General features: G+C 41.3%; 71 protein-coding genes, 1 long non-coding RNA gene and 2 other non-coding genes across 123 annotated transcripts; 41 read left to right on the top strand and 33 right to left on the bottom strand.

Annotated features, from left to right (window-relative positions):
* The first annotated feature begins 6,402 nt into the window (after positions 1 to 6,402).
* Ets65a (DNA-binding protein D-ETS-3) lies at positions 6,403 to 87,874 on the top strand. Of its 3 annotated transcripts, XM_076793935.1 has the most exons (7): positions 11,262 to 11,402; positions 12,134 to 12,710; positions 16,745 to 17,040; positions 60,819 to 60,878; positions 79,522 to 79,581; positions 83,520 to 83,757; positions 87,538 to 87,874. In XM_076793935.1, exons 2-7 carry the CDS (start codon positions 12,646 to 12,648, stop codon positions 87,872 to 87,874), a joined length of 1,056 nt encoding a protein of 351 aa, XP_076650050.1. In that variant the 5' UTR covers positions 11,262 to 11,402; positions 12,134 to 12,645. The 3 variants fall into 3 exon arrangements, with proteins under 3 accessions (XP_076650052.1, XP_076650050.1, XP_076650051.1); XM_076793937.1 differs by lacking the exons at positions 11,262 to 11,402; positions 12,134 to 12,710 and adding an exon at positions 6,403 to 6,511; XM_076793936.1 differs by lacking the exon at positions 12,134 to 12,710 and having other exon boundaries at positions 11,265 to 11,402.
* Positions 57,205 to 163,944, bottom strand: Mvd (mevalonate diphosphate decarboxylase). Its single transcript, XM_076793931.1, has 10 exons — positions 163,781 to 163,944; positions 163,278 to 163,348; positions 163,148 to 163,215; positions 163,035 to 163,081; positions 162,818 to 162,969; positions 162,587 to 162,754; positions 162,212 to 162,505; positions 161,981 to 162,142; positions 161,423 to 161,636; positions 57,205 to 57,217 (listed from the first exon to the last, which is right to left on the bottom strand). Exons 1-9 carry the CDS (start codon positions 163,830 to 163,832, stop codon positions 161,493 to 161,495), a joined length of 1,158 nt encoding a protein of 385 aa, XP_076650046.1. The 5' UTR covers positions 163,833 to 163,944; the 3' UTR covers positions 57,205 to 57,217; positions 161,423 to 161,492.
* On the top strand, positions 96,577 to 98,260 carry LOC143356899 (pyrimidodiazepine synthase). The gene is made up of 5 exons (XM_076792944.1): positions 96,577 to 96,857; positions 96,944 to 97,049; positions 97,190 to 97,433; positions 97,506 to 97,727; positions 97,817 to 98,260. Exons 1-5 carry the CDS (start codon positions 96,833 to 96,835, stop codon positions 97,943 to 97,945), a joined length of 726 nt encoding a protein of 241 aa, XP_076649059.1. The 5' UTR covers positions 96,577 to 96,832; the 3' UTR covers positions 97,946 to 98,260.
* Positions 98,418 to 99,067, bottom strand: LOC143356900 (uncharacterized). Its single transcript, XM_076792945.1, has 2 exons — positions 98,932 to 99,067; positions 98,418 to 98,823 (listed from the first exon to the last, which is right to left on the bottom strand). Exons 1-2 carry the CDS (start codon positions 98,980 to 98,982, stop codon positions 98,551 to 98,553), a joined length of 324 nt encoding a protein of 107 aa, XP_076649060.1. The 5' UTR covers positions 98,983 to 99,067; the 3' UTR covers positions 98,418 to 98,550.
* Cpsf5 (cleavage and polyadenylation specificity factor subunit 5) lies at positions 99,753 to 103,924 on the bottom strand. Its single transcript, XM_076793047.1, has 6 exons — positions 103,705 to 103,924; positions 101,415 to 101,615; positions 101,271 to 101,334; positions 100,216 to 100,381; positions 100,019 to 100,133; positions 99,753 to 99,935 (listed from the first exon to the last, which is right to left on the bottom strand). The coding sequence occupies exons 1-6, from the start codon at positions 103,821 to 103,823 to the stop codon at positions 99,914 to 99,916; spliced, it is 687 nt and encodes a 228-aa protein (XP_076649162.1). The 5' UTR covers positions 103,824 to 103,924; the 3' UTR covers positions 99,753 to 99,913.
* On the top strand, positions 104,582 to 120,871 carry LOC143357416 (uncharacterized). 3 transcript variants are annotated; one of them, XM_076793896.1, is made up of 4 exons: positions 104,582 to 104,818; positions 105,643 to 105,880; positions 114,877 to 115,044; positions 117,000 to 120,871. In XM_076793896.1, exons 3-4 carry the CDS (start codon positions 114,902 to 114,904, stop codon positions 119,506 to 119,508), a joined length of 2,652 nt encoding a protein of 883 aa, XP_076650011.1. In that variant the 5' UTR covers positions 104,582 to 104,818; positions 105,643 to 105,880; positions 114,877 to 114,901; the 3' UTR covers positions 119,509 to 120,871. The 3 variants fall into 3 exon arrangements, with proteins under 3 accessions (XP_076650011.1, XP_076650009.1, XP_076650010.1); XM_076793894.1 differs by having other exon boundaries at positions 104,738 to 104,916; XM_076793895.1 differs by having other exon boundaries at positions 104,738 to 104,907.
* LOC143357436 (uncharacterized) lies at positions 139,102 to 140,749 on the top strand. Its single transcript, XM_076793940.1, has 2 exons — positions 139,102 to 139,809; positions 139,885 to 140,749. The coding sequence occupies exon 2, from the start codon at positions 140,206 to 140,208 to the stop codon at positions 140,704 to 140,706; it is 501 nt and encodes a 166-aa protein (XP_076650055.1). The 5' UTR covers positions 139,102 to 139,809; positions 139,885 to 140,205; the 3' UTR covers positions 140,707 to 140,749.
* Pxn (Peroxidasin) lies at positions 140,960 to 160,445 on the top strand. The gene is made up of 6 exons (XM_076793917.1): positions 140,960 to 141,287; positions 153,625 to 154,142; positions 154,623 to 155,112; positions 156,068 to 156,346; positions 156,825 to 157,176; positions 157,255 to 160,445. The coding sequence occupies exons 1-6, from the start codon at positions 141,100 to 141,102 to the stop codon at positions 159,304 to 159,306; spliced, it is 3,879 nt and encodes a 1,292-aa protein (XP_076650032.1). The 5' UTR covers positions 140,960 to 141,099; the 3' UTR covers positions 159,307 to 160,445.
* Positions 160,114 to 161,329, bottom strand: LOC143357437 (acyl-coenzyme A thioesterase 13). Its single transcript, XM_076793941.1, has 3 exons — positions 160,893 to 161,329; positions 160,572 to 160,756; positions 160,114 to 160,490 (listed from the first exon to the last, which is right to left on the bottom strand). Exons 1-3 carry the CDS (start codon positions 160,971 to 160,973, stop codon positions 160,334 to 160,336), a joined length of 423 nt encoding a protein of 140 aa, XP_076650056.1. The 5' UTR covers positions 160,974 to 161,329; the 3' UTR covers positions 160,114 to 160,333.
* Positions 163,945 to 164,167: 223 nt separating the features above from the next.
* LOC143357431 (DNA primase large subunit) lies at positions 164,168 to 167,415 on the top strand. Its single transcript, XM_076793930.1, has 6 exons — positions 164,168 to 164,576; positions 164,832 to 164,965; positions 165,037 to 166,018; positions 166,126 to 166,394; positions 166,463 to 167,028; positions 167,099 to 167,415. Exons 3-6 carry the CDS (start codon positions 165,840 to 165,842, stop codon positions 167,345 to 167,347), a joined length of 1,263 nt encoding a protein of 420 aa, XP_076650045.1. The 5' UTR covers positions 164,168 to 164,576; positions 164,832 to 164,965; positions 165,037 to 165,839; the 3' UTR covers positions 167,348 to 167,415.
* A 62-nt stretch (positions 167,416 to 167,477) lies between these two features.
* On the bottom strand, positions 167,478 to 168,422 carry LOC143357489 (magnesium-dependent phosphatase 1). The gene is made up of 4 exons (XM_076794017.1): positions 168,216 to 168,422; positions 168,054 to 168,108; positions 167,761 to 167,982; positions 167,478 to 167,660 (listed from the first exon to the last, which is right to left on the bottom strand). The coding sequence occupies exons 1-4, from the start codon at positions 168,259 to 168,261 to the stop codon at positions 167,504 to 167,506; spliced, it is 480 nt and encodes a 159-aa protein (XP_076650132.1). The 5' UTR covers positions 168,262 to 168,422; the 3' UTR covers positions 167,478 to 167,503.
* A 671-nt stretch (positions 168,423 to 169,093) lies between these two features.
* Pabp2 (poly(A) binding protein nuclear 1) lies at positions 169,094 to 171,316 on the top strand. 2 transcript variants are annotated; one of them, XM_076793938.1, is made up of 7 exons: positions 169,094 to 169,241; positions 169,858 to 169,994; positions 170,099 to 170,213; positions 170,293 to 170,360; positions 170,437 to 170,678; positions 170,844 to 170,936; positions 171,245 to 171,316. In XM_076793938.1, the coding sequence occupies exons 2-7, from the start codon at positions 169,860 to 169,862 to the stop codon at positions 171,276 to 171,278; spliced, it is 687 nt and encodes a 228-aa protein (XP_076650053.1). In that variant the 5' UTR covers positions 169,094 to 169,241; positions 169,858 to 169,859; the 3' UTR covers positions 171,279 to 171,316. The 2 variants fall into 2 exon arrangements, with proteins under 2 accessions (XP_076650053.1, XP_076650054.1); XM_076793939.1 differs by having other exon boundaries at positions 169,098 to 169,249.
* Positions 171,317 to 177,370: 6,054 nt separating this feature from the next.
* LOC143357425 (protein zyg-11 homolog B) lies at positions 177,371 to 183,509 on the bottom strand. 2 transcript variants are annotated; one of them, XM_076793920.1, is made up of 10 exons: positions 183,373 to 183,509; positions 182,316 to 182,537; positions 182,056 to 182,215; positions 181,769 to 181,963; positions 180,952 to 181,349; positions 180,719 to 180,864; positions 180,195 to 180,580; positions 179,625 to 179,994; positions 179,205 to 179,541; positions 177,371 to 179,081 (listed from the first exon to the last, which is right to left on the bottom strand). In XM_076793920.1, exons 2-10 carry the CDS (start codon positions 182,422 to 182,424, stop codon positions 178,954 to 178,956), a joined length of 2,229 nt encoding a protein of 742 aa, XP_076650035.1. In that variant the 5' UTR covers positions 182,425 to 182,537; positions 183,373 to 183,509; the 3' UTR covers positions 177,371 to 178,953. The 2 variants fall into 2 exon arrangements, with proteins under 2 accessions (XP_076650035.1, XP_076650034.1); XM_076793919.1 differs by lacking the exon at positions 183,373 to 183,509 and adding an exon at positions 183,143 to 183,249.
* On the top strand, positions 183,505 to 186,379 carry LOC143357429 (PP2C-like domain-containing protein CG9801). 2 transcript variants are annotated; one of them, XM_076793926.1, is made up of 8 exons: positions 183,505 to 183,635; positions 183,715 to 183,799; positions 184,021 to 184,328; positions 184,402 to 184,628; positions 184,693 to 184,893; positions 184,985 to 185,282; positions 185,349 to 185,838; positions 185,988 to 186,379. In XM_076793926.1, the coding sequence occupies exons 3-8, from the start codon at positions 184,162 to 184,164 to the stop codon at positions 186,201 to 186,203; spliced, it is 1,599 nt and encodes a 532-aa protein (XP_076650041.1). In that variant the 5' UTR covers positions 183,505 to 183,635; positions 183,715 to 183,799; positions 184,021 to 184,161; the 3' UTR covers positions 186,204 to 186,379. The 2 variants fall into 2 exon arrangements, with proteins under 2 accessions (XP_076650041.1, XP_076650042.1); XM_076793927.1 differs by lacking the exon at positions 183,715 to 183,799.
* A 446-nt stretch (positions 186,380 to 186,825) lies between these two features.
* Positions 186,826 to 197,856, top strand: LOC143357422 (uncharacterized). Of its 10 annotated transcripts, XM_076793911.1 has the most exons (18): positions 186,827 to 187,078; positions 187,200 to 187,442; positions 187,667 to 187,768; positions 187,848 to 188,294; positions 188,475 to 188,691; positions 188,799 to 188,879; positions 189,212 to 190,777; positions 190,875 to 191,126; positions 191,208 to 191,309; positions 191,527 to 191,631; positions 191,949 to 192,093; positions 192,187 to 194,726; positions 194,825 to 195,232; positions 195,326 to 195,529; positions 195,621 to 196,153; positions 196,249 to 196,492; positions 196,615 to 196,717; positions 196,807 to 197,856. In XM_076793911.1, the coding sequence occupies exons 5-18, from the start codon at positions 188,587 to 188,589 to the stop codon at positions 197,544 to 197,546; spliced, it is 7,128 nt and encodes a 2,375-aa protein (XP_076650026.1). In that variant the 5' UTR covers positions 186,827 to 187,078; positions 187,200 to 187,442; positions 187,667 to 187,768; positions 187,848 to 188,294; positions 188,475 to 188,586; the 3' UTR covers positions 197,547 to 197,856. The 10 variants fall into 10 exon arrangements, with proteins under 10 accessions (XP_076650027.1, XP_076650026.1, XP_076650021.1 ...); XM_076793906.1 differs by having other exon boundaries at positions 187,667 to 188,294; XM_076793915.1 differs by lacking the exon at positions 187,200 to 187,442 and having other exon boundaries at positions 187,667 to 188,294; positions 190,875 to 190,905; positions 191,014 to 191,126.
* A 19-nt stretch (positions 197,857 to 197,875) lies between these two features.
* Dph2 (Diphthamide biosynthesis 2) lies at positions 197,876 to 202,546 on the top strand. Of its 2 annotated transcripts, none has more exons than XM_076793929.1 (5): positions 197,876 to 200,754; positions 201,012 to 201,345; positions 201,424 to 201,905; positions 201,978 to 202,269; positions 202,337 to 202,546. In XM_076793929.1, the coding sequence occupies exons 1-5, from the start codon at positions 200,713 to 200,715 to the stop codon at positions 202,501 to 202,503; spliced, it is 1,317 nt and encodes a 438-aa protein (XP_076650044.1). In that variant the 5' UTR covers positions 197,876 to 200,712; the 3' UTR covers positions 202,504 to 202,546. The 2 variants fall into 2 exon arrangements, with proteins under 2 accessions (XP_076650044.1, XP_076650043.1); XM_076793928.1 differs by having other exon boundaries at positions 197,877 to 200,786.
* A 115-nt stretch (positions 202,547 to 202,661) lies between these two features.
* Positions 202,662 to 207,017, top strand: Nhe1 (Na[+]/H[+] hydrogen exchanger 1). Of its 2 annotated transcripts, none has more exons than XM_076793921.1 (6): positions 202,662 to 204,182; positions 204,274 to 204,443; positions 204,523 to 204,894; positions 204,962 to 205,304; positions 205,678 to 206,570; positions 206,815 to 207,017. In XM_076793921.1, exons 1-5 carry the CDS (start codon positions 202,892 to 202,894, stop codon positions 205,707 to 205,709), a joined length of 2,208 nt encoding a protein of 735 aa, XP_076650036.1. In that variant the 5' UTR covers positions 202,662 to 202,891; the 3' UTR covers positions 205,710 to 206,570; positions 206,815 to 207,017. The 2 variants fall into 2 exon arrangements, with proteins under 2 accessions (XP_076650036.1, XP_076650037.1); XM_076793922.1 differs by having other exon boundaries at positions 204,962 to 205,293.
* Positions 207,018 to 211,486: 4,469 nt separating this feature from the next.
* Srpk (SR splicing factor protein kinase) lies at positions 211,487 to 216,270 on the bottom strand. 2 transcript variants are annotated; one of them, XM_076793923.1, is made up of 7 exons: positions 215,260 to 216,255; positions 214,969 to 215,088; positions 214,056 to 214,269; positions 213,656 to 213,971; positions 212,824 to 213,402; positions 212,461 to 212,755; positions 211,487 to 212,371 (listed from the first exon to the last, which is right to left on the bottom strand). In XM_076793923.1, the coding sequence occupies exons 1-7, from the start codon at positions 215,445 to 215,447 to the stop codon at positions 212,080 to 212,082; spliced, it is 2,004 nt and encodes a 667-aa protein (XP_076650038.1). In that variant the 5' UTR covers positions 215,448 to 216,255; the 3' UTR covers positions 211,487 to 212,079. The 2 variants fall into 2 exon arrangements, with proteins under 2 accessions (XP_076650038.1, XP_076650040.1); XM_076793925.1 differs by lacking the exon at positions 214,969 to 215,088 and having other exon boundaries at positions 215,260 to 216,270.
* A 186-nt stretch (positions 216,271 to 216,456) lies between these two features.
* Positions 216,457 to 218,648, top strand: LOC143357433 (ataxin-3). 2 transcript variants are annotated; one of them, XM_076793933.1, is made up of 5 exons: positions 216,457 to 216,632; positions 216,712 to 216,876; positions 217,224 to 217,360; positions 217,544 to 217,698; positions 217,801 to 218,648. In XM_076793933.1, the coding sequence occupies exons 1-5, from the start codon at positions 216,609 to 216,611 to the stop codon at positions 218,442 to 218,444; spliced, it is 1,125 nt and encodes a 374-aa protein (XP_076650048.1). In that variant the 5' UTR covers positions 216,457 to 216,608; the 3' UTR covers positions 218,445 to 218,648. The 2 variants fall into 2 exon arrangements, with proteins under 2 accessions (XP_076650048.1, XP_076650049.1); XM_076793934.1 differs by having other exon boundaries at positions 217,849 to 218,648.
* Positions 218,649 to 218,944: 296 nt separating this feature from the next.
* Positions 218,945 to 224,703, top strand: Unr (cold shock domain-containing Unr). The gene is made up of 11 exons (XM_076793918.1): positions 218,945 to 219,071; positions 220,161 to 221,451; positions 221,539 to 221,718; positions 221,805 to 221,995; positions 222,076 to 222,286; positions 222,364 to 222,593; positions 222,681 to 222,945; positions 223,043 to 223,291; positions 223,361 to 223,566; positions 223,640 to 224,224; positions 224,316 to 224,703. The coding sequence occupies exons 2-11, from the start codon at positions 221,056 to 221,058 to the stop codon at positions 224,482 to 224,484; spliced, it is 2,682 nt and encodes an 893-aa protein (XP_076650033.1). The 5' UTR covers positions 218,945 to 219,071; positions 220,161 to 221,055; the 3' UTR covers positions 224,485 to 224,703.
* A 1,169-nt stretch (positions 224,704 to 225,872) lies between these two features.
* Positions 225,873 to 228,553, bottom strand: LOC143357439 (uncharacterized). Its single transcript, XM_076793942.1, has 4 exons — positions 228,197 to 228,553; positions 226,566 to 226,709; positions 226,315 to 226,446; positions 225,873 to 226,082 (listed from the first exon to the last, which is right to left on the bottom strand). Exons 1-4 carry the CDS (start codon positions 228,243 to 228,245, stop codon positions 226,018 to 226,020), a joined length of 390 nt encoding a protein of 129 aa, XP_076650057.1. The 5' UTR covers positions 228,246 to 228,553; the 3' UTR covers positions 225,873 to 226,017.
* A 956-nt stretch (positions 228,554 to 229,509) lies between these two features.
* Positions 229,510 to 232,290, bottom strand: LOC143357383 (suppressor APC domain-containing protein 2). 2 transcript variants are annotated; one of them, XM_076793831.1, is made up of 5 exons: positions 230,752 to 232,290; positions 230,376 to 230,522; positions 230,089 to 230,301; positions 229,854 to 230,001; positions 229,510 to 229,780 (listed from the first exon to the last, which is right to left on the bottom strand). In XM_076793831.1, exons 1-4 carry the CDS (start codon positions 231,595 to 231,597, stop codon positions 229,855 to 229,857), a joined length of 1,353 nt encoding a protein of 450 aa, XP_076649946.1. In that variant the 5' UTR covers positions 231,598 to 232,290; the 3' UTR covers positions 229,510 to 229,780; position 229,854. The 2 variants fall into 2 exon arrangements, with proteins under 2 accessions (XP_076649946.1, XP_076649945.1); XM_076793830.1 differs by having other exon boundaries at positions 229,859 to 230,001; positions 230,752 to 232,288.
* A 264-nt stretch (positions 232,291 to 232,554) lies between these two features.
* On the top strand, positions 232,555 to 234,004 carry Hus1-like (Hus1-like checkpoint clamp component). 2 transcript variants are annotated; one of them, XM_076793836.1, is made up of 3 exons: positions 232,555 to 232,992; positions 233,170 to 233,576; positions 233,639 to 234,004. In XM_076793836.1, the coding sequence occupies exons 1-3, from the start codon at positions 232,941 to 232,943 to the stop codon at positions 234,002 to 234,004; spliced, it is 825 nt and encodes a 274-aa protein (XP_076649951.1). In that variant the 5' UTR covers positions 232,555 to 232,940. The 2 variants fall into 2 exon arrangements, with proteins under 2 accessions (XP_076649951.1, XP_076649952.1); XM_076793837.1 differs by having other exon boundaries at positions 232,581 to 232,992; positions 233,243 to 233,576.
* A 17-nt stretch (positions 234,005 to 234,021) lies between these two features.
* On the bottom strand, positions 234,022 to 236,256 carry Nup62 (nucleoporin 62). 4 transcript variants are annotated; one of them, XM_076793835.1, is made up of 7 exons: positions 236,120 to 236,256; positions 235,770 to 235,958; positions 235,464 to 235,694; positions 235,173 to 235,358; positions 234,940 to 235,099; positions 234,633 to 234,870; positions 234,022 to 234,552 (listed from the first exon to the last, which is right to left on the bottom strand). In XM_076793835.1, exons 2-7 carry the CDS (start codon positions 235,837 to 235,839, stop codon positions 234,190 to 234,192), a joined length of 1,248 nt encoding a protein of 415 aa, XP_076649950.1. In that variant the 5' UTR covers positions 235,840 to 235,958; positions 236,120 to 236,256; the 3' UTR covers positions 234,022 to 234,189. The 4 variants fall into 4 exon arrangements, with proteins under 4 accessions (XP_076649950.1, XP_076649947.1, XP_076649949.1 ...); XM_076793832.1 differs by having other exon boundaries at positions 234,023 to 234,552; positions 235,173 to 235,694; XM_076793834.1 differs by having other exon boundaries at positions 234,023 to 234,552; positions 235,173 to 235,694; positions 236,161 to 236,237.
* A 3-nt stretch (positions 236,257 to 236,259) lies between these two features.
* LOC143357382 (UDP-glucuronosyltransferase 2B20) lies at positions 236,260 to 240,674 on the top strand. 2 transcript variants are annotated; one of them, XM_076793827.1, is made up of 5 exons: positions 236,260 to 236,361; positions 237,538 to 237,917; positions 238,543 to 238,888; positions 239,331 to 239,583; positions 240,163 to 240,674. In XM_076793827.1, the coding sequence occupies exons 1-5, from the start codon at positions 236,263 to 236,265 to the stop codon at positions 240,672 to 240,674; spliced, it is 1,590 nt and encodes a 529-aa protein (XP_076649942.1). In that variant the 5' UTR covers positions 236,260 to 236,262. The 2 variants fall into 2 exon arrangements, with proteins under 2 accessions (XP_076649942.1, XP_076649944.1); XM_076793829.1 differs by lacking the exon at positions 236,260 to 236,361 and adding an exon at positions 236,878 to 237,079.
* Positions 240,675 to 246,755: 6,081 nt separating this feature from the next.
* Positions 246,756 to 348,262, bottom strand: LOC143357480 (protein Wnt-4). The gene is made up of 7 exons (XM_076794008.1): positions 347,810 to 348,262; positions 266,961 to 267,141; positions 258,833 to 258,956; positions 257,293 to 257,450; positions 250,518 to 250,695; positions 249,379 to 249,610; positions 246,756 to 248,347 (listed from the first exon to the last, which is right to left on the bottom strand). Exons 1-7 carry the CDS (start codon positions 347,887 to 347,889, stop codon positions 248,146 to 248,148), a joined length of 1,155 nt encoding a protein of 384 aa, XP_076650123.1. The 5' UTR covers positions 347,890 to 348,262; the 3' UTR covers positions 246,756 to 248,145.
* A 2,120-nt stretch (positions 348,263 to 350,382) lies between these two features.
* Mat1 (CDK-activating kinase assembly factor) lies at positions 350,383 to 352,378 on the bottom strand. The gene is made up of 2 exons (XM_076793130.1): positions 351,810 to 352,378; positions 350,383 to 351,713 (listed from the first exon to the last, which is right to left on the bottom strand). The coding sequence occupies exons 1-2, from the start codon at positions 351,931 to 351,933 to the stop codon at positions 350,875 to 350,877; spliced, it is 963 nt and encodes a 320-aa protein (XP_076649245.1). The 5' UTR covers positions 351,934 to 352,378; the 3' UTR covers positions 350,383 to 350,874.
* A 3,007-nt stretch (positions 352,379 to 355,385) lies between these two features.
* Positions 355,386 to 489,693, top strand: LOC143357542 (neurotrimin). Its single transcript, XM_076794110.1, has 6 exons — positions 355,386 to 356,618; positions 360,422 to 360,591; positions 383,977 to 384,187; positions 389,049 to 389,176; positions 469,241 to 469,409; positions 487,967 to 489,693. Exons 1-6 carry the CDS (start codon positions 356,579 to 356,581, stop codon positions 488,071 to 488,073), a joined length of 825 nt encoding a protein of 274 aa, XP_076650225.1. The 5' UTR covers positions 355,386 to 356,578; the 3' UTR covers positions 488,074 to 489,693.
* On the bottom strand, positions 475,059 to 475,178 carry LOC143357563 (5S ribosomal RNA). The gene has a single exon (XR_013082839.1). It is a non-coding gene; the product is annotated as a 5S ribosomal RNA (ribosomal RNA).
* A 3,774-nt stretch (positions 489,694 to 493,467) lies between the features above and the next one.
* Positions 493,468 to 497,085, bottom strand: Ciao1 (cytosolic iron-sulfur assembly component 1). 3 transcript variants are annotated; one of them, XM_076794105.1, is made up of 5 exons: positions 496,822 to 497,065; positions 494,431 to 494,788; positions 494,238 to 494,352; positions 494,004 to 494,168; positions 493,468 to 493,920 (listed from the first exon to the last, which is right to left on the bottom strand). In XM_076794105.1, exons 2-5 carry the CDS (start codon positions 494,776 to 494,778, stop codon positions 493,652 to 493,654), a joined length of 897 nt encoding a protein of 298 aa, XP_076650220.1. In that variant the 5' UTR covers positions 494,779 to 494,788; positions 496,822 to 497,065; the 3' UTR covers positions 493,468 to 493,651. The 3 variants fall into 3 exon arrangements, with proteins under 3 accessions (XP_076650220.1, XP_076650219.1, XP_076650221.1); XM_076794104.1 differs by lacking the exons at positions 493,468 to 493,920; positions 494,004 to 494,168; positions 494,238 to 494,352 and adding exons at positions 494,910 to 495,475; positions 496,001 to 496,462 and having other exon boundaries at positions 494,430 to 494,788; positions 496,822 to 497,085; XM_076794106.1 differs by lacking the exons at positions 493,468 to 493,920; positions 494,004 to 494,168; positions 494,238 to 494,352; positions 494,431 to 494,788 and adding exons at positions 494,996 to 495,176; positions 495,256 to 495,475; positions 496,001 to 496,462 and having other exon boundaries at positions 496,822 to 497,085.
* Positions 497,086 to 497,228: 143 nt separating this feature from the next.
* Positions 497,229 to 498,318, bottom strand: Sec8 (exocyst complex component secretory 8). The gene is made up of 4 exons (XM_076793042.1): positions 497,954 to 498,318; positions 497,722 to 497,883; positions 497,471 to 497,640; positions 497,229 to 497,401 (listed from the first exon to the last, which is right to left on the bottom strand). Exons 1-4 carry the CDS (start codon positions 498,008 to 498,010, stop codon positions 497,314 to 497,316), a joined length of 477 nt encoding a protein of 158 aa, XP_076649157.1. The 5' UTR covers positions 498,011 to 498,318; the 3' UTR covers positions 497,229 to 497,313.
* A 72-nt stretch (positions 498,319 to 498,390) lies between these two features.
* Tfiib (transcription factor IIB) lies at positions 498,391 to 501,205 on the bottom strand. Its single transcript, XM_076793041.1, has 5 exons — positions 501,078 to 501,205; positions 500,464 to 500,574; positions 500,206 to 500,392; positions 499,659 to 500,129; positions 498,391 to 499,565 (listed from the first exon to the last, which is right to left on the bottom strand). The coding sequence occupies exons 1-5, from the start codon at positions 501,092 to 501,094 to the stop codon at positions 499,404 to 499,406; spliced, it is 948 nt and encodes a 315-aa protein (XP_076649156.1). The 5' UTR covers positions 501,095 to 501,205; the 3' UTR covers positions 498,391 to 499,403.
* Positions 501,206 to 505,474: 4,269 nt separating this feature from the next.
* On the top strand, positions 505,475 to 515,467 carry LOC143356980 (fatty acid synthase-like). The gene is made up of 8 exons (XM_076793093.1): positions 505,475 to 505,726; positions 507,500 to 507,853; positions 507,989 to 511,146; positions 511,282 to 511,741; positions 511,837 to 513,750; positions 513,828 to 514,227; positions 515,141 to 515,348; positions 515,405 to 515,467. The coding sequence occupies exons 1-8, from the start codon at positions 505,621 to 505,623 to the stop codon at positions 515,465 to 515,467; spliced, it is 6,663 nt and encodes a 2,220-aa protein (XP_076649208.1). The 5' UTR covers positions 505,475 to 505,620.
* On the top strand, positions 515,282 to 517,776 carry Snx16 (sorting nexin 16). Of its 3 annotated transcripts, none has more exons than XM_076792966.1 (5): positions 515,282 to 515,512; positions 515,823 to 516,126; positions 516,210 to 516,518; positions 516,602 to 516,729; positions 516,809 to 517,776. In XM_076792966.1, the coding sequence occupies exons 2-5, from the start codon at positions 515,857 to 515,859 to the stop codon at positions 516,846 to 516,848; spliced, it is 747 nt and encodes a 248-aa protein (XP_076649081.1). In that variant the 5' UTR covers positions 515,282 to 515,512; positions 515,823 to 515,856; the 3' UTR covers positions 516,849 to 517,776. The 3 variants fall into 3 exon arrangements, with proteins under 3 accessions (XP_076649081.1, XP_076649083.1, XP_076649082.1); XM_076792968.1 differs by having other exon boundaries at positions 515,842 to 516,126; XM_076792967.1 differs by lacking the exon at positions 515,282 to 515,512 and having other exon boundaries at positions 515,541 to 516,126.
* LOC143356915 (b(0,+)-type amino acid transporter 1) lies at positions 517,220 to 524,339 on the bottom strand. Its single transcript, XM_076792963.1, has 3 exons — positions 523,882 to 524,339; positions 518,061 to 519,359; positions 517,220 to 517,984 (listed from the first exon to the last, which is right to left on the bottom strand). The coding sequence occupies exons 1-3, from the start codon at positions 523,976 to 523,978 to the stop codon at positions 517,923 to 517,925; spliced, it is 1,458 nt and encodes a 485-aa protein (XP_076649078.1). The 5' UTR covers positions 523,979 to 524,339; the 3' UTR covers positions 517,220 to 517,922.
* A 625-nt stretch (positions 524,340 to 524,964) lies between these two features.
* LOC143356946 (ZZ-type zinc finger-containing protein 3-like) lies at positions 524,965 to 527,830 on the top strand. Its single transcript, XM_076793022.1, has 5 exons — positions 524,965 to 526,672; positions 526,754 to 526,910; positions 526,973 to 527,214; positions 527,292 to 527,417; positions 527,505 to 527,830. The coding sequence occupies exons 1-5, from the start codon at positions 526,280 to 526,282 to the stop codon at positions 527,754 to 527,756; spliced, it is 1,170 nt and encodes a 389-aa protein (XP_076649137.1). The 5' UTR covers positions 524,965 to 526,279; the 3' UTR covers positions 527,757 to 527,830.
* Positions 527,734 to 529,582, bottom strand: LOC143356947 (queuine tRNA-ribosyltransferase accessory subunit 2). The gene is made up of 6 exons (XM_076793023.1): positions 529,329 to 529,582; positions 529,110 to 529,259; positions 528,528 to 528,992; positions 528,272 to 528,474; positions 528,065 to 528,190; positions 527,734 to 527,996 (listed from the first exon to the last, which is right to left on the bottom strand). Exons 1-6 carry the CDS (start codon positions 529,443 to 529,445, stop codon positions 527,894 to 527,896), a joined length of 1,164 nt encoding a protein of 387 aa, XP_076649138.1. The 5' UTR covers positions 529,446 to 529,582; the 3' UTR covers positions 527,734 to 527,893.
* A 4,640-nt stretch (positions 529,583 to 534,222) lies between these two features.
* On the bottom strand, positions 534,223 to 781,590 carry LOC143357530 (uncharacterized). Of its 2 annotated transcripts, XM_076794090.1 has the most exons (7): positions 781,021 to 781,590; positions 678,987 to 679,040; positions 628,224 to 628,390; positions 584,173 to 584,254; positions 537,799 to 541,162; positions 535,633 to 536,123; positions 534,223 to 534,492 (listed from the first exon to the last, which is right to left on the bottom strand). In XM_076794090.1, the coding sequence occupies exons 5-6, from the start codon at positions 539,924 to 539,926 to the stop codon at positions 535,684 to 535,686; spliced, it is 2,568 nt and encodes an 855-aa protein (XP_076650205.1). In that variant the 5' UTR covers positions 539,927 to 541,162; positions 584,173 to 584,254; positions 628,224 to 628,390; positions 678,987 to 679,040; positions 781,021 to 781,590; the 3' UTR covers positions 534,223 to 534,492; positions 535,633 to 535,683. The 2 variants fall into 2 exon arrangements, with proteins under 2 accessions (XP_076650205.1, XP_076650204.1); XM_076794089.1 differs by lacking the exon at positions 628,224 to 628,390.
* Positions 768,773 to 772,418, top strand: LOC143356981 (52 kDa repressor of the inhibitor of the protein kinase-like). The gene is made up of 3 exons (XM_076793094.1): positions 768,773 to 768,815; positions 769,211 to 771,028; positions 771,220 to 772,418. The coding sequence occupies exons 1-3, from the start codon at positions 768,773 to 768,775 to the stop codon at positions 772,014 to 772,016; spliced, it is 2,658 nt and encodes an 885-aa protein (XP_076649209.1). The 3' UTR covers positions 772,017 to 772,418.
* A 634-nt stretch (positions 781,591 to 782,224) lies between the features above and the next one.
* Dpit47 (DNA polymerase interacting tpr containing protein of 47kD) lies at positions 782,225 to 784,028 on the top strand. 2 transcript variants are annotated; one of them, XM_076794006.1, is made up of 7 exons: positions 782,225 to 782,285; positions 782,389 to 782,678; positions 782,767 to 782,938; positions 783,019 to 783,211; positions 783,291 to 783,571; positions 783,652 to 783,816; positions 783,893 to 784,028. In XM_076794006.1, exons 2-7 carry the CDS (start codon positions 782,408 to 782,410, stop codon positions 783,975 to 783,977), a joined length of 1,167 nt encoding a protein of 388 aa, XP_076650121.1. In that variant the 5' UTR covers positions 782,225 to 782,285; positions 782,389 to 782,407; the 3' UTR covers positions 783,978 to 784,028. The 2 variants fall into 2 exon arrangements, with proteins under 2 accessions (XP_076650121.1, XP_076650120.1); XM_076794005.1 differs by having other exon boundaries at positions 782,239 to 782,678.
* A 688-nt stretch (positions 784,029 to 784,716) lies between these two features.
* Positions 784,717 to 814,369, top strand: LOC143357543 (uncharacterized). The gene is made up of 6 exons (XM_076794111.1): positions 784,717 to 784,986; positions 795,618 to 797,829; positions 800,320 to 800,589; positions 811,439 to 811,627; positions 812,434 to 812,569; positions 813,575 to 814,369. Exons 3-6 carry the CDS (start codon positions 800,367 to 800,369, stop codon positions 813,711 to 813,713), a joined length of 687 nt encoding a protein of 228 aa, XP_076650226.1. The 5' UTR covers positions 784,717 to 784,986; positions 795,618 to 797,829; positions 800,320 to 800,366; the 3' UTR covers positions 813,714 to 814,369.
* LOC143357564 (5S ribosomal RNA) lies at positions 803,143 to 803,262 on the top strand. Its single transcript, XR_013082840.1, has one exon. It is a non-coding gene; the product is annotated as a 5S ribosomal RNA (ribosomal RNA).
* A 493-nt stretch (positions 814,370 to 814,862) lies between the features above and the next one.
* On the bottom strand, positions 814,863 to 820,265 carry Eif3a (eukaryotic translation initiation factor 3 subunit A). The gene is made up of 5 exons (XM_076794088.1): positions 819,809 to 820,265; positions 816,438 to 819,098; positions 816,090 to 816,340; positions 815,822 to 816,021; positions 814,863 to 815,523 (listed from the first exon to the last, which is right to left on the bottom strand). Exons 1-5 carry the CDS (start codon positions 819,855 to 819,857, stop codon positions 815,424 to 815,426), a joined length of 3,261 nt encoding a protein of 1,086 aa, XP_076650203.1. The 5' UTR covers positions 819,858 to 820,265; the 3' UTR covers positions 814,863 to 815,423.
* A 148-nt stretch (positions 820,266 to 820,413) lies between these two features.
* Positions 820,414 to 822,260, bottom strand: LOC143357536 (DENN domain-containing protein 10). The gene is made up of 5 exons (XM_076794099.1): positions 821,837 to 822,260; positions 821,566 to 821,762; positions 821,057 to 821,488; positions 820,869 to 820,986; positions 820,414 to 820,795 (listed from the first exon to the last, which is right to left on the bottom strand). Exons 1-5 carry the CDS (start codon positions 821,889 to 821,891, stop codon positions 820,524 to 820,526), a joined length of 1,074 nt encoding a protein of 357 aa, XP_076650214.1. The 5' UTR covers positions 821,892 to 822,260; the 3' UTR covers positions 820,414 to 820,523.
* Positions 822,261 to 822,460: 200 nt separating this feature from the next.
* Positions 822,461 to 824,357, top strand: LOC143357535 (uncharacterized). The gene is made up of 3 exons (XM_076794098.1): positions 822,461 to 823,035; positions 823,089 to 823,693; positions 823,768 to 824,357. The coding sequence occupies exons 1-3, from the start codon at positions 822,748 to 822,750 to the stop codon at positions 824,129 to 824,131; spliced, it is 1,257 nt and encodes a 418-aa protein (XP_076650213.1). The 5' UTR covers positions 822,461 to 822,747; the 3' UTR covers positions 824,132 to 824,357.
* Positions 824,358 to 824,713: 356 nt separating this feature from the next.
* On the bottom strand, positions 824,714 to 829,124 carry Coq9 (ubiquinone biosynthesis protein COQ9, mitochondrial). Its single transcript, XM_076794109.1, has 5 exons — positions 828,770 to 829,124; positions 826,109 to 826,306; positions 825,566 to 825,909; positions 825,265 to 825,492; positions 824,714 to 825,005 (listed from the first exon to the last, which is right to left on the bottom strand). Exons 1-5 carry the CDS (start codon positions 828,816 to 828,818, stop codon positions 824,970 to 824,972), a joined length of 855 nt encoding a protein of 284 aa, XP_076650224.1. The 5' UTR covers positions 828,819 to 829,124; the 3' UTR covers positions 824,714 to 824,969.
* On the bottom strand, positions 826,418 to 828,763 carry LOC143357532 (glomulin). The gene has a single exon (XM_076794094.1). It carries the CDS (start codon positions 828,254 to 828,256, stop codon positions 826,466 to 826,468), a length of 1,791 nt encoding a protein of 596 aa, XP_076650209.1. The 5' UTR covers positions 828,257 to 828,763; the 3' UTR covers positions 826,418 to 826,465.
* Positions 829,125 to 829,468: 344 nt separating the features above from the next.
* Positions 829,469 to 830,246, top strand: Rpb10 (DNA-directed RNA polymerases I, II, and III subunit Rpb10). The gene is made up of 2 exons (XM_076794112.1): positions 829,469 to 829,621; positions 829,886 to 830,246. Exons 1-2 carry the CDS (start codon positions 829,527 to 829,529, stop codon positions 829,992 to 829,994), a joined length of 204 nt encoding a protein of 67 aa, XP_076650227.1. The 5' UTR covers positions 829,469 to 829,526; the 3' UTR covers positions 829,995 to 830,246.
* Positions 830,229 to 849,897, bottom strand: Path (solute carrier family 36 member pathetic). The gene is made up of 10 exons (XM_076794096.1): positions 849,647 to 849,897; positions 834,994 to 835,036; positions 834,816 to 834,898; positions 834,342 to 834,440; positions 833,346 to 833,496; positions 833,134 to 833,255; positions 832,602 to 832,966; positions 832,027 to 832,210; positions 831,769 to 831,935; positions 830,229 to 831,625 (listed from the first exon to the last, which is right to left on the bottom strand). Exons 2-10 carry the CDS (start codon positions 834,994 to 834,996, stop codon positions 831,384 to 831,386), a joined length of 1,416 nt encoding a protein of 471 aa, XP_076650211.1. The 5' UTR covers positions 834,997 to 835,036; positions 849,647 to 849,897; the 3' UTR covers positions 830,229 to 831,383.
* LOC143357537 (uncharacterized) lies at positions 844,985 to 862,631 on the top strand. 4 transcript variants are annotated; one of them, XM_076794101.1, is made up of 4 exons: positions 844,985 to 847,248; positions 860,306 to 860,973; positions 861,507 to 861,796; positions 862,403 to 862,631. In XM_076794101.1, exons 1-3 carry the CDS (start codon positions 847,123 to 847,125, stop codon positions 861,763 to 861,765), a joined length of 1,053 nt encoding a protein of 350 aa, XP_076650216.1. In that variant the 5' UTR covers positions 844,985 to 847,122; the 3' UTR covers positions 861,766 to 861,796; positions 862,403 to 862,631. The 4 variants fall into 4 exon arrangements, with proteins under 4 accessions (XP_076650216.1, XP_076650215.1, XP_076650217.1 ...); XM_076794100.1 differs by having other exon boundaries at positions 844,987 to 847,248; positions 861,504 to 861,796; XM_076794102.1 differs by lacking the exon at positions 844,985 to 847,248 and adding an exon at positions 853,100 to 853,581 and having other exon boundaries at positions 861,504 to 861,796.
* On the top strand, positions 850,141 to 859,583 carry LOC143357534 (uncharacterized). Its single transcript, XM_076794097.1, has 3 exons — positions 850,141 to 850,251; positions 857,334 to 858,311; positions 858,524 to 859,583. Exons 2-3 carry the CDS (start codon positions 857,637 to 857,639, stop codon positions 859,151 to 859,153), a joined length of 1,305 nt encoding a protein of 434 aa, XP_076650212.1. The 5' UTR covers positions 850,141 to 850,251; positions 857,334 to 857,636; the 3' UTR covers positions 859,154 to 859,583.
* Positions 851,381 to 856,396, bottom strand: LOC143357540 (uncharacterized). 2 transcript variants are annotated; one of them, XR_013082827.1, is made up of 5 exons: positions 855,733 to 856,396; positions 854,968 to 855,094; positions 854,670 to 854,883; positions 852,386 to 853,101; positions 851,381 to 852,269 (listed from the first exon to the last, which is right to left on the bottom strand). XR_013082827.1 is itself a non-coding variant. In XM_076794108.1 (4 exons), exons 1-4 carry the CDS (start codon positions 855,767 to 855,769, stop codon positions 852,622 to 852,624), a joined length of 858 nt encoding a protein of 285 aa, XP_076650223.1. In that variant the 5' UTR covers positions 855,770 to 856,396; the 3' UTR covers positions 852,378 to 852,621. The 2 variants fall into 2 exon arrangements, 1 of the variants encoding a protein (XP_076650223.1); XM_076794108.1 differs by lacking the exon at positions 851,381 to 852,269 and having other exon boundaries at positions 852,378 to 853,101.
* A 143-nt stretch (positions 862,632 to 862,774) lies between the features above and the next one.
* Positions 862,775 to 869,738, top strand: LOC143357531 (uncharacterized). 3 transcript variants are annotated; one of them, XM_076794093.1, is made up of 6 exons: positions 862,775 to 862,915; positions 863,523 to 863,686; positions 866,163 to 866,273; positions 866,855 to 867,085; positions 867,323 to 867,583; positions 867,806 to 869,738. In XM_076794093.1, the coding sequence occupies exons 2-6, from the start codon at positions 863,591 to 863,593 to the stop codon at positions 868,961 to 868,963; spliced, it is 1,857 nt and encodes a 618-aa protein (XP_076650208.1). In that variant the 5' UTR covers positions 862,775 to 862,915; positions 863,523 to 863,590; the 3' UTR covers positions 868,964 to 869,738. The 3 variants fall into 3 exon arrangements, with proteins under 3 accessions (XP_076650208.1, XP_076650206.1, XP_076650207.1); XM_076794091.1 differs by lacking the exons at positions 862,775 to 862,915; positions 863,523 to 863,686 and adding an exon at positions 863,714 to 865,307; XM_076794092.1 differs by lacking the exons at positions 862,775 to 862,915; positions 863,523 to 863,686 and adding an exon at positions 863,715 to 865,175.
* Positions 869,739 to 869,883: 145 nt separating this feature from the next.
* LOC143357490 (uncharacterized protein KIAA1143 homolog) lies at positions 869,884 to 870,999 on the top strand. The gene is made up of 3 exons (XM_076794018.1): positions 869,884 to 870,101; positions 870,345 to 870,477; positions 870,534 to 870,999. The coding sequence occupies exons 1-3, from the start codon at positions 869,991 to 869,993 to the stop codon at positions 870,698 to 870,700; spliced, it is 411 nt and encodes a 136-aa protein (XP_076650133.1). The 5' UTR covers positions 869,884 to 869,990; the 3' UTR covers positions 870,701 to 870,999.
* A 503-nt stretch (positions 871,000 to 871,502) lies between these two features.
* On the top strand, positions 871,503 to 884,216 carry Mep-1 (zinc finger protein MEP-1). Of its 9 annotated transcripts, none has more exons than XM_076793505.1 (10): positions 871,532 to 871,660; positions 873,227 to 873,362; positions 876,161 to 876,253; positions 876,659 to 879,064; positions 879,576 to 879,664; positions 880,589 to 880,726; positions 881,686 to 881,862; positions 881,979 to 882,101; positions 882,566 to 882,670; positions 882,781 to 884,216. In XM_076793505.1, the coding sequence occupies exons 3-10, from the start codon at positions 876,184 to 876,186 to the stop codon at positions 883,093 to 883,095; spliced, it is 3,423 nt and encodes a 1,140-aa protein (XP_076649620.1). In that variant the 5' UTR covers positions 871,532 to 871,660; positions 873,227 to 873,362; positions 876,161 to 876,183; the 3' UTR covers positions 883,096 to 884,216. The 9 variants fall into 9 exon arrangements, with proteins under 9 accessions (XP_076649625.1, XP_076649618.1, XP_076649626.1 ...); XM_076793507.1 differs by lacking the exon at positions 873,227 to 873,362 and adding an exon at positions 875,585 to 875,767 and having other exon boundaries at positions 871,539 to 871,660; XM_076793506.1 differs by lacking the exon at positions 873,227 to 873,362 and adding an exon at positions 875,571 to 875,767 and having other exon boundaries at positions 871,546 to 871,660.
* A 1,895-nt stretch (positions 884,217 to 886,111) lies between these two features.
* Positions 886,112 to 890,441, top strand: Parp1 (Poly-(ADP-ribose) polymerase). The gene is made up of 5 exons (XM_076793575.1): positions 886,112 to 886,309; positions 886,863 to 887,004; positions 887,159 to 887,697; positions 887,760 to 887,965; positions 888,309 to 890,441. The coding sequence occupies exons 1-5, from the start codon at positions 886,196 to 886,198 to the stop codon at positions 890,272 to 890,274; spliced, it is 2,967 nt and encodes a 988-aa protein (XP_076649690.1). The 5' UTR covers positions 886,112 to 886,195; the 3' UTR covers positions 890,275 to 890,441.
* An 81-nt stretch (positions 890,442 to 890,522) lies between these two features.
* On the bottom strand, positions 890,523 to 892,640 carry Eif3i (eukaryotic translation initiation factor 3 subunit I). The gene is made up of 5 exons (XM_076793578.1): positions 892,528 to 892,640; positions 891,951 to 892,197; positions 891,371 to 891,651; positions 890,900 to 891,100; positions 890,523 to 890,825 (listed from the first exon to the last, which is right to left on the bottom strand). Exons 1-5 carry the CDS (start codon positions 892,528 to 892,530, stop codon positions 890,577 to 890,579), a joined length of 981 nt encoding a protein of 326 aa, XP_076649693.1. The 5' UTR covers positions 892,531 to 892,640; the 3' UTR covers positions 890,523 to 890,576.
* A 159-nt stretch (positions 892,641 to 892,799) lies between these two features.
* Positions 892,800 to 895,847, top strand: LOC143357242 (uncharacterized). Its single transcript, XM_076793577.1, has 7 exons — positions 892,800 to 893,326; positions 893,663 to 893,839; positions 893,915 to 894,326; positions 894,402 to 894,595; positions 894,729 to 895,058; positions 895,135 to 895,263; positions 895,332 to 895,847. Exons 1-7 carry the CDS (start codon positions 893,132 to 893,134, stop codon positions 895,404 to 895,406), a joined length of 1,512 nt encoding a protein of 503 aa, XP_076649692.1. The 5' UTR covers positions 892,800 to 893,131; the 3' UTR covers positions 895,407 to 895,847.
* A 294-nt stretch (positions 895,848 to 896,141) lies between these two features.
* Afg3l2 (AFG3 like matrix AAA peptidase subunit 2) lies at positions 896,142 to 901,596 on the top strand. Its single transcript, XM_076793576.1, has 13 exons — positions 896,142 to 896,368; positions 897,021 to 897,141; positions 897,214 to 897,541; positions 897,620 to 897,713; positions 897,794 to 897,959; positions 898,044 to 898,179; positions 898,514 to 898,632; positions 898,730 to 899,005; positions 899,081 to 899,308; positions 899,525 to 899,751; positions 899,842 to 900,018; positions 900,264 to 900,482; positions 900,807 to 901,596. Exons 1-13 carry the CDS (start codon positions 896,285 to 896,287, stop codon positions 901,059 to 901,061), a joined length of 2,430 nt encoding a protein of 809 aa, XP_076649691.1. The 5' UTR covers positions 896,142 to 896,284; the 3' UTR covers positions 901,062 to 901,596.
* A 735-nt stretch (positions 901,597 to 902,331) lies between these two features.
* On the bottom strand, positions 902,332 to 947,626 carry LOC143357244 (uncharacterized). Its single transcript, XR_013082791.1, has 2 exons — positions 947,580 to 947,626; positions 902,332 to 907,297 (listed from the first exon to the last, which is right to left on the bottom strand). It is a non-coding gene; the product is annotated as an uncharacterized LOC143357244 (long non-coding RNA).
* Positions 916,000 to 928,920, bottom strand: LOC143357112 (uncharacterized). The gene is made up of 4 exons (XM_076793356.1): positions 927,461 to 928,920; positions 918,611 to 919,768; positions 917,623 to 918,116; positions 916,000 to 916,730 (listed from the first exon to the last, which is right to left on the bottom strand). Exons 1-3 carry the CDS (start codon positions 927,624 to 927,626, stop codon positions 917,677 to 917,679), a joined length of 1,764 nt encoding a protein of 587 aa, XP_076649471.1. The 5' UTR covers positions 927,627 to 928,920; the 3' UTR covers positions 916,000 to 916,730; positions 917,623 to 917,676.
* A 31,518-nt stretch (positions 947,627 to 979,144) lies between the features above and the next one.
* Positions 979,145 to 1,001,156, top strand: Scrt (scratch). Of its 2 annotated transcripts, none has more exons than XM_076793530.1 (3): positions 979,145 to 979,612; positions 993,399 to 994,059; positions 995,383 to 1,001,156. In XM_076793530.1, exons 1-3 carry the CDS (start codon positions 979,282 to 979,284, stop codon positions 996,029 to 996,031), a joined length of 1,641 nt encoding a protein of 546 aa, XP_076649645.1. In that variant the 5' UTR covers positions 979,145 to 979,281; the 3' UTR covers positions 996,032 to 1,001,156. The 2 variants fall into 2 exon arrangements, with proteins under 2 accessions (XP_076649645.1, XP_076649646.1); XM_076793531.1 differs by having other exon boundaries at positions 995,386 to 1,001,156.
* A 33,181-nt stretch (positions 1,001,157 to 1,034,337) lies between these two features.
* Positions 1,034,338 to 1,038,012, top strand: LOC143357207 (acetylcholinesterase-like). Its single transcript, XM_076793526.1, has 10 exons — positions 1,034,338 to 1,034,576; positions 1,034,864 to 1,035,001; positions 1,035,082 to 1,035,135; positions 1,035,209 to 1,035,362; positions 1,035,731 to 1,035,916; positions 1,036,042 to 1,036,241; positions 1,036,536 to 1,036,698; positions 1,036,976 to 1,037,278; positions 1,037,421 to 1,037,553; positions 1,037,634 to 1,038,012. Exons 1-10 carry the CDS (start codon positions 1,034,367 to 1,034,369, stop codon positions 1,037,863 to 1,037,865), a joined length of 1,773 nt encoding a protein of 590 aa, XP_076649641.1. The 5' UTR covers positions 1,034,338 to 1,034,366; the 3' UTR covers positions 1,037,866 to 1,038,012.
* Positions 1,038,013 to 1,038,652: 640 nt separating this feature from the next.
* Positions 1,038,653 to 1,041,903, top strand: LOC143357202 (uncharacterized). The gene is made up of 3 exons (XM_076793513.1): positions 1,038,653 to 1,038,803; positions 1,039,115 to 1,041,539; positions 1,041,736 to 1,041,903. Exons 1-2 carry the CDS (start codon positions 1,038,725 to 1,038,727, stop codon positions 1,041,520 to 1,041,522), a joined length of 2,487 nt encoding a protein of 828 aa, XP_076649628.1. The 5' UTR covers positions 1,038,653 to 1,038,724; the 3' UTR covers positions 1,041,523 to 1,041,539; positions 1,041,736 to 1,041,903.
* Positions 1,041,904 to 1,043,714: 1,811 nt separating this feature from the next.
* Positions 1,043,715 to 1,047,444, top strand: LOC143357210 (cholinesterase-like). Its single transcript, XM_076793528.1, has 9 exons — positions 1,043,715 to 1,043,951; positions 1,044,126 to 1,044,263; positions 1,044,569 to 1,044,719; positions 1,044,807 to 1,044,992; positions 1,045,306 to 1,045,505; positions 1,045,639 to 1,045,801; positions 1,045,976 to 1,046,278; positions 1,046,617 to 1,046,749; positions 1,047,064 to 1,047,444. Exons 1-9 carry the CDS (start codon positions 1,043,754 to 1,043,756, stop codon positions 1,047,305 to 1,047,307), a joined length of 1,716 nt encoding a protein of 571 aa, XP_076649643.1. The 5' UTR covers positions 1,043,715 to 1,043,753; the 3' UTR covers positions 1,047,308 to 1,047,444.
* Positions 1,047,445 to 1,048,333: 889 nt separating this feature from the next.
* On the bottom strand, positions 1,048,334 to 1,052,698 carry LOC143357211 (cholinesterase-like). The gene is made up of 10 exons (XM_076793529.1): positions 1,052,439 to 1,052,698; positions 1,051,885 to 1,052,028; positions 1,051,571 to 1,051,727; positions 1,051,314 to 1,051,499; positions 1,050,978 to 1,051,186; positions 1,050,730 to 1,050,892; positions 1,050,463 to 1,050,548; positions 1,050,189 to 1,050,333; positions 1,049,878 to 1,050,016; positions 1,048,334 to 1,049,649 (listed from the first exon to the last, which is right to left on the bottom strand). The coding sequence occupies exons 1-10, from the start codon at positions 1,052,637 to 1,052,639 to the stop codon at positions 1,049,433 to 1,049,435; spliced, it is 1,647 nt and encodes a 548-aa protein (XP_076649644.1). The 5' UTR covers positions 1,052,640 to 1,052,698; the 3' UTR covers positions 1,048,334 to 1,049,432.
* Positions 1,052,699 to 1,055,428: 2,730 nt separating this feature from the next.
* On the bottom strand, positions 1,055,429 to 1,060,174 carry LOC143357208 (para-nitrobenzyl esterase-like). The gene is made up of 10 exons (XM_076793527.1): positions 1,059,900 to 1,060,174; positions 1,059,443 to 1,059,586; positions 1,059,129 to 1,059,285; positions 1,058,872 to 1,059,057; positions 1,058,021 to 1,058,229; positions 1,057,335 to 1,057,497; positions 1,057,069 to 1,057,145; positions 1,056,613 to 1,056,757; positions 1,056,394 to 1,056,532; positions 1,055,429 to 1,056,100 (listed from the first exon to the last, which is right to left on the bottom strand). The coding sequence occupies exons 1-10, from the start codon at positions 1,060,116 to 1,060,118 to the stop codon at positions 1,055,770 to 1,055,772; spliced, it is 1,770 nt and encodes a 589-aa protein (XP_076649642.1). The 5' UTR covers positions 1,060,119 to 1,060,174; the 3' UTR covers positions 1,055,429 to 1,055,769.
* Positions 1,060,175 to 1,063,901: 3,727 nt separating this feature from the next.
* LOC143357205 (prestin) lies at positions 1,063,902 to 1,079,568 on the top strand. Of its 3 annotated transcripts, none has more exons than XM_076793521.1 (14): positions 1,063,902 to 1,064,173; positions 1,068,312 to 1,068,425; positions 1,069,192 to 1,069,353; positions 1,069,719 to 1,069,829; positions 1,070,918 to 1,071,090; positions 1,071,177 to 1,071,344; positions 1,074,048 to 1,074,149; positions 1,074,347 to 1,074,480; positions 1,074,563 to 1,074,725; positions 1,075,302 to 1,075,478; positions 1,076,227 to 1,076,499; positions 1,077,311 to 1,077,472; positions 1,077,823 to 1,077,949; positions 1,078,673 to 1,079,568. In XM_076793521.1, the coding sequence occupies exons 2-14, from the start codon at positions 1,068,329 to 1,068,331 to the stop codon at positions 1,078,846 to 1,078,848; spliced, it is 2,025 nt and encodes a 674-aa protein (XP_076649636.1). In that variant the 5' UTR covers positions 1,063,902 to 1,064,173; positions 1,068,312 to 1,068,328; the 3' UTR covers positions 1,078,849 to 1,079,568. The 3 variants fall into 3 exon arrangements, with proteins under 3 accessions (XP_076649636.1, XP_076649635.1, XP_076649633.1); XM_076793520.1 differs by lacking the exon at positions 1,063,902 to 1,064,173 and adding an exon at positions 1,065,435 to 1,065,574; XM_076793518.1 differs by lacking the exon at positions 1,063,902 to 1,064,173 and adding an exon at positions 1,067,027 to 1,067,121.
* A 137-nt stretch (positions 1,079,569 to 1,079,705) lies between these two features.
* On the top strand, positions 1,079,706 to 1,081,172 carry Spase12 (Signal peptidase complex subunit Spase12). The gene is made up of 3 exons (XM_076793540.1): positions 1,079,706 to 1,079,991; positions 1,080,154 to 1,080,213; positions 1,080,284 to 1,081,172. The coding sequence occupies exons 1-3, from the start codon at positions 1,079,947 to 1,079,949 to the stop codon at positions 1,080,578 to 1,080,580; spliced, it is 402 nt and encodes a 133-aa protein (XP_076649655.1). The 5' UTR covers positions 1,079,706 to 1,079,946; the 3' UTR covers positions 1,080,581 to 1,081,172.
* Positions 1,081,173 to 1,081,765: 593 nt separating this feature from the next.
* LOC143357222 (signal peptidase complex subunit 1-like) lies at positions 1,081,766 to 1,082,505 on the top strand. The gene is made up of 3 exons (XM_076793544.1): positions 1,081,766 to 1,081,882; positions 1,082,066 to 1,082,125; positions 1,082,205 to 1,082,505. The coding sequence occupies exons 1-3, from the start codon at positions 1,081,838 to 1,081,840 to the stop codon at positions 1,082,385 to 1,082,387; spliced, it is 288 nt and encodes a 95-aa protein (XP_076649659.1). The 5' UTR covers positions 1,081,766 to 1,081,837; the 3' UTR covers positions 1,082,388 to 1,082,505.
* Positions 1,082,506 to 1,090,187: 7,682 nt separating this feature from the next.
* LOC143357220 (uncharacterized) lies at positions 1,090,188 to 1,092,820 on the top strand. The gene is made up of 4 exons (XM_076793541.1): positions 1,090,188 to 1,090,386; positions 1,091,230 to 1,091,288; positions 1,091,812 to 1,092,090; positions 1,092,584 to 1,092,820. Exons 1-3 carry the CDS (start codon positions 1,090,366 to 1,090,368, stop codon positions 1,092,053 to 1,092,055), a joined length of 324 nt encoding a protein of 107 aa, XP_076649656.1. The 5' UTR covers positions 1,090,188 to 1,090,365; the 3' UTR covers positions 1,092,056 to 1,092,090; positions 1,092,584 to 1,092,820.
* Positions 1,092,821 to 1,093,263: 443 nt separating this feature from the next.
* LOC143356982 (uncharacterized) lies at positions 1,093,264 to 1,094,896 on the bottom strand. Its single transcript, XM_076793095.1, has 4 exons — positions 1,094,846 to 1,094,896; positions 1,094,664 to 1,094,735; positions 1,093,474 to 1,093,550; positions 1,093,264 to 1,093,387 (listed from the first exon to the last, which is right to left on the bottom strand). Exons 1-4 carry the CDS (start codon positions 1,094,894 to 1,094,896, stop codon positions 1,093,264 to 1,093,266), a joined length of 324 nt encoding a protein of 107 aa, XP_076649210.1.
* Positions 1,094,897 to 1,099,135: 4,239 nt separating this feature from the next.
* Positions 1,099,136 to 1,103,215, bottom strand: LOC143356983 (uncharacterized). Its single transcript, XM_076793097.1, has 8 exons — positions 1,103,186 to 1,103,215; positions 1,102,384 to 1,102,445; positions 1,102,124 to 1,102,260; positions 1,101,953 to 1,102,081; positions 1,100,405 to 1,100,983; positions 1,100,297 to 1,100,365; positions 1,100,014 to 1,100,179; positions 1,099,136 to 1,099,244 (listed from the first exon to the last, which is right to left on the bottom strand). The coding sequence occupies exons 1-8, from the start codon at positions 1,103,213 to 1,103,215 to the stop codon at positions 1,099,136 to 1,099,138; spliced, it is 1,281 nt and encodes a 426-aa protein (XP_076649212.1).
* Positions 1,103,216 to 1,117,121: 13,906 nt separating this feature from the next.
* On the bottom strand, positions 1,117,122 to 1,131,137 carry LOC143356984 (uncharacterized). The gene is made up of 5 exons (XM_076793098.1): positions 1,131,103 to 1,131,137; positions 1,122,343 to 1,122,454; positions 1,120,654 to 1,120,703; positions 1,119,757 to 1,120,080; positions 1,117,122 to 1,117,863 (listed from the first exon to the last, which is right to left on the bottom strand). The coding sequence occupies exons 1-5, from the start codon at positions 1,131,135 to 1,131,137 to the stop codon at positions 1,117,122 to 1,117,124; spliced, it is 1,263 nt and encodes a 420-aa protein (XP_076649213.1).
* Positions 1,131,138 to 1,131,579: the final 442 nt, after the last annotated feature.

Consider the following 1,131,579-nt stretch of genomic DNA (forward strand, 5'->3'; position numbering starts at 1 on the left):
GCATTGGATAAAATAATTTTAATATAGTTTTAGCATGATTTGCATAAGATTATATTATCCATTTATTAGCCATTTTTATTTGTTGGGTGTCTGTAGTTTGTTAACAAGTGAAGGGAAATATTGACTACGATCGAAATTACGTTACAATATTTAGTTCTGTGCAGAAATTAGAGTCACCATTACCGAAATGTTGCCTAAAAAAAGAAATGGCCGAGAACACCCACGAATAAATTCAATAATCTGCTAACATTTTCAGTGAAATACGATTAAGTAAATTTCTCGGAAACAAAAGATGCGAGCGGTTCTAGGAGACACTCTACGGAAAATATTGCGTCATTTTTATATCCGAAAAATAAAAATCAGCCGTTTTTCCGCACACTCTAAATAAAGCCATTATTTCCTTAACAAAGGCTCCTTTTTCACGTTCGTTCAGCCCGTTTCCTCTCGAACTCATTTTTCGTCCGCCACAAATTTTATTTCGTCCGATTATTTATCGTTTCGAGGCACAAAAAAAAAATAAAAATAAAAAAAATAGATACTTTGGTCGTTGCCGTGGATTTTTTATTTCTGGCCAGCGCGGCGCGGGTGAAAGGAACTTCTCGATAGAGCGCTCGACGGGATTTACAAGCATGCGAATAAACTCTTTTTAATATGCAGCGCTAACCTGTTGAATGCATTGTGTTCGTGACAAGCAGTGATTACATTTGTTCTCCGGAGTTAGATACATACATTTTTTATCATTCCAACGATCGTGTTGCCGATGATAACCGCGTTAACCGCTGCTCGGGATCGTTGTAGATCAAGGTCACTCTAATATATTACTTTCTGGCCTCTCGCAGGTAGAACGCTGCCGTTCGAAAAGAAACAAAAGGGATGCACGGAAATTCCGTGAACCGCAATCGGACGATTTGTCACTTTTGCCGTTCTCCTTTTTTCCACCCCCCTTGTTGCAAACCGTAGAATAAATCAATGGAACAGAAACAAAACAGGAAACGCACGGTTTTCGAACGACGAGTATATTCAAATTCAAACAGTTTTTTCGATCACTTTTACTTCACTATATCTTCGCGCAATGTTGTCCTCTGGTAAGAGAAATATTGGAAGATAAATCACTCGTAACAGAAATAACTGCAAATTTGTTGCAATCCAATAGACGTTCTTTATGCAGCACAGAGGATTGTGTAAATTCCTTTCAATTTTTAAAATAGGTCTAGATAGTACTTTGAAGAATTCAATTTTTATTTAAGAAGCGTCTAGTATGCACGTTTTCAAAGTAAATAAATTTCGTTATTTTTCAGAACGATTTTACACGGTTACGACTGAGTTAATCATTTTTGACAATATCTAAATTAAAGAGAATAATTATAAAATATCTAAAACATGTAACATTCTTTTCAGAATATTTATATTAATTTTTTGAGACTAGGGTTCGGTGGTGTTGACGTGTCAATTTTCTATTTCACCCTCGAAATGAACATTTCGAATGTCTTCTCTATACACTCGACCTGTTTAACACTAAACCTGCCAGTAATTAAAACTGGTCACCCTGTGTCTCCTTATCAAACTGACACAATTCAAATTCATTTAGACACTGTACGACTTTTATTATACGTGCTTGAATAAAGAAGTGTGTACGATCATTTCCAACGGAAGTGTTCTTATAATTTTGATAATTTCAAACCAAAAAATCTGGTACCAGTGATTTGATCAATGGTGGTAGATCAGTGTTAAAGAATAGAGTCCTTCTTGGTGGGATGAAGACGGTAATCAGGCAAGACAAGAAAATAGTTTCAGGTCTTCGGGGCTATTGCAAACAGGAGGGCGTCCGCCCGGATACCAAGCCGAAAACGAGTCTATCGGCATTTAGCCGGGTTTCGTGAATGTAAACTAGGCGTTTCCTGCACGTATCGTACAAAGTGCTCGATTCGCTGGTCTTTTTTCAGCGGGCCGATCGATAATGCCATTGCAAACACCCTGTATGTGCTCGGTTAATGTTAATGGCAGGGGCTGGCTCGGTTGAACGGGGTGGGTTGCCCCCTTTTGCCCGTGAGTTAGAGCTTCCTGAGGCTTTCCTCGCATCCAACGAACCACCCTCACCGGCTTCAAGTCCCGTGCTTGGCTAATGGTAAGGCCAGGAAATATCAAAAGTCGTCTCCGCTACCATACTTTTTAGTTTTCCCATTCCCAATCTTTTTTCTCTTCTTCTTCTTCTTCTTCTCTCCACGTTCCCTCCAGGCTTTTCGAACTCTTCCCCCTGTAGATTTTCCCTTCCCCCTCACCCCTCTCTCTTTCTCTATTTCTGCTGCCAGAAAAACTCTTGTCTGATGTTAGGGGATGCTCCGGGAGGAAGATCCTGAGGAGCATTGCAAGTGTACGCAGCCGAGGAAAAAATCGAACTTTCTGTTTTCGTGTAGATTCTGCCGTGCGAGATTTTTCTCTACTTTTTAAACTGCTCGATAATTTAATTGCGTCGTGTTACACATTGTCCCCCGATTAAAAAATTAATGTTTGCATACAGGCACTGAATCTTTTATTAGCTCCGACTTGCGAACTCAAACTATTGACTCTATGTGATAAATTCAACTTTTCTTGTAATAAGCATGACTCTTAATTATTCATAGCTTTTCATGTTGAACCAAAGAAATTGCAAGTGTTCATGCTAGTGCGTATGATCTTACAAAAATGAAACCTTACCACTTGACAATTTATCGCAATTTGCATAATGTGATCACACAATGTCATTGAAGATATAGAGGAAGCTTAACCGTCTCTCTGTAGATTACAAAATGTCACACGAACTGTGAGATCTGTCCAAAAAATCTGTAAAGATTTCCGCAGGTACGTTTCCAAACAGGGTAACCAAATTCTGCCGACAGAAACCCTAGAATTAATTTTCTAAAATAATAAACTCGTTTTTTGCCTGAGGACCGTATGAGGGTCAAAGGAAACATAGTAAACGGGTATCCACGATCCCGGTCGCCTACACAAGAGTGAAAAATTTGAACAGGCTCGGATGCCGTCCTAAAAAATCTGAAAACGCGTTTATTGGTCGGAGCGCAGAAATTCGCGAGCGCTAATAATATTCCCAGGGACAGCGGTCGGGTACATTCGATTAATATATCAATAGTATCGGTCGATCTTTATGCAAGGTCACGGTGCGTGTGCGGGCCGCACAGTGCACGGTCCGGCTATATCTGCCTGTACGAAATTTATCTGATCCAGGACGCGCGGTAACAACGGGGGCGCGACACGTCGGACACGTGGCCGGGGCTACGATTTCCAAAGGGTAGCGGCCAGCCGCGCCGGTGTATATTCATACGCGTCCCGATAACAATATATCGTTATCGTCGTATTCGTTAACCGAACTGATCGACGTGAATTCGCGATGCCATCGATACCGGTCCGGCGAAACGGGGCCGCCATCATCGTCGCGGTCCCGCGAGTTACCCTCGCGAATATTATCTCTCGACAGTCCGCACACGCGTGTCCGCGCGCAATACGCTGTTCGCCGCATAAATTTCGGACGATTTTTAACTTAGCTTTAACTTCAATTCAACTGACCTTCGTGGCTATTCTCCTCTGTCTTTAGTAGTTTTCATTTATTATAGATCCATGTGCACTTTAACCTTTTTCCTTAATCCTCCATTACACGGGTCAAAAGTAGAGATCGCGGTTTTAAACGCCTAAATGAGGTACACGTATTATTTCACGTATATTTAAATACACGTGTGCTATTTCGTATGTATTTAGTCGCTCGTGCTTCAGTACATACTCATCGATACAAATGTTTTGAAAATTACACGAATTAAAATAAGTATCGCTCGACACTGTCGACCTCGATTCTTCGTTTTTCATTTCCACCGGTTAGCGGTGCGGTCGTTGCAATTATTATTGAACGAACAAGAGAGAAGAGCGGGGGAGAGGAAGGGAGAAGATTCCAGTGAACGATTCACGATGGCCGTGACCGGAAGGAGCACGGATCCACCGAATCCAGACACGAAAACGCACTCACCGTCGGGATACAAAAGGTTTGATGTTTCTCGCACGATTGACACCGCTCCTTGCTTGCTACGCGATCGGAAGCTTCACGCATGAACGGGGAACCACGGGTAGACATGGCTCATGATTTCCACAGGAAACGGATTGACCCCTGCGCGGAACAAACGTCCGAGATACGAAAACTATTCGCTCGCTGCCGGTTCTTAATTCTGGACCCCTTAATCGATTATTTACGGTCGATCTCTTGTCGAGCGAAATGTTTTCTTTTCAGACGATTCGCAAGTGAAGCAGACTGTATTATCATCAAACAGCGGATCTTTATGCAAAATAAAGATTTTCTATTTGAATTGCAACAAACTGGTGCGACATAGAAATTTAGTTTCTTTTTTAATATGTTCAATAGGTTGAAAATAGTATAACAGTATTTTAAAATTCTTCTGTTTTTACTGTTTTAAATTACACCTACTCATTTTTGTTATAAATATATAAAATCCGCTGTCTAATTATGATCGAACTTGTTCCTCGCCAGGTTATACCTTGTTAATTCTTATTTATAATTAAATAATTAATTATTACTACTTGTAATTAATACTTGTGTTAATTCTTAACACTTGTGAATTTTCGTTTATAACTGCAAACGACAGTTTGCCTAGTCTTTTAGGATTGAAAGATTGATTATATCCGAACATGCTTCAAACCTCCGAGTGACAGTGTGCTCACAGGCCCTCCTAACCAATAAATAAATTCATCTATAGACTCGGTGAATTTTGTCAATTTTTGAAATTCCGTGTACATAAACATACGAACCAAAATATGTAAAAGCCGCATTCTAAATACTGTTATTCAGCCCGTACAGTATTTTCACCTCGAATCAACTCGGGGTCAATCCCACCATCTTGAATCCTCGCCAAGATTACACCAGTTATCCCGATACTCAAGGTTTCCTTCACGTACGAGAACTCTGATCGCGTGATTCCTCGAAAAAACCTGATTTCCGCTCGATAAGAACCAAACAAAAATGAAAACAAGAAGCAAAAATGAAACCTGTAGGAAGAATGAACAAAATGATTCTCCGGGAAACCCATTTATATCAGTATCCACTGATTTCGTATTGCTTCCTAAAATACATATAATAAACGTTGATCAACCGTTCCCTACCACAGACCGCTCAAAACCTCCAAAAAATCCTCAGATCCATTCTACAACTCTCGATCGGTCTCTGAAGTGCTCACTAATTTCTGTATCCCCGTCATCAATAACGCGAAGAACACAACGGAACGCCGGGTGACGTACCAACGGAAAGCTTTCTGCCGGTTCCCACCTCCACGAAGGGGCCAGCGCGAGTAAGACAGAGAAGCTGGCCACCCCAGCCCTCTGCACGTATCAGCCCAGTAGGCCCTACCTTTCAGCTAGACAAGGCACACGAACCTCCACCGTAAGCAGAAAGGACTAGTCTCGGCCCGAACATTGTGAATCAGAACGAGAGGCGCGTGAACGTAACAGGAAGAGACAGGCTTGGATAAATCCCTACGGAGTGCAGCGGACGGAGAGGTCCAACCACAGACGCAGAGGATGATGAAGAGAAACAGGTAGAGGTTGAAATAGCGTAGGGTCTGGTGCTATGTACGCTAAAATGAAAGAGAGGAGAAAGAAAGTTGGAAAAAGCGAAACGCTCTTGAGGAACGGAGAACGCGGGGGTGCTCGGGGGTGGAACGAGAGGGAGAGGAAAGATCCACGCTGGTGGATGATCCCAAGAAAGTTGGAAAAAGCGAAACGGTTTGGAAGAACGGAGGATATGGGGGTGCCCGAGGGTTGGAAGAGAGGGAGATAGAGACTGAGGGAGAGGGAGAGGGATGGATGGAGAGAGGGAGAGGAAAGATCCACCCTGGTGGATGATCCCGCCTCTAAGGAGCCGCTTGATGCCGGGGCTCCGAGTGGACGGGGGGCGGGGGTTGCAACCCCCGCCGCCATCTCCACCCCCGCCACCCCGTTCCTCCGGCGTCCCGGCGCAGGCTCCGATACAGCCAATCGTCGGACCGCGACTGATAACGACGCTGCCAAATGTGCGTCCGTCGCATCGCGGCCGAGTTCGCCCCCACGGTGGTCCACGCGCCGACAGACTACGTAACACCCTAGCTGGGCTGTAATCCCCGCGGATAACCGGCGATCCGCGTTCGTCGACGTCGACGTCGTCGTCCGACGGTGCCTTCACCGCTCTGTGTCTTTCCTACGGGAACCCCTTTCGATTTTACCGAACGTTCTTAGCTCTTCAGTATATTGTGCTCCGTTCGCCGGTTTTCTTCAGCGTTTCTCCGACAAGTCTCGTTCACCGGGCTATCTGGTTTTATTAGGGGGGGTGGGGGTGGGAATATTTTCGCGAAGGTGCCGGGGAATAGGTCGCGAGGGACCCAGTGGTAACGCACTCCAGGGGAGGAGGGAGATCGAGGTGACTGGTGATCGACGAACCTGGATCGGATAGTGCTGGATAAGGCTACAAAAACCCGCATTGACGGTGAGTGAATTTGGTTTTGGTTTTGACTAGTTTTTTCGAGGTGTTCGTTTGATGTGGTTTGGTGGTTTGATGTGGTTGAGGATGATTGTTTCTTAGCTTGGAAATGTTTTATTAAATGTTGAAATGATTTAGTAGGTGATATTGTTGGACTGGTTGAATATTATGATTTATAGTATGAGTTGCGAAGTAATTATGTGTGTACAGTTAGTTTGATTGTCTTTCATTAAACTGAGAGATTGTGTACGTCACATTTGTGTGACGGTGGTAGCGAATGTGTTAAGGGTTGGGAGCTGTTGGTGTTGGTTTTGGACTGTTGCGAGGTGACTGAGAATTATTGTGCGCAAAATATGAGATGATTAAATTTAATGTTGATTTTATTTTAATGTTGATCCTTGACGTTTCGATGTCTATATTGTTGAAAGTATCTGTTGTATGGTTGTTATACTGTAGACAGCGGGAAGCTCCTCTGCGGAGACAAGTCAAGAATTTTGTTTGTATTTCAATGCACATGGTGTAGGCTTGTTGTAACCTGTTTGTTGTAACGTCGTACACTAGTGAGAAATGTAGAAGAGTATTATACAGTTTCTGAGAGTAAATCGATTGCTGCACAAGAAAACTGTTCTCTAAGTATCGGTGGATTGTAATCGTTCATGGAGGAAATGAAAATCTGTTGAACTTTAGTTGTTGTAAATCACGGAGAACGAAAATCGTAAACACGATTCAAATGTAGAGATTAATGTTGTGATTGTTTAACACGACGTCGTGCAGTGTCCTCGTTAAAAACAACACCCCATAAAATAAAACAACTGCGATCTTGTATGGTAGAAGTGTCTAGTCGTTGCACTCCACTTCCTCCATAAATAATTACTACACTCTTGATAATAACAATGTACCAAAATTCTCGAATGTAAATGAAACCTGTTTAAACAAGTCCACGGAGTTTCATAAAAATATATCGCTTAGTTCTTTAAAAAAAAATTCCGTAAAACTGGAAACATTCCCAAAGAACCACTATTACTTCAAACTATTATACTGAATTCATTTTAAATCATATTTCGTGTAGAATATGAACCTAACGCTCCATGGACACATTTATTTTTTTGCACCTTCCGTGGGCACACTGGGTCGCTTATGTCCAGGGCTATTTTTTACTGTTTTCGGCTTTCAAAAAATCTGAGAAAATTCTAAGATGCTTATTCAATACTGTTATAAAAAAAAATAATAAAAACTTTATGGATTCGATTCGGGAAAATGGGGGCTCTCCTTTCCCTTTGAAATGACTCAAAAGTGAAATTTTGGTCTAAAGATAAATATAAAATAGATATAAATGTGCGCCCACGGAGAATTCAAACCATCCAGTGCTTTTATCTGTTAGAAAACAATAGAAGACATTATTTATATATTTTTGTAAGCTGTGAAAGCGATGTTCCTCCAAAGACAGCTTACAGTTTTACAAATACCAGATAGCAGCGATTCAGGGATCCCCGGTGACCGAGCTGGTCGAACGTTAATCGTTCTCTGGTGAACCTTTCGATAACCGCGAAGCACCGTAAAAAAGTGGCTCGCTTATCATCGTCCTTTCTTCTCCGCACACACTTTAGCGGCTTTCATCCGCGATACAGGGCCCACCCCCGCTCGGCCACACGCATGTCTCGCGAATTAACCACGCCACGCATACATTCAACGCTAAATTACCCGGGCGACCTCGCGTTCGCGATTTTTCCCGCCGCTTTTTCTTCTCTCTTTTTTTTTTTTTTATTACTTCGCGTCTCTCCGTTGTCGTTATCCGTTTTTTTAACGCCTCGTAAATTCCGCCTGCCTCCGTCCGTCGTACTTCGTGATCCACCGACTGCCGGATGTTTATGCAATTTTTCGAATCGTCGCGGATTAAGCTGCGAAGAACGAGCATTAAGAGAAATCGATTCTCGTTGTCAATGGCACTGTTGGCGGGAAAATAATACCACTTCATTAAACATTATTAATGGTCTGGATGCGTGCCTGCGAATTTCTGCTTGCTTTTCACGAAATAGGGATACTACTATAGCTGCTGAAGATCTTCTGACAAAGAATGGAAAACAATATTCAATTAGAATTCCAGTGTTTTTGCAAGGTTTTTAGTTTTTTAGAGATCGTCGGTGCAAGAAGAAGGACTCTGTTGCATAAAATTATATAAATATTTCTTATAAATGACTTGAACACTATGCAAAATTTCATTACTGAATCCTTACAAAAGGTTTTTACACTGTCAAAAAGGAAAACTTTTAGTCAGTCTAAATTAATGTTTGGCAACAGATGAGAAAATAATTTCTATTAGAGATAAACTGTTTGAAAATTGTGGGGACAGGATTTTTTTATTATTTTGCTATCATGCTGAAGAAGTTTAACATTGTTTTCTTAAAATGTCTTTAAGATAGTTTAATGTTTCCATTTATGTTATTCCATCTGAATTTGTCTTATCATTTACATGTATTTATTACGCGAGTATTCTATAATAATTAGGAAACGTGAGATACGAAGAGGGAAGAAAAGTAGCGACATCGCCGGTGCTAATCATCGGGCGCAGTTACGAGTTGTCTTCAACCTGACTTAGGCGTTTTTAACCAACCCTCTCGTTCGTTTTGCGCGATAGAATGGAGTTTGATGGGAAGTCTCAAGATTTCTATCTATCTTATTAAACTCGTTTTGCTTTCGCGTTAGCCCGTTTTAGAATCATCTACATACCGTGTACGCTCATTTTTGTCATTAAGGTATTCCTGTTTTCAGAGGAAGAACGCCTCGTTCAAGCAATATCGGTGTTCCATCGCTTTATTTTCTTCCATCCAGCGTCGCTCATCCCGGCCGCGTTTATGAAAATTGTTCTTCGTTCCCTCGTCGAACTTCATATTTCCGGTTTTTTTCGCTCGTGAAAGGTCTTTCTCGATAGCGAAGCGTCGGTGATTCGCATCCGTGCTGGCGGAGATTCGAGGAATCAGTTATTCGTTCGTTAAACTGCTCGCGATCTCACAAATATGGAGGAATTTTTAATTCTTCTTAATTAATAAACGATGTTATGGACTCTGAGCACTATAAACTTTATACAATTTTATATTTTATTTCCGTGCAAGTACTCTAAACTTTAGGCATTCCTAAATAGCTTTAGCTTTTTTGGAATTCCATTAGAAACCTTTCTGAATAGTTTAAACTTCCAAAGCTTTTCAAAGAATTCTGCATATTATAGATTTTCAAACCTTTTCCAAAGGTTATGAATATTGTGGACTTACAAATTTCTGACACAGTTTAAAAAAAGTTATAAAACTTATTAGATTTATAAGACCTAAGGCGTTTCGAAATGTTTTATATTTTTAAGCCAAGATAGTCAGAGATGCATATTTCTGTCCAACTTTTAAGGATTTCAAGTTGTCGTAAGAATTTCAAGGTTTATAAATCCTCCTTCGATTTATAACTCCTTAGCGAGACAGCTGCGAATTTACAGTACAATTACTGCGGAAATTTCAACAAGAAGAGTGCGCTATAAACGTTATATTTTCGTTCAATACGAATTATGTTGACTCACTGGACAGGCCACCTTACTCATTTTTGTCAACGATGCATAAAATCCATGGTCTAGTAATTAGCGACGTTCCAGGGGACTCAGGACTGTGGTAAACGCAGACAATCCTGTACTCGAGAAAAGCGAGTAGGTCGATTTCCGATCGGATCGCAAATTCGGACTGGGATCCACGGTTTCGCGTTTTCTCCCTCTTTCGCATGAGTCCGCGCGCGGCCGCGTCGTCCGCGACACAGCGCATTTAAACGGTGTGTGTAGGTACATGCGAGAAAGAGGGATAGAGAAAGAGAGAGGCAGGGAGAGTGAGAGAGTAAGAGAGAGAGAGAGAGAGAGAGAGAGAGAGAGAGAGGGAGGGACAGATAAAGAGATAGAGAGTTTAGATGAGGCAGGCAGAGAGGGGTTTCCGGCGAGCGTTAACAGAGTAACAGAGTGATGTAATGAGGCCCGGAAGCAGGCAATTTGCCGGCCGCGGCGGCCGCAGTTGCGCGAGACAACCTGCCCGTAGTACCTTCTTCTTTGATATCGGGTCCAGCCTCTTCTGGATCGGATATATCTGGACGGTCCCCGTGTCGCTCGGCGATCACGGGTCAACGAGAACGCGATCCCGCTCGCGGATCCCGCGATTTCTGCGACCCCCCGCCGCCCGGCGTTGATTGCTTTCGCGACGAACGACGCCTCGAGGATCGATCCCGCCGCGATCGTTCTCCAAAAACACCGATTCGAGATATCGATCGTTCCTTGGTCCTTCGCAACCCTGCCGAGAAGTTGTTTCATCGACCGAACGGCAGACATCCCGTGGAGAACGCCAGATCTCCAAGAAGAGGATCGCGGGTCGCCAAGTTGCAGCGTCGAACCGGAAGAACAGGACTACGGATGATCGAAGATGATCCTTGAAGCGTGGACATTGTGTTGGAAATCTGAAGACGTTTATTTTGACGCGTTAAGGATCTCGAGCTGGTGAACACGCTGTGTAGATTCGCGGATGTGTGCGCAACAAAGTGTGATCTCGGGACGGAGACGATGATTCTGTGATTGTGAATGTATTGTGGAAATGTACTTCAGACGCAGTTGTTCGAAACAGATTCAATAAGGTAGATCGGGATGGAACGGTCGGCGACGAAGAATAGTGAATAAACGATGAGGATGAAATACTGGGATGAGATCGGATGAAATATACACGCGAAGAGACAGTGGTCCAGGGGAAAAGGGTGACTAGATCTTGATTATAGGACATGGCCGCGAGATGCGTGAACAATGCAGTTAATACTGTGGCTACAATGATAGTGATCGGTGGCTGTGTGTTATCGTAATTCGACTATTGATGAGATTGTCTAACACCTACAGGTGATTATGAACGTTTGATGGCTTGATCAAATTTTAGGTTGATTAATTGTATTCGAAAATTGATTCGCCGAATGGTCGTCGCTTTTGATTATCAATTCGATGGATGTCTGAATTCTTATTTGGAGTTGAGATTATCAGAGAATGATTTGTAATGTCATCTTTACGAGTGTAATGAAAACATTTCATTCTTTCAATTATCTTTTTCAAATCATTGAACCAATATGAATCGAGCACCAACAAGGCGAACAAAAATTACCGATGTGGATACAAAATATCAATTCGCCAAGCATCGATTCTCGTATTATTAAAACCTAATGATTAAAATATTGAAAAACGCTTCATCTGATGAGCTACAGTGCAAGAGTATTAATTAACCGCTAAAATTGCTCTAAAATAATTCATAGTGTCTCGCTTGTCTTCTTTAAGTTTCAATTCTCCTGAAACTGAATTCTAGAAGAATGTTGAAATCAGACTTCAATTACCAATTTGACATAAAAAATCCTTAATATTTTACAAAACATACTATTCATCGCTAAAACCAGGGTCACGTTGTACCTTCTTCAAGTTTCAAAGATCATTTACAAATTTAACACTGACAAAGATCATTTGCAAGTTTAAAGCAATAAATCACAAAAAAATATTTTAAACGCTAAATTCCGCAAACATCTTTAAATCAAAATTGTGATGGCAAAAGCAGTCCGGAGTCTCGTAAACCACACAATAAATTGCAGGCTCTGAAGCCGTCGTTATTTCTGCTGAAACTCCCATACTAACGCGGCATCTTAGCAAATTCGAGGATCGCGGGCAGACAAAGAATCGGCGTCGCAGTTTCGCGGAGTGTAGTGATTGGATCGGTGATAGAAAGACGATCGTGGAAAATCGCGCGTCGGCCATTAAACGGCCGGCTCTCGTTGACGGGACGCGGAAACCGTATACTTGCGGCCCGCCGGAGGTGCACCGTGATTATGTGACAGTTTTGTGAACGTGATTAAATTGACCTCGATACATTGTGGACATCCGCGCGTATCTGGCTAGCAGGCGCATTATTCGCGGCTGTTTGGCCGTTTCGAGTGAGAATAATATATACCTGCATAAGCAGGATCCGACGGGGTTGCCGGCCACGGAAGAGATAATGCCTTGATCCCCGTGATCCCCCTCTATCCCCCTCTTCTGATCGTGATCGAGAAAATCCTCTCTGTGTATTGGCAACCGTTCGAAGGGTGGACCGTTCGTCGAACGATCGATGATCGGTGTGTTCGGCGTGCAGCTCGCGTTTTATCGTGGAAATCGTCGCGGCGACCGCACCAGGTAAAACCTCTCCGCCATTCTTATTCTGGTCATTGTTCGCGTCCGGTCGGGGAAAATAATTTATGCAACTTGCCGGAGGAAGCGGTAGATTTCGCGGCTCGAAAGGAGAGACGAGGAGAGGATCTTTTGTGGGTCGGCGTTTTATTATGCGGACCGATTCGGCGCGAGGGTGGGTCACTTATTATTATCAGCTTGATTTACGTCAATATTATTGTCTGCAGAAGAATAGATTCACGAGTCGGGCTCTGCGCGGCTTCAATGCCGACGGAAAATGGGCGACGATTTTTAGAGAGGCTTCCGAAATTCTTGGGGTATCTTCGAGTTTTTGAGCTTCTCTTCATTTTAGTATTGTTCTTCTTATCATTGTCTCAAGTCCCAATACGTTCGCTGACACAGCTCGGTTTTGGGATTATTCTTTTTCACTGGGTAACAATCTTCGTTATTGTCTCTTATTTTATTAAGGGAAGTTTTTCAAGGTTTTTACGGTCTAATTTTATTTCTGATTCTATGGAAAATAATATTAGAGAATTTATGATTTTCTCGATTTTATAATTCTCTTCATATACACTAATATAAACTGTTGAAATGTATTTATAATATTCATAGTTTATCAGTTTAAATATGTGGTGTCGGTAACGAACATGTCACATAGATAGCTGTTTCTGAAAATCTCAAAGTTTCTTGACAACTGTTTCGTTTGCTATAGTATCGAAGCGAATTATTTTGCATGGATCTATTAGTGATTTAGCTTCCAACTGAGTCCACTCAAAGGTTTAATTCTACAAAAATTATTGAAAAGGTTCCTCAAACACGCCAGTCATATATAGGCTGCTGATTTTATGCATTAATAACAAAAATATGTAGGTCAAATACAAAACTGAAAAGTCATTAAAAGAATTTAAGGATGTTGTTATATTATTTTCGACTTTTGAAGATGATTAAAAGAGAAAATGCTTTTTTGTTAATCCTCGGTTTCTTACAATTAAATTGGACAATTTTATCTTCTATAAAAATCCACAGTCTGGTCATAAAATATTAAAATCATCTTACTTCTCGTGTTTAAAATATTCTCAAAACATCGGCGGTTATATATATATATAAAATTACAATTGGAGAATCGTTTTTAGTATAACTCGATATATCCAGCCTGTAGAAAATACTTTAAGGTACCATTTTCAATAAATTGTCGCTATGAACCAAGTACAGTTCAGATTCGTTAAAAATTCAATTGAAATTGACGTAAATTACCTGTGTCCTATACATTATGGAAAATAAGAATTACAGTGAAAAATAAAAATGATTGTTAATTTGTTTGGTCCCCAAAGTACATAGTAATAACATCAATGTTCCAGGAGTGGAAAAGAATGTACGAGCTATTGTGAAACGATATTTGTCCACGAATATATGGTTACGGTTTGTAAGTTTTTCGGATTGATCCCACGAAAAGATCGCATCGGTTTCGAATCCATGCAAATCCCATTCCGGTATCACTTTCGGAACTCCGATGGACGAGATAAGCTGGAGGCCGCGTCGATAAAATGTAGATCAGCAGGCAGATGCACGACGGACGGCTAAATTACGGATAGATCGATTACAAGTTCCCGGTTGTTACGTGCACGTAATCCGCCTCCAGTTAGTCGTTAATTCGCCGATATCTCCTCGGGGCTCTTCCTTCCACGCGACGATCGGGATTCTGGTTGCGAAGCGACGTTCCAGGCTGCTAGAGCCTCTGGAAATAGCAATTACTGGCTGGAGAATCTCGGTAGCTTGAAATTTTCAACTTCGTTTGAACTTCGAAGTCTGTGTGTGTAGCACTCGGTCTTCTCCGCCGACGAGATTCGTTAGAAATTAGGGTACATGTTTCTTCTATCGCTTTTTCAATCTTCAAATTATTCTGAATCTAGCCATTCTGTTTGCATCTGTTGTCGTTGGACGTTACAATGCAAGTTACACTCTCAGAAATATATTTTTACATTTTAAGTAATAGCCTCAAGTTGAAGTGAAAATTCCACAAAAATGAGAAGGAAATTTTACTAACACTCATTCTAAACTCCCTTAAAGAAAGTGCCCACAATGAGGGAACGTTCACAAAATGAAACATAACAACAAACAGGGGCCAAATATAAATTTCTTTAATAATTTTGTCGAGTTAAAAATAACATATAGTTAGTCTTACATTCTTTTTGCTGTTTTAAATTTCATTTTTATCCATAAAATTTGCAGTCTAAAGCTATGAAGCAACTTCTAGTTGATGCTGCATATATCATGAAAATGGCGACGCCTTTGCGAATGAAAGAAGAAGGCAACAAAAAGTAGTTCGATGTTGCTCCAGTGTGGACACAGAAAGAATTTGCGGAGACCAATGGAAATTGCCTGTTCGAATCCACGGGTGCGAGAAAATATAGTTTCCAGTCCGTGCGATAAGTGTTTCGAAAGATCCTATACTGGTAGCGAACAGTGATATTTTTCCAAAAGAAAATCGTTCCTAGTAGCCGATTATGGAAATTGATACGTTCGAGAAATTACTGTTTCACGTATGTACATATACGCAGAAGTGATCCCGTCCACTCTGTAATGTATTCACCGCTTGAATCGCAAGCAAGAAAGTTTCTTGCGCACACGCTCACTCGATTTAATTCGATCGTGACTTTACCGGATGCTTCGAGGGTCCTTTAATGATCCTTAACGACGCTGCCTACTGTACGCAAGTGCTGTCACGGGTTCAAGTAACTCACACTTGCTCCGTTAGCACCGTTCATTGTCTGCGGATTATATTTTTCGCTTTGTGATCCGCCGACTCGACGAAGATTTACGAGTGGCCTGTTGATAGTTGGATAGTGCTACTCGGATATTAAGAAACGATGCTTGGCCTTCTTGAGAACACGTGAGAGCTGTGTGTCCAAGATCGATGATAAAATGATGATGAAAGTCTTGAAAAATCGTTATTTTAGAAAATTCGAAATATTCTAAACGCACAAATATATCCAAAAATGTAATTCACTTACTCATTGACTGAAGCTTACTCCTGATAGTGGATCATCATGCAATTTCATATGCAAGCTAGTAAAATAAAAGGAGCAATTAAGAAATGTGTACGTTGCTAGAATATTCGAGCATATTCTAGTCTATTTTTGTATATTTTAGTTTATTCTAATAAATTAGTCTAGTCAATTATATCATATTGTAGTATATGCCAGTATACTCTAGTATATTTTAGTATATTCTAGTACATTCTAGTGTATTCTATTATAGTATATTCTAGTATATTCTAGTATATTTTAGCATATTCTAGTATATTCTAGTATATTCTGATATATTCTAGTATATTCTAGTGTATTCTAGTATATTCGAGTGTATTCTAGTATATTCTAGTATATTCTAGTATATTCTACTATATTCTGATATATTCTAGTATATTCTAGTATATTCTAGCATATTCTAGTATATTCTAGTATATTCTATTATATTATTTTAGTATATTCTAGTATATGCTATTATATTATTCTAGAATGTCTAGTATATTCTAATATATTCCATTACATTATTTTAGTATATTCTAGTATATGCACTTATATTATCCTAGAATGTCTAGTATATTCTAATATATTCCATTACATTATTTTAGTATATTCTAGTATATGCACTTATATTATTCTAGAATGTCTAGTATATTCTAGTATATTCCATTACATTATTTTAGTATATTCTAGTACATGCACTTATATTATTCTAGAATGTCTAGTATATTCTAATATATTCTAGCATATTCTATTATATTATTCTAGAATGTCTGGTATACTCTAGTATATGCTAGTATATTTCAGTATACATATACATTGTGGAATATTACCAAGAAAATGCGTATGTTTGTGTATCGTTTCTGTTAAAAAGAGCCTTCTGTGGTCGGTGAAAGAAATTGTTTCCGCGAACTGAATTTTATAAAATGATCTTTGTAAAATGGTGGACATTAGGAATTTCTTATCCGCAAGTTACGGTTCCGATGGGATGATTAATTTGTTGTCGTTGTTTTTCAGGGGCTCTTTGGTGATGTACGACAGCGCTAGCTGTTCGTACGCAGGTGCGCTCGAGTTAAAGGGAGCCTCCGGAGCCGGAGCCGCGGCCGCGGCCGCAGGTGTAACCGCGGCCGGCGTCAAACAGGAGAATTGGCCGTACCGCGGTCTAACCTGCGGTAGCACCTTCCAAAGGCTCAAAGAAAGCGTCGATAAAGCTAAACAGGCTCTGGCCGATCGCGGTGGCTACCTGTCCGGAGCTTTTTCGCCGCCACCACGTGCCAATCCATCCGCCATTTCGCCAACCGCCTCCATCACAGGTAAATGAAAACCGCACAGCTTTGTCAATCGCCTACAATTTTCCGGTTTACATTGCTTTCGCTGGAACAATATTTCTACTCTTCTGAAACACAGCTTGGTACATCTTAAAACTGACAACATTGGACATAATCTAAGATTATAAAATAATTTACTATTATCGTCTGTGATCTCGCTGAATATAATCTCTTTATACGCTTCGATTCTGAATCTACATTTATGGTATGTTTAATGTAAGAGTACGGTAAACGAATTTTTCAAAGGAACTATTTCTTTTGTAGACTGTAACTTAACTTTAATTGATGAATCTTTCTTCGTATTAAATTTCGCGTTTTTAAATATACACAGTATCATGATTACAAAAATTTGCAATTACTGGACTGCGTTCATTTATGCAATTTCAGAAGAAATGGAAATGTTGGGGCTAACTCCACTCTCACGTGAAAGGGGAATAATATTTTCACTTTTATGGCAGAAAGAACGAAATAAAAACCCATTTAATAAAGTAAAAGATAGAAAGTTTGCATGAAACTTCAACAGAGTTTTTATCGTTTCATGCATTTTTGTCGGGTTATATGGGTTAGGTTTAGTAATAGCGTTTACTCGCTGTACCTCGCCCTTCCACGGTATACATATTCGTTTCACTGTATGCGCAACTCTCTCGATTCACACGATATTTTTTATTCGCGGTTTTTATTTCTCGCAACATCAATTCACATGGTGGAAAAACACTTTTTATTCCATTGCGAATACACAGATCCTAATAAATCAATAACCACGAAATTTTGCAGCCAGTCATATTCCCGATAAACACTTACTGCTATCGTATACACATTTAGACAGTTCATTTTTTATTTCTTCATATCTCAAATTTCTTCTTAAACTTTCTTCTTTCTTGATCGTTTTCTGATTTCTCAAAATCAAAACAATTTAGTTAATGAGATCAAAACTGGAAAGATTGCCAAAAATCTTAATAAAATACACCTTATTCAAATTCATAGACTGTCTAGAAAATAAAATGTGCAGTAAATGTACAAAATAATTTTTTGAAATTAATTTTTAAACACTAATCTATTCCACAAAATATACGGTTCATACCAAAACCACTTCGTTAAGGACCCAGAAGTCGATGCGACGTTAAACCAAAACTACTACTAAAAAAAAATTTTCTACGACGGGTGCATATGGCAGCCAACCTAGGTTGTCTTCACTAATTATTGGCCTACGTTTTTGCTGTTATTCTTACTGTTATCGAAGTTTCAGGAGAAGTACGAATCACCCGATATTCTATTTGCTTTATTGTCTCGCGAACAAGTTACAGAATTCCTCGGCTCACTGTCGTACAATATTTATCTCATCCTCACCTCGCATTTATCCCTGTTGCACGCAACAAAAGCAACGTTGTTGTAATCATCGTGAACGCAGAATATCCGCAGTCCGATAATTACAGACCAATTCGGAACCCGTTCCTCGCCTAATGGAGGACGTTCCGTGAACGGGCCCCGACGCTGCTGTCGATACGTCGATGAAATTGCGATAATCGGAGGCTGCCTGGTAATAATAATCCGCGAACGGCGCGCGATCACGCGACCTTATTTTTCCACGGGCGAGTTTCGGACGGTCGTCGTCTTAAAAAGCATCGTGCGGTCAGAATCGCGCGCGCGCGGAAAAGAATGATTCCTTTTTTCCTGGCGGCGGCGATCGCGGGCCAAGCTGCCGTTGGACACGCATCGAAGTCGGACAAGTTAACCTGGCCAGAACGACGTTTCCGATGGTAACCGGGGGTCACGCGAGCACGCGTGGAAAAGCACACACGCGACTCGATTACAAGCAAGCTCGTGTCGGCCTGGAATCGTTAGTCGAGGGGGCAAGATAGGAACGCCGAGAAAAAATCCCTTCGAGACGTCGTAACTCCTCTCTTCCAAACGTATTTCACTCGCCAGTAACTAACAAGTAGACTGCGGATTTTTATGCAAATTAAAAATTGTCTGTATCAATTGTAGAGAACACTAGCTAAGTAGAAACAATACATCTAGATTTTTAAATTCTTCCGATCTTCCTATTCTTCCAGATTGCATCTACTCGTTATAAAATCCGCAGTCTACTAATAAAGAATTTCCAGGTATCCACAGTCTAATAATAATAATATTCCTGTACCCAAGTTAAAAGAATTTTCTTTTTAAAAAGAATATCTTCAGTGTGCTTATAAATTTTCTCATTTAATTTGGCGAACGCTATGCATGCAATCATTCCAGTTATAAATACATTGCTTGTATACTTCTACACGTAGGTCTGTAAAATACAGTACAATAAAAATGCTAATGTAGGTAGACTAAAGCTCGTGTGAGTTGCAATCTTCTAAGGACATTAAGAGGTGAAATAAATCTTTGTTGCCCGAATGATGGATGAACGTAACGTTCGGTAATAATTCTGTCGCGCGTGACGTTCTAATTTTCGTTGTTCGTGCGGTATAATGTGTTTGGAAAATTCGTTCTGCATTCGATACGACAAACTATACCCGCGTAATTATCATCGCGCGGCCATGGAAGAAATCAGATGGTAGAAATCGACCGCAATCGAAAGGTTAACGTGATTGGCCGGCACAATTGCCCTGAGTCACTGCTTTTCTCACGGCTTTAACGGATTCAGGGATCTAATCAAACGTTTCCATCTTGACGTTTCTCGTGATCGCACGTAGCAATTTCAGCACTTTTCTCACGTTGTTAGTTGCCGCCTGGCCGTGTTCGCTCGTGTCACGGCAAATAGGCTTGACACCATAAAAACTATCTCAATGGGGCCCGCGAATGCTCCAATTTCAGTGTACGATTCAACAGAATATAGCACAGTTCAACATAATCAAACTCAACTACTGGAAATATTGCGCCGCGATAAGAAAACCTTAGAGGGACAGATACATTTGCGTAAATGCAAATAAGTAATTACTTTCTGATAAAAATCGACAGCTGGGGGGGTTGAAATTTTTCAAACGGAAACTCTTCATTACAATATTCATAGAACACTACTGTACAATTTGACCAACTGCTTTCATTTTTCAAAAAGCTTCTCAAAATTACTTTTCTAAATGTAAGAAATCGCTTAAGCTGATTCATATACAAACGTACAAACTTTCAAACTGCAATAATACAGAAACAATAAAATCCAATTACAATTTTCCTATATTTTTCAACCTGAAGAAATCACAGACCCGTCATTTCAATAAACAAATTAATGATCCTGTTGAATGACACGAACTTCCAAATTTAATTTCAATAAACCACCCGGTGGATGAAGTTAGATGAAGTTAACGTATTTCTTCTTTCCATATTATTCTTCTTGATTTTAACATTTTATTTTTCGCCATAAATTACAGTATACAATTCACAAGAACCGCTATTCCTAAAAAAACAGAGCAAATGCAGCTTTCGAAGCACTGTGTTTAAGCTCGCAGCTTCTTCAGGAGCTGCAATCGGAGCAGCAGAGTTCCAAGATGCATGCCATCGACCTGGCCCGATAAAATAGAGAAAAGAAAGGGGGAAAAAGCGGGAGGAAAACGGGGATGAAAATCTCGGGCGCGATAATTTGTCAGCCGGTGCCGGCCGCGATACCGGCAGCCTGACTGTTGCTCTTCGTTGTCGCCGATTTCCGATTGTTTTTTTAAAGCGCCGGTCGCCGAGGACATTAATTACCCGGCCAGTGTAAATCACGTTATCTACCGCCCACGCCCCCGGCGCGATGGCTTGTGGGGGTTGAGAGCGGCGAGAAAGGGGAGGGGGGTGGCGAGTCACGGTGCAGCGCCGGGGGTGCGTTGCACGAGGGTTGCACCGCTGCCAACTGAGCAAAACGGTCGTCGACTGCTTTCCACGACCACACCAATATCCTGCTCGTTCCTCGGAAATTTATCGGCTACGGGCTCGGCAAACTTTCCACGGTTTTCCATCTTTCCGATGGCTGCGGGGTTGGTTGCGTAGTTTTCGCATTTCGGAGAATGTTCGCCCGTGGAGCATCTTCTTTCAAAATGACTTTTGATAATTGCAACGCTTCGTTGGTATTTACTTACAAAGTTTCAACGTGGCGATAGTTTAGATTCGATTTAGGGGTTGAATTCTCCTTGACTCCTTGCCTCATGATCGAGACGTTTCACGTAAAAGTGGTGCAAGTCAAAACAGCTTAGATATTGAAAGATTCAATGAAAATTAAAACACAATAAATTATTATTAGTTTATTCAATCGAGGTTAAATTCTTGAGATGCAGTATTAAACCAACTATTGAAGCAAGAAGTATATTTTTACACAAGTCTTATTTCCTACAAGGAATGCAGAAAATCTTTATTTTGCATATAAGTCCGCAGTTTATTTATCACCTAAGGTGGTAGATTTTGGAAAATAGTCCTTTGGAAATGAATCCCTTGTCCTATGATTTATTTCACTGCTACGATGGACGAAACTATTTTATCTTTGATGATTTCTTGTAGGAAATAGAAAATTTCTTTTATCGTATACCTTCGTTTATTCAAGTGGCTAAATATCGACAATAAGAACGTAGAATTTTATTTCAACGCGAAGGAAAAAAGTAACATAGATATTTAGTAGATTCTGTTTGAAATTATCGCCTCGAGTTCATCTCAATATTATAGTGCAAGGGGTTAACATGTTCACTACCACCGTCACAATTATGTGACGACCACAGTCTTACTTGAAGATAGTGAAATTAATTTTCTGCGCATGCAGTTTAATACTTAAGCCTCTAGAAGTTGAAGATTAAGAAGGAGGCGAATCTTAGCAAAAAAGAATCCCTCTCAAAGAATATTTATTTAATCAGCCAGAAGAAACTCACCCCCTTTGTTCCAACTTTTCATTCATCTCCGAACAATTGGGTTCCCAACAACATGCTGAATATTTGATACAGTGAAAGGTTCTCGATGAAGAGACCAAAAAATGCACCCCATGTTTCTGCATCTGTCAGAAAGGAAGAGAAAAAAATATTCATCGATCGCGAGTTATCACCGGGTCTCGGGGTAACGCGAAAGCGTCTCGAGCAGCCGAAAAGTTTTTTCACCGGGGAGATTGTCTGTCCCCGTGCAAGATGGTGGGTCGATGATGGCGGCGTAGTCGCGAAAATGTTGGATGACAAGGGAGGAGGAGCGGTTAGGGGTTAGCCGGGAACGTATCCATGACGACCGACCGCCCCGCGAATCGCCACCCTCGGAGAATCCCGGATGCACCCCTCGGCATCCCAGCATCCCTCCTGACGGTGGTTCTCTACCCTCTGCAACCCTCTGCAACCCTCTCCGGCTTGAGGTTCGCTCTATCTGACCCTATACGCGGCCCTCCGCGTGCTTCACGCTCGACCACTTTCATTTTAAGTCGAATCGTTCCGTGTCGGCTGTCTACAGGCTGTTCCAATCAAAAACTTGAAAGAAAGTTAATAAAAATGGACATTAGGCTTTTCACAATCATACACTGAACTAGTAGCAAAGCTTAACCCCCACCTATATAAGCTTAACCCCCTACCTTATCTACCACCTCCACTATAATACTTACAGCTTAACCCTAACTTTGGTACTTTTTTTTTGTTGTCCATTTTTCTTTTCTAGTTCACTTAATCATTAACTGATTCATTCACTGAATTTGTTAGTGAATTGCAAGAATTCTTTTATTTTTAGTAACACATGTCTTTAGTGGATACGACCATGTGTTACAGATGGAGCACCCTGTATATTTTCATTTTAGTTGAAGTTGAATCAAGTTTAATTTACATTAGCATTCTAGCAGACTCTACATGCACATTTATGCTGTGCTTGTATTTTATATTGACATGCTGTCACATTTGGGCACATATTATGAAACACACTGTATTCACATACTGTAGATAAAAGATTGCCCATGTTCCTTATAATTAATATGTTCATCATCGTCGCAACGACTACAAAAATTAGACAAAATCAGGGTAATTTGATCAATAAAACTGAGTGTTTAAGGTGTTTGGTATTAAAAAAATAGAAGAATTGTAACTTTCAAGTCTGGGCAAACGTAAATGCAAATGACACGAGAATCAATGTATTACTTTCACCATACACTATTTTTTAATTAATGCGTACAGTAGGGTTGAAATGGAAGGAATTTGAAATAACAAAAATAATTAAACAAAATGAAAATACATGAAAAGTCACTGACTGAATTAAAAGTTTCTGGAACGAAGTCATGATCCATATGATTTTTTATTTGCCAGTAATTAAAGGTGTAGGTGGAGCGGTTCGATTAAAGCGATAGATATGGAATTAATCGACGTATCGCCAACGATGTTCCATAAATATCCGTAGGAAAGTAGTTTGACGTTGAGCGGATTCGTTTCGTGCTCGATCGGTCCATTATAACATGTCGGATATTGTGTCAGTGTGTCCGAGGGCGGTGCATGTATTTAATGTTCGCCGGTCGAGCACCATCCCGCCTTGTTTGCGCTGGTAATTGATGTTTGACAAAATGAGGTGACGCGCATGCCGACAACGTGCTGTTTGCTTGGCCGGCCGCACGGTGGTTAGCCCTTTTAAGGCTCGCAGGACTTACGCTGCGCGTTCGATCGTGCACGCTCGACTGAACTAGGACTGAAGACACGGGACACTCCTACAGGATGTTACAGAACCTGTGGTCCGTTCTATTCCGATCTACATACGCAGTTCTAACGTTACCTTTGACCATGCTACACCACTGTACACAATATTTCCCAATCTGCAAACATTCACGTGGGAGATGTACAGGTCGATTCAAAATTGAAGAGACAATATTTCAAACATAATTGTACTTAGTTACATTGCTCATGAATATTTATGTTATATGTACATGTTGATTCAAAATGTGAAACTTTAAATTCTTATATCGGATGTACATGTTGATTCAAAATGTGAAACTTTAAATGCTTATATCGGATGTACAGGTTGATTCAAAGTTGCAAACCTGGAGTCACTTCATCAGTCAGTACGTTGAAACAAAGATTCATATTGGGTTCTTAAGACTGTGATTCATTGTTTATAGAGTATGAATGTGTGTCAGCGATATACAGGTTGTTTCAAAATTGTAAACCTGAAGTTGCTATATCAGTGTTCTTAAGGATTCTAGAATTTTCTAGCATGTCGTGCTTTCTTCTATGGAAGATCAACGAATGCAGAAGTAATTGCAGACACTTTTCGGTGTCGCGTCCATCGATGATTGTGCGACGCTTGACACGGGAGAAAGACCAGTCTTCCGGTGACAGTGATCCGGGCAATTAAAGCTCAGAAAAGTATCGCCGCTGACACTTTGGTACCCTCGGCCGGAAAACGTCAGAACGCCTACACTTTATGTGACCGAGGGTAATGTTACCTCTCATCTGTCTAATTGCGCGGAATGGGGTACCTCCCGAGACAAACGATGCTGCATAAAAGAGCCCGCCTCGCACCCTTTACACCAATTTCACGTGCACCGCGTGGGTGGAAAGACAGGATGCAGCGCGTCGCATTGTACGCGATGAAAAGTGGAGCAGCATTCAGCGCGCTGTTAATACCTACAATATTCGAAACCGCTATAATTTATCGCCAGCGAAATAAACCTTCCGTGTTGACTTTTACAACACTAATAATTAATGCTTTATGCGACATAAAAATTTTCTGCATTTGTTGTAAGAATACGAAGCCACTTGGGGAAATCTTTTTTTCTTTAATTATTTTAGTGGGTTGAAAACAATATATCGTCACTGTTCGATTTCTTAAATTTGTCCACTGTCGTGTTGACTTTTACAACACTAATAATTAATGCTTTATGCGACATAAAAACTTTCTGCATTTGTTGTGAGAATACGAAGCCACTTGGGGAAATCTTTTTTTCTTTAATTATTTTAGTGGGTTGAAAACAATATATCGTCACTGTTCGATTTTTAAAATTTTTACACCGTTCCAGATTATTAGCTGTTAAGAATTAGATAGCAAATAGAAAATGATTTCCATCTCAAAAAATTCAAAGTAGTACAGATATTTAATTCTACATATTGTGCTACGGTTTCTAAAGTAAATATGCTGTAAGTGCACGAGCTTCCGCAATCCGGAAATGGTATGCATATCTGGTGATTACTCTATTATGTACACACAGCGACCCAAAAACAAATAAGATACAAGAAGAAGAATTGAAGTAGGCATAAATACGAAATAGTACGCTATTATCGAATTATGCAATTACGGAACAATAGTTCAAAGACGAGGAAATAAACCATTAAACGAAATCACTGAAAATTGTACGGATTTCCAGAGGAACGTGGTTCGGGCCAGATTTAGCAATGTTCTTATTTTGACGGTGAAAATATTCAACATTAAAGCATTTAACTCTACTCAAATGGCTAGTCTCTCGACGCCACTAAAAAATGGTATCATTCAAAGCAATGTTCACGTTGCTTTTATTTATATTTAGTCGATTGCTAAACACTTTTGTGCAGCGTGAGTACGCACAGTTCCATATACATAACACTGAGAAAACCATACAGAATTAAAATGTTCTAGATCGGACAAAATGTCTGTATATTGAAGCTAAAACAGTGATTAATCAGTGGTAGAATGAATCGAAAATTTTCAAATTAATGCAGATCTGATGTTGTTAAAAAATCTCCAAAAATTAGGAGAACAAAAAACCATTAACACACAATTTTAGATTACTCTTAAAATATTGAAGCTGCTGACACAGAAAATTTTATTAGTCCATCAATGACAACATAAATTTGTATAAACGTCTAGTAATAAGCAGGAAGAAGTATGAAATTAATCACAATCTAGCAGAGACTATCCAAAGTATCAATAACAAAAACAATGAATCATGGATGAGAACTGGAAATTAGGGTTGGTATCCCGTCCCAAAAGAAAGGTCAGAGCGTTAATAGTTCCCGATCATGTTTCCAAGAGCGACGAAGTCGGATCGATTAATCGTTTGCGAAGATCCAGCCTGTGTGCGCAGTTTCTTCCGATAGTGACCAAGACGCGTTGATAATTGCCGGTATCGGTTAACCCGATGGGGTGGGCATAGGGGGGTGGTTATGGGGTCTCGAGCAGCCCTGTTCGATCCCCGGGGTTCAACCATCCCCCACGGTGTGATCCCTTTTGCCCTCCATCCGGGAACCTTTGCGCGCCCCTTCGTTTCCGGCACCGGCAACTACGACTGGTTCGACCCTCATTCCCAGCCTCAAGGGGTGACTAAGGTTCAGAGGAGATCGTAACTGTCTTGGCCTCTAAAAAATGGAAAGAATACATTAAAGAAATTCGGGGACGCCGGCCCGTATGACCCCGGATATCCGTCGGCAAAGAAGAAGGGAACCACCGGGATCTCCAAGTGAGAATCCTTGCTGGTATGATCGAATTTGTTGATGGATCTGCTGATGGAGCATCACGGATGAACGTCGCGGATGTCCGTGATGCTCGTTATATCGACACTGTGCTATGCAACGTACATCAAAATACTCCGTAGTGATTGTAATAAGAGGATAAAAATAAAATAAATAAAAACAGATAATATAAAAATTCTCTGTATTAATTGCAAGAAGCTACGTAGACGTTCATTTCTTTTTATAATAATTTTACTGAGTTGAATACAACAACATTTCTAATTTCTTGATATTATATTCGCACTATTTTACCTTATCATGTATTAAGTAATTTTCAAGCTATAATATGTCGTGATTATTAGTTTTTACATCGTCTTTTGAACGTGTCTATAATTAAGACACTGTAAGACTCGGAGCCTGCAAGACACCATTTTTTGAAGTCTGTAATTACTTCGCAACTTAAGAATATATATTTTAGTATGATTTCATAAGCACACCTATTGCGACCATTAAAAATTGTAACGTTTCAAAACAATGTTCTCTTCGCATCGCCATGTGCTAGTTTCTACAAAAATTATTTTTTCAAGTCGATCCGGTTTAGGACCTATGAGACACCATTTTTGAATGTGGCTATAATTCACAACTATAACAAAATATAAAATTGCTGGTGTAAGAAGTTTATTTTAACTACTATCGCCATCATTTTTCGTTTTCCTTAACACTACATTTACGGGACCCGTCAACATGACGGATTCTAACATCTTTAATTTACGAATATTGAGATTGTAAAGATGCGTCCATGAGGAATTATTTAACAAATTGATTTCTTTAGACATATATCATTTAAAAAAGTGGCTACAAATTTTGATAGATGCATTCGTGTTATTTTTATAAAGTAATGTAAAATAGTCACTTTTAGTGCTCCGTAAACCTAGTGTTAAATTCCCCGCTTAAATAGCGGGGCCGACCAAATCTCTTGAAAATTGTTAGCATACACCGAAAGGGACTCTCCCACGTCACATCAGCAATTTCAATAGTCACTCTCCCACCATTCCGGTAACAAACTGTCCCACCAGAAAAACTCGAGCAATTAAGAGCGGTCGCAGCGTGAGCTCGAGTAGCGATGATCGATTGCGTTTCTCGTCGTGCCGCAGCGTTCAGGTCGATCGCGCTCGAGCGAATTCCGGGTACCAAAGGGAGGGTTCTGTCTTTCTGTCTTTCTGTTCTCCTACGGCTCCGTTGCAAGGCCCCGTGACTAATCATGATAGTTCCGCCCGGGAACGCCGGGGACACACGACTCTCGGTTCCGTTTCCGGCGCGTGCTGCTGCTCCTGCTGGCCCCCTCCAACCCCCTCGCAACCCCCTGCGGCTCGTAGGCCACCCTCCCGCGCAATTATTGCGCTTTGCAACAAAGACCGTGGCGCGGGATCGAAGGGGCTGCGTCGCTGGTACCGTTGCCGCCTTATCTTCCTGATACATCTTCCTCGTCGTCGGTCCGTTCACTCCTGGATCCTTTTTCCACGGCTCCTTTCTTCTCCTGTCACCGTTCGTGCCCCATGCTACCTCGCCATTATCGCCATTTTCCTCGTGGCTTCCTCTTCTTGCCTCCTTCGTCTCCGTTCTACGTTCCTCTCAGTCTCTTTTACAGTTTTTCTTGCACAAACCGTTCGAGTTTCCTTCAAATTGGAACGAGGATCTTGTTTATTATAAAGGAATGTTGGACGCAGTTACCAGCACCCTAGCGAATTTTGTATCAGGACCTTGAATAAGTTCTCGCTGTTTCTTTTACAAAATAAAAGCTTTATTTAAATTATAAGGAACAAAAACATTTCATTCAAAGTATTGCCCATCACTAGCGACCACTTTCTCCCATCTTTCTGACAGTATATGAATTCCGCGTCGGAAAAACGACATGTCTTTTGAGGCTATCCAAGAATCGAACCATTTTTTAGCTTCTTCATGAGAATGAAAGCGCTGGTCAGCTAGGCCATGTGCCATCGAACGAAATAGGTGAAAATCAGAAGGGGCTATGTCAGGTGAATACGGCGGGTGGGGTAGAACTTCCCATTGAAGCGTTTCCAGGTAGGTTTTCACTGGTTTTGCAACACGAGGCCGAGCGTTGTCAAGTAGCAAAATCACTTTGTCGTGTCTCTGCTCGTATAGCGGCCGTTTTTCTTTTAAGGCTCGACTTAAACGCATCGATTGAAGTCGATAGCGCTCCCCCGTGATAGTCTCATTCGGTTTGAGCAGCTCATAATAAATTACACCCTGCTGATCCCACCAAATACAGAGAAGAAGCTTCGAACCATGGATATTTGGTTTTGCAGACTATGTTGATGCATGGCCGGGCTTACCCCACGATTATCTACGCTTTGGATTATCGTAGTGTATCCACTTTTCATCGCCAGTCACGATGCGGTGCAAAAAACATTTTCTTTTCTGCCGTTGAAGCACTAGTTCACACGTGAGAAAACGCCGTTCGACGTCTCTCGGCTTCAATTCATACGGTATCCAATGTTCTTGCTTCTGGATCATTCCTAAAACTTTTAAACGTTCTGAAACAGTTGACTCATCTACTTGTAATGTTTTTCCAAGTTCTGCTAGCGTCTGACATCGGTCTTGATCGAGTAATTCCTCCAACTTTTCGTCTTCAAATTTTTTCGGTGCGCCAGAACGTTCTTTATCCTCAAGTTCAAAATCGTTATTTTTGAAGCGTCCAAACCAGTCTCTGCATGTCGTATCCGACAAAGCATTGTCACCATAAGTCTCAACAAGAATTCTATGTGCTTCAGCTGCAGATTTCTTTTGAATAAAGTAGTGCAATAAAATTCCCCGCAAATACACTTTATTTGGCACAAAAGTAGACATTTTCAGAACTAAGAAAAAATTGCTTTGTTTACACTAAAGTGAACTACCATACACTGAAATTTAAGGTTAGATACACTACTACCTTGCATGTGTGTTACCATTCGAAATTCCATGAACGGGGTACTGCTACTGCCATTTTTGAAGAAACAGCGAGAACTTATTCAAGGTCCTGATAATTTGTGAAACCTAAGACTGTTTTTCTGGTGCTATTAGTGAAAATTGAAAAACGTTATTTCGGGGATTTGAAGCATTGCGCGTTCATCGTGCCTTCGTCGAGAGTTAGGAGACATATTGATACTTGTGAATACAGGCATATCATGGTGTCATCCTTATCAAAGGAAGATTTTCTAATTGATCGGTGGAACAATTTCTTTTGTAGAGTTTTGAAATCTTCTGTGCATGAACTGTCAGAACTACGCTACTGTACCCTCGACGTACAGAAAGATTCTAAGCGTAAAATTCAAACTGAAAGGTCGAAAATCGCTGCCGGAAGAACTATTTCAGAGGTCGACTTGATCTAGAGCTCGAATTTGATTTACATATGAATTAGGATTGACGCAGCTCTCGAACGGATTTCTATTTTGCTTTGAAACGGAGCTGAGCGAAATTTTATGTTTCCTCGGCATCGACCGTGTCTAGCCTTACTTCATTTTCTACGGTTTATAGTTCTTGAAGCGAGTTTCTGTTTATGACCAAGGAGAACGAGGCAACTCCCAGGTTATAGTTCAATGTATCTTCTCGTGGCGTTCGGTTTTCTTGTTGGATGTTTGCCTGGCGCTTGCATTTATTCGTGTGTTGTTATGTTGACCGCGCAAAACTGGGTGAATGTTCTCCATAGTACTTTAGTCGACGGCACGTTAGGGTTCAGCTAGAAACAGCAAGCAAAACTCTCTGATATAAGAGTTACATAAATATTTATACTGCAAAACCACTGTGATCATAGAAATCAAGCAAATTCTATTAAAAATTTAGATTAACGGTTGTGTGCACATAAAATCTCTTCTGGGAATAGGAAGTTAAGACTACTATCAAGGTACTATTGTAATTTCAAAAATTATAGCATGAAATTGTATTAAAAATTTAAATTAACGATTAACGGTACCGTATGCATAAAATTAGTTCAAGGTCTAGGAAGTTGGGACTACTATTGTGGTACTACTACAATTTAAAATATCAGTACGAAATTGTACTAAAAATTGAAATTAGTAACAAATTAACGGTACTATGTACATCAAATTATTTCAAGGTCTAACAAGTTGTGACTACGATTGAGGCACTTCTGTAATGTTAAACATCATAGTATGAAATTTTGTTCGGTTGAAAAATTTGTTCGTACAACAAATAACTTACGAGTAATTTGAAGTCGATATGTTACGAGACTCGGCCTGAATAATTGATTTTTAATGACGTTCAAAAAATGAACGATCCATATTGCTACTACCGAGGCGTTAGTGTAATCTCGAATATGATCAGACACGATTCCACCGATCCTCTAGATTTACTATACATTCTATACGCAACAATTCACCGGCAGACACACAGCCGGCTGTCATCGGCCGGCGGGACCGTCCACCAATCTTCCGAATTTCCTCGAATCATATATCTCCGTGGCTTATCCAAAGGGATCCCCGAGTTTTACACATGTCCGCGTAACTCCTCGCTTATGCAAGCGATCGTACATGCCGTGGCGAGTCGAGTCGAGCCGAGCCGAGTCGAGTCGGGTCCGACCGGCTCGCCTAACCAACCCTTGCGAATCATTATTCATCCTCGCGCGACCTGTGGCCCACCCAGCCGACGTCGTGAAATAACCTCGTTAAGCCGCTAACTCGCCACGGTTGTGTGCGAACGCCGGATCGAGCGGTGGCCGACGCTAAAAATGGATAGCAAGTAAAAAAGAGCAAATCGACGGGCGCCGGGACGACCGAAGGCAAAGGGGTGAGAGGGCTCGGTAGGAAGAAAAGGGCGAGGAAAAGGAGAACGGGCACACACGTGACTCGACGGAAGCTCGAGTGAGAACGTTAGCCTGTTTCGTTTCTATCCCGTCTGCCATTATAGTAAATCTTGTATTTTATCGGGACCAACGGGGGGTTGGTTCTGAAACGCTTTCGTTCACCGGACGTTCTTCAGGGTCGAATTACGCTGACTGCGGAGAACTGCTGTTTTGAATCAACAACGGAGAATATCCGACGTGGGTTAAGGGATGATAGTGTTTCTTCGGCATGGACTCGGCAATTTTTGTTCAGTGAGTTCATCGGTTACTGATCTACCCTTTCTGAAATACTGTTTCACTCATTTTGTGATTTACAATGTACTCTGTTTCTGTGAAATTGTCTAGAATAAATTCAATTTGATTTATCTTCTAAAGTTATTAAAATAAGGACTTTGGTGAATTTGTAAGAAAAAATTGGTAAAATTATATTTTATTGGAAAATGTTTCACGAGCCAAATCATGATGAGGAGAAATAAATGAAAATTGATTTATTATAACTAGACTCGGGATCATTATGCCAAATAAGAAGTTTGTGGAACAATTACAAAACACAGGAGTTAAATGTAAATTTATATTGCTCACTAATAATTTTAATGTAGTGAAAATAATATATTAATATTCTTGAAATCTTTTAATGTTCTCACTGTTTTAAATTTCACCTACTCATTTTTATTATATATGTATAAAATCCGAAGTCTGCTTATGAAAGGAAATTGAACCAAGAGCGAACGATTATTTCTTCCAGCTTCTTTATATACAGAAAGATTAGAATTTCAGACGATGTTTAAATTATCTTGTGTGAAGCGCGTTAGCTGCGATTATAACGATTGGTATTGATGGTTTTACCTCGGCAGAGTAGCAAAAGAGGACGGTTAACGATGATCGGTTAAGAAGATCACTCAGGGGTGGCTACCCTTGGTGCCCAGCCCTTTATGTGCCGGCATTTCCCTGCAAGTGGTTCAGATCGATACCGAAACCGACGACCAGCTACTAACTACCCCTAAATTTGAAGAATCTTCGGATAGATGGCAGTGTCTTCCGAAATCATCCCCTATTTTAGTCACCCCGAATCACGACAGATGTCTCAGCATTCGTAACTACCCCTGTGCTTCTGCGGAACTGAACCGGAGATAATTCATACGTCAACCTCGACCAATCCCTCTTGATGACCATACTGTGATTTCGAAGTCATTACCAAGGTAGCATTGCTGACGTATATGTTTCATTACAGAACATGTTTCACGTTGTCTGACTAAAAACTATCCATTGTTGCTTCAAGGATACCTCCAATCATTTTTTTATTCCCGATGTGAATCACTCATCTGATTTTGCAAAAAAAGATGTTATTACAAATATTGTTCACTACATGCAAAGATTAGACGACAAGTGCATTCAGCAACTGAATTCTAGTTACTGTCATACTAATTATTATTATTTGTCATTGACGTATTCTACTTGAAGTTCCTTACTGGACAACATTAAAATCCGCCTCATCGACACGATTACTCTCGAGTCTATAAAAATAGTAATCGAAATCAATCCACGCGCTAATAATAATTGTTTTTGAAATATTCAGACAATACCGTCATTATTGAACCTCAGCCTGTGCGGCACTCTATCATTTTATAATGACTACGTACTCAGGGATGTTTCCAACCGATTCTACACTCTGCGCAGAATGGAATCTTTTGAATAGGGCCATTAGCAATCGCCGAGGGCCCCAAAACGGAATATTTGTCAACGACAAATTACTCGACCGATTAACGGCGAAAAACGTCTGTCACTTATCGAGGAAAAAGGATCCAGGGACGAGGGGGTGAATATCCCACCCCTACCGGCGATGATTCTGCAGAAGTCGTCGTCGATCCTCCCCGAGGAGAGCCAGCGGGAGAGCGACACAGAGAAAGTCATTAGCCAGTTAATCATGCGTTATCGTGTGTGCTTAATGTTCCGTCAATGAAGGAGTGACTAGGGGGGGTGAGCGCCAGGAAAAAGGGAGGCCCGACAGCCCCTTTTTCGGGCTTTTCTTGGCTCCCAGTCAATATTGTCGGCGTGCATCGCACCGTGAGCAACAGATCACACTGTGCGACCTCAACCCTCACCTCTCACTGTCATCCATCGACTTCTTGACGGTATCTATGTCGAATTTTTTCTCTCTTCATCTTTTCGTTCCCTCTTATAATTTTTAGAGATCTAACTCAAACCCAAAATCATGAAAAACTTCAGTGGCCCGTAGGTAAATTATGTTTATTTTTAAATCATATCTAATAGAGTCAGAAACTGAGTATTCATCACTGTCAGTCAAAAATCAAAATACAATAAAAATATGTCCTAAAATTTGTTCACATTTAATCAGTGTCCAAATATAATCGAGCGTAAACTCAATATAAGCCATGTCTATAACATTCTCAATTATTTTAAACACATCTATGTATATCTATTTAATGCTGATTATTCTGACTTGCGAAAAAATCAACGAAGAATACGTTTAATTTAAATTAAGAAAATGCAGACAACAAATAAACCTGCCCAACTCAAAGCCGATTTAAACTCAATGCAAACCATGTGTATAATATTCTCAATTTTGTTAAATCTGTTCCATGTATATCTATTTAATGCTGATTATTCTGACTTGCAAAACAAAATCAACGAGGAATACGTTTAATTTAAATTCAGGAAATGCAGACAACAAATAAACCTGCCCAACTCAAAGCCGATTTAAACTCAATGCAAACCATGTGAATAATATTCTCAATTTTGTTAAATCTATTCCACGTATATCTAATTAATGCTGATTATTCTGGCTTGCGAAAAAGTCAACGAAGAATACGTTTAATTTAAATGGAGAAAAGTAAAGGCAACCTGCCTAAATGAAAGACCCCATGAAAATTGAATTTAGCTGCAAGGTATGGCATATTTTTAATGTTAATTCTTTAGTTGCTCTGGCTTCCAGAAGACTCAATCGCGTAAGTCACTGGTTAACGCGAGAGAAACGAAGCCAACGCGAACTTGCCGAAAGAAAAGGGTATCGAGACCCAGCTAATGGTATTACGTTCCCCCTGGCCGATTCACGGAATACGTAACCGAGCACGTAAATACAGAGAGAAGTAGCCGTTTCAAAGTATACGAAATCTTGCCACTTAAGTACCTCTGTCACGAACGGAAGCGAACGATCTTCCGCGCCAAATGATAGCGGCGAGGAACTTTGGCCCGTACCGGTGTTTCGGACCGTAACAACATTTACGAGCCGGGAACCGATTTTCAACAGAATTCGATTCTCCTATCTCGGATTTAATTCGGTGTGTGCGTCGGGACAGCGACTCGTTGCCAACCGCAGAGAAAAACTATTCGATCTGAATATAGGTTATCGTTTTATTTCTTTCAAGCAAATCCAGCAGTTCTGCGGCGGCTCCAATATCATATTAAAAACTGAATTCCTCCCTCTGTACAAATGAAAATAATTCTGCCTTCTGTGTCAAATCAATTTTTCCTATTTCGAAGACAGCATTCTAATTCGATAACTTCTTTTTCATTTCGCGCTTCGTTCCCTAACTAACAACATTAAAATTCCATCTTCTCCCCTATAGTTTTCAGATTATTATAGTTACTAATTTGTAACCCTCATGCGTTCCTCAGAATGAAAAATCACTCGTTTTCTTTCTGTGTTCGTCAAAAATGATTTGTTAATTTTAAGTGTTAAGCAAAAATGAATAAAAATAGTCCTAGAATCTTTTATCCAATTGTTTCCAAGGAGCACATAAGAGTTGAACTATGTTGCACCTGGTAGGCTATTCGTTAAACTGAACGTAGAAATAAATTTACAGCCGCTCTTCTTTCCGTGGAACGACAATGCGCATCAAAATGTCTTTTCTGTGAAAAACGGTTGATGGTAAGAGCGTTTCGCCATTTGTAAAGGTCGAGGTTTCATTGGGTGACTTTCGCCCTGTCTGAAGAAAAAACGCGAAAACGAGGGTTTTTTGCCTGTTCTTTTTTTCCGAAGCTAGTGTCACCCTGCTGGAACATCGTTTCATTGTTTTCACACGGCGCTCGCGAAAATGGCCCGGAATTAACGCGTAACAAGCTACGAAACTCCCTATTCATGGCGTGGTAAAGAACTGCGACTCCGTGGAGTCGCACCCGCCCGGTGATTAATTTCTCGCCGGGGGTTGGGGGGGGGGGTGCAACTAATTATCGTGCCTTTTATTGCTGCCAGCGAGTAAGTCTTCCCCGGGGCACTCGATAAGGAAACGACGAAATTGCTGGTCGTTGCTTATACATAAGTCATGAGCCTACTCGACTTCCAAAAATTTTGAACGGCACGCATGCTACTTCGTTTATCGTGCCTTATGCCGGACATTGAGCACAAAGTAGAAAACGTTTGACAACGTTTAACGTGCAACGCAGTTTGTGGCGAAAATGTATAAATATTTCTTCTAGTTTTCGTTTTCCATTGTTATTCTTTTATCTTTTAACGTATGTACTTATTCTAGGTTTTTAAAGCTTGGCTAGTTCGATTTTTCCCTGTTAATAAACTTTGTAAACTTTGTACAGTTCGTTTATATACAAATTATGTACGGAACTTTATTTTGTATAATTCCAGGGGACACTATTGCTATTATTATTGTTGTGGAAGTTTCATTTCGCTTCGTAAGAACTAAACTGTTGAAAGTTATTCACAGTTCAGTAAGAACTTACGATCTTCCAGAAAATTCCACAGAACAGAGAAATACGAACGCCGTAGTATATGATAAAAGACTATGCCAGCAAAGAGAAAAATATCGTTAAAATCTCGCTCCAAGGAATCCAACTTCCACTGTCTCTTCAAAAATTCTTTATAACCGCGTAAGACTGGACCGCGTACAATTACTGGGAACTTTTTCCTTTTTCCCCGAGCAAGATCTTTATCGTCAAAATGAATAGGTGAAACGTATTACTTTAAATATTGATAGTAACATCGAGTGTACCAGTTTGGGTCCATTTTAACCCAGAGTTACAGATGTCCCGTGTAAATTCTAATCTTTCACTAACCGATTCAAATTATTAGCTTTCTGCATTGGGTCCAATAGGAAAGTCAACGTTAATCCGAATCAAGTAGATTGAAGAATATATTTAAAAAATTCGAATAGACCATGGTTGTCACGAAATCACCAAAAGCATTCGCCTTGTGAGGGTTAACCCTTCTGTTACTATTAGAAACGGAATAAAGTAAACTGAAACGATTGTAACTAACTCTAAATAAATCTTAATTTTACTGTTAAATTTTACAAAACATTCCGGTACAGAATACGAATACATAAATAATATCAGTTGAATATAATACGATTCGGTGAACGGCAAAATTTTTCGGAAAAATTTGCGGAAGGATTAAGAGTCGTAATCGTGGGCGTCTAGCGACACCAGGCCCCGAAACCGTTGCATAATGATCGGGACCGTTGGTGCATCGGCTCCGACCGATTGAAAAGCCGCAGATGCGTCGGGATCGCGCGATAGGAATAGCGGGAGCAGAAAGCAGAACGACCACGACGTCGACGTCGACGTCGACGTCGACGACGACGGCTATAACTGCTGTGCGGAGGAGGACGAGGAGGAACGAGGAGGACGACCGGTGTTTGTGGCGTCCGCCTCCGTCCTGGCTGCCGACAAAAAGGCGAGAGAATTTCCTGAAATCCTTTCTGAGGGTCTGATTGCCATCATTATCGTGGAGTGGGTAGGAGTAGCACGGCACCGTGGAGGATAGGGTGCCACCGGGGTGGGTTTCGGGTTGTGGAGTGGAGTGGAGGATGAGGGTGGTTACGAGTGGAGGAGACCGAGGTTCGAGCTTTTGCGAGCGCGTGCGACGGAGACGGTGAATAGCACGAAGGAAAGGGAAAAGAGGGCGATAGAGCGAGAAAGCGAAGGACAATCAGTGGTATTCAGTCCAAGCTCGGAACTGGAAGGCCAGGGAACGCGGGTTCGAGCGACAACGACGACGCCGACGACAACGACGACGACGACGACGACGTCGGTTGCTCGCTCCTCCAGCAAGTCTAGAGGATCGATCGACCACCGGCAGCCGCTTCGACGTAACACCCGTTCCGGCTGCCCACCGGAAGCTGCTGAACTGTGGCAGTCGAACGGCACCCAGTACACCTTTTCTTTAAGAGACCCAGATAGTGCACCCTCCGTGTCAGGTGTTCTTTAGGTCCCCTACGAACTTGCTCTCTCCGCGGTTTCGACCGGCTCGCCGGACAGCTTTGTCGGTTTCTTTTCCCGTCGACTCGCTTCTGGGCCCTTACGTTTCCTGCGGTCCTACAGAAATTTAACCCCTGTATCGATACCTCGATATCCACCCCCATTTGTCTTCTTCAAGATTTTGAGTTTGTCCTTGTCGATACATAGCCGATTTTCCATGCACAATGTTCCATCCCAAAATGTCCACCGTTCCTCAAAATACAAGATTGACAGCTGCCGAAAACAGAATTTGATTTTATATTGTTGAAGTCCTTTACTATTTCGGTTTATTTTAATAAATTAGAATTCTACTCCGCACTCGTCGTTTTAGGTGTTGACCTCAGAATACTTCTCTACGTGACGATGGGAGTCTAAAATGGTTCTGTAATTTTCTAACTGGGCTGAAAATATTGTTTAAATATTAGGCGGAAGTGAGTGTTCGAATATTGTAACGAGGGTTAAGGAAATGTGCACCTGAAGGCACGAATAGGGTGCATTTTTGTTCATTTCATTTATATATTTGCTTGCAGGTTTATAAATGTACTTTAACAGAAATAAGAAATATGAAAAATAGTATTTTGTGTATTTTTACGACTATTTTCAAATGTTCTTGTCTATGCTGAAAATTGCATAACATTTTGAGCGAATTAGTTTCCGGTCTGAATGAGTTAACGCTTATTGTCGGAGAAGGTGTACGGTAATTTGGACGGTTCGTTGTGGCGTTGCGAATCTACGTTGACGGACTATTCCGCTGCCTCTGCGAATAATCGCCGTTGGTCTGTGGGATCCTTTATTCTTTCGACAGCGAATCGCGGGGTTCCGTGCTACACGGGGCCGAAAGCGAGGAAGTAATCGCGGCGGCTGTTACCGGTGACACGGTGTAATGTCGCGAGGAAATGAACGTCCCCGGCGCACGCAGTGCTCATTCACCAACTCCTTGAAAGGGAACCCTGACCTCGACCAGTCGACCAAGATTTCTTCGAGTCTCTTTCGCACTCGATCGACCGGACACGGATGCCGATTTCGTGAATTAACCCTTTCTCGCGGTCGACAGTCGACGCTGTGGCACACAAACGTATCGAACCACGACGGTTTCCTGATACGAACGTCTTAAATTTATATACGATTGTGACAGTTAGGTCACCTCAGGCGAAAATATTTTAACATTCAATGGTTCACTATGTCTTGTCTTCAGTGGATGCATCAAATAGATGAAAAGATTAAAAAATGAAAAATGAGAAATTTTCATCTCCTTGATTATTTTTTTTTAGGAAATTTTACCAACACATCTGTGACATTTTTCTGATTAAAATGAGTCCAAACACGACATGATTCGGAGCATAATTGCTTGCTCAATTGACGATTTAATAGAATCTCCGTTATCCGAACCGACGACTCTACTTTGAATTCTTCATTATCCGTGAATTAAACGAGAAAATACGATCCAAACCGTGTCATGTTTGGACTCACTTTAATCAGAAAAACGTCACACGTATGTTAGTAAAAGTTCCATGAAAAAAATTATTGACAATAAACAAATTCTGTCACTGGATTAGTATACTATCATCGATGTTTTGTTTATCTTCTGTTTTCAATAAAGGAGCAACGTCTGCACACAAGCGACATTCGGTCCCGAAGTTTTCCCGTACGTCGAGACACTGCTGACTGCCCTCGATACTTGTCCCCAGGTGGAAACGCAGCCTTAGCGTTCGCGGTTCGCAATCAGTCTTTCTAAGGTTAAGGCGGCCCGGTGGAGCGTAGAATGTGGTGGGATGCGTCCACGGTGTCGCAGATTATGGGTGTGTGGGTGCCACCGTGTTCGTCTCGGTGGGTGTAGACGCGTCGATTCGTGTGTGCGAATATGTGTCGGCTATGTGGCGGGCAGCAGTGTATGATGTGGCCTCGGCTCGACTCGATTCGCGTGGCGGTGGCTGATCGATGCGTCGCCATGACGACGCTTCCGCCGCCAGTCATCCAGCTACCTCCACCCCCAACCTCTTGCCTCTGCCACCCCTGCCATCCCACCCCCGACCACCCACTCATCGTCGTTTGTTACCATCACCAAGCCGCTGGATGGTAGTCACCTATGGTTCTCCGTCGACGAGAACCGCGAGATCGCTGACGACGTATCCGTGATCCTCCTGGAGGATCAACATTATCCAAGGCCATCTCCTCCCGGGGTAGGGAAGGAGAAGAAGGCGAGTCCTTAGGTGAGATAGTTAGGGGATCGAACAACCGAGGACGCTAAACAAGGGGCTGTTTAGATTTCGTTCTCCTTGGAGAAGATCAACTCGCTTAGAAGGGGCTCGATGCTAAACTAAGGAGTGACTTTTTATTGTTTTTATTCTCGACTGTAGAATATGAATTTTTATATAAATTTGGATTTTTGTTGGGGAAATTGAGCCAACTAAACTGGGGGGTGATTTTTTTTTTATATCGGTAACTGAAGAATAAGAATTCTTATGTATGATAAATTTAGATTTTTGTGAGAAAATTTGAAGAGGATTGGATTGAATTTTTGTTTTCTTGGTTAGTGGTGTCGAAGAATTCATAAAAAAGACAATGAGACTATATAGAATTGGAACAACCCTTATCTTAATGTGTTTGATGAGATAGAAGTCGTCACATTTGAATTTAGCTGCACATATTTTTATAAATATATTCTTCGCCGTTAATTGTTAATATAGGAGACACCGTGACTTAATTTTTTATTGCAGAATTTAATATGTTGTGCATTGATCACGGATCAAGGTAACCAAGAATTTTGAAGCATTGTTCTTACGGTGCTGCAAGTTCGTGCTGTTTCTATATTGAATTTCATCGCGTAAGTTATACCTCTTGGGAATTCCTGAACGTATTTTGCACGTACACTAGCATGTCTGCACAGGAACAGGACTCGTATAATTTCGAGGATGTACGAGGGTGTCTACAAGGGAATATGAATTCAGCATATGCATATCTCTGTTCTGAACATCCAACTACAGAGTTATACAAGGTGTACTTCATAACACTCCAAGGATTTGAAACATATAAAAAAACTGCTCTACAAAATAATCATAGTAATAAAACAATTGTAATATTTTAACAGCTCATTTTTCAATTTTACGGTCATGTAATCAATGTAATAACATTCACAATGACTGAAGTTATTTACACACCCCCGCCCACAAATATTTCTCCTTTATTGACCCTTTGCACTATGATTTATTCGTTTGCAATGTCTTAGAAGAATGGCTATAAATCGACAGCAACAAAACAGAATTTTCTTTCGCTTTAAAGGAAATTAATAACATACATATTTAGTAGATTCTGTACGAAATCTTCGTCACGAGTCTGACTCCGTATTATAGTGCAAGGGATTAAAGCAAGTACTCGATAAAATGCGGTACAACGCGGTCGTCGGTGTGACAAAAACAACACGAAGTTGCATCTGGTGTGCAGTAGCTATGCAATTCACACACACTGTCTGATCGATGGATTCCTCGTCAAGTTCGACTCGTTGTCGATCGTTTTACGGGTCAGAGATAACTAGTGCACGTAGCGGGCCGCACGAGTCACCTCCAAATGGAGATTGAATGTAAAATCTGCGAATATGTCATTTAGATTATGGAGCAGATACGAAACGGTGATCGGCATATGCAACGTGTGCACCGGGATCGATAGTAGTAATTTCTACATAGTCACCCGACCACCCTCACAGGCCCCACTCCCTTATGACTGGCAAAGGGTTCCACTGTTATTATCATCGCGCGATGAATAACGGGGTTAAATCGGGTTTATTGGAGGATTGGTCTCCATTAGAAAAATCACCGCTCCTAAGTCGAATCGCCCACGGCTTGTAATTACCATCAGGACTTTGTTAAAAAATCACCGATCAATTTTGCTGGGACTAAGTTCCTCATCCCTGATTTATTCGTTGATCGTCATTATGCTGTAGATTTTAAATACCATATAACATTTTAACACTAGGTTTACGCAGCATTAAAAGTGAGTATTTTACATTACTTTATAAAAATAAGAATAATGTGTCTATCCAAGTTTTCAGCCATTTTTTAAATAATATTACCAAAGGAAATAAGTTTGTTGAGTAATTCCACGTAGATGGATCTTCACAATCTCAATAATCGTAAATTAAAAATATTAGGACCCGTCATTTTGACGGGTACCGTAAACCTAGTGTTAACTTTAAAATTAAAAGGTTTAGATAAAAAGCTTGGGACACAAATGGTCAACATTTTGTTATACGTTCTCACTAATCAAATATGAATTGCGTGTTCCAGTATTATACAGGGAGATCCAATCGATCAACTAGCAATGCTTCTCAGAATCCATTGAAAATATGAAAGAAAATTAATAGAAGAATGAGAGAGAGTTACTCATCATCAAATGCGAACGTAACGACCTCGCACAGGCACAGCAATCTAATTAGCGCAAAGAGGCGCCGACCACAAATCAGGCAAGCAATTAATCACAAAATTCCCGAAAATTCCGCGGGTAATTCGGGTCCCTCAACCGGGGGTATCAATCGTGAATCGCGACCAGCAGCTGGCTAATCGAATCGATCATTCTTACAACTCACCCCCCTCCCGTTGGCCACCCGCCACCCCCTCGCGAGCATTCATCAAGAGCGTGGCGCTTAGTCGCGGCGTTATCGGGCACGCATTCGTTATTCCTCGCGAGAAACAAAATCCGCCGGCATGGTCGTGCTCGGTGTAGTGGCGTGCGGGCCGTGGGCACACGATGTAAATAATCGTTTATTGATTAACTGTTTGACTGCGCAAGTCGAGTTAACTATGGCTAATCTCTGATTTGTAACGCCTCCCGTCGGGGCTCTTCCACCGTGGCGAGGGCCTTTACGGGGGGGTTTTGCGCGGGTAGAGGAGAGGAGGGGGGCGAGAGAGTTGCGCCGGAATCGTGCACAGGGGTGGCAGACTCGAGGCTGATGCGACGTTGTAGGGGGTTGAACGTTGGACGCGGGGATCTCCAGGGGGGAGGGGTAGCGGCGAATGGTGGTGGCAACGAGGGTGGCGTAGGAGGATGAGAGATGCTGGAGGGCTGGCCACCCCCGTCGGCACGTAGTTTTCGCCCGTGCAACCCTCCTAGCGCTAACACGGAATTAATATCTCGCGAGTTAGCGCCCCCTTCTCGTCCCCCTCGACGGCTCTGAAACGGAAATGAGCGCGCGGATGCCTCTGCTCTCTCGGTTCTCCGCTCTCCTATCGTCTTTTCACCCCCCTCCCTCCCCTTCCTACCTCCCTGCCACCCTAGTCCTCATCCTCATCCTCCAGCTCGCCACCCCCCTTTCCCCCTCGTTCTCCGCCTAGCACCACTGTCATTTCTCTGCTCGTTTCTGTCTCCAGCGTTCTCGCTCGCTGTTCCTCTCCGAGAACGTTCCTCCGGCCCTTCGTCTTGCGCTCCTCCGCGTCTCCTCCGCGTCTCCGCCGCGTTTCCTCCGCGTCTCCTCCGCGTCGCTTCCGGTCCCTGGCCCAGGCTGATGCCACCGACGCGTCGGTGCGCGAAACCTCCTCTCCGGGGGAGGAGGGGAAGGATAGAAACCGAGGAAGGGGGCCCACCGTCGTCCCAGTCGACGTCCTGGTCCCTCCGTGCTCCCTTCGACACGCGACGCCACCGCCACCATTATTTTTCCGACGAGTAAACAAAATGATCCCGCGATTCCTCCAGCCAGAAGGAAGCAGGTGGGAGCTGCGCTGGGTAACCGAGTAATTGCGGGATTGAAACGGATTCGCGGCATCGGGACGAGAGACGCCGCGGGGGAGACTAGATAGAAGATGCCACTGTGATCTCCGCGCCTTTGGGATTCGGTATCCGAGCGTTTATTGCGCTGAGATCATCGCGGATGGTTCGAATGGTCGTCTACTTAGGAAAGAACGAAAATTGAGACCTGTAGGTGGATCGTGGATTCTGATAGGGCAACGAGTAGACGGCGGATTTTTATGCGAAATCAAAAATTGTCCAAGTCAGTTGTAAGAATTTAATATGAAAAAGTACTTCGCCTCTTGATCATCTGAAGAAGTCGCAAACAAGCGATGTCCTTAAATTCTTTTAATGTATTTTCAGTTTTATGTTTGAAGTTTTTGTCATAAACAGATAAAATCGTTAATAAATGGACTGATGTATTAATGAATGGATTTTATGTATTTATGACAAAATGTGTGGGTCCAATTTGAAATAGTAAAAAGATAAGAGAATTTGAGAATATCAACACATCTTTTACGTAATGGCGTCCCTCGTTAATTCGGATAACGGAGATTGCACCGCGCGTGTTTCAAGATGGTAGCATCGCGTGTTTCAGGTTGGCGTCGAAAGGTTAACAGGGCTCGCCGTTTCGAATTTCCCGAGGCCGTTCCCGCGTCCCAGATACGGGCACGGAACGCGCAAAAATCTCGGATTGTCTCAGTTTCTCGCCGGTCTGAGCAACCTTCTTCGCTGGGAAACAATGCGCGCGCGAGAGCACTCGCGTTTCCGTCCCCATTATTCATTTATCCCCGCCTCATTGAACGTTCCTCGCGCTCGTCGTCGTCGTCGTCGTCCTCCGTATTTTCGTTTCTTGCCGTCCATTTACCGGGGCCACGGAGCGGAGGTCCGTCGAGAATATCTTGCCTCTTTGTATCCCCCGGCCCCTTCTCTGTTTTCGTCCTTGTTCCGCGCGTTTTTATTTCGCGTCGGCTCCTAGTTTCGCGGGGAAAAAGTCGAGTTTTGGCGACGCGACGTGCGCGCCGCGCCGCGCCGCGCCGATTCTATCGGAATAATCTGTTAGCGGCCGCTTCCGAGGGCAACAACCGACCGGATGGAACCGGATGTCCTGTTGGCAGGAACAAAAGCTCGAAGTTGTTCGGTCCAGCGCGACTGGAGATATGCAAATCCCCGGCGTAATTAGGCTGGATATATGAAGCGTGCACGAACGAGACGAGAGCTCGCATTGGTGACTTCGGGGGCTGCGAGCAACCGTGTCCGGGGGTTCGGCCGGGCTGCCCTTTGTTTGAGCCAACGTCTGCGTTCTTCCGTGACGTAATTAATGGGGTTTCGGTACCGTCGCCGTGTCCCGGCTCTTACGGAACTTCCGGCGAAACCGATCCAGAGACGAGCGAGATCTCGTCCGAATAAGAGATCATGATTAAACCCTTCGCGCGATGTTTCTTCCTTTTCTTTCGATGGTGCACACAACTGGCAAATCTGAGTCACGGTTCTCGGTTCGTTCAATTTGTTTGTGCGGTGAAAATACGTCCGTAGTAACTTGACAGAAGTGTTTCATGCAAAATCAATAGACACATAGACGTTTATTCCGCTTTCTAATCATTTTAATGAGATAGAAATGATCCAACGATACTTGTAAATTCTCTGAATGTTTTTACTGTTTTGCATTTGATTTGCACATTTATATCGTGAATGCGTAGAATCCGCAGTCTCGAAATTATTGCCTTAATGTATTGAGAATTGTGTGGAACCAAAGGATGCAGTCAATGAATGAAAGGAATCTTATGTCTTATTTAATTATAGTACATTGGGTTTATTGGTATTAATTTATATATATATATATATATATCTACAATGAAATATAGTATTGCTGTCTGGTCGATTTAACTTGAATAAACGAGCGAGTGGTACAACATTTTAATGAATATTTTGGAAGCACAAAAGTTCAAGTCTCACTAATTTAACTTAAACTGTTATTAACCATTTGTTTGTGGAGTTTATCTTGAATAAAAAATGTAAAACAAAAATTATAGTTGTTACAGATTCATGATGCTAATTGCCGCTCTCTATCAATCAGACATATACACATACAACGTGTGTAAATTATTTTGTACTCTTCTGCACACTTTCACATTTTTATGGGTATCGATGGCATTGACCATTTAAAGTAGAACATAATAAATCACAATAATTAAAATCCTCTCAATTATTCAATTAAAGCGTCAAATTTTAACGGGATAAAGACCAGTTTTTGTTTTTAATGTGAATGACAGATAAAATAAAATTTGAAATAAAAAGCAAATTTTAGTTGAATTGCTGTTGCTCGTGGTCCAGAATGAAGGAATTTCGATCGTTCAAGGCTGGCGAACGAGAAAGAACTGTCTGGCAGTACGTCCTTGAATTTCAGATGAGAGGGGTGTATTGGTTACCGTCATTATCTCGTTGGAGCTGCACAGGGTTCGATCGGAACAGGGGTTTCTGTAAACGTAAACGTTCGGCTTTGTGCCAGTGCCGGGTGCAGGTCAGTAAACATGCCACCGGGACGTGCTTACAGATGCTCGGGACTTTAAAATGCTATGCAAAGATACTCGAGAAAAGGTTTCATAAATTCGAACGCGTGCCCCGACAGTAACCAATTTCCCCGGTGACGTAACGTCTGGGGACATTTCAATGTCCATGCAAAATAAATTACCCAGAAAATTCAATAATCCCGCTGTCCATTCGGATCGGTATCAAGCAACGCTTCTCCTCTATTTCTTGAAACATTTTTCGACAACAAAATCGGGATTTTTGAATTGAAGGTCATCCCACGGTAACCTAGATTACCGAACTCGTTTCAACTTTCACTTCGTTAAGAAGTGGCAAACAGAGTAGACGAGATCAAATCATAACGAGATCAAATTTGTATTTTATGTGGCAGTGAAGGTATAGTGACTGTACAAAAATTTGTTTTGTACATTTTGGTATCTTCATATCATCGTGATCAGATCGTCAAGCATCTACCTCGCACATTTTTCTTTGTCTTCAATGCCAGTAGAAGTAGGCGCGGATCTATCAAGTCTGTGATTCCAAATGACTGCAAGGTGCTGCAACAACCATAATGTACAAGCCAGCACCTTCTCAGAACCAAAGCCCCGGTGTCACCAACCACGGGAGGTTAATCGTCTCGTCATCTCACGCAATCATCTCCGGATTCGTTGCATCCCCCGGTTCACGAAAGTTGGCGAAAGAAAGAGAGAGAGATAGAGAGAGGCTGTAGAAAAGAACGAACAGGTACCCCCCGAGGCGTCGAAACGAAACCTATTTCCGCGACCCTTATCTAGGTTCTGGGCCGCGCGATCCGATTCGGTTTTCACTCGGGGCGTGCGGCGTATCTGGCATCGGATTCAGCATATTGTACAAATTGAATGCGAAGAATTATCTGGCGGTGGGTATCTATCATCGAGCGCTTAGGCGCCTTCAACTCCCCGCCCTCCCTACCCCTCCTAGTAGCATCGAGCAAACCACCCCCCGCGGAACGTAACGAACGTGACACGCTTCTTATCGTGTTACGGGGCCCAGAAGAACTTCGAATGGAGGGTGCCGCGCGTTTCGAGGCAGTCACCGGCGGACGGAAGCGTAGCCGGGGGGGTAGTAACTGGCACTCTCACCCCCCTCAACCACCCCCCTCGAGCAACGTTCCGTTCGCCGCCTCGTAGCTATGCGTCTCCCGTACAATAGCCAGCCCTGTCATGTTTCATGCTGTACAATGATACTCTCGTCGCCCCAGCGCCGATACCGAGGGCTCCAGCCGCCGACCAAGCAGCCGCGGTAATGCCCGAGCCGCGCTATCTCAAGATAATGCACGGGAAATCCCACCGCGGGCACCAACGAACCCGGACAGGGGCTACGAGTGACCCCCGAAGAGCTTCGATGACTGGGACCTGGGTACATCGATGATTAGGATCCACCTTTAGGGCTTGGACTCATTGGCCGTAGCCAATAACGAACACGTGATCAGTTTGGGGTGCAGCCAAGCGACTCTGAAGAAGTTTCGATGACTGTTAACAGCCTGGCACTTGGATATCCTGGACATCCTGGCATTTCGATATCGTAGGAATTGAACATCCTGGCACTCGGACATCCTAGCACTTGATTAATTTAGATTCTTAAAACTTCTGTCTTAAAATGAATAAATAAAACGTTATAAATGTTTCAATACGGCGAATATGGTAAATATGATGTCAGTATCGCTTTTCCAAACTATAGCAACATTTTGTTAATTAAATTGACCCAAAGACTGCAAGTGAGTTAATAATCTAAATGACCCACTTTGCGTACGCCGACTGTGACCTAGCAAGAGATTAATTTTCTACAATGAAAAAATATATTACTATGAAGATTATGTGCCGAGGATTCCCGTATGCGTACCACTGTTCGCTACCATCAACCCTGTCACCGGCTCCTCGAAGTGACCCCGAAGAGTCTCGATGATTGCGCTCACGATGGCACTCGTGACGCTCGCTATTGGGGTAATCGGGCTCCTGGGTGGAGAGAAGAGGGAGAGAAAGACTTGGCTTGGTCTTTTCCCGGATTGTTGAACGTGTAACAGGGTTTATTGTCGAAGTATGGGAGCTATTTTGCGGCCGACGGTATGGTAAAATTTTGGTCGTTGAAGTGGCGGGGTGTTCGGGATTTCTCGGGAAGTGGGTTATTTGGGGTTGATTAGGAGGATAATCGGTTTTATTGTGCTTCTTTGTGCCCGTGCTGCAATCGTGATGTCGTTGTACTTCGTATTGTTGGCGGTAAAATGTTCGCTGGAAGAGCAATAAAACCTAACATTGTGGAAAGCGTGAAACACGAAATATTGCATAATTTATATTTTTCAGATTCTATTTCCTCGATGAATTTAATTTGGAGTACAAATAATTTTCATTCAGTTGAATTTTTTATACTTTCCTTCAACTAACCAAAATTTTGTTATTAGGCTTACGTGTATTCGCAGATAAATCATTTCAGCTAGTAATTTTGTCTAGTCACTTTTATCTTTCTCTTTCCTTTTATCTTTTATCTTCCGAATGACATTTCATTGAATCTGTTTGTAAGAAAATCGTTTTTCTAGATTGATTTTAAGAAAAATTTTGTGATTGACAGGCTAATGTTTCCAGATCAACTATTTAGACGTTGACTGGCAGGGATGAGTGTTCCAGCGAAACAATTTTCGTCGTTGTTGACACTGCGACGATAAATCCCCGCACAAAAAATCGTGTAACAGCCAGAAACGTGCTAATATATTCATTATTCAAATTCTGTATGACGATGTATGATACATACTGGGCTGGTCAATACAGGTCGGGCACGCCACCCTTCCTCTCTAACTCAAGCACGCCACGATCTCAATAACAAAGGACCTCTACAATCAGGCGGCATATTCCAAAATGAAACATATAGCGGATAAAAAACGTAATCATACTCCGGTTTGCCGTACAGAAATTGCACACCATTAAAAACGAAATTTACTGCAAAAAAATGTGCATACCCTATCTAGCCACCAGCAGCATATACATAATAACGTACCTATTTATTCCTTTCAATTGTCAAGTATAATAATTAATCTTATTACGAGTTGCTTTCTACAATCATTAAATGCTTCTCAATTTGAACCAATGGGGTTGTGTTTGATTTACAATTTTATATTTTTTAAAAATAGATGTTACAACAAATACAGAGAGGAATTAATCACTCTATAGCACGAAGAGGCAGAAAATGGGTGAATTTTCATTCTGAGGAAACTCTCCCGACAAAAATAAAATACAAATTCTGTGAAACTATATAACAGACAATGTCTCCCTACATTTTACAAACTTGGAAGCCTCCACGTCACCGCAAATACGCAATCAAACGGCATTTTCGCGACTCCGGCTGAGATTATCGTCCGGCGAACGACAATACCTACGAACCCAGCTACCCTCCGCTTCACCATAAACTCCCCCCTGTCCCCCCGTCGTCGCAGTAATAAATCCCGAACCCCACGAGCCCTGAAATCGACTCGCAGCCGAAGGATCCGCGCATCCGCGTCCACGTCCGGCTTCGTGGACCGCGACGAAGGTACGAAAGCGACGTGTGCGAAAGCAAAACGTAACCGTGAATAGCGTCAACGCGACGGAGGGGGTTGTAGGGGGTCCTATGGGGTGTGCTACCCCCCTCGGAGCGCACTTTAACCCCCTCAGCGTGCACGCGGACACTCGAGAGCGATCGCGCGTTAAATGCGCCGGCGGCCGTACGCGGACGCGTGGCGAGCGCGTGTCTTCCTATGGGGGTTCCACGTAGGAAAGGATGCCCATGGTGACCTGCCAAATCATGGCGGCGCGTGTGTACCCGAGCCCAGCCGTAAGACCACGTCCGGACCAACACCGTGCCAACTTGACGCGACACGGCAGTCTTACCTAGCCGGGTTCCGGGTGTCATAGGGTCCCGTGAATAGGGGTCTAAATGGTTCATGGGGGGCTAAGCGAGTGGGTTAGCTGGCCACTTTGCAGCCTTCGCTTGTGTCTATGTGTTAACAGGATCGATCCGCTTTTTATTCGACGGTGGACTAGGTCTGAGGCGATGGGGTGGTGCTTTTTGAAAGCACTAGTTCGCACGGTGAATGAAGCGTGTTTCAATGGGACACCGTAAACACCTTATACAGTCTTTGACTGAAACACCTTAAACTGCTCGTACAATGTTCGATTGAAACACTTTATGCAATGTTTGACTAAAATACCTCAAAAACCGTCATATAGTGCCCAGAAAATAAGCCTCGAATTGACTGCACTGACAGTGCAGAAAATGATAATAATATACTGATTAAAACAGTTATACAGGTATTGCAAGAAAATTTTCTTCTGCACGTATAAAATTCGTAGAATTCTTGAAAACAATTCCATATACCACTATTCAATTCTATTATGATTCGAACTCGGGTTAAACGGGATTTACGCCACGAACTTTGACCGTTATTAACAATTCTGTTTTCCCACCCACGAAGACATATTTAATCCAGACTTGTTTTAACCCAATTCTCTGTTATCCAAAAGTTGGTCAGCATCTTCTCGCAGATCAGCCAAGAAAAGAAGTTCCGTAGATCAAAAGATTCGAGATTTCGAAAGTTTCCAACGCGGTAGTTTGCTCGCGGCGATAACAGTTATCGCAGGATTGAGCGTAAATCGTGGAAGTTTAGATTGAAAATTCTGACGTGATGAATGTCGTTGATACGAGCGCGGCACCACCGTTTTCCAAGGACGGTATCCAGGTTCAGACTTTTCGCCTAGAAAATATTTTATCATGATTCCACTGTCGGTGTTCCGATAGCATGAGTCACGGTTATGAACCTTTTAATGGCTGACGATGGTCGACGTGTGCGTATGCGGTTGTCATTTTCTCCGTTCGACGTTCGTCGGTCGCGTCAGTTTTAATAATTCGATTCCTTTTTTGTAATTCAAGCAAATTTTGAGGAAGAAAATGAGAAATACGGGCACGCACTTATCGAAGTAACGAGAAATTGCACCGATGACAATGCACCTGATTTTTCACGTGGTCTCTCGTGTTATCGGAAGGCGGGTCGAACGAGAACAATGTAGTAGAAGAGGAGAAACGCATCGAACGAGTTAGATTGACGTAACCAGCACGGTCACGACTGATATTCTTTGCCCGGCTCCTCCGGCTGTACGGGATATCCTGGTGGCGTGAATCACGAACATAAGCGGCAAACGAGAGCTATCGATGCGGCCACTATACGCCGCACTTGCTTCCAACTTTATCGTCCTATTCTCCTAATCGCTATTTTAATCCAGCTGTAACCTGTTAACCAGCGAGGCACGAGTTTGCGGGATTTTCTCCTCGCTTCACCGATAATCTCGTAACAACTATTCCTTCCACTAGTATCGTTATTGTTTTCTCTTCATTTTTTTTTTTGGCCGTCTAACGATTGAAGTGAAGAAATTGACGTTCTCTGAATCTGCGAAAAAATGATAAGAAACTGACAAATAGGTTGCAGATGTTTAAGCATCTGCAAAGTAAAGCAAATACGATTTTTATGCAATGATAAGTATGTTAAATGAGTCAATTAATGACATTACATGAACTTAAGAATATTGCCGTATGACTTTCGAGTTATTAATGAATTTTTGCATTTATTGAAAGAAGGTCTGATTTAACTTCTATTTCTTGCAATCGATGCAAACAATTTTTATTTCAAAGAAAGATCCTAGAGATCTTTTTATTTCACAGAAATCCTCAGTCTAGCAATGATATTTTCGCTATACTTGTACCTAACCCCCGAATGACCTCTGGGGTCTTCCGTGAACCCAGCAAAATTTTCTGTATACTGTTTTTCGCGGATGCATCGCAAGATGATTGCAAACATGAAGTTTCTTCGTCTTCTTTCGAGCATTTGCATTTTGTAACTCTATACTGAATACTTTGAAGTACCTAATTATTACAGAATTTTTAGAAAGATCCTGGTGTAACAGAGTACCGTTTGTGGGTCGAGGAAGAACTATCTATAAAAATAGACATTTAAATACAGCAATCTATATGACAGAAATGCCAAAAATGCGATTTCTGTTTAATCTCTGTTTTTAATGCGCTGATATCATAAATAACGCTAACGTGGCTAACGATCCACGCGCGGCTCGCGAATCGGCGCGCAAAAACGTCCATTATCAATCTCCCATTTCCTTCTGGCCCGCAAAGAACAAATTTAAACAATTCATCGGACCGAACGGTATCGTTAACGAATGTATCGTTGGAGGCAAAGTCGCGGAAACGCGCTCGCGCGGCTCGCGATAAAAAACATAGAGAACCGAAACGATCGTAATTACCGATCGCAATATTGGAGAGGGCGGGGTACCGGTGATATTTAACCGACGCGCGGAATTACGTTTTAATTTGCCGCATTGGCCACCGATCAACGGCTCCAGATTCTCCCTGTCAATGAATATCATTTAATGGCCCCCGGTATTTTCGCCCGCGCAAATTATAATAATTATACGGCCGCGCAACGACCGCGTGTTCGCGTTACGGAGAATTACGCGATGACCCGGTTATTAACGCTATTTGCATTTCGTTGCAATTACTCGGGGCCGTGTCTGCCTCTTCCCTCCCCTCTCGTCCCACCCCCTCCTATCTCCTCCTCACCTCCCCTCCCCGCTCTTTCAACGGTGTGCAACGGCCGGCCGGTTTATTTCCAATAAAATCTGCTTCGTCCCGCGAAAACATCAGGCTGTCTTAATTAATTGATTATCCGCCGCGATCGCAATCCCGGCGAAGAAAGTTTACGACACTGTTGTAACACCGGCTTTAACCAGGTTGCAGCGGATGTTTTATGATACCGTGTTCACGAATGCGTCGTGTTTTTGCATTTTTGCGAACCGGAGATCTCCACCAGGGACGTAGAACGTTGCGGAGTTTCTGCTGGTATAGTTATCGTTTTGTGTTAAAAAAGGACGCTTCATGCGATGCGACTTTTTATGTTGTAGAATTTTATACGTGAAGATGACGTCGAGTTATGTGAGAATTAACTCTTAGACTGCGGATGTTTACGCAAATTAGAAATTTCTTAAGTTAATTGTCAGAAGCAAACATTCAATAAAAACGCATTTTTCCTTTTCGTTGTTTGAATACTTTTCTATTGGCATCACAGTTTCGTATATCACCAATTCATTTTCGTCATAAATGCATAAAACCTGCAGTCTAATTATTTGGATATTTGGCAACAGCTTTGGGCAGGAAATATTGCTAATTTCAATCAAAAAATACAAACCTCTTTCAATCACAAAACACAAAACTCTCTTCCAATGATTAAACGACTCTACTTCTGAGAAACAAACAATTAAAATTGAGAAGTGATGGGGAAAAATAGAGACCCTTTTATTCACTGTATCCAAAATTCTCTAACCATTTATTTTCGAGAGATGTTACCTAATGAAAACTTTACAGAACCTACTACATTCTTTGTCGATTAACCTCAAAACTAGTTCATTGAAAACAGAAGTAAGGGAACTAGGAGATTAAAAAAATACGAAAGATACATAACTAGGCTGCAGATTTTTATACAAATTCCAAGAATTATTAAATAATTGTATTAAAACCAGGGTCAAGAACAAGTTCAATTTATCAACTATGGGATGCCTTATGATAAGAATAGAGTACAGATAACTACTCATGATCGTTACTATACATGTTTTCTTGTACTCAAAAAATGTGTAAATACAATTAAAAAAAAAGTAGGAACAATATTCCCCTGAAAAACAATAGGATCACCTTGATCCATTACACCAAAAATTCTCCGACCTAAATGAACATTATAAAATGAAAGTCCTCCAGAAATGACTACAGTACTTTGATCATTCCTAAAACATCTTTATTGCAGAAAAAAAAAGAAAAAAACTAAAGAGAGAGGTGATCAATGTACTGAGAAATTAGAAAAATCTGTAGCTATCGACCCTAAATCTCATCACCATAGGAAACAAATGATAAACAACGTTCTGAATTCAAACTAGAAGTTAATGGCAAAAAGCCATAAAAAGGGAGAAAGGGTGCCTCGAAACAGAAGATTTCCACAAACAACCAATCTTTCGACGAATTAACCCAAAAAATTCCAAAAGAAGAAAGGCAAGCAATGTTGAACAAAAAAACGTGCAACTACCCCTTCGTAGAATAATGGCAACACTTCGGCCCACGACGAATTTTCTGCCTGCCGGTAAGACTAAGAGTACTACGAAACGAAAACGTTCCCGAAATAATCAAACTCTCGAGCCGTCAGCTGCGGAAGCCCGTTGATTCCCGGGGGGGAAAAAAAAGAAAGATAAGCAGGGTTGCGCTTGGGAGTCGGCCAGTCCCGAAGAATAATGGAAACACCTTGGCCCGTTACAGCCGAAATTCCCTGACCATTCTCTCTAAATGGGCGCCGTTACCACAGAGGGTTTGTTCCGGAAGGGAACCGGTGGCACGTCGTTACCGGGGCAAACTACGTCGTCGACAACGCCGGTCGGTAAGTGCAGTAGGTCCGGTAGGTCGGTGGCCAGCCACCTAGCAACCTGCCGTTGTCGCGTGTAGGGTATCCATCCCTGGAGGGCCTCTCTCGGTCTCATCGACTCCGGTAGCGCGTCTGGTTCCTCTCCTTGACCCGGTGAGAGCGCAGGCGTTTATCCGCCCCTTCCATTCGGGGGTGGTGAAGCCAGTTGACGATAGGCTCCGCCTATGGTCTGGCTGGGATCGTGAACCAACCCCCTGGCCAGCTTGCTCGAGCGAGCATGGGCGCCGGGGATTGGGTGCAGAGAGGGCGGTCGCAGGGGTGTCGGTGGTTCCGGTGACAACCCCCGGGGGAGAGAATCCACGGTGGCGGACTGGCAGTGTCACTCAGAGCGGGTCGGCAAGATGATCGGCTGCCTTATCGAGGCACCGGCCACGTATTATCGTCGATCAAAAAACCTATCGAACGCGATCCACCGTGCCGAAATCATCGTCCAGGACAACCACGTTCCGTTCTGTTCGCGATCGTAAGAGGGCTTAGAAACCCCGCAGGCTGATATGACCTGGTCGTTCCCGTCGTCCGCCGGACTAACTACGATACGGAGCTCGTTCACAGTGAGACACACAGCGACCAGGCTGGTCAGCGGACACTACCCCGTGTAGGCTGCCGGCTAACCAGCGGCCGCTGGCACGCGGGAACATTTCGCGCGATGCTCGACCTCAAGAGCAGCGGGACCACCGCCGCGGAACTGCCACGGACCACGGCGTTCACCAATCTATCCATGCTGTTCGCCGGTACGTTCGCAATATCTGTGAGCAAGTGTGTTCCTCTCGTTGCCTTCGTCGTTGCCGTCGCACGCTCGTGGACTCCGTTCAGCTAGCCCCGGTCGATCATGGTTCGCAGTGGCTGGAACAAGTGTGCTAGTCTGTTCAAAAAGTTTCTAGATCGATCCTTTTGCTTTCGTCTTGTTAACGATGAAATGTTGTTCGATAAATTCATTCCTCTTGTCCATGACCGAGTCTCGCGAGCCTGAGATCAGCCGTTCGCTTGTGGCGACGCTGGCCCATGTTGCTCCTCGTGTGTATCGAAGATGTCTGGTGATCTCTTTTTTTCGGAGAACTGAAGAGAGTGCTATGAAGCCAGGAACCATTGATAAATGGATGGAAAGGTTTTCACCAGGAAGAAAGTGAATTTCTCCCATTTTTTAACGAGGCCGATCATGTTCATCTTAATTAGCCCCGTACGACTCTTTTTGTCATTTTAAAAGTAGGAAATGTCGTGCGGGGAGGACTTATGGATGACGTTGCTGCGATAAAATGGGAACCGTCCCGAACAGCGTTTTGCAAAGATTTTTAGCAACGGAAACTGAAGCAAGTGTATGTATACATTGAAAAAGAGATTGCTTTGAAGGAGATACCACTGAGCTGGGAGAATGTTGAAGCATCGAATTTTGTTGATGACTCGAATGTTGAGTTTTTGGTGTTTCTATGAACTTTTTGAACAGAGTAGTACTGTACTCGGTGAACAGGAGTTGCTCGACCTGGGCATCTGACTATGGTTCATGGGATTAACAATATAGGGTAGTCTGTGGAGGTACTCTAAGCGAGCTGTAAGGAGGGTATCGGAATATTATATTCTTGTCGGGAAGGATGCATGAGGTCTGATAATGAAGAACGAGACTGGTTTTGGAGTTTGTTTCGTTTTTCGGATGTGTTGGACATGATCTTTTTTCGGTTTGTTACGTGCTTGTATATCGTGCACTGACACTGTTCGAAGTGTCAGTTGGATTTGCTAGGGTGTTGAAAACTCTGTTTTACTATTGTTTTGTTACCCTTGAAGAGAGACGTGAGAGTTTCCTCGCTAGGGGCGAGGGGAATTTGTGCGCATTTCACGTGGTTATTGAAAATAATTTTAGAATATTCAAAACAATATTCGACTTGAGCTTCCCGATCAAAGTTTTCTTATTAATGCGGAGAATTTGTTTATTTACTTGTATAAATCCGCTTCACTAGCTAGTTCAATGACGTTTGAGGAATCTTCAATAATGTATTTATACTTGTAACTTATCTGATCAACAAATGAATTTTTTATTGATATGCGTGGATTCCTTGTGCAATAATTTTGTAACTTTTTTATTAATATTGATGTATTCACCACTTGGGTTAGGATGTCGTCAATTCCAGTACGTGAATTCTTTCCGTTCCTGAGATGTGAGATTGAGCTAGATTTTTTAAATATCATTGACACTCAAACGTCTGGGTTGGAGAGATGTAGTGAAGTGTTGAACCCACTGGGACCATAATCAGAGGTATGCGTCCGACGAAAAGAAAACAGATTCTCAGCATGAGAGACTCAGATTCAAACTCTCAATCTGTGGGTGGACATTTTTGTTAAAATTAGGAATGTAGTATATTGTTTAACGTAATCCCCAGAAATAGTAAAATTAAATGACGACTTTGACACTTTGGGTCCAGATAGACCCGGATCCCAATGTCGCAGAGTCAAAATCTCGACCCTTGAACTGTAAAGGGAGGTCATTCGAACAGTTTGTAAAATTCACGTATTTTGCTTCACACTATTTACAATATAAAAATCATTGTGATAATCTCAATTTGGGATGTTCGAAGGTATGTATTTTTTCCGATTTTTTAAACAACTCGCTAAACGCATCGGACATGAAAGACCTTTCCAGTTCGAGGGTACCCTAAAAACGTTTACAGTCGAAGGGCTAAGCGTCGGATGAACGGATTCGATTTTTCCTTGCCAGTGACCTTTGACACAGATTTTCGATCCGACACCGGAAATCGTGGAAAACAGGCGAAAGCAGATAATGCGTGTTCCGCGAGTGAAGCTAGGTCGAAGCCAGCGAAGGGAACGTGAAATTCGAGGCTCCCATTAATGGACTCCGGTATCCAGATCAAATGAAGGGTGCCAGCAAAGACGAAAGGTTGGCTCGTTCCGCGCGCACCTAAGTCGTTGTTTGCACAGAAAGACGGAGAGTTTCTGCGGCAGCATGACGTACTGCTGCACGTATGTACACAGCAGGGCCAACCCTCGTGCCAATAACTGCCAAATGAAAATATATCTGTCTGCAAACAGACCGGCGGCTGCGGAGACAGCGCCCACGGAGACGCGTGAAACCGTCGCGGATATCGAAACTCGCCGATTTTATTATCCGACCGGCAGGACCATAAACGATACTTGTTGCTGGTTGTTTAACTCTGTCGTGCATCGTGCCATTGCATAATTAACCTGAACGCGTCGGGGAACAGGCGTTCCGCCGCTAAACGTGCCGGTTTGCTTGTTATTGTTTTAGGTCGAACACTTTTCAGTAACTTATGGTTTGCTGGTAGTTGGACATTATTGTTGACACTGTGATTGTAGTTTCGGCTCTCTTGTGACCCCAGCAGAATTTTGTGTTTATTGCTAATATGACATTTCTTTAATTTTCTATTTCACAGGAATGATTGAGTTAAAGTATTGCGATAAATTGTTGTGGAATTTTGGAAAATTTATCAGTGTTATTTGAAGAGATACAGCATAACTAGAAAATGTGGGAACCTCAGCTGTAGCATGAGACTTTATAGGGTAGATGCATTATTTAAAGTTAATGTATAATGCGGTTGATTCATCCAACGTAATTTTAACGTGATAACTCCACGAAACATGACTACTGTGCTACACAAAGGACAGTAATATTTTCAAAATGCATATTAATGTATGTGGTCCACATGAGTTTTAAATATGGTTAAAAACGAATGAAATGAATAGAATCGGGATTTTTCTGGAATCAGAGTAAACAAAATACAGAGTGCAAAAAGTATTTGCCAAATGGAAAAAGAAATGAAAAGTTGTTGAAACACGCCATCACACATGAATGAGGAATTTATGACAGTAAACAGATGTGCCGATGGCGTATTTAATTGTAAATACAGAACCTATTTGGACAAACATTGTTTTAACTGAATGAGAACGAAATCGTAGGGGTTAATTTGTATAAACAAGTTGTAAAAGGTTAGGGATGAACACAGCTGGATTGAGCCTTGCCTTTCGCATTACCTCATTCACTTTTATTTTTGTGTACAGTAGGACCTTAATTATCTGGCTTAATCGGAAAACAAACAGATCAAGAACAAAGTCAAGGAACTCGTTAATTTTATTGTTTGGAATCTGTTCTATATAACAGCCTATGTATAAATAATCTTTTATGTTTGTTCATAGATTATCGTCTATGCATAGGTTTATCATACAAAAAAAATGGACAAAATTTAACTAGAATATTTTTTATAAAATTCAATCGAAATATGTATTTTTTCAATACTTGAATATATATATTCAATACTGAATATTTAGTCTGAAGAATAAATAGTTCACTAACTACAGAAAGTGATATTTTTCATTTTAAATGAAAGCAATCATACTTTTTGATCATACTGTTTTGCAACGAATAGAGACAATAATGGTTTCTATAAAATAATAATAATATAGCAACAAAGTTCCTCGCAATATCAACGTTATCTTCAACACAATAAAAATCTTTCCGAAAGATAAATTTCTATCGAACGTCTAAAAATGATAAAACATTTTTAATTTTGCTCTAATCGAATATATTTTGGTATCCATACTGGTCAAGTGTTTCTTGAACCTTTCACGAGTAGAATGACCCGTTAAGAAGTAAGATCATGCTACAATTATTTACTACTTGTTGCATGCACCTTTCGGTATATTTAAATAAATCACGATTCTTCGACTTGCCTTGCAACTTCTTTTCTCATATATTATCGTTTACAACTTTTTAACCTGACCCAGAAAAACAGACTATACTGACAAAGTTTGACACTTCACACCTGGGATACCGACAATTGTTAAAAATGGTTGATCAAAGACTCCTGTTGGTATTTATCCGAAAATGGTCGGTCACTCGCATGGTGCACTCACCCTATGCAAAAGTGCGAAACCCTTCTTTTTCAGCGGCCTGTAGATTCGCGTGCATTATAAAGTCATCAAATTCGCCGCTGATTCCGTATCACACTTGAAACTTTGATAGCAACCGGTGTTTAAAGATGTCGTTTCGGAACTTGTTTAATGGCTTCGAGTCATGAGGTATCGAAAGTCGCGAAGATCGAGCAGAAGGGCGCCAAAGGGAGGATTTGTTCCACGGGGCGGAGGGGGGGGGAGAGGGTTGAAAAAGTTTCCCCCGACACCGTGTGCACTCCGGTCTAAATCATAATTCGAAGCCACATCACGCAGACCGGGTGTCATTAAGGTGTCGTAAAGATTTTCCCGGAGGATTGTTTTTCAACCGGCGCGGCGACCGCGACCGGCCGATCTGATATATTTTACGACCACTCGCGATTCCCAGAACTGATTAACTTGCAATTGCAGACGATATACGTCTTCTAATAACGTGACCTAAAAAAGGTAAGGCAAAAAACGGAGGGAGAGATGTGTAATCTCTTTCGAAGGATCGCGAAGTACAACACGTGCTCCGCACTTCGTACTTCGCGCACACTGTCAGACCGATCAATGGCGGTTTTCGACTTCCACTTCGTGGTCAATTGAACCAGAAGTCCACGTAGATTCCGCCGATAACCGGTGAACTTCTCCGGAACCCGATTGTGCTTTTTAAACGAATGACAGGCTCGTATTTATTACGAACGGAATTTCGGCGGCGTCGCTTGCTTTGATGTATGCCGAAAGTTTAGGGCCATTTGCCGATTCCCGGGAAATTTATATCGCGTGACTAACTCTCTCCTGACTCTAATGTTTTCAGAAAGATGTAACGAAACTCTTGGTTTCCTTTCACGACGTCTGACAATTGTTTGCAGTTAAAACTAATTGCATGTTCTCTTGGTTTATTAACCTCTTCGCCAGCACTGACGTGTATGTGTACGTTTAGTGTTTTTAACCGAAAATTATTTTAACCCTTCGTGGGCAACCTGGGAAATTCGACTCTTGAATTTGTGTCTTTAAAATATTTACCTTTTTCCCATTAATGCTTTAAGCATTTGGCGTTCCAACGATTATAGAAAAAATATTGAAAGTCTGGTGAAGTTAATTGTTAACATAAACGATCCAGGTTGCGTACGGAAGGAGCAAACAACATGCTTGTCCACGGCTGGTTAAGTATGAAAAAATTAAAATGAAGTATTGACAATATTTTAATGAAACAAAATATTTGAAAAAAAATTTTTAATTCGTTCTTGAGGAGATTGTACGTATATTTTTATTTCTATCAATTCATGGAGCGATTCCGAGTGTGTGTTCGATACTACAGTTAATCAGTTAGCTTGGATTTTTGGTTTTGAGGAGAATAATGAAAATGGTTGATTAAAGATAAATGTTTATAAAAGAAAGGAAACTTTTTAAGGGTAGAATATGAGAAATTTAATTAATCGAAAATACTATTGAAGTGTTTGTGTAGAAAATGGTGTAGAAGATTGTTTGAATAATTGTTTAAGAAGCGTATACTTTCTATGCAACACTTTAGAATTTCTATAAGCACAAAAAGAGGTAAAAAATGTGCAACTCAATTCGTATTAAGAGAAAACATGAATGATACGACCTGATGTGGTCGTAAAGCGTACAAAATAGATTCATTTTTTAAGGCATCGTGAAAGCAGACGAATCATCATTATTTATTGGATTTTTATGATTTTTATTACAGATGCCAGCAGTTCGTACAAAGGAGGCTGGAGCCACGCCACGTCGCCGGCTCCTGGGCAGGGTAAGTGTCGTCAGCTTTTGCTATACTATTAAAATTAAGCTATAACTAAAAAATCTTTGAGTATAAATTATAAAACAATAACCATTGTTTTACAGTTATCTGATTATTATTTTTGTATAATTGGTATTGCTTCGTCGCTACAATGTCGTATATTTACCTACTGATTTTTTATATTTATATTGTTTAAACATCAAGACAACTTCTACCGTCTTCTACAATTACCGTTTTCTCAATCAATACCAAAAACGATGATCGTAAACTCGTTCTCTCGTCATTTAACCCCCAATGCCCTACCAACCTCTCACTGCCGATATCACACATTATACTAATCACTCATCACCAGACTGCGGATCATTTAGCATTTGTGGCTTCTGAGAATTTTGACAAAATGCTAGAATATAAAATTCGATACAATTCAGTACGATTTTCATTTATTTCTGATCTACAAAGGCCGCTGCAAATAGGATTTTATTTGATCCCACTTTCTTCAAATTTCCCTACAAAAATTGAAAATTGCATAAACATCATCACCGACATCAAGCATCACATTAATACCAACCTCTGCACATCTTACGCAACGAAGTTGATTTTCAAACTCTCATCCCAACCACCCCTCGCTTCCACCCTCTGAAAAACAAGCCCCAATCGATCCGGGTACACCTTATCGCGCATCAGCTCTCTAACTGGAAAAAAACAAACCGGTCGTCGAGTTTTCTTTCGGCGTCGTTCCCGATTCGCCACATGTAACCCGAAGGGCTAAAGGGTGGCGGCGTGGGCGTCGTTGGGTGCAAGTTCACGCGTCGCGACTCCGGGGCTCGCTCGAATGGGACCCGGCCTCTTTGTGTGTATCCTCGACTGTGTCGATTCTGTGTGTGTGCATGCCCCCCGCACAGATACATCCGTCTGAGGGTGGACTGTCTATATACGTATGTATCTGTGTGTGGGTGGGCGTCCCGGCGCTTTGTGGCGCGTTGAACCGCGGCCCCTTTGTCGTCGGCAGAGCAAGCCCCGGGGGCTGTGTAGAGACGCTTGGCCGCGCGCGGCAACGCGGAACAGCCGCGGCCCCACCCTGCGGAATGGATGCGGAGAGGACGCGCGGAAATCCCGCACAATCATCTCGCGGAGATCAGAGAGGCCCGGCCGCCCGCGGGCAGGTTGTTATAAACGGCTTCTAGCCTCGAACCGTCGCCCTGGACAGGTTACACCCCCGCGTCGCCATGGATCACCTAGCAAAGGGCAAATTAACGCTCCGATTTGTCGCCCTGGGACCGATCACGATCGTTTCAAGCTACCATGCGTCGCGACATATCCCCCTCTCGATTCCCCCCTTCCCCCATCTCGCTATCGACCGATTAATTGGCTCGGAATGAGAAGCGATTGCGTGGCGATTACCTCGGCCGAGGCGAAATACCATAAGTCGGCTGTTTTTGCTCGAACTGCTGTTTCACCTCGCTCACCGTCGATAACAGTCCCATTTCGTTGGTTATGCTTCGTTTCATGGGAAAGATTGTCAACGATGGTTGCTGGCTTTGTTTAACTTTGATGGCTTTTTAGTTTCGGATGGAGCGCGGGTTTTGGATTTTTGTGTTTGGACACCTCTATATGTTTTCTGGAGTGTAACGATATTATAGATTATTTCACAGATAATTTCTATATAAATTGTCTTTGTATTGAAATAGATCAGGAATTTATGCTAAGCACGTCGAAGGATTTTGTCCCAGAGTTGTAAATGACGTGCCGCACACGTCGAGAATTCATTTTCTCGGAATTCTCTATTTTTTATTCTTTCGTTTGCTTTAATCCTTCTGCCTTTTCTCGAAAAAAAAAAAATTGTTGTACTAATATTAAATGCATAAAATCCACAGTTTATTCGTCAGGTTCTCATGCAGTAGTATTTACAAGAAGTAGAAACGGCAAGTCATGATCAGACGAGTCAGCCGAATCTGCATAAACGAAACAGAAATACACATTTGTTTAGATGGTTTCCCAACTGCAACTATGTGCACAATAATTTCACTTTTTGCAAATATGGTGTGAATTCAAGGACCCAATTGATTCTTCGAAGGAAAATGTTTGTAATATGGAAAAGTGAGTACCATTAATTTTGAAAGCGAATATTGGGTTAGGCCTGTTTTCTTTTCGATACGAATACTTATTAGGCACCACTATTACATCGGGTGCCATCCCCATAGAGAAGGTTAACACGTACTGACACAATCATTTCGCAGAGATCACAGCCCCGCCCCGGGGGTTGCTTGATGTAAACGGCTTGCGGTTTCGATGGCTCGTTAGATTACAATCGCCACGGATCGACTGTCAAAGAGGGAACTGCTGGTACAGTTCACGCATACGTATTCGAGTGTTTTCGGATCAAAAATTCCGGCACAGAGTATTGCACAATTTTTTTTTACAGCAATTTACGTAAAATCATGTTCACCATTACGGTTCATTCAATTCGTCTCTACAATCTTTCGATGTCCAAAATATGTTGCAAAATATTTTTCCGTTTGTTAGTTTGATGTGAGAAAATCTTGTCAACGAATCTTCTTGTAGTCTTTCTGTTAAATCTATGGTTCAAATTTGCATTCAAGTTGATCCATAAGCTCGCCATTTTTTCAAAAAATAGTTTTCCTCGAAACACAAAATTTCAGAGATCAAAATCTATTCTAATGTGAAGTAGAATTCTCCTAAACATCTTCAAGAAGAAGAAAATCTTAATAGAACGTCACCCTTTCTGTATAACCCATAAGATATATACAATTAAGAATTATACAATTTATTGGATTGAATTAAATGAAATTGAATTAAATCTATGGTTCTGAAGGTACTCAAATGTTCAATCGTCTAGAAAAACATGGTTTTTTAACTTTTCTGTTAGTAGTTCATGTTGAACATGTTTAATAAATCAATAAATTTCGAACAAATCGACAATGGGAAAAATATGAAAGGACAGAAAAAAGCGTAAGAAAATGAATCGGGTTATAATTTTCATTGGCACAAGAGAAAAATGTTCCCCAAAGAATTTCATCGAGAAATTGTTCGATCGAATAGGGGGTGAAAAAGACGTCTCAAGTGTTATCCAAGGAAGATCATTACCCCGTTGTCTCGCAACCCCACTGTCAACGCAAATTCGAACACAGTATTTGATCTCGACTAAGCCGCGTCGCCTCTGACTTATTGTTAGTTTACAGTTTGTGGGATGACATAAAAGGGAGCCGGTCGCCGTCGCGAAGTTCATGAAATTACAGGGAAGGGGGCGACGCGTGTTGTCCCCCGGGGCACTTTGCGGCTCTCCCGCGCCGTGAAATTGAAATTACAAACTGCTCCAACCCTGTCCGGACCGCCGAATTAATTCTCCCGTACCTGTGACCAGTGACGGACTAGTAATTGCCTTGAACATCATCAACGAAATCCGAGTCGTTCGATCTCTGAACACGATTAAATCACACCGTGCCCCAAAACCCACCGTACAACAAAACAGGGTGTGACTCCTCGCGAGAACAGTTAATCGAAAATGCGTGGCAAAACGATTTTTTCATTAATACACCTGTGTTTTTATAAAATATAGATTGATCGGGAGCACTGTAAAATGCTCTCTTAGTTTTTAAGTAGAATAAAATTCTTCACTGTCGAGGATATAATAATTTTTCTAAAATTTTGCTTCCTTTTTCGAAAGAAGCAAGCTTTGTCGGAACGGCGAATGGAATTCGCCGAGTATGGTGAACGCAGTTTCACGGTCGGCCATTTTGCGTTGTTCCGTTCGGACGGTCGGATTCTTCGGAACAAGACCGAATTCACGGTATCGAGCAAATGAACGAGGCGAGACCAATCCCTCTCTCGATATGCCAGCGTTACTGTCACCCGTGGACAATGACAAACCGATGTTCGGCTTGGCTATGAATTAACGCGTTCGGGATGTATCTGGCGCTCGGTAATTCGAGCACGGCCATTAATGTTGTTCGCGTGTTCGCCGACCGAAACCCGCCCGCGAGTTTCGGGGCGGATCGTGCCGGCGCGGCGTACTCCAACCATCCCTGAACTACGATCTCGAGTGCTTTGTTCTCGTCTCTGTTCACGCGATCCCCTAAAAACTTCCGCGAAACGAGTAATGCGAAAAACATTTTTCCACCTCCGACCCGTCGCACTTTTCTTTTCAGTGCACACCCGGCGACACAACGGGACCGATACTACATCGTTGTGTCCGACATTTTTCTCTTATCATGCACAACCTTGCACTCGAAGCTTGCTGCGCCGAGGTCATCGATTTCGACGAAAGGTTTTCTGGAGCACCGTGTTGGGCGAAGCGATTACACGTTCGTAATGACGAGTGTAATTGTTGATTCGAGCACCTTCTGTAATTGCCAACTATTGTTCGCTGCGAGAATATTAGTGCAATTGTAATTTTAGTTCGGCGACAGTTCGTGATTACGATTGTTAGGTTATTGTCGTTGGGAGACTGCCGATCTTTATGTGAATTTCTATTTTCGCCGGCGATTTTCTGAAACCTCCATTGCAATTATGGAGGTGCTCTCATGGTAAATGACTAGATTTTCTCCATTCTTTTTTACCACTATGCGGATATCATAAATGCGTCATCGTGTGCAGTCTAACATCAATCATTCTGACTTTATGTGAGATGAACAGACAAGCAATTTCTTTAAGGAATCAAATCAAAAGACCGTAGTCTATTAATAACCTTTAGAGATGTCGATCCAGTAGTTTAAAAATGGCTTCCAGATTGAGTTTAAGATGGCAGGGGTTGATTAGAGGATGGGTTTGAAGATAATAAATCAAGAAGTTAGGGCTGGAGTGGTTTCAGCAACCGTCTCAGGACTTCCAAATAAGAATTGTGATTATGTTATCCTCTAATGGGTCAATTCGATCAATCATCGAGGCAATCGCATTCTTCGTTGTTCGTTCACAGAGATGTTTCATCCCCGAGAGATTCCAGACGTCGCGTCGGCGGACCCATAAATTCTCGCGAGCCCATTTTCCAGCGCTCTCCACTTTCCCGAATAAATTTTCAGCCGAATAACGGCTTGGCTAGAAAGGGGGTAGTTCCACGACTCCGTGGTCTATCGACCCCCAGTTTTCAACGACTCTGCCCAGTGGCCAGGAAAAGCGACTCTAAGACAACTGGTAGAACAATAAAAGTACTCCTCCTCCCTCTTTTCACGTCCGGTCGCGGGTCCGCCTCGCGTGACTTCCTGACCCGAGTCGACCGACCCTCTCGACCTCTCTCTCTTTCTCTCTCTCTCTCTCTCTGTCTCTCTATCTCGCTCTCTCTCTCCCTCCCTCGTGTGTCTGAGGGCGACCCTAACTTCCCTATGATAATTACGTGCTCCGGCACGGCGCGTGCCTTGGCAGTTTGCTCACGCGTCCCGATCACGTATATGCCGTGACTATCATACACCTCGACACCGTAGGTAACGACCAGGCGCCCACCCCCTGCCCACCTTGCACCCTTGCTTGCCACCCCCGTCCACGATTTCCAAGGTAAAATGTCCGTTTGAACGAAAAATGCATGGAATCGCCGGGCCCCGGTTACCGTGATTCACCGGTGAATAGGAATCAAGAACGATTCCTGGAGTTGGCGTCGCGCAAACTGCCCCTCTTAACCCATTGCATCGCGATTAGGATCTTTGTTTTCCTATCGGCGATGCGTTTCGAATTTTTAGTCCCGCGTTCTTTAACGTGGAATTTCCAATGTTCACTCAATACGAATATAACTATTCGTAACCTTGTTCTATAGGAAAAATAGGCACGTTCGACTTCCTGATTCTTGAAGTTGCAAACAAATTAATTATGCACATAATAGAAGATCAAGTACGTATCAACAATTTCTTCCGCACGCTCGAGTTCTCTGAGGAAAATATTCGTAGCATTTCAAAAAAGTTGTCCTCTGCAACGGGTTAAGTCGTGCTCGTCATTAAGATGTCAAACCGAATTTACCATAGTCAATATTATTAATAGACTCCGGATCTTTATGCAAAATAAAAAGTTTGTACATGGAAATGGGTATCTCTCACGAATAACTGTAATATAGTGAAAATGGTATATTAATACCCTTAAAGTCTTTTAATATGTTCAATGTTTTAAATGCATAAAATCCGGAGTCCAATTATTAATTTCTTAAAAATACCGAAATAACATTCTATGCCTCTGTTATCAAAATTTAAGCGTCAATAAATACGACTTTTCTATTTCCTCCAAGAAATTATTAAAAACAAGGAAGTTCTACTCAGGAGAGACATAAAAGTATATACACAAATTATCAAAATAGCATGAATGTATAGTGTTAGCAATTGTTGAGCACTCACCGCTTCGAATTGCCCGTGACAGCCAATGAGACGGCGCGACGTGGCAGGAAAGTAGCCGATGGGCGTTCCTGATCGGTCACGTGATTCCTCGCGCACGCGCTTCACGTTTGCGGGCAGAACCGGTCTACAGAAAACAGAATAACGTAGTGATAGCGGGATAATAAGGAGGGCGAAGCACGATAGTTGTTGTATGGTATTTCGTATTTTATTAAATAACTTCCGACGAGCGGAGGGCTGAGACAGACAAATGAAAACGGCCCGTGCGGCAAGGTGAGCGGTGATTTACGCGAAACTCGGGGATCTTGAAGCTTAAAGGAAGGAGTTTCGTGTTGGTACTTAATTGAACCGAGCCCGATAAGCATTGCCACGGCCGCCGGCCGTATCGAAGCGTTTTCGCGATTCCGTGCCGGAGGAAATCCTCCGCGCGTTAAGATTCCAGCCGCGACAAGAATCCTTTTTTCCTCCTTGTACCTCTGGTCCCGTGTGTGTGTCGCATTCACGCTATACGATAATTAGGAAACGATTAATTTTCCTCCGCGTAACACGTCGTTACAAACGGGATTTGCTACAGCTGTTTCTTATCTGACGAACAAAGGCATATTGCCTCGAGCACGAACCACGTGAGCCCGCGAAACCCGCCTCCGCCGCCGTTGTTGCAAACAGAAACGGTTCGCGAACGCCGTTACTGCGCCCCGTGGAAATTAATTGCAATTCGCTACGTGCATTTTTTATGCATTCCCGGATCGAGTCGGAAATTATTTTTTATTCGGCGCGCCGCGCCGTTATCCTCATGCGAGACGAACAGGCGAAAGTGTAATTTGAATTCATGGGTTTCGGTGGATAAGGAACTCGTGCTTTCGACGTGGCCGCGGCACGGTTCGCGTTCCGATTACGTTTCTGAAATTATTGCACTGATCCGTGACATCGTACGCCTTTATTTCATGCCTAATTCTAATCAATTCTTCTTGACAGGCTTTTTCTCATTTCATGAATTATAAAATTCATATAATTATTGTACTATTTAAAGATCGCTAGACTGCGGATCTGCATGCACGCTATACAATAGTGTAGAAATCAATATTTTTATCTTGAAGGATTTACAACCCTTTATTTCATCTTTGGGACAAACAGAATAAATCTTCAACGGCGAACCTGTTTTCGAGGAGACCACCGCAAAAACGGGCATCGTAGTTGTCAATATTTTTATCTTGGAAAGTTTATGTCCCATTTTTTCATCTTCCCGACAAGTTTACCGTGTCCCTGAAGTTCCTACTACTTCAAAGATATCCGCACAGATACAAGCACCACGGGAGACAATACTTTCATCTCAGAAACTTCCTGTAACTACTTTTCATCTTCTCGGAAAGTAAAAGGGGAACCTCTTGTGGCGTGACTTCGCAAACGATCTATAGAATGATTTTCATTTTGCGGATAAGACTAGACAACGCGTTAAGTGAAGCTGATGATACAATTCCAACGCAGACCTAGTTATTAAGACTACAAACGAAGAGAAGGGGGACAACGATTACAATTATAGACTATCGTGTGAAGCAACTGGAATAACGGTGAACACTCGTCGTGTCTCGAACATTGTTGTTAAATCTAGCCCTGAGCTCGCGCATAGTCGCTAATTATAGTAGCATACTATTCAGTGTTTGCTCGTTCTTGTCTGCGTCGAGATTTGATGCACTGAATTCAATCCTGAACCTTATAATCTTTCGCAGAGGCCTATGAAAATGAATTGTTTCGTCATTGTTTCGAGACGAAAGCCTCATGTTCACCTAAAATGAAGAGACCAGTATTCCTGAGATATTGTAACATTGTTCATAAAAGAATAAAATAACTTGTGACAGAAAATGGAAATTTTTGGGGAAACGCGTTTCGACGTACGCCCAGTTGCAAAGCAAATAAGTAAACTGTTAATATAGAATGGTGATTTTCCGAGAAGCGAATTTCGACGCTCGTCCAGTTGCAAAGCAAATAAGTAAACTGTTAATAGAGAATGGTGATTTTCCGAGAAGCGAATTTCGACTTCAGTTGCGAAGGGAATAAGCGAACTGGTAACAGAAAATGGAAATTTTTGGGGAAACGCATTTCGATGAACGTCCAGTTGCAAAGCAAATAAGTAAACTCTTAATAGAGAATGGTAATTTTCTGAGAAGCGAATTTCGACGCTCGTCCAGTTGCAAAGCAAATAAGTAAACTGTTAATAGAGAATGGTGATTTTCCGAGAAGCGAATGTCGACTTCAGTTGCGAAGAGAATAAGCGAACTGGTAACAGAAAATGGAAATTTTTGGGGACACGCGTTTCGACGAACGTCCAGTTGCAAAGCAAATAAGTAAACTCTTAATAGAGAATGGTGATTTTCCGAGAAGCGAATTTCGACTTCAGTTGCGAAGAGAGTAAGCGAACTGGTGACAGAAAATGGAAATTTTTGGGGAAACGCGTTTCGACGAACGTCCAGTTGCAAAGCAAATAAGTAAACTCTTAATAGAAAATGGTAATTTTCCGAGAAGCGAATTTCGAAGCTCGTCCAGTTGCGAAGAGAATAAGCGACCTCGTAACAGAAAATGGAAATTTTTGGGGACACGCGTTTCGACGAACGTCCAGTTGCAAAGCAAATAAGTAAACTCTCAATAGAGAATGGTGATTTTCCGAGAAGCGAATTTCGACTTCAGTTGCGAAGAGAATAAGCGAACTGGTAACAGAAAATGACAATTTCTGGAGAAACGAATTTCGTCGAGTCGCGGGGAGGAAAAGAGAAGGCGGCTCGGTTAATATCCGCGAGCAAAGAAAATAAGCCCCGGTCGACAAGTTTATCAAACGTCGGACCCCGGTCAGATTAAGTAGCATGCCGCTCGTGTACCATTGATAGACGTTCAACGACGCACGGTTAAAGTGGAAACGCAATCCGTGCACACCCCAACAAGGAATCAGAGATGAATACGGGCCGATATGCCGCGGGAGGGTGGAAACCCAGCCGGCGATGCGTGAACGTGTCACGCATAGCCACGTGGCCCTGTATGTACTACCGAAAGACATAATACGAGCTGCGACAAGCGACTTCGGAACGTGTCCCCGGCCGACCCCTTCTTTTTCCAATATGCTACGGACGTTTCCTTTCTCCGTGGGTACCATTCTACCCCGAGCCTTGTATCGGTCAGAGGAATAATATTGCGGGAAAGATACACGGCCACCCGACAGCCACGTATCCAGCTACTTTTACCGAGTCAACCCTTCGACGAAAAGAATCCGCCATTGATCCGGCGGACGTCGTCGCAAAACAATGTTTCCGGCTTTTAAAACTACTCTCGTCCCTCTGTTCGACTGATGTGCTCCGTTGTTTTCTTTTCGCAACAATCGTGATCAGGAGAGATCTTCAACGTAACTCGTTTAGCTTTAGCGTATCCTATATGGTACAGCTCGTTAAGTACAAGGTAAAATAGTTCACTTCAGACACGTCGAATTTCATTTAATTCGTACGTCAACCGATTAATTCTAATCTTCTGGTGGCCAATTTAAACCGTTAAGCAATTATAATGTGTCCAACAAAGGGACCAACCATGGTCTGATTGGATTTAGCTATGGTTACTATGATGGTATTTAGTGCTTCGATATTTATTTTCGAAACAAACAGTACCGTACACAGTGTATGGTTAGTGTAATGGATAGACTGCAGATTTTATGCGTTTATGATAAAAATGAGTAGGTGTAATTTAGAACAGTAACAAGATTAGAAGAACTTAGAGATACTGTCACATTATGTTCACTCTATTAAACATAACCAGAGAGAAATTAAATTTGTATTTCACCCCAGCTTGTTCCAATTCAGATAAAAAGTTTTTATTTTGCATAAAGATCTATTAATGAAACTATCACCACAGGAAATCGAATTTCACTTTTCCTTGAACCCAGGAAAATTCGAAAATGCGAGTTCAGACAAAATCTGTGAAAACGCGGAATCGCTATGAGGAAGATTCGGCGCGTCCCCGTTTCTAAGCTAGCTCGATAATTCAGGAGAATTAATCGTTACCCGTTCGGAGACACAATGCTCGCGTCGGCGTCCGGACAATGGCGTAGCTCAAGGAAATCGTTGCATCGGGAGAATCGAAGGAGGCCATAATTCAATCGACGGCATTGTTTACCGGGCGAGGAGAGAGGAATCGGCGCGCACCCCATTTTTATTGTCGTGAATCCGCGCGGCGAACGCGCCGGTCACGCGTCGTTTCCCGCTGACTTGTTGCCCACGATCCGTGTCCCCCCGGGATTTTCGTGGCCGTCGGCCACGATCCCGAAGGAACGGGGACCGTTGCCAGGATCCCCGTCGCCGGATCCGCTCGGTTCTCCGTGGTTTCCTGCCCGCGGCTCCGAAAAACTCGCGGGAGAGCGGCTCCGTGACATTGTTGCTGCCGCGGAGAATGCCGCTTCTCTTTACGATCCTATTATGCGGAGGGAAAAAGGAACCGGTCGATCAGACGGGGAAACCGGATGCCGGGTCCGGATCGTTCAATCGGTCCAGTTAACCGATGAATAACAAACGGCTTTTGTCGGGGCACTATGATAAACGCGCGCGGCTCTCTGCGAGTCGCGAGGAACGGAAGCGAAATGGGGTTAGCGTTTATTTATCGCGCCCTCGCTGCTTAGAAAACGCGATTTTTTTAGTTACCGACCGGTGATCAAATTATTAGAAAAGATGGAGAAATTGCGCAAAGATAGCACCTGTCTTTGTGAATATTATTGTGTTATGATAGTGTAAAATGTTATAGTGTATTTCCAAATACACTTCTCTCTTTACAGTAATGAGTGAAATAAAGTTCACTGTCTTTCAAATCTTTTTAATGACTGATCACTATTTGTGCAGAATAAACAGCTTCTAACTTGGGGGATGAAAAATGCACTTCCACAAATATCTTGAAAATTACTGTAGAAATGGATGAACGTTGTAAATAGTAAATTGAGGACAATTTAACGGGGGTTCAATCAAGGTAACTGATCTCTGAAAACTCCATTTGATTGAATAGTTAAAGTTATAAACAATGAACGCCTACTAGGCAAACGGGAGTGTACCTTCATTTAATTAGTTTTGATGCTAACAAACGATCATCTTCAACAGATTTAATCATTACTTTAATACAAAGTTAATTTAAAAGATGTTCAAGAAGAAGATAAAGAAAGGGACTAAATCAATATCTACTAACTTTGAGTTTTGAAATTGCGAGGGTTGAATCTAGGGTTTTCTTATCCAATAAGAATTATGTTTGGGGCTCGCGAAAAAATTGCAAAGGTTGAATCTAGGGCTGTCTCCTCCAATAAAAACGTTGTTTAGGACCCTCGAAAAAATTGTACGTCGTGACGCGACTCTGATTAGACCTCCCTAATAAAATTTGCAGGAATCCAGTCTCGGCCATGTTCAAGAAAGTTACTCCCATGTGGAGACATGGTATAAAGAATCTCGCATGATACAGTGCGCGCAGGGCGGGAATTAACAGCGGCACGCAACTCGCTCTTTAAACCCGCGAGCCGCGTAATCGCCTCGCGCGTTACGCCGCGATCTTTTCCCGGTAAAACCGCAATTAATCATAATTAAGTGATCGTGGTTCCGTGTCGCGTGGCAGGATATCTCAGCGAAGTCTGCCGACTGACGTAAACACAATTCAAATATACACGTTCGGCGCAATCAACGGACGAACGAGGAAAATGACTAATTGGCGACGTCTTCGATGGGAATCTCTTAATAGCCAAATCATAATTGCCTGCACCACGAATATTAACGCGGCTACATAGAATTTCGAAACGAAGATTCGCTTACTCTAGCATAATGACTCTATTACACTGAAAATGAAAAGCTTGTCATACTTTATTTAAAATGTTAAACAAACCCAGCTGTTGCTGTCTATATCCAAGTTTGTTTAATCTCCTGACAGAGTTCGCCAGGTTACTCATCGCTAGAGAATAAATAAATTCACACAATTCTCTATTATTAACATTAAACCGCGAATCTTTGTTTAACCTTCCGACGGCGGAGTTCGGGTCTATATTGACCCAGAGTATTGAAATCGTCATATAACTGCTCAATTTCTGGCGAATTAATTAAACGAACAGCTACTGTATTAGGAACAGAAATATTAACGTGCCTTCAGGAAGTACCTTCAAAAATGTGTTTCAAAAAATTGCTAAATAGAGCAGTGAATGGTCCTAAACGTCTTATACGATTATAAGAATGGTTCGAGGGTTAAAATAAAGATTGTCTGCATAAATTGTAAGAAACGGGAACCAATAAAAAATTTTTTCTTTGATAATGTCAACATGACGAAAACAAGAGATGAAAGTTTAAAAATTTCGTGAGAACCGTTAAGAAAATTGCGTCGGGAGTCTCGCAACGTTGTGCCCGTTTCACGAGACGTTGTTCGAGCCGTCGTTGCACTTAATTCAATCTGGAGGGCACGCGGGCCAAAGCGATCGGGCCTAATCGTTTCTGAACGAGGTTAAAACAGCGGCACCCGCCGATCTTATTTACACCCGGCAATAAGTCAATTCATCACTCCGCGATTCGGCCTTAAGTGGTATCACTGACTCATACACACGGCCGTCTAGACAGGCCTAGCCTGTTTCGGGCATAAATCACGGCGAGGCGTGCGGCTCGGTGCGTAATAATGAGCCGGAGCGAGGCGAGGCGGTAGCACGCGACCCTTTAACCGTGTACGAGGTGAAACGAGTGCCTCGCAAGGTGGAAGGGATTAGCGTGCTTGCTACTACGTGTGTATACCCGGTACTTGATACCCGAGCACCCGAAGTACTCGCCGGAATTCTTTGCCGTCGCGCGACAAAGCCCAGCCCCGATCCTTAACAGCCCGCGAGAGAAGCTTCTTTGATTTCCATCTTTGTACACGCGCGCGAAACAGAGTTTCTTTTCCCCCGCCTTTGACACCGGCGGAACCAGCGAGCGAAACTTTCCCGCCGAGAGACGTAAGGCGAACTTTTAGAATTTACGTGTCGACGGATTGTATAGTTTGGCTGCGCTTGGTGGCTCGATGCGTTTTAGCGATGCAGTTCTGCTAGGGTGTGAAGTCCGAAGTGGATATTGCATGGTGGAACGGGATCGTTACCTCTTTGAAGCAAGACGGAACTCGCTGGTGTTATCGATTCCTTTGGTTCCAAGATTGATGGACTGAGTTGTTCTCAACCTTTGAGGAACGCCGACGCATTGGCGAAGTCAAGGCTGTGCATCTAATTCCTGAAATTGCAAATATACTAATTGAATCGGTTACATACTGTTCATTACTCCCATTATTTACAACTGTGATACATAATATAATTCTCCGATGAAAATATTCTTAGTATTTTAAAAAATCTTCCTCCGCCAAGGGTTAAAATTCGTTCCTATTTCCTCTCTTGCACAACTTATGATCCGCGCATGTACGGTTCAATTACAGTCCAACGTTAAATTCCTGAAACTATCAGGGTGCACCGAAAATCGTGGTACAACCGGCCCGGTGGTGACTCTACGTGCAAGGATAAGTCGAAAAAGAGGAATAACATTTTTTCATTTAACGGTTCGTTTTCGAGAAAATCGAGTTTGAAAATGCAGCGAATACGCGTGCTGTTAGATAGGAACGGCGTGTCTGATCATGGCCAACCAATTCTACTTCCTGCATACAGTCAGTCTTACAATTGTGGCACGCACTTTAAATTAGAATAACTTCTTCCTAAATCGACCATACGACTTTAGACGAATATTAATTTACTAGATGACATGTAATGAAACTCATGGAAAAAATGCGTTTAGTCTAAACTGCGAAGAAAGTAGTAAAAGTAAAATTCTGCATGTAGAATCGCCACGCGACCGATTGTGCCACGATTTTCCGTCCACCCTGTATTTCCAGTTATCAGTAAGATTAATTTACATTTAGCCAGCGGTTCGATAGACCGCTTATAATGCTAACGTCTAAGTTTCAACGTCTATGGTGGATAAGGGTTAACCTTGACCTAATTCCAGTCTCCGAACGAGTTCCATTCCACGACCCAAGCCCCGATTCGATTCGATTCGGGTTTCCCAAGTTCCCGCTTCCCATTTTTCGTGCCACAAATCGTGGCGGTCTGAATTTTCGCGCGGCAGACAAGCGGCCGCCGCGAAATCCAGCATTACCGATCCTTAGAGCCCGTATTTCCGTGGCGCACAATAAAACCGGAAATTCCGCTAGAGCATCGGTGTGCTCCGGCTCAAAATGCCGGCACGGAAGCAAAGTCGAAACGGAGCGGTAACGATAATTGCTCCGAGTACCGCGTATCGTGTCTGGCCGAAACGAAATACACCGCGAGCCGGCCAGCCGTGCATTTGGAAGTTGCCCAAAGTTTCTCGGAATCGCGGAACGACGAGGCGCGTCTCTCCAGCATTCTCTTCTTCGACCCCCGTCGGCGAAACCCCTCTCTCGTCGTAGGTTCTCTCGGAGAAACGGTATTGTGCTCGGGCTGGAACGGCCAAAGAGTGCAGCAGCTTGGAATGGCGGGTCCTTTGATCCTCCCCCGAGGAAACTGCGCGCTGCCTAACGGGATTACCCCGCCCCGAGTAATTGCTCGTGAATGCGCAGATATACGCGCGACAATGGGAGCACGTCGATTCGAGGTGACGTGACGTCTGACGTATGCACGCGTGTCACCACTGCCATGATCGCCGATGCACCGTTGACCTTCGGATCCTCGACGTTCCAAAGGCTGGTCCTGTCATCGGGAATCTGATCAGCTTCCATTGGGGATCTTCGTGCGAAAAGAAAATTGTTTGCATCATTCCTTTCCTTAACCCCTTGCCGTATGAAAGAACATTTCCTCTATAGAGGAGATAGAAAAACAGAAGATTATTTTATATGGAACGAAGTACGATGACTCCCATTGATATGGGTAACTTTTTAATATTGGACCGTACGACTTGAATTTTTTTGAGAAGTTGGAACAATTAGTTTACTACATGCAAGATTTTTGGAACGATTGGATACGGAACAAAGAAAATACTAAGTTTTTTTTAGAAATCTTTTAGGAGAGCCTATATTGAGAATTTCAAAAATTCATTTTTTAGAGCTGTATCAATTATACATATTCTGAAAATTTCGTCAAAATCGGTTATCCTCGTCATGAAGTTATCATCTTTTTAAGAGGGTCCGGATATTAATGGGAGTGACTGTATATTAATTTTCCTGTTCTTTTCCAAGACGAGCATTGTTCTTTGTCTCTTAAGTTAGACTATTAGAACATTGTGATTCTAGAGTTACAAATTTGCTTATATCACTTCGTATAAACAAGTTTGTAACTCTAGAATTACAATGTTCTAGTAGTCTAACTTAAGAGACAAAGAACAATGCTCGTCTTGGAAAACATCAGGACTCGTGGTCGTGTCAGAGTTTGTCTTCTAAACACGAAACGAACGAAAGACGTGGAGTCGCAGCCCCGCGGCTACGCTGATTGCGGACAAAGACCCCACGACCCGGACCCGAGGCGTTCTCTCGCCCTCGTCCGAGGCTGCCCTGCTTCCCAATCAGAGACGAAATCAAATTGTTTAACACAGCGGACACCAACTGCTATTTAGAGGTGGCATCTGCCTCGTACAATACGGCACAGAGATTCCTGGCGTGCCTGCGCAGCAACCGCGGCAAAAGGAGCACAGAATTTATTTATGCAATTGAACCGGCACGATTCACCCAAAAACTACATTCTTTTACACACGTCCCTTTCTATCTTATGTACAGTAGGACCTCGATTATCCGAACCTTCGATGTCTGAAGTCTTTAGTGTCCTAAAATGCTCAAGAATGTGAATAGCTCTATCTTAGGCAATTCATATGCAACAGTATTTATTCTACAGATTAATAATAATTGAATCGTTATAACAGAATAACTGTTCTAATATTCGAACAGTCACGTTTCCTCGTTTAGTACGGATAATCGAGGTTCTACTGCACCTACACGTTCCCTTCTGTGCTAATTCTCTCTTACATTGAAATATTTACATTGACACAACACTTCAAAATTGTACAGGGTGTGTAAAAGTTATATGTCACGACCATCATAGCGTGATTCTACACCTCCGGATCGGTGAAGATCTGTGAAAAAAATGCACCGCAAAATTCATTTTAACCTCGAATCTTAAGGTCAAAGTATCGAAAAATTTGAGTGATGAGTACTATACGATGCAATAAAAGAAAATTTTCCGACACTTTGACCTTGATTTCCAAGGTCAAGGTGAATTTTGCGGTGCATTTTTTTAACAGATTTCCACCGATCCAGAGGTGTAGAATCACGCTATGGTGGTCGTGACATATAATTTTTATACACCCTGTACATTTTCAAGCAAAAGTCATGCTTTTAGTACAAAATGATCGTAGTAGATGGAAGAATCGAAATATCATTCATGTAGAACGTTCATAACAGAAAGAAATAATCTGCGCAGGGTTGAGAGAACGTAGGGAAACAATTGCAGTACCTTTTGAAGGATTGTTTGAAGAGGAAAAACTATGATATGTAGTGCAAAGGGTTCAGAGGATCTCTGCCAAGAGCCTGAGTGAGGAATTTTGATCTTGGCAGATCTAGAAGCAATTACAGTAGCGTCGGTTTCCGGGCGAGGACGGGTCGCAGCGATAGATCAAACCGATAGCGCGATATACCTTTGGTATCGCGACAGACGGGATTTCCCGTAACGAGAGCATATAACGAGGCGAAATTAAGGGGCATTGTGCCTTAAACAGATTGCACACTCGCGCGAACGTGACCGGTGGCCGCGTTCCCCGCACGTACACGCGAAGAGGAGTTAGGCTAGCCGGTCTAGCCCCTGATAAGGCGGAGGAGAGCGAAACGAGACGACATAGACGGAACGAAGGGAGCTAGAGTTGAAGAGAGAGAGAGAGAGAGAGAGAGAGAGAGAGAGAGAGAGAGAGAGAGAGAGAGAACGTATACGGAGCACTCAGCCCCGTGTGTTTGCCTACACGGAAATCCTCTCTAACGGATTCTAACGCTCGACCGAGCTTGCGCTTTTTCATCTTCGATCGACCGACGATTTTCCCTTGTTACGATTCGACCCGGAACGTTTACGTCGGTGCTCCCCGCGTCACGTTTTTAGCAATCTACGAGGGCATGATTGAACTCGGATATCTCTGCGAACACTTGTAACTGTTACCTTTATGGTAGGCCATTTATAAATCCAGAGAACATTTTCTCGTATCTCGAAGATGTAATATATAGGAACATTATCACGTCTAGACTGCAAATCTTCACGCAAAATAAACATTCTCTGCTTGGAGTGCAAGAAACTGGTATTAAATACAAATATATTTCCTGTCTTAATTGGTTAAGAAATCAAATATTTTACTGCTTTGTTTTTTGTCATAGAGTTTTTCTATCATAAAAAATAATGGTCATTTTATTTTCATAGGAAATAAAAATAAAACAGAATGGGAAATATGTTATCGAATAAATCTATGAACAAATATCTTAATTTTATCTTCGAATTTTAATTTAAAAACAGTACGAACTTTCGTTCCAACCCAGTATTTTAGAAATTATTTCACGTACATAGAACACACTTTACACTCATCTACGTTCGGACATAATGCGTGCTCCTGATTGATCTTTTAAGCTAATAGAACATCTGGAATAATTGTCAACGTGGCCGATGTAAAACCGATTTTCCACGAGTCACTGCCGCGCCTAGTCGTGTTTGTTCGGTCGTGCAAATTAACGGTTCGTGTGCAAACAAGGGGACAATTAAAACGAAGACGCTTTGTGATATGCGATTAAATTGCAATGGATAGTTTATATTGCCGCATTAGAATTGTGGAAACAAAGTTTCGAGTAGAGGCTGATCGAATTCGGCGACGTGTTTGCTAGCGAGCTGATTTGGATTGGCTTTTTGGAGTTAGTTAGGGGACTGTGAACTGATGGTGTTTGATCATCGGAGCTTTGTGTTAGACACCAGTGGCAATTTTATTTAATAACACTTCCACGATAAATGAGAATTTCCATTTTAGAGCATTTTTGTGCTTCTCCAAATGTAAATTGTATCTTGTGATTTTCTAGTTTTGCCACGTTTATTTTTAGTAAATTTAGTACTTTTGTCTACTAATTCATTTGTTGCGGACGGGACTGACTTGAAAGAAAGGCTTCACTGCCGTTTTACGTTTTAAGAAATGATTAGAGTTGTGTAAAATCAAATGTGTACGCCGTATTTCGTCCTTCGAGTACGACTAGGGAATTCGTTGGACTTTTACTTGACTTATTAAGAATTTTATTGTATGAGAAAAAAGTACGTCATGTATTAAGCCATAACTATTCTGTTCCAGGATACGGAAGCAGCTTATCCAAATCAGCACTGGACACGCACACCCACCTCAGGCAGCCTGGTATGTAGTAGGTAGATATTCCTGAGAAGTTAAAGCTCTTCAATTTTTTTTTTGTCTATCGTCAGAAGAGAGTAAAACTAATCTACTAAAAAATTACCAGAAAACTTCCGTCTAAACTAGTATCTATAAATCAATATTTCACACGGACTTCCCTAGCAATGACTATAATAATTCACTGCCGAAGCATAGAACAGTTACTTAGTTATAATATGATACTAGATTTAGTCTTTATTCATTTCAAGACATGAGAAATGCGCCACATGTATGTGCATAAAATCATTTGCAAGGAACAGTAAAATTTGTATTTTATTTAGAGTGGAACGAAGTAGACGAATGCCAATTTAATCCTCGAACGATTGACAATAGTCGTCCCTGTATGTATGTTAAAGAATAATGGTTTCCTAATACTCGACAATCGGTTCTAGCAAATAAGAGTCGAATATTCAGCGCACGCGCCGCTAACGCGTTAATTGTCGCGCTATTAGGAAGATAATGTGGGGTATACAGCGGCATAAGAAAAAATGATCACGCTCGCTATACAGAAACGAGCAGTGACGCGTGAGCCAATCGACGGCGATTTTGCCAAAGCAATTGCACGGAATGACCTTCACGATTATTACGCCCGTCACTAATCACGCGAGAGCGGCCCCCTCGTTCCTCGACTTTTCAACAACGTCACGCCCAAAAATTATTTCTGCCGATCGATAGCTTTAAATAACTGGCTCCGTGTATTGGTCCCACTCATTACTAACATTAAGAAATTAAAGCGTCCAGGTCTAATCCGACCCAATAAAAGCTGCTTGCCGTAATGGGGAACATAAAAATGGACATTTGCGACACTATCGGCTCATTTTGCAGTCGGGCTGTAAACTCAAGGCCAGAAATAATAATCTCTCAATCGTGTTGTGTTTTATAATGTCTCGTTTGTCGAATCACCGAGTGTAAAAAGGATATAAAGAAAAATGTGTTTCTTTCGAGGCTTGATAAATTACTCTTCTCAGTGCTTATGTTCTCAATAAAAAAATCTTCTAGGCTTCACACAGTTTTTAGAAAATTTTCTCTTTTCCTTAGAGTAATCTAGTATCCAGCTATATCTACTATATCTACAGCTCGACCTTCGCGCATTTGCATCATTCGAAGTTGTCTAAAACTCCGTTCACTCGAAAGATAAAATCCTAATCAACTTTCGTATTTAGTTCGCAACATATGCGACTGTGCCCGGCATTAAATTCTTCGAACGACAACCAGAGAGCTGTTTAAACGACCAGCATAAAAATGTCGATTTGCATAATGATCCGCATTCTAATCGTCATCCAGCATCGAACCGGTTCGTTCGGTCAGCTCAGATTTCCAGAAAATAAAACTCCAGTCCGCGGTCGGGGGGAGAGGGGGTGTGGCGGCGGCTGCCTCATGCAAATCGGAGTAAATTATTCGCGTGATCGGGCCAGAAAGGAAAGAGGAACGCGAATGAATTTTCAAAGTCGGGAAAAGGGGGTCAGCGAGGTTCCTCCATTCGTCGCTTTCTTCGTGGATAGCGGCCGGAAAGAATCCGACGGGGTTGGAACAACGGGCACAGTCCCGGCATTTTCTCTCGGCCGTTCCGGTTCCCTCGTTTTTCGCAGATAAATGGGTGTACCGCGCCCCTTCCCATTATTAACTTGTAAGTGAATTACCGTTCAATCGAAAGGCGATCGGCCCGCCACGCGTTTCGGGGGATTCATCCGGCGAAACGACCTTTGAGGTCCACGATCATGCGACTCACCAGTCGTCCCCCGTCGTACGCGTACCCACCCCCTCATAATCGGGCAAATGTAGTTTTATGGAGACGTCTTGAGTTATCGGGGCAACCCCCCAACGATCATTCGCCACCCCGTTTCCGTCATTGTTCCTGCTCTGTCTCGGATGCTACCGGCTGCTTCCGGTCGGGGTTTAAACTTCGAAACGCCACGAATCGCGGTCTCGCTCCACGGGATCGGTTTTATACCCTGGTGATCGTGATTCGAAAGATTTGGAAAGTTTGAAAAGTTTGAGCAAGATAATACGTCTGGAAGTGAACCATCTTATATGTTAATATTTTTCGAGCCTTGTTTGCCGAAGGCTGCTTAGCAGATATTTAAGAATCAATGGTCAACAGTTGAGAATTTGTTGAATCGATTTTTCTGTAGGAACTGTAATTTTAATTATGAATCAACACAGATCGCGTTAATATAACTTAATAATTTCTTTTAAGGTTCCTATTTGGTATAGCACGATCATTGAGAAGTCCATTATTGAAACACCAAACTGTAGACAACACCAAAGACAATAGAAGAATTTAAGAATATTGTAACATTATTTCCAGTTTATCAAAATTATTAAAAGAAGAAACACGTTTCACGTAATCCCTGCTTGTTGCAGTTAATTCAGAAAATGTATATTCTGCACCAATATCCGCAATGCAGTTAGAATAATTATCCGCCCCATTGCAATGACTCTAAACCCTAATACTAAACACATAATACAGTCGTATGCTATAATTCGCCAGGCTGAATTGGCACGCGATTGGCTCCGAAACGAGATATCAAGCGCAGAAATTCGATTTCACGTTTCCGACACATTTTTTCAAGCATAATTTCCGGGTTTCCGGTTGTACCACGATTTCGGAAGCACACAGTAGATTCGTAATCCGGAGCAGGCTCGACAGAAACGGGAGAGACTCGTGTGTTTCGGTTCGCGAGCAACGGCCGCGCTCTCAGAAGACATTCGTGCACGCCCTTTGAACCACTCCGTCGTTTCGTTCCTTCCAATTGGAATTATTATGATCCAAACGAACTCTATTCTATTGTAGGGTTGCGATTATATCCTTTTGTACGGCTGTAGGGCACTCCACGGCTGAGCAGTAGCGAAACGACGGTGATGACGCATTGTAAGGCTTTTAAAGGGCGATACAGGGAGGACTGGGAAACAACCGTGTAATGGATAGGTATATGCTCGTCAGGGAGGGGAAACGCGTAAAATAAAAGAAAAGGAAGAGAAACAAAGGAGAGAAAAAGAGAGAGAGAGAGAAGAGTTAGGTACGTTCGGCTCGAGCGAAGGAATAAAAATTTATGCGGGCTCGTTCCGTCGTTCTACTGTTTTTCCTTGCTTTTCTCTTTCAACGAAAAATCCATTGCTCCTGTTTCTCTCTTTCTCTCTCTCTCTCGCTCGTCGCACGCGAGAACCAGTCTGCTTTGTGCCTCTAAAACCATTATTAATCTTAAACAATCTGGAAGGGGAAATGAGAACGAGTCCAAACATCAATTGCTGCCCGATGATCCAGAATAAAAAATTTCCTAATGATTCGAGAGTTTTTTTAATTTTTACCATTCTTTGAAAACACACTTTTAAGGGAACCAATTTTGTTCTCTGTTTCTTATTTTGTTAGGTGTAAGGAATTACCCCTCCCGTATTTGTGCATAATACGTTTACCTTTAGGTTCAACATGCTTTCTTTCACACAAAGCGGGCCGAAAGTGAGGTTGAAATTTCACGAAATAAAAGTTACAGACAATTTATCGGAAATAAATGATATTAACGAGAAGTATCGTTGTATATTGTTTTAATAGAACCGTGGCAAAATTAAAATAAAAATTTTTGCAGTCTACCCTGTTTCTGTCCAATCCAAAGTACCGAGCAATAAATTCAATGGATTCTCTGGGGTGGAGAAATAACCAAGAACTTCACCCTTTACGTCCTGTGCCATGTAACATGTTTAAAACTAATTCAAATAGCACGCGTACCAAGTAAAAGTATTGTCTGGAATTATTGGAAGAAAACTCCACGTAGTGATGCTGTAAATTAAATTGAGTTAAGTTAAACGAGGAATGTTGCAGGACAGAAAGGGTTGATGCAAATCGAATAGCCGTAAGGAAATACGGAGACGTTGAACTGATCGAAGCCGATTTCCCGATGATTTTCTAGATCCATACCAAATGTTCGGAGCGACGAGCAGTCGCCTCGCGAGCTCTGGTTCCGGTCAGATTCAGCTTTGGCAATTTTTGCTCGAGCTGCTCTCGGACTCGAGTAACGCCGCGTGCATTACGTGGGAAGGAACCAACGGCGAGTTCAAGTTGACTGACCCCGACGAGGTGGCGAGACGCTGGGGCGAAAGGAAGTCCAAGCCTAACATGAATTATGACAAATTGTCCAGGGCTTTGAGGTGAGTGACGCTCCGTGAACCTTGAATCCTCCCTCTGCGTTCCGTCCAATTGCTTGTGCCACGGCAATAACATATGTAACCATCACATAACACTTGCTGATGCAAACTCGCTTTCTGAATATTATATTCATTAAAGGAAGTTTCTTTTTGGTATAAGGAAATATTATAGTTTAATTGTAGATTATTGTTCTTATTTTATTTGTCTGACCACTGTCGATACCTATTATCCTTCTATTCTGCTTCTCTGATTTTACGTTTTTCCTATTCTACTTGCCTGACCATAATTTCTTTTGGTTGATCACAGGTTGCCTTTATTTCCACACGTTGCCTATTATAGTAATATTCCTTGTCTGACCACAGGTTGTTCCTATTCTACTTATCTGAACATAATATATCCCTCTTCCTTCGCTAAACCATAAAACGGCCTTATTCCACTTGTCGGACCATAATCCATGCCTACTATTCAGGATGCGGCCGAATAACATGTACAGGGACGAATAACAAGCGGACAGGGGGTAGTTCGATATGTAAATATAAATCGAAAAAAGGGAATACAATTTTTTTGTATGACACCTCGTTTTCGAAAAAATCGAGTTTAAACAGCCATCAGGTTCGCGTGCTTCAGTCTACGCAGGAAGTAGAATTGGTTGGTCATGATCAGCCGCGTCGAACGATTCCTATCGAATAGTAGTCGCTACATTTTCAAACTCGATTTTCTCGCGAACACAGCTTCGGATGCAAAAAATTTGATTGTATATTTTTTTTCATTTCCCCATAAAGAATCACCCCGTGCCCACCTGTACATGCTATTCGACTGCACCCTGTATTTGTGTAACCGTAGTAGACCGTAGTTTACCTGAAACATAACATATGTAATAGTCTCTTAGTCATTTTATGTTTCCAATGGAAGAAAGTAGAAAATTTACGCCCTCTCCAAAAAATTATAACGGGTACTGGTTAACGGGACAGATTCTCTGCGTACCCGAAAATCCGAAAAACCGCCCCCGACCATAATCGGCTGGCCGCCTACCACTCGAACGCGGCTGAAAAACGAAGAAGCGAAAAAAGAGCGGGCGTCGACGCGACACAGGAAAAACCGAAAAGGAAGAGGAGAAATCCATCAAACGCCAACATTTAATGGATAAACGTCCGTATCGAAGATCCGGAGAGAAAGTAAATTCGTTCGGGTGCGCGCAGCCAGCCATGGGGGGTGGAGGGGGTGAGACAGGGCTGTTGGCGTCTGGGCGAGGGGTGTGCGAGGGGAAGAGAAATTTCAATCACCGACAGTCAGACCGACGGCAGACGCCGCTATTATTTTTCGATCAGATCGACTGATTATATTACGCGACTGCTCGCTCCTCGGCCCTCCTTTCTTCGTCCGTTTTGCCTCCCTCTAACCACCCTGGAACCAATCCCCGTCGAAACGCGCAGCAATCGTCGCCGTTGCGACAAGTTTTTCGAGCGAGCGGGCGTACGACGACCGTAACTTCGACGAAAAAACCGCCGTTTCCGTCGCCGCGGAAGCAGCATCGTTATCGGCGCTGGCAAATAGAATTTATTAAATAAGACTGCTGCTGCGAACCGCCGACGTTGCTCTTGCGCTGAAACGCGAGCGAGGACGCGCGCGCGCGCGCACTCTTTTACGGCCGCGCGGCCATTTCGCGCGGCCGCCTCCGTAAATCGCGACTTTTATGGCGGAACACGTCCGCGGTCTGGCTCGATCGTATCTCACGCGAAACCGGGGGTTGAGGAGGCACTGCGAAAAAAAAAGGAAACGAAACAAAAATAAGGAAACCGACCGGGGGTTTGTTCCACTCGTTCGGACGAATAAAGCGAAACCTTTATCGCCGGGATCTTCGCGGCGCGGCGCGCCCTTCGACTACTACTGCTCCTGCTGCTACTGCTGCTGCTCCCAATCGAGGGAGAAATATGACCGGCGAACGCCCGATGAAGCTTTTTATTCCTGGTGTTTCCGAGTAGGAAGCGGAGGAAATCGATGGTAACTTCGATTTTCTGACCCTTTTTTCGCGGCGGAATTTTCCGAGAAAGTTTACGTACCGTCGCGCGGAGGGGAATAATAGAGCGAATCGCGTTCTCCATTGTGCCGATTGCGGTTCGAGCTGCGCTCTTCGAAGGCTGTTGTACCGTTACTAGTGTGTAGGTACACAGGTTCTCGAAATTCTTTTGATAATCCATGCCTATTGTGCTTGTTTGACTATGGACTATCCCCATTCCTCTCCTATTCTACTCGTCTGACCTCACATTGTTCCTATTCTACTTGTCTGACCATAATATAACTTTACACGATTGCCTGATCGTAAACTGTCCCTATTTCGCTTACTCTGACTATGCTTGTTGTACTTGTCTGACCACATATTGTGCCTATTCTACTTACTCGAACATCTACAGGGTGGCCCAGTACATATTAGCACATCATTACCTTCGCTGTTTTTAAAAATACGAAAAAACTTTGTCAACCAAAGTTCTTCAGTCTAGAGAGGACTACAATACGGAGGTAACAGTTTTTTGTAGGTGAAAGAGTTTAGGAGATTTCAAGATCACTTTCACTTTTTCAAACAGAAACGTATATTTTTCTAAGCACTATTCGGTTGCAGCTCGTCAGTCTCTATAAAAAATTACTCACCTACGCATGTCGAAAAGTTATTAATTTAAGAGGTATCTCAACTTTAATGTTGTTATTTACCATATTTTCGTGTTTATTAACCCTTTGCACTCGGCGCTATTTTCATTATAAAACTAAATATTTCTTCCGTCTTACAATATTTTCATTTTATTCATACGAAACTGATCCGATTTCTACAAGTAATATTTAAATGTTTAGCAATCTGTTAAATACAAATTTTGTAATGTAACAAATATAGTGTAATATTTTTTGTTATTTCTTTGAAGTAATGCCACAACAATTTCTAGTGGTGCTTCAGAGTCACCACTCGAGTGCTAAGGATTAACACGTTAAACGCCACGCCGCACAGTGGGCAATTTGGACAAAATCGGATTCAATATCAAGGAACTTTCGATAGGAATCAGGTAGAGCGATGAAATTTTTTTTAAATGAAAGCTGCAACTTTGTAGAATATGGGAAAAATAGAGAGATTGTGGTACGAACGTTTTTTAACCTCGAGAAAATTCGTTAAACGCGCATAAATTCCAGAAAATTTTAGTTTTTCCAATACCACGCGCGGAAAAAATTTTGTTTTAACATGCTATACATCATTTCCCATAGATTTTTTCACGCTGATTTCAAATCTGGTCTCAAAATTTGTCTACGACCTCAGGATTTTGCAAAAAATAGATTTTTGTGACAAGAACTAATGAAGTCATTTTTTCGTTGAAATGATTGGATGGTAATAATCTCTCTATTTTTCCCATATTCAATAAAGTTGCAGCTTTCATTTAAAAAAAATTTCATCGCTCTACCTCATTCCTATCGAAAGTTCCTTGATTTTGAATCCGATTTTGTCCAAATTGCCCACTGTGCGCCGGTCCCTAGGGACCGCCTCTAGACTTTCCGTTCAAGCCTCGCCGGTCCGTGCGGACCGGTAGGGCCTGCTTGACGTCTAACTGTGGCGTGAACGGAACGGCACGTAAAATCGGCGTGGCGTTTAACGTGTTAATCAACACGAAATAAGATCTTCAGAATTCAGGAAACGTTTCCGCTGTCTATGACCGTACAGATATACTCACAAGCTTGCTGTATAAATTGCTGTGTGTGTGTGTAAGTACCAGGTGGCAAACAAGGATTGTCGGTTGTGATTGCAGGTACTACTACGACAAGAACATCATGACGAAGGTACACGGGAAGAGGTACGCGTACAAGTTCGACTTCCAGGGGCTGGCCGCGGCGACGCAGCCAGCGGCGGCGGACCCGGCCGCGTACAAATACCAGAGCGAGCTGTTCATGTCCGGGTACGGGCACGCGAAGCTGAATCTGATGCCGCCGCCAGCCGCCTCGGTGTCGGTCTCCGTTCCCGGCGGCCTGTTCCAATCAGCGTCCAGCTACTGGTCGACGAGCCCCGGCGCGAACCTGTACGCGGGTCACCACACGGCCTCCGGCCATGTGCCGCCCCATCTGGGCACCTACCCCCACTACGCATGACCCACCGCCGAGCATTGGGGCGCACTGGGTACGCCACGTTAACGAGTTTCTACCGAGAGAATTAAGCGACCAGGTCGGACCCGACTGGTCACCGTGGACCGTCGGCCTCTCTGTACAGTTTTCGCGTCGTCCGTCTTCGCTACCTTCTGCAAACACCGCGCCACGCTCCTCCACTTACGTACCCTTCAGCTAGAAATCGAATTCAGAATGAAACTCGCCGAGTTGCCCTCGATAGTAGTTTTTATCCCGGGTGGACACTGTGTTGAGAGTCACTCGAGTGTCCACGCGCGAGAAATACTATCGCGAGCAAGTCGCCAGAGTTTTACTCTCGAACGGACACCTAGCTTTTCTTACCCTCTTGTTAAATGAACGTGTCCATTTGATAGTGAAACTCAGTTGCCCTCAATAGGATTTTTTATCGCGAGTGGACACTGTGTTGAGAGTCACTCTGTCAGCATCGAGCCGCTCGAGAGCGACTCTTAACACAGCGTCCACTCGCGAGAAATATTATACTATCGAGAGTGACTGGCGAGAGTTCTACTCTGAAGTGGACACCCAACTTTTCTCACCCTCTTGCATTAGCAAGCTTTCGCTTGCCCTCTACGGCTCCTTGTAACTTTCAAGTCGCATACAGGCTGGTATAAACGGGCACGAAGTAACTCTATCTGCGAAAATTAGTAGAAAAGAATGGATAACATTTCTTCGGTGGACGCTTCGTTTTCGAGAAAATCGAGTTTGTACGTCCGGCGGCTGGCGCGTCTGATCACAGGCCAACCAATTCTACTTCTTCTGAGTACAGGGCCACGCGAATGGCGTCGGACTTTGAAACGGAACATGCTAATGAAAACAATTGTGCGAGAATAGTCTAAAACAACATCGAATTATCAGTAGAATTATATTATAAAGACACACCTAGGTTGTCTAGCTTTTCACGTTTCAAGGTACTCTCCGTATGCTTTGAAACAATACAAACACTTCCGTTTTCCCAATCCAGTACATTATATGTTTATGTTTGAAAAATATTGTTCCATTTCATCGAAGTACTAAATCACTTATCGTTACAACCTTCGTTCAGAAGCTGAAGAAATGTTTGATCGCAGAATCTATTTAACAAATTCTATTCAAGAGCTACTTCTAGGATGAAAATTCGGGATTTTAAATTGTTGAACAAGCAAATTCCAAAACGCAGGTCGATTAGAGTATCTTTCGAGGATACGTATTTTTGTATCGTGCGCCAGAGCAACCATGTTTGATTCGCTTCGTTGAAAATAACACGTTCAAGCGGAATATCGATCACGCGTGAAAACTGTACGAAAAAGATCATCGTTCATGGCCGACGGTGCACCCGAATTATTGTAAGAACGTTGTACATACAATATAATGGATTGCGTAAGTACAGGGTCGCACGTTCGCAGGACGATTCTCGATAGTCGATTTATTCGTGGTATGAGGCTAACCTGCCCAATTTATCTCCAAGAATTGAACAATTCGTGGCACTGTTTGTTAAGATTTATTCGACAACTTGTCGAATTTTCATTCGTAATGAAAAGCTCGTTTTCGGGATTCCAAACTTCACAAGAATACAAATTAGCGATCGTTCTTCGTGGAAAACGTTGCTTTAAGTCGGCAAGATCTCTGAGTCTCAGTGCTCAGAGGATCAAGGAAAAGATCGTTTCTTTAATTCTTGAGACAACTTGCAATTTTTCAAACGAAATAAGCCGTGTGTCGAGGATGATTCTGTTTTTAAAGGAACGTCGTCCTGCGCGGGAATAACAAACCGGCGGGCTTCCGTAAAGCCACGCCGGCATTTCCGACTGGATGGAATCGAGCACGCACATTTTAAAGATAGTACGTGCTAACGACGACGCGACGAAGCTGTTTTATACTAATCGGTGAACGAAACGAAATTGAAAGTGTCGATTCGAGATCAATTTCTGGAGTTCACGGAAATAACGCTTTCACAGTCGGTGCTCGCACAAAACACGCTTAAAACTAAACAGCCAGTACTTGCAATCCAAATTTCAAATATCAATCAGCACAAAAATCTAAAGTATCGTATTGTATATCAGAGACGGGGACAGTTATAGCTATTATTTTAGTATCTGTACATATATGTTTATAATATGCATGAAACTTTTCATTCTTCCTATAGTAACTTTATTTCAATCACCTTACAAGTCCCTTCGAAGATTTATCAAGTGCTGAAACGAATTTGAAGTTCTCGAAAATCCACCATCATCTAAGACTTCTTGAAATGTTAAAATCGTGTTTAACACGTTGACTACCGCGTTAATAATTGCTTGAAGAGTTCAACAAATAATACTTATGATAAACTTTAATTCTGAAGTTCTGGTTACAATGATTAAACTACTTTTTGGGGGTTGATTGTTCGGCAGTCAACGCGTTAAATAATTTGAAAATTCGTGAAATTATGGAAACATATGATTGACTCCCAGCTTTAAGTTAGGATTGGTATAGCAATGCGTTTTCGATCGTGGAAGCGTTAGCAATCAGACGTCGCGACGCCACGACACCTTGATCATCGACGAAATGTGCGCCATGTTCGATTCGGGCCAAGAGTAATGCGTGTATTATAAACTCTTTTAACTTATTTGTTACATAACGATGTATAGATAGAGGAACCGCATATCACCGTTCGTAAAAAAGACAAAAAAGAAAGGGAGAGAGAGAGAGAGAAAAGAAAAATCATCGTGAGGCATGCTTCTCGAGGTTGGCGCACGTTCAAGGGACGCGCGCTCGCATTGGTACTCTATCTTTTTTGGGGGGAAGGGATGTTCTTTCTACGACCCTTGTGACACACTGACCAACCAGACGGTATGATTTTACAACGAATTTTCAAGATTAGCGGTTCGGTCATAGCAACCTGACTCAATTACTAGCGACCAACGAAAAATTTTTACTATTATTGGGTGATCCACGGACTAGCGAACGATTTTCGCCCCGGATTAGCGATGGCCGAGTTATTCTCCATTCTTCCACTGGATGTTCGCGAACAATTCGAAACTAGCCATTTACCAATGACAATTTCAAGTTTTAGTCTTTTCGTTGTGTCTTCGTCATTCGTTTAGAGCTCCGAGATGATGTTTGCATGGTTTATAAAGTTTTATTGAAGCGTAGAACATTCTTCGTAACAGTGAAAAGACTGCGGTCAAAAATGTAATACGAAAATTTTTAAAACACTAGGTTATCCTGGAAAGTTTTGTCACCGTGGATTTATACGTACTTCTTATGGTTCGATCTTTAAGACACGCCATGGAACAAGCACAACTGGCCACAGTCTTGGTAAAATATTTCCCGGGGAGTTGCGGTAGCAATGTTTGTCTTTTACAAGATAAATTTAAACGTTAGTTTAAAAATGAATAGATGAAAATTTCTGGGATAACCTAACAAGGTAATAAATTAGTACTATATTACAAGAGAATAAAACTTGACGCATACAATAGAGCCTCTTGTGTCTCATCTAGTAGAAAGACATCAATTGTTGCGAATAATAGATAGATATAACCATTTTTTGAATGCCACATTTCATTCAAGCACTCATGAACCTTGCATCTTTTTGACCATCAAAGTTAAACCAGATTTTGAATACGTTTACCTGTGGACAGTTTTAAGATTATTTCCTAAATACCTTGAAAAAATATCTTAAATATCTTGCAGATCCAGACAGCTTTGTTGAGCCAGACTCAGCATTAACTTTTACACCAACAGTTCCCTGTTTTATTGAGTCCCATTAAATAATGTCATAATGATGTGGTTTCAAGTAGATGAATTGTATCATTTTGTGGCAAGTTCTGAAGTAAAAGAGAGGAAACACGTTGGACCGCAAAGGGTTAACGCAAAAATTCATTTACAAATCTAGACTAATAATTCTCTTCAGATCCCAACGATACAGTACTCTCGTCCAATAGTTCGCTTTTCAATAATTAGCCTTCTCCTTCATCGCGTTCATATTTCAAAAGTGACTCTCCTAATAGTTCGTTCAATACATACCCATGACTCACGTCTTTTGTTATGGTACATACATGTTTGAATCAAATTATTAATTATGGTAAGATGTTGATATATAATCATTTATTGTTCCCCTCGGGGTTACAATTCATATTACATCTTCTTCCTTCAACCGCTCTTACCCTAATCTTAGCCTAATAAAATTGATATAATTTTCTTTATTACATACAATTTTCTTTCGATATAAGACCCACAGCCCCGTATGACAAACTATTGGGAGAGATTACTGTACTCGGTGCTAGGTACTTAGGAGGATGTTTAGCAACCGGAGGCTCTACTGTATCGATATCTGACCAGGAGATCGATCAACCACCGACCAATCGCCCATCCCAACGAAAGCTCGAGTCGCAACAATCGGAATTCCAAAGTACAACGTCGAGTCATATCAAAGCCGAGCGTAAGATCCCCGTAGCCGCGTTCTCACCGTCGTTCATCGCCGATCAGCCGCGAGTGATGCGGTCGCTCTATCTATGTGGGAAGAACGGTGGGACAGGGTCACCAGAAGAGGCCGGAAAACCCGGGTTTTTAGGGCCCGGAGAACCCGTCCAGCGGGCCAGCCGAACGAAGGCGACCCAGCCCGCCGCGATAAAGGTGTACCTCTGTCGAAGAAGCGTAACTCCTTAAGTCGTATAACTGTATCATACCATTCGTAAGACCCCAAGCATCCCTAGAATTACTCTAACGATTAGCGTACCGGGCCCGACGAGCGCTCCGTGGAATCAACCACCGACGGTCGTTCACCGGGACTGGCCCGAGCAACGATTGGCCACTCGAATCGTTGGCGGATGTTCTCCGGAAAATCGTCTGAAACGGACATTTCGAATGGCACTTCGATTCCAAAGACTTTGGCCAATTTTCTTTGGCCAGAGAAGATTTGAACTTAGTCATTTTTGTTTGATAAATTGGTTAATGTGAAAAAGGGTTAAGAACGTATAGATTTGAAAAGAAATTTTCTAATTGACAAAAGTGTGGAGTCTTTCAGAAAAGATTAAGTTCCTTAGTATACAACAGGTGTTCTAACACTTGTCAGCCAAGTGTTTGTGTCGCTCTAGAAGGTAGGAGTGGCAAGAATCTACTCTAATGTGAATACTAGAGCCACAGCTCGACAGTAGTATGTATTCCTACATGTAATCATACAAGACGTCGTGATAAAGAGAAAGCGTATACAATCGTTCAACGATGACATTAATTCTACTTATCTATTTAACTCAGTTTGTGTTTTGTTAATGCAACACAAAATGAATGCTAAAAATAATGTACCTTTTCTCAAAAGTCATCTTAGTGTGAAGACACTGTGGAACAGAATCAGGAGTACTAAAAATATTGGAAAAAAACAATCATCAAAGTACAGCTCTTGATGATTGTAATAAATACAGCTCATTCCCTTCATTTTGTTAATTCAAACTCAACTTATGATTCGAGTTGCTAAATCCAAGAAAGATTTCGCTGAGGAAGTGAATTACGTTTGATTGCAGAGTCGAAATTTCATTTTCTGCATCTTTGATGTTACAGTGTCAGACAATGTTCAGTAATCAACACACCAAGATCGTTTGCGTTTGAGCAGACTACCGCTCAAAAGTATACTGTCTTGCACAAAAAATTGCAACAACAAGGAGTAAAGAACTTTGAAACATGAAGTGTTTGTGCCCAAGAAATATGAATTCCACATTAAATGTCTACTAAACAATGAATTCAGATGAATGAATGCTGCTCGTGTACACTGCATACTGGGGCTGCAATGTTTGTCCAAAAGGATGCTGAATCTATCGTCTGTAATTAAAGAGAATACTCGTGACCGAAGAGAAATGGAAAAACAAAATAAATAGTAAACAGTCAGGACTTTCATTGTACTTTGGTAGCTAAAGTGTGCTAACTCGCAAACAGAGCTAGGCCAGCAAGTCCAGAAATCGATGAATCATTTTTGAGCGATGGTGTACAATCTAGCCATTCGAAATCCGTTGAAGTTAGTGTCCAGGCCATCGCGAAGCCAGCCCGCTCGAGCCTCATTTTCCAAGCTGGTTCCACGGATCGTCGAGGGGCTCTAATGTAGATAGGGTGTTTTCATGTGTAGCGTAGGCGTGTAGACGACATAGTCATAGCGCGAGAATGTATTAACGTGTGCGCGATCGAGCGAGACCGATAATCTGTGTGCGTGAATGCATGTACGCTCGAGGTGTGTATGTACGTGCGTGCGAGTGGGCGTGATTCTCGAAACCTGTACGAGGATGATAATAATAAAGATGAAGATGATGACAATGACGGATGAGTGTGTGCGCGAGAGAATGAGAGAAAAAGAGAGCGAGCGAGCGAGAGAGAGAGAGAGAGAGAGAAAGAGAGCGGACGACGGGTTGTTTGGCACTAGCATAGACCGCGTTAGGCTAGGTAGATAAGCGACCCCTTCGAGTCAGAGTAGCCGAGTTTCGTCGGAGGTCGGAAGACTCTCTCGACACCGCCATCATCATAGTCACGGGGAAAAAGGGAAGGATCGAGGGACGTGTGGACGTTGAAGGGACACAGCAGTCGGTTGGGGGAGAGGTGCAGGGGGAAGGGGCGCTGTTGTTGTTCTTGTTGTCGTGCGCTTGTATTAAAGTCGCCATGTTCTAATTAAACGTGCCGACGGGGTTGTATCAGTCGTCGGCAAAATCAATGTGGCTCTCCCTGTATCTCTGGTGTCTGTGCACACCGCATCTACACCGACAGAGATTGCGTAACGAAATACACAGGCACATATGCACGCGCGCGCATCTATGCTCGCACGCGCGCAACCGAGCTAGCTCGAGCTTTGTGCTGCGAAGTTACTACGGAGGAAGAGGTGGAAGCCTGGTAATACCTGCTCGCCGTCTCGCTCCGGCAGCGTAAACGAAACTCAGAAAAATAGGAGACAAAGGGGAAAGGTGCGGACACAAAGGATAGCCGCGGAACGAGGATGAGAGACTCCTGGAGGGGTTGAAATGAAGAAAAAAAGCAGAGAGATAGACAGAGAGTGAGAGAGAGAGAGGGGGGGTGGGGGGAAGAGGGAAAGGGAGCTACACGGGGTGAAAGAGCGAAAGAGGGACAGAGGAAAAATAAGCAACACACGGTAGGTCAGCCTTGGTTGTCGGCGGTTGGCGAATTGGTCGGGTTGCCATGGAGAACGCCGAGGTATTCCCTGGATTCGGGCCCGCCCCAACGGGAAACCCCCATTCGGGAAATTCGTGGCGTCGCCGAAGCCGACGCGATGCCGAAGGTTTAGCCCGGCTCGGCTAATCGATTCTGCTACCAATCAGCGCCCGCGCCGTTCCTCCTCGTCCTCAACCAAAGCTGTTCGCCCACCTCAACCCCTCGGCAACCCTCCCTCGAAACCCGTCTTTCTACCCCCTTCAACACACCTTCCAACCCTGTCCACCCGTCTCCTGCCACCATCACCTTGTCTCCACCTACACGTGTCCTTCGCGCTACCACTCAGCTACCAGGCCAGCCGTCTGATCCTCTGTGTACGGTTATTACCACCGGATAGCGGCCGGGCTTTCTTGATAGAGGCAACGGGCTGAGTGGCCGCCAATCGACGCTTTAACCCCTTTCTCGGTATTTCCCTTGTTTAAGGGGAATGTAACGTGCAGCCTCGCGGAACACCCAGAGAGGTTTTTTTGGGTAATAGTTGCCAGTAATTAGAAGAGACCGTTGCTTTGTCCGGCGCTGTGTTTCGTTTTCGCTCGTGACGAGAATGCTCTTTGAAAGAACGCCGTTTTGGGGAACGGTGCTTTTCGAACCCTCCGGGAAATGCTTTTTTATTTATCTCCTTTTCTGGTAAGTTTGGAGTGAGATGCGGTAGACTGTGGAAGGCCTTGGAACTGAAATAATCATGGCTGCGGTTTGGAAAGCGGAATATTATTTGTTCCCTCTTGACGGAGATTTGTAAGATCTTTTATTCTTTTGTTTTAATCGTAAACATTTGGCCGAACCAGTTGTAATGTCTGTTTTCATTTGACAGAATGTCGGTGCAGAATATTTAACAATCAGCTTTGTCGAATTCATGTTCTCAATTATTAGTGGGTTTAATCATTGCTATTTTATTTTGGAATTTTCGTTGTTATTATCATCAGTTTATACCCATTCAATTTTCGGGAATTAAACTAAATAAATAGCTGCTGCATTGAGACTAACAGAAAGACTAACGTATCTACAAGAAGCACCTTTAACAATATATTTTAAAGAATTAATAATTAAAGCTGAAGGAGGTCCCAAGCCTGAATTTTAGTCACGTAAACAAAAGAACTTTGAAGAATTGATTACAATAAACTATTTAAAAAGTTGCTTTCCACCCTGCTTTGGGCAAAATTAGTATGTATTTATGTAATTTGAACTCGTTAATAGTTCAAATTATAAAAATACAAACAATTAATTGTATTTAATACTTCTCAAGTACTTCTCAAGGAAAACTACACACCAAATTGCAATTTGAGACTATGGAAACAAGATGGAATGAAATAAACAGTATTAAATTTAACTAAAAGCACTTCAACAATATCAGTACGTACATATGTTTCGAATCTTTGATGGCGCCTAAGATGGCGCTACCGTCTGGTTTTCTATACAAAACCTTTAAGTACCAAATATCCCTAGGAACAAAACACTAAACAGAAGAGTTGGTACATATGGAAAATGTTTTTCTCAAATTTTCCGTTTCTCCAAAACTCTTGGAAAATGAATGACATTTGTCAATAACTAATAGGAACGTCTTACTAAAGAGTTAAAAATACTTGAATACGTAATTTTTAAAGAAAATTTATTCACGTTAGCGACACGTGATGTGCGCTTCGAAACCTTGAGAATCTTTCCGTCATTAAAGCAACCGGCGTATAAAAGAATTTCAAACATTGTTTGAAGTGAAAGGGTCGTTGCAGATTTCTACAGGCTCTTGATTAATTTTCGATCATCAAGACAGCCGATATGAGTTCAAAACATTTAGCAGCTGGTAAGATAGTGTTACTAATATTTACAAAATTCGTAACTAACGTAAACGCACAAAGAATCATTCTTTTAATGAAACTGGTATTGCAGGATCTGTTGCTCCACCCATTAAACCTGGAAAACTACGTTTATACAGCATGCGATTTTGTCCCTATGCGCAAAGAATTCATTTAGTACTTGACGCGAAAAAAATACCGTACGTATAATTCAATCTAAAAATCGATTTAATCAACTTGATTATTCTATTTATTCTACCTTATACATATGTTTTATATTTTTTGTATTTTAAAGACAAACTTACCGTTTTCCTCTTAATCTGATATTACTTGTTTGCAGATATGATGTTGTTTATGTTAATCTGACAAATAAGCCTGAATGGCTACTGGAGAAAAGTCCCCGTGGTAAAGTTCCTTGTATAGAGTTGAATGAAGGAGAAATATTATACGAAAGCCTTGTCATTGCTGAATATTTGGATGAAGCATATTCCCAAAATAAACTTTATCCAATCAATCCTCTGGCAAAAGCCAAGGATAAATTGCTGATTGATAGATTCAATTCTGTTATAAATACTATTTATAAAGTATATATCATTTAATATATATCGCTTTCATAACATACTTTGTAACATGCAATAACAATTTATTTATTTCAGCTATATGTGAATGCATCTTTGGGATATGAAGTGTTTGAGGAGGCACTAACCGAACTGGAATTGTTTGAGCAAGAACTTGCAAAGAGAGGAACTGCTTTTTTCGGTGGTAATTCTCCTGGAATGTTGGACCTTATGATTTGGCCATGGTGGGAAAGGTCAGACATACTTAAAATTTTACGAGGAGAACAATATGGTATACCGCGTGATCGTTTTAAAAGACTGGTACGTTGTGCTTCCAATTCAGCAGTTTAATATAAAATTACTGTGTATAAATGGTAAACAATTATAAACATATTTATTTACAATTTCAGTCGGAATGGAGGTCTGCCATGAAAGAAAACTCAGCAGTTAAAATCAGTTACTTAAATACTGAAGTACATGCTAAATACATGCAAAGTCGTCTTGCTGGAACACCTCAATATGATTTAGTTACTGAGTAACTTAACAAATTTTATTTTCATATAAATACAATGGATTGTATTTGAAAGAAACAGTAACTGCAATTTTAGAGTGGTCCAGCAGATAACATTCGTTAAACATACAGGAATTGCCATTACAAGACTAATATGAAAAATGCATTTCTTTTTTTAACTTTTGTGCAATAACTACTATATGCTTTACACCAGAATAAAATATTCATAGAATATATTTATATAAGAGATAAGAGAAATATATTATTTTTGTTGTAAAAGATCTAATATTATATTATATTATAAAGAAACTGTTCCATTAAAATTAAGTTTTCAAAAAAATAATTAATAGCAGTGTTGCATTATTAACCTTAGCCCTTTCCAAGCCAGACTTCAAAAGCTATTATCACAATAGCAATGTAAGTAGACATGATCCAAAGATCATGCACTGATTGGTAGCATATCAGAAATGCTTGATCTATAGTAAAAAGTAAACTGTCTTGTAAAGATTTGTTTGTTCTCATGGCAGTCAATGAACATAGAATTATTATTATTATTGTGTGTTAATATTACTTTCTGGATATGATTCAAATATGACAATCATATAAAATTTCTAGAAATCTAGGATAAAAATATTAAATTATACTGTTTCCAAAAATGATTAAATATAATCCATAAAGTAGAAAGCATGCAAAAATCATGCTCCCCGCTACCATGAAAGATTTTGTGTTGTGCTTTCTTAAGCTTTGCAACTTTTCTTCATTCTTCCTAAGTACTTCCTTAACTTCTTCCAGCTCAGTCTCTATCCGCTCACGATTTTCCATCGTCAGCAATTTCGTTTTCAATCTGTTCTCGAGTACAGAGACTCTATGTAAAGAGTCTTGCAAAGCATCTTCCACTTTTTGCATCTAAAGCGTGAAAAGTAGTTGTGATGAAACACTTCATTAGGAGGTTAAGATGAAAGATTTCTCACATATCCAATAAAAAATTTATAGAATATGATTTTATATATGTACCTTCTTCATAATCGTTTCCTCTTGCACAATTTCTTCAGTCTGTTCCTGCATTTTTCTGTTATATTATATGAAAAAATCCACGAACATCTAAATAAATTCTCTGACGTTTGAATGTCAGACACACGTGCATTTACGCCACTGGAAAGTGGGTAAGAGGGGGCGTATATATACGCCTTTCGTAGTCAAAGGCCTAATCAACGCGAACTGATTTTTGTTAATATCAAATTTAATTTCCATAAGATACAATTTTATGAATATATAAAATCGCATGTCAGTCGCTGCAACTTGTTACAGTTTCGTTTTTTCATAGAAACTGTAGCCGATATTCAACTATTTGCAGTTGCTATGTTACATGAAATGATACATTCTAGGTTCGATCAGTTTAGTAAAACGTAAATTTGGTATAGTAAGAAAAATTTAGAGTGTGTATATACATATACGCGTTTCATATATACTGATAAATCTGTGGGGGTGTTTATATACGCCTTTCATAGTCAAAGGGCTAATCAACGCGAACTGGTTTTTGTTAATATCAAATTTAATTTCCATAAGATAAAAATTTTGTGAATTATATCATGGTTTTACAAAATTACATTTGTCATAAAATTATATGTATATTGAATTCAATACTTTTTTTGACAGAATTCATAACATAAAACTAAAACATTTCACAATTATATATATAAACGATAATATTTAACAATATATGTACATCTTATAGTAAATGTCGACATAATAGTAGCTATCAATAAGCATAAAGTGGAAAAATGACGTAAATACAAGGATTGAAGATTAAAAGTGCGAATGAATTGTATAAGTACTACTTAAAAAATGATTTAATTTGTAGTGCACGTCATATTATACATAGAACAAAAGTCTTTTTTGCCGTTTCACTCGTCCTCTCATACATACATATATTTATAGTAGTTTCTGTTAACTTAAATAAAATTACTTCACTTTCTCGCTTATGTTATTTTCTCTTTCACATATAGATAAAATTAAATCTGAAACACAAAATATAATAGAAATTAGAAAGGAGGAATGGTTACGTGTATGTATTGTAAATTCTACTGTATGTTTTAATTACCTGCAAAGTGACTGTGGTAAAGAGGAGATGATGGGTCCGTATCCTTGTGAATTATCATACAACTCGAATAACGGTGCTGCGACTAGTTTATAATTTTTTGGTACTGCGAATAAAGCTAAAAAGTAAGAAAAGTTTAAGCCATCAGTTAATAGACTTAGTACAGAGGCAGTGCTTTTAAGAGAAAGTATGAACATTACCTTTCTCTTGTAACTGGACGAGGAACAACCTTTTGTGTTCCTTTGGTTTGGTGATATGCGGCGGTACATATGGATACTGAGGTGGTTCAAAATTGGGTCTCCACCAGTTTCCTATGGTATCTTCTATCACCCATTCTTGCTTGACTCCATCTTGGCGTCCGAATGTCTAAAAATGAATTCAACATTAAACTATATTTTATTTTAGTTACACTACACTTTCATATATGTTTGATGTACGCGTTTAAAACACATCCTTCTTCGTTCAGTCCACTAAGAACATGGTTACACAATTTTATTATATATTTAAGACAACTATATAATCTTATTCAGTTTGTTAACATTTAACCTCGTCAACGATTCCCTAATATGTTCCTGTTATTCTTGTACAATCGATAATGTAAGCCAAAAGTATTTGATACAATACTTTCGACTTTTCTTGCTTACAGATACCTAATTGAATGAAACAGCTGTTGTACATAAATACATCATTTTAATAAGAATCTTGTGAAATGCATAAAGATTTGAAAACTACCTATATATTGATCACACCAGGGAAAACTATAATCCTGTACGTTTCAATTAATAAGGTTTTATCGAGAATTTTTAGTACTATCTATAATTTCATACAATTTTCCCTTTCGATATTTGCTTCACAGATCACAACAAAAAGTTAATAACAATCTGTACAATACAATCTTCTTGTTATAATATTACAATCTTCGTGGTTTGCTTCTTTCATATTTGAATTAACACATTACAACGAGCGTAATAAGAACAATGTTCTTAGCTAACCATGGCCCTTATACAAGGTAATAAGTTACAATTTTTATGGCTACGAACATTGAAGTGTCCGGGCATGCAGCACACTAAAGTGTAAATCCTAATGTAACAAATTAAAAAGTCCCTATTTTGAGCTACAGGCCCGGTTACATAAGTTCTACAAACATTTTTAGGATTGGTATAATAGGTTCATAAACAGTGTTACAATCTAACATATCAAAATGTCACTCCTAGCTACCTCGTAAGGTAGCATTAGGCATCGTGCTAACTGTTACCTCTGTAAGGAGCCGTTTTAGGCCCTCTACCTCGTCTTCTCCTGCATTTAGTTCTCCGCCAGGCCTACAAGAGGAATAATAAATATCAGTAAAACCAATAAATATAAATAAAAAGAAATTATTGAAAGAATGAATTGCACTTACAATTTGAAGAATGTTGTTCCCAATTGTAGAAGGAGGACATGTGGTAATCCGTGTTCATGTACCAATAAAACTCCTTCTACGCTGCGACGCATTCCAATTTTGTCAAATTCATCTCTCATGCGCTGAAACCTTGCTGGCACTGATGGATCTTTCTCGAAGAGTGGCTCTTTTGTTCCAAATGTATAGTTTGTCAAAGGATATCTATGATAAATGAGTTGCATTTTTGTGTTAGGTTCTTATATGTTTAACATAATCCTTCAGTAACTAAATCCAGTTTCTTCAACACTATTTCCACAAAAAGTATTACAGTATATAATCGTAAAGATTATGCAGATACTCACTATGCATCGGATATTTTGAGCATGTAACATTTCCCCTGGTAAGTTTATATCAACTTCCATATTCGATATAAAACGAAAAATATTATTTTTCATGCAAGCAAGAAGAATAATGTACAAATTCATGGTATAAAAATCATTACTTTTATCTGACAATTCTCACATTTAAAAATGTATGTACATTAAATAAAAAACACATGTAATAAAATTGTGAACAGGTATTGATAAAACATTTACCTGTAGAGATTTACAAAGCTTGTATATAAATACAATGTTCAACAGGGTTCAACAAAGTATCATATAACAAGTTAAGCGGAACGTTGTATCAAGTAATTGCAAAACTTCATGTAGAAACCACATACATATGGTTACTTAACAATAAAGTACAAAATATCAACTGCAATTGATATATACACAGTAGTGTAGTACTTATAGTATTACGTGTTACATTAGCCATAAACTTCTTTTACTAAACATATTTGTGTGTCGTTTCCTTTTTTAAAGTACTTAATACTTATGTTTATATTGCTATTATATTATAGTCTTATAATTTTCTTTTTCACACGTGTAATGTGATTATAGGGCACAGTACATTTTGCATACTCTATGTCAATAGTAAATTCTGATATTTTTAATGCTACGCAATCATAAATACTTGCATGCCAAAATGTAAATACTCTGTTAATATTCTTATATCTATGTTGTTGGCTCTTTACATCATGTAAATTAAAAAAGTGCATTGTAATGTTTTCATAGGTACATAGTACATATCGATTACATTCTTCACTGGTTAGTTGAGTATATAAAACATTACATATGGCGCATAAATACAGGATATAAATCCCAAACTGCAATGTATATTTTTTTTTGTTTATATTAAATTCGTCTCTTATAGGTTCTAAAACAATCAATTTTCATTTCATAAGAAGTTGTTTAAAACATTCTCAAACATTGATGTGCATTGTATAATTTCTTAGATTAAGAAACAGCCATTATTATGGCATAAAACCAATACATTCATAATAGCGTAAGTACAAAGTATTTTATAATGGAAGTTTCACTTTACATAAACTGCATGTAGCCAATTTATGAATAAAAAAAATACAGATAGGTTTCATTGGAAGAATTACAGATTGCATAATTCTTGGAACGCAACAATATGATTTGGATCATTGTTCTGTACATTTTTTTCTTTTACACGTGGCATCAAAGTAATGTATATTATACAAGTAAAAATAATGAACAGTGACGATTCAGGTACGCATTACAAAATAACAGTCACTGTTTAACAGCTATCACGATGATCATGAGAAATAACAAAAAGTATTTTGTACGCAAATATACATTTAATGTATAAAAGAGGCCAATGTACCCAGGTACATAATGGCTACTACTTTTATAAATTCATTAGTAATGGGTACGTACAAATGTAATGTTATAATAGAAATTAAATTTCTCTCAGTCTCTTAATAATCAGAACTTAGTATAGTTCAAATATAATACACCCTATGTAAATGGAGCACAGAGGGTATCATTTTAATCTATATTTGGAAATTTTAAGCAAACGTTAATAATTTTCGTTCAATAAATAGTATTACAATGCTTGATAAATAAGAATACGAGAATATAAGCAAACATGTAATAATCGAAATTTTTAATACAATAAAACAGTTGGTTATGTCGTGTTATGGCGCGTGAAGGTAAATCGTTAAATTGAATTAGCATCGGATATATTCGAATCGAGCGCTGCTTAAAATTTCCATAGTTACTTAACAAAAAGGTGAACAGCCGTCTCATGGTTGTACCATGTAAGATGCATTGAAAGGTGTTAGGAACATAATTTTAATTGCTAGCGTCTCTTAACCGGCCATAGTTGTGTTCTACAGGAGAGGCAGTCAAAACATTAACTCTAAAAAATAATGTTCTTAAGTCACATATTGATTATCACTTACAAATTAACTGTCCTGTTGATAGTTACAGACTGGTTCTGTACCACTTTCCCTTCAAACGAACTGTTACTTGCTCTTCTTGGCCAGCCACTTCCCTTTACTTGAGTTGTTGCCATCGCCATTTTTCTCTTCGTTACGCTCAGCAAACCCAACGATCCAGCGTCTAACCGCGCTACCAAACCACTTCGTGCCTTCTCCCAATATCCCGACACTGTTTTGCGAGCTAAACAGTGTTGCCAGATGGTAAATGCAATGTGTTGACCAGTGATGATAACTCATGCCGTCAGCAGATGTCGCTTCATTTTTCAATTGAAAATTCTTCAATTGGTAAATATTGATGCAGAACACAGAAAATAAATAAATAAAATACTACTACCTTCCGGAATCAAATACGCACCCGTATAAGCTTGCAATCCTTCAATTTTAATACAAATTTTCTAACATAAGAATGATATTGTAAACTGTCCTTAAATGCTCGTTATTCATACATTTCTATCGAAGTGAATTTTCATTAAATGAACATTGATAATTAAAATCCTGTTTTATGTCGTTAAGAACTTTGTTTCATCTTTACTTTCTAAATTTTCGTTAATTAGGAATTATTAACGAAAAACGTGGACCAATCAGGGCGCGGCTACTGCGCACAGATTTCGGCTTGGCCAATGCCAACGCCACGCTTAGCTATAGCTGCGTTCTGTTTGGTTCGTGTATTTCGTTAATAATTACTTAACGAAGCTGCGGAGAATATTTTGGCAAAGGTAAAAGTTACTTCAAATGTTTTAAATATTATTGGGATACCTTGTATAGCTTACCACATTCTATGGTATATTTATAAACTTAAGTATTAATCGTAACAGTAAAAACATTTTGGAAATAAGTTATGTTTCATTATTAAATATTACTTTTACATTGCAGTTACACGAACAATTCATAAATAAACAATGTAAAAGTGCGATTGATTTAATTTGAAAACTGCTTCTTCATAAATCGTCTTCATGAGTATTGGCAACAATGAATAACGTTCGCGGGGTTTCCATAACCGATCGCACGGACAGCGGCAGCCATTCCGGGATACGCTTAGAAGAGACAACGTTTGGCGTGGTTTGGCGTTCTTTAGGTAAAGAAAATTTCGTTTTTGTCGCGTTCTAATTTGTTTACGACGTCCACAATCAACATTCTCCTTATGAGATCCGCCGTTTTTGCATAGTAAGTTCGGTGAGTAAAATATTTTGGTGTGCTCTTCAAATATTTCTATCCAACAATTTATAAATGTCTTTCAAAAATGGCGTGTTGAGTAACACAACGTGAAACTGTGTTCTTCCTCTAGCCTTAGAAGTTCGCCGACCTCGATGCAATAGTGTTCATCGTGCATGAGATTTTCTAGTCCATGCACATTTTTGCAGTTTTCTTTTATAGTAATATTATTTCTAAAATTTTCTTTGTTTTCAATATATCTTTCGTACTTCAAAAGAGTTCGTAGATAGACACAATTTTATTGTATATACCAGAGCGTTCCATGAGTCATTAGCGTTCGGTGTATCGATTATCAACATTATGAATAACACTGTAAATACTGGTGCGATTGATTACATTTCTCTGATAAAATCAAACATGGTCGCATTTTTATTGATTAAATATTCGAAATTTAAATGTGAGAAATATTTATCGAATAATACGATTATCACAAGATTGACTAATTTGTAATTCTATTTCATTCCTATATTCATTAAAATATCGCATGTACGAAATATATCTAAAAAATAGCATTACTGTAGTTGTTGAAGAAAAATATAAAACACAGTGTATAAAGGAAGCAACACACTTCTATGATTCAATTAAACGTTAATCAAATTGATGCTCAATGTTTTTTTTATAGTTACAGTCTGCAATTGTTAATAAGAGGTTTTAGGTATAGTATGGAAAAAATGGTGTGTGTTGCAGGATCTTAGGCATCTCAGTGTGTGTTAGGTGAGAAGATCAGGTATCAACAATCATCAGTGGACTTTTATACAATGACATGGTGCAGTTGACTCCTTTTCTGCTTCTCCATTTTATTGTCCTTCGCTGATGGACTGTTTGCTGCTCAGTCGTCTTTATTGTCGTCGACTTCTTATCTTTCATCATACGTTTTAACTGAGGGTGAAGAAGGAAGAAATTTCTCAAGTGTCTAAAGCCGAAGGTAATACCTCATAAGTAACGTAATAAAACTTAGCTCATAATTCTGGAGGGAAGTGTTGTGATTTCACTACAGGCTGATTTTAATTCTTCGTTATCTTGAGATGTTGTTCCAACATGATCGTGAGAAATTTTAGAACCGTCTCATATTTATATTCCATGCAAAAAGTTACATTTTCTTTTCATTATATGTTCACATTATCAGGCAATGGTAAGTAATCAATGAAATTACGTCGACAAGAACAATAAAGAAACTGAAAACAATGCATAACATAAAAATGGAGAACATTCTTTATATTTTGCATGATTCTCTTATGTTCTTCGTTCTTCACAAAATATTAATTCTCAAGCATACCCTGACAACGTAAACTTACCTTAATACATCTGACAAATAAATAATTTTCATGAGGTATGCATATGTCATGAAATTCTATAGTAGTGAATATTTAAATTCATATTTGAAGATTAACAATTATTTTTGAAACATAAAATTGCACGCGTAAATCTTTAGACCTATACATACAGATACATACAAATTAAAACTTTAATGGTATTGTAGAAAATCATAATCATGGATTCTGCTTATGATTACATAAGGTTGTGTTCAAAATATACATTCAATACCTTCAAAACATATCATAATATGATTGTTTGTGTTGAACCTTTATTTTATGGTAAACAGTGTAACATGATCTTACACTCAGTCTCTTTAGAATGCAGCAACTATGATTATTTGATTCATTTATTATTCTCAAAAACAAGGTAAGTTTATTTACAGTCACAGGAACTTTGTACAATTAAAGTATAAACATTTTGCAGAGTTCAAAACAAGCCTTTACAAAATTATATTCATTTAAAGAAATTGCTTGATTCTATTTAATAAAACATTTATTAGAATACTAAAATTATTCAGTAACAATACAGAAACAGACAAGATCAATTAATTTATTTTTATTAAATAAATTGTATTACATAATCAATTTTATTCTATTATGAAGTATAAGTTGGCAAACAGGGATAGTTATAAAATTGGAAGGAATGTGGACAGCTATTGTAGTTACAATTTGTAGTTTCTTTAAAATGTTTTGATATACAAACCGAAAGAATATAAAAAGATAAATCAAGAACACTGAAGTGAGATAACTGCTGCTCGGTCTCACAACTCTTCTTTGAGGTCCTTGAGAGCTGGGAGTCACCGCCTTCTCATTCGAGTGCGTTTCTGTTGCATGTTCTACGTGGACACAGTGGTCATCGAATAACTCAACAAATTCTCTGAAAGCTCTATTCTTCCTGTTGCATACGATGCACTAACTTGCAGAGTGTAATTACTCTCTTTTCGGTTATCATGCAATATTAAAAAGTACAAGCATCGAGCGGTTAGTGCGTTACAAATGCATAAATCTCTATAAACGTATCGCTCCATTTCGCCTATGTATTTTAAAACACCTAAATAATTAATCTTAAAACTAGAACAACAAAATCTAAATACAATTTCGCATCTCTAAACGTCACATATAAATGCATGCGTAATATTTCGGAGAGGATACGCTCAGCCTTCCCGTCTTTAGTTACATGCCATGATTCGTAACCGTTTCGTTTCTCGCAAGAAATATTGAGATTGGTGCTGAACGACGGGGAAAACGAATGGATGTGAACATACATGTGGACAACTGCAATCTATCAATTACCTTCTGCCTACACGGTCTACACCTTGTCATGCACTTCCACTATTGCACTATGTCTATGCGGTCTTTGTCGATGTATATATCGGATCGATCGTGCAACGCCAAGCGTTATCGCTATTGTTATATCTGGGAGTGGATATGAATAACACGTTTCCATTTAATCATTTAATACTTCCTAGCCATTTATTTTTATCGACCAAGAAAAAGGTTCAAACGGATTCTTTGCCATGATCGTTCACGTGTTCCGCGTTACGGTGAGCGGAGATAATTAAGCTATAGCTAGACCGAGATCAATCGGTTGCTCAAGGACACTCAGAAAAGCTTTACCCCCCACCAAAACCGTCGTTTATCAGCTACTTATGAGACACCCTATAAAATTCGAAAGTAAACGTAGTACCGTCGCCGATAACCATGATAGAAGAGTGAAACAGGCGTTTTCCAGTTGAAACGGAAGTGGCAGCCCCATCAATCATTCAGTGCTGGAGGTTTTTGAACCGCTTCCCAGTCGTTCAAAACTTCTTTTGCTTTGTTATCTTCGAAATGATAAAATTTCATTAGAAAGTCATTGTACCTTACAGGAATCACTCGTTTCGTAAGAGTTACTAGTACTTTTATGTTTATCACGAAGGATCTTCTAATAGAAAAATATTTATTTTGATTTATATAAAATATCTACTAATGGCTACTTCGTGATTCCTGCGTACTTTTAGTAAAAACGATGCTTGTATTGCCACCATCGAGAGCTATAACGATCGATACCGGTCAGTAGCGTTTAAGAAAAGAATGTATTACATTAACACGTTCACGGTCCGCGTCTGCAAACAATGAGCACAGTAGTGCCCCGCTAACTGTCGCGACTGCTAGCTCGCATAGCTAGTTGCATGGTAATTTTCACCATGCGACCAATTCAATTTGAAATTTTGTGTACGGAGAACCAGCTGTGGCTCGGCAAATGCAGAGATCTGGAGGTCCTTTTGGTTTCAACGGTGGTTCGGGGAACGACTTCCGCGCTTAGCGTTCAGATAATCGCCTGCTCCGGTTAATTGTCGCTAAAAGGCCCGAACTGTCGGCGACAGTTAGCGAGGCAATGTTGTATGTATAGTGATCCCTGCCGCTCGGGGCGTATGCTGTCTTCGCGATGGCGGTACGCATTGTCCGGGCGAAACCTCGAGCAGCAAGGAGCGTGTTTCGGCTTGGTTTGAAAACAGCGACGCGTTCTTTAGCTTCGGAAGCGCTTTCAGATCAACCATACGGCCGCCCATTGACTCGCATTCGTGGGTCAGCGGAATGTGAACGTGTTAAGAAAGGTGAGTGCAAAAGAAGTTCGGAACCTCGGAGGACTCTTGAGCTTGCGCGTTTGGAAGGAAGGCGAAAATGCGAGAGAAAGAGAGCGTGTGTGCGTGCGAATGCAACGTGTCCTGGCCACCTCGAGCATGCTAGCCGATGCAACGACAGGTTCGGATTGGCCGCATAAAAGCCTGCCGATCGGAACCGGGGGTGTCCTCTTCCCGTTCGAGTCTCTTTTGCGCTCGAGCTGAACGTGTAGCCGGCCTCGAACCGCCATCGATTTTGGAACTGATACGTCGACCACCACCTCCAAAATATCCCCTCCCTGCTCCGTTCTATTTTGAATGATGCGGAAAAGATCGTTTACCGGGTCGGATGCTAGACCTCGCGCCGAGATCGACGCTTGGAAAAACCGACGCTCCGATGGGATTCGAAGCGAACGCGCGGACACCATAAGAGCTCTCTCTCCGCCGTTGGTGGCCGAACCCTTTGGAGGAAGCTAAACTTTCCCGAAGGAGGCTGGACAGCCAGCTGTTCAGAAGACATTCTCTCGATCGCGTCACGACTGGTTGCTGAGGAAGAACTTGTTTTCATCCCCCTCGACCTCGAACGATCGCCGCAACTTCTCGAAACGGACGAATCCGCCATCCGATTCACCCGCGGCCGATTCAGGTCGTGACAGGCTTGAAATTCGGTTCTGATCACCCCGTGAAGGACACTGGTTTTTTCTTGATCGCCCTTTTGCTCCCCCCCCCCCCCCTGCTACCCATAACTCGATCAAAGATATTTACCGAGACCCCTTAGTCTCGTCACCTTTATAAACGTTGTGAACGATTAGCGTTTCTATTGTGATTTGCAACTCGTTAAGAACGCGAAGCCCGCCCTACCCTTTCCCTTTGTTTCTCAACACTACCGGAAGCTGATTAAGACTTTGTCGCAACCGGTACATTCTTCCCTTTCTGGAGATTGAAATGAAACAGTCTAAATGGTGGCTGTTGTTTTTTAAATTTGGACCTACGTGTTATGTTTTTGAATTTTTTTTTTAATATTTAAGAGTTGGGAAAAATTAATCCTGATCGAAGTAGAGAAGGCAGACATCGACGATACTCTTCAGGCTTAATTTATTCATCAGATTGTCTTTCGTCTACTGATGTAAATTGAAGATGGATAGACATGACTTTGACGCATCTTGATCAGCGATAAATGCTGACACGATGTAATTAATGCCATTGCAGATGCTGTGACGCAATTACAATATTAAAATACTCTGCAGAATGAATAAAGAAATGAGGTATCGAGAAAAGATTCGGTTGAACTTTGGACGAGTAAATTCGTCTTTCTGACTTAAAACAGGTTGATAATGATGGCACCAATGCAAATATTTTAATACTGTTTCAATTTGTTCGCACACCAACGTTAATCTGCGTAACGTACGAGTACCAATGAATTAACACCGAGATTATGGAGAAATACAAAGTGAACCTGTAACTAAAACTTTACCGGAGCGTGCGCACGAGTTTCCAGTGATTGCGAAATAAAAATGAGTCGATTTGGCTTGTCCAGTAGTTCTACCTCTAGCGAATCGAATCCTAGACATTCGTGAGAACGTGTTAAACTCGATTCCATCGTTAATCGATACAGTCGCGTCGTAAGGAATTTTTTCCCGTGAGAAAATTCTAATACATGCGCGCGTTATGATCCTCTCGAAATGTCGATTCTCCCAACTACACCCTGGACGCATCGCTTGGAACCTGAGGAAACGGAGTTATGGCAATCTCGTCGTCGTGGTTTTGTCAGAGACATCGGAATTTGCGTTTCGACCCAACGGTGTTCGCCATAATCTGTCTTTAGTCTCGAAATACTCTGATACGACCATCAATGGACTGCTGATTATGTTTATTAGAATTGCATCTCTGTAGACTAATCTGCAGAATTTGAATTAGGGACTTAATCCTTATAGTGGACTAAGGAAACTGTCTTTCTCATGCTGAAAAGTTGACACTATACACAGGCTATCCTCGAAATCTTTTTGCTTCCATAAAATGTTTCTACCATTTACCATTTAACTATATCTACTATTAACCGTTTATGTTTCATTGCAATGGCCATCCATTAATTATCAAAACATTTTTTAAGCTTACTAAAATCAGTTTTACATGTATGTCCAGTAGCATTCAAAACCAACGAAAAAGTTTTTTGTAAAAACCAAAATACACCCCTTAAACTGAATATTCGCGTGGCGCGGAAAAATTAATAATATAAAACTGTAAACTTGATTTTTTTTTAAATTACACTTTCCGATAAAGTGTCAATAATAGCTTAATACTCGGCAACTGTTATATGATATTTTAATAGAAATTTAGGATATATATGTTTGAAATGATCGTACCGATCATATGACCTGCAAATTCTTTTTTTAATTGCTTCGACTCTTTCAAAAAAGAACCTTTTCACAGCTGTATCAGTCGGGCTGTTTCAAAGTAGTATAATTTTGTAACACATTCGCAGCCGATGACGCAATATTACGCGCCTGAATCAACTGTAGATAGAGACTGCTGACTCGTTGCCATATCTTTTTCTGCTAATCAATATTTCGCACACTTGCGAGTACAACGTTGATCCTGTTTAAACTGTTATCAGAAAATTTTGTTTTCGATCGAAGTTATAAACAGTCACCTAACGCAGCGACCTGCACTCAGATTGTTATTAATAAATTATAGATGTTACGAGAAAAGATAATTTATTGGTTACAAAACACCTTCTTACATTTTTTATGAGATTCGCGAATAAATTTTACTTTATTACGCGATATATGGATCAATTGTTCAAAAATTCTTCTGCCATTATCGAATTAGCCTATTCGTTATTTGTATAAAACAATGCAAACGTGATATTGAAAAAATGTTAGAACTTCGGACAATTGCATATTGAAAGCTGAAGAGTGTTGGTCGGAAATTAATTGAAATGTTGAGTGGTCGCGGAATAGGCGTGTCTTCTATAACAACGGAGGCCATTGTTATCGCAGATCGGGATCCTGATCCCGGTTGGATTGATTTACATTTTAAAAAGGCGGGTTAACAATGGCAGTTTATTGATGACAATCGTTGCAACGTGGGAGGACGACGATCCGTCCGCTTAGCGAGAGCTGCAAGGATCGAGGCGACAAATTGCCACTCTCGCCTCGCGAAGATCGCCGGCTCGATGATAGTGATCTGAAACAAGGGACTTCCGGATAATGAGTGGTTTCGCCTCTGTAGAATAATTCATTTCGACGTCCATACGCGATTCATTTTGCTACTCTCTACTTTACAATTAATGAATTGCAGATCTTTAGACGTACCAAATTTATTTCATTGCGAAAAATTTATTTTCTAAAACGTTGAATGTTTTTACAACAACGATAAACGTTCGTTTGTCGTCGACCTTAGAATCTGTTCCATGTAAAACTGGAGGCTGCATAAATATCTGCATACTCGATTAATTCTTCTCCGGAGTATTGACGTAATCACGTTTAGTAGAGGATTTGAATTTTCCCGCATAATCGCGTTCTATTTCTGGCGTATCACATGAATAATTTGCCTTGAAATATGGTTGTCCGACCGCCTAGAAATTTTCTCCTCCATTTATTTAGATAATTTCGGTTCAACAGTGTTTAAACGATGTCTCTCGGATTTTGGTTAGTCGAACGATTAATAAGCACTTTTAAATTTTCCCGTTGTTTACCCCTTCCTCGTGCGAAGTCTGCGGATCGATGATCCTTTTCGAATCAGGACAAAGCAACGTCAATAGAGGGCGCGCAATTCCATCCGCTGGAATAGTTTGCAAAATCCACAAAGTTTATGGCAATTTTCATAGACGGATGGGAGCTATTGCATCAGCGTCGACGCATTTATTTTATTACGCGATAAAGTTCACGGATTTATTGCCGCTAGATGGTTGAAAGCCCGGTGGAATGTGATAAAACAATAAATGGTTCCATACTTCCCTTCACCCTCCGACGATCTGAATTTTTAATCGTTCGCGCACAACGATCTATTAATTTTTCAATGGTTCCTGACGGACCGGAATGTTCTTCGATCCTTTGTACAGCGGATGTTCCTCTCAATAAACTGTGGCGATTACTGGATCTAATTAGATCCTGGATCCACGCCCATCGATTTTTTAAAATATTATTTCTCCGATAATTTCAATCTAAGTCGTACAGCCTCTGAAGATCTGAATTAAATGGAACAAGTAACATAATAATTAGACTGCGAATTTGATGACTGATGAAAATATTTAAAGAATCTAAAAGTATTATTTTTAACTCGCTAAAATGATATAAAACAAAATGGTCTATTTAGCTCTCCTGTATCTTACAATTAAGTCTAATAATAATTAACCCCCTGCACTGTAAGATCGAGTCAGACTCGTGTCGAGGATAATAATTAATGAAACCGCTATCATTTAAAATAAAACCAACCACTTTAAATCCGTGCTGATGCTATCTCAACACGTACGACTAAAATAAATTATTTGACTACACGGAAAATCTTTAAACGACAAAATACATAAAATACAAAAAAATTGACCTGATACTGATAGCAAGGGAAATGAAATTTCTCAAAATTAATTTTGAATCGTGGCTCATCAGGAATCATTGTGCTGTGGTCTAGTAATTACACAGGTGCAATGATGAATAAAATTCTGTAGATTTATGTGACTCGACGGAAAATCGAATTTCTTTTTATCCGTCGGACGTACCGGTTAATTAACGTCGCCGTCGCCATTTCTTTATCTTTATTCACGGTTTAACCGATTCCAAGGATAGCCTAATGGGACTTCGTTGCGTCAGGCCGAGTGACAACCAGATACGAGACAAAGTGACTGGAACAATCGCACGATCGAGGTCGCGGTTACCACGATTTACGCCGACAAGCATCGTTGTCGGAACGATTCTCGGTTTCCGGAACGTATCACTTGGAACTGGGACGGCGAGCACTGCTCCGAGGCGTAAGACTTAAAAATATGCGGAGTAGTAAAAACGTATGCACGTATGCTGCGAATTCCAAAGTACCCGCGGAACAATGGCGCGATGCTAAATACGGCGTGAGAACAAGTGTGGCCTCGTTCCGGCTTTTTCTCGACGATAATTACGTGACGCCGAAACGGCTTAAAAATAGAAACGGTATAAATATCTCATACGAAGCCTAAAACGTTGGTGAAAAAACGAATTTAATAAGGACTTTGTCCAACCATCACGTTCCAAGTCTGTCAATTATTTCAATAAAAATAGCCTAACGAGAGAGAGAGTAGGAATAATTACTATACATGCCTCATTAAAATACAGCTTGAGCAAGAATGTTCGATTTTCTTCGAACAGACGTCTTCAAACAGCACCGACAAATCGCGCGTTTCTTTCAACAATAGTTTAACCCTTTGCACTCGACTGGCGACTCTGAAGCACCACTAGAAATTGTTGTGGCATTATTTCAAAGAAATTGCAAAAAATATTACGATGTATTTGTTACATTACAAAATTTGTATCTAACGGATTACTAAACATTTAGATATTATACGTGGAAATCGGATCAGTTTCGTATCAATAAAATGAAAATATTCCAAGACGGAAGAAAAATTTAGTTTTAGAATGAAAATAGCGCCGAGTGCAAAGGGTTAAAACGTTTTATTTTTCTCTGATTAGAGAACATGGATTCTTTTTTTTTTTTTCTTATTCCAGTTTCTCACGATCGGAAGCGTAAAAATCTATAATTTCCCTAGAGATCCATAATCTCAAAAGTCCGAAGGGACAGAGAAAAAGCCTAAGGGCGTGTATGTACAGCTGAAATCGGAAATAAAGGAATGAAAACTGCATATGTGACGTTTCTTCCTTTTCGTGAACCCTCTCCGAGAAATTCTCTCACTAGTAGAGCGCTTCGAGGAGGTCTCTCGAGAGTCTGGAGACCTCGAAACACTTTTCGCAGCGAACCCGATCTTCGGAGACTGTTCGATCCCCGGTGTTAATACGAATCGTTCGGCTCGGTTGCAGATCCGTCCGGGTAACACAGTCGAGAATGAGTGTCATAATCAGACTACAGAACTTGGCATGGTCCGCCAACGCGCTGGACATTCGCCAATTTTTCAGAGGGCTGAGCATACCGGAAGGAGGTGTCCACATCGTCGGCGGCGAGCTGGGTGACGCGTTCATAGCGTTCAGGTAATCAAACGTATACTACTAATAGACGGGGAAGAACCGTGCACTATCACGCCCCCCTTTCCCGTTCGCATTGCTTCCCCGAAACACGCAGCAGCGATTCTTTGCCCAGCATTCGATCGTTAAACGCGCTTCGGAGATGTTCCGGCGCGGTTCGTTGCCCTGCGCTGCGATGCAACAAGTGGTTGCCCCTGCGATTTCATATTTGCACCGCAGAGCTGGCGATTCGTCAACATATCGCGGAAGCTCGCGCGAATTCACGTCGGTGTAGACAAATTAGCAAACAAATCGGTGCACGAGCAAATCAAACAAATTGATAAACACGCAAACTTGCAATGTATTATAATTCAATTGCATCGATAGGATACATCAGGAATAGGAGCCCCACACATCAACCACTCTTCCAACATCATACATACAAACAGGATTTAAATCTCCAGTGCACGGATGTATAGAACTCACAATATCTAGATAGACAAAATGGAAGGAATTTATTTCATCACTCAGAAACTTCAAAGATAATATTTTTCATATATTTTTCTGTTCACTTGAACCTTGCAGATTCCAACTAACTTTAGTACGTTCGGTACATCGCAACACGCACACAATAGATTTTTTTTTTTAGTAATTATACTTTATAATTTGTACGTGCTGCAAATCCATGAAATTCTACAATCTATTCATAAATATTAACGCTTCACACTTTGTTTGTAATCCGATCGTTTTCATGCATTTCGAATTCCTCATTCAATTTGTAATATCGTTTTAAAATAATTTTCTTGTAAGACGCGTGATTGCTCGAGCACCTATGAGAAATGCAACTGAAAATTCATCGTTGAACGATTTTTCCGATGCTACTCTACGACCAAAAAATACGCCACTTCGGGCCGAAGAACCTAACAGCAAGCCTTAAAGGAGAACGAAGAAGTTGTGCTACTGTCGCGCATTTTACATCGTGTCTCGAGTTCAACGTTGTTCCGCATACGAAGCGTTCAGCGGTAGTTAGCTTCCTGGAAGCCATGATTTTCCCATAATCTTAGGCGCGCCGAGTAATTTGTAGTCGTAAGAGTAGTCACGGAAGTATCGTTGATGCTTTAACACCCTGTACAAGAATAACTCGGGTGAGAATCGGCTCTTTTACGTTCCTCCACGGAATAACCAAACCGTTCTACATAAAAGATACCCCAAAAAATTGTAAAATCGATCAAATACTAACGTGTGATTCTCTCTTTTTTACAACTCTTTGTACTCCTGCACATTTTTCGACACGTTGCCAAATGGGTCGAGAGCGAATTTGACCCCCAAACCCGGCTATAGCCTTTGTATATTCACGCTTCTTTCATTCAGTTTTATCTTATCCGCTTTAGTGCCACGCGATGCGATCGCTCCTTTCTGATTCAGTGTTTAAGAATGTCAGGCTAGCAGTTTGTACAGTTGAATTGACTCAATTTTCGCATTTTGTTAACGCGTGTCTTGCCGTTAATAGAAGTCGTGAAATTTGTATAAGCTTAGTAGCTTACTTAGACCCTTAAATAGTTAATTAGAAAGGCGCTATCGTATCATTTGACATTTTCACGATGTGAAGCAAAAGAATTGTGATTACGCCGTTTGGAAATTTTGGACAGAATTTTCGCAAAGACCCGTGGCAGTCAAACGGTTATTTTACTATATATAAAACTCGAATTACGTACAGTACGGTACCCGCCAGGCAGCGAACATAAGATTCGCATAGGCAAATTACGCGCGACGCGGTTGCGGCGCCACCGAAGTTACGAAGCGTGTCATTAATGTCGCCGCAACGGCGCCAGCGGAGTACAAAGGGTTAATATTCGCTCCCCCTTGCGGGAATTTTTGCAAAAAGAAAGAAAAGGCTAGATTGAAACATTGGTGGCCTAACGCGAGACCCCGCCCGTAACTTGGAAACCATTTCCTCGGTCTAATCCCGACGGCATTTGCAGCACCGACGAGGATGCCCGGCAGGCGATGATGCACGACGGCGGCAAGATCAAGGAGATGAAGATCAAGCTGCTGTTGAGCTCGCGCACTGAGATGCAAAAAGTCATCGAGGCAGCTAGGCAGCAGACCCTGAGTCTGCAGTCGTTCATGCAGACAGCGCCGGTGCCTGTGGTCCCAGTGGTTGCCAAGCCTGGATCCCCGGGGGACAGAAGAGAGAAGGAGAAGGACAACGACAGCGAGTCGAGCAAGGACCGCAAGGACAGGCGGGACAGATCGCGATCCAGAGACAGATCACGGTCTCGCGACAGGGACAGGGATCGGGACCGTCGGGACAGAGACAGAGGTCGGGATCGCAGGCGTCGCGACAGAAGCAGATCAAGGGACAGGGAGCGGGACAGGAGAGACAGGCGTCGTCGCCGGGATAGATCCAGGTCCCGCGATCGCACGCGATCCAGGGACAGGGACACGAAGCGCAGCTCCACGGGAGAACGTCGGAAGGAGTCCAACGACGAAGACAACAACGACGTCGTTTGCGTGGGCCAGTTTCACAAGGACAAGCCGGCGGCTGGCGCGAAGAAGTCACTGGAGAACGGCATCTGGGAGGTCCCGCCGCAGACGCAGATGCAGGCTGCAGCCCTGTTAGCTCCCGGGATCTTGGGTGCTGGGGTTGCAGCCCTTACACCGGACGGCGAATCGAGAGCCATGAGTTTCAGCAGTTCGGTGATCGGGCAGCAATCGATGCTCCAACAGAATCAGTTCCCCATAAATGGCATCAACGGCGTCAGCGGTCTGATGCAATCGCATGTGCAGACTCTCAGTCACACTGTGAGCATGAACTCGCTCGCACAGAACATCGGCAGTCCCAGTCTGCCTAGCTTGACCACCGGAGTGGCTACATTGAGTCGATCCAAGGAATCGTGGAGCCAGGGCGAGCAGAGTAGACTGGACCAGGCCAGGTTCCCCGCTAGGACCCCGCAGTTTGGCACAGAACTGTACGGCGCGAACGGGTCCATGAACTATAGGCCCGGGATCAGACCGAACAATCCTTTCCTGACCAAAGTACAGGAACTGGAAGGACGTCGTAACCCTCACGCCTTTCAGGCGAACAATGCTCAATACGGTTTTGATAACGAGAGACAAAGTGGTCGAGGCACGACCAACAGTTCATCGAGATTCTCCGGCGATAACAAGAGCAGTACCAGCGGGGGTCATTGCGTGGAGGTTCGCAACATGCCCTTAAGCGCTACCTACAACGACGTCCGTCATGCTTTTCAGGGTATCTACATCAGGAAAGACGGTCTGAAGCTGATCAACGACAACCACGGAAACCGCGTCGGTATCGCTTACGTCAAGTTCAGCAAAGCGGAGGGCAAAGAACTAGCCCTGAGCACGTCCAGATATGTCCGTGGCTCTGAAGTCGAGGTCCTCCACCTCGACGAAAGCCTCTTTGATAAGGCAGTCGATTCTTACTCTCCGGAGAAGGACAGAGAGGACGGCGTCGACGACGTCAGATCCTCTGCGTGCATAGTGTTGACCGACTTACCCTCCTTCACAAAGGAGATGGACATAGCGAAGCTATTCCACGACTGGAAGATCAATGACCTTTTCATCACCAGCACCAAAGACACCGGCAACGTACAGGCGTACGTGCAGTTCGCCAGACTAGAGGATGCGAAGGCGTCGGTGAACGCGTCCCTGAAGATCGGTAGCAAACCGGTGACCGCGACCGCCATCACGGAGGAGAAGTTCGCACAAGCGAAGCGCGACCATGAGCAGAACAGCATGAGCCAGACCACGGGCTCCGACTGTGTGATCATGCGCGGACTTCCCTTCCAGACCATCGACCGCGACATCCTCGACTTCTTCTCCGACATCGGGATCGTGCCTCATCGAATACACATGTTGCTCAACCAAAGCGGAAAACCGGCCGGCGAGTGTTTCTGCGAGTTCGACACCACTGACGAAGCGCTCAGGGCCACCGCGAAGAATGGACTGCCATTCGGCAAGAACGTGCCGACCATAGAGCTGGTGTCCCGAGCAAAGATGCTGGAGACCCTCGGCATGGTTGACCCGCAGATTATGGAGACCCAGCAGCAGCACTTCCCGCCTCTTCAAGAACAACGGCCGCGTTTCGCCGGGCCTATAAACCACCTGCCCCGTTTCGGCAACACCGGCTTCGGCCCTAGGTGTCCTCCGGGCCTGATGGGCATACCGAGACACCTGCTGGGCAGACACCCCGGCTCCATGGACTATGTCGAGGGCTTCGGCAAGCCCGGTTGCGTTCTCTCTTTGGAAAACGTTCCCTTTAAGGCAGACATCAACGAAATCATCGAGTTTTTCGGCGACTTCGACGTGAAGAGGGAGAACGTGATCAGACGTTACAACGAAAGGGGCATGCCCACGGGTGACGCAAGGGTAGCCTTCGTGTCTCCTAGTGAAGCTCAAAGAGCCCTGAGGGATCTGAAACACTGCAAGATGAGGGACCGCACCATATACATGAAGCTCGCGTGAACGGACGAGACGATCGAGCCGATTGTGTGATCTTCAGAGGAATGTTGAGCCAGTCGTGATCCGCAAATCGTTGCGGATGACACGCGACTGGAAGAGTTTTGGACTGAACATATACACCGATTATTTTGTACGGGAACAATTTAGAGACGTTGGTAGTTCGTCAAGCCGGAAGCCGAGAGACGTTTCGAGAACGAACACGATTTTTTGTTGATGATGCAGTGTGTTTGCTTGACGAGACATTTGACTCTGCCATGTTAGTTCCTCTTTCATTTTGTCTTCTTTTCTTTTTGTACATACATAGCGATGCTTCTTTGGAAATCAATTCTGATTTCCAGCTTCTGTTGTCATGGTTGGATCAACTGGATCCAAATCTGCTGTAGATCAATTTTATGGTAAGTTTATATGGCACATCAGAGGCAGATTGTCTATTTCAAAGATTGACCGGAGGTACAGTTTTGTGCTCCGCTTTGGGTTTGAACTCGAGGATTCCTTGGCCTCCCTTTTTGTGTTTTCACAGTTTACCGCATAGTTCTACGAACGTTCGATGAAGTTTGTATCGTGTCGAAACTCGGGGTAAGGATTTATCCTGTCGATCATGAAACGCGTTACAATGCTTCTTCGCGTGTTGAGGATGATTGCACAGAAAAAATGCTAGCCGTGCCGCGTTCTTTTCCACCGCGGAATTCGGTTTCGGCGCGCGACGTTCGTTCACCTAACTCCTTCGTATACTCTAACAAGATCGCAATAAAAAGTACAATAAAACGCTTGATCAGTATCATCTCGAGCGGTTTCATTTTCCATCGACTCGATCGCAGATGGAACCTTCGGATGTCCGTGCTCGTTTCGGAATTTTCGCGAGAACATTCGCGCCGACAAGATGGCCGCGCGATTCGTAACCATACCATGAAAGTGTTCAGCGGTCGCTACGAGAACGATAAGCGAACGCATGCGAAACCATCACGGTTGTACATAAAACAATGCAAGGAGCACCGATAAACAATTTCATCTGCACTTGAATCGAGGTCGTTTTTCTCGGATGGAGGATCGATGATTGTAAATGAAGTATGGCAGTAACGATGGGGGCAATACTATCGCCATGTTTTCTACCAGCAATTATGTATGTACATTACATATACTGCACCACATCGATTTGTATATAAATGATATATATATATATATATATATAAAGACAAGTAAATATAGGCGATTATCGAATACTATACACTCCACGTTAAGTGTAAAATAATATTTATACGGTGAGAGTGTATGAATGGATTGTAGGTGTACTTATTTGTTCATTTTACCGTAAGTTTCTGTTTAGCATAAGCACTTGAAGACTACAATAAATTTATATTTACATCGACACTTGCATCCCAGTATTTTATTTACGCGCATAACATAGTCCTTTTGGAGAACCGTGCAATCCTGTACAGACCACTCTTATTAAATACCTGTGATTCATGAAAATCCAGATCAGCAGAAATCTGATTTATCAGACGGAATAACTATAGTTTCAAATTCAAGGAAACTGATACATGCAATAGTAGATTCGTTAGATCTCTATACATGAATACTAAAATTCTAGGACACGACAGAGATAAATTGAGATCCTTGGGATCCTATAGATCACCCGAGATCCTTGAGATCTCAATGGAGACCATTTAAAAGCTGAGATTTACGGTTAATACTGAAAGAAATGAATGAATACGAGAATTAACTAGAAACTTGCAACAATGATCGTTTTAGTTAACCGATGAAAAATATTTATACTTTACTGGCCTTCGTATAGTAGCATTGCCATAAATATGACTCCGGCCTTTTGTATCTCTAAAATTACCGATCAATCTACGTCTAGTGTCTTGCATACCACATCGTGGACTCGTTTGCTATTATTATGGCCTTCGATGTTGACCAATTTTGGTCCTCACCTTATAGGATCCGACTTTTGAGGTCTCTCAAGTGTTTAGAAGAATACTCGAGGTTTCAACATCTTTGACTTCTGGTTTAGGTTGGATTTAGGCTGGATTAGGTAAGACCTCTGGGTGTCGTTAGTAAAAAGCTACTTGTATCCGGTCCCACGGGTTTGACCTTGTCTGTATTTGGTCTCGCATAGTCTACGTACGGTCTCGTGGGTCCGACTTCGTGTACATTGGGTCTTGCGTCGTCTATATTCGGTCCCCTAGGTCTGACCTCACCTATATTGAATCCCACGAGTGCGAGTGGTCGTCTCTATTATATCTCGCAAGTCTGCAATCACTTGTATCATGTTTTACGGCCCCAAAGTCATTTGTATCATGTTCCGAAGCTCTGGAGTCGCCTGTAACGCGTCCCACGGGCACGGAGTCGTCGACATTGTCTCCCACGACTGCTACGTCACCTTTATCGTGTCCTGTATGCTCATGATTTACTGTACAACACATTGTATACTAATTATTTCGCCATCTCTCCATGCCTCTTCAGTCGCTGAATTGAAAATGACGACAATGATATGACAACATCTTTCAAAGTTTGCTCTCACTTTGCTGTATTGGTCTGTTGAAAGTTATATCTTTCTCTTGAAACGTGTTTTCTTTGAGTGCCACGTCTTTCTGGGCATGTTATTTACTAATAACAATAATAATATGTTATTTACTCTGCCGAGTAAATACAAACAGAAAATTATTGCTTAATTCGTCGAATGAAGGGCCATTTTGAAAGGATTACCAGACGAGCGAAAATCGCGGTCATGGCTTAAATTGGTCGAATCCAAATGCAACATAATACCGTGGCCGTCAGAAGGCGGTCAAATTGAAGTCAAAATTATGCAAATGATTCGCGGCATTCCTTGAACTGGTTATTAGTGTCCCGCAACCTGTCAGGCGAGTTCTGTCGATTGCTGCGCCGGGTAGATTGATCGTGGTTTTATTACCTGTCCGCATTTACATACAATAAATCTTCCACGGAATTTAATCGAACCGCGACAAGCGCGGCGGGAACATAGGCGGGTATAAATTTGGTTACCCGTAATCCAAATTACTATTTTCCTGTGCTGGCTTTCTGGCCCGTAGAGCAGAACCGTTCGGCTTGAATTACAAATCATCGGTCGGCTTCCTCGTGAACGCTTCTGAATTTCGTTCCGCGAACGTTTTATTTCCAATAGATCTTTATATCCTCTGTCACCGTGCGTGTTGAACGTTTCACTTACAATTTAAATAAATCTCCCGAGTTAATCGTTGACAATCAAATTTACAATGGAATTCGTGGACGAAAACTTATCCTCAAAGCAGCGAACCACTTTCGAAATAACTATGATCCGCCGTTTGATCTCGTTTCACCGACAACAAGGAGAACGCACGAAATTCTAAACCGGGCGGACAGCGGTCGCGCCGCTATCTGTATTTTAACATCTGTCATTAAAGAACGAGCATGCGATCTGCAGCCCGAAAGACAAAGTTGGATCAGGACCAGTCCATCGATCAGTCGTTTCCTGGAAGTGATGAATGCGGCAAAATAGCAGCATTTAGGCACTCGCTGCCAAGAATCTGTCTTGGCGCAGGCGGCGCCATTAGACACCCTTCAGATATCCGATAAATACTTAAAAATCATCTATTCTTAATTCCCTTGTATGGAACGTAGGATGACAAACCCCGAAAAGGGGCAATTGATTTTTCAAATTTTTTAATTAACTTTCGGGCTGCGGACCATTCTTACAACTATACCAGATTCCGCCGTCCAAGGGTCAATATTGACTCTGGAAAATGTTAGAAAAATCAGTGACTCGTTTTTCTTTCTCAAGATTAAAAATTACCTTAACCAAGAATTAATAAGCATTGCCTCCGAGTTAAAAATAAACGGATAAACATAAAAATTCAGTTAAAAAAATTGATGGTTAATTTCTCATCTTTTGCTCGGTCCCGTCAATTTTGCGGTTAGTAGTTCACTAAAAATCGAACAAAACGACAGAACTTTCTTCGGGATCTGATAGAGGTTCTCGCGTAAGATGACGGGGGAGATCGAAGATATCAATCAAGCAAAGGAGCTTAAAGCCGACCGACCTCTGTCTTCGTTACGTGGCCATTCTTTTCGTTGCGCATTCTTGTTGTCCAACTCGTTAACTGCCGCGTTCTTCGTGGCGACAAATCGGCCGTGTCCATCGGCTACAGGCCGCGAAATCTCTCGCGCGAACGAGTTTCAGCGAGCCTAGGCGCGGACAACGGCTACAGAAATAGCCAGTGACTCAATATTTAGGCAGCACTGATTTGCCACAGCACATTTAGCACGGGGGCATCCTCGCGTGGGATCGGACCGACTCGTCGCGATCGAAAATCGGCAATCCGACGATGGATCGCTACGACTCGGAGGACAACACTCGACCACCCAAGAGGCTCAGAAACTGAAACGAACGCATTCATTCTGTTAACCCCTTGCTGTGCGATTTTCTTTATGGCTACGCTGATTAGAGCTTTAATCATTTCACAGGAAACGAACGAAAATATTCATTTGTACGTCTACATTTACTTTAATGTTAGTCACAAAAGAATTAAACTTTATTTCGTCCTAAAATAAAGACATAGCATTCATATTTGGTAGATTTTGTTTAAAGTCTTCGTCACGAGTCTGACTCGTTATTATACGGCAAACGGTTCATGCTGTATCTTGAGTGAACATTGTGTCACCGATATTGACCATGTTCTTATGGTCTTGTGGAATTTCGCATCTCTCAACGTATTAGTACAGAATACTGAATTCTTGTGCTTCGTTTAGATTTTATCAAATTTTACAAAATTCCCTACTCCGTGCATTTTCAGGCAATTTTTATGGTCTCATTTTAAGAAACTTCGTCAGAATTTAATTTTTATGCACATTTTCAATTCATACGTTCTATTGATTATGAAAATTGGGATTATTTTCAAGTACGGTGAACGCGTTTATATTTTTCTTTAATTCCAATTGTTGCAGATTGGTACACAAGAGTGCTAGGTTGTTAATTGAAATAATAGTTAAATGACAGTGAGGATGAGTGGTGTACATTAGATAATTATTACCAATACTGTCTAAGCACGGAATTCCTGTGAAAGTGAATGTCTTTTCTGATAAGTTGGTTCAGAGAACGACTTTAACTTTACAGTTTAGTCATTCTTGTGCGTATATCATAAACAAATCGTTTAGCAGTGGTCGTAAAGTCGCGCGGAACGCGATTAAAATTGCTTTCTTACCGAGGAAACGTGGACCATAAACTATCATTAACGGATCAATAAATGCCTCGATAAACGACAAAGCCTCGTGGTAGAGGCTGCCGCATTCTTCCTTGCTGAAACTCGTAAATCTGAACGATTCGGCGTATATTAACATTTAGTTAGCGTCGTTTCACGCTGGCGACTTTTGTGCTGCGAGGAAATTACGTTCGTTTTTACCGTGTTGGTTTAGCCAAAAAGTCTGTTATTTTTTAAACTACAAATCTCACTTTTGTAAATTAACATCGTCCAAACTATGTTCTCCCAGTTTCATTTTCTTTTTCTCGGTTTTTTTAAACACGGGAAAAGGTTTTCTCTGTAGAGTGATTTATTTTAGAGCAAACTTTGCTTGTTCAATTTATAGATATATGCTGTATCATGCGATACATGCATTTGCTTTTCTTTTTCTGCCAACTTTCTAGATATGAAAAAGGTTTTCGTTAAAAAATGATTAGAATTATTCATAATTTAATGAGACAATCTGTAGAGTTATAATTAGAATTTGTGGAATTGTAATAATTGGTTTCTCGAACGTACTTTGCACAACAGAGTGATCAGTGGCGTGAAACCCATCATCGTGTCTTCTGCGTAGTTCCATCAACTTCCGCGGCAAACCCATGCAATACGAACGCCGCGCCGCCGACGGAATAATGATAGACGTCGAATGATCGTTACGTAAATGACACTTAGCGTGTCCTTTGTAGGACGAGCCTCTGAAACGGTCACGGTAAATTGTCCTGATCCACACCCGAAACGAGGATAGATGTTGTCGCGATTAATAATTGGCTTGTTTCTATTATAATGCGCGCCTCGTAACCGGCAGACGCTCAACGCTGATAATGTAAAGCAAACAACATCAAAAATTGATTAGGCTTCATTAATCATAGCAAGTTGCAGTGTTTTATCGAATGATTTCTTTAGTACAAGAATTAAGTGCTCCATGATTGACACATTAGAAGAAATGAAGAATATTGTTACAATTCTTTGCAATTTATTAAAATCATTGAAAGAAGCTGTAGATTGTAATATAAACAGCTGACAATTAATGTAGATAATTTTTATTTTGAAATATCAAAGTGCAACAGGTGCACGAACGGCAGCGATCGGAACGTCAATCGACGATTAATTAGCCACCAAGCTAACAGGATCGGAGAAGAAGTCCTTGGCCCAATGGCAGGGTTCAGACGCCTAAATAGAACAAAGAGGCCGACCAAATGATTTGCCGCGACTCGAGTGGCAGAGGATATCGGGATCAATTAAATCGCATGCGATCCTTCGCTCGCGTCCGATCACACTTGATCGACGATCGACGCGAGTAGCTGTTCTATTCCCGCCACGGTTTCCATCATGATTGCATCGTCCGCAGAGGAAGCCATTAACCTTGTTCGATTTACCTTCGCCGCAGGAAGCCTAAATTTAGCATTTCCGAAACGCGTTCCCATTGTGCGGCCCTCGTGTTTACATTTCGACCAACCAACGGTCGTTGTTGTCGGCGGATTGACGCGCACCCGCCCGTCATTTAAAATCGCAGACGCTCGCATCATCGGCCGCGGTTCGGTGAGGCGCCGTCATCTTTCGTTTACAAAAATCTGACCGAGACTCTTTGTTACAAGGACACGTACAGATTAAGCGCGAACGTTGCAACGACTCATCGCCATCTCTCCTCGGGCATAGTTCTTCCCGTCTTACTTGCGCAGTTGACACGTGCGTTGACACCCCGTTGCCGAGCTTTATGCATTCGTTACGGCCATCTTGCGAAATCCTGACTGCCGTTTATCGCCCATAGCCTCCGTATGATTCTCTTAACGATCCTTTGTTGTCATCGAAACGTAATTGCATTGCGCAGTTTTGTTTGTCGTGAAACAACGTTTTCAGAGGTTTACACAATGCAACATTTTATAATCTTCGTTTCAAACTTGGCTAGAATAAATTGCGATTTGTTATATTCATGCAATCCATTTAGACCTGAATGTTATACGGTTAGAATTTTATGGAATTTTCGTAACAGATATAATTAACACTTTGAACGCCGAACTAGAAACCCCAAAAATTCCACAAAATCAATGTAAGTTATTTAATGAAATAAAAATTCAAAAAAATTAAATGTATGATACTGAGTAGTCCTCCAACTTTCTTGTATGTTACAGATCCTAATAAAATTTGGTACAATGAATATATCAACGTAAAAATTCATTTTAAAACCTGCACAAATAATTCCGTCACTCACATATGGGTGACGTGGCAGTCAACGTGTTAAGGACTTCGTTTGTATTCGCTCTTTGACCAATTACAGCACTATTTCTATAGTACTGTGTCTGTACCTTCTAATTAGCGTCATGTACGTCAGCATATTTTTTCTGAATGAACTGGATCTGGTTGATGGGTAAGGGTCAGATTATACTAGGCAGGTCAGACGCCGAGAAAAAACAGGGTAATCAAATTCTGTCAGCAGAATTTGGTGAAAAATATGATTGCCATAAATTCTAGTCATACAGCGGTCCCTCTCGAACCCTTTTTTTTTGGTCCGACCATGCCGTAGTTTTTGTAGGCGTGTTACGGCGTGCTTTTTCCACATGCGTGATGCCCTTCCTAAACTTTTCAGAAAAATCTTCTGTAAGGTCAGTGTTGTTCGAATCGCGGTAGAGAGAACATCTCTAAAGACTTATATCAGTTCAAAGCTCACGGTTGTTAATATGTGTGTTTCTAATAATCATATTTAAACTAATCAATAGACTCCGGATTATTGTGCAAAATAATTGGATTGACAAGCTGAAAATAACAAGATGTTGGTGTATAATATGGTGTTGGTGTTTTTAAATTATTTTACTCTCTACTGTTTTAAAGTACAACTACTCATTTTTCCTACAAATGCATGAAATTCGCAGTCTAGTGATTACATTAATTAATTGTTGTGATTTGTGCTCTAATGCAAGTGATATTGAAATTGTTATTAGTACATACACATAGCTATGTGTTGGTAAATGGGAACAGTGATCGTGAGTGTTGAAAAATTTCCCGTCCTCTGTATGAAATAAACATACGATTAAATCATTGATAAGAAAGTCAAAGTGAAAGTCAGGTTCGTTGATCTGACCGTACGCCCCTTAGTTTTCGGCATCGCCGTATACCTGTAGTCAGCTGTGCAGTTCGTCTCCGAGTGGTCCAGTAACACACATTTCGTGAAAAGGTGAGTTCTAATTATTATAAATCAATTTCTGCTCCCCCTCTTGTTCACTGTATCACCGCGACGCAACACCAACGCTGTTTAATCCGTGTATTTCGTTAATAACTCCTTAACAAGTACGGTTGGCTAAAATGAGTTAAAGTCTTTGAGCCTGATTTACTTGCATTAGGCCTTACTTGCTTATTTAATTCTTTTTCCCATTTTATAGCATTATTTGAAATAAATTGGAATCCTATTTTAAAATAGATTGAAGGAACCGTAACGGCAAATATGGGCGAGTATTTTGTGTAAATTTCAGTTTAGCCTCGATCCAACTGCAGGGACATCGACGCGCACGTACATTTAATTTTAGCGTGACTGTCCTACGGAAGTAAAAGCAGCTTTGTCCGTTTCGAAAAAAAAAAGTTGTTCTCGAGAGTCGTCGAGACAGCTTCGGGATTCTGAGCAAATCAAAACTTGGGCTCCGAAATGTAAACAGAATACCTCTATTATTCCATTGTTCCGATTCAGACGTCGAATCCAACCTCGGGTTTCAATGGGAATGACTAAACGTTGCGGGAGGAAAACCGGCTTGTCTAGCGTTGCCAGTAATCCCATTCCTACCTTGCGAGCGTAAAACAAGGCTTATGGTATTCTTCGAGAATTAATGGGATGCTCCGTGCTCGCGACGTCTGGATCTCTTGGGGTTCTATTAATAGCGACGGGTTTCATGGATTAAATCGTGATCAGAGATACATGAGCGGCAGAAGTGAATCGCGTGTACACACGGACGTTCTCGTACGCGAAAACCATACATTCGTTGACCCCGGTTCGAATCAGATCCGCGATTAGATTCTCGTTTCCTGGAAATTCTATATCGATGCACAATGAACATTAAAACCTTGGTTGTACACGTAATTCTATTCCAATAATTTCACACAATCGGACGGCGTCGTTAGACAGCGAGTATTTATGCGTTTGTATGAAATAAGAATCGAGGAAATGTAATACGTAAAATAGAAATAATATTTTCGGTTATTTTTTCGTTACAGTCCAATATTAATTAGTATAGTTGTTTCTGTGCTGTCTGATATGTACTGTGCATTGAAATTTTATTTGTGTACTTAATTCTACTCCGATAATTTCATATAAACAGACGGCATCACTATGCAGCGGATTTTTTGCTTATTTCTTCTTTAGAGGACATTGTAGTCGGTTTCACTAGCATAGCGTATTAAAGTCGTTCGTAAAGGAAATAATCTTCAATTCCAGTCTTTGAAAAGTACACCAAGGAAATGTTATTCTGCATCTTAATATACTTACGGTGCCAGGTCACCGCGATGGGGTCAACGGTTTCAACGAATCTTTTTCGCGGTGAACCTGGAAATAAAGTCTGTGGTTGCAGGGAAATATACAACTGTGTATGTATAGTAACATACATGATCGTTGTATGTGTGTAAAAAGTTTCTTTGGCCTTGAAAAAAAAAAAAATTTCTTGGCCTTGAAGCTGGAATTAACAATAAATATATAATATAATACACTTTATCTCCGATTATAAACTTTGAAAACCGGATACTAAATAATTGTCCGTGGAAACTTTTGACGGGAAGAAAGCTTTGATCGTAATTACTTATACAGCACAAACATGTCCCAAATATTTTTGATCCTCCGTGGGTAAACATATTTTCTGCACCTTCCATTGGTCACCTGGATCGTTCTAGACTTTCAAGAAATCTAAACAAATTCTGGAATACATCTTGAAGTCCCCATTTTAAAATATCAAATATGTTTAAAGCATTAATGGGAAAATATAAATGTTAGAAGGAAAGAAATTGAAGAGTGAAGTTTCGCTGCGGACATAAACGACCCAGTTTGCCCACGGATGGTGTGTGTATGTAGTGTCCAAAGTGTTGAATGAACCGAATGAAGTCTGAAACTGTGAACATCCACGGTACAGTCGCAAGAAGCGTAGAAAACGCGCAGGTCACGAACGATCTTTATGATTCACCCTCGGATAAGTCATCGCGCGCGACAAAAATGTTAGTTTACATTTGAAAACATCGTGTGACTCCGTCAACGTGCTACTCTCTCCCTCAAGATGATTAATTTTGTACATCCGACGACGACCTTCATCCGACATACGAGGCCTCTTTTTTCCGTTCGCGACGTATATGGCGCGCACATGGGGCTTGCACTCGTCCGGCCAGTCTCATCCTCTTTGATCAGACTCAATGTCAGAGTGAACAAGAGGAAAAATTCAGTTTGCCGACTAATTACGCGATTCGACCGCGTCAACCAACTAAACGGTTCGAATTGCTCCAGACAAACTGCAGGAGAAACGAAAAATTGCGCAGACGAAGGAACGTTTTTATTTTCATTTTGCAACGAGGATCTGCGATCGCGATTAGCCTTTTTCACACCCGCGACACGCGAATGTAATTTATATCTTTTGCACTCTGGTCTTATCTTTTCTTTTCTATTAGCAATATACTTTGTTCCGTTGTACGCTCCGTGGACAATTATTTTTCTTATCGTTAATACGTTTTCCCTGGCATCCCCCTTTCATCCGCTCTCCCCCTCTGCAGATTCTTCCTTCCTCCGCTTCCTAGCAACTTCCTCTTGCTCATTTCATTTCCGGATTTAAATCCCGCTATCTCTCTCCTTTTTCCACCTTCGCCTTTAGTGGCCGTGGAATTCCTGTTGGCATCAATACCTCGTACTACCTACAGTAATACTTCCGTTGCATTCCGTTTTAATCAATTTCTATTTTATGTTTAACCCTCAAATGGTATGCCGTTTCCTTTCATCTCTTGTTTTTTTTTTCTAAATCATCTCTTTATAACGCTATATAACATCTCCTGATGTATATAATACATTTTGAAAAATGAGTAACACTACACAAAATAAAACCATATCGACAGACTGCGGACTTTATGACAAAAATTAATGCGTGTAATAGAAAACTGAGTAGACATTTAGAAAATTCAAGAATACTGTTACATTATCCTGACCTTACTAAAATTAATGAAGGCAGTTTTTATGCATTTACGGCAAAAATGAATTGGTCAAATACAAAGTTGTAAAACCATTAGAAGAATTGAACGATGTTACCATATCATTCTTGACTGATTGAAATGATTGAAAAAGGAAATGAATTATTTAACTTCTATTTCGTGCAACAGACTTGGACAATTTTTATTTTACGTAGAGATCTTTATTTTTCTGTGCATACAAGAGTAATTTAAAATTTTTTACGCATGTATAAATCACGTAATAGTAACAATAAATATCGTTGTCGACATACTGGACTCGGAAAACGTTGCACAGAAACCTGCAATCTAATCCTTGGAGACTCACGACAACGGTCCCGAGGTGACAAACACGGCGAAATACAAGAAACGGTAAATCAATCGAGTAAGGTAACAAAGAGTGTCGCCGTTCTCTCTCCCTCTCTCGAGTAAAACTCTCGAGTCGAAGTGCGGGTGTCAATTGCAAAGTAATACCAATCGAATTCTTTCGTTCGTTTATGCACCCGGTTCGAAACGGGTCGATGAGTCCGCGTGAAAGGCAAATCACAAATCTGTTTCTCGTTTGCGCACAGCGGACACGGTGTGTTATGCTTGTGCAACGCGCGAGACAATAGCCGAGCTGGTAAACAGCGATCGCGTTGAATTGATAAATTATGTTGACTCCCGATAAAAACCGTTTCGTTTCCCTCATTTGACGCGCCGACGCTTCTTCGTTCGGCCGCAGCTGCGAGAGATGGTCGGATTAACACCGTGAAATTGCAGTTATCCTATCAATGACAGCGCTAATTACTTCTTCTGGCTGGTAGCTTGAAAAATTGCTAAATTCGTTAATCGATCACGCTCGGTCGCCGGGGAAAAAGGAGACGATTACGCGAACTGATAAATACATTAGTCGAATGAACGTGGCAAACCTTCCGTTTGTGCATCATTATTATTTTCAAATCGGACTGTATTTACTAGAATTTACTAAAAGTTAGTTGCAATTAATTTTGAAATGGAAATCTGGCTATACTAAATTTTTATCTGGCATGAAGTATTGATGTTTGAAAATTACAAACGCTTAAAACAAAATGTATGATAAAATTGTGTTAGTGAGAAATGAAACTATAAACCTGAGTAGAATTTAAGAATATAGTGATATTATCCAATTTATTAAAATTATTGGAAGAAGATCTCTACACTCTACTTGGAATATTTGTATTTTGCATGTAAATTCGCAGTGTACTCATCACACGGTTAAAAAATAAATTTCACCTGCTATTGCTTTAATAATTTCATCACCCACTTTGTGCTAGAGATTCTATTCTTCTGTTATAAATATATAGTAGCTAGATATACACAAAATGTACATTATTTTTTAAGAAATTATCAATGGTCAACAAATCGTACAGCAATGGATTAATCACACTATATTATAAACCTAAACGTAATTAAAAAATAAAATAAAAATTGAACAAGTTAATTGTAAGACGCAGGAGTTAAATGAATATGTATTCCCTCTTTTAATAGTTTTAATAAGTCGGAAATAATATAGCGACACTGTTCAATTCTTCTAATGTGTATTTGAACAATCCATTTTTGTCATAAATGCGTATTCTAGCAATAGAATATAGACGCAACGGCGTCGCGTCGAAAGAATGCGCCTCGCCGCGCAGGTAAATAACAATAAATCGCTATAAAAATTCAATTCTCATAGAAACTATTAACCACTGGATGCCCAGCCCCGTGGCCGTTAGTTTCCCATTAAAAAAACGCGCGTAAATTAATAAATTTACTCCGCTCGAGGCTCCCCGTCGTGAAAGTACACGCCTTCGGGGCTTGACGAACGTTCTCGGAAATAAAGATCGACCTATCGATAGATTTCGAAAAAAAACTGGACTGACGTCGTCCTAAGGAGCAGTTCGAAAAAAAGAGAGAAAAATAGGAAAAACGTTTCTAGTGATCGATCACGGTGCCATGACGATATCATGGTGGCATGATGTAGGTCAGCGTCGATTATCGTTGCATCGTCAGCGAGAGGAATCTCTCGCGATGGATCCATATGGATCGCGGAAAGAGGACGAGGTAGGAGGATAGATTTGCCGGTTGAAAGGGGGAAGGGAGAAACATAGAAAGTGGGAGAATGGGAGAAAGAGAGAGAGAGAGAGAGAGAGAGAGAGAAAATCAGCGTTAACAGAAGGGATACAGAATCATGAGAGAAAAGCCCGAGTTTCGCTAGCGATGGGATCAAAGTAGGATGTGCTAATTAACTTTCCTGACAAATTCCTTTGGCAAGGAAGTTATTAATAGGCTGAGAAGCTTGCATCTATAGCAGAAAGAAGCTTCTGAATACTACAAAAGAGAAAATGTAATAAAACTGGATATTGTTAATTTACCGAGACTCGGTAAAAGCAGTTGAAGCAGTTCTTGGAACAGCAGTTTTTAAAAATTTATCTATGAAAAATTTGCATAAACTATTGCAGGCTAACTCAGTATCATTATCTGACACGTTTATTATTTACATCAGAATAATATTAACCCCTTGCCCTACAATGAGTCAGACTCGTGATGAAGGGTCTGAACACCGTCTAATAAATATGTTATTAATTTCCTTTAAAATTCTATTTCGTTGTAGTCGATATTATAGCCTTTGGAGAAAATATACAATAAATAAATATAATAAATTTCTTGTTTTTCTAATAGTAGTGCAAGGGGTTATTTGGCGATACTCAGTAGTTCGAAACACAGTACTTTGTTCAAAAAATCGATTTTTCATTAATATCGCTTCTAGCAATCGCAGTTTTATAAAATTAGGTTCAAACATAACTTAAGACAGTAGTAATGATATTTCTGAGTTTTCTTTTTGATAAAATGACTATTACCTGTGACGTTATTTATGGAACAACTTCGGCACCGGCACCAAAGCAGGATGAATGATTAATTGAAGTCCTAGTAATATGTAAGTGCACAGCATTCAGAAAGTGATTGCGAGCTTCGATAATTTATAATGTCTATAAAATAGGATGAAAAATGCTTTCGCGTACTTGCAGATCTTTTTCAAATGAACAATGGAGGGTGTAGATACTCCGACCCATCGCTAGCGTTCACTAGGCTACGCGAGGAGAGAAGGTGAAATGGCCCCCCGCATAATTGATTATGCGTCGATGCACACGCGATCTCCCCTTCTACGACAATGGAAAGATCGGTCGGATACTGTTCTGCGAATGGTGTCCACATGTAGCAGATCTCTTGCAGCTTTCTATGGTGGTCAAAAAAAAAAACAAAACAAACCCGAACGATCTAGTATAATACAAACATTAGTTAAAAATTAATAAAATAACTTTAATAAAAGTATAAAATCCAACTCAGGACTGACAAACTGAAATAAACCAGTAAAAGATCAAAATGGATGTCGAAATTGAATGTCGAGGCTTCTCTCGATCCCGTTCAGCCGATCATCGATTCATCGACTTCCTTATGATCGAAGAACTACGCGACGGATTATGACATCGATGAAAATCTCCCTCTGACTGCGTTATCTCCTCGGTGTGGTGACACAACGATTATGCGAGCTTAGGTTCTTTGCCTAGTGGAAACCAGTAAATCCTGTCACATCGATTCCATTCCGTTTCTGCACGTGTTGTGCGATTAACTCTATCGCCGCTATTAATTTCGCTGACACGGAAATTTGTATCTTAAATCGATAAGACAAGTCTTTTCCTCTCTCTCTATTTCTCTTTCTCTTTCTCTATCTTTTCCCTCCGGCTGTGTAATTGCACAACTGGCGCCCGCGTAATTGTATTCTAAACGCTAGAAACAACAGATAAGTGGACACAATGAGCGGCTTGATGACAGATGACTATGCGAAAACAATAATTCTTTGGTATCGCAAGAATGATAGATTCAGGGTACCGTCGTGTACATCTTGACAAACTTGACGTAAAGAAATATCGAAATAATATGCTATTTAAAATTGCTAATATTTCAAATAAATCAATATTATTTTTATTTCCAAATAACGGTATTAAGAATTACGGTGCCAAATAAATGATTTCGAATAGGTATTTCTTATTTTCATTTCAAATGAAATTTTCCCGAGTCTGGTGTAAGATAACAATTGTTCTCGGGGTGTATGAGTGAGTGACCGCGATCGTAACGTTTGAGAGAGCAGTTTGGAATCGGGAAAAGGCAGAAGATATTTTCACAGCAAAGAAGTACGACGTACTTGTACAGGTTAACAGTTACGAACTATCTAATAAATTCATTCTTAAATATACATTCTATCCAATTTATTTAAATGATTTCACTGCACACAAAAATGCAAAGAAATTAGTACAAGGGGAAACAATATAAACGCAACAAAATACAAATTCTGTCCGAAGAACTGCGTAAATTGCTATGACAATAAACAGTACTGTCCGTGTCTTCTGAAGGTACGTGGTTCGAGTCTCACCGGAGAATACAGTATAGCGAGGGCAAGTTGAATTTTTTAAAACTATTCCACGTATTTCGATGTTATTTTCTCCTAACCCGTCTGCAAGCTAGAGACAAATGTTATCCTAAAGATATCCTGCGCGCAGGCATCCGTTCTAATCGCGATCGCACCCAGTAACAAGCGACCTAGTATGTTAATACTTTCTCTTTCGTTAAGCATTCTTTTGTTCCCGGTCTATAGTGCACCTGTATTGTCCGGCGAAGGCACAGCTGTGCCCCGACAATGCGATAACAGGTCATGGAGGTAACGGCCCCGTGTTTTTTCCCTCCTTCCTGCGCTGCCCTCGAATTCGTTCAATGAATAGACGCCCAGGTATCTAGGAAATTTTTTTATGACCGGTTCGAACAGCGATCCTCCTCGTAAATGAACGCGGGCGATTGGTCGATCGATCGAAGGTCATCAAGATCGGCTTCAGACAATAAAAATGGTATGCGTATGCACGAGCTTGGATCAAAATCAATTTCCGCAGATCGCTGTCAAAAATCGCTGTCTAGTAAATATACAAAATAGGAAGGAAAACACTCTTTTCTGTAAAATTTCTTTTTCGATTTTTCACTCTCCCACGTGACAGAGAAAGATCTTGGTAAAACTGCCAAATCTGAAAGTAGCGATTTCACGCTGTAAAAAGAGCCCAGAATGATAATTCTACGATCATTTGTTACAAAGTTATAACAATTTAAAGATCAAGTTTTCGGCGGAAGTTTTGTGCTCCTTTAATTTTGCACGCCAATGTATACGCTTATTTGCCACGTTTTACACAGATCGATGTGGAAGTAATCGTGTCTTTAATTGCGAGAAACAGGAAGAACGTAAAGGGAGATTCGAGTAAGACAGTGATAAAGAGGGAAAACGTGAAGACAGAGGTGTATGCAGTAGAAATAAAAAGCACACCGCGGGGATGTAAGAAAGTGAGTCTCATTGTGACCATAATGGCTGCTTTCAAGTGGGACCTAGTGTGAGCCCACGTCTATTGTTAAAGTTCAAATGTGTAAAATCAGTGGTCTAGTTGAAACATCGGTGGCCATTTTGATTGCCCGACTTCCACGAACAATTTCTGTTGAACGTAACATCACATGATGATAGATTAGATGGTTGCATGTTCTGTTAAATGTTTCTCAGTGTTAGGCAACTTAGCAATATTTAATATAATGAATCAACACGATTGTTTAACACTTGGATGGCGAGGCCTGGGTCCGTTATAATTTCACTTAAAAGCTGTGCAATTGGGCGAAAAGATCAATGGATCTAGATAAAATTCCGTTGAAAATATATTTAAAAAATTGACGAACAACTGTCTAAATGGAATGAAAGATTGCCATCTGTACAATCACCAAAATTAACACCAATCGAGCCTTTTGAACTACATTTTAAAATGCTAGGAAGTGATCGGGAACATTTAAAAAAATTCGGAATGCAATGAGACAATGCTCGTTGGAGGCTGCAGAATTTTTCAGAACTGATCGGGTACTGTCCCCATTCTACGCCATAGAATATCATAATTCCCATGTGAACACGCGCAATCCGGCGTGCGAACGTCAACATCGATCATAACATCGGCTCGATTACCGGCGAACAAGATCTCCGATTATATCCGCGTGTATCCGCGCGATGTAACAGTGTCATCGCTGATTGCCAAGTACCCGGCGGGAGAGCCCTTGATTACAGATCGGTTAGGTATACGTGTACACGGTTAGGCAGATACGTGTACCCTGTGTAGATCAGCGTTTGGCGCCGGTGTCTGGCGCTCGTTGAACTCGCACGCGTACGCGTGTGCATTCTACTCCACGCAGATGCAACCAGCATCTAGATAATGCATATGCAAACCGAGCTTGTGCGCGTAGCATTCCATTCGGATTTCATAGGGAATGTTGACGAAGAACGTACACCGAATACACGGCAAATATCCTCGCGCAACGGGGACGAGTATTGATTTTACTCAATTGCCTGTTGCCTTATTAGACGGATGCATCCTGCACGGTTCGTCCCGCTGCGCTGGTGACAAATGATCTCTGAAAAACAACACGAAAAATCTTGTCCTTGTACGTTGTGCATCTTTAAACATTTGTGATTGCACTAAACTTTATGCTTCCTTATACAAAAGACGTTTCTCTTGCTTCGGAAGTACTATATGGCCTTACACTAGAATCCTGTATAGTTCTGTATAAACAATTTTATTTTATTCCCTTGTAGCATTGATTCGGGTACAGAAAAAATTTAATAGACTGCGGATTTTTGATGAAAGTAAATATTAATTTCAAGATACAGGTATAGACATTTATTTCTTTCATCAATCATTTTAATGAGTAGGAAATAACCCGACAGCATTCTTCAATTCTTTAAATGTTTAAATATTTGATTAACTTTTCTGGAGCATATCTCCTGTTACCTTTAAATGTACATTTTAAAGAGAACGTATTAATTCGACGTACCACCGTAATATTAACTCATTTAAAAAGTTGAAAAATCGGCGGTATAAATCTTGACGATCTCCGCAAGAAATTATCAAGCAGACAAGATGGCCGGTGACCTTTTGTGAAGGATGGTCTCCTGTTACCTTTTCCTGTAAATTTTAAGAACGACGTCGTGTGAATTGATATAGAACTTTAAAGAATCGTCTTTAAACATCTAAACAGTCTTCGCGGGACATGATGGAGCATCCAAAATGGCCACTAGCGGGCTGCATGGTAAAAACGAATTGAAAGTGCTCGATGTGGTTCTACGTACAGGCGCGTCGCGCGATGTCCTTCTACTTGACACTATCATGGCTGCTGTCTCATGGGTCTCGGGGGGTCACTGTCTTTTTGTAGCTGGCAATTCCAAGGAAACCGTACGCGTACAATTGGCTGCTTTGTATCTGTCCGTTGCGTGGTTTTTGCACGTGTCGGTCGGATGCGACGCGTTCCACAGGACACTGTGTTCTGGCGTGGAGCACGCCTGCTGCTGTCGTGTCCTTCTTCTTGGTTTGCTCCGTGCGACCGTACCGCGGGAATCCGGCCGGTCCAAGGGACGAGAGCCTGTGGACCACGTTAATGGCACCCGAGGACGTGAAGCCCTTCAAATTTTGACACCGCAGGATTTGCGTTTGTTACCGGAGATCCGTTCGCGTTCAACCGGCGAGGCGTTGGCTTCCACCGAGATGAAGGGATTTGAGCTGTCTTGGGTAAGGATCCTGCGTCGAAGAGGAAATAAAAGTGTTCCCTGAAGACGCTTCATCGACAGGTACGGTGAAATTGTGTGTGCTTATATTAATCACAGTTATTTTTAAAGCGTAGTGAATATTACAAAAGAGATATATAACATTAACTGATTTTAATGAAAAAAATTTAATATCTCCTTTTTAATATTCATTACGCTTTGAAAATAAGTATGGCTAATATAGGCACAGCAATCAGGTCCTTTACCCTACTGAAAAGATTTTCCCTCGATAGTCATGGCTTTAATTGATTTAACATTCTGTGAATATTATTGTCACTTGAGATATTGATTAACTACATCTGGCAACACTGTGTGAATATGTTAACACGTAAATCTCTTTTCTTTTAAAGAAAAGTCGAATTGTGAAATTGTGAAATTGTAAGTTGTATTTCGATGAAAATATCCCGAAATGAAAGTGTAATATTTTGGTTGCATATCGAGATGGTTAAAATGAGACCCATATTTAATTAGAATTAATATGCCTTCCACTACACGTGGAATACATTTTTCGATCTTGTTTTCAGGAAATCGTAGCAGTTCTGCGTAAGTTCCCACGAAAGGATGAAAAAAACAACAGTCCGACGGAGCTTGAAATAACACTTGCCGCATTGTAAGTACGGGAAACGATATTCATAAATATTTATCGTATTTGAACTACTATTAAAGAGTCAGTGTTTACTGAATACCGTTTAGTCTCGAGGCTGCGGCAAACGCGTGTCGGACTTCAATTCGCCGTTTGTTCGGCGTAAAAAATCGAAATTATTTGCGAGACCGTTCCAAGGAGCCGTTCGTTAAAACACAAAATCGCACGACGTATACGCTGGCTCGAAATGAAGTGGCACAGTGGTAGGAAAAACGATTCAATTCTCTCAAAACAAGATAGCACGTGATCATAATAAATCCTTTGGCTCGAGATGAAATAGCGAAGTAATTGAGCAAAAAACGATCTAATTGTCTCGGAATAGAATAACGCGTTTGTAACTTCCGGTCTCTGAAACTAAATAAAATACGTATCTTGACGAACTTTAACAGCAGATGTAACAGTTAACAAACATAATATGTTAATATTAAGATAAAAAATTAAGATAGAATTTTTCTAAGTCTGATTGTACGAATCAACTAATTCAACACTAATTGATACTAGTTAAAGTTCGAAAAGTGAAAGGCACCAATTGACGTTACCAGTCAACAATGTGTTATTTCTAACACTAATAATATTTTGATTCGGTGGGTATTCGAGCAATCATACGAGTCACTATAATCACTCCAAAAAAACTCTTATTCAAGTAATGTTCATTCTAGGTCAAGAGCAGTCCACGTGCTGCAATATATGCAAATAAAAAAATCTCTATCAGATGGAGGAAGGGGACGAGACCATCCAAGAAAGACTGAACGCGTTTGGCCCACTTTTAAACCAATAATTCTGATTCGGAGGGGGTTCGAACACCTAAATGAATCATTGTAATTACGTCAAAACATTCTTATTCAAATAATGTGCACTGTTGGTCAGTCTCAGTTCACGTGTTCCAGTATAAACAAATAAAAAAATGGCGATGGTCGATTGGAGGGGGCGTAGAACCCGGTGAACAAGCCGGAGCCGCCAGGGGACCATAGCCGAGGAAGATGGCGGGAGGAGGTGCAGTGAGGGAGAGAGAGGAGGTAGAACACGGTAAAGAGAGAGCAAGAAGGAGAGAGAGAAAGAGAGAGAGAGAGAGAGAGAGAGAGAGAGAGAGAGAGGGAGAGAGAGGGAGAGACTCGCGAGGAAAAGCTTTCGTATATACTCCCGGACGACGTGCGTACGCTCGGTCTCCAGGGTCCACAGCGTGTGGAGCGGCGCGGAGGAGCTCCAGTAGTAGCCGAGCAGCCGCGTCGAGACGAGACGAGACGAGACGGCACCGGAACGCAGCGGCGGCGTCCTTCATCGCCTCTTCTTTCAGTCGCCGCCGTTGCTTCATCCACGAACTCGCAGACTCGGCTGCAAAACCGAAAGCCTCGATCCACCACTGGTTCGTGGCCGGTTGGTCGCCCGAGACCCGAAGATCGAAAAAGGAAAAAGTCCCTGCGCCGAATCTGAGGTCAGCGGTTTGGAATCTTGGGGACCCTGAAGACCCGGGGACACCCTGAAGACCCTCTCCTCCTTGGACTCCCGAGAGAATCGTCAGAGCCTCAAAGGGCAATCCGTAGAACCAAAAAACAAGGCTGTTGGACAAGAAAGGCGAGGAAGATTGTTGCGAAAGTTGGACCCTCGAAGAACAGGCTTAAAGAACTTTGAAGAATCTTGAAGAACGAGACAATTGGACAAGAAGGACAGGAGAGATCGTCGGTGAAGTTGGAAAGGCTTCTCTGCAAAGCTCGCAAAAGTACTGGCAGCAGGACCTCCCTGGGAGCCAGTAGGTGAAAGTACACCGTGGTTCCGCACGGGCTGTTGCACAGTGGTTCCTCGCCTCGATGACGAACACGTGCTACCAATCGGTGTGAACGGCTTCGGTGCGAGAAGGATCGGATCCCGGCGCTACGATGAGGCTGCTCGGTGTTATTTGCTATGTCCTGGTCCTGCTGATCCTGCAGGCCTCCGCCACGGAGCACCAGCGGCTCAACGCCAGGACGGAATGCCCTCACAAGTGCATGTGCTTCGTGAACACGGTGCGGTGCATGTTCCAGAAGCTCAGCCGGGTACCGCAGGTACCCGCCAACACCACTGTACTGTAAGTGTCCGATTCTGCCACTTGTTATATTACTCTTGTTCTGCGAGTTGCTTCTTCATGCTTGGTCTTCTCCGATCGTTGCGTTTAGGAGGCTGCGCTACACTTTCTGGCCAGAGTGTGGGCGATCACTATGAGAGCAAATCATTTTAAAGCTTTAGTATTTAACGTCTTTTGCATACACTTTTGTCGTGTATCTACATACAGTGAAAAATATTCGAACGCCCTTTAAATTAGCATCACTTTTCTAAAATTGGACTAAACGACATGACAATTTTTTCTAGTAATTAGAAGCGTTGATTCACTGCATGACGGGCAAAAAGGGTTTCAAAAAAATTGCAATTGGGAGGAATTACGTGAAAAAGTAAAAAAGACAGTTTTTGAAACTTGTTTTATTTTTTCGTGTAATTCTTACCAGTTGCAGTTTTCCCAAAATCAATAAAAATGTAATAGGTATTCAGTATACATATTTAGGTAGACTCTGTTATCTAAAAATTGATAATTACCCACTAGTAATGTCGAAAAATGAACTCTCAGAGCAGTTTTATTATATTTTTAATAGAGCATAAAAGATTGTTGCAGGAAAAATATAATGGTTGCCTACACAAAGATTGATATTAGAAGTATAAAGAAACATAATTTTCTGCGGAAGCGCCATCGTAATTTTAGATACTGTGAAACAAAAATTCAAAGTAGATTATTTTGTCCTTGTCGTCAGATGATTCCGGTGTTAGTAGACAGTTTTTCGTGTTCGCAAACAGTGTCGCGTATTTGTCAAGACCATGGTCACGTATTTTGCGCGATCTCGACACATTCGTAGCCAGTGACGTGAAACTACGTTTCCTTAACAAGCTATAGCTGATTGCTGATCACGTAAAATTAAGTCAGTTTGTGAGTCGGCAGAATATTTCTTCCTTTTACATTAGAATTAGTAGGTAAAACACAAAATTATTTGTTATTTATAAAATTGTAACTGTAAACTTCGTACCTTTATGCAAATTCAAGTTTTTAGGGACCATTTCGTGAAAGCACATTTTTTGTTGGACTAATATTCTAGAATCGATTTTTATCAATTTCCGAGGTTACTATTTCTGCTTGACAAAGGACATTTACTAAGACACTAAAAACAGTAGAGACTGTTACCGAAACTAATTTTATGGTAACGGAGATGTTAATATTCGCAGAGTTCTCCCCGCTGTTTCTTGGAACTGCTTGTACCTTTCCCTCTGTTTTATTCCTGTTCGATGTTTCTCACTCTAGTCTCCGATACTCGAGAAGCGAGTGACCCGAAGAGAGATAACAGCCGGCAAGTCAATGTACCTATCACCCTTCGCAATATTCGTGGCGTAGTCCTAAATCTAGGGCTATTATCCTTGCGAAAAAATATTTATAAAGAAAACGATATTTAATCCGTTCTCCTGTAACACTCATTTCACTCAACAAATCATATTTTAAACGAACACATCAAATTGCAACGCAAGGAGAGAGAAATCAAATGCATTGTGGCATCTAGGAACACGAAACAGTTGAATTTGCACTCGACGTGCACAACAGAATTAACCCTTTGATGTACAAAGACATCTAAGTTACGTTGTGCGTCTCTCGTGACTAAATTGCGGATTTTATGCATTTATGACAAAAGTGAGTAGCTGCAATTTGAAACCGCGGAAAGATGAAAACAATTCAAGGCTATCACTGGAATAGTTTTGATCTACCAATCTTTAAAGTGGCTCCTGTTTCCTGGAACAGATACAGACAATTTTAATTTTACACATTTGAAGCAAAATGTCGTTTAATATTAAGCTTACTTAATACTTAACGGATGTTAAGCTTACAAAAATGTTAAATTAAAAATAATGAGTCAATTTCACTTAATTCGTACGACGAGGGGTTAATATTTTCCTGGTATAAAGATGGCTGGATTATTTTTTCAGTAACCAAGAAAGATTTTTATCGCGTATAAAAAGAAAGTAATTTCTGTACGAAACGTCCAATTTGATGAAATACTGTTTGCTAGGGGTAGCATTATGCGAGGGACCATTGTATACTTGCGTGCCTGCGTCTACCCTGCGGCTGCCTATCATCGGAGAAAAATTGGGACCGGTGTAATCAGAAAATTTACGGTTTGGATCGTGGGTCGCGGGTATTTCCAGTGCGGAATGCATGTGGGAAGCGTGGAATTGAATCGACAGCTCACCGTGTCCGATAAATGCGGGACGTACACCGTCTTTTCGTTGCTTTCTTTCGTGGTCGATACGATTTTCTTTTCGGTTTCGGAGTGCTCGGCTGCAGAGAAATATTAGGGCCGATCAGATTGAACAGTTTTTCACTTCCCGGATAAAATCACGGGAAGATAGAAGCAAGTTAAACGTGAAAGTCTATCTGTTTCTCTTTGGTGCACGTTATTATGAAAATAGTAATACTGCGGATGAAAATTTCATATCTACAATAAATGCTCCAGATACTACTCTTCCTGATTGCACCTATCGATTTTTGTCGTGAACGCATAAAATCCGAAGTCTCGTAATAGACGAAGAAGCAATGATCACCAAGCAAACAGTTTTCGAACGCTTCTTTAAAATTCACTATTGCATTCGCGCGTCATGCAATCGAATAAATAATTTCCTTAAGCGACATCTGAACTTCGGTATTTTTCAAATGCAAAGCTCTGCATTTACGACGTTTACTAGAGGAACTTACAATTGAATTTAATGCCAATTTGCATGGCAGAAATGCTCGCTTCGATGGCCACTCACCTTTTATTTCACGACTGAAAACATAAGCAGAATGTACTTCCTCTGTAATTCGGTTTGTCTTTATGAAATTATCAATTTAATATGAATTTACTGTGCAGAGGTCCGTAGAAAGAATCGCAATCCATTATTCTGTTCAACGTTTCCCTTAGTAGCCTTCACATACTTACCCAAAGTAGAAATTTCTGTTATTCCGTTGTAACAGTATGAATACGATTGACGGTGTACGCTTGGACCTAAAATATATACTTGATTTTTTATTCATAATATTTTTTTAAACGATATAAAGTTAACCAATCGGCCAAAAAAAGTAAACTTTTCTTCAAATCCTCAGAACTTTTCCAACTTTTTATATTCTTCTTTGAGAATAGGTTCAATGATGCATCCCAGTATATAAGTATCTAACTATAAGAAAATTTCTCACTTTTTGTGTTTTGATCACCGTAACATGGACGAGCAATGCTTTCACTGCCGAAGTTGTTAAGAAGTTTTGCTCATTACAACAATGAATAATCAGAATTTAACTGTAAAAAAAAACATTTGTACTTCCAGACTGTCTGTTTTCATCTCAACAGGGCCTAGTTGCATATGCCCAATAGTTATTCTAAAAAAAATTCTTAAGAATCAGTTGTTTCCTCGAGAAGCACCCCTTGAACAGTGAGAGATTATTATTGTATTATTTGACAGGCTTTCAGAGTCAGAAAGGAGAAGAACGCGAACCATCCTCAACTCTGTAAATCCACGATATCTCCTTTTATTGCGGTATCCTTGATCCGACGAAATTTCCAACAGCAGCCGGTCGAATTAACGGAATGAAAGAAAAGAGAAGCAGAAAAAGAAGAACAAGAGAATCGAGGCGGGAATCAGGTTACGCTCTCTTAAAGTGCACCACCTAATGGCCTTGTGCTCTTTGTGTACACGGTTAAATGGTCTACAACTCCACATTATGATCTCTTGAACCGTGTCCTCGCGAGTCCACGCTCGGTCGAGCAACGTTGCGCGCGTTGTATCCACCGCGATCATCAAAATCCATCGTCGTCATCACGATCCTCCGGACGATTTTATCTTCCCCTCGCGGCTACGTAGAATCATCCTGGTCCCGGTTTGCAACCGCTATTCGTGTCCGTGTCAACGCGCACAACGGAATAAATTTTACTGTACCGAGCAAGGTGTTTTCGGATACCGGTTAAAATAGGAACGAGCCCCGACTATATATAAAACGCGTTGCCGCGGCTGCGAATGAATCTTCCGGTCGAAACAACAATGGCGGATCGCGGTTACGCTAATCCTCGGACAAACATGCTACTCGATTAGACCGCGGCGGCGTCATTGTTTTCTTTCGAAATCGTTCCATCCTGAATCATCTGTAGCCTCCCGTGCCTCGAATATTCTGCTTTGTTATCTCGAAATGATTTATTGGTAATTTTGCAGAGTCGGATCATGAATTTTAGCAATGATAACCGCCAACTGAACTTGATGTAATACTCGGGCTTTACATACTTGTCTTTCATGTCGTTACGTTTGCTAATTATGTCTCCTCTGCTGCTTCTGTCTATTGTTGTTTTAGATTTGCACTTTACCGACTTCCAAGATGGCGAAATGAAGAGTTTCATGTGTGGAATAAAGATAACGTGATTCCGTAAACGAAATCAACACTTTTTGATATATTGCGATCTATATTTTCATCATTTCTATTCCCATTTTCATGAAATATCTGTGGGAATGAATATTCTTGGTGGATACTCGATTTCTCCTCTTTCTCTTCGCTTCGTGCCGAAGATTTCAATAGAAGCCGGAGCTTGAACATCCATCATTCGAATGAAATAGTGTTCTTTCTCCATTTTACCGGAATAATCTTCGGTGATAATTCTAATTTCGATCCGAACAGTTCTGTACAAACGTGAACTGAATATTTGTAATTAGTAAATTGTGGATTTTATAAATTCATAAAATGAAAGGATTATTTTCAAAAAGCAAAATTATTAAAGACAGCATTAAATTATTACAGAAGCAAAGACAGTTCTATGTAGCTCCTGTTTCTTAAAATTCAGGAAATTTGTATGATTTCATGATTTCTTTCGCAACTATCGCAATAATAATTACTATATTGTTAAAGATGTTCTATGTGAAAAGAATATTGATATTCATTGTGTGGTCTGATATCTAAATATTGATAAGAAAAAAGTATGATTGCATACTGATTTAAAAGAAATCGATAACATAAATGTCAAATAAACTCAGTTAACAGAGGTACAGAAAATATAAAAATCGGTCGCAAAGCGAGATAATGTTCTCGAACAAGTATATGTTCATAATTCGGGTTAAGGATGGTTCGAGTTCAGACGACAAGTGGACAAGAGTCCGTTGCACGGTCGAAGAAACGATAAGACGGTATCAGGGAACACGTATGTACACGTCGGGATATTTTATCGTTTCTGGCACCCTCGATCGATTTAAGGACGTCGTTTAAATATTTGTCTTCGATCGGTTTCACGACATCGCGTCGTCTCTAGAAACGTACAAAACACCGCCAGTTCTCCGAACCCGTTCGCGGCGTTTTTAAAAGATTCATTCCTACATGTTTATACCGTCGATCCAAAGAAATGACTAATCGAATGGCCGAGCGCTAATTGCAGGAACACCGGCTGTTCAATGACAATTAAAATCTCATTGAAAGAGGCAACGATAAACCGTTTGCATTAAGAGATGACTCAGAGATGAATGCACGCGCCCCTACACTATCACCCTCGCATGCGCCCGCGGCTGACTAATGAAAAGAGATCGTTATTAAATAAGCCATTACTTTTCCATCATCCGAACGACCGTTTAAAAGGCACACTTCCTTTCTCTGATTTAATATCCTCTAAATCTGTCACATTTATTTGAAAATCATTTTTATCCCTCGTCCAGCCTCGCATCCTTACTTCCCCGAGTCGGATTCGATTTTAATCAGGATTTCTACGTCTTGTCGCCGAAGTTGTAAACGTGTCAATTATGCACGTAACAAAAAAAAACCTATAATCTCGTTCTCAGAGGAAAATATTCTTAGTATTTTAAATAATCCTCGTCCGTAAAAATTATCATAGGGTAAGGGACCCAATAACTTAAAAAAGAGATATTAAATTTTGTTCATTAAAATCAGTTGATATGTTATATATCTCTTTTTTAATATTCATTATGCTTTACAAATAAGTATAATTAATATAGGCACAGCAGCTGGGTCCCTTACCCCAGGTGTGTGTACACGTTTGAAATACAGCAGACCAGTTTTCCTTTTCTTGTACATTATAAATATCTGACGATGATTTTGTAATTTAGTCATACATCTTGGGAACGAGCAAAATGTCTATCGATTTTCTGCTATTTGAGTAAATGTATTTGTTTGCAGTGTACACACGGCAGATGTTGCCAATATAGCGACGTTAGTCCAAAGGGAATTAATAAATCGATAACTCGCGTAAGATCTTGAAACAATTTCAACAGTGATCGATCCTCCATCGTGGCCGCTATTTTTCGCAGCCAGTTCGCTGTTTGAGTTAGAAGGAACGAAAAGCAATATGGAGTCGTTCGCCCACGTTCTCCCAGAGTTGAGGGATCGATAACGTAAGCCCCGGATCAAATTAAAAATTGAATCTCGTACACCTGTCTAACAGATAGAGATAAACCTAATCCAATGTCGGGCGTCATGTAAACATCAGAGGAGTGACTAACGACCGCTATCGGCGTTGTTTCATCCCGATCGATTCGCTCTTCCGGTTTCCACGGCAGTTAAATTTTGCTCGGAGGCGATAAATCGCTCGTATTTAAGGAACGACTGAAGGAAGCCGACCGCCGTTATTAAACTTTTCCGGTTCTTTCGACACGGTGAACCAACCTGTTAGTTTACATTCTGTATACCAGTTTCTATTTTAACGCGGATTCGCCGGTCTTCTGGAGCCTTAGGTCCGCCATGTTATTCTTGCCGTTGGAGTGACAAAATCGACGAAATTCTTTTAAACATTCCATCCCAGTGAAATCTGTTCAATGTATATTATACAGTTTAACGTATAAGAAGAAAAATGATATTTTGTCAAATATTAAGATTATTAATAAATAAGAACTGTTCGAGATTCGGTATGAAGGTGGAACTTTATGGTATCTATAGCAGAAGTATGAACGTAGGCGAGCAGAAAACCGTAAATCGCACCAACCCATGTATGGATACTTCTGAATCACGGACCAGTAGATGACGAGCCGTGACATCATTGAAGTCACAACTTTTAGCGAATAAGAACGAACGATGATCCAATCGTCAGTTTCCGAAAATCTTCTATTTATAGTTCCGTCACTTCGTTCAGTTAGAAAAACATGCAAATAATTGCTAGCACACTTTAAGGTTACTGCTATCAAGCTGCGCGAAGTGCCTCAATTTAGAAATCGCAGAAATAGAAAAATTATCGTGTTTACACAAACTTTAAACTTCTAAAAAGTTATTTCAGAATAGTACGTCTATAAGATTCAATCTCAACATGTTTTGATTCCCTTTAAAATCATTATAGAAAATAAAAATTGTCTTCATCATCTCCCATAAAAATAGGAGTCATTTAGGAACATCTTCCTCTCTTTAATCATTTCATCATTTCACTCCTGCAAATTGCAGTTAATCATTTTCGTCATAAAAGCATAAGATACGCAGTTTACAGATAAGAATGACGAGGACCGAAGGGGAATGTCGAATCTCATTAGGAAAAATCATCGCCCTTAATTAACATTTAAAGTGACGATAAATATTCAAAATAATAATGAATGTTTAAATTGACGTCGTTTCATGCGACAAAGCTGAAAGACATGCTCGTCCACGGTGCATTAAACTCTCCTGAAACACGAATTATTTCCTCGGGCATAGCAAACGACTTTCACTCTATCATCTCCGGTCAAGACTCTTCGCATAAATGAATTCATGCCATTCTCCTGTCTCCGTGATCTTCTTTGCCGTGGTTCGGGGGAGAAAAGAAAAAAAAAGAACTCTGAGAGCACTCGCGGCCACAATATGCGTCCAATCGAAGCACAATTCAATCTCTTCAAGTTAATGAAAACATTCAGCCCTGTTACGAACAGTAATTTTATTCATACACCGGTTTAGGCTCCTCCGGCGTTTTGCGCCCGCCATTGAATTTGCTCGAGCCAGCGGGAGGCGGTTTTTTCGTTGCGATTTTTATGAGAAAACCTCAAGCGGCCTTTGTTGCCGCTTGTTGTAAACAAAGAAGCTGGGCACTGCGATATCCGAGCTGCTAGAGCACAGACTAGGCACCGGAAATATGCATTATTTAAGATGCTGCACGATTCGTTTACAGTGACAGTATTATTAGATCATCCTCAACGAGTCCCCTCGTTTTTTACTCTAACTTCAAGTGTGTAAAATAAAGTCACTTTGAATAGATAGAAGTATTCACCGTTGTTTTCAATAGCATCCCCTCGTCTATTAATCAACTTTTTTCATTCACACATCCACTTGAATTAAAGATCTACTGCTTCAATTAGTGCTTTTAATTTTTCGAAAATCACTAACGTGAAAGGACAGCGAAACTCGAGTGGCCTCCATGTTTACACTCCTCGGCGATAGTTCTGGGATTTTTATCTGCTAGATATTTGGGACATATATCGAGTAAATACTGTACTTAATTAGTTGGCGATTTAGTCACATAGTAAATGCTAAAAAATTCGTCGATTTCGAATATTTTTTATTTATAATTATGTAATCTTCTAGTACAAAATACGGAAGTTGATTCAAAATTTTGAACCGTCAACTGTGTTTTATGTAAAATAATCTGACTGATCATCTGCTTCTGATTTTCTAAAGCACCCTGTATATTGCACACGGCTATAGTTAGAATTAATGAGTCGGAAATGCTAAGAAAGGAATAATGTAATGATACGTGAAAATGTTTCGTAAATACAGTTTGCCAGAAGATTAGCGCAACTTTCACTAGCAGATTATACGGATTATTTACGTTCGATTATTGACATAGTTTTCATCATTCACTTAACGCTGACAGGGCTTGATCGGTGCGATTAACGGTTGTCACTATGAATATCGATGGCTCCGGTTATTATTAAGGCCGGTAATGATAGATGAATACTCCGATTTCTCTCTGAATTAAATTGCACTTCGTTTAATGCGCGTAGAAATCGAGATGGCGGCCGACAGGATAGGAACGAAACATGAAGGAACGTGTGCAATTACGTTAATAATACTCTAATTATTTTCTTGACGTAGAAAGAATATAAATACCAAGGAAGAAATAAAATTGAGACTACATTGTTAAAAATTGTGTCTCGGAATTTCCTCATGATTAAACAGCGTAAAGTTTTTTATCGATTCCGCCAACTGGTTATCGCGGATATATAGTTTTATATAATGAAAAATTAAATTTTTATAGTTGAAAATTGGTGTTCAGTATTACAAGTGACTTGGTGAAATTTTGCAAAATGGCGGTACTGACCCCAGTAACAAGTATTCTCGATCAGCGTCTCGTTTTTATTGAATAAATACATCTTTGCTAAATCAATGACAATCGTACGAAATAACATCCCTCGATCGATCTGAACAATCAATCGAAGAATACACATTATAAAAATCGTGCTGAATGTTACGCGAAGATCGGTGTCCGTCTGATAACAACGTTTACAGCAAGATAAGCTGGTAAAACATTGCAAAATATTGGATTAACCGAGCAACAAGTTCACAGTTATTTAAACAAGACACAGTTTTACATTGATGCTATTCATCAAAGAAATATTTATCGTTTAAAAATTCTAAATCCGCAGTGCCAAAATACTTTTCTACATAAGTAACTTTATTCGCAGATTTTATAAAAATTGTACTTTAACATTTGGACTGTAGAATGACATTTCAAAAAAAATCCATACCTCATATTTGACATTTTACCAGAAGTATCTTTAGTCCTTGTTAGAAGCGGTAAAACGTCTTCCTTGTTAGTAACAAGAGGCACTTACCGATGCCAGATACATTGTGTATCATCTCCTTCACGAGATGTTATGATATCAAACATCGAAGATATTTATGGTTCTCCAGCAGCCTCTGGACAAGTTATCGGGCCAATGCACATAGTATTAATAGGTCAAGCTATAAGCGATCACGCATCTGTTCGAAAGTTAAGTCACTGAACTTTGGAATAGTCTAACAATACTGTTTTCGATCTGAAACGACGCTATTATCACCGGTTAGATGTGGTTTTTATCGAAGAAAATGGCCATCGTTCTCGCAAAGAACGTCAAAAACACTAAACTGTTTTTCGATCTGCTAAGACGTTATTATTACCGATTCGACATGGTTTTGATCGAAGGAAACGACCATCGTTCTCGCGAAGAACGTTAACAATGTGAAAACTGGACTCTTTTCTCTGAAACGCCGTCGCTCGGAGACCAAAGAATATCGCGTTACGCCATTTCGTTGTTAAGCGTGTCGCTGCATCTATGTATTGTAATTACGGACGGTCGGCGTGTGCAACGTAGAGCGAATTACTGACGCGATGCAAATATCACGTGTCATTAATACAACCGTGTCAAAACGCATGACCGCCGGTGATTCGGTGAAAGGGGATATCATCTCTGACTCGTATTTTCTGCCGATTTCTTGGGAAATGTTACCCGTACTTTATGTTACACAATATATTCGACGCATTGGCATTTTAATGACACAGTGATTCAAACGTTTCTATGTTCAGAGTATAGTCGGGAATAGCGAAGTTTCCTCTGCAAGATAATATCTATAGTCTGATTATGTACTTTTATCTTATGATCCACTCTCTTCCATTTCAATTTCTTGAACGCCACTTTTTATTGCTAACTTTCAGCGCGAAATACTAACACTTGGTCATTCATCCGTCAACCATTATGAGTTGAATCCTAGAAATTTCAAACCTGAGTCGCACTAAAATCTTTGGGCATTCTAGGACCTGAGTCCTTCGTCCTTACGAGGAGTTCCTGAGACTGTGCCCTCTAATCTCTAATTTGGAGTCCTTCGGTCTTGCAGATTTCTGAATGAAAGACTTTAGATTTGAAAGATTTCGAAGTTGGCAATCAGTTATTTAAGCCAAAAGTTATTGAATCCTTCACTTTGCATGTCTCTGGATCTTCTCACGCTAATTTGAATTGACCCGAGTTTATTGAAATTATATTTGAGCCAATTCCGAGTTCATCTTTGAACTCCTGAATCCTTGACTTTTGCGGTCTCTGGACTAACTTGGATCTACGCTTATGTACGGCTCGTTCGAGCGAGATCGCCTGGTCCCCGGAGATCTATGCATCTTAATCGCCAACGCGATTATCAGCGGGGCGCGAATGATAAACGAACGGCATCGAATGCGTGACGACTGGCTTCAGAATCGGCGGACAAACAAGTTCTCCTTTCCTTCCGATCTACTATCTGGCGCAATTGATTCGATAGGAACGCCACGCCGCAGAACGAGCACAATGCAACGAGACCGTTGACGATGCCGGGGAGCCGGTTTCGACTTTATTCAAAAGGTCGGTGATGCGGACATTTGTTCGACGTTAGTCACGTCGCGAAATAGATTTTCCGACGGTTGTACCCGTTGAGAAACAATGATACAGACGGTGCAGAGCCCGTGGGCCCATTACACGCTCCGCCGCTGCAAAGATCGGAGTCATAAAGCGCAAAGCTCTTAATTAACGATTTTACTCGACTCGTTGCGCATTACCTCCTCCCTCTAAATTGCCGGGTGAGTTCTCGGTTCGACGCGCCGGTATTTTAACCTCTTTATCGCCACGGCTGATCTTCTTCCAGTGGCTCGTTTTGTCGAGCTCGAGCAGAACAGAACAGAACGGAACGGAATGGAACGGGGGGAAAAAGGGGGGACGGGGCCGCGTGTGCGAGACTGAAATTTCGCGCTTCTCTCGCGACTCGACGCGAAACTGAAATAACGGCCCTTCCTGAAAAGGGGACTTCGTCGCCCGAGCTAAATCCGCGCGAATAGAGACTGATCCTGGAACAATGAGAACCAGTCCCGGAAGCGCGGTTCGCTCGATATAACCGCTCAAAAATTCAACAAAATTGAACGCGGCTTTTCAGAGACCCTGCACGCGGGATCTATCAGCCCGTTATTCAAGAATGTCCGACACACATCTTACGCATAAGAGACCAGCTGTATTCTCTGCGAGTCAGAAATACCGACAGACAATGACGGAATACAGCCATCTTTCTTCCGAACAGGCGGTTTACATATTTCGTCGAAAACCTCCAAGGCTTTGAATCTAACTTGAATATAAAGGACTTCTGCTCGGTAGATCGTGCAAGACATAAACAGTGGAAAATTTATGAATGTATCGTTCATTTCAATAGTTTTTTTTTTTCGCAATTATGATGTAGATGCACAAGCATCCGCACTGCCTAGTTGTAACTTTATACGAGGATTGCAATACACCTTGGCCAATTAACGTGTCTAGTTCTGTTCATAACATTCCACGTTGAAGGGTATCGGTTGCTTTTCTCCAATCGAAGAGATAATTAATTAATGATTTATATTTCCTTCGGCGGTACTGAGAATGTTTCTCGCAACTTTCAGTGACCTGCGGTTCAACAACATCGCCGAGCTTCGTCCAGGCACCTTCCACGGCCTGCCAGAGCTGCACACGCTCCTGCTGAACGACAATCGCATCAGACACCTCTCGCCGAAAACATTCGAAGGCGCGCCCAAGCTGAGGTTCCTCTATCTCTACAAGAACCACCTGGAGCGCATATCGCCGGACGCGTTCGCCGGTCTACCGAAACTGGAGCAACTGTATCTGCACTACAACCACCTGAGAGAGATCAAGAAGGGCACGTTCAATGATCTACCGGCCCTGGAACGGCTGTTCCTTCACAACAACATGCTCCATCATCTGCCCGCCGACGCGTTTCATAACGTCGGCCCGATGACGAGACTACGTCTCGACAGAAACGCGTTGGTCTGCGACTGCGATCTCGTCTGGCTGGTGCAACGACTGCAGCACAAGCCTTCGGAGATGGCAGCCGTGTGCCAGTCGCCGGTCGAGATGAAGGGTCGTTCACTGACGGCGATGTCGCCAGACGATTTTCATTGCAGTTGAGTAATGCGCGTTTCCCTATGTAAAAGCCCATTTTAACGGAAGAGTCGCTGGACTGATTGATGCGAACCGAGACGACAATAACGATAGGGTAGGGTGGAGCTTGAAGTCCTGACTTCTCGAAATCTTGGTTCATTCTTCAGCCTTCACCCTTTGAAGGATTTCTGGTCCCACGCTACTCGACCACAAGTTCTGGGTCTTATAGCTATCTAGGTTTTTGGACTTTGTGGTCAGACACTACGTTACTATCAGAAAGATCCGTACTCGGTTTGATTAGCACTCGATGAAGTCTTATAATCTGCCCAACGTGACGCGTCAGTGGAGCACCACGGTGCGTCCTTTGCTAACTATCTGTGACTTCAACTATGTCGCATTCGAGTTTACCTTTACGGACAGATTACAATTGAACCGCCACGAGGTGAAAGAGTTAACCCCGAAGAGCAAGGTCCCCAAAATAACCGACGTCCTCTTTTTCCAGCCAAGCCGCGCATCATGAGCGGCCCGGAGGACGTCGAGGTGCGGCTGGGTGGCACGATAACGTTCAGCTGCGACGTGATAGGCGATCCTACGCCGGAGATCAAGTGGATGCGTGACTCGTACGAGGTGCCGATCGACGGAGATCGTTGCGTGATGAAGGACGACGGGACCCTGGTGATATCGGACGTGACCGATCAGGACACCGGGGAGTACGAGTGCGTGGCTAAGAGCGAGATGGGTCTGACGAAGTCGCGAAAGGCCAGAGCCGTGATCACCGTGTCGCCGTCGTTGAGGTTCACGCAGCTGCCGGAGTCGCAGACGGTCTCGATCGGCACGGATGTCTCTTTCACCTGCAAGGTGGAGGGTCTTCCCACGCCCAGGGTTCAATGGTGGCGGAACGGTCAGCAGCTGAGCGTGGGCGGCCGTGTCGCGATCGAGGACAACGGAGACGTGTTGCGCATACTCGCCGCGAAAGAATCGGACGCGGCCAGGTACGTTAGCGCCAACGTGTGTTTTAAGTAAAATCGTGGTCTGCGAAAGATCTATAATAAATCTTGAATGGGGATGCTCCAGACTAAACGGAACTGTCGTCGAGCGGTGGCGGATGAACATGGGTCATCCAGCTATCGTTCGGCACAGGGACGTTTACGAGAGAGTGATGAGCAGACGGCGGATCGTGTACATTTATGACAAAAATTAGTAGGTATCATTTAAAACAGTAGAAACATTAGAATTTAAAAATGCTGTTGTATTACATTCAAAACCGCTAGTCAAATGCATGTTTTTTAATTGAATACGAAGAGATTACACATGGAACTATGGTAATTTCGCGGCCCGTGGTAAGCAACCCGATATTATTTATTTATTTATTTATTTATTGCTTTAAACCAAGTGGTTTATATAGCAAGTACAATATTATTACATCTAGCTTACATTAAATAGGTTTACACTGTTTCTAAAGTCTAACGGAACATTGTTTAAGGAAATTATAAATTATTTTTAGTCCTTTTATGTCAGGTTTACATAAGAAGGAACTAATACAAAGAGGGAAACAGTACTTGCCTTTGAGGAGCTTTGTTTCCAATGTATTGCGTTCGTTTTCATAGTCTGGACATTGCCATATAACATGATTTAGGTCTTGGAGTTCTGCTCCGCATTGGCAAGCACTGTTAGCTATAAAGTTAACCCTCGCCAAAGAACCATTTAAATTATAGTGATTAGCTCGACATCTATTAACAAAAACTAGAAAATCTCTAGAGAGCGTGTTTATTTAGGTCAATCATTACAAGATTCTTCCGACCCTAATATTCCCTTATTCACCCTTATTCGTTACGAGATTTTATTGAATTCAACCCGATATTATGTTGGCAAAAGTATTGAGGGTGCACATACCCCAAAACCATAGAAGGATAATGTTCTCATTCGGCCACGAAAAATGTCTAACAGGTACGTTTGTCGCGCGAAAAACGCCAACGGGTATGCGGAGACCAGCGCCGATTTGAGGGTCCTCGACTCGACCTACGGCCCTCCTAGGCTGACCTACGAGCCGCAGGACATGGAGGCGGAACCCGGCGCTATTATAGAAGTCCCGTGCAGGGTCGAAGGTATACCGAAACCGGTGATACTCTGGAAGAAAGATGGAACCGCGGTCGAGGGGAGCAGGATACGGATCTCTCGCGCTGGGAGCCTGTACCTTTACAATGTCACCCCGGCGGACACTGGCAGGTGAATTATCTGGTTACCTTCATTTCTGGCCGTTAACCCCTTGGATCCTGAATGTATGACATTTCACAAACAAAAATTGAAAGAGGGAGAGAGAGAAAGAATTTGGATGCTTGCCAGCTTGGAGAGCTGCTTGCTACTGCAACCCAGTATTGTCTTCTAACTGATGTATTTATTCGTGTCTATATAATATTATACCTGAGGTTAGAGCCATCTTCTCGAGACCACTTGTTATAGGAAAGAATTTCGAGCACAACCTTGTATAGTCTTCTCTAAATTAAGAACACGAATACTTAATTTGCGAATACACGGTTCACGGATTCCGTGTTCGCGTGTCCCTTCGGTACACGTCCAAAATCGTAGACTCTGCTTTAAACCCTTTATAACAGTGCAATGTATGGCTCTATTTGTCTCATCCTAGATGTCAAAAGCTCCTTCTGAAAGACGTTCACGAGTAATCTTTAGAAACTTCTGCACTTAGATACGAGTGTTCAGCAGTGAACGAATATGGTCGCGCCACGGCCCAAGCCCTGGTCCGCGTTCGCCAGCCGGAGACGTCGGATGTTCTGGTGATAAGAGCGTTCAAAGACGCGAAGGAGGAGATCGATCGTGCGATTAATAACACGCTGACAAGCCTCTTCAGCGGCAATCAATCCGGCCGTGTAAACCCATTCCGGTTAGCGCGGTTTCCAGATGCAGCTGGTCGCGCCGCAGCCAGACCAGCTGAAATCTTTGAGCGTACGCTGGTCAATATCCGACGCATGATCAACTCTGGTGTCAGCGCGAATACGACCAAGGAATACCAGTACGAGGAATTTTTAACACCCGAACAGGTACTATATCTTCTCCATAGCTCTCAATTGTTTCCTCTTGTTCTTTAAACTTCATTTCCGTTATTTTCCCAATCTCAGGTGAGAGAAATCGAGAGACTGTCCGACTGCACAGGCCACAGGCGTCGGCGGAATTGCACGAACATGTGCTTCCACAATAGGTACCGCAGCATAGACGGCAGCTGCAACAACATGCGGTATCCTACTTGGGGCTCGTCGTACACAGGTTTCCGCAGAGTTCTGCAACCGATTTACGAGAACGGCTTCTCGACGCCGGTTGGTTGGGAAAGAGGTCGCCGTTACTACGGGTATCCAAAGCCCGCGGCGAGACTCGTCTCGACCACGCTGGTGACGACGCACAATGTTACCTCTGACGAGAGGATCACGCACATGGTAATGCAGTGGGGCCAGTTCTTGGACCACGACTTGGACCACTCGTTGCCGTCGGTCTCCAGCGAGTCCTGGGACGGCATCGACTGCAAAAAGTCCTGCGACAATGCCGCGCCTTGCTTCCCCATGGAGGTTCCGCCGGGCGATCCTCGTATAAACAATAGAAGGTGCATCGACTTCATCAGGACCAGCGCGGTTTGCGGTTCGGGGATGACGAGTATACTGTGGGGCAGCTTCTCTCCCAGAGAACAGTTGAACCAACTGACAAGTTACCTGGACGCGTCCCAGGTGTACGGTTACGACGACGACTTGGCTAGAGATCTGCGAGACTCCACCACGGATCACGGTCTGCTGCGCGAAGGACCTACCTTTCCTGGTCACAAACCCCTCCTGCCATACGCCTCTGGTCAATTTGTCGATTGCAGAAGAAATCCTCTTGAAAGTTCGATCAATTGCTTCGTAGCAGGGGATATCCGAGCGAACGAACAGGTGGGTCTGCTTGCTATGCACACGATCTGGCTGAGGGAGCATAACCGCATCGCTCGCAATCTTCGGGAAATGAACCCACACTGGAACGGGGAGAAGCTGTACCAAGAAGCCAGGAAGATCGTCGGTGCTGAGATGCAGCACATCACCTATCAGCAATGGATGCCTCACGTCTTCGGCGGTACGGCTGATGAGCTTATCGGCTCTTATCGCGGCTACGATCCAAACTTGGACGCCAGTATATCGAACGTGTTCGCCACTGCGGCTCTAAGGTTCGGCCATACCCTCATTCAACCACGACTGGAACGTTTGGACGAAGACTTCAAGTCGATTCCTCAAGGACCTCTTCTTCTACGGGACGCGTTCTTCGCGCCGTGGAGACTGGTGGATGAGGGAGGGGTCGATCCTTTGATGAGGGGAATGTTCGCCACCGCTTCCAAGTTGAAGCTACCCGAGGAGAACTTGAATTCGGAATTGACGGAGCAACTGTTCCGCACAGCGCATGCTGTCGCGCTGGATCTCGCCGCGATGAACATCCAACGTGGCAGGGACCATGCCCTCCCGGGGTACTTAGAATGGAGGCGATTCTGCAATCTGTCGTACGTGGAGACTTTCGAGGACCTGGCTGGTGAAATACGCAGCGGTAAAGTAAGACAGAAATTGAGGGAGCTGTACGGTCATCCTGGAAACATAGACGTTTGGGTTGGCGGTGTCCTGGAGGATCAACTGCCCAACGCCAAAGTGGGACCACTGTTCCAGTGTCTGCTGCTGGAACAGTTCAAACGTACCAGAAACGGCGATAGATTCTGGTACGAAAGCCCGACTATATTCAAGCCGGAGCAACTAGCGCAGATTAAGCAGACGAGTCTGGCTAGGATCCTCTGCGACAATGGCGATAATATCAACCGAATACAACCCAACGTGTTCCTCCTGCCCGAGGCTGACAATAAATTTGTAACCTGCGACGAGTTACCATACGTAGACCTAAGAATCTGGTCAGATTGCTGTGACGGGTGCGAGGATCATAGTAACACGATCTCGCGCTTCCGGCGCAGTGCGGCCAAATACTTACCTACGCAAAATAATTTAGCGAACGATGTCATCAAGCGTACTGCTGATGAGAGAATCGAGTATTTAGAACGGACGATCGAGGAGACTGAACGGGAATCTATAAAACTTAAAATACTAGCCGAGTCTCTGTCTCATAAGATAGAAGACTTGAGATCGCTCTTAGAGGACGTTAAGAAACTGAAATAAAATGATAGACAAATTGCCATTGTCTTTGTAGAACATGACTCTTATCAATTAGTATTCACTTTGCTAGATGCGCTTGTATTTTTTAACTCTACACATTTGTTAATGTACATACACTGCGAATTATAGAATCTGCACCGTGATGCAAAGATTGATTCTTTGTCGTCCTTTACACTCTTTTCGTTTACCATTTATGTGATTTTTAGAAGATCACGAAGAAATAGAATGTCCTATAATTCTGTTTTTACAGATATAGTATCGGATAACAAGGACCAGTTTTGGACCACAAAGAATTATACGTCGCTTTAATAATATTATTCGGGCACGTTTCAGCATCAATTTAGGTAAAATTATTTATATGAACAGTGTTGTTGCAACACAAACCTTCGATATACAATTTAAATTCTAGATTGTAGACAAAGCATGTAAGAATGGAGCTTTTTACTTGTACTAGTTTTTAATCGTTTTTTTTTTTTATATTAATTATAAATGCAGTACATTTCAGTAAAGTATTTAGGCATTAAAATTGACTCTTTTATACAAACATATCACTGAAACTTTATGCATTATGCAAGTTGATCGTTTATATATTAAAAAGAAATATTTAATACATTCTGTGCTCAGCTGCGAATATTGAAATATCTTTTCCAGGGATTGCTAACACGTGTGTTGCTTAAATATGTACAAATTTGACATATTCATTTCTATGTCATCAGCAATTGCATTTCTCATAATCTTGTGCCATTAAACATTGTATGTAGAATATATTATAATGATTTATAATGTATATTTTATATAGTAAAAGAAATGTTTTAGTCATAATGTGTTCATTTAATATCAAGTACAAGAGAATACTATATGATATTGCATATACACATTGTATTACAGTCTTCATACAAAATATATATATACAATATAAAATATTCCATGATATTTAGATGTTACACATACTATCACACAGCCAACAATATTCAGTACACTGATCAGTAGCAATATGTATCGTAATATACTTCTACCTTTCTTGTATATTTCAACTTCCAATAAATTTTGTTTGTCGCCCCTGAGCGACAATATCCTTCCCATCATTCTTAGTAATATCTACTGAAAGAAAAGCTAATCTTTTTCCAGCACGTATAGTTTTAGCATCTACAACAATTGTTTCACCAGGTAGTGCAGGTTTCATGAACCTATGCCAAAAATTATTGACAGTTGTAAACCGCATTTCGCACAAAATAAAATAAGAAGTACATATGTAAAAATGTACGCACGTAACATGAAGATCTACCGATAATCCTGGTGGACTGTCTTTATAAGTCATCAAAGCATAAGTGGATACGCAATCAATAATTGTGGATGTGAATCCTCCGTGCAAAAAGCCACCCATATTCAAGTGTTCTTCAGAAACAACAAGTTTTGCTTTACAATTACCATCTCCTGCTGAGACTATTTCGAGCTGATTAAAAAAAACAATAAGATCATATAAAATATAATTTGGAAATAAAAACTACAAATCTTCTCAATAGATTCAGATATACCTACGTTCACTATGAAATTATATTAAAAAGAAATAAAATATATCATGAACTTACCTTTTTCATACACTGTCCAAAGCCAGGTGATGTACATACTCTACTTAAAATTGTTTTAACAAATTCAGTGGCCCGATTCATAATTGCAATTATATGTTATCTTACACTTCTTTGTTCAATAAGTACGTAATCGCAAATGTTTAGATTTTTTCACAATTCTCTTACATGCTAATATTGCTCAACTAGCTTCTATATAATTTACATTCATTCTAAGTATACATGAATATGTATGTACATATATTATTGATACCGAACGTAACCTACAGAATACATTACACACTAAGAAATTTTTACCAGTAATTCATAAATTAAACGACACAGTTACATAACGATTCTGATAATGTCAATTCTAAAATAATGTCAACCAAATCTAAAGTGTACATTCATGGCATTTTTGAAAAAATGTCGTCACGTTCATTTATAAAAATAAAACGTTCATGTTCCATCAAATAAGGCAAGTATGTATAACCAAATAAAAGGAATAACAAAACTATATTTTCTCGTGCCAATTAATATTTTTTATTAAAAACATTTTATTAATAATTATAATTTATTATATTCTATAGTTAAAATATCTAATATGTTAAAATTTATATATAATTAACGAATGGGTAATCCTTTATTATTTAACAAATGATCTTTAGGATTTTTCAGGTACTTAGGTCCATCACCAACTTGTGTATAAATAATATATTTAAAACATCCCGGTTCATGTTCTTGAATGTTTATCTTGTTTAACAAATCCTAAAACACATTGGAAAATAGTTTCATTCAGATATAAGTATTTTAGTATATAAAAAGTATTGGCGTAACTAGGTAGGGGCCAGGGAGGACATAGCCCCCCTCAAAATACGGATTAGCACTCCCATACACAATGGTATAAAGCAGTCCCCTTTAGCAAGCTTTGCAACGAGTAAGGGCACCCGCCGATGCCTGCACGGTGATCGCTGAACGGGACTGGTATAAAGTATACACAGTTGCCTGACGGGGAATATTAGGGGCAAAAATCAGGGGACCTGTTCTCCTCCTCCTAGACAAAGATTCTAATTACGCCAACAATAAAAGGTATAAAGAACTGAATAGTTTACTTGTGGAGGTTTAACTGTTTCAATAGGCAATCCCTTCCTATATTCAACTAAATTATCCTGTAATGCAGGAAAGAAATAATCTATTACACCCATAACTTCTGGAACATCTTTTTCTAGAAGATATAAAGTAGCATTTGGACCTGCATCATATGTATACGCAACCTAAAGCAAAATAAATTGTATCATGGACTCTAAAAATTTTTAGTTGAAACGCTCTAGTACAATTATTACCTTTGTATCATTGACAGCATTATTATAAGAATGAATTAAATCAATAACTGCATGCGAAATATTATTCAAATAGACACATGGTGGATATGTATCTAAGGTTGTTGCATGCATACTATTAGAATCCTTCATAGTAAGTTCAGCAAAAGATTTAAAATCCTTTTCAATTATCGCTTTGTGCATTTTATTTGCTGCTTCTGGAATAATGTGCTTTACTCTGTATCTCAATAGCTCTGATGTTTCCATGCCTCTTTTCATCCCAATTGCACTAGAGACTTTCTTCTGTACATCATGCACCTATAGTAACATATGTAATCTTGAATATCTGAATTTGAAATAATTAAATATAAATAACATTTAATTTGTTGGTTCACATACAACTAAGATTAATACTCTCATTTCTGGCCAGTAAGAAGCAGGCACAATTTGCTTTGCTATACTATCAGTGCCTTTTGGATCTGAACCCATGTGCCATCTTACAAAGCCTCCTAAAACACTACGACACGCTGATCCAGAGCCAACACGAGCTATTGAGCTAATGTCACCCTAAAATATACCACTTTATATATTTAGTTTACTTTATAAAATGTTATATTTTTTTTATAGTACCTCTACTTCGTACAGCTTCGCTAGGGCTGCTACCAAACAAGCATAACCCGCTGCACTGGACGCTAAGCCCGCTGCAGTTGGAAAGTTATTCTTTGAGCAAATATGAATTTTCCATTTTCCTAAAGTAGTAGAAGATCCTGCACGTTTTCTAACTAAAATAATATATTATGTTACCTATAAAATTTTCAAAAATTTCAATATATAAATAGTTAATTACATTCTGCTAAACAGTTTTGTAATCTGGGATTCCTGATGTCTTCTTCCCTAAAAAGAAATGTAAAATTAAAATATTGTAATTCATATTCATAATTAATAGGTATTGAAACTCACTTTTCATTTAGCCATATACAGTCTTCTTTGAAATGTGGACTGGCCATTACAGTGGTCTTTGCACATAGCTGAAGAAAAATAAATTTCGTTGATATCTGACATGCTTTTAATAACAAAATCGCATATGTACCTGATCTGTATCTAGGGTGGCACTTATAGAATCATTTGCTGGTAATATCAATGTTTCATCTCTTTTTCCCCCTGGAAGCAATGAATTGCAAATTTCAAGCCACACATTTTCTTATCTGTGGTCTGAGTTGTATAATGTTTAAAACCATCTATTTAAATGCAAAACATCACAGGAGGCCGCGCACATAAAAGCGCGTATAGTACTTATAGATGTATTTTATTCCAAACGCAAAGTAGTCAATAAGAAAACATGATTTTTTTTAAACCTCGAAGTTCACGATTGCGTTTGTTCAATAGAAAAATATTTCTAAATAAATTCGATATGAAATTTTTAGCTTGAACACGTTATTTGTTCAATAGAGAAATATTTTTAAAAATACCGTTTGAAATTTTACATTCCAACGTGGCGCGCATTCGAAAATCCGAATCATAATTAATAATTATTGTGCCTTTAATGTAATTATTTTGCAGTAATTTATAAAGGGTCGAAAGGAGAATACTTACAATATTTTATTACAGCAATATTAACAGGTGCAATGCAGGTAACGGTACTCATGGTCTAAAGTTCCACTTAGCTCTGACCACTGACAAACGTATCTACTACAGAATAACGCGTTCCTACGTGGCGCGCTACGTTTATATTCATATGAGCATTAAGTGTTTGTTAACTAGACTGTCACTTTGGTAAACAAATTTTACTTCATATATATATTTCATACGAATTTTAATATAACATACAAATATAAGTAAAATTTTAAATTCCCGCCATCAATTTATTTATGAGAACTGTTAGATACACACAGCTCTCTTCTATAGTCTCTATAGTCTCGTCTCTATAGTATAGACTCTATGGAGAACACTAACCAGGGAGGATACGAGAGTGTTCACCATATGAGATCATATGAGATTGAGATGTAGAGTGATGTAGAGTAGTGTAGAAACACACGCAGCATAACCGGTTAAATTAGTGTAGGCGAAAGTCCATCGTGCGATTGCGTGTCCTCCTGTCACGGTCGATTTATTAATGAGTATATGTGTATATGATGACATTAAGCTGCAGGGCTCTTTTTTCTCAATTTTCTCGGTGGTATTGTTTTCGTGACGGCCCTGTGCATTATGTCCAGTGTAAGTCGATTCCCTCGCAAGTGAACTAAGCGGTCCAAGGTCATACATAAGAGTTTTCTCCCCCTGATTATGTCGCAGTTTTTAAACGTCTCCCAATTCGATTAAGATTATCGTGCAGCTCGTCGAGATAAAAGGCGGATTAACACGGATATTTGTGCTGACTGCGGAGCTCTCGGTAAATGCTACAACCCTAATTATTTACCTACATGACCTTTTCTATTGTGTCCAATTAATTACAATGTCGCGCGATTAGTCATCCAGGAAATATTCCCAGTTTCTCAGTTCGTTCAAACGAATAGCTGATCGAAAAAGGTTAATGTTAATTACATATTTACATTCCTCTCGGGTATTATTTATTTATTTATACCGTGCTCCCGCGTCGTAATCTTCTGTTTTTCTGTTAAATACATTTTACAATTGTTTTGTTTAGAGCCAGGGTGGGCTTCTCTGAACAGAGCTATTTTATTATTCGACGATTGTTGTGGTATACACAGTAGCCTTGGCCGTCATATATCCCATATAAAATCTCTTCACAAGAGTGTATGTCATACGAATCTACTGAATGTTAGTAAAGAATTATGAAACCTTGCAAATCAATGTGTATCCTGAATAGTAATGTATAGCATATTTTACAGATGTTGCACACGTTGAACGATAACGGAGCAAACAGTATTTAAATAACAGTATTAAAAAATTTTAATGACAGCTGTTATACGAGGTCCCATATTCGTTACAAGTTGCAGCGTGTCTGTTATTATATGTTAACATTACATGTACAATTATTAGTTCTTCCTTCCAAATATTTTCATAAGTTGTGCAAGAATTTATTAATTATTGTTCGGGATTCGAATTCTGGAGTTGCCGGCCGTTACGACAACCGTCGAGCGTTCGCTCCAGTTTCCTTTTTTTTTTCTAATGTGTACCGAGTCGCGTAGCGATCGCTCGTTACCGTTGGGCGAGGTCGCATAATATTTGTCATTGTTCATTGCCGGTAAACCTCCTCTATTCGAATCTCAACCGTGTGTTTACCGGTATCATACGATCGATCATAACCAATAGCGTACAACCATGTCTGCCGGTCGAAGAACATGAGTAGGAGGCAGACAACATGTGATGCTAAAAAGGCAGCTTCACAATGATTGTATGTATTTATTCATTCATTTGTATTGATTCCGTTTCGTGTAGAGAATAACTAACTGTACATTGATATGAAAAGTGAACCGAATATGAAAAATACAATAGTTTCAAAATATTCTTTGATTATTTTTTATATGGATGTATAAAATATGTATATACAGTTTTCGGATTATAATAAAGAATGTGTGTACACATATTATTTACATATATAGAGAAGGAACCTTGTACAATAAAAACGAAAACCTTTTTCATAAGTTGATAGTAATGTAAAATACAATAAATTCAATTTGAACATTTGAAAATGTTCTATATTCAAGCTCCTACGGGACAAGTGTCACTTCATGTTTTGGAGAAATGTGTTTTTGCTAGGTTAGAATATCTACAATTATTATATGAAGCTAGAACTAATGAATTTAATGGTAACTTTGAATATTTACTAGAAAATTCAGTATATGACAAAATAGGTCATTTTTCACTACGGTAAGTGTTAATTTATAAAATTGTAATTATTATTTATTCAATTTTTATATTTTAGGAAAGACAAAATATTAATTTGTATTAACTACTTATCTATAAATGCAATTTAGATTATTAGCTTCGGTATCGCAAGATTTATGGAATTATTGGATTATCAGAGAAGCTCTGTTATTTCGAAATAGATTGAATTATATATTGCCTAAGCAATTACATAGATTATTAAGAAGTATTATACGTCAAGTAAGGTTGCTTACAAATAAAGAAAGAGTAATTAATAATACATTGATTGATATATGTATTTTTTTCTCTGGGCAACTGGTGTTTAAGCATCTCGTAGCAAAAGATCATAAACAAGACTGCAGTTTATTTCAGACTAAAGGTATGTATTGGAAAAAATTAATGAAGTTATTAATTTAAACATTAATGTGTTTCTTTCATTTTTCCAAGTGAGGTATGAATTAGTGCCAGACTTAATAAAAAAAAGAAAAATAAAGCTATGTGGTGGTTATGCCATTGTGCATTGCTCCGAATTTAAAGAAGTCCTGTTGTCATTATTTAGTACCTACATGCATAAAGATATGGCATGTATTAAGGCTAAAGCACAACACACTATAAATCAAGATGATAGACTTGACTATTTATATAAAAAAATCCATTTCCAATTATTTAAAAAAAGTCGTGGATATGGATGTATAACTATAGACAATATAGATACTGAAATGACAAATTTTCCTCTATGCATGCAACATTTGCATAGAAAATTACGAAGTACACATAGACTAGGCCATTATGCTCGTTTTCATTATAGCCTTTTTCTGAAAGATGGAGGAATGCATATAGAAGATGCTATAAACTATTGGAAAGATGAATATTCGAAACCCCATTCATGCTCCTCCACTTGTTCACATCAATGGCAATCAAATGAACGCAAATTTATATATAGTATTCGACATCTTTATGGTTTGGAAGGGTCCAGAAAGGATTATAAATCAGCTAATTGTGAACTCTTGTGTGTAAGTAACATATTTTTCATTTAAGGATAATTTATAAGCATGGATAGCTTTTAGTTTAATCTCATTATAGGCAAGTGTTTCTGGTCCAATGTATGAAGGGGGATGTCCGTTTAAAAATTTTGAGACAAATGTGTTAAAGAGTCTCCTCTGTTTGTCATTATCAGATAATCAAATAGCTGAATTATTAAGTATTGTATCTCCTCAAGACCCACAACATGCTTGTAGATCTTTTTTTAATATGGTTAGCCAAAGAAATAACAATAACATTGTTATCAACAGTCCACTACAATATTATTTAACAATGATCAATCAAATTTAGACACAAAATATTTAATGATATTCACTTTATTTGAATATAAGTGTACTATTAATAGAAAAATATTTCTATAAGATAAATCTATATCAGATCTATACTACATGTATAAATAGTAAATAGTAAATAGTTGTTAATTAAAGTTCCTAAAGATAATAAACATTAAAATTTTTTCAAAGCATCTTCGACAACTGAATGTGTTACACCACTTTTAACAAGTATACATGTAACACCAAGTTTGCTGACATCAACAATATTTCTGTGTTCGTCGTCAAAGAATATCATATCCGTATAGTCCGTATTAGAAGCTTTCTGAATTCTGAAAAGAAAAAGCTCGTTCCAATTAGAAGATGATAGAAACATAATCATTTAAATAAAAGTTAATAGCTATCATTTATGAATATGTTAATAACACTTACTTAGAAAAATGAGTCAGTTTACATCCAGGATATATTTCTTTGTACGTGAAATATTTTTCCCAGTTAAATAACTTTAATAGTTGGTTAGCACCTGAAATTTCTGACGTGCGAGAAGCAACGCCAAGTTCATAACCTTCGTCCGTTAACCTTTTCAAAACGTCAGGCACCTCTTTGTAAAACCTTATGTTTTGACCATGAGCATCTACTACATTATTTCCTTTTCTGAAAATTGTTTTAAAAAGTAAAATTAATTTCATATCATTGAATAATCATAAAATACTAAAATTTATTACTTTTTGAAGGGAGGAGTAACATGAGTGTCAACCCAAAACGGCCATAGAGTATAATCTGAAAATTACATTTAGCTGTAGGATCATTTATTTATCATATTTAATGTACATAATTAAGGACCTTATTTTTAAAAATTAAAGATATCGTTATGTAGATATTCTAACCTAAATCAAAAACTAATATTTTAGGTTTCCGTTTCATATCACTCATTGCTTTTGGATTTACAATGAGAGAAAAGTTAATAATAATTTATATATTTTTATGTGTACACTGATCTATGAGTCTAATTTGTGTCAAAAATATTATACTTATATTTGCACAAAATTCTTTCCAATACGCGGTGAAATATTACGTACATATATATACGTACATGCATGTGTTTGTATAAATATAGGCAGAGAGGAACTTTCCTCTCTGATGTAAATATGTATATGTTTTTAGTACTTTTCACGCTGAGAAGAAATCATGAAATTGCAGATCAAATTTGGTTGGCACATATCATATTGCTATTGGTCAAAGTGACAATGTCAATAAATCAAGTTCTATATAAACAGAGAAGGTATATACTTATTCATATTATCTAGCTGTCGTCTAGCTCCTCGTGTGTTGTATTAATAGAGTTTTATGAAACGTAATTTATTATTAAATGAAAAATACAAATGATGTTATTCGTTTCACAATCTACTGTTTCTATATAGTCCAAGGTCTAAGCACTATATCCCGCGGATTATACAACGTTATAGAGGGAATACTGTACGTGACATTTGAGTTATCATATGAATCATAAAGAGCTACTCACACTGTATGAATTTGTTTGCATAAAAAGTAACGTTCACATATAAGAATATATGGAAAACTAAATAAATTAATGCAAAATAATGTTTTTGTAATTCTTTTGTATAAAATAAAGCTATATATTAGACTGAATTAAATTTTCTCATACATTCGATAACTGCGATTTTGCGCATTTTTGGAATGTTGTACAACTACCAGTAACTATGTAGTAATATTCCTCTCTGGTAATGCTAGCGACTAGTAATGAAACAGTTCATGACGAGACATTGTTCATCTTGTTCGGTGGTAGCGTCAATCTCGCTTATCGAGTTTGTAGAACATCTTGGAGTGTCGATTGAAAATAGTTATTCAATTTATTATAAAATTATTATTTTAAATAATAGAAGCATTTGAAGGTATACACGTATGTTATGCTTTTTTGAATATTTATATACGATAATTACTAATATTCTGTGTAGACCGTACTATGTAGCTACAGACGTATAAACCCGTATATTGCACGTTATTAGCGTTATATTTACCGAAGCATTATTTTGTTAGAAGTACACTTTCGCTGGAAGTACATGTACGGAATTTTTTGTCTATTTATATTTATTAACATATCTCTCATTTTTGTTAACTTTTTTAACTATTGTATTTTGATATTTTATTTATAGTGTTAATTATAATTTTTTATGTTGTAAAAATGTACATAAAAATATTTAGATTACAAGTTTTTATATAAAACCATACGTTTAAGTAATTTACAAAAACGAATGTTAATAAAAATTGTTTACTTTAAATATTCTATTTAATCAATAATAAATTAAAGTTTTGTACAATAATATACAGTTATATGTAATAATAAATGTTGAATATTACAGTTATATGTAATAATAAATGTTGGATATTTATATATTTTATGTACGCATAAAATCTACAGTCTATCGGTGATATGTATTTAGCAAGAAATTTATGATTTTTTTGTAGACAAAATATCCATGTATACAAACATTTTATGTTATATTACAGAAATGTCTGAATCAGATCTCTTAGCTACAGATCACATCGATGGTCTAGACGGACTTGAAAATGGTCAAGATGGAGATGCCATTATGCAGTGTGATGGTGTGAAGCGCGAACTAAATGAAGCAAACATTGATGATCCGGTACCTGTCTTTTCTCAACTAGAAACAAATGTTGTACACTGTAAACAATACTATATATGTGTACATATATATCCCATGTTACTAATTTATCTTTATTATTTTAGGAATTGGAGGCCATTAAAGCACGTGTTAGGGAAATGGAAGAGGAAGCAGAGAAATTAAAGCAATTACAATCTGAAGTGGACAAACAAATGAATATGGGTAGTCCACCTGGTATAAGTGAGTAATAAACTTCTTCAATTTGAATGTATAATATACTATAAGGTATTAGTATCAAATAATATTTCTTAATTTTTAGCAAGTCCATTAAATATGTCTTTAGAAGATAAAAAGGAAGTTGACAATAGATCCATTTATGTTGGTAATGTAAGTTGATATACTATAAAATTTCATCATGCTTCAAATTCAATATCACTAAAATATTATTTATATATTGATGAAGGTTGACTATGGTGCTACGGCAGAAGAATTAGAACAACATTTTCATGGTTGTGGTAGTGTCAATAGAGTGACTATACTGTGCAATAAGTTTGATGGGCACCCCAAGGGATTTGCTTACATTGAATTTGCAGAACGTGATGCTGTACAAACAGCTATGGCAATGGATGAATCTATGTTTAGAGGACGACAAATTAAAGTAATGCCTAAAAGAACGAATAGACCAGGATTCTCTGTGACTAATAGGTACTTAAACAAAAGACAGAACAAAGCTCATTTGTATGCCCATTATCTTTAAAAGCCACTATATCTTTTATAGTTTCCGAGTTAATTGACTCGTTTATGCATAGCACGGACATACTATAGATATATGTATATATACATATTAATATTTACAATTGACATTTTCAGGGGACCACGAGGAACGCGAGGTTATCGAGGTATGGCCAGGGGAATTGTACGTGGCAGTGCATACTTTGGATATAGACCCACAAGACGACCCAGGTATGTTTTAACCCTTAGCACTCGAATGGCACCACTAAAAATTGCTGTATCGTTATTCAGACTATTTTTTACATTATTAAATTTGTTTGTATTTAATAAATTACTAAACACTTCAGTATCGTACGGGTAAATTGCACCATTTTCGTATGAATAAAATGAAACAAAAATATATAGAAGAGAAATATTCTAGGTCGGAAGAAATGATTCGTTTTGGAGTTAAAATAGCTTTGAGTGCAAAGGGTTAAATTTGATGTATCTTCAATTCCAACGATTTAAATACACCTCATATATGCTCTTTTTTTATATAGGAGTTACAGAAGGGGTTACTACATGCCGTATTGACCGTTTTAAAAGACCTCACTACTATTTTACAAATTAAGGTAAGTTCTTACAATATGATTTACATTATAATTTAATTTATCAACTTTTTACGATTGTTCAAACATAAAACGTCCAATATTAGTATAACTAAAGACATTTTCTACTTAAAAATATTTATATGCGTTAAAGATAAATATTTTTAATAAATTATACGCAATACATTTGCAATATGGAGTGGAGTTACAAAAATTACTTTGTTTGAACAATAAAATTACAAACAATGAAGCAATACATTTGTAGGAAAGGCTGGTGAAGCAACTACTTATTTTAGGTATCATTATTGTAAAGTTAGTACAAATATTAATAATTAATGACAAATGGTAAAGCAAAAGATATCTCTACAAATTTTACTAGCCATTCCTGAATAAATGTACATTTATTATTTGCTTAATAGTAATTGATCTATATTTTGGATTACTGTTGTAATATTCTGATGTATCTATACAATTTAAATGATATAAATTTACTATAACTATTTAAAATTAAAATAGTGAATTATAAATAGTGAATAATAGTGAATATTATGAAAATCATTAGATACATTGGTTTTGTTAGGGATACTGTACACTGCTCTACATTTATACTCAGGCTTATCACCTGGCCATATTTTACATATTGATAACAGAATGCCTATCTTGATACATTATCTTGACAAGAAAATGATTCAATAGTCCAATTGTACTTAAGTTTATTGAAAATATGAACAACGTAGAATAATTCTTTCCAGAAAACTATATAAATTCTTCTTTTTTAATGATATTTTATGTTCATAAATAACAGGTATTCCAATCTACACTCTGAAATATGGCCTTGTGAACTGTAATACAAGATATTGTAAGTTTTTGTGCATATCTTATAGGTTACACAAAACTTACATATTTATACCAACATGCATTACAGTATAATGCTGCTAAAGTGTTTAAGTAAATTCTTATGATATGTCCACAGAAAAAAAAACTGATACGATGGGAAAAAAAAAGAGAAAGAAAAAACCTCATGTCAAAAGAAAAAAAAAGATTGGACAAAGATGGGCACAATTAATCATATTTGATTTAATGAATCATCATAATGAACATTACAAATGTAGATCAGCGAGATTCGCTATTGCAGTTCAATTGCACTTTTTTATACACTAAACAGTTGTAATTCAACTGGCACTGTAGCATCAGCCTTTATCTGTTTACGAGTACCTCAATCCCTTTAGATTACAAAAACACAAAATATTAAAATGTTAATTAAATACTATTAATATATAACAAATTTTCCTAGATATGTGTATATATACATTTCTATGTACATATACATAAATGTGAATAACGCTATAAACACTAAACATTATTTTAACTAAAAGAAGGCGTAATCATTCAATTGTTATAGAGTTATATACTATGAAAAAATTACGTTTGTACTTTCAGTTATAATCAATAAAAAGCACGTCATTCCTTTTATATAATATACATATATATAAATATTTATATAATTGTAAGGTGTGATGGCCTGTAATTAATTTTAAAATAGTTTTGTTTGTCGTAGGGCACTTAAGTATATTTGTTTTTTAACAACTATAGTTTTCCCTTAAATAAAAACCTCTTCACACTTTTCCAACTGACATTTTTATAACTCGCGACTACAACCCTAAATATTTTTGTTATATAAAAACATGGTTTATTTTAACTGTATTGGTAAAACATTATGCATTTATAATTAGGCATCTCCTATACGTGATAAAGTTCACATGATGTAAAAGAAACTTTTGAACCATGTAAAAATGATTATGGCTCACAATGAAGATGGTACTAGGATTAAAGTATATTAAGGCAATACTAAATTATACACAATACTATATTACCATCTGAAAAACTGGTTTTAGGAATCTGTAGCATAGCTATATTAATTTTAGAAATGTTTTGACATATTATAAAGGCTGATATAACAATGAGAAAAAGAAATGGCAATGTTGGTGTGGTAATCTAGATAATACTGTTGATATATTTCCAATTTATTTTACAATAAATTTGTTTCATGGTTTTGAATTTTAATTTTAAATATAAACAGCAATTGAACCGCAATGTGAATATCTAGAGTAATATCATATTACTATAATATATATAGTAAATTTTGTATGCATAGTAAGTGAAAGTTGCTAAAATTATAAGTTGTTATAGTTTTTCTATAGTGTACGCCATATGTGTTGATATTAATGTGTGCGACTTTCATTTATTTATTACTAACTATATATCCTCAATTTTATCTGAAACACATTGCTACTAATTTGTAAGATGCGTGTAAAATGTTTTTGAACCATTAATCCACTGTGCTATGATGTTAGGGGGAGAACCAAGTTTCCACGTATTAATGATCGAGCTACATTTCGTGACGTTACTTCCATGTCGCTAAGTATTTTGCAGGTGCAGTGCAGCATCAGCATCAATTGAGTGATAATCATACAAATTTCATGAACAATTTTTACGTTCCATTTAGAAAAAGAAAAAAAAAAGAAAGAGGAAAGAATAATTAAGATATAAATGTAACATATAAATGTAATATGATTGGATGGTAAATAAAGATTTTTTTGGCTTAAATTCTGTATTTACAATCGCAACTTTCTTCGTACTTTCACTCAAACTCATATCATTACAAGAGTAGGTAAGATAAAACTAATTCAAAGAGAATAGTGGTTTACGTTTATTAACAATCTGTGGCAGTTAAATCGACATTTTTTTTTACATTTCAGATCAACAGTTCATGCGTTTAGAAGGATAAATTTTGTTCATACAAATCAATAATATATTTTTATAACAGATATAATCAGAATATCGTTATATTTATTTTATTAAAACTTTGCATTTTGTTATATCTCTGAAGGCATATAAATGCACAGTTAATCTCTAAAAGTTTGTCAGTTATTAGTGGAATATTAGTAATAACAGAAAAAACTGAAGACCTGAATTCAACATACTATACCAAAAATAATTACCTAACATTATTTTATAATAATTTATATAATAATACAAACATAATATTATATTTGCAAAGTATATTGGTAAGATTCTAGACTAATCGTACTATTTTTGTTTGCAGTGTTAACGTAAATAACATGCATGCCATGTATACAGCAATTGCAACTTTACAAATTGAAGAGGGGGAGCTCCACATAGAGTCCATATTGGTAATTTGTCTTTTTCTCTGCTGACTTTTATTCAGGTGTCTCAATAGTCCCAACATTTCCTTATACTTCCTGCGAATCTCTGCACACTAATGATAATGAACAGTGTGCATTATAATCATTATGGCATTTGACTTTTGACGAAGCTGTATAACTTAAATGGTATTGAAATATTGGGATAATTTTTCCAAAAGCACACATCCATAAGCATCAACATTAACAATTATGTTGTTAACTCAAATCTCTGACCACAAGAATATGGAAGTGTTGTAGTAACATAATTACCGAATTTATTAGACTAGAATCTTAAACATTAGTTATACTATAGTTTATAACTATATAACGCAAAATGACGTAATCGATAACAAATGATTAAATTCTCAAAACATTGCCACTTGCTACTTAAATTGATCGATTTTCTCATTAATTTATTTAAAATATATAGATATATATTTAACAATCAAGTTAACATTTTAGCGTATTGTTTCTCGTCGATTGTCTGCACAATTCAGGCCGAATAGCTGTAAAGGAGTATACCGGTTTTTAAGATAGAAAATCGATTTTTTCTATGTGGTATGGGCAATAACCACATTACAAGGATTATGAAAACGATCCAACTTTGCAATTTCTTCTAATCGCAAAACAAGCCATCATCCTAGGGCAAATATCAAGGATGTTCAGATGAAATCTATAACTCTGAATCAGTAACAACCCTCAATTGTTACTGACAGTTAGTATTGATAAGTTCGAATGATTTGATTCCGCTTTTCTTAGTAACAATAGAGACATTTTAAATTCAATGCACAGAGGTGAGGCTAACCCATGGCGTTATGGCTTGCCAAATCCTTAATTGCACAATACCTGGTGAATGCCTGGAGATCTGACCATAACTTACTTTTCTAGAACTATGACTAGTTTGGCTGACTGGTTCAATTCTCTGAATAAAAATATCATAATACTGTAGCAGTAATGCTGACACTCAATCTTGCGTTAAGGAAGGGATCGGTAAATGTATTCAAGCACAAAAAAATATTTTATACAAAGAAGAGTAAATCGTTATGTTTACAGTGGTTTTGCAAATTAAGCAATCTGGTAAATTTGATGTAGTCTCTGTGTTTTTCGATGCACTAATGTTACCTTAGTTGGTATGAACTGCACCCTCATCAAGGATATCTTTAATTAATGACCACATTTGTTATAAAACTACCTCGAGACGTTACAAAGCTAAGGTACTGTAAAATTAATAAAATTACTGCAATCTCCCTTGAGAATTTTTGTGTGCTCAGCAGTACTTGATAAAAGGAGGAACACATTGGTATAATCAAGATCTAATGTTATTTTTTTTAAATGATTGAAGAAATTTATTGTTATGGTAAAAGTCTATTATCTAGCATCATTTCAGTAGTAGCAATGGACAGTAAACATCTTTAAGGCAGCAGCCAACAAGCTCTAAAGCCTCAAAATCCAACACGATACAACAAGGTAGACAATTTGGCTATTATAGTATCACAACTGATAACGAAAATAGACTCAATGATCGTAGAGTTCAAACAACTGAGCCAAAAAATAGATAACATAAACAACAATAAAGGTCACCCATGGCATTAACACCAGCTTATATTGCATTTAATATGGGAGGTCACTTACCCTTAGCGTCCAACTATCCTGTTATTTCGTCACGTTATACTAGATTGATTTGAAGTATAAACATGTAACACAGATGCCAAACTACCTTAACAATCTAATCTGCCCAATTCGAATACAGACATAAAAATGATAGACGGTGTGCGAGATCCCGAAAATAGCGGATCAGGACGGGTTTTCGAAAATTTCGGAATCAACCAGGCACGCCACATGCAAGTACCGTCAGTATTGTACTCGTTCCGCGAGACAGTATCGACATCTAAGGATGAGATGCTCCCCATTCTTCTTGTCGCATTCGAAGACCTGCTGGCACCTGAACTGCATCACTAAGGTATGCCAAACCCTTTGTCGTTGCTGCATTAGCTAATCGGTAGGGAGTTGCTGAAAATGTAACAGATCAGGAGCGTATTACAGAACATGCTTACGGTGAACTTGTTGGAACGTATGCAGTAGCGGAAAAAACAACTGTGGCTAATAGGGATCAAGCAAGAAATACTCGGAGATATCTGATGATGGTCCATCCATCTTCAGTAGATGAAGTTAGATCCTTACTCCTCGAGGTCATCAACAAATGTAGAGGGTGCACTGGAGGATTAGTCACCGAAGAACAATCAGCTGATTTTTGTTTCACTTGCTCACAATATTGGTGTCTTTGACCGGATGTTAACTTTTTACCAATATCATGGCTATGTGATTCCGGTGGAAATATTTGCCAATCGAGACAATCGTCTGACATAGCAGGCTCTATCAGACCCTGCCCATCATTTCATTATGGCTCAACTTTTAGATGGATTCGTTACATCTGGCTATGTCGAAGATTATCATATTTAGTATATGGAATAGCGAGGTCTATTATTCGAGCCTATCGAGTCAGCCACACCCCAGAATATCATACAACTCGAACTGAATACAATAGTAGACACAACAAATAATGTTAACCTACCGTGTAGAAGTTCTCAACTGAAATCACGTATGAATGTAACATTGGGACGTGGAGATCCTGAATAAATTTTCTGAGGACTTAGTAGGCTTTTCTGAACCATACAACCATGAAGTGGAGCACCCCTGTATAAACTTACATTAAACGGCAGCCCGCCCAATATTAACGAGGAATTCACACCAACCTGAACCTGCTGCACCTCCAATAAAGCCTGCAGAAGGCTCAAAATGCGGGAGTCTAAAAGGCTTCAATTTGTTTATCGAAGCTTGTTCTTATAGTATTTAGCAAGTAAAAAATATAGCATATGATAATAAAATGTTAAACATTTATCTCTTCTAAGCTCAACGTACATCTTTGAAACGATTATTTATCTTCGTTTCTAAGTAAACAAATCCTTAAATGTAACTTATACCATACAATCAAGCATACTTCTGACAAGAGAAGGATCCCAATTATCCGATTCTAATTTGAACAAATTAGCTGTGTCATATGTATATTGCATTGCTAATGAAGATGAAGCGGCAGTCAGATTACAAAGGAAATGTACATTTTTAAATATACATGGTGTCCTGTTTGAAGTTTCACACGCAATTATTTCCCAAATTATAGCTTGTTGTAACTAACATTTCAAATGAAACTTACTCTGTTGGGCCAGCGGGAGGGGGGCGCATCTTAGGATCACAAATCTTCTCTAGGTGGACGTACTTCCGTCTAGCTAAGCTAAATTTTGAACGACACTGAATGACCTTGGAAGACGAAAGTATTATAAATCAGTGAATTCGTCTCGGGATATGCTATACGCTTAACTAATGACAACTTACAGTTCCGTATAACAAAAACTGAGATCGCCTTGAAATTTTAGAAGCACATCCACCTAGAGAAGGTTCGTGACCACCATAAAATGTCTTCCACGAAACAAAGTAAGTTTTATTTGAAATATTCTCTTTGAGAGAATTTGCTATGAATTTTCCACCAAAACTTGTCGACAAATTCCGACCCATCGTCGCAATTACATGCCAAATCCATGCCAAACCTTGCCCTCGTGAAAAGGGCAAGTAAATCGCACTAGGAGCAAATCTATAGTTTCGAAAATAATTGAGTGCGAAACTTCAAATGGGAAGTTGTCAGATCAACTTGAAATTTTGCATGTAGGTTACTGTAGAAATTATAACACTCCGAAGTTTAACCGTGATCTCAAGAAAATTTTAAAAGATTGTACCGTTATAAGCGGCATGCAAACGTATACATCCCATCTTTGTATATTAATAGGAACGTAAGGATATTAAGTATAGATGCTAAATAGACTTAAAAATATAGACAATTAATCCTGTGAGATACATTGTAAATGTAAATCAAATTGACTTTCAGGATTAAATAAAATATATGCCGTATCAGTGCAATAACAAATGAGCATTTATTGAGTGTTCATAGTATCTGATTTGAAAAGTGAACGCGATAACCGCAATGAAATTGTAAAATACACAAAATATTTAGTTTAACCCCGTTTTTTCAACACAACTTCAACTTACATTTACAATATATTTCATGGATACATAATATTAATGATTTATATTTTTAAGATTATCAAGTAGTTTGATCCTTCTCTTGTGAATATAAGATCTATATATGCTATACTTCATTAAGTTTCATGATACATACAACTATTATAATAATTCAGGTCCTCAATTTAAATCTACAAAATTTAATAATAATATTCTGGACTTCTTATTTCACTTTAGTCCACTTTTGATAATTTTCCGTGATCATATAATGGTTTCAATTATTTGGTCTAAAAAAACAGGACATAAGAGTGCATAGATATAAACATTGACTAGTATACCAACTCCATGGTACGCAAATTTTGTTTTGGAAGGCAATAGTTATCATTAAGAATTTAATTTAATCATTTCAAGGATTGATCGTCGTAAATTTTCTATATGTGTATTTGACGTTTCCAGGGTTTTTAATATTTCTACACCTTCTTCTCTGATTAACATGCTGCAGTAATGTTTTGCTAGAAATAATAAGAATTTGAAAGTAAAGCAACCATTGTAGTTTATCTTAGGTTAGTAAAAGAATTACATTATGGGTCACATTTGCAGCAATTAACAATTATCAAAGTATCAGAGATACTTACGATTTTTCGTAATTACATGTTGTATTGCCCAAACTGCCCAAAGTCGAACTGGAGCATCTGGACAATGTAAAAGTGGAAAGAATGGTTGAAAACTTCTATAAGCAACCATTTCTCCTTGAGGTGTTTGCCAGTGTTTCACAGTGTGAGCCAATTGTTTTAACAATAGTGCCCTGCTTTGATGCAAATTTTTCGACCACCATACATATTTACCATCGCTAAGCAGATGTGCAGTGATGCCTGCCGCGAAATAAGATATGTCGATATGTGTAGAGACCAGCAATGTAGAAAGCATAGAGAGGAATTTACGTTCCATTAGCCTGGGTCTCAAAGAACTAACCTACAATAGAATTATATCAGATGTTGCTTTCTTTCATTTCAACATTGCGACAAATAAATTGTAGTAAATTAGCGAGTACGAACCTCTGCTATATTATTTATCAAGCCTAATACTTTAGTCTCGACGCTAGACGCTCCTTGAAAAGTTTCAAGCATTTCAAGAAACAAATCCATTCCACCTTCTGCCATAAAAAGTGAACATGTTCTGGCACTTTCATCAGTTAAATTCCATAGTACACTTAATGTAAACTTCATCGTTGTATCTACTAATTTAATTTCAACCTTAGACCTAACTATTGCAAGTAATTTAGACATGTATTGAGGATGTGCTGCAAGCATAGACGTTTCTACTGGTGATATCTTTGCTACCGTAATTGAGGCAATAGCAACAGACATGCGAGTCATTGATGGCTCATTAAAAGTTAACATAGAATTCATCACTAATTTTGCACACCTATAAAAACAAGAAACAATTAGATTAAAAAAAAATTATTTCATGTACAATATACATTAAAGTTCCAATATATAAATTTATATATTATCAAATAAGTGACTCATGGTAAAGTCACTCACAATTAATCTTCTTGTATGTTTATAATATTTTTCATTGGAATTGCAGGATTTAATTAGAAAAAAGTTTTATAAAGGTTTTACCTGAATTTATCAAAATTAATTTGTAGAATTTTATCACTACATAAAGTTAGTAGTGCATTCATATGAAGTCGATAATTGGCTGGATAAGACTCCATCGCTACCATTGTTAATTCAACAACTTGTTTAAGTATAGATGGGTGAACCATAGTGGCTAGTTCACCTTTGGTAAGATTATAAAGACATGCAGTTGAAGGTAGTTGCACACCACATTCATGTTGATGCTCTCTCATAATAGCTAATACCAATTTTATGACATCAACCCGGGTGTCAAAAAAGTTATGCGTTAAACGGAATAAATTGAGTAAACCTTTCTCAAGATAAACTGGCCTAGATGTATACCTCCTAAGAGCTTCCAAAGTTTGAGCTTCCGATGCTATACCACTAACCTACAATAAGAGATAAATAATCAATTTTATTAATAGTAACAGAAATGTTTCTGCAATGTGCAAACACAATATAAATACACAAGTATTATTTGAGAATATCAGTATATTACTAATAATAATAATATGAATGTATCTTACAACAAGGTTGGGTCTATAGTCTTTGTTTGTTGAGTCTGTTAAACTATCCTCATAACAAGCAAGTGTATAAACAAGTCCCAAAAACGTTAAATCTGGATGGGCTTTGATGAATTTTTTCAAGTATTTCAGGTTTATATCAACTTTACCTGTAGTGAATATAAAACAAAAATTTATATTTATTCAGAACAAATAGAGCAAGTAGAACACTAGAACAAAGTCCACTTAATACCTACCAGATAAATCTAAACTAATTAAATATGGCATACAATCTACAGCTTTTAAGAAGTCTGTTAGAGTTGGTTTTCCATAACAGACATTAAACACAGAGGTAACTCTATGCGTATCCCTTAATTCAGAAATGTCTAAATGCCTTAATTCATTTAATTCCAATAATACTGAGAATAATTTTGCATTTTCATTTATCTTCAAGTCGTACATATAAAGAGTTTTCAACCGATTTTTACAATTTTTTAACGGTGTTATATCATCAACTTTTGTACAAGAGATATCTAGATTTTCTAAAAGAGGAAGGTCGTTAACCACTATTTCCAAATCATATTTATTAAACTCTGTTCCAGATACATTCAATGAATTCAATGCTTTTAATTTTCTTGTTACTACCACACAATACCTGCAATATTATACACACACACAACTGTCAATATTATTGTACATAAAAAAGAATATTTCATCTACAAGAAAATATATTGAAGTGACATCTATCAATTTTTATGAACTTTTGATCAAATATCTTGTACAATGTTAGAACTGAATTAGATATATTAAACTTTTTAGTCAAATAAATACATTTAAAAAACAGCACTTGTTTGTTAATATTGTCTGATCGGATATTAATATACCTTTTTGGACTGACCTAATATATTTGTCTATGTGAAATACATATTTAAGTACCGAATATATATGAAATGAAATGTTTGTTTTCACAAATATTATAAAAAAAGTTATTAATAAGTTGCATCAAAATATACGAATATTACTTCACTATGTTCTCTTGTTAGTAATAATTTGAAAATAATAAATATTAAATACCGTGAAAATTCCTGAAAACTTCCTTTTGCTATACTCAATGACCTAAGATTCTGTAAACTCCAATCACCTAAACAACTTATCAGATCATTAACTGTTATATTTAATCCATTTACTACTAACTCTTGAACTTTGTGTTGCTTTAAAACTTTCAAGCCTTTTGCTGATAACACAGATGCATCTTTTAACTGCACGCATCTACAAGAATTAATCAGAATAATTAATATTTTATCGCTTAAATATCACGTAAAATTACTGTTTTCAATGTAATAACATTCTACATAATTTACCTTAATCTGGTGGACTTTGAATCAAAGAGCGTTATGGTCAAGTCGGATAAAGCTTTCTTTTCGCAAAGGTTAGATAATAGTAGTTCTGAGATTTCAGCGGGTATAAAAATATTTGGATGCTTAAAACTAATTCTTGTTGTCGAGGATTTGGCTTGCTGATCTAAGGATTATACAGTCGTAATTATATTATGTTAAAACATTTTGAATAATTACACTTAATTACACCAATATATAATGAATCAGTAGTTGATGGTACTTACAGTAAGAAGGTGGCTCCACCGAACCAGGGCATAGTACACACAAGTTCAAAATATTGTCACAAATAAAATCAATGCACACCTCACGCAGACTTCTAGGAGATTCAAACATCTTCTACTTCTGTTCACATGCAAGTCTTTCTCGTCTTCCTTTTATTGCCTATTAAATACTTAATTGCTTCTACTGATCTAGCATTTCATTGTGTTACACTTGTTTCAATGAATCTGTCACAACATATACATTATCATTAAAGAATGACACAATGTGCTTTCTACATATATATGTATATTAGACATATGTTATGAGACCAACTAATCTAATTTGTATAGTAACTCTTACACTTATTACTTGAAACAAAATATTACACTTTGAGAATAACTTATAATACGTTTCATGAAAATATATGAATCTTCCGAACACAATAAAGCAAGAACTTCAGTAATATGCAACAAAATCTTATTTCTTTTATTTTTAACCTAATAACAGAAAAAATGAAATTCTATCGAATTCTATTTCCCCTAAATTAGATTAGAAAAGTACGAGTTTACATAAACATTCATTGTCTAACGATTACATAATAACAAGTTCATAAAATGGAATAAATATTTGTGTCACTATTTATGTATCTCATTGTAAGCACATTGCTTATACTTTATACACACATATTGAAACACATTTATAAAATTGCCAACTTTATTATAACACATTAATATTTATGATCCGATTACGGCAATTTAAAAGAAAACAGTTCAATTCTTGTATAAATTCTTGTGTGAACAACACTGATTCACAACTGTAAATACAACCGCGGAAAATCGTAGTCTCTCACCTGTGGAGAGAACGCCATATTGACTTGCCAAATGTCTAAACAGACCAAAGAGTCTACTTGGATGCATATTGTAGGATACGTATACATACTGTAGAATCACGTCTCTTACTGTACATGAGTAACGTATTAGAAAATAATGACAATGTTAATCATAACTTAATTGTGAAGATAACAGTGCTAATTGTATTGCGTTGTACGTATATGTAATAGTTTTCATCAGTGACACGTACCTCAATATCAAGAACATTAAAAATTTGTATTGTTCCGAACAAAAGGATTTATCATTCAAATTATATTTACGTAAGAAATCAGTGACACTTTTTAATAATGAATGGAATTTCTTCGTTTGTAGTAACAAATTGAAATTGAAATTCTGTTTGTACGGGAATTCGTCAGTTATTAACATATTATCAATATGGCGGTAAAGTGGAAAACGATGTGCTTTTCAATGTGTATTACGATGTCATCTCTGTATTGTAAGAATTTTTTGTAGGTAAGTCTATAAAATTTATATGTCAAGATTATTTGAATACGTTCATTTTTATAAACTTAACCATTATTTCGTATTACAGAATTGTAATTACGTTTGATCCTAAAATTAAGGAATTGTCGGATATCAAAGAAGCTGATTTAAAATGCAAATCTCAAATTCAAAAAGTTAGACACTTTTTTATAAGCTTATTCTTTTTATTATAAATTCTTTCCTATTATTTTGTTCACAAATATACATGAGAAAGGATGCAGATGGAAATTCTGATATTTAATTTTTTTTTAATTTATTCATTGATAATATATGAATTATAATAAAATTATAATAAAATACAAACTAGTAAAGCTACAAAATATATTTGCTTATACATTTTTTTCTTTTTATTAAGGTTCAAAGAAGAATGAACTTTCCAAATTAAGGTCATGGTTTGAATCATTAACAAGTATCAACCATTCTATAATGTCATATTTTATGATAACTGACATTGATCAACATTCTACCTGTATTCGTATTTAATTTCCTACAAAGAATGCCAAGCTTACGAAAAAAAGTTGCTGGCTTTATGCGGCAATTGTCAATTAGTAATTTGGCAGGAGCTGTAGAAAATATAGGTCAAGGAGAACAAACCTTGCGTAGCCCCAGATCAATGACACAAGATTTTGCAAGTGGTTGCTTTATTACAAGATACTTAGATGGGTAAACACTTTTTACAAAAATTCTAGAATAAATATTATAACTAAAGTGTATAGCATCTGTATTATATTTTTAGTCTAGAGACAAAACAAGAAGGACCAGTAATCGTCCATGGTAGAAATCCAGAAGAACTGCCAATTAGACAGCTTGGAAACTTTCAAGAAGATAAAGAAACATTTGCTGCCCACACTGGTCCTGATAATGGACTCATAGCAGTTAATGTACAACAAAAACACTTAAGTATTAATGATATCGATATAGATTATATCGATATGTTAGATCAAGGCGAACAATATAGAAGCAGTAAGTATTGAAATTATTGAATTCTATAAAAACAGTACAAAAGTAATAAAATTGTTTCTTACAGCATCTACAACCACAACTCCTACAATTGCTGGTATTTCTGACTGGTTTAATCCTCACGAGACAGCATATGGAATTGCTACTACATTATATGAGAAAAATCCAACAAATAATACAAATAATGGAGAACCTATTGCAGACAGTTTTGGAATTGTAGCCAGATCGAACTCAGCTATTTTAGCGCTTGCAGATGGTGTTAATTGGGGTATATTTAGTTTTCAAAAATTTAATAATATCTTTTTATATATAGTAATCGCAAACAACAGCACCAATCTATAAACATACAAATTTATTAGGTACCAAAGCAAGTATCGCAGCTAGGTCTGCTGTACATGGAAGTATGGAATATTTAAATAAAGCGCTCTTCTGTCCTTCAGTTAACAATGAAATAACAACAACGAAAGATGTTTTTATAGCCTTACTTCGTTCATTCCATGCTGCGCATTCATTAATTTTACAAGAGCAAGGAATGCTTACAACATTAACTGTATGCGCAGTTCTTCCACTGCCAAGTTCTGAATCTAATACAAATCAGAAAAAATATGTGGCTTGTACCTGTAATGTAGGGGACAGTTTAGCTTATGTATATTCAAGGTAACAAATGATTTGTTAAAAATTATTACGTTCTTTCTATAAAAATAATTTTAATAATATTAATAGGAAAACTGGAGTGAGAGAAATAACAAGAGGATCTCACGATATTCATTGTATGCGTGACATGCGCGACGCTCTTGGAGCTTTAGGTCCTGTAGATGGTTGCAACCCTGAATTAAATAATTTGACGCTTGCAATGACAGAAGTTGAAAATGGAGATATCGTATTCTTAACCAGTGACGGGATTTCAGACAATTTTGATCCAGTAGTTGGAAAATTTGCTATCTTACCATGCCATAATAGTGTACCTGATTCGACTGTGAAAAATCATGCCGAAGGAAGATCAAAAACCCGTCGAAAATCCGTAGAGACTTTAAGACATGCAGAATCCGGCAATAGTAATAGAAATAAATCTAATTTACCCATAGTCGAGGCTTATCAAAGACATGAGCTAACACTTCTTAGGATGGAGGATTTGTTACGAAGAGGTGTGTCTGGTGAAGGTCCACCATGTAACAGTGCCAAACATCTTTGCGAACTTCTTTTGGATTTTGCTGTAAGTTTCCAAAAGTATAACGAGTATTCACAAATAGTGTGCATGCAATCTTTTAAGTATAAAATTTAAATACTAAAAATTAGAAGATACCAGATAAAATGCAGTACTGATTTTAAATATTAACATGAATTTAATTTTTCTATAATAAGGTGCGTATAACTGCTGCCAAAAGACGAATATTGGAAGATACTGATTTATATTATGCACAAAGTAAAGATGGTCAATTAGTTCAACTATCCAAACAAGAACAGAGAGCTCGGCGAATAAAGACATTGGACAAAGTTTCCATGATTCCTGGAAAATTAGATCATGCAACAGTTGTAGCATATGTAGTTGGATCATTCGATTCAGAGTATGGTTTATAAATAACTATGGTAATAAAGTTGCAGTTTTTATTTGTACGAAAAGTAATATGTTAAAATGTTTTTATATAAGATATTTCTGGATATGTTGAGTAAAAGTATTGTTTTAAGTATTATAAAATTAAGTTGTTTATATAATTTTGTTATTTAAAATAAAAAATACATGTGCTTATTCTGTATACGACGAAACTTATTTAATTATAATTGTATATTTAATTTATTAGTTATATGTGTATAATTTGTACATAATTTGACGTCAATAAGGTACAGTCAAATATGCGCGACAGCAATAAACAATCGCTGGAATGTATATTTTAACAATGTTCTGAAAATAACGATTTATAAAATTATGGCTCGACAAAAAGAACATTTAAAAATATGTATCACCAAATTGCGTTCAATATGAATGATACAATTTAATAAAAATTTCATGCAAACACGCGTTTTGCTTAAAATCTTAAAAAGCTAGCATATTAAGATTACTAACAGTTTCTGTATACTGATTGGTTATAAGTAAAGCATTGACCAATCAGGATGAAGAGTTTGCTAAATGGGTGCTGCAAAAAGTTACAGTGCCATAACCGAGGTGTCGCCAATGGTAAAAGCACTGGGATTTTATAGACTTGTGCTAATGGCAGCCTTGACAAATACATGATGGCCGTTGCCACCGAATAGTGTAACGCGTACATGGAACTGTCGTGTGCCAGAAAAGTTTATTATTTTAAGTAGAATTTTTCCTCTCGTGTTGTTCATATATGTTGTTTTTGTTCGCGAAGGAATGAAAGGTTGTGTACAGAACTAAAATCATGCCGAAAGAAATGTGAAAAAACGAAAAATTGTAAGAAGAAAACACGGGTGGCAAAACCGCGTTCGCGGAGGTAATATTGACAATTTTTCATCACGACGCTACTCTCATTTTTCCGCGTCAATATGAAATACACGCATCCAGGATACCTCCTTCGAGTTTCTGAGCTATACGAACCGAAAATTTTTTTACAGATGGTTGCTTTTTCTTTTGTTTACGCCTTGTCAGTTGGGCTTTTGTTGTGTGCATCCGCGCGCCGCTGGTACCCATAAGTGAGAGTGAGATGTATGCGATTCTTGTATGCGTGTAAGTGGCTTGTGTGGCACGTATGCTTGCACACAAGCGTGCAAGTTATAACCTCAAAAAGTGTTTCCAGCTGTCGAATTTTTATTCAGAACTTTTTTCCCGCTATAAAATGATTATTTCTACCTATAAGTGTGAGTGTCCCATAACAGTGTGTTGATTTCCATTCTATTACACGCAACACAGTTTCTCAATAATAACATCCACTCTTTCGATAGTAACAGTTTCATTAAATTCACATATTAATGGTTTCCTGTAAATTAAACAAATTTTTTAAATCCTGTCAATTTTGAGAGATACTTTTGCCATGCGTTCTTTTACTATCAATAAGTAATCGATTATTGTTTACATGTTGCAGAACACAAATTGATTGCTGATCCTCAGAAGCCATAAGTGTGTAGTGTATGTGACACTTTTAAACAAAACCGAAATGTGAAACAGCCTTAAATCATACTTAGTGGTTTGAACACAAATTGTCTTGATATTAATGTCCTAAATGTTTACAAACTGCTAAATAATGTCTACCGAATATTATTTAGAATTGGGATAACAGAAAGGACGTACATTTAGAAAGTGACATCCAGAATTGTTTTATATACACACAATTTCTAATGTAATGTCATGGAAAAATGTAGTTCAATTGTGTTTATACATGGATGTGATCCTGCAACAAATGTTCTTTAAAGATAAGTCAGAGTACTTTCAATATGCAATTGTGCAGTTATTCTTTAATGGATAATGTAGTTCGGAAAAGAACTACCTATTATGCTAAACAAATTAATATTCAACTATGGTTAGCACCACAGCATGATATTGAACACAAACATCAACAACATATATAAACACAAAGAAAGTGCTGCCTAAATAACGGGTGAAATACGAAGTTACATGGATGACAGGAATAGGAGACGTAGGTCGCAGACGCGTTGAGTGGCGCCGTAGCGCAAATCTAATCTTTCCCTGTCGCTGAGCTCTAGTAATCATTGGTAAGTAATTCCAATATAGCCAAATATTAGTAATACAATAATTCGAAGTTGAAAATCATCTAGTATTTGAAATTAAGAAATATGATTTCATTTTTGGAAAGACAATTTTTGTTTGCGAGTTTACAATCTGCATTTTCATGTATTAAAATTTCTTTATATTTATGACATCTTCTATTTCAGTTGGTAATTTTCAATGTGAATTACAAATGTATATAGGAGTACCTAGAAGCAAGCCTAGGTAAACAGAAAAGGTGGCTAGACGCTGCCCAGAGTAAAGAGGGGCTGCGTGGGCATGCAGCAGCCTCAGTCACGCCCTCTTCTCGGGGACTCAGTATCCTCTACAACTTCCCCGACTGCTCGGCGTAACAATCCTGTTGCTGTTTTAACGCATCAACAAGTATGTTCACTTTATATGTATTTTCTTTAAATATAAAAACAATATAGAAGAATCAATCCTATATTATTACTGCTTTGTTATATTATAAATTGTAATTTGATTTTTAGTTGCAACAATTGCAACAATTACAGGCCCAAAACTCGAGTGGTCAGTCTCTGACATTTGCTTTGCAACAAACATCAAATAATGTAAGTATTTTATATTAAAAATCGTAAGAAAAGGATCTCGTAGAGTTATTTATCATTAGACTTCGGATTTTATGCATTTATGACAAAAATGCATTGGGTAAAATATAAAACACTAACACAATTAAAGGAATTTAAGACTATCGATCAACGTATTAAAATTATTGCAGGTAAAAACGAATGTTTATCTGGTTCGAATACCTTGCAATTGATACAAAACATTCTCATTTTGCATAAAGATCCGCAGTCTATGTATCAGTCCTTCATTATCATGAAAGAATTTCATTATCAAGAAAGTAATTACGTAATTCTATTATAAATGTTTTGTATTGCAGCCACAAGACCAAGGAAATGGATCTACGACTGGAAATCACATAGTATATGTAAACCAACTAAATCATTTAAATCAGGGTACCATAAATCCCTCGGGGACTGGTATGGGCCTACCCCCGGCCACCCCCTCTTTTGGGGTGGGCCTTAATATGGGATTGCCACTATCACTTCTAAATACCAGTCTTACATCCCTCACATCTAATGTTATCACTACGTCAAATCCTCTGCTCAATTTGGGCCTGCCAAGCATAAATACAGGACTACCTACGATAAATCCTAGCCTGAATCACTTGAATGCTATAAACTCCAATTTAACTTCGAATATTGGTTCAAACAGTATTAGTAATGGTTTATCTGGTTTGGGACAGGATTTAAATAATATAAATACTGGAATTAATAGACTTAATACGTTAAATTCAACGAGTTTAAACCCTGGATTATCGAATGTTAATACTGGAATTACTAATGTAAATCCAAATTTGACAAGTTTAAACTCAAACGTAAACCAGAATCTTACCAGTTTAAGCACAAACTTCACTTCTCCAAGTTCTGGTGTGTCTGGTTTAACAGCTATTAATCCAAACATAAATGCAAATTTGACGACTACCAGTATAAATTCTGGTGTAAATCAGGGTCTGAATCGACCTGTTAATGCTTTAACAACTGGATTGACTCAAACTAGTCTGAATTCTAACAATACGCAATTTCCATTCCAAACCATACAAAGTATACAAAGTATTGCACCACACATTGTTGGATCGAATATTGCACATGTACCAAGTTCTGCCATATCGCAACACCCAAATTCAAACGTTTCTACTATTTCACAAATATCGAATACTGGTACTCTAACAAGTTCCAGTATATTTACAAGCACTTCGAACGAACCAAATCATTCAACCGCAGCGAATGTGAATCACGCTTCAAATGTGAATCTCACTACTAATATTCCACATCTTGGTACAATGCACTCAAATATATCTAATGTATCAACGTCTAATGTACAGCATATATCCGCATCAAACGAGCCGAATATGTCACTGAGTCATACATCTTCTTTAAGTTCCTCTCAATCAACTGGATTTCAACCTCAGCGACAGTATTCACAGGGAATTAACCCTGGCTTAAGTTCGTCAGTAACATTAACGGGCTCGTCTCAGCCATCAAATGTGGTCAGTACAATAAATACTGTAAAATCTATGCAAAACATTCAAAGTCAAAATATTAGTTCTCCAAGCAGTCCGTTCTCGATACCATTGAAAAGTCCGGCATCCAATATCGCACCACCCACACCAAGCCCTAGTCCTAACAGGCTATTACTTAGAAGTCCAGCTTCGAATTCGATACAATCGAACCGGAATAGTCCGAGTCCTGTTGGGACATCAACTTCAAATAATAATTTTAATATACAAATGCAAAGTCCAATGCAGAGTCCAATGAGTGTTAGCCAAATTCAAAGTCCTGTACTTAGTCCATATCCTCCTGCAAAAAGTCCTCATCTATTAAGTGGAAATAACTCTCTAAACAACAGAAGTCCAGCACCTGGCGGTAGTCCTGGTCCACCTGTGGTAAGAAATCATTTTCTTTCTTTATAGTATATAAATATCCTATGTTTTTAGAATAATAATGTCTACAAATTTTGCAATATTTTTGTTTAACTTCCAGGTTAGATCTAATACACCTATTCTACAACAAGGTATGCAAGTATTGCAAATAATTCATGGTACGCCACAGGGATATCAATCAACGCCAACACAGTTAGTAACTAGAACGCATCTCTTTGGAAATCAACAAATTCAAATAGCAACAACTAAACCTGCCAAGCAACCTCCACAAATTTTACCGAAACCTCCTATTCAACAAACAGCTGCATCTCAACAAAAACAACAACGTGTTACTACCACGATTACAAATCAAGTAACGTATCTAATCAAATTATAACTATTTGAACTGTTTTAAGAATTCCGTTTTAATTGAATTATTAAATGATTATGGAAGGTCACTCAACAAACTCAACCACAGTTAGTTCTTGCTGGACCTCAACCAAATCCTACAACGGCTACGATGATACCTACAGCACAAGGCCTCCTTTTAAATCAGGTATGTAATTGTATATATATGTTTAAGGGTCTTATCTCATTTGCATGCTTTTTCATTATGAGATCATTTGAAAGTATACATGTTGTGCCTGTTTCTAGCACTTACCAATATAAAATACTTTTAATATGCTTGATTTCTATTATAACGGCTTATTTGCATTTTTAGTGTCACAAATATCTGCTTTGTGCTTCATATGTTTATCACATTTCATACATAGGTTTTGCCGTCAACCGGGCCCGTTATTGTACAGCAGCAACCGGGTGGTGTTCAACTTATACTAAGAACGCCAGCAAGTGCCCAGCAACAAACACATACTGCACAGGTGATGGTTTCATCCATGCAGTCAAACAATTTCATCATGTTCTATCATTGCTTACTTAATACTTACATAAAATTTTCTTTATATATCACTTTAAATGTTACTTAAGATCATCAATCGTTTTTTTTTTCACATGATATCCAATCATCATATCGATTTTGTATGCATTTCATAGTTCACGTTCATTTATATAATCCTTCGATCAGTTACGTTCAAAGTAAATAATATGCAACTGCAACAAATTTAATAAGGAAAATTAGGAAAATAATCTGATCTTGTAAGATATATTTATTCATTACATAAAATTTATTCTTTTACAGTTAACGCAACAGCAGTTAGTAAGAGTTGTCACGGCACAAGGAATGCAATTACAGGGCATTACTCCTACGTTTTTCGCTGTGCCTAATGGATTTCCTCCAGCTGCTTCTCCAGTAATTAGACATACTCCATCAAGTCCCGCACCCGGTAAGTCTTATAGTTAGTAATTTATTGAAATAGATTTTCCTGCGAGAACGACCTCAAATCCTGAAATCTTTTTTGTTTTTTTTTCTCATTCAGCTGCGAATTCTGGAACAGGCAACTCTATAGTGATTCAAAACGCAATGGTACAAAGTCCTCAACCACAGATCCCGCAAGTCGGATCGGGTACTAACACCGGTAGTACTCCATGTACGCAAACTGTTGTTGAACAAAGTTTGCTACCACCGCCCAAAAAGAAAGCGAAAAAAAAGAAAAAAGCGAAACGAAAGGACGACGAACCACCGAAATTAGATCTTGCTAGTATAATGAAAATATCCGGGATAGGAGACGACGATGATATTTTTGATACTGATCTTACAACTGAATCTGAGGTTCCTTGTCAAGGTCAAGTTGAATCAAGTTCAGGACAAAATCTAGGACAACTCCCACCTCAAGTGACTACACCTACTAGTTCTGCTCAGAATCTGATACAAGTACCTGTACCAAATACAACGAATACACAAACTTCTGTGTCCCAGACACTTAATAGTCAACTTGTTGCCCAACTTCAGATGCCTGTACAGAGCACGATGCAGGGTCAATTACGATTCGCTCTCGGGGAGGATGGAAGAGTTGTTTTACATCGAACACAGGATCCAAATCAACCTGAAATGGATCAAGCGACCGCTCAAGCATTAATACGATCGTTAACGCAAGGAGGTGGACAAAATTCGCCCATTATTTCGCAGCTTCTTGGACAGGCACAAACTACAACGCAGACTACGCAAAGTACTGTATTACAGAGACAGAAATTTGTTAGGTCACCTCTTTCATCCAGTGTTACAACAGTTACTACTACTGTAAGTCCTGCAGGCCCTCAAAGTGTTACTTGTGCTACTAGTCCACAACATGTGCAAGTATGCTCGAAACCAAGTAATCAGCAAAAAAGTGTAAATGTTCCTCAAGAATCTAATCCTGTGTTAAACGTTTGTGTCCAAAGTAACCTTGGGTCTTTGCAAGCATTGGATATACAACCATCGAAAAACATTACCGTACAAAATCTTATACCACCATCAAAACCTACTCCGTCGCCTAACTCTAGCCTCGTGCAACCGAACAGTAATGTTTTGACGACTTCTGATGTTCTGGTGCCGAAACCGTCGTGTACTACATTCAGTGTGCAAAGTTCTCGATTGACTAATCCGAACCAAGCAACTACTAATCAACAAAATTCTAATGTTTCTACACAAAAATCTAGTCAAGTGCGGCTCACGAATGCTTGCGTAACTACTAATGTGCGACAAAATCTAAATAAAATATCGCAAAGTGGTGCGCATGTTCAAAAGTCATTGCCAAATAGTTTAATTGTACAAAATGAACACAACATTGCGAAAAATAATCAGAATATTCAGCAAGGGAACCAACAGGATAGTATCGCATTGCAACAAGAAACACCAATGTTTCAGCATAATCAGCATCAGCAGATAACGGCGCAGGCTGTGCAAACGCAAAACGTTCAACATGTTTTTGAACAAAATCTTCAAACTTCTGGATCAAATGTTCAACATAATTCGGTAAATATGTTGCAACAACAAAGCTCCTGTAATACCATGCAACACGATACTATGAATGTATTACAACATTCTAGTATCCAACAAAATACAATTAATATGCTACAGCAAAACCCAGCTGGTAATGTACAAAATATCGAGCAAAATTTACAATCTGGAATTAGTGATATAGCTCAAGCGCAACAAAATGTTATCGCCAGTATGCAACAACAAAATACATCCGCTATTTTGCACAACACGAGTGTACAACAGAATATGAACGTGCAACAACAGAAAGTTGTTGCGCAAGCGAATACGTTTTCTTCTGTGAATGCACAACATTTTGAAAGTCAAAATACAACTAACACTATGCAGCAGCAGCAACAGCAGCAGCAACAACAGCAGCAGCAGCAACAGCAGCAACAGCAGCAGCAAGGACTAAATACACAACAAAGTTGTCACCATCAAAATATTGTTATAACGAATGCTCCGGCTTCTTCTAATACTATTCCACAAAATGAATCTCAAAAAGTAGAAACTCAAAGTGCAACAATGCTTAATTCAGCGGCGAACAATATACTAAACAACGCGCCAAAAATTACACCCGAAATTTTGAATGCATTAAGCAATTTGAATCCCAACGATCAATTATTAATTGCTAACGCGAATGGACAAATGCAAGTAATAAGTCAACAACTGTTGCAACAATTCTTGGCTGGGCAATTGAATGCAAGCAGCCAAACACAAAATCAAAACCAAACTCAAAAAATAGTAATTGGTGAACCAGATGCAAACAGTCAGAATTTACAAGGTGTACAAATCAATACACCAACGAGTCAAATAATTGTAAATAGTTCTGGTGGAGCTCCTACTATTCAAAATAATATACAAAATATTGTAGTACAAGCTGCGCCTTCGCAAATGCCGCAACATATACAGATCCAAAATTCCGGCTTTCCAAGTCAATTTATTGACAATCTAAATCAACAACAGATAAGAAATATGGGACAAACGAGTCAACCAAAGAAGGCGAAAATTGTTAAAAGGACAAAAACTGTTGTTACTACTCAAAACACTGGAAATGCCCAGGTATGTTAAAAGAATTTTATTTTCATATTTATCTAATACATTTGTACTCGTTAATTACATAATGATTTGTTTTTAAATTTAATATTTGTAACAATTAGGTAACAAAAACTGTTACGGTTTCTCGTCCAACAATATCAACGAATACAACAAACCTTCATAAGGTTGATCATTCTAGTAAAACAAATGCTGTGGTATCTCAAAGTACAAATCTGATTAAGAGTGAGTCTACTCAAATTGTCACAAATGGTCCTGTACTTCCACCGTCTCCTGGAAGTCACTTATCGATTCCCTCGAATGGCCAAATGGTTCAAAAAGTGCAGACTATACAACTTCCTGCTCAAAAACAGCAATTATTGAAAAATATACAATCTCAAATACAAGCTATTTTAGCTCGTAAATCGGGTGCGCAATCGGATCAAACCGTTTTAACAAAATTATATCAAGAACAAGCAAAAATTTTAGCAAGTGGAAAAGTTGTTAGTACTACGACACATTCCGTTAGCAGTGTAAGCTTTTTTATGCTTTATAAATTTTTATTATAAATTGTGCCATGACTTAATGATAATGTAATAATGATCTTAATATTGTTCTCGATAAAGGGGCCAGATGCAAGTTTTAATGTAAATGTAGTTTCAACACTAGCATCTACCATAACTCCGCAAAATTCTTATAAAACTCAGACATCAGCAGTACAAACTCAAACACACACATCTACTGCTGTAGCAACATCGCAAAATTTAAATCCAAGCATACCAACGACTGTGCAAAGTAACACAAGTAATAGTTATATGAATAATCTTACTGTGAGTAACGAAATATTCTAATTTGATATTTTCAACATGTATATATTTATTGATAGTTTATGTTTTTGTATAACAATTTAAATACTTGCAGGTACCACAAACTGTGCAAGGACAACACTGTATACAGAACAGTCAGAATGTGCATCAAGCGCACACAAAGCAGCACAAAAATTATCAAAATCATGGAAACCAGATATTGAGTCCGTCCTCTGCCAATATGCAAATTTTCTCACCACCGATTACTCCTGTAGCTACCGTGCAGGGCAACGCACAACAGTTAGCTTCAGTCCAAACACAACCGACAGCAATGCAACAATCAACGCAATGTCAAACTGATCCATTAGATATTAAACCAAACATACAAATATCAAGTCCTATTAAACAAGAACTGTCTTCACCTATTCAAGTACAAGTTCAAAGTGGCTCTCCTGCAGGACAGGTAGCCTCGCCTAGAATGATTGGCAAAGGACCACAAAGGATTCAAAGTCCAGTAAACACGAATAGCAGTTCGAATAAACAGATTGTCAGTCCTAATAGTAACACAAGCCCTTTAGTAAGTCCTAGGCAAGGTGTAAAACGACCTGCGTCTACCCCAATTTGCAGACAGATTAATCGTAGTGACATGTAAGTTGGATTTTTTGTCATACTCATTTTCATAAATAATAATTTAATGTATTTGTGTTTTACTTAAAGACATGATTTTATAATTATTTTTACAGGTTAGAACAACAATTAAAATGTGATCAACATGATGCGATTAATCCGGATGTAAACACACCATTTTCAGGCAAGCGGGATGCTTGTAAACGTCTTGTAAGGTATCATTGTTTAAACGAACAAGTACTTAGTCCGAAAGATTTAGCAAAAGCTGATGAGATATTCGAAGAAACGGCGAAACATCTCTTGACAAAATTCAACTCTATGATGAACAAGTACACGTACCTTCTTTTAATGGAAAGCATGGTATGTTAAAGATTTCTTATTTCAAAGAGATTTAGTACGAATCATTGCGTTATTATACAACATAATAATATTTATAAATTCGATTATGCAAACTATGTACTGAAATTGAAATAATATTACAGCGAGAAGTGAGGACATCAGAACTAATGATGATCGATAGAACTTTTGTTGCCGAAGAGCAGAATATATTAAATAGGTTACGAGAACAAGAGGCTAAAGTTAATGGTAAGTTTCTCTATAATATTGAATGTTGAGAGAAAGACACCTGCTCAGTAGTACTTTTGTAGTAACAATTGTTTCATCATGGTTTTCAGAAGAATTTAGAAAGGAAGAAAAGCCATTGGTGCCAAAGGTTGAACCTGGTCTTAGAGACGAAGACAAATTATCACCACCGTTAACTAACGTTTCTGTAAAACGTGAATTAGAAGATGACTTTCCAAGTGACGAAATCGAATGTAAACCAGTGATTAAATCATCAAGTTGTACTAGTGGTGATTACGACGAGTGGGTAGAAATTCAAAAGGAACTCGGTGTATATCCATCTACCACAGACTCGTCCAAATGTAAAAATAGTAATAATAGTAGTAGTAATAGTGCATGTGCTGTGGCTGTAACAAAATCGTCGAAAGCTGAAAGAACACGAGCGAACGGTGAATGTCGTGCGAATGTACCAAGTGCGAGTGTTTCAGGAGTTCAAAACACAGTTGTAAAAGACAGTTGTGAACAAGATAATGCACCTGTTTTTGAGAGACGTTGGAGTAGCGCTACAGACCTTGAACGAGATCTACTAGAAGACACTGACAGCTTAGATGGACTGGCTTTACATTCTCAAACACAATGTCCAGGCTCTCTTCACATAACTAATGAAAGTGGGAATGGTAATGAACACGATGATATTACCGCACAGGTACAATCTGCTATCGATAGCATTCTTAATCTTAAAAAACGTCCTACAAACACATTACCTGGCAGTAGTGGTAACAGTGCATCACAGTCTAGTGAATCAAAGGACACAGTGCTTGACCAAGCAGTCCGCAGCATTTTAGGCTCGTGACCCTCCTTTAATAAAGTATGTTAAACAAGTGAAGTTAATGGTGAACATCAAGCTAATTGTTCATTTTGAAAAATTTTCAAAGGACTATACATTCATTTTGGTGATTTTTGTGGTTAATGTGAATAATTTATGAATTATGTTTGACATTAAGAACATGCAACATTGTTTTTTTGGTAATGCATATCTAAAATCACGCAAATTGTTGCTAAATTATTTGTACAAAAGAAATCGTGCAGCTTTCATTTCATTTATATATATATATATATATATATATATATATATATATATATATATATATATATATATATATACATATACATATATATATATACATATATATATATATATAAAAAAAATTAAAACAGACTAACTGGATTATGCAATTTTACATTTTTCTCCAAAGTTTTGTTCTGCAATGGCAATAACTATTCATAATATAAAACCATGTATACTTTCCAGTAGTCTAGCTGTAATAAAGCCATCGCGTTTACCTAATTCTGGCAGCTGTACATGTGGATAGATAGAGAGATAGATCGATAGATAGATAGATAGTTAGTTAAATAAATAGATAACTCGCTCAGATTTTTCAATCTGCCACTTTATAATGTAATTTTGTAAAAAGTAATTATTTAAAACCAACTTATTCCACTTTGTCTGTAGTACTTGTAGAGAAATCTTGCGAATACTTAAAACTGGGTCGGTAAATTGTACATACGTTTTTAACGTGTATTATTAATATTATTATTGCTATTATTTGTATTATTGTTATTGAGATTCGCTCTCAGAATTATTATTGTATTATTATTATTAATATTATTATTATATTATTATAATTATTATTATTACTATTATTGTCAACGATACCATTGTCTCGAACAATGAGGAATGCATGGTATAAAGAGAAAGTAGTGGTTTAAGAGACTGAAATGGACAATGACAATGAAAAAAGCATAGAAGGCAAATGATATATAAGGTGAAAAGGGAACACAAAACCTCTATATTAATTTGAGCTCATTTCTATTTAATGTATATGCAGTCTTAAATGTTGAAATGCAAAATCAAACTGGCAAACATTTTTTAAGTAGATATAGCGTTTTACTACTTTTTTGTCATTACATGAAATCACAATAGATCTGGGTAAATGACGAGTACATGTGTAGAGAGCACATGTGTAGAGAGCACATGTGTGGAAAAAGGGTAAACCCACATTGGTAACATTTTAAGCAAATGATAGATAACCGGTGAGTAAGATTTAGAAAGCAAATCTTTCTATATGTGCCTTTTTTATTTTTTACATAGTTGACGACTAATAATATCATATATGTACACCTGACTCATAACTTTGATTCGCGCGATGCTAATATGTCAAGTGAATGCAGATTTTTAAATCATAAATTAAACGTACAGAATAATGGTCTGGGTTAATCGTTTTCTAGGTATCTCACTAATTACAAAAATAATTGTTCATCACCGACAGTGCTTTTGCAAGAAGAATTTAGTTATGTAACTGTATTTTTGCATCCTTTTCCCACATAAATTCATGATAGCTCTCTATACACAGAGGCAAAACCAATCCAAGAGCAAAAGCAAGACTGACGTATATACACAGAATCAAGCAAAACTATGTAATGTATTACAATAAGAAATAATCATTTGTACATAATATTCAATTACACTCTCGACGGCAATCGTGACTTAATGAATTCTTCAAAGATTTTAAAATTTGGATATGCTAAAGTTCTTTTGATCCTAATAAATTGCCGATATTTCACGAGTTCGTGTACGAAAATATTTTTATCCTTGCCTGTCTTAAGATTTTAATTTGCAGCATGAAATTTGATTTTCAGTACTGACAATTCTCCGTAACAGTGTAGCAATGCCTAACGAGAGTGAAGTGATTAATACGATAAAATGTAATTATTATTACCAATTACATGATTATAGATATCATGATTCATGAATATCTTATAATGAACATATTCCTCTCCTATCACGATATTATGGAATTATTAATATTCCATTGTACATGCAAGATATTAGGTGCCTTATGATACAATGTTCAGTGAACTTTTTTACCCTGTCAGCTATGCATTATTTTAATACTATACATATAAACACACAAAATAATTGAGTATTACATATAGTCCAAAATAATTTATCATAATTCTGACATAACTCTGTGCATTTTTAATATAGCAAAGTATTATTAGTTGCATTATCCTTTCAAACTGTATAATTTTCATGAACTATTGTACTCTGAATATTAGTATAGTGAGACTTTTTTTAACAAATGCTTGAACGTGCTTTATATGTCTGCCTTATATGAAATTGCATGTTTTTTATGTGTACCTACATATCAATTTATACCAAAGAATACAAAATTAACTGAAATCGAACCACAATACTAATGATGGTATTTGTAACAAGAAATTAGTAATGTTTTAAATTAATAATATTTCCCTTGTGTAGGTACACTGTGACATTTGCTTTTGAATTAACTTGATTATTGCTTTAAAAATATGTATAATTACATAAGAAATTTACATAATAGGAATGAAATACCATTATTCAATAATATGAAAAATTGGTGCATGTAGATTAAAAACAATTAAGTGTATATATACATATATATATATACACAATTCGAAAAATATCGAAAGCCAATTTTAAATGTGTTATGTTTACTAAAACGTATATCATCCATTTTTATAATTTTTCAATATTATAATAAGAAAAAGAATATTTTAAAGGTAAGTTGAAATAAAAGTGTTGCATATTGTAAATGAATGCGGTGAAAAAATTGTAAATAAAAAGTGCATATTTCGAGGACAATTATTGAGTAATTAAAAAAAAATATATTCATGCAAAAAATTACCAAAGTCGATAATGTTTCAGAATTTCAATTATTTTTTGGGATACTGTAATGACGAGAGCAGCATGTGTGTGTCATATAGTTTATGTGAATATGTAGATATCTCGGCATCTCGGCGACATGCTGCGTGATTTCTAGTGACCTCTTGTAATTGCATGTGTGTATAGTACACTGGCGTATTCGTCACACGTATAAATGTACCTGTTTGTAAATAATTTTTGTTATATGTAAAATTTAGTGCATGAAGCAAAATGATTCCAGAAATGACTGTAAAAATTACCCAACATGAAATAAATGATGAAACTGAAGATGACCCTTACGAAGTGGAAAAATGCGGTAAATGGATTGATGCGTGTAATTTAAATAAGGTTCGAATGATTTATCTATGAGATGAATATTTTATCATTTAGAATTGTAAGATCGAATTGTAATGGAACATTTTATTTCCACATTTATTCTACTTCCTAAATAATATAAAAAAAAAACTTATTATGAAGGTTAAATGTGTCTACCACATAATATTTTCATTTACTGATGCATATCTATTATGTGTACAGAACAAATTTAATTTAATGGACATACAATATTTTTAGGTTTGTTTACAATTTCCTGATAGCCTTTTACCTGATTCTGTAAAAATTGCACTACATTTGGAGAAACGTACCAATAAGAAAGTATACATTTTGGGCGATACAACTTGCGGTAGTTGTTGTGTTGATGAAATAACAGCTCAGCATATCAATGCAGATGGTATTATACATTTTGGTCATGCTTGTTTAAATCCTACGGCTAGATTACCAGTATTTCATGTTTTACCAAAAAGAGAAATTGATGCGACAGAAGTCATTGACAAATTCAAATCTAATTTTGAAGATATATCTAAAAAAGTGTTATTCTTTTACGATGTTTCTTATGCACATAAAATTGGTAAGTTTCACAGTATTGTAAAAGCATTAGCATGATTAAATTTATTTCAATGTTATTATGAATGTATTTTAATTACAGAAAGCATACAAGGAATATTGAGTCCTCTTTACAAAAATTTAGTCTTCTCTTTGTTAAACTGTACTTCCAATGTAGAATTTACAGATATTAAAGATAATTCGTCTATAGTAGTGTTAGGTAGAAGTTTTAACTTAGAAAAAGATTGCGATATAAAGGAGTATGAGGCATTTTACCTTGGAATTGGTGAAAAAACATTTACCACATTAGCAGTGACAATTCCTGCAAAGAAATGGTTTTATTTTGAAGATAACAATGTCATTGAATCCCAAGCTTTAAATACTCCATGGTTAAAAAGAAGAAGGTTTTTAGTTGAAAAATTAAAAGATGCTAAAGTTGTTGGGATAATTGTAGCTACATTAGGGATTAAAGATTATTTGGAGATATTAACATTAGTTAAAAATATTCTTAAGCAGAAAAATAAAAAATGTTATATTCTAAGTGTAGGTAAAATTAATCCAATGAAACTTGCAAACTTTCCAGAGGTATGAAAATTATATTATGTGAATTTTAATTCAAAATGACACTAATATTTGTTGAAATGTGCATATTTACAGATTGATGCTTTTGTCATGATAACATGTCCTGAAAATGAAGTATTCGATTCTAGAGAGTTTTTAAAACCAATCCTTACACCTTACGAGGTGGAATTAGCTTTTAATGACTCGAGAGAAATGGGCACTGAGTATTGTATGGATTTTCGACAAATACTACCCGGTGGAATTAATTATGTTGATCTTAAAATATCAATGAGTGCAGACACTTCTTTAATTACTGGTGAACTTAGAAATTATAATGAAAATGTTCCATGTTCAGATAAGATGAATGCATTGGCAATTAAAGATTCAGGTATTTAAATGTTGTAGAAACAATACCAGTAAATATTTCTCCAATAATATTATTTTGATTGAACTAGGTGTTGTTGCAATTGGAAAAGCGGGAGCAGAATTTTTGCACAATAGATCCTGGAAAGGACTCGAACAAAAATTGGGAAAAGATGCAGTGCATTCAGCGGAAATTGGTCGATCTGGCTTGCCAACCAGTTATGATAGTGAACCTCCTATAAAATCAAATAATAGTTGAACATAATAAATAAAATAATCTTAATGTAATGTAATTTTCTTTTTCATGAAAAAAAAATTTTGGAGTACAATATAGTATGTATAAATAACAAAACTACATAGTTTTACACTTCTATAAATATATATTGTCTGTTCTATAATAATTTCATTTTTATTTCTTGCAGTATATTACTGTAACTTTAAAAAACCTAACTGAATTTTATAGATTTCTACAATATAGATGATTTAGCGTATTTTTTAACCGAACACGTGTCGCATTGCTGACGTAAGTGAGAAGCGAGATATCGAAATACATACATTCTATACGATCAGCTGTGCTCTGTCAAATTGTAGTACGTTTGGGAGCAATGTGTGTCTAGGTATCGCGGAAATGTAAAGTATTTTTAAAAATGAATTTATATTCAGAAAATAAACTCCTACGTAAAAGTTTTACCGTTTGTACAATACTTTTTGTATTTGGTGCGTGTATTACAACGTTAAATGCTGAAGAATCTTCTAACCTTAAACCTGAAAATGTCACGTTGGACAGTACGAATATTACGTTGCCAGTTATTACGCAGGCAAACACGAATACCAGTACGTCAGTAGAACCACATACATCTGAAAAATCCGCTAATAACAACTTAAATAAAAGCATCTCTGAACCAAACGTCACAGATACTAAATTTCAAAATATATCCACAAGCACAGTTAAATTGGATCACGACGTTAATAGTGAAACCACTGAGAAAGTTAATATTGTTACAACAAATAATGTCGCCGACAAAAATGGAAGTACCTTACCAGATTTTACTGTTTCATCGCAAAGTCCAGATATTAGTAATGCAACAAATGCGAGTACAACAACTATTACTCCAGCAGAACCAGTATTGCCCGACAAGGGGTCTGCGGAAGAAGAACACAACAGTTCTATGTCCATATTTTTCGTTCTTTGTGTATTAGCCTTGGGCATTTTACTTATACACCTGATGCTGCAAACAAATTTTCAATATCTACCCGAATCTGTAGTAATCGTTTTCTTAGGAGGAGCCATTGGTATGATCATAAATCTTATGTCAAATCAGAATATAGCTAATTGGAGAAAGGAAGAAGCATTTTCTCCAACTGCTTTCTTCCTTGTACTTCTACCGCCTATTATATTTGAATCGGGATATAATTTGCACAAAGGAAATTTTTTTCAAAATATTGGCAGTATCTTAGTTTTTGCTATTTTCGGTACAGCAATATCAGCATTTGTTATCGGCGCTGGAATATATTTATTAGGATTAGCTCAAGTAGCTTATAAACTTAGTTTTGTTGAAAGTTTTGCATTCGGATCTTTAATATCTGCAGTAGATCCTGTCGCTACCGTAGCTATATTTCATGCCTTAGATGTAGATCCAGTATTAAATATGTTAGTTTTTGGAGAATCTATCTTAAACGATGCAATTTCTATTGTATTAACCACTTCAGTATTAGAATCTAATAATGCATCGACTACTAGCGAAGCCATCATACTTGGCTTAAATAGATTTTGTCTCATGTTCTTTGCTTCTGCGGGTATTGGAGTTGTGTTTGCTCTTATAAGTGCATTGTTACTTAAACATGTGGATCTTAGAAAAAATCCTTCTCTCGAGTTTGGGCTTATGTTGGTGTTTACTTATGCACCATATGTATTGGCAGAAGGCATCCAATTATCTGGTAAGATTTTCAGTATTCTAATTTAATATTATCCCACTGTGAAGAAATACTTAGAAATACATATACTTTTCATTGTTCATTTTTGTTTCAGGTATTATGGCAATTTTATTTAATGGGATTGTAATGTCGCATTATACTCACTTTAACTTATCAACTGTTACTCAAATTACAATGCAACAGACTATGAGAACTTTGGCATTTATTGCTGAAACTTGCGTGTTCGCCTACTTGGGTCTAGCTTTGTTCAGCTTTAGACATCGAGTAAAATATTCTCTATTTAATATTATTTCTATTATTTTTTATATATCGAATTAATGCAATAATTTTATTCCAATCTTAGGTTGAACCTGCATTAGTTGTATGGTCCATAATCCTCTGTCTTATTGGTAGAGCTGCAAACATCTTTCCTTTAGCCCTTCTTGTTAATCGTTTTCGAGAGCATCAAATCACTAGGAAAATGATGTTTATAATGTGGTTTAGCGGCTTACGAGGTGCAATTTCTTATGCTTTGTCACTTCACTTGGATTTTAGTGATGAAACCCGACATGTGATTATCACAACTACATTAATTATCGTGTTATTCACGACATTAATATTTGGTGGTTCAACTATGCCATTGTTAAAGTTCTTGAGAGCTGAGAAAAAGCAAAAGAATAGTAGTAGAAGAAAGAGGAAGGATAAAGAAGTGTCTTTAAGTAAAACTAGAGAATGGGTGAGTTTGTGGATTCTTAAATGTATCCACACTTAGATGAACAGTATATAATACGTTTTTGTTACAGGGCCAAACTATAGATTCTGAACATCTATCGGAGCTCACAGAAGAAGAGATTGAAGTATCATTTCTGCAATCACGAATTCGTGGTTTTGCAAGATGGGATTTAAAGTTCTTTATTCCTTTCTTTACGAGAAGGTTTACCCAACAAGAACTGAAAGATTGTAAATCACAGATGACAGATCTAACAAATCAGTGGTATCAAGCTATCCGAATAAGTCCTATGGAATCAGACGAGGATGTAACTACTGCATCAACGGCACAATTAAATATAAATTTATCTGGGGAAAGTAGAACTCAAATTCATGGAAAACAAAGCAAAGGACGTCCAAGCCATGGGTCTATATTAAGTATATAATATATAACTGTGCGGTATGCTAAATGTGCTACCACTGCTGTGCTTACATGTGAATGTACATAATCGTTTATTTATAATGTAATTTATGTCCACAATAATTTAAAAAGAATATTTTCTATAATCGCAAGTAGGGTTTGTTCAACTTTCCTAATTTGTATTCAACTAAATGAGTATTCGATACAATATAGAATCTGTTGATTTTGGCAAATTGCTTAAAGTTGTTGTATGATCGTAAAACTTTTTCTGTCAAACTTCTTTGGCATTTAAACTATTTGCTTCGCTCTCAGGGCTTATAATTGGTGAGGGGCTGTATGTGAAGTACATTAAAATTTGTAAGAAATAATGAATTTATAATTAATTTACAGAGGGGATGGAGATTGGTCTGATTAGTAATTGAATCCGTAGACAATGTATAATTGTGTTGATACGTAAGTGTTGCATAAAACGGCTATATTACATATAGAAGTTAGCATAACATTATTAATGCGACATTTATGAATGATAAACAAGTCCCTACATGCTATTATAAATTTAAGTTCCTTCTTAATTTATTAGAACTAGTTATGTAATTTACTGAAGTGGAGAAACATGTGATATTCTCAAAAAAAATTCTAACTTCTGCACAAAAATAATGTATAATATATATAACTTACACATATTTATTAATTTTTATATGCTAGTTACACTGCATATCATGCAAAATAAATATGTGTATAAAATATAGGACTTGTATGGCACTAAAAACATTGCAATGAGTATTAAGTTCAATAGTTTCATGGAAATAATGTTTGATGTTTAAATTGGTAAAAATTATTCTAGATTTGTGTGTATTATGTTATACACAAAACTGTATTATAATAGGATATTTGCTGAGATCACTTTCAATAATCTTGGTATATTGAATATATTTATACATAATCGATGGATAGGTTCATATTCGAATAACTCTCATACAAAACTTTTGTTTTTAAACAAATTTTTATTGCATAACTAGAATTAAATTTTGTTCTTCTAAATACTATCGTACTTTTTTACTACTACCTATAGGACTTGCAAATATCTTATTATTATATAATGTATATATTGTACGTACTATACAATTGATGCACGGCAGTAGTACTTTATAACGCGAAGTGTTTTTCTTAATACAACGAAAACAGTTTTGCTCCTTTTCGTTAAAAATAATTTAAAAGAAACAGCTGTTTTCTTTTGAAGACACAGACAAATGAAGATAAGTCGAGTCCTTGTCATTTTTGTTGTTTAACCCTTTGCGCTCGAAGCTATTTTAATTCGAAAACGAAACATTTCTTTCGACTTAGAATATTTCCATTCTACGTATTTTTTTTCATGTTATACATACGAAAATGGTGCAATTTACTCGTACAATACTGGAGCGTTTAGTAATTTATTAAATACAGACAAATTTAATAATGTAAAAAATATTTTGAATAATGATACAGCAATTTTTAGTGGCGCCTTACAGTCGCCATTCGAGTGCTAAGGGTTAACATTTAATGATCCCAATTAATTGTAATTATGTAACATCAAAATGATAAGTACTCAAAATGGAATACTTCTGTTCGCGCCCCTTAAAAAATATTCGAAATACTTTTATTTGATGTACAGTAATATCAATGATATACATATACATAGACAATAAGAATAATATAGTTTGTATAATAAATGATTCACTCCAGAACAGAAAGATGCTCTTTTTTTTTGTCGAATCTAAAATCAATGATAATGCGAGAAGGGAAAAAGATAGTACACGTTGTATTATTTTAGTGTGAATTTATTTTTGATATATACCGATCTCAGGAGGTGGGTAAATGGGTCTGTTATCTTATTTTTCTGCGGCAGAGCACATAACGGAGGCAGCGTCTAAAACATCAAATCCGTTTATTTGTTCGACTCGTTATCGCTACTTTTATTATGTCCTACGATCTCCTCTTATGCCTCGTTTGATCGTACATCGAGTGACTGGAGCACGAGACACGATTTCTTTATAAATTACAATGTCTTGTAAGTTTTCTAATTTGAAACTTACAAAACCGAAATTCGAGTTCACCGAAGAAGAAAAGACTTTTTCTTTACAAGAGTCGGGGGAAGGGGGGCACTTATCCTTTGTATCTGTAACTTTTAAGTAAAAGCATGTTTTCTTTTTACTGACAGTTGCAATTTAAATTCTACTTTTTAGTCAAACGCTAATATATCGAAGAACGTTATTTACCCTTTTTACTACTATGGAAGTATTGTCTATAAGCACATTAGAACACACTTGCCTCCCGTTCATCGATGCTCCAGTCAATTTAAGTTACATATTATCCTCTGCGCGAATGGTCGTTTGCGCATTGGATTACCGTCCAATAAAGTTCTAAAAATGATCATCACGTATTAGGAGCGCCTACACGCGCTCTCGTCGATAGTTATATTGTTATTAATGCTCAATACAGTACATGGTGCGTATATGTACAACATCGAGCAATCGGCTAAGCATGCAAAGTTAAATGATCGCTATAACGCTACGACCAATACGACTATGTACCAATCAATAAGATTAGAATACTATACTCTGATCTCATTGATTTATTACAGGATAGCTCCAAAGGATTATATAGACTCTCCATCGTTACGCGGTGTATATAATCTATTGGAGCCAAATTTCTCTCTCGACATTCGTCCGAATTGCCGATTTTTAATGCAGACACTCCGGTCTAAAAATGTGTAAAACCCCCCAATATACTTTTCAATATGTACATTACCTCATGGACGCGTGTTACACACGCCACAACTTACGTTATATAATTTGGTGTTCGTTTGAAATTGTTTCCTGCCCCCTTTTGCTTCTATTAACTTTTAGCAAATGCTCGGAAGATTCCTTCTATGAACTGGCCTATACATCGTCCTACTGTTTTCTTGCAATTTCGTTAATATTACAAAAGAAGTTGTCATGGATCCCGCAATCACTAAATTCGACTGCCACTTTTACACTTGCTCTCTCGAGTATTGACACTGTCACGTGTTAATAGTCATTACATCTAATTCAGGGGACAATATCTTTTGTTAATTACCGTTACTTCCATGACAGTGAGATTCAGTAGAGAGAGAGAGAGAGAAAAAAAGCGACAGACTTTTCGATGACTCGGGTTCAACCTAATTCGAGAACGATGCACACCGTATACGCCTTCGAGCGTCAGCGTTAGCTTCGTACAGTTCACAGGTTACTCCGAAATTATAACGCCCGTGTAGCGTATAAGCAGTCCCATCAACTAAAACCTTATATAATCTCTCAACTGGTTTCGAATTTAGGTCCCTATAATAAACCATCCTCTCTCTTGAAATCGAATTATTCTGCATCCAACGTCCTTATTCTACACGCCATCAGAAACATCGTCGCTCAACGAAACGAGAAAACGCGCGTCGGACCTTTGAATTTTACTACATATGAATACAACTATTTGCTCGTACACCAGAGATGATAGAGGGTAGGTGGAGATAAGCAGAAGTAAGGAGTCTCTCATACATCAAGCTATACACATTTTTACTGTTAATTTCATCCTAACTATCCTAGCGCCAAGCAGCGAATCACACCTACATAAATTGTCGTTCGATTTAATTTGTATATATATATATGTATATATGTATGTACATACACAGGATGTCTAACAATATGTGACAGATATTTTAAAGGATAGTTCTCCACGATAATAAATGAAACCGCCTTAAATTTTCTTCCACCTGCTAGCATACACCCCGTACGTATATATAAAAGTATTTAGTTCGTATTTATTTTTTATGACTGTCTTTCTATTAAAAAGAAATTCAATTCAAATGGTGATCTGTTGGTCTACTGACTGTTTACAGTTACTACATACTGTACTTGCAATAGACCAATTTTCAACATCAATTTATTCGAACGTGGAAGTTTCAATGAAAAAATATTATTGTTTTTTTTTCGACTTCTTTTTATACAGCTTCGCAATCTTTAGAGTTGTATCACCAAGTCGAAGACGCCCTGTATATACATATATACATAATATACATTTATATGTCGTCGGTATGTATAATCGTTAATGTTCGGCTACGCGATGAAATCACGCCTCCTTTAAATCCGTTAATATACCGGTGAAAGAGATCGATCGAACGTTTGTGTCGTACAACCAGAATCGTTGTTGCAATAATCGGCAATCACAATTCGCCGCTATTAACACGATGTCCCTTCGTTCGTCGATAACAATTAACATTCTATTATACATTCACGTCAAAAATGTAAAATTATTGTTGACGTACAATCGTGCAATGATCGTCAATGGATTTAGCGATAAGGACGGTCAGGCGAAAAGCTCGAGACATGTTCGAAGGCGTTCTTGTTTCCTTTCCTTTCTTTTTCAGTTTCTGCGATCATTCTGTGCTCTAGTACTGTCATCCGCTCCTCTACAGATTTCACTGGCCGCGTTTCATAAAATGATACCGATATATATAATATATATATATATATATATACTATATAATTTCCATTATGTACTGTACAAATTCAACACGATTGCCATCATCAGTCCCAAAATTGTAATTACGGTGGGGTCGCATCAACATAAGGGAAAAGTTAGAAGAGTACATAATTCGAAACAAAGAGAGAGAGACAGAGAGACAGAGAGAGGGAGAGAACCATTTAAGTTCCTAGAATACCGATTCTTGCGTATTTCTCAGATTACAATTTCATGCATCATAGCACAAGGGTAGAAGAGGCACTTTCCGTTTAGGATAGTGCTGTCCATTGCAAGCTCTGAAAAATTTTTCCCTCTGTTAGCACAACGTGTAAAAGAAAACACAACTAAGTTAAGGGAACCTGTTCGTAGACAGCACTATTTATGAGGATATATACAAGAACAGAGTGAAATTTTACTGTTACCTTACTTGTTACTCTGTTTCAACAATTGTGTTAAATATACATTGATTTTGTAACCTTTCAACAGAAATTACGCTGAATCTACATTTCTGAAACAATTATCCTCTTTTACCCGGAAGAAATTTATTATTTATTCTTCGTATATGCGTTTCCACCTTGGTTTCATATGAAATGTTTTATCGGTTAGTAATACCTTTTTCCTTCATCGAAAACAATCTTAAACTGGCAGGCGAAGCGAAACAGAACATTCGTTTGGAAGCATAAAATCAGAATTCAACGATACAAAACACGTTTGCAACGTTGAATATCCAGTGAGCGTACTGTTTCGCTTTCGTTATAAAATAGAAGACAAGTTATCGGCAGAGAGCTCAATAATCAGTCAACAGCTCGAAGAAAAAGACGCACGGAACTTAACATCACATATCCTTGTATTCTTGTATGACGATATTACTTTTATGTTCACCAAAGTATCATTCACGATCTAGAAACTCGCCTCCTTTCTCCTAATTTTACATTATTTATATGTTATGCCTTATCCGTAGAATGAAACTTATAATAACTTGAACGAAAATGTGTGCCACAATCAGTAACCTCGATCATTCTTCGAAATTAGACAGTGTATATGTATATATATAATATATATTATATATATATATTATATATATATTATATATACCGCAGACATACGATTACATAATAATTTTATTACAAATATTCTGTTTCCTTTGAAACACAAGTTTCTTGTTTACAATGCTTGAAATTTCATGATGTATAATTGTATTTCATTAGACTAAATTACGATGACTCGGATTGGGAGAAATGAAGTATGCACTGTCTCATTCCGAATCGTAATTAATATTTTGTATCAGCCGTTCTACCAAGAATCTGGCGACCAACTCTTAAAACGATATACATATGTCTGCATACATTAAATTTGTACAAAGGTTCAGTTCCTTAGACACGCGTTGCGACGCATGTGCAATGAGTATTTTTTCTCTTTTAATTATTATTAACATAGTATAGTACTATTAAATCTTCTTGAACGATAATTAAGCACAAGGAGAGATCACAATGAAAAAAACTGCAATCAACGGATCCCAATCGATCAATGTAATACACAGATTAATGTGTTACTAAAATTTAATGTCGACATAGCAGTAACATTGCGTCTGCTCTTGCTTAAAGTACATTATGAGTAGGTCCCATGACTCTTGGGATACATGATAAATTAAGTGACAAGTACGAAGGATAATCAAACGATGATCGTGTAAAATAATAAAATATTACGAAATTTTAATTTAAGATATCATTACTAAATGAAAAACGTGATTAACAAATTTATAAATATACAAACAGGCAGCCACTGTCGAGAGTGTTACAACCAGAAGCGTACCGTAACTACATACGTAATTTGGCGAAATGTAACAAGCTCTTTCTTTATCTACGATAATTTTTTCTTGTCCCTCAGTACTTGAAATTACCCGTACTATTGTCTTAGACACAAACAATAACTGTATCAAATTATCAGTAATTATAAAAAAAAAAGGTAAACAAAAATATTTCTGAATGTTAACAATTTTATAAGATACGTTCCTAATAATTTTGCATACTATAACAATATATATGTATGTATGTATATGTATATATATTACAATTCGTTCGTGTATATTAAATATTAAATAATTTTATCGTGTGCGTTTTTAATAACAATGCACTCGTTATATAGAAATAAAACACTGTATATAATTATGAAAGAATTTGACACCTGCAGGTCATTGCTTCTTGTCACACTCTCGACTTATGATTATATCAGGATGGTAGAAGTTGAAGAATTTTAAAGGTAAAACGATAAAAAACTTGATCACTTTTTGATTTGCAGCCATGGATGCTTCAGGCACTCTGCTGCTGTAGCTCGCACACTCGGGTCAAACTCAAGCATCGGAGTTAGGAACTCTTCAAACTCGCGCGCTTCTCTCGGTAACCAATCATATTTTTCTGTAAGCACCTCGTACAATCCCCAAGGTTTCAATCCAGTAATATGCTTCAACTCGCCCTTCTTATTGAAGTACATTTTTGAGTTTTTGCCAGATAGAGCAATACGTTTTGGTATTTCTCCAAGTAATTCGATAATATGAGCTAAGTGATCTTCGTCTCTATGATAATACATTGTTTTAAGTGGAAAGAAATTACAACAGATTTATAATGATTGAAATAGTAAATAAATAACAATGTTGTTTTTTACCTGCAATAATCTTTACCACTATGCGGTTCGAAGAGATAGTCACCAGTCGCTAATTCAAATGCCATACAGGCGGTAGACCATATGTCCGCGGAAGTATCATACCCAGATCCTAATAACACTTCTAATGATCTGTATTGACGAGTTTGGATGTCGTCCGTGAATTTTTTGTAGACCCAACATGCATTTCCGAGATCTGCTATTTTCACTTCAACATCACATTCCACTATGGCAGGATCTAAGGGAGCTACGGATGCTCGTTTTAATTGTTTACTGTCTGGTGGTTGTAAATTACGTCCTTTAAGAGAATACAATTAAAATGCAATTAATTAGAAGCAGTTAACAACTATTTCCTAAACATTTTACCTTCGCTACATTCGTCTGTATCTTCATGATCAGGTGGTAACATTCCTTCTCCACAACTTTTTTCTACATCACATAAGTTCGCATTATCCATCTTTTCAGGTTGTTGAGGTAACTGATTGTCTACTTTCTCTCCACCACCTAGACTATCAACACCGTTGAGGTGTAATGAAGGCGCTGACGGTTCTGATATGTCAGGCGAACCTTTGCTTTCAGTATTATCTTCTATACTTTCTGTATTTATATCTTGATCTGGACTATTTGTTTCTAATTCTCCGTTTTCTCTTGTGTTATTTGCCATTTTATTTTGTTCCTCGAGTTCTTCGATTTGTTCCATTTGTTTTTTCAATAATTCATTTTGACGTTTAGCTTTCTTTTTAAGTTTTTTCTTTTTATTTTTCGACATTTTAGAGTTAGGAGTAGGTTCTTGAAATTCCTTTGGTGCGGTTGAAATTAATGATACTGGCAATCTCATTCCTAAAGAATGTAGTTCGGTAGCTTCACAAGCTAATTTCCGTATGTAAGCTTCATCAACGCAAATAAGAACATTTTCGGGCTTAATATCTGTATGAATAATTTTACCTGAAAAAGAAACAGATCTTTTGAAATATCAGTTCATTTTAATAATATTAATTTAATTAATTTTTATTATAATTTAATTAATATTCATTAATTTAATGTTATTTTAATGTTGGAAAGAAATTTTCTAAAAATAATTTCAAATGCCTCAAATTTGCATTATGCGAAAGTGTTTTAATTTTCAAAGTTTTTCATACATTTGCACGAAAGTTAAACATAATAAATATTGAACAAATTTTTCTCAAGTCTGTCTTACATTTATTATGGAGATAATCAAGTCCTTCAAGGACCTGTCTGATGATACGTTTAACATTATTCCTTGGAATTCCTCTATAGTTGGATTTAATAATCAGTTTTAGGAGATTATGTCCAAGCACTTCAAATACCATGCAAACATGCAGACCATTAATGCCACTGATCTTGAAATCATTGAGCAACTGGACGGTTTTATTGCGTTTAGGATCACTGGAATCTGTATCACGCACGTCTTTCAATAATTTTATTTCATCCAATGCAGTTTCAGTAAAATGCGATGCAGATTTCACCACTTTAAGTGCCACAAATCGTTTATCCTGCAGAACATATTTCAAGACATTCCCCTTATATACACTTAATAATCATAAAAAAATATGTTATTTCAATATGAATATACGTACTTGTAAATCCCAGCAAAGCCAAACCGTTGAAAAATGGCCCCAACCCAGCTTACGAGTTACATGATAACGATTTAAGAATAAATCCCCTATTTTAACTGGATGATATCCTCCTTTACAGTAATCACTGCTATCCTCTTGTTCTTCGTCTTCGCTACTGTAAAGCTCATCGTCGTCCTCTATTGTTTCATTACTGGAGCTATGGCGTGGGTCCAGTCTATAAATTTTATTAGAAAAACAGAAAAGAAAGTAATACGAATCAGAAAATGCAAAACAAAATTATGCTCCTTAGTCAATAATATAAATAAGTAATGACACGAACAAATATAAGGTTTAAATTATACTTATAATTAACGTTTAGGCATAAACAAACTGTAAAACACATTATAGATAAATGACATAAAAACTGGAGAACCTATATAAAATTTGAATATAATGTCTTTTTCTCCAATAACTTTGAAACCACAGATTAGGACTATTAATGAAACTCATATTTTTTTAATTATAAGAAAAACAAACAACTTGCTTTAACATTTTCCAAATGCTGCTTAATGCATTACTTTCTATCAACAAGACTACTAGAATACCCTTAACGTAATGACCTTTGTTTATACTTATTGACTTCCACAATTTCAGCTCCTGTTTTTCGTTATAAAGAAGAATTAATTTCAAACATGTCGTTTTTTTTAAAGAAAAAAAGTTAATGACAAATTGATATTGAGGACATATTTGCATGTCTCTTGTCATACCCTAAATAGTTCACTGACAATATTTGATCAATATGAAATGGTAAATGAAAATTAATAAACAACATTGCAGTTACATTTGTTAAATAAAAGTTGACTTAAATCACAAGTTGTTAGCAAGGAAATCAACAAAAAGTAAAATAACTCATTAATAAAAGATAACCAAGTACCTCTTTCCGAGGTAGAAATCTGAAATCCGTTTTTCTTGTAGGGTTTCTGGCGCTTTTGAGCATTGTGCTCCTGGTGTCTCTGATTCACCCTGAGAATTTCCCTTTCCCTCAGCTGTCCAACTATGTTTATTAAACCGAAATTTACTTAAATTATAAACTGTCAGCAAGAAAAGCGAACAAATAATGAAATAATAGATTGACAAACAAGTAAAATTCATCGAAATTATAAACTGTCAGTAAGAGAAGTCAACGAAAAATGAAATAATACATTAATAAAAGATAATCTGGTACCTCTTTCCGAGGTAGAAATCTGAAATCCGTTTTTCTTGTGGGTTTTCTGGCGCCTTTGAGCATTGTGCTCCTGGTGTGTCTGATTCACCCTGAGAATTTCCCTTCCCTTTCCGTTTGCTCGGCTTGTGCCTCTTTTTCTTGGCTTGAATCGCTAGGACCCGCCTGTTCACGTCCGTCTTCGCACTCATACCGTCCTTTGCGCCTCGATTCGTCGGGCCGCTATACTTTTTTTTTTCGCACTTCTCACACTTCCGTTTTCACTTCCCTCTATAAATTTGTTCTTTCACGTTCGAATGGAGGCACTTACATCCGTTACACCTCGTCCCCGAGTCGTCTACGAACGATGTAATATGGTTTTATTATCGTCTCATTTCTGCGCTGTGCCGCGCACTTCGCTCGGCGGTTGTTTGAGTATGGCCGCCCCCGCCGTCACCGTGTCTCTCCGGCCTCCGTTTTCGAGCAAAGCAGGTGTCGTCTTCTACAGGTCGTCGACGCTGTCCTAATCTCTAACACACCACAACCTTCTCTCGAGATCGCCCTTATACCGGCGATACACTCGCAGATACAAGCGCCTTCCTTTCCGGCACACTCGCGATTTCCAATTTTTCTACAGATTCCCTTCGCTCGCACTCGGTAATACTCAATACTCGGTATCCTTTTCTATGCCGTGGTAGTAGACGAAGCTCAAATTCGGCCAAAGCCTTTAAATAATAATTTTATAGTTTCCGATGCTTCTCACCGATTAGAGACTACATTGTGCTTTCCGATGCTCACAATTTTGTCGAATATTTTGTACTTAGCTTAATGTTTTCGTTCGATGAAATTATATTTTATATAGGTATTCCTCCGCGAAGGAAAAATGTAATCAATTTTATAGAGATCATTTAAAGATGCGACAGAACGTAAAGATGATATAATTATGTAATGCAACGCATCTATGTCTAATGAAAACTATTTTAATGAAAACATGTGATTAATCTTTTATTTTCTATTTACATTTTTAATGTATTTTTTTCTTTGCAATATTACAAAGATTTATGCTTTACGCGGACAAATGCTAAAATGTTTTTATGGCTTAAAGTTTTTACAAAATATATATACTATATATTTATAACTTATTTTATAATTATGGAATCTGTTGCGAGATGGTAGTACTGTAGGTGTTCTCGGTAAAACCTACCGACACGCTTTACTATACTTTATGTATTTCTGGTTATAACCAAAAAATATTTTTGTGGGTGACGTTTAGTCATAGAAATGTTTTAAGCTTGTTCGACGTATAACAACTTAATTATTCCTTATTTAATGTCTGTATATTTCACGTACTACATTCGACAAATACCGGTACAATGGAAACAATATTCCATGAAAAGGTAAATAATGATATGCGCAGTAAAAAGATTGACGGTCTTTTTGTATCTATACCGTATTAATATGAAAAATGTTTTACAGCAAGAAGGTTATTTGTGCGCACAACATTGTTTAAATGCACTTTTGCAAGGACCATATTTTAATGCAGTGGATCTTGCCAGTTTTGGTCACGAATTGGATAAAGAGGAACGAATGAGAATGGCAGAGTCAGGTGTTGACAGTGAAGATTATAGACTCTTCTTAGAGGTATATATTTCTATTGCATCATAGTTTTTGCAGTAGTATATGTATACCTGACTCATATAATTCATACTGATTCGCATAAATCTATAGAAACAGAAACACTCAATTTGGTTTCAACAGTGTACAATATAACAATAATAACAGCGTACATTTGTTTAAAAGTAGAAAATCTGTGCTTAGTTAAACAAACAGTGTTCGTACAAGAAACGGATAAAGTGTATTATAACTAAACTGTATTATTCTCAACTAAATATCAATCGTTTGTTAAAATTTCTATAAAATATCAGCAAAACAAATTGTATATAATAATATTATACATAAAAAAAAATGATATTAATTGTTTTGTTTAGCAACCATCAGGAAATATGGATGATAGTGGATACTTTTCAGTTCAAGTTATTAGCAGAGCATTGAAAGTTTTGGAGTTAGAGCTAGTCCCATATAATAGTACTGAATCGGCAGCTTTAATGGCACGGAAAGATCCTTCGTAGGTTATTATTCATTTCTTCATATCTTCATTTTTCATGTATTTTTTAACAAAAACAAATAATATAAGAAATTCATATATATATATATATAGACTTTTAATTTTGTATTCATTATCATTTTTCATATATTAATTTATATTTTTTTGCGCTAGTATATAGTAATAAGAGATATGCTTTTTCAGACTGATGAAAGCATACATTTGTAACTATAAAGGCCATTGGTTTACCATAAGAAAAATTGGGAAACAATGGTTTAATTTGAATTCTATGTTGAGTGGACCACAACTCATATCAGATACTTATCTTGCAATGTATTTAACTCAATTAATACAAGATGGTAAGCACAATTATATTCAAAAAATAAAAAAAGAATAAAATCTTATCTTATCTTATCTTGTAAAAATAAAATTACATTCAATTATAATGTACTTTTTAATAGGTTATTCTATCTTTATCGTTATTGGTATACTTCCTCAATGTGCTGCAGATGATGTTCTTATGAAAAATCCAGTAATAATTGCACCAAAAATAAAAGCACCTTCGAAAACAGAGTCGAAAGGTTATCGGTTGGGTGTTAGAGAAGAAGATGAACTGTTAAAAGCTGCACTTGCTCTAGGAGAAGTAAAAGTACCAAGTACTTCTAATTTGTTAAGAACGACTAGTACTACAGATTCAAATGTATATAACAAACCATCGACATCCAAGGAAGAAACGACAGAGAATAAACCGCGAGAAAGGATAATTCCTATAAAAGTTGAAGGCAGAGACGAAAATGATGATGAAACTGCAGAGTTGCAAAGGGCGCTGCAGTTAAGTCTAGAAAATAATAAGGAAGATGATATCGACGAATCTGTTAAATTGAGATTAGACCTACATAATGATAATAAAGCAACTCATACAACAAACATAACTGGTGAAACGGATGAAGACGATGATTTACGAAGAGCTCTTCAATTGAGCTTAGAATGTGTCACTGCTCCACCAACACCGGATCCTGAGGATTTGCGTTGGCGTCGATTAAATTATTTTGGTGTTCATTCGAGGTCGTCAAGTGCAGAAACATCCCAAAAACTAAACACTTAATAATATGTGCAAATTTTGTTTAATATTATCATTATTATTATTATTATTATTATTATTATTATTCTATTACTATCACTATCATTATTATTAAAGCAAATTTTATTTGTAAATTATAAATGACTAATTACTTTGTATACTACGAATAATAAAGATCTGGAAAATGAATGTACAAATAAAGAACATGTATATGTTGAAACTACTAAACTTCTTGTTTACCATCACATTACTAATGTGCATCACTATACTATTACTAATTACCTTTATTTTTAAAAACACTTGCTCGATTTAATTACTTTACGGGTACATTGTAAATATTAATTTTTCAAATGTACTCGATGTTGTCGGTTAAAAATTTTACGTATTCGAAAACACTGTTGAAAACACACTTCCCCTTTATTTTCGTGCGTACTTTAATTTGAATTGCCAAAATAAGTTGCATTTTTATTGGTCTTTTCAACGTGTAACATGATTAACGAACAATATAAATCTTTTCGTTGTAGTATTACCAGAAAGTTATGTATCAAGATTTTAACTGCAGTTGCTCTGTGGTTGCTCCTGTTTTGTATGTGAATGCTGAATGTTGACATTCAACATGGCGGCATGTCGTCAGTGCTGTGCTGTGTCGTGGTGAGTTTTATAAAACTTTCTAAAGTCGTTCGATTACGAGCTTTATAACGAAACAATTAGATTTTGCAGGATTATTCGTTCTCCATCAAGAATATTCATATTTTATAAGTCCGTTGAGGTCTGATAAATTTTTACGATACCCATAGAAATGAGCGACTTCATAAAAAAATCAGAATCTCATAACTGGCAAGCACGTATAATATTTCGGAGTTTTGTTTTCTTCTCTTTTGGAAATGTGTTTTATCGACTCGAATTTCAGATGGACGATTATAAAATTAGTAGAATGACATGTATTTAGTTATATTCCGAATATACTTACGATACCTATACCGTTACATATATTTCAAACATTTTCATGTGGGTGTTCAAGTAATCTATCTGACTTGTACTAAAGTTCGAGTATTATGATTTAAACCATGAACCGACGACAATAATGTCTTGATTGGTTATTCAACGTCGGTAAACAAGATTTAAAACGCGAATAAAATATAGAGAATTAGATAAAAAACGTTGAGAAAACACCACCAGTTGGATCATAAAAAGTCAATGTCAAACTGGCTCTCAATTATTGCGAATATCTTGTTTATCTCATGTGAAACCACAAATAGAATATAGTAAAAATATGCTGTGAATTATCTTATATACTTAAACATTCATATCAATGTAAAGTGTAAAATATATAATAACCTATAAGTACACCTGAGACAATACTTATTAGTGGAAATTTATTTTTTACTCGGCCCAACTACATTATGTATGGTAAAAATTCTCATTACATGTATATGTATGTATAAGACATAAAAAATTACGAGGGTACATCTTTTTTTATAGATAATACATATACTTTTTAAATAGTATAATTGTTCAAGAAATGACTAAATAGTTACACTTGTCAATTAGACAAATTAATCACAACATGATTAAAAAAACAAAAAAAAAATAAACACTACTCTTTCAAACGAATATTTGAATCTGTCAGAATCTTCTGTTGGAAAGCTCGTGATCATTAGATTTACATTTAAATATTATTATTTATTTATAAATAATGTTTGATCTATACTAAGATAAATGTATTTTTTAAATTTTCAGCTTGTGTAATTGTTAGTTTAGGACATTTTTGAAACCAAGGCTCACTGTAAATTTCACAATTAAATGCTGAAGAAAGAAACGCTAATATAGAAATATCGGAACAACACAATCACACTCAGCACGCATTGAAGACATCTGAGGATTTTCAAGTCAACATTTATCCTTTAAATCTCCTATGTTTTTTGATTTACTCCTTTTATTAAGGATGACTGCTGTTTAAGAGGAAACACGGTTATTCTAACATACACTAAATTGAGTAAATATCAAACAGTTGTTAATAACACTCGTGCATACATATGTGGAAAGTATCAATGGTCTATGATGTGCTAAGAATTTTGTACTCGTATTAATTCGTAAATCAACATTAACTATATCGTTCATTTATATATTGTGTACACAAGCTTTGTGAGAAAGAGTTAGGTGAGCCATAAAGTGACCGTAATTGTGATTGCGGCTGAGATTGTGCTGCTTTTGGTTAATAAAACACTTGTATTTATATTTAAAAGGAGTGCCAATATCGCACAGAGTTGTCGAGGTACTCGCAGATAAATAATTTATAATATACGTGAAAATACGTTCAAATCCTTCCTTCCACTTCTTGGTCACAAAGGAGCCTGCATTTCTGCAGCATTTTAAAGAGCCTCTCTTCCTCTGTATTAAGTTCTTGTAACATTATAATAGTGAACAAAGATATAAGGTACCAAGAACCGTTCTGTGATATCTATGTTAACACTTAAATAATTGAAAAGACTAAAAATTTCTAAATATAAGTATATATATATATATATTGTGGTGAAACGGAAGTGAACATAAAAAAGAAATTAAGTAATTGTTTCAAGAAAAGAGGAATACTTATACGTCAAGATTACATTTAAAGTTGTGCGAATTCGAAACAATGTCCAACAATCCTCAGTGGAAAACGTTCCAGCCGCCAATCATGAACTCTGACCCTGCAATACTTGATTATAAGTCCGTGGCTATACCTAGTCCCAAAGTTATAATGGGATCGCATCAATCAGCAACTAATATCTACAGAAATGGTACCAACTACGGTAGCGACCATTATATGACAGATTCTCCTCCTGGGAATGGAAAAAATAATATACAATATGCAGGTTATGCCAATACACAAAAGTCACGTAAAGAACTTAACAGATTTCCTTTTGGGACATTTACTGGAATGGAAGGAAATGCTGCTTACACAGAAGACACATCAACAAATAATTCCACCGATCAAGATCAATCTGCTAACCAAGGAACACGAGAAACAGGAATAATCGAAAAATTATTAGTAAGAATTTTTGTATTATTATAATCAGTTTCACATCGGTATGCTTTTTTTATATTCAACATAACTTTTCTATTTTTTTGTTTACAGCATTCATATGGATTTATACAGTGCTGTGAAAGACAAGCAAGATTGTTCTTTCATTTTAGCCAATTTAGCGGTAACATAGATCATGTAAGAATTGGAGATCCAGTTGAATTTGAAATGACTTATGACCGACGAACAGGAAAACCTATTGCTAGTACAGTCAGTAAAATTTCTCCAGAGGGGGTTAGTATGGAATATATATAATTTAAATACTTTTGACGAAGAACTACAAACAAATGCATAAATTTGTAAAATCTTGTATGAACTAGGTGCTAGGCGAAGAACGAGTTATTGGACTTGTAACCATAGTATCACACGCGAGTGGTGACTTACAAGGCCGTATTAGTTATGAAAACAGAGGAGAATGTTTTTTTCTGCCATATACAAAAGATGATGTAGAAGGAAATGTTACTTTGGTTATCGGTGATAGAGTGTCATTTCAAATTGCTACTAATCAACGGTATATCATCTATATGTTTTATCACGTTTGTTAATTTATAAATTTGTAAAAGTATTATAAACCTTTAAAATCAATTACAGTGGAAATTTAGGTGCGTGTCATGTAAGATTGGAAAATCCAGTACATCCAGTTCGCTATCGTGGAGTAGTATGCTCGATGAAAGAAAACTTTGGCTTTATTGAACGTGCTGACGTAGTTAAAGAGATTTTCTTCCACTTTAGCGAAGCTAAATCTATGAAAGAAGAACTTAGATTAGGAGATGATGTTGAATTTATAATACAAACTCGAAATGTAGGAGCACATATTTCATTTATATAAGGAGCTATCGATTATTATTTTATACCAATTATATTATTACTATTTTTCAGGGGAAAGAAGTAGCTTGTAACATTACTAAGTTACCACCTGGTTCTATAGTATTTGAAGAAGTCTGCAACGAAGTAGTGAAAGGGCAGGTATTGAAACCTTTGGAAAGGGGCACTGCAGCTCGTCATCAAAATGATCCATTGCCTGGAAGAATTCGTTATAGAGATACTGATCATTCTGAAGTTGAAATTCCGTTTGGAGACAAAGATCAAAAAGGAGATTTTACTCTTAGGTATAGATATTTCGAAGTTGTGGATATGTATTATCGGTTTGTATTACTGTTCATCAATACAACTATACGCTAACTTTTTTTTCTTAGACATGGGGACTGGGTCCAATTTCGTATTGCAACGGATACTAGAGATCAACTCAAAAGAGCTACTGAAATATTGTTGTTACCTGAATCTTTTACTGTGTCTGGTGAAAGACGAGAACAAGGCATTATTGCTGCTCTCAAAGATGGATTTGGTTTCATTCGTTGTGCTGATCGAGATTTAGCTCGTTTATTCTTTCATTTCAATGAAGTTCTTGATGTTGATAGAGAAATTAGTGTAGGAGATGAAGTTGAGTTTACAGTTATTCAAGTGAGTATATCTAAAAAACAACAAATAGTACGTGTTAATCGTATTTGTATGTTATTTTTTTAATGTTAATATTTATCATTGTTAATTGTCATGATAGGATACTTCTTCATCATTTTCGAGTAATCGACAAAGTGCAATTAGGTTGAAACATTTACCAGCTGGTACAGTTCAATTTGAAACAATCATAGAAAAAGATTTGATGGGTACTATAATTCAAGGTGTAAGCGGTACCTGGTCTCATTTGGTACCTGGTCTCATCGGATACGTAAAAGAAAATCAACAAAAGAGTGTTATTTTCTTTATTAAAGATTGTAATCCAAAAAATATTCCAAAACTAGATGACAAGGTATATTTTTTTTTTCTAGGGTAAGAAAATATCGATTAATTCGTTACTTAAAATACGATTATTTTTTAGGTTCAATTTAGTATCTGTCAAGTAAAACGAAATAAAGAACTTGTTGCTGTTGACATATCTCTAGTGAATTCTTCTGGTGAAAAAACTTCAAGTGGTAATAAAAAGTTGAACGGTCAAGTTTGTCAGGGCTTCATTGCTGCTCTCAAAGATGGATTTGGTTTTATTGAGACTGTGAATCACGATAAAGAAATATTTTTTCACTTCAGGTAAAGATTTTTTGTATAAATCAATCTTCTGTTACTAGATCGTTGATACTTACGCCCTCACAATTCTTCTTAGCAATTTTGAAGGAGACGCTAGTACATTGGAAGTAGGAGCTGATATTGAGTGTATAATCAGTTCTGGAAATGGTAGAGGAAACAGTGGTTGTGTTGCCGCGGATTACGTTAAATTAGTACCTCGTGGAAGCATTCCTAGGCCAATACCAGTTAGCGAAGTGCTCGATGGAACGGTCGTGAGACCATTACGAAGTGCAAATCCTGACCAGGCAGAGTATGCTGGTTTGATAAAGATAAACGCTACTAACGAAGACGAAGACGTCCCAGAATACGAGTTTAGAATTATGGGACTGGTTAATAAACGCGAGCTATTACAGGCTGGCGACCCTGTACAATTACAGGTCGATTCAGCAGGCCATGCTTGTAATGTTGTAGCGGTTAGAAAAAAGAGAAGAGCAACAGTGGATGCAGTGAAAGGTCCTTTCGGTTTTCTTGCCTATGAGATTGACGAGGGTAAGAAATTATTCTTTCACATGAGTGAAGTTCGAGATCATGCGATACTTCAGCCAGGAGACCCGGTTGAATTCGTTTTGATTACGAATCAACGTACTGGTAAATCGTCTGCATGCAATGTAACACGATTAAGGTAAAATATCAATTTTTACAGAGATTCTTTCTTCATTTGAAACAGTATCATAAATTGATCTACGAATATATTTTGTATATTTATTGTACAGCGATTTAGTCCAACAACGACCCGAACGTTTGATCAGCAGACTGCGTACTACATCTATGGAAGACACAGGTCCTAAATTAACGGTAGTTAGACAACCAAGGGGGCCAGACGGCACGCGTGGATTTAGTCAAGAAAGATCCCAGCATACCCCTGGTGCCATTCAAGAGTAATGTTGTATCGAAACGGTTACTGCTTATTCAAATTGTAATCTACATTACTTGTTTTTAGTCCATACACTTCGGTACCGAGATTATTATTATCATAAGCATGATCGTAAACATTTGCCAAATTGAGACTAATGTGACAACAATAATAATATTGATAATAATCAATTGGATTATGAACTTGTTGAGAAAAGAAACAGAATATAAAATAAAAAAAAACAACGAGTCACTTTATCATCTTATAAAATATGAAAATTATTAGGGGGGCGATTTGTCTAAACTACTTAATTTGACTAAAAATCTGTCGGTAATCTTGTTTTATTTGCAACACAGCATAATAGTTCTAAGAATTCTAAACAAGTGTTGTGAAATATTCTTGAACTTTTTAAATTGCTACTCCCTGTAAAAATTTTATAGACATTTCCTTCCATTAGTTTATTATACGTAAAAGCATAAAGTGGAAAATAATTTAATATTGAACCATTGACAACCTGCCCGTTTATAATATTCGATGATAATGTCCCGTCTGCTTTTATAAGAATATACGTACATGTTGATACAACATTTATTTATATAATTTTCTTTAGAGTATTTGTTTTACCTATACTGTACACTACAATCAGTTTAAAATGTACAATAGACGAAACTAAAGTCACATGCAAATTCATCATATATATAAAATACTGATTGGCCATACAATCAAAAAGAAAAAAGAAAATGTATCCGTATCACTTGCTGAAACTTGCGAATTCAAATGATTTTATAGTGCAAGGAGCAGACTTATGTTTCATTATATGAATCACCGTAACGTGTAACTCTGTTGAAAAAAGAGAATATCAATGAATTTGTAAAAGAAGTTAATAACTGGCCAATTGTTTGTCCTAGATAATATATAATATATAAATATATGTACATGCAGTTAAGTTCCTGGTGCAGTCTCGTGTTGTAAAATCAAACTAGTATTACGAATTCAGTCGATTCATACTACAAAAAAGAAAAAAAAAACAAAACTACAAAACAGTACTTATACGAAGAGTAAAAGAATCGATTTTTACAAGTTTTGCCATCAGAAACAGCAAGTGAGGTACACGTGGCATTATGTAGAAATAGATGAAAGGAATAAAAATAAGAACAAAGTGCATAACACAAGCACGATACAAACTAAGCGTTTGTCTGACAACTCATGGATCCAACACATCATGTGCATACATATTGTAAAATTATTGATGAATAAACAGTGAAAATGTCAAACCTCTCTTTTTTGTCTTAAAATACAAAATAGCTTAGCAACTGTGTTTTTTTAAAACAATATTCACTGTAGCAAATAAGTGTTTTTGACTTTTGTCATCTTTCTATATTGACAATTTGTAATAAAAGTTTATAAATAATAATGTGCAAAACTATTATGATATATACAATATGTATTTATTATGTATGTACAAAGATGTGGAAATTGTTACAAAACGTGTTCATTTTTTTTTTGTATTTAATAGCACATGTATTTGATTTTTAATAGATAAGTATAAGAAACATTGTAGATTAGATTACAACACATTCGTAGGGAAACGGTCCTCGGAGACGTAAATAATTCAGTCCTGGACAAGCTGAAAAAAAACATAATCACCTCATTAAATAGAACTTTTTTAAACAACATTTCTAATTATTATACACAGTAAATTTTTATTTTGATATTTAATATTAGGTAATACATCATTCACACTATTAGTGGAAACTGTTGTATTTACGATTACGTCGGGAATTGAATGTAATCGAATATAAGGCTGCAATTTATAAATATAATCATCTTTAATCAGTAACGATAGTAAATATACTAACGTTTGTCACAGAGTGGCCCATAATAACCGGTTCCTTCGCAGCGACATTTAAATCCAGGGTCCGACGATATTTGTATGCAAGATCCCTCGTTCAAGCAAGGTTTTAATCTGTAGCACGTATCACTACGCTTGCCTGAAAAAATAATTATACAACAATAACTGTAACTATACGTTCTTGACATTGATGTGAGAGTACAACAAAATAGACAAATTTCCTGTTAATGTTGATGAAACTAGCAAATATTTCATTACCTCTTAATGCTTCTTTACAGTCCTCATTATTATTATATCTGTATTCGGAAGAGCAGCCATAACCGCATCTGCATTGTGCGTTATGAATTCGACATCCATACTGCATTTGATCCAAATCGCAAGCGCGCGATCGCGTGCTTATGGCTACAATAAAAAAATTATTATAAAGTTAATATCTTCTTGGGACGCTAAAACTAATTTTCAAGTATTAAATTTTGTTTGCCTGAAAATTTATAAAGTATTCAATTGAAATTTAATCGTTATGATTATAATAATCAGTTTTCTGTAGAGTTAAATTATAGAAGAAATATTTTTTTTAACCGTAATTATTTAATTAATTATTAAATTATTTTTATTTTTAGTAAATAATGATTTATTTTAATTGATAATTAAAATATACTGAACAATTTTTTACATATTCATCGCAGAAACAATTACCTTCACTTCAGTGGTATTAAAGATGCATCGTCTCTACGACTACATACGTGATTAAGTATACAAACAGGCTAAAGTAAAATATTACACGTGCCAAGGATATCTCGGCGACAAATTACGGACGCAAGTTCCCTGTAAAACTTTTCTAACGAACGCTTCATTCGCAGTGAACGTATCTGCAGTTTATTTACCCTATAGAGATAATGCTACGAAGAAATATGCTGCCTCGGCCACTATTTGTACCGGATGTATCCATTGCACTTCTCACTTGTCTAAATTGATAACCGTTAAAGGAGATAAAGCACGGCTGTGTGGGTTAATTGATTTTTCGAATATTAAATTTTATCATAGTCATCATCTATATTCCTACATAATAAAAGCAGTAGAATGGAACGTGGAATGTGCATCATTGAAACTACAGTTTATTATCGCATTGCATTATCTGTGTCCTCGGTGAATGAACCGAGATCTTTCTTTCAAAAGAACACGTTCAAGCCTAATTTTACATTAAACGAATTATCTACCGAAGAAAAAAAAAATATTAGTCAGCGATTGTTACGTATAAAAAGAAATATAACAATTTATTGTTACTTTCAATTTAGTCTAGTGCTTTAAAATTCTTGTATCGAATATTATGCTGATGGAAAGTTGTAAAGTCGTCACTTTTGACTGAACGGTTTAAAATGTTTGTTGAGATTTTCGAAAAGCCGTTTTTAATCCATTTAATTCGCCGCCACCCCTAATACTAAAGAACTTTAGAAATTTTCATTTTCAGTCACTAAGTGATTTGATAAGAAGTTATAGTGACATAGTACACTTTCGTCGTAGCAGCAAAGAATGAAAAAAGATCGAAGCAAGTATCTTAAACTGATAAGTAAAAAAATGTCCGCACGATAGTCCTTGATAAGAATAAATATTCGAATAGTCAAGAAGATTTGGAACAATACGAATTTATTCAATACAAATTATTTGAACAATAAGTTCGTCTTTCGACTGGTTCAACGTTTATTTACAAATATATGTATATATTTTTTTCGGAAAACATTTGAGAAACATGAAACTATTTATCTTTCAAAAATATTCGAAAATTATTTATGTTTCTGAATAATTCGGAGAAAGTATCGAGTTCAAGATAGGAGTTTGAGAAGCGGTCGAACTTCGATCGATATTCTCAAACGTATAAAATGTTTTCGTACCTACAATCACGAGTAGCAAAATTATTGGCAGTACCGATCTTGGTGGCATGATGGGCCTACAGAAAGCTCACACGAGATCCGGACGAGGAGTCCCGATAACGATAATCCAGCCAGTGGATCGTGCAGTCCGAAAACGAAGATCGACGACCGGCGATCCGCGCCTGCGGATAGGCTTTTCCTGACCTCGGTTGGGTCAAAGGTCACCCGTTTGAAGGGGTTCGTCTCACGCATGCACTATCGCAAACAGAAAATTCTTGATGCCCACGCTACGTAAGCGAGCAACGATACTCGCTGAGCGCGCTGAACTAACTGAACTGTTGTCTCTGCACGGCTGGAGGCAACTGCCCCTCAACAACTGCTAACTAAATACAGACTAACGCGTTTAGTTTAGCTAAGATGTCACCAGACACCAAGAAACCATGCGTGGGGTTGTCAATCGCTCGACGTCTACTCCATAGCTACACCCATCCTTTTTAATAACTTCCTTAAAATCGTAATTCTCTTCTGTCACGTACAAGACGATTCGAACATAATAACATAAATAATTACAACAATATATATTTATATTATATTCTATTAAATAATATAAAAGGAATTATCCTTCTGAAAAAAATTTTAGAAAACATACGGAATATATATAATTATAAAGAGATATATTTAATATATCGGTAGCTAAAAGTAGTTACTCGTATTTGTGAATGAAAAATTAATCTTAAAACCAGCATAACTTATGGAATTGCGAGCATTTGAAGTACAATAAATTTTATTTACATTCGTCTTCAAAACAATTTTGGAGTCTTATATAGTTTCGGGTCAGTCCTTATTTGTCATACGATCCGTCACATACTTTTTCAAACAGACCACACGGTCGGCATTATACTTTTACAACTTTGAAGTGGCTTGAGTTTATATTCAAAATTTCCATTTTGTATGTATATGTCGAGAACATATTTTTTTTATCGTTAATTATATTTTATAGCCTTTTTTAACGATATTAAGTATACTTCCAGAAATGTTAAATCAAATTTACGCTTTTTAAATACTTTGTAGTAGATGATATAAATAGCAGTGCCAGATAATTAGAGAAGCATATTATCGTGTTTTTAAGTTGGATAACATTTAATATCGCGGACTTGCTTCCGGGACTAAATGTAACGCGCATTGCAAAAGTTGCAGAATTTGCTTCCGCGATCTTTTGTAAAAAATATTTTTTTATAAGATAAGAGAAATCAGCGTTAATCATGTTATGTTGACCGTTGCATTTTATATGTGAATTTAGATCATGGTGCCGCAACAGAATGAATAATTGGATCAAGACTGTTAATTAGAATAATTTATTGACGAAACTGTAATAATCTTTGAGATTCTTGGACGGATTATGAAAGTTTTAAGGCACTTTGTTTACATTGTATATCTTAATTTGAATATGAGTACCTTGATATTTAACAAATTTTTACAAACTTAATCTAAAATTTGAATATTACTATTATTTATTTAGTTTTACATAAATGTATAATTATACATCAACACTTTTCATTTGCGTCTTCGGTGGTAAATCTTCATAATAATCGTCTTAGTTATATTCTAAAAAACAATATTTGTTTAGAATATAATTTTCTGTCAAATACTAGGACATTTATGTTATTATTGTTAGTACCTTACATGAATGTTTGGTCATGTTGCTCGTGGATCATTGTCGCTCGTCGAGATTGAACCATGCTACCTTGCCTATTATATAATTCTCGCACCAAGTTATCTTTTTCTTGTTCAAGAATTGCTATTCGTTGACTTTTCTTGTTAACCTCCTGTTTTATATTTTTTCGCAAATTAGTATTTATCTCTTTATTAGTGTTATGGGGATTTAGTAGTTCGAAATCCATTTTTTAGCTCACCTCTGTTAGTCTGTGATTTTGTTGTTTGAGCCCAGAAAGCATATCTTGTTGAAGTTGCGTAGACGTTGGAGTACTTAGAAAAGCAAGATTCATATGAAGAGGAAGACCCCCACGTTCCCAGCTAGTAATCAATGCAGCCAAGTGTTTATTAACTTCCAGCACTCGGGCACGTTGCAATTCTAAGCGTTCTTGTTGCGCTTCAGTCCACTGCTCCTGGAAGAGAAGATAAATTATATGTCCGTTACATTTAAAATAATCTTATAAATTATTAGCGAAATTCTTGATACCACGTGAGATCCCATGCGTCCAAGATGTTTGATCTTTTCTTGCGTGGCAGAGATTTGCTTTAAATACCATTCTCTAGCTTTGTCAACTGCTGCTAGACCTTGAAGCAATACATCTTTCTCTTGCTCGATTTGTTTCATTCTCTTCATCTAAAAATAAAAACAGAATTAAACAATCTTTTTTGATAAAGACTGAAATACAGGTTTCCCAACTATCCAATCTAGAAAAATGTTGTATAGCATTGTGTGCATTAGAAGCTAATTAAAGTTTCTTGCAAGCTGTACAGTTGTACAGCATGTTAATACTCAGTAAATATCGTGCATACCCAAAACCAATCACCAATCGTTAGTTGGGAATCCTAGAGAAGAACATCTTTACCATATTATAATCAATACCATTCTGCAACGTATGACGTCTAGGTTCTCTACGCCGATTTAAAGATTTTTTAAGTTGGAGACCAACTTGATTATTTTGTAATTCAACTGCTTTACCATCTCCCAATACACGAGTTGGTCTCAATAACGTTCTTGTATCTGGTTTATAGTTTACGGCTGGTAATTGCCGTTTTTCTATAGCTTTATCATCATTCATTAATAAACCCATTTGCCAATTTTGTAATACTGTTCGAATTTCAGACTTGTCAAAATTTCTATCGGTGTTAATAGTTCTAACTTCTAATGCAGCACCTGTTCTAGGAGGCTTTGGGGGTCCATATGCTTTATTTAACTTTGATTCGGCTCCACTTCTAGCATCCATTAATTCTAATTGCGTATTAACATCCTTACGACCTGCTAATAACTGTGGCATACTTAAAGTTCGTTGCTGAGATATGGCATTATTTGGTCTTATAGTTGCTGTATTCGGAGATGTACATGTTGTTTTAGTTTGACTGTCAGGAATAAGAATTGGAGCGGATGGTGGCCTATTTGGTTGACCACTGTGTTTTTTGGGATCAGATTCCACTTGAATTTGTAATAGGCAAATTTTCAGTCCAGTGCAGAACCTTTCAAAAGATAACAAACCATTTGGTGGTGTAACTTTCTTCAGACTATCTAAAACACCTTTTGGAAGACCCTGTGTTCCGTCATCTTGCCATCTATCTTCAATATCAGAAAATTTAACGTACCCTGTATTTTGATCATCCATTATATCAAAAAGTGTACGCATGGCAGTGACAAAATGTTTCGGCAAACCATCAGTGGCCGACGTTAGTATTTGCGCCATGTTTATATACAAGTATACTTAAAGTATGGTTGTTAAGATCACATGTAATCGTTTAAATATTTTACATTTACACATTATCTTTCTGGTGCTGGAACATATTCCATTATGTTTTTTATAAAACGTATGACCCATGAATCATTCAGTCATAATTGGTCATCGTTAATCGATCATTGTTCTGTTAACCTGACAGGTCTCCTTTCAAGTGAACATTTATTGATGTGTACTATCAGGTTAAAAATTAAATTAGTGTCATCAAATTTGACTATATTTAACACTTTTTAGATGCATTTTTTTGTTAGTTTTGTATTTATAAAGCCAGTCTCCTTTTCCAAATAACCTCTTTAAACTTTCAGTTGTATGCAGCAAGTTAAATGTAAGCACAACAAATGTAACAAGTAATCAATATGAAGGCACACCGATCGTCGAAATAGTCGACCATCCCAATTTGACATCCGACGTGAGACCTCTCTCTCTTATGCTATGGATACTCAATGGCATATGAAACATTTTAAAAAATATAAGGAAATCAGAAACTTGTGTTTATAAATGTTTTATACTGTTACCAGAATCACCTTTGGTCAATATACTGTCATAAAAAATGTTAGTTGTAATGTTAGTCATGATGTTTTTAATGGATATTTAATTTAATAGCAATACCACAGACGAGGTATAGGAGTAGACCAATCACCCAATGTATTTTTTGTCCCACGTCTGCGGGGCTCTAGAGCCATCTAGAGCCACCTTACCATTTCTGTGTCATATCCTACTGTATCGGCCGGAACTAATATTGTGGAATTAATTGGAATTCAACGGCGTTGCTGCTGATAAAAGTAGAAATCTCATCAATAGCCCATCTGTGTCAGTCCCACAGACAATGTATAGGAGTACATAGACCAATCACCATATGATATTTCGTATCACATGGACTGAAATACCGACGTCGCTAAAAATTGGTGGTTTTGTTGCGCACTCTACGTTTAAAAACGAGGAATTTTAGAACTACAGCGAGTAAAGCAAAATTGTTCAGACAGCAAATATGAAAAGTAAATAGCTAACAATAACCAGCTAACAACATCGTCTGCAATACTATTACGGTGTTGACAATATGTCTTTCAATATTATTGGTTATGCTTCGTTTCACGAAACTACGTAAAATATGCTGTCTTATTTTATACTCCGTTTGAGATACAAATATAATCTAAAAACGAAGTATTTATGAAAAGTGTCATCATCTGTCAAATGCCGGTAAAAATTGTATCACAAGTTCCCGCGCAAAATTTGTTTTTGTCTCGCACTCTTCCAGCTTATTGTTAATGTAAAACATTTTTATCATATACTTCAATATGAAATTCCGATGTAGAATGGTAGATGTGATCGCTATGAGAGACTTTACGAGTGAGTTAAATATTTATACTTCATTTATAACCTTTCCTGATGCTTTCACGAATATTGCGTATACGCAAGTAGTCTTTGACGTAACAAATATATGATTTATGAAAAATGATCGCGAATAATTACTTCAATAATGTTATTAATTATTTAATAAAAAATTAATTTTATTTTCTGTTTTAGATATTGTTAATGTTCTTTCCCGATTAACAAAACAATGCACTTTAAAATTAACCCCGAGCGAATTGTGCTTTAGCGTCGGTGACGATCGCGTATCGATGGTTTGGGCAGAATTAAGTCAAGATCATTTCTTTTCCGAATATCTTATGAACGGTGTCACCGAGGAGCAAAACGAAATTTATTTAGAATTTGATGCAACTATGCTCGCTAGATCACTGGGTTCTTTACGAATGACTGCAAAGAGCGTAAAAATAAAACTGACAAATAAACGTCAACCTTGTCTCTCATTGGAAATTGAACTGCCGTCATTGAGCATAGAATCGAGACAATGTTTGCACGATGTACCAGTGAGAGTTGTACCGCGTCGAGAATGGCAGGAACACCAAGCACCGAATATTCCGGAATTTGATGTAAATATTTATATATCATGGGTGTCTTATTGCTGAATTAATTACATTTTTATAATTTTTAGATATCGGTAGATATGCCGCAACTTAAACACGTAAGGAACATTGTGGAGAGAATGAAAAACATGAGTCCACGGTTAACATTAAGCGCTGACAAGTCCGGTATATTTGTGCTAAAAGTTGATACGGACAGCGCCACAGTTTCTACACATTTCCAGGATCTGCAGGTGTGGAGTTGCAGTCAGAAAGATCATGATGACAAAATATCCGCAACCATTGATATTAAAAAATTCTTTATGTTCTTGGCCTGGGATGTCGTACATCCCGATGGCGTGAAATGTAACATACTTCAAGACAGAATGGTAAACTTATATCTACACTTATCGGATTATTTGAAAATACATTACTTCATTCCTTCGATGACTACCTGAGTCATCTTTTTACAGCTTATGAATGTTTATATGACGTTGTCTGGATACAATGTAAATATTTTATTTTTTTAAATAACCTCATTCTGTTTTATTTTCCTTTTCTTAATGCGTAGAAATAACTGGTATAAAGTATCCTTTTCGCAAAAATGTGTATAAACTTCATATTATAGAATTGGCAATTAAGATTAATTGTATGCTAGATTAAAACTTCGTTCATTCTCTTGTCTGAAGTTTTGATGCATCTGATCGATCTGTTGTATTTTGTGATTAAGCAGGGATGTCTGTTGATCTAACCACTGTAAACTGTTCATGTGCGCGTTCAGTATTTTACCAATCTGAACGATTGGATCGCTAGAATCTTGAGTACGATTGGCTTGATTCAAGTGTTCTATAATTTCTTTCAGATCTTCTGACATTCGTTTCAGTTGAGTATCGAGATCTTCCGCTAAACGATAAGCATATTCTCTTTCTGGATCCGAAACTGAAAGTGATGCTAATTCTTTCTCTAGTGGTTCTAAACAGTCTTGCAGTTCCTTTTGTTGACCGACCTGTACATAATCAACGCATGCTGTGCCAAAAGAAATTCATAAACTGCATACATTTCAATATATGACCAACAAAAACTTACAACATAATCTAATTCCTGTTCTAATTGTTGTTGCTCAATTTTCACCCGTTCAACTTCTTCATTGAGTGCTACTATTTTCTCTCCATTAGTTATTAGCAATTTATCCCAAGCATTAACTTGTGCAGCTTGATTAACAAATACTTTCTCCTGTTCTTCCAATTCTAAAGTCCATTTGTTGATAGATTCTTCAAATGAGCTTATGGAAGCTGGTTGGTTTGCATTTGCAGATGAAGTGACACTGTAATATTTCATGGATTAGTATGCAAGTCAGAGTGTGCATATTTAATCTAAAGGAAAATTTATTTACGTAGTAGTTGTGCCTAATGATAGTTGAGTGCTAGGAGTTGTAAGACTTGGCGCAACAGAAGTTTTATTTAACGAAAACCCAGTTGTGCTTGCTGCAGTTGTTCCTGTGCCAAAAGTGAATCCTGTAGCAGTAGAGCCAGGTTTTGCACTTGTGGGGAAACCTGTTGAAAATATAAAATTAATTATAATTTTAGATTTTCAATTTGTAAACATTCTGTAGTCTAATATTGTTACCTGCTGCAGTAGTACCAACAGCAAAACTAGTGCCTGCTGCCTTTGTATTTGGTGTACCAAATGTCAAACCAGTTGTTGGAGCAGACGAAGTAGCTTGACCACCTGCCAAGGTTAATCCGCCAGTAAGAGGTTTAGCTCCGAAACCAGACACAGGTGTTGCTGTTGTAGTAGCTGTAGTGGTGCCTCCTAAAGTAAAACTTGGAGTACTTCCAATTGTAGTTGGTCCACAGAAAAGTTTAGGTGATGCAGTACTAGTTGCAGTAGGAGTAATGCCAGTACTTGCAACTACACCTGTACCAAACGTTAATCCAGGTGTTTGCGGTGCTGATGTATTAGCAGGAGCCGCTACGGGTGCTGCCGCAGGCGTCCCAAAACTAAATCCAGTAGTAGTACCCTGAGCAGGAACAGCGCTTAGTCCAGTACCAAACACAGGTGGGGCTGCAGGTTTACTTTGTGTTTGTGCCAGTGAAAATCCTAACGATTTCCCTGCATCTCCAGCACCCATGGAGCCAAATGTAAAACCTATAAAATATTTAGATACAATAAACTATTCTTTTATTCTTTATATCTTGGTATTTAAAGTTTCTTGGGTTTTACTTGTTGTTGGAGCATTAGTTGTTGTTGTAGTGGCTGCTTGTGATTTTGAAGGATCAAATGTGAAACTCATGTTTATTTTTTATTTATATCTTAGCTATAGACGAGTGTACTTGATATTTGAATGAACAGTTGATAAATATGTTCGATGGTTGTCCACTGGTGTTAGCTTAACACTTTATTCTTCAGGTTCTGTAAATAAGTATATAAAACAATTCATTTGTTAACCTCAAAAGTCACAGAACAAGGAGTAAAGATTTCACAAACGTCAGCATTTATGATCAACATAAGAAAGTAATTAAAGATATACTGGACAGTCTTCATGTAATCTTTCCTTTTATTTTGAAATTCACCTGAGGAACATAACTGAAATGTACACTCTGCTGTTTCTCACCAATGAAGGACTGATGGGAAAAAACGAATTCAATCATTTGAACAGATGGCGTTGCAATAACTCGTTTGTTGAAAACAACCCCCTACTTTTCGAAACGAAACCATGTCCATACAACTTCTTACACATGTATCTGCTTGTAATGTACCGGTTTCTTGCAATTTCGTTTGGGATCTGAAAAGTAACATTGGAAAGACAAATTCGGTAACATTATTCCTTGATACAGAAGTCACGTAATCCTTACAATGAAGTATAGTTAACTGACAGATATGTAGTATATGGTACAGTAGCTATACAATGTGATCGAGAGGTTATAAAGTCTACAATTTTATCTCGCGAATAAATAATATTGACCTTTTGTAGCATATCACGATTTGAGCAGAACAGAGTGTGTATGTAAAGCATGCAGAGTTGTTCGAAACAAAGTGGAATTTTAGAAAATCCAACCTCCATTTAAGTCATGAATCTATGCAATTAAACGTTGTTAACCAAGCTATGCACTAATTCTAATAATCTACTTAGACGTTGTAATAGCTTCCTAAAGTTCCACGCGTGAAAACGTTAACTAGTTCATGCGATCCGTTGATATCGCGCGATGAGAACTGGTCACTGTAGAACAGAGTAGCAGTGTGTACGTGCATGCATCTATATAGAATGCAACCACACGTTTTTCAGAACATTTAGCCGGCTCGGCAATCGGAGTGTCGCTCTCTGGACCAAGGCAGACTTTGCTTACGAAAGTCAAATGTTACGACCCACGCGATCGTTTACGCTTCGTGGCGGTGCTGCGTCACAGGCGAGTCGCTCGTTCGCTTAAAACTCGTATTGTAGTTCTTCGACCGGCACGACTATAATATTCCCTGAGTGAATCTCGCATCTTTTAAGTGGAAAACAGTGTGTTGTTTACTTATCCTGTTCCCGGGTACGCCAAGGCAAGAAAACTGTACCATTTGTAGATATATTTGAAATCTCTACTGTAAAAACTGAAGGAATTAACGAATTATTAGAATGGAAAGATAAATTGCGCTTCATATCAACTCTTACATCAGACTTACGTGTATTAGTTGACGGTATAAAGGAAGTAGGTCAATTTTTGTGTTTAAATCGAGAATTTGTACTTGTCTTCATTAAGCTGGAAAATATACGAGAACTAAGTGCTGGTTTATCGCTACATCGTTACGAGACGTTTTTCTTTTTATCCTCGGCGAGTGACCCGTTTCGAAATTCCGATTAACGCGCTATCTGAAAGAAAGCACTATAAGAATTAACATGAGTATCACATTACTCGATTTTTGATCGTACTATTTAAGAACGTCGTTGAACACGGGTGATTCGTACGAATGGTGAACGAGAGTTTTATTTTTACCGATTTATTACCAGAGTTCCTTCATAATGTTTGCGCTGGTCAAATTCTGCGCGTGCCTTTGCTTCGTTCACGTCGTTCGCGGTTCGTCCTTGACTGAACCGCCGCAATCGGCTGTGGTCGTTGCATTCGAAGATGTCTACGATTTGTCATTGCTAGCCAATACATTATCGGATGAAGGGATCGATGCGACATTGATCATACCGGAACAGTATCAATCCGATCTCTACGAGAATTTGATCGCAGTGGAATTGGTATTGTTGACTGTCGAAATAGACCAGTCCGCGTATCCCGAAAGCAAAGCCATCAAGATTTGCGAGGCTTTTTTGAAGGATGAGCAGATCGCGAAGAAAATATCGGAAATTCAACCCACGTTCGTCGTGTTTCCTGGTCTTAGGTGGGTTCTCTCGACGGAAACCTCTTTAAACATATTTAATGCAAATTGCTTCGTGCGGCACAGACGCGGAACGATTCGGTTCAGCACCGATCAGATTCTTCGTCTCGTGCATTTCGTTGTTGACTCATACATTCGAATATAAGCGTTTATACGTATCGTATCAAGACAGACACCGGAAACTAAACAAGGAAAAAGTATTAAACTGAAGCACCGAACGAAACCGTTGCGTGTCTGCGCGGGTAATGTAAATAAACCTTTACTACTCTCAGATATGCACTTCCGGTGTAGTGATCTGGAACATTGTTCTCATAATTCAAACATTGTGCGTTGATTACGAAGAATGAATTAACATCGTATGTCTGGTAAAAAAATTGCCATACAATTTTTTAAAATAGAATGTGATCAATTGATATTTTTTAGCTGCCGATTGACAAAATTTTCTCGCGTCTCCGAACAATCGAAACTAATTTTGAAAGCTTTGAAAGCTATTGAAACAAAAGTGCCAAACGAATTGTTAATGTTATGCCTTTTAACGTACTTTTACTCGACGTAATAAATAAATGTTACGGTATTTTTTATTATTGTGGTATTTGTTGTAAAGAAAATATTGGTGAATTGTTTATAGGCACGACGGTTGCTTGTTACCATGGTCGAGGGCTATTCAGTCGATACCAGTGATATGGACGCGGAACCGGGACGAAGAGGTCTACGTGTTCGAATACACCGGCGCTGCTTTGCCGGTTCAAAGTGCAGGACTTTGGACGAGGCTGCGGACAAGTCTTTCACGGAGGTCAATATTCTCGATGGCTAGGGACGAATACGCTGCGTATGCTCTCCGGATAGGGGGAAAATACTTGCAAGAGACCGGTCTCAACTTAGACAATCTTTACACGGATGTTCGCCTCATACTCTGGGGCGGCGATGTCCTCCTGCGCTCGGATTTCGCTCCGCTCACGCCGCTGATAGTTGAAGTAAGCGAGACGAAAAAACGATCATGCTGTCCCCGTATTATGTTTTCCTGGTATAACGTTCCACGACGTTCGATTTGTTCGATCGCAGAACACTTTTTACCTTCCCTGTATCCTATTTTTATCTACAGTACGTATTACGTCTATACGGAGTGTTTCACTTTCGATTTTGCGAGCCATTTTATATTAATCTTTTTTTTTTATGATATGCGATACGATGAAACCCCTTACCTGAAAAAAATTAGAACTTTCAGCTGTTCCAAGTGTGCTCTGTATTTTTAAATTCACGTTCGCAAGTTTTCAGTTTTCTAATGACTTACATTTTAGAAAGTGAAGCATTCTGCGTGTGTTATGCTTTTACAATTAATAAGGTTTTACCACCGACATTAATCTATGTAGATTTTAAAAGTATGACCACAACATTAATAAGCTCTGAATGTTTCAGGTTGGCTGTCATCACTGCAGGGCAGCATTCCTGCTTCCAGAAAAACTGCACGAATTGGTGGTGAACTTCAAATTGGGTACAATTGCGATTTTCTTGGATGACGGTCATGAGACGATGATTAAGGAGATGGCGCGGACGTTACCGCAAGGCAGGGACGGGTTAGCGGTGGTTTACAAGACCAAAGGGTGGCAAAGCTCAAATAAACCAGAGAACCTTTTTATTCCTATAACGGTTGATCGGCAAGACCTGATAGGTAGAGCAGATCGAAACCTTATAATTTCTGGATAGAATCCTGTTAGGTTCTTGACGGAGCTACTGATAATATAATACTTTCGTTAGAAACTCGATATCCTTATTCGGATGATGACGGTGTTCACATGCACACTCGCCGTTTCTTATAATTCACTTTTATCTTATTTCGAGCCTGTTGGATGCAGGAAGATGGTATTGAAAATGATTCCTCAGGTTCACGTTACAAGTAATTTCATTCAATGACACATGCAGACGGTAAAGCTAAACGTAGTACAAGTAGATATCTGTGGATATGATGGATACAGTTTACGTTTCTAGTTGAATTATTTGAACCGTTCTCAATGATCATAAGTTACCCAAGACCTTGGTAATGCACCGATTCAGGAGCTTCAATCGAGCCTTACAGGATACAATCAAATTTCATATTATTAAGCTTACAAAACTATTTGGATACGTAAGGACATTCCCAATGGGTAATCCATGGAAAGCAAAATTGATTGAATCTCGCTTCTCAATTGAATTTTACATTATCTGTATAAATGGGCGTCGGTGGTCGGTTAACATTACCATTATATTACAGGTAACGCACGCGCGAAGGTGGTGTTGAGTCATTGCGCCGACACCGAACTTTTAGAATGCGGCTTTCATGGGACACCGGTGATATGTTTCCCCAGGAATGCCCACGAATCGAAGAATGCTGCTCGCGCGGTACAATTAGGCTTCGCGCGTTCCGTAGAGGATATTCGCGCCATCTCTGGTTCGGAGCTGGCAAGCATGGTGATGCAGATGCACCAGGTCATGGATTATCGGGAGAACGCGCGGAAAGTTTCCGTGGCCATCCGCGATAGGCTAAATCCTGCTGTAGACAGACTGACTTACTGGCTCCGTTACACGGCACGGGCCAAGGATAGAAACATGGAGTTCTTGACGGCGATCAGCCCGGCAAGAACGCCTAACGAGGACCTGGAATTTTTACTCGGCTCATTCGTGGGCTGTATAGTGGGGATTTGCGTGACCGTCGGTTGCGTGTTGGCGTGGTACCACTTTATATCAAAGAGGGCGCAACTGTCTAAGGGAAGGTACAACCAGTAAAAAAGATTCCGTTGAGACCTTTTTAAGATTGGTCCGACAGGAGTTTGTAATATTATACACATGAGGTGTAGGATACAATGAACTCCTAATGGGAATCCGTATCACGCAACTCGATATGCTGATCTTTTAACATATCCGACGTATGACATTGTTGGACCATCTGCATTTAAGTTGTTCGACGCTGCGAATTACAGAATTTCCCCTTTATAACCGCATGGAGCGAAGATAATGATCCCAAAGAGTTCTGAACGCGCACAGTCATAACAGCTGTCCACTATACTTCTATCTTGTAACTCTAAAGCGATAGGTGTGAGGTGGACAGCTAACAGGACTATGAGCGTATTTCAGGTATCACTTTTCAAAAAGCAAATTACTCTCTACGATCACATTGTCAAACCCATACTGGCTATAAGAAGGGAACCCTATACGTTTAAGAGGATATTCTGATTCAATCCTTTTTCTAGGCAACGAAAAAAGTTACAATGCTTTTCGTACACACTGTTCTTTATCACGATTTTAAAATTATTTTAATGTTTACAACGTTCGAACCGAGGTTTGAATAAAATATTGAATCAAGTGTCTTTTAATCTTGATAAACGTTGCTATTGCCCCGACCATTTTCCTTTCAGATTTTTTGATGGGGACGATAACGCTAGGCGCGAATATATTTTATAAAAAAAGGATCCGATTTCGGACAAACCGTTTGGCAGGCGTGTTCTTTAGGCTATGAAGATTGACAATGTTACAAAGAAAAGGTAAATTTTGCGATCTCGAAAACCAGAATACCCTCTTCAACCACCGACTGCAGATGCCCGAAAGTGTTCTTAAATGTTTAGTATTAGCTACATCTAATTTCTGTTTTCGTTACTGGGATAGCGTTGTAATATTTTTGTTCTCCAAGCTATGTGGCACAACCTACAGCTCGCCCGTGGTTCCGGCTAGAACGGAAGTGGTTAAATACGGACACTTTTCGCATATGTATTTATATAAATGCACGTAGAGTACAGGTACATACAAATACAAATGTTACGAGCTAGGGTGTTATCGCATTGCTAATGAAGAGACGTAACTATTACGAGAATACTTGATCGTTAAAGTTGATTGATCGGAAGAAAAGCTAGAAAGTACAATGTAGCGACGTGAGGAAAAATAAATTACAAAATTTTCACAATACTGCGCTCTGTATGTTGTCGTCGTCGCACGAGTGCTCGCTCGTGTGCGTTTATATCGCTAGATCCTTACAACGTACGGACGAATCTGTATCTACGGTTAATAATCCTCCTTCTCTCCCCGCTTTTTTCGGTTTTTTTTTGTTTTCTTTTCTAAGGCCATGTTCTTCGATCAGATCAGCCGTTTATGGTCATTCGAGCGATGACAATTGGCGCTTGGTATACAATTCGTTTGTGTGTATCGTGGTTCAGTCGATCGTCGCGCGATCCGCGCGATCCATACGGTTACTCCGTCGTAGAAAAATCGTGTTCGATCGAGGCGATCTACGACAATAGACGTGGTCATAAAATAAATCGATCTCCGCGTAAGAAATTGATTTTTCGCTTATAGAGAGACACACCAAAAAACGTGTGTCCTGTATCAAAAAGACGGTCGATTGTATACATTATTTGAAAAATAAACGGAAAAAAAAAGAAAACAGAAAACAAAGGTAGATGAAAGAAGAAATTTGCGTTCTAAATTGAAACGAAAAGCATGATCGTATGAAATGCCCGAGCTATGATGAATTCGGACTTCGTAATTGACTAGACAGTGGCTTCAATCGGCTTGGCTTCTGCGACGAAACGTAATTAAGTGCTGGGACTTAACACCGAAATTATATCGATGTCGTTAATACTTCCTCGAGGTCGTTTGAAGACGACAGTATTACCAAATTCCGCACTAACCATTACATAATTATTAATGGTGTCGAATACATACGTCTAGGGATATTCGAACGCGACACTTCACACGACCTCAGGAATTACATTAAATAAAATTCTACTTATGCTATCGTATTTACACCCTCGAACAGTCCGGCTCTTTCCCTTCACAAGGTTCGCGTGCCTTCGGGGTCTGATAGAGATGTTCGAAAATTCCATTCATCGTGACACACCCTGCGCATCGCAAGTATAGTACCCATTCGCTACTAAATACACCTGTTGTCTCCACCCTCAATTGACTTGTGGCATACCACGAATCCTTTTGTGTTACACTTGTTACATAGAAAATTTAAGTAGCTTCGCTCGTTACGCCAGACATATTAAATTAGCCGGAATTTTAAATTGGCTTCAATTGGAGCGTAGTATTGTAAACAGTGGCGGATTTAGGGGGAGGAGGGGCTATAGCCGAGGGCGGCAAATTTTTGGAAAAATACCAAAGGCACAACAAGAGAACCAAATGAATAGAAACGTTAACCAATTTAAAAATAAAATTGATATGTTTGAATGACATTGTATGAAATTACAAAAAATCATTTAAAGCTTACGGGAGGGCAATGCAGATTGCAAGTACCTAACTCCCCCCACATCTAGCACTAATGATCTTGTGCTTCGTGTTATTGATACACCTATGGGGAAAAGCGTAAAAGGGAGCGAGCGAGGAGGGAGTTGGCCCTTTAAGGAGAGCTGAGGTGTAGTGGTAGCCCCTAGGCCGCAGAAGTATAAATCCGCCATTGTGAACCATCTGCTTCCCTATCCCTTCTATCCCGACTTTTATAAAATATTTTATGGAGATATGGCAGTTTGCGTAATATCCCGAAGTCCATTTACGCGCTGTAAGTCTTGAGTTGTTGGACAGCTATTACCTTTGAAAAAGGCTACAATCGCACTGTTTCGCGGTGTACGGAGGTGAACAAAGAAATCGGTGTATCGTGTCTCAGCGAAAGTCCCTGCAGAGTCCGTCAGAGTCGCGAATGGAAACTCGGCGAAAAAAGATCGAGATGTGGCGATGGGAAAGATCGAGACCTGGAAAACGCAGGAGTGATCACTCCGGGTTCTGTCTTCTCTCATTCTCTCTCTCTCTCTCGCTCTCGCTCTCTTACTCTCTTACTCACTCTCTCTCTTTCTCTCGACGCAGTCTTCGAGAAACGTAAAGAAACATCGATGGATCCGTGTGCATGCTTATCTATGGGTTCCATTGAAATCACCGACACGGACTTCAGCGACGCTCTTTTAACCAACAGGTATTCACCGAAACGAATTCGCGGCACGGTAATCCTATCGAGGTCGATGGGGAGAAGATCATGCCGTGCCATTTGTATCTGCAAGTAGTAACGGCGTGTCGTGGCCAGACAAACAAGTCAGTGATAATCTATGCTGACGTTACTTGATGCTCCGTACGAGAAATTAACGCACGTCGATTCAGATGTTTGCAGAATTGTGTATTGGACCGAGTTAAGAATGTTTTCTAAAGGGAGAAAGAAAGCTTTTCCAGCCGAATCGACCCGTTTACTTATCGCAATTCATAAGTTACAGAAGAATATACGACGAGCGACAATTTTACGTATAGAAATTATTTAAATGCTTGCAGAAATACCGAAATTTACTGAAACCAACGGAGAATAAAATGAGGTTTATCACCATACATTAAAAATTTCTGATAAAAACAAAATCTAATTGTCTATATATGGAGCGACAATTTTATGTGTAGAAATTATTGAAATACTTGCAGAAATAGTTTACTGAAATTGACTGAAACCAGTGGAGAATAAAAAATGAGGTTTATACAGTAAAAATTTCTTATGAAAACAGGATCTAATTATCTCAAAAACAAATTGTTCCGTAGTTTACGAGTGAAGGGTGCAGAATTGAAAGGGTCGATTCGGGTATTCAAAGGGTGGCTTCTGCTCGAAGTAAAGAAATCTGTACAGGTCCTTTTGGCGAGCCCCAGAAGGTTAAAACAGCGTCGGCGAAACCTGTGTCGGCGATGTTCGCGTAACCGGCTTATCTATATACAGCGCGACAGTCGTGTGCACGTAAAATCTACAAAAACATCAAATGAAAAAAGAAAAGAAGAAAAGAAAACAGTAAGAAGACAGTCTGTACAGTCATTGGCAGAATTGTTCCCGATCCGAGCGACTCGAGAATACACGCGCCGTATCGCTCGCGCGGCCTCCTTTTCCTCCCGTCTCTCCCTCTTTCTCCCTTTTCTTTGCTTTCTTCTCCGGTTATTTTTTCATCTCCTTTTCACCTCGCCTCGACGTGGACTGACTCTCGCTCTCGTAGTCCGTCTCGCTCCTCGTAACTCGCATTGTTCGCCGGAACACGGCCGATATAAGCGAGTCGTGTACAGTGGATCGCGAAAGTATTCTAACGCTTCGGGGCGAAATTTGTTGATCAACCGATTCGCGGGCCTCCCACGACATTTCGCGCGACTAAATCCCGTCCGTTTCCGGTCTCGAGACGAACTCGTCCGAACCGGGCGTCGAGGCTCGGATACTGTTCGTCTTCGTGTACCCTACTCGACGAAGGCCTAGAGAATTTCGAAGAAATCGAACGTACACGGTACCTTCTCTTTTCTTATGGACGATTGTTCACGGGGTTCCACCAATCTCTCCCCTCTTTTCTGCCGATTTACAGAAAAATGGGATAATATACTTTCGGTCTTAAAGGTGAACATACTTGCACGCCAATTTACACATGTTAACATAATTTACGTGAACGCATATATTTACAAATTAGAAACTAAATGCTGTTCGAGGCGACTCAACAGCGTCTACCATCAGCGGTCGGTGAGGCAGTACGAATTTAATTCCGAGTAAAAACGATCTAAGAAGAGGTGATCCAACTATAAACGGGTCAGATTCGAGAAAGAAGTCAACGATGCTCCGCAAGGAAATGGTCTGTTTTCAATTAGGCTGGAATTCAGCGTTCGAAGAAATCTCGTCGTTATAAATCACTGTATAAATATCGAAATTCGTACAAAAATCCACAGTCTATAGAAGATTCTCCACCGGTACTCCGTTCAAGCTGAATACATATATATATATTCAAAGAAAGAACAGAAGCGATAGAATCCTCGTTTTGAATCACCGGTGGAGCTGACGTCGATGCTCGTCGGAGCTTTTCCGAGCGTAGTCGCGCGAGCACTTTTGCGAGCCACTGTAGGTGCTCCATATTCAGGTGAAGACAAGGTGGTTTCTACGCGCTAGAGAGCGTCGGCATTACAATGAGATACCTACACATCGTTCAGGTCTTTTAACTCCGATATAAATAAGACTCTCGCAGTCGTACGCAAATGTCGCGAGCGCGTAACAGAAACGAACGAAGAATGGTCGTCGAGTGGCCTAATATTCACGCCTATATGTATTACTCTATCCCATGCTCTCCGCTTTTCAGTCGCTCGCTTATCCGGACACTCGATCTCGTCCACACAGAATACACACACGCGTACACACACAGCCACACACACACACACACACAATATATATAACACGCGCACGCACACGCCCGCCTCCTCTATCTTTCTCCCGCGTCAGCAGAAAACCGCAAATTATTAACATATTGAGTTTCACCGAGGGTACGACCGGGGACAAAGAGAAAAAAGAAAAAAGTGACGCGCGAGATACCGAGCGCCGTACAAATTCGTCGTGAACGGGGGCACGATCGTGCGGGAATTAGTATCCCTTATGAGAATGTTTAGTCGCCATCGGTAACAGGACACCGACCGCCATTTTGGATAACGCGGCGGCTTCGGTCGGCGCCGACGGGAACACCGATCCGTGACCGGTCTTTTAACCGCTCCTCAATATGCCAACATTCGCGCGTAAATAATGGTGCACCTGAGAGCCAGACTAGCATAATAAGCCACGTAACTGCAACTTCACAGACACAATCGTACTTTGCTATTACGATATTAATACTGAAACGAGTCGACACAGTTTTGCTTGGGGGTGGGGATGGGGACGAATTTCATTTTGGACGCGTCTGCCAGGATTTCGTCTTCGTTGTTCCTACCGGCGGGAACGCGGCGTGGCAGGAAGTCGAGGTTTCCCGAAGTTTGATAGATCTTGATCACGCGCGAAGACGCATTTTTGAAGATGTCAGCGTGGCTCGTTTAGATCAGACATGGACAGAGATTGCCCTAGGCAGTTTGAAGTTTTGAGCAACGAGAGCAAGTTTGCTCAGGGCAATCTACGAAGGAGCAACACAGTCTTCTATTGTAGTTTCAAGACTATGTCGCATTCGCCATACGTTGCTCGATAGACTTTGTACATGCCTGATCTAGACATAAACGACTTCTTTCAATTTCGAACGTCCTCGAAAGATACGGATAATTTCATTTTCACCTGATGCGTTTCAATCTTTTTCTACAAACCAAGATCTAGGAAATAATTCGGTGCCTTTTTCACTCGTGTTCGATAACGTCTGTGACGCATGAATAAAATAGTATTACAACAATGGCGATGTTTTACAAACTAGAGGACAACGAAAATGAGCAGTAACTCCTTCGTTCGCTCATCATATTCAACACTGGTGACTACAATAATATATTATTGTGTACACTGATAAGTTGACTGCGGATTTTCTGCATTTATGAGAAAATTGAGTAGGTGATTAAAATGATACCATATTTCAAAGAATTCCACGGTGTCGGTATGTGACGGTCCGATTAAAATTGTTAAAAGGACAACGAACTTTCTATTTGATTTCTGTTTCGCACTATTCATGCAGAACATTTTTAATCTGCACGAAGGACCGCAGTCTACTGATAAGAGAATGAATGTTATATATTTTTCAGGTTGATGTAAATTTTCGAACACTGAAAGAGTTGCGGAAAGTGTGCCCGAAAGACGAGATAAACTCGACGCGAGTTACGACCGAATATCTCTTGGAAAGGCGGCGAATTAATTTTCCGCGTCTATAAAGTCGCGAATAAAATTCCAAAGAAGCAGAGAATCGATAAAATCTTCGCTTCCGCGTTTGAAAAGTTAGGCGAGCCGATGGAGCACACCGTTCTGCCGTCGCGTCCCGGGAGGGTGTACGACCCAGAACGACCTCGAAGATCGTTCCGTGGTAAACGGAAACAAGGAAGACGATCGTCGTGGTGCGGGGACCGCCCTGCAGAACACGGCCGTATGCCAGATATGTTCCTCTAACCGTCTGAAAACTACGCGTAAAGTCACCGTTGCCGAAGAGTGGACTTACGACACTCTGACTGTCAGGTACAGAATGTTCTAACGTAACGTGTCACACTTTGTAGCCTCTCGCGGCGGTTTTACGGCCCCCGTGGCCGACCCCCCGTGAGATAGAGGGGGCCGGCCGGTCAGGCCGGGCTTATGGTTTTAACTTGAACTTAAAACAGCGTTGGTAGAAGCGTTAGTCTACCCGGTGATTCTTGCGGCGACCGTCGCGCGTCTTGTCGTCGGTTTCGCGTCGGGGCCGAACGACCCGAGGAATCATCGTCGCGGAAAGATATCTGCCTGGACGCAGAGGGTCGTGAAGCACCTTTCGGTAGGCCGACCGGAATGCAATTGCACCAACTAATTGCAGACGTGCTCCTCGCGCGTGTGCCGGCAGAGCTCGCACTCGACGTTGCAACACCAGACGAACCGGCAGCCGCACTTCTCGGTCACGTCGCGAACTCGCGTCTGGTACCCTCGGCCGCAGCACAAAAGACGACATCCGTCCAACCCGGGGGACGTCCGGTTGCATATCCTTCCTCTCGTACCGGGAATACCGAGCCTGCAAACCCACCGGCAAAAAGGACCGTCTTTAGCAATTTTCTTCAACGGGTTATGCGAAAAACGTCTTCGTGCAAAATAGAATACTGTGACCGGCGCTATTGCCTTACACTAGGTTCACGGGACCCGTCAAAATGACGGGATCTAATAGTTGTAATTTACGATTATTGAGATTGGAAAGATCCAACCATGATTCGAAAAATTTATTTCTTTGGGTATACAGTGTTGCACGTAACACTTTTTACAATTTTTCAAATACTTGCGATAATCTGACAAACAAATATTTTCAACAAAAGTTCATCAGTTTTCGATTGCCTATACATTGCAATAAAAAAAGTTCGAAAAAATATTTTTTTTTAGTATTGTCAAGGTCACCTTCATTTTTTTAAATGGCACTTTGTATTTTTGACTTAACAGTATTATATCCCGTAGCAAGACGAATTCAACGACCTAGTATACCATCACCTTCGGATGACCTTGAAGGCAAAGAAATGAAAATTTCCACAAGAAATGACAGTCTGCTTACAGCATAAACTGTCGACTGTAAATGACCCCATAAAAAAGAAGATCAAGTGGTGACAAATCAGGGGTGGTGACCAAGCTAGAGTTATCATCACCCATTCAAGCAGACTGTCATTTTTTGTTGAAGTTGTCGTTTCCTTGCCTTCAAGGTAATCCGAAGGTAGGTGCCACTTAAAAAAATGAAGGTGACCTTGACACGTACAGCCAATCGAAAACTGATCAACTTTTGTTGAAAATATTTGTTTATCAGATTATCGCAGGTACTTGAGAAATCGTGAAAAGTGTTATCTGGGACACCCTGTATATTAGAAAAATAATAGCTAAAAATTTGGATCGGTACAGTACTATAAATAATCAGTGCTCCGTAAGTGTTATATTGTCATAATATTAGTAGTTCTGAACACGTCAGTTTACTCGTTCTGAGATGAACTAATTTACTAATAAGACGTCTACTGGATAGCACGTGATTGGCGGGTGGGATAGATTATAAAAAATCGGCGGATATCTCACGTGATATTTTTCTCGCAGTAGTCCGGACTGTCCTCGAGGTACACAAGGTCGGTCTTGTTCGGTCGCTTCAGATCCGGACGAGCTGGCCTCAGCCTTGCCGGTCTTCTTCCGCCGCGTTGCGCCAGTCGTACCAGGGCTGCACCTTCGTGCAACGCTGCGAGAGCTGCACCGGCCACCCTGAACGCTGGCAGTCTTCTCCAGCAGACGCGTACGCTGCACGAACCCGACATACCTGTGGCAGTAGAAAATTCCGGTCCGGTCAACGTGTGCGACCAGCTAGAACAGAGACTTCGAGGCCCGTGAAGATCAACCTTGCCGGGATACGGTTACGGACGACACACGTCCATGAAGATCGGCACAGTTGCTCGCAGAAAGCGACTGGAGGCTTGCGAGAGACGAACAACGTTTGATTTTTACTCGTGCGAATTTGTTCTAGGAACCTTGGACGTTGCTGGTACACTAAACGACTCGAGAAGACGCCAGGACGAGGACACAGAGGTTTTCAGGAATTTCTGAGGAATCAGATTCTTCGGGATAGAAGTCCCAGGGGACATCTTCTGACTCCCAAGTAAATCCTTCAGAAACGTCTCAACAGTCTCGCGGCATATCTGTTAATCCTACGTTCAGAAATCCGTCGACTTACAATGGATGTTTAGGTGTTTACGTTCTAGATATTATGAGACGCAGCTGATACTGCACGATTTGTTTCCACCGTATCTTATGACACCGCCTCGTGTTCTGTATTCGAAGCTCGAGTGTCAGCTCGTACGTGTCTGTAATCGTGCTCTACGCTCCGAAGATGCACTTTGTTTGGTTGAAGAGACATCAGAGTGTCGTGTCCAACGGGGGTCTAGGAGCAATCGTCGTTAAGGGCTGTGTGTTCCTGTCCCCTTAAGTCATCGACCGGGAGGAATAAAAGTGCGTTATCTGTGTACCCATTGGTCACGAACTCTTTTGTTTTCGAGACGCGCGGGGTGAGATCCTTGGAGGACATCTATCTGTCCTCGGATCCAGCTTGCGCGCTTCGAGAAAGGGTGACAGGGGATAGGCGAGGTCCTAAGTCGTTAAGCGGGCAGAGTGAAAAATAAGAGAGCAGATAGCGGGTAGGTTCTTATCTGCGGGACGCATTAATGGCTCACCGTGACACTTGCACACGCGTTGCATTCTCGAGCGGACGGCGCGCCTGCCAGCTTCGCTATCGTGCTTCCTCATCAGCTGGCCAGCCAGCCCTTTCGGCCCGTGCAGGACACCGTCTTTCACGGTCTCCTCGCCGCCGTCGGACCACTCTCGCGAAAACTTCTCGCCGAAGTGTATGTCCTGCGCAGAAAACGAGGACTATCGTGATACCGAACTAACCGCAGGAAAAAAATGCATCCCCCGGCACACGGCCGAACGGTTCCCACGATCCCGACGGGAAACAAATTATGGCGGCCTCTTCTTCTGCCGCAGGCGGGCCCGCGAAGCCGCCGTCGCCGCCCTAATCTCTGAACCAATCGTAATAAAAATTAGAAAAATATTTCGCGCTATTGCTAGTACGCTTGAAACAGCCTCTACGTCTTAGCGGTTTTTTACACCACCGGCAACCCCGACTTTTAACCCTTAGCACTCGAACGGCGACTGTAAGGCGCCACTAAAAATTGGCTGTATCATTATCTAGAATATATTTGACTGTATTAAATTTGTTCGTATTTAACCCTTTGCACTCGACGCTATTTTCATTCTAAAACTAAATTTTTCTTCCGTTTTCGAATATTTTCATTTTACTCATACGAAACTGATCCGATATCCACATGTAATATCTGAATGTTTAGTAATCTGTTAAATACAAATTTTGTAATGTAGCAAATACATTGTAATATTTTTTGTAATTTCTTTGAAATAATGCCACAACAATTTCTAGTGGTGCTTCAGAGTCACCACTCGAGTGCAAAGGGTTAATAAATTACTAAATACTTCAGTACTGTACAAGTAAATTCCACCATTTTTGTATGTATAACCTGAAAACATCTATAGAAGGGAAATATTCTAGGTCGGAAGAAATGTTTCGTTTTGGAGTTAAAATGGCTCCGAGTGCAAAGGGTTAACCTCTTAGCTGCTCAATGCGAGAACTTTAAGTAACTCACTATGGCAGCGCGTCGTCCAAGAAGATGACACAGACGAAAGCCACTGGCATAGTGGCGTACAGTAGCTAAAAGGTTAAAGCGAAGATCTTGAGGACCGAATGTTTTGTTTCGAAAAATGTTCGTGAATTTATTAACTATGACTTCTCCTATCGGTTTCTCTCGTTCTAATGTAAATGAGAATACTATTGTTATTATTGTAGTTGAGCAATGAACAGATTATGAATGTCTTCACTAGTTCTCTTGTGAAGCTCTCTTGAATGGTTCTCTTAGACTGCCACATTATTTCGTATGAAATTCTTTGAATTCTACATTTTTCGTTTATGTTTCATGATTCTCCACGCATTTTTTAGCGGATTCGCACCTGGCGAGTGTGAATGTCAGTGCTGATGTCACGATCACCCTTCTAATGGTAGTAAAAGTGACTCAGTCCAGGTGAAGGATCTTTTTATCAATGTGAAATCGTCGTGGCATAAGTGTATTGGTACGTGCGTGACTTTTTATGAGCTCTTACGACGATTAGTGTAGACATTATACTGATCGTAAGATTGCGGATTTTTATGCAAAATAAAAATTGTCCGGATGAACTGCACGATACAGTATGTACATAGACGTTTGTTTTTTTTTTCTTGATAATCTAAATGCTTTTACTGTTTTGCATTATCATAAATGCATTATTCTAAATTCGAAGCAAACATTCAATCACAGAAGAACCTGCAAATAAATTTTGATCTATTCAACATCAAATACCCGAAGAATCAATTTTGCGATTGGAATCCACAAGTTGCTCGTAGAAAACGAACAAAGTTGTATTCCAAAGGAGTCCTGTAATTATAAATCACCCTACAGAAAAGAAATCGGGCGATTGCAAAGGTTCGTGCGCTGCTTGAAAATAAAAAGCAACATGTTACAAAAATAGAGATTGGTTAAGGTACGAACTTTTGCAACGATCCGATACATCGAACACCGTCATTCAAGAGGACGATGAGAAAATCAAGCTGCAAGGAAAAAATAGGGAAAAAAGAGGTCTGGAGGAGCAAGAAGCCAGCGTGAGAAAAGACAACAGAGCTGCGCGTATAGCTCGCCTCTTCGGCGAAGGACGGCCGAGGGCAGGGGCGGGGAGGGGGAAGAAAAAGAGGGAAAAGCAGGAAAAAGAGAGGAAAAGATAGCCGGGACACGTGCTCGTGGAAGTCACGTGGAAAAGCGTCGGGGAAAGTGGCGGGTATCGCGTTCGGGATTACTGCGCGAGTCGCGGACCCGCCATTTTTGCGGTTGTTGGCCGTGTATCCAGTTTCCGTGCGGCGTCGACAGCCACCGTGTGACTTCTTAACGAGGGTGATCCCCTGGGACAAATGTCTCGGACGGGGCCCGTTGACAGATTCTAGAGATAATGATGTTTACCGACTCTCCCGTCCCGGCCGACCCGGACCAGGTCTAACGAATGGAAGTCCCGTAACGCTCGTCGATAAGTCCGCATACACCGCGCCCACCTTGGAAATCGTTTACACGCCCGTGACCGATCGGAGCTGACAATGAGACTGATTGGGTGACGGGATGAACGAACCCTCGGCTCCCGACAATCTTAGGAAGAATTTCGGAAACACGCTCGCTTGGTCGCCCGGCACTCTCAGGTGTTGTAGGGTCAATTTTGAGGAATTTCAAGTCTGACTTTATCGGTTGATGGACGGTTTATGGGTGCGTTGAATTCGCTTCTGTTTCGCTTTGTCTCATAAACGATCCTTTAGGAAGATCTTTGGAAACATGCTCGCTCACCTGACACTCTTAAGTGTTCAGGATCTATCGCGTATGAAGCTGGATTTGATCGAGGATAGTTTAGGGGTGGTTTCAATTTTATTTTGTTTGACTTCGTTTCATAAACGATTCGAATATTTTGTAGGTTTTGGAATTGGTTAACGTGGATCGGGGAATATGGAGATGGTGCGCGGGGGTTGGAAGGTTGCCGTGATGACTGCGGATCTTTTATGCAAAATAAAAATTATCTGTAAAGAGGAGTCACTTCGAAACTGTTTTCTTTCTTGAATTATTTTAATATGTCGATGTTGATATATCCTTACTCTTCGATTCCTTTAATCTGTCCACCGTTTAAGATTATAAATACTCGATTTCGTTAGAAATGCACACAAAGGAGGACTTATCGAACTAGGACTTGTTTCCCTAAAATTTTTCAGGCGTTCCTCCGGCCAAAAGTCGATTTTCAAAATTTATTCTAAGCTATAATATTCTAGCGTTGTCCGTGCATTTTGCTCTTATGAAACAGAAAAAGTCTTCTAACATTATATTAGCGAATATAAAATCAGGATTTTCTGTCTAGTCAGATCAGAATGTTTTTGTCTTTAAACAGAAAAAAATAGAAATACTTTTGCCTGGCCAGATCATGCAAATAACCCACTGCGCGGCGTTCACCCTCCATTATAGATCTTCTGGTTCGTCCAGAGAATTCTGGCCACGTATTTACGTTCGTGTGCATCGCTAACGTGCGAGTTACGTGGCCGATATGTGCGGGGGCGGGTGGGAGGGGTCGGGGGCAGGTGGTGGGGCGGGAGGTTGTTGCAACTTAACAAGCTTAGCCCCCGTAATCCCCTTGTAAGCTAGCAATGTCTACAAGGGGTCAGCCGTACGCATGAAATGCATCCGTTTACAGGACGAGCTTTGTCTTCGTCCAGGGTTAAGGTTTACGTCGACCGACCGTAGAGAGATCGAGACGACAAATTGGGGATGCCCGTGCAGGGCAGTGCTTCCCCCGCCAGTGCTTAAGAGGGTCGCGCAGACACGGGAAAACGTACAGCATCTTCGGAACCGCTCACCCCCTCCCCACCTTTTCTTTCCAGGTTTGCTCGAACCGAAAATCCCAAACGCGATTTCATATCGAGACGCGCGAAAAAATGGCTCGACGCCCCTACGGTGCACGAACAAGTAGAACGAAAACTGAAAATTATATAGCTTCGGAGATTGTCTGCAGCTGACTGCGCTTTTTACCGAATAATCTCAATTTCATTGACAGCAATTTTTGTACAAAAATGAACAAGGCAGTGTTCAGTGTTTTTTAATGAGAAGGAAAAGTAATGTCATTTGAATTTTGAAGCACTTCGTCGTAAAGAATAAACTACCCTCTACTATATTAGTCACATCCAGACTGCGAATTTTATGCATTCATGACAAAAACGAGTAGCTACAATTTGCAATAGTGGACAGATTAAAAGAATCTAATAGTATCCATACACTTACTTTCGATCCACCAAAATTATTAAAAAAGGAACAAGATATCCATACGTGGTTTTGGTTTCTTGTAACAGGTGCAGAAAACTTTTATTTTGCATAGTAGTTCCTTTAAATCCACGAACATTAACGGAAAACGATATCCAAATTGATTAGAAAATAATATTTTTAATTTACGATTATTCAGATTGTAAAGACCTACGCGGAATTATTCAACAAATTTATTTCTTCTTGTATATATTATTTAAAAAATGGCTAAAAATGAGGGCAAACGCATTCTTGTTATTTCTATAAAGTAATGCAAAACATTTACTTTCAGTGCTCCGTGAACCCGAGTGTTAAAGATCGCTGGACAGATCGATCAAAAATTTTGGAAAACCGGGAAAAGAAGGTTGCATTTTCTTCTGATCGTTTGGCAAGCGATTCGAACACGTGGGTACAATTTGAAGGAAGGAAGGAAATTGTTCAGACTTAGTGTTGCGGGGTTAATACGGGGAAGGATAGCTAGTCGAGAGTCGAAGGAACGAGCTCGTTGAAATGCAGAGGCGTATATGGAGATCAAATGACAAGCAAAGGCTTGCGGAGGCTAGTATGAACAGCTTCTGAGAAAGAGGTACCAGTTTGTTCTGTGTATCGGCCGTAGGGGTTGGTCCCCCTTTAAATCGCGTGGCGTGCGCGCCCACGCACAAACGAAAGGATACTGTTACGTTTCTCCTACCACGCTCGGGCCGGAAAAGGGTGCAAAATAATCGTCGTTTGTCGGCGAAACGGAATTTCATTAACTCTTGCGACTCTCTCGCCGATACGATTAGACGGTACGCGGCGAGACGATCGCGGGGGAGGTCGGATTGATTTACGATTGATGCGACGAAGAATTCGCGGGCCCCTGTTACGCGAGGCTCGCCGCGAAATTGAAATCCCCTCGACGACGTTGGAAGTTCTGTCGGTAATTGACCCGTCTACGACTTCGCGTTTAATTAACGAACGTTGCGCAACTACCCGAAGAATTCTCCGTCGTGCTCGCGCGCCGGCTTTCGGATACAATTTACATTGAACTATGCAGTCTACATTGAAAAATGCGGGGAAATGTTCGCGTCAAGAAACGTTAGTGACAATTTATGTTATTCTTACTGTGAGAAATTTGCTGGCCGACGAAAGAACTTTGTTTCTTGATTTTTAATATCGAAACAGGAATTTGCGTGGCGATTTGGAGTTTACTTAGTATATTATGGATTTTAATACTTTTAAAAGATTACTGGAAATGGAAATTGAATACACTGATTCGATCAACATTTGGCTATACTAAACGTCATGTTTTAATAATAAGTAGCGCTTGTAATAGATGCAGACTACTTTGGAGCTGCTCGGTATTAGAATCGGTATAATAATAATTAAATCTCTAAAGGAGATCTCTGTCAGTACATATGCGTTATCAACGAATGCTGCTTTTATTAATCACTAGACAGCGGATATTTATGCGAAATAAAAATTTTCTACCCGATTTGCAACCAACTGGAGTGAAATAGAAATTGATATTCTTTCTTAATATGTTTAATAGGTCGAAAATAATGTAACAGTATTTTTAAATTCCTCTAATGTTTTCCTTGTTTCGACAGCTACACACTTTTGTCATAAGTGCATAAAATCCGCTGTCTATTAATCACTAACCATTATTACGTTTATATCTAAAATTAAGTGTCCAAACAAAGAAGCAAAAATCGCAAAAATTAGTAAAATGGTATACAATAAATCTGCACCAAATAGGACATTTCATGCGTAGCTGATTATTATTTTTAAGAAACGTACTTGCCAAGCGTCCAAACAAAGAAGCAAAAATCGCAAAAATTAGTAAAACGGTATACAATAAATCTGCACCAAATAGGACATTTCATGCGTAGCTGATTATTATTTTTAAGAAACGTACTTGCCAAGCGTCCAAACAAAGAAGCAAGAATCGCAAAAATTAGTAAAACGGTATACAATAAGTCTGCACCAAATAGGACATTTCATGCGTAACTGATTATTATTTTTAAGAAACGCACGTAATAAAACAAACTGTGAAAAAATGTCAGGGAGCGTATCGCGCTAACTTTTAAACGTTCTCTCATCTTTTGTTAGTCTCAGAAGACCATGTCCCATTTGTCACACGGCTGAGTGTTGGCAATTAGCTACCCCCGCTTTTAGAACACAAGGGATGAAAACGCGCTTCCTGTAAACACGTACGGAAAAATTCGTAGGAATCGTTTGCCGAGCGAATATCCGCCCGTTTGAGAAGATTAAGCTCGTTATGGCGGGAAATAAGATTCGGTCGCGGATTTATTTCGATCAAGCGGGAAGGAGAGGAGAGGAGAGCGGAGGAAAGAAGGAGGTGCGCGATCAATTGAATAGAACAGGGGATGTGGCAGAAGGGAGAGAAGACGGAGACGTAGACGGAGGCGGAGTAAGCCCGGCCAAAGAGCGAAGTAATCCTAATTTACGGGGGGCAGTTAGTCCGCGGCCTTATTCTTCAAAGAACAACGGAAATACAAATAGGCGGTGCCCGGGCTAGTGAAATTACCTCGCTGCAACCGCCCCATTGCCAATTATTCGGCCGGCGTGTCCTGACCCGGTTGTCGCAGGAGCAATCGGTGAGCTCGCCCCTGGAACAGGCCCTGGTGACGCTGTAAGCCACCCCCGCCGCTGATATTGCATACACGAACGCTGCCTCGCGACTGTCTGCGAACATGCACCAGAATTTTGTCGCTGCCGAGAAGTTTTTCCATTTTCTTCGACCCGCCGACCTTAACGGCGCGGACCGTGATTACGAAACAGAACGCAGACTCCGCGTTCTCTCTCGTTCTTCCTCCTCTCTCTCTTACTCTTCCGGGGAATTAGTTTTAATTAAAATTATTTCAGGCTCGCCGCGAAAAGGATCCCCCACCTCTCCTTCTTTTTTCACCAATCCTTGACAACGCGCTTCGATAGAGCCACTTTAATCCTTCCGCCATGTTCACCCGATTGCTGCGCTTTGTATCGCTTACGCGAGGCTGCGTTCGCAGCAGAAAATAAGTGGAATGTTTATTAATACGTAACTGCAAAGGATGGTTTGGGTATCTATGATTCCGATAAACTGTGTCCGGACAAATTGTTTACAACGTTCTCACTCAAAATTTAACAGCGTCGGTCTCCGACATTTTACTCTAAAATTGTTATAGAGACTTTTCCACAGGGAATGATTGAACGGATTTCGTGATGCAAGCATATATCGTGTTCAAAGTTACGAAGAATCTGGAGTGATCTTGTTATAATTTCTTTCCGTCTTATATTTTTACTTTATTAACCTGTTAACTTCCTTATTTTCTATTATTATATTATATAGAATATATATTATATTACTACCTGTATTTTCCTTTGTGCTTTATATATAAATAAACGAAAGAATATATATTTCATAGTCTTTTCATTTATTTTAAGCATAAATAAAAAAAAAAATAATAATATTAAATTACATCCTCCGGGCGTGACGTATTTACACGTCCTAGTGAAAGAGTTCGCGCCCGTTATACGCTGCTTAATTAAAAAGGGAATTCCCCGGTTAACAGGTTAATTATGAATTATCAATTAAAATAACAAATTTATAGGCGTGAGTACTCAAAATAAAATTCCAATTTCTTCGAATCGTCAATTACGTATCGAATAAAACGTCGAGTTTCCTAAAACCAAAAATTGTACGGGATCCAAGAATCATTTCATCCGATTATTTACGAAAACGTCTGCCTTTCGTGTATTCTATCTTTAATAGTTTACTGTATCGAGTTCGAATAGTAAACAACTAATTGAAACTAGTTGAAGCAACTAATTTCTTGCGTATTTTTCAATAAATTAGATTAATAAAAATTAAATTACTAAAAAATTGACGGGATCGTGTATTTCTTTCGGAACACGAAAATATGCGAAGGATTCCGAGGCAACCTTGTATCGTGGACTACTGTACTGTTTGATCGAGGACACTCGTGATCGATCGGGCGCATCGTCGCCGGTCGTGGAGAGCTCCGACGTTATCAAGGATTTGGTTGGCGGCTCTGTCGAAGATTGGTGGAAGCCGCGTGTCTACTTACTGACTAGCATCACGCCGCCGAAAACGTTCTCCGGATTTTCCGGGCTGATGGAACAATTCCATCTGGCTGATCTAAACTGGTGCTGACACTCCTCTATGGCCAATCTCGCGCCCGCGCTGACTGCCTGAAAGTAAAGACCGTGAAAGCCGCGAATGGAAAGGAAAATTGAGTGGCGGGTTTACTCGAGAACGGTTTACCGGTTTTCTGTTAGCTCGTCGACCGCCCTGAGCCCGTTGTTTTTAAAACAGGCCCACAAATTACTCCGCTTTCGTTAGACAAATTACTCTGCTCGAGGTACCCGCGTCTTCCGGACCGTAGCGAGAATTCTCTCCGAGATTCGTGGATCCGGATGAAAAGCAGCAAAATTTAGTTGTATACAGTAATCAAATTATTAGAGCCACAGCAGTGTTGCTGTATTTACAATTCACGAGCACCAGTACACTATTAACACTAGGTTTACGGAGCATTTTACATTACTTCGTGAAAATAAGAAGAATGTGTCTATCCAGGTTTTCAGCCATTTTGTAAATAATATATACCTAAGGAAATAAGTTTGTTGAGTAATTCCACGTAGATGGATCTTCACAATCTCGATAATCGTAAATTAAAAATATTAGAACCCGTCATTTCGACGGGTCCCGTAAACCTAGTGTTAAAGGATAATAAGAATTCAGTGCAGCATGATTATCGTTGAAAAATTTATTGTTTCAATATGTAATGCAACACTCTAACAATTTAATCGCCTACTGTATTATGTGGGCAACGTGGCAATCGAAGAGTTAACATCAACCGTGCGTTATGCCGGAATCATGCGTAGCGGTGGGGATAAGCTCGAGCGACCGTCAATATGCAGAATTTTAATTTAATTTTAATTTAATTTTTATCCCGATATAAGACGACGCTTTTCATTTCGAGATAAGAATATCGCTATCCCCTCTTGTTCTTCTTCTTCGTCCGAAATACGACGAAAGCCGGTCCAGAGCTATCGCCTTATATCGAAAGAAAACTATAGTGAAATATGGGGTGTGGGTCAGAAATGACTCCGGCATAGGCCTAGAACTCGCAGAGGTCCGAGGGTTAAACAATTTCGTAACGAAATGTCTGCTGAATAATATAATACTTATCACTACGCTATAAGTGTCGATGTCATTTTCTATTTTATTCCCCACTCCAGCAGTCTTTGTTTTTAAAAACTAAGTTTTATGAGGTTGTATTAAATTTTGTATTTTATTGTCCCTGAAAGTTCTTTTGTTTTTCAGTTTGAGGATTGATTTAACGCGATTTTATCAATGATAGGGATTGGACGTACGAGCACGCGTTAGGTGCGTCCACAATTATCAAGTTCGTGCGCCTAATATCGAGCTTCCGGTTAATTAGATCGGTGTCAGGGGGTAATTATAATGTGTAATCAGTTTCCACTAACGGAACAATTATGCTAATAGGTATTTGGAATCAATGTTATCTCGGCCATTAATATTAATCACGGGCCCGTGTACTTGTGGCCCATTCAGTAAACAGCCGTGGCATTTATAATGACATCTCTTATAAATCGTGACTCGTGAGAAGCGAGACACCTGCGTGTCGTTCTTTAATTCGATGAAATACAATTCCGTGTGAGATTAACTTATTTCTCTTGGAGGAAAAATGAAAAAGGGGCAGAACAATCTTTCTAAATCTGACAGTGAAAATAATCATTTTGTTTAATGGTGGATGTATTTAACAATCTTTCAGGACCGAGATTATGGACTGTTTTCGGTTTCGAAGATCGTGAAGAATGATCTCCAATAGGTGTCATTTTCCATGACTCCCGCTGTGTAAGAGTTTTATGGGATTAGTTCCGATCCCAGAAGAAAGGAGAATGTTTCCGGGTGACAAACTCGGGCCGGCCACCTTGTATGTATGTATAACGTGTAATTTTCTATCTCGAAGATCTGAAAGCTGTATTTTTCAAACAACAGACAACCGAGATTCCACGAAAATTCCACTTCAAACATTCCACCCGGCCGGTGTCTGTAGAAATCGTCAGGTACTCTTAATTGCTTTTGTGCTTAATTCGTGTTCGTCGAAAAGAAGGTTGCGAGAAGCATAACTACACAATGTACAGTAATGTACATATAATTATTATTTGATTTTTATTCTACTGAAAAAGATTATACGCTTGTACTGCATTTATCTATTTCTACAAAAATAAAACTTTATATTTTTACCTCCTACAAACATTCTAATTCACTATTACACTATCACATAAAATAATATTCGAGGTTCTTTATATTGGACTAGGAATGTTGTAACTTTGTTGGTACGATTAGGTGTAACAAAAAATTTCATCATTATTACAAATTAAGTTTTAGGAAGTAACTTTGTTTTAATAAATAGAAGAGAGTTGAGAGAAGAGAGTGTGACGCAAGTAATAATAACTTAACAACGATTTCAAAGTTAAGATTTGTTTAATCTTGTCAAACTCACAATCAGTAAAAATCGTAACTTTCGTCAACATTAACTCTTTAACTATTTACTCGCGGGGGTTTGTTCATTAATTGCTTAAAATCACATACCAAATCGACTAGCAAAATTTCAATTTCTCAGATTGAAGCACCCCCTGTGTAAGGGTAGTTTTAAAAGTTTCTGATTCTAGCAAAACCCCCTAAAACCGTTCCGTGTGTAATAGACTGCGGATTTTATGCATTTATGACAAAAATTAGTGGGTGTAATTTTAAGTAGCAAAAATATTAGAAAAATTCAAACAAACTATTATATTATTTTCAATCTGCTGAACGTAATAATAATAAATTTCTGTTTCACTTCAGTTTGTTGCAACAAATCAGGTAAACAAATTATAGATTCGCAGTAATTAACAATGTACAATTAACACAATTCGTCGAGCTTTTTGCGATCCTGGCCCACTGTGGCGCGACGGTAAGAAACTTCTATCGTTTCGCAGAAGCGTAATTTATGTTTCGAGAAAAGCTTATTCCCTAATTGCAGAAGCATCTTGCACAGAGAAATCGAACGCTTGAATGAACGAAGGAACGGGGCCAATAAGATGGCGGCCCGGAGTGTGTGGCACGTCGATCGGGTCATCTTGAAATTTTAATGCAAACGCGACAATAAATCGGCCCTCATCCCGTTCGAGGATGTTCGACGTATCCGGTTTGATCGTTCGGAATTAAAGCCCGCGGTGGGCCGGGATCTCTCGGGCTTATTATGAATATTCATAGCCGGTCTTTTGTCGGTAACCGGGACTCGGAAAAGCGATGCCGGTCGGCTTCGTTCAAAGAGATATCGAGGCCCGAGGCCTCGAGTTTACCTAGGCACCGGTTTCTCTAGACGGTGCCCCCCATCCCCCCATCCCCAAGACAAGATTTGTGCATTAGGGAAAGGTAAACGCGATTTTCGGGAACGTGAAACCCGTGGCGTTTCCTTCGCCGAGACGAAACAGCCCACGACGAATCGCGGGCCAAGGAACGAATCGCTCTCAAAGAGAACACTCGGATTTTTATCTTTCGGAGAGCTCGCTTCGGCAGCAACCATACTGTTCGTATAATTAAATTAACCCTTAACTGCTACGATTTATTTGACGAATTCGATTTTCTCTGACGTTATTTCTTAGAAGAAAAAGAAAATCTACCGTGTGCCTATGTATTTTATAATGGCAACAAAATAGAATTCTATTCCGGTTTAAATAAATTAGTAACGTTATTCGGTAGACTTTCTACGAAACTTGCAGCGCGAGTCTGACTCGATGTTATAGGGAAAGGGGTTAAGTGGTACAGTGTTTACTCAGATTGCGAAGTATCGTACTAGAACCTCTCTAAAATTCTGTCTTAATTTTCTCAGATACCTTCAAGTATGTAATTTAAGAAAATTGATATTTGCAATTATCGTGCAAAGCAGTAGGGAAAGTTAGTGTAGAGAAAATTAAAATTGTTGGAAAATTTACTGTATTGGAGAAGATTGTCTTCGGAAATAAAAAATTAAACTCATCAACGTTTCCTACCGTTAAAGTAATTTAACTCTGTTGCTCGGATTAATGTTTCCTGTCGTATTCCCAGTAAATTTGAAGTTTAATAAAACTGTGGTGTTATAGTAAAATTAATACGGTAGTTTACATTTAAGATTACAATCTCCTAAATATCTGTTCATAATTGAATGTCAGCATCGATCCCCCTTAATTCAGGGAATATTGATGCAGCAATTATCCGGGTACGCTAGGGTCCTTTACGTAAATTGTAAGGGCTATACGTGACACATGCTAGCGCCAAAATGCCAAGTTCAATAAAATTCTTGTATTGTAGTAAAACTAATTCAGTAATTTATATATAAGATAGCAATCTTCTTCGCCTCTGTTCATAATTGTCAGCTTTGATCCAATTTAATTCAGAGAATATCGATACAGCAATTACAATTTTTTGGTTGCGCTAGGGTTCTTTACATAAAATACCAGCGAACAAATTTAACGATTAATAAAGTAATGATATTATAGGGAAGTTAATTTAGCAATTTATATGTGAGGTTACAATCTTCTAAGGCTTCGTTCATAATTGAATGTCAGCTTTGATCCACCTTAATTCAGGGAATATTGATGCACCAATTATCTGACCAGTGTACCGAGGTTAATTATCTTTGGGTAAAATATATGAGGGTCTATGCGGAACATGCTAACGAACACGTTAATTTCTGAGAAAATCGAAAAGAAAGGTATTAAAATAGCTGCGGTGGTTTTTCCGAGGAAAATTACGCGGACAAAAAGAAAAGCAAACATTAGGGCGCTCCGCGAAGTACGTTTTGCAATCCGGTTTTTCGTCTCGGTTTTCGTCGTTAAAGCGATCCGGAATCGCGACGGAAAATTGAACGTCCCTTTAAGGCAGGTTGGCGCGAGGGCACTGGTTGGATTCGCACGATTCTAAAGAACTCCCGGAATGCCAGGCTCGAGTTGTAGCTTTCGTTTGCCGCGCGTGCAATATTTAATAGTCCAGCTCTGCAACAGTCAGGGTCTTCAGTGAACCCTACGAGACGACCTCCTTCCGAGACCGCTCGCTGTCGGGAAATGCAGTCGTGAATTCAGCGATCTCGTGGATCGACAATGTGGATCCCCGTAGAACCTCGGCGAAGATCCATGCGAAATCTTCGGACCCGACAACGGCTCCACGGAATATTTATCTACGCTGTCACTATTTTCCATGTACCAATCAAATCTACACAAATCTATGCGCAAATTTTGAACAGATTTTTGACACTCGTCCATTTCGTAAGGGCGAAATAAGCCCCTTAAGTCGACGGTTGCAAGCACCTTGTAATTTTAATATTACTTAGAATCCTGTAATTTTAACTCAAAAGTCCAGTCACGTAAAAGATTGAGAACAGTTTAACTAACTTCTTTCACGAAAATCAACACGAATGGAGTAGATTTATACTTTCCTGCAAATGCTATTATCTTGTCTCCATCTTTGCTGCCTTCTTTTACTTCAAGTTTTAATTTTTGCAATATCTTGTTGAACCTTCTGTATTTGAGAATTTCTGAAACAGTTCTGTAAGGTGACGTACTATTTTAAAAAGATCTTGTTCGTTTTATCCGCTGAGATTCTCTTTGTTATCCTACAGTCTGTCCAGACCGTCTTTTTTCGTGCTCGACTAAACGAGACTCATGCTACGTATCCACGCTTGTAGAATCCAGCCGGTTGCGCACTCGTCGGTAGAAGAGTCACGCTGTTGAAGAGTAAACTGTCGGCGATTGAATCTCAGGTGTGCGTTCACTACAGAGTTCTACACTCGAGAGCAACGATACATCTTCACACGAGAACAACTCTCAAGAGTAGAACTACGCTAATGAACGCAGCCCTGGCACACAGCTATTACGCTGAAAGCGATGTAGTTTCTACTCTCTCGAAAGTATAATGCGCAGGTGTTTGGTTTTAAATAGGTGGAAGTGTAATGCCTGCTTTCGAGGGTAACTCCCATGTATTAGATACGTGTCATTAGTTTAGCGAGTAGAACCTTGTGATGCTCCTTCTACCGCCTATGTAATTCGCGGGCGTCGACGCTTAAGCGAACACGGCGTAAAACGCTATAATGTTTTTTTACTGGCTTCCGCTATCTGCCGCTTTCTACCATCGAGTATTATCTACTGCAGTTCGTTCTCGAATAAGATAAACATTTACGCTGTTTTCTAGCGTTACTATCGAGCCTACATTCAAGATTAAATCCTTTTAAGCGGCGTACACGTTGAGCAAATTTCATGGTAACTATTGCTTCAAGAATAGGTCTTCATTTATTTATTATTCTACTCTGAATTAGAAAGTTTCGTGTGTCCCTGATATCCCTGAAGTGTATCTCATGCAAACTTTCGCGGAAACGTTATTTTTAGGGAAGCACGTCGTATTGTTAGTTTTAAAAAGTTGAGGAAATTTTGTTTGCATTTTCTCTAGAACACTGTCGTAAGAGGATTTTTGAAATTTAAATAATATTTTTGTTTCAGATCTCCGAAACTATTCCCACATTTAATTTCTAATTTTTACACGCAATTTTTGCCACAATTAATTGTTTCAACCCTTACGTCAATACTCAAAATGTCTTACGATATTCCGTAACACTATATATATTTGTATGCTTTAAATTACAATTACCCAAGAAGGCAGAAATCTACATAAACAAATAGGTTATATACACCTGGGTGGCCGGGTAATCGGGTACAAACATAAGGGTTGAAGCGTTAAGCGAAAATGGATGAAGCCATTTTTAAATAATTACGAGGATTAGACAATATTTTTAAACTACTGTACGTTTTGTTAAAAGGTATTCTACACTCACTATTTTAATATTTAACCACAAAACAGAAAACTTTATTCTCAATCTTGATCCCGAGAATCTACCCCTGAACTTTCTCCCTCGTGGCGACGTGGCCTAAGGCCTTTTATCTAGGGATGAGGGATGTTTTGTAAAATAATATTTTTAACTAGCGTACGTTGTTCTAAGAGACACTTCTCGACACTCACCACTTGAATTTCGAACCATAAAACAAGAAAGTCTAATCTTAAGCGCACCGATCGCAAAGATCCTTTAACCCTTAGCACTCGAATGGCGACTGTAAGGCGCCATTAAAAATTCCTGTATCACTATTCAAAATATTTTTTACATTATTAAATTTGTTTGTATTTAATAAATTACTATACATTTCAGTACTGTACGAGTGCATTGCACCATTTTCGTATGTACAACATGAAAAAATATATATAGAAGCGAAATATTCTAGGTCGGAAGAAAGGTTTCGTTTTAGAGTTCAAATGGCTTCGAGTGCAAAGGGTTAAACTTGCTTTCCAGTGGAGACGCGGCCTAAGGTCTCTCACCCAGGATCTTTCATGCTTTTCAGAGCGTGCGAGAATTGAATAATCTGTTCAGTTAATTGTACATTGTGCCAGGAAATATGGACGCTCGCCATCTCAATCTTGAATTATAAAATAGTAAGCCCTAAAATTGCTCTCCGGTGGAGACGCGACCTAAGATGTATCATCTCGGATCTTTCCTGCACATCAGAGCGTGTGAGAACTAACTAATTATATATTATCCCAAGAAATATCGCCATTTACCATCTCAATATTCAACTATAAAACATTAAATCCTATTCCGAAGCGAACCGATCCCGAAGAGCTACCTCTAAACTTGCTATCCAGTGGAAACGCGGCCTAAGGTCTCTCCGGTGCTCCTCGCAACCTATCTCTATCCCGCGATTCACCGAGTATCACAAAGGTATGCGCGTGAAAAGCTCGTCGCGCGCATAAAGGGGAAGAAAAATGGAAACGATTCGTCGTCGTCGTCTTTGTCGATGGAGCGGGTTCGAGCGTTCAAGCGGTCTCTCCGCCACGAAAAATTACACCGACAAAGTTTATACGCCGGCCTCCTCGTTTCTCTCTTTCTCTCGCTCCCTTTTGCCCCGCATTATATTCCTCCTATCCTTCTCTCTCTCTCTCTCTCCCTCTCCCTCTCCCTCTTTCTCTTTCTCACTGATTTTTTCCGCTCTCCTCCGCCGTTCTCCCTATCTCGCTCGCGCGCGGGTCTCGTGAATCGAATTAGCCGCGTGCTTCCCCGGGCATTAATCCGAGAGGTTCTTCGGCCCCTGCCGCGAGGTAAATACCTGCAGGACGGGTGGCGAGCGGGAGCATATCGCCTGCTGCTTGGCGGTCAGGTGCACGCTCTTGCAGTTCTTTTCGGCGCTCGCCGGGCCGATCACACCCGCGCCGACGATCTGGGCCTGTCCGTCGGCGCTGCTTCCCTGGCCCGATCCGCTATTCAGCCGGGGCTCCACTCCCAGGTACCTGAAACAATCCCGGAAGCGTTCGACGCGTTATTATCTACGGTCCCGAGCGACGCACGCCGGTCGATTTTTCGGAAAAAGTCCGACAGAAATCGGTATGACTTGAACATTTTCATTTTCTCGCCCTCAACAGATTCGAATGCATCTTCGTGGATGGATGCAGCATTCTTGTCGAGTAATCACTTAACAACACCATCGATCATGATGGGGTTTTCCAATGAAAATCCCATCAGGTCGGTTATAACGGGACACGAGGTTCATGCAAAGCGTGGGAAGCAGATCTTCCATGTCAATTTTCTCCCATTGTCTTCCCAGGCAGTCAAGCTGGTTACAACGCGAGTATTAGAGTAGAATAAGTAGTAGAAGGTGGTACGATTCGGAATTAGTGTAGACAATTATCTTAGCGTTAGCAGACTGCGGAATTTATGCATAAAATTGGTGGGTGCAATTTGAAACGATAGAAAGATTAACACGTTGACTGTCATGTCACCCATATGTGGGTGACGGAATTATTGATCCAGGTTTTCAAATGAATTTTTACGTTAATGTATTCATTGTACCAAATTTAATTAGGATCTGTAAAATGCAAGGAAGTTGGAGGACTACTCCATATCATACATTTAATTTTTTTCAATTTTTATTTTATGAAATAACTTACTTTGATTTTATGGAATTTTTGGGGTTTCTAGTTCGGCGTTCAAAGTGTTAAAGGAATTTGAGAATATCAATATAGTTCTCACTGCTTAACAAAACTGCAAGACTATTATTTCTTTTTTTTATTTCGTCTAATAATTAGCCTACGGATTCTATGCATTTATGACAAAAGTGGGTACGTACAATTTAAAGCAGTGGACATGTTCAGCATTCAGCTTAGTAAGATAATTAAATAAAAGAGCAACAAATTTCTATTTGGCTCCAGCGTGTTGCAATCGATGCAAACAATTTTTATTGTGCACAAAGAACCGCAGTCTAAATATTAATATTAAGAGACGGAATAGGTAATGGCGCGAGATTGATGTAAGATTAAGCGACATAAGACGAATAATGTAAACCGAGTGGCATTTTCTTCCTTAAATCGGGCACGAACTTTTCATGCTAGGAGAAGAGATACTGAATGAGTTAGGTCAGGGGATAGGTAAGGAGCGGTAAGCCCGCACAAGGCCTGCAAATAACCGAGAAGAAGCGTTCCCCGACCTCCAGACGATAATTTTCAGGCCATTTATCTGTGTACACGGATGCTTATTAAGGGATAAGTTGTCTAAAGCAAAAATAGCCCCGTCGAAATGATATCCTCACTTTCCTCTCGCAGTATTTACAGCTCCATTGTTCCGTCACGAGCCCGAGCGTAACAATACAACGGGGGGAAAAGAATACTGTTTAATTTCAGTGGTTCTTTTAGCCGTGATACGGTTGTTACGAAACAACTCGCGCTGACCGCAACCGGCCAGTACCCTTAACGAGTACACCTCCGCTTTGCCAGCCGAAGGTCAATACGGGATTTCAATGGAACCCGTGCGAAGCCTCGAAGGGACAAGGGACAATGTTTTAGTACCAATAGTTCATACGATCGGGTGAAAGTTCTCCCCCCGTTCCACACAGAGAAAGCGTGTCAAATTCAATTCACCGGGATGTTCGATCCGTTCACGGGTGGCCGATAGCTCCGATAGAAAGGCAACTGCCGGCACAATTATCGAATTTATTTAATGCCAGCCGGGTAATAAGCACCTGCTGGCAAAACCTATACTCTTCCCCCCTTCCCCTCCACCCTCTCATCCTCGACGTATCGACAATTGTTGCGTGGAAATATTTGCGCTCGATCGCCAAGCTTAAGCTGCTTTTCCACTTGACGGTATTCCGATCAGAGAAATTCAAAGGTGGACGATTCATAATTCATATGTATATAGACTGTGGATCTTCAAAATAAAAAATCATCTCCATCAATTATAAGAAACAGAGATTATATTACTATATATTTCTTTGTTCAATCATTCCAATAAATTGCAGAGGACTTGCAGAGAATTGCAGAGAAATTTGAAGTCCTATCTTTAGTCTCTATTTACGTGTCCAACTTTACTTTCAAATAAAGTTTATTTGAGTATCAGTCGATGTGATATCGTCGTGCATTCTTTTTCCACGAGTGAGAAAATAAACATATTGACGACAACATTTAGCGGTAGTAAATGAACAACGATAGAAGAAGCTCAGAACGACCAAAAAATTAAATTTTTATCGTAGTATAATGGAAAAACTCGTCATTTGTTGACAGAATGTGGTGCTAAACAACGGTGCTCGCTTTGATCGATAAGTTTTATTTAGGGAAAAGTTATAACAACTTTTACTGGGGAAGGAAGATTGTTCGACTCGACTTGCATTGTTTCTTTGTTTTGCAGTGGTTAGGAGTAATAATAGGAGAACGCGTTCTCGAGAAATCTGAAAAATTTCAACGTCGAACAACCCTTTGAGGAAAGAAGACCCTTTAAACTCGCTTCCTCGGCTTTTCCCTTGTCGCTGCTAGTCCACGATACCAGTTCGCGGCTACGGCTTCCCCTCCAGAATCCTCACCCGGTTTCTTCCCCACCGCCATCGCTTACCCTAGCTTGCCCTTCGTCCTTTTCCCCTCTATAATTTTCACTCGAATACCTGCTCTAATTATAGGTGGTTCGTCACGCCGAAAGTTCCTCCTGCCGTGATCCTCGGTAGCCTTACGTGCTCCTCCGTAGGGCTGGCCTCTCTGTGTATCGTTCTCGGAATATTTCATTGTAAAACGTGAATCACGGCGACTCCTCCGGATTCGGTCTCCCTTTGCGATTGTCTAACATTTTGCGCGCCTAACACGGAGACATAGTCACGTTCTCCGAATTCCTTTAACGCCGAAACTCCTCCTTTCGATCATCCGAAGTGACTTCTCAGTGGAAATGCGGTAGAAATGCGGACGTTTGTTGTAAATGAAATTATCAAACGAAATTACTCGAGAATATGCACTCTTCTGAATTTATATTTATCGATAGACTTTGGAAGGCTTATCTTTGAAATATAAATAGAAATTAGCTATTAAATTAATTTATTCGTATTACGCTGTTAATGTCACGCTGTTCTTTTACGGTAAAAGTACACCCAATAACAACATAACTCTGCGAGCCCGACCATCAAATGAACCGAAAAGTAATAAATCGACTAAGGAATGTGAAAGAACGATGAATAATGTATTTAGAAACGAAACGGTGTATAAAGAAATGGGAAATGAAACATTTGAAAATGAAGTTGTGTTTCAAGAATGAAGACTTGCAATAAGTTTTAACTTAAAGGATAACGTTGTAAAAATAAGCCTGTTACGTTTTCTTTCCTTGGGAAGAGGAGAGCCAACAGGATTTCAGAAGAATCAGCTGTAAGAGGAGATTCTAAAGGAGTCGAGTGGCGCGCACCGTTGCTTGGCCGGTCGTGCCTAATCGGCGTCGTCGTTCTAAAAAGTGGCCGCATCATTTTATATTATTTTCGATGAGGGGTCCGAATGGTAGCCCCGTCCCGCCCGGACATAGGTAGCGCTCGTTTAGGCGGTAAATCTTAATGAGAATCAAGGGTGTGGCCTTGGCTGTCTCGAAAACGATGATTGCAACCCCGTGGGCACCGTTCGGAACGATCGTCGGCCATTAGTTTACATGGACGACACGTTGCTGCATAAAGGAAACGCGTTCTCCTCGCAATCGTGTCTCGGAAACTCAACAAATTTCGGATACATCCAGTAAATATTTGACTCCGTTGCAAAGCATTCGTATTTTCTTCAATGATTATTCAAAAGTCTTTTTCAATGATTATTTTCTATTTAAAAAGTCCAGCATGCTGTACGAATCGAAAAAGGGACAATGCAAGGTAAAAATGTCGTTGAAAATACGTTTTAATTGCCAGAGACTGTCCAAGGTGGTCTCCTAAATATAGAAACTGAATTTTTCACCTGTCCGACAAAACAAGGTCAGGTCAACCAATGGCATTTGATATCGATGAATCGAAAGCTTCAACTGGGGCAGCAGCTTTTTAATTCAATGCTCCAAAGGGACCTTGAAGCTAAATAGAAAGCGTCAAAAACGTCAAGATTTTGAGTATTGTTGCATGCAGAAGTTTAGAAAACTAGAAGCTCCCGTCCTTTGGAATTCAAGTGGAACATTTTTATTTTGCCCAACGACCCACAGTTTAGTCACAAAGGGTGCGGATCTTTATGCAAAATAAAAACTTCCTGCGTCAATTACATGGTACTGCAGTCGAACAAAAACATGTTTCCTCCTTTAATAATTCTAATAAGTTGATGATAATTCGACTGCGGATTTTATGCATTTATGGCAGAATTGTGCAGGTGAAATTTGAAACAAGAAAGACTGAAAGAATGCCATAATATCGACGCATTAGTATCAACTTATTAAAATGATGAAAAGAGAAACTACATTTTTATTCCTCTCCTGTTTCTCACAAATGATGCAGCAAGTTATCATCCGATAACTGCAAGGATAACGGTAATGATAAGACACTAATACTCTCAAGTCCCTTTTATCCTTCTACTGTTTCACGTTTCACTTACTCATTTTTGTCCTGAATGCGTAGGTTTAACCCTTAGCGGACCAATGCGGCATGGCACTTTTACTCACTGGGTCCAAAATGCCGCGTGTATGGCGGCAAAAATAAAAAGAAATAAAATATAAATATTATCCTTTCTATGCTTGATATAAAAATGTTGCCTCCACAGTTTCTGTTCGTATGAAAAGTAGCTTGGACCTGGTCGGAGGTAAAATTGAAATAGTTCCGGACCGTTAAGGGTTAAACAGCAGAAATAATTTCATCGAACGAGATCGTCTCGCCGTGGATCGATCGAACCGTCAGAGATCTCCGAAGAGAGGTTATCGAGTTCCCGGTCGGTAGGTGTATACGGCCTCTAAACCGTCCCCGCAAGGAGCGGCTTGGCTCGGCTCGGCTCGCGAATGGTTTCCGAGTATCGGGTCCTGTCCCGCGAGGAAATCACATGAGTCATCTAACGAGGCCGACCGGCTATCAGGGCAACGGCGTAGGAGCGTTTATTATTTGTTTGCGGTGTAGAATACTCCGCGCTCAGAGCTGCGAGCGGCCGGGCCCGACTTCGACCGGCTATTTCGAGTTTGTTTGGCCACGGTTTACTGCGCTCTCTTCTTCCGAGAGAGAGAGAGAGAGAGAGAGAGAGAGAGAGAGCCGTTTTATTGGCGTACCCCCGGCAACGATCCTCCGGTACCGGGTACCCGGCCGTTATCTTGTGTACTCGAATCCACGGTTCGAATCCGTCGTGGACCCGAAAACGGGCCGACCTCCTGGAGGATTAGCGGCGAATCGAACAGCGTCCTTCGGTTCGGAACGTCTACGTTCCAGCCGCCAACAATCATTCTCAACACCGGTGTTTACAGTCCGGATCAGCCGTTGGTCAAACACGGCGCGGGGTCCCGCTGCCCCTAAACGTGTGCTGATAGTCGCGCAATATTGCAATCAATACGCGGTTACCAGCGACGCGCGAACACCGCCGCACACAACTTTTACCCCTCGGGGGAAAAAAGCTTGCCAACAAGGTCCACCGGTTAACGCGGTCAAGGACAGTTCGGGTCTGGGACGATGAAAGAAGAGAAGAGACCGTGAACGTTCCCCGACGAAACGTACAGGTGTTAATGAATTCGGAAGATTCATTCAGATCCACCGGGTTTGATACGGGCCTGACTGGTCTCTGATGAATGAGCGAGCGACCACGGTCTCGATAGGTTCTTCCGAGTCTTCGTTCAGGTCTGGATGAAACGTTGCCGAGGACGAGGTTCGCCGACGAGCGGTAATTCGGGAGAGCCACTTGGTGTTTTCGACGCTTTTAGGCTGATTCGGGTGGCCAGTATCTTCGGATGAATGAGGGAGGAATGCTGATTTTAGGGGTAGCCTTTTCACAGGCTTCGGTTAAGGACTTGGCAGATGAAGTGTGAAAGACGAGCGAGCGGCCTGGTAAGTGTTCATGAATTCGGAAGACTCATTCAGATCCTCGACGGTTTCTGTTAGATTTGGTCGCACGACTTTAGGTGAATGGGAACGCTGGTTTCAGTGGCAGTCTTTCTACAGGCTTTACTCGAGGACACTCTAGACGTGAAAGAGAACAAGGTTACATGATAAGCGTTAACTATTTTGAAAGAGTCACTCAAATTCTCAACACTTTGGTTTGACTTGAATAGCAGGACTTTAGATGAATGGAAGACGAATGATGATTATTTTAGGGGTGGTCTCTTTCCAGGCTTCAGTTGAGGACATTTTAGATGAAATTTGAAAGATGAGCAGGTGACATGATAGATGTTAACGAATTCGAAAGAGGCGCTCGAATTCTCAACACGTTAGTTTGACTTGAATAGCAGGACTATAGATGAATGGAAGAAGAATGATGATTATTTTAGGGGTGGTCTTTTGCCAAGCTTCAATTAACAACATTTCAGACGACATGTGAAAGACGAGCAGGTGACATGATAGATGTTAACGAATTCGAAAGAATCGCTCAGATTCTCAACACTTTAGTTTGACTTGAATAGCAGGACTTCAGATGAATGGGAGAGGAATGGCGATTGTAGGAGTGGTCTTTTTACAAGCTACAGTTAAGGACATTTCAGATGAAATGTGAATGAAGAGGTGGCGATGCGATAGGTGCTAATGAATTCGTTCAGATCCTCGACGCTTTCAGTTTGATCTGGGTAGCCTGGTTTTAGATAAATGGAAGATGAAGGTTGATTTCGGTGATAGGTTGTTTGAAGAGTTCGTTGAGAACACTCCAGACGAAATGTGAAAGAAGAGGTGGTGACATGATAGGTGTTAATGAAGCTGGATTTGATCTGGGTAAGCTCTTCAAGGTAGGAAGAGACGTGCGCGACTGATGTTGAATTTTAAGAGAACCTTAACAAAATGTTTTTCATTTTATTTGTATACCTATTACGTCGCCCAAATTAATAATTCTCTCTATAAGAAGAAACTGGAAGGAACGTGCAAACACTAGCAGCGAAGAAGTTACAAGCCTCGCAGCTATGAGGGAAATCGTACAGGTTAATAAAGCATGCTCGCATTAGTGACAAACAATTTCGAAGAATAACGAACACAGTCGAGAGAGCGGTCAGGAGATAAAGTCGGAAGAGCGGGCAAGAAAAACCCTGTTTCCCGAAGCCGTGAAAGTAACGAGGGGCCCGTTAAGCAGGCATTACGGTATTACCATAATTAATTCGGCTGATCGTCGAGCGGTCGGATCTGCGTCCGTGGCGCAACAAGAGCGGAGAGTCGCCCCCGACACGACCGGAATCGAACGTTCGACAAATGAGGGGATGGTAGCGCGCGTCCGGGGCAGGAAGTCGACGTCGCGATAGATAAGGGGATGCAAGAAGAAAAGGATGCGACACTCGAGTGCACTTGTGCGCGGGGTGGCGTGGTCGCGGTGGCGAGGGTAAGTCGAGACGGTTAGGGAATAAGGCGGACCCGGTGTCGGTGGCTTGGCGAGATGAAACGAGACGGAAACGGCAGAGAGAGAGAGAGAGAGAGAGAGAGAGAGAGAGAGAGAAAGAGAGAGAGCACGAGACGGAGCATACAGGCTGAGAGAAAGAAAACCAGAAAATAGCGAAACCGAGACGGGAAGGAGAAGAGAGAAATAGAGGAGGAACGAAACGGAGACAGAGAAGGAGGGAAAGAGAGGGAGGACGAAGGAACAGGGTAAGGTTGGGAGGCAACGAGGGGAATAATAATTTGACAAAGCGCCGGTCGGAAAGAAAGAAATCCATATTCAGATCCGATGATGTATCCGGGGCCGCGGGAGGGCTCGGCTGCCTCTCCATTCAAAAAGGGGGAGGAAAAGAGAAGTGGAAAAAGCCGGGTAGAGAGAGAGAGAGAGAGAGAGAAAGAGAAGGAGAGACGAAGCGTGTGCACGGTCCGCCTGGCAGCCTGCTGCCAGCCTCCTGCCTTCCCTGCGCCTTTATCATCGCCGGTCTCAGCCTGTACCGGCGTGGTACCGGCCGCGGCGACGATTATGATTATTATGATTTTTATTATTATTATTCGACGAGGTATCGCGTTGCCGTCATAACCACGTCGGCCCGCCGCTTTGTCCACGTGACAGCGATAGGGCCCATTTACGTCGAGAACACTCACCGCCGACATTATAATAGGGGATAAATCCCCGAAAGCCCACAATACGTCGTGCATCGTAGTATTAACCCGGTAAGTAGGCAGATATACCGGTTCAACGTTCCAACACGCTACCAAGGGCACAATACCGGGATCCGTGCGTGTGCACACTGTTGGTTGTTAGTCGGGGGTTAGGCTTGTTCTGTGTGGGTGCGTTACGAGAGAGTCGAGGCGTGGGCTGCCACCGACCGAAACTTCGCCTCGTCCTAATTAGTATCGATTACCGAACCAACAACCACCCCTTGTACTTTGCTCGGCCATTCCTCGATACCTCGGCCGTTGTTCACTTCCACCCTCTCCCTCTCTCCTCCCTCTCCCCCTCTCTCTCTCTCTCTCTCTCTCTCTGTTTCGTCGGTGACTTCGACAAGAGGGTGCCTTCGGGGGATAGCATAGATTGCGCGGAACGCGACGTTGTTCCGTGGGCTCTGTTCGCCGATTTCGGACGAGAAGGAAGGAACACGTCTCTGCCACGTTTATCCACCGTTCCTTCCGGCTAATTAATTCACCGACGGTGACGATGCCACCGCTCGCGATTACCGCGCAACAGGGACCGCACCGGATTGCCGTTTCAAGTGTCCCGGAATTACAGTTACAGATCAATTTCACCGATCGAGACGAGGCGCTCTGTTTAGTCTGGAGGGCTCTGTTCTGCGGTTAATTCCCACTTTTCAACCCTTCGAATGCAAAAAAATTTACCCTCCGCCCGGAAATTTTTCTTTCACCGAGGACTATGTAACGCGTCTTTTATTTAACTGGTTTCCTGTTGGCCCGGGATTTTCCACAATCTGGAAAAATTCTGAGTTGCTTATCGTAGTCTGTAATTTCACGCGAAAGTGATAATTTAGCTAAATGTTTAACCCTTCTTGCAATAAACATAAAAGTTTGCCTGGAACTCAGCGACCCGTATTGCTGGCGGTGACGAGTAGATTGTCGCTAAAATAGTTAATGCTTTAACTTAATTAACACTAAACCTACCAAGCATCAACAGTATTTAGTAAATATTGCCTTACAAAAATGACAACCCTCTTGAGATTGTCCGTAATTTTCAATATAATAAATGATTGGACAAGGTAATTTATTCTACTATTTTCCATAAATGAATTTTCAGACTTTCAATAATTGTAAACTATAAAACCGGTCATTTTGACCGTGGTAGGTTTAGTGTTAATAAAGAGGTAAACAATTCTGAATTATATGGATTTTAAGAAGCTGTCGCACGAAGTGCTCTATTCTAGTCGAGTTCTGTTTATTGATAGATTAGTATTGAAAACAATCTTTTAAACAAGCCATTATAAATAGTCAAACTCTATCGTATACGACAAATTCTACATGAGGTAAATCAAATTATATTTTAGTTTCATCATTAGAAATCTACTTGACGAAAGAATTTGGAGATTATAAAAGAATGTTGAATTTGTATAAATTTCGTAATCCATGTATCCTATAAGTTGCACCAGTGGCAGTAGTGCACTGGAGGGTGCATCATAGAATATCGGAAATATGGCGGCCATATTGGAATTATAGGCATCACCGGTTTCAATAGCAGTCCGATTGCAGTTTGCTTTTGCCACCATCCACAGAAGATTGTGCCACGATTACCCAACAATCTCAATACTGTGCATGTAGATTTCTTTGTCGGAAGAAGATACGAAACTGAAAAGTAATGCGCACAATTAAGCCGACGCAGCTCACAGAGTAGAACAATTTTCTTCGGAGCACTCAGACCACTTCATCCGACGACCACCATTCAACCTTCGGGAACAACAACCTCGTTCTTCGATCAGGGTCTCGGAAAAACTGTAATAGGATATCACTCGAGCTGCTGCGTCAAAGAACACCGGTGTCTATCCGAGGCGGAGTCCAGACCGAGCAACAATCGTCGCTAGCATTGCCGATCGGTTTTTGTGTCCGGGTAACTGGAGGTAGGTTGACAAGAAGACGCTTTCAGAAACAGATTCCTGGATTCTTCAGACTTTGGATAATCTGGATTAGATTTTACAGATTCTGCGCATCTTTGTACGATCTGGGCTGAGCAGCAACTGTTTTATATATTAAAGAAGCGACTCTTTTCAGAAGCGATATTTAAATATTTCTTAACACTTTGAAGCTTTATAGAATTAGGATTGGAACCTATATCAGTTTGAGATTGGCTTCCACAGTAATTTTCTTACACGTATCACAGACCAGATTGCTAATCTTTCAACATTCCTGGGCTAGGTCAGGATTAAAAATTTTAGTTAACATCTTTAACTTTTGCAGGATCTTCAACCTTTACTGGTCTAGATCAGGATTACAAATTTTATTTCAACATCTTTAACTTTTGCGGGACCAACACTAGGTTTACGGGACCCGTCAAAATGGCGGCTTCTAATATTGATGCATCAATGATGAATTATTCAACAAACTTATTTCTTTTGGATATGTACTTAAAAAAAGTGGCTAATTTGGATAGACACATTCTTGTTATTATTATAAAGTAAAATAGTCGCTTTTAGTGCTTCGTAAACCTAGTGTTAAAACTGCAGATTAAATCTGAATTCCTTGAAGATTGGATTCCTTCCCGGGATTAGATTTGTCTTCCAGTTTTCTAACATCTACATATAATCTGCGTAGGATTACCTGTGTTTCAAATGTTTGTTAACCAGACTGTGAGTTAGCTGCCGCAATTCAGAAGTTTCACTCATCGCTCGGTTCTAGTGACGAAGAGCAATGGCAACGACGACAGCCGACGTCGGGGATCAGACAACGTCCGCCATCGAGTGCCGCCGTAAACGTAGACGTAGACGATACGCGACGAAAGAGCGATCGGTCGTCGTGTTGTCTGGCGAAGGCTCGCCCGGAAGCGTCTGCAAGTTCGTTTACGAATACCGACCTTCGAAAGGAACGTGGATAAATAGCGGGCGGTTTTACGAGCAGCGTTAACCCGCTGCCTCGCGGGCTTGGTCTTCTTCGACGAACGACAATTTCGATCTGCGTTCTTTCAAAAACCCTCTTATCGTTTCCCAAATAGCGTCGGGTTGTTAAATCGCGCGGGAAAATGTTTACCGTCGCGCCGTCTCGATTTTTCCAGACTCGTTTTTACAACGAGCACTAAACAGGAACACGTTTTTACTGCTCGAAGCTTTCCGGGAAGGTAAAAATAATACGAAATTTTCATCACGTTGTCGTCGGAGGCGTCTGTTGTACAACGTAAGCGATTCGAACTTCTGAAACTTGGAAAAAGTGTTGGAAACGTGTGGCAGTACAATTGAAATATTTTCTGCGATGTTCAAGGTGTTTGCATTTGTTGGAGTTAATTCGTGTAAGTAAAATAATCATGAAATCTGCGATATTTTATATGTTTGTGTTTGTTGGAGTGGATTATTGTAAGTGAAATAATAAATGATCGCGAAGTGGACATTTACCAATAATTTTCGTTCTTCTCTATTGTATTGTACCAGCGAAGGAAAAACATTTTGGTCGAATATCGCCTATCTGAGCCGATGGACCAACAAGCCACCCTGAGGAACGTAATCGAATCGTTTCTTCCGAGATTATTTAAACAAAAACGATCTTCTGATAGAACGTAGTCATCGAAAATCATACTAATATACAAGCAATGTGGTAAGAAACTTGGTTGCATGCGAAACTCCACGGAAACGTAGCTGATACCGCAGACTTTGAAAGAACATTTGCCATGTCCTTCTACTGTGGGACATTTGGCTGAAATTTTCAGCAGATATTACTGAAACAACATAGAATAAGATGTATATATTGATCTTTTAGTAAAACATAATTTTCTATGTATAAAAATTAATATATGTCCTCACGCAACTCCTTAGGGAGGAATTTTTAGAGAAATGGTGAAAGACTGTATATTTCGTAACGAGAAAATTCTCAAATCTTCTTGAACGTCTCAGAGATCGTCCGTTGGAGGCTCTATGCGAAACAACTGTAAATCGTATGAAAATCCGCAGTTGTGATCGCGCACCCCAAACGCGAGTGCCTCCCGGAGCGAAGCGGCGAGCCATCGAGCCTAACGAGTCGTAAGTTGCACGATAATCGATATCAGCCCGTTGTTTCCTCGCCCGGAGACATTATCCGGTTTCCCTGCCCCGTGCAGGCTCCGTTTTCCTCGCGATGACACGCGCGGGCCCGCTCCGAATCTCGACTCTCGTCGGGAACGATAGGGACAACAACGTACTCGCAACTCGTCGATTGCGTAACCGATCGGCGCGGCGCGGCGCGGCGCGGCGTATCCGTTCAGTCTGCCATTCAAACGAAAGGCGCTCCTACCTCCTCTTTTTTCCAAGAATTTAACGTCCCAGAAAAATTGCGCAACAAAGCCGCAGAGGGTAGCGGCGAACGCGATTGTCGAAGGGGGTACGGGGTGGAGGGGTAGGGGAGAAGGGGTTCGAGGGGGTGGAACAGGGGTTCGGTACAAAAGGGAACCGGAAGATTGCATCACGGAGCACGTCGATCGTAACGCGACCGATCTATCGGGCCTCCTCGAGGGATCGAGCCGGGGCGAATCATTCATCGGGCTGCTTAAAACAAGGCCAATCTTAATTAGGGGATGCACCGGCTCGTCCCGCGAGACCATCATTGTTTCCCTTTCGCTCTTGATGCGCGTCTATGCTTGCCAGCAACGAGTCTAAAAGTGCGGGCACCGGCGTCCCCCTGCCCCCGTGCAACCCCCCTCGATGCACCCCCTCACGCCGTAACGCACCCCACCACGAACCCCCGTGCCCCTGGGATATCAAATAGAGTACCACTGGTCTCCGCGTTTACGAGAATACCCGCGTACCTCTCGGCTTCGTTGCCATCCACTTGCCCCGCACTACCTAACCCTTTACCTTTTCACCCCCTCCTCCCCTCCACCCCATTCTTCTACCTCTCGACCCTGTCTTCGGATGCGCTATCCTTGATCCGACTCGCGAATTCGACGAATTTCACCGCGCTCCGCTTTGTTTCTTTTTTGTCTTTGTTAGGAGGGGCAATCCCATTTGCCAACAACGGAAAATCTATTTTTGTCGCTCAACCCTTGCCTCGATGCTCGAGCCCCGAATTTGTTTTACAAAAGTTTTGAAATTACGATGATACAACGCGTGCAATGCCACAGAACGTTGAAGAATATTTTTGCGATGAGCATAAAATCCGCAGTCTAATTATCACGATTACCGTTACAGCCATTTTGCACCTGGAAGGTTCTAACAAAAGGTTCAAGCTTTGTAAAAAAAAATGTCTCACTTAACAGGAATCCGGGTCAGCAGAGCTTCGTCGGGAGCTAACCGAGACCAGTTTCGACTCTTCAAGGGCCGAAGGAAGATACGGAGAAGCGAGACGTTCACCCCGAAGTGGAAGGAATTCAATCATCGGCGAGGCGGGTCTAATGGCCGCACATAAATCATTCGAGGACAATAAAAATTATCAATAGGCGTCCCCGAGGGGCCTGCGGTCTCGGTGTCTCGCGTCCTCAGATTGCACGAAAGGGTTCCGGGGGTAATGGGGATGTCATAAAACTTATCTTTCCCTCGTGGACGGATATGACCGGCTTATCGGTCGCGTTTGTTTTCCGTCTTCGCTGGTTCTCGGAAAATGGTCGCTTTATCCGCGTTGGGAGGGGAGGAAAAGCGCGGGGGATGAGGGGAACGCGGAATTCGGCCAGTGATTTCAACGTGGCTCGACCGGCAGAAACGCGTAGATCACGCGGTCGCCACCCTTTCATATCCACCCCCGCAGCCGACTGCCCCGTCGGCCGAACCGGGTTCGCTAATTTCCTTACGCGAAAAAAGGCCAGCTTGATGGCTTGCGCCCAGAGAATCTAACAAGATAGTCCGAGGAATTAGCGCTAACGAGATTAAAGATTTCAGACTGAACACGCGCAACAGCAGCTCGTACAAGATTACGGGGAGAAACCAGGGTGACGGTTTGAAAAAATCGAAATTTTTATCTTTCCGTGCCCTAGCGCCCCTGCACTTCGAGAAATACAAACCTGACGTGGAAATTCGGTGAATTAGCGACATAAATGCAGCATTACCCTTTACAACTCGACTCTCTTCAGGGTCTCTATGGAAAGTATTCTCTAATCGGTTAACTATCTTTCGAGGTTTTTTGCATTTTCAAAACACTCGATTGACGCATCAAATTTTCCATCTACAATTTCCTTAACACTAAGTTCAACACTAGGTTCTAATATTTTTAATTTAAAAGTATTAAGATTCTAAGGATGCATACGTGAGAAATTATCTAGCAAATTTATTTCTTTGGGTACATATTGTTTTTAAAATATTGCTAAAAATGTGGGTAGCACGTTCTTGTTATTTTGATAAAGTAACACAAAATAGTCACTTTTAGTGCACCGTAAACCTAGCGTTAATAATTAGCTGGAAAAGCATCGAATAACGAAAATTGAAAGAACTGTTAAAAATGTATACGATTTCATTGATTTTTCTCTACTTTCCATTTTGTACAGTTAAAATGGATTTGGCATATTCGAAATGAAATCATGAGAACGCATTAACCAACGAGCCGGTAGCCATACAAAGGTGGAGTCAAAATAATTTATTTATCGAAACAAAACATCCCCTTCCAAGCCACTCGAATTCCATAGAATCTGTAGAATGTTTCGGTGCAGTTTTGCCAGTGCAAAATAGTAAATATTGATATGCTTTCATAAAATTCTCATGGAAATCCTTCAAGGCATTCGTTGCCGTATGTTAGCGAAGTCGTTTAGTACTTTAGAATTTGCACGGAAGGGGCCTTGAAAATAGTGTGTGTTTTAGACGTCATACTTATTTCCCCTGTGAAGTGTATAGCTCGACCAGCGAAGGCTCGATCGGGCGTCACGACAGAATGCATGCGGGTTACACCAATTTCGGACGTGCTCACGCAATACTTCAACGTGCAATGCGGTTTGCGAGTAAACTGTGGCCAATTATGCAAATCGTCTTACGGAAGCCACAGTCAAGGAAACGTTTACTACACTACTCAAGGGGCGCGTTCAATTAAAAGTTAAGTAAAACCGCTATTACTCTCCTCGCCGAAGTTCTGTCTAGTTGCGCACTGTACACATTTATACCGACCGGAGAAGCGTAAAATCTACGGCGTATGAATTTTCGCACAAGTGACAGGCTTTTGGATTTAAACGTTTCCTGTTACGCTCAGTTTGTCTGTAAAACTGAGAACAAAGTGATCGTAAAAGAATCTGCAAAAAATTCGTGCGCAGCAAGAACGCGCACAGTAGTTCGATTTCGTTTTCATTATCGAGATCTCGAGATTGTTGGTTTCTTTTCGCGCGAAGATGTTACCATAATCTCTCGGTGATTCAGAGTTCTTGAGATTTTTCACAGGCGCGTTGAAATTCTAGAAAGCAAACGATAATCATTTCTAGTAGTCTGAGCTTGTGAAATGAATTTGGAAATATTCGCCGGAGTCGGTAGAGTGCGCAGACGTGGTCCCTAAAGGGGTAATCCTGATTTTCGTCATGAATCATTTGACAAGGACGTTGTAGGGACCGCGAGGGCTGAAAATAGGGGAGAAAGCAATCGACTTTTTCCGCCGGTAAATCGGGAAATCCCCCTAAGACGAAAGAGCGACACCGTCAGTGAACATGTGTCCGGTAATGGGGGTCATTTACCTCGTATATCGATGATCGATTCGGCTCAATATCGCAGCAGGCGGCCAGAAGACCGCGTTATTGACCGCGGAGGCCGCTAAGCGTATCGCGGCCGGCTCAGCAAAAATCACCGAGCGTGATCCCTTGTTGATTCGGTGACTCCTTGTTTCACGCGTGAACGGCGCTTAACCCACCGCGCGATCCACGGCCTGAACCAACAACCACCGCGCCGTGTTTTCGCGTGATTGCTATAGCGGCCGCCTCTCGACGAACTATAATGAATACGCGTCGACCGGCTTACGACAACACGGATAAAATCGACTCGACGCTCGCGGCGATCGCGAAATGTTTTAAACAACTGATACGGCAACGCGCGCTCAATGCGCACAAGCTCGTAATTAGATTACAGATAATTTTGCGAAATAAACATTTCCGCAACCGAACACATTTGTGCTGCGATTTAATGTAATTCCAGTCCCTCTTGACAGTGTTGCACGTAAAATTGTTCGTAAATAAAAACGATTTTTCTTGCACAAAATGCGAATCTGCACGCCCACGCGCGGCAGCCGAGCTGCCTCGTTCGCGATCCGCCATTAAAAAGCGCGCGCGGATTTATTTACACCGGCAACGACGGAACAATAAACAACGGGATAATGTAATAAGCGGGGATTCGTCTCCGGACGAATCGTCGGTGGCCCGACCCGGCTAAATTAAATATATCCGCGCGTGCACGATGCCGCGCCGCGTGTAACGCGATACTCCGCTGGGAACGATGTGCAAACCGGCTAAAACAATTAGAAATACTTACCAGTCTCGATATTGCATTATTTGTTTGAACGGTGCCGTGCCGCCTGTGGCGCCGGAGTCGCGAATAATGGCTCCGGTTTCAGCGGCGCTCGTGCACAGGCTGATCCGTCACGGAGGAATAATAATGACAACAACAGAGCGAATAATAATATCGCTCCGACTAACCGAGAAGAACGCCGTTGTAAAGCGAGACCGAAGAACAATGTCCGAACAGGAAAAAGGGAAAATGAAAATTATTCTGTGGATCGCCGATGCTGCGAGAGCCAAATGAGAAATTCCATAATTTTTCACTCTTTTTCTCTGTAATTAACACACGACCTTCCATATTTTTGATTTCTCAATTATTGAAATTACAAGTATGCTTCCATTAGAGATTATTAAATAAATCTAGTCTTTGCTCAAGCACATGTTTTTGTAAAAATTGTGGGAAATCGAAATAAGTTTTGTACCAGTCACATTTCGCATTCGGTAGGATTAGTGTTAAAAACGTTGAAGATCAGATTTTTACGAGCGCAGATAATTTATGTTGCGTGAAATGGAAAATTGTAACGACGCGAGGGCAATTCCTATTAATAAATTGTTACTCGATCGAGCTGGAGGAGGTAGAATAGATTGATACAGTAAATCATTTGTTCCTGTGTCATGGCTGACGCACGGGTCATCCCGTACACGACGCGGAACAATGGAAACGGAGTCGAAATCTGGAGCAGAGGCTCGCCGCGGTTTTCACGATTTATTATGTTCGAAAGGACCGCCGTGGAAAATAATTCACGGTCCAGCGATACTATTACGGGGCCGAAGTTCCTTGTGGAAGGCAGACGGTTCATTTTCCTCATTGTGCCCGGCCGTCCCAGGTGCTTCAAAGACTTAATCTCCCTATCGTCTGCGCTTTTTCATTTCTTAAAAGCCTTCTAATTCTTTCTACTCTAAAAAAGTGCAAAGAATTCCCCCGTCGGTAGAATTTGTCCCGAACCCTTCCGAGTGTATTGAAAGTATCTGGAGCGTAGCGCGAAGCGATTGAAGTTAATTTCTTTCCAGTTATTAAAAGCATTCGCCCCGTATTAGCAGTTAATGAAGCCTCTCTCGCGAACCGTTCTTCGTTTCACGATTATTGTCATTCTCATCGTTTCTTGTACAGAACGCGAAACAACGAATTATTTATTATTCTTATTATATTCTCATTTTCAGTAGTTTCATGAAATCGTGAAAAATGTATCGATGCTCGTAAATTCTTGGAATTTTTTTCTACAGTTTGAATTTACCATTTTTCAAAATCCATTTATATGTTAATGTACTGAATAATACGCATAAACGAGCACGCGATTTGTTCTATCTGTGACTATACGTAAAAGACATAGAACGAGAGCTTTCAGATAACGATTTAATCGACGGCGGACGTCAGTGTTTCTTGAAAGTAGAATGAGTCAGTCGTAGACGGACGTATTAACCTGCTTGATTCGATAGCACGCACGTATGACTCACTTTCATATTTGATTCTCGCGGGAACTTTATTCCGCCATTCCTTTTTACTTGTACATTATTAATTCACGATAAAATATTTATCCGTCAGTGACTCAGAATGCGAAGCGTTTGTTGCACACTAGAAGAATTTAAGCATATATTGCTACATTGTATTTCGCTTATAAAGTCATTGCAACAGAAACTATATTTTTCATTTTCCTGTTTGTTACAGTCGACGTAGATGATTTTTATTTTGCACAAAAATCCGCAACGCTTATTATAAGAAGATCTGCGAAATTAGCTAATATTGTATTCCGATCGCCAAGAATAAAATAAAAGGAACCGACTGGAAAACGTGCGAAGATTGTCTACAAAGTTGAATGGTAATCGGCGACAGTAACAAGCAGAACTTTTGCTAACAACTTCACCAGTCGAGGAGGAAACAAGCCTCGCTTGGCCGGCTGTATAGTAATCCAGAGAATCTCCCGTAACCACCTACTCACGCGAAAAGTCCCATTTGCTAGTGTAATATTACTGCTGGGAAGTGCAATTTGGCGCTAGGCCTGCGTGGTTGTCAGTAACCAGATTCGGCATTGTATGATGATCAGTCAGGGGGTGTTCGCATCCCAATAGCTTCCGGGTTCTCTCGTCGCGAGTTCGCTGCGCCATCATTTTTCCGCTGGATTTCTTCCGACCTCGCTTCGGTACACATGTACACAGGAAAACATTTATTTACCGGGAAAACGGTGCTTTAACCTTTTGATAGCCTCTCGATCGCGATCGTGCAATCGAGAACCACACTCTGCGATGTTGCGGCAAATAATATAATTTTTCGCGCACACCGCTTGCACAAACAGCCCTGCTGTTGATACTAGAAAACGGTGAGCAAGATAATGAAACTTCTACAAACAGTTTATATCAAGAACATGTGAGCAATACTATACTGAGGATCTTTGTGTAAAATAAAAATTTCCAAGATAAGAATTTGCAAGAAATAGAAACCAAATAGAAAATTCCCGCACTCTTTAATAATTTTAATAGATTCAAAATAGTCACGTTTCAAATTTTGTAATCTTCCCACTGTTTCAAATTATTCCACTCAACTTCTACATAAATGCATAGAATCCGTGGTCTCGTTGTAACTACAGGATTTTAAATGATCTAACGATTAGTTTTAGAAAATATTAACTGTTTCCAAATTTTTAGAATGTATACAATTAAAGTTGCGATATAGGCCCACAGAAAAGTTGTAATGAACAACTTTTAATATTTTCTTTGCACTTCCGACCAATCGGAATTTTTTAAATAGTAAGAAGTTATCGTCCTTTTAAAAGTGTCCGAATATTATTGCGAGTGACTCTATGTCTTAAAGGAATCTCATGGTGCTGGGATAGCTCCCCCATGGGTTTCCAACACAGGGAGCCGAGAGGATCGTCCGAAAGGGTAAGAGAGGGGAAGATTTCGATCGAGGATCGAGGTTCGGCAAGTATCCGTACGAATTAACCGCGAGTTACGACAATAAACACGGGAAACAAGGGGTGTCCCCTATCCGCAGCCACCCCTTCCTTATCGAGCAGCCCCCGAGTATAAATTAACCATAAACCGGCAGCTCGGAATTTAATCACGTTATGGATACGTAAATCTGATATTCGAATCGATCGATCGACGCGTATCGTTGCTCGTCGCGTGCCCCAATCGCATCGGGTTGTACGCTTTAGGGCAATACGGGCACACGCTCCGAAAACACGCCGGCGGGTTGAGGGGGTATAGTTGAGTGGGGGGAGGCGGGAGTGTGGCACAACTGTATAGTTGGCGGAGGAGGGAGGGGTGACCCTCCGATAATATACCAAAATGCAAATCGCAATATGCTAATGAAACCGCCGACAACGTTTGTCTAACCGAGCGTTAAGATCCCGCCACGGTCGCCGACGACTCCTTGTTTCACGCGTGAACGACGCTTAAACCACCGCAAAACCAACGCCTGAACCAACACCGACTGTTTTCGCCCACGACCCCGTACACGAAGTCTCTCCTCTCTCCTCTCCTCGACGACCATCGCCGTCGCATCGAGCCCGACATCCCCGCGTCGGTTTTCATGGGGGGGTCGACGCGGACTGCCGGGGGTAAGGCTGAATCTCGAATTTATGGTCCACCAAGGGGGCAGCCCGGAGATCTTATGGAGTGTTTCGAGCTAATTTCTATGGGGCTGCCGACGCCGGTGGCGTAATTCTTATTTAGTGGGGTCTGGATGGTTTAAGGGGTTACATACGGATAAATGTACCGACCCTAAAGTGGCTTCTTTCGTTTCAACGAGAATTTCCGAGAAACGACTGGGTACATGCTGTATCTAGATGAAACCATTATATTAACCGGGGGTGGCTTGTAAATAGGGGATGAACTTTTCTAGTTTACATGGACACCGTAATTTTTATGCTAGTTTCAAATGGTACCTCGTAACTAGGGAATTGCAAGAGCTTTGCTGCTGTTTTTTTTTTTAGAGAAGTTTAGGGACACAATCGTGTATTTTGTAAAAATCACACCGCCTCGATACTCAATAATTTGAAGACAATACTCAAAATTTGCCACGACGTTCAGTTACACCGGGGGTAATGAAATATTCTCTATTTTTAACCGTAGGGTGGTCGCGCGAATTTTCGTATCGCCAGTGGTCTTGATATCACAAACCTTATTTCTCACTAAAAATGCCACTGGGTTCAAATAACAAGACACATATAGTGCATTGTTTTTAACCCTTTGCACTCGGCGCCATTTTCATTCTAAAACTAAATTTTTCTTCCGTCTTAGAATATTTTCATTTTATTCATACGAAACTGATCCGATTTCCACATATAATATTTAAATGTTTAGTGATCTGTTAAATACAGATTTTGTAATGTAACAAATATTTTGTAAAATTTCTCGTAATTTCTTTGGAATAATACCACAATAATTTCTAGTGGTGCTTCAGAGTCACCACTCGAGTGCGAAGGGTTAATTCAGAAGGAATGGAAGTACAATAATGGAAATTATCACGTATTCATGAACAAACAATCTCTCCTTCGGTTATGAGTAAATAAAGTCGGTCTGTGAGACCGGGCGCGACCACTCTAGGGTTAAATGTATATGTTATCATTGTAATTTTTAGATCACTCAACAAACCAAACCTAACTCTACAAACCAAAAATTGTGTGCTCGATCACTTCCACGTAAATAGCACTTAGCGCCACGGAGTTTTTACAATAAAATAATAAAATTTCAGAGTCACGTGCATAATATACAGGGTGTTCCATTAACTATATTAAAAGGCAATATCGCCGCTGTTTTCTACGCTACGCGAAATGTCACAAGAGGGACAAATCATTTGGTTCGAGGGGACACATGTGATGGTGGGAATAATTTCTTGCTGGAGCTCATTGCTGTTGAGATTTCAAAGTCATCGATGTTCTTTTTATATGTAATTACGGCGAGGTTTTACCGCATTATAAAAATAATCCAAAGACGGCAGGCATTAATGCGTCCCCCTAATGGTAGATATTAAAGTGGAGAACGCAAGTACATTATGGCGAATATGCCAGCGGGACGGAGGAAGGGAAAGAAGAGATCGGTGCTCATCTAGAACCGAGTAGATAGCCATACTGTGGACGCGTGGGCGGTCTGCTAGCGGGTGACGACGAGGGATCGGAAGCGCGATTTATCGCGCGCGCGCGCGCGCTCGAGCGCTCGCTCGCTGTGCGCTGCGAGGAAAGAGTCGTCCCGCTGGTGGTCGTTAATTCTTGTCGCACGTGTCCCGCCGCTTTGATCACGCGAGTATGCTAATTGCCGTCCGCCGCCCACTCGCCGCGGAAGATCGTGCTCGCGGAGCGACGGGACGAAGCGGGCCGGAGCGGGCCGAAGAGCGCGCGCGGAAAGAAGAGCGTGAACCGGGACGAGGCAAACCGAGCCGCCGAAGGAGAGAGGACCGCGAAGACACGACAAACAGGAGGAACAGAGGCTTTGACTTGCTCGAGTGGATGGGCTTTTGCCGCTCTCGACCGTCGTGTACCTCTCTGTTGGCACATGCGCGAATGCCAAGCGCCGAGACGCCGAGTACACCATACGAAAACGCGCCTCTTCCACGACTTTCGGCTCCGAAACTTTCAACGAGGCAACCCGAGAAACCAAATCGATTTTTTATCCGAGTAACCATGCGATTTTAGCATATGAAACTGTGTATCCTCTTTCGAAGAAAATCTTGGTCAAGAGCCCTCTCACACTCCGAGTGTCTCTCGGAAATGGGAGAGAGAATTATTTGTCCAGATTTATAAATCAATGTTATTGCGTCAAGAGCGTTCCCAGGGCACTGTCATTTAAAGAGGCTCGATAATTTTCTTGTGAAAATTTATTTTCTCTTTTCAATCGTCTTGGAAAATTGAAAATGATGTCACAATATCCCTCAATTCTGTACTTGATCTATTCTACTCATACGAAGATCCTCAGAGTAGACTCACAGAAATATGCGGTTTTTCGTGATTGGATTTTTAGGACACACCGATTTTTGAAATCGCTGCGTCTCGAGCCGACAGAGTTCGCAAACCTCGAGCACAGCGAGATACCGAAGGCTTGATCCTGGAGGTATGCTTCGGTTTACGACCTTGCCGGTTTAGTGTCTTACCGAATCGTTACCTACGCGCCGCAGTGCTTGCACATATCGCTGTCTAGGTGGTAGCTGCGAGCTAGTACGCAAACATTTGACTATCTACACGGCGGCGAGGACTCTCGAAGTCGGTGGTCGAATGTATCGAGATCCGCGAGTTTCGCGAGCGTGGTCGGGCACGATCGCGAACGGTGTCCCGTCGGCCGTCGAACAAGTGTCCGAGGAGACGAAAAGTTGGCAAGCCTGGCCGCGGGTGTTTGTTCTGTCCCATGGGACGATCGTACGCGGCTTCGGCGTGTTTGCACGCGGAATACGTGCCCTCTCGCGCGGCTAAGAAGACAATTACCTCCGCGGGGCAAACGGACCTGGCTCGGCGGCTCCCTTTGTAAACCAGCGCGCCGCTTCTTCCAACCGTTTCTTGAATTCACGAAACGCTCCTTCGGAGATGATACCTTATAGCCAACCGACAAAAATATTGCCCTCGCGAACAGGTTCTCCGCTCTCGATTTTGCATGATTGCTCATGCCTCGTGGAAAACGGTACTCCCTGGTACCCGAACGAACACTTCAAAAACGGACTTGAGATTTCTATGATTTTTAATAAGGGAAGAGCCCCTAGGAATCAATTTAATTTACAGCGCTCGTGACAGTCACACAAAATCAAAACAATCTATTTTTATTATCTATTATTGAATACTCAGATTTTTCTTGAATACTCAGGATATTATTAAATAAGTTGCTCTGGCTTCGTGTTACTCCTATGGGCACTAACGTAGGAGTCAACGCGTCAAATTTTTTATTTTAATAAGAAGGCGACTTCTCCGAATTATACTTTTAAAAAATTTTAAAAGATTTTATGAAAAATAAAAATTTTCCGTCTCAATCGCAGAAGATAGGAGTCACATACACATTTCATTCCTTCTTAAATAATTTTAACAAGTTGAAAATAGTGTCTCGATGTCCTTCAATTATTGTAATTTTTCGTTTTAAATTGTGTCTACTCATGTCTGCCATAAATGCATAAGGGTCCGCAGTCTAGCAATTACTTTCATAAGCTTCTTGTACCTTGTACACTCTAACAAATTTGCTCAGTCAATTGCCAGATGTTAGTTTCAAAAATTCGAGTGCACTTTGTACATAAAAGCACAGTTACTCAAGAGGTTTGATTTTATAACGTATTTTAGAGTCGTTAAAATGAACGAGGTGGGTCATAATCTGTGCAATTAACCGAACTCGTTTCTCTAATACGTGTATTTGTATTTTTTCCTGTTCGGAATTTGTGAGAAATTTATTGGGGATTAAGAACGTTGTCGCAGAAATTAGCGGCATTGATTAAGGGAAACGATAGCTGTAATTATCTAAACGATCGCTCGGAGAACTCGTTTTGCCCAACATAGTTCCGATTCGACCACTTTTGTTGAAGCGTGTACATATATTTTAAATGTCAAACGCTTGAAACATGTTTTAAACAAAGTCCCGTCTATATTTATCAGTTGGTGCATAATTAAATTCTCATAATCATCAATTCAGTATTTTCTTTAGAGTGAAAATTCTTTTAATTCTCCCTACGAAAAAGGCAAAGTAGTTACTAGATTATGGATTCTATGCATTTCTGACAAAAATCAGTAAATGAAATATAAAACATTAGAAAGATTTAGAAATGCTCAAATTATTAGAATTAGCGAAAGAAGAAACAAGCTTCTATCCGGTTTCTGTTTCTCGAAATTGATACAGACAATTTTTATTTTCCAGAAAGATCCGCAATCTAGTGTTTGCATTTGATTCGTATAAAATCAAAGGGGCCATCTTCTGGTTCGCTTTTCCCGTTTCTCATTTACGGATGAAACAGTTTATCGACTGATGCCGCGAAAATTGCGCTCGGAACTGTTTCAAAGCAAACAGATCAATTAATTCCGTAGGGCTAATGGACAATTTTCTGATCGGCTGGGTTTAAGTGACTTTCATGAAAGTCAAACGGATCAGCCTAAATTTTCCATTACCGTTTAATGAGCAGTCGCAGAAATGATTCCCGTGCACCGCGGGCCGGATAATTCGCGCGGGGCCGAGGGGTTAATTCGCGGGAAATATCGTCCGCGCAAAATGATCCGGCGTATGAAGCTCCGCGTCGGGATACATCTGTTTGTGTATTACGGCCGAACGTAAACACCGTTGTTGATGCAGCGCGCTATTATGCGCCACGGTGCATCGTGGCTCGCGCACAAACACGAATTATCTCCGCGGGATTGTTAGGGGGATCCGATCCGTTCCGTTTCTCCCCACGGCGATGCGCAGCCCGCCACTCGATCGTGAAAAATGATATTCGATCTGGAACCGTTTTGCAGCGTCGTTCCTTTTAATCGCCGATCTACAGGCTCAATATCGTCGTACTTGCAAACACGCGATCTGCCTGCGCGTGCAATGTGCTCTTCGCGAAAATCGGAATTAAGGGGCCTTTCGCGTCATATTACTCTCATGGGGATCCGAATCAAAACATATGCTCCACAGTTCAATATATTAGGGTATCAATCCTTTAACATTTTTTGAAAAATGTATGAGCTGTATGATTCAAGGGTTTCCGATCAAAAAATCCGATTTGAGCAGACCGTGCTTGCAATCTGTTAAAATTGTTTCAAAATATACATATAGGTGCCTTATACTTCACGCGAAAAATAAAATGGCGAATTGAGGGGCTTTATGATATTTGGGCACAGTAGTTCAAGGGTTTCTCGATCCGAAAATCTGAGCCACATATAAGTAGACCGTGGTCCCTATCCGTTAACATTTTTTAAAAAATATATGCGCCTTATAATTCAAGGGTTTTGCGATCAAAAAATCTGATTTGAGCAGACCGCGCTTGCAATCTGTTAAAATTGTTTCAAAATATACATATAGATGCTTTATACTTCAAGCGAAATATAAAAATGCGAATTGGGGGATTTTATGATATTTGAACATAGTAGTTCAAGGCTGTTTAAATCCGAAAATCTGAGCCACATATAAGTAGACCGTGGTCCCTATCCGTAAATATTTTTTAAAAAATATATGCGCCTTATAATTCAAGGGTTTTCCGATAAAAAAAATCTGATTTGCGCAGACCGTGCTTGCAATCTGTTAAAATTGTTTCAAAATATAAATATAGGTGCCTTATACTTCACGCGGAAAATAAAAATGCGAATTGAGGGGCTTTATGATATTTGGACACAGTGTTTTAAGTGTTTATCGATCCGAAAATCTGAATACAAGTAGGCCGTGGTCCCTATCCGATAACATTTTTAAGAAAAACATAGGTGGATGACACTTCACGCGAAAAATGTTAATTGAGAGGCTATCTGGTCTTAACACGAATAATGCGCCTTCAAGCTTATCGGCGCCGGTTGAAAAACGATAAAAGTCGCGACGCGTTTCGACAAATTTTTCTTCGCGGATCCTGTCAGGAAGCAGAGCAACGAACAGATGAATATTTACCATCGATATAATGGATCGTTCTTGCAGGAAGACGCGCGTCTATTTTTCTCTTCGATCCCCGGAGGGACGGCCGAGAGAGAAAGAGAGAGCGAAGCAACTCGGCCGAAATTTATCGGCCGCGGCTGTAAAACATCTTTTCGCCGGCTGATGATTATTCTCAGCGTACGTGCCACGCCGCTTTGATCCTTCCTCACGTATAAATCGAAAGAAGTGCGCGGTCCCGGGGAGTATTTATGAATTCGAGCGGAGGGCCGCTTCCGCGCGACATTTTAAATCTTACAGGCCGCGGACGGTCTCAAAGAAACTCTCTTGATCCCGATCGTAAACTTCGCGCACAATATTTGGTGGTCCTTCATATAAACTGGACAAGAAACGCGCGATAAAGCTCCCCTTCTCGAGGGAAATCGGATTTGAAAACCGTTCTCAAATTTCTTCTGCAACTCGTGGTAATTATTTCGATTCGATGCAGACAATATCATTTCATACGGTCCAGAACACTATATTTAATTCGAATTTCTTCCAATTGTTTGATTATCCAAAATTCCAATGCGCAATCGTTAGTTTGAAGTATAACACCCGAACGCTATTTTTATACTTTAATTTTGTGTCCACATTTAAACCGCCACGTTTTCCTCTGGTTCAACTGCGTATGTTACGTTTACGCAAAGGCGAAGTAAGATTAATAAATCTTGACGACCAAGACACGGGAGTTAATGCTTAGTTACGTTATGTTGGCTTAATATTTAAGTCCCTCGGTTGTAATAATAAAAGATCTTGAGGCACGGCGATTCTTTGTCGTTTTATGAAAAAGCAGACTCTGCACCACCCGTTGAGGCATCGTTTACGATCGAGTTAAACGCGTACCGGTCTCGATCTTCCATCATCTCGTTGAAAGTGCAATTACTTTCCAGTTTCCGCGACGCGACTCGACAAGAAAAATAGTAAATAACAGTATCGAAGAGCAAGGTTAAACACAGACGTACAATACTGACAAAATTAACGACATAACCACGGTAATATCGAGCAACGAATGCAGCCCCCAGGACATGGATCTTCACGCGCTTCCTGCAACGGTCGCATTAGAACGCACCGTGCCGTTCGTTTTCTGTGTAGTTTTTCAAAGTTGGTACTGCCTAATGTTTCCGGTCTCACACCGGTCATTGCGACACCTCGCGTTGCCACGGTCAGCTCTGAAATTTTCCGTCGGTCCGGACACCGCGGGATTTCCGGTTCTAAAAAAACGGGCCCGAGGGACCAGACGTGTACGTATACAAGCATAAGCGTGAAAGAAGGGAAGAAGAATGTGTTATCTGCCCCTAATTTATCAGGCCGACTCGCTAGCCTTGAGATTCTAGTCCGACAGGCTGGTAATTTTTGAGCGGCGCGAACGGAAATTGAAAGTACGGTCTCTTCTCGGCTCGGTTGTGTGCGAGACCCCGCAGACATTAACCTCTCACCGTTTCCGTTCTGTGTCAGGTGTGGCTCGAAATGACGCCGGTTTACACACGGTCACGTGGGGACCGTTTGCTATAATCATTCCCCGTTTTTTGGGTCGCATCCTGGATTCGGAGGCGGCTTGATCATCGTCCCCGAATTAGGTCCACCGCGTGTCCCCTTTAGGCTTGTCCACGGCAAGTCTATCAAACGTTTTCAAGAGTTCCAGAATAAATTCTTTCCCACTTGCTTTTAACGAGCCCCACAATTTGCTACTTATCTTCACGGATATATTTTATTGCAAGTCTCCTACTCATCTATTTTTAATTTTTTCTGTTGCATTATCTAACAATACTATAGACAAAGCATTTAGCAATTTTGTGTCATTAAAAAGTGGAGAAGGAAGCGGTATTCATATACAATAACAACCTTCCTTGAACACTAGGTTTACGGAGCACTAAAAGTGACTATTTTGCATTACTTTATAAAAATAACATGAACGTATCTATCGAAATTTGTAGCCACTTTTTAAATGATATATACCCAAAGATAACAATTTGTTAAATAATTCCTCATGGACGCATCTTTACAATCTCAATATTCGTAAATTAAAAATATTAGAATCCGTCATTTTGACGGGTCCCGTAAATCTAGTGTTAGCTATCTCGTACTTCTGCGTGTAGGAATTTTAACAATTGTGTAAATGAAACCAGTGTTAACGCAATGTTAAAACACACTATAAACGATCGGTATCGGTAGATGCTTCAGTTTGTTGTGCGATAAGCTGCAACACCATTCCGAATTTAAAAAAACCTGGAAATACCGTGGATAGGTGTCTCGCAAATGAGCGGACCCAGAGAATTGAACCTTTTTTTCGTGGAGTTTCGGCCAGGACTTCGGGATACAAGTTTAGAGGGTAAACAGCGGGGTAATTGGGCGAAAGTATAAAGAAATTTTCTGGTAGATTGACCCGTCCTTCCCCCACGGCGGCGAGATGGAATTTCTGGCCGTTCCGGCGCGCGGCCACGTAGCCGCAATGAAAGTTTTCCAATAAGAAAACGAGGGAGCTAATCAGAGTTTCCCGGATGCTTTCCCGGGGCCAAGGGCTCAATGGTCCGTGCACACCTACGTCTACGCCGCCCTCGGGGTCACCGTCGTAGCCCGAGTCCTCCGCGGAGGAGGATATCGTTTCGCCCGCGACGACACACTATGATTTCGTCCTGGGGGCAGGGGGCAGAGAGAAACGCCACGCACGGCCACGCTCCGCTGAACCGAACTGGATTTTCGTAAAGAAGGATAAACGACGCCGGGATACCGTCGCCTGGGGATTTCGGGAGCCTCGTCCTTGCCCTCAGGATTCTTCTGCGCCAAAGAACCTTGCGGGACCGTCCACTCTACTTCGTTACTGCGAATGGAGTAGTCATCCGAGCTACGTCCTTCGATCTTACTTCCTTTTGTATCGGGTTGTTGCACAATGCCGAATTAAGACTGTTCGAGGCCCTAAGCGCTTAACAGATTTTGAGGCCCCCTTGTACAGGATCTTTTCAATGTAATCTATGGAGCATCTGCATCAATTCTTATGGAATTTCGTTGATTTCACTAAAAAGTGATTTTAATAACAATTAGAGACTTGCTCGGCACTGATTTTCATCTTTCCACTATTCTTTCAATCTTTTCACTCGCACACACATACGCACAGACGCTTAACAATATTATTACTACGTAAAGGATGTAAAATTCAGCAAATTTCTGCGGTACCCCCCCCCCCTTCTACTGCTGCCCTAAACACGTGCTTAGTTTGCTTATTGATTAATCCAGCACTGTTGTTACGTATGAAGTGTTCGACGTTAGAATGCAAATGTTACAAAGCGTTTTGATCATGAAACGTTGTCACGTACTATTAATGTACTATTTTAAAAAACGGGTAAAAAACGTTTACAAATGAAAAACTTGAATGACCAAGAAATTCAATTTCTACTATAACACAATCAAGAAACTTGAAGTTCATCGACAGAACACGTTGCTTACAATGGTGCTGGTTACTTTGACCAGTAAATTTATTCAGAAAAAAGTTGTGTTTGTGTAACGTCACCGTTAAAAATTGATTTTGTGTATGTAACAACCGAATACAATACGTTGCATTGTACGTTCGTCGTTACTGAATAGTAACGCGATTTTAAATAACTTTAAATAACCAACATTGTCTACGATATTCAATGATGTCGCATTTTACAGTTTCAACGCATACTTTTATGCGTGCAATGTAAACTAATGTGTGATCACCCGAGAACATGAAGAGATTGGACTAAAAAGAGATTGGACTTGAACATGTTATCACAATATCATAATTACCGCCTAAGTGACCGTCGCTCATTCTCCGCCAACTTATGTCGACTCCGAACAGAATCTTGATTCGGCGTTGCGTCGTCGCGCGCGGATTCGATTTTCGCGTGGCATCGGAGCGCAGCCAGATCGGTAGAAACGGGTGCAGCCGGATGTGCATCGGTGCCCGGTGTGCATCGTGTGCAGAGCGTGCGACGTGGTTGTGCTTACGCAGACGATGCGTGTCAGGTCGTACGCGTACGCATACGCACGTAGAGAACACGCGGCTGGGCATGGTCGAGGCCGTGGCAGCCTAGAAGAGACGAGAGGCCGTTTTATGGTGAACGCGTTTTATTGCCCTCGGCAGGCGTATGCGGCCACGTAGTCGGCGAAGCTCAAAGGCCCAGCCGGAACAGTAAAGGCTAGTTTAACGGTGCTAACAGCGACCGCAACACGCCGAATGTATTACTATACACACGGTGGATGGTATATCCCTCCACTTTCCTCTACCCCGGGTGTGTTTCGCCCGTTTGCCCGCCTTCCTTCGCCTCTTTTTCTCGCCCTCTCCTCCGGATTCTGTTCGGTTCCCTCTGCTCGCTTCTTCGCCACCCGGTATATACATACGTATACACACACACACGTATATACGATATACAATATATATATATTTATACGTGTATGCGCATGTACACATCGATTCTGTCGATAGCACCGATAATTTACGGCCACGCGTGGCTTTAATTAAATTTTCTACCGGCACCGGCCACCGGGCACAACCACCACCACGCCAGGTGAATGACGGAAACCACGAAACTCGACTCGCCACGGTAAGGGGACAATCGGTCGGCGAACGAAGACGTATGCGACCCAGAAGGGGACACCGTGATACAGGGGATACACGGTGGTCTGCACGAGTCTCTGCGGATTCCGGGGAGCATCGTGAGAGCTACGTCGCCATTAATCAGCCTATAGGGAGAATTTGTTCCGGGAAACCGGGGAAGCTGACGATACGAGTGTTTCCGAAGGTTTCTCAGCCTCTGAACGCTCGGATAAGTTATTGGGCCAATTGTGAGAACGGGAACCGTCGCCGACTTGCACGCTGATCGGTGCAATTTCATACGATTATAGCATGCGGACACAATACGTCGACTGGAGACTGTAGAGGCTGGCTATTCCAGAGCAAAATCCGTTGCTTCTCCAATTCAATATTCAATTTATGCATCCATTGCTTATTTAGAATGAGAGGTAGGTCTGCGCAACTCGCGGAGTTTGATATGATTATTTTAGAGATTAATCAGGGTACTTCATGGAACTCACGGAGCTTGATGCGCTAAATCACTTGCTTCTCGTATTCAATGCTCAATCAATTGATATATTAACCGGTTAAACGCGTTCGACGTGTATACACGTCAATCCGAAACTCTGTTGCGGTGCGGTTAACGTCAATGAATTGTTAATTTCTTATCGAATAAAAACGTAATTCTTTCTCAGTTAGCTTTACAAGGGCTTTGGTTTTTATAATAGCCGCGTTTGGCCTGCGCTCGGCGTGTATATTCGTCATTGCTTGATTTTCATTCCGCGCCGTGAGGGATTTTTCAAAATAAATTCCACGCTTAACTGGTTAATTAGAACGATGTACTGAATGGAATTCGCAAAGCTTGGCAGAACTGTAGAACAAATTAGTGTCAGCATGTCAACGAGCCTGCAGGATTTGACAGGGAAGCTGTTGGGTTCGTTGCTCCTGTAATATGGAATATCAAGACCGTGGAACATGTTGCAGAGACTATTGGATCTATAGATTCCGTCGGAAAGACAACAGAGACCGTAAAACATGGCACAGGTGTTACCGAGTGCATAGGGGCCGATGCAATCTGTCAGGTTCACAGAATGACCCCGCATAAAAAGAAAATGTTCATACAGAACCTTGAGAAGCAACTTCGTAAGAGCAAACAATGCCACAGGCATTTACGCCACGTTTTGAGAATTAAAGTTTTCAATGTTTTTAGGAACAGTCACTCGAAAGTCATTAGGAGCAGAATCGAGAGCCGCGAGTCTAAAGCTGTTCGGAATGCAAAGGGTACAAATCCTTTCGGAATGCAAAGGGCCACCATTTCAAGGTCTTTCAGCTATACATCCTCGAGGTCTTAGGAACGAAGAAGACCAGATTTCTGAGAGTCTCAGGAATGCAAAGGGTCCGTATTGGAAGTGTCGTGGGAGTTCAAAGGCCCACGATTCTCGAGAGTCGCTGATTACGAGTTCGTCAGGTGCATCGAGTGCGTAACATTCGATGCAGGTATCAATTAGGTTCTGTAGCAAATCCGCGCAGCATAGACGATCTGTTGTTCCGTTAGGAGTACAACGGTAGCGTGAATAAATTTTGTTTGGAAAATAGAGACACCGCGTTTATTCATTTACCATGATTGCCCGAATATACACGAACTGACAAAACTGAACATTGAACATATAAATCAAAAATATGAAATTAGTCTTTTGTATTTATAGTGTACTTTTGTATCTATAATGAAGCTCGTGTTTCTTCGCTGTTAGGCGAGGCTTGAGTGGGGACGGTGCAAGCGTGCGGCGATGGGCATGGTAAACGAGAAAAATTTAGTGCGTGCCATTTTGTAATAATAATAGTGACCATGATTGCCTGCTGACCGCGATTACCCTATTCTCCCCCACGTGACAGTTACCCAGTTACCCCGATAATTTCCAAGCATGCATCGCGATAAGGAAATCGCGAGCAGAGTCGGCGGAGAGACGCATCGCGTCTATTAGCGGCGGTCTCGGCGAGCCTCAAAGAGACAAGAAGGACCCGCGCCGCGTTCCCCGTGCAGGAAGTGGCTGGTGCTTATAAATAAGCTCCATTCGGCCGCGAGGGGACCCACAGACAGGCCGAGGATCAAAATTGATTTCTTGTTTATGAAATGTCGCGGATACCTTGGCACGATCTCTCCGCCGTTGGGACGCGCTCGCGAGAAAGAGGACTTCCACCTTCCGAGAATAGACGCGATTTAGCCCCGGTGCTTTAATGCGCGGTCCTGGAACGCGAGTTACTATACGCGCATAGGTGGCTCTACTCGGCTATACCGAACAGACGATCCCGCGAGCAAATGGAGCTTTCGCGTAGACGAAATGATCCCGACGGCACCCAGATGCGACCAAGGTGTTGCGCGCGGTGTGAATTACGCAGAAACGGAGATCGCAGACGGTCTAATTTGTCACGTGGCAGTTATTCGGCTGACAAATGCGTGCGGTCGCGTGCTGCGATTCTCCGATGCGCCCAAGGCTAGTGACCTCGACAGCCATTGGTATTTCATTCGGATACAAAGCGCTACAAAACGGCCGATTTGCTCCGTTCAGCTCGCCCAGTTGATACTAAGCTCTGCGGTGCGCGAGGGAAGGGATTAGAGCGCTAGTAGACGGCGGATCTTTATGCGAAATAAAAATCGTTTGCATCAATTGCGGAGTCACATCGAGACTGCTTTCTTTTTGTAATCATTTTAACACTTTGACCGCCGAACTAGAAACCTCGAAAATTCCATAGAACCAAAGTAAGTTTCTTAATGAAATAAAAATTGAAAGAAATTAAATTCTTGAATTTTACAGATCCTAATCAAATTTGGTGCAGTGAATGTATCAACGTGAAAATTCATTCCAAAGCCTGGACAAACAATTCCGTCACCCATATATGGGTGACATGGCAGTCAACGTGTTAATAGGTCAAAAGTGATACATTCCCACTCTTCAAAATTTCAATCTTTTCACTGTCTAACCTGCTAACTGGTTTGCTTCATTCTAAGAACGTGTAACTGTGTGCTCAATTATTTCTAAGCTAGCGCCGCGCACTCTCTTCAATTTTATTTAACAACACGTATACTCGACATAAATAATTGACGGGCTAAAGCGAGTCAATTTTGTTACAGATCCATTAAATTCGCAGTCATGAGTAGATCGTCGAAAAACGTCTAAAAATAAGACCTTAAAAAAGTAGAGGCAAATAATTGCGTGGTTCGTCTCTCGCCAAAGGTAACGAGCCAAGATTCAGGTGATCCTTTCGTTTCGATCATCAGTACACGTTCCCATTCAGCAAGTTTCTGATGGTTCCTAGAGATCAGCGACCGCGAGCACAACAATGCTCGAGATTGTTCGTTAGCCTGGCTTTAGGAAATTCGGAAAAATTGTATAGCTTTTCGGGGGATCCGAGTGGGAGGACGCTGTAAGCCAGGGAAGGGTTTAAAACTTTCCCGACAGCGCGCTAGGCTTTTAGAAGACGGCGGAGGTGAAACGAGAATTGCTTATGGGGGCGGCTGGATGAAGGCTCGCCGGAGGAATCGGGGCTTTCTGTCTCGTAGGCATTCAGAAATAAGGGATACTTGCGAACGAGAGCGGTCGGAGCGTGCGTCAGTCAAGCACGTCGTTTTGGCGGGTGAACTTTATAAGCCGGGGCCGTCCGATATCGGAAATAGGTTCAGAACTGGTCGGCAGGCAGGCAGGCAGGCAGGCAGGCATTAGCTTAGTGAATTTCGCGACCGCCTCATCCCTTCCATTAGCGATTACTCGATCGCGCGCGAGCGAAGCTATTCTGCCGTGGTAGGGGCGCTCGTATGACGAGAATTATCGGAATGGCGGCCAGAGGGGACCTAGAGAGGGGCCAAAGGGGGGAGGGCAGAGGGAACCAGGAGGATCAAGTGGAAGAGGGATATTTAAATCCACCCTAACGAATATTCCTCTGCCATTCCGCGGCGGAGAGTGATATACGGCGCGGCCGGATATACCGAGAATTTTATCGGTTTTTAATTCCGGCCGCGGGAGCTATCGGAACAAATTGTTATCGGGTCCACGTCGAATAACTTTCATAACACGAAACTCCCGGACCCGGTAAAAGGCCGTATCGTGTAATGCGTTACCGTGAGGGCCGTTTCTTTCCTTTTTTCTCGCGGCGCGGAGAGGTGTAATGGGAGTCGACGAGGTTTTTAGCGTCGCTGGAATTCGCCGGACTCGCCGCGGCTCTTCCGCTGATTAATGGCCCGTTCTCTCCACCGAATTCAACGGCGGTCCCCGATTTTTATATGTTTCTGGTGCACTTGAATATTCAGCAGGGAATAGGTATCCGAGAGAAGATCGTGCGAGATTTAATCGTGAATACGCGCTCGGGGGACATCTTGTGTGTTAGTAATTAACGCTAGAACCACCGAGCACCGAACACGACCGATAAACAATTTTTACTATAATTTGTGCTTCAAGGTACAAGTTCAGCCATTTTGATCCGTCCGGTAGTTCCAGTGCCAATCTTGTAACACACAGGACCTAATCGCAGTGTGCTTCTCAAACATCTGATTGCAAATATTCATTCTTAATCTCTGTCAATACTCGATACTCCGTTGATTAAACCTTTGATTACGTTTGCTGAGATTGCTTCAGATTTCCGAATATTTACATTGTATTTAGAGCATTCGTTCTATTAGCAGCAAAACTTGTTTGATTATAATTAGACTGCGAATCTTTATGCAATATAAAAAATATTTGCATTGATTGCAAGAGACGAGCGAAATGAAAGTTTCTTTGTAAAAAATTCAGCTAAAACCAAAACGCTGGTGCCCTTAAATCTTTCTAATATGTCCACTGCTTGAAATTGTACTTACCCATTTTTGTCATAAATGCATAAAATCCGCAGTCTAATTATAATCCAACATTTGAATACTTCCACTGCTTCATCAAACCTCCAAAATGTTCACACTGTTGGTACCATTTTTTTAATATAATAGTAATTGTGGCAAACCATTTCACAAAGAAACGTATAAAAATCTGCGGTCCAGTTTACGCGAAACACTTCGCGGAACCATTCCGAGTTCGTCCACGTCAACTTTCGTGCGCGAATTCCAGCAATTAATAAATAATCGCGCTAGCTTCGGGGGTTCCTATAAAGGGGAAATATATCATAATTAAGAACACGATCTCGAAGAGGAGAAGCATCGATACAAAAGCTATAGGGGGGCCGCAAGAAGAAGCGCATCGCGCCGGATTCCCTCGGGGTACAAGTCGAGGGGGAAAAAGGAACGAAGAAGCCGACGAAATGGACGATGTTAAGAAGCGACGCGCGTAAAAGGGAGCGGAAAGGCCGTGTCACCTTTGCCGATCGAAATTCCACGAACGCTCGTAAAATCGTTTATCTGCGCTTCGAGGATGACGGGAGCTCGCCTCGAGGTCGATGCTTTCCGCCGATCCGGCACGACGCGTTTTGGAACAATTTCAGCCGGAGAGATATCCGCGGACGCTTCGGAAACATTTTTCTGCATTCCATCCCGCGAGACTACACTCTCTCTCTCTCTCCCTCTCTCTGAACGCGCCGCCTTGTTCGAAAGGCAATCCCGGGCTGAATCGAGATTCCCGTTCTTCCTCCTCCTCGAACAGGATCGAATCTCGATCCTCTTCCTCGTCCGTGCGACTCTTGCAAATATTCGGCTCGCATACACGCCGACGACGCGACGTTCCGAACCGTATCGCTCGACCGCCATTTTGGTCTCGCTCGTGCGGGGCTAATGAAAATGATTCTGTCCGGGGAAATTTTTGAATTGATAATGCAATCTCTAGAGTACGCTGCCGAGGTCCTTATACATTCATGGCATACACGAGTTTATAAAAGTTCTTCTGTTTCTATTGGAAATATACGTTTTTTGCTTCCAGCAGATAAAGCAACGCGTGCAACATTGCGCTTTGGAAAAGATGTTCATAGAGTCTCGTCGTCTGGTTTGTTGCATATTTCGTACATGCATATGCCATTATGCGATTTTTAGTAATGGTGTGTTTTCATGCCTTTCTAGTTACAGCGTTTAGTGTCTCGTATTTTATTGTCTTTATCACTATACTTTTACTGAGCCCTATTTCAGCTCCCAACAATTGGTCAACCATCATATAAACTAAAGAAATATCTACCGACAAATTGTTATACGCTCAAATGAGCACAACGATACTCCCCAGTTCTAATTTGTAGTCTCACGTCCCCATATTGTAAAACATTTAGAAAATGGTATTAATAATAACAACGCTTAAGATGGCTGACTACAGGAACAATTACCCTACTATTCACGCAAAACTTGAATAAGGATTTTGCCACAATTTGCCACCATCGTGACGATCGATTCTCCGGAACTTGGACAATCAGATGATATTGCATCGACACGGTTTCTAGAGAAACTTCACTACGTCCCGCAAGATTGTCCCGGCGATCAGGACCCATAGTGATTCATAGAACAGTTGAAGAAGTGGGATGCCGAGGAAGACACGTCTTATTGGGAGCATAGGACCAATAGTTTCACAAGATTGATACAAATACAAACGATTACTGTTCACGCAAAAGCTGCACGCGGACCGTCAATGAATTGAAAATTTAAATTGTCGCGCTTTGTCCACCATCGCGGCGATCGATTCCCCGGAACTTGGACAATCAGATGATATTGCATCGACACGGTTTCTACGGAAACTTCTCTACGTCCCGCAAGATTGTTCCGGCGATCAGGACCCATAGTGATTCATAGAACAGCTGAAGAAGTGGGATGCCGAGGAAGACACGTCCAATTTGGTGAACCTGGTCTTATTGCGAGCATATCCTGATAGCGCGGTTTCCACGAACGCGGATCGGATCGGATCGGGACGGAAAGCGATCGCGCGACGTGGAATCGACGACGCTGATGCCCCGATGTAATAAGATAAAAGAAAGGCGGTCTCGTTCCGTCCCAGGAGAGGAGTTTCCGAGGTAGATTGCGCCGAGTGGTCTTCCTTGGAATTGTACTCCGGCTCCGAGAGTCTCTCCTTGACTTTTCTCCGTCGCGGCGGCGGAGTCGCAGCACAGCCGAGGGCAGATGCCGGATCATAAGATTCGCAAGATTCCACGGTCTTCTTGCGCGCATACACGCTCAGCCAATAACTATTGCCGTTTAATTGCTACGGGGAACTCCGTGACAGACCCTGGGGACCCGATGATTGATCGACGAACCGATCGGCACCGACATCGACGGCCGCTGTCACGTACGCGTGACTTCTTCCTGCGAGACACTTCTTCAAAATGGAAAATTTCTTTGGAACGATCTTTTCTTGGAAAGATATGATTTAGACGTAGATTTCATTTTTTGATGGCAACCTATTTACAAAAGATCATTTTTACATTTTTACATTATTACATTCCAACGAATTTTCATTGATCCCTTGACATACGAACTAAACTAAATCCTACGTGATCGAAGGTACCGTTTATTATCTAATTTATGTCTTGTGCAAGGTTAATCATGAATTTTCGTATGAGCTCGAAATTACACAAAAATATCGCTGATGTCGTTTAGGTTTCAGGGACCACCTGTCCTTCGATTATAGCAGGATCGCGCTCGCATTCCTCGTGGCCGCGAGTAGTTCAGCATAGTGCTCGCGGCTAGGTATCCGCCCCGGGGCGTTCGGAGAGCCGTCGAATGAACAATCGAGTTTCGCTGGTGGTCGATCTCGATCCGTTTCGGCGAAAATCTGCGAGGCTCCATCGGGATCCGTGGATCGCCGGGAGCGGACGCAGTGTGTATAGGTGATGCACGCGCTGGCCGGAGCGGCGATGTGCGTGCATAGAAATGAGAGCGGGAATAGGCGCGCAAACAAACAGACAAACAAGCCGCATTCAGCGGCCCGCGGATTGTTCTGTGAATTTTGCAGGAGTCATATTCATTTCTGAGATTGGCTTCTTCCAACTTCTCGTTTTCTCTCTCTCTCTCTCTCTCCTCCCCCCTACCCCTGTTTCGTGTTTCTTCTCCCACCCTCTCTTCGTGTCTCTCGCTCTCTCTCTTTGCTCGTTGCCGGGCATCAGGGCCGAAGAACGAAACGATTCCATCCTATCGGAGACGCGAAAGGTAGCGGAAAGTTGGAATAAAGCGTGCAAGATAAAAGAGAGCAGGAGGACCGCGTTTCTGGAAAGAGAAAGGGGGACCTCGAAGAAGACCGGGGGCGAGGGGGAGGAGGAGGAGGAAGAAAGCGAGCGACCGGACGGAGCCGATCGATCGATCCTTCTCGCCGGAAAAGTTCCGAGAGAGCAGCTCTCGCCTCACGGCTTTGCCTACTCTACAATTTTTTTGTCAAGGGGATCGCCGCCGTGTCCACGAAATTTTATCTATCGGATGTACCCCGTGAAATTACTTCCGGTACTTTATCGGGACGCGAGCGGGAACTTGACAACCATGAAAGTGGCGAACCCCGGGAACTGGACCCTTCCGGAGGATACTCGGCAGTGTCCTTGCTCTCTAATCTATGGGACCGGGTACTCGTACGTTCAACCCGTGTCTTCGATTAATTCGATTTTTATTTTTACTCCCGCCCTGGGACCGCAGCTTCTCGAAACGTTTTAATGAAACGTTGCTGTATCTACGATATGCGTATTACGCTTCGAAGACGAATGTCGACGTACTGACGATGCTAGAATTATATATCTAATTCCTGAAGCTGTAAACCTATAATTTCAGAATACACATGACAGAAGATCAAGCGATATTGTTCACTTTTCCCAAGGTCTGAGACTTCAATACAGATAATAAATAAATCTTAGCAAAGGGCGAATATTGAGAGTTCTTGAAGTGCTCGTGATACACTTTCTTTCTATTCTTTCCAATTTAGTGAAATTCTGTTCAGGAATATTGTGCTTGTTCTATCGTGTACCAGATTACTCAATCAGGCTCTTGCTCAAACTACTAATCTGAAACCCATAAAAAGGACAAGTTGGAGAAATCACAATTAATCCTTTGTTCTCCAGTGCCACTACTATTAATGCTTAATAATAACAGTGGCAATATTATATTTCTTTACCTTGCAATAAATAAAGTCGGTAAAAGAAGTCGGAGTGAATAAATGCTCAAATATTTTTAGTCATCTCTTCTGAAAGCGAAGTTCTTGACTTCGAAGAGGTTTGTGTGAGCAGTTATGGTTGCTGATGGCATAAAAGAACACTTGGCAAACGATTCTAAAATATTGCCTAACATATGTACGTTCGAGTTCTGAAGTTTGTTTCTCAGAAACAAACCGCAAAAGGTACGACCTTTTTCTAGCGTCGCCGCTTCCTTTGGTCTCTAGGGAAATAGGAAAAAGAAGATCGGCAAGGTATCCTCACGGCGAGGAGTTTCGTGTGTCCGATTCTCCGGTCGATTTGTTCGTCGGTTGCCGCAAGCGATACCACGAAACGGAACAAAGGACGTTTCTGATCTCGGTGCTCGCGAGTCATAAGTCGAGCGAGAGAGCCAGAGACTTGTGTCCCGGTCCCGTGGAACAAGACGTACACGTGTATTACATGGTGAACCGCGCGATTCAGCCATTCGAACACGCGAGATGAACCGATAAGAATAAACGAGATCGCGTGGTCAAAGGAAAGGACACGTTTGCCTCCTTTGTAAGCCCCGACTCGGGGATCGCTGTCATTATAAAACCTATCTGTGGCTTAATAATTTAACTGGAACCCCTCTATAATTTTATGAAACCTCCAAATATTTTTAATGAATATTTTTACCCTAAAAAGGGTCATTTTTTTTATTACTTACGGTTTTTATCGTACTAGGTTATTATTATTAATTCATTAAATACTAATATTTCTTACTATTATTCACTCAAATTTAAATTTTATTCCTTAGAAATTCATCCTTTATGTCTTATGATAATTCATTCGGCTCGACTTCTCTCTCTCGGCTCAGCTCGGTTCCGTTCGGCTCGGCTCGGATCTCTCTCTCTCTCTCTCTCTCTCTCTCTCTCTCTGTCTCTGTCTCTTTGACTTGATCTTGCTACGAAAGTCGGTAATGCACGGGGGAGGAGAAGAAAAACAGTGATGGGGATGGAGAGGAGGGAAACGCCGAAGGAAGAATGGAGCAAGTGTCGCTTGCATCCGTGATTCGACGGCGCACAAAGCGGTAACGCGCTAGATGCCGAGATAAACGAAATCCTTTGTCCCTGCATTTTCACTTTGCCTTACACACTCGTCTCGAGTAAACAGCGAAGGACGCGTCAAAGAGCCCGTGATGCGGCGAGCAACAATCTTCGACGATTTAACTTTGAAAAAGTGCTATCTTGGCCGAGATGGCGCGGCCCTGATTCGATTGCGTCGGCGAGTTTCCTCTTGGATCGCGGAAACACGTTCCTCTTCTAGGTCAAGTAAGTTCATTCTTTCATGTCTATCCTTATTCCATAAAGATTCCTATAAAATCACGGTAATTCGCACAGCCATGACTCTGGCAATTCTTTTAGTATTCCAATGACAGTTTTTCACAAAGACAGCCTGGGTAAAATTTTTAAATCTGGACACAAAATTGCATCACTCGACTAGCACAAAGGAGCACAAAATTATTTTTAATCTTTTTCTCGGCGATTGACGGGGTGAAACATCCCTCCAAATTGGAGTTGAAACTCTAATTCATTTTCCAAGTTTATTAAACCTCCGAGTATTCTTCTCGGGGTTCTTGGGTTCTTCTTCTTCAGTCGCATCGGAAGAAGAAAATTCTTATGACTCTTTTTCAAATAAATGCCTATTTGTGTTCATTTGCTTGCCATCCCTGTTCAGTCGGTGATCATTTTTCGAAATTCGATGAAGCAATCCCACGCTGCCTTATACGCTGATCCTAGAACCGAGAACCCGACCGGACAATACAAGGAAGAGCAGCGACAGCCGCCCGGAGTCATTGTTGCAACATTTTTTACCCGCGAAGATAATGATCCCGGAGAAAGGAGATCAACGATGTTGTTCGCCGAGGTATCTCGAGCGTGCCACTCGGTTTTTCCCGCGCGGAACACAAAAACCGACTCCGGTCGATCGCGTTTCCGTGACTGAACGCAATGCTGTCCAACCATGACTCGTTAGTACACGGACTCGGCTTCACCTAGTCTAACTCTGCGGTCAAGGCGACCGAAACAAGCGGAACGTGATCAACTGCTATTGTCTACTTCAGCGAGATGGTTTTAGGGAGCAGTCCATAGAAACGGGGCTGCGCGAGTGGACAGAGGACTATACGAATCAAGAAATGAATAACATGAATGGAGGAAGAAAAATACATGAGCAGAGATTGGAAGTTACACGCTTTTCTCGATATATGTCCCAAATATCTAGCCGATAAAAGTCCTAGATCTATCCCCACTGCTGTGGGTTATTTTCTATGTTCGGCAGTGTATCAAAGAATAACATCTTCTATTCGATATATGTCCCTGGTCAGACCCGTGTTGTGGACATATATCGAGAAAACACTGTATATACAAGGAGAGTCCAGCCTAATTTGGTCTAGGTTGCTAGCTTCAGATAGCAAGAACAAGAACAAGTCTTCTATTGTTGATACTATTTCGTTATTCTGATACTATTCACGAATTTGGATATAGTATTTCGCTAATGAGTATACGACCGGACAGAGAACAGTGCACGACTGGAAAGAATAGCGTGCAAGTTCGTAGAAGAATAACAAAAAGAGGAGCACAGCTATCCAGTCCTACAGACTCCTCCTCTTCAAGGCAAGCATCCTTCTCGAAGAAATCTCTGATAATCTTCCAGTACACGATCTTCCCGACCTTGGTTCGCACCATCGCACGAAGTTGAAACCGTCTGCGAATTCTCTCAGCGGCGCGCATCCCTCGCACGTGTCCGGGGCAACGCGAAACAATAAACAAACGGAGGGGGGAGGGGGGGAGAGGGAGCAAAGAATCGTAGCAGTAACGAGGAAAGAACAACGAAGGACTCGCAGGGATCGACGATCGTTCGACTGACGCGAGACGAATCGACGAAAGACGAGAAGCCGAGAGAAGAGGACCTGTTCGCCGGTTACCTGATTTTCCACGAGCAAACGAATCGGAAGAGAACCAGTAATACCCGGGACAAAAAAGGGAGGCGCTGAAGAGGCCGGGGCCATCGCTCCGACATTTCCAGCATTCTCCTCCCGGTGGATCTCAATGACAACGAGAACGGCGGGGAGGGGGAGGAGGGACCGAAAAGGGAGAAGACCGCGACACGAAGGCAAAGAAACGAATCGTAGGAAAGAATTCGTGACGTAGGAAGGGGGAACTTCGAGTTCTTAGGGGGGGAACTTGTCCTCTGGACTGTGCGGAGCGCGCGTATCACCGCCATTTTACTTCATTTTTCTTTTTATAATTCAACACGACCAGAAACGCGGCGACACTGTTACCGGTAGTTGTTATTGTTACTGCGCTTCGTTAACGCGGCGCGGTCCAAGGTAATTGAGATTTCATTCATGCAGCTCGCCGATTAAACTTTTATCCCGCTGAATAATGCGCACCCGTATCAGCCCTTCCCGCCGCCGACAGCCTTGACACCGTGCGAACACGTATTAACGCGAATTAAGGGACGTTATTAGGGGATGCGAATTTAATATCCTCGCTGGGAAGAGTTTTCCCGAAATGGTGGGCGATACACGCGCGCGTCGCGCGAAGGTGCTTTTAATAGCACCGACGAACTAGGAGATTCGAGCTAAATTATGCACGGTGCCGCTCCATAAATTGGCAGGACGAGGTCGTTAATGAAATGCCTGTTATTGGATGTTGGTACACCTTGATTTCAGGAGTGGACGAATGCGATTACACCGACGCCAATGAATAACATGTTTCACGTGTCCATAATGCGATAACGAAGAAGAAGCGTTTATCTGCACCTGTATCGGACCGCAAACTGGTCGCTGTCTTTCGATCAAAATTACTTGATAACTCGAAAACCTGCCAAGTTTACTGATATTCAATGCAACTCCGCGAGTAAAATGTTTCGCGAAGAAGTATCCGTATCTACACCCTTGTCAGACTACATGTTCTAAAATTACTCGTGAAGTGTCAAGTTTACTGGAATTTAATACATGTTCAATTAATTTTCAGCTCGTTCGAACCAACGTCGGATAACGTACAGTTCCACTCAATCCTCGTATCGTTTAATCACTCCGTGAAAATGTGCATTCGCATGAAGATCTTGTTCAGCGATTAACACGTATCGAGAATCGTCAATGTAAATCCGCTCCGAAAGAACTGTAAGATACGACGAGGGTACGCGTCGTGCGACACTATAAAAATCGTTATTTATCTCTCAGATGTACGAGATCCGAGCGAGAGGAAAGAAAAAAAAATGAGAAGAATGACGAGAGGGTTAAATTCGCGTCTCGGATCGAGCGTCGATGCAGCGCAGCGGTCGCCTATCGATTTTATAGTCTCCGAACAGTTTAGATAACGCGGTCGGTCGTAGTCGGTCGCGGTTTATCGAGCGCGATCGGTTTACGGGACGGGATCGTGTTTTTCCAGGCGATCGCGATTTCCGGGGCCGTTAAGGCGGCCCGTAACGCGGATAAATATCCAGCGAGTCTCGAATTGGATCAAATCGGGGTACATTACCTTATCTCTAGCGGACCGTAAAATGACGAAGCAACACTTTCGCTGTCCGTTGCGTTCGGGGCACCGGTAACCCGGCGACAGTACGTGTAGTCTTGTCCAATCGGCCGAGACGGCTTTCGTCGAGATCCGCCTGGTATCGCTTCCACGCGGTCGCGATCTTTTTCGCTCCGGCGTATTGCGAAATTATTCCCCGTTTGTCGATCGCGAGGTTTCCGTCCAGGCAACGAAACCGACGCCGATCCGCTCCGCGATACTTCGCGAACGAAAGGCGTACTCGAGACGTTTTTTTTTCGTGTAGCTTTCTTCCCGTTCGAGAGCAAGGCTTGTACTCTTGTACAATGCTTGCCCTCTGATTCCTGAAAGTTACCGTGCACGGACACGGCGTTGTTACACCGACGATTTGTACAGTGCCATTTAACATCCCTTCAGGGGAGCTCCTCGTGTAACTCTAGTGAAAACAAGTGATATTTAAGAATTTTTTTTTTAATAACTATTAGGTATATGGGACTAAGCCTTTCGGGGATGCGAAAAGATAGTTTGAAGTACATATATATATTTTTTTTAGTTCAATTCAAGCAGAATTCAACGATTTTTAAGATGTTTTTGAAAGGCACCTCTTTATATGAGAGGCATTTAAAATTTTCAACCTGACTATGTTTTGTCGTCATTTTTCCATCTTTCCACTGGTGACATCACTTTTCATATACAAAACTTCATGAAATAGTTCGGCGTCATTTTGGTATATTTAAGTTCCAGCGACTGGAGATGAACAGAATGCTTTCTTCGCAAACAGATTCGCACGCTATCAGCCGTGTACCGATGTTAAATTTGATTTGAACACGTAACAAAGGAAAAAGTGGCCATTTTGGGGAAAAATAAATCGAAAGGCCAGAACAGTGAAATCGAGAACTGTCGCGGTAGGTAAAGTCGACGACACAGGACAGGCCGAACCATTCCCGAACAAGCTCCGAAACGAGACGCGTGATCCGGAAGAAGGAGCGAACGAGTAGGCAAAGCTTGCGGCGAGAGGACCAGCGCGAGGTCCTCGCGCAACGCTAAAGAACGATTCACCCTCTCGAGATACACCCGGAAGAGGAGTGAAGAGAGCACAGAGGGGCACAGAGGGGCGGGCTTCTCGAGCAACAATGAAACGATTTAAAGGAAAATGGAGGCAAAAACCGGGCACCACTTCCGCCCGGGGAACGGGTCCGAGTGGAGTAGGGTGGTCGCAGGTAGACGGAAGTGCATCGAGTCGAGATGCAATCGTGCAACGAGTGCTCGTCGGTGGCCGAGTGGCAAACGAAGAAGGCTCTCGCGGGACGCAGACGCCCGAGGGGGCAGGGAAAATAGAATTTCGCGTGGCCGTGCTCTCTCGTTCCTGGTGCACACGCACTTTCGGCGAGGGAAGAGAGAGAGAGAGAGAGAGAGAGCCAGCAGCAGCGTGGCGACATACGGTGCAACGAAAACGCGAAAAAAGACGAATGGAGGCGAAGAGAAAAAAAAGAAGTCGGAGGAAAAGACCCGGAGTAGACCGAGCGATACTAGCTAGCTAGCTGCCGGCGATTGGTCGGCGGACCAAAAAAGGGTTGGATTTTCGAGAGAGCGAAAGGGTGGAGCGCTCGAGGATACTCGAGAGCGCTCGAGCGTGCCGCGTTATACGACGTATGTGCTACCCGATCTGGAGTGGCGGAGAATCCCGGGGAGGGGAGAGCAACGAGAGAGAAAAGAGAGAGAGAGAGAGAGAGAGAGAGAGAGAGAGAGAGAGAGAGAAGAGAGAACAGAAGAGAGTGAGAGAGAGAGAGAGACGAGAGAGCACACGCCGGTTCGGCCGCCACGCTCGGCTTTTCTCCGCTCGAGTGTACTTCTCGAGGACGAGACCTGGAGCTGCCGGTAGCAGCGGTGGCAGCAACAGCAGCATCAGAACGGCCTGGCAGCAGCAAGCAGCAGCTACGGTGGCAGCAGCCTCGAGCTTGTTTCCCACAAGCTCGCTCGAAAGCTTGTTAGTGCGATTCGCCATTTTTTCCGACCAACCCCCTCCCCGCCGCCCCCCATCAGGCCGCTCTACTTACGCTCTCACCCTGCTGTGCTTCTGGTTCTCCTTCTCCCCTAACTTGTCCGCACGTACACCTCTTGTACACCGCCTCCTCGTGCACCGTGGCCCCCTTTCTTTTTTCTTGCTCGCCGAGAGGATCGGGGCTGCTCGACAAAAGGTCGACCACGAAAAAAATCGAGCCACCGCGGGGCAAATCAAGAGTGCTCTCCATTTTTGTTTTCTCTCTCCTCTCCCCCTCCGATCCTCCTGTATATGTATATAGACGTGTGTACATCAATCTTCACCGATTCTTCAACCGTACGCGAATTTCTTCCGGCTTCGACTCTCTCCGCGTTGTTCCTCTCCTCGGTTACGCCCCAGTTACCGCGATTTCCAGCGCTTCTCGTTAATTTCGTACCGCGATCGGCACTCGACCGACCACAATGCGTGGAAAATGAAGAGAGACCGGGGCTACAGGCTGGAGAACCATCAACGAGAGAGAGAGAGAGAGAGAGAGAGAGAGAGAGAGAGAGAGAGAGAGAGAGAGAGAGAGAGAGAGAGAGAGACAAAGAGGAGAGAGGTTAGAGGATCAGGGGAGAGAAGACGATAACCGAGGGTGGAGTGATTATTTCTTTCTTCTCTTTCTCTTTCGTTCTCCGCTTTCTTTCCAGCGACCTCTCTCTCTCTCTCTCTCTCTCTCTCTCTCTCTCTCTCTCTCCCTTTCTACTCCGCTTTCGTTTTCTTTACGTTTCTTCGGTCATGCTCGACGAGTGCGTGCGCTGCTCCCTGCGCTGATCTCGCCTCCCCCGCGTCCTCGTCCAACTCCGACGAACGGCAGAGGAACGAACGCCAACAAAGAGGACAGCTATCGCCGCGCACACCGTGCATTCGATCGAAGCCTCCTTTTTCCTCGAGTTCCCTCCGTTCGACCGTGAGTCACGGGAACGAAACGAACGGAAATCACCTTGCCATGAAAAAAAAGGAGGAGAGAGAGTGAGAGAGAAAGGAGAAGGGAGAACCAAGCCCCGCCACCCCATATACACGCGTATACGCACCGCGTAATGGGCTTCTCCGGCAGCCGCAGGCTGCCTACCTATATACCTACATGCATGCTCGACTAGCCGCCTATAGGGTCAGCCCGACATGGAAATGGTCAATTTGTCTGACGAATGTGGGCCCCCGATTTGTTCCTCGCTATTTCTCATCCGCCTTTGTGCGCAACCTTTCGCGATAAATCGGCCGATCGCAGGCCGCCGAATCGCACGGTCCGCTTAATAACTGCGTAACCCGCCATTGCGAAACTAATCATCATGGAAACAGCCACTCGTGTACTGTTACACCTGCATCATCTCGTTTCTGCAACAATACAGGTTCAAGTCGCTCTCGTTGTTTAGACTCGAGTCACTTTTTTGAGGCACACTTTTGATTGACAATGTTCTCCGCCATAATTGTCTCCGTCAACTCGACCCGCTCAGTTAGTCGTACTTTCTCGATATATGTCAACAACACGGGTCTTGCCAGCGTCACGTATCGCGTAGGAGACACTCCTCGGCGTCCGAGGCCTCTCGAGATTGGTGGCCCCTCAAAGGGTATACCTCGCGGTAGTGCAGTAGAAATCACTGTAATCCTTTAGTTGGAGATGACAAATTAATTTGAGTTCCTTCAACGTCTCTGCATCTTGTTGAGTTTTACCAACATCTTTTTTAAGCCCGATAAAATAATGTAATTTACGAGTTAAACACGTTCTTTGTATGATGCAGCTAATGCAAGTTTTTAATCATACACTGTCTTTTCGTTATACACTACGATGAAGTTAGGGATATATACATTTTCCAATTACTTTTTTGTTGTTTCGAGTCCAGTTTCATAGAAGCGATATAAATGTAGCAATTAGGCGGACGATGCGAGGTTTAAAGGGTTACACTTTCCGAGGGTTCAAACGGTTATGCCCCTCAGAACGATGATTGGGAATCGTGCATAAAGGCTTCGCGCAGATGCGTATTTAATTAATTTATTTTATTGCTAGTCTATGTTCGTTTGCATTTAGTATTCTCCCCTTTGTCCAACGTACGTGCGACAATATTGTTCTCAATTTTCGTACTATGTCCATATTCAAACATTAAATTTAATCATTCGACTCCTAATATAAACCGAACAATAAAACAACGCTGCAATTAATTCGTACATTATACAGGGTTCAACTCTAACATGGAACAATTCAATTCAATACGATATTTTACCGAATGGATGAAAATTGGATCATTTGCATTTCCAAATCGAGACCTTCAGAAATCAGCACTAAACGAAGCGTCGAGAACAATGTGCACCGGCTGATTATTAAAACGCGTTAAATTAATCGAAAATATTATCGAAAACCGGATCACTGAAAAGCATTGGCTGATTAAAAATATGCTAATGTGGCAAGCAATCTGTTCCCGAAGAAACATATTCTTCTCACCAGTCGTTCTTTAACCTTCGAGTGGCGGAACTTGGGTCCACTTTGACCCAGAGTTACAAACGTTCCATCTAAATCTCGTTTTTCTGGTAGCCAATTCGTATCATTATTTTTATTAAGTTCAATAAGGAGATCAACATTGATTTAAAAAATAGTATAGTCTACAGATCTTGTAGATTTCGATTTTTAGACTTCGTTAAGTTTTTCGAGAATTTTGTTTCTGGTCTAATTTTGCGCATTTCAAAATTATGTGTTGAGAGTGACAAGTTGCATAATTAATTTACTGTGTGTCAGATTAGTAGTTTGAATAATTTGACTTGGTCTCTTCAATTTTGTATGGTAACTCAGGCAAAAGACTGGAACGATGCACTATTATTTTGCGTGTGGTTTCGCAGAAATTGATAGCCATTTCTTTCGGCATTTCTCAAGTATTATGCGCCTGATGAACTTGCTATCATCGGATGGCATGCCGATCTCGACATTAGGTGGCAATAGACTTCCCTAGTGGCCTTGTCTGCTTCTTCGTTCCCTGGTACGTTGCGATGGAAGGAAAATATTGTACCAGCTCCTATCATTGGAAAAGAATTTGTATTTACTTATCGCGTGAGCAAGCAGTCCTCAAAGGGTGGCAGTAGGTCCCGGTAAGAAAAAGGCCCTAACTTTTTACCTGGTTGTCCCACCGTGGGCCCTTCTCGTTCGAGAAAGAGGAGGGAACATCCTGTTGGTTCGTTTTCGACTATCGCAATCGAGTCAGGTCAGACCGCCGGGCCCGGGGGAAAAAACTCGAGTAGGATAGACGGTTCAAACCGAATACCTTCGACTCATTCACCTATGAAAATCTGATTCATTGCGCTCTCTCGGTCGGTATCGGTTCGGCTCGGTTCGGCTCCGCTCGGCTCTCCTGAGAATCATCCTCGGTCAGCCGAATGTGCCTGGAAAATCGAGAAGAGGCGATCGCGATAGGATCTGAGCAAGACGATTCTTCGCGGCAAAACACGTCAGAATGATGATACGGGCTGCCCGTTTTCGAACGAAGATCCTTTCCCAGATGATACAGGATCCACGCCGGTAATAGACACTGCGATCGAAAGATTTCGATCTGCGGCACGATAAGACGAGAATCCGAACGCTTCAACCTTCGCAAGACGGATATGTCTGACGATTTCATGGTGGCCGTGGATACATTTCATTGTTTTGTACACGTCAACTCGCCTCTTCGAGATCAATGTTGATTTTCTTGCCGGACCTAACGCGACCAGTCAATCATTTAATCTGACTGCTAGAAAATTAGGATTGGATAGAATTCAGTGAAATATTTATAAGCTGCAGATTTTGTGTTTATGAAAAAATTGAGCAGGTAAAATTTGAGATGATAAGGAGATTGAACGAAAGACAAAATGCATCCAAATATCATGGTTGAAGCTCGATCTCCTAACGTCTTCAAAAACATGGACATTCGTTTGCATTTCTTTGCAATCCGCATTCCCAAATTTGGAACATGGAAACGGCAATTTTTGTGCGAGAATGTATCTTCGTAATCAATTTTATCTCCCGCGGCAACTTTATCAAACGAAACGTGACGTCGCAAACAGGATGCTTTCAAAGATCGCGGGGATTACGAAATATATCTCGCGAATTATTTCATTCGTCCTCGACAGTTTCAACGGGAGATCAATAATTTAGGTGGTGTTAAATAACGAAGTCGGTGGCTTAATAAAGCTTCCGCTAAAGTAAATCCTCCTCGCAGCATAATTGCAAGTATCGAGCCGTGAAATCCGTGGATTCATTCTCGTTTCGAAGGATCTTTGAAACTTTCCTGCGTTAATTTATGTACTCGCGATAATAAATCTTGCGCGCGGGTTGACACGATTTCGGGTCCACCTTGCCTTGGTCATTTACGGTACTCATGCGATATTAGCAACAGTGTTGGCGAGAATAAAAAAGAAATGACGGAGGAACACAAAAAATGTTGCGAGGAGCGTTGCTACGTCGAAAAGTGGCGGACGTTGCAGCGTGCACGTGTCCATAAATATTCACCGGCAGATTTATTTTGCCCGTGCTTTAGGGATAAACGATAATCTTTCACGTATGACACACAATTATTCTGCTCGACCCTATTTACTTATTTGCTTCCCTTTCTCTTTCATGCACGCTGTATCGCGACGGCGATAATTAATACGGGTCATTTCGCTCGCGACGTGGGGCCATTTAAGACGAGCGCCGTCTACCTTGATGTATCGTGCAATTAGGCAAACGAATATTAACGATCTATCGGCTGGCAAGGGAAGTATCGATGCGTAATTGTTCGATGCATCGTGTTATAATTATTTCTCTCTCGAAGCGCAGCAGTGACAGACGCTGGAACACGCGTCGACCAAACTTAGAATTGAAAGACCGATAAACAGTGCTGAATAAAATCCTGTAGACGTTAATACCTCCAGCCGACTCTATAAACAAACTGCAATAAACAACGCTGACTCTTTTACTGCAATGATCTCTAGACCATCGCATCGGTCCTGTAAGAAATGCATAAAATCCTCAAAAAGAAACTAGCAACTGCAGCGAGCATGCTCAACAGTTTACGGCATCCTCAGCAGTCGTAAAGCAGATTACGATGAGGATGCTGCAAAAAGCAATATGCACCAAAATTTGCTCCGGACTAAGCTAATTTCGAAAGTACCTTGATAGCGCGTTGTCTCGAGCTGAAAAATATGCAAATTGTGCTGAGGATGTTATAAAGAAAATTATGCCGAGGGTTCTGGGAAAGCAATTGCACCAAAATTTGCTCCGGAGTCAGCTAATCTCGAAAGGATCTCAATTGCGACAAGTGACGCGCCGCAGATTTTCTGAAAATACGCAAATTGTGCTGAGGATGCTGCGAAAGCAATATGCACCAAAATTTGCTCCGGAGTAAAGCTAATTTCGAAAGTACCTTGATAGCGCGTTGTCTCGAGCTGAAAAATATGCAAATTGTGCTGAGGATGTTATAAAGAAAATTATGCCGAGGGTTCTGGGAAAGCAATTGCACCAAAATTTGTTCCGGAGTAAGCTAATCTCGAAAGGATCTCAATTGCGACAAATGACGCGCCGCAGATTTTCTGAAAATACGCAAATTGTGCTGAGGATGCTGCGAAAGTAATTGCACCAAAATTTGCTCCGGACTAAGCTAATATCGAAAGTACCTTGATGGCGCGATGTCTCGAGCTATAAAATACGTGAATTGCGCTGAGGATGCTATAAAGAAAATTATGCCGAGGATTCTGGGAAAGCAATATGCACCAAAATTTGCTCCGGAGTAAGCTAATCTCGAAAGCATCTCGATGGCGCGTTGCCTCAAGGTGGAACAAAAGCGCAATTGCGCGAGGTGACGCGCCGTAAATTTTCTGAAAAAGGCGTTCCAACGTAGCAGAGTTCCAACGCGTCGACTTCCGTTAATAATTCAATTCGCGGGCTTCTGGTGGTCGAGATATCCCTCGAGTGTTTCGCGAAGGAGCTAATAAAAGAAAAGGTAGAAGAGGCGCAGCGACGCCGAGCGTCGAGGGCCTTCCTCGAGCTCTCTCTTCGGATCCGGCGAAATAAATGCGTACGCGGAATCGCGCGTCACATTCGCAACGACACGTATAGAGAATGAGAGGGAGGGGGAGAGAGAAAGAGAGAGAGAGAGAGAGAGAGAGAGAGAGAACGGTTTGTCGGTGGTATCATTACACCCAGGGAAGGAGGGTGTCTACTAACTTGTCCATTAATATTAAAGAACCGAGGTGCAGCCGCGCGACCGGGGTGAGTTACAGGACGCGAGCAGAATGCGGAGGATAGATTTAGCATCGCGAAACGCGCGTAAACGCGCCTGCGTGCGAGCATATACAGGGTGGATCCCTCGACCGAGCGGGACACGATTTATCGGCCAGAAAGAACGATTCGGAATTTCACACGGACACTCGATACAGTATTTCATCGCGTCTTCGTGTCTCGAGTGTCGCTCTCCGTTTCGATTATGCATGATGCGCCTCGTCTACACTGGGTGCCCTCGAAACTTCTCGGTGAAATGTCCTCGGATCTTAGGATAAGATCCTGAGAGGCGAATCGCCCTTCTTCGTGCACTCTGTTCGTAGAAGTACACCCGGTATGTAAGAAGCGATTCGAAGTACAGGCTGATTAACACTGTCGGTCGAATGACCGGTCTCTATTTATTTCACAAGTACTGAAATTGTTGCATTCAGTTGTTGTACGAACTGCCTTATTCTTTATTAGCACATACTACAATAAAAAATGTCAAAAATTTAAATGAATTCAATTTTATCACATTTTTCTGGTGTGTTAATAAATGAGTACTTCTGTAGATTATTCGAGAAAATTTTATCAACGGATGGTAACAAATTATTCAAAAGCATTCATTTTTTAAAACGGTATTCAATTTAGTACATCCAGCAGTGTTGCATGCAAAAAATTCTCGAGCTAAACAACGCAACTATAATCCTACAAAATGCAACTCGAAAGAGGTTTGTAAAAATTGTTCAACAGAGTGGTCTATACATTGAACACTAAACTTTCAGTTTCATGTAGAATACACAACTTGTGTCTCTTCAAAATAAAATGGAAAAATATTCTTGACAGTTGTGAGATGGTTTAAGCTACATATTTAGTTACAGGAAAAATATTCGTACGTGAATTTTGTCCGCACTGCCCGTGAACGATTCGATTTTTTTTCTGACTTCTTTTGGGATGAATCGGTGTTCGAGTCGGGCCATATACCGCGGTACACCCGGTAGATGGTAGGCGGGTCAAATATACTCGCGTCCCCGTTTAAATCGTAAATAAAGGAGCGGCGTTTTCGGAAAGTTACTATCGGGGTTGATTTTACGCGCGGCGCACGCACTCGTTTTATGAATCGTATTCCTTCGGGATGTCGGGGTCGCGGGATGTGCCTACGCCGTGAACATTCTCCGTCGTTAATAACGAGGATGACGATGTGGTTTATCGCGGTGGTACCGCGCGCGCGACGATATCGATGAAGTTTACGTCGCGTCTAACCGAGAGGATAGAACGCCGCTATGCGACCCGGCAATATCTGTCGAATAACCGTGCACTAAAAACCGGCCGTAGTTCCGGACCAAGAATTGAAATTGAACGGTGACCCACGTTCACGTGGCCGATCAACCAACCGAGAAACCTAACTGTTATACGGCACGGTCAAAAAGTTCCTCCCGTTCGTCGGTCTGATGCATCGACACTCGAAACGCGCTACAGTAATTATATAATTACGAAAGAGTCTACAGTAATTATATAAATCGAGAATATAACTGTTAAACAGGCCGTCCAAAACGTTCTATCCTAAACGTACCCCTAAATGTTTCAAAAAGTTTCAGAAAAATTATATGGACCAGGGACCTAACTGTTATACAGGTCGTACAATAAATTCTCGCTGTTTAATAGCCTGATTTATTATAATATTCGAAACATACCCCAAAATGTTGCGAAAAGATCTAGAGCAGGGAGATACAGCATATAGATCAGGGACCACTCCACCTTAATGACCTCAATGACCTTGACGACCTTGAAGTATGTGATAAAGTGCAACGTCTTATGTAACGATGCTTACATTTTAGTATATGTATTTCACCCGTCAGTTTAGTCATTAGAAACGATAAGATAAATCTGAATCTGTATAATCATCTAATGTAGTTCCACCCTATAACATAAATGTCAAAATATTTTTTATCCATCTGTATCCATCTGTTTACAGTTATTTTTTTTTTGCCTTCTTTCCTATCGTCCTCCTTGCACAATACGGACAACAATAAAATCACGACGATCTGTCCCAATCGTTGAAAACTGTATGGAACATGTGTGAGCGACGAAAGGGTTAAAATGAAGGGCCCCGCAGGTTTCAAGCGAGGCTCAACGATTTACGAGCACCGGACGGGAATTTTTCAAGGTGTCTGCGCGTTTTAAGCAGCAAGAGACAGACAAATTGTCAATGGGGATTAAAGAATCCTCGTACGTTTGGCAGGTGGTTAAGCGCTCGGCCATACACACAGTGAACCGAGAGAGCGAGAGAAAGGGAGAGGGAGATAGAGAGAGAGAGTGAGAGATACACGTGAACGGGGTGATGCAGCACGTGGGTCGCGATCTTTTCGAAATAATTTAGGGGACGGGATGCCCCCGTGCGCGCGCGCACATACACGCGCGCATCTGCGCGGAGTTATTTATGATGGATTAGGCCGGGATTTAACCCACGACTAATTTATGTCAGGCCACGGGATTGTCGACTCTCAACGATTTTCTCCGCCCTCCCCGTGATACACCGAGAGCAAACTCACCACCGTGGAATATCTAACCTAGGATTCTCTCCGATTTTCTAATCTCCGCGACGCGTCGCCAGAAATCTTCCACAGTCTTTCAGAATCTCCGGGAAACACGTTCCGGTGAAACCAAAAGTCGCCTGAACATTCGAATTTGCTTTCTGTCTGACACCGGGAACTGGTATTTTAAAAATATTGCAAAACATGTTCGAAGTGGACGAAAACATTCTGAAAAATTGACTACAACTTCAATGCTGTTAAAAAATCCAAGTAAACTTGAATGTATACTATTCAAAATCTAGTTTTCTTTTTACTGGAATATTCCAGTTGTACTCCTGTCACAGTAACTGTTCAATAGATTTTTCTTTTAAGTCATACGCGAATGCAAGGTTTAGCCAAGATAGTTGAACCAGGATTAAACAGAAGCTAATTTCTATCCGCTAAAAATTTCGTTATTTTAACATCAGTGCAACAAAATGATCAGTCCGTTCTGCAATATAATTTCCTGTTGTTTCCGTTCCATGCCCGAAAAGAAAAATTCTCTTCGAGTTTGCTCGAACCGTCGATTTAATTGAAATCTGCCAGAGAATTTGCTGGAACTATCGTGCTAAAAAAACGACGTAAAGAGAAGAAACGGCCGCGGAATGCGCCCATTTCGTTATCAACCGCGGCTAATCAAAGAAAACGAATCGAGCCGAAGCGTTCAGTGAATGATCCGCTAATATAGTTGGTACGATCGGCGTTCAACGATGCATTGATACCGAAACGTGTTTCGAGGCTGTTATTCCGGTCAGCTGACCGGTTAAAAGTTTGATTGGCGATCGGCGAACCGTGACAGGTGAACAAGGTACTACCTGGGTACACGAGCGCGTCAGTATCAGTGCGTCTTTGGATCCCGACGCTGGCCGGAGAATCGTTCGAATGATATTCGTGTGGACAAGCACACGCACCCAGAAGCCATGATTAATGATCGTAGGAGCAGCGATCGTAAAGCTTTCCGAACGGTAGATCAATTAATGCCTTGTGGCCAGCGAACCGACACAGATGATTCGATAGAATGGCAGGAAATTTGCACGCGGGTACTCGGATCAGCATACCCTACCAACATTTTTCGCAACTTTGCGAAAGGGACCAAGATTAATCTGCGAATGCCAAACACGGAGCTTGAGCGGTTCGTTAAATTTAACTGTTGCTCGAATACTTATCAATTTATTCGAAACGTCTACCGTACCGTTCTTTATTCGGAGTAAGGGGCGCTCACACCCCCACAGGTGTGTCTTCAGGTGAAAGCCTGAAGAATCGGATTCGCGATGGTCCGTTGATCCGCGTCGGTTCCGTCGATCCCGTTTCCATTGCGGATTGCGAGGGTTTCCGGGGAACGGTCCGGATCGAGCATGAAATTTAGCATGAATAGAGAAGGAAGATGGCGGCGACAACGACTTGACTCGTTCCCCACCCGTTGGCCCTACCCCTGTATTATTCAGTCCGCCATTATTGGACCCCTTGGTCCGGCTGTGCGACACGCTCGCCCCCGCGGGACAACGCAATTGCATCTGCTCGGAATGAGAGTGTGGCCCGATGGGGTGGGCGGCTTGCCTCAGCTTGCCTCAGCTTGCCTCAGCTTGCCTCGGCTCGCCTCGGCTCTAGGGATGTTCGATTCCGATTCGATTCCATGGAACAGGGCTGTCCCACTTCTTCCCCGCTTCTTCTTTTCGATCCTACTCCTAGTTGATCGGCGTCCCCACTAATTAACGTGCCCGTGCCCCCACTTAGGACTTCAGGCCTCCTTCAACATCCTCTCCCGGACGAGAGAGGAACAGGCTAGTTTCTCGCTCGTTGCTCTCCCGATCAAATGCCCGTTCTTTACGCGAACCTTGTTCGTTGCATTTCGTTCAGCTCGGTGGAAATAGCAACTTCGTGGAAGTGATGCGTGCTGCGCAGCAACTGTTTCTTTGTATTGTTACGCGTGTATTTCTCGACCGTCAAATGATGGCTGGGCAACGAACACGGTCTCACTATACCCTGGCTCTCCAACCACAGCGGATCATACCGAGACCGGTATCAATAGGATATTCGATAACTGTGCTGTACCAAAAGGAAAATTAGAAATCCTCTTTCGCACGATAATCCCAAACGAAATTGCTAGATTCACGATTGGAATTGCTGTTGAAGGATCCGTTACGGTCACACGATCCAACAGGTAACGTGTCAAGCGAATCGACTCGTCGAGGTAAATCGAACGTCCCCAACCTCTCGCCTAACTCCGCGCATAGTACCGCAGCCTTCCGTATAAGGAAAACGCGCGCGGCCGTTTAACCCCTCGACAGACCCGAGTTCGGATCTAGTTACTTAAGTTCGGCGCTCCGGCAAATAAAAGGAGAGCCGGTAATTTATGGCCGCCGGAGATACCGGGACACACGGAGACGGGGAGGGCGGACTGGATGAAGGGGTGGGAGGATGGAATAAAAATGAAACAGCTCTCGGGAAGAGTACACGCGAAACCAGGGGCGAACCGAGAGCCTGAGGAAGAAGAATCGGAGGAGTCAGGAGAATACGAGAAAAACTCGCATCGATAGGATCCTACTGAATGGTGGAACCGATTGCGCGTTGCGACCCTTGGGTGTCGTTTTCCGCGACCGGAAACGCACAGCCTCGGCTGCAGGTATCGGGACGCTCAGGAAGGACGAAGAGGACCTCGATGACATTTTTGAAAAATTAGTGGAACGTTTTCATTTGGAACCATGCTTTGGATTAGAAAAAGTTTGCTCAATTCTGGACTAGACGAATATACAAAGTATTAGCGAAAGGGCCATTATTTAATACGCGTACATACACAAAATGCAAGAATGGAGCGTAACTTTTTAAGTACCGCGAGCCATAGAACAATGTACAGTGAGCCACTATTGTGGAATATTGTTCAAAAAAGGTGACAGATGGAAGCCGCCATAGTGGTTTATAGGAAAGGATTGAGCTGTTGAAGCTTCATTAAATAAAGAACCGAACTGCCATCTGTTTAGTCTAGTTTTGCTTCCTATTTTTTGTTAAACTCCTGTGCCAGGAAACAGAAGAATGAAGAATGAAGAATGAAGAAGAATTTCTCGAAAATTCTACGTTTCCGAACGTATCACCGTGAACCGTCAAATTACCATGTATTTGTAGATTGAACTCTTCCCTGTAGCAACGACCACATAAAATTTCTTCGTTTTATTGCGCTATGAACGAAACGCGCGCCGCTGCCACTAGAATAACTCGAAGTCAGGCTCAGACACCATGCGATGGATTCGCATTTGTATCATTGGATTTTTGGCGAAATCCGCCACATTTCTACATACGGCGTCGTCTCATGTAAATATACCATGCATTAAACATGCACACACGAGGCACAAGTACCGTGGAATCTCTTCGTGGTATATCTTGGATTATTCTAATGGAAGCGGTATACTTTCTATTCAAAGTATAATAAAACGGCGGCTAAAAATCGTGCATCAAATTTTATGGGTGCGTTGCGAAAGGGAGACTATAATCTTTAAACCCCTTAAGAATTTCAATAACAAAAGGAAACGTTCAGACACGCTAAGCTCGTTTGCATTTTTAATACTTTCCACAGGTACAATTTAGAGAACTGAAACAAACATTTTGATATGCCTAAACGGAAGATTAAAACGCTTCTTTTACATAATAATATCAGACGAAGTGATTAGTTTCGAAACTCTTGGAGTTAAAATAGCTTCGAGCGCAAAGAGTTAAAAAACAATTTAAAAATCTCTTGAAAAATTGGATAACGCTTCTGACGGCGTGTTGTAAGCTATAAAAATGACCGTCGCTTTTAAATAATTTCTTAAGAAGTTCTCAGCCGTGAAGGATGAAGTTTGAAATTTATTGAATATTCGCAGGTAAGTAATGTGTCAATGATCGTACCATTTCGATCGTATTTCAAGGAACTCCGTAAAGCTTTTGTTTAGGCGGTTTTGAAAAAGGATCCGGCGGGACAACAGACGGTTCGTGGTGCCGCAAAGAATCGATGGCTGAATTGTACAAGCCTGTTTCGCTACGGTGTGCATCGTGGAACGGAGAGATTCACCGTAAACTGGTCGAGTTATTGGCGTCGGGATTTTCCGGAAGCGTGTCCGCGCGAACTGCACGCCAGGTTAACGGAACAGGAGGGGTGCTGGTGCAACAAGGTGCAACAAGGTGGGCAACGAAAGGAGAGGAGGAAGACACGTCGGACCCTGAGTGATCTATGGCCGAAGATAAACCACGCGTTCAACAAGTGTGCGTCGCCGATAGTCTGCGACTCGACGCTGTGAACCGTGAGCGCGAATTTTTAGGGAGCATTTTCCAGCATTGCAGCGACCCGATCGAATGGGACGGCGATTTTTAGGGTGCCGGGCTTACATCGGAACGATACGGCCGTCCCTTTTTATGGGGCCGACGAAATCCATGGTCATATCGATGCTCTTCATACACAGATGCATCTAATACTTCGTAGAACGATTCGCCGTGTCTGAAAAAGACTGTACGAATAAAAACGGTGTACTTGTGTCACCCGTATGTGGGTGACAGAATTATTTGTTCAGGTTTTAAAATGAATTTTCATGTTAGTATATTCATCGTACCGATTAGGATCAGTAAAATGTAAGAAAGTTGAAGGACTACTCAGTATCATTCGTTTAATTTTTTCCAATTTTTATCTCATTAAATAACTTACTTTGATTTTATGGAATTTTCAAGGTTTCTAGCTCGGCAGTCGAAGTGTTAAAGTCAATACCAGATTCTACGTCGAGAGATGACAGAGAATATTGTTCTCGTTCAGCAATTGTTGAATGATAGTATTTTTAAGAGGATGTGCAAAAGTAGGGATTACAGGAACCTAGTTTATGCGCTAAAAAATGCAAACCTGTAACCATTGAAGAATCTATAAACAATTTCACCAGCCACGAGACGTGCGTGTTTGAAAATATTTATGAAACAAATTCGCCAATGATCTTCGCGCAGTTACGTCGTTCTCTCTTCATCGCTGTGACACAATTCATTTACATTTAGGCACCCCGCCGTACATAGTTAGATTCGTGTATGTCTAATTTAATACGACCAGTATGGAGATGTTACGGAAAATTAAAATATTACGAGAGGTTATTATAGACGTTCCGAATGAAGTTACTCCGATCTATTAATACGACTACATTATTCACCGGTAGCTCGACATCGTTATACCAATTTAAGCGGAATATCTTATACGAAAATAAGACCGGTAATACGCGGACATAATAATCGAAGCATAATTGCAAATATCAACATCGGAGTAAGTTCTTTTTTAAATAATAAGCGGATGCGATCACTTCATTAAAAACTTGATCAAGATGCAATCCTGTGCCGCAAAAAGACCACTGGAACTGTGTCATCGTCGATCGGCGATTTCAACCCTTTAGAAAACTAGAGTAACTGAGATTTATGCGAAAACTACATATTTTTGAACATGAACTTCCAGCTAATCAAGTCGTTGCATATCACTAGACTTGTGCAAAATAAAAATTATTTGTACCGTTTACAACACAGAAAGTCTAATCTTTCTGTCTGAAATTAGACCCACTCGTTTTTGCGATAGACGCATGAAATCCGCTGTCTAAGCATTACATACTAAATCGGTGCAGCGATTTTTGGGGGTTGAGATGAAAAATTATGGTCAAATGCAAAAAATCCGGAAAATTTTTCGCATAAGCACCAAGGACAGAATCGCGATCGTGGGGGGTGGGGGGCAAGTTTCGGAGGCCGCACGCATCAGCCAACCCGGAACAAGCCCGAACAAGCCCGAAACAGCTCCGAAATTCGGGAAACTCGCAGACCGCAGTGCGGGGTTTCGCTGAATCAGCTCGCGGGCCGCTCGAGTCCAAACAACATAATTAAAAGTTTGGTGTGCCACTACCCTCGATAAACTCATTGTTCCTAAGTCAATATACGCGCGGCGATGCCGGGGGAACGGTGGGAACCTGTATTACTCCGGCAATACGGCCCGCGAGCCGGTTAATTACGCGGTGAAAAGTGCGTTCTTACCGAAATAATTAGCGGCAGCGTATATATGTACACACGCGCAAACAGAACGGCGGAGCAGCGAGCAACCACCGGAGAAGGGAAACCGAGGGGATGAAGAGGAGAAAGAGGGGATGAAAACGAACACGGGGTAGAACGTGATATTGCGGTGAGACCGTGCGTGGGTGGAGGGGAAGAATGTTGGCATCGGATTGAATCCATTTGCCACAGAAATTTCTAATAAAGGCGGATCAGACCGCTTCCTTCCTATCGATCATAAATAGACTCACGATCCTACGCATTCTTCGTCTTCTAAAACTGACTATCGTGAGGTCTTTCAACCAGCTGTAATCTTTATCTTCCTGCGAGCATAATAGAACCCCTGGGATGGACCAGCAGAGTCTTCCTCTTCTCAAATTTTTATAAATTAATACACGCAAATCTGTATTTCCATAAAAATTCACGATCTAGCAATAGCTGTGACAGTGTTCACAGGACCAAGCTTTAGACTTAATTGGTTCATTCATTACGCAGTGATACAGTTTATTAAACCGTGAAATATTTTAGCTCGGTTATTAGACAGACCCTGTATCACTAGACTGCGGATTTTTAGGCAAAATAAAAATATTCTTCCTTTAACAATTTTGACAGGACTAATACATCGAAACTCTTAAATTCTCTTAATTTATTCCCTGTGTTAAATTTCACCGAATTGTTTTCCCTATAAATGCACAAAATCCGCAATCTAGACACCACCATTTCTACAATTGTCTAGGAACGTTTCACAAGCTGATACACTCCTCTTTCTTAAGAGCTGCACGGTTTTCGTTTAACCCTTTGCACTCGAAGCTACTTTAACTCCAAAACGAAACATTTCTTCCGACCTAGGATATTTCCCTTCTATATTTCTTTTTTCGTGTTGTACATACGAAAATAGCGCAATTTACTCGTACAATACTGAAGTATTTAGTAATTTATTAAACACAAACAAATTTAACAAATTTAATTTTTAGTGGCGCCTCACAGTCGCCATTCGAGTGCTAAGGGTTAACACTAGGTTTACGGGACCCGTCAGAATGACGGCTTCTAGTATTTTTAATTTACGATTATCGAGATTGTGAAGATCCATCTACGTGGAGTTAGTCAACAAATTTATTTCTTTAAGTATGTGTTATTTAAAAAATGGCTGAAAACTTGGATAGACACATTCTTCTTATTTTCATAAAGTAATGTAAAATACTGGATTTTAGTACTCCGTAAATCTAGTGTCAAAGGAGGTCTCGAGGTCTCCGAAAATCGAGTTTTTGCAATCGTCCAACAGATTGCTGATTGTTCGAACCAAGAGTTAAACCGAGAGGCGTTCGATTATTCGTGTTCGTTAATTATTAATTCCAGCGCTGTGGGTCAAGGATGGTCGTGAAACAACTTCGCAAATTATCTCGGAACGTCGGCCGTTGTCGCAACAACGGCGAAAAACTCCGGTGAAAGACGCCGGTGGCCGTTGATGATCACGTTCACGCGATTTCCGTTCGCGGCTCTCTGAAAGCCGCAGAAAAGTCCGAGGTAGCCGGGCCGCGTCGTCGACCGGTGCAATTTTCGCGGAGTTTTTTCTTTGCGCGCGTGGAACGAGTCCCGCGGCGTTCTTAGGAGAATGGATCCTGTCGGTAAAGGCTCCGGCCAAAGAGAATTACAAATCGGCGAGACGACGTGTGGCGTCGCGTGACGTGACGTGCCGCCGCGTACGCCTTAATGGATTCTCGGGCCGAGGGTGTGCGAAACGGGTTCGACGGAGAACAAGTTTTATGGTCTTCATCGAAATCCGACAGTTAACGTCGTCGTCGTAGTTCCCCCGGTTCCGTCGCGGCAGCGTGGAACGTCCCGGTTCACCGCGGGGGTATATTGTTCTTGTTGCATTCGCCCGGTGACGACCGGTATCCACCGCCATCATCTCCGCTCGTAGCCCGCGGGCCCGCTGGGCTGAGATACCACCGTCGTTTATGATAATGTTATCGCTACGCGTCTTATTATCACATATTTACTGCGTTAATTATAATGTACCCACTTAGCCTAATCGACGCCCCACAGATTAACCAGTACCGGAAAACCGTTGCCGCTGCAGCCGTGGAAAGCGCACTCGCGGACCCGATACCGCAGGCCTGCGATTCCGAAGCGAGTTCCGATGTGTCTCTTCGATTACGAGAAATATCGACGATTTTAGTGGAACATTCTCTGTCGTGGTGTGTTCGTTACATGGATCTGGAGTCACGACATTACCCTAAACAGTCGCTATTAAACACCGAACAGCTAAACTGATCGCGCGTCTAATACTCTTACTCCCTAAGTAAAACCGCAGATTGCCGGACTAGTCGCTGCAATGGCTACAAAATCTGGTGTAACGAACAATATGATAAGATTTCGCAGTGATCAGCATAATAGTCCAACAAGCTACTTAGAAAGGAACAACATTATTGGGTCATTATTGTCTTCAATATCTTCACTTATTGTTAAAAGTGTTACACGCTTCGTTCAATCACAGTCGTCTGCATTTTCGATCAGTCACAAGCAAGCCTTTAAACTTGGAACATATTTGCATCTGTTTGATTCTTAGCAGTTAAAATAATTAATAACCCGGACCTGAGATGATAATTCAATCTGCACTTAACTCTCCCCCCATTCCCACGAAAAGTGAATTCGCCTAAGATTTTGTTGTCCGATCATGGCACACGAACCAACCGCAAAAGATCGGTCCAGTGCAAGAAAACGTTGCGGCCAACCCGATTGTGTAACAACGCTCCGCACGGCAGAGTACGCGCGTCGAACCTGTTCCTTTTCTTAATGACAAGCAATTAACGGCAATAAAGGGTCGCCTGACGTGTTCGCAAAGAAATGCCACCGCAACAGAGGTTAAGCGTCGTTTAATTTCAGACACGCGTGGCTGATAATGACCAGCATCTGAACATTGTACGATGATCGACCTGGGAAGCGTTCTTGCTCTGCTGGCTTCCGGGTTCGACGATCCGCCATGTTTGTCGCCGCGTGCTAGAGGCGCCAACCAACGGTAGCGCCATCGATTCGTGTTAGCAACGAAGGGTACGGTGAACGTGGAACATGATTAACCCTCGACTAGGAAAACAATCGAAATTACACAATTAACCGTGCGGGATCAGCGGCGACCCCGTACTTATTTACGGAACCCATCGTTCAACCACCGGCTAATTTAACAAGTCCGGTGCATGGAGAAGAGAGGGTAACTGTATCACAAAGTGTGACGAAGTTGAACTTTAACAATATCTGCCATAAACTTTCTAACGAGAATTTCTTCAGGAATACAGTAGTTGAACTTACGACTTTACCAATCTTCTAAGAGTTCTTTTGAAATCGATGGTCTATAGTCGAGAATTCTTAATCAATTGTTCAGAAAGCAAATTGTTAACAATCCAGAGAAGTATGTAACGAGTATAGCGTAAGAATTTTTCTGGAATTATTGTTTAACAGAAAATGATCGACTTGTTTTCGACACAGCTCAATAAACTTTCAGTGGATGAAGCTATAGAAAAATAGAGAGTTACTAATCCTTGTTTCAGAAACTTTGTTTGAAATGGTTGCACAATTGGTAGGTCTATAAGCTAGAAAAATTGTCTAATCTAGTAGCCGGACTAATTAAGCTACTTTCATCTATCCTGAAACAGCGTCTGCATCAAGTTGTGTAATAACTCGAAAAGCGTCGCATTGAAGTCGCGTTTTAAATTTCATACAAACAAAATTAACAATCAAAACTGTCCACATTGCGAGAATGACCAAAACCGAAAAGGTTGCACACCAACCTGGTGCACGAACTACTTTATTTACCCAACCAAGTGTCTTGTTCTTCGCGGAACGGTCGCAGCCTCCGACGGCTAATGAAGCGATATCCCCGCGTTTCAGGCTAACCTACCCGGTCAATTAGGGGCTACCACGGTCCAGTCTGTCGATCGAAGAGCACGCAAGCGAGGGATCGAAGGCCGGGTTGATCGATCCGAGACGCGGCGAACAAAAGCAGGAGGAACGGCTCGCGGAGACGGAGATAACCAGGAAGACTAGGAGAGCGAGAGATCGCCATTGTAAACATAACCGAAGTACAAAACTATGCACCCGAGGTCTGTCGCATCCGGAGGAGGATGAACAGGAGGGAAAAAAAATGCGAGGAGAGGAAGGAATAATGGTTCGCACATAATGAGAGGAGCGAGTTTGTGTGACGGGACAGAGTGGGCGATGCCGAGGAGGAGAACGTGGAAGATAGCTAGAGGAAGAGAGAGCGAGAGAGGGGGGGGGGGGAGGGGAAGATGGAGGCCGTGGCGAACGAGAGTCAGAAGAGATTCCGGGACGGAGAGTCGGGGGAGATGGAGCGAGAAAGCGGAGAAAGAGGGAAGAAAGAGGGAAGGAAGGGAGGGAGGGAGGAAAAAAGAAAATGAGAGAGTATGTCGTAGCCCGACCCAACCTCTTCGTTATGACAATATATCTGGGCCCCGAAGGAAACATTGCCCCGAGAAGTCCTGAAGGCATGCTCCGAAAGCTTGCGGCGGCCTCCTTTGTCGGGGATTCTTCGAGCGAGAGGAAGAAGCCGCGCGTAGAAGAGGCCGGGGAGCCTCTTCCCTCGGCCACGTAAAACGAGAACTATACGTACTAAACAAAACAGGATGCTATTAGGTTTTTGTCGCGTTCCACGTACCACCAGGAGCCCGATGGTGCTTCGACGGGCGGAGCGAGCCGGCTCGATAATCCAGCTTTCCTCGCTCGATATCGGGCACCGCGTGTCACAATGTTACGATAGCCGGCAGCTTTTCAGACGGCCTTATCAACTGTCTAGGCGCCGAGCGTGAACGCTCGCGGAATCGACTATCGCGATCTCGATTCTGCTTTCTCCGGGGATCGGCCTCTTCCCGGTCGTGCGATCGGTATCGATCCGAAAGAGAAGGATCCATGATCCGAAGAAAATGAAGACGCTGCGGAAAGCCCGCCGTCGCGTCGCGCCGCTTGCGTCGCTTTTTCTCTGCTTTTCTTCTCGCTCCACTCTGCCGGAATACGTTGGCCTCGCGTGGGCCGTCGAGTTCTCTATTTTGCTAGGATACCGGCGATCGGTCGAATTTAGAATTGTTCGACAGTTCTGGACACCAGGCCATTGTCTCTGCACGACGCCAAATGTTTCAATTCAGAAATTCGATATCAAATATAATTTCCACATTTCACTTATTCTGTTTCTTTACGAGGTAAAGTATCTTTTCTATGAAATAAAAAGAACTCAATGATAGCTAAAAATATTTTTATCCTATTTTTCATTTTATTATATTACATATTTAGTACATATGAAAACAATATTTGTGTTCTTTACGTTATGAAGCGCTTGCCTGTAAGTGCACTGCCAAGCAATCTTTCAAAGGATCTATAGACCCATATAAGAATTGAAGCATGATCTTAAAATGATCTAGCAGAGCTGGGAAATGGATTAGGAACTGTAAAATGCTAGAAGGGTGACAGAGACATTCAATAAATTACTCTGATGTTAGAGAATGTTGGAGGCTGTCGGGTAAGCATTCGAAGCGTTAACGAGTCGGATATCACTGTTTTCACTTCTGCACCGTCTCAAGAGATCCGAAGATAAATGAAATGTTTGAAAACAAAGGCGACCGATTGCATATTCTTCCATGGAACCGTTGCAGAATATAACAGCCATGCATTATTCGAGTTCGTCGTAAGCGCTCCGGTCAGTTATTCAGCGTTATTTTCCTAACAGGTCGAGAGCCCTCGGTCGCAACTAGACTTCGGACGTTCGTGCACTTAAGATATTACCATTATTACTATTATTTCGTAGGCTGGTGGCCGTGTAAGGGTCAAAGAGGTCCTACCATATATTACTTCCTCGGAGCGTAGCCTTAAACGGTCCGCGAATTTTTGTTTTAGCAGGCGCGGCGTATGGGTACGGTCACGAGGAGAAAGCGGCGAGCAGCGGACGCTCGCTCGCTCGCTCGCTTGCGCGCGTGCAACTTTTTCTTTTTCTGTCAGGTGTTCGCGAATCCGCGGTTCGCGTTTGCTTTCTACGTGTTCCCGGGGCTCGTCGGCAACGGCCGCGATCTAATCCTGAGATCGGCCCCCGTCGACCAAGAGGGGAAATTGACTTCGTTAATGCGTTCGCTGGCCGCCGGTATTTACGAGGCCGTGATTTATCGCTGTTTTTCGCCGGCTCGAGAGAGCCTGCTCAGCCTCCGCAGCCGCTCCGTACCACCGCTCCGCGGTTGCTATCGCGGTGTTCTTCGGGGAAGAAATTGTTTTGCCGCCGGGAAATTGTACTCGCTGATAATGAGACTTCTTCGAACGAACTCTCTCCCTGGTCGCACGCGTAAAAAAAAACGGGGTTATTGATTCCACCGGGTTTCGCAACGAATTCGTTTCTGGATCGCTCGAACGCGTCTCCACCGATCGACGCACAATTTCCAAAAGTCGATTTGGAAAATTTATTCCGAGGCATATCATGTTTGCTTCCCATGATATTTAAATGCAGTGTTTACTCGATGTATGAACTACCCCCACCGCCGCGGAGTATATCTTTAGCGAGCCATTTGCGAACGTGCAATATATGTATGTAGATGTCAACATGAAGATGTCAACATTTATATCGTAAGTGTTATTTTTTCTTTTAATTATGTTCATTCACCGGGGGTGTTCATTCACTCTACGTTTGTACCAATCGGCGCATTGCTGCAATAAATCCATTCGTCGGTCGCGAACATACGCAAGATTTACGGAACCTGTCGATTTCGCGGCTCGCAGAAATCATAAATGTTATTTTTCAGCCGTGTTATGCTGACTTTGATCGATGTAACGACGCGAATTCGTAACCTGATTCATTTCTTTACCGACACTCTCGTGTCAAACAGCCGCGCGTGTGTGTGTAATATCATTCTTTTTATGCCTATTTCAGTAAACGCAGATAAGGAATCAATGTTCGTAAATCTAGCGTTAATGGTTGGAACTAGTCGACAGTTGGGCCGTGCGTATTTCGATTCACGATTTTGTTAGGGGATTTTTCTTTATCGCGATACTTTTTTTCGCGGAGAATGCCGCAATCCAAGATGTCGGCTCACCGATCGCCAGCGCGGCGGCCATTTTATCGTGAGGACATCAATCAAGATGCTTTTCTAATTAACCCTGGGGAGGTACCATTGATCCGAGAAACACGTGAGAAACCTTTCTATAAATATGCCGGAAATCGAAGAGAGAGAGAGACGTCTGTTAAGCAACATTTAAATTACAAATTAGGTAATAATGTGGCGGATCCTCAAAGTATGCTTTTCAACCATTGACCGAAGCGTATATCAAAATTATTTACATATTAAAACTAGTACACAGTGCGCGGTAAATCAGTATTAGGATACTTAAACAATCTTGCGTATCAATTTCGCAATCTATGAGTAACTTTCTCGAGGATAAGTCTGCAACTTATTTAAAGTTTGTCATACTGAATCGTTACTGGACAACAAAATTCCTGGCAATAAAATTTTCGTGTTTTCGTCGGTACCAAGATATAAAAAATTAAAATTATCTCGCAAGACTTCGTCTTGGCAGCTCAGGGTTAAAAAACATATTTCGCTGCGGAACAGTCGCACGTGGATTTTAGGATCGCGAACTCCGCAAGGTTAACGAAAGTCTTCCAGCCGTCGAACGACCGTATCAACAATAACAGTTTCATCCTTCGACGTATTAATAAAAAAAAAAAAAAAAGGAAATTCCATCCTTTATCAGATCGCGCCACGCAGTTGCTATAACCTTTAGACGGCCATCGCGCGACTTCCAGTTCTATTGCTCTCGGTCCAAGGACATGGAGCGTTGCACAAGGGAACCTGTTATCGGCGATACTCTCTATTTTTATGAGTCGGGGCACACTCGTATATAGCTCGGTGCTTTTTTATACCGGGAGGCGAAAACGATTCGTAGACAAGCACAAATTGAACGTTCGGAGGCTGCATCTAATGCGGAGGGTGTACCATATGGGTCCGAAATCCAATTTTCTTTAGAGACATAACAAGTTTTATCGTTGCATTTATACCTGTCGTGATAGACACTTGATTTGTTCGATCGTATCATTTTTGCCTGGGACGGTAGACTCGTTGGCTGGAGCACACGTACGGAGATTATTCTCGAGACTAGAATGTAGTTTGGTCGTTTGCAAATGAACGACAAATTTCGGACAGGCCAGGAATCAATTCCTGCACTTGATAGAAAACTGTGCCGGTCACGACCTTGCCAGACAGGACGGAAGATACACGCGAAATAGACGGTTTTATAGCAAAGTGATCCCGCGTCTGGCGCGAAGGTCGTCCTGCGAGCTTATCCCGGCGTCGAATCTCGAAGAAACTCGCAGATCGGAGGCCCGACGGGCCACGCAAGGCAATTCGTCGACGCAAGTTCCGTGGGAGCCCTCGCCCTTCGTCCTTCGTCGCTCGTTCCAACGATCCCTCGATCGGATCTATAGGAAGGTAGCCCGTTTGCTCGAGTTACGACCGCGCGTTAAACCGGAGGAAGCTTCTCCGCTGTCCATGGGCGAACTTATGACGGTCAAGGCACGGGGGAACGGGATAAAAGCTCGCGAAATAAAGCATCGGCGACCCTCGCGGGGCGATCTCTCTCTCTCTCTCTCTCTCTCTCTCTCTGCTCGAGTCATTCGCGTGCCTTTTAACGGCGGAAAGGTCGCCGTAGCTTACCCGTTAATACGAATTTTAATCGCTCGGTCGTAAAGACACATCGGCCGCATGGTTGCAGACGCGCGCGCGTGCAAGGGACCCGAGAGAGACCGATTCGCATGGTTCGGCAATAAAGATGCTTTTATTAAATCTCGCCGGGGCTGCGATACGTCACCGGCCGCGCGTCTTATCGCGGATCATCCTCTCGGCTCCCCCGCCTTTGTTCCAGAGCCGCGCACTAAAAACCGACCACGATGGTTTACGATACGCATCGTTCCACTCGGCTCTCTTTATGGTGATCGTGACGACTCAAAGGACTGGCCCGATATATCCGTCCGGTCCGATAGCGAGGCGGATTTAGACGCGAGGCTGACGATAGCCCGCCGACGCCGAAACTCGGCTTGATGACGAACGGGGATGCGTCGCGCTGGTGCCGCCACCCTCTTCAATTTTTCCCACCATCGCGCAGAAAGTACGCGGTACAGACCACTTAAATTGTACGGTAGAACCTCGCTCGTTGCAACATTCATTCATTCTACGGAGTCTTGATTCGTTGCGCATTAGCGATTCCCACCACGAGTTCGTAGAAGTTCGTGGCGAGAATAGAAATACGGAGAGGGAAAGTGGACGCGTTGTCGGTCCCTTTTCGTGCAACAAGCGAGACTGTACTGTACTAAAATTTGTACGGTTAAATTTTCACGATCCAGCTCGAATAACTCTTCCACCACTCACTGTGTCTCGACGCTTAACGAACTGGGTCTATCTCGCTTTCTCACTGGAAGAAAAACTCTACCGTGTTAGGGTAATTGTTCCAGTCGGCCATTTAAGGAGCCGGTTGCCTTTTAGGAGCCCGGTTCAATGATTACCAGTTTCCCTGAAGCACGATAAGAGGATTAACATTGATCTCGAAGAAATGGTTTCAACAGTACGTAAAAGAAAATTTATATCTAACGATTCCAATGGGTCCAACTATGGCTGCCATAAAATTTTCAAATACGTCCGTCGTCCAATTTCATCGCTAGAAAAATCCCCATCAAATTTGCTCTCAAATTCTACGTAAGCTGCATAGAGCCAAGTGGCTTTTCAGGAATATCTTAGGAAAAACCGGATTCTGCTTCAGCACGAACAGTAAAAATCATATTTCGTACGAGATAGATAGATCTGAAACATATATTAGACCATGAACTAGATTCTTGCGTTTACGATCCTAATTTATCGATTCTAAAGGTGACCATTTTGTTCGCGCAGAAATTGTATGTATCTCCGCTAGATGCAATAGAGGATAAATACTTGCATATTAGAAATGGTTAACTGCGAATCATAAATTAGGTCCAATCCGGAATCCTAGCCCAGTTGTTCTACTTTCCCCTATAGTCGTGCTGGCAACAGAAAGTCTAGAGAAAAACTGCAAATATTAGTTTTATGATCTAATACCATGAAACTTCTGATATGCAATCAAAACCGATCCGGTATTGACTTGCCGCGTTATCGTTTTCGCACCTACTCCTTATACTTCGAACATAGCCATCGCCGATATCATAAACCTCTAAGAATAAATATTCATTGCTGAAGTATTCCAATGCGGAAACGCGGCTTCATTCGATAGGTTTTCAGAAAATCTTGTTACTCCACTTCTTAACGGTAAATGCAAACTTTGTTTCGACTCGTCAAACAGTAAAAGATGTAGGGTAGGGTTGGATAAGGGGCCTAATTACTGTGGGGGTACCAATTACTCTGCCTACATATATATTAATTATACTTATTTTTCAAGTGCAATGAACATTAAAGAAGGGATATATAACACATCTGTTTACTGATTTTAATGAAAAAAATTGAATATTTTTTTTGACTCTGGCATCATTGAGCAAACGAATGAAGTGATACGTCCAAATAGAAAGTATTCGAACGATGAAGATAGTGTGCCAGTTAAAAAGAGAAGGTTGACGGTTTTAAATTGTAATTTAGCCACCAACAATGAACAAATTTTCTCATAAATATCGGTGAGAATTTATTTATGAAAATACAGTAGAGCTCCATTAATATGAATCTGTCGGGGGACAAGTTGGTTCACATAATCGGGTGGTTCACGCAATAGGAGTCCTCCTGTCTCCCACCACTGACTATGATTTTTCGTTAGGAGTTAATAAGAGAAGTCAATAAGAGAGTCATTTAATAAAAGAATTTCTAAAATTTCTAAAATTGAATTCATACAAACGGAGTCCCATACATGGAATCTTCTTATATCATTTTATACGGTTTTCTTTTGGATTAAAAAAAAAAGGATCGAATGTATTGAATAATCCGCACAACTCGATGGACGAGTGTACAGGGGGATTTCGTCGAGTTCTGGATCGTTGAATCCGGATCCTCCGGCGCCATTTCTAGCGGACAGCTCTCGTCACAGCTGTTTATAGTGATCGCGACTGAAAGGACGGGCCCGATATCGGTCCGGACGCGAGCACCACTCGCGCGGCGTATTTAGACGCGAGGAGGACTCTTTAATATCAAACTGGTTTTGTTTAATGACCCTGGCCGGCTGCGCTCGCGCTTCTTTTCGCCGAAGACCGTTACACGCGGTGCGTTCTCTCCGGCACCGGTCAACTGTAACACCGTGTATTGTAAACCGCGTGTCCCGGGCACCGCGGCTGTCCGCTTATCGCTTCGTCGAAATATTGCTTCATCCCGACAGCCCCAGCTAGAAAGCTTTACACTCTGCCGACCGTCGACGTGACGCGCGCAGATATTTCACCGATAGAACCCGTTATCGGCCGATCGCGTGGAACCGCGCGCGGCTTCATTAGATTCCTTTCGCGCGTGTACCCTCGAAAAGTCGGAAATAATAAATAATAACCTACCGCGTTCTATTAAATTCATAACGCTTACCGCCTTCAACCGGTCGGGGCTCCGCGCGATTCTCAACGCGAGATTACCCTGACCGCACGTAAACCATGCTGGCCTTTTTTACGATAAACGCTTCGACTTATCTGAAAATGTAATCGGCTGTAACGAGAAGTTCTGTATTTCTTCTGCGTTATATTCTTTTCACAAATACCTGCATTTAACGCCTTGCGGGAGATTAAACGCGTAGTGCGCACAGACGACATTAATAAATTTGGTGTTTCATGCTTTTAGCTGTTTATTTCGTTATACTTGTAATTGTGTACACTCGAGATACACAAGTGGACCAATATAGCGGCGTACCGTTCGACAAGATGATTAACTCTTGGCACTCGAATGGTGACTGTAAGGCGCCACTAAAAATTGCTGTATCATTATTCAAAATATTGTTTCAATTATTAAATTTGTTTGTATTTAATAAATTACTAAACACTTCAGTATTGTACGAGTAAATTGCACCATTTTCGTGTGTATAACATGAAAAAAAAATATATATATATATATAGAAGGCAAATATTCTAGATCGGAAGAAATGTTTCGTTTTGGAGTTAAAATAGCTTCGAGTGCAAAAGGTTAATGATCGATGTAATTTTTGTTTCTGTTGCTTCCTTCGATACTGGACCGTGGAAAAATGCGAATTACTGTTGACGGACCATACGAGAAAATATTATAGTAACACGTCACGTTCGAAAACTGAAATTCCATGTCGTTGTCGTCATGTTCTACAATTTATATCAGCTGAATAATACGTCCAGTTTAATATGACGATTTTGTCATTCATACTAAATCAATCGTCTTGGGGATCATTCAGCGATAGGATGTTACAGGGATTAAGATCCAGATTTCTCGAATAAATTAACGACGATCATCGTCCGTGCATCGATTCACGTCGGACAATCGGGGACAGTTTCGCAGGTTGAGCCGAACGTGCAACGAGAAATCGCGAATGATCGCGTGCGATCGTTTCGCGGGGTGAGAGAAGTGGGTCGCGAATCGAACCCGGGGCACGGTGTATCGTTCGGAGGCCGAAAGCCGCGCGAAAACTGGCGTGACTAGGCGTGAATTATTAAGGGTTTCGAGTTCGCGCGTCGCGTGTTCATCTCCGCGAGCAAGATAAACCGACAGACGAGAAGGCGAGCGTACGTGTACACCGGAAGGCTGCGGCCCGTCAGCGGGGGCCGATTAATCGGTCGCGGAACCAGTTTGTCGGAAATAAAATCTGCCAGTGGAATCGTGCTTGACCGTAGGACGTCAACGTGCCCGGCCTTCTCGTTTTAAAAGTCGTGCCCTGCTGGGCGCGTCGACGCCGGCCGAGAGGGACCGCTCTCTCCGAGTACTGGCGCACGGTCACCGATTCCGCTCGAAAATCGGCCGAGAACGTGTCACTTCAAGTACACGCGTACACGTGTTCAAATACAGCTTCGCGTGTATTCACTAGTCATTAATATCAATGTTTTAAAAATTACACGAATTCAAATAAGGATATATTAACGCACAGGTGAATTGTATTGACAAAGGTGAAGCATTACACGTGATTTCTCTGTACATGTCGCCAAGGCCTGGGTGATAAACGTCGCGGAATTATCGAGTGGCCTCAGGCGTCGAGGAGTGTAAACATAACACGGCTAGGGTATGTCTCCTGGACGATACATGACGCTGGCAAGACCCGTGTTGTTGACATATATCGAGAATTCACTGTACACGTGTACCCGTGCTTAAAATGACACGCACCAACATACGTGCGCGTGAAATACACGTGCACAAGTATTATGCCGAGTGTGACTGCACAACAATTTTACTCTGAAGAACTTCTCGATACAGGGTGTTTCCTTTTATCTCGAAAAATCGAAACATCGACCACTATGCGCCGCGGCGTATCTCATAGCAATCATCGGGGCTTCCCTGATCGTCCACGCTGTTCACGAGTCCGATCGAAGGGGATTCTTCGTCTATCGGGGCAACTTTAAATCGGACAATTCTACGCAAGCCTTCTACAGGCCGCGCAATGTTACATGTAAATCGCCATGCTAATTGTACTAATGTCATTTACGGCACGTAATTGTAAAACCTTTATTTTTGACTGCAGGTTGCTGAAGGTGTGTGACAATTCGAAATCTACTATAAATTAATTTTATAAAGATTCATGACCCCTATGTGCCTGTCCCTAGCTAATCGTTTTGGAGATCTGATTCACTAGGTCAGATATATAGTGTTCTAGAATTTATTGGTGGACTGCAGATTTGTATGCAAAATAAAAATTGTCTGCATCCATTGCTAGATATAGTTGCTACTTTTGGCGTCTAGATTTATTTTGTTAGTAATCTTAATAAATTAAAAAAAAAATACGTGTTCTTGAACGGTTTAAAGGTTTTTACTATTTTGCACTTGATCTATTCATTTTTGTCATTGGTGCGTAGAATCTGTAAATTTGATGACAGAAATATATAATCACAGTAAAACTAAAACACTACAGTAAAAACTACGGAAGGATTTTCTGCGCAGCCATCTTTAAATACTTGCAAAGTATTTTCAACTGTACCTCGATCCTCGCTTATCTTTAACAAAATTAATCTTTGCCATGTTTGAATATTAATACGCAATCAAAATGATATTAAAGAAATACAGATTTAAATGAATCGAGAAAGCAGCTCAGGAACGTAGCAGGTTTGATTAAAAAAAAAAGGAAATTGTTCAAAAGCATAAATTTCTTCGGTAAAAAAGCGAGCGTTCCACGTAATGATGGTTCTCGGTAGTTTAACGATCAATTAGCAAGCTTTTAAAAAGAATTGAGCAAAAAGTGGAGGGTGTAATCGTTGACTGAACGCATTAATTAGCAGCATACAATCATGGAGCTCTTTAATTTTTATTTAATCCCCTCCAATTACACGTTACATTTTTACAGAGCGAGGAAGACGTTTCGATGGAAACGGCTCCTCGATGTCGTTTTGCCCGGTAAGTTAACGATAGGAAAACCGAATTACCGTTCCGGTTTATCGGCCTCGTTGAACACGAATGATCGAGCGATTCGAATGGCTGAGCAATATTTTTTCGATTGAAAATATACGCTTCGTATGTCTTGATAAAAATCTTGGAAAAGTTCAGTTTCAAATTCAATCTTTCGAAAGCTATCCACTCCACGAAAATTAATTTCCGGTATTAAATATTCAAACGTAATGCGTCGGATATCATGGTTCATCGTAACCGTAACAATATTATCAGGCATCAGAAGATAATCGCCATTATGTCGGCTCTTCTAGAAAGAACCGCTTCTGAGAAATATTTGGTTGACCCGCAGCTTCGTGCGGATGTTTGCTAAATTGGCATTTGATTGCTATTATTAGCGAAGATAGCTAACTTCCATAAGCCATCTACCTTCTCTATATTTAAAGTTAATTTTAGAGAATAATTTTTCGCGAAAGGTGCTCCCATAATTCGAGACGCTCCCGTAGAACTGTTGCAACTTCGTGTTAAACCTGCGCTTTTGAAGAATTCTCAAAAATCACTTGTTCTAGAAAAATAGAAAAGGCACAATCTTGATTAACACGATACTCCAAGCTTCGATCTACAACTTCGAAGAAACAAATAGCGACAACTGAAGTCAGCGAGTTTCAAGAAAAGACGCGAGCGGTACAAGTGCAATTATGCAAACATTCTGGAATACCTGCACTTCGCGAGTCCATTCTTGGTAACTCGAGCACAGAATCCCATCTGTACCATTGCTCTCCAAGCAAACCTACACCTACAGTTTCTTTAGCGACAACACCAGGTGAAATGGTACAGTTATAAATAGCTTTTAGGGCCTCCGTGCTTTATCGCTTTCGTTTCCATCATACTTTGTGGCCCATTCATTTGATTGAATTCCTGGCTGTTATTAACTTTCTTCCTACCGTTTCCACGGGCAAAAATGTCCCCGTTACGAATCGATGACTTAACGCTGAACGTTATTGCCTTCGACAGATTTATTCGCGTGCGAACTGCAACGGAAGTCAATTAACACGTTGACTACCGAGTACCAACCCTAAATAGTTCCGCACGAACCGAGTGATTTAGTTACTCGAACCGAAATCGCAAAGTTAGAGGCCATTAGACTGCGGATTTTCAAAAATGAGCAGACGGAATGTGCAAGCGTAAAAACATTTGAAGACTTAAATTATTCAGAAAAGAAATAAGTACCTATGTTGCTCTTGTATTTTGCTACTTTCACCATTTTGCAAGTCTCGAAGGTGAACGGGCTCGTGGGCGTTCTTCTGCAATTGACAATGATCAGATGATGGGGTAAACTTTAGGGGCAATCTAATAATTTGCGTGCGAGTATAAGAGTGTCGTTCTTGCTGCACGATGTTTCCAGCATCGACACCTTCGCAACCAGCGACGATCCGCTCGGATGCGTATCGAGAGGACGCGCGGGAGTAAGTGAATCGTGCGAGTAAAACGCGTCGCACGGTGTCGGTGAACAATAGGTGGAACGGTCTGTAGGAAATTGTCCTTCGGAGCGAACGTTTCGTCATCGTCCTCCGTACATACGTGCCTTTCTATGTACGGAGACGTGATCGAGGCTCCGCGCGTGTGCGCGCGCGCCCGCGCTGATATTCGCGAGCGCTTCGCAATGGTGCATTTCAAATGCTAAAATAAACGCTTACGCCGCGGGAACCCGTCGTCGGCCCCGTAAAAACGGACCGCGGTTAATCTTATAAGGCGTATCAGACACGCGTTACACGGGACTTTCGCGGTCTACGCGTTTTTGCATCTCTCCCGGGATCTTACAAAATCACGAGGCGCCGATATAAATTCGAGTCGGCGCGCGGCGCCGTTAATCATACGAAACTGGACCGCCCAGGTGAACAGAATCTTTCATTAGCGGGAAATACGGTTTTTCACGGGAGAACCCGCGCGCTCCCGTCATGCTACACTGGCGAGAATTAATTGGCGATATTGCGCGAATACGAAATCGCCAGAGCCGAGCTGTGCCCCGGAACGTTGCGCCCTTCTTACAATTAAAGCTAATCTATGTAACGCAATCGGTCCCCGGTAAAAGTTGACGAATGCGCTAAGTAGAACGGCATTTTTCAATTTATGGCTCGCGGCGGGAAAAACGATTCCCAGGAGATAATCATCGGTTCACGGAAACATTTAAATCATGTCAATTAACTCTGCGGCGCGCGCCGTTAAAAAGTATCCGTTTTCTCGTTTACGTTTCTTCGAACAATTCAGAGATTCTCATACGTCATGCGATCGTTGCATTCTGCGTTGCCAGTCAAGCAAACGTTCATTGAGGAAGGCCAAGATAATTTATGGAACATTGAAACGGTAAATTCGCGAACCTCGCAGACTCAACCCTGGAGGGTTCAAATGGAAAGGTTTCATGATGGTAGCGAACGTGTTGATCATTGCACGCTTTAATAAATATCTTCTGGATATTATCTTATTTCATTAAGCATTGTTTAAATTTAGGCAAAAGCTTCTCATTGCCACGTATAGTCAGACAACTATCTGCTCCAATATATTATCAAACCTAACTAGAACAAAGATTCTTTTCGCATCTCTATTAGCGAATCAATCAGACTGGCAAATTCTAATTTTTCCGCAAACTTATTAGCAGACTGCCGATTTTATGCATTCATGACCAAAATGGCTGCGTACAATTTAAAGCAGTGGACGTATTAAGAAGATCTAAGGACCTCAGTGTGTCAGCTTCAACTTAATAAGATCATTAAAAGAAAATCCGCAGCCTATCTATTAGCTATGCATATTGAGTCCAAGAAGAATGTAAAATGAAATTGCTATGCAAAGATTTGAATGTGTCTACTTATAGCTAGTTATTGCTGTCATAAAATTTTCACACAGAAGCGACCGTCCAAGGGTTAGCGCACAGTTATCAAAATCGTAAAAAATGGGCAGGTTTATGAACGTGATAAGTAATTGCGAATCAACCGTGATTGATCGGCGGTTCCACCCTTAAAAGGCTACTCTGGATTTTCCAGGCGCTCCAATAACCCGTTCGTGGCCCTTTTCGACCGGTTTACCGCGATCGCAATTTCGTCGGCCCGTCAGAAATGGCATGGCGCGCGGCCAGATCCAAGAGGCCGACAATTTCGCCACGCGTCTCCCGGAGGAAATTATCAGCAGACTGAAAGTCGAGTTCCCCGCGAGCGGACATTCTGATCGGACAAATGTAGATCGCGAGATTGCCAGCCGGCGCGAGCCTGTGTTCTCGATCGCCCGGCTACCGCGAATTAATGTCTCACTCCTTTTCGCACAGCTGGACGTGGGTTTATCGTGGCGGCCCACTTTGTGCGGCATGTCTCCGATATTATTAACTAGTTTCCCACCATCTTTGATATTCCCGTTCGCCGGCACCCGACGAAATCATTTATCCCGCGGATTAACATTCGCGCGCACGAGATTTGCATAATTCTCGGGAAATTTTAACTCCGGCGCCCCGAAAGCGTAATATATCTTGATCGGAGGCGAGATATGCAAAATTTGAACGGTGAAGGTGTTCCGCGGTGAATTGTGTCTTAACCCTTCAGCTCCCGAAGGTCTTGAAGGTACCGTTTCTATTCGAACGCAGGAACCGAATATGCTTAAACCTTTTGCAAAATTGATTCGATTTGAAGTACCACAATATGCATTCGTGTCTTGATGATCGGAAGCTATGGCAGAAAAACAGTGAAAATATCCTCCAATGTTGGAATGGTAATCTTCTTTTTTGCAACTGTTTAAACTATATTTTGTACCGGTTTAGTCGTATGAAAATAACATTATAATAAAAATGTAAATTCCATTTTTGACAAATATACAGAAAAGTGGATCAAAAAATAACTAAAGGAAATTGGCGAAGAAATGCCGGTTATCGTTTAAACCAATGGAGTTTTTTGTGATCCCCTTACAGTCAGATTCGTTGCCAAAGAATACATTATTTTCATCTGCACAATATTTTCGTAACTTTGGTTGTTTCTAAGATATTTAACGAAATATGGTTCTCAACCCCTGCGTTCACGGCTGCTTTTATCCTTGCAACATGAATGGTAACAGAAAGAAAACATAAAAATGACTTTTCATCAGTTTCAATAAATTCAGTCTCTCGCACTTTCCACAGGTACTAGAAAGCAAAATTTGCTAACGAAAACACAAGTTTTCATTATTCAACTCAGGTTAAAAGCTGACCCATATTTAACCCTTAGCACCCGAACGGCGACTGTAAGGCGCCACTAAAAATTGCTGTATCATTATTCAAAATATTTTTTACATTAGTAAATTTGCTTGTATTTAATAAATTACTAAACATTTCGGTATTGTACGAGTAAATCGCACCATTTTCGTATGCATAATATGAAAAAAATATACATACAAGGGAAATATTCTAGGTCGGAAGAAATGTTTCGTTTTGGAGTTAAAATAGCTTCGATTGCAAAGGGTTAACAAACTCGTGCATCACAAAATCGAAGATCGTTTAACGATCATCTCAAACCCGAAAGTAGATTGTCTTTCGAAAAAGACAACAAAACTTTCGATTAACCTAAAAGTTCGTGTACAATAGAACAGGGGGGAAAAAATGGCGTACTTCGTACATAAAGACGGTCACAATCGGTTCAAGTGGAGGATACTTGTTTGGTTGAATGGTGGCATATAAAAGGTATGTTATAGGTTAAAGTACGGTATGCATGACAAAAGATGTCGCGCATTCTGGAACGTCTCGGGACTAAAAAAGACGTTCAATGGCCTAAACGCCGGTATTCAGGGGTGGAGGGGTGGGGAGCGCGGAGCTGGAGGAACAGTGGAAACAGTGATACTCTGCGGCCAATTTAAATTATTCGCGATACAAGGGGGGCGGCCCTTCCGTGGAAAAATTGCGGAAGCCGTGGGGAAAGGATTCAGCCTCTGAAAGGCACGCACGGTCAGAGCGAGATCTTATCCGAACGCGGTGGGCATAAACAATCGTGTTGTACGGACTCACCACCAGTTGGCCTGCGCGCCGTTTTGCCACGCGACGAGCAGCAACGGTACGACGAAGAAGGTTGTCAGTACGGGCCGCATCTTCCTGTTGAATTCTTGACGGCTGTCTGTGGTCTTTCGTGGATCTTCTGTCGCTCGAATCACGAAAATAAAATAAAGGACGAAAGGATGGTCTCTATCTCCCCGGCTTCAGCCACGCATTCTTACGATAGTCGATATCGATCGAGGATTCGCATCGGCGGTTGATCCCGAGGCTGACAGATCGAGAATCGAACGTAGTCCGTGTGATATCAAACCGATCGTTGTTACCTCTCGCACCCAGTCACGGCGGACGTTCCTACCCTCGTTCGCTTTTCTTTCCGAACAATTAACCCGTGTACGATCGTTTACATGTTTTACCGCGACCGGTCTCGTAACACTGGGCCCCGTGAGGCGGCACACGAAACAAGGGAATCGGTTCGGTATTTTATCCCGGATGCGAAGCACTTGATTCGCCGCACCGAAAGCGTAGCTGGGACGTGAACCGCGCTTTTCGAACGAAAGCGAGGTAACGCGACGCGATCGAGCAAGAAATGATCGTGATCGCCGTGAACGCGGAAAGGATCGCGCCGTGGATACGTGTGCGTGTGTGTGTGTTCCCGGTGAGAGATCGTATAACCCGAGGAATGGAAGAAAACTTTCGTCTCGATAGAGGCGAAGCCGACACGAACGAGATGACACTCCGTGAACGCTCGCGTACGTACTGTGGCCGGTAGTCACGAGGAAAAGGGCAACGGGGCTCTCTCGGTGGGCGGAGCTTTCGGTCACTCGCGTGCACGCGATTGGTGGTGTCGTCCAACAGCCACCGGAGGCTCCACTCGCGTTAATTAAGCATTTCGGCACACCGTCCCGTTGCCGACGTTCGCGCGTCTGCTCGCTCGCTCGCTCGCTCGCGATTCGTTCGCCAACCGCATTTGTTTCCGCGAGTTTCGCGAGAAACTCCGGAAAGAGAACGGGAACCGACCTCCCAATAGGAAAGTTTAATCGCGGGACCATCGGCCAACCGATTTTTCACGTTTCGGGGGGTAGGGGGGACTAACCATCGAGCGAGAAACTTCGACGGGGATTCCATTCTCGAAAATCGATTTCTTTTATTGCGATTATTGAAGCACAACCCCCCACCACCATCACCCCACCCTCCCGCCATGCTAGAAGTGGACAATGTCAGACAACGGTCGGATGTACCGATTTGTTCCCTGTAACACGATCGTTCTCGAACGGGAAAGACATCCGCAAAACAATCGACTGAAATCGAGATCGCTGTTGCGGTATCTTGTATCGTCTGTCTATTGTTAGTGGCCACATCATAGCTTGTAATGGAGAGCGATGTCTAAACTAACGTTTTGTTTTGGTTACATGGTACGTCCTTATTGTTTTTTGCTCGCTGTATGTTCGTCCAGCGAAATAATATTTTCTTTAGCAGATTCATGTATTTCGGTTCGAACGGTACATTTTTTTTTCCCGGTCGTATACGGTTCTATAGTATCGTAAATTGTTTCAGGAAGCATCGTAAAAGTAAATACGTTAAAGTGTCCTCTTAAATCGGTATGTATTGTATATACGATATACTGCATCCGCAGAGTGCTCTTATAATACGTGCAGTCTTAAGTGGAGTGTGTAGTCACTCGAGGAGAAATGTGTAATTTGCGCAACGGTTTTATTGCGGTTTCCCCTGGAATGCAGCAAAATGGAAAAATCCTGTTCACCAGAGGAGGTAAGATATTTGCTCTAGAAAAAAACAATTTACAGATAATAAATGCCGTAATTGAACCTGTGAAATGTGATTCTAACTATGACAAAAACGAAACCAAGATTTTAGTTCAACAGCTTTTAATTGGGAACCGTGAGTTGTCCAAAATATATTTTATATCAACAATTTTCTTTTATTTCATTGAACGTCTGCTCGTTGGTCATAATTAAACAGTTCATTTCAACTCGCATAAATACATAGTTACGAATATGTAAATATAACGATGGCATGCTTCAAAATCTAATTGGAATTTTTCTGATGTCAAAATTGGTTTCAAGTTTCGGTATTAGTTCGTGTTCGTTTTGAAACGTTAGAGAACGATGGTCCCTCTAGCGGAGAATCATTATACTATCGTTCGTATCGAAACCTTTACCCTTCAGTCGGTTATTGATCATTTATTGTCAATGTAAATTTCGGCAGTTTAAATTTATGTTTATTTTCATAAACGTCCACTACAGACGAGATATAGGAGTAGACCAGTCACTTTATGGGATTTTATGTCGCACTATCTGAAATATAGACATTGCAAGAAACCAGTAGCATCGACCGTCGGTGCCAGTAGTTTCCTAGCGCGCTCTATTCAAATAGAACAGTCAACTGATGGTAATTCAGAACCGTAGACAGAAAAATGCATTGCAAGCAATGTCTATACTGATCCCAGACCTAACCATATCCAACCTTTATCCCCCCCCCCCATCCCGGTCTATACTATAGTAGGAGGTTGGTGTCATACAAATCATATCAATTTTACGAAGTAAAACCGTAAAATGACAATAAGAACTATGTCAAAGTTGTTATTGAAGGACAAATTTATTAATAGTAATATGATTTCATTGTAACAAAAATTGTATCTTATAACTTATAAATATTTAGTGTTACAATCATTCTAAAGATAACAGAACACATACAGGACAAGGATTATTAACATATATCGCTATGTTCAACAAAGTGTATTTTATTTTCTGTTGAAACAAGGAAAATTATTTCTCTTACACATACTCATTGAGTTGCCAGGTACTGCAGTCGCTCAATTTGCATGGTAATATAATTATAATATAAAATATTTGATACTAAAATTATATAAATATACAAGGCACGTGCACCTGTTAGTTGTGATTATATCACATGGGCTTAATTAACTTGGTATGTTTAGCATGTATGACAATTGGTCAGGGGTTCTGAATTGTACATAACAATTACATTTCCTGGCTTGTAGGCATTAGCACATGTACCAAATTAGAGACGCGGTTTCAGGGGCATTAAAACAATCTACACAGTCATACGCTTGTGTATTCTGTTTGGCGTTGCGAGGGATTGTGATATAAGCCAGCCATAGCTTCCTGTAAGGCCCTTAAACACGCGACATGTGCCTTGAAACCTCCTGCCCTTTCAGCTGAAGACTCTACTCGAACATGAGCGACATAGCCACGCGCCTGTAGTTCCCTCCAGCCAGGTGGAGTAGGACCCTCTGTAGGTTGTCGAATGGGAGTATAAGAGTATAACGGTCCTTCATCGAACTTTGGCACATGCATATAATTCTGACTTCCTTGGTTGCTAAATTTGATTCCTGTACTAAACTGAGTAACCTTAGGAGCTGTTGTTTTTGATTCTTTCTTGGATGCTTGAATAGCAGAAGCAAACGTTTCCACAATATTCTTCGCATTTCCTTCAGAATACGTGAGCTCATCTATCAACGCTTCCTTTTCACGAATCTTTTTCTTCTTAGCTTCCAATTCTTGTTTAACCAACTCCATCCGTTTTTCCTCTTCCTTCTGCCTCTCTAGCTCTATCATCTCTTCTAGTTCATATTCATGCCTACCAATTTTAGATTTGCTCTTTGTGATCTGATCTTTATTGTCCTTTTTATACTGTTCTATCTTCTTATGCGTTTCCAGGACATCAATATTATTTGCTAAATTATATATTATGGTTTCAACATCCTCCAAGTAATCATTGTACTCTCGTAATGTTGCAAAGTCGTCTTCCCTCTTGTTGAAATCTCGCAGTACCCTTTTCCTTATGTTCACCTCTTTCTCAACCATCGCATCCTCGAACAACTGCACACGGAAGTTTGCTCTTCTCAGAGGAATTTTGCAGTCTGGACACGATCCGGAACCTTGGGAGAATTAATGATAAACGTTAGGCTGTTGATTCGACAATATATTTTGAATCAACATACTAACTGTGAATATTTTAGAATCAATATACTAACCTTTAAGGAACAACAGGTCAACGCAACTTTCACACAACGTGTGCCCGCAAACGTTCACCATCATCTTCAAGGATGGGTTCCGGTATTTGGTGGTTTTGCATCTCGGACAAGCTTGGTCGTCCATTTTCGCAAGATAATTAAGAACAATTACTGAACCGAATAAATAGACGAATTCAGTGCTCTCTGTCGCAGGACCAGGACCGACTGACCGGTTGACAGATCGAGAATGCTCACATCACGACACGTGACACGATCTCAAAGCGAGTTCTAATCAACGAAACGATAACGCACCGTTGAAAAGCCACAGAGCAACTCGAGCATCGCGTTCGGTTCACGCACGAAAAGCTTCAATAACATCGCCGTGCGTCGACATAACCTCCAATTACGAACCCCACGCCATTACCGAGTTACCTGAGACCGAATCTCGAACGAAATCGATACCGTGTATCGATAACATCGCGATTATTTACGACCGCGGTATAAACAACGATATCTGCTGGACACACGATATACGATAATATTTGCGCAGATTAAACTTCCCGCCAATAATTGGCGACAATTGCCACCGATGCTGGCCGGCATTTTGTCACGGCCGGGGGTTGATCCTAACGTAAGATTATCGATAAACGAACGACCGGCGCGCGGCGGCGGTTGCGAAGGGAAAACAGATTCTCGTTCCAACAATAAAAATCGCATTAGTTATTCAAATTTCATACTCCCGTATCCGGAATTATTGCGGGATCCGCGCGGCCCCGTACTTTGCTTTTATTTCTCGCTTTTAACGTTCGCCACGCGGACACGTAAACGCATTAAAAGATAAACTCGTTCGGGGGACGTGAGCCGCATGTTTACCGCTGGGAATCCGCGCCTTTTTCCGCATTTCAGTTTCTCCCTTCTTCTCCATTTTTTCTTTTTTTTTAATGTTACGATCATCGCGCGTCGTTACGTGATTATCGAGGCGGGAAAGCGGGCTGAAAGGAAGATGAGAGTCCCGGTGAAAAGGAGCCCGCGTACGAACTCTCTGGAGAGAAAAAGGAGAGAGACGCGTGTTTGTGTGTGTGTGAGAGAGAGAGAGAGAGAGTCTCTCTCGTACACGTCTGTCACGCGTTTCACCTCCAACGATTTGGGGCATCGATCTTCCCTTTCAAATCCATCGCGTGGATTATACATAAAAAGAAAAAGAAGGGTTGGGAGGGGAGAAAGAAGCCGGCAAGAAAGAGACACACAATGCATGTTCATTACGGCCGAAAGAACAAAGGGCCACGGTATGCTTTGGCGGCTCGCAAGACCGCGTCCCTGTTTTCTTGCCGCGTCGCGATGCCCACGGACACCCGTTATTCAACCCGTCACCGTAAGACCGGCACACGAGAGCTCTGTGAAAAATGCGCGACGACCAATCTCGAGCAAAGGAAGGCACCCTAAGCTCGCCCGTACACCCCCCCGTCGCCCGCGCCGTACCGAATTTCCGAGATTAGTCGGAATCTTGTAGCGTAAGAGATTTCCTAAAGTGAACATCTTATTACGGTGTTTTCCTCGGGCCATGGGGAGCTCGACCCGGGAATACCGTCTCTCCGTTGATCCTCCGCGATTCTCCACAAATTTAAATACACCGTATCCGAGCCGGTCACGAATTTCATTTGAACGACCCGGCCTGTGACCGGAAAGCCTGAGCGCTTTCGCGGTTTAAACAATCTTTTCCGAAAGAAATGCCCTGCTACTTTCCCGACCGAAATTCAAGGATTTTCTGCTTTTACCGTTCCTCGTTGCTCACAATTATGTGGGTGGAAGAACGATCTACATTGGGAAACGTATTTGGTGAACCCCTGAAAATGAAGGGTGGCGTCAAATGAACCTTTTGCGAATGCTACAAAGTCAGTCGTGTTGGTAAATGGAACAGGCGAACTCGTAGAAATATATTTTGGAGGAATATGAAATGTATGAGACTCTGGGAAATGATCTGTGCTGGTAAATGAATTTTACGAAAAGCAAATAGTTCCAAGAAATCGGGGTGGGAGAAACGTACATCAGAAAAGGAATTTATAAAAGTAAATTGTGCTAGAAAGTGAAATATATGAGGCTTGGAAAATAGTACTGTGCTAGTAAACGAATTTTATGAATCATGAAAAGCAAATGATGCCAGCGAATCATGGTGGGAGGGACGAGAATCATGAAGGATGGTTTTCAGTAAACCTTTTACGAGTGCTGGGAATTCAGTTGCTTTAATAATTAGAACCTGCGAATTTGTAATAGTACATTTTGCTGGAAAATAAAATATATAAGCGTTGGAAAATTGACTGCGCCAGTAAATGTATTTTATGAATCCTGAAAACCAAATGATGCCAGACGATCAAGCCGAGGGAGATGAGAATCATGAAGGGTGTTGTTAAACGAGTCTTTCACGAATGCTAGCAAGCCAATTGCGTTGATGGCTGGAACCTACGGATTCATAAAAGTAAAGTTTGTTGGAACGTGAAATATACGAGTTCTGGAAAATGAGCTGCGTTAGTGAATGAATTTTATGAATTCCGAGGAGCGATTGATGCCAGAGAATGGATCCTCCGAATCCCAGAAAAGAATTGGGCTAGAAAATGAGCCTTGTGGCTCCGAATATCGGAAACTAGCTTAATTTCGACCTAGATTGACCTTAATATATAATTAATTGATATCGACCGTGAGGAAATACCATTGTGGTCCAATTTCGATGCCCGACCGAAATCATCATCCCCCCAAATATTACGTTGTCATTCGTGGACCATTAGTTTCCCCAAAAACAATTACTCGGCTCGCGATCCCTTATCCGCGTCTGATAAAAAGGCTCAAGCGGCGTAATTGAATGTCATATTAAGTCGGCGGTCGCGGGCAAAAAAAGGGAGCCGAGAATCGTACCGAAATGACGATTGTCTGAATCGCTTTCGGTGAAATTCCGTCGCTCTCCGGGTCGGCACAAGGGTTTTAGTCTTTCGGTGGTCGGGAAAAGTGGGCATCGTTGACCATTAAATCCGTTTTAAATCGGGCATTCGGGCTGGTAAACAGACTCCGAAGAAATTCAGCGGTCAAAACACTCGTGGGAAAAGTATCTATTTTTCTTTCGCGGGCTGCCACCCCCCTCTCTCTCTGGTTTGCAGAGGTACGGGTTCTCCGTCTCTGTTTCGCGCGCATAGACCGCGATCGTGGCGATAAGCCCGATTCAGCGGTTACAAGGCGAACGACGCGAAAGAGCGGCTCCGGCTGCATTGATATTTGTTACGGCGTTACGTGTTGGTGCGTGACGCGTGTGTGCAACAATGACGCCAGACAACAACTCCGACGACGACGAGTAGGATGACGGCGAGGAGGATGACGACGAGAAGGAAGGATCGGGCCAGCGTGGAATTCGATTCTGGACTAGGGGATGCTGCACGGCCGCGCGACACGAGTGTGCGTGCAAGTAATATAGAAGCAAAAGGGATACACGCTTGCGCCGGACGATGTCTACCCCATCTTCCCGTTGACTTCGGGAGAGGGAAAAGCGGGGCGTGTGCAAGGACAGATGGCAGGGCGTCTCTCCCGGGCCGTGTCGCATGCACTATCAGTTTCGCTCGGATGTTCGTAACACGAGTTTTATCGCGCTGCTCGACGACGGTCGCGCTCGTCAAAGGCAGACCCGAGGATAGGCCAGCGGGCTCCGTCGCCTCCGTCGTTTCTCGTTGTCGTGCACGTCCCTCGAATCGCGGAAATTAGATCACCCGTCGAACCAACGAACGAATGAACGTTTCGCCGTCTCGAATTGGTTAGGCGAGCAAAGGACCGCCGTCGGGGGCTTCGAACGATGAGATCGCTGATCGTTCGATTTGCATAATAGAACGGTTAAGAAGAAGAAGAAGAAGAAGAGGAGAGGAATAGACGAGTTCGGATTTTTCCACGATTTTCTCTCCCTCTCTCTCTCTCTCTCTCTCTCACTACCTTTTTCGTTCTCTCTGTTTCTCCGACGTCACTTTGTTCCACGGTTTTTCCTTTTTTTCTTCTCTCTCCGGCTCGACGTCGGTTTGCCATCTCGTGCTTTATCTTTTTCTCGCGCTTTGTTTCGTCAGAGGAGATCCGATCGAATGGGAACGCGTTCGTGTCGTCTGGTGAATTAACCAGTCAGAAAGACGAGCTTGATACGCACGTTTCCAGCGGGAAGATGAGAAGAGCGTGTTGTGGGACGGATCACCGAGGCGGAGAAGAATCGTGGACGATTTCTATGCATGCCAGCACGTAAATCGACCCCGAAACCAACGGAACATAATGGCGACATCGAGCGAAAAACCCAAGGAAAATCGGATGCTATCGATTCGCCCGATAGTTTCGCCCTGCGATTTTAATTCCGCGCCTCTGTGCCGGGACCCGATATAGAAAAACCATCTTTCTCTCTCTCTCTCTCTCTCCCCCTCCCTATTTTCCGTCTCTCTCGTTCTCTGTCCCTCTGCCCGGCTTCTGGATTATTGCGCCATGCCAGGAGAAGATTAACGAACCGCGGGGGAAGGGATAATTCGCAAACAACCGACGAGTGAAAGTCGTGCGAAGGACCGACGACGCGAAAATCCTCATTGTCGTGGGAAAACCACCGGTGCGGGAGGGTGAGACGGTGTGGTGCGTTCTTCGAAACCCGCGACGGTACACACGCACGAAAAATAAAAAGAAAAGTACACAGAGGATATACCTACACGGCACACGTACACACGCCTCTAAGTGTAAACATATTTATCGAAACGACATCGTGGAACGACTATGAGAAAGAGAAACAAAAAATGAAGGGTGTACTCTTTACACTGTGCCTATTGTTTTCGGGTAAGTGGAAATTCTGCCACGTGTCGCGATCCGATCCGTGGAGGCCCGTGATTGTTCTTTGTCGGAGAATCGCGCGAATCGTTTCGCTCTCGCGCGAACTGTTCATCGAAACCGAAGAAATTCATTATTATGCGTGTTTCCCCTTATTAAGCCGATGCTCGTGGAAAATCGACGGAACGTCGTTCGAGGTCCGCTCGAATCGTCGACCCTCTATTGAAATCCGATCGGTGACGTATTTAGATCGGTGCGGCTCGATTTTTTCCCGTTCGCACGAATCGCCGAAAGAAAACTTCGCTGGAGCAGAGGGTGAACGGCGTCGTGTCGTTCGTTTAAAGAATTTCACGGAGTCTCGGGCGAGAATACGGGCTTAATCGCGGGACGATCACAGGGAGCTCTTCTTTCGCGTTACACGGCGAGCGCAATAACGGAAGAAAATGCCTGCTCGCGAGGCGGAGAGATTCTTTCGCCGCGAAACAAACGGTGCACCGTCGCTCTTTGATGAGATCAAGAGGACGCGACCGTCCAGTCCGCCCTTATTCAATGATTCGCCTCGGAACGAATACAAAGGTCTCCCCCGGAGCCGGCACGGGCTAGCACGCGGCGGTGGTGCCGGAGGAACGATAAAAATTCCACGGACATTTATTATAACAACGCGCGCGAGTTTCGTTCCGCGGCGTTGCACAAAGGAACGGAAAGAGCGGAGAAAGCGTCGACGGGCCGGCGGCGCGATACACCGGGCACCCCCGCGCGTTTTCCGCGCGCCGCTCTGTCACGTATTACGAGATAAAGTAGTTTCTGAAACTGCGTCCGGAGAAACTTCACCACCTACTTTAATACTTCATGAGGAAGCACGCGGCGGTAAGAAGGTCCGTGTCCAAGCGAAAGGGAGATATATCGCGGCTTTTACCCCCGGCACGGCGCGTCGGGACACGTTAAAATGATTTCTCACCCTGGTTCCGGTCGTACATCGCGTACCCCACAAGACTTTCTCTCTTGCTCCACCGACCTATATCTCTCTTTCTCTCTCGTTCCCTGCCGGTAAACACGAGGAGTTAACGAAATTCCGATAACGAACGGCACAACGTGGTGAACATTTCTCTTCCCGTTCCCCCGAACAGCGCGCGACAGGAAATAGCTTCTCGGGTCAAAGAACAATCCGCGCCGCAATCCGACAGCCAAAAGGAAAGTCGAGGCTCGATGATTTTCGGACCGTAGCCCCCAAATCCCGCGAGTTGATGAGTATCAAGAAATAGTCGCGGCACAGGCTGGTTTCGTTTGTCCTGCCTCTGCTCGGATCATTTGTGGTTTAACGGCTTCGTCGCAGAACCACCATTTTACTTTGCTGCTCCCGAAGGTTCCTTTGCTTTGAAATTCTGTTTACTTGCACCAAGGATCTAAAAAGCTGCAGAATCTTTTAACAGGCTCTGTTTAAAACATAGACCCTAGAATCTTCTCAAAGAACGTTCTCGTGTCGTGTTCCAATGAGAACGGATAAAGAAAAGCTTTTGAAAATGAAAGTTTTCCTAGGGCAGATGCTTTGTTCGTCAATGTTGAACATGCTTTGCTGTCGTATTTTCGTATTGTGTAATGGTTATGTATAATCTATGGTTCTAACCGGGGCATTCGATTAAATTCGACGTTAAACAATGTCCGTACAGTAACGTTATTCAGTAACACGATGTAGGGCGTTTTAAAAAATGATTTATTGTTAAAGGACTAATGCAAGCAGCGTTATGCGACGTACAATTATGCGGACGTTGATTAACATCCATCGGATGCTTTGCTTACAATCATAGATTATACGTAACCATTCCAACTGCAACGACATTAATTAATTACTATAATTACATTGACATTCTGAATATGTTTAAAGCTTGCCTGCGTGTCTCTTATCTACAATACCTTGTTTTCATGGATCTTTTATTACACACAGATCATAAAATACTTGTTCCACGAGAACGTTTTTGAAGAAGTTCCTAAACGTTTCTTTCTATAAAAATTCCACATGACTATTTTCTCCAACGAAATAGATAAGATCGAACAGAATTTTCTGAAACATAAAAGATAACTGTTTATTTCAATACCTAATTTATGGAGCTCTTACACAGCTTTGGCTTATAGCTCTTTGACGGTGTCTGATACATATAACTTTGTACTACTGATCTCTTTTTGTTTCTGTTATTTTCCTTTATTTTATGTTACTTCTTCCCGTTCTGTTTCTGTTTTGTACAGAAATAACAAAAATATCGAGGTGGATAGGATAAACGAAACTCACTCTGTACTCAGCCACATTATTTTACAACAAAATCCTTTTCAACCTTTGTGCATCGTTCGTATCAATTAAAGCCGAAACGGAAGTTCAACGTGTAACAACGTTTTAATCAGCGATCCTATTTACTTGCAACTTAATCACTTTCTCTGCAAGTATTTAAAGAATGTAGGTTCAAAAAATACTTTCTTGGGCCGTCTTTCTCCCCCCCCCCTCTCTCTCTCTCTCTCTCTCTCTCTCTCTCTCTTCGGTTAATCTCCAAATGATTTCTGTTAAATAAATATCACGCATAACAGGTACAACAGTATTAACCTCATACTCGAAACATTTCAATTTAATTACTTCACCTTTTGAATGAAAAATATGTGTGTGGAAAGCATTGTATCGCTATACGCGTAAAACGCACAATACATAACACAGTATTACATAAAACAACGCAGAATTGGCTCGTAACATAAATAAGTTCGGTTGTGTTCAATATATTCCTTCATTAAAACGAGATCTTTACTAAATAAAGTGACTCTGTTAACCAAAAACCGAAAATTGATTCTGGTTAATTACAATTGTGCAATGAGTCCACAATCAAATTCTTGGAATTGGAATTCATTTTGCAACCTGACAAAGTATAGGATATTTTCGATTCGGTGGTGTACGGCCAGAGGGGACGATTTTACAGAAAGTTATAAATGGAAAATGTAGAATGAAATTTCGCTTTTGAGAAAATCGACTATAACTCTTCAGGGACGACGCCCAATTGTGGGTACGATGCTATAGACGTTTTCATTAGTTCCAAGAAAGTGTGCAGGTGATTTAGACTGACATTTTTCGTAGTCATCTTCAAATTCTAGGAATCAAACCAATATTCACACATTCATCGGAGTCAGTACGGCGCACAGATGTCGCCCCCGAAGTGTTAAAAATTCGTCATGTTCATTCATTAGAATTCTCAGGAAGTAGAATCGACTAATCATAGTCAGACGTGCCAGCTAATTCGTCTTGAAAACGAAGCTTCGAACAAAAAAACATTATTCCTTCTTTTCGACTTATTTTTTCACGTAGATTCACCTCCTTGCGGCTTGTACTGCCAGATCGATGGCACGCTGTATAATTACACGAACGGTCCACCGTCCGAGGGTTAACGAATACTGATCATAACGTTCAGTACCTATAAAATGGTCGTCATCGCGCAAGCAGTACAGTTATCAAATAATTTTGTCCTCGGATCTAAACTGTCCCGAACCGAGCAAGCATAACAAAAATTCGGTACGATGCACCAAGGGCTGAACGTCAAAATGTCAGAGTCAAAGTTCGCGAGGGATGACCGTATCGGAGTCGCGAATGTCCCTGGCAACGTGCAGGTCGATTTAACGCGAGGAGGATGAAAGGGACTGCAGCGTCTTTCTGTAGCGTCGTTCTTTCATCTTTTTCGGCGTCTTTCTCGTGCTCGGGAGCGTCGGCGCGCTGTTTCCATTTCTGTGGTCCAAATCGTCTGGTTCTTTTTGTTCCGGGGGTGGTTTCTGTTTGGCGGTCGAAGTGCAAGGACTGGCACGGGGCACCACCGATCACGGGATGTACGAGAACCACGCGCTGGAGCCGCTCGACCGTGGACCATACTTCGACGTGACGGCCTCTCATAATGTCACCGCGCTGGTGGGCAAAACGGCCACCCTGAACTGCCGGGTCCGGAATCTCGGGGATCGTACGGTAGGTAACGCGAACGCGAAGAAACGAATTACGGCCGGAGCGGCGAAACGGTAAACGGTTATCGGCCGTCAGCAACGATGCATGACCCGTGTTTCGTTTCGTTTCGTTTCGTTCCGTTCCGTTCCGCGAGCCCAGCCCTGATTTCATTGCCCCGCTGAACGATCGAACGCCTAGCCGTTTCTGCGCCGATTGTTTATTGCTGCGTGCACAGTTTTTATACAAACCCCTACCCTCGGGACGCTACGTCTTTCCGAGAAACTAGTTGTCAAGCGGATGTTTGCGAGGCGCGATGTCGAAACGAGTTTCAGCCAGGCGAAATCGATTAGTAGACTGTGGATTTCATGCAGTTACCGATTAACGCAGTTAACGATTTATTCAAATTATTGAAGGGAAAAACAAATTTTCATTCGGTTCCAGTACCTTGTAATCGATGCAGTAAAGTTTTACTTGCTTTCGTAATCGATGCAAAACATTTTTATTTGGCCCCAATACCTTGTAATCGATGCAGAACGTATTTATTCGTTCCCGATACCTTATAATCGATGCAGAACATTTTTGTTTGATCCCAGTACCTTGTCATCGATGCAGCACATTTTTATTTGCTTCCGGTACCGTCTAATCGATGCAAAACATATTTATTCCGACCCGGTACCTTATAATCGATGCAAAACATTTTCATTTGGTCCGAGTAAGTCCATTTTTAACAAACTGGCGCCTGGTTGAACAGAGTGGTCCCTGTTTGCGTCTTCGCAGATACCAAAAACATTTCTTTGAAATAGTTCACAGTCGTATAACCGCCATTATTTTGAAAGAAAAGCACGGATCTTTTCGTCGGAATGTCGTTCGAAAAATAAATTCAGGTAGATATCGATCGAAGCGATTGACACCCAGACTAACCCGGGATCAGTAATTCACGATAACACGAAGATTTAGGTCAGGTTTCAGATCTAACTCGATTTCACAACTGAAAATCGTGTAGTATGAAGTAAAATCGTGGGTGGAGGAGACACGGTAGGGATATCGCGTCGTACTATCGAATGTTAGCGTTCAAACTGAGGGTTTTAGTTTGCTGAACGTGGGTCGAATAGAAGTTTGTTTTGTTGACCTCCTGGCACCTTCGGGTCTATTCGACCCGAAAACAACCCTTGTTCTTAATTGAATATTTTCATCGGAAGACTTCGCAGACGATGTTGAGTCAAACTGCTGGGAACTAGTCCGATTTAGTTTCGATAACTTGCAAACGAGTACTAAATCTTCCAGTTCAAAGAAATACGGAGAACCAGTATGGAATATAACACAAAAGAACATCTAATTGTACTTAACTATTTGCGCTCCCCAGACTGCGGATTTTTCTGCAAAACAATTGTCCAAGTCGATTTTAAAAAGCAGAAAACGTAGGTCCCTTTTACCGACTTTAATAAGCAACATACGTTGCTGTAACGTTCAGCAAAATAGCGAATTGAACTAATTGTAACGCTCAGGCAGTGTCGCCAGATGAGGGGAGGGAGCACGAATCGAGGGGAAATAGTTGCCCTCTCTCTGCCTATACTGGAGTATGCACGACAGAGACGAAACCCGTCACGTGACCGCCGGCATGGCGGAAGCATGGGGGAATAGCGCGGTAGAAGGGGAAATTAGAGTGGGGGAACAAGTCTTGGTCCGGCGATTCTGCGCACCGGTGATGTTTTTTGAAACAATGCAATGTTGCATAATTTCTGTTTTTGCGAATTAATTCTTGACGTTTCATATCTGCATAGAGATATCCGCGGCGTAGTTATTACGCACGAAAAGAACACGTATTGTTCTTTTTCTTCGTTGCAACGGAAAGAATTTATTTGTACTCAGTTTCGCATCGCACGATGCGAGGAAGAAAAAGGTTCGATGTAGCGTCGGGTCGCCGGGAAATATACTGCTCGAATTATTTATTGCATCGCTCGAATATTAAACACGTTATCACTTATATTTCTCTTACTACCCGGTTACTTTAGAAGTTCCCTGTGCATTCGTGTACGAAATATATTGCTCAAGAAACGTCCGAGGGAATAAGTTTATACGTGATGCATAACTTTATACAGGACGAATCAGAATTTGCATACCGCAAGAACATTTCGTCATCTTGAAAAGTCTTCTTGTATCTGTGTAATTTTATAGTCGTGTCGCTCGATCACAGTTGTAACTGCAACAAAGAAAAACATCGTTGTTATGAATTTTTCAATGACTCCTTGCTGCTCCCTCCTTCGCCAAGTGACTAATTCGTGCGAAAATGAAACTTCACGTTAAAGAACACATCGCTCGGAATTTTCATTATCTCCGTTTTGTCGAACCTCCTCGCGGAAAGGAAATTGTCTGAACTTTCAAACAAGTAATAAGCAGAAGCACCATCTAGGGAATACAAAGGATGCGATAAAGCTTTCAATGATAATTCTTTTAGTTCTTCGGAAGTGATTTTTCGCGACAATTGTTCTAACGTCGTGCCCATAAAGCGTACAGTGTTTCACGGAAGATTTTAGCACCGAAGGTACCCGGCACCAAAAGTAGCTAATGTTTTATTAAAATCCGTGGAAGTGCTTTCATTGAGATCCTGCGCGATTTTTATCGTACCTTGGTAATTCACCCGCGGAAGTATCTTGATAATCTCAGTAATTGCAAAAGAATGGAGCGACATAGATTTGAATCTACCAGTTGTATAATTAATAATATCAGTTATCGAAATAACGTAGCTTCCAAAATACGATTTCAGAAGAAGCTAATTATTTGTAACAAGGCTTTTTTCCCGAGTAGTCTCGGCGACCATTGTTCCGGGTAGCAACAAAATTCGCGCACGGTCATATTTAACAATGACGTCGCCATGAGGAGTGTGTGCGCGCGTTTCGCGGAGTGCAAAGCGATAAATAATTCCAGTAGTGTAAATGGCCGATAATCAATCATATCGGTGCCCTGTCCATTACAAATTAATTTAATTTTATGGGGTGTAATTCACACGGCGATGCATTGTTTGTTCTGCAGACAAATTCGCTTCGCATTGATTCCCGGGGAATCGAAACGTCGACGGGGAGGTAGATAACGGCCGTGATGTAATCGACGATTTTCTCTGTTAATAGAAAAATCCGGCAACGGCCAGGCGCGCGATGGTCAGTCGTACTCGAAACTTGCTTTCGGGAAACCGGTATTTCAAATCGGATTTTCTCCGAAAACCTTGTTCCGCGCGATCAAAATTTTATTCGACATTCTCGACTCGTATTTTTTTTTCTGCCGCGCAGAAAAATTTCCGCCCCTTCGGCGTATCACCGTTCTTTTTTTGTAAAAGCTCCTAACCGAGGGCTTGTTCCGGATACGAGGTTTATTCTGTTGTTATTTCAAAATCTCGATGGGTTTTTGTTTCCTTTCGACGAATGCGAATAATCGGGGGGAGGGGGGTGGAGAGAGGAATCATGTTTCTGTGGGATTTAAACGAGCGAAGTGGCCGACTGACCCGACTGCGTCCGACTTTTTGCGAGAAATGAAAAGCAGATACGGAAAATTTTCGATTTATCGCGGAGGGCAGGGCACCCGCCCTTTTCTGGTTTGTATTAATCATCGCGGGGACATCCTGTAGATTACGGTTAATATGCTGGCTTTATAGGAACCTCATTTTTCACGACGCTCTCGGGTTAGAGTTTGATAGTCACTGTAGAAGTCGACGGAATACGAATTTCGCGGTCTGTGAGCTGCCTGAGCACCATTAACCCTGGAATGACACTACGAGGTCACCAGTGCCCCTGACAAATTTTAATGTTCCCTGTAGCCGTGCCAATAGTCGCCGAAATGTCGAACTTTTGCTAATCTCTATCGTCCCGATGGTGGGACCGCAGAAAATAGCCAATTCGACCACGCCTATACCTCGGGAAAATTACTTTTAATTATTATTTTATTCTATTGTGGAACGGCGAAGTCTCAAAAGCTTTCCAAACGTCTCTCTCTTGAAACTGTGCTTTTCAATTTGACTGCATTTTGCGCACACGTGTACCTTCAATTAAACAATTCTTCCAGTTTTATAACCCGCGAGAATTGCGACAATTACTAGTCACAGTGATATTAAATAAAGCTTAAATTCCTCTTTTCATACGATAAATTGCTGTACTCCAGATAATCCTAAGTACATAACCGCTTGCAACAAGCTCCATTATTGTGTTACATTTCTGCAAAAATGTGTGGATTATGGTTTTGCAGTTTCCACGAGGAAAACGCCAAGGTCGTTCCGCGAAGTTGCGTTCGTAGGTGTGCTTTCTGTGAAAGACCTGCAAAATAAATATGTTATTTGCGACCTTTTTGAAGTAAAAAAGCAGAATGTGCTCTTGAAATGTTATTTAAACGACGATTTATTTCCCCGCGAAGAGGACAGCGTATTTTACGGTCTGCGGTTCGTTTGTTAAACCGTAAAAGGAAGAGAAATTCGTATGACATCGTGTATCGTGTACCAGTGACAATTCAGCGCCACAACGTCGCGTGTCATACTACCAGGATAAAGTTATTTTACTCGTTCACTGACTCGAACAGCCATTTCTGCGTTTCTCGGTAAGATCTTCTCTCCCAGTCTCTTATCGATCGTTATATAACGTTGCTCGGCGATCCGTGTTGATACGGCGACCGTCGATTCCGGGAAAAATGATAACCGTCAAACGCGCACGAATTGGAATTTATATTTAAAAAATCATTCTTTATTCCTGTTACGTATTTATTCGAACAATCTCTGCTCGATGAATACCATTGTGTTTTAACACGTTACGTGCCAAATATCATTCCCATAGATTCTTACAAAATCAAAGTAATATAATTAATGAATGCGAACTTAGAAATTTTAAATGTATTATAGGGGATGCTGCTTTAACCCTTTTGAATTCTAAAGATCTTAATAAAATTCGGTTTATCTGGATATGTCACAATAAAAATGAATGTCTAAACCTAGTCAAAAATCACTGTCAGACATATGTGACTGACATGGCAGTTAACGTGTTAATAAGAGGATCAACGCTTGTAATAATTACATTCATAACACGAGAACATTAGGTTCGTATCAGCAGCACTTACGTCATCGTCACCGTTATTATCATCATTTCGAGAATTTTAATATACTTGAAAGTTTCGGTGTTGAACATATATGATTCACGAAGGAAATAATTTAATTTTCTGCCGCAGTGCACCGAAAAATTTTCATTTTAATGCCACTCGTGAATTATGAACTGCTACACATGTTACTAGAAGAATGTAACGGAGGAGCCTCAGCAAAATGAAAATGTTTATTTTGCACGAAGATCAAGAATCTAGTTACGATGTTGAATGACGGAACACGACGGAATGGAAACGCGTTTTCCCGTGGTACATCTGGAACTAAGAGACATTCGAAATCACATGTACTCAGTGGTTCGGTAATCGCGTCGTTGTGGTGGAAAGTATTTTGTTTCCGATAATATTTTATGGTGTCAACAGCTTGGGGACACTTTAACGAGTACTTGGGAGACGCTGCACGGTAATGTCTATCTTCTAGCCCGTTCGAAGGATTTAGCTCCTAGTCCCGAGATAATCCTTCGAGCAAACGACCCGCTAGTTACGATCAACAAGCCGAAGACGCCAATAAAACGCGCGGCACGCAGTCGTTCTTCGAACAACAAAATCTTCGTATCGGTTGTTTTTATAACTTGCCGAAAGCGTTTTCCGAAGTCCCTGTGAATTTTCACGTTGAAAATGAGCCCAAACACGGTCTCGGCTAAACTACTTTAAATTTCAAAGTAGCGTACTTTATCGTTGCCAGCACTAGTCTACAAGCCTTGCCGAAGGAGAAACAGGCCAAGGCGGTTCTATTTAATCATCGACTGACTGCGGGCCTTTAAGCAAATTTCCTTCTTTTTTTTTTTTTAGATTATTTTACGCAAACTGAAATAAGGATGAAGTTTGTTTCGCCGACTAAAAGATTCCTTGCCGTGAAAATGCAGCAGGAACGCCGGTAACGTTCTGTAATTTGCATATTTCCTTGCATTTTATGATTATAAACGTCACAGACGCGTAAAGTTAATGAGTGTTTATGTTTACGGTTGCATACACGAGTTTACGTGTTTCCTTAGCGGTCCACGTATTTGCAATGTTTGTATTTATGTAACACATAGCAGGATAGTCGACAGTGCCGGAAGAAAAAGCGTCGAAAATTTAATTTTGAACCGTAGCGAAAGAATGCAGATAAATTCCTCGAATTTTTCTTTTTGTCCCAGGTATCCTTTACTACCGACATTCCGTTTAACTGAGGATAATAATAATAATAATACACTAGTAGAACGAAACAAATTGCGTTGGAAAATAATAGTTTTCGGTAAATCACGAGGAATTATTGGATCTATCGCGGTGAATGATGTTAAAATGGTCGACGCGAACGCGCAAAGTCAGCTGAAATAAGCTACGGCGGCGATGTGTTAATTAACGAGTTATTGTTCCAATGATCGGTCCTTTGTTCCTATAAAACGATTTATTGTTGTCGATTTACTCATCAAAAACGTAATTGTAGACACCGGCGGATCGATGCTAGGAAATTAAATAATAATCCGATTTCTGAACATTTCCTCTCAATATTTTATCAATATAATTAACAGGAAAGTAATAACTCAATCTGATCCTTCGATTATTAATCATTCAAAATTGAAACCACGCACGTTATTGCGTTAGTTTGGAAACTTCGTTTCCGCGCGTTCTTGCTTCACATCTCATTTCATTTATCCACAAGCAATGCTGGTAAATACAACAATATGAATATTTCAAATATTTCTTTCGTTCTTGACCTTCACGATCATTGTATCGCGCAGGGACACGTACCTTTCCATTTAAAAAATGAAAGCTCGCTTTCATTTCTCAAAACATACTGCAGAAGTATACGCACACTGTTATATTGTTTATGAAAGCACCGCTGTTGCTACTTTCATTTTCTCCGCACATTCAATATTTACAAGAAAAACAGTGGATAGTAGTCGCGTGAGAACTCGGTGTAAACGTGTGTTCAGTGTTGCGTCAATTTGATATGTTATTGGCATTCAGTGTCGTCATTAACTTAGCACAAACATTCACGACTGCGATATAAAATTACGATTAAACGAAGATTAATCGAAACGCATCGAGAATCGCGCACCTGATGATGATCAGCTATCGCGAAAATAGAAACAGGTACGAATGAAAATTGCGGTCGGTCTCGTGAACGGTCTAGGCCGGGTTAGGGGTTAAGCCGCATCGCGTAAAAACCGTTCTGTGAATGAACTCTGAACCGCGTAGTCTCTGCGGGGAGGCTCATCGCGATTCCCGCGGCGCGATCTAATAGCGAGGCGTGATTCGACGAGGCGTGAGCGAGGCTGCGCGGGACAACAATGCCGCGGATGATGCGAAGCGGCGTAATATAAGTTGGCCCATTAGGATAGTAACCGTATAATAAGCCGGAACTAGTTTCTCGGTACGATGGAGACCGAACCGGTGAAGTTTCATTTTTATCCGGGGCATTGTTCGTACCTCGAACCCGTACATTTACCGGCGGGGAAATTTAAGTAAAACGGAGGGCTTCGTGCACTCTATTCTTTTTTACACAATACGCGCGAGCAGTTTTTATTTCGCGCGCGGCTGAACCATCCGCCTCTGCCGACTCGCCGCTTCTCGCAGCTTCGCTCTGCTCCTCTCCGGGGCCGGTATTTCGTCTTCTCTCGTCTCGGCGCGGCGCGGCGCGGCGCGACGTTGATAACGCTCGACGCGCGCTGTTTTCAGGAACACGGCCCGGCTAGAAGTTTCCCCGGTGAAAACGAATCACGTTATCGAGGGAAAGCGGCGCGGGCCGCGTATAACGGCGTGAATAGAATGAGGGATCGTGCGAGATAGTATACTTGAAGGTAACGATACGGCGAGGTAGTAAAACCCAACGGGACCATAAAATAGAAACTCCTTGAGCGGCCTCGGGCCAGCTGAATTCCTCGGACCCAAGAATGCAGAGCAACTCGTCCGCCGGCGTGTCCTCGCGATGCTTCACTTTTCCTCGTCCGACTATTTTTAGAGAGTCGTTGCGCCAGTCTGCTCACGCATCTTCTGCCGACATTACGCGGGTAGCTCTTCAGAACAGGGCATTCTAAGTGAACAAGGACACTCCGCCGAGAAATTAAACAGATAACGGATGTACGCGGACGTTAACTCGAATTACCATGACGCTTGTCGGCCGACCTTTCTGTTACGAGGCACTTTAATATGTAAAAGTGTGTGTCGGCCACGTAGTTGATAAACGGGGCAACTATGTTTTTAATTGAATCCGCCCGCCTTGAGAAGCCCGCGCGCGACATTTAGATAGCAGCGTACCTGGCCCTCGAAATCGTCCACAGAGATACGGAACAAATGATTGTTGTATCGTATCTAGAGGTTCCGATCAAGTGTAACCCTACTCCACTTCTCTGACCAAGGACCGTCCCATTACGCTTGTCTGGCTTGAATCAACTCCATTTTACTTGCTCGACCGAGACCACGCCTTATTCCACTTACTCGAGCAAGGTCGATCCTATTCTACTTGTCTGATCAAGAACTGCGCTATTGAACTTTTGCAGTGTTACAGTTCTATTTTACGCGTTGGACTAATAATGTCTCAGTTTCACTCGTTTCATTAGAACACGCCTTATTTCACTTTCTTCATCAAGCTCAATTCCGTTTTATTTGCATGATCAAGGACCGTGTCCTGTTCAACTTATCTCGTTCGAAACAGCTTCATTTTATTTGTCTGAGCAAGAACACGTCTTATTCCACTTTCTTGATCAAGCCCAATCCCATTCTGACCGTAAAGCTGAACAAGCTTATCTGGTCTGAAACATCTCCATTTTATTTGTCTGACTGAGAGCGCGACTTATTCCACTTGCTAGATCAAACTCAATCCCATTCTACTTGTCTGACCAAACACCGACCCATTTCGCTTGTCTGACTTCAAAACAGCTTCATTTTACTTAATTAAGAATACGTCCTGTACGGTTTACTTTTTTCAGGTGCAATCCTATTACACTAGTCTGGTCAAAGACGGTCCTATTCCACTTTGCCCACAAGAAACAATCCTATTTCACTTGTTTGCCAAGTGGCAGTATTCAACACGACTAATCAAGAACGGCTCCAATACATTTGCCTGGACAATGATATCTTATTCTACTTGGCTGACCGAAGCCTGTCCTATTCCATTTAGCCGGCAAGAAACAATCCTATTTCACTTGCTTGCCTAACGGCAGTATTCTATTTGAGCAATCAACGATGGTTCCATTAAATTCGTCTGGCTGGTGACGTCTTATTCTACTGGTCCGAGAGGAGCCCCATCCCACTTGTCCAACTAGGAACAATTTCATTTCACTTTGTTACTTAGTGGTAGTGTACGACCTGTGTAATTAATAATCGCGTCACCCTATTTGTCCGGATAGCAATGTCTTACTCATTCCACGCACTATTCTAGTTGGCTGGATAGCGATGCCTTATTCTACTGGCCGGAATAGCAACGACTTGTACTACTTGCCAGTAACGTACTCCACCTATTATTGCCTTGTTCTATTCATCCGGACGAACACTGTCTCATTCTACCTGTCCGATTGAACAGCTCCTATTCTACTTGCCCAGCCAGGAACGACTTGGAACAATTGTGAAATCGCAATAAAGACATTCTTCGGTTACAACGAGCCGGTGAAACATAATAATAAAATACCACGATAAATTCTAGCGATGAAACGAAACGAGTCTAGAGGAATACTGGGTAATAAACGTGCAACTCCGACGTTATACAGCGTTCTAGACGGTTAACTACGCTTACTTACCTTACTATGCGGAGTACTTTGACACCGACACTGACCCTGAAAGTGGCCTGCAAAGGTACTGAGCGGCTCAAGGAGGCCGTGCACTCAGCCCAGATCCATCGACTATCGTCTCGTATCTAGAGGTTTATGACACGTCAGTCACTATTGTGTCGCAAGCGAGGACGCCAGAAGCACGCGTGTTTACCGACAGCTTGAAACGACAAATTAACTTGTTGAATTCTTCTTCCGGAATTCTAATAGCACCTCCAAGACATTAGGTTACCACTCGTTCGTACGATAAGCCTACGTACTGAATAAAAGAACTCTACGGTGCATTTCAATACCGTAAATGTAGGAAAAAGTTGAGAAGGGGTCCGCAAGGAAAATCAATTTAGAAGGGGGTTGCTTTACGCAACCTATCCCCGACATCGTTTTCTTTCATGGTGTTGATCCCGACCTGTGTTTATGGATACGCGGGGGTTTCCTATCTCCCTGTATCGTTATGGCCTGGCAAAGCAGAGAGGATGGTCTTAGGGATGAGTTATTAGGACAGAATAGCTACCCTTGTCCCTTTTATTATATACCATCTTCTCTCTCCGTTCGTCTACTTATCTCCGACCAATCATGTACCCTTCTTTCGGTACTCTACCCTACAACTTTACCTCTGACCCATACTCTTCAACCCCCACTCGCAGTGACCGTCTTAGCTCCTCTACCCCACTTTCCACCAACCGCTCCCTACAACCGTGTACTCCGCGTTGCCTGACTAAATCTACTAGTATACTGTCGATGGAACAATATACCGACTCTCTGGGGCCACTCTCAAGTGGTCCTCGACCGCCCAAACTATAGCCGATACTGCGAGCATACTCCATAATGAAAGTAATCGGATGACCAAAGTCAAATGTCTCGGGAACGATGGGTGTTAACCATCGAGCAACTTCTTGGCGACGTTTCGTGTTTCTTGAAAAGTAAAAATCAAGGAAATACGGCACACATATTGAAACCATTGACAACAGAAACAAATGCTCTCATATGTACACTTCGTTGACGGGCTCGCAAACATAAATAATTCACAGTGATAAAATGGAATAATACATCGAGATTATCAGTCTGCAGGCAACCGAGACGTGCAATTAATTTTAAGGGTGTGGCACTGAAGATCTTTTGTACAGACTTATTGTTGTTATTTTTAGGAGAACATAAACATTTCTTTCTTTTTCAAGAAATAATATTCCGATTGGTTTCTTGAATTGTTTTCTACGATTTTGTGCATTAAATAGTTCCCCAGATTATGCTGCTCCGGCCTGGACAAATATTCCTATAATTTACTGTCTGTTGACAATTGTTGGGTACGTTCAGATCAATCCCCGATCGTGCCGATTTTGACGAAACTTCGTAGATTTGCGAGCCGGTCGAAATAAAAGACACATAATTTTTCGTAGTCGTGGAAACTCAAGTTTAGGGGGTGGAGTCGCCTTCCTGCCATCCCCGAGGTTATCTCGGAAACCGTTACAGATAAAAATACACTTTAACTTGCGAAGTTGTATGGTTTTTTTATGTACGGCAATGCAACGAAGATAACTGCTTGGTGGACGGAGAAATTAAAAAAAAAAAAAAAAGAAAAAAGAGAGCGCAGGCTCGCGAGCCTTGTATTAAAGTTTTCTCTTTTGACGATAACAAAACGGTGAAGGTAGTAGGTTGGCCGCGACGGATAGTTTGACGTAATGCGTGCGGCGGAAAAGTGCGCTTTGTCAGTGGCCAGTGACGCTCACCTAATTTGGCTTTAATATAAGGGTTGTCATCCTCATAGTTTTTCCATTTTTGCCCTCCTGTCTGACAAAAAGCTATCTCTGTCGCGGCGCTGTATATAATAAAACCGCGTAACTTTGCAATTTAAAAAGTATACTTTTATCTTTAATAGTGTTCCAGATAGCTGCGGGGTGGTAATTTTCAGAAGGGGCGGTTTCATCCCTTAATCTTGGGTCCCCGCAGCCAGGGAAAAATGCGCGTCCCTTATATTTTTTCTATCCGAGGAATCTGCAAAGTTTGTTGACCTTTTATCCTGTGAAACGTGTAAAATTGGTACACGAAAGAAATGAGTGTTCTCTGACGCATACATTTCCGAATAGGATACCGCTAGAATAGTATGTAGCGTTTCATTTATTTGAGAGGAAGGGTATTAATGGAACACCATGCACTTAACGCAATTACACGATATTGCTGGCACGTGGGTGGGGAAGTTCCTAATATCTAAATCTTCAATTATGCAAACGTTCTGCTGTGTGAACAGTGTTTCCTCAGAACACGAGTTCGTTTTGAATGCCTGCCGGTTGTTTACAATGTACAGTCTTCTATGTTTGACCGGATGAATTCTAATCGCGATGATGTAGTACGGTGGTATGCGGTATAATGCGCGTTGAAAAATTTATGTAATTTTGCGGACAGAAAGATATGGAGCCACAGGAGAGAATTGGACAGAACGGGACACTTGGGAAATGATGGCTTCCCTTAATGTTTTCCTCTAACCGCATAAAGAAAGATATATCGTGTCGAGCGAGAGACAGAAATAACTATCTTTAGTTCTTTATTTGATATATTTAACACCTTCGTGAAAGCAATTCCAAACTTGTTTGTGAAAAAACTTTCATTAACTACACGCTCGACAGCCGATAAATCAAATATATCGATTCCCTGTTGCAGTTGTAGGATAGTCGTAATTTAACGATTTGTTACGGTTTATTGCGAGATCAAGTTTCTAGAACTCGAATCTCGCTGTTTCGATAAATTGCTGAAAATGTCTATCTACGGATACTCATATTATCGATTACGATGTGTGAATACTAATATTTAGTTTGGGGCAATTAACAGTCTTAAATTAAACTCTTTAGGTCTTTAATTCACCTGCTATCCTTTGATCAATTCATATAAAAATGTGTCATTAGTCTAGACTGCGGAATTCTATGCAAAAAACTGTTTAAGTTGAAGTATATCAGTCTTTAATTCACTTGCTATCCTTTGATCAATTCATATAAAAATGTGTTATTAGTCTAGACTGCGGAATTCTATGCAAAATAAAAGTTTTTTAGCATTGATTATAATGAACAGGAGTCAAATGAAAATTTCATTCTTCATTAAACTGGTTAGGATGGAGATTGAACATTTTCGAAGGCATCTACTTTAAAACAAGAGATTCTAGAACCACACAATCACCATTATTCATTTAACTAGTTTAATTAACACAGGAAAAAGATAGTGCTCCCCTTTCATCGTCCCTATGTAACATTTATTACAAAATCGTTGTAAAAGTACCTTTCATGCTTGCAATCTGGCTGAACTAACAAATTCCCAGGAATTAATATCTGATAAAAAATGTGCGTATATTTCCGTGAACAATGTTTATCGATTTCCAATTTTCGCAGGTCAAATAACCTCCTCTAGATTGTAAAATTTCCTCGTAGGTTTCTCGTCTAGTCAGAGAGATGTATCGCAAATACTTTCGTCGGAAATTATTTGCGAAATTATTTCTGGAAACATTTATTCACGTAGGAGATAAACGAAATTAATATCTTATTTGTTAATTAAATAACGCAACAATTTAGAGAAAAATCATTTACTTCCCGAATAAAGCATTGTTATTTTCATATCGAGCAAAATGAAATGATATACGTGCTTCCTGTTGCTTATTTGACACTGTGGTAATGTGATTTTTTTCTGAATTGTGTTTCACGACTTCTGAATTGCGTTTCACGACTTCGTCCATAGTGTTGACGTTTGCAAAACAACGGAATTTCCACAATTGCGTTACGCATGAAAGTAATCAAAGTAAGCGTACAAACTGCATTCTTTTGTGTAGATTGAACCAAAGAGCACTTTTGTATAATACAATATGCAGGTATTATTCGTTCCGAAAGGTCTTTCATGCTATACATAACCAGGAAACCAGTTTTGTTCGTTTCGAAAGCATCGTTATTATGTGTGGACAACGTTGTAAATAAGAATGCGAAACACGAGTCGTACAATTAAAATTTTAGATTGTCAACATAGTAGAGTCACCGTCTTAAATAAAGCAGCTCTGTGTCGCTATTTAAAAAATACAAAATGACACCTGTTTTTGTTATGAAATATATTTCTCTCATCATGCTTCTTGCATGCATAAATCTTTCATTCGATTTTATAGTACTCCCTTGTTCGAGGGATTATTTTGCCATGCCATTAAAAACAGCTTAGACGCGGCGACGGCGGCGGTCGACTCGCGGAGCAGCCTGTGCAACTAAAGTAATCATTTTCGGAATATATTATGCCAGTTAAATTACTTGTAGGTCCCGAGCACTGTATCTAAGGACAAAACGAGCCTGCGCCTTTGCCACCCGGTCGCGTTCACGTTCACGGAAGCGATATATTCATTCCACAGTTGGTAAATGCACGCATTTAACTCGGGCAAAGCGTCTTACTCGGTGCAACGAGCGGCGCGCACGCATAATTCATCAGCGCGTGTCAGCTCGAACGCGCGGTTCCCAAGCGTTGAAACTTTCAAGGGACCGTTAAGTTTTCATTGAACTCGACGAGCCGGTCTCGATTCAGCTTCAATTACAAGAAACACTTTAAGCTCCACTTGAATTTTAAACGACCGACTGGCCAGTCGTTTCTCTCTCTCTCTCTCTCTCTCTCTCTCTCTCTCTCTCTTTGATTCTTTCTCCCTGGTCTCTTTGTCACTCTCTATCATCTCCCATCTCTCTCTCTCTCGTTTCTCGCTCGTCCTCCGAGAGCAGAGTTTCGAGCGGATAGCGCCGCGCGGCCGCGGTGGCGGCGGTTTCCGAGCGTGTGCACGGTTATCCGCGACTCATTAATATTCCTTTGTGCGGCGCTGCCGTCGATTATCGGCACATTCTAAATACTAATTTACACTCTGCACGGAGAAACACGCTGAGCAGCTCGAAGAGGGTGGCCGGGCATAAGCGTTCTGTGCGCTATTTAAGGGAGAGCCTGATGCAAACCGTCGAAACCGAACCTCTAGGGATATTTAGTATAACTAATGGAGCGAACCAATGTTCCCGAAATTTTAGGGATATTTCACTAGAGGAAGGGGTGGTAATACGGCCCCTTGTAACTTTTGATATTACAACAAAGACATTTAAGCAAGGAAGGTATAATTTATTGCTTCCACTGGAAACAAACTTACCGAAATTCGCCGAAAAAGGCGGTACGGAATAAAAAAGGAATTATTTATCGAATTTGTGTACAAAACATCAGACCGATGGATCGAGTAGGTTTTGAGATACGTTACCTCCCCATACCTGTGTCTGATACTCGGTAGCGAACATGGCAAAAAAGGACCCAACTTTTTGAGTTCCATTAAACGCTGTCAGGAGAATATTTTCGAAGGGTTATGCCATCGATTTATTCAAAAACCGATTATTTCCATCCACTACATTAGGCTCGCCCTCTAAGGCGCACTTACCGCGGTGAATGGTAAAAGAACGGTAAAAGACGCCTCACTTTTTCGAATTTCACTAAACGCTTCAAGGGGAATATTTTTGAAAGGTTACACTACTGAATTATTCAAAGAAAAGTCGATTTTTTCGACCGCTGCACCAGGCTCCTCCCTTAAAACGCTGTTACCTTCCCGAACCTACGTCAGGCGCACCGTAGCAAAAATGGTAAAAGAACTTTTTTGAATTTCATTAAATGCTTCTAAAAGAATATTTTTGGTGGATTATGCTACCGATTTTCTGTATCTACAATACCACTTTCCAAAGAGAAATCGATTTTTTAAGTCGCTGCGTCAGAATTCTCCCTTAAAGAGCTTTCAGCAAAAATGGCCCCATTTTTTCTATCATTAAACGCTTTTAGGAGAATATTTTTACTGGATTAGGCTACCGATTTTCTGTGTCTGTAATACCACATTCCAAAGAGAAATCGATTTTTTAAGCCGCTGCGTCAGAATTCTCCCTTAAAGAGCTCTCAGCAAAAATGGCCCCATTTTTTCTATCATTAAACGCTTTTAGGAGAATATTTTTACTGGATTAGGCTACCGATTTTCTGTGTCTGTAATACCACATTCCAAAGAAAAATCGATTTTTTAAGCCGCTGCGTCAGAATTCTCCCTTAAAGTGCGCTCAGCAAAAATGGCAAAAGTCTCCCCATTTTTTCTTTCGTGAAACGCTTTTAGAAGAATATTTTTAGTGCATCATGCTGCCGATTGTCTATATCTATAGTGCCACCTACCAAAGAAAAATCGATTTTTCCGGCCAGCCTATATTAGGCTGCCCTGTTTAAGGGGTCGGTCCAGCAAATGACATTAAACCATCAGCGCGCAATCAATGACACCCGTCGAAGGCGTGAAGTATGACCGTTTCGGCCGGACTCTATGACCACGGTACATCGTATAATGCATATTCAACGATCGCCAACCCCACTCGCAAACGGCCACGTATCGCTCGCACATGCTCGAACGTGAATTCTCGTTTCGCTGGAGCTGGCGCGCGGCGTAGCGTCCGGGCGCAAAAAGTTTGTCACGGATAACGTTAATAATTATTTAACGGACAACAATCGGTGTCCACCCGACGGGAATTGATGTTTGCGAAAATATCAGTACCCGTTACGGGACCATTAATTGCAGTTATCCAACCGGTCTATCGTTGTTGTCCTGGTAACAGCACATTTCTTGCGCGCCCCGCTATATACGCGCTACCGTGACCGGGCCGAGTTTACCTGTACGTAAATATGCATACGGGGTGTCCCATTTTCAGTGATACTCTCTGGAATATCGACGAACCCGTCCACGATACCGAACAATGTTGCTGCACGATCGTTATATACGAGCTGTCTGTCCAATTTTTAGCTGCGACTTCGAAAATTATTTCTTTCCAAACAGAGTTTATTATTTGGAATGAGCATCGTTGCAAGCTACGCTGTCAACGAGCTATGAAGTCCTCAATTTTATTATTAGACCGCGGACTTTATGCAGTTGTAACAAACACGAATAAATGAAATTCAAAACTGGTAAAACATTAGGAGAATTTATGGTTCTTAAGACGATTCAAAGAGAAAATACATTTATTTTTACTTCGGTTTCTTAGAAATCATTCGGACAATTTTTATTTTGCATAAACATCCACGGTCTATTTGTTATAGTAGAAATTAAATTTGCTGATTGTGTACGTTCTTTGTTGAAGAAATTTGTACGAATCTTTACGCGCAATCAGAATGTGTTCATTTATCATGTGTTACATGACGTATGTACACGAATAGACGTTGATTGATTGATCGATGGACACTGAAATTTTTGACGTCAAAAATTACACTCTACGCTTCCAAATGGTGTACGTATTATGTACACGCATAATAAACTTGACTGTTTAGTTGTGTCCACGAAAAGAAGTCTGAAGATCTGTAATTTTAATTAATTCGAACGCAATGACGGGTAAAATACTATTTTCGATAGTAATGTATTCTGTTTTCAGTACGTATAACTTTCAAAGTAAAATATATTATTTCACGTAAAAGCTGGTGTTCAAATTTCATTTGAGCAATATTGGAAATAGTTGAGCTGCGTTTTCGGAATACTTTGAAATATTTCCGGGACGATACAAATTTTTAACAATGTGTTTTGTCACATTTCGAATAGTCGAACCAAAATAAAACAAGAGTTTGTCCTGCACCCTCCATTCAAGACACCCCAAAAACTGTGTTTTCGTAGTTTTCAACTCCCGACATTTGTGGACCGTTATCAATGCGAACAAAGGCCGTTAAAAAGATACGTGTCCAATATTTTTCCACGCGTTATCTCACGCATAAGTTCCATCAAAATCAACACGTGCGCCCCCTCGGAATTGTTCGACTTTTATTCGCGACATTTGTCGGTGTCGTCGACCCACGACGTTACGAATGGTCGATCAGGGAAACACGTAGATCATCGTTGATGTTTTTTCTTGTGCCATTGTGTTGGATGATTCGAGATCAAGATATTTCAATTTTTATGAAGCGACGAATACTTTGTACCTATCACGGAACACGCAGGCTCATTATTTATTGTAATCTTTGCGAAAGAATGAAGATTGAAGCTTTCCCATTACAACGACCCCCTGTAACTTGATGTACGATATTTTCCAACTGTTTCAAAATGGCGGCGCTTAAGGTAAAATTTCTTTCGAATCTACACTAAAGTGAGAAGTACGCGTGGGGCTTTCTGAAAGTAATTAATTTTTGCCAGAAATGGCAGACATTGATGTCACGGTTGTAACTTCTGCTAAAAAATTTCTGGAAAATCTGTCATTTCGACGGGTCCCGTAAACCAGCCAGTGTTAATATCGACGATGCTCGAAAAATCGCGAATTGAGTGCGCCGATGTTTTTCGCGTACGGTGTACGCACGCGTCATCGACGGGGGTCTGCATCGGGCCGTTTTTCAAGCGTGGTATAATGCCGTCCCGGGAATAATACGCTACAGTTTTCCGCTTTGCACGGTAGCTGGGAACACGCCGCGCCGGAATTTACGCCCGTGCTTCGTCTTCGCTCGGCGGCGCGGCGGCGGCGGCCGAGGGGGTTATTGTTTGAATTAACGCCGGGAAATATTACGCGCGCCGAGAAGCTGGAAATTATCCGACGTCGAAAAATGGAAAAGCGGGGCTCTGTAGGTCGGGGGTTGGGTGGCGGAGGGGTTCGGGGGTGGCACCCGTGGGCGCAAGCAGCGTGTAATCGACCCGGGGGTGGGGGCGCGAAGCCTCCTGCCTGCGTGGCCTATTATTTAAAAGTTACGCCGCCGACCCCCCCCCCCCTCGCCCGGTATCAGAGATGAAATCAATCCCGATCGTTATTCATTCAAAGGGTAATCGAGCGCGCGTTCAATTTAAAGTTTAAGTAGATCCGCGCGCAAATTTCCGCGACGACGTAGACGGCTCGTTCCGGCTCTCTCCACGCTTGCCGCTACCACCGAAGCCTCTTTCCGCTTCGGGAACTTGAATTTTTATGTTTCTCCGCGTCTTCGCGCAGTTTCATATTTTACAAAGTTGCCCCACGGTTACGGAGGAATTCGCGGTTTTAGATACGTTGTTCAGCTCCGGCTTGGTTGTCGGAACTTGTTGTCATCTGAACTGGAGTCTTGATTGGCTCTCTCTCTCTCTCTCTCTCCCTGTGACGTCGAATTAATGAGTCCGAGTTGAAGGGTAGTTGAATGGACGATGGAATTGCGTTGTTTCTGCGTTCTTGCAGGAGAGAAGATGTTTTTGCATGATCTAGCTACCAGGGAACTGAAGGCAATGCTAGAAATGGAAATGATCCCGGAACTGCTGTACATTGAAACGTCTCTTAAAACATTGCAGAATTTTTTTTTTTCTTGACTTAATCAGTCATAGATTTGAAAATGTAAGTTTTCTCATTACAACGACTCGTTGAAACTTGACTTACGATCTTCCTTTTATCTTTTGCTAAGCTTCGAATGAAAAGTGCACGTCAATTGTGCAGTAATACAAAGGCACTCCACGAGACTCTTACCCCTCGTCATTTCTTTTTCAGAAAAGAGCTACGAGAAATATTTCATATTACTGAAGGATAAGTACGGTATAGATGGAAAGGTTACAATAAAAATGAGCCTGCATCGTACGAAGCATACCCCGCTTCATGCAAAATTGGAGTATCTTGTTGATCTTCAATCATCTCGCGAAACTTGATGTGCGATTTTCTCGGGTCACAGTCACAACTGAACTTGCTCCTCGTAAATATTTTTTTTTTGTATTTCTCTTGAAAATATTTTACAAACTCGCCGCGTGTTACAGGGAAATTCGCGAAATTGCTCGGCAGGCTTCAAAATAGAACGTTTCGACTGTCTCGCGTACTTCATAGACTGCTGAGGTGTGTTCATGTAAATTCGCACGCTCGCGCGGAAGTTTAGGGGTGCCCGAGCTGAATGAAATTATCTTTTCTTCGGCAACGTTTCGAGCAAATTAAGACTAATAGCAGAGCTGCTGAATTCAGGTTGGATTCTCGGTTCTACCGACATGCACATTTCAGGAAAGAGAAACATTTGCTGTGTTATTGGTGATATTAATTCAGTGGGAATTATACTTCGGGGCTTGTGTGCTTTGAGAAAGGGAAATATTTGCAATGTTATTGGCGCAATTCGTTGATTAACCAGCTTCGAGCCAAGAGTCGATTCGACAACTTCCCTACGAAAGTATTCAATGTTATCTGTCCCGAAATTCTGTACAAATTTTCTCCAATACCTTTAAATATATAATTAAAGATTAAGTAATCCACACGTTCTGAAAAAGCAAAAGTTAGCGTACAGACTAGTACACCAGTTGATATGCTATAAATATGCAAAATTATAGAATTTCTTTTTCTTTTATTTGGGCACTTCAATCGCTTCCGGGTTTATTCAGCTCATTCTGTGCCTTTCTAAAATATATATTGAATTGATATTTCCATTTTTGTAAAATTTTACGTCGTGAAGAGCAGATGAATATACTCGTAACGTATGGAATTGATAGGTATCCCTAAAAAAAAAGTTGAAACCCGAGACTTTTGGACAGACTATGATCAATCGGAGAGGTTGGGTTGTTAATTAATCCTGGCGGGTTAATCCCAAAGCCGCTGGCGCGTGTCCGCCGACTCGGCCTGGCGGAAAATTTCAAATGAAAAGTTACCTTTTTGTAGCGAAAATTCTCGAGAAAATATTGCCTCGCGCAGAAAGGCACGCGGCGCCGGTAAGTAATTGTTTCAGGGTCAGTCATGGTCATTTATTGATTTTATCGGGGTTTATTTACCAACAGACACTTTTTATAAGATCGTTATTTTTCTTCTTTGGCATCGTTTCTGGTTGATGATATCTCACCCTGCAATCCTTGTTTTATACCGGTCTTCCCATCGATTCGATTTATTATTAATTAGCGCGTCGAGCGGCTTCAGAAAAAGCGACGGCGCTCAAAGTCGACGTTCCGAGCGGTCGCCGCAGCGGTTTGCGCGATATAACGAAGCAATAAAATAGAAAATTAAACTACCGTTGTCTTCACCCCGTGATGGCCTAAATATCCCGTTTACCTTCGGCCTTTCTATCACAAAAAGAGATCGTCGACTTTCGAACGCCCCCCCCCCCCTCGACCTCTCGGTCTGCAATTGGAACGATACCATAGCAGATATTCTGTTTCAATGCAGTTTTTGTTCGACTGATTTCGTTCTATCGCCGAAGAACCGGGAGGAGTTATCCAAATGACCTGTTTCGAATATCCAGCACGAAAGATTAGGCTTCGCGATGGAACACACGGAATTATTACGTAAAATGTTTATATCACCGCAGCATTGTAAACCGCTGAATCACTGAACGGATAAATGAACGAATGATGAAGTAACTCGGGTAAGTAATTTCGATTTGATGTACGCGTTATACTAAAACCGCTCACCACGACGTTATTGTCCCGTATAATCGAATACGGAGCGACTATTCATAATGTCATTTCATTAAGATCCGTAAGATTTCGAATTACATATTAACCAGCAATCTACGAATTCTTATGCGCATTTTAAAGCCAAGTTCGCGAAATCCTTTTAAGAGCCGCTTAATCCCGGTTTTCGTTCATCGGTTCCTGAAAATTTAATTTCGCGCGACGACGGTCTGCGGTCCGTTAATAATTAACAGGGAACAATCCAATCTTAGCAGAGGCGAAAACCGATATCTTCCCGCGAGTCGAACGTGCTCGATTCGAGAATCGATCATGGACCGTTCCGAATTCCGAGCGGCTACAAAATTGTTCGAAAAATTGCCTATCTCGAGGAGAGAGATATGATCTGTAAAGCGTGTTTATGACTTCTGAGACTCGCGGAGTCTATACAGCTATACCAATCAGAGTTGACCTATTTGGAGGAGTCGCTGGTATCGGGCAGGTAAACAAAGACTTTAGTGGAGTCGTCTGCTGCTGCCGGTTATCGAAACCCAGCCCGGTTAATGAGGTGCTCATTCAATAATGCCTAGCACTTATTTTTCTCTTTTCCGAGCTTTCTATCGTCGAGAATCCGAACACACACCGCGCGGGGTTCCCGTTATATCTACGAGCACTGTTCTTCTATTTCTTTTTTTTTCCTTTTTGTAAACCTGCCTCGTTCGACTCCGTGGAAAACAACGAAATTTTTTTCGCCCTGTAACGATTTCATCTCTCCTCTTCGTCGATACTGATTTATGTTTTCAAACAGAGAGATAAATAAGAGATCGACTACCGTGTTGGAAACGAATCCTGCAATGAACACCGAATAGTCTACGCAAGAGCGTTTTTTACAGTGTATTCCAATTGAATCGATCCACTGGTTTTCGAAAAGCAATAGTCACCGTTTTCGGTAACGTTGTTTCGAGAAACTTGATATTTTACAAATCGTTTCTTTCAAAAACTGTGTTCGTTTGTTGTTGAATCTCTTTGATATTGTTCCGTACGCTATTAGATTGAAAATGTCATACTTTTTTTTTTGTACACATAAAAGTTGTAATGAAATCGTTACTATCGGTATTTAAACATCAACCGTGCAGCATTTCATGAAATTCTGTTTTTGCTTTTGTTACCTGCAATAACGGTTTTCAAACAGAGCACGATTCTTTTGGAAACTCCCCCCCCCCCGATCAGTTTGTAGACCAGAATTTCATTCGCCCGCAGGGTGCGAATTTTTTGAAGCGATATATTACATTTCAGTACAGTGTTTTTTTTTTGCAAATATGTCAAGAAATCATACGTTTTTGGACAGCGTAAAGGTACAATTTATGAAATACAAATTGTGTAGAATAAAATTTCAAACGTTACCCAATTTTTATTCAGCTCGTTTATGGGAGGGTCTCTGAAACAAGGATCTTCTGGAAAAAATGTTAACCACTTTTATTATTCTCATTTCTATTATTTATCACCGTTGCCAACTCAATGCCTGACACTTTTATCAATTTTAACCCAAAACATTTATCAATTATGATACGTGAAAATATATAAAATATATAAAAAATAAATGAAAAGAAAATATATAAAATTTAGAAAAGATTATTTTTGCTAAAAGACACCACACAGATGAGTGCTCCAACAACAATAAATGTAAAAGAAGAGAAGTCTAGGACCTTGTCCAAGAATTCTCATAAAAGTGTTCGCACAATGTCCATAAATGTGAAATCGGGTCAGCACCTAGTGATTTGACTCATCTGCTACTTCCGCTGTCAAACAAATGAATTTTCACCGTAAAAATTTACGAGAAGAATCGAAAAATCTATCGCCATACAAATAAAGAACATTTCAACGTATTCGAGCAAAGAAGTTTCTCGGAAAGTTCGGATGAAAGTATTCGTAGAACGTGCAGAAATGTAAAAGAAAAAGATCAGAAACTAGTGATTCGACCCATCGGGTATATCCGCCGTCGAATACACGAAATGGATGGATTTTCACAGTAGATTATGACGAGAGGGATTAAAAACTGCCGTCGGACAAAGAAGGGGAGGCTTTCAATGTTCTTTACAGGGCCTCGTATTGACTGTGGGGCGCGGTGGGGGCGTTAAGCCGGGGCGGGTAACAACCGTATCATTCTTGAGCCATAACTGTACTGGTGCTATCTGTTTGCGACAGGTATCCTGGGTGAGGCACAGGGACATCCACCTGCTGACGACGGGCGTCGAGACGTACACCTCCGACCAGAGATTCGTGGCGACGCATTTCCCCCAGACCGAGGATTGGACGCTTCAAGTGAAATACCCGCAGCGCCGCGACACCGGCACCTACGAGTGTCAAGTGTCAACGACACCGCCGATCGGTCATTCCATGCATCTCTCGGTTGTCGGTTAGTTCCCGATACTTTCTTTTCTAGTCGTCTATTTTCCTACTGCAGTCCCGGCAGCCTGCGCAATCTTCCCGTCGGAAACGTTCTGTCATTCTTTCTCTCTCTTTCTCTCGCTCGACCCCCGGGGTGCGCTCGTTAATTTTATTTTCTCCGAAACGTCTATCAGGATCGCCACCGCCCCCGACTCTTCGTTTGTCCCGTTCCGGATCGAGCTTACGTTACAACGAGTTTTCCAATTCGAAATCTGCTTTGAATTTCAATTAAAACGTCTTTTTCCTTTTTTGCCCCTCCTCCCCCTGCGCCATCTTCTTCCCTGAACGCCGTCGACCGCTGTCTCCAGGCAATTTGTGTTTGCCCCGACGGGGGAATGAATCCGGCAAAAATAATCAGAAATACAAAGCCCGACCGCGCCGCGCGCGACGCGTTTCTTTCCTTTTGTTTTACTCGGCCATCTTTCGTCCCAAGCCGCGCCGCTCGAAGAGTATTGAATTCGGACACGCCGGCTTCGAGGGGTGTTCCCCGGGAGATCGAGAGATCGGTTTTATTCCCTCGAACGAGAACCAACCCCCGCCCCGGTGAGTTTTGAGGCTTCGATTCCGTCCCCCGGTATCGATCAATTAAATTCCTTTTATCGAGTCTAATATCCCGCTTGTTCCCGAGAGCTCTTTGTTGCCCGCGGAATCTTTATCCGGCGAACGGAAACGCGCGGGGTGCGAGCGAGAGAACGCTGCAACCTGTTAAGAGTTCGATCTATCAGGACTGCCGACGGTTTTTTTTCCACGAGATGCTTTATTTCCGATGGAAATCTGTCTGTTACCTGTGCATTGTAGTTCAAACGTATCTAGGCACTTGATGGATTTTTTTTTATACGCTATCGCGGAACAGCGGAAGCGATGTTTATTAATAGACGGAGTCTACGAACCCTTTGCACTCGACGCTGTTTTGATCGTTGGGCTCAGACATTTCTACTGTTCTCGCTTCAATGACCGGCAATATTTATTGATCTTAAATCTACCAGACATTCATTTCTTGAGGCCTAAAGACCGTTTATGAGACCATTCACAATTTCCATTGGTAATAGTTGATTGTCATAGAATTTTTGTTTTTCGATATATTTTTTGTTTAGAATTCCTTGGGTGTGGCGGGTTGTTTGGCACGACCGGGCAGGGGATGATTCTATAAGTAAAATTAAGTCGGAAAAAAGGAATAAAATTTTTTCGTTTGACGCCTCACTTTCGAGAAAAATTGAGATTGAAGATCCGTCGCGTGCCCTAGTACATGCAGGAAGTAGATTTGGTTGGCCATGACCAGACGCGTCTGACGATTCCTGTCTAATAGCGCGCGTATTCGCTGAATTTTCAAATTCCATTTTCTCGAAAACGAGGCGTCAAACGAAAAAAAGTTACTCCTTCTTGTCGACTTATTTTTATATGTAAAATCATCCCCTGCCCGGCTGCACCAACCGTCCGGCCACATCACTTAGTATACAGCAGTTGAATTGAATTGGAATACTAGCGGTCCGGAAAGCCGTCTATAGTGATTGAATCAGTAGTAGCAATTTCTAATGCCCTAGATTTACGGGACCCGTCAAAATGACGGATTCTAATATTTTTAAATTGCGAATATTGAGATTGTAAAAATGCATCCACGAGCAATTATTTAACAAATTGATTTCTTTGGGTATATATTATTTAAAAAATGGCTACAAACTTTGATCGATACATTCATGTTATTTTTATAAAGTAATGTAAAATAGTCATTTTTAGTGCTCCGTAAACCTAGTGTTAATAAGAACTAACGTTACTTTTTATAAAAAATTGATTATTACAGTATTTATAGAAACGGTAAATAAGGGCCGACGTTGTCAAATGACTTAAAACCGTCATAAAATCAATGCTATAATGTTTCAGTATTCCAATTAACCAGATTATACTGTATAATAGAACCATTCTACTTAAATAACCAACGATCGTTATTAAAAACACGATGCTCGGCGGATTAAAGTGTTACGACAGAAATCGCTAAAACATTTTGAAAAAAAAAAAAAAGATAGATCGTTCGACTTGTGTAGACTTTGCTTGCGGCGGTGGGATCGAGCCAGAATCGAAATTGGTCGGCTGATTTTCGATTTTCCAGAGTTTGCAGAAAATTTGAAACTTCACGAACCGTGGGTGGCAACGGTGCTGCAACCGTGCGATGGTCGCGGATGAATCTCCCGCGAAAAATGGATCGAGATTGAACATTTGATGTAAGGTGGGATGAGATTTGTGCATCAACAATTTTTCTCGCGCAACAATTTATTCCGGAAACACGATTGCGAACAATGACGGCGATACGATACTGCCTGGCCTCGATAATAATTTGACGCGAACTGGCAATCAACAAAAGAGAAGGAATATAGAAATACACGGTATCACGGGTATTGTTTACTGCAAGTAGAACAAGCGAGTGATGGACAGACGCGATACCGTGACGTACAATAGGACCCGTAACCCAAAAATTTTCGAGTACGGTTTTACCGAAGAAGGAGCCTCGACTCGAAAAGCAAAAAACCTTTTTTTACCGGTGTTTTCGATTCGGTTTACCGATTGTTCGTGATCGAGTTGTCACGAGAACACTCTGCGTGCATGCGGTTGTCAAACCGTGACAAACGTAAACGCGTGCAACGTAAGTTTTTTTTTTGGAAAAACCGTAGTGTAATGAAATTTACAGATTCATAGTGAACGGTGTCGGTGGAACAATTACGGGTTTCGTTGTTCCAGCGTTTGAAAATTCGAAAGTCAATGGTTGCGTTTACACCCGATCGCGTACACGCATAACGCGTAAATGTTTGCGTTACATAAATACGTGAAGCGGTTAAAATTTATTTATTGTTTCGCATCATTTTGTTGAATCTCGACAATGCTTTCGGTACAAATTTTCCATCTGATAACTTCCAGTTTATCTGACGCGAATTTTCCTTTTTCATTTGGTAAGCATCGATGCCAACATGCTGGAATTGATTCAGAGATGCAATCAGCTGTTCGGTAAATACATAAGAAGCATAAATATCGGTACCGATTGTATCAATGTTTCCCTTTTTATCTTACGTGTCCCTTTGTTTTCCTTTTTTTTTAGCGAAAGACGTCGGGAGAGGCGCACGATGCAGCAGGAAAAAATAAATTGATAAAATGAAAAATGTACGGCATTAAAAAAAGAGTAAAAGACCGCAGAATTTATTTCGACTCGATATTAATTGTAAAAATAATCAAATTTATTTAAATCGTTTGGATGCACATTTATTCAACGAACTGGATAAAATTCCCTTTAGTTACAGGGGTATAAATTACGAATGAAGTGATAGTAGATAGCGTTGGTTAGCAAATGCAATTAGTTTCAACAAATTTATAAATTATTTAACCGGACGTAATTGGTTTTCAAATGAAACGGATGGGCCACGAAAAATCTGCTTGCAATTTCAGAAAAACGACTGATTGATTCAAAGCGGATTGAAATTGTTTTTCTATAGTGAAAAGGCGGTAGCTTTTTTTGGTAATAGTTCAACACTAGGTTTGCGGAGCACTGAAAGTGATGTCGAGTAAATAATTGATCAACTTGAATGTTTATCGTGTCGAAATTTAAACGCTAGTAATTCTTTAACAAAAATGTGCAGTTTTCGATTAAAATACTTTATATGTGTTCAAAATTATCACTAAAAGGCAAACAAAATTGTATTAAACCAGTTAAAACGATTAAAATAAATTAAACTGCACTAATGAACAATTAAACGAGGACAGTTATTGAAACATCACAATCATTTCATTAAATGGAAATCAAATGAAACCTTTTTTACATTATTAATACTCGCAATAATTTAAACGTTAACTAAAACATATTAACAATAGAATTGTCAGATCCGATGAAATTACGGATCCCAGATATTTTGTCTAATTTCATTTTAACTGACTGAAATTACTTATTCAAACGCACATTATAATACAGGCTGTGCAAGCGTTGTAAAATTATACAAAATTGAAATAAATCGGTATTTTCATAAGTAGACTGCGCATTTTTATGCAAATTGAAAATTGTCCAAGTACAGTTTTCGTATTTTGTACATTGTTTAAGTACTACAGTTTTCTGTTTCACCTATTCGTTTTTCTCATGAATGCATAAAAACCGCGGCCCCTTCATAAGGCAACATACACTAGCCATTTTTAATGCTTATACAACCGTAGAGGGGGTGATTCTACATGAGAAAATAAGTCGAAAATACAGAATAAATTTTGTTCGTTTGAGGCTTCGTTTTCGAGAAAATCTAGTTTAAAGATCCGTCGGGTTCGCGTGCTATAGAATATGCAGGAAGTAGTATTGGTCGGTCATGATCAGACGCGTCAGACGATTCCTATCGAATAACAGGCGTATTCGCTGCACCTTCAAACTCGATTTTCTCGAAAACGAAGCTTCGGATGAAAAAATTTTATTCTACATTTTCGACTTATTTTCTCATGCAGAATCACCCCCTCCAGGGCTGTATACCGGGTCACCCTGAGTATTAGAACTATTAAGTTACAGTGTTAAATTCTAATCGATCTCGCTTTTGAAAATTTAAAATGTATTGTAAAGGGTGCTGTCTTAACAGCAAGACACTAAGAACTGAATTTGACAACATGAATTTGAATTCTGAAGATCATAATAAAATTCGGTTTATCTGGATCTGTCACAATAAAAGTGAATTTCTAAGCCTAGTCAAAAATCACTGTCAGTCATATGTGACTGATGTGGCAGTTCACGTGTTAATTCCTCATTATCCAATGATTAACTGTTTTAACTTGCACTATGTTTGCATTAAACGGCTCACGCGTTCCTTTATCTTCCACAGAACCGGTGACGTCGATTGTCGGAGAACCAGAGATGTTCATAAACAGGGGCAGCACGATGAATCTCACCTGCGTGGTGCGTCACAGCCCGGAGCCGCCGACGGCGATCTTCTGGACCCACGATCGCGAGGTATTGCGTTCAGCATAGCTTAGAGTATTTCGATAGTTGCATGCTATCTGGGTAAAACCAAAGATTTAAGCGCCAATTATCTATTCCTCCATGATTAGCCCTTGCATGTTGGAACTTGACCTAATTAGTTACACATTTTAGTGCAGCTGCTTACAGCGAGTTCTAATTTCCTTGCCGCCATTTTAGCACTAAGATTACGACGGTCAGATGACCGGTTTCACATTTTACAATAATTGAAACTATACAAATTAATTTATGGAAAATAATGGAGTTTCCTTGTCCAAGCATCTATCACATTAAAAATTACAATAAGCAACATTTGCTAGATAATTTTAATGCTTGGTAGGTTCAGTGTTAAGTCATTATTTACGTATATTAGGGCGAATAAGTGGAACAGTATTGATCTCAAAGAAGTAGATTCAAAAATAGGTAAAAGAATTTTTAATGGCTGCTTTAATGGCTGTAAATTTTTGGACTCGGTTGCTTTCTGAAGCTAACTTGGTGAAATAAACTTACGTAATTAGATGCTGACTTACACAAGCATGTGTTGCGATTATATTGACTTACCTAGAGACATTGACGTGATTGCGTGCTACGTCCGATTGGATGCTGACTTATATAAACATATGCTGCGATTACATTGACTTTAATTGTTCCCTATAGAATTCAACGGTACATTGAACCCTTCTCTGAAAATATATGAAAATCAATTTTTCTTACATTAAGCGAACCAAACTGTGTTAGAACCTACCAGCTGGTAAGCTGTAAATATTTAACCATTCGAGACTGCACAGGCACGTAATAAATACATGGTGCCTCAGGACGGACGGTACCAGCTTCCACGATGTGATTCTACGTGAAAAATAACTAAAAAAAAAGCGAATAACATCCTTTCGGTTGACCCTTCGGTTCCGAGAAAATTGAGTTTGAAAATTCGGCGGTTACGTGTGCTGCGGAATAGGAATCGGCTGACGCGTCTGGTCATGACCAACCAATTCTACTTCTTGCGAATGCTAGGCGAATCCGTCGAACTTTGAAACCCAATTTTCTCGGATACGAAGCATCATCCGAACAAAATGTAACTAGTTTTTTGTTACGTATTTTTGCACGTAAAATCACCACAGATTTGTTCCAACTTTGTGTGACCTGTATGGGCACTGTGGCAGTCGACGCGTCACTTAGCTTCCGGTGGGTAATTAGTTGGGTTAGAAAAATGGGGAATGAGTGGGGGCTAAGAAATCCACGTTCTTGTATGGAGACTTTTGAAATAATGGATCAGGTCCGGGCAGCAGGGGTGACAGTTGACGTGTTACTTAGCTCGCGGCACGTGATGCGTGAAGTTAGGAAAATGGGGGATGAATGGGGGCTACTTAAACCACGTATTTTCCATAGAAACAGCGCAATAACCGGGATGGGGAGCAGGGTGCGGGGTTGGCTATTACTTAGCTCCCGGCAGTTGATTTGGCAAGTTAAGAAAACGTGCAAATGAACGAGGGTTGGTAAAACCACGTATTTTCCATAGAAACAGCGCAATAACCGGGATGGGGAGCAGGGTGGGGGGTAGGCAGCGACAACACGCGTGCCGCGTGCCGGTGACGATTGCACGCGCGGATCGCGGTTAAAGAAAGACCGGGCTAAAGTGGAACGGGGGCGTACATGGTCGCCGGCCCGGTCTATCGATCACCATTAGCGTGGACGAGCGGGTGACGTTAATGCGGGACTCGAAATCGGGGGGAATCGTCAGGATTTTTGCGTCGTCGCGCCATTCCGGTCCGCGCCCTGGCCGGGCCGCCGAATTTCGTCCGGCGGTAACGCGTGTCACCGGGAAAACGACCTATTAATGACACGACGGTAATGACGTTTCGCCGATAACTCGGACGAATTGAATTTGTAACGGGAAAAGTTTCGCGCGATCCGCCACGCCCACGTCGCCGCGCGTCTCTGACGGGAATGACGGCGGGGGAGGGACGTTAACGAGGGCAGGGAATGAAATTTCCCGCGTTGGCTTTGTGTACGTGAGTTATGAACATTGTTCGCCGGTGTCCCGTCAAGTAGCCGGTATCGGCCACTTGATTGTGGAATTTCAGCAAACTCCGTTAGCCGGCTGTTTCGGAAAAACTCGGCCGAGATTTACGCGTTCGCCACCGCCGCGAGTCTTATGCTATTTTCTGGAGTGCATAGTTCAGCGCATTCTTTGCACTATTGCAGACAATTGATGAGAAACTGTGATGGGTACCGTTAAATAGCCACCATCGGTCGCTTGCTCGTAGGATCTCGCCAAAATCAGCTTGCATAAACTAGGGCAAGATTATACGCGTTTGTTACCGCGCCTCATGCTGTTTACTGGATTTCGTGGTTTAATGCATTCAGCAAGCTCGTGTGGATAATTGATAGGAAACTGTGATTAGGTCAGTGGTATCGTCAAGTAGTCAGACCGGGGCATTTAATTACAGGATTTTAGCATGCCGAGTTAAATGGTTGTTCTGGAAAATGCTCCGGTTAAGATTAACACGGTCGCCACCACGCGAGTTCTCCATGGTTTCCTGGAATTCATGGTGCAGCGCATTCATCGAACTCGCGCAGATAACTGATAGGAAACCGTGATTGCAGTAATATTCCAATAATATCGTTAAGTATTGATTTGATTATAGAACTTCTGCAAACCGACCTAAACGACCGTTTTGCACTGGAAATTCTCTGGTAAAATGTCTTTGCTACTGCGCGTGACTTTTATGAGGTTTTTCAGAGTTCATGGCGTAGAGCTCGTGTGCATAATTGATAACTGTGATTATGCAATATGATCCTATAAAGGAGATTTAAGATCGTAAAGAGATTAGCTTCTATTCAGATGATAAAGACACATATATATTGTAATTAAAATTGTAGGAGATAGAGATTTAACACCTGTTAGCCGAATTACGTGGTTCTGGCTTAGCAGAGATTTCGTTGAAAATCCAGTATGATGTGATATTACTGGGAGTCTAAGTCAATACTTCGTTGGTTTTATTATTTATTTATTTACACTTGGTTTAATTCGAGAATTACATTTCGAATTGAATTTTACAATCTTTGCAGAAGAGGTTGGATCTTTGCCAAAACTTCTCAATTTGGAAGAGAAATTGAAAAGATTTGAAAAGATTCCAATTTGTCCACGTTTCGATTGGAGAAATGAACAACACAGCTTCCTAATGTATTACTTAAATAGACGAAGTTCCTAGTGGTTTACTTGGATTGCTTGATTTTTTCATAAAAAAGATATCCCCCATTTCGCCATACGTGATATTCTTCTGGTTCTTGCAGTTTCCAAGGTATTCGTTCAAATATTTTTCTCGCCTCGAACTTTGAGGGCTGTTTTCATCCCTTCGATACGACGATAGTCGATAAAAAGAATACGTGTCAAATATTTTTCCGAGATCAACTTTCTGCCATAGTTTTGTCACGCCTTTGATACAGTAAAAATCGCATCGCATGCCCGAGGAATCTTTGAGCGAAACATCCGTTCATCCTCTTTCGATGAAGGAACATCTCTGTGACGTCTCTTACTAAATTTGTTACAAATTACAATCGACATGAAAGTCTAGATTACAGTTCAAGTTGAACATTACAGTGCATCATTTTTACTAGAAATTCCCCAAATTACGACAATGTTAGTTCCAGTAAATAGTTCCTGTAAAACCAAGCTTCAGTTAATAAAACGTATCAATAATACACATAACTGTACACTGAAAGTAGAGCATCGATTTTTTTTTTTTTATTAAAAAAGTTACTGTGGACGTTGGTTTTCACAATATTGCATTACTGTAATCGTTAGACCTTTATCCAAAATAAAAATGTTCGGCAACGATTGCAAACAGTGGGAGTTAAATAAAAATTCATTTCATCCCTTGATGGATGTTTCGCATAAAAATCCGCAGTCTATTGATCATTGATAACTTTATTATATCTAATCTACAATATAAATTATGTTCTGCAGTTATTTATTTCAAGGATGCAGCAGAGGCGGGATGATGTAGGTGGCTCGGACAACGAACCACGTAAAATTGGTGCGGCACGTTAACGACGAATATCAACTTGGTATCGGCGAACGCGCCCGGGAACGAATAAATTCGCGGGCGGAAATTATTCGAGCCGCAGCTTAGGAAATGCATTATTCAATTATTTCCCGAAAGAAGTTGTTAGTATGCTTTCAGCGCGCCGCGCGAACCGTTTCCCGCTCTCCCCGGCGCGGCCCCCGTCGGCCGTGTCTTTACAAATTTATGTCCTCGCTGAATGTTGATTGCGTTCGAATTTCAGAAAACTTGCCGGGCCGTGCCGGCCGCTTTTCCAACTTTCTGCGGAGAGTGCTCGTCGACGTCCTATTCAATTTACCCCCGGTCCCTGTTTCCACCGTGTTTTGTAGCATCGATACGCCGATTAGCGCCGCTGCTTCGTTATTGAATTCATTACCGAACTTCCTCCGCTAACCAGCCATTGTACACAGCTCTTTGCGGCTGCAGGATGTCTTTACACGGGAACGTGGTCAACAGAGACTACCGGGTCGAGAGCCCGAGCTTTCCAGACAGTCATCTTACAGTTACTACTGTTCCAGCTTTCCCTCGTAAGCCTTGTCCTCTCGAAACAATCGGCTCGACATTTTGCTTACATTGTTGCGAGCTTCATCGGACGTCGCATAATAGGTTGACCACTTCGTGGCAGCGGTTCGCTGTTGAGCAGCCCTTTTGACCCCAGTCGTCGTACTAGCTTTGAAATAAGCTTTGCCAATTTTACGTCCTGTTCAGTCTGTATCTACCTTTTATTCTAATCAATTTTCCGTGGCCATCAATTTTCAGTTTTAGTCTGCTCAATTGTTCCTCTCTTTGATATAGTACTTGCCAATTAATCTTCAAACCGAGCCTGACTTATTGGATTAATATCTGAAGCACGGCGCATAAGTTCTACAAATAGTTGAGCTTCGTGAAAAAATGTTAGTCCGCGAAAAAACTGTTTGATCTGCGGAAACAGAATTAAATTCCTGAAAAGCTGAAAATGAAGGTAAAGAGGAGGGTCAGAAACAAAAGCAGAATTTCTGCTACTCTGAATTTATCATTTCATTACGTTCGCCTAGCTGGAAAAGAAAAGGTGAGAGTCATCGTTCGTCGAACAAGCGGTTAAATATTTTTGATTAGCAGCGTGCACGTACACCGAATGCGCGATGCTGTTTCTCTATTCATGGTCGGCCATTGACTTTGGCAACGCGATTGTGAAGAGCTGCGGTCGCCACGTTTACGCGATTGTTTGAAGGTTTTATTTCGATGCGGTTCTTTCTCGTAACCGACCGGCAAATTAATTTACCTCGCGAAATTGGCGAAATAGCGACTGTGAAAATTGAATTTAAATAAATAAAACCCGGGACAATTCATCCGCAGCTGCAGAGGCAGGTTAAAACCGCAGATATTGACGTTTTACCGTACATTAATCATGAAAGAGTGACAGAGCCCTTTGAATATAAATCGAAATTATTCACCGGCCGCGAGAACAAAGGGAAAAACAATGGTACCGGGCTCGATAACAATGCGGCGTGCATAGGCGGGTGACCGATGTTATGTAACCGATCGAAAACGTTGCAATATTTATTGTCGCGCTCGCGTATTCCGGTAATGCATTCGCGATTATTAATATTAATTTAGGCCGTGTTTACGCGCGCGAACGCTGTCCGTCCGGTTGCGAGCCGAACGAGGTCAGAAAATGTGGCAAAGGCTCGTTACAAGATTATCACGGCACGAGTCACGCGACCGTCCATTGTACAGTCTGCAGCAGAACAGCGTGGCACCGATATTCCAGCAAAAATTATTTCTTTACGTAAAAACTTTTATGCGCACGCTCAGTATTGGGTCCAGTCTCTTCCGGCATGCTTCCAGCAAATTTCTCGGCGTACAAGACAGAAAGCGACCTCCATATCTTTTTAATTCGACGCACTGCTGACTTCAAACTGCGTGTTCCTCGAAATTTCCGCTCCATAACAGCCCAAACATTTTCTATGAAATGGCGAAGGCGGCACCATGATTTCTCGCCTTCCATTCGGTACAGGATGTTCGACATGCTTCCTTGAAGTTCATCTCGGGAACGTCTGTATTTCTTAGCGACACGAAGGAAACTACAGTTAGCGCTCGTTTAGCAGCGAGCAGTTAAATTCTCCCGAGCGGGGCACTTGTTTTTGTCTCCTTTCTTTACATTGTATTCGTTCTCTACCCTTGTCTGCCGAAGCGACTTCGCCGAGCTCAAGACATTGCCAAGCGAATTGTGGGTCTGACTCGTGTAAATTTACCGAGCACTAGTGTAAAAGGTTTTTGGCGAATGCTTCTTGCGGAGGACTGTATATGTTTAGATTATCAGGGTCCCGAGGTTGATTACGTATCAATAGTGGGAGATATCGCGACCACGCTCTCGTGTTACAGACTGTACATTGCGCGCACGACGAGAGCGAGAGATAGAGAGACAGAGGGGAGAGAGATTAAAAAGCTACGGCTTAATCGGGGAGATTTGAAAATTGTTCAACCCCTCCGTTTCAAATATTCTATCCGGCCGCACCGGCGCGGCGGTGGCGCGCGGACGAAAGTGTACTTGACGAAATTCCGTCGAGAGGCCATTATTCGAGTATTCCCACATACATATTTTCACGGGGGGGAAGAGTCGGCTGGTCGTCGCGGGTACCACGAATTTCACCGCACCCTCGACAACTCGGCATTTCCGAGGACTCTGTACGCCCGGGGCAATGAATAAAACTATCTATTCCCACTATTCGGCCGGCCCCCTTTCCCGTTCGTCCCCATTGTGAGCGCGCCTCCTCCATCCCGATTCTCCCCGTTACTTTTTCCTTTCAATTTCTCGCGCGCGTGCCCCCTTTTGTTCCCCCGCCCCCCTCATCCCCGTCTTCTCCAGATTCTGTCCCGCGGCCCCCGTCCCTCTTTAACTTCCTACTCGTCGTCCCTTGCCTTCTCCGGCCGTTCCTCCGCTGATTTTCTCTCATTCTCTCCACTTTCCCCATCCAGGCTGCCATTGTCTTTCCCTCCGTCCTCCTTAAGAGTGTCAGTCCTCTCTGGCAGCTCCCGCTTTGTGTACCACCGCGTCTGTCTTTACAATTCGCCGGGCGTCCACTGTCTTTCACATTTTTACTCCCGTTCTACCTCGCGCCCATTATCTCCGTCACCTTCCTTACGACACCCTCACTTTTCCGCTATCCTTCAACATCGCACACACAATTTTCCAGCGTCGTCGTTCCGCCGCACCGCGCCTCACCGCACCGCACCGAGCGGCGTCGCGCGCCTACGCCTCCGCCCTACACACACACACACACATACACACACACACATCCTACACCCTCCGTCCTCTACAAGTCCTCACCCCTGTTCCCCTTTCCGCCCTCTCGTTTTCATCTTTTCTATCCACCCCACGGCCCCGACCAACCCTCCTCGCGTCTATCGACTCCCAGAGTCTCTTGCTCTCTCCTCTTTGTCACACCGTCGCCTCCGCTCCTCTTTCACCCCCGTTATTTATCTCGCCTATCCACCCTCTTCAACCCTGTCTCCTCCGCCCCCCGGAGCCCTAGTCGTCCCGCAGTGTATCAGCGTGTCTCTTTCCGTCGTGCCATCCCACACTCCCCCCCCCCCCGCCCCCCAAAGCAGACAGTCAACACCTGCGCTACAACCCTACCTCTTCTGCAACCCCTTCCCACGACGCTGCCACCTATCTACCACCTTCACCTTTATTTCCATCTGTGAGCGCGCGAGCGAGCGTGCGTATATTCCTCCTGTGCGCTGGTGTCGGTATGTATGTTTTTTTTCTCACCCCCTCAAGGGACTACTATTTTTCGACCCTTCTCCAGCCATTCTCCTCCCCTTTTCGTCGTCATTTTTTTGTCTTCCGATTATTCCCTTTTCCCCATCGCCCCCCGCCTCGCCACCTTGTCCTTCCTATATTTCTCCTGTTCCGTCGGATGAAACCGGCGCGGCTTTTTTTCGGTCTGTTCCCAGGAAACGCGCGGATTCGCCGCAACCCTCCGCTTCCCGAGCGTTCAACGATCCCCGGGCTCGTCCCTCACCGCGGCAATAATAGCGTTCGATTGGAAAATAAACGTTCGTTTACCGCGGTCGGTGCCTCGCCCCGTCCCAACCATGATTCCCTCTGTTTCGTGAGCCTGATATATGTGGCACCGTTCTCGTCGACGCTTCGTTTTCACTTCCTCGGACGCGCGCCCTCGTTATTTTCCCTTACCAGAGCGCGGCCCGATATATCGCCCGCCATTATTCAATAAGGCAATGAATCAATTAGCCGGGGGAAAAAACTCTTGCCCTTGTTTCACGGGCCTGTCTTCTTCTGATACTCGAACCTCTTCTTCCTTTTTCTTCGCTCGTTCCCGCGGACCGCGGCGGCTCGATCCCTCCTTTCTTATTACTCTGTTTCTTAGTCTTCTGACCGACCAACCCCTCCCCGCCCTCACCCCTTTTTCTCTTTCGATACCCGACTCGTTCCGGTCGCCGCTGATTTAATAGACACGTGCGAAATATTAGGTCTAGGAAGTTTTGCCCAACTTTACGTAACTGTGTTTTGTACCGGAATTACGCTCATTATTTCTGGATAACTTTGTTTTCTTTATTACCCGCGATCCGCTCTTACCGCCCCCGTTCTTTACAACTGGTGCAATTACTAGCGCACTCCGTCTCAATTTTTACTGCTTCAACTGAAATGATTGAGTATCCAGAACGGTAAGGATAATACATATCCTGATTTCAGATATTGCTCACTGAAAAATAACAGAATCTACACGTGTGTAGATCAGGCTGCTTTGACCCACCCTTATTTTACCACCCTCGCTCTCTTTCAACTGCAATGAAAACGTTGTTGATAAACTAAAGATCATTTTGACTCGCCTCTGTTATTTTCCGTATTCGTTCGTTCATATTTTTACGTATTGATCATATATTAATTCTACTTATTTTTGAAGCATAACGAATATTAAAAAAGAGATATCTAACATATATACTAACTGATTTTAATGAAAAAATTTAATATCTCTTTTTTAACATTGATTATGCTTTAAAAATAAGTGTAATTAACATACGCTCAGTAATTGGAACCCCCACAGTGATTGGCTCCCTTACTAATTGGTTCCCTTAAAAGTGGACAATGTTTTCCGACAGATCTAACATTTTTAAATACTTTTAAGGGACTGTTACGATCAAGAACATGATTAACATCTCGTGCTTTTGTATAGAACATTTTTGGCATTGTACAACCATGTGACGTTAAAAGGTACGTTTGAACGGAAAATTCCAAAAATGAAGAGAAACTCAATATGATTTTTCGCTGTTGTAATTTGAAAAATATTCGAGGTCTGTAAGCTGAAGAAAATCGCATTGAAACATTTGGATCGATATGCAAATATTTTCTTGTTCTTATACTTATGTACACTGAAATGCGAGAATACGGAGGGGATATTTATTAGCAAGTTCGCGGAGCAATTGCGTCAAGAGAAAGATAAAGACGTGTATCAGATGTTGCGACAGGTATGTATACAAGGCTTTGCACTTAAAACTTCACGATCTTCGGAAGTACAATGAAGGAATTGCTAACAGCGCCGCACGCGAAGATACATCGACGTGGCAAGCAAGAAAATAAAAAGAACGTACCGCTTGGTATGCAGCCGAAGCGGCTCGCCTTTTAAAATATTTCTGCAAATGTTGCAGATCGATTTTATGCCCTCAGCGAGGTAATATCGTTTCTGAGGGATGTTACATTCGTTTTACAAGCCCGTCCGCTGAATTTCCTGTCTAGCTTACATAAACCACGATTGTAAGTAACACATAAATCGGAATTCGTCATCTATCAACATGGGTAGTTGAAACATAATATTTACGACTCCTGAACTTTCTACATAAAATTCGAAAGTCCCCTTATCCGTGGATTTCGCAAATTTAATATCGACCCTCGGCATTCTGTCCCATAAATCCGTTCGTGCGTCTTTTTATACAATCGCGTTGAAAAGAATTAAAGTAACAAGATGTGCAATCTGCAAAGTTTGTAAATATTGTCGCTGCAACACTGCGATCACAATTAATTTTTGCGCTATGAGGCACCATTAAAAATTACCATACCATAATTCAGGACAATGTTTACTAAATTTGCTCTTATTGAATAAATCGCAGAACGTTTAAGCGAGGCATGGTCGAATGCGCTGAATTTCGTATACGCCGAAGTAGTGTACGGACGAATAAACAATTACAACAATAGTTTAACAAATAATTTAACGAATGTAGTACAGAATAGAGTTAATATATTAGTTTGAACCTACGCAAATAATTAAAGAAATAAAAACATTTTTATCTGCTCGTTATCGATTACTGAATATTTTCTTGATACATTCATTTCACTGACAGGTAACGCACACAACAACGCGTTCCACATTCTCGCAAATGGAATGAACACGTTCCGGTTGGACAAGACGTCTGTGTTCTCTTGTTAAAATAGCTTCGAGTGCAAAGAGCTAAGTGTTTATTCCGGGTGAAATAGAGCCGAGCAGAATGCAGAAGCGTTAAGGAATTTTAAGGGCGGCGACCTTCGCAGGGGTTAATCCAGTCTACGGGCACGACGGCGACGGCGCATCCGTGCGGAATGATCGAATCGTTGGCCCACCGATCCACCTCGTGAATCAATTTTTTAATCACACAATTACTCCGTCTCGTCTGGCCGTCAATCCCATAATGGGCTCACCGCCGAGCCCATTACTACCATCGTCACTTCGTTAAACTTCTGGTCGAACTCTGGCCAGTGTTATTCTTATTTCCCGCGTCTCGTTTGCGATCCCCGCCGATTATTCTCCAACGGATGACCGTAACTTTGCCGCCGGTGTCTGCTCCTTTCTTCTCGACCGATCACCCCCGCCCCGACATCCTCGCCTGTGCACCGAATGAAAAATTGTTATCACCCCGCGATAGCCCTCCCTGTACGGCGCAACCCTTATCCCGTGATTTTTCTTCCAACTTACACGGTTTGGAAAATATTCAATGTAGAGGACAGGTGACGCGAGAGGGACATTCCTCTATTCTGAATAAAATGAGAAAGAATTGGAGGACCGTTCTAAGGGATCGCTAGTAATGTTCAAGTTCGCAGGAAAAGAGCCAAACTGTTGGGCCGGAACGAAAGTTTATAGCGTTTTTAAATCAAGATTCAATGAAATTCTTTTCAAATTTTCATTTTTCTTTTTAACCCTTTGCACTCGGCGCTATTTTCATATTAAAACTAGATTTCTCTTCCGTATTAGAATATTTTCATTTTATTCATACGAAACTGATCCGATTACCATAATATTCATACGTTTAGTAATCTATTCAATACAAATTTTGTACTGTAACAAAAATATTTTGTAATTTCTTTGAAATAATGCCACAATAATTTCTAGTGGTGCTTGAGAATCACCAATCGAGTGCAAAGGGTTAATAACGTTTACCCAAAGAAATAAGTTTGTAGAATGGACGCTTCATGGATGCATCTTTACAATCTTAAGACTTGTGAATTATGTAATTAAAACCCGTCATTTCCACGAGTCCCGTAAACCTAATATTAAATATATTACGATAAGTTTTCCTGTATGGTTTAGGAAATGTTTGATTTAGTGGGCGGGTGACGTGGAGGACATTTTAAAAAACATTAATAAAAAGGTATCGTTCTAAAAAATAATTCTGGCTAATAATATTCTTATCTGCAACAAGAAAGCTAAATTATTGAAGTAGAATTTTATCATTTTTGCTTTACGATTGAAAAAATACTCAATGTAGAGAACAGTCGATATAAAAAATAAGGACACTTCTGGTTTGAACAAAATTGCTAAAAAATTCGAACATTTTAAAAAATCATTTTAATGTTCGTATTTGGAACAAAAAAGCAGAACCATCGAAGGACCATTCGGTAGGATCATTTTTGCTTTACGGTTGAACAAATTTTTAATGTAGAGAACAAGTGATATGAAAAACGAGGACCCTCTTCTATTTTCAACAAAATTGCTAAAAAATTAGGGGACCATTCTAAAGCATCATTCATGCTAATAATCCTCGTGTTGGGAACTAGAGAACCAAATTTTTAAAGGACCATTCTAAAGGGCTATTATTTCTAATAGTATTCACATTCGTGACAAGAGTGTTGAGCTATTAAAAAATCATTCTAAAGGATTATTTTTACTTTACAGTACACTGTTTCATTTAATATAGCATGTCTCCAATACAGAAGTGGAAATAATTTAATGAAGACAAGTCGTACATTCACTTTAATATGCAACATCGTGCGTTATTGATTTTGCCTCGTTAATTGTCTCGCTGTTGTATTGCACACACGTACCGGTTACTTCATTTATTGGATATTAACTGTACAATAATAAAGTCATTGTTTCACTGAATTATTTAATAATTCGCCTTATTAAAAACCTTGTATTTCATATAATTTATCTCATCCCTTTTCTTTTTTGAACAACTTGGCAGTCAACATGTTAAACGATTTGACCTTATAAATATCGAGTATTAACATAAATAAGTTTCAGTATATTCGGTATCTATTTTTATTTATCAATAAATTACAGACTTAAATTAAATCAATTGTACTTTCGGATGAAGTGACTGGTTCCTAATTTTCTCTTCCACAATTGTTGAAATTATAAAAATGTTTCCATCAGAACCTTTCCATCGAGCTTCCTTATTGAAGCATATATTACAATAAAAATTGTACGAAGTCTGAATAAATGTAGTCTTCTCATTATTACAAAGCAGTATAGTAGGCAATTACTCGGCAATAGCTATTTAGCTTATTACTCGGCAATTCTGGTATTAACAAAACTATCAACGAACACAGTGCAAAGCCAGCGTTATCGAGTGGAAACACATTCGGCCAGTGAACTTTCTTGCGGATCTGGTTTCGCCTAACCAACAATTTCTCTGGCGAAAGGTTGGGGTAGTCTGCAAACGAATTTTCGGATTGGAGGCACGCGCTTGACAACAGTTCTTCCGGTTTTGCTGTTGTTCGGCGAGGGGCGGGGGCAATCGTCGGTCGGCCCGGGGCCGAAACTCATCAACATCGCTGGCAAATGAATTGAGTGAAATTGTTGACGCGGTAGTATCGAATACTTTGCCGCCATCGGCGCTTATAAACGCTCCGGGAATCTGTTCAGCGCGCTGGTGGAAGCGCGGCCGGGCGCCCCAGGAATTTGATCAATGCGCCGCGATCGAAAGTGGCCCCTGTTTGCGACCGGCTACGCTGCTCTCGGCCGTTCAAAGTTTCGCCGCGGCAAAGAGATGAACGCGTTCCGATCCGACATGGGTCGCCGATCTGGGTCACGATATATACCGGGCTCTCCCGCGGGGTCATACACTCGGTGTCTCGCCGAGCTCCACCATCTTGACCCTCCATCATACCCTAAAAACTGTTACGCGAGCCACCATCGAGTATAAACCGATATTTTGTTGTGTTCCGCCAGGAAAGTTCTCCATTATTATTATTATCTATTATAACGCCTTGCCTCTCGGCTTTGACGAGGACTCCCCCTTACACAACTTCGTACGATATAACAAAATACTTAATTTTAGTCAGGGCAGTTCAGTACATAGTTCGTCAATATAAAGAGGACTATAATGCGGTGATAACAGTTTTCTTTGTAGGTGAAAGAATTTCGGAGATTTCAAGGTCGCCTTCAAATTCAAAAGGGAAAAAATGCGACACTTAAACGTCGCATAATTAATACCGTGTAACACTATGGCTACGGAGAGAATAGATATGTGTACGTAGAGAAGGATTTCTTTTGGGATGATTGCTTAAAACAAGCTCTTAAGCTCTCTCTTGTTACAGCATAATCACTGAGAATCTTATTAATAGGTTTCCGGTAGATAAAACGCTAAAGAATCTTTTACAATGGGTAAGTGGAGAAGATTGTGATCCTCCGTGAACTTTTTCGTTTAAGCTTCTTACAATAGATTTCTTGTGTGAGAAAGATTATCATTTGTTCGTGAAGAAATATTTACAATTGTCGAAGATTTAGCTGCTTTCGTAGAAGTAAATTTCGGGGAACGTTCTTCGTACGGTGACCACCGCAGGTTCGTAACAGAATTACATACATTCAAAAATGCAAAGAGGTTCGTTTCACAGAAAAGTCTCTACAAAAGGTACGAGGATTAGTTTAATCTTTGAAATTAGTTGAAAAAATCTGAGGTAAACCAGGTCAGTGGTTTTTACGTAATTCACATATGCGTTTTATGTTTCCGGTCGGTTTAATGTCAATGCAGTGGTTAGCCCTAGTCTAACTTTGCGGATCCAGATCGGATTAACTTAAAACTTTCGGAAGATATACTCACTATTAACCAATTAGCTGATGCGACCTCTTTGAAAAATGTGTACTTAAATTGCGTCGCACAAATTAATCAGCTAGCTGTTTTCGACGTGTATACTCGTCACGACACAAAATATTGCCATTTCTTCGTGACGTTTATTTGACTCGAATAGAATCCTTTAATATTCTAAACCTTTTTCAACGTACCTAAGTTACATAAACATCTCTCTTGTTGACCATGTAAAACAAATAAAAGGAAAACGTGATTGAATCAGTCCATGCTCGGCGAAACAATTTTTACAATGTCAGGGATTTCGTTGAAAATGAAATATGTGGTGCACGTACAGGAAGAGAGAGAGAGAGAGAGAAAGAGAGGGTGGGTTTAAGTCATCAATTAGCTGGTTTTGAAACTGTTCAGGAAATACTGACGTTCGTACAAAATTTTGCAATTTTCGCCCACCTTTCAGCACGCCTGAGCTCCTGAATTTTTATCTCGTAAAATGTTCGGTCGAAAATCGTGAAAAATTGAAAACACGAAAGAACGGAGATTTCTTATAAAATTCTGTATAATACAGTTTTTTTAAATTAAAAACTTCAGGTTGACGTTATTTATATTTTTACGGAAACGCGACGTACTGTCAAAACTACGGTACCACAAATTTTTTGAGACCTCTTGACATGGTGCACCTGTGTACTATAAATGGTTCAAAGTTACAGTCAGTACTGAATAATGTTTATTTAAAAAATTCGCGTAACACAACCGATGTAATAAACGCATTGGTCGACGAATAAAAATAGTATCAAAATCAGTTCGATAATGAAAAAACTAATAAATCACAGTGCAAGGGGTTAACGGAAGAAACGAATTTTTATTTGTGATTCAGGAGCTTGCGATTGATACAGAACATTTTTATAGTGCATAAAGATCCGCGATCGTGTACGGTCGACGTGGCAGTAGCTTGGTTAATAAACGAAAAGAAGATGGCAAAGGTAACGGGGGTTATTTATGTTACGACTGAATAATTCTGGTCCTGGGAGGGTCGATCCGGAATATTAAGCCTGTTGTGGCAGTTTCGTGTTCCATTGAGAATTTTATCGTCGCGGGACGGAAGCGCTATTGTTCGGTTCAAAGAGTCCGATTAGAATAGCCATATATTTGTTAGTTTATGGGTGGACTGTAAGTGTCCGAGCAGTTTCTGGACGTTAGGGGAAGGGGGGGTGCGGTGTACGTGGCAAAGGTGGAGCCAGGCATTGTAAAAGGGCCAGACGGGCGGGCGATACTTGACTGGTACGGGCTCGACGGTGAACGGCCATAGATCATGATACGGATCTGCGCAAGATGGAGCGGTTCCTCGGTTAGCCGAAGCTAATACGTCGACGGGGGAGCCACGCGGTAAATAATCGACGGCGACGCGACGATGTGGTGGTAGACAAATACGCCGGACACGCTGTTTTATTCTAGGGTTTATAGCCCGGTTTGTCCGCCGGCGCACCGCGCCCGAATAGATCGCGATAGTGAGTTATTGTTTCGTGGTTCTTGTCTTCGTGTAACAACGGGATAAGGCTGATCCAACGGGCGAAGGCTGATTTTGCCACGGCCACGATTAATTCGAGATGCGGAAGCTTTTTTTACGCGGGCTTTTGTGCCGCCGAGAATTATCGTTGTTGTTACTCTCGAATTGAGTTCTTCCACGCTCGCAATCAGCCGGCGTAATATACCGTTTCAACCCTTTTACCGCTGTCCGAAATACAGTGTATCCAAAAAATATTTCAACAACGAATCTCCCATTCTCGATATTTGAACTGTGTGATCATTACGTTGAAAAAACATAGTACAACAATACGCCTGGATTCATTTTCGTCCGTCGTTTATTTTCATTGATCATATTTTTGGAAGGCGCAGCGTCCGGGGAACTGAAAACACATTTTTTTGTTCGAAACTATTACGAGTTGAAACAACATCTGTATTATAGAAACGTGAAAAATGATTGAAACATTTTTCCCGCGACTGGAACCGCCGCGGGTTTGGAGATTGAATCTTTCCCTTTACAGCGCACGCTGAAATTGTTGCAAAAGGGAAAATTCGATCTTCATATCTGTAATAGATTCATTCAGAAAAAATTTTTTGATCCTTTTACCGACGATCCAATTTGTAGAATTTTCGACTAGAAACGTGTCCTCGGTTTTTTCTCTGTTACGTCGTGCGCAAATATCCTAGAAAAAATGTACTTTGGCGTGCGAATGTAGAAGCTTCGATCTTTAAAAACAGTCCAAATTTATTAGTGCACTATTTCTTTTTTAACGAAATTATCACAGTTAATATATTGACAATTAAGTCATTTTTGACTCACACCAGAGTCGTCAGATCAGGGGAATTGACTCGAAATGAGGGGAATACAGTTACCCTCTCTTTGCCATTGCCGGATTAGCCACGGCGCAGGCGCACTACGTCACGTGACGGGGAAAGGTTAAAGTTACTACAAATGGCGTCAGAAGTCACCCCTTCCAAGGAAACACAACATTTTTCGGACACCTTGTATAATATGTGCGAAGAGAAACGCATGTTTGAAGAATAATCACATCCGACGGAATATATAAATTTCAACCTGTTCCATCGTTTTAAATTCAATCGCCACATACTATTGACGTTTGTAGATAAAGTATAATGGTATATTTCGCTTTTGTTTGTAATACACGGTTGTTGTGAAACTGAAATGAAGTTTTTAATGCGTGAGATTAAACAAGAGGTAAATAATTCCATTCGTTGTGTATTACGCATCACAGAGGCGTAATTATTTCGTTCATTGTTTTAAAATATTCAATCTTTAATCAACAGAAAATTGAAACACGTCCTTACTTTTGTATGTTGTAACACTTTCACAGAAAATTTACGGATGTAGTAGAATATTTTACTGAAACTCGGAATAAAATTAATTAATGAAATACATATAATCCGCAGAACCATTAGAAGGGATCTTCCAAAGAAATTAATTATACGTAATTACTTTGCAAGTAGTATTTTGAATATATCAGATGTTACCGAACTTTTTTTCGACTTTTCAATTTTTTCTTTTTTCATGTTTGCATTAGGTTCGCATCGTGAATCACTGATATAGCTCACGGTATTAAATCTCGATAATTATTTAATGCAAACTGATGTCAATAAATTAGCACTATATTCTGCTACGCGGGATCGTATGATCCTTTACAAGTTGGGGTGAAATATTACTACGATTATAATCGGTATACGATTTGTAATTACACATCAGCATTACAATGGCATGGATCCCTATTGAATCACCATGAATCATAATGCTCGACAATGCGATCGGTAAAGTTTCAAATATTACCTTCTAAAATATTCATAGCGATTCCCGTCGTCGTTCAGCAACAGGTTGATTTTGCTTCGTTGTCTGATCTATTATAGGTTATACTACTTTAACAGAGACACCGCGGGACGTGACTAGCCTGACGCATCAAATTGCTCATAAATTATTTCGACAGGACTGTTTAACTATTGCGTTGCACTAACCGGAAACGAAACGATACATTCGAGGCATTTTTGGTTAATATGCTGCTGTTTAACGAAGACAGCTATAGTCGTAAAATGTTTCCTGAGATCGTGCTCGGTATTACGACCTGATTGGTCTGACAACAATAATCTTAACGCGGAGCCAGGAAAATGTATAATACGAAAAAGGTAAAAGATATTATCAAACTTCAATGTTCAAGTTTCCAGTTTAGATGAAAAATGCAGATTTGTAGAACAGCGAGAAAAAAAGTGACTTACATGTATACTTCTGTTGACACAACTTCGAGTTTAAAACCACTCTTTACAAATGAACACCATCGTAGCCACACCAGAAGCTATTATAAACGTAATTTGAGTGACAAAGTTCCATGGCTTTTTACGTCTAACAATGTACCGAACGGAACGTTCTAGAAAACCAACAAAAAGCAAAGAACAGAAAGGACAGCTACCCGTATTTTAAATTTCATAACGCGAGTCAAAGAGTCTGAAGCTTCTGTTAAAAAATAGATCTCAAGGTCGATATACGAAGCTATTATTTTTCAAAACATGATAGAGGACTGTGGTTGAAAATAACAACTGTTCTTTCTATTTCTCGCGTTCTTTCAACTTCGTAGAAAACTTCGCTAGACTTTTCGGAACTATCCGAAAATAGTGCTTAGCCGGGTATCCCCAACGAAAAATTCATTTTTTACGGTTTTGGCCAGGATTTCGCGATTTGGAAACACTGTGCGACACACGGTTGCGCAACTCGAACGCGCGAAACGGTTTCGTAAAAGCGAGCATCGCGAGGATCGTTCTCATTAAAATTACATAAAATTCCGCCGGTTGTTAACGATCGAGTTGCACGCTCGCGATTCCGCTTCTATTTCGTCTGGTTGCGTCCGCGGAACACCCTGGCTTAATTGCCGTCGTTTCGACGCGCGTACCTCGATTCCGCAAAAGGGAGAAAGACGTCGAATAATTCAACGTCACGACCGAACGCGCGAAAACACCGTCGCGCAAAAACACAAACGGCGACGGCACGGTGGAGGGGGGGGGGGGTAGCACCGTGTCCTGGGGAAAATCTGAAACGGAACGGCTCGGGTCGCGACGCATTAAACATTCACCGTTGCGTTTAACGTCTCGACAAACGGCCGTTCTATTAACCCCGCAAAAGGCGCATTGTCTTTTAGTCTGCCGAACGCCGGCTGCCTCGGATTCAGCGCGATTTTCGTGCGTTTCCCACGTGCGAATATTTCCGTGAAATAGATAGCTTCGGATAGAGAAAGGGGTGGTCCCATAGTTTTATAGTTTTTCCTGAAATCTTAGAATTATTGCTTAAAATGTAAAAGAAGGAAATAGACGAAAAATAATGTCATTGAATTTAACATGTATTATGAAAATATTATTTTTGGACCTCTTCCGAAAATGAGGGTAAAATGACTCCCTGACGGAAATCGCACGAATTCATTGTTTTTGGTAACGGGATTTTTCACGTCAACGGGATGTAAAGGAAACAAATACTTTCGTTTATATTCTCGCTCGATGTGCACTCATTATGCGCCCATCATTTACATGCGAGGCATTGAATTCATATTTCTCCATGTTGGTCTATGGAATAACGACTTCAACAAAATATGCATTTGCATCGTCGAAATATAAATTATTTCGTTCGTACACGTCATATTAATCATGTCACGTCATCTTTGGAAATATCAGACATCAAGTAATTTCATTTATGAATATCGATTCTATGTACCTCTTATCGAGTATATTCCAGCACAGAATAATTTATTTAATTCGCAAGAAATAGTTTTTTTACGAGACGACGAAAGTCTTTTGGTGAAGAATTTTTTGAAGAATTTCTGCTGACGTTTGTTAGCAGAAACAATACATTGTCTCGAGTGAACTTGTCTCCCTACATATGAATGCAGAAGACACAACAAATTATACAATTCTCCGTCGTTTGTTGTGATATCAACAATTACAATGGGGGCGTATTATCAGCAGGGGGTATAGTACCAACTCCTTCCTGTAAAGGCCGATTAATTAACTGGTGGTACAACCGAAAACAGGATGATTCTACATGAAACAAAAATGATTTTACTCAACAATCGATCTGTAGTAATTGGCAACAGCGTTATTCTATACAATAATTGGGACTAATGTAACCGGGATGTTTTGTTTGAAAGGATCCGTGCGCGTAGCAACAGAAACCTCAGCAAAATACGTATAAATTTGTATACGTAGACCATATGGTTATTAATCCATTGTATTACTACATTCAGACAGGCTCGTGACGAATATTTCATCAATACGTATTTATAATTTTAAGTAAACGATTTCATTTAAAAAGCCTTTGTATTTCTTCTATAGAATTTCCCCCTGTTTTCTCGCCTCTTTGCAGACAAAGTATTCAGGCAAAAAGTTCTTTAAATAGATATCCCAGTGTTCCATTCTCCAAATTAAGAATAATCCGATTTAGATATTAAATGCTGATGAGTTAATCTAGTATAGTCTGTTCTTAATTTGATTAACAGAATTCTGTTTGTTTCATTCGGTGAAATGGCTGGATTTGGAGAGAAGATGTTCGTTCTCATTTCGTGAAGTTGGTTTTTGGTATTTATCCATTCTTAATTAGCATCCGCATTAAATTGGTATTACAGAGGCTAGTTATTTCGGTAAAAGGGGCATTTCTAAAGATATTTTAGAACGAATGTCAGGTTTCGCATTCTCGAAGGCGATTTCATGTTTCATGAAAATGTGAGAAAACACTTTGTAATGCACCGTATTCCCCTTTCCTCAACATTATTAGAAATGCATAACCGTTCGATAGCTTATCAGGCTTATCAGGAAAACGTTCTGTGCAAAGTTTCAATCCTCCGCCTTAATCGAAAAGCTGGTTACGGGAAAAAATCGGATTATCAGCTTCGTTAGTCTATTTTCCGCACTTAATTGCATGTAAAAGTTCCGGAAAAAATCTGACACATTGCAACTACCGAGAGACGACAGGGAATCCGTAAACTCTGATCGTGAAAAATTAAAAACACGACAAAACGACGATTTCTTATGTCAGTTCGAAACGAACGCCATTTCTATTTTCCCACAAGCGACGTATTATCAAAACTCGGCTGCCTGAATGTTTCCAGAGCTTTCAGCAAGGTTCGTTAAACAAAAAAGAAAAAAAGAAAAAATAAACTGAAAATCGGCTCAGTAGAAAACGTTTCGAGCCATTCATTGAGGTAAGAATAAATAAAGTGAACAGTTGGTATATGCAAAACTGGATCTACATAAATCAATAAACTCGCAGGGAACCGTACCGGTAGAGAGTAATATTATTCCTGTATTATTCCCATGCATGACAAAGCGCAGAAAATCCAGATCCCGGCAACATGATCCTTTTTTTTTTTTTCATTTAAATTATCAGTCCAAAGCCGAGCGCCTATATTTTTCTATCTGTGTACCTATATTTTTTTTTATCTGCGCAGCAATATTCTTTTTATTCGGTGGGGGATACGGGTCGCTCGTGACCCGGCACCGGCGGAGGGAAGAGGAGGAGGGGCGCGAGGGTTAATATTTGCGGAGAGCTCGACGAATGAAAATGTAGCCGACATTCCCGTGGCCTCGCCGTTAATATCGCGCGTTATAGTTAACCGGCCGCGTTCGTTTGCCGGCGCGCTGAATCAGAAACGGGTCCCGTCGCGGCCGGGCAAATTTACACTGGCCGTAGCCCGTTTCTTTATTCCGAGTAATTAAAAATACTAACGCGGACGTCGCGAGTAAACGCGTCGTCGGCTCGTCGCGCGGCAGAGAGGTAACGAAACGAGCAACGATGTCAACGCGAACAACGTGTGCCCGCGATTCGAAACACCGTGTGCCCCTATGAAAAAGACCCCCCCCCCCCAGTGTAATTCAATATTGTTCGTCCTTTTGCCTGCCATTTCATATTCTAAACAGACCCGCGAATGCACGGCCGAGAGGAACGTCGGTACAAACTTTCTACGGTATTTTAAACAAACGTTACCGAATGTGAACGAAGGCTAAATAGTTCGATCAAATTCTACTTAATAGTAGCGGACTCTGGAACATAATCTAAACATAAACGAACACTGAACAGTTTCTACAGATTCTTTACATACCGAACGCATTCTACAGTACTTCAAACAAACTCTATTAAATGGGGATCAATACTCAACACTTTCTACACATTTTTCATATAATAAATACGAAGGCTAAATAGTTCGATCAAATTCTACTATGAGAAATAGTACCGGACTCTGGAACATAATCTAAACGTAAACGAACACTGAACAGTCTCTACAGATTCTTTACATACCGAACGCATTCTACAGTACTTCAAACAAACTCTATTAAATGGGGATCAATACTCAACACTTTCTACACATTTTTCATATAATAAATACGAAGGCTAAATAGTTCGATCAAATTCTACTATGAGAAATAGTACCGGACTCTGGAACATAATCTAAACGTAAACGAACACTGAACAGTTTCTACAGATTCTTTACATACCGAACGCATTCTACAGTACTTCAAACAAACTCTATTAAATGGGGATCAATACTCAACACTTTCTACACATTTTTCATATAATAAATACGAAGGCTAAATAGTTCGATCAAATTCTACTATGAGAAATAGTACCGGACTCTGGAACATAATCTAAACGTAAACGAACACTGAACAGTTTCCACAGATTCTTTACATACCGAACGCATTCTACAGTACTTCAACCAAACTCTATTAAATGGGGATCAATACTCAACATTTTCTACACACTTTTCATATAATAAATATATATTATACAGTACTTGAAACAAACCCAATTAAACGTGAACCAATACTCAACACTTTCTACACATTTTACAACACTTCACACAAGCACTACTAACAAGGGACATTACCCAAGTGTAACGCGCCGATTTCAATGATGCAGGATATAGTTTCTTGAAAAATATTTGACACGTATTTTTTTTATCTGCAATGATCCATAGGGGGTGGAAATAGCCCTTAAAGTTGGGGTGAAAACCTATTTTTGCTAATATCTCGGGAACTAGAGGACAATGAATTTTTTTTAAATTTGCGTGTTCTTTTTAATTTTGAGATTGAATTTCTCAAAGGCGAGCGTTGAAAATCCACAAGAAACAAAATACTGATTACCGGAGCCTGAAAACAGGTGTTTTACAGTGTATCAGTAACGAGTTTAAAAAAACAGCTAGGAACGATCGATAAAAATCCGCGGGCGGTTAATAGCGGGATAAAATCATGTCGGAACGCGACACGGTATTTTTGTGCGCGGAGCGTTCCGTTCGAAAGCTTTCGGATACTTTCACGTCTGGCGGTAGCTCTTTTTCAGTGTAAACAATTTATTACGCGAACTTCGAAAAGGGGCCTGTTTACCGTTGGAAAATCCGCGCAGCCATACGAGCAGCCGGCGATCGCGGCCCGATCGTTCGTATTCGTTAACGAACTACAATCATCCACGCCTGCAAATTTCCAATTACTCTTACTCGTTTCTCGCGCGCATGATATTTCACCGCGTTTCACAAATGAACTCTCCGCGGTCGTTTGTAACTCGCATGCGAAATAAACGTTGGCGGCTGGCCGGCGGACCGGCGCGAACGTAAGCGGAAATAATTTAATTCGGTTGGGAGGGAAACGCCTCTTCGTGTTCCCCCCTTTTATTTTTGACTCGCTTTTTTTGACCTCCATTTTCGTTCGTTTTGTTTTCTCTTCCTTTTTTCGGGAGTGTTCGCGCGAAAAAATAAGAGAAAGGACCCACAGCCGGGTGATTCGGAGATCGAATGAAAGTCGACGGGTCGTTGCACAGGTTTTACGCGAATCTAACGACACCCGGCCGTTGCAATCGAATATTCAATTTTTTCGCAGTTTTATTGTCCGACACTCGAGGTCCTTTGTTCAACGGAACGAAAACTGCGAGCTAGGAATTCCATCGGAGCGCAGATTTTTCGAGCCTTATCGGATTTTATCGAGCCCCGGCGAATTTGCTGTGTCGGACTCTCGCCCGATGATTTTGGGAATCTATTTTGTTCGATGCAACCGTAATAAACGGGCGAACCTGCGTAAAGGAACGGCAGTAACAACTGATAGGCCTGACTTATTAGGCCTGTTGGCGATCGATTTGCTTGACAAAATTGGTGACACTCCAATTAAAAAAAAAAAACCCACTGTCTCTAGAAACTGTGGAATACGTCGACCAACGGGGACGAATGTTATTGAAATAGTTCTCGGTTTTGATGGAAAATAATTTCAACCAGGTGAATAAAATAAAAGGTCAATTCCCCTGATCCGAACCAGAGCCGTCGGATCAGGGGAATACAGTTACCCTCTCTCGCTCTCTCCTAATACCGGATTAGTCACGTGATATTGTGATACATGCACGACAGAGACAACACGCGTCACGTGACCGGGCGGTGGCAGAAGCGTGGGGAATAGGGGATGGTACAGTGGGGAGACAAGTCTTAATCCGGCGACTCTGCCCCGAACCATGTAGGATTAATTTTACCCCGACGATTATCCATCCACAAATACAATATTTGAATAAAAACGCACTTTAACCTCGTGTTTCCCCGATCCAAATAAAAGAAAGATTTATTTTTTAAAAATGTAAACGACTTACCTCTATAAACACAAGCATCATCTGAAAATAGCAGTTTTAAAACTGCTGGGATTAACATAACCCGGCCTGGTTCGCGGTTAATTAGGGCTGTGCGTGATCTGCTTGCTTGGACAAATTGGCAACACCGTTCAAAAATAAACCACTGTCTGTAGAAACTGTGGAATACGTCGACCAACGAGGACGAATGTAAAATGAAACTCGGTTCGTAGCTCGTGTTTGTTGGTAAATAATTTTCAAACGAAAGTATCGGATCACTCACCGGTGCAGATGACACAGATACACATTTCACAGAGTGCAAGGGAACGTGGATTAATGAAAATGAATGGTATTCTGATCTTATTTTTACCACGAGCAATCTTCTAGTCAACTAGACTATCAAAATGCTAATTTTACACTGAAATTCAAATTTGGGTCTCCACGGAGCTAGAGTCCAATTTTCAGTCGTCAAGACGATCCACCGTCTAGGGGATAACCATGATATGCTGGGTTACATTGGATCTACGTCGTTTCGCTAACTCTGTTTCGGCCAACAAGAATTCATTAAAATCGCGATCGATCGAGAGAATAATATTCCAGAAGTGATCAATTGTTCTTTTTACATGAATAGCCTATGGTTTGCGACTAATAGAGAACTAAAATAGTAATTATACCATCGTGAAGACACGTGTTATTTCTTTATTATATATTATATTATATATTTATTTATTATTTGACCTATTATGAAGTAAATTTTTATTTCAATGCTCACTCGTACAATTGAAATCGAAAGATTTTATTTCGCATGAGACCCGTAGTCGAGTTATTAATATTATATATATTATATTATATATTTATTTATTATTTGACCAATTAAGAAATAAATTTTTATTCTAATGCTCACTGTTACAATTGAGATCGGAAGATTTTATTTCGCATGAGACCCGCAATCGAGTTATTAAGTTATTAACCCTTTGCACTCGAAGCTATTTTAACTTCAAAACGAAACATTTTTTCTGACCTAGAATATTGCCCTTCTATATATATTTTTTCATGTTATACATACCAAAATGTTTAGTAATTTATCAGATACAAACAAATTTAGTAATGTGAAAAATATTTTGAATAATGATACAGCAATTTTTAGTGGCGCCTCAGAGTCGCCACTCGAGTCCTAAGGGTTAAGTTCTATCTCCAAGATTTATAAAATCTAATCGTGACTTATAATAAAAGCAACGAGATACAAATCATCTACATTCTGTTCTTGTATATTTCCTTAAATTTGCCGTCGGTTGATAAATATTTTAGGCGTTCGCGTAAATCAATGCGGTACGCGCAAGCCTCTAATTTGCGAGAACTTTAAGAAAATCGGTCGCGGGCGATTTCAAAGGCGTCCCGCACATGGTCCTTTATTTCTGAAAGCGGGACTCCGGCATGCCCGGAGTGCCGCGACACTAATCGGCGCCCGCCTCTTAAAGTTTTATTTACGACCTCGGTTATCTCGTGACCGAGTTCGAGCTGCCAGTTCTGAACGTATTAAATTAATTTATTAAGCTAAATTTTATCAAGTTAAAAACGACGGCGGTCCAATTTGCACAACTTCGAATGGTCCGCTCTCGCAGAACGTCATTCCGCTGAAAAGGGTTCGCACCCCGCTCCCGTCCCTTGCTAAAATAGCTTCGCTCGGATAGCGGAACTGTGACGAATCGGTAATCGCGTCAACGTCCCTCATCGATTAGCGCCCGAAACATAGCTCGTGCACCGGTAAAAATAAACAATGTCAACGATCGGACACGCCGAAAACAACGCCGCCGGCGATAAAGCACCGGCTAAAAGCACCGGAACATTTTTCGATATCGTCGATAATTTCCGCGATATTTCCCGCGGCTCGATTAAAAACGAAACGTCGCGTGTACGCTTCGCGACAAACGAACATTCTAGATTTTTTTTAATTTTTTTACTGATTCCCCACGTAAATACAACGTTCGAAGCTCTCGCGACGTGAAATTTATTCCTCCTTTAATAATATAACGTCGAGCTTTTCCTCAATAATACGCGAGCACGGTATTATTCGTAACAGGATATCCTCGATGCTTCGGCGATTCTCGACATTAATGCCACGCGCAAACTCTCTCTCTCTCTCCGCGTAATAACGTTAAAATAATTATTCCTCCAACAATATAAAATAGACCCTTTTTGTTCGATAACGTGCCGGCGCGGTAATACGTCAAAGGATACCGTCGACCGTTTGGTGCTTCTCAAAATTCGTGGGAAACTTTCGGCAACGTAGCCTATCTATTCTTCAATAATAAACAAAAATGAATGAAATAATAATAACCGATACTTCAAAGGAACATTTTGATACAGTTAAATAATGTTGTACATTATTCCACACGGAATAACGTTCCCGCTTTCCTTTCTTTCGAAAGATCTTATCACTGTAACATAATTCTCCATTCTCTGTCGCCGCTTTCAGCTCTTTAATTCAAATTAAATTGTCTCCGTTCCACACGTCACGAGTTCCCAAGCACATTCCATCATATTTGAATACAGAGATCCCGATAGTCATCCTTCGCATGCTGCTGCAGCAAAAAAAGAAAATGTACCTACACAGCGCGTTCAAAAAGCCGCGGAACTTTTCCGGACCGCTGGCGTTATCTTCATTTCGCTGGTCTGACTCTAATTAGCGCGAACGTTCATAAACCCGTTTATTCGTGTTACGTTCTGCAAAATGTTACGAATTCTCCGCGATCGTCACTATTTCCGCAAATGGACGGAAGAATGCACACGATGGGGAACCGATAGAGGGAAATGCGACAGCGATACTGAACAGGATTCCCAAAGAAAAAAAGGTAGTTTGCTCACGTCTTCGAAAGATTGTATGAGCGGCGCTGGGCGCGCGTCGCGAAAGGATACGTGTTGAACACTGAATAACAAAATTCAATTTAGTCCTGGGAACTTTTTGAATGTACCTACGTCGCGAGAGACACGGGAAAAATCCCCGAATAACGCGTCGAACGCTTTTGTCGCGGGGTGTACGCACAGCCGGTGCCGGTTTTCCCGTGCATCCGGCACAGTTTCCAGGGGTCTGGCTACGAATCGACCGAGTATCGCGCCCGGTAACACGGATCTCAGGTGCGAAGGGTCGAGACTTTTTCAAACATAATTATACAGTGGCACCTTTCGCCGTATTTTCATACCCGCCTGGATATCTGTGTGTCTTTCAACGCCCTCGGCCCCATTCCGCGCGCATTTTCCCCGGCTTCGCCGCCACTTCCACACGCCCCACGCCTCCTCTCTACCGGCTCTTTTGATTTATCTAGTCACTGTCACGTCGCGTTCCGCCGTCCCGTTTTGCGCGAATGTTTAAGTTAACGACTGCCGCCCCGTCTGTTTTGTTGCACTTACCCCTTTGTGCTGTTCTTTTTCCCGTACCCGCGACGCGACACGCTGCAGGCATGGCGAAAACGCCGTGCCCAAAACGGTCTCGGATCGGGCATCTTCCGTAGAGTGCTCGCGAATAAATTCAACGGGCCTTTGAAATGTCAGCACAACTTAATTTGCCCCTTGGTGGGAAATTTACACGATGGCAGAAAATCAATACTGGAACACCTAGTCGGAAATGCTCTGAGCACACATCAGTGTCCGCCACGGTCCCCCCAATTCCAAAAATGAAGTTTCGGTCCAGTGTCGTCAGAGTAAAACTTATGTCCCACTCTACCTTGCCCCTTCTACGACGTCATACCTCCATTTCCAGGCGGCGAGTATCCCCACTCTTCCGCCACGGCCCAGTCACGTGACGCGTTTCGTCTCTGCCGTCCATGTGTCACAATGTCACGTGACTAATCCGGTAATGACAGAGAGGGGGTAACTGTATTCCCCTCGGTTTCCCCAATCTGGCGACATGACCTCGGACTGAGCTTACACTGCCACCAGGTCAAGACTTATCTCCCACTCTACCTCACCCCTTCCACGACGCCATTCCCCCGCAGCGAGCAACGAAGCTTGATGATGTAGCACTTGTGCTTAGGTTTGCTTTAACCTTAATAGAGCCTGGGACGAACTTGGGAATTTTGCGTAACATCTTGATTGCATTATACTACCCCTGGCGGAAAATATGGTCGTTGGATTCGCCTTGACCTCGCCTATCATATAGCGATAATAACAATATATCATTCCATTTGGAAAAACTTCGATGACCTTGAAATCTCAAAAATATAACCTTGAAAAATTTGTTTGCCTATCATAATATTTCCCCCTCTGAATCAACTAATGTTTTCCTCCGGCATTTTTTTCTATTATAAAAAACAAGCCAGATATTTTAGATGCTCGAGTTAGATGAAATACCCTGTATGAATCAGAGTATAGTGTATATGTCAGACAAATAAGCTGTAAGAGAATATCAATGAAATGATGAATCGTTTTAGTTTTTAGCAAATGATGAAATTTGAATAGCATAACAAAGTAATAGGACACTTGACAATAAGCAGTAACAATAAGCATTGCCATAAAAATGTTCCGAATATTTTAGGGTAATTGAACCGTCCCTTAAATGAGTGTCTAATTTGCTCTTTCTGTTCGGTGAAACAACAAACAATTCATTTGTATAGTAATGTTTTCTTTATACATGACATGTATTAAAACTGCATTTACTTCTATCGTTAATGGAAATATTTTCCGCATTGAAAATATGAATATTTACTATCACCATTACTTCATTAGTTTGATCGAATACTTTCTGCCAGTAATTTCCATTTTCAATGGAAACATGCCGGCCTTCTAAAGGTTAATAATTGATTGAATATAACAGGCAGAATTCACGCAGAATATGTACAAAATGGTCTTTCTCTGGAACGAGCGTTGTCTTAATTTAAAAATTTGTTGAAGTCGCAAATTCTATGCCAAAATGTTCTCTATCGCGATATACATATCGTACTGATTATAACTTTGTTATTTTCTCGAGTACAGTTATCAAATTTCAGGAGCATACTTGTATAATTCTGTGCGTTCGACATATTTAGAAAAATCAATTTTTCGGACCTATTGGACGAGGATATTCCTTTCAAAATGGCCGTAGTCCGGCCAAGCTGAAGCGAAAGGGGGACGTCGAGCGATGTCACGCACGGTATCAATATTCCGGACGTTCGCTTCCTTCGGGGACAGGTCGGCCGATCCAGCCCGGCGAGTTTTGAACTTCGGTTCGTGGGCTCGTTAACGGGCTGATTTGTGCCCGCTTCAATTAACGTCCGTGCATTTTTTCGCGAACCTTCTCGCCATTATCGTCGTCGGAAAAAGTTTTCGGCACTGTCGCGTGTACCGGTATTAATTAGCTCCCTTGGTTAATTTATGTGGAGGCGGTTGGCTCCGGGAAACAATCTACGTTCGATGGTGTTTTATTGTCGACGCGCGAAAACTGCAGTCTGGGCGATAATGTCGGCCCGGGATCAGATACCAACTAATAGATACCAATTAGTTGGTATCCAAAATACCAACTAATTCGAGTGAAATTGCAGTAGAACCTCATTTATACGTCGGGGTGCAAGGCCGTTCGAGTAACAGAAGCTCGCCACCAACTCTCCCACCTACCGGCTCTTATTTGTTCCGATAATAGAGGTCGACGTTAGGGTAATAGAAGTTTGTTGCTTTCGTACATAAAGGTTGTGCGATTGTCCGCGTTTTCTGCTTTGTCAGGATCGGTGCATGTAGGTCAGTCATACATGTTCTATGCGCTTGAGAATAGCGCGTCCACGTAACTGTAGGCAAGAGTTCGTGTACAGGGTGTCCCAAAACTGTAGTACTTCCTCGAAAGAGATGATCCCTGAGGTGATTCGAAGAAACTTTTTCCTTTGCGAAAATGTTCTCCGCGACTTTGTTCAGGAGTTATTAACGAAAAACACGGACCAATCAGAGCGACAGGTCCCGCTGAGCGTAGGGTTCGCATTGGCCGAGCCGGAACCCGTCCGCTGTATCCGCGCTCTGATTGGTCCGTGTTTTATGTTAATAACTCCTTAACGAAGCCGCGGGGAACATTTTCGCAAAGGAAAAAGTTACTGCAAATGACCTCAGGAATCACCCCTGTCAAGGAAGTGTTACATTTTTCGAACACCCCGTATACGAGGTTCAGCATTAATTAGTTTGTACAAACAAGACTCCAGGAACGAAGAACTCAAATAATTCAGCGAGAGATTCAGACTCGACGACCTCCAACCGCTGAGGCTACAACCTGGAAATTTGATCCAGAATCTCGAGCCTGAGGACTCTTAGCATCGAGCGTAGAAGTCTGAAGACTCTCAAATCCGGAGCTTGTAGACTCGGATATCCATACATATAAAAGCTTTCGCATCCAGCGACTCGGCCTGAGAACTCTGAGGTCGCGGATTCCTGGAACCGTAGATTTAAGTTTAAAGGCTCGAAAATCTATAGATTTAAGCTCAGGATTCACGAGTCCTGAATTTCGAGCCGGCAATTCATCTTCGAGACTCTTGCATCTAATCTCTCAGGTTCAGAACCAAGCTTAAAAGCTTCCAGCGAGCCAGGTGCAAGCATTCCTGGACCCAAACACGTCTGAAAGCCTACTCAGTAAAGTATCCTCACCCATGGGTTCAAATTCAATTTTTACAGATTTTACAAATTCAGAGCTCTCGTTTTCGAAAGTCTTCAGGCCGAGGGACTCGGGGACTCGGCCGAAGGTACAAGCCTTCACACTTCCAAAATGGACTCCAAGTGTCCTCGTAGACGCAAGAAGACATCACACCGGATTCTCTGTGGTCGAGAGTTCTTAGGTCATAGATGCGGCAAGTGTTTAGCTAGTCTCAGGCGTACCGTAACTATACTCCTCGAGTTCGGGGTACTTGAATCTAGGTCATTGCGTGTAGAAGTCCTTGAACGTGAATTTCTAGATTCGCAGGTCATCGAACTTGATCGATTCGCAGGTCAATTGTGACCGAAGTTCGTTGATCTTCGTACGAACTATACTTCAAGTTCGTCGACCCAGAGGCGGTTCAAGTAGATTCTTATGGACACGAGTTCATTCGATTCGAGTTTCACTTCCCACACAGGTTGGAATAATTCGATTCGTTTTTACCTGGCCGAGACTGGCTCAAGATTCATGTTCGTACGATGAGGTCGTTCTCTTCTAATTAACTTAGGTCGGATCGATTCAAGTTTCGCGGAACCATTCGACGCGTTCGGATCTGGATCGCGTTAACTCACATTTCACGAGCACGGGTTGAAATAATCCGGTTCTGCTAGGCTCGGATCGAACCAATTCGAACACTTTGATCGCAGCTGAAGCTACATCGAGCCCTGCCGGTTCCGGACCCGGTTTCCTAACTCGCAGCCTTCGATTATGGTCCCGTCGCGGTTTCATTTCATTAAAAAGTTCGCCCGGGGCTACGGCTCCCCACCATTCCCCCCTTTGTGCCCCCTTTGTTATTCCGCCGTGTTCGATTTAGCAATCCTCCAACCTTGGGAACCTTGAGAAGCAATTTCATGTTAATAGCAGTTGCCCGCGGAAACTTTCATCAAAGCCGGGCCGGTGTCATTCGAGTGTCATTCTCTGCCAGTTCCGTCTTGTAATATTAAAAATGAAAAGGCGACTTGAGATGAAACTCTTCAAGGTCCCTCCCCTTTATACCCCAGGCTCGCGACACCAAGGTTTTCTTTACGGCGTCGTTCTTATTTATGATAATGCCCGGCCCGGTAAACACTTCTTTTTCTTTTCCCTTATTTCCCTCTCCGTTTTGAGACGTCTCCCGTCCTCCCCCTCTCCCTCCATTCCCGGGCATATTCAACTCCTGCTAATAGTGAGTCCGCCGCGCCTCGCCGAGGCAGCATCGCGCAGGAATGCTTTAACGAGACTGAAACGAAGAAGGCTCGTTTCTCGAGGATCCCTTTCATTTCGTCTAATATTCGAAGCAATTGAAATTTGTCCAGCGCGAGCGGCGCGACTCGGCTCGGCTCGGCTCGGCGTCGCGTGTCGGCGCGCCGACGAGCAGGAAAATTGAATTTTCTACCGGGGCGTTTCCAACTACTCTTTCCGCGGGTATTTCTGTTGCCGGTGCTTTTGTCCCGCGACAACGGTGTCGTTCTTTGTGTGGTTCCGCGTCATTCCGTCCCAGCCCCTAGTCCGTTGATTGTCCTCGCGAGATAATTGCCGCAGTTTATCGTATAGAAAGTCGCGGAAACGCAGCCGGCATCGGAGACACGGTCTCTATCTTTGGTCTCCAACAGCTCTCCAGTGGCGGCCATTTGTGTTGCATCAGTGCACAAGCGGTTACGATTTCAAGTAAATCTTTCGTCAGTCGACTACAGTAGAACCTCGATAACTCGGATACCTCTGAAAGACGAGAATTCTCTTCATTCTCTTCCGCTCAAAAATCTCGAAATAAAATTTGTCAACAATTGTAGCCGTGTATACTTTTCTTACCTACATTTTATTTGTGCGACTGCGCGAAAAAATTCCGGAGTTACTTCGACGGTCCTTTAGGATGGCCACTGTGTTTCTGCGATTTCTCCAGCTGTCCGTCTCCGACGGTTTCTCGCGGCGACTCTCGAGCAGTCGGTCAATTAACTTACAAACGAGAAAAGGCTCGGGGGACTGTAGCATAATGCCAGCTCGCGGAAACCTGAATAGTCATGAATCGTCGTCGGTCGGCGCTCGCCGGCAACGCCGTTCACCTAACACCCTTACGCCCTACAAGCAGCCGGAAGTAAACCCTTTGCCCGCTGAAAATACCCAACCGAGTTCGCCTCGCCTTGTTAGGCATTCCGGCCCATGTCCCGATAGAATGGAAATGCCTTTTCCCGCCTATCAGAACACGCGTCCCCCGTTCCCCGACGAAATCATTTTAGGCGGGCCGTGTCACGACCGAGCGCTCGGGAATAATTTCAGCATTTACAGAAATGCCGATTCGACCGAACAGATCTGGAATTTAGCTGCACTTATTCCGAGATCCTGGGCAAATTGCTCCTGCAATCGAAAGACACGCGGAACTCTTCAATTGGTTCTATAACTCCTCGGTGCACCATATATTTGCGAAGTGTATTCATTGAACGTCCTAGTTCATCGGTATGACAATAAAAAGATTTTTTTCCTTTCTTCATTATTTTTTAATGAAATTTTTAGCAACGTCCTGGTGACATTTTCCTGATTAATATGAGCCCAAACACGATACAATTTGTATCTTTTTTGCTGGTTTGATTCACGATTCAGTAGAACCTCGATTATCCGAACCGCTGATGTCTGAACTCTCGATTATTGGAATACGTGCTGATTCATTGTACAATTCAGTAAAGATTTCATTTAACACTGTTACTAAGCAGCTGTTCTATCATCCGATTAGTTCAGATAATCGAGGTTCTGCTATATCGCGGATTAAACAAACAAATATGATACTAATTCCGTCGTGGTTTGTTACGTGTGTGTCGAGAAAAGAAATCATAAGAAAAACATTGAAGGTGCAAATAATTGTTAGCATGAAAATCGATACGGAGGTGTTCATCGTGTAGATAAAACAGTCTCTTTCCATATTTAAAATTATATGACAAATTTCAAGACTGGTTTAATCATTTTTGTTTTAATTTACTCTGAATTAACGCTTCGCCTGTTCGCATACTTTTTGCGAAATGAAATAAATTCCCCGCGAAATATTTTCACAATGTTCACGGTCTACCGGATATAATCTCTTCGCGCCACTGGTATAATTTTTAAAAAAGTGTAAAACAGAAATTGCTTGGTTTTATGGACTCCGCGTGAACATATTACAATTTACCAGATGATACATGAAAACATGTTGAGCCGACCTAAATTGTTGATACCAGTCGAAACGGATATTTTGCTATTTTCGCAGCAGATCCGTATTTCACAAATACAACGCCAACGCATTATGGAGGAATTCAAAAAACTGACAAATCCGCGGACTTTGAAATGAAGCGTCCCTCATTACTTCGTAACAGTACGTGAAACTTTAAACGCGTTTCCCTCGAGCCGATATTTCCGTGATTGGCTGACTCGATATCTCGAAAGCCAATCATGCGATTCGGCTGAAGCCATGCATATCACAGTCCCTCTAAACTTTTTATCCTTCAAACTAGAACTAAGTCGAAATTCGCAAAATTCAATCTCCATAACTTAACAAAAAAAAAAACAAGCTTTCTCTCCGCAAAAAAAATCGGAACCTGTTTTCCAGTCAACGTGATTTTTTTTTATCGCCTGATATTTCGTTCATTCTAATTTGGACTCCGACTACCCTCGTGCGAATTAAAACTCTTTTTGGTTTTTTGGTTTCATTCAATTGCAGTTTCCACCGTGGCCGCGCCAGCCATGCGAAACAATTTGTTCGCTGTACTCCCGTGAAATGACTATAACTTTGTATAGGATTCAAATTTTTAATTATCAAGAGAAGCCCTGCGTGTTTTTCAAATGTACCTCGACAAATCTGTGTGCCAATGATAACCGATTAACAAAATTCCTTTAAAAGTCACAATTATATTTGGATTTCTCCGAATTGTAATTCAATTTGTTCCAATTTGTTTTCTGCGCAAGAAGCCATTATTTCCCTAGAAACTCTCATACTCTCATACTCTAAATTTTTCCAATTTCGCTCGCCACAAATATTTTCTGTAAGATACCGGAACCAATGAAAAACAGTGTGAACCACTTAAATGTTAGACTAATGCCAGACTAAGTATTTCGGTTACTTCGCCGCTAATTTTAGAATAAAATGTTATTTGAACATGTTCGTGCGTTAAACCGTCGTAAAGCGTAGAGTTTGCTGTATCGATTTATGCAAATGGTTTTCGCTTTCCTTGTTCCGAAGAAAGAAAGTTCGAGCGATTTAATAGAAGGTGTTCAAAACGGGATAAGCATAAAAGCACTTTGATAAGTTCTCACGAATAAGAATTTTAAATAACGAAGAACTCTCGACGATTTTATTTGGCACATTCGAATAAATAGATCATTTTCTTGTTGGAAGCCAATGGTTTCCAAGCCCACCCTACTCTGCCCAGCCTACTCTTTCTTAGGTACATTTTCCGGTAGTCTCATCTTAGAGAAATTCCAACTGTCTAATCTCGGTTTTATTAATCAAATTATTTTGACTTTATAATTTACAGTAATAATTACTGCCTAAACACAAAGAGGGCATCATTTTTATTTCTTCGTTTAATAAGAATAATGTTCGTTCACTGGACAGGTTTTTGTCAAAAACGCATACATAGTGAAGAATGAGAGAATGAGAGAAGAGAATAATGAGAATTCTTCGTCGAGAATTTCTCGAGAAATTTTATAATTGATTATTTCTCATTTCTCGAGAAATTTTAGTATTTCTCGAGAAATTTAAATCTAGAAAAATTCTTATGAATCTCATTTATTTGATAACATATAAATTCTTAAATTCTCTTAAATTCTGATTTAAAACTGTAGAAAAACTGAATACTGATTTGAGTAATGAGTTTCTTGTTATTAAAGAAGAAATATCTAAAAGAAGAGACAAGATTGTTGTATCCCTTATAAAATATCTGCATAACCCAGAATCTCTGCAAAAAGATACAGAAGATACATTTTTTTTTATTTAACATCCAAGGCAGATATGTATAAAATGGCAAAACAAATTCTAAGCAGACTTTTTGGAAAATATAACAATGATTCTTATGAAAATAGTGAAAAACTTTCAGATTCTCAGAATGAGGAACTATCACTGGAAAAACAGTTAGAATTAGAAATTGCAGATAGCCTTCAAGAATTTAGTGTCAAGAGATTAGCGACAGAAGAAAATACATTCCGGACTCTAACAAATTTTTCTACGGCTACAGATTTTGTTATAAAAAAAAGAAGTAGATCGTCTGATTCTACATTAGACGCATTATGCTTCTTAAGAAGTAATTTCAAAACAAAACCGTAATGTTTCACTTTATGGAAGTTTGGTAAAAGTTTCCCAATATTATTTTATTAAAAACTCTCGAGAATTATCGAGAAATATAGGCTTGTTTCTCAGTTCTCGAGAAATGAAAAATGTTGAGAAATCAGGAACGCTACGCATACAGCCCGCCGTCCCGTCATAAATGTATAAAATCCACAATGTGGTTGCAAGAAATTCGGCTGGAGTTTATCGTTGGCACGGGAACCGGGTGATACGGTATCTAATCACGGCGGAAAAGTCGGTAGGGCATGTTCGAGCCGAGCGAAGAGATCCGAATCTCGCCGGTAGCGTTTCCCGCGAAATGCTCGCGGAACGGCGCGGCGTGCCCGTGTTTCGCGCAAGAACGATAATGTCTGACGATAATCTTCGGTTCCTCGGCAACTGCGAGACAAGCGTAATACCCGCGCGGCGCGGCGGCGGCCGCGTTCAGGATCCGGAAGTGCAGGTCGCAGTTACGCCAGGGCGTCCGGTTCGTTCGCGGGAGTCGCATAAAACCGAATGGGGCGCGAGGGATTAACTGTTGACTCTAAACGGCGAGGATAGCGATCAACAATTAGAACGGAAGCGAACCCTTTCGCGTCGGAAGAGCACGCGGGTACCGGCTGGTTTTAACGGGTCGGACATTCGCCGGGATACTTCGGGGCCAGTAGCAGCAGCTTTTCGCGCCGTAAAAGTCTTTCTCTGTTCGCTGATGGCCCACCAGAAGATAAAGTGGACAACATGAGCTATACGAGTGATACGTTGGCCGGTGCTCCGCTTCTCCTGCGTTCCTGCTGTACGCTTCCCTCCCCTCCTTCCCCTCCACGGAGGACCTTCTGGGCACAGTTTTCCGAATGTCCAATTTGCTGTAGGTGTCGCGTGCAGGTAGACAAATCGCGGAAAGGTAAATCTTGATTCCCACGGACCGGCTGTAAGGGAACAGGGAAACAATGTATATACGTCTGATAAATGAATGGTCGCCATTTCTTCGCGCCGGAAGTACCATCGCCGGGCGCCGGCTTGATCAATGACGCGTTCAGAGCTGTAATCGCGCGATGGTCGAGCTTCTTGATTCGACGGAAGAGGCGCGGATCCTCTCCGACCATTGTCGATAACAAAGGTCCGAGACCCCGTGGTTCTTCTCCCTTTGATCCCTCTGGGAGCATAATTGTTTTCCGGGGAATTACTATTCCTCTCTTTCGGAAGACCTTTCTTGCGAACAGACCAAGCAGAACGATCGTCCACCGGGTTAGACCGAGCTTATAATCCTGTATCTAATTCCGTAGCAGCCTAATTTTACTAATTTTACTGTATTGTCTCTATAAATCTCTAGATCCCGTGCAAACTGTTCCAGGGATCGCAACAGTTCGTTGATAATGTCCGGATACGCGTGAAAAATTGTATTTTGTTTGTGAAAAATTTATCCTCACTACTGCGGGGTATATTTTTCTTATGAAACTTTCGCCTACACGTTTCCGTGACATTGTTCCGATTGAAACGAGTCCAAACACGATACAATTTAGATCATGCTTGCCCGTGTAATTCGCGATTCAGTGGATTATCCTCGATTATCCGTACCGTGTCTGATTTTGTAGCCCCTAGGCAATATCAATTTCTAGTCCTTTTTTTTTAAATATGTTTTTCCTCTGACTTGGCGTTGGTCGCGACTAAATCAAAATAAATATTTCTTTTAAAACGACATGCGAACGCTGTGCTTTGAACAAATGTTTGTTCGTGTCCCGGAGACAGCGTTAACAGGCAAGCGAAACATACGGGTCGGATTCGAAACGTTTAATTTCTTTATGGCCACCGTGGTCTGACGACTTTGACCCAGACATGCGGACGCCACAGGCACACATCGAAAGGATGACCATCTAGCCGGATACAAATCGCGACGCCGATAACGCGGGACAATAAAACAAGATGTTCGCCGACGAATTGCCACTCCGTCAGTCAGAACTCTTGGTGGACACACCGACAAACAACGAGAAAATGCAACGGCACACCGCTTAAACTCGCACACGGACAATCGAAACGAAAGCTGACAGAAGCCGATAATAAACGGATCATAACCAGAGCGCAAATGAGGAATTCAGAAAATCATACAAAGCCCGACCAACTCGGAAAAACAGGAATGCAAACCGCATTACAATAACATGTCGCACCGACATTCGTTGAAATAAAGTGAACGTATCCCGAGGTAATCGATGCTATTAATTAACCGTTAAGAGAAATCGGATTAGTCGCCTTTGTACGGTATTTATTTGTTGAATTATTTTCCACGAGCACATTGAGGGTACAGTGATTCGCCTTTTGGCAAGGACCGTTGTATCGGATGAATGCATAGGAAGTTGCGCGTCGAAAATTGGCAATGAGCCGAGTCAAATAATAAGAGTGATAGCGTCGGACATGTTAAATGTTGGCGATCCCAATTTAGGATCCCGTGTCCTACGGAAGTAAAATGGACGCAGTAACAAATAAGGAGACACAGTAACACGGTTTTCCTTTCCAATCGAGATGACTATTTTTCTTGAAATTTCAAACGAGCCTTGTCGCAATGTCCCTAGAAAAAGATACTGGAAACGTTGAAATGCATAATTAATTTTATTTCGGTTTCGCAGCAGAAAATATTTCCAGCCACCGAATTATTATTTTAATCGTGACTGTAGGACCTGTATCGATTTCGAGCATTTTATACAGCGTCGCAGTGAAATGCTGATTTAATTACGGCAGATAATACATTGAATCGTATTTTATAAAAAAAAAAAAAATGGTGGCTTCGCGTCGCGTGAGCAATCCTCGCATGGATTTCGAAACGTTTCCAACGCACGGTACAGTTCTCGGTAAGGGAACAATCGAGTTTTACAATATAACAAGCCATCGATAATTGCTTCTCAACGACACTAACACAATTTTGATGGTCAATCTTGGAGCGTTACTGTTGGCGGCGACCTTAAAAGACTTTAATTAACGTCCTTCCGGAACGTGCCAATAAGCGCTACAACATCAAACTTCGGTTAGTGCTCATAACCTGCTTAGTACTTTATAGAACCACGAAATGGCCGGTCGGTCGACACTTCGATTAATTGTGAAGCCATAAGAATTTACTATCCTACAACGTTAAACCCGACGAGATCGAGAAATGAATTTCTCGCAAGCGCTTTTCTAAAAACTTCGTTCATTATCTTATAAAATTTCATCAGCCAAAATACATTTCAAAAAATGGCCCGAGTCGCGTACACTTTCGCGAAAATGATTAGGAAAACACAATAATATTTAGTAAGAGTCCATAAAATATTAGGGAGCTCCTAACGAAAGCAATTGCGGGGAAACGATAACTCCTCGACGACGACGGTCCGGAATTCAAATTCATTCGAAGTGTTATCGCAGCCGAGGAGCACTCAATTTTCTCGAACGCAGCAACGATGTCCCCGGACGTCTTTAAAAAAAAAAAAGAAAAAAGAACGAAAAAATAGATCTTCCGATGGTCGTCTTTCCGTTTAAGGCCACATAAAACTGTCGTCGCTCACTCCGCGGCCATCGAGTCCCGAGACCCCGCGCGGCGGAATTCGTGCGGCCGTTGCGACATTTTCATTTCCATTAAAAAATCCAACTTTACAGCCCGGCCCGGAGTAAGTGATCGCCAAAGTTTTTTTTCGGGTGGTATCGCGTACGAGGTATTACGACAGGAGGGTAAAATTCTCAAGGAATCAGCCATGAAGCGGCAGCGCATAACCGCGCGTTGCTCCGGCAAGGGTGCTCGAAAGTAACTCGAGGAGTGGTCGGAAAAGGCGGGGGTGGGGGGTTGAGGGGAGGGGTTGAAGGAGTCCCTTATTTACGGGAACGTCTCTTTCGCCTTGAGACGAACAAATTGAAGGAAAAATAATCACCGTGGAAGCCGGGGGAGATCTCTCGAGGTTGCGAAGAAAGGGCGCGCGCGGGCTCTTTATGCGAGCTCAAGAAAAGAGAGACGGGGCCCGCAGGAAATCGACGTAGTTACGGGCAACGACAGGATCTCTGATCTCTAAAAGGACGACGATCCGTCGACGTCGAGGGCTCTCTGATTTCGCAAGTGGCTGAGTGTTCCGTATATTGACAGTTACATTTCCTCGCGCCGAGGCTGTTCTTCAACGTGTTGCGCCCGCTACCCATGTTGCCAACCCCCTTCAACCCCTTCGTGCTCGGTCCTCCGACGCCATCGCCCATACCAATCCTCTTCCTCCCCTTTCATTTCTTTTTCATCGGTGGTGTGGAATCAACATCTAACCTCCGTCACTCAGACCACTCGTGTGGTTCAGCGCAGTTCAGGAAACTGGACGTTTAGAAAATTGGATCTCGAATCCCCGATACCCTCTGTACCAATTGTACCGGCGGCTTCAACATTGATGCTAAAACATTTACTCCGAACTATCCCGCGGATTTCGTGGCTCTGTCGACGCGATCCCGGATTTTCCTACAATCGGAAATCAGTCTATCGCAACGCCCAGACGTTTTGCTTTCGTTTCGGTCTATGAGAGTTAAACAATTTTCACGGGAAAGAACGTTGACATCGATTTGGCATGACACCCTTTGAAGTCCAGCCACTTTTATCTGACCTATCGGTCGGGATTTAAATGAATCTATCGTAAACTGCGATCCTTCAGCATTCACTTGAACCCTCGACAGATGAAAAATTTCAACAGGAAAGAATTTTAAAACCGAATTGAACGGGTCCCTTACGATCCAGTCGTTTTCCGGGCTACCGATCAAGGTTTATGAGTTTTTAAACATGATCTCGGATTTTTCTGAAATTGTGAACGAGTCTGTCATAAAGTGCAGTCTTCCGTCTTTAATTTAAGCTCTCTAGCATCGTAATCAACCGGAAGAACCCCTTTAATATCGATTCAATTTTGTCCGAGCAAACGATCGGGTTTTATCGATTCTTTAACGCGATCCCGTGTTTCTTTTTATACCTAACTACCCCTGTCGTAAATTGCGATCTCCCACCTTTAATTTCAGACCTCAAAAGTTCGGAAGTTCCCGCGAGAATACATTGTAAACTCGCCTCGAAGAATCATCTAAAAATCCAGTCGTTCTTCTTCGAGTTCCCGTCAGGGATTTATCTGTTTTTCGACATGATCTCGCACTTTCCTAAAAACCTAAATGGATTTGTGGAAAACTGCGATCGTCCATCTTTCGATCGAACTTTCGAAAGTTAAGAAACTTCCAGGGGGACGCGGTTTAAAATAAAAATTTCACGTTACCCGGGAAAATGTCAATAAACAAATATTTCTCTAAAGCTATTTTTAAGGCAAACTGAACGTTTCAATAAAATGGATGCTGATTCTAAACAGATTGATGTTTGCATCGATTGCATCCGAGCATTTACATAGACATTCTCTGGACAGTAGGAAGAGCTACTGTGCGTTTTACTATACGGTACGATATGGCGTGTTCTAAGTCAACAGCAACCGGTACGTTTCAAACGAAATAAATCTTGACGCACAACTGTCTACAAATCCAGTCTAAATACTAAAAGTAATGAAAGCGTTATACAGAAAATATCCGAATAACGATCAAAAACGTACGAAACATCAATAAACAGTTATATCCGAATGGATAAAATCTGTTATTAAAATGACGACATTTAACGGTAACAAATTTTTCGAATGTTGACGCGCCTGTTCTGTGCAGTAAATTTCACGATTTCCTCTTTCTGATTTATTTATGTTTCCGGATGAACGAATGCAATCAATATCGTTATTCATTCAAAGTTTGTTCAATTTTAACTAGCAACTAGCTTCGTTTTTATTCGAAATATATTCGGAGCATTTTAATTTTTCCAATTATCGGGACTCTTGACAATTTATTTATCGACAATTGTGCTACAGATATAAAAGGTTTTTTTTGAGATGGTAATTTGAAAACATCACGTTATATCATCCCAGATATTGGTTTAATAATGGGACAATTCAAAACTCAACAAGAACTCAACGGTTGTTAATCTCTGATCATTTTTAGATAATTACCAATCAGAGTACATATTCTACGAGCCAATTTGCTAACTTAAGTACTATCGAGGGTACCAATTTAGGCGTAATGAGAGCTCCTCCAACGAGAAGTCCTCTGTAACCATCTATTAGGTCTGCCGGCCAATGTCTCTTTAATCTTCTCCCTCTCTGTGTTGTTCCAGTAGTGGACATACTAAAACGTCCCTATGATTTTCTAGTTTAACGCGACGTTCCCGAGCTACTTTCTCATCTTGCTTTTTCAACAAATAGGGACACTTGACGCTTGACCTACCCCCACTTATCTAAAAGTACTTTAAAAGGCGTTTCTGCTATTCAGGAAAAAATACAAAAAGACAGATCAAAATACTCGAACCCTTGCATGTACACTGTTCAGAAAATTAAGACATAACAATAGACTGCGGAATTTATGGATTTCTGGTAAAAATGAATAGGAGAACTACAAAGATGATGTGAAAATAGTAAAGGAATTTAATCATGATATTATTACATATTATGTAATTAGTTATGACTTATTAGAACTATCGCAAGACTTTTTTATTTCACTTCTGTTCTGCACAATTGACTCGAAAAGTTTCTATTATTTTCTGCAGTCTTTCATTTTTCGCAGTCAAATTACCCGCGGTTTGTTTATCAATAGATCTTGTGACGTTGCAAAATTTGCGGGTTTTAAAAGAGAAACATCTTCTGCAACTAGCCGTGTTTTCAAGTTTGATTTTCTCGAAAACAAATGGAAAAATTTTCTCCCGTATATTCGGCTTATTCTTTCGTGCGGAGTCACCCCCGTCTGCGGTCGCGCCGTCAATACTGGGTCACCTTGTATAAATTGAAACGGCGCCGCGACGCAACGGCTCTTCACACCCGGTACACGGCTCGCCGTTTGTTAGCGATCCGCATTGTGTTTGTCGGTCCCTTTGTCCGCGGTCGACTTCGCCGGACCGCGTGGCATTGTTGTTCGCTTTAAACAAATGTTTTTTTTCGTTTTCTTCCAGCCGGTCGTAATTGTTTCCTCTTGCCCGGAAGCTGGGCCTCGGCCGTTTCCTCGGGTTTCGTTGATTCGTTCCGCGATCCGGGTTTTTCGGTCGCAGTCTGGTAATTGAACATTAACCGGCGGTCGGTGCCGGGCGTTCTTCGTCATTAACATCTGCCGCGCCGGCGGTAATTAATTTATGTGCCGCTGCACGATATTCCTCGGTTATTTTTCTACCCCCTTCCCTGCAACCCTTAAAGGCGGGCGGGTTTCGATCCCGATGACAAGCAAGCGGGCGTGTGCAGGGCCGCGTTATCGATGCACTCCTGCTGCCATAAAACGAACTTATCGTCGCTCGCGGCTTCGATCTCTCTCTCTCTCTCTCTCTCTCTCTCTCTCTCTCTCGCTTGTGTACTCGCGCGCGGCGTTCTGGCAAACACTTCCTCCCATGAAACCCACTCTGCAACCGGCTGGCGAACCCTCCTCGTTCCGCTCGGCGCGGCGCCGCGCGTTTAACAAGTTCCACCGGCGCGGCTCACGCTCGCGAAGCGATCCGCAACGATTGTTTCTGAATTCAATCATAGCGGGAATGCAAGCCGAACACTGGCACTGGCGCGGTGAGCCGTGCCGATCGATCGATCACCGGACACAAAGCTTTTATTGCACATTTTTTCTGCACGCGCTGTGCACGCGTAGCTCGCGCGGCCCGTTCCCGTCCCGCTGCCTCACCGCTCCGCGAGTCAATTATTGCTGGGTTGAAACGCCCGGAAAACAGACGCCACCGCGACGTTTAACCTCGAGAGGGAATCGACGATAGGCGGGAATATAAATTCGGAACGATAATAAACGCGACGCGACGCGACGCAACGTGCAGGTGAACGGTGAAAACGGTCTTTGTCCGGCGCGGGATTGTTTTGTAATTGCGGACAGCGGGCTGTCGTCGATCAAATAACGATGCCCAGCCGCCCTCCGGTTACCAGAAAGAATCGTCAATCTTGCTCGCGCTTACGCTCCCCAGGCCTCGTTGTTGTTTCTCTTGTACCGTTGATTCGCGCGCGATCCGACACGATATTCCCTGTGCCAGCGATTTCGTCTCCCTGTTAACACTCTGTTTGTCGATGCTCGAATAGCCGTTTAGCCATCGCACGTTTCCCTCGGACGATTTCAGCCGAAAACGGACCGCTGCTTTTAATTGTTATCTTTATTACTTGCGACACGGTCACTCACAGTAATATTCGAACACTTTTAACCCTTTGCGCTCGAAGCTATTTTAACTCCAAAACGAAACATTTCTACCGACCTAGAATATTTACATTCTATATATTCCTTTCTCGTTTTGTACATACGAAAATGATGCAATTTACTCGTACAATACTGAAGTGTTTAGTTATTTATTGAATACAGGCAAATTTAATAATTTAAAGAATCTTTTGAATAACGATACCGCAATTTTTAGTGGCGCCTTACAGTCGACATACGAGTGCTAAGGGTTAACACTAGGCTTACGGAGGACTAAGAGCGACTATTTTACATTACTTTATAAAAATAACAAGAACGTGCTGCCTAAATTTTTAGCCTTTTTTTTAAAATAATATACCGCTTAAAAGTACCCGGACACTCCGCAGTGGATACGTCGGTGAATCTCGTATTTAATTTTAGTGTAGTATTGGTGAGTTCCACATACGTAATTTTTAATTTAAAACGTTAGATATTTCATAAGAAACTAATAGAAATCGACAATAACTTTTATGCAATGCTCCTACATATTTCGCAAGTGTCCGGATACTTTTGAGCGGTAGTGTATACCCGAAGAAATGAATTTGTTGAATAATTCCTTATGGATGTATTTTTACAATCTTAATAATTGTGAACTAAAAATATTAGAACCCGCCAGTTTGACGGATCCCGTAAACCTAGTGTTAAACAGACGATAACGTTTTTTTTAACCCTCGAATGCGTCCCTACGCTTTTTTCCTGTGCATGCTTCTCGCTGATCCACTGCAAGATAATTGAAAATACAAAATTTTGTAGTCCTAGATTATACAATTGGGTTGGAACAACAGTTCGTAGCGTTTTTAACTTAAAATTCAAACATAAAGTTAACATATTTATTCATAAGTTTATTCGATAACAAGTTACCTTAAAAATTGACGAAAAATAATAGAACAGAGTGGGAAATATGTTACCGAATAAATCTATGAATAAATAGCTTATTTTTGTCTTTGGATTTTAATGGAAAAACTATACGAATTTTCTTCCAACCCAATACTTCGGAGTAACCTCGGTAAATTTTTATAGAATTTTTCGGGAGATTATAATTTCGCATTCTGAGGAACCACTACACCATTTGAGTATTAAAACTGGACCAATACGACTTGATTTTATTTTCGGGGAGTTGGAAGGATTTTTTTTTTTTTTAAATTGCTTATGGACCGAATCCCGAAGAGAATTTTAAGCGCTGCTTTTCACAATTTTTTCGAAGTGAAAGTTCAGTGAACATGCGTGATATTGGTGCGTCTGATCATGACCGACCGATTCTACTTGCTGCAAAAATATTGTACTAGAACGCTCGACTCCGACAGATTTTCGAATCCATTTTGAATAAAAGTACGTTACGCTTTTTCAAACTTGTTTCTGCGTGTAGAATCACTGCCCGGTCGCTTGTACCGTGATTTCGGAAACATCATGTATATTAAGTTAACATTGATAGTTTGTGTACTTTGCACGTACACGTATAACAGAACAGTGAAGTTTCGTACAATCTCGTGAAACGTTGCATCTGAAATGTCCGATTCATAACAGTGACTTTAAGCAAACATAATTTTCTCTAAATAGAACTTGCTGGTTAAAGTGAGCGTCACTATAATCGTCATATTCTGCCAAAAATCGAGTTTGTCAATTTCTGGTCGTTCACCTTACTCATTTTTCATTTATTATATTGTCATCTCTATTTCTGAGCTTTTTCTAGCATTAACAGTACGTTCATTTACTACCACATTTTGACTCAACATCATGTCGTCAACATATTAATTTTCTCACTCATGCAAAAATAATACACGACGATCACGTCGACTGATATTGAAATGAACTTTATTTAAAAGTAAAGATGAAGATAGGATTTCAAAGATTAGCTGTGTATTTTTTTACTAAAATACTTCATAAAGTTTGCATTCCGACATCGGACATATGCAACGACCTAATATTTCTGCGAACCTTGGTTCCGCTATGTAAATAAAGAATTTTTGCTGAGAAATAGCGAGTCTCGTTACGCGGTGCACCCGGTACGTATAACGTAGTAATTAAACGTTTCATTAAATATACAAAAAGATTTTTCTTTTAATTCCAAAAATGCTGCAGCCAGCACCAGAACCACAAAACTATACGAAAACTTAATAAAATGTTGGCGTATTGAAAATTAAGTATCGATTTTTCCCTTTTTTTTTTATTCCTCGTGGCCTGTAAAATTGAAACAAAAATTTTTTGACCTAATTGCGGTGCTGACTGTAGCAAAAGCTGTAACGAAGGTACACACGAAGTTTGAAGTCGGTCGACCGTCAAGTGGATCTTGAGATATCAACCAATCTAACCTAAAACACGGTTCAAGTTTTCAAGTTACTTAAACTTTAATTGCTATAACAACATCTAATTTTACGATTTTCTTTGCACAATTTCGCGGAGGTAGTTCCATATATCCATTATTTAAGAAAATTCGAAACACGCGCAAAATGTTGTCAACACACAAATTGAAAACAGTACATAGCGAAAATGCTTTGTTAACTTCCGTTCTATATTTATTCTGCTTTCAATTCTTGGAATAATGCTAATTAAGAGAATATTTCTTTCGTATTGTGATCTCGTAAACAATATCTGTTCAAAAGTACGAACTTTTATTAAACGAACATAAAAGAATTGTTAAAACCGAGTTCGTGCAACAAAGTTAAATTGTAATGTATAAAGTTCACTTAACAAGCAGGGGAAGAAATTACTTAAAAGTGGAAAGTTCGATAAATAGCTTTTATTTATCCAAGTTAACAGCCCCGGTGTTCGAGGCACGGTATAAATCCTACCAAATCCCTCCGATCTTCGCGAACAACACTAACAAGGGAACGTACTGAGCATACTGATTTGAATTGAATCGAAAATTTCTCGACACATCTAAAAAAGAATTTACATCGTAGCAATAATATTCGTACACTGTTAATTTACTTGACGATTATCTACTTGGAGGAGAGATCTTTTCAGCGTAATAATTTGGCCACTGGACCCGGAAGTGAAACCGGAGGATTCTGACGGTCGTGAAAATCCGATAGCTCTGAAAGGGAATTTCTGAGAAAGCTTTGTTTTTCATAAATGTTTCGGGATCTGGTAGCAAACGGCACGTCCACGTTCGAGCCTGGGGGGTTGGTGGTACGGGGGGTGGTTTCCGTATGGAACGAAATGGGAAATGGAGTCGTCCGGACCGGTGTGTAATTACTGCTGGCTAGCCGGAGTCTTTTTAAGCCCGGGGACAAATCTTGCCGGGTAAGTTCACGGCTCGTTGTAGACTCTCAATCCAGTTCATTAGACGCGTACCCCGAACGTAACAGCCGGTCGTTAAACTCTCTTGAAAAAGGTCCGCGGCTCCCATCGGATCCGCTGCGAGGAGACCGACCTCGGGATCCGTTTGTTCCGCGACGAAAAGAAGCTCAAGGCGAACGCGAAACTTTTCATTATGTCCTCCAGTGCTCCGAGGAAAGAGGAGGAGGATGTTCTCGAAGACGGCACGCCTCCCCTCTGATCCCCTCGCCATCCCGGTCGACCCGTCGGAAAAGCCCGCAAGTCCCCGCGAATCCCCGCGAGCCACCCGTTTCCCCGAGCACGCGGTGTTTCCTTTTGCCGATAACGCTGTCCGGGGCGAAATTTTTCGCCTAACTTTGTCGTCCCGAGACGAATCCAGCTCCTCGCGGCCAGAATGACGAACGATGGCTCTACCCGCTGGAAAATAAGGCGAGTTACTCCGCGAGAGTTGTGTCCGGGCAATGCCGAGATGGGCAGACTTATTATACGGATAAACGGAGCAAAGGGACGAGGACGTACGACCCTTGCTTTCTACCCTCGCGCCGAGCACGGCCATTCTGACCGGCGATATTTCAGTTTGAGCGGGTGAAAATGCCACCCGTGGACGACTCCGTGAAACTGTATCGCTGATGGACTCGCTCCCACGGAATCTTAACGCTCCGTCAGCCACGGATCGTCGCGGAACTTCGCGTTTCTCTCGGATTTCTATGGATACAAATTTTTACGTTGGTGTTGAACGGTTAAATAACAAATTGGACGATGTTAATACATTTTTGGCTAGGTATGTGGGATTCGAGTAGGCGTTACTGTCGTTCGTAATTTTTCAGGAGCAAGAGGAAATTAGCGGCATTTAGTAAGTTCTTTTCGTAGTAGCAATTGTAAGAACAAGGGAATAAATAAAAATTTATTTCATCTCTTAATCATTTTCATTGAGAATAATATTGTGATATGCTTGAAGTCTCTTGATATTTTTACTATTTCATATTTTATCTATTCGTTCTTGTCGTAAATTCATCAAATCGGCAGTCTAGCTATGAATCATATAGGTGTGTCTGACTAGTGCTGGCTTATTCTACTTGCACTCAGCACACGTGGTGATATAACTTTCACTTCGACGTTGATTTTCACTGTAATCCTTTTGAAAATCAGACGTTATCACTGCGAGTATGTATACTTGCGTTAATTTTGGTGCAAGATTAAATAATTATTAATGGAAGTGACGTACAATCAAGTAAAGTATGCTTTCTATTCAGATCATAGCGAAAGGGAAAAATTTAACGGTATTGCTGGACGTCTAGGAGGCAATTATTTCTTTAATCATGGCTAAATTGTTGGTCTTTCTGCAAATATAGAGTGGCATTAATATTTTCTACATGTTTATACAAAAAGAGGAGCAACTCTAAAAATCCTTCCGTGCATCAAGAATTCCAAAATGTGAAAAGTAAAGTACAAATTCTGTTAACCCTTATCACTCGAATGGCAAGAATTATTCAAAATATTTGTTACATTATTAAATTTGTTTGTATTTAATAAATTACTAAACATTTCAGTACGAGTAAATTGCACCATTTTCGTATATACACCATGAAAAAATATATATGGAAGAGAAATATTCTAGGTCGGAAGAAATGTTTCGTTTTAGAATTAAAATGGCTTCGAGTGCAAAAGGTTAACACCTTCGCAGAAGTGTACCGAGATATCTATCACAAAGGTAAGCAACGATGTTAAAAACAACAAGCAAGTATTAATTATGCCTCGATACTTCACCTGCAAGAGAAAAATTTCTATTAAAATTCATTTGCTAATTGCGCTAATGTGTTAGTTTTATAAAAGCGGGAACTTTTCATTATCTTTATAAAAGCGGAAACTTTTTCATTATCTCCACGTAGAGTGCGTTGTTGGAAGTATTTACTTGATATTTTGATGCTTGTTTGTTTGTTTTTTCCACTTTCCTGGGATCATATTAGTAACGTAGATTTAAACGCTTCTGATGAATTTAATGAAGGCTTTAAAATACACCCCTCAAAACTCCTTCGTGATTTTCGCCGGAAATTCGCGTAGATACATGCTGCAGAAAATTATGCACGATTTATCTGCCTCTACCTGCCCGCTTATTTTTAACCATTTTTTTCATGTCATCGACGAATTATTACGAATAAATCCATCTTTGATGTACGGTTTTCGAACATTTTTGACAATATTTTCAGAATATTTATAATGGATACAGATCTGCAAAATGTATTATTCAAATTTTCAATATAGGCCCACATTAAATGGTTGTAAACAACGTTTACGATTTTCTCTTCATTTCAACCAATCGCAGTTTCTTCAAAATTTGTTTTTCACGTCATGTGGTAAACTAATTGTTCTATCTTCTCAAAAAAAAAATCCGTCATAATCCAATACGTTTTGTCAGCTAAGGATCGTTGCGAAAGTTCGCGTTTTTCTAGGCGGATTTCGAGGAACGAGATAAATCAAATTGGGGCGCTTTACGACGGGAGGATGTCATTAGGAGTGACGTGTCCTGATGGTTCGAATGAATTGAATCTTTTTTCATTCATTTCACTTTCTTAGAGTACGTCAAATGTTGTGTGTCAAAGAGATTTCTCAAAGTTTTGAAATTTAGTGCCCCTTCAGGGGGTAAGTCGTTCCTGACGGTTTGAATACATTGAATCTTTTTTTTTTATTTAATTTTCTCAAAGTATATAGAGTGATATATCAACAGGATTTTTCAAAGTTCTGACGTTCTCCTAAATCGTAGCAATATGTAGAGAGATGGACTATATCGTAGTAAAGGGTAGTAAATAAACTTCTACAGTAAAGTCTTGATCTAAAAGCCCGATCATCGGGTCCGTGCTGTGACATAGATCGTGCAGGGCAACTGTTTTCTTGTGATCGCGCCGAACGTAGGAAAAGGACAGCGAGTTTAAACATCCTTTTGTTATCTACAATACCTTTTTTCATTTATTAATAAAGTACATGTAGGGTATAACAGCGTTGCCGATATGTAAAAGTTTATAAACAAAAAATTCTGTAACTAGGAAGCCAATCATAAAATGTAAAACACACGGCAGTTTATTGTTAATAAATATATTGTTAGTCCATATTAATATTGGGTGTTGTTTTGTGCAACAAATAACAGTAGTGAGTTACCATGTAAAAGTAGAGAATTGCATTCAATCAATTATAAAATCGTTGTTAATTAGTGGCTTTTGTTCAGTCACAATTACCCGTATCTGCAATGAGGCACAACTGAATAGTTAAAATTAAAATAAATATATTTGTACTTGCAATCGAACTAATTTATGTTACAACCTAATATTCAATAATGTAGCGCAACATTTTGTCTTTACTTCAGTTATTCAGTGTTTTATAAATATTTGAAGTTGATTATTTTTTCAGTAAAAACTGGTTTTAATAATAGATTTCTCTTGTTAAATCAACCGGAAATTTTCACTCCAGATGCTTCAGTCCTTTGCAGTAATGGCAGCCAGCAATCAATGTTCTAGGAAGTGAGGTGCTGAAACAAACCCCGCCATTTTATACCAACATTTTAATTTAAAGCCAATTGAAGCTTGTTACATTTTTATATCTGGAGGAAAAAGTGAGAATTTTTCGTTCGGTAATTATTTCTAAAAGAATTCGAAAGGTTTGTTTGCTTTTGAACACCTAAGGGTGTTCTCCCTTTAATTATTATAACAAGCGAAACCTTGTTGATGAAATAAAAACAGATCCAAGTGGATCGTACGAATAGTTGTCGAGATAAAAATGTATAATTACAGCATGCTTCCACAAAAAACAACAAAATCGAAATTCAGTGGAACGTATTTTATAATTATATTCGATGTCGACGAAATAATGACCAGACTGCGAATCTGTGTACGAAAATTCTTAATTATTCAAGTTACTCTCCAAAAATCACGTTTGCGAAAAACTTGATTCATCTACCAATAAAACAAAATTATCATTAATGTTTAATATTGTCAATGTTTTCTTGTATTTTGCAAATTGTGATTTCAATGTAATGATCATGCTATTTTAAACAATAATGACAATTTTTTTTTTATAGAATAATAATTTTCATAACGTACATATTTATATGTGAAACAACGAAGGGAAAATGTACGCATACGTTTCCTATAGTCAAATAATGTTATACTTAACGCGTCCCGTCCACAAAGGGTGAATAGCATCAGTAAATCCAGAGTAATCTCGAGCTCATGAAATTTTGTAGAATTCGTTGCTGTCCTCTTTTTCCAGGTTTTTTTTTATGAGTTATAAGTGCATAAACATCCGCAGTCTAGAAATTAGTGGACCGTGAAACTTTATGCAAATTTAGTTTCGCGTAGACAAATTTGTGAAAACGAACGTCATGGTAAAATTTAATTTCCCTCGCTAACGGATTCGAGGTAGGAAAAGTAAAACGAGGCTGTATTAAATTTCAATTAACTTTGTATTTTACGAATTTTTGAAGATTTTTGTACTCTGTTAACGCACGAGGGCTTTAATTGCAATCAGCTGCTAATTGGGAATACTTTGAAAGCAACAACTAATCATAAACAAAATATTGTCCACTACTTTCATAAAAATACTTACGAAATGAATTACTACCTACAAGCAGTTTTTAAACAATCTACAAATTTTTTAAATTGAAATTCAACTTCTATCCGATTCCAGTAGTAAAATATAAACCTGAATAATGTAGAAAAATTAAATTAACATCGCAGGCTTTCGTTAACATATATTAAAAAGCCGACCCTTTCGTTCTAGAATTCAGAGTAGCTTCGAACAATTATTTCTAACATTTTTTACAACAATGTGTTTTTTTCCTGTAGCACTGATTTAATTTCATACAATTTTCCAGCAGAGTTCAAATTGGGCGTAGCGAACCCTTTATGAAAAATATACCGTAGAACTAAACTTCAAATGTAAGAAACATTTCTTTTCTTATATCAATCATTTACAAAACAATGCTAGAAGATGAAATGCGTGACATAATTCGCACACCTTCGAGTTAAACAAGGATACACGGTGAGTCGCGGAGAAAACGAAGCAACGTGTAAAGGCTATTTGCATGATTGCAAATTCTCGCAATTGCATCTGTGTTACGGAAACGCGACGTCAGCAGTGTAGAATGGTAGACAACTCCTAAGATTTCGGGTTACAGCATTCGAGTTAATGACCTTAAGGGAACCGAATATTTAATAAAATAGTTAACAATTCTTACGAAATCTCCTTTTTTTCAAGAAAAATTACAATTACGTCACAAGGAAATAATTAAGAAGAAAATTGCAGCAAAGTGAAAGGTGGTTGAAAATTTCTTGGACGCTTGAAACTAAACTAGCCTTTCATATAAAAATTGATTCTTTTAACTCGTCGATGTATGCAAGCGCCTTCAACAATTTCAGTGCAATATATGAAGAATTTTTGTTATTTCGTACTTTTACGAAATACTAAATTGCAAATACCTATTCTATAAATTTCACAACACAATAGGCAGCATTATCCGTCACATGGGTGATAAATATATTTACTACTGGAACAATTACTCTACTTTATAAGGTTTTCAAAATTAACCTCGGCGAATGTACAAACCTGTAGTACGCGACAAGCAAACGAACTTCATTTCTTGAACATGTTAGACATTAACCCGTTAGCGCCCATTGCACTCGCTTGAGTACAGGATAACAAGATTATATTTGTTTGCTTCTAGCGCCATCTAAGATTGACTAGATGTTTTGTCTATCATTTGCAAGTACTCACTAAACATGTAGAATGCTGTATTACTAATGGTTATCTCTTTTTTACCGACCATAAATGAGATATTCGCACATATTTTGATTCTGCAGTCCGGTATACTGCGAGTCCCTGCACGCTCTGTTGATATCCGTTCAGTACAGTGTAGAAACGATAATCATACGAGGGTGAGATGGGCGTGCATTAAGTGTGAGGTTACATTGTGTACTGAAAGAGACTGTTTCGAATAAGCCCATTGTACTCGATTGAGCACATATTGTATATACATCGCTTCTTGTTATTTTTTTTTCCTATTACCGTCGTATATGGATTTACTTCTAATAAATATCTAAGTACAGTTATGTGTGTCTTATTAATTTTATTTTAAAAAAAGTTCTTGGGCGTTAATGGGTTAATCAGTTAGCCCGGGCGCATTAGACTTTCGCTGTTCGCCAGGTGTAAACGGTAAGAATTCCGTAGTCGGGACAAAATTGAATGTCGCGTCCGTGCGGATAAAGGATTAAACCGTAACAAGGAGCCATCAAGCGCCCCTTGAGCCACGGTGAATAGCCGTGGGTCAGGACATTAAGGTATTACAAATTCCCGCGGTGCACTTGTAGCGCGCGACATAAAGAACTACTTTGGGGGTGGCATGGGTCGCGTCGAGTTACGGAAGGGGTCGCAACTCCGGAGCAAAAGGAACCAAAAACCGTCGCAAACTTTTCGTAATGTCGCGTAATGTTCTTCTCGCCGTGCTTCTGGGAGTGTTTCTGGTTGTTCTCTTTCTCTCTCATCCCCCCCCTCTCTCTCTCTCTCTCTCGCCCTCTCTCGATCTCGCTCCGAATCCCGCCCGTGTTCGTTGCCGGGTCTATACACACGGTTCCCGGTTGTTTCTGGGAGGGAATTTACGGATCAATGGTATCGTTCACGGCCGTTGCCGAGGTCTATCTCGGCGCCCCTAAGCTTCTCGTTCCGCGAAAAAAATTACACGCGCGATCTCGTAAAAAGCCCGGGTGCGTGTGGCCGTCGAGCGTGCGATCGCGAGCGTAACGAAGATTTTCAAAGCGATCCGGCAATATGATGTAGCGTAACGAGCGACTGGAACGGCCGCGGAATTGTATCGATTCCGGATGGAATTTATAGTCGCTCCGATAACATTTACTTTACGGAATTCCACCCGGAACGCCGGATTTCGCCGTCGAATCGGTCCGAGGCCGTCTCTACACGGTCGCGGACTCGAACCGGTCTCCTTTGTAGTTTCTTCCAGTCGCAGCTGTGAAGGCAAAGAGCATCGAACTCGACTATTATTTATTTAAAAAGTAAGATCAAAGATCTGGTTCGAACCGATTTGGCATTTTTGAATTAATTCCACCCACCGCGTGGAAACGGACTGCAACAACATTCGGAAAATTGTCCAGGCTATAAACGATCGGAGACGACCGTCGCGATTTAGATTCGCAACGACGCGATCGCCTTGATATTTCGAACGTGATGTCGGAAAACGTGCGACCCGACGTTATAAACCTCTTTTATTCGGACGGTTTTTAGTATTCTTTTTTTTTTTCATTTTTTTTTTTTCCTCTTTAGGAGGGTCACGGCACTAAAGACGTCGTTTAAATTCAATATCCGGGGCTTGATACGAAAACTACGTGGTGCTATCAAAAGAGACCGGACCCCATCAGTTTCTCCGCGACCGTGTCAAATAAAGTTTAATGGCTTCGCCGGATAGTTTTCTATACCGTTTTGGATCTGTACGCCGAATTCCGTCGAGCTCCGAACGTCTTTGTGTGCGCTATTAGCAGTTTTGTGGAATCATGATCTCTGGGATTTGACGAGGAACCTAAAAACGGAAATTTTCAATTAATTATTATAACCTATTGATCCCTTCTGCTTTAACAATTTCTGCGGTTTTACCATGATTTAAATATTTTTTGGAAATCATTTTCTTCAACATTGCAGTATCAAAGCGTCGAATTTCATGTAAATTTCGACTTCACTTTTGCAATTGAAAGGAAATAACAAGATACACATACACTGAAGCAGTTGCATCGGAGATTTCAATTTGGCACAAAAGTCCACGGTCATCTTCCATTTTTCATGACGATCATGCTCCCATTTAATCACTCGCAGCACCCGTTAGGGTATTCGTAGCTAGACGAGAATTGACAGACTGCTACAAAATGGTGTACAGAGGTGAGCCATTAAACTTTATTTGAAACTTTGTCTGGTAGAATGACAGAAAGTGGACGTCATACACACCGCCATGTTGTCTGACTTCTAACAGTAGAGTTAATTAACGCTCGGACTCCTGCGAGTTCTAGGCCTATGCCGGAGTCATTTCTGACCCACATCGGTATTTCACTGCACTTTTCTTTCGATATAAAGCGACGGCTCGGGACCGTATTTCGGACGAAGTAGAAGCAGAAGAAGAAGAGAGGATAACGATTTTTTTATTTCGAAATAAAAAGCGTCGTCTTATATATTACAGCGACGGGTCACGAAGGACTCCGGCATAGCATACGGGGAGGGTTAAGAAAATATTTGTCGGGGGTACAATTAGTAATTTGATAATTTGTGCTGGTTTTAGCGATGAGCGGTATTGGTTTCCATGAAGGATGACCGAAAGTCGTTGGAACGTGTGTCTCGAAAGCAAAAACCCTTAAGCAACGGCGAGTATACGTCACGCTCGGACGTTGCGGAGCTTCTTATCCCGTGGAAAATATCATTTCTCTGATTCCGCGGTTTGACTCGGGTGATAGATGCGCCCTGCTTTATGTATAATTCATAGGTACCGCGAGACCACCCGCTACCCCGTTTTTTCCCTTACATCTGGACAATTTCTCTTCCAGGAACGTCGAGATTCCGCGTCCTGGTAACACGGTTTTATTCCAGCGAGCCGGGGACCGGTCTACTTTCAAAACGGTTTCGGAGATACGGATGATGCGGTTTATTTATTACCCGATGTGCATTTCGCGTCGCCACGAATCGCCGGTTTCTTTGTCTTCCCCCGAGCAATATTTACTGTATTGTCTACGTCCACGATGTACGCATTCGAACGGGTCAATTCAAATTTGTTTGAAAACAATTTGTTTAAATATTCCTTCAAATTTGTGCTATCATCTCCGAAGTGCTTCCCTAAATGTGTGATTGTTAAAAACTGTTCTGTAATTGTCGCGTGTGATTGGCAAAATGCATTTGTAAACCTGCACGGCCAAAAGAAATTGTATAAAACGAAAAGTAAAAATTGAAATCGCCTGGAAGACGTGTAATAATCAAATTTCAACTGGAAGCGAGGCTACGCGCTCGCAGCGTAACTTGTGTTTGAATTTCCCTTGCAAAAAAATAAGTCTGTAAAACTAACTGAAAGTTCGATCCGTTCACAAAGGGTATTATTCTTCGGGCGAAAGTAAATCAAAGGTAGAGAATGAAATTCGTTCGTGTGAGGCACCGGTTTCGAGAAAATTGACTTGGAAAACTTGTCTGGTACGCGCACGACTGTGCTTACAGCAAGTAGAAAGGGTGAGCGATGATCAGACACGTCAGCGAGCTCTATTCAATATCACGCGAGCACCACAAGCACATTCATACCCGATTTTCTTTGGGAGCGGTGCGTTACACACAAATATTCCGCCCTTCATTTTTTATTTATTTTTCCACGTAATAAATCATCGGCTTTTTTCGGCTGTTACGCAATTTCGGAAACACTTCGTATGAATTTCCATTGATGAAATATTGGGCTGGAGGGAAAATAATATCGATCTTGCGGACGCACGAGTAAATCAATTTACCGTCGAGTTGTTGTTTTATTTAACACTAGAACCGCCAGATGGGACGGACCAACATTTTTCGCATAAATCGCATAAATTTTCATAGAAAAATTCGAGTAATTGTCCGTTCAAACATTGCAATAAAATTCATACTGAATCCCAATGAGCTTAATCTTGAAATAAATCTTCAAGCTGAATTATTTCAGAACGAAAATATGATAGGTACGTTTTCGTTTCGCGTAAATTCCCATCAGCGTATTCCACCGTGTATAATATCGTTTGAAACAGTTATTTTGTTAATCATTTAGCGTACAAGTCGTGTAATAATGAACCACGTCGGCGACCAACGTGGCAATTTGCATTCAATCTGGAAAAACGACATTACTTGGCGGGCAGCCTTAATACCGCCTCTCAGAATTTAATTTGTCTCGTTATAATCTTTGATATCGTCCCTAATGATTTAATTACGTTCAGCTCGACGGAGGACCAATATTACTTTGCTAGGAATGGCATGAATTCAGTAATGTCGGCAGTCGGAGTAGCCGGCTCCATTAAATGTTATTCGCTTCAACGTTTAAACGATCCTCCCGCGATTCATAATTTAAGGCCGCGTTCCAAAACTTCAGCTCTAAACGATCCGACGTTATGCGATTTCCTTTGCGCGAAATGCTCGAACCTTCGCTTTGAATTATACATTAGTTTATACATATTTGAGGACAGCGAGCGACTTTTTTCCGCGGCGCAATACGAACGGGGTTTAATGATAACAGTTTCCATGGAAAGAAACGCGTGACTCCCCGGCTCCTTTATGTTTTATTTTGTTGACCGGAAACAAAAGGATGCCGGCGCATTGTGCAACGTACGAGTATTTTTATGCTTGCGTTTGCAATGTAAAAAAAAACTCGGGATACCGTGAAAAGGTAGGTGCTCGTAACGCGGCGTGTTTCAAAAAATTTCCACGCCGTACGAAAATACGATCTGGGAAATAACAGATTCTAACAATGAAACGCGAGCATCACTTTGTTTTCCCCGCGGCAACAGATTATCGGGGTTAAACTTTACCTCGGGAAACCAGAAATGTTTCACTTTTCTTTATGCAATCCTGTAGATTTTGCCGAAAAATTGCCGAAAATCCAAATTTCAATCCTAGGAGATCACTAGCTCAACAGTTATGTGCGTGTAAAGGTGTGCGATTATCTCACGGCAAAGCGGATCACGGAAACAAATGTACATAAACCTGTAGACTATAATAGTATTTCTACATCGAAAAGCAGTATTTGCATTCTAAAATCGGAAATATCGTATGCACCTAGTAGCTTTCTACTTTCGAATATAACATTGTTTTCTTTGATTCCGGGCTTTGTCGTTGCACTCGGTCGCACAAAAGCGGTGTTTCCTGAATTTCCCTGCGCAACGTCTTTATTCCTATGCTCCAGTTTTTCGAAGAAAGCTATTACTTCTCTTTGTTTACCTTTTCGCCACAGGACGACGGGTTCCTGGAGTTTCGTTTCGCTGTTTTGTCCTTTCCGTTGGAATGACGTGTTATACCGGGGGTTCCCTCAATTCCCAAACCGTGTTAGAGCCGCTGCCTATGGGAGGTCCCCGCTGCGTCGACTTCAAAAAATCTCGATCCCTTTTCCTCCCGTTTTCCTACAGCTTTGATATTCGAAAAATATGACCCGGAACTACGAAAAATTGGCAACGTCGCGGCCCCTGAAATCGAGCGGCCCTTACGTGCTTTAGCTCGCGAAACTTTAAACGCGTTTCCCCGCGAGCTGACGTCTTTCTAATTGGCAGACGTCACGTCACGAAAACCTATTATCCGGCTCACGTGAAATTCCGCGAACGTATTCAGTAGATGTCCGCTTATCGTCCGGATTTAAATCGCGTTGATCTCCCGAAAATTCGACTTTTGCAATTTACGTACTTCCCTTTTAATTTTACTTGAATCTTTTTGATTTCTTCGTTTAGGAATCGTTTTGCTCGTGATAGATGCTGTAATTTCATTTGGTAATTTGGTAGCTCTTCTCGAAGAAATTCTTGAAAACTACCCTTACGACGCGCAGGGTGGCCGATTAAGGAGTTAGGTGTTGGGAATATTTCTTCGCCAGAGCAAAAGAATGGGGCAGAAACTTTCCCATAGAGCTTCATTATATGGACCTCAAAGAGTTTCAAAATATTTCCTACCTTTTCTCGCTTTTTAAAATGGAGATGCTGCAGCTCCATCGCCGAGTGTCTCCTCAGCCTTTTTCTACAGTACTATACGTAACTTTCCCGCTTTTTATCCTGTTCATTTGAAATTTGAAATCTGAAGAGGCGCGTGAAACTTTCTAACCCTCGGATTCCTGCGAGTCTAGTCCTATGCCGGAGTCATTTCTGACCCACGCCGATATTCCACTACAATTTTCTTTCGATATAACGCGAAGACTCGGGACCCGATTTCGTCGTATTTCAGATGAAGAAGAAGAAGAGGGGATTTTCTTATTTCGAAATGAAAAGCGTCCTCTTATATCGGAATAAAATTGTACATATTGACTGTGCTGATACTGATTTCCAGATGTGTAGCATAACTCGATGTTGCTTGCAAAGAAAGCACTTTTCATCGGAAAATTCCTAAGGACAAGGGAGTATAAGAAAATGTAACAAAAGAAATTTTTTTTCGACTCGTTATAACAAGAAAACCTTGAAGCTTTATAGCTTCGACAATTTCATAAATTTCGTCGCCATACTTGGCAGAACAGCCCAGATAAAAATAAAATTTTTACGTTTCGGGCGAAATACTTTTTCCACTGGGGAAAATGTTTACATTATCGTATCTCATATCGCGGCGGGTGGGGGGGGGATGCGAAACGCAAAGTTTGCGTTCGAGTTTAAGTTTGAAATAGATAAGATACACAGAATGAAGGAGGGTAAAACCGAACGTTGCCGAGTGGAACGCGAACTCTGCTAAAGCAAAGTCGCGTCGTTCTCGTCTGTGCAACCTTTATTGTTAATCGCGAAAAGTATGGTTTCGACCCTTAACGATACTTGATAAATATGCGGACGAAGAAAATACAATTTATCCTAGCCGGCAAATGGCGAGCGAAGCGGGGAACAAGGGACTCGAAATATCTTGGCGAAATCCGGAAAAGCTATCGAAATGGATGGGGAAAAAAATCTATTTCCTGACGTAACCGGTTTTTAAAATACGAAACTCCCGGGCACAAGCGCCTGTCGCTCAAACTTCAAATTATTACTGTCGCGCTTCGAATATTCGGCTCGCATTAAACTCGTCGCTTCCCCGATTAATTGCTAGCGAGTTAAATGAAAGGTCGCCGTTTTTTTTCTTTTTTTTTTATAATAAATAAATAACAATGACAATTCGACCGGCGATCTTTCTGCGAAATTACATTTTCGTTGCGAAGCACCCGGAGGCAGAATATTAATATTTCTCGTTGACGCTTTTCATCGAGAATAATATAAAACGGAGCGCGATATCCGGCCGAATGAAGGTTTGATTCTTCATTAACGTTTTTTGAAATGTGTACGGACAAATGGTAATAGTTAATACGCACAGTAAATGATTATCGGTAGAATATAAATTCGAAATGAAACAGAGCTGGCGTTGTGTATCATCGACGATTCTGTCTTATCATTTTTGGAAAAGCCTTTGTGCGCAACGAGTGCACAGAGAGCGGTCTAGCGATAATAATTATCATGATTACTCTGTATAATTGAATTGCACATCGAATTAGCGACCTCCGCGAGAAATCAACGGGAATTGAGATAAACGGGCTATACAGCGTGTCCAATTATTTGCGATCGTCAAAAGAGCCATTGAAAATCTGTGAAAGAGACTTTTGCGGACATTTGGAAAATACGGTTCTCGGGATAAACAAAAACTGCGCGTAATGAACAGACACGCACGTCGAGCATCGTTCGAAAAACATTTCACTCGATATTTTTTTCCTGAACAAATTACTCGTATAGGGCCAATATCCATAATGGAATTCAGTGAAAACATATTTTGACAAATTGAAACGAGAAGATCGCAGGGAGCGCGCGATCCATGAAGATTTTTGTTGAAAAAAGTAACGCACAAAGAAAAAAAGAAAACGAGAATCGAAATTAAATGCTTTTAGCATCATTCAAGCGGAGATTCTGTGTTTATAATGCGAACGGAAGTACTGTGCGCTTGTGCGTGTATTTTTTCTCGTTGTCTTTCATTTTTCAATTTCTCTACCATTCCGCTCTCGTTATTCGTGTCCGTGCTTTTTTTTTTATTTTCCAGCTTGATCCTCGTATGCTCTACGAAAACAGTTGCACCAGAGGTCCTCGCGTAATTTTTGCCTATTTTCGTTTTCCTCATTCGGAATTTCATACGTTAAACAAGTACATTGTTTATTCCCCAATTCGATCCTCGTACGCTCTACAAAAACAGTCGCGCCAGAGGTCCTCACGTAATTTTCGCCTACTTTCGTTTCCTTTATTCATGATTTTCTACTTCGAACAAATACATCGTACCACAAAATAATCATAATAATATGTAAAACACAAAGCGGATGAATTTCGATTCGATGAACGTACGTGGATTAAACTTATTACAACGTTCTTGTGAAAAATGTTCGAATAAATTTATTTATCGGTGCGCATACCGTGATAACAACCGTTCAAAATAATTGTAGTCTTGTTGGTTTCGCGAGGGCGTGACAACGGGTTATTTCATCAAAAGCTGTTACCCGTTTAATAAATACGTAACATTATGTTGTGTTGGTGAAATTTATGGTGAATAAATAAGAGCATTACGAATAATCCATCGAAATTAACCGAGAACAGATTAAAATTAAGTCCTAAAAACACTTTAGTGAATCAGGGCGTATTTTAAACAGCGCCGGATAAAATACCATTCAAATCAGTCGCAAATAAATATTCTATTCGGTTCAGCAAACAACTGCAAGAACGAAATATTTTATTGGTTGAAGCAAATTCTACAAACTTCACGTTTTTAAAAGCAGTTTCCTTTGTGAAGCGTAGTATGTTTTTTTTTTTCGTTGTCATAAGTGAATTTGTTAAACCTTCGTACATTTTGTTTTGTGAAAGATACCGATCCAAACATTTGTTCGGTACAATTCATTGAAACTGTTCGATCAGGCAAAAAAGATGTCCACTGAATTAAATTAATTGTTGGTAAGAATTGTAACGCGCCAACGCAACTAAAAAAAAAACGCGATTTTCGAGTTATCATTATGAAAATGTTGCAAGAGTATTGACCAATTTTTCCAGAATTAAAAAATTCGAAATGAAGAGAAAGTACAGGGAGCAGTCAGATTCATGAGCACATCTTGATTATCAAAATACTGACTAATTACCTTAAAAACCATATTTTTCCGAGTTGCGTCACATTTACACAGCGAGGGTGTAATGTGTACAGGGTAATATCTCTGTTTACGGCAGTGAAACAGCATGATAAAAACATTCGCATTGTATCCGTGTAGTTGAAGGTCAGTAAATCATGCTATTTGGAAACCGCATTACAAGAATATCGCATTACAGAAGCGCTGTTGCCATTTTCGAATCGCGTTACACATGAACCATGCATCCAGCACAACGTGTAATGAGAGGGTCGGTTGTAAGCTGAATTGGCCAATTTTTCTGTTTTAAAAAACTATTCTGCACACGCCCTAGCCCTCGCCGGTACCAGAATTGTATTTTTACATTCGTTTTTTATTACTAAAAAATTACCGGAGAATTGATTTTCTTCATTTTAGTCCATTCTAAGATTTCTAATCATTAGACTGCGGTTTCTATGCATTTCTGACAAATATGAGTAAATTTTACTTCAGGAAACCAGAGATTTTTAACTTTTTTTTATGTAATCCAGTAGATTTTGGCGAGAAAATGCCGAAAATCCATGTTTTAATCCTAGGAGATCAAAAGTTATGGAGATATAAATGTCTATGTACCTCTTGTGTTTACGATTAATACAACTTTTATTTTCCATAAAAACCCGCAGTCTCTTAATCGTCTACGACAACGAGACACGATTTTCAAACGTGTATTTAATGCGGGCGAGGTGGAACCAAGAAACAAGTACGGTAGAGCCTCGCTCGTTGCACGAAACGGGACCGTGCATTTTTTAAAAATACAGTTTTATTTAACGATGTAGTCTCGACTTTGATGACCCTTTTACAACGTTCTACAAGCTTCCACATCCCCTTATTGCAACAACCTCAAATTCTACTCGGATGAATTAAGTTAATTGTCGTTTTGACGTCGGCATCATTCTTGACGTTGCTATTTGCAATGAACAACACGGCAACAACAAGGTAACCAGTATCAGGACTGCAAAGAGAGTGAGATGAAACTTTCTTCGCTGACGTATTTCCAATTTTAAGGTCATAAAGCGAGAAAGCACGAGTTTCCGCTGCCCATTTTTAACCGCGTATAAATAACGGAATGTTGAAGCAACTGAAAGTTGCTCGTCATGTATATCATCGACTAAATGTTACTTTCTGCCAGCTAACTTCATGCATTACGCGAATGCTAAAAATACGAATTATCGGCTCAAATTTGGCTCCAATTTATTTCCAGAAAGAAAACCGCACGAACTTTTTTCGACATCTAATATACAGGGTGTCCCGAAATGGTACATTTTGGTACAAATGGTAAATAATTTTTTCCATTATGAAAATGTTCTCCTCGGCTCTGTTAAGGAGTTATTAACACCGACCAATCAAAGCGTGGCTGCAGCAGAGAGATTCCGGCTCCGCCAATACCGACGAGCCAGAATCCGTCCGCTGAAGCCGCGCTCTGATTGGTCCGCGTTTTTCGTTAATAACTCCTTAACAAAACCGCGGAGAACATTTTCGCGAAGGAAAGAGTTACTTCGAACAAGCTCAGGAATCATCCCTTTCAAGGAACTACAACATTTTGTAGCACGCTTGTATACAGAATTGTTCTGTATGACTAGGGGTGTGCGAGAACCCGAAATATCGGGAACCCGATGGTCGGGAAGAGGTCGGTCGGGTCGGGTCGGGTTCCCGAAAATTTCGAGATTCCCCGAAGGAATCGGGTTTCCCGAAAGTTTCGAGAACATAACATATGACACTCTTGACTTTTTCGGGAATCTCGAAATTTTCGGGTACCCGTCCCGACCCGATATTTCGGGTTCTCACCCCTGTGTTTGACGAAAGAGTAGCTAAATCGATAACGAAAAGGAATTCTAACGTAAGCCGTATCATCGGCTTAAAAAAAATTGTTGAACATTTTCGTTTGCACGAGACTGTCCCGGTAATGGGTGGACCCGTAACCGGAAAACTTGATCCTCGAGTTGGGCTCGCGCGGATCGGAAAAACTGGTACGATTCTCTTGCGCGCGGAGTCGGTCTCCCATCGAGAAAGAAAAGCCGGGGGTAGAAAGATAGGGGAATTTCCTTGGATATCAGTGGGTCGAAAACCCATTAGAGATATTATCTAGCGTTCCTTCGCGCGGGAATATTTCACAAGACTGCGGGAAAGTCGGCGCGGCGGCTGGTTGGAAATGCGAGGGACGCTGGGGCGTTGTCGGTCGACGGCAAAGACTCCCCGGCGTTACAGGTTCATTTGCATAAAACGCACCTAATTACGGAATAACACTGCTCAGGGCCGTTTCTCTCCGCCGCAGAAGCTTGCCGGTCCCGGTCTACCGGTTTTAATATTTCCTGAAAGGAACTTCCGGATATTAGTGGCACGCACAAGCGCGCACGGAAGAGAGAGAGAGAGAGAGAGAGAGAGAGAGAGAGAGAGAGAGAGAGAGAGAGAGAGAGAGGAGAGGAAGAGCGTACTATCCGCGGATTCCCCAGCGAATTTTGGGGGGTTGGGCTATCTGCGAAGAGCCGCGAGAGCGTTAACAGCCGAACCAGGGATGTCGAATAATAACATTTGCGTAATGCCACCGGTGGATGTGCACTCGGGGGCGCTGCTACACCGGAAAATTGACAAACAAGTTTCGGGGAGGGGGTTGGCGCGGGGGTGGCGAGGATCTCGACAAGGGGCGGGGAAGTAGCCGAGAAACACGGGCGCGCAGTCATACGAAACCATGAAGCTTGAAACAACTTCCAAGTTGGTCTAATGGTAATGGATACTCTATCTCCGTTAGACGCGCTGAACGCGGAATCCGCGTCCGCAACCGGATCATCTTTCGAACACTTGGCGAAAACACCTTCTCTCCTCGCTCTTCTCCGGATGGCTCGCCGAGCCGTGACGGGATCTGCCGTGCACTTAAAAATAATGGAAAGCGAGCCGTTAAATATGTATGATCCACGTTAGCGGCGTCGAGTTCGGGACCGCGCGCGCGAGTCTTTTGGATATTATATGAGCTTCCGGGCCGACCGCGCGCGGCTGGTCGCCATCTCCTCGCGTCGTCTTTGTCTTGCTTCCTCTTCTTCTCTCAGACGCCGCAGAATTTAACCCTTTGTGCGCGCACGGACGCCGCTGTAGTCGCCGCTGAATATCTGAATGTTTTATTGGAATTGGTTTTGCCAAGTGTACCGGCTGGCTCGTGATAGATGGCGACGAGATGAACGGTGGTTACACGCGTACACCCCCGCTCAAAAGTACGCGGACGCCTGTTTAACCGGCTATCCTGGTTTTTCATTTTCAAAGAATCGATTTTCTTTCGCATTTCCATCGAGTACAGGTGCTGTGGAACACGCGTGCAAAAAGATTTATTTGAATCTGTAAAATTAAATAATTAATTATTAGTTATAGGCGTTTGGAGAATACTATCTTTTTGTAAATAATCAAGATTTTTCATTTATCTTGGTTCAGACCACATTCACACTGATTAGTATACTTCCTGGTTTGCTTGTCTTCAGAAGCACCGGAATCGTGGCAACACATGTTTGACAAAACACACTTTGTAAAAAAATATATAGCTTACGCGTAGACTGCGGGTCTTTATGCATTCATGGCTTCTGAAAATTTTCCAAAAATGCTGTAATATAAAATTCCACAGAATTTAGTACGCTTTTTATTTATTCTACAAAGGTTACTACCACTAAAAATTAGATTTTATTTGTTTCCGCTTTTCTAAAATTTGCTTAGAAAAATTGAAAATAATAAACATCAAAAACATCCGCAGTCTACTTATGTGTTACTCGTTGAAAAAGTTACTTGAAATGACCTCAGGGATCATCCCTTTTAAGGAAGTATATTTTTGGGACAATACTATAAATATCGTTTGACAATAATAAAGTGAATTACACTTCATAGATTACATAAAAATGATCCAAGTATCCACATAGTACTTTTGAACGGGGGTGTATATGGAAGAAGATAGCCGGGGAACCAAGATTTATACGGGAGATTAGATTACGGGACTTTCGGTGAACTCGAGTTTTCTTAAACGATTTCGGAAAAACGGAAATTCAAGTAGAGTTTTATCTTGTTCGCTAATGGCCGCGATCGACCAGAAAATCGTATTTACCGTGTGAAATTTCAATCAACTTTCGGCTTTCGACGTATCTGCGATTTTTATACGCTTTAAATAGGGCTCATAATGCTGCCTCTGACAGAAAATGCGCGATCAATACCAGCAGTCGTTCGCGGAATTATTTTGGCGCATATTGAAAATGACGAATAGTATTGTGCGGGATTTGTTGGTTTTTAAAAATTGAGTTCAAATGCCGGTTTTGTCCGCGTTCGTTTGTTTCGTTCGAATCCCGGTTTTAGATTCTAGAAGTATATATGGAAAAGCTAATCGATTATTTAATGAAAAGCGTCGACACTATAATCGTACACCGGACATTTCCATAAACATTTTAAGTCTTCTGTAAAAGTGCTAACAGTAACAAAGGAAATGAACGTTTACAATTTATACTTCAGACGGATTTCAATTTAATTTCGTTTCGTACAGAGCACGTTTGATTTTGTTATATTTTCCTAGTCTCATAAATATGTATTAGCGAAACTGGAACAAATTTGGATCATTTTATCTTTCCTCATTTATTCGACTACGCACACGGTATATTTTATTCATTTCATTTTTGTTCCGTTTCAAATAAATTCTCTAATTATTTTATAAAATCTCGAAATCTGGTTCAACCTTTTTTCAAAAATCGTTTTTCCATGAACCGTAGTATGTTATGAATTAATGATATTTCAAAAAACTTTTAAAAAATGTATAACAATCTCGTCCGCTCGCCAAATATAAAATAATGTAGTTCCACCGATACCTGAACGTTATAAACAAATTTATAAGCGTCGCCTTATATCGGAATAAAATTGTTCGTATTGACGGTCGCTCGAGCTTACCGCTGCGGGTCACGAATGACCCCGGCACGGCATACGCAGGGTTAAACTCGTAAATATTTTTCATTTTTTATTCCAACTACCGCGTCCAAGAGGACAGAAGAATCTTAAATAGTTCGCGGAATATAAAGTTAATTGGAACGTAACACGGTTTCGTTTTCGTTAGCGAGCGAAATGAAGTTTTAATGTGATTTCTATTTCCTTAGAACTCGACCCACAAAAATCTTGGAAAATCAGAGAAACATGGAATTTCTTTTAGATTATGCGGAATCTACGGGCGACTATGTTGAAAATTCTCTTTGTGTATCTCTTAATTCTGCTGAATTCGTCTACAAAAAAAAAAGAAAAGAAAATGCGAATTTGCATAGGCATATCCGCCGGCCCGGTAATGAACAATTAGTCGAGTATTATCCGGCAGCGCGCCGACCGGGATTCAAACAGAATTTTTTTTCGAAAACGAACCGAGCCACGTAAATATTTTATGCTGCTTTTCCGACCAATTTTTTCCTCTGAAAGAAGCACACTTCAGCCGCTGCCAGTGATTATGCGTCGACCTGTACCATAGACGAGTTCCGCGAAACGTGATTTACATGCGTAACATAAGAGAAATCACTGGGATTTAAGCGTATTTTAAAACAATAAAATCAATACGTTCACGGAATACCAATTGTTTATTCTGTTTGTGAAATAGTCAAAGCGTTAGTTCAGTACACACACACACACACAATCCTCAAGTTCTCTTAAAATTCCAGAAAATAAATTCGCACAAACATAATTATCACTGATAACACACGTTTCTATTTTAATAGAATTATAGCGATTTATACAAATTTATATATTGGGTTGATGCAAAAACAATCGCTCTCGAATTTTAGAGTTAGGGGTGTATGTTGCTTCATTTGTAAATTCGAGTCAGAAGAGGAGCTGCTTCAATAATGGCAGAGTAAAAATAAAATTATTCCCATTAGAATTAAAATAGTGTCGATAATTTCAAAGTAACAACAATTTAAATATTAATGAATTTCAGTACAATTCCCCCGCGCGTTTCATGCATTTCAAATTGAATGAATACCCTTCATACTCTCCATGGATGTGCTCTGTAAGAATGTAATGAGATAAAGCATTGCATCAGAAAAATCGCTTTAATTAGGCTGACGAGATCCGCAATTATTTTTGCACAAGCCTAATGTATTATTCAGAAATTTCTGTTGCTACGCTCAGAGCACACGCGAGTGCTTTCAAGCAAAATATCATCCCGCTTACGCTAGTCCCAGTTATTGCTATAACGGTTCCAATTATTATACCAATCTGACGTTGTTGCCAATTACTAAGTACGCGGTTGCCAAATGAAATTATTATTATTACTGTAATTATTTCTGCACCGAAAGTAATCTTAAACAGTTCGATATTGCGTTAATAACGCTGCAATTCATTAAAATTTTAATCAAGCCGCGTCAATAAATAGTCAGAAGTCGCTAATCGATCTTCGCGTAGTTTGCCTCGGCTAAACGACGAATTAAAAAAAGATAAAAAAACGAACCCCATTAAAATTGCAAACGTGCCGCGTCGCGTCGCGTCACGGTAATGTCAAATGTTTCCTTTTCGTTCGACATCAAACAGGTTGCGTTTAATTACCGACCGATCGAGCCGTTATGCACATTTGATCGGAGTTTAAGGCGACAAACGGGAGGGAGGGGGGGGGGGGGGTAATTAACGAATATCTCGGGCCCCGTTTCTCCCCTGCCAGTTCATGTCACCGCGATTCGATCTAATTATTCGTTTCATCGTTTCTTTCGACATTCACGGCCCCGTCGTAATTAACGCCCCGAAAGCCACCGAACGAGAACCAAAAAAAAAAAAAAAAAGAAAAGAGAAAAAGAAAAACCACCGCGCGAAAACCGATTTCCAAACCGGTGGCAATGAATAATAAATCAGCATCAAATTCGTGAAACGTTCGCGTTTCACCGATTTGGTTCGCCGTGCGCGCCTACCCATAAACGGGCGCCGCATTAAATCTTATCAGCGGGGCGCAATTAAGCGTTACTCGTAATCGCGATACGCGTTTCCTCCTTTTTTCCTGCAGTTTTTCTTCTTTTCTTGTTTCCTTCGGCGACCCCTCCCACGGGCCGCGCCGCTTTGCGAAATCAATACGGGGGAAAATAGCAGAGGGAATTGGGTCGCGGGTGACTTGTGCCCGTCCATATTAATTAATTTATTAATTGGCGGTATTATATTTTCCCGCGGGTAGCGGAGAGGGGAGCGGCGGGGTGGGGGGTTGCGGGGAGGAGAAAATTCACTAGGAACATCACGGAGACGCACGTCGGAGATCGTTTCGGGCGCGAATTGGTCCGCGACTGATTTCACGAGCACGTAATCGCGGATCCGAATGCAGTTTCGTGCCACTAGGAACGGGGGTACGATTCAAGCGGATCGCTTTATCGTCCGGTCTCATTGTTTTCGGAAAGCACGCCGCCATTTGCGACCGTTCATTATCGGGCTTCGCACGCAGCGGACCGAAAGTACCGGGGGTCGAGGCCCTCGTAATTAATAAAACAAGGAAACACTGTTCCTCGAAGGCCTGAAAAGTCCGCGCGGGTGTGCAGCAATACGAGAATGTACTCGAACAAAGGAACGGCGTGTCGGGCCTTGCGAGAAATTCCAACGAAAATAAAAAGATTGTTGAATTCGAACGAAAGTTGCGAAACGCACGGAGCTCTCGACTGACGGGATCGTGCCCTCGTCAGTTGATTCGTTGTTATTCCACTGCGGATCTTCGTTTGCAACGTCCAGGTATTCAATGGAAGCGTTCCCGTTCTCAATCATTTTAATTGGTCGAATACAATAGCGTAGACCGAAGTTCTTTCCATGCTTTTTTTCCTACTTTGTGTTTCACCTATTCAATTTTCCCATGAATGCGTTAAAATCCCCAGTCCTTTTTTTGTTATTCATTGTACGCAACGGGGGTTGGCGTGCGATCGCCAACGATCATTTTGCCAATAATGATTGTTCCATCGTGACGAATTCGTATGCAACATCCAGTCATAAATCCACTAGCGATCTACGGTCTCTTGTTTCTCTAAAATTAGGTTGTGTCAAAATAATTGGGATTTCGAAGTGTATTGAATTACTAACAATACTTAAAATACCGTTTAGCCGTTCCCATAAAAGCCATTCGCGTAATGAAACAAGTGTGTTATATTGGCACAGAAGTTTACAAACAAAACGATTTTTGATATATCGAATCAACCTGCCGAAACATTTTGACATGTTTTTTGGTGGAAATTTCCTTTCATAAGAACCTGCGCAAAATGTTTCGATTAATGTTGAAAGCAATTTTTGTGATTCTATATTCCGTTTGGAACTATTTGTTCCGTTAGGATCTATATTCCATTTGCACTAATTAACAGATTTAACTGCGTGCTTTACGATCGTATGACACGCAATCATGTTGCTATGACAGTTTATTTGAAAATTCACGCCGCTCGTTAAATCACTAATCGTCGAACGCAATCGACGCAGTTTGCATACGAATTGCAATGAAAAAAATCTGCATCTGTTAGCACTTTATCGTAAAGAATGTGTTGGTTTAAAAACAATGAAAATGTGCCGTTCAAAGAACAAACGAGTATATTTGTAAACCTCCAGATCCTTCTGTTCTTGCAAAGCATATTTTCATAATGTTGCGAAGTTCTTGCATAACGTGTGAAATGCAATCTCATATAATTAATTCTGTGATGACTAATATCAACGTAATTGTTATTTTCAATTTATGAGAGAACATTGCACTCGTCACTACAAACAATCACAGTAAATTAAGAGCAACGTGTGCAGTAACAATTAAACGCAGCGCTTAATGTGCGCAACATGATTGTACAGCCGAGCAGGTAATTAATTTCCAAAAATTTCTCAATGGATCGATTCTGTAAAGTTTTTAAATGCGTTAATTTACTGTGATTCTATTAATGAATCTCGAAACGAAGCCTTCCGCGAGAAATGGATATTCCGTGTTTTCGACATGCTCGTCACGTAAAATCTCTCGTTTGCGGCAGTTACATGATAAATTGTGCTGATAAGCAGAGAACAAAGGCACGCAAATGAGAACAAGGGAACCAGGATGAAGACACTAACGCGATTTCGTTAATTTGCGAGATGGATCTTCGTCTTTTATTACTTGAACGTCTCGCGGAACGACACTTTATTTACGATATTTGCATTCTTATTGCGAAGTTATTCTAGGAGTTCGTTTTAATTAAAAGCACGGCGATTTTTATGATTTTATATTACTGCAGGTTGAGCTCGTTTTAGATTTCATTGTTTGCAGTTTCAAAGCGCTGAGAGTTCTCAGTTATGAGCGAATATTGAATTTTCAATATTGTTCGCTGCGAAGCACAGTTGGGAGCATATTAAAGATCGCTTTCATTGCGTTTGGTATATTTGAATAAAACCGGATCGCAACGATGACAAATCTTCTGAATAGCTCTGCGGATGCTTATGGAAATTTCCCCGCCCCCCTCCCTTGCGATTGATTGTTTTGGATCATCCGGGATTAGGGAAAAAAAATTTGTTCCCTCGATCGAGAATCGCATCGAGCGAAAATGAATTGAAGCTGTTTGTTGTTGGCTTCTAAATGTTCTCTTAATACACCTGCGTTTCTGTACATTTCAATGTGAATAAATTTTATGCAAAATTTATGATATTATAACAAAGACAAATTATTGAATCACAGATACAATGTTGCAATAGAATATAATATAATAGTGTTTATTTTGATTATTTGTTTAATCTGAAACAACTATTCTTACCAGACATCAAATTGTTCACTGTTATTTGCAGCGGGAAGCAACAATGAACTTCCGAACTGAATCGCATAATCATTGCAGAAATACAAGCGGTTCATTTTCTTTTCATGAACATTCGTCGTTCGCGATCGAATGCTAATTATCTTGTCGTATATTTATGACTTAATATAATTATAATTCATAAATTTTGTTTCTATAATTAACGCCCCTTATATTATTAATGATATGCATCTCTGGGAATCGACATAAATTTCCACTTTAATGAGATAAATAGACTATTAACACGACTACGCAAAAACAGTCGAGCATTCGTTTAATTTGCCATCGATCTTCCTTTCTGTAAACACCGATATTTATGATTAAGTTACAAATCTATATTTTTTTTCTAAAACATTCTTTCATCCTTCTGTTCACTCGAACATCTTTTGCCCACTGCCGTTCATTAACGTCCAATTATTCGTTACTACTTCCCCTTAAATGGTAATTCCTACCCGCAGGAAACACTGCCGTGTCTGTCTATCACCGACTATTTCCACTTGCAGGAAACCACAATGTGTTTTCCCATTGCAGACTATTTGTACTCGCAGCAAACACTAGTGTAACTGTCACTCATCGCTTCCTTGCAATTAAACCTCGATCTGCCTGATTATCACTGACCATTTCTACTTGTCAACAAGTACATTTCGACACTACTATCTCTCAGTTGAATTGCTTCGTAACTTCTAATTCATATTAAATCATGCAAAGCTACTGTAACCACTTCCACTCAGTATGCAAAGTAGAAATGACTATAAATGAACCGACATATGAGATAACAGGCCCACAACGAAACACATCAAATTCGCGTGCGACAATTTTGATGAATTTTAGGCAGCAACTCTAAACACATTACCTACCCACCGGCGATTATTTCATAATTTTTTAAACGTCCATGCTACATGGCTAAAAACAGTTTAGTGGACTTTTCAACGGCAGTTTCAATTGTGAAGTGACAATATGATGTGATACTGTAAAAGAAAATTTCTACGCTAACTTTTGGTACAGTAAGACCTCGATCTAAGCCGAACGGAACTACACGATCTTAGTCAGTTCGCTTATAACCTCCACTGGAGAGCATACCCTACGCGAGGCCAAATCGAATTACAAAACTTCTTTATTTTCCATTATTTTTTTATGGGACTTTCGCGAACTTATTTGTGGCATTTTTCATGCAATTTACAATTTCATAGAATTTGAACTATAGTTAGTAGTTTAATTGACGGTATATAGTGCGCCTTCGGCCACCTGTTCCGTGTTTACACGCGCTGTTCTTTTCTGCGTTCGTCGCAATCGACGCGGTCACAGAAAAACAGTAGCCCTGCACGATCTATGTCACAGCACGGACCCGAGGATTGTGCTTAGATCAAGACTTAATAGGATTCCGGTGGGGGTAAGCTGTTAAAATTCGGAGTAAGAGTTCGGAGATTCGATGAAGTACTAAAGCCAGGAAACCATTGTAAATATTAAAGCTGTGTCCTTTAATTAAGGAGTCCAATCGCAACAGCTTAAAAAACTCCATTCAAACGACCCGTGTTCGACGAAACACGGGGGTGACGATTCTTCAGCAATTTTTTTCCATTGGAGATTTACAGTCGCAAGGATTCCGCGAGTCGGCAAAGTTTCGAAACCGTTCGTTGAAATAATACATTCAAACGGCAGGCCATTCGGTTAATGTTTCCAACGAAGCGGCGGCGATGCATTCTCCGGGAACAGATAAATTGGAATTTTTTCCGCGAGTATTATAAAAATAAAAAGGGACGACCACAGTTTCGCGCGTCCCGCATATTTTCTGGTAAACAGAGCGCTCGATCGCGCGTGTCCCGCTGCTCGATTTAAATGCGGATGAGCGGCTGCGGAAAAAGGAGAGCGACGTTGGACATCGCCGCGCGGCCGGAAGCGGATCGAGATCTTTCTAAATCACCCTGTTTAACATGAATTCAGAAACACATTGCCGACTATTTGATCTCTAATCGAACGATAACATCCCGCGAGGCCGAAACCAATAATTCAGTGCCGCACTTTTAACCGTCGCGCGTAAATTCACGGCGTGCCGACGCTGTTTACGTTCTCGAGTGGCCTCGCGAACAATCGGTCGTTGGCCGCGGTTTCTCCCTCTCTCTCCTCTCTCTCTCTCTCTCTCTCTCTCTCTCTCTCTTTGATTTTACCCTCGCAAACAGTAGTCCGTTTCGATAAATTGGTAATCTTCTCTTGAATATTTCCTAGCGCGGCGCAATTCGTTTCGGTCACACAGCTATTAGTCCGCGCAATAAGTCCGTCCCGCGTCGGGGACGACACGCGTTTCGACAAGTGTAATTTGAAATTACTTTTTACGGCGCCGCGTTTTTCAAACAAACGCCGGGTTTTCGAGTATAAGCGAAATTAAAAACGGAAAAGAGACTGTTATTGCCAAATAAAATCGGGCCCCCTCTGTATTGTTTTCCCGCGTTGTCGGTTCAATAACTTTCGACAGTTTGTCTGTCGACGATGATTCATCGCGGTTTTAAAAATCATTGATTTATACGCTCGCACGGACGTTTACGATCTCGCGGTTCACTCGGAGATAGTCGAATTCATTTCGTACGCTTTGAAAGTCACACTGCTCGGCATGACATTTAGACGTTCCATGACTTTGTTCTGCTGCTCCTGTTGTTTTCTTCTGCTAATTGCTTTGACGTTTCATAGACGAGGTGCGCTGCATTTTGTAAAGCGTTTTGAGAATGAATGGGATCATTGTGTTAATGGACGTGTTAATTTTAAGGGCTGCTCTTATGAATGTTTTAACGCTGGGAGTCACTTTTAGGATCGTTGGTTAGATGAAAATTCTTAGCCATTTGCCAACCAATATTTTCCAAACCTAAGCGAAACTGTAGAAAATGTAGAGATTAAAGAAGTATATAACGAATATTATTCCATCTCCACAATAAAATGGAGCAACAAATATTTGAATTCAAAATGGCACAGTGTTATAGAAGGTTAAACTTCTTTCCGATATGAAATTGTCCAATTGTTAATAGATCTTTATGCAAAATAAAAATTTTTTCCAACGATTTGCACAAGTAGACTGTGGATCTGTATGCATGTCTGACTTCAGAAAATTGTCAAAAAATGCCAGAGTATAGATTTTCATTGATTACAGATCTCCAAACGCTACTACTACTGAAAATGAGATTCCATTTGATTCCACTCTCTTAAAATTTGTCTATAAAAATTGCAAATCTCCTGAACATCCGCAGTCTACTTATAAGTTACAAACAATGTATTAGTACTTCTACATTCGTAAAGTCATAAATACATAAAATCCGCAATCTGGTTAGTAAATTGTTTATTAATAGGCTTCCAGTAAATAAAGCGATAAAGAGAATTCCCCTGTCAGCGATTTAAATGATCCGATAATGCTGTTTCCCACTTCTTCGTCAGCTTCAAAGCTTCGCGACGCGAGCCATTGTTTGGAATGCAAAAGAAAGCTGGTGATCACGGGATACGAGGTCAGGGCTGTAGGGTGGGTGGATGAAAATCCCGCAGCGAAATTGCCGCAACGCTTGAACCGTTGTCAGACGGCTTAAATCGGAGGCGGTACAATTTTTTGAAGATGAACTGGAGGAACTATAGCGAAGCGGCGTCGAAACCGATCTCTAAAAGATACGGTGTCTTGACTTTACGCGCGTGCCACAAAATTCTTTTGTCCTCTTTTGTTTCGGTTTTCCCATCAAATCCTAACCAATTTTACTGGACTTTATATACCAGCACAGAAATTAATTTTGTAACTTTGGACCTGCCTAATTTGCAACTTTCATCATGGACGATTTTTTCTCAAATCCAATAGGATACTTAGTGAAAAAAATTCTTGACATTCTCACATGGATTTCCGCCAAACCGAGCGTGTAGAATCGTGCTATAATATAATATTCAGACCAGGGTCTAAATATTATATTATAGCAAGGGTTATATTATAGCAAAGGCCTTGCTCAAGGCAAGGAATCAATAACACCTTTTTGTATGTTCCACGTTTGAGAAATTTACGTTCGCATTTGTCGGGGAATATCACGTTAACGCGATGTGTACAAGGGGATCATTAAAATATAATATTATTTTGGACAACGAGACAGGCACGCACGAGAATAGAACGCGGGGAACAATAGTGCGCGGCGGCTCGCGTATCTTATTTATTAAAATTATGTATTCACTAGTCGTAACGAGGTTTTTCATAATTTCCAGACGAAAGAGACGCTCTGGAGCGTTGCCGGTGTATCTGTCTTTCATTATTTAGCCGGCCCTCGGTCTGCCGGACCGGATTTATTAAATCATTCGAAAATCGAGGGCATTTATAACTGATCGACGGCTACGACATGCATCAACGGCCGGGTAAATTGTAATCGGTCCGCCGGGAATAATTCCGTTTGTAAAGTTTATGTTAATGAGGCTTGCCGGCTTGTTAACAATTCCATTCGAATGCCGCGGACACACGCCGCCCGGTAGCCGGAGTTTCATTAAAACGCTTCAATTTCACCGGCGACCGTTCGGAATCGCGGGAGGGGTGGGGGGTGGGAGGGGGTGAGGCGCGGATCTGCGACCGAAAGGGGGCGGTACGTGGCCTTTAATTTTATTTCGCGTGAGAACAACATTCCCGGGGCCGAGCCGAAGAAAAATAGGACGAAATATAATCGTTGCTCCTCTCGAACGAGATGCAATTTTCCGAGGGAGAGATTGCGCGCGCCAAACGCGAATTCTTCGTGTTTTCCTTCTCCAACGCTCGGAACCCGGGATCGTCCTGCAACCCCCGCAACTTTTTCTGGTTCGCTTTCTCGCCCGGTGGGATCCACGCTCTCTCGCGTTCGTTTCTCTTCTTCCATTTCTCCTTTTTCGGGGTTCGAATATTTACCGTGGTTCCCTTGACAAATTTCGCGTTCCGCTTCGCTCTGCACCGCTCTGCGTCGCTCCGCTCCGCGCCGAACCAAGCCGCGAGAATCGCGTCCGAGAGGGAAACGGAGATTCCATTTAACCGCGGATAAGCGAATTTCCGGGCAATTCGGTTTCTGGACCCCGACGAAATAAATTCGTTTTGGCCGAGGCTAAAATGAGATCCCCGCCTCTCTGCCTCTCTCTCTCCTGCTCTCTGTTCTCTCTGTTTTACGCCTAACGAGCGGCCGGCCGAAAATTTGCCCGGCCCCGCTATTCGCGCGACCGGCTTTACACCACCCAAACACGTCTCCCCCCTCTGCATAAGTGTCCGGACGGACAGCAAATGCGGAGTAACAGCGCATTAAGGGAGCATTCTCGTCTGGCCGGTCTAAAAGCAACTGATTTTCATGGATTCTTGAGGAAACTACAATAGAACGTTGATTACTCTGGCCAACAAACCAGGCAAACACGTTTTAACGCATTCCCTACCGAGCCCGGTTACAACGACTTTTCATCCAGGTCGTTTTAACTGAAACATATTAGACTGCGGAGACCACGTTCCTTTGCGCTACTGTCCATTCGTTTGAACACGCTTTTGCGCGATACTGTTCATTAACGTCCAGCGATTATCATTCATCGCTTCCTTGCTAGTTAACCTCAATGCGTCTGACTATTTACTGACCATTTCTACTTTTCGTTCAGGACGTCTGACGTTTCGATATTCATTCGTTTGTACATGATTAGTAGACTGCGGATCTTTATGCAGAATAAAAAATATTTGCATCGATTGCAAGACACAGGAGCGAAATGAAAATTTCTTTCCTCCTTTGATTATTTCATTAAGCTGAAACTAATACGCTGGTGCCCTTAAATCTTTTTAATATGTCCACTGCTTTAACGCTTTCACTGCCAAACTGGAAACCTCAAAAATTCCATAAAATCAAAGTAAGTTATTTAATGAAATAAAAATTGAAAAAAATTTAATGTATGATAATGAGTAGTCCTACAACATTCTTGCATTTTACGCATCCTAATCAAATTTGGTACAAGGAATATATTAACGTAAAAGTTCATTTTAAAACCTGGACAAATAATTCCGTCACCCACATATGGGTGACATTGCAGTCAATGTGTTAAAGTGTGCGTACCCACTGTTGTCATAAATGCAGAAAATCCGCAGTCTAATGATTATATAAAATATGGTTGTTCTTCTACCGTTCCCAAACCAATACTTAAAGCAACTATATATCACTGCTAAACCAAGAATCTATAAATTATTCATAGCAGGCGACCATATTATTTTTACATGCAGCCGGAAAACCGAGTACATAATATTCACTCTAATAAAGAGCCTATATTAATCACAACTCTATTAAACAGTGATTTGGTGCAGGTAAATGAAACTTTCACGAGCGTCGCCCGAAGTCGAGTAATTCACGCATAGCTGTATAACAGAGTGATACATCACACTTAATTATAAACAGCACAGATCAGTGAATACAAATGACCGCGCCGTCCTCGTAGAGCTGTCGCTCAAAAATTAAGTAAATATCCGGTCCAATAAAGTGTCTACATTAATTACAACTCTGTTAAAGAGTGATTCGGTGCAAATAAGTGAAACTGTCATGAGAGGTCGCTGGAAGTCGAGTAATTTTACAAATAGCTATTTAACAGAGTAATGCATCACACTTAATTACAAACACCGCAGATCGGTCAAAACAAATCACTGTGTCCCTTCCGCAGAGTTGTCGCTAAAAAATTAAGTAAATATTCGCTCCAGAAAGGAGTATAATATTAATCACAGCTATATTAAAGGGTGATTTAGTGTAAGTAAATTTAGTAAGCAAAGTAAGCAAATTTAGAATAGTATTTATGATTAAGAGGGTACACCAACATGCAAAGTTTAAAATTATTGGTAAGATCAAACATTTTTTCAGTATTTGTGAAATAAACTTCAAATATCTTTTTAGGAAATATGTAGCAACACCCTGTCACATTTCTATATAATAATATTAAATAAATATATTTAAAATTACAAAATGGCAACGTTATATAATATTGTCTGTTATCATGTTTAGAGGTTCCTTCTTAGTTGGCACGCAGTACCAGTTACTGGAACATGGAAGGCAACAAATTTTTATCCAGAATAAATAAAAAGTAAAAAAATGGTGGCTGTTGAAAGAAAAGTATTTCTTCTTGATTAAATTCATATAAAAATTTGTTACCTTCTACATTCGAGTAACTTTCGGTGTCGGGTGCCGCCTAAGAAGGACCCGGCCAAGCATGATAGACAATATTCCATAAGTTCGTCGAACAATAAAAATGTATGAAAGTGAATTCAAAGTGTTGCTAAATATCCCGTAAGAGGATCTCATTTTATTTAACAATGACCGAAGAGAAAAAGAAAGATGTTTAATAATTTGAAACTGACACGATGTTGGTACCCCCTTGAGCACTGTAAGTGAAACTTTTCCTATAATCGTTCGGTGAGAAAGGCGAGGAGAAGTTCGCTCTATCAAATTTCGAAAGGCGTGCGCCATTCGTCGTGATTCGTTCTTCGGCCCGATTTGCTGTTCGCATTACTTCACTTATTTTCCCGTAGCGCTCACCTGTTTCTTCTGTTCTGATACAGGTGATCAACTACGACAGTCCCCGGGGCGGTGTGTCGGTGATCACGGAGAAGGGTGAAGTTACAACCTCGTATCTCCTGGTGCAGCGTGCTCAGCCTGCAGATAGCGGCCACTATACCTGCCATCCTAGTAATGCTAATACAAAGACTGTCTTGGTGCACGTACTTAACGGTATGTATGTAACTTCGGTGAAAGTTTAAATCTGCCCGATACCGTAGTCCCTTTTCTGCCTTTCGGTTTCTTCTTACCCGGGTGGATCCTGTTTCCGTTGATTTTGACTCGGCTTTTCTTTTATTTCCACCTCCTTCGTTCCTCGGCCTTCCCATCCTGTACTATATATTTTTCCTCTCTACCGTTCTTATCTCTCTCGGGCTCTTTCATTTTTTGTTAATTCGGAAGCTGTTCAAATACGCACCCCTCCACCCGCACTCCACCGTCCGTCCCCGTTTAACACGTAACGAATCGGCGCAACGAGGAGACGTAGCCTCGAGTGATAGTGCAAATCAGCGCCGGGCATACACGTTGCCTGAAATGTAAAGCGAAAGAGTGGTGTAATGGATAATAAGTCATTTTTTATGCAGTCAGCGAGGAAAGTAGTTGGAGGAGCCGCGGGGATGAGCAGAGCCATTATTAGATCCGGTGATCTTGTTTCATTAAACACGCGGCCGCTGGGAAAATTACGCGAGCCGTGTTCCCGGTGAAATTTCAGCTCCGACCTTACGCGGATTTACTGACTGCTCGAAAAGATCTACGGCCGATCCCTACGGTCCCCTGTGGATTCCAAAATCTGCGAAACGAAATTCGCCAATCTGTTCACGGTGCAGGGCTTCGAACCTTGCGTTCGTTATAAATTACAAAGAAATCATTTTCTTCGTTCCTAACCATCTGGGATCTTTATGCAAAATAGAATTGTGCGTATAATAATTAGGAATTATGTCGAAGTTCTTTGAAACACAATAATATCGAAGGATATTACGTTGCGTTGTATGCATTATATTGCAATTGTTTTATTGAACGCGTGTTGTTAAACCAAACAGACAAATATTGACTTGCATCACTTTCGCATTAAACGGGTCAATTTTAGCTAGCCCGGAACGTTTGCCATACGAATATAGCGCGGCAAAACGCTTATGGCTTTAAGCCACAGAGCGCCGGAGTCGAAGGGTGAAAAGAAACGAATACTATTTGTATTTAGTAGACTCTGTTTGAAATTTTCGTCGTGCATCTGACGCATTTGTGTACACAGGTGTGCTTTGAAGTCAAAGAATAATCCAGAGAATATAATTCTTCCACCTTGGTACCAAAAACTAAACTCGTTTCTTCTACGTGACGAACAAAATAATTATAATCACAGCGTTCCTCTTGGACTAAAAATTGTATCCAGGCATACAGATAAACTAAACTCGTTTCTTCTACGTGACGAACAAAGTAATTGCAATCGTAGCTTTCTTCTTTGAGTAAAAATTTCATCCAGGCGTACAGATGAAATTGTGTTCACAAAAATGTTATAGTAGTCTCCTGTTTGAAAGGGTGGCGCGAGGATCACTGGGAATTATTTCGACGACACGTTGCGGAGCGTCTTTTAATGCGAAAGCTTAGCGATCGCCAAATTAGATGCGACGCAAAGCAAACTTCGTTGCGTTACGCGAACACTTTCGCGAGGGACTGTACCCCGTTACACGCACGTGAATAATGGATTCCAGAAGTACTCGTTTCGCGGCCCCATGAATGGAATTCTTCCGAGCCATGTTTTCATTCAATTAACGGTGTTAAACGCAACGATGAACAAAAATGAAATTACAAACACCAGCGGGATACATTACGCGGAAGAACAATAGCGGAGGATCGAATAAAAATATCGTTCGCTTAAATCGACCGTTCGCGATTACAATCGGTTAAACAATCCGAGAATTACTCGCCGGGCAGAAAGGAAGATGCTAATTAGACCCGGGGATCTTGATGGGAATTTCTGTTTTCAATGGATCATTTTGTGAAAGCCGGAACCGGGAGAAGTATTTCTTTCACGGATTTAAATAATCCCCGTGGTAAAAGTAAAGCGGAAAAGTTATTCGCGTTTCGTTACTGCCGAGCGTGTCCGTGTGCTTTGCAGATGCGTAACTGCAATGCTTACCGCTCATAACGCATTGTTGAGTAATACTTCACATTTTCGCGGACCCTCTCAAAGGGAAGAATGCCATGATACGAAGTTTCGGACTCGCAATTTGAACCTCGGTAAAATATAATACGCGGTGGAAATGAGAAGCTTTAACGAGGGTCGTGTTCATCCACTTTTGTCATCTTTCCGCGCTCGAACAGCTCGTTTGCAACTTAATCTGGGAGAGCAACACGCCAAACGGAAGTATTAAATTTTACTTGGTACGGTAACTTTTGAGGTCATCTGCCCGGGGAAACTGCGAAACAAACTCGAAAAGGAGCACCGTTATCGACTAATTAAAACGGGACACGTATCCCGTTCGAAAATATTAGGGGGACCCATAAGTAATCAATTCTTTTGAACTCTAAAACAAACTTTGTAGTAAAAAAAACTTAATTTATTATATAATCTCCATCATTATCCAGGACAGTTTGCCATATTTCCTGCAAATTTTCAATCCCCATCATATAGAAATCCAGGGTTCGTCAACCAAAATATGACTCAAGGTGCCTCCTTACATCTTCTACAGAATGTTTTATTTCCTAAATAATGCTCCAGAGATCTGAAAAGATCAGAGGGAGCAATATCCGGTGAGTACGGGGGTGCGGTAAAACTTCCCATTGCAATTCTTTGATTTTTTCCTGAGTGAGTTTCGCTGTATGGGGCCGGGCATTGTCAATTTGCAGTATTACACTTTTTCTGTGGACTAAAGATGCCCTCTTTCTCAATAGTTCTGAATACAGCTGTTTTAATTGCTGGCAATGCAACTCAGCAGTAACTGTTTCTTCAGGCTTCAACAACTCAAAATGAATTATACCACGACAGTCCCACCAAATGCACAGTAACACCTTTCTAAGTGATAAGCTAGGTTTAGGGGTTGACATTGCGGTTTGATTTGCAGAAAGCCATGGCTTGGAACGCTTTATGTTATCATAAAGAATCCATTTTTAATCTCTGGTAACGATTCTGTTAAGAGATGGACCTCTACGAAATTTGGATAGCAATGAAGTGCAAATTGATCGACGAATATTCTTATTGGTCTCAGATAACTGATGCGGTACCCATATTCCTTTCCTATATGCCTTTCCCATTTCGTGTAGGTGCCTTTGTGTAGTTGACCATGTGTACCCAAGGCTTCTCCATAATTCTTGTATACTTAATTTTGGATCAGCTTCCACTAGAGATTTTATAGTGTCATTATCAAATTCAACTGGTCGTCCACTTCGAGGCCTGTCAGAGAGATCATAATCACCAGCAGGAAACCTTCTGGACCAACGTTGACACTTGTCGACCTTCAATACAGCTCCATAAACATCGCAAGTTTTCTTTGTTGTTACCGTTGCATTAAATCCAGCATGAAAATGAAAAAGTGTGCAATGTCGAAGATGATCCTCGAAAGGTACGGACGCCGCCATTTTATTACGGGATTGTAAAAAAAGTTATACTTTTTAAAATATTTTGAACACAGACTGCCTTACCGAAAACTGTAAAAGAATACGCGTTTCCTCTTCAACGATCGGTACAGAACTAAAGGCAAAACAAATTCTTTGCAAATAATTGATTACTTATGGGTAGCCCTGATATAATAAAAATTCTCATGGATGAAAATACCAGGAAATCGGAGTAATTATTTTACAACAGTTATTTGGATCTCATTAAAGTATCGGAAACTGACCTGATTTTTACAAACACCGTTGAATCGCTGAAATCGATACAGCGAGGAAAACGATTAACAAAACTGAAACGTAATTTTCCATCGATTCTAACAATGCAAACATGCCTGTAATATCACGGTAACCGGTTGTGTAACCGTTAGGGCGGGGTCGAGAGCCGCCAATAAACAGTGTGTTCGATATTTTCGCACATCCGGCGGGCCTCCATCGACAGAGTCAAGATAAAGTGAGACGCAGTCGACTGAAAATCAATTGATCGTTCAAGGTCATCGCCCCACTTGCAAGAAACTTTACAGTTTGACAGTTGGTATCGCGTATACGTGACTTCTCCCAGCTGACGGTTATCGGCCGGTGTCACGTAAACGTGATTTAGTTGTTCTCGATCCTGCCGTGCCGAATTCAACCTGTGCACCCCGAAGAATCGATAAAGTTTGTCCGCACCCTTTGAAATCCGAAAGCGTTGTTTTCCCGAACGAGCAGTTCACGAGCACGCGAAATTTCCGTCAGTAGAAACGCCGAAAATGAAAATACTCGAGCTTAGACTGGGCGTTTGATTGAAAATATTTTTTCCCGTAGAATATCGAATTACGTTAGCGGTGACTAGACTGCAGATTTTTCTGTGAAATAAAACTTTGCTATGCCGATTGCAGGAAATAGAAATTTCTCATTTCAAGAATTTTAACGGAAAATAGTGTAACAATTTTGGGTTTAATATATTCCATAAAGTCCATAATGATGCTACTAATATTTTTAATATTTAACAGCCAATACAATTGTAGACACACGACAAAATTTTCTTCGTCTAAAAATTTCGTAGCATTCTATAATTGTCCGTAGAATAACTTCAATCATTTTAGTCATGTTTCGTTAGTCATAATTATCATTCAGCATTGGATGCTAAAAACGTGCATGCCCGTTGGTAATCTTGAATAAACTTTAATTAAGAGACAGCGGATTTTATGCATTTATGAGAAAAGTGAGCAGGTGAAATTTAAAACAGTAAAAGGATTAAAAGGCAAAATTACGAAAAGAGGAATGATGATTTTATTTGGCTCCTGTTTTGTTACAATCGACACAGACAGTTTTTACTCTGCACAAAGATCTGCAGTCCGTGCATAATTGAATAAAATCCCATTTTCTTCGCGAACGGTTTCGGTAAATTGAAAATGAGATAAACCAACGTGAAATATCGTTAATATTCGTGTTCTATTCTTTTCGAAAATCTTTAAATCTCCGATGGGCGAGCGGAAGAGTATAAAACGGAATTATTGGTCGCGCAGAAAAGCACATTACGAAAGTTGATAACACATATTCCGCTCCATTAAGCTTATAAAATATAGATCACGTTCGATTCGGAAACATTCTTCTTTTTCAGCACCAGGTTTACGGGGGCACTAAAAGTGACTTAACATTATTTTATAAAAATCCCAAGAAAGAGTATCTATCCAAATTTTCAGCCATTCTTTTTACAATATATACCCAAAGAAATAGTCGAATAATTCCTGAAGGATCTTTACAGTCTCAATAATCGCGAATTAAAAATATTAGAACCAGTCATTTTGCCGGATCCTGTAAATCCAGTGTTGAGCCCGGTCTTCGTAGACTCGCGATAAGGTAGAGCGACTACATTACCGTCAAAAAATGGTTTTACATGCCTCAAGTTTTCGTCCTTATATAAAAATATTTTGTCGCTGGTAAAGGGCTCGTTCGAAAGAGGAAGGTTCAATCTATTGCGCGCTGATCAGGAGCTGCCGAGGTTATGCAGATATTTGGTAATATAAGCGTTAGAAGTAGGCCAAAAATTGACGATGTGCATGCCGTGGAATCCAAGCATTTTTATGCCATTGGATGAGTTTTCGCACATTGTCGCTGTTATCAAAATCCGTCAGCGTACCTGTGCTATTTTTTAATTTTTGAAAACGAGATGAAAAGAACTATGCAATGGTATCTACCGTTTTAAAAGATAAGAATGAATGAAAAATAAAAAAAGTGTGCCAACAACACGCGGTATTCCCAGGCGGTCACCCATCCAAGTACTAACCACGCTCAACACTGTTTAACTTCGATGATCGGACGAGAATCGGTTTTTTGCAGTGTGATTTGGTCGTTGACATCAGTACATGTTAAAAACTGAATAATATTCCACTTAAGATTCCGTTTAGCTTCATTATGTTACGGGCCCGGTCTTCGTAGATTCGCGATAAGGTAGAGTGACCACGTTACCGACAAAAATAGGCGAAAAATGGTTTTACGTGCCTCAACTTTTCGTCCTTATATAAAAATATTTTGTCGCTGGTAAAGGGCTCGTTCGAAAGAGGAAGGTTCAATCTATTGCGCGCTGATCAGGAGCTGCCGAGGTTATGCAGATATTTGGTAATATAAGCGTTAGAAGTAGGCCAAAAATTGACGATGTGCATGCCGTGGAATCCAAGCATTTTTATGCCATTCGATGAGTTTTCTGGATGAAATCGAGAGCAACGAGCACTAGAAAATATCTCCAGCTACAAATTGTGCTATATTTTGTCTTGATTCTCTGCGAAAAAAAGCGAAAAACTTGAAGCACGTTTCTGGCGTCAGAATTCATAATATCGATAATACAGAGCAGAAGATGTGACAAGTTTAGTCGCAGACTTAAGATCCGTCTGATCAAGACCAAGACGGATCTTAAGTCTGTGTCTGAAGGCTGTGAATGGAAATTATTAATTAAAAAGTCACGTGACTATACCGGATCCTTAAATCGGTATTGTTTCGACGAAAATTCGTGTCGGACAGTGTCGCCACCAGAGATACATAGAAGTAGTCGCATTAGCAACAAGTGCATCTGTCCCCTTAAATTCCTCGTGCGAAGCTGTTCGCAGAATGGCGGCGGCAATCGAGAAAATTTTACAACGAGAAATACGACCGTCAAGGTGTTGGCGCGATAAGGAGAGATTCCGTCGTATTTCAAACGTTATTACAGTTTTATTCTAGCCTTCGGAACGAATCCTTTCACGAATCCGCGCCCCCGTAACGTTCTTTTGTGTCCGTGCAACATGCTCGTCTAATAGTCAATAACAGAATGCGCCCGATCCTCGAGTTACGCGGGTACAGCGGGTACGTTCCGGGTCGTTTTGTTTTACGCGATAGAAAACCTCGTAAATCGAATCCGTCGCGTATGAAAATAAAAAACCGTGCCGACGGACGGACAACAATAACCGGGGGTGTATCGCGACTAGCTACAGAACATCCGTACGACGAGCATATTTGATATAACATGCAGGTTCTGTGTATGTATGTTCAGGTCGGCGTACGCGCGTTACACGGAATACGTCTACACATACACATGCTCCCTATTAACTCGTAAACTCTTTGACCAATCTGGACGAAATTTCAGCTACTCGCTGAAACCCCTGCCGATATTACCCTCGGCCGCCGTGTGAAATCTGGATGGCTCATCCCGGCAGGTTCCATCTCTCCTCGATCCTTTGTGGTAATTAAGTTTAGCGCATTATTATTTCTATCCGTATAGCCGGCGACCCACTTTGCCCCCGGCCCTCTCTCTCTCTCTCTCTCTCTCTCTCTCTCTCTCTCTCTCTCTCTCTCTCTCTCCTTTCAACCCTTTGCGAGAATTGAAATTTAGTGCTTTATTATTACTGTCTACGTATCGGTCCCCATCCCTATCCTTCCCCCTTCTCCCCACACCGACCACACTCATCCCCGATTTCATCCCCTTGATACATTAAGGTAAACTCCGGCGAATCCCGGTACTTTAAATTATTATTCAAGGAGATTAGCCCTTGTCCTGCGTCGGATCGGGTTATCGAGCCGAACTCTTGACGGAGATTTCAAAACCGAATCCCGAGCGTCTATCGTTATGATTATTCATGGATCCGATGCGGAATATTTTCGTAGCAACGGCGGAGGATTATGTTAATGACGCTCGTTCAATGTAAAGGGGATAGCAAGAGGGAGATCGGGGCGTATAAAAATAGGTTGCCGATTTTGTTCCTTTCTTTTTCAGAGGTTAATTGAAAATTTCTAGCTTTTTTTGTTTGTCGTGTAATAATAATGAAACTTGCGGTTTTATGTAATTTTTTTTTTTCGTGTACGTCGAAACGTTACAAGATGATGGAGTTACTTGTTTTGTTGAAAAATCTCATTTCCTGGAACATTGTTTGCCGCGATCCATCTTTCTACAGCTATAATGTCGCTAAATTTCAGTATAAAAAACGTAGTGAAAAATGTGATGTGTCTTCGTTATGCTGTTTGAATTTTTGCATCATTTTCACGCAACGATAAACAGACACAGATAGGTGCGTTGTTTTATATTTCGAAGAAGAACAAACATTCGTCGTTCTATTGTTTTTAAATATATGCTGTATTTGTTTAATATGCATGGAATATTTTTTCGTTTTCATTAAACGCTCAAATAATTCTGTTAACAAATATATGTTCACGAATTTAATTAAAAAAAAAACGATGAAATATTTTGATTAAATATTTGCTTCCAGGGGTTGTACAATTTTTTTATCATCGATTTCATCGAGAATTATTAATAAAATAAGAAATTATGGAATTACGCTTGTAAATTTTTCTCTGCTATTATCGACCTTTTGAAAATTCAATTTTGAGGAAGGAGTGAAGTCAATTTTTCAAAAATTCCATCTCGGAGAAGATGTCTTCCTCCTTAAAAATTTCTTGTGCTTCAACCCTGGAAGCTGTACGAAAGATTCTTGTATCAAGTCTGTAGATCAGACTTTTCTGAACACACCAGTCCACTTTCCATCGCATTATTAACATTTGAGCTGGTTTGAACAAAACTTTAAAGCGAGCGGTGCATCGTCAGGCAATTTTCTCGGACGTTTTGCGACTTCTCGTGAAAAATAAGGGTCCGACGCGGAAATTTAACTACCCCTCGTCCCACGGTACACCTAAAGTAACATTACACCGAGGGTGTAATTAAGTGAAACATGTTTGGGCACCGATGATAATAATTTTGAAGCGGCTCGGGGTCGGGCGCGCAACGTTTCAAGCATTTCATGGCCCCTAATAATTACCTGTTTTCTTCCAATGAATGGCAAGTGTTCCTAAACTTCAACCCCAGCGTCTTTCATCATCCTCTATAGCTGGATCTCTCTAACGACTCCCGAGCAGCCACTTAATTTCCATCAGACGACACTCCCGCCTCCTAAGTAGAAGGACACTTATCGAGTGCGAAGTAGGCTTGACAAGAAATTATTAAGTTCTCGAAGATCTCGAATGAATATTGTATGACGGCTGAGAAAAGTGCGAGCGGACTTGTAATAAGGCGGGGCGAGGCTCGCCCAGCGGATTGATCAGCTGAGATAACTGCGAACCCTCTTGCTTTCGACACGGTTATACTCTGTGATCGATCGAGCGTGTACCAAGTGTCTCATTTTATTTTCCAACGGCGCGGAGTATGCGACCTCGCAGGGAAAGGACCTCGATTGCTCGACTTTGATTTTAACGTACTTTAGCGGCTTGCTGGCGCACGCTCGCTGCGCTGACATGTGCGAAATATTAGATGCAGCACCTCGATCATTTTAAAGGTACACGTCAAGGTTGCACCCATGTCGATGCGCTGACAAAAATTTCTGGTTAAACAGGCATTGTTATACTGATTTTTTGTTCACTTTTTTTTCACACTAGATCTGCACAGTGGATACAGTGACACTTGTAACATTTTTTTATTCGACAGACAAAAGACTAGTTTTATGATTCCAGCAATGATAAAATGAAACATTTGAGGAGTTACCAAATTTTTAATCTTTTATTAGGGGTACCCATAAGCAATCAATCATTTGCAAAGAATTTGTTTTGCCTTTTGTTCTGTACCGATCGTTGAAGAGGAAACACGTATTCTTTTACAGTTTTCGGTAAGGCAGTCTGTGTTCAAAATATTTTAACAAGCATAACTTTTTTACAACCCTGTAATAAAATGGCGGCGTCCGTACCTTCCGAGGATCATCTTCGACATTGCATACTTTTTCATTTTCATTCAGGATTTAATGCAACGGTAACAACAAAGAAAACTTGCGATGTTTATGGAGCTGTATTGAAGGTCGACAAGTGTCAACGTTGGTCCAGAAGGTTTCCTGCTGGTGATTATGATCTCTCTGACAGGCCTCGAAGTGGACGACCAGTTGAATTTGATAATGACACTATACAATCTCTAGTGGAAGCTGATCCATAATTAAGTATACAAGAATTATGGAGAAGCCTTGGGTACACATGGTCAACTATACAAAGGCACCTACACGAAATGGGAAAGGCATGTAGGAAAGGAATATGGGTACCGCATCAGTTATCTGAGACCAAAAAGAATATTCGTCGATCAATTTGCACTTCATTGCTATCCAAATTTCGTAGAGGTCCATCTCTTAACAGAATCGTTACCGGAGATTAAAAATGGATTCTTTATGATAACATAAAGCGTTCCAAGCAATGGCTTTCTGCAAATCAAACCGCAATATCAACCCCTAGACCTAGCTTATCACTTAGAAAGTACTGTGCATTTAGTGGGACTGTCGTGGCATAATTCACTTTGAGTTGTTAAAGCCTGAAGAAACAGTTACTGCTGAGTTGCATTGCCAGCAATTAAAACAGCTGTATTCAGAACTATTGAGAAAGAGGGCATCTTTAGTCCACAGAAAAAGTGTAATACTGGAAATTGACAATGCCCGGCCCCATACAGCGAAACTCACTCAGGAAAAAATCAAAGAATTGCAATGGGAAGTTTTACCGCACCCCCGTACTCACCGGATATTGCTCCCTCTGATCTTTTCAGATCTCTGGAGCATTATTTAGGAAATAAAACATTCTGTAGAAGATGTAAGGAGGCACCTCGAGTCATATTTTGGTTGACGAACCCTGGATTTCTATATGATGGGGATTGAAAATTTGCAGGAAATATGGCAAACTGTCCTTGATAATGATGGAGATTATATAATAAATTAAGAAATCAAAACAATGAATTTACTACAAAATTTGTTTTAGAGTTCAACATAATTGATTACTTATGGGTCCCCCTAATATATCCTGTAATTTTACAAGGAAGCTTCACACTTGGCATACTTGGCCAGAACCTTTCGGCAGCCATTTTGTCTAACCTTCGGTTAGATCGAATAAGTGATCCTTCGAACGTATTCAGACGCTAATTTCTCATTCCCCGATACAGTCCCGAAATCTGTTTCTCAATGTAATGGCAGTCTCCTCGCGTTTAATACCGATAAAATTTTAACGGTTTAAATTTGACTGAGCGATCGAAATCAGGTCGAACGTTCGTTCCAGAATAAACGCTGGAGACATTATCGTCCGGCGTTTTAAGAGCTGAATAAAACAGCTGAATTTTAGGGGGGGGGGGTAGTTACGGCGGTCGATAAACACGTTAATAATAATAATGAAAACAACGGGTAATATAAAGTGGACGAAGCGTGTCCCGTTCGCGTGACAGACCAGTTCTGGAGACCATCAAAGCCGACTGAACTTTATTTATAATAGCATAAAGAGCAACAGGTGTAGTCAAAGTGCGTGGCCGTTATAAAATAGCGGCGTTCCCCTGGCGCACGGCAGGTGTTTCAATGCTTACGGTCGACAGTTCGCTGTGCCGACACCTCTTCGTCGTTCGTTCAATGTCAACAAGCTACGAAAGAATATCGCGAAAGATGAGAATAAGAGAGCCGAAGGGAGGACAAGCGGGAGCATATCGTCGGCACGCAACATCTGTTTGTTAAGCAAATGTTACGGTAATACCGATCGCCGGGGCCGGAGCACGCCCCGTCTATCGATTTTATGATAAACCCCGTCGCGCCAGACGCCGATAGACGTTTATCCGTCTCTGTCAGGCTTGAGTCCAACCTTCTCAGTCCCCTCGCACCCTTAATCCCGAATTCTACTTTCCGGGAGGGCAGAGCATGGTTTTGCCACGGACAGAGGACGCAACAATAGCTGAGCTCGACGAACCGCGCTCCTGAGAGAAATCTCTTTAATTACTCTTCCCGGCTCGGCTGAATGGTTTTTGCTAAGACCTGTTATCTTCTGCCAAGAGACCGATCGGGTCCATTCGTTCCGCGAACGGCAAACGGCCGAGCCAAAGCCCGCGGAAACGTACGAGCCCGCCTCGTTATGAAATAGTGGCGGGCTTTTTTCTTGTTTCGCTCCGCTTGAGAATAAAAGGGGGGGTGGTCGGTGGGCGGGGCGGCGGGCCGCGGGGCCACCGGGAGGGGCGGGGCGAGGAGCGGAACGCGCCGCGGCGGCAGGGTCTCCGGGTAGTTTTGCAGTGGAACACGATTACGACAACGAAGCAGTTTTTAACGAGAATTCATTAACGGGCCTGTTAATTGAAACTCGTGAAATCTCTCTCTTCTCCCTCTTTCCATTTTTACCTCTTTCTCTTGTCCCCTCGCTCCCTCTCTCTCTCTCTCTTCTCGCTCCAGCTAACTTTCTTCATCCCCTACGCTGCTTCGCCGTCCCTTCGTTCCGGCTCCGTGGAGACGGCCGTTCGCTAATTCGTCTTGACCAAATAATCCCGGAACACCGGACGCTGTAACGGAGGGAATTTTGGGATACGCTGAACGAGCTTGACTTCGACAACGATGAATGGTGTCGTGAACGACAACAGCAGAAAGAAATTGAATGCCGACGCTGCCGGCTCACTGCTCGACACTTGGTTACTCGGTCTGATTGCGCCATTGTGCGGCTCTGACAAACGAAGGTACCGAAGTGGCAATTGTCGGTTTTGAGGAAACTTTGCTGATATGTATTTCCGTGTCTGAGTGATCTTTTTTCTATGCGACTCTGCTAGCACACTTGAATCGTTAATTGCTTAAAAATAAATTTAATCGATATTCATTTTTACCTTACAGTATCGGGCAGAATCATCCCTTAGCTCTCGTCCATCCACCGTTTTCCGAACTTAATTTGTTCCTCGAGGACAAATTGACTTAGCGGTAAGGGATTAATAGAATGTAAAGTTGGATTCGAACATTTCAAAATGAAAACCTGAGAGAGAACGAAATAGAATTAACCCGTTGCTCTATTCCCTCGAATGGGACATCGTAAATCCAGTCAGCAACTCGGACGTCCCTTTCGAGGGGACGTGAATAGATTGCTGGCAATTATGGTGCTTACAATTTTTGTTTCGTAAAATCTGTTTCGGTAATGTTTCCAGTCGAGTCTCGTTTAAGTAAAGTAATAATAAAGTAATAAAGTGTGCTCAAGCTGCTGGTAGACGACTCGAGAAAAATCTCCAGGGGCAGAGTTCAAAATTTTTCGCATCGTTCAAATAAAATGGAGCGCGGAACATATTACTTCACTAGGCCTAGTGGGAAATGTGTCAAATTGACATAAGAGACGGATCAGGGTCACGTTTCCCCTCGGACGCTGTTCAACGGCTTGCATGATCAAATGTTCAATCATGTAAAAACCAAAATTTCGAGTTGCCCAGGAAATGGATTACCGTTTTACATGATTTTTTGGTACATTACTTAACATTTTGGCTGAACTTTGCTTTAGGAAACCAGAAATTTTTAACTTTTTTTATATAACCTTGTAGATTTTGACGAGAAAATGCCGAAAATCCAAGTTTTAATGTTAGGAATTCACTGGTTCAAAAGTTATGCGTATTTAAAATTGAGCGATTTGAAACATTTTTGACAAGTAAGGGCGCCATCATGTTGGTAGGTAGATTTGTCACACCCTGTACGTATCGATCACAGCGGAGTGACGTCATTTTGCGATTGGTTGTTCAGTCTTTCCTGTTTTTAATGCCCGGTTTAATGCAACGAACGATACAAATGAGAAGAAGCAATCAATTATAAATTGAGATTCCAGTAGACAGAAAGCTTCATTCGTCTCTTGCTGATTGATGAATCGAGATTATCGGAGAATATATAAATCCGTGCGAGTTCTTACCCTATTTTGTCAATTTACAAACGGATGCGGAACCTCTTATTGGAAACGGGTAACCTAATTCGACTAACCATTGTTAATGGATTTTTCTCATAGACTTATTGACCTTGTAACGTGTACATTAAGGGACGTTGGCAGCGATTTTATTGTATTTCTTACCACGACGGATTTTTTAGTCAGCGAAAGAAAGTTTTCCCTCGTTCTGGACCTCGGAAAATAATTGATAAGAATGGAAATTTACATAAACGTCAGCAGTTTAATTATAAAAGGTCTCGGTACTCTGAAAGGCTTCAAAGTACTCTAACGGCTTGAATAGTTCAAGCGTCTTGGGTACTTTAGAAAAAAAAAAATTGAAGTCTTACGTGCCCGGAGACCTTTTGTGTCTTGAAAGTCTTGAAAGTTTTAATTATTGTCTTAAAAAAGTCTCAACATGTTTTCACGTTTTGTAGAAATAAGCTTTACTATGTAATTATTACACTGCGGATTGCGTATGCACTTTTCTGGATTAATTTACGGAAATTGGAGTCGCATAAAAATGTCGTTCATTTTTTACGAGTTTTATTACGGACCACTTTATTAGAATTTCATTAGAATAGTCTGAATTTTTATGATAGAGCTAGATTACTCATAATACACCGATCCCATAGCTAGCCAAGATTGCTTCGAATTAGGTCAGCAGCCTCAAGTAATATAATTTCAGATCGTTCGCATTTATTGTTGGTAAAAAGTCGGAGTATTTGAGCGTATCCTATATATCATTAATAAAAATAAACTAAATAACGAATTTAAATAAGTTCGAGGTTCTATTCGAGGAACTGACACTGTTTGCAAAAGAGATGTCAACGTAAGTTGATTCAGTGTCTCGAAAAAGGATTCTCCGTTCGACGAATTAGTGCACGTCGAGCTCTGCCAGCTCCGCGACACTAATCCGGGGAGGCTTTCAGAAAAATTTGCTCTGCAGTATCCTTTCCAATTTCGAACTTCAGTCTCCAAGATGCTGACTAGAGTTTACAATTGTTATTACTCTGAATTTTGCTAACCAAAACCTGATTCTTGTTATTAAACAAAAATATAAATATAAAAATATTAATTAAATATTAATTTACAATACGTGGGAAATGGTCGTGGTGCTAGTCTGGAGAGAAGATAATCCGATGAAGATGTTAGTAAAATGTTACGTCGTCCCTTTCGTTTTAGTTTCGAAACTGTGACAGTTTCGGAAGTATTGAACGGAGTTTTGAATTTATTATTATTTTTACCTCGGCCACATAAAAGCAGATCTTTACCCGACATTTGTAATTCATGAGAAATTGTCAAGGTGCCAGCTTCGGGACACTAATCCGAGGGAAGCTCCAAGAAAAGTTTGCTCTGCCTTTCCTTTTCAGTTTCTAAACTGAGGCAGCTTGCGCAATACCGTGGAGAATTTCAAACCGCGTATTACATTTTGAACCGATGCTCATTTCATGCCTGATTTTCGCTCGACGTTTGTGACTCATGAGATATCGTCATAATTTCGGCCTCGAGGAGCCTCGCGGCGCATTTGTACGGTTAACTGAGATCAATTTAATTACCGTCGAGGCGGGCTGAATATACTTTAAATAACGGATTATGCAATTCCACTTGAAGTAGTGCTTCTGAAATATCGGGCAGCAAATTACAGCGAAGAGGGGTTGTCAATAAACAATGCAGTTAACTTGCCGTTCAGCGGCAATTCAACTTCTTGAAAGTTCACTCGAACCTCGACGACGAACTTAAAGCAACGCACACAAACTTTTCCAGCGGTTGATTGCTATGACCAATCAGAAACGGGCGCTTTAAAAGAACGATCGTTCTGATCCCATCCAATCGGCCGCGGTTTACCGGAACCAAAATATATATATATATATATATATATATATATTTTGGAGCACCTCTATTACACGCAGCTCACGTTCGAGATATCCTACTTCAGCGCGGAACAAAATTGCCGGTCTTACTGTTTCTCGATACTTACAGTTTTATTAAATTGTTGGCGGACAAATTGCTGCACTCCGCCCACTGCCGAATTGCTCTGAAAATCACTAACAAGATTAGCACGCAACCAATATTCACGTAAATCCGTGATCTTTTACCTCGGCTACTTCGTGCCATTCGAAATTAAAGAATTCTCCGATTTCGCGTGTTTTTATCGTACAAATTAACCAACCTATTCGCTTCGAACTTTCCAGCCGTGTTCGGCAATCTTTAAAGTGCACCGACGTATCTTCTGTATGCAAGAGTAACGTTGTGTCCATGATTTTGTGGTAGTTCGAACAGAAAACTCGGAAGAAAATTCATTAATTTAGTTAATGAAACCGGAAAAGTTGAACTTTGTCTTAGCAATTACCAGACAGCGGGGAATTTTATATATTTATGGTTTATGAAGATTCCTCAAAAGGTGTAAGATAGAAACTTTCAAAGGATTTCATTTACTTAGTTCTATATTACTTTCAACGTAGTGATGCTGTTAGTATAAAAACGAAATTTTATTTCACCTCGGTTTTACGATGCTCGACCGTAAAATCTTCAAGCTAGTACTGCACTCGTCAATGAATTAATTCGTCGTTATTTCGCATTAATAACGTCACTTGGACACGAAGACATTAGAAGAATTGTTACACTACTTTCGACTTATCAAATTTCTGGTTCTAACGATCGACTCGAGGAATTATTAATTAGGATAAAGATCCGCAGTCTATTAATGACTGATCATCAAAGTTTGCTTCCAGTTACGTTGCATCGTGGAAACACGCGGCCGCTTATTACCCGATACTTCGGTTCGCGGCAGTCTGTCCGACTATTGATCGTCATTTCTACTTGCTTGAGAGTTTCGAAACGTGTCTGGCTGATGCTCGATATTTCTCCTCGCGAAGGTATTCCGAAGCATGTCTGCCGAATATTTGCTGTTTCCACTTGCGGGTAGAATCCCGGTGGCGTGTTTGATTATCATGCGTCGCTTCTACTTGCGCTCCAGTTTCCGGTTGGTACGGGTATAGCGCTTGCCGCTTGTTTGCTCGTCTGATTATTATTCGGCGTTTCTACTTCGACTCGTCGTTTCGATGGTTCGCGGCCGTTCGCGCCTGACCATCGCTTGATATTTCTACTCGAATCAGTGTTTCCTCCGAGCATCGACAAGCTATAGCACTCGTTCCCCGGGAAATTGATTTACTCGGCCGGGTCCGTTACGAAGTTATCGCAACGTACTCCGACGGATAACGATATCTTGCCCGGGGATTCCTAGTGTTTTCGAGACTCTCCGTTGCAAACAGTCGCGCGGAAAAACTTTCGACTTGTTATATCCCGTCGAGTGACGATATTTTGAAGGCTGGCCGACCATTACACGGTGTTCCCAAGTATCGACAGTCCACGGACAATTCGTGTTTCATAAACGCGAGATCGAGTTAGAGCGGAGTCTATGAAGTTCCAACGCGAACAACGGAACGAAGCGATATTCGAATGAGATTCTTTGTACGACTTCGGGGACCGGTTACCGCGCGCCGCGCCGGAAGAATGTCCAACTCGTTCCGCGGCGATGAATAAATTATGTAACGGGAATAACCGAGACCGGGAACGATTTTTGTAAGTAACTTTTTACGCGAGTGGAAGTGACAAGTAGAGAGAGAGAGAGAGAGAGAGAGAGAGGGAGGGAGGAGCCAGCTCCTCGTCGGTGTTCGTGATCCGCCGTTTACATTCCATGAATGTTTTAACCCCGTTATCCGGCGGAATTTTGGAACGAGCGAACACGTCGGGTCGGCAATTTTTGACTTGCCCCGACGATGACAAATCGGCCACTTGTCGGCTGTATCGCGATTCTACCCACAGTCCGCGCTCCATCTCCGACAGAGAATTTCTTGCATCTCTACTTTCGAGTTTCTTCGCGTTTCCATGCGAGCTCTCCTCCACTTGTTTCCATTAATGCAGACCGTCCGAGGCTACCCGTCTTCGCTATTACGCCGTTGTGTACCAAACGGAGTTCTTGGAACACCCTCGACAGCGTATTAAACTTTAGATGAATGTGCCGGTCGAACCAGCATTCTACATTAACGAATTGAAATTTATGAAATGAGTTAATAAAGTCGTAACGAAAGTTTAGATGCCCCTTCCAAGAGCGTGATTCAAACCACCAAGGAAATTGCAGAGAGATTTTAAATCGACTTTTTCTCGTCGTATAATGTCCGGGCTTTATCCTTCTTATTTCACCTAATCGAATAATCGTCGATTTCGATGAATCGCTGGGAGCTGAGCAATTAGACGAGGCATTTGAAACTCTTACTGGTTTGATTATTATTTCGTCGACAAAAGAAACCGATTTTCCTGATAAAAATATTCGAGGAAAATAGGAAGATTTTAGAACTGCGATAAATCCGAATAATCTCGATGCTGTTAAACAAATTACACGAATTTCGTACAACTTTGTCGGCCACTGATTCAGCAGCGAACGCGTTGAACAATGCGGCGCGCTGCGAATGTTGGAAATCCGCAATCTTTAAACAACGAAACCGTGTTTCCCCGACATCGTTGTTACCGTTATTTTGACAAACCCTGTATTATACTCGAACTTTCCAGCTTCCGCGCGAGCAGCAGCCCACCCATTCCAAGTTACGCCACAAATTATGCCAGCCTCTCTCTATCTCGCTCTCCGTATCCGCCTCTTCCTATGTCTGTACGTATCCGCGGAGCTGCTCTGAAGAAGTTCGCGCAAAAAAGAAGACGCCAGTCTCCCAGAAAGCATTAAACCGAACCCCCGTATCCGGGACCGGGCGTTGTTCACCTGCAACAGAAACACGTCCCTCCATAATTCCTGCTGAATCAGTTTTTCCCCGTCGGCCATAATTCCCGGGACCGTTAACGTTCCTCGTGTTTGCCCCGCAACTATCCCGTACACCGGTTCCGATGCCACGGAAACAATTCCAATAAGACGGGCGAATGCTGGCTACCGGAATTCAATTTGAATTTTAATCATTGATCCGCAGGGGAGCATCCGGCGGCCATGCAGCACGGCGGTCAACTCAGGCTGGCGAATCTGCCGTTCGTGATGATCTCGACGACCCTGCTGGCTTTCCTGAATCATCGCTATTGAACGAACGGACCCGCGGGATCACGGGAGGAGCACGTTCGTTATTCTTTTTTTAGCGACACTCGCCCCGGTAATTTCCATCGAAACGGGAGGAGGAACGAGCCGGAGTCCGCTGAAATCCATTCGACGGAGCTATGCTTTAGCACCACCCCCTCGAACACCCGGGATCCAGGGATCAAGGAGAGTGGAGGGGAACGGTCTCACGGTAATCGTGGAAACGAGATTTTTTTCGGGACGCTGCTGTGGCACCGTTGTTTCCACGGGCCGAGACAATTCCGTTGCCTCTCGTGGCCGGCGCGGCGCGGCCACCGTTTCCGAAAAAAAACCGATCCGAAAAAGCTCGTCCACGGCTAACCGCGCGACTGCCATCGTGAATTTCCAACGGGGACGACGACGTTCGCCGCGGCGCAGGATGGTACCCGGTGAAAAATGAAACGTTAAAGTGATCCTCGCTGCGTTACGGCTGAAGAAGCAAAAGGGTAAAAATGATGTAGGGGAACGGGATCCGTTGCGGGACCGCAGAACGGAATGAGAAAGGTACGGCGGAATTGGACCAGACTGCGGCACGACCGAGTGCTGAATGTATTATAAGAAATTGTAGTCCGTTGTAACGAATAAAATAAGAGATAACGGTGCGTCAAGTGTCGCAGAATTGAGAATCGTCGATTTCGAACGACAGTCGTGTTTTTCTTTTTCTATCCGAACGACCTAGTCGCCGGCAGCTAGAGTTCTTCAAACATGGCCGCCGAAACTCGATCTTCGTTTTCTTCGGTTCGATCTTAATTCTGGGACACTCTATATACAGGCAGCAATCGATGTTAAGAAACGTTAAAGATAAATTAATGGTTCTCTGGGACGAATCGTTCGAGGTCGAAAGAAGAGAGAGAGAGAACGAGAGAAAGAGAGAGAGAGAGAGAGAGAGAGAGAGAGAAAAAAAAAGAGGCGGCGCCATTTTGTTTGCTGTGTTACGGTCAACAGACAATACATCGCACTTGCCAAAGGAAACGCGCGAATAAGACTTTTAATTGTTTCTTTGCGCCGACGCGCGACGTGTCTCAGGACACAAAGCGAAACGCCATGAGTCGTGCGTTTCCAAGTTTCGAGCGCCGTGTTCTCGTCCTCGTGTTTTAGAAACGAATTTTTTCCAACCCTCGTACGCTCCTCGGAAATGGAAAAGGATCCTCGGTTTCAGCCATTTTTGTTGGGCGTTTTATTCAATTTCGGTGTTTCCTACTCTCGTCGGGGAAATAAAAATTGTTGAAGGAGAATAGAACTCGATGAATTTCTTCTGGCAACAACCGGAAGAAACTGGTTGTTGGAAGCTACTAAGAAAAGGCATTTATATTTTATATAAATTTGTACACGAGGAGCGTATGAGAGTCGAGGGATTAGACCACCTAAACCAGTTTCATAAATTGACATTGTTCTTGCAAGAAAATTCTGTACTCCTTTGAAACGGCAATTTCATCCCCTGAACAAAAATATGTTCGTCTTGTAGATCTCAATTCGTGCACAAAGTTTCTCTGGATCACACTATCGTCACAAATAAATCCTCAAAGCGCGACGCTTTCTGAACCAATCACGGTGATTCGAAATTCAAGCAGGAAATTATTTGATATTGTTATTCCTCGAGTTTCGCTATTGTTAGAAATAAACAGATCACGGTGGTCCAAAACTGCAAATGTTATTTTAAATCGTTCTTGCAAGAAGGTACTACATTCTTTTCCAACGGCGACACTCGATCCCCTAAACAAAAGTATATTTCTGTATTTCGGTGGTCTAAGACCCAATATATTTTCCTCGCGCGAAAGCATAAGTTCTGTGTATGTAGGGCGATGATTAAAGAGCGAAGGGGGATTTTTGAAGAATGTGACTTACATATATCGTTTCGCCGAGCAGCCACGGATACGAGCTACGTTGGACCTCCGGAGCGGAAGGGGTCGCTGGTATTTGGTCGGCCACGAAGAGGCATGCGCCGCGAGCGTGAAAATCGTCTTCCACCGCGTAAATTGAGAGTCCGGATTAGGCGTTCCGAAATAAATCTGGATTATCTCGGAATTCGAGCTGGATGCGCAGCGAGCCGCAATTTTTGAACGGAAGCGAACGGTATTATACCCCCCTGCGGAGCGGCGAAACGGCGAAGATGGGACAAAAGCGTCGCGATCCGACGGATCGAGCGCGTCGGTTTTGGGGGGAGGGGGACGCACAGCGATCGTTCTGTTTCTTTCGATTTTTCGATCGTTTCTGTTCGCTCGGCGAGGCGTCGCGGAAACACGCGAAACCGAACAGGCTGTTCCACGACCGAGGATTAAAACCGTACACGTTCGTGCCCGGCAACCGGCGCATAACTTTAGCACCGAGACCGCAGTCCCCAAAGCCCTTGGACTTTAGAGCGAAAACACAAAAAGGAGAGTGCGATTAACAACGCTCTCTAGTGAAAATCTCCGTGACGCGTTCGCAAACGTCGATGCGAAAATCTCCGTAACTGGAGCGTCGATCGACGAGCGAATTGCGATAGGATTTCTGACTTGCGATTGGTACCCGTGAACTAGGACGCGCTTAAAATAGAACCGAGAACATTTTATGTTACCGGGGTTATTACCTACTTTACTCAAATTTCTTTGTTGCAACTCGATGACACTTTTCACTCCTGGACTGCGGACCTTTATATGCGGATTATAATTTTTGTATAAATATAAGACCTGCGGTCTACTTATTACTGAACAGTAAATCTTTATGCAGATTACAAATTTTCTTCGTCAATCGCAACAAACGGGAGCCAGTTAAAAATCTCTTTCTGTCCTTAATCATTTTAGTCGGTTAATAATTTTATCCGCAGTCCACTATTTTATTTTATTTCCACTGTCGAGCAGCTATAATTGCGCAAAATTGTTGTCTTTTCTTTTAACGTTTCTACGTTTTTACTGAAAGATCTGATACGTTTGGAAATTTAAATGTTGCCACAGTTATGCACCGTGCCTGAGGGCATACGGGTCTCGTTGTAACTTAGGGAACCCGCCGACGTAGCGAACGCGCATTAAAAAAAGAAACGATTGATAAGCTAAACTCTGTAGACCGCTTGTTATACTCGTCCGAGTATGTCTCTGGATGATAAGAATGTCGGTCGCGAGGAGTTTCCGAGGACAGCTCGATTAACACGTTCACCGTCTCCGTAATGAACGGAGTGTCCAGCGGAGCGTCATCCGAATTTGTTAAATACTAAGTAAGTCTACCGGAAAGTGCTGTCCAGTTTGTAACGCTTACGGACTTCCATATCTGAAGCTAACAAAAAGTAGATAGTAAACGATTTTGTTACACCGTTCCATTCTTTTCTACCGTGTGTACCGTAGGACGATGTAAAAATTGCAGCGATTAGTCCACTAGTTAACGATAAAGGCGACGGAGGGTATGAACAGAACACAAACATTTCTACGACCACGTTTCCCGAACATATTTTAAAACGGTGATTCGAACTTCGAGGATAAATCTGCAAAAAAAGAAAGGACGAGGAACTCCGCAAAAGCTCAAGCTACCAAAAGAGATGATTGTAGATAACAGGGAAAACTATATTGTAAATAACGAGCGTGTGTTCTCCGGTAAAAAGAGCGTCTGAAGTTGGACAGGACTTCCCGGTGGACCCGATAGTTAGATCACATGAACCGCCATGTGTTCCTTTCGACGCGAGCCTGATCCCCGTGCAGAGGTCACGGTTCCGTGTATAGTAACCGGGTTGATTAACGTGCGGGTCGTTACAACCGGAATCAAAACCGACGTGACCCACATGCGAATTCATGAATTCTCCGACGAAACCCCGACTTGACCCACGGAATGGGTCGCGGGGTATGAAAATCGACCTGTTCCTGGGTTTGGCTCATAGTCTCCTAGGGTAAAACTGGTTGACCCATTTTCTATGGGATAGTGAACGTGTTAGAAACTCTGTTCTAACAAGAACATAGTCCCGACCTAGCTATAGGAGAACGTTAACTTCGAAACGTAAAATGAAATTTAACCGATTAGGGTATGGCAGATAACTATTCGACATCGGCTCGTCTACCGTTCCACGGATTTTCAGTTTCACGTTGTCCGCTCTGCGATACTTTTGAGGAGGCTGGCAGCACACGATTCACAGTATTGGGCATCTGAGCTCAGGGTATACTTCCATCAAGTTGCATTGAAATTACTGACACGGGTCCGATCGGCAATGTTTTAATCAACAACAATCCAATCGGTAACTGATCAACAATTGATTCTTCCATTTCTTAAAGTATGTAACACACTTTTTATTGTACAATGGTTTTAACTATATCTTAAATCTGGGTTGCAGAATTTTGCTTGCACCAAAATCTTAGGCGAAATAAATGTAACGCAAAACTATTTTAAAGTTAATTATACAATTAGCTGTGCAATGATTTGAACTGTGTATATCCTAAATTTCAGCTAAAGGATTTTTCTTGTGTTGCAACCTTGAGGGAGGAAGTCGTATGATTTATTCTTTTTAAAGCTGTTCATTAAAAAATCTTTGGAAAAGTGAAGATCTATTTTAAGACTAACCACGGTGTGGTAATTCCAGCTTCGACTTAACGATGACAAAGCGCACCCTCGAAATCGGTTAATGCTGCTATCGATGGATATTGGTGTCGACCAAATCTAGTTCCGGTGTGTTCTTGTCGGTCGGAACAGTGTCCGTGACGCTTGTGTCGGTGATATCAATGCATCCCATTTCCAGCACCGTGAATCCGGTGATGTAGAACCGCAATTTATAAAGTGTTCATCGTGTATTACGCATTTCGTCGTCGGTGTACATATACACGCACACAGACAGACAGACAGACACACACACACCGAGAACCACACACAGTATTGTACTAACGCGAGGAATCGGTTGTTAGGGATGTAACTCTATACCTACGTTGTATCGCGTAAGCCATGTTGTATTTACAGGACCGTTACGGGAGAATAATTTTTCATCTAGTGTTGAAAACGAAACAAGTGGGTCGGAGGAGGCCCGTCGGGGAACGGAAATTGGTATGCGTGGACCTAAATTATGAACGTTCCGATCGGACCAGAATTACGACTGTTGTATTTTCTTTAGATAAGTTTTCAACGAATAAAACGTCGACCGTTCGCGTGCGTTGTTGAAATCGAAGTTCTTTCGTTTGTAACCGCCGTGCGTGAATATTGAATGAATGCGAACACGTTGATGGGACGAACGAGGAACCAAGCGATGAATATTTCAGTAATCAAAATAAAGGAGACGAATTCTAACGGTTACACATGTTCAGAGATTAATTGCGTAGTGATTTAAGCTCGTTACATAAAATGAGAAAGGAACCTAAACGCTGTTTCCGTTTTAGCTGAAGGATTATTTCTGTTAAACGACACACGCAGTGTACAATGATTGTTTTGTGTAAACTACTTCCCTCTATTTCTCTGATCTACTTTACCAGATTGAAATAAACATTGTCAATCCATACACCGGAAGAAATGATTTATAATATTATTAATAAAATTTTATCACGTATGGCAGAAACAATTCCATCCCATTTTTATACCAGCTTCTTGTTTTCCTTTAGTACAGACGTTAGACAGTTGTTAGCGGATCCGCGTCAGCTTTAGACACGCTCACTGCGACCGATTTGTTTAACCGGTCTTGCAAAATGCTTGAAAATGATTTCAAAAAGCCGCGTTCGGAGTCGGAATGATTTGTTAATATCACGCTGGTTCCCTTATGGACAGCGTCGAGAAGATCATGATGCAACATTTCCCCTGTAAGATACAGATCCGCGGAAACGTCTTTTAATACGGTCGCCCCAGATCCAGCACAAAGCGCGACAGTGTTGATAAAACCGTCTGGAATGTGGGAGTAAAATTTTAGTATATTTTCATTTACCTAAATCAATCGAAAGGTAAATTATAAATTAGGTATTTCGTACTTGTTTGACGAGCCCGGGCCAATCTAACGTGACTTAAACCAGTGCGTTCTTTTACAAATTGCACAGCTTCGTCGATGGAAATTTGTCTCTTTAGGGTGCATATTCTTCCAAAGCCGTACTCCTTATTAGTCTGATTTACATCTATCGGTTTGCTGCTATCAAGCACTGAAAACACAACGGCGTTACTTATGAGGTTAACTAAAGAATCTTGAATAATTATGGACTCAGACGTACCACTCTGAAATGCTGAAGCCAACCAATCGTTTACACCACCTTTTACTGAATCGAAAGTGGTGTGTGGTGAGTACACAGCTATTTTGTTCTCCAAACATTTGGCCACGATTCTTTCCTTAAAAAAAAAGAAGAACTTAATAAAAAGTTGTTGATTAAAAACAACTTCATTATAGAAACCATATTAAATTGATACCTTCCACGAACGAGTTGTTACAGACTTCATAGGCGCAAATATTAGTGGATGATAAGTAATTATCATATCACTGTGTAGATCTATGGCTTCTTGCATAACATCTTCGGTTAGATCGTTTGTTAAGAGAATATGAGATACCAATTTCGGTTCTGTAGGTTCAATGAGCAATCCTACATTATCCCAGGATGCTGCAAGTGGTAAGTCAGCATATCCTTTTAGTGCATCTACCACTTGTGTCAATGGAACACCAGTTGTGCTAGGTTTTATGTCACCCATTGTATGCAGCAATTTATAATGAGAAATTAAAGTTTTGCACCCTTGCCTCAGACCAATGAAATTCCTGTACATCTAGATACACCTAGAAATAAATAACAAAGTCAGGCATAGTTCTAAATACTCGAGCTTAAAGTAACGGGTAACGAATTATTGTAGTCGTGTTTCATTTGTTAAATATATTTATTATTAAAAAATATATGTACATAAAATAGTAATTATGCTATTCATTGTAAAACCAAATTTTTACTAAGCCGTCGTCACTAGCCGATACAAGTTGTCCAGGAACTGTAGGATCCCACTGCACACAATTCACATCTTGTGTATGAGCGGTATCCATTGAGCAAACCATTGTAAAAGTTGGTTGATTAGGATCAGAATCACCATCCTCCTTGAATATTCTAATAATGTCATCACCACATGCAGTCACTAATAAGCCAGTTGTTCTGCACCAGTCGATATCGTAAATTGTCCTTGTATGATAACCGGATAATGTACACACACACTTCCAAACCGGTTCATTGTTTACTGTAACAATACCTGGGTCATTACCAGGTTTATATTCTTGCCATATTTTCACTGTCTGATCGTCGCTGCAAGTTGCTATCCTATTGCCAGTTTTGTCCCATGCAAGACTCCAAACCGTTGAGGTATGAGAAGACAGCGTTGCCATGCATGACCAATCATTATCTGCTATATATTCTTTGAATAACTTCACTGTGTTGTCATAGCTAGCTGATGCCACGATCTCTTCAGTAGGATGCCACCGTACCTAATAATGGAAATTTTGCATTACAATATATTCTTTATTTATATGTTCTAATGCTTCACCTAAATCAGGCCTGGACACGTTTGTCTCAATTAAAATAAAACCTGTCCCCTTCCAGCAAACGCAGTTACCATGGAGAGAGGGTACACTTTGCCTGGCGCAAGTAGCTATGAAAGTATATACGGTGGGGCAACAAAGACACGAGGCACCAGCGAATGTGATGAAGGTGCATGCTGCATAAAAGAGAGATTGGTGGGAGAAGCAAACGTTTGAGGGACCCCAACCGTGCCTAGGCCTGACCTAAATCCTACCTAACACCTAATATTTAGAGTTTGTCTCAGGAATAGTCTATGTACTAGCAGTAGAAGTGTGCGAAAACCCAAATATGTTAGGTCAAGAATTTTATTTGGGATCGGCAGAGGTTTCCAAAAATATTTGGGATTCTCAAGCATATTTGGGTTCTCACACAATAAACTTGAATACATAATACATAACAATACATAATTATAATACATAACATCCACTTACCTTTTTTACATCTTGTGTATGAGCATTAATGACAGCAGCACATTCATATTCACCATCATTCACTTCCCATATCCAAACAGATTTATCCCTGCTACAACTAGCCAACAGTTGCCCATTAGAAGACCAACTAACACTTTTCACTTCGTTCTCGTGACCTTCTAAAGTTGTAGTGCATTCAGATTGAACTAAATTTTTATCCCATATAGCAATAGTGGCATCGAAACTAGCGGATGCTATGTGATTCCCACAAGGGGACCATGCTATTTCTCTAATAGTTCTTGTATGTCCTTCAGTGAGGATAGTTTTCATAACCCACTGTGATTCTTGTTGACCCCAAATTATTATAGTTTTGTCTTCGCCGCAAGACGCAAAACATGCACCCTTTGGATGCCAACAAACATTCCACACCCTTCCTCTATGACCACTCAAAGTATGTTTTAATTCCAATGTACCCATCTCTACCTGCAACAATATAACGATACTTTAGATTTAATAAAAGAAGCTTATACATGTGCAGTGATTACTTTAATATATTAAACACAAATGAGGAAACATTGGTGTGAAATGTTTGAGCACTACCCTTAAATGATTAAATCGCTTATAATCAAGTGTCATAATACATATTATATGAATTGTCAGTGTAATGAAATACTTATACCTATGGAATATTTGGTACTATGAAATATTTTCACGAAATGATCTTTAAACAGGGGTTTAGAAATCAAAACAATGTTCAATTATTATTTAAAGATATGATAACGATACTGCAAACGATATTGCAAAGTAACTCATATATACATAATATTCAATGAAACACTTACGATAATCGTTTTGGAGGCTTTTATTCTTCAAGCTACGTCTGCGTGTGTTTTACAATCAATTATCATACAAAATATATACACGAACGATAAGAAAATGTACTGCTCCTGAAATATCACGTGCGCCATATAACCATGAACCATCCTAATATTGAAAGCGAGGAGGAAATTGAAAGTATTATAATTAAATTATCGTAACACATAATTCTTACATAACCATCCGGATTCGTAAAATTTTTTCCTTTATTAATGAAGTAAACAGGTCGATATTACAACTTTTCATGACAAACAAAATACATACATATATAATGACTTATTGGCGGGAAATTACGAACTTGTATCGTAATGTGAACTTGTATTTCCTTATTAAAAATAAAAATAGCGTGTTATATTGAGACAAAGTAGATTACTACAGTTTACAGTCAGTTTATTGTAACACGTAAATACAAAATAAAATTACAATTTATTTATATCTATCTATAAATATAGTAATTATTAGTCTGATGTTGCATTATATGTTGTAGAAACTGATAATGCATCTGTATCAGTTAGAGGTAACATTCTAGTACAAGAATCAGGTGTTCTACAATAAAAAGATAAAAACATTAATATCAATATCCACAATGAACTCAAGAAAGAGGATAATACTTACACATCTTTTAAAAGGTGTAACACATGCTTGTGTTCAATTCCTTCTAACCATAAGTTTAATAACTCTTCACGTTTGCATCTCAATAATTGTTTACAGGCATTCAAGTTCTCTTTGACTGCATGAATTTTTTCTCTCGAAGCTGTCACTTTCTCTGACAGAGCACTGAAAATCTAAAATGCAAGATATTATGCATAAAATTATTAATGTACAGCAAAATTTTTCTAATTATATTCTTTTGCGGGTGGACTTACTTGCATAACTTGTGTCAGATCTTGATCATGTAGCGAAACCAGCTCATCAAGTCGTTGATCACTTTTCTTATACTCCTTCTCAAGTTTAGCTTTCTCTATTTCACGTTGTTCATTAGTTTCACTTGCTGATAAAGCACGAATTACAGAAATCAGTAAACCACTCTAAAAAATATTTTAGATAAAAGCATAAAATGTAATAATCAATTAATTGACATAAATTGCTAAACCTTACTGTTTCTTTTGTCGGTTTGATACCTCTTGGAGGTTTGGTGGGAGGTACTGAATTCATTTTGTATTATACACACAAAAAAAGGCAAGACGAGGCTTAAACTTTTGTTTAAATCACTTATATTTTACACAGCGAAAAGAACATTTCAAATTTTGCTGTCAAACACTCACTAACAGGTTATATTCTGCTATTTACAGTTTCAATTAAAGACTCAAATTATTTCGAGAGTATTTACTAAAACAATGATTACAGAATTTCAGTGTATATGCTAAATAATTGTTGTGAATATTATAGAAATTTTTATTGTTTTTATCTTTGTTGATATATTGACTGAGCTACAGAATGACATTAGTCAATGTGACAGGTGACAAATACACATGTTTTTGAATCAGATTCTACAACTACACTGTAGTGGGGTTAACAAATAAAATTTCTTTAAATTATTGTAACAATTCATTTTATTGACATATATATAACTTCAGATACTTAAGATATGTAGGTTTGTAAGCTTAGGGTATAATTTCATATAAATTTTTACATAGCACTTTTCAAGTTGCTATAATTAAAAATATTTTGTAGGTACTTTTGTACTGATTTTTATTTTCATTTAAGAGAATTATTTGTCTTTATATGAAAATAAAGCGAGCAATGTGAGACAAAATAAGAAAATCATTGTTTTGTTCCTGTTTAAATGTTCACATAATTCTCTTCGTTATTATCAGAAAGATTATTTCATAATTTATAGTTGAACTTGTTTAATAAAAGTATCACAGAATTTATTATGTAATTGTTTCATGTGGTACTTTCACATTAAGGCCTATTGTGTTTTACTTTACGTGCAATCCTCAAAATACTTTCCTGAAGATCAAATACAAAGAAAAATATTGTGCTACAAAATGTTATTCATTTTAAGTAATGTTCGAAATTTAATATACTATTTAACATTACACGTACATAGTAAGGAACATTACATTGACAATTATGGTCTCATCTGAAACATATTAAACATGCTTATGAAAATATACATTTAACGTTTTGTATATTCCAGTCTACAAAAATTGTAGCGCAAATGTTTTAACTTTGCATTTGAATATTCTAATGTTCTTGATAATGCCTTCGTATTTATTTATTTTTTCTTTTTTTCAATGATATTGTACTACACAAAACATTTGTAAAAGTGAACTTAGTCGTTATTAATCAGAATTGTCCACACCAGATAAATTATTAAGCTGTTGCAAATACCTATATCATAGGAACAAAATACAGCAGAAAATAAAAGAATCAAAATGTACTTAATACATAATAAATTAAATAATACCAATGTTTCATTGATTACTTAGGAATGTATACTGTAGAGAAAGGTTGGATTACTTATAGATGATTACTGTAAACACATTAACTATTGCTTCAACGTGATAAAATATACATTATAATATAAGGCCATGTGTTAACTTTACATTTGCGGCAACTGATCGATAGGTGTCGCAAATCTGAAATCTTCTGGGAATAATTTCCCAGCATGGGGATACATCAGCTTATAAGACTGTCTAATTGTAACATCAGCTACACCAGCAATATCACCAATTTCTTTCTGAGATCTTTTATCTTCTGAAGCCTGAAAAACGACGATGCAAAGAGACAGTGCATATGTATAAATGCTGTAGAAATAAAACACAAAGAAAAGCATTTTTATTATTATATTAAATACCTGTGACGCCATGTATATTGCAGCAGCTGCAACAGAAATAGGTGACCTTCCTGGTACAATATCAATTTCCACTGCTTTCCTTGCAATATGTGTAGCAGCTCGTTGCACCATATTCGGAAGGCCCAGATTAGAACAAAACCTAGACATAAAGTCTCCTGTAGTGATGAGGTCCACGCTAGTTTCAAGTGCTTTCAGAATCAGTTTGAAACATCTTCCAATTTCTTTTTTACTGATTTTACTGACTGCACAAATTTCTTTGAAAGTACGTGGTACACCTTCTTGTCTACAGGCAATGTACAAACAAGCTGAAGCAATTGCGTCATTGGCACGACCTTTCAGATTTTTACCGTCGTGCACTTGTTTAAATAAGTTATTAGCTCTATCAACAATAGTTTTGGGCAAATTAATGCGATCAGCCATTCCGTTAATTTCACGAAAAGCATTAATCAGTGCTCTATCAGAACTGCTCATCTGAAAGGAATGTAATTAATTAACAGAGAGGAAGATCAGTTACATAACACACACAAAACACAAGCATTATACGCACTGTACGTCTGTTCTGATATTTTGAAGCACCAAAAGCATCAAAAGATGCTGCACCAGTTCCTGGACCGATCATGGTGGATAAATCTGAACCATTAAGAAGTGGATTTTCTGGGCCACCCACACGAGATGGATCAACTCCTGCTTTTTCATTGCTAAATGTTCTCCACTCTGAACCAACATCTATTACTCTATAGTAAACAAATTTCAAGATAGCGATTGACAATAGTAACAAACATATTATTCTGTATATTATATTTACCTATCTCCTACAACTAAACCGCACTCTGAACAAATTTGATCACCTGCACGATAGTCTTCTATCAGTGGTGCGTCTGGATGTGCATAACAACAAACCTTGTTTGTTTCATGTCTGCAAGAAAAATACTGTATACTAAAATGTATATCATAGAAATGTATACCAAGGAATTGTATACGAAATATTAATCTATACCATAACAATATAAACAAACATCTTTGCATTATGATAAGTGTAAAGTTAAGATCGTAAGATCGTTTACATTTATATTCGTTTTTAACTTATAAACGAGTGTAATCTTGATGTGACGTGTTTTTATATAAAATTGATAAAGTTACAAAAGATACCTTTCGTGTTAAAAAGAAACCAATAGAGAGAAAAGAATATAAATCTGAATGCAACAAAGTAACGTAATCTCCTTCGTCAACCAATCGGTCAAGAGCACATTAAAAACAAACAAACACTGTCAGATTTCATAACCAAAGTCCATGACATTATTCTATTTTCAACCGAATTCGACCTAATATCGAATAACAACGGTTGATAGAAGAAATGAGATCAAAGAATGATATCAAGGTTAGTTCAAATCTATGAGGTAAAACTTCTACAAAATTTACCTCGACGAACTTGCCATATTTTGGATTCGTGTTTTTCCACAGTGCCGCGTATGTCAATGCAGACATTTAACGCAACTGTGTACATGCACAAATGTGCACCAACCTATATAGTGATATGTACTGGCAGAGAAGATACAAGAGTGCTCACGCCCGGAGTTTTTGTGCCTCCGGTATAGTGCTGCCCCCACACTAAATTCTAGGCTGGATTAGATCACAGACGAGGTATAGGAGTAGACCAATCACCATATGGGGCTTCGTGTCTCACATGTAAACAACTGGTTTTCTTACGCCCTCTACGCTGACGAACGATAAATGCTGGAACTAGATCCACAAGAATGATCAAATCTGATCAAATACAAATGATTACCGAGTTATGTACAGAGAGGAATGAGAGTGCTCACGCCCGGGGTTTCGGCGTTCCCACTTTCGTGACATCGCCGCTTTAGCATGGCACAGCACCGGGCCGTCTTTTAGCATAAAACCGAACGCACACTATTTTTTTAACCAGGATTAGAACGTTCAGCTTAATATTTTATATGAAATATGTAACTAACATCTATGTAAATCTTGTGTACAAAATATCTAATTAATATAAATTAAGTATAATATTAATTGTAATGATACGTATTTTATTTCTTTCCAATTCTGTAGTTGGAAACTCTAGCTGTAAAAAATGGAAAACCCGGAAAAATTCGAACAAATACAGATTTCATATCGAAGTTTAAAATCGACCATCCTGAATATTAATTTAATAATGAGCTATTGTCATCAACACTATCTTAAATTGTTTCATATATTTAGCTACTGTTATTATTAATTAAAAAAATTTTTCTTTCATGAATAAATATTTTTTCCACCTCAGCACCATAAGATGACTTTACTAGATGACTTTAAAAACATATTAGAACTATTTTTAAATAATTTTACTCGAAAACATTCTAGTTTACTCTTCATTTCACCGTTCTACTAATTTTTTATGGGCTGCATTGCAGCTCTGTTAAACACTCTTTTACAATTCAATCAACGCGTGCGGCAGCGCGCGAACCAAGTTCGATCCAAGTTGATTGTTGCACTTACCTAATTCAAACTTTAAAACCTAGGGAACTTGGCGTCGGCGCTGGCACTAGTATTTTGACTTGCATGAGAAAAATTTAGCCTCACGGAATTCGCGACACGAAAATGCGTAACGGAAGTGGTGGGGATGGTTAGCCGAGCTAGTCTTAAATTAACGAAATTTTCGAAAGGCTCAACCCAAAGCATATAGGGTATGCCCAACCACATGACGTATGTAATCTTTTGATTAAAAAAAAATATATATATTTTTCGGGTTTTTCGATTTTTCCTGTTGGTTTCGATATAAAAGACAGTTGATTCCAAATTTTCAAGTTTCTAGCTTGTCTGGAAGTGGATTAGAATTAACATGATCCTCCTCCTCCTCCTCCTCCGATATATATTCCAAGAATTATGCGTTTTTGGCGTATTTATATCTCAAGTTCCAAGGTAGGTAGAAAGTTGCTTTTTACATGAGAGTTAGTTGATGCTATATCTGGCTCACATACAAATTTTGGTTGTCCTCGGTTACCGGGCAGAGCGGAAGTGACGGTGCTAATATGGCTAAAAACCGCTTAACTCTGGTTCGAGATATACTACTCGGCAGCTCAGAGGGAGCGGGAGGGGAACTTGGTTCGCGCGCTCCCGCGCGTGTTGATTGTCCATCAGTTTCCATTTAAATTCCGTGAAACTGGTAGCGTTGGAAATAAAAAATGTACGAAGGTGAGGACTTCACGACTAAATGAATGTATAGCAGCTCGAGGGAATATTTTTGAACATTTTGCGTAACAGGAACAAAGCAAATGAATCTTACACGTTGAATTTCATTTATTCCATTTTTCTGGGTTGAAGGTCACTTGTAGGTCATATTGTGTTACATGGATGAATTCGTTATTTTGTCAGCTACAACATTACGTTAACGGAGATATATCATTCCATTTAAAACAACATCGATGACCTTGATATCTCATAAAAAAATGACTTTGAAAATTTATTTCCGTACTCCGTTACATGTGGTCCTTCAAACAGTGTAACTTTATCCTAAAAAGTTTTTTTGTACAACGAAAAGTAACGGAGATATTTAGGTGTTCTGTTTCTTCGGACTCACCCTGTATATTCGTGAACAGGAGAACGAAATCTATAAGTGTGTAAGTTTCTACAGAATCGGTGACCCAAAGGTCGTGGCCTCTCCTTTTAGCCTTGGAATCAGGCCTCTGGAAGTTGGGAATGCGGTGGCTTGTACGGTCTGATTTGCAACTCAATGTCGATTGTTAGGACCCATGACCCGACTTCATCAAGCGCGTTCGAAATTAATCGGACAAGTTCATTTGTAACTTATAAAGCGTTTTTTAATATATTTGATTTTTTTAATAACTACATTAGGCACATTCGGCAAGTATGTGCGTAATCTTTGTATATATTAATATTTGAAATAATGCACGTTTCACGTGAAAAACTTAAAAAACAATATTTCCGGCATTCTGACGAATTTGTTTCGAATGAACTTACATATAAATCGATAATATCATTAACTCCTTAACGGAGTTACATACACATAGAAGGTATATAAATATGGTAAATTATCGTAATTTTTTGGAGGCTGATGTTATCATTAACTGCTATATGGGTTGCTTAGTATCGTGTTATTTAACTTACTGAACTATCATTAACCTTACGTAAATTGTGCAACGCCTACTGACTCCGTTAATTCATTTTCTCATGTAAGCCTCGCAGGATACTGCACAAAGGTTCCTTGTTCAAGGATCTTTCCCCGAAGCTTTTATCGCCTTTCTCCTGAGTTTCTGCCTGAAATGTGTCAATTGTCATTCAGTGGGGTACGGCTGGTCTATCTTCCCGCTTCTAGATCCATACCCAAGCCCGTAACGAATTCTTAGGGCCAACAATGCCAATAAATAACTAAAAAATGACAGTGTCCCATTCGATCGTAACACAGATCCAGACATGATGTCTAGACAATTCTATAATAGAAAAATATAATATTAAGTTCCCTACACTTCAATTTAAATAATATAAGCTAATTTTTAAAGTAAGTTAAATTACAATCAAAGTAAATACTTTTGTCTACACGTATAACTCCACACAATCAAATTGTACAAAAATTTTAACAGCTTACAGCTGGCAAAAATTATTCGACGAAAATTATTTGAAGCGTGTAGTAGGATCAATATCGACTGTAGCCAATACAAAAGTTTCGGCAGCTTCTACAGTAGCAGGCTTTGATCGTTTTCTTTTCAGTGATTTAATACTCCCTGTTTTACAAAACAATTGAACTATGCGGTCAAAACTTGTCGAGAAGGATGATTTCTCTCAGGGTATGCTTGTACTCAGTTACCTTTAGCCTCACCATAATCTAAAATCATCTCTATCTTTTCTGCATCAGTGTACACCATCGTTTCAGAGAAGTAACGTTATCTTTCACAATCGAATAAATCCCGATGAATTTCTTAAACGTAGTGATTAGAGTCACCGAAACGAGAAGAATATGTGTCAGTGTTTACAATTTATTGTAAGGGTGTTTACAGTCATTAGTCAAGGTTCAAGAACATTTCTTGAAACCCTAGGGGGATCATGTCATCGTTATTTCACTATTTAGTGTCCTACATTTATGAATTTCTCGTACTCAAGGTCACGTGAAGATCATAATATTACACGTCATTCGATTCGTCTTGACCTCGGCTATTATATAGCTATAATAAAAATGTATTATTCCATTTAAAAAAACTTCGATGACTTCGAAATCTAACAAAAATATAACCTTAAACAAATTTTTTGCCAGTCATAATGTTTGCACAATATTTGAACTAACTAACGTTTTCCTCTAAAATTTTGTATGTATGTGTGTTCCGTCCGATACGGAACACCGTACTTGGGGGTTCTCTGTGAGGGCGTATGGGGCACCGTACAGAGGTTTTACTGCTTCCCCATGTCCGAGGGGTACCGCAATAAACCGCCGCTACGTGCCGAATTGTGATAATTCTAATGCAAAATTCGTATTTCGAACCGTCCCTAAAACTCTTCCAAGGCCACCGTATGCAAACCGTCTTTTCCTTTACTGACTACTCCTACATACCCCCCTCCTCCTTTCCAATTGTATATATTTGTCACCACTTTCCTTAGATCAGAGAGAAGCATAGTAACCGTCACGCCTAAAACATCGAAACTGTATTTCGTTGCTACTAGTGAAATAAGACTCGTCATTAAGTTTTACAGTTAAGTTTACTTAATATACATCTCGATAGGATTTCTACCGCAGAAATTCCTCCGCGTCGTTTGATCGTCGCTAAATTAATTGTCGACACCGCGACGTACATACAATGTGTGTATGTGTAGAACCGTCGGGGATCTACATAAGGCGATAACTAAACGCGGAATCTATTGTTTTCAGCTTACTGTCCACTAAGCTTCCACGTTCGATATACTCCGCGAGAACGGGTAAATTGAAAGGAGATTGCAGCAACGATTCTCAGTGAAAATGCCGGCCCGATTTGAGAGCGCGAACTACCCCATCATGGGGGAGCCAGTGATCAACGGTAACACACAATACCTACAAGACGACATCGTCATCAGTGGTTTCTCAGGTAACGAAGAATTTCTTACGTAGGTCCGATACAGGTAGTACATATACCTATACCACATGTATTATAGTACCAAACCAAAACACTTCGTGTAAAGGTTGACCAAGTTCCCCGGCCCATACGATCGATCAAGTTCCTTTTGCCTATAAGGGCTGTGATATCGGGAAGGACCAATTCCCAGAGGCCAATGATTGATACACTTACCTAATTCAAACTTTACAACCTAGGGAACTTGGCGTCGGCGCTGGCACTAGAATTTTGACTTGCATGAGAAAAATGTAGCGTCACGGAATTCGCGACACGAAAATGCATAACGGAAGTGGTGGGGTCGGTTAGCCGAGCTAGTTTTAAATTAACGAAATTTTCGAAAGGCTCAACCCAAAGCATATAGGGTTTGCCCAACCACATGACGTATGTAGTCTTTTGATTAAAAAAAAATATATATATTTTTCGGGTTTTTCGATTTTTCCTGTTGGTTTCGATATAAAAGACAGTTGATTCCAAATTTTCAAGTTTCTAGCTTGTCTGGAAGTGGGTTAGAATTAACATGATCCTCCTCCTCCTATATATATAGGACCTTGATATCTCCAAAAAAATGGCATAAAAACAAAAATTTTTTTTGCATCGTGTCAGCCCCATTGTACCATTCAACTTTGTCCTTACCATATTTTACGTATCTTTAGAAACAACAAAGATATTTGAGGTGCTAACGTTTGGTGACTCACCCTGTATATTCCAAGGATTATGCGTTTTTGGCGTATTTATATCTCAAGTTCCAGGCTAGGTAGAAAGTTGCTTTTTACATGAGAGTTAGTTGATGCTATATCTGGCTCACATACAAATTTTGGTTGTCCTCGGTTACCGGGCAGAGCGGAAGTGACGGTGCTAATATGGCTAAAAACCGCTTAACTCTGGATCGAGATATACTACTCGGCAGCTTAGAGGGAGCGGGAGGGCAACTTGTTTCGCGCGCCGCGGCGTTGAAACCATTTGCAATAATCCATATGATTTGTAAACCCCTGAGTATTCAATTATAGACGGAGTAATTACATAACTATCGCACTGAAAACTGATGAATTCCCAGGAGCGAGGAAATGGTTATTTACCATGCGTGTATCTCCGTAAAAAATTTTTTTTTCAAAAATCTGACTTTGGCACATCATGCACGCACTATTAGGCTATACAAAAATAATTTTTTTTTATAAAAATGGATTTTTTGCCGCCTTGGCACCACTGTGCGCCGCACAGTGGGCAATTTGGACGAAATCGGATTCAAAATCAAAGAACTTTCGATAGAAATGAGGTAGAGCGATGAAATTTTTTTTAAATGAAAGCTGAAACTTTGTAGAATATGGGAAAAATAGGGAGATTATTACCATCCAATCATTTCAACGAAAAAATGACTTCATTAGTTTTTGTCACAGAAATCTATTTTTTGCAAAATTCTGAGGTCGTAGACAAATTTTGAGACCAGATTTGAAATCAGCGTGAAAAAATCTATGGGAAATGATGTATAGCATGTTAAAAAAACATTTTTTCCGCGCGTGGTATTGGAAAAACTAAAATTTTCTTGAGGTTAAAAAACTTTCGTACCACAATCTCTCTATTTTTCCCATATTGTACAAAGTTGCAGCTTTCATTTAAAAAAAATTTCATCGCTCTACCTCATTCGTATCGAAAGTTCCTTGATTTTGAATCCGATTTTGTCCAAATTGATCACTGTGCGCCGCCGCGCGCGTTGATCCGCGGATCTAACGCGTTTGTCGTTTTCTCCAGGTCGTTTCCCGGAGTCGGAAAATGTAGACGAGTTGAAGAAGAATTTATTCGAGGGTGTCGACATGATCACGAACGACGAACGTCGATGGCCAGCCGGTATCTACGGTTTACCGAAGGGAACCGGCAAATTGAAGGACATTCAACACTTCGACGCCACTTTTTTCGGTGTTCACGCGAAACAGGCACATTTGATGGACCCACAGATTCGGCTACTCCTGGAGGCAACGTACGAGGCCATAGTCGATGCTGGCATTAATCCACAAGAGATTAGAGGATCGAAGACTGGTGTGTTCGTCGGTGTTTCTTCCTCAGGGTCGAACGAGATGTGGATACAGAATCCGGAAGAGATCAATGGTACGGAATGTGACTATTTTCTTTCGGGCATAGGCTCCTCGTTGAAATTGGAAAGCGAATTTTCTTTCGGCGGTGTGCATGTACAATGTACATACGTGCGTACATACGTACTTATTTCGAAATCGATTTTCACAGGCTACGAATTGACCGGACGCTGCAGAGCCATGTTCGCCAACAGGGTATCGTTCGCTTTCGACTTCAATGGGCCAAGTTACGCGGTCGACACAGCTTGCTCGTCGTCGCTGTACAGTATGCACCAGGCGATCAGCGCGATGCGTTCGGGAGAGTGCGACGCGGCTATCGTTGCTGGGTGCAACCTTTTTCCGAAGCCCACCATGTCGCTCGAGCTCCATAGATTGAGCATGTTAGCGGCGGACGGTAAGTGCAAATCGTTCGACGCCGCAGGTAACGGCTTCGTCAGATCCGAGGCAATCTGTGCCCTGCTCCTACAAAAGTCGAAGGACGCGCGCAGAGTCTACGCCACCGTGATACACTCGAAAACGAACACGGACGGCAACAAAGTCGAGGGCATCACATATCCGAACGGGCAGATGCAGAACAAAATGATCCGCGAAGTCTACGCGGAGGCTGGAATCAGTCCAACGGACGTTGTCTACGTGGAAGCCCACGGACCCGGCACCAAGGTCGGCGACCCGCAAGAGGTCAACTCTATCGCAAACTTGTTCTGCAAAGGCAGGAAAACTCCTCTTCTTCTTGGCGCGGTCAAGTCGAACATGGGTCACGCGGAAGCGGCCAGTGGACTGTGTTCCATGGCGAAACTGTTGATCGCTATGGAAGCAGGAGTGATACCAGGCAATCTTCACTTTAAGAATCCGAACAAGGATATACCGTCTCTACACGACGGCAGCATACAGGTCGTCGATAAGAATATGCCATGGAAGGGTGGCCTAGCCGCCGTAAACTCGTTCGGTTTTGGAGGAGCCAACGCTCACGTACTTCTTCGTAGCAATCCGAAACCAAAACTGTCGCCAGTCTTGGATAGTAAAATACCCAAGTTGGTCGCTGTATCCGGCCGCACAGAGGAAGCTGTACAGGTTCTTCTAGACAAAGCCAAAGAACACGAGAAGGACGACGACTTCATCGCTCTTCTTCACGACACGTACGCGCTGAACGTACGCGGTCATCTTTACCGGGGCTATTCCGTGCTGGGAACGGCCGGAGCCGAGGAAACTAGTCAAATCACTACCTCGGAGAAACGTCCTATTTGGTTCGTGTTCTGTGGTATGGGCTCTCAGTGGGCAGGCATGGGCAAGGACTTGCTCTGCATCGAACCGTTCAAGCGAAGCTTGGAACGTTGCGCCGACGCTTTGAAACCCAAAGGTGTTGATCTGATGAACGTCATTCTGAACTCGACATCCGAATCCTTCGTTGAGAATGTCGTTCACTGCTTCATATCGATCGCAGCTATTCAAGTCGCCCTCGTAGACCTCCTAACGTACTTGGGTATTCATCCGGACGGTATCGTTGGACATTCTGTCGGTGAGCTGGGATGCGCTTACGCCGACGGTACTTTCACGCCGGAACAAACCGTTTTGGCCGCGTACTGGCGTGGAAGATCTACTCAGGAGTCGAAACTGTCGCCCGGAGCTATGGCGGCCGTAGGATTGAGTTGGGAGGAGGCTAAAAAACGATGCCCGCCGGACGTGTATCCAGCTTGCAACAACTCCGAAGATTCTACAACGGTTTCCGGTGCGGCCGATGCTGTTAAGAAATTCGTCGAGGAGCTGAAGAAGGAGGATATCTTCGCACGAGTGGTAGAGACCAGCGGCGTCGCGTACCACAGCAAATACATAGCCCCGGTTGGTCAGAAAATGCGCTCCGCTTTGGAAGAGATCATACCGAATCCAAAACCGCGTACCTCCAGGTGGATCTCCACGTCCATACCCATTGCAGCTTGGAACAGTCCATTGGCGCAGCTCAGCTCGGCAGCCTACCATGTGAACAACTTGCTGTCGCCTGTACTGTTCGAGCAAGGGCTTTCTTACGTGCCTGAAAACGCGATCACTATCGAGATTGCTCCGCACTGTTTGATGCAAGCGATTCTGCGTAGATCGTTGTCGAAGAATGTGACGAACATTGGTTTGCAAAAACGGGATCACAAGAACAACTTGCTTTTCCTGCTCGAAAACTTAGGAAAATTGCACATGGCTGGCGCACAGCTAAAGATCTCGAAACTGTACCCACCGATCAGCTATCCGGTCGGCCGTGGTACGCCGATGATCAGCTCTATGGTTAAATGGGACCACTCCACCGAATGGGCGGTAGGCGATTCGCGCAAGAGCGACAATCTCTACGGAGAGAGCGTGATCGAGTTCGACCTGTCCAAAGAAAAGGACGCGTACATAGCTGGTTATACGATCGACGGAACTATTCTTTTCCCGGTTACCGGTTACTTGGTACTCGTGTGGAGAATCTACGCGAAGCTGCGCAACGTCGACTTCGAGAAACTGCCGGTTGTGTTCGAACATGTAAAATTCCTGCGCACTACAATCATGCCTAAAGAAGGCCCGATTAAATTCTTTGTCAATATATTCAGGGGAACCAATGAATTTGAGATTTACGAGAACGGCTCGGTGGCGGTGACAGGAAAGATATCCGTACCGGAGAACACGGAGAAAATGATGCTGAATCTTCCAACACCGGTCGTACGAAACGATCCCGAGCTGTTGGAGCTGAACACCAAAGACGTTTACAAGGAGCTCCGTTTGAGAGGATACGAATATACCGGGGAGTTCCAGGGTATCGAAACCGCCAACAATCGCGGTGGCAATGGAAAACTTCTCTGGACCAATTGGACCTCCTTCATGGACACCATGCTCCAGATTATCATTCTAGAAAAGGATACCAGATCCTTGGATTTACCAACTCGTATACAGTATGTTGCTATCAATCCGGTTGCTCATATGGAACAAGTGAACGACTTGGGGGAAGGCCAGGCTCTTCCAGTACATTATTACAAGTTTATCGATGTCGTCAAATCTGGCGGCATCGAAATCAGAAAGATGAAAGCATCCTTGGCCCCGAGACGGCAACAATGTGAAACCCCTCCCAAGCACGAGAAATACACGTTCGTACCCTATGTTAACCCCAAGCCTACGGTAAAAGACCCTGAGAAGGCTCAAGTGAATGCCCTTACCATCTTGTTGCAAGTTGTCAGTGAAAACTGGGTACCATTGAAAATGAAAGCCGTAGAAGTAGGCGGCGATCGTCCCGTAGGTGCTCTCTTCGCAACCACTGTGTTGGACATCTTATACAGCGAACCCAATGTTCTTGTAATTATTATTATTATTATTACTATTATTATTATTATTATTATTACTATTATTATTATTGTTGTTGTTGTTATCATCATTATTAGGACCGTGTACATACAAAGAACCGGCTCTTACAAATGATTTCTATTTCAGGTTGATTACCAGGTCGCTACAACCAATAGCGTCGAGCAATACGCCAGCTTGAATGCGAAAAACGTAAAAGTTGTACAAAAGGATGTGAACAAGACACCTGTGGGCCAAGACTTACACTTCGTCGTAGCTACGAACGTACTGTCCAAGAATACCGCCGAGGCTGTACTGAAAAATCTGTCTGACAGTCTGAGGAGTGGTGGCTACGCTCTGCTTGAAGAATCCGGTTTGAATAATTTGGATAGCTCGAAGAACACCGCCAATCTGATAATCGTAGGGAAACAAGTAGTGTACGGAAAGTCTTACGTTTTACTGAAGAAGCTTGAACAGTTGGCGGAGCCGATAATCGTCGAAATAACAGAGAAGAACTTCCAGTGGGTAGAGAATCTTAAGGCGGCGCTGAAGAAAGCTGCGACGGAGAAACGAGAGATTCTTGTAGTCAATCAAGGCGACGAACTGCTCGGTAAGTATTCGAACCTACCTGTTAGAATGCGACCATAAGTTCGTATCATCGTTGGCAGAATTTCTGTATAACGAATATTATTCTTCACAATTCAGGCATCGTTGGGTTTATGAACTGCGTTCGCCGCGAGGAAGGCTGCGCCAACGTGCGTTACGTGTTCATCCAAGACAAGAACGCCCCCAAGTTCAGTCTCAAGGATAAATTCTACGCCGAGCAACTGAGCAAACAATTGATGGCCAATGTCTTGAAAGAAGGAAACTGGGGAACCTTCCGGCATTTGCTCTTGGACCAGCAAGGAGAAGCTTCGTCCCTCCAGGTTGAACACGCATACATCGATGCTCTGTACAGAGGAGACCTGAGCAGTTTGCGATGGATCAAGAGTCCTCCGAGTTTCTACGAACCGGGGAAATCCTTGGGAATGGAACTCTTCCACGTATACTACGCTCCGTTGAACTTCCGAGATGTGATGTTAGCCACTGGAAAGCTGTCACCGGATGCTCTGTCTGGAAACTTGGCTAGCCAGGATTGTATCTTGGGTATTGAATTCTCCGGACGTAACTCAAAGGGTGAACGAGTTATGGCGATGGTACCTGCACGCAGTTTGGCGACCACCGTAGTAGCCGATTCTGGATTTTCATGGATCGTACCTAAAAAATGGTCTCTGGAGGAAGCTTCGACGATCCCGGTAGCCTACGCGACTAGTTACTACGCCTTGTTCGTTCGAGGTGGCCTGAAACGCGGCGAAAGCGTCCTGATCCACGCTGAAAATGGTGGTGTTGGTCTAGCCAGTATCTCCATAGCTTTGCACGCAGGCTGTACAGTGTTCACAACGGTCGGTACACCGGAGAAGCGACAGTTCTTGAAGAAAATGTTTCCTCAGTTGACCGACAGGAACATCGGCAATTCTTCTGACACCAGCTTCGAGCAACTGATAATGAACGAGACGAAGGGTCGTGGTGTAGACGTGGTGCTAAATTCGTTGGCCGAAGAGAAGCTGCAAGCCAGCGTCAGGTGTCTCGCCGAGGATGGTCGGTTCCTCGAAATTGGAAAATGCGATCTATCGAACGACGCGACTTTGGGAATCTCGTTGTTATTGAAGAACACCGCCTTCCATAGAATATTGTTGGACGCCATTTGCGAGATCGACGGCCCTGAAACGAAGGAAGTGGTCAGACTCGTCAAAGAGGGTATCGAGAACGGAGCTGTTCGCCCGCTGCCAACTGCTGTCTTCTCGGAGAAGCAGATCGGACAGTCGTTCCGGTTCATGGCCACAGGCAAACACATTGGTAAAGTTGTGTTGAAGATTCGCGAAGAAGAGAAGGAGACAGTGGTACCGCACCCAAAGCCAAAGATCGTAGCAGCCATTCCGCGCACGTACATGAATCCAGACAAGTCTTACATCGTGGTCGGAGGTCTCGGAGGATTCGGTGCAGAGCTCGCCGATTGGATGATCAAGCGAGGCGCGAAACATTTGGTACTGACATCGCGGTCCGGTATCCGAAACGGCTTCCAGTCGCTGTGCGTTCGTCGTTGGCGCGAATCCGGCGTGAACGTTGCGATCTCAACGGTGGACGCGACAACGATGGCCGGAGCAAGGAAGCTGATCGAAGATAGCAACAAGATGGCTCCTGTCGGTGGTATATTCAACTCGGCGGTTGTCCTAATCGACAACGTGCTCGAATACCTTGAAGAGAACGATTTCGCCAAGGTAGCAGCGCCCAAAGTCTCTGTCACGAAATGCCTGGACGCGGTGTCGCGAGAGTTGTGTCCCTTGCTGGACTATTTTGTTGTCTTCTCCTCCATTACGTGCGGCAGAGGTAACACTGGCCAGACGAATTATGGTCTTGCAAACTCTGTCATGGAGAGAATCATCGAGCAGAGGCAAGCGAGCGGTCTGCCTGGCCTTGCTATTCAATGGGGAGCTGTTGGAGATGTTGGAGTGCTTATAGGTAAATTGATCCTCCTTTTCCAAACTTTGGCAGCGTATAAAATAGTACGTGCGAGAGGGGGTAGGGGGGTGGTATATCTTTCTCTTAATTCGGACCTGCTCGGAATATATTTTTTCATGTTTGGCTTTCTTTTCTAGAGTCTTATGGTCGCGGCAACGACTTAAAAGTCCGTGGCACTATCCCACAGCGTATTGGAAGCTGTCTGGAAACCGTGGACGTCTTTCTACAGCAACCCGATCCTGTCCTGGCCTCCATGTGCGTAGCGGACCAACGTAAGAGTCAAGAGAGAACCAAAAAAATCAGCATCGTTCAGGTGATAGCTAATATCTTGGGTATCAAGAAACTGGAAAACATTAACTATTCTGTCACTCTGGCCGATTTCGGAATGGACTCTCTGATGGCAACAGATATCAAAGAGACGTTACAAAGAAGTTACGATGTAGTACTGTCCACACAGGAGATCCGTAACCTGACGTTCGAGAAGTTGAAGTCATTCGACTCTGGAGCTGTTGAAGTAAAAGCTATCGAAACTCTCGGGTAGCCCGAAACGTTCGGGCCTAGTGATGGGCATTATCGACTAAATTCAACTATCGACTAATTACTATTTAGTTACTACATACTATCGAATATTTAGTCGATAGTTTTTAGTCGACTGAATTGTTTTACTGGTTATTCTCATATTTACTCTTATTCTCGATGTTGGCTAGTTAAATAAATAGTAGGACAGTACAGAGATAGTAAATTTCGTGATTGAATGATTTTGTCTGAATTTGTCTTTATTTAATAATAAATTCATACATTATGTTGTAAATATAAATATACACAATTTATTTATATCACATATATAGTTTATATCGCATAAATAGCAATAAGACTTTAACATCTAATATGAATTAAAGTATTGAAATATCTATTACATATTTCATTACTTGCATATTTGCACGTCCTGTCATAATCATGTATTTCTAACCTTTTCGTTTCATCGTGCGACACTGACATTTGAAATTTCAAGATGGCGATGTGTAAAACAGTCGACTGAAAATAGTAACCCAACCACTACTATATAAATTCAGTCGATAGTTTAAAAAATCAGTCGACTGAAAATAGTAGTTGGCTACTATTACTAGGTATTTTTTTGTCTCACGTCCGCGGGGCTCTAGAGCCCCCTTACCATTTCTGTCACATCCTACCGTATCGGTCGGAACTAATATTGTGGAACCAATATCACAGTCGAGATGTAGAAGTATGCCAGTCACCTTATTATACTGTTTCGTGTCGCACGATATGAAATACCGACTCTGTAAAAGGAATTCTTATAATCGTTAAACAAGCAGAGATAGATAAATTTATCAATGTATTGTGTTTAATAAATTAATGCGTGCGAATGTCCATGGTTCAAAAGTTATTCTGTATCTTAAGTTCTATTAATTAATTTTTGCTAAGAAATTAGATGGCAAGATGGTCGAGGGAGTGCTTGTCAACATAGTGCTTATCAATCGATATGTAACTGTTTTATCATAGAGGTCACTCATCTGTCACGAAAATCATTTTCCTATCTGATGTCACCACTGATCACGGTCTGCGAGTTAGTTTGTGATCTAAGTTGTTTCTATTTCACGGAAATGGTTTTATATTTGCAAACTGTTGCGAACTCTACAGTAAGTACGCCATGTCGACTTTACATTCTTTCTTTGAGAAAGCGATTTTAAATTAGAAGCATATTAATGAAATAAACTTTCACGAAGTATGGCTTAACATTTCAAATAGTCTGCAATAGAAAAAACAAATGTAAGGTGATTCTATAATAATATTTCATATCGAGGTTAGTGTTTTGTGTTATTTAATAAGTAGTATAGTGATTAATGTTAAGTGTTGAATTCCTCCGTTATATTTGACAATCTGTTGAATTGCTAAATCGCAATAAAATACAGATGAAGTCATTCTTCACATTTCTTCATTCTTCGTTCTTTGCTTGTTTTTGCAATCATTTGTATCTATACATATACTGTAGTTTTTAAGTAATCTATGTTTTGTTTGAGTATTTGGTCGTATTTCTTTACACTATTCTAATAGTTTAATAAATGTAGTGTTTTATGCTCCTGCAATAATTTAATTTTAATTTTTTTTTTAAGTATGCATGATTTCATTTAGTTTGTTGGTGGTAAAATGTCCACGTCAGAGTCTGGTGTGGGATGTATTAGTGAGGTAACGCTTGCAATTAGTAAAGCAAGGGGTTCTCAATCAGGAACGGTGAGAGTACTTGATAGTCCTGACTCTGATGGATCCAGCCATTCCAATTCATTCACAGTACAACGATTCAATTATCCTGAGAATGACAATGCAAATCCAGATATTTTGCATCCACCGTTGACCACTGATGACTTAAGAATACCAATCGTTGGATACGAAGTTATGGAAGAAAGAGCTAGATTTACGGTTGATAAAATTCCTAATTTATTGCTTATTTATTTGAAAGTACACATGAGTATTTGATGTATTATAATATATTTCTTTCTTAGGTTTACAAGTTACGTGTAGAATTAAAAAATGGAGACTGTTGGTTTGTGTTTAGACGTTACACAGACTTTGTTCGTTTATTGTCGCAATTAAGAAGGCAAAAAGTACCAATTTCACATTTAAGTTTACCAAGAAAGAAATGGCTCGGTGATAATTTTGCTCCAAGTTTTTTGGAAGAAAGAATACTGCGTCTACAAGCCTTTGTTAATGGAGTTCTAAGCAGTCCTATCCTGATAGGCACTGCATGTGTCAGAGAATTTTTTTGTTTGGACGAACCACCTGCTTTATCAGATACTGCAGAAGAATCTAGAGTTAGTATTCTGAATGAAATTTCTTTATACCATTAAGTATTTAATGTCTTTATCACATTTGATCACACAATATTTCTCTACAGGCAATTTTTGAAGCACTAGAGGATACTATTTACCATTTGCGTCAACAGTTACGAGAAAGAGATACTGCACTTGCAGCTGAAACAGCTTTATGTAATGAACTTAGGAAAAAATTGCATCAGTTATTAAGGTGAGTAATTAGTGTTATAAAATAAAATGAGAATACATTTTTAAGTATTTAAAGTCAACATTATTAAATAATGTTTTAGTGAAAGACAAACCTGCTTAAAATGTGGTGCGCCTCAATAACATATTTTAACAGTAAAACACTAATTGGTATAATTAGTTGACTTCAATTTTACTGCATAAGTTTTGTTTCGAATTGTTACACTAAAGATATTCAAAGAGATGTTATATATTAATGGTATATTCTATGCTCTTGATTGCATGGCATAAATATCATTCACTCAAAACAAATCGACATCTATATTAAGAAATGTTCCTTAAAGAAATAAGTACATTGAGCTTTCCTAGCATTGAACGTAACTTTCAATTCAGTTACATAAAAGCCTTGAACAGGTGCCTTAAAGTAATAATACATGAATCTCTATTTTTGTTGTATATTTCATAGATGCAATACTTTGTCTATAAAAAGAATGGATAGTCAGTAAAATACTACATTAACAAAATTTAGGATATATTTCAAAGTATGTTCATCTTTGGTACTTTTGTATAATTCTCTATACTTTGGAGTGTTTTTTATATCATGAGGTTGATTGCATTTTTACAATTACGACTAATATTTATAATATTTATTATTATCACAATACTGTAATAACATCTTTTATATAATATAAAAGAGTTAGTATTACAATATTTTGAATTACAGAGTATATTTATGTACAGATATAATAAATATTGAATATTTCTGTACATTATATTTTCCATTTTTACATGTTGAACTTTGTGATATAATTAATATTTATTATATCTTAGCGAACTATTTTATAGAACATTTACAATACTGCACAATATTTTAAAAAATTGTTATACTTCTGAATTAACTCTACAATTAAGTCTTAGGGAACTGCAGAATTTTTGTGTTACAAATATAAAATTGATTAAAAATGTTATTTGATATCATATGAAACAGTTTATCTATTGATTCTACTGTTTGTATCGTATAAAGACTGAATTTCTGATATGATTTGAATAATGAAAATGATAAGGAAAGCAATCTCGTTGTCTTACATCATTGATACCCAACCTTAATTCGCATACTGGAGCCTCCATATAACTGAGAATCTCTTCTAGAATATTACGTAGATGAATCATATCTCGCTATGTACATACATTAAATGTTATCTATAAAATTACATCATGTCAGTCTTCTTTATCCGGAGCAACAACTAAACATAAGGCTTGGATCAGGTATGTGAGCTTGGCTAAAAAAGAAAAAACCAATTCTAAGTAAGGCAACTGTTACTTGTGCTGTATTATGTTGTACTCGATTGAACTCACCTGCCAAAGTACTTCTGACCTTCTTGTACACGTACATGTGATAAATGACAAGACCAAATAAAATAAATATTAATGCAAAGAGGTATTTAGGCGTTGGCTCCGCCACAATCGGCGTTACAGCTAAGAAAATGGCAATACCCAGTACCAACCAAGGTATCACAATCGGCACCTTGTACGGCCTGGGTGCATCCGGCTTTGTCTTTCTCATGATTAGCAAAGACACCATAGCAAGTCCATAAAATACCCAGGTCAAGAAGCTGGCAAACTCGATCAGCGCGATTATGTTTCCTACAAGCATGCAAACTAATGCTAGGATCCCCTGGAATGCTACAGCCGCGGCTGGAGTCATCTTTTCCATGTGAACGAAGCTGAACACTCTCGGTACGTGGCCTTGTCCTCCAGCCACATAACAAAGTCTTGAGACTCCAAATTGGATGCTTAGACTACAGCCGAACGTAGACAAGGCAACGCCAAGAGGAATTGCAAAGCCCATCCAAGAAGGTAGAACTTTATCAGCCCAGACTACAGCAACAGCTGGTGCACTGACCATTTCTGGCATCGTTAATGCAGCCATGTACATCAAGTTCATGAAAACATAGAGCATAGTGATCAGAGGCACAGCGATTAAAATACTCCTGAGTATATTGACTTCTGGCTTCTGTATCTCTTCTGTAACAATGGCAGCCGATGTCCATCCATCATAAGCCCATAATCCACTGTAGAAGGCCAAGGCTATATCACCGACAGAAGTGGTGGTACCATGGAATGGCTTTTCCAGAAGCTCCGTGTGACCATTCCAGAGCCACCACGCTCCACCAGCAATTACTACGATGCAGGCAACCACCTTGCAGACTGTGAATATGTTCTGCACTCTCACGTACAGCTTCACACTGGTCAAATTAATGTACGTGATCAGTCCGAGAGCTAACATAGCTATCAGTTTCTTCAAATGACGCATCGATTCCTCTGGCAGATCACTTAGATAATAGGAAAAGGGTTGCACACCGTACTCTGCGAATGTCAACATGACCACTGCCACTTCAGCTGGCCTCAGCAGAACTACATAAACCCAGGAACATATGAACGCTGGTATCTGACCAGCATATTCGTGCAAGGGAGAGTACGCTTCCATGAAATAGGCATACTCGGCGCCTGATCGTGGTACCACTGTACTCAATTCGGCGAAGGCCAAAGCCCCGAGTAGAGATAGCAGACCGCAACTAATCCAAACGACTAGACAGAAACCCACTGATCCTGATCTTTCAAGGGCACTGGTGGGTGACACGAAGATTCCGGAACCTTGAAATAAAAAGATTAAATAATTGCATTAGAAAGTGATAAAATACAGCGTTAACCCTCATGTAGTCTTTTGATAATTTCTGACTAATTAAAATTTTTTTAAATTTTAGGATATTATATTATATTATATTATATTAGTAATGGACAAAAAAAGTTTCTTACACACTCACTTTAGCGTATCGAATTGTTGCATAAAAAATATAGAAGGTGTATCTACGTCTCGTCACAAAGACTGTGCATAGTAGATTATCAGTATTATTTTTATTTTATCTAAGTGGCCGAAAGTGAACATGAATACTATTAACGTAATTTTAAATGAAGACCGTATGAGTGTAAATGTACATGGTACTATACAAAAGCTTTTCTGATGTAAAAGAATCATCAATTCAGGTCTTTAAAGAGTATCCATTGTAATCATAACAAAGAGTGTCCAATCGTAACATCTAATACACCCTTCTCTGAAAGAAAAGCTATAGCATGAAATTAATTATACTTCACTGTGTGTGGATTATGATAAATATAATCTTTGTTCATGTATTATGTAAATCTTTGTTTAAAGAGGTGCGTGTATTTATACGATTATCGTAGTCGGAGGAGATAAAGTTGTGAGATAAAATAATACGATGCAGTGGCTTGAAATGAATTTGTTTTACGATCGTTTATCTCAAAGCCATAAAATTAAAATATCGAACAAGCGTCCTAATTGGCAAGTGGTACGAGTACAATAATCAGAAGAATCATTACAACGTAGTTATAATGTCATTAGTCATAATTAACAAGACAATTTTTTCCTGTTTCTTTTGGAAATTATCAACAGTCGCTGTCGTCAACAATCAAGCCATAAAAAATTGTTGCCGAATCAACAGAGACCAAGGAAATTGTATACTGTGGAGTTGAGAAACTGTCACACGTCTTATTCAGCAGCATAATCAGTATACGTCTTGCCCAACGCGTTTGTTTCACTGATATCAAAGGTATGCAGTAGATCGTTGATAATTTTACTTTCTTGAGAGAAAAATCATGTTTCGAAACTGTTTGCGTTAACTATACTTAAATTCCCGTAGCAAGCTATAAATACATGTTTCGTTGTACAGAAAAATTATGGAACAAAACTCACCAAGTAATTGTATCAACACTTTGAAACTTAAATTTTAAATTAACGTTCCAAGATTATAATTTATTTGCAATTAACTTTGGTCTATAATATAAAAAAAAAGAACACGTTGCGAAGATGTTCAACTGAATTTGAATGTTTTTTCTATTTTGTCGATCGAGAAATGATACGATGTTTAGAATTTTTTTAAAAACAAAATCGGTAACGCGTTAATTTCAAATTTTGTAAATATATGTTTTCCAAATTAGAAATTTTTATAGCAATTTGACAGAGAGTTTTCAACTTCGAATAGCGTCACAAAAATATTAGAGTCGCCACATTTTTAAGTCTGCAGCTCATACCAATGTCTCAATTATTAGCAATTCTTAATTCTTATGAATTCAATTGTGAACTTGGTCGAATAAATCACGACCTTGAATGCTTCGACGTCGATGCCCGATTTATCACCAACGAGATCGCGGCGTTTGCGGATAAAATGAAAGGATGACAGATTTGCCAGTCTGGAAAAATTGATTAAAATCAGCGAGATATACTTGAGAAGGATGCCTCGTAATACTCGTGCGTGTGGGTCAGCAATTAACCTTGATTAACCCTCTTGATTCCTAATCGTGTCAAACTAGTACGCATAATTACTGAAATGTTACGTCAGTTTTCATAATTACTCGCTTGTATGGGCGCAAACACGGTGTGGTCGAATTAATTCCCTCGAACCGAGAAAAAAAAAATTGTATCGACGAAATACCATAGTCTTCATGATATTTTTCTTTTTTCTTTTTGGCCCCAATAATCTCGATCGAACCAGATTGACCGGATTACACCGGGTAATCTAGGAGATGTTGTTTGAGAACTTCATCAGATCGTATCGTAATGCCGCAGCGATAAAGTATATCGGGGCTTTGTACTCGTGGACTCGGTAAATAGAGTTACCGAATCGATTGTGATCGTCACAGTGCTCCACTGGACAATTTAACGCGATAACTCTTTTCAATCACCTGTACATTCCAAAAATGTGATAGATAGTCAAGCCAATTTTTATACAACTCCAAAGACACTCGTAAATACAAACTCTGCTGTCCTGAAAGTTTCAACGACGCTAATTTCGTTACCGTAAATCATTTCCCGTTCTGAACAAATTCTTTACTGCAAATATCTTTTAACTGCCAAAAGCTCGAAGTATTATAGCCCACGCGCACCGAAGGTATAACACGCGACATTAGGAAACAACTTTAATGCTACTTAATATCTAAATCGAGCTTATGCCAGGCCTAATGGGTTTGAGAATGCAACGAGCGTATGAGATACAAGTGTACGATATAATGACGGCCGTTGATACGAATTATATCGGGCTGATTTCGATCGGTGACGAAAATAAACTAGAATATCTACTTATATCTTTCGCCGCGGGACAAATCGGCTAATAAAGCGGACTGTGGAAGACATTTTTAAAAAGTGACGGAGATGTGTAAGACGAAACAATGTTCCCAGAAGAAGATACTCGCTTATCTCATGACGAAAAGCCTATATTTTATATTTTACACCGGTGGTTCTTAACCTGGGGTGCGAGGAAGCGTCTCCAAAATTTATTTTTCACGAAATAAATCATTTTGCAATAGATGTAATTTTCTAAATAAATGGAAACACATTTTTCAAATGGTGTGCGACAACTTATTTTTAGATTGAAGGGGGTGCCGGTCACTGAAAAGGTCAAGAACCTACGTCATAGTACTCAGCAGGCTAAACGCAACCCTTCGCCGCCGTGAGAATCTGTCGACGTTCTTTGACTCCCCATTAACAAGACCGTAATCGTTATTAGTATAAAAGCCGAACCTTATTCAGATCCACACGATTATGCAATTACTGTTAACTGCTGTTGAACGCGTCGCCGTAGGAACCAATCGAGTTCTCCGTGACTCTTCAAATATCACAATATTCCCGCTAATTACTGCATTGAACCATTTAAACCGGCAAGATCAATGGCTCGGACCCTAACGAGCAGTTATCTATATCCAATACGCAGCTGATACATAAGAGAATATTTACAATATTCCGCCGCGGTCGATCAATCGCATAGAACATGGACAGAAAGACAGACGAACTATCTATAGCTGTAATCGGCCGGCGCAAAGATTCACGACTTCATTAGCGGATAACTCAATTTAAATTGTCTGTGTCTGGTAAAGCTGGGATTTCCTGAACGTGTCACGCCGCTGCGTTCTGCGATTTATAATCCATTCTTATGCGATCACTTTTGATCAAGTTTGTCGAATCCCAGCTTTAGCAAGAACTTCAGCCGATTCGGCGTCGATCCTCGATCGCTCATTTGAAACGATTCGGCAACACGTGCCGCAATCCAAATAATTGCTTTCGCACGCGCCATCGCGTAATTCGGTGTCGGATGCGCCGCGTGACTCCGACGCGCGTCAAACATCGGTCAACGTACGTAAAACACGCCGGTGTTTTTTACGTAAATAGATAAATAACTTAGAAAATTCTTCCTCGCTTCATATTCGTCCCTAGATACACGACTTTTCCGAAAGTAGAACTAAATAATTTAAATTCGATTAGCGGAGTTAAATATTTCGAAAAATTCGTCTTTCCTTCAGCAATGCCGAAGGCCTTGAACTCGTTTCGCGTGCCGTCCGTTTCTTGTTTCATTTTTCTGTGCCGGAAGGTTGTTTTATCCGTGTTTATGCAACGAATACATTTTTATCGACAGCCAGAGTTTTATCGAAAGCTCTCTCTCTCGCGAAACACCCGAGGAGCCTTCGTTATGTAAGTTTTCATCATCGATAACACGGCGCGGCGCTCGAAACCTTCGGTAGCCTTGTTAAGCGTGTTAGTAATCGTTCCGCTGTAACTTGTAATCGTTTGTACAGTTTGAAAAACGCGAACGAGACGATCGGAAGAAGTCGCTGGGAGTAGGAAGACCTTGCGACACGCGCCGCTGGATGGTCGAATTTCAATTTTCTGTATCAGCATTCCGACGCTTAATCTGTTCGGCAATTACCGTTTCAAAAAAAAAAAAAAAAAAAAACAAAAAAAGAAAAATATTCGGGACCGTGCGGCACCGGAAGTGACCACTCTGTCTACCGTGCTTAAAAACTCAGTATCGCCTAAAACGATCTTGTATTTTACATACCAACCGTTCACGTTTATTAACATTTCAATGATAACGTATTTTAAAATAACAAATTATGTTTCAGAGATATAACTTATGAAAGAAGTCAAGTATTGTACAGTATCTAGAAGCAGAAAATGATTTTTGAGGAACGTGCGAGGACCAACAGCTTCCGACAAAAGCACGCCCACGGCGATTGTAATTTAAGAAGTCGGAAGTGGTTCGTTGCTATTGCGCTTCTGACGTTATAATCAAAAAGATTGCTAGAACGCATAGTTTCCGTTTCTTACCGATCATGACAGCTAAAATGATGCTGACCGCGCTGAAGAGGCCCAGCTCCCGTTTCAGCGCGATCTTCCCGGCTCCGTTTTCCTGGTCCTGGGCCATTTTCCGGGCTGCGTTCGCGTAGATCACGAGGAACCGGATGAACGGGTTTCGATCGAACGGGCACGATTCCGCGATTCAAAGGTCCATCGTTTGGACCAGCAAGCCGATTTTCTAGGCCGAGTTCGACCGGCGCTAATTCCGCGCGACGGAGACACGACGAATCGGCTGGCTTCCTCGTGCCAGATCGAAGACCGCGTATGACGTTATCGGAAGATGTCCAGACCGAGACTGAAGTGTTAACGGGTCAGCTGGCCGCTTATTTTTACGGGCTCACAATGATTCCCCTGATAAGGGTACCCCGTACCCCGTGGAACGGCGGTCGTTGCCAATATTTGTCACGATCGGTAGCCGAGGCGTCGTCCACAAGAAAAAAGCCTAACATAATGCTTCTCGTATACCAATCGGATTGTACGGTCACGATGGTACACACGGCCGACCGATGAATGAGCGGCAAAAAAAAACTGTTTACACCGAAAATTGCGGATCAAGGCGAAATCTTAGAGCGAGCTGAGATCGGCAAGATTTTGAGCAAGAGTGTTTGGAATACTAATTAGAACAGCAGAGGATGCACGGTTCGGATGAAACTGTTTTTTAAATGCGAAGCGAAATCTCGGAAAATAAAATGTTGCCGTTTCAGTAATTGCAATGTGTTTACAATTCAAATGTTTTCATTTTAACGATCCGATATAAAATAAAATGTATTTTTTCGAGCTGAAACGTGCATTTAAAAGGTATCTTATGGAGCCCTAATGATTGGCGGACTCAATTCATTTTTAACTTATTTGTTATTCCGTAAAAAATATCATTTAAACGTGTTTTTATATTAAATCGAATTTTTTTATTAACCAAGATAGACGCACGATTTACAATAAAGTGGACTAGCTACTATCTGAAATAGTATTTTACTTATTTTTTGGTGAGTTTTAATGTAACAGCTTTAAAAGTTAACAATTTCTATGATTTTACGTTCAAGAAGCTATTGATAATAAAATAAATCATCTTATAACATAAGGAGGCATTTTTATGTTACAATAAAATAGCTTTTTTGTTTCAACTCCTTTTTATCATTTATTAAATAATGCACCATCATATTAATCTTTTCAACGATGTAACCTTTGTTATAATAGGTACTAAAAAAAGCTAATCGACTGATTAATTCTTTCTCGTTTGAAAAGAATTCGCATCATTCTTTTCTAAGTACTTTATATTGCAGTAATTTCATAAAGCATAATTATCAAGCGGTATTTTGGACACTCGATTATTCATCAACAGTGAGTCACACTCTCTCCATTCTCAAACTATTGGTTCAAATAATGATTTATGGGAACTGCGAAAGTGTTTAAGGACCGCAAACATGGCGGGGGGTCAGAGTGCGTCGTCATACGAGAATCGGTTGAACATTTCGGAATGCGGCTCTGAGATTTTGTCAAAAATAGGTAAATTCGATAAGATAATGCGGTTGAAGCGATGGACAATATCTCTCGGACAATGCTTCCCTCCTTTGTTGTTTCTATCTTCCACCGCCAATGGTTCAACCAGAAAATTATTATTCCTGGTAGTGGTGTGCGTCACTCTGGTTTATCAAAGTCAGATTTGCATGGATGAACGGTAGGGCAAGGTTTAAAGCCGAATGCAATGATGTTTTCTGCGTTTTCGCGGGAGTATACTATATTGTTTGTAATATATTATTTTTGAGTTTACGGAATTTCGAACATTTTCGAAATTTCCTATAAAAACTGGATAAACTGTTATAAATTTGTTTTTTGTTGAAGTATTCACTTCAAATATAAATCAATCAAACAAAAACTCTTTAGCGTACGCGTACGATAATATTCGCGAATACTTTTTTGTATTACTATATGTTTTATAATCTAAAAAGCTTAGACGCGTATCTATCGCGACAGTCAACTATCGATAAAGATTGTTAAATTAAATTAAGATTACAATGGCAAATAAAGATTGTAAAATTCGCGATGTAATATCTGTTATCTCGACTGAAGATAATAAGGAGCGCCCATACACGTGCCTCCCTAATAGAAGAACATGTGTTTTGACATATTTCAGTGAATATATTGTTTCTGTGATTATTTCGATCATTTTTCGTTGTTTTTCGTACGCTGATCGCTGATCGAATGGAACATTTATAGATAGTGAGAATAGACGGACGTATTTCTGTCATTTGTAGTTGATAGGCCGTTTTGCATGTCGGTGTTGCCTTATTTTGACAAATAATTTAGGTTAAGGTGTTACACACTGGACACGCGTGTAACCTATCGGCCAGCGCTAACAGTTTGATTAGCGATGGAAGATGAAGAGGAAAAGAAATGCGAGGACGAGGAGCCCGGTGAATTTTATTTCGAATCGGATCACTTAGCGCTGAAGGGGAACAAGGATTACACTACCCTTTTGAAAACGATTGTTATTCTCGAAGCTCAACGTGTCCAGGCTATAGAAGATCTGGACAAATTGCTGTCTATCCGTTCGAAAGCATTAAAGGATCCAATATCGTTCGTAGCACAGATTCAGAATGGCGAACTTCCAGAATTACCAGGACCGCAGAAAATCGCGGAAATTCCTTACATTGACTGGTCGCAATATAACATAGCTGTACCTGATATGCGTATGAGGCCACAGACCAGGCATGGACACGTCTTGCCCAGCGTGCAAACAAAGACCGAACAGGAAAATGGAAAGGTACATCGTCTTTTTATATATCAAATATAAGCTACACTTCTGGTGATCTATCTATTAAAATGTTCTGTTTGAAACATTTAGATTCTAGTAAGAGGACGCGCTTTCGATGAAAGCAAACCTGAAACGTTTAATCAATTATGGACGGTGGAGGAACAGAAAAGATTAGAAGAGTTACTGATAGAATATCCACCGGAAGAAGTAGAAATGAGACGGTGGACCAAAATAGCTAATGCTTTAGGTATATTCTCTATGAAGATTTCTTTTTTCATTGTATTGTTTCAATTCCTTTCTGTTCAATAGGCAATAGAACACCGAAACAAGTTTCTAGTAGGGTCCAAAAGTACTTTATAAAACTGTTGAGAGCCGGGTTACCTATTCCTGGTCGTGGGCCTAAAATGAAATTGGATGCTAAGAAAGGTGTAGGTCACAGGCATCAACGTACTAACTATTCCTTGTTTAGAAGATCTACATTTTTCCCACATCAAGATATGTCTTTCACAATGCCTGACGAGAGTAAAGAACAAACAGTTACAGAGGAATCTGTATGTATTAATTCAATTGTATGCTGTAATGGAAAAGTAAATGACAATAATTATGGGACTATAATCACTGTCTACAGGAGGATGATGCTGGGAACAGTATTATCGAAGATAATCCAGAGCTGAGGCACATAGAATTGTTGAGACAAGTGAAAATCGAGAAAGAGGAGAGCTCTTCTGCAGCATACAAACACGTTGGATACAAGGTGCATAAATTATTAATTTATTAATAATTATTTTAAATACTTATTAATTTTGAATACTTATTTTACGAACAATTATATTTTTTATAGTGCGCATTGTGTGGGGAAGAGCCTTTAACAGGCACAAGGTGGCATTGCATGGAATGCCAAGATGGAATGGATTTATGCAGTGATTGTGCAGTAGCACAGTTGGAAGCTGAAAAACCATTACACGACCCATTACATAGACTGATTTCTATAAAGCCGCCACAGTATAGTAGAAGTTATGATTTAGATTACTTTCCACAAAGTTTTAGTAATTCTTCATACAATTACTTAGATCCGAATTTTTTACCCGAATAGCAATTAATTTGTCAGTTTTTTTTTTGTAGTGCTATAAATAATATAATAATATACTGGTAATAATGTGTCCGTAATTACACATGCGCAATCCTCGATTGTTTCATTTGTACTATGTTCGATTCGACGACTTTGCTGTTTTAAAATTTTAAAGCAATTTTTTGTTTGTACTTGTCAAGCGTGCCATTTTTTATATTTTCTCGAATAACTTTAAAGAATTCAAGATACTGATGAATGTTGTGTCTGGAAATGGAATTTTTTTTAGTAGACATTATAAGCGAAGACATAAATCTATATGGTGAAATACTCACATCATTAATAATATTCCAAGAAGCAATTCTTTAGTATTTTGCAAATGGTGTATGTAGGCTCTAGTGTGATTTTTGCATGTAAGACATTCACAGTTAGAGCATATTGGAGAAAAGTCTTCCTTATACCTACCACATAATGATAATTAGTACAAAATCGTAATAGTTATAAATTCAATTCATATATTCCTAAGTAAATACTGACATTACCTTTTCTCTTTGAACGATATTACGCGTGATACGTTATTACAGGTATTGTGATCACACAAAAACGTTAGAGCTTCTCCATTCTGTGCAGCAACATAAGGATACGACGTATCAAATATATCTACACCTAATTCAATAAGATTTAATACTGTTAGTGGATTCCAGCATCCCATTGACACCCTCAGTTTTTCATTTGGCAAGAGGCTCTGAAATCATTACTCTGTTATCATTTGATCATTCGTGTAAGAAAATCACTTACAATGGTCTGTTTTACTATCTCCTCAATTGTCTCCATTGAAATATTTTGTACATCTGGTCCATTGTTATGCAATCCGTCTATTACATATCCTATCACAGGCTTGTCTTTTAAATAATCAATTGATTCTAATCTCGCATCTACATCATAGCCACCTTCAACAGCAGCTAATAATCCTGTTGACTTCAAACTTTCAGACTTGCTATGTCTAAATAAACATTGTTCGAACATTGTATTACTACGACTAACAGCTTTTTTAACTCTTTTTCTTGTACTATTCATATTAGTGTCCCCGTCGCATAAAGCAACATAGCAATCTGGTTTAAATATTTCAACCACATCCATATATGAATCTGCTGACATTATGTGTCTTCCACCTCTGGACCACACAGCAATGGTATCAAGTTTTTGGAAGCCTGAACGTGTTACGTCAGCTGGATCGGTAATCGAGAGAAAATTTATGTGTTTCTGAAAGAAAATCATCAATTAATTATAAAATGAAAATTTTATTTGAGTAAAGTTTGTTTCAACAATAAGCCACGATATAAGAGAGCGTTGTAGAAAATTTGGAGTTACATAACAAACCTGCATACTGACAAACTCTGCAAAACTAATACCAATCTCTTTCAATGCTTCAGACATTAACATAGTTGAAGGTAACGAAACGGACAGAAATTGTGGTTCTGTGGTGATCATCTCGAAAACTTCGTTTGTTAAATGCGGCACAACGCCTCCCTGAATGAAAATGAATTATTGGGAAAGTTTTATTTATACTATTTCCAATTAAATATGATTCGGTATTACCTTCGTATAAATAAGAGGAAGTGGAGTTTCAAAGCAAAGCGTAGGAGCCCTTTCGAAATCCGTCAACGTGCCAACACGAGCGGTACAAGAATTTACCGTGTTAGTGAAGAATTTCATGTTAATTGTTATTACTATACATAATTTGTACTATAAACTTGTCTAATTAAGTGTTCTTCTTAATGGCACTAGAAATATTTCACGGTTCTATTCATTATAACCTCAATGAAAGCCACATGCAGCCACATGACTACATACGTACTTAGAATTTAAATCTTACATCACAGGCGTATCGGTAATTCAGAATAAGATAAATGCACAGCTAGATATTTACCACGTATCGTTGTTAGATGGCGCATACTGTCCCATTTCTAGAATAAAAACTGCATTCTATTACATATTTATAACTTTATTAACTTTTAAACATTATACACAGTAATAAAAAATCTTGTTCGTCACTTTAAGCTATCTCAAATTTAGTAGATACTTCTATCCTATATTTGGTGCATTTTCAACATGTTTCGTCAATATAAATACATAAATGCGTATATATATATTCTCTGCAAAAAAATGTTAGCCCGTAGCTCTTCGTAAAATATATTAAAAAATGTCGTCTTCCCGAATACCTTTTTACATTTTTCACCATAATGCAGGCAGTATTGTTATAAACTTCATTAAATACAGCGGAACCTCGATTATCCGAACTAGTTACGACGAGCACTTTCGCATAATCGAACGATTTTCGCGTAGAAAGTCTATGTTGAAATGTTATGTAAATATTAGTGTAGAAAAAGAAAGAAATAGAATCACTTGAATAAAAATTAAGCAATTTTTTCAGTCTCTGTTCTTTTTATTATTTACTCTTTCATTTGCAATCGTTAGACAACGCGTCCTCGTTAAAGATCAACATTTCGATACAAGCAGCAGGAACTGCGGTAACAAAATTGAATCTGTAGACGCTATGTAATAATTTAAGAACACAATGCTGTGTAGCTTGTTAGGCGAAATTGTTCGAATACTCGAACGTCCTGTTTTACTCGAATATTCCGGTTCGACAATCCAGATTCTATTGTACTAGCTTTTATTTACATTACCTCCGACATAACTGTCCTCCCTATACAAGATTGCTTCGTTTACATCTCGACGTCGGCTAACAGACGACAACCATACCCGAGGTGCATGATTTTAACGAATTCCCTTCTTTCGATTCCCGCGATAGACGGGGTGCAAGTTAAACAAAGGGATCGAGTAAATAAAAAACGCGTGCTCTCCTCCGTAACCAGGGCAGTCCCAGTTTGTTTTACAATCGGGTCGCAAACGGCCAAGTTAATTTCTGCCGGAATTAAAGAAATTAGGAGTTTACGCTTCGCGAGTACCGGAACTCTCGGTACGCGATTGTAATACCTAATGCTCTGACGAGGGAAAATCGATTAAAATGATCACAGAGCGTTCCCACGCCGTCTTTTACCAATCGTTCTTCACCGTTAAATTAGCCCGGACATTCATTTCTTACGACCTTTTCGTTCGGTTCTATCCCGAGAACAAATCGAGCCCAACAAACGGATTAACAAAAATGTCTGAAAGTCGATTAAAAAATTCTTTCAACCCGCCGCGTTTCTCGATTACGACCATGTGATTGGGATAAACATATAAGGTGTTTCGCAAAAAAAGCTTTTATTTACATTTCTTGTTCCTCGTTCGTTAGCGCTATTAGTTAATCTAAAATTGCAATTAAAATCCCACGAAACAAAAAAAAATCGATCGCATTCACACTGATCACGTTTGCTGTGGAATGTTTTTCTCTTTTTTCACATAATAAATACAGTTTTTTTCCATTTCTTCACATAAATTAAAAAACGAGTCTTGCATTTACAATTGAGAACGATGTTACAAGTGTGTGTATGTATTGTCGAGAGAACGAACACGGTGACTCTGACGAGCGCAACTATTGAATTTCACGCGTCTTCGACGCAGCGGTAAGAAAATAGCGAACATTCAGATCCAACGGATTCAAATTTTCCTACGAAATTTTCCTAACAATAAAAATCGGTCATCTCACAACCTAATACCAGAGATTTCTCGGTTCAGTTTGATTCCGTTTTCGTGTACCTTCTCGTTTCTTGATATACCGCCGTGTGTACTTACAATACGTTTTTCTTTCTCTTCTGATACATGTAAAAAGCTATGTCGAAACTACTAATGCTCAGGAACGCAGCCGTTTATTAAGAATGAGCAATTCTTATCGACCCCACTCGCAATCTTACACGTCCTCGCAGAGTCACTGTGTTCGTTCCGCCAATTCTCTATGTACGATGCACGTGTACATGCACGTCTCGCACACTGGTAAACGTGTGTTTTTGTACGTGTGAATCCCATGGGGTGGGTGCGTATCGGATAGAACCTGCACGAATTCTATCGCAACGATATTTAATAATATCTACTCACGACGAGCCCGTATACCTTATTTACAATGTCCATATAAACATATACACTGCGCTTTACCGCCTTAAACCTATTATCGATATACGAAGTTGAAGAAGGTAGAAAGTACTATTTTGTACCTTAGGTTCTGAGGGATAAAAAATAAAATCGGACGTGTACAGAACGATTCTGACCGGACCGTCGACGTGAACGTTCACGCAGTAGCCTCTGCGTACCTCTGTAGACTTCCACAAAAATCAAACGTACATTTCGCAATAATCCTGATCGATCTCGGTCAACGAACTCATCGATTTCAAAACCATTCGCATGCAGATAACCATGATAATTTCGAAATGAGCTGAGCGTATGAACTGCATGTATAAGTAATCGGGTTTCGATTTGGAAGGGGGGCTACACGTCGACGTCAACGGTCCTGGCAACGAAAGATCGGATTTAAAAAGTAAACCGTAAAAGGAGAAAAGAAAATGTGGGATCTAGGAGACCGAGGGGGGAATGGGGGAGGAGTTTAAAACAAACTAATGCTGGCCTGTGTGCGAAGATCAATCCTTCGTGGTCTCCGACGCGGAGAGGAAACATCGTTACGTGGTTGGTCGCTCGACATATTGAACTCGTTTAACAGAAATCGTTGATATCCGTCCCTACGAGCGAACGCGAGTAGTAGCTCCTAACTGGCTACACCGACGTAACTTAATATATATATATATATGTATATATTTAACAGGGAATCCTTAATCGAGCCTTAACCGCTAAATAAATCTTACAATTGGACTGAGTGATAAATTATTATCGACTGTACAACGCCGTAGTCTTTTTCTTCTTCTCCTCCATTGTTTTATTTATTTTTTTGTTTGTCTGTTTGTTTTTTGCTAGTTCAATCTTCCCATTTCGTCGTTTCTTGCCGTTCCCGGGATATCGCAGCGTCCGAATCGCGTCTGCTTCGTTTTCGTTTTTGGACCACGTGAATATGTGTTTCCACCTCGTTTATTTTTTTCCTTTTCATTAGTATTTTCTCTTATTCTCTGTTCATTACAAAATATACTTCCTCCTGTCGATCGCGATCAGCGGTCTAGTGGGATCTCGAGGAAGATGACATGTGTATCGGTGTGCAAGCGCTTCTGCACGGCTTTCTTTTCTTTTTTTTTTTTCCTTTTTAGAATACGGGACAACTCAACGAACAGGATAGGAGTACACCGGGAACACTTTCCGCGAAGTGTCCGTGTCATCAAATCATTCCAAGTCCGACCGGGCCCGTGGGCCTTTGCCAGGAGAATAAGTAGGAAGTTACTGGCAAGAAATTAGACGAGATAGAACTCTATTCGTTCGCCGCGAGATCGTCTTACAAACATTTCAACAAGCACCTCGGATTTTTGCGTAGAGCGATGCAACCGGAAGTAGACGGATTTAACGTCGAAATAATCATTTAACATTAGACTGCAGATGTTTCTCCATAGACATATCTCAAGAAAGTAAGATCAAATAAATCATTCTTTCGGTGGTAATAGACAAAATCAATGAAAACGGTATTAAATTCTATTGAACTTTGTGTTTTAGTGATTTTTAAAATTTTTACAAGCCATAAATTCATAAAACTCCACTGTCTATTTATAATTTATGCTCGTAGATTACACTCACAATCTACTCTTTCTTTTAATTTGTACGTCCACAAGCATTATGTCGATTTTGATTAATTTCAATCACTAGAGTGCGGTTTCGATGCCTTCATAACAACAATCCACACAATCTAAGAATACCGTTCCATTACTCGTGACTTATGAAAATTATTTAGAGAAGAAGTACGTTCCTTAAATTCCTGTTTCGTGCAACTGATATTAGAACAATTTCAATTTTATACGTAAATCCGCTGATCACCAACCGAAAATTCCATGCAGAACGAATTCCGCGAAGCGTTTCAGTAGACATTATAGCGAATGATCCAACAAAATTGTGTTCTACAGTTTTCATTCACTTTGGGGCGTAGAATCACCTGCTCTTCGGCCACATCGCTCATCGCGTGACGTTCTGCCTCGCACGGAGTACACAATTTCGGAATTTCCGGGTATTCCTAGAACTTCTACGTGCTTACGTGCAAATTTGGTTTTAATTTACATACGATTTCGATCGATTGTAGAACGGGTCGTACGGACGAATAGAATCCGATCGGGTCTGAGATTAGCACCGTGCATTTTCACAAATCACATTGTCGCACCGATACGTTCCACAGCCGAGTTTCTTACTACTCGAAGGAAGGTAAAACGAAAGAAAGCTTGTCTCCTATAGGTCTCGCGAGAGATACAGCGTTCATTAATCACATGAACCTTAATAAGTACCAAGTGCCTAATATAAGGTCAAGAATTCGAGATACCCTGAACTACCCACGTAACAGGTAGAGGAACTCTGACGCGAGTTCGCCGTATACTTTTTCTTTTTTCTCGTTTTCTTCTTCATCATCGTCATATCGTCATCGTCTTCTCCTTCTTCTTCTTCTTCTTCTTCTTCGCTTAATTGAGAACGTCAAATAAATATCGATGCCATACGGCCAAGGATTCGTCGGCTCGGACGTGGATGCGAAGCAGGAGAATGCGAATGGCAAGTAGGTATCTATACACAGGACATATCTTACATAGAATAAGATAAAATTAGTTCAAGGTTTTTAGACCGTAGTCGCGACAGCCTGGAACATCCTATTTGTTTCGTTGACGAGAGTGGCACAAGCATCTGCAACAAACTGTAAAAACACGCGTTCAGTGATTTTGATCTCTCGCAAAATATTCCACAAATTGCGCCACCGTTTTAAAAACCGGCTTTTTTTTCTTCCAGTTACGAATAAAATATATCTCGAATTTCATATAAATACGATCTCGGGTAAAAATAAATATAAACAACAAATGAACGAAAATGGGGAAAAAATGAAAATATGTTTAAATTATTAATTGTTTAAACGGCAGCGTAATTTGTGGTTCGGGCAGCGCAGGGCTTCTATTGGAATACGACTATTTTATTTTATAAAGGTAAAATGAGGTAAAGGTATAGAGGTAAAATGAAAATAATCTTCTCTCGGTTACCGTAAAAATGGCGTAACTTTTCAAAGACCAATTAACACTCCAACTTTTTACTTCTCAGCTCATAATCACCGTTTCCCTACTCTTTCAGAACTGCTACTCTAAATCGGAAGAAACTGCATTATCTCCCATCATCATTAAGCTACAAAATCCTCGAAACTACAGTCCCCCGGTCTTCCCGTAGTAGCGGGAACCGCGCTCACTAATTCATTGTTTCTATTAAATTATATTCGCCGCTTCGGGGAACTTTAGCCCCCTCGGTTTTAAGTCAATTTTCTTTTTTATCAACTTCCGTGGTACGATAAAACGGTTGCGGCAACTTCTACAGGGATCGTAAAGAAATGGAACGCGTAACTTTTTTAACGTCGCCGTTCCATCGATTAAAAGATCGTCGGAATGGCAATATCCATCTTAGAGAAAAAGCCGCGAAAATTATAAAACTATGCGCCGTCTGGAAATTTTCTACAATTGTTACGCGAACGGTATTCTTAAAAAAACCGATACCGAAAAATTCATGAACAAATTTAGCTTCTAGAATTTTATATTACATATCTTACTTAATTTTTACGATAGCAAGAAATGTTGAATGTAATTCATATAATTTCAGCGTGGATTGCCCGACTACCATTTTTGCGTTAACCAGTCCAATGATAAAATTGTTATCTTTACAGCTTCAATTTCAACGAACTGAGGAATAGTCTCTCTTGGTCCATGAAAATCGCCTTTCCCGTTAATTTCGCGTATTTGAGTGCGGCTCGATATTGTCCATTGAGGGGTAGCGTGAGGAGTTAGGCGTGCGAACTCACCGAGTCAACGATGGAACAATATCGCTATCTGGCGACGGGATCGGCCAGACTTTACGTGTTGTTGTACAGCTGATGGTGAGCCGGATGCTGACTCGGATGTGGATGTTGCAGGGAGTGTTGATGCTGGTGTTGATGGGGGTGCGGATGGGAGTGCTGATGCTGCAGGGTCGGATGTCTCGCGTTGAATCTCACGCTGCCGGCCAGCGAGCTTCCTCTGCCATGGGTGCCAACCACGCTGGGCGTGTCGGACAGCTCGTCGTCTTCGGCTCCGAGGCTTCGGAACCTGACGAACCCGTCCTCGGCGACCAGCATCGTCGATCCCGTGGTCGGCGTCTGCTCGTGCATCCCCTGCACGGGCGTATGCCGGCCCCGGCTCTCGGAACTCCTCAACGTCTGTATCCCATTGCCGTGTCGGTTTAACGAGCCGCGACCTTCGTGCGGGAAATGGCCCATGGTGCCTGACTTGCGAATGGAATGTCTCTCGAAGGTACCTGCGACAATGACGATGCTTAGCATACCGTTCCACCTTTGTGCCTCGCGAAACAACTGGACGATCTTCCTTGTTTCGTTTTTCCCTCGTCCACCTAGACGGCTCACTCTCTCGTTTTCAGGCTAATTTCAATTACTCCGGAATAATTGCTACACTCTCCTAAAGAGTCTAGAGACCGCCTAGCCTACAGTCTATGCTAACAAGGGAATACCGACTACAACGGACTATTTCCCTGCACGGTTTTGAAGCAGCAAAATACTGGCCGTAAAGAAGGTAACTGAGATGACTAGGAAAATGATTAGGCGAAACAGGAAATAGAAGAAACGTCGCATGAATTTAACGTAACATTTTGCACATTCGAATAATTGAATCTTTCATAGTCGATGGACCGAATTATGGAAACGATAATATTTTTGGATTAATAACCGGTTAAGTATCGTTGTCGATTAACGATTTAATTACTGTAAAACGTCTCGGGGCAATACCAGGCCGATCTGCAGGTTCAAAGATGACGAGAAACGCTTATTTCGCGGTTCTCAATATTGTTACCCAGATAGCCAGCATTTCAAGCACCTCTCAAAACACGAGAAAGTAGAACGACACATTGTTCCATGCGACCTAATTTGACGCTCTACGTTCTGCGATCAAACGATTCAAGTATTTGAATATCTCTGTTCAAACATCTTGCCCGCGTAATTCCGCCCTGACCCATGCAAAAACACATAACGGCGTTTGCTTTCCCTTATGCTCATAGAAGTAATCGATTCGACGTGGAATTGATAAGGTGTCTATATTCGACCAGACTTTGCGACGTTAGAACTTTCTCGTGCGAGCTAGCTAGATTATATCGCTGGTTCGATTTTTCAACCGTCTTTCGAACTTCATTGTTTAATCATATTTTAATTTACCGCTCTGCAACTAGTGGTAGAAGAAGAATGATTCTGTGTGACGAAGTTAGTCGACGTGTGCTTTAACTGTAAATTTCACTTAGAGTGCTGGGAGAGACAATGTGTAATGTGTACACTGACATAATTGAGAATAGACAAAATTTTATTTCAACCCCTTACCGTATATCATATATATCAGCCGTGTGATGAAGATTTCAAATAAAATCTACATATGAATGCTTAAAATGATTAAAGTAATGTAAATAGATGTAAAAATGATTGAGAAGTTCTAATCGTTGAAGAAAATCCACCCTCGGTGGACTTAAGGGTAAGCAAACTGTGTACTATAATACACAGTACTGGTACTATAGTCGACATATTAGTGACATAGGCTCACACGTCTGGTCACTAAAGGTGCAAGCAAATAATATAGCTGTGTAAGTATCGAAGGCTCAGCGCACGTATTTTTATTTGAAATCTGGTTAAGATCCGATTCTCCAAGAAAAATATTGTTAATGTTTCAGAAACTCTTGGTCCTCAACGGGTCAGAAACTCTATCGGTTTCAGTGCTCGTCATTAATCAGAGCTGGAGTATGGGAAACGTAATGTGTGACGTGTCAGATCGAGAAGTTAAATTTTCTATTTCCGACTCTTTTTCGCAAGAGCCCCACCCTTCCGTCACCGGGGTGTATGCACACAGTCCGCCGAGGAATTCCATATCGCGATACCACAAGGACTATAGAGAGCCGTCTAGGAGGAGAGGTTGATTTAGGTCGGTTGGGTCGATACCTGATATGTTCAAATGCTCGGGTAGCGTGTTCAGCGGGAAGCTATCGTCGTAAACCTGTTTCCCGGTTCTCATCGTGTAATTCTGGATCGCCTGGTTGGTGCTGCAGATAGCCGGATAGAGCACGTCGTCCATGTTCTCCGTGGACGTGGAGCTGCCGCACGGGAACAGTGCGAACCCGGAGTGGACGGTGTGCTGTTGCAGCTGCTTCTCCCTGAGGGGATACTGCGACAGGCTGGCGACCCAGGCTAGGAGTCCGCAAACAGCCAGCTCGAGGAGTCTGACAGAGAACTGCCAGCCCCACCAGAGCCAGGGATAGGACTGGGGTCGTTCTTGAACGTTGCCGAAGATGCCGTACAGTTGCACGAATCCCATCAGTATGAAGAACAGTGCGGTGGCGATGCTGGTGGTGATGGCGGTGCTCAAGGCCACGGTGGTGGGATCGGCGCCAACAATGTGATTGGCCCCGGCAGCTTTGTTGCTGGCCACGTGGATCTGCGAGCGCACCACTCGGTAGACATACATGTAGCCTAGGCCCAGTGTGACGCAGACGATGATGTAGATGCACTGGCAGATCAACGGCAGGATCTTCGCCTCGTCCTGGTAGCCCAGCACGTGCGTGGACACGTGCAACGAGACGCAGAGGACGATGTGCACCGTGGAGGAAAACACTAGTGCAGCCGGCGAAAGGAACTTATTGTTCAATGGCGGCGCCTCCGAGCAACGGGCCAGGTAGAGCACCAGGGTGGCAAACGCGGTGGACAGCAAAGGCGCGGGCAGGTACATCAGCACCCGGGACAGGGGCTCTGGCAGCGAGTGGCCTAGGTTGTACGCGTCGTAGAAAAGATGGAAGCACCTCAGGGTGCAAACGGTGGTGAGCAGCAGGTGGACCGTGAGGAAGTAGGACTGGGTGAGCAGGTTCGTCGCCTCGTTGAAGCGAACGATCTTGTAGATCGAGTAGAGGGCCATCAGGGTGAACATGATCGCCGCAACGTAGACATGCAGGGACCAGGCTATCCGCCACGTGGACTCCAACGGATGCGGGTCGACCTGTGGCACGTTGCGGTCGTTGTCCTCGTTGGGCCTCTTCGGGGCCGGGGCTGGTGGCTGCGGCTGAGGGTACGGTAGCCTCTCGGTGTCGATGATCTCGATGTTCTCCGTCTTGTAACCGTTCTCGTTCCTGAGCCCGTGGTAGCCGTCGTCGTCGTGCCGCCTCGTGTTCGGCAGGTTGAAGATCGTAGGCTGGGTCACGGACCTTGACGAGTCCAGCGTGCTGGACGGCCTGGCGGTCGTACTGGCCGCGGTGGTCATCTTCTCGGTGGTGGGCATCACGGGCGCGTTCTGCGCCGGGCTCTTCGTGGGCAACGGCTTCAGCAGGATCTCCGGGATGTCCTGCTTCCGGCCGTTGCTGCCCGACAGTATCCTGGATATACTAGGATAGTGAAGCGTAGGCACGAACTCGTTGGTGTTGTTCCTCCTGTCCAGCTCGCTGGACTCCGCCAGGTTCTGCTCCTTGCTGGGCGTGTTCAGCGGTTTGTTTCTGGAGTGGGAGTGTCGTTCTGGGATCTGGGTAGGACCTTGAAGATCCGGAGGCCTGATGGGTATCCTCTCGTGAGCCGGCGTGCCGCTTGGCGGTGGCACCGGCCTCTTCGGGCCCGAATGGCCGTCGTGGTTCGTTCCTCTTAAAGTAGGCTTGTCTGCGAACGGGTGCAGATAATCTGGCGGTAGAGGAGGGGTGAAAAGGGCTCGGGACGGGGGTGCGTAGGAGGGTAGCTCGCGGAACACCGGGGACACCGTCGCCCTAGGAACAGGATACCTTATAGGCGGCATCGACGGGCTGGCCGTCGTCGTGGTGGTGGTCGTGGTGGTCAAGGACGAGGGCACCGTCGACAGGGTGGTGCTGGCCGACACCTGGGCATCGTAGGCGGGCACGCTGCGCTTCGTGGTCGCCGAGCTATGCGCCACTTTGCTGAATATCGCTGCTAGCTTCTTCTCGAGCGCGGTGTTGTCCAGATTGAAGATGGGACTGTTAGGCCCGCCGTCGCCGCTCGCGGTGCAAACGGTCGGGCGGCACGCCGTCATCAGCAGCACCGTGGCCAGGATGACGATCGGACGCATCGTCGGGGTCATGATGACGCTCGGCAGTAGAAGCTGGACCACGACGGAGAATCGTTCGACTCAGCCGGGCATCGGTTCATTCCATAACCGATGGCGGAGAAAGCGAGCACCTCGGTTGGTTCGCGAACTATCGCGGCGGAGAGTATTCTAATTGACGTAAGGACACTTGTGGGGACCTGTCGAATACCTTTCACGAACGAATCCCGGGAATTAAGCTTCTTCTTCTTCTTCTTCTTCTTCTCCTTCCCCGCTGGGTAACAGCCTCTCGAATCTCTTCGCCCCGGATATCGGAGGAGTCAGATATTACATTCCTAAAAGGTAACCGTTTAGTCTACGTTGTTCCTGTTGGATCCCTGTTGCTGGCCGGTTCCGCTTATCATCGGCATCTGTTGCATTTCCCTTCGGCAGCGGAACCGCGTTATCACTGGCCTGATATCTTTGGTCGATTCCCTTCGGGTCGGTCCTCGACCCGCTCGAATTCCCGTCGAACGATCCGGATTCCGGCGTGTGTCTATCCCGAGGTTGGCCGCGGCCGATGTCTATCTACATTTTCCGGGGAATCTCCGGGTAGCAGCGAACAAGTCCGCCGATGTAGACGTCTGATCTACAACCCGATTCTCTTCGCTGCTCTCGGCGGCCGTTCCAGGACACGACACGGCACAGAGCGGCGCGGCGCGGAGCGGCACGGCGATTGGTTTCGGTTCTGTTTCCCTCGGACGAAAGAACTATTTCCGGCTCGGCTGGCGTACGTCCATTATATCATCGGGATTCAATAAACCGAGGATTACTTCGCCGGCGTAACAGCGTTACCGGCTACCTTATCCCCCTGGCAGACTCGATTTAAAACCTATCTACTTTCACGGACGACGAAACATCGGCGTGGTGCTTGTTGCTGGCCGAGCTTAATCCGATATCATCATTGCTCGAAGCCATCCCAGATTCGCGGGAGCCTCGGGCGAAACCTGAATTCCTGAGGGTACATTTAATGTCTGGAATCAGTCTGAAGTAGTTCCTTCTGGATGGGATGCCTCCGCGGTTACACCGCGTCCATTCATTTCAACCGGAGAACGTGTGCTCGGCTCCCACTTCACAGCCTCTCTCTCCTCTTCTATTCTCTCTCTTTCTCCTTCCTCTTCTTCCTCTTCTTCTTCTTCTTCCTTCTATCCTTCTTCTTCTCCCACTTCGCTTTCGCCTCCGCTTCTCGCAGACCTCCTCGCCCAACGCCCCGTAACACGGTCACCGGAACACCTGTGAAAAATGTTTCTTGTTAATTCCTTGGTTGTCCCGCCAGGTGATCGGTCGAAGAACAACGACACGAACGATCGAGGAAATTGTGCGCACGAGAGGAGGGGCAAGCACGGGACACGTTGGATTGATGAATCGGGACTCGAAGACTGATCCCTCGGTTGACAGTCCGACTGCCACGCCGATTGAGCCGTCAGAGATTGCCGGGATTGTTGTCTCGACCGTCTCGAATAACGAATACGCGCGAAACGCTCTTTTCTTTCATGACAATGGAAATTTATCGCGCCGCCTCACTGCTTCAGCTTGACCACACACGAGCCTCTCCAACATGCAAACGTGATGTAAAAAGAGATAACGCTTCAAATTAGCGCGAAAGTCAATGTTTCTAAATGGTTTAACACGGTGTTTTCTATTTAAGGAATCATCGCGTTGAAGACCCATTCTTATTATCGAAGTGTAACCCCCTTTTGCTCTACAATATTTCAAAGCTATATCTCGAACGGAGAGCCGCAGCAGTTAGTACTGTTGATGCCGCGGAATTAATCTTGCCTTATTCGAATTACCATTTGCAACTTGAATAATAATCTTTTTAAGCAGATCGATAACACGGTTGAGCTCCGCGGGTTTTCTTCCGGATGAAGCTCAAAGAACGAGAGCCAGTTCGCGAAATAAATTCCATTTTCTCTGCGTTGGTGGAATATAAAAATGTTATTATATTATACGAAAGATACTTGTTTCTATCCGGCGAGTCGCTGTCGTCCCAAGTAAATATGTGTACGATAACTGGAGAGAAATAACCGGGGAATTCTAGATAGAGAGTGCGAGTCTAAGCTGGTCGAACTATTGATTTCCTTAAAAATGTGCATTGAATTTGTCAGGAAGTATATAGAGGAAAATATAGGACCGATGCGTATCGAAAGTATCGCATAATGGTCTAACAAATCCAGCTATAGCAAAGTACAAAGACTTTAATGGACGTTGAATGCAACAGCGGCGTTTTTAACGGTAATAAAATGCAACAACACCTGGCGAGATTAATTACGCCAGCAAAATGTTTAAACACCCGTCGTGAACATGTGTTTTATGCGCGTTATGTATGATGGCGGAATGACTCCATCCTTCAACCTCAAAGAGTTAACAAGCGGAAATATGGTGGCACCTATATCATAACTTTTATTTGGCTGTTTTTAGAGGTATGCTTTTGGCAATGTTACCATTTCGTTCTCCAATATCCGCCATTTTGGAAAACAAATGTCCAGAAGAATTAAACTAATTTTCGCAGATATATAGGTGTAACTAAGTGTTACTTGTTACCGATGTACGTTTGTTAGCTATTAGTTAATAAGATATGTCGGATTCAAAGTTCATTTTTATTAAAAATTGTAAGTTTATGTCTCTGACAATGTTCACTCCAGTTCTCTAGCATTCTCCATTTTGGAAAAGAAAACTGAAGAAGACTGGAACTAATTTATTTAAAATAAAATATAGTCAATGTTCGCTCCAGTTCTCCGGCATTCTCCATCTTGGAAAAGAAAACTGAAGAAGACTAATTTATTGAAAATAAAATGTAGTCAATTGTTTTCCGCGAATCGTATCTCCAATACCCGTTCAATATAGCGTTCTCCAATATCCGCCATCTTGGAAAAGAAGAACGAACAAGATTTCTTTAAAGAAATACGACGATTTGTTAATTATAAGGGTATGCCTCCTATCAATTAATAGAAAATATTGTTCGTGTTTTCTTCGCGTATGGTGCATGAATTTGTATAATTTGAAGAATTTCTAAAATGATCAAAAGCTCGGTCCGCAGTCGCGTTAATTGAATTTCCCGCTGTTCGTTGAATCTGAAATAAGGAGGACAGGAAAAATCGGTTTGAAATGTAGAAACGTGTTCATTTTCGAGTCATCGGGCGACAATAAAGGATTTCATCGGCGAATAGAGGATTATCGGCGGCAGTGAATAAACGGGTCATAGAGCGCAGAAATTAAAGATCGGAAACCAGCTTTTAGAATGGGGCCGCGGGAAATGTAGGTCCCATTCAAGCGACGCTTCCACCGAGTATAAGGGACATAATAAGATAAGACACGTAAAGCCAATACGAAATAAGAAGCCGGGGAAGTCCCACTTAAGGGGTTAGCGTCGCGCCAACCACCGGAGAAAGATACGACACCTCCAGGACCTTATTGAAAATAGTCCGCCTTAGATATTTCCCTGAATATTATAAAATCCATAAAATTTTAATACTCTAAATCGCGCGCTCGATTTTCCTCGAACTTTCTGCAGCGTCCCGTATTATCGCCGCGCAGTTGCGTCGCTGTTATACGACTTCGTTTAAAATCTAGATCAGACCCGACAAGAAATTTGCAAATTATTGAATGGCCCGAAAAACCATTGTCTAGGGACGGTCCTGGGGCTAAGCCGGGATAAGCCCGGCCCTTATAACATCGCTATATTTGCCTCTATTTTTGCGCGTTTAAATATTCCTTTATCTCGCCTTTGTTCTTCCGAGGCGTAGTAACAATCTTATTCTTACATTATTGCAACGTTCTCATATATTTTTCACAACGAAGGATTTTTCCCTTACGAAAATGAAGGGGTTTATATTTCCTTTAATTAAATCTGTCGTCAGCAGAAATATTCAAACGTTTGGAAATTGTAATATAATTATAATTAACCCCTTCCCTTAAAACGCCGTTCCACGTTACATTGATTTCGGAGCAATCTAAATTATTTTATTCAAAAATCTCAATCATAGAAATAATATGTTTTAATCTGAAATCTTGGAATTAAATTGAGAGCAAAGTGGTTAATATTAGATCTACAGACCACAGAAACGGACTATTTTACGTTACCTTATAATCAATGATCACGATTCTTGTTCAAGGAAACTTTGTTCAGTAATTGCCACCGAACGTTTCAAATCTCGAGAACAGTAAATTGAAAAGTTTGGAGCCGGCCATTTCGACGGGTCATGGTATAGTTCCAGTGCGAAACACTCGAACACTTTTCTTGATTGCAGATCAATTAATATATTTCGACAGCTCGGTGGTATTGTTATTATGGCAGAGCATTGTTCGACTGTCTGGCGGATGCAGTCCTCTCGGGGACGGGTTGCGTGGTGTCACGACATCCGGCGGGGGTGGTGGATATTGAAAAAAAAAAAAAATGTAATTTAACGTGAACAATCGATCGTAAATTGAGACACACGGCAGGTCGGCCGCGCGATGGTTGTATTAAATTTCGGGGATTCGAGTTACACGGAAGCCGTTCGAAGAGCAGGCAGAGCCACCGTACAACAGGAAATTGTCGGACCGTGTAAAAGGGAATAATGCGAGGACGAGTCCGGGGTACCCGGACGATGATTGCCAGTAATCATCGATCTTCAATTATACCAAGTCGCGTATCACCAGACGGATTTAATACAAATGTGATTTTCATTTCCCGGAATTATCATCGCGGGCGATATTACCTCCCGAGGTCACCGAGAAAATCGCGGGGAGAGGTGAACAACGCGAGTGTATAACGCGGGATTTAAGCTGGTAATCGATGATTAGCGTGGCGCGCGGATTATACACGATCACGTGTAAGCACGGGAAATCAGTATCGCAATAAACAATGCGACTAGGGGGGGCTCTGCCGCCGCGACAACAGATCCCAACGAGCTCTTGTTCCCCAGCGTTCCGCGCGCGCGTAAAAGTGCTCGTTTATTTTCGCCAACGAAGAATTATGCATTTTTAACACGATCTTCGCGAGCGATTGCGCAGAAAATTCGTCGTAACTGCACATAAATTGCGACGCAATTGCAGAGGAAATAGGTTTTACAGTGACCAAACGCAGATCGTTTATTTTTCACAACCGAGAGAGAATTATAAAATTCGTTTCGCTAAAAACCAATGGGATTATTTCTACACTACTCTCTGACATTTTTAACATTTTTAACCGTCATAGGTACGCGCCTAAAAAATTCAAACAGAAAAGATTGTCAGTTAATATTGTCAGCTGTTTTCGTTTCGCGCTTGAATATTTTAGTCAAATGCCATGAACTATGATGCAATCGTAGAGTAGGATAAAAGATTTTATCCAAAACATGAAATTTATGAACTCGGTACACCCGAGCGGAGCACGAGGGTCGGGAGAAATTTATCTTCGGCAGAAGAATAAACGTTGTGCGAAACGTAAGATGACAAGAATAAACAGGGTGTTTACGAGCTTTTCCCAATACACAATATTTAATGCAAACACGATGGCGTCGTAAAAACATTTACGCTGCAGTAATATTAGCCCTCGTATAAAGAATGTGGGTCATTTCGATCCAGCCCGGCTACCGTCGTATTTATTTATTTACTCGTTTATTTCTACGTTTATGGATGCAGTTCGTTAACAATACCGATAAATATTTTACGCATTATTGTTCCTCGAAAGTTGCCCCCAATAGGTACGCTATCATCTTACGATCGGCGGTCATAAAAATTCCACGAAATCGCAACAAACACTAAAAAAATCGGATTTATTACAGCGATCATTACTAGACAGCGGATGTTTATTCAAAATAAAAATTTTCCACCTGAATTGCAAAAAACTGGAGTGAAAATCGTATAGCAGTATTTTGAAATTCTTCTAATATTTTTTTAAATTCATAAAATCCGCTGTCTAATTACTACACTGCGGCGTTCGTTAATTATTCAACTGTGCGAAAACAGCGAAAGAATAAAGAGTGAATTTCTACTTGATCTTTTTTGGAATCTCGCTTTTAAAGACTGGAAATTGCATCCGCGTGATTGCCCTAAGTCATAAATAAGTCGTTCGACGCGCAAGTGGTGCAAGTCAATTTACAACGTTGATTATTTGTTTGTGCGCGGAGAGAAATACTGCTTGATTTATAGGCTGCTTTCTCAATTTTTTTTTAGCTCATTCCAGAGCCGTTATATTAACCTCTTCAGGGACGAATTTTGCTAAAATAAAAATGAAAGTCTTTCTCGTTGAGAGATTATGTTGTTCTCCAACAAATTTTTATCTTCCTTCACGCAGGATTCTAATCTAAAAAGAAAGTAAACGTATATGCCAGAATCGCTGAAGAGATCTTGAAGATCTTGATCTCTAGTCTATGCAATTGTTTATTAGAGCCTTTAGTACACTGTGTGCGACTGATTTGCGTCCGCGGATAATTCGAATTATTTTGTTTAGAAGCTCAGGATGAATTTAGTTGTCGAATAACAAGAGATTGCATCCTCTGTTGAAAATGACAGGAACGGAGTGGTATATTTAGTTCAGTTTCTCATGCATTTACAATCTAACCGGTGATTCGGCAGAACGGAGCCGGATGAAAATAGGCACGCGAGGAACGTTCTTGTGTTTCGTGGAAACGAATCTCAAACGATGTCAACAAATAAACTGTTCCCAGAACCGTTCGCACTCTTCGCCTCCATATTCTGCAAAGTTTATGGAGATCTTGTCAGCCATTTCTCGAGGACGAAGCTCGAGGGGAGGAAAAGTTCCCCAGATCAGTTTAAATACCAGATTCGTATCGTCACCTGTTGATTATGTTTTGACAGGGCAAAGGACCGACAAGAACCCGGCTCCTGAAATAGCTGTTCCTTCGAAACAAAGCATCTCAAAACCGTCGCTGACATAACCGCAAGAAAAACGAGTATTTTCGTTCGTCCATCGAGACATGATAATCCAGCACATAGCTATTTATCTTCCCCACGATTCAATTTGAAATCGAATAAGGGAACGAAAATAATCGAGGGGAATGCGCTGCGGCCATTATACCTGGCCGCAATTATAGAAAGGCGATCATATAACATTCTAATGAACGATTGCTGTGACCAATTAATATTTTTCCGGCCGTGTATCCCGACTTCTTAACCCTCCGAATGCTATGCCGGAGTCATTCGTGACCTGTAGCGGTGAAATAAGAAAATCGCCTCTTCTTCTTCTTCATCCGAAACACGACGAAAGCCGGTCCCGAGCCATCGCCTTATATCGAAAGAAAACCGTGGTGATAGGCGTGGGTCAGAAATGACTCCGGCATAGAGATCGCAGGAGTCCGAGGGTCGAGTGCGTATCTACGTTGTTGTCTCAGTCGAATGTCTTCTCGAGATTTATATGTTTTAGTTTCGCAAACATTTGAGAACGAGAACACGATTGTTTTTACACTGCGAACGGTCCCCGTGCGATTTATTTCGCGTAACAATTGCAGCTATGCAGCGAAACTATGCAGCGCGAAGACACCCGGCAAACATTTGCGAAAATATTTTTTCGTGCGACAGGCGCGATCATTGAATTTGGAGATCGGATCGGTGTCTTTCGGCCTGTCGTCGCTCGCGTCGTTCAGACACGCGCGAAATGACAGTCGATTTCGCGAACGGTATTTTTTTTTAAATATTGGAGGGCGCTCTGCGAGCAGAGAACGCTGCTGCGCACCGGTTCTATTAAAAAAAAAAAAGAAAAAACAAATTCACGATCCATCGGAGAGGACGCGGAAAAACGAGCAGGTGCAATTGTGTTTTCGATGCTTTGTTCAACTTTGTCGCCGTGCGACAGATTTTCGTTTTTTGTAACGGAAAACAGAATTAGCACGCCGCTGAACAGTGCCGTTTGATAGAGCGGAGATTGCCCGGTTCGCTGACGAAGCAGCTCAGATCCATTTCTTTCGTCTTTTTTGTTTTTTTTATTTTTTACGGCGAAAATCAAGAAGAAATGGGACTGATGAATTAATCGCTCGAAGGTTATATAAGTTCTTTATAGCGACGTAATTGGCGCGTAATTAGCTCATTGATTCTCGGCTGAAAATCGTTACGACTGGTACGTGGATCGGGAATGCTGTTATTAAAAACCATTAAGGTCCGCCGTTGGGTCATTGATAATAAAAACCGTCGCGCGACCGGTGGGCCAATTAGCCCAAAATTAAAATCTCACGGGCCCACGGGGATTCTTTTTAATCGAATTCGTACCGGTTACACCGGCCAACAAATTGTAACTTTTTTCGACGACGAGATCTGCGTTATCGCTTTTTCCGACGGCCTCCGAGGGAAAAAGACCCTCGCTGCCGCTGTGGCGCAGTTACATTTTTCCTGGGACCCTTCATTTGGAAAATAAATTGGAAACGTGCGATAAAACGAAGCGTGGAACGCGCCTTGCTCTCTTCAACGCACATCGGAAAGTGGCTCGCGAAGGCCCTTCAAAACAGTATAATTTTTTTTAAATCGGATCAAACGATCCGATTTTATTTTAGCAATCAGCTCACCAAATAAAGTACGAAACAGATTTTCAAAGGCACTTCTTAAAACATTTTTATTTGAGCCCGTAATGAAAATTTAAAATACGCGTTTTCTGGATCTACGTTAGTTATACACATGCAGAACATTTCATCGAAAGAATGCGCGTTCATACAAAAATTAATAATACGCTGGTTCGTATAATAGAGGCTCGACTAAGTGTCTTCGCAGATTCGCGATAAGGTAGAGCGACCACGTTACCGACAAAAATAGGCGAAAAATGGTTTTACGTGCCTCAACTTTTCGTCCTTATATGAGAATATTTTGTCGCTGGAAAAGGACTCATTCGAAAGAGGAAGGTTCAATCTAGCGCGCGCTGGTCATCAGCTGCCGAGATCATGCAGATATTTGGTAATATAAGCGATAGAAGTAGGCCAAAAATTAACGATGTGCATGCCGTGGAATCCAAGCATTTTTATGCCATTGGATGAGTTTACTGGATGAAATCGAGAGCACCGCGCGCTAGAAAATATCTCCAGTTACAAATTGAGCTATATTTTCTCTTGATTCTCTGCGAAATAAAGCCAAAAACTTGAAGCACGTCTCTGGCGTCAGAATTCATAATATCGACAATACAGAGCAAAAATTGTGACAAGTTGGATCAAGACCAAGACGGATCTTAAGTCTGCGTCTGAAGACTCTGAGAAAGTCACGTGACTATCCCGGAGCCATAATGGGTTCGCGTAAACGAGATTCCGGCGTGCGAATATCGGTTTACAAAATAACCGAAAGTATTCGGAATTGCAGCATTGAGTAAACGGGGCCGTAATTGAATCTTATCGGTTCAACAGTTATTCAAAAACTTCCGCGGCGGCTGGGGGGAGGGGGCGGGAAAGGGTTCAATTTGAAACAGGAAACTCGAGAATATTCAGATATTGGAATTCGATGTAATTTTGTCTTGCACAGCGTGGCAAAAGCCCGGGCGCGAACCGAACTATACCGAGTGATGGTGAAAACGGTATATATCTACGTACGTAACGTTTCAATCAGAGCTACACGTGACTCACGGCTACACACGGGAATCCGTGTGTTACCACCTCGCCTTACATTATGGAAGAACCGACTGACGTCGGGTGTTCCGTTGTAACGCGAAATTCGTTAAACTTTTACCCATTACTTTACCCCCGTGCCGCGCCGAGTACCCACCATGTTCGGGTGGCCGAGAGAGTAAATTTCGAATTCACCGGTGTACACCGGTGAATTCGCGGAAGCGCAAAAAATTTAATTAAAATTTACCGGAGGTGGAAATAAAGTTAAACGATTTCACTCAAGCCGGACCAACCCCTCGTCCGTCCCTTCCGCCGTCTCCCCCCTTAGTTTAACGCGAGAATAAAATTGAACTTTCCGCGCGATTCGAATGCCGTTTCGACGAAGCATTGTAGCGCCGACTGACTATTAGTTCTCGTGAATGCGAGAAATTAATAGCTTAACGACCTCTGTAGACCCCTGCGCCTCTCCCCCCCCTCCCTCCTCACCCCGTAAGCTCGAATACAACAAACGTCACGAACAAGCATAATAACGATCACCTCGATGATTCCCCCGGAAACTTTAATTAAAATTCAACGCGTTCGTTCTTTCTGTTATCCCGGGACGGAAATTTGTGTTGTGCCGAAGCCGCCTTTATAATGTGCGACCACGTTGAACTGCAACGATCTATTACGTTCCTAATATTTTTTAACTGTACAACAATATCTCTTTGCATATTCGAGATCAAAATTATATCCTACAAAGACTCCATTCCTTGGTGCGAATTTTGATAAAACTTTGCCGATATCCCACGATTCTTTTACGTAACCTTTGCCAGCATCTTCGATACGGACCTTACGCCTTTATGACAGAAATGGATAAATGTAGTTTAAAATAGTAAAACCATTACAAGAATTTAAAAACTATTATATTCTTTCAATTGATTTCGTAGCGAATTAGATGAAAAGATTTTATTTTGCATAAAGATTATTTGTTTAATCCCCAGTCTGGTGGAACCTCGATTTCCCGAAGCAAGCAGAAGAACGTCGGAAAGACGTGAACGTTTTCAATTTTAAATCCGCGGTGCGTAGAACAAACGTGTTCTCTTCTTCCGTCTGAATAAGAATCTAAAATAATCAAGCAGGTTCTATCGTCCCGGAGAAAAATCGGCGTTTCGCCGGCTGGTCGGTGCGCGGAGGTAAATAATTCGCAAACAAGGCCAGCCGGGTAGCCTACGTGCGCAGCGGCGTCGCAGCCCCGTCCGACAAATGCAGAGGTAATTGTTTGTCTTATCGCCGTGAACAGCAGGTTGATTCTTTAGGGGACGCGCGTGGATAAGCGTCTGGCTTCGTTAGCGGGTCCGCAAGCTTATCGGTCGCGATTTAGCAGTTAGTTGGTTTAGCTAGGCAAACACATGCGGCGTTCGTTAGTTTGCGCATCTGCGCCTGCTGCCTCTCCCTTCTTTGATCCGTCTTCGTCCCTCTTTGTCTCGACAGAGCGGTGTCGATCGTTCCGGTTCGCGTGACCAAAATTGTTGGTTCTGCTAACACGAGCTAACGCACACAGGCGCGCGCGCCGGCGTCTACGAAAACTGCGAGAGGGAAGAATCAAAATCGAATTAATTCACAGGCCAGGGATCCCATGCATAATGATACGCGAATGATAGGCGGCCCGATTTGGTCACGCTTCGGACTCGCAAGCGTGTTTCGAAAACGATTCTTGCCCCGGAGCGGAGTGTGGTTTGTGGAAGCGGAGATGAGCCGCGATTCAACGGTTCTTCGAAAGGAAACGAGAGCCTGTTAATTGTTTGCTGGGGAGGATCGGCTCCTCCGACAGAGGGTTCTCGGTATCCACACCCTAGTTTACCCCGGATAAATGCTTTCTTTTCCCCGAATGTCAATAATCAATTTTTTTTCCAACCCGTGTCCGAGCACATCCGAGTCGGACGTTTCCGACCAGTAATTTCTGACGCAGTTAATTAATCCTTGAACTACGTATCTCTTGCAAGTCTCTTTTGTTCTTTGGAATAGATAAAAAAAATGTTACGCAACTCCGACAGGGTTAGGTCATGCATCATTGTACGCCCCCTGTGATGGGTCACGGAACAACGTAACGAACAGGGTAATTTCGTCGAAGCGTAGCCGGAGACTATCGACAGCAATTTTTGATCCAGTTAATTAAAAATCGCATGACGGAGGAGCACCAACGAGCACATCTCTTGCGCAGGTGCTTTTGAAGTAGTGTTCCCCTTTTGTGCTGTTTAGAGTAGATGAGAAAATGTTACGCAACTTCGACAGTGTTAAAGGGTGCAATAATAAATGAACAATGTAACGGACGGGGTAATTTCGTCGCAGCGTAACGGGGACTATCGACAGCGATTTTTGACGCAGTTAATTAAAAATCGTACAAAGCAGTACTCGAGAGAATACATATATTGGACGGGTTCTTTTGAAGTTCTTCTGTTCTTTTTCAGTCTGTCGGAAAATGTTACATAATCCATCCAGTTCTCAAAGAACGAAAATTGGAACGGGGAAAGACTCCAAAACTTCGGAAGCGTTAATATAAAATCATTTCGAAACTGAAATTAATATTGGAGTAATATAAAATTCACTAGAACCGATGAAAAATTGTCTTCGAAACAAGTTCGCCCAGCAATGACTTAGAAGTCAAAGTTTCGTAACCCTCATACGTCCCTTATTTTGTCAGCTTAAATTGCCTTCTGGTATTAAGTCGACATTAACCCTTTGCACTCGAGTGGTGACTCTGAAGCACCACTAGAAATTGTTGTGGCATTATTTCAAAGAAATTACGAGAAATTTTACAAAATATTTGTTACATTACAAAATTTGTACTTACCAGATTACTAAACATTTAAATATTATATGTAGAAATCGGATCAGTTTCGTATGAATAAAACGAAAATATTCTAAGACGGAAGAAAAACTTAGTTTTAGAATGAATATAGCGACGAGTGCAAAGGGTTAAAAAAAAAGGCAACAGATGAAGATTGAAATAAAATAATTCGCTCGCGCAAGTGAACGGCAAAGGTACGTGTGAAACGTCGTTTCCAAGAGGCGAAGAAAAGCGTGCAGAATTGACACGGGAGAGGGCCCGAGGTTCGACGCGTCGCAAATTGCGATTAGGGTGGTTCGAGTGCGGTTAGCGGTGGAGCGCACTTTCGTTCCGTAGCGAGCGAGGCCGCCGTAAATACGGCATGATTTTGTAGCTCCGATAAGGTGTTACGGTTGTGTTTTGTGCGTTCCGGGAATTGGTCGTGGGGGCGTGCGAAGGTTCGCGGTATTCATGAAATTTTAAACGAGCCAAATCGGCGGAACTGCAAACGAAATAGGTATCCGTTTCAATTGATTCCGAAATCCAGATTGTTCCGGTGCCACGGCAAAACTGAATATATGATGCGCGAGTAAATATTCATTCCGAATGTTTTGTCCCGTTTCACGGAGATCGCGCGCCCCGCGATCAAACAAAGGAAAAACCCAGCACGGCGCGACCGCCGCGTAACGAACCGGCTAATTCGTGTAACCGAATACCAGAGCTTTTACACCCGGCGGCTGTTTAGCGCACCGAGCATGTTCCACCGGATAAAAACGACAATGCTGCCAAGGGAACCGCACCAGACAGCTAGATTTCTACGACGAACAAAAAAGATTTCTCTGTGTCCCCCGTGACACGTATTAGGTGACCCATTTTAAAGTATGAATGCTTATACGGTAGACCGACGCGACGCGACGCGACGCATCGCACGGATTATACACGAATTTTCTCTGCGTCTCGGGACAAAAGATTTATAAAAGATGACAGGCCCGATTAGAAAAGGTTAATACGTCAGGGGCTACAGTAATATCATTTCTGCACGGCAGAATAAAACAATGCGTTTTCCATGCATTTATCGCGAAAATTAATCGGATTCAACACAATGGAGATATTCAAAGAATTTAAATTACCTTCGGCTTCTTTGGCTATATATGTCGCAAATGCCTGGCCGATAAAAGTCTTTTCTACGTTTAGCATGGATCAAAGAATATCTCCTGGCCGATACATATCCCTGGCTACACCCGTGTTTTGGACTTATATCGAGTGAACACTGTAAACGTCTATGTAGCTCCTGTCTCTTGCAATTAATGTACACAATTTTTATTTAAGAATCCGCAGTCTGAAAATTAGAATTTATGACTTCTAACGTGCATGCAGCATTTTAGGTTGCTTTAACTTTCTAGCGATTACTTAGAAGAAGCTTTAGAATTTTCTTTTAATCTTTGAAAAATGTTAAGACTGCCTCGCGAGGATTAAGGCGCGAGAAACAGGAATGAAATATATTGTGAATTACTTCATAAAAATTCGACCCGTTTGCTACGCAAAAATAGTGTTCAATTAAAATTTATGTCATATACGTCAATATTGAAGCTCTCTGTACGCGATAAATTTTAGAAAGAATTATACAAATGCGAATTTTATGCTACAGGCTGCTGGCGCTGATAAAAATGTCATTAAAAAGGAATCGCCGAGACTCGCTTGTCAGTGTCGACGATGGCCAAAGGGTAGTCCGAGAGAGGATGACTTTCCTCCTTTAATCATTTTAATAAGCTGAAACTATTCTACGTAGTATGTAGATATTTTTTAATCTGTTGCAAATTGCAGCCACTCATTTCTCCTCTAAACGCATAAAATCCACGATCTACTTAGGATGGAGCCATCAGTAAATTGTCAAGGACAGGTACAACGATGAATCTGCACATTGTGAAAGATCTGAATTTTGCTGAATCCAACTATAATCTGAGGCCACATGCACCCTGGCCAGATATAAGGGCAGTCAATAACAGTGCATAGAAACGCAGTTTCGAAGACGGTCGATAGTTCTTCCCCGACGTAGAAACTGCAATTCCTCATAGAAGACTAATTTCGGTTCGCATGAAAAACTACCGGCCGTCTATCGGTTGGACAACCAAAAAAAAAAAAAAACGAGGGACGGTGTAGAGAAAAAAAAAAAAGAAAAAGGAAACAAGCACACACGCGAGGGCAGCAGATGCACGAGAAGACGGATTCCCGTTAAAAACGGCCGATATGGTCGAAAATAATGGCCTGGAAGGAACACGTTTTGGCACGACGTGTGGCCAGATACCGGGGAATGGATTTGAGCCAGAGAGAATGATATCTCTTAAACAAATTTTGCACCCCCGTTATCGGGCTTCGCACGACTAGAGAGAGAGAGAGAGAGAGAGAGAGAGAGAGAGCACGGGGGGCCCTTTCGCCCTCGCACTTTCCATAATTGGCGACGATTCAATGGCGTCGATGGTAATTACATTTTTTTTCTCGGCAATTGCTGTCTTTTACAAGCGAATTCAAAAGATGAGACGAACATGCAATGTACTTTTCATTCTTACGTTGGGGACCACTTACTATAATTCCTTACAATACACAAAATATGGGGATGTAGTAAAGTTCTATAACACTGAAGTTGAAATATTCCCTAATCATTTTCCGACATACATAGGTCAACACTTTTCTATGGAACATGTCGAGATGCATCAGCCAGTGAGTAAAAACAAATATAAGATCCCATTTAAAAAATAATTTAGGTGACCTTAAAGTCACCCCTAAAAAAGGCTTTACTGCCATGTTATAGTCCTCTTTATACAGAACGATTGTCATTAATAAAGTTCTTTTTTATCTCTAAAAACAACCGAGTTATCTAAGTGTTAGTATATTTTACCAATAATTATATATATTGCAATAATTATATAGATATTGCAATAATTATATATATATATTTTAGCAATATTTTATCAAGTAAGTATATTTTAACAATTTTCTATGTTATGGAACATTAGTTTTCAACGATGTTCGCAATCTTTTGCTTCGCTCGCATTAGTGTGAGTATCGCCGATACTCGACCCCCACTCGCTCGCTTGACTGGTCCCAAGGGGAATCCTCTCCAGTGGTGGGGATAAAACGTGGACAATTACGGTAGAGGTGTTCGCGACAGTTACGGAGAAAATACCGTAGCTACTGTAGTTCGGGCTCGCAGGAGAAATAGTCGCGTTCGTGGGGACTCGGCCTAAAAAGCACGTGCCGTGGAACATTTGCTGATCCAGCTGGCTGGATCGGGCCGAGCAAGCGAGCCGGACGAGCAATCGAGTCACGCGAGGAATTCAGCTTCGCAACGGCGAGGCAAGGTGAGACGAGGCGAGGCGAGGCGAGGCGAGGCGAGGCGAGGCGAGGCGTGCGTCCGCTCGATGCGCCGCTGGGATTAGCGGCGTTCACTTTCACGTGCAATTATCTGCTTTTACGAGCTTGTCTCCCGGGAAGCATTATCGCGTGGGGAGGCACAGAGAGTCCTCCTTCGGCCTCTGTTCCCCGAGCGCAGGGCCGGGAGACGAACCGCAGCACACAGGGCGCGCCGACCGAGAGAAATTTTCCAATTCTACTTTGTTAGTCGTAACAGGTTGTTCTCTCGTGATATCGAAGCGTTTACACGCGATCGCTGCTTTACGCGCGCACGACACGAACGTCTTGGGAATTTCGTTTCAACGGGCGACGACCACGACGCCGAGCGTCGCGGTGAAACGCGTATGTATGTCGATGCGCGCGCGATCTTTCTTTTAGAATAATACATTCCCCACCGGTTCGGGAACAAGAACATTCTCTTTTCTAAGAGAAAAGTGTTTGTCTTTATGCTTGCGAGCCCGCTAGACAATTCTGCACGCGACGGATGGTATCGGCCGTTCGCATTTCTGCATGCTGTTTGTCCTTTACATACGAACACTATTCAACGACTTGATCAGAATTGCGTCAAACGACCTGAGTTCGCCGGAGAAGTTCGAAGGATTAGTTCGCCGAATAATGAGTCGAAAGATCTTTATGGAAAATGGATATTGTCTGCAATTAACAGGAGTCATTTACGAATATATTCTAATAAATATGTATGTTATTAATTTGATTTAAATCGAAATAGAATTCTATTTTGCTGTAGTCGATATACAGCCTTTGGAGAAAACATAGGCATTCAATAAATATACACTTTCTTTTTCTTCTCTATGGAAATATGGACGATGAAGAATTTCTAATCAGTATAACCACAAAATAAATAGTACGACAAAGGGTTCCCTCTGGAAGTTCTTTCTTTCTTATATTTATTTTTTCCCATTAATGCTTTAAACATTTGACGTTCCAGCGAACATATACTGAAATAGGGACTTCAACACGTGTTCCAGAATTTTTGGAAGCCTAGAAAAAAAATTAGTCGTGAACATAAACGACCCAGTATGCAGACGGTTAAGTAAATAAACAGTAATGTATTGATACTCTTCCAGCTTTTTACTGTTCGAAATGCCAGTTCGTAATTTTTGTCATAAACGCATAAAATCCGCAGTCTGATGACCAGTAAGAGAAAATTTCTCTCCTACTGTTTCCAGTTTAGATTACATTCTGTTTCGATTGATCATTCAGTAAATCAATCCTCTTAACTTCGCAAGAAAATTCGAGTCTTTAGGTCCACTTGCAAAAAGGATATTCTGTTCGCCAACGGCGCCCGAACAAGCGCGAACATTAGAATCGCAAAAAAAAAAAATTACCGAAGAAGTCAACTTCGTTCTGCTAACAATAAAAAAAAGAAAAACAGTGAGCGTACTTCGCGGTGGAACCTCTGAAAAAGGGACACCAATTATCCCACGAAGTTCCGCTCCCCTCGCCGCCATATTTGCCAGACCGCCCTCGAGCGGATTACCATCTGTTTAAAATTCTGAACAACTTTTCAAAACAGAATAGCGGCTAATTAACAAAGAACCTGTGTTCCCCGACTGGCGCTCGAGTTCCCAAACAAAATTCGAAACAGGCGACCGTCGCGCGATAGTTCCAAGAGTGGAACTTGCATCACGACCTTGAAGAGCAGCATGATTCGCCAACGCCGACGGTCCCGAGGAGCGGTATTATTGACTTTAAATTATTCCTGTCGCGTTATATCCTCGCGAGGAGGATCGTCGTTCTTCGGCTTTGTTTCATTTTCTCTATTTATTTATTACTAAACTCCGGATTTTATGCACTCGTGACAAACACGAGTATGTGCAGAACGGTGGAGAGATTAGGAGACTTTACCAGTATTAATATATTACTTTCGCTACGTCAAAATTATTAGCGAAAAATATAAATTTTCTCTTCTTCTTTTCTTTTTCTTATTGTTAGTTAGATAAATCGAATTTTTGCAGCAACTTGCAGCTTAACTCACGACAAATGAGTCTCTCGTTTGCTAAATCGATTAACACCATAGTTTGAAGAACACTGAAAAAGGAATAAAATTTTGCACATACACTTTTCAAATACATTTAAATCGAAATTTATTTTAAATCGATAAATTTAAGTGGCTTGGAATTTTGACTCGTACTTTGAAACTTTGGCCGTTATGTCAGTAAACGAAATTTTCTACAATGTTCAACGATGTTGCACTTTACAGTTCCAACGTGTATTAATTGCGTGTAAATTAATCTGTGATGATCCAAGAACATAAACATCTACAATAATATTTTATTGAATTCTCGGAATGCGCGCGTCTTCCTGAACAGCGCAGATTGGTTAAAGGAAAAGAAGATTCGTTCTTCAGCGAACTTCGAAGCAGCAATGGCGGAGCAGAACGCGAAATTCTGTCTTCGGGCACGGGTATCGCGTTTCAAATTGAAATTCCCGGCGTTAGAACGGATTGCCGTGCCATGAAACAAACACCGGGGCTCGTTAATTGGCAATTCCGGTTCTTTCCCCATCCCGGGAACCTCTCTGCGGACCTCCGCGAGATGTTTATAGAGATATAACCGTTTTCATTTTCATTATCATTTCATCCGTACCTCCGTCTACATCGTCGTCGTCGTGGTCGTGGTCGTGGTCGTCGTTGTACTCGTCGTCTTGTCGTGTATTTTACAGTCAATATTCCCCGCCCCGTTGTCACCGGTTTACTGTTTCCTTATTTTTTCACCGATCCGCCATCTTTGTCGTCTGGATGGCCTCGCTACCCGCGGAGGATTATCCCCGGGGCATATTAAAAATTTCCTCTTCCAGATGCTACCGGACAAAAATTTCCTTCGTAATGGAACTCACTCTATTATCTTACCTCGGATAATTAGGTCGAACGCTGTAAGTATACTCTAACCCGGGTCCCCTGTTCACCCTCTGCCCGCGCTATCTCGCGCCTCGCATATTTTTTGCTCGCGAGAGGAGAGAGAGTTGCCAGGTCGGTAAATTCAGTTGCGAATTAATGCGGAGAGGGAGAGCGAGAACGAGCGAGAGAAAAAGGAGAGAACTCAATCGATGGGGCACAGGTGGATCGGAGAATTACTTTCGCGGGAAATATGAAATTACGCGCGGGATTCGTTCGGCGTCTTGTTTGATCAGGCTCGCGCGCCCGGTTCAGGCTAATTCGCATTGACCCCGCGAGAGAATTTCTTTGAACGTTCCGGGAGGAAAAGAGGAGTAGGGGCTGCGAAAAATTGCGCGATTTTGGACCCTGCTGCTGGATTCCTGCTATTTTATACGATCCGCGCGATAGCGGTTGTAAATCCTTTATTAGCCGTATCTCCGCGCAGTTCTCGCATGTTTCAGATCAAAAGTCAGCCTTATTCGGAGGTATCGTAATTCCGATGGGTTTTCCGGGCTCCAATTACTGCGCGAGAATACATTTGACACACGCTATTAAATTAATTGCTCGACATTTCTACGGATCAAGAGTTGTTCCGGACGGGTGCGACACAGTGTCCCCTCGATGTTGGTATTGACATCCGGTCAATTGTTCGTGACGTTTTTCTATACGCGTTTCATAAATATTGCGTCGGGGGTGGGTGTCCCCGTCATGATCACGAGCCGGCCGCGAACACAGTTTTTACATCCCCCCCACGGCCACGGTGCTCCAGTTGTCCTCGGACGAATAATTTTTATCCGCGTTCGGCGTCGACTGTTATCGAAGAGATTAAAAATGTTTTCCAATTTCGCGTTATTTATGGTTCCCGTTTCCGATACACGACAGCCGGGGCGGGCGGACGCGCGCGAGTTGTAAAACGACCAATAATATCAACCGGTTTTGATGATGTGGTGAAGTAGAACGAAAATGCCCGCGCGTCACGCCGACGTAAATCGATCGCGAAATGTATATTTATCAAATTCGATGTCCGCAACACGATCACCGAATTGCAAAAGTTTCGTTCTCCCTGTTTTCGGGAAACGAATCGACCAAAGTCGACGACGCGCGAAACGATCGTCTTCGCGAAAGATTTCCTGCTAATTGCTATGGCTTCCCGCCCTAATTCACCGTGTTTTTGTGCGATATGCTATAATCATTATTTAATGGGAGCTTCTTGCCCGATCATATATCGTGTACGTGTAACATATTATATGATTTCAAATGCAAGCGAAACATAGAAGAAACTTAACAGCACTGGATTAAGATAAATTGCCCTTATTGATTACTCTCTTTCTCTCTCTCTCTCTCTCCCTCGCTTTCTCTCTGCCCCCTTGCCTCAAGAATCATTCTCATCCATCTTTCCGCGTCTTCTGTGTCATGCATTATGTCCTCCGTCGATACTTTATCCTTTAACCTTGGTATTTTATACGTATACCTTAGTTTTCTGTATTCTCGTGCCAAATGTTTGAATACCCATCCATCTTCCGCACAAATTTTTTAGTCCCCTCCACGCTTTTAATACTCTTCTTTAAACCGTAGGACGCTGAAGGCTTCGAAAGGTTAAGGATGGCGTTTCGCGTCCGTATAAAAGAAAATTTTTTTAATTTCATCTTACTCCGTTCGACGTATATTTATATTATGTTGTTAACACTGGGTCCATGGAGCACTAAAAGTGGCCAGTTTGGATTATTTTATAAAAATCTCAAGGATATATTCAGCCAGGTTTTTAGCAGCTCTAACCATAATATGTATTCCAAGGAATAAATACATATTTACAATCACAATAATTGTAAATTGAAGATGTAGATCCTGAAAATCTAGTGTTAACAGACTGCTAGCTTTCTCTTTAAACAATTAACGCTTCAAACTGTGACGACTTCTTTTGTCCTAATCCCTTGACACGTGTTTCTTACGACAAATATTGAAGTGAAATGTTGCTTAACATTAATAGCAAGTATCACCATCTATATGTCTATTGTCATCACAGCTTACCAAAATATTTAATAAATTCGAAAATAGCACCTTTGGTGTCACACCGAATTTCATTTATCTCGTGTGCCGAGGGTTTAAGATTAATACTCGAGTTAATTTAGTCGTGTGTTCTCTATATTTTCGTAGGACAACTAAATTTGTAATTAGAACTTTAGAGGAGTGCCAGGAATCCACGAAAAAGTTCAAAGTCAGCTTGAACATTTAATTTTCGCAGAAATACCCAAATGTTACAACCCGGGAAAAGAAATTTGTGTACATCGCAAACTGCTGGCCAGTTAATGTGCGAGTGTGTGTGTGTGTGTGTGTGTGTGTGTGTGTGTGTGTGTGTGTGTGTGTGTGTGTGTGTGTGTGTGTGTGTGTGTGCGCGCGTGTGTGCTTTCAGCGATGCCGTTTCAAAGTGCTAGCACTAATCGCGCCGTTTAGCTTGCAGGAACGAAACGGACATGAAGGGCTTTCGCCGAGACTTATTGCGAGCAGAGATAATCCTGCCTAACGGAAAACGGACCAATGAGAATTCGGTCACCCGACCAGCCCCGCACCCGTTGTTGTGTGTTTTGCTCTGATAGAAATTTCGATTGAAATAATGTCGAGAAATAGCAACAAACTTTACGCGTGGTGGAGACGAAAAAGAAACCGGAGGTTTAAGATAACGTTCGACGTCCCACATTGTTAGTCGGTTATTAACCGGAGGGGTTGGAGAGGAACGATTATGTTCTGGTGACGAGACACTGGGAAATTTTTCGGCTCTGAACAACAGGAGCAGCTCTCGGGGCGGCTTCGAAGACGACAATAAAAATTCCAATTATGCCAGGGGTCAGGGACAAACAGAGAACGCGCCGCGCCGGTGCAATTACGCGATGCAGTCTCGCCGGTGCGCTGTAGGCAAACGCGTTTTGCACCGGCGAGGGGCGGGGGGGGGGGGGGGGGAGGGGGCGTCGGGTTAAAGCGTAACTAGAAAAGAACGGAGAGATAACGTCGACGTTGGTCCGCGCTTGAACTTTTATGCTATCCTGAGTGTGCCACGCCCAGTTTTACGGGGGCGAACCGGGGCCGGAAAAAAGATCACGGAGAAGGAAAAGCCCGGCTACGCTTCGCGGAAAATGGCGGGGAGGGGGTGACGACCTGAGGGGGTGTCGGAGATAAAAAAAAAGAAAAAAGAAAACCCGAGAACGAGAGGGGAAGGAACGTGTGACACGCTCGCGACGTGTTACCCTCTTTCCGTGACAGTAACCGAATTAGGGTAGAAAACGCACGGAGGGCGGGCGCCGATCGGTAACGATGTATCGAACGGGGTTCGACAGGTCGCCGGAGCCATCTACCGTCGGCCATTAATTAGGTAAGACGGATTAGGGAAGCTTCCGGGGAGAGGTCTATCGGACTGTGAAAAGTGCATCTCGGCCGGATCGCATCGATGAAATTGTATCTGGCAACGATCGGGCCTCCTCGTCGACCGAGAAACCGGACACGAAAGGAACACGACAACGAAAAAAATACGCGGATAACTGCAAACCGGAAAATTGCTTGCCGACAGGCCGCCCACTCGACCGGGTTGGGTTATTAAATCAACTATCGAAAAAACGACGCGAGCCATCCTCCGCCCTCGCGCGCCCTTATGGGGTTGGTCGCTGTAAACTGATGGATAATTTACGAATTTTTCCGAATCTATTCGGAACGATTCAACGAACCAATTCTCTCGAATTTATACGGATGTTTTACGCATCTGAACAAATTTTTTGTACCTCAAATAGAGGTACAAATAATTCTACCTCAGTCCGCTTTTGTGTGAACCTCGTTTTTAATCGAATTATCCGCAAGCCGTGCCGTGCGGCGCTTGCTACGTTCATTAGAAACTCGAAATTCAATTTCACTGGTTTAGTTTAAAAATATTGCCTCAGCGCGAACCTAATTTTAACCCTTTTAGCGTCGAACAACATACCGTCGAACGGTATCGTCGATGTATGAACCGATACGGGTTTGGTCGGCAGTAAAAGTTAAATTAAAAAACGGATAATTGAAGGGAGGTTGGACTCTGGAGGGAAAGCTCGTATTTTTTAACAGAATTTTAAACAGTGAATATTGTTTGAATTTTGTCGACTGTTCCTTTGGCCGTTTCCTACATTTGTTTCAGCTTTACAAGAAATTCTTTCGTTCAACAACGGTAATTCAAAAAACGGTAATAAAGTAATCTCGAAACGTGTTGCAGCTGCTTGTTATTAATTGTTTATACGTGCAGTCTTCAGTTCTTTTTAACTTAAATATCTGGCCAAGGAAATTGAAAATTTAATCGCCGAATTTGTTCATATGCAGAGCTTAAATCTGAACGTTTTCGACTGAAAAAAGATTACCGAGCAAATATTCCAGCCTGGTACGAAAGAACCAGCAAATTTTTCCGCTCTTTCCGGTTCACTCTAAATAAAGCGAAGACTTTGCTGCAGTTTGCTAGAGCCTTTATTGTATTATTCAACCGCGGACTTTGCGCGCTTTGTGGCACCTGCGGGCGATGCTGTAAAAGAATAAAAATGTTTCGCTTCGCGTCTACCCACAGGGAACTTATTAATAGGTTTCTGAATGGTTGAGCTGCGTGAGAAAAATTGACTGTAGAACTCCTGCGAATCGCAGATTTTTAAGAAGAATTAAAACCCGTTTCGTGTCCACGAAACAGCGTGAAAAACCGAGAGGATGCATAGTGTTTGTTCGTGATTGGACCGCAGATTTCATTTGCCAGATTTTTATACAAAATCTCGGAGGGTGAAGAAATTTTGTTTAAATTCAATTTCCTTGAAATTAGCTCGCAAAAATATATATATATGAATATACATATATATATTCGCACAAAGATTCGTAGCTACTCACGACAGAAATGAAATCTACACGTATCCAAGCCAACGAACTAGAATATTTCAGGCACAAAGTACACGTGCTGGAAAATGTAAACATTATTACTACACCAACTCCCGACAACACAGACGCGTCCCTCATTCCACACACGTTCCGATAACAGGTCCCTTCGGCTAATCAAAATTCCGATAAAGCTCTATGCTCGACAATATCTACACACAACGGTGAATGAAAACACACGAATGAAATTATTTTTAATACACATATTTCGTCGACTTTTTAATCTTCATGCAATATTGTCGACCCAATTAAAATAACTCTCTGAATCGACGGAACTCGATTCAGGTGCAGTCATTAAGATAATGCAATTCGTAATTTCGAGGTGAGAATAAATTTCAATTTTTAGTTTTCTAGCATTGCTTGCAATGTTTGTCACTTAAATTACGACATTTTGAGGACACGATTCAAATTTGGTTAGATGGCGTTAGGTATAAGATGCAATTTCATTTTGTTTAAAAAAATCTACGATTACTCTTTTATTCTATGTCGATATTATAATTTCACGTGTACTTATTTTCACAAATATATATTTTTTTTAGGATATCGACTAAAGTTACCGTGTACCGAAATTTTTTAAAAGAGTAGGCCATCACTCTCTGACTGAAAATAAGCGTCATAAGATTTTTGTACAAATTTATACGACAAAAATTAATAGCTGTCTCAATGAATATTATTCTTATATTTAAACAAATTTGTAAAAATTCTGCGGTACTTGCTACGGTCTCCAATTTAACATGCATTTGTTGCTTCAAGCTAGATATTTAAACCTGTTAGCAACAAAAACAAAAATTATGAAGAAGTCAGAATTTATTTGGAACTCATCCACCCAGTATGTCGGCTAAGGGTTGAATAAATGCAAATAAATCTTTCTACCGTAAATATCAATCAAATAAACAATGTACCGATATTTCGTAGACAAGTGACAGCTGTCAAAACCGGCCAGCGATACGAGCAAAGACGTGAATAAGTTTGTTTGTGCGTGGGAGGACGCGACTGACGGAGATAATTGATTGCACCTGGAATTAATTAACTGCCCCATTGCAAATGTACTGTAATGAATTCACGGTACATTTGCCGTCGCAACGAATTATTTCTCCGTCCAGCGTCGTCGGCGGGACAAGGTGTTGCGAAAGAATAGGAAGGAGAAGGGCGGCGAGAAGGGGTTGAAACGGCGGCGTCGCTTCTTTCGAAAAACAAAGGCGTCGCGACGCACAATCGCGCGAAGCTTCGTCCGAGCAATAAAATTAAGCTCGCTTCAATTTAAACACTCCTCCGCTGTAAAGTTTCGCGGAATGATTTTAAATCGCCGCGAGAATTATTGTAATCGTGCCACGGTAAACAAAGCTTACCCCTCGCTCTCTTTTTCTCCTCCCCTCTCGCCGCCCCTCCACGCCCCTCCGGGCCGGGCCGGGCTTCGTAATTTTCTACCCGCTTCCGTAAATCGTTCCCGACGAAAACAATGGATAAAAACATTTTCCACCGTGCAACCGGTTCGAACAAGAGCAAAAGCTGAAAAATGACGCGCCGCTGGAAACTCTGACACCCGGGAATAACGAGCGTTTCGTTGCGCGGGATGATTCTAAATTAGCCTCGTAAAATTCCGGCCGGACACGGAGCGACATTTACTCGATAAACACGTCAAAGAGGCGATCCGCTCCTTTCGCCACTTATAGATTTCTTAATTAAACGCGCGATTTTTATCGGCCGTACTGTACTCCGTTCGAAAAAGTTCGTGCAATGATTTTTTCTACCGTCATCTCGAACACTGATGCGGTGATCTGTTCGAGCGAGAAATATCGTTTATAGTCTTATCTATAAACGCACACAGTTTCACGAGCCTAAGACGAGCCGTTCGCTAATGGCGGGGTCTTTAAGAGTGTTAACCAGATCCGAGTAAACTTTATGTGAAATGAAAATAAGAAACACCTCTATTTTCAGTAGTGTTACTTGAAAATAGAAATAATATTGAGTCGTTTGAGATATTAGCAATTTCTTCAACATCCTCTAATTACGTAGTTACGAGAATAGTTGGCGAGGTCACAGGTGACACCGTCTACTCGGAAGAACATTAAAACACCGAATTACGTTGACGCGATTCCACGGGACTTTTCGAACAGAATTATGGACGTGAGAATTTAATTTCTGAAATTTATTTAATCTCGCATCTCTCGTTTTCGACCGTCTCTTGGGAATAGGTTTATAGGTTCAGCGAGAGCTTAGTCGCGTTACATATGGCTGCTCCGCGGATCATTATGCAAATGCTCATTTCCATAAAAATGGGGAAAAAAAAAGAATAAAAACAAAAAGCGAAGGGATCCCTTTCGACTGGAAGATTCGCCGCGCCGAAAATAAAATAGCTACTAATTTTTGTTAATATGTTTTACGAATTCGCATAGGACGGACGCGGGACCGTGCAATTATGCGCCGTCCACTTTATTATTCGCGCGCTTTATTCTACTACTTTATTTTCCGATGTAATTATTCTAATGTAATTAGGAGAAGGGTTGTACGGCGTGATTCCGTTTTTGCCGGGAGGACTATAAAGCTGGAAGTGTCATTAGTAGACTGGGAATGTTTATGCGCGTGGTAACGTATTCAGATATGCAGAAAATGTCCAAGGATATATGCACTTGGATGCATTTATATGCAAAATATGATTGGATTTCTGATGTTATATTCGCGGTCCCTCCATCCTCTGTTATCAGTGTTCAATTATAAAGATGGAAACAGTGCGTGCACGCATCGAAAGCACTTGGATGACAACTGAATTACGACTTCCATGCATGAAACTTCAAAATTAAATACATATACATAAATATAGATATATATTTATGTGCGTACAAGCATAGGTGCACATGCGCGTACAATTAGTAAAAAAAAAAAAAAAATAGGAAGCGTATAAGCGAATATAATGTACTTTTCATGTTCTAATTTATCCCGCATATTTGTTCTGATTTATTTGACACACCGTAATGCGTCCTGCTTACGACAAGAAAATTTGCAACCCCTGGTTGTGCCCCGACCATCGATTTCATAAAATTTTGCACAAAAAACGTAAAAAACGATCGGCCATTTATGAATTGGATTCAATCAGCGAGGTGCGCCGGCTATCGTTCGCGCATAAGTTTCACCATAATCGAGTATGTAAATCATATTTAATTGCGCGCGGTGCGCACTTCGTTCGCATTTTTACAACGCACGACGAAAAAACATCATTACGATTCTCAGGAGACGAAAGTAGCTGCTGTCGGTGACCCGTTTTTGCGAGATTTATGCAACAAAAATGCGCGTTCGCATAAACGTCTGCGAGCCGATCGCCGAGTATGCAACTCTCGCTTTTATGCGATCACATCGTCGATACAGATGATCTCTGTCCACACCATTACGGGGTTCATCTCTAAACAGCTTAAACGACTTTTATGATATTTGCAAATGATGTCCGGAGGATGTTGGAAAAGCTGCATCATCATTTGCTCCTTAACTAACCGAGGTTCCCTAGCGTTTCGCATAGTTTATACTTATATAGTAGGCGCGTTAATTTCCATGCCGACCATTACAATTTTTCCGTTTATTGACGTTCGTTATCGAGGTGTAAAAACACTATAATACAGGGCGAGAGATAATCAGAGAGATGATCAATTCTCGAGCACAGCCGATTGTTTGCAATAAATGGACTGCGGATCTTTATGCATTTATGGCTTCCGAAAATTTTTAAAAAATGCTATATAAAATTCGATAGAATTTAGTACGATCTTTATTTGTTTAGGATCTGCAGAGGCAGTTCCTATGATAAACACGATTTTATTATGTCGCCTCATAAGTTCGTGGATATGTTTCTATTATTCACCACTGAAAAGTATGTTAATGAAAAACCGCACAAACGTTATAGTGATGTCTTTGCCAAAAAGGTCAGAAGAGGTTGTGGAATGAAAGGGTGATCACATATTTTAGTTTTAAAATTTAAATGGAACAAGAGTAAACGGCGCGAACTTATCGGACGACCTAATGTTTCATTCCATTTTCTGAAAATTTGCAAAAATTGGAAATTGCATAAACATCCGGAGTCTAGTGATAAGGTTCCTCTAATATTTTTCGTGTTGGTCGTCTTAGTCTCCGGAGAAAAAGCTACACGAGGCTGCCATTATCAGTCGTTTGATAATATACACAACACTGGAAATTTGGGGCAAGTGAGATTTGACATTATATCGAATATTTAACGTCATGAGGTGGACTTTACGAGAAATAAAAATTCGAAGAGAAGGGGTTGCGCACCCCGCGGAGCTGGGCAGACCCGCGAAGGGAAGCGTGTAGGCGTCCCCGTGGGTTTTCCGGGATTCCTCCTCGAGGATGAACGCCACCTGGCGTTCCGGGACATCCAGTCGTAAGAAAGCCGGGGCAGAGAAATGCACATGCGCCCGCCGATCGTGTGCGTGCACGTATCTTTAACGTGGCGAGTTATCGAGCCGTGTTGTTGCGTTACTCGCGGCGCGGGCTGGGGGTCACGGGTGTCGTAATCGGCCTTCCCCTCGACGAGAAAACTCGCCACTGATTGGAAGGCCGGCCGTTCGAGCGGCTCGTTACGCACCCGGGGATAGTCTTTAAGGGGGTCATCGTACCACGGATTATTGCGTTTATTTATAGCGCCGACGAAAAACCGGAAAATTGATCGCCAGCCCGATCGATCCGCCTCCGGTTTCGTTCCGTTCGGTCACCGGATACCTCGCGGATCAACTACGCCACCCCCCGAAACCAAACGGTCGCTAGCCTAATGCCGAATTGCCTCTCTAAGGGGCTTATTAGTACAAATATTTTCGTCTTTTTCCCTGCCGTAAACGTGTCCGCATCGTCTTCGGGGAGGTGTCTGGAACTACAGTGGGTGAAATATTAGAGGCACTCGATGAGCTGGCGATTTTAACCAATTAACGCTTCGAACGCCAAACTAGAAACCCGAAAAATGCCATCAAATCAAAGTAAGTTATTGAATGAAATAAAAATTGCAAAAAATTAAATGTGTGATACTGAGTAATCGTCCAACATTCTTACAGATCCTAATCAAGTTCAGTACAATGAATATATCAACGTAAAAATTAATTTTAAAACCTGCACAAATAATTCCGTCAGCCACATATGGGTGACGTGGCATCCAACGTGTTAACTGTGTTTGACGAGTATACTCGCCACGAAGAAATGGCAATATTTCGTGCCATGACGAGTATACTCGTCAAAACAGCTACAATTCAAACAGCGGTTAATTTTTGCGACGCAACTTAAGTACACATTTTTCAAAGAGGTCGCGACAGCTAACTGGTTAAAAGAATCGATTTTTAACCCTTGGCACTCGAATGGCGACCGTAAGGCGCCACTAAAAATTGCTGTATCATTATTCAAAATATTTTTTACATAAATTTGTATGTATTTAATAAATTACTAAACACTTCAGTACTGTACGAGTAAATTGCACCATTTTCGTATGTATAGCATGAAAAAATATATATAGAGGGGAAATATTCTAGGTCGGAAGAAATGTTTCGTTTTCGAGTTAAAATGGCTTCGAGTGCAAAGGGTTAAATGAACGTCGCCTAGCCTCCAAAGCTCAGGTCTCATTTTCGACTTTTTCCTCCCGTAAACGTGTCCGCATTCTTGACGAGTAGACTGTGGATTTTTCAAAAGCCGCTTAGAAACGTCTTTTTTCCCTCCAAGAATTGAAATAATTTTTGATACTTCTACGGTTTCGAGTTGCATGTTCCTCGTATTGCAAACAATACAGACGATTTTTATTTAGTGCAGAAATCCCGCAAGCTCAGTTATCGCGGTCGTTCTAAGCTTGTTTTTATCCGGGGGTGGAAGTGTACATTACAGCCGGGCTTCGTCAGCTAATGAGATGGTGACGGGCCGATAGCAACGATCCGCCATTTGGCCGCCATTCCGACTGGAACACGATGTTTCGCGAGGATTTCGTCCCCGGCCGATGCCAGGGGATAAGTCGATATCGCTATTTTTCACGATCCCGGCACCCGTAGCGAGGGGTGGAAACGATTAGGGGATAAAGTCGGCACACTTGCGAACACTGCGCGCGCGAACAGTTCCGCCGAGTTTTATCGCGGGAACTTGCCAGGGTTTCGGGCGGGCTTGCGCGGGCCCGAGTTCTGGGATTCGATTCCGGTAACTTTCGGCTGCTTATTATCGCGAAACGAATAATTGACACCCTCAACCGTGCCGCCTATGGAACTCAGCCCGAAGTTACGTATACGCAAACATTAGTCGGGGCTAGACTGCCTCCGAAACGAATTAGGGAACTGCGCAAGATGTTATACGAAATTCCGCTATAATTGAATAACTTCTCGAGCCGAATCGAATAATCGAGTTACGTTTCTTTTAAAGCACCGCGTAATACTCGGCTACGACGTCCTTAATGGCCGAGTAATCCCCCCCCCCCTCACGCAAGTCCATAAATAATTAAAATGGACCGTGTACAGAGAGATTTCTTCGAGTCTTTGCTTCTTTTATGTTGTCCTTCGTTTATTTTGCTCGTACGTTCTCGACAATGTTGCATTACTCCGTTGCTGTACGATTATTTTGTAATTTTATGTATTTGTTTGAAATACTGGATCACGAAGAAGGCAAAATAGGCTGAACGAAAGTGGAACAAATGAAAAACTGTGGGAGGAACTTTCGGGTGAAAATTAAGTTTCTCTTTCGATTCTTCTGTCTTTTGTACATATAAACATATAAAAGTGAAACGTTTTATAGTAGGGAGAAGATTGAGTTTATTTAAATATGTGCTTAAATAAAGAAGTCAATTCAGTCATTTCCTATGAAAACGTTTCTATAATTTCAAATAATTGTGAAACAGAGAACCGGTCGTTTTGACCGTGGTAGGTTTAGTGTTAAAGCCTACGAAGAAGACAATCGAACAGACAGAATTAAAGTGTAGAGTGAAAACGGATGAAAATTGCGGCAGAATTTTTCGTGTAATTATTTTTGAAGAGCGTGCGACAAGTTAAAGAGGAGCGTACAACAGGCGATTTTTCATAAAATTTTCATCTATCCTGTATCGTTGTTAATCCGTATCCGTAGTCTGCTTATACGGAAGAGCAATATCGAATTTCTTTCATTTTTAATTCCTCGACGGGGCAGTAAATAAAATTTCATTTTAGCTCTCGCCAGCTCTCGGCTGAAAACCTCGAATCCCTGAAAGCGTCATAATTATCGTTTTCATCTGTATCAAGCAGCTCCGCGGCATTTCCGAGACGATCGGGAATAAATGCGCGATTAAGAGTCAGCGTTTAAGCGGAGGGATTTAATTGGAAAGGGAAATTACGAGTGACAAGAAGTTCCTGGGAAACGGCTGTCATTCGGTGACCTACATCGGCCAGCAGGAAGTCGGCGTGTTTCATTGATGGTCGGAAAGCTGATACGGTTTAACCGGTTTCCAGCCGTAGCACGCGCCAATAAAGTGTATACACGGTTCTTCTTGTCTGCAATACCGTCGTCTAAATAACGTTGCAAAGGGAACAGCGTAAATTTCATTTTAGCGGCCGAACAGGTTCCCGATCTACGCGGCCGCGTGATAATTCCGCTATCTGGATAGAGTTGTACGTAATCGGAGTACCGAATCATTATACTTTGCACCGTGATATAATTGACGTGCTCGTGTCTTTTTTTTCATTAGAATTTTGCAACAATGCCGAGGCGAACGTGTCAGGCGTAAACGAGAGGCGATCGACAAAATGCTAATATTCCGACATGCAACAATTCGATAAATCCTGATAAATGTCGCGTGAACGTTTCTACATGAGTATTGATTATTAGATCGCGGATTTTTATGCTAATAACAATTTTCTGCGTCGATTGCAAAACGCGAGAGTTCCATAAACAAACTATTTGAGAGAAATAACGTGAAGCAATATCCACGCTGAACGTGCAACTTTTAATTGATGTTGCAGGTACCTTGAAAAAGTCGCTGCTTTCAAGAAAAATAGGGCGACAAGAGGCGGCGAAAAGTCGCTCGATGTTACTTCAGTGTGGACATAGCTTAACACTCTAAATTCTTCTTACTGCTTTGTGTTTCGAACATTTTATTTTATAATAAAATTTAGTATATAATGTAGTGTATTTCTGCCATGAATGTACATAGCTCGAAGGGTGTTATGTACGTGTGTTCCCTTTTGGCATTGTAACATGTTTATAGGGCATTCGTACCCCTCGGAAGAATCCGAAGATAAGTTTTTACGACGGGTCAAAACGACCCGGCATCCGTGCGCAACGTAGCTGCTCCGTTCAAGGGTTAGAGGAAGCCTAAATCCTAAATCATTTCCAACAAGTACAGTGTACGTGCTCGAGACGTTATGACGCATTCCCATCGAACGTGAGCGAACCACCGAACGAGCAAAAGGGCCGGCGAGAATTTTATAACCGCGTTGTGGCGAACGATTTTTTTTTCTCGTCCCTCTCTTCTCCCGCAGTTTTTCAGGTAAATGAAACGTGCTAGAATTATTACTGTAGCTACACACTGTATAGACGGAGACAGACGCAATTGGCTGAACCGGCGTTCGAACACGGAGCGTTGCTCTTGTTACATGCGAGCCCCCTCTAATTGGGCAATTGTGTATTGCATCTTGAAAAATCGGAAAAACACAAAAAATACCCGTCCCCCTTTTGCGACGAATTGATTTTATACTTTTTCGGCGAGTCCACGAATTGCTCAGCCTTGCTTGTGCAAATGAACTTCCTTTTTTTTAGAATTGGAGGAATTGAACTTCCCTTTCCTGGAAATTGTGAAAATTGAATTTCCTTGTATTTTAGAAATGGGGAAATTGAACTTCCTCCTTTCTTAAATTGTGCAAATTGAACTTCCCTTTCCTGGAAATTGTGAAAATTGAATTTCCTTGTATTTTAGAAATGGGGAAATTGAACTTCCTTCTTTCTTAAATTGTACAAATTGAACTTCCCTTTCCTGGAAATTGTGAAAATTGAATTTCCTTGTATTTTAGAAATGGGGAAATTGAACTTCCTTTTTTCTTAAATTGTGCAAATTGAACTTCCCTTTCATGGAAATTGTGAAAATTGAATTTCCTTGTATTTTAGAAATGGGGAAATTGAACTTCCTTCTTTCTTAAATTGTGCAAATTGAACTTCCCTTTCCTGGAAATTGTGAAAATTGAATTTCTTTGTATTTTAGAAATGGGGAAATTGAACTTCCTTTTTTCTTAAATTGTGCAAATTGAACTTTCCTTTCCCTGGAAATTGTGAAAATTGAATTTCCTTTTTTTTGGAAATGGTGCAAATTGAACTTCCTTTTTTTGGAAATTGTGAAGACGAAGTTAAATTCGAAAATGGCTCTCCGTGGTTATTGTCCTATACCTCCCTTAAGAAACTTTCTGAAAGAAGGATGGGCACTGTTTTCGAACAATTAGGGTCAGATTATACTAGGCAGGTCAGACGCCGAGGGTGTATAAATGCTCGATACAAAAACAGGGTAAACAAATTCTGTCGGCAGAATTTGGTGAAAACATGTGATTGCCATAAATTCCAGATTTACAGCGGTCCCTCTCGCGTCCTTTCCATCTCATTGTTTTTGTATGCGTGTTACGGCGTGCATTTTCGACATAATGCCCTTCCTAAACCGTTTAGAAAAATTTTGTGGAAGATCAGTGTTGTTCGAATCGCGGTAGAGAGAACATCTCAAGACTTATAAATTCACATTGTGAACCATGGTGGTTGTGTGTTGTTGTGCATTGTTGTGATTTGTACTCCAATGCACGTGATAGTGGAATTGTTATTAGTGCATAGCTATGTGTTGACAAATGTGAACAGTGACCGTGAGTGTGGAAAAATTTCACGAAATTTCCTACGAAAAGTTCCGTAAGTTCCTACGAAAACGTTTTTATAATTTCAATAATTATGAAATAGAAAACAGATCATTTTGATCGTGTTAGGTTTAGTGTTAATAACTCCTTAACAAAGCCGAGGCGGGCGGATTTTTGTAAAATGTCGCTTCACAAATGACCTCCGGAACCACGCAATTCACGTAGTTGTTTGAATTTTGGGACACCCTGTACATTAAAAAGCAATGCAGACTACGTCGAATTGAAATAAGGTTAAAAGAGCAATATAACGTAATGGCGGATAGTTAAGTTTGCAAGTTCTTCGTAAATAAGGAACAAGATAAAATTCAAACGAAATACATAAAAAATTAATGAAAATTAAATGAAGGTTTCAGCAAAAGCGTTCGCTATCTTCTGGCACGTATAATCCTGCGTCTCGGGCCGATCGATTAACTTAAATGCAAGAATTACCGGCGATATCGGGTTAGTGTTTTAGATAAAGAATTTAAATGGCTCTCAAGCGCGAGCATAATTTTCTTATGGGTCCGGGTATCACGATCTTTTAAGGGCGCCGTTATTTTTTTTTACGACAAATGGATCCGCGTGTAAAGGCTCGTTTTACGCGACTCTGCAGCTCGAGGGTCGTGACCCGCATCGGTCAAGGTCGTTCGGCCAATTAAGTAGGCTATCTTTGCTTTTAGGGGGACGGGACGACGCGCGCGTTCCCCTTTCTTTTTTTTTTCTCGTTTCGACGCTACTCGAAAAATATTGTTCTCAATTAAGAAAATGGCCGTGCGTGCACGCGCTCGATACGGCCGCTACACGTCGGAGCATATTTTTTTGCTCGGACGGTCCCGGGACCGTTTTGTCTTTTCTCGCGGAATAACAGCGTGTGTGGGAGGTCGTGTCCCTGTCCAAACAACAGGAACACGGGCCAACATAAACGACTGCAGGCAAATGTTTGCCCGCGCTCGCTTGATCCAGCGGCGAGGCACCGCCGGGAAACACCGGGCCGAATCGATGCGAAACGACCCGCAAATGGTTTGTCGCGCCTTTCCGCGGAGGATTCCGTGTCTCCCGGTGAAATGTTGTCGCGGCCGGAAATGCTCCTCGCGTTTCGCGCGCCGAACGTGATTTCTCGCGATGCCACCCTCTCTGTATTGTCGGGAGCCGAGGAAGAGGTCGTGAGAAGGGATGCAGAGGCCAATAAAATTTGAGGAACGGTCTCTCGCCGAGGGTCCGGCAATGGCCGTGTCAAAAATGGTCCGGGGAAAGCGACGCTCTCGCCACGAGTTCGAAGGTGATACAGTGGTTAGGCGATTGTCCGTGATTAATACGGACCTCCGTTTACAAGGACGTTTAAAGTTGGCGGTTTCTAAAGCCGCGAAAACGCGAGCAGCGCGGCTGGTACCGTCGATATTGCCAACCTTCCGCGGCGCATAAAAGCCGCCGTCGCGTTTTACTTCGCGTTTCCCGAATGGACTCGGTCTGGTTTTATTAAACCGTCGTTCGCCGTTTATACGGAGAATACCGCACGGCAACGAATAACCCTTTTCGCGTGGCATTATGCGTTTCTGCCTCGATTTACCAGATGCCCTTCCTCTCGGAACCTTGCCTGCCGACCTCCGAGCCCTCTTCACCTCCTTACCGTCACCCCTCTCAGCCGTTTCATAGGGTGTCTCCGAAATATCGGCCTTCCGAACGCTACAAATGAGGCGATTGTGCCGTCCAAAAGTAAGTCGAACAGAAAGAATAACATTTTTCAGTATGACGCTCCATTTTTTAGGAAATCGTGTTTCAAAACTCTTCGGAATCGTGTGCCCGTTTATAGGTAAAATCAGTCGGCCATGAACGGACATGATTTTTATTCGATCCTCATCTTTCCCTTATTTCTCTAATTTAATTTATCCGTTGACGTTGAAGGGTAGAAAAATGGTAACGAACTTATATGTCAACTAATAAATTCAGTAAGAAGTTTACCAAATTAACACAGAAGACCGGATGAGGATTAACCCTTAGCACTCGAATGGTGACTCTGAAGGACCACTAGAAATTGTTGTGGCATTATTTCAACGAAATTACAAAAAATATTACAAAAAATATTTGTTACATTACAAAATTTGTATTTAATAGATCACTAAACATTTAAATATTATATGTGGAAATCGGATCAGTTTCGTATGAATAAAATGAAAATATTCTAAGACGGAAGAAAAATTTAGTTTTAGAAGAGTGCAAAGGGTTAATGGGGGTAGCCGGACGCGAAACGCCGAAAATGACTCAAAAATTTTTGGGAATTTATTGCGAGTAATCGATTGAAGCAAGCTTTCTGAAATTTCCGGGCTATTTTACCACACTATCGAACTAACCAAGAGAATTGTTTAAGCCAAAAAGAGCTATGCAGAAAGGAGTTATAACCGCACATCTGCCCGTCTAGCTGTAGCTAATTCGTGAACTGCAACGTAGCACCTGTTGTGCCTTCCTCGAAAACCAACCGTATTCCTTCGCTTTGCTAGTATGTTTCCAGCATGGGCCCACTTTTAGGTTAAAAATTGACAAATCGAAAGAAAGGAAAATCGACTTTTTCATCCCGTCACATCCAGCCCCTGCTTCGATCGCACGGTCGCGGAACGTTCGCTCTCGATTTTCTCGAGAACGAGGCGTCGGACAAGTGAACATTGTTAATTTTTTCCGACGTATTTTGCGACGTAGCATCGTCAGTTTGTGCCACGATTTCGAAGACACCCTGTAGCGAGGTCCAGGCGGAAACTTGAACGAGAATCAACGTTCGTCGGCTATACGCGGCGCGGACGGCGCGCATATTATGTTGGCGCTGCAGTCGCCGACCAAACTCAAAGCTCCTTACTTGGGAATTACCTTCTTCTTATTGGCTTAGGTGGCATTCATACGACCACGTCGGCCCGGCCCGGCCCGGCCCGGTGCTCCACGATTTCTAAGGCCTGCCGGGAATAAAACACCCGCGAAATGTTTAAACGAAATGAAAAACTTTCGGCGACCCGCGGAGCTTGTCAGCTCCTCGACCGCCCGGCTCGGAAAATTCGAAAGTTCCTTTCAATCCTTTCGATGCTGCGGAACGAACGTGTTTCGCGGGCATAACGTCACTGACAACCCCTCCCCGAGGAAATTTTATTTTTTCCTACGCCAATTAATCCTCCGCTCCGGAAAACGTACTCTTTCTTGGTCCGGTGGTTCCTTCGGGTCCGATGGATGAGCACGATGCTTGTCTAATTGGTTCCAGACGGTATCATTTACAAGATGGGCACCGGAAAATTCGTGGGAAATTGAAGGTCGGCTTGGAAACTTTGTGAAATGGCGACTCCGCAAAAATTTCTCCACATTTCTCCGCTTAATGATTCGTTCTTGCGAAAATCCAGCTCGAAAATCCTTCAGGTTCGCGTGCCCTAGTATTCATAAGTAGAATCAGTCGACCATGAACAGACACACCGGCTGATTTCCATTTGATTCTCATTTTTCCCTTATTTCTCTAATTTGTTCCTTGGTATCGAAGGGTAGTAAAATGGTAACAACCTAATATCGACAGCAAAATTATGAATTTTTTAACCCAACCTAAACTCAACAACAGATTTCTATTTAATCCTCATTTTTCCCTGACTTTTCTCATTTACTTTGGTAGTTAAGGGGGTAGCCGGACGTAAATGGTCGAAAATTACTCAATTTTTGGCAATTTATTGTAAATAATAGGTTAATGCGAGCCTCCTGAAATTTCGGGGCTATTTTACCACAGCATTGAACTAACTGAGAGAATTTTTTCAGCCAAAAAGCGCGGCGCATAAAAGAGTTATCACGGCGTATGCACATAGCGTACGTCTACAGTGACACAAGTATTTGTTCGCGTTACATTTCAACTTTTCCATTAAAATTACACGAAATCAGTTATGGAACAAACATGAATAACCAAATTTGAAGCATGTGTACATTGAAAATTTTCTATTCAAATGAGAAAAACCGTGACACAAAAGACTATAGAAATAAATAAACAAAATTCGCATAACTGTTTCACGTAAATCGTCGTTTGATATTATATGGATAAAGGATAAACCACCGCGCATATGGCCAGCAAATTTCGCTGAATAAAACAACCGTTTCAATCTCTTTCTGTTTCTAACAATGCAATTATGTTTTGTCAATGAACGGTTATAATAATCCGCCAGGGTCAGCTCCGGCGATTGTTATGCAAATGCCGCGGTGCACAATGTGGTTAATTGTTCAATGCAAAAATATATTGGACTCTTTCGATCCGATAGCTTTGACCAATTGATATTTAAATTCGGTAAAAATGGTTGGAAGCTGTTGTGGCGAGGTTCGTTTGGGTGGACCATGGACCATAATTTCTGAGACGCGAAACAAAAATTGTCTGTTTAATTAGTTGAAGTTCAGCAGAAGAAAATTGAGTGGTTTCTGTATTTGGACAAATATTTTATGAGAGATACAACTCTGACTCTGTCGTTTCTCGAGACCTCAGTAATTAACTGAATTTAAGTTGATTATTAAAATTATAAAACGTCGACATTCTAATTGATATCTGTTGCAATGTACGTACAAATGAACCAGTCCTAAACCACACTAAAAGCGAATACATGTTGCATTACAAAAATGAAAAAATTCATTTCATTTAGATGTCCATTAAAATTAGACTTCGGACTTTTATTGAAGCTAAAGATTGTTTAATTCGACTGTGAGAATTGGAAGCTGGAATGTATTTCCTCTTCCAATAATTTTAATACGAGGTAATGTAAAACATTTTAAAATCGTATCCACAGTTTTGTTTTGCACTGATTTTGAACGAGTTCACTCAATCATGCTGCATGAAAAGATCTTCCTAATTCCAATAATTGTGAGAAATATATAAAAACCGATCGGAAACATTTGATTCTGCCAGTTGCCGTTCGAAACCACGGTGTCTCGCTCGGCCCTCGAGAGCCAATGTATCGCGAGAAGTATTAAAACGTTCCGGAACAGCCGGGATTATCGAAAGTATCGATCACGGGGGAGATCCCGCGGTGAAAAACGGGAATTGCCGTGTCTTTGTTTGAGAATCGGTCGGCCGTGAAAATGGCGGCGATCGTTCCGACGTCTGCGGACGGTCTTCCCCCGGCGAGCGTAGCGGGCTAATGACTATTGTTTAAAAACGTTCGGAACAATGAGTCGGCCGTAACCCGATCGCGGAATGCTTCGACGGGGGGAAAAGGATATAATTTTCAGGAAATATTTCGTTACGGTGCATCGGGTAATTGAGTTAACTGGCCGGGAAGGCGTGCAGGCGGCGGCGGCGAGAAGGTAAGCCGAAGCCTGGACGAAGCCGGCTTCTAGAGGATAAGAGAGAGAGAGAGAGTGAGAGAGAGAGAGAGAGAGAGAGAGAGAGAGAGAGAGAGAGAGAGACGAGCCGAGTTCGGGCCAACTTCGGATCAGGTTCGGGTCAGAAACCTGCCAGAGACGAGGCGCAGACGAGCTAGAAACGGGACTCTTCTCTGCTCTTCTGTCCCCGCCATTATAAAATTACGCTCCGAGACATTCTCGAGGACGCCGCCGCCGTGGCGACACGAAATTTTCACCGCGACCAACCCCCTCTTTGCCATAATTTCGCGCAAACTTTCCGGTCTGCACAGTACCGACCGCCCATGTAACTCGGTCAAACTGTCGTCGCGAAGCCATTCAGACAAAAAATACATAGTTTCACATGGAATCGCATGGTTTCCCAATGATCGACGGATTCGGGGACTCCCAAGAATCATTCTAATCTTTTTCTACGTTGCTGCAGAAGAATTAAGCAGGTCTGTTATTAATTCAATTAATATACCACCTCGGGACCATCGAGGTTGAAAGAAGAGTTTGACATGGAATCGCATGGTTTTCCAATGTTTACGGAGCACTAAAAGTGAATATTTTGCATCACTTCATAAAGATAACAAGAACGTGCTACCCAAAATTTTAGCAATATTTTTAAAGTAATATATACCCAAAGAAATAAATTTACTAAATAATTTTTCATCTATGTATCCTTACAATCTTAGTATTTTTAAATTAAAAATATAAAAACCCGTCATTTTGACGGGTACCGTAAACCTAGTGTTGATTCAATTAAAATACCACCTCGGGACCGTCGAGGTTGAAAGAAGAGTTTGACGTGGAATCGTATGGTTTTCCAATGTTCAAAAAATGCAGGGTCTCGCAAAAATCGGTCCAATCTTTTTTCAGTGACACTGTAGAACAAGTAGAAGACAGTATGGAGGCTCGTTATTAATTGGATCAATTTATCGTCTTAGAACAATCGAATTTAACAAGCAATTTGAAGAGCAGAGAATTTAATGGTTTCCCAATGTTCCAACTCGCAAAGTCGATTCTAATTTCTTCTGTTATTTCAGAAAAATTGGATGAAATGTGGTAGTTATTAATATGCAATCTCTTTCTTTTACGTGATTAATTTTCAACGTATTTACTTGCTATTAAGTGGACCAAACTGTCGTATCGAAACTGTCGAGGTTGAAAGACAAGTTTGACAACGTATAATTGAAATTAATCGTAATATCGTTTAATGTCGCTCTAAAGCGGTGGTTCTTAAACTGGGCTGCTTGCACCCCCGGAGGAGCGAGAGAAGACTCTAAATTAATTTTTTTCCAATAATTATTTTATCTTGCAATAGATGCAATTACCTAGGTAAAGAAATAGAAACACATTTTTCAAAGAGATGCGAGAACTTATTTTTAAATTGAAGGGGGTGCCGATCACTGAAAAGGTTAAAAATCTCTGCTCCAAAGTAATTAAAAGCTAATTAGACAGTCACGGTGTTCACCGAGTCAACCTTTCACCTTCAAACCATCTAGATGGAAAGGAAACATTTTTAGCAATATAAAATTGACTGGATTTCATTTCCCGCGAAAGCAATGACCGTTTCGGAAATTTCAACCTAATGTTATCTTAACTCGAAGTGACCAGAAATACATTAAACAGTTTAATTCGTAATCAGATTCAACGATCAACTCAAAACCATCGGTATCACGAAAATAGGTTTGACGAAGTAGAATTAAATGACCTTTCGATGTTCTCTCGGTCAATTGAAAGTTTTACAAAATTTTTCCTAATGAAGTAATTTTTTAAGTAAAATCGGAAAATATAAAATTATTAACAGGACCTAGCTGTCGGCTCGGAATCGTCTAAATTGAAAGCGCGTTTTGCAATACAACGTTACGACAATTAAAAAATATTCTATAGCTTGATCATTAACTGGGTCAATCGTATCATCGACATTTTAAAAAAATAGTACGATGAAATAACATCGAACGGTTTCGCTTGTTCTCTCGAAAACGCTGTACGAAGGATTTTAACCTAATTTGATTTTTTAATGTAACTAAGGGAATTAAGAGACAACAAATGACTGCGTTATTAATTGAATCAATCATCGTGAAAACCATCGAAATTAAAAAAAAAAAGATTTCGATGAAATAAAATCGAATGGATTTCACTGTACTCTCGGGGACGGTGTTTCGGAGATTTTAACCTAATTTACAATTGCGATAAATGGCCTTGTTATTAACAAAACCAGTCACTCAAACTTTATTCAATCAAACTGTTCTTTACTCTTGACGCTTTTCGTCGAAAAACGGTTTGTAACCATACAATTAAACTGTCAGCTTAAAAATCGTCAAGATTAAAAGAAAATTTGATTAACTACAATCAAGTAGTTTTCCAGATGGTGCGGATTTGGAGGATTTTTCTGAAATATGAGAAGCCTTTGACAAAGCCATAGATCCCCGAGTATCATGTTATGTGTTACGACTTTAAATAACGACGCTCATAAAATTCATTCGACTGCCTTCACCTCATAAAACAGCAGAATTCCGTATTTCATTTAGCCCCGCTGACTTGGTTTTTACATTCGTGATATTTCATCGGTGTCGAACTTCAAAATTGCTTCGGCTTCATATATAAAAATCCGCCGACCATAATTTTCGTAAAAAGTTCCCAGCGTTAGATTTAAAAGCGCTGATGATTAAACGAGCCGAATCGAGCTCGTAAATCACACCGTCATTGCTCCCGTTGTCTTATATATATATCTGTTATTTTTATATTTGTTTTAACGACGAGTGTGAAATAAAGATGATTTATCGGCTTTATCTGACTAATAAACGATACAGGGGTCGTCGGCCGACAGCGAGCATAAAAGACGTCAAACGGCTTTCTCGTTATTGAGTCGCGTTCATTTGTGAAACCGATAAAAGAATTGATTCGATCAACGAAAGAATGAAACAAGTGGGATCAAATTATCAAAATTGAGCCGGACTCGAGCTTTTTGTAGAACTTCGAGCAAGTAAAATAGGAATGATCGTAAAATAATAGTGAGGAAAAATTTGAAAGTACAGTGTTTACTCCCAGATAAAAGTCCCAGCACTATATCCACTGCCGTGGGGTGTACCCGATCTCATGGCCGATATATGTCCGTGGCTAGACCCGTGTTGTGGACATATATCGAGTAAACTCTGTATTCTACTTGTGTCAGTTATTTACGAGCTGAAAATTGTATACAAACTGTCAGTTTTCTTTCTCTTATTGTTAGATTTAAAAATTGAGCAAAGTTCCGCAACTTTGACTAAATGCAATTTAGAAAACAAAAGTTGACTAATCCTTCCAACATCTAAAAAAATCTGAAACTGATCGACTTTAAACAAGTTATATCTATTTCAAGCTATTTGTTTTCCTTCGAGTCAATTTTATCTAATTTCGCAAGCTCTTCGGATTGTCGCGTTACTAGACACAAAAATTGAGCGAAGTTCCGCAACTTCGACTAAATGCAATTTAGAAAACAAAAGTTGACTAATCCTTCCAACATCTAAAAAAATCTGAAACTGATCGTCTTTAAACAAGTTGCAGCTATTTCAAGCTACTTGTTTTGCTTCGTGTCAATTTTATTTAATTTAGCGTGCTCTTGTCGCGTTTTCCACGAAAAAAAAAAATGGAACAATAAAAAGAGAGCGTGGAGATTAAAAGGTTGAAAACCGTCTCGATATCTTCGATTGTCGAAGAATTACGACGAGAGCAATCCACGGCGCGGCGTGGTGTACAGCGCGCACGCACGCCGCGAGCATAATGGCGGTTTTACGTTGACTTTAATCATGAAAATTTAAATCAAGTTGAGCCTAATTTATGACGCTTTAAATTAAAGATAGCTGACGGCGTCGGGGCCATTGTAAATTGGACTTAGCCCCGTTCGGAATCCGCGATGCGCAGCACAGACACTCCGGCGCTTCGGTTATTGTTGCGCCGCGTCCGTTGATAAACGTTAACCGGCCACGTTCCCGTCGCTAATGAGATCAAGCCATGCCCCCCCGTCGATACGTATCGACGCGACCGATTTTATCAGCTGCTCGGAAATTGACGGGTACGCGTGTACCAAGAAATTCGACGGTTAATCGTCTACGAGCGTGCCTTTTCGCCGTGCGCTGATTAATTAACTGTAATTAATTATCGGCCGTGGATCGTATGACGGAAACCATACCGTCGAATATCGAACGAAAGAAATCGCCACGCGCGGGTCTTTCCCATCGGCCATATCGGATATTCGACGTGAAACGTATCGGGTAAACTGAAATCGATAGTCCAACAAAATCGAAGTAATTTAATTAACGAAACCGAAACTAGAAAAACAACATTTATCCTAGCGATTGTTTCCGTAACACTAGATTTACGGGACCTGTTAAAATGACGAATTTTGATATTTTTAATTTACGAACATTGGGATTGGAAAGATGCATCCGTGGGGAATTATTTATCAAATTGATTTCTTTGGGTATATACTATTTAAAAAATGGATACAAATTTTGGTAGATACACTCATGATATTTTTATAAAGTAATGTAAAATAGTCATTTTTAGTGCTCCGTGAACCTGGTGTTAACCCTTTTGCACCCTTTTAGCACTTCAGTCCTAACAGAAATTAATTTTCACTCACATGTGACTGGCAACGGGGTAGCAAATGTGTTAATGAGGAGTTCGAGAAAATTATTTGGTCGCTTTTTTATTTAACCCTCGAGTGAACAGTCGAAATTGACTACTGCAATGACTCAATATGTTTCACCCTCCGATGGAGGGATTTGGGTCCATTTTGACCCAGAGCGATAAATGTCTCATCTAATTTCTAATTTTCTAGCAACCAATTTAAATTATTAACTATCTTAGCTTCTCGAAAGAAAAACGAATTGCAATGAATGTTAAAGAATGTGTCTACAATTTTGCAGGATCTTATGTAAATCTACGAACAGTTCCAGCAATAAGTATTAAGCGCAGTAACAGTTTATCTTAATTAAACGGTTACAGCAGCAGTTATTAAATGATTATAAAAAAAATTGGATGAAGCAATGTGAATTCACTTAAGGGTTGCACAAATTTGCGATAGAAGATGGGGCATAATTAAGCTGCGGATATGTTTCTGCGATTACAGCAATGCTTGAACGTGCAAAATAGAATAATATAGCGGCTAAAGTGAATCATAACATTTCTATATTACTACAAATACGTTCTATCTGTCCAGATGAAAGTGCGGAAGCTGAAAATTATACGAATATCCGCAGTCTAAAGATAATAGCTTGGTATACTACGGTTATCTGTGTTGGTCCGCGATGTTGTTTTCATAATATTGCAACTAAGTTGTACATTTTGATGCTTTTATGGTATGTGTAAAATTTCAACATCAACGAACATCGCCACGACTGCGAGTTTACGTTTACATGATAAAATCTTGTTAGTCGGCACACCAAATGTTTTAATTATTCTGATTTCGAAAATGAGACTTCGCAGAAACATCAGTGAGTAGTCTTATAAATAAAGAGTTTTTCAATTACCTTCTCAGTGTGTTGGTCACCGGAAGTATTGCCCGAAAGTGTCCCACAAAATCAGCGTAATTCTTCCAATGAAAAGTCGGACCTGCAAAACAAAAATTAGTTCATTAGTTTCTGCAATATATGAATTCATCATAGCAGCCTACAAATCCTCTTAACCCTAAGAGCACTTTTACGTTTCGACGGAATTTTTGAAAACCCAAAAATTTCCAAGTCAAAAATTCGAGGAAAAATGTATCAATTTATTAGGTTTGTGTAAAAATAATTCGCTCGATGTTTGAAAAATAATCGTCTTAATTAATCGTCTCACTAGTTCTTTGACGAGCGCTAGAAAAATACCCTGTAAATCACAAAGCGGAAGAATTCAGCCAGCAGTCTGCTCGAACCGAATATTTTCTATTTCCTTTGTCAATTAGCTTTGTTTTAATACAAAATGAAATAACACGCCATCGCAGGAACGTCAGTGTAGAACAAAGTGTTTAAACAATTTCATACAATCCTCTCCGAATCGGGTGTTCCGAAAATTTCTATCAATTTACCCTTTCGTTGGAGAATTTGATGCAAACATAATACGCCCGATTTTTCGCAAATGAGCGAGCTCCGCGCGGTCGACTCTTCTCGGTTCTAGTGTTCCGAACGACGATGCAACACGCGTTTCCCGCGACTGGTCCGTTGATATTCAATCCGAAGCCCACGTGCCGGCGTTCATAAAAATGTTAATTAAAGTCCGGCCGCCGCGAGCGAGAGCCCTAGAACGTCGTTTTCCCGTCGAACGAGACGAAGACTGCCCGGGCTTGCCGGGGCGTCCGTAAGAAATTATTAATTACACCTATCGGCTCGGCTGGAGCATCAGCGTCGACCTGTAATCGACGATAACCCGTGCCCGGAGCCTGATCGACGGTAATTTATGGCCGCCTAATGTAACCCGATATATTTCTTATCGAGCCCTAAACGCGAGCAACCCTTCCCCGGGTCGAGGGGCCAGGAAGCTACGCCTCCTCCCTCCCTGATCCTCTTTCTCCGCCTGGCTGGCCTTAATATTCCAGCGCGGGAGAGAGCCTATCTTTCCAGAAAGCTCCGGATATCGTGCGAGTAGGCTAGCACAAGGAGACTATAGAATGGAGGCCGACGGGGGGAGAGAGACAGAACCTGCGAGAGAGATGGAAGAAGGGAGAAAAGAACGAGGGAGAGAGAGAGAGAGAGAGAGAGAGCGAGAGCGGAGATCGGCCTTTGGAGAAGCGAGAGGGAAAGAAGAGGGACGAGCATTCAGGTACGAAAAGAAAAAGAAAGAAAACGGGACACGGTAGACCAGGTAAGCCGAGGTGGAGAGGAAGAGGCCGAGGAAACAGGAACCGAGTCTCGGGTGGTACGAGAGAGCAACGGAGAGAGAGTCGGTCGAGAGAGGAGGACGGGAGAGGGCAGAAGGTGAGACGACCAGAAACAAGAAAGAAAAGGACGAGAGCGAAGGCGGATGCGCAGGTGAGCCGGGGATACGAATAAGGGTCAAATGAAAGCGAGTTATTGGGCAGCAGGGCCGGGGAAAAAGGGCGAGATCATGAACGGGACAAACAAGCGACGGGAGGGGGACCTGCCTGTGAAAATTTTAACGCGATTCTATTAGTCGGTGGTGCAGTCTTTTCATCTGGATCTACAGAAGATAAAAATTTTGAGAATTTCCGTGAATCCTATCTAAAAATTTCGTCTAAAATCTGTGGATCGAATAAGGCGTCCTTCCTAAGCAAAACTCTCTCTACGATTGATTTATATTCACCTTTACATAATAAATTAAAACTCGATGGGAAGAACAAGAAAAATTCAGAAGCGTCCAGAAGTATGCAATACGGAGACAAGTAAAACAGCTATTAGTTCCCAATAGGTAAAATTGAGCAATACGGGAAATAATCTAACACTCCGTATAAGAATACAATAGAGGAAACACCAGAAGGAAGAAGAAGGTCAGGGGGGCGATTCGGAGTGTGTTGAAACAAAGCGGAAAGGGGGGAGAGAGAAAAGAGGAAAAGTAAACCTAACAGCAAAGACTAACAGCAGGATAAATCTAGGGTGGAAGTATTAACAACAAGGTTGAGATAGGACGGCATACCGATGCCGAAGGAAAGTAGTTCCAGCTTGAATGTCGGCCCTAGCTTCAGCTTCGGTTTTAATGGAGACTGTGGAAACGTCGTTCTTCTCGTGTATTAATGATTTTCTAAAGCGAAGATATCCTCGATACGTGGCGGAATTCTCGCTCGAGAACAGCGGAGAACGTGGACAGATTTGAGGACGAAGATTTCCTTCGGAAGCGATCCAGCGAGTAAATGTATGTAAAGCGCGATTGACTCGTAAATGCGAGAAAAGCTCCAGCTGTAGACCATCGGATTTTCCCGCGTTTTATAGCAACTGCACGAACCCGCGGAGAAATAAAAGTTTTAATGAAGTCGAACGCGCGCATTCTTCTTGAACGGAGACGCGCGTACGTCGATGCAGCGAGTTCAATTTCTGCTTTCGCTAATTAGCCTCGCTGAAGACGCTGTCATTACCGACTCGAGCAGAGTTTATCACGATCTTTTCATCCGCTTAATTTTGTTATTACGCCCTCGGTCGCGTTACTCGTTTCAGCGTACCTGTCGCGAGTGATTTACTTGTTTATGCATTTTCCGGGTGCGATTTTTGGACGGCCAGGAGCGCAGGGCTGGTGATTTTTTACTGCTTGACAAGCTTCCAAATTGGGATCATTAACATTTTAAATTCACGACGTTGTAATCTCGATTGCTTGACTGGAACGTCGGCCTAGTGCCAATTTTAAACTTGCAATTTTTGACAAGCTTCACGCTTCAAGCCGCACACTTTTGAAGCAGTTAGGGTTAGGGTTAGGGTGAAACGCGCTGTTCCTATTTCAATATACGCTTTTACTTATTAGAAATTAATTTATTCATTGTAAGATTTAATAGGTCGAGCTACTTGGTTTCTGGCGTTCAGCACTAGAAGTGACTATTTTAAATTATAAATACGAAAATTAATTTATTCAAACTTTTGGCGATTTTTATGCGTCCGCAGAAATATATTTAGTAAATATTTTTCCCGTGAGTATCGCCCTCACGACCGCAATGCTCCTGAAGTAACAATTGCAACCGGCCATTTTGTCGGGTTACGTAGTCCTGATATTGTGGGCTCAATGTAGCAGAAAAATCAACAAGGTGAGGAACTAAAATGAGAAATATGTTCAGAAAATTGCGAAATAGCTTCCTAAATGAACCTAAGCATCGCCGTCTAAATAATTATTAAAATCTATCCGAAGGTTGAAGTCACACACGCCACTTGACGTCTCTCGGATCTTTCGGCCGAGGTCGCCATCTTGGACCTTCTATTTCTCCGGAGTTGGTGACCCGGATGGCACCACTCCTCCACCCGAAATTGTACGACTTCGACAATCTCGGTGAACATTAATATTCCAGCATTCTCGCGTCCAGCCGAAGGGAGCCGGTGCCCTGACGGGTTTCCAGGAGGCGTGCAACGAAAACTCGCATAAAAATCGGCGTGTTTACGCGGAGGAAAGTTGTCGGGCAGCAAACAGTAGGGTTCGGAGCGACGAGGATCCGGTGGTTCGGCTATCGCAAGGACAAAATAAGGACAGGGGAGAACGGACAGAAGAGATACGGCGCGGCTGCCGATACGGCCCGCGACTCGTCTTCTCGTACTACAGACGTACACCGGGTTTACTTTAGATCCGCAGTGCATACAGAGCGCAGACAGGTTTTATTAACCCCCTCGACCACTCCGCGGACGTGTACCCCGGATATATGCGCTTTCCCTACGAGTTGCTTCCTCGATGTTGAAGCGAAAGCTGGGTATACTCGCGGCGATCGATCCTTGGCACGATGCCACCGATGTTTCTTCTCCTTCTTCTCCACTCTTCTCTCTATCTCTCTCGAGCGTCTTCCCATCCTTTCGCTTCCACTGTCTTCCCTCGTCCCCTCTTCGCGCCATTTTGACCCATCCTTCTTCTCCTCTCTTCTTTCCGTTCGTCGCGGGATCTCCACGCATTCCTTTCCCACGAGCTATGAATTTGCTTTCGATGATATTGTTCTAGCGTCGCCTGCACGCTCCCGATAAAAATCTAGGATCGTTCGCGGGGAACAGTCGGGCATTATGGTAACCGTTCACGATACCGGCCTCGAAAACTGAATTTTAACGAGGAATTTAGGAGGACGACTCGGCGAGACGGCCTACGAGGCGGTCGTAAACGCGCGCGAGCGAAACGCTGCGCGGTTACGGATTTTGGGGAGAGTTGATAGAATTTCGTTACGCCCTAGATTAGATGCTATTTAGATAGCCCCTTGCCAGTTTTGACGCTGCATATGCTTCTATTCTTTGAGATACGTCGCTGGATCAGATACCAAGCTGAACTCGTTGGTAGACTGCGCAGTTTTATGCGATGTTGAAATTGCTTTAATTGCGGGACACAGGGAGCTACATAGATATTTAGGTGTTTTCTTAGTCGGTTCAAATAATACTTTAATAATATATGTTTTACAATAATTTTAGCTCGTTCGGTCGTGTTCGTTTGCCTATGTAAATCGTTGATTCACTTTTCGATATTATACAGTGACTCCCATTGATATTCGGACGCTTTGAAAAATCGTGTGACTTTGTTGATATTGGACCGTACGACTTGGATTTTCTTAAGACGTTAGCACAATTGGTTTACTGCATAAAGCGGACTTGTTCACCGATCTGTATGAATTATACATATTCTAATTTCATCAAAATCGGTCAACGTTGCAATGAGCTACAGATGTTCCAAAATGATCACCTAAGGGCGAAATTCCCTGACGAGGCCAAAATTCTACGACTTTCGCCCTTAACTTTTCCTCGTGAAAAGTTTGTAGCTGGTTAACCGATTTAGATGAAATGTTCAGAATATGTATAATTGAGACAAATATACAAAACGTACTTTTTAAATTTTTAATATAAGCCCGCATAGAAAAGTTGCACCATACAACTTTCAGTATTTTCTCTATAATTTCGACCAATTGCAATTTTAATCAAACATTTTCCCACATTATTTAGCGATCGAATTGTTCTAACTTCTCAAACAAATTCAAGTAGCATAGTCCAATATTGACAAAGTTATGCGATATTTAAGAGCGTCCGAATATTAGTGGGAGTCACTGTACGAAGTTTAAGGGATGCAATATTTATGAAGTACATATTGAGAACCGTTCGGGGAAATGAACGGACCGTGTACTCCCTTTGTGAGAGGATTTAGGGAATAGCGGAAGCGCTGACTGAATTTCGTCGACTGTCAATCAGCTAATTACGCTCGATATTCTGGATTATCCAGCCGCCATAGCTAATCGACGACTTTCAGGATGTTTCGTCGAGAGCTAACGTCGATCCGAAATTCCCATTTGCACAGATTAGAATTCTGTCGCTGCAAATGACATTAGATCGCCAAAACAGCTAGTTCGATCCTAATCTTGACAAAGATGCAAATCCCATGCAGATTTGCAGATAACAGTGAATAATTGATACATGACTAGTGGCAAAGAAGCGCTAATCATTGCAACCGCGAAGAAAATACACGGCAGGACGTTTCATAAACTTTTTATAAATAATGACGACTATTTCAACCGGAAGTAAACATACTAACACAGTGTCGTATCCCCGTTCAACATTCCAAACGGAAGTTTACAAATCTCAGGTACCCTGTCCGAGTAATTAAGGATCAGTGTCCCGCAAAGACACGCGGTTTTCAATTAAGCAGAACAGAATCCGCGCCCGGACAGGTCATTAGCCGTATAGAGAAACGTTCGTAGAAGTACTCTCACGCAGAGAATGAAGTATACTTTTGTACAGGTATAAAACCCCTTAAGCGCGACATTAGCCCCGTTTCACCCGGGAATCGCGTCGATTCCGATCGGCATTCACGAAACAGCGACCGTTGTCGCGAAACAGATCGTCGAACAAATGCTTTTGCGTTAACAAAAACCCGTTGCCGCTGGGCACAGAGGACGACAGGGGGGAGGTTAGGGTAGGGGAGGGCAGACCGGGGGGTCGCAAATGGATGAAGAGAATAAATATTTAACCGGCGCGAAAGAGCGCACGCGAGCGCGCGCGTCGCTTTGAACCGCGTTTAAAAATTATTCAAACGCGCGGCCGAAGGAGCCATTGTACCGGAGTGCTCTTAAATGCGTATCCGGCTTAATTGGCCCCGGCAGTAGTGTAAATCAGCGACGGGGCCGGCGGCGCCGCAGCCGCCGCCTGTGCACGCATAAACATTTCTCGAAACGATCGGTCCGCTTTAAAATACGCGGGGACGCGGCGCGTCCGTTACTATGACGACTTTTGATTAAAACGCCGTCCCAAATTGGCTTTGTGCGTTTGCACTTGACAAAACCCTTGCGATACTCCCTTCGCTACGAGAGTTTAATATAATGGGCATTAGCGATGTTACGAGAGCTACTCGAAGGGGTTGCGAATACCCGGTAGCAACCCCCTCTCTCTTTCTCTCTTCAGCCCCCTTCCCTGGGGGGTGGCCAACTGGTCGGACTCGCGGGGGGTTGCGCTGAAGAGATCATGCAGAAGTAGATAGCCTGAAAAGAGGACCGAGAGAAAAAAAAATGAGCTGAAGGGCCAGACGGTGGGATTCTATCGAACCAACGGGCCAGGATGAAAGATCTCTTCTGAAAGCCCTTCGTCCTACCCGCAGCACTTCCCCGGAAATGGATAAACATAACTTCACGACGGGGCGAAGGACCCGGAGGTCCTACGACCGGTCGATCGTGAGAATCGATACTCGATTTGTTCTGAATCGCGCGATTCACGGATTTTAAGCAGAGTGTATTTGTTGCAATGCTATTGGAAGATTCTGTGGTCCACTGTGTTTAGATGCTATTTTAGGGGTGGTACTGAATCTCCATCCTTGTCCTACGAATATAAATTTTATCCTAAATCTGAACCCAACGGGTGGACTCTCAAAGCGAATTTTAAAAGCGCTGCAACTCAATTTAATATTTATATCTCGTTACCCGGATGTACATTTCTCTGTTTACAATTTTTGTTACTGTTCAAATTGGCAACGTGTTGAACAATCAGAATTGCACACTACAAGAGCTACATGGAGGTTTTTTGAAATTGACATTTTGAAAGTCTTTGAATGTTCCTCCCGTTTTGCAAAATACACAAACTGCAGACAGTAGAATTTTCTGGCCTTTATTATTGATATATTCCGTCAGCAAGACGACAATGTTTAATTTATTAGTAGCCTGCGGATGTTATGCATTTGTGACAAAAATGGGTAGGCGTATTTTAAAACAGTAAAAACATGAGAAAAATTTTAAATTTTTACTATACATATTAAGAAAATAAATTTCTATTTCAATCCAGTCTGTTGCAATTCAGGTAAAAAATTTTTATTTTGCATAAAGATCCGCAGTCTGTTTATTAGTTATTCGTTGATGTCTCCTCGACAAAGCCGCGGAGAACATTTTCGCAAAGGAAAAAGTCACTGCAAATGACCTCAGGAATCAGCCCTGTCAAGGAAACACAACACTTTGGGACACTCTGTATAGTAATCGAAAAATACACAGGCATAACCTTTCCTCTTCTAGTAGAAAATTCAGAACGACGAAGAACTTCTAATCGCCGTGACCATAAAATAAATTGTAGCGCGCGAGGTCAACACTAGGTTTACGGAGCATTAAAAGTGAGTATTTTACATAACTATAAAAATAAGAAGAATGTGTCTATCCGAGTTTTGAGCCATTTTTAAAATAATATATACCTAAGGAAATAAGTTTGTCGAGTAATTCCACGTAGATGGATCTTCACAATCTCAATAATCGTAAATTAAAAATATTAGAACCCGTCATTGTGACGGGTCCCGTAAACCTAGTGTTAAGGTAGACAAAGTTACAATCCTAGCACGCCTAAGCTCTCCATCGAACAAATTGGGGTGAATCGAAGGCATTCCGGAAACATGGCCGTATGTTCGATAAATACGAGACGAGCGTTCGCGACCGGCGCGCAATCATCCGTTTTGTGGCGTAGATGAATAAAATACAAGATGAATTTCACCACCGCGGCCGGGAACCGTTTCTCCGCCTCTCCTCCTTAATTCAGTTACAGTTCCCGCGGAATGGGGTGTAAACGTGGCTGCTATATGAGGAGCAACACGGTGTGAACGGGTGGAAGGAGAAAATGATGTAGGAAAGAAACGGTGCGAGCAGTGATGGATAAGAAAGCAGCGGCAACAACCGTACGAAGAAAATGAATAAGATAAAAGCTTCTCTTCGTCGGAAGGGAATTCTAGGTTGGAAGGGGTTGAAAAGAAAGCAAAACCGGAGGAGCGAATGAGAAACGGACGGAGAAGGAAGCGAGTAAACGAGAGAGAGAGAGAGAGAGAGAGAGAGCCGGAGAAAGAGTTGGAGATAGACAGCGGCACGGGGAGTGGGGAGAAGAAGGGAGGGAAGCCTGTGGCTGGGTCTCTCTCCCCCGTCGAGTGGCTTGAACTTTAGAACCAGTCGAATCTAAGGTCTTCTATTTCTCAACCTGTTGAATTTCCCACCGACATGACGCGCGATTTGTTTTCTCGCAACGTTACTGTTGGGAATGTTCGGAACCGGCGCCGAGCCGAGCCGAGCCGAGCCGCGCTGATCTCGTTGTTCGCGCGCGGACGAGCGCGAAAATGGAAACGGATGGATTAACCCGTGAAAACCGCCTATAACGCTGCCCCATCCACTCTTCCACCCTTCCCTCTCCCCCGGTACAAATGGCAATGAGGATTCGATGAATGTCGACCACCGTACTTTCCATATTTCCGGTCTGATCGTTTGTAATCCTTCATCCCCGGTTAATAGCGGTCATCGCGCGCGGGCCCGTCTAGCCTCGTCGTCGCTGCTCTCGCGTGAAACGACTCCGAAATGGAGGATCCAATTGGCGGGGGCTGTCGGCCGCCGGTACCAAATTACCGAAAAATGAGGGAAACACTTTTTTTTCACCCCCTGCCGCCGAACCGACGCTCGAAACTTTTCCGAAATATTTTTTCGGAGTATCGTGGGGTGGGACGCCACCGTCGACGGACTCCGGGGGAACGGGGATCGCGAATCGAGCGCGTTTTTAGGGTAAATCGGCCGTGCACGGAGAGAATGATCTGATTCGTGGCTGAATAAAAAGTATATCGCGAGCGAGTTTTTCGGTGGAAAATTGGCGGTACACATTGGTCGGTTTTTTGGTCAATGGTGGTGGGAGACGAAACGAAAGTTGAAAGGCTGAAATGAAACGTGTGCCAGTTGAAATTGTTAGTCATTTCTATTAACCTTTTAAAAGAGAAAATCTATAAATAGGAATTTGAAAAGATTTAGCTACCCTTGCCATGAAACGGTCGAAAACCATTCGTTGTTTGACGATTGAAACGTAGAAATGATTTCGGATATAATTTTCAATCCCACATAAACGTCCGATGCAGGTTCGTTCTGAAATTCCGAATTTGCTAAAAATGATTATACGAAATCGGCGAGTATCGCGCTGTGCGAGCATTTTAATTGGCATTTAATGCTAATGGCGAAATTGTCGACGAAGCGTACGCGACGACGACCCCTCGCGAAAAGTAATAATGATATAAAAATATAAATAACACCGGTCCAGAAGAAATTATAATCTAAAATCAGTAGAGTGAGTACGCGGATTTTAATTGGTCGGCAGCGAACTTGTTTTCTCGCGACAAATAACGGCATGGATATAATAATATAAAACTTTCCGAATATATTGTATCGACATTCTCAACGAAATAATGCAACAAAGTTAAACGAACGTCTGTTCGAAAAATTCAGAATTTCCTGAAAATTACGATTTGTCATCAGCTCGCTTTTCTAGACGGGCTTTAATCGGATTGTAATGTCGGCAGTAAAATCGTCATGCACCACGGATACAATGGCAGAAAAATATAAATATCTTTCGTCGGATAAAAATATTCAACGTCAAATAAACGTTTCCACAATTCATAATTTCCCGAATAAGTACAATCTAAAATCGGCGGAGAGTAGCTACACACGGATTTTAATTGGTTTTTAATGACGGCCGTAAAATTGTGTGGCGCAGCGCGGCGCTGCTGATGGCGAGCGTGCGAATTAATCTTCGGTGGAAATAAAATTTCTCCCAAATGCACGGTTCGGTATAGTCGGCGGTCATCGCTGAACTCGTTTGCACCGCAAACGCATGAATCTGAAATGTATAGTACATTTCGAACGCAAGAGGAGTCCAAGGACAGTACGGTAGAACCTCGCTCGTTGCACGAAACGGGACCGAAAATGATCCGATATCCCGGACACTAACTTTTATACTAATTACTTATTTTACTGATTTACACATCAATATGTCAAAATTTTACGGTCTGTAACAACAGTTGCAGTAATTCTCAGCTATTCTACGTAGGCTAGATATCGGAATATAATTGAATTTATCGAAGCAAGTTCTGAAACAAAAGAGCGAAACAGTTCGTCACGCAGGGGGTTAAAAAGGTTTTAAGAAGAAATTGGCAGTGGGTACCCATTATTGGCACAAGGGTTACGGGGAAGTTTTGACCGCTCGCGTGAAAGGAGTTCGAAGCGCATCATTCGGAATCACTTAATTACTCGGGGAACAAGATTGCCGTACAAGCAATAACAATATTTTGGCGTTAGAGGGACGATTCGGAGCCAGTTGGTGCAACGGGTAGTGCAAGCGTTTAAACGGGATGCACTCGACTGGTGTCCTCCAGTTTCGCGGCAGCAGGCATGGCACTTTCATCCAACCCTATCCATGTATTTCTCGCCTCCCTTCATCCGCCTCTCGTCCGTACATATTTATCGTGAAATTACCTTTATACAAACGCCCCGGGGCAAGACAGATCGTGTATACGTTCGCGCGAGCGGTCGAGTTCGAGTTCGAGTTCGAGTTCGAGTTCGAGCACGGGGTGTGTGCGGATGCGGATACGGGGGTGGTACGGCGGCTGGATCGGTGAACATTGCGAACGCGGCTCTTTGGTTGTGCCGTAATGCCTGCTGCTCGGAGCGTAACGACCTTCCGGCGTATCTGGCCCGGCGCAATGATAGCAACCCCTAAATGGAGTTGGCAGCTTTCCTTCGCCGTTTTCACGATAAAGACGCGAACTTGTTCCCGGAGTCTTCCCCCGACCAGACGGGGAATTTCATTAAGCGTCGGAGGCGATACGCGCCTCGGAGTTCAACGGAGTTAATGCGAGAACCCCTTTATTCTAACCAGCCGGCGCGGTGCGGCCCGCGAATTTTCTTTTTCGGTAGGACGCGCGAAAAAAAGAAAACGGACACACAATACTCTGCCGTTAACCGCGCGACAAAACGCCGAAAATTTACAAACTTTTCTTTATTAAACTGTTCCGTCGGCCACCGCGCGATCCGACCTCCATAATCCGCGCGTCTCTTCGCAGCGTCTTCGCGAGATTGTCCAACTTCCTGTTTCTCGCTAACAGATTCTTTTCTTCTTCTTTTTTTTTCTCTCACCGACGCGGCGGCGTATCGACACTCGTTCCGTGACTAAAGTTTCCTGTCTTCCGGGGGGAAAACGATTATATTCTGTTCCGCTCGAACTTCCGCCGCGAAAGTTAGGGGTAGTGATTGTGAGGGCCCCGAGTACGCCGAGCGCTCGGAACGTTTTCCGACTGAAGTGAGGCGAAATGTTCCCGAAGGACCGGTTTAACTCCGTAACTGCACGGGTTTAAGTAAGAGCCCACAACAGTGTGTGAAATTACAATCTGCTGTACCGCTCTCCGCGGCCCGGATGAGAGAGACAACAGTGAAAAATGGCCGCGACGTACGCGGGGTTGCATTATGGTCGTGAGACTCCGGACAGGTAGATGATTTAGATGAATAGCTGCTTAATATATGTCCCCCTCGATGAAATTAATGGTCCAATCCTCTTGTTAAATCACTCGACAATTATTTCCTATATTTATTTTCACGATTCTTTCCAGTCTTTTTAAAATGCTACGAAATTGCTCGAATTTTTGAATTTGTAATTTCGAGATAAATACTTGCGCCAAAAATCCTCGAAATTGTGATATTAAAAATTCCTAAATGGCTTTAAAATGAAGCGTTTATATTTTTTGGTTGCGCGCGTGAAAGCAGTTGACATTTTCTGAAGCTAATTACTGAAGGTATATCAATACTTTCAATGGTACCTCTATTTTCTTCGGAACGTGCCACAACGCTTACTAGAGCCAATACATTTTCCTTCAATTGCGATTTTCATACAGAAAGTTTGACATGACGTGTTTTGTTACGTCCTACTAAAATGAATACATTTTTCCCTAATTGCAATTTTCAGACAAAATGTTTCACACAAAAAGAAACAGCTAATTATTTTTCTTAACCGCAATGACACGAGAAATGTCCCTTGCGAAATTTAAATTTTCCAAGAGCGACTTGAAGAGGAAGAAAATTTTTCCATTAACACTTTGACTGCCAAACTAGAAACCTCAAAAATTCCATAAAATCAAGGTAAGTTATTTAATGAAATAAAAATTGAAGGAAATTAAATGTACGATATTGAGTAGTCCTCCAACATTCTTGCATTTTACAGATCGTAATTAAATTTGGTACAATGAATATATTAACGTAAAAATTTATTTTAACCCTTTGCACTCGGCGCTATTTTCATTCTAAAACTAAATTTTTCTTCCGTCTTAGAATATTTTCATTTTATTCATACGAAACTGATCCGATTTCCACATATAATATTTAAATGTTTAGTGATCTATTAAATACAAATTTTGTAATGTAACAAATATTTTGTAACATTTTTTGTAATTTCGTTGAAATAATGCCACAACAGTTTCTGGTGGTGCTTCAGAGTCACCATTCGAGTGCTAAGGGTTAAAACCTGGACAAGTAATTCCGTCACCCACATATGGGTGACATGGCACTCAACGTGTTAAATGGAAATTATTCTTTTCTGTGTTTTTGTGTGTACAACGTTCGATTTTAAATATTAGCTCGCGCACTTCGTGACGTTTTCACGTAGATTTCGCTAAGGCGTTCGCGATACTTTCTGAAGATTAATAGAAAGAGTTGTTGCTGGTCGATCCGTGATTCGAGATTGTTACGAATGCAAATCGAAGGAAACCGAAGTAAAAGGGCGCTGCGATTCTCGCAGATTTTTGTCTCGGCTAATTTGCGAAAGTACTGACACGATGGTACACACGTAAGGCTACTTTGTAGGATCCGTTGTGTACTGTATTCCGCCGGCGTCCAGTGTGCAGATAAACTGCCAGCCGATAACGATCAGCAAATGGATTGCGTGTTCTGCATTAGGGATAATTGACTTGTGTTGCGAGTTATTAATACGATTCTAGGATTTATGTACTATATGCGGGCTCCGATGGTATCGAGCACGGTAGTTTCGTCAGGTTCATCGAATCATTATATAATTGTTAATGGATTCCCGCTCACTCGATAACGATTCGACCGGAACACGGCTGTTTCGCCAGTTCTTTTTGCGAGTATCGATCACGCGTACGTTTCTTCAAGGCTGAAATGCTGCCATCGGAAAACACTAACGGTGGCGAGTGGACTGCGGATTTTTATGCTAAATACAAATTGATTGCACCCGTTGCAAGCTATCAGAGCTACGTAGATCTTTATTTCTCTTGTTAACCATTTTAATGGGTCGGAAATGTTACGACAGAATTTTTCTCGAATATTTTCATTTCGGAGAGATTTGCAAAAAGATTAAAGAAATTTGAGAATACGCTTGTTTCATAATTTAATAAAGCTACGAGAGAGAGAGAGAGAGAAATTAACTCCTATTTGCTTCCTGTGCCCTGCAACAAATGTAAACAATTCTCATTTTGCATAAAGATCCGCTGTGTAGTGACATCCGAGTTCGTTTGATTAAGAACAGAAATTAAAAAAAAAAACGGAGAAATAAATAAGGCTAGAAGTTACGATATATTCGCTGCGTACTCTACTTTTAATTAATAATGTCGCGAAACTTTGCTCGATCTCGCAAGATAACCCGGGCAATTACGGTCACGCATACGTCGCATATCATTGTTACTTTTAGTATAATTATGCTGTCTTTTTAGCGCGATAGTTAGATAAAAGAACGTCGAATATAGAGCATACGAGATCTTGCGCGAGGGCGGGGCGTAGCTCGGGGCTGTTTAAAACCTGACCCAGATATACTAGAACTAATGTCGGACTGTAGCGGAAGAAAATTACTTGAAACTATAATAAGTAGACTTATAGCTTACACAGATTTCGGGAAGCGGGCAGGATAGAAACTTCTCAAAGAATTTCGTTCTGCTCTGTATTAACTTCGACGTACCGGAACTTCCGATACGGCAAACAATACTCCTGCCTCGGCTTAGCAACCCTTGACCGTTAACATTTCCGAAGAAATCCACAATCTAACGAGAACACTTCTCTAAAATCCAGTAACCTTGAGAACTATTTTCAGAAACGTTGACGACCTCGACATTTCGAAAGACGTCGCCTGGGAAAGTATTACCTACGAATTTGATCAGGTTTTCCATATTTTCAAAAAGCAAGAGAAAAGGGTGGAAAATCGTAATAAGAACGGCGGTGTTGGAGCATATTTCCTATGATCATTGTCCATCGAAAAGACATTCGAGGTACCGGTAGCCCGAAAAAACATCGTCATTAACTCCGAGGGAGAAAGGGAACCAGCACGAAACAAGCAGTATTTCAGGTTCAGCGACAGTTACGAGGAAACCGATCGTCGACGATCGTAACGGACCAATAAAAGAAATCGTTGGGGCGGTTTTAAAGCAAACACGACGGCCGGCAAGAGGAGAGAAAGAGAAAGAGAAAGACGGAGGCCGGGGCTGTCTGTAAACGAACCAAATTCTTCTCCGGGGGATTAGGTGAAATACAGAGACTTAGGATACGCGGAGCCCCGGGTCTGTGTGAGATACACTCACGGAGACCCGGCCCCGGTCGAGTCATTGGAAATCCATGAAATTTCGCGGAGGGCCCGATAAAAAAGATTTCAATTCCCTTTAGGTCGGCAACCGGTGGGATCGTGACACGCGCGCAAATACTTCCGTTTTTCGTGGCGGCGCGCCGCCTCGGGACACGATCGTCCTCTTCGTGGCATAAAACATTTTCTTATGAAATTCCAACGGGCTAAAACGATACTGGCCCAACGGATCCTTCATTCGTTTCGCCGTATCTTCACTGGCGGCGCGTATAACAGCTTTTCACGGCGAACGAACTCGCCTGTTCCTCTCCTTTTTCTGCTGTTAGGCACTCTCTTGTTTCTACCTTGTTTCAATTTCTCTGGCAGCATGACTAGCAGGAACGCACGAAGAGAGGACCGCCGCGAAAATAAACGCCGGTAACGAGCGTGATAAAACAACGCGGCGCAGACGTGTCTCGAATAGTTAGTGTTTAATTACAATCTGAAGATGCGACGCTTAATTTGTATAATCCCGTATTAGCCAGGCGCGGCGGACAATAAGCGTCGTGTTTTTAATTATCCGCCGCGGGTGGTCGAAGAGGCGTTTTTGTGTCGCTCCCCCGGCGAAAATTCGAACGCATGTATCAACAGCATTTGGGTCAGGCTCGCGTAAACATCGCTACTGCTACTCGGTAACACGCAACCCCGGGGGTCGTAGCACTTTTGTTTTCGCGGCTTTCCGTGCATGCACCTACGCGAAGGGTGGAATCGCGCGAGCAGCAAACCGGCGAGAAAAACTTGGTAACGCCCTGGTAATGGGCTCTGGCGGCCGAGGGGTGGCGGAAGAATTGTCTTACCAGACTGCGGATTTTGTGCGTTTACAGCGCACAAGGGGTCCGCGGAATGCGACAAAACGCGCGTCTTGCCGGGACTTTTGTCCCGCAACCCTTTAAAACCACCTCCTCTCCCGGACCAGGCGCGGAAAAAAGAAGAAGCGGATTTTTCATTTTAGTTCCGGTTCTTGCGACGTAATCTAGGAAATCTAAATTTGCATGAGGATTTACGATCCGGTCGTGACAGTACAATGTACGATAAATATGCGCGAAAAAAAAAAAATAATAATAGAACAAAACCGTCATTTTTTTGCGAGAGGGAATCAAATTTCCATAACAATAAGGTGCCCTCTTCCACCGGCAGTCTTCTCAGCTGGCGCATAGAACAACGGATATTATCGTGTCATTACGAAAATGCCGCCAATCGACTGACGACCTTTTCCGTAGTAAAACGAGCCCAAACACGACCTAAATCGAACGGGGCCGCAAATTACGTTAAAATTGAGAATTTCTTGACGCTTAACCGGGGAGGTAATCGTTTCGTATTCCGCTTGAAAAAATTACTGGATACAGGGCGTGTTTGGACTCGTTGTAATCGACAGTACATTTCCAGTAGATTGATAACATGTATACAGTGATATTGTTAAAATAGGTAAGAATCGACTGGCGACGTTTTCCTCGATAAAACGAGCCCAAACACGGCGTAAATCGAATGGCGCCGCAAATTGTGTTGAAACTGAGAATTTCTTCACGCTTAACCGGGGAGGTAATCGTTTCGTATTCTGCTTGCAAAATTTACTGGATACAGGGCGTGTTTGGACTCGTTGTAATCGACAGTACATTTCCAGTAGATTGATAACATGTATACAGTGATATTGTTAAAATAGGTAAGAATCGACTGGCGACGTTTTCCCCGATAAAACGAGCCCAAACACGACCTAAATCGAATAGCGCCGCAAATTACGCTAAAACTGAGAATTCCTTCACGCTTAACCGGGGAGGTAATCGTTTCGTATTCTGCTTGTAAAAATGAAGCGATACAGGTCGTGTTTGGACTCGTTTCAATCGGCAGGGCATTTCCAGTGGATTGACAGCGCCTCCGCGGTAATATTGTTGAAAATAAACATTTTTTGAAAAAGGTAACATACAGAATTGAAACAAGCAGAGGTTCGATCAATTCTTTCCGGTGGCGCGACGCTGACAATAAGTCAGCGAACGCGCGGTGAACGGTTTTTCGGGGAAATCGGAACGGCAAATTAAGCACGATCATCGTGCAAACGCATTCGAGGGGCCGGGAGTGACCGTTGACCGGCGCACTGTTTACAATGTCGTGGACAAACTGCGTTGATTGAACGCATTCCGTAATAGACCGGACGTACACGAACATCCCTCTGCCGAGGGTAATGTCGCGCGATCATTTTCGCGAGGACACGATTCACAAGCGGACAGAGACTCACGGACGTCCGCTGGAAATAATTTCGCCCCGATAGCTGCCGATTCAAGTATTTCGCTTCTGATTGGCCAATTGTCCTCTTATTAGAGCCGTCGATCGCGCGAAAGTTCAACTGATTCCTGTAAATGGCCCCGTATTGTGTTTTTACCCGGGGCTGCCAGCCGTTCCCGTCCCTCTGGAATCGATTGTTATTACAATTTCAACGGGGTCGTTGTTGTCGACTTGAGATTCGAGCGACAGTAACCTGAATCATAGTTGTCCGAAACGCGATCTCGAAGGCAAGCTCTCGATGGCTGTTCTTTTCTCGCGAACGAAATGTTGCGTTCAGTGTGACGATTTCACTGAAAGCACTATACTCTTATCATTTCTCGATCGATAGATAAACGGTTTCATCGTTTCGCGTTAATTTCATTTTCTTTGATTTAACCGTACACATTCGAAATCAAGAGGAATATTGATCGAACCGGCATGTACGTCGGCAAATAATGTTTGCAACGTTGTTAATGGTATTGTTTGCCTATGAATAACATTTAGCTATGTACCTTGGGGGAGAACGATACTTGCAGTATCAGCAGCGGAATTAACTATGCATCGTAGTGAAATTAGATTTAAAGTAGATTATAATTATTCTTGAAGAGTTGTAACAGCGTTAAGAAGAAAAGAAAATGTGATTACAATCGAAATGTACCCTGAAAACGCGATAGTTGCAAGAAAATACGCGATAATTAATTAAAGAAGAAGATTAATATTGGAAATTTTTAGGGAAGGGTTGGAGACGCTGCCCAAATGTTTGTTTTAGAATTTTTAGGAGGAGGAATCCAATATTAAAGTTTGAGATTTTGTGGGATGGATCGTGGATACTGTCCCTCTTGTCGGCCATGTTTGTCTGTCGCATGGCGGCGCGCGGCACCTTTTCGTCTCGAGATCAGGAAAGCCAACACGCGACTCCTCAGCAAATGTTTACGTTTCAACGATAACGCGACACGCGTGTCCAATGCCGAAGACACGCACCGAAGTGCGTCTCCTCGAAACGAAAAAGGAACAGGACCTCGGCGGTTAAGAAAGCTCTTGCGTGCCTCCGGATTACGCTAATCGAAAATTGAAGAGCCCGGGAAGTAACCTCGAGTGGCGAGTGAAACCGAATCGACCAAATTACGAGCTCAAGATCATAATTAGTTGGATCCACCGTTTGGAACTACCGAGCAATTCCAACTAGCTAATGACTTTTAATTGATTTAATAATTCCCGGCGAAAGCGTCATTGTAATTTCTGAGGAGCAGAAAGTCTGAAATCTCCGGCATTTTGCCATGCTAATTAAAGTAAGACTGAACCGGAAATGGCACGCCATTTGCACACAAAAGGTTCTCCGAGCAAACCATGTTGCTAACAATTCTGCGAACGCTGACTAGTCGAACGCGGCTCGATGAACGAGAAACTTCGTTATCAACTAACCAACAATTGTCATTGATAACTCCGATCGGTATCTGTGAATAGAACAGGTGATAGTAAAATTCGCGTGGCAGCGAACGTGTTAAATCTAAAATGCGTATAAATGATTTTCAAAGAAAAATTATCGCCGACAAAGAAATTCTGATTATTCGAGCTGCGAAAAAATCGTGAAAGGGTCAAGGCTCGAGAAAGAGAGAGAGGTTAATTGATGCAGAGCTTCCTGAGTGTTCGTACAATTTCGTCGGAGTCATTATCCGTGTCGCGGTGCGTTTACTTAATGCCACTTAATAAGGAGTCGCGCGAAAGAGGAATGCGCAAGAGAGGTTAAGAAATAGGCATGCGGGTTGGCAACAGTCCGGAGCGGTTAGGAGCAGAAAACGTGGCCATGCAGGTACGACACGTCGTGATTCTGTCGAAACGTCTCGGTCCAAAACGGGCCGGTGGTTTTTTTTTTTCTCGGAACCGTTTCTCATCGTTTCCTCCCGGTCCCACGGGCCGTTCTTCTCCGAGTTTCGTTCTCGTAAAAAACGGCCCGAGGAACACCGAAATGAGTCCGAGGGGCTGGTCTAATTGTAGGAGAGCACGGCGAAAGGTATACCGAGAGGTATACTATACGTACGCACAAAGCGACGCGGCGCCGCGCCGCTTCATCTTGCGTACAGAGGTTCGCACCCTCCGAACGCACACGCCCATGGGAGCGGATACTTTTCCGTGTCCGAGGGCCGCACGCACACCCTCGCGCACTTCAAACACGCTTTTCAGCTTTCCAGCTCCTCTCCGAGGAGCCCCGCCCGTGTCTGTGTCGATGCGTGTCTGTTCTCATTTTTTCATTTCAATCCGCCGCGAACCGATAATCTTCCTTCCCAAAGACCCGCCATCTTTTTTAATCTGCCGCCGCATTTCCCATTCACGAATCGACGCCGCCGCCATCTCATCGGCGAATCGGAATCGCCTCGGTGGAAACGGTACAGTGACATTTTTTAAGAGCGTATCTTTACGAATTATCTCCTCCTCGCTGCACGTTACCCTTCCCCGCTGACATCACAGGCCGAGTTTTTATTTTTACCGTGAAATTGTTTAAACATTTCGCCTAACACTTGGCCATTGAATTAGAGATTTCGAGATTTCTTCACATTTTCTTTACAGCCTCGAACAATAGAAATTTTGGGGAGAAAACTTATTGTTGGCGAAGGGTTAATTTTGACTTTATACGTTTCAATTCAAAGTCGAGGAATGAAGTCGAGAATTTTTTAAAACAAAGAAGGAGGCACTAAAAATTACTGTTTTACATTACTTTGTAAAAATAAGAATATATCTATCCAAATTTTTAGCCAGTCCTTATACGATATATACCAGGAGAAATGAATTTGTTAAATAATTCCTCATGGATGCACTTATACAATCTTGATAATTGTAAATTAAAAGTATTATTAGGTCGTCCCATAAGTTCGTGCCGTTTACTCTTGTACCATATAAATTTGAAGAACAAAATATGTAATCACCCTTTCATTCCACAACCTCTTCTGACCTTTTTGGCAAAGACATCATACCGTCACTATAAAATTTCTGCGGTTTTTCATCAAAATACTTTTCAAATGGTGAATAATATAAACATATCCACGGCACGAACTTATGGGACGACCTAACAGTAAACCTAGTGTTAAGGTCCTAAGGTGATTTAAGAGAAGAAAATTATTTAATAGATTAATTTCTCTGGACGTGAGAATATCATGAGAAAATTAAAAAATTGCAATATAATAAATGTGATCTTGCTATTTCCACGGAACAATCTAAAATAGTCGTTTTTACTGTACCGTTGTGCTAGCGTAAAGGTGATTTTAGCAGTTTTTAGCCGAACCCTAGTTTCACGCCGGGGCAAAAACTGATTTTTGTTTGATGAACGATAAGCAAGAGACAGAGAGGAAGTGTGCAGTCTATCGACGCGGAGGTAGTAAAATTCCGTACATTAACCTTAAGGTCGTCACGCGCTATTGTCTCTGTACGGTGCTATTTTCGTTAGCCTCGTCACGATTCGCCGTACGAAAAAATCGTTCTGTTCCCTCTCGAATTACTCAGCACGTCAGACGGGAGTGTCGTGCACGTGATTAATACATGAGAAAATCGCGTTTAAAATAGTTGAGCGCCATTGTCCTCTTTTAATCAGCGTCGACGCCTTCGTGCCGAAAATTGAACCGATATTTATTACGTCTGCCGCTATCCATCATAAATGGACCGTGCAGTTCAAAGCACCGGTCGATCAAAATCTCCGAGAGAGAATAAAGTGAATTCATATTGCCTTTTAAAAATAACAAACTGCAAGTCTACAAAAGCACGTTTGCAGCCTCAACAATGGTAAAACAAAGAATTTCGCTTCACCTTTTCTCTTCACCAAGAACTTCACCTTGGCGACCCAGAAATGTTTAACTTTTTACTATACAATCCTACACATCTAAACCAGAAAATGCCAAACATCGAAGTTTCAAGGCAATGAATTCGTCGGTTGAAAAGTTATGCGTGTGCAAAGTGGAGCGATTCGAACACGTTAAACGCGGAGCTTGTATCCACGGACTTTCCGTTCACGCTCCATTTTTAACTAACATCCTTCAAGCACGATATTACCGTTGGAAATGAAATTCTACTTCGCCGTTGCAATGCTTCCCGGTGAAAAATGTAAATTTGCATATAGAAAACCGCGGGCTAATAATGACGAGTACCCACTTCCGGCTTGCGTTTGAAAATTTCTATACACTCCTCCGTTCCCTTTTACATGTTCCGTGTTATTTTTCTTCTTTTTTTGTTTTAGCTAATTTCGCGCTGGTCCATAATCGCGGTAGAACGTTATATCATGCGTCAAAAGTTCCAAGCACGGTTCGGAATAATTGGATATCGTAGAAAATGCCGGTTATTGACGCAGGGGTGAACAGTGTGCCGAAAATATTGCGCAACGTGCCAATCTCGCCGGAGTAGGCGTGCTTTCGAAACGCTCGCGCGGATAACGAATATTTTACTTTCGCGTTGCGCCAGTCACTGATTATTCGGCTTACATCGACCGAAACAACCTCCTAACGAATGTGAGTCGGTATGTGGAAATCGGCAAAAGTTAATTTGGAACCGCCGAGAAACGTTCTACTCAGCTGTCGATTTTTCCTTCGATCCAAAATGTTCCATAATTCGCTAATACGCGTGATAGTCCTGTTCATTTTGACTTTAACGCTGCCATGTTATGAAGTTACCACTAGGGACCCAATTACTGTGCCTAGATAAATTACACTTATTTTTAAAGCATAAGAAATATTAAAAAAGAAATATATATGTCATCCGATTTTAATAAAAAAAAATGAAATGTCTATTATGCTTTAAAAATAAGTATAATTTATATAGGCACAGTAATTCGGTCCCAGGCTTAATTATGTCCAGAGAATCGTCGCTTCTCGCGACTCTCCGCGGCGTCCATTTAAATTTCAGGTAAGCTTTCGCGCGCGACTCGCGAGAATCCGTTTTCCGTATAAATCATCGCGGAAACAATCGGTCAGCTCGGATTGCATAAATAATTCCGCGTAACGGGCCGGTGAGAGTATCGGTGAAAGGAAAACGATCTTTCCCGTTTGCAGCGAACAAACAGCGCTGAGCTGATTAAATAAACGAAGCGCTATTTGCGATGGAAATTCATATACGACGGTAATTACAGCGATCCATTGTACGTATAATATGCTTATGCTCGAGAGCATAAGCACATTGAAGGGGTGCTCAATGCCCCAGAGCCTAGCAATGGGCTGCAACTTCGAAATAACACTTACCCCAGCGAGTTGACGATTTCGCACACGCAACGCGCGCCCGGGAAATTTACTCGTTCGCGTTCACACTGTTTTTGAGGACAAAGGACAATCCTGGTATTCCGCCGACGCGACGTCGCCGCTAGAAAGTGGAAACGCGTGTATCGCGAACTCAATATTGCAATAACGCGAATCCCATTCGCAATAAAATTCCGCAAAATATATTCCCTCGGCAGTGCTCGAAAGTAATTACACGCAATAATAAATACGCTGAAAGAGGACAAATTATTTCGGAATAAGAGAGATAATAATTTTATTCGGCTGTCCCGAAAGTTCCTCTCGCGATATTCACGTTTAACATTGACAGATAATACCAGTATATAAACGTAACGCAATCATCGTCTCTTCATTAACTTTTAACCCTCGGACTCCTGCGAGTTCTAAGCCTATGCCGGAGTCATTTCTGACCCACGCCGAAATATCTTCGCTACAGTTTTCTTTCGATATAAGGCGACGGCTCGGAACCGGCTTTCGCCGTATTTCGGATGAAGAGGAAAAACAGGGGATTGTAGTTTTCTTATTTCGAAATAAAAAGCGTCGTCTTATGTCGGAAGAAAATTGTACTAATGATAAGTAATGCAGGTACGTATAGTTTATATTAATGTAGGTACCATGACATCATGAAGTGAGAGAATTACATCTGTTAAATTAAAAAGGACATTAAAGAATTCAACTTCAAAGTTAAAATTGCATTATTTTCAAGCTACTGGAGCTGCATAGATATTTATTTCGTTTCTTAATAATTGTAAAATAACACAACGGAATATTTAAATTCTTCAAATGTGTAAACTAGTTTCCATTTGATCCACTCAGTTTTACCATAAACGTGTAAAATCTACAATTCAGCGAATAAGAAATACGTCCGTTAAAAGATGGCAGCAATTTTACAAATACATAAAATGTGTGCTTTGCGAAGTTTTTACGCAGTGAAATGAAAATGTTTAAATTTTAAGTGCTCGGTTGGAATCCGTTAAAACAACGCAAATTCCACTCACAGTTAACACAAAACTGAACACTGTAAAAGGTATAAACGTATTAAAAGCTGGTAGAAATTTTTCGAATAAAATAATTAAAAAGTTCGCCCCCCTCCCTCTGTTGAAATACCATTCCAAGAAGTGGAATAAAAATATTAAAATTTCCAGAAGTTAATTGAGATTCGATTGAAACAACTACCACTCGCGGTCACGCGAGAATAAATATGGGAAATTAAACGTGTTAAAAGGGAGAGGGTGGTCGTTTCGAATAACATGGCCGAAAATTACATCTTCCGAAGTGAAATTTGAATTCATACTTCGAGGAAGAAGGGGCTTTCCGAATTAATCTTCGAAACATTAATGTGCGATACTTGACGCGAGTGATACATTGTCCGCGCGTATAATCTGTAACGAAGGTACGGCGTTAATATGGGCTCAGGTAACGGTAAAACATCGCGCAAAACGGTAACAATGGGAAAATGTAGGTTACCGCTCCATACGTCAAAGTTGCCGCGATGCGCTCGATATACACCCGCCCTTAAATCTCCGTGACCGATCCCAATTCCCTAACTGAAAATCACCGTGGATACTCGTAAATTCGAGTGGAACGAAAACAACAAAAAAAAAAAAAGAAAAGAGAAAAAATAGAATGCATGTACGCATGCGAAACTAAATACAAAAAATTCTGTCGCTGTATTTATAGGTCCCCTGTACTTCCTATCGCGACACACTGCGGCATCGATGATATTCGCCAAGTACACACAAACTCCATCAAACGCGGAGGATCAAAAAGGTACACCAGGTTTTTGTTTTCTGTAATAATTTTTTCCACGAGATCGGCACGTGCAATCTCGACTTTTTTTTAGGAATGTGATCGTTTAGAGGCGTTCGTTCAATTTACTGGTTCAATATATCTAGCGGAAAGAAAATGAAAATCGCGTGGTAACTGAACGTGCCAGAGTAATGGCAAAAATCGCATTTGTAAGAAATACAGATAATGTGACAATGCAATGGTTTTCATACGAAACTATGCAGAAACCACAATTATCAATTAAATTAAACACGAACTAGCACACAGTTCTGAGGAGCAAGAATTGTTCAATTTGACCCTTTTAATCTTGAATATTTACAGAGACGTGACATAAGACAATAAAATTGACGTAGAAAAATTGACTTTTCATAGTTTGAACAGGTCGAAAATAATATATCAAAATTGAATTTCAATGAGGTAGTTGTAACCTAATATTATCACTGTAAACTAATTGTAAGTTACACACTACGTCATATTGTAACCATACATTGTATAGTCTGTTTGTATATGCTATATAAACCTTATACGGTTTAAAGCAATGAATAAATAATAATAAAAATTCGACGCACAGTCATCCGCAGCTCTTTCATGACAGAACGGAACGAATGAAATATTAGTCGACTTAAAAAAGAAATAAGAGCAAGAGAATCGAGTTAATTCGTCTCCTCCGGTGTAATTAACATTCCGCCCGTTTAAAAACCGACCCATCCTCGAGAGTGGTGTACTTCGGGCCACGGGTTGCAAGTTGGTGAACAGAGTAAACGTTCCCGGACCCAATTGAGAGAACAAGTTCGGCAAGGTCGCAGCTTCCTCGCGTCCATTTTGGTCTTATTATTATCGACTTGCGGCCGCAGGTACGCGGGGCACGTGTGCACACGGTCACACAGGAAAATCCTCTCCGTGGCAGAAGGGCAGCTCGTGACACGGCACGCCAAAACATGGCCGCCCCTTACGAGATAGAAAGTTTATGCATGCAAGTCGCGGCGATCCTGCGCGCGGAATACCGCCACAGGTTGATCGTATCTACCTGGGGAAGATACCATCGAAACGCGGCCCGCGAACTTCGCTTGTCCGTAAATTACGCGCTGTCCGCCACACACTTTGTGTCCTAACAGCCGATAGATGAGTCTTATAGATTTTCCTGCACGGAATACCAAGCCGACCATCCCCCTCTCCTCATCACCTGATTTCTGACAAATTTTTCTCAAAAATTTGAGAGCCTCGTTCGTTCTCCCGCAAATTTGAAAAAGATTGAAATAAAAATTTCAGAATTCGAGAGGGTACACGGACCATTTTTACATTAATTTTAAAAGCCTTAAAAGCCTTCGTTTTCCTGCGAACTTAAAAAAGATTTAGTTTGCTGTAGAAAATTGCTAGCTGAATTTAAGAGGGTGCAGATTTTTTTTTCTATCGATTCCGAAAGCCTCGATTCTTCGCGAGCATTTTAAGAAATGATTCAGCCTGTCAGTTACGGGGAACTTGTTAGCTCAACTGGAGAGAATAAATAATTATAATTTAATAGCCGTCTATCTGGAAATTACATTTTTTTAGAACAGCCTTTACGTCGCTGGACTGCGGATTTATGTGCAAAACAAAAATTTTCTCAGGTCAATTGCAAGAAACGTTAAATGTCTCTTCTTGTAATAGTTGTAATAAGCAGGACGTAATATAATAATATTTTTATGTTCTTTTAATTTCTCCATAGTTTCGTGTTTCACCTATTAAATCCTCCAATTATAATTCTTGAACGGTTCGATAATTTTCCTTCTACCCGAAGCTGTACAAATGCCATTTTTTCAAAGCAGAGTTCAGCTCGACTATGAAAATTGAATCCTCACAGAACGATTTGTAAATTATGAAAGGCCGTTTTTGGTTTTTTTTTTCTGTCGAGGAAAATGCGACGAAGATTGTTCTGTGTGTAACTTTCACCATTTTTGTCCGAACTCGTTCAACGAGTTCCACTCTCTATTGGTTTTCCTGAAACTCAATTGGATCTCCTGAAACTATGTACACCGACTACAGCCGCACACTCCTTCGCGTACTGTTATCTTTAATGCCCAATAACTTGAAGAATTTTCAACATCCTGGCAATTATTTTGTTCCGAATTACTCGTAAATGTATCTATTGCCTGTAAAAGGTAATTAGTACGTTCACTAAACCGTATCGAGGTAATCCATGTATGACGAAATCATCGATTTTTACTGTGCAATGCTATTGCGCCTTCTTAGGACGGCATTCCTGCTCGGGAACACTGAAAAACGATTTTTCTAATTGCATTTATCTTGAAGTGTATGCTTTCGAAAGTATGTGGAAGGTTTCATTTCAGCTCGAAAAAATGAAGATGGTAGAGACGTTTGAAGTATTATTAGATATTGAACTAACAGTTCTTCTTGGGGCCTCTAATGCGGATTTTCATGCAAAATAAAAATTGTCCATATTAATTGCAACATATAGGAGCCACGTACAGATTTCTTTCTTTCGGGAATAATTTTATAGAGTTGAAAACAGTACAACAGTATTTTTAAATTCTTTAGTGTTCTGGATTTGACCTATTAATTTTTGTTATAAACGCACACAGTCCGCGCGGTCTGTGAAAAGAAATTATCTATATTAATTGCAACATATAGGAGCCACGTACAGATTTCTTTCTTTCGGGAATAATTTTATAAAGTTGAAAACAGTACAACAGTATTTTTAAATTGTTCAGTGTTCTGGATTTGACCTATTAATTTTTGCTATAAACGCACACAGTCCGCGCGGTCCGTGAAAAGAAATTATCCATATTAATTGCAACATATAGCAGCCACGTACAGATTTCTTTCTTTCGGGAATAATTTTATAGAGTTGAAAACAGTACAACAGTATTTTTAAATTCTTTAGTGTTCTGGATTTGACCTATTAATTTTTGTTATAAACGCACACAGTCCGCGCGGTCTGTGAAAAGAAATTATCTATATTAATTGCAACATATAGGAGCCACGTACAGATTTCTTTCTTTCGGGAATAATTTTATAAAGTTGAAAACAGTACAACAGTATTTTTAAATTGTTTAGTGTTCTGGATTTGACCTATTAATTTTTGTTATAAACGCACACAGTCCGCGCTGTCTGTGAAAAGAAATTATCTATATTAATTGCAACATATAGGAGCCACGTACAGATTTCTTTCTTTCGGGAATAATTTTATAAAGTTGAAAACAGTACAACAGTATTTTTAAATTGTTCAGTGTTCTGGATTTGACCTATTAATTTTTGCTATAAACGCACACAGTCCGCGCGGTCTACTAACAAGACATTTTCCGTTCGGGTCGCATGCAATCAGAAAATCGGGTACGGACACGCGTAATCGTCGCGGACGATAAGGTTCGCCAGTTCTAATCCGAGCCACGGACATGTTAATGAAGAGAAATCGTCTCTTACCCATTAGATTAAACCGCGAGCATTCTTAGCCATTACGCTGGAAAATTGCGGCGGAACAGGAAAAATTTTTCCCGCTCCGACCGACCTGTTCCGGCGGCCATTCCGCTCTCTTCGTCACGTAGTCTCTTCTTTCCTTCGGCCCGTGGTTAATCGGTATGTAATTGTAGTCGGCAGTCCAATTTCGCGTCGGTATCTCTCGCCTAAGAAGCCGAGCGGCCTCCGATTGTCAATTAGGATACTCGCACGCCGCGCGAAAATAATCTACTTCGTTTCCTAACCGAGATCCGCTTCGAACAACGAACGAATCGTGGAGAATTTTATTGCGAGCACACTGCAATAAAAACGGTATGTATCATTTTCTATTTTGCACTTCGGACGAATTGATTGGACGATTCACTTGACCATGCTTCAATTTTGCTGCATACATTCTCGCAATAATATTCGGACACTGTTAAAAGGACAATAAATTTTTTTATATTGGACCATACGATTTGGAAACTGTAGATATAGTTTTGATTAGTTATTCCGACCAATTGCAATTTTTTTAAACTTCCTTTTTCACGGGTAAATTGTTCTAGCTTCTCAAAAAGACCCAAATCGTGTGGTCGAATATTAAAAAATTTATTGTTCTCTTAATAGTGTCCGAATATTATTGCAACCGACTGTATATGTTAGCAAAGTTCTAAAATTATTCCGCTTCACAACAATCACCTGCCAGAGCTGCAGTTGTTAACACAGGATCTACCGGATATGTAAAAACGATTTGTTTCCGATTTTTTCTTCAACAAGTACCGAAATCATACAAATATTTCCAAGAGAAATTTTCACTTTACTCGAGAGCGTATTATAATAAAGACCGTATGAAACATGCTGCATTTACCGCTCAGTAGTACCACGGTTAATTCAGTCCCAACACACACACACATCCGCCGATGTTTTGAGAACTAGTGAGTTCAATTCAATCATTGAACAAATATAAATACTGCAGTTTTCATCGTTTACATTCACCGTGGATGAACAATGTACATCCAAAATGGAAAAGGATTAATTCACTGTCGATGATCAATGTCCGCTATGTGCCAAAGTGAAAAGGTATAAATTCGCTTCAACCGCGTGCCGGTGCCATGTTCATTACTGCCACAGCGATGAGAACGTCATTCTCCCCAAAAATGTCACAGAAGATAAAAAAATGTCTAGTTTTGTATGGCTACATGTGCTTTAATTCTGAAATATTCATGACAAAAGAATGAAATGTTTCGAAGAATTAAAATGTTATTATCGGGTTGGCAGAACGCACGCGTCCGGAAACGCATCGAGAGGCGAGTGAAAAGGCCGCGCGTCGCGTGCGATCGAAAATCGCAATCGGCGTGTCTACCTGTGCCATAACGGTGTCGCGTGGCGATGGATAAACGGATAAGTGGTTCGCGCAATGAGAGACGCCACGGTGACATAAGCGTGTCTCTCGACGTGGCCGCGTGGGAAACGGTAGAAAAACGCCGGAGGAAATTGCCGGCTTCTGTAATAATGCAACCTGTGTGTATTCCACTGTCAACCGATGTTTGCGCATCACGTTAACGATCTCCGTGGGCTGTACCGTCGTCGCCGTGGACCTGAATGGGTATGTTAACTTCCGCGAGCCACGGTCGTAAACAGTTGTAACTCGCGCGCTGTTATTACGTCGTGACGCGTACGACGTCCCTTTGTTCCGCGAGAAACTATGGTCGACGACACCCCTGCGCTAAGTATTGGCTCGGCGCAAAACTTCTGATGGTTTCCTAATAGATCGCCATTATTTTCCGGGGACAATGCGCGGTCTTGCTCGGGCATTGTGCGACTCTGGTAACGCAGATAATTAGCTGCTTAGCACGGTCGCCGGATTTACAGCTGTTCCAAACAGTATTTGCACTTTCAACGATTTTACAAATATTTTGGATGTTTAATGTATTCGTTGTAACTGTGACCGATCGCGTAACAGTGTGCCGATGTGACTAAACAAGGAAATTTCATGTTTTTTTTTTTTTTTATTACAGGGCGAGCCAATAAGAGCTCGTAACTTGTTGGTAGGAAATCAGTTGCAAACTGTTTAATAATTAAAATGGAAAATTGCGGAAACGAATTTGAAACCTGTATTTTATGAAAGAAAAGATCAGATATATTTATGAAAGGGTGGTGCAAAGGTACTGAAAACAATGAAAAATCGCGCAAACTGTTTTTAGTAAGATCATGGAATCTATTGATTTATAGCCTGCAGAAACGATAACGCTCATCCAATATTTGTGATGTAAATATTTCTGTGTATCAAATGGAAACGTTTAATGAAAGGAATCACCGTGTATCTTCGTGGGTTGCGAAATTCGGAATTGTTTAATGTTTGGTAGTTTTAGCATCTCGTGTAAATCATAAATGTGTAACGTTGTGGAATAATTTTTTTGCTATTATCGTCCGATTCACGCTTTTACATTTCACCGGTTTATATCAATGCGTCGATCAACTGAAGCGGTCCGAAGAAGAAAACTGATTTTTCCATGGCATAAAAATGCACCGGTAACGAGCCGTATTCACGCACGTAGTAAGCTCGGATTTTTAAATGTTAACCCGGTGACAGGTGACGTCACGTACGAGTGACATCACTCGTTTGGCAGTGGTCGGTCGGTGTCACGCAAATGTGATTTCGTTGTTTCGAGACCTATCAGGGGCGAAATTAGAATTCTGATTTTTCGAGAACCTATACTATCGCAGTACTGTATTTAATATTGTATTTTATTCACCGGAGCTATTTTAATGTAAACAATTTTGCTGGAAGAAAAAGAAGTTTTCATCCATATTTATTCTTAATTCGATATTTTCACCATGAATTCTGCTCGGCATTACAAAATAAGGGGTTAATTTCAATTAAACAAAAATCGAGGAAAAATGTCACCTTTCGAGTGTGGATTTGACCCAATTACAAGACCTCGATTACCATTTTCTGTTAATTATGTAATACGTGGTGGTTGATGGCTCAAAGATTGCGAATATGGTTCCGATGCATTTTCGCGCGCGAACGAAACGTTTCGCGACAGGCGATTGGCTTCGGTAACAATTGCAGCAGTCGTTTTTCAATTTCGCCGGTTTTTTGTGAAATTTTGAGTCACGTTATGCTGCGTTTTATTCGATTCGAGGCGAACCGTCGATTATTGTAATGCAGACGATTTGCATCGTGGTCAGCGGCGGATCACGTACCACCATGTTTTTCGCTCGCTCGAGGGAAACTGTAAATCACGTAGCAATCCGTTTTTGTCTGTTAAGGGAAAGTTACGCAAAATATGGCCGGCCCCGTTTGATCGGTTGCGTTATTCGATATTCGGACGTAGTCGGGTTTGGGCAACGGGCATCGTGATTCAATATTTAAGCTTTTTAATCTGATTACCGCGACACCGATCAGGCGCGAACACGGGCACGTCGAACCGACACAAGCGCAGTCTAATTGTAACACGAAACAACAATAAGGCTGCGGGTTTCTATGCATTTATTTTGTAAAATGCAAAAATACGGGTACATTAATAAAAATTAATTGTGCTCTTATTTTATGTTTACCACAAGAAACTGAGAATTTGCATAAAGATCATATTCCTAAATTTTCCGAAAAATTCCGCAGTCTAGTTACAACACCAAATAAATCGCGTTCTAGAAAACAAATTGTTTTTAAAAATACTAGCCCGTTACGTAAAACGGTATTTTTGAGGAAATAAAGAGTCCAAAGCTGTGAAACATAGCAGAACTGTTTTTGTATCGTATCTGTTGGTTCCGGGAGAAGATTTAATAGAGGCATCCAACATGGCCGCCGGCGATAGGCAACGTTGCCGCTAATAATACAATTCTTTTGCGAGGAACGGACCATCATTTCGTTAAAAACAATAAGCGAGGTATTTGCTCACGTCGTCTATTCAATCACAGAGCCGGCCATCGAAACAATAGCATCGACGGGGAATCTCTTTCGGACAAAAGTGGCGTGCACGATGAATCTTTGAGTCGGGTGGGGAGCGGAAAAAGGAAAATCAGCCGAGCGGAACAAATTCGCCAGCCGCCATTGTGAATACAAACATTCGCGGCCGCTTTTGCCATTCAGCAGCGGGCGACCGCTTTGCCGCGTTTCAATTTAAACGAATGATAAAAACATTTCCTCCTCGAAACTTCTCTATTTTTTTTTCCCTCCTACCTCCCCCCACGGCACCCACCTTCCACCATTTTTGTAGTTAAACGCCATGTTTCTCACTTCGCCGGGTTTTCCGGCTCGCCTGGTCGGCTCGCAAACGCCCGGAAACTATTCGGAAATGAGAAACACCGATGACCATTGGACGTACACTTGCTCCGCCATCTTGTGTTTCTCCCGGTTTGCGAGAAACACTCGCGGATGAAAATATTTAATCGTGGCAATAGTACCAGCGCTGTTACGGTGATCATAATTGTGTCGAAATTCTAAAAAGTAAATAATAAAATATGAAAGCGTGTCGGATAAATAAATTTTACCACGTGTAACAATTTTTAAATATTCGTCAGAGTCAATTTGGTGCACTGATGTACTGAGGGACTAACACGTTAAACGCAGAGCTGTTTTGTTCAATTTTGTTTCCGTTAACATTTAAACGACATGTGGTCTTGTGAAAATTACAAGATTGAATTTATTTAGACTTTGTGCGGTTCTTGGTATAATATATGTTATACCGAGGATATTTATTGAATCATTTCCTACGAAAGCATCTTTATAACTTCAATAATTGTAAAATAAAAAATCTAGAACCGGTTTTTACTAAATCCACTGAATGCATAAAAATCGCAGTCGAATTATTGCATAACCACCCTCATTTTACAAGAAGAGAGTCAAAAATCTGCTCAAGAGATGGAAGAAGATAACGATGGAGATTCTATTGCAGATTCATTTATTCTAAACGACTGCGGATTTTACGAATTTCTAACGAAAACGAATTGATGCGACTTAAAACAGTAGAAGTATTAAAAGAACGTAAAAATGTCAATGTCTTCAACTTATTAGCATTCTTAACACTTTGAACGCCAAACTAGAATCCCCAAAAATTCCATAAAATTAAAGTAAGTTACTTAATGAAATAAAAATTGCAAACAATTAAATGTACGATACTGAGTAATCCTCCAACTTTCTTGCATGTTACAGATCCCAATTAAGTTTAGTACAATGAATATATCAACGTAAAAATACATTTTAAAACCTGCACAAATAATTCCGTCAGCCACGTATGGCTGACATGGCGTTCAACGTGTTAAAGAAGAGTATTTGTGTACACTTTGTCGCAATGAATGCCGACAAGTTTCGCCTAGAGATCCGTATTCTATAAGTGACGAACAAAATCAAATGTTATTATAATATTACTTATCAGTGCCCTCGATATTTCTGCACCTCGAGCAGAATCGCTCCGCGGAATTTTCCTCGAGAAATCAATCGGGTGCAAAGACGTTCGCTAAAATGGCTGCGTAGGTGCAAACCGAGCTTCACGGAAAGGGGGTGGGGGGGGGGGGGGGGGAGGTCGGTGTTTTCATCGGCTATTTAACGATAACCCGGAGTGCAATTAATTTCCCCGGGCGTGTATATTTTTTCTCTCCTTTCTCCGTCCTTTCCTTTTTCTTTATGGTCGCTCGTAAAAAAGAACTGTATCAATCATTCCGCTCCGGCGCCGCCTCTCTTCCGTCTCCGCGCTCCGTCCGCCGAGTGCTCTTCCTTTTCATCTATCTGGCCGCTTTTTCACCCCCCTCCACGAGGGCGAGAGGAGAGAACGCCGCGGAGAGGAAACGATAAAGAGAGAGAGAGAGAGACAGAGAAGAGGAGCGGGGCGGTTCACCGGTCGGAATCAAACGAAAGAAGGCACTTCGAGGTCCGGCCGCAGTCATTATCTAAAACGTTCCGAGGTAAGCTATTAAATGCCATCGGTATCTTTCTCGGTGGCCCGGTCTTGTCGTTCCCGTCCTTTGTGCCGAATGGCTGCTCAGCGCCTTCCACGATCGCGGCCCTAGACATGGGTGGCCCTCTCCTCTTCTCCTCTCTTCTCCGCTCTTCTCGTCTGGTCTTGTCTCTTCTCTTTTCCTTCCGTCGTTCTCCACTCCCCTCCGTTATAAAGAATCAAGAGACGGACCGAAACCCAGCAGCGGGACCAGAGGAACCGAGAGGTAAGGGGCGGCCGGATAAAGAGGAGAGGACAGAAAGAGAGAAAGAAAGGTAGCGACAGAGAGGAGACACGCCGCTGTCTCTCGCTACCAAGAACTGACATTCCAGCCGCCTATTTCGAGAATGACTGGACCCGTTTTGTGTCGCGACATGTACCCCCACCCCTCCCGCCCCCCCCCCGCTGCCGTCACTACCTCCCTCTACCTACTCGTACCGACGGTGCCCCAACTATGCTCTTCTTTCTCCGTTCATTGGAATCACGCCAGTTTCGCCGACAGCACAGGGAGACTCGCCCAACGTGTATCGTCGCGTCCCGCTCGCTCTTTCTCACGGCCGCGTGTTCTCCTATACCATCAACCCCCTCGAACCCCCCTTTTTCCTTGGCCATCCCTCTTTCTCTCTCCTCGCGGGCGACATTTTCGTTCGATACTGGGGCGCGTGCGACTACACACCGAGAGGAGTCCACGGTATGTTCATCCCCCTAACCGTTTCTCTCCTCCTCGTCCTCTTCTTCTTCTACTTGTTCTTCCTCTTTCTATCCCCGCTATCTCGTTCGTCTCATTCGCTCTTCCTTTTTGGCACCGTCTACTTTTTTCCGTACGTGCCGTGTCGTTTTTCGCTCCACGGCCCGAGCAACGGAGCTCGGTAATAATTATTACTGCTGGAAATAACTCTCGGTGTTCCGCTGTAGGGAAATGGTGAATTCGCGGGTTTTCGTCCCGCGAGCTTAGAGCCGCGCGAACGGTTATTAGCGACTCAATTGTACTTGTGTACCTTGATCTTTGAATTCCTTTTGTAAATTCCGCATCACAAAGTACGAAGCGTAATTGATCCAAGGCCTGTAATCGGCAATCTCGAGCGTTGCTATTATCAATACACTGTTCTTGTAGACTGCGGATCTTTAGGGAAAATAAAAACTTTCTGCATTAATTATGTCACGTAGAAATTCAATAAGAAAACTAGGTAATATTCTCAAATTCTTCTGTCTTCATTCCCCTGTATTTCTCTTGTCCATTTTTGCTTTAAATGCGTAACAGCCGCAGTCTAGTATATCTTCTGTTAATGGTCAGCAATTTTAAACGTTGTTATTATTGATGCACTATTCTCTAAATTTTTTATAAGTGAACATGAAGCTACAGCTTGGACGTGACCTACATCATGTGCCACACCGTACATATTCTGCACTGTATGCATTTTGCATTCCAGTTTTTTTATAAACCGTGACTCCAGTGTGACTATATCCGATTACTGGACTACGGATTTTTATGGAAAATAAAAATTGTCTACCACAAGGTACCTGGAACTACAGAACTATTTTTATCAGCTGAAAATAATACATCAGCAGTTTGAAATTTTTCAAACGTTTTTACTGTTTCAAGCCATTAGGTCGCTACAATATCGTTCAATAAACTCAACAAATTTATTATTTCTAAGATGTTGAGCTTTTTGAATATTTTTTAATACTTTGGTTTCAAACTAAAATTGGAAGGAAGTTACTTCTGTACATAGTACACTAACACGTATTAAAAGTGCAATTTTATATTGATTTTTATTGAGGCGTGTCACAGTTTTTTATCGTCTATGCGATCAACCCTTAACGGACCAATGCCGCCATATAAGCGGCATGGCACTTTTACTTTCTGAAAAAAAAAAAAAATATAAATATATATAAAATAAAATGATAAATTGATTTAAAAATATTGAGTCCACAGTTACTCTTCGTATGAAAAGTAGCTTGGACCTGGTGGGAAGTAAACTTGAAATACTTCCGAACCGTTAAGGGTTAAAAAGGATTAGCAAGGTAACAAATACCACAAATCTTTTCAATTATCGTTTAATTAAGTGCTTTGACTTTATAAAATTTTGGGGTTTGTCAGAGCGTCAGAAAATGATCAGAAGTATCAGAGCTTTTAAACTTCTCGCGCAGTGGAATTTTGCATTCCAGAATGATGTATCATTTCCATTCAGAAAGATCCCACAGTGACATTCCGTAGTCTGTGGAACGGGATAGCTCTGCAGGGTTAATGTAGAAAACGGAGGCTCGTTCACGGTACGAATGATAAAGACAGGTGTTTAGACAGGGCCTTCATAAGCCGCTTGACGTCGCAGCGCCGAGAAAGACTTAATTTACGACGTCTTTAAACGTCCACTGCTTTCCCTTCCCATGGGATACATCCCGCGGCGACGAAAGCCAAATGACCCTCGAATATTCGAATTTTCGAGATTCTCGACATCGTCCTCGTGTCGCATTTCCGCGACGTCTCGTGTGTAACTGTGTAGTCGCGAAGGAGAAGATGGAGTGCACGTGTTGTGCGTTCGATTTCTCATAAATCAATCTTCGGGCGACATTTCGTAAATCTGGATCGGTGACACAGTTGTAACTTAAGAACTTTTCGTTGTAATTTAAGAATTTTATTTTTATCCAAGCACACACTGCAATAAAAATTGCACAAAACCTAAATAAATGTAGCCGTGTCATTTCCACGAGTTAAAACATTTTCAGCTTTCAGTGCTTGGCAGGTTTAGCATGAAAAGACCTCCATTTTAGAAGGAATATCTTTAAACGTAATATCTTTGCGTGTGTTATTATATTTTTATTTCTAAAATGAAAATTAAATGAAAAGAAGAATAAATTGGATGGTTATTTCTAGATAGGAATAAATGCTTTCGTCTATTCGTTATCAGGTTTTTGTCGTATTTATGCATTCATTTTTGCCCGTTTCTAAAGTATACGTGAGTAAATAAACGAGTTGGAGATTTTCGGTGAAAAATGGCGTTCCGGGGTGGTTTCGCGTAATCTTCTAAAGCGAGCAAGTAACGAGGAGGTACGATATTCGTGGTAAATGTAGGGATGGTGGAAGGCAACGTGTTTCGCATACGTTCCATTTTTTTCCATTACGTGGGCGAGGTAAGCCGAGCCTGTCTACCCCTTAAAAGGGGTGGTGTGTTTCCTTCTGACGAATTGACTGGGTTAGATGATATATTTCAATCTCGCCGCGCTGTCAGGGTGTTTCAAGCGGGAAATACGATTCCGAGACGTCAAGGTGTTCCGTGTGACAGAACGTTAACAAATTCCTGAGACACTGGGGATATTCGAGGTTTCCCGCGCAGGGGTGCTCATAATCTATGATCTGAAATTTCTGCTCGACGTTGCGCGTACAACTGCGAACAGTATATCAACCTGTTCCTATAAATTTTACGCATTTAAAATCAGGAAGAAAGATTAAAAGAATTGTTGGACATCGATACAACTTGTTGAAACTATTGTAGAGAGAAATAAATGTTTATTTCGGTACCGTGTCTGTCGGTTCACTGCAGTTTAGTAATAAATGAAAATGAACTGTGTGCTTCATCAATTTTTCTCCATTTTCGGGACTTTATATGGAGTTTATTAACTCGTTGAAAAACAGGAAACAAATATGTTGCACGGGAATATCATCGTTTAGAGCCCGTTAATCGAGTGAGCCGAGACACCGCATCATTTGCATTAGACTACACCCTCCGACCATTTTCCGCAGCCTCGTTCACGTACCCACAGATAATTGGATTTACACGCACGGAGATATTTGTGCCGGTGTAAAGTACATCATATTCGTGTTGATCACGAGGCAAATTATATCAAATCCTTTTCATTGTAATTTAATAGGTACTCGCGAGCGAGGTGCCATCTTGTAAACAGATTACACGTTCAATCACGTCCAAATTGGCTTTGTTCTACGGGGCTAAGCCAAAAATCAATTCGCGTGTTCATCAATTTCACTCCTGGCGATTTCCTCCGTACGAAAAAGAAGTAACATGCCAGTTCTTTTAGCCCACCCTATACATACCGGCACCGCAACCCCCTGATACGAAACTCGACGTTCCACATTGTTACCACGAGCACGAAAGAGAGAACTGAAAATTTTCGTCTATCACTCAGATCTGTTCTGTTAATTATATTACTAGGTATATAAGCTAATTCGTAGCTTTTATTCGTATACTTGTTAATTATTTCCGGAAAAACATTCTAATCCTCAAAATAGTTCCGCATCACTACTTTCTGTGCACTTTGGTGGTCGAAAGATTTGTTGATCAATAATTTGTACGTCTAATGTTTTGCATAAAGATCCGCAGTTTAGTAATTTAGTATGCTATTGAAAGTTATGACTTATTAAAAAGAAAAGATGAAATAGTTAAATCATGTTATTTGCAAATCAATTAAATTTAAACGCTTGTAAAAATAATTTCTTCCTTTTCGAAGATGGTTATTGATTCAAGGAACATAATTTTTCAAAATGTGTTAGTAAATTCAGAACCACTGCACGGCAGTGCGATCAAAGCGGCAAATTACGCCACGTCCGTCCACAGTGTTCGGTCCGATCAAAATCGCCGCTGGAATATTCGCCGCTGGACAATAACAAATTAATTAGGAATCGAATTATATTTCTGCGGACGGCGATTCTGTCCGCAACGAGGGACAACGGGTCTTTTCATCCCTTGGGCAACAAGGCGGCGGCGACGAGCACTTTCAGGAGGGAGCAGTTATCACTCGTGTACCCTGTACATGCGTTCAACCCCCTGTTCCCCACCCCCGCACGATACAATGTCTCACCACTCCCCTCCTCTCCCTCACGGTCCCCGTTTGTCCTATCTTCCCGTGTGTCCCGATGAAAAGCTCGACTCGGACCAGCACAAGCAACCGGCGGCTATTCAAAAGTGTATTGCAAAAATTCGGCCAATAGAGGGTGAACTTCCCTGGCTGCAGTCATCCTCCACCCCCTCCGTCCCCGTGTCTCACGGTGCATAGGCAAATCTCGTTGGGTGAAGTGACTCGAAAACGTAATTTCGATGGCGGAGCTGAAAGAGGAGTGGCGCTGAAACGAGCCGGAATAGTTAACCCTGATATTCACCGGGGGATCTCTTTTTCTCTCTTTCTATCTGTTCTCTCTTCTACTTCTCCTAACCTCGTGTCGTTATTGGCTGCCTACTCGTTCCATCCCCGTCGTCTCCCGGTGAATTTAAAATCGAACACAATCGCTGCGCAATCGATCGTGTCGGCGAAAATCGCAGTCGCTATGGCAAACGACAATGTTCGAAATTAACGGTGCCCGAGAGGTTGCCAGCCAACTTTTTACAACGCGATTCTACCGGTTATCAGGAGCGAAAAGTGCTTGCGTCATTCGTCCGCGAAATGACGGGAACAATGCGAAAAATGTGCAGTTGCGGACGAATTAAGAAAAAAGCTTCGTATTTTTATTAATTTCTCGTGGTTGACAGTTGAGCAGAGGAGCGAGTAAATAATAATGAAAATAAAAGTAGGCTGTATCCAATATCACTGAACTCTTTACAATTTTTTTAAACTTTCGCGTACGGTACAACGTTTTCTGATTTTGTTTTTCTACGGTAAAAAATTGCTCGCAAATTACAGTACGCCAGTGCTTGCCAAAAATAAAGGATAATGAAAATAGTTGATTTTTTTTTTGTTCATTGAATCGTGCAGGATCCTGCTGTGAAAATTCGTTTCGGAAAAATCAGCCATTTTAGACGCGCTGGCCTTTCGCCCGATATCGATAGTTCCCTGTTTCCTGTCACGCGTTAATTACTGAATAAAAAAGTCGATTGACAGCGTTTAATCCATTTTCGATTCTTTGTAACGTCCACTCGATTTTCGGATCCGATGACTTGTACGTTGAAACGCGCCTATGAAGCTTGATTGGTTTCCAATTTGCGATCCATAATAAACTTTTCTACATAGCACTATTTTTTCCTCTCTTTCTCTCTCTCTCTCTTTCTCTCTCTCTCTCTTTCTCTCTCTCTCTCTCTCTCTCTCTCTCTCGGTTCGACGACCCTGTCTTACGGATTCGATTCGCCCGGCGGAACGGGGCTAAATAAAAATTCGTTTTTTAATCAGTTATTTCGGCCACGGTTTAATCAAATTACACACGTCCTTTATAATCTCATTTCGCGTCCGCCGCGGTTGCTTTTAATATCGAGGAAGCTCCCGGAAAACCGACGCGATAAATATTGATGTAATAGGTAATTGCATTCTCTCGTGAATGGTACGCGGCGGAAGTTCCATTTCGAGATGATGCATTTGATAATTTAACTATCGATAGCATTTTACGAAGAATCTCAGGTTCTCAAAATTTCCGGACTTCGAGAAAGCCCCATCGCGGGAAATATCGATTTAATAATTTAATCGTCGCGTGTGCGGCGTCCCGAGATGTATGCACATACCTTTTCATAGCAACCAAATGAAAACACGTTTATTGAAACCGGAGACAGAGCGGAGATAACTGATACCCCGTAATATAATTTTCGCAACCAAAACGTACAATTAACTTCGAAGCTTCAGTACCGAGGATCTTCTGCTGGTCAGGAAAACAAAGTAGAAAATATTCTCAACGATCGCATGACATTTTGTAGAACATAAGTAACCGGTGAAACTCTAATAAAAATAACGACTGAATCACCGGGATTTAAATTATTATTTCGGAAATAGGCATTCGGTTATTGGCTAGCAATGGCCCCCACCCCACCGCGGCTCCCCTAACCTCGTCCTCTCGATAAATACGACTTCTCGTTTGTCTCGGAGGCTCTCGAGAATTTGGTGCGTTCGTTTGCAACCGCGTGCTCGCGTTCCCCACCCTTCAGCGGCCATTCAAAGAGAAAGAAGACCTTGACGGGGGTTGCAGGAGAAAAAAGAGAAAGAGAGGCAGAGACAGAGGAACGGTGGTCGGGGGGGGGGGGGACAAGAGTTATGAATAAAGCATTTAATTATATTTTTTCGAGTGTTCTCCTTTGTGCAACGGAGCGTAACCCTTTATCCGCAGGATTCGTTAAGTTAAGTGTTTCAGCAGCTGCCTCCCTCTCTCGTTGCAAACCGGAAGAGCCGGGGTGACGCGAACCCGGGGATGCAGGGGGTGCAGGAGGGGAAGAGGGGCCGACTATAATTTATCCTGCACTTGCTTATTTACTACGGCCATTATCGTCGTAACGTAGTTTGCATGCTCTCGCGAATTTCAACGCTTTCAGGGATGCCGGTGAAGGCGGCGGACGGGATCGTAGGGCCACGGGGCGGGAAGGGGGCTGAGAGAGAAAGAGGGGATGAAAACAGGACAATGAAGTGTCCCTCTAATGAAAAGGACACGGCCACGCTGTACAGGCTTATTGAAAACAGGGATATCGAGGGATTCGGGAGGAGATGATCAAAGAGGGCTTCGGGAGGGACGGGAAGGGGTGGAAAGGGGTGAACAGTATCGGAGGGAGGGAACGGTGAACGGTGAACGGTGGCGGTATTGAGAGCGCATCAATCCTCCTGGTCGTTGATTAAAAAATTTAAGAAGACGCTCGGTGGAACGAGCAAGGAAAATAATTTTGTTAGACTGTTGCATATGAAATTTTGAATTTTTAACGAACATAAACTCATTCCAATCAACATATTTTGTCGATGAATCACGTTTCTTGCGACGAAGCCGAAGAGTGTTCTCGCGATGGCGTTTCGCATGAGATTCGGAGACTGTTGTTTTCAAACGGAATATCTTCTCGCCGTCCAAGAAAATAGGCGTTCCGCACTGTGCGGCGTCCCGGAAGACAGAGAGAATATTTTTTAGGTGCTCGCGGCCGCGTTTAACGGTATTAATATCCGTCCAAACAATTTACGGTGGCCCAGGGGGAGCCTTGTGCACGACGGTAGCCAGCCAGCCCGGTGTTAATAATTCCCGGGTTAGGTAGCTCGAATATTTTTCTCGCGCTCATTATTCCGGGCCAGCGCAGAAATAGTGGAATTCGTCAAGAATATTTCACTGTCGAATAACGCGCTGCCGTTCCCCGGCGAGATCGGCCTCCGACTTTAAAGGGGCTCTTCTCTATCTAGTCCAGAACGCGATATTTTCAATGAACTTCGCGATTTCCTGCGGAACAATTCAGATCCCTTTGCCGGGGAACCTTTGCGTTCGTTTTTATTTGCGCTTCAAGGGGGTTTATTAACCCTTGCGCGCCCTTTGGGAAATTTGGATTTTATATTTTCACTCTCTGTCTTGTCTAGTACGTGATATTTCCTGCCAGCTTTCGGATTTTCTGCGGAAGGGCTCAGAGCCCTTCGCTAGTGGATGCTCATTTTTATTTTCCAAGGAGATTATTAATCCGTGTGCGCTGTTCACGAAATTTGGAGATTTGTTGTCTGAGAATTTTAATTTCTGATATTACATTAATTTCTAGTACTGATTTTAGTTATTTATATCATTATTTTTGGACGACTTTAATAGAAAAATGTATTTAAATGGCTGACACGTTATCGACAATTTAACTCTCTGATCACGTGCCATTTGCAAGACTGCTTCGTTCGTTTTCCAATAATTGCTGCGGTTTTTAACAAATTTTGATGCAGGAAGGTGACATTAAAAACAAACATGAGTGTCGTGGTTCAATTTTTAGTAAATGCTGGGATGTCGTTAAATTTTTCTTTTTCTATTTGGTTTCAAAGAGGAAAGTTAAAAATTGCATTTTCAGTTAAGCGCGAAAATTCGCCCATTTTCTATTTCCAGACAAATTTGTATTCCTCTTTGACCGTGTCCCAATTCGATATATTCGTTTGAGATATGAAATTGCAAATAGAACACGATTTATTGGATTAAAATAATCGGGTGAGCCGGCATCCGAGGATCATTTCCTATCACTATTTATGACGAGCACGTGAGGGTTAATAAAATTATTATTATTTAATATACATATAGGATTAAGGAAGAAGTCATGTAGGTTTTCAATCTCGCACAAATAAAATTACTTCGTATTAATCATGAACGAAGACCGGATCGGATTACGGAACAGTGGAATCAATTTATAGAAGGCATCAGACGTCATATAATTTATTAAATAAAGTAATTGCTCCATATCAGATTGATTTGCACATCCTCCTAACCGTTATCAATTTTTCCCAAGCCAATATATTATTCAGAGTCCCGGGACGCGTACCGTTAGCAGTACGAAACAAGCAACATTAATAATTCATTATAATAAAGGATTAGGGAAGCACGGATTATCGATTCTGCTCTGAAATGAATGCTGATCGTGAATAAAAAATGTCAGACTATTTATTAAACCATCACCGTTGTATGCTGGATGCTATTAGCAAAGTTGTTCCTTAAATTAAATCGATACGTTGCTACGACGGTCAGGCGAGTTCACTGACGTGATACCTAAACACTTTCGCTACCAGCGTCATACTCGCGCGTTGACCTCTCGTGGTATGCGTAAACAAGGTCAAATCGACTTTACGCGCGTCATTATTTGCAATCATAATTCGACTGCGAGTTCACATACAAACATGCATTTTTCTAGCTCAATTGGCAGCTATTAAAATCGCGGGAAAATTTTGTTCAAATACGATTTAATCGTTCGGTCGCTCTGGGCCTATGCCGGAGTCGCTTCTGACCCAAGCCGATATGTCACTACAGTTTTCTTTCGATATAAGACGATGCCTCGGGACCGGGGAACGAGTCTTGATCTGACGACACTGGGCAGGCCTGTCCGACCCGCGGCCCGCGGGCCACAGTTGGCCCGTTCTCCCACTTCTTCGTCCCGCCAAGGTGGGAAGTGACGTTCCCCCACTATTTAATACTGTCGTATCGCCAGAAGCATCATGGCATTTGTTTCTATCGCGGACCCTATTTCGATCGTATATGTATTATAATATTAGAAGGAGCCTGTGGGGACCGTGTGGCCCTCGACGAAGAAGTTGGACAGGCCTGCCTGTACGGGAACGAGTTAACCCTTTGCACTCGAGTGGCGACTCTGAAGCACCACTAGAGATTGTTGTGACATTATTTCGAAGAAAGTACAAAATATATAACGAAATATTTGTTACATTACAAAATTTTTATCAATAGATTACCAAAACATTGCAATGTTATATGCGTAAATCGGATCAGTTTCGTACGAATACAATGAAAATATTGTAAGACGGAAGAAAAATTTAGTTTTACAATGAAAACAGCGCCCGAGTGCAAAGGGTTAATTTTGAACGAGCCTGTAGCGAATCTCAGCCGTCTGTGAGCACACGGAACAGAGGAAAAGCTTCCTGTCAAGGTGGAAATAACGAAAACACGGAACGAGGAGAAATGAAAGGAACGCTGCGCGCGTCTGCGTGCACGCGATGGGTACATGCAGGTGCTATACACGTATGTTGGACTTACTTGTTTTCTTTGAGAAGGAAAAGGGAAGAAAGAAAGAAGAAAAAACAGGGCCGACGGTCTTGCTTATTGCGGTCGTCTGGTATTCAACGGCAGCCTAATAATAGGAGGCCGTTTTCGTGGAAGGAAGCGAGGGAAGTCGTTGCTCCGAATTATTCCGCGCCCCAGACCTGCAACAAGGCGCATAAAACGAAATTAATGCGGCAATAATCGTTTCGAGCGTAGCGTAATTCGCTAAGGCCGGCCTCTCTCTCTCTCTCTCTCTCTCTCTCTCTCTCTCTCTCTCTCTCTCTCTCTCTCTCTCTCTCTCTCTCCCTCTCTCTCCCTCTCTTCACCACACAGAGGCCGATTTAATTCTGCAATAATTGTTCTACACGGCAACTAATCACTACGATATTGCCAGCCGCCCACGCGCCTTTCGACCGTCCTCCGTGCAACACCGAATCTCATCGCTTCTCTCTCTCTCTCTCTCTCTCTCTCTCCCTCTCTCGCCTAATATCAATTTCTCGCGATTCGCCGACAGCCAATCGGCTGCCGCTGTTCGTCTCGTGCAAATTCTGCAAATTCGTCGACGCGAACCTACACGACGCCCGGCTTGTTTCGTCGCAAGCATTGTCGGGAACTTGGATGTTCGATGTCTGAGATACGAACTTTCCCCCAGTGATATTGTGCCAGAATATTGGCGGCAAGTGTGATCGCTAGACTGCGGAGAAACGCGTTTTCGGCTATCATCCGCTTTCACAATTGACGCAGAAAGTTTTTGCTCTGCAAGACCGATTAACAGATCTTTACGCAGAAGAAAAATTTTCTGTCTGAATTGCAACAAACTCGATATAGAAATAGAAAATTACTTTCTGTTTTAACACCTTGTACAATGTATATATTTTACTACATCTATTTCTCTCGTTCAATCGTTTCAACGAGACGAAAATAACATTCGTAAACTTTTTTTAATATCCTTGCTGGTCCGTGTCGCGTTTGTTCATTTTTACTGCGAATGCAAAAAATTCGCAGTCCAGTGATCAAATTACATTCACGCCCTTTTAAGGGAGTGTTCCAGTGTGAACCGCGTATTTCTGCGTCCTTCGGGGAACTTTTTTCAACACACTTGTAACACTTTTCTCGCAAGAAAAAATTGCAGGATAAACGTACACATATTTCAGTAACGTTGATACATATTTTTCAGTGAAACGAAATAAAAGTCGGCGGTGCTACATGCTGAACAATAAAACGATCGAGAAGATTCTTAATGAGTTTGTCGTCATCGTCGATTACTCACGTTTCTCTAACCGTCCAAGAGCTTCAAAAGAAAAAGAGAAAAAAAAAAGGAAGATTTCGAATCAACTCTATCCCAATCTACACGACCGTAGACGCGCATAAAATTTCAAGCCAACTGATCGAGCAGATTTCGCAACATCGCTCGAGAATCCGCAGGAGATGGCAAACAGTTGAGTAAGCAATTAAGAATACGGATAAATTCCTGGAGTAACAGCGAGGGGGGGAGGGGAGGAATCGAAAAGCGACGAATCCGTGATTCCCAACTATTTCCATTTCCTTAACTATTCGTAGGTCGGTCCCAGCGAATTTTCGCGTGACGTTTATGAATGGCCCCGGCGGAGACAATCGTACCCGAATCGATCGAAACCCGAGAACGGCGACCCGTGAATCGGTGACCTTTGCCGGGGGAGGAGAGTAAAATTGAAAGTTTCGTGCACGGGCACTGGCCGGGGCATGTAACAATTAATGAAATTAGTCGTAAACAGCGCGGCCGTAGAGCTACAGGAATGAATTATATCCGGCGCGTACCGTATCCAATTACATTACATCGGGGGCCATTATTGCCGCGACAAGTCCCCGGAGAACGGAAGCGGCGTCCACCTCCAGGAATTCAGATAATCATTCCCTCTATTAAACTTTTATCCGGAATTCGCGCGGAAGGTGGATCCCTCGAAAACCGATCGCGAACAATCACCGGACCGAGCACGCAACATCCGCATTATGCATTCGCCGAGAAACGATAGATAAAATCTCGTCTACGACCGCTAACGTATTTCAAACCGCTGGAAATTATGTTCCTGTTTCTCTTTTTTCGTTCGCCTCGATCTTCACCCCGTCCCTCGAAAAATCCTGAAAAATTGCCGGGCCCGAGGTAGCCAGGATGGATGCTAATCCTTTAACTGATACACATCTTTCCAGGAAGGATTAAAGTAAATGTCTCTTTTTTAGCAGACCAGTCTCCGGCCAGTTCATTTCAGTAAACGTTATAAATAAACGAGCTCGGAGAGTTTTGCTTTTTAATCCACTGATTAACGGTCGTTTCTTGTGTTCGAGGCGTTAGAAGCTTCGGTAGTTAATATTAGAATTGTTTGTTGCGCTTTTTGACAGAATATCCCAGAGACGACTCATATGTTACCAGGAAGATGCAAGCGCCCAAATATTTATAAATAATTTTCATGAATGTTTAGCAGACGTTTATGCAAAACAGATATTTTCTATGTGAATTCTTTTTGGTCTTTGTAATCGTTTCTATGAATGTCCTTAATATTTCGAATAGTTCGAAAATAATTTAATAGTCTGCAATATATTATGTAATAGTATACTTTCTAAGTATAATTTAATCTCTTGAATTATACCCACTCGTTTCGTTAATGGATTAGATCCGAAGTGTACGGTTTAGTGGAGAGCTAAATAGCTACCGATATGGTGTTCGAGGGTGGAAAAATCATTACCAAGCTAGCCAGGTACCTCGTCAATCATCAGCTCGAACGCACACCACGCAGTCCATTTTCTGGAATTCCCCATGGAATACCTAGGAACGATCCACCACGGTCGGTTTTTCTGACAGTCACGATATCTGATGGGGGAAAGTGACCTTGACCAGTCACCGATCCTCAGGTTCGTGTGCGAGAGCTTAGGGACAGAGAGGAATAAAAAAGGGAACAACGGAATCCTTCGACGATGATGAGAACGACGAGCATCTGACGCGACCTCGATGGATATCGAGATAAACCGTGCATCGATGGCGTGGCCACGATGGCTGCTCTGGAAAGCTGCTTTTCGCGACCGATATCCGATTTTCCAATTTTCATATAACATATAAAACCAAACCTATCGCTGTCCGTGAAACGTTCGGTTTTCAATCGGTTTTTAAATTTTTTAGTCTACGATTATTGAGATTACTGGCATATCCTATACTCTATTATATTCTAGTATTTTCTAGTATATTTTGGTACATTCTAGTCTGCCATTATACCGTAACGAAAATTGTGTGAAATCCAGGTAAATTCAATTCGGTTGTTTTATAGGCAACACATACCAGACGACAAGTCTATAAAAGCAACACTATCAAAATTTATGATTTCCGTTGCTTCATGTTTATTTGATGACGGAACGAAGCAAGCTCGTGACATTGTATTCAAAAGCGACAGAGGCCAGCTTGCAGCATTAACCAATCATTCGATCAGGACAGCGAACGCGCAGCTCGACGTTGCTGCAAAAAGACTCAAAGAGAATGTCAATCGAAAAGAATTAATCTATACCTACTCCTTCGTGACATCGTCCGACCTCGTGTCCTCGCAAATGACTCCGCAGAAATTGAACGGACTGGGTTACGAGACTCCAGCTCGCTCGACTTATTCCCGAGATCTCTTTCGAACCGACTACAACCATTCCAACCATCTTGACAACTCCGAAGATTTTTGATAAGCAAGGCAACCACGACTAGATTTTCGATAACCAACCGAAAACGGCTTTGGAGGATCCATTCGCTCCGGAAATCCAGATTTCTACCAGGATGAACGTGTGTATGTGTGCATCGTCGGAAAAATTGTGCAGATACCTATTTCAATTAAAGGTTAAAACCATAATTATTAAGTAGGACGGAGCGTTCGTTTCGTATTAAAATAAGAAAAAGACGAATCAAGAATTTTCACAAGCTTTCCTTTGCACAAAGTTAAACTATTACTCCCAAAAGTTTTCCAGAACGTGCACGTTTACTATTATTAGATGCAATGATCATTCTAAACACCGTAGTCATCTACAGCGAATTCTCGATATATGTCCACAAGACGGGTCTTGCCAGCGTCGTGTATCGTGCAGGGGACAGTCCGAGGCCTCTCGAGCATCGTGGCGGTAGTGGGGCTGATTCCGCGACGTTTATCCTGCAGGCCTCGACGACATATACAGAGAAATCACTGTATTCGCTGATTACTTCCTAAGTTTCACTCAACCACGCAATTGCTTTTTTAAATAAATCAAACGTGTAATTACTAACACGTAGAGGCACCGTACGAGAACAGAGCAAACTTTCCAAGTAGTAATACCGTGTACTGTGACTACACTTTCCAACGTCCCGACTTCATCGAAATCGGATTCATATCGCATCGGTCGCAGCCCCTGTCAGTCGAACTTTCGCGAAAGCCATAATCTGACCGTGAATCATCATCCACGATCATGCGAGTCGCAGTCAAAGGGCTTAATACCTAGACAGGGGAGAGGGTGGCACGAGGAGGCGGGGTGGATGCATCGATTAGAGAAAAGAGAAATAGGGATGAAAGAGTCCCGATAATGATATCCGTTAACGCCATCGAATTTTAATCGTCGCCGAAATTGATATTCCCGTCCGTCCAGGCAGCCGCAGACCTCCATAAACTATCCACTTACTAGAGACGCCGACAGGGCCGAGCTCCCCAACTACGGAACCCCGTGGCACAGAGCCCCTCGATTAAATCCTCGTCTACAAAACCGCACTACCTGGAGGAGAGAGAACGAGAGAAAGGAAGAGAGAGAGAGAGAGAGAGAGAGAGAGAGACAACGGTTCGATCGGCGCGCCTATCCACATCGATCGACGGCTCCGATTAAAACGGTTTTGCTGGCCCGGCTGGAGAGGATTCGGCGCGATCCTCGGCCCCATCCTATAGCAGATATCTCGTCAACGAGATAAGGTTCGCAGAGGATTAAAGGAGTGGATACCGGTCGATGCGGAACAGAGACCACGATATTACCAGTCAACGGGGGTGGGAACAGACCAGTGCAGTGGTGCACCGTTGCATCTCACCGTGCACCGGGAAGCTGCGGTTCGTGGTCGAAATAGTGAACGTACAATTGTTTCTTAGCGAAAATGGAGCTAACCGCCTCTAGGGAAACTTTAAGTTACCCTTGAAAATATTCGAATACGTATCGACACCTCGACAGTCGGTAGAGGTGTGTGGGTAGGCGAGCCTCGGGTCGGCTCGGGCTTCCGACAGTCTATAAAGTTCGAGTACCCGAAGTTGTAGTCGGGTCAAAGTTTGCGATGTTCGAGCAAAGTTAAAATGCAAAATTAGATCAGAAGGCCATGTGAAGGCGTGTGAAATTTTTGGGATCCTCAAACTTCGGGGTTACACGATCCGACCCGACTATAATTTTCGGTACTCGAATTTTATAAACTTCCGTGATCCGAATTCTGCATTTCAAGTGCCCGCCTAATAAATAATCTTAAAGCTTTGGTATTTAAGACTCGTTCGCAAAAATTCTGCGAATTGATCACATGGACTTGTACAGGATAAATTGTTTAAAGAATTGTAGCACCGGGCGGTTAAAACGGTATACTGCAGGAAAGCTTATTGAAATAACAATTCATTTAGAGCTATGCACCAAAGTTCAAGCACCTGCGACGATCAGCCAATTTTGGAAAATGCGGAAGTTTGGAAAAACTGTGGAGTCAGGACTGTTCACGTAATGGAACGCGCCATTGAAGAACCGTTATGGGATAGAAGCAAGCCTAGCAGGTTTTCAATATCGTGTGGCTCGACCCCAGGAACTTTTCTCGGAAGTTGTTTTTAATGTTTTCCCCCTGATCTGCTCGTTTGAATTTCGGAAACACATACTGTCGCTGCCATTCGATGTATGGCCTCGAAAATCGTCGAGAAAGATAATTGTTTTCAATACGCAATTCAGTAAAAAAAGGATAATTTTTCGTATTACCTGATCATCGAGACAGCATTTCTAAGTTGAAGGTCATGTGGAGGTCATTGTGTAGATTTTCATGAAATTTGTTTCCCAAAAATTTTTTCATACAATCTGTTGTTCAGTTCACGTTGTTCAACTTTGGTTGCAAACATTTCTTGTAAGATGATTAGAACTGCTATAAAAATGGTGGACGCATTCTGTATCGTATGTTCAAATCTGTGATAATAATGGCTACGATAGATATTGATTCTTGAGAGAAAATTTTCCGAAACTTCTTTTATTGCAGTTCGAAGTCAATGCTGGTTAACTTTCGTTTAAACAATTTTGTTGAGAATGCTGGAGACGTCAAAAAATTCGCTTGACCGCGGCTTCAACTGTAATTTCGCATCATAAATTCAAATTTGCGATAGCGGTAATAAAAAATTTGAATCATTTGCAACGTCGCTAGCGCTCCCTGATACTTTTGATCCCGTCCGTCCCCACCCACGAATCCGATAAAAATGAGAGTCGACTAAATGGCCCTGGTTCCCGGGTTCCGCGCCATTTTCCTCGGGCGCTAATGAAAATTTCAAATGGAACTGCTACTACAATCGTTTTAATGAAATCTATAAATCCATACCGGGGCTGTGGAAAGGGGGTCGAGGGGAGGGTGGGGGGAGGGGGTGGCGACGCGGAGGTGGTTTAATCGAAGCTGACCTATGACCGGGATTTTCTATCTGCTTTATGGATGTAGAACAAATTTGCTTGTCGGACGTTGCGACGCGAATTGAGGGACGTCTCGATGTATTTCGCGGAGGATACGTTCGACGATTTAACTGTCCGTGTTATTGTGTCATATCGACAGTGCCGGCGCTGGGGCGGGGCGCAGGGGGCGCAAAAAGGAAACGCTGAGTTTTCACCGTCGCTGTGCCGCTTGTGCCGCGGTTATTAGCCACTCGCATGCTCGCCATTGTAATCCTTCGTTCAATAGCGTTGCGAATGCAGCCGACACGACAGCCTTGTTTGTGTTTGACACATTTTCCCCGTTTCTTGTTTTCCCCCCTTTTATTTTCGATTGTTTAAACGATAGAAACGTATCGACAGGTTCGACGTAGTTTTTCTTGAAATATATGTATGCATAGTGATTCGTCTCAAAGTCTACCCTGGATTGAAAGTCGAAAGAGAACTGCGAAATCGCGGGAACAGCAATCGAATTTCCATAGTCTTTCGATGCACGGAATTTTGCAGATTTGGTACACTCGGTGTATCAGCGCAAAAATTAATTTTGTTTAACATGACGGAATAACGGGGACATGAATTTTTCTCTGACGGAAGCTCCGATCGTTTTATTTCAGTCTCTAATCGTGTTTCCATAGAAATCGAATTTCATTGAAATTTTTCACGATAATGTAAAAGTACAGTGTTTGCGGCAGACTGGGCTATTATCCGTTAAATCAGGTTCGTTTTACGTCGTCTATTTTTAAAATGAATGACAGAGCCTTTGACATAAATTCAGACGGTAGAACGAGCTTCGGTAGCTTTTACGCTTCAAAATTAGAAATCTGAACGAAAAATTCAAATGTCACGGGGTTCGGAAATTTTCCTCTTCCGGTTCATAAGGGACAAGGTCTAAATTTGTGCCATTGCGAAAATTAATACTACGTCCGGAAGATCAATACTATCGGTTCATGCTGTAGATATAAACGGGAAAGATTCGTGTAACGCAATAATTAGCACTGGAAGGTTAAAAAGAAAATTCCAAAGTAGCTTTACCTTTCTTTTTATAGCAATTATTTCAAAGCCTTCTTTCGAAGCGAAACTTAATGATGATAATTAGACTGTTGAAAATTGTAAAAGCGTTAGAAGAATTATACTATGCTCGAATCATTTAATTAAACGAAGAAACGCACTTTCATTTAATTTCGTGTATCGTACGATTGACTTAGACAATTTTTATTTTGCATAAAAATCCGCAGTCTAACGATAATGAACGCGATCAATAATGTCTTGGAATGCCATCCGAATATTAATCGGCGTTCAACGCGCTCGGGTTCGAAAGCGCATGTTCGTTTCAGCAAGGGACGGGAAATCTGTCGATATTCCGTTTAACTTTTAATGTTTAAATTTCAACGATATTATCATCGATTCGCGATACGCGCCGACAGAATATTTCACTGGAAATATCCTCGCCCGGCGTTGACCTTAATTTGTCCGTTGGCGAACGGCGGGGCAAGAAATCCGCTTTCCCGCCTACGGAAATTCAATTTTTCAATTTCTATAAAACCCCGCTCGCATAGTAATAACACGCAACTCTGGACGCAATTTCCGGAAGGAAGGGGGTGGCCGAGGGGGTGGAATTGGGTTAAGTCCGATTTGCTAAACCAGTTCGACAGATTTGTTTAGTTACCAGCGGGAATGGCATGATCCCGTGCGTCAATTCCCTCCAGTCAATCCTTATACGCGGCACTGTCACGCTTCATGTTTGCATAAGCGCCATAATCCGACACAAAACACTGTGCAACTTTCAAGTTTACACGGGGTGGTCTGCACGTTTAATAGTCTGACAAAAAAATGTCTCCAAATTGCAGCGTTAGAAATTTCAAAAAAAGTGTCATTCTAATGAAAAGGTGATCGTGAAGTCAACTATTTATTATACTATGACCTTGGGTTGACCTTGAACTAAGAAATTGGAGTTAAATAACAATATTTCTTGTGTAACAAAGCTTAGGATTGTTTTATTATTTCTATCAGTTTTTCAAAAAAATGTTGAATCTTAACGCTTTACAGAAGCTATGCGATCGCGTTTCGTGCGACACTCATTGTTGAAACGTGGAAATTGAAAACAAAAAAATCTTTTAATCCGTCCACGTGGCGGCTACGGTTCCTTTGGTTTTCGGCTGGCGAGACTCGACTTTCGAAAAAACACCGACTTGTTTCTATCGCCGACGAGAATGAGACACCTACTTAAGATGTCTGCCAAGTTTCAAGTACATCGGACGCTCGGCTGTCGAGATATCATGGCAACAACTTCAAGAAACCTGTTCGCGGGGCTGCGTTAGCCGAGAGCGCGAAATTTCCGAAGCAACTTGTAGATTTTTTGCGCCGCGAAACTGCGGAACCATTTAACATCGAACTTTCGAGTGCACTTCGGTTTGCCGATATCCGCGAATTTGTAAACAAACAAACAAACAAACAAACAAAAAAATCGCGATTGTTACGAGCGATCAAACGGGTTCGTGACAAAAGCGTGTCGCGACTCGAAGTTATATTTTCGGGGAATAAAAACCTTGGGGTGGGGAGGGGGGGGGAGACACCGCGCGGGTAGAATTCAATTGTTTGGAGCCGCGAACGCGGGGCGTTAAGAGAATAATACAGAATGCGAGCATTAAACGTAGAGAGAGAGAGAGAGAGAGAGAGAGAGGACTGCGATAATACAGGGATAGTTGTCGAGCGTGTACACGCGACACGTGGAATAACAACGGGGTCCAGCAGAAGCGTAAAATCTGAAGTTGTTATTACGCCACGGTGGTTTAAACTTCTAACTAGTTGGCGTTCTCCGCTCAACTGCGCGCGGAATAAGCTCTCCCGGGCGAGCGTTGAAAAGGTGACGAACGAAGCGCAAAGAAACAGAAGCGGCCGGAGGAAGAATAGAACGGTGAAACTAACGTCGGGTTCGAGCGAGCTCGAACGCGACCCGCTCGAGGAAAGTTCGCGGCAGTCGTACACACTTGACCCGATCGTGTTTACCGATTGTTAAAACCGAGTCGTCACCACTTCCAGCGGACGGTCCTCGCCGTTCCGTGACGCTATCTTTATTCGCTTTGCTCATTAAGCGGGTCTCGTTGCGAAATGAGCCCCGTCTACTTCCGAAAGCCTCGTAGACAAAAGTTTCGATGACGTGCCAGCCGAGCTGCTTCCTCTCTCTCTCTCTCTCTCTCTCTCTCTCTCTTTTCACCCTGTTATCAAGACTTCAAACCGCCCTTTCAAGTTCCGAGATCCTTCTTTTCCCTTCGCTTCTATTTTCGCTCTCATTCATGCCCTCTCGTTCTATTTCTGGGACGCGACTCCGACGAGCTGGCGTTACTAGAATTTTATTCGGCACGAAATTATTGCCATAGCCTGTTTCATGGAATAACAGCGAATTTTTATGCGTTTCTGGCAAAAAATATTGGGCACAGCACTGTAAAAACATCGGATAAGTTCAAGATCGCTCCGTTTCCGGTTTAAGTAAAATCTTTAATACAGGAAATACATTTTCATTTCGCATCTATTTTCTGCAGGAAAATTTTCAGCCTGAAGGTCTACGGTGTAGCCATAACAGTTGTCCATGTAACTACTGTTATCCATAGTTTGCGAATCGAAAATATTATTGAACGTGAAGTGCAGTAATGTCTTGATCTAAGCCGAACAGACCTACACGATCTTAGTCAGTTCGCGTGTCCCCTCCACTGGGAGGCGTAACGTGCAAACATGCGGCGTATAATGATACAAGGATGGACAGCTGTGTGTGTTTTCTTCCTTTACGCATGTGTAACAATTTGTAAAAAATAAGCGGGTGAACTATAAGACGAACAATAAATGTTTCCGTACAGTTTAAAGAAAAGAAAAAAGCCCCAGGAAAGCCTCGTAGAATTTTTTTATTGGTCCCACGAGATATTTTCTTTGGTTTATACATATATGTGCGCCGTGCTCGCGTCGGGAAAGTCGGAGGGAAGAAACGATGATATTCATAATCGAGGCATTTCGACAACAACGATTCCAACAATTCCGATAACCAGTGCAGCTTCGACGGTAGCGAAAACTTAAAAAATTCCGACGATTTCAAAGGGTTCTGACAAATCCGACGATTCGTACAGCACGAACAGCACCAAAACTTTCAACAATCCCGGCTATTCCAAGAGCTCTAACAGCTCCACACATTCGGACGATCTCAACAATTCCGGCCCATTGTGAAAGTCGCTATGATAGTGCATGATAATTTGCGTGTATCGATCACCCCGACGTGCGTTCGTGGTCTACCCATTTTCGCGATCCGGTTGCGTTTTTTTGTCGAGTTCGATCACTGCGGAGCACGCGAACGGTATGGAACGATGATCTTGTATTTCATATTGATTGCTATTGCACGGTTTAGCTTTTCAGTCAACCCTCTGCAGCCCCGTGTAAGTTTCACTGCGGATTTTCATGCAAAATTGTCTGCAGGAATTTAATACCTTAGATTCATTTGCAAGCATGTAGACTGCGGACCTTTATGCAAAATACAAAATTGTTTGTATTAATTGCATAGGAACCAAATATGCATTTATTTATCTCTGTAGAGGTTTTGTTAAATTGTAAGAAATATGTAGTTCTTAAATTCTCTTAATCTTTTCACTGTCCGAAATTACGCCTACTCGTTTCTGCTCTAAGTGCATAAAATCCGCAGTCTAGTAATTAGAAGCTAGTTTTGATAGGCGTGTCAACATTTTTGAGTATATTCCCCCTTGTAATTCAATTTCAATGTGATTCAATTTTCCAAAGAATTCTGAACTCGTCGTTGATTTTGAAGTTGCGCACATTTCGCAGTGCTCATTAAAAAATTCGCACTACAGAGCGTTAAGGGGACATCGTTCTTTTTTTTTTTTTGTTGTTTCATTCTTGTTCGCCCCGGCACATTCGCAGGCGATCTTAAAAACTGGCGCGCACGCCTACAGGAACGCGCGTCGCGAGTCTGTAATGGGAACACTTGAAACGGATTTCCAGTGGAGCGTACGGCGCAGTTAAAACACCGACGACAGCTTTTAATTGAGGCCAGGATACCAAGTGAAATATTGGAATTAATCGCGAGTCCTGCGTCGGCTAACGAACGGCGAGAGCCATCGAGTTAGATCGGTCAACGAATAATGGAGGAATCGATACAATGCGCCTGCCTCTGCTAGCTTCTATCCAGACGTTTCGTTTTCGTTTCCCCCTCGCTTCGTCGAAATTCACCCTCGCTCCGGGTCCGTTCGGACCCGGACGTGCACGGGGGATCGGACCGTACGGCGCTTGCTGCCGATCCGCATTTATTTATCTCGCTCCGATAACGAGCTTAAAAGTATTCGGTCTCCGAGAAAATATTATTTCTCCTCCGTTGGTTTATTTTTCGGATTCTTCACGGATGGTGTCCATTTCAGAATGTTTGTCCGATAAGTTTGTTTCGATCAATATTGATGGAAAAAATTATGTGCTCAGAAGAACTTTGATACCAACTGTCTGTTGTATACCCGAACAATTTATCTCCGAGGTCGACTTGTCTAACAAAGATTATCAAGAATGAATTCCAGAATTTTTAAACTTTTGCACTCGACTGTACACTCTGAGGCGCCATGAAAATACACTATGATTCAAAACAATTGTCCGTAGCTAACGGTGCGTAGCTGGTACCAAATGTACCACGGTCAATATGACCGGTTTTCTATTTCGCAATTATTAAAAATATAAAAACGTTTTCGTAGGAAATTACTGGATTGACTTGTTTATTCAAGCACCTATTATTATGAAAATCGTACAAAGTTTAAAATTCAATCTTCTCCCTTCTATAACACGTTTCACTTTTATATGTTTCGCGCTCGGTAGGTCTAGTGTTAATAAGTCGCTAAACGTTCGAATTATAAAAATTCGTTTTCGAATTAAATTCGATATACTTTTTTTTGAAAAGAACTCCGGTACAAAGCAGCCCTCTTCAACCGCCGCCGGTAGGTATCGCCAGCGTTTCTTTCGCAGAATCGGGTCGGCCAGCAGTTTGATTTCCACCGGCACGATCGAGGGCCTTTATGTGTGCGAGCTTTGTGCGATCCGATCTCGCGATCGTGCTCGGATTTGCGAAAACCGCCGTCGATCGTTCGCGTTCATGCCGCGCCGCAGCACCGTAACCGGATCCGTTAACGCTTGTAACGATTCCGACACGTGAACCCGGCCGGTCGGCCGAAGCTTCGAATTCGCCGATGGACTTACCCGCGAGAGAGAGAGAGAGAGAGAGAGAGAGAGAGAGAGCACGCGAGACAGAAATCGTTCGAGCCATTAATTAAAGCGCGAAATCATTCGCCATTACAATTAACAGATTTTACCGACTTTATTTATCCGACGCGTCGCCGCCCCACGCTCCGGTCCCGGTTCGGTCCGTAGCCGAAACATTTTATAATTAATGTATCGCGCGTGATTTGCCCGGCAACGCTGGGAATAATTCGTTCTCTCGCGCGCACTGTCCCCCGCAGACCGGCCGGGGCTGAATAAAATATTTACGAGCCGGAGACGCGAGAGAGCCCGTCGGAAAATGTTTAATCAAGGGAGGACGGAAGCGCGACGGGTTTCGATTAAACTTTGAAAATTCCCGCGTTTCATAGGGGTCCTGCTGACGGACGGGGCAACCAGAAAAGTGGGGAGGGGGGCTAACGGCGTCAAATTACAGTCGCGTAACACGTCACAGGAACCACCGAATTCGCCTCCTCCTCCTGCTCCTCCTACCCCCCTCCCCCGCGTTTAACCGAAAATCTAACGCTTGCGAGAGATCGACAAAGCGGGGTTATTATTATTTCGCCGTTATCTATGGGGCCGGCAAACCTGTAACGTTATAATTCGTTCGAATAATAACGGTCTCCCGTGGCGGCACCCTTTGTGCTCGACGGTCACGTGGCCGTTTCGGATGAACGGTGACGAGGCCACGACCAATGGGAGGTCGCCGCGAACGCTGATTGATTTTCATAGGAACGAAAACAGAATTGATAATTTCCACTGATGAAATCGCTCAGCGAACACCACCACCACCTACGCCCCCGGGCCACGCGGATTTGGGGTTTAACCCTCGACGAGACGAGGGCTCGGACTCGCATCCTGTGAACGCTCCTTTTTTATTATTCACGCTCGTTCCGGAGGAAGGCTCTGGTAGCGAGAGAATCGACCAAACGAAAATTTACAGATGCGTAGGCTGTTTGAATGCTCGTGCATCAGTCTTATTTCACGTATTCTTCAACCTTTTGGAAGGGAATGAATCCAGAGAAAGGAGACAGTCGAAAATATATATTTCTTCAAGTGGGACTTCGGTGTTGAGGAAATTGACTTTGAAAATTCGTCCGGTTCTCGTGCATTGATGTTTGCAGAAAGTAAAACACACCGGACCATTCTTAGAACTAGCCTGGGAATTTTATGCACTTCTAACGAAAATTGGTAGGTACAATTCAAAACGGTGAAGATATTAGAAGAATTTTTAAATGTTGTTGTATTATTTTCAGCCTATCAAACATATTTGAAAAGAAGATCACGTTCTGCTTCACTCCAGTTCGTTGCAATTCAGGTAAAAGAATTTTATTTTGCATAAAAATTCGCAGTCTACTTCTAGCTATGTTAACACTATTCATCAATTTCATAATCTTTCTATTGTACCTAATGCAGCAGCTGTTGGTTCGACTAGTTCGCCAGAAACTGAATGATCGAACGACTTTGACACTCTGAGTAAACCTAGAGTTCTATGGAATTGCTTAAGAATGAAAATAAAATTGGTACCACTAAAAATCAATTTAAAATGCAGAAATTAACTAGATTAACCCCTTAACTTGTACGCTCGAGTTAATTCGAGCGCGCTAAACGGGCCAAACTGTGCACACTCGAGATAATTCGAGCGGCGTTGTATTTTATGCTGCTATAATTCTTCACACTCGAATATAATCGAGAATTGAAAATAACAATGTGAAAGCATAGAGAAAAAAATCGTTTTATCGATATTTATCATTTACATGGGATTGTAAGCTGCAACACTTATTTATTCAAGAATAAAATATAGCCTTTTTCCATGGAACAAAAGCGCAGTATATCAAAAATTGATTTTTTTTTGGCCGGTTTTTTTTTTAAACAGTGCGTTAAGGTGTTAAAGTGTAAGCTGAGATTGTGAAATAACCAACAAAATTGTTATTAATAACGCTGACTTCTACGTTCGAAATAGGCGAAACTTGCGCGAAGCACGCAAAATTCGCGTGGCAACGTGTAGAATATCGACGTTTTTTCGAAAATTGTAACTATAGCGTGCCAGCGGTTTCCGAGGCCACTGTACGTGGCAGCTGGTAGCGAACGTGTTTGAATACCTGACACACGTAGTCGAACAGCTTGCACGTTCCAGCCGAGTAAGACAAGTCTAAAAATATTTTGCATGTGTCAGGCCGATCAGCCTTGACCTCCGCGGGGGTTAACAACGTGCATTATTCGCAAGCATCCTCGCCAGCAGCTCGCTACGACCATCAGTAAACCCGACCCGGCCCGGCCCGGACCGTTCCCGTGATAACCCGGCGAGGCGGCTGTCAGCGAGCTGCGCGTTCCCGTTTTGCGGAAAGGCACGGTTGTCGCGGCGACGAAAGGCCCCCGTTCATTTCCTATGCAAAGGACTGGCGCATACTTTTAAACGTGCCGTAATAATACCCTACGAGAAGCAATTAAGTGCAAATACAACCGATTGGGATGAACAGTGCGCCGGCGGATGCATTCAGCCGAGGAGATAGGATGGACACGGAGGAAGTGGTGGAGAGACCGAGAGATAGGGGGAGAGAGAGAGAGAGAGAGAGAGAGAGGGGGGGGGGGGGGGGGGAAGAGAGAGGACGGAGCGAGGAAGGCGGATCGGAAATTGCTTCGAGCATGCTCGCTCACAATAATACCACGCCTGCGTCTTCGTGTAAGTGTACCTGTACGATCCCGAGGACTACGCGGTGCCGGTGTGCGCCAGGTGCGAGCGTGTGCGAGCGTACGCGAGCATCCAGCCACCGACACACCGACACCGACGGGCTAAGAACAAAGCCGACGGCAAATGACAGCAGTAATTTTCGCAAACTGTTGTGGGATACGCGCCGAGGCATTCAAGGTACCGGTGCCCGTCGTTGCCGCTGCTCGAAACCCAGTCTTCTTCTTCTTCTTCTTCCTCTATCTTCCTCCCTCCCCGACCTTCTTCTTCATCCGCTGTCACTCCGACTCCCGATCTACACCCCCGCTCAAAAGTAACTGGACACTTGAAATTTGTGAACGATATTCGTTGTTAAATCTTCTTGGAAGCATACAGGTTGTCTCACCGAAATTCCACTGGTTGTCGGTCGTTTGCAACCATACGCCACAAGTATAAATAGTTTACACGAAAGGAACATATAATTATTATTTATTATCGGTGTAATACCTTTCTTTAATAATTTGTACTGTTTTAGATTTCATCTACCTACCCGGTTTTGCCATAAATGCATAAATTCTACTAATGAATTATTCAGATAAATTCTGTGATACTGTGTAATCTAGATATCGCATGGAATTTAACTGACTCCCTTGAAGATTCTTTTCCCTTCGAGAGGATATAGGAATTGAACAAGTGTCCGCATGCTTTTGATCGGGGGTGTACTTACCCCCCTAACCGCCCCATCACCGATACCCATCTTTCCCCGCCGCGAAATTACGCTACTTGATATTCTTTCTCGCTCTCTCGCCAGTCGATCCTTTCTACCTCTGCCGTTTCGTCGAACCTTTATCTTAATCTCTCCGTCCCATCAGCTTTCGCTTTCGACCCGTTGTTAACTCGCCCCTGGCCCCTTGACTCGCGCGATCACCGTGTTTTCGGCTCTTCGTCTCAGCTTATGCCTTCTTCCAATCGCGTTGGCAAAATAAACGCGAGCCTCGATCGATGTTAACGGTCGCCGGCTCGGATAATTTGTAATTACGCGCGGCGTTCCGTTCCCTTTTCGTTCCGCTTTTGTTGTCGATCGGGTTTGATTAATCGTTCGCCCGTCTAAACGTACCGGCGACGATATTCGACGGATTCGTTCGAAAATCCATTGTAACCGCAGCCTTGTGCGATCTAGCGAATGAAATTACAGATTTTCGTTCGTTCGTTCGTTCGTTGCGCGACAGCATTGTGGAATTAAAATTAAAATTAAATTTTCGTGTCAGTGCAACCGTGTTTAATCCTTGTGACGTGTACTGCTCGATTTTAACGCGTATTAAAGCTTTATAAGATTAACGATTAAAGCGATTTATACAGAGTGTCCCAACAATTTCATACTTGAAATCACCTCAGGAATCACCACTTCAAAGCAACTACAACATTTTTGGGACACCCTCTGTATTAGGTCGTCCAGAAAATTCGATTCGTTTCCGACTAAGGTACACACGGTGACTTCACAGCAGTCTTTTTAGCAAAATAATAATAAGCAAACGCGCTGTTTATGCATACTCGTGACTGCATCAATTTCATCAAAGAATTTTTGAGATAAGCCAACATCTTTCCTACAAAGAACGTAATTGATAACCACCAGTCCAAACACAGCATTAAAAAAATATTCTCCTGCCCAAAAAACGCGGACGGAAAGGTTCAAATATGTGCACTGGTGCAATTGTCGAAAAAGGGGGAAGCAGCAAAGGTCAATTTGTATAACCGATTGCAGACAAGAGGCGGTAATAAGAACGGCACTTCATATATATGTTAACTGAATACTCGGCCTGCCATTAACGTCTCTTTGTGTTCCTCATCCCTTTGTCTCGCTCGTCCAGCGTGACCAACCATACGGATCCGCGACGGTATGGGTGCGAATAGCTGCGGAGATGCTCGTCAGTGTGGGCGTCACGGAAAAGCGGGATTTACGCTTGAAAATGATCGGAATCGACGGCAAACCGAAAGTCCAATCGACCGTTCAACTGTTGGAGCCGCCTTGATTTTCCGTGGATCCGATTCGTGGCGAAGATGCGAAAGCCGCCCAATGAACGCTCGACCGGCCTGATCACAAGGCTGAAAGAAACCTTTGGGAATCTATCGGTTCGAGGGCTGCGATTCATGAACACCCCATTCATCCCCCATTTCCCGCGATTACCTGCGTCATCGGAGATTCCGGCCGAGGTGTGGCGTTCGCAATAAATTGGAGGCGCTTTCGTTCGCCGATTGGCGAATTAGGTCTAAAGCACCATAGTCCATTTTGCATCCTCCGTGCGCCGTCACTTCCGGGTGAACATCTCCGTTCGCCATCTTTCTGTGGAAGCTTTGGGTCCTAGACATGCAAACTTCAAAGTCGCCGTCTAATATCTATTTTCTGACTGATTAAAATTTTTATATTTGTAATAATATTTCGACGTTAACATTTTTTGAGTTAGCCAGGATCGCATTATTTGATGAAAAATGTATAGATTCTTTTCGACTTTTACAGCGTCGAACCAAGCAGTCGAGTACATTTTGGTAAATTTTCTTCGGGACTTTTTCACCGGTTCAGAGGTTGCGGGAAATTCCGTGGACTGCCTCGGGGGGTGGTGGTCCGAAAAAGCGGCGTGCCGTTTCAGGACTAATAAGAGACAGAGGAGCGAAATTATCGCGTTCCGAGGCGGGTGACATTAGATAGCGTCATGCTTAGCTTAACAAGTCTTGGTTTCCTTAACAACAGAGGCGGGGCTGTCGCGGGGGGCGTGCAGAGGAAGCCCAATTTACTCGCGAGTAAAACTTGGATTGCGCCGAAGCTAGGCTAACGACATGCCGGGGATGGCGGGAGAGGCGATTACAAACTCGACGGAGCGTGTTTATAGGTAAGGATACACCGTGGCCCGGTTACCGGGCCGAATAACAAATTTATTCGAACCGTTTTATCTGGATAACAAATTCGGCCGACACCCTCCACCCTTCCGCTCCCCGGTAATAAGCATCGACACGTGGCTTACATCACAGTGAGCGCGGATGCACCAGCTGTCGGCCCTAATCCGTCGCTATGCACCGGGAGCGAGCAACGCGCGCCCGGTACATATTTCAGCGCGTTTTCAAGCAGCCGCGATCCATTATTCAGTCGGCCCCTGCCGATAGCTTATCCCGCAATAACGAAATAATGCCGTGCATTCTTCCGCGTGAACTGCATTTCGTCGAGGCTCGGAAGCGCGACCGAGAGCCGAACACTTCGACAGCCGCTCCGATATTCTAGTCCGAGCCGAGGCTGCCGATGGATTAACAAACAACGGGTTCAACAACACCGCGGAAAGCTCGAACGCTGATCCGGCCGCCAAATGCTCACTCCGCGATGCCAACGGCTCGTCCATCTCGAACGTGAACTTGTCGGTTCGAATAGCAAAAATGATTAGCCATCGGGAAAAGCACGTGCTGATTTTTAGGTGAAAATCCTTTTTGTAGTTTTATTCGACGCTGTAGTCACCGATCACCCTTTCCTGACGTTCCACGAGCTTATCCCGTTGTTGCAAAAATCTCGTGCATCACAGGAAATGAATCGACGTTGGCGTTGTTCTTGAAATTGCTATTTGTGGTAATCACATTTCATAATTTTTGAAAGTCTATGGTCAATGGATAATGGTTTTTCAATGGATCTTTCAACAATATCAATTTCAATAGCGAACCGATGAGTCACCCTCAGTGACATGAACGATACGTGAACCATTGGAAAAAGTCAGTTGAAAATCGAAATATTGAGAAGAGCATGCATTCATGTCAAATGCAACGTTCGACAAGAATTGTATATGGTTTAAGAATGTCTAAAACAGGATTTCTGAAGAATAAGTTAACACGTTAAAAAATCAGAGTAATTAATGAAACCACAACTAGAAATTTAAAGTGTATTATAGTGGATGCAGTCTTAACCCTCTTGAATTCGAAAGACACCAATAAAATTCGTTTTATCTGGACATCTCATAATAAAAATGAATCTCCAAACCCAGTTAAAAATCACTGTCAGTCATATGAGAATGGCGACTGTAAGGCGCCACTAAAAATTGCTGTACCATTATTCAAAATATTTTTCACATTATTAAGTTCGTTTGTGTTCAATAAATTACTGAACATTTCAGTATTGTACGAGTCAATTGCACACATTTTCGTATGTATAACATGGAAAAAATATACATATAGAAGGGAAATATTGTAGGTCGGAAGAAATGTTTCTAAAATAGCTTCGAGTGCAAAGGGTTAATTCTTGCGAGATGTATGACAAATGAGTTTTTTGTAAACACGAAACAATTCTTGACTTGTCCGTGATTTTCTCCAAGAAAATATGGTGACCGCGCGAGTGACATTTCGACGACCGTGGACGTGGTTAAAAATCCCTGGAATCGAGCGTGCATAGGTTGCATCGCTAACCAAGCCTAGCATTCCCATGCACTCGGGTGCCACGTGAGTCGCACCTGGATGGACTCGCGTGCCGCCACGTATCCGATCGGGTCCCCGGCGCTGATCCGCGCCGGGAATAATGCCCAATTTTACACGAGGCAAAGATTGACGGGCGGTGCGCGCGTCCTTGTACAGGCGAGACGAAATCCGCTTAAAAGTTTCAAAAGCTGCCTCGGGCGGACAGACCGGAACCGACCGACTCCGCGTCGGGGAAAGAGAAGAAGAAGAAGAAGAAGAAGAAGAAGAAGAAGAGGGAGAGAGGGAGACAGAGTCGTGATACTCGAAGAACAGAGAGACAGAAAGAAAGAGAGTGAGATGAGACGTCGGAAGACGAGGAAAAGGGAAAGAAAGGAAGACGGGGGGGGGGAAGAGAAAGCTTATTTACTTTGCGTTATATAGAGAGACAGGTATACACATACGTCCGCGTACACGCACCAGTACGTATCCGTTTCGCGCTGGTATGGCTTCATCCATGCGTTAAATTCCTCCGGGGGATTCTTCCTTCTTCCCATCCCTCCCCTTTACCCTGGTTCCCGTGACTTCCCTTCAATCCCCTACACCCCCGCACCCGCGGTGCTGCTCGTCTTGTGTTCGCTGAACTCGCAAGAACAGACCACTACCGCCTGCCGCCTCCTCGGGCAAGGTGTCCGTCTGTCCTTCTCACGACGTCCTGCTCCTTCTTGCCTTGCTCCTAGCGCAGCCGAGCTTCGTACGGGCAACAGCTTCTCGGATATTCCCGACGCACTGGCCGAAATTAGCTCGCTAACTGGACGAGAAACTATTCTCGAAACTACCTGCACAACCTTGCGAAATGACTCGAATATTCGAGAGCATCGAAAGTGCTAGTTTGTGTCAGCCCTTTCGTTTCGTTTCGTTTCGTTTCGTTTCGTTCGTGGAACCTGACCAGCCAGTCGAGCGAAGCGAAATTAACGCGTGTGCGCGAGCGCGACAGAATTCATGTTACGTTTCACAGATAGCTAGCGAAGGACGCAAGCTATACCGACTGGTATCGTTGGGGTACCTGGACGATGTCGTCTATGGGACAGCTCGATAATGGGCATGCGTCTTGCAAGACGACGCGAACATTCGAGTGTTAAAAGCGGCAGTGTACGGTGACTCTGCAGGGAAGGAAAACAAAACCCTTAAAGAACCATAAACGAAGATCGAGGGCGCTCGATGGCTATGCGACTGCGTTTTACCCTTCTCCCACAGTCGTCAGCTTAGGCGGACGTTTAGGGACTTCCTTAGTGAAATGGTGTTCCAGTTGGAACCTTTAACACTTTAACGCGTCAACTGCCATGTTAGTCGCATAATATGACTGACAGTGATTTTTGACTGGGTTTAGAAATTCATTTTTATTATAAGGTACCCAGATAAACCGAATTTTATTGGAGTCTTTCGAATTCGAGAGGGTTAAGACAGCATTCACTCTAATACATTTTATATTTCTAGTTGTGGTTTCATTAATTACTCTGATTTTTTAAGAATCTCTGGGGTTGATATTTGGCACCTGTGTTGTATCTCTGGTTGCCGAAAGGAATAACTTCGGCATTTATGCTTTTATTTGAATTTCATACATGGGGATGATTTCATGACATTTAATTCTATAAATGAAGTAAGAAAAATGGAACGCTACCAGTCATTTTGTTCCTTATTATATTTCCTTTTATTCTTGCAATCTATTCAGTGAAAATTGAATACTCGATAAATGTCCCAAATATGGAGCCTATAATTGTCCTCGAGCTTCACTGTCCTTTTCAAAGGCAGTGGATTAAAGAATAATAAGTTCTAGCCGATACTTGTCCCTGGCCAGACCCGTGTCTTGGACAAGTATCGTGATAAAGAAAGTGCTTTTCCGATGGATTTCGTTAACTGGCAGTCGAAGTAACGTCCTCAAATTAGACTTTAGAAATTGTTTACAGTACCCAACTGGAAATATTCTCGCAGCACATTCAAGTTTTAGGTTCTGTCCAGCTAGGAAGCGCATTTTGGCTACCGTGCAACTAATCGTCCGCGCAGAAGACGGATAGCAAACAGGGTTGGCACGGGGAGAGTTTTAATTTCTTCAGGGGGGAGACCAGGTTCGTTCTATCCCCATCTGCGACTCCGTGATTCGGAACGTCGTGTGAAAGCGGAGGGGACGCCGATGATGGAAAAGTTACGCGGGATACATGGCGACAAGCTGCGCCAGGACGCAATCTCGAATCCCGATCCGGCGATAAATTATTTTTGCCGGTCGGAAAGAGAATCCGTTGCCGAGCACTGTCGTAATACCATTGCGCGTCGCGTCGCGCCGCGTCGCGTCGACTAGCTCGCCCGCCGATGAATGTCGACCCTGTCGCGGTTATTTGGTCGGGAAATAAGATCGATACGGGGATTGGGTGGCGCGAAAGTGCTGGCGGAAACTGCGGTTTGATTTTTCTATCGAGACACCTGGCCTTTAATTTTAACTTCCGAGTTGGCAGCGGCTCGGCGGCTGGACTGTTTGCAAATTGGAAATTAATTCGAAATTCGTTTGTTTCCGAAGGTGTGCTCGGGAATATGAATAATAGCCACGGGCAATGTTAAATCTAACTCTCTTTGTGCATTCGAAGTTCGTGTCTACCATCATAATTTCGGAATCGGTTAATTTTATCTCATAACTACGAGGATACGCGGCTGGATATTGCTTTTCCGCCTTGGCGAAAGTGTGCTGAACCGTGTGATGATTGTGTAGAAAAATAGGTACGCAACTTAGAAAATAAATAAACACCCAACAACTTAAACAACTTAAAAAATATCTATTTTTATTACAGTTTCGTGAAACGTACCTCCTCCTCGATTTTGTATTTCGTATTGTTATGCGAGACTACCGGACTTATCTATTCTCTATAGATAAGTCAGACAAATAGATGAGTCAGAACTCACGGGGTTTCTCATCTACTAGACTAAGGCAAAATTACTCACCGGTACAGAGATTTCATGTTAAAGTCCAACCCTGCGAAAACTCCGACCTCCACGTCATTCCCTATCTCTAAGGGCTAGTGTCATCCATCCCCACCAAACTTCCATAGTTGTACTCTTATATAAGGCCCTGCGAAAGGGCGCGGAGAGAGACAGAGAAGAAGTTACAAGTAGCCCGTCAGTCGACTCGTTTGTTACAAAGTTATTCGTCGTGTACAAAATCGCTTGTATTCTTGCTTGGCGACCTATTCCCAAATAAACCTAAGTTGTGCTGGAAGAGTTTGGAGTTTATTCGAGGATACTCTTCATCTACCCCTTCCTGCGGCATAACAGTATGAACAAAATCAAATCAAATTTTGCTTGTATCGTTATTTATACTTCTAACTTTTTATACTATTTATACTTCGTGGTATTCGGAGAACTGGTAGCTTCTCTGTGACAATATGTTGATATTTCACAAAAGGAATAAGTGTGATAGAGATCAAATAAAATAGCCGACGAGTTAGACGTAGGTTAAGCACGGTTATATTTGTTAATGATATTCGAATATATGAAAAATTCAAGTTTCTGCAGTACTATTTATATCGAGATCACAGTAGATTCCCTCAGCACTAAGCATTGGAGTCCGAAGCGTGAAAGTGAATTAGGAATACGGGTAGCGTTTTATAGAGAAATTAGTGGTACAATTTATCACGCGCGGCGCCGTTTTCGATAGAAAGTCCAATTTAGGAAGTTGTCGCACCGTCTACACGCAAATGGCGTTTCGAATCGTCTCGCTCGTTGCCCCCTGTCCCGGCGATTCTCTAATTCGACGGAATGGTTTTAACGAAGCAAAGCGAAATATATTTCCTGCTGCGCGAGTCGCAAGAAAATCCTTCGTCATCGTATTTGCCGTTTACGGTGTACCATTATGCTCGTAGGAGGATCGGCGTGCATGTTTCCGCTTTTTTCGAGGCAGGGGCGGATGACAGAAGAAAAAACATCGGAGGACGAACCCATCGGTGAACGGGCCGAACAACTTGTAAGTCACGTAATGACGAAGCTATGTACACTCCCGCATGAACCGTTCGGCGGTTTGAAGAATTTGCAATGGAGAAGAGAGTCAAGTCCTTCCACTATCATTTGGTAAATTAGCCACGGGAACAGATACTTGCGCGAACGTCTGCAGTATCGTTCGCGCCACGAGTGGGCCGTGGATTTTTCTGCGAAATGAAAATTGTTTCCATTGCGAGAAACAGAGTTCAAATAAATATGTACTTCTAGTCTTCATAATTTTAAGAAGTTACCTTTTTTTATTTTTCTATTCCAGTTTATTCACATTTGTGATAAATTCCTACGATCCGCAGTCTACTAATGAGCATAATACTTTGCAGGAGCAGATACAATTTAATTACTGATACACAATTCTTGCTAGAAAATCTTGTAGAGATGCTTCTCCGAATTTTTGAAAAATCCTCGAGCTATCCGGCGAGTGTTGCACCGCCGAAAAATTTTTATCGAACGTTTTAGCCAGCTATTAAAAGAGTCTTTTAGCGCGAGGAGGTAGAACGGCAACATACATAACTGTATCAATCGATGCAGCCGCTACAGAGGGTTTCGATGCAGTTCTACAAGCCTCTGCTCGAAGACGGGGTATTAGTTTAATCCGTGTTCAATCGGCGTGCGCAAGCGTGTCCAAAAAAGAAACATTACCGCAAATCAAAGCGCGCATCGTCAACCCGTGGTACATTTGAGGACAAATACGCGGTTCCAGATGCTGGATAAAAAAGGGCGAAGAAAAATGCAGATTGCACATGTCGGGAACACGGGTTTTTAATTCGGCGGCGCGCACGCTACACGGACGCCGGCGTACACGTGTCTCTTCGGTGTGTATACGGACGAGCCGAGGAATTGTGGTCTCCGACTCTTTTGGTCCCGGGAGCATGATGATTCCCCATGCGTCTGGCCATTCAGAGGACGCTTAGGTTCGCGTGTAGACCGAGGAGGAGAGCACCTGCGTTCGTGCCATTGAACACGCCGAAGGGATAGTGTATTCAGATAAATCCGCTCGGCGCAGTCAATATTTTTTCCATTCGGACAGCATAACCTGTGGCAGTCGCATACCGAGCGCGTCGGCCGCATGCGTACGCAAAGTTTCTCCTGCGGATCCGAGCGGATCGACGGAGCCGACTATGCTCGCCGAAGAGGATTTTTGTTGCGAGCCGTTACGTCACGCCCGATGACAGGGACTCCGGCACGAGACACACCAGCGGCGGAGAGGAACGAGAGCCCGGTTTCAACGATGCTTCTTTTTTTATCTCTCTCTCTCTCCCTCTCTCTCTGCTCTCATTTTTCCTTTTTACCCATCCCGTCCCTTCACAGGCTCCCATGAATATATCCAGCGCGCGTGCTGTAAACACGCGCGGATGTTTACCGAATACGATAATGTGCCTCCGCATCAAAGTGTCACGCGTTCCGCCAAGATGGCGGACCGGAGGATTCCCACGATTCTCGTAAACAACGCGTATCCAACAGTTTTCTCTCATTTCTGCCCGGGAAATTTGCTCCCCGAGGGAGCCGACGTGCCATCGCGAACGCATCGGTATTGTTTAGCTTCGACGGACGCTCGGCGCCTCTTTTAGACTTAGGGGACCGCTACAGGGATGTGCTCTAACTCGCGGAGTCGCCAAATTGGAGTATCAAATAAGTCTTATGCTTTTTGGAGATCGGTCTGCTGGTAATAGTAATCTGTCCTTTTGGAGGAACGAAATTAAGGGTACATCAAATACATAGAAGTACATACATATTCCTCAACTAGGACATCACTCATGGCCGTCGATGAACCTCAGATGCCTTTTTCTCAAAAACAGCTTACGATTGCTTGGTTTCACTATAGAAACGTGTGCAGACGTCCGGTGGTCCGACTGCCAATGAATAATCAATCGGGTTAGGAATTATTATGAAAATTCGATGATGTCACGCGAGAAGGAAAACATAGAAATAAGATATTAAAATAAGCATCATAATACAATCAAACATCAATCATTTGCCGGTGTATGCAGGTAGGTTCGAAACTGCGTTCTATCTTCTAGAAATCATAATACGTCCCACCTGGGATGTAACACAGATAATCAAAAAAGTCCTCATTGCATTTATGAAGGTTTCCCACTTTTTAAAACAAGAGATAAATAATTTGAGCGCAGTCGATCACCAGAACCTAATACAATTTGACTCAGCGTTTCAAAGGACATAAACTAGTTACACTCTGGTGATTAATTTCTCTTGTTTGATAAGGTGCGATAAGACCATTAAGTCTAGACAATTTTCAAAGGGTTAAGTTCTATATAAATTTGCTGTAGCGGTTATTAGAATTATTGGGCTAGCTTACAGTTGCTTTATGCATCAAAGGTACGTAACTGTACATTTCCGTAACTAACTAATGGAACTGGGGTGCTTTGATTGACACTGATCCACTCGCTAAATTGAGAATGTCCAGTTCGACGTTATTGACTACGAGAGTGTCCTGAATGGAGTCACTGTGAATGCAGGGTGTTCGAAATAAAATTTCCCTGAACATTGGAGTTCCCCGAATCAAATTGCTCCTGAATGTTACAGTGCCTTGAATAAAATTGCTATTGCATTTTAGAGTACCAAAACTGCTCTGAATGTTTCAGAAAATTCTACAATTGTGCTGAATGTCTTGGAACGTTCTACAATTTCTCTGAATGTTTTAGAGCGTCTTAAAATTTCCCTGAATGTTTTATTAGATTTTAAAGTTGCTCTGAATATTTCAGAACATTCTAAAATTGTGCTGAATGTATTAGAGTGTCCTAAAATAGCTTCGACTGTTTCAGAATATTCTAAAATTGTTCCGAATGTTTTAGAATGTCTTGAAATCTCTCTGAATGCTTTATTACATTTTAAAATTGCTCTGAATGTTTCAGAATATTCTAAAATTGTGCTGAATGTATTCGAGTGTCCTAAAATAGCTTCGACTGTTTCATAATATTCTAAAATTGTGCCGAATGTTTTAGAATGTCTTGAAATCTCTCTGAATGCTTTATTACATTTTAAAATTGCTCTGAATGTTTCAGAATATTCTAAAATTGTGCTGAATGTTTTAGAATGTCTTGAAATTCCTCTGAATGCTTTACTACATTTTAAAATTGCTCTGAATGTTTCAGAATATTCTAAAATTGTTCTAAACATTTCACAGTGTCCTAAAATAGCTCTGAATGTTTAAGAAGAACGTAAAATCGAATGTTTCGACTTGTCCCAAAACGTTAAATTATTCCAAAACGTCACTGTGATTCCAAAGACACCGGTGCCGTCAGAGCGAACGTCCGCGCAGGTGACATTGCTCACGGGGGTTCTCTCTAAGGAAAGCTGATTTCTCGGTTGGAGATCCCGAGATCGGGTTCCGTTAAAACCCGTACACCCCCGCGGGAGCGTAACGCGTGTCCCCATCGGGTATCGATAACGACGGGATTCCATGCAACAACGGGATGGAAGAACGCCGGGGAATTATGCGATTCAACGTTTTCGGCGGGCCTTTTATTCTGTAGCCGTTCCGGAATGGAACGATGGCAAAGTCAATCTCGAGCGGCGTATCAAACATTATTTGATCTATGGCTTCGAATATCCGGCCGTTCGCGTTTTATTCCCCGCTTTCGGCGCGCACAAAGTGTTTGGCAAACAAACCTAGCTCGGGAATAATCAAGTTCGCGCCGCCTGCCGCCCAACCCGCCGCCATAGCCGCCCGTTTTTCCCAGCCCCTCGTCCGACCTTTAATGCAATTTAATTAAAAAACTGCATTTTTCAGTCGGAATATCCTCCCTCCTCGTTTACTTTCCAGACGGAGGAAGAGGGGGAACATGGAAGAGAACGAGAGGAAGAGAAATATCCTTTTGCCGGGTTTATACTGAATCTGAATTCAGTATGAGCAGGTTGCATGGCTGGGCAATGTTCTGAAGAGGGGAAAGACAAAGCTGACCTCGCGGCGAAGACGCGCGACGCGGCGCGGCGCGGCTGGCCGCTTGTCGTGGTCTCGGCTGTTTTCCCCGTCGCGGCAACTTGAAATTGAAAATACAGATGAAAAGCGGCGGATAAAAATATCGGTGAAAAAAAGTTCCAGCCGATACACACGCTTCACTATGAATCTTTCATGCAATTTTCTTCCGCATGCATAAACAAGGACGCGTAATAATAGTCGGCTCCTAGGGTACCGTTACGTAATATTATAGGCATCCGCGTCGCTTCGCCGCGAGTCCCGCGTGCCGCGCTCGACGCGACCGAATCAAATGTTGATTTCGCACGACGGATTATTTTTCCAATTCCCACGTTGCCGCCGCGACGCAGACCGTCTCTCTTTCTCCGGCCGACCGACAGATGATCCCGGATAATTACGCTGGAAAACGCCGAGCGTGCGAGACCAATTTACCTGGCCGTTGCCATACGACATACCCAGAAAACTATTCCTATTGTCGCGCGACTCGTACGGTTGCAACTAGGTGCACAAACGTGTAACCCACATTTTTGGAAATTCTATTTTAACCAGTTAGCTGTTGCGACCTCTTTGGAAAATGTGTACCTAAGTTGCGTCGCAAAAATGAACCGCTGTTTGAATTATAGCTGTTTTGACGAGTATACTCGTCATGACACAAATTATTTCCATTTCTTCATGACGAGTATACTCGTCAAACACAGTTAACTGGTTAATACGTCACTTGCCGGCAATTTCCTAGAAGTCAACAAATTTTTAGAATTCAGATACTGTAACTACTTCTTTTTGAAAATATTATTTAAAAGAAAATTATCGAGCTTTACTTACCAATAAATTATTCTAAGCGACAGCAATTGCATTCGCAGTTCAACAAATTTTTAGAATTCAGATACTGCAACTACTTCTTTTGAAACTATTATTTAAAAGAAAATTATTGAGCTTTACTTATCAATAAATTATTATAAATGACAGCAATTGCATTCGCAGTTCAACAAATTTTTAGAATTCAGATACTGTAACTACTTCTTTTTGAAAACATTATTTAAAAGAAATTTTTAGAATTCAGATACTTCAACTACTTCTTTTGAAACTATTATTTAAAAGAAAATTATCGAGCTTTACCTATCAATAAATTATTATAAGCGACAGCAAGTTCGCAGTACAACGATTTTTTAAAATTAAGATACTGTAATTACTTTTTTGAAGCTATCATTTAAAAGAAACTTATCGCGCTTCTTTTACAGTAGGAAAAGTATTAAAATCATTCGTTTACTGTTATCTACCGTCGACATACAGCTGTAACAAGTGACGATCGGTTTGGTATGTACCTGAATGCAGCAGCAATAGCTATTATGCCAATAGCAGAACAGTTTCGTAGAGTCAACAATAGCGAAGTCTATATCGAATAGCTCTAAGTACTATAACTAAGTACTTCTAAGTACTTTGTTCACTTTCAGCCGGGTTCGAACAGCACACGAGAAGCTAAATTTGTTAGAACCGTTTATGTCGTCGACTACCTAACAGCGCAACGCATGAGCGACATCGTCTGTGTTATCGTCGTCAGCGCTACGACTAACAGTAATTAATGCTGCTACTATGTACACGTCTGGCTTAAATCGCAGGGAAAACGAACAATCTGTACTGGGCGTTTGTTATGCGCATAATGAAATTATGTGTTTGCAACTTCAGGGATTAAATGTGTAGTGCTGGTGTTAATATGTCAGCATTCGTCCTCAAAGGATTGATAAACGTTAACAAAGTGTGATGTGATTTTCCCAAATTACAAGTTGAACCGTGGCAATCAACTATGGATATAGTAGTATCGCATTACAAACACATTTACTCGTCAATTCGTCTATTTTGCAAGCGTACAGCTTTTTTCCCCGCGAACGATATATGCTAATTATAACAGAAAAACAACAGAAAAAACGCTGATCGATCATTCATTTCCCCAGCGATCGGATAAATATTATAAACGGATGGCGGAGTCAGAGGTGAAGCATCCGAAATTAAACAATTGAATATTTACGGTGTGCCGGTGTGTGTGGGTGTGTGCACGCGCGCACACTCGGCGAAATGTGTGATCACGTTAATTGTGAAATAATTGTGTATACCGCGCGATCCCATTTACGGAGGAACGCGACTCGTTAGCGCGCGCACACTGGGGCCATGCACGAATGATAATTAGCTGGACGTACAAAGCCGAGTAGTACAGCTACGTTGCCTGAATCCTCTCGATGCGTTCTTGTAATAAGGAGCGTGGGAGGGGTTGGGGTTGGGGGGATGCGAGGGGAAGAGAAACGGGTAAGCCAGGTTCCGTGTCGAGGTCGGACCATTCTTCCACCGTGGAAATCGGAACGGTGTTTGGTGCTTCGAATTCATTTGTTTTCGGGGGCAACTTGTTAACCCTCTTCCACGGATTGGCGCTACACTCGCCGCCTCGCATCTGCAGGCGTCTCTCTCTGTTGCGCAGAGAGATAGAGAAAGAAAAAGAGAAAGAGAGAGAGAGAGAGAGAGCGAGCCCGTGGCTGTTGCGGCCGAGGATGACTATAGTCGTTGCCATTCCGAATAGGAAACTTGATCCGCTCGCTCCTAAAAGCGTACACGGTGTAAATCCACCCCTTTCGGGTATTCTAGTCGAAAACTACGGGAAACAGCGATTTTTTGCGTTCCCTTGGAGAACTCGATCTCCAAAGCAGTCCCCAAAATGGCGAGTTTAACACCCCTACCTGCCTCGGGTGAACAGTCGTCCATTTTGTATTCCAGATCTCGCGAGAGTCTTCGTCTATCTACGACTGCGTTCTAATTTGATTCATTTGTTCGTTCGTTTGTCCTCTGGTCTAGTTTTTCATTCATGCGTTCTCTTACTTATTGGATAGAATATTTTAAAAAATAATAACGGTTCACGTATGTTCAATCGTCGGCACACTGTGTGCAGATACAGCATCGTGTACAGTATATAAACTACATTTGTCAACCTCTCTTTAGAAACTGAGAAAAATTAGATACAATAAAATCTAAGCTACGATAAAATAAAAATAAGATTGTTCGTGTATGCACTTCCTAAATAACAATTGCACCACGTGTTGCTGTTTCAGAAGTAGTAGAAACTCGCTTAATACGATTCGATACGAGGAACTGACGAGGATAAATTAACAAAAAATGAATAAAATACAAGCTGGAGCCAAAAAAAGAATTTACTTTCTCTTTGATAGCAATTTTTCTAGTCTGGAACGTGGTCTCAGACGACCTCGCCTTGTTTCTGAAACAGAAACCGCGGATTAATTTCGGTCGGGTCTTAAGCTTAATAACGTTTAATTCGAGTATATATAGTGTTATCTGCACGCTTGAGGAGTTATGTCGTAAAGGGATCCGGTCGAGATTTAGGGTTCCGGGGTTTTGAGGTAGCTATCCCGCCATATTTTGCAATGGAATCCCGAGTTTTCTCTTATCTGCATACTTGAAAAGTTATGGCACGAAGGGATCCGGGGGCGAGATTTTGCATAATTACTTTCGAGAAAGTAACTAGATCCTAGGATCCTACGGGAGATGCAGGCCAGCATAAAACCTACCTAGACCCTCCGAGAGGTGATATCGTCTCCTCGCTCAAGTTCACCGTCGTCCTGTACCGTCGCGTCGGAAGAAACGAGATTAGGAATTTAATTGCTAACGTTCTCGGTGACAAAAGAGTACCGGGGATTGTTCGAGCCCGGAACAATGAGTGTTTCCCTGAAAAATCTGTCGGCTTCGGGAACCGGGGCTTCCCGAAGAGATTTCCGAGGCGGTGACTGGCACAGAGGCTAACGACTCCACGTCAGCGACTGCACGTTCGTTCGCGTTAACGCGGACAACCGGAGGAACACGGTGTATCCCCCTTGATTATCAAAGACTGCGTGGTTACCGGCGCAGTCACGGCCGCAATTCTCCGTCTAAAATTCAATTACAAGAATTCGCTTTTTCCGCGGGCGCGCTGCAAAATTAATTATCACCGCGAACAGGATGGCGGGTCGCTTTGACGACCGTGGAATTAACGATGCCGTGGGTCTCGGCTGGAAAAAGACCGGGATATCCGGCCCGGGCAAAGTGAAAACCCGTTCCGCTCGGTCGGTAAGTAACGCGGGTAATTTGTTCAAACACGTAAAGGGCCGGCCCCCGGAGTCGGTCAAAATTCATTTCTGCGTTCTTGTTCGCCAGTCTCCTCCTCGAGACTCTTCTCCGCTATGATTCAGATATCTGTCACGCTCAAGGAACTTTTCGTGAAAAGCGTTTCTCTAAAAAGATGTCGAAAAACGCGATACGCGTTCAACACGCCGCGCCGGGGCAATCGAGCCCGGTAAGTGCATTCGGATTAAGCAACGAAAGTAAAAAAAAAAAAATGCAGAGAGCCGGGTAACGAGCGCGTGCCATTTCGAGCTAGCAAAGCGCATCATGCTCGAAGATGCAGTGCGGATACGTTTCCCGGGCACCGCGAGCCGAGCAAATTGCGGACTGTCGAACAATTTCGACCTTTTCAAATCGATCCCCTTGTTGCACCATTGCACGATCACTTTCGTCCATCGGCGTGCACTCTGCTGTGCACCGTCCCTGTCTTCTCATCGGTCGGCTCGCTCTCTGTCCCGCGCCGCTTTTATCCTCTCCCGTATCTGTGCATCTCTATCGGTGAATGGGTAGCCTCACCCGCGCTTCACTCTCTCTCTCTCTCTCTCTCCCGATTCCCGTCGATATTCACCTGCCGGCCGCGACCGGTCCGTTGCATACCTTGGCCTATCGCCCGTAGGCGGCTCGTTTTTAATGCCAGAAGCATCACCGGCCCCCGTACAAACCTTATGATTTTACGGGCCCGAGAGGCTTTCCCTTCTATATTTACGGACATCTTTTCAACGGTTTTCGGAGCGAACCCCCTTGTGTTCCCCGTCTTTTAAAATACACGATATACCGGCCCGGTCGCTCGTAAAAACCGGCGTTACGCGCCGTGTTCATTGGCCCCCAGATTAGCCCCCACTCAATCCCCTTCCGCTCGCTCGCTAATTAAAATGCCCCTGCGTCGACGCCGCAAGATGTCCGCCGGACGACGTATCAGGAAATTGATACTGCACGCCCAGCCATTAGCGACGCGGAAAAGTTCGCGGACCGGTGCAGTTCCGCCGCATCCACCGATGCAACTGACCCGACAGTCGTCGGTCACCACCCTGGCGCCGATGCGCGACCCCGGTCATCGGCGACCTCGCTCGATCAAGAACTATTAACGAGTACCATGTCTACCGAAAATTGCAGGTGGAGCGATTTGTACTGATCTACCACTGGAACGACACCCCTTACGGTTTTTACTCGAGGCGGCTTGCAGGGGACACTCAACCCTTGGCACTCGGCGCTATTTTCATTCTAAAACTAAATTTTTCTTCCGTCTTAGAACGTTTTCATTTTATTCATAGGAAACTGATCCGATTTCCACATATAATATCTAAATGTTTAGTAATCTGTTAAATACAAATTTTGTAATGTGACAAATATTGTGTAATATTTTATGTAATTTCGTCGAAATAATGCCACAACAATTTTTAGTGGTGCTTCAGAATCACCACTCGAGTCCACTAGGTTTACGGAGCACTAAAAATGACTATTTTACATTACTTTATAAAAATAACACCCGAAGAAATCAATTTGTTAAATAATTACTCATGGATGCATTCTTACAATCTCAATATTCGCAATTTAAAATTAGAATCCGTCATTTTGACGGGTCCCGTAAATCTAGTGTTAAACTAATAAGATTTTAAGCCTAATGCTTAAAGTTTTCGAAAAATTCTTTCTGCAATTCTTCGTCGAATGTTATTTCACGCGTACTCATTTTTTAAACGAAATCACGACGGTTTTATCGCGGAGGGAATAAGAAGAAAATTGTCGCCAACAAGCAAGTTCTTTGTTCCTAACGTTATTTCGAACGTGCATTTCGCAGCAGGGCGAATTTCCAAGTCAGACCGAAGAACTGGGCCACCAGTGTTAACTTGACAATCGAATGTTCTTTATCGAACGATTCGCAGCAGCAGCAGCAGCAGCAGTCGAAACCACGCGTCGAGAATTTTATTGTTGAGCAGGTTTAGGGACCCGACCATTTTTCCAGGGCGCGCGTTCTCCCTGATAATTTATTCGGTGTTTTCGGCGGTCAATGGGACCGACCAACAATGGTAGTCGAAGAGCGGCGACGCCAAAAAATTTGCCCGTCCCTGCAAATGCTTCAATCCCTCACTGCGGATCCGCAGAAAGCGAGTTAGCACGGACCGGCGATGGTAGACCTCGACAGCAAGACAAAGAGCGGAGAGCCTAGACACCGGGAGAGCTCGAAAGAGAAAACGAGAGGGAGAGAGACAGAGATATGGAGAGAAGAAGAGAAGGCAAACCCGAAGAACGAGAAATTCTCGCGCGGGTGGAAGAAGGACGGGAAAGGTGAATCGTGGATCCCGATTATTCAGCATCGACGACATTTGCAATCGACATTCTCTTCCTTTCGCCGCTCATTATTTCTGCAGGTCCATCCACATGGCTCTCTCCGTCTTCTTCCCCCTTCCTCTCTCATCTCTCTCACTCTCTCTTTCTCTTTCTCCCCGCGTCTCTTATTCTCTTTGGCTCCCCGGTCCTCGGTCGCTTCTCCGAAAGGGGGAGAACGAGAGGTGGTGAGAACGAGTGGAAGAGAGAACGCGCGACGCGAGGGTGGACGGGGGACAGGGGCGGGTAAAGTCGAGGGCGCATCTCCGGGACCCGACCACCGCCACCAATTAACCATCTTTCTCCTACCAGCGCGTCGTCGCGAACCGCTGAAAGCAAGGTGGACTCCGGGAGAGAGAGACTCCGGGATTGTATGGTCTGCAAACGCCGGGACTCCGCGGGCTCGAGACAAATCCGTGTAATTGGTATTAAACAAAGGGAAGGAAAGAAAGATGAGGAGAAGTCGAGTAGAAGGGGTTGTACGGGTGGCGGCCGGCCTGGGTGAATGGTCGTTAGGTTTTGTAGTAACGTCGGCTCCTACGAAAGAGCCGTTTTCCTCCTCTGATTTCAAAGGCCGAAACGGTTTTTATTAGGTTCTTGCTCGCGAAACGTTCCCCCGTCGTTCTCCTTTTGCCTACCGGCCGATTCGTCGCGATCATATTTTATTTATTACATCGCGTTCAACGCGGAAAAACTGCTCGCGGATTAATCGAGCGAAGAACACAATAGATTTCTCTGGTACGTCTACGTGATTTTGAAAGACTGTGTAGACGACGCCTTTTGCGTCGCCATAATTTTACGTGTATTATACTTTCACTGCCGCATATGTATAATTTAACCCTTATGTCAATAACCAAAATTTTCCTCGATACTCAATAAAGTTGCATTTTAAATTTCCAACACTTATTTTTATGTTTCAAACGTGAATCAATCTGCGATCGTCCAAGAACATAAAAATTTACAATAATTTTGATCCTAGTTAACCAAAGTATTGAAGAAGTTTTAAAAAGAAATTTAAAGTGAGTACTCAAGCGAGTATTCAGGGTTAAACAATTTTTTGATAGCGGCGCACACGGATCTACTGTAGATGGTTTTTAAACGACGAATGGTTTTGTTGTATTTCTTTTTTTCCGAGCCTAATTGCGCCGCACAATCGTGTTGCGGTATTGACGGAAATGGAGGGGAGCGTTTAATTAAATAATTTTAAACTTAAACACAGATTATACAGTGAAACACGATTGAAATTGACGACTCGATTGGTTCAAATCGACCGGAAATTACCCGAAAGTTAGCTTTATTAACAATGATCGAAACTCGGGGTATAATATCCAAACAGTTCGAGGCGAACGCGTTATTTTTCAACAGAAATCAACAAGACTTTAACGATAGTCCTACAAAAATCAGGAGGATGAGCGAAATTTCAACCGTAAATAAATATCAATAATGGCGAAACGAGGAAACAGTAACGGCGCGAGCGCAAGAATCGAGATGAAAGCACACTGAATTACCTCACTTGTCCGAACCCCTCGAATTTACCGACAAATTCGAAAATTGATAATTTCCCTCGTGCAAAGGATTTCGCACGTTCATTATTTTTCACAGAGGAGTATTGGCGAATTACCGAGGCGAGTAATTTATGAATATATAGGGGTTGCGAGAATACTATCGGACGAGCTTTTCAGTTGTCAGGATGCTTAATGTTTATCGAAATGATCGATTAGCCGTCGCACGAGTATCTTCACTCCCCTCTCGCCTATCGCCCCTTATTACTTATAAAACGAGATGAGACATTCCCATCCGGAACGCTCGAACGAACCCGGCAAATTAATTTCCCTTTATCAGAAGTCCGCGCGACCCCTCCCCCCCTCTCTCTCACTTTTTCTTTCTCTCTCGTGCTCGAATCGGTCGAATATCGATACTTCAATAACGCTCCACCCGTTCGGTTTCAATTGCCGTACTCGTTTTCGTCATTAATTGTCGCTTCAGCGTTCGCGAGAGCTCTGTGAACGACACTTGAAACGCGCGGAGGCAACTCGAAAGTCAGTCTCCCCGTTTGATCGTCGTTTTACTTCCTTTTTTTCTGTTTTTTTTTTGTTCTCTCCTTCCTTCTTTTTATTACTTATCGAGGAGCAATTGTCTCGACAAACTCGAACGCTCTCTCTCCCCTTTGTGTCCCCGGGAAGTGTACGGATGTTAACTCGTCTGTACACCGTGTTTCTTGATCCTTTGACTGCGAGCGTGTACCGGCCGTCTCACCTGACGCGAACACTTCAGCTACCTGTCGTGCGATCGTGAAATTGTTCAGAAAAAACTACATTCCGATTCGAGGAAGCAAACATTTGTTGAGCAAGAAATCGATCTTTTTCTTTCTTTCAATATTTTCGTTTATTTTGAACGACACGCCCGAGACATTAAACGATACTGCATATTTTTATCGCGGATTGAATATTTTGCGACGATGCGATTAATAAAAATGTTACGAATGCCTAAAAATTCACAGCTGCAAAATCACTATACCGATCAGCAGAGTGCGAACACATTTGGACCGCGAAACTCACGTGGCACTCTTAATGTTCTTTGCTAGCAAATCTCCAACTAATCTGCGAACGAATAAATCATTCCCTTGTATAATCGAGTACTAAACAAATACAGATTGCATCAACCTGTTATTTGCTCAAGGTTAGATTTAAAGGCAGGGCTCACGCAAAATCTCGCTCGCAAACCGCATAATTATTCTCCCTAGCTGGAACCTCGATTTGTAACCTCAAATAGGGTAAGGAACCCAATTTCTGTGCTCTATATTAATTACACTTATTTTTAAAGCATAACGAATATTAAAAAAGAGATATATATATAACAAATATACTACATGATTTCAATGAAAAAAAATTTAACCCTTTGCACTCGAGTGGTGACTCTGAAGCACCACTAGAAATTGTTGTGACATTATTTCAAAGAAATTACAAAAAATATTACAAAATTTTTATTCAATAGATTACTAAACATTTAAATATTATATATGTAAATCGGATCAGTTTCCTACGAATAAAATTAAAATATTCTAAGACGGAAGAAAAATTTAGTTTTAGAATGAAAATAGCGCCGAGTGCAAAGGGTTAATATCTCTTTTTCTAATATTCATTATGCTTTAAAAAATAAGTAGTTTCCACCCCCACGGTAACGGGTCCCTATAATTTTAGAAAATTTCCATATGTTTTGACAAGTTCGAAAGAAACGCGAGGAATGATTTCAAACAAAACAGCTTCCTCGGCCCACGGCAAACAGCGAGAGTCCCAGTGGGCCTCGTCGTTGAATCTCATCTGGTGAATTTGCATGGATTTAATTCGGGAACAAACAGACGACACGTGGCCCGTTGCACACGCTGCGATAAACAAAGATACGTGTACACACGCGCGCGCGCGCGTGCATTGGTAGCCGTCTTCCTGCAGCGTATTTTTTCCTCGTCGTTTTTCGTTCCCATGGCGATCCGAGTGCGTGGATCTCGCCGCGGTTAAAAAGTTTAAACTTCGCTTTATAACGAGCCTAAGACCACGCGCGGTTAACGAGGAATGATTTACCACGCCGGCTGCCATATGGCGACGCACGAACACACAGCGCTGATCCCCGCTCGGCCGGCTGTGTGTATAAATCACGGCCACGGCGAACGGGCCTAATATAATCGCGCCTAATAAAGTTGGCAGCCACTAAATTTTCTTAACTCAGCCCCCGGACCCGGCCCGTACGCGATTCGACAATGTAATTCGTCCGACACTGCCACCGTTCGCCTGGAATCTTGACGGAACAGTGTTTACTACTGTTTGCCATGAGGGGCCGGCGAAAATTTACACTTTCGCCGCCTATGACGGCTGCGCGGCTGCTGTCTTCAATCCAAGAGGGAACAACGTGCGAATTTAACGCTAGGTTTACGGAGCATGAAAAGCGAGTATTTTACATTGCTTTATAAAAATAAGAAGAACGTGTCTATCCAAGTTTTCAGCCATTTTTTAAATAATATATACCTAAGGAAGTAAGTTTGTTGAGTAATTCCACGCAGATGGATGTTCACAATCTCAATAATCGTAAATTAAAAATATTAGAACCCGTCATTTTGACGGGTCCCGTAAACCTAGTGTTAAATCGTCGACTGGTGTTTTTTTTTTAATGCAATTTTTTGTCGGTCCGAGTGTTGCATTTGCTGCCCTAAAATATGACCCGATAATAGGGTAACTGTACGCGTACCCATTTTCTAGGATCTGCATTTCTCATTTAATATCCCGATGTCTCTGAGGTATATTCATCAGCCTACTGTGTGTCTTAATGCTCAAGATAACATAATTTTTAACATTTTGTCAAGTATTCTTTTTTTTTTCAAGAATTTTCAGGGTCACCGTGAATTTTTTCATAAATGAACCTATAATGTTTTTCATCGTGGGACCAGGTCTCTTGATCAGATTAGTATAAGTGTAAACCGATCTCATTTCAAAGCCACGAGATAAACAAAGAATAATAAAATTCTTGTTCTACAGTTCTACGAAACTATTCAATGAACAAACTGTATGGAAATACCTTTAACAATTGTAAAAGTGCTCTCTTACGAAAATTCACGATATTAACTGCTGTCACGAACAAGCCATATATTTTTGAATTGTCGATCTCCATTGAAAAGATAATTTCAAATGATTATGAGTTGTCATAAACTTACGAGAACGAATTGATTTCATAATCAAAAATTAGTGCCCGATCAAGAACTAGTTCCTTAACGGTATGACCGGTAAGAAATGCCTCGGAACGATCGTGATATGGCAAATGTTTGAAATGATTCCTAACAAGGGAAGGATCCGGACGGATTGTGCACACAAACGGCGAACCGTCGGTGATCAAGCCCGAACACGCGAAAGAGGTTCTGCCGTCGATGTGTGCACGGTATCACGCACGTGTCACACACGTCGAGCGTAGAGGAAACGCGGCTACCTTGATTGGACGATGATGCAAAAGGGTTTGAAAGGAGGAGGAGGAGGAGGAGGAGGAGAGAGAGAGAAGAGGTAGGGAGAGGAGGGCTCGATGTAGGGACACGTGAGAAACTAGAAGAGGACAGAACCGCCGCCGGCTTTTAATTGCTCGCTTTTACTTTATTTCCTTTTTGCCATTCGACGGCCGGGTCCGGCGATCCGGCTTGCTTTGATGGCCCCGTATCGTTATTAGTGTTGATAGATCCTTTGCATTCAGGGCAACGGCACGCCATGCCATGCGGAAACCGCGCCGGTCGGTCATCGAGCGTTTCGCATTAAAAATCATAGCCACTCGATGGGAAAAGGAAAAAAAGACCACCCCGAGACTAATGAACGAAAGGATCCAAAGGGGGCCGCCGGAATCTCTGGGAAATTGATCCCTTTGAAAACGGATCGCGCGTGTCCACGTAATCGCGCGCTCCCGCAATTAACGGTACGCCGGTTTTCCTTCCGCGCTATTATTTCCATTTACTAGTCTTGACCGGTTAGGGTTGCCAGCGTGCGCAACCAGATCGCACGATGGTAGCGTAGAAAATATTGAAAGAAGACTGAGAACTGTCGGACTCGAATTTCGTAGGTGTAGCAAACGGCGGGCACGAAGCCACGCCCGTGCGGGCGCGAAGCCACGCCCCTGCGGGCAAGGCTGCGTGTATTTGTCACACGTGTTGTCACAGCTATACGGCTTTTCTGCGGGCCTACCCCCACTCCGCTGAGTCACTGACCCATAGCTTTGCCAGATCAAGACTTGTTCCCCCACTCTAATTTCCCTTCCTACCGCGCTCCCGTCGCGGCCCAGTCACGTGACGCGTTCCGTCTCTGTCGTGCATACTCCGGTACAGGCAGAGAGAGGGTAACTTTTTTCCCCTCCATTCGTGCTCCCTCCCCTCATCTGGTGTAGGGCATGGCCAAAATGGAGTATCTAATTGTTTATCAGAGGTTGCTATCTTCCGGACAGATGAAGAATTACTCTCAGCGAAATGTCAAAATGTGATCGGTCGACGTGGATGTATTGCAGTTTCGTTTTATTCAGCGTTTTCATAACATTCATCATGTTTCCATAAAAGTTTCGGTGATTTATTAAACGAAACGCGTTTTCATACGCTGCGAAAAATACAGTAGACCACTTTGTTAAATATTAATTCTTGTCTTTAATCGTATATTTAGACTGATATTCCCTGGCTAGATAGAGCGACGTTTTACGACTTTATCTTGAAGCGTACAGCTGGATAAAACAGGGTAGCAAAAAGTCTGATGAAGCAGAGTGAACATGATGCATCCAGCTCTTTTTACTGCGATGAACTTTATACCAAATCTTCTTCGAATGCAACCCACTGTAAAGGCTGCTAAATCTTACGAACAGTAAGTGGAGCTAAAGAAAATAATAATTCATTTATGTTGTTTAATCAGGCTTTGCAAGCTATTAAATTGTAGATACCCTGTTTTACCCTCTACCATTTATTACATTATATTTATTATTATATTATATTATATTATTATATCCTCTACCGGCGTTTGTTCGTGCATTTACGTGGACGAACGAATTTCCGCGGAATAAAAATTTTATCGAGCTTGTGAACAATTTTAGCATTTTTTACTTTGCCGAAAAACACGTAGTATACCAAAATCGCAAATTTCTGTATAAATCCCGTCGTTTGCAGACCTCCAAATAAAGTTTAAGTGCTTGCGAGTTAGAATCTGTATAAAAAACTACAGTCTGGCTACAATTACCTTCGAAGCTTTTAATGACGGAATATTTCGAACGAAGTTAATGGCTTCGAGAGAAGTATGATTTAATGCCGACGGTAATTCTCGATTGAAACGTACGTTGTGTCTTTTTTTAGCATACGTCGGACGGGCTAACTGATCGTCTTCCATAACCAAGTATTTTCAATTTTAATTATTTAAAGGTCTGCCACTCGTGCGCGACACGAGACGAAATAATTAAATCAAATTAACAAGGTCTCCATTTACGTTCGGTTTCCTCCGCCAATCTAATTGTAAGCGGCAAATCGTGAGAAAGATATTATGGACTCAATGTGAAACGTCATTTCTCTGTAAGATATAATGAATAAATAATCGAAACACCGAACACGAAATCAATATTTCAGTAACATTTTTAGACTTGAGCGACGGTTTCGTGAAAAATAAATGCTAAAATGTTATCAAAATGCTATAAGATAAACACTAAAACCAATTTCACGAGATCGTGCGATAGAAATATAATATTCTGGTTATTATGAAATCAGCATGGAAGACCGACACGAGTTAGGTATCATAAGATTGGAATGATAATTTTACGAAATAGCAAGCAACAAGGGGCCGTACAAAATTCTATTCAATTTCGTGCTATGTACGTCGTTTCTCGAAATTGTTTAATTTACTACGAACCTATAAGCATTTAATTATCCCGATGAATCTGGCCAGTTCAGGCATGGTGAAATTTCCTTATATAAAATGAACTATATAACTGCATTTTAACTGTGTATAGTGATCCTATACATCCGGCCAGGTAATCTGAAAATGCAGCCACGGTAATACCAGCCTTAATAATATTAATTTCGTAGCAAGTGCGATATTCCCCTTATTAAATTAAATCCCCGCTTAGGCGCGGACCGGTTTATCGAGTTACCGAAATAATGAACAGCCAGACGACTCATTTTATTTGAAGGATAACATCTGGACCGGAGAGTTTCGTGACGGTGAACATTTTCTGTGATCAATTCCATCTATTTTCGAGAAACAAGTTCACTGCGCGACGGAGGTGCGCGAAGGACGGGGATCGCGAACGTGGAGGTCGCCATGTTCGTCGGATTGATGAAAAACGAAAGAAAACGTAATCACGTGGGGCCCCTCGGGGGCTGGAGAAGCGAGGAGGGGGCGGATAGCTCCCAGGGAAAGGAACGGGGACCAAAGGTCAAGCTAGTCGCTTCTGCTGGCGACGGTTCTCCAGCCGTTGCAGCGTTAATGCACCGAGAATACTGGATATAGCGGCAGGGTTCGGTAGCCGCTAGCGATGGGACCAAGTGCAACACGTATATGCACCGGCGCGTCCGATGGATTTACAGTTATTACCGGGCCGCGGATCTTTACGCGAATCCCGACTGTCGTCATCCGTTTTAGATGAAACTGTGGGGAATCAACCGAGAATTTATTCCCTCCGCCAAGGGACTCGTTAAACTGTAAATGCCATGGTACTCGGCACCGTGCTTTCCTCGCTTCTGCTGACATCTTTGTTTCCGCGTCTCGCGCCGATCGATAGCGATCTATTTGGATCATTCAAATAAATTTACTTTAATCGCCGCACCTTCGCAAGCTTACAGATCTTCAACTATACGAAGCGACGCGATCGTACGGCTGCGAGCATTTTATCTGCGCAAAAGATCCTTGGGTAACGATCGTCCATTTTCATTTGACACGTTGGTTCCAGCAATTGTGAGAAACGACAAATTGTAAATTTTAATATTATACCTCTTCTAGGTTGTCATAATTAGACTGAGGATTTCACGTATTTATGAGAATAATCGATTGGTCAAATATACAAAACTGTAAATAGAATCAGAAATAACCCATTCATTTTTGTTAAATAAGAAAGAAAATACGATCTGCGATATATGTAAAGTACCAATTAACATAAACCATCTAATAATAGAATGCAAAAAATATGAGAATGAAAGGAAAAATGCTAAGTTGCCTAGATCCTTACCCATTCTGTTAGGTTCTAAGGAGTATATCGCCGGTCTTGCCAAGTATATCAAGGATACAAATTTGTATAATATATTGTAAGAAAATGTACCGTGTTGCTAATGACCTTTGATGTTGAAGCAACATTAAATAATTAAATTATATATATATATAAAACTGTAAAAACAGAAGAATGTCGGTGCATATGATTCTCGACATATTAAAATTATTAGAAGGGGGAACACATTTTCGTTGAACTTCTTACAATTAACTTGGAAAATTTTTGTTTCCCATCAAGACCCGCAGTCTCATAATTATAAAAGCATCGGACGTCCGCCGCGGCTCGTTCATTTACTCTCCCATTACGGTCGCGTTCGTAAACATTTTGCGTTTGACTTAGAAATTGGAAAGTTCCAAAGTGCAGGCGAAGCTCAAATACACCGTTGCCGTTAATTCTCCGTTTACGTAAAACATGAAGCAGGTACCGGTCGAATAATTTTCGCGAATTTCGGGGATACGAGGAAGAGCCTCGAAGATGATTGTCGTTCGGATCGACCTCGGTCGAAATAAAGTGTTCCGCGGTTACTTCTCCGGCCGCGGCGCGCGAACTCGGGGGGTGACAAACGGGTTGGCCGGTATGTCTCGGAAATTATTGATTCGATTTGTAAAAGTCCGAGCGGACAGCGGTTCTCATGAAGATCGAACGCCGGCGAACGGGTTGAGACTGTGAAAAGTAGCTAAGCCAGGGCCGTGCTTGTGATGTACTTGGTCCCATCACTAGTAGCAGCGTACCGTAAATCTCCGATGTAAATACACGGTTGGGTTAGTGTCCAGCCCAACACGAGAGTTCGGTCCCTTAACTAAGCCGTCCCTCGAAAAGCGGTTCTTGTCCGGAGAACGATTTATTTACGGCGGCACGATATTCCTCCGACGTCAACGTTTCTTTTTTTTTTCTTTTCCCCGTGGGCCCCCTTCGCCGCTCTTCTTTCGGTTCCCGTTGCTTTCTCCATTTGTACTAGGCAACCGTGGCTGATGGCCCGGGCCCGGCGATTAATCATTTTCCCGGTGGAACTGGGAGAATTTGTATTTTAACGGTGCAATGCGTGAACACCGGGCTTGCAAATGAACGGGGATGAAACTGGATTACGGCTTCGGGAACTAGCTTCGGTAACCGCGTCTTTTAAACCGATCCTCCAGGCCCGGCTACTTGTTTTCTTGATGCTTTATTCACTCGCCGTAGTATCTCTATTTACTTTGTCCGAAAGTTTTCTCTTGTTTTGCACCTAGGTACTCCGGTTTCTCCTATTCTTCCTCTATCTCGCCCTCGGCGATTTATTTTTATCTCTTTACTTTTTCACCGTTGCGCGATCGTGGCCCCCAGTTCGTTACGGCCAATGAAAACGATAGCACCTTTATTGTTATCAGATTGCTATGCCGCGCGTGTCTTTAAAACTTTTCAGAAGTTTCGCGGAATTGAATAACGTTTCGCCTGATTACCAATTTATCGAACCCGCTCGAGCGAAATATAATTTCATTTCGGTCGATTTGTGAGGGGCTGTTCATTTGCGCGAAATCCACCGTTGTGTCGAATGTTTTGCGTTAATTACTTCGACTATCTGTACCATGGTGTTTCAATTTTTCCGTGAAAGGACAGATTTCGCTGGATCATAGCCAACGGACCATGAGCCATTCGATATCCTTTATCAGGCACAGGAACTCGAGCAAACCTCACCTGATCCCATTACTGTCCCCTAATTTTGGACTTCAGCACATTCTAGATACACAACGTTAGCTCGCATGAACGGGGTTTAATTAGTTAGTCATATATAGGGTGACGAGCAAGTTTATCGGATAATATACCCTCCATTCTCTCGTCTCAAATAAATCCATATGGAATTTCACGTTTATGAAGAAATATAGGCCCTGCAACACAGACAGAGACATATTAGGCGTTTTTGAAATGTATTAGAATTAATTGGAGACGTTTACTATGTATCTTTAAGTATCTCGAATTCTTTTTATCGTTCTGCCAGAGACGTCGTGGCAGATAGCATCTGCCACTGTCAATGCACATCGTTCCTGCCTATCGAATGACCGGCGAAAAGTTTGATCTGAGGGCCTAATGGTACCAATAACAAAGGGGATAAAAAGAAAAGGAACACACATGCCGATCCTCGTTTAAAATTCATTCGTCTTGCATTCGCGACGAAAGAAGCGAGCCTGTCTAGAGAATGCATTATCGTCGATTGTATCGATCATTGGCGTCGCATCGGCCGTTGCGTTCTATTTTTTAAGTGCTATAGACAAGTATACGTTTTTATTTTTCTCCATGCTCAGCTTGTCTCTCAGATCAAGTGAAATTTCGATAATCACAAGATATTTGTTCCTCCGTTGTGCGAGCTAAAATCCAAAAAATTATCAACTAAAATGACACAAATCATACTAAAATCATCAATCTTATAATCAACTAAAATCGTCAAAAATTCGTATTTTCAAAGCATTGCGATGTTTTAGAAAGATTTCAAAATCGCTATACTTCTAACGAATGGAAAAACGTTTCAACACAAACGACGAAATAATTCAATTGTTGTCAAAGTTCTAATATACGTACCATGGAAAAGCGTTCCAAGCTATTTTTGCGGACTGTTTTTTTTTTCTTCTCATATTGTCACAATAATATGCTCGTTTAAAAATAACTATAACTTTCCCGAAGGTTCGTTAGAACGTGTATAGAACAATATTAGCTGCGCGAGATTCGCACAAACAGGTGATTTTGACATTTTCAACTGAACATCTCTTTGTCGGCGCAAACGTAACGCGTTTTGGCATTCGTGAAAGCGTAGATATTTTAATAAACCTTTGTCTTGGAAACAATGGAGAAGTGAAAGTTCCTCAACTTGTTTCAGCAATTCTGACTGCGAAAAAAATTACAATAGCGCAAGACAATCACAACTTTGTCGAACACTTTTCCCCGAAGAATTGTAAGCCCGATTTTGTAAAACATTGAAGCTCCGTACATTCTTTTATTCTTTCTACCGTACATTCTTCCACCAATTTCAGTGTAACAATCGATAATGGTCTCATTCACATTTTACTTAGAAAATCATTTTAACTTTCAATCATTTTCGAATAGACCAGAACGGACGCTTCTTTTATTTATTTCTTCGTTCATTCTTTTACTCTTTGTACGTGCATTCTTCCACCAGTTCCAATCATTTTGGAATAGCCACAACAATAGATACAATATTTTACTTCTTCGAAAAAAATATTTCTCGAGCAACGCTGTACCATTGGTTACGATTATTCGCGATTCCTGGTCACGATTACGTTCGCGGTTCGTTACGTCGTCCAGATTTTACGATGTTCTATATTGCTCGCAGTTTCCCTATCAGTATCAAAACGGCTGAGCGTTCCATTATCAGAAAATTCTTGCGCCCCCTACGTTTTCCAATTAATTCGGTTAGGCGATGGTTCGATCGTAAAACAATCTGCGAAGATAGCTTCATAAACTCGCCGCGCCGGTCTATTTACGATTCGCAATTTCCTGCGAGCGGCCAGGTGCGCGGCGACTTATGACCGACAGCGTATGCGAAGCAATCAAATTTATATTATAATTTCTATTGTGCGGCTCTCGTCTCTGGCCCGCGTTCGAGCGCGGCGCTGCATCTTGCAGCTTCGAGCTACCCGTCGCGCGATCATCTCAAACCAGGATTTACCGGTTCAGGATCAAGACGAGTAACGTCTTCAGACGTTTAAAATAATCAGTATAGACTGCGGATATTTATGCAAAAGAAAAATTGTATTAGCTGCAAGACGTGGGAACGAAATGACGAAGTCTCGCGAGGTTACTTTCACGTATTTTCTATTTAATAGGCTAGGCATTGGTCCACTGAAAAGTATGTAATATCCCTAACTCCCATATATTTTTTAAAAGTAACTCTTTAATTTTGTGTAGCCCGACAGAATTCAAAGAGCTAAAAAACAAGCATTTTGAACAATTTTATGCAGGAATACGTCGAAGAAACGTTCAGGCGAAAGGTGACTGTGTGCAACGATTGCTAGAAAATTTTTTAATAGCCTCAGATAGTTATTAAATTCTTTTAATCTTTCCACTGTTTTGAGTTGCATCACAGGTGGTCGACTATTACGGCTATTACAATGTCTGGTCCACGCGATTGTTTCAGGTAATAACTCCATTACAAGTACAGTTACAGAAAGCCGTCGAAGAAGGAAGACGAATGACTCAAAGAAGACTACATTCTTAGGACCATGTTCGTTTTTTTTTTCCCCGAGGTGCATCTCGAGAAAACGCGGAGCGTGCGTCAGGTGGTGCGTCGGGGTTCGCGGCGTCCATTATCGGCGTGTCAATTAGTGTCGAAAAATGTGAGCGTCCCGGCTCGAACGGACGTGGAAAACGGAGTGCAAACAACGATAATTATTCTCCTAAGCGGCGTCCGAGGCAGACGCTGGCCGTCGTGACGCATCGCCGCATTGTTCTTCCTACTCGACGGACCCGACAATACGTCTAGGATGACTAAGGCGCAACGACCGCCTATACTTTCACCTGTGTGCCCTCTCCGTTTGATATTCATCATGCTGCCTGAAGATTAAAGGTGGAGAAGGGAGCGAGGGGGGGGGGGGGAGAGGCAGCGGAATGATAATCGGAAAAAATACAGAACGAATCGGTGAAGGATGACGCACCGTTTGCAAAGGAGCCGGGTACACCGACGCGACCTTCGACCGCCGATTTCGGATCGATTTTTGTCCCGACTACGGGATGACATTTCGATTTTTCGAACGACATATCCCCCCTCCCGAGGAGACTTCTGTGGCTCACGGTTAGATGTGAAACTGTGTTTGGAGAAGAAACTCGGACGAACCAAGGTGTGCTCGCTCGATTCCCGCGGCTACAACGGGTCCCTATACCGCATTGGCCTGGCATTATGGGAGCTAATGAGCGATACTGTGGTTTCGCCGAGGAATGTTTGGCCAATAAAGAGTCACCCTGCCCTGGGAAGAAATAATACAGACGTGTTTGGATTGCCCATCAACCGTGGACACGGGGCGTGTCGAAATTCACGGCGCGAGTACGCGTTTTACCCCATAGACGCCATAGAAGCCATTGAATCCTACGAAAAGATGCAACGAATGATATAGAATTATAATTTCGAGTCGGATTTCAAAGAAAACTCGCTACATAAGGGTACCACTGTCTTGCATCCAAATAAAATTGTACTTTGTGTTACTGATAGTAATTTGGCTAAATTTTCCTTTTCCCGTGAAAAACTATCGACGACAAAGACGAGTCGAGAAATTATTAAAATAAGTATGACGAGATTGATAGAAAATAAGAAACTGTGTAGAGCCGGCACACACTCATTTCTACCAAGAAATCATCAAACGGGTTAACTGTGCGTTTGAATAATAAAATCGATGAGGGGAAAAGTTTAAAACTCGCTAAAACAATCGAGGCTCTGTTTTCGAAGCAAAAGTGGGGCAGAATTTCGAAATCGAGACGACTGCAGTAAATTTCGTTCAACTTCACGTTCCGCGTCGAGCCCGCAAACAATTAATTTCCTTCATGTTTGTACCAATAAGCGATAGCAACTGCCCGATAAATGTTGATAATACACTAATTAAAAATGTTATTAATCCATGCTTGCGTCACTCGGCGAATTTTTGAACGTGACGTCCACGTCGACGCGCCGAAGGCAATGCGTAACATTATCGTTATTCATCAACACAGAAGTACGAGCGAGATTTCGGAAATTTGTTTAAAATTAAATCGGTACACGAGCCCCGCGGTGGGGGCACGTTTGAAATTTAATTAACGCGCTGACTGCGGTGGCAGCCATGCAAGAACAACGGAAAATCTTTTTGTCCGGTTTTAATAATTAATTCTCTATGGTGACACATTAAGTTGGGCGAACTTTCATGAGAGAGTAATTTGAGGAGATTGAAATTTGTATAGATCGTCGACGCTGTTGATAGAAATTGACATATTACCTGCCGGCGACTACAGTCTTTACTCGATATTTGTCCCAAATATCTAGCCACTCTTCTCTACGTTCGGCAGTGTAACAAAGAATAGTATCTTCTAACCGAAATATGTCCCTGACCAGACCCGAGTTTTGGACATACATCGAGTAGACTCTATTGTGTGCACCATTTAAAAAGTGATCGTCCTTTTAAAATTTTGAACGCCAAACTAGAAACCCCAAAAATTCCATAAAATCAAAGTAAGTTATTTGATGAAATAAAAATTGAAAAAAATTAAATGTATGATACTGAGTAGTCCTCCAACTTTCTTGTATGTTACAGATCCTAATAAAATTTGGTACAATGAATATATCAACGTGAAAATTCATTTTAAAACCTGCACAAATAATTCCGTCACCCACATATGGGTGACGTGGCAGTGAACGTGTTAAAAGTGTCCGAATATTACCGTGATTCATTGTACGTACCGGTACGTGTTAAGAAAATGTCAAAGCTTCGAGGATATCATGGATTTTAGTGCGCATTTAAGGGTGAAACGTTGGCAGCGATGGCTGAAAGGGATGACACGGAATATGGGTTAGAAAAGTGGGCCGGTATCGATCCTCGCCGGTTAATCGGCATCGATGATCCGTTCGCACCCGGGGTATCGCGTTCCTCGTGATTTTATTGTACGGAATAGGACTCGACGGAGACGTAAAACGTTAGAGGGCCAAAGGGACGGCGAAGGCGAGGTGCACCGTGGAGGGAGAGGTCGAAAGGTTACACCCTCGTAAATCGAACGGATAATGGCAGTAGCGGGAGGACAAATCTTCATTGTGATTTGAACTCGGTAACCGGCGGTAATAAATTAGCGATCCCGGCGCTGAAAGGCGGCAATTACGACCGTCAACCGATCGGTTTAACGATACAAACGTTTGTGTTCGCCTCTTTCCGGGGGAACGACTAATTTCGACGGGCCGCGCTTTTATGCGTGATTGATAAACAGTCGACCGGGAACGGTAAAGAGCGTATAAACAGCCTGTTAACTTTCGCGAACGGTAATAAAATGTCCGACTGTCGTTGCGTCGGAAACGCAATCTAAATAATCCGGGAAATATTGCGGACACATTGTTCCATTGAACGCTGTAAACGGTCGAACAAGTAAAAATCATCCATTTCAGTTTTTTAGTTTACGATCGAAATTTATTCATTTCCCAACTGGTTCTGATACCGTTCTGCCTCGAGAAACCTAGTTACAACTGTTTACAAGATTTTAATGATTTACAGAATTTCTTTAAAAAATTATTCAACAGCAATGGCAATTTTATGTCATGAATCTGGATGACATAAGTGGATATGTAATGTCAATTATTCCTTTCAGTTTTCTGAACGGAGATTTTGAAGGTCTTTTTTTTTATAGCGTAGTCGATGAGGTTTTATAGTAATAGGCTTCCCGGTGAGTAATGTGTTAATAAATTTATTATTTTTCTGAAAGAGAATTGAGTCACCTTGGCTCGGTTCGATAATTTTAGTTTTATGTTGCGCACCGTGTGGCAAACGTTACGAGCAATTTGCGGAAGTCGTGGTACTATAGCGACGGAATGAACTATAAAGCAGAATAAAAAGTGAAATCTACTTACCGTTTCTCGATGGCGCGGCCACAGGTCGTCCCATAAAGTTTCAAACCATTCCACCTGTAACGATAAACATTTTCGTTAATACATGGAATTACTCCGAATTCCGAAATAAAGACTTCTGCGCAGTAATTGATGACATCGTTAATCATAACGCGATTTTATAATATTCATGTTCGCGACAAATAAATTCTGCAGGGAGACGCGTACAATTTTCTATGTACACGTTACAATAAAAGTCACGCGATCCGTTAAAAATTTAATTTCCGCAGGAAATCATGAACCAGGCATTTTGATAAATAATCGTCGCGTCAGGAAAATGTTACGTAAATTACTGCCAATGCTACTTTGGTATTGCAGTCTTGTATTTCCAGTAAACTTATTCGTTACTTTCACCCGCGCGTGATTATTAAACTGTGGATTTTACGCGTTCGCATTCGAACACGGCGAAACGTGAAACGAAATTCAGCATCGTTGGAAATATTATTCTGTTTAATACCGGTCTTCATGCATTCCACGAAAGAAATTTTAATCAGCAATTTCAACTGTCGCCTTTATTACGAACCAAAATGTGAAGTACACGCTCTTCAACACGCCGCTGTGAACTTTGTGCGAGATGAATGAACAAAGGATGGCCAGAAACGATGGTAACTGGCAATTTAATTAACGACGTATAAACAAGCGTACTAGACTGCGGATTTTTACGCGAAATACAGATTTTCTAAGTCAAGAAGTGGAGTATGTTTCTGCTTTCAACGATTTTAACGAGCAGAAAATAATATAACAACATTATTCAAATCATTATTTACTAAAATTGCAGTTTCGTTTTTCACTCATCCACTTCTCTGCCATAAATACTTAAAATCTCTTGCGAGTTCTGGGCCTACGCCGGAGTCATTTCTGACCCACACCAGACATTTCACTACAGTTTTCTTTCGATATAAGGCGATGACTCGGTACCGGCTTTCGTCGTATATCGGATGAATAAGAAGAAGAGTCTTATATCGGAATAAAATTGTACATATTCACGGTCGCTTACGTTAATCCCACCGCGACGGGTCACGAACGACTCCGGCACAGCATACGGAGGGTTAAACTGGACGGATATATGTGCTCCGTGTAATATTATTACGTGTGTATTCGGATGCGTATTCCTACTAATTTGACTTGTCCGACTAATATGCGCGTGTAATCCTAGACTCCGACTAATTAACCCCTTGGCTTATAATTTAATTCCAAGGTTTCAGATTAAAGCACACTACTCCATTTCACCCGACGCTCCAAGTTCGCATCGGTGGGAAATAAAATGATTTCTATTGGTTCAAGATAAATGTAAAATTCTGTGTTAATTGAAATAAATAATTCAAGTTTCGCGTCCGAAACCGAGACGTCCCTGAGACGTCATTTTAAAGCATGGGGGGGGGGCGCGTATTTAATGTAATTAGGATCCGGATTCGTTATTAAACGTGAAATAGGGAGTCCTAATTAAACAGAAAGTTGAGAACACCGTGTGTACTAAAAACAAAAAGTAGCGTGTTTCGGTGGTTCGTGGCATAAACCTCGATCACAAATTCTACAGACAGCGGCATTCGCGTCGTGTCTCGCTGTTATTTAAAAAAAAAAAAAACACCGAATCCTGCTTGAAGAGACTAATACGCCCAAACGCATCGATGAGCGAGAGATAGCATCTGCGGGCAGGTGGACGGGCCGTAATTACAAAGAGGTACCGTGACTTGGGAAATAAATAAAACGGTCGGATGGAGTGACCTTCGCGACGTTAGATGCATATTTGGATGCGTTCGCCGAATGATGCGGGCCCGCGTCATCCTGCGGCCGGTCGACAGATGCGCCGTAAATAACAGGTGTAATTATCCTCGTCGAGAAGCTTGCCCCGTTGGAAACGTAAAATATTTAAACCGTGGTCGCGTTTCGAAAAGCCCGATGTGTACGTGTACGTGTACCCGTGTGCGTACGGCTGTCGCGGGGACGGCGGACGCTTATGCAAATTAACGAACGCTGAATTTTACGTCCGCTTGATTATTGTTAGTATATCATTCCCGACGTTCGCGTAATTCCTGACGCAAAAACAACCCGGTGCCCGCGGGTTTACGGCGTCGTACGGATCGGCTCCCGACGACACCGGACACACGGATTCTTGTAAACGCGGCTTTATGCCAACCACAGACGAGCTATACTTCCGTTCGCGACGGCGCACAACGCGGACAAATCTCGCTACACGTGTATATCACGATGTAAGATAAATTCATTTGGCAAAACTGCATGTTAAGAGGAAATTGATGTTATTATAACAATCATTTGCATGCATTAATATTGTTGATTTTTTTTAACCCTGTACACTCGGCGCTATATTCATTCGAAAACTAAATTTTTCTTCCGTCTTAGAATATTTTCATTTTATTCATACGAAACTGATCCGATTTCCACGTATAATGTTTAAATGTTTAGTAATCTGTTAAATACAAATTTTGTAATGTAACAAATATTTTGTAATATTTCTCGTAATTTCTTTGAAATAATGCCACAATCATTTCTAGTGGTGCTTAATTTATTAATTTTACTGTTAAATTTCATTTTTTATGAATAATTACCCTCACACGTACATTAGCAACCAAATTTAGATTTTTGTAGAAAATGTTGCAATGTGCCGCACTCTCTAGAACACCGAAAGTCGAATAATGTTACATTAACTGTAGACGAGAGTTGCAATAATAATTCCGTATAATGGAAAGTGCTCACCAAGGTGTATGCATTCTTTTTACATTTAATAAAGTAGATTTATGTTACGCGAAATGATCGCGACACGGGGTTAGTATCTTCCGCGTTTTTACCAGTGGAGCCGACGAGTCTGGACTTCCCCGGCTAGTATTTTATTGTATTTGTACGGCGAATTGTACTCGCCGCGTGTGAAAATTAAGACTTCAACCGCGTCGATCGAGGGAAACATAAATTTCAATTAATGGCACGCTCGCCGAAGTGAAAGTACGCTCGTCTTCGGCTTTTAGACGCCGTGAAATATTTAATCTCTGTAAAGTGCAATGTCTGTGCTGTAAAATGTATTTGCGAAATTGTAAACAAGATATTCTACTTTGTCCTGCAGTTTCTGAGCTGCGTACAATCTTGTTTTCATATCACCGCAAGCTATTCATGGTTATTTTTACAATGTTACACACGAAGGTTTATCAGAGATATTAAGTTATTTTGACGCGATTAGTAATGGTTTAATCGAGGGATAATAACGGCTTGTAAGTGTATAGACACGAACGGACAGGAAGGCGTGGTTTCGAGCAATAACGAAAGAATGAAGGGTCTTCCGTGCTCCGGAGGACTAATTAGATTGCTGGTGTTCACGCAAATTCACAATTTCGGACCGTAATTTACCGGATAGAGTGTTAGGCGGACTTCTGTTTCTTCTAACCTGTATTTTTGTGTCTACAATAGACTGCGGATTTTATGCGTTTACGACGAAAATTAGTATGTGCAATTTAATGCGGTGGACAGATCAAAAGAATTTAAAAATAATGTGCTCGTTTGAGCTGACTAAAATCATTAAAGAATGAATGAAATACTTGGCTCCTGTCTAGTATAATTTACACACACAATTTTTATCTTGCAAGCTATTAACGACGTATTCAGAATGTTACATTATAATATTTATTGCTTTCTGGTTGTTGGAGGACACTTTAGCAAGATGGTAGATGAAGATTAAGTGAGCGCCCACTCAGCAGCGTTGTGCGGTTGCATCGTACATTTTGTTATATTTTTATGAATTCATTAAGGATATGCAATCCAACAAAAGCACGAAACGATAACATTTGCCTATCAACGTTTAATGTCTACATACAGTAACGGTGGAATCCCGCATTAGCGCGGGCACGGCGTACAGTGTGTTAAGTCACTGAAATTGTCACCCAAATATGGGCGATACGTCATTCAACGTTTCAGAAGATAGTTCAGCTAACAAGCATTAGGTGTACAAATTAATTCTCGGCCCTAACTAAGCTAACTTTCATTTCAGTGGAAACTTTTCCCGCGAAGTACAAAAATTCATATAGAATTACAGTGTTTGCTCTATATGTGTCCCGAATGCCTAGCCGATAAAAGTCCCAGAACTATCCCCACTGCCACGGGGTATACCCCCTGATGGGCCAAGGTCGCCGAGGAGTCCAAGGTTAATATCTCCTAGCCGATACATGTCCGTGGCTAGACCCGAGTTTTGGACATGTATCGAGTAATCTCCAATGCATTGGAGTAATTAGAGATTCTGACTTTTATCCCCATCAAAAATTCGTCATCGCAGAGGCAAAAATATTCCGAGTACTAGTACAATTTCGAAAGTCCCTGGGATTGTTTTACGCTTCCGACAAAACAATTCAATTTTCATTCGTTTAAGCCGCGCGTAAAGTAAACCTATCCAGAAACTAGAACCATTTCCATTCTCTCTTGGCAAAGAAGTATGCTTTCGAAAGAAGTCGCGTATAGGTGTAGTAGCGAGAGCAGCTTGTAGATCCCGTTGCTGTTTTCTCACCTCGGGAGGATTGACATTCCGAGCCGCGTCTGGAAACAATTTTTTTTACCGCTCGTTGGGAGCGAGATCCACTCCGAAAATCCTACCGGCGACTGCTTCGTTGTAGAAAAGGGCGCAGCGGAATTTTCAAGTACACGGTGCATTCGGCCGGGGGAGAAGAAGAAGAAGAAGAGATACGGTAAGTTTCCCATCGCGTAGGTGGTTCCAAAAACGTCGTATATCCCCGATTCGTATTCACCGCGTCGTCGGCAACGGCCGTCGCACGTCCCGGCGAGCGCAAGAAAAGACGAGCGTGTCCTTATACAATATCGAATCAACGCGGTTCATTTAAATATAAACGAGCTACGTGAACGAACACTTGCCCCGATGAACATGTTACACCTCGGCCCGCTGTATAATTCAGCGGAGCGACGCACACGGTGCCTCCAACCCGGTAGCCCCGTGTCACGGCGAGCACACAGGTGTATTTACATATACCCAGATGCAGCCGAGACGATTAGAAGAAATCGAGAGTGACCCAGACCAATGAGAGAATTGAAATTTCTGTTGCGGGCCCCCTTCGAATTCCTCGACCGCACGCTAACGCGCGACGCTTAATGAATAAAAATTAATGGGGACCCCTTTCTTGTAAACGGTAAGAATGGTAACGCTTCCAGAGGGGTTCCGGTATTGTTGATTGTGAACACACAGGCTCGGGCGGCTTAATCATTTCGTTATTCCTGTCACAATGGCCCATTGTCCTGTTCAAGATCTCCTGACATCTTTTTTTACATTTTAACTGTCCTCTATTCTCCTTTTGTTGCAAGTAATTCTGATAGGTTATTTCGGAGGAGAGAGTACGATTCACGCGACAAAATGTCGATTCTGTTGGTTTAATCATTTGCGGAAATTGGTTGACACAGATATATTCGCGTAACGTTTAAAAGAAATCCAGAGTAAAACCAGACGAATAGGAGAATTGAAGTTTCTGTTGCGCGGGTTCCTTCGAATTCTTCGACCGCGTGTTAATGCGCGACACGTAATGAATAAAAATTAATGGGGACCCCTTTCTTGTAAACGGTAAGAACGGTAACGGCTTCCAGAGTCCATTGTGCAGTTCAAGATCTCCGGACATCTTTTTTACATTTTAATCGTCAGCCATTTTCCTTTTAACTGAATCACTGCGAAAGTTGTCTGCATCCCAAGAAATAGTCGTCACTTGGGAATTTCTTTCTTTCTTCAGTTTAGTGGGTCAAAGATATTGCTCCACTGCTTCAACCTTTTAATTGGGGATGACAAGTTAATACGTCATTTACGTTCACTATTGTGCACTTGAGAACCTTTTATCTTTAATATTTTTAATTTAGAATTATTGTAAAGATACATCCATGAGGAATTGTTCCAGAAATTTATTTCTTGGGTACATGCTATTCAAAAAATTACTAGCAATTTGAATAAATATGCTCTTTTTATTCTCATAAAGTAATCTAATATAGTCACTTTTCGTGCTCCGTAAACCTAGCGTTAATTCAAAGAAGAACTCCTTCGCTTGAACGTATGATGGTATCCAAATTGGTATAAACCATGTCCTATTAATCATGGTAAAAATATCGTCTTCCCCATTACGTCTCCGTAACAATTCATCATTGAAATGTCGCTCAGTTAAAAAATGAAATTGCAGTGTTTTTTTTTGTTGTTGTCATAAGCGCACAAAATCCGCATCTATAAATCACGTTTCGACAGGTTATTTTCGAAGAGAGAGAGCCATGCTTACTTCAAAAACGACGATTTTATTGGTTTATCAATGATAACGCGTGCACAGAGATCGTATCTCTGAAGTTCCAATCACAGATTCAAAGTATTCATGAAACAGTAGCGCGTCGTACAGCTAGATGCACCAGCGGAAAACTTCAAACGCGATTTTGTCGAAACAATTCATTTGAAAGTGGTAAAGTGTAGATAGAGAAAAAGCATTCGACCATTAATTTGCCCCGACGCGTGCAACTAAAAGGCTAACTCTCGACAGTGAAATTAAAACACTTATGAAAGAAGCAAATTTTTGTACCCATTTCTACAATAAATTCTTCAGTGAAAAAATGTGTACATGTTCCTCGAGTATGGGATAAATTATCCTAAATATTTCAAAAAGACTCGTTCCTTAGTTCTTCGATAAAAAAAATCACAATTTTCGCAAAGGAAAAAGTTACTTCAAATCTCCTCTTTCGAGGAAGTACAACATTTTTGAGACACCTTGTATAATTTATTTACTGTACTGTACTGTACTGTACTGTACTGTATTTACTGTTTTTACTGTGTCCCATTATCTTCAATTATCAAACTGCGGATCCTTATGCAAAATTGTCTTCAATGAAAAAATGTGTACATGTTCCTCGAGTACGGGATAAATTATCCTAAATATTTCAAAAGGACTCGTTCCTTAGTTCTTCGATAAAAAAGATCACAATTTTCGCAAAGGAAAAAGTTACTTCAAATCACCCCGGGAATCTCCTCTTTCGAGGAAGTACAACATTTTCGAGACACCTTGTATAATTTATTTCCTAATTCGATACCTTTCATAGCTATCCGCAAATTTTAGAATATAAACCGTAATGCCTGGGAACTGTGTCCCATTATCTTCAATTACCAAACTGCGGATCCTCATGCAGAATTGTACGAAACAGGAACCGAACCGAAACTTCATGAACGATTGTAATCAGCAGAAATTAGTCCATAAATATTTCAAAAATTCTTTTAATCTGTCCACTGCATTAAATCGCGCTTACTCAGAAATGCACAAATCTGGCAATCAACGTTGAAGTATTAGAACCGGCACAGTGCACAGATGTCGTCCCGGGAGGGTTGATGAAGTGGTTTTTCGTTTACGATTTCACGACGCAATTTCGCGTTCTCCATCAGTCGCGCCAGCCACAAAAGACGACGGTGCACGGGGCGGGAGCGCGCACACGAGTGCCGAGTGGTCGATCAAAGTGTGTAACAAGTCTTCCATTTTTTAACAACATCAAAAACCGAGCGGGCCGAGCACGGAGTGACTATTCAGCGTGACTCTCGCCGGCGGCGGCGTTCCGTTCAAAGAGTTTCATGCAGGGTTGCCCGTCGAATGGTTTTCCTATCATTTCGACGCACGAGTGACGTCGAAACGACAAAAATCACTAGATCGAGTCGCCGTGTTCTCCCCCACGTGTTGCTCGCAGCCAAGAATGCAACCCGGCCAATGAAAGGGCTGCAGCGCGGGCTCGAAAGGTCAGTGGTGCATACGAGTGGCTCGATGGTCAGCGTCGTTGGTGCGCGTGTGTTCCACGGGTTTCCACGCAAACGTGTGCACACCTATGCACCTTACACACGCACACACGTGCGGGCATAGACGATGGAGTCGCGTTCGAAGCCCGTACGAGCTTCGCATGCTGGCGCATCGCCGTACACAGGCTTCCCTCCTGTTTCAAGTTAAACGGTTCTCCGAAAAAGGAGCCTACTCAACAGTCCTCTGGCCTCTCCTCTCCTCTCCTCTCCTCTCCTCTCCTCTCCGCAAGCGGAGCCGCATCGCCGGCAGTGGTTTTATCGGCCGCTATCGTCGCACAAAACCGTAAACTCTACTCGCGTTTCGTCCGGACCCGGAATAACGAATCGTCTGTCCCCGGGACCGACGGAATCTTATCGTCCGGACGGCCTCCGGCCTTTTTACGAGCCGCGTTACGACCGCTAACGTGGACGCAATTTTTTTCAATATGAAAGAATACGGCTGTGTGGCCGGCCACCGGCCACGACCATCCTCTCTCGCTCAGGGATAATCGTCGACACGTCAGTCCGACACTGATAACGGCCGAGGCGCCGCCAACTGACGCATCGGATATCTCCGCACGAATTGAACGTTTTACAGGGCGAACGTGTCGTGTAACGGCCTCGTGAAAATTGAATTATATCGGGGTTGCCCCGACCATGGACGTTTATGCGGCCCGGGCTCGTACGAGTTATCGAATCCCGGTGAAATACAAGGTTCCCTGGGATTTAGGCGGGCTCCCGGGGTTCCTTTCGTTTATCGGAATTATCGCCGCGGGAAACAACGGTCTCTTTCTCTGCTTGAGTTGTGATGCTGGAGCCGACAGGCTTGGCAAACTTTAGATTGAATCTGGCGGGCCGGGAATGTTCCTTTTGATTTCGGGATATCTCGGCAAGTATTTAGTCGGTGATGTGCGCTTACCAGGGGAGAGCTAATTTATATTTCTGCCGTTGCGTCTTCGCGCATGCGAGATCGTCCCGAAAAGAAAAAGTCATTTTCGATACTGGCCCGGAGAAGAAGTTGTGAAAAGTTACCTTAACGTTTTCTCCGCGATTCTCTGATCGATCACAATTTTGTCAACTAGTTTTTCTCGCGTCAGCTAATTAATTAACACCGGAACTACCGAGCCCTAAACGCGACTCAGACTTATCCCTTTATGATAACAGCAAGATTGAATTTGCTCAGGTTCCATACGATTTTTATGGTACCCCAAAGGAGAGATATATTAAAAAATTTCTCGTGAAAATGTTTTCATAGTTTCAGTAATCGCGAAAGAAGAAATCATCCACCAGTCATTTTGACTGGTTCGGTAGTTGTAGTGTTAACGTCTCCAAAAAAATTCTGCGAATCATTGCACGCAAAATATCTGGCGACTCGATCATTCCGAGAATATAAATTAATCAAAGTTATGGATTCCAGGTATTGTATGTTGATGTCGATGGAGGTGCGAGAGTAGGAACACGGATGGAAGAAAGGACGCTCCGATAATACACTCGCGGGCATTGTTCTCGAATTCCTGGACGTGGACAGCTTAAATAATAACTGTGAAATTCGCTTGCACGTGATGCGCAGATGCCCAGGAACCCCAGGTTTACAGCTGTTTGACCACGCTTCAGCGGGCCCGAGGTACCGATAACCATTGTGACTCTTGACTACCTGCACTGGGTCGTAACTTTTGTTTGAAGTATTTTTTCACACAGCCGGTATTACACAAAGACCTGCCTCTGGCGTTTTTACGGCCACGATTGCTTCCTTTGTCGCGCAATTCAATTTGCAGAAGCGACTATTTCGACCCATAACAGAAACAGGAGACAGACTCATTGGACTGAACAACGGTGGAAGCGGTGGGACTATTGCACAATCTAGTCCCTGGATAATCGTCCTTCTGCGCATATCAATAATCATCCCCCCAAAATCTTACGAAAGCAAGGTAATTAAAATTCTGATAAAAGTGCCTGTGTTGGCTCACAAAAGGAAAAAATTGCATTGAGTTTGTGCGATTCTTATTGTAATATCTAGTCGAATTAATCCCTTGCCCTTCAATATCGAGTCATGCTCGTGATGAAGATTCTGAACAGAATCTAATAAATATGTATATTATTAACCCTTTGCACTCGAAGCCATTTTGACTCCCAAAAGAAACGTTTTTTCCGACCTAGAATATTTCCCTTCTATATATATTTTTTAATGCTATACACACGGAAATGGTGCAATTTACTTGTACAGTACTGAAATGTGTAGTAATTTATTAAATACAAACAAATCTAATAATGTAAAAAATATTTTGAATAATGATACAGGAATTTTTAGTGGCGCCTTACAGTCGCCATTCGAGTGCTAAAACGAAATAAAATTCTATTTTGGCGTTGTTAATGCACAGCTCTTGAAGAACGTATAGGCATAAAATAGATATAAATTTTCTTCCTTACTTAGGAAATTACGAATTAAAACAAAGTTCTAATCACTAAAACCGTAAAATAAATCGTCGTGCAAGGGGTTAAGAAATGCACTTATTTTGAGTGAAGGCATCTCCATAATTTCAAGAATTGTGAAACAAAATATTTCAGACCGGTCATCAGCCCGGCAGGTTCGGTGTTAAATTCCTTCGAAATATTTTCTCCCCACGCCCGTGATTCCCATAAACACATAAACTCCTCCATTCATCCCATATTCGTTCTATGATCGGGCGCCAGATTAGATCTTCGTGCGGCGTCCCGCCGGCAGGACATAAAAATGGCGATGTCACGGCGCGAGGGGACGCCGAGGATTTTCGACGGCCGGTTTATAAGAAAGCACCGGATCGCCAATATAACGCAATATAACGCGAGAGCCGAGCAGGGGCGAAGGCTGAACGTCGAAGAGAAAAGTGCAGTCACAGTCACGTTCACGTTCACGGCGCGGCGTTGGCGCGCACCGAATAAGGGAACAGCAGCGCGTTGTTCTCCCGGCTTTCTGATATCATTAGGCGAATGACAGTTCCAGGCCAATCGAGGAAAAATGATACAACAGGTGTTCTCGGGTCGCCGGTGGCTGACAGGTAGGTCAGCGGGAAACGCGAGCGAAGGTGTATGTATCTCGCCCCTTCTGGTCGCAGCAAGCGCCATTACGTTCGATATCGTAAATTCCCGGTTTCGTCTGCGCGAAAATCCATTGCTCGTGCAACGATCTCCGACCTCCCCTTCGCGCCCGACGACCCATTTAACCCCCGGCCAACCCCCGGCAACGCGTGAAAATGGAAAGGAACGGGCTACGCGCGGAAAAACCAGAGAGGAACGAGAGAGAGGCCTCGGTTTTTCCGGACCGCGAAGCTACTCGAGCGCGTTAATCGGTTCCTCGATGGATCTCGTCCGGTTATTTCTTCCCTCGCCTAATGCCTTTATTATAGGTACAAATTTGCCACGCCGCTACATAAGTACATTCCTCTTGCAGAGTCTAAACCATTTTCAGCCGCTGCACGCTGCTTCGATCAATGCTAATTGGCCGGTTAAAACTCGTAAATTAATTTCCTAAAAAGTGGGAGTCATACTAAGTCATTTCTAGACAATAGGAACAATATTTCTCCGACAGTATTACTCCCAGAGCCTACTTTACGGCCAGAAAACATTTTATTAAATATCACACTTAACTTCGCCTTGGCAACCCAGAGATTTTTAACTTTTTTTTAAACATAATCCTGTAGGTTTTAACGAGGAAATGCCAAAAATCCAAGTCTTAGTGTTAGGAACTAGTTCAGAAGTTATACGCGTGTAAAGTAGAGCGATTTTAAGCGTTTGTGATAGGAAAGGACGACGCCATATTGGTATGTACTCAGACCTTAGCAACGAGGGATTCGAACTTGGAAGGTGAAAACAAATGGAATAGATTAGCAGGAGATAATGCTCGGGCGAAGCGTCCATGAGAAATGCAATAACGTTAACTGGTATCTAATCTTGCATCTAATCTCGTGTCTAATGCAATGTTTTTAAACTGATTTTGCGATGAGAATGGCTTGTAGATTCTTCCGAGTAGCTTGTGGATTTTTAGGCAAAATTAGCATTTTCTGCATCAACTGAAAACAGGGGAAAAGCTCTTAACAATTATTTCACCAATTCGTTTATAACGTAAATCTAATTGACAAGTAGATTTTACGCATTTCCGAGAAAAATGAGTAACAGCGAGAGGATTAAAAGAATCGAGGTCTAACATTGTGAAATGGAGAAAGAAATAGGTTCCTAAGTGGTTTCTTGGAACTGATGCAAACAATTTTTATTTCCAGCGAATTTTCCCGGGAACCGCTGCTCCGCGGGACACAGAAAAATGCAACAGCATGTCCGAGGATTGTTGCCAGTAAATAAATTGCGGGTACACGCGCGAAGCTCGCTGTAAAGAGCGAAGTTCTTGTCCGGTTATCGCGGCGCGGCCGCAGAGATCGTCCTCTCGCGCGAAATCGTTGCGCGACGCCGATTTCATTATGGAAATACATACAACGCGACCAGCGCGGGCGCGGCGGCAAACTTTTTCGCAGTTTTCCGGCCCGAGGAGAAAAACGACGGGAAAATTACCGAGAAACTCGTGGCCGGTTTCCTCGCGGCCATGAATCATTCATGGAGACGCCGGAAAAAAGGTGGTGCGTCTGGCTCGCTTCTTCCGTAAGATTGACTGAATAAATAATACTCGAGCGATAAACGGAACTGCATCGAACTTCCGGCCTGCCCGGAAATGTTTAACCGTGGCGGATGGAACGCGTTTTGAATTCTTTTTCGATGGCCGCGGGACCATTCGTGGTGCGCTCGCTTTTCGGGCGCAGTTTCAACGTTCCCGTAAAAAACCATCGAAATGAAGTTGCATGAACAGTTGGTTGAAAAGAGTCGCGTTGCGTTCGAGTTTGTGAGAAATTTCTGGAAATATTTCAATGCAAAGTTCTGGGGCTTTTTACTTTTTACTTACATTTTGTCAGGAAATTGTGGGCGATGAATAGATCGCGAGTTCATATGCAAATTAAAAATTGTATTAATTTCAGGGGTGCGGGAGCTACACAGACATTCCCGTTTTTAACGCATGATCACAGCTGGGTCTGCGATGACCCTCAACATGTGTGTGGATCTCGACTATCTTTCCGTCTCTGATTGCATAGTATTGCTCAAACGAGGCCCGGTCATTTTAATAAATTAAAAAGAAAAACAAATATTTCCGAGTTCGTCAAACGCCTTTACAGTTTTGTATTTAGGAAGAAAATAAAGATTTAACTTTTTCACCGTAGCTGGTTCCGGTTTCGTAAATGTTCACGGTAATACGAAAAGTTAAGGTTTCTTCAGGGTGTTTTTCATCCCTAGAGCAGTTTACCAGCAGGGGAAAAAATGGTTTCTAGCATCATAGAAACAACATTTTTCAGCGGAAAGTTTAAAATTTGCTTCAACTTTCCTCGTTGGCAGAAAAAAACGCACAACCTAGTTTAAGATTCGCGCGAAAAACGGCTGCAAGTTAATTTGGAAAAAATCGGAAATCGTTGCCGCGACAGGACCATTAGCAGGGAGCCGGGGCGAACGACAAATAAATTCAAAGGGGAGCTGGCCATAGTCGAAACAACGAATTTCCGCGGGCAGGTTGGCCCGGCCGCTAGAAAGCCGGGCTCAATTTCACCGGCAGATGGTGTCGCGGTAGTTAGTTATAAAATCTGCCGCGGGTGAAAACTAGTTTCGCGATAAACTATGGGTGGCTCGGTATCGCGCAAACGAAATTCCTTTTTTCGCCGATCTATTTTTTTTCGGCCGCTCTGCCTGCCGTTCTTTTGTTCGTCCCCGACGAATATTCGCCGAGTGACCGTGGGGGGCCGGGTCGGGTCGGGCCGGGCCGTGTTGGGCCGTGTCGAAATTGGTGCGGCAAATGGAAAATCTCTGGAAAACGTTCGCGCCCAATCATTCGGACTCGTGTATCGTCGTCAGGAAGAAAATAGATTGTTCTCGGTGCGGTGGCGACGCTAACGACCCGTTATTTCGCGACGGGGATACACGGGGAAGGGGGAAGCGATTCGTTTTTCGGTGTCTATTCCGTGGACGGACGCGCGTATGATGTTTAATTAAATTCCGGTCGCACGATTGTTTCTTTTCCTCGCTCCCGCACCACCTCGCTCCTCTATTTTCGAGCACGCGCGCGAGTGCGCTCTTCTACGATGGACGCGTTGCCGGGCTTTTAAATGCCTACGGGATCGCGCGGGCCGGGAGAGCCCGTTTGACTGACAGATTTTTCGATGGCGCGTCATTCAAATGGACACGTTACTTTTCCAGTTGAATCGACCTCTTTGTTCGCGGCGAGCGAGTTGTGTAATCTTCTCCTTTCATAACGCGCGTGTCAATCAGCCGGGCTCCGGTGCTGCGCGCACGGTCGATTCGATTTCGTTTCGATGCCGGCGTGCCGCGCGCCGTCGTGCCACCGTCGCGGCGCACCCTTTTTCGTTTTCGTTCCCGTTGCCGTTCTCGTGCCGCCTGCAACTTCATTCCGCGAAAGAATCGCCCCAACCGCCAACGATATCGACGGTAAATAAATATTATGTTTACACGGTGCCCGTTCTGCCTGCCACCTTCAGCCGTTGAGCCTTCAAAAGAACTCTCTCCCTTTGTATCGCTCGATTCGGTCGCCACCTTCGTGTCTACACACGGTATTCCTACCCTCGACGCTTTAAGCATCTTCTTCTTCGCTGTACGGAGGAATGTCGGAGATCAATTTCGTTTTTCGAAGGGCGAACGATCTTTTTCATGGTCCTCGAAATTTCAAGGTTGACCCTTTCCATACAGCGAACTTGCTCGCGAATGCGCTGCCACGGTACAGGGAATTCTCCAATGTGAATCTCCCGTAAATTGCAAAGCAAAATTAAATTGAAAAGTAAATTGAAAATAAAAGAAATATGAAACACAATCGGTAACCGTTGACGTAATAGGTATACAGTGGATTCTTGTTAATTGGGACCGGACCCTTTTGTCCCAATAATACTTACTATCCCAACAGTATTGTATTCTAGTTCTTGTTTTCGTTCTTCTCGGTATTTGTCCCAAATAAGCGACTGTCCTGATTACCCGGCGTCCCAATTAACTGGAATCCAATGTATTCTGCTCTACCAAAGTTATGAAACAATCCGAAATTTTAATGAGCGACCAAAGTCGCCGTTACTGCCAATCCGACAACTGGACTGCAGATTTAGATGCACTTCTGTCTATATTTGCAGAATGCAAGGAAACGTTGACATTAACGAATACCATTGACATTTCTGTTCCGCTATCGTTCACATTTTTAGTCGACGAAACAAATTTTTTCTTTAGTCTCGGCTAGGTATTCAAGGCTAATTATTTTTCATGGAAAAAGGGAATTTGGTTCGAATACTTAGTTTCGGAGCAAGATAAATTCAAAATAGATTTGAAATCGAAGCTCGGCTCGAATTTTTTTCACTGAACAAACAATTCTTTTACACTCGCTTTTTAACTGTTGCTCGGATGAAGCGCGATAAAATACATTTTTTCGCGGAAAATTAGATCAGATTAGATTAGATTTTTATTCGCGAAATTAGATCGGTTATCAAATGAATAAAATGGAAAAGTGGATATCACGTCGGGAAATGTGGTGTCTAAATAAATAACCGTTGTTGATAACGCGTGAACCTGTTATTGGTAGATAAAACAGCTCATGAAGGACGTACGGCTCGTAGCCACATTCACTTAATTAACGACTCAAGATTTATGATCTTTTTCTCGTTACGCGAGGTAAATATTCAGTCTATGCAAATTCTATTGGCGGGTAATAATTTAGTGTGACAATGACTATAATTGAAATAAACGTTTCTAACATTAGTATCGCGAAAGTGTTCACCCGAGTGCCACAGATCTACACGATTGTTAACAATCGATGTCTCTCGTAGACCCAACCGTTTCGCAACGGGTTTTAAACAATTTCGCCGGATCAATTTTAGAGCGTACATCTTGTTTGTATTTGGATGATCGATCGGAAAGGCACCACTACGTTTACGACTCGCCGTGAACAAGACACGAAAAGTCAGTTACGACGAGTAAATGCGTCGCTATCGAAGACGAGGCACATAACTCGAGCAAGTTCGTCGCTGATCAAAAACCGTGTACACAATACAACCCGAGGAGCGCGTATAAAACTCCTTTCGCGAGCTACGGTCGTCATACAGAAATGAAATTTTTCGAAGACTTTTTTTTTATCGTCACGTTTATTATCATACTAAAGGATGATTGCGAGCGGTTGTACGTTTTAATGACAGCCTATTCACCGGTTATGAACCCTGGACACCGGTTGTCTCGCGACTGCCATTCGAAGGCCACTCTACTAAACAGAGAATCATCGTCGCCCGCGGTGAACGAAAAAAAAAAAAAGAAAAAAGAAAAACGAGAAGTAAAAACAAAACCGAAGGGAGGAACAAAAAGGAAAGAAAAATCGTAACACGAAATCTCCATTCCAATCAAAGCGGCCAACGCTCGCGCACCGACACCTCTTTCACTCGTTACTGAATACAATCTCTGCTCCCGCGAATTCGCATATTTTTTTCGAGCTCTGTCCCGCGTGTGATCAATATAAAACTGAACAGCAATCGAGAGCTAGGAGGAGTCGTCGACCCAATTGGAAAAAAATAAAAGCCACGGGGAAATAGGAGGACGGGATGGAGAGAAAGAGAGAGATTGAGAGAGGGGGGAGTAGGGACGGGGAGAAAACGAGAGAAAGAGAGAAAGGGAGAAGGAAACGTGCCGCATCGGTCGAGTGCATCGCTCGAGTGAATCGGTGAAACGAAGCAGACGGTTAAGTGCTAGGCCTCCGCCACTCGTGGCCGAACGGGCGGTTAGAGCTCCCGGAAACCGAGAAAAGTCGAACGTAGCAATTCGCCGCCTCCAATTACCGCCAACCCAGTAGTCGAGCAATGGAGGCACAAAAAAAAAGAGAAGAATAAAAAAAAAGGTCAAGCTTCCGCGACAGGCGTCTGTAGCCCGTGACCGTATGGCGAGCGATCGCCTTTTCGGAGAATCCGAGACCCTCGGCCGTCTGCCGACTCTAACGTTCCGCGATAAATGAAACGCCCTGTATTTACATCGTCCGTGTCGCCCTCGGAACAGACCTCCATTTTCTTCGAAGTTGCCGCACAGCATGGTCTCCAAACCTCTCTTGGCTCGGTGCCCCTCTTTAATCCTTATCCGACCTTATGCGTCCGACACTTCACCGTTTCTACGCAAGTACTGCGACCTGTTCAGCATCCACCAGTCTTATTTTAACACTTTATCTACCCGGAAGCCCATTAACAGGATTTTCAATAATTCCGCCGCACCAAAAGGAAGCTCAGAAACAAATCTGCTTCTATTTTAATTCCCAACGAAAATGTTAGACAATGTTACCGACATCTACGGATATTGGACTTTTAAACATTATTATCCCTTTGCACTCGAAGCTATTTTAACTCCAAACCGAAACATTTCTTGCCAACTAGAATATTTCCCTTCTATATACATGTTTTTTCGAGTTATACATACGAAAAGGGTGCAATGTACTCGTACAATACTGAAGTGTTCAGTAATTTATTAAATACAAATAAATTTAATAACGTTAATAATGATAGAGCAATTTTTAGTGGCGCCTTGCAGTCGCCATTCGAGTGCCAAGGGTTAAACAATCGCCGGTTGCACTCGATTTCGTATGGACAAAGTGAAAAATGTTTTGAAACGATAGGTTGCAGAGAAGAAAACAGGTGGTTTAAAATTCAATGTCCCCGGAGATTCTTCAGGGGTTGAACGGGACAGTAGCATAATAATGTCCTACGTGATAATGGACAGATATGGAACCGCTGACAACGAAACTTGTAATGCCATTTGTTTTTGCAACACGTCTCGCGATATTATCGGCCTCTGAAAATTCCACAACGCACCAGCTAGAGTGTTGCGGGACCACCGCCATTTTACCGCAATGAAACATGCTATGATGGCCACAATAGCAATTCCATGAGCCGCTTGTTTTCGTGACACCAGAATGAAGTGCGCAATGCCCACCGTTACGAACTTATACTGATTTATAATCACGCAGGATGCTCATGGATACCCTGTACTTTTCGTGTCACGAAACCTCAATGTACCGGGTGTTCGTGAAACTGGAAACAGAAAAGAATGCTACGAAGACCGTTGTCGGAACGAGTGCATGCAGGATAGGCATTAGGCAGCAAAAGTATATTATATACTGGAAGGACGATAACATACTTTTAGGAACATCCACTGATCATCCCCACCATAATGAACTCGCGCGTCGGTCACGCGTCAGGAAATAGGAAAAAATCGTTCGTAGCCCCTCGGACAAGCGCTTCTGGAAGATTATGGGCCGATAACGCCCGAAAGAATTATGCGTAAAGGGGGTGTTATTACGAGCCAGCTAACCCTATTTTTTGTCGCAAACAAGAGAGATAAGTTTTTGTCACGATACATTCCTGCGTGGAGGCATTACGTGCCGCGTGCCCGCCGCCATAATTCTTCGTCGCGACCGTCCCGACGAAATTAGTTTCGGAAACGACGTTTCGACCCGCGGATATTTATATATTCGCCGGTCCGGTCCGGGTTTTGCGTCACGCGAATCATCAACAGGCGCCGGGAACAAAGGGGACACACGGTGCGAACCTAAGTCGTCCATCCTGCAGAGAAAATTAGATTTTTGTTTTTCTTCAGAAATGGCGAAGTCAAAACAATGTCTCCGAGCAGCTTCATCGCTCGCGACAGTTTGAAAACAGTCTGGGGAAATCGATAATTCAAAGTGCCGCTGTCCTGCCAATTTTTCACCGTTCCTCTCAAGTATGCCGCGAACTATAGAGACAGCTGTGCTGAAGGTGTAGGCGAAGTTTGAAGCGAATCGATCGGATACATCCTGCAATGTCGCGTCAGCCATTGGGGAACTTCTTGTTTTCGATTGGACAGAGCGAGGTGAATTTTGACTTTTGCTTCGTTGGAAAATTTGTGGATATTGTTCAAACGTGTGCAAAAGTGTACGGGCAAGTCGAATGATGAAAGATTCTACCGTTTCGCCGACAAAAAATCCTACAGGTTGGATACTTTCTATGTACTCGTTTAATTCGGATAATTGTAAATCAATTCACACTTCGGGCAGAAAACTATGCGCTGATATCATCACCGAGTCTAGATGTTACTGGACGATCCAGAGGATCGTTGGTATTGACACGAGGTTTAAATCGCTTCATTCGAACCGCGCTGACAGCCATTGTTCTTCCGACAGGCCCGGACGAGCAAGACCCGCCAAGGGAGCCGGAGGAAACGGATCTCGCAAATTTAATCAATTATTGCAACTCGCGCGAGCGAATCTGCAGCCACGAGTCACGTTTCGGCCGTCGTCCGTCCACGCATTGGTTCCACTCTTTGTCGGATGAATTTATAATGCGGCTGCTCGGCGTTCGGCAACGCGGGACAGGGTCGATTTTTATTCATAACCGGCCCGCGTACGGCGCTAAAGTTAATCGTATGCAAGTATAATGACGTTCGATATCAGTACATTATACCGTGCAATATTCAAACGGACACGCGCTCGATCGATCCTTTATGCATCCTGTAAATAATGGAAATAGTATGCTCGGATACGTCGGACCCTCTGGTGGTGGCCGCCGGTTACCTGATGGCCTTGGGCGTTCACCGTTTACTCGAACTGTAAATTTTTACTCGGTATTAATGGAAATGTTGCTCGGGCTTTACACATGTTCACCCCTCCCCCAAGGAAAATTCATTTATTTCTACGGTCTGCAAAATATTTGATTTCTCTCTGATTTTCGTTGTTATTTGAGTGCGGGTATGCCCCGTGCGATGAGGTAGTTGCGAAATGAAACACAATTCGTTTTATTGAAATGCAAGGCGAACATGTAAACATTTTGTAGGCAATTACACGTACATACGCACATGTAATAAGTATTAGGATGAGCACCGTAGTTAGAGTGGGGATGGTCATACCGACGCCCGGCGTAATTCGGCAGTCGCTCCGAAATCGTTAAGAGATAAACACATAATTAGATTCGTTCCGTAGTCGTAGAGAAGATAGCTCATAAATAGTCTTAAGTTATATTCTTTTGTTAAATATAAGTATATCGTATAAATATATAACTATTCTTTACCGCATTAAATACAACACATTTCTATATGCCTGTATTTCTGCAATCACCGGGGGCTTGATCTTTTTGTAAAATCTCTAGAAGATTCTTTGCGGTACAATAACGTGATTAATTTCGCTGTAAGTGCACGAAGGTCTGGACCATGTAGTTTACAGGTGAAATTGTAGCAAACAGCCGCGATTGAATAAAACAAAGAACGGTTGTTGCAACCCGGTAACAAGTTCTCGCAAAACGTTCATTTTTCCGGCTGGAATCGCCGTGAATTGCATTCACCGGGTGCACGATTAATACGTGAATATTCCATCTTAAGTAATTTATGATTATAAGCGCGGTATTGTTTCGTATTACGTTCGTTGCGATTCGCAATTCGTCGGGCGTTTCGTTCGCGCAAAACGCATCGTTCGCCTTATTTACCTTCGGCCGATCGTTAAATTTCCGACCGGCGAACACGCTTTGGATTACACTTTTGACAAACACTGATCTGCCGAGCGGAGTCATTCGGAAAGCCCGTTGACAAAAAGACAAACAAACAACGGTCTCCTACGCTTTTAACGACGACGATGACCCACCCGCCCGGCGGGCGCAACCGTTCGACCGTTTTCCCCGGTAATTAATGCTCTTCCGGTGATCAATACGGATTAATACACACGGCGCCCGGCGCATAGGTTCCGTGCACGCTTTGCACACACGAAGGGCGGAACGCAAACGATACCGGTATCGGTCGGGGAGAGAGAGAGACACTTCCGGATCGCGCCGTTAATCAGCTCCCTCCGGGAAATCCAATTTGGCCGGTGTCGTGTATTTTTCAAATTTCACCGGGGCGCCGATCGGATATGATATTCGAGTGGCCTCGTTTATCAACGACCGTCCGAGAGGATCGGTGCGCGCGTGCACCGCGCGGAATGAATAATGCGGACAAATCATCGGAACCGAGCGTTCCCATATCCGTCCCGACGGTTTTCCACGATCTGCTTTGTACAACGTGTGATAGATGGACGACGCGCGAGGTCTCCTCCGTAACCGAGATCCAAGGATCGCTACTTCCGGTACAGAATGCCACTTTATCGCCAATAGTGGCCCCGGACGATCCGCTGCACCCAAGGGTGCCACCCGTACAATCACGCACTCGTACCAATACCTATCGATCCTCATATATTAAGTCGTGTTACGCTCGATCGTTAACAACTTCATCCGTTTCGTACATTTTTACAGTTGTTTTTAACCCCACTGTGCTTAGACTCTTGTCATTTCTCTACAAGGGTCTTAAAGTTTTAATTTTAAGCACTTTTTCAACTGTCTTGGAGACATTTAATATTCACCCCGCTCAGGTTGCAGAGTTCAAACAGAATTTATAAAATTTTATTCCTTTATCACAAGTGAGAATAAAATCCAATCCTCCTCCAATCCTCCTTCCTATCCTCTATCCTATCCTATCCTCTATCCAATCCTATCCTCAATCCTATCCTATCCTCTATCCAATCCTATCCTCAATTCTATCCTATCCTCTATCCAATTCTATCCTCAATCCTATCCTATCCCCTATCCCTTCCTATCCTCTATCCTATCCTATTCTCTATCCTATCCTATTCACTGTCCTATCCTATCCTCTATCCTATCCTATTCTCTATCCTATCCTATCCACTATCCAATCCTCTCCTCTATCCTATCCTATACTCTATCCTATTATCTTTTATTATCCTATCCTCTATCCTATCCTACCCTCTATCCAATCCTATCCTCTATCCTATCCTATCCTCTATCCTATCCTATCATGTGTCCTATCCAATTTCTTCCGTTATCGATACTTGAGCTTAAAAGTAAATTTAAACGAGCTCTGATCGTTGCTACGAAGAAGATCGTGCAGCGAGGGGTTACTTATATTGACACCCTGCGTCATTTAAAAATCGTGAAACGCTAATATTTTTCTGGAAATAGGCTTTGTCCACACTGGAGCAACATCGAGCAACTGTTACTCTCACGCTTTTACCGAATAGAAGAAGAAGAAGAAGAAGAAGGGAATACGAGGTAGCAGAAAGTGGTTCGACGTTGCTCCAGTGTGGACACAGCTTCAGGCTGACAGATGCAAAGTAGACGTTGAACAGCTTGATTGTTAATCACCGGTGTCCGATATCGTAACAATCGGGTGCACAACGGTCTCGCGGATAACGCAAACTTAAATCCCGAAGTGGGACGAAGCGGAATCGGATGATAATAAGACGAAGCAGGGGAACAGTATCGAGTAGAAGCAAAAGGGGCCAGCGAATCGTTTTGTCGGCCACTCGTCTTCGCAAAGCCTTAATCTCCTCGACTATTTCGTTTGGGGATGCCGCGAACAGATGGTAGGTTCGAACCGGGGAATCAATTTCGAGGAATCAGCCCCCGAGGCTCAGCGTCTCGCTTCTTGAGGGAAACATTGGAAATTGCCTCGACGCTAGTAATTATACGGCCGTGGCTCCTCTCTCTCTTTCTCTCTCTCTCTCTCTCTCTTCTAGCTTGTGAATCGCGGACAGGGAGAGAAGCTACGGACCGGTATCGAAAACGTCCATTATCCTAATTTCGCTTAAACCGCAAAGAAACGGTGTGTAGCACTGCTCGGGCCCGTCCTGAACGATTTTAATGCCGCTCCCGGATATCTCTGCGAAACGTTTACGCGATCAGTGCTATTATGTCTCTGAACTGAAAATAGTACCGTACCCTTTACAACAGCGCCGCGAGGCTATCCTATCATCAGGAAAGGATTCCTGATCCTGAGCTGTCGATTTCGACCAGGGGTCACGACTTCGAACCTACACTTTTGTCCGGCAAACTGCTGAACCTTTTGTTGCCGGACCTTTATGGACACTTTTGTTCGTGCTTTAACGATATCTGCGAATGGTCGCGCGAAGACCAAATCAAAATTTAATACAAATGGCTGCTTCTTCTAAAATTCATTCCCGCCTTGCACACGATTCTGCGTGTAGCAGGTACATTATTTTAAAATGTGATAATATAAAATCTGGGGGATCTACATCTGACGAGGAAAGCTACAGGAATTTAATTTTCGCTTTAGGCGATTATATTGCGTTGTTGCATGATATTGTGTTCTTTGCATCCCGGGTGTAGCCCCAATGATGACGAAACACTTGAACTGAAACTGAGAGCCAGGAATTGTACACCTATTTAAGCTCGGCGAGACCCTGTCAATTTGGAGACACACTTGAAGACTATCGTTTTTGAAACCCTATAGCTTGCGAATACCGGGGAATATCTTGTTAACATTGGCGGAATATAGAGTCCTCCAATTCCGATCGATCCGATCGGAGCAAACCGTAGGATCCGTGAATGGCCGGCTAGCTCGATATCGGATTATGATGGTAATGGCGCGGGAGTTCTGCAGATTACGTTGAACTGTACCGGCAAACATTAGACACAGTGCGAAGCCATGAGCGGCGCTACATGCTAAGGTGCCATAGGTCATTCGTATCTGAAAGAAATCATAATCTCTGGAGCGGCGAACTCTGGCGAACTGCGGTCGTCACGGGCCATCCAGTTTACAACCGGCAAACTTCGTAAGATGTTTGAACTACGGTAACTGTGAGCTATGGGTATCGTAAAGTGGGTGGTTTAGGTGTACGGCTCCGGGGCCGTGTGAATTGTCCGAGGATTGATGGCGGGAGGAATTACGGAAATAATTGAAGCACAGGAAATGATATCTCCTCGGGCAACGAAACGGTTTCGGGGGAGACATTTAATGGATACTTGTGGCTTTGCAGCGCGCCTCCTAACGCGATTACAGGATTCGAGCATCCGGTTTATCGGGCATCTTTATTCGGAAAGGTGCAAATTCGGGGGACAGTAAATTCGCCGGGAGTAGAAAATGGGGTCCTGTTGGGGACTGTCACTAAAATATGTAAGCAAACACAGAATGCTTACCAAGGTTTCTTTCCAATCCTTTGGCGTTTATAATATTTGGCTTAGGTATTACCGATACCGAACAGGTGAGAAATGCAAAAACTGCGAATTGACGCTTAACACTAGGTTTACGGTGCGCTAAATATGTATCCAAATTTTTAGCCATTTCTTTTACAATATATACAAGAGATCCACAGCTGGTAGAGAATTAATAACAAATATGTGTTGCTCTGTAAATTGAAGTTTTTATTTTTTAAATACTACCTGTAAATTAAAGAAACGACATTTAATGTTATTAATCGCAATAATATATTTTTATAACATTCTTTCCTAACCGTGTGTCACTCTTTCTTACTGCGTTTCATCTGGTACCGTGTGCGGCGCCATTCATCCCCGACGCTCAGCGCGATCAGTGGTCGAAACCGCTAAAGTGACTATATAGTTACTTTACATATACAGGGTGAGTCACCAAACGTTAGCACCTCAAATATCTTTGTTGTTTCTAAAGATACGTAGAATATGGTAAGGACAAAGTTGAATGGTACAATGGGGCTGACACGATGCAAAAAAAAATTTTGTTTTTATGTCATTGTTTTGGAGATATCAAGGTCACCTTGACTTTTTTAAATGGAACCACCCTCTTTTAAACACCTACAATGATAGTCCCTTTCATTAGGAATTCAGTGACTATAATTAGTCCTAGGTCATTCAAGGTCAAGGACAGAAAAAACGTATAAAACTAAAATATGGAAGCAGAATACGTTTATCACGGTTGAGACTTGTAGGAAATAGTAAACATACTGTGGTCGTAGTTAAAGTAAACATACTAAGGTCCTTCAATGTTATTCAGCATTCTTATTTACTATCGGTATGTTTCCAAACGCGATTCCGCTATGTTATATTCGACGACTGAAAAGTGTGATATGATCACGATTTACTGTGAATGTAGAAAAAATGCAGTGCAGGCCCGACTACTGTATAGCCAAAGAATAATTTCTCCTTCATACATCTTTAGCATTTCGATAATTGTGAATTAAGAACTCTGGAACCCGTCATTTTGAGGAGTGTCCCGTCACCCTAGTGTTAATAATGATAGACCAGTTAATAAACCGGTGTCAACGGGTTGGTACCGTTCCATTTAATCCCTTTTTCCTCAAAAGAGGAAGAGCGGGTAGAGGGATCCCGGGAGCTGTTAAAATTTCTCCCCGGTTTAGTAGCGGCGCGTGTTAATCTGGCTGTGGACGTCGGGCATGATGCATGATTTCCTCAAAGGGGAAGGATCCTGCCGTTTCGAGAGCAGATTCCCCGCTCGATCCTCGTCGCGCGTCGTGTCTCGTCGCGTCTCGAAATACCGGGACGACACCGCGTTCACGTGAATCATTACACGGCTGAAATACGGCGTTCAATGAGCAGACGACGTCGGTGCACGTGCGGGACGACGTGCAGCACAGAGGGGCGACGCCTCCCATCGTCTCCTCGCCATTCAGCCCATGCCCGAGTTAAAACTGTTCCATAGCAGAAGCGGCGTGGCGTGGTGTGGCGTGGCGTGGCGCGGCGCGGCGCGGCACGTGATTACGCCCGGTTATTCTTGGCTGTGGTGCGTTTGATGCTCGTCTCCGCCGCGCAGGCCGGAAACGCGTAACTGGAGCACGCATCGACGCCGCCGCGAACCGGAAGAACAACACCGCCCCGAGAAAACCCATGGAAAAAAAAAACGTCCGAGCGGATTACATTGAAATCACCGATACACCGATGGCTTCGCAAACACCGTTGTCATCGACAGGGATTCACCGAAACCAGCTGCGACCGACACCTGTGTTCATTGACAGCGGCATTAACGCCGGATTTAGGGACATTGATCGCGCGCCTATATTTACCCCGCGACCGTATAAAACGTACACTCAATACAAACTTTCGAGACTATGGCACTGCCAGACTTGAACACGTATTCCTATTGTCGCCCTTGTCGTTCCTATTGTCCTAAGCCACGGATGTTTGCGCTAAAATTTTCATTCTTCTTTTCACTGTTTCAGCTGGCTGGTAGTCTATATTCTTCTATTACGGTGGAACTCCGTTTATGGAGTTGCCAGTGCCTGGCTAACTGAATTCTAGCTGAGCGAAATCACCTTGTACGAACGCGAACTATTGAATCAACGAAAAATCATAGTCGGTGGTGGTAACCTGTGAACCACCTGACTATTCGAACCAACTTGTCTCCCGACAGGTTCAGGTAAATGGACTTTTACTGTATTTGAATTTTTCTACTGTCTGAAATTGCTCAGTTTTACACGAATCCGTAAAATCTACGAACCAGTTGTACCAACCAGAATCAACATAAGTAGCTAAGAAATAATATTTATGGTTCCTGTAGCTCGTTAAATTTAACTTGTACTCGCACCTTCACCGTAAGCTCGAGACTTTCTACAATTAACTTAGCGCATTTGTTCAAGTCAAAGCTTCATAGATTTCGAAAATAAGTAAAAACGAGGAGAAGCCTTTCTGACGCTATTCTTTTCGATTCGTTCCGACTGTAGATCGTACGTTTTATTCGGATTTTTAAACCCGGTTAAAGTTGAAAGGTTAAGTTCGATTTTACGCGACTTCCGGAGCCTGAGACTTGCCAGGAGATGGAAAAGTATCTACGATTTTCTGTAAACACTCTCCGCACGTCGGTACACCATACTAATCGGTATAATAATCGTGTATGAAACGAGGGACATTCTTTCTTGCTGCGAACGGAAGATTAAAAGAGACATCGGTCTCTTCGAGAGAGAATTTACGACAGCGGAGAACCCGGTATACTGCCAGCGAGCGTGCTAGGAAAGAAGAGCATCTTGTCACTCCTAGTTACAAAACCGTTTCCTCCGAAGCACTTTACGATTATGGATATTGATAAATCCATAAGCGGCGCCGCGACGGAAAGTTTCCGCGCGGAAACTTTACTCGTGACGGAATCTTTCAGTCGGTTAATCAACTTCCCGGGCTGCGACAGCACTTTCCCGCGGATCCGGCGAAGAAACGGCTCGAATCATTTCACACTAATGATTTCGAACGCTTTGTTCTCTGTCAGGCGACGATCGCGATCCACCTCGCAGCGGTCTCTTTACCATCGCGCGTACCGGAAACGATCGCGAGCACCGGTGAGACGTCTGTCAATATTATGTAACCCACTGGCTCGAACAAGAAAATGTGCGGCGAATAATTGCTCTGGCCAATGGGTCAACATTTTCCACGGCTAAAGGCTCGATACAATAGTGTGCACGGTTAAATTTACATTAGTCATCCCCGCTCTTCTCCCAGCACTCGCTTGTCAGTGCCTTGGGCTAGTCAGCATATGCAATATGAGATGTATAATACAATGTGAAGGAAGCATTAAATTACATGGTAATCACTTAGTAATTGTATGGTATTATATGGTAATTATATGGTTTTATTAGATAATGGTTAATCATAAGTGATGCGGTTGGCAGTAACTTCGCAGTTAACACTTTGAACGCCAAACTAGAAACCCCGAAAATTCCATAAAATAGTAAATTATTTAATGAAATAAAAATTGCAAAAAATTAAATGTACGATACCGAATAATCCTCCAACTTTCTTGCATGTTACAGATCCTAATCAAGTTCGGTACAATGAATATATCAACGTGAACATTCATTTTAAAATCTGCACAAATAATTCCGTCACCCACATATCGGTGACGTGGTATTCAACGTGTTAACGCGATCACGTTCAAATAAACCATAAAAGAATCAATGAAAAAGGGCGTACTGTTCGCGAGAATTTGACTGTCGTTAAATTAACCGAGCACTACTGTACTCTTTGTACAGGGCCAATTTCTGGCTTTTCCGGAGCGTTTGCGAGGCAGGCTCGCGCGGGAAGAAAGTGCGGCGCGCGACGCCGTTCCTCAGCTTCCGGTTTTCGCCCCGTGTCCGAATATTAAAATTCCACTCGCGCTCGCGTCGTTAGCCGGCGAGTGTTTTTTTCTGGCCATTCCTTTTTATTCCGATGCTCGAAAGACCACCCGGGCGAGAAAGTTTTTTCTCTCTCTCTCTCACTCCTTTTCCTCCATTAAAAGAAACTCCGTTGAAATTATCGATTGCCCAGCCCTCCCGCTTTCCGTGCTTCTCGGCCTCTCTTCCGGCGGCATATCAAACCCGAGAGAAATTCCGGAAATACGGAAGCTGAGGCGCGAGAGTCGCGAAGCTGTTCCTTGTAATTACAGAAACTCGTTCCCTTTATTCCGCCGCGATGGCTCGACGCTCGCTCCCGCGCGGAAGATGGATCGTCCCGCGTTCGATCGATCGCTCCGGGCACTGGTCGAGGAAAGAAGACGTTCGAATTTCAAATTAAATGTAGACGCGATGTGTAATTAAGCTACCGGCTGCGTTACACGCTCGATTTATCCGAACGAACCGGCGGAAGAACGAAACGCCGCTTCTAAAACGGCGGCGAGCGTGTTCCTTTTAAATATTGCCGTAACAAATCATTTTAATATATCGCCGTTACATGCACCAGTTTAATGTTACAGATTTATTTTCCAGCGCTAATGGAAATACGCGAAGCTCATTTTGTAATGCGCAAATACGTCGGCAATTAAACAGAGCAGCCTGCAATTTTAACGTGTGTCTAACGTATCAGTCACTGATGCGCGGCTTTGCGCTCGTCGTATTTGCTGTTAATGTTAGCACCGAGAAAAAGGAAATATTATTTTGTATCGATTTGCCAAAGGTTGACAAGGTTCGTGTTCAATTCCGCACCATTTCCACAAACCTGACTCGATAGTATTAAGTAGGGGTTTGATTAATATTTTTCTGTAAAAATTAACGTTCATTTGTTGTATATCCGCAGTTGCTGAATTTAACGTTTGCACGCGGTTGAGGAAATTTGAACATTTGTTATTGAAGAATGCGCCAGTGAATAACGTTCAATTTTGGAAAGGATTTAATTCTTAAAAAGCATTAAAAATCAAGTTCTACACGGTGGATTAAAATAGAAATACATGCCGAGGCTTCGATACTTAAATCCGTTATGAGCAGACACATTATCGCTCAAAGGCCCCATTAGTCCTCAAAGGGTTAATTTATATATTTCTGCAAGAAGAATTAAAAGTAGCACTAAATCTATGAAGCATTAACAGCGAATATTCTATATTAGCTTATTTTTATCAGAATCGCATATCCAAAGAAATAAATTTATTGAATAATTCCTGCATGTTTCGTACTTTCGGCGATAAAAGCAAGGATATCGCGGACTGGAGATTACGTGTTAATTTTGTTACGGTAATTGAACACGTCCCGAGCGAGCAAGGAATGTCAGTAATTTTTCAAAAACTGGTAGTTTGAAATCTTCGAGCAGAAAGTTTGTTAAAAATTTCGAGGCAGCCGCGATCGGGAGTGAAAAAATCCGGTTCCAGCCACGAAATTCCGGTTTCCGGAGGGCCGCGGGCCTGGAGGGCATCGCGTTCTCTTAAATTCCTTTTTTATCGGGCGTAATCGTTTCACGAGTGTTGCGCCCAGCGAGCGTTAATGGGAATCGGCCGTAACGTTCCGCGCGTCCCGACCGTTTTCGATTTACAAGAACCGCGCAAAAACTGTAACGGGGCCCGGAGGGGAGGGGGGGTGGGAAATCGGCGTAACGGGAGCGAATTCTTATCGCCTTAATGCGCAGCCGCCTTGAATCGCGGAACGCGAAATACCATCGTTTTAATGAGTCGATGAAAGTTCCTTTTCTCGGAGGCTGGCTCGCGATGATCCCGGTTCCGATTGTCGGATACCACCGGCCGTAATTACAAAGCAGAGGACGATGATGGAACAAGCGAGCGAGGGGGCACACAGTTTTCTCTTTCTTTCTCTCCCCACTCTCTCGCTGTCTCTCTCTCTCTCTCTCTCTCTCTCTCTCTCCCCGGCCACTTTATTTCCCCTTTTTACATTTTTCATTCGACTGAACCGAGTAATGGTAATGGAACTGTATGAGCCGAGAACGCCGGAAGGAAACGCGACGGAGGGAAGATCGAACTTTTGCGGGGGTAATTGATGATACCGATGCGAACTAAGCGGGGGAGTCAGCGGCGGGCCGCCTCGGTTATTCGTAGAAACGAAACGATTCCACAAGCAAGAACGAATGCGCAAGTTTTTCGCGTTTAACGCAGGGTCGAAGATTGATGCCACTATAATTATCTTATAAAGGTAATATACTCGAGAACAACGAAGATGAGCTCGAAACTTCTTCTCCCTTCACGGTCGCTCGTTTCTTGTCCTTGGCGAGCACCGAACAGCCCGAGATTATCTTTGGGTTCTGGTAATCGAGGTACACGAGTTTTCTCGTCATTTGCATTATACAGCCGTTCGATCTTCTATTTACGGACCGCTTAGCGATGAACGATTTGCACAAGCCCGAAGCTACATTTTGTCCGACCAACAAATTAGCTTCGGACTTTTTCCTCCAATTTCGCTTTCCTCGAACGTCGTACAAACTCGAAACTGCGGGGATGATTGTGGTAGTCATAGTTTCGCATACTTTGCACGCAAGATTGCCGTTTTTGAACGTGTTGTTTTGACCAGATGGAATTTTCTGCCATATGCATTCTTTATGGACCAGTTGCAGGCGAGGTTCTTTTTAAGTATTCAACACATTTTTCTTACAAAATTTCATATGCAATTTCATACGACAGGGTCTTATTTACCGGGACAAAAACTCTTCTCGTGTGAATAATTAAATGATTTGTTTGCAACTTGCGAGACTGGATACGTCAGCTTCGTGTCGTCGAATGGTTCTACAATATTTGACTTGACTGGCAATATATCTTTTCGGTGCATAGGCCGATTTTAGAAAATCGTACAAGACTCGAGTGTCTTGTATCGATGATAAGTAAAACAAATTAGCATTCGTGTAAAAACTAATAGGGCCGCGAAGGGCTAAATTATTTCTCCAACCTCCTCGCGTCTCGTAGATCCTGCCCCGGTAATAGAAATGAATGTTCCAGCAATTATGTCACCGATGAATGATTGACGCGGCGGTTGAAGTGTCGAGCACGGCGCTGCGGTAAAACGGTCATCCGTGAAAATTGCTCCGTTGCGTTATCATTTGGCCGGTCGGAGGCGAGGAAATTCACGCGGAAAGAAGGCGAGGATCAGGCCGGTGTTCGGTGCTTATTACGCAGCAATCTCTTCCTTTAAATCGCAACATTCCCGCCGCCGGGTCTCGCAGATATTTCATTCTCATTCCGTGAATCCCATTATTTCCAATTGCTTCGCGGCAACGTCGACGACAACGGTCTGTCCTCGCCTCCACCATTCCCAAGCCAAGCCGAGCCAAGCCAAGCCGAGCCAAGCCAAGCCAAGCCAAGCCAAGCCGAGCCAAGCCAAGCCGAGCCGAGCCGAGCCGAGCCGAGGCTTCGTTTCGTTTCCTCTCTCGGTCGGGTGTCTCCTCGGCATTTTCCCTTACCCCCGAGACCGACCAACCGGGGCATCGCTCTGCCTCGCTTCCGTTTAATCATCGGGAACGACTCCGCCTGAAAGTAATATCCCCGTCGATATCGAGTTACATAAGTCTCCTATCGGACCCGGCTAGTATAAGCGGAAACGTCTCGACGATTCTCCCCGGTGACCGCTCGAAATCCGGTCGGAGGAAATTCGTTGTCACAGAGTGTTCCGACCTTTTTTACCACCTGATCGACGCACAGTGGGGTATTTGGCCCGAAAAGCCGGAAAAAATTATTTAAGCGTTATATATAGGCTCAATGCCATAATGTAGTAGGTCGTTGAATTCGTCTGAACATCAGCTATAACATTATGAAATCAAAAATATATCTTAACAGTTAAAAAATTAAATTGATCCTCACTTTTTATAAAAAAAAAATTTTTTCCGAAATTTTATGTATTGAAATTTGTAGGCATCCGAATGCTGTTAATCTTTTGTTCGAACCTTTTTTTCCTGAGATTATCGGAAACCCTTGAAAAATCGTGGCGATTGTGGAGTACGTACACCGAAAAGCTGGAAAAAGTATTTTTACACGTATGATAAATTATGTTAAAACGATGTAAATTATTATTTTAATACAAAATATGTAGATCATGAAATGTTTTAATAAGTAGATATATGTATTTTAAGAATATTTTGAAATTATTACCATTAATTTGCGTACGTAAAACACTTCTAAACGCTAATACTAAATTAGCTATAAAACGTCAATCTGGACAAATCTGGAACCAAACTTTATTAGCTTGGAATCACAAATCTCTACCGAATATAATGAGACCAAAGAGACCATCGGGACTCGCTCAGAACCATGATAAAATCGTTAATGAAGTCTTATAATTGTAAAAATAATTTCTGAATTATTGATCATATACAAATATTAATAACTTTATAAATAAGTATAATACAAAAATGAAAACAGTCTGAGAGTGTAGTCCATACTTACCTAAAAGATATCCATAATGCAAACAATTACACAGCTTTTTTAAAGCATGTAAAAATCACTCATAAATGTACGATACGTTATAGCATGATTGGAAGGCAATACAAATCATAGAATCTCTTGACTTTCGATTAAGTTTAGAGATTCATAAATTTACAAATGAATAAAAAAAATTTAGTACATTGTTCTCCACACATTCAACAACTTCGAGCAATAAAAAAATTACAGTTTATGTTAATTTTTGGAAATTGACTTTTTTCCGGCTTTTCGGGCCAAATACCCCACTGTGCGACGTCGCACCGGCTGACTTCACACCGCAGCGCTCTGCCCTCCCAGAAAAAAAAGCAGCAAAAAGGTGACTCGATTTTTAGAACAATTTTTTAATTGTTAATTTACATTTTTCTTTGGTCGAAACAGCATGTAAATGCTGCCACAAAATGTACATGTAAAGATAAAGAAAGTAATTTATTTTTTACCGAAACTTAAAAATTGTAATATTAAACTCCATCCGTTGCACAATAGAAGTATGTGACAACAAATTCCCATGATTTAACAGAAAATTGATTTACCACTAGAAATATTTTCAATTTCTGCACAGTCTGAAATAAACTGAAAATTGAGTTTTATAACCCAGGTTTTTTAAAAGAATTTAATCGTGCAGGGTTAATACGTTATAATTTTAATAGGGTACACAATTTATGAGACATGGTTGGATGAAATCGACGGTCACCGTGGAGAAATTTATTTTGTTATTTATTTCTGTACAATATTATTTATTTACGATGATCCCTTTGAAAATTTATACCTTCAGAACGGACTGATATACAATTTTTCGTTCCAAATATTCAAGGAGAGGGGAGTCCATATTTTCAATATTTCGTATCGATCAGCTAGAGAAACCTACCCTTAGATTTCTTTGAACTGAACCGAAGATAGGTTTCAGTCTAGATAAAGATTAGGGTTACGAAAGAAGCCTGTGCAGTTCATGTAGACTGCAGTCATTCATTTTCGATATTCCATTAATACGAAGCACTTCTTTTAAAAACACTAAGAATTTAGAAATTAGTTTTAATGTTTATTTAGAATTAAATTTCTGCGATTTATCTTTACAAAGATTAGGCTTGTAGAAGCCCAAATAATTTATCGAGTTCTTTTCGACATTCTTCTTGAATATTTATTATGTGTAGAGTCCAAGAAATCGACCCTTAAACCTTCACTACGATTTTTGTTTTCGGTGTGCGCATTGTTGTGTTTCTTGCCGGTCATTTTCGTCGCCAAAGCTGCGCAACCAAGTGCGTAATTGACGAAACGTCCATTGTCGATTGTGCGGCAAGAAAGATCGACGACCGCGAAATCTGTCGTCGAGGGATTAAACGGTCCGCCGGCAATGAGTATTCGTTAACATCCACTCTAACACCGAGCAAAGTATAACGAGGCAACGGCGGCCACCGACACTTGACGAACTTATCGATTGTGGGGCTTCGAACGGAACTCGAGGATTCCTCGAGATATCCTGAATTGTGCTCTGCGGAGAGGGGATCGATCGAGCGTTTTCGTTCGACACGTTCCACGGAAAATTCACCGTCGAAACGACGACGACGCGACGACGAGGCTCTTTTTTCGCGAGCTGTTTCGCCGCTGTCGAGTTCGAGGTCCTGGCCGCGTTAAATTATAAACACTCGAGAGTCACGGCGAACGAACCCCCTCTCCCTTCTCGGCGAACCCTTTGCGGATTTTCTGTTTGAGCGACGAATGACGTTTACTCTTACCCCCCCCCCCCCCTCTCGCTCGTCGTGTTAATTGGATCACTCGAGTTCTACACCTGGAACGAGCTTTTTAATGTGGCTCACTGGGCCATGCGCTTTCGCAGATTTTTTCATCAACTACTTTAACCCTTGTACGGGCTACCCGGATATCCATTTCTTTAACGCCGGAATCACCGTGCCCGTCAAAATAAGGAATTTTCACAATTTGTGAAGTAATGTTAGGTTGGCAAGAAAGTAATTTCGATTTTCGCTAATAGATGGCTTTATGTTTTGTTTGATCGACTTCTGTTAACGTTGCATTTGTTTTCTTTCTGAGATTTCATAACTGCATCTTTTAGGTTACTTTTGAAGCAAATTACACGTAATTTTGATTAAAATTGTTGGTTCTGTGTCAATTTGAACATGGAGTGCAAAAACGAAACATTATAGGCACATATTGCTTTTTTATGTCCGTAGAGGTAAAAAAGTTGCCGAGGCTCGGAAAGATATATGTGAAGTTTATGGTGTGGATTGCTTAACAGAACGCACGTGCCAGAATTGGTTTAAAAAATTCCGTTCTAGAAATTTCTCACTTAAAGACGACCAACGTTCTGGTCGACCATCTGAAGTTGATGATGACCAAACGAAAGCCATTATTGAATCGGATCGTCATATAACTGTCCGAGAGATTGCAGACAGGTTAAATGTCTCGCATACAACTATAGAATATCGTTTAAAAAGTCTCGGAATCGTTAAGAAGCTCGATATTTGGGTTCCACGCGAATTGAAAGAAATTCGCTTAACGCAACGTATCAACATATGCGATATGCATCTGAAACGAAATGAAATCGACCCTTTTCTGAAGCGAATCATCACTGGTGATGAGAAATGGGTTGTTTGCAATAACACAACTCGAAAACGATCATGGTCCAAGCGCGATGAATCAGCCCAAACCACGCCGAAAGCTGAATTGCACCAAAAGAAGATCATGTTGTCAGTTCGGTGGGATTACAAAGGTATTGTGTATTTTGAGCTTCTCCCAAGGAACCGAACCATTGATTCAGATGTTTATTGTCGACAACTAACAAAACTGGACATAGCAATCAAAGAAAAACGGCCAGAATTGGCAAATCGCAAAGGAATCGTGTTCCACCATGATAACGCTAGGCCACACACATCTTTGGTAACACGTGAAAAGTTATTGGACCTTGGTTGGGAAGTGATGTCGCATCCACCATATAGCCCTGACATTGCACCATCAGATTATCATTTATTCCGAAGTTTACAAAACTCTTTGAATGGTAAAACTTTCACTAATGATGATGGTCTGAAATCGCACTTGGATCAGTTTTTCACCGAAAAGGATCAGAAGTTTTACGAGCACGGAATTATGAAGCTACCGGAAAGATGGCAAAAGATCATGGAACAAGATGGAAAATATTTTATTGATTAAAGTTCATTGCTTTGATAAAAAAATTGGATTTCATTTCACCTAAAAATACCGAAATTACTTTCTCGCCAACCTGATAGCATGTATTCTATAAAATTTGGATAAATTCAGTCCCGTGATTGAAACAAAAATTCCCGGAAAGAACAGTCGTTTTTCGTGAAAGCACAGCTCGGGATTAAACACGGCCAGGCTAATACGAACGACCTAGGGGGATAAGCTTCTTAGAGAATTATTATTAGTTACTTACAGTTTTTAGAAAAGCTCTTGCAAAAAGGGAATTGGGTCGCTCTGCTTCGGCCGTGACGGCGCTAGCCAGCGCCGGGAGTCCATACCACCGAAAAAGAAGGAATCCGGTATGGTCGGGTAGAACGCCAACCGGGGTTAGAGTGACACATAACCGGGGAGAAGCGTGCTATCCGTTCTAATTTTCCGGATAGAGAGAATTAGCTCGCCTCCGCTTTTCCACGGTCACGCTTCACACAGTTGGACGTGACACGGTAAAAGAAAGGCTAGGAAAAGATGACGCGGGAACAGACTAGCCGGGGTCAGGGTAACACGCCTAACCGGGGACGAACGAACTACCCTTTCTAATTTCCTGGATAGACGGAATTAGATCCCTCGACTTTTCTATGGCCGACGCTTCGGGCCACTGGATCCTTCTCGTTCGAGAAAAAGGTTCGAAGGATCACACACGGTGCCAGGGAAACGCGTCTGTGTCCTGCGACAGAACTATGCGTGGCTTTAGCAAATGTTCTGCTGCAGTGTCGATTCTCTGGAAAAAGTCACAGAGAATAGTGTCAATGGAGATACGATGGAGACTCAACGGAGGGGTCAATCTGAATGTAACTTTGCGCATCGATGCGTTGAAAAGCGCAACTGCACCCTTTTTCAACCCTTATGTCACCGATGTTACTCTCGGTTTATTTTTAGAAAACTTCTTGTATGTCCTTGATGGCAAACCTCTTATTGGACATTAATGTCATTTAATAATTTACATACAATTTATATATAATTGGACGTATTTTACATAAATATCCATAGTCCATACTTAGGTGAAGGTATACGTTGCAGAGAATTTGATAAAAGTCGTAGGCTAACGTACCTGTTCCCTTTCGCTAATGTTATCTTAGACTGAATCGAGGACCGCATCAGGATAAAGAAGAAGCATTCTCGTTGGAACATTTTCTTACGTTCCCAGGCGTGTCCCGGTAAGCCTTCTGGGGGCAGAAGTTCGCGGGAGACCGGTTCCCCTAAATCTTAGTTACCTTGGCTAATAAAAATACGTATCTATTACATTTGGCAGCGGCGCAAGCCCGCAGAGTCTCATCAAACCAGAGTTCTCGGTTTCGCGGGGCTTCGTTGTCAGTTTCGTCGCGTAGTACGGCCGTGTACGATCGAGCCCGAGAGCCCGTTCCAATTCTCGTGCTCTCCCCCCCCGATTCTTTTCATCGGATTTTCTCCTCGTTACCGATCCTGGCCATGCGTCACCCGTTTCGTCTTTATTTCCTTCGACTGAGAGTGAAAGAGAGCGAGAGAGAGCGAGAGAGAGAGAGAGAGAGAGAGAGAGAGAGAGAGAGAACTATACTTGGCCCGACCGTGCCCGTGGATTCGAGGCGGGCGGAGCGAGCGCGCGATCGCGACCCAATAAATAATTCATTCTTGATTATTTCCTGATATTCGATTCCGGAATCTGGGCACGTACGTTCGACTTCTGCATAATTTATTCCCGGTAAAGTGGCGCGTATAAATCCCGTGGAAAATATAGGGAAGGCTCGTCGGGGAGAAATAGGCGAGGAGTGGCGAACGAACAACCGGAACCCGCGAGCGATCGCCGATCGCACGCGCGCGAACACGCTCGAGCGTACACGCGTAATCGACACGCTCCGGGCCATAATACACGCTGTCGAGCCGAACTGAACGGCCGAAACGTTGTTTGTCGTGTGCGCATTGATTTAAATTCAATTAACGGCGAATGAGCGCGCAGGAATAGTAACCGGGCTCGCGCTCGGCCCGAGCCGGCCCGGTCCGGTCCGGTCCGATCGCCGCGCCGAACCGGTTCGCTAAGCGCATAATTCCGAATCAAAATAATTATCATCGACGTGGCGTCTCGTGCCCGCGCCCACTTGACAAGCTGGCAACGGCAGTTGTGTACTCACGGTGGCCACCGAGCCACCGAGCCACCGTTCATGCTGCATCGCATGATTCAACGATCGGAGCACAGTGTTTTCTCGATACGGCACTCTGTGGGAAGCATGAACGGTCGAATCGTCGCAATAGTCAGAGAAATCAGAATTTGAACCGAAAGGAGACATTTCTCGATGTCCCTTTTTTGTTGCAAATTATTTGCATTGACGAACGACTTCGTTTATGCGAAGGACTAGCCCTGGTAGAAAATATTTTATCGTTTTTGTGAATGTGAGTGATGAAAAACTATTAGAAATGGGAAATGAAAATTGAATATATGTGTATGCATACGGTGACCCAGAAAAGTATTTTTATATGAAAATGAAGTTTTTGATAAATTTTCTTTTATGCCTCTAACAAACCTATACACAAAATTCAATGAAATTAAACCGCATCCATCTGTGCACCATCATTTGTATATGAATGCAATTTACGAAGAGGTAACGATGTTTCGAAAAATGCTTCGAACGACAGATACGACGATACAGATCGCCAAAGAAAATTCAGTACGTGCAAATTAAAAAGAAGTGGTTTGCTCGGGAAAAATCGATGCGCTTGACACAATGAAAAGAGTATTCAATTGAAAATTCCATATTAAATATAATCCGATTGGCAGCCTTCGCAAAGAATTTCAAGTTGGCTGCTTGAAGATTAACGAAATTGTTTTTGCTCTCGAGTTTCGAAAACCTCCGGGTACCGAGGGAAACGCGTTTAAAATTTCAGGTGTCGTTTCAAAGTGTCCGTTTCGAGGGAATTTTTCGAAAAATACAAGACACATAGGGATTAAATTTGCAATGTTCAATTTAAAATATTAAATTTCGCTCAGTATTGAAATTTCGGACTCTAAGCGAATCGGTTGACCGAACGCGATCGAGACATTCACGATAAGAGCGGAATGAAATACATTCTGATAAATTTTCGCGCAACTACGTCACGCGGAATTGTCTAAAAATTCGAGTAGATTTAGTAATTAAAAGGGTAAATCAATTTCCGTTTGATTCCATTCCACGTAAATTGGTTTATACGCGAAACATCCGCGGCGCGCCATAAAGCGATACGAACAACTCGGGAGCACTTAACAAATCCCTGCTGGAAAATTATTATCTCTATCAGGGAAATTAGCTGCTATCGTTATCGAAAATGTTTTCGACTCTTGTTCATCATCTCGCCGGTGGAAAAACGGTCGGGAGAGCGAGCGGCGACGAGCTCGCGCACGGGCAGCTCGTTTCTGTGATGAAGTGGGCGAAAGGGAGACAGAGAACGGGCCAACTCGGTGTAATTAAGTAATTAGTATGACAACGATAGCGGCGCGTGCGAGCGCTCGGCTAAATGGGGTCGGGAAAAATAATGACAGACTGTATCGAAAATATTGCGGTGGATAAACAGTTTAACACCGGTTGCTTCAAATAATTGGGAAAACTGCGTTACCACGATGCGATTGCTGAACAATTTTTTTCCCGATCATTCAATTTTCAAATCTCAATCTCATGCGATAACTACAATTACGACAACTGTCTTTTTCACGTGAGTTTAGAGTCGCAGAAACACCTGAATTCGTTACAACGTATATACGAATAAACAGTTTACAAACAGAGACAAAAATCGGTCCGTGCTAGCCAAAAATTCTACAGACTCGTCAACTGCCAGCAAAAATGCAAATGAGCAACGTTAAAAAATTAAGAAATGGGGGATACGAGTAACTGTAACGTCTATAACGTTTCGCGACAGGTCGACGACACGTCGACGTAATTCTATCGACCGTGAGGCTCAAGATTGGACAGAGTGCCGTGATTATGGCGGCCAGTCTTATTCGATTAAGAGAATTAAGGTTGCAGGGCAGTCGGCATGCTGTGCGGCGGACGCATAAATGTTGCCCCGGTTAGTGGAACACACCCTGACCACAGCCCTGCGGATCGCGTTACTAGCTGCCCCCCCCCCCTCCTCCGTGCGCGTATTAACTGCCGGTGTGATTGCAAACAAATATATTTGTCCGGGCTAAACTTAATTAAATCCAACGCGCCGCTGGCTCCGACGGAGCACGGCTCCTATATAACTTGACAATCATTTGCATAATCGATCGCAAAACTAAGTGTTTGTTTGCCAAACTAGTCCGTGTACGCGGCGAGATACTGCGGAAAACTAGATCCCCCTTAAAATTCCGGAAACGATGTCGTTACAGAGTGTACCTCGAAACTCCCTGACGACTCGAGACCTTACAGGGTTTCTCGAGAACGGTCGTCGTATACTTGCGGAAAAGTAGTTTTAGTTCTCGGTATTGCCGTTTTATTTCTATCGAGTAAATGAGTACGGTAGCACCTCGCTCGTTGCAGCCTCGTTTATTGCATCCTCGTCCGTTGCAGTGCGACAGATGAGGGGAGGCAGCACGAATCGAGGGGAAAAAGTTATCCCCTCTCTCTGCCAGTACCGTGTTAGTCACGTGACACTGTGACACTGACGCGACAGGGACGGAACGCGTCACGTGACCGAGCCGAGGGGGAAGCGTGGGGGAATAGCGCGGTAGAAGGGGAAATTAGAGTGGGGAGACAAGTCTTGATCTGGCAACTATGGCACGAGCAGGTCCCCCACGCTTCTGCCATGGCCCGGTCACGTGACTAATCCGGTACTGGCAGAGAGAGGGTCAATTCTCCTAATCTGACCAGACATTTTGGAACTCGTGGTGGGGATTGCGGTGGCTACGTAGAAACAAAAGAAAATCGACACTGCGAATCGATTGGGTATCTCGATTTCTGCACGCATTTTCCGTCCCGTTTCGTGCTGCGATCGAGGTTCTACTGTATTAGAATCGATGAGAGAAACGGCGAAGTAGTTTCGATTCCCAGATGCATTTACCCAAGCACCGTTTGTATATAACTTGACCGTATTTGCAGAATCGATATCGAGACCACGTGTTTGATTGGCAAACTATTCCAATCCGAGCTATCGCGGGAAATTAGAAATTGCAAGAAGTATTCGGACACATTTGAATAATTTTAGGTAATGATGTTTTTCATAGGAGCTTTCGATTTCGGTGAAATTTCATCTCATTTTTGACATTGCAATTTTAATCACCGAGAGGTTACCAAATCGATGGGAGGGAGCAACGACAAACTAATTTCGAATCCTAGAAGCGAGAATTTACCCAAGCACGGTTAGTATGTATTATAATTTGACAGTTATTGCGCAATCGATCTCAAAACTATCTGATTGTTTGCCAAACTATTTCACTCTATTACAGAGAACTACATTTCTCTTGCAACTGGTGAAACTGGGAGATCGATGGAGTTGTGAGCAATATCTCAAAATTGCCGACGATAACACTGCCATGTTACTTCTATCGAAAGAACGGATTGTTCAGATTATTGGGATTCGCGACGAATTCATTTTGATTCTCGGAAACAGGTACTTGGACGCGAAGATCTCGGTACATGTGAAAAATACAAGACTTGTTCCTTTTTTAATTAGTTTTTATACTTTCAGCAACGTATTTGTGACATTTTCCTGATTAAAACGAGACCTAACAATTCGGAACACACTTCCCTGTGCAATTGACGATATTGTGGAACCTCTATTATCCGAACCGACATCAGAATCCACATAACAGTTCGATCTAAACCGACTCATGGTATGAGACTGCTACTTTCCCACTATAGTGAATTCTCGATAAATGTCAACAACACGGGTCTTGCCAGCGACATATATCGTCCAGGAGACATACCCGAGCCGTGTTATGTTTACAATCCTCAGCGTCCGAGGTCTCTCTTTGTGGCCCCTCACGGCGTATACCCCACGGTAGTGGGGACCATTCCGCGACGTTTATCATCCAGGCCTTGGCGACGTATATAGAGAAATCACTGTATCTCAGCAACATGTTCCGTCGATTAGATCGGACAATCGAGATTCCACTGTGTCGTGAATCAATCAATTAAATAGGATCCAAATTGCGTCGTGCTTGAAGTCGTTTCAATCAAAAAATGACATTTCGGTCGCAAAATAGTCCGAAACGTTACAGTATTCGAGGTGTCGGACGAGCGTTTTTCGCGCGGGCCTCTCTAATCCCTGAGAAACCAATTCTATTTCATTTTTCGCGTCGTTTTATTTCTATCGAGAGAGGCAATTAGCAGAATCGATGGGGACAACGACGAATACATTTCGATCCCCGAAAGCGAGCGTTTATCGGGGCACCGGTGCCGCGCGGACCCGCGCTGGAAATTAAACCGCCGTCGGTGGTAAACGAAACGGCGTAACAAACGACTGAAAACCGAGGGAGGAAAAAAGACCGCGGGGGTGGAGGGATCGACCGCACGTGCGAATCGCATCGATGGACAGGGAGAGAGAGAGAGAGAGAGAGAGAGAGAGAGAGAGGGAGAGAGAGAAAAACAAACGCGATGTTAAAGGCGGTCGGTGTCTCTCTCCATAAGCGCCGGCAACAAACACCCGTGTCTCTGAAACGAACGAGACAGCCACTTCGACTCGTTTTCACCGTTGAATAAGCAAACAGTATCCGCGAATGCCTTTTGAACGAGATACGCAAATATATCGTGTTTCACGGCGTGCATGTAACATATCGGTTGTACACGCTCGACGATGATAATGCGGGCTCGTCGGTTTTGAAAGCAAACAGGCCAGGAATCCGCGCGACCGGCCAATATTCATCTTACGATCGTTCGCTTTCGAGTCCTCGCGTATCCCGCGTGTTTACGCTCCTGGCCCCATCCCGATTCGCGTCGGAATCGCTAATGAGTTGCCAGGCTCCGATAGATTATCGCGTCTCGATTTTTTTATATTCGAGACATAACGACACGCAGCGCATGCCGGGAGCGACACACGCGGATACGCGTTCTCTTTTATTTCGCTTTGTTTTCGTCCGAACAGATTACCCGTTGCGAGTCGCTAACACCGGTTAGCATGACAGCCGCGTATACACGGTGAGTCGGTGAGAATTACTATCTAAAATAACTCTATTCGCTGTAACAAAAAACCTCTTAATGCATCATGTGGCAGTTCAAGGATCGCGTCGGACAAGTACAATTTAATTTTTCTCTGAGGCATCAGGTGACCTTGAGCATCTTCAAAGGTTATCTCAAGGTCAACTCGAGCTATCACAGGCTCCGAATTCGTTCATTCAACAACGTGGTATTAAAAAATAGATTTGGAAAAATTCAGGGAAAATGAGATATAGAAAAATCAGATTTTAGTCAGTCCCTTAAAATGCTACATAATTAAAAAGTTTTTAGTACAATCTAATTTTATACAGTGTGCAGTTCTTACTCGATCACCTTGTATGTATGTCGAGTAACACTCGGCATTGTTTCTCTGTTGTGACCCCAGATTTGTAAATCACGGTTCTCCCGCTAATCGGATTATGTATCAAAGCGGGGATTATAATTCTATAACCTAATTCTGATTAGGATTCGAGAGTCTACTCTACAAGGTGGTCCGATTAACCAGACCGCTCCCAGTGTATGCGTTGCGTTTAGTCGCCGGAGGAGAGACATTTTCAGAGGACCGGAGCGAGCTAATATTATGGTTAAGTTTTCATAACTCCGAACATCCCCGTCGTTGAAACAACTAATTTCGATTCATTCGCTTTATCTGTCAGACGAGCATCTGGCTCGCTCGACGGTGTAATTCATTCAAATGCGAGCGCGTGCGTTGATTCTGGTTGCGGCAATTACGATTCATCCATGCGATTCGTTTGAAAGTGTGCAGTTTAAATTTCACGTGTTTTCTTTTAGTTTTTAGTTGGTGAAACATTTTGTCAGCCGCGAACGGAGGCGCACGGAAAACCCGGCGGCGTCTATTGTCTCCTCCGACCACGAGAAACGTGTAGTTCAAATTTGGTTTCCACGCCTCTCCCGTGGTCTCGAGTACAGAGAGTAACAAAGGTTATGGTCGACGCTTCCACCGACGAATTCATACCGAACAGTTCGAATAAATAGTCTACAAAATCGTCTATACTTATAGAACAATCGAACAGTGTTTGCAAAAGAATGCAGCCGTCGACTAATGTTGAAGGAATTCGTGACTCGAACGGAGATATTTTCGAGTCGACATAACTTACACTGCTGACTAATGTTTAGGGGCGCAGGCACGGTGCGACAATGTGAGTCAGGTTCAACAAGGAGTCATCCGATATCTGTGACGGTAATGCTCAATCCACCCGTCGCAAAAAACCTTATGCAGTCTCTTATAAGAGCGAAAAGATTATTTATTTCGCAGATTTCCCAGAGAAGCGTTTTAATCAATTCAATAATTACAAAATAGAAATTCGACCTGGGTTAAACAGTTTATTTATAGCCGTGTCCCGAGGGGCGAGGAGTCAGACGCGGCTCCCATTCCCGGCGAAGGAAGAAATTAAAAGTAATCGACGACGATTTCCTGCGGGATATGGCGCGAAGGATGGGGGTGAAAGGGGTGGTTCCCGGTCACGGATCACAGATCATCCGACCGCGTGGAATTCCACGGGATGCGCTTCGAGATAAAGCATTTTCCACGTGTGTTTAGTCCGTCGGGGGATCGATGGTGGGGAGGTCGGTTCGAGACGGTTAGGTATCTACCGGTAGAATATCCGCCACGGTAGGATATATACCATGGTACACCTCGGGGGCACTCCGAAGGGGCAGGCGAGGGCGGACGAAGGGACTTAGGAGAAAGGCAAGAGATTCACATCGACGGCCAGGCATTTGTTCCAAGATGATTCCCAGATGCTTGATCGCTCAAGCAGATATAATCTCACGAGCGGGCAAACGGGATGATTTTAAACAAAGGAAGCCACCCGTTGAAGCATGATTGAAGTTCGCCACGGTACGTGGTTGTTCTTTGGCCAGCCTTTTGCACGCCTTCGCAAACCGCCGCCTGGCAACACCGGCAGAAACCGCGTTGCCTGGATTTGCGAACTTGATTCTTCCACCGGATTATTATTAGGCATTTTTTCAGATGACACATAACCCTAAAGACACGTTAATTCGATAGACAATCTTAAGACGATCGTCACAATCTAGCAGTTTACTTGAAGACAGATTAATTTCGTATACTTTGTCATTCAAAGTACACAGCATGATGTCCAGAGAATCTATGACTCTCCTCTGCCAAATTGTTTATATATATATATAATTTAATTGTTTAATGTTGCTTCAACATCAAAGGTCATTAGCAACACGGTACATTTTCGTACAATATATATATATATTGTTTGGAGTAAGTGGAATTCGATAAAACATTTTAACAAAACAGACGAAGTTAGACAATCACTGAAACGAATTCTCCAGTCGACGTACAAAGGTTAAACAGCTGTCTTAACACTAGAACGACCGGAGCAGTGAAAATGACTGCTTCCTAATTTTTTCTTTTACAATTACTGAAATTGTAAAAATGTTTTCATCGGAAATTTTTTAACGAACCTCTTCGTTGAAGCACATATTACAATAAAAGTTGTATGAAGTCTGAATGGGCACAGTCTTGCCACTGTTACAAAGCAATATACGTCAGTCTTGATTCGAGTTAAATGTCTTGAACCCAGACACATACCTCAGTGCGAAGATCCACTGATTTTAATTTCTCCCAGTATGGTAAAATTTCCTTACAATGTAACGCTACAAACGATAATCCTGCTATTTAAAATGTAGAGCAAAAACGGTTGAAGCGTACCTTAGAATCTTTTATGCAACTATGTCTGGGGATCGTGCGAGGGTTAAACAAGCTCCCTCGGTTCCCGAGTGGGGAGGATCAAAAGAATTCCTGAGAATTCAGTTCGCGATCCGACGTGCAAAAACCGCGAGAGGCTCGTCATCTCGGACATGTGGTGGGCATACATCGAGAAGCGTAAACCGAATGTTTTATGCGATGTATCAATCAGCGGGTTCGATCACTTTGTACGCAGCCCGAGCGAACAGATTACGTTAAATCAATGTTACATCAGCGCGTTTTTGCGGGTCGCTAATGATACAGCGTAATCGATGCTCCGTAGTCGCAACGATAAATAAACAGACAAGATCGCGGATCCAGTTTTCCCCTCGGCCTCGCGCGCTCAATTAGACGGGTGGCTTCAATTAGAACGCGGCGCTGCGTGTTTCCGCGCCGCGCCGCGCCGCCCCGAGCCGAGCCGAGTCGGAGGGCTCTTCTGTATATCAAGCGACACTGTCCTTATCTCAGGTAAATCAATCGTCGTCGCTACGACGGAAAGAAAACCGCGACACATTGAATACCCGACGGATCTCTCCGCGAATTGCGGCTCTCAACGGCCTTCCGACTGCCGGCTTTATTTCACAGATCCACCGTTCAGCCCCCGGCTTGTTGCCGTGGATTTTCTATAGAGCGATCCATTAGATACACCACCCCCTAATAGCTTCCGGTCTGTTTATCCTGTTACAGACCTCGCATTCTTATGCAATTTTTAGACCACTCTCTGCTACCTTCCACGTTAACCCTTCGGGGACCGCGTTTGTGCATTGTATACTGAGAATATTTCCTTTATCACACGCTCGGAATTTTCTACACAATTTCTAGACTAACTTATATTATTTCCTACGTTAACGTCGTAGTACGTTAGCCCCCACATGTGGCACAATGTTCGAGACAATGCTAAAAAGTCCGATTTCTAAAGTATGAAATTTGAGCAAATTTTTATCGTAAAGACAGTATAATGTAGTTCTTAATACTGCCCACAATTTATGCTAAATACATGAACTTATTATTAACCCTTATCACTCGAATGGCGACTGTAAGACGCCACTAAAAATTGCTGTATCATTATTTAAAATATTTTTTACATTATTATATTTATTTGTATTTAATAAATTACTAAATATTTCGGTATTGTACGAGTAAATTGCACCATTTTCGTATGTATAACATGAAAAATATATATACAGAAGGGAAACACTCTAGGTCGGCAAAAATGTATCGTTTCGGAGTTAAAATAGCTTCGAGTGCAAAGGGTTAAAACTGAAGCGTAAAATCGAATATAAAACAAGTGCTATTTGTTCACTGTTTACTCGATTAATTTAATTTTTACAAGTTACGTTTACCATTATAACGCCTCTGAAATCCGGCAAAATTTTTTTTGAGATATTACCAATTTGTCCCAAATTATTTCATGTTCAATATTTATCAACTCTGAATGAGTTTTAATGATAGCGTCCAATGTTCGCCGTACTTGGTTAACAAAACAACCTCCCCGGGAGATAACAAGATGAGCCGTTTTTCAGGGGATGACTGCGTGCCGCCTCAAAGGCAGCGAGTGTCCGAAGAAGACCCACGCAAAATGGCAGAAAAGGGATACACGTGTGGAACCAATACGTTTCTCGGCGAAGAGAAAAAACAACGATTGCGACCTGCCAGATGCACCGCTTTATGAACGCGACCGTGTTAACGCGATATCGATATCTTTTGATGTTTTTCCCCCTTCCGTTACCCCCCTACGTGTGCGAATGTGCAACGGACTTGGAACTTTTACGAGAGGCAAGCGAACCGAAAGATCGGCATCGATTTCATTCCCGATCCGTTGCTCTTTCGTACGCGAGAGCCGACAGCCAACTGTCTCGCTTGTTCTCGTTACGTTAACGAGCCCCTGATTTAATGAAACGCAACGAGCCGGCTGCCTTCGACACAGTTAATATACACGATGTATTTTAATCGTGCGAGAGGCGCGCGGATTAAGCGGAAATTAACTTGCCGTTACTAATCGATTATTATTCCTCGTTTTTCTCTGTATGTCTACGCGCGGCCCTCGCGGTTGATCGCCCATGAAAAGCCCATTGGATTCTAGTGCCTTGATCGGGAATTATCTGGAGAAAATATTTCAGTCCAGAGGAGCTCGCGGAATTCTGGGTTCCCGCGGGAATACCTTCGGGACGCCTTGCTCGGGATATCCCAGAAATGTTCGGTAAACTGAAGGGGTGATTTCAAGTAATTTTTTCCTTTGCGGAAATGTTCTCCGAGGCTTTGTTATGGCGGTCATTAACGAAAAAACACGGACCAATCAGAGCGCGGCTATTGTATGCTAAGGTTGAAGTTTACCTCGTTTCTAATAAACCGTCTGCGAGTTGTAGAAATGGCACAGAGTGTACTGGAAACCAAGCGAGCTGACGACGCAAATATAGTGATTGATTAAGGAATTACCTTTCTGCAGTACAATGTGTCCGCAGAACTTGCAAACAATTACACGTCCTTCGCTAAATTTTCTCCAATAAAACTTGTTTCTGTTTCACCGCGCACGCGGCACCAAACGGACGTTGTTGCTACGGGATAGTATTACAACTTCTGGGTTACGTTTAATAACAGCGCTTATTCGCCTTTGCGCCGAGCCTCGCATGCCACATTTATTTCGCAGTATTTCATTTAGATCGTTTGCGTACGATTTAATATGTTTTTTCTTTTCGAACCGAGCGCAGAAAAGCGACTGAATTTTACAATATTCGTTCCACCGGAACGGGAACGTTTTTTGTTCGGAGAACGCTCGTTTATTGACGTCAGACTTATTATTATATGTACCTCGGATAATTTTAGCTTCATTGGATATTCTACCATTTCGTTCTTTTTTATTGTGAATATATTTGCAGCCCGCATCATAAGAATAATTTCACTTATCGGAACAAACAAAGTTCGCAAAACACGAACCGGATATTCTAGATTCAGCTGCGATATATTTGGCTGAGTGTTGATAAAAATATTAATAACTCCCGCTAAATTTTGTGCACTCAATAATTTGAAATTGCTGCCACCGTTCCAGCAGTTTTCGTGTAAAAAGTTAACTTAGTCTCTTGATTAGCTCGTGGAAAGTTGGAGCAAAAAGTATTTTGACTTAATTGTGATCTTGATCGTAGCGAAAGGTGAAGACACACATTAATCAGAGCTAGACAGTAAAAATACACTTTTAAAGCTGAAAAAAATACAAAAAAAAAAGATCGCTTTTTCTTAGACTCCTAGACAGAGAATTTTCTTACGTACACATGCATGAATTCTGGAGTAAAAGGGTTAAAAAGTGTACCATTCACACTAGAACTACCGGACCAGTCAAAATGACTGCTTCCTCTCCTTTTACAATTACTGAAATTGTAAAAATGTTTTCATCGGAAATTTTTTAACGAACCTCTTCATTGAAGCACACATTACAATAAAAGTTGTATGAAGTCTGAATGGGCTTACAAAGCAATATACATCAGTCGCATGTATTGCTCGGTTATTTTTCAATGTGTTTTACCATCAAGCCAAAATCCAGTTAGTTAATATGATTTTTGAAAAACAAAAAAAATCCTCAGTGAAAGCTTGAAAATGTCAATCGTTTCGCCTTAGTATGTCAGAGGTTAGCCCTTACGTGAACGCCTGGCTACTTGAATAGCTCAAATATTTTTCACTTTTTTGTATAAAAATCGTAACACTGGTCACACGATATCGCGACAAAGACGGAGAGGAAACGCGTCACGTGAGCAGAATATGGCGGAAGGGTGGGGGAACAGCGTCGTGGAAGGGGAAGATGGAGTGGGGAGACAAAAGTGTTGATCCGACGGCACTGCCTCGAACGGCCGCGACTCGGCGCCGTCACTACCGCGAAGGCTTTCGGAGCATTAGCTCGAGGTCTATGGATTTCACGTGGAGAGCGGCAGAGAGCTCGCGGAGTTCGTGTTACCTTGACGAGGCTCTACCGACAATGCATCACCACCGTCACTGCTAGAATCGTATTTCGTTTTTCGTTCGAAGAGCGAAGCCAGGGAGAGAGAAAGGGAAAACAAGAAAGAGAGAAAACCATGCCGTTCTCTCACGCAAACCGTCCACTGCGTGTTCTCCCCCGGGCCGAGCGTACAGAAAAAAACAGAGAGACAGAGGCAGAGAAAGAGAGATACCATCAACGATCGAATGTTCCTCGCGAGTGGCTGGCTATCGGGCTCCGGCTTGTTCTTTTTATCATCGGGCTCCCTTTTGTCTTGCTTTTCTTTCTGCGTTGTTTGCGCATCAGTTGAAGCGTGCTACGCTATTTTCAAGACCGAACCGCGGCCGATTCATCCTCCCCCTCCCCCTGCACCCCTCGTGTCCTCCACCCCCGCGTTTCACCGACGACGACGCCCGACGTCGCCGTTCCCGTCGCCATTTTTCCGTCGCTAAAACTACAAACGAGCGCAGCCGCCGCCAGATTTGTTTTTTTTTCTCTCCCGAGCACCGAATATATTTTGCGTCTCTAATTGGAACCTCCTATTGTGCGCCCGCGTACGCTTACAACTTTTTCCCCTCGGGGTTCGTTTTTAATAATAAATCGGCCGGGCACGAGAACCCGTGTGTGCTCGCCCGGCGAATATCGAGGAAAACGCGCCCGGGAATGAGTTCGATGCCGACAAGCATGACGGACACCGGGAACCAAGGAGCCCTGCGCCATCGGGAAATTTCGATGATAACGGGACGAACACGTTCGGCCCGAAACGATTTTTCCGCGTCGAGCCACGCCGAAGCTGCCAGCGGAAGCTGTTATTTCAACCGGGAGCGGGGGCGCGATTTCACGAATTTATTCCGATCTGGGTGGTAATTGAACGTCTTGCGGGCATCGTTTGCTTATAACTGGTTTTAATAGTCCGTTGGGTGGGTCGGACAGCAAGTGGACTTCAAATTTTCATGTTTTATCAATAATCAATCGGTGTTCAAATGTCTTTCTCCATTTCCCGTCCAATCTGCATATCAGAATCGCGGTAGAAATTGAAATGTCATTCGTCTTTGTCGAGCCACAGCTTTTCTTTAATTGCGATAATAAAACAGCGGAATAAACATGTAATTCTACGGTCTTTAGACCCTTAAATGGGTCCGTTTCGCTTTACAATGTGGTATTACAATTTAACAGATTAGTATTACAATATTACAAGATGTAGTAATAAAAAAAAAAAAAAAATTTTACGGTCCGAACGATGCTGCTGTTGTACATTTTATGGCGAGCATAATGAAAACCTTCGCACAATAATTCCGACGAATTTGCACGCGTTTCAAACGTTCAAGGGATTTTGTTCTCGCCGAGTTTCGAAAGACAATAGCTCGACTGGTTTCTGCAATTTTTCCCACGTGATCCGAGAGTTCCTCGCCCGATGCGTCGAGGCATCCGTGTATAACGAAATTCCAGGCTTAGGGGAGGACAGAAGTTTCCTCGCGTCCTACGGGGCTGAAGGAAATACCTGTCGAAACTCGGCGATAGTTCGAAACCCGGTTCATCTCTCAATGTTTACGCGATAACGAAGGCTTTCGATCGAATTACCGAGCCATCCGTCCGGAATAAATGATAACGACATTCGAACGAATTCTGCATCGTTTTATCGTGAAACCGCCGCAGCGCAACGGTGTGCTCGGCAAAATACAACCTGTACTTCGGTTGATGCTCTCCATCAACGTTGTCATTCCATTATTCGACGCTTTGCGAAATATCAGAGTTACTATTCCCGCGCGGAGTGTGCATTGAAATTAAAATTTACTAATTTCCGACACAGGCTTTCGTGGATTACCGCGCGACCGCCGAGCTCGCGGATTCATTAATATTCATATTCGCGATTTTTATTGGATCCTCGCCCGTTCCATGCGTTCGCGCGCCAGTTTCAATATGCCTCGGTGTCTGCCGATACCGTGGCCGGAACTTTGACTTCGATATCCGAAGAACAATAAAAGTTATTGCGTCGGGCTCGTGGAAACGATTTCAGAACTTTTCTTATCAATATTTAATCTTCGGGGCAGATACGGGGCCTGCACCACGCTACACGCGGAAATCGTTTTTGACACGGTAGATGATCAATCGAGGCAGCAGCTTTGCGCAAATATCATTTTTACATCGCGATTAGGCGGTGGATTCGGTGAAACACAAAACAGTGGGAACAACAGAAGAATTTAATATTACTGGAACTTCGATTGTCAGAACCCCCTATACGTTCTATTCCTGTTTGTCTTATTATATGCACGCAGGATCCTGTGTTTCCCTGATTAGCTCGGCTAATCGAGGTTCTACTGTACGTTATTCACTACTAAAATTTGTCGATTCTAACTCGCCCGTTCTAATTAACGCAGGGGATGTTTATGTTGCACAAAGATGCACAGTCCGGATACTCTATTCAGAATAGGACAGTTTCTATTAGACGTAACCCTTTAAAATCTACTTTAAGGTTACCAGTAGTAATCATCATTAAAAATTGATACACTGCTAAATGCGTTGTTGCCGAGAATTTCTTCGCGATCCATCGAAGTCTTACGATTTATCCCGCAATCTTCCATTTTCCTGCAAAGGAGCGATTCCTGTTTCAAAGGGGAGAGGCAGAACGAAAGATTTTTGGATGTTTAACATTGCCGAGCGTTGGGCAATGCCCGACACCGTAAATGCATTAAAATTCCCAGCGATCATTGAGGACGAAGCGGACTCGGATGGGCGCGAGTTGCGAAAGGGGCCGTAAGCCAGGGGGGAGGGGGAGGCTAATAAATGAATATACAAAACGACTCGAACGGTGTCTGCTTATTGCAGCATCGTTTGGCCCTCAGGGCCGGCCCATCGGTGACCTTTCGGTTGCGCAACGAAACGACACACGCAATAACATCGCCGGCGGTGAATCGCGGCGACGATTACTCGTGACGCGTGACCCACGACTGACTTTTTTATGGACGCCACCCGTGTCCCGAGACCTGATGACCGAGACTGTAATAAAGTCGTGAATTAACCGAGGCGTGGAGAAGGACGCACGCGCGAGGTCGGAGGGGGGAAAAAAAAGAGAAGATAAAAGATCGACCAGATCACCCGTTCCTTTTCGCTACACCGTTTTCTCCTTGCATTCCCCCGGCCGTTCTCTCTGACTGATTGCCACTGCCGGAGACGATCTCGCCGACTATTTACCATTCATCCTCGAAAATCATCAAAAACTCATTTTCCCCCTTTTTTGTTCTGCCGGATTCATCGCGGCTGTGTTCCCGCGCTTCTATCATTGCCCTTCGGTTCTTGATCCTCTCGGGATTAAACACGATTGTTTGAAATATGTGCTGGGAATATTTTCTTCGAGGACTTTGTATCAGCAACTGCTGGGCGTTTTATCGTGTACGTTATTAAATTGCACGCGTGCAATTTTGAACCTGTTAACCCTTTGCACTCGGCGCTATATTCATTCTAAAACTAAATTTTTCTTCCGTCTTAGAATATTTTCATTTTATTCATACGAAACTGATCCGATTTCCACATATAATATTTAAATGTTTAGTAATCTGTTGAATACAAATTTTGTAATGTAACAAATATTTTGTACAATTTCTCGTAATTTCTTTGATATAATGCCGCAATAATTTCTAGTGGTGCTTCAGTGTCACCACTCGGGTGCAAAGGGTTAAATGTTTCGTTTCGTTTTAAGAACGCGCACTTGAGTGCTAAATGATTTTTACTTAATAGCAAATGCAAAAGTGCCCTGCATGGCTAGTATACTCGTCACTAGAAAATCGCATCTTTGCATGTGTTTAAAATTAATTATGGTACATAATATAAGAATAAGTTCGAAAATCCGCACGTATTCTCTGAATTCACAAACCCGATTCACTCGAAACAGAAAAATGTTGTTCCCCATTTTTCGACTTGTTTTTGTATGTAGATTCGCCACCGAACCGCTTGCGGTATGATTTCCGAAACATCCTGAATTTTAAGCGATTTTTTGGACACAGTAGATTTTCGGGTAACACGACAAAAAAATATACGGTCTACTGTACAATTTGAACAATGCAAGAATTGTTTGAACGACGGTATGATCATTTTTAAGGGTATCAGAATGTATCATATTACATTTTTATACTACGTTAAGAAGCACCTTTTTCAGTATATTTACTTGTTCGATATATTTGCTTGCCGTAAGAAACTTTCCATCCCAGTTTTTACAAAATAAGGCGGAGAATTAGCATAAAGAATGGCAGTCTGGTGATAAGTGCATAAAATCCGCAATCTAATCGTTACTGTGTTGAATCTAGTGGATTATAGCTCAACAAAGTTCGCGGCCCTCGCAACGTCCGCGACCGTAGGCGCGGGAGATTTGAATAATAATGATTCGCGGGGCCGCAAAGTGCAATGCTGGCTGCAGCGGCGGCGCTTTCACTGTTCCTTGGGGCAAGTATGCAGCTGATGACGCGGAGGAGCATCATCGAGAACTGTGTTCTTTGCGGAGAGGGCCTCCCTCCCCTCTCCCCCCTCTCACTGTTGCTCTCTTCTCGAACCTTTTTTTCTCACCCTCGTTACCTTCGACTCCCCGACATTTGCACTCGGCTCTCGACGAAGAAGGCGCGCACTTGTGCCGCGCCTTTTGTACCAGCGGGAATGGCAGCCGGCGTGACTCAGCCCCGTGATTCGATGAAATCGAATTTACCTCGCCGTTCTGTCGCTCCTCTCCTCTCTCTCTCTCTCCCTCTCTTCCGGATGATTCTCTCTCGATCGGCACGAATCATGCGAGAGCTCTCGCTCGTCGTGTGAAAATCGGATTAATCGAAGGAATCGAAGCCCCATTGTACTTTGTATCCTCAAGACTGTTTCTCCACGCCGAACGAAACATCGCACGGAGAAATTAGATTGCCTTTAGCCCGCTTTGTAACGTCTCGCGTCGACTTTGCTCGTCTTTCTGCACGGATGTCGGCGCCGACTTGTTTTTCGAGCGCTCAAGTCGATACGCTCCGATACTTGAAACGCTATTTAGGGCCTTCGAACTCTGTCGGGAAGCTACAGGTGGCTACACATCGGGAAACGTATGTTTTCAACGGACGAAATCGAGCTTTCTTCCGATCCTCCGTGAACCGATCTGATTCGAGCCTCGGAATAAGCGTGGGAAAAATTAGATACAATATTTTTCGGAAACCTAGAAAATATTAAATCCACCCTTAAGTGGTACACCGTTTCCTCCGGCTAAGTACCACACTGATAAGAAATACTCGTAGGTGTGTATAATTGAAGATTACGAAACCGAAATGTTCGAGCGAAGTTAACAAATTTCATATTTCCAATCGTCTTACAACGCTGACACGAAGATCGGTGTACAATCAATTTTACTGGGATCACGAGAGACCCAAGGATACTATTACCCTTTACCGATCTGATCGATCACTCTGGCACACCATGAATTATTAAGAATAAAATCTTGCATTACTGCATCAGCGTTAGTGGATTCATTAAATTTGCCGAAGCAGCTTAAACGTTTCGTATCGTAGAATCCACCATGTAAAGAGCTAATGTTTTAATACGGTAAGTGGTCGGTTATAAATAAATACGTGCATAAGAGTACATTACAGAGCTTTAATTAGGAACTACGTAACTCTGTACAGCTATAAGACATTCTTCGACTGAGGCGCTTAAATCAATTAATTATCTAAAAGTGAACTCTTTTCGCTACTTTCAGAGGAACTTTATCGAAGCTAATGAACCCTGCCCAAGACTCCGAGATGAGCTGTATTGAAACTTCTTGAAAGTGTTCCCCATTAAGAATGTAAAAGTAAGCACCATTTAACGGCTATAAATGTTGCTACGATTTATACGCGAAACCTTGCAAAATCAAATGGCTATTGGCACATCGATTTCTTTCTTAAGAAATAACAAAGAATGGAATATTAATGAATATGGTTTCTTCCAATCTATTGATGTTCAATTCAGAACACAAAATCTTACAAAATCGAAAAGATATTAGGAGTCGTTAAATTGATGAATCTGATTTTCCAAGGGTCATCTAGATTTCCAATTTGGGATTTCCGGAGAAAAATAACTGCTCAGATCCAGCAGAATAATCTGTTCCGTAAAAGCATAATTTAACGCAAATGAGTACGATTCGTGAAAGAAATATTGTAAAATCACAAAAGATATTAAAACAATTCACCCCTTGTTAAGAGAAGATATGTAATCGCAATCTAATAATTGTACATCTGTTTCGAAATTATTTCTACAACCGAATATTGTACAATTTATATAAATTTCTAGAAACGAAATGATACAGTATATTTTAATCCGAAGCGATGGGATTAAAATTGTAAGGCAACAGGTTAATAAGTAGCAAAGACTGGGGCGTTAAAATGATAAATCTGATTTTCAAGGGTCGCGATTGCTGGATTTCCAGCTCGAGATTGCCGGAGAAAAATGATTGCTCCAATCCGACAGCGGTTGTAATCGGTTTTGTCCGAAGTTTCGGGATTTCGGTGTCCGATATGTTTCTTGCATTCTGCCGTCGTCCCCAATTCCACGGGCTCGTTAGTAACCCTTAACCCATTAATGGCGGACGGGCGCGTCCTTGGACGGAGACAATTGCGTTTTCATGCAACGGACGTCAATCACTCGGCGTTCATTACGCCGGGCCCGTGTAATTGGCGACTTTCGTGGCATAGATGGGAATTGCCGGTACTGGCGATACGTGTACGCGTAAGAATGCTGGAATCGTATATTTGATTGGTGGTTGCGCGAGCGAGCCCCGGTGCGGTATTAATACATTCGCGGGCCGCCGTCGGTCACCGGTGACTGACACCGCTAACTTCGAGAGGAACATGTATAATGTATCAACCGTTTATACGGCCGAGACTCTCGACTATGATTGATAGCGGGGGAGACGCGTGAAATATTTAACGCATTCGAAGATACGCCGGGCGAGCCTAGTTGCAATCAGATTAATATTGTACAATTCGATTAGACGATCGACAAAAAAAAAGAGAACTTATCCCCCTCGGGGAACTTCCAATGGAACGGTTATTTAACACTTCCACGACCACGTCAGCCAACGGTGCAACGACTCTGTTCCACGTGTTTCTTCGCGTTACTTTTCTTCAAGTATAGCCCCAACTTCGTAGTTTCCACTTTACTCGTACTATTACGACCGCTTTAGACAGCAAGCGATCATTTCTCAAACAAAAGGAAACAAACGTGTCGCTGGCGGAAGACAGTTAGTAGCCGTCAGGTGTGAGAAACGCGTGGCTGGTTTTATAAACTTTTTTCTCCCAATTTAACAGCGAGGAACTCGCTTAGTTCGGTCTCATCGTACAGGGTACGCCGCTTATCTTGATTATCCCAAATATTTCGAACGGAATGAACAATTCGCGAGGACCGAGGACAATAGCGGCCGCTAACAAATCGGTAAACTGTTCTTCCTTTCGTTCCTCTCTTTTTCTATGGCAGGACGCCTTTGTTGCTGATTCACGAACCTTTTAGCCGCGGAGGTCCGATTGCCACGATTACAAGATGAATCGCGGCTTTTACTTTAATTCGGGTCAGTCGTCGGGCCTCCGCGAAATATTAGCCCCCGAGAGTGGCACACAGTGTTTTTCAGCCTACGAAACATTCAGCGAGTACCTAACCAATTGGACGTCTCAGCTATTACGCAATTACATTAATCTACTTCTCATCAATTGCGGAAGCAAGTGCGATTGGGGACGACTTTATCGAATAAACCGTTCATCTGTCAGCAGAGAAAATCCCAGTTGCAGGATTACGTCTCGGAGCAACAAGGATCTGCGAGGGGCGGGGAAGATAGCGAGCCACGTGACGCGTTCATTCGGACAATTTTTCAATATAATGTGTCCGGCGGAAGTTATGATGGATCGGTACGGTAAACAGTTTGCCACCTTTTACGAGAATTGAGCTGTTCGGCCGCTTTACGGGGTTCGATCGGTCATAAGTTCCAGCGGGCACGTCGCGTCGCGCTGAAAAACCGTCCGATTTCAACCGATCCATTTAATCCATTATATTTCGCCCGTGAAACGGTGGCATTACGAATTTACGCAACATCGCGCCGCCATAGTCAGTTTACCGTCGACAAGCTTCGACCGGAATTTACTTCGTTCGCCGGGAAATTTGATTGCGTCGATAATCAGCGAACTTGCGCGCGCAAACTCACGATCGTAGATGTACTATGATTCGCGCGCAAAGGGAAATTACACGTAATACCAATCCAAGTAACAACGATTTTATTACCGTTCCCGATTATCGAACCGCGTGTTTTTACGCGAACTCGTTGTTTGAACGTACAACGAGGCCGTTATTGATTTCGATCAATGTACACGTCTCTTCTCGTGTTTCGCAAATTCGCACGTGTCGCAAATACATTAAGATCCGTAATCTGGTGGTAATGTACGCCGAGAGTTGAGCTTTGTTAAAATCATTCGCGGGTTACGAGCTACTATAAATGCATCAGCCTCAGCGGGCTAATGATCGCGCATAAATATCACGAAACTTCGTTAAACCCTCCGTTTTTCCGTCGTAAGTTGCGCCATCAATTATTCGCCCCGCTACCAACAACGCCTGTAAAAATATTAAATTTCGAACGGTTAAACTAACGAACTCCGGGGGAGGCAAACTAATAAATATCCGAATTAGTAGTTACAACTTTGTTGCTCAACCCTCCGCCGGCAATGTGGTATTTTACGAACGTCTTTTATTGTTCCGTAAAAAAAATCTGAATAAATCCTGAGATACCCGCGCAAGTCTCTAGTTTAACGTACAAGTGGTTAGTTAAACGAACTGCAAACCGTTTCAAAGAGACAAACATGCTGCGAACAAATTCTGAAAAGGACACGGAGGTCCTGAAAGTGTAGGTGCCAACACGGTATCGAATTAGCAAGAAGCGATCAAATTCTCGACCAGGTGGCAAAAAGCTCGAAAAGTATCAAGATCGCAAAAAAGCCGAAACAATTAAATACTGAAAAAGCGCGTTCGATTCGCATCCTCGAAATCGTTTAAAAATTCAAGCGTCCCCGACAATTCCCGATCGTGATTCGCGCGCGCGATAGAAAAAAGGCGAGCGAGAGAGAGAGAGAGAGAGCGAGAGAGAGCAAGAAACTCGTTTAACTCGAACACGGTCCGAACAAAGCGCGGAAAAGTGCGAAACGAACATGGCGTCACAGGGAGCACACAGTGCCCGGCTTTCGGTCGACTTTTTCGTCGGCGAGGAGGGGCGGAGTGGGGGGTGGTAACGAGCCTTCATAGCGGCCGAATATTTTCGATATTCGATCACCGTCGTAGACAATGCGGCCTTTCATTATTCATTCGGTGGGATTCGTATTAACGGGGCCGGCCGAACAATTCGAATTTTTCGGTGGCGGGCAGCCGGAGAACAAGCAGTTGCGGTGGCCGATGGAATCGATACAGCCAATCTAATAGCTCGCGGGCCAATTAATTGTTCCCGCAGATCGGATCTAATTTAGCCTGCAGCCGGGAGAGCACGGACAAACTGCTGGCTCCGAGGCGGGTTTTATTTCTCCGCGCAGTCGCTGCGACATAAATTTTTGTTTGCAAAATTTCGACTCGCCCGAGCAGCACCCGCCGAACCGTATCGTTTATTTTATTCCGTACCGTCTCGCCCTCGTTTTATTCCCGCGACGAACGCGCCGGCGCCGATACGGAGAGAGAGAGTATATATATTCTCTGTCGAGAAGGTGCTTTCATCGGATTCGCACGCGCGGAGGAGGAATTCATCGGTACCGTTTACAGTGTCACTTTTGTTTACACGGCACCGGGCGCTGATGCGATAAAAAAGACTGGAACAGAAGGTTCGACGAACAGGACAACTGCCAACTTCGACAGAGAAGGATGAACCCGGGGGTCCTCGCCGGCGCACACGATTATTCTTTTTAATTGACGAAACGAATTCGATGGAGTTGAACGAAAAAAACCCAGTATATCGTTCTCGAATTGTATATTCTGCATCCCTCGCGGCCTATACTGCTGTTATATTCCAGCGCACAGAGTGGAAAGTTTAGTCGAGAAAAGAGAACGGAATGTCGGGGGTGGCTGCATCCCCCGAACTGTGATTTTTCGTTGTTCATCAATCAATTTGTATTTTGTTTTATGTCTGTTAGAACTAGGAAATAAAATGTTCACGGTGGTTTCAACCCTTGAGATTGGTTTTCTATTTCCACTGATTTGTGTTTAATTCGATCACTGTCGGGATCAATGGTGAGGGATTTATTATACTTTGTTTTATAAGCGAGTGGTGCCGTTTAAATTTGATGTATCTTCCAACTCTGTTTGCACCCGGAAACACGATCGAGAACGATGCTTGAAAATGGAAATGAATATTGTTGGACCAGTGTAACCTTTCGATTAAACTGAAAAACAAATATTGAAGGAGAGGAAAAAATGGCACATTACTTGTTGGTACACCTAATATTTGTCTTTTAGCTGTCGTTTTGTTAGTTCAACCCCTCGACGGACCTCGGACCTATTTGACCAGGCTGCTGCTTCACCAGCAGCGCTATTCGCCTCTGTACCTTTTCCCACAAATGGGCTTTCTACTTCGCAAACAATTTCTACAAGCCTCAAAGACGTACAAAAACTCTCTCAACAAAATGAACGACAATGTACGAAGAAATCGCAAAAAAGCGAAGACTCGGAAATTGATAAACATACACTTGTTTGAAGCGATTTACTGACGAATAAATAAAATTAAAACAGAACAGATAGAATACAACACAAATGTAATCTTTTAAAATGGATTTTGTCTGTCAAAGCATTCTACAATTGCTTCTCCGCGTTAAAACAAAACACGCTTCACTTTAAATGGAATAAAATTGTAATTTCAAAGTGAGATATATATGTGCCCCTCGCAATGAGATTACACGGTCCAACAAGTCTCGCGAGGAAAGACCTCAATTATCCTACTCCGATTTTAATGAGTTTTCGTGAGATGATAATACACAGATGTCCCCCAACGATGCACGCCAAATATTTAATTTAGTTACTTTTTTAAAAATACCAACAACCAACTGAATTCGTTATACAACGTCGTATCAGACTGATCAAGATTTTTAACAGATTCTGCTGAGTATGGTGTTAATTTCCTTCAAAGCAAAATAAAATTGTACTTTGTTGTTGATGCATAGCTGTAAATAATAAAACTGTAAGTAGACTGCGGATTTTATGCATTTATAAAAATGAGTAGGTACAATTTGAAATGGAATAAAGCTCAAGAGAATTTAGAAACATCAATTTATTATTCTCAATTTAATGAATTTATTAAAGGAAGAAAGAACTTTTTACGTGGCTCCTCCATCTTAAAAGATCCGCAGTCTAACCGTAACACATATGTGTACGGAAATTAATAGGAAGAGAATTAAGGATTGTTTTCTTCCTTTACTTTTAATGTATAAATTTCCTTCTATTTTTAAGAAACTCTGAGAGACAAGGGAGGTCTAACCACCGCAACCACAAAATAAATTACAGTGCAATGGGCATGTGCAATGTTTCGTAATCATTAATAGACAGCGAGCTTCGCGAATCGAGCTTTCAAAAACAGTAATTGAAAGCTCACCGCCTCGACAAACACCCTGAAAGCCGAAGGGGGAAATATCGTTGAACGAAACGTTGCCCGGCCCAATCGTTAAGAGCCCCGGTGTACAAGCACCTCGCGAAAGCTCGTCAAAATGATAGTCGGACAATCGAGTCGGTGCCGTCATCCTGTCGACAGGAAAAAAGGCTTAAAATATGCACCGCGGAGACAGGGCCCATTGTCCCGTCAGTCTCGAAAGGGTTAACTCTCGGTCCTCGTCCGTCGAACGGATCGAGTCCTCCCGAAACGGGGCGTTACGGCCGACGAAAAACGAGCGGATTTCAATGGAGGGTCTCATAAATGATATTTCGGGTCGGTTGAAAGGCCGGTTCTCGCTACTGTAATCGTATCGACGCCGAGCGCCCGATTGAAATCGTCGTGGAGCACTTGCCGAGGCACTTCTCTCGCAGCTCGAAGACCGTCGAGAGAGGAGAGAGGAGAGACGAGGAGAAGGAGTCGCGGCGCGCCGGCGAGAGAGTCGATTTTCGAGGATCGTTCACGATTCTTTCACGATTCCCGTCGTGTCGGCTTCGCGTCGCACAATGGGGAGAGAACGCGTTCCTTTAGCCGTAGATTGCGTATATACACGTAGAAATATAAATATATGTATACAGAAAAGACGCAGACACACACACACACACACACACACACACACACACAGAGAGAAATATCTGTATACGTACGGTTCATCTTTTTTCACTCATTACCCTCGACTCTTCGACATTTGCGCTCGGCTCCGGCTCGGTGCAGCGACCAGAGCGTATCCTCTCGACGCCACACTCTCGCACAGACAGAAACACGCGTATAAACACGTACGGTTGCGCGTAGGTACACACACACACATTGCTCGACCTAACCCAGAGGGGGCTTTCAAGCCCGACGAGGATCCCAAGACGTGACTCAACGCCGTAATATTTCTCGGCAACTCGAACCCGAGGGTTTCTTTCGGCGCGGCGTGCGCGCGGCTTATCATTTATCATTAAATTCCTGGATGGTTAACGGCTAGAAGAAAAAATGCCTGTGAATGCAATCGAAATACATTCCACCGCGAGCCGAGTGCTCTTTCTTTGCCGCGCAACCCCCTACTTCGCCAACACTCGACCCGTTCAGCCCCTCTGCAACGCCGAATGCATCGCGCGCGCCGCTCTTCTAAAGCGCAACCGATCATGATTTTTTCCTGCGCTTTGCCGACCCTCGTACCTCATGTTTCCCCGAGAAGTATTTATCCCCGTGCGTCGCACTACCTTCCCGAAATTTTTTCCGAATTTCCTTCTACCTCTGCGATCCCTGCGCGATACGCTAAAGATAGAACATGCACTTTCTAGCCGTGCCCGTGGCTGTTTAACAATTGCACAAAATTTGTGACCATAGGTTGGGGATTTCTTGATAGTTTAGTCAGTAGTAATAATTGTCTCTATATTGTACGCCAACAAACTGTTACTAGTAACATAACCCACCCATGTAGATGTGAATTAAGTTATACCTAATTGTAAGTCTCTTAACACGTTGAATGCCAACGTCACCCATATGTGGACGAATTTTTACGTTGATATATTCGTTGTACCAAACTTGATTAGGATCTGTAATATGCAAGAGAGTTGGAGGACTACTCAGTATCATACATTTAATTTTTTAATTTAATTTTAAATAACTTACTTTGATCTTATGGAATTTTGGGGGTTTCTAGTTTGGCGATCAAAGTGTTAATGCGACCACGTCAAAATAAAGAATAAACAAATATTGTAGGTTATGAATGTTCATCTGCATGAAGAAATATAAATAAGCTAACCGATCTCGTTTAGTGTTTCAATTTTCCTAGCAAATAAATCCTTGCACCCCGTGCATGTATCATTTCGATGCTTGTTTTTCGTAAACCAGTGTTGTTATGATTTTTCTCCGTACCTAACCAATTCATTGCAACAGAGGCTTATAAATTGCCTATATTGTGTTGATCCGAAGAGCGCAGAGCTCCGGAACCTAGGCGCAGAGTATCGTTCGAATATTTTTCCAGCAGACTGTATTTGTACTAGAGCCTGCCTTGATTGGCTGTCATGTCGAAACCATTTTATCTACGAGATCCCCGTCCGAGCAGATCCAAATATTTGTTTACGACGATCCATTTCAACCATCTATCTTCCCCGGTCTCTTCTCCACGAGTCATAAAAGGTATGGGGATGATCCCTCCGTCCACAGGTCGCTCGAAAAATCACGCGTTTTCCTGCGTTCCGTCGATCCTCGTCCACCCACCCCCGCGCACCCCTTCTTCCGCTCTTCTCGTGTCCCCGTGAATCGAACACAGTGGAAACTACTGGTATCCGTAATACGGAGATGAAACACCATTAGTCGGGCACAATGCTGCGCTTTGAAATTCACAGACGCTAAGCAGAATGCGTCTGCTGTGCAGAGAAAAGATTCCGATGCATGCGAGATACCCGGGGAGGATCAAAGCGCAGCGAAGGAAGACCTGTGCTCGAGGGGGACTGGATCTGTGCGGTAAGAGACAGAAAGAGAGAGGGAGAGAGGGAGGGAGGGAGGGGAAAAAAGGAAGAGGTTTAAAGACAGAGAAAAGGGAAGGCGAACCGTGAGAGACAGAGACAGAGAGCAGGCATTACTTCATCCTCAGCAACGACAGTATACCCTAAATGGACTCGGCCGACGGTGAACGTCGGCACGTATTTTCCACGGACGTCTGCGAGGCTAGCAGCCGATCGTAGAATGCGCTAGGTGCAATCACTGATATGAGTGCTGGAGGGAGTACATAGCGCGCGCGGACAGCCAGTGTCTCTCAACGAGTCGCGCATCCGCGGCGTCGTCCTCGCGTCCCGACCACTGAAATTCCGAGCTACTCCCCGGACACTTTTGTCCGGGCACGATCGACGAGATGCACCCGTTTTCATTGTTCTTTTCCTTCGCCGCGATTTCGACGAACGGCTCCCGCCGATCGCGTTTCTCTTTTTCTGCGACGAACGAAATCTCCGCTCCCGTGGTCGCGGGGCTCGGGAAATTGTCTCTTGCTTAGCTTCTCGATCGCGAACGCTGTTGCAAAAGTGGAACGACCGTGCTGGAAAATGTGTAAACTTCGGTTCTAACACGTTATCGCTGCGATATTTCGGTAAAGAAACCATTTTTGCGCAGGAGTAAAAGTGACGAAAAACCGTTCGCCCGAGTCCTCTGTGACCCACTGGACGACACGGATAGAGTTTTCACATTTAATTTACTTGACTTCAATTAATGTGCGGGAAACGCGCTCAACGCGATTACGCGAGCTTAACAAATTCGGGTTGGCTTGACCCTTTGATGATCATACATTTAGGACACCGTTCGACCGAGTCACTGCCGCCGCGGAAAGTCCATTAACATTAACAGAACGTATACTATAAAATTGTCAAAGGAAACCGCGTTGCAGCTTACGGCAACCAAAATTCGACTGTGTCGAAAAGTCGCCGAAATACCTGCCTCGATCGTACAACTTGTTTCCAACGATTTGTTGCTCGGGGGTCACGAACCCGAAAGATTGATCGGGTGCGTGTGGATCGTCAGCGCCGCAACGATCACAATTCTACGCGCATTATATGCTCATTAGCGTGTTTCCGTAGCCGGAGGGGTCGAATAGAATTCGACATCCCTTATGCATAGTAACCAGTTGCCGATGCCTTCCCTCGGCCCTCCACCCTTCGCTCTCTTCACCCCCTCGTACGCACCGACGACTGCCGGGGCTCGGCCTCTTGGATTACGTTACATTATTTCCATCTAATCCAGTGAATCGATCGGATAACCCATCCATCACTGTTACGCGCGATCCGGCTAGGCATGCCTCGGATTCATTAGGAATGCCGGCCGAAATCACGTCTTGATAAATGTCGGGCCGGCGGCGGCGGCGGCGGCTCTGAATCCCGCTAGCCCGGCCGTTCCTCGTTTCGTGAACCTCCGAGTATTCCGTGGAGTCACGACGGACGGTGATGCATGATGACGTTCGTCATTCGATTGTCTCCGAGAGACGCGGACAGACCCGTTCGGTATAGCTGGCCTCCTAGAACCGGGGACTTAAAGCCCGCACGATTTCGGTCGTTACGTCAGCGCAAACCTACACCCGAAACCGAATTTATTTCTTGGGGTACATATTATTCCACTACGATTTATTTTACGGTTTCAGTGATCAAAACTCTTTTTCGAAATTTACATCTATTCTTTGACTATATGTTCTTCAATAGCTGCACATTAACACGTTGAGCCATATGTGGCTGACGTTTGTGCAGGTTTTAAAATGAATTTTTACGTTGATATATTCATTGTACTAAACTTAATTAGGATCGATAGCATGCAAGAAAGTTGCAGGATTACTCAGTATCGTACATTTAATTTTTTCCAATTTTTATGGAATTTTTGGGGTTTCTAGTTTGGCGTTCGAAGTGTTAACAAAAATAGGATTTTCATCGCGAGTATGACTCGATGTTGCAGGGGTTAAAAGAATGGCTAAAAATTGAAATAGACAAATTCTAATAGTGACTTTCAGTGGTCCGTAAACTGGGGGCACCATCGACGTTCCAACGTGCAATCTTCGCTGGGATCGTGTTTTCCCTTTCCCCGAGAAACACTAACTTCCTAATAACAGATCTTTACGCGAATTCCTCGGATCTTACGAATTCGCGGTTACCGTAAACGCAACGAAGATTCGCGTCGAATCCTCGCCGAGCTGCGCGGCGCGGCTAGAAAGTAAAACATCGACGGTTCGCGCCGATGCGATGGTCGGTGGAAGAAACGCGATCGATAAAGAAAAACAGTTCGGCGAACTACACAATCTTAATTGCTTCCCGCGGCCTCTTTAATTCTCGCTGGTATCCCAGGCCTCCGGTGGTCGAATAATGCTACGCTCGCTCGGCGTAAAGGCCTAACATTAACGCGAAGTCGTAACACGGCCGGCCGGGCAACGATCACGTAAAAGGAATCTAAACCGTCCCCGCAATTGCCATTACAGAAAAACCGGCGGAACATGTAAGAAATCGATTACGAGCAACACGGCCGTGGGAGAGGGTGGATGGCGGGAAATCTGCGAGGAGGGATGGTGAGGGGGAGAAGTTTCGGTCTGCTGTTTATCGACGGGGATATTTTCGCGAGAGTCGTATCGAGCCCCCGCGTCCTCTTTTCAGATTCGCATTCCGATTTCAATGCACTCGCGTTGCTCGTACTTAATATCTCGTTCTCCATTGGTACGTTCTTGGTGCGCTGCCAGAGCTCCTATTTCGTCGAGTACAAGTCGTCGGATTCGGGGAGGGCAAACGGAGAGAAAAAGAACGACGGCCCGGTCACGTTGCAAATCTATCGTCGACGATTGTCTCGACGATGAAGACCGGAGGAAGAGCCCTGGTCGTCGACCGTGCGTACGCGCGCGCAAAAGTAACTTTCCCGGGACTTTCCAATTGCTGTGTAAATGTGTAATGGTTATCGACGATCGTGCCGGAGAGACACCCCCCGAGAACTGTAACTGCCCCGCTGTTCCGAGCCAATTACGGTATTAATATTGAAGCCTCTATCCACGGTCTATGAACGCCGCGAAACTTCACCCGGTGAATTTACGAGTTAATGAAGCCGGAAACGACGCTGAGCACCACCCCCGCGTCGACGACCGCCCACGTGTCTTTAAAACGCGCATGACACCGTGACTTTTCCACGCTCCGCGATTAATAATTCGCCGGGGATAGATTAGCGGCTCTGAATAACTCACGAACGGCTCGCAGGGGTGATTTCCCGCTGTCCGCGGAGACAGCTGATCGTCGGACGACGTATTTTTCCCTCCAGTGTCATTGCTCAGCCCGCTGCTGAATGCTCCCGCAATTAAATCGACTCCAAGTTTCCCTTTTCCCACGGGAAACTGTTTTCCACAGCTCGAGCGCGAGCCACCGTCGACGTTACAACGATCTCTTTGCTCAACCCTTGTGTCGATGGCCAACGTTTCGATCCATATGTGTAGCCTCCAAACGTAAACTAATTTACTTTACACCTGCCAGCAAGAACATGCGAGAAATTTTAGAGGCTAATTGAAAGTAAATATCAGTGTACAAAATAATGGACATAGGGGTTTAGAAGACCAATTTTTTGCACATTATTGCCCAAAGTTAGGATACATATCTTCGAGGATTTCATAGTAGTATCTTGTATATTATATAAAAATTACACGGATGCTTCCGGTGAGGTTTGAGAATAAATAAATTTGACAAATTCGAACGAGAATTTTCTTAAATGCTTGAAACCAATTTAAACAGGATTTCTTAAGGCTTTCGGTTATTACAAACTGACGAATTTGGAATAAATTTGTTCGAGCCATTTGCGAGGACGTTAAAGGGGTTGCCGACGGCTCGAAAACTTTTTATATGATCGAAAGCGGTTATAAGAGCAAGTCTAACATTCTTTCGCCATGTTAAGTTCAGCATCCCCGCCAGACACACACACACACACACAGAGTTGTTCCCAGCACTCTCCACTTCTACATCCCCAGATTTAGCAATTCAGACTCTAGTCACGGAATTCGCAATATGGCGGGTTCCTACGAAGATAACATTGACTTTTCCTGCGGATATTTGGCATCGTTTAAATCCACAGTCTGCCGTGCTTTCAGTTGCATTCAAATGGGATTATACTTAATGTATGTATATCCATCTCTATCTTGGCTCTTAGATTTTATTCATGTTCCTAAATAACTTTCTCTTGGCTTCCTTATCTGTTCATCTACCATTGTAACCCGCGAAACTTAAGAAATACAAGAAGATCTGTATACATAATTCATGGACAATTTTGCATACCTGTTTCCCTTCTCGAACGACGAAAAGTTACATTGAATTTTATTCGTATTATTCCCTACACGAGCTTAATTGTTTCTTAGCTATTGTCGGCGAGCCTGCATCGGCAACTATTGTTTCTGCTGCGTTCACATTCCTTTCGTTTCACCATCTTTTCGAGCTCCCTTCCAATTGGTCCGATTGTTTATATTTCCCTCTTCCGTTTTCGCATTCTTTCCCATTTTTTCTTTTTTTATTTATTTTTTCATTCTTTTCCGTGCACTCTATTGTCAGCTGATTCTTTTGTTCCTCACTTGTGGATTGCTTACAAATGTTCGTCCCTGCATTAGCATACTTTCCTTCGCTTTCTTACGTGAATTCGGAAGGTTCTACATTAATTCTACCATAGAAAATTAAGACGTCGGTTCTCAATACTCCGTGTCCGATTAACTATTCTTACCACGAAGCCTCAAAAATTTCCACAAAATTAAATTGAACCAATACCTCAACCAGAAAATTTAAATTGATCAGAATGGGTGCTAGTTTAACTCTGTTACATTCTAAAACTCCTAATAAAATTCGATTTGTCACGATAAAAACGAATTTGTACATCTGGTGAAAGATTAGCACTCGCTACCAGTTTCCGAGTATTCCTGCTTCATTGTACGAGGGTGCAAGTCTTCTCAGAAACCGGCAGCGACAGGCGACGAGTCATAAAATAAATGTGCTGCCAAAGCGTTAATCGCTGGTCCAGCCTCGGTTCCCACCCACGCGGCCGACCGCTGAACAGCCTAAAGCGCGGAATTAGCAGCAATATATCGCAACGAATTCGTCTCCGTGTGCAAACAGAGAGGCGTCACCCTCGAGCACGTGACGAGACCCCGAAGGATCAGAGGAGAGCACCGGGTCTCGTCTGGTAAAAGTCTCAATTGAGAAGGTTAATAACGCAAGCCTGGCTGTACATAGTGACGGCGGTCGGTTTACCTTGGAAGATCAGCTTTTCCGATTCCCATCGACGTCGGTCGGCAGGTATGCCGGGGCCGGATCCGCTTCTGGTCATTGGAACGGACCAGATGCCGCAGATGGACGAGGGGGCTCGGAGCTAATCACAATAGAACGTGCTTCCTTTCGCCAGCGCGCGGCGTTCCGGAGTGTTTACCTGGCCCGCAGCGCCAGGCCCCGTTTCCTTCGGCAGGTAATCGTCTCCCGAAGAATTTTCCGTTTGCGACGGTCCTGGTCTACGGAGGCGAGGGAGAGTTTTCCGCTTTTATGAGCTGTCGGCAGGGCAACGGACACCCGCGTGACGACATAATCTGACCAGGCCCAACTTCCACCCTCCACGGGGACCCCAACTCTCTCTTTTTCCATCCTGCGTTCACCGTTCTCGACACCCGGCGTGAAACGCTTCTGGCTCCCGTATATCCCGTGTTACTTCGCTCTCAAGGCGGCCGGGATTAGTTCTTAACTCGTGACACAGATTTTCGAGCGAGTTCCCAGCAAATTTATGACTTACTGCCGCGCCGCGCCGCTTCCTGGCTGCGTCGACTCGCGACCCGCCCACGCCGCCTCTCGACACAACACCCAGATAACATTTACATAGTCGGAGGATAGCTCGCGCTACCGTGTCCCTGGTAATGGAAGGCTGATGTTTAATGTATCCACCAGCCCAACCCCTTTCTCTTTCTTCTTCTGTTACGTGCCCGCCCATAGACGCGATCTTTAACACTTAACACGCTCGCAGACGTTCAAGGGAAATTATGCCTTCGCCCGACTACCGCTCTGCCAAAATCGCGCGACGATACCCCAAGCTACCGTTTCACCCGGGCTTCAAGAGCTAAGCGGCCCTGATCAATTTTATCTCCGACCCTGCACTGTCATAAATATGTCTTCATTTTTCGAGATTTTTATTCGAATTTCGTGGACACGCCATCTCTCGGTGTAAAATTTAGCTGACAATTTCTTTTATATATTTTGGAACCCACTTCTTGGAAATCAACACTAATTATTGGACCTAACGGAAATGGGTAATAACTAATAATTCAAACTAGGAAATTGCAATTTAGATGGAATGTTTACAACCCCTTAAAAGTGAATCTATTAGGTCCATAAATACTGATTCGTCACTGACGCAGAATCAGGCGCATTTGTTGAATCTTTCGTTTAATAAATTTCACAAAACTTCTGCTCGTAATTTTTGTTATTCTGCATTTCTCTTTCCACCAAATTGTCTGTAAAATTTTTACTTTCCTCCCTTCTCTTCGGACATGAAGGGACATTGCCTGGTAATGTAAGAGGGGAGTGAAAGAGAGTAGTTTAAAATTGTAGAGCAATTAAAAGTACAATTCGGACGTATCTCTTCGCCACTTAACATAAAAAGCAGCTCTAAATTCGACGCTCGCAAAGAAATTTTATATTTCGTGTGTCTTTTTATTCGCGGCGGCGGCCGGCTTTAGAGTCACTTCCTCTTCAAGCCGCTTTTAGTTTTGAGTTTGCGAAGAAATTACCAGCTGCGAAAGTATTCAGCAACCGACAGAATTCGGTTTGAATAAGTTCCGCGAGCGAGTGAACGCATAGAAAACCTGAAACTGTGTTTTGTGTCCCACCTCTCGGAAAGCGAAAGGCATTTTTCAAAAAGGTTCTTCTTTGAAATTATTATTCCTCAGTGAGACTTTATTGCAGTTAATTCTAACGCACCGAGCACTGTAAGCGACTCGAGTGTGTCGCCTTATAATAATTTAATTACAAATCATAGAAGCACCCTCACAAGTTCAACAATCGAATAAGAAGTCCGTCATGTTCACTGTCTTAAGGCATGTCCACACTGAAGCGACAACGATCAACTTTCAGTTGGTGTTTTATCTCGAAAAAAGTCGCCGCATTCTCCGAGCGAAAGAGAACGAAGGAAACAAAAACCCGCTCGACGTTGCTTCAGCGTTGATGCTCTGTAAAGAGAATGCGCAGCATTTTCGAAATCCACAGTAGCTGAGAGAATCATTTCCAAGACAGACAGTGGCGGTAACCGGTGTGAAAATTTCAGGTATACGGGGGTTGGAAGGTCCCCGGCAACCTTTATGGTTCCCGTATCAAGGACTGGATCTGCGCGGAGAGGCGCGCTCGAAGCGAAACTGCGCGTTCAAGTTAAGATAAAACCGACGGAACATTTTACTTCGCGTTTCACGCGACTTAAACGGAAACCCTTTGCTCGACTGGGATATTCCCTTGAAAATATTGTTTCGTCGAGTCCGGTGCACAGCATCCGAGGATCAGGCACCGCGTCAAATGTTTCTTCTGCAAATTCTAGCTCGGCCGCGGGACGTTCGAAAGGCTTCTTTCAAGCGAAAACATGAAATATATCGTCCCCGGCTGTTCGGGTTATTAAAACGAAAATATTTGGCTTGCCGTGGACCCGTTTAAATCGTCATTTTATACGAATTTCGTGCACGGTCGCTGTTTAAAACAATATTCGAAATGTTTCTCTGTCGAGTGAGAGAGAGAGAGAGAGAGAGAGAGAGAGAGAGCTCGTCCGGTTTTGCGGGGGAGGCGAAAATGGCACCACGCGAGAGCGTACACCGTCCTGCTTGTTTAACGTAAATTCCTAGTGAATTTTAATACGCTTGTTTGAGCGAGTACAATGGAGTCGTGGGAACGTTACTATTTCTCTACTTTGCGAATACAATGGGCAGCGGGGGACCCGGTAACAGCGTTACGATCCAAACAAACGGCAACGTTCGGCGTGTACTGGAGCCGTGGGGAAAAGGGCCACTGTGTATCTTCGAAACGGCTCGAAAAACGAACAAAAGTTTATGGGGCGATATTGGATGATTTACGTCATTATTGTTTGCCTATAACATACGCACGCGTCCGCCGCCGGTAAGTTTATACAATTTCGCCTCTTTTTAATGGAAACTCAATTTCATTCGTGACCGTGTTTGCCGCGGGGACGGGATGAATAGGACAGAAAAATGGATCCGCTTGTTCGGTTGTTCGTAGTTGCAAACGGCTACCGGATTTTCTGCTTCGTCGTTAACCCTTTGTTTTATGATTTATTTCGCAGCTGTGATCGGGGCGGAAATCGTGTTTCATTTTTGGTAAATATTAACCGTACCATAATATTTGCAATTATATTTTTATATTTGTTCGAATAAGTCTGTTCGAGATTCAGATCATTTGGATGAACTTTGAATTTGAAAAATCATTGTTTCACAGAAACAGCTGCGCGTCGGCGGCTGATATTCCAGGGTTTGCTTAGCTACAGCATCCCCCAACACGTGTGGAAGACTCACCCCAAAACCGCTCACGAAAAAGGCTCACGACCACCCCATGTTAGGAAAAAAGCCCAGAACTAATAACTTCCAGACGAAGGGATCGGAAAATTATCCTAATTACGGAGCACGGTGAATGAGCTTCGGATGTTTGTACAAGTTCCGAATTTCACGGGCCATTTTCGGAAAACTAGGGTGAAACAAAGAAGTTGATCCACCCCTCGAGGGGATTAACGAAACTAATTTTTGTCATAACTTGTGGATTTTAGGCATTTGTAACGAAAAATGGTGGGTTCGATGCGACGCAATAAAAAGCATTTAAAAAATGTGAAAACACTGTTTTTAATTTACTAAAATTGAGAAAAAATGCAATCGATAGAGGAAACTTTTATTTTGCACGCAGATTCCCAGTCACAGAAATGGCGAAAAGAAACACGTTCTAAAACGCCGTGCAATTGAAAGCTCGATTAAACTCGAGTCATATTTTCGTTTGACCCGGACACGCTAATGGAATCCTTAACGGAGAATGGAAATGTCTCGTTGACTCCAGTTTCCGTAAATTAGTTCATAACAATCTATTGTCTGTTTAACACTAGAACGGAACGGGTCACAACAATGGACGCCTAATTGGTCCGTTTTCTGAGCGACAGCGGCGTGTCTACCAATTTATAACGATTCTCGACAACAAACAGCAAAAAGTCTAATTAAATTTCATTCTTCGGTCGCGAGTCGCCTATAACAAACAAGATCTATAAATTGTTTGTTTCCCTGTAGAAAATTAAATTCACGGTATCTCACTGGGAACTCGTACCGAAATAACACGGACACGTTAAACTCTACCACAATTTAATTCGAATAATTAGACCTAATCAAGTTAAATCGAGCTAAATGTTTCTGAACATACCGCATGCATTTGATAAAGCCAGATTTCATTTATATCATTCGATTGATGACTTCGTGCATTCGTGATAATAATAGGCACGTGACATGTAAAACACCAAATTAGAGAAGAATTTAACCCCCCGTAAGCAACCTGGATTGTTTAAATATTGTCGACTTCGCTACGTATACCAGAATATTTTTTGAAAGCCTAGATCAGGGTAAACGGCATATGTAGATCTCAACAAATCCGATCTCGCTATTATTACAAAGCAACACGGGGGGTCCTAGCGCCGATAGATTAAAATTAATCGAAGGAAGAAAGGAATTGCCGTTCAACTCCCGTTTGCCGCGCGAAGATTTACAAGGTGGAAAAATCAGGAAAATGAAATTGTAGCCTTGGCAAATTGAAGAGCGGCGAAGTCGTGGGGATACGTACGCACACGGACGTCCGCGGTCCATTGATCAGAGGTCGGCCAAAAATTCATTTCGAAGCGGCCATTACTCTCGAGGTGTCGGGAGAGCAGCGCACGCTCGCGATTTCTCATATCGTTCCGCGTGCATGTTTCACGAGATAAGTCATCCGGCGGCTTTTACCGGACGCGTCCGCAAATTAGTCCCCGAAGCGAGGGCGTAAAACGGTCGGAGGTAGGCATTTTTGAAATTTTCACGAGTCGGAATTTTGAGGCCGGCTGTCCGAGTTTCGCCGGTCGTGCGCGCACGGTCTAACGCACACAACTTTTGGGGTCGTGCGTATGTATTATGAATGAACGGCAAGCGAGAAAACTGTGCGAGAGAGAAAGAGAGAAAGTACCGGAGAGGGAGACACGACATGGTCCGGTGTTAACCATATGGTCGGCGAAGGTGGTCCGAGACAGAGACCGACCCAGCGGAGTTAGGGTACCGAAGAGAGAGAGGGATAGAGGGAGAAGGTCGAGATTACCCGGAGGAGCGAAGCGGAAAAGAGAGAGAAAGGGACAAGCAAAGCGGAACGACGACAGCGCAGTCAATGGGACAACTTAGGGGCCGTTTTATACAGAAATTCGACGTGTCGCGTAATGCAATTTCGGACGTGACAAATGGCCGGCAGGTGAAGACGAAGCGGTCGTCTCCTCGACGCGTACACGTGCACACTGGCCCGCGCGTTGTGGATTTTTCGGCGGCCGGACGAGAACCGACCGTTCCCGTATTCCGGCAACGTTTCGAACGTGTCGAAACGGAATGATACATCAAACCAGCCGTCCCTCCGCACGCCGAAGGGGACCCTTGCGAGCCCCGAAATCCGCGGAAAGAAAGAATATCGACGTTACCTTGAGTGCGACTAATCGTGGGACAAACGCAGCCAGGCGTCGGCCCGTTTGCTCGGCCGCTAAGCCAGCTTGAGTGCGCTGGAAAATAGATTTCGGAGGATCTCGTCTAAATTATCCTGCTCAATGGCATTATAGCCTTCCGAGAGAGATTCCTCTTGTACACCTAATTCTGTTTTTACATGCCTCCTCGGGGAAATAGACGAAAAAAACAGCGCGCGGTAAAGAAGCGGAAGATTGATCGCGCGTGTGGGAACGCAATACCGATTACATCTTGAATGAACTTCTGTTCCATACAATTGACTTGGAAAGTTTTTACTACCTCGCACGAAGATTCTAATTATTACGTTCTATTTATCCCGACGATTAAACAGACGAGTATTAAATTCGGGCGAAAGTACGAAAGTCGGGAGAACGCTCCGGAAAAATTGGCTGCAGCTTGTGAAATTACCGTCTACTGAGAGTTTCAAATTTCCATTTCCATCGTTTTACACATCGAGAGACAACGATTCGTGAGAAAACATTAAAACAGAAGCGCGACTCGGTTCCCAGGGCTTCCTCCCGCCGCGGCCGTGTTCAGCGCCCCGTCGTTGGAAGCGATTTTCGTAGAAAACCATCAGCTCTTGTAAGCGAGTTTCTCGAGCGCGGCGGCGAGGCTGTTGGACGATTTTCGAGAAACGCGCACATGCAGAGAAAAATGCAGAAGCGATCCCCGCGACAGTTTCGCTGAACATTCAACTGCACTCGGCGACGCGTAGTGGCACTTCGCGGTGTCGGAACGCGTTCGTACAGAGGGACCGTGGAAAACCGTGCGACAAAAAGACGCGCGGGTTCAATTAAAAAGAAAAAAGCGCGGCGCCGACGAAATTAAGCGGCGCGAGAATAACGCCGGTACCCGAGTCACTGGCTAGAAGGGGCGGGTTCATTAATTAAACGCTCGACAAGCCCGGAGAGGGAGCCGCGGCTCTTCTCGCCTTGGATCGTCGGGGACATAAAAGAAATCTCGAAACTGCACAGTTGCGTTCCTCGGTTAGTCCCCCCTCCCGCCCCCACCCTGTTTTCCCGAGTGCCCCCCCCCCCCTCTCGCTACGGGGAAAATTAATTGTACCGTGGAATCCGCTCGACGAGGTGGAGCTCGATTATCGATTAATAGAAATTCGAGGAACCCTCGACGACATTTCCTTCGCTGAAACTGCGGAACGGCTAGCTGTCCTACGATCTAGATGATTTTTAGTTGCATAACTTGTAATTATTACCTACATCTAACATATTTCTAATTTGTACCCAATAAGATTATTCATGCATACGTGGCTTTTGTTCCACGTTTCACAAAATGCATTCTCTAACCAGCCGGTTATACTCAAATTATTTTCATTAATACCATATACTGTACTAATGCTGCTAATTTGCATAACTTAGATGATTTTTAGTTATCATTAGAGAGCGGAAACTGTGCCGCATCAATTGTGGGAAGCAGAGGTTCAACAACAATTGATTTCATCCCTCAATAATTTTGATGCTTTTAAAACAACGCAACAACACCAGTTGACCTGATCTTTCCCTATTTCATATTTCACTCGGCCAACTTTCGCATAAATGCATACGAATCTAGTTAAAATTATTTCGGGCAAGCATTGCCACCCGCCATTGCGGAAGCCGGATTAAAAGATTTAACCGAAACTGCATATAGTCACTTTTAATTGCGTTGTAACAAACATGTCTTGCAGTTTCGCATACGCAGTTGCGCACGGAACGTTTAAGCTCGCTCTAGTCTTGTTTCTGAAGTGGTCGACTACAGGCTATCAGGACTAATGCATACAGTAGCACGGATTAAGCAGAATTCACTGTTACTGGTAGTTTTTTCTTCTTCAAAAAGCTGTTCAAAATATACCACAACATATTCAAAAATCATCGAAACCGGAGGGTAGGTTTATACAGTTTCACCCCGCTCGCCGAGACGAAGCGCGATTATCGATTAATATAAATTCCCGGGACGCTCGGCAATTTTTCTTTCTTTTCCACGGGCGGCTGTTTCGCCGGGAAAGAGGGGACCGGCGACAACGATGATTTCGTATTTCGGGAATTTTTAGCGTGCCGGGGCTGCTTTAATTATTCGGAGGCCGCCGCGGCTGGCCGCGGGAGTCGTTATAAATTCCGCGTGAGAAGTAGCGCGTGCTATACAATTTCGCCCATAATAAATACGCGGTGGAGAGGTCGCTCCCGTAAAAGAGGGTTGCGCACGGACCGCGAGCCTTAATGCGGCTGGCAACGATTCGCCGTGTATCTCTACCTTTCTACCTTTTCTCGACCCATGCTGATGTTCAACAAGAACCTCCGCCTGCCCCCAACCCCTGTTCAACCTACCCCCTACCCCTGTTCCAGCGACCGTTCATAAAATGCGAGCCCCGAGATTCGCGGTTTTGCCGCGGTCTTTTTAGGCGATCCGCTCGATAAGAAATGTCTCGAACGCAATTTGAAATATCTGCGGACTCTGCGCGGTTCGGATGAAATATTGTTCGATATAGGAAGCGAGGAACGTATTTTTATTTTAACCCTTGTGCCATGCTCGGGATAATTTTAACTACAATTTTAACAGTCTTTTAACGTCCCTTGCGTAACACATCGCTCACATATAGCCACTTTTGATGCAATAAGTATAAACTTACTTCTTTATCTATAGAAAGTTATGAACAACAAAGAGGCTCTAACAAATAATTCGTAGTGCAAGGGTCAAATCCAACGACTGACTGAATTAAGAATACAGACCCCTGCCGGGAAAGATATTAAAAATTTTTCAATAGAGTTTTAGAAACGACGTTATTAAAATTTATCAAAATTCTTCGTCGCAATTCCATAATTAAGAATTTTAATTAAAGCACCGGTATAATCAAATCGAATAAACTTTGCTCTTGTGTACCAACACTTTCCCGTTTCTTTTACTTCCAAAGTCCACCGATCTGCCAACATCAAAGTTAAAACTCCCTTAATTAAATGTCAACCGTGGTACGGGTTAATTCGGAAAATGTGAATGTAACAATCGGCTGAACCGTCGGCAAGGATTTGCAGGTATCAAATGGAAAAATTCCAAATATGTATTTTACGTATCTCCCTTGACTGTGAAGGTGAAATTCGGAACGAAACGTCGTCGTAACGCGCGAAACCGGAATTTATTTTGGATTTCGGTACTATTTCCCCGCGACAAAGGGTATTTCCGGCGAGGATGAAATTGAACCATCGAAGCTAAACAAAATTATTTCAGAATAAACTCTTGATACCGTCGGTATCCTTCGAACGAAAATAATTTTTCAATAGGGGTTCGCGAGCTTACCGGGAGGAACCAGACATTTTATTTTTCAGCGTCCAAACACGGTTCGCGGTGAAAAAAAAATAGTCGATTTTATAGTTTCTGCTTGAAATAACATTTTACTCGGCTCCGTTGCGATTCCCAGACAACGCGACAAGCTTACATGTTCTATAAATACACGGTGGAATTGCGGATAAAATATTCCTATGGAAGATAGAAAGTTTTACGGGCGATGACAAGCATCGGTACATGGTCCCACGCTCATTAGAAAGTTTATGCGCAGATGTAATGCGAAGATTTCTTCAGATAATGATGTTTTATTGTTGCGTGACCCGTGCGTGGGGTCGCGGTGGTTTACAACGCCGAGTTTAATAGATGTTCCTTTACTTTGATTATTTATCAAATTCTCTTATCAACGAAAATTATATTTACTCCGCTATTGAGGCTATATTTCGCTATTAATTATTCCGCACCGACTCGTACTCGGTTATAGCTTCAATAACTCTGTTTTTTGAATTTTCTAAGAGCTCTGATCCCCTTGTGAATACAAACGCTGCGGTTCTACGGTTGATCAGCTTAAAATACCGTCGTTTGTTAATGTTTTTGGAACGTCCAACGTTCTATGGAATGTCGTGAATATCCCTAATCGCCAACATTATGACACCGCCGGGTAGGCTTTTTTGTGGGCAACCCTGAAGCTGAATTTTTCTGTACAATACGATCGTTAGCAGCGTAATGGGGTGCGAAGGGAACCCAGGAGATCTTCCCGGTTGATAAATAATGCGTCGAGCTCCGTTTACTTTCGTCTGTCATCTGCTCTTCCAGTTGCTAGGTAGTTAGTCGAGTGTGTATATTCTAGCCCGGGGGTGAATCGGTTTAACCTAATTCGAACCGTTTCTAACCTCGATGAATTCTTAAACGCGGAACGAACGCGAGACCCCGTGTGAAGAATTTCAACGGAGCTGGCTGGACGAAAAAAAAAACGTTCGAAATTGGGAAAACTGACGGAAAATGTATCCCGAAGTTTGCAGAAACGACAGGGTCAACTGACTTCTTCAACGCTAACTTTACGGAGCACTGAAAGTGGCTTAGATTATTTTATAAAAGTAACAAGAATATATTTAGTCGGACTTTCAGTGGATTTCACCGTAACACATGTTCCAACGGATAAATGTATTGAATAAATTTCTTATACATCTTTGCAATCCCAATAATTGCAAATTACAAATTTGGACCCCGTCGTGTTGACGGGTCGCGTAAATCTAGTGGAAGATTTTCCAAATACAGGCACATTTATTAAAACTTACGACTCGGCTTCCAACGGATAAACGTATTGAATAAATTTCTTATACATCTTTGCAATCCCAATAATTGCAAATTACAAATTTGGACCTCGTCGTGTTGACGGGTCGCGTAAATCTAGTGGAAGATTTTCCAAATACAGGCACATTTATTAAAACTTACGACTCGGCTTCCAACGGATAAATGTATTGAATAAATTTCTTATACATCTTTGCAATCCCAATAATTGCAAATTACAAATTTGGACCTCGTCGTGTTGACGGGTCGCGTAAATCTAGTGGAAGATTTTCCAAATACAGGCACATTTATTAAAACTTACGACTCGGCTTCCAACTGGCAGTAAATGGTATGGCAATGGCACGAACGAGGCGCAATTAGCATCGGCTAATGCCGGTTGCCTCGTCAAACGGGAACGCGAGCGAATCGGTATACGGCGTTGAATTCCGTATTCCGTGGGTATGAAAGTTTAAAAACCAGCATATCCCCGTGAATAGCGATTGTGTTTGCCAGTGAATTACGTCCCTAAACCCGCCTAATCCCGTCTTTTGTGAATACGTCAAGCCTCGGCACGGTCCGGTTGCCGCACGCGCCCATAGACATGCGGGTGGTTGGTACGCGCGTCCTGTAACGATGCTTCCGTCCCGCATAAATTAACAATGTCCGCGCCGTGCGTGCCTGCTGACCCGATATCCGCGAGACAATTTTCTAAGAAATTAGTCGAACGATATAATTTAACCGGCTTTTCGAGTGTAAATGCCTCCGCGACCCGTCCTCGTCAACCCTCCCCCGTTTTCAAACGGACCCGTCGAGTCGGGTATGCAAATAGGCTTGGTCAAGATACCCGGGTCCGGGAGGTGGGACGCGTCGTTATCCCGATACCCATTGTTTGTATTTCATAGTGGAGAACGTGAATCATCGGTTGCTTAATTCCGATAGCAGGCTACCGGACGCATTTTAACGACTTCTGCGGCGGCTGCGCGTGGGTCGTCCCCGTGTTTACCGGAAATTATTTTCCTCCGGGACTACTCGGTCTCTCCCGTTCGACGCCCCACTCGGCAAGATGATACAGCGAAATTGACGATTCCACCGAATCCCCTTTATTGCGCCAATTAGCGCCGTCATGTTCGCCATTTAGACCCTTCCATGTGCATTTAGATTGTCGCGCGCTGTTCACTTTCGCTGCACCTGCACAGATTTGACAGGACTAGAGTCCTGTGTGACGATCTATGCGGGATCGAAATTTTCTTTGCACCTTGCTACCGTGGATATTCCAAAACCAAACCAGCCCCTGCAGTCGGAAACTTTTCCGGATTTAAGTAGAACATCTTACTTTCTAACAATTTCCGAAAAATTTCCGATGAAAACATTTTTATAATTTGAGTAATTGTGAAAGAAGAAATTCGGAACCAGTCATTTCGACTGGTTCGATAGTTCTAGCGTTAAGGGTTAATTAACCCTTTGCACTCGGCGCTATTTTCATTCTAAAACTAAATTTTTCTTCCGCCTTACAATATTTTCATCTTATTCATACGAAACTGATTCGATTTCCACATGTAATATTTAAATGTTTAGTAATCTATTGAATACAAATTTTGTAATGTAACAAATATTTTGTAATATTTTTTGTAATTTCCTTGAAATATTGCCACAACAATTTCTAGTGGTGCTGCAGAGTCACCACTCGAGTGCTAAGGGTTAAAGAAATGGTTGAACAACACTGAATTCTAGTTCGCTAGATCTATTGTAAATATACAAGCAATTCTTAAAAAAAAAAAAAATGATTGTGGTACACTTACTGCCACGGAAGACCACACATCGTCTTTTTAAATAATTTTTGCATCGCGTTCTACGGACGTATACTGTACCCTGGTGTGTTAGGAGGGAAAAATGTTGGAATTTTGCGGAACCGCGAAATACACGAGGGGCGTTAAATAAAGAAACAGCAACAAGAAAATTCGCAGTTCCTCTCGCGATTAATAGAGATAGGAAATCCAGGGCACGGTCGACCACTGGGTCACCGAGCAAAGCGTCTCGAATCGGTGTCGGAAGCCTGACCCGGCAGTGGGTCAACTCCGCACATAATTTTCGCGTTCAAAGAGACACGCGCGACCGACCGGCAAAAAAGACACCGGAAACCGTCGGCACGCGTGCGAACGCGAGAGTGTAACAGAGAGAGAGGGAGAGAGAGAGAGAGAAAGAGAGAGAGAGAGGGCTCGCTCGCCTGCGCGCGGAGGCGCATTGCGTGCAACGCACTCGCTCGAGCACGCTCGAGCCGATATGCATCGCGCGCGGCCGAAAAAGCTCGGAAACCGGCCAGGAGCAGGCTCAGCGGCTTAAGTGATTTGCATGCGCGACAGGTGCACTGCGGAGTCGGTGTATTACGTGTTTAATTCACGTGTCTTGCATACTCGGCACTCCGATTCCACTGATTTCCATAATACAACCGCGGCGCTAGGCGAGCGAGCGAGCGAAAGAGCGACCCGTCAGTGGTGGAACGCCGCTAGATCCGATGGATTTTTCAGCACGCGAAAACCCCCCTCTCGATCCCTCCACCGAACCTCCCCTCCCCCTTCCACCGCCATGTGGATCGCTTCGTCGTGTATCGATCGTTTCGCTTCCAACGACACGTCAGCGATGAGAGACGTTGGCCCCGCGATTTCTCGCCGCTTTCCTTCGAACCCCGTGTGCGACTCTTTTACGATTCGTCGGAGAGGCTCGGGGATTGGAATTGCTGGGAAAAGGTGAATGCATGAATACCGTACAGTCCCGCGCAAAACCACCGGCCCGCGACCGAAAGACCTTCCGCAACAGCGGATCGCGTGAAAGGAATTTCAATGCGTAATACCCAGACACCGTGGATCTTTATGCAAACTCCAATTTTCGTAGATCACTTACCGAGAGAACCGGAACACCGACTACTCCCGGACGACTCGAAATTAGAAAAAATATTTTCGTGAGAAATCTTCCCGGTTCAACCGGTTTCCCACCTTCTCGGCATTATGCAGTCGCTATAAAACTTCGCGGGATTTTCATTGCAGCACTTTGCCGCCGTCTCTTTTCCTATGGATTCTCCGTGGCTAACGTTTCCCAACCGAATTTTGTGTAAACCTGTTCGCACTCTTCGTTGCAAAACGACTACGTTCCTGTCAGGCCGATACTTCGATTATTAACCGATTTAAATGACGAGTATTGCTCGCAGTGGCTGAATTTATTTCGCAAGATCCACCGGAGGAGAATTTAAATTTATTTTTTTTTATTATTCATTATGCTTTAAAGAGAAGTATAATTAATATAGGTACAGTAAATTGGTGCGCTCGCAGTAATTGGGTCCGTTACCCTAGTGTGAAACTAAACCCGAGCTTATAGAACGAGGCTAGTAAAACTGTTTCCGAGTTTCTTTTGCAAAGCTCGCAGAGTATAATTATCATTTCTCGCTACGTAAAATGGTGTTCCTCAATTTCTCTTTCCCCTAAGCTCGAACGTGTGCAACCGACCTGATATTTGAAAAATTTGCTCGCATCGTAACTGTAAAAAGATTGGCAGTATATCTTGACCGCGACGAACGGCTGGTACAGAGTCGATATTTCATATCGATCTCGCGAACGATCCTTTCGATAATTGTGTAATCAAATAATTCGAAGGCAGCGGCGATCGATAAAATAAAAATGACGCTCGCTCTCGCAGTATCCGGCGATTGAACTGTTCCGAAGGGTGAATGCACCGTTGCACAAGTGTTAAGAATTTCTTGATACATTTGGCGGGATGCATTGTAACGGACTGTTTCTCGCTCGATATTTCTGCGAGCCGCCGCTATAGATGGCTCCCGAGCGATTTCACTTATCTCATAGCACGCGCAATTGATGCACGTAGCTCCATAGCCGAGAGAGAACCGAGATTGAATGGTAACAACCTCTCGTCGTCGCCAGTGGAAAATGTTAATTCGAGATTGTCTCGGCGGTGAGACAAGAGCTAACTGAAATGTTTGTGGAGGCGCCTAATCAATGTTCAGGGAAGGGAATTGTTTCTTGGTGTACTGTTGCAATTGTGTGCCCAAGTTCTCCGAATCAGGTGCATGCAGGATGCACCAGGAACGAGGACACTGGTTCGGGGCTCGATAGGTTTCCGTCGAATTATCTCGTTTGAGGAACTAGTCTAGTCGCTGCCTCTGGGTAAGAATCGTTTCTTGATCGACGGATATTGGCCTCCGCGAGTTGGCGAAATTGAATGTACAGAGCCGAGCAAAAACGATTCCCTGCTACAGAATCTTGATCGAACTACCCAATTTATGAAACGATCGTAAACTTGATTCTTGCTCTACTATTGTCATTACCCGTAACTGATCGAACCGCGTACGCGAAACGTTTGAAAGGTCGGGGCAAAATCCCAGGAAAGGTTCGCTTCGAGGCGATCTTAATTTCAAATTATAGGCGAGCAGTTTATAGCAAAATTTGTGTTTTCTCGGGACACTCGGTATACAGGGAAAATTACCGCCCCATCAAATTGTCGGTAGAGCGATGTCGGCGAACTTGCACGGATGACCTCGGATATTAATTCATAAATTATAATACACGGAATTGCAAATTATCCGGGGAAACGTTCTTGGAATATACCAACATATTAGCACAGGAACACGGTGCTTAATACCAGGTTATTCGAACCCCCGGTTCTACGGAGCTATCCGTCCAGAAGAAGGTACATTCAATATTTAACAAACTCCGATACTTCTGAGGTCCCGTCTCGAATTTCAAATTGCGGCCCCCGAGATATTCGCACGAGACCGTGGCGGAACGCCTTCGCGGCTAACGCTGATTTATAATTACATCGCGCCGGATAAAAACTGCTATGAATTTCTCCCGACGTGCACGCGTCCGCGATGAAAGGACCACGATTCATAAATGGGAGCTCTTCCGAGCCAGTTCTTTCGCGGCCGTTTAACATTTAGAGGGCCAGGACGCCATCTTAAATTGGCTTTCAGCAATACCGTATTGACTATCCTTTAAATGCATAAAAATTTGTATAAATATACAAACACACTACCCCTGAAAAAATGCTGTATATAAATTAGATAAATTTGGTACAAAATTTGATATTTTAGAAAAATATTAGTAAAACCTCCCTTTTACTTTTTACTGAAGATAAAATAATAATCTGTCTATCTTTATGACAAAGGATTAAGTAGCATAGCAAGCATTAAAAGTGGGGGATGATTAAACCCTTCCTAAGATCAGTGTCTAATTTGTATTAATTTTTGTAGTAATATTTCATATATGACGAGTTTTGTAAGAAAGAAAACTCGAAAATGTTTTCCGTATTGAAAATATAAATGATTATGGTGATACTCGACTTGCCCGATGGAATCATTTCTGTTAAGGGTAGCATATCGGTTCTTGGAATAAATCTGCCCGCTTATGCTATTCCATTTACCGGCCCTCTAAAGGTTAATACCCAATTGCAACTGGCTGCTTCGACTTCATGAATTCATATTCTCGTCGGGTCGCAACGTTTATGCGTGCCAGTGTTACACGATTCAGTATATTAATGGAGAACGAGCTAGTATCATCCGCCTCGAACACCGTTACGCACAGTAACAAGGCAGGTGATTAATCTCTCATCATTCGCTCAACCAATAATTAGCTATTGGTTAATAATCGACAGGTCGAATAGTCCGCGTTGTATCATCGCAAACCCCAAAAACGAAATACGTCCATTTCGCGGCGAGATTATTTCGCGTTATCCCATTACCAAACGAAGGAGCAGCAAGTTATCAACGTATTATACATTTCAGCCACATTCCATTAAATCTCATCAATATAAAATACAAATTTAACGGGGAAGTCTGACTTTAATCGGAAACCGTCAATCTCCACTGCGAAGAGATAAATGACTTAATGCAGAATAATGGAAATTAATGAAAATTGCCTGCGCTCAATATTGAATTCTTTATTCAATTTTAACACTTTATCTGCCGGAAGCCTGTTAATAAGATTTTCAATAATGGTGTGAGAAACCAGAAGGAAGCTTGAAAATCATATTTTATATAATTCAACAATTTTAGATTACGTTCTTGGGAGTGAGTTGTAGGAGCAATTAAAAAATCGAAATAGTCACCGGTAGACAATCTGATAAACAATTCTTTTAAGGAGTGTGCCCATCAAAAAGATGTTTGCTGAAAATCCGCCACGCGAGGCGGCAATTAAAAGCCGAAATCGTACAATTTAGATACCGCGAACAAGAGCGATAAACCCGGGGATCGTCGCAAAAATGGTCGATAAAATCTGATGCACGACGCCCATAAACAACATGCATGCTTGCACAATGATTTCCCCCGCATTCCCGTCGATGCGCCGAATTCATGATCCGATACAAACGCCGAGGGGATGAAAAGGAAAAAACGCGAAGAGCAACGATGAAACAATGATCAGCGCTTCCCCCCTCCGACAACGTTTCAAACTTCTAACGACCGGTCTGCCCTCTCTCTCTCTCTCTCTCTCTCTCTCTCTCTCTCTCTCTGTCCGACGAGGCTTGTGTGCACACGGACGCGTATACAATCCTCCTATACAGGTGGACGGGGTGTAGGTATGGTCGCGCGCGCACGTGTATGCGTGTGCGAGCGCGGCTGAAAGTCCACGGGGTCATCCAACCAGTGGGGAGGCCGAGGCCAGGAGGATGCGCCGCGCTGGAATTACGCTCTTCAGGATTAACGTACCGAAAACTTGTTTACGTGTTTTCTAATTGCCGGCAGAAGGAAGCTGAATGGAGCCGATACAAGCGCATCGTGAGAATCGGGAAACGATAACCTGCGAGAGATACCTCCGCAATCGGTCCCCACCCTCCCCCCGAACCTCTCAAGAGCCGATTTTTACGTGCCACGCGAATTTCCACTCGGCCGATTCATTCGCGATGAGTAACCAAACCATTCGAACGATCGGGACCAAGGCTCCGTTGCACGCGGGAACCCGCTGAAAACGCTCGGGATCATCGAAACGTGCCCGTGTTATTCACCCCTTTCTCGTCCCTTTGTGCACTCCTAATCCTCCTACTTTGTTCGGCTCGATTAGACACGAAAGGGGTATTACGGTTTTAATAAAGACTTTCTCATTTTCTTTCAGGCCGTACACGCTTTCAAACACTCGACGAAAGTAATTTCGCTCGCTCCCGCACGTTAGTCGCGAATCATCCTCGAGCGATGCATTCTTGTTGTGCATTCGCGGTTTGATTGAGTTTTGTGAAATTGTAACGTAATCGAAGGGAATAAGGTATTTTACGGTATTTAAAACAGACCTCGCGCGAGCCTGATACTTTTTCACGAATATCGATTTTCAACGATTTTTAGTAGTTCGCCTTTTTAAACTTTTTTCCCCAAGGTTTTTACTCTGAAAATAGAACACGAAAATAGTTGGGAACAACTGTTTAACCCTTATGTCAGTAACCGGGCACCCAGGTACCCACTTTCAATTTCTTTTTACAACTTCTTCAATATTTTTGCCGAGAAATAGCAAAATTATTACGAAAGTCGATGAATAATATAGATTCGGGGAAATGGTAGGAGACGGTCTCATAAACCAGAGATCATAGAATTGCATTGTCTTTTCTAGAACGTGAATCGAACGTAAGAAAACACAGCCGCGGATCAGCCCGCTCCTCTAATCTCTTTTTAATTGGAGCAGATCCCGACCTATTGCGCAAACATTTGAGCACCGTATGGACAGGTGAAACTTTTATAGACGGTGCAAGCGCGTCTGCGACGGCGAGAACAACGTTCCCCGCGCAGCTTGTAAATTTTTATAACTTCGTTTCACCGCTGGTTAAGCCCGTGCAGGCCAGATTTCATCCGGCGGTGGTATCGCACACGCTGCCGTCAATTAGAAGATGGAATTGAAACCGCAAACGTTGCATAGAAAAATAATTCTATTTATTTAGATAACAGATTTAAAAATACGCGACTCCGAAGTTACAACGGTGACAGCCGCAGAACGTTGCCCCGATAATTGCTCGCCGCTTGGGACCGGCGTCGAGCCGCGACAGTTCGGAGAACACGCTGTCATGGTTCATTTTTGAAAACATCGTTTCGCAAATATCGGAAATTTATTTTCGAAAAACGAACCCGGAGATAGAGAGACGGAGGAAAATTAATACACGTGTCTGCTCGCCTTGCCACGGCGTATAAACGTCACTTAAAAACCGCAGACAATGCATCGTTTTAAATGCACAAGACCAGCAACGTAATCGAAGTGGTACCGTACCATCAAACTGCTTCAACTTTTAAACCAATTCATTAGCGAATTTTATGCATTCACGACCAATCTGAGTAGGTGAAACACGAAACAGTGAAAACATCAGACGATTCTAAGAAGACCATTATGTTATTTGTGACTTATTAAAATTATTAAGAGGATGAGCTGACTTAGAAAATATTAATTTTTATTTTAAAATATCTGAAGATAAATCGAACCATTTACACCGTTTTATCTATCCTCAAGCAGAAATTCACAGAATTTAAAAACGCATATAAGCGTCGTCCCAGACGAATATGTTAAACGAGAGAATGGTGAACGAAAAATGAGCAAAAAGGAGAACGAAGCAACGTGTCATATAATATCATCAGGAGGAGCTTTGAAATATTGACGATTACCGGAGCTCGTCGGGTACGAATTAACGATTATCGGGAAATAATATTCAAGAATGATCGGTATGGTTCATTTCGGAGTATTAATTAACATTTAACTGATCGCGGGAATTCCGGAGGAAAACGTGGCATCGGGCCAGGTTCGCCAGTCACGTAGAGCCTTCTCGTTGTATTGGTAAAACGATTCTCCGCTGGCGTGGACGTGATTGATTTTGAAAATAGCCTCGCCTCCGGCCGCTGTCGATAAAAATATTTGCAACTTCTGTTATCATTCGTAATTGCCCACGGTGCGCACGTATCCAATTACCGGGGGAGCCGGCTTATTACAATTCGCGATTTATCCACGCCAAACCGTTAAGAGAACGTATTCATCTGAGCACGGTGAAACGAGCTAGGAAAACAAACAGACGTGTCTATTGTCTCCGTTGTTTTCCACTTTGTGGACATACGGTTTCGGACAAAGCAACATTACTTTAACGGGTGCGCGGGGGTGAATTTTCGTCGAATATTGTTCTCCACCAAGATTTCAAGAGCGTCCTCTTTACGAATTTTTTTCAGAAGAACTATCAAACTTTTTGTGTTGCAATTTTGCGCACATATTTATAGATACTTGAAGCACATAAGCTATTTTTTCAAAGTAAAAATAATGAAAACTACACGAGTTGTATATATTTTTATGGAGTCAAAACATTAAGTCTCAAACGAAAACAAATTTGTTTGCATTTAAAATTAGAGAAAAATTACTTTAACCGCATTAATCTTACAGATGCGAGCAAATCCTTTCGCGCGCATATTCTACGGCACTTAGAGAGTATGCAAAAGTGTGAATTTTTTGGAAATCAAAACCAGAATACCACCTTGATCGAAGTGTCTTTTTCGTTGCCCGAGAGAACAGGCGTTTTGTTCCGCTGGTGAGCCGCGCGCGTTTTTTAAATGAAAATCACCGGAGGTCCGGTGTATTACCGGTTGTTCGATATTAAAGAACGGTGCCGGCGAAAAACGGATACGAGACACCGTGAAAAATTCAACGCGCCGCTGCTGGCCGGGGTTGAACGTTACCGCTCCCGGGAACTTTTAAAGGGAGTTTCGCCGAAGAATTCCGGGATTACGAGAGAGCTTCTTAAATTTTAAACAACGCCCGAGCCGTAATGAAACCCGGCTTTGCGCTATTAAGTTAAACGGTTTAATTAACCGCGTTCGTAGTCCGTGTTTCACGGGCCAATGGCGCGAATCATGTGATTATTAATACACATTACAAATTACGATCGGCACTGTCATGAATATTTCTGTGCCCGCTTATCGCGTGTTCCGATGCGGAAAATATTATAATCACCGTAATTAAGATTTCAACAATGCCACCCCGGAGAATCGAAAGTTCTATGGGCGCCCTGAAATTCTTCGATTTTGCACGAGCTTTAATCCCGTCGATGAATTTGCTTTAACTTTTGATCAAAAGTACATACGTTCCGTTTCGTTATTTTCCGTGGTAGCACTTGTGTAATGTTGACAACGAAATTTCTTCCTTTTCCGAGGATGATGTTAAAGTTACTGAGGTTAATTGAATGTTTAATTTGACTAAAAAAACACCGTTTTTTCCAGGTCACTGGAAGCGTTAATTGTACACCGAGGCGCGTGCATACGTGCACATAATTCTGTAGATATTAATTAATTTATTGGGTTGGAAATGCTCCGGCTATAAAAGCAACAGTAGACAAATACCAGGGGGTACGTCGAAGTGCATTAAACTTCTTATGACCAGGCAAATTCCTATTTCTACGGTCTGTTTTATAGAAGACGGAATAAGTACAAGAATTCTTCCGGGTAGTGGAAGATTCCTTCGAGTAAAACGAAGCTGTTCACCGTGCTTGATATGCACATTTTTTGCATCATACTTCGCAGCGTAATTGTGAAAGGTTTACGAAAAAATTTCGGAAAAATCGTAATTTTTTAGAGTTCATCTAGCCGTGTTCGCGGCCACATTTTGAACCCCGAACAACGTGAAACCGTGGCTCGGAGAAAAAGCCGAAGCATCTTTATTTCCACGGGTATATTCCTGGGGAATACTTCGGGAGGCCAGCAGGCTGCGCCTTTCTCTTTCCCTACGAAGCTTCGGTTCACAACTAACGGAGAAACTGGAATCTCGTTGCGTGGATACGAGAGGAGGAGAGAATCCTCCCCTCTGCTCCCCGGCGTTCCGGGTCGCGTTCTATCTCGTTCTGTGGCGCACGGTTTCCCCGCGGTTCGGGGTCTCTCTCCGTTCGCTTCTCGGTCAGGGTCCTCCTAACAACGGCGGATCCAGGGGGGTGGTCATGGGGGTCATGACCACCCCCTGAGCTGGTTCCAGGACTTTGGTGGACCACTAATTGAACATAATGATTTTATTTATATATTTTGTCACCATACAGATTTTATGTAATTACATAAAAAAAAAAAAAAAAAAATATGAAACCCGGTCGCCTAGGACCGCACCACGGCCGGCGGACCGGTGAGATAAAAAGACGATCGGAGTTTGTAATAAACAAAAGAAGGTGGCCCTGTGCCGGCGACCCGCGACGGTCAACGGGCGACAGTCAGTCTTTATAGCGTGGCTGAAAGCGAAAGACGTGTTCGGTTAATTTTTAGTTATTCCTACACCTTTATAAGTATTCTTAAAAATTGTAGCTGCAAATTCATTAATTTCAAGAAATGGTAAGTAATCAGTTTCTGTAAAACTACCTATATTATTATGTTTTTATGTACTTATAACTCATATGTTTACAAAAGTTTGTTGTCTGATGTGGGGTGTGAAATTTGCATGGTTTTGCTTTGTTTGTGAGGTAATGCGCCTGCGCCACCAGCCTGTACTATAGCGAATATATATTTAATATGTATTTGCAACAGTCTGTTGTCTGTTGTGGGGTGTGAAATTTGCATGGATTTGCTTGCAGGGTGATTCTAAGGGAAAAGGAGATGGTAGTGGTGGATTGAAACATTCATTAAAAAAAATAGATTCATTTTTCCCAAAGAAACCAAGGCTTGAGATTGCTTACTCGAAAAATTCACCTACAACAACTACAGATGAAAATAATTGTATTGCCGATGCTTCTGCTTCTACAGCTACATTGCCTACATTAACCATAGATGAAGAAAAAACATGCTCTCCTGTTACTAACGATATTCAGCCTACAATATGTACATCGACTTCTGATTCTGATCAGATAAAGACTTCACTTTCTCAACCAAAGTTTGCTTCAGATATTGCTTGTTATATAGGGGAAAATATAAATGATTCAACTAAAGCTATGTTGCTTGAAAAGCATTGGCAGCCTCCCCCTAATTATACTTTTCCGCATTGTGTTGTTAATAAAAAAGGAAAACAAACAAAAAAATATGCTCAGAAGTCTCACCTTGACAAGTTTCACTGGCTTGTTTTGTCGCATAAAGACCAGGGTCTTTACTGCAAGTACTGTGCTTTGTTTGTCGTAGCTCCTGGAGGTGGTGTACAGACAAAAACACCTTTATGTCGACTCGTAAAAGAACCATTAAAAGCTTTCGGTAATTTGCTAGGTGAAAATGGTCTTCTGCTAACACACCAGCGAAACAAATACCACGAATTAGCTGTCCAAGCAGGGAAGAACTTTTTATTGAGTTTTCATAAACCGGAAATTAACATAATGAACCAAGTAAATAGTCAAAGACTGAAACAAATAAATGAAAATAGAGAACGTTTGCGACCAATCGTAAAAACTATAATATTTTGTGGCCATCAAAATATATCGTTACGTGGCCATCGCGACGATGGTAAATTGCTGAACTATGACAGCGTAGTAGCCGATGAAGGGAATTTTAGAGCCCTTTTAAAATTCCGTATTGATTCTGGCGATATTGCATTGCAGCAACATTTAGAATCTTCAAAATCCAACGCCACGTACATCAGCAAGACTGTACAAAATGAGTTGATAGATGTTTGCGCAGAAATCATCCAGGAAAACATTTTACAGAATGTGCGGGAAGCTAAATATTTTTCAATTTTGTTCGATGAAACAACAGATATATCACATATCTCACAGCTGAGCCTATCATTCCGATATTTGCATGATGGCGTTATTAAGGAACATTTTGTGACTTTTTGTGATACCTACGATGTTCTTAGACGTGAAGACAACAATTCAGGTGACATAGAGCCTCGATTGACAGGTGTAGCTTTGGCGAAAATCGTTGAAAATCTGTGTACCAAATTTAACTTAGATTTATCTTGGTGTGTGGGTATTGGAACTGACAGCTGCTCGGTTATGGCATCAGATACAAAAGGTGCAGTGCAAGAATTGATGAAAATAGCCATTCATGCTAAACGTTGCCCGTGCAACAACCATGTGCTCAATAACTCATTGGCAAGATCATCCAAAGTAGTTTCCTGTCGCAATACATCTGGCACAATGAGAAAAGTTGTGGCATTTGCCAATGCATCCGCTAAGAGGCATGAAATTTTTAAAATAGAACTCGGAGCTGCCATGCAAGGTATTTGTGAGACACGTTGGGTAGAGAGGCATGATGGGCATCTTCAATTTCAAGGAGACAACTTAGTCAAAATTTGTAGCGCTTTGGAGAAGATTTCTGCTTGGCAAGACAATAAAACTGCCAATGATGCGCATTGCTTGCTGCAAACATTGCGCAGTTCTGACTTTATTATATCCTCCATCTGTTTAAGTGATGTATTAGGTGGGTACTTCCCTAAATTATTTTATTTCTTATTGTTTGGCAAATGAACTTATACGAGTATACTAAACCTACTTTAAAATTATGTTGTTGTTTTGTTAATATTTTATGCTACGAGTACATACCGTTTATATTAAGTTATAAATTCTTAGTTTATGCACTACAGTCACAGTCACTTACTTTTTATTTTTCAGGTACTACTGTATCTTTAAGCAGAATACTGCAATCGAACTCAATTGATTTAAAAAAAGCTACGGACGCTATTAATGATACTTTAAGTGTTTTACAAAATAAAAGAGAAAATGTGGACGTAATCTACCGACAGCTTTTTGAAGAGGCTAAAGAAGTAGCTGAGCAGCTAGATGTAGAAATTAAATGCCCCAGAATAGTATCAAAACAAATACATAGGGCCAATAACCAACCTGCTCAATCTGCTGAAGAGTATTTCCGCAGAGCTATATACATCCCTCTTCTAGATTCAATAATAAGTGATCTCCAGGACCGCCTGTCTCCTGATGTACTTAATTTGTTTCAGCTAAGCGTTTTCATGCCAAAAAGCGAATGTAGTAATGAAGACATTGAAACTGTGAAACAACTAGCTACCGACTATACATTATTACTAGATAACACTCCATTTTCTGTCATTGTAAATGAATATCGGCTGTGGATGGTGAAGTGGCAGGCGTGGCAGCGGAGCCAGGACATACCGCAGTCGATTTCTGATCTTATTTTAAATTGTGACATCGATATGTATCCTAATATAAGAAAATTTTTATGTATTATGGCTACACTACCTGTCAGTGTAGCGACAGCAGAAAGGTCTTTCTCTACGTTGCGCAGAATTAAATCGTGGCTAAGATCTTCAATGGTTGAAGATCGCCTAACCGGACTGGCACTTCTCCACATTCATAAAAACGTACCCATTGACGTAAATGACGTAATAACGCGTTTCGGGAGAAGACGTAAAAGAAAAATTGATTTTGTTATTTAAATATATGTATTTTGTCTGTTTCTATTTTGTTTGTTGGAAACCCTTGTCGTACCACCTCTTCACTTTTGCGGAGTTTTGCGTCATACCCCTCGACATACCTCTAGCTGTTATGACAAATCATTCACCACGGTTATGGAATATAAATAGGCTGCCTCATTCCGTGCGTGATAGTGCTTCTCTGAATGTCTTCAAGAGAAGATGGCAATATGTACGTGTATATGTACAAGTTATTATGTGTTAAGTTTTTCAAGTGTACAATAAAGAATAAATATTTTTAAGTACAGTACTTACGTACATTAATAAAATACCTACTTTTTACTTGTATCTATTGTTATCAAAATTAAATTATAAGTTCTTGACTTGACCACGACTATGTGACCCCCCCCTGGCGCCAAAGCTGGATCCGCCCTTGCCTCCTAACATGTACAATTAGTTTGTCCGGACTTGGGCCGGGGCCGACGAGCATTTCCCCGCCATTTTCTATTTATCTTGGACGCGTTATCGATGCTCGGGAGGTCGGGGGGCCTCGCGCATATTAAAAGTTCACGAGGCTTGCCAGGAATCCGGGAAGGAGGCGAGGAGGGAAACCGGGCAATCGTACGGCGGCGCGCACACGTACACACGGGGAACCGTGGAAACTTTTCATAATGTAGGGGATATGCTGGTTCCGTTTAGAAATTTTTCAATCATGCCAGGCAACCTCCCCCACCTTCCCCCGGACCGACGGTATCGTGAACTTTGCATTCCACGCGTCCTCCACCGGTTATTCCACGTACTCGCATCACGCGGAATAATACCGAAACTCCCGGCCCCGGTTAACCCTTTGCGCACTGTCGCATTTTTATCGAGGTATTTCGCCTATTAAATCCGGCCGGATTCCCGGACAACGGCTGCGAGCCGACCGATTTTACGGGACTCGGTTTTGAAAAATCGATTTCTATTTTTTTTTTGCATTCTCCTTAAGCGTGAGCGTTGCAGAATTCGTGTGTGCAAAACGCTTGAAAAATTAACGTAGTCGCATGCGTTTAAAGAACGCGCTGCGAGACATCGATGGTTGAATCTTTAAACGCGCTTCTCTCGAAACCACTCTCTTCAAAACGGTTGCCACGATATCTCACCTTTCAGCTGACCTGTTCACTTGGAATTTTGAGGGAACCTTCGGCACACACCTTTGGTTATCGCGCGAACCAAAATTCTTCAAATACGCCCGTTTTCCTCTTATTTTTCCATCGTGCTGAAGGCGAGAAGTATTTTAAAAAATCGGCAATTTGACAAAATGTGTAAATGATTTAAAAACATAACGTTTTCAAATCTATAATAGTGTAGCCCCTATCTGGCTTCTTGAGTAAAAATGTCTTTGGAGAGGTTCTTGTTAGCAACAAGTGCAGCTACAAGACGGAAACAAAGGTAAAATATTTTTCGAATTCTGTTGCTCCACCGAGGACGTTTTTCTACGAATTAGCACCTGTTGAAAACGCGTTGGAAAGTGTAGCAACAAGCGATGGCAAAAAGTTTCTCGCAGTCGCCTCGGTGAGAACGCAGCTTTAGCATCGGGGAAACGCGCGGCCCTTCCACGCCGTAACCCGCCGTGGATTTTTATAGATACCGCGATATAGTTTCCTTTAAGCTTAGCATTTTGTACGATTATGTACGCGCGATAAAAGTCGTATTATTATCCCCCAGACTGCGGCGTTTATGAAAATTTAGAGTTTTATAGACACCGTGCGTGGTTAACGGCGTGAACGGCCATATTGGAAGCTCACCGCGGAAGTGAAGATTCCCACCGCACGGTTCATCGTGAAAATTAATTGATTTTTGTTTCGTTCGGGATCGTTTGTTGCTCCCGACGATAAAAATACACCTGCACCCGTTCGGTGACATTCGTATCTGGTTAAAACGCATTGTGGGCGATTTTTTATCTGGTTTATTTTTCAGTCTTTGAACGGACCGTTTTCCCACGCGTGCACGCGTGAGTCATGCATCCGTGCGTTATCATCTGAACGATAACGCGTATGCCCGTGTTTATTTTACCGTTTGAACGCGTTAGCTGTTTGCTCACCTCGAAATCAATGTAAACCCCGTACTTTTTTTACTTTTTTTTTTTTTTTTTTTTTTGAAAATCCGTTGAACTCGCGAAAAAGAAATTGATTAATCAGGCAATTTTCGTTGCGATTAACGTTTAACCTTCAGATTAATTGATTAATTAATTAATTGAAGGCCATTATTATTATTATCAATTTTTTAGAAAACATTTTTGAAGATGCTTCCTTAGTCTTTCTACTGTTTTAATATAACAGCTATTTATTCAATTGACTATTTACTTAATTGACGATGGTTAATTCGGAATGATCGGAATTACCCGACATAATAACAATTAACAGAGCAAGCAATTTTAGGAACGTTCAACGGCACACGTTTACTTTATCGAATGTTCCAGAACGACTAAATGAAACTACAAATAAATAAACGATCTGCACGTGCGTCATAAAAGTCTCGTCAAATAGCGGAAACGTGTTTCATTTTATTTGCCGTATTATCAATCTGTTTACTTAAATAATGCAGTTGATAGTACGAGCACGACTTCGAAGCTACACGGAGGAGACATTAACAGAACACTGCGCCTCGATAATTGCTCGCCGCTTGGGACCGCTGACGAGTGCAGAGTAGGTAAGTATGCGTCGTTCCCATGGTTCTCCTTGAAAAGCGTCGCTTTACTAATTTCTCAGATTTGTTCTCGACCATCGAACAGAAAAAGGTAATTCAAACTTGCGGGTCTACTCGCCTGCGCGGCGGCCATAAAAGCTATGAAAAGACCGCAGGAAGAAAATGCACAGTCTTAAATTCTAGCGATATTCATAAAAGAAGTCATGAACCAGTCGGAGGTTCTAGCGTTAAACGAGGGAAGCCATAATGCGAAGTGTGCGATAAATTATAAGAAAAAATGAGAGCAAAAATGAGACGTACGGCGTGAACCCTTATCAAACCAATTCCAGACCATACCGGGAAAGTCTTCGAGCGTATTGATTTTTGATAACTGCAGCCAGTTACAAAAATCCACGTGTACCAACGTACACCTGTTAAATTTCTAACTATCCAACTACGGGAACTCTACTAATAGAATCTTTAATGACTCCGTCGTTTCTGAAGGAAGCCTAATAATTTTCTTTTAAAATAACTTATTAGGTTATTTCTTAGCGAACGAGTTCTTAAAAAGCAAAGGATTTATCTCCGATTTTTAAGGAATTTTTTAATGACTTTTTTTTTAATAACTGCACGTGGATAAAATGTGTTTATGCGCAAACTCGTAAAGTTGATTCTACAGCCAGTAGGAGGGCCATAACATTTGCAAGATTTATTCGAACGTCATTTTTCAACTAACAAACGAATCAAATGATTAACCATCTGGATACTTTGCTTCTTGTCTCAGATATTTGAAATTGGGCAGGTGTAGGCTGACTTTTGTGACGGACTGTGAGCGATTCGATGGGCCCGATAAGAATACAGCGGCGTAAGGGTTAAATACGATTGTTAACACAGAAACGATGGTTCCTTGGGCCTCCACATTCTCACCGCACGAATATTTCAGTCTGTTCGGCTGGCTGTACGGTTCAGGGAAGGAGGGGTGGGGGCGAGAGAGAAGAAGAGGAGAGAAAGAGAGGAGGAGAGAGAGGGGGGGAGAGGGAGAGAGAAAGAGCAGGATAGGGAGACGGTAGAAGCCGCGAGAGGGAAAGGGCGAGAAGAGACAGAAGGGGGATAGAGACGGAGAAAAGGGAGTGTATACGGCGAAGCCGAGGGAGCCTAACTCGCCGAGGTCGGGTCGAATAATAAAATAAAAGAGTACGGTGGACGGGGTGTAAGGTGGTGGCGTGGCAAAGGTAGAAGAAACTTTCTGCTACGGGAACACGATGGGGCCCCGATGGCCGGAGCGGCGCGGCCGTTGGAAAAAGATGCGGCCGACGAATCGAGCGAGCCCTCGAGGGAGAAAGAAACAGAAGGATCCGGCGTTGCCACATGCTCACTGAATTTCCGACCGGTCAAATATAAAGGCCGTCTTTATACAGACCGCCGGTGCCTATGCAACCCGCTTCGAAAACTCGCATCAAATTCTTGACGTCTCATTAAACATCGTCGGGTTTCAACGAGTTAAACGGCGGGCTGCTCGACCACCCCCATCAGCCCCCGGTGATACCAGCCGAGGCTACCCAACGTTTCGACGTGCAAAACCAATTTCTGTAACTCGTAGATACCTCTCCGAACCGATTTGTCGCGCAATCCAAACGTTCAGACCTTCGACGGCGGAGCGCCGGGTCTATTTTAACCCACAATATCAAAGTAGTCGTTATCTAACTCAGTTTCTTGAATTGTCAACTGTTCTACTTAATTTTAGGTTCAACCTTGCATTGTTTTTGTGCTTTTTTCTTAAATCTCATTTAATACCAAATGCAATTAGTTTTCCTACACTACTACTCGTCATTAGACAAAAAAATGCCATCTTTTCATCACAAGAGAATCTTTGCACCTTTCACCATGGATGATGAATCATCAAACAAGTCATCTACAAAATGACGCTCTAGACCAGAATAACCCCTTAACGCATTCGATGCTCGCGAGTTCTTCGCAGGCCACCGTGACACGTATCCGCGACAGGTGCATCGTTGCATCGTCGCCTCGCTGATCTCACGATGCGTGGGTTGCGACGCATTCGTTACAGTTACACCCTTACAGAACTTCAGGAAGCTACAATTTCTTAAACGAACCGCTTATCATAAACAGAAAGAATTTTGTTTGTTTAATAACAGTCGACTGGAGGACGGAAACAAAGTTTGTACAGCTTGGTGATGCATCGCGGTCTAGAATAGTTGGATAATTTGTGCACGTAACTGAATAAAGGTAGCGTGTTCCAAAGTTTTTAATAAATTGATTTACTAAGATGTAGATGCAGTGTACCGGGACGTTTGTTGCGAAAATATGCAAAAACTTTTTAACAGGAATTATTCGAGTATTTATGCACGAGGTAACTCCGAAATGGCGGTACGATGTTAGAAAGTGAATTTACTTGAAAAAATGGTAACAAATTTAGTAAGCAGTTTTAATTTTCATAAAGTCTCCACAAATTTCTAACACCAGTTTATCATAAATCAGAAAAATTTCTGGAAGAATTACTCTGTACCTTCGACTTTTTAATAGTTTTTCTTCGACTTTATTTAAAGTTCAAATCCATCCGACAATTTGTCGAACTTCGATTTACAAATGTTCTAGAGCAGTGGTTAATCTAACAATAAGTTCTCGCGCCCCCTTGAAAAATATGTTTCTATTTCTTTATTTAGAAAATTACATCTACCACAAGATAATTTATTTATTGAAAAATAAATTTTCCCTCGAGAATGTAGAAACTTCTCTCGCACCCCCAGGAGTGCCCGCACCCCAACGAACCACCGTTCTAGAGTATAGTTACAAATATCAGCGCATGAACATCGACATGCAGAGACTCTCCCGGTGACCTTCCTTTGTTCGTTAATATTCATATTTCCAGTAGCGCATATTACTGCTTTACGCGTTCTCTGAAAGAACGCCATTGTCTATTCATCGTTCCCGCTTCGTACGCAGTCGGAGTGTTTATTTATCGCGCGGGAACTATAAACAAACGATCGAAACGATGCCAATGACTCCTTCGAGTAAAGGCACGATGTGTCTCGTTAGAAATTTTTATCGCCCCGCGTGACATTTACGACACTATAACGAACGGGTGGCCACCGGCTCCATTACTGTTATTATTGGCTATGCCTCCGTGTAGAAAAAAGATCGTTAATATTCACGTCCCCATTGGTGTACGATGTTGCGTCGTCGTTCGCATACCGATTTTCCCTTCGCCTCGCTAAAATACAATTAGCCTAAAATACCGTCGCGAAGATTCGCAAGAACGCGCACGTGTACGACATATTTATTTGTCAACGGCGAGGATCGAGTTTCACGGCGGGAGAAAAATTTTCTGCGGAAGCTGCCGTCGGGGGCACTCAATGAATAATATCGGTGGCGGATGAAAAATTCATGTAACCTCTTAATGATATTTATGGTATACCGAATGAAGAGGATTCGGTCGGGTCGGTGGAACGGCGCGCTCGGCTAATCAGTATTTTAGATTAAAAACTTGACCGGGGGGTGAGGGACGCAATCCACAACTTAACGGTCGAATAATTATCGCGCGACTTATTTCCACGTATCCGCTGGACGCGTCTGCCTTTTAATCGGGGGAGCGTGTGGTGCGCGAATCACGCCGGATTAATAAAGAGCACCGAAAAGCACGCGATAGAAGCTTTTTTGAAAAGCGCCCTAGCTGGCCTGGAACCCGGAACGATCCACGTCGGCAGCACGGCGAGAGTACATGCAATCAACGTCAGAAGAATTTTACGAGAGGATCGTCAAATATAGTCGGACCGTCATCTCCAGCTCGTTTTCGTCACCCCGAACAAAGTGCCTGGTCTACACCGATCGATAACCGCTGGTCTTTTCATTAGCAGCTTTTCGGCCAATATTTATTTTAGACTCGTCCTGCCCGCAATCGAAAAATAATGCACCGGCGACCCCGTTAAACGTCCTCGAAGAACCGATGGAGCATTTATCTTCTACATTGTTTCCGAGGTAACGAGCAAGAACGAGACACTAAAATCGATTTTTGACCAATTAATCCCGTGTGTTAAAGATGGAGACTAGAAAAAGATACTAAGATTTTTGCAAAGGGGACGAACGCATCGGGAAACCACGCGCGGCACGTTTGTGTACGTGTTAATAAAATTAACGGGTGTGAAGTTTAAGGAATGTATTTTTACAGGTGACCTTGAACGACTAGCGAGCATTTAACGGGATCCTACTGTATGTATATTCAGCAGTTTCCGCTCTAAATGGGATTTTAACCTAAACCATTTGCTGGGAACACTCGTGTAATTCGACTAACGCGCAACCTTTTCAATTCGAGGCTGCTGGGATTGCGGGCAGACAAAAAAATTCTCCCACAGTAAGTTGAGCAGCGTGAATTGACAGAGGTGCTGCACAAAGTGGGAATTATCCTCGGTTTCTGACAAAACGGGCCACGGGCCTCGAGCTCGCGGCACGCAACCGGAATTTCAGTTAACGATTGTTGCATGCGCCCGGTTAATTGCTACGTAATCGAATTGCAAACTTTACGACTTCGCCGGAAGAAGAAAAAGGTATACCAATTTACCAGACTATCCAGTATCCTGTATCTAATAATAGATATGACTATTTTACCGTATCGCTACTCGCAATAAATACAATTAAATTATATCGTACTTCTTTGTAGATATTATTATAGCAAATTAGTACACGTTTCTTCGTGTTTCCAATGGCATCGTAGAGTCTGTAATGGCGACGCGATAACGTCAATAAGACTCCGGAACTTTGTAGAAAATAAAAAGTTTCTGCATCCATTTGCAAGAAAGATTAAATAGAAATTCATAGCTGCCGCCAATAATTTTCATATAGTGGAGATAACACGCCCTTACTATCTTTTAATCTTTCTATTTTTCATTGTTAACTATTGTCATTTGATGACCGTAAAAATGGAGACCGCGGAGACTGTAAATTATTTGTAACTGAAATCGGAAGATACCGTGTTTATCAACACGATAATGGATGCCATAAAGCTGCACGTTAAAACGTTAATGGCGGGTCGCGAAGATGCACGTTTTGTCAGCAACACGTGCAAACGCTCTACTTTCGGTCCGTTACGAGTGCAGCGCATTACAGCAAAATATCCGCCCGGAATCAGATCGCGGCGGGCGCAATGATTATCCCGTTATATTTTCCCCATTCGGAACAGTGCTCTAGTAATAAACATTTTAGCCAGTGGCCAGCGGCCAATGCCGGGCTTTTAAACAACAGATGTTTACAACGCGATTAACCCTCAAATGGTACGCATTCATAACGCTCGAAATTGACAATAAATCTCTTCCCGTTTTCACCGGAAAAACTGTGTGCTATCCGAGGGAACCTCTCCGCAAAGTTCTACGTGTAAAGTCAGCGATATTAAACTTCCCAGCATAGCAGCAAAACAAGAATATTTCAAATAAAAGTTTGTGAAATTTAAGTGACACCTGTTACCCTGTGTATTTTTCCATGTATTAACGTCGCTAGCGGCAGTGGACTAAGAAAAATATTCGAGTGCTGTTTATTATTTCAGAAATCGTCGAGCGACCTGGGTTGTAAAGAATACGCCCATCCACGGTAAGGATAAGCGATGCAACCCTGTTGAGAAACGCAGCCGATTCGACGGAACGCAAGCTGGCATTCGATGGGCTCCAGCACATTCGTCGAGGAATCGGAGATAATAAGGAAACGAAGGCAACAATGCGTATAAGAAGAATATAGCGGGGCCGAGGAACGCGCTTCGGTCTCCATGGAAACTGTAATTTATCATTCGCTGGGTAACGCCGCGCGACGCTCGAAATGCACCGGCGGCGGAAAAAAAAAAAGAATGGGGAAGTAGATTGTACGAACGCGGAGGGCAGAGCAGCACTCGAGAACATTTAGCAACAATAAACTAGCGCGGAAAGGGTGGTGCGACATCTTTTGCAGCGTGGTGGTAGATCTTCCGAAATTGATCGTGCTTCGCAACGCGCATACTCTCATTACTACCTGCATATGACAATAAATGGACTTTTCCCTCATGGGATGGTTGTACATGTGCGAAAAGGTCTCCGAGCGAGCGAGAGGGAGAACGAGCCCATCACTGACACCTATCGTGCAAGTCGTAAGAAATTTCAAAAAAGATAAGTGGTCGCGTGCTGTTCGACGCACGAGATGACAACGATCGGTTTGTTTTTCTACGAGAGAAGCGTTCAGGGTGCGTCTAGCGATAGACGTAGACAATCGGTTAGGGGAAAGAGCGACCACAATGTACACACACAGGCACAAGTGGACGTTAAGCACAGCTGTACGCACGGTGGTCATCGCTGAACGCGATACGGATACGTTGTATCGTACTCACCGATGGCCAAGTTCGTTAATCAGGAGGGTAGAATCCAAAAAGGTAAGACGAACAACCGATATATCCAGAGTAGACGACGACAGCGGCGACGACGACGACGACGACGACGACGATCCGATGACCGGCACACTACGATACACGCTCGACAATGGCTGTTGTGGCACACATTCAAGTACACTGATGCACTAGTTGATGTACACGCACTCTTCCTCACTGCGAGGGGATAGAAGCCACGATATATTACTCGACGGCGGAGCGGCAGTTCAACACGCGCGAATCAAATTTTCACTGAGTCGTAGCCGGCCGATAAATCGTCCCGTGATTCTCAATCGTCTCGATCAAACAACCCGAAACCGCCTCCACCGCTATCCTAGGCCCACGGTGGCCATTACACTCGTCACCGCGACGAGAGAGCGTGTTTTCCTTTTTTCCAAGGGGACCAGCAACTCGCCCGCTACGAGGCCGTGGAAGCGACTGTTCTCGGGAGATTCGCGGTGCGGTCTCATCGACCAATCGTGGACCAGCTTTCACCGAGCGCCATCTTGCCTAGCCGACGCACAAAGGGGCCAAAACCCGAATGTTTGCGTAAACGTCCGAACCTTAGCCACCCCTACCCGATCGACGTATCCTCCTCTGGCTTTTCTCATCCCTAAGTTTCAATACAGATTTTATTGTAGGGTTACCCCCGTACCCTATTTTTTCCTAACCCATACAGACTAATTCGAACTACTGCAAATTACGTTGCCGACAGTAAATTTCTGCTATTCGAATATTATTCAGAAACTTTTAATAAAGAATAAATAGGGGATATCTAAATTGTTCGTAATTGCCTGGATATCCTAAATCGAAATTTGCAATAGTTGTATCGTTTTGAATTAATTTAGTATTCGTGAAATTCAGTTTTATTTTCGACAGTAATAACCGAACAGACACGCGACGTATTTTTATAGAATTTGTTGTAGTTTTATACAAATTTTATGATTTGTTGCTAGAACATGACGCAAATGTCATATTTATTATTTTGTATGAACTTTGTTACCAGATTTTGTAATTACACACGTCTTGACACTGTAATCGAAGAACACTACTACTGCAAACGAATTGCTAATTATTTATTTAAAAAATGCACTGATCGTTCGAAATTCTTTATGACCATACAAATAACGCCATCGCTAGGACGGTGAGAGAAATGCACTCCGCCGGTAAAGAAAAGTAAGAACTGACAACGCGCGTTATTTCACGTGAAACTTTTGAGGTTATGATCTGTAAGTCGAGTTATTTTTAACACTATTCCTTTAAATATTATAGACATTCCAAAGTGGTCTTGCATCGGCGTTCGAATTGAATTAGTTTTGAATCGTCTTTAAGTTTAGAGAATTGCTTGACAATGGAAGAGAAGAGCGAAAAAGATCGGAAAACTTGGACTGACGAGGAAAGGTTAAAACTCGCATCGAAATTGGATGCCGAATTAGACGAATATATAGACAGTTTGGAGAAGAAAAGTTATACAGAAGGATGGCCAGAAGACCGGTGGGAAGAAGAAATGGAGAAACATCCTTTTTTCATGAAAGAACCACCAAAGCCAGGCGACGAGCTTTCACCTCTAATGGAAGGATTACAGCAACTGAAGTACAGTGAAGATGAAAACACACCAGAGGGTTCGAATTAATTGATTATTGTTTACTTCTTTGTCACATTGTAATCTGTTTAAACAGTTGTATCTTTAGAATTATACTTCTTTCATAGAATTAGCAAACAATTATAAAGAGGATGGCAACTTCAATTATAAATATAAGAACTACCGATTAGCTATATTAAGTTACACAGAGGGTATAAGGACTAAATGTAAGGATAATGATTTAATGGCTCAACTTTATAATAATAGAGCTGCATCACATTTTATATTAAAGAATTATCGGTACATGCATATAATTGGATACATTACATTGTTAAACTCTATACTTCGTTAAACTGATTGTAATATGATAACAATTATAGGTCAAGTCTGAACGACTCGAAACAAGCTTTGAAACTGAAACCAAATTATCCAAAGGCATTGAATAGGGCTGCTACATGTTGTTTCCATGTTAAAGACTATGATCAATGTATTGAAATATGTAATCAACTTCTTAATGATTCTCCAACTGACAAGGCAATTTTGAGTTTGAAAACAGATGCAATTACTGCAGGGGTACGAATATGTTTATACAAGTATATGAAAATGTTCAACGCATCAAAATTTTAAAGGAAATTGCATTTTGTGTCTGTAGGAACGTTTAAAAAGAGATAAAAGAAAACAAGAGAGATTGGAGAAGAAATTAGATAAAGAAGAAGAGGAGTTAATCAATATAATCAAGAATAAAGGTGTTAACTTAGAGTTGGTTGATCAGAAGAAGAAACCAGATTTAAAAGATTTAGAGCCCAAAATTCCACAAATAGCTCAGAGCAGAGTTCATTTGAGCACAGATAAGAAACTTGTTTGGCCAGTAATGATTTTGTATCCAGAAACACACCAAACAGATTTTATACAAAATTTCCACGAAGATACATTGTATGTTCCTATTACTTGGTATAGTCTTTAAAAACATGAAATTTAAAAGAACATATCCATAAATTAATTGATTTCTCTAGGCTAATAGAACAACTGGAACAACTATTTAGCGAACCACCAGAATGGGATACAGAGAAGCGTTACAACCTTCAGAACATAAATGTGTATTTCGAGGGAAAAGATAAATGTTCTTTGCATAAAGTAAACATTAATCATCCTCTAAGAAAAATATTACAGAATGAAAGGTTGGTATAAATATTCAAAGATTAGAAAAATCATGAATGAATGTTTTCATCTCTGTATTGAAAAAATAATTTTCAGATTCATTGTACGTGGAGGAACTCCAGCATTTCTAATACTCGTTAGGTCCAGTGAAGCTGAGAAACGATTTGTAGCTAATTACTAAATGTACGTGTACATGATTTGTAAATAAATTCCTAATCAATTTTCTGTTGGTTACAAACGATATTTTAACATACCTGACACATTGAAAATATGAAATCAGAAAAAACATAAAACTACCAATTTTTTATCATGAGCCTGATCGGTTCTGTAAAGAAAATTATAACTTGTATAAAATATTTCTAATATTAATTAATTCAAATAATCTCACGAAAAAACTGCCTGGAAATTACTTTTTAGTATTTAAGACGTGTTCTTAGATTTTTCAAAAATTGTTTGACACTTCACGGTTACATTACCAAAGTTTTGTTGAAGAAGATAAACTGAAAGAATCAGATTAGATAAACCAAAATGACTGTTCGATAATTGATATTAAGAATAACATCGGAATAGAACAATTTAGTACAATTTGAAATTTGATTTTTGTATGCTGCCCCAGGAGAGAATTTACTTTGAATTTACCTTTACGTTAATAATCGAAATTCTATATGGCATTTAATAGGTTCGGCGTCGTCGTACGTGAATCTTCGTCGCATTGTTTAACTTCCAGTAATTCGAATAATAAGTTCGTCTTTAAATTGGTTCGAAGATTTGAATTTTCACGTCACTGTCACTTCCCGCGAAATGAGTCCCAGATTGGGGCGCATGGAAGGGACCGCTAAAAAAGAGAAAGACCTGCGGTTAGCCGAGAGGTGGTGCCACCTGCAACACCTGCCGGAGCCAGGTGGGCATAAAGAGTCAGGGCCTTAGTCAGAAATTCAGTTCAAGAGACGCTCTAGAACGCGCAGATACGTCCCGACGCGATTATCCGCGGACATTGTTGGTACATTGGTGGTGTAAAACAGTGACGATAAAAGTGTTGTGTCTGAGACCGAGTCGCGGGCATCGAGGATCGGTTCTTCGACCGTAGATGCTGAAGGTCACTGGGTTCAAGTTTGAATCGAGAAACAAGGGGATCTCTGCGGCGTGGGAGAGCAGCGGAACGGGACGCAAATGATGCCAAAGCAATGCAGGCAAATATATTATTACCACTTTATCATTCTTTTTCTGCAGTGGCAACATATTTCGTCAATTAGCGATATCTCCTTAACGGTCAATAAATTATTCCGCGAGTCACGCGATCCAGGAGATGAGGAACGTTCTTTCTCGAAGCGCAAGATCTATAATCGTAGATTACACAAGCTCGATCCGGTGCTAATTTCTCGGAACGAAACGGAAGTACGTTAAATTACTTAATCGTGCCGATCTAACATAGGTTCTTTATATATTTTTTTTTTTCAACCTATTTCGCCCATCGAGTAAACGGTACATGCAACGTCGCGTTTTCGCAAAATTCGTTGGAATTTCTCAGAATGTAACGCGACAAAGCAACCGTGACTATAGTCCCCGTCGATCTGGAATGATCGGGGTGTCGCTAACGTATAGGAACGGGTGCATATTGTTTCGCGGGTATCGCAGGATCGATAAAAATCACGCCGCATCCGGGTTGAGCGGTTTCGCGAAAGGAAAAAAGGCGGCCGGCCACGGATGACCGAATAGAAAATAAAGAAGTGCATGCATGAAGTGAATCAGTGTCAGATACGCTACAACTGACGTGATGTTATTAGTACATACCGATGAGACAATGGCGCGCGTTAAATTATTCATGAGGTCATTGTTGCACCGTGGCGCGGATTCGAGCGTCCAGCGGTTCGAGGTGTGATGAAACCGCTGAACGTTTGATTCTCCGCAGGGTTCGATCGGAATTGCGAGCGATCGTCGTGTTGCGCCTCGCTAATTGAATATTCCCTGACTAGCGAAAAACGCCCCGCAGTCCCCGTTAATAATATACCGTGGCGTGTTTCACACGGCGCGGAAGCGTCTCGTGAGAAAAATGTTATAATCCAATTACTCCTGAACGAGCGGCAAGAAAATAATACATTTCTTGCCGCGTGTGCAGTCTCTTCCTACCTTTCTCTTACCTCACCATCCCCCCACCACCCCTCTTCTCCCTTTATTTTCATCCTCTCAAGATGGTTGTCCCCCGACAAATCGATCTCATCCGGTCGCGATAAGAAACGGGCACACAGACCCGGCCCGGTTCGAAGAATTTAGTGACATTTTGCCAATACAGTCAAACTTCTCTTATCGATGCCCATTGAACTCGTATTGCTTTCTAAATGCTCGTCAAACTCGCTACGGGGAAATTAATCAAGTTTAATAACGATTGTAATTGCCACTTAACACACGGGTAACGGACCTTATTGGCAAATAAACAGTGTACAGTACTCCGGACTGTTTACAACCTTGTTTATTAACGTTTTTTAATTCGGTTTCAATAGTACTTCTTGTAGACGTGCTAGGGGACCCAATTACTGTGCCTATATTAACTGATTTTAACGAGAAAAATTGAATATCTATTTTGTAACAATAAGTATAATTAATACAGGCACAGTAATTGGTACCCCCACAGTAATCGGGTCCCATACCCTATCTTCGAATAAAGTAGCCACCGGTTCAAATTAATAATAATTCGGGGGAGTCTACTCCAAACACAATCGGTGAGTAACGTTTCATGTTTCTCGAGGTTCGCTGCGATCTCTGTTTTTCATCGTTTCCACAAGAAATTCCGCATTTTCAACACAATCGTGCAATCAGCTGGTCCAATTAAGTTCATGCCACTTCCAGCTCTCGTCATTATGAAACTGTAGACAAACGCGACGCGTATTTATGTATAACGAAATCTTATTTAACAAAGAACTTGACTAACAACTATTCTGAAAAGATTAAGACGTTGAAAGGGAGTTAAAACACTTTCTTGCTACCAGAAGCGAAAACTTTTACAAAAAAGTTGTTAGCTCGTTGAGAAAAGATAATAGGAGCCGAAGGTGACTACCTTTCTAAACGAGGTATTGCTCGATCCACTTTGTGTATCGTATGATTAAAACAGCACGAACTTTCTTGATCACTATTGTTCATGAATTGCAACAAGCCGGGATGAAATAAATCCTTGATTTCTCGCTGGATATGTTTAATATTTTTACTGTCTTAAATTACACCTATCCATCGTTATATAAAATCCGCAGTCTATTGATCACTGTGAATTATAACTCGGTTATTATTAAAGATAACAAAAACTTGTAGAGGAAAGTTTCGCACGGTGTAACGAGCTGAATCATTCTGTAACGCGACCTTTTGCGGAAGTCGATCGGTACGGTTGCAAAATGCAAATCCTCGTAGCCAGAATGTGCATGCCGGAAAGAAAGTATTGCACCCTAATATTTTTCTATTCAGAAATCATCGAGCTGATACATGGATAGAATCTGTGGGAGCATATTTTTCTGAAACTGTGGAAGGGCGAGAAAGGCTGGAGGAACAATGCCGCGGAATGACGACATATGTCTAGCTATTGCGACTATCCGTGTATCTTGGATCTTTCCTTTGGAAAACCGGAGCATGATCAAAAGAAGCCCTGTATCTCGGCGCGGCTGGGTGTAAGATAAGAAAATGTATGGCTCGGAGGTGGTCGCACGTTCTTGCAAGGCTGGTACGTGCTTGCGTGATCGCGACCCAGAACAGGGGCTGGGTCGGCACAATCGTCTCTAATCCGGGGCGTAACGTGGAAATCGGTGCGAGACGTGAATTCGGAGGCGTGAATCAGCCGACGCCCGCAACTTCGTTACCTTCGAAGTCGTGGTTACGCGAGTCTAGTGGACAGGAACAAGCGAACAGAGGCCGGTTCCGTGGTCGGCGGGGAGGGACGGTTACGTGGCCTAGTTTCGCTCGCCACGGTGGACCACGATGCATCTTTGTTCCGATGCCCTGAAGCGGTTGGCCCAGCCTCAGCGCTTCGCGTCGCCTCGTATGCGTGCTCGACCAACAACACTATACGTATCCAGCCCCGTCTCTCTGTATCCGTGTCGAAAGAATTGCGTCAGTCGTCGCCGCCGACCAGTAGAAAAATCCGCGTACCGAACCGGTTGTAACGACGAGTCAATCCGTCGAACGACGAGAGAAAAAAATATCGCCGAGATATCGTGCGCGAGATGGCATCGTGTTACCTCACAGTCACACGTAAGACCTCGAACAACCTCGGCGAGAGGAGAAATTCTCCGATCGAAAGAGGACCACGTATCCCTCCAACCAGTCGACCCGAGATTATTGAGGATCTGCTTCGGAAAGATCTTTGACCATTTCGTGGCACCCGTCGCTGGATCCGGTTCAATCCCCTTGCGCGTCATTTCTCTTTTACATATCTGCGAACCTACCTCTTTCAGATCATCCGTGATCGTCTTACTCACTTTAATAGAGAGAAATTTTAATTGGATTCCAGGGAATCAGAGCTCACATGGAACGTTTGAAATTGTGGGTCATCGAAATGAACCTGAATCTTGCCGTCCGAGCATCACCACCTGATAGGACATTCTGTAGATCTTCTAAAACATTTTTTGACTTTTTTCCGTTAGTGTTCTCCCTTTACGTATTTTGAAACCTACTTCTTTGAGATCGACCTTGATTGCACCCAGTACAAATAGATAATAATTTGAACTGTCTACTAGACAATTTGAATTAGATGGAGCATTTATAATAGTGAGTCAAAGGGTTATTAGGTGTACAAATTTATTCGTGGCCCTCCTAAACAATTATTAATAACTTTCTTTCGGGCTTAGTAATTACTGATAAGATGGAGTAACTACACAAAAACTATTAATTTGTATACCCAATAACTTCATACAGGCATTCTTCAGATATAAAGTAAAGTATCTACTCTTGATCGTTAAGAGAGATGAACTTTCTATCTTTTTTTTTTCTCGTACAAATGGTTGAAACTTTCTACGGTGTCCGTCAAGTTTAGAGCCAAGGAAACCTTGTACCTTGGTGAAGGTTTTGGTGTTTTATCTCGTGCTACGAATAAAAGTCGATCAAACGCGGTTTTGCGATTTTTTCACACAACCGGAAGAGCTTTAAATTCAAATTTTGTGATAGGAGATAACAGTCTAGCATGCCACTGTTACCAGTCCACATTCGTGGTATGTAACCGTCCACCGTGAGTGCAGGGTCACACGGAGCTATAACACCAGTCACGTTTAAAAGTATTCGAGGGAGTAGCGTTATGACTCCGAGCATATTTTTAAAGAAATTATGCGGAAGAATTCTTGAGCTGCCTTGAGAATTACGGGAATTACAAAGATCGTATAATCTAAGCACCTGCTATAAACATTATTTACGCGTTGAACGTAGAAAATCTTTAATTAACGGTGAAGTAATATCAGAATGTAATATCCTCGGCTCTGGCTGGAAAGTACGGTGTAAGGAAAATGTATGATCGTAGAAAAGTGTTCGTTTATTTTTCAGGCGTTGAATACTTTGCCACGGTGCTCAAACGATTTCTATAAGATTGGCATTCCGAGTTCGCTAAAAGGAATTCTAGACATTTCCGATTCTATTGTATCGAGTACATTATCTTAATGTTTCACGGTTACGCGACGCGCATGCCGATTTTAAATGAAAAACGGCGATCCGGTTAATTAAATGCAGCGCGTACTTACTGTGCGTACTGGTGCAATTAACCTGGAAGCTATTTCGGGTACAGTGGAAGCGCTACGGAGCCCTTGAAAGGACACCTTTTTTATCGGTCACAAAACACTCATTGTTCCTCTGCGCCTGCAAGTTTACGCGTCTGGACAACGAACGCGCTGACTTTTTAACTCCGAAGTATGCCGAGCCGTATGTAGGTATACTACGGTGCGTCGCGTATCCACCTTTGGCAGTCCTATTTTCAGGGCAAAAGGTCGAACGCGGTTCACAGCTTATGAGCACGTATGTTTTTTTTTTTTGTTTTTCCCCCAAAAACGCATCCTCCACACTTTCTCCCTTGCTCCAGTTATTTCGCAAGCACGCGTGAGCTGGTCGCGAAAGCTCGAGTTATCCCGTTCGCTTCCCTCGAAAATCCGCTCGTCTTGTCACGGCGATTAACACGGCCGTCAAAAAGCTGCAACCGTGCAGGTGAAAACCGCGTGGAACTGGAAATTGCAGTTTTTTTTTGGTTTTTTCGTTTCTTTTTCCTTCTGTTCGCGCTTTGTTTCGAGCGGGACGATCAAAGCGAGCTATCGTCGCTTTGATGGAGGGCACGCGGGCAACGGTGACAATAGAATTACCCTCGGATACGTTCCGTCCCGTGCAAGAACGACCGCGATGAGCAGGCAGATTTGGATCAGCGACGACTCTCTCTTTGTCAATCCCCGGCCCTGTTTCTCCATTTTTCTGGCATCCGTTCGCTGGCTCTTTCTCCGCCGAGAGTGGCGGCCACGCTTCTCGCGAACATCGGTTATGTGCAGAGTCGCATCGTGACACGGTATAACGGCATTCGCTCGACCTCGTCATCCCGTTTCCCCCACGGTTACGCACATTCCTGTCTTCTCCTTGCTCTTACCTTCCACCGAGCGTTTTCTCTTATCATTCTATTCCCCGTTCTCATGGTTCCTCGCTCTTTACCCTTCCGCGTCCGTTCGTCTCGCTCGGTTTCGTTTTTCTATGACGTTACCATGATCTCGCGCGCTGCCTCCGAACAAAAAAGTAAGCGAGCTATCGTGTATTCTGCTTCGTAATCGCAACACCTTTATTAGCCTATCCGTATTAAGTTTATTTCACAATTTCAGGTTTATTACACAGTTCTGCAATAAATACCCCGTTTCAATTAACATTAACCTGTTAACTGTTTATGTCGAGTATACTCCTCACGATAATGGCTACTAACCTCGTGTTATGTTATGTATTATATTATGCTGTGTTGAGGGATTATCTGAAGCTTGGATCTCTGGATATGAAGAGAACTTGAGTTTAATTGTGATTTTAGGTCTTCGTTTTCTGCAGGAAATTCCATTAGCTTCGGAATGCATAATATTTTATTATTTGGGCGAGTTCGTACGCCTTGAGATCATCTACCATTTTGAGTCTCTCGCGAACCTGAGTTGATCCGATTACGATCATTTGGCCCTAGATTGGACCAATTCGAATCTTATGAGCCTAGATTGGTTCAATTTAGATCAAGAGATCCTGCTGATTGCTTCGAACTAATTTGTCCTCCTCAGTGACGTGTAGGCAAATTTGAATTTCTTGGACCGTGTGTAATTTAATTTCTCCTACCTATTCTGATTGTAAGTCGATCACAATCTGAATTCGCCACCTCTCGGAATGATCGCCGTTTTTATAGTAACTGAATTCTATTATAGGCTCCGAGTTTGTTCAACCAATACTCCTTACACTTTATAAATCAGTTCAGCTTGTGTGAGTAAACTTCGAATGATTCATCCTCGCTTCGATGGTTTAATTTGAATATCTCGACGATTTTTTAAATTTTATTCGATTTAAAGATACGCGATTACATAATGAACTGTGTTTTCATACACGTCATCTGGCATTTCCTCGCGGAGAAACTCGATAACTTTTGCGATTACCGACACGCAATCAAGGATACACTAATCGAGATAAGCATATTATGCATTGCACGAATCGACTATTTCTAGTTTCTCCGGTGACTCGAAGCAGACGTCCTTTTCTCGTTTTTTCCTATCAATGAAAAGGGAAACGGCTACGCCGGCAATTAATTCAGCCGACTTCGTGTCGCGTATTACACCGTTCCGAGATATATCCTTTCGGCGACCGTTATCAATCGCCATTAACATAACTGGTATTAATGCGAACGCCGCGCCGCCAAGGTTTCGATTACGAAAATCGATGCGACGATCGTCCTGACCGGTTGCTCTCCATCATCGCGTAACTCGCCGAACCATTTCGCGACGAAGCAACGTTGTTTCGATTGGTTACGGGCTGTCTGTCGTAAAGCGATCGATTTTCCAAATCTGGGTGAACGGAATTTAGTTATCGAATTTTCCCATATCAAGATTCACCCTTAGAGGTCAACCCTTCCACAGCTACGACGAGTCAAACAGCAAAAATGTGCTTCCCTTTCACAACTCAACTGCACAATATATGCACTCGACTTCTTAATAGCAATCTCACTCGGTATCCGTTCAATTAAATGCAAGGTATCCGGAAAACGTACCTTTAAAAATATATTTTAAAAAATGGCGCAATTAAATTTATTTCCGCAATTTTTCTTATGACGTCTGTTAAAATAATGAAATGTGTACTAGTAGATGGAAGCATTTTTATAATCCCGATAATTGTAAAATAAAGAACAAATATCCTAGAAAAAGGTGAATAAACTGAGTCCAAATTTATTATTGTACTATCTGCTTCTCACAAATCAAATATTGCCAATTTCTCGAGAATCGGAAACTGACCGTTCAAACGCTATTTGGACTGGTAATTAATTGGCGTACAATGCAAACGAAATTAGTAAAAGCGGCAGCGGAAAGAGAGTGCACCACTCCGAGCCAATTTACAGCCCTTACAGCGGTTTCGATTGTGAATTTCGCGGCAGGTCCAAGAGTTGATATTAAATTGATGTACGAGTGTTTAATTGTTTGCGAACGGCCTATAAAGCAAATGACAAACGATCGATGTTTACTTTTCCGTAAATCCAGCTCCGCGGTATCGACCACCACCACTATGCGTTTGGTTACTCGTCAACAATTTTTCGGTGAGCTCCGTGCGGGTGACCGAATTTTTTCGCCGCTTGTTAAGGGCTCGGCACGCGTTACGATTTATCGTACGGCGAGTTCTACAGCCCTGATACGACTGTTTGAACGATCATTGCAACGTGTGTGGGCTTGTTGTGTGACACGATCGTGTTTCACCGCAGTACGTCTCTGTCATAAAATCTGTTGTACTGCCAGGTTTGGGTTAGGCGCGCAGGTTGAATTTACGACGAAATGGAACGTGTATGGTCGCGAAACTACTTGTCATACCACAATATAGAGGCTTTACAACTTTCGAGAAAATGTCTCCTCCTTTTCTCTTTTTGATTAATACGGGAAATGATTTAGCTATTTCTTGGAACATTTCCAGAGTTCCGGGCTGTGTCTACTGCCGCCCTTTTCGGTTACGGTAGATTCACTCATGGAAAAGTTATGTGATTAGTTTCAGAAAAGGAAAATATTGAACAAATAATTTAATAGATTTAATATTTTATTAGATTCTGCAAGATACGGGAAATTGAAATGATTTCAACTGTTTATGCATTTATGGAATCTCTATAACATGCAAGAACATGTTGTAATCAGATTTGCACTTTATTCTCGTCGCAAGGGCTTCGTTGGAGCACATGTTTCCCTTATCTTGATTTTTATAAAATCGTGTACGAAGCAAGGGATTTGCATAAAACATGACAGTTCGGTTGTTTCTACAATAAATCTCGCTCTTTATCTTTTTAAATTGTTTTCACGAGTGTTGATTTCGAAGTGTCGAAGCCTGTCGCTGTTTTAAAGAAATTAAAATAATTCAAGACCGCCCTTTTCGTCAGACAAAAGAGTTTGAAAGCCCCGGGAGAGCACAGAGTGCAGTAAAGAGGTTAATTCCTTCGACGTTACTTGCTGCTGCATTTACGCTGCAAGAAAGCACTCGCGAGTTAAGAATTACATTTTCACTGCTGGGAGACACAGCAAAAATTTATTTGCAACGAGTCAAACTAACTTAACCCTTAACTGGTATACCGGGGTCTGTCGTGACCCCCACCAAATTGCTGTACACGAACTATACAAAATAACTTAAAAATACTTAAAAGTATCTGAGAAGATTTGCACAACATTTTTTCCAAAAATTTAGGTCCAGATCCTAAACACTTAAGGGTTAATCAGTACATTTTCAATAATAAATTTCCTGCTGTTTCTTGCCGAGAATTTCACAGTTTTGACTAAATGTTTTTTTCCAATGGGTTGCGTGCAATCGAATTGGATTCGTTGTTGAACGGGGTCATCGGTTTCAGGGGCGATGGAAAGGGTTGCGACCCTTTGCAAGAACCCGCCGTAGAATAAATCGGAACGTGCACGGGCCCATTTGGTATAAGTTGCTTTCCGGCCGATGTAAACCCACGGGGAAATGGAAATGGACGGTAACCGAGGAATAATTTAAACGATTTATAAAAAGCTCGGCGGCCGCGTAACACGCGGACGCGTGAATGCAATATATTACGACGGTGCAATTGCCGTTCCAGTTACGTCAAGAATGCTACTCGACCGCGTTATTCATGAATACCAACGCGAACTCATTTCGGAAACATTGACGAATACCTCCGGGAGGGAGGTGGGGGTAGGGTGGGGGGAATAAGAGGATTGATTAACATTGGCATTCGTACTATCCACTTTCCCCAGGAAAGAGTATTTAATAATTTATTCACCCTTGAAGGATTAGCTGAAATCTCATTTCAATATTAAAAGATACAGCTAATGCTTTCTGGGTGTTCAAACAATCAACAGGAATAACTCTCACATATTTTAACAAAGTCAGCGTGGGACGGTATTTTACAATTAGACTGGTGGAGGCTTCATGCAAATTCCCATCTGCGTAGGTAATTTTATTCCGAAATTGAAGCAAGTGTTTTCAAATATAATATACCGTACAATTTTTACAACTCGCGCGCGCTCTATAGCGTTGCGCAAATTCGGGTGCACGCATGGACACCGTTAATTTATGAAAATAAATTAAGCGTGCCGATAAGTGGTTCGCAATTTTCGCAAAACATTGTACTTTAAAATGCGTTCGTCGCCGACGTGTACGGAACGCGGGATGAGGTCGCGGGCCGAGTAGAAAGGCGCGATCTCGCTTTTGTTGCCGTAAGAAACACGTTTACCAAAAGAATGAATAATTGTTCGAATGTATTATTCATTAACGTTGAATAATGCACGGTAAATTCCTTTCTTCTTCATCGCTGCTAAGCGTCATTAAACGAGACCGTTCCCTTTGTCGCGAAATATCTTCATCTTCCGAGCCGTGCTCCGCAGCGGCTTTATTTGTATGCGCCGCGTTCTTCAAGAAATCTGTTATTTTTGCTTGTGCACTTTTCCTCGAGAGAAACAGAGAGAGAGAGAGAGAGAGCGTTCTTTACAAATCTCGTAATACGGAGGGAACGCGTTGGCAAAGCCGCCTCTTCAACTCCGGTGGCTCTTTCAACGGAAACGCGGGGTTCCCGATCCCCGGGAGTCGTTCGAGACTCTTCGATACTCTAATTACCGGGGAACAATTGAGGGGTCCACTGCAAGGAGCTGTGTTAAGACATGTTAAAAAATCAGATCTTTAATCACTCTAGCACCTCGTGGCCATTACTCCACACTTTACACTAGAGTTCCCTATTTCACGTGTAATTAACTCGTCTAATACACTGGAAATCGTGTGTTTCAATGTCACGAATTTTCGTGTATTTTAACACATGCTGACACAAGTCGCTCAAGGCTTATTCAATATAACAATACTGTAATGATAGTTATTAGCTAATTTTCTGTATTTTCTACGATTTTCCTATGTGTTACGATTTCTGTGGGAGGGGGAGGTAATCTCACAGCGGACCCCTCGTCGTATCAAATTGAAAGTTCGCGTCGTTGCAAATTTCCGAGCGCCGCGACGCGACGCGACGCGTCCCGAGAACGGGAGAATCCGAGGGAACGATTCCGCCTCTTTTTCCCGCGGGCGTATCGGTCGCGTTCCTATTGTCCTTAGATCTCATTTTCGAGGGGCGCACGACTTACGTGCGCCGCATTGTTCACAGTTGACAAAACGTGAAACGGCGAGAGGACGAAAAGAGTACGCTGCGACGCCGCTACCGAGAAATCTGGACTCCGAGCGGTACTCGAGGAGAATCCCGAAGCATCGTAGATACAAAATCTCGGGACGTCCGACACAATAACTTTCAGCGACGCCCGGTTGAGGAAGACCGGAGTCGTGAAGAAGGCAGAGACGGAGGAAGAGGAAGAGGAAGAGGCGAAGGACGACAAGGAGGTGGTGGTGGCGGTGGAAAAGAAGAAGAAGGAGAAGGAGAAGGAGGAGGAGGTGGAGGAGGAGGAGGAGGATACATGTCGTGACACAATTTCCGGCGCGTACGTGTGCTGTTCGCTAGCCGCAGATTCTGCAGTTTATTACAAATCGAAGAACGAAGAGGGCCGAACCGGTGTGCTCCCTCTCCTATTTACCGGCAGTCCTGGCCCCCTTTTCAGCTCCGCTGAGCCAATACTTGTCCCTCGGCCGCTGGAGCACGGCTGCCCACTCGAATTAACTCCCGAAAGGATCGTAATCGTGATCGCGGTACATAGAAATTTCGTTACGGCTAAACGCGGTTTAATTGGCCGCCGAGGGTGGAGCACGCGACACAACGTATTCAAATTTTCATTCGATAAAAGAGAGAAGCCCCCCCTTTTATCGCGAGCAGTTGAACAACAGCCGGGCTCCCGAGATACCGGTAATTAAACGGAAGAAAAACGAAGGGGAACGACGGGATCGAGGAGGACGTATCCTGGCATGACGCGGAGGCGGCGGCGTTGAGAATATTCATGAAAAAAACAGTGGAAAGCTTGCGCCCTAAAGGATCGCCTTTCTCATTCAAAACAGCGCGAAAGAAACGCTGTGGGGACGAGCTGCTCCGTGTCGCTGTCGCCTCGCTATCCTACATGCAAAATACGTTGTCTCTCGAGCTAAGCTAAGGCACGACGTTCTCGAGAAAGCCTGGAAAACTTTTCGACACGTGCGCGAGCCACGACTAATTAACGATTAGACGGGAAGGGGGACTTTCCTCTTGTCCGGGAGAAACTCGCTCGAACCCGCGCACAATCATTCTCTTTGAAGCCGGAAAACGACGGATGAACGATTATACGGGGATCGATAAACACGGTGTCGAAACTGTTCTCCTCGTCTTTGTTCGCCGTGTACACACGGGGCAGCGGAACAAGCCCTCGATCAAATCGGGGAGCAACTGTTTCGATTAATAATCCCGCGGATAGGATCGAGCCCGGTCCGAGGGCGAAGCGATCTCGATTCCCGAAAGGATCGCGTGCAAGAAACCCGGTAAATCATCGGCTTGGAGTTTTTCGCGTATTTTTGCCGGGAAAAAGATCGGTGAAAGGAAACTCGCCGCCGGTAAATCGTCGACGTTGACCCGACGAGCGCGCATAGCTAATAGGAAGTAGAGCTTAAATTTCGCGAAAGAAGCGGCGGACCGTCGGCACATCCGTTACGTCACTTTGTCGGGAACAGGTCGCGCATAGATTATGTTAATCGGCGGTAATCCGGCGGTTACGGAAGTTCAAAGTCGACCGGAGAATTTCAGCCGGGAGAATTGAATTCTACTCGGGAATCGCGGGGATATATCGATAATCGAGCGATACTTTTCGATCGAACAGGCACGGGCGGCGGAGACGAAAAAGTTTCACAATTTTACAAACGGACACGCGCCCCGGGGACACGGAAAGTTTCGCGATCGGAAAACGATCCCGCCGATAAAATCGGAGCAAGTTGATCCGAGGAAGAGAGGGTCGGCCGTCGCAAGGTGGGAGGCGTTCGTTTCAGTGAAAACAAGCTGTCGGGAGGAACGAGTCCTCTCTTTTTATCTTTCAAAACGGTGGAAAGCAAGTCACGAAAAACGGCGAACCACTACGGCGTCCACTATACCGGCTCGTACGCGTACAGCAACGGGGCGCCGAGCGTGTACAGCAGCTATCCGGCGAACGGCGGGTTCGTCCAGCATCATCTCCATGAGGACTACCGGCCGATTTACTTTTACGTAGCCCAGCCCTATACTATCCCGTACACGTTCGCGAGGAGACCCAGGCCGTCGTCGTTGCTGAGGCCGGGCAAACCTCCTCGCAGCAGCAACTGCCGCGTTAAGTTCTCCAAGAGGCTCGGCAACGCCGACTTCTCGCAGAAGGTCAAGCAGGGCGAGTTCTCGAGGAGTCTCAGCCAGGTGCACTTCGTCGAGAGCCAGGGGCAAGGTATGTGATCAGCTATTTCGTATTTTTATTCCCCGCAGCCCGGAGTCCCTTAATTTCCATCCTCCTTCGCCTCCACCTTTATCGCGCATCATTCCGGTGGTTAAAGAATGAAATTCTTTATGCCCCGGCCTCGATAAGTCGTCATTTTTACTGGTAGCATAATTGTTCCAGTAGTCGGCCATTCTAAGCCCCGTTGTCAGTAATATAATATTTTCTAAATTTTTTATACGAGGACATGGAGACGTTGGAAATGAGTTCGAGCAATTTGTTCTCGAGAAGTGTGACTACTGAGCAAGGGTTGAAATAAGACACTAGCTTTGACGATTCAAGACTTTTACATGGTGATCGATGGAATAATATTTGAAGAAAGAAATTCTGATAAAATGAATTTTTAGAGTATTCTGAAAGTAGACATACTGGGTCATAATAGTGGGTCAATTGTTGAACCACAAGTTTTTATGAAAAATTAAACGAATTTTGCTATCTTAACGAAATTTTCCACAACCCAATAATTAAGTTCAATAATTACACTTTATACTGGAGATATTTTGAAAAATCTGTCTTACATCCTCTTCCATATTTCACATCGTATTTTTTAATACGAAAAGCGTTAACCAGATTGCACAAACTGATGCTGCAATTATTGTAAGGTTTACAAGCAACTTTAGTCTAGTTAGTGTCTAAATTAGCTCATCAGAATTTTCAACATATACGATCACATTGCTAATATTTTTGTTAGATGTACATAAATATGGATTTAAAGAGAAAATCAAACCGAACGAAAGTCGCAAGCTCTGCGACAAGTCTCTGTTGTCGGAACAATGGAAGCAATTGAGCACGGTGGTTGATTTTTAGTTTAGGAAAATGGGCGTGCGGAAAACACAAAGGAAAATGATTGTCGAAATGTCGAGCAGTTCGCTTTCGAGGCGCTTTCACGCCCGTGGATTTTTCTAGCAGACCGGATAATTGTTGCGAAAGCGGCATAGTTTCTGTGGCATAATTTAAATAGTTGCTGTCGTCAAGTAGACTACCGATGCCTACGCCGGAGAGCGTCCTGTTCCCCGTGTATAGAAGCGAAGCCGGCGTGCACAAACGTGCCCGCCGGATTGCTGAAAAGAGAAACCGCATCTGGAGAAAGGAACATTCTCCAAATATGAGGTGTCATTTCGACGGGTCGACGAAGAAAAACATCGATCGTTTAGATAACGCGTGTGCCGTGCATCGACCGGGTCGCGTGTTCTAACGCGAAAAGAAACGGGATTCTTGGGAGCTGTAACGAGAGCGCACGCTGCGAGGCAAAGTGTAACAACATTTCTGCACGTATACCGAACAATTCCGATCCGTTTAATGGCTATCGGTCCGTGCCCCGGCCAGGCAAAATGATACTTCATGCTTCACGCGAACTTCATCGGTAAACAACCATTATTTCACTCCGGATAACTATTCTGGTAATCTGGATATTATACGTCAAATCGCCTTTTCAGTTTTTCAATTAACAGATTCAGCACCGACCTACGAACAACAACCGTGACTATTATATATTTTTGTTGTTGAATAAACCGAGTTGAATTGCGTTCGTGTTATTTGACGTCGCCGTTTCGACGCACGATAGCTCAGTCATGTAAGGTTAATCGATTCCGCAGGATTCGCCAGGATTCAGGGTTTTAACGTACGTATTTCGGAGTCCCCGAGGATTTGGGTGACGTGGAGTCCCGAGGGTGTAAAGTCGAGGCGGTCTCGACGATTTAGAACCTGTAGGATTCCAATTACCATTAAGATTTCAGGGATCCCAGAGTTCGGGAACTCCTCTAATATGCTGCGCAGTCCCAGAGGTCTCCAGTACTTTGCGGTCCCCAGGGTCCGAGAGTTTCATGGGTACCTGTTAGCCTAGTCCTTCTGGAGACCCAAGAACTCAGAGCGTTTAGAGTTCATCGGCAATCTAGCATTTTCAGCAGTTTCCAAGCAAAGTCTTAAAAATCTAAAGATCCTTTGGAGCTTCGGAGGTTTCCAGTATTTCCAACACTGATCCTTCCTGAAGAAAGTCTTAAAAATCCTGTAGCCTTAAGGTCCTGTAGCCACGTTTACCAGTCTTCGGAGCCTCGAAGGTTTCCAGTATTTCCAGCAGTGATCCTTTCCGAAGGAGGTCCTAAAGATCGAAAGATCCTGTGGGCTCAAGATCCCCTAACCATGTTGAACAGTCTTTGTAGCCTGGAAGGTTTCCAGTATTTCCAACATTGATCCTTTCCGAAGGAGGTCTTGTGGCCGAGAATCCTTTAGCCAACATTGTCATATTATTTTGAAATGTATTTCTGCTGGAGAGCAGCACGTCGCTCGCTGAATAACTAAAGAAACATGTGTGAGACAAACGGGTTCCCTCTTGGGAAATACACGCCTGATCGCAAAGGATATATATTCTCGGAACGAAAGGAATGCGGAGCTCGAAGGTATCCGGTACGATCATCTTTCTCTTCTCTCTCTCTCTCCCTGCAGTGATCGCGAACTATCCGAAGGTTGGGCCGACATCGCGTGACCCAAGAATGACGTCCATGTTCCGCAGAGGCACGATCTTCGCCACCTTCTTCCTGTCGTTGCTCGGCGGAGGACTCGTCTGCGCTGCCCTCGTGACGCAACATTGGGTCGAGGCACGACCCCTCAGGACACCGAATCCGCAGGATAGCGCCGGCAGGGTTCACTTCGGCCTCCTGCATGGCAAGAAGGAGCTGAACGTCGCCTACGGTTGGAGGACATATCAAATTTCCGGTAAGTCGACCCTTAATTAAGGCATTACGTCGATCAGCAGGCTCCGCCACCCTTTTTCCTTACCTTCAACCCCTCGTCACACCGACGCGACGGTCCCGCGGACAATTATGTCTACGACGATCCAGACTCGTCTCGTCTTCGTCTCTACAATTTTTCCAAGTTCCAGGTATTTGCATAATTAATTTTTAGCCTGGACCGTAGACATTTTCACGGCTTCGTGGCGTCTATCAGAAATATAATCTATTAGATGAAAGTTGAACCTTTAACTTTTTATTAAACTTATAGCCGCCAGGTAATTCTCGTTTCCGTATGCTTTTCCATTTTTGTTGTCTAGAATTTTTCTAATTCTCTAGCTTTTCTAGCATTACCGAACGGAAGCTCTTCACGCAAATTAAAATTGTTCGGTATTTGGCTAGTTTGTACTTTTAAAATGACTCGTGAACTTAAACCTTAGTTTCGAAGTAGAAATTTGTTAAACGCTCCTCGGTGCCGCAGCGTCGGGTTCAAGAACACGTCATCAATTTTCACTTTCGTGACATAAAAAACTTTCACCGATGGGAGAAAGAAACATTGCCGAGGCGAATTCTCGCAGGTGTGCGAGCGTTGCAGATTGGAAGGGGCGATTCTTCTCGAAGAAATCGACCTTCTATTTCTTTGGTACGAGGAAACGTTAAGCTATGTACACACCGAAGCAACGTCGAGCAACTTTTACTCGCCTTTTTGTTGTGTTTTTCTTTTTCTTCGCCGAATAAATAGAAGAAGAGGGCGATAAGAAGTTGCTCGATGTTGCTTCGGTGTGGACATAGCTTTACCGATTAGATCAAAGGATCCTCTTCGTCTTCCTGTGCCGTTGTTCGACGGAGCTTATTTTCTAAAAGGTGGCGATTCGCACGGCGTCGTTGTCCCCGTACGAGACACTTGTGCAAAATTACATCGATGAGGACTCTCTCGCAGGAAGCTCGAGCACGATAGCGAAGGAACAGGCAGACCAAATCGCGGCTCCGTCGTGCCGTGTTACACAATCGCAGTGAAAATGTACGTGAACAGTGTTCTAACTTACGAGATTGGATCACGGCTCGATCCGAGTTTAGCAATACCAGCAGTTTTTGAGAATCTTCGCGGGTGTTAGCGAACCACCGTGGCTCCGTGAGATAGACACCCGCATTCGACGTATCTCGAAACTCGCGAGTCTACCTTGAACTGGAAGTCTAAACGGGAACCCGTTATCGCTCTGGAACTGGAAGTCAATATCCTTTACGTAATGACATTGAAAGTGAGAATGTTACGATAGTCGACGATGAAATTAATTGGAGCATTAACTCCGCGACTATTCGACCTGCGCGATCGAACTTCGATCGAAAATTTCTTTTCCACCATCGTAGACGTCATTTTCAAATCAGTTTCACATTGTTCCTGTACGTTGCCTGCATTCTTAATAACAATATTAGTAGAGCTTTATGCAAAATAAAAATTCTGTGCATCGATTGCAAGAAACAGGAGCCGAGTAAAACGTTCCTTCTTCCTTGAACAATTTTAGTAAATTGAAAATAACACATTTATATTCCCAAATTCTGTATCTTCTCACTATAAAAATGATTTAATTCTAAAATTGTGTGACTTGTAAATGCTCGTAACTGTGATCATCAAGAAGCCAATTGTAGACAGAAATTATACAATTCCGTGCATGTGATTCTGTACTTTGTTTATAAATTAAACAGTGTATTGAAGATTTAGGTTACGAGCCAACGTAATTTCTGAATGACATTTTGCACGAGCATTGAGACATTATTTTGCGAATATCAGTCAAATTTTGTTTTCAGTCATAACATTTTATGAATCGGTTGATGCAGAAATATTTCGAATTTTACAGTGATTTGTGCATGGCAGTTCGAGGCAAATGATGATCGCCGGATTATCGAAAATGTTTAAGGGCCCGGGATAGTCACGTGACTTTTTAATTAATAATTTCCATTCACAGCCTTCAGACACAGAGTTAAGGTCCGTCTTGGTCTTGATCCGACGGGTTTTAAATCTGCGACTAAACTTGTCACATCTTTTGCTCTGTATTATCGATATTATCAATTCTGACGCCAGAAACGTGCCTCAAGTTTTTCGCTTTATTTCACAGAGAATCGAGAGAAAATATAGCTCAATTTGTAGCTGGAGATATTTTCTAGTGCGCGCTGCTCTCGATTTCATCCAGAAAACTCATCCAATGGCATAAAAATGCTTGGATTCCACGGCATGCACATCGTCAATTTTTGGCCTACTTCTAACGCTTATATTACCAAATATCAGCATAACCTCGGCAGCTCCTGATCAGCGCGCAATAGATTGAACCTTCCTCTTTCTGATAAATGAGCCCTTTACCAGCGACGAAATATTCTAATATAAGGACGAAAAGTTGAGGCACGTAAAACCATTTTTCGCCTATTTTTGTCGGTAACGTGGTCACTCTACCTTATCGCGAATCTACGAAGACCGGGCCCGTAACATAATGAAGCTAAACGGAATCTTAAGTGGAATATTATTTAGTTTTTAACATTTACTAATGTCAACGACCAAATCACACTGCAAAAAACCGATTCTCGTCCGATCATCGAAGTTAAACAGTGTTGAGCGTGGTTAGTACTTGGATGGGTGACCGCCTGGGAATACCGCGTGTTGTTGGCACACTTTTTTTATTTTTCATTCATTCTTATCTTTTCAAACGGTAGATACCATTGCATACTTCTTTTCATCTCGTTTTCAAAAATTAAAAATAGCACAGGTACGCTGATGGATTTTGATAACAGCGACAATCTGCCAAAACTCATCCAATCGCATAAAAATGCTTGGATTCCACGGCATGCACATTGTCAATTTTTGGCCTACTTCTAACGCTTATATTACCAAATATCTGCATAATGTCGGCAGCTCCTGACCAGCGCGCACTAGATTGAACCTTCCTCTTTCGAACAAGCCCTTTACCAGCGACAAAATATTCTAATATAAGGACGAAAACTTGAGGCACGTAAAACCATTTTTTGACGGTCATGTAGTCACTCTATCTTATCACGAAGAAAGGCATCTGCAGTCGCGCAGAAGTTTTTTTGCGGCGCACGAACAGATTTTACGAGTTGTTAAGTTACATCTCCCCGGGAGCAAGATTCTGCCGTATCCTTGATAAATAGACTACGGATCCTTATGTATTTGTCGCTTATAAAGCTTCCCAAAAAACAACGAGACCGAAGCTTTAACGGAATCTCGCGAAGTTGCATCTATCTTTTAACCTGCTCGAACTACTAAGACCGGAGGAAGAAGTTCCGTTTTATTCCTGCCCCTCCTATATTTGCGTGCGAGGATGCTCGAGTGAATATCTCCACGTACTATCTTTCTTTCAGTACAGATTCTAAGCACCGACTGCAATTACCATAAACATTACAAAATATTTTCAATAAAATTTCAAATAAATCCTCTTCAAATTATCATTCAAATAAAAATGATTAAAGTGCTTCACACATCCGGGAGGACAAGCGTTAAAATATCCAAACCACATTTGTTCTTATGACTCCTTTCGTTACTGAAATTATCTTATGAAAACTACTTACCACTACATTCTGCTTTCACACGAAATTTTTGTAATGAAAAATATGTTTTGCTTTCAAATTGGTGGTGAATGATCCGAGACGCACGCAGAACCGTTTCAAGTAGATTTTCTATCGCACGATGAGAAATGGAGCATAGATTTCGGTGCATTTTCCAACATTACATATTATATACGTATCTCTACTATCAAAACACCCAAATGTAATGATAAATTAATCTAAAAAAAAAAATAGAACAACTAGAAACTGAGATCTTGCCGCCCTCAGAATCTTCTCATGGTCCACATTGGGAAACGGTGACCTAAATAGATAGCCTGCATCCACATTCGGGTCGAAGCGACCCTGAGCCCGTCTTACGATACTAAATTGCAACTAAATTATACAATCGGAATAGCTTGCGGGTTAGGAGCTGCGCCGCGTTGCATCGATAACCAGTGGAAATTCGCGACGTTGAAGATGTGGAGTGTCGGCCATCGTCGAGATTCCACGTTGATCCGGTAACGAATTTTTCGAAGCTTATTAAGCGGACGTCGGGAACGGTAACAAGACCGTTTATAATGCTCGCGTGTCCCGTCAGGTTGATACTGGAATCGTTACCGCCGTAGGAAACTGTTATCGCGCCATAACCGCTGGTACAATGGCGGTCAGGGCACTCGAGCGAAAACATCCGCTCCCCGTAGCATCATCTTACCCCAGAGGCTGCTCTGTTAATCCTCGCGGGGCATGCCGGCCACGCGAACATTTGAATAACATTTTACGGACGCACATTGTAACGGGCCCGTCTTGCGTCGAGAGAAAAGAAAAACACAAGGTACGGCCAGGCCCACGCGAATAAGGAAATCGTTCTGGAACACTGCGCCGGTTTGCGAGGCCAGTAGCGAACACATGTTGATAATAATCGCGAGCAACACCGTGCTCGTCCACCCGAGTTACGCCGGTGCAGCGGTCGTTATTTATTCCGACTCCTTTGACCGTGGACGAACGAAATATTAATTATTTACCGGCCCCGAGACGCCCGAGACTTTCTTCTGAATCATTCACCGTGCTGGCGCCTACGGTTTCGGACGATTTAACACCTTCCAGGACACGAGGTATTTTCTACAGCGATCGTTGTTGCCTAAGTTCTTGGTGTGTTTAACCCACCAATTAATTCTGTTGAACAGGAATCGCCCGACGCGTCTGATCACGGCCAACCAATACTACTTCGCGCGAATGCTAGGACACGCGTAGACGGCCAATTTCCAAGCTCGATTCTCTCGAAAACGAAGCATCAACCGAGAAAAAATTTGCAAATCACCCTACGCCCGCTGGACCATTCTGAGACAGCCTGTACACAGGTCTAATATAATTTACATTAAAATGAATTAATTAGGAGACGAATCGGCGGAACTTCGGCGAACGTGCCCGAACCAGCGGAGTATCGACGAGAGGCAACATGTATCTTCGATTCAATTCCGTTCCATCATCGGCGCGGTGCAATTAAACATTCTCCGAGCAGCGCGATGAGAAGGATCGATACGCGAGGAACGATCGGAATGGGTTACGCTCGCGTGTATCGGCGCGATTAACTTTTTCCCGGTGTTTATCGGCCGACGATGTCGAGAGAGAGAGAGAGAGAGAGAGGATTAATAAGCAATTACACCGATTCGATTGCGACACGCATACGAATGGCCGTGTTGAACGCGGGTACCCGTTGCCCAGATGATTCTTGCCGCTCGGCCCGTATGTGGCGGCCGTAGCGAGCGGCAAGAATCATTCGAGCCTGGTACGGAACGGGGCTCGAATAATTGTTGCTGCGGATAGGCGAACCGGTACGCTTCTAAACGGGCACGAAATATCCGAACACGTTGTACAACGAGGCTATTGTTGACCTCACGTCTGACTTCGCGGCGTGTACGTCAACCGGTCTGTGCACGCGACCGTCGTTACATACGTGATCATCGGGTACGTGTCCTTAACGTTTGGCGCCATTGGCCGGCTCGTTGAAAGAGAAACGTTTCTCATGACGCGTGCCAACAATCCCATTGTTCTTATCGGGAGGGACGAGCGGACCGACGCTTTTCGCACGCGGATATCGCCTTGGGAAGCCGAACGGATTCTTTGCGCTCGGATTCGCGATGCAAATCGTTCGCAATTGGAATCTTAATGCGACCGGATACCTAACACGCCGCTCGGGACTAGGTCAATCCTCCACGGCCCACCGACAGCCTCATTATCTTCACGAACAGATTCTCGAATTTCTGTTATTCGATATCCATGACGCCGCTCTCCGTTGTACCGGCACCCGAAGAATCATTTTTAACAGAGCATTCTACCGAGAACGGCGAACTCGTGTGTCCTTCAGGACGTTTTTACAAAGAAAAACTACAGTACATTTTGCGGAACAATTTTCTGGAGACCGGGAGAGGTTGCCCACCATTTAAAAACGAATAAACTTTATAAAATTGGTTCGAGCGAGGAGAGTTTTCTGGAGACGTTAGGAGGATTAATATACTAGGTAATTTATAAAAGAGATTGATCTGATATAAAAATGGATAAGCACAATTTAAAGCGGTAGATGTATTAAAAAGATTTATGGGCACCAGCGTATTGGTTCTAGCTTAATAAAATAACTAAAGGAAGAAAGAAATTTTTATTTCGCTCCTGTGTCTTGCAATCAATGCAAATATTTTTTATTTTGCATAAAGATCCGCAGTCTACACATTTATATTAATTGAAACTGCTTTTCATCGGCTCCTATAATGAAAATTAAAAACAAGTCGACTTCTTTAAATCCAGATACTTTTTATTTCAATGAATGATTTCTGTCCCGTTTTCTTGTCAATAAAAGAGGATCTAAATCTTTGTTTTTTACTAAAGTAAATTTTTTCTCACATCTTGAGGATCCGATTTATGTTACACACACGCAGAAAAGATCGTAATGTATTTCGCACGATTTTAGCAAATCAACCGAAGCTAACAGATTTCAAGCAGGTCCCATTGTTCAGATGAATGAGAACAGCTGTTAGGCAAACATTTACGTTCTATCGAACGTAACGCATACTGAGGAAGACACTCTGCGAGCGCGGCTCAGAATAACGATTGTTATCATCCCGCGAGCGGGACGTCTCGCGGTTTTAAATCAACCGAGATCCGTAATACGAAATCCCTATTAAAAACGGAGATTCCGAAGGGAATAAGAATGATCATTTCCTTTTCTGTTCGCTTTGGTAAGAAAAATTGTCTTCCTGTGCGGGCGGTCTACTACCGAAGACTCGGTAGAAGAAGCGAATATCTCGGTACAAGGAAACGCCACAAGGAAATTGGTTCTGTAGATTGAATATCGAGCGCGCGAAACTTTTGCAAAAAAGAATCGAAATTTCAGACGGGAGGTGGAAGGTCCGTAGAAGCCGTAGGGCCGTCTCCCTCGTGCCGGGGCTCGAACTGAGCAATAATTCCGAGGAACGTTTACCCTTCAAAATTCGCAACTTTCCTGATAACTTTTCGCGGAAAGATTCAAAAGAAGATCCTTCCGGGGAAATAAATGTTTAATCTTATGCTACGGAAAGGAACTTTGACGAATTAGCGGTGAAAAAAAGTACGGAACTTCGGTACGCAAGGATTAAATTAAATGGAGCTCCTTTTTGAAAAGATTATTCAATAACCTTGACTATTTTGATAATTTGTCATAATCAGAAATCAATGGTTTCTTCCGAGTTGGATTGCTTCAACTTCTCAAAAAAATCCGGGTCGTATAGTCCAATGCTAAAAAAGTTATCGTCCTTCCAAAAGTGTCTGTTACTGTGATTCATTGTATATCAATATTACAACTATGGCCAAGGCTATAAAGTACAAAACGGACAACCAAAAAATAGCTTAGTGTGTAGATTAAAGATAGAAAAAGAGCACGTATACAGGGTGTAGTAAAAATTGTGGTGCAACCGGCCGGGTGGTGGTTCTACACGTAAGAACAAGCCAAAAAGAAAGAATAACATTTTTTTGTTTCGCGCTTCGTTTTCGAGAAAATTGAGTTTAATATCCGTCGGGTTCGCGTGCTTGGTTACTGCAAGAAGTAGAATTGGTTGGCCATGATCAGACGCGTCAGCCGATTCCTATCTAACAGCACTTGTGTTCGCTGCATTTTCAGACTCGATTTTCTCAAAAACGAGGCGTCAAACGGAAAAATGTTACTCCTTTCTCTCGGCTTACTTTTGCATGTAGAATCACCACCCAAGCGGGCGGGGTGCACCCTACATATTAAACGTAAATTTGGATACATATTTTCTTGTTCTCTTAGGGTTTCATAAATATTACATCGATGTAAGCACGTAAGAGACGGGTATGACTCGTCCAACATAAACAAATAAAAACTATTCGTTCGACTGTTAGAACGCTGAAAGAAGACCGATTTTTTTCGAACGTGTCGAGTAGGGTAGTCGTCGAACGGGCACGTTGCGATAGGAGACAAAGGGAACCGCAGTGCTCGACTTTCCTTCGCGACAGAAACTTTTGATGAAAAGGGGACTTTAACGTTCGCCGTGGTCAGCATCGGCGGCGTATCGATGATACGAGTAGCCGGCACGGCGAGTGGCGCACGTGAAAGTCGACCACGAGGCACGGCCGTTGATTTTTGCGCGCTCGGAAACCAGTTTCTGTTCCTATTGTTACAACAGCCGGCTGCTCTCGCAGACGGAATCTCTCCCTCGAGCACAGCCTCGCTTTATCCCGCTATACATGACCGAGCGCACGGCTGCGTGGGAGTCGGCCGACACTGTCCGATTTTTCCCCACGAAATTCCAAGGAGACATTAGCGGCAATCTCATTACAGCGCTTCCGAGTTTGTACAGAGCCGGCCGTAAGTCATCGAACGTCTACAGCGCCGCTCATAATTATTCGAACGACCGGAGATTCTGTACTACGCTTGCCCGGGGTAAGCAACAATGTACTATTGTCGGCATAAATGACTCTTTATAATGGACAGCGGGAACAATGAACGGTGTTTTTAGAACGGTCGCAGTTGCGCGTAATCTAAATTTCAGTCGCCGGGCTTTACTCCCGTTAAAATCTTGCGGAACAGGATAGATGGCGAGGCAAGAAACCGCGGCAGACATTGTCCATAAAATGAAAACGTTAATGAAATCGGCTGGTCGAGTGACACGATTTTTTAAAGCAGAAATCTGGAGGTCTGGAAAAATATTGGAGTTCAGTGGTCGTGAGACATAGGGTGAGGCACCCAATTACCGTGGGCGTGCCAATTACTGTGCTTGTATTAATTATACTGATTTTTAAAGCATGATTCAAACACGAGATATTAAATTTTCTTCATTAACACTAGGTTTACGGAGCACTGGAAATGACTAGTTTACATTTCCTTATAAAAATAACACGAATATATCTCTCAAAATCTGTAGCCATTTTTTAAATAATATATACCTAGGGAAATCAATTTGTTAAATAATTCCTCATGGATCCATGTTTGCAATCTCAATATTCGTGAATTCAAAATATTAGAATCCGTCATTTTGACGGGTCCCGTAAATCTAGTGTTAAAATCAATTAATATGTATTAATATGTGTACATGTTAATAGTATAATTAATATTACACGGTGATCGGGTCCCTTATCCTATTTAACGATTGTTCAAATCTATTAATCGTACGATGAAAAACGGTTTTGTTCGTACATCTTCTTTAAAAAAAATGTCTGAACATTTTAACAAAGCAGAGTTCTCGATTCTTTTTAACGTCACACTTAAACATTCTGTTACGGGTAGTGTTTCAAAGAATCGACCTACTTGGGGGGAAAAAACGTGCAGTTCTATTTTTAAAAAAAGCTACTTCTGCATTTTGAAGCGAACCGTTGCATTTATGCAAAAGCAAAGTCGTGAGAGAATACGTCTCCCACATATATCATTCTGAAATTAAGATTTTAATAAAGAGTAGGATTATGAATACATTACGAAGAACACAATAGAACTCCTCATGCAAGGAATAGAATGCTAACCAGTTCTCTTTTCCATAGATTAGTGTCTAAAATCGCGAATTTGCATAAACATCCGGTGGCAGGCTAATAATAAACTTCAGTAAAGGCCATCTCTTCTGCTCTTATGACTGCAACAGTCTCGAAGTAGAACAACTTTCTTGCACATCACGTATTGTAAATGTCGTGTTCACGTCCATTGCTATTCGAAGCATATTTAAAAGAAGGTAAAAGTGCATCACAGATATTTTTCGTGCCTGTAAAATATTCGTGAGTAATGCCAAAAGTGGGCGTTATTTAAAACACTAGAAGAATTCCAAGAATTAGAGAAATTTCTATTTGGCTGCTGCCCCTCGCAGAAAATGTTCATTTTGTCCAAAGATCCGGGGCTGCAAGGAAATTAATTTTATTCGTGTTGAAACTGCGAAGCGAACGAAGTAGGTTGCCCTGAATTCTCTATAAAAATGACGAACCAATTTATTAATTTCCCAGCGAAGCTACTTTATCATTATCGTAATTGCAAAATGAAGCAGCGAAACGGGTCGATGCGTGTGTGTGTGTAGTTCTGGAGGACCGCCTGTTCGTTTCAGCGACGAAGACGAATAGTTCACGTGTGACGACGCAGGGGCACGTGAAGTCGATACCAAAGAAAAGTTTCGCTCGAGAAATTCCAGGGATGTCCTCCGGTAGACGGGCGGCTGCCAACTTTGCGACCGGCTGAGAGCCTCGCCCTCGGGCCTAATTAAATAGTCCGTTATTTGCGGAGCAATATAACTTGGTCCGGTCAAAGCAGGACTATTTACCGCTCGTTTAATTATTCATTACGCGCCACGATAATTTCCATTTGCGCGGCTGTCCGCTGCGATTCGGCGCTCTCCCCGGTGGCTGGAAAAACGGCGGACCTCAAAGGGACGAAGTTCCGCCGTGCCGATAGCAGTCTAGATTAGTAACGACTACGGGGACGGAGCGTCCTTTGAGCGCAACAAAAATGTTGCATTCTGTTGCGAGAGCGTGTCGTAGAATTTTAAACACGGTCCTGGGAAAACAGAAACGGTCTCGCCCCGCTATTTTCCATCCTTTCGATGCGCGACACAGAGGGTTGTCCAACGGAAAAACGAACCGCCTGAATATCTTTCGTGGCATTTTCTCGCTATCGGCCGGATTACACGCGAATTAATTTCTTCCTCATTTCTCATCGGAAGAGCCGATTTCAGAAACTGCGCGCTGTGTGTACACGGTGTCCTTAAATATTTGGATCGTTTTGTGGAAACAAGCGTTGGTTAATCGATCGTCGACTGTTCCAGTGCCACAGATGATCCGGCAAGATCCAACGGTGATGTCATGGGGTCTGTGGATCAGCACCCTGACGACCACCTCGGCGGCCCTCGTCACCGCGGGATTGGCCGCGCTGCTCGCCGTTTTGAACACTGCCACATCGCCGAGGTCCAAAATCCTCTCCGATCCCGGCGTGTACTTCATAAATATTTTAACGCGTGAGTCTTCCAAATTGCCCGTATAAACTTCCGCCGGGCCGTCCCGGGAGCTCGCTTTGTCCGACGGATCACACGCCGAAACGTCGTGCTCGCAAATCCAGAAAATAACTCGTTAAACTTCCGGACTCCGTGTTATTTTGAACCCCCGTGCGCGCTTTTCGTCTTTCTGAAACGGCCACGAGGCTGCGAAATCGATTTAAATCTTGAAAATACAAAAATCAGATCAAATTAAAATAAGATACGCAACATCATCCACAACATACTTCTCAAGTAACGATGGAAAATATGGGACGATTTGCATAATCAAAGAAATACTGGCATAATGAACTCTTATGCTCGCCTCGGACAGAAAGCGACTTTCACCAACATATTCGTGGCATTTTTCTGATGAAAATGATACCAAATATGATATAATTCCGATGATATTTACTTGTGTAATGCACGACGAAGGTTATTACTTCCCATTACAAAAAAATTCCACAGATATATTGGTGAAAGTCTCATAAAAAATAAAGAAGTTTTGTTATTGGATTAGAAGCAGTCTCACACTGACATACCCGATCCTTATTACGTTTACTTCGCTGTCCTTTTCGGCAGTGGATCGAAGATAAGTATCATCTGTCCGATAATTGTCCCTGGCCGGACCCGTGTTTTGGACAATTATCGAGTAGACACTGTGTTGATGTTCCACCGACGCGTACCCAGTTCGCACGTTTCATTAAACAACGAAACCGTGGTTCGGTGTCGAAGAAGGCGAACGTGAGAACGCGTGTATTCAATATTGGTTTAATTGGGTCCCGTTTCAGTGTTAATGTGCCTCGCTAGCACGAGCACCTGGCTGGCGCAGTACTACACGAAGCTGTACTTCAACGTGCTTCCGAAGGAGGACATCGACAATATGTGGACCAGCGAGGGTTCTGCTGAGCTCGGTTATTCATTTTGGTAAGAGACCTTTTATTCTCCGCTCAATGGCGATGTAGTATCGCGGGCACGGAGCCTCGGACAAACTGCGCTCCACGACTTCCATGCCTCATCGTTCGCGGATTCTAAAGCCCCGCGGTTCAATACGATAAATGTTTCTCGAGTCCCCGCGAGACACGGCGCTCTTCAGAACGATCTGGCATAGCCGGCTTGAGAAAAGGGCGTCGTTTATGCCTCGGCGATACCAAAGAATACGCGATTCCTCCTCTTCTCCATCATTTTCGTACTATCACTCCAGCTCGATATTTCCAGTTTTCACTATTCCAACTGAGAAATCGTTCTCGTTTTATCCACCTTCATTCACGAAACTGCGATTAAACGTTTCAGATCTACAACATCGTGATAACCAGACTGCGAATCTTCATGCGAATTATAAATACCATTTTACGAAGACCGGAGTGAGTAATGATATTATGACAAGCGTAGAGACGTCGTTAATATTTGTTTCTAGACATGTTCTTTTGTATTCTAAAAATGTATGCTTACTATAAGTGCATAAAGATTCGCAGTCTAGCAATAACTAGACTGTATAGCGTCCTATTAATAAATCTCATTGTTTCATTGTAGATCAAACAGCCTGGCACACCATAAATGCAAAAGAGTTGCGATCTAGCAGAAATATTTTTGTATTTCTCCCAGCACACCTCCAAGTCGAAATTACATTTATACAGATTCTAGGCACTCTTGCATCCAAAACCGCTTCCATTCTCCATGATATAAGACATTCTACCAACATGACACAATTTTTCTAACTCTTGAGCTCCGTCTTATATCTCCAGGAAGAATTTGTACGTTAAATCACTTTTGTAGATGAAAACGTGAAATACGTTCACTTTCAAATTTTTATGTATCTTCCGAATTTCTGTAAAGTCTCTTTTATTAATCTTGTCGGATATAAAGCAGGCCTGGTGTCGACTGCAGAAGTTCGGGCGACGTCCACGTGAAGTTTTGTTGTTGCTGTTGCAGGCTGGTCGTGTGCGCCGGTGTGGTGCATTTAATCAGTATAGCATTGGTCGGCTGGGGCTCCGGACGAGACAAAATTGAACGTCTGGAAGCAATCCCGGCACTGGAAGAGAAGACCGCCGCGGCAATAATGCTGTATTGAATGCGAGGGTTCTCAGGGCGAAAACTCAAATAGAAGGGATCCATTACAGAAATTAAACAGCGCTCGCGTGTCGAGCCCAACGGGAGCCGATTATACAGAGAGCGGTGCGTTTCCGTAGTCCGAGAACGAATTTCGTAAAGTTCCTAGATGTTCGTTAGATCGTTTCACTTCGAGCAAACGCGACGGCGAAAGCAGCGCAGAATTGTGAAAGAATACTTCACGTGGAATCTCTATGTCTCGAGGATCTTTCTGTAACGCGGGGACGCGAACGAACGATACCAATCTCTGAGTGGCACATGGTAAAGCAAAGCATGTGCATGGACGCGTGTATGAATTCTATGGCGTTTTTGTTTTACATAATGTTTAAATCATTCGTTAACCGGAATCGCTTCTGATAATGTGCTTAATATTTGTGACCCACGCATTGGTCTAAAAATATGATTCTGCTAAGATTGAATAGTATTCTTCGTAAGGTTTCGTGCAATTTATGAAATCGACTGCGAACACCGAAAGGAGACTTTTTAGTACAAGTAAAAAGATCTGACCGCCGTGTACTTTATAAATGCGTAACACTGTGCGATTCGAACCAGATGTACATTACGTGTCGCTGAATTACATTACAATTTCGAATAATAAAATCAGTTAGTGCCTAATCATAGACGTTTGTACGATTTTCATATGTGTCTAGTGCAACATCAATACCCTGATCAATTTTACATTTTTCGCGAAAAAGTTGGCTTGTGTTTCTCTCCTTACGTGTCTGCTGCTCTCGCGTCTTTCTCTCTGAAATCATTTGTATAGATTAATCGAATTACTTAATCGAGTAGGTATGTAAATAGAAACGGAGTTTGATACTCTGCAGTGATTTATTTATTACGTAGCATCGTAAATTCTTAACGATATCATAAATGTAATAAAACAATTAAAAAGACAATACGGACAAGATGCATCGATCTTCATTTATATTTATACCATATAATATCGAGGGCGGCTCTCACGTTGGTCTCAAAACCTGACTGTATTATAAAAGTTAAAAACATCGTTGCCACGAATATGCACGGAAGAGGAATTATATTTCTTCTTTCTTTCTGGGAACAGAGGTATACCACGGCGTATTCGAGTTCGTAAAAAAAAAAATTAGCATTAGTGTTAGGATACAAGAGAACTTTATTGATGTTTTGAGACTTTCCACCACTCTGCGACGAGTCTTATATAGCCGATTCAATTCTTCCGCACACATACAGTCCACCGTCATCTCTTCTGCTCTGTACATTGATTCATATCTCACATACAGTTGTGACGCGCGAAGTAATTATGTATACTGCCCGAGCGTTCTTATTCCTTGACAAGCCTAATGCACGTAACGCAGTATGTTGTCGATATTTAAATAAAAAAACTCATGTTGTGGGTTCTTCCTTTTAGAAAAATCATAAAAATTCGAACCTATCGCTGTTTCTCAGTGTTAGTTTACGTTTTGCTTTTACCATCGGTTTCCCTTTTTGTCCGAAGCGGCGAATTAGCCTACGAACGGTCGCCTTTGTGCTTTCTTTAAATTACAACAAGTATGTCGGAGAAAGGAACGCAGCGGTGCACAAAACAGCCGCGTTGGGCACGTCGTGTAGTTTCTTGCAAAAAGTCTAACTGCGTATTATGCACTGTTCTTGAAGAATAGTAAACGTTGCTTCTATAGGTAGCCTTCGAAGTGTTATGTTAACGCCGGCTGCCAACCTGCGACCATCCGTCGTCCTCTGGTGGTCGTCTTCTTTCTTCGTTTTTCGGTGGGAGTCTGTCATCTTTCGGATCATCTCGCCTAGTCATTAACATCGTATTTCTTAATATATTGTGTATAATATAACAAATTCCAATTCTTTATCTTGATCGGAAGTGTAGTCACGGGAAAAAATAGAATTCTAGTTTTTTTTAACGCAGTCCCAAAAGGCTACGATCGATAGACTGTGGATCTTTATGTATTTATATTTTTGTCACAAGAAATCTTTTAGTCGATCATATTTTCCTATTTTGATTTTCACAAAATTAAGTGTGAAAACAAACATTTCCATAAAAATCCGCAATCTAATGATTACCAAAAAAAAAAAGAGCGAGCTTACTTTTCTTCGCGTCTAGGTGGATCTCGAGGAGAGTTCTGTATCGAGTCGGGTTTATCGCGCCAATTCTGATTGGTGCTACGCATTGTGTCGTCGCGACGAGGGCCGCCACCACCAACAGGAGGAGGTCCACGGCGTTCGGGCATTCTACCACGGGCTCGAAAACCATCCGTCATGGTGTCGCGTGTAGGAAGATCACGCGGCTGTAAAAACGAATACACATTATGCGTTACCATGAAAATTTGTCTTTTATGTTTCGTTGTATACTTACGGGACGCGAGTCCCTTCCACGGTCTCTATCTACTATCCTATCCCTATCCCTGTCCCTCTCCCTATCTCTATCTCGAGTATCATCCTTCTCGTAATCGTCTCGTCGCCATGTATCTGAATTCTGTTTTTTCGGTCTTTCCAATTCGTCTTTTCGCCACTTGTCTGTTGGCTCGCGTCTCTTCCAACGATTGAACTCTTCCTTGTTACCGTCCTCTTTCGCATCGGCATTGCGACGCCAAGACATAGTTTCCACTGTAATCATAGAAATGTGTTATTATAATCGGTTCAAAATTGTATGTATTCTTCCTTATATATGTATATGAAATAATAGAAATAATGAAACCCATACCTGGTTTTTCGGGTGCGCGTTGGCGTCTCCATGTATCGCTCATTTCCTTTTCCTTTTGCCTCTCCTCTTCCAATTTCCGTTCAATTTCAGCTTCCCTGGCTCTAGTAATTTCGGCTTGTTTCTCAATCTTAGCCAAACGCTCGGCTTCTTTCGCTTCTTCTTCGGCGCGTTTTAATCTCTCTTCTTCCTCCTTCTTTGCCTTCTCCTCCTCCATTCGCCGTTTCTCCTCTTCCTGTTTGACACGCATCTCCTCCTGTCGTCTTCTTTCCAGAGCCTCGGCACGTTCATGTTCCCATCTCGCTTTACGTTCAGCTTTACGCTCTATCTTGCGCTTCAATAATCTACTGGCTCTCTCCTCGTTTTGTACCGTTTCAAATTCCTTGAGCTTCTCGAGATAAATGCTCTTACGTTCGGCCAGTATCTTCGACAAGAAGATATCATGGTCCTCCTTCATTCTAGCCATGCGTTCTCTGGTAGCGACAGCCTGCTGTCTTTCTTCCTTAGCTGCGGCAATTCTTTCTGCCTCTTGCTGCTCCCATCGTAACTTGGCTTGCTCCATCTTCTCTTCGACTGCTTTTTCTAGCAGTGGTATTTCCTCTATCCGTTTGGCACGCTCCAAGTAATCGATCTTCTTCTCCTGAGATTTCAACTTCTGTTGCATCTCCCTGCGTTCTTTCTGCAACTCTTCAGCTTCCCGAGCTGCAATTTGTTCTGCATCTAACTTCTTAATCTCGTCCTCGTCCAGTTTCTTGAGTACTTTCTGGCCGTGACTAGTCTGAGAGATTTGTTGCATTTTCTCTTTGAGATGACGATCTTTAATTTGTTGAATTTCACTTTGCTGCCGCTTTCTTTCGCGCTCCTCCCTTTCTTGCTCCAATCTCTTTTGTTCAGCCAACATTTGCTGCCTCTGCAATTCCTCTTGTCTACGCATTTCCTCTTCTTCACGTACCGTATTAATGTGTTCGATGTATTCTTTCCTTTCTTCAATGATCTTATGTCTTCCTAAAATTCTTTGATGCTCCTTCAATTTAGTCTCATGGTAATGACCTACCATGGCGTTGCGCAACTTCTCGCGTTCCATTTTCTTTTTATTCGGATTAATAATATGGATTGCTCTATGTAATACGGTAGCCATATTTACAAGTTGACAACGAATTTGTTCAGACGGCATAGCTTGTAGAACCGGGCCGTCAGGATGGTCTTCCCTCTGAGCCTCGGACAAATCGACTCCGAAGTTCACGCACTTCTTGCCATGATTAATTCTTATTTGCATATCATTGTATCTTACACAGTCAACTAAGAGACGCTCCAGATGAAAATCTGTTGTGAATTTAGCAAGCTCCAGAAGCCTGGCGAACTGTATAGTTTGATACACTTGCGATATTTGATGAATCAAACGAACAAGCGTTACGTCCTGTAAGGCTGGAATATACTGAATCAAAGGACTATTCTCATCAGTCTGCAGAGTTTGAATAACAGAATCTACTCGGGTACATAGCTCCAGAGGATGAAATTCAACTTCTAGCCATGAATACAAATCTTGTAATTGTGGAGATGCTAAATTCACGATATTCAAACGAACGATATCTTTAAGCAGAGAAACTCTCGTTGGCGGTTGAGTAAGACCTAAAAGTGTTGCAAGCTTCTGAGCCTTCTCTAATGGACTCTTATCCGTTTCGATAAAACGATCAAATTCTGGATGAGCCGATGGCAGTGGAATAGATAATGTAGCCAATAAGACACGATTGGCCATTCTCTGTTGTTCCTCCGACGACATGTTCTTTTTCATTTCACGAGACAGTTGTAGCAATTTGAATAACGCAGCAGCATGGAAAAGATAATTTCCTGCTTTCCAAAACACCATGGCCAACTTCTGATAATAGTTGGCCATAGTTTTTGGTACTGGAAGCTTTTTCGACAAGTTCATCATACCGTGTACATCTTCAGAGGACTTAAAAGCCTCTTGCCATAACTCCATTTGAATCGCAGAGTCAAGTTGATTCAATCGTGTTTCCAAGTTCAGTTGTTGAGTTTCGGCTCTGTTCATAGAAACATTAGATACCAGTGCTGGTAATTTACAAATTTCTTCTAGATGTTTTCTCAACTTTTCACATAATTTACGAAATTCAGTCTTACGGTTATATTCAAGACAAAATTGGAAGGCCATACGTGCAATGTCATGATATAGTGTTTCTACATGTGCATTAGTTCTTAATAGTTCCAAACATTGACAATAGGATTCCCATAAAAATTTCACCCAAGGTGTTAAGATTGTACGGTCACTTCTGTCTTGAGCATCTTCACCGCTCACAGCAGACAATAGAATACTTTCCGGCGTAGCTAAGTTGTCAAGATCATCTATGTCTATAACAGCTTGTTGACTTTGTTTCCTTGCTTGATTTGTTTTTTCCTCTGCCATGCGCAAATACCCACGTATGACGTTTTCTAAACTTCCAACATTGACTGATTGGAACATATTTCGATACTGAAATAGGCCCTCCTTCGCTATGTGTGACTTTTTTAGTTCCACACATAGGTCCAAATATTTGAACATTATGGGTTCCAAAACGGACTCTGACCAGTTGTACGTCCATTTTTTATTCCGGAAGACTTCTTGCAAAGTGTCTAATGCCCGAGCAGGTTTCCCTACTTCAATGAATTCTGTTAAAAAGAAAAAAACTTATGTATTACCAAGATTTATATTTAATGCATATCATTAAATCCATTTAATGAAGTATGTCAATATACTGTAAATTCGCGATTAATGTTTCAACAAATCACATCAGGTTATATTGCGAAATGGTACCTACAGTTTATGTAACACAGTAAATAAATGGACATCTGTAGTGTCAAAGTCAGTTCAATGATAACAATGTGAAACAGTTTCAACAAAAAATACTCTGAGAGTATCCTACAGAGCAAAAAATTGAGAAGATCGAAATTTAATTTTATCGATGTAAGAAAAAAACACATACCGTGCGAATTTATTCAATACGAACATATAATCTCCTCATTCGAGAAAAGTCATACATAAAGAACAGAATCGCGAATGTTGAGATTGTTAGGATTAATAGCAGCATACAGTTCCTTGACGGCTTGCATAGTTTCTATCGCAGATGCATATGGTTGTGTAAAAGTAATATTTTTCGGAAAAAGAATTGGACAGACGTGACTATAGGCAGTTCGAATGTTATGTGACAAGTAAGATTAACGTTTGCGATAATTAACCATTACTGGGAAGACACGCGGTCAAGTTGGACGATATGGGTCATCGAAAATCGGTATTGATAGGGCGTAAGAATTTTTGTACTCTAGATAAAATATCCATCGGCCATGTCACATTCTTCTGTGTGGCTAGGCAGCATACATACCATTCGCTCGTTTTAGAGCATTCTCAGGTCTCTGTCCGTATCGCGCCATTTTCTCGCACAAATATAGTTAATTTCACACCATACAAGATATCGCAGAATCCGGTAAACCTGCGTAGAAAATCTAGAATTTCCGTTTTCTAACGACACGACGTTTGTCACGACGGACTCCGACCGCGTGTACCGGATGAAAGGCGGCCGCTACAGAAAAATGGCTTCCCGTAATATGTAAGTCAAATTAAACAACCTCATTTCGTAATATACAAAATAAAGGTCACATACATTCATCGAATTGTCAAAAAAAAATAGGATTTAGTTTATTATCAATATTGTTTCTATGAAAATTTCCTGTAACCATTATTATTACAATTGTGTCGATTGTAAACTGTAACTGTATGGGGATAGCAAATGGGCTTGGCACTAGATGTCGTAAAGGTCTATTTTCAATTTTAATGTCCATTGCGCAAAATTTCTTTCATTATGGTTGAATTGCTTTAACAATTCTTTTATAGTAAACATAATATCAAATAGGTATTCTATATATTAATTATATTTATATAACTGTAGATGTACATTTAAGAAACTGTATGGTGTACACAAAAAGGATCTATATCTATAATCTCTTTTATTAAATTTTCAATGTATCTTCTTTGTCTTACAATATACAATACTGGAACATCTCGAGTAAATACATTTATTTACAAAAATATATAATGTGTTATAATAGGAATAAATTTTCTACAACAGCCAAATTGATTAAGAAATTTTCCACTGCTGGCGGTAAATTCTTTTCCTTTAGAGTTTGTGCAGACACCATCTTTCTTCCATCAGGTCCTTGAACTACAGCCAAAGATGTTAGTTGATTCAGTAGATCTTGAGTTTTATCGTTAATCTCAGATATTATTTGGGCTTCAGTGTAGGTTTGATTTTCGCATAACTGAACCATAAAGAGAGCTATTTCTTTATGTGTTTTTGTCATTGTAAGGCTCTCTAGAATGAAAAGATAATGTTTTGGAAGGACAGTGTATTGAACAGATTGAAAAATTATTAAAATTTCCTTTACCTTTTGCATGTGAAGCTACTGTAATTTCTCTAGCTGGAATGTTCACAAGTAGATCGAACAAATCTGTTCTGGAAGATATTGAGCTGTTTCTACAACCAGCAACATAATGGGAATGTCTCTACAAAAAGTATGTTAATTTAGAGGACTTATTGTAAATATAAACAATGAAATATATTAATATATTGTACCTTTAATTCTGCCAGTTCATCGTCAACTAAATCAACCCAAGGAAATAAATTATCACTAACTTTTCGATGTTTCATCAATGCTGGAAATAGGCCAGTCCATTTCAAAAGTTGTTCTAAACTGTGATGATAAACTACTATCCTTTTTTTCAAAAGTAAAGCTGTATATATTAATATAGTTTCTAACTCAAAAGCTTTAATTAATTCTCTGATGTTGGTGTTCATTGTAAAGCGATGACTATTGAAGTCATCCGAGACAAACGTTCCATTTTCTTGGGTAGAACAAGATCCTTTTGTAAATACAGAAAGATATAGTTGTAAGATTTCTGTTGGTTTTCCAGTTTTACAATACATTTTGCTGAGGACTCGTGAAAGAACTTCATATTTTCGTGGATTAAAATCTTTTGCAAATAGAACCAAAGCAAATTGTTTTACCTATTAATAGAAGAGAACATTAACATCATTCCATACTTATTTTAGTTAATTTATTTGTAAAAACTATTTTAGCTTACTTTCAGTAATTTATCAGAATCAAATACTTCACTGGAATGTATATAAAACCAATCATGCTTATGTCTTGAAAAGACAAATACTTGTGAAGAATTATATTCTGATTCTAAGTTACATTTCCTATAAACAACTGCTTTCTGCAATTCTGAAATGAATGGATAAGACCATGTCCATAACACATCTCCATTGGAATCCTTTTCTGAAATACAACAAAAGATAATAAATATTGAAAAGAATTAATTATCCACACAAATATTTAAAATAAGAGATTACCGATTATACTACAGGAAAGTAAATCCGTAAGTGGAGCCATTCTGAATTGACCCATCAAATTACATTTCAAATAATTAAACTTGTAATTGGAAATTTTATTTTCATTGCAAGTGGCACATAATCATTCCCACATTTTATCGTACTATAGATATGAAATCTAGTTTTGACAAGTTGCACATTTCGGTAGGTTATGTTTGATAACACTGTAGAATGTACATATGTATATGTAGTTATCTATACTATTGCACAATTGGTTCCAAGTTGCACTGTTTACACAAAATTAGTAAAACTGAATTTTGTGTACGGAAATTTTCCAGTTACCAAAATTTGCAAAAATCTAGTGTTTCGAATGCAACAATAGTGACATAAAAATTTTCCCCCGTTAATTTATGGTGTTACTAGAAATCAGTTAGTTCTTTATATCACAGACGAGTTATAAGCAGAGAGGATAGGTCTATTCTATACCTCGTCTGTGGTTTTAGGTCCATCTACATAATGGATCACTTTATGGGCGCGCTTACACTGGAAATCGTTCTCGAGAAACGCTGAAGTTTCGTCTCTGTAAGATGTTTCTATGAAAGTGCCAGAAATTTTGTGCTGCTGGGTATAAAATTCTAGTAACAGTAACAGTAACAGTATCAAACAGTATACAGTATACAGTATACACAACATTGAGAGACATTGTCCACAAAAACATCGTTGTGTTTAGTCAGTGCGAGAGTAATTCGGATGGACGTTCGTGAAGCAGTGTACTGCAATGAAAATTCTCGAATACCCGAAAAAAAATTGTATTTGCGGGAAGAAGACTGGATAAGAAATAGATGGCGTGTGAAATAATTCCCGATAAGATAGTGGAATTATATCCTTTCCCCGATTCGGAGCCAGTTTGAAAGGTCGCTCAACATTTGAATATGTTGAATCAGACGTCGGAGGAACAGATCGTTGCTGCTCCTCCTGGTGCAGAGAAAACACCAAAGCAAGTCTTGAAACCACGGAAATTAATTACGAGAACGTTCGATTTTCTTTGGAGACGTAATTCACGACGTGCTAGCGTAACAAAACGGGAGGATGTAGACATTAGAATCGTCGAGTGCAATATTAACAATACTGTTCCAAGAAAAACGTCGTTCAGTTTCTTCAAAAACATTAAAGATCATATGCAAACCAAGAAGCTGTCAGAGTGCAAGTTGAAGTCAAAAGTAAGTTCACAAAGATGACAGCTGTATTTTCGATCTAAGAGATATTTTTACAGGGGAATGAGATTCAAGTATCCAGCTCGTTATCCGAAGACAAAACAAATCCAGATTTGTTGACAGTTCAAGATGACAAATCCAGGTTTTGTACAGAGGAGAGTAACGTATCCGAAGTTCAATCGGAAAGTACCATTGACTCTTCTGATGACCTGAATAGTAATGAGATTCCAATCATCTATGATTCATCTCTCCAAAATGAAGAACTTTCAAAAAGTTTAAATGAAACATTCGAAAATTACTTTGATGTTGACAGAAAGCTAGACTTGCTTGATTTGGAATCCATTGATGAACTTCGAACATACAATAGATATGAAAATGTTCCTACTCCTTTTCAGTCTTGTTCTGTTAACCAAGAACGATTGGGATATCCGCTTGCAATAGAAAATAAAATAACAGATCATCCGATTGAAAATATTTTAGATTCCGTGAACAGTGATGAGACATTAAATCATGATAATAAAGTGAAAGCAAGTCTCACAGAGGAATTGCTTAAATTAAGTAACTATGGATGGTACTGGGGACCTATATCAGGCAATGAAGCTGACGCCAAACTAATATCTGAACCAGATGGTGCATTTTTAGTTAGAGACTCATCAGATGTCAGGTTTGTTTTCTAAATGCATTAGTAATAGTAAGCTATAATGTCCTTAGTATTGTTAACACCAATTTTTTTTCTAGATATGTCTTGACACTTAGTTTTAAATCCTCTGGTAAGTTACTCCATGCTCGTATGGAGCATAGCGGTGGTTTATTTTCTCTCTGTAACCAAAGTGCAAGTGCAGGATTCAGCTCTGTAGCCGATTTAATTGCATATTCAATGAATTCTAGCCAGTCGGCTCCATTTTGTTATTCACGACCTAGGTATCCTGGTCAGCCAGCATTTCCAGTTAGATTAACAAAACCAGTAAGCAGATTTACACAAGTTCGAAGTTTACAGTACCTCTGTCGTTTTGTTATACGTCAGAATACTAGACTGGATAATATCCACAAATTACCTTTACCAAAAACTATCAAAGGCTACATAGAAGAAGCTCATTATTAATACGAAGGGAAAAAATGAAACCTAATTTCTTATAAAACACATACAGTGCAAAGCTTACTGTGAAATTAGCGATATAAATAGAAACGTGTTCGAATGCTTCTTGCAGAAAAGTTTCATTCGTAGAAGTAATGAAAGATAATAAAAGCCTTTTTTTTTTAGAAAGACTGAAATGCTCATATTGTACTTTTTATAAAAATTGATAGAACATTATCAGAGTTATTGATATTATAAACATGGATAGAATCATATCAAAGTTATTGATATTAGTAATGAGGCTCCTATAAATGATAACAATAGATAATTTTGTAGCATTGTCTGAATCATTTCATTGTAAAATACGTTATATTTTGGAACGTAATGTTAACTCGTTAGGCACTGGCTGTGTAAACATATTTTTTATTACAAACTAATCTTCTGCTCAATTGAATGTTAAGGAAGGAAATTGATCTCTAGTTCTACAGAGAGATCAAATAATTTTATATAAAGACGGAACTATGTTGCCTTACTTAATCGCGACAATATTGCAGGGTAATTGTTATATACTGTTAAATTTATATTTCTAACAATTTTTATCTTTATATCTTGCATGAAAATAGTTCAGATTTATTGAATTCGACTTCAAATGTACAGATCTTGTTAAGCGATATTACTGAAATAAATTAGCAGTAATGGCTCATTCAGCATTAAATTGTGTTTCTTGAACATTATTGTACCATATGAAGTCAAGATACGTGCATGTAGTTCTTGAATTACTTATTTACTTTTGATAAATACAATCAGGAAAAACACTGCAATTGACTTTTTTCTAAAATTTATTTTTTTCTATCTTAACATTGGTTTACCTATTCCAATTCAATCCAAGTATATTACGTGCCTGATAAATAAAAAAGATATTATGTAGAGATATTATTATACTATAATAATTAGATTGTGGATGTTTATGCAAATACAATTTTGTTGACTAGTTTATAGAAATTAAAATGGATAAAAATTTGTTTTCTCTGTTACAAGTTCCAAGTTCTTCCATAGTTCAAAGAAAACAAAAACTACACTAAATATTTTACTAAAATTATAAATGCATAAAATCTACAAATTAAATATATTATAAAACTTAAATACTTAGAACCACTTACTGTAATAAAAGCAGCGCTGGCTGCTTCAGTAGCACGATTTAGAGCTTGTTCTGGCAAAGCCATATCAGAAGTTGTTGTAAGAATAGAATGAATTTGTGTTGCCTCTTTTATTCGCCTATCCAAGAAATTCCATGTTTGTTTATGGTCTTCGCTATTATCTTGCAGCATATACAACTCAGTAGTCTTATAAATACCTGCCAGTACTATTCTTCTAGTATACCAATTAATCTACTCGGGCAGATTTGTTCTGTGAGTTATTTTAAATATAAAAAATATTAAAATTGTATGAAAGTACTCTTACATCAACTGATCTGTCACCAGCATAATAACAAATATCATCAACTAAAGTAAGCAAATTAGCCAACGACATTGGAACATTGGGGGGAAGTGTCATAAGAGCTAAAGCTTGAGGCCAAGTTTTCTTGTATGGAATCACCATTCTAAGTCTTGTCTGGACAGCATCCTGTACTTGAGACTCCAATGCTTTTTTCTCTTTAATGGAATTTTCTTGAATAGCAAGAGCTTGTTCCTTGAGCATTTTATTCAACTGGTTGTTACATGTCAAGTAAAAATACTGAACTAAATCTGCTCCGTGATTCGGAAATAATCCATGAATTACACCAGGATATCCGATAGATTCAGCACCTTTGGTATACGACTTTTCATTAAATATACATATTTATTAATCAGTTAGGTGCTAAGAGCATGAAATCAAAACTAAAAATCTATAATAAATATGTTAAATGTGGATCAAATCTTTTTAATTCTTCAAATCACAACCATTCATAATTGTTAAGAATTGTTTTCAACTCGTCTACTTAACTGAAAAATTAATACAAATTACCAGCACTGATGGCTTGCTGGCTCCACCCCAGATCATGTACAAATTTTAAAGATGCATTAAGAATCTTTGACTTGATATTTTTCTCATAGTCCTCGTCGCTTTCCTTGTTATGATCTTGACTAGAATGTTGTGCATTCGTAGTAGCATTATCGGTTTGTTCTGCGAGCAGTACCCTACAAGTCCATATACTTCTAAAACCTATTAAAACGAAAACTCTGTATAAATTTACTCCTTTTTCACTTGAAAAAGCTTTTTAAATATTAATCGATTACAATGATTAGGACTTGTATAAAACAATAAACTATTGGATATGAAAGAAATTAATAAGCCATTTTATTTCACAATAAATGTACATTGTTATTTTGATGTTACAGTATTATCATTAGTTTTGGTGAATGATGTTTCAGAAATACATTCATTGACCCTAATCAAAATGCTCTCCATTACATCAAGACCATTTATTGCGTTATGACAAAATAATATTTTTTCTGATAATGGCAATGGTGGCAACTTTTCTCCACCCACAATCAATGTTATTTCAGAATCGCTTTTTTCAAATCCCATATCACTTGTTCCAACCATTTCCTTCCGTTCCTCCAGATCCTTTATTTTTACTTTCCAATGAGCTTTACATGAATCTAATGCTTCTCTCAAAGGTTTTAGAAAGTCATTTTTAAGTTTATCTATCACATTCCAAATTCCAGTTTGATTATGCCTGTCTCTGATAAGTAGAAATCTTAAAAGATTTAAACTACTGATTATTTCATCCGATATTTCTACCAGATCTGTCCCACTGCCATGTGATAATTTGCAAGTCAACTTCAACAAAGTTTCCAAATTATCGCCAAGAAAATAAGGTGTAGGCGGTGTTGTTTGAAGACATTCAATAATGGAATCTTTGAGTATGCTAGTTGTCAAACTAAGTAAACCTGAATGTTCACTAGTTTGGTATAAATGTAAAACAACATGATACCTAGCTTGCATATCAAATATCTCAACATATTTCTGAAATAATTCTAAAGCTTTTTTACGTTCTTTGTTGCTATCACAATAAATCATCACATTCACAATAGTGTCAAACAAATTTGAATAAGTATTCAATTCCAACAATTCTGATATTAGGCAATGCTTTGTTAATCTATTTAAAAGGTGATCCAGAAGATTTAATCCTTTTTCAATGGTAACTTTTTCTTTTTCTTGAAGCAATTTAATAATGAGATATATACATGCTTCAAAGATATATTGCCAATTGTAGATTTGTGGTACTTTCTCCCATAAATGCAGTTTTGTTAAAGTATAAAAATACAAATTAGCGTATGCTAAGTCCGATACATTTTCATCTGATTCAAAGAGAATCTTTTTAATGTTATAATTTTCTTCGTCCATAGTTTTCTTCTTAGAGTAATGTTTTTTACTTCTTATGCTCATAATATTTAGAAACTGAAGCAGATCCCCCGTAATATGATTCATAAGCATTACAATCTTTTCTGGTAAAGGTTGATCTGATCGAGATACTAATATGTGATCTGGCAAATAACACAGAGGTTCTCCCATTAAACAAATAAGGACACTTAAAAGTTGGTCCCTTAATTCAACATAATTTTCCGATTTTGCATTTTGTAATGCTGCTTCTTGTACCATTATTTCAACAAACGGTATAATCGCATCATAAACTTTTAGAATCCTATTTGTTAGAGTTGTAACTTCTTCGGTTTCTTCCCAAACTCTTGAGAGCTCATCAATATACGATTTTATTGTATTAATACACCAGCATTTTAATTTATCTTTCACTTTTAAAACATGTTTACCAATTATTTCTAGAATTGTACAAAAGCTTGTGTCGTCTTCCATTTGTTCTAAGAAAGAAAGCCATGTATCTGAAGGATCACATTTCTCTGCTATATCATGTAACATCATTTTACAACAGTCGAACATTTCTCTATTATGTTCTGCATTTTCATTAGTAATATAAGATGATAAAAGTTGTATAGTTGAACATGAAAAATCTATAATAACATCATCAGTAGTGTTTTCAAATAAATCTAATGCTTCTTTAGCTTTGTTTTCCTTCAGGTAATCAGTCAAATTACAATTGAATTCCTCTCCCATTCTTGTTTTACTGTGCTCCTCCTTGTTTACTTCCTTCATAGTCCTCAATAAGTCAGTGCTTTTTAATCAAATAATACGTGGGACCGTTATCAGTTTTCTCCGTCCGGTTTTCGGTTTTTTGTAATTATCATTCGATATAACAAAGATATAACCTTCTAATTGAATAGATTTGGCATTAGACTTCACAGTGACATTGTGAACTGTCACGATTTCTACTCTTGAATTGATTGCAGATTAACAAACATAGAAAACCGTGGTATCAAAATTAAAAAAAAGTACGCTAAATTAAGCCATATTACGGTATTGCCAAAATTTGTGATAACATCATATTTCATCACATATATACTTGGTATACTGTTTACAATTATAGTTGACGAGATGCGTATAAAGAAATTGCGTAAACTAATGCAATCACGTTATATCTCGCAGCATCTTCCTTATACATACGATAATTTATTTTGCAAAATTATAATGATACAAACGTCAGCATCAAAGTTGATGTGTGCATGAATCGGGATTGGTATATGTTTAGCAATTAAAAATTTCGCTTACCATTCATCGACAAACCCTTCCGCATTAATGAAACGCTAGACATTGCCATATCAACAGTTTTAAATAAACTACTTGTCGCACATTTATGCGCGTACGATGAAACCGCGGTTATTATTATTTCACTTGTGAGGTTTCGCTTTCGAATGTATTTTGTGAGCTGTGCTTTAGTTTTATAGACAGTTGTGGGCTTGCCTTAACTGTTCCATTCTGTCACAGATTTAAGATCAACACAGACATTGCATGTATTGTCTGTACTAATCTTAAGTCTGTGTTATACATCTTGGTTATAATTTGAATTTCTTTGTTCATTAGAATAACGTATTGTATTGTATTGTAGTAATTGAATTTACCTATGCAGTAGACTTTACTTACAAACGATATATTCTGTTAACAATTGAAACTTGAACCGGGCCTTTTCAATTTCTGAAAAGTCAGCAGCATCTGGAAGGCACGAATTGTGACTACATTCATGGCATACAATTTATTTCGGACATGCACACTGGAAATTCTTGAAAAATGCCGGAGTTTTGTAACTAATCAAGTAATCTGTGATTTCATCCCAGGTTTGATAAAAGACTGTGGAAGATTTCCAATAATATATATTATTAGATAGATCATTAAGGACGATTTACATATACAAAAATTATTGACATAGTGGCAGCAAGAAAAGTACGCTGAGTGGAAAAGTATCGTATTATTATATCCCCCTAGTGGCAAAAGAAAGAAGTTCAGCCACAATTTAAATGAATTTGCAACCATGATCATACCGGTGCGTTGTTTTACTTGTGGAAAAGTAATTGGCAACAAATGGGAAGCTTATCTTGGCTTGCTGCAAGCAGAATACACGGAAGGGTAATTATTATTTATAAATCAACATGTAAATAATTAGTAGTGTATCATTCATGATCTGCTCATGTATCAATGATAACCTAACCTTACTTTCTTGGATTTCATAGAACTTTCGAGCGAAATGAATCTATAGTAGCTAAAATTTTTAGCCATATCATAGTTGTATCTTTGTTAATCAGTTTTTGGAAACAACCACTACAGTAATAGCATCTTTATTAAGAAATTGTATATTATTTTCATGTAATTGTATCTGTTTGTTTATTGCAGAGACGCACTTGATGCACTAGGATTGAAGAGGTACTGTTGCCGCAGAATGCTCCTTGGACACGTCGATTTGATCGAGAAACTATTGAATTATGCGCCATTGGAAAAATAAACAATATTTTTAGTATTAACTCCCAAACTTGATCTTGTACATTAATGCACATGTTGTAACATAATTGTATAAATTAGTTAAACAAGATGACGATGGACAATGAGAACGGAGCATATGGATTCGTGTATGTTGCACACTTAACTTTAGGATGTAAGCAGTTAAATATTTCTATTTTGTGAACTATGATGGCACTCCTCGAATTGTATATATAAGCAGGAAAAATAAAATACACAATTTGTAATGTAAAATGTATTTTATAATTGTATTTGTTGCATTCTCATCTTTTTACCATGAATATGTAAAAATTTTCAACAGTTGTATAAAAAGATGATTAGTTCACAAAAGTCTCCAAGCAAAACACATTGCTCCTAAAGAACATTCTGTTTTTTCATTTGTGAATTCTGTATTCACAGTAAATGCAACATAGAAGAGTGAAAACATTTTATACACTGTATGCCTATCACATGTACTAGTCATGGAACAGGGACTGTACACTTAAGATTCCTATACATGAAATGTTTTCGTTTTACAAACGTTTTACAGATTTCAATGCTATTTCCTAACAAACCAATGATTTATGTCACTGAATTATAAAATGTTATACTTCGAGATATGATTAGGTTTGATTCAAATAACAGACATCGCATACACGTACGTTTTTAACAACTTGAAATTAAGTTGAGAATTCATTAATATGAAAATGTAAATTTCCATTTTTCAAAGATTATTCTTACAAAATCTGTTAAAAAAAACATATTTATAAATATCGATTCGCTATCATAGGAATTAAAATACTATCTGTTAAAATCGAATGAATTATAAATAATACAAATTTGAATCTTTCGTGTTTCTTTTTAAATATTATATGGTTCACTGTTACGTTGTGTTTATAACTCGAATACTGCCAATGGTTCTCAGTCTGTATATGCCTCGTATCAAATGAAAATTACAAAAGTGACATTACTAGCGCTTAGAAATGCATCACCTAACTCCTTGTATACTCATCATACTTTCATATAACCCTTCGATGACATAATTTCAGAAATTTGTGCGTGGAGGCATACTTCGAATCATTGTAGACCGATCGTCGGCGCTTCGTAGCTCTCTTCCTTGCACAGCAACCGAACTAATCTTTTTAACAGTTTTTCATTGTATCTTACTAGGGCACTCACTTATAGGCACGTGAGTAGCAAGTAAATTTCTGATAAGACTTCTCATTGCCGAAGTGGTTCTGCAAAATAAGTTATTGCAAATGATACGCCATCATTCGTGATTGTCTACTTAAAAAGTATCAGAAATTTATTTCCTACGAATCTTGTAAGTGGCTTCCAAACAATTACTGACTTGGAACATTTTGGAATATGTACACATCTATTAGGACACCCACTTTTAACTGTATAAATTCACGATTTCTATCAACGCGCTACGAGATCCGAACACTAAAGCCATGAAACCGATGATGCAGATAACTACGTTCTTCAAGGCCACCCAATTTCCTGGACCGAAACCAACGTCCCAGTACGTTACAGTTTCGATGAACACGGGGATCAGCAGTCCCAGTATGGAAAAGCAAAATGCACCGATCAGCCCAATAAATGGTCCGATAGTCGGCACGATCACAGCCAGTAGAACTGTAACATAATGCAATTTACTTAATCACCACCGCCAACACCATGCTGAACTCCTTCAATTAAATCAACTAATTTTTCAGGTTCCATTTTCATATAAGCTAATCAATACGTATCTTAATACGTATAGTATTAATTATAAGTACCTGCTCCCGCAACCATAACTGTTCTCAAAACATAATTAGCCAGAACTGGTTTCTTCTGGAACCTGTCTTTAATACCATTCCACGCGATATCAAGGCACACGTAAAACTGAAGACCAAACGTGCAATACACAGCTAGGGCTATTAAGATCTTTACAATCTGAGCTGGTCTGGAAATGAATACATTAATTAGCAAATTTATTCGAGACTAATTTTTTGTAAATCTTGGTATTGCTTTTTTTTGTATAGATTACAACTTACATTTCTTCCGTTGGCAAGTTCAGTGTAATGCTGTCTAAAGTGTTGTCCTGGTATCTCGCGTAGCCCAAGAATCCCAGTAGAATGTATATAAGTGTAACCCCGGACATTCCCTTGTTGAGAACACCACAGATCCCAACGAAATGCTGCGGTGTTTTCATGTTGTTCTCCAGTGGCATCACAACACCTGGAATAACATTCATTCAGGCGCGTTCTTTTGTTTAAAATTAAACTGCGGATTTTTAGACATTTTCTGCATTGCACTCGAAGCTATTTTAGTATCAAAACCAAAATAGTTCTCCAATCTAAAATATTTACATTCTAAATGATTTTTTTCATTTTATACTTTCTACTAGGAAGAGGCTTCCAGTGAACAACATTTTTCCGTTGTTCTAATCTTTATAAAACAAAGATCCGCAGTCTGTGATTGTACAAGGTGTGCAATAATTGACGGTACAACAAGAAAGGTATTACTGCACAAGAAAATAAAATATTATCATTTGATTGTTATTGCACCTTTCCTGGTTGTGCCATAAGTTATAGGACACCGTTATTATTAAACGTAGCATTCAATGTACCTATCGCTTCCATAGCAAACACAGTGATACTGAAGAACTGCGGGAACCCAGCTATAGGCGCGATTAGGGGTACCGACGTCAAAGGTTCAAGATCCCATACTAAGTAATAAAACGTAATTCCTAAACCTGTTCCCATGAATATATTAGCTATCATGGAAACAGGCGCGAGGTACTTCAGGTTTGGTATCCAACTGAGCAGTATCATGGGGATCAGCAGACAGGCTGTCGTTAGTCTTAAACTAAACTCGCCAGGGCCAACGTCTGCATAGTGCTCGATGATTTGATTGAAGTTCGCAGCAACTATTACTGTGTACACACTGCAGGTGCCAAAGTACGTTGCAAATAAACTAATTTGAATTAGATACCTGCGGAAAGAGAACCACAGAGTGTTATGTAATCATATTTATGATGATAACGTTGCATAACGATGCATTTGCTCTTGCTAGGAGTAGTTGAGTGATTTGTGTTTTAATGGCAAGAACTAATGAACGTTACCAGCGCGTCCTCTGTGTAGACAAGCCTCACGACTTACCTAATTGGTTTGGAAAACCTTCTTCCCCATTCTGGTCCCGTGGAAAATGCTACTTCCGCCACGTCCGCGAAGCTCATTTCCGTTCGCCGCGTTTTGTGATACAGGACGTGTGCGCATTTTATCTGAAATATAATCGATTTCATTTACAATCATCATTCGCAATGATACAAAATCCGTAGCCTAGCCAATGTTAACTGCAAATTTTTGTTTACCAAAATGTACGCGCAGTGTGTGCAAACAAATGCGACCAGGATCGTAGCGAAAACACCGACAAGGAGACCAGCATGCTTGAAAGCAATCGGCATAGATAGGATACCAGTGCCGAGTGAGGCCTTCAATAAATGCGTTAATGTGTCGCAGTCCCTGGATAAAAAAAAAAACAAGACAACGTTATTATAATTGACGGTCATCTGTCAGAACTTATATGACAAATATGAATATCGTTGTTTGTTACGCGAAAACCCCACAGCTTTTTCAAGTGTAATGTGAACGACAGGATAAAGAAGACTTTGAACCCCTGTTTAATACACATTACTTTACAAATTCTTATACTAATTGCTTGCAGCATGTTGAACAACAGATACGGATAGTTTATAACGTACATAATAAGATAACGTATATGCATCATCTCGGTTGCCAGTGGAGAGTATAAACAATTTTAATTGCTGATAATCAGACTGCGAATTTTATGACAAAAATTAGATGGAAGGACAGTGGACAGTTTCCAACTTGTTAATATTGTTAGGAGAAAAAAATAGGTTTCTGTTTAAAAATCTTCAGGTTACTGACAATATAGAATAGTTACTAGAATATGCAGTGCATTACGTTGTTAATTATATTTTAATTTACACATTCGTCACTAGCTAATAATAATTGATTAAAATTCTAATTTTCTAAAGAATTGTAGATCTTAGGAACGTCTTTTATTGTGAGTAAAAAAATGTAGATTCGACGCAAGTAAAATTAAAATTTGAGAAAGGTCAGGACAGTTCAGGGATACCTTCTTGCCAAAGTAGGGGTGGTGAAAATTAAATACATATAGAAATGGTCGGGGCACTGTGCTCAGAAGCAAAGGCTAATTATGCCAGCAATATTAACATAGAATACCCGAGACTTGCCAACATCTTTTTAACCCTCGCTCTACGTCCGATGGACTATATTATTATAATCTTTGTTCATCAATCAATGTTTCGTGACTGGACACTCACGTTGTTGGGTTATCAATTCTTCGTTCAGTGAACGGATCAAACGTTTTGCCGTCTCCTTGCCCGGTCTCCAGATCTCGTGAAGCTACTTGTACTTTGTATCTGCAAAGAACAGAAAAAACTTACGATAATGGAACACATGCTGTGTTATTATTAACGATGAAAAACTATACGAAAGATATTATAATTTAACCTGTTAATTGTTGAGGACGGGGTAAACCATCATTTATTTCCATCTGTGACCGGCAATTGTGTATCATTGACTTTTGAATTTAATTCGGTCATGTGGAAAAATTTGATTTGCACGTATCGTACAGTAAAAATAAATGACATTAATCATTTTAACGGTCGCTCAAAATGTTAACAGGCTACAGAGGTGTGATTTTGCTTTATCGCGCTGATACGAGGTCAAAAATAAATTTGAACTTCAAGTGCTTCTTAAATTGATCTTGCTGGGATAACGTTGATAAGGCTTACTTGGATGATAATACGCCATCTTTTAAGTTGGACCCATCCTGAGGCAGGAAAGTGTCCATCTCCGTCGGTGGTTTATTATTCTCCTGCGATAAAAACAATAATATTGAATTATCATTACATGTTTATTGACCACTACTCGCTCACGAATGATTATGTAAGTTTTTCTTTCTATACGTACCATTTTGGTGCTTGTGTAGTGCTCTGCAGTTGAGATGAATTATCTGTAATCACAAGGATGACAATTATAATATTATATTTTTTTGTGAATACGATAAAGATAATTCTTAAAGGCAATTACAGTTTACTGACTAATTATTGAATATCTCACGGAACAATAAAATTATTGATAATAATAATCTTCGGGGTTTTCTGGCGAGACAAACAATATTGGTTACTTAATGAGATTAAATAAAAACGCAGAGACTTTTCGTTTTAATTGGCTCTACGTGATTATCGTCGACACACTGATTTTACCGAGGCAAATTAGATAACAGTCGCTTTTGCCAATCAATTACTATTATCGTTGATCTATCTGAAGTGTCTGGGCCGTAGGATGACCGATTGGCAGAAATTAGGTCTATAAATAAATGAGAAAAAATGGACGGGATGTCGTGGTGTAACTTAATCATCGAGATATCGTCTATTTTTATGTAGAATATTATTCATTTAAAAAAATTAAATTCGAAATCCCTCATGCTCAAATTCTTGATCTCAAAAATATATTTTATCAATCTTTATAATTTCCTTTATCAACTAAAAGGAAATAAAATAAAATTAATAAAGTTAAATTTTTCTTCTCAGCCAAAAGGAAATGATAAATTGAATAATTTGTGCATGTGTTTTCAATTTTTTAAATTTTCTTCCCGAACCAAGATTTAAAGAAAACGTTTAACACAATGCAAAAATTGTTATACTACGTTCAGAAGGTAGATTAAAGTTTCGATTCTGTGCTCGATTTCGCGTGACAATCGCGGATTAATTTGCATAGACTGCAACCAAATCCCATTCAGAATTCATTATGCAAAGAAACATCAATTTTAAGACATTTACGACCTTGCAAACGAAGTCTTTCGGTGCATAAATAATGCAGGCGGAAATAGCAAACAGTAGTGGCAGATAGAACCAGGAAAATTAACATAATTGTGCAAATGATGTTCCGTTAATAAGTGTTTGCACAACGGTGTAAAAACTTGGAGACACTGTGCATGTCAAAAAAATCGATTCCATAACACAATTTCTCAATAATAATCCCAAAAGAAACTATAATAGATGAGATTACTTCTCCAATTTTTTGGTCTACTATTAAAATTGTTATTACCATTGAAAAATTTACTAAACAAATCTTAAAAATCCCAAATGCTTCAATTAATAAATTCAATATTAAATGCAACTTATCAGTTTCACAAATCCCGTTTTTCACAAGATACAACATTTTTATTTCTCAATGAAAGAAATTGAATTAAAATAGACTCTATGAATGGGCGAGTCTAGAGCGAAACGTACAATTTTCTTATCCTTCCCCTCATCATATCTTTATTTATATGTCAACTCAAACACCAAACGATCATGCCAGATATGATTAACCGGTGGCGCTTAACTTAATCTACAGATTATAGTAGCGGAAGTATGGTCTAAGTAAGCTAAGTGTTTCGTAATTCAAGAAGTTCTGTGTAACAGTACAACGCATCGTATGAATTAACGTATCATTTGATTAGCGTGATTAGATGTCTACTGTCTGGCTCTCGATGATGACAAATCTTGTTTCTTAACTGAAAACTTTCCAGTACAAGTTATCTTCGAGATGGCAACAATGGTTACGCCCACGTGAGGTCGAAGAGTACGAAATTTAAATTTCAATGTCCTCTGTAATACCATTGCAAATGACGATCATAAATTACAATAAAGAAAACCTGTTCGGCCCGAAAAACGTCCCGAGTTGAACGATGACGGTAGCAGTAGATAATCAGTAGGCAACATTTTTTGTAGTTGCGAAAACTGGAGTGAAATAAAAATGTCTTTTCCTCTCGAATTTAAAAAAATTTGAAGTGCATTGATACTAAATTCTTTCAATTTCATTCACTCATTTCTGTTATAAATGCATAGAATTGTAGTGCATCTGTACATACAAAAGTTTAATAATCACTAGCAGGAAATGATTTCGTAATGATGTTTATTATTTATTTATTATCTATATATTTTCAAGTAAAATAAATGCTTGAGCAAAATTAGCAAAAAGAAAGTTGCTACTGTTCTCGATTAGTGACGTATATTTTGTGCTAATAGCAAGGTTTGATAAATTCCGAAATTAATCGTAGGATTGTTATTGTAAAATAAAGTCTAGTGTGTGAACACGCTGTCGCGATTAGTTCGACAATTTGTTCTCGATTCTTTCAAAGAATCGCGACCCCAACCTTTGAGTAGTTGCGTAAAGACATCATTGTGCGCTTCCTGTTTGAAAAACTCGCTAGACTAAACATACTGTGTGATCTGTATGATAGTAACGGTTTTGTTAATACTGCAGGAGCGCGTAATCGGTGACGCAAACGCTTTTATAAAAATGATAGAGGTCACCATAGAAGCGCAAGTGCTGGGACAAATAAAATGGAACCTTGAAGGTAGGTATCCATTTGGTCCGTTTTAAATAAATAAAAATAGATTTTCTTTTTGAATATGTTTAACAGTTAGAAAATAACACAACAGTATGTTTAAATTCTTCCAATCCATATTTAAATTCGTCTGATCATCACGAAGATGAATTAGGTGAGATGTTTTTTTTTGTTTTAGGCGAATTAGTAACTCCGAAGCGAATATTACAAAACAGGTGTCCTGAAGCATGTTTCTGTCGACATGATAATAACATCTTTTAGGAGACCATAGTCGTAACTGATGGAAGATTCTTTGTTCGCCAATGCAATGTTACACACGCTCGTCTCGTTCTTGGCAGACAAAGAGGATTATTGTTAACTCTAATCGACGCCTCTTTCATGAGACAAACGTGTAATTAATGACCAACGAGCAAGCTGTTTTTTAAATATTCCTTCTAACATACTTTGCCGCCAATAAATACCGCCTTTGATCCTCCATGCCACTATTTCGATCGATCACTGATATATCCGAACATATTGTTTTAATCTACCTGCTTCACCGACTTTCCGCAGTTATAATTAGCAGGTATATGAATTCCAATGAGTCATCGCGATGTCTTACACGTGTCGAATGGCAGTTGGTTAAACTTAGAAACGCATTTTGGTCCAGTTTCCAATTAACTTATTAGCTCGACTACTTCGGGGACACAAATACTCGCGAAAAGTGCCGCTCTGCATTTGCTGCAAAGTGCATAATTTTAAAATAGGACGTATTCTACGAATTCATCATGTATATGTACAGGAGGCGTTGGCAAGCCCAAATCTAAGCTCGTGATTCACTTTTTCCATTAAAAATGAATTTCCTAGGATTAATATCACTGATTGACTGAAATTGCAATGGCTTCGAAAATGAACATCTATGTACTAGGGTAAGGGACCCAATTACTGTGTCTATATTAATTACCTGTATTAAATACCTATTTTTAGAGCACAGTGGATATTAAAAAAGAGATATTCAATTTTTTCATTAAAATCAGTTAATAATATATTATACATCTCTTTCTTTAATATTTATTACGCTTTAAAAATGAGTATAATTAATATAGGCACAGTAATTGGCACCCCCACAGTATGTAATTGGATCCCTTACCCTACTTCATCAATTTTCTCTGCATTTCAGTTTGTGGAGTTGGTCGATTTGGCAAATGCTCGCGTTAACAGTTTGGGATATAGTTTATTCTATTGTAGAATTGCACTCTGATGCAACCAAATGCACGAGATTTGAAGGAGGATTCTATTCGACGAAATAAAAATTTTCGAACAGAAGAAAATTTCAGCGCAGATTGAATGCAAATTGAAGTGCTCGTTCGCGTAAGGGTTGTCGGTGTGAACGTAGTGGTTCCGCGGGAAGTGCACTCGCAGGAAGAAAACGGGACGGTGATCGAAGAAAAAAAGTGTGACCGTTAGTGTGGCTCTCATCGATCATTTCTGACGTAACTGCGGACATTGTCCTCAAAAATATAGAACGGTTGGCAATCACACGGATACACACGGTACATATATGTAATGAACGCGCGTGCCAAGCCTAAAAATAAACGACCGTGCGATGCTCCGCGCGTTATCTCGGATTATCAGCTTTCCGCGGCTATGCTGATGGACGATGCTTTCTATGCTTCATTCGGACAGCATGCCCACCTATCAAAATAATTTTAAATTCAAATCCACCACTCCCGTTGTTTATGTTGACATTACTCCGCACGACAAGACGCACGGAAAGAAATTTTAGAATTGTGTCTTTTTAATAAAAAAAAAACAGTGTTAGATTCCTTGGTAATTAAGATGCTAAATCACAATTGAACGTATACTAGTGATTATTACCTTTGGTCTATATATAGATCCCGGCGGTTTTAGATAAGAAGCCAATCAAGTATCCGCCAGTCACGGATAATTAAGCGTGCTAATTAAATCGGTAAAATTTGCTTTGTAACTCAAGTACATGTCGCGACGAAAAGTTTACGAACTGCATTGTACATTTCGATCTCTGCTATTGGTCACACCTGAACTCACACCCGGTTGCAATGGACGATTTATATCATCATTTGTATCGTTAGGTACTTGTTGAAACGAGCGAGCGGACTCCACGTGCTCGTTTCACGGCGAAGGAAACGCGGGAAACTGGTATAGCAACTTTGCATTCGCATCGGGACATCTGAGTAAATTATAAATTGCCTGTTTAGATCGCTGTTCGTGCCTCAATAATTATATGTCGTAATAACATTGATCGCAAATAAGATATGTATATTATGACTAACGCGTGTTATGAATTAATGAATTAATTTTCCCTGCTATTATTTTTTTTTTAATGCAGCGTATCTGCTAAATGAAATATGTTAAAAAATCTCAATGACATCCTGAGTAATTCACAATGACTTCTCTCGATTCGATGCGTCTTACGCGTACTTGACAGCTTAACTTGCATCACAAGGTAATCGGCGTGACATTGCAAAAACATCCTGTATTTACCACTTATTTTAAGTATGTACCTGGAAGCGATCGAGAATTTGTTAGGAAACGCCTCAACAGGCGCCATGTTCAATAATTCAGTGTGGCGATCATACAAGTTGCACAATGGATAATCGAATTTATACTAATTATTATTCTTTGCAGATGGAGTGCAATACATTGTTGCAATCATCGATGACTTCTTAGAACTGCACAGCTCGGTCGAACAAAGTTGCCAGTGCACAACAGCGAACATTTTCTTTCACTATTTCACATTACTTGTATACATTATTGCTCCAATATGCATAAAATCTGCATTTTAGTTAGGTGCAACATCTTTGTAGTTTAATTTAATCAACACAGCCATTTTCATAAATACTTAATGATAGTGTTACTCACAGATAGCTCGATTACCTAGCATTGACATTTTTAAAAATTCCTCACCCATGAAGGAATAAAACCGTGAACTTAAAAAATCTGGGCAGTTAAAAAGAGTGAAAAATCTCTGTAAAGGTTAATAACGCTGTTGCGATCACAGAGGCGGTTCGAACGTGTAATTAAATGTTGCGAGCGATCACGAGCAATCATGCCTGCACCTTGGAAGTGGTGGTCCCTGAAGTCATTTGAAGTAACTTTTTCTTTCACGAGAATGGCACAGTGACACACACTTCGAAGCTGCAAGTGAATTTACGGCTGAATAAGCGAGTCTTAATTCAATCAATTTCTGCACCTTCTCTTGTTCACAACTTGACCACGGGGCGACACCAACGCTACCAACGAGCCGGTGATTGGTCCGTATTTTCCGCGAATAACTCATTAACAAAGCCGAGACGGACATTTTCGCAAAGGTGAAAAGTTACTTTAGATGACCCCTGGTACCGCTTCTTTCAAAGAGATCCAACATTTTTAGGTCTGTACACACGTCGTGCGACATATAAGGAGCGGAGGTGTGTGTCTGGTAACCCGGAACGTGTCATTAAATATGATAGAGCTCAATTGTTGTTGTTTCAATACGACGCGACATGATGCCGAGCGGAAAGGCAAGATGAAAGAGCTGAGGTGGTAATTTATTGGCATTCAAGCACGTTTGAAAAACGAGTTTGTCACCGACGCGGTCTACCTGCAGACACGTGGTGTTTCAAGTGGCATTTGATAGGTCTCTTGCTAGTTACATCACAAGACGTGGAGCCGCAATTCTGTATTTTTTCCGTTCTGGAAACGACAACTATGTTAATACACCTTAGCTCTCCTTAAAGGGCCAACTCCCCCCTCGCTCGCTCCCTTTACGCCTTTTCTCCACGGGCTTATCAATAACACAAAGCGGAAATCATTGGTACAACTCGAATTTGGTTCAAGTGTCAGATTTGTTTCCATATTTTGGTCCTCCAGTGTGAAAGCACCTTTAGAGTACATGCATTCTTGTACTCCTGTACATTTTAAAAATCGTATGAAAATTATTTAGAGTAGAAATCGAATGATCTTTTATACTGTACGTAAGTATCTCGTGATTATGGTTCAACGACACACATTTCCATGGAACGGCAAGATTTAATTGGTCGTTAACACCGGCATTACACAGGAAAGAGGATTGGTAATTGAAAGAAAGATTCATTGGTTCACGAATCGTTATTTTCGCCCACTGTGAATTAGAGAACACGAGCGATCACAGAGACCGCGCGGACGATTCTTGTAATTTCACATTACAATTAATTAATCTTTAATCTATCCTCGTTAGAGCGACAATTACCGGGTCGAGTGTTACGTTAAAAATTAGGTCGTTCAACTTTCATAGTTAACCTTTCCCTAACTACGGTCAACTTTGTGTCTGCTCATTACCATCTAATTTCGGAGAAAGACTGAAAAATTTCGTCAAAATTTTACAATTGCTGACAAATAAACAATTACTATTAGTGTTTCTACTATTCTGAATTTCACCTACTCATTATTGTCATAAAATCCGCAGTTGAGGTACGAGGCCATAATCGACGAGTTCGCATAACAGAGGCTCGGTTAAGGGTTCGTATAAACGAGGTTCTACCGTATCTTATTTTCGTCCAAATTTTCCAGTTGAAAATCGTCGCAGAATGGAAAATAACTTTAGTCTAACTCGATTTTGCATACATTTACAAACAAGATAACACTACCTACCATACTCGACACGAGAGAGTTCAACTATCGCGCGTGATACTTAGCACGATAATTTCGGATTATTACCATGCGACGAGAATTCCTATCGTTACAATTGTTTTCTTGACCCCAGACAAGAGGACCACGCGTATCGTCAACGCATCGGATGACACTGTTGCGGTTATGCTCATCCGACAAAACATGTTATGCTGCTCGCTGTCGTTCACTCTGACCGACTCGCATGTAATTAACAACTTGAATTTCGACCGACGAAATTCGCCCGATTAACCGGAAGCTTGGAATTAACTAAACTACCAGCTCGTAGAAGAAAAACTCAAAATTACCGTTATTATAGTTTTTACGAAACGTGATCTTTCGATATGAAGCGCAAAAAATATGAGTGAAAGGTAGCGAGTTGTTGACTGGATATGAACTGTTATAACTAGTACAATTACGTATTCAAATTAGGCATGTAATTAAAAACAAGGTGCTAATTTTGGTATCGTTGAACAGTGCGAAAAAAATGCGGAAGTGGGTACGCTTTGACTTTCGATTGTTAATAGTATTTCGCGAAGTTTGCAAAAAAATGTTGTAAAAAATGTTCATGGATTGCAAGTGTAAATAATTAATAATATGTACACAATTTAGAAAAAAAGTGTGGCGATAAGAAGTAATATTTTTTTCCAATTTCACCGTAACAAGATGTTTCCGATAATTTCGCAATGTCACACGATCGTATATAGAGCGTCGCATTTTTTGGGCCACTTTTCCGTTGTTTCATCTATGTCATTGTCATTTCACAACGTCACTCAATTGTCTAGAAATGGAACCAGAAGGGTATGTTAGTAAACAATGAATTGGCAGCTACACATCAGATGACAACTCGCTGACTAACACGAATGACTGGCACATTTCGGACCGTGTAATCACTGTATAAATAAACAGATCTAATCGTATCAACATTCAACTCCAAACCAAACTATTACTTAAACATTTCAATGTAAGATCGCGAATTTTCTTTGCGTGGCATCAGTTAAAAAAGAAACATTTCAAAATTATAATACTAATTAATAAATAAAAATAAATTATCTTTGGGTATCCAGCTATTAAACAACATTTTAATACAAAATTGTAAATTGTCTTCGTTGTATGATCGGTTGGAAAACATTTTAATACAACATTATAAAGTATCTTCATTGCACGGTCTGTTAAAAATCGCTTCGATACAGCACCGTAAATTATCTCGAAGCTTCATCGGATAAGAAACATTTTAATAGAAGATTGTAAATCATCTGCGTGTCTCACACGATGAAAAAAAAAAATTCTGACATGCGACGTGTAGTTGCGAGAAAACATGGCAACAGTTGAACGAGTCGCTGTCGCAGTGTACATAAAATGGAATTATTGTCAGCGGGGTGATAAGATTTGTGGCGCTCACGTTTCACGCTTGAAAATTTGATCTCGTCCATTTTTTTTTTTACTGACGGGCGTCACGTGTACCTTGTCGATACACTTGCACGTGATGCAACATTTCAACCGGCTGCATCGGAGTTTGATCGATGTTGCTGAACAAGTTCCCGATCTGGGTCACCTCGGTAAGTTTCCTAGTTCGTTGCCACATGGGTTGATGTCAAGGTTCGTTTGCACGGTCGATTGCTATTACTTGAAAAACCTGTGCAAACTGTACGTTGCACAATTCAATTATTCTTTACTTAAAAGTGCTTTTAGAATTTTCGGTCAGTCTCGAAATTTTCCAACCAATTTTATATTCATCAAATGTTCATTATTACCGTCACTTTATATTCCTTCAATAATTGCTTAATGTGTGCAATCGAAGTTATTTATTATCCAACTCGATACGTACAACATTATTTCATAGAACCACTATATACAGTATAAAAAGAGATTTTGCAACGTTTACTTGAAAAACCAGAAAGTCAACAGTGATAGATACTTCTGTACTTCCTGCCCCATGCTTCTTGTGCAATTATATAACGAACGCAACGACCATCGAGGCGCATCTTATCAAGCGTAGATAACGAAAACACGTCAATGAAATCGCGCGTTTGCTTTGTAAATATCAATTCCGAAAACTGTTAGCCCAACTAAATAAACGATCCGACGGCGTTCCACTGACATTTAATTAACAGTAATACGCGAATAATAATTAAGAGGTAGTTTAGACAGCCCAACGAGTTGTCCGCAATTTATAACGCCACTTTCGACTCATAAATTATTCCGTTATGCGAATACGTAATAAGGAAAGTCAATCTAGTTACGATTGCGCGCGGTAAGATTGAGCGAGTGCAAGGTCAATGAAGTTATGCACGGCAGGAAGGAGATTCCTGGGTGGTTTCGTTCGTGTCAACCGGTTTCCCCATTGCGAAGTTTACTTTCACGTTCATTGCGATTTCGACATGCATCTGTGTCGAGGGAACTTTAGTTCAAGTTCAACGGTGCCGAAAACCGCGAAAACACGCTGTCTGCGGTCCAGACAGCGATGGAGGATGCTTATGGCAGTCTGAACAACTTTGGGAGGTCATGGGACTACTAATCCCGACCGATCCCTTCCAAGTCGACTCTAAACTGGATTCAGACAGGCTCGTCTGGTTCCAAGAAGCGTTCCCTAACTTGGTAGCGTCGTAACACTGTACATAAACGTGCTGCTATCTTTTAATTCCTGTTTTGAGTCTGCGCTTCAACAGCCTCGCAATGGATTGCAGGAAACAATGAATGATTTTCAACTGGTTAAACATTTTATACTGATTTTATACTGTGTGCAATTCAAGTAAGAAATTGGCAGTCAATGCCTCTTTTTATTATTATAGAGTTATTGTATAAGATACTCAACCTTCGAAATCTTAAAAGAAAAAACAATAAATCTATACACTGAAGCAAGGTGACCCACCCACAGTGTACCGCTACGTCAATGTGAATTAACGAACTGAAATGACCTTTATCATAAACAACAAAAAAACAAGGAGAAAGATTAACCGTCTTGCCTTTTAGTCTTTCGACCGATTGATAAATCTTCCAACAGATACAGTAATGTCAGGATTTTCTAAAAATCGTATCTCAAGTTCAACGGTTACATTCGGCTCATCCGTTACGTCAACATGACGCAACTTATCACGCTCGTTTCTTCCGTTTAATCCTTGGTTTCAGAGTTCCCTCCTTTAATGGTCGATAATAGTGGGGAAGAAACGGCTTTCAAAACCGTGTCGCTGGATTGCACTAATTCGCGTGCTTTCCCAAGTTCCCCCGGCTGACGTGTGTTCTTAAAAAAAAAAAACTTGATGGAAAGACGTGAATGTGCCACGCTGCTATTCACCGGACAGGCTGAATTCATAATTACGAAGGAAATCGATTTCTGTGCCGCTCGGTGCAACGAACGAAGTCACGTGTACAGGGTGTGTCAGAAAGATTGATGAAATCTTTGTGTCAGCTCTTCTTCGGTCAATTTTTCTTTGGACAGTCCTGTTAGTTACAGAAAAGCAAGACTGGTTCGCCATACATCATTTTCCTTGTAGATAATGTCGGAAATATTTCAAATTCTAATGACTAAAATATTATAATTACGAAGTGCAATGGAACAGTAAACTTTTGATATATAGATTCGAGGAAGTTATTTGAACTTTTAGTACGGGTCAACTAGTCAATTGTCAAAAATTATTGATGTATATTCTTTAATAAAAATAATCAAGGGCCCATGGTTACTGGCACGGCCCTGGAGATAAAGGGTTAAATAAATTAGCAGCAAGTATAATTAACCTACCTATTTTGAAACTAGACGACATCGCGTAACCCTCAAGAGAAGGTTGTGTATTATTCATCCCTGTGTAAGTGTATAATCAATGGCCGATGCAATATTTAACATGTAATAGTCGTCTGCTGTATCGATGTAAGTCGATAGTCACAATAGATGTCCACCCTATATACGGCACACAACACATGAGGTATAGGAATACGATGGACATCTATTATGACTGCCCAGGCGTACCTCAAAAAATCCAGCAGCGGTAAAAAAATAGTACACCTCTAAATATTGATTTCTCAGGTATAGAATGAAGCTATACGTTTCTCTGTTTAGTATGTTAACTTTGAAGTGTTAAGTAAAGTCATTGAAATGTGTGTAGCTCCTTCATAGTTCAATCCTAAGTTCAAAACATAAACAAGAACGGTCAATGCTGTCATAGAATGATAGCACAGGCTTGAGATTCTGTCCATTCGGTATATTATACACCTTCAGCAAAGAATTCCCTTCTAAGTAAGAATGAAATAAAACAACTGTGTTATATTCTTGTCGCGAAACGCAATAAAGTTCCCGTCAGACCGTAAAACTGCACGTGAATTTGTCGCCGGTGCATTCTGCACAGGTACAGAGGCAGAAGAGCACGGGTCCGAAATATCGATGCAAAGTTACATCATGCGACGCGCTGCGCGCGAACCAACGCTCGTCACGAGCCATACAAGTCCACACACAAACTTAGATTCCACGTGCTCGGCGCCTTGGCGTGACTTTTCTGACGAAACACACCTTACGATTCTCGTGTACAGTATTATCTCGGTAACTGTCGCAAAGGCGTCTGCAGTAACTGTCAAAATTTCCCACCACTGGAGGGATGCCTCTTCGAACCAGTCAAACGGCCAACCGAGCTAGCGAAGAGTAAGTGTATCGGTGAGATTCGCGCTAACGCAAGCGAAAAAAAAATTATAACTTTTCTAACTATTTTTATGAAACTTCTACCGTCGTATTCGTCTCGTTTTTCTAATTGAAATGACTCCAAACACGGTATAGTTACGATCATAATGATTTGTATTATAAGCGATTAAAATTTTGGACATGAAGGGAAAGGGCAAACGGAAAAAAGAGAAGTAGTTTTCAATTGCTATCCTTCTTTACGTTCAGCACATTACAAAGAATGTAGCACCTCTGCTAGAACTGTCGCTCGGTGAACCCGACGATACGACAATTACGGAGTTACTGCTGTAACTGTACATCAACAGGAATCCCTAGGCGACGATTTTCCCTATTGACGTCACGCGAGACGTCACCACGCGTTATTTCCACCTTTGAATCCACCGAGCAAACTATGGCGCGCACTTGTGCAAAGCCACGCCGCAGCATCGTTTATTTTCATTTTAGGTTAACGAATCATGTTGGACAAAAACTCAAACTGCTACGTATACAAACTTCACGTGGCTCCTATCGTTTGAAGGTGATGTATATCTTCGGTTTTCGATAATAGTATCGGGCATGAGATTACCGTTAGCCTGAATACCTTAAGAATGCGCGCGACCGTGTTTTATTACGACGACCCGACTTGAGCGATACAATATTTTTTGGTCCAATTCATGAAATTTAACACCAGGTTTACGGGACCCGACAAAATGACGGGTTCTAGTATTTTGAATTTAAAATTATGAAGATTCTAAGGATGCATACATGAGAAATTATCTAGCAAATTTATTTCTTTGAGTATATATTGTTTTCACAGTATTGCTAAAAATGTGGGTAGCACGTTCTTGTTATTTTTATAAAGTAATGCAAAATAGTCACTTTTAGTGCTCCGTAAACCTAGTGTTAAACGAAACGAAAATTTATTACTGTCGTAATCGATTTTAGTACGTTGGCGTTGAAATTTTGGATATACTTAATTGTAGCCGGTATTGTGTTAGAGATTACGATTTTATTTTTTTACAACTGTCTTTTGGTATTTGTTAGATGTTTGATAGTATGTTCAAGGAAAACGAAGGTTTTTGATGTGGAACTGTTTGAGATGGGACAGTTCGAACGTAGGCTAGGAAGATTTTTCGAATGTGGTAGACCGTTTGAGTTAGTTAGAATGTACTGTTACGACAGTCACGGAGCAGAATTCCTATGGAATAGTACTATCTCTCCTCGAAAATCGTCTGCAGCTCTTCCGTTAGCCCGTTATAACTGACACAAGATAAAATTTTCTACTGCTGTATTTCCACCATTATAATTAAACCAATTCTAGAAAATGACTTCATTGTTATTATGTCATTATGCATTGAATTTTATTTAATTCTTTTTAGAAGACAATTCGTCAGACATATCGTCATTCCATGAAATACTATTAACCAATCGCACGGTTGTTCTCGTCATTATTTCCAAAACCTTCTTAGATAACACCGTGAAAAGCAATTATTCTATATTGCTGATGTTACTATCAGTAGTACGCCTGTACGTAACAATATGTACTGAATTATGAATATTTTAACTTCTTGAAATTGTTCTAGTGCAAAAAAGATTAATGATGAGAAGGTTATTTTTTATTCTTCCTTCTACAGCAAACAGGTTAATATTTAAAGAAGATATTTTGTGACACAAAAGGTAGTGACTAGCGATAAGGCCTCAATCGACTACCTCGGTTCTTCCGTTAAACCGAAATAAAATTTTAATTCTTAGTTAGCGGTGTTCTATCGTCAGTGAATATATAGGAACGTAAATTTCATAAATAAATTTTCTGTGTAAATTATAAACAATGGAGAAGTTGTAATTGTTGCAGTAGAGAACATCGTAGGGGTTAACTGTGTACGTTGTACCGGCCACGAATAACGCTCGAATGCAGAAGGTTGACGACGCGTGTAACGAATTCTTAAAATACCTGCGTGATCGTCGAGATTCAGGGGAAGCAAAGCACAAAGAACAGATCTAGTTGTAAGTCACGATAACGCCGAAGATCGAGCGACGGTCCGGTTCAAATACGAAAATACATACACTGTGTGTCGTTCTCGTTATCAATCGGGCCGATCGCGCGGCAGGCAAAACAACTCCGAATACTAGCATATTACCAAGCCTTACGTCTGCATACTACTTCAAATTTTCGGTGACCATGGCACAAAATGAGTTCCAAAACATTCCATTTCCCATTAACCTCTGCACTACAATTTACTTTTACTAATGGTCAAATATCGACGAGAACAAAAATTCAAATTTAACCTTTTAAGGAAAAGTAAAAACTAGATTTTATGCACGCTCCTATTCGATACTACAAGGCAAGGGGTTACAAATTTCAAGATAGTCACACTCATATTTTGAAAACTGTTAGGATCGAGTTAACCCTTCAGGGACGATCTTCAATTGCCGATTTCTTCCTTGCGACCAACAGATATTTTTCATAGCTGATTTCAAGTTTAAATAATCTGACCACGTGTAATAAATTTTTAAAAATACAACAGAGTCAGTACGGTGCATAGAGGTCGTCTCTGAAGGGTTTCGATTTTCACGTCGATCACCCGAATCGCGTGGATCGAGGAGGCGGTTCGATAAACGCACAGTGGAGCGAATAATAAAAACAACTGACCAATTGTCTCTTTCGCTTTTAATTTCGCGGAAAAATTGTTGCGAATAATGGTAGAATAATATTGATAAAAATCATTCGATTTTTTTTCAATATTATTCTTTCACGAGATTTCTGGATCGCGTCCGATTTAAATGAGATACCTATCGTTGTCGAAGGTGATATGCGGTTTCGTTCGATGATGTGTCGTTTATTTTCTAATTAAGATCGGGAGCGCGGCCGCTTTAAATAGTGCCAGACGGTGTCTAATAATGACCATCGACTTATAAATTTGGGAACAGAAACGTACCTGTGGTCTGCGCACGTGCAGGGTGAAAACGAAAGCAACGTGGGTACGATCGATCTCGGTGGTCTGACGTTTACTTCATCCCTTGGGCGAACGCCGGTACGCTCGTTGGCAGAAGAACAGGACTCTCGCAGAGATATATCTGTTCTTAAGACGTCCAGATGGTCCCCGTGAAACGTCCGAAAAAAGGCACCGGAACGTACCAACGACAGAAACGTACCGGCGTACCACGACGACACGACTACGGACCGAACGAGACTGACTCGAGGAACCACGCCGTGCAAGAATAAACCGAGTTTTTGTCCCCGGAAGAGCGTCCGCCATGATTCACCGGCCGACCGCCAGAGGTCGAGCGCCGTGCATGATCGACGATCGGTTCGCTTTCTTCTATTTTTATTAACATTCGTGATCGTCCACGATTGTCCTATTCCACGATCGATACATTAATTATTTCGATTTACTCGCTGGTCATTGTCGATGTTGTTCAGTCGAGATTCATTGCGTCAGGAAGTTTCCGAGCAAATCGGACTCGCCGGTCTGATTGGTTTGACCACTTCCGGTGTTTGAAAGTCGGCGCTGATGGTGGGAGCAGTTTTAACTGATATTCGGTAAGGAAGGTTGGCTTTTGGAATTGTTTCTTATGGCTTTCGAGTGTTTGCTGGTTTTTTCTTTGGATTGTTGTTGATAATGATTGACCTGGGCTTGGTGTGAGCATTCATTGAGGTACGTGAATATAAGTTTTCGAACAGAGATGAAGTAAAGAGAGGTTATTGAGGGGGATTAATATTTTAATTGAGGATTTGAACAACAAATTTATGAAAACGAGATAAACCATATAATTCTTTTACTTTTTTTTTTAAGCGTAGATATTTTTTCAAGGAGCCTTCGTCATGCGTCATTAATTTTTACTTCGTAATTTTCAGTATGGTATGCTCAGGACGTTTTTGTTGGTTCGATTGCAATGTTGTTCACGTTTCGACGTGTTAATTGCACAGTGGTCGGGTAACATTTCCCGTACGGTTGTTAGAAAAATTCCTGTGGACTCCAACGGTAGATTATGGTATCTCTACGTTATCTGGATTAATGCTAACCATTTAGGCGCGGTTTTCGCGCTAAAACGCCCAGCGAGCACGTGGGTAGGAGAAGCATGATGAAATCCTGCGAGGGATATTGCAGCGGCACGGTATACACAACGGCGCGGCCCGCGAGCTTGAAATGTCAGCCAATTGAGTTAACAATCAATTAAGAATTTTGATCACTGTCAATAATATTTAATGATAGTGTACGGTTTCGATTCCGACAATCTCTGAACTTCTCGGGCACGATAATTATGCGTTATTATTTCGTTATTCAATGCTTGTTGATAACCGATTTTTAATCTGCTGCATTACGTTGCACAATGTTTCGGATTCGCAGAAGAATCTTTGAAACGATTTCTAATTATTTAATCGTTACGTCTACAGCGGGAAATAATTTCGCAGTGAACTCATTTTTCAAACTTTGTACTGTCAAGTACCACATTGAATTTTACAATATTTTGTAGAATAAGAATTGGAGATTTGAATAAGAATTGATAATAGTACGCAACGTAGAATGATTTTACAGTAAACTCGTTTTTCAAAGTTTGGATATGTATAATTTATTTTTATCTATTTATTTTCTTTTTTTAAAAATTGTTTTCTATTTATTTATTTCTATTTATTTTATTTTTATTCGTTTATTTTTATTTCGTGCGGTTTGAGGAAAGCGCACTGCGCGAGATAAATTTAATGAAAGACTTGTTGAGGACTTAATCAGGATTCGCGATTCGCGTGAGCGTACGCGTTCAAGCGTGCCTCAGGTTCATTAATAACCGCGCTTACAATCAATGAGACGTAATTTGACACATTGGGAATACTATACGTCAAGTTGAGTCCCTGTACGATATTTAATTCTCGCGGGAACGTTTCTTCTTTTAGGAATAACATTACCCTAATTCTGTCAGCGAGCAAGATAAATTATAACACAAAGATTTAGCACAATTAAAAATTACCCTTGATAGCTGCACTCGTTCACAGCCCAATTGTAACACGCCAATGAAAGAAGTACATTCTCGAGATACGTTCATTAATTATTACAACTATAAAGAAGTAAATCTTAAAGCTGAAGGTTAAACTTTCAGTGTTGAAATCGAATGTAACTAAAAAGTTCTGAAGCTGAAGATTATTTAAAGATCATACAGAAGGTGATCGATTCATTAGAGCCACTCGCATCTACAAAGAAATATTTTTGCTGCAGATTTTTTAGCGAGGCAGAGGTAAATAAAAATTGAAATAAAAGCGAGGAATAATTTCGGTATACCAAAGAACGGTAACAACGCAGTTATTCGCAACGTCGATGGTGTGGTAGTTGCGGAATCCGCAACCATGTGAAAAAGGAAATGTAATCGTATAGGAGGCGTAATTTAATAGTAAGACCGCGCGGAAAATCAATTCTGCGAAAAGAGACACGTCCGTGCTTCGTCTAGTTGATATTGACCCGACAACGCGTGAAACTTATATTAATCAACGAAACTGAGTCAATTTTTATTAATCAATCAGATTGTTTGATCGGACTAGGTAGAGTCAATCTTGTGCACAGCTTATCGCTGAAACATTGTGACATAATTGTTTGTGTATTTGGTATCTTGCTATCGACTATGATAAGGCTGCTACATGCTCTAACGTACGTGTGGTTTTAACCTCATTCGAATTCGAAACTCACCAAATGCTTCTGGAAACGAACATTGAACATTTTCCTGCTTTGGTTTCCTCCTATGCCAATGAAGGAGAGAGATATTACAAATAATGTGAAAAATGCGTTTCCGGTTTCAGTCGTCCTTCCTCGTATTTTACCGTAACTACGTCACGAAACTCAGATTCATTTAAATATTGGTACATCTAAGAATCACTGAAAATTTCAGTCTTTCTTTCTGTTTATATTCATTGGAAAGGAAAATTCTACAAATGTGAGAATCGCATTTCCGGTATCGGCCTCTTTCCCGTCCACTTCACGGGTTGCATGAACTGCGCGGGCTTATTTTCAGAATACCATTTGTGCAGCTCGTGCGAAAACGGTTTCGACAATTTTCGCAGTTCCGTCTGCAGTTCGAGGTCTGTTCCAGTAAAACCTATCTTGTCGTAGACCGGCTGCCATCGCGTATCGCTATCGTAGAAAGGTTTATCTGTGTCCCGCGTATCGCCCTTACATTTTGCATCCCGTTGCACCGACGCGACTGCGGAATAAATCATTTTTCTTGGACTAGAATCACGAAGGTGGACCAGTACGAAATACAAAGGATACTTGCTAGGTTTTTTCACGGGATGGGAAATGACGTCGGCAGGTGGGCCATTTTTTGGCACTTTCTCGTCCATTCTTAATGTCACTTTGAAGGAATCTGCTTTGTCCAGAATATCCTTCATGCTTCTATCTTCTGGATTCTGGCAAAGTTGAATTGGTACTGTTAGCATAATTGAGTTGCCAGTGGATGGATTTTATGCATTCATCTAGGCTCGAAAGTAAATTGGCAGTGGCCTAGAACGAATATTCTCTGGCTAAGATAAGAAACACAATCGGTCGTTCATGGAATAAAACTGTTGCTCCTTAGTGCATGCTATTTTAATGAGAAACGATATGCACATTCTGATACTCGTGATGAGCAAAACTGGAACGATAACGCTCGGCGCGTCTTACGTATTCCATTTTCGCGATGTTTGCAGTTCGCGTCTGCCACGCATAGTTCTCCGGTAGTAATTACACAACCTTAATGTGTATCCAATGCAAAATATACGTGACTATGTGCACACGGTGACGTAGAAAGACATCAATGAGGAGCATAAACACTACTGTGCCGTCATTTTTCTAAGCGTGACGCTCGTGAGATATTTTATATGCAACAAACAACGGTTGGAGCAAAATTCGTAACGCTTTAACCTTCTTACTGCTCCGTGACTACTGCAATTCATTTCAAAATCATCCAGTTGATCTAAAAGAATTTCGTGCTACTTTGAGAACACTTTAAACTCGTTAGGCTACTCTGTGACTACTACAATTACATTTTCTACGCATCCAGTAGATAAAAAAAAGAAAAGAAACAGGGGAGAGCGACGGTGAAAATTAAAATTATACCCCGAGGCTTTCCTGATTTTTAAATAGACAAAATCAGAAGTTGGTTGTTTGTACTGTCCGTCAGTATTTCGCGTTGGACTGTCAACAGTTGGATTGGCAACAACGTGCTAGTAATCGCACAGATGCGTACACAGAACATTTGCAGTGATAACAAGTCGTTATCACAGAATGACCGTTGAACGTACACAGTGATGTATCTACACCGAACGTGGACGAGCTTAGACATTCGATTTTTATCAAAGACATGGTTGGCGCGTGACAATGCGGCTGATTACAGAGTTTCGAAGGATCTATCGATCGACAATCAAGGAATGCTAATTCCACAATTGGAACCGCAAGGAACGTTCACTTTTCATGGCAGCGAGAGCTCCGACCTTGATCCGTTTTACGCAACACGCGAATCAAGCGTCAAGATTTTTGCGGCACAGCGCAGATAATGTTTACGAGGGGAAGGTTATGGCAGCTTTGAAGACCTGCGTTCATATAACTCCTCCGGATATTTAATTCCGCAGATGCGGCGTTCTCACGGTGGCCGTTTCGCGGACGAATCGTTTACATTGTCGCGCACCCGGCTGCACTTTCCTGGAAACTGCATAGGTAACTTCGCATTGCATCGGAAATTCTCTCCTGAATATATTAGAAACAACTAGAGAAGCGTTGCAATAATGTCAATGTTTCTTCAAAAAATTGATCGTTAGCTGTGGTGGATGGAAACAAAAGTTATTGATAATTAAACTGCAGATTTTATGTGTTTATGGTAACAATTAATAGGTGAAATTTAAAACAGTGAAGAATCATAGTCTAGAAACATCCACAGTCTACTGATAGTGAATACAGAAAATCATACGAATGAATGTGAATACAGAAAATGTACTTTTACCTTCATTTGATGGATCACACCAGGCATATACTTCTTCGGATGATCCATCTGGAGCCTCTCGCTGATTTTTCTGCTATCCTGTTGGGATTCTTGCAATTTTTTGTAAGCATACTCATTGATATCGCCAACCGGAAGGGTTTTCGATCTTGCAGTCTCTCCGCCCCACCAAAATGGCGGCGTGAAATAGTCGCAAGCTACGCCGTTCGTTGCAGTCCTGCGCAAAATACAGCTTTATCTCGATCGCGATACTCGCGGCAAACTAATATTTACTATGTTATATATATACTATATTATTTACTTATCAATCTCTTCTGTTTCCTGGCTTTCTACCATCGTCGCAATCAATTTTTCAGCGTCTTTCCGCCGTCTGTCGCGAATGTACCATAGTTCGTATTGCTTGGAGCGAGGGAAGATGGACGAGGAACCTGTAAATTGAGAATTAATCGATTAGCCAATTGATCATTTATCATTCGAACGTCATCTTTCCTCGCGAAAGCAAAGTCGATCGCGTATCAGTCAATTAGTCGACGATTAGCAATCAAAACTAGTTTTACCGAGCTCTCGGTGAAATTAGGTTACAAATCACTCGCGATTAGTTAGGTAATTAGTGTCGTGCGCGATTCGTTTCACCGTCGATTGGTTCTCGGACGTCTTATTGTTCGTGTGGCCTATATTCGGTTGGTCGAAATTGCCGGGGCAGTATGCGTGTCCCTTCGTTACTTTAATTGAGGAACAATTAAAATTCCAGACAACTATTTAAGCAGCCGGAGCGTTCCTGGTATGCCGGACGAGTAGCTATTTCCGATCAAACTTTTCGTTCTATTACTATTTAAAAGTGTGCAAATCCACCTTAGATAGCTTCTCCAGGAAGCATGCTTGGCAAGATTAGGGTAGCAATTACTGATGGAACTTTTCATGCCATTCACGCATTACTATGAACCGCGTAGATCTATCTGAAGACGTGTTTTAAATTTAAAAAAGGATCTTTTAAAGACTCCTCTTTCTGTGTGATGTATTAGGACTAATTCGTGGCGCGAATGAGGATGATTGACCCGATACAAACATTGCGACGCAGTCTGAACCGTTTTCGATTTGGGCATCAATTTCAACGTCTCGAAGACCTTGCCGTCGTCTACACCAGGGGGGTCCACGAACCCCTCCTTCTCCCGATCGAGCAATCGATCCAAATGCCGCGGATCCAGCTCCCGCGGCAGCGCTACCGGATCGCCTGTAACAAACACACAGACTTTCACCTAATTCAATCGCCTCGATTCAATTGCGGCGCCACAACGTTAGATGCCCTCAACCGAGTCAAATCAATTAGATGATGCTCGATGGAGGTTCATCGACATATTCTTGACCGACACGTGCGCTCCATTACCAACCGGTCCTCGAATTTACTTCCAGAACCGTTTACTTGTTGAATCGGAGATTTTCATCTAATTTCTAATTAGGTGGGCATGTGTTGCTACAAAAACGGGGCGTCTCACGATCACAATGCTTGATCTATTTTTCGAGTTTTCTTGGCACGAGGCCAGTCGCATTGGGTTCACCTAACTCGCGTTCTTTTGCCGCGATGATACGATGAATGTATCTATTTCTTTTTGATTTGAAAATATTGACGCTCGAATTTTGAACATTGAAATTGAAAATTTCATTTGAAAATGGCTGAACAATTATAACCGAATGGATGCACGATAATGTTAGCTACAACATAGCACAGAAAAATGTGCTAAAAACTATTCAGATTACACGAGAACCATTTCTCATACTATTGAAGCTGAATAAAATAGTGAAGTGACCCGGATTAAATAAAAATTTGACTATCTTTGCAACAATTCTCTCTACAACGTGGATTTAATAAATTAAACTAACTCAGCTTCCTCGGGATCGCTTTGAGCCCCTTAGCAACGAATTTATGGGTACACGTAGGCCTTCCATGGTGGAAAATCCCATCGGATGAAAAGGTTGGCGAAACATCGGCGATATAGTAACTGATCGGTGGCGGTACTGGAAACTAAACAACCCATAAATCATTCAACTGCGACAAAGCTTTCGAGATTCCTCACCAGAAACATATTTCTGTATCAAAGCGCACGAAACCCGAAGAACTTCCTTCTCAAAACCATTTCGGAGTCGTAAAATTTCATGGCTGAATGACTTGGCAGAATCCCGTGCAAACTTGTAGCTCGTCTGTTATTGCAAACGCAGATAACTATAGCGAGTACGTCTACGACTTCGTCACGGCAACCATTGCGTCACGTTGATGCCAAAATTTCAGACAACTACTCAACTTGTGTCGACTGATGACTCAGCGTGACATAAACAGTAGATAATTCATTCGGCGAAACAAAAACTGATATTTGAAATTCATGTTGCTAATTGATTCTTTCGATTACTTGCATTTTGTATCTAATCGAATGGTCGACACTTAACCCTGAGCGCTCTGATAAAATCGGTCCAATTGTTAACTAAGTTTTTGCCAAGATTAAAAACGTTGATAAACCGATTCGCTTTATTCCAGCATGAATAAAAATATCATTGCTACCACAACAACCGACCAACAAATTTCAAATATCTGGAAGACTATAATCCGAAGTTCGGACACCATTCCCAAATACGGATAACACAGCGGCATGTTAAACATTCATCTCCACTCTCTAGTTTCCGTGTAGTCATCGCGACGATGCGTAATCCTCGCGCTATTTCAAGTCACGGCTGGCCAATGCTAAAATAACGGAACCAGTTTGCCAAGGTTACGCGATCCGCGCGAAACCTATCGCTCATCGATTGAACAAGAACTTCAGGACGAATTAACGCATCGCCGAGAACTTCAAGGAAATGCTGCAGTCTAACCCCAACCCCTGAAACTTCTCTTCAGGAAGGTTCTATCTCGGTCAAAATCCTAAGTGAAGGTTGCCGATGCTGTCTGCTCCATGTCGCTCGCAAATATAGGAAATCGCAGCGATGGAGCGGGGCAGTCGTTCGAAGAAAAGCTCCCGTAACAGTCCAGAGGTTAAGGAAGCCGAAGAGACGTCATTGCTAGGAAGCAGAGACACCGAAACGCCGGAAACCAACGAGCAGTATCTGTTTCTGCTAGAATTCCTGGTGCACCATGTAACTGGCGATCGTCTAGCTAAGCTGAATCAGATGTTCTTCGTCCCCACGACCATTTCAATCAACTTCCTCAACTTCTCCGAGGACGAGACCATCGAGATCACACCTGTCGATCCTCTGTTCCAACCCCAAGCAGGAATTGCGGATGATGTCGAGTATTTTTACTCTGGACGATCGGTTCTGTTCGCCATTGATCATCGAACGGTGATGAACAAGGTTCTGGAGTTTCTGGTGAATCTTCGGGTCCAGAAGAAGATGCCGGAAGGATTGAAACCGGACGTTGCGATTGGGGAAGGAGAGCTGAACATGAGCAAACATTTTGCGGCGCTGAGGAAGGAGATGCTGCAGTGCTGGCACAGGATGGCGCCGCCACCGAAGTGCTTCGAGGGAGAGGTGCCCTTGATGTATAATGGCGAGGAGGTTGGAACTGTTTGCATGTTCGTCAGGATCTCTGCTTTTGGACAGACCGTTGTGACGCAGTTCGAGGCGCCGCCTAATATGGACGTCGACGCTTATGTTTTCCAGGTAGATGTTGAAGAGCGACTTTCACGAGGTCTTCAATGAAGATTGACAAATAATTTTCATTGAAGGTCAGCCTTCACGAGGCTTCAACGAAGGTTGAAGACTGATCTTCATTGAAGAATTGCCTTCTCCTGAATGAAGGTTGAACTCACCGTCGTGAGCTCTTCATGAAAGGTGAATGAAATATGAATACACAACATTAACTTCTCTTCAAGGGCAACGAGGTGGACCAAAAATCCCTTTCCTACAAGTGCCGAATCATCGACTCCAAGGAGGCAGACGTCGGCAGAGACTCTTCGCAGGACATAACAAAAGGAGGACCACCTTGTCGAGTCTGTGTCAAGGAAGAACATCCCTGTACACCCTGTGGGAATCCTCAGGGTGCGACCTTGAAGCCGAACGTCAGTCAAAGGCAATTTGGCGGACCAGATGGTTATCCAACCACGGTATCGAAGTCTCAATCGAGACCTAAGACTTGTGACGATATGCACAAGAATGGACTGATCCAATCTAGCCGTGGTCCGGGGCAACCATGCGGGAAGGCAGTCGTCCTCAAGGTCTCTGGCGTGTTGGATACTGGACAAGACAGGAAACCGACGGTCACTGTGGCTTCTGAGTCCGAAGCAGCTGGTCAGGATTGTTCGGATCCTAGTCACGATGTTTTTGTGCTGAGGATTGGGAAGAAGGGGATTGTTGGTGCTGGGGAGAAGTCGGATATTCAGTTGGAAATGAGGACTCCTAAGGGTGTTGAGAAAGGACCGCCTATCAGGATGGAGACTAGGGAGATGCAGACGGATGAGGACAGGAAGAGGAAAAAAAAGAAGAAGAAGGCGAAGAAGGACTGATGTGAATTCTGTCTTGAGACCTTCTATAACTTTTCAATTTATAGACTGATCTAGATGTCTGTAGATCCTAATCTAGGTATCTATAGATCCTAGCCGACTAGTTTTGTAAACTAATCTAGGTGGCCATAGGTTCCAGCAGACTAATGTATTTATCTAGTGAGTACGTTGGAGAATCGAAGAGATAATAAATTGTCCACTGTGCGTGCTGCACCTGCTGTTTCCAAGATGGCGGTGTGGGAGTTGTGTCATCTTTCGCATTTTTGTATGTAACAATAAATAAAGTGATATGTGATACTGAAATTAAGGGCGATTGGGTTGTTGATTTTGGAATAGGGTAATTAAGGATTGATTTCGATTAATTATTATTTAGAGATTAAATTCGTGATGGGTTCATTTAGAAAGTAACGTCAAAAGTGAACATTGAGAGCCCTCTAGTTGGACCTTGAACTTTGAAATCTTCCGCGTGCATTATCATTCGATAAGTACAATACATTTAAATTATTAGTTGAACTACATGCATAACTGAGAGGATTTTTGACTAAACTAAAATTGAAAAGTCCCATGAAATAAAGTTTACGTAGTTTTTGAATTCGAATTTGAAATGGGGGACGAGCAACAGCTTTTTTTGATCGAGTTCCTCGTCGACAGAGTGAAGATCCCTGTGATTAGGGCGATGCAGGATGAGTTGTTACCGGCATGCACCTGCGTTTCGTTCCAAGTAATCATCAGCAGTGTTCTATATAATGTTTATTCACAATGGAATGATCGAAATGAGTTTTCATTGGGAAATGTTAACCTTGAAGTACCGTCATTAAGATTTTACGAATTAGAGACGGTCTTTGATATCTCTTGTCTAGAATTGTTTACCGTTACATCATGCAATCCTTCAATGCAGGCTGCGTCAGACTATAAAGAATAGCATTATGTGTGTGAGAACGTGAAGGTTATATTTATCGATGTACAGGGTTTTTCATAATAGGTATCTCTTTATGAATCTGAAATTAATATAAAAAATCATTAGTAAAATAAAGAACTTGTATTATTTTCAACCTATCAAACCTATTAAGAAGGGAAAGCAATTTCTATTTCGCTCCAGTTTTTTGCAATTCAGATAACGAATTTTTATTTTCTAACAATGACTGTGACCCACAGATTCTTAGTCTACCGGCAATAGACATCTGCCAAGAGGCTCTAACAGACGGCTGCGGTTGCGAAGATGGCGACACACAGATCTTCAAGAAGGGAAAATCATGCCTGTTCGCATTGCCATCGATAGTACTTCAGAAACCCTTGACCACGTTCCCGATCCAGATGTTAGTCTACAAGAAGCTACCACCGGGAGTGCTACCAGACGTGATGACGGTCGGCAGCCACCAGATCGAAGCTAAATCTCTAATGAACGCAGTATTGAGCCAGCAGGTGTTCAAAATCCCTAATCCCTGCCAGACGATCAAGGACACGTTCAAGATCACCACAGCAACCGGCCAATGCGTTGGCACGGTGACGGTCTACGTGAGGGCTTCCGGTTTCGGCAGGAAGATCATCACGCAGTTCCAGATCCCGCACAACAGGAAACCGTACCTGTTCAAGGGCGTCGATGACAGTCCCGTTTTTCAATGCAAGAAGATACCGTCCATTTGCCATACACCTGCCCCGGTCAAGTGTACCTGCGTTAAAAAGTGTCTCGATGGCAGCGGAGAGTCCTCGGGAAGGACCTGTTGTCCCACACCGGCACCTCCTTGTCCTCCACAACCTGTCAGGGTCGCACAACCTGATTGGGGCCCTAGACCCTGCTGTGCATCACGACAGGACTCCCCTGGGTTTGTTCCTTTATTCTATTACCTCTATTCGCCTTCTTCTTCTTCTTCTTCTCCTTCGGAGAATAGCTGAATCACTCAGACCCTCGGCAACTAGGGTCGCCGACGGAACTACGCTCCTTTGATTAGGGGAGTCGTAAAGCTAGGGTCGAGCGGTTCACGATTGTTTTCAATTATTTGGGGTGCAACAACTGGCCTGGATGTACTGATGGGAATTGGGTGTCTTCAAGGATAACTTGAGACGCTAGAGATTGTGAGTGTGAACCGTTTTGGATAGGTTTATGGAGACCTTGAGGAACGGTAGTGTTAACCCTTTGTACTATTACATATGATAAAAATGAGGCGTTCTTTGAACATTTTCATAAAAAGAAGTTATTTTTTAAACTTTTAGGATATGTTGCTACGTATCTTGTAGGAGAAGTTTTTTATTGAGACGTTGAGGGTTTTTTTTAGGATTAAGAGGGCGATTAGAATGATTGTTCGAATTCCCTGTTATTAATTTATATAAAAAATGGTGTGCATCCATTATTTAGGAGACAAAGCACTACTTGTCAACCATGCTCGCCGAAATCGCGAGGCAGGGATCAAGGGAACTGTCCTGCTTGCTGCACACCACAACCTGGACAACTCGTGAAATTAGGTCAGTCGGGGGCTGACAAGTGTCCTCCTCGTCCGTCGTCGTCGAAAGGATTACAGCCTTTTAGCAGTTTCTCGGCTAGGGAGACCAGCGTGAGGAAGTGTGGTTGTCCTGTGAAGGATCGTAAGGATTATAGTTGCAACTGCAAGCAGAAATGACGACACTGCACGGGAGGAAGATCATTGCACGGTAATTTTTAAATTGAAGTGGAAACACAAGCATTTTCTGAAAATTAATTCTTTTAATATCGTTCATAGATCCATAGATCATAACATAAAACAGTGAAAACAACGTGTTGTTTTCAATCGATTAAAACTTTGAAAAGTAGAAATATATTTTTATTCAATTCCAGCGTTTGGTAATCGATGCAGATAATTTTTATTTTAGATGAAACATCTATTTCCATCTACTGTTAGTCTACAGTCTGTTTATAATTACTATGAAATCATCTTCAAACAATCAAAGTCTGTTTTTGCTTCTCACTTCACTGCATCGATCTCTCCATAATCAGAACAGCAAAATTTTCGTGTGAACATTGGCATAATGGGAAATAGAAATTCTGAATCGCTGTTCGTGGTGTATTCAGCTGCAAGGGCAATTATCATTTAGTCAGAACTACAGACAAATTTTCGTGTGATCACGAAGCTAACAAACACACGATCAGAGTCTCTGTTCATGTTCGTATATTAAAGTACAAAGTTTAGCGCATATACCAAGCCTCTATTGATGACCATATTATCAAGCATATAAAGGCACTAATGGTCTCCAGGAATTAATTCCGTCATCGGTTTCCAGGTAACCTATCAGATCGACGTTTTCGTTCGCCTAATGATCGAAAACGTTCATCAGCACAATAGAAGGCGATACCGATCCACGCGCCGCTCGATCAGAATAATAACGCCAGTAGGATATTGACCGGCGACGGAGAAGGGGAACTTTCGCAGCAATTAAAAGCGACCGGAAGCGGTGGTTAACGAGCCTTGGGAAAGGATAGACGTCGAAAATGCGGGGAACGTGAAAAACGATGCCAGCGGCCGCCGCTGACGGGAAAAAGGGCAAGAGGAGGAAGAAATCGAGCTGCACGAAGGAGAGCAAGCGAATACATGAAGTAGAGACCGAGGCGGAGGAGCAGGAACGTTTACGTAAATGGGAGGAGTGCTGGGAGAAGAAGCTTCAGGCCCAGGAGGAACGCGATTATGCGAAATGCTGCGCGGCCAAAGGGTTGTGCATGAGGCCGAGGACGCAATCTAATATTTGGATCAACGTCGCACAGGACAGATCGCTCCAGGAGATCAACATCGCCATCAAGTAAGGATACCAAACAATTCGTGCTAAAATAGAATTTCTTCAAGTTTTATACATGATCTAGTTCGTAATTCGTGTTCATACTCGAACGTAATAATATGTGGATCTTCAGAGTAATTTGAAAGACTTGAATTTTTTCGATTTAATCTGCCCATTGGACTGTGCAAATTAAATCTTGCCCAAGTCGGTTGCAAGAAATGTATTTCTTGTTCCAATCATTTTAATACGCCGAAAATGAGTTAACAACAATCTTCTAATAGTTTCACCATTTTGCTTTCTATAAAAACAATTGATTTAAGATAAAATGTGACCTCATGAATAAAACAACTTGTTGATCTAAAGAGAAATCCAAAAATGAGTAAGTATTATCCTAGGACCTTACATTCCACTATTTCTGAGCTGCATGAGGACGCACAACTTGTTGATCTAAAATGTACAGCAGAAATGAATCCTAGGTCCATGATCCTAGAATCTTTTATGACTATTTTTGAGCAGCACACAAGGCTTAACTTCTAAAATTTTTCCAGATTTACATATCTCCTATTTTTACAATGAATACGTAAAATCCCCAGTCTACTCGTTATGTTTCAAATTTTTCGAAATTTTCCAGGCATGTTCCAGTACCAAAACCGAAGCCTCCTCCTCTGCCGCCATTAAAGCCACAGAAACCACCAGAAAATGCAGTCTCGAGGAAAGACGCCGGAACGAAAGTGCACAAAAAGGTCGGCACTGGAAAAAGGAAAAGAAAGTAATCGGCCGCCGTCGCATCACAGAGTAAGCCATTTGTTGTGAAGATCGGCTGTGCATGTACTACCATAAATCGCGAGCACTTTCCTCTTGGACGCCTTCCACTTTATTGTTCTCCATTCATGTTACACGTGTGCCTCGCTCTTTCGACGTTTGTAAAAATACATTGGACTGCAACGACGACGAAGATGGCGTCGTTGCGTGTTATTCTCGTCGTTCGTTGCACGTTCGGCGAACTACCGGTACGGACATAGTCATCGTGGCAGGAGAATGGGTGCTGCGTTAATGAATTCACACTTTCATTCGAGAACAAGTCAGTTGTATTAGTTAGTGGGCTGATAACAATCTGTTGCTGATATTAAACCCAACTTTGACTCTGTAAGATTATTTCATCAAGTGAAGCAATACCTGATTATTACACAGCAGATTTGGTGCATTTACAACAAATTAAAAGAATCTATGAATATATTATTTCCAATCTATTAAGATTACTAAAGAGAAACAAAGTCTGTTATATGGGTCTCGTTTTTTGAGATTAGACCATTTTTAGTCTGCATAAAGATCCGCAGTATAATCGTAAAACAACGTCCCCGACCATTTCTTCTTTCAAATAAGGCAACGACTGCAGGAAACAGCATACGCTCGGGGTTTCCCCGCTGAAATGCATGCATATGCATCAATATCCTCGGAGGAAAGCCAGACCATTGTAAAAGCGGCAAAGTTGGGCAATCCCCGAAACCTTCCGGGAACAGTCGTTCATTGACACGTTCCCCGAGAAAGATGACGTTGCAACAGCAAGGACGTTGCACGTCGGGCGTTATTCCTGTCCCCGAGGGGAAGCACTTTGACAAAGAGGGAGAGAGAGAGAGAGAGAGAGAAACGGAGAGACAGAGTACCAAGAGAGAAAGAGACTATACAGTTAAAGGGGTATGAGAGTAAGAGAGCGAGAGGAGGAAGCTCTGGAATCGAGTCTGCGCTCTGGTTCCTCCTCTTCCACCCTCTGTTGCCATGAACGTTGCGACGGGCACGGGGTTGTAAGCCGATATTGTCGGGCAGGCGCATTGCCCGGCGACGGTTCTTCTGCCGAGGAAGATGACAATAAAAGAGCATATATAAACCGCGGGCTAAACGCACGTTAACCTCCGTGGCTGGCTGGCTGGCTGGCTCGCCTCTGGCCTTCCACTTCGCCCTCCAAAATGTGAACCCGCGCGACCCTCTTGGCCAGCGAAAAAATCTCCCCAGTGAAAGTCGCCAACGTCGGCAGCGTTTGAAGCTGGTGAAGCTGGTGTAGCCGGTGTTCGAAGCTGTTCTTGCCCTCCCCCGAAAGCAGACGGGAGACTTTCCCTCCCCGCGAGTGAGGAAGAGAGCTTAGAAATCATCGGCCCGACGGTTATCATCCAGTTACCGCCGTGGAATCATGAACAGCTCGCCGCAGAACTCTGAGGTGGCCGGGCAACAGCACCGAACCGGCGTCGAGAACAGCGACGAGGAAGAATGGAGTGGTGTCGTGGAATGTGTAATGTTATTACATCGACTCGTGTATCGAAAGAATGATTTTTATTTGCTGAAACAGCCTTCCTCGAGCAGTTTCTTGTTGCCCATTTCAAGTTGTTTTTCGTGGTCAAGGAAGTTCTGTGGGTTGCACAACGTGTGTTGAATTCTTTATTACCTTAACATCTATTCTTTGTTGTTACCTTCTGTTGCGGATCGTTCTCTGTGTCATTCCGTTCTGTTCTGTTGGCCGGGGCTCTGCTTTTATCTGTTGATTCTGTTTGGTTGCCGAACAGATTCCCAGAAAGCTTCGCTCTGGATTCGCACTATTTTCGTTGCATCTTTCCGGTGGCCTCTGGATCGGCGCGAGGATCTATCAGGCTACAGGGATCATTAGACTGCAGAGCTTCATACGAAATCGAAATTTTCTGCAATTAAAATTATAGTGCAGCCCTGAACAATTTTCTTAATTTTTCCATAAATGCGTAAAATCTGCAGTCGATGATTAGACTACGGAGCTTTAAAATATGGTTTAAAAAATTAATAACAAACCGGAATGGTCCTGAAAACATAAAACAGTGAAGCTATTAGAAGAATGTAAGAGTTTGGACCCGTTAGTTTGATATAATTGAAATTACGAACAGGAGAAATAAATTTCGCACAAGGATCCACAGTCTATCAATTATATAATTAGATAGGTCCGCTGTTCATCAGTTTTGAAATATTCCTCAGAGTCAGAAGGGTGTACACATGGAAGGGTTTTTCTCGTAAACGCATACGCTGTCTAATGATCGTTCCCAGCAAATTTCTGTTTAACTCTTTGGGTCAGCGTTCTGCTCACGTTTTTGTCTAGTTGCACCGATCCGGAATCCACCGAGTTTAGCACGCTTCCTGTCGCCTCTAGTCGTGTTATAGTTTCTCTTTTTCTTGTTTTGTGAGAGACACGCGATCTCGGACGATGATGATGGTATGCGTCTCTTCGTGTTCGCTACAGTAACGTGTTCCTTCGTAGGCTGTTCTGGAGAGGTCGAAGTCGGATCGGGTGTCGCGAACGGATGAAGACAGACGTCGTCGCACTATTATCGTCGAAAAGAAAAATGGCACGTACGGTTTCACATTACAGGTAAAGTACCCAACCACGTGTCACTCACTTTCACAGACTAGCGTTCCCCGAACTCCGAAACCGAAGCTTTTGATCGGTACATGTAACTCTTTGGGGATTTTAACGGTACACTCACCGAGTGTAAAAATTAAAAATTTCATACCGGTCATTACGACCGGCGCTGATAGGTTTAATGTTAAGACGTTGAGAATATCAAAGATTGACATTAAAGATAAAGTTGTTCTGTTGAACTTTGCTAAACTCTTTACTGAAATTTTACAAAAATGGTCCCCCCTCGTTTGTAAATTGTTCTGTGTTCCAAGTCTTGAACAAAATAGAAACGTCATTGCACTTTGTGGCCTCAAGAAGCTAAAAATCCTATATCAAAGTTCTGGGAAAAAATATATACTGATCTTTTGTTACCACAATAATGATTGTTTGCAACTTTAAGAGTTAAATACATGGGCCCAACGTCGCCAATATGACAACGTTCGTCCTCAAAGGGTTGGTCCACCCTTGTTACTCTTTGGGATCGCTGTTGAAACCGCAGCGAGCTTAAATGGAACTTGCGATTGAAGTATCGATATTGGTCAATTGTGCAGAGTTATGGCATTCACTACAAAAGGGAGCAGGAGATCGAGATGGTCACGTACGTGGACTACGTCGAGTACGATGGGCCAGCGTCCAAAGCCGGCATGCGGGAGGGCGACGTGATACTCTCTATAAATGGTCACGAAATGGACCGAGCTGACCATAAGACCTTGGTTAACTTCATCAAGAACTGTGATACTAGGATGCGCATGGTGGTTTCTTTCGAAGACTGCGTGAGAAAGGTGAGAAAAAATGAATTAGGTATGGGGGCTAATTGCGCTAACTGTGGGGCGGTGTCTTGGTTTTGTTAAGACTTGGACTAATTAGACCACGCCTCCTCCAAGTGTTAGACACATTTTTTTCCAAGTATTCTGCATAAGAATGTTAACAGATACACAAAGATACTCTAATTACCATCTTGGTAGGGGTACCGAATATTTCATTGTACTAAGTCTTATGCTTCGCCTTTCAACCCCCAGGTGGAATTACATATGCGCTACATCGAGCTGCAACGTGCTCTCCAATCCCGGTTAGGCGAACTGGAGAGGCTGTGCGAGAGGGAACAGTCCATTATAATGGGTCGATGGAAAACCCATTCACTGCCAGCACGCAAGCGGACGCCTAACAGCGTGATCACCAACAACCCCAACCAGCCATCGCCGTCGTCCAGTTTCAACTCTTCGACGATTCAGTGTTGTCGACCAGCCACATCCACGGAACATCTACTGCTTTACAACGTGGTACCTTTCTCTACCATCATACAAACAAATCAAAAACATTCAAAATTCTAAACTTAAATCCTTCTTTAATCCTTTAAGTTGTTGAGCATCTGCTAGTAGAGAGGATCATCAACTAGAATCTATCACAGGCATATTTTAAATTTTCTAGAGACTTCAAGCTATTATTTAAGCGAGGAGAAAGCATGTTTGAATGTTGCATTAACTTGTAAAATTATTTTTCAGTTCTCGGATGGTCGCCCATGTTTGGTGCCCCGCAACGCAGCCTGCCTGGTCGCCGTAGGGCCGCCACGGTCTCGTAGCGACCACCACCATTTCCTGTCTAAGATGTCCAGCGACTCAGGCGTGGCGACCTCTTCAAGACACAGCTACCACCAAGCGAACGGCATGAGCGGCACGCCCGCAAAATCCAAATCGCACAAATCATGCCAACAGCAGCAACAATCTAACCCTAGCGGAGAACCGAGCCTGCATGCACCACCTCAAAACAGTTTATGCGTAGCATGTATCTCCAGCACAAATCGTCGAAGAGAACAATCGGACAACGGTAGCCTAGACGCTTATGACCTAGCTAGCCCCTGTTGCGACCCTAATTGCGTCCCCAGCAGGCGTCGTCGAGAGAAACAGCGACGAGCAAGGACCGAGCAAAATCATCATCAACAACAGCAGCAGCAGCAGCAACAACAACAGCAAATGCAACAGCATCATCACGTACAACGAGATCAACCGCAGCAAGCACAACAGCAACATGGCACGCACAATTGCTCGCGGACTTCCGGACATAGTTTGCATTCTATCACTAGCAGCGACGTCTCTACCATCGCTGACAGCGTTGCTTCCTGTACGACTAGTCTCAGCACGGATACCCTATACTGGGATCCGACGAACGTACATCAACGACCACCGCCGTGCCTTCAGTACGCAAAACCGAAGTCCTGGGACAATCTGACTACCAAAGCGTTCGGCGGGTATGGGTTTGGGTACGGGTACCTGGACACGGCTACCATAAAGACTCACAGCGCTGAAAGACCCGGTAAGGGGTCCCATGGCCGAGCCAAAACCCCCACTGGCACCGTTCAGAGAAGAACGAGCACAAGTACTACGTACTCCGGGAGCTCTGGTAGACATTTCCAGCCTACAAAGTCTACAGAAAGTCTGCTGATACCGCCTCCTTATCAGACGGAGCTGGACGCTAGCCTAAGTTGCGAGTGTCTCGATGGACCCGCTCCCAGATGCGTACCCGTCGTGCAAATCGAGAAACATAATCGGCAAGAGGAGGGCGGGTACATTATCAGCACGCACACGCAAGTTAGACACCGGAGATCTAGTCATTCCGATGGGAAGTTGAGGGCTCTAAACAATTCCGAAGTCACACGGCTGTAAATGATCTTCCGCTCATTGGAAACCATAGCCTGGGAATATTCTTATGAGAAGTTGAAGGCTTTGGGTTTGGATTTGAGGGCTCTAAACAATTCCGAAATTACAAGGCTGTAAACGATCTTCCCTTTATTGGAAGCCGTACCCTGAGGATATTCTCATGGGAAGTTGAAGGCTCTAAACAATTTTCACTGTACGCGATCCCCCATAAAAACTATAGCCCAATGAAGTATTCCTCGTGTTTAGATAGATTCGTATTATCCATACAGAATGTTTCGTGCTGTGTGGATAGTAGGAATCTATTTTGTATTGTATCGGACGATGAGGTTCTCATTCGAATTTTTGTATTCAGCTTTTTATCGACGGAAACCATGCTGAAACGTGTGTAGAGGGTATTTAGTGTTTTATTCCGGAACGGACCACGTTTTTTGAAACCATTTTGAGAAGTACAAGTATCATTGGTTCACGCATTTCGTTCATAAAATATCGCCTGACCAACGAATGATTTTCAAAATCGTTTTCTGGACGATTGATAACGGCATATCGATGCTCGCGATGGGTTCTCGGAGGTCTTTTTTCAAATTTTTTATGGTTAGTCGTGCGATCGGTTGAGAACAGTTCGACACTGTGGTAAATGTTAACAATAATATAATCGTTACCGTAAAATGAATAGATTATCAAAGTATATTATTTCGAACTAAGAGTGATATAATCATCCTGTAACTCCTCATTGCGGCGAAGTAGAAGCCGAAAATAAACGAGAATTTTTACGAAAACCTAATGGCGTCATTTATTGCTTGGTTTTATGAAAATCGGCTTAATGACGCGCATAAGAAAGAACGAAAATACCTTATACAATTTATTGACCAATCAGCTGCTATGGCATGTTAGGGAGTTTCACTGAACGGATCTCGTTTGTCAATCTGTGTAGCTTGTAAGTTTATGGTCCTGCACGGCGTTACTTTCTAACGTATTTGATATAGGTTATATTTTAATGTTTGGCTATTGAAAGTATCAAAGATAAGCAAGAAAAATGTCTAGAAAGAAACATAACGTTACGTATATTAAACCTGACGAACCTAAATTTTTACGGGAAATGAAAGAACAAGCTGGATATAAGGAAGGGCCCACAATTGACACAAAGGTATATATTATTGTTTTACATTTAAATTAATCCTATCATAATAATAATAGCGACATTAATATTTATTTGTAAAATATGATTAGTTAATACTACTGTTATTGAATCGTACTTGTAAAATTGATTACAATTCGTATTTTATTTCCTTCTTCCCCCAATATACTTTGCCTAAATAATCGAGTAGATTTTAATTAAGCATTGTTTATAATTAGCATAAACAGCGATTTAAATGACTTCTTAAAACAGAGGGAAGTATTACCGCAATATTCAGATGATGAGAGGGAAGACCCTATAGAGGAGCAACCTCTCGTGGTCGTATTGAATGCAGGCGATTTAACTGCAGAAGAAGCAGATGCATTCAAGAAAAAGAAGGAAAGAGGTATAAATAAAATATTCTTTTTATCACTGAGCAGACAATAATATGTTTAATTCCAGAGGAAGCTAATGAACGGGCAGATTTATCCAAACGAGTTTTATTTAAGAAGAAAAAGGATGCAGCTGAGCCCAATGTTGCAGACAAGCCAGAAAAAAAGAAAATGAAGAAAGCAAAACGAGAGAAAGTTGTACTATCTTTTAATGATAACGACGAGGATGACCTTTAGGACTGTATAAATATGCTAAATGTTATGTTATTAAAATGTTAAGACTCAACATTTTATACTATCAGATAAGTTTAGATTAAGAAGAATGTATGTCCTTTATAGATATATGAAATAAGAATTATGTAAAGTCTATAAAGTTTATAATTATAAGACTGTTTGTATGATAAGATAGAATGATGTACAGAATAGAACTAGTTTGGGAAACGTTTCAGACGTTTTCACATGTTTGAATGTAAATACTATTTATAAATGTACATAGATTATGAATTACATTTTCTTATAACAAAAGAAAAACTTTGGATACAGTGAATTGTGTAAACATTTAAAACTTTCGACAAAGCTTCTGGACAAACGAAAATATAAAAAATTATAATTACGAGCGTCGAGAACTGTACGATACAAGAAACTGAGCAAACGTTAAATTCTCCATAAAAAAAAAATACAAAATAGATCCATTGTTTCACGTAGTATGCAATCATTAAAAAAAACCAAGTGTTATGCAATGATCTCAATATAAATAAATTTTTTATAATTTTTCAATAATTTTCTCATGTTCGGAGTATAGTTGTTCGGAAGGGTGGTCCACAGAAGACACTCATAGAAAAAGGGCAGGGATTTGTTAAACAGCCCTATTGTTGCACATTGTTACAATTGCAGATTGCCCTTATTCTTAGGAGGGTCTCCCATTGGATGTGCACGTGTACCCGGTCACGTGACAATATATAACAAACGCTACTGGTCGTTTTGTCCCTTTAACATTACGCGTACGTCATAAAATTTGCGGTCACGTGATTATCGTCGCCATCTTGGCAGTTTTCGACGACGGAGGTAAGAAGGATCCGTGACGTCGAACCCAAATAAACACAAAGTATATGTGAAGAATTTCGGTATAAAAACGGTGTGTATCGAGTGCCGAAGGGAGTCGCGTGTGCAGCCGAATAATTCTCGGTGCTCCGAACGGTCAGTGAATTTAAATAGCGCGGCATTTGCGATGCGTGTGTGTTTCGATTATTGCTCCTCTCTCGGGGGGATAATCGTGATCGGCCAGCGACCACCACGGCAGCTGTTCCGAGCAGCCTAAGCCAGCCCTTACGAAAGAAATGGCGGGAGCTTTCTAAATTCCGATAAGACCAGCAAACACGTGTGCCCACGGGTCCTGCCCGCCTGTGCGTACGCGAACTTATAACATTCTCGTTCGTACGACACGGGACCCCGCCGATTGATTTGTTGGATTTTATGATTTGTACAGTTCTGCTACCGAATAACACAATATTACCAGGGCCGTGACTATCCTCTCAATTCCCCCTTACCGCCGTCTCGCGATCCCCTCCCCCCTCTCTCTCTCTCTCTCTCTCTCTCTCTCTCTCCGTACATACACACACACCCCCCCGCCTACACTTTGTCTCCTGTTCGGATAGACTTCACAGTTTCATATCGTAACGAAAACTTCTTTTCGACATTACACATGTAGTACATATAACTAATCTTTTGCAGTGTTTTTTTTTTATAACTCTACTGACAAATACATGGTTAAATAAGACACGCCTGTGAGGGATTAATAAGCGGACGGCCAGCTAGTTTTTTGGTAAAATATCTCATCTTTTCGGAAATTATGGGTTGTGAGAGAGTTGTCATGTCTAATGCCGTTAGAGTTAGCTGTGCTCGGTATCCGGAACGGTTCGGGGATGAAATCGTTTCGTTTCTACTCGAGACTGGAAAATAGTGATCATTCGTCGAGACGTGTTATCATCGCGCATCGTAATTTACCGAAAGGAAGGCGCGTCGTCAGCGAAATACAGAATATAGAGTTCTTCTACCGGAAGGGAAGAGTTCCATCCGTGTAATCCCCGAGTCTCGTGGTTGCTTTTAAGTTTGATTATACATTTACTGGTTACGTTTACAAATATACGATAATGTTGATGAATTCGACTAATTCAGTTGTTCTGTTTTTCATTTCACCGTAATTCTCGTTCCTAGACGAACAGCATATAGTGTTTCTCGACGACCTCTCCGGGTGTATCGTACATCATATACATATATATGTACATATATATGTAGTTGCCTTCGGGAGAAAAAAAAAAGGAGAAATAAAACGAAAAGAAGAAAGAACGGGAAGCGTTCAATATCAAAAGCACTTAATCAATATCGTTGTTTGACCATCGTTTCGAGTGATGGGGATTCTAATCGACCAATGGACGTTGGCAAAACCCGTAGGGGGTATCCATGATCTTCCAAAAAACGATTCTCCTCGGTGACCAAATTAACGATGGTACACGCGAACAACGGGTTTAATGCAACGGGTTAGAAGTGTGACGCCGATTAAATAGACACAGAGAAATCGTGAGAACATGTCCGGGACTCTCTTCGCCGCGACCCTTTCTTTTTCCGTCTCGTTTCTGCTTAACCCTCGCCCGTAGAGGAGCCCCGCGACGTTGCGACGGCCCTGGGCATAACTTTTTAACGTTTCCAACGTCGCTCCTGCCCTCTGGTGCCTAATATTCAGCGATGAATGTTCACTATTTACAGGTTTTGTGAATAAATCGTGTATCGTGCGTTTGTAAGGACGAATCGTAAGCTCCGGCCGCTGCCGCTCCGAGGATCGCAGCATTGTGAAAAAATGTCACGGTATCAGAGAATTGTTTAGGAGAGCAAAACGGCCCAGGTGCGTATATCAGTGCCTGGTGACAGGATACCACGGATGAAGTTCGTAACGCGTTCCATTGCTTCGTAGAACCGCCGGGATCCGTGAATAGCGAGTTAAGTAGCACGAGACATGGCCCGAACCGAGCATACCGAATTATAATACCCCGACTAAAATACTGATCACCGGTCTATCGAACGCCTTCTTCGCGTTGTTCCTTTATCATTCGTTTCTGCAGCAACGTGATTATCGGTCGCCTCAGGCCGATGCAACGTGCATCGGCCCGATCGAGTCCGTGTAGGTTAAATGTGTACTCAGCATCTTTTTTAAGACCGTTGTCGCGTGTCCTTCGAGCGGATCCATAGACCCATAGGCCATTTCGTCTTTATTCAGCATTTTTCATAGTAGAATTAGCGCTTCTCGTCCGCTAACGAGGAAACCTTCCATCGAGCATCTTCGAACGAGAACGCTGCCACGGATGGACCTCTATAGATAATCTAACAAAATGGTCCGCGTTCATCTAGTTCCTCCTTCGTCACGCACGGAGTATCTCCGTTCGAACATTCATCGGCGGTATTGGCTTTTCCTAGCGACAGTTCCACGACTGTTTTTCGCAGGGAAAGCGATTTAAACATGCAAGGGATGTTTCCAAGGTTCTAGAGACTTGTAGTCCTCGATATTAATGCTACATTTCTCGACGCCTCCATTAAGAAGTATGCACTTCTCCCAGCGAGAGACAAGCTTCGCTAGAAGAGCTTTTCTGAACTATTGTTTGCAAATGTCCGTGACGGTCTTCTATTTCTCTAGTGGTGTCACTAGACGCTAAATGGGTAAAATTCTCACGGCACCTGACGCTATATTCTCACGGGCAGATACGCCAAAATTTCATATCCTACTGTCGACAATCGCTGTTCGCGAATCGATCGCGTCCTCCACGGTTTCGAAACGGCTGCAACTTTCCGGAAGCATACCCAGCAAACGACTGGACCAAACTGAACGACCGATGTCCCTAATCAAGCCTTGTTTGCACGCACATATGTTCCGTCCGCGGATGCAGATTGCATATCAGCGGAGAATTCCTCGAACTCTAGAGACGTCCCTCGTAACATCATCGTGGGAGATCAGTATGTCATGATCGGATTCGGTAGGTCATAGGGTTGTTCTGTAGGTGGTTGGCGTGTTGTCCGTCCGGCATGTAGTATAGAGTTAGGAAGGTGTGCGCTCGTGCGCGCGCGCGCGCGCTAGTGGATGGTGAGTTGATGGGTCTCTTGCTCGTGTATATAGATATACGCGTGCGAGTGCCTCTGTGTGCGTATTGTTGGTACATAGGAGATATGTACATGGATATATGTGTGTATATACGAGAGGGAGAGAGAGAGGGTATATAAGTGTAGGTTGGTAGGTTCGCTGCGAACATAGAGATATACAGTCGAGGACAAAATTAAGTGGACACCCTTTAAAAACTAGTAACTTTTTTCAAATTGGACCGAACGATTTGAACTTTTCTGAGATGTTAAAAGGTTTAGTGTACTAGGTAATTTATGATAAAAATTGCTCCAAATTCCGAAGAAAAGAGTAACGGTCTCGATTCTTATATCCTGTGTCTCTAATGAAAATTTTAAATATACCTTTTGTGGAGTAAGTTATAGTATACATGCACAACATTTCATCAAATTGGACCAGGTTGCTCCAAAATCCGAAGATTCCTACACCTTTTAATACCCATTGCTTTTTCATGTGTCAACCGATTTCGGTGAAACTTTCTGCGTGTATACAACTTGCATAGATCTACAAAAGGCATATTCGAAATTTTAATTACAGGCACAGATAGAAAAGTTTAAAATGGTGACCTTTACTTTTCTTTTCGCAATTTCGACCTCGCGATTAAGAAATGGGACTTGGCTTACATTATTCATCTTATCTCACTCATTCTACCATATCGTACCCTATTCCTTGTCTTTTAATATTAATAACAAAATAATTATTTAATACCTAATAATACCACCTAATTATTTTTTTATATAAATTACCTAATAATCTAATCCCTCTAACATCTAAAAAAAAAAACTCAACCCAATTTGGTCCAATTTGAAAAAAGTTACTAGTTTTATAGGGTGTCCACTTAATTTTGTTCCCGACTGTATATACACGAGCGAGTACTTGTGTGTATATACACGAGAGAGAGGAGAGAGGGAGAGAGAGAGCTCGATGTGTTCGTCGTAGGTATAGGTGTAGGTTGGTAGGTTTGCTGCGAAGGTTGAGAGGAGAGGTACACGGAGGGCTGACTGACTGGCTGGCTGGCTGGCTGGCGCTCGGACGCGGTGGCTAGCGAGTGCAGGTGACTGACTGAGGAGACGCTAACCATTCAAGCTACTTCACACAGGACTTCTCCTCGTCCGATCGGTTTCTATCAACGGCGACCACGGGTGACTCCCTTGTCCTCCTAGAATCGCTTCACATCGCGCGTACCTCGCAACGATTCTCGCGGCCGGACCGCGCGGAAAATCTCGGCTCGGCACGGCGACGCGACGCGCAGACTGGAAACCGACACCTACCCGAACCGACCAACTTTGTTGGTTATGGGAACAAGGAAATAGGAGTACGGAATTCGCAGCGCCATTTTGAAAAATTCGGCCCCGCTAAAAATTCCCTCCCTCTCTTTCTCTCTCTCCTCTCTCTCTCCTCTCTCTCTCTCTCTCTCTCTCTCCCTGCCTTCCTCTCCCTCTCCCCCCGCCCTCGCGCGTTCACGTCGTGTGTATGTAATGAAACGCGTCGTCGCCACGGACTGCTTATTCCTGTGTTTCTTGTTAATTGTTTAGATCAACTGTACAGTGGTGGCCCCATGGAAGGCACGTTAGAAGAACCCCCTGTTAAGGACTCATCTGAGGCCAGTCCTGATAAGGTTCTCAAAGGTATGGTCTCTTTCTCTATCTCTCTCTCTCTCTTTCTCTTGTAACTATGTATTTAATCAATTCTACTACACTGCTATTGTCCCATGATACTTGTTTGCTGCTCAGACCGTGCTTTCTCAAGTTGTTGTTTGTGGTCTCAATACATTGCTTTTTCGGTTGTTTGTTCAGTACTCATAGTTTGTGACAGTTGCTGCAATTGAAGTGTACGTTTGTCACCAAGCTATTGCTTGTTCACTGTCCATGTACTTCATGCTCCTGAATTATTAATATTTTAGAATGCATTCATCTGTACTTATCTTTTTCAAAATTATTGCAATAGATGTTTCTCTAATTGGGAAGACAACACGCGTTTCATATTCGACAACCAGTGCAGTTTATCTAATTACATTTCTTTGTGATTTGCAGATGTTGTGATACCGAATGGAGTTAACGGAAATTATAATGACAATGGAGGATTTATCGGCACGGAGATCGCATCGACTCTGTCGAAAGAGACGAACGATGCGACGGAAGAGGAGAGGGAAGAAAATGAAGAAGAAGATGACGAAGACGAACGTAGAATGGAAGTTGAAATCGAAGACGGGGAAGTAGAGTCTGAAGACAGTGAGCAGGATAGCGTAATGCCGAGTAGGAGTACAGGGGGTGAATTGTTCGAGTCAGGGATCGACTCTAATGTAACTAAATCAACCGAGGGTGCCAGTGAGACGAACAATACTAGTGAAGTGTCTAAAACTGATGATAAGTGTAAAAACACATCTTGTGAGGCTATGGAAATCGATGAGCAGAGTAATAACTCAGACGTTGAATGTTTGGACGAGAGCATAACCGAAATACAATTCGATAACGACGATGTGTTCACTATGAAAAACCCTGCCCATAAGGATAACCAGAATTTATCAGGCAGCAGTGATATACAGCTTAATGACAGTGGCGAGGTTACTGACAGTACCATGGATACATCTGATGTGAAGATATGCGAGGAGAACGGAAGCTGCGAGAGCCCAGATATCGAGGAAATAACTGACAGCGCGAAAAACGGTCACAACACTTCACCAGAGCGAGCTAACAAAGATCCCACGAAACAAAGAAAGCAGAGGAAGCAATTAGACCTCAGTAGTATTACACCAAGAAGAAGTTCTCGTAATATAAAGAGGACAAGTTATATAGAGAAAGAAATAGAAGAGGAAGATGTGGACGACGATGGTTCTGATATAGAAGAAATTAAGCTGGAAGATCCCTTAGCTGGTATTGATGGTAAAGACAAAGAAAATTCGAAGCTGAAGTCACCAGTCAAGAACAGTAAAACTACTATTGTAGTAAATGACACTAAACGTTTGGTAGAGATTGCTGCTGGTAGTAAATCAGTAAAAGGGGGGAAGAAAGAACCCACTTTAGTTATTATAGACACAAATTCTATTCTTTCTGGGCGTGGTGGTGTTCCTGTGAGTAGCAGTAAGCCTCACCACTCTGTTTCCAGTTCTAGCTCTTTTTCAGTTGTTCCCATGGGCATGGGTACAACGCAAACAATGTATCCTAACATGAGGACAACTATTACACCGGTACCCATGACGTCGAAATCTGCACAATTAAGTCCCAAGACTAGCAGTATGACCACGGTAACACCCACGGTTCCTCCTATATTACCCACATTGACCGACGACATGTTCGTCGTGGAAGCCCCTTCTTTTATAGTACCGTATGTTTATGAAAAGCCGCCTCTGAAACCGTTGAAAGATTTCGTCACAAAACTAGAACAATGCTTGGAAGAGAAGGAGAAGGAAGAGAAGGAGAAGGAAGAGAAGGAGAAGGAAGAGAAGGAGAAGGAAGAGCAGAGCCAGAAGAGTGAGGAAATTAAAGGGGAGGAGGGCAACGAAGACTCGTCGGATGCGAGTCAAAAAATGAAAGACAAAGGCGACGAGAGCGAGGGTGAAGGTAGCTCCAAGAGCAAAAAGGATATAGAGGATATCAAAGGGGGTGACAATTCAGTAGACCTAACTGAATCTGGATTTAGTAATGTAGGCGATAAACCGGACATCGTGAGGCAAGACGATAGAAATAAAGTACTGACATACTTCGACTTACCGCTGGGCAAATTTTTCATGCAGATAGGAGTGAATCTTGTTCAGGAATACGTGCAAACAGATCTTTTACGGACTCAAAAGCGTAAACAGGGCAAAGGTAGCACATCCGCCGAAACTCAAATAGCTATAAATTCACTCATCAAGAACCTAGAATTTAGTAAAGAAAATAACGAACCATTCCACTTAGAACTGAAAAAATGCGAGTTCTGTAGTTTTAAAACAGAATCGACCTTAGTCATGCAGCATCATTTAGAGACCCCGCATATGCGTAATTACGTTTATAAATGTAACTTCTGCCCGATAGAGGTGCGTAGTCCTCACGATATATTGTTTCACATGGAGGCAGAACATAATACTCGTGGAAGGCTGGAGCGTGGTCCAGCCTTCCATCAATGCCCGAATTGTCCGTTCGAAGACAACCAGAAGGGCAAGCTGACTCGGCACATACTTGCCTGTACGAAGAAATTCAGACCAGAGAAGAACTTGGAGCCAGCTGCAGACTGGGAACCGCCAGCGAAAATCCCGAGATTGAACCGAGCAAGACCAGTTGGACCCACTAATCCCAGTGCACTCGCTGCTATGGCAATGAGTAGCAAAGGACCACAACCACTTCTACCAAAACTACTTCCTGCTCCGATCGGGACGGGTCGCGGTAGAGGACGGCCACCTATGCAGCCCAGATACTCAGATATGAAGACATTGCGACCGGGTGGAACACAAATGCGGCAAGGTAATTTCATATGTATTCAACACTAAATTTACGGAGCACTAGAAGTGACTATTCTATATTACTTTATGAAAATAATGTGTCTATCAAAATTTTTAGTAATTTTTTTAATAATATACAGAGTGCTCCAAAAATGTTGTACTTCCTTGGAAGGGGATGATTAACGAAAAACATGGAACAATCAAAAAGCGGCTACAGTCGACGGATTCCGGCTCTGCCAATGCAAACGCTAATGTCCGCTATAGCAGCGCTCTGATTGGTCGGTGTTTTTTGTTAATAACTCCTTAAGTACCTCAGGAATCACTTCTTTTAAAGAAGTACATTTCTCGGACACCCTGTACACACAAAGAAATAGATTCGTTGAATAATTCCTCATGGATGGATCTTTACAATGTCAATAATCGTAAATGAGAAATATTAGAACACGTCCCGCAAATCTAGTGTTAATCTAGTATTAACATTAATTGCAGTTGGCTTGTGCAAACGTGATTACAATGGGTACTTCATGTTTCAGATAATGTTGCAGGAATGATGTATCGTCCAACCTCTTCTGGTCTACTGGTACCTACTTCATACCAATTTGGTAGTAATCAGATATTCCAGGTAAAATTTTTTCCTTACGTCACTGTTATCAAACATAGAAGCAAAGGATCAAATTATTTTTGCAGTAGCATCATAGTTTTTGCATGGGCAATGATAATTTTGTAAAGTCATGCCCTTAAGATGTATTTTAGTTGTAATAGCACACATATGATATGCATAGTGTACCTATGCTTTAATGTTCCTTTAAAATTCATAAGAATTAAATAAAGATATGTTACTGTATCTTGATAAGTAATCGAGTAGATCGTCTCTGAGTATTTTTATTTTTGTACAGTTGTATTGTACTTTTGTACACCTCGTGATCACTTACAAGGAGCATCACCCGAATCAATCAATTGACACGTATTTCTTTTTTGCGGATATCTAGGTTGTTGCATATGAAATGTCCGATTTTTAACGTTGAACATAATCATCTAAATAAACTTATGGATCAAAGTAAGCATCGTTCTAATCAATATATTTTGTCAACGAGTTTCAACTCTCTTGATTTTACTGTGATAGAAATTGAATTTTTTGGTCGTTCACGTTCTTCATTTACAACGAATACTGTGTTGATTAATCAGTACATTTTGACCAAACATCACATAAACCTCAATATATGTTCATAGGTATGACTCATAATGTCAATATGTTATTTTTCACATTGGCAATAAACTTTATTTAAAAGTAAGATTGGACGTTTCATAATGCAACAACATAATATTATTGGCAGCCTTGTAAATGTGAAAAATTTCATCAAATTGATTGACGTTCCTAGTTTGTGAAACTTTTGGGTGCCCATTTGTGTGCAGTAATGTTAGTCTACCTTTGAATCGTCGTGCTCCTTTTTTGATTAGAGTACATGTAAGAGATACAGGTTCAGAAAATTCAAGTAAATCCAAATAAAATCTAAGAATTAGTAAAAAAATATATGGGTGGTGGCAGGTGGTGGGTGGCTCTGGGACTGTCATGTCGGCTGTCTCGGGAGTGAGTAGCAGTAGCGGCGGCAGTTCCGGTCAACCCACACCCATTGCACTTGTACCCAACGTAATCGACTCTCTCTCTAGGTTGTCCTCATCACAGGTAAATAAATGTTGGAAAACTACCAAGGATGGTTACATTGATTTTGTAAACTTTGTGATCGCATGGATGATGTGTTTTCTGCAGGTGCAAAGGCTTTTATAACAAATCTCTTTGAATCCTCGATAATTACAGCTACATATAATTGCTTATAGGACTTAACAATACTTTTGAGATCATAGCTACATATCATTAGTGTGCGATGCAACTAGTTATGCCGTTGTTGGTTTCAGCAATGTATTTTTGTCTCGGTAGTATGTTGAGTTATGAGAATACAGTTTCATGTTAACAAGGGATGTTACCTAAGCGTCCCTCTCTGATTGTCAAGGAAAACATGTAATAGTTCGCAAAACGATACTGGGGGTGAAAATAAACCTCAAAATTCGAGCATTTTTTAAACAAATTATTTTTAGCCCGCTGGATATAATTAATAGACTATTTTTTCTTGACTATTTCTATAATAACAGAATATTTTTTCGAGTTTTATATTATATGTAAATTTTATATAAATTAGGAGAGGCTGCTTGGTTTTTCTTGTGAAAAGTTGAATGACAATTTCCAAATATAAACCTATTTTCCTTACAACCATGTTACACTATCACTCTAATCAATCTTAAAAGGAATCAATTCATACGTTTACATTATGAGATTATCAATACATACGAAAATTGAACACTATATAACATTCACAAACAGTCCACTCATTTTCATATTTGGCAGAACTTCAATTGTTGAACATTGAACGCAGCATTTACTTTTAAAAAATTGCATACCTTCGTAATCGTGTACAGAAACGAACGATGTTTTGTGTCAATAACAAATTGTGTAAGGTAGACGAAATTTCGATTTATATTACATAATATTTTAAGTGAAGACTAATTAATATAATTTAATATCTCATACAAACAAATCTCTTATGTACAATTGCGTTTTAAATAAATACTGTATTTTATATTTTCCAGAACACAACGTCCAGTTCTAAAAATCCTACAGCGAAGTTGTTAAGTCAACCAAGTATATCTATAACACCACTACCACGTACAACATCTCAGTCTTCTATTCCTGGTTCTGGTACTTCATCGAAGTCAGGGGGGAAGACTACATTTGTTATATGCGAGATTTGCGATGGTTATATTAAGGTAAATTCTAGTAATCTGTCGTAATCTGATCTTTTTCGACAATTGCACACGGACATTTTTAATCGTTTATTATTGTATAAAAAATATATTACGTAAACATATGCGTCCTTTTTTAGGATTTAGAGCAACTACGTAATCACATGCAATGGATCCACAAAGTAAAAATACATCCAAAGATGATTTACAATAGACCTCCTCTGAATTGCCAAAAGTGTCAGTTCCGATTTTTCACAGATCAGGTATACACGTGCACCATTATGATTAACATATATTACAATCAAATCTTAAATTCTCATGCTATTAAGTTTCAAAATAATTTGAAAAATATTTAAGAAGATTGGAACAATTAATTCTTAACACTATGTTCACGGACGCGTCAAAATGGCACGTTCTAATATTTTTAATTTCGGATTATTGATATTGTAAAGAGGCTTCCATGAGAAATTATTCAACAAATTTATTTCTTTGGGCATACATAAAAAAACATTACTAAAAATTTGGATAGCCACATTCTCGTTATTTTTATAAAATAATGTAATATAGTCACTTTTAGTGCTCCGTGAACCTAATGCTAAAGTTAAACATTCAATTTTTAGAAATTCAACATTTGTGTCTAGAGCATAAAGATCCATAACAATAATCTGCTGGTGATCGAAACTGTTTTCCTCTCAAATTATTTATGTGTCGTATCTAATTACTACAGGGTCTAGAAAGACACTTACTTGGGTCGCATGGATTGGTTACGTCGAGTATGCAAGAAGCAGCAAATAAAGGAAAGGATGCTGGTCGCTGTCCCGCCTGTGGCAGGGTAAGTCGATTCCATTTGTAGTAATAATAATTTTTCAATCGTGTATGCCAGAGATTAGGAGTGGCTAGACCGACGTAACACTTGAGTACTGTGAATCTTGGTTTTTTTAGGTATATCAATGGAAATTACTAAATCATGTCGCGCGAGATCACGGAATGACACTAAAACCTGCGCATCTATCTTATAAATGTACAGTTTGCACTGCCACGTTTGGAATGTATAAGCAGTTTGAGAACCATGTTTATTCGGCACATAGTGTCGTAGCTAAAAGAGTAATGGATAAGAAGAACACACCTTCATCTCCATCGTCCAGATCCAATGATTCCCTTCTGAAACCATTGAAGATCAATGACGAGATCACAATTATTCCACAACCGGCAAAACCTACAACCAGGTCGGGTACATCTCAAGGCAGAGGAAAATAGCAATGATCAGCAGAGTGATACATGTGTCTTGTCTTAATGAATTTCACGTAACAATTTTGTGGTACTCCATACCGGTCATTGTAGTACACAGTGACTGACGTGCCGTGTACATGTGTATGCATATTATTGCTTAAAACGCAATTACAAACAAACAAACAAACAAAACAAAAAAAAAGGATACACACACGTAAAAAAGAAAACTACAACTCTTGGCTGAAAGAAAAAAATGAAAAAAGAAAACAAACTAGTTGATTGCGTAATAATATTCCATCAATGATTATACCGATATATTTATTTAAGAATTTTTATTGTTGTTATCGGACATACATAAAATAGACTGTAAAAATATTAAAGGGTGGCCTTCAGTCTAATTCCTTGGTTAATCCTAGAGCTGCATACTCTCCTGACCTATACACGCCTATGAGAAACAAAAAAATGAACCTTATAAATACTAAGTGTATTTACATTTTATGCGACACTCACATGTCATACTGCGAATCACTCTTTAAATAGAAAATTCACTATAATATAAAATTCATTTTCTAAGATAAATATATTTGAATTAATTATATTTTGTTATTAATGCTAATACGATTGCGTATAGGGCAATGAAACGATGAAAACACTGTCCTTACTCTTACATAATCGATAACGTCGACGCAACATATTGCGGAGAGCAATTTCAGAACGATATACGAGATAACAAATTGTACTAATTAACCAGAGTGCCCTAGACTGTCCCGCGCGGTATACACATTTGGTATTGTAACAATACCGCTACTGCAATCTTTTCTATCATGTGTACACTTATTTACTTTTTTTTCTCTCGAATTTCGCCATCGTATTTTTCCCCCTATTTGAAGCGACCACCTCGTGGGACTCGCGACGAATCGCCGCTTAATTTGTAAACATTTCGTGGAAGTTACGTGTACGAGAATAAGTTATAATATCAAAGACCTTTCGAGTTGTAAATTGTATCTATTTCTATAAGTTACAACCTTCAATGGCAAGTATTGTAATAAAAGCATTCAGTTTTATTTTTGCGCTTTTATAAGAACAAAAATGTACATTAATATAGAATATAATATAAACGATTATATCAATAAAATAGGATGGCACACATAATGTGTATACATTTTTTCTGTTGAGAAAGAGAAAAAAAGGAAACGAATGAAACGATGAAACTTATCATGGAGCATTATTAACACACTTCGCGACACGTATATACATATTTATATATGTATATATATAATATCCAGCAAAAATATTATATATATAAATATGTAAAACTATTTCTAGTATAGCGATAGAGCGTGGCATAAGAAGAGACGGCTACTTGGTCTTCTTGTATACACTCTGGATTGATAATAGGCTTATACCAATATGTAGATAGTTGAAAAGAAAAGTAAACAGGTTTAATTTAATAATTTTCGATTCGTTCTCGATAAGTTTTGTACGTTTATTGTAGACGATAATTTTAGAGGGAAAAAAGTACCGTATTCGATAAAGGAAATAAAACATAGTGCGTTTTTGCACTGTGCGGCTGTATTATTTAATTATACTACTTGCCAGCAAACTTTCATGGCAAGCCATGTTGGTAAAACAGAAACATTCATAAACGTAATTACAGAAATATATAGTTTACTGTAATAATTTGTACAATATTATATGATTATTAAAATAAAGTGTACCAACATTGTACGTCACTGTGCGATTTATTTGCAGAATTCCGAAACATCTGTCATTGGATCCTCTTTCAAAGATGCCAAATTAATACATTAAAACTTTCAGAAATTAATTTTACTAATAAAACATTAGCAATTATAAGTTTATAAAACATACATTTATCGAAAAAGTCATTTTTATATTGAAAATACAATTTTACAAATTATAGTCTAAGAACTTAAAATAATAGAACCTAATAATGCATTTTAAGATTAGTAAAAACCGCGCTTATACAGCCACTATTACTATTATTATATTTTACATATGTCTGTTTTATATTTATTCTTTTTAATGATAAATATTAAATAATGATGAATTCCTATAATTTTTTACAAATACTTCCTATAAAAGTATGATGTTCCAATACGAGAACAAAAAGATAAAGGACAAAGATCAAATGCATCCTTAGGTTAAGTTTGATTGCAGTTAAAGTTGCATGACTGTTAATTATTTTTTCATATTGCAATTACTATTGTCATTATGGTTTTCATTATCAATATCCATCATCATCATTCTTATTCATAAATTTCATGAAACATGCTAGAAGAACATTTTACATTATGCCTGGAAGTAAATCAATATAATTTAAAAATTAAATTCATTTTTATCAGTAAATATTAATAAAAAGGTACGACAAAAGAAATTTCAAATTTATTTAAAATTGAAATTCACTTCCGGTGGCAAAACCTGCGTTTATTGGTTGATTCCGAAAATTTCGTCAAAACATGATATTTTGATGACCTAGAAAGCTATATTTTTTCTAAATTAAAATTGAATTTTGTCACAACGAAGTTTATTGTTATTCTATTGTAATTTATTCGTTTATGCGCACATGCGTATATATATACATATAACAATAAACAATGACAAAATATAAAAATAAGCAATAAACAATAACAATAAACGTCGTTGTGACAAAATTCAATTTTAATTTAGCTTCCTAGATCATCAAATATTATGCTTTGACGAAATTTTGGGAACCGACTAATAAACGCAGGTTTTGCCACCGGAAGTGAATTTCAATTTTAAATAAATTTGAAATTTCTTTTGTCGTACCTTTTTACTACTATTTACTGATAAATAACGAAATTAATTTATATATATATATATATATATATATATATATATATATATATACATATATAGTATATATAGATATATAGATATATATGTATGTGTATGAGAGTAACACAAAGAGAGAATGTCTCGAGATTTGGCGGGTAATCGTACTGCACCATTGCATGTCTGCGATTGTAGGCGTGTGTATTGCGTTCCTCCCATACATATATATATATATATATATAACGTGTCGCTTCCGGGGTTTCATTTCAAAGCTGTTCAAAGCTGAATTTCACTAGTAACGTGTTTTGGAACAATGAATCCCGATTTGCCGTATTGTGTTGAATATGCAAAAACCTCGCGTGCCTCATGTCAAAGTTGCAAGAAATCCATCGAGAAGGAAACGCTGAGGCTTGCTGTTGTTGTACAGGTAGGCATTATGAAACATTTTCCAAATCTTTGTCCAATTAATAGATAATTACTAACGCCGGCAACAGAATTTTAAATCCGCATTATGTTTTTTGTCAGTCGTTATTTAACATTTCTTATAAACCTGATATCATTCATATGGCACGTCAGAATAAATACTGCAAAACTATGTATAAACGTGCATTTTTAAGGATTGATTTCCTCGTTTATTAAGGTTACGCGTATTTGTTTTTTGGCATTGTTTCGAATATGTACGTGATGTTCCATTTTACACGAATTTTAATTATTATCAATTTTATTGAAGTATTCACCTACATAGTTCCATGATCTATACCTTTGTTTCCATTGTACATGGGAACTTTGATCATTAATTTTATTTAATTATCTACTTCGTTATATATATGTACTCTCTGCCTTTATTATGATTATTTATTTAGAGCTGTATTTTACACGAACATTAATCATTATTGATTTGATTTGAGTTGTTTACTTAATTATTTACTAGAACGCCTTGTACGAGGACATCAACTAAAATATTTTTATTTAATTTTTAGAGTCCTGTTCATGATGGGAAGATACCAAAATGGTATCATGCTGTCTGTTTCTTTGTAAAGCAGAGACCTAAATCTATTGCAGACATAGCTAACTTTGATAATATTCGTTGGGAGGATCAACAAGATGTTAAAAAGAAGATTGGTTTGTTCTTTGATTTTCGTATTTAGTATAAAATAACTGTTTGCATTCATTAATGACATCAAAGTTTATATCGAAAGAATGTTTTCGTCTGTCATTAAAAACAAATTTTCATGTTTGATATTAGCTAATAAAACATTATTTTTCTTTGAAACAGAGGAAGCAGGTTCACTTCCAGCACCTACTGGAAAAGGAAGGAAACGAGCCAGCACAGCAAAAAATGCAGGTGTCGCAAAAGACTTTACGATTCAATATTCGAAATCTAGTAGGGCAACTTGCATATCCTGCGAAGAGAAGATAGTGCAGAGTGAGATAAGGGTGTCTAAGAAAGATTTCGAAAGTGAACATGGCAGGAAATATGGTGGCATCGACAGGTGGCATCATTACGAATGCTTTGTAAAAGTAAGAAAAGAGTTAGAGTTTTACGAAAGCGGTGATATGCTGCCCGGCTTTGGTGATCTCTCCAAAGATGATCAGAAAAAAGTTAAGTCAGATTTACCAAAACTTAAAGAGAGTGATGTTGTACCGGTTAAGAAAATGAAAGAGGAGTTAGAGGATGTGGATGAACAGAATGAAATGAAGAAGCAGAACGAGGAGTTATTTAAAATTAGGGACATGCTGTCTTCAATAAAAAAAAATGATCTCATTACTATATTGGAAAAGAATGAGCAACAGATTCCAGAAGGAATTGCAGCTGTAAGTAATAAATTGTCTACAATTTTAGATAAACTTGTAAGTGATCTTTAATCTTTTTATAGATACTAGACCGATTGAGTGATGCATTTTGCTTTGGAGCTCTGAAACCGTGTTCAAAATGCACCGGGCAACTTGTGTACACATCCGGTGCTGGATACAAATGTACAGGAGACTTAACTGAATGGACAAAATGCGAATATGTAACTCAAGATCCTAAAAGGAAAAAGATCTCGATACCGCCGTCCGTGGAACAAGAATATCCGGACCTGTAAGTAGTCTGCTCAGCTTTAACCTGTTGCACTCAAAACTATTTTAATTCGAAAACCAAACATTTTTCCGACCTAGAATATTTTCGTTTTATTAGATTCTAAAAGAATCTAATCATACTACCATATTATTTTCAGACTATTAAAAATATTAAGAAAGAAAATAAACTTCTATTTAGCTTTGGCTTGTTGCAATTCAAATAGAAAATATCTGTTTTGCATAAACATTTTCAGGAATCCCCAAATTTTCGAAAACCCGTTCCGATCACGATTAAAATTTCCGAGCTTGGCATTAATTTGTGACATATAAGATGACAAAATAATTACTGGTTAAATATTTTGCAGTAAATCCTTCAAGTGCAAAGTTAAGAGAAGACTGATAAAGGTGACTGCACCGTCAACGTCCTCTTTGATAAAGAAAGAAGATGAAGTTGACTCTGGACCGAAAGTTCAAGCGAAGCCAAAGCCGTTGAAGCACATGCAATTCTTTATCATAGGTCGTACGAAGAAAGATAAAAACGATTTGAAGAAAGAAATCGTGCACTTAGGAGGAGAGATTACTTCGAAGCTTCACGAGAACGTTGCCGCAGTAATATCGACTCAAAAGGAGATCGACAAAATGAGTGCGAAGATGGAAGAAGCTGAGAATCTTAATATTCAAGTCATTACCGAAGATTTTGTCGACGAAGCTAAAGAATATACAAAACCCGCTATCTCGTTGATTAAAAAGAAGACTATTTCAAGTTGGGGTGGCGATCTTTCCAGCAGAGTAAATGTTGTAGCAGAGAAATCTGCTGCGAAAAGCAAGGCCAATAGCAATTTCGAAAAATCAGGATCTGGAAAAATGAAATTGAAATTGAAAGATGGTGGAACCGTTGACCCGGACAGTGAGCTGCAAGACGTGGCTCACGTGTACAAGAACGGCAAAACTAAGTATGCTGTTACACTTGTGTGCACGGACATACAATCTCAAAAGAACAGTTATTACAAGTTACAGGTTTTAGAACACGATAAACAGAAACGGTATTGGCTGTTCAGAAGCTGGGGCAGAATAGGTACAACGATTGGTGGTTCAAAATTGGAGAAACTAGCTCTGGAGGATTGTATACAACAGTTTGAAACCTTGTACGAGGATAAAACTGCAAATGTTTGGGAGCAAAGGGATCACTTCGTCAAAGTACCTCAGAAGATGTATCCAGTCGACATCGACGACGGCGAAGAGGTTTCCGCACAGATATTAGAATCCAATATTAAGAGCGAACTAGAAAAACCAGTTCAAGATTTGATCAAAATGATGTTCGATGAAGTGAACATGAAGAATGTATTAGCAGAATTCGAGATCGACGTGGAGAAGATGCCGCTCGGGAAGATAAGTAAGAAGCAAATACAGAAAGCGTATTCCGTGTTGACGGACATGCAAGGGCTGTTGAAGAACGAAAACGTTGAGCGAATTTCTTTGATAGATGCCTCGAATAAATTTTATAATTTAATACCTCACAACTTTGGGGTATCTGGACCAAAGATTTTAGACACTGCCGAAGAGATTCGTACGAAATGCGAGATGCTGGACGCGTTGCTGGAGATGGAGATCGCTTACTCGCTTCTGCACACCAAGGTGGACTCTTCACAGAATCCACTTGATGCTCACTATAAGCAGCTGAATGCAGATATTAAAGTGCTGAAGAAGGAGAGCGAGGAGTACAAGCTCATCGAGCAATACGTTAAAAATACTCATGCTAGCACTCACAATCTGTATGATCTCGAGATCGAGGATGTGTTCGCTGTTAAGAGAACAGGAGAGGATAACAGGTTCAAGCCGTTCAAGAAATTGCCGAACAGGAAGCTGTTGTGGCACGGTTCTAGAACGACAAATTACGCTGGTATACTTTCTCAGGGATTGAGAAAAGCTCCTCCGGAGGCGCCTGTTACTGGTTACATGTTCGGTAAAGGTATATACTTCGCAGACATGGTGTCGAAGTCTGCAAACTATTGTTGCACGAACAACCAGAATTCCACTGGTCTGATGTTGCTTTGTGAGGTCGCGTTGGGTAATATGTATGAGAGATATGCAGCTGATTTTATTGAGAAATTACCGAGCGGTAAACATTCCACGTTTGGTCGTGGTCAAACGCAACCTGATCCAGGAAGCTCGCACAAGACAAAGGATGGTGTTGAGATTCCATTGGGTACAGCCGTGACCACGAAACTGCCCAAGCAATCAGCCTTGTTGTACAATGAATACATTGTATACGATGTTGCTCAAGTGAAAATACAATACTTGGTGAAGATGAAATTCAGGTATAAGATGTAATATTTTTGTATGCAGGTTCATTAATACTATTAGAATAGGTTTGTTTTATGTTCGATTTTGTTTTCTAAATATGTTTCCCCGGTACTACCTCGTGTATAAACATGATAAGTTCCCGTGATATGTGTATGAACATTTTTTCATAAGTTAATAAAATAATTGATGTAAAATGCCCTCGTATGCTTTCATTAATGTGTAGAACCTGTAATTTTGGTTCGGTACGTAGAATGAAATACTCGAATAGAATGAAATAATTTAAATCGATTCTTTATTTGATACATATTTATTATTTCACTTCTCGAAAATTAGTATTCAAAATGGAAGTCAAAGTACGATTGATCAAACGTGTTAATACGAACATAACCATCTTCTCCACCTGTTGAAAAGCTGCGACCATTCGGATGGAACGCAAGAGAATTGATCGGACCGAAATGGCCCTTTAAACGCGCGAATTCTTCTTCGAATACTAAATGGTAAAATCGTGAATCGAACTTTCCTTGACGAGTGGACGTTGTTGTTACGTCCATGGCATCTTGACCACCTCCAAGAACCACCTACAAAAATCACAGCACTCATGAATTATCGAAAATATAATCTCTGCGAGTATCGTGATCGAGCGAGAACATACATGATCGAAAATAGGAGAAATTGTGGCAGAGTTGACGGGCCTTTCTGTTTTATATGTCTTTAATAACATTAACGATTCGCTATCAAACAGTTTTGCTGTGTTATCCTTTGATGCAGTAACAAACATAGTGCCGTCCTTGTTGAACTGCATGTCATTGATTTGCGACTTGTGACTCGAAACACTGTTCAGCTTCTTCCTTGTCTACAAAAACCAAGTATACTGATTAGTAGACTGCAGATTTCTATGCAAAATAAAAATTGTCCAAGTCCATTGTAAGAAACTGAAGTTTAGTAAACGTGTATATTCTCTTTTAACCAACTTAGGGAGTCGAAAATAAGATAATAATGTCCTTAAATTCTTCTAATGTCTTTCCAGTTTTGCATTCGATCTATGTAAATGCGTAAAATCTGTAGACTACTGATTAGTCATAGGCACGACTGGAAATGTTACAAAACATTTGGTCAGACTTACTCTCACATCCCAAAGAGTGATTTCACCATCTTCGTGGCCAGTAATAATTGTTTCATCTAAAGCACCCCATAAAATAGAAGAAATTCTGGGACCGTTAACAGAAATTCTAGAAATAGCATCTTCTTGTGACAACGCTCCATCAACATTTCTGATATCTATGATGAACATCTCGCACTGGTGTCCCAGAGCTTTGTCTGTAGAATAGACAGCAAGATCTGCCGAATAACTAAAGTTACATGTCCTTACTGAACTGTTTGTGTGCAATTGACCGATTTCCTTGCCTGAAAATTAATTACAAAATGGAGTGGAAACCTAATACTATTTTTATTTTAACACTAGGTTTACGGAATACATAAAAATTATGGATTTTAATATTTTTAATTTACGATTATTTCTCCATAAGAGATTTTCAGCAAATATATTCCTCTGGATATATATTATTTTAAAAAACTGGCTAAAAATTTAGATAGATACATTCTCGTTATTTTTATACAGTAATACAAAATAGTTACTTTTAATACTCCATAGGCCTAGCATTAATTAACTCAAGCTTTTCTTTTAATTGATATGTTATACAAACCAGTTTGACAATCCCAAACTCTTAATGTGTTATCACCACTGCCAGATATAAATCTAGTTGTGTCCCAATTGACATCAATGCACCATACTGAACCATTGTGACCATTGAAAGTTCCAAGACGTTCTCCATTCAAAGAGTACCAAACATTTGGCTTTTTGTCTTTACTCGACGAAAATAACAAATCTCCTTCTCTATTGTATTTGATTTTCGTTATAGCACGTTCGTGCCCGTGTAACATCAAAGGTTTCTGAAATACAACAAACAATCTATTTACGTTTCGGTTGCATTAACATAACCACGAAACACTGCCAAGCATGTCGACTTCATTACCACGAAGTATATTACATATTAGGGAAAAAATTAATTGAACATCAGTATAACAATTAAACATTTACAATATCAAGTGCACTTTAAAACAATTTAAGTATGCCTGTCCATAGGATGGACATCGTTAACGATGACCTAATGTCATCGAGGTTATGCTGTCACATGTTTAAGTATTTCACGAAAACCTCGTACTAAACCATCGGGTTTAGACCATACGTATAATTATTTATTAATCTGTAAAACGACTAACCATTTTCTCGTGTGATACACAATTAACTAAACTGGTGAAAAGATCAAGAGATTAATACTCAATCACGAAAATCTCAAGCGGTGAAAGGACACGAACGTACAAATTCATAGAAAGAATTGACCGAACCACGGGGCATGCAATATTTTTATGGAAACGAAATTCCAGCGGTTCTCGGAAACTGATTTTCGATCTAATTTTTTTATGTCATACTCTGCAAATTTATTTATATCTACGATAGCACATCACAGAGAAGTCTTGGAAAATCTTGAAGAATGTTCTCTAAATTCGCATGCATGTGTTTAGCAATAGAGTCTTCAATTGGTAAGAAATTATATAAATATAATTTATCATTGCAGTGTATGAGAGAAATAATGTTTGTAAAGTAAGTAGTGTATTCATAAAGAATGTGAAAGAATTAACAGAAAATATTGCTGTGGAATGTCTGTGAAATCTGTCCGAATTGGTCCGAATTTCCGAAAAGTGCAACGACTACGTTCAGCAACGAGGTGTCCCATCTAGGTCACGGAGAATTCAGTCCCGTTCCAAATTCCGGTCGTGTATACGTATTGTTGAAAATTGGAAAAGGAAACGAAACTGAAACAGCATGTCTGAAGTTGTTGCTCAACATGAAATTAATCAGAGCTATTGTTTCAAATGGAATGATTACCACAGTCATTTATCTGATGTAGTTAGACAACTTTTGGAGGAGGATTGCATGGTGGATGTAATACTGGCAGCTGCTGGAGAACGCATTCATGCCCATCGCATAGTCCTCTGCGCTTGTAGCACTTTGTTTCGAGTAAACAACTTTTGCAATTTTTACGGGCCCACCCTGATAAACTGCGGAACATCGAATCCCTTTACATTTCTAATAATTATTGTTAATTTAACAGCGTAATAAACAAATTACAAATTCCGTGCACTCCAACACACGCATTTGCTTAAAATTTGATATAATGTTTAATGAAATTTATTTACGATTTTCAATTTTTTTTGGAGCACAGTTGATATTCTATATCCATATTGGCATTTGTTATTTAAAGTCTACTTAAATATCTAATTATTATGAGATTCTGATTTGATCAGAACATGTATTTTAAATATGTATTTTGACATTGTTTCTATATTTTTGTAGGATGTTTTAAGTCAAGTAAATGAGGATCATCCGACAATAATACTAAGCGATATATCAGCACAAGACATCAAGTCTATTATTGAATTTATTTATCATGGAGAAGTGAGAGTAGCAGTGGAAAATATTAGCAGTTTACTGGAAGCTGCGCGATCTTTGAAAATATGTGGTCTTATCGAGGTTATCCTTTAATTTGTCTTTCAAACAATTTTATTCATATCTTATTTGATTATTAATGCTCAATGTTGATTACAGATTAATGGACTAAATGAGATTCACTCGGCTGTGAGTTCTAAAGACTACAATGATAACAGCGAAGAGCCAATGACTGTTATCAATGAGTCAGACGAGAATGTTATGAATGCATTGCAATACGGATATGAAGATTTAGAAGATCAACAAGAGCAGAGGTTTGCAGAGAATTCCACGCTGAGTAAAAAAAAGAAACGCAGGCGGGATACAATAAAAAGAGAGTATAGCGACGACATGTTAGCATCTGCAATCGATGGCTTAAAGTCGGGGCAAACGTTAATAGAAGCTTCAACTAAACATAATGTACCACGTTCAACATTGTACATGCGTGCAAAGGCGCTAGGTGTACATTTAACTGCCACAAGGAACGAATATCCTGCTGAGTGCATGAAGGCTGCCATAAATGCTGTAGTTGGTTAGTATCTGTTATAACTATCATTATCAGTAGATTGAACATTTTTCCATGTCATTCTGTTTATTTCGTCAACAGGTGGATCCAGCTTGCAACACGCATCGGAAATGTTCAGTATACCCAAGACTGTTCTATGGAGAAGAATTCAGAAGGAGGGATATAAGATACTACGCTCGGAAATGAAGATGACTTATGGCGTTGATAGGCGGGAAGCTGCGCTGAAAGCTTTAGAAAGGGGCGAGAAGTTGACTAAAGTTGCGCTCGAATTTAAAGTGAGACGAATAACGCTTGCACAAAAGAAAATTTATATTAATTCTTTCACAAAAGATAATTTATATTAACTCTTGCACAAAAGAAAAACTATATTAATGAAACGATAATTTTTATTTTAAATCATATTCTCAGATTCCAAAAACCACTCTATTCAGAGACAAAGCTCGCTTAGTGGACGAGGGAAAGCTGCCGTTGTCATTTTGGAAGAAACGCAAAACGGAGAATGAAGAGTTGAAGAGGTCCCGCTTGGAGGAAGCTGTTGCAGCCTGTAAAGGAGGGAAAATGTCGCAAGCGGCTGCGTCTATGACCTACCGTATTCCTAAAACAACGATATGGAGACGACTCCAACAGGACGGCAAGAAATCAGACCGTTTGTTGAATTCGAGAAAACAACGGATAACAAATTCGAAACAGAACGCGGCAGTGAAGAACCAAGAGGGATCTGACTTCTCATATTGCGAGGTACTAAACGATTACTGAATTTATTGAAAGATTTGTGAATTAATTGTACATGTATTAAGCAACATTTGAACCGCAGGTGTCCTCAGAAATTCCTATAACTTACATAGATGAAAATAGCATAGCTGAGGATTCTGTAATAATATTAACAGCGGACGACATGGATGGACTGAATTTGGAAGAGGGACGACAAATTATTGTTAACTCTGTATGAATTTCTAGTTCTCTATTTCTTAAATTAATATTGATTATTACTGTATTATTTTTCTTTTTTAGGGGACTGTACAAGAATATGTTCCATGTTCCATAAGCATCGAAGAGAACTCGAATTACTCGCAAACGGAAAGTTAGCACAGCAGTTCCGATCGTACGACTAAGAATTATTAATATTCTTTCTCGTGTACGGTATACGGAGTCGATCGTAAACCTGTACATTATAAGCAATGCTAGTAATTAATGAGCAACCGCTCCGTCACGATAATATAATCGTCAAACAGCAGTTGATCGTGGAATTCCCTTTTATACATTTATTATCCTCTTCTCGAAACTTAAAATTCCACCTGGTTCATTTTCTTGACTGCTTGGACTAGCAGGAAAATATTTTAGGTCAACAGAGTTAACGACCCTGCCTGTATGAACTATGAACGAATACAAGAAGAATGTACTCGCCCACAGTAATTAATTGTTCTGCATTCTTTGTATTGTACAAATATGTCTGATTATTCTAATTTTATATCGAGGAATGTGTATATTAATTTTCACTGCGGAAACAAATATATTTTGTACGTTATAGACTTATTAAAATTGATAGAGAAGTAGAATTACTTAAATTATTGCGTTTCTGTTCAATCGTATGTCGCGAGCAGCATGTGACACAATAAAAATAATTTTTCTTAGAAAATCAAAAATACTTTTCTGCGGTGTGTACGTTATATTCTGTGCAACGTTGATTATTTTGCGCAATTTACGAATCATTACATAAAATTCGTCAGGTTTTTCGTCATTAGCTAGTTCCATTGGCGCGACGATGACCGACCAATGCGAGGGAATCTTAAGAAGATCATTTATAGATCTTACTCATGTGCGTTGGAAACGGAAAGTGGGGACTAAGACTGGGGGGATTTATTAGAATGGTTGCCTGTAGCCGGTGATGTGTTATGCGGTGGTATTAGAGATAGAATTTACGAAATTTCATCATATTACGTGATTGTCGATAAACACCGAAAAAAATGGCTCATCAACTATTATGCTCGGCCTCCAAATTCGAGAAATTCATTTTGAAATTCGTGCACAAAAATGCGGACACACTTCAGGTACGAATGTAACCTATGATAACCTATGCTCCTTATTAACATAGAAGAAATGTGTTTGTTGTCGTTTATAATTTTCAATTCCCATCTTTATTCTTGTTTAATAGGTTAAATCCGAGTCTGTACATTTTATTTCTATTCTCTATTAGATCTCTATTTACATTGTGTATATTATAACAATATAACACTTTACTTGGAGCACACTTAAAAATACTCGAAGCAAATTTCAGCTCGTTTTTAAACATTGACTAAAATGGTGCAATGAATTTCGTTTTGTACGAAGTTTAAGTATTTATTTGTTTTATTAATATTGTTGCGGAGACTTCTGCTCCTCCTCGCCATTGAGCACATTTTATTTAATAATAGAGTAGAATCGTGAACACAACTATATATTTCGGATAATAATCAACAACTATTCTCTAATATGTAAAAGACTGTTATATGTCTTCTCTCTCTGATGTCTCACATCAGGGAAACCACGATCTAGATTCTGAAAAGCTAGTTCTCATGATCGAACGGTTCCAATTCAAATCTTTGTGATGTCCTTAAAATATTAAAGCGGAAGGCAACTTTGTTGCTGTCACAATTTCATATTGTCATAACAATATTATATTTCTCTTGTATAGATATTGCAATGAATTATGATTTATTTCAGTTGCGAAGGTACCTGTCTTTATTTAAGAGTGGCAATGAGGCTACTATGTTGGAACAGATAAGACAACAGTGGAGGTTATTAAGTAACGAACCACCCAAAGGATTTGAAAAGTTTTTTAGAGGTTGCTGTCTTATTTATTTGTTGAACGTGGCACGGATAAACTCGAACTTATCTACTGCTTATGCATTTGTAGGTAACGGGAAGAATGCTCCAAAAACTGCAGAGAAAGTTGCAGACAAAGTCAAAGAGGGATCGTCTAAGGGACCTGCTAAACCAGAAGCATCTAGATCTGCTAGTGGATCTGCTAGTGGATCTGCTAGGTCCACACCAACCGACAATCTCGGTGCTCAATGGAAGTTTCAATTCAATATGAAGACTCCGGGAGGGCAACAACCTTTTCAAAATGGGCCGAACGAGAAACAAATGTATATAGCTGGCGCATTGTTTGTAATGGCTGTTATTACATATTTTCAGATGACAACTTATGGTGAAGAAATTACGTGGAGAGAGTTTTTGTCACAGTAATTAGACATTTTTATTCATCTTGATGAAGATACATAAATTTACACGAACATGAATTAAATGTAATACATTTTCAGGTGTTTAAACAAAGGAGTTGTAGACAAATTAGAAGTTGTTAATAAACAATGGGTTCGTGTAAAGTTGTTACCTGGTCAGCTTGTACATGGATCAGTGAGTTTATTCAATTATTGTCTATAGTTCGCACGTATGCACGAAACTGCTTACCATAATTTATTGAATTTATTTTATAGGACACTCTGTGGTTCAATATTGGAAGTACCGAGACATTCGAGAGAAATTTAGAGAATGCCCAGATAGAATTAAATATAGAGCCACAAAATTATTTATTGGTAGTCTATAAAGACGAGCTTGAATTTCACCATTTCTTGAAAGTCTTGCCGCAAGTAATCATGTGGGGTAGGGTATATTTGTTCATGTTTTATATAAATTAACGTCAACAGAAATTGACGTCAATTATAACAAGAAATTTTTCGATTGTAGGATTCTTCCTACTCATATTGCGGAGATCAATGCAAACTCTTAGAGGCGGTGGTAAAAGGGGTGGCGGGCTGTTTGGTTCCATGATGGAATCGACTGCGAAATTAATTAATTCCAAAGACATCGGTGTCCGATTTAAGTAAGTTAATCCACGAGACTAATGATACATTCGTTTAGCACTTCGATGAATTGTAGACAATTTCCTTCTACTCTGAGACTCATTCTTTCTAGCACGTTTTAGGGTAAATGAATTACATACGAGCGGATGTACAAGAGGAACGTATGCACAAGCATAAAAATAAGCACAGAAGTGCACACTATCAAAATTAAATAAAACGCTCAAGCGATACCAATTAAACGAAAGAGTAGAAAAGAATTGTGTGCAATTATGCGATATCAGTAACAGTTTAGTTATAAAACTGTTGCAAACAGTTCAATGTGTTTTAAATATTGTATGTTGTTAAAACGTGTAGGGATGTCGCAGGGTGTGAGGAAGCGAAGATTGAAATTATGGAATTTGTAAATTTTTTAAAGAATCCGCAACAGTACATAGACCTTGGTGCTAAAATTCCTAAGGGCGCCATGTTGACGGGTAAACTAAATTTTGTGCCAAACATATAACTCATTCTAGTACATTATTATAGCACATTTATCTTATTATAGTATACTAAGCACGTGATCGATTGTAGGTCCACCTGGTACCGGAAAAACGTTATTGGCCAAGGCCACGGCTGGGGAAGCGAATGTTCCTTTTATCACAGTGTCGGGTTCAGAGTTTCTGGAGATGTTCGTCGGCGTTGGTCCCTCGAGAGTCCGGGACATGTTCGCGATGGCTCGGAAGCATGCTCCATGTATATTGTTTATTGACGAAATCGACGCTGTCGGAAGGAAAAGAGGTGGTCGTAATTTCGGCGGTCACTCTGAACAAGAGAATACGTTGAATCAACTTCTGGTTGAGATGGATGGTACATGATAATCTTAATTGAAATCATTCGATTCATACACTCAACAGATTGCTAAAACAAGTTATTCTCTATCAGGATTCAATACCACGACCAACGTAGTCGTGCTGGCGGCTACCAACAGGATAGACATTTTAGATAAAGCATTGCTACGACCTGGAAGATTCGACAGACAAATTTTCGTGCCTGCTCCGGACATTAAAGGGCGAGCCTCTATCTTTAAAGTACATTTAGCCCCTCTGAAAACTACGACGGACAAAGTTCAATTAGCTAGAAAAATGGCCTCTTTAACACCTGGCTTTACAGGTACGTAGGTTTCGTTGCTCAGGGAAGGACAGTGTTAAGTCTTATAGGGTATTTTTAAAAGATGTTAGAACTCAAGAATTTGTGGGGCACTGTAGAGCAATTGCACGAATATGATGGATTAAAAGTTCCTATAAAACTTATAACAGTATCCTTTTTTAAAGGAATATCGAGAGATTGTCCTTGTACTGTCGGAGAATTATACATAGGTCTTTCTAGGAGCTGATATTGCTAATGTGTGCAATGAAGCGGCTTTAATAGCGGCGAGAGACATGAACGATAATATTCAACTAAAACATTTTGAACAGGCTATTGAGAGAGTAATCGCCGGTATGGAGAAGAAGACAAATGTTTTGCAACCCGAGGAGAAAAAGACAGTTGCATATCATGAGGCCGGCCATGCGGTAGCAGGTTGGTTTTTGAAGCACGCGGATCCTCTTTTGAAAGTACGTTTCGCCGGTGTCTTTACCATTTCGTAAATATTCTTACCCAGAACAACGAGTTTGAATGATTATTCTTAATGCGAATGTGAACAGGTCTCCATTATTCCCCGTGGAAAAGGTTTGGGATACGCCCAGTATTTACCACGTGAACAGTATCTTTACACAAAGGAACAATTGTTCGACAGAATGTGTATGACACTTGGGGGACGAGTGTCCGAAGAAATATTCTTTGGTCGTATAACAACGGGAGCCAAGGATGATTTACAGAAGGTAATAAATGAATCAAATAACCATGTTTACGTAAATATTAGTATAAAAATGTCTGGGACTAAAAAGACCCACCGATGGCCAAGCGAACGTTAAAGATACGACTAAATTAATATATTTTATATTCATTTTTGCTTAATGTCCACTTAAGGGTTACAATGATCTGTTCTGTTTCTCGAGCTTCACTCTACGCAAACTCTAGTTACTTTTATAATACAGCCATTTGTACTGAAGTATATTTTTAACAGATTACCCAGAGTGCGTACGCTCAAGTTATTCAGTATGGTATGAACGAGAAAGTTGGCAATGTTAGCTTCGAAATGCCGCAGCCTGGCGACATGGTATTCGACAAACCATACTCCGAGCATACCGCACAATTAATCGACAGCGAAGTACGAGTGTTAATTGAGCAAGCGCATGAGCGAACGCGCGAGTTGCTTACGGAACATAAGGATAATGTGGCTAAGGTATAATTTATAATTCAATACTTTAGTATTGTTTCCGAAGAAAGAAACAAGTCTGTCCTATCTCACGGTGTCATAACTTTGCCCTTTCAATGAATTTGAGCATAATATTTTGGGAAAGTATTTTTGAGGTTTTATGCTTTGGAAAAATGCAATAAAATATTTTTACATGAGACGGCCTACTGAAATGCTCGCAATGTTAAGGAAAATTGTACTGTTGCCTTTGGGAGAGTCTACAGAATCGTTCTAAGCAAGAAATGTATAAAATCTGGATTTGAACAACTACAATAACGGGGCAGAAATAATTTTGTGGTCTTTCTGAACCAGGTGGCAGAACGGTTGTTGAAGCAGGAAATCCTAAGCAGGGATGACATGATTGAATTGCTGGGACCTCGACCGTTCCCTGAGAAGTCCACTTACGAGGAGTTCGTAGAAGGCACAGGATCGTTCGAAGAGGACACTACCCTGCCGAAGGGCTTGAGGGAGTGGAACAAATCGATAGAGAAAAACGAGGAGAACGAAAACGAGAAGCCTCCGTCGCCTAGCAATCCGAAAGAACCGCAACCGCAACCGCGAGCATAATTATACAGTCTAGATGATAGTCTGCTAAGTACTTTGTATTATAGTTTGAAATATATAACGGTATTAAGTAACAACACAGAAAGATTGCGTTCGATTGCAAGTCGATTTGTAATTCTCGTGATCTTATAAGTCGGTGGCTCACCACGGTTTTTTTAGCCCTACGAAGACGAATAGACTTTTCCCGCGAGACTTTTTTATCACCGCAGTTCTTTTGTACTTGTACACTTGTCTTCTTCGGCTAGCATGATCTCTCTCTCCTTTATTCGTGAAATAAATTGTAAAACGATCCAAAGAGGGTCCATGAAAATTTTTTTCTTCCGAAAAACAAATTCATAACACGCTACATGCATTTAAACACGTCGTTCTTTTCCTATTGTACTCTCTTTGTTTTATAGAAAAATTGCGCCTGAACGAGGCGTAGAAGGTCTTAGGGATGAAAGGAATGATAAGCCACGATTTATATTTTTTGCAACGTATAATTAATAAAGTTTACAAATGTAGTGCAATTAAACTGTTCCATCCTTAAATAAGTACATTGATAATTTGTTTACGTTACTGCTTCTAATTGTTGGGTTTCGCTTTGGCGGAATTCCTGGTGCGCTCCAATGAAAATATATCACGTGTGAGCGTCGGTGTGTCTGTGTGTACGTGTGTATGCGTGTATGTCTGTACGCGTGTTTGTAGATTGAGTCCTCTTTCTTTTTTTTCTATTATATTACATTCTTCAAAGGAAAGGAGGAAAAACAAAGAAACAGGAGAAAGAAAAACGAAAACAGTTCTAGTTGCGTTCCTTGTATACGAAGGTCCGTCTATACATATATATATATATATGTATATATATGTATCATCTATATATATATATATATATATATGTATATATATGTATATATATATCTATATATACCTTTTTGTTTGTATAATAAGATTGAAAAAGATTTAATTGCGACGAAGGTCCTGCGTCGATTAGGTTCATGGCTGTAGGAACAAATTTTCGCCCCGGCTGTTAAACTCGTTCGAAAATAATTTATTTACAATCTTTCCGTTCTCTTTTTATCTTCGTTCAAACGAAATTACCGCTCTTACGTCATATGCAACATTCAACAACTTCGATATGTACAAAATGGTACATTGAGAATTTCGCGTTCACTGTTTCGTGTATTTTATGCGTGTATAAACAACGAAATGCTCATCGGCTGTAAAATAAATTACATGACTCAATAACTTCCGGGAAGAAAACGTTTAACACGTTGAAGATCGAGCTGAATTTCGCTTCTTTCTTTTTTGAAATTGTTCGTAATATGTTTGTCAACGTGTTAAAAAAATTGCGTTCAGTGGAGAACAATGGTGCGTCCATGAATATGGAAAAATGTAGAACCTTCGTCCACGCTTTCTCGCGTTTTCTCTCACTCTCTTTCATTCTCTCACATTCTCACTCTCTCTCTCTCTCTCTCTCTCTCTCTCTCTCCTTTCTCCTGCGCACATTATTCAGTAAGTCAGAACATTCAAAAACGATTTCAATAAGATAAGCATCGAGCACGTTCAGACGTGGGTTTAAACAGATCCGAGCAATAGATGTGCATGCATCTCGATATATCCACTATCAGTCTTGGGATTTCCATTGAAACTTGTGTTTTATGATCCGAAACGCCCTTGGGAATTCTATAGTCTGATCGTTTATGCGCCGATCGAGAAGTTCGCTTCTTTATGCCCTTTTTTATGCTCCCATATCGTCCCGATGGAAAAAAATATAAATGCAACGCCTTGCAATTCCCCTGTTTACGGCAGTGGATTCTGCTGCAATCGTTAGACTGCATGTATCTGTGCATTCTGACGCTTCGTCCACTGGCAATTACTTTTTAAAAATTAAATACTGAGCGCTGCCTGGTGTATTGTTCAACAGCTATAGCAATTAGAACATAACTATTCAGAATAGCCAACAACTTCGTTTGCGATTTTTATTCAGAAGAAAACTGGCAATTACTTTTCAAAAATTGAATAGTGACAATGTATGGCTCCTTAGTACGTTCAACAGCAATTATGGCTGTTTAGGATGGCATGATCTGATACTTTCTTTTTCGATTTTTATTCAGAAGAAGAATATTAATCTTCTTTCAAGGTGTTCATTGTCTTCTAAAAATCGAAGATAAATTAGTCGAAGATTTTTTACCAATTTTCCAGTAACAACAGCAATTTAAACCCTAAACCAACAAATTATCTCAAGTACTTTGCTGTACTAACTTCCTCTCAGTTTAATATTTCCGAGAAACTTGTTAAACGTGGATGCAGCCCAGTTATTAAAAAGCCAATTAATTTAGAAACCTTCCGGTAGCCGAAGCGCTAAGCAGAGAATAAAAAAGAGATTAAATATTACCAGTCTTCTTCATAATACTCCATAAATGCACAGACTGCAGTCTATAGTAATTATCTAGACGTTATAGGCATATTTAACAATTGTGTCGCTGTTTCGAACGCTGAATACAAATATTCGCTAAAGCTTACGGTCGAGGAACTCGGAGATTTCGTATCCGGAAAATTGTACAATTTTTTTCCCTTCGTAAACGAGCATTTTACAAAATTCTCGATCGATCCGTCGATCAAACAGTCAAAGCTTCGTTAGCACGATCGTCCGCGCGCATGATTAAAAGGAAATGATCACCGGTCCGCGTTGTAGTCTAGTTCAGGATAAGGATGGACTTGATGTAAACAAACAACGGCGAATTTGTTTATCACGTGATCATACTCTTATTGGTCCATTTTCGCTACGAGCAGGAGCGTTTGCGCTTGTAACGTGTTTGAGCATGAAAACTAGCAGCACTTAAATGCTAGTACTACGATATTTCACTAAACGTTATCGTTCCATTAGTGAATCGAATAGAAGAGAATCGATAAAAATCGTCAAAGAACAGGAGGACGTTTCCGGAATACTTCCAATATGGCGTCACTTACAAAAGGTTCATCCCCATTTTGAACAAACTCATTTCGAAACGGTCCAATGAAACGAACGCTATTCCTTTTCTCGATTCCAAATTGGTCAAAGGATCGTCTCTTTTTTTTTCAATGAATTTACAAAAAGTATAGCTCCGTTATTTTCGACGCAACAAATCATTGATCCCAAGACGGCGTTTTTGGTTTTCCTATTTTCTTTCTTCCTTCCTTTCATTCTATCTCAATCTTAATCTTTCTCTCTCTCTCTCTCTCTCTCTCTCTCTCTCTCTCTCTCTCTCTCTCTCTCTCTCTCTTTCTCATTTTTTTTTGTTCTTTTTGGTTTTTCTCCTCCGAAGTGGCGCGTCGTCCCAGCGTTTCTACAAAACTATACGATTTATCGAGTAAATATTTATATACGTTCCGAAAACGTTTTTACCATTAAACTTAGCACGCTAACTCACTAATCAAATGTATCATACAATCACTAAATTATTGCTTTGTCGTACCTTGTATCACACTAATCTAAACCCTATTCTTGTTTTTTTGTTTTTTTTTTTTGGTTTGTTACCTCGCGTCCTATCCGTGTTTTTTTTTCTCTCGTTTCGACTGGTGTGTTCGTTCCTCTTCCGAGAGCCAGGTTCACACGATGATCATGCCTGTTTCGTTCGAATTCGTTAGATTAGGGCAGTCGAGATCGAAATCGCGCGAATCCATTCCCAATTGCAGCGGTAATGCTGCAGTGCATCTCTGTCCCTTTTATTTGCAATAAAAAGAACGAATAATCGTGTGCATCACTTCTGCTCCGTTTCTGTATTCGCATCCTATAGATGTAATTTCGGGTTGCAATGTCAAGGCTAATTGCATTTATTTCTAATTGAGAGCTTGCAACTGTACATTTGTATGCTGGCTATTGGTGTAATTTCTATTAGCTTAATTTTTATTTAATATCGCGTGCAGTCGTTTCAAATTGAATCTCGCAAATTTCAATGAGGGTCTCCATGAATTTCACAAGCGGACGACGCCATTTGTAGTCGTTTTACGGATCGTGACCAACTATCTCGATTTCGACTGCCCGATTCGCGTGTTTCTTCCCTTTTCTAGATCTTTGGTAGGTTTGTTCGCTCGATCGTTCTCACCGTGTTGTGTAATACTTGTGTACCTGTGTGTGCATGTGAAACGACTCTTAATGGGCGGTAATTAGCGATGGGATCGGGTACATTGAATCGTCCATCAGTACGTCGCGGAAAACGAGACCGGTGCTCGCAAGTATTTACACCTTTCAAACACAAATTTGCAGAATATTGTACAAAATTGTTGGATCAATTGATTCACTCTACCTCACTCTACTCGTACTATAATGAAAATCAACGAATCAAGAAAATCAACCTTTCAAGATCTAGTCGTTTTTGCAGAACGTTTTAAAGATTTTATTTTTAGTGCTCGCTACTTCTAGAGAATATTCTTAGAAATGCAATCTGTTTCTCCTGATTTTGGTTCAGCATTTGGCCAAGTCGATTAAATTAAATGATTAATAACAGCAGATGTTGATACATCCACTCAGAAAAACATTCTCATTTTATTTTTACAATAATGAGTCTTTTTTCGACAAAGACAATTTCCTCCTCATCCTGGTTCCTGTAAAATTACTCATAGAAATAGGAATTTGTAAGAATAATTTGTAGAATGTAAATTTGGAGGAGGTAATCTTTTTTCGAAATCGCAGAGCTCAAATGGTGTCTCAGGTGCATGGGACTCTCTATTATCTGTTAATGACAGAATGAAATTGGACGAACCACTGACTATAATTGGTACACAATTTTCTTTGGAAACCAGTTTTAAATACTTGCGAGTACTCAGTCTCTGTGCTCGTCACAAGGTTCGACGACAGTCCAGCGACAAACAACTAGATACAAAGAACGCCTTTTCCATATATTGTTTTTTTTTATATTGTAATCGAACCCAGTGAAACGAGTGTGATCGAATTGACTGGTGTCGAGGCTGATCCCATCGCCGGGCGGTAATGTAAGTTAAGCGCAGGTTCCATATTTATTGACTCTGCATGTGACTTGAGCGAAATCCAAATTATCGCACGGCGACGTGCCGTGGACCGCGCTCTAATTAATTTCGTAATTGGATTCATTAATGGATAACCTATTTCTTATCCGGCGCCTACAAGTTATCCGCTTAATTATGCAACGGATAATTCATTTTTCACGCCCCCTTTCGCCGCCGCGAAATCATTCCGCCGCGTTCTACGTATTTAGACAGCCTTGGGCACGTTCGATCGACGATTATTGCAAAATTATGCTGCTCCGCTCTCTCCAATTATATCTGCCGTTCCACGATCGAAAAAGTTCGGCCGAATATTTAGTAACTCGTTCGGCGTGATCGTTCAACCGCGGAGTTGCGCGAAACCATAATTTCCTCGAAAGAAAGATAAAAAGAATCTGATCATTTTCTTCACAAGTTCTGATAAATTCATTTTTTGAGGATTAGTGTCGCTATATCAGCGAAATTTAGGTTTTCCACGCACAGCTTAATTAACACTTGGATGGTGGGGTCTGGGTCCATCTTGACCCAGAATTTCAACACCTAAAATTTACGTCTAGATAAAGCACCATTAAAAGTATATTTAAAAAATTGATAAAGTTAAATTATGCAAGATCAGTCTATGTTTTTCTACTATTTAAGACTTTGACATATAAACTCCTCCAAGGAAAATATTGAGAAAGATCCTCGTTAGCAAAGAATTAAAAATACAGGGACACTCTGAGATTCTTCCAGAGTGTCCTCCATTTTGTATTGCATTCCTAGTTGCCCATTCCTGCTGCAAGTATATAAAATCCTCGGTTTAACAATCACAGAAAATGCAGATGTTCGAGCGTTCGAGAGACGTTCAATAATGTATTAATTATCATCTTCTCTTAATTACCCCAGTCTTTTCAACGTCGATCAAATCCTCCAAGGCCATCTCAACAAGATTTCTAAATCGATCCAGTTCCTGTCGCTGTCTCTTCTAAAATCGCTAGACAAATGTTTGAATAAAAAATTGTTCGACTTCGACGGATTTCGAAAACGATTTAAATGAATTACAGTATTAATTGGAGGCGATCACGGTCGGTGAGTTGTCTGTGTGGGACATTCGACTAACATACACGTACATATACATATACAATATCTCGGGGTGTCTGTCTAATAAGTAAACTAATTACATTTACGTGGACAATCTTTGTCACGTTGTTCGTTGTTCTTTTTACCATGTTCTCAAAATTTACAGTACCACGCTCGCCTCGTTCTCATTTACTCTTTCTCTCTCTCTCTCTTTCTCCTCTCTCTCTCCCTCTCTCTCTCTCTCTCATTTTGTTTTCGTCTCCCTCGGCTCACCTCATTATTGACAATGCGTTTATATCACCACGTAAGCGATAATTAATCATTACGTTAGACTTACCGCTGCTTCGGCGTAGTAACGTTTAAGTACTTTGGTCCTCTGTAGAGTCTTTTCTTTTTTGCTTTAATACTTAATTATGCGACGAGTCGAAATGGCGGCCGGTCCCCTGGGCGCTACTATGGCGGCCACGGACGAAACCTACGGTGCTGCCCCTCTAAGTGTCCATCGCGAAATTTAAATCCAACGGTAATTAGTTTTACAACTGTCAAAGAGCTCACTAACGCACAATCATTCCTCTAGACGCTGGAAACATGTCAATTATACTGTCGAAACGTCAATAAGATACAGTGCAAACTACTTTCTCCAGAATTGAAAAAGTGGGGGATGCTACTAGACCTGACAGTTTGTGTCACTTAACCGAGGACTGACAACTAATTAAAAGTTTCCGACCACTCACTGCTACTAGAAACATGTCAATTAAATCATCAAAGCGTCAATTGAATTAACACAAGTGCTGCTATTAATTAAATTAACCCTCGCAAGCTCCTCAAAAATGCACAGAAGACTCTGGATCAATATCCATCCAATTCCCTTTTACACTTTAATTCGACCAACTCAATTATTCCCAATTTTAAATAATTCAAGAAAAAATAAAGGATTTGCGATATTTAAAACGGGAAATAAATTTTCCTTCGGACAGCGTACGAAGCTTAACAATTTTCAAAAGATCCGGAACCGATTCGAAACTTCTGCGGACATCATAAGCGAGACAGCTATACTCCCTCGTTAATTGTCGCGGCCCGCCCCGTTCCGTAGTCGTTTAGAGAGGCCACAGTATAGTTCTCGTCGCGCGCTCTTTCGGTGTGTGGCTCGCGGCTTCGGTTACGCTTATCCTTTAATTAACTGTACAGCTAGGAGGTGTCCCTCCATCGACGAGTTGAGTATAATCGTGCTCGTGCATCGGGGAGGGGTCGATTTTATCTAATAGAAAAATTTCGTTCGAGCGCGGCTTCGTGACGGTAACGAGTACGACGAGAATCCGAGCGATTACTGCTGGAAAATACAACGGTGTCGTGGGGCACGGTTAACGATGACGATAACGTAATTGCGATTACAAACTTGCCCTCCCCCCACCCCGCACCCTCCTTAATTACGTGAAGCAGTTACATGAAGCTCCCGGCCCCCCCCCGTCGACAAATTAACTTACGCTGATAGACAATCGCCCGTCGAGCGAAACGAATTTCGTGTTTCCGGTGAGCTTTCTTCGGCTCTACAGGCTCTTTCAAGGACGTGGAAACCATTAACGTGAAGTCCGAGAATTTTTACAATCTATTCCACTTCAATTATTTTCTAAAAATCCAATTGCATTCAAGAGGAGATTCCCAAGTTTTTGTAGTATATTCTTCAATTAAATTCAATTAATTCAATTTCCGAACACCTTCCATTTAACTCTTTCCCGAGATTTCAATTTTCAAGTCCCTGTTAGAAGTGTGTGTAAAAACCATTTTCTAGAATCCTTATAATGCGTTTCAACTATTTTTATAATCAAAATCGGTTCAAAACACCCTGCAAAAGGACAATGTCACCAAAACTATGCCAGAATTGGTGTTGCTACCTCCGCCATATTGGATTCCCCTTGCAAGCCACTAGTACGCAGAAAAACGCCTAAAACAGGACGTAAAAACGTCGAAGAAGTTCTCGAAAATGTCAAACAAGCTCGGATAATCATCGTACTCGTTCAATACACTCGCGAACCCATTGAAAATCATTTTCCATCGCGGGCAAGCAGCTTTCCCCAGATCGAGAAACAGTTTGAGGCATGATCGTCCGCTGGGGCCTGGCACTATCGTTTCGCGTGTATTTAAAAAATAGTGTGAGCCCGTTCGCTGTCACGTTGTTAATTATTATGTATCGTATTCTCTTCTCTCTCTCTCTCTCTCTCTCTCTCTCTCTCTCCCTCTCTCTTTCTCTCTTTCTCTTTGGTTTCCTCGAGCACACTACGGCGAATCTATATAATTAATCTGTATTTACGGGTACTCAGTTCTGCGGCTTGCGTTCTTGCGTGCTCGCTCGTCGTATTCATTTCGCCCCTGCTATCCGCCTCCTGCATCCTTATCCATAAATATTAGAACAATTACAAGACATTCGATAAACCTTTTCAGAAATTTCGCCAGGGAAATTTAGATTTTCGAAAGACTCGTTCGAACCTCTGAAATGTGGTGTCTCACATTCTCGTTCACGGATTTGTTCATTGAAGCCTGTTACATTTGTGCGTCAACATTGTATGTAGAATTTCACAATTGTGTGTATAATAATTTTATATTAAACATGTAAGTGTTGTTTTATTATTATAACATTCAATTTTTAATTGGGAGGCTTGTGAACAAACGGGTGAGACTGAGGTCAGAATTTATTTAAATACTAGAACCATGGGACAGTAAGGATGACATTTTTAGTCATTGGACAGTACCATGTACTAATTTATAAAAATAAGAGGACTGTATTTATCCTGATTTTGTGTGACTTTTGCCACAATATGAATGCACTATAATAATAGTTCCAGTGTCCAAAAAATCGAAACGAAAAATTTTAAACGTTCTAATATTTACGGACACGGAGGAGCTTTCTCATTTAGGCGAAATCCGTTTCAACGATGGCGACGCGTACGGGAAGTACGTTTCTGCTCGCCTAAACCGTCCGAGCAACAGATCGATTCGATTTTCCTCTCCTCCCATGTTCCGGACAATTGTTTAAACACCCCCGCTACGGTTACTTTACTGCTTTTTTTTTGTTTTTTTTTTCTTTGTTTAAAAGACTCGGACGTCCAAAGGCCGAGCGAATTGATCAGAATGGCGTTTCATCGATGATGGCCCCGGCCCCGGTTCCGAGCCGCTTTAATATTTACTTCTGTTAGTTCCTTGTACTATGTAGTTCCATTAATCACCTAATAGAATAATTCTGTTCTCGATCGTTACTACAACCGGTTTAAAAATCAGATCGTTGGCCGTTCAGTGCCAGAAGAACCGGTTCGCCGGGTAAACGCTATAGCACTTCGCGCCTCTTTTGTTTCATGAATATTATTGACTACCGTTACGAGGTTTAACTCTATTTTAATTAATAGATTCGATTGACTGTTGAGTATCGTTAATATAGTTATGAAGACGAGACTGGTAGCTGCGAATACTATCCTGCGATCGAAAACTTCTGCGAACGAATGGTTTTGACGACGAATTCTTTCTTCGCGAAAAATCGCGCGAAATTGTTGCTTCGAAGAGTTTTCTGCACCGAAACGATGCTCACGGGGGAACATTATGGTCTTTCTCTCTTTTCTCATTTTCTCTTGACTTTCTTCTCGGTCAGAATCAGACTCGCTTAACAAATTCAGACGAACGAAGAACGGTTTATCGCTAGGAACCCTACTTACAATCACAAATCATCTTATTGCTCGCTTTTTCGAATCCGTTCGGTGAAAAACATGGAAAAATAATGGAATATATTTACAAGTCAACAGTCTCTTTTAATCTAGGTTTCCGAAGCGAACGCGGGGGCGTTAGGCAAGTCTACTTCTGACGTTCGAGCAGCGCGACATAATCGGAAGCATTCTCGTTGCAAGCTCGATTTATCAAAAGTTATTTTCCTGGCCCATTACTGCGATTCTCAAACGCCAACCAATTCGCGTCTTTGCAAGCTCGTTCGCAGATTTTCCTTTTCAGCGCACGCAGGTCTGCGCGTTCATTTCGCTTCTACTTCTCCGTTTCTGTTCCTTTCGTCTACACTTCTGCAACGAGAACGCAGCTGCATTTTTAATATGCTTTTCTGAATCCTTTGATGTCGCCGCTGCTCGAGTCAACCCTCGCACTGCGTTCACCTAATTACTACACTCGCACGAAGCAAAAGAACGATCGGGAGAATTATTCGCCAACCCTCGTCCATCCCTACTGTCGATTTCGCATGTTTCTCACTTTCGCTTTAATCGCCGCGAATCATCTTTCAACCCTTAAGTGGAACGTTGATTTCGTTCGAATCTGCACTGATAATTCACTTGCAATTGTCTTACATTAGTCGCGAGAAACAGGAGCCAAATAAAACTGTCTCTCTTGGATAACTTTAAATAATTGATTTTCCTCCTGTTTTGAATGTGCTGTTTTGAATTCTATTCAATTTTGTTATGTAAAATAAAATCCACGGTCCAGATCAATTGCAGGTCCAAGTGATTTCTGCAGCAAATCAAAATTGACTTACCGATTCGATTAGAAAAATCCATTAATCGAGTTGTCACGTTTTGAACGTTCGCTTAAGGGTTAAGCCCATCACTCTTCATCATTTCCTCATCGAAGAAGAAACTCGCAAAGTTAATGATCCGCCTGTCCATCAAATGGTTCGACCATCGCGTCGGTTTGCCATCCAAGGTGCAAATTACATCGAAACACCGACGAATGGACGAGAATTAATTGGCAGGCGCCTCGCACGAAAAGAAGCGAGTATAAAATCGATTCGGTGGAGCGGGAACGCTTCGCGAGGGTTGAGAAAACGCACGCAGACGATGGAACGTTCAATTAACAATCAACACGATGAACAACGAAGCGAAAGGACAGACAGTTCTGTACAACTCAGTACAACTTTTGTACAACTTAAAGCTAAAACACCACGGTGCGTCGACTTTTAACGATTAAGCACGCGAACGATCGCCCCCCCACCCCTCCCCCGGCTATCGTATAATCGCCTTGAAAATCTCTCGTACCAAAATATCTCTACGTCGTGTATAAAACGTGTCCCATTTTTCTGTTTTTCTTCTCTTTTCCGTTTTTTTTCTTTTTCTTTTTTAAGAAAGGGAACCACGCCGAAAAGAAACTTAGGAGATCCACCGGGTGTCTACGCGTTCACTAAAGATAAGAAGATAAAATTTTTCCAAGCGTAGCTCGCTGACTAGTGGCACCGTCTCTTCGACGATTTTCTCCTCGCGATTTTCCGAGGAATTCTCGGATTCTCGGAGTTCCACGGCATTCCTTTCATCGTTCGGCTGACGCTCGATGTCGAACACTCTTTTCGAGGCTGTTCCGACTATAAATTAATATCACATTGGCCTACTTGGTGCTGTCTGAACCGAGAACAAGCTGGAAGTTTCGGAAACCCTTCCTCTATTGTGTGTACAGGGTGCTCGAAGCGAAAAGAACCGGAGAAATGCTCGAGAAAGAGTGCACCAATTGTTTCGGATAGTATGCAGAATCTTCTCGAACGGGAATTTTCTTCGGCGATTTAGTTTAGATGATGATTGTGCAGTGAGGTCGAATGGGCGCCATTTTGGCGGACGATCGTACGCCATTTCGATGCACGATCTTCCGCCATCTTGTTCACAGTGCTGTTATGCTTGCTTCGCTAGAATTTCGGTGATTTTTTGGTAAAAAATTGCAAAAGGTTTGAAACTCTTTCTATAATTTAATAGTTTCAGCACTGTGTGTGTGTGTGTGTGTGTGTGTGTGTACAATGAATATTGTTATTACTAGACTGAAGATTTTATGTGTTAATGATAAAAAACGATTAGCTAACATACTGATTAGAAACACTGACATTTTATGAAAATTATTAAGAGAAGAAACACATTCTTACTTAACTTCTGTGTCGTATAATTGATTCAGAAGATTTTTATTGTACATAAAGATCTGCAGTGCAGTTATTATAAAATAGTAGGAAACCCTAGAAGAATTTAAAGACACGTGTTCGTGTTTTTCAAATTATTAAGAGAAGAATCTTTTTATTCAACTTCTGTTTCTTCTAATTGACTCTGACAATTTTGATGTTTATTTTGCATTCAGCTTCTCAGTCTATTGTCATTATTATTGCTAAACAGAATAGCAGAACAACAGTTTCCTTTTTAATTTAATGTATATTTAATGTATCTTTGCCAATCTATTTTTACTTGCGATGAAACCTTCGACAAAAATTGTTGGAATAATTTTCTGAAACGTTCAAGAGGCACAAAAAATCAGAATCCCCCCCCCCCCCAAAAAAACAGTACTATCTCACAAAACAATTAAACCGATCAACTTCTCTCGACATTTTAGGATCCTCCATTACAACTTTTCGAGCACCCTGTACACAAAGTTATTCTCCTCCGCTAACACGACACTATATCTTCCTCCCGATTAAATCAATTACTGACTAGAAGAACCAAAGCGTGCTCCCTCTAAAAATATCTAAATATATCTATCTATCTTATCGACTAGCGAATAAATAAAGCCGAGGAATTAAAGCAACGACTAGGTTTTCTCGCGATATCTGCTTGCGAATCGAACGAATCACGTGACGGCGGCGATCTTCGAAAAAAAAAAAAAAAAAATACAAAACAAAACGAGTCGCCGATAAGTTTTACGGTTCGGGCCGCAATTGGTCGCGATCGCGTTTCGCGCGTTTAACAACGGGGAAATTACAGGAGGATGTTCTATAATTCAGGGGAGCAGAACGACCGACCCTTTCGCCACCGAATGGTCATTCCAGCGTTCAACAGGTGGTCCAGTTTACGTGAAATGTGATGAAAACCTTCGACGTGTGCCTGGTCGCATTGTACGCCGGAGAACGTTCACGGAACATCGGCGAAAAGAACGAGGAAATTCGGATCGGTAGGAAAATTTTTTTCCTTGGTACAAGCGAGCAAATCGACGTCATCGGCTCTCCGTTGTCGATCTTTCTTTCCCCGTTCCTCGAGCTCTCTACGAGGTGAAGCCAAGAAACCGATTTTATGATCTTCACACCGCTAAACGCTCAGACCCTGAAGACCGACGGCATCGAATTTACAAAAAAAAAAAAAAATATAGAATTCATATATGAGGTTGTTCCAAAAGTTTCTTTCTATATAGAACATATTTATTCTTTCAGAATCATTAATTTGTTTCCCCGTACTCTCCCTTTCTAAATCGACCCCTTTTCTTTAATAAATTCGACAAATTCATAAAAATCAGCAACCTGTTCCCTTTCACTTCACAAATTCACTAAATTCGTGAGAATCTTTCCAGGGACTCTGGAAATTCCAAAAAATCGTTAACCCAAATCCCAAGTCGGAAAATCTGAACGTTCTCCGCTCGAATGCTGCACTTCGGACGGTCCCGAACCGTTCCGAATCGATCGGTTCTCGCGCCTCCGTCGCAATTTCCCCGTGAATGAACGTTACTGGTAAACTGATGGTCCCTTGATAGTATTGTATCGATTTATATCGTATCCGCGGCTCCGTTGTCCGTGTGCCGCTAATTACGAGCGTCGTTCGTTTCCCTTGAAGAGCGGCCCTTGCAAAGCGACGTATCTATCGATTGCTCGAATGCCGGCATCGGGCGCGAGGGGGATGAAAAGAATGCCGTTCCGCAATCGAGCCGAATCGAATCGCGAATCGGGAACGCGTCGCCCGACGACGACGCGACGTTTCGCCTCGGCTGCCGATCGATTTTCCGCAAAAGAAAGTCGTGCGTGTCTGTCTCCTTGCTAACGGCCGACGATATCGCGAAATTCGAACTGATCGCTCGATAAACCCACCCCTCTCGCACTTTCAGATCTCCGTCTGTCCACCCACGACATCGGAATTCGATGTTTCGCGCCCCGCTGCACGTTCTGCAACGACGCGTCTCTCCGGAGACTATGAAAGCACCAAAAAGTCGGATCACTGGCGAAATCAAATTCAGGCAACCCTCTAACAACGCAATCAACGATTAATCAACCCGTACAAACGAAGTAATTGGTCCGTGTTGCTTTATGAAAATTAATTGAATTTATTTCGATTTCGTTCCCATCGAATGGCCGAATTTATATTCAGTCATTTTTCTTTGGACACGTTTTTACAATTTTAATAATTGTCAAAAGAGGGAATTTGAAATTTGTTAGACAGTGTAATTGTTCTGGGAATTGTTGAAAAGGAAACTTTGAAGACCATGCGATTTAAGGGTTGCCTGCATTTGGGAATCATTCCGAGTAAAAATTAACTCCTGCAACTGATGCACTTTATTGGTGCGAGGTTTAAATTTGTTTACTGACTATTTGCAAAATTGCAGGGATCAATTTTCTTCCAAACTGCAGTCAATTATTCTTTTAACCTTCGTGTATGATCGAAGAAATTGAAAATGTATCTATGAAAGTTCATTACGATCCTATTATATTGGCGATTCTTAACCCTCGTCCAGTTCGTCATTAATTATGAATTCTGAAAGAATAATCTTCCAACTCTCATACGTTCCTCGGGAATAGTTGTACAAAATATCCTAACACAATGCTTCATCCATTTTCGTAACAAGAAAATTGTAGTTCGTTTACAGTGACTCACAGACATTTGTTCACAGAAAGCTATTACACCTATTTGTCCAAAGCGTATGTAAAAGCTGAAACACTACATTATTAAAATGGTGTTGGAACAACAGACGACAAAAATGTACACACTGGGATCGTTCAAAACTGATCACCCTTATACACATGTTGCACAAACGTGTGAGTCACCGCATAATTTTACAAATCCATTCTACAACATACAAAATTTGTCTTGCACACAACCAGAATGAAATCGGACATTTTTCATAATTTATAAAACAGAAAATGAATGAACTTTCACCCCGAGGAAAGGACTTTCACTCCGTGGAGATTAAACTTTCATATCATATTAATTGTTCAACATTCAGTCTAATCTGAATAGAGAAATTAAAATTGGACTTATCGAGGGACGAACGAGGGTTAATAAATTCTAGTTCGCCCCGAACAGGTCTACATTATTGCTATATCGTGACTGGTGCTTTGATACTCTCCGATCATTCATTAAAAACGGAATACAAAGCTCGCATTTAGGAGCAACACTAACTCCATTCTGTTTCGTCGACAGTTCGCGGTTCAAAACGATCGCCAGAGTAGATTCGAGGTTGTTTCGCTTACCCAGAATACGTATGCTGTGGCTTAAGATGACGGAAGTTCCGTTCTGTAGCATCGACGATGACACACGATGTCAAGTTCTTTGACCTTTCGGTGGATTTGTGAAATTTGTCTCGGTTGCGTCGCTCGCTGGGTTGTTTCAGAGATTGGTCGATTGTTGGAGAGAGTTTTCGTTGGCAATTTTCGTAATCGCTATTGTTGTTGCGGAGCATTTTGCGGATGGTAGGAGTGAAGAGCGGAAGAAGGGAAAGGTGATGAACTTGCGCCGTCACCGTTGAAGCTATCAAAGTTCCTACCAGACCGATTCAGACTTGAATTGACCCATTGTCCTCGACACGGATCCGGCAGCCCGAAAACGTTCGCTTTCCACTTCCTGGCCGACGGGAACGTGAAATTGTTCGCCTAGCCGTGAACTTGCACACTGTCTTCGCTCCTTTCAAATCTGGCGACGTGGCCTTCGGCTGCGAAACAGAATTTTTCATAGTGATTATTGCTGCGAGTTGAAATCCCAATTGTTGCAAACTGCAGCCCCAAATAATCGAAATTCCTTCTAAAATCTGTCTACGTGAATTTGATATTTAATCGATACTCGACGCAAAATGTCCAATTTTATCTTCTATACCACTGCTTCGTTACCCCCAAATCATTATTTAAACATATTCTTCAAATACCTTGAACAGTATATTATTAATGAAAGTTTAATGCCTTCATAGCTTTGATCATGCCATGAAGCTGATATAGTCTAAAGTACTTCAAAGTAGGCGAAACTTGAATTATGTTTGAAGTAACTATACAAGTTTATCGAGCGAGCTTGAAGTTTGTAGGAGGAGCTAAAGAGAATTGATGGGAGGAGCTAGAGTGGAAGGAGGAGTCAAGTAGAAGCGATGAGATGAAAAGCGTTTCGATCTAAACGATGTACTTCCAGAGGAAGTTCAATCAATTAATTCAAACCAACCGAGCAGTCGAAAGTTTTGTGTGACAAACGCACCAGTAACTTTAACAATAAAGTGGGCGGAGTCAGACAATGTTATTCGCGTACTAGGAATACCAATAATCTAGATTTCGAATCAACCGTGGCTTTTTAACTGTAACAAACAGATTTCGACAGCTTTGTTCAACGAGAGCAGCAAAAATCCTGATCTCAAGGACACAAGTGTGTCCTGCACAGTAGTAGGCGGAGTCTGGCCCGCCCACTGGCCCCTCCCCACTCTCCCCAGCGCTTCACAGCCCTCGAACCCGCTCGATAAAGTCCCAACTAGATTCCCACTCATTTAAAACGCTCCCTGGGCTCTGAGAGGCCCAATGAAAGGGTGAAATACCTCCTAGAAGTATAAGTGAGCTCGATAAATGTACCTGTCGGTCAGCGAGCGTGTCGTTGACCCGTAGCTCACAGTTCTCTCCCCGTTCTTAACCGGACGTGTCGACGTCGTTGCTGCTGTCGTCGTTGTCCCTCTGGCAGGCGGACTCCAGGTGTTTGTTCAGGTATGACTTGAGCGCGAACGACTTGTGACACTTGTGGCACTCGTAGTTCTTGTCCGTTGAGTGTGTCTGCATATGGGCGCGCAGGTTCGACCGATCGGCGAACGCTTTGCCGCAGTGTGCGCACCCGTACGGTTTCTCGCCGGTGTGACTTCGCAGGTGGCCTTGCAGCAGCCAAGGCCGCGAGAACTTTTTCCCGCAAACGCCGCAGCTGTGCGTCAGCTTGTGCGTCAGTACGTGCATCGCGAGGGCGGGCATGCTGACATACGCCTTGCCACATTGGATGCACTTCTTCGCCGATTGGGAATCGATGCTGCGGTGCGTCTGCTTGTGCCGCGACAGGTTCGAAGACGTCGCGTACTGCTTGCCTGCAAATCACACCATAGCTTCCGTTAATGGGCGGGGCCTCGTCAGAACCATCTCCAAAGATGGACATTTTTTGGAGGACTCTATGAACTTATGCGGAATTGATTGTACAGGACCATTTGAGTGTAGAAATTAACTCTTTGAGAACGAATGGATCATTTTGGAGATATATTTTTTCCTACGAATGGGCGGAGCTTGTCCAGAATCCAAACTATATTTAAACAATCAATGAGATTGTGGACGTCGTTCATCATAAAATTAGTATTAACCCTTTGCACTCGGATGTGCAAGGGGATATTATGAGTCTAGAATCGATGGCTCCGAGTGCAAAGGGTTAACACTGAGAGTCATGAATTAATATGTACATTCCCAAGATCTGGGCTAGGTCTGGATCAGTCTTACGTTTACTTCACCGGGGAAAAAACAAATGGATCCTCAAGATGGTAGCTGTTCGAACGAACAGTTTCCCAGCAACCAGTAAATTAGAACTACATACCGCACTCGCAGCAGACGTATCGTCCAATCTTCGAAGTCTCCGGCGCCTCGACGGGTTCAGCCTCCGGTGTTTTCTGACTGTTGTTGGTCTTCTTGTTCTTGGACCTTCCATCAGCCACGAGCAACGTGTCATAAGTGTAGCTGGCAGGTTTGACCTCGGCCTGTTCGATCACAGTCTGCACCTCCTTGTCCTTCTGACTGGGCTGCGAATTCGGATTGTTGTTCTCGATGTCGCTGCTGCACTCGGACGTTGGTGGGGTCAGAGGCGGCGCGGATTCGATCGGTGTGTGTTGTTGCTGTTGTTGCGGGGGTGGTTGGAGGGGTTCTTGAGTTACGACAGGTGTGCACGGGATGGACGGGGGGGCGTTGTACGTCAACAGAATCTCCTGAACCGGCGACAGAGGGATGAAGACGCTGCCAGTCTGTTGAACAATCGTGGAGCTAGGCTCGTAGATGATGCTAGTCGTGGATGGTTGCTGCGGCTGGGGATGACTGTAGACTGCGGAGCTGGCCAGGTCGATGGTGTTCACCTGGTAGACGGGCTGGTCCGATTGGTACACCGACATCTCTTGAATGTCCGTCGCTGGGGACTCTATCACGCTCTGAGCGACGCTAGGAGGCGGCAGAGGTGGCAGAGACCTTGAGAGCTCCAGCAGATCGTGGGCAGCTTCCGTCTCTGCTGGAGAACGGTCCTTGAACATGGAGGAGACATGACTGGTGGTCACGCAGCAGACCGATCCTATCCTCGAGTCCGTTCGACTGTTTTCTAGGTGGTAAGGTGTAGCTGTGCTCGAAGGTGGAGAAGGTTCACCGGGTGGCGAATGGTTGATGGACGAAAATTGCTCCACCACGGTTCTGCAAGGTGACTTGAGGATCGTGAACGGGCTTGAGGAGCTCTTTTCCCATGGCGTTTCCGTGGTCTCCACGATCGGGGTTGGTTCCGTTGGCGGAGGGTTCGTTGAAGATGCTCCTGTTGTACAGATCACCGTCGTCGCTTCCGTTCTCTCGGATGTTGGAAGATTATTCGCTGCGGTCGACGGGGATGACGCCTCATCGTTCACGTCGTTGGCCTCGGATGTTCTTTCCTTGATGCCAACTTCTTGGTCGGGAGTCTTCGTTCTTGTTGGCGTTGGCTCCTGCGACTGGGTGCTCAGGTATTCTGGAACGAAAGGAGGTAGTTGAAGAGGCGTATAGGGTACAGACACTGTTCCTTGATTGTTTGTCGCAAGAATACCTTCTTGTTTCTTAACGACTTCTCTGTGAAACTTTTCGTGACGCATTCGGGACACTTTTCTGATTAAGGGTCGGGTTATACCAGGCAGGTCAGACGCTGAGGGGGTCCTATGCTGACGCTAGGCGTCTGACCTGCCTAGTATAATCTGACATGGCACTGACATGACCAAACACGGCACCATTTTAATTACATTTTGTTTCTCGTCCGCGGTTGATCATTCGGACACTGAATGTGTTTGCTCCGGGTGTGCCGACTAAATCAGGCCCTAGTACACGATTGCTACGGTACTAACGGAACATTTCGATGGTTCCACAGAAATATTGGAATCACCAATCGGCAATTGAGCTTCGATCAGCAAAAATTCGAGGACCCGATGACACCCGGGCAAACAGCAATTACAGGCGACCCATCGTTCGAGCTTCGACCCCCGCGGACACTTTTCGAGGAACACCATCCTGAAGAGAGAGGAGAAGCCTGGCACTATTAACTTCCTCTTCCCCCTTCGAAAGAAGAAGCGGTATCGATCCCCGGTTCACTTTATGCGTAGCAATTAAACTTTCCACGGAGCAGTCTCCGAAGGAAAACGAGAAGCCTCGTGAAATTTAATAAACTCGCCCCTCCGAGGGTTGGGGAGGGGGGAGGAGAGCAGATCGGAATTTCGTTTGTAATAGAAAAACTTTACAGCGAGCCTGTTTCCGTCCGATCGGTAGCGTCCGGAACAAAAGAAGTCAGAACCGGGAAAGATGGAAATCAGTGGAGGAAGGCTCCTGGAAAAATCCGAAGAAAGAAAAGAAAATATCAGTCCTCTTCGTAACGAAGCTGGGTCGATTTTGATCCAGTAAAACAAGCACGCTATCCCCAGTATAATATGCTCGTAATGAAACAATATTTACGATTATAATTATTGGAAGAATTTCCTGGGTTGTTTCTTAAAAACGAAAAATGTATATGATAGAAGAGTTAACGATGTTTGACAAAAAGATAAAGTTCTCCATTATGAAAATCTCGTTAGTGAAGAGTTCAATGATGATAAAAAAACGAACGGGTCAAACAGCCGAGCTAAGACCGGGTCAAAAGTGACCCAGGTTCCTGGTACAGTGGTTAAGGATGGGAGAAGGCCACTCGATTTCTCGATTTGACTTTTTAATCGCGATTTAACGAGAACGAGCTCCGTTGTCGGCGTGTGCCAGCACGGAAGAGTGTCGAACCTCGTTGAAGAAGCGCAGGGGTGGTCGAGGGGTGGGGCGGAGGGAGGAGGGGTGTAGTAGGTTGGGATCGTGGCTGCTTGGGGACGGGATTATGACGGCAAGTATGTTGGAAACGGGGTCAAAGGGGATGAGTGGATGGCTAAGGAAAGTGTAGGAGCGAGCGGATATAAAATTTCACGATAACTCGGTTATGAAACTGCGCGTTTCATTTCAACGCCGTCCGACATCCTGCGAGGCTGCTTCCGCGCGCGCTTTCGCCGTCTTCTCTCTTTCTTTCTTTCTCTCTCTCTCTCTCTCTCTCTCTCTCTCTCTCTCTCTCTGCCTCCCCCGGAATCGTTCTCCCGACGCGACGGTTCTCCCGTTGTTTTTCTCCCTGTTTTTCTACCCTCTTCCACCCCCGCAATCTCACCGCTCCGCTGGAAAACTCTCCTCGATTAGCGCGAACCGGTTATCAATGACTCCGCCGATTCCCCTATTACCGCGTCCCCCGCCAGTCGATTTTTTCCTCGTTTTTTCTATCGTGATCTCGATGCTCGAGCAACTACTCGCAATGCTATTCTCAACGGCGCAAAACTAGTTTCCCCAGAAGGAACGAAATACGAAGTTCAGTATGAAATTCGCATTTTTGCGAAATTCCTGCGATCCCTTTGATTTTTTCGCGATTGGAAACTTCAATCTGGAAATTGGAAACGCGCTCTGCTGCCTGTACCTCGAACGGGGAAATGTGTCAGATTTTTTTCTCGGAATTTTTGCGTTGGATTTTATAGGCGGTACGCGTACGTGTAGATCGAAGACTGATAATCAGATTTTCCTCTGTAACGCGTCGCGTCTATTTTATGCGGTGAGTTTTAATTTGGTTTCACTGCACTCTTTTACCCTGTTTTTGCTTCTCGTTTGACATTTCATTCATCAAGACAGTTTTAATTACGTTCTTTCCAGAGCAATCGCGAGGATTGGTAATCAGATTTTCCTCTATTACGTCGCGTCTATTTTATGCGGTTTAATTTGATCTAAACACATTTTTCACTCCGTTTTCGCTTTTTCTTTTGTACACATTTCATTGATTACCGAGTCTTTTAACGATTTACTGTATTTAAAACAAGCTTAATAACTTTTTTTTAAACAACAATCCTGGAAAAGGTTGTTAGACCATGTTACTCAAGATTACTCGTTGATTTATCAATGAAATTTCTGCAGCTATGACATAAGGTATTAATTGTTAGTCGGACTAGGATTCGAAACAGAATCTAAAAGAATAGAATTTCATTTCGAAAGAAACGAATAACATTCATATTTAGGGTAAGGAATCTATTTACTTATACTTATTTTTAAAGCATAATGAATATTGAAAAAGAGATATTAAATCTGTTTCTCTTTTTCAATATTTATTCTGCTTTAAAAATAAGTATGATTAATATAGGCACAGTAATTGGTACCACCACAGTAATTGAGTCCCTTACCCTAGTAGATTTTACAATTGCCATTGCTTTTGAATAATTCTTTGAGACACGTTCAGCCTGTGAATCATGAATGTTCAAAATTTAATGATCCATTTATAATTTCTCAGACAGCTGGCAGTCAAAGTGCGGAATAATTCCGCGAACATCCGAATCAGCGAAAGTTCCTCTGCGAAAGAAGAGTTCAGGACGTCCATCGGGCTGTCTTCCGGTTGTCGGCCATCTTGGCTCGTGCAGAGCGTGGCTGTCGCGCACGCGAACTTCCCTTAATTTCCCGTGGCAACAAAAAGCGGCCGTTTAATTATCGTTCATAATGCTGCTCGCCGGGTATTCTCGGTGGAAGTCGGTGGAGACGGCTGTGTTCCGGTCGCAAGACGAAATTCAAAGTCTGGTGCCGTGCAGTTTCACGTATGATTGTCCCGGTTTTCGTGGCGGCGACAGAAGCGTGCCTCGGCATTGTAACGAGTCTTAAGTGCGGTCGTTGCGGCTCCATTAACGTCTCCGGGGCAAGTTTCGCATGACACTTTCCCATTCACTCGATTATGAACACGAACCCGTAAACCGAGCCGAACAAAACGGGGCCGCGCCGTTGAAACGCGCGCCCGACAATCCGGACAATTAATGCAGTTTTCCTTACGAGCGACAAAGCATTATCGCGAATTATGGCAACGGCGCCTCGCGGAATTGCCAACCATCGAGCATCACGAGAGAACGTTTTCGTGTCTTTCGCCGCTGTTTCACCTTAGAACTTAGGAGCGGGGGAAATCGAACACTGTTTCGCCGGTGGTACACGTGTTTTTGGCACGAGCGAAACGCGACTCTTATCGCGATGGTTGCTGACCATCGGCGTCGCACAACTGCCGTGGACAAATTCTATTTCTGTACCGCTAATGCGAGTGGAATTTTTGCGGACGTTGGTTTCTTGTATCGATCCGTTGCGATTTGCTTGATCAGGAATTTACGAAGATTAGGGTTAATCTATTTTTTTTAGCGATTTTTGTTTCTCTTGAGAAACATTACACATTTTCACTTTCCTCAAGAAAAATCGTTTACATCCTACCTCGCTAAAATTCCAGCAATTTACATGAATCGTCATTTTCATGGGGTGATTTTGTTCTTTAAAGTTGTATTAAGATAGGAATAAAAAGTTATTGTGATTAGTTTATTGTAATTTATTGTAAAGGATTGTGTTAATTTATTTTCCTGAATTTTGCGGTGGTTCAAACTTCTTTGCAAGCTAACAGGTTGTTCGTGTCCAGGATTTTGTTTATTTCTTGTAAGCTACAGGCTCTTGGAATTTATTTTCATCTTTTGCTTGGAATATTAAGTGTTTGAACATTGAGGTTGATAAGGACACGCCTCAAATTGTGTAACAATAAAATAGGACATGAAGTCTCAAGTAGAAAACTAGTTGACTAGTGAATCAATGAAGTAAAGAGTTTTCTCGATCAAATTAGCTGAAAGTAGATGAAGAACGAAGTGAATACAAAATACCGAAGGAAGTATAATTACAAGAAACAAAATAGCAGGAGATATAAAGTGGTAAAAAAGAAGCGTTTCACTGTGACCGACGTAAATGAAGAATAGGGTGAATGCAAAGACGAAGAAAATATTGCAAGGAACGAAGCCCGAGAGGATAGAAGGTAGAAAAACGCAATTTCCTTCTAAATAAACGAAGTAAATACAAAGTAAACGCGGAGTGAAGTGAATACCGGCGCAATGGAACTACAATTGCGAGAAACCAAACTGAAGAGGATACAACATAGAAAAAGGCAATTTGCCAGCAAATAAATGAAATAAACTCAAAGCAAAGGAGAATGAAGAGTGAATTTAAGTACAAAGCAGGGTACAATTGACGAGTGAAGTGAACGTAAGACCAGAGAAGGCGAAATAGAAAAAGGTATGAAGTGTAAGAAATCCAATTCGTTCCTAGACAAATGAAGTAAATACGAAGTGAAGGAAGAACGAAACTAATACAGGGACAGATCAATAATAGCAGGAAGCGAAACAGGAGAAGACGTAAAGTATAAAAATGATCGAGGTAAATAATTTTCTTACCGAACGATGTAAATGCGAATTAAAAGAAGGCTGAATCGAATAGAAAAATAAACTAGAAAAAGAGAATCTCGACGCTAAACCAACAGTATAAGAAGATTAACGCGAGAAGAAATCAAAGAACATTGCAAGAGATCGAAGAAGCTATAAACTGGGAGAAAAGGAGTTGGCTCGTAAACAATAATTTTCTCCGAAAGCAGCAGATTGAACCTTCCGAGCAAGCTCTATTTCATCACGTGGCAGTTTCTTTTTGTTACGGGTAACGTTCCAGTAACGCTGTTGTGCGCGTAGCGCAACAGCATCGATTACCCGGCGTCTACGAGAAAAACAGAAGTACTGTTGATGCTCGGTAGCCGGCTATATCTGATCGTATTTTCCACGTTCGACTTGCGTTCGAACGCGCGTCTCTCCTGCCATAAGGGCCGTGCACGATACGATCGTTCCGAGCGGCGCGCGACCCTGCGAAAAAGCTGTCTCGCTGCGTCGCCGATGCGACGCTCGCGATTCGCGGAAGCGACTCGCTCGCGAAGGGGAGCATTCGTATGCAGACATTTTTCTTGGCCGCGACGAAACACGCGGCCCTCTCTGCGCGCCGCACCAACACGAGACCCACGATATACGAGCGCCCCCCGGTGAATCAATACCGCGGGCCTTTGGAGCAAACAGCAACATTCACATTAATTGGACGTAATAGCCGCGGCCAAAATATTGATTACTATACGCATTCTCCTTTCCGCGTTTCCCGATCGCGGAACCACAGACCCCGGGGCCTCCTCCTCCTCCTCCTCCTCCTCCTCGCCACGATTCCCTCGACGTCTCGGCTTCTACTCTAGAATTCTAGATTATTCCGCGCGAGGAATGGCGCCGGCTCTAGCCTACACGTCAATACACGCCTCGCCGTCCCAGAGACACGGATCGCTACTTTTCTCGAAACACAATTGGCTACGACGCTCGTCGTTATCCTAGTTTTAACTGACATGTCGCAGGAATTATCTCCGGCTACGATAGATTAGGAAAATACGAGCTCTAACCTTGAGGATGTGGTCTGAAGGAGAAGGATCATCCTTAGCGAATTTTTTGAAAACCTTATTGAATTTATTGGGAAATATCTTTGTTACCATTTTGTAGGAAATATATCGAAGTACGTTTACTTAAAGTTTCGTTGGAAAATATTCATGTTTGTAAACATGGTACCCAATGAAATGAAGATCCTTGGAAAATGTCTTTGATCCAATTTTTTTAAATGATTTTCAGCATTCTTTTCTTCGGAACTATTTTTCAAGAAATAAAGTTTTTTGGACAGTCTCCACACCTGAATGATGCTATTGGATTATACTTCAAGCAATCATTCTTATTTCATTTTAACTTTTTCAACGCCTCCACCGATGAGTTACAAATCTGCCTGTTTGATCATTCAATATTTTTTAAGAGCTACAAAGTGGTTATAAAGGTATTCCATAAAAAGTAACATTTAAAAATTGTACCTTAAAAATGACCTTCTAAATTATGTTTTGATCACACAGGTGTCGTTTCTGTTTGTTCAAATAGTTCATAATTTCATTTTTGATGCCCACTTGGTTGCTAATTTATGGCTCTTAAGATTGGTTGCTATTTACAAAAAAATTATTATAGCGTTCGCGAGTTTATACAACTGGAGTAATCGCGAGTGAAAAGAGGACAGAGTTACTTAACACAGTTACATCATAGATGAATATTTGATTTTATGACGAGCGAATATTTTTAAGTACCGACGCTGATGGCTTCGGCGTACCACAAGTAGGTTTCCAATAGAATTTAATCGACGGATAAAACGGCAACATTGGCAACATGTCGGGACCAAACATTTTCGTACATTAATGCGAAATACCCGATACGCGCAATCAGATGCAATCAAAGCAGAGAAACCTTAAATATTGAATAATACAGCCGCATTGGACGAAATTTCAAAGTGATCGACGAAACATTGCGGTCGACACTGTATCTTATGCTCCTTTTACGTTCTCAAAAATTAGGGAACGAAATCAACTTTGTCAGAGTAGCTTTAACGTTGAAATTGGCATTAACAGCGACCAATTTGCTAATTCCATTCGGGTGTAACCATTGGATTAGGATTTATTCTCTGACTACGTCAAAATTTATTTTCTACAGTCTAAATTCAATTCTACAGTCTAAATTATTTTCTAAATTCAAATTATATGTTCGACGAAAATAGCATTGAACTCTTCGTTATACTACATTTAGATCACTCGATTGAAATGAACAAAATCTTCCATAAAATAATTGGATTAAGCCTGTAGCAGGTGAATCAAAGTATTGAGAAGTTATCAAAGCAATTTAACTTATTTATGTCTGTGTTAAAGAGATTCTTAAAAATTTTTTTAAATTTCAGAAAGTTATGATACAGTGTTAGTTCAACAGCAGGAGATTAACCCTGCTAATGTTCTTCCAATGAATTGATCAAAAATTGTTTAACCCAAACCTAAACATACTCTACACATTCCTAGAGTTTCACAACCTCTAGACATTCCCTGTGAGCAATATTCCCCATCGGGTATATCCTGCTAAATTTTCCAAAATCAGTCGATAGAACAATTTTAATTTCAACCCCTTAGTTAGGACAACCGCAAAAATTCTACGACGTACCCACATCCTCAAAGTTCCACAATGTCCCGAATCTGGAAATCAGAAATACCCCTCAGTGCTTAAATCCCCAAAGTTCCCGGAAAATCAATCGAAAACAGTATGGTGTCATAGCGAATCAGTGTCGCGTCCCGTCACCCTATGGCTCGAAGGAGATCGAGTACCGCGTAAGTCGGCCTAGCACGCCGCCAAGCCGGCCTCATAATGATCAAAGGGTGGTAGCCGAGGTAGTTAATGGTTCGACGGGGGTCTCGTACCTTGAGCAACAGGGGGTGCAACGCTCCCTTCTATGGGCGAGACTGGTATCTTCATGGTGGTTGGCGATGGCGTCCTCCTGTCGCGACCCCAGCTCTCGAATCCTCTGGCAACGCTGCTGACATACTTGTTGCACAGGGCCTTCTTCACCATATAGCAGCGCGGCATCTTGGCTGTCCTGGACCGGTGTCCTTCAAACTCTTTCTTTCAGAAATCAACAGCACCAGAAGCTCGAAACCACGGGGCTAGAGTCCTTGCTCGCGACGAACTCCTCTTCTCCGGTGTTTGCGGGCCACCGGGTGCATCAGTCCGAAGAATCTCTTGCCTCACGATCAACCGAGTCCCTCGATCTTCCCTGAATCCCTGCGGACTTGCTCTTTTCAACAGGACACTGGGTAGACAGAAGAGACAGGTTCAGGACGATCGTCTTTTGCTCTGTCTCTTCGAGTAAAAATGTCGTCCTGGTGGTCTCCGCGGAGGCCACCAGGATCTTCGCGTCTTTCTCGATCGTTGATCGACGGTCTCAGCCGATCCTGGCCACCACGTGTCGCATCGTCCTCTTCGTCTACCGATCGAGGCTCCCCCTACTTTCCGGCTCTGTTCGATCAAACACGTTCGAACGGTACCGATCGCAGCTCGGATCTCGGGAACGGCTGTCGCTGGTAAATCTCCAGAGGAATCGGTCCGGGATTCTGGGTTCCCCTATCGATATCGATCCTCGTCGTAAACTCTTGCAGAAGGCTCGCTTCCGGTTTTGTAGGTTATACGCGTGCCGACGCGTCGGCGAACGGCCGGTATTTTAATTCTAGATGTCGTTGCACGATCGCTGAACAGTTTTCGCCTGTGCAGCTGCTCCCCGTGTACCTACCTCCCTCCTCGCGTCTCCGTGTAGAATCGACTCCTATGTACAAGCGTGTATATACATGTATACGTTCGTATTAAAATATTTTTCGGCGAGGCGTCCGGCTAAACCAACCAACCGAAATCGGAAATCGGCTGTTAGATACTTATACTCTCGTGGTGCTGGATAAATCGGAGCCGAGGACGCGCGGACAGATCCTCTTCTTGTCTTGTTTTCTCTCTAGCTTGCGTTTTACCTTGTTTGTAGTATTGCTTTCGTTGTATTCACGGGTGGAAGATTATGTCATAACGACCCCTAAGCTGGCTCGATCATGTTCCCCTCTTATTCCATCGGAAACATCTCTCGCTTATCGTCTAGCCTTACCCTAATCCTTCGATGCCAGCGTCCTCATGCGCGTTCACATTGCTCTAACGTTCCTTCTCTTCTTCTTCGACGTCCTCTATAGCTACAGTCTATGTCTTGTATTCTATATTACTTAAATTCGTATGTACAAACGTCAGGTCAGCTATGTTACACGCCTTTCGGTCAGTCTCTCAACGCGGCAACTCTTTGAACGATCAAGATTCTTGACGATAGCTTAGGAGACACTCCCGGCTGGTCCGAGCGGTGGTCTATTCCACCAGCAACATCCTCCCGGACAAGTGTTTGAACGAGTCTCTGGACAGTTTAGGAGAGTATCCTAGCCGGCCGGTCCGAGCGGTGTTTTATTCCATCGGCGACGTCCTCTTGCTCCGGGATAGCCGGGCGTGTCCTCTTCCGCGTTACCCTCATCTCGTCGACCAGCCACCTGTGATCAGTCCTAGACACCAACAATCACCTGTCCCAACGATACCAATTCCGCGCAACCGATCCGGACACTTGTTGAAGACCTTGTCCACACTAATCCCGTACCGCGAGACCGTTCATCCTACAGGTCTCCCGGAAGTCTTTGCGGCAATCAGGCACCAGGAGCCTGGGGTTCAGAGTCGGACAGCTCGGGTTCCGGTGATAGAACTGCCAGTGCTTGCGAGCATAGCGTCTCATCGAGTCCCAGAAGAGTACCGGAAGAGCGTCAGAAGATCACCCCGAAGAGGAACAACGCGAATCTGTTTGGGGGCTCGAGAATTGTTCGAAAAAAGCGAAGGCGTAGATAGTGGTCGAGCTGGCTGCGACGCGCGGATCGGGTCAGCCGTTCAGCCGTTTTATCTTGTCCGTTGGTGGTTGCGTTGGGTCTGGCCTGGGCTTCGGGTTCCTTTTCGAAAAGCTTTTGGCGTCCGTCTGTCGGAGGTGGGCGGGTGTGCCTTTTGCAGGGACGAGCAACAAGTTGGACAACAGGTCCGCGATGTTTGTGTATCCGTACGTGTGCGCTGTCGCCTTACGCGTGTTCGTCGATAGCTCCCCCTTCGTCAGGGTCCTCTTCAGCCTTTCTTCAGCCGCGGCGTCTTCCTTCGCTCCTCCTCCTCCACCCCCTCCCCCCAAGCTTTCGGGAGAGGAACGATGGCCGCGGGGGGTTGTCGATGATTGCCCACCGAAGATCACCGTGGAACAGGCTACAAACTTCGATGCTCCACGCGATGGGAGGCTACAACTCTGCCCTCGTGCGGCTGTTCCTCTGCCTGGGGCTTTCGCTGCACGTTTCCCTCAGTTTCGCCCCCCTCTTGCTCTCTTTCTCTTTCGCTCTTTCTCCCTCTAGCCACCGGTGTGTCCTCTTCGATTAATCCCGGCGAACTCTCCCTAGGGGAATAGGGAAGGTCGACGACGTTGAAAACTCAATGATATATCCTTCGTGCACTGGACACACGCGCACACACGCAGACACGCACGCACGTAACCACGGACAACGACGACGACAACGACGATGACGATGACGACGACGAACCACCACGACGACGAATCCGAGCACCGAGCATCAACGAGGAGACACGAGCAACCGCTGGAGACCGCTTGGCCAACCCCGGCAAGCAAATGCTAGAGCTGCTCTCTCTCTCTCGCCTCGGCGGGTACGCTGGCTGGACGAACGGACCGAAGACGTCTCTACCCAGGACGAAGATCGAAGATGAAGATGTACCACCTGTGGGCGCAGAAGCAACAATTGTCCGCCGTGTATCGCGGTGGAGGGTAGCCCGACTACATGACTCGTACCGGGTGTGGCTGGGGTGCAACTGGCAATGCAGCGTCGTCGACCAGCGTCGCCCAGCGTCCTGGGCGCCTGCGTCCTTTCCTCCTCGGCTTCGTGCAGCTCCTCTTCCTATTTCCCTCCCCTGGAACCACTCTGCCTACCATCCTTCTCTCTCTGTCTCTCTGTCTCTGTCCACCCTGTGAAAACACCTCCTCCGCCCCTCGATAAATTCTCTCTCTCTTCTCCACCCTCTGGAAACACCTCTTCCTAGCTGGGCCTTCTCTTTCCAGCGTTGGTCTCACCCTCTAGGTCTCTCTGTCTCTCTCCTACTCTGTGGAAACACCTCCTCTACCCTTGCTAGACCCTCTCTCTCTCTAGCTATCGTTGGTCTCACCCCTCTAGGCTTGTCTGTCTCCCTCCTACTCTCTGGAAACAGCGCTTCCACCCTCCTAGACTCTCTCTTTCTCCCACTCACACGCTCTCTCCTTCCAACTATCGTTGGTCTCACGCTCTAGGTTTGCCTGTCTCTCTCCTACTCTCTGAAACCACCTCTTCCACCCTCGCTAGATCCTCCTCTCTCTCTGTTCCTGCTGCTAGTCTCACCATCCCCATCTCTCTATCTCCATTCCACCCTCTGGAACCACCTCTTCCACCCTAGCTAGACACTCTCTCTGTCCAGCTACCGACGGTCTCATCCCCTAGGTTCGTCCGTCTCCCTTCCACCCTAGCCAGACCCTCTCTCTCTCTCTCTCTCTCCGTCACTGGCGGCTTGCAACTCGGGGCAGGTCGTTTCTCGGTCTCCCTTTTGCTCCATGCCACCCCCCCGGCGAACCCTGACCGTCTCTCCACCCCTCGCGAGGGGTTGGAACGAGCGTAGGAACGAGGAAGCCGAGCAAGAGGGTGAATCGCCAGGGGAGAACCCTCGCCGCGACGCCGATGTGGCTCTTGCCCATCGATTTTGTACGAGTTCGGGGCCGGAGCAACACCTGTTACCGCGTCGGATGGAACGGAGTCAGAGATGGGGGTCGAGGGAACATGCAGAAAAAGAGGGAAAGAGAAAGGAACGATCATTGGGAAACACAGAGTGAGAGAGAGAGAGAGAGAGATAGTTAGATTGAGAAAAAAAGGGAGGGAGTTAGACATTGGAACTAAGAGAGAAAGAGAGCTATGAACCCCGAAGAGGGACAAAGACAGTAGGAGGGTGCAACCGAGAGAGCTATGATCCCCGAAGAGGGACAGAGAGAGTTATGAGCCAGGAGGAGGTTTCTAGTGGGAGAGAGGAACTTTTGCGGACAAAGGGTGCCGATTCTCGTGGAAAGCTGAAGAGAGACAGTCTTATGATGTCTGATGCAGAGAATAGGGGATGCACGGTCGCGAAAGGGGACAGAGGGTTGAGGTTGAGTGGTGGTCGAGGGTGGCGAAGCAGGATGAACGAAACCGAGGTGAGAATGGAGGATAGAGCAGGATAGAGAATCGCGGGGGAGAGGAGAATGAAGGGAGGGAGAGAGAGAGAGAGAGAGAGAGAGCGAGAGCGAGAGAGTGGGAGGGAGAAAGAGGAGACGGCGGCGAGCAAATAGCGACGTCGAGGAAACGCCGACGCCAATCGATAGCGCCGACCCCCGGCGTCGTGCCGCGTTCGCTGGCAGGGCTCTGCGATAGCGCATCGCTCATGCTAGTCTCTCTTTTTCTCTCTCTTTCTCTCTTTCGCTGGGACCCCTTCCAACAACTCTGTTGCAAGCCTCTTTTTCCCCTGTTTCCCTCTTTCTCACCCTCAATCAAGGCTTCTTCCTTTTTGCCGAATCCAGTCTCCTTCTTACGCTCGCATCATTGCTCTTCTCCTGGAACCTCCTCTCTCTCTCTCTCTCTCTCTCTCTCTCTCTCTCACACTGTTTTCCTCATTTTCTCTCTGTTTTGCTCGTGTTCTCTCTGTTTTCATCGCTCCGTCTTGGTCTAGCTTGCTTTTCGTCTCGGTTCAACGTTTTATTCGGCTAGATGTCTTCTACTGGAAGCTTCACTCTCCCTCCCCTCTCTCTATTTTTCTTGTTCTGCCTCGGTTCCCTTTCTCGTTGTTCTCTGTTCAAGCTTTCATTCGGCTGGGTGTCTTCCCTCTGTTTTGCTCTCTTTCTCTCTTTCTGGTTCTATCGTTCTGTCTTGTTCCAGATTGTTGTCAGTCTCTGTTGAACCTTTAATCGGCTAGGTGTCTTCTCATGTAAGCTTCTCTCTCTCTCTCTCTGTTTTTCTGGTTCTGTCTTGGTCCAGCTCGTTCTCTGTCTCCAACATTTTATTCGGCTAGGTGTCCTCTCTTGGAAGCTTTTTTCTCCCTCTCTCTTCCTCTCTGTCTCTCTGTTCTTGTCGTTGTCGCTCTGTTTTTCTCTCTTGTCGTCATTCTTCGTTGAACCTTTTACTCGGCTAGGTGTCGCTCCTTTTTCTTATCCTTGACGGGGAAGACTACGGCGTTCTCTGTCCGGCCAGCGCCACGTGCTCGCGCAAGAGGGAGAAACCATCCCCCCGACCACCAACCCCCGACGAGGATGGTTTGTATGCGTACCTTATAATCTCGACGCTTATTCTCGGACGTCGCCTAACCGCTCGTGTCGTCTGCGTCGTTCGTCCCGGCGCACCGCGTCGAGAACTATGCACGTTGCTTGCAGTGAACGTGAAATTGAACTTGCTCAGAAAAATGGTTATAGTGCACGGTGAACTGTCAGTTGGTTTTCCGATTTGAATGATGAATAAGTTTAGAATTCGTTCGAAATATTTATTTTTAGGAAAATGGTGGCTTTCCTTAATAATTTTAACGATCATTTCACTGTTTCAATTAGCATCTTCGCAATTTGGCCTAAATGCATAAAATTCCCAATGTCTACAATCGGTGTATTAGTTCAAAGTTACACAGAGCAATAGGACGTAATATAAATTGATTGTTTTCATTTAATTTCTATGAATTAACAATCAGTATTTTAAAATTAAAAAGTGTGTCTACGTGTAATAATATTAGAAACAGTGATATAATTTTTTTGGAATTCAGTTTGAGTCAAAAAATCCCAAAACATAGTTAATACCAGCCAGCTCCTATCACCCAGAACATTGCGGCGCATCGTTCAGCTTTTTCCTGTCCCTGCTACCTCTTTTCCCATCCCCTAACCATCCCCTAACCTCGAAGACCATGAGGGAATCGCGAGGGGAAGCTTTTTGTCGTCGATTTAACGAGCAGGTTGATATTCTTTCCTGATATACTCACAACCGATTTATCTTAACGGATCCTATTTCTTCTTGCCCCTTTTTTCCCTTGTTTTGTTTTTTGGTAAATCGTTTCTAGGGTTGTCGGGGATTTTGAATTCTAAGGGTTGAGCACGGGACTCTGTGGACCTTGAAGGTTTGGTTCGCTCCTGTCGTGACCGTAATGTGCAATTAATCATTGATTTTGTGGAACGGAGACGGAATTACGGTTATTTCCATGTTCAAGGGGTTAATTAGCAGTATAATAACTATTAAGTCCTGGGAAATCATGGTTGTTCGAGTGCCCGATGGTCGGGGGAAAGTTTCCTGGAGCACTTTTTCACGTCGAGATCAGTGATAAAGTAGGGAAACTGATATTAAATCGGTGCTCGGTAATTATGCTCCTCGAGCTGTGCTATTAACACTTATAATAAGTTTTAATTGTCGGCGGATCTACAATTTCTGTGCCTGAATATGTATATCCTGTGTAATTATCGAACAACGTTTAGTTCTTTTAATGGAAAGGAGAAAGTTCGACGACAATGTACGCAGATCCTTGTACATTTATTATTGAATTTTCAAAAATTTGTCAAATAAAACATTTAACAAAATTCTGACTAATTTTAGCTACAGTTCAGATTGCTTTTACCCGAACCATAAATGTATCTTAAACTCATTTTTAATATTTTTAAATTACGTACAATACACCTGTGTTTCTCGTGAGACCATTTTCTGTTGTTAGATACTGTAAAATGTTTCATTTTTATGATCTCGTATTTTATAAAGCGATGTTACAGAGAAAACGCAATATATCAAACGAAAGTGCAAACACATTTTACACAACGATGTGTGGGCATCCTGCAAGGGTCAAATAAATCTGATAAAATGTTTTAAAAGACATTTTAACGCAGACAAGCTTTGGCAAAAATGTTCTAATTACGTTTCCACTGTGCACACTTTCTGCGAGCAGAGCTTTACAAAGGCGATATAAATTGCAACGATTAGGCGAACAGCACGGTTAAAAATCGCACGGTTATTCACCGGCGTGCCATCAGCGTTGAATTAGTATGTTGGCAGAAACGTTTCTCCCGTGGAAGGTAACGTAACCGAGAAGGAAATTTAAAGTCTGGCCCGTGAAAGGTTAACGCGATTGAACCCTTCGCGGTCCGATATATTTTCCAGACCACCCCTTGGCAACCCCCGCGTTCGGGATCGGTCAATTTAATTGCGTTGCCAACCGGGGGTGTGGGGTGAAACGACGTTACAGCGCTCGCGCGTCTGCTTTATTTTTACAATCGGTACAAATGCTCGTATTAATATTTATCGGCCGATGGAACACCGACGAGGTGATTTAAATGGCGGACTCGTACGCCATCCGGTAAGCCGGAAGGATTAAAAGGAGCCTGATTAGCGAATCGTATTAACGTTGCATTCCTTCTTCTGCTTTCGACGTATTTTCCTCGACGTCATCAATTAATACGCGTTCTCCACAGAATTCTAATTGCAAGTAATTGCTTCGTTGTTGCCGTCACACAGTTCGATTTAGAAGTCTACGAAATATGGAAGTATATTGATGAATATAATTTCTGTGCTTAGGGTGGTTTGGTTCATGTCATTTAAGTAGTTGTTGTAAATTATAAATAATATTACTTATATTTTTCCGTTCTATGTTGAAAGAAAATAATTTATGCTCGCATTCGGAATCTTTGCAGTTTTTGTACTGATGTTAGAACAATTCTAGATATTTTGTTATTTTCGAATGAACCCTTTAGTTCAAAAATTACATATACAATTCTGTTTGGAAATTTCAAATAAAATTCGAGGAGCCGCGAGAATTAAATTATATCATGGACGAAGTGTTTGCCGCATACAAATTGTAGTGAACGTCACCATTCCATTTTCCGCGTTCAGTGTCGCAAAAATAATTAATAATGGCTCCGTTCGGACGTACTGAATCAAATTTCAAAGTTCCTCGGCTTCTCGGCGATTGTACGACCACCATGGACGGAGATCTAGTATACGAGCAAGTGGTCTTCCATAAACAAGCTCTCGGAGATGTCCACAAACGAAAACATCCAAGAAGTTGAGATCCGGAGGACCAGTAAGGAGGCCAGTTCGTGTCGTTCCTTCTGCCATGGAAGTTTCCAGCAACTTGTTAGAAAAGCGTTTCCACAGCAATTTTCGAACCTGTTTTCAGTCAAATATTTCCACAGACTCGGCTTCTTCAACAAGAAAATACAATTATTATTTTCTGTTCAAACAGAAAAATATTCTAATCGTGAGATGTTAAACGCAGGAGTCACTGTTATCACTAGACTGCGGATTTCATGAATTTATGGTTAAAGTGAGTGAAACATGAAACAGTAGAACGATAAAAGGCGTTCAAAAGTACCCACAGATTATTGTGAACTTATTAAAATTCTTAATGGAAGGCCGACATTTTTATTTGGTTCCAGTACTCTGTAATTGATGTAGATAATTTGTATTTTGCGTTAAGATCCACAGTGTAGTAAACAAATTTAATATTTTCCAAGTTGTTTTGAAACTTTCTAAATGCAGAAATATGTTGTTAATTGCAGATCAACTGTTTAGGAATAGAATAATTAAGACTTTAAATTTTGTCGGAATATCAACGTCTTCTAGATCTGTGCAGAACCCGAAAATTATTTTATATTTTATGATTAGTTTGAGGGGAGAGTACGAGATAATTGAAAATAGCGGAAATAGCATAATTGAAACTGTTAAAATTTCAACGCCTTCCAGCCATCAGCGTCCAAAAATAACATTCTAATTAATTCGAAGAAAATGCGTTAGAGCAATAATTGAAGATAACGAAAATAGAATAACGTGCTCGGGATCTCTGCGTTCAAAAATAATTGTCCAATTAATTTAAAATAAACGGAGACAGTAGAAGAATTTTACGTACTTTTGTCCCCTTGATTTTTCTTTTAATACCCGTTCGAACATAGGACAGGGATTTCTGTTTAATATCAATTTTTATAAAACGACGCGAGGAGCGCTCACTTTGAAACGGAGTGATATTACGGAAACATTTATTCGCGTCTCGTATATTTGCTAATTAAGTGGCAGAGCGGAGGGGTCGAAAGAATTTACAGAATATTCATCGCGGCCAAATAATCGCGTCGTTGCCTTCCGAGTATTCTAAGGTATTCATTTACCGGAGGTGTAAACGGCGCCGTGGCAAAGGAAAATTTCATTTTTTATTTCTGCACCCTTTAATGGAAAGCTTTTATAGTATACATTACAGGCTTAACTTCTTGCTACTAATATTTCTCTCCTGGAGAAGCAGGAATGCTGCCTCCTCTAGACGAACACGGTATCCTCTTTCCATCGCGAGGGAATTCCGGGAATGCACGGTTTACTAACCTGATAACAGCCGGATTGCTGAAAGAAAATTCTGTGAAACGAACAATTTAAAAACTAGACGATTCATTACACGGAGAATTTCATTGTAGAAGTAATTACAGGCGGTGCTCCGAGTTCTGAGTTGTAAGTGGCGCGGTAGTTGTAGATCGTTAAGTACGTTCAATTCCGACGAACTATAGCAGCATCGAGAAGCGGTCATTCAATATCTCTGACAATCAGCCCTTGCCATGACTTATTGCCACTATTACTTACTCTCGACAATCCATCTCCTGTCTCCGTGTACATCTGCTTGTATAAGTTCTCCATTGCTCAGGCTGACAGTTCGCCTAACTCGTGTATTACTTGTGCGTACATTACACGGACGATTCCGATAATTAGACCTTTTCAAACTCTTTTGCACCAGTAATTATTACTTGCAAACCGGACGGATAATTTTAATCATTCAATTTGTTCAAGCTTCTCAAATACTGTTCGAGTAACTCATATATTATTTGCAAACCAGACAGATAATGATAATCATTCAATTTGATCAAGCTTTTCAAATACTGTTCGTTACTTTCGACGTCAAAATTGCTTTCTAACAAATAAAATTTATAAAGATAACAAATCTGTATTAAAAAAAAATTCACATACAGATGCTACTATCAATTAGTTCAAAATTGTACTGTGTTACCAATGACCTCTGTTGTTAAAGCGACGTTAAGAATATATATAAAAATCCATGTAGTATTCCTTTCCAGAAAGTCAGTAGACAAAAATCCATGTAACATTGCATTCTAAATAGGGAATTAGTAGACAAAAATTCATGTAACATTGCATTCTATATAGCAAATCAGCAGATAAAAATCAATGTTACCGCACTACAGTCATTGCGACGCAACAGACGATTGCTGACAACTTCAAAAAGATATACCTACAAACGCAAAACAATAATCACCGTACAGCGACGCGGAGTTATCTGGAACACCTGCCATCCGTTGCAGGGTTAAAAATTCGCATCGACGGATTAATTATCGGGAACAGTGCATTGATGCATCGCGGAGTGCATTGACGGAGGTCTGAGCTGAGTAGGGTCAACCGGCAACCCCAATTTGGACACCCCAGATGATCGAAATCGGTCTTTCCCGTTCCTTGGGAACCCTCGTATTACTTCCTCCAGTTCGTAAATTGACCAATGGGATTCGAGCTGCTTAATTAGTCTTCGGCCTTGGCAGGCTGCATGTCTGCGTAGCCGGGGCTCGCCCGTCATTCCGGTCCCGGGATACCAGTAGCGTCCGAGGTTGCCGAGCAACCGGTGAATATGCGCAATTACCGTTGGACCGGGCGAGAACGAGCGAACGGACGTCAACTGGGAGTTACCGAGCAGATTGCAAAATAGTATGTATCCCCCAATTACACGGCCGGAGTCGAATGCGATCGTGTGCAAGCGAACGTGGCGACGAGTTCCACGCCAGAGACTTTCGACGCCCGAAGACGTTCCTTCCCGCTGCACCGACGTGTTGCGGCGTTTAGGGTTGCGCTGTGGGTGCTGGGATAACTATACATCCCTCTGTGCATCGTTTTAGGTCCACCTCTGGGCCCAGAAATTGCAAATGTCTTCCTCACAGCCCGCCATCTTGACTACAGCTGCAAAATTTAATTCTTTGCTAGAGTACTGAGAAATAAATATAATATTGTTGAAATATATATGTTGCTACCTCTAGGTTTGCGATGGGGGTGTTGGGATCACTATGAACCCACCTTTGTATCGTTTTAGATTCACCTTTGGGCCCAGAAATCGTGAATGTCTTCCTTACTGCCCGCCATCTTGAGTACAGCTCCAAAGTTGAACTCTTTGCTAGAGTACTGAGAAATAAATATAATATTATTGAAATGCTTATGTTGCTACCTTTAGGTTCGCTGGGACCACTATGAAACTCCCTTTGCACTTCTTTAGGACCACCTTTTGGGCCCAGAAATTGCAAATGTCTTCCTCACTGCCCGCCATCTTGAGTACAGCTCTAAAGTTGAACTTTTTTCTAGAGTACAAAAATAAATAATATGAAAATATTTGCGTTGCGACTATTACAACTGGACAGAAATTTCTTCAAACATGAACAACCTGTTAAAATCGTTGAATAATCTCAAACTAGGGATATAGATCGCAGATCGAGCGACCATTGTAGAATCACTGTTCCGACGTTCCAATCCGCGAAACATCTCCGCGCTCGCGGTTCTTGATCCAACGAAATTGCTTGCGTAAGTCGCGAAACGGCCAATAAGTTCTCCGGCCGTTTTAGAAGCCGCGCAATATGCAGTCTCGAGTTGCCATAGCGATGTAGACTTCTTTGGAAATCGGCGCACGTTCGCGCGCACCTTTCGCGCGGATACCGAGTCTCCTCTACGTGATTTAATCTGCATGGGGAAAAAATGCGACTCGGCCGGGACGTCGGCAACGGATGTATGAATAAGATGATGTCTGTTTTCCACGGTGGGGCTGCGGATGTACCCCCGAGGTTCATTTCGGTCCCCTGGCACTCGGTTGACGATCTTCATCTATGACTACCTCCATCTTGAACGAACTTAGGTTTCTAACCTGTCATTTTCATTAGACATCTCGACGAATGAAATGTGCAGTAATATTTCGAAAAATCTATAGAATGAATTTCAAGCAAGATGTCGATATCAGCGAAAACAATAAAACGATTCTGTTGAAACAGGAGGCGAAATGCGAGAAAAAACTTCGCTAGTACAAAGCTACATGGATATTCATATCCGCGGCATTCCGGATTTAATCATTTTTTCGTGGGAATGCTCGACTTTATTAAAAATCGCATGGCATGTAACCCTCTGCGCTTTGAAGGGATAAATATGATTTAACATCAGATACGTAGGAGAAATTTCGCGATGCAAACAAATGTACAGAAATTGATTGTTCATTGAGTCGAGTGTTTACACAGAGTCGACTCGAAATGAAAGGTAATATCCGATATTGCTGCGCATCGTCAGCAAATGCACAGAAATTATATTTTCCACCTGTTTACGTGTACTGCGTGAAAAATTCTTCATTTGCTCTGCTTGTTGCGGAGAGGTTGAATGAAAAAATTTACAAATGAGAATAAAATTAAAGGAATCGCGAAATGTACGATTGTCATTCGCGATGAAGGAGCTGATTTTCTTTATTTCTTTGCTGAAAGTCGAATCGCTTCGAATTTCTTTTCACCTTTAATCTATTTTTATATTTTTCACTTCGGAGAATCATGTATGGTACAAATATATAAGTTCACAGTCTAGCTCAGTGTAGTTCACCGTTCAGTATAATAATACTTCAATAATAAATTTTTGGTTCAGTTCACGATACTTGTCTATGCAGATACGATCTATGAACGCCTACATTCTAATGCATTAAAGAATGTCTGATCGGTGCTGAACGGAAGTATACCTTTGTCAGTAACAGTTGGGACATTTTTGTGGTCTTGGGCCGACCAAGGCCCGCACGCATGGACAACGCGTGTCTCGTTCTCAAGTAATCCCGTCGTAATCCTTTGATTTATGAAGACCCACGTTTCACCGGTGTCTCCTCCTCCCCCTCATCCTCCTCCTCCTCCTCGGACCCCATCGGTGATCAGCCTGTAAGCCAGTGAATCAGCGGGGTAACCTTAATCGATCAGCAATTTTAGTTTCGTCGACCCCGATGGCCACTTCCGGCAGTCGAACACGCTGTCGAGTGAAAGTGGCTGTTTACCGGTGGATCCTCCCTTTGCTGAATCATCTTCTAGGGTATCATGACGGATTAGAAGTCTCTTCTCGCATTTAACCGATCATTTTTCTTGTTCAGAGTGATCCGGACCGAATGGAGTCTTATCAGCTTGCCTTGTAACGGCGTGTTGGGAGAATCGAGAACACGGAATTTGGGAAATAATCAGCAATCCCTTCTGAAGAGACTGTCTTTATTATCTTAGCATGTTGACTGACCTATACAGTGCCCTCAAAAGACACGCAAAATCCAAAGGAATTGTTTAACGTCGAAGAATAGGAAACTCAAGATTTGTTGTAACAATTGTTTTTGTAAACTCCTTGCATGTACCTTGTGTAATAAAAATTGATTTTCAATCTGTCCTTCTCATTCATTAACAAGGCAGGGAATCGCATTAATTATAAAATTGTTGATTACAAGTAGTTTTTATTTCAGCAGTTATCATTATTCAGCGGTAAAAACTAAATCGTTTAAATTAGAACATATTTACATTTGCAACGGAACGAATTTATGTTACAACCCAATATAACTGACTTAAAATTTTAAACAACTTTTTAATCCTTTGGGACAATTTATTAATGAAACTTTTATAAATGTGTATCAAAATTTTGTACTGTTTATAAGACGTGTCACTGGTAAGGAGTTAGTTTGGATGAAGCATTGATTGTATTTTTATATTGATAAAGTGTAATGGTTAAACAATTGTTGTCCTTTCTTCTTGGATATAGTGACTTCATCTGGGAGATTAATCTAATAATTGAATGGGAAGACCAAGAAGAAGAGCTTGTGCTTGACTTCAAGGCAAGTTGAGATTGAACTTTATTATCTTATTATCATTGTACTTTTGATTTATTTATTGAAGAAGTATCGCTATCTTATGGCTTTCAGCATTGCTTATGGCAGACTTTATGGATTAGTAGCAAGATCCATGTTTAAATATGTAGCGTAGAATGATGGCACTGGATCATAGAAATTCTAAGTAGAATAGACACGGTTTTAGTCAGACAAAAGAGAATACTGTAGAAGGACGTCTCTAGAAACGTTCAAAGCTGTAGTTTCCTATTTGCAACTGTGATGCCACAATGATGGCACTTAATCCTTGATAGTATATGCATACCATCTAACAAACCTAAACAATTCTACAGAAAAATCTAAAACAAACAATAAAAAATATTTTTGTCAGTCTCTACAGAATATAGCCACCGCAGAGATTATTAATCATATAAGAAAGCAATGGCACATAATATATATATACCTAAAAAAACTTCCACATTTTCCACAGAATTAAATAAATTTCTAATTTTAAAACATTATGCAAAATTATGTAAATTCACTTTTCAGAAGCAAAGAGAAAGAAGGAAGATTAAAGAAAAATCCTATTCTTTTCATTAATGAATTCAGCTAACGAAGAGAAAAATGGAACTTTATGAAAGAACCTAAAATAGAAGGGAACCATACTTTTATTGGACTAGAACAATCCGAACCTCGAATGATAAAATTGATTTCGTAGCATATAACTGTAAAAAATCGTCAATCCGTTAAGAAGCAAAGAAACCTAAAACAAAAATCATGTTTATTCGACAAAAAAAGTCAGAGCTGCGAACGACTGCTTTCATTGCGCTAAACAAATGCAGCAAAATCGCGCATTTAATTACAAGCACGGAAAAACACCTCTAATAAAAATGGATCAGGTTTTCATTGAACAAAAACAGAGCTCAGATTTCGAAGAATAAAAATCCATAAAACACCCATATTTTCATAAAAAATCATTCCAACAAATAAAACTCGAGTTCTCGCGTCTAGAATATTATTTCGCCCACACAGTACTGTCGAATCAGTATAGTTCGGGCGCAGTTCCGCGGACCTTGGCACTTGTTGGTCATCCTCGGGAGGCCCGGAGGCGGGGGCGTTGTATTCGTATTCCACGATCGTTCTTCGATATTAATTCCCGTTTCCATGGCGTCGACTAATTTCGGTACCGGACGCTTATCGGTCGTGTGTCCCGAACGGCGTCGATCGGCATCGATAATCGGCTCCGGCTCGAGTCAAAGGAATCGCACGGCGAATACACGATGAGCTTGCCGATTCGCAGGGAAGCTCGTGCGAGAGAATCATAATGGGATGATATCGCAGAACAGGACCAGTGGAACGCGAATCCCGCAGGATCAACCGGGCAAACGCACGGAGAGATTACCGTCGCGGTTTGCTTCGCCGCCATTTGTCTTACGTGTGTCATCCGTTCTAGCCGGTGACTACGATTCCCGCAGCCATAAATTATTCCGCCTAATGCGCCGCGACGCTTGCATTCGCGCGGCGTCGCTGCGCGGAATCGCGAATTTACTGGCACCCACCGTTCGCCGCATGTTTTTCCTTTTGCCTGCGATTTAATACTTCGGCCCGCGATGCGGATTTTACGGCGGCTATTGTTAACGGAAAAGTTGTCGGGATTAACGACGACTCGGCAATTAATTCGGAAAATTGGCTTTTCCGGGGAAATGTATCAGAAGTTTTTTTTTTGTGTTAACTCAGTTGTTTCTGTGAGGTGAGAAACAATTTATGAATAATTAGTGGACTGCGGATTTTATGCATTTTATAACAAAAATGAATAGATAGAATACGAAACTGAAAAGGCATTAAATTTAAGGATATTGTTTCTGCTTTTTTTTGTTTATGCAATACTTGGACAATTTTTACTTTGCTCCGCAGTCTAATAATTAGGCATAGTATTGACGTGGATAATTAGTGTTGCACGATCAAATTAGTTGCAGTAGTTAGCTAGTAGTTGCAGTTGTATGAAGACAGACGTCTTCAAAAAAACGAGAGGCTTATTTGTACAGTTTCATATTTTCATATTTATATCTACGTCAGAATTGAATAAATACAGGCTAGATTTTAATGAGACTGACAGAGGTTGAAAAGATTATTATTTATAAGCCAACGCGTTATAAATAATGACCATCGGCTCGAGACTCCAACAAGTGTCTGATTTTTTTTATCGATAACAGTGTACGTTTAAAAACAGTAGTAAATTCTTGAGTCGTAGAATTTTCCTTTCTGGAGATTGGTCAAAATGATTTTAGGATCGAAAGATATTGTCCGAACAATAATTAGGTCGGACGAACCGGAAGACCAAAATGTAAAATCCGATTATAAATCAGAAAGGGAAGACACCGGACCTATAAGCTATAATACAAAAGATTCTACCGAACTAAAGACCACAGAGAAAATCCCAAGAGTACGAGACTCAGTAGATAAGATCTTGATGTCATCAGACTGAAAAGGAGAAGACATTGTACCCATAATGCTATCTATAAGAACCTTATGTCTTTACAGCTGAAAGAAAAAGCATCAAATTTAGAAGTCTCTAGAGTTCTCTCTCTGGACTCTTTCTGGGACATGAACATAGTTCTACATCGTGACGTGAGTAGACGACAGGTTTAGAATTTCATCAGGGCTGTAGATGTGGAGACTCTTCTACTTTGACGTGTTCGAGGTTTCATCTACTTTATTAGACAGTGTTTAGTCCAGTGTGACTGATGTTGTTTGTCTGGTCTGACAAGTCGTAGATCTTCACTACTTAATGAGATTTTACAGATTTATCTACTTTGGCTGACTTGTGTAAGGCTTTTCTACTTGAGACTTGCGGTAGGGTTTGTTAGGGTTTGTACATGCAGGTTTTACTACCTTGCTTGACTTGGTCAAGACTTATCCACTTGACAGCTTTCTCGACAAGATTTCATAGACTTAAACGATTTTTAATTTTGTCTGACCCTCTTAAAGTTTTTTCTACTAATATACACTTGTGCTGGATTATCTCTATTTGGTATGATCATGAATCGTCCAAAGTATTTTCCACATCTTCTTGTATCAGCTTCTATGGACCTATAGTGTTCTCCGTTTTGCCTGACCTGTTCAACAGTTTCACTACTTGCCAGTTTCCTGTATATATAAGATCTAACAGGCTTGGACACTCTCCTACTTTAAGTGACTTGTGTAACGTTTATTCTACTGATGTAGACCTGTGCTAGATTGTCTCCATTTGGTCTGACACGTTACAGGTTTTCTCTACTTGGCAGCTTCCTATGGATTTAAAGATTAACCTACTTTGTCTGATCTATTGAAAGGTACGTCTACTTTGTCGATTGTGTATGATGTTATTTCTATTTAGTATGAGATGTCCTAGGTCTTCTCTGCTTTGTAACTTCTTTCACAAGATCTTATGGATTTAGAGAATTTTCTATATCGACTGACTCGTATAAGGTTTCTTCTACTTCAGACTGAAGTCAAGCTGTTTCTATTTGGTCTGACATGCCGTAAGTTTTCTTTACTTGGCACCTTCTTCTATGAGGTTCCCAGATCTAAAGACTGTTCTAGTTTGTCCGACCAATTCGAGGTTCTATCTACTTTCTCGAACATGTATCAGGTTGACCCTACTTAGCCTGACGTATCGTACGTCTCCTCTACTTCGTAAGTTCTTTTACAACGTCTCGTTGATTTCGTAATTTTTATATTTTGTCAGACTTGTACAAGGTTCTTTCTACTTTGGACATTTGCCAGACTATTTCTACTCGGCGCCGAGACCAAGTTTCCATCAAGCTTCCAGACCCGGATACTGTTCTAAGTTGTCCGACCAATTCAAAGTCACATCTACTTCCTTGGCCTCGAGCGAGGTAGTTTGGTCGGATCGACCGATCTACTTCTTCCTTTATCCACTCTCCTCTACAATAAAAATGTTCCTAAAATAAATAAGCAATAAAAATATTTCTTCATAGTTGAAAAATGTATGTACGCTACAAACACATAAAAATCCGCAGTCGTCTAATAAATACCGACATACTACATCGAAATAATGAAACACAATTATTACATCTACTCGATCGAGTCCCCCCGCCTAACTCACTCTAACCCTCCCTAATCCACTCAATCAACGTCAATCTTCGTGTCCCCAGCGTATCCAACGAATCAAAAATTTTTCCTCCAATCGCCCACCGTTGTTCTCTAACTCCGTAGATCGCCTAAACGGCGGTTCACGGGTTTGCGGTTAGGCTGGCCAGCAAGTTAGGGGTGACGATCGGCATCCGGTCGGTGTGCCGCGATCTCTGCTACAATATCGATTCGCACGAATTCAACGCGAAACGACGACGGCCGTGAAACGTTTCGCAACATGAGAGAGAGAGAGAGAGAGAACGCATTAACATATGCTCGGCCGGTTTTAATTTCGCGGAACGAGGACCGATGCCCGCGCGAACTATACGCGACCTGTATACATGTACAGCGGCGTCCTTGTTAGCCGGCTTGACATTTCTATCTCGTCGGCGCAGGGGCTGGTAATGTTGCTGACACTGGTGTTGCCGCAGCAACACGTCGAATTGATAGAGGGTGGAAACGAGACGCGGATCGAGAACCGACGGGAGGGAGAGAGACAGACAGACGGATCGACGGAGAGGAGATAGATGGATAGATAGAGAAGGGGATGCTCTCGTTCGGAGGCTGTAAAGTGCCTACGTTACCAGCTCGAGTGTCAATGCACGGGGGAATGACTCATCCTGCGCCGCAGAGCTCTGCTGAATCAGGAATGACTGCGCATACATTAAATACATACATGCATCTGTGAAGAAAAGTGGCTCCTCCGTGGAAGGACGAGACACGCGTGTCCTCGCCGCGAATCCCCACGAAACGAGCCACGCAAACGCGCGATCCTATCGCCGAGTCATTCTATAATTAATCACAGGAACCACTTCCGTCGTTACGGAATCCTTTTGTGCGACGCGCCGGTTCCTGGCCCCCGCGGCCTTTGCGAATTAATCACACGGCTGAATGTTTTTGTCTGAGTGTTCTACGCACCGAGGATACCGCCGCCCGCTTAGCGTAACTTCGCTTTGTTTTCCTTCGGCGTGCTCGTGTTGTGGCTGTACCCCTAGACTTTTGGTTTCGGATCGTAGAAAAGCTTTGACTATATCTCGTCGGCCGTGTACATCGATTTTTAAACTATTTTTACGTCGCGGCAAAGATTTGTTGATATTTCAACGACCACGTTCGGTGTGTGTTCGTTTTTCTTTTCTCTGTGTCGAAATATTACAAAATGTCTGTAATCCATGAATATGAAAATTCCAACGTAAATGGGGAACGGTAGTTACCAGACAGCAAATCATTATGCAAAGTATACATTTTCTAAATCAATTTTAAGGAATAAAGGTGGAGCGTGTTTCTTCTTTTGATCATTTTGACAAGCTGACTATGTTGGAATTGTACATTGAAATTCTTTTAATGTACAGAGACATGTGTAGATCGATTTTTGAATGTGTCATAAATAGACTGCGGATTTTATGCATTTATGACAAAAATGAGTAGGCGTATTTTAAAAGGGTAAAGACATTAGACAAATTTTAAAATACCGTTATTAAACATATTAAGAAAGAAAATAAATTTCTATTTCACCCCAGTCCGTTGCACTTCTAGTAGGAAATTTTTATGTTGCATAAAGATCCGCAGTCTAGTCATAAATTTCTGTCGTAAAGTCCTGAGAGGAAGAAAATATTTTTACCCTGCTTGTTTCTCGAAAGGGTAATCCGGCGAGTAAACGAAATGCGTTGCTGATATCGATCTCTTTAGGCTCCGTGTCTGCCGTTGAAACAAGCTATCGGTATTTCGGTGGAGCAGAGTATAACAGCATTTAGCGATGATCGAAGCTGTACAAACGGAAGTAACAATTCCACTGTCTTCGAGACGATACCTCGTAGTTTCCGAGGTGTATTATCCCCTGTGCACGAAGGCACTCGAGCGCCATGGTAACGTAAGCTCTCCGCAGACAGAAACGACCTTTCTCTCTCTCTCTCTCTCTCTCTCTCTCTCTCTCTCTCTCTCTCTCTCTCTCTCTCTCTCTCTCCCTTTCCCTCTCTCTCTCTCTCTCTCTCTCTCTCTCTCTCTCCCTTTCCCTCTCTCTCTCTCTCTCTCTCTCTCTCTCTCTCTCTCTCTCCCTTTCCCTCTCTCTCTCTCTCTACACTAATTGACGCGGATCTACGTGTAATGCGGACGGAACGTGCTTAGGCAAGAACTTCAAGAAAGAAACGTCGATCGATGGACTAGAGGAGAGAGCAACCGGCGACTGATTCGTGATACGAGAAACGTGTAGACGCGGTTTAAAGAACTCGAGGAATCGAGGTCGAGCTAGATGTTACGAAGAAAGTGGCAAAAGAAAGAAATACGCGGTTTGAAAGTGTTCAGGTGTGCCGTAGAAATTTCGTTCCTCCGTTAGTTTCTTGTAACAGACTGTATCTGCGAGGAATGTGCACTTGAGGACAATTAAACGCTACAGTAAAAACTTGTACGAGAAAATATGTATTCAGAAAACCTGCATTATGACATTACATTGGAAGAATCTAACGGTACTGATTATTTTGAAAAATTAAATATTAATATTTTTATTTTGCATGAAAACGCCTGCTCGTCGTATTTCAAACAATATGACACTGTCCACGAACATATTAAAACATACATGCATATGAAAATGTACACTAAAATAGAAATGCGTACCTCGAAATATGCGTCGAAATAAAAACTTGTCTCGTTGTATTCCTCACATCAAAACCCTATCCACAAATGTATTAAAATGTACATTAATAAAAATATATATCAAAATATTCACTAGAGTAAAAATGTGTCCATCAAAATATGCATTGAAATAAAAATTTGCCTCGTTGTTTTCCTCACGGTAAGATCCACAAATACATTAAAGCACATATTAAACTAAAAATTCATACGTCAAATTTCACAAAATAAAATAAAATAAAAATATCTATTAAAAATAACAGTTTCTCCAATTATATTCCACATAGTAAAACACTTAATCCACACACCATTCACAAACACAGAAACAGCTCCAATTTAATATCATCGAACAAGCTTATTCGTCATTGAACAACGTTATTATACAAACATTTCACCAACAATAATCTACATAAAATTACACGGTTAACATCATACTAAACTCGCCTCAGCATTTAGCCAGAATTCCATTAAATTAATTAACTAAGCAGAGAGGTAATCTCGAGCAGAGAATCATTTCCGCAGGCCACCCTCGTTCCATGTCCCTTCGCGGGCCCTAGGTTCACACGGTGTACAGAACATCATGGTCGTCCTCTGCGTCCCGTTATGCTAATCTTAGACGACGATCTCTGTACCGTACCCCACAAAGCAACATAAATACTCGACGCAGGCCTTACATCGAAAGGGTTGTCCTCGGTGGTAAGTTAACCCGGCGGCAACGGTGTGTGTCGTATTTATAAAGAAAAGGCTCCGGTTAAGTTGTACGAAGAGATAAAACTTCGAGTAACGAGACGGAAAGATGTTATGGGGGTGTGAGAGAGAGAGAGAGAGAGAGAGAGAGAGAGAGAGAGGGAGAGACAACGTAGAACGGGGGTTGCGCGACACAATTTATTATGGCCGTATTCGGAAAACTTAAATTCGATGGAAGTTTTCTAGTATCGCGAGAACCGGGACGGTGTGCAGGCTGTTGAATGCTTCGATACGCGCAGATTTCGAGGTATAGTCCGCCTGAATTAGTATCACCCTCTGGCGAAAATTGGGCGAATGAATTCAACCCTCTCGGTGCGATTTCTCGCGATTTTGGTGATCATAGTCTCGGAAAATGTTTTATTTAAAGACACAGGCAGGTGTCACGATAAAAATTGTTGTGGACAAAAAAAAATACTCGCTTTTGTGTCAATATTGTTTTAATAAAAACATTTTTCGAAGGGGAAATTTTGACTCTGTGGAAATTCGAAGAAAAATATGAAATATGTGAAGCGACTTCTTTGGAATAAAAATATTTGTATGTTTCGGATGTGAAATTTATATTTAAAAAAAAAACAACGAGGGAAAGTGGAATAGCGTAGAAGTGGCGTGGAATTTTTTACTCGTTTTTGTCATGCATACGCAAAATTCTTAATCAAATAATTACAGGAGAGCGATTTAAGAAAATGGAGTAAAAGCGAGGACGATGTATTTGCATGAAAAGAGAATCGTGCGAAATGAACATGGTAGAAGTACATCTCCTGATTTTGTTATACAGCCGCGTTTCGCAGTTTTATCTCAGCCGTAATCATCGACCCGAATTACCGGAGTCTTACAATCACGCTGGCCAGCAGAAATAAAATAGTATTACGTTCATTAAGGGACGAGATTCATAGTCGCCATTCCTTTGTATTATCGGCCCCGTTCTTTAATCCAATCTCCCGGTTAAACGATCGAAAATTATCTCGGCTTAAGTGTTCCCTTTCGCCGAGGCCGATTAGCTCGTGATTTAAATTAACAAGCATTAAACGTTTGAACGGAGAGAGCGCTGTAGCTGTTGTAGCTGTTGTTTGCCGTTGTTTCAACAGCGGCCTTTGTGTTTTTAATAAATTGCACGGCGATTTTTAATCCGGTTTTAATTCATTTCCAACCCATACTGCAATTTGGATTTTGAGAGATACTGCAATCAAAAATGAAAAATAAAAGAAAAAGAAAAATTTTTCATTGTTCAAAATCACCATGCCTCTTTAAAATCGTTTGAACGAATTCCTTCGAAAACGAGTTTCCTTTAAGGACCTTTAGCTTGGTCCATCCATGTGTAACGTCCTGTACACTGCAACTCGAGAAAATCGTCTGGATGCATTGCTTTGAAAAGGGGGGTTCTGGAAGAACCTGTAGCATGACCCGCGGAATTGCAACGTCCTGTAGAATGACAGTGAGACAAGGATAAGCATCTTGGCGATACGGGAATTCCTTTTCGACGGGATTTCTTAATAAATTGCGTGGGTGGCCGGTGTTTCCCCGCGATAATCGCGGCGGAACGGTGAAGAACGCTCGCCCCGGAGCGGAGCAGAACGGAGCGGAGAGGAGAGAGAGAACACTCGACAAAATTGCAGGGTCGTTTCACCAGTCATCAGATTGCATCTTGATATAAGAGGATACAAATGGATTCGCGTCGACGAGCGGCTCGACGCTCATCGACGAGCCGCAGACCGCTCACGTGGATGCACGGGAGAGCCTCGATTGTATCGCGGCGCATGATTCACCGTGGAATTGCAGCAGGGTGCAGCACGAGCACCCTTCTCCCTCGATTAGATCTGCCTGGATGTGGATATATCCCCGCAAGCGTGTGCTGCCCCCGATCCCACCGTGTTTCTCGTTCCCGTGGACACTTCAACGTCCTGTCGTTGTCTTTCCCTTTCTCCTGTTCCTCTTTGTCAACAAATTTATATTTTGTGTTATTGAAATATTTCCTTGCTGCTTTACGGTTGCAGGATGTCATCATAAAAATGAAGAAAACACGGCTTAATATTGAAACTTGGTCCTACAATTTCTAGTGGTGACCGAGAACTATTTGCTCCATAATTCACTGCGTTATACAGACGTTAAAAAATATTTGTTTACCTTGTTTAATGGATTTTTCATCTTGTTCAGTTTTAACGAACAAAATACAAATGAATTGTTAAGCCTTTATGTCCTTCAATCGAAGAAATCTCATCATAAAATCCTGAAGTGGAAACAAAGGAACATAAGTGGTCACGTGATCCGCCGCCATCTTGTAGGGGTACACATTATTACAATTCACTGTATGTAGTTCTCAAGCCCATTCCGCTCAATTCCAGTTTGACTCGATCATCGTTCACGATGCCACGAAAATTCGCATTTGCATAAACATTCGCAGTATTCGCCCCCAGCGCGTTCCGCAGAAGCATCAGGAAGAAACGTTGCTGGCTGATTAAGAAAATTGAAGCTTTCGAGAGCCCATCGACTGGCGTTGTCCCGACGGCAGCATTCGGTTTACAAAGAGAAAAAGAAGGAAGAGAGTGGAGGAGGAGAGAAAAAAGAAAACAGTCTTCCGGAAGCCGGCTCTCGAGTGGCGGCGCTCGATTTAAAAGGAGGAAAACCAAATCTCCTCTCGGGAACGTACTAGTTTTAATAAAATCTCCTCACCGCGGGGTGCATTCGATTAAGGCGAGCGAGATAGGGGGCAAACGGGGGACGCGAGATTGTAGAAGGAGAAAAAGGAAAGGAGCGAATCAGGGGTTCCCGGGTGACACGGTAAGCTTGCTTAGCCCCTCTTTTCGAGCGCCTTCAGCTGCGTTTTCGGTCGAATCGCGAGCTGCTTTGCTTTCCTGGATTACCAGAACCACCGGAATCGGTTTCCTGAGGTGTCCAGGGCTGTATTGCACATACTTTTCCATCAATTATTAAGGGTAAAACAGTTTATCGTTTGCATAACATGTCCGTTTTGCATAGCAATTCGCAATCTATATTATTTCAAGTGTAAACTGATGCTCGAAAACATTTATTCACGCTGTTCAATGGATTTTTCACCTTGTTCAGTTCTAACGAACGATATACGAATGAATTCCTACGTCTTTACACCTTCACGTTGAAGAAATATAATCAGAAAGTCTTTAAGTGGAAAGAATCATATGTGGTCACGTGACCAGTCGCCATCTTGTAGAGGTATTCACCTCACGGCTTCGTTACACTATAGTAGAACTAAAAACTCAAATTATGTACGATATTCTATCAAAACGTGTACGATATTACTGAATTAGCCCGAATTGCGACTAGAAACGTCTAAATTGTTTATCCAGGACCAAAAACAAGACAAGTAGAGGCAGTCCCATGACTCGTCGCCATTTTGTGAAACCGTACATCGCGTCTCGCCATTGTATTATACCGTAATACGACCAAAAATACTTAAATTGACACGGTAAGCTTGCTTAGCCGCGCTTTCGAGCGTCTTTAGCCGTTCCCCGTCGGATCGCGAGATGCTTTTCTGGATTACCAGAACCCCCGGAATCGGTTTTCTAAGGGGTCTGGGGGTGCAGGGGGCGAGTTTTCAGGATGAAGGGGTGGAGAGAGAGCGGAGGAACGCGGCACGTTTCGATTTTCACCGTGGAAACGAGCTTTTCAGCCGGACTCGAATGAGTCTCCCCCGTTATTTCGTCTCTTTCCAGTCTCGTGGCTCGTGCTCCTCCCTTCGCAGGGGGGTTCATAGGGGCGCAAGGGGTTTCATGGGGGTGCAGAGGGTTCGTTGAAGTTCAGTGGGTGGGGGGTGGGTGGGAGGGTGATGCAGGATGGCTAGGGGATGGACATATTCGACGAATGTTGCGCACGGCGAAAATATCGACGCGACACTGGAATTTACTGCTCCGGCCTGGAATTTCATGTACTCCGCCCCTTTTTCTTCTTTATTTTTCATCCCCCCGACCCTCCCCGCACCCATTTTCGCTCCCCGTTCATCCCCCCCCTTTACTCTCCCCCCTGCCACGGACTCAGTCGACCGATCCGAGTTTTTGACGAATTATGGCCGAGCAGTCCGGAGAGAAGTCTTTTGTTACGGTTTTTTCGCGGGGAGGAAGATCTGTGGAGGGTACGTGTCTAGGATGGAGTGATGACACGACCATTTATCATTGCCGAGGTACCGCGCTGTCGGGTAGGTTCTCTCCTCTATTTTCGGGGGAGAGAGAGCCGGGAGAGGAGAGACGGCACTCGAGTTATCTAAATTGTTTTCTTGTTGCGAGAGGAACACGCTCCGTCCTCTCGGATGGCCCGGCCATTTTCTAGCACGAAATTATCCTGCTCTCCGTGACCTGAATAGGTTTTTTGAGCCTCCTTTGGTGGGATCCTGTATTTGTCTTTTTTACAAAGTGGAATGGTTTCATTGCTAGTGGTAGAGTTTTATATATGATTACGTTTTTATTAATTGAAAAGAGAATTTTTGAGAGCAGTGTTACTAATAGATGGTGGATTCGTTACGAACGTGAATAGATGATGCATAAAATAGTGAGGGCGTCAGAAGAGGATGAGGTAAGAAATGTACCTCTACAAGATGGCGGCGAGTCACTTGATCGATTATGCTCCTTTCATTCCACTTCAGGATTTTGTGATGATATTTCTTTAATTTGAAAGTGCAAAAGCTTAAGAAATTATTCGTATGTTGTTCGTTGAAAGTGAACAAGACGAAAAATCCATTAAACAAATTGTGCAGAACTATTTTCTAATGCCAGTAAACAATTGAAATAATCGCAGGTTGCAGTAGATTGTAAAAACATTTGAAGAATTTAGAAATTCTGTTGCATTACTTCCATTTCGTTACGACTATTCAAAAAAGAAATGAATTTCAGACAATTCTTACGTTGCACAAAAATCCGCAGTCCAATAACGAAAATTGGAGCCATTTACGCTCATCTTGCCAGACTGCTCGAGTATCCGAAGGAGAAAACAGATGAATTTTCACCCAAGTAGCGTACGATCTTTACGGAACAAAAATCGCCGTGGAAGCTGACAAAGCGTTTCGAAATCGATTGTTTCTTGCGCGTGGTGCAAGAAGAGGAAGAAGAAGTAAAAGAAGACAAAGAAGAAGAATAGAGGAAGGACGTTCCCAAGGACAATGAACCGAGCATAAATTGGAACGCTTATTCCGTGCCGTTGGAACGGGATCGAACAAAGGGAATGAACTCCTCGATGCGAATAATTGAGTCGAGCTTTCGAAAAAAATTTCCTCGGGGATTCGGTGCAGCGCCGCGGCGCTCGGGCGTCGGCGCATCGGCCATGAGATGCAATTGCACGACGTCGAGGGCCAGGTATTTGTACGGGAGAGCGAATGTTTTTTTTAAATCCAGGAAAAGAAGTGCCCCCGAAGAATTTAATTAAAGCGCTCCGCTCTCGCAGCAGCCGCGCCGCGCCGTTCTGTACACGCGTCTCTTTGCGCGTCTGTGTTTTTTCCTGTCTCTGTGTATCTGTCTGTGTTCGGCTACGTTTGCATGTGTTTGCGCGTGTGTAGAGGGAAGTGTGCGCGCGGGCGCACTGCAGCCTCGGCACCTCGAGGGCTGAAATATTTTGAGATCTCTCGGCGTGTCGTATTCAGCCACTAGTTGCCATCTGTTCCGAGCGCTCGGAGCCTGCGAAACGCGGCCACCAGCGAAATCAACTACCTGTGGATGCCACTTAAACGACCACGCCGAGAAAGCCGACGTTGCGCCACCCACCGCCGCCAATTATGCGCGATAAACTTTCAATAACGCGAATTTCATTCCCCCCCTCCGTCTCCGAACGACCATCCCGCGGACCATTAATCGAACTCCTCGCGACTTTCTTCAACCTTTATCGACACGACAACCGTAGCGTCGCTTCGAACCCTTCTCCACCATTTTGTTACCGACCCGCAATTATCGATTTTACCCTTTTTCGATAGCCTGTTCCCGTTGGTCGCGATGTGCAATGTGGATTGTAATGTATGCGTAGATTTCGTTTACCGAGCGATAATGGGGCGAGAGTTTTATCTTTTTGGTTGTAACTAGTCATTAATCTTACGATTATTTCAAGTGTATACTTACGTTAGAAAATATTTGTTCGCCTTGTTTGGTGGATTTTTTGTTTTGTTCATTCTTAACGAATAAAACACGCTTGAATTTGTAAGCTTTTATACTTTTAAGTACAATCACAAAGTACTGCAGTGCTCACAAGCGGTCACGTGACCCGTCGCCATGTTATAGAGGCACACACCTCAGCTCATGACTTTGTTACATTGTAGTAGAGCTGATAGCTCAAATTACATATGATTTTCTTTGAAACCTAGTGGGATACTACTGAATCAGCACAGAATTAATTCTACTTGTAACTAGAAACAACTAAATTGTTTATCCAAGACCAAAAACAAGACAGGTAGAGGTAATCCCATGACTCGTCGCCATTTTGTGAAACAGAGCTAGAAAGGTCAAATTATGATCTGTATTATTTCAAAGCCTGGGTTCCTGAATTGTCCGGGAAATAATTCTTGTAAAAATGGTCTACTGCAGAAAATATACGACGATTTATCTAATGACAAGGACAATGGCTCAGGAACGATACAAATCGTTCGAAATGTCTAAATCCCGGAATGGGAACAGCTGCTTAAACAATATCCGCGATTCGAAGCCTTCGAAGTTGGCAGAAGTTCGTCGATCGCTGCGATTCCGTGCTTAAAGCGGAATCGAATAAAGCAACGCATTATGAGATCACGCGAGAGGGATCTGCTGTTGTGCGCGCGCGCGTGCACACGGGCAGGATTAAATCGACGAGAGTCCCGGTAGATTTATTAATCTCGGATACGTTATTCTTGCATTGACCTTCCTTCGAACTGGGGCTACAAGCTGGGAGGGGTAGGGGGATTCCCCCGTTTAAATCGCTCCGGACGATAAATCTAACCGGGCAAATCCGTTTAACCGTGGACACATTAGTCGCGCTCAAACGACATATTTATGTTTCGGTTTACTTGAATTATTCCGCTGCGAAACGCGTCGCAGCTCGCAGCCCGTATCGCGTAATGCCCAGACATTTGTACACGCTGGCTTCCTTTGTCCTGGCGAGCGACGGCTTTCGTTGAGAATTGCTGAACGACACTTCAAGCCCCGGATTACGGCCTCGTCGTGCATTTACTTTTGTGATATCGCTTTCGCGGAAAACACCGCGTGCACGCGCCGCGAATTAATTACTAGAAACTGTTCCGCGAAACCGCTGACTGCTATTCGAAAGTTCCGAGGAAATTGCGATTTTCGAATCGAGTGTCCCGTCATTTTAATTAGTGGGGAAAGGCACGTTCATAGCCGGTCTGAAGATGCTCGTACCCAGCTGTGCGATTATTTAAATAATGGTTGGACGCAGCTCTTAATAGGAGGAAATAAATGGTGCACAATTTTGTAGTCATAGACGAACTTTGTTTCAGTGGTGTTTAAATATTTCTGTATATTAACTGAAGCTAAAGCTACATTTATAAGTCATCTGAAAGTGTCAAAATCCAGCTGTGTGGTTTCTAAAGAATGGCCCAATAAAACGTTGAATAAGAGGAAATAAGTGATCAATTTTTGAAAGATTCTACGATGAAATACAATTTTTATATTTGGTTTCAGAGATAATCGATTTTGAATATTTCTTGACATCATTGGAGATGGTAGATCTGCGACCAATTTGATGACGTCTAAGTACAGAATTTTTTAAATGAACTTTTAAACTGTAGGATGCAGTGAAATATTTTCATGGAGATTCACGCCGTGTTAAAGATGGTTTAATAAAATTCTTAATTTCTGGAAAAATGCCTATTAAAATTACACCGATAGAAACAAATCGATAAAAACATTGATAAAATCGTCCTGCATTCCAAATAAAAATAATCACAGTACCGGAAGGAGCTGGCAACTAAATCGCCTTAGGCGAACAGCACACTTGACAACCCTTAAAAAATCGATAGCGGGCGCTGAAGGATTCCCTTTTTGATTATTCATCGAAAACAGCAATTTCTCCGGGGGATTACGGTGTAAAAGGGAAATTGTTAAGCTTCTTTTTGACATAACGCGGCCATTGAGGGGGCTATTACCGAGGTTCCGGCCGGGTAAAGTGTTAGTATCTTGTAAACTATTATTCACGGGCTCCGAAAGGAGGTGCTGGCGTATTCAGGCTGACGAGTACTACAGTCTGTCAAAGGCTCATTAAAAAGTCAGCGCAGCACTCGGAAAGCTGCGCGTTCTCGCAGCGGCAACCATGTCGGAATTGAACCAGCCGCATTCAGGAGGAATCCTTGGCTTTTTGTTCCTCGGGGCGTACCGCCGCATTCCTTGTTCCAGCCCGTCTTGACACGGGGGTTCTCGAGGATAAGAAGCATTCTGGCTTTCCCACGGTGTTTCCTGCTTTCGCCGCAACTTTTCGCGAACGTGACCGCCAAAAGAACGCCGGGAAATTTCGTGGCCCCGAAAACCCGAGATTCCTCTTTTAAATTTAGGAAAGAAGAAAATTGCAGAAACGGTGCGAGAGGTAGGTGTTCTAGCAAGTAACTCGAGGTGTCGCACGGTTTGCAAAAATTAAGAGTTACGGCTCGGTGGTTCTTGCAAGAGGATCGCAATTTTTGGAGCTGACTCTGTGGGAACGGACGCGTCGCAAAGCAAGAATAAAATTTTTTTGTGGAGACTTTCGTTTTTGAGATAAACGTGGTTGAAAGTTCCGTTGTGGATACTGCTGCGTAGGTTAAGCATTTTGTAAAAATTATCGTTAAATAGAAAACGCTTTTTACGAACTTTCCGAGCACGATAACTGCGTGATCGCGCTCCGACAAACACGGAATAAATTTCGAAAAATCCGTGCTCGCGGAACACCATCGATTCCTTCTGCTCCACTTAATTCTTTCGCAAATGTTCCACGTCCGCAGAGGTTACGCGAAATTGTTCTCGCGTGTTTTACGGCATTTCGTGTCAGCGATTCATGCGACGGTTATAGTTTAGCTCCGGTTATCGGAAGAGAGACGACGAGTTGCGAGATTGAATACGTTTTTCGGTAATTCCGATATGTCCGATTCTCCGCGGAACGAGAAGAAGAAGATTCGCGTGGGAGAGAGAGAGAGAGAGAGAGAGGCCATCGAAGAAAATCGGCGAAACGCGAAAAGGGAAACGGGGAAACGTTCGAGGAGAGGGCGGAGAAAGGAAGGAAATAACCCAGAAGTACTTTCGACGTACGATAGAAGCACTTTGATCTCCCTCCTCGATGCAAGTAAATTGTGTGCCCTCAAAGGGCATCGTGATTGAAGTCACACGAACCGTGCAACGATCCTCCCTCCATTTGCCTCGTTTTATTTCTTTATTTAAGGAATTGCCTTAGGGAGTCTCGCTCCTCCCCATAAATAATTGTTTGCTCGTTTCTGCAGCTCGTTCGAATATCATCGGATAGTTTCCTCCGGCCATTACGACGCTACGTGTTTGTACAAAACTTTTACGATTTTATGCACCGCTGTCCCGCAATTCCCTTATTTCAACATTCAACGTAGGATTTTGGAAAGTCTTTTTATCATGGCACGGTGCCCAAAACGTCAGGAATTATTTTTGGTGCACAATGGTGAATTGGTGATTAAACTCTCAATAGTTGAAGCCGAAAGAAAAGTTTAAATAAAATTACTTCGTTAAAGAATATAAAGAGGTACATTCTGAAGCTTTATGTTTTTTTTTTATGGAGTGCGCACAAGCTCTGAAAATCAAAATTGCAATGAGATTCGATCAACTGTTTCAATCGAACACAATATTCGGTGGCAGATGCGAATTTTGGCACGACTATTCTTTCCAAAGTTTCGAAAATAACACATCTATTTTTGAAGAATCCATTGTCGACTTGTTAAAATGGTTAAAAAATGAAATACATTTAGCCTCGTGTTCCTAACAATAGACGTGAGACATTTTTATCCGCCGTTTGTGAATGAATCGTAGAAATTTAATTAACCTTGCTATTTTCGGAGAAAAATTCGGAGAAAAGGCCAGAGCACTGTTGCACCCAGAAACATAACGGAAACATAAAAAACGATTGTTGAACATACGCGATACCTTATTACAGCGAGGTATTTCCGGTAGTGTGTTTTCCCCATTCGTTTCCGCGGCTCCCCGTCCCGTTTCGGGTCCCCTGATTGCTTTTGTTCCAAATTCAATTACGCGCCCGCCGACAAAGGAACGAGGTCCCGAGTTCCGCGAACGATCGATTAGGCCGGTTATGCAATTTTCAGAACGAGATCACGAAGTTCCGCGAGGAGCCAAAACGACGGCGCGGCGCTCGTTCATTTTTCTTTTCCTCCTTCCTTGCCTTTCCTATGGAAAACCCTCTCTTCTTTTCTCTCGGTCGGACGGCTCCTTTTTCGCAGACGATATTTATGGCGCGGCCCTGTTCGAGGCTTTCTTAAACGGGAACACGCAACGGTGAACGCGCCATTCCTTTTGGAATCAGCATTTCGCTGTTTCTCGCGATTCCTTTCGGACTCTGCACAGAGCAATTCCATTTTTGCGTTGGTTTCGAACCTGAAGTTTGCGTTAAGTTGTCGCATAGAATGCGTCTACATAAAAATATGTTTCAGAAAACTGATAAATAAAGCAGCGAATAGTCATCGTCCATTGCAAAATTGTAAAAGTGAACCGCCGTCCGAGGGTTGAAAGAATTTAGTCATGTCTTCACACTGTTCTGCTATTAAAATCAACGAAAGAGAAACTATATTTTTATCGAATTTCTACATTCTACAATCGACTTGGACAATTTTGTTTACAAAAACGGAATCTAATTAATCGAGATTTAACAAAGTGCGAAGCAGGAAAGTTTGCGACAACATTGTCGACAAAAGCGCGCCAGTTTTCAGTTCTGTTGTGCACGGAGCAACATTTCGCGGCGATATGACGCTTAGAATAGAGTCGAATAAAAAGCGAACAGCCCTTGCCGATGGGAAGCGTGCTACAAAGGCGAGGTTCGAAACCATTGTTGAAGAGTTTCGTTTTTCGGGGCAAACAGTTTCGGGGGGGTTGGGGGGGTCGGGTGGAGTGGGAGTCGACGAGGCGGAGGGAAAGGGACGAAAACGAAAGAAAGAAAGAAAGGAAGCGCGAAAAATCGGGGCACGAACGGGGTGAGAGTCAATTACGGGAGAGCACGTGCTTGCCATCGCGTTCCCCTTTGATCCTTTTCCCGTCGCAAAGAGACGTCGGGATTTGCTATTGAAATGGAACCTTTGTGCCGTGTGAAACGGCAAGACGAACGATTTTCCTGTTTTCTTTTTGCAGACGCGAAACTCCAACGGGACCTCCGTGATAACGACAACTCTCTCGCCGTTGATGACAATGTGGCAACGTGTGGCTTCGTAACTCTCTTGCAAACAACGCAAACGATGCGATAAAATGATGCAAAACTCTTTAAATGTCTTTAGTATGCGGTATTTAATTTGCAAATTGTAGCATTGATTTTATCGAGCCGAGTTTTGTAAACGTACGCGAAAAACAATACGGGAAATTTGACTAACAAGATAAAAATTTCTGGCTCGAAGAGTGCATTCATTATTATTTAACGATTGCACAATTTGTTGCGAACAATTAACGTCTCCAGACATTTTCATGTAGACAGAGTAATAAAAATGTTTTTCATTCACCAATTTGTTCCAAGTGCTTAACGCGTCTCCAGACATTTTTATGTTTGCAAAGTAATAAAACTGTGTTTTCTAGCTTCAAAAATGTTATTATTTAATGATTATATAAATTGTCGTGAACGATTAACTTCACCAGACATTTCTGTGTAGGCAAAGTAATAAAAATGTTTTGTACAGCGCCTCAAGAATGCGTTCATTATTATTCGACGATTCAACAATTTTTTCCAAATGATTAGCGTCCCCAGATACTTTTACCGAAACAAAGTAATAAATTTCTTTCCTGTCTCACAGAATGCTTTTTAAAAATTGTCACCTAGAATAAAACGCTGTCTATAATGCCCGTCAAACCGAAGTGGAATCTGATGATTACGGCATGACACTTATAATGGCAGCCATTCGACTGCTAATTTCGAGGATCGTCCATCATTTTCGAAGTCTCGACTTTCCGTGGAGGTAACCGGCAAACGAAGAGACTCTCCTCTTCTCACTCTATCGTTTCCCTTCCTTCTCGTGGTTCTCTGTGTCCGCTCGTAGAAAGTTCGAACTTTTAGCGAACGATCGATCAGGAGGGGCATAAATTAATGGCTTCCTCCTTCCTTTGGCCGTTGCGAAAATCAAGGACGACAGGGGGCTAGAGAAGCGAGGAGGGTTCCGGATACGGCGACCTTTGTGAGCCAGCTTGAAACCTCGGCCCCATCAACGGGAAGAAAGAAATAGAAAGGGAAAGGACGAGGAAGGGAAAGGAGGGAACGAAGGGAAAGAAGGGGATGAGTCATTACGGGTGACCTGATGCCGCTGAATCTGCCATTAACTTTTCTTTTGGCCGGGGTATTGCAGGATGTTGATGCTGGCAAACGAGGATTCGCTCGGAACGAGAATTACGGATATCGCGCATAAATATACCTTCCAGAAATTCCTTCAACGCTAGGTTTACCGGGCACCAAAAATTATTTCTTTACATTACTTTCTAAAAATAACAAAAATGTATGTATCCAAATATTTATTCATTCCTTTTATAATATATACTGAAAGATTAAATCGGTTGAAAATTTTCTCGTGTATGTATTTTTACTAACTCGTAACTAGGTACCAAATTTTTATTTTTAACCCTTTGAACTCGGAGCAAACGATTCCAGACTAATAACGTCCCCTCAGAGGGGACATCCGAGTGCAAAGGGTTTAATGTTAGCTCTGAAGGGTTAGTATTTATACAGGGTGCCCCAAAATTCAATCAACTCTGTGAAATGGGTGGTTCCCGAGGCTATTTGAAGCGGCATTTTCGTTTGCCAAAATGTCCGTCTCGGCTTTGTCAGTTATTAACGAAAACGCTCAGCTTCACTACTATCATCGACTCGAATGGAAATGCCCGGTTGTGGATATTATTAGCTTAGTCGCAGAAAGCATGATCTACAAGCAACGATCACGAAGAACGCAGCGAAAGTAGCATTCGGCAGTGTGGTGTGGGGTAATAAATCAGAGATCGATTGGGTTTTTTTTTTTTCAATAGAAACGTGCACAGAACGAAATCTCGATCCCAATTCCCGGCTGCCTCGAAAATCGTAAATCTGTCCTGTATCACGATAAAGTGCTCGTGGAATACGTCAGCGGCGGCGTGTTCGTATTGTTTTAGAACCGTTCCCCAACCCCCCGTACAACAGTTGGCACGCACTTACGGAGAGGGTGAGAACATCCCCGTGCGCCATGGGGGATGCGACCATTCCGTGACGAAGGTACCCCACTTTCGGGAGATAATTTCGAGTCCGCGATAATCTGTGACGGCGTGCATAAATCTTCGGGCTACGCGACGAAGGGAGCCACCCCTGAACACCACGTGCACCCCTGCCCGAGGGGGCTCCTCTATTCAGACATTTTCTAAATACTTCTGCAACGCGATTGGCTGATCCTTGTTCAATTTGTCAGCCAAGTCATTTCGTTATTTTTCCCAATTTTATTACCCCTATTCATTTCTCTAACTTTTTACTTAGATATTACATTATAGGGGGTGCAAATTTAGGAAATACCTCTCCTGTAGGACTGTTTTTTGTTACTTTTCACAATTTTGTTACCCCTATTTATTTTTGTAATATTTGTCTAGTTATTGGGTTATGGTGTGACAATTTTGTGACCATCTCTGCTATTGTTCAATTTTTCATTCAATTAAATTGGCTATTTTTGACGTTATATTACACTCATTTTATTTAGGTTTTGCTATATTTTGCTATTCGGTGGATTTTTCACTTCCATAATTCGAAAATAATTTTCCACTTCTATACTTAAAAACGAATTTTTATTCCACCACAATTTTGGGGATTCTTTTTAGCCCTCCGACATGGGTGAATGCTAATAAAAAATGTAGGTTATATATTTTTCTGAGTGCCAACTGTTTTATGGACGAGCTAAATAATTTTTTGCTGCAATTTTTATTTCACAACAATTTTGGGGCTCTTTTCAGACCGTCAACGTGTACAAATTTTATTAAAAACGTATATGTTAAATATTTCTCTGAAAGCCACCTTTTTATGGACAAGCTAAATAATTTTGTAGATAATTAACACAGCCGAATAATTTCTCGTTTCCATTTTTAAAAACGAATATTTTTCCTTCAACGTGAAAGAATGTTAATCAAAAATATAGGTTAAATGTTTTTCTGTGACCTAACTTTTTTATGAACGAGCTAAATACCTTTCGCTTTCATTTTTAAAAAGTAAATTTTATTCCGCTCCAATTTGAAGGATTCTTTTTAGTCCTTCAACGTGGACGAATTTGAATAAAAACATACACATTCCAGATTTTTCTAGAAGCCATCTTTTTCATCCATGAGGTAAATAATTTTTTAGAAAATTAGCACGGCTAAATAATTTTTTCGTTTTTATTTTAAAAATATACATTAGGTTGGGTCACGAATAATTTCAAGATACACTTGATACTACTTTTACTGTTAAATAAAATTGGTATACTAATACAGCAATTATTTATGAGTCGACCTAATATTTTTGTTGCCACAGAAATGGTATAAATTTTTATTCACCCTATTTGCGGACCGTGCATATTGAGAATTTGAATGAGGGGATTGAAACGTGTTTAATGGATTCGCCGTTCAATTACGTGGTTCAGATTAAAGGCGGTCTTGAAATTGGTAAAAAACCGTGGACCATGCTTGCTTTTTTGTCGGATTGCTCGAGGAATTTACATTTGAACGCAATAAATATTAAGCCTTTTGAGTTGACGGTGGAATATTGCCGGCGGCGCGGTTCGACCAGTTGCGCTTTCCGTGTACCTTTACGTTTCAACCCCTTGAGGTCGAAAGCCGGGATATTCCCTGCAGCATATTACTTTCAGCCACCCCTTTTCGGCGCAGATTTAAATATTAGTTCGTGACGTCTTCGCTAAATATATTCCTTCCTGAGATTTTCATTACCTCCGCCCGGGGAAGACGCCGGCAAGAAGGGAAGAGGGTAAATGATCTCAAAGAAGCTGCTCACTCGAGTTAATGAAGCCGAATTAACCGAACGGAAAGTAATAAATAATAATTAAACCTTGAAATCAGATTTCCGATTCTCTGCTCCGTTTTATATCGTCCCCTTTTCGTTACAGAGACCGCTTTGCGTAAAAATAAATGAACCAGTGTTAAATCAATTTTTCCATGTATGCATACTTCTAAAGTGGCTTAATTTTTGCAAAAAGGGCACGCTGCTTTGAAAAATAAAATTGCATACGTTTATTTTATAGGCTTTACGCACTGTGGTCGAGCGAATATATAGTAAAATTTTATCGGCATCCTGGCCCTCTATTTTTACGGAAGAACCTTTTCATCGATTTTTATTAAATGCGTTTATTAATATCGCGTTTTATGTAATGCTGATTAACCGAATCCGGCCTTGTTAATAATAAAAGCACAAGGTTTCGAAGGCAAATAATCATTCGTTAGAAGCTTGCACACCTTTGTTTTATTATTGTCTATATGAATACATTAACGTTTTGTTTTTGTCGTAATTAAATACAATTAAATTTCAAATTGACCATTTGTCTCGCTTTCGTGGACTTTTAAATACTGTCACAAAAACTGTATCAAAAATCACATCCAACCCTATCAAACAAATTCCCACCCTCAAAAACAACCATAACATCAATATTATCTCGACTATCGCACAACGCACCAAACAACCACAACGAACGACGCACAATGTCAGACAAAATTGCAAACACATCATGCTCGACGCTTCCCAATCAAATCCCCACCTCCCAAAAGTCACACTAATGTCACCGCCACTATCGCTGGGCTCAAATTAATTTCGATCGGAAGCGGTAATCAATTAGCGCGCAGGTATTACCGTGTTCCCACCTCACCCCCTCCCCGATTCGTCATCGGATAACGTTACTTGCAACCATCCCCCGTTCATTACCCCCGTTCTGTTGACGATAAAGCAAACATTCATCCCGTGGAACGCCGCTGGTCGAGGTCGGTTCGGTCGATCCGCGTGAATCTCGAGAGTTAAAGTGAATTTTCTAGTTACGTGGGTGGAGCCCCGCTATCTGGGACCTCTATCCGATCGTTCTTACGCGGATCTCTTGGCATTCTGCCCCCTTGGCACCCCGGTGCAAGCGCATCGAGTGGTGAAACGTCGGGAATAGAGTCTGTACCCGAGGAGATTACTCAATGACTCGCGATCATGCTGGGGGGGGGGGGGGGGAGGCATCGATTTGGCTCCTGTCGGAATATTTCACTCCTGTGCACCGAAAACTGGAGACTCGCGAGCTCTAAACTTCGCATTTACTGGTTTGGACCGGTTCTAGCGTTTGGAGAGCTCGAAATTTGAAGAAGTTTAACGTCTGAACGAGTTTGAAGTGTGAAAGTGTTTGAAAGAATTTAATCTGTGAAAGTGTTAGAAATTTGAAATGGTTTGGTGCGTGGAAGAGGTGAAGTTTGAACTTGTGACCTTTCAAGAGGTTTGAAGTTTGAAAGAGTTTGATGCGTGGAAGAGTTTGATGTTTGCACGTGCGGTCTTTAAAAGATCTTGAAGCTTGGAAGAGTTCGAAATTTGAGAGAGTTTGAAGTTTGAAAGAGTTTGACGTTTTGAATGGTTTGGTGTGTGGAAGAGGTGAAGTTTGAACGAGTGACCTTTCAAAGAGTTTGAAGTGTGGTTTGTAAGAAGCTCTTACAGCTTGGAAGGGTCTGAAGTTTGGGAAAGTTTGAATTGTGAAAGAGTCTGACGTGTGGAAGAGTTTGAAGTTTAAATGTGTGATCTCTACAAGAGCTTGAAGCATGCGTTTGAAGTTTGAGAGAACTTAATCTTTGAATGCACGATCTTAAGAAAAAGTGTAACGTGTGCAAGAGTTTGGAGTTTGAAGACGACACGTTTGAAAGAGTTTGAAGTTCGAAAGTGTTTGAAGTTTGAAAGAGGGTGTTTTGCATCCAAAGAAACTTCCCCGTTCCTCCCCACCTATACTTTTCGGATCACCTGGTGTGTACGCTTGAGGAATTAGGTGTAACCTGTCTCAAGGCTCAGCATCAATTCCCTGAACTTGGAAGAAATTCCAAGGACGCGATCGCCGAATGGCGCACACCCTGTTTCCACAGTTCATCGTTTCCCGTTTCGCCTGGGAAAAGGCGATTTCCTTCGCGCGGATACATTCCACCCCTTCCTTCTTCGCTCCACCCTCCTCCCTCGCGGATCCATCGAATACAGGCTCGCCTAAGGATTTTTACGGTACAAGGGTGAAATCTTTCGTGGTTCTCGAGGCAGCCGGGCCGAATTGAACGACCCCCTACCGTCTCGCAAACGTGGGGGAAAACGCGCCATTGAGTAATCTCGCTGGGTGCAGACTCTATTCCCCGCATCTCATCCCTCACTGCTCTCGGTGTCAAATTTTATCTTCTTTATTGGACCACGACGAACCGAAAATAACACGCAAATGTTGTAAATAATATTTACGGGTTGACCGACACGCAGGTATTCACAGAAATCGCAGTTCAGGCAGAATCAGAACAACTCTATACGAGTTGTTTAATTTAATATGATTTAACATAAATTCTAGGAGAAGTCCACAAAAGTCCATACTCAATTTTCCAGTAAACGAACCATTCACTCTCATTACCATTTTCTCCGGTCCTTCTATTGTGTTCGTCGATCACCAGCATTTTCAAAGTTGATTCCCAAAAATTACTTTACGGTTCGCAACGGTGCCATTTCGTGCAGAAATCTTTGAGCATAAAATCATCGTGCTCTGTGTACAGTTCACGGGGCAGCGAGCTTGTTAATGGTACCAGCAATTACCAAGAAATTCCAGAAGCATTCTCCGAGCCAGAGCGAGTCCATGTCGCAAGTTTCAGTTTCGCAGCTTGCGAGTATTCTTCGTCGTCCCAGGACGAAACTTCAATGGGACATACTTGGCAAGGAGCTAGGCGGTTCTCCCCTCTTCCGGTAGCCAGCAAATCCCTGTTGCTAAGAGCAAGGATTTAGATTACGAAAGCAGTTTTCGTTGGTTCGGAGCCGGATCGATCCCGGGGCCGCAACGATTGACGTTACGCAACGCGACACGGTCGACGAATCCGCTCGGAAACCAGCCGATTGTCTTCCCGATCGCATGATTAGAGATTCAATGACGTTGTTCGGTTGTCCAGTTGTCGATTTTGATCATGAAATTGCCGGATACTTCGAAAATATCGTGCGACCACGGGCAATTCCAATATTTTCACTTGTTGACTCGAAGCGAGGATAGCAAACAAACCTGATTCCTGATCGAACGAAAATCATAGGCGTTCGCACGGACGTCCTACGGTGGTGGAACTCAATTTTTGAGGTGTAAAGTAGATTTTTGTTGTTAGGAGAAATTTGTTTCATTCTGGAGTCGTTTATAGGACAGTGTGGTTAGCTAGGTTTTGAGGTGTCTAAGATTTTAATGTTAAAGACTGTTATATAACTTTGTTGTTATCATTTATCTCTGTGCGACATATTTACTGCTACATCCGGGACATTTTTCTGAATAAAACGATACCAAACACGATACAGTTTCGATCGTGGGTGCTTGTTTAATCCACGATAAAGTGGAATCTCGATTATCCGAACTGATCAGTGGAACATCAGTGTTTGGAGGATGTAGCGCACACCTAACTGCTGGGTTGAATCGTTTAATCAAGTTGGTTTAAATTGAACTTCTTTGTAAATTCAGGTATGATCGGTTCGGATAATAGAGGTTTCAATAAATCGTGCACTATACTCCGAATTGTGTCGTGTTTGGACTCATTTTCATCGGAAAAGTGTCGGGAATACGGTGGTAAAAGCTTCATAAGGTATCCCGTTCAACCAATGTTTGTAAACTTGATCTACGGGAATTCTCTGTCGCATAAGCGCGAGCTTCCTCGTTCTCCGAGATAACCTCGCGAAGAATCTTCGAAGGAACACGTACCGGGAAGATTTAGCAGGTCATTCCCGGGTGCAAAACGGCGCATAATTTGCATACTTATTAACTATTCGGGCGACCGTCTCCGATAAAGGATTAGCATATCAGAATTCGAGAGTCGCGAACTTGTTTACAGGGAAACTGGAGCACACGAACAAGCGGACTCGGAACACACTCGGCCGTGTCACGGAGGAATCTCGGACAATGTTTTGACCAACTGGAATCCAGCGAAACCAAGTTTGACGGACACCGACCATCAACAGTATTAACCGACAGCAACGTTGTCCACGGTGGTTGTGCGCGCAGTTTTGTCATCGCGACGACAAAGTATTTATGGGACGGTTCGCCGACCATGAATTCGGCGAAAGTGAATTTCCCGCTGATTTCGATCGATCGTGTATTAAACAATTCCACACCTGCAGTTACCGTGCATTGGCAATATTCTATCGCGGAATTTGATTGGCCGGGCTTTTACACGAATTCGTGCATATTAAACAAAAAAATAATTAAAAATCGGCGCCTGTATAAACACGTGCAAAAACGAATTTTGGAATTCTTCGTTACAGGATCAACAGTCGAAATTGGAACGAAAGTAAACAAAAGTCGGGCGCGTCGCGATTTTTTTTCGGGAAAATTGAATTTGGAAATTCAAGATTGGGCCGGATCCGAATATCGCGGCGTTCCGTTATTGATCGTTTCCGTTCGCAATGGTGCTCTCGCAGAATATTGACAGAGATACGGTTCGAATGATACGACAGGTTTTCGCGGACTTCAGAGAAACGATAAGCAACCGAGAGACATGATAGTCTAGTCGTGCTCGATTGTACGTGTCAGCGTTGACAGTGCCAAGACGGTTCTCGCCTTGCAAATTGAACGATATTTCGATGTCGAAGAAGTTCAAAGTAACGCGGAAAAATCGTTTCGAAAGGAACATCTCTTTTTTTGCGAATTCTGTACTTCACAATCACTGAAACTGCACTAAATCTTTGGTGGGGCATTACTAAGTAAATATAATTAAATTTGATATCAGATATATAAACAAAAATCATTAAATATTATCCTCACCTTTTTTCCTATTCAGGTCTTCTGTGCATTTTTAGATTTGCCTCTTTGTCTCTCCCTCTCTGTAACAGAATTAAACATGTGGAGGTTATTGTTAGACATTATCGTGTTCTTCTTTGTGCTATAACAATAACAAAAATATTTTGTAACTATTATTATTATTAGACATTATTATTAAGATACTACTGTGATCCCTATTTTTCTTATTCACATCTTTCATGCATTTTTAAATTTACATCTTTTTATGTGTCGTGACAAAATTCCGTTATCATTTTTATTCGACTGCAAAACTTTATCGTGTATTTGCTTTTCCCCACATGTAAATACCAAATCAATTTTTCCGCGGTTACAAAATGAACCCGCAGGTTATTTTACAAAATGAATCGAACGAATGAAAATTGATCTAATAATGTGCAGTCTAATTGTTATTAACTCTTGACACTTTTAGTTAACGGTACTGGTCGAGGGAGTTCAGAAAACTTGAAAATCGCTTTTCCAACAACACAGTGGGGGCACGCGGAAAAAAATTCGCCGCGTTCCAGCGAACAATAGTTCGCTTTTCGCCGGACCACAAATTAAACTGCGCATACAAACGGTTCGACATTTCCACGATAAAAGTTTACAGACCGAGGGGACGGTTGCTGTCAGTTGTTCTTGTCGGCGAGCGCCGGTGTGTGTCAAACTTGCTGCCGACAGAGCCCCGGTTTCTGGTGAAACTGTAAAACTCGCGATTCCGATGTAACCCGGTAATTGCCGGCGGAGGAATTTCGAAAAACGACACGGAAAATTGGTACTCTTACATTTTTAGAACGAATTGTATCAAAAATCCAACATCGTGGGTACAAACGTTTCTAAATTAATTTCAGTGAAAATTTATTATACAATTTTAGTCTAAAATTATACGAATAGAATGCTGTGTTTGCAGTTAATCATTTTGAACATTTCATTCCTATTGATTTTAGTGATAATAAATAAATATATTGTTGAGAATAACAATTATCCGTGGCTATTTTCTATTATTTCGTGGTTAATTATTCGTATAATAACTAGTGGCTTGGATGGAGCTGTTTGTACCCTTTGAATTTAAGTCTATTATATCGACTCATATTAAGTATATTGTTTATAAAATTTCGTTGTTTTTATTCATTCCGGTCTGAAACGTTTACCTACATATTCGTGACACTTTTCTGATTGAAATGACTCCAAACGCGGTACAATTTGGATCATAATTACTGGTTAGAATTCACGGTACAGTAGAATCTCGATTATCCGAACTAATGGGAGGAACATTCGAGTGTTCGGGTAATAGAAGTTAAAATCTTTGTACAACGAATCGTGTTGTATATGGGTCGCCGTGGACTGAAGGCCATAGATTCAAATAATGAAGAGTTCAAACATCGTCAGTTCGGATAATGGAGGCTCTACTAAATCGTGTATTAAACAAGTAATTACACTTCGAATTATGTCGTGTTTGGACTCATTTTAAACAGAAAAGTGCCACCAATACAACGACAGAAGCTTCATAATTCCCAGTGAATCAGTAACAGTGCAAAATTTCAACAAAATCGAATCGAGGGGTTGCAGGAGTTCCGTGGGAGTCAGGATTAGGGGCAACGTCCCGGACCCAAGGGTTCCCAGGGCCACATCCAAAACTAAATCCACACATAAGCAGCTAGGGTCGCACGGTCGAGCGACGTTGCACCTTTCAGAGAATTTATTATCCGATACCTGGGTATCGGGTGGCACGTGCGCGCGTCGGGCATGTGGGAATCAGGAAAAATACCGGTCGGACCGCCGCGCCGGGTCAATAAACGAGATTAGGTCGTCGGGGGTGAGAGTATGTGTGCATACACTGGGTGTCCCATTCGAAGTACCATTCGCGATCGTTTTCTTCGCTACAGCTCCCTCCAAGATCTGTTCCAAACAAACCCCACCCCATTTCAAAGACCTCAAGGTGGACCTCCATTTTTATTCTTACACAAAACTACATACATCCATTTCGGTCGATGTGTTATACGTTCAACTACGAATTGATCGATATGTTTATTTTCAAAAATCATTCCAAATCACTCAAGGCCATTCAAGGTCATTCATTGGCATTCATCGCTGTTTGAAATTTCATTGACTTCTACCTTCAAAAATCTCAAGGTGTTCTTCGTTGTTTTTTAAATACAAAATTAGATGCTTTTAGTTAGATGGGTCCCCGGTTGATGTATAATATATTGATTCTGTAATGTCATTCAAGGTCTCTCAATGTCATTTAAAGTCATTTGCTGTTTAAAATTGAATGGTGTTTTGCGGTAGTGCTGGTAGTGAATGTATGATTACTATTTAAGTTGCGTGTAAAATATTTTTCGCGATTTGCCGATCGAAAAGGGAGATTCAGGGGATCATGCTAAAACGGAACACCCCGTATAGGTGTACATAGGTGTGCAGGTGTAGGCGTGACAGGGCGGGGGCCCGGTGCCAAGGATGCATACGTGGAGGTCAGATAAATCACGGCCGAACGGCGCGGCGGAACGTGTAATAAGACTTGGCTCGCGCCGCCGTTTAATTAGCGATTGATTAGATAGGCCGGGCCAGGATGAATGCGGCACGAGATACCGCGCGTAGGGACATGGGAAGTATACTGCTATAGTCGATGCAAAGCGGCGAAGCAAAGCGTAATCGCGATCGGAATTCACGCGCGGTCATACCCGGGCCTCCCTCGGTACATGAAACACTACCGATCTCTTTGCTCCCACCACGAATTAAGCGGCCCTGTTAGCTACCTGACGAGTTTATTCGTCGGGATTATCCGATCGAAAGGTGGCCGTCGTGTACGCCACGCTCTCGCTGATTGATGACGGTCATTAAAGGCAAACGTCGGGGCCAATCGATGCTTCCACTGTGTCGTTTTCGTTTCTGGTTCTTCCTTTCGCACCTTGTCGAGTTGTAATTATATGTTTGGTTTGTTTCAATTTGTTTGTATGTCGACAACCGGGCTTTTTTGTTGTTAAAAATGTCATACTCTTTGTATACAATAATAGAAATAGTTTGGAGAAATTTTTCTTTTCTTGAGAGAATTTCTAAAATATTCAAGACATAAAAATTTATTGATTATTACGACTGAATAAATTCCGACGTTATGTTTGGACCTATCACAAGGTCTGTGTTCTTAGACATGTTTTAGTGTTATCGCAATATGCAAATAATGGTCATATAAAATTTAATTGGCGACTTACATAACGCAAACTATTATTAAAAGTGCAATATTCCTTTTGGGTCAACTTCTTGGTCAATAACTGGAACCCTGTAAGCACGTGAATTTATAATAGTCGTCATTGATCTTCAACGTACTATGGCTTCTTTATAAAACACGAAGGCGAGAGGATGTACTAAATTTAAAGTGCCTGAAATATTTAATAATTTGAATATTCTATTGGGAAAATTCGGTGAATTTGTAATATCACGTAGGCTATGAAATTCAGTGAGATGAAAGTTTAAAAGTTAATATCACTGGTGCATTATTCTGTATTCAATAATATTAATAAGAGAATAACTTAACTTAAAAAATGCAATTTTGTGCCTAAAAATTATCTAACTTCTATTTATAAAAATAAATCTATGACGAATACAAAATATCTGAAGAATTTTTGGTATCATTTTCCAAAAAAGTGCGTTAAAAATTTTAAATGCAGATAAAATACGTGGAAGATCAAAATAAAGTTATTAGTAAACTTTGCATGAAATTTAACTTGTTGTAACTTCGTGAAAAATAATGGTACAACACTTTCCCTCAGCTGATTTTAAAGGCTAAAGGATCTACTTTCACTTCCACAAATTACTTTCTTCCAGCATTTCCTTGTCATAAAATATAACGACCAAAACGAAGATGATCTTTATCTGGAAAATTTTACAAACTTCCCCAAGGCACGTCGCCATTCTAAACCCAATAAAACCACACCAAAAAATCGTAGATCAGATTTTATAGTCTCGTTCTAAAAGGGAAGCTTTGCTCTTCAAACTCGTGGTAGTTTCACCAACGGAAAAAATTTTTTACACTCCCCAAAGACATTTGAAGTTGACCAAAAATGGTTTTCACAGAAACACACATTCAGACATCTCTGCGACCAAAAAAAATTTTTCTCGCGTCTGAAACTATCGTGGGTTTAAAGATTAAAGATTTCTCTTTCCAGCGATCCCATCAAATTTGGTGTACGATTTTTCGTTGCCGTTTTATCGCATTCCAAACGTTAGGTGCGCTGTTACCAAAAGTGTTAATTGTAAATAAGTGCGCTGTTAATTGAAGAGGGGTACGTTACTTTTGACCTTTTAATATAATTGAAGAGAGGAGGCAATTTCAAAGTGGTTCCTGTTTCTTGCAACGGGGGTCCTGTTTATTTCGCATCGAAAATCCGCAGTCTAATGACGATCATCAATGGGACACGGTGTCGACGAACGCAGCTATCGATCGATCTGCGAAATTGAGAGGCAGCCGCCGCGAATCGAACGCATCAGCTGTTGCCGGTTTTGTCATATGGCGGTTATTACGGGAGCCGTCGCCTCGAAAGTTTACACGCCTCTGGAAGAACGACAATGGCCCGTAAATGGGACACGCCGAGGCTGCCGAAGAGAGAGAGAGAGAGAGAGAGAGAGAGAGAGAGAGAGAGAGAGAGAGAGAGAGAGAGAGAGGGTTCGCGGGTTCGTGGAACATCTGTTCCGCGAAACACAGCTCGAACCAATTTCGATATTGTCGCTCCGCGATCGGTACCCGGAAACTCCTTCGTTGCGGCAGAAATTGTGGTTGATCGCTTGCGGTTGCAAATGCGCGTTACCCGCGACCGTATCTGCTTGCGGTGCTCCCAGCATGCCCTGTCCTCTCTGACTGATTCATTTTTTATCAGCCCAGGGCATATTAATTGCCACCGAAACGATTTTTCGAATCCCCAAACTCTTTCGGCACTGAGCACTTCGAACACAATTTTCCTTCGTTATATTTTTAATTTATTTTCCTCTCACTTACTGTGCCCTCAGTGTACTTTCTAATTATTTTGTCGTGCATCAAGGAACAATTTTAGAATTAATTTTAATTTATACACAGTTTTAGTACATTCGCTTGTTATTTTTCTCGTGTGTCAAAGGAGCGTCTTTGATATCAAAGAGCTTATTGTTCGTTGGCCAACAGTTCCGACAAACAAATGAATAGATTAGTCGATATTGTTTCTTTTAACGTGCCCAACGGTGTAAACAATGATTATGCTTTTTGTACTCGTAAAAAGTCGATGTAAAAGCTTACAGTTCCGAGAGGAATAATTCATCAAGCCAGTGAAGTGTGGTTCAGCTTTGTTGACCACTCGGTACGCGTTTCCACTCGCATGTGTCACTCAGGCCACTTCGATATTTATCATTGATATGTAGATTAATGGAAATGAAACGATAAACCTGATTACGGTTTGTGCATTTAGATACTATAGACACTGCAATCGACGAACTACAGTTACAAGCGACCGCGTCACTACACAGTCTACGTGTACAGTTTGTTGCTCTAAACATTGCAATAATACTACGTTGTTTCTGCGTGCACGTTTAGCAGTGTATCATTCTGATCAACGGCAACATATTCTACTTTATGCGATCACGAATTCGTTCTTTAAAAATGTTGGGTTTATCTAGACAAATGGGAGAATACACAAGGTATTAACTATTAACAAACTAAAACAATTTACCTAATCCAAACCACGTGACAATATAATCTGCACACGAGGCAATTGCAAAATATAAAACAATGCGAAATACTGAATAAAAGAACAAAGGTAAAATGAGTCTAGATTTAAATAACATCCCTCGTATCGTTCATAATTAATAAAACGATGTACAGAAGGTATCCATTCAGAATCATTGAGACACGCGTCAAATGGACGTAATGGTAAAAAATCAATACGGTGGTAACGAATAATTACCTTGACAACTTCCTTCTTTAAATATGCAAAAGCCGTAGTAAAATGAGGTAAGACTAGAACAAGATTACTTGCGCGATCGATTCACCCTTAATGAGACGCTGTACAAAACACGCTATCAATTAAAAACCCACGGAGAAACGTGTCGAAGAGACAGGAGCAACGAAGAACGCCACCCAATTTACAGCAGCATCGCCAAACACAACCTCCCTCAAGGAAACACCCACCGAACGGTTTCAGGTGAACCGTTACCACGCAGCAACTCCCATCAAAATAAACTCAACAGGAGCAGCAACAGAGCAGAGCAAGGTGTCCCGTTTCCATCGGACCACCCAGTATAGCTCCGGCTGGATGCTACAAATTGTCGTATACACAAGAGGCGCGCGTCTCGGAGCGGAGGGCCTTCGCTATTACAGAAAGCGGCGAGCGACAGACCGGATTCGTCCGTCCCATTAGGAGTTCTCCGAGAGACAGAGAGAGAGAAAGAGAGAGAGAGAAAGAGAGAGAGAGAGAGAGAGAGAGAGAGAGAGAGAGAGAGAGAGAGAGAAAGAGAGAGAGAGAGAGAGAGAGATAGAGAGTCAGAGCAGGAGATTCAGAGTGTGTATGACAGAGAGATAGAAAGGGATAGAGTCTGAGCTAGAAAGAGAGAAAGCAAGAGACCTAGAGTGTGTATGACAGAGAGATGAGAAAGGGAAAGAGTCCGAGCTAGAAGGAGAGAATGCGAGCGACATAGGGTGTGTATGAGAGAGAGAGAGAGAGCGAGAGAGAGAGAGAGAGTCAGATCTAGAAAGAGAGAAACCAAAGGGCTTAGAGCATGTATGACAGAGAGTCAGAGCTAGAAAGAGAGAAGGCAAGGGACGGAGTGTGTACGACAGAGACGGAGACGGGGAACGTTGAAAGACATGGTTGGCGTGGGTCAGTAGACAGGACAGGAAGGCCAGCGTGATATTCGATACGAGGGATCGCGTGCGCGGGGTGGCTGGTGCCACCCTAACGTGGCACGTGGGGCGCTACCAGGTGTTGCCTAGACAGTCGGGTCGATGAGGACCCGTTGCGCACGCGCCAGATTCCCCTCTTCGCTCCTCCAACCCTCTCGGACCTTTACATCCCTCCGCCTAGCCCGACATTCTCGTTTCTGGCTCCTCCACCCTCGACCTTCCCCCTTTTTTCCCCAGTAAGAGAGACAGAGATAGCAAGCTAGAGAGAGAGAGAGAGAGAGAGAGAGAGAGAGAGAGAGAGGGGGGGAGAGAGGGAGACTCTATACCCTACAGGCCGTAACGCGCCGTTCACCCCGACGCGCGCACGGCACACGATCCTCTCTCCCCTATATCAGCCTGCACCAACACCGACATCACGTAACCAACAAGTTCGCGTCGAGTCGCGTATCGGCGACACAGCGTCACCACTCTGCAGCCAATCTTCCATAGGAATTACCATCGCATCGGCGTTCTCCCCCCACGAAACACACCGGGACGTTTACACACTCGTTGCCGGGGCCAGGAACGAGGCCGGTGCCCGTGGCACCCTAGCCAGCTGTTCTCCCTCTGCCGACGTCTGCATTCGACACAGCCTGCCACGAGGAGAACCGGCCCTCGTCCGCCTTTCAACTGTCTCTGTCTCACCCTGCGGGGTTCAGTAGCCCCTAACATCGGTGGAGTTGGAATTCAAATTTTGGGGGTGGCCGCATTTACCTTCACAACTTTCCCTAGGTTCCTAGGTCACAGAGAACGGTATAAACTGAGGATCTACGCCTAGCAGAGGACTCCCACTGCGGAGTTCGCTAGTCCACTGATAGTCTAAAATAGCCAATAAATATTTAGGGGTAGCTGTCCATGCTCTCACAAGTCTTCCTAGCTCCCTAGATTGCAATAGTGTATACCGAGCATCTACTTCACGGTGAACTGAAATTTGCTCCGATTCATATAAGTTATCATTTGCCTAAAAAAGCTCTAAAATCAAGAGACTCAAAAGGGGTGAATTTTTGGGACACTCCTTGGAGGTAGTCCTATACTATCACAAGTTTCCCAAGGCCCTCGGATTGCAAAGAATAGTACAAACCAGACGAATTCATCCGATCTACTTATCGAGGAATTCATCCGTTCACTAGTCCCAAGCGTCATCAAACTTACAGCTCAAATTTTGGGATTAGCCCTCTATCGCAAATCTCCCTAGGCTTCTAGCCGACAAAGAACAATACAAACTTCAGATCCACTCGTCTGACATCTACTCTCTGAACCTAGCGGATCTTCTCATCATCTCGTTCGGAAATCGCGAGAGAAGCAGCACGCGTCGAGCAGAAGGTTGTGTCTGTCGGGTGGCGTTCTCTCCGGGGCGCACGCCCCCGCAGTGGCGTCGGCGGGTCGGGGGCCCGGTTGGCCGAAATTTCGCGCGGAATCAATATGCCGGGATGATCGGCAGGGGTTAAAGGTTTCGAGTGTCGGTGTCGGCACACGAGCAGCTAGCACAGCTGCAAGCGATCGTTGCGCAACAATGGCACGGCTCTTCGACCTGTGTGTGCACTAACAGAGAGTGAGACAGACGTAGAGGGTGGCAGAGAGGGAGAGGGTGAGAGGGGGTGATGTTGATCCGCGAACCAATATAACGAAGAAGAACAGGAAGAGCCAACCATCCTCTTCCTACGCCAATGACGATATGCACAGAGAGCCGCGTGCATAGAGTCGGGCGTGCACGGGGCGGTGGCGCGCGCGCGTGCTTGCATACAATCAAAAGGCCTGCAGGAATCGAGAACTACCATCGGCACCCTCGAGGGGTTGCGCAGCCATCCCTCGCTCCAGCATAAACCATCAGCAGCAGCAGCAGCAGCAGCAGCAGCAGCGGCGGCGGCGGCGGCGGCAGCAGCGACGATGGCGGCAACAGCAGCGCCACCCCACAATGCTGACTCAAGGGGAGCCGCAACGGAGGGACGACGGGGGGAGTTCCCGGCTCTGCGGCGGTTGGACTGAAACGGGGAGAAGTTAGAGAGGGTACGAAGGGGATAGCCAGAGAGAGAAAGATAGAGTAGAACGGTTGAAGGTGGGGGGATAAGCAGCGGACCGGCAGCGCCACCGACCAAACAGTCGCACCCCGACGTTGTGATCGTATTCGAGGGCACCCCCTGTCACTGGCGAGAGCCACGACAGGGAGCGACCGAGTATCCGGAGAGACGGATACGGGTGGAGAGAGAACGGTCAGTCAGTCAGTCAGTCGGTCCACTCGTTGTAGCTCCCGTGGACTTTGACAGTGGTTCAGGTTCAAGAGAGAGAGAGAGAGAGAGAGAGAGACAAAGAGAAAGAGAGAGGGAAAGAGAGAGAGAGAGAAGATAGGGGGGGATTGAACTCGGTGAACCAAAAAGAAGCAATCTCCCTGTGAAGAATAGAAGAAAGAAGAAAAAGAAGAGATCGGTAGTAGATCGTCCAAGTAGCAGTAGCTTTTTTTCTCTAGTCGTGGTAGTCGAACCAGTCCGTGGAGATTAACGGGACACACGTACACACACATACATACAGAGAGAGAGAGAGAGACACACGCGCACCCAGACACATACATATACACACAAGGGTGGTTCCACGGTCCGAGAGGAGGGTGTCCGGGTAGTCGTGCGGAGAAGGCTGGCATGGTGGCGGTGCATCCTACGAAGGAGCTGCCCTCGCCGTGCCGATGACGAGGCTGCAGATCACGCCCGAACGTGAGCAAGGAAGGTCGACGAGGAAGCCGTGCAGCAGCCGGCGGTCACCGTCCACGGGCCTGTTTAGCTCGGCGGGCCGCCAGGTGAACAGGGGGCTGGGCAACGACGACGGACGACGGCGACGGAGACGGCGGCGTCGATGCACCGACCATAACCACGATCAGGAGAAGCTTATTCTCGTGATCGACGAACGGCGGAACATCATCGTCGAGAACGAGGACGACGACGACAGTGGTGCCGGTGGCGTCGTCGGGATCCTCGACGTTGACGACGAAGTTGACGTCCACGACGTTCACAACGTTCACGTTCACGTCCGGTACAGTGGTGCGTTTGGTGCGATTCGTGAGGGTGTTGCTAGTAGTGATGTAGTAGAAGCTGCGTGGCCAGATAGCAGGGATACCGACTGTCGGCTACCGGTGACCGCGGAGCACGTCGATCAACAGGATCAACAGGATCAACAGGATCGAGAGGATCACCAGGACAAAGTGGTCGCCCGTTGCAAGCATGCCGCGCTGCCTCATGGCCAAGAAATGGAAGGCCTATCCATGGCCGGATCGCGTCGACGACACCCAGGACCAGGAGGAGGTGGATCCATCGAATCTGATGCAGGAGCACACGGTGTCCGGGCTGCATTCGATTCAGAACACCTCCGCCACGTTAGAGAAGAGGCAGCACAGGCATGAGCCCGAGGACGAGGAGATCGACGTCGTTGGAGACACCGACACCAGACAGGTCGATCACCAGCAGACCTGTTGGGGCCCGCACAGCCCGACCGCCGGGGCCACTGCGCCCAGCCCGCCGCCCCTCAACGCCTCCGGAGCGCTATACTACCATGGTGAGTTGCCTCGTCGATAACTGGACACGAAAAATCCTACTAGACTACCTAGGCCACTTGATACGCTAGACTGTTTGGCTTCTGAGTTTCTAGATTGCTGGATCTGCTGGGCTAATAGACTTCTAAATTTCTAGACTGTTAGATCCACTAGACTCTCTGACTCCCAGACTGATAGATGCACTTTGAAACAGTAAAAAGATTGAAAGAATTCGAGATTGTTGATATACTATTTTCAGCATGTTTGAATTATTGCTGAGGAGAATAAATTTGTAGTTAGCTTCTGTTTCATAGAGATACGCAGTCTCTTAATTACAATGCTAGATTCAGTCTTTCAGTCTGTCTTTCTTAGACAATTTTGTAATCGTGTTATACTAGGGTGTGCTCTGCTAGCTTCTCCGAATCCTCCACGTGGTTCCTGAAGAGACAGCCAGAGCACCATAACCTGTAGAATCATAGATCTACCAATCTCCTAGACGATTAGTCTAGTTCCAGAATTCCTAGTCTATTGGCTTGTTTCTTCGAATCCTCCATATGGTTTCTGAAGAGAGTGCTCTATCTTACAACCTGAACCTAGTGTACTAGATTACTAGTCTACTCTGCTAGTTTCTTCGAATCCTCCACGTGGCTCCTGAAGAGAGTGTTACGCCCCTAGCTCCATAACCTGTAGGATCATAGGTATGCTAGACTCCTAGATTAGGGTACATGTGCCTTAATTCAACCCGTACCTAATAGTCTTTCAAAACACATGCATTGGAATCGGCAGAATGGTCAGCCTACTCCTCACTGTATACGAAAGTGAATGTGAAAGTTTATAAATTAATGTACCAACAATAACGACGCTTAACACATTACCTACCGGTGATTAATTCACAATTTCTGAAAGTTTACAGTCCATAACAGAGGATTATTTGATAGATCCTTCAACAGCAATTTCAACTGAGAGCCAACAACTTACGCCCGATAATGCAATCTAATAATTTCGTTTAGGATAATTATATGAAAGATAATTTCTAGGTTTCTTCTTGGATCAATTACTAAAAATCCTGTTAACAAGTTTCCAGTAGATAAAGCGTTAAAAGATGGCTGGCTAGTCTCTCAACCAGTTTCTGCGAATCCTCCACGTGGCTCCCTCAGAGGATACTACACCCGTATCACTCCGTAACCTGTAGAATCCTAGATACCGTTAGGGGGTAGCTATCTGGAAGCAAGCTTCCGCGTCCCAGCGCCACGCCCTGCATTGACCAGCAGCGGTTCGTTCCCTCTGCCGCGTGCTCGTGTCGAAAGGAGGCAAAAGAGAACGGAAACCGATCCCCATCCAGCAGCAGCGAGTGCCACCCCAGAGAGCCGACCTTCGGAGTCTGGCCATGCGTCGAGCCACGGGGGTGACACACCCGCCGATTGGCCGATCGGCCGTGTGCTATAGAGAAATTGCGGTAGTCGGCCCGCGGCGATAACACGCCAGCAGCCAGCCTGCCGACCCATGGGAATATGCTCGCCGGATAACGTCTCCTTTCTGTTGCCGGGTTAATGATTTTCCTCGTTCCCCGACCGCCACCGAATTCCGGCCATGCGTCGCTCACGTACATACCGAGAGGTTAGCCGTGGAGGACGGAGGATAGGGGATGGCGACACACCCGACGCTCTCGCCCGATCGCGTTCATCTTACTGCAGATCTTTCGGCGGATCGAAGCGAACGCCGTGGAACGATCTCTCTATCTCTCTTCTTTCACGCTCTTTCTTTCTCCCGCGGCAGTTTGGTAGTTTCTTTGCCCCTCTTGCTGGGTCCCTCTCTGTCTCTTGCCAGCTTGGTTGCTCGCTAGCCTTCTGTCTTACTAGCTCCCTCTTTTGCTAGTTTGTTATCTCGCTGGCCTTCCCACTTGCTAGCTTGGTACCTTGCTAGTCCCCTTTCTTGCTATATTGTTAACTCGCTAGCCCTCTTTCTTGCTAGCCTGGTAACTTGCTAGCCTTCTCTCTTGCTGGCTTGCTATCTCGCTAGCCTCGTCTCTTTAACCCCCTCTCTTGCCAACTTCCTAGCTCGCTGGCCTCCTCTCTTTCTCTCTCTCTCTCTCTCTCTCTCTCTCTCTCTCTCTCTCTGTTGCCAGCTTTCTGTCCCTGTTTGCGTCCGTTTCTGTCCGTCATTTGGGTCACCTCGCTGGCGCGCACAAAGCGGCCCGCCATTCCTTTTTTCCGCGCAATTTCTCGCGAACGGGAACACGCAGAAATTCGGGCATCGAACGGGCGCTCACGTCAGATTTTGTTTTGCATCGCGCACACACCGACAGAAAGGAGGTGACTGTTGCATGCGCCCGTTCCAGCCCGCTTCAGTCCACCCCGCCCGCTCCGGCCCGCTCCCAACCTGCTTCGCGCTTATTAACGCGGGAGGGGCACTCCAGAAGCTGTTGCTCGCGATTTTAGGGGCTTCCGGATGGTTTCGTCTTCAACGACGACTCCCCAGAGAGACGGTCTTTTGTCCTTCGACGGATTTGGTGGGCGAGGTATTGCGACGCGAAGATGGGCATTACTGCGCGCGGAAACAGATTTCTCTGCCATTTAGGTCAAGTTCCTCTGGAGAGATGCCGCACTGGCGGTTTTCTCTCGGCGAGATTTTCGTGTCGCGAAACCAAAGCTCTGCGGGAATTTCGCAGACGCTTTTAGTTCGCTGTTATGGACGTCGGGGGTGGTTTATTTTTTCGTTTAATGGGCGGAATTTTCACTGTCGAGGACTGTGGCGGTTGGGCATAAATTTAGCCCCTCTTTCGGGCATTTGAAGGAGACTGGTTTCAGACGTTAAGACTTGCCGTTCGCGAATTGTAGGTGAGTCGATTGTGGGCGTTGTTAGGAGCAGTGTTAGTGAAAAACATTTCTGAGAATTGACAGATTTGGGATTTGATAGGAAAATTCGTTCCGTTTTGCGATTAAGTTCGAAGCTGTGAAAAATAAACAAATAATTTTTAGCAGATTTTTCTTACACGAAACGAATTCTCTGTTCAACCCTGTAGACACTATGAAATATACTATGTTTGATTTCTTTCTCAGCGAACCGTGTAACTGGAGTCGATGAATTTGTGTACGATCTAAAATTGTACATAAAGTACTAGTCTGTTGGACTAAAGTGTAAAGTGAAAACGGGTGAATCGACAAAAATCTACACTAAACAACTAGATGTCACTAAATTGATCGAGTAAATACACAAATTAAAAATGACTAAAGATCTCTTTCATTCAATCTTTTCTGAGGAATGGTGGTTAAACTAGCAAAATAAAATGATTCCATCGTTCTACCGTCTTTAAAACTATTTTTAATATAATTGTCAATGAATCTAGTGCATCTATTTTTCCTATGAAACAATATTACGTATTGAACCACTAAATATAAGAATTGAAGAATTAATCGAAGAAAACGGTAATGCGTTAAACAAGAAGTTCATCCACAAAGTACTAAATTGCAAACTAAAACCGTGCGAAATATTTCATCTAAAACCCAAAAATCGTTTAACTATTTTCAAGAAACGCTGTTTAAAAATCGTAGAAATACACAACTTCTACGAATTCACAAAGACTCGCGACACAATGATAAAATACACCGTCGTGAAGCTTGTTGATATGAAAAATAGCACAGTAGCATCGTGCAACTTGAACTTGATTGCCTCCACCTGCAAGTACGTGTTGAATACGTTCCACAAGTTGATTTACGTTCCCGTACACGGAAGTCGTGCATCTCGACTCCGCTTATCGGTTCAAGCGGATTTAAGAATCCACGGTCGCGTGTAAATTGATAAAAAGACGTTCTAAAAATTCATTAAACTTGCGATTTATCATCTCGACCTGCCAGTTTATCGTACACGCACCCTGTCCCGTGTGCGCATCATCCCTTATCGATAACAGGCAGCGTCGCAGCGCGCAGCTGATAATTATAGGACGACGTTACGTAACCGGGCGCACGTGAACTAATCGCGTAAGCGAGTGAATTACTGTGAAAACCGCGCGATTCCAGCTGTTAATTGAATTTCGTTATCGATTGTAACGCCCGGTCGTGTCGGGTCTTTAACATGGCGCGAACTGTTATGTAACACGTGCGCCTCTGCGACAGCGTGGATCGAACTTATGAAAATTGCAGCAACTTGTTCGCCGACCGTGTTTAGCCGCCCGTTTACACGTACGACTCGCGAATCGCATACCCTCCGCAATTCCAACCCTTTTATCAAATTACGCGACACTCTAACCCCCTTCTTTCATGTCTTCTTCTTTTTTTGCTTTGGGAGTTTTAACGTGGCATCGTTTACGCTTTGTTTCAGTCTTTGCTGTGCCACTGTTTCTACTTCCTTTCGATTTTTATCGTACCACAGTTTCCGCTTCTAAAAAGCATTCAAATTTTTATTAGGTCGCAGTTTCCGCGATTTCTTCAAATTTTTATCGTGTCGCTATTCACAGTGTCACATTACTTCCTTGGGATTTTTGATACTATTGATTTGAAATTCGTTTAGTCTTGTTTCAGTGTTCTAATATTCAAACGTTCGTAGAATTGTTTTGTTCTCGTGCCACGGTTGTTATTGTTCTTCATATTTTATTTTTATTGACGTGTCGTGCTACCTTGTTGGAGTTGTCGCGAGGCGATCAGAATTCAGGTCGAAAATATGTAACGACGGGGCGGCATCGATTAAACGGCTTCCTTTTGCTGTAATTCCATCATGAATAACGAATTGCATTTTCCTGGTGTAGCGGTCACGTAACACTTTATTATTCCCTCGGTTTCTGCGCGACTTAATCTTTCCAGATATATTTTTACGCTGACCATTGGCTATTGATGAATTAATCAATAACACCTATCTGAACTGTGTTCTATAATCGAAGTTTGGATTTCAATCTCAGTGTAATTCAATTTCCTCGAACAGGAAACGCCTGATAAAACCGTGAAATATTTGAAGATCAATTTTTTAAAATTAATCTCTGAAGTTACTTCTACCCTTGAAGTTATCAATTTTTAATCCCTGCAGTTATCAATTTTCTATTTTAGTCTCCTTTACCATTTCTTAATGTCAATACACTTTGATGTCGAACATTATTAGATATCTTATGTACTATAAAGACGGTACTGTTGTTGCTGTTACTATACTTAACAAATTCTTTCTATGCTACTAACGACTAAAAAGGGATGTGAACAGTAATGAGAGAATAATAACTTTTTTAAAGTCATTCCTCAACGTTGTCAAGTTTCACATATTCGTCTCTTTGCATTTTAATTGTTATTGCTTCTGGACTTATTGTATTCCACGTAAATAATATTATTGCTGTATAAAGTAATGCAAAATAGTTACTTTTCGTGCTCCGTGAACCAAATGTGAACGATCCCCTTCAGACTCCTGACAAAGTCAAGAATCTCTAAAAAAATCATCGATGCTCAACAGGAACTATTCCTTAAAAAATCGTACAATCTCCAAGCACACAAAAATTCGCACTTTAAAATATCTCCTAGCCAATCCACCTCTCTGCAACCCAGTAAAGATGCAACATGAACCAGTGAGCGTCCTACAACAATTAATCCGCATCATCCAATTAATATAAGCTCGCAGAAAACGCACGCTCACACAACTCGTCCTCGTTATTCGCGCAAACTCTGTTCACCTCGGTTCCATCATCGCCGAAGTACAACGAGGAAGAAGTCAAAAAAGAAGTGGAAGAAGAAGCAGAAGAAGAAGAGGACACGCTCGCCTGCACGGTCAGCCGCGCAGCATCTGCATATCTCGTTGCAAGGGACGCGTTGCGCCACGATGAAGCCCGGTTATTTCGCCATGATCGCAAGCCCCGTTCACGATCGGAGGGGCTTGAGGGATCGGGTTCGATCGTCGGCGACCGCGATCGACGAATAACAATGGCAAAGGACCTTACATCGGCCTTTGAAAGGGTAGAATCAACAGACTCGTGGGAGCGTGCGGAGCGTTCATTCGACATTATTGATTCTCACCCTCTCCCCTGCCGCCTCCCTTTGTCTACCCCCTCTCCGTGGGCCGCCCTCTCTTATCGTGTGTCTCTCTCGCCTTCTCTCTCTTTCCCTTCGGCTGCTTTCATCCCTCTCGCGCAACGGGCGTTGATGAAATGCACTTCCAGACACGGCCACTCTCCTTTCCCTCTGTGTGTCGACTCCCTTTTATTTCAGCCAATAATAGATGCGCGCCGGCTGATCGATCGCCAGCACAGTTTTCTGATTTATTGCCGTCACGCGTCCCTCAGGCCAAACGAGGAAATATATATCTCGCGATTCATCGGATCCCTTTTTCCTCCTTTTTGCTTTTTACTTCGCCGCGGGGACACGTCTATCTTCGGGATTCGCAGGGTCTTATCAGCCCCGATACGATTGATGGCTACACACCGGGTTCTTCTTTTTTCCTCCATTCTCTAGATTCCAGATCTTGGGGATCTACGAGACCGTAGGCTCTGGACACTATTACGAATCATCCACTGTTGCGTTTTTTGAGCACGGGGAGCTGTGGACCAAAATCAAGGCTGTCATTAAGTGGCAGATTTGACGTAAATGTAACAATCAAATTTAAAATACCGAAAAGATTAAACAAATTTTCTGTTTCTCTCCTGCTCTTGGCAATGTCTATTTTGCATGAAGAGCCGCTGTACCATGTGAATGCACAAGGAAAGACGCTGTTTTTTTTTTAAGTATTTTACTGACGGGTCGGGCTGCATGTTTGGAAAAATTGTGGCACTGGTGAACTGCGGGATTGTGAACCGCAGTGGCACGATTAGGAGAGCAATTAGCAAGCGTCGTGCAATTAATCGCGTCGCGTTGCGGACGATGATCGTCGGTTTTCGCAGGCGCTTGCGTCCTCGGAGATACTCGTGGCGCTGTTGCTTGTCGCTCGGACGCCGGAATTGTACGTAATTCTCCCATGAATATGGAACGGAGCCGGTTAATCGCGTAATACTGTTGCTGCTTTTGTTTGAGGTTTGTCGCCGATCACCGTTATGAATTATGTATGGATCGTTTCGGTTATTTCGACGTTTCGGACCGCGCTGGAGTGACTTGTTGCCTGTGTCTGCCACCACAACGGGGGACGTTCGGTCGTTTTTGCGATGAAATCGTGGAACATCCTACGGAATTCAGATAGAGCAGACTTCTATTAAACTGAAGCTGAAACATTGCGGAATACGGGGAAAATAAATAAATATTTTCGAGGCGAAAACGCACTAGCAATTATTTTTCTATCTTTTCCACTGATTCTGTAATGTTTCAGCTTCGATTCAAAAGATATTTCGTCACTGTATTTGGATGCTTTCAAGAGTTTTACGATTTCGTAAAAAAATTGATCAAACGCGTTCCCACTGTGAGGCCGACAGCGTTCTCCTGTACATACAGCGCTTATGAGTTGTGCGATTTATGGCAGGCGATACCCTTCGCAATTCCCGGGATGGACGCGCGATTGTTGGACATGCCACTCTGTTCACGATAATGCAATTGCTTTCTTTGGTGTCAGTTAGATTCGTCGATTCGAGCGGGGAACATTATAGATTATCAGTTGCGTCGGGACCTTTGATTACTCTGGAAGATTTTGATGGTTTTGACAGCAGCCACAGATAAAATTAATTGACCGTAATAGTCGGGCCTATCTACGTCCAGTGACAAGTAGTGTGCCGACGTGTTTAAATCGTTCGTGTTCAAACAAATTCTTATTTTTAGTTGAATTACCCATTGCAAACGAGCAACGAGCAAAAACGTTGTTAATATTTCTCTGCATTATCGATACAGATGCCACCTAAAATGCATGTGAACAGGTATGAAATGGACGAGCAGGTAAAATACAAAACTTTAAAAACTATGTTACTGCTTGCAACAAAAATGAGCAGATGAAATACAATACGTTAAAGACGTCAAAATGATAATACGAAAATACGGTATCTCGATCAACTCATTAAAATGATTGAAAAAAACAGTTCTCTTCGACCCTCGTCTCCCACGACCAAACAACTTTCATTTCACCCGAAGATCTTTAGTGTCCAATCCTCATCCTCGAATCCGGGAACCAAGCAAGCAGCAATCATGATCGCGAAAAACTGTGCTGGCTGGAGAGTATCGGTGCCGTTAGTATCGCGTAATAGATATCCTCGAGCGTTCTCTAACAAGTTGTATCGATTGGCGAGTTGGTGCGGGCCGAAGGGACAAAAGCAACAAGGACTTCCGGCTCCGGTGTTTCGAGGCTCTGCTCTCTCGGGTTGTCAGGAAGCACAGCTGACAGTCGGATGATAGGGATGGGACAACGGAAGCTAGTCTGCGCTCGATGCAGAAATGGGGTAGGTGGAGGGGAGGGGGAGAGGAGGATGACGACGGTTGTCGAGGGGGGGTTGAAGGAAATGGCTCGGGCCGGGTAATTTCTGCGCTCCCCGTATTCGCAACAATGCGAACCCGTCGCGCGCTACATTGTCGCAGAGCGGGGCGCGTATCGATCGCATCCGGTTGGAAAGGCAACGAGGCATCGAAGGCTGAACTGTCGCGTGGTCAAGAGCAATAAAAACGGAACGGTCGGCCGGTTAAACAATTTAAGCGCGGCCGAGGCACATCACGCGAGAAAACCGTCCGCAGGAATCGAAAACTACAACCCTCCCTCTCCCTCTAGCCCTAGCCCCTCGATCTCTTCGAACGGAACAGATGGTGCCTTGTTCCGAACTGTTCCGAATGTGACAGCCTCGAGGAAAGTTCGAAGGTCGGGCCGGATCGGGCCGATTCGCTTCTGTTAACCGGGAACAATTAATTAGTACGCGGACCGAGTGTCCGCTCCGGGGACAGTTCCCAAACTGTTTGGGGAAATTGCTTTCGGAACGAACCCGCCCCGGTAATTGTTCCCTATCTGTTCCACTTTCGCGCTCATTTGTTTGCGCAAAATTCGAATTGGCGAGCAACGATTGCACGGACAGCTCGAAAAAATTGTTCCCGGTCGGTTGAACGATTTCAGGAGTAATTGCGAGACGCGCGCAGCATGTAATTGGATTTTTGGTACGATCTTCGTGGGATTGTATTTATTACAGTTTTTGTCGTGTTCTTTTAGTTTGTTTCTACTGATATTTATTACAGTTTTCATGATGCTCCTTGTATGTCGAGTTGGTTGGACGATTTTAGGAGTAGCTGCGAGACGTGTGCAGCTTGTAATTGAATTTTTGTTACAACATTTTCTGGGATGAATTTATGATAATTTTTATATCCTTGTCTTTATGAATATTTATTAGACTTTATTGTTTTTCATATCTTGGTCTGTCTGAAGCGGTTTCTGCAACCAATTTCTTCAGACTGTCATAATCATTAGCTTCACGCCTTTTACCAGGTTAGCAGCCACTTTAGGTGTTTCCCAGTGAAACACAGAATCCTTAACGATCGGTGGAAGACCTCTTCGGTTCTCAAAGACCGTCGAGCGACCTTCGACGTCATTCGAAGGGCTTCGCTATTTCTTTAGGGACTCCGTGGCCCTTGAACTTCTCTTACCCTTTCTAGAATTACCGATTGAGTCTTACCACTGTTCTGAACATGTAGAACCCCTTACAAACAATGGCGACTTGTTGGTTGTCACAACAAACCCTCAAAGTCTTCGCTAGCTTCAATTTTAACAACTAAACCACAACTTCTTTAAGATTGTCATCGAGTTGTTAAAGCATTAATATCCCCGGTGTTAACATCCAATTAGTCTCGATGTTAAGGTCCAGATTGAAAACGGGGACATTATTACGATTTCTTTCAAAAAATAGCAGTACACAAAGCAACGCAAACCGAAACAAAAGAGCAGGCACAAAGACTTCTAAAACGAAGGCCACGAGCGTATTTTTCGTTTGTCCCCCGAATCCACAAAAGGATGGATTAGGTGTACAGAATGTCAAGACTGTGCTCGCAGACACGTGCCCGAGGTGGTGACTGCGGCTCTCCGTGCAAAATAAGAATGTTCTGCATCAATAATTGCAACAACAGTAAACACCCAATTAAAATTCTCTTCCTCTGTTAATTTTGATATATTGTGATATTAAATTCCTTCCATCTTCCTATTGTATTATATATCACCCACTTATCTTTCTCATAAACGCCTACAATCTGAACTGTAGTCATAACAAAGTTTCCTACATCCACAACGTGTGCAAACACACTCCCCCAATTTTCCCAGCACCAACAACAATTTTCCCCCATCTCTGCCCGTCCCAGAAAATTAACTTTCTCTCGCCCGGTAGTCCAAACAGACAGACGTCATCGACAACCATAATATTCCTCTGCGAGCTCTCTCTCTCTCTCTCGCCGCCCCGTCTTGGCCCACATTTTCGATCCGTACACCCTCAGGAAATGAAAAATTCAATTTCTTCGAGCATCGAGCGGCAGGAAAGAGAGGCACAAAGGGAAAACGGTGACAAGGAGCTGATCAAGCGATCGCAAGGACGCCTGGGACACGTTCGAGTTTCTCGCGTAGCAAGCAACGTGCGCGCAACAGTTACCCCCCACGCGATATTATACATACAGAAGCCTTTTTACCCTCTCGGTTTTTCGCCCCCGTCGTTTTCTCGTTAACAGCGGCACATGGTGGAAGCAGCTGGCGTGTGTCGGCACCAGGAAATGAAAACGGCGCACCGGTTCCGTCTGATTCACGAATTCAAATATTCATGGCAAAGGCTCGTGGCTACCGGCAACGGGGGTTGCACGGCCAGCTGACAGCGGGGGCCATGGGGGAAGAAATGTTATGTTATTGGCGCCCTTTAATTTTCGTCCCTGGAACGGTGCGTTCCACTCGAGAAAATCCTACGGTATAATTAAAGGTCGTCGGTGCTGCCACTCGGCTGGCCATTGTTTCCCACCGATATCCGCGAGAGACACGAACCCTTTTGCGAAACTTTCGCAACGGCGATTTTTACCTCGAGTTTAACCCAGTCAGGGCGAATGTAACCGTATCGACGTCATCGAGGTTACAGATCCGATTCCTGAGGTTGTAAACGTAAAATTTAATTACGAACGATCAGTATATATTGTTCACTTTTACCATTGTTTAATACTTTGTTATGGTATACTTTGTCTTTTCTATTCTTGTGCTATCGCATAAGTGCTATGACAAAAATCTTCATCAACGAGTTAATTAACGTCCAAAAAGCGTGTCAAACCATCGAACTTTTTTAGCAGGACTTTCGCGACCAGCTGTAGTGAAGCATTGAATAAGGACGCGTGGGAAATAACAAGCATGCGGTTTTTTGTAAACGCTTCGTTTTTTAACTGAATGCGGTAGAAATTTGATAAACATTCCGACACTTCGAACAAACGCGTCACTTGACCCACAGGCGTGAATTCGCGAAATTTTCTGTTGAAACGGTGCGAACCGCAGGCTGTGCGCGTTGAATGTCAAGAATTTCTTTTGAGGGATTAAGGAAGAATGTTATTTACCGGATGATGTGTAACGAGACCGCGGTTTTGCAATTACACGCGAGTTATTTGCGCGAATTGAAACGAGGTGAGAAGCTTTTCTGACTAACGGCCGAGCCTTGCTTATTTTTATTGCCAAATGCTGTTCATTTGTTTAATACTGGATCTGTGCAGCCTGGCAAAATAAAGAATTCCAAAATTTTTAATGTGCAATTATCGAAGCTGTAACGATACAACTTATTGGGCATTTATTTAATAGATTTATATCTTCAGATAAACGCACTCTTGCAATTTTGATAATGTAAATTAGTCATTCATAGAGCTCCATAAAAGCGAGTGCTACGTGTTGCTTGATTGCATTGATTTAGAATTTTCACAATTTTTATGATAATATATGTTTGGGGTAAGAAATTCCTTTAATTAAAACCGGTTCTTACCCGGAGCTGGTTTAGTGAAAATATCTGACTTCGTCGATTCTGTTTTTTAACTGCAATGTGGATCGATGATTCACCGAAAGGCTACTGAAAAATTCGACAGACCACCGGTACGGTAATCTGACTTTCGATTGCTTGGATTTCGAGAATCGGAAAGCATCAATTTGCATTACTCATTAGCGGCCTCTAATCAGCTTTGAATTTCCCATTCAACCCCGGCGAACGTGCGCATCTGACTGATTAATATTCACAGGTAATTTTAGGCTCGATAGAGGCCGAACCGTTTCGCCGAATGAACTAAGTTAATGAGCCACTGAATAATTCATAGTATAATAATACTTTCGGGCTTGCCGCGCGCGAAGCGAGGCGTTTCGGGAACTTTTAATAGTTTCCATTTTGCCTTCTTCTTTTAATAGTCCCCCGGTTCTTATCGGCGTCCCTGACCTCAGCGTTTCCACTTAAATGCAACTTCTCAGACCAGTAGATCATTGATTCATAGATCCTTTAGGTTCTAGCGAATTTAGGACAATCTGGGATCTAGTAATTTTTTCGGAGAATTATTTGTTGACTTATTGCAATATAAAAATTGTCTGGACCAACGAAAAAGAAGCGAAATAGAAATTTGTTTCCTAATAATTCTAATAAAGTGAAAATAATGTATAGACACATGTAAATCCTTTATTTGTGTTTATTATTGTCGAGCCCAGGAGGCGAATTCAACTTGGATGCACCTTCTGAGTCCGGTAGGTCATTGATTCATGGATCATTTCTGTTCTAGAGAATTCAGAATAATCCGGAATCTAGGAATTTCTTCGCAGAGTTATTTATGTTTGTTATCGTCGAGTTGCGAGCAAATGAAAAACGAGTCCAAGAGAGGAAACGTGGATTTTTGTTTTATCACAGCCGTCATAACAGCCATATCAGATCTGTAACAATGGCCACTAAGCGAAAGTACACGAGTTTAAGCAATGTGTATAGTCGGGGGCGGCTGATTGATTGCCTCGGTAATTGCGCATGAACCTCTTGCATGCAGTCTCTGTTGAAGCTCGTGCAACTTTCGAGGCTCTGCTGTACCACGAACGGCGTTAGAGGAATGGTTCTTATCAATAACATTAGGACGTTGCGGGAAACGTAGATGTTAGAACGTTGATGGATCTGTCAAGCTCTTTTTGAGCTATTTCTGTTTGTCAGAACCTTGTACGCGGGTTAGAAATCGATTTTGTTTCATACTTTCACACTAGACCTACCATCGTATGTCAAATGGCTAGTTTTATAGTTTTTATTTTCCAATTATCGAAACCATAAAGATGCTTTCATGGACAATTATTGATCTGTTTGTTCAAGCATGTGGTGTAATATAAATTTAAACTAAAATTTTTATAAAACACGTCGATTATAGTTCCCTGGTAGGTTTAGCGTTAATTTGACTAATTGTGTTTTATTCAGAAATATCTCGCATCCGAGATAGAAAATGGATACATTTTCTATAGAATATTTCTAAAGAGAATTTTCACTCGAGAAGCACGTGAGAGTTAATAAGCAACAGTTAAATAGCACCGTCCTTTTATAATCGTGTGGTCAGGCTGCTCATCAAGATAACTGGACTCTTCTGGCCACAAGGATCTTTACTCCTGGCCACATAATTAGCTTAATGGATATGAGAAACTCCTACATCCAATGAATGAATAATTTCCCAGTGTTGGTAAAAGTTGAATGCCCCCAACAAACATCTTGTGGGCTTGTAGCTTCTAGGATCCAGAATCTGATTCAATATTTTTACTGTTTTGAATGCCATCTTCACATTTCTGGCATAAATGACACAAATCATGTAATTTCGGGGTCGCCCTGGTTTAGTCTACGACGAAATTTCCTATACATCAATTCTGGAGTAGCAAACCTTGAGGAGTCACAGAATGCTTACACAAGAGTCCCAATCTCCTCAACTGACAAAGGCCCCAACCGTCTTGTTCCAGGTTACACGCACGAGTCGTGGATCAACCACGAGGAGCCGCCGAAGTATGCGACCCTGCGTTCGGCAGCGGAGCTGGCCCGGCCGGTGGTCCCATCACCTCCGCCTCCTCCAGCAGCTCCCCAAGATCTGCCCGTGGTGGTAACCGGCTCCAACTTGCACCAGGCCCATCCGGCCCCGACGACGTCGCCGTCGTCCTCCTCCTCGCTGAGCCTGCCTCCTCGGAAGAGCCTGTCGATGTGCTTCACGAGCACTGGCACAGCTCTGTCGTTGCCGCCTAAGAAGAAGGACATCTACCGACCTTACAGCCTGCAGCCGACCTCGGAGATCCGGACGTCGGCTGAAGAGGACCTCTCAGCGGCGCAGGCGATCCTCGACCTGAGCGCTTCTCCAGCAGCGCCGACGCACTCTGTCTTCATCCACACGCTGTCACCGCCGCCACCGCCGTTGCCAGCCGCGGTTCCGCAACCTGGCGTGGTCGCAACAGCTAACCAACTGCAGCCGACGCAGCTGCAATCGGCCCCCACAGCCCAGCCCATTCCGGTCTCCGTTCTGGTCCCAGTACCCAGCTCGCAGACCAGCAGCCAGCTGCGACAACAGGAACAGACACCGCAGCCTCAGTCGCCAGCAACTGCAGAAGCCAACGCCAACGCTGGGAGGGACGGGTGAGTAGCTACCATTGGATTGGCAGTTTCGGTGACAGTACCGGACCCTGTTTGCACGCTGATCGCCCGGCAGCTGTTGGGAGATGCGCGTGGTGGTTGGTTTTCGGGACACTGGGCTGTGGGAAGCGAAGTTGCAATGCTTGCAAGCTTGGTTACGCGAACAGCGATTGGTAGAGTGGGTCAAGTTGACGCGGAGCATTTGTGTTTTGATGGGGATTAAGAAAATTTGAAGTTCAGAGAGGAATTTGAGGTCGTTTGGCTTATCTTCACCCAGATTCAACTCAAACTGAATCTAGACCTGCCTACCAAACAGTAGAGAGTTAAAATATTGGGTTGAGAGTCCGTAGAGTTATACATTAAAATTCAAAGATAAAATTAAGATATTCATTCTTATTCAATCTATCTTACATGCATTCTAAACTTAGCTGTCAAATAATATCATGATTCCATTACTGCAAACAATTCTAGAGAGAATGAGTCGCCGTTATAGGGACAAGGAAATTGGTCTTAACCTAGACTCGATTTAAAATTTAATCCAATTCCATTTCATATGCAACACAAACCTTGAAACAGTGTACTGTTTCAGCTTCACGACAGTAATCAATTTAGCAGACACGGCATGGAGCCATTATTGTACACGGGAATGCTCTAAACATTGATTTAACTGAAACTGATTTAGCTAATTTAACTGAAAAACGCAGTCGCAGCTCCATGACTGAAAATAATTCTGGCGACAGAAGAGGCAGGAACACTGCTTTCAGTATTTTAGCCAATTGCTGAGTAATACAGACCTACAGCCAACCCGAACATAATCTAAATGCATCCTACTCGATTCGCAAAACCTAGGTCCAAACTTACCTGAAATGCATCCTACTAATACACTTTCTTTCGTGGTCCTTTTTTCCTCAATACCGTCCAACTTTACAAAACTTTATTCATCAGCTTGTTGGTAATTAATTCTTTACCATCCGCCGGAAACTTGACCCTAACAAAGAATCGAGAGAAATCTAGCAACTGTACATGCTGCTCCCAGGATTCTCAAAACCGACCACCATGTGCCGCAAAAGACGCCTGCTCACCCCCAAACCAATGTTCAATGTGGCACAGTCGTCGCTTCAGTGTACCCCCGCTTGCTAAATGTTTGTTACAAATCTATTATTCGTTCCTCTGATATCAAGCTACTAGATGTTGTTACATGAATCTGTCGCATGAGCCTCTTGCTAATCCCAAAAACTCCTTCCCGAACCATACTCACCACCGGTCTCCAAATCTCGTCCGAGCCGGAGCCCCCAAGATCTCAATCTTACGATTCTTCTGAACCAGCAGCGGCGGCAATGGGAGCAAGACGGTCGCGTACACGTACGAGGCGTTCTTCGTGTCAGACGGTCGTTCGAAGCGTCGCAGCACGTCGACGAACGGCGCAGCAGTTCCGGACAAGGAAGCTGCCCAACCGGACCGACCAAAGTTCACTTGCACGGAGTGTGGGAAGCAGTACGCAACCTCTTCGAACCTGTCCCGGCACAAGCAGACGCACCGGAGCCTGGACTCACAGTCAGCGAAGAAGTGTATCCATTGCGGGAAGGCTTACGTGAGCATGCCAGCCTTGGCGATGCACGTGCTGACGCACAAGCTGGCCCACAGCTGCGGCGTTTGCGGGAAAATGTTCTCGAGGCCTTGGCTGCTGCAGGGTCACCTGAGGAGTCACACAGGTGAGAAACCGTACGGGTGTGCACACTGTGGCAAGGCGTTCGCGGACAGGTCGAACCTGCGGGCACACATGCAGACGCACTCGGCCGACAAGAACTACGAGTGCTCCCGCTGCCACAAGACCTTCGCGCTCAAGTCCTACCTGAACAAACACCTGGAATCCGCCTGTCTCCGCGACGACGAGATACCCGGCCAGCAACAGCAGCCGCCGCAACAACAACAAAGTGCGACGCAACACCAGCAGGACAGCAATTGCGGCTTGTAGCAGCGCTCCGCAGCGCCGCACAAGATCGGGCGTCCCGAAGACGCCACCGCCGCGGTGTCCTCTTCGGAAAGCTAGCGGTCGCACCTGGCGACGCCCGGATAAGTTTGTAAGCTGTACGGGAACGATCCGGATATAAAAAGGTTTGCCCATGTAGGTTTTAAGTAGAAAAGTGCCAGTAGAGAATGAGTATGACGCGTAGAAACATAACAAAAAAATGAAAATGATGAACGAAGAAAACGGTAACACACGAGATGCAATGTAGAAAACAAAAAAGAGGATCGATATGACGGGGATACGACGCAGGCGACGATTGATCGCGATCGGTTACACACGATCGAGGAGGTGGGTGGTATCGGTTTCTTAAATAATGTCTAACATTAATAAAAACGTCCAGTAATGTTTAAGTCTTAAATCGAAGCAAAAAGAAGGAAAGAAAGAAAGAAAGAAAGGGAAGGGAGAAACGCAGAACAACGAGGATGATTAAAAGACGCCTCGGGGGGAAAAAGAGTGAAAAACGAGAACAAAAATGGGAGACACGTCGAACGGTGACGTCCACACTGCAGTCTAGTCACTCTAGTCGATTATACCTATAACATTATGATATTATATTATTATATGATATATTATATTATTATATATATATATAGTATATATATATTTACTAGCGCGTACGGTTCTAGTCGCGAGCTCGTTACGGAGACACTATTTATTAATACTTAGCTGCCTAAAGTGATGAGAAAGCAAACTCTCCGCGGATAGAATGAGCGATACAAGGGGGGATTCGCCGTGATGATGATGGATGACAGATTCAAGATACAATAATAGGGAGCTAGATGGCTCTGTGGTCAGGGCCACGAGACTTCCGGACCGGTTTCCTTTTCGTAGCTTGAATCGGAACCCGTCCGGAACTGGTTCGTCGCTCTTCTGCGGACGCAAAGCAATCAACGTCGACTCCGTCACTTCCGCACGCCGTGGATCGTCCTAGATCGCGAGATCCCCCTGCATGTTCCTCTCCGACGAGTCGGGATTATAATCGATCGGGATCCACGTGATCAGGGGACGATCGACGCCATTGCGGAGCCGATCGTGAAGATCCTTGCGTTCCGGAAATCCTCGCGTGTACACTCTTCGTGGATGATTTTAGTCGAGGTGGACGAAGGATGGTTCCTCTTTTGCATGGGTGAGTGAGTTTGCCTCTATGGGGATTTATAGAGCAAGGTGTGCTTGCGAGGTAGCCGGTGGAGGTTAGGGCTAGCAGATGGGAATGGAGTGTCTAGGGATGTTGAAACTTCGAGTTGATGTCCAAGCTTGCCAACGTTGAGGCAAGGTTGAAGTGAGAGGTTGGTACAGCTTGGGTCTAGATTTGGAGCATTTCTGTAGACAAGAAACGTTTTTTTAGATGAATGGTTTCTATTAACATGGGCTTAAGATTATAGATTTGCGTTAGGTATTGTTAGTAATATTATGTGCGGATATTTGTGGTACAAGTTTCTTAATCTTTTGTATTGGGAACTATTTTAGCTGTAGGACCTAGATATTTCAGTTGACTTAGAACTAAAATCTAGATTATCATTACATTTGAGTCTTTTTGTTTATGAAAACAAATCTTTTCTATAACAATTTGAACCTAGACGTTTCAAGCTTGCCAACAGTGAAGATTTGAAAGATAAGAACACGTGTAGCACCGCTATATAGATCTAGCTACAAAGTGTGTACTATACAGTCAAACTATGAGAATAAGTGGGTACCTAGGGATATGGTATCTTGCGTTCTTGCTTGCCAACATTGAAGATCTGCAAGATATGAACAGCGGTAGCACCGTTATGTAGGTCTAGCTACATAGTTTGTACTATACATTTAAACTATGTGAACAAGAAGGTACCTAGGGACATATTATCTTGCATTCAAGCTTGCCAACGTTGAGAAGTTTGTGGATGAGTATGCAGATGGCCTACAATTTGGGGAATCCCATAAACTAACCTAATTCTGCCAAAGACCGCTTTGCTACTTTGTGAGTATATCTAGGGAATTTCCAGTCGATTGAACCGGGTGTTTCCTAGAAATTAGAAGTAACGAGAACGTATTTTACAAGTTGGTAGGGCGCTGTATAGGGAAATAGAAATACAAAGGCCTGTATTTAGGTCTCACACGAGTATTTATTTATTACATTATAGCCAAGAGTTTTAGGGTAGCGTTGAATCGTCCCTCGTCCACCGGATAATAATAATTTTGTATGGAAGAGTACGATAGTTTTTGTAAAAAAAGTATTGCTTCCGGATGAACATTGCGTAGACATTTTTTTTTGTCAGACACGACGAGATTAGGTACACGCGAGCGCATATATAAAAATAAAACCAAAGACGCGCATACTTACACTTGAACATACTTACACACCCGTACATCGTACACGTAGAACACAGTCATTACAATGTACACAGGCGCGTACACACACACAAACACACACATACACACACCGTATTATCTAGAGCAGATTTCGACTAATAGATGCGTAATATTGTTATACACATATTTTATAGAAGCAATATAACGAGTAAGGGAAAATAAAAAAAACATTAATAACGACGGCCCGTACGGTCAAAAAGCAATGTTTCGACACAACGAATTATATAATTATACATATAGAGGCGGACATCGAAGTTTAACGTGATAGAAAAACGATGATTTGCTTCGGCACGGAAATCTTTTCTTTTTCGTTTCGCGATCGTCCCGGACACGCACTTCCGGTCTGTCTCGCGCGAAACCGACGCCATTTTGGAGAATGGCGCAGCTCTTTGGTTTGATTCTTCGACTTCCTTTTCTTAGGGTTATCATTGCGATTATCATATTCGTATGAAATTGAAGTACAATTAAGTCCAAGGAAAATAAATTGTAGAAATTGCTCTACTTATTTTATAGTTAGAATAGTGACTTTGAATAATTATTGACGTCGCGATTTAACGATTCCTCTTTCGTTAACTTGATCGTCATTCATATACACACTTGTTGCTAGATGATTTTCGATAATTGTACAACGAAGTTTGAAGTGTCCTTTTTGAGAGCTTCTTTCAGTATGGCTGATAGACATAGATAGTGCGTATATTTAGGATTTCATGTTTTCTGACGGTTTCTTTCCCTATATAGAAGTTGTAAATGATTCTATCAATCTTATCTATGATGGACTTCGAATGATATTAATTTTGAAAAACTTGCATAGATTTCGTGATGAATTTTTTAACGGCAACGAATTAACGAATTGTTCTCGGTAAATTTGATCAGTCTCATAATTTCTACTGAGATTATTATTTAAGAGAGGATATTTGAACCTCTTTATTATTTAGGACAGCCACTGTAAATTGTATTAATAGTGTTACAACATTTAATATGGCTCAAGCAGAATCAGGATTTCATATTTTGTTGCTTTTAGACACGATCAATAATCTTTGATCGCAAATAAACATTACAAAAGAAACTTGCAAGAATTTGAAGAAAAATATTGAAGCAACCTAACGTTGAAATTCGATAACGTCTAATCGTGCAATTCTAAGACACTTAAGCGAAACAGCTATCGATTCTCTCTCCGCTATAACTTTCCAAAGGTGATTTACTCTTGCCACGCACCTAAACGACCAAAATAGGTAATACTCTGGGTCATACTCGGTAAGAACCTCTTCGAGCAACGATATTACATAAACAAAAACCTGAAGTCAATGTAGCAGTGCTTTAAACATTGATAATAACCTCGCGAAAAGAGCAATATAAGAAGCAATAATTAAGCGGCGTGTGTTCGAAAGCAATAAAAGCAATAAAAGCGTCAAACACAACGAACTCGAAGAATCGAGCCAGCAAAGAGCCATTTTCGAAAGACAACGATTATTTTTCGGAATCACGGAAGCAAAAATCGCATGATCGCGCGAGAGAGGCTTGAAGTTAGCGGATCGAAGCCGAACGATCGAACGAGTCCTTTTGTAATAACAATTTGCCGACAAATAATTACCGCGTTGCATGTACAGAGTAGCCGACCTCACCGCCAAGATAAAAGCAACAAAACGAAAAAAAAAGCGAGTGAACAAATGGAATGTGGCATAACATTATGTACAAATGGGGTGTCACGATGCTTCGAGGCGTCGTGGATTTGCAATAATTTTTCGAGACTGTTCTCCAAGAATTACGGTTTTTCACGGCGCGAGAGAGAATGAGAGAGAACAAGAGAGAGAGAGAGAGAGAGAGAGAGCGTGCGAGAGAGAAAAAAGAGAACAAATCCCAAAGGCTTCTCTAGTCGTGCAGTTGGTGACGTTTGTTTCACTAGTTTTCCGAAACTGCGTGGCAGCGCGTTTGCGAACGTAGAGCAATAAATCCTTAAGCAATATTAATTAATTAACGAAGTAAATTTAGTCGGTTCGGATCGAGAGAGTGAGAGAAAGAGTGAATGAAACAGAGAGAGAGAGAGAGAGAGAGAGAGAGAGAAATAGTGGATGACGTTAACGGAGAAACGTAGAAACGAGAAAACGAAATGCACCGTTTGACGCGTGTTTGTTTAATTACTGAAAAGGAAAAAAAAATAAGCGGGATGGAAGTGTAACGGACGGAAGATTCGTTCACTTCCGGTTTGTTTGCTTCGATCGAACACCTCGACACCACCGACCTTCACTCAGTTTTTTCCTTAGGTTGCGGATCGATTGTTCATTAAACGACCACGGTCTGTATGCATAATACGTTTAATTTATTTGATTTTTCCTCTTTCTTGCGAATTGTTGTCAGTATTATTATTATTATTATTATTATTATTATTATTATTATTATTATTAGCAACATTTGCAGCATTATCGTAATTTATTATTGTCATCGGTATTTATTATATTTATTATTATTATTATTATTATTATTAAACGATTGTGTACTTTATTTATCCTTTCGTGATCACCTGGGTTTTATTAACGACGATTAACGGCGTTTTGTTTGTTATTATTACGGTGATTGGGTATGTTATCGATGTTGTCGCAGAGGTTGTTATCGGAGTCGATATACAACGACCTGACGTACAACGATCGGTATCGCGAGAACGCAACGAAGACTATTACGAGGGAAAACACACACGTGCAATTTCCGTTTTCCGTGATCGGGGGCGCGAAAACAAAATGGGAACGCGCGCATCCTGAGGCGCGATAAAACCGCTGCTGCTTTGTTAGGCTTGAACTCGCGTGTACGGTCGTTAGTCGATATAGTAATTGAACTTCCGGAAAATATTCCGTGCCGTGCACTTGTCCCGTGACGTACACACTCGCAAACAGCGTCTTACGCAAACTCTGCACAGTCAGGTGGTGAATGGTAGCTCGAGGAAAGCGAGGAGCGAGCGTCAATATCCGCAAATCATTTTTCTTTTTACTACATTACAATCTTTCTTACGTCCCGATCCAAAAATCTGGTTGAAAAACTTGATCGATGGACAGAGGAAATGGTAAAAATTCTCCAGTATCAAATTTAAATTGGTCCTTAAAAAAAATGGCCGTTGTATTCTAAAGCTGGGAAGAGAGGCTGTTAAAAATGGCAAAAATGGTTCCCGTAGTATCAAATTTGATTTGATCCTTTAAAAATTGGCCCTTGTATGATAAAGCCGGAAAGATGGTAAAGGAGGATGGTAAAAATTGTCAAAATGGTTCTTCCAATATGAAATTTAAATTGGTTCTTATAAATTACAGCAGGAAAGAGGGGATGGTAAAAATGGTCAAGATGGTTCTTCGAATATTGCCCGCAAAAATTCCCACCACCAACAAAACCCAACCTCCGAAAGCTCCTCGCATATCCGCGAATTCAATTTCAATTCCCGGAGCGAGCTTTATCTTGGTATCAGGGAGTTACCATTAATATTCTTTATCATCTCGAGCGCTCAGAGCCACGAGTCGCTCGACGATCGGCGCGTCGAGCTTCGAGCTATTGATCACCAATTAAATTGCTCGACGATGGAAAAGAAGAACATTCGGTGGCCGAAGGGCCGAGAGGGGGCAGAAGGGAGGGAAAACGGATGCAAATACTCTCGCGGAAGTGGCATCGGGTGCCGTTGGCCGAGGTCAGAGTTCGTTACTGGGGGGAATTGCGCCCGGTTCGTTAGGAGAAGTCTCACGGACAATTAAAGTATTTTAATTGACCGGCCCGGGGTTCCGCGTTTGTCCTAACTCCGGGACATTATTAACGACCCGAAACGAACCGCGGGCCGTTCTCAATTATCGAAATAATTAAGAGTTCTCCAAGCCACCGCGTGCAATCTACTCTATTTTCGAGTATTTTCGCCGTTCGAGAGAGAGCCGACGAACAATTGTTGTACCGTGTCGCGGACGGAAGTGTTTTCCGTCACTCGAACGTACTAACTTAATTATCAGGGAACAGTGTATATTTCTTTTTTCCACCCCCGAGCACGTTGGACGGGGACCACTTTTGAGTTTACACTAGACGATCGCGTTGGTTTTGTCGATGGGGGACATTCTGGTGCAAGTTGTCGCCATTTTGGTACCGGGCGCGCACCAAAGTAATTATTTACAAGAATCTCATTTGGGGAAATTGATAATATATTTGTAGATAAAATGATGTCATTTTCTTGGTACACAAAAATTAACAGAATACAACATTTGGGTAGAAAAAGAGGAAACAAAAATCAACACGAAACCGTTTAAATCGAATTTATTTTACAATCAATTAATATCCATTTGATATATTTCTCCGGTTACGCCTATGTATATTTTACCCAAGGTGAAAACTCCAATGCGCACGCGCAGACAGTCACGTGGCCAATCTAGAGATCCAATGACGCGCTTCTGTGCGTCATAGGCGGCGACGTCTAACAATAATTTAAATATTGAACGAACCATAAATTATTCGATAGGTGTTTCCGCTAGTTTCAGACTCAGTCGATCAAGTCATACTTCTGAGACTATTTGAGAAGCATTACCTGCGTGACTATACCTCGAAATCTAGGGATATAATGTCTTATAGCCTTCGCGTGACAGCTCAAGCTTAGCTCAGTCTATAGTACGAGTTAGCGAGAAACTTTCTGTTGAGTATACACGCAGAATCGAAGACAAGGTGATGAATGTATTATCGAGGTAGTTCCTATGAGCTGCTTGATGATACTAACGCTCGATGACTGAAGTATCGATTCCCCTATCGACAAGATTGATTATAATTCGCGGGGAATTTGAAATAATTTCCTCATTTGCGAACTCTGACGATTGTTTAATGGTGATCATAGCGATCAAGCTCGATACTGATCAAAATGAAGTCAATCTTGAAGATCGTTTATTGCTCCGAGTTGCTCAAACGAGTGTGTACAAAGAGTGGGATTGAGGTAGCACTACGAACAAATGGGATTAAATTAATAACAATAATTTTTATTTCCGTACATAAATTTGGTTATTATTCGATAAAATCTTGAACATAAAGACTTCTTTTGGAGCACGATTGCTTCGCAATTGGAGCGTGACGATTGATCAATGTCACGTGGGCTATCTTCCTCGTATGAAACACCAATTTACACTAAAGAGTTAATAAATTCCAATTACAAAGTGTTCAGATCTCATAGCTCCTCGCGATGCATAAGAGTATAAATATACTAGTACGCTTAATCAGGGCGCTTAATAGCGTCGTGAATGTTAGTTAAAAATGAGGAAGGTGTCCACTGTCATTTGGTCGATAGCTGTCTCCATTGTTGAGGTCTTCGCGGTTCAATTTATTGCGACACCGACCGGAAGTGACGTTTAAATCGATGATGCGACACGTGCTCCTATTTCAAAGCATCTTGGGACACTTGGAAATGGTGGACTGGCCGAAAAGGTTGCAAAGTTATTTTTATACGGAGTGAAGTTTCTTCATTAAACATACTAGGAGTAACAAAATAAAATTAATCACCCATGGGGTTGTACAACGAGACACTATTTCACTTTATAAAATATTGAAAAATTACTTACTGTAATATCCAAGAAACGGAAAATATCCGAGCAAGAAATACATGTACCAAAAATAAAACTAATAGCACAAGGGGTTGAAAAAGGACTTGCAATTTCTCTTCATCAAACACCCAAGATAAGAAAATCACCTAGTGTACTTCTTGAATAATGTTCAAGACAAAATATTCAGTGAAACAAGCAAGAAATACATGTTTCAGTAATAAATCTGCAATCGATAGAGCTGAAAAATGAGTCACAATTTTTCTCCATTAAACATCCAAGATAAGAAACTCCCTAAGAAAATTACCTGGTATATTTTTTTAATAAAGTCCAACCCTAGTCAAAGTATTCAGTGAAACATCAAATTTCAACAACAAAACTACAACCCAAGAGTCTAAAAAAGGGGTCACAATGTTTCCCAACAAAACACGCAACGCAATCAACCTCCTAAGAAAACTCAGCGCAATTTATAAATTGCAAACAGGCCTAAAACACCAATACAACAAGTGTCGATGCATTTAACCGGGAGCACGCGTTCATAGCGTTTTCCGGGCCTAACAGCAGCCTGTAGAACAGTATTTTTCCTATCGACATAAGCTGCGAGCCTCGAATTACGTTTTGCACGCAACGCTTCTACAAACTCGCATAATCTCGCAGTGATTCGCGCCCCGGAGTGTTTCCATCGCGCCGATTTCTCTTGGCGCCTTACGAAAAGCTGTTTCGTCGAAAGTACAGGACTCCCTCGATAGCGGATCGTGGAGTCCTCTCGTTTCAGGCGTCTTCAACGTCGAGGACGCGTTATTCCTCCGACAAGAAGCTCCGTAACATGTAAATACGATAGAAGCCGCGCGCGCACGCATGCATGTGCGCGCGCGTTCGTGTATAAAGATCTTCTTCCTATAGTCTAACACACGCGGTTAGGTTACACGCCAACCGACCACGTAACGCACGAACACACAGCCACGTACTTTAGGATCTATTACTCTCTGTAAACTCGTAAACTAATCTAATCTTCCTCTAATTAAGGGGCCGCTCGGTCGCGCTCGCTTTATCTATTAACGAGACTCTTCTCGCTTGATGTTCGCGCGTCGGTGCTGTCCGGCGTTCTCTGTTCACGGGAACAGCAACGGGAAACTAGCCTAATCGACCCGCGTACTCTACCCTAATCGAAGCCCTCAGACGTTCTGAGAAAGTCACGGAACAGGTGACGCGAAACATGGAGCTGAACAATCCTCTATTGGCGATTCGAAGGTGTCCGCTAGCTATTGGTAGCTATAGCTTCGCGTGAAAGGACATCTCAATCCTGGATTGAAGATTCAGGATTGTTGAAGACGTCTAGTAGCTACTGGAAGGTATAGCTTCAGTACAAAGGACACGTCAATTCTCGAATGACGATTCAGGATTGTCGGAAGGTATTAAGAGCTATAGCTTCAGGAAAAAGGACACCTCAATCATCGAATAAGGATTGAGGATTGAGTCCAAGGTGCCTGGCAGCTATAGCTGCAGGTAGGACACCTGGGCGATTGGATACATGGTAGGAAGTATTTTTTGGAAAGCATGATGATTGATTGGGGAGAGTTATAAGGGATCGATCGTGGATTTCTTCGGGGGCTAACTAAAGGTTGAAGAGCAACTGTTGCTGTTCCCAGTCTTCGTGTCTCCTCGACTGCCCGTGCTTAACTCCTTCCGCTGCTATCTCGAGTGTCTGTGCATCTTCGCGACACACTGTCCGCGGCTGGTATCTTCGCCATCCCTATTTCCGGTCTCCTTCGAACGTTCCTTGAACTATGATCTATCATACTCGCTGGTAAACTTGGTCGTCTTTCGTTCGGAACACAGCAGCTCGTCGGATCCTGACGTTCCAAGTCTTTGCGAGTCTTGGACTTTGTTGAGCTATTTGAAGATTTGACTATAACTGCATCCGGTCGTTTCTGTCTCGGTATCTTCAGTAGTTTTAGTTTTCGTTTCGACTTTTTCTGAAAACAGAAAATAGATCACCTTAAAAAATTGATGAAAATTAGAACATAGGATAGTATTGAATTGTCAATTAAGTTCTTGTATTCTGTGGAGAAACTAAGTCTTTTTATAGATGGTTAAAGTGAAAACCATTCCACTGAAATCATTCCTGTTTGCGCTATTTTATGCAACAGTCTATATCGTTTCCTTTTCAGTTTTATATTTATTTTAACCAAATTGTCGCTACTACGATTAAAATAATTAGAATTCTGACAGACAGACAGAAACAGACAGTCGTGTATGTGGGAAAGTAACCTATTTCTCTTTGAGTAATGAATAATAAATCCGTAAAATCGTGCAGATCTTAATGATCCTGGGGAATCATTACGCGGAATCCTGTGGTTCAGTTCCGTGCAAAAATTCGCCAAAAAGAGCTTCGAGAACGTGAAACAGATCGACCAGGAATAAAAGTGTGACTATGCAGTGTTCCCCAATTAAATATATGTCCTGGTCGACGTCACGGGTCGCTTTTGCGCACTGTTCCCCGTTCTGCCGCAGGATTGCGTAACAGTGTAAACACGTTATCCTTCGATCGGGGTTCCCAGGCAGCGAGATGGAAATCGCAATAATTCCAGGGTATCGATCGGTTAGCATATCGCTCAATCTGCGATCTCTTCTGATCTGATCATCTGGAGATCGTCCGTGACGATTTGCGCGAACCACTATCCCGATGATGCCCGTTGCCTCGACTGAAAGAGTTTCTCATTTCGAACGGCAGAATTCGCCATTTTAATTTCTTTTCGATTTATTTGAACTGGAAAGAGGATTTGCTAGACGAGCTGCTCGGCTTTCTGGATTGCGATACCGACCGAGTCGGGCAGATCTAATGCTGTCTTTTGGCGGAGGACATTGAATCCTGATGACTTCTCTCATGTTGACGAAGGATATCCACGACCAATGGCCAGACGCACTTCGCTCTATCGCCGCTCGACCCTTGAACTTCGCCTGAACTTCGCTCCTTCGAACGCTTCTGAACGCTCCTTCAACTCACATTCACGTACACAGCTGTCTCCATCTTCTGTAGTCTCTATTCGAACCAGAGAGTTGCACGAGATTCGGTGGAAAGGGCGTGTGAAGCGGGTCTCGACCTGAAAATGCAATCAAAATGCAAGAAAAATGCTCCCGTGGATAGCGCTAGGATTGTGGTCCAAGGTCACTCAAATGTTTCCCCTACCACGATGACCTGTGCTTTTTATTTTGCCCATTGGAAGTTTTTCGTTTCTGTACAATGAAAATCAATTTTTAATGTGAGCCCTGAAGTTCTGTTTTTCCAGCGAGTTGGAAAGCTACCTCCATTTTGTTCACACCGCACGAACTCTCTTCTGCGGATGCGAAATGGCGTCACGAAGAAACGAAGGAGACAATATCAGAAAGGAATTGAACGACGCATAACTCGAAAGAATAAAATTATTTTGAAATTTTTAGTTGAAGAGAGCCCCTTGAATAAAGCCTTGCCATCTTTAAGAGACCAACAAGTGCTCTGCTTATTCGTTATTTATTCATTATTCGTTTACGATGGCAATATAAATGCTGCTGTATATTTATCATATGCCGAGTTCCAGCTGAGCACCAAATAAGATTGTATGGCATAAAATGAACTAGGAAAAGTGACCTGGAACCACCATTTTCCTTCGCAACGACCGCAGCAACGTATTCAATGAAAGATCAAACGATCGTACCATAAAAATCGAGCGTACCAAAGCGATCTATACTTCCATTAAATACTCGCATTATCTAGAGCTGCAGCGAGTTGCATTTTCAGGACGAGACTCTCGCCCCAATAGAATCGTTCGTTATATAGGGTGTCGCGTCAGGAAGACCGTTCGCCCCGTTCACAATTTTTGCAACTAAAAATTGACGGACAGTGCAACGTCAACCGGACGCGTCGCGTTTTGTAATCCTTCCAACGAGAGCCTTGACAATTTTTTAACTATTCGTTAGTTGCCTTAGCGTAAACGAAGAGAGTGGGAGGGGAGGGGGGAGATGAAGAAACATGGAAGAACAGCCCTCCGGTCCAATTTAAAGTGATCCCTCGCGCGTTTATTATTCGACGCCGGTGTTTCTCTGCGCGTGTTTCGATGACAGTTTTTTAATTATCTAGGATTCGTAGGGTTATTGGTTTTTCTTTTCTTTTTTTTTTTTAAACGATGTAGTAGGAATGAGAAACACTGTCGCGAACGCAACGACCACCGCGGCAGACCATTTTTACGCGACAAGACGAAGTGGACACCCGTTGTACGTACTCGCGTCCAAATTGCTCGATGCGAGCCGATAATGTCCCCTTCCGGTCGATCGAACGAGAATACAGTGTTCATAAAATTGTTATTGACTTTTTCGAGTCGAAGCTGAAGCCTAACAACCGAGCCTCAACAGTAATTTATAACAGTATAACAGTCGACTGCAATTTTTATGGCGAAGAAAAGATATTGCAAGATCTCCGTCGTTTAAAATACATTTTCTTATGTTAAGAAAGAAGTTACTGTAAAATTGGCAATAAAATACAGCTGTGTTGGACATTGTTTATTTTTCATAAAATTCTGTAAATCGGCAATAAAATAAAGCCACGTTAAATAATATTGACGTCTGAATTTTAGAATTTTTCGAAGACTTCGACAAGTGACAATTCATCCATTCTCTAGAGAAATAATGCAATATAAATTCCAGTAACAAAAGTTTCATTTAATAAACTGTATTATTTAGATTTACAATTTTAGTGTTTTTCGACGAAGATTGATCTTTAACAAGATAATGGTATCGATTAAAAATAGTGCAGTAATGCAAGAAGTGAATTCAATGAGAATTTTATGCACACCACGAAGAAGATGATTCGTCGACGGAATGCAGGGATGAACTCGAGAACCCGCGCGTCCTTCGTCTCGATTTAATATAGCGATATAGCGTAAGCTTAGTACACCGATATATACGATATATTATTATACATAATATATTTTATATATATTCCGACGAAACCGTAAACGATAACAGTTATTAAGGAACCCGTGTAGCTTCGCCAACGTGACTTCCATACACGTGGATCGAGGAACCATAAATTCTCGGCTGATTGCGAGACTCCTGTCATGGCGGCCAAGGAACTTAGACTCCGTCGATGATAATAAAAAAATGCGCCCGATCCTGCGGAGATTTTACAAAAAAAAATCCTACAATATTCTAATTTTCACAAAAATGACACCCTTCCAAATATCTAAACAACATTTACTTTACTGAAGCAGACATAATTCTGCAAATGAAATAAACCACTTCACAGTGATTTATAACTTATTAGCGAGATATTGCTCGCAGCATACAAGAAAATCATTTACAATATTTTCAAAGGCCCAAGCGTTCCATCGAATTTAAACAGTAAATAATCTTTGTTAAAAAATATTGTCGTGTCTGAATTTGTGGGGATTATTAAGTGGGGTAATTAATTCTCTTTTCAAGGATTCCGTAGGGTTGAAGGCACGACGTCACTTAGAGAACGATGTGTTCAAATCTAGTTCTAGCGTTAAGTACGTCACGCACCAAATTAATTAGCCACCGTAAGAGTATTTACCTCGGACCGGTTTAAAGGTGTTCGGCGGACCTAGACCTCCTTGTTTCCGGTTCAGACGAGCGAACATCCGGTTCGGTCTCGTTTCTTAAATGTCTGCGATTATCGCTAGAAATCCACGCACAATGATAACCAGTCCAGTCTCATTCTATGTAATACGCTGCAAAAATCACCATAATTATTCTTCAACCAGGTACAAATCTAAAGCAGTTTCGCCACTTTCCAACAAAAGCATACAAAATGTACGAATATAATCCAAATTTGATTTCTCGGTCATCAGAACAATTTTCAAAACGAAAACTTCTGCATCTCCCAAATTACTTGCACATCCCCAACGAAGGCAATTACGTCCATTTTTTTTTTAAACGAGAACGTATAAAACATTTTCAAATAAAATTCGAATATAAAATGTACGAGTGCGAGGATTAAGGTGAACGCAAATTCGATTTCACAGTCATCGATCCCTAGTTTCATGAAACGAGCACACGACACTTTCGCATCCCTCAAATCATTTAAACGTTCCAAACGACTGCAATTAGGACAGAAGCGCCAGATAAATCCTCCAAAGAGGCGAAATCAAAAGCGGCTCCTCGAAAAACGGCAGAGAAGGGGTTCAAGATGGCGTGAAATCTGTTGAAAATCACCGAATCGTTCGTGCTCGAGATAGAAATCTCGCTGGTTCGACACGGAACCCGTTTGGCGGCTCGCCCCGTTCAGATTTTCGGCGAAATCAGTGAAATCGGACACGCATCGCGATGATCAACAGCGCGGAATCGTTGCTCGGGCAAATGGAAACTCGACGTTAGTTCTGCGGTTACGCAAAGCCGGTTCTCACAGTTCTACGCCTCTATGTTTCTGTTTCTGCTCCCGCTTAACTAATTCCCGAATGCAGAAACATTCCGAAACAATGAAGCCGCCGCCGCGATGAGAACGCTTGTTAAGCGGAAGCGGCTTGTTTTCACTTCGAGCATGCTACCGCGGATTTCGCGGATTCCGCGTGTACGAGTCGTTTTCAGGATGAACGGCCGCCGCACGCGTTTTGCGTATGCTCTTGTCGGAGGTTGTTGGTGGCGGTACCGCAGAAGTTTTCCCTGGGAAATTGCTTTTTCTTTTTTGGGAAAGTTACCGTAAACGCTGTGGAGAAAGCTTAAAGTGCCGGGGAAGTCCGAAGGAAATGTTGAGGTTGCTTACAAATTGCTAAAAATAATTTATATGGTGCGGAATCGTGGTTGCTGCTTGACAGACTTGACAGAAATTCATTGGTACGAGCATTTGCTAAAGAATTTTTCAATGTTTTATTGCTAATTTAACATTATATGATTTAATGTAATTTTTAAATTTAAGAAAAAGGTATTTTGTTGACTATACTGAAGCGAATAGCTTTTATAACATCGTAAAAGAAATTTAAATTGCAAGGCAGTCAAATGAAACAGGCGTGCTAACTGTGGTTGTTACACGACCATTTTCATAGAAACTCATTGTAGTGAGCTTTTGTTAAGGAATTTTTATTGCAAGCTTTTTGTAATTGCGACTGAACCGTGGACGATTTTTCAGAGACTATATTTTCAACAGTGAGAGCTGAATTGAAGCGGGTCTCTTTTGTTAGCGAGTTTACAAAAATAAAACAAATATTTTGTGCAACTTTATAAATGCAGAATGCATCCAAACCGCAAATCCATTTTTGTATGGATTTTATTTATGTTTTTTAGCGATTATTCTTTCTATTGGTTACGATATTTGGAACAGAAAGACATGGATTAATACTATGGGACACTTGTTGGTGATAAAAAATCTTTAAAAAATGGTTAATATTTGCAATAAAAGATTAGGGAATCATTGTGCGCGTGTTTTGAGTAAAATCGCAGTGAGAAACGATTCCAGTTCCAAAAAATCGCCCGATTTAGTTCCTTGCTCATTACGCCATTTGCAATATTGTCCGACATTAAGCAACTATACCGAGTAGTCCGTGTTGTAGTAATAGGGCGATTCTTCACGAAAGAGAACAGTTAAACTAACAAACATATGTATAAAATAATATTTATACCTAGGAACCTTCACATCAAAATAATGTGGATACATGTACTCGAGCTGTCTGACCATTGCGCACCGTTTCTACTTAAACTGTAAACAGACGCGTGCGCTGCAGACATATTTCATTTTATCCTTCAACAATCGTAGTTGTTATCGCGCATTTTAACACAATATTTCAGTCAGAACAAGTGTTATTTAAAATCTCTGTAACAATTTTAATTAAAAAGTTAATAATATACGCGTAATTCAGAGCAGTAAGTGCAAGATTAAACGAGATTAATTAACCTGGTCACCACTCCACAACTACTCGATCGAAACTTTCTTTGAAAATTCTTGAAAATAGAATACTTAAACTATTTTCTAACAGGTTCTGGTCTAGATATGACAAACATTGAACGCATTCGTACCACTAATAATATTTTATTCATCGTTGACCTCGTTCGTAATTTTTTTTTGATTGAGGGTTCAAGTTAAAAATTCGAACTCAATGGACAATTTAATATTAATATAATAGTGACTATATCAATCCCAAATTGCTGAAAAAATCTTGAAAAAACGTTCTTGCAAAAATAGTAAAAATCTAGAACGAAGAAAAATCTTTTCTGGCAAAATTCCCGAGTGGAGAAAAATCTTGTTTTCGCAAAGAATGGCGGAGATCTTACTGTTTCGCGAAGAATTGCCCACGTCCCGTGTACCACCAGCATCTCCGAGCAAAAAATTCTGAGAACTCGACGTCGAAGTTGTACTCGGTCGTGCGACATCGTTACCTTGGTCGATCTCGCATGAGCAGCGAGAGAAAAAGAGAAACCATAAGATAGAGCACGCTAAAAGATGATGAAGAAGAAGAAGAAGAGAAACTAGGAAGAGTCCGCGCGGTTTGAAGCGAAGCGCGATAAAAAGACAGCGAGAAAGAAGAAAGAGATTCTATTATATATGTATATATATATATATATATATATATATATATATATATATACATACATACATACATACATACATACAATATATAATACATATATATATATACATGTATATATATAATATATATTTTAGCAACAGATGCAACGAAGGACAAGTTCGTTATATTTTGAGGGACACAACGAACGATGGACAGTCGCGTAAACCCGATCGCTCACGCACATTCTTAAATGCATAAACATAATTCTATTATTATACAAACAATATACACCAATTAATATACATAACGTGTACCGTGGCGAGCATGGAAACCAGAGATAAGAATGAGAAAAACGCTCGACGCCCTAATCACGATGAAACCACCTTTACCCCGCCATTTACCCGTCGTGTTACGCGGTCCATATTTGCAAGATATGAAAAATATTTGCAACACGAGAATAATAAAACAGTCGCGTTCCTTTTTCCCCTTTATGGTACTTCGGCGATGAGAAACGCGGAAACCGTGGTGTAAATAAGAAGACCTTGTAAAGACAGCTCGTAGGGTTTAATCGGAATAAAATGAAGTAAACCCGTACTGTAGAAAAGCGATTATAATGATTAAGGATAAACCGTGAGAAAAAAAGCGTTGTAGATATTAAGGGAAACTAGATCGAGATACACTATGTAGGGATTAAGTAATGTTATACTGGCGAGAACTGGGTAACCCAGTCGGGCCAATATTCGATAAATATCGGTGTCAAGATAGATAGATAGGCTCTTCTTTTCCCGTTGTTCTCTCAGTTTGCCCGTGATCAAGCGAACGATCGTTGCTCCGCCAAGATGGCGGCCGAACTAGCCGCCAGATAACTGACATTGCCCGGATTCGTCGGTTGTCAGTGTCGGCCTTCCTGCACCCTCGTTTTCACGGGGCCCCGTGCTCTAATTCGTTGCCCCAGTTTCTCAAAAAATTATCAAACCGATGGTTTTTCTAAATTTTTACCCTTACAATAGTTCGTCGAAGTCCTCGATTTTCTAGATTATCTCGATCACTGTGGACCCTCATTTGCTATCGCCGGTAAAAGTTTATAAAATGCAGAAAAATAGGTGCACAATTGAATAAGTCTCCTTTATTCAATAATTCAATTATTGTATAAATAAAATTCCTCTTCATACCAGTTCCTTAAAGTATGGTCGAACCAGAGGAAATTTGTAGAAGCATGTTCGTTTATAAATTCACAAATTATTAGAATCTTGATCGTTTTGGAGAAAATATAAATTGTAATAAATCTGCCATTTTTTAAAGAGGTTCTACTCTTTATGTTCATTCCTAGGTTTCAGAATTATTCAAATAAAAAATTAACAGATGAAGATCTTTTAAAAAAATTATTATACGAAGTTTGTTTCAAAATTGAATTATCAGGAAACTTTCCTTAATTGTGCAATTAAGTGGAAGGGTGTGCCCCTTCGAGGCATTTTCAATCGGGCCAAATAATCGCGGTTGGTTCTGAAGGATCAATTAGCGTTCGTTCAGGAGGTTGTCTAATGATTTCTAGCCAGATATTTGCCGTCGATCGTGATGATCCAGAAATCGAAGGGGGCCCGGTAACCGACATGCAACGCAATTAACGGTAATTGCTATAAATACGGAACGCAACCGTTTAAATTATAGCCTCGGTCAATAGTAATTCCGATCGCGGCTGATACGGAGCAGAGTTGATATCGGTTGCCGGTAATTCCGGCTGCAACCTGCATTAATAAGTCAATAACAATTTGGATCGATATCAATCGCGACCAGTTATAGTCCTCCTGCATCGTCGTGTGCCAATCTCTCGCCCTCCGATCGTTAGCACTGTTTGCTGCCATTAATGCTGATGATGGATTAATTGTCGTACAACACGTCGCCACACCTCCTCTCGAAAAAAATTTGTTTAAATAGAAACTGGGGTAACGACGCCGCGAGCCTCGAACGTGGATCATCAGTTTAGGTGAATCCTGGTAGATCTCCGACCAACGCACTCGATGCGAATGAAACATAATTCCCCGGAAATTTAGGACACCATTTTGTGCAGTAATTGAGTCTTCGAATGATGTTGTTTATTTCGCTTGAAATTGAAATACGAAAATCATTGCAGCCGTAGAAAGACTGATTTTTCGAATTAATGATAAAAATTAGCACTTAATTCTTGTATCATTTAAAAAAAAAATTAATCTTTAATTTTGAAGTGCATTGACTCACCTCGTTTGATGTTCTACAAAAAGAATCAACAAATAGAAAATTGATCTTTTCTATATTACACTGTATAGCAAATACAAAATTGTTTTTCGTTGTATAAAAATTGTGATATAATTAGTGCTGTTTTACATGTACATGGCTTCAGTCTTCTTAAGGTTAAAATGATAATGACACTTAACTATTGATCATGATGGACTGAGACCTATAAAGGATTCTCGAAACACTTTCATTTCAATTCTGAATTTTCTGTTCCGTTCGAAAATCATTATTCGAACGAGGAACGTCTTCGAAGACGTTGAACAACAAGAGAACATTACTTAAACTTTAATGCCGCTGATGGGACCAAGTTTAATATGCGCACACAATTTTACACAATTATTCCGAAGACAAATTTAATCTTTGCATATTTCTAAAGCATACTTGATTTATTCTTAAAATTTGTAAGTGCAATGTTTCAAAGTTGTCAATTCTTGGAACTCGAGGGTAATTGTAGTAATATTCGAGCCTAATCGATTTTTTACACGAGTGCATAATGGATCAGTCTAAAAAGTGAATGCGCTCCTGTTGACTTAAAAATTTCGTCAACATGTACACTGCTTGCGCAAACATGTGAAAATGATTGCAAAAGTACCTCTAGAAAATACAAAAATATTTCCTAAAAATGTTGTAAAAATCATTTCCTTTGTCACAAACTATTAGTAAAAATACATTATTTTCAATTTACCATCATAATCTTGTTCAACAAAATTTTTTCTGAAGGATTTTCTTAAAAATAAAAGTGTGGTAATACATCAATCAGAATAAATGGTACCGATATTTTTTCATTCAAGAATGCGAACGACGCTATCACAAATCATCTACGAAAATGTATGCTTTCGATACTAAACGCCAAATTCCATTGCCAGCGAATACATCACCCGTCAGATTAGTATGTGCATACATTGACTGTTAAGTGTGAAGATTTGCTGAATGAACACATTTGCTGTGACATACTCATTGAGATATGCAGGACGATACCGAGGAACAGAAAGCACAGAAACACTAGTAAAAGGTTCGAATATTTATACAAATTTCCATAGATAGATCTTCAGGAAACGGATTTACGTGCACGTTTCTTGCGAAAATAGTTTTGGCGGGCCGAAAATACCATATTTGCATTCGACGGCTTTTCTAAGGTGCGATGAATAAATGCACGCATAATCTATTACACGCCAATACTATTTATGTGTTCCAAAGAATATCGAAAAAGAATTTCTTAAAAGTCAGCGGTGTTTCTAACGATTAGAGAGCCGGACTTCATGCAAAATTGTCTATATCAGTTGAAAAACATAGGAGCCAAGTAAAAATGTTTCTCTCGAAAATCTCTAATTTTTCTAATTTTTTATTGTCTCAAATTTGGCCTACTCATTTTTCCAATGAACGTATAAATTGACGAACGATTAAATTTGGTTTTTAAGAACCTGCAAAAGGCTCGTGCGAATGGCCGATGAATTGTTTATTTTTTTTTTTTTTTTTTTGGTGCTTGGTCCCATCAGAATTTCGCAATTAATTCGCTCAGAACAGCTGCAAGGTGGACATCAGTCATTAAATCGTCACTGAGATCGCTCTGTCATCAGAGAGAGAAAGAGGGAACATAATCAAACGATTGCAAGCAGCTTCACGCGAACAAGCTCAAAACCACGGGAATAAAATGGCCGCTCGATGTTTCAATGTTCGCGGAACAAAGAGGATAACGAAACGAAGTATTAAATGTTCAATTATACTCGGTGTAGTACTCGATAAGGCAGTGAGGGGCGGAACTGTGTCAATAATAATTAAAATTACGAAAAACACCAGCAATTTTTTTAAGGGCGTAACTGAAACAAAAAAATAAAACGACTGGACCAGCGAGCTCAAACAAACAAAAAAAAAAAAAACTTCAAACGGCGATGCCCGAATTTCCGCCGATTTTCACTGATCGCCCCCCCCCCCCCCCCAAAAAAAGCACACGATCGCGCTCCAGTCGGCAATCGAAAAGCAATACTCGACGTAGCATAATTTTTCGCGCGTAATTGTTCATGAGTGTGTACAAATGTTCGAACGCTGTTTTCGAGCGTGTGTACACCACCGTGCTCGGTGAACTCGATTATTCGCCGGTGTTTGCGGGTGGACTCGACCGGACGAAATCGCGGGAAAAAAAATTCCCGAATAGCCTCCCCCACTGAAAAAACAACGGGCTGTTGTAAATCGAATTAATCGCGCGAACGGTCACGCAGCGGGATCGATATTTTCAAGTTTGAAAGGAAACGCGCGGTTCAAATTTTCGCAAATACATTTCTGCGAATTTTCGAACCGAACAGAACAGAAGAAAAACGTTTTCCACTCGACCAAAAAATGACTCGGAAACACCTGTGAGAACATTAACAGGTCGAAAACATTCCCGGAAACGTTAAAATGCATGAATAATGCAGTTTCGAACATGTTTGAATCGGAATGAACATCACGTCTGCGTGACGCCGGAAGGTAGAGGCCGGTTAAACGACCTCACGCGTGCGTGACAGCGGCAGTTACGGGAGAATTGTGGGTAGTACAGCATCGGAAAAGAAAATTCGAAGAACTCGCATAAGTCGGTCGAGTCGTCGCAGGATAATTTTCATAAGCAATAACGTAATATTAACCCGTTGATGCGAAACGACGACAGAACCGGAAGTGCGCCGATCGATCGACTGGACTTGCTCAAGGACTAGAAACGAGTCAATAATCAGTCAATATGTGTGTGTGCCGAGCATCGTCTCATCAACTGGCGTGCTCGCGGCGAGTCAATCGTTTGTAGATATCGAGTACAAAACGAAAGGGAAAGGAAGATGGAGGACGCGGTTAACAAACAGCTGCGTTATTTATCATTTTGTTCGGTCGTCGATCTTGCGCACTGTCGATTTTGCTGGGAAAAGATCGAATGCAATTTACGCTCGAGTTTTCCCTCGTTGGCGTCGCTGCGAACAGCTATGGAGGGATAGAGGGTCTTTCCTATTGGCTGGTGACGCGGCTCAGTCACGTGATTCGGTCACGTGGCTGAGGACAGAGGCGCCGTTGGATGCGTTAAGGAGTGCTGGGGAGACGCTAACGGGGGAAACGATGAAACGTATAATGAAAAATGTAAAAACGATCCGGAATCGAACGCGACGCATTCGGCACAGGTGTATTCAGTACTCGCATAACATTCGACGAAAGCGTTCGATCTCTCGCGACGACATTTTCCACTCTCGAGTCGCGAGAGTCTTCTCTCTATACTCTCACTGTTTGATACTTTTCACTTGGTCTGCGATCCAAGCTGCTGGGAATGTTTATCGCAACAAATATTAACGATATTTGTCAGGTGTACCATTCGGTGATCCACTATCTCCTTCCGTGGTAATGCGGATTCTTGAAATAATTGTTAAGTTACTTTTCCAACTTCAATTGTTCTCTGATGCCGCATTGACTGTAAAATATCAATGCGACGGAAGGAACAATTAGTAAGATATGGTAAATTTAAGATGAAATCATTCACGATTAATTAAAGGAAGTGTATTCGTTCAGAATTGGCCATCAAATTGGGCGAAACGAGTGTGTTAAACGTGACGGAGAACAGAAGGAAAATGTTGCTGAATGGTACGCCTAATCGACCTTGACTTTTGTATCTACCGGTAAAATCGTGCAATGATATGTCATCGCACCGTTTAAGAAGCAATACGAAGCAATAATAGCGTCGAGGGTTGTGATAGGAGCCTAGGGAAAAGGTGGATAGGATCATGGAAATTATTTAAAGTCCTTAACGACAGCTTAATACCTAGGTGATAATAAATCGAGCACGTTGCGGCTCTAATAATTAAGTACCTAAGAAAATTGCGGCCCGCTAACGATAAGCGGATTTCAGTGTGACGCGATAAATATTTCCAGCGGCCAAGCAGCGACGCGAATACGGTGAACATCGATCGCAGCCTCGCGGAGTTCGCAATTAATAATGGAACTTTAATGAATCGCATGCACCAATCTCGACAAGTGTTGATTGTAATGGCACTAATGCTTCATGGAGCTGGGAATCCGACACGTTTCCGCTTCGCAGTTCCTCGAACAACGTCGAACTCTTTATTGGATCCTTTGTCTGGCTTTCGGACTCTATCCTTGGAAAATTATTATCTAAATCCTTCTGTGACCGACGCGTGATCTAGATCTCGAACTGAAATCTTTTGTCCGGAAGTCCTCTCGCTCAAAATTCCCGTTTCCTGGTCTACTTCCGGTGTCCGTGAGCGCTCGTTTCAATCTTTTAAAACCGTCTGGATTTTCGTGGAAACTTTTGCGGAGAAAATGATTTTGTTTGTTTGCGTGGATGTATAGGGACGGTTGTTTAAAAGAAGAGACCACGGAACGACTCTGTCATCCCTACTCTTGTCCCCGCCCTTTCATTGTCTCGATACCTTTTCACACAATGGGAAACAACGATGTGAATCAGATCTGTTCGATGATTCCTCGACGATGTGATACGCGTGAGATACGATTCGATTAACCTGTCAACTGAGAAACGCAATCTTATCCTTTAATGTTTCACGACGAGTTAACTCGTCCTACTCAAAACAAACGACAGAACCTCCAATCTGTTTATAATGATTGCAAATCTTGAAGTGGAAGTCAATCTGTTTCTAGCGAGTGTAATCCTTGAAATTGCACGACGAATTAACTCGTCACACTCAAAACCAATATGAAGATCTTCGACATTCTACGACGAGTTAACTCGTCACGCTCGGGACAAATATGAAATTCCTTAACGTATTTGTAACGAGTATAATTCTTGATGTTAAATTCATCGGTCTGTCTCTATCAAATATAATTCTTGAAATTTCACGACGAGTTAACTCGTCACCCACGAAACAATCTTCAATCTGTCTCTGACAAGTGTAACTCTTTCTGCTTTGCAACATTTCCCAAAACTTCTTCAGCTACATTGTTCTACGTCCCCGACGAGTTAACTCGTCACAGTCAGTTAACAGGTTAATCTATCTAGTTTTAAGAGACAGCCTAACGAAGATTCTCTCTTCGTCAAACGAGGTACCGTATGAAAATCAACGAAAGAAAGTTCGTGGAGTTTGTTTGTTTAAAAAGAGAATAATAAGAGCGAGAGAAAGAGAGGGAGAGAAAGAGAAGAAGAAAAAAAGTGCCTATACACCAGTAAAATTATTCGTTAGTGTGTGTAATGCGTTCCAACGAGTACGGACAGTGTCAATTACAGGTTAACCAAAAAATTAAAAAAAAAGCCAAACAAACAAACAAACGTAAGTAACTAAAAGTGAAAGCAACAGACGAAAAGAGTCCGACAGGAACGAGCACAGTTGAATAAAAAGAAAAGTATAAACAGCAAAAAAAAAAAAATAACACAACAGAAAGGAACGAGCAAACGAAAAGCAATATCGACCGACGATCCGAGATTACAAACGCTTGGGAGTACCAATTAATTGACAACGATTACGACGACGATAACGATTCCGATCTATGATTACTATTATTATTATTGTTATTATTGATTGCGAACCTATTTACTAAAATGCTGGCCGCCGTGGCCCGCGACGATCGCGATTTCCTTCAAGATCGCTCCGATCACATGGCAAACAAAAATTAAAAATAAATTGAACTTTTTTGGACAAATTCTAGATATACCGAATATTATATAGAAATTGAGAGTTCGATCGTGGTAGGTCGTAGCAGAGTAAAATTCGTAATTTTGAGAATGAAAGGGAGTTTGAAGGATTGCGATCGCGATCTAAGGCGGGCCAGCGACGGATGTGATATAAGGCGAACCTTACCTATAACGCATATAGATATCGATATTGTATGTGATAGCGAGAGACACACTCACACGTACGCAATATAAAACAGAAAAGAAAGCAGCAAACCGCGTTAATTCGATAAAACGAACAAACAAAAAGAGCGAACCGCTTAAAACGCTCGAATTTGCGAGAAATGCAAAGGAAAAAGTAAAAGAATACGAGATACAAAATAAAACAAATGAAATCCCTGTCTCCTCCGAAAGTGCGACTGATATTTACAGGATATTGTTCCAATTGGATGCTCCCAAGGAAGCCGGGGTATTCAAAAGCAATAACTTCGTAGACGGTCGCGGGTCCTCTCTTCGAGGCGTACGCGCGACCGATTTATAATTATAAATAAATAAAATTACGGCGCAGAGAAGTGAGTGAGAGAGGATGATGAGCACGAAACGAAGCGTAAATGGATGGTGAGAAATAAATAAAATAATCGCGTAGGCCGAACAACTTTTTAACCTTACATAATTTTAATCTGTAACGAGGACTTAGCGGCGCAGCATCACTCACGAACACACACACATACACACATAAACCGACAAACATTCACATTAAATACATGTACGTGTCAGGACGAATACGCGGACACACTGATACAGACACAGAGAAAATACGTGTACACACGTAGTGGATAAGCATTTGTTACCCGTTACGGTAAAAATCGAATGAATTAATAAAATTTGCAGAAGCTAATAGTAACATAGCGAGAGAAAAAATGAGAGTGTGTGCGTGAGAGAGAGAGAGAGAGAGAGAGAGAGAGAGAGAGAGAGAGAGAGAGAGAGAATATGTGGTAGAAATGTAGTGGATAATGAATCGTTTAAACACAGCTCACGGTATTGTACGAACATGATAAATACACACAGTGCGCCTAATAAGCAGTTTAGTAAGACTTATTAACTTGTAATTAACGAGGCGACGGCTTTTGTAAGAGAACGACGACGATGTAACGCGACGAACCCGGTTACATTGATATACACATAAATATATTATTAAATATACATACATAGAGATGTGTGTATATATATTCTATAGCATACGGAAGACGGATATGTAATAAATATATGTATACACACATTCGAAACTCGAACAGCGAGTTCGGGAAACGAGCGCGATTCGCGTGAAAGCGTGCGGACGTAATATTACGTCGCGAAATTCTGAAGCGGGAAGCGCGTCGCATAAGAGAAAAAAATGGTAGGAGCACGAGAGGGTGTGTCGATGTATGCGTGAAAGAGAGTAGAAAGAGAGGGAGAGAGAGAGAGAGAGGGAGAGACAGTGTGTGTGCGATAGTGAAGGTAAATAGCGAAAGAAATTGCGCAAGTATCCATATTTTATAGCTTTTACTTAAAAGTATAGTACACGCGGATTGCGAAGTTAACTATATTTATAGAGGATACGTTGACAAACGGTATTACCGATGAAATTCTATCGAGCGACAGCGGGCTGGTACGATCCAAATGATTTTCTCGATCTCGAGATCTCGAGATCGTTTCGAGAAGTAAAACCGACTCGAGTAGCACCTTTGATCGGCCGTATGAATTAGGCTCGATTATATCAATCAGAGGTGGGTAGACTATCAGCCTGTGCTCTATTTAACGAGAACGAGAAAAGCGGAAAAAAAACATAAGAGATTATACCTTGCATGACTACGTAGGGCTATACTGCCGCCGAAGCAATACAAAGAGCAATATAGAGTTAACAAGTAAAGAAAACAAATAAAATTGCAAATAATTAACGAAACAAGTTAAAGGTAAACTAAAGGTAAATATTAATTATACCTGAAAAGGGATGCCGTAGGTTACGACTTCTCGTTACATTTACATGCAGACACGCCTACTTACACGTTGCAGACACACGAACAGATACACGCTTTCACGTTGTTCTTCGTCCGGAGAACAGTCACACAGCCACACAACGCAAACAGAGACTCGTGGTACATACCTAACGAGACACACGTGAACATTATGTATGGTCATTAATTTATTCTGACCGTAGTGCTAAATGTATTTAGCATTTACGTAGATGACACTAATTGCCTAGGTCGAGCAGCTTGCCCGGTTAGCCTCGAGGCCGCTGCGAGACGTCCGCCATCTTATCGTAAGGAGTCGAAGCTTATTTTGTAATTGAAAATTGTATTGAACAGGTAGAAAGTGCTGAGTATAGTAAACGTCTCGAAATGTCAAGGGAAAGTGAAGGAAATTCATTTTTGTTCGAAGCCGACGCGGCGAATCGTCCGCCATCTTGTTGGCCACTGTTTCGATGATCTAAGCAAGGAAAATTGTTATTTAACGATTCACAGTTTATTTTCCTATTAAAAATTGTATTGACCGGAAGAGTGTTTTGAGTGACACGACGCCTTTTGGTAATTTCAAAGTAAAATTTCAAAGAGAATATGGAAGAAATTAATATTTACGCGATGGCGCGCGGCAGAAAAAGTGACCGGCGCGAGTCGTCGGCCATCTTGTCAGCCTCTAAGCAAGGGAAATCGTTATTTAACGATTCCACAGCTTATTTTCTACTTAAAAATTGTACGAAACAGTGGAGTAGCAAATCTTCTTGACGATTCTTACGTGAAGTTGAAGGAAGGAATGGCGAAAATTAATTGTTGGAAGCGGATGGCGCGCAGCGGCAAAGATGGCTGCCCCGTGCGAGCGAATTTCGGCTAATGAGAAACGGTAGTGATATAGAATTTATCGTAGTGATCGCTAATGTATTTCACTCGGTGCCTGTGACAGCTAAGCTCGCTATATCTGTTCAAGAACGAAACGATTGACAATACATTGTTGAATGGAGAGCAACAGGCGTTCGGAACCTGTTCATCTTCCTTCGCGGGCTTGGTAACGCCCCCCCCCCCCCTCGTCCTTCTTTCCGCAAAACCTACGATCTCTATATTCTGTGCTCTATTCTATACTGTAACGTACTTCTCGGTGTCCGTGATATTCTCCTCGTATCTTCTTGATTGTTGTTTTTCGACTCGGACGCTTGGCGGGCTGACTGACTTTGCTATCCCGGGAATCCTCTTGGGATCAGCGGAATTCTTTCCATTCTCACTGTCCTTTCTTTTTCTGGGACAGCAAGTATCCTCTTCTATTCTTTCGATCACTTTCCAACCAAACATTTCCTCATTTCTCGCTGTCACCGTTGTGTGACGTTTTCTAATGGATTTTGATCGAGTCTAATTTTATATTTCAGCTACCGACGAGGAAATTGTTAGTTTAAATGTTTGGACCGATTGAAAGTCGCAGCGGGGTATGTGTAAAATAATTTTTGGACACTATCTTTTGACAGTTGAGACACTGTGTAATTGTGCTTTTATATTTTAAAGAGCTATAACAGAGCTAAACACAATTTACAAGTTACCTTTATATTGTAATTGACTCGGGATGATTTATACAAGGTTTTGGAAAAATTGATTGAAGCGTGGATATTGTTTATAACGAAGCTGGATTTTATATATTCAGAATATATTTTCATAATAGAATGCAGTAAGCTAGAGACTTGAATAAGACTTAACAAAGTCATTGATTCATTCGTAGCTGGAGAGGAACGTTAAAGACTTGAATTTCATTAATTTCTAACTTCGAAAGTCAATTACGGCAAGTTTGAATATGTATGAATGTCCTTAAACGTCGCCCAGCAGAAATTATACATGAAAGCACAGTGGTTAATGATTTTCAATTTGAGTTAGGTGCGGTAGTTCTACATTACTTGAAGTCATTTTTCATATGCAAGGAATGAAGGAATTAGCTAATTGTTTATAAAATTAAGAAGCAGAGGAAAGTCCATTCCAGCATCTGCTTACACTAAATATCCTTTCAAAGGTTTCCAAACTGCTGGAACACAGTACAATTACAATTTTCCTCTATAGCGTCGCACGACACTGAAATGTTCTCACATAGGAAGCACTGTTTTCTAACAATTAATAGGAACATTTTCCAATTAACTGAGTGAACATTGTACGACCAGAAACAAAGAGAAATTTCATTGTCAATTCCATTGGAAGCTTCGCTAAACGACGGCGGAAATCGAGACGCGACGCTAAGGGGAGAAACTGAGTAATCTGTATATTCACTCTCATAAAATCAATTTTTGAGTTCACTGAGAGCTCAGGTCGGTCTTCGACGCGTACAAATCTCCGAACCTCTATTCGCTCAGCCTGCCAAGCTCACCGCAAGAATCGATCCTCGATCAGGATCGATTCGATAGCCTGAAACGTCCAAAATTCCCCCTTCCCCCTCTCGTCCTGTTTCTCTCAGAAGTCGGGGTCCGAAACATTAAAACCGACTACGACACGGCTGTTCACGGGTACCACCTGGAACACGTAGTATATTAGCATGGTGTGAAATCGAATAACGAAAAATAAAAAAATGCATAAAGTAAACTAAACTAAACAAGTAACAAGTAACAAGTAAAGAAAAAAAGTAAAAAACGCGAATAGTGAAACGCTAGATGAATTTAGCTTTAAGCTTCTTTCTCGCTAAGAGGGAACCTATTATTATAACGAATATTTACATACATTTGTATTATTTGTAAACTAGCGCTAATACAAAACTCCAATTGTGAAACACGCGCGAAAAAAAAATACGAACAAAACAAAACAAGAAAGAAAACCACGCCCCCGAACACCACGCCCTCGAACACCACGCCCTCCTCACCAAACGCCCCGCCCCCCATCCCCAATCCCAAGAAAAATCCGATGTTTCCCCGGGAAAAAGAAAAATCCTTGAACCTTTTCATCCCAGCTCCGGAACGAAAGAAAACGAGCAAAACGGAAACGACCTTTCTTCCTGAATCCCACTCCCTCCTCCTCCCCCCCCTCGCCCCTTTCAACCCCGGTACACCACATGAAAACCTCCCCTCATGAAAACCATCCACCAGCATTCCCGAGTTCCTGTTCCGCTCGATCGGACGATCTTCTCTCTGAAGAAAATCAGAAAAAAAAGATTACGGAATCCTTTTCCTCTTTTCTCCTTTCGGTTCGTAATTCTGCTCTATAAACGTCTCGTCTATGTAATCTTCTCTCTGTATATCGGGCCTTTCCTTCGAACGAGGTTTAAACGAAACGAAAAACAAAAAAACGGAAAAAAATGAAACACACGAGCGACACAAGAAAAAAAAAACGAAACGTAATTACGCGAACGAAGAACAAAGAAAGAAAAACGAACGACAAACGAGTAACGTAAACAAAGACAAACGACGACGCAAGAGGAGGAGGAAGAAGAAGATATGGAAGAATAGAGGAAGAACGAAGAAGAAGAACGAACGAACGAAAATGAGAAATAAAGAAAAAAAAAACGATAAAACGCGAACGAACGTGGAATAAGAGAAACACGACTTTACCTATCCTGATAAATGCTTCACATAGTGTTGGATGGTAACGTTACATGACAAAAGGGAATGAAAAAAAAAACGTTAATTGAGCATTGTTATCTATGTAATACAACATAGGATGTTTTGTATTATATTTTCATAATAAATAGACACGTAGAAAAAGACGTATTAACCATACCAGTGTTATTTGTTCTGTCTGTGATGCCTCGATATCCTCGACAACTTTTCTTTATTTTATCATAGTTCATTGTTGTTTACAATATTCTTTGATTTTTTTGCTGTACTTTATGACAGTGAATAGCAATGAAGCTTTTCCATTCTGGCCTCGATTATTAGAAGTATGAAAAATGTTTTACCGTGCAGGTTGTCTTTTATAATTTCCTTTAATTTTTCTACGATTTTTGTGACACTAGGGGAGTCCTTCGACTTCTTTAATTTATTCTTTTTGAAAATCTTGCAATTAGTCATAAAGAAAAACGAATAAAATACTCATATTAGATAAAAAAATTATTACACAGCTTTAATTCTTTTATTTCCACCGCAGTTATTGTAAACATAACAAAACCCAGTTCTGTCGCTTACAAAGAGATAAAAATATTTACTATACTTAAATATTTAAATGTGTTATTATTTTGTTCTTTTTACTCTGAATGTCCTATTTGAGTAAATGTTCCACTCGAATGTTTCATTCAATTTTTTGAACATACAAATGGCGCAATAGTAATGGAATTAACAGTAGATAAATGATAAATGACAATGATGGGGTAAATAGTGATGGTATTTTCTAAATACAAAGGGGAATTAATTAATTGAGGGGAATGAAGACGAATTGCGAGAGACAGATACGGAATAAGATGGAACAATGCGAATGATAAATATGGCGTGCAAGTGCCAGGTTCCACTGATAACGGGCGCTGTTGTTAAAGCTAATCCTGGATGCAAGGTGACGCTTGGCAATTCGTGGAACTTACGTAACGTCGCATGAAATATTCACCATGGAAGTGCGCAGTTGCAACGATGAACCCACTTTGCTCGACTTGTTTTACTATCCTGTCATATGGTGTAACAATAAGATGTCCATTTGGCGAGTCCTGGTAAACCGTAAGTACCATTATTTCTCTTACTCTACCGCAACTTTTATCTACCCATCGGTAATTCGTTCTTCATTCATTGAATTGATTGAAAATAATAATAAAGTGCGAAAATAATGTGAGTCAATTCTTGTTCAAGCATTTTTTTAAAATAGTTAATTTTGAAACTTCGAGGAACAAAGAACTGTGTCAAAGTCTAAAATTTTTAGAATCACTATAGACAGTAAAATCGATGCTTTACACGTTGTTTACAAATTGTTTTTCAAAGACAAGAAATTTCTTAAACATTTGCAGTTGTGACGGAAGGGTCTAGCTAACTAAATCTTTACTTTGTATTCCAGACATTTTTACTCGGACTAGAATAAGTACAAAACATTTGTTGCACTGTTCTATTTTATTTCAGTATCTTCTACATAAAAATATTTCTTTTTTCTACTTCATAGAAAACGCTTTCAGACGTCGGGTCGCTTTGGAAGCATAAATTGGAAGATCCACTTTCGCACACTGAAAAATGTGTAAATAGTGAACATAGCGCGGTGAAGAACGTTTTCGGTGATGAGCCACATGATGCAACCGCAAGGCAAAGTTGAAGGTGACAAGACGCGCGTTAATGCCGCGAAAATGGCAATCTCGTAAGACTAAAATAGGTCATTTAAGCTTCACGCCAGCGAAAAGTATACGCGAGCGTTGCATAAGCATATTGCGACCGGTTCTAATCGATTTTGACAGGCTGACAGCGAATTCTTATAATGACGAACGACGCGACGGTCTGCGAGCTTGCGGAGGCTCGGGAAATGTCGCGTTCACGAAACTCGTGGCCACCCACGCAGATCGAGATTTTCCATCGATTCGGCTAGCGGAACCGTGAGCCAAGAAAACAAGAACGAATCATGATAGGTCGATGTAAAAATACACAAAGCCAACCTTCGCATTTCGTCATCGACGATTTTTCCAAAATTTTGCGAAAACAATTCTCGAACGACATTCGATTTTCGTAACCACTGTACATATTAATCAGTAATTTCGTTTTATCGCGAGAAATTATTAGAAAGAGAATTTTTCTTAAATTAGAACGCGCTGCAGGCCATTAATTACGGTTTAATTTCGCGATAATCGGCCAGGAAATCGCAAATTTACATAAAGCTCGCCCGCGAAGCAAAGCATTCAAACAAAAATCCCTCCACGGGATCATGAATATTACTTTTCTGCGTTCCCATAAATTTGCATGTCAGAAAAACCACGGGGGAAAAAAAAAGAAGCGGTAAACAAACATGGAGGCTAGTGGAAGTGATCGATAATGGGCAGACAGAGTAGAGTGGCACTCGAGCGCGCTCATGGCAAACGGACTCTGAAACCAGATCCAAGTTCGTTATTCGTGTATGTGCCGGGAATCGCCTAGCCAATGATTCTTAACACGTGTCATGCTGTCAGATGCAAAAACGAATATTTTCCTGTCCCAGTAAATGAAGATTTTGCTAACAGACGATTTACCAGTAGTTGATCAATGGACATCTGATCGTTCTGCGAAATAAAAACTTTCCAAGTCGATTTTAAGAACGGAAATCGTATCAAAGAAGAAAGAAAACTTTGAGAATCGACAAAATGGTGGCACTCGGCATATACAGTTTCGATTTTATCAATTCCATTTATTCTTTCACGATTTTTCTTGTTTCCAACTAACTGTAAAAATTAGAAAAAATATGTACGTATACATAATCATATAAATATGTGTAGCCACACCTGTGATGAAGACATATACAAAATTTGAGATCGAATGGTACAACAATTAACTCCACAATATAAACATAGAGTAAAGAAAATTAATGAAATAAAGTGCATTTTCAAAAATTCTTTCAACATTTCTCAAGCATTGTTGATGAATTAATTAATAAGGAAATCATGTTAATTTGAAAAAATGTTGATCAAGTGACGAGAAAAATTCAAGAAAGCTCGTAATTAACAGACTTGATCTGAGAAAGTTTTTTAATTTTGACGTGTTGTATTTTCGGTGGAATCTCAAGGGAAAAAATCAACGTTTTGGACCTGTTACACGAGAACACAGCACCTAATCGTAAAGAACGTTGTTTCCACACGGTAATGACAGTAGAACGGAAGCCAGGGTAACAGTTTCAGCAGCGTGGCAAGCGTTATCTAATGGCTCCTCGCGTCTCTCTTGGACGCGGCGCTTTCAGCATCGTCGAAGAGAAGCTATACAGCCGGTCACGTATTCACTCTTCCATTATAAAGTAACAGCTTCGATACCCTTTCCGCTGGCTGACTATAAAAGCTCTCGTACGTGGTGGATTTAGGGTGGCGGCCGAGTGCACAGCGACCCGGCGATGAACTCCGAATAAAAGCTGCAATGTTTCGAGTGCCCGAGGAATATGGAGCGTTTGTTTGAGCGGAGAACCGAAGCATACCGATCCGTCGGGGAAATTGCCAATCAGGATGTTCCGCGAGCTTTTTCGGACCCGTCGATATCTTCCGAATTATTTCGAAAGGAACCTGTTCGAAAAATTTCGATTTTTGTCACGATTTTGTTGGTGTGTCAACCCTTTACACATGCGAATTTTTTAAAATATTAAAAATATGTTTCTTTAAAAATTTGATCATTTAAGAGAGACTTGGAACGATAGGAAAAATATGTGCTGATCTTTTGTAATAAATGCATTTTTCGTTATCCACTGCCATTTGATTTTAAAAGTTTCTTCGAAGGATTCAGAGACATTTAAAGAAATTTTCTGGAGTATTGTCTTTAGTCGAAACATTGGCAACGATGCTTTCCAAGTTGGTAAACATATACTTTACTAACGATTCAGTTTCCTTTAAACTTGGCAGACGTCCTCGGTGGACATCTTTTTATTGTTCGAACTGGAATTGGGTCAGTATTTTCAAAACTGGATTTTTGTGAATTGGACAGGCTGCCAATTATTTCGTAAAAATAAAAACATTCCTTCCTATATCCTACTTCTTTATCTTTTATTCAATTTTATTCGTTCTCTTTGAACTTCTCATTGTATTTTAGGAAACAGCTATCCAGAAAATAATTGATGTACTGATACATTATATTTAGGTTATCGTAACAATCAATTAAGCCTCGAAGATGATTTAGAAGCGTTTAAAGAAGTCCTCAAACGTTTGCATAATTTTTCCGACGTTCGCAGTGCACAATTAATTTGATATATCGTTTTCTAAATGACCACGTGGAATATTCTGTCCTTGCTTCTGGTATCTACTATGTCGTTTTAAATAAATTATCGGGTTGCATATTTCCACAACCGCACGGTATATTACATTTACAAATCGTATGTGTACTAGTCTTCTGCAAGTTATTAGTAGACTGCGGATTTGTATATGAATATTCATTTTCCTTAATAATTTTAGTGAGTTGGAAATAATAAAACAGTATCTCGTTTAATTTTTCAAATGTTTTTACTGTTTTGCATTTGATCTACTCATTTTTGTCACAAGTGCATAAAATCCTATTTACCAGTAGCTGTAAAATTAAATAAGCAAAAAGAACTTAAATTCGACTTAATATTCTGAATCTGCACCGGTTTTACAAAAATGCGAAAAAGACAGGGGGTAAGTATGTAAAGCAAGAAAAAATTCGCCGAGAGCTCCGAGCTAATCAATCGTTAAGGGACGAACGAGGATTCGCGATATCCTGATCGTCGAATCTGCACTAAAGTTAACTAGAACCCGGCGGAAGTTTATTCTAATTTAATACTCGGATGAAGGAAGTATGTTCCTCAGACAGTGTGACGTAAATGACGTCCTCTTACCAAATGGAACACCGGTGTTCCCCACTCTACAGTGGGATCCTTCCGAAACAACGTCCTCATTTTTAATGCAGAACTCCTAGGAAAATGTCCTTGCTTTGAAAGTAGACTCGTCGAGAACGCTATATAGTCGTCTTTGAGGAGAATTCGTCAGGAAAATGGCGACCCTTACTTTCAGATCCTTTGCATATCCTCCTGTCTCACTGATAGGTAATCTTTAATTTTTTCCCCCCGTTGAACAATTATCCTAAAAGTGAAAACACACTTAAAGAAATCTTGACTTTTCTGGAATAATTCATTCTCAGTTTTGTACTCCTAATAGCAAGAAAGTTTTTACAATATTTTTGTAAATGTTGAGTCAGTGGTATAAAAAAAATGAAATATACAGAGTTTCAGGCGTGGAGTTAGCATGTAAGTTAGCAAAGTTTAAGGAAGCAACAAGAATAGAATTGCAGAATTTCTGAAGTCAATTCATAATGCAAGTCAATAAAGCTTAGAGAAGAAACAGAAATAGAATAGATACAGTTGGAATACAACTCGGTAAAGTTCAGGAGACAAAATAGAATTGCAGAGTTGCAGAGGTATAATTAAAATTTAAACGAATAAATTTCAGAAGGGAATCGAAACTGTGTTTGTAGAATTATAGAAGTAAAAATAGAATGCGAATCAATAAAGATTAACAAAGAAGAAAGATAGAATTTTTTAAATTGTATAACAATGTATGATGTTAGAAGATAGTCCACGTGAACCAGGAATGACCTCGACAAACTTCATCGTAGAAAATGAGTTTAACCGATCAACAATAGGTTTATATACAGTTATTTATCGTCTGCGCAGACCCTGCATCGTTCTATGTGTTTTACTTCATGAAAGCATGACGTAGAAGCACATTCTGCCTATCAATCTTCTTGTAATAGGTGTAGAATGTCAATGTTTGACTCTGTGGCCATCGATATGGACATATGTAATATTTCAGAGTGAATATTCGAGGAAATTATTAGTCATCGAATTAAATCGTTAACGTTCGATTAATTCGTCACAAAATAATACAACAATTCTGCCAAATCTTCACTAATTCTTCAAGGGCATCAAAATTTCATGGAGGGAAAACAATAAAATAAAAATTCGAAACCTTTCCCTGTATTCGATTCCAATAAATCAAAAATAAAATACGACAACAATAAACAGCACAAATGTGACTGGTCTTCCAATTTTATGTCTTTATATCAACAATATATATGTGAACAGAAAATAGCGAACGCATCAAAACTTTTATCCAAACAGTTTAACAACTTGGTAATTTTTAAGCAATTCGAATTATTAAGGGGAGAAATAAATATCTATGCAACTTCCGTTGCGCGTAACTGATATAGACAATTTTTATTTTGCATAAATGTCCACGGACCAAATATAACTGTTCCACTTCACTCGTCGTTTTTTCGTGAAGCATGTTTATAAAAATATTAATATGATTAATGAATAGACTGCGGACTCTATGCACTTATAATAAGAATAGGTTGGTGGCATTTAAAACAGGAGAAAAATTCAGATAATTGAAGTATTGTTAAAAATTATTCAAGAGAGAATGAAATGTGTATCTGGCTCCCATCTTATAATTTTTATTTCAGATAAAAATCCTCAGTCTATTAATCAGCTATCCCAGAGGATATCTCGCTTCTCTAAGACTAAAAGAATATTCTCCTCTTCCCCGAGAACCCACGCAAAACATCCTCAACAGCCAACCAACCTTGACACCAACCTATCGATCATCCACGTGCTCCCGGTACAGGTGGTGTCCGCCATAAATCACTCATCGAAGCCAAACACCTCAAACATCTAAAACGTTCCCCTTCCAGCTGACAACTATTTTCCATCCCCGATGAGCCGTAACCTTAGAACAACCTTCAAGCACTATATAAGCTAGCCTACTAGTCGATGAAAGCATGATCAGTCTCGCAGACCAATCATAGCGAAGATGAAGTTCCTGTTGCTTGTAACGGTCGCCGGCTTGGCAGCGTTGGCTGACAGTGCCAGTCTTCCTGGAGTTCCTGGTCTTCCTGGAGTCCCTGGTCTTTCTGGAGTCCCTGGAGTCCCTGGTCTTCCTGGAGTTCCAGGTCTTCCAAATCTTCCCAGTGGCTTAGAAAGTCTCATGCACAACAACGAATTCATATCCAAATTCATCGACCTGGTCCAGAAGTATGGAGGACAAAATATACCGCACGTATCGAAGAGGGGCATCGAGGGATTGATCCAAGGTGGCAGCAATCTCTTCGGCCTTCCTCTAGGACTTGCCAGCGACCTGCTTGCAGGAGGCAAAGTGGCGATGAATAACGTCGTAAGAAGGTCTATCCTCGATGAGACCCGCAAACTACAGAAGAGGGACGTTGTGATGGACCTGCTTAACATGCTGATTGGGAACTTTGAAGGCACTATGACTGGCATGGACATCGCCGGTTGACATTTGGATACCGTTGATCACTTTGCTCATATTCCGCGATGAAAAATTACACGGCTTTCTTTTCTGGAGTTTCTGCTCGGCGGAGATCTCTATTGTGATTTTCGATGATGTTGCACGCTCGAATAAAATGAACCTACAATTTTTTGTTCTTGTTTGAAAGGCTATTCTCCTTTGAATAAAATGAACCTGTTTATCACAAGATTGTTGTCTTTTTAACATTGTTTTCCTTTGAATTAAACCTGTTTATCAGAAGATTTTCGGTCTTGTTTTTAACGTTGTTTTCCTTTGATGTAGATGATTAGGTGCTTCCTCAGATGCTTCGAATTATGAACGGTGAAATAAAACGAATTTGTTTGGTGGACGTTTTTTACTCTGGCTGGTTCTCGAGCAGGTTCTTTGGGTGTTTGATGTTCAATCTTGAAGTTAAGGAATTATTAAAAGTTAAAATTGCTCAATATAAGATAATAATAGATCATGGCATTTTTATTTCATTTTTGCAAGTCGAAAGTTTTCCACTGAAGAAAGAGTATTTTCTAGAAAATAATTTGTATAAATAGGAATTTGCATAAATATTAGCAATCTATTAACTACTGATTAATTACTAAGTTCATTCATTTATTATATTAAATGATAAGATCACCATTTTTCTTACTTTTCCATTTTAAATGGTTTTATTTCTTCTTATGTCGATAATAAACACCATTAAATTCATCATGGAGCAAGTCTGCAATGCTGAATCCTGTACGAACGTATTCCAAAAAATTATTTAGCTCTACGTCCCACAGTTTTTCCATAATAAATTCCTAAAAATTTATAAAGTACATTAAATTAATTTTTGATTTCTTCCAAACTGAAACAAGCTTTTATTAAAAAATGAGCTCTTTTATGATACCAACTTTATCTGGTTCTAACGCATCGACCTCCATTTTATAACAAGTGTCTTCCTGTTCTCTGCCAAGCAACGTATCCAAATTACATTGAAAATTATGAGTACCAAAATATTTTCGCATTATCCAATCATTATTATGAATCGATTGCGCATTCGAGAGACGTGACAGTACCGTCAACAAATTTCAATGCGCGTAAAGAGTATGTCAAAACATTTGATAAGAGTGTCCAGTATATAAACGAAGCACCTTGAGAAATTTTTAGCAGGCAAGCGATTTACCCGTTGACTAATTATGCTGAAGCATCGAGCAGGATTTGCTCTTTTATTGTTGCTGGGATTGAGTCAGTGTTTCGCTGTCGATCTTCCTCGAACTGACGTGATTTACACTAATAGCGGACCAGTGCGTGGCGTTGTTAAGAAAACGGCATGGAATTCGTTGGAGTATTCTGCATTTTTGGGGATCCCCTATGCGGAACCTCCTCTTGCAGATCTGAGGTTCAAGGTAATTGGATTCGTCTTAATTGAGCTAAATTAATTTTTTAAATCTCGACCAATAAACGTTGAGCCAGCAGAGAAGTTGAATGAAATTGAAGCAGCAGATTTTAATAGATAGGGGATACTATAGAATTCGTACAGCTTCATTTTTAATTTCTAATGGATTTTAATGGCTAAGCTGCGTAGAACTTTAATTTTAATTTCTAATGGATTTTAATGGCTAAGATGCATAGAGCTTCATTTTTAATTTGTAATGGACTTCAAGGATAAAAAGGAATGAAAATATTTTTCCAGCCTCCAGTTCCCAAAGCCCCATGGACAGAAGTGTTCGAAGCAGTTGAAGAAGGCAGTGTCTGCCCACAAATAGATTTTTTGGTGGTCCATTACATGGGCGTTGAGGATTGTTTATACCTAAACGTGTTCACTCGGGAGGTGAATATCATCTTTTGTTCATCTATGTTCAGTCGTCGATACAATTTAATTTTTAATATTAAAAAAATTATCTCAAATAGTTACCTAGGCAACGATCCAGGCAGTCTTCACGATTAGGACGTCGACGTCGCAAGGTCTGTAGATATAGCAAAGATTAAAAGCAATTATTAACCAGTAAAATTTTCATGAAAATTCTATTGCACAAAGTTTGGACGTGGAATGAAGCTGAAGCCAGTCATGGTGTGGATTTATGGGGGTGCGTACTCCTCTGGATACAGCAACACGACCTTGTACGGGCCTGATTTCTTCCTCGAAGAGGACGTTGTCTTCGTCAGCTTCAATTATCGCGTCGGTGTGCTGGGTAACTAAATTTATTTCTTAAAAAATAATGTGATGCCATCAGCAACCCCTGAGATGTGAAAATTGGAAATTTATTTTATCAATTTATTTACATTGATTTCCTTTATTCGTTTGCTTCATTCCACTATAAATAAAAATAGTACTGCTATTGCCATTAGGAGTGCAAAGTAATAAAATTTATTATACTTATTTTTGGTTCATGCTGTTGAGGCATGTTAATCAAAGTTTGTTTTAGTTACTGCTATTTTAACTTTCTTATACTTCGTGGATCTTGCAAAAATTTTATTTATTGGCTACAAGATGTACTTGCATTGTGTCACCTAAGCTGATGAAGCAGTAAAGGGGTTAATAATAATTGTAAATTTTCAGGATTCTTGTCCCTGAGCCATCCAGACGCCCTAGGAAACGCAGGATTGAAGGATCAGCGCTTAGTTTTGCAATGGGTGCAGGACAACATTGCTGCCTTCGGTGGCAATCCTAAACAAGTGACAATTTTCGGCGAAAGTGCAGGCGGCTCATCCGTAGGATTTCACATTTTGTCCGAGAAATCTAGAGGCACGTAAGACCGATAATATCGTTAGCTACATTAAGTTATTTCCGTCCTAAATCGACTGACATTTCAATAACTGTCTTAAATGTGGAGCATCGCATAATGCGATGACATATCTGTTTCTAATTAGGGCTGTTCCATCGATCGATCAGTATGAGTGGAACACCTTTGTGTCAGTGGGCGTACCACACGCCTGCAAGTGCTTATCGCAGTGCTTTCGAGCTTGGTCGTCTTCTCAACGAAGCAGAACTCACGAAAACAGATTTGCTGCAGCAGCTTCGAGATACTCCTGCTGAGGCTCTGGTCACTTTGACGATGAAAGTCAACTTGGTAATTGCAATCAACCATGTTCGAACTTGTATGCTAATTTTCGTGCAGCGGCGAACGATAAGCAAAGCAGTAAAAAAATATTTATAAAGGATTTTGGTCATCTTTATGCGATCAATACTGTCAGAGAAAAGAAAGGAAGGAAAACTTTTTTTTAATAATTTTTATAGGCCGAGGCTAACGCATTGAAGCTTCTAAGTTAGTTTAATCTCCTGCTTCAAATTGTATCTACTAGTTTTGACCATAAATGCATAAAATCCGCGGTCTAGTGACACTTTGCAACTTAAACATTTGCAGAATGCGTTGCCATTCCGGCCAACGATAGAGGACCCTGACGTTGCAACCGACGACAGTGCATTTCTAACTGAATGTCCCATACGAAAATATCTGTCTGGAGATTTCACACCGCACCCCATGATGATGGGACGCACTCACGATGAGGCGTTGTTTTTCTTGGATGGTGAGTATCATGGTTGCAAACACTCGTCCTCAGTTGATTCATGGGTAGCTAGATCCGACGAAAAAACAAAATCAACTGGGGAAATATTTTATTACTACACTACAAATTTTGTAGTATATACAAAATAGTACAAACACTAGAACATTTATACCTATTGTTATTGTATATGTATTACAAATGATTGATCTTGCATTCCTTGGAGTATTTCTTGGATATAGTTCGGAAATTGTAATTAGTTTAATACATAATTAGATTTTTCGATGCTCTTGTTTGATAGAGTACGCTGGAAGTCCATCAAACCACGCAGTATCAATGGCAATGTGGATGAAACAAGTGACTGACATCGACGAGTCCGTAAACAATCAACTTGCTAATGTTCTATCGTTGGAGTTGGACCAAATTCCTCCGGAGTTTCTCAAGGAGGTTTTGGCTCTTCTGACGGACACCTTCTTCACAGCACCTATCGACGTAACGCAAAGAATCGTGTCAAACTGGAACCAGGAGTATCCTGTGTATTATTACCGGCTCTCGTACGCGTCTAATCATAGCGTTCATTCCTTGGTGGGCCAAACTGTAAAAGGTAAGACATTCCCTTCATTTCTGTTTAAATGAAGAATAGAAAACGCAACAAAAAGCGAATAAATTAAATTAACAACTAAAACAATTTTCACTACATTTAGGAGTTTTTGTAGGAGAATTTTGAATGACATCTTTGGTTTCAGGGACCAGTCACGTTGATGACATCGGTGACTTATTCAACGTGGTCGCAATGAACGTATCGACAGACCCGAAATATCCATTCAACATCTTCAGGAAGAAAATGGTTAGGTTGTGGACCAACTTTGCTAAACACGGGTAATAATAATGCAGAGTTTTTCAAAATAATTTTTGTTTGAAATTCTGGTGCAATGAATGTATGATTTTATTTTTACTAGAAATCCAACGCCGAGAGTATCAAACCCTGAAACCGACTTTGACGTGATTTGGACGGACAGTAAAGATGCAGGGGACCAATTAGACATAAAAATGGAACCTGCCATGCAAGCTCGTTTAGTTAATCCTGTGACTGAGGCCTTCGAAGGAGTTTTGTCCGCTCAACTTCTGCTTCGAACCGCCTGCATCAATTTTCCGACAATTCCTTTCGGTATCAACAATTTGGGACCGTAACGATTACATTTAATTACTATACTGCGGATTTTTATGGAAAATAAAAATTGTATGCATCGATTTTGGGAAATATTAACCGTATTGAAATTAATTTTGTCTCTCAATAATTTTAATAGATATTCTGATATTTTCACTATTTTATGCTTCATTTTACTTTTCTACGTATTTCTACGTCGTTGCTGAAGATGTAAAATCTATGTTATCATTTACAATGTGTGTATGATATATAATTTATGTTATTATTTAGAATATGTACATAAAAGTAGAATAAAAATATGCAATTAATATAATACAAAAATCTGGTCTAGTGTACGATTTCACAGTCGTTGAAATTGCAAAGATACCTTCATAGAAAATTATTCAACAAATTTCTAGATGAAAGTACACAATTTAAATTAATTGAATTTTATCATTTTTACAACCCATACCAGCCACTTGACTGTCTCAATAAGTTTAGCGTTAAATATTTATTAAAACTACTTAAGTGAGTTTCCTAGTGTTCCCGCAAGTATTTTACAGCAACATTCACCTTGAACAAAAGCTGCCTCAGACCTGGCCACAATCATTCTAACACCCATCGTCCAGCAGGCCCGTGTCTTCGAGCAAACATCAACCACTTGTCGCAGCTTTAATTAATCACCATTTGCCAAAACACGATAAATATCGTCTAAAACGTGGTTAACAAACCCACACGTGTCACCAATGAAATACTGACGTTACACTATTCTAACTAACAATTATACACCCAATATATCTATTCCCATTGTCTTACGAGCTTGCATCAACACTAATTCGCTATATAAACCAGGCTACAAGCATACTCAAGCACATTTCAACTTTGCCCATCCACCAAGCGAAGATGAAGTTCCTCCTATACGTAGCCGCCGCCATTTTGGTATCATCGGCGCAGTGCCTGGTGATTAGGAATGCCGATTCAGGTATAGACAAACCCATCTGAACCTCCAATGTTCACTATTGTACAATTTTTATTGTCGAGTCTGAAGATTATTTAAAAAGGATTATCTGAACACTTACATTTTTCTAATGCTTTTACTATTCCACTTTTATTATTTTTTACTCTCTCTCTCTACTAAATCCAGTTATTAGTTTCTAAATGGTGTCCACTTAACTTTGTCCCCCAATTCTTTAATACCTCACTGACCCTCAGTGCCAGCCCCCAAATGCTTGCCCCAGTTTGAAGGATACTCGCAAAATGTCTTGCTATACTCTAACCTCACTTACTTTCCAGTATCATCTGCCTCATTATCATCGTCCAAAGAAAGCGTAGAAGACGTAGGCCAACTGGTGCCCCATGGTGACGAATTGGAACTGGTCTCGCTCAAAAACCTCGGGCAAGGTGATGTTGCCAAGCAACTGCTAAAAGAACTGCGCAAACTTCTGGAGCGGTTTGGTATTCATCTCCCAGCAGGTCTCCCAGGAGTCCCCGGTGTCCCAGGTCATCCAGAAGGTCTCCCAGGAACATCAAAAAGAGACATAGGCTCTCTGTTCCCCATCGGTGGCGAGATGGTGAGCAATATGGTGCACACTGGAGAGGATCTCGTCGGAGGCTTCATCCCCAAGTTCGGAAAGAGGGACCTTACTGGCCTGTTCCCTGCTGATGGTGGCGCCATTGACAAGCTGGTGAACAAGGGTGAGGAGTTCGTCGGTGGCTTCATCCCCAAAGGAAAAAGAGACATTGGATCGCTTTTCCCCATTGGCGGAGGTGCTGTCAGCGGAATGGTGAATGGAGCAGAAGATTTAGTTGGTGGATTCATCCCCAAGCTTGGAAAGAGAGACATTGGATCGCTTTTCCCCATTGGTGGAGGTGTTGCCAGCGGAATGGTGAATGGAGCAGAAGATTTCGTTGGAGGATTCATCCCCAAGTTCGGAAAGAGGGACATTGGATCGCTTTTCCCCATTGGTGGAGGTGCTGTCAGCGGAATGGTCCATGGAGCAGAGGATTTAGTTGGTGGATTCATCCCCAAGCTTGGAAAGAGAGACATTGGATCGCTTTTCCCCATTGGTGGAGATGTTGTCAGCGGAATGGTGAATGGAGCAGAAGATTTAGTTGGTGGATTCGTTCCCAAGTTCGGAAAGAGGGACCTTACTGGCCTGTTCCCTGCTGGTGGTGGCGTCATTGACGACCTGGTGAACAAGGGTGAGGAGTTCGTTGGTGGCTTCATCCCCAAAGGAAAAAGAGACATTGGATCGCTTTTCCCCATTGGCGGAGGTGCTGTCAGCGGAATGGTGAATGGAGCAGAAGATTTAGTTGGTGGATTCATTCCCAAGCTTGGAAAGAGAGACATTGGATCGCTTTTCCCCATTGGTGGAGGTGCTGTCAGCGGAATGGTCCATGGAGCAGAGGACTTAGTTGGTGGATTCATTCCCAAGCTTGGAAAGAGAGACATTGGATCGCTTTTCCCCGTTGGTGGTGGTGTTGTCAGCGGAATGGTGAATGGAGCAGAAGATTTAGTTGGTGGATTCGTTCCCAAGTTCGGAAAGAGGGACCTTACTGGCCTGTTCCCTGCTGGTGGTGGCGTCATTGACGACCTGGTGAACAAGGGTGAGGAGTTCGTTGGTGGCTTCATCCCCAAAGGAAAAAGAGACATTGGATCGCTTTTCCCCATTGGCGGAGGTGCTGTCAGCGGAATGGTGAATGGAGCAGAAGATTTAGTTGGTGGATTCATTCCCAAGCTTGGAAAGAGAGACATTGGATCGCTTTTCCCCATTGGTGGAGGTGCTGTCAGCGGAATGGTCCATGGAGCAGAGGACTTAGTTGGTGGATTCATTCCCAAGCTTGGAAAGAGAGACATTGGATCGCTTTTCCCCATTGGTGGTGGTGTTGTCAGCGGAATGGTGAATGGAGCAGAAGATTTAGTTGGTGGATTCGTTCCCAAGTTCGGAAAGAGGGACCTTACTGGCCTGTTCCCTGCTGGTGGTGGCGTCATTGACGACCTGGTGAACAAGGGTGAGGAGTTCGTTGGTGGCTTCATCCCCAAAGGAAAAAGAGACATTGGATCGCTTTTCCCCATTGGTGGAGGTGTTGTCAGCGGAATGGTCCATGGAGCAGAAGATTTAGTTGGTGGATTCGTTCCCAAGTTCGGAAAGAGGGACCTTACTGGCCTGTTCCCTGCTGGTGGTGGCGTCATTGACGACCTGGTGAACAAGGGTGAGGAGTTCGTTGGTGGCTTCATCCCCAAAGGAAAAAGAGACATTGGATCGCTTTTCCCCATTGGTGGAGGTGTTGTCAGCGGAATGGTCCATGGAGCAGAAGATTTAGTTGGTGGATTCGTTCCCAAGTTCGGAAAGAGGGACCTTACTGGCCTGTTCCCTGCTGGTGGTGGCGTCATTGACGACCTGGTGAACAAGGGTGAGGAGTTCGTTGGTGGCTTCATCCCCAAAGGAAAAAGAGACATTGGAGCGCTTTTCCCCATTGGTGGAGGTGTTGTCAGCGGAATGGTCCATGGAGCAGAGGATTTAGTTGGTGGATTCGTTCCCAAGTTTGGAAAGAGGGAGGTTGAAGAGAAGCAGAAGAGAGAACTCTTCGCGGATACAATCCAATCGCTTAACAATGATTTGTTCAAGCCAGCTCTGCAAACCGGTCTGAACATGGGAAGTCGAGTTGAGAAATTGGTACTTTCGCCGGTCTCAACCTAGAGTCACAGATGTTAGATGTAAGTGTCGGTAATTAACAATAAGTTTAATTGATATTTTATCGATTACCGATTTTATCGTTTTTTTTTATCAAGATGTTCGATTAGTCTTGTGTCGGGTTATCAGAAAAATGTTAAAGATCTTTTGGATAAGAGAGGATGTGAGATTATGAAATGTATTTTGTTTTGTAAATGTTGTGTTTCTGTTTGTTCACAGTTACTGCGAAATGCGGACGGCGGTCTGAGATGATTTTTGGACGCAATTTGCATTTACGAGGAAAATATAGTAGACATAATTCCGGGCCTGTGATTTGTATTTTGATGTTGATTGCAGGCTATTGTTTGTTAAGCAAGGAAAATCAATAAAACTTTATATCGCAAAAAATCTTCCCTTTTTTTATATCAATCCTTCCTCTTTGCTATTTCAACTGCGTGTTGAAATCTTAAACGTTTGTTGAGCGAGAATAGTTGCAACTACCTAAAATTTATACATCGAGTAAAGCAAGATACCGATGGTTCTTATTACTGAAAAATTAGATTAATCAACTATAAAGTTATCATATCTTCTAAGCACCCAAGTTCAATAAAGCGAATCCCTTAGGACAGGAAACAATAATCTACCTAACTTTCTTTCCCTTCGATGAGTACCTAACTTTTCAGATATGCATAAATAAACTTAATTTGACTATTAATAAGTTATAATATTATACTTCCAGTCTGAAGTCTTAGATTGGTCTCAAGACATAAAAATTATGGAAGCCATGCGAATGGTTTTTTTCAATACGATTAACCAAATTTTATTAAATAATTAATAAAAAATTAATAAGAATTAAATTAGGTAATAGGATAGGTTATTTTGTATGCAGTAGCGGAAATATTATGCAGAGCGATAATTTATGACGTCGAGCGATATGGTAACCGCAGTATCCGCCATCTTGGAGAACTATCGTCAAAGAGACCGGATTTTATAGTTCAGTTTATTTCGAATCATTGTTCGCAATATATTTCTTTTGGAATACAGTTTCACAGGTGAAGTAATAAACAATGGACAGCGAATATAATTTTCGTCGTCCTTTTTATGAAAATCCAACATTTAAACAAGCTTTCAAACGATTTCTAATTATGAGGAATGACTGCAAATTAACTCATTGTTGAATTGTTCATTAAGAGACTGTATAAGTCGATATGTACGTCAACTAGTATTATTATTGAAGAGGTATTCTTGCGAGATTTATTTTATTCTAAAAAACGATAAGGAGATGTCGTTCTTCGGCATATAGAATTGTTGAAAAGATCTGGTCTTTTTCTTCAGTGTTATTCAAGAACTCTGTCTTGGATCTCAGCAACGAAAATTACAAAAAGCGCTCATTTCATAAATAAAATGTTTAAGATACGAAACATGCCCCGTAACAATTTTTCAGGTCAAACAAATCGACTGTCGTCGTTTCCGCCATCTTCTCGGAGAACAACGTCGAAGACTATCCAGACTATTTACACAAACCACATATTTCAAATAATTTGTTCTAATTGATACAATATTGTACTGACTTGTATTCTAAGAATCGTATTTAATGAAAAATACGCAGAATAAACTTTGTTTGACAAATAATAAATATATTTTCAGTATAAGTCATTCTTTTAGCACACGTACATCTTCCTTCCTTCCATATTTATTTCTGTCTTTCACATTTCTTTAACAATTTTAAAATTACAGTCTTAGGAATAAACTGTTTAAAAAGTCGTAGAACTCGGCAATAATTATTACTTAGTTCGAGCCACTTGAAAGTTCATTTTCGATCACTATAACCACAAACATCAGCCGGCACCTGATCACAAAAATGAATACAACGCACTAGATATTATTTACAACATTTAATCCATAAATGCAACCAAAATTCAAAATCACTTTTCTAGTGAAGCAACTGTAGAAACTTTCGGACATTCTTACACATCGCTGCAATTATCCAGCACCTCATTCGCCATTTTGACTTCGTACCACTTTCCCATTCTCCATTGTATAATACAATAATGTGCCACGTGCAAGCGATGACTTCATATCAAACATTACCGTTTCCTCTGCAAACAACATCAATCAATTTTCCAACTACCGGACAATGTTTCGAACACTTGCGGATCGAACGATGCATTGTTCAAACAATGTTTGAACTAACATCGTGGGTATATAAACCAGGTATATTCTGACTGCGGCATCATTGGCTCAGCAGGTAAACTACGATGGGTCGTGTCGCAGAGGTAGCCCTCGTAGTGCTGTTGTCGCTGACACAGTGTCTGGGAGAGGAAACGGAAGTAGTTGAGACCACTAGTGGACCTGTCAAAGGTATAGTCAAAAAAACAATATGGCATGGTATCTCATACAATGCCTTCCTCGGCATACCCTATGCGGAGCCGCCGCTTGGTGAATTGAGATTCAAGGTAAAAGATCATTCTTTCCTGTTAGATTACAGTATTATCTCTACCGTAACTGTCAAAGTTTTATCCCCACCACTGGTGGGCAGAACCAAAGAGATCTAGAAAATTGATTTTATTTTCGAGATTCGCATGCAATTGAATTGAAAAGGGTCAACAATTGTTTTCACGTACTTTCAGTCACCTGTTCCCATAAAACGATCGTCAGCAGTTTTCAATGCTGACAAGGAGGCCTCAGTCTGCCCGCAGGTAGACTTCTTCTCAGGTGACTACATGGGTGTCGAGGACTGTTTGTACATCAACGTGATGTCCCGAGAGGTATCGCTTGACATTGTTTTATTCAATTTGTGATAGAAATTCTACTAATCATTCTGTGTCTAGACGAAAACCAAACGTCAGTAGTCGCGTAGAGATAACTTTTCAGTGTTACTTTATCTTTTCTGTCGAAGAAATTGAAAACTGATTTTGTTCGAATTTTTACCGTGTATTAATTTAATTCGGCATCGCACAAAAATTTAGTGAAAATCCCCCAAACTATACAGCACAATGTCATATAATTCTATGAACGGAGCTGGTCATTGAAAATTAGATAAAGAATAATTTCCATTAAAATGATGCTATAGCTCGGCAATTCGACCAAAAAACCAGTCATGGTTTGGATCTACGGTGGAGCATTCTTTGCTGGATACAGTAACACATCCGTGTACGGACCCGATTTCTTCCTCGAAGAGGATGTTGTCTTCGTCAGCTTCGGTTACCGTCTCGGTGCTCCAGGTGCCCCAATCTTTCTTCTAATTCGAATGTTTTGAAGTTCCTATAAAAATAAAATCACACAGCAACATTGCTACTGCATGTTTCCAGGATTTTTGGCGTTGGATCACCCTGACGCTGCTGGTAACGCTGCGATGAAGGATCAGGTCCTGGCTCTGAAATGGGTGCAGGCGAATATTGCTGCCTTCGGTGGTGACCCTAATCAAGTGACCATTTACGGAGAAAGCGCAGGTGGTACTTCCGTGGGACTGCACGTTTTGTCACCACAATCTAACGGTATGTGAAATTATTTGTTCCGTCGATAAACTCCTCGGTAGAAAATGATCTATACTCTAAACTTATTAATAGATTTTCTGCATTTGTCACGAGAACAAACTGGTGTAATTTAAGAAGGATTAAAGGAATTTAATACTGCCAACACATTGTTTTCAACATGGCTACTGTTTTTTGCAATCGCGACCAGGCAATGCAATTGCGGATGCAGACCATTTTTACTTTGATAGTTTTATTTAGAATATTTGATAACAGTGCTCTCACCGTTTCCTGGCGACGATAAATGATTAGTTTATATTGTTTCTTGTTAATTCAGGACTCTTCAAGCAAGTAATCCTACAAAGTGGAACACCTCTGTGTCAATGGGGCTTCCACACTCCTAACAAGGCGTACCAAAATGCTCGCGCTCTCGCTGTTAATCTTGGCTACGACGGAGTCGATGACGAAGGCATGATAGAGTTCCTTCGCGGTGTTCCGGTAGAAAAAATGGTCCGCATGACCATGCAAATCGACTATGTGAGTACAATATTCGTTCCAAGGAATATTCTTGTTATCCTGTAAGTTTCAGTCCGAAATGTACAAGATTGTGAAAGTTAGACATTTTGATTGCTCACTCACTCATCGTTGTACTCACTACAAATGTTTCCAGGGCTTCTTGCCGTTCAGACCAACGATAGAGAACCTTGACAACGTAAAAGATGGCAGCGAGTTCTTGACAGAGTGCCCCATCCAGCTGTACGAGTCTGGAAAGTTCAAGAAGGTTCCCACGCTTATGGGTTTCAACAAGGACGAATCTCTCTTCTTCTTGAACTGTGAGTATGGGACTGAGTCACGGATCGACAACTAGGTCAATTCTGATCGTGACAAGAATTTTTCAGACTGTAAAATTTGGGTGCTGAAACCTTTGGTTTGCTACATTTTTAACAAAACCGCCAGAAGATCTTGATTTAAACGTATATATTAACATTATTATTACCGTTTCGCAGATATGGTTGGCAAAAACGGAAACCGCGGACCTGCGTTAGCAGGTCTCATACAAAATTCGAAGGGCATCAACAGTGGCGTCGACCAAATATTGGGATCTTTTACCGGAGCAGTGTTCGACTTCCTTCCTGATGCCATGATCCAAATGGTTCTCGATATTATGAACGGCATCATGTTCGTGGCTCCCATTGATCTGACGCAGAAATACATAGCGCAAGCCAATGGCGATTATCCTGTCTATTATTACATGCTCTCGTACATGTCGCAGTGGAACATGCACGAGTTGGTTGGCGATTCCGTAAACGGTATGACGGCACACAACATTTTTTTATTTTCCTATTTAGCACTAAGTATGCAACCTTTTAGACTTAATAGAATCGCATTAGTTTCAATGATTTTACGACAACAATTTAAATCGTGAACCGGTAAGTCGTCCCTAACGAGATAATTTAATCGTTTGAATTGTTGCTTTAAAGAAGACCCTTAAGCCGAATTTTCATGTAGAACGGATCCTAAAAATTCTGGTAGTAGGCTTCCAGTGGGTGAAGTATGAAGTAGGTCAATTGAAACTAGAAGAAGACTGGAACGATCGAGAGGCATGAATAAAATCGAGTTAGGTTTCGAGGGACGTTTTTGATTTCAGGAACTGCTCACGTCGATGATGTTGGCTACTTGTTCAACGTGAAAGCGTTGAAAGCGCCGACAGACCCGAATCATACATTCAACGTGTTCAGGAAGAAGATGGTCTCCTTGTGGGCCAACTTCGCTAAATACGGGTAAGATCATTGATAGAAAGTTGGTTACTATACTGCGGATTTTATAAATTTATGAGTGTTTGAAGAATAGCTAAACATTTGGATAGATATATGCTTGTTACTTTGATAAAGTAATGTAAAATGGTCGCGTTTAGTGTTCCGTGAACCCAGTGTTAAAATGCAGTAAAAAGACGAACGAATCTAGATAAAGTGCCATCGGAACTGCGTTCAAGAAAATGGATAAACAGCTGACTAAATGGGCCAGAATATTGGTTCAGAATATTACATGTTCGATGAAAAATAATCAAAAATAATATATACCGTTCTTCTTGCAGAGATCCTACACCACAGAATTCGCAAAGCGAGGGTCCGTCATTCAACGTACGTTGGCTGGACAGTAAAGCAACCGGTGCACAGTTGGAGATCAACGAGCAGGCTGTCATGAGGAATCGCATGCTAGGTTCGATGACACAATCCTACGAGGATGGTCTGAAGGATAGGCTGCCGAATCTGTCCGGCTGCAAAGCGGCATCGAGCGCTACAACCAAGTCCTCAGGTCTCCTAGGTGGCCTGTTTTAGTGAAAATCGCGTTGGACACCAATTGGATGCTTAGATTATTATTTAACGTAGAGTGGAAGCATATAGTAATATGTAAACATTCACTGTAATTTCAAAAATGTATATGATATATTAAATATGCAAGAAAATTAAGATAATCTTGTACGGTATTATTTTGCAAGTTGCAACTAAACCTTCATCTCTAACGAGACGATCATTGTTTATTGCTGAAAAAATTGTGATCCATTTATCCTGAATATGACGTATACTAATCAACCCACTCCCAGCCTTGTTTTATCCCATACAACACCACACACGTAGCCTAAATACATTTAGCCTAATTGTTTTTTCTTTATGCAGTGAATTTTACTATTTTGATGATGTGAAATGAATTTTTACTATTTGTCTCATTCCCGGCTCTTTTTACTGTAGGCGAAACAAGTTCGGTTAGTCGCATAATTTTTTTCTCGTTCAGCTCAGGGACATCGGTAGCTCACAAAAAATTGAAGTGGATTTATCGCTGTCAAATTTTATCTCTAATCAAATTATGTTTATCTCTTATCAAATCGCTACAGGATAAGTGACTGCCTAATCGTATCCTGCCTGAAGAACCATAGTGAAAGTGCAATATCACGATAACATTGAAAAACCTTGACAATCCCAGTTTCCAAGAGTAAGATTAACTATGCGGCCTCTGCGACAGCCTTCGTACAAAAGCACTCCGTGTATTGAGTTATTATTATATGGTGTACACGTTTAATTGCGATAATTTCTAAGTTGATGCTGGCATGAGTAATCACATTATGCATTTATATCACAAAAAAGATGTCAAAAAAAAATCGCGACCAATGTTTAAAAAACATGTAAAACGTTTTACAGTTTTTTATGCAGTCGGATGAAGCAGTATACGTCAGTATACCTAAACAGGTGACGAACAATTTAGAAAAGAATAATAATAATTTATTGCACCGCCCATACATTATACTATGTTTTTGGATATAAATAATATTATATTATTGCCCGCCTGCAATTCAGAAAATGAGTTCAATGATTACTATTTGTAATATGGACACAAAAAATATTAGATCTATGAAAAACTTACTTATTCATCATGAGAAAGGCAATAATTATTCTAAGATAAATAATTATCAATTTTAGGAAACTTATAAAAACACAAAACGACGAGAAAATGTTTCACTTTTAAAATCATTTTACGAGCCGAAGAGAAAGAATGGAAATTTTTCATGATCATAATAAATTAAATTGATTCATCCAGATGTGATCGATTAAGAAAATTTAAGTGACAGATGTTAAGCATTAAACAGTGCAGCATCCTACGCTGCAGAAAATGTTGCGATAGTCCACTCTAGCACAATCCTAAATACACCATAAACATTTGTACATTAGAGCGCGATTATAAAATGCATCGCATGCATTATACGCGTTGACGTGTTTGTTGTGGAAACAAGTAACTGGGGCAGGTCTAATTGAGATGTAAGCAAACAAACAATGCCGGTAGTTTGCTTCGGATACACGGCGAATCCGTCGCACTACAGTATTATTCGCATTGCGATGGAACATGTTTGTAAACGATCGCAAACAGTACATTAAATTTATGATTTCTGAACAGGTGTTTCCGTGTACACATGAAAACCGACTTGGTAAATTTTTATGTCGCAATTTTCCGTGCAAAATGTGTCCGACTATGTGACTTCCAGTTTTTACATAATAATTTGATGCGTAAAACAATTATTTTGTCTACAGCAATTGAGACTTTACATTCTCACATTACAATGTTACACGTAAAACGAGTCCGATTATGTGACTTTTCATCAACATTAAACGTACCATGACCGGTTGAATAAAATTTTCTTCCTGCTTTTTTTCTTCTTCCTATTATTATAAAAATTGCGAAAAATGTAAGTAAATTCAATCATGTGTTCGGTACGTCCAGTAATAAATTAATGTAAATAACATTTTACAGAACAAAAAGAACTAGTAATTAATGGTTTAACCAGTTAACTGTGGAATTTAATTTTAAAAATCCCTCACGGCGCGAAATTAAAATCAAACAATGACGAATATATACGTCGAATGCAGGCCAAATGTCGCAGGCCAAACTGCACCACAATAGAATTTTGGATTTCTAGTTGCCAAAAAGTTCAGTATACGGCGTTCCATAAGAAATGTTTTTGCAGCCGCTGATAGTTGGTAGTATGTAGTAGTAAAATGATTCAGGCGGAGAAACACCCAACACGCGATCTATCATTCGAAATGGCAAGTTGATATCAAGCTGGCGTCCTGCTGGTCCAGATGGTTCCCAAATTATATTGATAGGATTGTTAAACAAGGGTGTCGGGTTACTGCAAATATAAATAACGGATTTAGTACAATTTTAAACGGCATTAAGTTTGCAATTCGTTTCTCTCATTTTATTCATGTTCAAGTTTGCAGCCTCCTGAAGAAGATCGTAAACTTGACCTTGAAAAAAAAAGAAGGCAAATAATAGCAAACTTGAACCCGAATAAAATGAAAGGAATGAAGAAGTAGATTGCAAACTTGAACTTGAATAAAAAATTGTTTCAACATACCCATACTTCGCGAAATTTGTCCACAGTCTGACAAATTTACGTCGGAAGACATTTAGAGAATGATTAGGATCAGTTATAGTGTCAAATCCGTAATCAGTGATAGTGAACAGGAGATTAAGTTCGTCGCCGTGGGTGGTTACTAGAAATTAACATTAATATTTTAATATGCCTCGAACATAATGTAAATATTATGCTCTAACATAAATGCATTCATATATGAAAATGAAATAAAAATATAAATAATTGTAAGAAAAATAAAATGTAAAACATAAAGAAAAAACTCATTTCTCTCCATATAATTAACAAATTACCGTTCCATTCATGTTCACTTAACACATGTCGAGCAAAGTCAGTGTACGTGATTATGTAAAAGTAAACAGGATGATCGTCATTGTGCACCGCGAGAAATCGTTGGGTCAGATCAATCTCGGCGCTGTAGCTGATGGTTGACAATATCTGCGACCAGAATGAGAAACATTGTACTATTTAAAAATTACACTATAAAATAAAAATACACAATACAATAAAAAGTACACTATAAGATTTAAAAATACACTCGAATTCAAGATGCATAAGAATTATTACCTGACTGACAGACTCAACCAAGGGAATGATCGCTTTCATATCAGGTATTACAATGTTCAGAATGTTGATGACGTCTGCAACAAACACTAGAGTACCAAATTATAGTCAATCATTGGCAGAATCCTTTCTTGACTTGTTAAAATTATTTTGTGTTATTATTTATACCATATATATATATATATATATATATATTGCATTAAATATTCTATTTTGTTTCTGACAATTATAATGCAAATTGCACTGCCCATAAAACATGTTAGAGCTTACAGTCAGAGAGTGCGAACAACTCATTGCGATTGAATCCAATCATCTTCGGTCCTTTACGTATCTGTCCGTTCATCATCAACGTGATCGCGCATTCGTCGAGGAAAATGTTGTCCATACTAGTGATACTCGAATCTTCTACGGTTGGCTGAAACGGCCTCGTCAACTGCAAAACATTTACCAAATACATGACTCGGTGGAAAAATTATAGCTTGTAGAACGTGCACCACCGATTAAAATGCAATACACACGAGGTCCGAGAGGATGTACATATTGCTCGTCGCCATGACGAGATCGTACGCGCTGGCGTTCAGGAAGGATTGCAGAAGTTGTTCTCTGTTTGACGTGCCGAAGCCGAGAAGGTTCGCCAACATGTGAGCAGATAGGAAGGCTTCGTATGGTGGATGGGACAGGAAAATCAGTGGTGCGCCGCTTTGAGCGATAGTTCTTTGGTACAGCCCTGTGAACAAAGAAAATCAAACTCAATCAGACTCAATCAAAGACCAAGTTTCTGCAATTTAATTTTACATTGTGTGCACATCTCGTACATATGTATCGAGGTCCTACTGTATTCATGATGCAAGTACCTTTAGACTGATGTGATAGCTCGTGCAGTAAAACGGACGAGGATCCAGCGCTCTCGCCAAACAGCGTCACGTTATTAGGATCGCCACCGAATTCCGCAATATTCTTCTGCACCCACTTCAAGGCCATAACTTGGTCCTTCATGCCAGCGTTCCCGAGCGCGTCCGGGAGCCCCAGGCTCAGAAATCCTGAAATCGAAAAGATCCATGATCAAGAATCCTCTAACAACAAGCTTCGATCGAAAGGAAACCGTTTCTACCTAGAGCGCCGAGCCGGTAATTAGGAACGACAATGATTACGCCTTCTTCGATGAACAAGTCGGGCCCGTACAGAGATTGATTTTTGTATCCCTGGACGAATGAGCCGCCATAAATCCACACCATGACAGGGTATTTAACCGTGGAATTGAAGTCCAACTACCAGAAATTGTAATCAATGACGCGTTAGTAATTTATCGAATCTTCCGAATCAACGCGCATCCGTTCACCGAATCAATTTGACGCGTTTTATATTTAAAACTGCTAATATTGAGTGTATTGTTCGCAGACGATGTAAATAATCGGCGATCTTTACCACTGGAGTGTATACGTTCAGATGCAAACAGTCTTCGTCCCCCATGTACGTGTTTTTCAGGAAGGCTGTATCATATTGTGGGCAGGTTGGACCTTCCTCCGTTGCTTCGAACACTTCAGTCCATGGTGTTTTTGGAATTGGAGGCTGTGAGTTCGAAATGAATTGCTATGAATCCACTGTGCATGGAATTGAACTGTAATATGATTGTATGGAGCCTGTTTTCTTCGAAAATTATAATAATACAGTTTTAGAACATTCGCTGGTGACATAATTAAGTTTCGTCGCAAGAGACAATGTTGGTTCGGTATGAATTGACAATGGTAGTCAGAATGATTAAATAAAGTATAAATTGTAAGTGTAGAAATAATTGAGAGTCTGACTTCGATGAATGTTGATTGTTAAATTTTCTGGAACGAGGTAAACTTGTCAAAAGAACATGAAGATTACTGTTGGTTCAACGTGATACATTGACCGTGATATTCGTGTGCGACTTCTGCACATTTGAAATTCAAAATACATTGAAGAACAAATATGAATTAATTGCTTGGACTTGCCTTGAATCTGCGATTTCCAGTCGGTGGTTCAGCGAAAGGGATTCCCTTAAAAGTAGAATAGCTGACATTCTTGAACAATGTTTGCTGAACGTATCCTTGCACAGGTCCCGAAGCTGTTCGAATAGTGTTCGTCCTAAGGAACCCTCGACACCGAACACATGTCAATAATAAAATAGATAAGAACACGAGTTTACGTTCCATTACTCAACACTGTACCACTCAGCTTCAGCTATACCGCTGTTCTGCTATACTAACTATTGTCTTTTATGCTGAGCCATGCCTGGGTAGCGTCGTTATACATACAAACATTTGTTATGCATGAAGATCTACGTCATTTCATCTGGCATAATGTGTAGCTTTTTTTACATCGGCAGCTCTAAGAGCTGAAGCAATTAACCAAGAATACATGCATTTTTAACGAAATAAGAAATCGAGAATTAAAGAGAAGCAATCACTACTCTATGATTCAACGAATCAGTTAGAGAATTCTCTTAACCCATTTGCATCATTAGCGTATATGCTTAATTCTCCTTGTCACTATCACCGGAGCCCAGAGTTGGGCAGTATCTAAATAAAAAATTATTTAAATAGCTTTCGGATACAGATACTCTGTATCTTTCGTTTTTATTCGAAGTCGGATGAATCGCGAGAAGTTATCTGTATCTTTATTTAGGTTTGAAGAGTTTCATTCGACCTGCCTCTCGGATACAACGCTACCATTTATTCGACGAATTTATTTGTAGATACTCTAGATACTAGAGTATTTGGCATAGATGAAAATCAAATGTATCTTTTATTGGATAACCGGACCTCGGAACTCGGATAACCGACATTTTTATCCGACGTTGCCAAGTCGTAATACGTAAATACGTACCACGGTATAGTGACTACCATTAATAATCGAACACTTTTTATCGTTTCAATTTTAAACGATTGTTTACACAAATAAATTTTTATTATTTAAACGAGTCTCGTGCTTAATCCTACTCAATGGTTTTGTAAGAACGTCCGCGGCCATTTCACTCGTACGCAAGTGTTTTACAATGATTTCTCCTCGTTCTTGCACTTCACGGGAAAAATGGTATCTTGTATCTATATGTGTGCTTCGACCTTGGTACACGCTGTTTTTACTTAACTCTACCGCACTTAAATTATCGCAGTAAACTGTAACCGGATTACTCAACGCTGAATAAATTTTCATGTGTTTTAACAAATTTCTCGCATATATGATTTCTTTGGTAACCTTCGACAGTGCCATAGAATCGGCCTCCATTGTGGATAGCGCAAACGACCTTTGCTTCTTGCTTTTCCAGTTAATTGGACCACTCGCTAATTGTAAGACATACCCCGTACACGATTTCCTATCGTTTGGATCGCCTGCCCAATCGGAATCTACGTATGCTAATAGTGGACTATTTTTGTCTTCGTATTTTATGCTATAATTTACCGTATGTTTTAAATAACTGAAGGAAATTACACGTGTTCGGAAACCACAGCGATTTATTCTTTATTGAGAGAGGTATTCCTTTGAGGAGTTACACGCAAGAAGCCAGTAGCGCGCGTCCGCTCGCGTTTATATACTTGCGCTGGGTCGAACATTCTAGATGTTCGACGTTTGAACCCTTTGTTGAAATCGCAACCGTCAGCTATTTTACTGACGGATTAATGACCGTTGGGTGATGTGTCTACGTGCTCGCACGTCGATGAGTCCTCGCGGCCTCGCGAGTTTGCTTACGCGAATACATGTTCTCGATTTCTTTCCTAGCCTTCACTGTCAGCTGTTTTTGCTGACAGGTTAACGGCCGCCACATCACCCCCATTCTAGTGTAAACGACATATATAATTCCTTGTCGATAATGGTTCATCTTACATATACTAACTTAATAGTCTATACTCTGTACTTGTCGTCGCTCGTGTATCGCCGCCATACTTCTCGCGGCCTCTCGCGTTTTATGTGAGCACGTTTCTTCCTCGACTTTTTCTGGCGTAACGTTTTCCTCGAATATGTACGCAGGTTTCAATCTGTCTACTGACACTGTCGTTTCTTTACCTCTTACACTTATGGTGTATGTTTTATCTGCTCGGGAAATAACGTGGAACCGTCCTTCATATGGGAGTTGTAATGACTTGCCTCCGCGGGCCGGACGTTATGAAAGTGTTCGCGAAGTTGATTTACGAATTCCGAAGGTCCCATGTTATTTCCCGATGAGGTTAGCAGAAATTCCGCCGGCAGTCGCGGGTTTTCGCCGTAAACTAATTCGGCCGCGGATACCGCTGAATCTACCCTATAAGCGGTACGGATTCCTAATAATACAATTGGTAGCGCATCCGTCCATCGCTCGTCGTTATGGCATTTGATTAAGCTGCCTGTGGAATCGTTCTACTAGCCCGTTTGCCGCTGCGTGGTACGCGGTTGTCCTTAAGTGTTTTACAACTAGTAGCGCGTTTAGGTTTTTGTAAAGTTGTGATTCGAATTGTCGCCCTTGAAATGCAATCTTTTCATAGAAGGAAACTGTTTAAAAATTTGCAAAAAAAAATGAGGATATAGCCCCAAGTGTCCTCTTTAGAGACCTGTTTTTAAAAAGATGAACATTTTAAAATTGACGAAATTAAAATTATCTGAAGCGAATGCTGCATCGCGATATACAGCCTTGGACGGCCGGACACTGTGCTGGGTCGAGAAATTGTACAATAAATGTTGAACCGTAATCAGGCGCCGAAACCTTGATACTATGCAGCACACGATTCTGTGCAACAACAATATTGCCAAGCAGTTTACGGTAGCTCGCTGCAAACAGCCATAAAATGTACACCATAGATGTAGACAAAACGTATATGGTGTGAAAACAAGGAAGCGCGGTGGGTCTAATTAGGATGCAAAACAATACGGGCAAATAAAGAATGGAAGCGGTTTACTCTGGGAATACAAGAAATTGTTTGTACGATCGCGTCGCCCTGGGAAATGTCCGCACACGATAATAAAGCATAAATCAAATTTACAACTGTTTATTGTGTAGAAAATATACTTTATACTTTGTGAACCACCACCAAATATATTATAATAAAGTACATAAAAATTATACCACTCTCGCATTTCCTAAAGCATATACAATCATTATATTGACTCGCATTAAATTCACCTGTTTTCCTATGATGAATATTACGACGAAGATGAGCTTGACCCATCCTGAGTTAAAGAGTCAACGAAAGAATTTATTACCGGACTATTGTGGATACATTCAATTACAGAATATGAGATTCCAGAAAACTAATTAAAGAACTAACATTGGAAAAATCGAAACCTGAACTGGAGCTGAACCGAAAGATTTGATTAAGAATTAAAAACGAAAGAAGGAATGGTAGAAATAATAGTCTCAGGGTTGAGTAAAGAAGTTATGTTCGGAAAACTCAATGGTGTATGCAGAGAAATATTGAGTTCGTTCAGCGAAAAAAGATCGGTATATGGTGTTGCATATGAAATTTGTTTGCAGCTACTCAACAATGGTAGAAGGAAGTAGTAAATGGATTCTACAAAAAAACCGAAAGCACCTAACGCTCGCGGTATCATTTTAAAGTCCCAGTTAATGTTGAACTGCCGTCCTGATGATCCAGATGGTTCCCAAGTCGCGTTGATTGGATTGTTAAATGTTGGAGTAGGATTGCTGCAAACGAAAAGAAAAGATTTAATTGCAGTATTTAATTTGGTTGAAATTTCTTAGATTGTCTTGTTGTAATAATTCATTTCAACATATCTGAAGATGTCAACATTTATACAATTATTACTCTTTGCTAGTAAAGTAAATACGTTGGACAACTGTTTGAATTACCGATACCTGAACACTTGCGCATGTTAACTAACAATCTCATCTCGTGCTCACTATGTGTCCCAATATTTTTGATCGAAATATATTTGCTATGTTTTATGTGAAGAGCAGAAGGAAATGTGTCAACGTACCTGCCTTTCGCGAAATTGACCCAGAGCTGAACCATTTTTCGTCGGAAGACATTTAGAGGATCATTTGGATCAGTTGAATTCGAGAATCCGTATTTGAGAGAAGTGAACAAAAGGCCAACGTCATCGACATGCGTGGCCTCTAAAGGTCAACGTTAATTTACATAAATTATAGAAACGGGAAGAAGCAATAATCAAAGTTCAAAGAATTATCATACTTACTCTTCACAGGTAAGTCAGTGATCATATGATGTGGAAAACCTGTGTACGTCAGTATGTAATAGTAAACCGGATGAAGTTCGTTGTGTGCCGCATAAAATCGTTGGGTCATGTCGATCTCAGCAGCCATGATCATGTTCGAGAGCAGCTGCGCGCAAAATGAGAAACGTTCGATATAAATCATAGACAACATGCAGAGTACACTGAACGGTATGCTCCATGACTACATAGCGGATTTTATGCACTCATGATAAAAATAAGTAAGTGTAATTTAAAACAGTTAAAACATAAAGAAAAATTTAAAAATACCGTTACAACATTTTGAACCTGTTAAACGGATTAAGACCGAAAAATTTCTATTTTACTGCGGTTTGTTGCAATTCGGGTAGAAAATTTTTATTTTGCATAAACATCCGCTGCCTATTCATGACGATATATTGATATTTGAAACGTAATTACCTGGGTAACTGCTGACACTATTTCAACGGTTACATTATAGGGAAGAAATAAATTCAGAACATCGACAACACCGACAGCTGAAAGTAATGTGTAAAGCAACTGTGAGACCATTTCGATAATCGTAAATTAAAAATATCAGAACCCGTCGTTTTGACCGGTCCCGTAAACCCAGTGTTAAAATAATTTCAGAGATCGTATGGAGATCATTTAGAGATGAGTACTATTGAAATTTGTAAAAGCCCCGTCTACAAAATGTCAGTGCTTGCCTTTTGCGAATGCATAAAATTCGTTCTCATTGAATCCTATCATTTTTGGCCCCTTGCGTATCTGTCCCTCCATCATCAACGTAATCGGACATTCGGCGAGGAAAATCTCGCTCTGATTAGCGACACGTGTATCTTCTATAGAGGGTTGGAACGCCCTCGTCAGCTGCAACATCGAAGAAAAATATCTAACACTTGTACAGTGTAAGTTTTTGTTCCTTTATTGCAGCTATAATTAAATTCCCTTCAAATCCTTACATGCCAATTTTCATTTACTTATTTTATTTTTAAAACCACTTCTTTGTCTAAATCACAATTGATACTATTAACCCTTCGACGGAGTGCCCGAGTCCGTTTTGACCCATGGTAATTGTCATCTAATAACCCAATTTCTGAGGATTCGATTCAATAACAACTACATCAAGTACAATAAAAATAGTAGTGTATCTACAAGATACACCTTCAATACCATACTTAAAAAGTTATTAAATGACAATGTTGTCAATTATGATAGATGTCAATTACCATCAATTGTATAATTATGAAAAATGTACACCGCCCGAGGGTTCATAACATTGTAAGTATTTTTGTTTTCAAGATATTTTCAATACAAGTGCTGGTTTAAGTTAGGCTAATCTCTCTCAATTATTACATCGACTGAACACCATTGATTAGGATGGAATACGCACAATGTCCGGAAATATGTACATGTTGCTCGTCTTCATGACAAGATCATATGGGTTGGCATTCTGGTAGAATTCCAAAAGGCGTTCCCTACTCGTCGTGTGGAAACCAAGTAAGTGCGCCAACCAGTAAGCAGATGTGAGGGCTGCGAGTGGTGATTGCGACAGCAAAATTAGTGGTGCGCCGCTTTCAGCGATGGTCCTTTGGTACAGTCCTGTCAATAAACAAAATATGTCTGATATTACACAGTGGTGCACAAAAACGTCGATACTCATACATCAAGTTTGTTCAAGTTAATTTCACCTTTATCAACATACTCGTGACACTTTTCCGATCAAAGTGACACCAAACACGGCGCAATTTGGATCATATTTACTCGTGTAATTCACGATGCAGTAGAACTTCGATTATCCGAACTGATCGGTGCAATATGAGTGTTTGGATACTGGAACAGTCGTCCAATTACAGTGCTAGATTAAACGTTTATTGATCAATACAATGAGTCGTGTTGTCTATGAATCTCTTTAGAACTGTTTAGGTATTGAGATCATTCAGCGTCGGTTCGGATAATCGAGGTTCTACTAAATCGTCAATTGAACGGGCAAATGTGCTCCGAATTGTGCCACGTTTGGGCTCGTCTTAATCAGAAAAGCGTCGCGAATGTATTAACAAAAGTTTCATGAAAAATAATTTTGCGATTGAATTAGTACTGTCTCGCTTCTGATTCTCCACACTCGAAGATCAAGCTTCTGGGTCTTTCAAAGAATACACTCCACAGTAATAGCGATAAATTCTGCGCAAGTATCGTATACATCCTTTTCACATCGAGATAGTACTGTATTCATGTTGCATATACCTTTAGATTGAGGTGACAGCTCGTGTAGTATAACGGACGAGGATCCAGCGCTCTCGCCAAACACCGTCACGTTATTAGGATCGCCACCAAATTTTGCAATATTCTTCTGCACCCACTTCAAGGCCATAACTTGGTCCATCATGCCAGCGTTCCCGTGAGCGTCGGGGTGCCCCAGGTTCAGAAATCCTGGAATCGAGAAGATCCAAGCTCAGAAATCCTGTAACGCTAAGGTTCAATCGAAAGGAAACCGTTTCTACCTAGAGCGCCGAGACGGTAATTAGGAACGACCATGATCACGCCTTCTTCGATGAACAAGTCGGGCCCGTACAGAGACTGATTTTTGTATCCCTGGGCGAATCCACCGCCATAAATCCACACCATGACGGGATATTTAACCGTGGAATTGAAGTCCAACTACCAGAAATTGTTATCAATGATGCGTTAGTAATGTATCGAATCTTCCGAATCAACGCGCATCCGTTCACCGAATCAATTTGACGCGTTTTATATTTAAAACTGCTAATATTGACTGTATTGTTCGCAGACGATGTAAATAATCGGCGATCTTTACCACTGGAGTGTACACGTTCAGATGCAAACAGTCTTCGTCCCCCATGTACGTGTTTTTCAGGAAGGCTGTATCATATTGTGGGCAGGTTGGACCTTCCTCTGTTGCTTCGAACACTTCAGTCCATGGTGTTTTTGGAACTGGAGGCTGTGAGTTCGAAATCAATTGCTATGAATCCACTGTGCATGGAATTGAACTGTAATATGATTGTATGGAGCCTGTTTTCTTCGAAAATTCTAATAATACAGTTTTAGAACATTCGCTGATGATATAATTAAGTTTCGTCGCAAGAGACAATGTTGGTTCAGTATGAATTGACAGTCTGAATTCAGTGAATGTTGATTATTAAACATTCTGCAGCGACGTGATGTTAATAAATGAAGTAGGAGATTACTGTTGATTCAGCCTGATACGTTAAACATAATATTCTACTTGATCTTAATTGATTGCTTGGACCTACCTTGTATCTGAGATGTCCAATCGGTGGTTGGGCATATCCGATTCCCTTAAACGTGGAATAGCTGACTTGGCGGTATAATGTTTTCTGATCATACCCCACTACGGGCCCCAATTCTGTCTCAATGACAACTGTTTTCTGCAGTGCTTGACAGCGAATACATGTTGCCAAGAAAATAGATAAGATTACTAGAACGTATTCGCGGACTGAATTATTTTCCATTATATGAAATATACTTTAAGTTTTCGACGCAATGTTACTGCAGTGGCAACTACTAAGCTTGTAGCATACGAACTTTTCCATCGTATCCTTTTATACTTTGTTTTATCATACTCGCGATAATGAAATACACATTGTTGAAGGACGTTTTGCTTTAAGTGGTGGGTAATGACGTGTACCCCCAATTACCAAATGTTATCATTTTCTAACATAGTTTTCTTTAGTTTTGTCGAATATTGCTTCGAATAGTGCTATTTGCTGGTGCTGGTGTTTGCAATGTACAAGTTAGCAACCTATATATTCATCTAGCGAACACAATCCACATTCAATCTTCTTTACTTATTCTGGGAATCTTATGGAAGGCACACAACTTGATGTAAAATGACATAAATGTTTTGTTGAACAATAGAGTTATGAAATATTAAGACATTTAACAAAATTATTAAGAACACTCTAACCATCGAATCACTCAGAAATAGGTAATTGTAAGAACTTGCTACATCGTGCAAAAATATGTCACAACAGAATGAACAATTTTTGCAGGATAATGTGAACGATCTTGTGAAAGTAGCGGTTTCAGGCTTTAGAATGAGCCCGGATATATTCCTCTGCGATTCCTTTCTACAAAATGACAACTATTCAAAAATCAATTCTAAAACCCCGCAACTGTTCACACTAAAATTGCAGACACGAACACTCAGCATATCTTGAGTGCAAGGCCCAGCAAAATTCTCGCGAATGCTTGCGTAAAAATGATTGCAACATCAGCTCCTCTACAGAACAATTGTGGAACGCGAGCAATTTCGAGCCGAAAATCTCGACGCCGGTATTGAAACAGAAGTAGCAGATAAGGTCCGTGATGCCCATAAATTATTGAGCGATACCTAGAACACTATAATCACAATTACGAAATTTCAACAATATACACGGTGGGGCAATAACAATGTCCACTTTGAATATTGCCGTTCTTTGTAATAATATAAAAAATGTTATATACAAAACTTACACGGTATAGGGGGAGGCATATTTTGAGACAAACATTTTCTGCGTGGGTGGTCGCATAGAGGAGATTTCAAGGTCACCTCTATTTTTTTTAATGGAATGCTATGTTTTTTTTTATCGCGATGTGATAGACAGTTTTGGGACGACTTCAGCGAGCTATCATGGAAGGTCATGCAAGGTCAAATGTGGTAGTAAAATGTGCTTTTTTTGCAAAGTTGCAATCTACATATCATTGCAACACGTGCATGTCTTATCGTTTCATAACTTATTCTACTACATGCTGCAATTATCCGTTGTTACATAACGTCCACATAACTCCAATACTGCATATTATGCAAATTCAGTTTTCCATGGTTAGTAGCTTCATCGGTGAACAGTATTGAAGAAAAAAATGTTTCATCGATTTGTATTTTTTGTAGAGCCCACTGACAAAATGCGACACGATTCATAAAATCCGTACCGTGTAACTCTCGATGAAGAGTAATATGGTATGGATGAAAATACCGTGCAAGTATTCGTAGCACGCTCCTTCTACTGATAGCCGACTCACGTTCAATCTGTCGGGAACTAATCTGCGGGTTATGAGCTACAACTGCAACAACATCAACTTCATTTCTTTCATCAGTTGCTCTTTTGCGACGACTGCTCTTACGAGTACCCAAATTTCCGGTTTCTTTTAATTTTTAACACAATCTTTGAAATGTTCGGTGCAATTGATGCGTACGGTTTGGATATCGTTCAGCATACAAGGATTGAGCTTTTATCGAATTTTGTCGCATTTCTCTATACATGAGGATCATATCCACTTGCTCTTGGTCCACAGTCTCGGTCGATTGCTAAGTCATGTATGTAGCTGCGTGACAGTCAAATTGAAGTTTCAAAATGAAGTTTTCTTTAGAAGAACAAGTGGATATCCTGTTTATGAAGAAGTAGCCACTACACCAGAAAATATGAAACAACGGATAATTGCAGCATGTGCTAGAATAAGTTCAGAAACGATAAGACATGCACGCGCTGCACCGATATGAAGGTTGCAACTTTGCATTGGCGGAAACGGTCACCACTTCGAGCGTCTCCTGTAATGTAAGAAAGTTTATTTTACTACCACATTTGACCTTGCATGACCTTCCATGATAACTCGCTGAAGTCGTCTCAACACTGGCTATCACATCGCGGTAAAAAAAAACATAGCATTCCATTAAAAAAAATAGAGATGACCTTGAAATCTCCTCTATGCCTCCACCCACGCAGAAAATGTTTGTGTCACAATATGCCCCCTCTATACCGTGTAAGTTTTGTATATAACATTTTTTCATATTATTACTAATAACGGCAATATTTAAAGTAGACATAGTTATTGCCCGACCCTGTATATGTCGCTCGTTGGCACGATAGATTAATTCGATCGAGGAAAGGTGTCCTCGCTGAGGAACCCAACAGTAGCAAACGAGAACGCCTTCGCAATGCTCCGTTTCCCCGGTGCCTCGTGATCGAAAGTGAAATCTATTCGACACTTCCCCGCCTGTCCAGATCTAGCGAGATCATAGTGATCTTAACGATCGTCGGTGAATAACACCCTGACGCTCTTAATCGATCTAAGCTGCGATAGAACTCGATAACCGAGACAATCCTGGATCAATCAGAGTGAGTTTCACCAAATGAGATCTTTCAGTTCGTTTCCTCGACGGTTGCATCTTGTTTCGCGGGGCTGATTTGAGCTGTTGCTTGGGATGAGTGTTCGAACATGTGTGGGTGTTTATTTTTAATGCGATTTTTCAACAAGACTTTCTTGACACGGCGTACGTTCTAGTTACATATCGTTTGAGATGTAAAAATTGTTTTCTAGCTAACATTTTGTTATCACTAGTACAAAACTGTAATAACTGGTACAAAAAATTTGAACAAAATATTGAAAAAACATTTATTTGGTAGTCTCTAACTTCTGTTTATATGAATATATCCGGCATCCATGTGGCAGCCTCTATGTACGAGCGCCATCAAACAAGAAATTGTTTGTACGATCGTGTCGCCCTGGGAAATGTCTGCACACGATAATAAAGCATAAATCAACTTTACAATGTTCCTTAACAACTGTTTATTCTCTAGGAAACATATTTTATGAAGAATAATATATAACCATAAACCAGCGTCAAATGCGAAATTAATACCAATATTTCGTATTATGATAATAAAGACACCAGCGTTGGTTAAAAAGTCACCGAAAGAATGAATGACAGAACTTTTCTGAATGGAATTAACTACATTACTAATTATATAGAACCAGCAAGAGGTATTTTATGGTGGGGATCAAATGGAGAAATAATATTGCGAGAACCGTCACAAGATGTACATACGTCTGAAAGAATTAATTAAAGCACCAAAGTCGACAGAAGAGATGAAAGAAGCAATGTTTTTAAAACTATGTACACAAGTGAAGTCCTTAGTACTAATTAATACAAAATTACAACTATTCAAAAGTCAATTCTAAAACGCAGCAACTGTTCACACTAAAATTGCAGACTCGAACACTCAGCATATCTTGAGTGCAAGGCCCAGCAAAACTCTCGTGAATGCTTGCGTAAAAATGATTGCAACATCAGCTCCGCTACAGAATAATTGTGGAACGCGAACAATTTCGAGCCGAAAATCTCGACGCCGGTATTGGAACAGAAGCAACAGATAAGGTCCGTGACGCCCATAAATTATCGAGCGATACCTAGAACACTATAATCGCATTTACGAAATTTCAACAATATATATGTCACTCGTTGACACGATAGATTAATTCGATCGAGGGAAGGTGTCCCCGTCGAGAAACCCAACAGTAGCAAACGGGACCGCCTTCGCATTGCTCCGTTTCCCCGGTGCCTCGTGATCGAAAGTGAAATCTATTCGACACTTCCCCGCCTGTCCAGATCTAGCGAGATCATAGTGATCTTAACGATCGTCGGTGAATAACACCCTGACGCTCTTAATCACTCTAAGCTGCGATAGAACGGTCAGAACCGCGGACTACCATCGAACCCGATAACCGAGGCAATCCTGGATTAATCAAAGTGAGTTTCTTGCTGCTCTTTGTGTAATTAGATCTTCGAGATCTTTTAGACCCTTTCCTCGAGGACTGCATCTCGTTTCGCGGCGCTGGAACTTGTGCTGTTGCCAGGGATAAGTGTTCAAACATGTTTGGGTGTTTATTTTTAATGAGATTGTTCAACAAGACTTTCGTGACACAATTATATGATACGGTAAAATAAACCACGTAATTTGTAGATCATAAGTATTCGATCAGCCATCGAAAGCCGGACCTTTTCTATATCTGTATAATTGCTGATCATTATGCAATATATAAAATCTCGTGCATCGATTGTAACAAACAGGAGTTAAATAAAAATTGATTTTGTCTACTCACGGTTTTAATATGTTGACAATATTTCTACGATATTCTTACATTCTTCTAATGTTTTCGCTGTCTTCAGTTTCGACTACTAATTTTTTTTTTTTTTAATGAATGGATAAAATCCGTTGATAATGCTTAGGACCGTTTGCAACTTTAATTACTAATTTGTTGAAATATATTTGTAAGGATCGTTCTTGTAAATACATTGGTCTATTATGCCCGCACTATTAAGTAATACAAAAATATTATTCCTTTTGTAAAAATCGAGAGGGGTAAGGATAAGGTGGTCAAAAGTACCCCCAAACGAAATTGATCTTTTCACATACCATTTTCTAGAGCTCCCCATATAAAACCCTCTGTGGCAAGTTTCAAGTCGATACCCCTACCACAAAGGTAGTTACAGGATGAGCACGGTTTAACTAATTATGCTCTATTTCTTCTGTTCTGAAATTCTGAAAAAATTCGAGAACTTTCTACGTAATAGCACAGAAGACTGTGAATTTTTTCGGAATTTCTGAATGCAAGATCGATTTTTAAAAAATCCCAGAAATCCTACATCTTCGAACAAAAGGAGCAAAGACAGTTCAATACTCTCGGACATGATTGACAGGCGGATCACAGGCTGTATATCAATTTCGCTTTCTCAGGGAGCAATTAGTTACGCGGCTGTTGCGCCAACCTTCGCTCGGTTGACACTATTACATCAGCTCAATGAACGATCATAATCGCCACGGTCGGCCGCGATCTTGTCATCATCGACATAGACACAGCCATAGTCATGGAAAGACAGAGGCGCATGGTGCGCCTTCAGGCAGTCTCTTTCTCCTCGGTTTTCCCGTGTTGACTGCCTCGGCATACTGATCGTCCGACACGTGACTAAATCTCAATGGCGAGATGCAGCGACGGCGCAGGGTTCGTTCACTCTGATTACGTTCGATTCGTTAGTTCGCGATAGACGCCGCGAGCGTTATCACTTCTCGCGAGTTTTCGATCCGATCCGATCTACTGGATCCGCCGGATCACTGAACGCGCTGGACGACTGCCATCATCGCCATGACAGGTTGCACTTCGATCCCTCTTCCAGATTAACGCGATCAATTGTCATACATTATTGATAAGTTTTCGACGGATTTGTGCAAAATTCTTTGCACAACAAACGCTCGTATGCTTTGGACAAAACATTGTTTAAAAACAGTGTGTTATTCATATGCATCTATTTTTATGTGGCATTTTTAACGCGTACAAAAAATTGTCTAAAAACACTAACACATTCGCTGTGCCAGCTAGTGTACAGACTTTTTAAACAATCTTTCTTATGCATGTACTGCCACGTAAAATACAGTGGAGCCAAGAAGTATTTGAACAATAAATTTTCCTTTCACGAGAAATTGTCGATATTTCAACTGTGATAATTTCGTTAAAAGAAAATAGTACAACAATATAGTTAGACTCGTTTGAAAGCATGAAACCTCTACTTTTGCCATCTACCATTAATTTTTGTACAAGATATTTTTGCATCATACAACGACTGGGAAACTGAAGACACCTTTTTGGTCCAGAATGTACTACCATCTTTGCGAACATTGTATTCCTCATTTTTATTCCATAAAACAGCCCCAAAAAATCATACGTTATATTTTAAAAAGTCGTTGTAACACTTTTAGTGTGCAAAGGTTAAATAAATTTTCCGTGAACTCGACATGTTTTCTTTAATTTAATTCTTACGTGTAACGCTTCGATAGAGATAATCACGTGCCATAGAGAAAGTGAATACATTAAACCTGCACAAAAATGCTACAGAAACTGATCATGTTTGCAAAGGTGTCGTCGTGTAATAAGTTCCTTCAAGTTGCTTCGTAACATAATAATTTTTCTCGTGGTTCTTCTTTAAAAATCCATCTTGGAAATTCTTTTTGATCAATTCTGGTAACGCTGGTAGCCAAAGTGCTGATGGTCTTCTGAAAAAAAATATTTATTATACAATTTATTGTGCAGCTTTTTTATCTAGTGATTGTATATTCGTTGTAAAAAAGTAGAACTTTATTTTGATGTAGCATTTGTAATAGAAAAATAGAATTTTATTTTTATGTGGTATTTGTAATAGAAAAATAAAATTTTATTTTAATAAAGAAATATTAATAGATAATTAGGATTTTATTTGAATGAAGTATTAGTAATAGAAAAATAGAATTTTATTTTGACGTTTAAAAGGTGAACGACCCAAGTACATATTTAGTAAAAATTGATGAAGTCTCCGTCAGAAGCCTGGTCAAATATTTTAGAATAATAATTTTAAATTTGTTCTATTTGAATTGAGATGTAAAGATTGGTTTATTAAAATGTGAACAGTTGCCGTCTTCTCAGCGAGCTCCAAATTCGAAGTGTTGTTTCTTTCTTCGTTATATCACAGCGATATCACGTGCTATTATTATCAATGTCGTGAATCACAGTCATCTGTCTGCTGGCGATTAATGCTATACAGTCCCACTAATGGCGGTCAGTAGCCGTCCGAATTTTCGACGTTGTGGTCATTATGCGGGAATATTAATGTTGTGGACGTTTACACTGTGAAAAGTACAATGGACGACGGAACCGAAATGTTGATCGGTAATGTTGTCATCAACGGTGTCACGTGACAGTGAATTTTTATTTATAAATTGGAGATCCAACCAATATCTTTACTTTCACAATGTCTCGTTCTCCTCACTGAAAAATGCCGTGTTCTCACACAAATTCTACAAATTGAAACGTCTCTAAAAACATTGTTAAATTTCTCTTGTGAATGACACCACCGTGGATTTAAACATTGAAGTTTCCTCTTTGCATGGTCACCTAAAAAATTGAGCTACGATTTTTTCTCGCAAAAATTCAACTTTGAATGAAAGGTGTACTGACAACGTTACAGTAATATGTAAACCTTGTTCTTCAATTTTGCTCCATAAAACAGACGAAAAAAATCGTACATCAGTTTTTGAGCAGCCTTTCGAAAGAGGAAGCTTCAATCTTCGAATCTGTAAAAAATTTATTTGCGAAAAAAATTTTCCAACGATTCTAGGGACGATTGAATTTGTATCATTTTTCATACGTACTATACTCTGCAAAAATATTTTACAAAAGAATTTGCGATTTTTCGTAGGACAATGTGAACGGTATTGTGGAAATAGAGGCTTCAAGCTTTAGAATGGGTCTGCGTTTATTGTCGTACGATTATTTTTTACGAAATTATAATCGTTTAAAGATCGGCAACTTCTCGAAAATCGACAAAAAGTTCAAATACTTTCTGGAGTTATATATTTTTCGGAAGCACCCTGTATATGTATTCTGCTTTCCGCGTTCGATAAACGTGTTATGCGTCAACATCCGAACGCACTAGTTTCAGATCTCTTGGTGGACGTCTAACAGGATCTGGAAACTCGAGCAATGTTTATAAACCTCTCATTCGAGATCATGTTCTCCAAAAAATTAAACCGTAGAGTTTCTCCAGCATTTTTAAGCAAAAAATCTTCGTACAATTTCATTAAAAAAAAATGCACCCGCCCAATCCTTCCACAAGAATCAACATTTGAGGCACAAAGATGTTATCTTGCATAAAGATACGCAATCCAAAATTATCCGAAAAGTAAAGAAACTTGAAAAAGTGTCGAATAAATTTTTCTACAGTCCTCTGCAATCCTAATTTACAACGCACGGTCATTGCATGCTCGGTCATTCACGTGGCCGTAGAATAAATTCTTGTAGATAATCGTCGGTAATTGTTTAAAAAGCCTTGACCATAAAAAAAGAACCGATGTTCGCAGACTACTTGAGCGACGATATGTCGGCGGCCGCGCCGGAATTAACGGTTAGGCGACCGGTGTATCAGCAGGACGAGCTAAATCATTTGTGCAAATACGTGAAGCCGAAAGAAACACGTAAGTACCATAATACACACATGTTGCGGAATCGTTTATGAACACAGTCTGTCGCGTCGCGACTTATTTTCGATCAGCTGGCCCGTATTGTTCGCGCGAAGATGAAGCGCCGCTTATCTAGACCAAACAAAAGACGTCTGTGGACAATGGATCGAAAACATTCGTGCCGTTTATGATCCTGCTGCGAAACACTGAACGATATGGGTCACCCAGTTAGATATTACGGGTTTTTAGACAGCAATTACGCATCTGCAGCGACTGGCTTGATTGACCCTAATGAGAAACCTCGTGAAAGACATCTGGACGTTTGTAGAAAGCGAAAGACAATTGCCTAGCCTTGAACTCGTGATGTTGGGGGGATACTAAATGGCCGCGAGAGTCCCCGTGGTGTCTAAAGAATTTTGTAGACGCAATTAGTTGGAGATGTTTCTTGGAGTGTCAGAGGACCTGGACAATTTGATTAAAGTAGCCTCAGAAGTCTGATTTTGAAACTTTTTAACAGGTTCACTGTTAAAGTAATGCACCCCCGTTAGAAAAACATGAAAACAATTTAACAAAAGAAAATTATAAAGTTTCTGAATACTACGCTGCTTACTGCGATTTTAGCAAATTTAGAATAGCAAAGTGCAGAAAATTAGTTTCACTATCTTTAAGTAAATTGTGAGACTGCGAACGTCACGTATGTGTGACAGTGGTGTTAAATTGTCCAGGGCTCTGACTAAACGATATATTTCCAACAAACGAGTAACAATAATCAATGTTGCAGTTTTGCAGACGATCTCCTCGAGATGCAAGAAGATCCAGCCATTGGTGGCTCTAAAAAATTCGATACCCCTAATCGGCTGGTTATCGAAGTACGATTGGAAGAAGGACATACTCGGCGACGTAATTGCTGGAATTACAGTCGCGGTGATGCATATTCCCCAAGGTACATTCGCTAATAAGCTAATCGCGAATAAGTAATTGCGAATTTCACGTTAATCTTCAGCAGCCACTTTTTAATCCGTTTTACTATACGAATATGTTTGTATGTTATAATAAAGCTCGCAGTTCCTAGATACGGAGCACCACTTTTCTCGCAGTAATACCTTAAACCTCCGAAGGCGATGCCCGGGTCTATATTGACCTGTGCTAAAATTTTCATTTAATTATTCAATCTCTGCCGATTTAATCGAATAAATTGCTGTTACATTAACAACAATAAAAAGACCAAGGTGTCTACAATAACTAGCTTCAACAATGACGAAACGAATTAATAAGATCGAATACAATTTGGGGAAAAATGTATTCCAGGAATGGCGTACGCGATTCTGGGCAACGTGCCGCCAATAATCGGCATCTACATGGCTTTCTTCCCCGTGTTAGTATACTTCTTCCTCGGCACATCTAGACACAATTCCATGGGTAAGTTATCAACATGAATTCAGTCATCTCATCGCTATCGCATTACGCAAGACGGAAGCCTCGAAACGTCACGCACACACGGAGAAAAAACGTCTTCCGGAGATTATATTCATTCCCATCTATCGTCGCCGACTTTCGTTTTATACTTTACTTTCTAACGTCACGGGATCACTTGCAAGTTGATGTTTAATGTGCCTCGATCACGCATCGTAACTCACGCGTCTCTTCTGATTGCCCTTCTTCCTCTTTTGTAAATCACGTTCTCCGACTACTTCCTATCAAATATTTGCGGACGCGTGTGCTGATTACGGACGACCGGTGAGATTACGCGTTTGCATGAGAGTTTGTTGACCAAACACCGTGCCCTGGAAATGATTCCAGCGACAATTGCACACGGTATTAGCCTTGAGATAGATAAGATCCTTGGATCAAACCGTGGAAGCTGTTCGGTTGGAAAAATTCGTCGGGCTTCTCGGTGTACTTCGAAATATTCACTAGATACTCGGTTGTAGCCAGTCTTCTTCTATTTATTGATAACGTACAGAGTTATGGGACCATCAAGTGTATAATTTCGAACTGCAATGGCTCCTTTTCAATCATGCTTGTGTCCGCAAAGAACTTGACTGAATGTTTAGAACTGGAGTCTCTGAAATTCTTTCAACTAAAATTATTTTTCTTACAACGTAATAAACAACGATGCTAAGCCTGTGATAGGTACTTAAAAGGTACCCTGTATGTTCTGTACATCCAGTCTTATACTAATGAATTTTATTAGTCATTTATTTTCTTTTTTTTTTTTATTATTTATTTCCTGCTTTAAGTCGAAGGTTCTAATGAATTTTATGAAGAATTTTTAGAATCTCGTAATCCGAAGAAATACAATATTGTGTCAGCCCTAATTGTCCTTCGGTATTGTATAGAAACCGTGGATCTTGAAACGTATCAGCAGACTGTAGGATTCATAAAATGTGTGAAAGTGGGAATTAGCGAAGTGAGGTGACGAAAAAATGTATTTGCCCGGTTGTGTTGAAAATTTTCGCCTCGATGCCACGATTCTGGTGAATTGCAATTGTTTCTTCGGTGTGAAGGCACGTTCGCGCTGATCTGCATGATGACCGGAAAAGTGGTCACGACTTACAGCTCGCAGGAGCGCTCGTCTCTGTATCCGGCCCAAGAAAACGAGTCGTTGTCCTCGGGCAGCAATCAATATTCACCGGTGGAAGTTGCGACCGCGGTCACGTTCACCGTTGCTATGATTCAGGTAATTATTCCTCCTCTCCGTGTTCGCTCATGACCGAATCCGCTGGCTGGAGGGGCGATTTGTCTGAATATTTTTCGACCCTGTAGTTGGGGATGTACGTGTTGCGGTTGGGGATCATCGCAACCCTACTCTCCGACAGTCTCGTCAGCGGATTTACCACTGCGGCGGCCATTCACGTTTTCACGTCGCAGGTGAAGGATCTGCTGGGATTAAAGGGCCTGCCTAAACGAAAGGGACCCTTCAAAGTGATCATGGTGAGTCCGATGTCTCATTAATTCGTTGGCAATTTTCCTGTTTTTCTTTTTTAAGAGAAAGTCAATCGGAGTGCAAGGTTGCATTCTTGCTGACGAGGTCACATTGCAGTGAGAACATTGTTACCAGACTGCAAATGCATTGTTCCGGACTTGTATGCAAAATTTTTCTAAGTCGATTGCAAGAAATAGAAGCTAAATAAAAATGTATTTCATCTTTCGATAATTTTAACAAGCCAGAAACAACGTAACAACATTCTAAAATTCATCTTTGCTATAAACGCATGAAATCCGCAGTATAGTTATTACAATATTTTCGGCGTATAAAAATTATTACAGTTATTTTACATTTTTTATTTATTTTGCGGATCATTTTCGCAGTCCATTGATAATGAACGGAACAGCATTGGTTTTGCCACAATTGTAAATTCAAACTGTTGCAAAGTAAAATGGAAATGTCGAGTCTTCAATAATTATGATACGTCCAACTCAAGCCAGTTATGCATGTCTAATGCATAAACATGCTGCGCCTCGATAATGGACTCCACGTATTGGAACAAATAGAAAATGTTAATATCTCTGATAAAAACTGACTGTTTGCCAGTCATCTACATCTACATGTACATATACATGACAGCAACGAAGGAAGCAATCTAAGCTTTTCGCGACCAAGAATGCTCTGTAATCAATGGGGTTACCGTCAGCTGGATTAGGAAGATGTACAAAGCTAATTTTAACTGTACCATGCGATAACGTTCGCTCGTTGTCGGAACAGTCAGATGCCTTCTTTTATTCGCTTTGTTGGAATGTTCAACAAATACGTGCGTCAACATTATTTTCCATTAGTACCACTGACAGTTCAAGCGGTGATAAAACCGACTGCCTGGTATCTTCATAAATAAATTGTAGAATACAGGAAATTGCAGTTATTCCCAGGCTTCAATTAAGCTTTGTTCTAAATCAATTTATTTGATTTGATTTATATGCACGTTGAAAATCCTGTAAAATACACTTCTCAACGATCGTGGTACATTTTAATATAATAATTTTCGTATTCTTTTTTCCTTTAAATAGTAATTCCAAAAGAAATGATTGAACTGTATTACTGAAAATGACTCGAGGAAGAAAAATTTGTTGAAAGATCCTCGGCTCTCATTTCAGTAAACTAACAATTTAATTTGCTCGAAGAACAGTCAAAGGGATTGCAAAGGAAACTTCTGTTTCTTCAAAAGTATCATTAAACGGGCATAAAATTTAATGGTTTCGCTAAAAGAACAATTTCTTCACGAAGATTTACGCCTCGAAAAGGTGTTCGGAAAAAGCACTGTTCCACAGTCGGTCAATGGCTTGACGTGACGGTGTGCATTTCTCGTTGCGAAGCAATAGTAGGATTATAGTCCTTGAATTCGCTTTCGTAGAAATTTATATCCCCGACGACGATTAACGAGCCGTATCGATAGACCTCGATTCTAAACTGCCAGAGTCAACGCTGGATTTGCAGGCAATTCCACTCGTACGCACGCGGAAATAACTATTCAAAAAATCGTAGTCACAAAAGAAAACGAATTAGCATATTAATTTCTCCAAAAGAGTTCTCTTAATTACAAATCGATAAAAATTGTTATCGATGGAATATCACTTTTACATCGAACAGGAAAAGGCAAGTGTTCTCCCTCCACACAAGGAAACGAGTATTCCGGCTTTCGATGGCGTGAATATTGTCCACGCGTAATGGATCGATCGATTACGTTGTCCCCGGTGCGTATAGTACTCGATTGTCTGTCTTCCGGGACTTTGGCGTTTATGCGTGCAGATTTACGAGCGGTACCGACTTCCGGTTTGCCGTTCGAACGCGCGCAAGAATCAAATGGTAAGAGCAGCTAATAAGAACCCGCGGCTCGATGGTTTTACTTTCTTCGAGGCCAAATATGCCTGGATCGAACACCAGCACGCATAACCGTGCCGGCAATTATTCCGTTTGCCGTTTCCGACACATAATATGCTCGCTTCGGGGAACGTAATCGGTCGCCATTTCTACGCGGCTGTAGCAAGACTATCGAAATGCCGGATAGAATTCCTAGACGGACTTTCTTTCCACCATTGCGCGATAACAGTTCACCGGTTATTACTTAATAGTTCTTTACGATTTCGTGATAAGTAATTCAGGAGTTTTTCCGTCGTCGGTAGGAATCTGATTGGATTTTCTGAAACATTTTTCCATATTAAGTATTGAGTTTGAGAGATCAAGAATTCCATAAAAGCATGAAATCTTTATTCTAGTGATTATAAAGCCGGTTAACCTTTTAACTGGTTTTTTCTATTATGAACACTTAAGACGTCGTAATGAAAAAGGAATAAAATTGACACGACAAAGTTTTGACGTAATCAACGTAAATACCATATGGTTGACACCAATATGGATGGTATTGCTCAATAAAGTGAAAGAATTATTCGTTCATTTGGGGAAAGGAAAAGCGACTGAAAGGTGATAGGTGGACTGTGAACTTTATGTATTCGCGAGAAAAGTGGTAATGTGAGATACCAAGCAATGAAAACATCAGAAAAATAATATAATATTTTCCATAAAATCATTACGCAGTCTAGTAATAGAACACATAAATGTTAACTAGTTCTCGAAAATTAAAACCGAAGTTTAAACATAACAGGAGAAAAAACAGTGACATAAGTTGGTTATGACTGTTTTAGACTTATGTGGACGTTCTGGAACACATCAATGACGTCAACATTATCGCCATCACGCTCTCAGCAGTGACAATCGTCATCCTAATCGTTAATAACATCCTAAAGGTTGGTCTGAAAGTAATATTAAAAATTGAAATGGACGACTTAAAGTTTTTTAAAATGTTGCCATGTAGAACATAGATCTCAAAATTGTAGATTCTCACTATGAAATAAAACAGAAGATCACAGTTCAACAAATAATTACAGACTAGAATTAACAGATTACATTTACAGCTTGACTGCAACTTACATTATATTCACAGCCGAAGATTGCCAAAGTGAGTCCATTCCCGATCCCCATAGAAATGTTAGCAGTCGTGATCGGTACAGTTCTCGCAGTGTATGCGAATCTCGAAGAGGCTTACGGGGTTGTAACTGTCGGTCACATACCAGTCGGGTAATTAATAATTAACTGAAACAGAAAATTGAAACGAGAATACATCTGGAACCCTGCGAAATTGTTTCAATTTTTCTTGCAGCTTGCCAGTTCCATCGTTACCGCCATTTGCGCTGATACCAAACATTCTAATCGACAGTTTTGTGATTACTATGGTGTCCTACACCATTTCCATGTCCATGGCGTTGATCTTCGCACAGAAGCTGGGCTATGAGGTGGACTCCAACCAGGAACTAGTTGCACAGGTGAATTTTTATGAAAGTACTGTAGAATATGGTTTGTTGAATAATCCTTAACACGTATATCTTTTTATTTGCGATGAGGGGTGAAAATAGCCCTTAAACCCAGACTAAAATAGACAGTACATTTATCAGAAGCTTTGCAAGAATCACTGCAATCAACGAAATCTACGCGCAACTATTTCTCAACAAACTACATCCTATCTAAATTTGGTTCAAACGTAAATATGCAATATTTAAAAGTCCCCTGAGAGATATTTATCTCGAACAAGCCTCGACCCAGATTCGTCTTCGAGGAAGTTGAACTTGAACGTCCGTTCTAACAATGGTATCTGTTCCACTTGTTGACTAAGCCGCGAAGATCGATGCCATCTAAAGAAATTCTGCGATTGCAGTCGACGACGACGGCCTAGTTCAGCAAAGTGAGCACTTTGATCTGACAAGGCTGGCTCCTTGGCCGTGTTGATCTATGCGTATAACCGTTAATCGGTGACGCAGCGAGTAAAATGTCGACTAACAAACAGCTGATTAAGATCTCACGCAAAGTATGGTCGTTCAAGGAAATACCGATTCGATTCTCAGGGTGTCGGTAATCTGGTCGGATCGTTCTTCTCTTGCATGCCGTTCACCGCCTCGCTGTCTAGATCGTTGATCCAGCAGACCGTCGGAGGACACACTCAGCTCGCTAGCCTAATCTCCTGCTCAATTTTGGTCAGCGTGCTGCTGTGGATCGGACCCTTCTTCGAGCCGTTGCCACGAGTAAGTTAAAAATCATTATACTAGCTTCTTCATTGTGCAATTCGTCTTTTCTGTTACTATTTGCTTTTTAATTTAAAAAAAAATTGTCTCTCTTGTAATTTTAATAAACCTAATATTTTTATCAGTAATGTTAATTAATTAATTCGCAATCTTAGTAACATACTAATGCTTTTAAATTCCTTTAATCTTTTCGTGGTTCAAGTTTCTAGCCAACTCTAGCTGAGACTATGAATCGACATAAAAATACAAGTTAGACAAGCTTCACAAAAAGCTAATACCTCCGGCCTTATTACAAAAAAGTATATCTTTGTCCACTTTTTATCATCAATTAGGAAATCAGAGTCGTCACGGTAGCGTAACGCCAGCCTCCCATAAAAAATCGCATGTGCATCGAACAAAAACATAATCACACAAAACTGACATTGGTTTTTAATTAAGTAAATAAGCTTAATAGTATTTCTAACATAGCACTGACGTAGACACTACCACTACCAACAGTCTCACGAAGGCTTTCTATGACAGCATTGACTGACACGTGTACCAAACACAACAAAAACACATAGCAAAAACCCATCGAGCTGCATGTAAAATGTCCGACAGCAAAATACGAGTACGCCGAGGCGTTTTAATCAAACAAATACTGTCATAATCTTCAACGTCCTATCTAACGTCCTGTCTATGGATTACAATGGCGCTTTCTGGAATCAATAAGCTTTAGTTAATTTAAAAAACTAATGTTTCTGCACAGTGTGTTCTAGCCAGCATAATCGTGGTGGCTCTAAATGGCATGCTGATGAAGGTGACAGATTTCAAGAGGTTCTGGCAGCTGGAGAAGTCCGACGGCATCGTGTGGGCAGTGACATTCGCTACAGTGATCCTGTTGGACGTCGAGTACGGGCTGTTGGTGGGAATAGTTCTCTGCGTTGGCAAGCTGATCCTGTTCGCAGTGCGTCCTTACACCTGCACGCTCGCCCTAGTGCCTGGTACCGAGCTTTATCTGGATACCAAGAGATATAAAGGCGTATGGAGTAACAGTAGTCTTTTTATTTCGCTTTCCTCTTGTCTCTGACGCTACGTGACCACTTCAGTGCCACCCTCTATCCTTCGTGCTCGCGCGTCCACTCGAAAAAAGATTGAAGTCCTGCGAGTTATCCAGACCGGAAGACGAACGACAGCTATTGAAGAGTTCGCGAAATTGCCCCAGCTACGCGCGTCCATTAGTCGAACGTTCTGTTCTTGAAAACTAACATTTTTCGAGTGCACACGCGAGCTCTGATGACCCTCGAGCCTCATGAGGGAATCCTCGAGGGACGAACAGTGACATTAATCTGTAGCTCGAACGCTGGAACTACCGAGCCCGTCAAAAAATGTCAGATCTTTTTTTTTTCCTTCACGTTTTGTGAAGTTGTACAAAATTTTTCAGTATACTTCCTTATTCGTGCACGTGTTACCATAAAAATTCTATGCGACCTGTTATTATCATAAAGGAATCGGTCTCATTTAGGGCTCGGTAGTTTTTAATGTTGGATGTGTTGACTTAGTTAACACTTTACCTATCGGAAGCCTATTATCAAGATTTGTCTCAAAAGGAAGCTTAAAAATCTCCTTTTATATAAGCCGCTGTTGCTATTGAAGGATCTATTCAAAATTATGAAACAATCGCAACCGGTAGATAAGGTGTTAAGTGAGTTGATTAGGGTCACAGTATACTTTTCTATTTAATTTGTTTCTACTACGAGATATTGGTTTAACTGTCGATTTTTGGCAGTGTAATGTTCTAATTGAGGCCTGAGCAGTCTCGGAAAGGTTTTCAACGTTAATTAATGTTCCAGGCTGTCGAGCTTCCGGGGATTAAGATCTTCCACTACTCCGGCAGCCTGAACTTCGCCTGCAGGCAACACTTTCGCGACAAAGTGTACAAAGTTGCTGGCCTAACACCGCGGAAGGAGCCGGACGCTGGTTTCAAGCACGACGAGCTCAAGGAAATTAAAAAGGTGAGCGACTATGGTTTCCCGATCGATCTCTAGCGGAACTGGTAGAACGCTTTCACAGGTCAAATGTCGGTAGAAGTGGTCTTACGAAACAGGATGAACGGCGCTAAGTAAAATTGATCGATATCGGCATCCGCGAGCGATGTGTGCGAAAGGTGACGGGTAGGAGTTTTATTCACTTTGTAGAACTAAATGGTATTGTACATTGTTCCCCGGAGAGTGTCTGGTAGAATTGATGAGATAGAGGGTTAACGACCTCGGCATTGATATTCCACCTTTGGCAAAACAAGGCGGCCGCAGGCTTGCGTAACAGAGCATTGAAGAAAGTCAATTTCCTCGTGATTACGTTACAGTTACGCACCCTGATACTGGATTTCACCGCGGTGAGTCACATGGATCCAGCGGCTGCAACGACCCTCGGAAATTTGATCGACGAGTACTCCGACGCGGATGTGTTCGTGTATGTTGCTGGCTGTTCCGGTGAGTAGAATCACCGCAGACGAGGCATTGAAGTGCGCCAGTTATATATGGCTTTATGGTTCCTCGTCGTCCAGTGTGAAATACTGGCAGTGCTAAAACTGAAGGGTTTAATTTATTTACCCTTTCATAAAAATTTATTACAGTGCCCCCTCTGGTGCAAGATCCCCTCTCTCCCATTTCTAAGAATTTCCCATCCTATCTTAGGTCCCACCCTTTTTCTAGGTCCCGTCCCTTCGTAGGTCCCTCCCTTTCCTAGATCGATTTCTTCCCTAGGTCCCTCCCGTTCCTAGAACTCTTCCTTCCTTAGGAACCTACGACCCTCCCATTTCTAGGATCCTCCCCTTACTAGGACCTTCCCATTCCTATGACCCTCCCCTTCCTAGGACCCTCTATTCATAAGATATTCCCTAGGACCCTCCATCCTATCTTAGGTCTCACCCCATCTTAGGTCCCTCCCCTTCCTAGGTTCCTTCCTTAGGTTCTTCTCTTCCCTAGTCCGTCTCCGCAGTCTTTCCCTGGTTCCTCACCTACTCTTCTGATTTACATCCCCAATCCCTGGCCTCATGTATTGGGTGGCTGGTCTTCTCCGATGCCTCGGCTACGGTATAACTGATAAACAATTGATAAGGGGCGATCGATCGGAAGCGGAAGCTACGAACGATCGCCCCGAGCGATAAAGAAGCGTCTAGCATTCAACGCAACGTCGGTTTCAACGTGTCTTAGGACCTGTGTACGAGATGATGAGAAAGTGCAACCTGACGGAATGCAGAGGCGGCCTGTTCGCGGTGTTCCCCACCGTCGCCGATGCAGTGAATTTTGCAAGATCCACCAACGAGCTGTGCTCCGTGCCCGCGTGGAGCTCGTCCGTGTTCGAGGACACCACTATCGCGAGATTATGATCGTGGAATACTAATCTCTTCGGAGAGGAACGTTCATTCATGCCTTCCGCAGAGAAGCTTCTCAGTCGGAGCAGATTGGTCTCGAGAACTCGATGCCGCTACTCTCAGTGTTTTGGAGTAGTTGGTAACAACCGTACCATTGTGTATTTATTTAAAATGTGGTTGCACAGCAGCACGTCGTTGTTGCGTTTCAGATTTGAAAAAATTTATAGTTGTACTTGACTGTTAACTTATTGTAGGATTAGATTAGGAATCTTGGTTTTCCATAGAATCTCGTCCTTCGAGAAACAAGCAACGCATGAATACATTCGAAGACGAAATTGGTAGCTGTGTACATTCTCGTATATTTATGTAAATACTTCTTTTTTATGTGTATACTTCAGTTTCGTGTACACACGCCGAAGACTTAAGAAAGCTGATCCGTTGCAAAGGTATTCTACCTCGGTCTCGTTTCAGATTCCGCGCATGCAGGAACGTTTGTCACTCGTGTCATTGCACGTCGCTGCGAAATACGAATATGGTTCTCCGTCACCGTTAGAAATGCGTTTTCTATCCTATGATGACGACATAAGAAGTTGTTCTAATGTACAATTATACAATCTACACGATGAATACGCTCAAGGTGTCAAGTACGCGTGGATACTTAATATGATTTATATTAGTACACGTACTATTTATATACTACAAGACGCAATAAAATAAACGTCGATTCTCGTAAAACGATACCTATTCTTTCCACATAAACATAGAAATAGTTCCTTGTGTAGTCTCCCGAATAGCGTGATCAAAAAATTGTTTATAAAGACTGAGCGTATGTATCGTATGTGGCAGTAAATGTACACGAAAAATAGTCTAACAAGACTTTATGATTACTGTCAAAGAAGATATATACACAACGCTGTTTTAAACAATTTTCTGCTAACTTTATACAGGAGTCTACAGTGCGCTAAAAATTCCCGTATATAAAATTCCCGCTGCAGTACTACACGTGAGTTGCAAGTGTTGCGCATGCGCGTACAACGTCACACTTGCGTGCGTAGCAAGTCCGGAGTGAAGTTTGCCTGAATGCAACCGGTACATTAGTATTATTTATTTACAATGAGCGCGTGGGTGCAATATTTCAAATCGATCCCCATGCACATGGTAAATTCATGAATTATGTTAAATACGATACAAACGCCTTTTAAATGTGTATCTAACCTCTTTTCTCGCGAGGTTATGATCTCCAAAACAACAAGTGTTATATGTTGCAATAAATAGATAGATCGACTTCCATCCAGATTTGTAAACAATTTCGTTTTGCAGGATTTTGAGGGCCAGGCTCGGGCAGAGAACTTGTTCCGAGTTATTATAACGCTGTTCGGAGTGAGACATTATACTTGAAGTACTCATCACTGCCCACAAAAAATAGCATAAATATAATTGGCATTTCCAGGTGGTCGGACTTATATGGGGCTATGTAATCCAGCAGTTCTCACAAACGGTTTACATTATCGGTGCTGGATTTTTAATGGCAGCTTTAGTCACAATACCACCATGGCCCATGTACCGTCGCAAACCCTTGGACTGGCAGAAGCCACAGTGTCAGCACTGTGATGTCAACCCTAAGACTGAACCCAACAATCTCTCTAAGTCAAAGAAAAAGAAATCAGCGAGTTACCAGTTACCCTTGCATTTAAAAATGTTTCGTTACGCAAGAACACTTGTCCTGAGACAAAGAAACACTCTTTGAGCGTTCTCACATTTTAAAGCATGTACTTGTGGCTGTTGAAGCTGCTATGTGTATTTAATTGCATTTGTATAATAACAGCGACGGAGAAAACGGAATGAAATTGTTCAAGGAACACATTTTAAGAAGTAAACACGTTCCAATAATTGGAAATAAACATGTGTCGAGTCTTTTGCTCCTTTACGATAAGCGTTTGATGTGTTGCTGTAATGTTTTACATTTTAGAGCATTATAATGTAAAGAGTGTAACTCTACGATTCAGATTTGATTGTTATAGAACATGAATGGGTGTCGCGAGTCGTTGCACCATTAGAAACGCGTTTTCTAATAGGTGACGACATTTTGCGATGTTGTCAACATTTCAAAAAAAGCAAAGCGTATCTAATTAATAGTTTCGATCTAACTGATCGGTGACACGATCTTTGGCACGAACGATAATGGTAATGTTGCCTGTAACCTCTTCCTGCAGTGGAAGGGGAAGGGGAAGGGGAACGTGATGGAATTTGAAGGCGAAAACAATTCATATTAATTATTCGTTTTAAATCTGAACGCGTTAAAGCATAATGTAATTTCCAATCTAAATAAAACGATCTCGTTTACAAATACAAAAATCTATAACCCAACATTTGTACCCGACAGCGTTTATTAAAAAGAAAAAATTAGAACGAGAAATTTCTATGTATTTGATTAGAAAAAACAATGACTTCCTATGTTATATTGTTATTAAATTTCTAAATAACAAGCTTAGAACGTATTCTCGTGCTAAATACGCCAGACTTTTAATTGTGAAATTCACACTCGGAAACATTAGAAAGCACAATACACGTAACCAATGCATCTGGAAAAATGAGGAGAAATTGCACAACATTCTACGCGTGTGTGTCTACGTGAAGAGGAAGTTGTACACGCAAAGTAATCAAGTTTACCGATTATGTTAATTCGTTGCGTGTAAACGAATTCGTCCGTTATTTCGTGGTCGCGTGCTACACTCTGCGCAGTGATCCTCTCCATTAATTATAATCGTTAGACTATTACCCTGCCATGAAATTATATGTTTTTATTCGAGAAAATAGTCGTGGAAGAGACAATTAATTTTACTCACCGAACTTTCACTGAACTAATCAAATTTGGCGCGGAAATTTAGTTCACAAGTTAACAACTTCACGTTATACGAGATCTATGTACAACTGTATCTGAACTGTATACTGAAGTTTGTCTGCGTGTATACTGCAGCCGGTACGTCCGTGTTATTTATTTACAATGAGTTCGTGGAAGCAATATTTTATGTCCATACCAACTCATATGGTGAGTTCGTAATTGAACCTTCGATTAACAATAAACCAATGGTGCCGTAAGTAACATACAAGCTACGTTTTCGTTCCTACACGAATAGGTTATGTGCCAACAGCTGTTAAAGTCAAGTGACTTGTCCAGGTGACGTTACACAAAAGCACATACGTTTCTTATTGAAATGGTTTCATTTTCTAGGACTATGAGGGCCAAGCTCGGGCAGAGAAATTATCCAGAGTAATCATAACACTGTTCGGGGTAAGACGTTTATTAAATTCGTTCAACTGCTGCGTCATGAATAAAAAATTGTTGTTACGTGGCTTGTTTATGATCGTAGGTGGTCGGATTAATATGGGGATACGTTATCCAACAATTCTCTCAAACAGTCTACATCCTTGGTGCTGGATTCGTGATGGCTGCCTTGATCACTGTACCACCGTGGCCTATGTACCGCCGCAAACCTCTTGACTGGCAAAAGCCACAGACAACACCTGCCAATAAACTAAAGAAAAAGAAGTAGCCAATTGACCCCCCGCAGACTTGTATTTAATACATTCCTGTTAATATAAGAGATATTACCACGTTGTATGATAAGTGCAGACGCATTATTCTTTTGTAATTAAAATTGACTTAATTTACACCGTTGTTAATTTCCAATTTCACCATTGTTGATTGATTTATTTAGCAGCTAAATGAAGCACATTTTTAATATACTTATTTTATGATTATTATAACGAGAACTCTGTCGGTAATTCAGATCTTTACTCATCCCAGGGCGCGACATTCAAAAAGAAAGATAAGGAACGCCCTGGTTTTTTCAAGAAATACAAATCGAAGAACTCGGTCGAAGTATAAATTGAAATTCTGTACATGATATTACTATGATAAAATGCGGTTTCATCGCACGGTTTCGATCATAGTACACGCACATCCCAGTTACTTCACGCTGTCTGGAACATACGAGAACTGAATATTGTAGAACGCATTAAAACACTGCAATTTAATTATATAAGTGTAATTAATGCATGGTCATGTAACATTATTGTTTATCGGTGGAAAGTAATGGTTATTGCGAAACGCAATGCGCACGGAGATCGATGTAGACGATCTTACTGACTTGACCGTATAAAATATCGGGCTTAGAATTTCCCTTCCGCTTCGAAACCGCTGCTATTATACAGGATGTGCCGAAGAAAGTACCACAAATCATGAATATACAATTATTCTCAATGATATAAAATGGTTTAAGTGTAAATATTATTCAGTTCGAAGAGAGCTCTCAAAATAATAAAAAGTTAACACTCCCTCTCATTAAAAAAAAATATTAGGTTCTCTTCTTCCTCCTATAGCAATTACTAGAAAAAATTAGTTGCATTCTAGATCATCAGTTCCGTCGCACCAGTTGATTAAAATTCAATTGACTTGTTGAAAGTCAATTCAAAGGAACTTGAAGTATTTAATACCGTACTCTAGTACTCTACTTCGCACAGCCTGTATAATGAGAGGAAGGAGACCATAGTAAATGATCGATCTCGATCGTTTTGCTATCCAGGACCAAGTAGATCGTTGATTGCGAACAATTAGCAGGCGATTATGATTTTATGCGTCGCGCCGTGCGCCACCCATGTTGGATCGGTTCCAACGCTTGACTTTCATCGGCCACGTTCCTCATTTTCTCCCGTCGCACGCTAACCGAAGCATATTTCCCTCAAAATTGGCCTACCGAGTGACTTTCACGGCACCGAAGACGAGGTAGAGCGATCGTTATGCAACCTGAGGAGTCCGATTATAGTCACATCGAAAACACAAACATGCGGCAACGCCTTGGCCGCCGCTTTTGTCCTCCTTTGTGCCTTTTTAACCAGCGCTCCCCTTGTTTCGTCATCGATGCACGTTGAAAAGGGACCCCGTTGCGCAATGGTTTCGTTGCAACCGGTTTCGTGAGTCCTTTTTATTGGAATGTTTGATGAACTAGAACGAAGGACCTGGATTTCCATTGTGGAAAAAGATCCTTGTGTTGCGACACCGATTTTCTTTCATCTGAGAGATTGAATAATGATTCATTTTGAAACAGACAGAGTCTCGATCTTCTTTTTAGCCCTTTTGTTGCGGGGTTGGAAATTAATCTGTTATTTATTTACTTTTTTCTTATACTAATTTCGAGATTGTTGATCATTGTTCTCACCAACAGTGACTTCCAAAATCAATTTTTAATACAATCCAGGAAGTCAACCATGTTAGGATCTGCAATGTGTAAGAAGATTATAAAATTGTTATGATGATTCTGGTATTCTATCTAACGTATTCTTGCATTGTTAAGTAAGTTGTGATTTAGTACGACTGAATGTGCAATCGTATGACAGACGTGTTAATATTCTTTACAATGACTTAGCTATATTTAAAAAAAAAAAGCTTAACAACTGCATGCGAAGTTAAAGGCAATCGACCGAGCGCGAAGTGTTAATGCATGAAATGATAATATATGCATAAAATCCACAGTTTAGTCGTAATAGCATGAAATATTATGAGCCTGGAGTAATAGGAGTGAGGTGGACAGCTATTGTGACCATGTACTACACTACCATGGTCTCCACTTTCGAGAAACCAGTTTCTGGATTATACAATTGAGGGATCACGATCAGTTCCTTGAGAAACGAAAATTTACGATGACTGGAACGTTCTTCGAGCGTTAACCCTCGGTGGGACGCCGTTCGAAGGCCATTTTGGTCCAGTATGGTCCAGGCAAACATTCCATCTAGTGTATAATTTTTTAAAGAACTACTCAAATTATCAACTACTTATATCAAATTTAGTAATGAGTGAGAATTTGAATGGTTCACAAAATCGTCAAAAAATGGCCTGCTTCAGAGAACTAACCCATTGGTTTATAATTTCAACCAGTATATGATTAATTTCATTCAGTTCTTAAAGAATATGTAGAAGAACAACAAGAAGTATCTCTCATCGACATAAAAATATCGTAGAAGTCAGCAATGGCTATACGCACGCAGTGAAGCCCAATTAAAAAGCCCATTTTTCCTCTTCCCATTTTCACGTAACAGTCGCAAGAAGCGAATATCTATGACAACTGCGTCCAAGCGTTAATGGCAATTATGGCATTCCCAGTTAAATGTTTCCTCCATTCCAGCGCGTATAAGAAATCTCTTCCGCCCGGTGGACCGATTAGGGCGAAAACGAGACGATCTCGGGCGCCGCCGCCCCAAAGGCGGGCTAATTAATTTTTCCGTGGGAACCAGCGCGGGGGTCGGGTTGCCAAACGTCGACTACTTTCACCATATTTATTCGGGATGAGCCCGGTTGGATGGTAACAGAAAGTCGGAAGGTAAAACAAAATAGTCCGAAGGTGGACCGATCCGAAACAGCCCCTTGCGTAACCACGATGACTCCGGACCAGCAGAAAATCACCGCGAATCGCGTCCACCTTTCTCGCTTCACCTTGTTACCGGGTGCAGGATACGCGCAGCTTACGAAACGCTTTCTCCCTCGTATGATGGATATTTTAAGTATGCGGCCTGCGCCGCTTCCTGCAACACTGGCCCGGTCGGCGTGCACCAAAACGAAAAAAGACGGATCGACGGAGAAAATGAGAGAAGAGGGAACAACGATCGATGGAACGTAACGAGTGGTAAGTGCACCGCCGAGACCGTGGACGCGAGATCGTTACCTTGCTCTTAACACTGGACTCCTTTCGCGAAACACGATCGGCTGGAAAGCAGCCGAACCGATTCCACGTACTGTATCGCGCCGGAAGTGCACGGTGCCACGGCTAAACGAAGATTATGCGGAGGTTTTCCTTCATGCACGAGCGAACCGTGACACGAAAACACTTTTCCGTGGCCGAGAATCCACGTTAGGCGATCGTTATATCAACCAAGGGGGCTGTTACGAGCTGATCTTTGTACTAACTATAACTGCGATTGGAGTGACAATCTTTATCGTAATTTTGGTGGGTCGCTTTTCTGTGGGAAAACGGAATTGAACAGATTTTATTGAAGACAGCTAGAATATTTTTTACTGTGTAGGTGATTGTGTATATGATAAAATAATTCATAAGTTCTTCTCGAAGTCGTTTCCGGTCCAAGATGGCGGAGGTGGCTACTAAAATTGTCACTGAACAAATACACCAATTAGAAGATTCTTTACTGCAAGGATAAAATAAAAATGTTATTGATTTTTATAACTGTACACATTGCTTTGTATTTTACAGGGTAACACATGCCATAATATTGTTCACACGAAGAAGCAATCGATAAACAAACTGCTCTTCTGTCGTCTACGTCGTCTCTTCCCCCAAAATGGCGAACAATACTGCCGCCTCGCTGGCACACCTAACATAAACGATTTCCGTAACGACTCTTTCAAAATTTAGCAATTCGGTCTTTGAAATTCGGCAGATTGTCGGTTGTCACGGCCGTTTAATGGAAACTGGGATAAATACAATTCGCGGTGTCGAAACTTGGCACACTGGCTGAGGAAGTTATGGCCGGTTAATCCCCGCCCATGAATTTTATACTCAATTAACACGGGAAAATTGTACACCGTACCGGAACTGCTGGAATAAAACGGTTCCAAGGAAAAAGTCTTGGAACACTTCGGTAATGCTCTGTTCGGAAGCGTTGTATTACCATTGATATTGGCCTAGGAGAGAACGAAGGCTAACTAGCCGAATATTGTTGACCGGAAGCGGAAAGAGTTTCGCAAGCTTACAGACGAAAACGGGGACTGTAATCTTTTTGCAATTAAGCGTCGATTCGGGGACAATATCCGAGCTGGCGCGTGATTAGGGGGTTTCGATAATGAGATTTTCCTGTTCCACTTGGTCCGCTGTGGTTGGCTGACGATGAGCTCGATCCTTGGCATGAGAATTTAGTGTGTCCACTATGTTTGTGGCGTGGAGACAGTACTTCCAGTCGAGATGAAGAACTTGAAACATTTATTATAATAATTATTAATTTACTTATATTATATTAGATTAATTTACAAATATTCGTTAACTACATTGAAAATTGACTTGAAGAATAAATTTTCTAGTAGAAAGCAATTTTTTTTGCCTTAAAGTTAAAAATTAAAAGAACCGAGATAAAAATTGGTACGATTTCACTTAACAAAACAGCAAAAGAATAAATGGTACTTTTAGTTTCAGGTCATTTATATGTTCAAAATTGTACATTGTAGTCGAAACATTAAACTTATGGTCTATGCGCGTTTCTTTTTTGTCAGGATGTTTTGAGAATGATTAGAGAGCAGTGATAATTAGCTTTTCCTGTTCCACTGGTACGGTCACGGTCAGTTGATTACGCGCCAGATCCGTTCCAATTAATAGGCCATAATCCAGCTATGCTTTATACTCTCGTTCCGTGCGTTCAGGTCACGCACGATTATGTCAGCAACAGTGTCAACGTCTCTGTTACGTCGATTACAACGAGATGAATCCTTGTTTTCGACAGCGTTTCGACATCCGGTCGACACGCAACCGAATTTCTCTTTTTCGTGAAACCGCATTAATGCTTGCTAATTGACCATCGTGGAAATTACTAGTCACGATGTAAGCAGAATAACGTCTAGACGATGGCGAGAGAGCGATCGCTTTTTACATATCATCGAGACGCGGCCCGCTGTCTCGATAGTTATGGTAATGTTACAGCTTTGGACAGGCGACGGTAATGCGATTTGCCTGTGTGTGTAATACCGTTTTCCGAATCTCCACGGTGAAATCGTTCACGTAATACAAGAACATTTCGACAGTGCGTCTGCGTGTCCACCGTGCCTAATTTACTGATTCGGAGGCAGGGGGTATCGCCAAATTTTTGGCAACGATTTCGGAAAATTTCCCGAAGACTTCGAGAGGTGTTGGAGACTTTGATACTTGGATAAAAACTGGGTTTTGTAACTGCAGGCTCGTAGCTATTTTTGTATTGTAAAATGGTAAATGGTTAGCTTCATTATTAACGTTAAGTCTAAGTCGATTGTTACATATTCCTTCATATTGGTTTCTTTATTGCTGCGTGTGAATTTAACGTTGAGGGGCCAATTAAATTGGAACAATAAGGGATGAATTAAAGGGATCAATTAGAATCTAGATTGGAATATGAGTTTTCCAGTCTAAGCTTGTGTTTAGTTAGTCAATGTACATTGTGCAGCGCGAACTTATAGGTTGTCATAGTGGTTTGCGTAGTGTCTACCATTATGGGGCAAGAGCAACTGACTATAAAAATCATTCAATGGCCGTTCGACAAATTACGATACCTCGTAATGCACCCGTTCAACGGAGCTTTCTCCTCGGCGTCGTTACAGGTGTTGATGTTTCCCGTGAAAAATTTATTTGATGCGCAGCTCCTGATGGAAATAGGAAACGATTTGATTTGAAAGCGGCTACAAGGAAACCATATTCGCCGTAATTCACCTACTTCCTCTTGTCGAATGCTCTTCATAATTCACAATTTAATAACGTTCCTCTATACAGTCCCAGTGCCTTTAATTTATCTGATTCTATCTCGCTACTTAATATCTCTATAGGTTTTGCTCTTGTGCATCGAGCTAGGATATCTGAAAATATAAATTGTTTATATTAGGGCCATTTGAGAGTCACATTAATTCAATTTCAATGCACCAATCAACATTTAAATCTATCATTTTTCTGTTTTTTCAATAGTGATGTAAGTATATGGATATTGATGTTAAACTGAATGATAGGGAAGCACCAATGTTTCCTCTGTATCGTCGCGTCGAATTACTGTCAATTTGCCTAATAGGCACTATTAGACAAATATTCTAGTTCTCCATCGACCAATGAATCGCAAACAATATTAAAGACAAAAAGGAACAGTATTCCGTATTGGACGATACCGACGTAAATCGAGACACTGCAGAGGTCAAAGCGCGAGCCGCAAACGGGGGGAAACGTGCAGAAGCGTCGACCGCGACTCGGGGGTATCGAACTTCATAAGGATTCGCTTTCGAACAGCACTTTTCCCCCGATTTTCCCGCCCCGTCCCGCCTCTCTCATCCATAATGCAGGCGATAATAGCAACAATCGGCGTGTTACCGTTTTCTACCGACCACGCAACCAGCCTAAGCGGCGCGCATTAACGCCGCAATTTTCCTGACTCGTTTTGCCATTCAGAGAAGCCCAGAGACTTCTAAAGAAGTTCAGAGGCTCCAGAATAAATTGATATAAGAAAATTCCACTAGGTTTTTGAGCTCTTCGCATGTTCAGAAACACGTGGCCGGGATTGGTCACACCCCGTTCGGAAAACAATACCACTAACGTGAACAAGCGTCAAACCAACATTAATGAATTTATTCCTACCAAAAAGAAAAAAAGAAAAAAGAAAAGAACAGTATACTGTACTGTTCAGTGGACGCACTTCTATCAAAACACATGTAAATAATATTAATACGTCCATGCAGAAGAACATGCAAGGTTCAAAACTGACTGGGGGCTATCAAACCCCATGTTACACAACCGCAAAATTAAAAATTGCAGAAAATCCAATTAAATTCAATTTTCTCATTTCTAGGGGTACAATGTGTACCCTTAACTTTTAGTGATGCGTGGATCTAGTATTGAGGAGGTTCTGAAGTAAAGTGTGCTCGCTTTGCTTAGTCACACAGGTAAAAAATTATAAAAATTCTGGAAAAATTTAACTAAATTCAATTTTGTCATTCCTAGGGGTGCAATGTGTACCCTTAACTTTTAGTGATGCGTAGATCTAGTATTGAGGAGGTTCTGAAGTAAAGTGTGCTCGCTTCGCTTAGTCACACAGGTAAGAAATTATAAAAATTCTGGAAAAATTCAACTAAATTCAATTTTGTCATTCCTAGGGGTGCAATGTGTACCCTTAACTTTCAGTGATGCGTAGATCTAGTATTGAGGAGTTTCTGAAGTAATGTGTGCTCGCTTCGCTTAGTCACACAGGTAAGAAATTATAAAAATTCTGGAAAAATCCAACTAAATCGAATTTTGTCATTTCTAGAGTGCAGTGTGTATCCACTTACTGTGAACAGTGTGTTCGGTGCATCCAGTGAACATTGTGAACCGGCTCGGGCCACGTGCGGTACGCGCCGCACGCTCTCGCACCTTTGTGTTACGCAGCTCGTCGGGTCGTGGCACACGCGGAACGAACGTAACCAGAGAGGCGGCCGCTTCCTAGCATTTACGTAACCGTAAAGTCGAGCGACTTTGCTCTCCCACCCCGGTGGCTGTGTTTCGCCGGGTGGTTTTGGCCACCGTGGTTCGTCCTTTATAAGCACACATCCCCGGCCGTCTAAAGCCAGAAACGTATCGACAACCGTAAAATACCGGTCTCTTTCGCGTGTACACCCGACTACGTATCTCTCAACGCTTCTCGTTCGGTTCATCGTTTTTCTTTTTTTCTTCCATTTCGTATCCGACGCAACCCGTATACGTCGCTCGCCGGAGTACCGTTCCAAAGGGAAACTTTACAAGAGAGACAACCCGCAGCAATCCGACCAAGATGCGCTCCCAGACCATCGTTGTGAGTAGATCGTTCGACGAAATGTGATCGAGATTCCTGTGATCGCCAGTGGATCGATGTGTTCTCGTCGGAAAATGATTGCCCGATTTTTGGTGCACTTCATTCTATTTTTAGTCTGCTCTTCATTTCGGTGACGTTCTCTTTGCTTGACGATGCGGTTCTATAAGTTAGTCGTTCATTTTCACCCCCTTGTGCGTTGTTTTTACTATTTTTCTTTACCTTGGTGATACTTTGTTTGGCTCAACAGTTCACGATAGGCTTTCTCGAGTCCCTAATTTTGATATTCTTTGTCGAATTCTTGGATTTTTGGTGCACTTGATTTTTCTTTTCTCACCCCCTGAATTTTCTTGCGTAATGTTTTTACTGTTCTCTTTGTTTTAGTGAGGTTTTCTTTGCTTGATTTAATTTTAAAAGTCCTCCATTATTTATGTTCTTTATCGAATTGTCTTTTTTTTTGTGCATTTGATTTTTATTTTGCAAAAAATTAAAAATATACCAAGATTCCTTTCAATGGCTATTCTATTATTTTCAGACAATCACATTTGATTTGCCTATTTCAATCATCTTTCATTTAGCTATTTTAATCAGGTATAGTTTCCCAGTTTCCAAGTAATTACTGTAAAAATATTTTCGAACAAAAGCCGATTGGTTCTCGGTTGAATATTTTCGATTAAGATCAGAATGTGACACTTTCACACCGAGGAAGCGTGATCGCGCGAATCGCGACGCGTGCATAGTGAAACTTGAAAAAGGGAAAAAAATATGCCGCCGCGCATACATAAACGAATCGCGAATGCAGTTGCAGCCTTATGGACAAATCAGAAATTCACGTTCGTATTGCAGTTGATCGTGTTCGGAATACTGGCCGTGGCCTTGTCTTCGCCGGTGCCAGGCCACCACAGGTAAGTTGTTAAACTGTCTCATTATTTCTTGCAAATTGTTCTCTTTATTACCCGTAAAGAAGCACACCTCTTTCGTCAGACCTCACTTATTAGAAATTTATGCAAATCTTGATCGATACATGGGCATTTTTACCAACTTATTTTCATAAAAATATATATACAATTTTAAGAATGATTTTCCTAAAAATACATTCAATCATCATCAAACTAGAATAAAATATTTACTGTGAAGAACAGTTAAAATTAGTGTAATAACATTCCTCACCTCGTTTTCATTTAAATATTTAATAATATTGAACTAACTCCACCACTTATACCATAGAACCAAAGTTTTCTAAAATTGAAAAGCAATTTACATACAAAGTACGATTGTCAGGATTTAAACGTTGAAAGAGGAATAATTTAAGGAATAAATTAGAGTAAATTAATAAAGTGTTCGTTTTGATTACCGTATACAAAGCGACAAGTATGTCGAAGTGCCAATTGCCTCGTTTTACAAGAAAATCGATTCGCCTGATTGCAGTTCGCACCACCACGTTCGCATCCACGTGCCTTATCACGTGCACACGGTCCATCATCATCATGTGAAGAAGATCCCCGTGCACCACGTCGAGAAAGTGCCAGTACCGGTACCGATCCCAATTCATCATGTGGAGAAGGTTCACGTCCCTGTGCCGGTTCATCACGTCGAAAAGGTTCATGTACCTGTCCCTGTCGTCGAGAAGGTTCATGTACCTGTACCTGTCCATCAGGAGAAATGGTGGTAATGGGAGCACTTGCATTTCGGCTTGTTATTATCTAGGTATGTATTGACAAAAATTACAGTACAAACTCACAGGACTGGCAATTAAAAGCAAGGGATTTAAAATTAAAACTGAATAACAAAAATGGAGTCGAAATTTACTGAATAATATGAATGGAATCAAAAATTGAGACCAAATAACATAAATGGAATCGAAAATAACTAAACAATATAAATGGAGTCAAAATTTGAGGCTAAATAACGAAAATGGAGTCGAGAATGATCGAATAATATAAATGGAGTCCAAAATTGAATCTAAATAACGTGAATGGAGTTAAAATTTGAGACCAAATAACAAAATGGCCGTGTAATATAAATGGAGTAAAAAATTGAAACAGAATAACATAAATGGAGTTGAGATTAGAATTGAAATAACTTGCTGAAAGACTCGAAATAATTTACTGCAAAGTCTCTAGTATAGAAATTTTGGAAAAAGTCGAAAGGAAAAGTTTGTAAATGAAGAATGTTGTACGGTTCGCGTTTCCTGTTGCAGGTTGTAAAATGAAGACGTTCGAGTAACCAAAATCACCTGACACTGTACTCACATTCTACCAAGCTGCCCAAATTCGTTCTGGAAATTGTTCATTCGCGCAAAAAGAGGGGGAAAAAGCAAAAATAGTACAAAGTTAGCTCGAACCGTCTGCGTTAGTCACTTAAGTATGTAAAATAGAGAGTATCGCTCGGTGTGCACTTGTGTGTAGATCAAAGAGATTTGTATATACTTGTATTATGTTGCATTATTTTTTTTATACAATACACGTGTTTGACAAACATAATACGCATTATTTCTGGCACCTTCTACCTTTTCTTTTCATAAAAAACTAATATTCCTGGAAATCACATGAGATTTAACGATCGTTCGGTTTGTTCGAATCATTTTATTTGTTACAACAGTGTTCCATTTTAACAGCTAACAATTATGTACAGAAAGAAACATAACAATCTTAACAAATTCGTTATACGTGGTTTCCACGAGAAATTTTAGCACCTTCGTTTAAATTAGCTTCGGAAAATCTTTCAGTTAGTTAAAAATCGTTTTATTCGTTACAACATCGTTTCGCGCTAACAATCAACAGCTATATACAAAAGAAAACATAACAATCTTAACACGTACAACTTCATATAACAGTACTAGACCAGTTACAATCGTTAGAGGAGAATTTTGTTCGATTATCACCACTCTTCTATGTGTTTGTGCCCATCGTCCTCCTCCTCGTGCTTTTTGTGGTGGATCTTCTTCACGTGAGTGTGATAGTGTTTGTGGATGAGCTCGGGCACGTGGATGATGAAGTGCGTGCTGAAAACGAATATTGTTTAACGTCAATGTCATGGGTTGAATGGGTTACTAATTGTTAATGGCGACGGGATATTAATAATACACACTGTTCATGTTTACCGCCTCCGGGGGCAGGCATCGAAGACACTAGAGTCATCGAAATGACCAAAGCGAAGAGGAAAACCTGAAACAAAAACATTAGAATAATTAGAATTTTTTATTAAGCCTCTGACGATTAATCGAAAATTTTATCCGTTTCGTTACGCTCTAGAAGGAGTAGTCTATCCGAAAAATAATTGACGAAGAACGATATAAACAATCCTAATGCTATAAATGTTACCGATCAAATAGTTGAACTGAACGTTGTTGTTAGTTTCCGTTTCTGCTAATCAAGATTAAATACAGTTGCAATTTTGCTTCCAGCAAGAACTTGAACACGTTCGTTTAATTACCGTAGTTAATTAGAAGGTGAGCACTTTCTGCAGACTTATTTGTGTACCAAGATCGGGTTACCATAATCGGGAAGATAATATAGAGAGAAAATCGCAGACAGAGAAACCTCGAACAGGAGCGTTTCGAGCAAGACCGAAAAAAACGAAAAAATAAATCAATCGTGTTGCGTTACAAGTTCAGGTGAAAGCGTTCGGGATAAAATCAACCGAATCGTGTCATTTGTATCCTGGCCGGTGAAGTGGTCTTGTTCGAGGTACGTTCATACTATTGAACCCGCTGTGCTCAACCTCCTATCCCGAGCAATGGCAAAAAGACATTCGATTGATAAAAATTTCACTTCTCCGCTTTTCAACAGTTCAACCATTCAACGTAAACTCACGGAAATTGAGTCATTTTGCACTAGGTTCGCGGAGCTTCAAAAATGGCTGCTTTACTTTAATTTATAAGTTGTTTTCCAGCAATTTTTACTACACTAATTCTCTATAAATGCATATTTACAATAGGCACACAAAATATAAACAATACAAAAACTGCAAGAAAAACTATCTAGTTCTTTAAATTACGACTTTTTCAAGCTCGAAAGCTGAATAAATAGATTGCAATTAATTTTGAAAATTGATTGGTCGATCAACGGAGCAATTTGGACAGAAAATTGACTGTTCTGTACTGAATTGAAGCTTTTGGCAAATTTTTGGAAGCTAACCCAGACGAAGAGTGAAATAAATCGCAAAATGTTGTTGATCGATAGGCAAACAGTTTGAAAGAAAAAATTTACTATTCTCTCGATAGTGAAAGCTTTTTACAAATTTTTGGCAGCACCGATAGGCCAGTTTTCGACACCCACGTGCAATTTCCTGTCCATGTCGTCTGCTACGGTTCTCCGGAGGTCCTCGTTCGCTGCCGTGTTTACACCTAACTAGGAGACGCAAAATCCTGTCGAGCCTTATAAACGGAAGCATAATCAGTGAACGGTACAGGAACGAGTAAAATATTTCCTGCACCCCACCCAACCCCATTCGCTCTCACTCGGACATGACGCGGAATTTCACGCGAATGTTCTATCATTGTCGTAGCCATCGCGTGAAAGAGACCCTTCCTTCGTGGTATTGCGATACTTTTACGGAAAGGCTCCCTCGGAAGTAAGAGTACGTTGCGGGGGAATTGGTGGATCCAATCCAGAGGAGTAGCCCGCGAGGAGAAAGGATCGATTCTTCTGGAGTTTCGGGCCGAGATTCGATCGTGAAAGTTTTGCAATGCGGTCGGTTCCTGTCGAAATGTCCGCTGATACGATTTTAATTTGTTCTGACGCTCTTTAGTCAATTATTCCCGATTTTTGTCTGTTCTATTGGTTCCACGTTCGATTATCAGTGACTTTTGAGCGACGACGTGACGGTGAATCTATCGTTAACATTTATTCTGGTTCTGTCAGCGAAGATTGTTTAGGCTACACTCGAATCTCATTTTTAGGATTTTATTTTAGGCTTTTAAAAATTAGCGGGTGACGATTATTACAGAATTTTAGCCAACAATTAAAACGAATTTTTGTCCGAAATTTGTTTGAATTCTGTCAGTGAACATTATTTCTTGGTGATACCTGACTCTTATTTTTAGCGAACAATGATGTTTTTAATCAATCTTGGTATTTACGTTATATTTACTCATTCTTTTAGAACGATTTCCAAGGAAATTGTTCATGTTTTCATATACAGAAAATAGAAAATTACATGGATGTTCGCTGCAATTATGCTTAATTTTTTTTTAAATGCGTGGCAGTTCATAGAATATTATTCTTCATTTGAGTTCATTGCTTATGCTCATTTATTTCAATGAACAAGGGTACCAATGGCAGCTACGCCTTTCATATGATCACCTAACGTCGTCATACTACTCGAACGTCTTGTTTAGCCTAAGCACCGTAGCGTATCTTCCTGACAGTTTCATTACCGGCATTACTCTACCGGTTCATTAACTGGGATGACTTCATAGTCGAGATTTCCGTGTAATTGTACAATTATCCGTGAGAATTTTTTTTAAATTCATTGGTGACAGTTTTAGAATTGTTTAATGGGCTGATGGATAGTTAGGCTGTCTTGATTGACAGCGTTACCATTTTCGCTGAGAAGGAGGCGGAAACGCCCATTCGAGAAGCTTCGGTTGCATTCGCTTTCTCTGCACTCCGTTAGTGTAATCTGATCGGTAACGCTTGTTTATATCACGTATGGAATTTTAAACAATTTATTTGTATCACCCTACGAATGGTACTTTAGTGATTAAACCGAATATTTATTGACATCTGTGTGCAGATTTTAGGATTATCGTAAAAATTGTCTGCCAGGAGACACTAGTTTCAGTAAAATAATTACAAACCGTAATAGTTGATAATTTTGTGGGAAGATTTTAATCGCAGCAATTTATTCTGAATTAGAAACTAATTTTCAGTGGGAGGAATGTATAACCGAAATTTTAATATCGTTTCTACGCCTATGCAGCGTGGAAAGTAAACGGGAAATGCATTTTGTTACAAACGAACACACGTTCTTTCACCATAGCTACACTTTTTGCAATTTTCCTCCGACTCGCATGCTCGGAGCAATCGCAAAAATACGCGACTTTCAACGCATTTTGTTCCCATATGGAATCTCCTGCAAAAAAATTTTAAATTAAACATTCAGCGATGGTAGTCGATTATCGTACATTAATGTGCAGATTCTAATCATTGTATCTAGTTAACTGCAAGCTACTGTAATTATTACAGTACTAAAAGTGACGTAACTGATTAGGAAACGTGACAAATCAACTATCCATCGTGCTCAAAAACACTTTTACATGCAATTGCTTATACGTTATCGTTTAATTCCGTAAAAACGATTAATTGCACCGTCGAGGAATAAGAAATAGCATGCAATCTTCGTTGTAATGTAATGTAGAAAGTTCATTGTTTCTTTTTTTTTTGAGTCTATGAGAAAATAAGATTTTCATTTTACTTTCGCTGCTTCGTTGTGAAGAGTTCGCTTCCTGAACAGCAGTAACGTTTAACGATTCGTTTCACGTCGTAACAACGTGAAAAAAATATAAAACATAAACAACAAAAATGTTCTTTCCTGTATCAAGCTCATTCATTGTGTGTTACTATATTGCAAACGTAATACGGACATTTTTATAATATTTCCTTGGCTCCTGTTTCTTCCACAAATGATCTATGAAATCGTAAAGATCAAGGACCCGAAGAAAGTGATCGTAAACTCTTTGTTCAGTAATTAACAGTAAAAATCGTACTGATTGAACCATTTGCATTACCATTTGCACTTGCAGTGCTAGAGTTAAGTAGATCGCGACGCGTGCTATAATTTGGAGCAATTATGGCGGTTAGAACGGAAGAACCTCGAGCAGACGGCCATGAATCAAGGGCATGGATCAAGATCCGTGTAAGCGGCAGAGATCCAACGTGTAGTAAGCGGACACAGGTGAAATCGTCCTCTCTGTGCAGCATAACATCTGCTCTCTTTCACTTTCCGCTTACTTTCCATTTCGAACTAATCCTCCGGCGCGCGAGCAATTATGGTCGCAGAAAAATCCGTTACGGCGGATACGGATCGGAAGGATCTGACCGTTGCACGATCTTCTTCGTTAAACGCTTCCTATGGTGATTAACGACTCGAGGAATGGAGGATAGAGCAGGGGAGAGAGTGATTTTCTTGGAAAAAATCATTTTAGATCGATTACTGAAGTGTCATGGCGCCCGGAAGTGAATATAAGTTCGCAGCAAGAGTAATGGGAGCTTAATACGAGCTGATTTCCCAGTGAGAGTTAGGGTCTTGGATTTAGTATTGATTACGAAAACGTGATTGAACCCTGGTGACCTGTATCACTATGGAAATGAGTATGGAAACCTAATGAGTGCTTGTTTTAAAAGATCTCTTTTGTATTTTGTATTTTATTAATACGTATTAATTTGTATTTTATTAATATTTACTGGAATTACCATTTTGTATTTTATTAATATTTACTGGAATATATTGAGAGTTGTATGTATATTTATTTTTAAGCTTTTAAAAAATCATAGAATCAGCAGCTTGAAAATAAATAATTTCTAATGGGAAAATTGTTTCTTACTGAACTGTTTTGTATTGTTTGGTTACTATCTACTGAAAAATGCACTAAATTTAGGTTGTTTTTATTTTTCCAGTAACATTTTTGGAAAATATATGAGAAATTTTTTCAAAAAAATTTTTTTGAGCCTTTATCACGGTGCATTGGCTGCTCCAATAAATTTTTGTATGTCTCAAATGCATTTCAAACAAAATTTCTTGCAAACTATATTCATGATGAAGTTTATTTATAACAATCACATAGTTGGTCAAAATATGACTACTTGCATAATTTGACGATTATATAATAAAACAATTCTAAATGAACTTTCTTTTTACTCGAAGGAGAAGGTAAACGCATCGTTTAAAAAACGTACAAAACAATTTATTTAAACATAACAAAGCAGTATTTACAGAGCGTACGGTATGTACAAAATGCAACAAAAGTGCAGAGAGCAAACAGTCAGGTATGTCGCGATCGTGAAAGATCATTAAACATCTAAGAACGGAGACACTATGGCCTAGGCATAAATGCACGAACGATCGTGCGTAACAACTAATCAACAATTTCCAAAAAGTTACAGCTACAAAAATATACTTTTTCAGCCTCCATAGAAACTTCTGTGTCACGCTCGCATTCTTCGTTTCAAACTCGAGCACAGCTTCTGCGAACTTAACTAGAAAATTAAAACGATCTCCGGCTTATCTGGATCACCGACATCAATCATACTATACACGATCCAACGTGACGAGTCAGTACAGACAAACGAAACACCAGCGTGCGTCTTTTGTTAACTATCTAAAAAATCTAATTTCAACTCTGTCGCGCTCTACTGGCATTTGTTTATCTTTGCTGACTCGTTGGCCGAAGTATAGATCATCGATCTCATCCCGGTAGCGTTCTTATAATACTTTTTGCGCCGAGATCGCATCATTGAGCCAGCGATTTCGTTCCAGACGGTCGAGAGATGATTTATGATCGTGGCTGGCGAGCGAACGAAAGAGAAAATGGCCTAACGAGGTCGGCCAAGGCGAAAATCACGGGAAATCGGGCCGATCCCCGTGGACTCGGCGATTCGTTGTTCAGAGTGCACTAAAGAGAGCGCACAGTATTGCGATCGACGGTCACGCGACGATAATGATCGCGTGATCCGAACGTGACTCGATGATCGATGTCGGAAGTCGGTCGGAAACATTGGTTGTTTGATTTCTTCAGGTAGTGTCTTGCTTATTTCTTCTTGTGGTAGCCCGAGAAACCACCATGACCACCGCCACCGCCTCCGCCGCCCCCATGACCACTCGAATAGGAATCGAAACCGCCGCCTCCACCATGACCACTGAAACAAATGCATTCCTCGTTAATTTTCTCCTTTTAAATACTGTTCGACGGGCTGTGAAAGTAAATTAATCGGTGAAATCTCATGGAGCGACTTACTACTGGTGGTTTTTGGATTTGTTACCCACTATCCGCCCTCTTGTGTTAATTTTACACGCTTTTTTATTGTTTTTTGGTTTTGTTTCATAATTTTCTTTTTGGAAAAAGAAGTTTGCAGATGTTCATTTTTGTACGTTTGTGTCAATTTCACAAGATGAAGCTGATTATTTTGGGTATGCGAGGGTGGGTGAAAATTTAGTTAATAGTTAAATAGTTGAAGTATCAAGTTGGATAGTTAAATACATTTTAGTAGACGCACCACCCCTGGCAGAAAGTGCTGGAATGTGATTGTCAACGCGATCACTCGAGAGATTATTATTTACATATTCAAGAAGAAATGTTCTGTGCATTGAAGAAATGAGAATAAAACAGTTGACTACAGGGGACCCTTGTGTGAACAACCAAATTGGACACACAAGGGTCGCAGAGGTTGTTAAGAAGGGTAAAAAATTTCGTTTGTCTTCTTACCAGACAACAAGAAACAACGACGGTCCCCTGGAACGTGGAAATCATAAAAATATTACATATTCGTAATAATATCTTTTTTACGTCAAGACAATTATTTCTTTTTACTTTCTTTACTTGCGAATAAGTAATTGAACTTCTTAATTTCATTTTGCCAGAGGTAGTCTTTCCATTCGTCAACACTGACTAGTTCATTGATTTCTCACCTGCTTCCAAAGCCTGATGAAAATCCGCCACCACCACCGCCATAGCCGCTGCTACCAAAAGAGTGGTGATCACCACCGCCACCTCCAAATCCTCCTCCATGGCCCCCACCGCCTCCAAATCCACCTCCATGGCCACCACCTCCTCCGAATCCGCCTCCATGGCCTCCTCCAAAACCTCCACCACCTCCTCCGCCGCTATGATGTTCTTCTACAATTATGGTGCCTCCTCCTCCACCACCATGGCCACCACCTCCACCATATCCTCCTCCTCCATGGCCTCCACCTCCGAATCCTCCTCCATGGCCTCCGCCACCTCCGAATCCTCCTCCATGACCACCTCCAAATCCACCACCTCCGCCGCCATGATCTTCGATGATGATAGCTCCTCCACCATGACCTCCACCACCACCTCCATGACCTCCTCCTCCGCCAAAGCCTCCTCCGCCATGATGATCGAATCCTCCACCTCCGCCGCCACCATAGCCACCTCCTCCTCCGAAACCTCCGCCACCATGGTGGTCTTCAATAATTATTCCTCCTCCATGACCTCCACCGCCTCCAAATCCACCTCCATGGCCACCACCTCCTCCGAATCCGCCTCCATGGCCTCCACCAAATCCACCACCACCTCCTCCACCGCCATGATGATCTTCTAGAATTATGGCGCCTCCTCCACCACCGCCATGGCCACCTCCTCCACCATATCCTCCACCTCCATGACCTCCACCACCTCCGAATCCTCCGCCACCTCCAAATCCTCCGCCGCCATGGTGATCTTCTATGATGATTGCTCCTCCGCCACCACCATGACCACCTCCTCCACCGTATCCTCCGCCACCACCATGACCACCTCCTCCACCGAATCCTCCGCCTCCATGGTGGTCACCGAAGCCTCCACCACCTCCGAATCCGCCGCCATGACCTCCTCCTCCTCCAAATCCGCCTCCGCCGCCATGGTGGTCGTCGAAGCCTCCTGGACTCGTTATTATCACGTCACCATGGCCTCCTGTAATAAATCACTTAATTATTATGTTGCTAAAAAATGTATAGTTATGATTACAAGGTGTAGCTATTGATTTGTACAATGTCCTGTGGAATATTCAATGTTCCTTCATTCATGGGCAAGACTCCTTCATTTAAAATATGTGCATACCTACACAACAGTAATTATAATTTTATATCAACCACGTCTATTCATTATGACAACAAGAACACTGTCAACAGAATAAACTAGGCTAAATCCTGGGAAACTTTCAACAACGTTAGGTCACACTGTAACCTTGCAAAACAAGTAGCGCAACTCGCAAATCCTGTTGCAGTGAGAACACACAGCATGCGCAATATGCACGTACGTACATACATGCAAATCGAATACTGCAAACGAATTCTCGCTCCCGAATCGGGGAGGTGAAACCCACATAACGAGTTCCACTGCTCGGACGGGGTTAAACATCGCGTTGAGAGAAACAGTAGACGTATTCTCTAAATGCTCGAGCGTATATCGAAAGCGCCTAACGTCTGAGGCCTAAGGAGAACGTGAGAGAAGAGATTCTGCTATTATCTCCAACAAAGTCACGAATAACTCTGATACGTTACTCATGTGTCACATGGGTTCCGCGATACTCTAGACTGACAGACTTTCCTTTCCCGTTTGGGACAACTGCGATTCGAGATCTTCTGAGAGAAACTTCTCGTGTTAAAAATCTGATTGAACTCTTGACCTTCCCGTTCCAAGTTTCTACTTCAAGCTATCGGTAAAAATTTATTTCTACAATTTTCATAGAAATATTGTCGTTACTACGGTCTCAGTCAAGGACGACAATTTTTATCAACGCTTCAGAGTCATAATTCGGATATAAAGAGTAAAAAAAAATATCGAATAACCAACAATTGTAAATGTATTAGAATTTAGTCTCACCTCCACCACCTCCGTGACCACCTCCTCCGCCGTATCCTCCTCCATGGCCTCCACCTCCTCCAAATCCTCCACCATGACCACCTCCAAATCCTCCACCATGACCTCCTCCTCCTCCATGACCACCTCCAAATCCTCCACCACCATGATCTTCTATGATGATAGCACCTCCACCACCTCCACCATGGCCACCACCTCCACCATGGCCACCTCCTCCTCCGCCATATCCACCTCCGCCGCCGCCACCATGGTGGTCATCGTGCTCTTCGTATTTGATGACCTTCTTCTCATCGTGCTGGACTATCTCCGGTACATGGATCCTTATGTGCACGCTAGAAAGTTGATACGCAGTATGATATTTAATACGGACTTCATGAAAGTTATTGCCGTCTCGGTACAATGGAATTTTAATCACTGTTCTTTAATGATACCGGGGAGCAACGATCGCTACTCACTGTTCTTTGCCGAACGTCGCTAATCCTGTGGTCAATATTGTCACGAAGACCAGGCATCTTATCTGTGGGCAAATTATAAATGTTCGAATCAAATTTTCAAATCAAATTCAAAATTTTACTGTTCAATTTGAATATACAAATTTTACTATTCAATTTGAACGTCAATTTTTGTCAACTATTTTACAAAGACTAGAATTATATAAAATTGTATAGAAAGTTATTGATACGGATGATTGGATCACAATGGCCATAAAATAGAAAGCTCGTTAAATTAATTTGAATTTTGTAAAATATTCTGTATTGTGCAATCACGTGTATTATAATAATATCTGCAACCTAGTGGTTACAAGAAGTAATACCATACCATTAGTAGATACTAATAATGACAAGTAACTGCTATGTCATTACAGTCTTTGCAAAATGGGTGACTACGAACCGCAAAACCGGCGATTGTCTACCAATTATTTGTTCGTCTAATTATAGTTATTAGAGCATTCTATCTTCTTAGATCAATGAAAAGACAAAACGTTTTAATAATCTGACTGTCTGAAGAAATGTCATAATTAATTCGATTAGACCACTGGAACTATGTCAAAATCCTGAACTCTAATTTTATAATTTACAATTATTGAGATTTTAAAGACGCACTCGTCAGGAATTATTCAATAAATTGAGTAATATAACATAGTAAATTTTAATAACCCTCCATCATAATCAATGTCGTGTTAATCCTGCATCACAACCATCTATCCAAATTTATAGACCCAACTACATAAAGTCCTTATAACAAAATGCAAATTACAATATTGCTCTGGCCAAGTCTGACTGTCATCTTTATGTCAAATAAAAATTCTCGAAGTCTGATTATAAAAATCTCAAATGCAAAAATAAGGGAATTCATTCTTTCTAATAGAATAATCTAATTATGTCGAAAATAGAGTAACATTTTTAAATTCTTCTAACACCTCACAGTTTTGTATTTCACTCTAGCACAAAAATATGCATCCCCTCACTCTAAGCAAGTTCCAAAAATAAAGCTAAAAACGACTTGGAATCCTCACTCTACCAAACAAAAAATTTCCATCCCTCACTCTACCAAAAAATCTCCATATCCCTCACAATCACAGAAACCCCCAAAGTTCGAAAATCACGGTCACCCTCAGACTTCAAGGTCGCACAGAAAGATCCTTACAGCAGCTTTCGGGTCCATGGTCCTGGGTCCGTGGCACCTCTCCTCTCTTCCTGCCTCTTCCTGGTCAGCTCGTCACGATGCTCAGGAACACACTGTCATATATATCCAGCAAGGATCCTGCCTATATATAGCGGGCCCGAAGGAAGTACCGGAAGCGGGGCCAGCAGGTGGGGGATACAGACGATGATCGGGGCCCAGCCGACTCAGAGAGGGCCCCCGGGAATCGGAGGTGGCTGAAGAGACGGTGCAGAATCGTGCAACGGACCTACCAGGTAGCATAACTGTTTGTGTGAGTGTCCGTGGAGGAACGGCCGTGACCTACAGTCGAGAACCGCACCAGAGAAACTCATGCTCCGGGCGGTTTATGGTCGCTGCCCTCTGGGGTAACAAGTCTGCGCCGAGGGATCGTCTGTCAATGCGGAAAGCGAACGTCCAGTGCTCCAGATCGATCTCACGGGACCCCATAACGGAAGTGACGCGTCGATGAACAACCATCGACAGGTAGAGTACTCCTTTCTGTGCTAAAATACTTCTTTCTGTCGTTTGTCATACATGTATAAATATTTTTAAGATGTCACGAAGACTTTGATACCTTTGTCAAAAATGAAGGCAGTGCATTATTGATTTTTAATTGAGTTCCCTTACTTAATTCGTTCATAAATTTTATCCCCAGTGATTTCGAGGGGTGGAAAAAATTTTATTAAGCGTTCTCTTATTTTAAAAAATGCACAGTTCATTTATAAATGTTTTTAAAGTGTCATGGAGACTTTGGCACATCTGTTGACAAACATTCGTGTGTATTGTTGATTTTTAAGCAGTGAATACGTTAACAATAATCATCGCGGTTTAAAAGAAACTATAGTGCAAACCGTTGTTAAATTTCAGTGAAATTCATTTGAAATTATCAAGCATATATTCTGCAGTGAATACATTAGTAATAAACATTGCGGTTTCACAACTGTTTGGTAATTAATTCGCGAGAAGATGGCGTCGCGAGACAACAGAAGAAGGGTTAATAATCACCCATCTGGCAGATTGTTTTTCTAATCCGTAGGTGAAAATATTAGAAATGATTGCTAATGGCACTGCAGATTCGAACTTCGGTCATCCGGGATTCAGTGGCTGAAGTGGTGAAAGGTTTGCTTTATTTGCCACGGTGAAAATCGATCTCGCACAGTGCTCCGCGGGACAGGTGTTTTATGTAACGGTGAAATGATATACATTTTCGGCAATTTTTTACAATTGGGACCGTAGCGACGCGAGTTTCGAATAGAAAATCGAAAGTTGACGAACGGGCTTGAAGCAAGTCAATGAACGGAGAACAACCGCTCGACTATGACGAACAATCATAGTGAACTCGATGTCGTTGGCTTAAGGTGAATTTACACATCCCCCCTTCGGATGTACGTCGCGGTTGAATCATTCGCGATGAATACCAAAGACGAGAACTTATTTATAATTTTTCAATGAATTCGATTCCCTAGTTCTCAAAATGGAAAAGATCACTTGACTGGGGATTTTATACATTTATAACAAAAATGGATAGGCGTAAAAATATTAGACAAATTTTTAAAATATATTATTTTCTACCTATTAAACATGTTAAGAAAAAAGAATTTCTATTTCATTCCAGTTTTGTTGTAATTCAGGTAGAAAATTTTTATTTCGCATAAACTGTTTACTAATTTTTTATGATTATTTTGGCTGAAAGGCAGAAACAATTTTCTCACCTTTCATCGTGGATGATTCTTCCACTGATCCAAAGTGAAGAAGTGTAGATTTGCCTAAGCTAACGACATCGAGTATACTTCTGTTTGATTGTATCTTTAACCCACTTTTCCATGTCTGTAACAAAGGCGTAGAGGAACGCGAAAAATTTGTAATTGCCGTGTTCCTATCGAATGTGAGAAAGTCAGTCGCCACCGAGGAACTCTCACGAGTCACAATAAATGCGATAAATTTCTTAATTAATCCGTAGCACCCGTTTCCCTTGATCCTCCGGCAATTTTGCGAATGCTTCACGTGGGTATATGCGTCCTTTCACTATCCGTCATTCCCGTGTCGATGCTCCGTACGTTTCTTTTATGAGACAACCGGGATTTAGGTTAAATTATCATAACTTTATACTTTTACCTCTCTCCTCGATCCCGCAATATTGATCCTGCCTTTTATGCGATTAACATTACAGTTTCTTTACCTCTTCAGTTTCCGGTATTAACTATACGAACTTCTGTAATTTGTCATCAAAATCTACGTTGGTGACAAGTTAATTTTTAACACTGCACTCATTATTTTGAAATAAATTGTTCGAGAGCAGTAGCAATTTTCCTACAATTTTTGGAATTTACGTAGTGTAACTATTTCTTCTGAAATTGTTATTTAAAAGAGAATTATGAAGTTTTCATGTTGCAAACAAATTTTTGAAATTTATGTAGTGTAACAATTCCTTGCAAAATTATTTAAAAGATAATTATTGGAGCTTCTTTCACATTCAGCAAAATCTTTAAAAAGATTAATAAGCTTCAGGTTGGTAACGTCTTAAATATTTAAAGCATATAAAGATTTTAAAACTGAGGATATTCATGCACTTATGTCACGTGCAAATATTCCACTTTAATGATTGAATTCTTAGAATCATCTATCCAGAAAATTTCAATTTCACGGCTAATATATTTTCTTTCAAACGCAGATTTAGATACGATAATTTCTTCTGCGGCTAATATTAGCTAACAGACCGATTAATGTTCATAAACGTTGCTGTTTTATCTGATTTCTTAGAAATAATTACACGAAAGATCTTCAGACGATGAATCACAAATATGATATATGCACATATGTGCGAAATAAAACTGGTAGAGTTAATAACTTCGCATACTGAATAAATGAATAAAAATGTTGCACAATCAAAGAATCAAATATTGTAAACCATCCAGAAACAGTCTGATTTCTCAAAAATAATTATACCAAAAATCTCCAGACGATTCATAAATTTCTACTTTATAAATGTTAACACAACCAATTTTATTTCATTCTAATGTACTTTCCAATGTCTTCCACTTTTATTCTAATCAATTTAACTTAATTGTTAAATGAATAAAAATGCAGCGCAACCAGAAAAGAATTAAACATTCCAAGCTATTAGAAAATTGTCTGACTTCCCAGAAATAATTACAGAAAGAATCTCCATTAATTTCTTCTTCGTACATGCACGAATTAATTCATTCTTATTTCACTCGCAATTTCACATGTGGAATAAACGAACAAAATTGCAGCACAATTAGAGACAAATTAATTATTCCATAGTATCAACAAGCAAAAATTAAATTACACGTTCGACGGTTACAAGAAGGATTACAAGAAGCGTTGAACGGCTGAAAAGCCTCGCGAATGTTAGATGAGATCATTATTAACCATGCTCCGAGCACAGTAATCGGAACTCCAGAAACCGATTCGCTTTCGAACATAGTTGCAAGATCACCGATCGGTCTCGTGTTGCTGGCAACGCGAAACATGTTGCACAAGATACGATCGGCAAGATTCTACGAGGGCAAAAACCATGGCGTTTTCCATTTCACTTTTCATCCGGAGCGCGTGCGAACGACATCAACGGTGCATCAGACTCGCTTTCCTCCTACAGGATTGTTGCATAAATCGGTGGACAGAATGCTTCACGGTGCAGGAGCACGCGCTTTCCCTGATTTCCAGAATAAAATCAAATGGAGAACGTCTGTCGCACTTTGTCTGTTCGCGGAAAAATCGCATAGGCCGGCGATATTCGTTTGAGGAACGTTTCTCTCGGCTCATTCGTTACCGGTGGATGCACTTGGATCTGCAATAAATTCCACCGACAGAGATATCAAATTCTTCCTCGGGTTTCCCTTTCGAGAAATTTCCCGCATTGCTCGAATAATCGCCTCCTGTTCGCCAAGGTCGTGCCCATAATAGCGCGATTAGGAAAGAAATTTTCACCCTAATGGAAAATTTTGACGAACCTGCAGCAAATGAAATGGCAGGAAATCGTGTTAGTGAGGTTAACCGTTTTGTTTTAATATCAATACTGGTCAGCATTGAAGACACATACGGCAATTTTATAAAAACTAAAGGAAGAATAAAAATTCGCCTTTACACAATAATCTGGAATTATTATATTACGTTGTTGGTTTATGATTGAATGATCTATTAAAAATTCTTAGCCATGGGCCACTTAAAAATATTATACAATAATCGCAAACAGAATATATATTGATTAAAATTAATTTTGAGAAGTAGTTCTATAATTTTCCATCCACCTTGTGCAGTTACTTCTGATAGGATTGATGGCGCTAATGGTTATCGGTAATAAGGTGATCAGCGATATTTTCGATCATGCGAATTGTACACCTCGGGTAGTTAACAAGTTAAGTAATCATAAATAGACACCGAGGTATCGTAAACCGTCTTTATTCGATGCAAGAGACGTTAACCGTTAGAAACAAGAAAAGCAAGGAGACGTCGTGGCGTAAGAGTACTGTGTTGTCGAAAAGTAAAAGTACAATTATCTCGGGTAATCGCCTCTAACCGGAACCTCGCTTAGGCGTCCCCTACGTAAATAGTTCGAATACACTGGCAACCTGTTTGACCTGATTAAAAGTACCGCTGTCACAATTATTTGCAATCGTACAGGCAATAATCTCACTTGTCAAATCACTGATTAAATTAGGACTGTTCCGACTCTATCTGAAACCATAAAATAAAACGAGATATTGATGCATAATAAAATTGTTGTGGGGGATAAAATTCTCCTCGGCTTAATTCCTTTTTCAATTCCTCCACGAAAATAAAAATCTGCATCAGTTTAATTGAAAATGTCATACTGATTTTCCCGAGCTCAATCGATTCGAAAAGAATTGACGATTCATTTTTTGTACTACTATTTTTTGAGTCTTATTCTGATTTATTTTTGGTTCTGCTTTTCCGTGAAATATTATACTAAGACTATTCGTCTTAATGTCTATCAACGCTAGATCGTCCCTATTTGGCGCCGACGCCATTGATCGCTGGCTCGTGCGTGGAATCGCTAACACGCCGACAGGGAAAAGAAACGTGTTCAGAACTGGTTGAACGACGGCAGAGAGCCGTCAGAAGTCAAAGGCGAGCGCACCGCGATGGAAATACAAGCTGTCAACGTTGACAAATAACCGGGATCGGTGAAAACAGGAATAAATCACGCCATTGACACCGGACAGCCCTGGGGGGTGGTTTTTCAAAGTTTCCCGGATTGCGCGAGAGAAATGAGCCGCGCATGTCGCACAATCTACATCTGGACTGCATTATTGTCTTTAACATAAACGATTATAGTCCAGCAACATTATACAACAAATTTAAAACAAGAATAAATGAGCACAAATTGTACTAAAATGATTAACCCTTATACAGTGTTCCGGAAATTGGGACATTTGTAATTTAAAAATTAAAAGGGATAGTTGATGTTCATTTCTGGGAAAATTCTAATTTTTAATTCATAAAGGGTGTTGTACAAACTGTTAAGAATAAAGGCGCAAGAAAATAAAAATACTAAATGATACAAATACAACGCTACCATTTCCAATTTTTACTTTTTGTCCGTTTACAATAAATTACTTCGATTTTATGACATTTTTGTAGTTACCATTTCGGTGTTCAGTGCATTGAAATTCAACAGCTCTGATCATTTAATCAAATGACAATTGAAAGATCAGTTTAATTCACTAAAATGTAATAAATCCACCGAGAGATTCTTAATTAATCGTTCATTTTGAAAGGGCTATAAAATAATCGACAGTCGAGAGAATATTGTGTATACTCTTGAAAACGTTGCTCAAGAATATTTTCCTTTATAAAAATCGAGAGCCGATTTAAAATTAGAAAGCATTCGATTTTCAATGCATCGCAGTGAGAACTTCGTTCTCGCGCGATAGAAAGCGACGCGGCAGCAAAATCCTGTTGATTATCGATTGCTACAGGAGCCGTTCGAGCAACCATAATCTCCTCGAGGATTCCCTGGCACCTGTTACTCCACCGTGAGAGATCCTTTGTGTCGGAACACGCTGATGGAAATCCATTGATTAGCCTCACTACTTAAACATTCACGGTTCGGAATCTGCCTTCTGCATGGAGGATGCTTTAAACGCTGACGAGTCGGTTTTAATTAGTGCTCCGCTCTTCCTGGGTCGACGGTCGTTGAGATTGTTACTGCGATCGACTGACAAGCGATCGATAATTACCGTGTGACGAATGACTGGGAAGTTTGTTAGCCTTTTACAACCTGTGTCCCGGTTGTAGACCAGATTGTTAGGTCCTCGAAAGTGGTATGAATTGTGTTTCACACAAGTGTCACTTCATATGAAAAAATGAAAAAAAGGTAAACGTTTGAGTCAGTGAAAAATGAAAATGGGTGGAGAAGACCCAAGACCCCTTAATCGTTTCCGAAGAACATGCAGGGGATTGGATTCAAAATGAAGTTGCAACTGATTAATTTCGAGGACCACAAATCCAATAAAAAAAAAATGGAAAAAAGATAAACGTGTATAAAACAGTACAAATTAGAAATGGATGCAGAAGACCCAAGAATGATTATCCCTAATCATTCCCAAAGGACATGCAAGTGTTTAAATGAATTCGTTCAACCCCTAGAGGGTTGAAAATGAACCCCATCCCAGTCCAGACCAAACTAAAAAATCAGAAACTGATCGTCCCGACTGGTCCATTAAATCCAGCATGTATCCAGCGTATCAGAAGAGGATGTACTGCGAATTCTCTGACAGTATCGATGTCGTAAGGTGAAGCCAGCGAAAGGGCATCACCCGGGAAGTTTATCGGGAAAGTAACCGAGCCGGAACGTATGCAGGCCAGGGGTCTCCAGCACAAAAATGGAAGTGAAAGGGCACACGCGATTCCTCTTGCACACGGTGTCTCTCACGGGTCCTCGATCTCTCGTGGATCCTCGATCTCTCTGCGTTGCATCGGTCCTTCCCCTGTTCCCTTTTCTCTATACACCGCGCCGCGCTGTGATGCGCCTCTTCCTCGCATCACAGCACTTTCTATTTCGTTCCCCGGCAAACAACCTCCAAAGATCAGCACGGCGTTTCAGTGCAACCATGCTAATTACCAACGAGGGAAGCGTCCGAACCCGCGTAATCGTATCGCGACAAAAGCCGTTCTCTTCGAGGTTGTTGCCTTCATCTTCCGACGCGTCCCTGGACAGCGACTTTCTACTTGCTCGCGTTGACTTTAAAGCATAGGGGATTAATATGTTGTTTATAGTTGTTTGAGCTGGTCGTTCGAACTATGTATTCGACTTTCTTCCACTTTCTCCCGGGGCTGTAGACTGTTATGAGTTATCATGTGGCTCAAGGTCGTTCAAGGTCGTGCGACCAGGAATATTTATGAAGTTCAATGAAACCTAGTTCCTGGCTACACGCGAGTGTCTTGTTAATGGGAGGTGTTGATTGACTGTTTCAGGTTCTTCTGGAGCTGTGACGAGGATGATTGCGGAGGGACGATGATGGCTCAAGGTCGTCAGGGTCATTCGCTGTTTGTATTTCTCATATATTTTAGAAGTAGTTTCTTTAGATTCATTCTGTTTTTGGGGTACAATTTTACAATGTGGATGCTGAAGAGGTCTGCGGGACGTTAACATTTCAGGCTCTAGTCGTTTTGTTGTTGCGCTAAACTTTTTCGAAAGCATTGAGCAGATATGTGATTATCTGTTAGTCCATTGGTCATTTTGATTTTTGAGCAATTTCCTTCACTGTTGTTCCAAATTTTTAAGGTACAAAAATAATCGTACCTACCCCTGATAATAATCGTACTAATGGGAACAAAAGAGATTAAAAAGTGGAGTTACGATGTTTAGTGTCCATTGATCCCTCAACATCGATGTCCAATAGAATTCTGCCTCGATGAACATATTCGTCGCAAGTGCATCAATTGAGTTAAATGGCTTCAATCCAAACGTTCATTTCGACCGACATTGTTGAACAGAATTGGTGATACCGCGGACACTGAATTCGCTGTTACGTTAATGACGAAACACTCGAATGCACTTTCGATAGATGACTCGCTGGTAGAAACTCCAACCTTTTCCTTTCGATAGAAACTCGCAGGCGAACAGAGCGGAATCAGGAAAAACGTTTGCTTTCCAGCGAAGAGCAAAGCAGCTGTAACTGTGACAATGAAAGTGGACGGCAAATAACACGCGTTATCGTTTCTGCGGTGTGACATATACCGTTCCGTGAAATTGCTGACGCGACAGTACTGCATTTCATTCGCTTTTTTTCCGGTGTGTGTAACGCGCATTGTGCGAGTAGCAGCGCGGAAAATCGGAAGAGTAGTGTGGTTCCTAGTAATCTTCGCGATAATTGCTTTTACTTCCCTCTGTCTCGAAGAGGAAACATTCATTTTCGACGTCCGGTGCTGTTAGAAAGAGTCGTTCGCCATTCTAAAGTAATTAGTGAGCTTCGAATGATTTACTGGGTTCGTTGTTCAATTTTTCTGGCACTCTGCAGCGTCACGTTAGAACTCGAAAAGAGGTTATATAATTTATTTGCTTATTTTATCGTTGAGAAATTATTTATTCTGAAAAATTGGAAAATGTGGGGCATTTTAAATTTAAATTTGATAATATTAGCAGTGAATGCAGCCATGTTGCAAGCAATAAGGTTATAAATACTATTTATTAGCAAAAATGGCAAGAAATATTCGAAATTAATTAATTGTGTGCTCTACAGTGATTCAGAAGAAAGAAAGACTACTTTAAATCTTCTGTTAGGACAGTCTAATAAATATACGGCATTGAGGGCACCATCCGCCATTTTGGATCCTCCAGGAGACCCAGAAATGTACAGAAATCATGCGAGCCTGAATCAATTCGATAAGAAGTTAAAAATTATTACGAATTAATGGACCCAGGTACAATTGCTTTAAATCTTCTTTTCATAATATATAATTTAATATATGTACAGCATTGAGGACCCCATCCGCCATCTTGGAGCCTCCAGAAGACCCAGAAAGCTGCTCTAATTATTGCAGATCCAAGGGAAACTTTAATCAATTCCATAACGAGTGGAGTAATGTTACGAGTTAATGAATCCGGTCTGGACAATTAAGTTAGATAAAATAGAGCATTGCTTTCTTCCTGCTCGGCGCGTTTGAATGACTAGATATAAAATGTTCTCGCTTCGCAAAAACACTTCCCGTCGCGAGAACACTTGTTTCGACCCGTTTCTGCGTGTTTTTCTATCCGTGATTTTCCTTTCACGAACCAGTTGCCGTGGGAACGACTACAAAGTATCGGGTCCAATCACCTTCCGTACTCTTACGATCCAGTTTGCAACATTCTATACCCTATAAGCAACTACACTGCCCTGTTTCGTCGGGAATAATCGTATTCTATGTTTATATAACGATCCCGATCAAACGGCAATTGAAACAATCACTTTTTTTTACGAATCACTTTTCCCTAGCTTTTCGAAGTGACTATTTTCGCAGGAAACATAACAGTGTCTTGGTGAAATGGAACAATGGCTGCGAACCTGAAACTTGCTATTCAAGACGCAGTTTATATAGTCTCATTAGTTAGAACTTTCCTTGAAGATCATTACAATTAGATGATTGTCTTCAATCTTCGAATACTAGCAACTTCTATACTTCTTTTCAGCTAATTAATTCCCAAAGAAATGGAAACTTCATTCCCATGAGGGAAAATTAAACGATCATTTAATTAGAGATAACGTCCTCTAAAGGCAGTTCCAATCAACTTCTTACTCATTCAAATTACGTCGTCATTTCCCTGAACGTTTTATTCTGATTTTACTGTTCTCGCTGTTAATTGGACGGTTATTTCAGTTTTTCTCGCGTCAAAGAAAATCTAATCACCATGTTACTTTCTGAAAAAGATCAGCTAGTAATTTCTAGGCTGGCAATTCGAAAAACGACGCGAACAATTCGGAAATTTGTATACGCAAACTGTTTCCTCTTCCGGTTTTCTAAAATTCCAGAATTGTAGATAAAGAGGTCGTTGCTTGCGAAGTTTCAGTAATAATGCTAAATTTGGTTGCGTAGGAGGAGAATGATGCGAACTGACATTTTTTGGCCTGCAATTTCATCATCATCGTCTTTTGCATTTCGAGAATGACACGAATTACTTGGACATTTTTACAATAGCAAAAATTGCAGTACGAACTTGTTTCTTATCGAAAGAAGAATCTCATTCTTCCGCAATTCAGAGGAAAATGTTCACAGCTCGCAAATTCCTGGTAAATCTGTTGAATTTGATTACGTAGGAGGCTGCTGAATGAAATTACTTTTCCCAGACAGGTCCTTCGAACGACGCAGTGACATTCATTGTTCCGAACTTCCCATTGAATTCTAGCACCTTCTCAGATGGGGGAAACGCGCGAGGCGGGGGCGGACGAGCTGCGAAAATCGAGAGGATCTCGGTCTTCTCGAGACGAAGGCAACTTTCTCGACTTTCGAACCGTTCCGCCGGTCATCGGACCACCGAGTGAAAGTAAACGGGGAAGATGTGATCCTCGCGACCGTGGCATTCGATCATTGCTTTGTTCTCGCACACGAGTGTACGATGACCGGTGGACCGTGCAGCCTTAAGCACGCTCCACACCTGTCTGATCTGGATCCGATGCAGCCTTGAAATACTTCGTGTTCTGGCGTCACTTACAATTTTTTATATCAATATTTCGTAAGTATATGATTTAAGTAAGTATATTCAATAATAATAAGTAATAATATTTCATACATCGATGCTAGTGTTATTTATTGTAGAATTTGTAGGTACACCGTGATAGCAACTTTTGGCATTCTGTTGTTAGGAAAATGTCCCTAAAAATTAATGGTGACAATGTTCTTCATTTTTAAGGGACTTTGTGTTTCTTATCAGCCAAGGATGAGGAATAATGAATTGGTGAACTACATATTGAACTATTACAACGATCAGTACTAGTAGAATTGGTAAATTAGTAAAATTAGTAGCACTATTAGAACTTGTAGAATCATCAGGATTAGAACTAGTAGACATCTAGTAGAATCAGCAGAATTAGATCTAGTAGAGAACTAGTAAAATTGGTAGAATTAGTAGAATTAGTAAAATTAGCAGAGATAGTAAAATTAGTAGAATTAGTAGAATTAGTAGAACTATTAGAACTCTGAAAGATATCTAATCAAGATGTCTTTAAATTGTAAAGTTGTCCACGCTGTGCCCTAAAGTAACATTCCCTAATTAATAAGGGCAAAACCACGATACTCACAGTGCACTCAAACGTTCCAACAAATCTGCGTGTACATCGGAATGCAATAACGCATCCGTTTCAGTATAAACGTTTTAGATCGTTCGTCCATAAGCCCGGGTTTGCATGTAATCCTGATTTTCAGCTTTCGAACGATAATTGAGTGCGTAATGAGCGCCGGATCCATATAAAGGTTTAATTGACCGTCGGGTGCGGCGATCGCATCCGGTGAGAGGAATTTCGATCTATATTTTACGACTCCTTTTTTGCTTAATTGCTTTCTCCATATTTTTTTTAAATAACAGTGTTCGCGCAAGAGGAAGGGAAAGGTGACATTCTTTATTTATTTAAGAGTTCTGCGATCGGTAAGAAAATATCGGAAAGCAAACGTTCTTGTCTTTCTCGCAAAAAAAAACTTTTTAATAACATCCACGGAAACGTCGTTCGGTGTGTATGAAAATGAGATTGAGAATAAAAATAATTGTGATCTTACAATGTGATGATTTCGACAATGCGAGATACATGTAACAAATGCGAGTGACTATAAAATGTCAGAACACGCGTTCTACACGTTCGACGTAAAAATAAATCTTGACGGTGTTACCTTAGTATGTACAGTCTACATTGTCTACGAAATTACTATGATTTCCTGAAGTATTTAGTATATTAAGAGATGCCGAGTCCAATCGTATCGACTCCGAGGAAACTTTCGACGACGAGAAGCGCCTTTCTCACCTTCTCGGCTTGTCATCAATTAATAGATAAAGAATAACTTTCACCGATACGCACGGAACGCATTAAGTTAAGCGGTCTGCATATTTGCGTGCTGTATGCTCGTGTCGGAATCGATTTACCTACCACAAGATTATTAGCGAGATTCTCGCTACTTGAGATGCATTGATACATTGCCCACTGATTTTTTATTAATTAGTTATACAGAAAAAATATTGTTATTGCTCAAGCACACTTGGTAAGTAGTTTACAAATTTTTCTTTTACTTAATAAGCTCCACCAGAATTTGTTATATTAATCTAAACGACTCGATAAGAAGTTCACTCGTTTTCTTTTCGCTAAACATTCAAGAAGACCTGACTAGCAATTTAATAATTTTTCTTTAATTAGTTGTGATCAAATTTATGCTATTCAAGGGAACTTCGTAAATAATTTAATTACTTTTCTTTTACTTAATGGCTTCAAAAGAATTTTTTATACTAGTTTAAACAACCTGATGCACAACTCACTAATTTTTCTTTAACTATTGTTACTATACAAGGCTTCAAAATAAAATAGTCAGTCACTCGTCGTTTATAAAAAGCTAGTAAGCCAATATTTACGATGTAGATAAATCAATATGCGACGATAAAAGAGCGTTTACAGCAAGACAGTGCAATTTCTAATGCTGTGCAATTTAAAATCCAATATTATTTACGCGAGCATTTAGTCATAGCCACAATAAAAATCAAGAGGACAACATAGCTGAACTAAAAACCATTGTCCTCAACAATTTCAAGAAGAAGCACTTCCAACTAGTCTCATATTCTCTAATTAAAAAAAAAGAAGCAAAAGTTCAATAAATTCTACTCTGAACATCATATTTAATAAAACATCGCAAAAATCCCCCGGCAAATCGATCTTCTTCTCAAACCAGTCTCATCCTCTATGGTTTCCCATGCTCCTCAATCCTTTATTTTCTTCATTTAAATTCTTCTTCAAGCAAATTATTTTCATCATCACTAGATTGCGGATCTTTATGCAAAATAAAAATGGTCTGCAACACTTGCAAAACACAGTGCCTAACCACTTAGGAATTTCTCCCTTTCTATAATAATTTCAATATTTCTACCCCTTCAATTTTCTCCTACCAATTTTTCCCTCAAATGCAAAAAACCCAAAGTCTCATCATTAAATTGCGGATTTTTATGTAAAAGAACAGTTTTCTACAATTGATTGTGAGAACCAGAGAATAAATATAAATTGATTTCCGCCCTTAACGATTCTAATAAACAAAAAATAATAATGCCCTCTAATTTCTCTGACGTTTGTGCCATTTTAAGGATCTACATATTTTTCCTACAAATGCATAAAATCCGCAATCTCTCATCGACCGAATCCAGAAGCTCTATCACCCCTGGCATCCCCTAAATCATCTCACTTCCATCAAGAAACCAGTCCCCACTCTTTGTACAATAATTCCTAACGTGCTAACCTAATTGCGCACGGACCGAGTCCTCCATGCATGTCATGTCTAAAATCTCATCTACACCTTAATGTACGTGTACCTTAAACTACCCATTGACAGTCTGCACGAGCGGAGATACAGCAGCGTTCACCTGAACAGGGTACGACTGAAAAGGATTGGTCTGAATGGGCATGGTTCGGAAATCGTGCGGTGGTTCCATGGTGTCCTCTTTCACAGCATAGCCTTTCTTCGGCTGTGCTATGTTCAATGGCCAGTTGAAGGACGCTGTGAACGGAGAGGGTGATTGTTGAGCGGGTTGGTAGCTAGGGATCAATTGTTGACTTTGATATCCTGCCGTCAATCCTGATGTCAATCCTGAAGCACCATTGACTAGGTACTGGGGCCAGGACTTTGTCATCTCCTGCAGCTTCTGTTGATAATTATCTAGGGACAAGCTGTCTCTCAACACGATGCCATCCTTGCTGCCACCTATGGTTGCCGGTGGGATCCCATGTGGAAGGACAATTTCTCCTTGAGGCTGTGGCTGCACGTTCTTGTACAACTCTGCTGTCTTTTGTTGAAGAAACAGAAGCTGCTCTTTTCCCTGATCGATCATGGCGCTTAGGTCAATTGGATTGTTCACTGTCAGATCCTTGCCGATCGACCTCGAAGAGTAGAACTTCTTCCTGTCGTTTCGCCTCTCGTTGTAGCTCATTGCACTATCTGGGTCCGAGAAGAATGGCTCTGACGTCTCGAAGGATTGGCCTAATTGGTACTCGGAGCCTGATGGGGAGAAGGAGGTCGGCTCGTAGCCTGGCTCTGATTTCGACTCTTCTGGTTCTGGGTACCTGAAGAAGATTGTGAAATATTAATAATCCGGTACGGTTTTGTGTCCTAAGCGACCAGTGGAGTTCCATAGACGCATTGCTGAAATAAATATCGTATTGAGATCATGCAAATAAATATGAAATTGTTGTTGAGCGAGTCATGGTTCTCTCCATGTCTTCAACTTCTTCATGAACGAATTTTTTAAAGTGAGGAAAGAATGATTTAGTTTTTTGTTTAATTAAAATATTATCAATGCGACGAGTGTGTTTTATTGTCGAGAGATTCTGTAGTGAATAGTGTAGAATAGTGAGTAGGTATTTTCTATTTAAAAAAAGTAAAAAGGTGGACTCCCAAAAGTTTATTTCAAAATTACTTATAATGAATTAAATATTGTATGCGAATTTTACTGTGTTTGTAAATTTGTTATGTAAGTAAATTTTCCTGTGTTTGTAAATTCTATTGTGAATGTAAATCAATTAGGGGACCTGTTTTTCCAGACACTAATGGCTCGTTAGGGGTTAATCAGTGAAATTCTGACGGCGAAAGTGCTGCGCTGATTGTGGGCATTCGGTTAGGCACGCGATCCGGGACTCTGATGGCCGATTGGACACGTACTGCTGTTTGGGATCGTGGGAAAGTGAGTGGAGAATGGTGGGATAACAGTTTTTGCCAGTGTTTTTTAGCGGCACTTTTTCTGTTTGTTTGGAGAAATTTATGGATTGTTTTAATCTTGTTTTCGCCGATGGTCAGCTTTGTTTGACAGGTGAAGGCGTTTTTAAGAGGTTCCTGGTCTGGAAGATGTGGGACAGTGAAGGGTACTAAGTTGATCTTGGCTGCGGTTGAATAAATTGATGGGTCTTTATGCGAATTATGTTCCATAAGGAGTGTTATGAAATTAATCATGAGAGGAACCTTTCTTTCACTGATTAATCAAATTCTTGAGGCTGGCAGCGGAATGAAAAAGCCATTCACTTTTAAGTATGTATGTAATTATTTAAAGAAATAGGTGATTCTATATTATATCGCAATGTTTGTAATATCTTAAAGATAAGAATTGATTTTTATTTCTCAATTCAGTGTGAATTCAGTTAGAATTCACTTTAAAAGTTTATTTAATGATTAATTATTATTTTCACGTTTCAATATTCGCGTTTAAATTATATTTTACAAATTTTTGAATGCCATAATTTCATAAAATTCCATGGTTTAGTTATGGTACACTGTGGACACGTTCTACTGGAATAAGTAGAATGTGTCGTTGATGGTCAGACAACTTATGCTAAGGACACACTGCGTTTTTTTTCGAGGATTCTTTGAAGTCTATGATCTCTTCAACACTCGTAGGTGATTCTTTTACTTGTCCTTTCATTAAACAACGTCACTGTATTTTTTTATCAATAAATTTTAAGGAATTAAAATTAAGTGGATTATTGTTTTCTGCATCTTCAAGGAGTCAAAGCTAAATGAAATAAGATTTTATATCGATTGTTGGAAAATATTTATGAGAAAGTAAACCTCTAATTGACCAATTCCAGTTTTCAATCTTTGTAAATTACACCGAAGAAATTTTATCTGGCACTAACAACTGCAGTTTGAAAAAGAGAAATGAATTTGAAAGTAGATCCACGTCTTTTCTAATCTTAACTATTATTTTCTTTAATTACATTCCTCAATATTCCAACAATTATCGCTTCTCACTGACTCCAATCATTTCTACCAATTTACCTCACTGCACTCATTATCTTCACTGTCATTACATAATTAAACTTTTCCCATGATTGCAACCATTAAATTATTACACACAATTAAACTGTACAGTGATTAAAAACAACATTATAACTTCAGCACGAATTTTACAGATAACAAAGAACTTTCATGATTTGATGAAAACAATAAACAACTTATTGACTTACTTTTCACTGCCAACAGAGAAGCTGCCTTTGAGCTGATCGTAAGGGATGTAACCCTTGCCAAATGTAATCGCATGACTGACATCCTTGCCATAAGGAATTCGCACATGGTTCACAGTCTCATGACCTTGATCGAAATCATCTCCTCCGTGGGGGAAGGGCAGACTATTGTATGAAGGCCTCTTCTGGTGATAGTAACCCGGTGGTCCATGATGTCGGCGGAAATGGGACTCATGGGAGGATTTTCTGAATCGAGGTGGCATAGATCGCCATGGTGGTGCTGGGCTGCGTCTTATTTGCTGTGGGACCACTACTACCACCTTGTCGCTGAAAAAGGACCTCAGGATCTTAGTGATTTGCTTATAAAATCGACCAATCCTTAAATTAAAAAATTATTTAATCGAAAGAAAAATTTTGGGACCACCGAAAACAAGACACCTAGCTTTTATTTTTTTTTCATCGAACTGAAGACGATACTTTTATTTTTGTTCGAATGAGAAAGCGAGCCAATCTAAATTATCTTTCAAAAAATTCTCTTCGAATCAAATTGTTTATCAAAAAATTCTCTCCAAGTCAAAACTGTCTTTCAAAAAATTCTCGTCAAGTCTAAATTGTCTATAAATCTGAACTAGCTTTCAAAAAATGATATTCAAGGCTGAACTGTCTTCCAAGATTATCCAAGAACCTTCACATTCGATTAAAAATTAAGAGTCCTGTCTTCACCGCTCCGTTGAAAAAATAAAAGAAAGTTGTCTTCGATTGTTTCGCTTCTTACGCGAAACTTTTCTTCAGATAAAATGTACACACAATTCAGCATTTTGCATATACATGCAAGATGTTACACGTGATTCAGACACGGTCTGTTAACATAGTTAACATTTGTCTCGCGTGTATACTTACGCATGAGTGAGTAGGGGCTCGCTGACCGCCAAGACCAGAATCCAGAAAGCCTGCGGGTGTTGATTAGGATATTAATTGTAAAGCAATGTAAATTAGACTATTAGCTCCTAAGTAATGTAAATGATCCTATCCGATTAATTGCTGCTATTATTTCTGGATGGTTATAATTAATTGCTGATACGGTGGCTTGAGCTCACGAGTGAAATCTGTGCTTGTTATTGTATTACCTAACGCAGACTCGGTATAAATATTGGTTTTTTTATGTATTTTTAGATAGTGGCATTGCCCAGGGAAATTTTCTAACCAATTTAAGTCGGTTATACTTGTTATGCAAAGTTTCCAGAAGGTTCTTAATAATTTGGTAGCTACAATTTAGTAATTGATTGATTAAATATATATATACTGTACAGTACTATTTAGTTTCTAATTAGTTTAAGTTCATTAAAAGGGTAGGGTGCTGTATGTAATCTTTGCTATAAAAATTAATATTGGTACACATGATTTTTTTACAGAGATCCTGATCAATCTGGAGACTTTACGCTTGCAACTTTTACGTAAATGGGGATGATCAACTTGTAAGAGGATCATTTTTATAACATAGGTGAAACAGAAATAGATTGGAATCAAAGCTGTGAAGAAAAAATAAAAATATATCCTTTGCAAGGATGCTGACGAGACCAATTAGACTTATACAATTGTAATTATATAATAATGGTAATAGTTTATAGTAACATAGAATTTAATTCTCTAATAAAAAAAATTAAGTTTTTGTTCGATTCTCAAGTTGAAAAATAATCAACTTGAGAATTAAATTTACTTTTACCTAAACAGTCATCATGGTATCATGATTAAACATAAAGCAGTTTTTTAAAGCTCTGCTGTAAACTCTCAAAAAAAACCGCACAAATATAAACCAAATAAAAATCCTCGATCAAGTCCAAAAAATCTCCCCTCAAAAAAATGAATAGAAATACAACAATCTACAAATTTCTAAACCAGCCTAAACAATCATATTTTACTGACTTAAAGATCCCACAATTTTTTAAATCTCTGTCAAAATCGCCAAGAGAAGCACCCCCTATAAAATTTCAAAAACCACACCCTTTCGATCACATCAAAAGCTTTCTAAAAAAAAAAACAAAAATAAATAAAAAAAACCACTTACAGGCGACCACATGTCGGCGAGTTCAGGCAGGGATCCAGAGATCTAGAAGAACCTCCGATACGATAAATCCTTGTCGGGAGGGTTGCAGTTGAATCCTGTTGCAACCGACCGTGGTCCGCGTTCTCCAACCGGTGCAGATAAATTGCAGGCGTCCGGCGCAGGTCGGTTCTCTTTTATACAAGATAAAAAGAGCATAATCGCAGTCCGAACGGACGGACGGACGGCCGCCTCCCACTGGTCCCCCCTTTCCGGGGGGAGAGCCCTGGAAAGAGATCGCGTTCCCCTGGTATCTCTGGGCGACTCGATGGAAACCGATGAGTGTGGGGTATACGTGTACGCCAGTGGCGTGCAAACACGAAACGTAGACGGAGCACACAGCAGAGGCTCGTCTAGGCGTCTAGATTTTTGTTTCGGGGGAAATCGACACTTTCTTCGCTCGGCGAGGCCGCGCCAGGACCCCGTTTAATCCTTCGGCCGCGTCTCTAACGATTCCACGGGCGCGTGCTTTCCAAAACGCGACCAACAAGAACGGGACCGACGCTCCACATTTCAGCGGGCGACCGCTTGCCGTGATGCGGGGAACGATTGCGTCTGAAACGCGGATCTTGAGCCGATCTTGAGGCGATCTTGACCCGCCTGCAAGCAAAAGTCTAGAAATCAATCTCAATTTTTAATAGTTGCATTTTAAAACCCGGTTCGTCTCTTGCCCCCGCAATCGAGCTGTACCGTATGTATTTTTTGTTCCAAAAACGCCCCACATCCCTTGAGGCGATCTTGAAACTTTTCTGCAAGCAGAAAAACGTAGAAACCGATTTTTATCATAATTGCGTATTATAGCTTCTGCTTCGGAAATTGAACTGTAGCAGCCCCTGATTGAAAAGTTGGGACCAGCCACGATTTTTCCAATGTTCTCCATTCCAAAACCGCTCTATAGACCGACCCCCCTGCAAACAGTTACAAATTGTATTATTGGTAGGAAGGTAAATTGTATAATAATTATTGAAGTAGGAAGCGAAACAAAAAGCAGGAGCTAGCACGAACAAGTAACAGTAGCGGCAATTTGTCCACTTATCCGGCCACCAGTAAACGATACAACTATCTCCGCACCGACACAACACATTAATCAAAAAGGAGATCAATGATAATCACGTGAATCGAGGCACGTGCATTATTACGCAAGCGCGAGTCATTCACGCCGACAGCTATTGCATAGCACTGTCATGTATAGTCCTTAGACAAATAGTATATATTACTCGTATTATAACACACTTTCTAAGCGTTGCGAGACATCGCGATCATCTACGAATCAATTCGAATTGTATCGAACATCTCATTAATTTTCGAGAGCAAGAACACAGCGCGGTGAGGCTAATCGATCGTTGGTCGTAAATAAACTCGGTATCTTCGATCGGCGAGATTCATTATTCGTCCTGGTAGATAGATTCTCTACAGTGTCGGCTACTTTCGTTAACATTTAATTATTTCGCCGCGTGGGTTTCATCTTCTATTTTTTGATGTGTGTTACTTGCCACGTTCAAATTTACCTCGACTAATTGTTTTGCTTTCTCCGTAATTCGACGTTACCCATTATTCCGTAATTCTGCGGTGCTATTAGACACTATTACCATTATATGGATTCCGAAATTTCGATCGCGAATAAATTGAAAGTTTCTCGAAAAGCTCGGGGAAACTTGGGGCGGCGCCTGCGGTGTTAGAAAGTTGATAGTTTTCTGTGAGAAAATTGGATTTTGCTGCTCTATCCTCAAGTGTTAACAATTTTTATGCCAAGAGTTGATTTATGGCGATCACTTAAAAACGAATGACCCTTTAAAAAACTGTTTTATTGCGATGGCAATTATGAACGCGAAGCAACGAGTTAGCGTAACATGCTCCGATAATTTCTTTTTAACACAATAGTCGAAAAACTTTTAGACTACATAAAATGTTAACACACAATTAGAGTGACGATCAATCAATAGCAAATCACTTGTGACCCACATTAGAAATCTCATCAAACCCACATGCTTCAAGCTATCCTTTCCAACACGAAACATTATCTAACAATCCTTATAACATAAAAGAAACAGGACTTAAATATGGACGAAAGAATGTGGATATTCTTCTTGAGGCGCAATATCTGGGTCACGCACGACCCTAAACCATAGCCAGCTGTCGTCGAGGTGATACCACAGGTTCGAAACAGAATACTCGAAACGCTGTAAATAAACGTTCGAAAATAGAGGAGTGCAGCCAAAGCCGATCGACACCTAAGAAAAGAAAGTCATCGGCATAGTGTTCAGCACCGAAAGCGAGTAATTCGATTCACTAGCACGGCGCAGATGAAATATCATCATCCGGTGTGTCACCGGGAGACGTATTTTCACCGAATATTCTTTCTCCCTCTCCTTCGTTCTTTTTTTTTTTTTCTTTCAACGATCCAGCTTCGTGTTCCCCGTCGTTCACGGTCCACATACACGAAATTCTCTAATGTAGCCGGTGTCGTTAACGTAAAAAGCGTAACCCCGGCATCAATTAACTCATTCACGCGACGGACTTTCGTGCCGAGTTATGGCCTCGCTCGTTCTCGGCATTCACTCCTTAAATACGCGAACTTCAAGGCCGCACTTCGGCGAAGTTGAAGCTGCGACGGTGAAAGCGATCGCTGCGAAAGTATCGGCTCCGCTTCCCTCTCTCTCTCTTTCTCTCTCTCTCTCTTTCTCTCTCTCTCTCTCTCTCTCTCTCTCTCCCTCTCTCTATCTCTATCTCTATCTCTACATCTGCACGTCGAATTTGCATAAACACGGGAAACGCGCTGCAAATCGACGTCAGTCCGGACCATTTAATGCGATCCATCGGTGGACAGGTGATTTCATTCTGTTCCTTCACGATGAAATGATTGCTGAAAGCGTGGCATAATAGATCAGTTTATCCATCGCACCCTACAGTTATGGCTGTGCTTGGAAAAATGGTTGAAAAGTGAAAATTCGATGCTTTGGCGCAGCAACGAATTTAGAAACGTATTTTAGAACAATTTTTTTCAGAAATTATTTTTAATGAATTTAGAAACGTATTTTAACGCAGATTGCTTTTAATATGATTTTTTTTTAATCGTAGCTACAGGCTTCTAGCTGAGTGATAGACGTCTGTGGTTGGTCGCCATTTTGGAGAACAGTACGCTTCTTCAGATCAATCCATTTCCGTACTCGAGAATTCTTTGTTAGCTTGGAATATTATATTCAAAATAAAGTCCATGATATAATAGAGAATTTTTTAATATTCTAAAAGTGTCTTTGGCTAGCCGCCATTTTGGAGAACAGTACATTCTTCGAAACCAATTGTTTTTCACAATCCCTAATCGATAAGTCTGATTTGCATAGGATATTGAATTAAAAAAGAAAGCCCACAATTTACAAAGCAGACAATTTCGTAAAATTGAAAACTAATTTTAAAGAACAAAAGTGTTACATTCCAAAATTGTTTGTACGACAGCGCTCTCTGTGTCAAATGCTCGCTACCATGATGGTAACTGTCAAGCTCCATGGGTAACTGGTTTCTCCAACTATGGTTACATAGAATCTCTCTAAACTCTAAACAATTTCATCTCTTCTTTTCGAAACCACAGACAGCCTACACAAACGCAGATTGCATTAATTAGCAATTTATTTTCTGCATAGTATTATCGATCTAAAATATTGCAACGCGTCTCAAGAAAGTATCTGCGTGGCTACCAAGCGCAACATACAAGCATTCATGCTTCACGTTGCATGCATAAGTGGCGAACAACACGAGCAATCACCACTTTCCGCTAAAATTTCTATGATGTGTATGGTGTGGGAAATGGGACACATAAATTGATGGAAGCATATAAAACGAAGGAAAATTACCGTGGAATATTGCTCTTCCAGTTTTGCGATTTTATACGTGAATACATCAACTTTTTGCGGAAAAAAGTCGGCACGTAACATACAGTAAAATGATTCTTTAAAAAGAAGGTGAAATAAATGAGATAAAATTGCTATTACATTCAAATTTATCGTAGAAGTAATGATGCGATACATGGAGGCGTCTATTTCCAGTGGCAGCCATCTTGGATGCTTTCTATAAAGTCTTTCTTCAAGAACAAATTACAGAGGCGTGTTAAAGTGAAAAATTTTATACATAATAATCATTCTGAAGATTCTCTACGTCTATAGCATAAAAAAGTATAGTTTAGAAAGCATAAAAAAGTATAGTTTAGAAACTAAAAAGTATAGTAATAGTATAGTAGTTTAGAAAAGAAATTTTTAAATAGTTGTTTGCATTAGATTTCCGAACTGCATCTTCTTGAACCATCAAAATTTATATTTCTATGAAAATCCAGAGTTTAATTGTGATCCTAAAAGTTGAGACTGCAAACAACATAACATCACAATAATCTTGTAAATTTTGTAACTGGATTTTAGGCAAGCGTATTGCACAGAATTAAAAATGTAACGCAGCGAAATTGGAACTAGAAGAATACGTCGGAGGACCTAAAAGTGTCAAAAGCTATTTTTCAATAATATTTCGTTCGTGATTGCTCTCGATCCATCACGCATGAAAGTCAGAAAATCCTGTGGTATACGCACGATAGTAATTCAGCAGATGCAAAGCTTGATTCGCGGAGAGAGTGTGCGGTTTGGAAGAATTCGCGGATTTCTCCGCGCGAGACAATGGAGCGTTATTAAACGGCGATCTCGAACGAGATAAATCTGACAAACTTCTGTAATCCATCAAACGGTATACGTGCGAACAGCGCAACCACGCTGTTACAAGATCCAGGATTAAATTTCGCGCGCTATTTCCAAGTGAAAGACCCCATTGTGGTTACACTGTTTAACGATCGCTAAGTGGCAGACGAAAAACGAACTGTTTAACATTGTTAATAACATATATAAATCCTTTCTACTTTCTAGAGTGTCGCCATTAACGGCCGAAGCCTTAGAAATCGGTAAAAAAAAGTAATGGGACTTGGACGTTAAGCTCGAGCCTGGCCTCTTGGTGTCCTTGGAAGAAAGATGGCGGACTTCCGGGGCTTTGAAGCAGTATAATTTGCTTCTTATTTGAGCATCGACTCTTTCTTGTCAAACCACTCGTTTTCTCCAGGAGCAACGTACCAATAATATCAAAGAAAATATTCAGTAATTAGCTGGTCTAACGAATTTTAAATCGGCGTGTATCCTTCCGGTTCGAAGGCGTGTCAAGATCGCCGGATATCGCGATCCAAAGTCAATGTTCCATAGAATCGACTTTCGAACGTGGTCTGCTTCGCTAACGAGCTTTTCGCTTTCGAAAGTTCCGCAAAACAACGCGTTATCGCATCCCTAATGATCCAGTGCAACAAATCGTTTCACTCGGATCCGGAACTCTCGCTGGCAACACGCAAAATGGCCGACGACGTAGCCCGAAGTTCCTCTCGTGATCGCGGTCTGTAAAATAGAAATTGCTGCAAACGGTTATTCGAAAAATTATATGCATTTCCTCATTAATGATCGATTCGTTGTGCCAGCAATGGATCAATTTTCAAGGCGTAATTCCAGAGGAATTTGCACATGTCACAGATGCATAAAGATCAGTGCAGATATCACCGATGAAATCAATAATCCTTTCGAGCCCAGACTTGTGGAAAAAGCTTCGAGAAAAATGGAGCGCACATTCGAAGCGGATTTTCCGGCGGTTTCCAAATAATCGAATAATTTCTGTGGATAGGGGGACAGTGTACTTCGGTGAACGCGGAATTGAATTGGCCGGTCGAAAGCCTCGAACGGGAATTCCTCCAGTAGAGAGTTCACTGTCACGGTCCCGCGATCCGCGAGGAAAAGGATAACGTGCTGGTCGTTTTCGTTTTCGCTCGGCCTCCCGTTGGAATGCGCCTTCAATTCGGTCCCGATCCGCGTTTTACGAGGTGAACAGATCGCGTTCTCCCTTTCTCCTATCGTCTGGCAAAAGTAACATCGACGTTCGCGTGGAACACCGTAGACGGATCGGTTTACCCGACCACCGATTTCTATGGATCATCCTCTTTCGGTCTTGTGCCGGGGACAAATCGGATCGGTTTCGCAAAACTACGGTTTCCGGACGAGACTTCTTCTTCTTGTGTCTCGTGGTTCTTCTTCTGTCAGTGCCTCTCAACCCCTCACTATCCCTTACTATACTACTCGATCATTTTAAGTTGGACCTAATTTACAATTCATAGTCAATCGGTACCACCGATAACACTGTGAATATTTTTCTTCTTCAAAACATAGCTGAATCAGACCCATAGCACAATTGATCACCGATTAATAGCATTATTTTTATATAATATTTAACACTACATGTACCACAGCTGGTCAAACGACTGCTGGTAAATTAAAAGGATGCGTCCATTGAAGATGGTCGAATAAATTTACATCACTGTAAAAATTACGAAAAATCTGAATAAACTCGATCTCGTGATTTTTGTAAGGCGTGCCACTTTTAATGCTCGAGTACTTTCAGCGATAAATAATATCATTATTACCAACCAGTACTGAAAATAATAAGTATTTTTAAATGTATCAATAATTTACTTAATTATCGGGAAAAATTTCGAACGAAAGAGAAGCTGTTTCGCTGCGTTGCGTTGCACTCACCACGCATTGAAATCTCCGGAGCGTCATTCACGTTATCGCTGCACTCACTATGTAACTCCATCACGAAACAATCATAACCTCGGTAAGAAAACATCCTGCTATGGTATTTTCTTGTTGCAGAATACGATTTTCCACTTTCTGCTTTACAGACTTGCAGGAAAAACTCTGTAGCTGAATATTTAAACGGAGTCTCCAGAGGTCCATAAAAATGTGCTCCTCGAACACATTACCGTAAACTCTGCAAAGTTATGTTCCTATAAATTTGATTTAAATGTACTTTCAACTCTAATCCGTTCAGTTGAAATTCGCAATGTGTGTTAGACAAGACTCATTTAATTGATTATAATACAATATAAATTCTGAGCAGACATTTTAAAACGTTTGCACTTCGCAAAAATTCATAGCCCATAAATCTGCGCTTCTCAATACAAAATTACTAAGAACTACAACTTAATATAATTCTCCACTTAATAATTTTAATAAATCTCGAATAATATAGTCGAATTCTTCGAATCTCCTGACATTTTCACTATCTCGTGTTTCACCTATTCAGCCTTGCCATAACCGCATAAAATCCGCAGTCTACTAATAAAACAACAGTACAAATAGCCCAGGAAAATCGAGTTTGCGTTAGTAAAACGAACGTCGCGACGCCAAGACGGTGATTAATATGACAAATCGACACGAAGTTAAATAACGAGCATTATGAGCCGGTATTTGCACGCGAAGCAGGAAAAATTACATGAAGTTAAATAGCGAGAATTTCGAGCCAGTATTTGCACGCGAATCAGCGCCTACGAGGAACAAGTTGCATTTTATACGAATCCAAATCGCAGAGACTAGGAAGGGAGAAAATCAAAAAATGTTCGTCGAACTTTCCTCTGTAATGAAAACTTTCATAAACCTGTCCATCTCATTCGCCTATTCACGGACTACATCTGTGCGAGTGTGTTAATAGCCGATCAAACAAGCAAAACGAACAAAAATTCCTCTCGTTATGTAAATCATCGCGAAAGTGTTTCTCGAATGATATACCAACTCTAATTGCGTGGATCGCGATTATGGCGATTGCCCTTCATTATAGCTAAACTAATTAGAAATTCTTAGATATATCTGGAATTATGAAAACATTCTCTCTAATCTTGTTTATTGTTTGCACACGGTACGAAGATCTTTCAGCGGCGGCGATGGCGGCGGCGGCAACTCGTCTCGATTCGATATCTTGTAATCAGTGTAATCTGATTTATTTTTACAGTGTGGAATCCCGCGACACGGTTATCTCTCGTGCATCGACAAGTGAAAAGCCACTAGTAACGAGTAGAAATTACTCTAAACGGCAATTATATTATTATGCGAAGCGGTTCGTTCACCTACGCGCATTGCTCATATGATCCTGTTCTAGCTTCCAGCCGCTGCTGACGAACACGTTTTCTGTTTCATTGAACTTGAAACGTCTGGCTGGATGTCTGTCGCGGAACTCCCTCAGCTACCGGAAGTCTTCCTGGATGATTCATCGTTGCTCTTGCGGCGCGAGCTCATTAAGTTTCATTAGATTCCTGCGTTCCGAAAGGTAGTTTCAGTTTTAATTGAGCCTAGGTATCTTCGTAATCCTTCGAAATTGTGGTTTATTAAATTCTACCGTTCCGAAAGGTGCCTCCATTTTTAATTGAGTCCAGATGCGTTCCTAACCATTCCGAGATGCTTTTAGATTTCATAAAAATTATAAGATTTTGATCACTGTGTTGACTGGATTTTTACGAATTTATGGCATTTGCAGGTTTGTAGAATGATAGGGAATATTTGACAAACTATTAACGATGCAGTTACTTAACTGTTGCCTCCATTGACAATTTTTATAAACAGATTTTATTGAATTAGAATTTTGCATAAAGATCCTATTTTCTTAATAAATCCATGTGGCTCTTGTATTGTATGTAAAACAGTATTGAATAATTAAGCCTTTGTTGAAGAGAGACTAGAATCGAAAGGATGATACATAAATTACTTTGACATAGGAGAAAGGTTGCTTTTAGCGATAAAATCCAAATTGTTGTGTGTGGTTTCGCTCTAAGAAAATCTTTCTGTAGCATCGCTGATGTAAAAACTCTCTTTGAGTGTCGAATGAATGTAAGAACTAATTGGGAGGTAGGATTATCTAAATACTTGATTTATACAATTTCGATGGGCGAAAGAATGCACATTTTAATTTCTAATTTCACTCGTGAAATATTTATGACGTATTTGTACCATAATAGCGAGATATTGGTCAGATAAATTGGCACTGACCTAGATTTTTTAAATGCAGCTATTCTTTACAGATGAGTCCATTTTTCTATAGTAATAATGATAGTGTGAACAGTTAATATAAAAATACATTCATATGGAAATCAAAATGTACGTCTTTGAATTTTGGAGATATTTGAATGAAATTTCTCAAACATATGCTTCCTTAAAAGCAGAACGCGCTAAGCTAATTTAAAGTAAAATTATCATTTTCGATTGTTCCCAAAAATTATTATAAACTGAAAAAATGTGCATCATCCTCAGAGATTGAACGATAAGTATTCACGAAGGTGAACATTACATAAAGTTAGACAATGCACTCCAAAGAAAAAGGAAAAAATTGACAAGTAAAGGAATGAATGAACTTACGTAATCCTGTCTATGAAGTCCGAAGAAACCTTCATCGCATAAGAATCGACAAAAAGCGACAACAATAATTCCGGTTTGTTTCAAACGGCAAAATAAATAAATAAAAGATCGACCGAGCCTAGACAAGTCTTGAAAAACGTTCGTCTCTCACGAATAAAGAACACTAAACGACTCCTACTTGTTTGAAGTGATGAACTCCGTTGCTACAACCCCGTACCTTGAAAAATAGTTGAACAGTGGTCTAAATGGACTGGAGCAACACTGTCTACGGTGCGCAGAAAAACCTGTATCATCGCAGAATCGGTAAAAAGGCAAGAAGCAAACATCACTGAGTCGTTTCGAGTGGTAAAATACGGTGGTACACCTTGTAAATAAGAAAATTGATGAGCGAGGAGAGAAGAGTCCGAAGAGTCCTGAAAATACTAAACGAGCCTGTAGAAATCCTGAGGGCCCTCTTCCTCGAACAAAGAAAAATAG

Source organism: Halictus rubicundus, chromosome 9, assembly GCF_050948215.1.
Source record: "Halictus rubicundus isolate RS-2024b chromosome 9, iyHalRubi1_principal, whole genome shotgun sequence".
Classification (NCBI taxonomy): domain Eukaryota; kingdom Metazoa; phylum Arthropoda; class Insecta; order Hymenoptera; family Halictidae; genus Halictus; species Halictus rubicundus.

Coding starts and splice junctions, on each gene's coding strand:
- Tfiib (XM_076793041.1), bottom strand. Junction 500,393..500,463: donor GGTTTAGTTGTAGGAGATAG/GTAAATATAATA, acceptor TGTTTACTATAG/AGTAATAGATGTTGGTTCAG. Junction 500,130..500,205: donor AATATCAGAACAGACGTACA/GTGCGTATAATG, acceptor CATTCCTTTCAG/ATGAGCAGTTCTGATAGAGC.
- Dph2 (XM_076793928.1), top strand. CDS start 200,670: ATGATTCCAGAAATGACTGTAAAAATTACCCAACATGAAATAAATGAT. Junction 200,787..201,011: donor ATGCGTGTAATTTAAATAAG/GTTCGAATGATT, acceptor CAATATTTTTAG/GTTTGTTTACAATTTCCTGA. Junction 202,270..202,336: donor ATTGGCAATTAAAGATTCAG/GTATTTAAATGT, acceptor TGATTGAACTAG/GTGTTGTTGCAATTGGAAAA.
- LOC143357542 (XM_076794110.1), top strand. CDS start 356,579: ATGAAGGGTGTACTCTTTACACTGTGCCTATTGTTTTCGG. Junction 356,619..360,421: donor ACTGTGCCTATTGTTTTCGG/GTAAGTGGAAAT, acceptor TGGCGGTCGAAG/TGCAAGGACTGGCACGGGGC. Junction 469,410..487,966: donor CTTGGTGCACGTACTTAACG/GTATGTATGTAA, acceptor ATTGATCCGCAG/GGGAGCATCCGGCGGCCATG.
- LOC143357425 (XM_076793920.1), bottom strand. CDS start 182,424: ATGTTTGAATCTCCTAGAAGTCTGCGTGAGGTGTGCATTGATTTTATT. Junction 180,865..180,951: donor AATTAGTTTAGATTTATCTG/GTAGGTATTAAG, acceptor TATTCACTACAG/GTAAAGTTGATATAAACCTG. Junction 179,542..179,624: donor TGATAAATAATATAGCAGAG/GTTCGTACTCGC, acceptor ATTCTATTGTAG/GTTAGTTCTTTGAGACCCAG.
- Eif3a (XM_076794088.1), bottom strand. CDS start 819,857: ATGGCGCGATACGGACAGAGACCTGAGAATGCTCTAAAACGAGCGAAT. Junction 819,099..819,808: donor TGCTCTAAAACGAGCGAATG/GTATGTATGCTG, acceptor TCTTTTTAACAG/AATTCATTGAAGTAGGGAAA. Junction 816,022..816,089: donor GTGGAAGGGACTCGCGTCCC/GTAAGTATACAA, acceptor TCGTTTTTACAG/CCGCGTGATCTTCCTACACG.
- Mvd (XM_076793931.1), bottom strand. CDS start 163,832: ATGAGTACCGTTACCTGCATTGCACCTGTTAATATTGCTGTAATAAAA. Junction 162,755..162,817: donor CGAAGCTGTACGAAGTAGAG/GTACTATAAAAA, acceptor GGTATATTTTAG/GGTGACATTAGCTCAATAGC. Junction 161,637..161,980: donor AAACAGTTAAACCTCCACAA/GTAAACTATTCA, acceptor AATGTGTTTTAG/GATTTGTTAAACAAGATAAA.
- LOC143357382 (XM_076793827.1), top strand. CDS start 236,263: ATGTCCATACAACTTCTTACACATGTATCTGCTTGTAATGTACCGGTT. Junction 236,362..237,537: donor ACATTGGAAAGACAAATTCG/GTAACATTATTC, acceptor ATTTATTACCAG/AGTTCCTTCATAATGTTTGC. Junction 237,918..238,542: donor GTCGTGTTTCCTGGTCTTAG/GTGGGTTCTCTC, acceptor AATTGTTTATAG/GCACGACGGTTGCTTGTTAC.
- Ets65a (XM_076793935.1), top strand. CDS start 12,646: ATGATCGGTGTGTTCGGCGTGCAGCTCGCGTTTTATCGTGGAAATCGT. Junction 60,879..79,521: donor GTCGCCGGCTCCTGGGCAGG/GTAAGTGTCGTC, acceptor ATTCTGTTCCAG/GATACGGAAGCAGCTTATCC. Junction 79,582..83,519: donor CACCCACCTCAGGCAGCCTG/GTATGTAGTAGG, acceptor ATGATTTTCTAG/ATCCATACCAAATGTTCGGA.
- Nhe1 (XM_076793921.1), top strand. CDS start 202,892: ATGAATTTATATTCAGAAAATAAACTCCTACGTAAAAGTTTTACCGTT. Junction 204,183..204,273: donor AGAAGGCATCCAATTATCTG/GTAAGATTTTCA, acceptor TTTTTGTTTCAG/GTATTATGGCAATTTTATTT. Junction 205,305..205,677: donor AAGCCATGGGTCTATATTAA/GTATATAATATA, acceptor ATTAATTTACAG/AGGGGATGGAGATTGGTCTG.
- LOC143357531 (XM_076794091.1), top strand. CDS start 865,077: ATGAACAGCTCGCCGCAGAACTCTGAGGTGGCCGGGCAACAGCACCGA. Junction 866,274..866,854: donor CGTACGGTTTCACATTACAG/GTAAAGTACCCA, acceptor TCAATTGTGCAG/AGTTATGGCATTCACTACAA. Junction 867,584..867,805: donor ATCTACTGCTTTACAACGTG/GTACCTTTCTCT, acceptor ATTATTTTTCAG/TTCTCGGATGGTCGCCCATG.
- LOC143357433 (XM_076793933.1), top strand. CDS start 216,609: ATGGAAACAATATTCCATGAAAAG. Junction 217,361..217,543: donor ATGGCACGGAAAGATCCTTC/GTAGGTTATTAT, acceptor ATGCTTTTTCAG/ACTGATGAAAGCATACATTT. Junction 217,699..217,800: donor AACTCAATTAATACAAGATG/GTAAGCACAATT, acceptor ACTTTTTAATAG/GTTATTCTATCTTTATCGTT.
- LOC143357543 (XM_076794111.1), top strand. CDS start 800,367: ATGACGTCCATGTTCCGCAGAGGCACGATCTTCGCCACCTTCTTCCTG. Junction 811,628..812,433: donor CTTCATAAATATTTTAACGC/GTGAGTCTTCCA, acceptor GTCCCGTTTCAG/TGTTAATGTGCCTCGCTAGC. Junction 812,570..813,574: donor GAGCTCGGTTATTCATTTTG/GTAAGAGACCTT, acceptor TTGCTGTTGCAG/GCTGGTCGTGTGCGCCGGTG.
- Nup62 (XM_076793832.1), bottom strand. CDS start 235,839: ATGAGTTTCACATTTGATCCTTCAAAATCACAAGCAGCCACTACAACA. Junction 235,695..235,769: donor AACTAATGCTCCAACAACAA/GTAAAACCCAAG, acceptor AATATTTTATAG/GTTTTACATTTGGCTCCATG. Junction 234,553..234,632: donor AACAGGAATTAGATTATGTT/GTAAGTTTTTGT, acceptor GATTATGTACAG/GTCGGTCAACAAAAGGAACT.
- LOC143357536 (XM_076794099.1), bottom strand. CDS start 821,891: ATGGGTCAATTCAGAATGGCTCCACTTACGGATTTACTTTCCTGTAGT. Junction 821,489..821,565: donor ATTCTGATAAATTACTGAAA/GTAAGCTAAAAT, acceptor TTCTATTAATAG/GTAAAACAATTTGCTTTGGT. Junction 820,796..820,868: donor AGTAGCTTCACATGCAAAAG/GTAAAGGAAATT, acceptor TTTTCATTCTAG/AGAGCCTTACAATGACAAAA.
- LOC143356981 (XM_076793094.1), top strand. CDS start 768,773: ATGAAACCCGGTCGCCTAGGACCGCACCACGGCCGGCGGACCG. Junction 768,816..769,210: donor GCACCACGGCCGGCGGACCG/GTGAGATAAAAA, acceptor TATTTGCAACAG/TCTGTTGTCTGTTGTGGGGT. Junction 771,029..771,219: donor CTGTTTAAGTGATGTATTAG/GTGGGTACTTCC, acceptor TTTATTTTTCAG/GTACTACTGTATCTTTAAGC.
- LOC143356980 (XM_076793093.1), top strand. CDS start 505,621: ATGCCGGCCCGATTTGAGAGCGCGAACTACCCCATCATGGGGGAGCCA. Junction 505,727..507,499: donor CGTCATCAGTGGTTTCTCAG/GTAACGAAGAAT, acceptor CGTTTTCTCCAG/GTCGTTTCCCGGAGTCGGAA. Junction 511,147..511,281: donor ACAGCGAACCCAATGTTCTT/GTAATTATTATT, acceptor TTTCTATTTCAG/GTTGATTACCAGGTCGCTAC.
- Hus1-like (XM_076793836.1), top strand. CDS start 232,941: ATGAAATTCCGATGTAGAATGGTAGATGTGATCGCTATGAGAGACTTT. Junction 232,993..233,169: donor CGCTATGAGAGACTTTACGA/GTGAGTTAAATA, acceptor TTTCTGTTTTAG/ATATTGTTAATGTTCTTTCC. Junction 233,577..233,638: donor CGAATATTCCGGAATTTGAT/GTAAATATTTAT, acceptor TATAATTTTTAG/ATATCGGTAGATATGCCGCA.
- LOC143357220 (XM_076793541.1), top strand. CDS start 1,090,366: ATGCGCTCCCAGACCATCGTT. Junction 1,090,387..1,091,229: donor TGCGCTCCCAGACCATCGTT/GTGAGTAGATCG, acceptor TTCGTATTGCAG/TTGATCGTGTTCGGAATACT. Junction 1,091,289..1,091,811: donor CCGGTGCCAGGCCACCACAG/GTAAGTTGTTAA, acceptor GCCTGATTGCAG/TTCGCACCACCACGTTCGCA.
- Pabp2 (XM_076793938.1), top strand. CDS start 169,860: ATGTCTGAATCAGATCTCTTAGCTACAGATCACATCGATGGTCTAGAC. Junction 170,214..170,292: donor GGGTAGTCCACCTGGTATAA/GTGAGTAATAAA, acceptor CTTAATTTTTAG/CAAGTCCATTAAATATGTCT. Junction 170,937..171,244: donor AGACCCACAAGACGACCCAG/GTATGTTTTAAC, acceptor TTTTTTATATAG/GAGTTACAGAAGGGGTTACT.
- Path (XM_076794096.1), bottom strand. Junction 832,967..833,133: donor AGGTTTTCCAAACCAATTAG/GTAAGTCGTGAG, acceptor CTCTTTCCGCAG/GTATCTAATTCAAATTAGTT. Junction 832,211..832,601: donor GTTTGCTATGGAAGCGATAG/GTACATTGAATG, acceptor ATGTTATTCCAG/GTGTTGTGATGCCACTGGAG.
- Dpit47 (XM_076794006.1), top strand. CDS start 782,408: ATGGAAGAGAAGAGCGAAAAAGATCGGAAAACTTGGACTGACGAGGAA. Junction 782,939..783,018: donor TTTATATTAAAGAATTATCG/GTACATGCATAT, acceptor TAACAATTATAG/GTCAAGTCTGAACGACTCGA. Junction 783,817..783,892: donor AAAATATTACAGAATGAAAG/GTTGGTATAAAT, acceptor AATAATTTTCAG/ATTCATTGTACGTGGAGGAA.
- LOC143357535 (XM_076794098.1), top strand. CDS start 822,748: ATGTTGAATCAGACGTCGGAGGAACAGATCGTTGCTGCTCCTCCTGGT. Junction 823,036..823,088: donor AGTGCAAGTTGAAGTCAAAA/GTAAGTTCACAA, acceptor ATATTTTTACAG/GGGAATGAGATTCAAGTATC. Junction 823,694..823,767: donor AGAGACTCATCAGATGTCAG/GTTTGTTTTCTA, acceptor TTTTTTTTCTAG/ATATGTCTTGACACTTAGTT.
- LOC143357537 (XM_076794100.1), top strand. CDS start 847,123: ATGGCGCGCACTTGTGCAAAGCCACGCCGCAGCATCGTTTATTTTCAT. Junction 847,249..860,305: donor GTGGCTCCTATCGTTTGAAG/GTGATGTATATC, acceptor TGTGACCCACAG/ATTCTTAGTCTACCGGCAAT. Junction 860,974..861,503: donor TCACGACAGGACTCCCCTGG/GTTTGTTCCTTT, acceptor TCCATTATTTAG/GAGACAAAGCACTACTTGTC.
- Parp1 (XM_076793575.1), top strand. CDS start 886,196: ATGAATCCCGATTTGCCGTATTGTGTTGAATATGCAAAAACCTCGCGT. Junction 886,310..886,862: donor GGCTTGCTGTTGTTGTACAG/GTAGGCATTATG, acceptor TTTAATTTTTAG/AGTCCTGTTCATGATGGGAA. Junction 887,698..887,759: donor TTCCAGAAGGAATTGCAGCT/GTAAGTAATAAA, acceptor ATCTTTTTATAG/ATACTAGACCGATTGAGTGA.
- Snx16 (XM_076792966.1), top strand. CDS start 515,857: ATGTCCACGTCAGAGTCTGGTGTGGGATGTATTAGTGAGGTAACGCTT. Junction 516,127..516,209: donor AAGAAAGAGCTAGATTTACG/GTTGATAAAATT, acceptor TTTCTTTCTTAG/GTTTACAAGTTACGTGTAGA. Junction 516,519..516,601: donor ATACTGCAGAAGAATCTAGA/GTTAGTATTCTG, acceptor ATTTCTCTACAG/GCAATTTTTGAAGCACTAGA.
- LOC143357210 (XM_076793528.1), top strand. CDS start 1,043,754: ATGGGTCGTGTCGCAGAGGTAGCCCTCGTAGTGCTGTTGTCGCTGACA. Junction 1,043,952..1,044,125: donor TTGGTGAATTGAGATTCAAG/GTAAAAGATCAT, acceptor ACGTACTTTCAG/TCACCTGTTCCCATAAAACG. Junction 1,044,720..1,044,806: donor TTACCGTCTCGGTGCTCCAG/GTGCCCCAATCT, acceptor GCATGTTTCCAG/GATTTTTGGCGTTGGATCAC.
- LOC143357422 (XM_076793906.1), top strand. CDS start 188,587: ATGCAGCAGCCTCAGTCACGCCCTCTTCTCGGGGACTCAGTATCCTCT. Junction 191,632..191,948: donor AACAAACACATACTGCACAG/GTGATGGTTTCA, acceptor ATTCTTTTACAG/TTAACGCAACAGCAGTTAGT. Junction 196,718..196,806: donor ACAAGAGGCTAAAGTTAATG/GTAAGTTTCTCT, acceptor CATGGTTTTCAG/AAGAATTTAGAAAGGAAGAA.
- LOC143357222 (XM_076793544.1), top strand. CDS start 1,081,838: ATGAGTTCGTGGAAGCAATATTTTATGTCCATACCAACTCATATG. Junction 1,081,883..1,082,065: donor TGTCCATACCAACTCATATG/GTGAGTTCGTAA, acceptor TTCATTTTCTAG/GACTATGAGGGCCAAGCTCG. Junction 1,082,126..1,082,204: donor TAATCATAACACTGTTCGGG/GTAAGACGTTTA, acceptor TTATGATCGTAG/GTGGTCGGATTAATATGGGG.
- Spase12 (XM_076793540.1), top strand. CDS start 1,079,947: ATGAGCGCGTGGGTGCAATATTTCAAATCGATCCCCATGCACATG. Junction 1,079,992..1,080,153: donor AATCGATCCCCATGCACATG/GTAAATTCATGA, acceptor TTCGTTTTGCAG/GATTTTGAGGGCCAGGCTCG. Junction 1,080,214..1,080,283: donor TTATTATAACGCTGTTCGGA/GTGAGACATTAT, acceptor TGGCATTTCCAG/GTGGTCGGACTTATATGGGG.
- Ciao1 (XM_076794104.1), bottom strand. CDS start 496,456: ATGGGTACATTGGAATTAAAACATACTTTGAGTGGTCATAGAGGAAGG. Junction 495,476..496,000: donor ATACACAAGATGTAAAAAAG/GTAAGTGGATGT, acceptor TTCCATTATTAG/GTACGGTGGCATCCTACTGA.
- LOC143357205 (XM_076793518.1), top strand. CDS start 1,067,094: ATGGACGACGGAACCGAAATGTTGATCG. Junction 1,071,091..1,071,176: donor TCACCGTTGCTATGATTCAG/GTAATTATTCCT, acceptor TCGACCCTGTAG/TTGGGGATGTACGTGTTGCG. Junction 1,077,473..1,077,822: donor AGCTCAAGGAAATTAAAAAG/GTGAGCGACTAT, acceptor ATTACGTTACAG/TTACGCACCCTGATACTGGA.
- LOC143357207 (XM_076793526.1), top strand. CDS start 1,034,367: ATGCTGAAGCATCGAGCAGGATTTGCTCTTTTATTGTTGCTGGGATTG. Junction 1,036,242..1,036,535: donor TGACGATGAAAGTCAACTTG/GTAATTGCAATC, acceptor AAACATTTGCAG/AATGCGTTGCCATTCCGGCC. Junction 1,037,279..1,037,420: donor GGTGGGCCAAACTGTAAAAG/GTAAGACATTCC, acceptor CTTTGGTTTCAG/GGACCAGTCACGTTGATGAC.
- Coq9 (XM_076794109.1), bottom strand. CDS start 828,818: ATGGCAATGTCTAGCGTTTCATTAATGCGGAAGGGTTTGTCGATGAAT. Junction 826,307..828,769: donor GAAGGGTTTGTCGATGAATG/GTAAGCGAAATT, acceptor TCGTTTTAATAG/GTTTTAGAAGTATATGGACT. Junction 825,006..825,264: donor CCAGCGCTGCTTTTATTACA/GTAAGTGGTTCT, acceptor TTTATTTATCAG/GCACGTAATATACTTGGATT.
- LOC143357530 (XM_076794089.1), bottom strand. CDS start 539,926: ATGACCCCGACGATGCGTCCGATCGTCATCCTGGCCACGGTGCTGCTG. Junction 536,124..537,798: donor CGAGCATTTGAACATATCAG/GTATCGACCCAA, acceptor TCATTGTCGCAG/GTACCTTCGAGAGACATTCC.
- LOC143356915 (XM_076792963.1), bottom strand. CDS start 523,978: ATGGCCCAGGACCAGGAAAACGGAGCCGGGAAGATCGCGCTGAAACGG. Junction 519,360..523,881: donor CATTTTAGCTGTCATGATCG/GTAAGAAACGGA, acceptor TTTTATTTCAAG/GTTCCGGAATCTTCGTGTCA. Junction 517,985..518,060: donor GGTCAGAAGTACTTTGGCAG/GTGAGTTCAATC, acceptor TTTCTTTTTTAG/CCAAGCTCACATACCTGATC.
- LOC143357211 (XM_076793529.1), bottom strand. CDS start 1,052,639: ATGGAACGTAAACTCGTGTTCTTATCTATTTTATTATTGACATGTGTT. Junction 1,051,500..1,051,570: donor TTACCGGCTCGGCGCTCTAG/GTAGAAACGGTT, acceptor TTTCGATTTCAG/GATTTCTGAGCCTGGGGCTC. Junction 1,050,334..1,050,462: donor TGGTTGAGTCTGTCAGTCAG/GTAATAATTCTT, acceptor TTCTGGTCGCAG/ATATTGTCAACCATCAGCTA.
- Afg3l2 (XM_076793576.1), top strand. CDS start 896,285: ATGGCTCATCAACTATTATGCTCGGCCTCCAAATTCGAGAAATTCATT. Junction 897,142..897,213: donor ATTTGAAAAGTTTTTTAGAG/GTTGCTGTCTTA, acceptor ATGCATTTGTAG/GTAACGGGAAGAATGCTCCA. Junction 900,483..900,806: donor ATAAGGATAATGTGGCTAAG/GTATAATTTATA, acceptor TTTCTGAACCAG/GTGGCAGAACGGTTGTTGAA.
- Scrt (XM_076793530.1), top strand. CDS start 979,282: ATGCCGCGCTGCCTCATGGCCAAGAAATGGAAGGCCTATCCATGGCCG. Junction 979,613..993,398: donor CGGAGCGCTATACTACCATG/GTGAGTTGCCTC, acceptor GTCTTGTTCCAG/GTTACACGCACGAGTCGTGG. Junction 994,060..995,382: donor GCCAACGCTGGGAGGGACGG/GTGAGTAGCTAC, acceptor CTTCTGAACCAG/CAGCGGCGGCAATGGGAGCA.
- LOC143357242 (XM_076793577.1), top strand. CDS start 893,132: ATGTCTGAAGTTGTTGCTCAACATGAAATTAATCAGAGCTATTGTTTC. Junction 894,596..894,728: donor AAGTTGCGCTCGAATTTAAA/GTGAGACGAATA, acceptor TCATATTCTCAG/ATTCCAAAAACCACTCTATT. Junction 895,059..895,134: donor CTGACTTCTCATATTGCGAG/GTACTAAACGAT, acceptor TTTGAACCGCAG/GTGTCCTCAGAAATTCCTAT.
- LOC143357437 (XM_076793941.1), bottom strand. CDS start 160,973: ATGAATCGGGCCACTGAATTTGTTAAAACAATTTTAAGTAGAGTATGT. Junction 160,757..160,892: donor TTGGACAGTGTATGAAAAAG/GTAAGTTCATGA, acceptor TTTTTTAATCAG/CTCGAAATAGTCTCAGCAGG. Junction 160,491..160,571: donor TCGGTAGATCTTCATGTTAC/GTGCGTACATTT, acceptor TTTTTGGCATAG/GTTCATGAAACCTGCACTAC.
- LOC143357489 (XM_076794017.1), bottom strand. CDS start 168,261: ATGAGTGATATGAAACGGAAACCTAAAATATTAGTTTTTGATTTAG. Junction 168,109..168,215: donor AATATTAGTTTTTGATTTAG/GTTAGAATATCT, acceptor TGTAATTTTCAG/ATTATACTCTATGGCCGTTT. Junction 167,661..167,760: donor AAACTGACTCATTTTTCTAA/GTAAGTGTTATT, acceptor TTTTCTTTTCAG/AATTCAGAAAGCTTCTAATA.
- Mat1 (XM_076793130.1), bottom strand. CDS start 351,933: ATGGACGACCAAGCTTGTCCGAGATGCAAAACCACCAAATACCGGAAC. Junction 351,714..351,809: donor TGACCTGTTGTTCCTTAAAG/GTTAGTATATTG, acceptor AATTCTCCCAAG/GTTCCGGATCGTGTCCAGAC.
- LOC143357534 (XM_076794097.1), top strand. CDS start 857,637: ATGGAGCGGGGCAGTCGTTCGAAGAAAAGCTCCCGTAACAGTCCAGAG. Junction 858,312..858,523: donor TCGACGCTTATGTTTTCCAG/GTAGATGTTGAA, acceptor CTTCTCTTCAAG/GGCAACGAGGTGGACCAAAA.
- Srpk (XM_076793923.1), bottom strand. CDS start 215,447: ATGAGTGCGAAGACGGACGTGAACAGGCGGGTCCTAGCGATTCAAGCC. Junction 215,089..215,259: donor GATTTCTACCTCGGAAAGAG/GTACCAGATTAT, acceptor TAATAAACATAG/TTGGACAGCTGAGGGAAAGG. Junction 212,756..212,823: donor TACAGACGAATGTAGCGAAG/GTAAAATGTTTA, acceptor ATTCTCTTAAAG/GACGTAATTTACAACCACCA.
- Mep-1 (XM_076793510.1), top strand. CDS start 876,184: ATGGAAGGCACGTTAGAAGAACCCCCTGTTAAGGACTCATCTGAGGCC. Junction 879,065..879,575: donor TGGAACACAAATGCGGCAAG/GTAATTTCATAT, acceptor TTCATGTTTCAG/ATAATGTTGCAGGAATGATG. Junction 880,727..881,685: donor CTAGGTTGTCCTCATCACAG/GTAAATAAATGT, acceptor TATATTTTCCAG/AACACAACGTCCAGTTCTAA.
- LOC143357429 (XM_076793926.1), top strand. CDS start 184,162: ATGCCAAGCTTACGAAAAAAAGTTGCTGGCTTTATGCGGCAATTGTCA. Junction 184,329..184,401: donor ATTACAAGATACTTAGATGG/GTAAACACTTTT, acceptor TTATATTTTTAG/TCTAGAGACAAAACAAGAAG. Junction 185,283..185,348: donor TTAGCTTATGTATATTCAAG/GTAACAAATGAT, acceptor TAATATTAATAG/GAAAACTGGAGTGAGAGAAA.
- LOC143356946 (XM_076793022.1), top strand. CDS start 526,280: ATGGAAGATGAAGAGGAAAAGAAATGCGAGGACGAGGAGCCCGGTGAA. Junction 527,215..527,291: donor AAACAGTTACAGAGGAATCT/GTATGTATTAAT, acceptor CACTGTCTACAG/GAGGATGATGCTGGGAACAG. Junction 527,418..527,504: donor ACAAACACGTTGGATACAAG/GTGCATAAATTA, acceptor TATTTTTTATAG/TGCGCATTGTGTGGGGAAGA.
- LOC143357431 (XM_076793930.1), top strand. CDS start 165,840: ATGTTCTATATTCAAGCTCCTACGGGACAAGTGTCACTTCATGTTTTG. Junction 166,395..166,462: donor CAGTTTATTTCAGACTAAAG/GTATGTATTGGA, acceptor CATTTTTCCAAG/TGAGGTATGAATTAGTGCCA. Junction 167,029..167,098: donor CTAATTGTGAACTCTTGTGT/GTAAGTAACATA, acceptor ATCTCATTATAG/GCAAGTGTTTCTGGTCCAAT.
- LOC143357439 (XM_076793942.1), bottom strand. CDS start 228,245: ATGCCACCAAGATCGGTACTGCCAATAATTTTGCTACTCGTGATTGTA. Junction 226,710..228,196: donor TTTGCTACTCGTGATTGTAG/GTACGAAAACAT, acceptor TTTTTATTGTAG/CCATAAGCACGCGATCGCGC. Junction 226,083..226,314: donor TGGGCCACTCTGTGACAAAC/GTTAGTATATTT, acceptor GTTTTTTTTCAG/CTTGTCCAGGACTGAATTAT.
- LOC143357416 (XM_076793896.1), top strand. CDS start 114,902: ATGAGTGTCATAATCAGACTACAGAACTTGGCATGGTCCGCCAACGCG. Junction 115,045..116,999: donor GACGCGTTCATAGCGTTCAG/GTAATCAAACGT, acceptor CGGCATTTGCAG/CACCGACGAGGATGCCCGGC.
- Pxn (XM_076793917.1), top strand. CDS start 141,100: ATGAGGCTGCTCGGTGTTATTTGCTATGTCCTGGTCCTGCTGATCCTG. Junction 154,143..154,622: donor GCCAGACGATTTTCATTGCA/GTTGAGTAATGC, acceptor CTCTTTTTCCAG/CCAAGCCGCGCATCATGAGC. Junction 157,177..157,254: donor AATTTTTAACACCCGAACAG/GTACTATATCTT, acceptor TCCCAATCTCAG/GTGAGAGAAATCGAGAGACT.
- Cpsf5 (XM_076793047.1), bottom strand. CDS start 103,823: ATGGCGATGGCAACAACTCAAGTAAAGGGAAGTGGCTGGCCAAGAAGA. Junction 100,134..100,215: donor CGTCCAGTTACAAGAGAAAG/GTAATGTTCATA, acceptor CTTACTTTTTAG/CTTTATTCGCAGTACCAAAA. Junction 99,936..100,018: donor TTACCACAGTCACTTTGCAG/GTAATTAAAACA, acceptor TTTGTGTTTCAG/ATTTAATTTTATCTATATGT.
- Rpb10 (XM_076794112.1), top strand. CDS start 829,527: ATGATCATACCGGTGCGTTGTTTTACTTGTGGAAAAGTAATTGGCAAC. Junction 829,622..829,885: donor CAAGCAGAATACACGGAAGG/GTAATTATTATT, acceptor TGTTTATTGCAG/AGACGCACTTGATGCACTAG.
- LOC143357112 (XM_076793356.1), bottom strand. CDS start 927,626: ATGCCGCGCTGCTATATGGTGAAGAAGGCCCTGTGCAACAAGTATGTC. Junction 919,769..927,460: donor TGCACCCCCTGTTGCTCAAG/GTACGAGACCCC, acceptor CTTTCGTTCCAG/AATACCTGAGCACCCAGTCG. Junction 918,117..918,610: donor ATACGTCTGCTGCGAGTGCG/GTATGTAGTTCT, acceptor TGTGATTTGCAG/GCAAGCAGTACGCGACGTCT.
- LOC143357480 (XM_076794008.1), bottom strand. CDS start 347,889: ATGCGGCCCGTACTGACAACCTTCTTCGTCGTACCGTTGCTGCTCGTC. Junction 267,142..347,809: donor GGCGCGCAGGCCAACTGGTG/GTGAGTCCGTAC, acceptor GGATTGTTTCAG/GTACCTGGGAGTGGAGCCCC. Junction 258,957..266,960: donor GCTCGCCACCCGTCCTGCAG/GTATTTACCTCG, acceptor CTTTACTTTCAG/GCAGTCAGCGCGGGCGCGAG.
- LOC143356982 (XM_076793095.1), bottom strand. CDS start 1,094,896: ATGGCTACGACAATGATAGAACATTCGCGTGAAATTCCGCGTCATGTC. Junction 1,094,736..1,094,845: donor AAATTCCGCGTCATGTCCGA/GTGAGAGCGAAT, acceptor TGCGTCTCCTAG/TTAGGTGTAAACACGGCAGC. Junction 1,093,551..1,094,663: donor ACATGGACAGGAAATTGCAC/GTGGGTGTCGAA, acceptor TTTTTGTTTCAG/GTTTTCCTCTTCGCTTTGGT.
- LOC143356947 (XM_076793023.1), bottom strand. CDS start 529,445: ATGAAATTCTTCACTAACACGGTAAATTCTTGTACCGCTCGTGTTGGC. Junction 528,475..528,527: donor AGATAGTAAAACAGACCATT/GTAAGTGATTTT, acceptor TAATGATTTCAG/AGCCTCTTGCCAAATGAAAA. Junction 528,191..528,271: donor ATATCGTTCAAAGAGAAAAG/GTAATGTCAGTA, acceptor ATTATGTGGTAG/GTATAAGGAAGACTTTTCTC.
- LOC143357540 (XM_076794108.1), bottom strand. CDS start 855,769: ATGCCCAAATCGAAAACGGTTCAGACTGCGTCGCAAT. Junction 855,095..855,732: donor GGTTCAGACTGCGTCGCAAT/GTTTGTATCGGG, acceptor CTCAATTTACAG/GTTCCTCGTCCATCTTCCCT. Junction 853,102..854,669: donor GTGTGATCCATCAAATGAAG/GTAAAAGTACAT, acceptor CAACTTTGCCAG/AATCCAGAAGATAGAAGCAT.
- LOC143357383 (XM_076793830.1), bottom strand. CDS start 231,597: ATGGCGCAAATACTAACGTCGGCCACTGATGGTTTGCCGAAACATTTT. Junction 230,523..230,751: donor ATGGTATTGATTATAATATG/GTAAAGATGTTC, acceptor TTTTATTTTTAG/ATGAAGAGAATGAAACAAAT. Junction 230,002..230,088: donor AAAATCACAGACTAACAGAG/GTGAGCTAAAAA, acceptor AATATAAAACAG/GAGGTTAACAAGAAAAGTCA.
- LOC143356983 (XM_076793097.1), bottom strand. CDS start 1,103,215: ATGACAGTCAGACTTGGCCAGAGCAATATT. Junction 1,102,082..1,102,123: donor AGGAGGTGGCCATGGTGGAG/GTGGTGGCCATG, acceptor CTATCATCATAG/AAGATCATGGTGGTGGAGGA. Junction 1,100,984..1,101,952: donor AGGAGGATACGGCGGAGGAG/GTGGTCACGGAG, acceptor CGAGTCCAGGAG/GCTTCGACGACCACCATGGC.
- Unr (XM_076793918.1), top strand. CDS start 221,056: ATGTCCAACAATCCTCAGTGGAAAACGTTCCAGCCGCCAATCATGAAC. Junction 221,719..221,804: donor GTAAAATTTCTCCAGAGGGG/GTTAGTATGGAA, acceptor TGTATGAACTAG/GTGCTAGGCGAAGAACGAGT. Junction 222,287..222,363: donor TTATAATACAAACTCGAAAT/GTAGGAGCACAT, acceptor ACTATTTTTCAG/GGGAAAGAAGTAGCTTGTAA.
- LOC143357208 (XM_076793527.1), bottom strand. CDS start 1,060,118: ATGGAAAATAATTCAGTCCGCGAATACGTTCTAGTAATCTTATCTATT. Junction 1,059,587..1,059,899: donor TTGGACATCTCAGATACAAG/GTAGGTCCAAGC, acceptor TCGAACTCACAG/CCTCCAGTTCCAAAAACACC. Junction 1,058,230..1,058,871: donor GCTGTCACCTCAATCTAAAG/GTATATGCAACA, acceptor GTTTATTGACAG/GACTGTACCAAAGGACCATC.
- Eif3i (XM_076793578.1), bottom strand. Junction 891,101..891,370: donor TCACTCTTTGGGATGTGAGA/GTAAGTCTGACC, acceptor TGGTTTTTGTAG/ACAAGGAAGAAGCTGAACAG. Junction 890,826..890,899: donor TTTCTCCTATTTTCGATCAT/GTATGTTCTCGC, acceptor TGATTTTTGTAG/GTGGTTCTTGGAGGTGGTCA.
- LOC143357202 (XM_076793513.1), top strand. CDS start 1,038,725: ATGAAGTTCCTCCTATACGTAGCCGCCGCCATTTTGGTATCATCGGCG. Junction 1,038,804..1,039,114: donor GATTAGGAATGCCGATTCAG/GTATAGACAAAC, acceptor CTTACTTTCCAG/TATCATCTGCCTCATTATCA.
- LOC143356900 (XM_076792945.1), bottom strand. CDS start 98,982: ATGCAGGAACAGACTGAAGAAATTGTGCAAGAGGAAACGATTATGAAG. Junction 98,824..98,931: donor AGGAAACGATTATGAAGAAG/GTACATATATAA, acceptor TTCACGCTTTAG/ATGCAAAAAGTGGAAGATGC.
- LOC143356984 (XM_076793098.1), bottom strand. CDS start 1,131,137: ATGAAGGTTTCTTCGGACTTCATAGACAGGATTAC. Junction 1,122,455..1,131,102: donor GACTTCATAGACAGGATTAC/GTAAGTTCATTC, acceptor TTTTGCTTGCAG/GCGGGTCAAGATCGCCTCAA. Junction 1,120,081..1,120,653: donor GAGCCCCTACTCACTCATGC/GTAAGTATACAC, acceptor GTCCTTTTTCAG/CGACAAGGTGGTAGTAGTGG.
- LOC143357490 (XM_076794018.1), top strand. CDS start 869,991: ATGTCTAGAAAGAAACATAACGTTACGTATATTAAACCTGACGAACCT. Junction 870,102..870,344: donor GGCCCACAATTGACACAAAG/GTATATATTATT, acceptor TTCTTAAAACAG/AGGGAAGTATTACCGCAATA. Junction 870,478..870,533: donor CAAGAAAAAGAAGGAAAGAG/GTATAAATAAAA, acceptor GTTTAATTCCAG/AGGAAGCTAATGAACGGGCA.
- LOC143357532 (XM_076794094.1), bottom strand. CDS start 828,256: ATGAAGGAAGTAAACAAGGAGGAGCACAGTAAAACAAGAATGGGAGAG.
- LOC143356899 (XM_076792944.1), top strand. CDS start 96,833: ATGAGTTCAAAACATTTAGCAGCTG. Junction 96,858..96,943: donor TTCAAAACATTTAGCAGCTG/GTAAGATAGTGT, acceptor CTGGTATTGCAG/GATCTGTTGCTCCACCCATT. Junction 97,434..97,505: donor TTATAAATACTATTTATAAA/GTATATATCATT, acceptor TATTTATTTCAG/CTATATGTGAATGCATCTTT.
- Sec8 (XM_076793042.1), bottom strand. CDS start 498,010: ATGAATTCAGTACCTCCCACCAAACCTCCAAGAGGTATCAAACCGACA. Junction 497,884..497,953: donor TCAAACCGACAAAAGAAACA/GTAAGGTTTAGC, acceptor AATATTTTTTAG/AGTGGTTTACTGATTTCTGT. Junction 497,402..497,470: donor TTACACCTTTTAAAAGATGT/GTAAGTATTATC, acceptor TTTTTATTGTAG/AACACCTGATTCTTGTACTA.
- LOC143357436 (XM_076793940.1), top strand. CDS start 140,206: ATGGCGGGAGGAGGTGCAGTGAGGGAGAGAGAGGAGGTAGAACACGGT.